Source organism: Trachypithecus francoisi, unplaced genomic scaffold (genome assembly GCF_009764315.1).
Source record: "Trachypithecus francoisi isolate TF-2019V2 unplaced genomic scaffold, Tfra_2.0 Lachesis_group1, whole genome shotgun sequence".
Lineage (NCBI taxonomy): Eukaryota > Metazoa > Chordata > Mammalia > Primates > Cercopithecidae > Trachypithecus > Trachypithecus francoisi.
The window spans coordinates 96125945-97223381 of NW_022681454.1; the positions used below are offsets into that span (position 1 = coordinate 96125945).

Sequence of the window (1097437 nt, forward strand, 5' to 3'; positions counted from 1 at the left end):
CTATAAGCTGCATCATCATTTTCCTGTTTTGATTAAGAAAGAAGAGAAGTAAAATGCTTTAAAATGTTAATATGTATCAACAACTAATATTTTAAAAACTGCTTCTTAGCTACCAAGCTAAATTTCCAGTCAGGTCAAAGCCAAGGAGTATCATCACCTTGTGAAAATAAGTTTAGTAATGCAAGTGTAGGCAGCACAATTGTGTAAAGAGCATCATTATGATTCTTTCCCTTTTTTCTTACTCACATGTAGGAAACCATCAAATTGCATTCTGGCATGCACGGCATAATGGGAGAATAGGGTGGCCAAAGAACATGGCATTCATTACTGAATTTGAACAGTATGATAAAACCTCATACCCCTTAATAAGTCTTAGAGCAGCACATGTTCTAATATTGAAAATGAAACATTATTTGTAAAGAATTAGCATGCCAGAAAGTCTTGTCAAGATGAGGCTTTAAGAATCTTTAAATAGCTGATATTTAAATAAATAACAACCTCATGATTGGAAGATGCTTAATTCAGTTAAGGATGTACTCTCTAAGCTAATGAATTGCTTTTTGAGAGAGAATCACAGTACATTTGGATGATAAAGTAAAATTAATTAACTCAGTGTCACAGTACACAGAAATTTTGAAACACAAAAAGCACATAACCTGAGCCTGAGCCAGAAACTGGATTTTCCAGACGTAGACCTAGATGATAGCTGTAATTCATGTCATTTTATGACATTTCATGGAACATTTGGTCATTATGACATTTATGATGCCATGAAATAGGCCATAAAGTGGTGTAAATTGTTGGGAACAAAAGACATTCATATATGTGATGGGCATTTTAGTTTTAATCAAGGTATTAGTAGGTTAAATCAAAATTCAACTTAGAGTTGGATGTTAAAGTTTTAATTTAGATTTCTCTCTTTTTTCCTTCTCCCTCCCACTCTGCATCTCTCTCTTTTTCTGACTACTTTGTTCTTTCTTTTCTATGAAATCAGATGTACAGGACTACAAATTTTAAAGAAGAATTTTTTTCATAGTTTCTGTTTCCATGTTTCTAGAGAGTGAAACAAATTTATGAACCCATGAATGAGAGAAGCAAATTCATAAATTGAAAATTACATGGTTTCCAGTTCATTTGGATATCTCACACCTTTCTGAAATGTGGAAAATGAAAAATTTCTGGTAGTAAGTGATGACTATGGTTTTCCTATATCTGGTAATATTATTTCCCAAAAACTTTTTTAGCACCTGCTGTCAGATTTTTTTAAATGTCAAAATTGCCCCCATCAAATTATGCACAGAAATTAATAATAAAGTGTTTTCCCAGGAAATAGATTTTAAAGGCATATATACTGATCTGAGCAAGAGAAAGACAAATAAGAGCACTTTACTAAAAAGGCTTGGCTATTCTTTTAGATCTCATTAGTACTTTGTTTTGTTTAGTATTTATAAAGTTACCAGAGTATCATTTGAATATTAAAGTTTGACACTATATACATTAGCAACAAACTGTTCTGAAAATATAATCATTCACGATGTTAAAATAAGTATAATGGTGAAAGGCCCAGTTACAATAACATATGAAGACAAATAAGAGTGTTACTGTTATTACCAAGGATACAACATCCTAACTCACACTATTATGGTTGTTCCACAAATAAAAATATGTTTATATGCATCACCAAATGCATATAAACAATACTACTATCTAATTATTATCTGTTGGCAAGCTCACCTTTTACTACCAAGGTTAAAGATAAAGGCAGTTGTTCAAAATACTTCAAGTATTAAAAATAAAAAATATATAGAAGTATTGTCTAAAAATTTTTCCAACATTATTTTTTATGTTTTAGGAAAACATATTTTTACATAAATAAACTCTGGAACATGAAAATACAATTAATGAAAAAACAATTATCATAATATGATTACTTTTATTTTCCAATATATTTGAAGTATGTTGTTGAATTTACCATTTCTGATTTAATCCACAAAGCAAATTTTTAATGTAGATATTGTTACGACTATTTTACAAATAAGAAACTTAAAGTAAATTAATGTTAATTTCCTTAGGGTGGCACAGCTGATAAGGGTTTGAATCTACACCTGATGAATGCCAGTTTTTCTGGGTTTTTGTTGCTGTTGTTCTATTGTTGTTTGTTATTGCTATTTTTGTTGTCATGAAAATTGGAACTGTTTCTCGTGGTATTTGTGGTCAAAGATCAGGATAATTTTTTGTTGTTTGTCTGTCTGTCTGTTTTTTCTTGAGATTGAATCTCACTCTGTTGCCCAGGCTGGAGTGCAATGGCAAGATCTTGGCTCACTGCAATGACCACCTCCCAGATTCAAGCAATTCTCCTGCCTCAGCCTCCTGAGTAGCTGTGACTAGAGTCACGCACCACCATGCCTGGCTAATTTTTTGTAATTTTAGTAGAGATGGGGTTTCACCATGTTGGCCATACTGGTCTCGAACTCCTGATCTAAGGTGATCCCCCTGCCTTGGCCTCCCAAAGTGCTGGGATTACAGGCATGAGAGATCCGGGTAATCAGTAGGGATTTTTATCTCCCACAAAGTTCGTATTTTGAAGCCCTAACGCCCAATATGATAGTATTTGGAGGTGAAGCATTTGGAAAATAATTAGGTTTAGAAGAGATACTGAATGTGCTGTACTCAAAATAGGATTAGTGCCTTTATAAGAAGAGGAAAAGATACAAGAACATTATCTCTCTCTTTCTCTCTCTCACTCCATGTGCACACACTGAGGAAAGATTGTGAGTACACAGAGAGATGGTGGCTGTCTACAAGCTAGAAAGAGCTCTCCCCAAGAACCAAAACTGACAGCACCTTGATCTTAGACTTCCCAGCCTCTAGAATCGTGAGAAATCAATGTTTGCTGTTTAAACCATCCTGCCCATGGTATTTTGATACAGTGTCCAGAGCTGATTAATATAGAGGGAAAAGTCAAAAGGTTTTATTGGGAGGGGTCTTTTTTTATTTAAAAAAGTGTTGTTATGAGGAAATAAAGATTAATCTAACTTTACAAGGAGAGTCTCTCCCTGATAAGCTTCATCATCCTGAATAAGACTATATCACCCATAAATACTCTCAGATTCAGGTACACCAAACATTGATTGACAAGCTTCATATGCTAGGCTCTATCCTAGATCCTTCAAGTAAAATAGATAATTTTAGTCCTCAAGAAATCTCTAATAACTATCCTATTATTCCCTTTTACAGGTGGTAAAGCAGGCTTGAGGATCTCTCTCAAGGTCACATGATGATTAAGTTTCAGGACAAGGCTCTAATCTTATGTCTTCATACTCCCAGTAAAGCACTCTATTTTCTATATTCTCTTGTGTAATTATTTCATTGATCCATCCTGGAAACATGAGTGCATATTCCCTACAATCTGCTTTGTTGCTGAAATTATTATTGATTGCAATATAATAATAGTATCAGTGAATTCATTTTATAGAAACATCAGATTTTTTAGTACCAGAAAAATTGAAACCGTAGAGTTTTGTGTCCTTATGTTTTTAATTGTTCAATATTAATTTTCAATTTACATACAGTAAAATTCACTCTTTATGACATAAAGGTCTATGAATTTTGGCAAATGCATAGAGTTGTGTATTCACCACCACAGTCATAATATAGAACAGTTCCATTCCCCTAAATTTTCCTTCTGTGGTCCACTCCCTTCCACTTTTCCAAATCCCTGGAAAACACTAACATATTCTCATAAATACTGTTTTGTATTTTCAAAAATGTTATAGAAATTGAATCATTTAATATGTATCTATGGGGGTTTAAGTTCTTTCACTTAGAAAAGTTAATTTGAGATATGTTTACATTGTTTCATAAATCTATATTTTCTTCTTTGTATTCCTGGGTAAAATCCTTTGTATTGATGTATTATACAATTTGTTTAATCGTTCAAAAATTGAAATATAGATGATTTTGTTCCAGATGTGTGATGGTTAAGAATAAAGCTGATATTTATTCGGAAACAAACTTATGTTTAATTATAAATTGGTGTTTCTCTAGGGAAAATACCTGGAAGGATTGTTGGTTCATATGGCAAGTATATGCCTAACTTTACAAGAAATTGCTAAATGATGTTCCAAAGTAATTGTACCATTTTACACTCTGTATTAGTCAGGGTTCTCTAGTGGGACAGAACTAATAGGATAGATGTATATATAAAGGGGAATTTATTAAGGAGCATTGACTCACATGATCACAAGGTGAGGTCACACAATAGGCCGTCTGCAGGCTGAGGAGGAAGGAAGCCAGTCCATGTCCTAAAGCTGAAGAACTTTGAGTCCCATGTTCAAAAGCATGAAGCATCCAGCATGGGAGAAAGATGTAGGCTGGGAGACTAAGCCAGTCTAGTCTTTTCACATTCTGCTTCCTGCTTTTATTCTGACCACACTGGCAGCTGATTAAATTGTGCCTACCCAGATTGAGGGTGGGTCTGGCTTTCCTAGTTCACTGACTCAAATGTTAATCTCCTTTGGCACACTCCCAGGATCAATGCTTTGCATCCTTCAATCCAATCAAGTTGACACTCAATATTAACCATCACATGCTCTTACCACCAAATGGTTCCAGTTGCTCCACATCCTCACCAGCACTTGGTATTGTTAGTTTTTGTTTCTGATTTTGTTTCAGCTATGCTAGTAAATATGTACCAGTATTTCATGTGATTTGAAGTTCCATTTCCCTAATGATTAATTTTGTTGAGCATCTTTTCATATGATCATGTGTTATTAAAACACCTTCTTTGCTGCAGCATCCAGATATTTTGCTCATTTTATAGTTTTTTTGTTTTATTTTTATAATTTTAGAATTTGAAACCCAATTTCTTTGTCAGTGAGATTTGTAAATATTTTCTGCAGCTCTGTGGTTGATGCTCTTATTCTCATGATAGTTTCTTTCACAGATCAAAAGATTTTAATTTTAATAATCTCTAATTTATCAATTTTTCTCTTTTGCATTATGCTTCTGATGTCTTATGCAAAATCTCACAAACCAAAGATTATAAAGATATTAACTTGTGATTTCTTCCAGAAGTTTTAGAAGTTTACATTTTACATTTAGGCTTGAAATCCATTTTGGTCTACCCTTTATAAAATATGTGAGGTATGTGTTGTGGTCCATGGTTTGGCATATGGATGTCCAATTGTTTTAACACCATTTATTGAAAAGATTATTTTTTTCACTAAACAGCATTTGTGCCTTCATCAAATACCAGTTTATTATTTGTTTGGGTCTATTTCTGGACTATTTGTTCTGTTCCATTGATTTATGTTTTTATGTTTTAACCGACAACACATTGTTTTTATTACTTTAACTTTGTAGTAAATCTAGAAATCAGATAATATGAATATTCCAAATTAGTTCTGAAAGGGAAAGAACAAGGAGGATTGCATTCAGTGTTTTATATGGGCCAGATATGGAGATAGTTCACTTCACATCATTATCAAAATATAATCATATAGCCATACATAAATGCAAGTGATGTTTGTAAATGCAGTTAATATCTATCTAAGGGAAGAAAAGGACTCAAGTTTGATAAACAGCTGGCCAGTTTCTGCAACAAACATCGATACGTATTTTATTTCATTTTTAGTGACAACACAGCCAGAATAAACTAATTTTACTTCAACTCTGTCTTTCCAATCTCATCTTTCATTATTATTTAATTAAACGTTACTCGATAGTGATACATCCCTACGTTCTATGATTATGTTTTCTCCTATTTCTTCTGCTTTACCTTTATTTCTCAAAATTTCTACCTGTCACTTCCAGATTGTTTCAGGTACCACCTGCCAAATGAGATATTTCTGGATTCCTTACAATAGGTATTATCTTCCCTTCTTCTCAACCTTCATAATACTTTAGCAATGTTTTATTATAATTTTCCTTTCTACATAATTATTTATATACTCTTACGAGTTTTAATAGGTTTATAGTTCTTGAAGAGAATGGCCATAGTTTATAAATATGTAAAATTCATTCCTGCATCCATAACAGAACTTAGTAAACATGTTTTACTGTTGATGGTTCAGCCAAATGGTCCTAACATTCTTAGTGAATTAAATTGAAGTCAGCATCAAGTCAAAGCTCAAATAATAGAATATCAGCATTCATACGGCATTTTGTCATGACCATATATAGGGACCAAAGTATTGCTGTCTAAATTATAACTCCTAAATCTGTCAAGATTAAAAAAAGGTGACTGACAGGCAGAAGGGTGGGCTACTGTTTCCCAGCACCTAGAAATTATGGTCATCCTCATGGCCATGAGTTTTTTTAAATCACATAAGTTATTGCCAAGAGAAGAAAATAAATTTATACCTCTATTACTTCTTTTCTTCTTGTCCATCTTAGTCTAGTTGAGATTCCCAAAGGGACTTTGAGGTATAAACTTGAGAAGGAGGAAAAGAAACAAATAATGAAATAAGGGTGGTGACCCTGAGCCTAACGTAATTTGAAATATTCTTTGAGCATGTATAAGTCAACTCAGTGAGTAATAAAATAAAAAGCATTATCTGGCTTAAACCTCATTAATTAAATTAAAAGGTCCAATTCCATTAATTAATTTAGTCTACAATATTCTAATAGAACTGCTGTGCATTCTCAGCATTTTTGTACCTAATTTCTGTTGTTGACAGTGTCATTCTACTTTAATTTTCTCCACGTTCCATTGTGCAGCATGATTTGTATTTTTAATCTAGGCGAATGTTGTATTTAAACAGTTATGTACAAATAGCCCACACAAGTATATCTTTTTTCTTAAATATTATGTTTGCTCTTTTATTTCTAGGAAAATTGATATATTTGTTAATATGCACACACTTATGTTGATGATTTTTTTTGTCTTCTTATGCAAAAAGTATCATATCTCTCAAAATGTTATCATCCAGTTTCTAAAACCAGAAATCTAAAATCATCCTTCATTCTATACCATCTGAGTTTTAATTTAGTCAAGTTCATTTGATTATACCTCCCAGAGATAAGTCTCTTTTCCTACCCAATCATCACTGCCCTACTCAGATATATTTATCTAATTGCCTGAATTACTACCATAGCTTAATAATCTGCCTCTTTTCCCCTAATCCATTAGTAACACTGCATTCATTGTTAGTAAATACTCTCAATTATTCTCCTTTTCAACGTTTCTTCAGAGACTGATCATTACCTGGTAGAATAAAATTCCAATTTCCTAGGAATAATGCCCTTCAAAAATGTTCTCAGCCCTAATTAACTTTAAGGGTTTTGTTTGTTATTTAACTTGGGTCTCAGAAAAGTAAAAAACAAAACTAACAAACAAACAAAATCTGCTGTATTTATATGGTATTTTCCTTTGAGAACAGTATTGTTTTTCCTCAACTATTCAAATGGATTCTTAGCCTTCCCAAAATTTAAGATCTATTGTCTACAATTTTATCCATGACTTGTCTCCATAGCTTCATGGCTCAGCATGCTTCTCTATATTCTTCCAGCTTCCAGAAATGCCTTTATCCTCTTATGTTTTAACTTTTCCCATCCATACAAAAATCCCATAACACAATATAATTTAACTACTATACAAGCTCCATCCCACAATTCAAATACCTCTTGCTTCTTTTCAGTTCTTACTCCAACTTTATTAAAATCTGTTAGATTATTTACTCCCACTTTGTTAAAATTTATTAGATTTAAAGACTTCTCTGAGAAACTAGTATATTTTGTATACAGCTTGTGGTAGCCTCTTCTATAATAGTTTCAAATGATGCCTGATGCCTAGTATTCATGCCCTTGTGTAATCTCCTCCATTTCAATGTCAATCGAACTTAATTATTTGCTTCTAACGGATAGAATACAACCAAAGTGATGGAATGTCATATCCAACATCAGCTTAAAAGAAAGATTCTAGCTTCCATCTTGCTAACCCATTCCTACTCTCTCATTTCCTTGCTTTGATGAAAAAAGTTATCATGTTGTGAAATGCTGTATGGGAAGAGGCGTATGAGACAAAGTACTAAGATAGGTGTCTGGTCAATAGCTCATGAGGATCTGATTCCCTCAGTCCAGCTACCAGAGAAAAACTGAATCCTGCCAACAACCACATGAGCAAGCCTGAAGATGATATTCCTTCCTGTAGAGCCTTAAGATGACTGCAGCACTGGCTAACACTTGACTCCAGACTGTGAAGGACCAGAGTGAGAAGACACAATAAAGGCATTCCCAGACTCTACCCACACAGAAACCTGAGATAATAAATGTTGCTTTAAGTCACTGTTTTGAGGTAATTTATTACTCAATAATCTATCATAAAGATAGATTCTATCTTTACAATAGAAGAAATAGAATCTATCATAAAGAAGAATATACAATAGAGAAAAGAATGTGAGTTTTGGAACTAAACCAAATTGAGTTAAATTCTACTTCTGCTATATTGTTAACAGAGTATAGATTAGTTACAATAATAGTTTCACTACTGACCAAATTTGATATCTATGTTATATGGTTGTTGTGAGAACTGCACCTTACAAATAACAGATGCTCAATATTATTGTTATTCTATTGCTTGTTTATAGGAGTGACCCTTCTGCTGATATATCAGACTCTTAAAGGCAGGAACAATGCCTTTATTCACTTTTGTATCACAGCACTTGACATATGGTATTCAATAGTAAATGTTGAACTTAAAATTAAGTAATGAAAAATGTGTATTACAATAATTCTTTCTCTTGAAAGCATTCAGACACATATGGTGATTTGAATTCTTAGTGATTTAGTGCTTAGCCATTGAAGAAGCAAAACCTGGACCTTATTCCTTTATACAAAAGCTGAAAGTTTATTTTGCATGAGGCTTTTTTCCCCCTTTATCTTCAAACAACCATGGTTTTCATGTAGGCTTTAATGTCAAAATACGTTCATTATTAATTACTTCATGTAACTCCAATCAGTAGTGAAAGCAAAACCTTCAAAGAATGCTCACCCAGGCACAATACTTTGCATCCTTCAATCTAATCAAGTTGACAATATTAACCATTACAACTCCTTTATGATGATGACTCCCAAATTTGTACTACAAAGCCGGATCTCTTCTTTGAAGTTTATACTTTTATATACAACTAACTATTAATACTTGATGTTTATATTTGAACACACAATACTTATCTCAGAGTTAACATATCCAAAAACAAACTCCTGATCTTTCCCCTTGATTTCCCCCAACACACATGAATGGAAGCATTCTTCCCCATTTGATTTTATAGCAAATGTCAGGATTCCAATTATTCAGTCCAAAAATCTTGAGTCATTCATGACTTGGTTTTGCTCTCACAATCTACAATCTTGTTGACTTTACTTTCAATGTATTTCCAGAATCTGATCATTTCCCACCAACTCAAGTTCACACACTATAATCTCTTGCCTGTGTCAATGTTCTAGTGACCCAACTAATCTCTTCTCTCCTTTACATTTTTCCCAACACAGTAACTAGGGTGGTCCGGTTAAAATATATCAGGTGATGTCACTCTGCTTTTCAAAACCCTCAACAACATACCATCTCACTCACAAAAAAGTAAACATCTTAGACCCAGATATTCATCTTCTTTTCGTCTCCTGTTGCTCTTTCTGCATGGGCACACCAGCACTCTTGAACAAGGATTACACTTGCTCTTTGCTTTGCCTGAAACATTTTTTTGTTCATATATTCATGTTGCTGACTCTCTTTTTTCAGTCTTTACCCTTGTGTCTTCTTTGACCATTTAAAAAAAAGTTGCCACCCCTTCCACTAGCATTCTTCATTCACTTTATTTGCTTTATTTTCCCCCATAGACATTATCTCTATCTGAAAACTATATATTTTACTTAATTATTTTGTTTATTTCCTGTCTTCCCCACTAGAATGTAAGCTCCAATCAGGGTAAGTATTTGTGTCTGTCTGGTGAACCACTGGACACTTATCACTGCAAGAATGCCTAAACATAGAAGGTGGTCAGTAAATGTCTGTTAAATAAACATATAAATAAATTAACATATCACAGTATTATGATGACTTTAAAAAATAAGCTGTTAAAGAAATAAATACATCTAGACAAAGACACAGCACAGATTTTCTTATCAATCATTCTTGTAAATTGTGGCATTATTTTGTTTTCCATTACTTAAAGCATCACATCATGAAGTGTAAGACCTATCTAATCATGTGAAATTGGCTCATTTCTCACAGAGAAGAATAAGGAAAGGGAAGCAGAAAATAGGCCTCTCTCACCCCATAAGTGTTTTCAAAATAACTAAATAATTTTAATAATGACTACTACTGGTTACTGCCTCTTATTGCCAAACCTATCGTTATTATATAATATTTGCACATACTTCATATAGTTAATTGTTAACAGGTAATACTTACATTCCGAAGGGAAAAAAAAATCACTTAACCACTCCCACCCATTTTGTATAGTCTGAAAAAGTAGCTCTGAAATAGACCTTGGAAAAATAGAGCAAATAATAATCACTTCATACAAAGTTATCAATATGTCTCCATCAAGTACTTTCTCAAATAAAAGTTAGAGACACACAGCTCCACCTGCTGCATTTATTGATGCCTGGAGTGTAAAGTAATTTGGATGTGGTCCAAATATCATTTATCTTTTGCTGTTTTCTATTACTAAATTTTCATATGAGCTTTACACGTTTAGTTTTGTACTAGATCCTGAACAATTTTTTTTTTCCTTTGGTACTCTGGCTATAGTCAGAAACTGTGGACATGTTTAAAGCACAGGTTATTCTAGAGGGAAAATAACAAATATCATTTTTGGGAAAGCATGCACTAACGTTATCTAATAGTCTGTGGTATTTCAGTGCTCTGTTTCAAATGCAACTTAGTTAAAAAAAGTCTTCTGGTTATTTCATATTATATGAGATTTAGAGATAATGTGAATAGAGGATAAGAGCACAGACTCCAAACGTAGCATGCCTGGATTCCAATTCTCACTCTGGCCCTTACTGGATGTGTGGTCTTTGAAAAGTTACTTAGCCTTTCAATGTCTCATTTTTCTTGTGTACAAAATGCGATACTAATAACCTCTCCTGTATAACATTGTTATCAGACAAATTAATACATGCAAAGCATTTGGAAAAGTATCTAGAATCTATATAATACTTGATCAATAGATGAATTATTACTATTATTATATATTATAATTCCATATTATATTATATCTATTACTAAACCTTTTTCATGATCATATAGCAATAACAAAGAAGTATTATTTACCTCCAATCTGGTAAAGAATGTAGAAAATTCTCTGGGAAATTTTTCAATGAGTTGACGTAATACAGTCTATAAAAAGAAATAAAGTCAAAAAAGATATTATCAAACTTATCTCATTAAGGAATTTCTCTGGTGTAATCCTGGAAGTATTATGCTTTGAGGCATGCAAATTAAATGCAAATTCCCTATTATGACAATTTTAAATGTCATGTTTCTGTTTATTCAAAAATGCAATTTTTTTTTCACCAATTGTCGATTGATGGCTTACAATGCCAGGTTCTAGAGAGACAATGAACAGAATATGACTCCTACATTCAAAGTGTTTATGATCTGAGAAAACATAGACAAATAAATAATCACAAAAAATTAGGAACTATTACAATCAAAGAAAATATAGGCTACTAGATGAATACAAATGGATAAGGGCACATATCCAGTATTTATAGTAAAGAGCTTTAACAGAAGGCTTCCTGGAGGCATGAAGTCTAGGCCAGTTCTTGAAGGCTAAATAAAGATTAGTCCGTAAAATGAAGATAAGATGTGGGAGCATGATCTCATTAGATAAGATAGTATTAGAAAATCTGAAGATCAAGAAATAACATAGAACATTAACAAAACTGAAAAGAGTTCAACTTGATTATTGTTTCAAGTGACATCCAAAGAGAACCAGACAAGGAATGAGTTTTGGAAGATTCAAAAAATCAGATAATCACAGGCTATTTTCTGACAGTAAGATGAAGGATTTGGGCTTTATGCTGAGTAATGGAGGGATAAACTAATCAGACTTTTATTCAGAAAATGAGGTAAAGAATCTGGCAGGGAGCAATGGGAAATCTGGGAGACGGGTGAGAAAGCTGCTATAGATCTAAGTGAGATAAGAAAGTAGCTGACTTTGAGGACTTTAGAGGTTAGTCCAGTGTGTGCCCTGTTATGCAAACCAGAATGGCCAGATTCTTTCTGACACCTTCTTCTCTTATCTTCCCACCCCATATTCATTCATATTCATATTCTTATCCCATAATCATGCCACATTCATGCTTAAAATGCTTCAAAAACTCTCCATTTCCTAGAATGAACATAAAACTCACTTAACAAGACCTATGAGGCTCTTCTCAGTCTGACTCATGTATATTCGGCCAAGCACAACATCTCACACCACTGGCAACTAGGCCCTGTCCTGAGGATGCCTCCCCTTGCCACAGGGCCTTTGCTATGATTTATCCTCTTCTCTCATTTTTGACTGATAAATCCTCACTCTTATTTCTTGCCTCATCCCATCTTTCCTTTTTTTTTTTTTTTGAGACAGAGTCTCACTCTCTTGCCCAGGCTACAGTGTAATATTGTGATCTCGGCTCACTGCAACCTTCCTTCCTGGGTTCAAGCGATTCTCATGCCTCAACTGCCCGAGTAGCTGGGACTAGAGGAGTGTGCCACCATACCTGGCTAATATTTTGTATTTTTAGTAGAGATGGGGTTTCACCATGTTGGCCAGGCTGGTCTCAAACTCCTGAACTCGGGTGATCCATCCACCTCGGCCTCCCAAAGTGCTGGGATTACAGGTGTGAGTCCATCTTTACTTTCTCAGGATACCTTTCCTTGGTATTCCAAAGTTAAATTATGTTATTTTAGTGCTTTGTCTCTCTCATTCACGTATTCATCACACTTAAAACATTTTATAGGCCGGGCGCGGTGGCTCAAGCCTGTAATCCCAGCACTTTGGGAGGCCGAGACGGGCGGATCACGAGGTCAGGAGATCGAGACCATCCTGGCTAACACGGTGAAACCCCGTCTCTACTAAAAATACAAAAAATTAGCCGGGCGAGGTGGCGGGCGCCTGTAGTCCCAGCTACTCGGGAGGCTGAGGCAGGAGAATGGCGTAAACCCGGGAGGCGGAGCTTGCAGTGAGCTGAGATCCGGCCACTGCACTCCAGCCCGGGCGACAGAGCGAGACTCCGCCTCAAAAAAAAAAAAAAAAAAAAAAAAAAAACATTTTATATATCGGCATGGTTATAGAATTAATGTTTTATCATTTGTTTCCAACACTAGAATGTGAACTCCATTAGGAATGGATTCATGCCTATTCTTGCTCCTCATAGTTGACCCAGTGTCTAACACGGTGTCCAATATAATGTGGTGTTCAGTAAGTATTTTTAAAATGATTGAATAACAAAGTTGGTCTTTGAAGGAGGAGAGGGGGGAAAATACAATGCTAAGCTTTCTGATTTGGATAGGAGAATAGATATTAGTATGCCTATCTCTGGCAGGAAATACATAGGCTTATTGATAGAGACATGGAGATAATCTCGCAACATGTTGTAGTTAATATACCTTTAAGACATCCAGGTAGAAGTACACGTAGGTAGTTCGATATATAGCCCTGATGCTTAGAAGGTGGATATATCTGGAGGTACCAAATTGAAATTCTTTAAAATATAAATTATAATTGAAACTATGGAAATGGATGATGTTGTCTTGGCAGTATGTCTACTGAGTAAGAACAGGTTTAAATAACTTTGAAAAGAATCTTGAGTTTCACCAACATACCAGCATTCAAGAGGGAGTAAAGGTGGGATAGTCCTGCAAAGGAGACTGAGAAAGTGGCCAGGGAGAATCCTGGAAGCCAAAAGAAAGGGCATTTCCAAAATAAGCCTACAGTCAAAGTGTCATCTATGTACAGAAAAAGTCAAAAATATATTATTGAAACTTGTAGTTGAGAAAAATGAGAAAGTGACTAGAAAAGATACCAAACTTAATTACTCAGGAATGTTGAAAGTTCAATTTATATTTTTATATCACATTTATGATGATAACAATAAAATTGATTATATAAATTATTTTGCATAAGGGGTGAGGATTCTGGATATAAATAAAAAACAAAAGTAGATGGTTGAATTCATTCAGGGTTTTTTGTTGTGTTGTTGTTTGTTTGTTGTTTAGATGGAGTTTTCACTTTTGTTGCCCAGCTGAAGTGCAGTGGCATGATCTGGCCTCACTGAAACCTCCACTTCCCAGGTTCAAGTGATTCTCCTTCCTCAGTCTCCCTAGTAGCTAGGATTACAGGCATGCACCACAACGCCAAACTAATTTTTTTTTGTATTTTTAAAGAGATGGGGTTTCACCATGGTCTCAGCCAGGTTGGTCTCAAACTCCTGACCTAATGATCTATCCCCCTCAGCCTCCCAAAATGCTAGGATTACAAGCATGAGCCACCATCCCTGGCCTAGAGTTTGGGGTTTTAATGAAAGTGTGTGACAAAAGAGCAGAAGTAAGGCAGTGTGATAGTGATGACTGCTTGCAAGGGAGGGACTACAGAATCCAAGATGGATAGGACTGTGAGCAAAGGCAATGTCTTAGTCAATTTAGTGTTGCTATAAAAGAATATCTGAGGCTAGGTAATTTACAAAGAAGCAAAAAGTTCATTTGGTTCATGATTCTGATGGTTGGAAAGTAGATTGGGCATCTGCATCTGGTAAGGGCCTCAGGCTGCTTTCACTCATGGAAGAAGGTGAAGGGAAGTTGTCCTGTGTAGAGATCACGTGATGAGAGAAGCAGCAAGAGGGAGAGAGGCAGTAGGTGGCTGGCGTTTTATAACTACCAGCTCTCCTGAAAACTACTAGAGTGAGCAGAGCACTCACACCTCCTTGCCCGGGAGTGCATTTAATGTGTTCATGAGGGACCCACCTCCATGACCCAAACACCCTCCCTGAAGACCCACCTCCAACATTGGGGATCAAATTTCAACATGAGATTTGGTGAGGAAAAACAAATCATATTCAAACTATAATAGGCAAGAAGACGAAGATGCATCAGGAGAATTAGAGGGATCAATGGACTAGAAGCTCCAAAGAGTTTGAGATATAGCAGAAACAGTGGAAAGCAAATTAGAAGATAAAAGAGGTTTTGGTCAGAGACTGCAGAGTTTGAGTTTAATATTTCAGAAATGAAGTGGTTGTAGGTTGTGACAAGTACCAAGATAAGTACCAGGGTATGATTGAAAGAGAATGTGACTAAGGACTAGTGTAATCTTGTTGAAAATGAGAAAGTCAAAGAACACAGAGTCAGGGTTTTGGATGAATCATCCTTACTGGGTTGAAAAATTTTTCCCCAAATTCATGTGCACTTGAAACTGTAAATATGACTTTATTTGAAAGTAAGATCTTTGCAGATATAATTAAGTTAAGATGAGACCACAGTGAATTAGGGTGGGGCCTCATTCAAGTATGACAGGTGTCCTTATAAAAAGAAAAAAATTGGAGCATGGATATATAGATAAATAGGGTAGAAGGTCACATCAAGATGGAAGCAGAGATTGGGGTGATACATTCAGACACAAGGGAATGCCAAAGACTGCTAGCAACCATCAGAAGCTAGAAGCTAGAAGCAGCCATCAGAAGCTAGAAGCAAGGAAGGATTTTGCAAAAAGCTTTCAAACACAGTATGGTCCTGCCAACAGCTTGATTTTGGACTTCTACCTTCAAGAATTGTGACAGAATATATTTCTGTCGTCTTAACCCACCCACTTTGTGGTAATTTACTATGGTACCTCAAGGAAAGTAATATACCATCCATATTGATATTAAACTTGCTTAGTATAATTGCAGGATTGAGATGAGGAAGATTATGTTTAAGTCAAAGCTAAGGACTGCAGATTGATGGGTATAAATAGAGACTAATGCATAGACTGGTTTACAAAAGAAACTAAGATTGGGTAAGTTGGGCAGGGTTTTGAAAGCAACTAACTCCATCAAAACTATGGAAGGAATTTATTATGGCTTGAATTTATCATTCTAAAAAAATTTCTAGTCCAGCAGAACAGGACAGTGATGGCATTAATTTCCCTTTCAATATCTCTATCCATTTAAAGAGAAGCAGGCTCTGATTAATTGGAAGACCTCTTCCACCCTTCTGAGAAAATCAGACTCAAAAAAATTGATTTGGGAAAGGCACATCTATGTTATTAGTTAGATTTAATGGGCAAATAAAATCTATTATGTCTGGTAAGAACAATTTTGCTTTAAAAAATAATTTTTAAAAACTTCTGGTTGTAAAAGTAGCACATGATAATGGTAAAGTGATTCAGTTAGTGCTTAAAAGAATAAAGAGAACAGTAATAATTCATAATTTTACTACCTAGGGGCAACCACCATTAATACTATAATATATATAGAATCAAATAAGTATTACACACTTATTTTAACAGTATTATAATTTTAATAGATGCCAAACATTTAATTATATGAAGAATCATAATAATTTAGTGCCCTAAAGATGTTGTTTTTCAAAGTATTGTTATTATAAGCATAATTCAGTTAACATCTTGTATAAATATTTTTGCACACATACCAATCATAGAACCTTGGGAAAAAAACCAATGAAATACACTTATCAACTCAGATGATAGGTGAATCGGAATGTACTAGTTGCTGTAACACTTCACAGCAAGATTTAGTGGCTTAATGCAGTAAAGTTTATTTCTTGGTCAGGCCACAGTCTATTATGAGGAAAGAAGATTTTTTTCAAGTGGTGTTTTACAGACTCAGGTTCCTCCTATATCAACACTCTGCCATTGTCTAGGGACTGGAGTCCTTCAGTGGGTTCGCTACAGAGAAAGTGCGGAGGATCACTTTACAGGTTTTTTAGGAGTTGGACCTAGAGGTATCACACATCACTTTGATCCACACTCTGTAATTAAGTCATATGATCATATTTATCAAAAACATGGTCTAGCTATGTGCCCAAGTGGAAAAGGAATACATCTTTTGGTCAACCCATCACAGTCTCTATTTCTCTGGTCCCCAAATATTAGTTGCATGTTTTTTTCTACTTACTCGTTTCTCAGAGATATATTCTGAAGTAGCGGGCATTGGTGGGCAGACATTTAGAAATTCCACTAGGGAGGCCTTATAACCACCCCCTGTAAGTGGAAGATATTACTAGACACTCTTTTTAGGCCTTCCCTGGTTTTACAGCCTATTCCTCTTCGTGCAGTATGAGAACTAAAACATTATTTTATCTTTTGGTTAGTGGCTTTCAAGTTCAGGCTCACGTTTCCTGTGGTAATATTATTATATTCTCTCACAAATGTGTTCTCTCTTATATTTGCTTCCAGTGAGTTCCATGTGGCACTAACTAGAGCCAAAGCTATTTTTCAGGCAAAACAATTCTCAAGACCTTTTCTTGCTTTCTCAAACCCACGGGGCAATCTCAAGGTAACAGCAATTACTTTGGCCAACTTAAACAATAAGTGGAATGTCCTATGTTTAATCTAATCTTTACCATAGAAATGACTCATTGTTTTCAATGTAGAGGCTTTGCAATATCTTTGGTGCTTAAAGCTTTTTTCAACCTTGTTTTTGACTGTTTAAATCTAGGGAGTGTAAGGTTTTATAAACTTTTATTGCTCTAAATCTCTGTACTCTCTAAATTCCTTTTCACATCCAGCTACTCACCAGTCAAGACTTTCTTGAGCTCATTATTTTCGTCTAACTTGCCAAAGGTAGCCAATAATGCATAACAACACACACACACTTTGGTTCTTTCCAACCACGTTCTCTAGAAGTATAAGATCAGTAAAATATGTAGTCTACTTTCCAAGTTATCACAGGCAAGAGCTTCACCAAATATTCCACTGCCATATTACTACTAGATTGCCATCTTCCTAGCCTCTGATAAGTTTCCTTGCTGCCAGGCATCTGTCTACTTAACTCAGTGCTTCATATATTAGGTTTTGCTATGCCAGCATTACACTTTAGTGTATAAATCAGTGTTTGTTAAAAACAACACCCACATTTTGGTGAATTAACACAAATGTTTATTTTCTCATCATGCAATTATGCAACACATGGGTTCTTTGTTAGCCAGCTGTCCTAAATGGGTCTTTTCCACACAGTGAATCAGGCATTCAAACAGCTTCCAACTCATAGTTCCTCCATCCTTTAGGGTTTTAAATCCTATGCTGAATTTTCATAATTCAATTGTTAGATATGAAATAGGATATAATAAATTATGTATGAAATTTTTTAGTGCACAGGATTTAAGGTGGTATCTAACACTTCCAACAGTTTCCATTGGACAAATCTTAGTCACATGACCACCTAGCAGAAGGTCTGCCATCTAATAAGAAATCTTATTCAGCTATATGCCCATGAAGAAACAGGAAAGTAGGCTTACTGAGCACTTGCCTCGATAAATTTATTTACATTTTGATACTTGTTACCACATTGTCCATCAGAAATACACCAGATGATCTTTCTATCAGCATTGTGTGAGAATCCTCACCTTCCTTACAATCTCACCAACTTTGGTATTGTATTATTAAGGTCTTTAATAACTCTCATTCTAGAATATAAAACATACAATTTCATAAATTTTTTTTTAGATGTAGTCTCACTCTGTTGCCCAGGCTGGAGTGCAGTGGTACAATCTCGGCTCACTGCAACCTCCGCCTCGAGGGTTCAAGCGATTCTCCTGCCTCAGCTCCCTGAGTAGCTGGGATTACAGGTGCCCACCACCAAGCCCGACTAATTTTTGTATTTTTGGTAGAGACGGGGTTTCACCATGTTTGTCCTGATCTCGTGATCTGCCCACCTCAGCCTCCCAAAGTGCAATTTTATAATTTTTTATGCTTGCATTTAATTAATATGAATTTAAAATCTTCATTATCTTTTGGTCATCTTTATTTGCTATTTTATCTCTTCCTGTTATTTGTACTTTTGGTATTGGGCCATTCAACTTCTTCTTAATCAGTGTAACTAACAAAGTAACTCAGTTAATTGCGTGTGTGTATGTGTGTATTATATATACATACACATAATAATATATAGTATATATTAGATATAAACATATATCTAATGTATACACACAATTATATAATTTATATTTAATATAATTATATATTATAAATAATTATATATAACACATATATAAGGATCATATATGGATATATATAATTCTTCAATTTCTTTTCTTTTTTCGGCATATAGGGTAAAAATTTTTCATATGTTCACCATTTCTTTGAATTCTCTTTCTGCATATTAATTGAACTCCTTACTATTTAAATAATTATTTGAAGGTATCTTTTTTCACTTTAAAATTTATAATCTCTTATTTGTTAAAAAATTAATCCTTTAATTTCCATGTAAGTAAAAGCAATTATCTATCTTTTTGTATAAATCTGTTTTGAGATTATGATATTCATTGGCATTACCTTGTCTTATGATTATGACTTTTTGTTATAGTTGTTTATGTTTACTCACATTAAAATTGGACATCATGCTTTTAACCTGCCTTTGATCTCCCAAAGTGTATGTTGATTCTATTTTAATCTTTGTCCCTGTTTTACCTTGAGTTCATTTTAAAACCTCTCCTAAAATTTAGATATTCTGCAGATGTATTCAATCTATTTTGTCTTTCAGCTGCATGAGAAAGATCAGACAAAGTATAATAACTTATGAGATCATTTAATTTTCTACATTTTGGAAAGTACCATTAAATTCAGTTAGGGTAACATCACATTGAGAGGTGAAGCCAGCTGGACTTCCTGGGTCGAGTGGGGACTTGAAGAACTTTTCTGTCTAGCTAGAGGATTGTAAATGCACCAATCAGCGCTCTGTGTCTAGCTAAAGGATTATAAATGCACCAATCAGCACTCGGTAAAAACTCACCAATCAGTGCCCTTTGTCTAGCTAAAGGATTGTAAATGCACCAATCAGCATTCCATAAAAACACAGCAATCAGCACTCTGTGTCTAGCTAAAGGATTGTAAATGCCCCAATCAACACTGTAAAATGGACCAATCAGCATTCTGTGAAATGGACCAATGAGCACTCTGTAAAATGGAGCAATTAGCTGTACGTTTGTGGTGTCAAATAAGGGAATAAAGACTGGCCACCTGAGCCAGCAGTGGCAACCCGCTCAGGTCCCCTTCCATGCTGTGGAAGCTTTCTTCTTTTGTTCTTCACAATAAATCTTGCTGCTGCTCACTCTTTGGGTCCACTCTACCTTTATGAGCTGTAACACTCACCACAAGGGTCTGCAGCTTCATTCCTGAAGTCAGCGAGACCACAAACCCACCAAGAGGAACAAACAACTCTGGACACGCCACTTTTAAGAGCTGTAATACTCACTGCGAAGGTCTGTGGCTTCACTCCTGAAGTCAGCAAGACCAAGAACCCACCAGAAGGAATAAACTGCAGACACACCATTAGGCAGTGATCATGTTTGTTCTATCATTTCATGAATAAAGGTATTTTGGTAACAAAAACAAGGCTATTTCAAAAGTGACCTGCATCCTTTCTTTGTATATTGTTGTTAATCCACAGTTGCAAAGAATGGCTCTTAGAAGACACTTACTTGAAAATGGACAATTCTAAAGTCTGTACTTCTCAAATTGAGCTAAAACAAAACACCATGGCAATTACAGATTTATATAATACTGAGCTCAGCTTGAAGCTTAAAGTAAAACTGTTATCCAAGTAGGTAATTGAAATTTGTTAGATATTTGTGTCAATAGAAACAAACTTTCAACATTGACATATTTGACTATTTTCAAATATTGATGTATTTGAATATTTATATATAACATTAATAGGAAAATACATATAAAAATCCTTTTCCTCTTAGTAAAAGTGATAAAGCAAAATTGTTTGAGTCACAACTAGGAAAATGAACAATGATTACTCTTAACTCATACAAAGTTAATAACCCAGATATTGGATATTATTACTTAAGGAAATTATCTGTATCAGTTATCTTAAAACAAAGACTTAAAACTTAGTGGCTTAAAATAACAGCAATCCTTTAATTTGATCACAAAATGCAATTAGGGCAAGTTTCAGAAAGGTTTCTTATCATTGCTCTCTGCAACACCCACAGGGTGGATTCTACAAGCTGGAGAATCCACTTCCAAGAGGGTCTATACACATGGTTGTCAAGTTAGTAGTAGCTGTCAGCAGGGAGTCAACCCGATCTGGGGATCAGGAGGTTTGGTCACTTCTCTATTTAGGCCTCTCCATTATCTAGTTCCTCATAGTGGCTGGGTTCCAAGAGCAAGCATGCAAAAAAATCAGTCAGAAGTTGTATTACTGTTTATGACACAGACTTAGAAGTCACAAGGCATCATTTCTAATATAGATATAATTACATCCAGATTTGAGGAGAGGGAATATAGACCTTATCTCTGGATGTAAGGAATATTAAAATAATATTTTAAGAGGAGAATGTGAAATGGGAGATATCGTGGGTATTTTTGGAAACGTTATTAAAGCAATGTCGCTAATACCTAGGTCTCAGATCTACAAGATAATAGAAACTGTACTTTGAAAATGCATCCATTGATGTTTGTTTTTCCAATATTTTCTCCTTTTCTTAAAACAAATTTCTTGAACAAAACAATCTTCTTTATGAAATGCAATAACAACTGTATATGTGAAAGAGGAAGTCAACTAAATTTCCTTAGAGTCACTCATTTGAGTAAGTAATTATGAGAAAACATAAAATCTAGGTGCAAACAGAATCAAAACATTTTTCTGCTACATTTGATAACTTTTTAAACTTTTTATTTTATACATTTTATATCTCTGTACTGTGATTTCTGTATGCTTTCTTGTAATATTTGAAATAATTCAATATCAGTTAAGCCATAATTATTTTTCTATTATTGAGCAGATATAACCAAAATAACAATTTAAAAAGATAAAATATAAATCAAATTTATGTCAAATAAAGATCATTTTCTCATTGTCAGGAGGAGAAAAGCAAATATTTATTGCCTTAAAACAAACACAAAAGAGGCCAGGAGATGAGATAATCATATCTTAAAAGACAGAAGTTAAGCTTTTCAATTATTGTTTGTATATTTATATAATTCAATGTAAGTATCTTTTATATGAAATATCAGATTATAAGTAAAAGTTCTAGATTATAATTAATCCCCCAAATAAGATCTCAGTCTTCACAATGAATATTCTTAGGATTCCTTTCCTTGGGAATTCTATTTTTCAGAATTCCTAAAATGTATTAAAAACAGAACTCAGCCGGGCGCGGTGGCTCAAGCCTGTAATCCCAGCACTTTGGGAGGCCGAGACGGGCGGATCACGAGGTCAGGAGATCGAGACCATCCTGGCTAACACGGTAAAACCCCGTCTCTACTAAAAAAAAAAAAACTACAAAAAACTAGCTGGGCGAGGTGGCGGCGCCTGTAGTCCCAGCTACTCGGGAGGCTGAGGCAGGAGAATGGCGTGAACCCGGGAGGCGGAGCTTGCAGTGAGCTGAGATCCGGCCACAGCACTCCAGCCTGGGTGACAGAGCGAGACTCCGTCTCAAAAAAAAAAAAAAAAAAAAAACAGAACTCAGTAAAAATGGTATAATTTAAACATTTTTAATAACCTGTAAAAATTAAATTAGAATATCAACTGGTACCATGTCCGAAGCATACTCAGTAAAACATACATGACCATTCTGACTAAATTAAAATGTATGCTAGGAAAAGTACTAAAGAAAATCCCCAACAATCTGGGAAAATTTATAGTCTATATGATAAATAATTGATATATTTAATTTTTTCAGTGATTTCCTTATGACATACATGGGCAGGAAAACTCAGGTTATCAATTTGACATATGGGATTTTTATCTTAACACGGGAACATAAAGAATATAGAGTTTTGCAACACTGTGGTGACAGTTCAGATGTTCAAAAAATCTCAGTTATTCAGAAAACAGCCAAAAGCTTAGATGTAGGCAGCCAAAACAGTCAAATGTAAACACATTGAAGAGCTTCTCAGACATCCAATCACAGCCAATTTACCATTATTTCATATAACACCTTATCAAGCTAGATTAGCACTCTCCAACAACACAACAACAAAGGCATGCTTTCAACAGCATGGGAGAATGTAGAAAGGAGAAAAGTTCCATTGACTGTATGTATGTGATTCAGGAATTTTGTTGCGTATTTTTTAAATGTTGTTCACTTGATTCACACAACAGGCACTTCTTATTATCGTCATTTTTCAGGTGAAGATAGTGAGCTTCGTTTAGTTTGAGTAGCTAGCTAGCCCACAATGGGAGATCCAGGGTATAGCTGAGGTTTTTCTAACTCCAAGGTTCCTTCAGTTTTCACTGTAAGTATACTATCCTGTTTCCTCTGGGAAGACAAGAAGTTACTGCTGTGGCAGGTGTACTGACCACAGGATGATTTCTGACAGTTTGACATCAAGACAGAACCAAACACTGCAGAATGAAACATTGAAAACAAAATGACAGTCTGGGACAATTTATGTTTAAGGAAAACTTTCCAAGTCAGCTCAAATGGCACACTCTATTACAACCCAGATGAGTAACTAATACTGAAAATAAGATTCTCCACAAAAGTATGTAATAGAATTCAGAAAGATTTTCATATCTATAATCCACCCATCCATCCATATTTTCTCTACTTAGAATATTTGATTACACTTTGATTACAGGGAAAATAATTAGGTTAGGGGTCAGGTGACCTGGGCCCCAGGTCATTCAGTCAAATCCATACTGAAAGCCTTTCCATTTATCACCCTTTTACTCAGCCCAACCCTCATCCCTCACTCCACCACATATTCTGTTTCTCATTCTCTGCCCTGGTTGTTATTTTAAAAGTGCTGAGGACATTCACTGTGAGTTTTTAGGAGTTAACTCAAAATGGCCATTTAATGTGTTAAAATCACTTATATGTTTTTCTTTTTTTTATTATACTTTAAGTTGTGGGATACATGTGCAGAACGTGAAGGTTTGTTACATAGTTATACACATGCCATGGTGGTTTGCTGCACCCATCAACCCATCGTCCACATTAGGTATTTCTCCTAATTCTACCCCTTCCCTAGTCCCCCACACCCCCCTTTTAAAATTCTATTTTTCTACAGGGGTGTCATTAATTAAACATCCATACCAAAACAAAAAAGCAACTTAGAGATTCCACTTTGGGAAACTGCTACAGATATAGTTAGAAAAATATTTCCCCTATTGTGTATGTTACTCTACAGACAATCTTGTTTGTATTTTCAGAAGTAAAAGCATTATTAACAAACTAATATATTTCTATTATCATTGTGTATATTATTTACATAAATTAGGCCACTCTTAGGACTTTTTCCAGTTATCAAACTTCATAAATCTTTCCAAAATGACCCATTTTAGTCAACGTATTCACATAGAGACATTTTAAAAGGCATGGAATTTTACTGGAATGTACAAATTATTATCATTACATGTCACAAGTAGGAACCCAAAACATGAATTTTCCATTCAAACTATTCCTTATTTAAAGATGAATTCAGATTAGGCATATGTAGCACATGATTAGGCATGCAACACTTGTTTTTTTCATTAATAGTTCCTAAATGTTAACGTCCTCAAGGAAAAGGATATTTATCTAATTTGTGTTAGGCAAAGTTCATTTGAATCTGGTCTTCTCCATCATGTAAATCCCAGGAGTGTGCAAAACACTTTGCACTTGAAGTTAATGGAAACCAGTGTGCCTGTCTTCCCTTATTCTGATTAATTTTGATTGGATTTTGGATGAGGTCGGATTTTTAACTTTTTGTTGAGACTAATGAGATAGTGGGAGGAAAATGACATTGTGGATGTGTGTTCTGTGACAGGTACTAGGCTTTGATTTTTTTGTTTCTGTCCCAGATATTAGCTCATTAATTCTTCACAATAATTCCGGCAGATAGAGTGTTTTAGGTCAAGTTAGAATATGAGGAAACTGAATCTTAGGAGCTTAGAAAACTTAAGATATTTTCCCAAGCTACATATAAAAAAGCAGTGCCAAGAATTTGAATTCATGACCATCTATAAATTAGATGTCAGACAATACAAATCAATTCTATGAAACATGTGATCTAAAATTTTCTAGCAAGATTCAATGTAAAACTATATTTCATTAAATTGCCATTTGTAATAAATAATGTGTTTTATTTTATAACTTTTGTACTTATGAAAATACCAGGTTTTGTTCTGATTTTAATTTACCCTGAATAATTGCAGTGTAATTTTTATAAAGTTTCGATTATTAAAGCTTCAAAAACCTTTAAATATATTTGTAACCCTTAATTAGTGAAATGCCATAGAAGTTTAACTATTTTACACTTATGAAATTCCTTGAAAGCAGTACAAATGTTTGTTTTTAAAGGTGTTCAACTAAGACGCAGGAAAAAAATGTTTGCTTTCTTGGACGAGTTTGTCAAATTCTCTTCTGCACCATAATGAAACTGTTATCCTTATTTCTTTCCTCTCAATTTGTTGCTCATTAATCATTCACTATTTGGTTGCTTCATATTGTCACATCATTCACTGTGCTGCTTTTCTCATTAGGCTCATCCAAATGATAAATTACTTCCTGAAAGGTTGAGATTTCCGCCTTCCTTTTTTACCAGTGCTTCCACTGATCTTTTTTTTTTTTTTTTAATTACACTTTAAGTTCTAGGGTACATGTGCACAATGTGTAGGTTTGTTACACATGTATACATGTGCCATGTTGGTGTGCTGCACTCATTAACTCGTCATTTATATTAGATGTATCTCCTAATGCTATCCCTCCCCCATCCCCCCTCCCCACAATAGGATCCGGTGTGTGATGCTCCCCTTCCTGACTCCAAGTGATCTCATTCTTCAATTCCCACCTATGAGTGAGAACATGGGGTATTTGGTTTTCTGTTCTTGTGATAGTTTGCTGAGAATGGTGGTTTCCAGCTGCATCCATGTCCCTACAAAGGACACAAACTCATTCTTTTTTAGGGCTGCATAGTGTTCCATGGTGTATATGTGCCACATTTTCTTAATCCAGTCTGTCACTGATGGACATTTGGGTCGATTCTAAGTCTTTGCTATTGTGAATAGTGCCACAATAAACATACGTGTGCATGTGTCTTTATAGCAGCATGACTTATAATCCTTTGGGTATATCCCTAGTAATGGGATGGCTGGGTGAAATGATAGTTCTAGTTCTAAATCCTTGAGGAATCACCACACTGTTTTCCACAATGGCTGAACTAGTTTACAGTCCCACCAACAGTGTAAAAGTGTTCCTATTTCTCTACATCCTCTCCAGCACCTATTGTTTCCTGATTTTTTTAATGATTGCCATTCTAACTGGTGTGAGATGGTATCTCATTGTGGTTTTGATTTGCATTTCTCTGATGGCAAGTGATAATGAGCATTTTTTCATGTGTCTGTTGGCTGCATAAATGTCTTCTTTTGAGAAATGTCTGTTCATATCCTTTGCCCACTTTTTGATGTGGTTGTTTGTTTATTTCTTGTAAATTTGTTTGAGTTCTTTATAGGTTCTGGATATTAGCCCTTTGTCAGATGAGTAGATTGCAAAAATTTTCTCTCATTCTGTAGGTTGCCTGTTTGCTCTGATGGTAGTTTCTTTTGCTGTGTTCTTTAGTTTAATTAGATACCATTTGTCAATTTTGGTTTTTGTTGCCATTGCTTTTGGTGTTTTAGATATGAAGTCCTTGCCCGTGCCCATATCCTGAATGGTATTACCTAGGTTTTCTTCTAGGGTTTTTATGGTTTTAGGTCTAACATTTAAGTCTCTAATCCATCTTGAATTAATTTTCGTATAAGGAGTAAGGAAAGGATCCAGTTTCAGCTTTCTACTTACCAATCTTTTATGCTATTCTGGTCATTCCCGAGGAAGTGGTCTTATCACCTCCATGCCCCATGTGTATGTCCTCAGTTCACATGGGCTTTGTTCTGAATTATTCATTTAAGCAAAAGCAAACAAAACCACTTGCTATTTAAAACAGGAGATTCATTACTTTTAATTAAAAAGAACCATGGCCTAATAAGAACAGCATATGCAGTGAGCAGAACTGTTTCTCATCTTAGGACTGCATTGGCAGAAGATCAAGGAACTGCTCAGCAGTCTCTTTTGCTTGGCCTGTACAGTCATTGACAGTCCAGCATCCAGACCTGAAGTGAAACATTAGAAGGAATTTGCTGCAGAAAATATTAGATGATAGAGAGATCTACATCATTCCTGATCTTCGAGGGCTCTTGACAGCATCATTTATAGGTATTTTTGTTCATATTAGGTCCACAGTTTCTTCAGAATTGAAAGTCTACCTCTCAATATTGTCTCTGACCACCTACTCATGGGCAATTCAATCATTTGAAAATATCACTAATCACTGCCGGGCACGGTGGCTCACACCTGTAATCCCAGCACTTGGCGGGCCGAGGCGGGAGGATCACGAGGTCCGGATATGGAGACCATCCTGGCTAACATGATGAAACCCTATCTCTACTAAAAATATAAAGAATTCGCTGGGTGTGGTGTCGGGCACTGTAGTCCCAGCTACTTGGGAGGCTGAGGCAGGAGAAAGGCATGAACTTGGGAGGCGGAGGTTGTGATGAGCCAAGATTGTGCCACTATGCTCCAGCCTGGGCAACAGAGCGAGACTCTGTCTCAAAATAAATAAATAAATAAATAAGAAAGAAAGAAAATATTACTTATCACTTAGTTACAATCAACGTGGGACTGGTGGAGTCAGTTAGTGGGTAGATTTCTTGTAATAGGGCAACAAGTATTCTGGAATTAGCACCCAAAGGCATCGAAGATAGAGGGAAGGTTGCCAAAGGACAAAGGCTTCAAGGGAGATATATTTATTTCTTTAAAATGTGCTGCTTCAGATGCCTTCCTCTCACTCCTTCTACCTACCAGCATTCTGTCCATTCTTCAAGGGAGAGCTCAAGTTACACTTCTGAAGGAAACCTTCAGTCCTTCTCTACTGGCGTGATGATTGTCCCCTTTCCTTGCATTGTCTTGTCACATATTTCTCATTTCTGTCAGAAGAATCCCTCACCAGCATTGTTTTAGTTATTTATGTGTCTGATTACTCACTGGATCATAGAGGAACTATATAAAAATTGATTTTTCGGTTTAATCTCCCTTCGTACCTACTGCCATGCCTGCATGGAAGAGAAACTCAATAAATGTTTGTTGAACAGACCTAAAATACCAAAACTGTTGTTTGAATGTGGCCAAACTGAAAGCTCACAGTGTAATTTGATTCTGTCCCATAACATCAAAGGTGCTTCCATCTAAACCCTGAACTCTGCCTTCTGATAAAGATTTCTGCAATTACTATAGAAGAGTGTGTGCGTGAGTGTGCCCATATGTGCATGCATGTGTGTGTGCACTTCTATTTAAAAATTATTCTAATGTAATTTTAATGATTAGATTGCCTATGAAATAACAAGTGAGGGTTTTTCTAGTAAATTTTATAGGATACACAACCAAAGGGAGTGTTCTACTTCAAAGAGTTCCCTTGGGGGAACACAATTTATTCCATTCCACTGTCTTTGCTCAGAGCAGTTTCGGAATGAAATTCCTCTTAAGAATTTGCCTTTTAAAAAGAAAAAGAATTTGCCCTTAGAATTTGCTGTAGAAAAAAGTCGTCAACCTCATTACTTTGTAGTCATAAGACATGCTCTCTTATCCTGAACTTTTAGTTTCTCTTCGTTTCCCTTCCTCTATCCTAATTTTTTGATGTTAAGTTCTACAATTTCCTCTTTATATTCTATTGGTACAAGAAAAAAAGCCACTAGGAAGGCCTTTGTAAAGCATGCAACACATAGTAATTAGAAATGTTACCACTTTGGGGCCATTTATGATTCATTAAGCACCTTGATAAGTACTTTATAGGAATTATTTGTTCCTTCCCAAAACCATCATTATATTCTACAAATGAGAAAAGTGAAGTGACTTGTCTTGCAGCTGGTTAAGTGGTGAAACAAAGACTCAAACCCTATCGGTTGACCTCAGTTCGCGGGCTCCGAGTAACTAACCTAACTAGTTTAGATGAGTTTCAGCATAACTGTAATTCTGTCCCTTGTCATTGTGCACTCAGCACTATTAAAGTACTCCCATTTGAGGTTCCTTATCCACTGTCTTTAGACTGTGCTATTCATGGGGGAGTTCTCTATTCTTTTCACTTTTTTCTCACTTCGTATATTATGATATTATGCAAAATTGTTGTTATGCTTGCTCTTTGACTATTGAGCAATGAATACTATTGGGGACTAGAATATGCCACCCAAAAATAGGCTGCTTAGGTATTTTGATTATTTTGAGGCAAAGACACCTGAAAAACAGCAAATGCTGGGAAAGGCTCTCCAAACTCCCCTTATTTGTCTAAAGACAGAACCTCCAAGAGAAACTCAGTTATCTCCTCCTTAGGGATTTCATCAACCAGGGAAGATTGACTTATCACAGGTGAGGAGCCCCGAATAAGCCCCCCAATTTTAACTGTCCAATAGGTTATTTCTCCCCACTGCACAGACAAAACCAATTCACTGAGACCATGGTATTGCAGTAAATAAAGAGTTCAATTAATGTTAGGCTAGCCATGCAGAAAACAGTTATTGTTCAAATCAGTCTCGCTAAAGGCTCAGAAGTTAAGGGTTTTCAAGGATAATTTGTTGGGCAGGGGACTAGGAACCAGCGCTGATGACTGGTTGGGGGTGCAATCATAGGGATGTGGAAAGTGGTCCATGTGCACTGAGTCCACTTCTGGGTGGGGGACCATAGGAATAGTTGAGTGATGAGTCTGGGTGGGGTCAATCAGTTGCTTGAAGGCAAAAGTCTAAAAAACATCTCAAAATACCGATCTTAAGTTCTACAATACTGATGTTATCTGTAGGAGCAATTGGGGAAGACACAAATTTTGTGACCTCTGGCCATATGACTCCTGAGCAGTAATGGATTACAGATATTATATCTACATTTTACCAGAATCCAGACTCCTCTCAGAATCCTAAACTTGTGGCCTTTCATTTGTCTTAGAAAGGTGGTTTCAGCTCCCAAACAAGGAGGGGATTAATTCTAGGGAGGGATTATTATCCTCCTTGCTTCAAAGTTAAACTACAAACCAAGAGAAGTGAAAACATTGTCACAGACTATCATATCTCCTCTCTTGTCTTCTGAGGGCCTATTTGTTTTTCCTCAAAATCATTTGTTCTTCCACAAGCAGCCTGCATCCCCTCCCCATTCTCCTACTGAGATGCTAGATAAACTCTCAGATCTCATCACATTTTTTGGGAATTCACTTTTTTTCTTATGATGCTCCCATGCATATAATATTAAAAAGTAATACATTTGTATACTTTTTCTCCTGTTAATATTCCTGTTGTCAGTTTTTTTTATAGAGCCAACTATTTTATAAACCCAGCTATTGAATCTAGGATGCTAGAGAGAATATCCTTCTTTCCCCTACAATACCAAAATCCCTATTACGTCCTACATTTTCTGATGCATATGATCACATGCTGAAGGTGACACAGCATCCATAACCAAAAAAACAAAAAGTATCTTCTCAGGAAAAAAGGTAACAGTGCTAGTAGTAAGATGATTTTTACTTTGTCTCCTAATAACACTTATTTAACATTCCTCAAAAAGTAATGCAGTGATTATATGAAGAATTAGGAAACAATAGAAAAATGGGATTGGATCATAAATTTTTTTTTCAGGAATTATTAGACTTCTTGTAACCTGTATAAGCCTTGGCACATCATTGAAAGGTCTAAAATATATTACCAGTACCCTGAGCAACTCATCAGCTTGTGAGGAAAATAAAATACGTTCAATTAGATTACTTGTGCTGTTTTTCAGGGTAACGTGATGCCACATTGGATTGTGATAACCAATGAGGAGGGAGCTCCTGTGTATAAAGGGGTTCTTACAAAGTAAGTAGCTTAATTATCCATCCTAAGCCTAAATCCTTTATGTAGTAACCCTCCCTGTGGTCATCCAAATTTTACTTGAAAAGACTCCCCCAAAACCTACTTGACCTTGACCTTTTCACAGTTTTGACTTTTAGATATATTTTTCTCTCTTAAATCAAAATTTATATCCCAATCTTAAGGCCACACATGCACACATACAGGCCAGTTCTTTTTTCATTTGAAATCTCATTAGATTATTTTAATGACAGCTATTGATTTGTATTCTCCGAGTTTGGATTTGGGCAGACTAGCCATGAGCAACCTCCTTAAGTATTTCTTGTAAACCATAGTTTTAAGTTTATTCACTCATTCATCAAACATTTGTTGAGCATCTATTATATACAAGATACTGTCAAAGGAACTTAAATAGGGAGATAAATAAGACAAGCTGTTCTCTTGAAAGTTGTATTCTATTTAGAATTAATAGAAAATAATCATATATACATACATACATACACACATACACAGGATAATTTTAGACAGTATAGAAATACTGTCTTTACAAAATAGAAAACACAATGTTGACATAGAGCTCACTGGTAAAGTAAGTTAGGTATGCGTATTTGAGGAGGGTACAATTTTGAATAAGGATACAATATCATTACGCCCTACATGTACTCACTCTAGATTTATTTTGAATTATCAAATATACAAATCTCCTGTAGGGTATAAGGATATTGTACAAACTGAGTGAAAGATAAACAAGGTAACACCAGGAAGTAGTTTATCATGATTTTTGGGAATTTGATGTATGTGCAGTAGGAACCACTGGAGATTCTCAGGCAGAAGAAATATATCATTTGACCCACCCTTTTTTAAAAAGGAATCAACCTACCATGAAGACAATAAACAGTGCAGCACACAAGTGAAAGTAAGGAAGACCACTTGGGGACAATTGCAGTGGGTTAGGAAAGAGATAATAGAAGCCTGGATGAAGGTGGTAACAGTGGAGATAACAGATACATAGTATCTGTAGTAGTGGGAAATAGATCATTCAAGATAGTTTTGCAAGCAGAGTCAACAGGTCTTGCTGATGAGTTGCAGTTCCAAGTGACAGAAGAAACAAAGAAAGGAATAATAATGATTTCTGGAATTTGGACTTGATCAAAAGGGGACAGAGCAGTGTGGCATTTACTGAGATGCAGAAGACTGGTGAAAGGGATCATTTAGAAATGAGGTGTAGGATAAGGAAGAATGAACAGTCATCTTTGAAACATACTATATTTGCAAAACTTATTACAAATCTAAGTGGAGATGCCTCGTAGGCAGGTAGATAATGGGAGCTGCCATGGGTTTTAAATGTAAAATTGGGAGTCAGAAGCATGCCAGCTACTTCTGAGTCATGAGGCTGCCTTAGATTTTCAAGATGTCAATGTATAGACAGAAAAAGACATGAGACTGTGGTCAAACACTTGGAAACTTTAAGATTTAGAAGACATCCACAAGAAGAGAAACAAGCCAAGAAGACTGAGACTGCGCAGCAGGTGAGACAGGAGGAACTATGAATGTAGTCTGAAAGCCAAGCAGGATGTCAACTTTGCTGAATATTTCCAAGAGATCAAATAAGATGAGAACAAAGTTTTGAACATAGGATTTGCCAAAATGAAAGTCACTGATGTTCTTAAAAAGAGTGTTTTCTATGAAGTAATGAGAGGAATGCCAGTTACAAGTCACTAGCAGAGAGAACAGAAGGTGATGTATTGGTGGCACTGCATATCTCTTTTGGAAACTATCACTTTTATCAACTTTTACTGTGAAGGAGAGCTGAAAAATGGAAAGTCATGTGAGTGGAATTTGGAATCAAGGAACCTTGTTTTATATTTTCAATTTAAAAAATTTCAAACATAAAATAATCAACAGAAAGGGAAAAATACAATAATGTAGGAAAAAGGGAAACATAATTGCTGGAATAAAGTTCTTGAAAAGACAAATACTAACATTTTGGAGGGTTCAGGCCAGGTGAGTTGGCTCACACATGTAATCCCAACATTTTGGAAGGCCAAGGCAGGGGGATCACTTGAGACTAGGAGTTCAAAGTTAGCCAGGGAAATATAGTAAACCCTGTCTCTACAAAAAATTAAAAATTAGCCAGGCATGGTTGCATGTGCCTGCAATCCTAACTACTTGGGAGGCTGAGGCAGGAGCATCTCTTGAGCTCACAAGTTTCAGGCTGAAGTGAGCTATGATTGTGCCACGGCACTCTAGGCTGGATGACAGAGCAAGATCTTGTCTGTAAAAATAATAATAACGATAATAATAATGATGATAATAATAACAATGAAGAGTTCAGGAACCAATGGAAGATTTGACCTCGGGAGCAGGGATGAATTTATCACTGTTTCACAAATTTTCTCATCATATTACCAATGTTTGAAGTTTTATTAATATCAAAAAAAGTCTGACGTTTTACTAATATCAAAAAGAATTTATTAATGTAAACATATATAATATAATGAAATATTATAGTAATAAATATTGTTATATTTATACATAATATATCATTACATATATCTACATATTATATAATGAAATGTTAAATATAAAAATAAATTTGTAAATTACAGTCTCATTTTAAGCTGTTCTCATATAAAATAGCTAATTAAAAGTTTTATGAAAGCACTTTGAGTTTTATAGGCTGTGAGTATAAAATTACTTATTTTAAACTAATTTTAATGGAAAATATGACTCAACGTAAGAATCTCAAAGAAACATAATTTACAGTTATTATTGTTGTTTCTGTTGTCTTTCCAAGATGAAGGCAATTCAAAGAAACGTTCTGTAGATAGTTTTCTCTTGGTAGAATACATGAAAAGGTAACAATTGATGAACGCAGTTTACTGATTGACATTTGATGGTCAGTCAATGAGCTTCCTTTTTGTTTAAGGCAAATTTATTTACTGTGTTTATTATCATCTAGCCACGGGGATAATTTTTTGTTGTTCAATTGCTTCTAATAATTGACAATGTTCAAAGGTAACTGCTAGAATTTACATTTATCAATACACACTGGGTCATCTCATTGCCTAGCATAGAGCATGTGGCTAAACACAAACGTACATGAATGAATGGAGCATAAAGTAAACATTCCCATGGATATGAACTCTGGCCATGCCCTAGGACCAAAGGCAAATCATGCTTTTGATCTTACTATATATTTATTACAACGATGTGTCTTAGGAAGAATGAAACACAATGCAGAACGTTTTTCTTTGACAGACAGTTGCCTTAGAAGATCTCTTTCCACAAGTTATTCTTCTCTTACATAAATCTTTGAGATCAACAAGTAGGCCCTTCCAATTAACAACTATAGCCCCATAAGATGACATGGAGAAATTATGATTTTGCACACAAATACAGTGAGGGGGTGGGGAACAACAAGAAAAGGCCACAATTAATTCTATGAACTTATAATAGACAATCCCAAAATTTCATAAAGAGAAAATCAGTTAAAAGCAGAGTGAGGAAAAGACAGAGCTTGCTGCCAATGATTCACAAGCAGTGAATGCTGGAAAACATAAAATGCAGACCAATGCATAGTAAATCAAAGTCAAAAGAGATCCATTTCCAGGATCCCTGAGAACTTGCCCTCACCAGCTAACTGAAGGGCCAGTACTAGTTCCTAGACAAGGGGTTTGGTAGTTGATTAACCAGATAAACGGGAAGTTTAAGTGGGTTGAAGGCTCTTTAAGTTAACTGTGCTGCCAAGCGAGGTGGCTCAAGCCTGTAATCCCAGCACTTTGGGAGGCCGAGACGGGCAGATCAAGAGGTCAGGAGATCGAGACCATTCTGGTGAACACGCTGAAACCCCGTCTCTACTAAGAAATACAAAAAACTAGCCTGGCGAGGTGGCGGGCGCCTGTAGTCCCAGCTACTCGGGAGGCTGAGGCAGGAGAATGGCGTAAACCTGGGAGACGGAGCATGCAGTGAGCTGAGATCCGGCCACTGCACTCCAGCCTGGGCGACAGAGTGAGACTCCATCACAAAAAAAAAAAAAAAAAAAGTTAACTGTGCATATTGTTGACTTTTATATGCACTACTTGGGAATCTGGAGATTGGTACCATTGTTGCCTAAAGAACATTTCTCTCTCTCATCTAAAAAATGTTTGAGGACCTGAAGTTTGGGGCTGATTTGAAGGTTGCATCTTCATCAGGTACCAAGTTACAAATGTGGAGGACTTAATAGGTAAATATAAGTGCACTTACAGAATGTTCCTTTATTCAACCCATTTATATGTTTCATTGTTTATATGAGACCTTTTGTATTAAGATTTAGATATTGTCAAGTTATTAGTACACAGACATCTCTTAGAATTAGCCAGCTACTACAGAAACTATATTTGAGTAATCTTTCTTTTGCTCTACCAATCTCAGTAGAGAATGTAGCTTTCATCATGCAGTTTCTACCCAATATGAGGCAACTACTTGAGCGCCAGTCATCGCGTTCACATGCAAGCAAATAGGATATAATATGACAACAAAAAGTGCACTGTCTCCTTTTAAGCACACTGACTGGAAGTCAATGCGACAAACCGACAAGTATTTCAATGGCCCAGATGTAGTTCTATGGTCACAACTTCTGAGTTTTAGCACTTGGAAAACTTATTTTTTATTCTAGAGTTTTATGTATTCAAGTGAAGCTCTAAAGAAAGGAGGGTGTGGGAATAGGAACAGCTCCAGTCTCCAACTCCCAGCGCGAGCGACACAGAAGACCGGTGATTTCTGCATTTTCAACTGAGGTACTAGGGTCATCTCACTAGGGAGTGCCGGACAATCGGTGCTGGTCAGCTGCTGCAGCCTGACCAGAGAGAGCTGAAGCAGGGCGAGGCATCGCCTCACCTGGAAGCGCAAGGGGGAAGGAAATCCGTTTTCCTAGACAGGGGAACTGAGACACACAACACCTGGAAAATCGGGTAACTCCCACCCCAATACCGCGCTTTAAGGAAACAGGCACACCAGGAAAATATACCCCACACCTGGCCGGGAGGGTCCCACGGCCACAGAGCCTCCCTCATTGCTAGCACAGCAGTCCGCAATCTAACTGCAAGGCAGCAGCGAGGCTGGGGGAGGGGCGCCCACCATTGCTGAGGCTTAAGTAGGTAAACAAAGCCGCTGGGAAGCTCGAACTGGGTGGAGCTCACAGCAGCTCAAGGAACCCTGCCTGTCTCTGTAGACTCCACCTCTGAGGACAGAGCACAGCGGAAGTCCAATAGGGGAAGCAGCAGGGGCCGGTGCAGACGCGAACGACTCTGTCTGAAAGCTTTGGGGAGAGCCGTGGATCTCCCAACGCGGAGGTTGAGATCTGAGAAAGGACAGACTGCCTGCTCAGGTGGGTCCCTGACCCGAGTAGCCTAGCTGGGAGCATCCCCCACTAGGGGCAGTCTGACACCCCACACATCACAGGGTGGAGTCACCCCTGAGAGGAAACTTCCAAAGGAAGAATCAGACAGGTATACTCGCTGTTCAGCAATATTCTATCTTCGGCAAACTCTGCTGCTGATACCCAGGCAAACAGGGTCTGGAGTGCACCTCAAGCAATCTCCAACAGACCAACAGACAGTCCTTCTGACTGTCAGATGGAAAACTATCAAACAGGAAGGACACCTATACCAAAACCCCATCAGTACGTCACCATCATCAAAGACCAGAGACAGATAAAACCACAAAGATGGGGAAGAAGCAGGGCAGAAAAGCTGGAAATTCAAAAAATAAGAGCGCATCTCCCCCTGCAAAGGAGCACAGCCCATCGCCAGCAACGGATCAAAGCTGGTCAGAGAATGACTTTGACGAGATGAGAGAAGAAGGCTTCAGTCCATCAAACCTCTCAGAGCTAAAGGAGGAAATATGTACCCAGCCCAAAGAAACTAAAAACCTTGAAAAAAGAGTGGAAGAATTGACAGCTAGACTAATTAATGCAGAGAAGATCATAAACGAAATGACAGAGATGAAAACCATGACACGAGAAATACGTGACAAATACACAAGCTTCAGTAACCGACTCAATGAACTGGAAGAAAGAGTATCAGCGATTGAGGATCAAATGAATGAAATGAAGCGAGAAGAGAAACCAAAAGAAAAAAGAAGAAAAAGAAATGAACAAAGCCTGCAAGAAGTATGGGATTATGTAAAAAGACCAAATCTACGTCTGATTGGGGTGCCTGAAAGTGAGGGGGAAAATGGAACCAAGTTGGAAAACACTCTTCAGGATACCATCCAGGAGAACTTCCCCAACCTAGTAGGGCAGGCCAACATTCAAATTCAGGAAATACAGAGAACGCCACAAAGATACTCCTCCAGAAGAGCAACTCCAAGACACATAATTGCCAGATTCACCAAAGTTGAAATGAAGGAAAAAATCTTAAGGGCAGCCAGAGAGAAAAGTCGGGTTACCCACAAAGGGAAGCCCATCAGAATAACAGCAGACCTCTCGGCAGAAACTCTACAAGCCAGAAGAGAGTGGGGGCCAATATTCAACGTTCTTAAAGAAAAGAATTTTCAACCGAGAATTTCATATCCAGCCAAACTAAGCTTCATCAGTGAAGGAGAAATAAAATCCTTTACAGATAAGCAAATGCTTAGAGATTTTGTCACCACCAGGCCTGCCTTACAAGAGACCCTGAAGGAAGCCCTAAACATGGAAAGGAACAACCGGTACCAGCCATTGCAAAAACATGCCAAAATGTAAAGACCATCGAGGCTAGGAAGAAACTGCATCAACTAACGAGCAAAATAACCAGTTAATATAATAATGACAGGATCAAGTTCACACATAACAATATTAACCTTAAATGTCAATGGACTAAATGCTCCAATTAAAAGACACAGACTGGCAAACTGGATCAAGAGTCAAGACCCATCAGTCTGCTGTATTCAGGAGACCCATCCCACATGCAGAGACATACATAGGCTCAAAATAAAGGGATGGAGGAAGATCTACCAAGCAAATGGAGAACAAAAAAAAGCAGGGGTTGCAATCCTAGTCTTTGATAAAACAGACTTTAAACCATCAAAGATCAAAAGAGACAAAAAAGGCCATTACATAATGGTAAAGGGATCAATTCAACAGGAAGAGCTAACTCTCCTAAATATATATGCACTCAATACAGGAGCACCCAGATTCATAAAGCAAGTCCTTAGAGACCTACAAAGAGACTTAGACTCCCATACAATAATAATGGGAGACTTCAACACTCCACTGTCAACATTAGACAGATCAACGAGACAGAAAGTTAACAAGGATATCCAGGAATTGAACTCATCTCTGCACCAAGCGCACCTAATAGACATCTATAGAACTCTCCACCCCAAATCAAAAGAATATACATTCTTCTCAGCACCACATCGCACTTATTCCAAAATTGACCACATAATTGGAAGTAAAGCACTCCTCAGCAAATGTACAAGAACAGAAATTATAACAAACTCTCTCTCAGACCACAGTGCAATCAAACTAGAACTCAGGACTAAGAAACTCAATCAAAACCGCTCAACTACATGGAAACTGAACAACCTGCTCCTGAATGACTACTGGGTACATAACGAAATGAAAGCAGAAATAAAGATGTTCTTTGAAACCAATGAGAACAAAGATACAACATACCAGAATCTCTGGGACACATTTAAAGCAGTGTGTAGAGGGAAATTTATAGCACTAAATGCCCACAAGAGAAAGCAGGAGAGATCTAAAATTGACATTCTAACATCACAATTAAAAGAAATAGAGAGGCAAGAGCAAACACATTCAAAAGCTAGCAGAAGGCAAGAAATAACTAAGATCAGAGCAGAACTGAAGGAGATAGAGTCACAAAAACCCTCCAAAAAATCAATGAATCCAGGAGTTGGTTTTTTGAAAAGATCAACAAAATTGACAGACCGCTAGCAAGACTAATAAAGAAGAAAAGAGAGAGGAATCAAATAGACGCAATAAAAAATGATAAAGGGGATATCACCACCGACCCCACAGAAATACAAACAACCATCAGAGAATACTATAAATGCCTCTATGCAAATCAACTAGAAAATCTAGAAGAAATGGATAATTTCCTGGACACTTACACTCTCCCAAGACTAAACCAGGAAGAAGTTGAATCCCTGAATAGACCAATAGCAGGCTCTGAAATTGAGGCAACAATTAATAGCCTACCCACCAAAAAAAGTCCAGGACCAGATGGATTCACAGCTGAATTCTACCAGAGGTACAAGGAGGAGCTGGTACCATTCCTTCTGAAGCTATTTCAATCAATAGAAAAAGAGGGACTCCTCCCTAACTCTTTTTATGAGGCCAACATCATCCTGATACCAAAGCCTGGCAGAGACACAACAAAAAAAGAGAATTTTAGACCAATATCCCTGATGAGCATCGATGCAAAAATCCTCAATAAAATACTGGCAAACCGGATTCAGCAGCACATCAAAAAGCTTATCCACCATGATCAAGTGGGCTTCATCCCGGGGATGCAAGGCTGGTTCAACATTCGCAAATCAATAAACGTAATCCAGCATATAAACAGAACCAAAGACAAGAACCACATAATTATCTCAATAGATGCAGAAAAGGCTTTTGACAAAATTCAACAGCCCTTTATGCTAAAAACGCTCAATAAATTTGGTATTGATGGAACGTACCTCAAAATAATAAGAGCTATTTATGACAAACCCACAGCTAATATCATACTGAATGGGCAAAAACTGGAAAAATTCCCTTTGAAAACTGGCACAAGACAGGGATGCCCTCTCTCACCACTCCTATTCACCATAGTGTTGGAAGTTCTGGCTAGGGCAATCAGGCAAGAGAAAGAAATCAAGGGTATCCAGTTAGGAAAAGAAGAAGTCAAATTGTCCCTGTTTGCAGATGACATGATTGTATATTTAGAAAACCCCATCATCTCAGCCCAAAATCTCCTTAAACTGATTAGCAACTTCAGCAAAGTCTCAGGATACAAAATTAATGTGCAAAAATCACAAGCATTTTTATACACCAGTAACAGACAAGCAGAGAGCCAAATCAGGAATGAACTTCCATTCACAATTGCTTCAAAGAGAATAAAATACCTAGGAATCCAGCTTACAAGGGATGTAAAGGGCCTCTTCAAGGAGAACTACAAACCACTGCTCAGTGAAATCAAAGAGGACACAAACAAATGGAAGAACATACCATGCTCATGGATAGGAAGAATCAATATCGTGAAAATGGCCATACTGCCCAAGGTTGTTTATAGATTCAATGCCATCCCCATCAAGCTACCAATGACTTTCTTCACAGAATTGGAAAAAACTGCTTTAAAGTTCATATGGAACCAAAAAAGACCCCGCATTGCCAAGACAATCCTAAGTCAAAAGGACAAAGCTGGAGGCGTCACACTACCTGACTTCAAACTATACTACAAGGCTACAGTAATCAAAACAGCATGGTACTGGTACCACAACAGAGATATAGACCAATGGAACAGAACAGAGTCCTCAGAAATAATACCACACATCTACAGCCCTCTGATCTTTAACAAACCTGAGAGAAAGAAGAAATGGGGAAAGGATTCCCTATTTAATAAATGGTGCTGGGAAAATTGGCTAGCCATAAGTAGAAAGCTGAAACTGGATCCTTTCCTTACCCCTCATACGAAGATTAATTCAAGATGGATTAGAGACTTAAATGTTAGACCTAATACCATAAAAACCCTAGAAGAAAATCTAGGTAGTACCATTCAGGACATAGGCATGGGCAAGGACTTCATGTCTAAAACACCAAAAGCAACGGCAGCAAAAGCCAAAATTGACAAATGGGATCTAATTAAACTAAAGAGCTTCTGCACAGCAAAAGAAACTACCATCAGAGTGAACAGGCAACCTACAGAATGGGAGAAAATTTTTGCAACCTACTCATCTGACAAAGGGCTAATATCCAGAATCTACAAAGAACTCAAACAAATTTACAAGAAAAAAACAACCCCATCAAAAAGTGTGGAAAGGATATGAACAGACATTTCTCAAAAGAAGACATTCATACAGCCCACAGACACATGAAAAAATGCTCATCATCACTTGCCATCAGAGAAATGCAAATCAAAACCACAATGAGATACCATCTCACACCAGTTAGAATGGCAATCATTAAGAAGTCAGGAAACAACAGGTGTTGGAGAGGATGTGGAGAAATAGGAACACTTTTACACTGTTGGTGGAATTGTAAACTAGTTCAACCATTATGGAAAACAGTATGGCAATTCCTCAAGGATCTAGAACTAGATGTACCATATGACCCAGCCATCCCACTACTGGGTATATACCCAAAGGATTATAAATGATTCTACTACAAAGACACATGCACACGTATGTTTATTGCGGCACTATTCACAATAGCAAAGACTTGGAATCAACCCAAATGTCCATCTGTGACAGACTGGATTAAGAAAATGTGGCACATATACGCCATGGAATACTATGCAGCCATAAAAAAGGATGAGTTTGCGTCCTTTGTAGGGATATGGATGCAGCTGGAAACCATCATTCTTAGCAAACTATCACAAGAAGAGAAAACCAAACACCGCATGTTCTCACTCATAGGTGGGAACTGAACAATGAGATCACTTGGACTCGGGAAGGGGAACATCACGCACTGGGGCCTATCATGGGGAGGGGGGAGGAGGGAGGGATTGCATTGGGGAGTTATACATGATATAAATGATGACTTGATGGGTGCTAACGAGTTGATGGATGCAGCACACCAACATGGCATAAGTATACATATGTAACAAACCTGCACGTTATGCACATGTACCCTAGAACTTAAAGTATAATAAATAAATTAATTAATTAAAAAAAAATAAAAAAGAAAGGAGGGTGTGGATATTCAGAGGCTACCAGCAATTTCTGCTACAAAACCACTTAAATGCTTGTATATATCTATATATATATATTTGTAGATAAATACAAAGTTATCCAGAAATCTATCGCTAATTAATACAGATAACACGGGGCTTGGCATCATGGCTCACACCTGTAATCCTAGCAGTTTGGGAGACCGAGGCAGGTAGATCACCTGAGGTCCGGAATTCAAGACCAGCCTGGCCAATATGGCAAAACCCCGTCTCTACTAAAAAATACAAAAATTAGCCAGACGTGGTGGTGGATGCCTGTAATCCCAGCTACTCAGGAGGTTGAGGCAGGAAGAATTACTTGAACCCAGAGGCAGAGGTTGCAGTGAGCCAAGATTGTGCCACTGCACTCCAGCCTGGGTCACAGAGTGAGACTCCATCTCAAAAAAAAAAAAAAAAAACCATGGATATGGGCTGACAACTAATAATTGATGCTACAATACCGTGTGATGTATACGTGTGTGTGTGTGTATATATAGATTTATGCATATATATGTCTTTGTGTGTATAATTGTTGATCCTTTTCTAATATTTCTGGTATTGTTGTAAATTTTATTTACTCCTAAAACCTGTTCATGTTTGAGATGAGAAAACTGAGGCTTTGAAAAATTAAGAACTCACTGAAAATCTTGAAATTTGACTTTCACTGGCTTTAAGATTTGTACTCTTTATTACGATGGATGGAAAGATGGATGGATTAACAGAATTCAAATAGATTGACAGATGATACAGGATAGATAGATAGATAGATAGATAGATAGATAGATAGATAGATGATAGATGTTTTAGTACTTACTACACTTAAACATGGTTATCATTTTCTAGGGATACTGTATCTAAGTACTACAAACCGGGTGACTCAAAATAACAGAAATTTATCTCTGAGAGTTCTAGAAGTTAAATGTCAGAAATTAAGGAATGGACAAGATGGATTTCTCATGGAGGACTCTGAGATTGTCTTGCATGCCTCTCTCCTGGCTTCTGGTGTTTTCTGGCAATCCTTGACATCCCTTGGCTTGTACATGCATCACTCTAATCTCTGCCTCTATTGTCACATGGTGTTCTTCCCTGTACGTCTGTCTACAGTCTAATTTGTGTCCACATTTCTCTCAGACACCAGTGGCTGAACTAGGGCCCACCCAAATCCAATTTAATCTCATCTTAACTTGACTGTATCTGTAAAGACCCTATTTCCAAATAACATCACATTCCTAAGTATGGGAGTTAGGACTTCAGTGTATCTTTTTGGTTGTCACAATGTAATCCATAACAGAAATGTATTTGATATGTTTAGGCTAATTTTCAACAAAAATTAATCCTGATTATTCAGTTCTATTTTTATCTTAATTCACTCTTTCTTAAAGTTACAAAGGAAGAGTATTCATGAAGATGTGCTTAACTATAAAAATCTGAACTCAAATGGATTCAGTTATACATCCAGACTTACTCTATTTCAGAGCTTAGGTAGTAGGTACTTAACCCTGTCTTATAATGTAAAATCACCTATAAAAAAAAGAGAAGATAATTTAATATTTGGCTAATTGGGGAAAAGATTCCTTCCTATCAAGATTTATTTGTAACCACATCATAATCTTTAATTTGGTTTCTTTCAATATATACTGAAATATAACTATGTCTTGGAATTTATTGGATCATAGATAGATTAATAATAGATATTGATGTTAAATCAAAAGCTAGATTATAGTTGTGGGAACAACCAATGCAGCCACTGTATCTATCAAGAAAAGATCAACTTGAACATTTTCTAGTATTTTCTAGTAATGGCATTACAGTCTCTGTCTTTAAAGCTCAATTCAAACACCAAATGTAAACAAAGCATAGTAGATATCAAAACCCAGATATGTAGAAGCTGATATAACTTAACTAAAGTTATATTTGAGAAAGCATATGATATATGGTTATCTGAATGGAGAGAAACATTACAAGGTATACTCTTGAAATTCAATGTGAAGAGTGAGTAGATAATGACACAATTAAAAAATGATTTAAGGAAGTTTCGTCTGTCAGTTGCATGTAGAATGGATCAGATGAAGAAGATTGGAGTTAGAGAGAACACATAGGAAGCTCTTTGATTCATCTCTGTATCAGGTGATAAAATTGTGGATTAGGATGCTCACAATAAAAATAAAGTGAAAAATCTTAAATAAGACATTATAAAAATTGAAAGAAAAATTCACAATTTTTGGTGACTAAATATGAAACAGAAGGATTGAGATGAATCATATAATTCAAAATTTGGAGACTGGATGGCTAGCTTGAATCAAGGCTAAGAGGCAAGAGTTTTCCATTAAATACAATTAACAAAAATGTCACTAACTGTAAAAAAAAATTACAATGTGTTCCCTTCTCTCTATTAGAACTTGGAAATAAATAGGAGAATATCAGGGCAAACTGTTTTTTGTCTATCTTTGAGTGTCTTAGCAAAGCCTACAGCCTCCTGATATGTTCCCTCTATTATTCTGTTCCATTTTTATCTGGTCTATTTCATCCTTCTTAATGGAATTTTGGGACAAATGCGTAGCACCCACTGCCTCTAAGAGACATTTTTGGTCACAGATCCCACTGAACTTTCAAATCACATTTTCTCAAGCTTAATATTTTAAACTATCTAAAAGATCAAAGAAGAAAATACATGCTAAAAATTACACAATGGGCAGAATATGGTATATTCAAGAAAATATACACAAATCTGCTTTATCCCCTGAAGCTAAATAAGCAATAGAGACTTTAGAAACTTTATTATTATTTTATGCTTTTATATTTTTTATTTACATAAATTGACTTTAAAGGGTTCCAATTATGATGCTTTAATGATTATGCAAAGGACATAATTTAAAAATTCCTAGATCTTATTTCAAGAGCTTTTACATTTATTCTCTTTTTACCACGAAACATTGAAGACCCAAGTGTTAGCAATGATAGAAAAGTTTGGTTAATAATTCCCATGTTTAGCACAGAATTGTAATTGAAATATTATAAATTAAAGTCAATACTTGTTTTAGGAGTATCTTAACAAGAAATAAAAATATAATTTGCATAAACTATATAGTTTTTGGATTTTTTCATACTTCAGTGTTTATGGTTTCAAGGAGCTTATGCAGTTCTCTGAAATTATTTTTAAAACTGAGGACGTCTTGTTATACACTAGTAAATGGTATAATAAGAAAACATTAAAATAAGCAATGGTAGTTTTTAAAAAGTTATTAAATCTCTTAAGAAAATAAATATAGTATTGGGATTAAAACAATTTCAGAGACTTTGGAGGTGGATTTAAGATTAGTAAGTATTAAGTATTCTTTGAGATATATTAAAGATATTAAATGATTGTATTTCCCTGAAACTTGTACTCGCCTGTGAAAGTTGCCAGAGTTCATTGTAAGAGACAAAATATTTAATTAAAATGCCTTGATACCACACACAATAGATTCTTTTATGAATTTATGACAGTTCAGCTTAGTTCAGATATATATATATATATATATATATATATATGTTTTTTTTTTTTTTTTTTGAGACGGAGTCTTGCTCTGTCACCCAGGCTGGAGTGCAGTGGCCAGATCTCAGCTCACTGCAAGCTCCGCCTCCTGGGTTCATGCCATTCTCCTGCCTCAGCCTCCCAAGTAACTGGGACTACAGGCGCCCACCACCTCGCCCGGCTAGTTTTTTTTTTTTTGTATTTTTTTTGTAGAGACGGGGTTTCACCGTGTTAGCCAGGATGGTCTCGATCTCCTGACCTCGTGATCCACCCGTCTCGGCCTCCCAAAGTGCTAGGATTACAGGCTTGAGCCACTGCGCCCGGCCCTAGTTCATATTTTAAAGTAAATATTATAGGGAGTTTATTTTCAATTATAGTGTAAAGCAGGAAAATGCTGTTTTATAGGGCTTCTTAAATTTAGTGTTGTCTTGTTTTTATTTGAAAAAACATGTAGTACAATAGCTATTTTACATACTGCTATCTTTTATTGTAGATACCCTAACAAAATGGACTGTGAGAAATTTAGTACTGATTGTTCTTTACTTTGACAACCTATCACATACAAGAACACTAAGCCAATGAACAGTTACTCAAAGCAAAAATCAAGGAATGTTAACACCTAACTGATAATCTGGTCTAGATCTATAAGTGCTTTAGCAAATAACTTATTCACTTTTATCAATATAATAAATATGGTACAACAAACAATTATAAGATGCTATTTCATGGAGAATGATAAAGTTGATAGAAAACCATTTTCTTTCTCGTCAAGCCTATCACTATATACAAATGAGGTTTGTCCACAAACAGTTATTTCCAGATGCCTATGTATTGTTAGTATTCAAATTCTATGTGAGAATTGCAGAGTATAAAAAATTGTGTATAGATATAGATGTTGATATAGATAGATACAGATATGTCTATTTCTCTATATCCATGCAGAAGCTGCCTTGAAAGTTTACAACGTTACTTGAAGAATGGCTTTGGGTACATTGTGAATTGCTAATGATAAAGAACAGATGGGATTGATTGCTAGCTCAGTGTGAATCGGGAAGAAAGCGCCTGCAGATATTCAGGCCTGGTGTGGAGCAGCCATTCCAGACCCAATAGCCCAGGATTGTCAGGGTGAAAGAACCAGGCTGGTGAGCACAATACAAAGTTTGTATAAAAGAAGTGAAATTAGCCTAGTAATTACTTGATTATGGAAAGGAAAATATCAGTTACAGAGGGAGATGCTTTAAATGAACTAAAAAAGAGGGACATACTGGTCTCAGTAGGCTTCAATTAAAAAGTTGCAAGATTTGCTTTACTGGCACTAGGGGATGCCCAGTAGTGATTTGTGTTCTGGGAGGCCTTTTTTTTTTTAACTCAAAGTCAGCTCCTCTTTTACTTTTAGGCCCACTAAGTCTCCTCAGAAAGAAATATGCTAGTCAACTGGCAAATCAGAATCAAATATCCATACAATCCACAGTGAGACAAATTATTTAAATACCCACAAATGTAGTAAGCATATTCCTTGGATCTCTTATTCTGGTATACTTAATATCTGAGAAAGATAAATAAATTATTATTGTGAAATAATGAAGGACAGAAACATCTTAATTGTCATCTGAGGATGCTTATGAGATGGACTATTGACTTATTTTGGTGTACAATTTTACAACCCTTCAGGTACTTAAAAATGCATGGTGTGTATAAGCCATTATTCAGTTAATGAGATGCTAAACTACAATTTGTGTTGAAATTGTCCAGTGCTGCTTTTCATTAAAAAGATAATGACTCAGAAGATATTTTAGGTGTTGCTACAAGCTGCTGTTTTCATTATATTTTTATTTAGCAAATTGGGTCACATTGTATTACAAGAAGATAATCTATCCTACAATATGCCCATGTTACTTGATTTTGCAACACAGAAATGATGGAAAGTGATAGCCCCTTTGCACCTGGCATGCAATCTCAGCATAATGCCATGTTTAAGCAAGTCAGCAGACCTTTATGCAATAACCTAAATTTTGCTTTAAGGCACCTTTGTGTATATTAAAGTGGGCTCTTGGAAGGCAAAACATCTGCAACAGTTCAACATACTAAAGTAGATAATGTAACAAACTCTGATGGCTTAGAGCTCTTACATTGCATTTCTCTTGGATTTGTTGGCATTGCAAATAAGCTGAGTGTGTGATCGCCACAAAACTCATTAGTTAGAGGTAGGAAGCACCTGGCCATTGTTGACGTGTTAATGGTGACTCCAAAAGTAACAGACTTTTTTTGGGAAGAATAATGTACATAACAAAACTGCAGGGCAATTTTCTAAGCCCTGAAAGGTCCCTTCGTTGGGTCCTTGGTACAGATCTCCCTACCTAGAATCTAGATGTCTCAATCTCACCCTTAGAACAAAATTGTGAGACCATGATGGAGAAAAGGCAACTTCTACATGTTTTACTATGACCATAATTCCCATCACTGATGAAATAATAGTAAAATTGGTCAACACTTACTTTTTGTTGGTAATGAAAACTGTCTCACAGAAATAACTCAAGAAATATGTCTCTAGACAGGGGTTAGCAAATTTGTCTGTGAAGGGCCTGATAGTAAATATTTTAAACTTTATAGGCTGAACTATTCAACTCTGCCCTTTGAAAGCTATGAAAGGGTTTCTTTGTTTTACAATAAAACTTTATTTATAAAAACAGACAATGCCCTATAGGCTATAGTTTGTTGACTCCTTCTCTAAAGCCATATAAAAATTAATGCCATGATGCACTAATCCTATTGCTTAGTATGTACCTAAAGCAAAATATTTACAAGATTAATTTTTTAAAAACTATTCACACCCTAGTATTCATAACAGTATTACCCATAATGGGGAAAATTGCAATTGTCTTTATTCAACAACAAATAAATAGTCAATCATAATAACTAGAGGTAATATTATGCATCTGCCTAAACATAATTGTAAAAAATGTTTTAAAATATTGAAATATCTTTGTGATATAAGATTAAGTGAAAAATTCAGGCTATGTAAGTTTGTATACATTACAGTAGAAATTAAATAGGAACATATATAACAAAATATTTTTAAAGTTTAGAATATAAATAAAAGCTACATTATTCAAAATGTATACATTTAAGACAGAGGGAAATCACTAGGACATATCCATATATTAAATCAGCAGTGTATCACTGTGTTGGCCACTGGGATCAAAGAAATAAGTGATAGTCCTATCCTGAAAGAACTTTACAAATAATGGAATATGAGGAACAAGATGAAATGACGGCACACCTTCCAGTGGATAATGAGGAGATTCCAAGGGAGCAGTAACAGCGTGAAAGTCAGGTGAAGAATCTGCCATAAAGGAACTTTATAGTTTAGTATGGCTTGAGTTGTTTGGTTGGAATAGGGAGAGATGAGGACAAATAGGCCAGATCACAGGAAGTTTTATATGACGTGCCAAGGAATTTAGACTTTATCCAGAAAGCAGCATAGATGATAGACATAGGCTGCATTAAGAGGTTTAAATTTCTAGCCAAATAATCACTTAAAAATAGTTTTGTAATAATAAAAGAACTACTAAATAAAGGAAGGACAATAGAGAAGAAATAATAATGAGAAATTTTGAAAAAAAAAAAGGGGGCATTAGGAATCAGAGTTTTGAATCCTGGGTCCTCCTCTCACTAACTAGGTGACTTTCAGCAAGTTTGTTAGCCTTTCTGAGTTTCCTGTCCCTTATTTGTAAAATAGGCATTGTCATACCTTCCCTGACTGAGCATCACAAAAATTATTTTTAAAAGTGTTTATAAAATCACTAGCACAATGTGTGTTTGAAGAATAAGTACATAATTAGAAGCTGGCATTACTTGTAATGATACTGACTAGAAGTTTTAGAGGCTTAAATGAACATAGAGAAAAAGGAAGTTTAGAAAGTATAGAAAGATTAAGGAAGCCCCCAGATAGGTGAAAGAAAAAGAGGAATCAAAAATAACGTTTTGAAGGATAATACCATTAGTCCAGTGAAATTAGAGGAAAAGAAGCCAGTTTGGGAGCTAGATACATCAAATTTTAACTTACATTGGAGAATTGCTGAAGTAATTGACGTGCAAAAATATTGGAGTCTGACCCAGAACTGAAGTAAAAATGTAAAAATGTGATTTCGTTGGAGTTTGCTGATACAGAATATGTAAGATACAATGCTGTGATAAGCAGGACTTGTAGGTGTGGGAAAACAGGAAGTAAAGAAGACAGAGGAGAAAATATTATCTAAGTATATAACTTAAGGAGAGCAGTCAAGATGTGACCCGCCATTGTTTATACATGTCATTTGGAGATACTTTTCTAATTATTCATTAGTGTGAAATCCATTTTGGCTTGAAAGATGTAGCTATCATCGATATAAAACTTCATATTTCCCAAGGAATTCAAAGATAGTGGAAAATCAAGAATATCAAGTTCCAGTAACAGATCCAATTTATTCATAATTTGTTTGGCAATATTATTGATTGGCAATGCTAGCTTCCCCCTAGAAATCAATTTTGTTCCCGTTAGTACATGTCTGAGCAGAGACGGTGTGGGAGCATATATGGAGCCCCTCCTTCTATTTAGCTCTTCATCCTGTCTAATCTAGAATGCGTCTCAATGTTCTTCATTATCGTGCACTATTTTTTCACTCAATATATAACTTCTCTAAGTCTGGGAGCAGTGGCTCACGCCTGTCATCCCAGCACTTTGGGAGGCCGAGGCAGGCAGATCACTCGAGGTCAGGAGTTCAAGACCAGCCAGGCCAACATAGAGAAACCCCATCTCTACTAAGAATACAAACATTAGCTGGGCGTGGTGGCGTGCAACTGTAGTTCCAGCTACTCGGAAGGCTGAGACAGGAGAATTGGTTGAACCCGGCAGGCGGACGTTGCACTGAGCTGAGATTGTGCCGCTACACTCCAGCCCAGGAGACAAAGTGAGATTCCGTCTCAAAAAATTTAAAAAATATAGAGATAGAGATAGAGATAGAGATAGAGATAGAGATATAGCTTCTCTAAAATTAACTTGCTAACTGTGTTCTTGTCTATGACATGGTAAAGCTAAAGAGGCTTTGAAATCTGTAAACAAATTAAGCTCATTGCTTTACCTTTGTCAGAAACTCATTGATTCTGTTGCCTAATGAAGGTTCATTAGTTTGTCAAGCCTGATACTCATCTTTCTTCTTCTCCTTTTTTTTTTTTTTGAGACTGAGTCTCGCTCTGTTGCCCAGGCTGGAGTGCAGTGGTGCAATCTTGACTCACTGCAAGCTCCGCCTCCCAGGTTCACGCCATTCTCCTGTGTCAGCCTCCCAAGTAACTGGGACTACAGGCGCCCGCCACCACGCCCAGCTAATTTTTTTTTTTTTTTTTTTTTAGTAGAGATGGGATTTCACCGTGTTGGCCAGTATGGTCTAGATCTCCTGACCTCATGATCGGCCCGCCTCCGCCTCGCAAAGTGCTGGGATTACAGGCCTGAGCCACCCTACCCAGCCCCATCTTTCTTCTATTAATCCATGCTAAATGTTTTCCATACCATCTTTTACTTGCTTAAATGTTCTCACTTTTTAACAATCATTTAATCTAATACGTTTCTTCTCAATAGGGCTATAGTTTTCCTTTTATGGGCTTCATACTTATTGAGCTTCTGACTATAAGAAGAATATATCAACGGAATTTTGCTCAATTTGATATTTATATTGTATTTTAGCAAATGAATTTGCTCAAGATTGAAAAATGTGATTTCTACAGGTATCTCTATCAAATTATCTAGTTACAAATAAATAAAGCTCATGTGAAATGGAAAAATGCAATTAGATACTTATACATCTTTTTGCAGTGGAAGAAAGAAAAGGCAAGAAGATTCTGGAAAAGCCAATTTCAACTTATATCTGGCAGTAATTCATGTAATATATTAAATCAGGCTCTTTGACAGAAACTTCACTTTAACAACAGCTTCACTTAGAATGTTTCTATAGTGATCAATTAAGGGAAAATGTGACTCCTAGATATGTATTATCTTGGTTATTTTAAATACTACAACCATACTTTCTAGACACCATAATTTTTATTAGACTCATTTTAGCTTAGTGAAATAAGATACAATATACCATTAATCCAAAAACATGACAATATAAAGTGATCAAATGATAAGAAACTGTATTAATCTTTCTATCTATTGCAAATTATATCTGTAAAATGATATTGTGGTCATTTAGAACTGGCAAGCAGACCTAAATAGCATGGAGCAAGTAATAAATTATGGCTGAAATGGAGAATTCTGAACAACGGGGTAAAGTGAAACAGTAAAATATATATTTAATGATTGACAAGAAATCAATGAAGAATAGACTTGGCCACTTGGCAGCATGTTGAAGAAGCATAAATTTAGTAGAAATAGTACAATGTTAACTTTACTGATTTTACAAATTATGTGTAATTTATTTAATTATATTAACTTAGCATCTGTTTCACAGAAAATGCTATGTTAATTATTGGTTGGGAAAAGAAACATTTTTTCTACCTTTAAGTAGAGACAGGATTGTTCACAAAGAAAATACAGGTGTTGACAAAGAGTAGAAGGAAGAGAGAGCACTGAATATGGTTTAAGAATATATCCTAAAAATGAATTGGGTAGTTTTAGAGTTTCAAAATAGAACAAAGACATTGTGGTTTGAAGGGGGTGATTTTAAATCTTAATCCATCAAGAAGACTGCAGATAGAGGATTTGCCCAAATCTGTGGTCTGAAATCTATTTGATTCTCTAGCTTTTTACTGATGAATGGATTCTAACTTATTGGCCAGACTCCAAAATTCTATCACAGGTAGCTTCAATGTTTTAACACAAAAATTAATAAAACAAACAGTATCTATAAAAATTAATGAAGACAAAATATCTCAATGACATTTTTCAGAAACAGAGTAGAAGAAAAAATATACACACATATAGCCTTTGGTAAAATTCCCTTATTTAAAAAAATTCAATCATGCATACAGAAGGAAAAAATGACAACCATCATGCATAACCCATTTTTGTGTTCTGTTATGTCTTATCATAAATTATAATGAGGAGAAACAAAGAGAGTAAATCAGTGTTTATACCTTTGATGTCAGGCATTATCAATTTTTCAATAAATCTTAGAAGAATTTGATTATAATAGTATATTATTCTTTCACAGATATTAATCTGAGGAAGAGTATTATCCATATATTTCTCATTTATTCACAGTAGAGGTATTTGTTTAGTGTATATTAGATGCTGGAAACGTTGCTGTTCGGTGGGGATACCTTAGTCTGCAGTGTTACTGTTTTAATGGAGGAATTACAGAAGATGACAAAAATAAATAACAAATCTCAGGAGCTTTCTAATGGTGACTGGAATGGAACAGACAATGAGTTAGCTACATGGAAGAAATATTTAAAGGAAACTTGTTGAATAGAGAAAAGTTTCAATAAGCAGTTGATTACATCACTTCGAGGTGTACAGGGTGGGTCTGGGGTGTCAGAGAAAGTGAAAATCATTTAAATAAAGGGAAGTAATAATTTCAGTCTGAATTCAGACAAATGGAGGGGTGTGTTCATTCTGGGTCATACTCTTAAAGGTACATATATCGGTAAACTCCGAAGTAGTCAATACAAGACAAATAGCCTGGTGAAGATCTCGAATCCTTTCTATCTAAAGGTGAGCTCCCACAGTTATGGAAATATTTAGGCTAAACAGAGGCCCCCAGGATTGGTAAAGGCTCTCCAGGAACTTAAACATGTCCCAAACTGAGGACATTATGGTTGTTCTGGTTCCAACAAGTAGATCTTAAGAGCTCCAGTCACAGGAAGCATCAGCTCATTTGTTAATCTAGCTCCCAAGTTCATTCACAAATTCTAAAAACATAACAGCATTATTCCAGTAAGTATTCTAGTAATGTCTTTCAGATCCATCAGAAAGCAGTCTTATGGAAGTTGCTTGGCTTGAGAAACTACTGAATTACCTGCATAGGTAAACATTTAAGGGATGTTACTACACTTAGTAAGGATGTATTGATCAAGGAAAACACAAGACTTCCGCTTTGATGCACAATAAGGGTTTGTAAAAACATTACTTAACATCTACAACCATCTACAACTTTAGCCTACCTGGTTGAAGTCGATCTATGCTATTGGCCAATTCCCTTTCAGTGCATCAATCCTGCACTTATTTAAAAGTGAAGGACAAAGAAAAACATAATGTATATGTACCAGTGAAAACAGACTGTTTTAGTGAAAACAACAAAAACCTATTCAGATACAAACAGGATTGGATAAAGTATTCTACCTAAATTAAAATAACCTAATCTGAATGACAAGTCTGGAGCTCAACAGGGTGAAAATGCATCTAAAAGTAAGATCACCCAGTTTTGAAGTCCTAAGCTAGAAACCACAAACTTATGGTCAACAATTCTTGACCAATGTTCATTCCTAGGAGGGCAGTGACTGAGAATAAAAAATCAGTCACCCATCTCATTCGCCAAAGTAATCCAGTAGGTCGATCTTACTGTATGTGCAACTTGCCTGTGAATTAAACTTTCCCCCATCCCTCCCCCAATCCCCAGCCAACAAATATGTCCAAAAGGGAAGAATTAGCCATGCAGAGGTGAAAAAAGTCCTCCAGTTCCTGTACACCCTCAGCCTCCATCTCATCCTCTTAGGACCAGTACACACACACACACACACTATGGCAGGCTTTCATGTCTTCCAGTTCTACTACTGCTTCCTGAGTGATAGGGAGGTCACATGGTGCAAGTAAGTGTCAGGAAAGGCTGCTTAGAACACCCTAATTTTCCAAACAAGGTAAAAGATAGGGGTGATGTTGGGGCTTCCTTCCAGCTGCAATAAAGGATTACTAGAACAGATGGGTCAACGTGAATATACAGTTACTTGATTTATTAACCAGCATGTTCTGATCAGAATCAGCAAGGAGAGCAACTCCTCTGCAGCATGTAAGAAATTTTCAAACAAGAATGTTTGAATTTACATATTAATGCAAAATCAAAAAGCAATGTTTTCTTTAGCCTTTTTAAATTCTATCTTGAACTTCTCCCAAGGTTATCTGTACCACATCTCAAGGTGGTATCTCTATTCTCTCTCTCTCTCTGTCTCGCAATACGATCTATAAGAACGATCCCTTAGTCTCAAAGGGCTATCTAATGTTATGCAAATTACGCTTGCAATATATGACCTTATACCTCCATGTCCTTATATGCAATAGTTTGCTGCCATAGACTGCCTTTTCTGTTGCCTACACACTTTATCTTTAATAACTCTAGTATTGTTTGCTTTTCTTCCAAGTTTGTGCAAAATATATTATCTTCTGTAATCAAAATCATGCACATTCACATGTGTGCATGCAAACACATGCACACACAGCTGACTGTGTTCCAGTATATTTTATACTCATCAATGATATTAAACTAACCTCTGTGTCTTCACTCTTATTGTATTGGTTTTTGTTCTGGTTTTAGTTTCAAAGTTTTCCTCAGATTACTAAGTGTATATTCTCTAACATGTTAATATATTTGTCTATTTTTTAATAGTTTAATTCACCTAAATAGGGGCTAAATCTGAGTATGCTTTTTTTCTAGTCCCTTAAAAAAAGGAAAAGAATAATTCTTAAAATTTCCTCAGATGGTCAGGAATAATATTAAACTATTCTTATTTTGGAAGGGAGTTGGAAATCATCAAGGATTTCTGATGCTCCTAATTATTGGTAGTTGCTGTGATGCTGTACTAATATGGCCTCATAAAATACTTATCGATACATGTAAAATCAAATTATTTTCATAATCCTTTAAAAAATTACATCGGAAAACTTTTCAAATAGTTGTACTGATGTCACACACAAACTCTAAATAATAATGGTGAAATAAAGTTTTAAATAAAACTTGTAATCAAATCCTTTTAACCAATATCCTTTTTTTTAATAAATATTTTGTTTCATAATAGTATTAGATTTACATAAAAATTTCTGCAATAGTACAGAAAACTCCCGTATACCTCACACCCTCAAACTCACTCTCTGTTATTAACATCTTATAGGAATTTGATATACTTGTTATAATCAATGAGCCACTATTGAAACATTATTATTAACTAATGTCTGTACCTTGGAATTTCTTTTGTTTTTATCTTGACTTTTTGTTGTTGTTCTAGAATTCTATCCAGGATTCATTACATTTAGTTCTTATGTTTCCTTAGGCTCCTCTTAGATATGATGAAATAGTTTTTTTTTATTATTAACATCCAATTCCTTCAAGAAATGCACCATCAAAGATGTTCTCAGTATAAATACTGCAAATTATTATTCCAAAGAGTAATTTCCACAGATTATCCAGAAACTAAGGTATTACTGTACCTTATAATAGAGTACCTTATAATACTCTATTAAGTACTGTATTATTAAGTACTGTACCTTAATAATAGAGATATATTGTAGACCCCATAACAGGAAACAAACCCTTTTTCTTTTTCCTTTTTACTTTCTCACTCTTTTCTTCCCTTCCCTCCCACCCTTTCTTCCTTCCTTCCCTCCCACCCTTCCTTCTTTCCCTCCTTCCTTCCTTTCTTCCTTCCTTCCTTCCTTCCTTCCTTCTTTCCTTCTTTCCTTCATTCCTCAAAATATTAATTGACTTCCAATTGTGTGCCAGGCACTGTTCCATGCTGTGGGAATTCATCCAACAGCAAAGCAGTAGAAAACCTGCTTGGTGGGGCATACATTTTAGAGGGGAGAGAAAAATGTAAAACAAATAAACATAATAATTGAATTACATTACACTTTAGAAAGTGATAAAAGCCATGAGGGAGACAAAATAGTGCAGCATAAGGAGGAGCTGGAAGGAAGATGTAATAGAGGTCAGCCTCACTAACATAAGAGGAAAGAACTCCTTCAGCTCCTTCCTCTTAAAGCTGAAAAACCTTTTTGTGCAGAGGTAAGAGTGAGTACAAAGGCTCTGAATCAGGAGCTGCCTGGGGTGTAAAGAACAGGTAGAAATTTCAGCATAGTAGTTGGAGCAAAAGAAGGAAGAGAGGGTAATAGACAATGTATGCAGCAAGATAACAGAGGGCCAAATCTGGTAGATTCTTGAAGGGCTTTGTAAGGATTACAACTTTAACTCTGAGAAATATTGAGAAGATTTGAAGAGTTTGAGCAGAACTATTCCATAATCCATGGTGAAACAAAATCACTCTTGCTGCTCTACTGGGAATAGAATACAGGAAGCAAGAGTGGGAGCTGGAAGAATGCAGGGAAGCTACAGTGGCAGTCCAGGCAAGGGATGGTGGTGCTGTGAAACTAGATGTGGAAGCAGTATGGATATGTAGGTGTGGTCTAGTTCTGGAAGTATTTGGAAGCAAAGCCAAATCAATTTCCTAATAAATTAGGTGTGAATTACAGAAAAATGGAAGAGTAAATAGGACTCTAAGGACTTTGGTCTAACCCACTGAAGAATAGTAGATGACAAAGACTGAAATGGAGCAAGTTGTGCGGGGCAGTTAGCAGTTCAGTTTTGGACTTGTTGAATGTGAGATGGCTATTAGCCCTCAGAAGATATTGAGTAGGCAGTTGAATGTATAAGTCTAGGGTTCAGGGTAAAATTCCAAAATGCAGATATATAAACTTAGTACTGTTAGACACAGATAACATTTAAAACCATAAGACTGCAGGTGATCCCCAAAAGAATAAAATGTTTAATACAACTAGGTCAAAGTACTAAGGCCTGGCCCCTCCAAGAACAAGAAGTTGGGAAGACAGAATGAGTTGCCAGTGAGGCAAGAGGCAAACACAAGAGAAATGGGAAACTGGAAGCCAAGTGAAGAGACAAAAGGTGTCTAAGAAGAGGGAATGATTACAGGAACCATCACCACATTTGCAATTTTGAATTGAAGCATTAAGGACTTGTGAGACAATTTTATATTCCCTATAACAGTTCATTAATATGGAGGAAAACACATAGATTTTGGATTCAGACCTATTAAAATACAAATCTCTATGTCACTCACGGTGTGATCTTGGACAAGCTGCCAACCCTGCTTATACCTCAGATTCCTGAGGAAAGCACTTCCTCCAGCCTTCCCCTGAAATTGTTTATCAGTTTTCTATATAATAACAAGCAACAGTGGATGAAAGTATTGTCTAATACCTATGTAGATATTTTAATGTTTAATTTTATTTCTCACTAAATCAACTCAGATATTTTCCTGCAATAAGAATAGAACAGTATCAATGAATTGGCATCATCTTAAGAAAGCCACACATTTTTAATCTTTTTTCTCTCTGCCTCATTTAAGTCCATGCTATTTAACTGTATCTTGGCTGCAAGTTATTTACAGGAGTCACATGAAAAAGTAAGTGTTCTATTAGTGCTAAGATAGTCATCTTTGCCCTAGTAACTATAACAGGTGGTTTTAAAATTCAGTACTTCTACCTATCTAAATGAAATGGGAGAAGAAAGGAAAAGCATATTTGAAAGGCTGCCAATGAGGGGCTATATTTACAAGATGACCTAATTTGCAACTGGAAAATGGCAAAAATGGCTTTGGAATGAACTGTTGAGTCCCAAGATAATGACTTGCGATTCTCTGGCCATAGAGATAACCAAGGGCATAGCCAACAAGAGGAGAGGTTTCTTGGGAGGATGATAGTTGCTTGAAGCCAATTATTAATACTGGTGAATTGTCAGTTAGGATGTTCAGTTTTATGTCCATGTAAAAGCCTTGCAACTCATATTTTTCTCAAATTCAACAAAAAGGAGACTGTCCTGACTGAAAGAGCAAATTCTAACCATTCAAGAGCTTAATAAGTAATGATTTTTCTCAGAAGGAAAGGACTGTCTATGACCTTAATGCAAACATAGATTTGGGGTCAGAGGAATAAATGTCTTACATAGAGTAGAAAGATGACATCCATCAAGTCAAAATCGAAGTTGACTAACAAGCAGGTTAGTGTGGCATTGGTAGCAAACTAGAGAGAGCATATCTTAGCCTGAATCAATGGTCATCATTTATTCAGCAGAGAAACACTAGAATGGTACTAAGATCATCAAAGCTCTGCAAGAGGAAATCATTAATAGAACTCAAGGATGTTAGTCAGCATTGTTGGGCTATATTTAAAAGACAGACCTAGAGATGTGGGAGCCCCAGTGATTCCATTGATGGGTACCCATCTTTATTCACCTTTCCTGTGCTTCTAGAGATGAGTGATGGGAAAACCCATTTTATGTCTGTGTGAACATTTGCATCAGCTTCTCACTTTCTCTGCTTTGTCTCTGACAGAATTGCAAAACTCATAAAGCCAATAATCTGTTGCTCTATCTCTAAACAAGACCAGCTAAATCATTTCAAATGAAATACAAATACATGCAAAAAAAGACCCCCAAATAAACCATATCATCCTGAGCAACTACAACCTCATATTATACTTGATGAATATTGAATGATGAACTGAACACATTCATATCCAACAAACTTCAATGTCAGAAAATGTTTTGTTGTTTCTACTTTAGGTGCTTTCTATTTTATTTCCTTTTATTATGAACTCAGTAAATGTAGAGAATACCTAGCCATCAATCTTTGTACTATATCTATTCCATACATGAAGACTATTATTAAATTTCCTTCATGATCCTCAAACCCACTTAGCCTTCTCTTCTGCAGGCTAAATAATTCATCTCCCTTTTTTATTTCAATCTTGTCTGAGTTTCTTGCATTAGCCGGGAGGAGAAATGCTGAAGTCACAGGAGATTTTTAACTCAATACTCTTTTAGGATGTTAAGAGTAATAAGAATGGTGACAGCAATGGTGTGTGGAGATGCCATTACCAATACATGATAACTAATGGAATTTTTTGAAGACATTACTAATATCTAAATAATCTCACAGTTTGAGTTTTATGTAAGCCAGGAAAGATGATTTTCAATGAGGGAGAATAAAAGGTTTTATGCTTAGTCATCTTTAAATATATATGCCCTTGTTCTACAGTTCATCAGAAATTTAAATTTTCCTGTTTAATATGCACTAACTAGGTTCACTTCATAAAATGACAACTGCCTTGGAGTCTTCTCCGTACAAGTGGATTCTTCTCTGAAGATTAGAGAAAAGAAAAATGGTTCATAAATTCATAATGGCCCCTGAGGGAAAAAAATCTCTAATTCCATTCAGAGAAGTTAAGTATAAGGAATGCAAGCTATTTATCAGCCTGACACTCACATTCAAAGGACTGAGACATACAAAGTTTTCAATTGTGAAAAAGTTTTGCCACAGAATTCTGCCCAACATTCGGTTCCTGTGTAGTATAACAGAAGGTCATCCTGAGCTGGTTTATGTCAAGAAGTAGTGGATTCCAGAGAAGTTGAACATCTTTTCCTCCAGGAGACAGAATAAATAGCTGATGTTACCAAACTGATTCCAAAGTTGATACAAGAAGATTAGACAGCTACAACTTAATCTCCCCTGTTTTTGTGAAAAGTGGCACCATCATATCAGAGCTTTACCAGAAAATCCCTCAAATACTAAGGTGTTAACCTATACATGTGTCCAGAGACTATTCATTTCTAAATATTTTATTTAAAACAAATGTAATAGCCATAGCGACATTCTATCCCTTCCAGATATATGAAGCTCTCTTGCCTTAACACTTAGAAAGATCACCAAGGAGACTTGTTGTCATCACTATGAAGTACACATAATAGAACTCTGTCATTTACCTCAACCTAAGTTCTTACTAGTACTCTATTCACCCAAGCGTTATGTGTGCATCTCAATTTTAAATGTATGTCTTAATTCACAGCCTCACTTTAGAGTCAGACTCCACTAAGGTTTGGAGGAAAGAAGGTGAGGGGTGGTGAATCTCAAATTTTCAATATCATTAGTAGTGAGAAACTGAATGGATAACTGGTTTTCTGCAAAGCATGTTTTCTCGAGGGAATGCACTCACTCTGGTTAATCAACTGGCAAACAAGACACCTACGGTTATCTCTTTACCACCCTATTGCCCCATCAATAAAGTACAGACTGTCGTTAAGAAGTCATTTCTCCCTTCTGGGCTGAATTTTTAGATGTGCATCATGTGGGAAAAAATAGGAGTTACAGAGTGGAGACTATAGGTCACTCTGTAATCTCAGAAACATGCTGTGCTATTCTGCCGACAGTCCATCAAGGTATGTTCCAAGGCATGCACCAGTGCATATAAAAATATATAGGCTGGGACCCCCAAACTCATTTCATTAGGACCTTTCAAGGTTAACATTATAATCATGCTTCAGGGCATAAACTTATCGCCAGCTGAGTGCAGGAAGACATTTCACTTCTGTGGAAAGACTGTTCCCAGTGGGTCAGTCGCATTGTAGGTATGTATTACCTTTTGCAAATATTGTTTTAGCCATGCCAAAGTGTGTTCCTTGTCTTTTTCTTCATCTTACAGATTTAAGCTCAAATAATCAAACAATACTAATTTTATAGTTGTAAATAATTCTAATCTGAGACTTTGTTTTCTCCTTTTTGTTTTGTGGTTTTCTAGATTTTCAATTAGTAATTTACCAACAAATTTATGTCAGCACTATATATATAGCAGATCTTCAAATAATGTCATTTTGTTCAATGTCCTTTTATTGTAATGTTGATGAGAAAAAAGAAATCAATTCCCAGCCAGGGCCATTAACCCTGTGGAGTCCGCATATTCTCCCCATGTCTGCATAGGTTTTCTCTGGGGTGGGTGAATGGGCATGTCTACATGGTCCCATCCAAGTGAATGTGTGTGTGTGCGTGCGCGTGCGTGTGTGTACGTGCACCCTGCGAGGGGATGGCGTCCTGTCAAGGATCAGTTTCCACCTGGTGTCCTGAGATGCTCGGATACGCACTGTCCATCTACCACCTTGAACTTAAATAATCATCTTACTTGTTTTTATTAATCGTTCTTAAATGTATATACAGGTCATATTTATTTCTATGTTTAATGTTAGTAGTGTTTTGGCCTTTAGTTTGGTGATATTTTTGTAACCATAAATATGCCATAATAACTTGACTCTTGTTTATACCAATTAGCCTGTGGCAAAGTTGGTTTCCTTATCAGATGTTTCACTTAAAGTCACAGTTTCCAAGAACCTATGGACAATGCTAAGTGAAGACTTGCTGTATTAGGATTTGCCATTATCATCTAATAAAAGATTATTTATTTGAATAAGGATACTAGAGGTACTGTCAGCAATAATATTGGGACTAAACCGTTTCTATTGTTCAGAACTGTGCCTGATGTTTAGCAGCAAATGCTGGATATTGTATCAATGTAGTTTGTTTGTTTATTTATTTATTTATCTATTTGAGACAGGGTCTTGCTCTGTCACCCAGGCTGGGGTGCAGGGGCAGAATCAGTCTGCTGCAGTCTAGAACTCCCGAGGTCAAGTGTTTCTCCTGCCTTAGTCTCCCAAGTAGCTGGGACTACAGGTGCATGTCACCATGCCTGACTTGTTTTTGCATTTCTTGTAGAGAATCTCCTTATGTTACTAGGATGGTCTCCAACTCCTGGGCTCAAGTGATCCTCCTGCCTCTGCCTCCCAAAGTGCTGGGAATACAGACATGGATCACTATGCCCAGCCAATGTAGTAGATTTCTGATTATTCTGGACGCTCACCTGTTCAACAGCATAAAAGACACAGAAATGATCCTTGTCGCAAGCTCCTGCTGGTGAAACCTTGCTCAAAGTGCCAGCAAAGAAGTCCTCCCCGGAGTCACATCCTGCAAATATTCAACTCCCATATATTACAGAAGTATTAAGGTAGAGAGGTGAAGAAACAGTTTCGAACTCCATAAACAGGAGACAGAAGGAATATGAACCTTATTAGCATGTCATACTATCACACTTTTAATAAGATTTTTCTGGAATTTCTTGCTTGTCACTTCCCTCTTTTGATAGGTTATCTCTTTCATCTCAATTTAGGACCTGGAAAATATTAGATAAATTCAGAGAAGGTGTGGACCGTTCTCCAGCAATTATGTCAGATTTTCCAGCAATACCATCACTGAGAAGGAGCAACTCTTACATTTTCTTTCTAATCATACAGGAGTATCATTTACATCCCCAACAGCTGCCCTTGTGTTTTGACCAACTTGAAAAATCACCTCAAGCAGCATGGTTAATGACTTATCAGCAGAGCGTATCTGCTGAGGCAGTAAAGCACTGACCCAAACTGCCTGGGTTCAAATCCCAGCTCTACCACTTAATTAGGCAATTATTTAACATGTCTTTCCTTCAATTCCCAGCTCTACCTGCTGCCATATTTGGGGATGATTGGGGTCAGGGTGAGAATTACCTAAGTTCATTCAGAAAAGTGCCTGGCAGAGAGTAGATATCCAATAAGTATTTATCGAACAAACAAATGTAAAATATATAGGTGTATTCTTGGCCCATAGTTACTACTCAATTATTTTGTTATTGTTAAAAGTATTACCTTACATCAAAAATATTGACCTCATTTATAGATAGAACCAAGCAAAAGCTGCCACTCTTGTTAACAAACCCTGTTTTGGGCAGTGACTTTGTTGTGCATGTCAGGAATCATAGAATTTCAGAATGAGAAGGCACCTTTAAGGGGAGAATGTCAAATTGCCTAAATTAATGTACTTAGAATCAATTGGCATAACGATCAATTTGCCTAATGACACATTCATCTAAAATGTTCACTTATCAAATATACAGCTTTTCATCTGTGCTCAAGTAGAGTTAGCTTAGAGGCATTTTTATCATTTTTCACAGGGACCATTTTGTTTACTTTTGAGGGTTTCCAAGGTATTTCACCCAATTAAGATTAAATGCTTAAAGTGTTACAAAAATACATTTAAGAAAAACACAAAACACCATATCTCAAAAATGCTTAGAGTGACATCTTATTATGTATAAAATGCTACTTGTATGACAGATTTTTATTAGGAATCTGATTAAGGTTAATGTGTGTTTCAGGGGATAGGACATCAGGAGAATTGATTTTAGGCGAACTGACCTTAAATCTTCCTAAGGGTTGGGATGTGAAAGCAGCAGCATCAGTTTGTACCGGTGTCATTCTGCTGACTTTTCTCTGTGACTAAGTTCAGCTCTGTCACTATGTGCTGCCAGAGCTATTCTGACTGCTTTCAACTTTCCAGATTTGAAACTTGCTTACCCTCCTTGGTTGACTTTAGGACATAGTAGCAAGAGGTCTGTTTTGCACAGACTTGATGAGGCCACAGAAACTCATTTGTCCTATAAACAATGGTACACACCATTTAATATAACAGCTTCTTTCCATTTTACCTAACTTTCCATAATGCATATTTTAAACCTCTCATCTCCTCTGATAAAAGGTATTTTTATCATCAGTTGTCTTCAGAAAATAGAAAAGATAATGAGCAGACAGAAGGGCAGGGAATTTGCCTATGGAAGAAAACTATGGGAGAATAGTCAAAAGATATAGGAACCCCTACAATTTCTAGGCAAAGGAATCCTAAGATATATACATGTAGACTCACAGTAGCTCTTCTAAAACAGTGGCCAACACACAAAACTTTTTTTTTTTTCTTTGAGATCAGTTTTATTATCATTGATTCTAGCTCTTATGTGGAAGAGCCAATTCTCTGCTATTACTACTTTGCAAGATTCTTCTCTAATTGTACAAGTACTGAAACGGTAAGGAATTTTTGTTTAAATAAGAATGTTTAAATTTTCCTGAAGGTACAGAACTTGCTAGTCCTCAGGATTTGTTTAAAGTTCTGTCTGTCTCTGTAATGATGTGACTGTGTCCGTCACATCATGTTGTAACTAGTAGTGTGGAAACTGACATCTGCCTACCAGTAATGGTGGTCATACCTCACTGCTACTCCAACTGCTCACAGTCCAGTTCAGCCTGCCACCCTGAGCTCCAGCCAGCTGTCAGGACTGTCACAGCTGCCATCTTATTTACTGCCATAAGCTTTCTTGGCATTGTGGGCCCAGACACTGCTGAGATGGCGCCTGTCATTGGCTGTAAAAGGCACAGGGACGAAAGACTCTGAGAAACCCTGGGAAGGTGCAACATGTTCAAACCACCTGACAGTGGAACCAGTCAGTGCTGAAGTCTCTGAGGTTGTTCTTTATTGACTGATAAGATTGGACAAGGCACAGTAGGCCCACCAGAATTCCTATTCAGAGTTGTTTTAATTGAATGTGTCACTGACAAGGGACAATCACTTGGGCTGTGGCATCTATTCCAAAGGAAACAATTGTTTTAAAGTAATTGGTCTGACAAGAAGGCTGGCAGACATTGAGGATAAGATGCAGGCATTTCTATGAGGAGAGACAGGCGTTTCTATGAGGAGAGACAGAAAACATGTTCCCTGTAATTGCTACGGCTAAGCTTTTACACTTTCCCCTTTTCTTCTCATGAAACAAGTCTTTTAAACGCCTCTGATTGACTAAACATTGAGCAGTTCTAGAGACACTCTTTTGCTTTTTCTGTCTTTTACATACGTAAGAGGTTCTTTTTCAACTTGTTTAAATTACCTAACCACAACAATTTGCAATATATTTAATAGGAAAAAAGCGAAAAGGGTGAGTTTGTCTCTGAACTTCTTTGTCATCTCACTGTTAGCAACTCCTGATACAAGGACTGCAATTATGCATTGTAAGACAGAAGGTCAATTACATCAGCTAGTTAGCACATATTGAGCGAAATTTCCCCACTATGTAAGTGGCACGTTGGAAGAGTGACTGAGTCTGCAAGAGCCAAAAGCATCTACGCAAGTGGTACTTAGCCATATAACACACATACACAACAATAGGATATACAACACATTAGAAAAAGAGAATACATGATACATTCTAACCCGTGATCATTTTATATACTCTAGACAATATGATCCCCCCATTATAATGATAAAATTATCGTTTTAATAATATTTACAGGCCGGACACGGTGGCTCAAGCCTGTAATCCCAGCACTCTGGGAGGCCGAGACGGGTGGATCACGAGGTCAGGAGATCGAGACCATCCTGGCTAACACGGTGAAACCCCGTCTCTACTAAAAAATACAAAAAACTAGCCGGGTGAGGTGGCGGGCACCTGTAGTCCCAGCTACTCAGGAGGCTGAGGCAGGAGAATGGGGTGAACCCGGGAGGCAGAGCTTGCAGTGAGCTGAGATCCGTCCACTGCACTCCAGCCTGGGCGACAGAGCGAGACTCTGTCTCAAAAAAAATAAAATAAAAAAAAATAATAATAATAATATTTACAAACTACCTTACATACATTACTCATTTGATCCTCACAATATATAAGGTAGGAATTATCCTTACACATTTTATATATAGGAGGAATGAAGTCCACCTGCATGACTACATGATACAGATGAACAGGTTTTGTTTTGACTTTAAGTTATCATTTTTTCCATACATCACAATGACTAATTTCATCTCTAACCCTCTTCTATTTTTGCCATATTGAATGTGCTCTTCCTATGAAATCATATCTAATTGCAAAGTTTTAACTAAAATATATAAAAAGGAGAAAAAGGAGAAGAGGAATGTATTATCCTTTCTCTAATCCTTTCCTTTGTGAACCAGAGTTTCTGCTATTAGTTACTAGGTACATACAGTGAAGCAACTGCAGTGGTTAAACATACATGTTCTACAGGGACGTCACACAGGTTTGAAACTCAGCTCTTGATATCCAGTAGCTGTATGAACTTAGAAAAGTTACTTCTCTGTGTTTTTGTTTCTTCAGCTATAAAAAGAGGATTCATTAATGTATTCATTCATACATACCTTCATTCAGCAAGCATTACATACCCATAAAACTCAGGACACTGCTGCCCTCAGCTCTGCGTATATAACAGGAAACAACCCAAAAATAATACTGAGTTACATTACCAGGGAAGACCATCAGTTAATGAATAAATAATAGATACACTGGGTAGCAATACTTGTAATGAAGGAGGAAGTTGACTGGAGGATAGTGATGGTAGAGTAGGGAGAATAGTGCTATTTTAGATCAAATGGTTAAAGAAAAGGTATATTTTCAGAGATGACATTTGAACATTTGAAACTGTGGGAGGAAATCGTGTGAAGATAATTCCAGGCAAAAGGAAAAACAAACACAAGATCCCTGAAGCAGGAACATGACTGTACATGCTCAAGGAGCAGCAAAGACATGTACTGAGAGAAGGATAAGAGAAATCGAGGAAACTGTAGGCAATAAATTAGCAAAGTAACCAGTTGTCAGTTCAGGTAGGGTATTGGTGGTCTTCATAAAAACGTCCAATTCAGGTCTAAGTGTGATGGAATCAATGAGCATCTTTGACTTATAGCAAACGTCACTCTAACTATTGTAAGAAGAATAAGTTGTAAGAAAACAAAGCAAGAATGGGGAAACCAGTCAGAAGGAAGTTACCAGTAATCCTAAAGAGAGAGATGGTAGAGGCTTGGGTAAGGGCTGCTGTCAAAAAGGTAGTAAGGAGTAATCATGTCCTTTGCTGATGAATTGGATGTAGAGTGGGAGAGAAAGATTAAAGGTGATGGCATTTGACCCAAGCTATTGGGTAAAAGGTGGACCCAATTACTAAGCTAGGAGATATTAGAGATGAACAAGTTTTAGGAGAATTAAAAGTACCTACCTAGTAGGTTTAGTGTGAAAATGAAAGCTTTCAGTACAGAGCCTGATCTATAGCAATTCTTCAATAAACCTTAACTATTGTTATAATTATCACCATAGTCATTATTATAATTAAGTCCTGTAAATTTTATTTCCTAAATAGGTATCAGATGCATTATTACCTCTCCATGATCATTGTTGTGCTTTGGTTCAAGTCCTCAGTATCCTTTAATTGAATTCTTGCAATGGCCACCTGATTTTCCTGCCTCTAGACTAGACTATATTTAATTGATTTTCTTTGCTATGGGCAGAATTATCTTTCTAATATGTAAACCTCATCATGTTTCTTCCTAGCTTAAACACTTCAGTGACTCTCCATAGCCTATAGAATAAAGCTGTGACTACTTAATGATCTGGTCCCTGACCATCAGCACTACCCTCCTGTTTTCTTCAAGTTTCAATAATATCAAAACGCCTGTGGTTCCTCTAACATTGTAAATATTGCATGTCTCCTTGCCTTTACATATGTTATTTACCTTTCCTGGAATACCCTTTTCATCTCAATGCCCTTGTAAAATTTAATTCTTCAGTTTAAATCCTAATTAAGAATCACCTTTTCCATTGAAGCATTTTATTAACTCTCTCAGAGAGAGTGGCATCCCCACATTATTCCACTTCTTGTACTTAATCCTTGCACTGTAAATAGTACATTTATTTCTTTACATAGAGAGAAGTTAACATGCATGCTTTTCTCTTCAACACAATTATAAAATCCTTGAAGGCAAGGCTATGTCTTCTTCGTCTTTGAATGACTGTCTGTGCACAGTTAGTGGCACATATATTTCCATCCTGAGTTTTGTGACCTAACCTGAATGGTTTGTCAGTCTTCTCTGACATTTAGAGTAGTGAAGAAGAACTAGAGATTTAGAGTAGTTCTTCTTCACTACTCTAGATGTCAGAGATGACTGAGACATTAGTGCACCTTCTGTATCATATCATATCACATCACATAGTTTTCATTATATCATTGCTGCTTAAGATGGTTTTAGTGTATATTAGTCCATTTTCACATGCTGCAAAGAATTACCTGAGACTGGGAAATTTACAAATAAAAGAGGTTTAATTGGCTGAGTGCTTTCATGCTTAACAGCAAGCATGACTGAGAGACCTCGGGAAACTTACAATCATGGTGTAAGGTGGAGGGGAGCACACGTGTCTTCACATGGCGACAGGAGAGAGAGAGAGTGTGTGAAGGAGGAAGTGCTACACACTTTCAGACAACCAGATCTGGTGAGAACTTACTATCACAAGAATGGCCAGGGAGAAGTCTGCTCCCATTATTCAATCACCACCCATCAGGTCCCTCACCCAACACAGGGGAATTTTGATTAGAGAAGAGATTTGGGTAGGCACACAGAGCCAAACCATATCACAGTGCTTTGACCAAACTTCTTTAGTTTATTATGAATTTTCCAATGATGCAATGACTATTGACACAAGTGAGTTATGCCAAATTTGAAAATATAGGCTGAGCACAGTGTCTCATGCCTGTAGTCCTTGTACTTTGGGAGGCCAAAGCAGGAAGATTGCTTGAGCTCAGGAGTTTGAGAGCAACCTGAGCAATGTGATGAAACTTTGTCTCTACAAAAAACAAAATAAAATAAAGATTAGCCAGGAATGGTGGTGTGCATCTGTAGTCCTAGCTACTTGGAAGTCTGAGGCAGGAGGATCACTTGACTCCATGAAGCTGAGGCTACAGCAAGCTGACATCATTCCACTGCATTCCAGCCCGGGCAACAGAGTAAGACCCTGTCTCAAAAGATCTTCAAAAATTAAATAAAAGTGACTGTGGAAATAAGACTTTCCTTTGCCTGGAATAACTACTGAATTCCATCAAATCTTTTGATAACCTGTGTATTTGTTATCAAAACACCAGGGGTTTGGTCTAGGTCCTGTGGCTTGCCACACAGAAAGCCAATCACTGAGACAATGAATATTTCCAGGAAAGAAGGCTTTATTCAGGTGCTTCAGCTGAGGAGACGGGAAATCAGTCTCAAAGCCATCTCCTCAACCAATTAAAATTAGAAGTTTATATAGCAGAGAAAAAATGTAACTATGTGTGGGAAAACACAGATTAGAGAGTGGTAAGGAAGAAGACTTGGTCAACAGGAAACAAGTGGTTGGTTAGGCAATCATGACAGGTAAAGTGTCTGGTGTCTCATTGTCCAGATATGGTGATCTGATAAGTCTCATTTCTTTGATTGTTGGCTTCTGAGAAAGGAATTCAGATAAGACAAATGGAACTTTCTCATGTTTTAAGACTGGAAAGGTCAATTTCTATGTTTATTCAAAATAAAGCATAAACATCAGTTCTACAGGACAATTGTGCCAGTTTCATAATTTATCCTTTTCTCATATTACTACCCCAAACTATTAATACCAAACTAGCCTCCTTGTGTATATTTTTATAGAATTTATGCCATGGAGCTTTCATATTTTGACTATTTTGAATATTCTTTCCTGTTTTCTGAGACTGTGGGACTAACACAGGCAATGTATAAATGATCCCTTTCATGAAATCTTTACCACTTACTCTGATTTGAATTAATATCTCCCTTATCTGAGGTTATAACATGACCTATAAAATTTGTTTTGGTTTCTAAATATACAAGATCTTATATTATATTAGTACTATTTCATTTGTGCATTTGCTATTTTGCTAAAAGTTTTTAATATCCTCATTTGAAAATACTGTCACATATCTCTTCTGCACCTCTCAAAGCCATGACACAGTTTGACCTTAGTACAGGTGTTCAATAATAACATACTGAAGTGAAAAGAAGAAGGTATAACATGATGATCAAACCCATAATTATAATCACTTCAAGCTTACATTGATGGACTCTTGCCTGATCCCAGGTAGAATATCATTTTGAGGACCTCAAGGCAAAGGGTAATAAACACCTGCTTTTCTTTCATTTATAATCATATCAGGAAAATGAACTAAATTAACTCAACATTTGATAATTCTTTTTAGAGTTAGAAAAAAGAGTTTACAGTTGCAAAATAAAAGCAAATTTCATTTTACCTTTAATATTTTAAGGATAACTCAGAGGTGATGTCTTAATATTTTAAGGATAACCCAGAGGTAATGCAGGAATGAGGAAGCAATATTCTCAAATCTTTCAATTTCCTTTTCCAAGAAACATAGACCCTTTGTGAAAATAGTTGGCTAATTTTTTTTAAGTCCCACAAGAACCAACATCTTGAGGGCCAAAAAAATTGGATTTGAAACCTAGAGAACCACCTCTGTTCTCCAGAAACTATCAGAGAAATAAATAACTAAGTTCCCCAGGGTTTAGGGCTTTCTGGGCCCCAGTAAAATGATGTTATCAAGGTAGATTCAGTGTTTTACTTAACTGTATTCCATTCTTGATTTTCAGTCCTGAAACAAGAAGTTTTGAGTGAGCTATTTTAAAGTATTTTCTCCAGTTAACACATAATAAAAAGTGAAATAAGAAAACATACCATTACAGTACACAGACTAAGGACTGTTTCCATTACTCATATGAAATCTAGTGTACAGATTCCTCATTAGACAATTTCATACTGGCCAGACAGACCCTCTATCTATTACTTCTTTGTCAAAGTAACTTTACAGATGAACGTCCAGAACAAAGGGCATTTGAAATGAATTAAAAACTGTGACAGCTTTTCTAAAATGTATAGCAAATTTTATACCCCTTCATGTTATTTTTTTTCCCAGGATAACCATTGGCAAGTGGTCAGCCTGTCAGAACAGAGTCCAATTAAAATTATGTATCATTGCAAGTTTTCTCTTCTCTGATGTCAATAATAGAGATCTTTCAGATAGTTCTCTCATATCCACTCCTGGGAATTTTAATTTCCTGACAAATCTATCATCTATAATTTATCATCAGGAATAGTCAGTCCCTGAGCATTGATAAAATAGCACAAATCCTGCTACTTCCCTTAGCACTGTGACAAAGAGACAATCTTTACAGATCTCACTGTGGCGCTGTATTCTTATAATCTTAATATTTGTGTATCTGAATGCTGTAGGATTAAAATTCATTCATAGGTTCAATAAACTTATAAAGGAATATATAAATATATGATATCTTAGAAAAATATTTCCAAGTCTTCAGGATCTCCAGGGCCTCTCAAATTCTCATTATGTTGTTATAAATCTTTTACACATATTTTGACTATATAAACAAAAGATTTTTATTCACTCATACAGAAAACTCATACTCACATTTTCCTTGAGAGTATACCAAGAATGAGTAGAGATATTTTGAAGAGGAAAAATTTCTAACAGAAGTCAAAGCTACATATTTTAACCATTAGTAATTTGCTGATTTTGAAATGAGTATGTATTCATTTACATATAATACAGTATGTTTCCTTGGAATGTACAGAAAAACGTGGGATTTGAGGGAAGCAAGAGTTTTGTACATTTGAGTTATTAACAGCTTTTTATTTGACTACTCAAAATGGAGGCTAGCAAACTAATCTAATTTATTTACATAGACTAAACTGCATTAATAATAAAAATACTGTCAAAGGATTGTGGGCAGCTATTTAGTTTGTTTTCAATAGTTATAAGCTTCTTTATAAGAGATTGCTAAGTGGGATCACTTAAATGTAAGAACTGCTAAGACCTCAGCAACACAGAGCAATGTGCATAGTGGGTGTTCTGAGCTGAATTTTTCCACCGTAAAAATGCCTATGTTGATGCTCTAATACCCAGTACCTTAGAATGTAACTGTATTTGGAGACAGGGATTTTATTTTATTTTTTTTTTTTGAGACGGAGTCTCGCTCTGTCGCCCAGGCTGGAGTGCAGTGGCCGGATCTCAGCTCACTGCAAGCTCCGCCTCCCGGGTTTACGCCATTCTCTCGCCTCAGCCTCCCGAGTAGCTGGGACTACAGGCGCCCGCCATCTCGCCCGGCTAATTTTTTGTATTTTTTTAGTAGAGACGGGGTTTCACCGTGTTAGCCAGGATGGTCTCGATCTCCTGACCTCGTGATCCGCCCGTCTCGGCCTCCCAAAGTGCTGGGATTACAGGCTTGAGCCACCGCGCCCGGCCGGAGACAGGGATTTTAAAGAGTTAAGTTAAAATGAAGCCATTAGGATAGCCCTAATCCTAACTGATGAGTGTCCTTTTAAGAAAAGGAGATGAGGACACAAGAAGAGACACCAGGAAAGCACATACACAGAAGAAAGACCATGTGAGGACATGGTAAAAAAATAAAAGGCAGCCATCTGCAAGCCAAGGGAGGCAATGGCATCCCAAATGGAACTGAGGAAGTAATATTTCTTGAAGAAGTGTCCCTCACCCCATACAAATAATCGGGAAAAAAGAGCACAGGAGAACAAGTTTGTATTTAAAGCCCCGTGCGAAGAGGCATAAGCATAGACAGCGTTACAGACCAAGCATTCCAGTCTGCATTCTGAGACATAGCAATAAAGGAAGGCTATGCAGTAAATCAATTGTGAAATAAGGCGGAGTAGTGTTCTGTGTCAGGCAATTTGTCCGTACAGTGAAGGACCTGACATAAGTCAGAGGTAAGCCAAAAAAGAGTTAGGCATAGGGTAGGTAGTAAAGCAGCAGGCCTCTTAGTTCTGGTTGAGATTTAGAGCAGGGCCACCATCCTTGATTACCAGGTAGAGTAGAATGGGAAGCAGGGGCACTCTCAATGTCATGTGAGGATGGAAATGCTAAAACCAGAGCAGAATGAACCTCATCTGCCAACTATTTTTCATTCTCATAGCCAGTACACCAGATCTTTTATCTAGATTGCCACAGATGAGACATGAGGATATAGGAGAATTGGTGCAGGGGTGAGGTGGGTTCAAGTGGGTGTATACATGTATGCAAGAATCCATTAATCATGGTTTAGTCAGTGAATTCTAGGTCTGGGGGTGCTTAACTTAATATAGTTAATCATTTATTCATTCAGACACTAATTAAAATGTGAAAATGTATGGAGAAATCATAATAGCTGAAGCTTTTTTCTGCTACAATTGATTCATTAATTGATGCTAGAAATGGGATGGCAGAGAGGGAGGCTATACCTCAAAGTAATACTCAAACATAGCTACAGGAGAAGAGGCAGAGAAGTAAAGGTGTGTGTGGTACTCGTTTAGATAATCAACAAATCAATAAAACGTGTTGCCCTTTTATGACTTACCTAGTTTTACAAATGATTCATTAAATCAAGAAAAGTATAAAACATAATCTCAAATTTTAGGGGATAATTCTCTTATTTAGAAGAAAAACACATTTACATAAAAACATAACGTATTTTCATGTAAAGTGGAAAGGAGGGTTACAAATAACCTTGTAGATAGATGATCCAAGCATGGAAATTTCTATGTGAATTGAGACTTTGTGCCTTGTAAGTGGGATATAGCTTGGATTGGCACAATAGAAAAAGAAAGCCTTGAAACCAGCCATCCTGAGCAAAGGTTGTGAATTAAGAGAATACTGTGGTTTATTTTTAATGAAAGAAACAAATTAATTCTATCTGAGAGAGATTAGTTGAGAAGGAGAGAGAACTTGAGAGTGTTGAATTCCCCAGGAAGGAGACTCTAAGACAGAGATGGAGATTAGTACACAGAAAGTGCATTGGCATTGAGGAATGCTCTCAGGATCAGCATCTGCGGCAGGAAAGAGAAAGAAGCAGGATGGAGCAAAGGGAGATGTGTTGGGTTCCACGCCTGTTTCAACAAAAGGCCTCAACTAACTGTAGAGGAAACTGAGGCTAGATGACCCTTCAGAGTTACAGAAAGGGAACTGCATCTTGTGGTCTTATACTTACCTGTCCATTGAATGTAGACTTCCCCAGAAGGGTGTGTTATCTTGGATAAACCAGTTCTCTCTAGCTGAGCACAGTTTCCTGGAGGCCTGACAGCTGGAGGTAATCAGCGCACCTGGAAGACTAAGTCTTTGAGCCCTAAGGAGATACAGATGGTGCAGCATCCACTACAATTCATTCTTCTACCTCTCAGGTCCAATTCATGGTATCAGATCTTGGAGCAGATTCTCCAGGATTCTGGTGTGCTCATTTTCCTTAGGAAATCTTAGAAGAGGAAGATTAGTGAGAAAAACTATAGTCCCACTGCTACAGATGATTGTGGGATCACAACTGATACTCATGGTCTTCCTCCTATCCTACATTTTAGATTTTTTCTATCCTCAGCTAGCACTTCAGCCAGTCTAGGTTGCTTACCAGGTGATGTGACCATGATACTGATTCCTATGGGAAGTGAACCTGCCTTCTTAGACCGTTTTATGCACTAGCCCACTTACTGTCAATGGCGAGCAAGGGACTAGCAATGGGTACCAAAGTGAATCACCTGGTGCCAAATATTTTCCTTCCTGTTTTTCTTGTATAATCAGGCTGGTTATCAGAGTAAGTTGCCCTTGCCAGGGTGGTCCCTCGGCACAGGGAGCCCGATATCAGGCAACAATCATAATTTATGTTCAGTGAGATGTTTGGTAAGTGCTGAGATGGAGGCACTCTGTCTTTGCAAATTAGAACCTTTAACCTCATGAAGCCCAGAGTTGATGGAATGGGAAACGTTAATTTCCCAAGAGAGTTACTGGACGTAATGGGAGTTAGAGTCACTTTCATCTCTACTCTTTGGTTCTTGGATTCATATCATCTACCTGTTGGAGATGCAGCACCTTCTGTCTACACTGAATCCTAAAGGATAGCATCCTATGCTCTCAAAGTGCTGTCTATAAGCTGGCACTTTAGCTGTGCCTTCGACAGATTAGTTCATTACTATATCAGGCTGAAAGCTTCTAGATGGTGTGGTATGTGGCGTGACCAGGCAATGGATTCCTGTTCTGAACACTGGGTAAGACATCATGAAATTTTATTGGGACAATTGCCCTCAACCTTCTGATCATCATCCTTGATTGCTTTAGGTTATTTATATTGAGCCATACCCTTATTGGCTACCATACCCTTATTGGCTACCACTTGTCTTTCTCCTAAAGGAGCCATGCTCCATTAACCATCTCCATAACTCTCCATGTGTCAAGCCACGCTTTCCCTTCCCCCACAACTACCTTGCCACTAATTACAATAATTACATCCACCTGGATTCTGTTGGTTCTGCCTCCCCACCTGCCTTGTATTATTTGGGAATTCTATCATTCCCACTGCTCTCAGGGAACACTGTTCTATAATGGCATATCCCACCATCATCTTGACCTGACAGAGACAGGCATGACTGAGCTTCTTTGTGATATCATTCTCTTATTGCCAATACATTCTTTATTGCTTCAGTAAATAACGAATACTGGGTGCTCCTAAGGAGCAGAATCTGTGGTGGTCTTTGAGACCTTACATAGTATAATTATTCTGATATACTCTCTTGGTTGAGGCTTTAAATCCCTCCTTTTCTGCCTGCTGTGATTATTTGGGTATCTTTATCTCATTTTGTGCTGCCCCTTGATTTTTTTTTTTTTTTCACTTTCTAAGGCACATTCTAGAAGTGTGTTCCTGAGATCTGTGTTAGGATGTCAAGTCCTATGTCTTATAGCAGTGAGCTCATTTTAATAACTTCTCCAACTTTACGTTCTTCTCTTCCATTGAGATAGCACCCTCGAAACATAATTCTGTCAGTATCCTCCCAGTTCCTACTGGTATATGTTGCATAACTTCCACACTTCTTTGGAAGTGTAGTTATTTTTCTCCATTAAAAGGTACAGCACTTTCCTAGCCAGATTATATTAGAGCTTAGCCTTAATTATCGCCTTAGTGTCCAGGAATGGAGGTAGGGAAGTTTCAGAGGTGGGGGTAAGGGTGTGTCTGTCATGTTTACTTGCAGGTAGAAGCTACTGCGTCTGCCTCAAACCAAGGGAAACACCAACCCTTAATAAGAAGGAGTGAGTCACTTTGCCAGGCTCAGAGGCATTAGGCACATTTGATAATTATTTGAGTGCCTCATCATGGACGTACCATTGCATGACTCTGGGCCCTGATATTTGTATGGTGTCCTTGACTAGGCATTTTGTGGAGCTCTGCTATAGTTATGATTAAGACTTAGACTTGGTCTGCAGATTTCTGTTCTCAAGGTTGAGGAAGTGAGATCCTCTTTATATTCTAGCAGGAGGGCCCTTAGCTTTCATACTTAGTTTTAATTCCCAGTTAATCCTCCTAGTCTTTTGTTATCTTTTCCCAAGGCATCAACTGTACCTAGCAATAGACATACAATTCCATTATTTTTACAATTAATATTTCTTTATTGTTCTTAAATACCTGAAACACTGGCCCCATTAATGCAACCCCTTCCACAGTCATATCATTCTAGATCACCACTAGTGATCATTTTAAGGATTGCATTTGTCACCTTCTTCCAGCAGTTATGTGTGCTCCACTGATCACCAGTGGCTGGAAGTCCTTCATGCTAGAAAGCCAGAGATTGATCAGCTCCAGAATCTCATCTCAGCCTCTGTTTTCTCACTACACTCTTACAACTACTCATAGAACCAAATGTTGCAAGTTAGATTCTTCTGGAAGAAGATTCTGAGATGCAGAGCAACATGCAGAATATGTACTGGGGAGTGGTCTTGGAATCAACACCAGGTGCAAGAAAAGGAAAGAGGGAGAATTGAACAAGGGAGATATTATGTTGTTATGCAGTCTACACAGATTTAGCTAATCTCTTGGGGAGCTCAGAAACTGCTATAATCCTTTATATTTGACCAGCCTGTGGCAAGGAGGCCAGACCTTTATACCCATTTATCAATCAGTCATTGAGTGTAGTCTGCCCATGAGAAAGGAACACGGCCTAGGTTGAGAGAGTTCTCTTTTCCTGAGGGCAATTTCTGGAGAGGTCTTATGGATAAGTGCTGTAAGTCAGCACTACTCCCAGTAGCTGGGAAAATATATCTTTCATTCCTAAAGAGGTATCTGGAAAATGCATCATAGCAGTCACTAGTGAGGAGATGTTTTTTAAAAAGGAAGGTTTTATATACTCATTTTGGATAAAAGTCTCTTCCTCTCCCTACCACTATTCACTTTGTATAATCACAAAATGTATTCAACATAACAATTTGAGCTATCATATAAAAAACAGAATTTATTGAAATCGTGAGAACACAATTGCATCAATACTGATTCCTTAGCAATGTATTACAGGTTATATAAGATTGAGATTTTCATATGACAAAACAATTTTAAGTGTATCAGAAACTTGTAAGTTTAAAATTTTAAAATGTATGTTAACTTACAGATTGACATGACGATAAGCAGAAATCACAAAGACGTAGAAATGTCTAAAATAAAAGATGATTGGAACACAAAGATACAGAACATTTTTAGAAGATTATACAGGAAGAGAACAAAGAAAATATATAGGAGAACAGTTTATAGCTAAGTTGTTCACCACACAGAAGTTTTGGAGAGAATCAAGCTTAAAGCTATTGAAAATATAGGTTTTTATTTTGTAGTAGATACCACTCTTATCACAAGAATAATATGGGATGCTTGTTACGAACCTTGTTCTACTCTAAACCTATTGAGTCAGACTCTCTGAAGTCAGGTTTCCCCACAAAAACCTTCTGAGAAAATTATTTGAGTGCAAGTAGTATATTTGCAACGTGATCCTAGGAAGGTCTGGGATGCTCAGGGAGTGACACATTTGCAAGGTGAGCCTAGGAATGGCCAGTGAGCAGAGAAATGAAACAGGGAAGGAGAGGCAATAAGGCAATAAGTTGTGTATTACTGAGCAGGTTACCCCTGTGGGTAGCTGAGCCTGAATACTGTTGGGTAATTCTGGAGCCATGTAAAATATATATCGTATTTATCCCACCCAAGGGATGAGGAGATTCCAATACTGATTAGTCACTGGTTGAGGGCTGTTCTCAAGAGCAGTAATGCCCCCAGCACTTCTGGTCTGACATGCATGGCCAAAATAGAGCCCCCAGGTAGAGAGTTGCACTTGTTTATAGTGGGAAGCAGTAAGACATAGGCTAGAAAGTGAGTGCAGGGTGGTATGGATTGTGGACTGACAGTGTCTTCTAGAAAACATTTCCAGAAAAGAACCTGGAATTAGTATTTTTAATGTATTCTTTAAGTAATTTCTATGATTAGATAAGTTCAGACAACACTGCTCTAATACATGATGATGGAAAACTACACAAATGTTAGAAAATGGCCAAGATAATATTATTACTTTCTTTTTTTTATTATTATACTTTAAGTTCTAGGGTACATGTGCATAACGTGCAGGTTTGTTACATATGTATACTTGTGCCATGTTGGTGTGCTGTACTCATCAACTCGTCAGCACCCATCAATTCGTCATTTATATCAGGTATAACTCCCAGTGCAATCCCTCCCCCCTCCCCCCTCCCCATGACAGGCCCTGATGTGTGATGTTTCCCCCCGAGTCCAAGTGATGTCATTGTTCAGTTCCCACCTATAAGTGAGAACATGCGGTGTTTGGTTTTCTGTTCCTGTGATAGTTTGCTAAGAATGATGGTTTCCAGCTGCATCCATGTCCCTACAAAGGACGCAAACTCATCCTTTTTTATGGCTGCATAATATTCCATGGTGTATATGTGCCACATTTTCTTAATCCAGTCTGTCACAGATGGACATTTGGGTTGATTCCAAGTCCTTGCTATTGTGAATAGTGCCGCAATAAACATGCGTGTGCATGTGTCTTTATAACAGCATAATTTATAATCCTTTGGGTATATACCCAGTAGTGGGATGGCTGGGTCATATGGTACATCTAGTTCTAGATCCTTGAGGAATCGCCATACTGTTTTCCATAATGGTTGAACTAGTTTACAATCCCACCAACAGTGTAAAAGTGTTCCTATTTCTCCACATCCTCTCTAGCACCTGTTGTTTCCTGACTTTTGAATGATTGCCATTCTAACTGGTGTGAGATGGTATCTCATTGTGGTTTTGATTTGCATTTCTCTGATGGCAAGTGATGATGAGCATTTTTTCATGTGTCTGTTGGCTGTATGAATGTCTTCTTTTGAGAAATGTCTGTTCATATCCTTTGCCCACTTTTTGATGGGGTTGTTTGTTTTTTTCTTGTAAATTTGTTTGAGTTCTTTGTAGATTCTGGATATTAGCCCTTTGTCAGATGGGTAGATTGCAAAAATTTTCTCCCATTCTGTAGGTTGCCTGTTCACTCTGATGGTAGTTTCTTTTGCTGTGCAGAAGCTCTTTAGTTTAATTAGATCCCATTTGTCAATTTTGGCTTTTGCTGCCGTTGCAACAAAATATTATTACTTTCATTGGGAAGGTAATATTATTGAAGGTTGGAAGGGCCAAGTGATATAAGAAGAATGACCACACAAAAACAATCAAAGGAATTCAGTAACTGTTCAGTTAGATAACACTTCAATGATGCATTTCAATAATCTTCCTACTTAGGGATGCTGTTATTGTTTTTTACTTATTTCATGAGTTTAAAGGGATGTATTAAAATGTGAAGTCTATTTCTATTAAGTGTTTAAGTTCCTGGCAATTTCTTTCAACATGCTTTGAGTAGAAAAATACTTTGAGCTAAAAATAATTAAATTGAATATTGTCTGAAGGAATGAAGCATATCTTCCAGATGTGGTCTGTATTCTCCTTTGATATTTATAATTAAGTTAGTAGCCACATTTGGGGAATCATAGAGCTACCTCTTTAAGCCTCAATAAGTGGGCTCATCAACAATGGGAACATATTGGCTGTCTCACATATTTCATAATTGTGTTCAATTGATGATGTAAATTATTACAGTGCTACTCTTAATGATGCATATTAAAGCAAAGTTGAAACAAAAATAAATTTAGGGAGGGATCAAATTATGGATTGCATATCAGGGTGAAAAACATTAAAAAGTCATTAGTATTCATTTCCTAGCTGTGTTTTCTTAGGATATTTCTTAGGATATCCAGTTTTCATTTTGTGACTGAGAATCATAGCTGGAAGAGCTGAGTAAGGAGCAAATCATGTAGGGCCTTATAAGTTAGAGTAAAATATTTGATTTTACTCTAAATGCATTTTATTCTAAGCTATTAAGTGATTTTTGCAAAAGTAGTTTACATCTTTAAAAAATTAGTCTACCATATTAGAGGTGTAAGGGAAAAAAAAATTTTCCTCTATCCATCTGAGTTTTCAGCTGGGGCCCCTATAACAAAAGACAAGTTAATGGGAGGAAAACAAACATGTTTATTGACATGTGTATTGCACACATAACATAAAGGAGTATCCAGAAATGAGTAACTCAAAGAGATGACTTAGAACTCCAGCTTACATAAGATCTTCAAAAAGAACAATAGCTATGTAGGAAAATGACAGGACAGAGAAAGCAGTTTTAGGTCTCCAAGGGTAGCAAACTGTGGGAAGGTAAATATACAAGAGAAAACTAATAAAGGTTTGTTTGCAGATTCTTCTGGTGCCATCTCTGGATTGATAAAAGCCTAGAGTCATTTCCAGTAAAGAAGAACGTATATCCTGCCTATAGGCAGAAAAGGGGAAGAGTAGACAGCACTTTTCCTGGGTTTTCTGTTTCTTAAGTGCTTTTAGCCCAAAATAATTCTTATGCCAAAAATGCATATCTTGGGATGGCATATTCTGGTCCCCTATTGTGATATGTTGAGGTGGCACATTTTGATCTCCAAGAAAGGCAAGCAAAGGCAAACACTTAAGAGAGTATTGCAGTAATCCAGATAATAACAAGAAGGAACTTCATTAGGGAGTATAATTGGATGAAGCAGAATGGATTTATTTGAGACAAATGTTTCAGATAGATTAATAAATTTAACTGGTGAATTGGATATTGGTTATTTAGTGAGTATTAACAATAAGTGAGTATTTGGTTATTTCATGAGTATTAACAATTTCTTCTATGACTATTACTCAAGAATAAAGGCAAAATAAAGATATTTTCCAATTAACAAACAATATGATTTACTGCAAACAAAATTGCTAAAGCATGTTCTAAGAGCCCCATCTTAGGAAAATAGAAATTTAATCTCAAAAGCTAGACTGTGACATGAAAAGGAATAAAAAGCAAACAAACAAAGAAAACTTTGGCCTGCATGTGGTAAATACTTGCTGCATAAAACAATGACAAAATATGACTAGTCTATAAAATTAGGAAAACAAAATGGAATTAAAACAGAAAAATGATGAAAGACATAAAGGGATAAGCAAGGTTAAAGCTTTCTGTTTCTTATATTGCTCAATAAGAAAGTTGAGACATGGATTCATTTCAGACTTTGTTATATATATAACTAAAAATGTGAGTATACACTAAAAAATAGAGTTTCCAAATTGAAAAACATAATAATAATAAATGGATAAAGAATAATAGCAAAGGAAAAGGAAGCTGGGAAGAATGGAGATATATGGATAAAAATAAAGTAGAAAATAAAATGGTATAATAAATACAAATATGTTGATAATCACAATAAGTATACATGAATTAAATTTACTAGTTGGAAATAAATAATTCACATTTTTAAACAATACAGCTATAGTATTTTTTTTACAAGAAAGATGCCTAAATCATAAAGACAAAGAAAGTTTGAAAATGAAACCCAGAATGGTTAAATATACTAGGCATATATTACCCAGAATGCAACTGATTTGGCTATATCAAAATGAAATAAATGATGCTCTAAGATAAAAAAAAAAAAAAAACCTCTCAGGAATAGTAAATATTGATTGTTTCAGCAGAAATATATAATTCTAAACATTCATGTACCTAATTACATAACTCTAAAATGTAGAAACAAAAGTTAGCAGAATTATGAGAAATCACCGTATCAGTTAATATTGTAATGTATGAAAAACAGTGAAGAGTGTGTAGTCTTGGTTCGTTGATATTAACAACAAACTACCTCAAATTTAGTGGCTTAAAACAGCATTTATTTTGTTCTTGAATATGTAATTTGAACAGGGCTCATCAAGGATAGCTTGTCTCTTCTCTATTCATTATCACGTAAAGTAGCTCAAAGGCTGAAAGCTCTAATCATCTGAAGGTTTTTGATAACTCACATGTCTGGAATCTATTGTTATTACAGCAATTGACCTGGAGATATTGGTCAGAATACCTACATATATCCTGAAATTCTTCATGACATGGTGGCTAGGTAACAATGGTGAGTATTCAAAGGAAGACGGAAAGAAAGAGAGAAGAGAAGTTACATCATCTACAAAGACCTGCCCAATTTTTAGTGGAGAATAAACACACTCTACCTCTTGATTGAGGAAGTGGCGAGGTTCTGGAAGAGCATATGAGACTGGAAATATGGGCATGTCCTCTTTTTGGAAAAATGTAACATGCTATAACTTTATACCAGATATGTATGACAAAAAAGACATAATCAATTTAACAAACAATTACTTAAACTTAACTACTTTACTGATCTTACTTTAACTTAGGTACCTTGGATAACCAGAAACCATACTATACAAAGTGATCTATATATTTAATGCAATCTCTACCAAATTTCAATGTCATTTTTCACAAAATAATAGAAAAAAAAAAAAAACCCTAAAACTCCTATGGCACAACAAAAAACCCAAGTAGCCAAGGCAATCTTGAGCAAAAAGAAAAAAGCTACAAGTATCACACTGCCTGATGTCAAACTATACTAGAAAGCTATAGAATTAAAACAGCATGATACTGTCACAAAAATAGACAAATCAACCAGTAGAACAGAATATAAAGAGTCCGTTAATGAACACATACATTAACGGTCAATTGATTTTCAGCAAAAGTGTCAAGAACACACAATAGAAAAAAGACAGTCTCTTCAATAAAGTGTGTTGAGAAAAACTAGATGTCCACATGCAGAAGAATAAAATTGGACCCTTTTTCTTACACCATGTAAAAAATCAACTCAAAATGATTAAAGACTTATATGCAAGACCTGAGCTATCTGCTAGAAGAAAACACAGAGGGGAAACTACACAAAATTACTTTGGGCAATGATTTTGTGGCTTTGATACCAAAACTCAGGTAACAAAGTAAAAGTAGACAAATGAGATTACATTAAACTAAAAAGCTTCCGCACAACCAAGGAAACAATTAGCAGAGTAAAGCGATAAGCCTCAGAGTGGGAGAAAATTTTGCACACCATACATCTGATAAGGGGTTAATATCCAAAATATGTTAGAAACTCTAACAAGTCAATGGAAATTAAACAACCTAATTAAAAAATGGGCAAAGGACCTGAATATACATCTCTCAAAAGAAGACATAAAAATGACAAGTCTATGAAAAAATGTTCAACATCACTAATTATCTGGGAAATGCAAATTAAAATCACAATGAGATATCACTTCACACCTGTCAGAATGGATATTATCAAAAAGACAAAAGATAGCAAGTGTTGGCAAGGATACAGATAAAAGGGAATCCTTGTACCCTGTTGGTGAGAATGTAAGTTGGTGCAGACACTATAGAAAACTGTATGACGTTTCCTCAAAAAATGAAAAATAGACCTACCATATGATCCAGCAATCCCACAACTGGGCATAAATCTAAAGGAACTAACATCAGTCGGTTGAAGAGATATTTGTACTCCCATGTCCTTTGCAGCATTATTCATAATAACCAAGATATGGAATTAATCTAAATGTCCATCCATGGATGAATGGATAAGGAAAATATGGTATATATACTCAATGGAGTACTACACAGCCTTAGAAAATAAGAAATCCTGTCATTTGTGCAACATGGGTTAACTTGGAGGACATCATGCTATGTGAAATAAGTCAAGCATGAAAAGACAAATAGCACATGATCTCACTTATACATGGAATCTGAAATAATCCAACCCAGAAGCAGGGAGTAGAAAAAATGGCTCATGGAAGCTGGGGGTGGAGGATATGGAGAGATGTCAGTCAAAGGGTACATCGTTTCAGTTTCATAGGAGGAATACATTTTTTGAGATCTATCGAACAGCATGGTGACTATAGTAAATAAAATTGTATATTTTGAAATTACTAAGAAAGTAAATTTCATATGTTCTTATCACAAGAGTGATAAGTATTTGAGGTAACAGATATATTAATTAGCTTGATTTAATCATTCCACATTGTTTTACCTATATATATATCATAATCTTATGTATTATAACATTACTTTGTATCTCATAAAGGGTTACAATTTGTCAATTTACCCTAAAATAAAAACAAAGAAAAAGCCAAGAGGGTGAATTGGATGCAGGATATGAAAGTAAGAGTTAAAGATGGCTCAGAAATTATTAAATTGTATAACTTAAAAAGGTACAAACATTTTAAAATAAAGTAGTGTAAAGTCTTCAGGGGTTTTGGCTCTTCCCCCTCACATTTTGGATTAGTGGTTCTCAAACCTGGGTGTGTGGCAAAATCACCTGGAGCTCTAACAGAGAGTTCAGAGTTGCAGGCTCCTGTGTGTCAGATAGAATTCAAGTCTATAGTTTTACCAATTACCTATGTGGTTTTCATGTATGTCTGAGTTTAAGAACCGTAAGTTTGGATAAACAACACCTCTTAGGGATATTGACTAATAGCTGAAGTTGTTTTTCAACAGAAGCCACACACACACACACACACACACAAAGGAATTTATTTATTTTCATTCCATGACTAGGGACTGTTTCTTTATGTTGGCATTTACTGGGTAGAAAATGAATCTTACTACGAAATGAATCCTCTTTTTCATTCCATCTTTTCTGTTTAGACTTAACCCCTAGACTGAATAAATTCTCCAGTTTCCCATACAGTATTTGAGAACAACATTGTCTTGGTGCCTGTTGAACATAACCAGGCAGGTGAGTGTAATTCTCCTACTGTCCTCACAGATGCAGAAAGGAATACTTGCTGCCGCAGCGGAGCACCAAGCAAATATTTTCTGCCTTGCTACACTCACCCTCTTGCTCTTTGGGGCCTTAAGTTTCCCACTGTGCCCTCATTCTTCCTCAGAGGAAATTGTACCACCCACAGGGATCATGCTGTGTTTTCAAATCCTGGTGGTAATGCAACAATGGTCGTTCCTGGAATTGGTCAAACACAGAGAGAAAAACAGTTCCTGTATCTGGGTCAGCCCAGCTGCTGCTGGCTTAGGAACAAGCCTGGAAAGCCCCAGACGTGGGAACCTGTGTTTTGTACCCAGTTCATTTTTGCACAGCAGGCTACCTCTGTGTGGCTGAGATAGTGCTTGATGAGATGCAGTGGAGTGATGGGGAATTCAGGGGAGAGAAGTGAACTTGGGGAAAAAATATTGGACAATAATGTAAATGAAGTAAAGGTAATGGCCAGCATTACCAGGCTCCATTGCTTTCAATAACACAAATGCCTTCAAGAAGATGAATTTCTAGGACAAGAGAAAGACAGCACAGATACAATCTAATTAACAGAACTGTTATGGGCAACTGATTCTGTTATTTTCAATAGGCTGAATCAGAGAATCTGTTCAAACATAGTCATACCTTATAATAACATTTGGAAGGGTGGCATGTACAGAGGCAAAACCGAATTGAACGTTTTCATACTCCTTCATATAAATTTCCAAAGATGTGAAGTTTCAGAATGACCTAAAGTAAACACTAATAAAAGGAATCCATGTCATGCTAAAGCATTAGTTAATGTAACTGAAACTTTAAGAAGAAATCAAAATCCTCTCACTCTGATAGTTATCTTTCATTAAAGCCAAACCTTTCCAAAAAATTCGTGCATTAGCCACATCTATGGAATTATCTGAGGAAAACAGATAATTTTAAGAAGCTATTATAATGTATTTCTACAAAAGACTATATCGTATACCATTTTAATATATCTGAGGATATTGGTAGGTATTTGTAACATTTTATTTAACATTTTGGCTAAAAGATATCAAAATATTTTTGCTTTAATTTTAAAGCAATTTTCCTAAGGTATTTTTTTCTTAGTTTTAAACCAGAAAGAGAAATATGTATTAGGAGGTTTTTTGGTAAAGAGATTTCTAAAGTTATAAACATGTATTTGTAAAATTATTTTCAGCCGGGCATGGTGGCTCACACCTATAATCCTAGCACTTTAGGAAGCTGAGATGGGTGGATCACCTGAGGACAGGAGTTTGAGACCAGCCTGGCCAACCTGGTGAAACCCCGTCTCTACTAAAAATACAAAAATTAGCTGGGCATAGTGGCACGCACCTGTAGTCCCAGCTATTTGGGAGGCTGAGGCAGAAGAACTGCTTGAACCCAGGAGGTGGAGGTGGCAGTGAGCCGAGATCACACCACTGCACTCTAACTTGACCAACAGAGTAAGACTCTGTCTCAAAGAAAGAAAGAAAGAAGAAAGAAAGAAAGAAAGAAAGAGGGAAAGAAAAGAAAGAAAGATTTAAAGAATTATTTTCATTTTATTATTTTAGAAATAAACAACAAACTAAAAATCCACTGATCGTCCAAATAACCACGAGAAAAATGGTTGAACAACATCTACATTTTAGTTTCCTTACTGTTAAGTGAGGAGAATAACAGCTCTGCACTAGTTTCATGAAATTTATTGAAATTCTTAGAGGAAATGTGCCTCATAAATTTAAGGTTACTAACATTAAAATAATAACAATTGAGTTTGATATCACAGAGATTTAGAAACACACTACACTTGGAAATCCTTGAAAATAAAACTGGCCTTTCCTGTTTCCAGGGATATTGGTGAATCAATACACTAGTGGGATGGATTTTGGTTGTATTTTAAATGAGAAAGAATTTTTAACTGTAAAGAGCTTAAAGAGAATATAAGTTTTAGTATTCTTATTAAAAACATACATGTGTCTCACAACTGTAGGTTGGAGAATCACAGTCAGTCTCTGGCTTTGGAGAGAAACAATGTAAGAGCATATTTTTACAAGATCATATAAAGCAGCCAGGGGCTGTGGCTCATGCCTGTAATCCCAGCACTTTGGGAGGCCGAAGCAGGCAGATCATGAGGTCAAGAAATTAAGACCATCCTGGCCATCTGTACTAAAAATACAAAAATTAGCTGGATGTGGTGGTGCACAACTGCAGTCCCAGCTACTCAGGAGGATGAGACAGGAGAATCACTTGAAATGGGAGGTGGAGGTTGCAGTGAGCCGAGATCACGCCACTGTACTCCAGCCTGGACAACGGAGCAAGACTCTGTCTCTAAATAAATAAATAAATAAATAAATAAATAAATAAAGTGAAATAAATAAAATCAGATCAGATAAAACTTACCCAGTTTTCTAAATTCCATGTCCAACTAGGCATAACTTTAAAATAAAAAAAATGTACTGAAGCTACTGACTCAATAAATAATTCTTTATTTACCAAATGTTTATTAAACTGCCATTCTCAATACTTCTCTCTAAAGTAGGGGTTTATGAACTTTTTGGAATCACAGATTCCTTTAAGAATCAAATAAAAACCAAGAATCTCACTACCCCTCATTTCTAGGCATGTCTACAAAATTGTACTTAGAATTTGAAGAAGTCCTCAAACCATTTGAAGTCTAGGTAAAGAATGCATCGGCCGGGCGCGGTGGCTCACGCCTGTAATCCCAGCACTTTGGGAGGCCGAGGCGGGCGGATCACAAGGTCAGGAGATCGAGACCATGGTGAAACCCCGTCTCTACTAAAAATACAAAAAAAATTAGCCGGGCGCGGTGGCGGGCGCCTGTAGTCCCAGCTACTCAGGAGGCTGAGGCAGGAGAATGGCGTGAACCCGGGAGGCGGAGCTTGCAGTGAGCCGAGATCGCGCCACTGCACTCCAGCCTGGGCGACAGAGCGAGACTCTGCCTCAAAAAAAAAAAAAAAAGAATGCATCATATCCAAAAGGGCTAAGATAATCCATCCAACAATCACTATTGAGCACTTGCTTGATATTGAGAAATGCTGTAGATCCTGCAGAGGTACAGTGAAAGAGGCACTGTCCCAGTGCTGGTGGCACTACACATATATTGGATAAAATGTGTATCTTACTTCATCACAGAAGTGACTTCATTTGACCTCACAAAAATGAACGGGAAGTAATTATGACGATTACAGTTGAATACTGAATACAGTAAGAGAATTGAAAAGATTCAGCTAAATGAAACAATGAGCTTTTTCTCTTCCCCCCCTTTTTTTTTGCTTCCTGCTTTTTACTATCATAAAATGTAAGTAAACAGGACATCTAAATTTTGCTTTTAAAAAGTACATTATGCATTATAGTTGAGTTAATAAGTGTTTTTCGGTGACTGTAATATGAAAAGCACTATGCTCAACATGGTAAAAGTACAAATCTAAATATTTCAAAGTCATCTTTTATTTCCATTTGTTTCCATGCTTTCATAGTCATATGTTCTCTCTCACTGAACACTTGCCCTTAAAAATGGTATTGTGACACTTGACTATCTCTTCAGCAAAAGTCATCTTATTGAAATAATAAAACTGATTGTATCCTGCTGAGCATGATATTCTGTAGGGAAACAGAGAAAAGGAATAAAGACTTGTTTAACACTGGTGAAGGTAAATAACAATATACAATATGTCAAGAGATAAAGAATAAATACTAATGTTCTACGCTGCGAGGTTTTGAACAAAGAATGCAATAGTACTGTTCAGATAAGGAAGTTCTAACAGGAAGTCATCCTTCTGTCTGCATTTTATTGTTTCTCATTTGGAAACCAATTCATTGGGTCACTGGAAGGTGGAGGAGTAGACTGAGGTAGACAATATAAACAGAGGCAAAATAATGGAGACAGATCCCCTCAGACGCCCTCTGAGAGCTGTTTACGAGTGGCTGTGCTTCTATTATAGAGATAGACACCCAATAAGATCCTTCCATTTCTGAAACTATTCTTCACCTGGAAAGGAAAGCAAGAAGCACAAATAATACTAACAATAAAAAACGCAAAGGACAGCAGAATAACAAATAACCACATAGAGTCACTTCGGACATATTCTGAAACAACAGAATGCACTTTAAAAAGCACTAAAAACAATAAAAATTCAGTCATCATGAAAAAGGAGAGCCTTAGCTGCAATAAAGGCAGTCAATAAAGAAGCGCTCTCATTTAAACATCAAATGCACATTGTTTTGCAACACCTGTTATTCAGCCATAATAGCTTTCTTAACCTGTCAAAGTGTTTAAGCTGAGGAAAAGAAATGGGCCTCCAGCTGTGCAGTTCTGTGAAGAAAGCCTGTGCAAAGCGATATTAGTTTAATGAAATGTGTACAGATTGTAATTGTGGTAATAAGAGGGCAATTCCCTGAGGTGCCATAGGAAGGCGGTGAGCGCAGCCAGGCAGAAAACAGAAGCTTGCAGGCTGAGGAGAGAAAATATGGCCTGTTCAGTAGAGAGGGCAGGAAGTGAGCTGGAAACATCAGGGAAAAAGAAATTCTGTGAATAGGTTTTCCTTTGACTCACTCAAAGAAACCAGGTCTACAAGGGGTTAAAACCTTCTCCTTGCAGCACAACTGACCCAGAGCTAATCTGAATCAGTGTTAACTCTGGTGCCTCAGGTTCTGAGGAACTCAAGGGAAACAGCTCTTCAGTCCTTGACAAGATGACAATGACCCTTCTGAAACTCATATTGAGGGTGAGAGACAATGAATAATCAAAAGTAAGTGAGGGTTAAAGGGAGTAATACAAAAGAAGAAATAAAAATGAACTGCAAACCAAATATGCACTGGCTTACTTTTGTGTTTATCTAGGCATGGTCCCAGAAAAGAACATTCTTTAAGGGTACTCCTGAGAGAAGGAGCCACTTCTATCAATTACTTGATAGAAAATCAATGTGCCATTATTTTAAACTTCCCTAATAATTTAAAAGTCCTAAGAGCAGAAGCCCACAGACAGAAACCTCCAGAGGAATCAGTGCCAATGCAGAAAAATCTAAATTATAGTGGACAAATTACTGAAGGTCCTGTATGGACAAGTCTGAGAGTTCAAAACTCTAGGAGACCCTAGGAGGTTTGGTAGGTTAGGTGTGTTAAATGCACTGGCGAGCCACCATGCTTTTGTGAATTTTATCTCTTGGAGCTCTAAAAGGCTCTCAGAGTAAATATTGGAGAAAACCTCATCTTTCCAGCAGAGGAGAAAGAAGAAAATCTCCTGAAACTAGTAAGTGACTATAGCAAGGTTGCAGGACAAAACGTTAATATACCAAAGACAATTGCTTTCTTTTACACCAAAAATTAACATGTGGAATTTGAAATTAAAAACACATTACCATTTACATTAGCACCTGACAAAATAAAATATTTTTGTATAAATCTAAGAAAATATGTATAAGACCTACATGAGGAAAACTGCAAATATCTGATGAAAGAGATAGCAGAAAAACTACATAAATGGAGAGATATTTCACATTCACGGAAATGTTGTAAAGATGTCAGTTCTTCCCAACTTGATCTATAGATTCAATGCAATCCTAGACAAAATCCTTGCAAGTTCATTTATGGATATTGAAATGCTCATTCTAAAATTTATACAGTGAGGCCAAAAACAAGACTATTCAAAATAACATGAGAGGAGAAGAACAAAGCTAAAGGACAGACACTACCTGACTTTCTCCCTGTAAAGCTATGATAATCAAGTAATCAGAGTGTTATCGGTGAAAGAATAAACAAACAAATAACTGAAACATAAGGGAGCCCAGAAATAGGCCTGCGAAAACATAGCCAATAGCGAACTTACCTTTGACAAAGAAGCAAAGGCAGTGCAATGAAGCAAAATAATCTTTTCAATAATGGTGTTGCAATAACTGGACCTCAACCTGCAAAACAATGAATCTGAACAAAAACCCTACACCCATCACAAAACTTAACTCAAAATGGAGCACAGACTTAAATGTAAAACACAAAACTAGAAAGCTCCTAGAAGATAATATAGGAGAACATTTAGACGACCTTGGATTTGGTGATGACTTTTTAAGTATTACACTAAAGGCATGATTCATGACAGAAAGTATTGATAGCTGGACTTCGTTAAAATTAAAAACTCTGCTCTGCAAAAAAAAAAAAAAAACATTGTCAAGAGAAAAAAAAAAAAGAAAAGCCACTGACTGGGAGAAAATATTTTTAAAAAAACATATCTCACAAAGGACTGTTATCCAAAAAATACAGAGGCCTCTTAAAACCCAACAATGAGAAAATAAACAACCCAACTAAAAAGTGTGTTAAAGACCTTGACAGACACTTCACCAAAGAAGAGAAACAGATAGCAAATAAGCATATGAAAAGATGTTCCACATCATATATTATCTGGGAAATACAAATTAAAACAATGAGATATGACTACTCACCTATTAGAATGGCCAAAATTCAGAAGACTGGCAACATCAAATGTTGTCAAGGATGTGAAGCAACATTATTAGAAATATCTCTGGGAATACAAAGTAGTACAGCCACCTAGGAAAACAGTTTGGTTGTTTCTTACTAAATAAACGTACTTTTACTACACGATACAGCAATCATGCTCCTTGGCATTCATGCAAAGGAGTTGAAAACTTATTTCCACACAAAAACAGCAAGCCCCTAAAAAAAAAAAATATTTTGTATAAATATAAGAAAACATGTATAAGACCTATATGAGGAAGACTACAAAAATCTGATGAAAGAAATTGCAGAGCTACATAAATGGAGAAATGTTTCTTGTTCATGGACAGGAAGACTCAATATTATCCATCCTGCACATGGATGTTTATAGTAGTTTCACTCATAGTTGTCAAAATATGGAAGCAACCAAGATGTTCTTCGGTAGGCGAATGGCTACTGTGATAGGTCCAGACAATGGACTCTTATTGAGCACTAAAAGTAAGTGAGCTATCAAGCACTGAAAAGACATGGAGGAAACTTAGTGCATATTACTAAGTGTCAGAAAATCTGCGTGTTGTCTGATTACAACTATTTCACATTCTTGAAGAGGAAAACATGTGGAGACAGTAAAAAGACTAGTGGTTTCCAGGGTTTAGGGGAGAGGAAGGGATAAATAGGCAGAGCACAGAGAAATTTTAGAGCATGAGTGTATCATGGTGGACATACCTTTGTCCAAATTCATAGAATGTACAACACCAAGAGTGAATCCTAATGTAAATTGTTAACTTTGGGTGATGATATGCCAATGCAGGCTCATCAATTGTAATAAATGTACCACTCTAGCTGAAGATGTTGATAGCCTCCCAGTATCTATACAGATGCACAATCAGTGGTTTTATGGACAATCTCTGCTCCTTCCTCTCAATTTTGTTGTGATCTCAATTGCTAAAAATAAATAAATAAATAAATAAAGTTCAGATGATTCCTGACTTAAGATGGTTAAACATGATTTTTCAACTTTATGATGTTGTAAAAGTGATATGCATTTGGTAGCCATCATTGTACTTTGAGTACCCATACAACCATTCTGTTTTTCATTCACTATCAGTACGATATTCAATACATAACATGAGATATTCAATAATTCATTATAAAATAGACTGTGTTAGGTGATTTTGCCTGTCAGCTCATGTAAACATTCTGAGAATGTTTAAGGTAGGTGAGTCTAAGCTATGAGGCTTGGTAGGTTAGGTAGATTAAATGCATTTTCAATTTATGATATATTCAACTGACGATGGATTTATCAGGATGTAACTCTTTGTAAGACGAGGATCATTTATCATTTATATAAAACTTTTTCAAATATGTATATATATAATATATCTATATTTTAAATCAATAATATATATGCAGGGATCATTTTACAATGTAAAGTAGCTTAATCCTTAAATAAAATTGATCTTATAGGGCTTGAGCAGTAGAAATGATCTGTCGTTATTTTTTCTTCTTCATACCTCAAACATAGTATAAGGTGGCTTATACTTTAAATTTGAATCTTACATGCATATCCTGGCTCTACAATTTTCTGTCAATTAGCCTGTCTGAAACCTCAGTTTCCTCACATGAAAAAACAGAATAATAACTTGTATTCTAACTTCTTTTTCTTTTTTAGTATGTATGTATGTATGTGTTTTGAGACAGAGTCTTGCTCTGTCACCTAGGCTACAGTATAGTGGGGCCATCGGCTCACTGCAACCTCCATGATTCTCCTGCCTCAGCCTCCAGAGTAGCTGGGATTACAGGCACCTGCCACCATGTCCAGCTAACTTTTTTTTTTTTGTATTTTCAGTAGAGACGAGGTTTCACCCTATTAGCCAGACTGGTCTCAAAATTCTGACCTTAGCCCACCTCAACCCCCAAAGTGCTGAGATTACAGGCATGAACCACCATGCCAGCCCTGTATTTTAACTTTTGCTAGGCTCGTTCACAAATGTTTTAAGTAGTTCTGATAAGTCTGCATCTACAGTTGCTTAGGGACAGACACCCTGAGGTGTTGAGCTATGAAAAGATATATCCTAGTAAAGCACAGGGCAAATGAGCCTAGACTCTTGGATGGTTTGAAATTTGATATTATAATAAATTTTAAAATCTTTTTAAGAGTTAAAAATTACCTAGGACTGAGTATATCCTATTTTCCTCCTCCACATAATTACTGGGCATTGAAATCATACAGGTAGTTAGTTAACTACTCAGAACACAAATGATATTAACTAATGTTTACATATTGCTTTATAGCGTGTACAGCATTTTCATGAACAGTCACTAATTTATGTGAGACACTTGAGAATACGTCTAAGAAACAGAAAGGCCTTCATAAATACTTTTTTGATAGTTTAATTATCTTCTACAACTCATCAGATGAGGAGAAATAATACTGTAGTTCATAGTTAGCAAATAGAAAAACTGGCTCAAAAGAGAAATCACTTGCCTCAGTTTACACTACTGGGAACTGACAAATTAAAAACTGAACCTAGATGATACAATACCAAATTGCATATCTTTATCATTACTCTATGTGACCTAATCCACATTTCATGAAAAATGACTAACGTGCAATGGACAGAAGATGATATTAGAAGTTTAAAGACTCACGTCCTTCTAGTGGCCCGATGTATCACAAATGACACTTACTTTCCCTGATAATTTGTTAAAATTGTCTTGCAAAATTACGTATTGCAGTTCACACCTACAAAAACTATGTTATCCTGTGACATTTTCATCACAGATTTATCTTGTAGATAATTAAGCTACCATTTGAAGAGAACATACTATTCCTGAGGTTCTATAAAGCTAAAAACACTTTCTTCACTTTTTAAATTTAATCCTCACCCCACCTTAGGTGGTAAGTAATATTATTCTTCATTTGAGGGATAATGGATGAGGAATTTGAGGCTTAGGGATACAAATTGATTTACCAGGTACATCCAGTTAATTAATAGTAAAGTTAGGAATATAAGCCAAATCTGTTTGCGCTGTCACCACCACACTGTAGTACCTTGGGGAAACAATGAATAAAAAAGTTAAATAAGCTTTTTATTAAATTTTTTAGTAATTCTTAGGTATTTAATATAAATACAATGAGCCTCTCCAGATGAGGGTATAGACTGCATCATTACTCATATTTCTATGATAGCAGAACTATTTTTTCAGAACATATTGTGGAAATAGTATTCTAAGACTACCAACTTCAGGAATTAGATGATTTCCAAGAAAACTTCAAATTCTATAGTTTTACTCTTAACTTTCCTAACTGGATCTCTGTTCCCTTTACATCTGGATCTGCTGTTTAACCAAGCCAGATCTCAGGTTTCTCTACTGAAATGATACCACATAAACAAAGAGCTGTTGTGAAGATCATAGGTGCCATTTGATACAAATAACACAACAGAATAATGCAAAAACAAAAGCATTTGTTTCTAAAAAGTAATAAGTACTAGGTAGATTTAAGTAATATTACAATAGATTGCATCATCAGTTGAAAAGCCAAGATAGATTTTTTCTAACTTGAAACATATTTTAAAAGTAATGTTCAAATAAGTGAAAGATTTTGCCAAGTGACACATGAGATGAAACTTCAACTGTGTTAAGAGGAGAATTTTAATCTATCTCCAAACTGACTGATCTCTTGACTCAATTTTGTCATTTGTGCTTACTCCCACATGTTCTAACTTTTTTTGACATAAAATTCTGTACCAAATAAATTTAAGGAATCCAGCAAGCTGAACGTTTCATCTCTGACTTGTGTTCCTTTTAATGAAAGGTTTGAGGGTTTCTGAGACTTTCCCCAGTTGAGTCCTCGTGTTGGACTCATGAAAAGCAAGTGACACCTTGCTTTTCATTGTCTATACTGTACTCTGATTTGTGATATCATGTGGAGGATCACGACTAATAGAATCTGACACACCTTGTCATGGAGCCAGATGCACCTGCTGGGAAGCCCACCGAGCAACAAGTTTCAGGAAAGGCAATTTGGAGGATAAAAAAGTGTGTGTGTGTGGTGTGTGTGTGTGTGTGTGGTGGTGGTGGGGGGGGGGGTGGGGGTGATTCAACTTCCTGAGTGACAGAGAACCTTTCCCAAATCTAAGCCAAGGAAATGATTTACAACAAAATCAATGTACACTTTTGAATATAACAGGATTCTTGGCTAATCCTACGTATATAACTTCTTGTGATTGCTTTTAAAATAAAAATTAAAACCTACTCAATATTTTACAAAATGAAACTATTCATCTAGTATTTTTTTTTTCAACTTTTATTTTTGACTCAGGGGGTAGATGTGCAGGTTCATTACATGAGTAAATTGTGGGTCACTGAGGTTTGGTGTATGAATGATTCCATCATCCAGGTAATGAGCATAATAATCCAAAGGTAGTTGCTCAACCTTTGATCCCCTGCCACGCTCCCCAACCCAGTAGTCCCCAATGTCTATTGCTACCATCTTTATGTCTGTGTGTACTCAGTGTTTAGCTCTCACTTATAAATGAGAGTATGTGGTATTTGGTTTTCTGTTTCTGCATTATTTTTCTTAGGAGATGTCCTCCAGCTGCATCCATGTTGCTCCAGAGAACATGATTTCATTCTTTTTATGGCTGTGTAGTATTTTATCATGTATACGTATATGTACCACATTGTCTTTATCCAGTCCACTCTTGACATGTATCTAGGTTGATTCCATGGCATTGCTGTTATGAACAGTGTTCTGATGAACATACAAGTGCATTTCTTTTTTCTTTCTTCTTTCTTTCCTTTTTTTTTTTTTTGAGACAGAGTCTCACTCTGTCGCCCAGGCTGGAGTGCAGTGGCGCAATCTCGGCTCACTGCAAGCTCCACCTCTGAGGTTCACGCCATTCTCCTGCCTCAGCCTCCTGAGTGGCTGGGACTACAGGCGCCTGCCACCATGCCCAGCTAATTTTTTATATTTTGTTTGGTAGAGACGGGGTTTCACCGTGTTGGCCAGGATGGTCTTGATCTCCTGACCTCCTGATCCGCCTGCCTAGGCCTCCCAAAGTGCTGGTATTACAGGTGTGAACCACCGCACCCAGCCACAAGTGCATGTCTGCTGTCCCATTACTGATTGTATACCCAAAGGAAAACAAATCATTCTACCAAAAAGACATATACTTGTTTTTTTCTGGAGAAAACAGAACACTTATACATTGTTGGTGGGAGTGTAAATTAGTTCAGGCACTGTGGAAATCAGTTCGGAGATTTCTCAAAGAACTTAAAACAGAATCACCTTTCAATCCTGCTGTCCTGTTACTGATTGTATACCCAAAGAAAAACAAAACTTGTAATCAGTAATGGGACAGCAGGATTGAAAGGTAATTCTGTTTTAAGTTCTTTGAGAAATCTCCAAACTGATTTCCACAGTGCCTGAATTAATTTACACTCCCACCAACAGTGTATAAGTGTTCTGTTTTCTCCACAACCTCTCCAACATTTGTTGTTGTCTTTTAAATGGTAGCCATTCTAACTTGTATGAGATGGTATCTCCTTGTGGATTTGATTTGCATTTACTAATGCTGTGCATTTTTTTTCATATATTTGTTGGCCACATATGTCTTCTTTTGAGAAATTAGACCAGCATTTTTTTTTTTTTTTTAGACGGAGTCTTGCTCTGTCACCCAGGCTGGAGTGCAGTGGCACAATCTCAGCTCACTGCAATCTCCACCTCTCTGGTACAAACCATTCCCCTGCCTCAGCCTCCCTAGTAGCTGGGACTACAGGCGCCGGCCACCACACCCAGCTAATGTTTTTGTATTTTTAGTAGAGACGGGGTTTCACAATGTTAGCTAGGGTGGTCTCGATCTCCTGACCTCGTGATCCACCTGCCTCGTCCTCCCAAAGTGCTGGGATTACAGGCGTGAGCCACCAAGCCCAGCCAAAAATAATTTTGTGATTACATAGTAGATGTATATATTTATAGGGTATGTGAGATGTTTTGTTACAGGCCTGGCATGTGAAATAAGCACATCATAGAGAATGGGGTATTCATCCTCTTAAGCATTTATCCTTTGAGCTACAATTCAATTACTTTATTTAAGTTATTTAAGCAATGCAATTAAGTTATTATTGACTATAGTCATCCTATCATGCTATCAAATCATAGTTCTTATTCATTCTTTCTATTTTTTGTACCCATTAGCCATCCTCATCCCCATCCCCACCCTCTACTACCCTTCCCAGTCTCTGGGTAACCATCTTTCTACTCTCTATGTCCATGAGTTCAATTGTTTTGACTTTTAGATCCCACAAATAAGTGAGAACACGCAATGTTTGTCTTTCTTTTCCTGGCTTATTTCACTTAACATAATGATCACCAGTTCCATCCATGTTGTTACAAATGACTGGATCTCATTCTTTTTATGGTTGAATAATACATAAAGCACCCTCTCTCCACAGAGGATGCTATCTCAATCTAACAAACCATCATAATATATATGTACCACATTTTCTTGATGCATTCATCTGCTGATGGATGTCTTCCAAATCTTAGCTATTGTAATTTGGTTCCTTTCAAATCTTAGCTATTGTAGCAAACATAAGAGTGCAGATATTTCTTCGATATCCTGATTTCCTTTCTCATGGATGTATACCTAGCAGTGGTATTGCTGGATCATATGGTAGTTCAATCTTTAGTTTTCTGAGGAATCTCCAAATTGTTCTCCATAATGGTTGTAGACTAGTATATTTTCAATAAAGTTCAAACTGCTTTTGGGTCATCTGATACTAGCAAGTTTTTAAAAACAGAAAAGAAATACTGTTTTTCATTGAATTCTAATAAAATATTGCAGGAAAATGGTTACTTTTCTCAGTGACCTATGGAGTACCTTCTGTTTTGTGTATGAGGGTGGTAGTATGTGTTTTCACACAACTGTCAGCCTTAGCTTCCTTCTTTTAGTGAAGCTGTTGATGTTGCCATGGGAAAATGTCTGCCTAGGTATTCAGCTGAGCTGACTTTATTTCTGCAATCTTAACATTTAAAAAAATATATTTGCATTCTAAGAAGAAGGACTGACATCTATGATCATCAGGCAAAATGAGTTTGAACTTTGGCTCTTTCATCAACTCATCCATTCTAGTGACACTGAATTCTGCACATGCTTTTTAATTTAATTTAATTTTTATTTTTATTTTATTGAAACGGATCTCACTCTGTTGCTCAGGCTGGAGTGCAGTGGCGTGATCTTGGCTCACTGCAACCTCCGCCCATTGCAACCTCAGCCTCCCAGGTTCAAGCGATTCTCTTGCTTCAGCCTCCCAAGTAGCTGGGACTACAGGCACACACCACCACGCTGGCTAATTTTTGTGTTTTTAATAGAGATGGGGTTTCGCCATCTTGGCCAGGCTGGTTTTGAAAATCTGATCTCAAGTGATCCACCTGCCTTGGCCTCCCAAAATGCTGGGATTACAGGAGTGAGCCATCGTGTCCGGCCTGCACATGCTTTTTTAAGCATCAGAGAAGTACTTGTTGCTCCCATATTAAGGAGCTGATCTTTTCCTCCACATGCTTTTCCCTAATGCTTATCACCTTTCATTCAACAACTGAACCCCAAGAAGGTATCTCTTGTCTTATCCTATTTTCCTCAATCAGCAAAGTAAATGAGATCAACTTTAGGTTAATATGAATGAATTATGCTTCCATGGATAGTTATGCCATTTCTCTAATTCTGAAAACAAAAATTCCTGGTACCTCATTAAAAAGAACATAAAACTTGATCCAGTAGGGTGAAGGTGGGAAATTGTATGGCCCAGAGAAGCAAAGCCCTCTGAAACACTTCTACCAAAGGACAACTCTGACCAGGATTATATTAAATAAGAACATAGTCCTTGCTGTATGTATTAATTCAGCAGAGCCTCTGCCTGTACAAATATTTCCCAGTTAAGAGTAAAAGGCTCAGTTTCTGATTGTTTGCAGAATAAACTCTATTCATAATATCACTTTGCTGTCAGTAATGTCACCAAGGTGAGAATTGTCTATTTTTATTGTACTTCAGCCTTCAGCTTCAGCAAAAAACTTCAGAGAAAATGTATGAGTTACCTGTCTTGAAAGGCCTTGTTCATTGAGTGTTCTGTATGTGCTCCCTGGGCATCTAGAAGTTTTGCAGTGTTTCATTCAAGCTGTTCAAGGTTGAGCATCTATTCACAGCACTTTGCAATTGAAGCAGTCATAGCTTTTCCAAACCAGCCTGCCTATTAGGTCTAGGCCTTTCTATCCCCTGTCTCAGGGAAAATAATCAGAACAGCTTCCTTTTCTCTTTTGTGTACTTTATTATATGTTTCAAGGTTGACAAAAAAGGCAGGATCAATGATTTTCCTTTAAAATATGACATAGCTATTTCTTGCCCACAGAATAGCTACCATAGATTTTTTTCTCAGAGCGTTGGTTGTGATACTAGATGAGGTTGGTTTTAATGAGCCAGTTTGGGGCTGCTTGACTCTCCTACTCTTCATAGGAGTAATTCACGTACAGTCTTTATGTATATCCCTGCTGACACTTTAAAACAATGTTCTTGTTTTCTTTTAAGCACAGTACACAAAATCAAGCTCAGTAGCTGCTTCATCCACACAGAGGCCAAGACCGTATTTGAAAAGCTAAAAATAGAAGAATCTTTTTTTAATATATTATAAAACACAAAGCATTCATTCTGACTGCGTCTAGGATACTCATTAAACATCAGGAGCAATATTAACTGCATCACCAGAGATTTTTGCACCTTGATTTTAATTTACTTTGGTGATATGACTATTAGCAATATTCTTTTTAGGTGTGGCAATTCCCAGGTTTGTGTTGAACAAATCCTAGTCATGCTTCTTGATATTGGGAAGATAATATCTCTGCTCTAGATGAACACACAACCGAGGGAAATAATATTTTCTAACAAAAACTGTAGCTGTCAGTTTTATTAACACATTGACTAGGACAGCAGAATTTCTAATAAACACAGTTGATGTAAGGTGGCTTTTTAGCAGCTTTATTCCAAACTGAGGCCAAGACAATTTACAGGTACCCTGAACTCATGAGGAAGCCAGTTGTTTTCTCTTCCTTGAAATAAAATTGAGAAGCTTGAAATACATAGTTTAAGAGCACATACTGAAGTCAGCTATACTCTGCCAGTTATTAACTGTTATTTAACCCCATGTGATCTTCAATTTTCCCGCCTCTACTGTAGGAATAAGAACGGGCAGGTGGAGATGATTCCCATGGGATAGCACGTAGCCTGGCACATGATAAACGTATAATAGAGGTAAACTTTGTTGATGCTGAACTATGTTTTCTTAACTTTTGCGAAGAGCATGAAGAGTTCCTCCAATTTCACCAAAACGGAACAATATTTCTAGACTCTTAGCCTAAATTCAATAACATAGTAACCAGTGGATGTTCAGAACATTCACCCCACCTTACACTCTGTGGGTGCAAAACGGAATCATCAGCATTTGAAGCTCCTGTTTAATCATTTTCTGTACCCCAGACTGAAATTCACTTCAGGCAGATTTGCTCAACAGCAACCAAATTGGGACCGTTCTGCCCACATAATTTTACTGCCTATTTTAGTTCTTATAAGCTATGATATATAAATTAATTAACGATATGTAAATAATTTACATATCATAGCTTGTGAGAACTAGACTATACATAAATATATACATGCACACACATACACATTGGTGATAGTAGGACTGAGATTCTGTGACTTCATGGTGAAAGTGTTTGTATTAAATTACCTGTCTTTAGGCCGGGCGCGGTGGCTCAAGCCTGTAATCCCAGCACTTTGGGAGGCCGAGACGGGTGGATCACGAGGTCAGGAGATCGAGACCATCCTGGCTAACACGGTGAAACCCTGTCTCTACTAAAAAATACAAAAAACTAGCCGGGCGAGGTGACGGGCGCCTGTAGTCCCAGCTACTCCGGAGGCTGAGGCAGGAGAATGGTGTAAACCTGGGAGGCAGAGCTTGCAGTGAGCTGAGATCCGGCCACTGCACTCCAGCCTGGGCGACAGAGCAAGACTGTCTCAAAAAAAAAAAAAAAATTACCTGTCTTTTAAACTAATATGTCTCCTAAATAGGCAATTCCTATCATCAAATTTTATTTTCTTTCTTTATGATTGTATTTCACCCATCGCTAATTCCCTATTTTTCCTGGTTCTCATGAACTTCTTCCTTTATAACTTTTTGATTATCAGTTGTATGAGGACTGTGCCCCACAAAATGTTTTAAGTAGTAACAAGTTTATATTTATTTACTCACTGAGCAAACATTAAGAAGGCATGTACTATGTGCAAAAAAATGAGCTAAGGATGGGCAAATATACAAGGATAAACAAGATAAAGTTATTGTCCTTAGGGACCTCACACTTAGTAGAGAAAATAGCAAAGTACTCACATTAAAGAATACTGTAAGACAGATTCTGGTAAGCTCCAAACATTGTCATCTCATTGGCTTATGGTACCAGATTTCAGTTTCCGGCATTGCCTTTTTTAATGTACACCTTGTCATGGAGTCATAATGATCTAAAAAATGCAAATTAGATCATTGCTTACCTTAAAACCCATCAATGGCTTCCATTGCTTTCAAGACAAACTTCAAACACCACAGAATGATGTTCAATGCTTTTCATGATCTGATCTCAGTTTAGCTCTCCAGTCTCCCATTTCTTTCCTTATTGATCTCAACCCTCATCCCACTTTCTGCTTACTTGTGTCCACTACAGAAACAATATCCTGTTTATTGCTCTGTCATTAGCACCTAGCTGTGCCTGGCTCACTGAAGCCAATTGATAACTATTTTTATTAAGGAGGGAAATCATGAATCTTTATTGAAAATATTGAATTCAAAGTTTTGGCATAATATTTAGACCAATATATTCAACAGTTAACTGCAAATGTTGAGTTGATGCTTCAGATAGAAAATGTGGCTCATTATATATATATACTTATGTATTATATATATAAGTTATTGCAAACACATGCTCCTTTAAAGCATAGCAACAAACCAGAAACCAATAAGAGAGTTTAAAATAGTGCTAGATGTTGAGTTACATATATTTACACAGTTTCTTTATTCTAGGACTTGGGAAAGACTCTAACATGCTATGGTGAATCCTCAAGAAGAGGTTATAATTTACATATAATTTGCATATATTTTTAAAATATATCTGACTTAATAACATTTTTCTCACTGAATACCACTGATTTATATATGTTTAGGGAGGAAACAAAAAGAGAGGATAAAGGAAACATAATAATAAAGGTACAAAGGAAAACTGGTAAGTGAAACATCGTGAAAATAAAAGAATCAAGAATAAAATCGTGTTCAATAAATTAAGTAATGTTGGAAGATCAAAGAGGATTTGACTAGTGTAAATATTTCTAACAAAACAAAATATAACCAGTTTAGAAAATGGGTTGGAATGGAACAGAATGGGAAAAGGGTAGTGAGTAAGAGATACAGGCACACAATAAAACAGTGTCATAGAGGATAATCCTTTGTGGAACTTTAAAACAGCTATCCAGAATTGTCCTAATGCTATGAAAAGGTGAAACCACCACTTTGACCTTCCAACTACATGAAGCACACCAAACTAAGTCAAGAATTCTACAATCTTAATTCAATTCATTCAGTATGTGTAGGCAAAACCCAAAATAGAACCTGGCTAATGTTCGTGTGTGTTGGAATTTTGTAATTGATGGGCCATAGTCTCTAAATTGAGCTTATTTATTTATTTTTGACAGTCTAATTCATTAGAGCAAACACACCTACTGTTTAACATTCCAGAATCATTTGCTGAGGGACACATAACAAATATGACCCCAGAGAGACTACTGACTGCCAATATATGTGTGCTTATTTTACATTCGCCATCCATTCACCCCACTTTCATTCCATTTTACAGATCATTTCTCTGTTTTACTTCACTTTTTCCCTTTGGAATCAGGTTTTCGATGAGTATCATTTTCTGCTTATTTTCTGCCCTGCTTTTTCTTCCCTTCTCCCTGACGAACAAATGCTATATAACAGACAGATTCATTCATCTCTGGAACCTTATCTGGGGGAGCATATGTTTCTTTTCTTTGAGGTCAGATTAACTATTCCTTATATGCAACAAAAAGACAAAATATGTGTTGGCAACAAATTCTCCTATGGTTAACCATCATTTCTGTCCACTATGTTAAGCCAATTTCACATGCTTAAACATGCCTTTTGTCATCAATAACAAAAGCAAAAGGCAGCTGAACTCTGGTTAATAAATCATTTTCTGAGGCAGAAAGACTGCTTCCGAAATATGATGCCAGACATTCAAGACTATTCTCTACAGAGTATTAGTCATGGGTTCACCCAATTTTCTCATGATTAAAACTGTTTTAACAAAAGGCATTTTAAGAGTAATTAAATTTAAAAACAAACTCACTAAGTAGTTGAGGCCGACTTTATATTTGCAGAGTGGTTTATTGGATAAATCATATTTCCACAGAGAAGAATGAATAATAGGAAGATGTTATAGAGGTATTTCAAGAAGATAAAACTACTAAGAAATGTTAGAATTTCTATGTTAGCTTGTATATTTTTAAGTCATTTAACTTATTTGAGCTTCCATTTTTATTAATTTAAATTAAATGCATTCATTTACTATTAACAGGGTATCTGAAAGTACATCATAAAGAATTTACCATAAAAGACAGAGGGCCGGGCGCGGTGGCTCAAGCCTGTAATCCCAGCACTTTGGGAGGCCGAGACGGGCGGATCACGAGGTCAGGAGATCGAGACAATCCTGGCTAACACGGTGAAACCCCGTCTCTACTAAAATATACAAAAAATTAGCCGGGCGAGATGGCGGGCGCCTGTAGTCCCAGCTACTCGGGAGGCTGAGGCGAGAGAATGGCGTAAACCCGGGAGGCGGAGCTTGCAGTGAGCTGAGATCCGGCCACTGCACTCCAGCCTGGGCAACAGAGCGAGACTCCGTCTCAAAAAAAAAAAAAAAGACAGAATACCTAAGCATAATAAAAGAATAAGCTTGAAATCTTGACATGCTGACAAAATACTGAAAGAAAATGAAGAAAAGAAAAGAGAAAGAGAGAGAAACTTCTGGAAGCAACAATATATTCAGCTGAAATGGACATATATTTAACCACACACACACACACACACACACACACACAGACGCAAAGATACGATGACTGTTATGGCAAAACCTTCTTAAAGGTCAAATTCTAGTGAGACTAGCTATAATTATCACTCAAATATTTGAAATGATAGCATAAACAGGACTAATTATTCATATTCTTGCATTTAATTTTATTATACCATAGAAAATGTGCTGCATTGTACACTCATTCATGTTAGGTAGTACATGCATTCAATTCAGGTAGAACATTTTCAGGTCAGGTGATATGTTTAGAAATTCATCTTCAGGTGGTCAGGGATGAATTTTTCTGGCCTATTATCTTCTCCTCCCACCCAGCTGCTATATGACTTTTAGAGCTTGAACATGCTTCCAAACTCTGAGCAAAGGGGAGTAAAAGCTTTTGAATACACAGGTGCCACTGCAGGCAGAATTCCCCGTTGCCATGCTTACTGATGAATGTAGGGGAGCAACTAACAGTCCTGGCCAGATAACATAGTCATCTCCAGTGACATCTAAAAATGATATTGTTTCCCAATCAGATGAGTAACATTACAAAATAACATTGTCCATATGGGCACATTAGAGGAAAACTAGGCTGAATGGCTTTTAAGGAGATACAGCAAGCTGTGCTTTGACAGGAATTGTCCATAACCAGTAGAGACAAGTAGCAAATCTCTGGCTATTATATAGCTTGCTGTAGTCTCTCTAACAACATGCTCTATTTATATAAATGCTTTGGCCTTAAAATAGTTGGGTTCTTCATTTAGCTGAATGTACTTATAATAACCATATAACCCTTATATGCCAGTTACTGTGCAAAATATTAAACATTCATTATGTCTGTTTTACATGAGAACATTGAGCTGATAGACCAAATTCCTCAGCATATCCCTTGTTATTATATTTTTATTAGCATTTTTAAATAGAAAAAATACTACTGTGAGACAACTTCTGTCTAAATTTGAGGCTAGTTCTATTCCATACATCTAATACTACCTCTGCCATCTTTATAAGGTAATATTTATCAAATATGTACTATTCTACAGGCATTATTTTAAATTCCTCATCCATTTAATGTTCAAAAAAAAAATCTTGAAATGTTACCACCTTCAACTTACAGATGAGGAAGCTGAGGGGCAAAGGGATTATTTACCAGAAATTTTTCATGTGGTACGAGGCACAGATGGAATTTGTAACCTGGCATTCTGTATATTTTTACTCACTTTAATATACTGCCTCTTCTAGCTAACTATAACAAGTATTTATTGTTTTTAAAATGTTGCACATCTTTAATAAAATAATGTTGGTAAAAGGAGCTTTGTATTTTGAAAAGTATTCTGCAAATGGCAGTCATTTATTCACCTATCCATTCATGCATTTATTTATTTTATTGCTTTATTCTACTAAAGAATGAAGTCATCTAAATGAGTAGAACACTAATTACCAAACCTCTGTACTGTTTCAGATGCTATACTGACTTTTCCCTTCTCATCTAGAAACAAAGGATGAATAATATTTATGTTAACCTATTCATTTTAAAATTATACCCTACTAATTCAAATATGGTTTTACATGTGCAAGTTTTGTTCTGGTCACTTTTTTTTTTTTTTTTTTGAGACGGAGTCTCGCTCTGTCGCCCAGGCTGGAGTGCAGTGGCCGGATCTCAGCTCACTGCAAGCTCCGCCTCCCAGGTTTACGCCATTCTCTCGCCTCAGCCTCCCGAGTAGCTGGGACTACTACAGGCGCCCGCCATCTCGCCCGGCTAATTTTTTGTACTTTTTTAGTAGAGACGGGGTTTCACCGTGTTAGCCAGGATGGTCTCGATCTCCTGACCTCGTGATCCGCCCGTCTCGGCCTCCCAAAGTGCTGGGATTACAGGCTTGAGCCACCGCGCCCGGCCTGTTCTGGTCACTTTTTAAGGTATGTTTCAGACAGAAATAATTAGATTGAAACTTACAAATATTTATCAATAAGATGGTCAGTTTACATAGTGCTTTAATTTGGCAGCACCTGCTTCAATTTCTCCTAACTTCCTGGAAAAGCTTGGAAAAGAAATACGTCATTCATATTTCTGTTCAAGTAACATTCCTTAAAGAAGCCTTCCTGACCTTCCTGTGAGAAATGATGGTCTTTCCTCTTTCTCCCCACGTTAAGGTACTTCCCAATTTTGCCTTATTTTCTTTAAAACTTGCATATCAATGGGAAATCATCATTTTTGTGTATTTACCTTCTATTCCAATAGAACAGGGTCTGGCACATGGCTGATGTCCAATAAATATTAGCAGAATGAAGGGTGAATAGAAACTCTTATGTGCCAGGATGAATATAAGGACATGTCCTTCACTTTGTCAAGAACAACTGAGGCAAATCAACAACCAGCATCTTACTTAAAGTAAAAGTGTATATGAGTATAAAATACTGTATAGAGCACCAAATTATAACTTTGGAAAGGAAAATATCAAAATAATTATTTATAGAACTCTTGAAGAGATTACACCTATGTGTTAGCGGTAGAATCTTTAAGAAATAATTATAGATTTGTTCTTTTGTTTGTCTCTTTGTAGTCACTTGTTTATATTCTATATTGTCTAGAATAAATTTCTGTTAGTTTTCCATATCCATGTGAGAGTACAGAATATCTACTGGCAAGAAAAACATTGGATTAGTGTTATAGACTGAAACTTTGTGGCCCCTTAAAACTGTTGAAGCATTAAACCTCAGTGTGGCCATATTTGGAGATGGGGTCTCTAAGCAAGTAATTAAGTCAAATGAAGTCATAGGTTTGGGCCCTGATCCAATGAATTAGTATTCTTATATTTAAAAAAAGACACTAGAAATCTCTCTCTCTCTCTCTCTCTCTCTCTCTCTCTCTCTCTCTCTCTCGCGCTCTCTCTCTCTCTTTCTCTCTCTCTGAGCATATACCAAAGAAAGACCACGTGAGCACCCAGTGAGACTGTAGCTGCCTACAAGCCAAGAGAAGAAGCTTCAGAGTGAAACAGGCCTTACTGGCACCTTGATCTTGGACCCCCCAGAGCTGTAAGAAACTGAAGTTCTGTTGCTAAAGCCTCCCAGCCTGGTATTTTGTTATAGCAGTCTAAGCTAATTTAGACAGTTGGTAAAATAGACAGAAGAAGCAAATCAAATCACGATAAAGTTCTCAAGCTATATACTGAAATAAGGACAAAAGCCATACAACGCTTTGACTTTCCATAATGTTAAAATCAGAAAACCCAAGTAAGTTTTTAATTAAATGTGCTTCATATTACGTGCATGTCTTTGTATACTACCAGATCACTTGTGGGTATGAAATAAAAATCTCTATTTTTAGATGTGCAAATGAACATCTTATACAGGGCACAAAAAACTCTTCTGAACCTAGTAACTGAAAAAAACCACTCAAAAGAGGTATTAAAATATTGCTGTTTAAAGATGTTCAATGCAACATCATTTATAATAGCAATGTCTAAATAAAGTGATAATTCAAGGTATGTTATTACAATAGAAGGATACAAGTAATAAACATCACACTTTAAAGAATAATGCTTTGGAAAATCACTGATAACATAAAATTAAGTGAAAACAAATAAGAAAGAAAATATTGCAGGATTATAATTTTCTTAAAAAATTGTCTATAGTATAGAGATGCATTTGGGGAAAGCAGCATAATAGTAATCTTTGAGATAAGAAGTTGTTAATATTTATATTTTATTTTTATACTCTTCAAAATTTCAAAATCTTCCACAATTAGCATCATCAGACAAAACAATTATAGATTATTTTTTGAAGTACAGCATTGCCTCTTACTATAATCTTGAGAAATTCAGAGACACAGTCAATATCAAGGAATATTAAAAAATAACACATAACAAGAACATATAGGGAAATATATAAGTTATTATGCTTAAGAAGCACAAAATTGATATAAAAAGATAGAAGGGGAAAAAGTTGATATATTCAGCTATCCAGTAAAATGTTCCATTATTTCTTTCCATGAGACAAAACGTAAGAATTAACAGTAATCCCTTTCCACCAATTTAGTACCAATTTTAATCCACAATTATGTATCAAATTAAATTTATTTTCTTCTTTAGTTTTGCTCCTATCTATACTTTCCTTTGTTCAATACAGTTCTACACTGAAGCCAGAATGATTATTTTTCAAAAAATAATCTTATCTCAGCCCCTACCTCTAATCTCAAACTTTTAGTTATTCTCCACTGATTGTGTAATAAAGGCAAGCTTTCTTCTCAGCCTAGCATGATCAAACCCTGTCTGCTTCTTGCATAGCACTCTTTGTGATCCGATTTTCATGATCTTATTTTAGTTGATCTAAGGTACCACGGACCCTTCACACACACAGAATTGAAGATACTCTTGCCTGCCCACTGTGTGAATCAGTCTTCAAATTTTCTTCACAGGTTACTTTGCCAAAACTTGCCATGATGGATTAATAAGTAGTGTTCCCTTATTAGAAGCACTTTTAACATCATGTGTCTTTTCTTCACAACAATTAGCTTGTAACAATGCATTTATCTGAATGATTATTTTACAAATATGGCTCTTCTTTGAATTCTAAGTTTAAGAAGCTCCATGAACTCAGGACATTATCTACTTTCACTTATTATTGTACCCTCAGACTCAACAAAATATCTAGCAGGTGATTAATTAACAAAATATCTAGTAGGTGATTAACAAATATTTATTGAATCCATATCTTCAGATTATTTTAAAAACCTGTCAATCAGAAAGAGAAACATTGAAGCACCCATTAGAAAAATGAACAAAAGATATAGACAGATAAAAACAAGAAAATTGATTGATAAATATATAAAAATATAGTCTTTCAAATCACATATACAATAAATATGATGTGCATATGCAAAAACTAAGAAACTTCTAGTCATACCTCAGTGTTAACAGTGGCATTTCCAGGTGTTGCTGTTACAAATCTTTTTATTTTCTTTCATTTACTTTTCCATATTTTCTCATGTGACTATGACAAACTTCTATTAATGTTATTATTATTTAAAAAAAACAATTACTTTTGACTTCTAGGTAAAAAAAAAAAGATTCAAACTAACTTAAACAATAAGGGTATTTATCATCTCATGTAACAAGACGCTCAGAAATAAGGAAGTTTCCTAGGCTGATAGATTCATTAACTCAGTGTTATCATCGAGAACCGAAGTTTTTAAAATTCCTCTGTGTCATCTTTCATCTGTCGGCTTTTCCTTACCTTGGGCCCTCAGGGTCCAGGGTTGACAGCATCAAGTGAATCATTGTCCTTCTTTTTCACATCTTTTGAAAGAGTTGGAGGAACCTCTCCCCCAATCATGGACTATAATTGGGCAAACTTAGCTCAAATGCCCTCTTCTGCACAAGTAATGTCACCAGGGCAATGCCATGCATTTATTGGCTTAGATAAATCAGGCTCTGGTGGCTCAGTCAGTTTCCTCTCAGTTACACTGGGGACACATGCTTACATGAACAAAACTGGAGTTCCGTAACAGAAAAAAAAGATGAGAAATAGATACTAGATAGACAACTAATAAGATCTGCATTACGCTTCATTGACACACATAAAAATGTTTAAAAATAAAACAGAGAAGCAGGCAAAACATGATCAAATAACTCTAAGCACAGAAAAAAAAATGTCTTATGCACATTTTGACTTTTCGTAATTTATATATTAAGGGAATACATGTAAATTTTCTCTGAGTCCCAGTGATAAATGTCAACTTTATGCCTTCCCAGATTAACACACTCATTCTGGGTAAAGAAAAAAAAATACATTTTAAAGTATACTGTTCTGCTCTGTATGCTACACATTTAATTCAGCCCAAATATCTATGCAGATCTACAAAAAAATAATAAAGTGGAATGCTGAAAGGAGCATCCAGTTGGTTCAACAGCGTGGTGCAAATAACTTAGTTAAATGCACCCAACCTACTTTCACAGCAGCACATGATAAAATTGAGGCTTCTGCAAAGATTGTAAACTTGTGTCCACTTGTTTCTAGTACACAAAGGACAGATTTTCTGACTTGATAAAATTAATACAATGGACAAGTGGCAGTATCTCTAGCATATTTATATTGCAGCTACCCATTAAAACCTCAGGAATTAGGCTTTTAGAGGGCAACAGAAATCTAAGAAGTGTACTTTGGAATTCTAGTGTACTTTAAAATTATGGATTTCCTTCATATTTAATGACATAGATTCCTAAAATATAGATCAGGTTGAAATATATACATACAAATAGTTCTTTTTTATAAAATTTGCATAGTTGCTTGTGTGGATAGTTTAATTATTTGCAATATATAATTAGTTCTGAATACCTTGTCATTGAAAATTTTGATAACTTATATGAATAATTGCCTTTCACATTTATATATTGTGATTAAATGAAGGAATACTGTTCTCAAGTATAATATAATAGTTCTGAATACCTTGTCATTGAAAATTTTGATAACTTATATGAATAATTGCCTTTCACATTTATATATTGTGATTAAATGAAGGAATACTGTTCTCAAGTATAACTGAGATTCTAGTTGGATCAATGTACCTTGGATTTTCTTATAACTGCTGTAGGAAGAAAGAAATACTACTTTTGACCCTCTTCTCAGGAGTTTCTCCATGTAAACTTTGATTCTCAACAGATTTCTCAAGGAAACTGTAAATTACAACAAACCCCTAGATTTGGATATGCTCTCAGGGCGTCTAACCCCCTCAAGGTCCTTGAAGTTGCAGATAGACACATTCAGACACTGTTTCTACTTCAAGCTTCAGCAGTAAGCAGGAGGAAAGATGTGTTCATTTGTGAGGACACATAGTTCAACGGGGATTTTACTTCTTGGGTATCATTTGAGCCCTGGTATTTACTTGCTCAAGCCAATCCGATCGGCAGAGTAGGGAGCCAGCGTCCACGTGCCTCTTCTTAGGTTGCCCTGAATGGATTCTCTCCAAATGAGAGTTATTGCACGAGGAATGAAAAGAAAAATAAAAACTTTGTTTGATCTTTGTTTTGGAGTGAACTGACTTTCTATTCATATTACAAAAGCATAAGTAAACACGTAAAACTACAAATATATACATCCATAATCTCCACATAATTTTAATAAATCCAGGCAAAGAATAAATAGATCCTGTCAAGTTGTAGGAATTTGTCTTTGTATATTACATATGATATATTAGTGAACATTTTTATAAATATTCTGATGAAGGAGTTAATATAGTATTTGACTTATTTTAGGAATAAGGTTATTGTCAGTAAAGTGACTATTTGTCATTCCCTAATATGATTTCAGCCCTTTTCAAATAGTTGCTGTTGTCCTTATAGAGTCATAAGTCAAAGAACCTTACTCAAGTACAATTAAGAACAGAAACATTAAGTCATGAAATGAATTGATCCAAAAAATATTAATAGATGGTGTAATAGTGCCTAATTTAAAATAAGCAGTGTTTCTTACAAAGCAGGATGTTGTGGAGAATCAAAGGGAGCTTACAATACCAGTCCCCTTTCAAAGAATTGAATATGTCACTGTTAGTGGACAAGGCACTCATAAATGAATTATAGTAAATAGTGATGTTTGTCCGTATTTTGTTACATGCAAAATAACTGATTCCAAGTGTAGATACAGAAATCTACAATGTGGGAAAAATTGGAAAAATTTTTTTCTGAAAGAGACAGAATTACAGAGGACTAACAGCTATGATAACAGATTATTAGGAACATACTACAACCTCTAATATACAACATAGAGCCACCTAGAATAAAAGATTACATTTCCCAGCCTACCCTCCTGCAAGATGTGGTCATATGACTAAGTTTGGTCTAATCAAATGTAAGATGAACTTGAAAATTTTAGAACTTCTATGAAGGTTGCTTCATAAAACATAATTTTTCTGGAAGAGAAACCCTTTTTCCTTTTGTTTTCTCCTTCTGTGGGCCTGAAATTTAAATATTATGACACTAAGATGGCCACCATTCTAGGAACAGAAACAGAATCAATGATGGCTTCTTTTGTATAAGATAGTAATGAGCTTCTATCTTGTTTACATTACCACCATTAAAAAATATAGCTAACCCTACAGCAGAGACAGGTGACAATAGGGAAAGTAAGAGCTCTTGCCTGGGACTAAAATAAGTTGTTTTCTTTGAAGTGGTTGCTTTGGGAAGAATATAAAAGAGATTACATCTGCTATTAGAGAGAGCAGATTCTTCTTCTAGAGAAGAAAAAGATGCTGGGCAAGAATTTGTTTCTTTTCTTGATATCTTTTCTTAAGATAATCTTGAAGGTTCAATAAATTTGATTGAGTTGCGTTCTTTTGCAATGATAAGACAGAGGCTACATTCATATATGTCAGTTTTGCTATGAAACAGAGGTCAGCTGGGCTTAAATGATTTTCGTTGTTATATATTTTGTCCCAAATATATTCCAAAAGTCAAGAAATAGTTTTGAATTGAATTTTACTTAATAAAGTATGAATATATAACAGCATAGAGGTGAAAAACAATATATTCAAAGTATTTGACCAATAAAAATGACAAGGCAAGTTTCTTTAAGAGCTTAATAAAGAAAAGGCATGTTAGAAAACAATTTGTATCATCTTTCAACCGTTTATACAATATAATTTCTCTTAGGCAGGGAATCTTAAGCAAACAACAAAATAGAAGAATTTGGGGATTTTTTTAAGTTTGCTTTTTGAAATAAATGTTCCTTAAATGTTTAAGAACCACAGTTACTAAATTACGTTTTCAATGTTCAAAAGAGTTCACATTATCTTCAAAGTAGTGACTAAATTAAAATAAAATTACTAAGTGTATAACTTCAGAAATTATGTTTTCTTGCTTTGTTTCGTCTTCATTATGTATCTATATTATATATGTAAATATTGTAAATACATATATGCAAAATGTTCTGTAATAGAAGGAAATAAAAACAACTATATATTTATAAATATATAAACAAACATGGAAGATTTTACACTCCTCGGATGGACAGAAACACAAATTTCAAAGGCACTGGTAAAACCAGAAAAGAATTAGATAAATTACAGACACGGTTTGCCTCCCTCACCTTTTATAATTTTCTATCTGCATATTGGAAAGATAAAATGCAGAAGCATTTTCAAGGATTATCTTAAAATCCTTTCTAAATGCCACTTGCCTTCTTGCCTAGATTAAAGCTACATTTCTAAATTAACACAGCCCCTTGCTTAGATTTAATTTGTGCACTTTCACTTTTTAAGGAGCTCTTCTAGACACTGGCTTAGGAGCCAGACATTTTAGACAAGCAGTTGAGTCCTATTGGGAAAACAGTTGGCAGGGGCTCCCTCCCCCTAGAGTTTTGAGTATGAAGGTCTGTCAGTGTCAAATCTAATTGTTCTCAGGGTTTCCCACGATTGATGGAGTTGAAGCCAACAAGTCCATAACATATCTCATCATTATAGCTCTCTCACTGTGGGGTTGATTGGTGCACCTGCCCATGTCTGACCTGCTCTACTTGCAGAGTAGAGCGGCCTCTAGCCCCAAACATAGGTTCACTTGTCATTTAGATGAAACACAGATTGGTTAGAAAATTCATGAAGAAACCAATACAACCAATTTAAATATGATACAGGCAAAAGAAAAACTGATCTCTCGATGTGAAGGATAATATGGGTGTGTACTTAAACATAAAATAGATGGGCATAAGTACATACTAGCCACAAACTACAGGAAGAAAGACTTAGATGTAATAGCACATCGTGGAGAGGTCAAGAACACACACTGAGAAAAACTGCAGCTCTGATGGCTGCAGAGTCCAAGAGTCAACAAGTTATAGCCTAAGAAGTTCATGGAGATCATTTTATGTAGTATGAAATAAGAATGATAATCACACATCTCATTCTGTGTTCCTGGTGCTATACTGCTTCTGACACAGTGATCCCTTTGAAAGGGAACTATATGGAGAAGAGTATGCTTATGTGAGCTAATGAGTACAGCTACAGAGGTCATTTTCTTTTAGCAGATAAATAATTGCCTATGAGGAATATGTCTTAAAATGTTCAGATAGGTCATAGTATAGCAAATGCAAGCACAAATATGTCTGCATGCATGTGCATGTGTGCATGTGTATATGTGTGGTGTGTGTAAAACTACAAAATTAGCAATTTATCTCAAGACCTGGAAGCATGTAGTTATTGGTGGCAAATATGTATAGACATAAATATTTTAATATAAATATGAGTTCTAATATTATAACACATTTTCAGACTAAAAATCCAGAATGAACAAGATTCTTATAATTGTTTTCTTTTTCTGGCTTGGAATCTTGATTTTAACATCAACAATTAATCAACATAACTTAACATGGTCAATTGGCTTTCCATCCCAAAGGCCATTATATAGGACAGCAGTATGTTTCCTCTTAGAGACCGTGCCAGTTTCACTGCAGAGCAGATGGCAAGTCAACTGGGTTTAGGTGGGTAGTCTAGATTATGTCATATTAAGTGACATCTTCCAGCAGGATGTCAATTTCACCAGACGCTGGTGCCACCTTGACACACCACTAAACTATCTGCTGCTTTCCATCAGACCTGTTGCCACATGAAAATAGAGAATCTCCAGCAGTCACTGGAATATTCTAACAGTGTACGCCTAGAGGTTTATTACAAAAACACTCCAGGCACCAGGTGAATTTCTGCCCTTTAACTGTTCAGGGGAGTGAGTATAATTTCATTCCACATTCTAGAAGAACTATTGGGTTAGCAGATTAGTATGTATCTTCTCTATACATCAGACATTTAACCCACAACTTTTTGTCTGGTTGAAAAAACAGATAGTGATACTGTATTTTCTTTATCCCATGAAATATAGTTGCCTAGAATAATCGAAAATCAGCATTTTCACAGTAAAAAAGATTTTTAAAAGTATAAAATTCCTCCTCACTATTAAAGAAAACATATCTGATGCCCTATTTAGTTTAAACTCAGGCTAGGTTTGACCGGAATTTCTATAGTCTTAGAATTAGCTTGGAGCAGAAATAATTTCCTCTTATACTTTCCTAGAGCTCTGACTTTTATTTGACTTTAGCTGAGCACTGACATTTTTACACCAGAACATGAACCCTCACTGGTATTCAATTCCCCTGAATTGAAAAAGTGTTTCAGCCAACAATTCCAGTAGGTATCATGTAACTGGCATAGCCATGGCAGAAACAACACTGCATTCTGCCAACATTCCATTTCACTTTCCTGGGCAGCTTTATGATTGTGCGTATGTTTATGGGCATGAATCTTCTTGTCTAAAGATTACAATACAAAAAAGAGGTCTCTGCCTCTGAAATGAGGACTAAAGCTTTAGAATGTGGTGTCTTTGATAGCAAAAATTGTTGCTAGGCAATTTACATCCTAGAGCATAAAGGTAGCATACATACCTACCTTTCTGCCAGATTGTAATCAGTTTTAAAATGGTCTCTATTTCACTGAAAGAAATATGCAGATTACCTTTCATCAGTATCTTTTAAAATTATTTGAATGCTTAGCTATTTCTTTTTTTTTTTTTTTTATACTTTAAGTTCTAGGGTACATGTGCATGACGTTTATATCATGTATAACTCCCCAATGCAATCCCTCCCTCCTCCCCCCTCCCCATGATAGGCCCCAGTGTGTGATGTTCCCCTTCCCGAGTCCAAGTGATCTCATTGTTCAGTTCCCACCTATGAGTGAGAACATGCGGTGTTTGGTTTTCTCTTCTTGTGATAGTTTGCTAAGAATGATGGTTTCCAGCTGCATCCATGTCCCTACAAGGACGCAAACTCATCCTTTTTGATGGCTGCATAGTATTCCATGGTGTATATGTGCCACATTTTCTTAATCCAGTCTGTCACAGATGGACATTTGGGTTGATTCCAAGTCTTTGCTATTGTGAATAGTGCCGCAATAAACATACGTGTGCATGTGTCTTTGTAGTAGAGTAATTTATAATCCTTTGGGTATATACCCAGTAGTGGGATGGCTGGATCATATGGTACATCTAGTTCTAGATCCTTGAGGAATCGCCATACTGTTTTCCATAATGGTTGAACTAGTTTACAATCCCACCAACAGTGTAAAAGTGTTCCTATTTCTCCACATCCTCTCCAACACCTGTTGTTTCCTGACTTCTTAATGATTGCCATTCTAAATGGTGTGAGATGGTATCTCATTGTGGTTTTGATTTGCATCTCTCTGATGGCGAGTGATGATGAGCATTTTTTCATGTGTCTGTTGGCTGTATGGATGTCTTCTTTTGAGAAATGTCTGTTCATATCCTTTGCCCACTTTTTGATGGGGTTGTTTGTTTTTTTCTTGTATATTTGTTTGAGTTCTTTGTAGATTCTGGATATTAGCCCTTTGTCAGATGAGTAGGTTGCAAAAATTTTCTCCCATTCTGTAGGTTGTCTGTTCACTCTGATGGTAGTTTCTTTAGCTATGCAAAAGCTCTTTAGTTTAATTAGATCCCATGTGTCAATTTTGGCTTTTGCTGCCGTTGTTTTGGTGTTTTAGACATGAAGTCCTTGCCCATGCCTATGTCCTGAATGGTACTACCTAGATTTTCTTCTAGGGTTTTTATGGTATTAGGTCTAACATTTAAATCTCTAATCCATCTTGAATTAATTTTCGTATAAGGGGTAAGGAAAGGATCCAGTTTCAGCTTTCTACTTATGGCTAGCCAATTTTCCCAGCACCATTTATTAAATAGGGAATCCTTTCCCCATTTCTTGTTTCTCTCAGGTTTGTCAAAGATCAGATGGCTGTAGATGTGTGGTATTATTTCTGAGGACTCTGTTCTGTTCCATTGGTCTATATCTCTGTTGTGGTACCAGTACCATGCTGTTTTGGTTACTGTAGCCTTGTAGTATAGTTTGAAGTCAGGTAGCGTGACGCCTCCAGCTTCGTCCTTTTGACTTAGGATTGTCTTGGCAATGCGGGCTCTTTTTTGGTTCCATATGAACTTTAAAGCCGTTTTTTCCAATTCTGTGAAGAAAGTCATTGGTAGCTTGATGGGGATGGCATTGAATCTATAAATAACCTTGGGCTGTATGGCCATTTTCACGATATTGATTCTTCCTATCCATGAGCATGGTATGTTCTTCCATTTGTTTGTGTCCTCTTTTATTTCACTGAGCAGTGGTTTGTAGTTCTCCTTGAAGAGGTCCTTTACATCCCTTGTAAGCTGGATTCCAAGGTATTTTATTCTCTTTGAAGCAATTGTGAATGGAAGTTCATTCCTGATTTGGCTCTCTGCTTGTCTGTTACTGGTGTATAAGAATGCTTGTGATTTTTGCACATTAATTTTGTATCCTGAGACTTTGCTGAAATTGCTTATCAGCTTAAGGAGATTTGGGGCTGAGACAATGGGGTTTTCTAAATGTACAATCATGTCATCTGCAAACAGGGACAATTTGACTTCTTCTTTTCCTAACTGGATACCCTTGATTTCTTTCTCTTGCCTGATTGCCCTAGCCAGAACTTCCAACACTATGTTGAATAGGAGTGGTGAGCGAGGGCATCCCTGTCTTGTGCCAGTTTTCAAAGGGAATTTTTCCAGTTTTTGCCCATTCAGTATGATATTAGCTGTGGGTTTGTCGTAAATAGTTCTTATTATTTTGAGGTACGTTCCATCAATACCAAATTTATTGAGCGTTTTTAGCATAAAGGGCTGTTGAATTTTGTCAAAAGCCTTTTCTGCATCTATTGAGATAATCATGTGGTTCTTGTCTTTGGTTCTGTTTATATGCTGGATTATGTTGATTGATTTGCGAATGTTGAAGCAGCCTTGCATCCCAGGGATGAAGCCCACTTGATCATGGTGGGTAAGCTTTTTGATGTGCTGCTGAATCCGGTTTGCCAGTATTTTATTGAGGATTTTTGCATCGATGTTCATCAGGGATATTGGTCTAAAATTCTCTTTTTTTGTTGTGTCTCTGCCAGGCTTTGGTATCAGGATGATGTTGGCCTCATAAAATGAGTTCGGGAGGATTCCCTCTTTTTCTATTGATTGGAATAGTTTCAGAAGGAATGGTACCAGCTCCTCCTTGTATCTCTGGTAGAATTCAGCTGTGAATCCATCTGGTCCTGGACTTTTTTTGGTGGGTAGGCTATTAATTGTTGCCTCAATTTCAGAGCCTGCTATTGGTCTATTCAGGGATTCAACTTCTTCCTGGTTTAGTCTTGGGAGAGTGTAAGTGTCCAGGAAATTATCCATTTCTTCTAGATTTTCTAGTTGATTTGCGTAGAGGCATTTATAGTATTCTCTGATGGTTGTTTGTATTTCTGTGGGGTCAGTGGTGATCTCCCCTTTATCATTTTTTATTGCATCTATTTGATTCCTCTCTCTTTTCTTCTTTATTAGTCTTGCTAGCGGTCTGTCAATTTTGTTGATCTTTTCAAAAAACCAACTCCTGGATTCATTGATTTTTTGGAGGGTTTTTTGCGTCTCTATCTCCTTCAGTTCTGCTCTGATCTTAGTTATTTCTTGCCTTCTGCTAGCTTTTGAATGTGTTTGCTATTGCCTCTCTAGTTCTTTTAATTGTGATGTTAGAGTGTCAATTTTAGATCTCTCCTGCTTTCTCTTGTGGGCATTTAGTGCTATAAATTTCCCTCTACACACTGCTTTAAATGTGTCCCAGAGATTCTGGTATGTTGTATCTTTGTTCTCATTGGTTTCAAAGAACATCTTTATTTCTGCTTTCATTTTGTTATGTACCCAGTAGTCATTCAGGAGCAGGTTGTTCAGTTTCCATGTAGTTGAGCGGTTTTGATTGGGTTTCTTAGTCCTGAGTTCTAGTTTGATTGCACTGTGGTCTGAGAGACAGTTTGTTATAATTTCTGTTCTTGTACATTTGCTGAGGAGTGCTTTACTTCCAATGATGTGGTCAGTTTTGGAATAAGTGTGATGTGGTGCTGAGAAGAATGTATATTCTGTTGATTTGGGGTGGAGAGTTCTATAGATGTCTATTAGGTCTGCTTGGTGCAGAGATGAGTTCAATTCCTGGATATCCTTGTTAACTTTCTGTCTCGTTGATCTGTCTAATGTTGACAGTGGAGTGTTGAAGTCTCCCATTATTATTGTATGGGAGTCTAAGTCTCTTTGTAAGTCTCTAAGGACTTGCTTTATGAATCTGGGTGCTCCTGTATTGGGTGCATATATATTTAGGAGAGTTAGCTCTTCCTGTTGAATTGATCCCTTTACCATTATGTAATGGCCTTCTTTGTCTCTTTTGATCTTTGATGGTTTAAAGTCTGTTTTATCAGAGACTAGGATTGCAACCCCTGCTTTTTTTTGTTCTCCATTTGCTTGGTAGATCTTCCTCCATCCCTTTATTTTGAGCCTATGTATGTCTCTGCATGTGAGATGGGTCTCCTGAATACAGCAGACTGATGGTTCTTGACTCTTTATCCAGTTTGCCAGTCTGTGTCTTTTAATTGGAGCATTTAGTCCATTTACATTTAAGGTTAATATTGTTATGTGGAACTTGATCCTGTCATTATGATATTAACTGGTTATTTTGCTCGTTAGTTGATGCAGTTTCTTCCTATCCTCGATGGTCTTTACATTTTGGCATGTTTTTGCAATGGCTGGTACCGGTTGTTCCTTTCCATGTTTAGGGCTTCCTTCAGGGTCTCTTGTAAGGCAGGCCTGGTGGTGACAAAATCTCTAAGCATTTGCTTATCTGTAAAGGATTTTATTTCTCCTTCACTGATGAAACTTAGTTTGGCTGGATATGAAATTCTGGGTTGAAAATTCTTTTCTTTAAGAACGTTGAATATTCGCCGCCACTCTCTTCTGGCTTGTAGAGTTTCTGCCGAGAGGTCTGCTGTTATTCTGATGGGCTTCCCTTTGTGGGTAACCCGACCTTTCTCTCTGGCTGCCCTTAAGATTTTTTCCTTCATTTCAACTTTGGTGAATCTGGCAATTATGTGTCTTGGAGTTGCTCTTCTGGAGGAGTATCTTTGTGGCGTTCTCTGTATTTCCTGAATTTGAATGTTGGCCTGCCCTACTAGGTTGGGGAAGTTCTCCTGGATGATATCCTGAAGAGTGTTTTCCAACTTGGTTCCATTTTCCCCCTCACTTTCAGGCACCCCAATCAGACGTAGATTTGGTCTTTTTACATAATCCCATACTTCTTGCAGGCTTTGTTCATTTCTTTTTCTTCTTTTTTCTTTTGGTTTTCTCTTCTCGCTTCATTTCATTCATTTGATCCTCAATCGCTGATACTCTTTCTTCCAGTTGATCGAGTCAGTTACTGAAGCTTGTGCATTTGTCACGTATTTCTCATGTCATGGTTTTCATCTCTGTCATTTCGTTTATGATCTTCTCTGCATTAATTAGTCTAGCTGTCAATTCTTCCACTCTTTTTTCAAGATTTTTAGTTTCTTTGCGCTGGGTACGTAATTCCTCCTTTAGCTCTGAGAGGTTTGATGGACTGAAGCCTTCTTCTCTCATCTCGTCAAAGTCATTCTCTGACCAGCTTTGATCCGTTTCTGGCGATGGGCTGCGCTCCTTTGCAGGGGGAGATGCGCTCTTATTTTTTGAATTTCCAGCTTTTCTGCCCTGCTTCTTCCCCATCTTTGTGGTTTTATCTGTCTCTGGTCTTTGATGATGGTGACGTACTGATGGGGTTTTGGTATAGGTGTCCTTCCTGTTTGATAGGTTTCCATCTGACAGTCAGAAGGACTGTCTGTTGGTCTGTTGGAGATTGCTTGAGGTCCACTCCAGACCCTATTTGCCTGGGTATCAGCAGCAGAGGTTGCCGAAGATAGAATATTGCTGAACAGTGAGTGTACCTGTCTGATTCTTTCTTTGGAAGTTTCCTCTCAGGGTTGACTCCACCCTGTGAGGTGTGGGGTGTCAGACTGCCCCTAGTGGGGGATGTCTCCCAGCTAGGCTACTCAGGGGTCAGGGACCCACCTGAGCAGGCAGTCTGTCCGTTCTCAGATCTCAACCTCCGCGTTAGGAGATCCACGGCTCTCCCCAAAGCTGTCAGACAGAGTCGTTCGCGTCTGCACCGGCCCCCGCTCTTTCCCCTAATGGACTGCAGCTGTGCGCTGTCCGCAGAGGTAGAGTCTACAGAGACAGGCAGGCTTCCTTGAGCTGCTGTGAGCTCCACCCAGTTCGAGCTTCCCAGCGGCTTTGTTTACCTACTTAAGCCTCAGCAATGGCGGGCGCCCCTCCCCCAGCCTCGCTGCTGCCTTGCGGATAGATCGCCGCAGATGGCTGTGTTAGCAGTGAGGGAGGCTCTGTGGCCGTGGGACCCTCCCGGCCAGGTGTGGGATATATTCTCCTGGTGTGCCTGTTTCCTTAAAGCGCAGTATTGTGGTGGGAGTTACCCGATTTTCCAGGTGTTGTGTGTCTCAGTTCCCCTGGCTAGGAAAAGGGATTCCCTTCCCCCTTGTGCTTCCAGGTGAGGCGATGCCTCGCCCTGCTTCAGCTCACGCTGGTCAGGCTACAGCAGCTGACCAGCACCGATTGTCCGGCACTCCCTAGAGAGATGACCCCAGTACCTCAGTTGAAAATGCAGAAATCACCGGTCTTCTGTGTCGCTCGCGCTGGGAGTTGGAGACTGGAGCTGTTCCTATCAGCTATTTCTTTATTTCTTGAATAAAATAGGAGTTTCCCTGGTGCATTTGCTTAATTTTTTATGGTATCCTTAAGGAATGATTGTGACCTTTCAACTTCAGTCTAGCATGCCTGAGTTCATAATGAATTATCAACATTTTTAGTATGAGAAGAACCAAGCATTTTCCACTGACATCTTTGGCTTTGGGTTTAGCTTTAAAATTCATGTCATAGACACCTGTCACGAGGAGCCGCCAACATATTTCATTCAAAGTTGACTTGTAGAGCCTTGGCTTGTGGCTAGGGCAGATGACAAGAAGTGATAAGAAAAATTTCAGTGGATCTGTATCTCACCTAGGATTGCCATGTGAACTCAGATAACATGTTCCATGTGTCTGTGGTATGGGAACATTTCACTCAGCTTGATCTGTCTTTATATACAGTGCACAGTAAAGCACCCACGCTGCAACAAAGATGGTCACTTTGGTTTACATGTTTTCTGACACACCTTCTTTTTACCCTCTACTCCCAACCCAAGGCTCAAAGTCAATTTGTTTCTCTGTTTCTTTATTTGGTTAAGGGAAATTTAAGGAACCTACTCAAGGCAGATATGCAGGCACTGTATCAGTACTTGGTCTATATGTTCTTATTTCATTCTTGCACCATTTAAAATAGGCATTATTAGCTTAGTTTTATAGAAAAGAGAAGCCAAGAGAGTTTAGGTAACTCTTCAAGACACAAGTTAGAGCTAAGGACCAAGATTTGAACCCAAGTCCAAATCGGAACTCATGCTTTTTTCTACTACCAATGATGGCACACACACACACACACAAATTCAGCTTTTGATGTCAACTCTCATTGATTGGCAGTCGCTTCCAGGAACTTTGTCTTGAAAAAGATTATGAAGTCAAGTTAAGACCTAAGAGGGGAAAGTAATAGGATCTGTTAGTGACACCTGAGCCTGTTGGAAAAGGAACTTTTATGATGGGTGTTGTGTCGCTTACATGAAACCATTTGACCTAACAATACAAAGCCTGTTTTCTAATCTACAGATTGGAAAACAGGATTTTATATTTCTTCATGTTGCCACTCACAGATTAAGGGACATTATAGTAGGTTCTGCTATAATGCTTGCTTTGAAAACACAAGTTTGTTCCAATAAGATTGCTACGTTAAGAAACAATGTGAGCATAACATAAATTTCATATTTGCTCATCCACAATTTCATCAGTGAAGAAAAGCTAGGTGATGTCAGAAAGCTGCACTTTCCTGAAGCAAACCACATAAGCATATATAAAATGCACACAGGGCCAGGTACTGTGTCTCACACCTATAATCCTAGCACTTTGGGAAGCCAAGGCAGGAGGTTCACTTGGGCCCAGGAGTACAAGACCAGTCCAGGCTACATAGTGAGGCCCCATATCTACAGAAACTACAAAATTTACCCAGGTGTGGCGGTGTGTACTTTTATTTTCAGGTACTCAAGAGGCTGTGAGAGGGTTACTTGAGCCTGGGCAGTCAAGGCCACAGTGAGCTAAGGTTGCTCCACTGCACTTCAGCCTGGGTGAAAGAGTGAGACCCTGTCTCAAAGAGTAAAAAACTAAAAAATAACATGCACAAGCGTGCACGCCTCAAACATTGACCAATTATCTAAATTCACTGAGTGTGTTAGGAGCCACACCTGTCCATATCTGGCATTACAAATTTCCAACTGATTTCAAACATCCTCCTTCACCATGTCACAATAATTCTCAAGCCACAATGCTTCTGAGGTCCATTTCCAAGTAAACTTCAGATCTATCAATGCGAAGTGCCATATTTAACCATTTATCTATTTGTTTACCATTTAAAATCTGTAAACTATGCAACCATTTTATTAGATTCTTATATATTTTTGTATGTATCACTGAAGAGAATTTTGAGTGTTTTGCCTCTAACCTCATTTTTCCTATAAGCACTGAGATCTTGATTATGTGAATTTTTACAGTGATTTTTAGGAATGCGTATGTCTCAGTATATAGTGGCACTTACTGCTACGTGCTAAGATAAGACTTTGATAAACATGCATTTAAAAAAAACACACCTGGAAAGAATGCAACTGATCCAGCAGCAAACCAAGGGTAGGGCAACAGGAACAATACCCCTGGCGTACAGGCAATACAGAGAAGCACATCAGCCTGCTTTTCATTATCACCACACACCAGCGACTCTAAAGAATGTTGAGGTAAATTACTCCTCCATGACAAAAAAAAACTTCTGTTAATCTAAATTGTAAACAATTGCTGCAGTTACTGTTGAGTTTTACTAATCTACAAATAAGATTAACATGAGCACATTTTTATTGCATATCCTTTAATAAATACTATTTCCTACATTAAAGTGATTTCAGGCAAATTCCATTTATACAGTTGCCACTGATATGTGTGAACTCAACTATACATATTCATATCAGGTGTAAATTCACAGCAGCTCAGGATTGTTCAAGCTCACTCTTGGTGCTGTTCATTTCTCTATTGCCTGTGAAAACCTTGTGTTTATTTAGACTAGAATTCTTATATTCAGTTTGTTAGATTAGAAATACATAAAACACAATGATTTTACAAAGAAATAGAACTTAATTTTTTTTCAATTCTGTTCATTTGTGATTTCAGTGTAGAGCAGTGAGACAAAGAACAAATTATAAAACATAATAATTGGCCAGGTGTCGTGGCTCATGCCTGTAATCCCAGCACTTTGGGAGACCGAGGCAGGCAGATCACAAGGTCAGGAGTTCAAGACCAGGCTGGCCAATATGGTGAAACCCTGTCTCTACTAAAAATACAAAAATTAGCTGTGCATGGTGGCAGGTGCCTGTAATCCCAGCCACTCAGGAGGGTGAGGGAGGAGGTTGAACCCGGGAGGCGGAGGTTGCAGTGATCTGAGATCTCACCACTGTACTCCAGCCTCAGCGACAGAACGAGACTCCATCTCAAAATAAAATAAAATAAAAATCCATAATATTTGTAATTGGTATGATAGGCAGAATAATGACCTCCCGCAAAATGTCCGTGCCCCAATCCCTGTAATATATGAAAATGTCACTTTACAGGAAAAAAAAAAATAGACTTTGAAGATGTACTTAAATTAAGGGTCTTGTGATGGAAAGGTTGTCTGGATTATCCAGGTGTGCCCAATGTAAGCACAAGGGTCTCTGTAAGTGAAGAAAAAAAAAAGCAGAAGTCAGGAGAGTGAGAGGAGCTGTAATAAGGAAAGCAGAGGTTGGAATGGTGTAATTGCTGGGTTTAAAGAAGGAAGGAGCACAGACTCTAGAAGCAGGAAAACATAAGGAAGGGGATTCTCCTCTGGAGGCTCCAGAAAGAAGACAGCCCTGCCCAACAGCTTGGTTTTAGCTTCATGAAACCCATTTTTCACTCCTGGTCTCCAGAAGTATAAGATAATAAATTTGTATTGTTTTAGGTTGCTAAGGGTGTGGTAACTTGTTACAGCATCAACAGGAAACTAATACAATTTATTAAGTGCAGTTTTTGTTCACACACAAAATATTTTAATAAATTTAAATAGTTTTACAATTGCAAGTAATTCTCTTTCTAAATTTGTTTATTAAGAAGAAGTCAACAGAATGATTATCACTAAATATAACGTTATCCCTTAAAATAATTATTGTCGCCAGTAAGAGAAGAGTGTTAAAAGGAAGATATCAGGTATGCTTGTATGCATGGTACCTCACAGCATGGTGCTAACGATCAAGAATTCTGTTGGCATTAAATAAAGGCATACCTGAGCTCTTCCCTATTCCACCACACTTTCATGCCATCTTCTCTGATTCATGAATTTCCTACCTTTGCTCCCTCCATTATCTTCTCCATTTAGAACTCTAACTGAGTTAAAGACAATTTTTAAAAATTTGTATCAATATATTTATACTGCAGGATGAAAAATGAACAAAGATAAATTGCTTCCCTGACTTGAACAGTCAATATCATATCTTTGAGGGCAGAGACCAGGCTTTTCCCAGGCTTCCTACTGGCATCTCAAACAGTGTCCGGCATTAAATAGAACCATCAATAAAGCTTGATTAATAAATGAACAACAAAAAGAGAAGTTCTACATTTTGAATGTCCCTGCTCCCCAGATATCTCCTATACAACTCTGAGGTGTCTTTTAACATTCTGCTTCAAAGATAGATGTTTACCAAAGTATTCCTAGGTAACCTCTGCCCAGATCTAACTCCTTCCTTTGCCAAATTCTCAAGGCCTATTTGTACTACCATAAAGCTCTTAACATGGCCTGTCACATAGTAAAATAGTTATAAATAATTTTATATCTTCTACTAAATTAAAAGCTCTTAATGGCTAAGGGCATGCAGTTTCTTCAAATCTGTGGTCACCATAGAAGCTATAGGATAATTTGAATATGTTACATAATCAATAAATCATTGTTCAATTCAAGTAGAAATTGCCGTCTCATCAAAACCAACTTCATTTCTATTCAGTCATGTTTGTAAAGGCATAAACATCTTTACAGATACTTTCAAACCCATACATGTAAGATCATACCTTCCCTCATTACTGGTACTTTTTTTTTTAATAACATAGTGTATCAAAGGAAAAAACCTTCCCCCAGGGAATTCATTCTTTGAGATTTCAAAATATGTTATATATATTTGTCCACAGCCCAGGATATAAATTAGTTATTTTTCCTTTTCTTATCAAAATTGATACTTTTAAGCTGTGTCTTTTTTATGTACATTTATTTTCAACACATTTTCAAAACATTTTAATCTCTGTAAATCCTCAATGGGCCCCTCCTTATGTTGCATTACTGAATGTCATATTCTTGGCTCTTCTAAGAGGCCTATCAAGATTTATGGAGACTAAATGTAAATACCTTAACAAAAGATTTAACATAAAACTGCCATTGTAATTTAAAAGAGTACATTTCCCATAGTCTTTCTGGAAAACGAAAATAATCAGGGTGTCAACCTTATTTCTCCGTGTAAAAAGGAGGCAGACCGCTGGAAATTCAGGCTATCAAACTGTCTACATTTTCTCTTGCTTTCCAGACATGCCAAGCTCAAAGCCAGTGCACTACTACCTGTTTGTGGCACTAACCTACTTATATCAAAGGGCCCCATAGAACTGGCAGTTTTCTGAAGCCTGGTGAAAAAACATTCACAGAACAATTGTTACGAAGAATAAGATCTGGCTCTGGCTCTCCAACATTTCTGTCATCAATAACCCATACAGTGGAATCTTAGATAAACCAAGTCCAACTGTCTTGCAACAAGTAAGTGCTGAGTTTTTATGAAACAATGGGGTTTTTTAGGCTAACACAGAAAGAACATTTGAGAGAAATGAATTTGGCTGGAGGATACTGAGGAGAAGATTAAGTCTTCGCTCAGATGAGGCTACTCTGTGAAGTATGAAAACTCAGGAAAATACATGTCATTAACAAATAGAAAACCCATACATATATCTTGTCACAAAATTCAAAATTTATTTTAAATGCAAATGGTGGTTAAGGGTATGTTTTCATAGAGAGTAAGATTTTAAATATCTCAGATGACATTTGCAAAAATTTTTTCCTGAAAAAATATATGAAACATATGACATTTTGACACTTGAATTATCTGTAAAAACACAGCTCCTCACTGCTTTCCAGTAATCCAAATGAGAAGAGATGTAGTAACTCCAAGAGATGATGGAGAGAGTGTGCTTTTAAAATGTAGGTGGTAGCATGTGAAAAGGTGTGCAAGAGCATTTATCATCAGGGACATGCAAATCAAAACTACAATGAGATATCACCTCACCCCAATTAAAATGGCTTATATCCTAAAGACAGGCAATAACAAGTGCTGGCAAGGATGTGAAGAAAAGGGAACCCTCAGATACCATTGGTGGGAAGGTAAATTAGTACAACCATTGTGGAGAACAGTTTTGAGGTTCCTCACAAAAACTAAAAACAGAGCTATCATATGATCCAGCAATCCCACTGCTGGGTATATACCCCAAAGAAAGGAAATCAGTATCTCAAAAAGATATCTGCAGTCCTGTGCTTGTTGCAGCACTGTTTACAATAGCTAAGATTTGGAAGCAACCTAAGTGCCCATCAACAGATGAGTGGATAAAGGAAATCTGCTACATATACACAATTGAGTACTATTCAGCCATGAAAAAGGATAAGATCCAGTCATTTGCAACAGCATGGATGGAAATGGAGATCATATATTAAGTGAGATAAGCCAGACACAGAAAGACAATATTGTATGTTTGCACTTATTTGTGGGATCTAATAATCAAAAAAGTTGAACCTGTGGACATAAAGAGTAAAAGAATGGTTACCAGAAGCTGGGAAGGGTAGTGGGGGTCCGATGCTGGGGAGGTGGAGATGGTTAATGGGCACAAAAAATAGTTTAAAGAAATAAATAAGGTTTACTATTTGATAGCACAGCAAGATCACTATAGTCAAGAATAATTGAACATTTAAAAATAACTTAAAAAGTATAATTAGATTGTTTGTAACTCAAAGGATAAATGCTTGAGGTGATGGAAACCTCATTCTCCATGATGTGCCTATTTCACATTGCAGGGATGTATCAAAACATCTCATGCGCCCCATAAATATATAAACTTGCTATATACCCACAAAAACTAAAAATTAAATAAAATTTAAAAAAAATTAAAAAACATGGTGGTATGCTGAGTTGTATTAAGTATTAAGGAAATGCTGTCAATATTAAGGAATTCTAATAAACCATTGGTAGTTTGATATTGACCACAGTCATATTGACCACAGAGATATTAACACCTTAGAAATCAGCAAGTTCATCATGTTAAAAACTCCCAATAAACCAATAAACTAGATATTGATGGGATGTATCTCAAAAAAATAAGAGCTATTTATGACAAACCCACAGCCAGTATCATACTGAATGGGCAAAAACTGGAAGCATTCTCTTTGAAAACTGGTACAAGACAGGGATGCCCTCTCTCACCACTCCTATTTAAGATAGTGTTGGAAGTTCTGGCCAGAGCAATCAGGCAGGAGAAGGAAACAAAGGGCATTCAATAAGGAAAAGAGGAAGTCAAACTGTCCCTATTTGCAGATGACATGATTATATATTTAGAAAATCTCATCGTCTCAGCCCAAAATCTCCTTAAGCTGATAAGCAATTTCAGCAAAGTCTCAGGATACAAAATCAATGTGCAAAAATTACAAGCATTCTTATAAACCAATAGCACACAGAGAGCCAAATCATGTATGAACTCCCATTCACAATTGCTTCAAAGAGAATAAAATACCTAGGAATCCAACTTACAAGGGATGTGAAGGACCTCTTCAAGGAGAACTACAAACCACTGCTCAACGAAATAAAAGAGGACACAAACAAATGGAAGAACACTCCATGCTCATGGATAGGAAGAATCAATTTTGTGAAAATGGCCATACTGCCCAAGGTAATTGATAGATTTAATGCCATCCCCATCAAGCTACCAATGACTTTCTTCACAAAATTGGAAAAAACTACTTTAAAGTTCATATGGAACCAAAAAAGAGCCCACATTGCCAAGACAATCCTAAGCCAAAAGAACAAAGCTGGAGGCATCATGCTACCTGACTTCAAACTATGCTACAGGGCTACAGGAACCAAAACAGCATGGTACTGGTACCAAAAAAGAGAGATAGACCAATGGAACAGAACAGAGTCCTCAGAAATAATACCACACATCTACAACCATCTGATCTTTGACAAACCTGACAAAAACAAGCAATGGGGAAAAGATTTCCTATTTAATAAATGGTACTGAGAAAACTGGCTAGCCATATGTAGAAAGCTGAAAATGGATCCCTTCCTTACACCCTATACAAAATTTAATTCAAGATGGATTAAAGACTTAAATGTTAGACCTAAAACCATAAAAACTCTAGAAGAAAACCTAGGTAATACAATTCAGGACGTAGGCATGGGCAAGGACTTTACAATTAAAACACCAAAAGTAATGGTAACAAAAGCCAAAATTGACAAATGAGATCTAATTAAACTAAAGAGCTTCTGCACAGCAAAAGAAACTACCATCAGAGTGAACATGCAACCTAGAGAATGGGAGAAAATTTTTACAATCTACCCATCTGACAAAGGGCTAATATCCAGAATCTACAAGGAACTTAAACAAATTTACAAGAAAAAATCAAACAACCCCACCAAAAAGTGGGCGAAGGATATTAACACACACTTCTCAAAAGAAGACATTTATGCAGCCAACAGACACATGAAAAAATGCTCATCATCACTGGTCATCAGAGAAACGCAAATTAAAACCACAATGAGATATCATCTCACAGCAGTTAGAATGGCGATCATTAAAAATTCAGGAAACAACAGGTGCTGGAGAGGATGTGGAGAAATAGAAACACTTTTACTCTGTTGGTGGGACTGTAAACTAGTTCAACCATTGTGGAAGACAGTGTGGCGATCCCTCAAGGATCTAGAATTAGAAACACCATTTGACCCAGCGATCCCATTACTGGGTATATACCCAAAGGATTATAAATCATGCAACTATAAAGACACATGCACACGTATGTTTATTGTGACACTATCCACAAAAGCAGGGACTTGGAATCAACCCAAATGTCCATCGGTGACAGACTGGATTAAGAAAATGGGGCACATATACACCATGGAATACTATGCAGCCATAAAAAAGGATGAGTTCATGTCCTTTGTAGGGATATGGATGAAGCTGGAAACCATCATTCTCAGCAAACTATTGCAAGGACAGAAAACCAAACACTGCATGTTCTCACTCACAGGTGGGAATTCAACAATGAGAACACTTGGAAACGGTGGGGAACATCACACACCAGAGCCTGTCATGGGGTGAGGGAGGGGGGAGGGATAGCATTAGGAGGAATACCTCATGTTAATGACAAGTTAATGGGTGCAGCACACCAACATGGCACATGTATACATATGTAACAAACCTGCACGTTGTGCACATGTATCCTGGAACTTAAAGTATAATTAAAAAAAGAAAATACATATATAAAAAAATAAATCTACCAAAGTATTAATTAAAAAAAAAAGAAATCAACAAGCTCTAAATTAGGATGTCTGTTTCCACCTCCCTCTGACTGGTTTGTAAGCACAACACTAAAACTAGGAAAAACCTTTTCAATAACTCGTTTTGCTTGATCATTAAATCTATGTGAAATGATAAAATATTTTCTCATTTTTCATCTTTCATTGAGATTATTACATAATTATATATAAAAGCAACTGGTAGTGTTATTCTAAATAAATTCAGAGATTCTACTTTGTACAGATTTAATTTGTACAAAAAACTGCCTTTAATTGGATTTTACCATAACATGATGAATTATCATTAAATAGAAAGTTTGGGGACTCATGTTTATTTTTCCTTATAAATTATTACTATAGGAATAGAAATCATGTGAACAAGGAACGTGAAAGTACTTGGGGACAGGTTTTTTAGGAGCCAACACTTAAATGGCATCATTCATGTCAAAAACTAGGGTTTGAATATCTAACCAGAGCAGTAGGCATGGTTTTGGAATTTGGAAAAAATATCCTTACATATGGCTTAATATTTTAAAATTAAATCATGCTTATTTATGCATAATTATTTAGCATACTTTAATTTATGGAACATTGTTTAGCTTCGTGTGAGCTGCTTCATATTCTTGGAAGAAAAATGTATATATTTTAATAATTTAGATTGGCTTCTACTTAGCTCTCATTGAAGGGATTTTACTGCACAGGATAATTGTTATTTTGTAATTGCTATCACGTTGTTAGGTGTGCCTGTGTTTTATCTTCTTAGCTAGTTTCTGAGGACCTCGTCGTCAACAAGTATATTTTCTAGTTTCTGTCTAAAAGACCTGCAAGGTTACAAGGTTACAACGAATGCTTAATTGATGTCAGATAAATGGATAGATATTTCAAAGAAAGTTACTAGTATTCTCAAGTGGAAAAAAAAATTTGTTTTATGAATCTTTACTTTAGTTGGAAACTTAGTTTTAAAAGGAATATTGTTAAGAAAAATGTTTTATTATATTACATGTAAACATAAAAACTTACTCTCCTTGATACGTATCTTTCTCATTTTACTTGGCAGTTCCCTTAAAGCAAGGCTGATATTTTGTCTTTTTGACAACTTTGTATGCTGATCACCTAGAATGGTGCTTTGCAATATTTGATTATCAACAAACATTCATTAAGTGACATATTAGCGCTCTCCTAATAGCTATAGTAGGAACAAGAGCTCAGATGTCTAAGTTCCTAAGTGTCAGTTTCTTGTGTTCTCAATTGCAGTTTCTAGTTGCTTAGTAGTAGATTGGGAAAATGCTAATAATATTTGTAAGACTATTTCATATTGAGCTAACTCTTTTTTAGCTTTAATTAGTTGTCGATTCTGTTGGGCTATGCAGATAATCATATCATCTGAAGATAAAATAGCCAGGCCCTTCAAACCTGTATTATCCTGTTTCTGTGATGGATATTCTTATCTTGTTCTTAATCTTAAAAAATGCATTTAGCACGATGTTTGCTTAAAATACTTTGATAAATACTCTGTACCAAGTGAAATTCCCCTTTTGTTCATGATTTTCTGATAATTTTTAGTATAAAATTGATTCTGAACTTTAGGTCATACTGAGGCAATTGCAATTTTAATAAGTTAGACCATTTATATGTTGAATTACATTAATATCTGTTTTATAATGAACCATCAAGGCATTTCAGAAATAAATTCTACTTGGTCATGATATATTAACTTGTAATATAAATATTACAGTCATTTTTCTAATAATTCATTTAGGAATTGTCTATGTTTTTAATTTGAGCAGTCCTATAATTTTGTTTTCTTTATAAACTGGTCAGACTTCATTAGCTCCCTATTCAATACCAAACCCTCATGTCTTCTTTGCTAATAAAATTCTAATGTATTCAGTGCAATGATCTTATAGTTCATGGATCTTGATCAATCTAAGCCAGCAGTTCTCAAACCTCTTTTTTCAGGTCCCTTTTATATTTTCAAAAAGTATAGAGAATCCCAACGAGTTTTTATTTATGTGGGCTAAGTCTACTGATACTTGCTGTACTAGAAATTAAAACAGTGGCCAGGCGCGATGGCTCACGCCTGTAATCCCAGCACTTTGGGAGGCCGAGACGGGCAGATCACGAGGTCAGCAGATCGAGACCATCCTGGCTAACACGGTGAAACCCTGTCTCTACTAAAAAATACAAAAAAACAAAACAAAACAACAACAACAAAAAAACTAGCCGGGCGAGGTGGCGGGCGCCTATAGTCCCAGCTACTCGGGAGGCCGAGGCAGGAGAATGGCGTAAACCCGGGAGGCAGAGGTTGCAGTGAGCTGAGATCACACCACTGCACTCCAGCCTGGGCGACAGAGCGAGACTCCGTCTCAAAAAAAAAAAAGAAATTAAAACAGATAAATGTTTAAAACACAAAAACGAGTGAGTATGAGTGAGTATATATCCCATAACCATCAGAGCATTGACATGATCATACAAGAAGTAATCTCAGGAAACGGAAAAACAAAACAAAACTGAGTGAAAATGGCAAATTATATCTTGGTATTATTATGAAAATTGTTTTGACCTTATAGATTTCCTGAAAAGAGGGGAGATCCCAGGTCAGTCTTGGAGAATCGCTGATGTAAGTGAATCAAAATAGTCATGCCCTTAGTTTTCCAAATCTCCTTATAGCAGTGTGTTACCCAGTGATCTGATTTTGGCCAGTGGGATTTGGGCAGAAGTAAATAGAGGAGATTTTTGGGAGAGCTCTTATTTTAGTGATAAAAAGGAAAAAGTAGGAATGTGACTGGCTCACCCTTTCTCCTCTGTCATTGTCTTAAAAGTGTATGTTTTAAGCTGTGGAGCTGCAACAGGCCACTTGCAACCATAAGACTGCAAAAATGAGGCTGGAAGTCAATCCGTAGGGTGACAAGAGTAGAAAGTTAAAAATGAGCCCGAGTCTCTTATTTCATCATTAAGTAGCTGAATGAATAAAAGAAAATCGTACGTCCGGGTATCTTATGAGGGAAAATAAATCCCTGTTTATTTAAACCATTGTAAATTATTTTTTCTGTTACTAGAAGCTGAACACACTCCTTATCATTATCTTTAATCAGCTTTGAAATCAAAGTTTTATTAGCATTATAAAATAAGTTCAGAGCGTTCCCATTTCTATTTTCTGGCACAACTTACAGAAGACAGAGATAATATTTTGCTGAAAAGTTTGGTTGATACTATATATTCATAAAAATTGTCTGAATCTGGAGTCTTTGTTGTTTAGTATATATTTTACAAGATTTGGCCCTTAAATTATTCTTGCCTTTTTAGCTTTTTGGCAGTTTCTATAATATCAAGTGTTCATTTTTTGTTATACCAATTTTGGCATATATTTTTAAATAAATGTTTTTATACTTTTCAGTTTTCAAATGTATTGCTGTTCTCAATATTTTTAGCATGTTTTAACCTTGTTGTGTCTGACTAGTCCTCTTTTAACATTCTCTACATATTTTCTTGATCTGTCTTCCTGTAGGATTGCCTCACTTGTGATTCTTTACAAAAACTGATTTTCAATTTTCTGTATCTGTTCCACATTTTTCTCTATTTTATTGTATGAGTTTATTTTGTTGCTATTTTCTTATTTTTTGGGTTACATACTTGGCTCCTTGGCGTTCAATCATTTTAAATACAAACTACAAATTTCTCTCTACAAGCTGATTTTAAAATATTTTATTTTCATTTTATGCACATATATCAATAAGGTTTTATAAAATACAGTTATTATTGGTGTTCAAATACTACAAATGGTTTCTTTTTTAGTTCATTGTATAGCATGGCTATTTTTCTGTGTCATTACTCTACAGCACTGTTCTAATAGTTATTACTGTTCCATCATAGGGCTATATTTTAATTGATTTAACCAAACTTCTGCTGCTGAATATTTTGGTTGTTTCTAGTGACTTTTTTGTTTATTCATTTTTTTAAATTTAGTTTTAATTGTTGTGTTTACATAATAGTTTTACATATGGAGTACATGCGATATTTTGATAAAAGCATACAATGTGTAAAGTGGGGTAACTGAAGTATCTACCACCTCAAGCATTTATCATTTCTTTTTTTAGGAAACTTTGATTCCTTTAGTTATTTTGAAATATGCTATAAATTATTGCTCACTGTAGTCACCCTATTGTGCTGCAGAACACTGGATCTTATTCCTGCTATCTAACTGTATTTTTGTCCACATTAACAATCCCCTCTTTATTCTACCTCCCTAAAACCCTTCCCAGACTCTGAAAACCATCATTCTACTCTCGGTCTCCAAGTTCAATTTTTTATATTTTAGTTCCCACATGTGAATGAGAACATGCGATATTTTTCATTCTGTACCTGGCTTATTTCACTTAACATAATGTCCTCCATTTCCATCCAGATTGTCACATATTGTTTTCTCTGTGCCGCATAAGCCCCAAAATTATTAGTGCTTTTTTAGTTTCCATATGTATAATTTTTTTTAGTTATCATCTTTTAGCTTCAAATTTTATTGCAACTAAATTATGAATTTTTAAAGTTATATCATTTTGCTAGTTATTTTTTGAAATTTTATTTGCAAACTTAATCACAGTAACATTTTTGACTAGACCATGTGTGCTTGAAATGAATATATATTTACCGGCTATAAAGACTTGTTAGTTTGATTTTATAATTGCTACCCCAGGTTTTCTATTGAATGATATTTGCTTGGAGTGTATTTTTCTATATATTTACTTAGAGAAACATACTGATTACATAATTTTATCAAATAGAGAGCAGTTGAATGTAAAAACTAGTATTCGACCAAGACTGAGGCAAAGGTCAAATATCACCACCAAATAACAAATGTGATAATGTGATTATTTCATCCCAAAATGATAATTTTATTGTAATTTTGCTTAGCGGTCAAATTTGAGAAGTTTGACACTTCAATGTAGAAATAATTTCTTAGCACTGTTAGCTTCTAGACTGCTCCTGCAGGCATGATACTGCACACTTAGGATATTAAATAGATACCCACTTTCCACTGAAGCTAGTAGAAAAGTGAGAGTGTCTGACGCCAGGTATTTTCAGCTGTTAATGGTCATATTACCAAGTTATTTTACCAAATTAAAAGCATAACACTCGTTGAAATCCAGATTTAGACAACGTGATAGCACAATATAATTTGTGCAATTACTCAGAGGCTTTGTGTACCCTTTGAATATGTTTCTGAATATTTACAAATACATATTTAAGATCATTGGATACAAAATCTATATAGAGAGATGATCAATAGATAGGTTATAAAACTGACTCTGAATCTTTCTGACAAGAGAGAACCTTTGCAAGTGGACTTATAAAAAAAAATCTGAACGATAAAGGCAGAGAAATTTCAGCAGATACCTACAACTAACCTATTTTTTTATGCAAGCCACACTTCATTGTTAATAAGTTCTGTTAAGTTGGTATTAAAGAGTGCATTTGCCTCAAGCTGTCTTTTAGATATGTAAAACCTGATGTTTCATCTTGTTTGAAAATACCATATGAATATAAATCAAGAAAGGATGGAAGAATAATATTGAAGTGAACAGTCAGCTATGTGTCCTTCCAAAGTCTGAGACAAAACCCAATATCAAATAACAGATTTTGAAAAAAGAATGTGGCAACTAAAGCCGAACTTAAGTTCATCCTTCATTTCCAACACTTCTTTATCCTATATTATCAATCTGTCTCTCTTGATAAATAGACCACTGGACTTATTTTTGATTTAACAACCAATATGAGAGTTGCTGTTTATTAATCATTGAGTTAATCTATATTGTATATTGTAATTATTGTTTTATTGGGATTTATTTCTGACATCTTATGTTTTCTATTTCCCTTTAGTTTCGGTTTCTATTTTTCTCTTTGCTTTTATCTCTTTAAAGATATATTTTTTAGCTGACAGATTAAATTATACATTTGATTTTAATTTGTATGATGTTGACAACTTTTTAATACTCATATTTGTGTTATTTGTCTCTCTTAGTTTGTTAAGCTATCTATTTTTTCAACAAAACAGATGTCTTTGCATACAATAATCTCCTTCTTTTTCTTCCCCTCCCCTCATGCCTAGATATGCCTTAAATTTTACCCCCTTCTTCTGGACTCCTATACATGAACATTGACCCTTTCAAGTCTCTCCTTTATACATTTTATAATTACCATCTTTAATCCACTCTAATGCTCCTGTTGCTTCTGTGAAATTCCTCAACCGAATCTCTCAAGTCACTAACTTCTTTTTTTGTTTTATCTATTTGTCTTAGTACTTTCTTAAAAAAATTAATGAGTAATAATGCACATAAAGTTTATCCTTTGAAAGTATACAACTTAATGGTTTTTTAGTATGTTCACAGTAGTGCAATCATTATCACAATAAATTTAAAATTTTTTCATTATCCCCCCCAACACACCCTGTACCCATTAGCAGTCACTCCCTGTTTCCTTCCAATTTTGTCAGATCTGGGCAACCCTGATGTATTTTCTGCTTCTATAGATGTATGTATACTGGCATTTTATGTAAGTAGAATCATGCAAAATGTGGTCTTCTGTACCTGGTTTCTTTCATTTGGAATAATGTTTTCAAGGTCCATCCATGTTGTAATATACATCAGGACTTCATTTTATGTTGCTCAATAATATCCCTTTGTATGGGTATTCGACATTTTAATCCATTCATAAGTTGATCAACATCTGTGTTGTTTCTAATAGTACTGCTATTAATATTCATAAACAAACTTTTGTTTGGGCTTGTGTTTTCATTTGTCTTGTAGACAAGAATATACCTAGGTATAGAACTGCTGAGTTATATGCAAACTCCATGTTTAACCACGTTTGAATAGTCTGTCAAACTGTTTTCCAAAGTGACTGTACTATTTTTCATTCTAACCAGCTAAATATGAAGGTTTCAATTCTTTCACATCCTTACCAATGATTATTATCTCTTCTTTTTCTTCTTTTATTTTTATTTTATTTCATTTTCTGTGGGCATATAGTAGATGTATAGATTTATGGAGTACATGAGATATTTTGGTATAGATATGCAATGTATAATAATCACATCATGGAAAATGGAGTATCCAGCTTCTCAAGCATTTGTCTTTTGTGTTACAAACAGTCCAATTATACTCTTTTACTTGTTTGAAAATGTGAAATTAAATTATTATTGACTATAGTCCTCTTGTTGTGCTATCAAATACTAGGTTTTATTCATTCTATTTTTTTTGTACCCAATGACATTCCTCACCTCCCCTCAAATCCTCCTCACTACTCTTCCCAGCCTCTGGTAACCGTCCTTATATTCCCTATACTTATAAGTTCAATTGTTCTGATTTTTAGCTCCCACAAATAAATCAGAACGTGTGATGCCCAGGAATATAAGCATCACATGTTCTCAATCTTGGCAGGTTTTATGAATCTAGGAATCCATTCATTTCCTCTAGATTTGACAATTTATTGGCCTATATTTGCTCATAATAGCCACTGATAATACTTTGAATTTCTGTGGTATCGGTGTAATGTCTCCTTTTTAATCTACGATTTTATTTTGTTGGATCTTTTTTTCTCTGTTAGTCTGTCTAAATGTCTGTCAGTTTAGTCTTTTCGAAAGACAACTTTTGTTTCATTGATCTTTTGTATTATTTTCTTCGTTTCAAATTCATTTATATCTCTCTGATCTTTATTATTTATTTTCTTCTACTAATTTTTACTTTAATTTGCTCTTGCTTTTCCAGTTCTTTAAGATGCATCATTGGGTTATTTATTTGAAGTTATTCTTCTTTTTTGATGTGGACACTTAGAGCCATGAATTTCCCTCTTAGTAATGTTTTTGCTGTATCCCATAGGTTTAGATATTTTGTGTTTCCATTATTTGTTTCTAGAAATTTATCAATTTCCTTCTGAATTTCTTTATTTATCCACTAGTCTTTCAGGTGCATGCTGTTTATTTTCCATGTGTTTGTATAGTTTGCAACATTCCTCCTGTTATTGATTTCTAGTTTTATTCATTGTGGTCAGAGAAGATGCTTGATATTATTTCATTTTTTTAAATGTTTTAAGACTTGTTTTTTGACCCAATATATAGACTATTCTTGAAAACAATTATGTGCTGAGAAAAAACAATGTGGTTCTGCAGCCATTGGGTAAAATGTTCTGTAAATATCTACTAGATTCATTTGTTCTATAGTGCAGAGTAAGTCTAATGTTTCTTTGTTTATTTTCCGAGAGATCTGTCCAGTGCTGAAACTGGGGTGTTAAAGTCTACAGCTAGTATTGTATTGGGATTTCCCTCTCTCTTTAGCTCTAGTGATATTTGTTTTATATATCTGGGTGCTGCACTGTTGAGCACATATATATTTATAATAATTATATACCCTTGCTGAATTGACCCCTTTACCATTACATAATGACCTTCTTTTTCTCTTCTCACAGTTTTTGCCTTGAAATTATTTTATCTGATATAAGTATAGCAAATCTGCTCTTTTTTTGGTTTCCATTTAGATGGATATCTTTTTCCAGCCCTTTATTTTCAATTTTCTTATGTATTTATAGATGAAATGTGGTTCTTCTAGGCAACAGATCATTGATTCCTATTTTTTCATCCATTCAGCTACTCTATGTGTTTTGATCTTTTCATTGAAGAGCTTAAGTGTATTTACACTCAATGTTATTATTGATAAGTAAGAACTTACTCCTACCATTTTGTTATCTCCTTTCTGGTTGTTTTGCAGTATTCTCTTCTTTCTTTCCATCTTTCTTGTTTTCCTTTTAGTGAAGGTGATTTTCCCTGGTAGTATTCTTTAATTTCCTGCTTTTTATTTTTTGTATATCCATTGTATGTTTTTTGATTTGAGGGTACCATGAAGTTTGCCAATACTGTTTTATAACTCATTATTTTAAGCTGTTAACACTTAATACTCTTTGCATAAACAAAACAAATAAACAAAAAGAAAGAAAAATAATAAAAACTCCTCACTTTAACTTCATCCCCCTGCTATTTCACTTTTTTTCTCCTTGTGTCTTATTGTACTTTCTATGCCTTGAAAAGTTGTTATATTTATTATTTTTAATTGGTTAATCACTTAGTCTTTCTTCTTAAGTCAATACAAGCTTATATACTACAATTACAGTGCTATCATATTCTGTGTTTTTCTGTGTGCTTACTATTAACAGTGAGTTTTGTACCTTCAGATGGTATCTTCTTGCTCATGAACACCATTTTCTTTCAGAATAAACAACTCCCTTCAGCATTTCTTGTAGAACAAATCTGGTATAGATTAAATCCCTCAGTTTTTGTTGGTCTGGGAAGCTCTTTATTTCACCTTCATGTTTGAGGGATATTTTCACTGGATATGCTATTGCAGGCTAAACAATTTTTCTTGTAGCACTTTAAATATGTCATGCCACTCTCTTCTGGCCTATAAGGTTTCCACTGAAAAGTCTGCGGCCAGATATATTAGAGTTCATTTGCATGTTATTTGTGTATTTTTCTTGCTGCTCTTAGGATCCTTTCCCTATTCTTGACTTTTAGGAGGTTGTTTATAAAATACTTTGAGGTAGTCTTCTTTGGCTTAAATCTGCTTTGTGTTCTATGACCCTCATGTACTTGAATGTTGATATCTTTCTCTAAGTTTGGAATTTCTCTGGTATTTTTGTTTTGAATAAACCTTCTATCTCTATCTCTTTCTCTACTTCCTCCTTAAGGCCAATAACTCTTAGATTTGCCCTTTAATGCTACTTTTTAGATCTTGTAGGTATGCTTCATTTTTTTTTAATTCTTTTTTATTTTGTCTCTTTGGACTGTATTTTCAAATAGACTGACTTCTAACTCACAAATTCTTTCTTCTACTTGATCATTTTTTCTATTAAGAGACTCTGATGCATTCTTCAGTATGTCATTTGGATTTTTCAACACTAGAATTTCTGCTTGATTCTTTGTAATTATTAAAATCTCTTTGTTAAATTTATCTGATAGAATTCTGAATTCCTTCTGTGTGTTATCTTGAATTTCTCTGAGTTTCCTCAACACAGCTATTTTGAATTCTCTGTCTTGTTTCTCCAGAAATGGTCCCTGATGCCTTATTTAGTTCATTTGGTAAGGTCACGCTTTCCTGGATTGTGTTGAGGCTAGTAGGTGTTCTTTATGCTCTTGGCATTGACGAGTTTGGTATTTATTACAGTCTTCAGAGTCTGGGTTTGTTTGTGCCTGTTCTTGGGAAAGCTCTCCAGGTGTTCAAAGGGACTTGGGCTCCAAGCCTTATAATGCTGTGGTTTTTGTAGACTCATAAAGGTACTTCCTTGGTGATCCTGGATAAGATCCAGGAGAATTCTCTAGATTATCAGACAGAGACTCTTGTTCTTTTCTCTTACTTTATCCCATGCATACAGAATTTCTCTCTCTGTTCTGATGCATCTGGGACTGGAGATGTGGTGATTCAAGTACCTTTGTGGTCACCACCACTGGGACTGCACTGGGTCAGACCTGAAGACCCATGCACAGGTTTCCCTAGAAACCCATGCACAGGTTTCTGGACATGCACAGGTTTCCCTAGACCCTGTGCATGTCCAGAAATGCTGTCCAGGAACCTAGGCCTGGACTCGGTTTCTCCAAGAGCCTGTTTGTTGCTCTATCCCACTGTTGCCAAGCTGGTACCTGATTTTTGGTTCTTTTGACAGTGCTTTTCTGTATGAAGATAGTTGTTAAAATTTGGTGTTCCAGTGGGAATGGAGGTGGTGGAAAACAAATAATATAGGCTTCTACTCTGCCATCTTGCTCTGCCCTCTTATTATCTTTTCTATTACAGCCATCCTAACGTGTGTGGAGTGATATCTCTTTATGGTTTTAATTTATGTTTCCTTATGTCTACAGATGTTGAGCATTTTTATGTGCTTATTGGCCATGTGTACATACATCATCTTTGAAAATATGTCTGTTCAGATCCTTTGCCTATTTTAATTGTTTTCATTATTGTCTTTGTCTTTCATTATTGAATTTTAAGTTCTTTATATATTCTATCACATATGTGATTTAATAATGAGACATATGTTTTGCAAAAATTGCCTCCATCCTCTGAGTTGTCTTTTTCAATGTTTTGATGGATGCTGTACCTTTAACATGATAAAAATAAATAAACATGTATTGGATAAGTGCACTAAATCATGAATTCTTCTAATTATTTCTGTCAGTCAGTTCAATTTTTATTTATAAACAAATTTTCTTGGAAACTTACATTCCCCTGAGTGCTTCAGCTTCATTGATTTGTTATTAGTTACTTAGGGGAACAGTCATACACAGCACAGAGATTTTGCCCCTATGACAATTTAGGGGAAATATGTGGGACACAACTCGAGGAAGAGAGTCTTTGTTATTACCAGCTACTCACCCACCTCTGGTGCACTCTCTTCCCATACTCCCCCTCACAAAGTTGCTCTGTCTCAAACAAAAATTCCCATAACTTGACTCCTATGATGTTTTTGTTAGATTATATTTTGTTTTATTTTAAAATCAACATCAATACTTACCCTTGAATTGATACTTTCTCAGTATATCTTTTTTGATCCCTGGCTCTGTTCTTTGCCCTGAGCTGCTTCTCTCAGTGAGAATTGCTTAGATAAAGAATGGGGAGAAGAAAATTCTCAGGGGCCAGCCCACTTATTTGCTCTAAATATAATCAGCTCAGTTGGACTTCCACATTGTAGTGATGTCACCCTGTCACCTCTGGCTGGTTCTGCTTTGGTACCACCAGTTTTATGTGCACAATAGTGCATATACAAGCAACTGCCCCTTCAGGGTTAAGTAGGGGAGAGAAAAAGGCACAACTATAAAGCTGTCACCCAGTATGTGATATCTAATTCTCTTCTGACCCCAACTCCCAATGTCTCCATTGCAGACAGAGTCCTAAATATTTTCTCTCTTCCTAGGAGTTTATTACCATTTGTCTTAGGTCACAGAATACATCAGTGTCATTCTCTTTTCTTTGTCTGGTTTTAGGTTTGAGGAGTAAACCAGCAGCCATGGCAATTCATCTTGTTAGGACTCAGAAGAATTTTTTTTTCTTGTTAACTATTTGTTACTGGGAATTTCATCATATTTAAAAGATTCTTACCCCATATCACTGAGTATCCTTGTCACTTTCCCTAAAGGTTTACTAACATTTAACTAGCATCTAGAAATAACCTTTAAAATACTATTTACAATGATGTCTCCAAGGATTCACAAAAAACATACAACATAAAATGCTTTTATTAATAATGTAAGAAAGAGTAAGTATGGGAAAGAAGAGTTTGGGGGAAAAGTATATAGAGAAAGAAATCTTTTATCATAACTACATTGTAAATAGAATATTTTTTAAATATGGATTTTGGCAAATGCCTATGGTTTTTCTCTCCTCTTGTTTTATTTCATTTTTTTCTTTAGAGATAATATATCACTTTATTGCCCAAGCTGGAGTGCATTGGCATCACAGCTCACTGTAACCTTGAACTCATGGGCTCATGAGATCCTCTTGCCTCAGACTCCTGATTAGATGGAACTACAGACACACACCACCATGTCCAGCTAATGTTTTAAATTTTTGTAGAGACAGGGTCTCACTATGTTGCCCAGGTTTGTGTTGAATTCCTGGCCTCAAGTGATGCTCCTGCCCTGGCATCCTAAAGCTCTAGGGTTACAGACATAAACCACCATGACTGGCCATGGATAAAACCTTAACTAAAGGTAATATTTCAGGTACAAAGAAAAAAAATTGGGGAAGGAAGGAAAATAACAGCTTAAGAGAATTTTAGACAGGATACCCTTCCAATGTCCCTCGAATGTTGAATGTTGCTTGAGTATTTATCTAGAACTGTAGCTATGTTATCGGAATTAGAGCAAGTTAGATAATTGTCACATACAAGATAAAGTTGATCTCCAGTTTTTCTCCTACAGCTGTTTTAAGAATCCTTCAGTCTATAAAAAAGTTTCAATTGAAGAGTAGTGATTTTCTTATCCAACTTACACGTAGTATATGTACGAATTTAATGATTTTTGGTTTTCATTCTAAAAAAAGTCTCCAGAAAAATCAATTCATTTCAGAATGTTTTCTTTTCTTTCAGTGGCAAATAATGTGCTTTTCAAGAAATGTTGATGCAATTAATATTGATATAATAAAAAAATTTGTATCATATTTAAGGCAACAGAAGAGTTGTCTTGAATGCCAGTTAAAACTTCAGTCTGTCTTCTACTAACAGTAGATGATAAATCAGTTTCAGTGTTGTGATTGCATATTGGTAAAACAAACCTAGAGAGGGAGTGACTTTGCTAAGATGGTAGAATAGAAGGTAACCTGCACATATTCCCCAACGTCGAGAATTCTGTACCCATCCATAGTCAACAGTCTCTCTACAGGATCTTCAGGATTCAAACAGAAGTTTGTAAAGCCCCAGAGGAGCCCAAAACCTTGGAGGATCATTTTGAAAGTGCAGACTCATATCCAAGTGGCTGATCTGCAAAGCTTGCTCCTGGGTTCAAATGTTGAAATGTCTCAGTCGCCCAAAGGGCTTGTTTATAGCCCTGACTGGCCTAGAGCATGCAACCAAAGCCATCTGCCAAGGCGTCCAGAAAGAATTGCACACACTAGTGCCTTGGCAAAAAGGCTTGTCTGCCTTCAGCATGAACCTGAAAGTTGTCCTGTGTCTCAGCTGCAGTCACTCTCAGCTGCTCCCTGAGCTCAGAGCTACTCACACAAGAACTCACAGGGAGACTCACCCATATCTTGTAGCCCAGGAGTCTGAGCCTCCCTGATGGGCTCACAAACCTCTATCCCACAGCAGATCCCTAGAGGACCCAGACTCAGCTCCAGGTCCTCCCATTGTAGTGAGGGAACTATCCCTCTTTGCAGAGGCTTTCTGGGAGACACAATTTCCTCTGAGGCAACAAGACTGTACTCTTCAGCCTCTGCCCCACAGCAAATCCCAAAGGTGGGGGCAGTTTCAGTTCTAGTCCATCTTGATGTAGTCAGGAAACTATCTCATCTATGCTGTGAGAACTTCTGGGAGATGCAATACTGTCTGAGCCCATAAGAAGGAAGCTCTAGCTTCTATCCCACAACAGATTCTGAAGGGGTTCACATGCAGCTCCAGCCTCTTCTGCTGTAGTTGTGGAACTCTCTCATCTGTGTAGGGTCCTCTTAGGAGACACATGCCTTTCAAGCCAATGAGACCAGGCTCCATCCCACAGTAGATCCTGGAGGGGCCCAGTCTCAGGTCCAGCCACTTCTACCACAGTGAGGGAACTATCCTATCTGTGAAAGTTTGTTGAGCAGCGTGCACCCTTATGAACTGAAACTAGGATCTCCAAACTCTTCCTACAGCAGATGCCAAGAGTGCTGAGTCTCAGTTCTGTTCCCTCCTACTATAGTTAAGGAACTATCCCACCTGTGCAGAAACCTTCTGGGAGATGCACACCCATCTGTGCCAATGTGGTACACATGGCAGCCTACATCACACAGCAGATCTCAAGGGGACCCAGTCTCAGCTTTGGCTCTTTCCATTGCAGATGGAGAACTATAATATCTGGGCAGGAACTTGCTTAATGATGCACACACCTCAGAGTCATGACCAGGCTCTCCAGCGTCTGTCCTAAGCAACCCCAAGGGGGTGTCACCTCAGCTTTAGGCCCTCCTGCTGAAATTAGGAACCTATCCTGCCTTCCTAAGACTTGCTAAGAGACACATGGTCCTCTGAGCCAACAAGACCAGGCACTCTAGCTTTTGTCACACAGCAGATTCTGATGGGGCTCAGACTCAACTCCAGACTTTCTGCTACAGCTGGGAAACTATTCCATCTGTGCAATGATCTTCTGGGAGATGAACACCCATCTTGTCCAACAAGACAGTCTTACCAGCCTCCTTCTCACAGTAGATCCCAAAGGGTCGCAGTATCAACTTTATCTCTTCTTGCTACGGTTGGGAACCCATTCCACTTGTGCAGTGACATGCTGGAAAATATGTCCGTCAAAGCCACTGGGACAGTCTTCTGGAATTAATTCTCTGGCCAGCATGTCCACACAGTCCCAGTAACCTACTTGGGTCTTCCCCAAATCTATCTGGGCTGGAAAGCCACATCAACCTCACAGTCTTGCAAGACTTGCAGCAAGCCTGGATTTAGAGCATCCTTTAGTGCTGACACAGGTGTAGTGGTCACAGATTCAGGGAAGATTATGGTCAATCTGCTTAGAATCCCTGGAAGACCTTCTAAGAATAATCATAAAGTCAGAATTCAGAGGCTAACATTATTACCTAATCCCTGATGCACATATATTGTCACATATCCACAGTCATAAAGAACATTAGGAAAATATAAACTTATCAAATGGACAAAATAAGGTAACAGAGACTGACCCTAAAGTGATGGAGATAAATAACCATTTTAAGGAAGCTCAACAAATTTAAATGAAACACAGAGGAAACAATTCAATATTTTATTAGAGAAATCTAGCAGTGAGACTTAAATAATTTTTAAAAAATCAAACAGAAATCCTGGAGGTGAAAAATACAATGCATGAAATGAAAAATGCAATGAAGCACATCAAAGACATAATTTATCTAACAGCAGAAAGTATCAGTGAGCTCAAAGACAGGCTATTTAAGAATATAGAGTTAGAGGAGATAAAGGAAAAAAGAATGAAAGTGAATGAAGTAATCTTGTAGATTCTATAGGACAACATCAAAAAGGCAAATATGAAGGTCATTGGTGTTAAAGAGGGAACTGAGAAAGTCAGAGAAATAGATTATTCAAAGAGATAATAACAGAAATCTTTCCAAAACTAGAATCAAATGTAAATATCCAGGTACAGGAATGTCAAGGGTCAACAAGCAGATTCAACCTAAATAAGAATACCCCAAGACACATTATATTCAAAGGTTCAAAAGTCAAAGACAAAAAGAAGATCCTGAAAGCAGCAAGGGAAAAGATGCAAATAACATATAAGGGAGATCCAAAATGCCTAGCAGCATACTTCTCAGTAGAAACCTTACAAGATAGAAGGGAGTAGGACGACGTATTCAGAATGCTAAAGAAAATAAAAAGCAAAAAACTGTCAACAAATAATATTGTACTCAGTAAAGGTGTTCTTCAGAAATAAAGGAAAGATAAATATTTCTCCAGACAAACAAAATCTGAGGGAATTGATAACTACCAGACCTGTCCTACAAGAAATGCTAAAAGAAGTTCTTTAAAACGAAAAAAAAATTTAAACAGAATGCTACCAATATTGTAATTATGGTATGTAAACCTCTTATAGCTTTACTAAGAAAGCTAAAGTTATTAAAAATACCAATAACAATTTGTTGAGAGGTAATATATTAGTGTAAATCACCACACCAAAAATTCAAAATGTGGGGGAAGAACGGAGTTAATGTGTACAGCATTAGTTTTTTTTCTTGTTGGCTTGGTTCTATTATTTTTGGAAATCAAAGTAAAGTTGGTACCATTTCTTAAAAACTTCTTATAACTATAGGATGTTTTTTGTACACCTCATAGTAACCTGTAATAGCATTAAAAGTAAAAATCAATAAATTAAAACATACTACCAGAGAAAATGACTTAACCACAAAGGAAGATGGTAAGAAAAGAAGAAAAACAGAGAGGAGTTACAAAACAACTAGAAAACAAGTAACAAAATGGTGGTAGTAAGACCTTCCCTATCAATAATAACACTGAATGTAAATGGACTAAATTCTCTAATTAAAAGACATACAGTAAATGAATGCATTTAAAAATAGGACCCAAATACATGCTGCGACAAGAAACTCGAGTCACCTATAAAAATAAATTGAAGGCCATTTGCACTAACATGTGAAACACAATAAGGATGCCCATTTTCACCACATTTATTCCACATAGTTCTGGAATTATTAATGACAGTAGAGCAGTTAGGCAACAGAAAGAAGTAAAAGGTATGTAAATTAGACAGAAAGATATCAAATTATCCTTGTTTGCAGATGGTACATTATTTTTATATAAATTAGTCTCTACCAAAAACTCTTAGAACTGACAAATGAATTTAGTAAAGATGCAGGATATAACATTAACATATAGCAACCAGTAGTGTTTATATATACTAACAGCAATCAATCTGAAAAAGAAATCAAGACAGCAATCCCGTTTACAATAGCTACCTAGAAGTCAATTTCACCAAAGAAGTGAAATATTTCTACAAGAAAAGCTATAAAACACTGATGAAATAAATTGAAGCGACACACAAAAAATGGAAAGATAACTTAGGCTCATGGATTAGAAGAATTAATATTGTTACAAAGTCTACACTACCCAAACCAGTCTACAGATTCAATGCAATCCCTATAAAAATGCCCATGACGCTCTTCACAGAAATAGAAAAAAACCATCCTAAAATTTGCGTGCAACTGCAAAAGATTCAACATAGCTAAAACAATCCTTGCAAAAATAATAAAGCTGCTGGCATCACCCTATCTTATTTTATACTATACCACATAGCTATAGTATCCAAGACAGCATGGTACTGGCATAAAAACAGACACATAGATTAATAGAACTGAATAAGAAAGCCCAGAAATAAATCCATACATCTACAGCCAACTCATTTTCAATGAAGGTGTCAAGAATGTATATTGGGGAAAGGACAGTCTTTTGAAAAAAAGTTGCTGGGAAAACTGGGTAACCACATGCAGAAGTATAAAACCGGACACTTATCTTTCACTTTGTACATAAATCAACTTAAAATTAATTAAATATGTCCATGTAAAACCTGACACTATGAAAAAACTAAAAGGAAATATTGGACAATGCTATAGAACATTAGTCTGGGCAAAGATTTTTTGGCTCAAAAGCACAGGCAACCAAAGCAAGAATAGACAAATTGAATCACATCAGACTAAAACACTTTTGCACAACAAAGAAAACAATCAATAAAGAGACAACCTACAGAATGGGAGAGAATATTTGCAAACTATCCATCTAAGAAGTAATTAATAACCAAAATATCTAACAAACTCAAACAACTCAATAGCAATAAAACAAGTAATCTGATTAAAAAATGAGCAAAAGACCATAATAGACATTTCTCAAAAGAATGCATATAAATGGCCCACATGTATATGAAAAAAATGCTCAACATTCCTAATCATTAGAGAAATGGGAATCAAAACCACATTGATATATCATCTCACCCTGGTTAGAATGGTTATCAAAAATACAAAAAAAAAAAAAATCACAAATGATGACAAAGATGCAAAGAAAGAGGAATGTTCGTACACTGATGGTGGGAATGTAAAGTAGTATAGCCATTATGGAAAAGTATGGAGATTCCTAAAAAAAAAATAGAACTACTATGTAATCCAAGAATGCCACTGCTGAGTGCATATCCGAAAGAAAGGAAATCAGTATGTTGAAGAGAAATCTGTACTCCCATGTTTATTGCAGTGTCATTCACAACAGCCAAGATATGGGATCAACCTGTTTCCATGAACAGATGCAGAAAGAAAATGCAATATATATACACAATGGAATATTATTCAGCCAGACAAAATAATTAAATCCTGTCATTTGCAGCAACATGTGTAGAACTGGAGACCATTATGTTAAGTGAAATAAGCCAGGCACAGAGACAAATATTGCATGTTCTCACTTATATATGAGAGCTAAAGCAGTGGGTGTCATGGATTTAGAAAGTAGAATGGTGGTTACCAGAAGTTGAGAAAGGAAGGGATGAAGGAGGATAAAAAGAAGTAGGTTAAGATATATAAAAACACAGTTATATATAAGAAATAAATTCAAGCATTTGATATTAGAGTGTGGAAATTATAGTAGACAATAATTTATTGTATGTTTCAAAATAGCTAGAAGAGAAGAACTGCAATTTTCCCACCACAAAGAAAAGATAAATGTTTGAGGTAATAAATAAACCAATTACCCTGTTTTGATCATTATACACTGTATACAGGCTTCAAAATATAACATGTACCCCAAAAAATATACAACTATTATATATCCATAAAAAATAAACTTAGAAACATCTGGGCATTTCCAAACATAAAGTTAAATCTCATCCATGGTACAGAGTATACTTGGCTATTTTTATACCTCTCTAACAACCTGGTATGATTTCCATTTATTGTAAACACTTTGATGTGGACGGTATTCATTTTGGGAATTCCTCATATGTTATTTCTGTGATTATAAAGAGGCCTAAGAACTAAGGTGAATTATCATCTGATGAGATTGAGAACAGAAACCATTAGATGTTCCACCCCGAACCCCAAACTGTATCTTTTATTCAAATGAACTCAAACTTCTTAAAATCAAGTTAACAGAACCAAGTTTACATTTTTCAAAATTCATAATAACATAGAAACCTCAATTAATCTAAACATTAAATTCAACTTAGTTTTCATTCTTTCTAGTTCCACATCTAAACACCAGTCTAATTTGGTATTGCTACCACTTTGTCAGTTATTTGTTCATGAACTCAACACATTTTCACCGAGCCAGAAATTCTTTCAAGTTCTGAAGATTTTTCTCTGTAGAACAGTTCCCTTGCTTACAATTCAATGAAAAAAGACAAATAATTAACAAGTAAACAAATAAGCCAGATAATTTTAGATCATGATTGTAACTATGTAGAAAAGGAAACTGGATGCTGTATTGGTGTGAGAAGGCAGTGGAGGAGGTGGCATTAGGCAACGTGGTCCCTGAAAGAGCTCTCCAAAAATGAGCAAGCTAAAATTTGAATGATAAGAAGTAGTCATCCATGTGAATATCTGAGGAAAAAAACATTACAGGCAGTAGAAAAGGCAAGAATAAAAGAAAGAAATCCAAGAAATCAAAGAAACAAAAGCTTGAAATGTGGTTGAATCCAGTGATTACCTCTTAGTCATTAAATACTGTAAGGGCATGACCAAAATGTGTTGGTTTGTCTGCAGCAATCTGTGTTTATGCCTATTGCCCAGGCCTAATGACTCATCTAGTCACTCTTAAACTGGTCTGAATTCATGAGAAAATGATGTGGTCACTCGGGTTATAAATATGAGATAATTGTAACTACTCATAAGATAATACTAGAAATTATTAATATAAATTTTACCATATTTATTAAACTTAGAAAACTGGTTTGACTCATTACAAGTATTTTCTTAGGGAAATTCTCTGACTTTAGAACAACCTATTTTATCATCTTTTTCTGTGATTCTTATACTCTGTCCTGTTAATTTTTTACCTATGAGTTCCAAAGTTGAAACAAAAAAAAATGAAAACAAAGATGAATCTTAAAACAGACCACTAAAAATATGTCTCCTATTAACGAGATTTCTTTAAGTATTTTTACTGTCCTCTTAATCTTTATTATGTACTGGGAAGCGGAACTATGGGAATGCAAGTGATTGATTAGATTTTTACCATGCTCCTTAATGTGTGCTCAGCCATGAGTTTATTTCCCAGTTTTCTGCAGCCAGAAGGTGTGTATGATTTGAAGCTAGTTTGAAGGCTGACTGCATAGACACCCCAGGACTGGACATGGAGATCAACAGTTAAAATGTGGGATGTGCAGTACAAATGTGCCAAAGAAGCATTCTTTCCATTTTCAAGCTCTTTTAAATCATTTATACTAAGTGGAAAGCACTGTGAAATACATATATTTTTACATGAAGAGAGAGAGAAAGGTTAGATAGAGATAGATAGATACATAGATGCATAGATGATAGATAGATTAGATGATAGATGGATGACAGACAGACAGATGATAGACAGACAGACATAGACATAGACACAGAGAGAGAGAGAGAGAGAGAGAGAGAGAGAGAGAGAGAGAGAGAGAGAATACATATAGTTTCTATCAGACCCCCAGTAAATAACACTAATTGTTTTTATGTTTAAAACCTCAACAATCCTGAGAAACTAAAAAGCATAAACGTTAGACAACAAAGGTCAATGAGGATGTGTATAAAAGTGTTTCTTGTGGTATTTTTAAGGTTTGATTTATATCACCAGCCAAAACATCACTCACATTTGAATTTTTTCTTTTTTAAAAAAAGAAAATTCAGAAAATTTAAAGACATTCAAATGTGCACTTGGCTCCAAGAGCCCTGGGGGATAAATATGATAAAGTCACAAAATTTTATCTCTTTCTAGCATTCCATTTGTGCATATGTATTTGTCAGTCGGCTAAATATTTAGAAGCCAACTGTGAATAGGGAGGTATAATTAATCTAACAATATAATATGTTTGTTAAAGGAGTAATTGATCTTGGAGTGCATCAATCACTACACACTCACCAAAATAAATATTACTTTAATTCTACATTCTGTACTTTAAGATTAACGTGAACATATGGGGAAAAATTACTTGGAAGGAGATTTGAAAATATAGTATCCAAAACATTAAACATATAATATTGTGTACTGGAAAAATAGTATGTATCTAAAATTCATCCTTCAAAGTATTCGGCATCTACAATATTCCGGGCATTTTGGCTAGCTATAATATTTAGTGAAAGGAAAAATACTATTCTCACAAAGCTTAAATATTAAGAAACTGGAGACGTCTTTCGTGGGAAATTAAAACTATTTTAAATTAAATGAAAGATTACATGTGCAAGAGGGATTATTTCTTATGTATTGTCTTAGAAGACAGAACAAGAAAGAAGAGACCTGGGCCAAAACTGGAAGGAAGGGCTGAGAGGAGAAGCTACCTTCAATATCAAATACAGTCGAAAATACTACCATTTCTTCATTTCTTCAACTATAAGGGAGAAAAATTAATATATTTTCCTGAGTAATCACAATGTTCATGGCTGAGACCCCTATAACAAAAAGACTAACAAGAGAAAAGCATACACATTTATTTAAGTTTTGTATGCCACAGTAGCCTTCAGAAATTAAGCCCCAAAGACCCAGAGAGCACTGTATTTTTGTGAACAGTCACACAGACATATGATTCGAAAACAAAAGGAATGATCCAATGATACTAAAGTTGGGGAAAGTTAGCAAGGTCTGTTTGTTCAGTTTCTTCTGGGCCTTTTTGTGTAACATTCCTTCCCTCAGCATATAGGCAGGACACCTGTCACATGAGGGTTTTCAGGGGAGAGGAGAGGAAGAAGGTTAGAGTCACTTTCCTCAGTTTATGGTTTGCTTTGGGGATGAAGAGGTGAGGGGAATTCTCCTCACTTCAGGGGAGAAGGTGGAAGAAGGTCAGAGAGACCTGCCTGCTTCTGCAGTTTTCTCAATTTCCTTCAGCTTAAAATACTCAGTACACCAAGGTGCCACATTTTGAAGTAGCATTTCCTGCGCTCCATCACAACATACATTTGTTGGGCTCATATAAAAGGATCTTTGTAATATACCAGGAAAAGCATCAATATTCTCACATTCGAGCAGTATTTAATTCTTATATTTCTAAAATTAAGTTTTTAGTTCCCACTGATAAACATATACTACTAGTTATGATTATTAGGCTGTAGGTAGTATAGAAATATTTTTATGAACAGTTTTATATAAGCTTCCTTCTATAAACTTACCTTCTTGAAAGCAAAAGCACTAAAGTAATGCACATCACCTACAATTATTGTGTCGTCCACATTGAAGTATCCATATTAGAAGTGTCAATGGTACACCAAAAATGAAACATGTATTCTGGATGTGATAACTTTTTTTTTTTTTTATTATACTTTAAGTTCTAGGGTACATGTGCATGACGTTTATATCATGTATAACTCCCCAATGCAATCCCTCCCTCCTCCCCCCTCCCCATGATAGGCCCCAGTGTGTGATGTTCCCCTTCCCGAGTCCAAGTGATCTCATTGTTCAGTTCCCACCTATGAGTGAGAACATGCGGTGTTTGGTTTTCTCTTCTTGTGATAGTTTGCTAAGAATGATGGTTTCCAGCTGCATCCATGTCCCTACAAAGGACGCAAACTCATCCTTTTTGATGGCTGCATAGTATTCCATGGTGTATATGTGCCACATTTTCTTAATCCAGTCTGTCACAGATGGACATTTGGGTTGATTCCAAGTCTTTGCTATTGTGAATAGTGCCGCAATAAACATACGTGTGCATGTGTCTTTGTAGTAGAGTAATTTATAATCCTTTGGGTATATACCCAGTAGTGGGATGGCTGGGTCATATGGTACATCTAGTTCTAGATCCTTGAGGAATCGCCATACTGTTTTCCATAATGGTTGAACTAGTTTACAATCCCACCAACAGTGTAAAAGTGTTCCTATTTCTCCACATCCTCTCCAACACCTGTTGTTTCCTGACTTCTTAATGATTGCCATTCTAAATGGTGTGAGATGGTATCTCATTGTGGTTTTGATTTGCATTTCTCTGATGGCGAGTGATGATGAGCATTTTTTCATGTGTCTGTTGGCGGTATGGATGTCTTCTTTTGAGAAATGTCTGTTCATATCCTTTCCCCACTTTTTGATGGGTTGTTTGTTTTTTCTTGTATATTTGTTTGACTTCTTTGTAGATTCTGGATATTAGCCCTTTGTCAGATGAGTAGGTTGCAAAAATGTTCTCCCATTCTGTAGGTTGCCTGTTCACTCTGATGGTAGTTTCTTTAGCTGTGCAAAAGCTCTTTAGTTTAATTAGATCCCATGTGTCAATTTTTGCTTTTGCTGCCGTTGCTTTTGGTGTTTTAGACATGAAGTCCTTGCCCATGCCTATGTCCTGAATGCTACTACCTAGATTTTCTTCTAGGGTTTTTATGGTATTAGGTCTAACATTTAAGTCTCTAATCCATCTTGAATTAATTTTCGTATAAGGGGTAAGGAAAGGATCCAGTTTCAGCTTTCTACTTATGGCTAGCCAATTTTCCTAGCACCATTTATTAAATAGGGAATCCTTTCCCCATTTCTTGTTTTTCTCAGGTTTGTCAAAGATCAGATGGCTGTAGATGTGTGGTATTATTTCTGACGACTCTGTTCTGTTCCATTGGTCTATATCTCTGTTGTGGTACCAGTACCATGCTGTTTTGGTTACTGTAGCCTTGTAGTATAGTTTGAAGTCAGGTAGCGTGACGCCTCCAGCTTTGTCCTTTTGACTTAGGATTGTCTTGGCAATGCGGGCTCTTTTTTGGTTCCATATGAACTTTAAAGCCGTTTTTCCAATTCTGTGAAGAAAGTCATTGGTAGCTTGATGGGGATGGCATTGAATCTATAATCACCTTGGGCAGTATGGCCATTTTCACGATATTGATTCTTCCTATCCATGAGCATGGTATGTTCTTCCATTTGTTTGTGTCCTCTTCGATTTCACTGAGCAGTGGTTGTAGTTCTCCTTGAAGAGGTCCTTTATATCCCTTGTAAGCTGGATTCCTAGGTATTTTATTCTCTTTGAAGCAATTGTGAATGGAAGTTCATTCCTGATTTGGCTCTCTGCTTGTCTGTTACTGGTGTATAAGAATGCTTGGGATTTTTGCACATTGATTTTGTATCCTGAGACTTTGCTGACGTTGCTTATCAGCTTAAGGAGATTTTGGGCTGAGACAATGGGGTTTTCTAAATATACAATCATGTCATCTGCAAACAGGGACAATTTGACTTCTTCTTTTCCTAACTGGATACCCTTGATTTCTTTCTCTTGCCTGATTGCCCTAGCCAGAACTTCCAACACTATGTTGAATAGGAGTGGTGAGAGAGGGCATCCCTGTCTTGTGCCAGTTTTCAAAGGGAATTTTTCCAGTTTTTGCCCATTCAGTATGATATTAGCTGTGGGTTTGTCATAAATAGCTCTTATTATTTTGAGGTACATTCCATCAATACCGAATTTATTGAGCGTTTTTAGCATAAAGGGCTGTTGAATTTTGTCAAAAGCCTTTTCTGCATCTATTGAGATAATCATGTGGTTCTTGTCCTTGGTTCTGTTTATATGCTGGATTACGTTTATTGATTTGTGAATGTTGAACCAGCCTTGCATCCCAGGGATGAAGCCCACTTGATCATGGTGGATAGCTTTTTGATGTGCTGCTGAATCCGGTTTGCCAGTATTTTATTGAGGATTTTTGCATCGATGTTCATCAGGGATATTGGTCTAAAATTCTCTTTTTTTGTTGTGTCTCTGCCAGGCTTTGGTATCAGGATGATGTTGGCCTCATTGTTATTCTGCCAAGATGGTTTGGTAGATTGAAATTTCTGATATGATCCAATGTTTACCTATTTATCCAAATTAACATCTAAATTAGATTCAATGTTTACCTGTTTATCCAAATTAACTTCTAAATTACATAATACATTGCTAGAAAAATAAAATCAATGCGCTATCCATGCTTAAATATAGTATTGGCAAATTCCTAATCATGCCCAGACCTAGTATATTGCTTGACACTAGAAATAATCAGTGAGAGTATTTTTCTACTGCCTGAAAGATTCACACACAAAAAAATTGTATATGTAGATGTGGGACCTCAAGAGATTTTTCTGAAGTCAGAATGCCACTGGGCCACTAAGGAATCTAGCTCCAGGCCAAAATCCTGTCATGACCTTTCAGGCATAACCACACACAATCACAAGGCCTTGTCTGGCACATCTCAGAAGGGGAAACTGCCCTCCCTATACCACAGCCAGTACACCATAGTTTTCTGGAGAGCGTTAGAGTCAAAAACATCCCCCTCCAGCCCCCCACTTCTGCCCTGCCACAGCTGACCATGTTCATACTCTCATACACTATCTGCATTCCTAGCCCAGCTTCTTCCACTTGGAGGTCTCCTTGTTGCAGGTCTTGCCTGAGATACTTTTATCCACTCTGACTTCATACTTTTCTATACCTAATCCTTCCCCTTCTCTCTCCCCTGCCCCAAAAAGGTCCATCAGAAGGAATGACGCTTTTGTTTCGGTCTCCTCAGCAGTGAGATAATTCCCCTCATCTGTGCTGCATCTATCTACCCTCACCCTGTGTCCATTCCACGGGGAAAATGAAACTGGAGGGAGCAGGGGCCTCTCTTCTTGCCCTTTGTTTGCACCGTAGCAGTAAGCAAAGAAAGACTTGATTGTTACTTTAACTCATTGTCCTAATTGACCACCTGGATATATAATTGCATGACAGTGACTAAAATGGTTTTTGTACTAAATTTACTCTGAAATTTGGACATGAAAGGAGGTTGCTAACATTCCTTCTCCAAGAATTAGAAAGGGATTTGCCACCATATGGCATCATGGCACATGTTACTTATCACTATGAATAGAAATTGGCAAATATTAAACATCATACAAGAATTTCAGCATAATCCAGATTTTCTCAGAAGCATTCATTACCCAATTAGCCTAATGAAATGCAAATATTTGTATAATTAATTAAGGAAATCCTTCCTATCTGTTTAAGTCTGGTTCAGGTCATACCATGTATTCTCCACACCCAATTCCTATGACATTCATAACTGTAGGTATAGATAATCTATCCTTTCAATGCTATTTTATTATATTTTCCTCACATTTCAACCATATGTTTGCCATTACTTACCACAGAATGTAGTTACTATGCACATCTCTCTCTTTCTCTCCATAGATTGCAAGCTCCTAGAATACAACTTTGAATTCATCATTCCACTTAACCATTGTAATTATCACTATGTTTTCATTGCAATAAGCATTGAAAAATATTTGTTAAGCCAAAATATTGATGTTAATTTGGAAGTTGTAAGAGGAATTAATCACTGTACAGCTTCAAAAGTAAACCCTGTCCAGGAGTCATTTTCTGGTGGAAATTAAAGCTAAGGCCTTTTAAATTTTTTTTATTATGAGATAATTGTAGATCCACATATAGTTATAAGAATTAAAAGAGAGATATCCCATGGACATTTCATGCAGTTTCCCCCAATGGTATCACTTGCAAAACTGTAGCACAGCATCTCAACCAGGATCTTAACACTGATACATAACAAGTTCCAGCCCCACAGGGATTCTTTTATCCTGCTGCTCTTTTCTAACCACACCCATTACTCTCCGACTACCTCTTTATCCCCTGGCAAATCCCCTGAGAGTAGTTTATTATAATTTCTACAAGTTTTTCATTTCTAAAAAGTTACATAAATGGAGTTTTATAGACCATAACCTTTTAAAATTAATTTCCACTTTTATTTTAGACACATAGGTTTCATGTGCAGGTTGCTGTATGGAAATATTGAGTGATGCTGAGGTTAGGGGTATGGATCCCATCACCGGGGTAGTGAGCTGTATTAGTCCATTCTCACACTGCTATAAGGAACTTCCTAAGACTGGGTAATTTATAAAGAAAAGCGGTTTAATTGACTCACAATTCCACATGGCTGGAGAGACCTCAGGATACTTACAATCATGACAGAATGGGAAGCAGGCATGTCTTACATGGCAGCAGGTGCGACAGCAAGTGTGTGTCCATACAGAAAAAGCTACCATTCATAAAACCATCAGATCGCATGAAAATTCACTCACTATCAAAAGAACAGCATGGAGGAAACGGTCCCCATAATCCAATCACTTTCCACCAGGTCTCTCCCTAAACACCTGAGGATTACAATTCAAGATGAGACTTGGGTGGGGACACAAAGCCTAACCATATCATGAGCATAGTACCCAGTAGGTAGTTTGTCAGGCAACATCCCTCTTTCTTCCCATCTCTCCCTCACACCTCCAGTAGTCCACAGTGTCTATTTTTCCCATGTTTATGTCCATGTGTACTCAATGGTTATCTCCCACTAATAAGTGAGAAAATGAGGTATTTGGTTTGAGATTGGCTTTTTTCACTCAGCATATTTCTCTCAAGATTCATCCAGGTTGTCCTGTTTCAATAATTGGTTCTTTTTTGCTGAATAGTATTCTGTGGCATGAATTGACCACAGTTTCTTTAACCTACTGAAGGCATCTGAGTTATTTCCAGTTTGGGAATATTATAAACTGTTACAAATATTTGTATACAGGTTTGTAATGTGCACACATCTTCATTTCTCTGGGATAAGTGTCCATGGTTATCATTGTTGTCTCATATGGTTGCTGTATGTTTAGTTTAAAAGAAACTGCCAAATGGTTTTACAGAGAGGCTTCACCTTTTCACATTCCCATCAGCAAGTCTGAGTGATTCAGTTTCTCCATATCTTTGTTGATATTTATTGATGTAACTTTTTAGAATCATTACTTTAGCCATTCTTATAGGCATTAGTGATATCTCACTGTGGTTTTAGTTTGAATTTTCCTGATGACTAATAATGTTTCATGTCCTTATTTGTCATTGGCACATCCTCTTAAGTAAAATGTCTCTTGTCTTTCATCAATTTTTTAATTGAGATGATGATTTATTTTTATTTATCTTTTTCTTTTGAGATTTGAGAATTTTTATTGTATTCTAGATACTAGAATCTAGTATCTTGATCTAGATACTAGATTCTAGTATCTCTAGTGTCTTTTGTCAAATACATGGTTTGAAAATATTCTATCTCAATAGGCAATTTTTCGTTTCATCCTCTGAACAGGTATTTCTCAGAGCAAGTGTTTTAAATTGTGAAGAAGTTCAATTTGTCATTTTTCTATTAGGGATTGTGCTTTGGCATCGAGTTTAAAAACTTAACCTAGTGCTAGATTTTCTTCTACTTTTTTTGTTTTATAGTTTTAGGTTTTATATCTAAGTCAATTGTCTATTTTTGAGTTAATTTTTTGCATAAAATGTGAGGCTTAGGTTAAGGTGTTTGTTTGCTTGCTTGCTTGTTTCTTTTGGCAGAGGCCTGTGGATGTTCAATTGCTTAGCACCATTTTTTTAAATGCAGTATTTTCTTCAATGAATTGTTTTTGCACCATTGCCAAATGTCAGTTGGGCATTTCAGAAAGAAAAAAATGAACCCTTTTTTTCTTCTATTCTCACACACCACTCAACACATTTCTGATACAATGTGTTGGTGGGGGTTGTGGTGGATTCTCCCCGCAACAAGCAGTTCTCCATCAGATACTAGATGAATGTACTATAATTCAATTCAGTTCTGACTATCCGGAGATAGCATCAGATCCCACAGGCTGAAGGCTCAGTCCCACAAGAATGTCTCCCACTTCAATGCCAGTCTTAAGCCCCTGGTTGTGATCTGTGCTCTGTCCAACTGGCTATAGATCAGGATTCTTACAACTGCCTCTTCGAGTTGCATTAATTTATTAAACTGGTTCACATAATTTACGAAAACATTTTACTTAGTTTGCAAATTTATTATAAAGGATATCATGAAGGATATAGAGGAGCAGTCAGATGGAAAAGGTGCATAGAGCAAGGTAAGAGGGAAAAGGTGTAGAGCTTCCATGCCCTCTCTGGGAACACTACCTCAGGTGGCCAACAATCTAGATGCTCTCCAAATCTTGTTCTTTTAGGGGTTTATGGAGGCTTTATTACATAGTCATGGTTGACTTGATTATATCATAAGTCAAGATGGTCAGCTCTCAGGACTTTACTCCTTCTCCTGTCCCCAAAGTTTGGGGTGTGGGGCTAAAAGTTCCAATTCTCCAATCGCATGGTTTGTTCCCTTGACTACAAGTCCCCATCCTGAGACTATACAGAATTCCACCAAGAGTTCCCTCATGAAAATAAAAGATATTCCTATCATCCAGGAAATTCCAAGAAATTAGAAGCTGTATGCCAGGAAGCAGGGACAGAGACCAAATATATAATTCTTGTTATATCACAATATCACAGATATATTTATGTGAGGACATTTATGAATTCTCTTTCTTTTCCATTAATCTATGTATCTAACCCTCTGACAATACCATGCAGTCTTTACTCCTGTAGTTATATACCAAGTTGAAATTAGGTAGATCAATTTCACTCACTTTATTTTCTTTCAAAATTGTTTTATTCTAGTTCCTTTGCCTTTACATAAACATTTTAGAAAAATCTTGCCAAAACAACTTTAATGGGATTTTGATAGGAATAGTGTTAAACCTACATATCAGTCTGGGGAGAACTGACATATTTACTACAGTGAGTCTTCCAGTCTATGAACATTAACATGTCTCTCCACATATTTATTTGGATTTACTTTTACTTCTTTTATCAACCTTGTGCAGTTTCAACATATAAATCCTATGCAAGTTATGTTAGAGTTATACCTAAACATTTAATTGAGTGATCATTAGTGGTATTATGTTATTGATTTTGGTGTCCATGTGCTCATTGCTAGTATATGAAAGCACAATTAATCTGTTTCTCCTGTATCTTGTGACCTTGCTGAACTCATTTATTAGTCCTGCGAGTTTTTTGTAGATTCCTAAGAGTTTTCTATGTAGACATGTCATCTGAAAATCAGGAAAGTTATATATATGTATTTTTCCAATCTGTATTGCTTTGCTTTGCTTTATTATGCTGACTAGAACTTCCAACACTGTGTTAAATAAGAGTGATAAGAGCAAACATCCTTACCTTGCTCCTGATCTTAAAAGAAAAGTATTCAGTGTTTCACCATTAAGTATAAGGTTAGCTCTAGTGAGTTTTTTTGTTTGTTTCACAGGTGGTCATTATCAAGTTAAAAAAGTTTTTCTATTTAGTTTTTGAGATTTTTTATTATGAATGAATGTTGAATTTTGTCTAATTATATATCTATATTAAAGCCTGTTCATTTGGTAGATAACATTTTTGCATATTGAACAATTATTGAATCACTAAAGCAAATACCACTTGATAATGATATATAATTCTTTCTATATATTGCTAGCTTTTATTTGTAAATACTTGTAAAGACTGGATCCATTTTCGTGAGGAATACTGGTCTATAGTTTACTTTCTTTTTCTTTTCTTTTTTTTTCTTTCCTTTTCTTTTCTAATGCTGCCATTATCTGGTTTTGGTATCAGGGTAATACCAGCTTCATAAAATGAATTGGGAAGTATTTTCACCTTTTCTATTTTCTGGAAGAAATTGTGTAGAAGTAGTGCTAATTCTTCTTTAAACTTTGATCAAATTCTTCAGTTAAACATCTAAGCATGGAGATTTCTTTAGGGGGCATTTTAAAATGTTGAATTATATTTCCTTATTGGTTATAGGTCTCTGAGAGGAGAGAGATCTCAAACAGTTTTTCTTCTGCTCCCCTACCACAACAACAATCAACACAGAAGACTTCTGGGACCAAATGTGTATGTGTGTGTTGTGGGTGGGTAGGGTTCTCCACATACCAAGCAAACAATTAATTCTGCAGCACACACCAGCTGGTTGTCCTCTAATTCCATTCCGACAACATCTACCTGAGGATAGCATCAGCTCTCACAGGTTGAGGGCTCAGTCCCCAAGACTGCCCCTCCCACACTTCCAATGCCAATTGCAAGCCCTAGGTTGTTTTACCTGTGCTCCTCATTTACCAGCTCTAAATTAAGGATCCCACGACCTTCTCCTTGGATCTGATTAGTTTGCCAGAGTGGCTCACAGAACTCAGGGAAACTTACATTTACCAGTTTGTTATGAAGGATACTACAAAGGATACAGATAGAGATGCATAGGGTGAGGTATGGGAAGAAGTGTGGTGCTTCCATGCCCTCCTCAGGCACAGCACCCTCCAGGAACTCTATGTGTTCAGCTATCTAGAAGCTCTCTGAATTCTGTCCTCTTGGGCCTGTTATGGATACCTCCATGGATAGGCATGAGTGACCACTATGTAGAAATGTGACTGGACAAAAAGGTTATACTAATAGACCAAGTGGGGTAGCCTAGCAAGGTCTGTCTGTTCAGATTCTTCTTGGCCTCTCTGTGCAGCATTCCTTCCTCCAGGGTATAGGATAGAACCTCTTCTCAAATGAGGATCTTACGACCCACAATCCGATGAGAGTCTTGCCTTGGGCTGCTGAAAGGAGGGCAGGAGAAGATCACAGAGAAAGATTCTGCTTCCAAAAGCTTGCTTCTAAGGCCTAACATGCCCCAACATTATAACAAAGAGTAATAAGGGCAATGGAAGTGTGAGCCGGGAATCGTGGACAAAAAACCTGTCAGCGTGTGTGTGTGTGTGTATAAACACATACATATATACACATATACATATATACATATATAATATATATACATATACATATACATACATATATAATGATAGGGCTATACTGCTTTAGTTGTGTCACACAAATTTTAATAAGTTGCTTAAATTTTTATTCAGTTCCATGTATTATCTTGCCTAGTCTTCTTTGACCCATTGATTATTGAGAGGCATATTTAGTTTCCACATGTTTGGAATTTTTTCGTTTGATTTTTTGTTATTCATTTCCGGTTTGATTCCATTGGGGTCAGAGAACATACTCTGTATGGTATCAATTCTCTTAAATTTGTTAAGGTCTTTTATGGGCCACATATTTCTCAGTTGCCAGCATCTTCTGCTCCAAGTCTGGATATAAGAGGCAAAAAGGAAACCAAGGGTACTCACCACTGTGTTGTTTCTCAGTCCTGAGGTCCCTGGCTTGTCTGTCTTTTTCTACTCCAGCATCTCAGAAGTGAAAGTGAGGCTTTGTTTTATCCACCACTGTTGCTGATTTTCACTATTTTTTATATATTACTGTCATATTATGAGTACTGGCATCGATTAAGGAATGAGAAACATTTGTGAAATCATCAAATCAGTCTTTTAAGGCCTGTGTTACACTCTGCAAAAGGTGAAGAAAATAACATTAGATTGATCTATTGCTTTTCTCCCAACTTTCCTGAATCTTCTATTGCCCCTCATCATCTCCTTGAAATTCCCACTAATTTCCCAATTCTCCTTCAAACAGTTTTATCAATGGCATTTAGTGAGCTACCTGGTGGTGGTTGCGGTAGGGAGGAAGTAAAATGTGTGTGTGTAGGTGTGTTAGCTTAATATATTCCTATAGAAATTTCATATGTATTAATAAAGAATGAACTGGACAAAAAATCACACCATAAGAAAGTGTGAGTTGACAGTAAATTACAGGAAAGGTTAAGGACTAGAAGTACAAGTGATTGAAAAAAATCATAAAGAGAAATACAGATAAATGTTACTAGTGTTAAAAATATCTGACTGCTACAAAAAGAGCACACAGAATTAAAAGCAAATGCACACCTATGTATATATGTATATATAGGATATATAATTAATTATGAGATCAGTAAGATTTGAAGAAACAATTCACAAAACAGGAAGTATGCATACCTAATCATTAAATGACCAAACTATTAAAATGCTAAAAGTAGAATTAATGATTATTCAGACGTAAACCACTGAATATTTATTGTGTCACATACACACTATATATCAGATCAAAATTTAAATTAGGCTCATTTGATAGAATTTCTTTTACAACAATAATACAAGAAATTCCTTTAGGACAAGAAATATCTGTGTAGGTTCTCATAGCTGAGGACCACGTACTAGCTGTAGGTCCAGGGAAAATACTGTCTTCAAAGCTCAGTTTCTTTATAAAATAAATAGATTAATATCTATTTCATATGGTTATTATGAAAACTAAATGGAAAATACATAAAAGGAGTTAGCACATTCCCTGGCATGTAGTAACCACTAAATAACTATTGGCTAAATTATTGTGTGTAGTTTATTATTTATTAATAAACAGAAATTTTATTGGGCAGTCAATGAAGAAACGTGAATTTGGGTTCTACTAATATTCCTGCAATAGATTTAATATCTGCACCTTAGAACATCCCATTTTAATGATGATAATTACACTTAAAAATATGCTTTATAACCAAAAATATATCCTTATTATTTTGTTCATAATTCTCCAGTAATTCAGATGAAATAGGCAGAAGTAGCAATTTGAAAGATGCAGAAGATTCTAAATTGGTACTATCATAATATGATATGAATCTAGTGTCCTTTTGTCTGGGCTTCCAAGTTTTATGTAGGGTAACTAGTGACTGAATGTGAATTAAAATAATTAAATTAGAATATAATGAAGTAAATCGCCATGAAGTACAGGAGAAGCTAATGACATCATAGTCTCAAAACATCCCCAAAAGTCAAAAATGCTTTATTCATTTTTTTCTGTCACCAGGGAGCACTGACAACCTTAATGACATCTAGGTTTATTTCCAGCCAGTGGATTTTGGACAGGGTTGAAAGTTTTTTGTTTGAGTGGTTCACAACCCCAGTTAGAAACAAAATTAGTCACTATCACGAGATGGATGATTATTTTCACAGAAGACTTCTTCTGAGTATATTTGAATTGCAAATATGAAAACCCCTAAAGAAAGTGAAGGCACAAAAAGAAATAGTGCAAGTTTCCTTAAAAGTAAGTCATTATCAAGCAATTAGTGTTGTAATAAGCTCTCATTTCTTAGTTTGGAATATTTTGTTCAATATTGGAAATATAATTATGATAAAGGTTGAAGACACAGTACAGTACTTACATGTTAACCATTTATAAACATTTTGTCTCTAATGACAGACAGGAGAGCATGTAATTACACTCAGCGTTTCCAGAAAGACTGACTATTTGCCAAACAGCACTCCATTTGATTGCCTTTAAAGTGCAATCCTAGGTTGTTAAAGTGAAAATAGGATTTTTGGTTGCAGGTAATTAACTTCCTCCTCATGCCCCCCACTATTCTTTTCTTAGTTCTTAATGAAGAGCTTTTGAAGTCTTCATTAACAATGGGTATTTGTCAATGCCAAAAATATATAAAAACAGAGCCCCAAACCCTTCAAATAACCTTTTTCTCTGTCATTCTGTGTAAAATCTTTGAAATAACTAATGATGTCCTGAAAGGTGCAAAGGGCAAAGCTCACAGACTGAAATGAGGCAAGTCAACAAGCAGGATGGGAGAAGACAGTCAAAGAAAGGAAAGTAATATCCAACTGAAGGAGGATAGAGAGGAATTATTTGAAATATAGATTCTTTCAGCAAAGGCTCCTTCTTCAAAGCTTTTTGGAAAAAAAAATATATACTGCAAAAAAAAGTACGAAGTATAAGGATAAGTAAAAAATTTTAAAAGCATATTTTGAAATCCATACATGATCATGGGAGTTCATTGTGGACTGTGAATGGGTCCATATATTTGGTGGCATCTGCCTTTAACTAGGAATAAGGCCAAAATCAGTCACAGAGTTGGTCGGCTCCATTTGTCTCGGAGATCACTAGATATATTTCTAGCACTTCTTTTTCTCCTAAGAGTCTAGCATTTATAGTATCTATTCAAAGAGAACTCACAAGTACAGCATTTCATGAGCTATTGATAAGCTGTCTGAATCATGTGCCATTGTGCCACAGATTTCCTCAAGCCCTTTTCTTTATTAAGGTTCATGAACAGACTGTGAATTCCTGATTTGCCTTTGTTGTGTCTCCTCTGTCCAGTTTCTACAGGGTCCTATTTGAGACTAGTCTGCTTAGAGCTCATGAGCTCTCTAATGTTGATACATTTTGGGGTCTCATGTTCTTATATCTTTACCTGAACATTCAAAATAAAGAGAGCTAGTATTAATGGAAAACATACTATGTGTAGTAACATCGTTTTCTCACTTTAACCTCCCAGTACTTGTGAGGATAGAGAGATACTTTTAATTAGTTCATCATTTCCTGGCTTCAATTCCTACTAGTCTAGACTTGGTATTCTATCACTTAAACTACTCTCCCTACCATCACTTTGACACCCAGTGCAAATATTCTTTGACAAAAAATATCTAGGTAAAATCCAAACTTCGGAATAATCTAATCATCTGCTTTATCTATTATCTCACTCTATAGCTTATCCCATGCTATGATTTGAATACTTGTCCCCTACAAAACTCGTGCTGAAATTTAATCCCCGTCGTGGCAGTGTTGAGACAAAGGACCTTTAAGAAGTGATTGGGTCATGGGGACTCTGCCCTCATAAATCGATTAATCTTTTTATAGATTAATAGATAAAGGATTAAAAGATTAATGGGTTGCCATGAGGGTAGAACTGGTGGCTTTCTAAGAAGAGGACAAGAAACGTGAACTAGCAAGCTCAGCCTCCTCACCATGCAAGGCCCTGTGCTGCCTTGGAACCCTATAAAGAGTCTCACCAGCAAGAAAGCCCTCACCGAATGTGGGCTTTGACCTTGGATTTCTCAACCTCCATAACTGTAAGAAATGAATTCCTTTTCTTTATAAATTACCCAGTTACAATTATTCTTTTAAACACAACAGAAAACAGACTAATAAATCCCACCTATGGTCAGTTCAAACGATACCTCTTCAAATTTGCCAAAGATGTGCTTCTCTTTTCAACATACATTCTAGAGTGGGCATGGTGGCTCACACTATAATCCCAGCACTTTGGAAGGCCGAGGAAGTCAGATCACCTGAGGTCGGGAGTTTGAGATCAGCCTGACCAACATGGAGAAATCCTGTCTCTACTGAAAATACAAAATTAGCCGGGTGTGGTTGTGCATGCCTGTAATCCCAGCTACTCAGGAGGCTGAGGCAGGAGAATCGCTTGAACCCGGGAGGTGGAGGTTGCAGTGAGCCAAATTCATGCCATTGCACTCCAGCCTGGGGAACATGAGTGAAACACCATCTCAAAATAATAATAATAATAATAATAATAATAATAATAAAGAAATAAAAATAAAACAAAAAATAAACATTCTACAGTCTCTGCCATTTTTAATGAATCTTCTTTGATCTCCTCTAGCCATCATCCAGTCTCTTCTTTCCTTAAAAGCCTATAGTTCAGAAAGAGTGCTATATACTCACTGTCTCCAGAGTCATTTAATTAACCCACTGAAATCTGATTTCTGTACTTCACATTCAAAGTTACTATAGCTAACATCATCTATTATTTCCCAGTTGCTAAATCCAAAGGAGAGTTTTTATTCCTTCCCTCAATTGGCCTCCTTATAGCTGTAAAAATATCTTTTCTCCTTTGGGTTCCAAGATTCACTCCCTCCTTGCTTTCCCATCTATCTTAGTTTCCTCTTCTAGGATGTTCTTTCTACACTCATAGCTTGAATTCTGATGTTTCCTAAAATCAGTCCTTGACTTTTTTCTCTCCTTATGCTAACCACTTCTTCAGATCTCTTCTTTCACCTAATGGCATCCATATCTATGATTGAAGTGTGGTCTCTTTTTTGAGCTACAGACATAGGTTTTAAACTTGAATTACAGGCCCAGGAAATCTCTTTGTAAATAACACATAGTTCCCTCTTACTCTCCCCCCTACACATGAATATGTTCATCCTTTATTATTCACACACACACACACACACACACACACACACACACACATTATTATCCACAGATGAGCTAGGCCAGATTATAAAGTCTAGTATTAGATGAAAGATTAGAGATGGTAATGGTTTGACCTCGCACAAGTGTACTTTTCTCTGGTCTATTCGTGAAGAGACAATAGGAAGTACAAAGGATAAAATTGGTGAACGTGACTGTCTATTTCTTCCCTTCTCTCATGAGAAGGAGTGCTGAAAATTTGATGTTCTTGACCATCCATAGAGAGGAACAAGTATGCCAAGTGAGAGAATAACAGGACTATGGGCCCAAACTCCCGGTTTCAAGTCATCCTCTTGCCTCAGCCTCCTCAATAACTGGGATTATAGGAAGAACGCACTATGCCTGGCTCAAACTATGGAATCACTAGCTCTTTATCTACTGCTACCTTAGCACTCTGAAACAAAAGACCATATAGGGCTACTGTGTTACCTGGGCCTCGAGGCCTTGACTTTCTTGCTGTGCCAGCACTTGAGCAATCCTTCTTGATCTATACTTCTGCTACCAGGCCCTATGAGTTTCCTACTTATGTCCTTTTAGGAGCTATTTGTGGGTAATCCTAATCATGGCCCACCACAATACAGCAGTTACCCAAGTCAGAATATTTGAAATAGTCCTTGCTTTTATACTCTCCTCCACCTTCTATACCCAACAAACGATTACCTTCTACCACTTCTTCCCATTAAATATATTTTACTTACCCACTCCTGTCTGTTTCCAATGTTATTTCCACTATCATCTCTCTGATGAAATATTGCAAAAGTCTCCAATGTGGCCTCTAACCTCAAACTTTGTGCTCTCTCCAGTTCATCCTGCATTCTACTGTCAGCAGGAACATCCTAAAGCATAAATATGATGCTGCCTCACTTCCTTTCAAAAACTATTTAATGACTCCTCACCACCTTCAGGATAAACTCCAAGTTTATCCAACATAAGCTGGGGCCTACTGAGTTCTGAAATCTCATTTGCCATTTCTTCTCCTTCTTCAGAGGATTTCTAATTCCTCAGGCATGCATTATGTCCTTAAGCCCCCATGCCTTGTAAAATGTGTAGAATGCTGTCTTCCTATCTTCTCCATGATATTCATGATATTTACTAGTCTGCCAAAACTCTACCCAGGTCTACCCACATACTCTCTGCAAAACTTATAACTGCCATTTTCAGAGCACATTCAGACTCCAGTCATTTCTTTATCACCTCTTCTCCTATCACCCGAGTTCAAGTCACCATGACTTTTCAAATAGATTATTACAATATTCATCAAATTAGTTTGTTGACTTAGTGTTTTTCCTCCCATAGTAGCCAGAAAGATTCTTGAAATCCTATGTCAGATCATATTACTTCTCTGTTTATAACCCATGGATGGACTCACTCAAAGTCAAATTCTTATAATGATCTACACAGCACACATTATCTGGTCCCCAATTACCTCTCTGGTTTCATGTCACATGTTTCACCTGCTCTCTCACATTACTTAAGCAATACTGGCACTGTTATTCCAGCAACACACTTCCATCTTAGGATGTATTCCCTGTGTCCATAACTCCACCTTCAGATTACATACACACATATGTATATATCTGATATATACATATATATATATATGTGATATATACATATATATATATATGTGTGTGATATATACATATATATATATATATATATATACACACACACATTTCTAGCATACTGTCATGGACATAAAAATTCTTCTATAGCCTATTAGCTTCTCTAGCTGGGCCTAAGAATTAAACTAACATATGACAGATTCTCAGGAGAAAAGCACACACATTTTATTTAGTAAGTTTTCTATGTGCGTAAGAGTCTTCAGAAGGAAAATGAAGACCTAAAGAAGAATTTAGAGCTGAAAGTTTATATACTAGATTGGACAAACAGCAGTAAATTGTGAAAATATAGCAAGACAAGGGGCTTGGGCTCGGCCAGTTAACTGTGGAAAAATGACTAGGAAGATAATAGTTAGTTTGAAAAGCTTAGTTTGTACAAGTTTCTATCAGCCTTGTCTCCTCATGTCTGGTGATAAGAATGTCTTCTTTCCTTCCCATGTGAAGAGCAACCTTTACATAGAAGTTTAACCTCCTGCTTTTAGAAAGAAAAAGCAGGTCAGGGTGCCCTTCTTGCATCTACTGTTTTTTAAGTGCCTTTAACTCAAAATAATCAATACGCCAAGATGTCATATTTTGGGGTGCTGCTTTCAACCCCTTACAATATATATAACTATACAACCACATGCACACAAACGTATAGACACACAGATATACTGATATGGGTAATTTTCTCATTCTATTCAAATGCCACTATATGAAAGATACCTCACCTGACAACCCCAACTAAAAGAGCAATGTCTCATCGATATTCTCCATCTTCTTATTCTACTTTGTTTTTTTCTCAGAGCATCATCAATATTCTCCATCTTCTTACCCTACTTTGTTTTTTCTCAGAGCATCACACAGTCTGTTCTTTTAGTGTTTCTGTTTGATTACAATAGAATGTAATCTCCATAAAAGTAGATCTTGACTGTTGTATTCATTGGTGTATCCCTGAAAGAGGATAATGAATAAATGAATGAACAGATAAATGAATAAATGGAGAGATTAATCAATTATCTTCCATTTTGTTTTCTTCTCCACTATAGAATCCAAATAAAAATGCACTAAAATATTTTCATTAATTTTGTAATTCTAAAGACAGTTTGTTTCCCATTTTGAGACATTTGGAAACAAAGGTCATTACATTTTATAATATATATCTTATAAATAACATAGCATTATATATGTATATATATTTTATATATGTATGTGTGTGTGTGTGTGCATGTGTGTGTGTATATATATAAAATCTCCCTTCATTTGTTCACCTCAAGGAGCTCTAACATTCCAGTCAAATGCCATGTTGGGAGATGCTTAGCACCAGGGAGCTACACAACAGAGGCAATTCTTAAATGTTACATTTACTTTTATTGTCGCTTAAATTAATTCCATTTGAGAGCTAACCCAGAGCAATTAAAAATACGATGGTTTAAATATTCCACATGTATTAGTTTTATAGCACCATCATAACAAAGCACCACAAATTGTGTGGCTTTAGACAACAGAAATATGTCCTGTCACAGTCTGGAGGCTAGAAGTCCAAAATTCAGGTATTGGAAGAGCCAGTCTCCTTCAAAGCCCCTAGAGTCCTATTTCTTGTCTCTTCCAGTTTCTGGTAGCCTCAGGTATCCTTTGGCTTGTAGCAGCACAATTCCAATCCCTGCCTCTGCCTTCATTTCTCTGTATCTGTCACTCCTTTCTTTATAAGAACACCAGTCATATAGGATTAAGGGCCCACCCTACTCCAGTATAAACTCATTTTAATTAATTATACCTGCAACAACCATATGTTGAAATAAGGTCATATTCTGAGGTACCAGGAGTCAGGATATCAACATATTATTTTGAAGGATACAATTCAACCTATACACTAGGAAAATAAAACCTCTATGTTCTGCCATGGAGGTTATACTTTGATTCCTTGCATATTCATTTATTCAGCAATTCTTTGTGATATGCACAATATCAGATTCTGAACAATAAAAATGAATTAAATCTAGTTCTTATCTGTAGAGAGACATGGAAACAAATATTTAATACTTAAAATGCTACATTTAAATGTGATATGAGTGGTATCATTAGAGTACCCCGGGAGCATAGATTACGTCTGATTAATTCAGCCTATAAGACCAGGAAAGGCATTACAAAGATAATTTTAAACTTAATATTAATGGAAGTATAAGACCTAAGCAGGTGCAAAGATCAGAGGGGATCTTCCAGATACAAGTCCATTAAATACACATATATTGGGTATCTGCTGTATGCCAAACATAAGAGTTAGGTGCTGGCATACAGATAAAATTTGTGTTAGTTTCTGGGAATACAGGCATTAAGTGCACTTGTCTTAATGGTATATTAATTTAGTGTGAAAAACAGTAAACAGATAATGATAGAACTATGATGAAGCTGTAACAGAGTGAAGGAAAGAAATAATTAGGCTTGAATGCCACATTAACTGACATGACAATATTATGAAGACTATTCTATAAGAAAGTGAAATTATACATTCTGCTAAAATTTTTTTAGAAGACACCTATAGCGCATGCTATTGTAGAATAAGGAATACTTCAGATAGTACAATATCAATCATTTTTTCATTTTAAGTTCAGATTTTCATGCATTCATATCAGCATGCCCTTTGCTAGGTGTTACTTAGATATTATATGTTTTTTTCTTTATTTCTTCTAAGAAAATAAAATACAATGGGATACATGTGCAGAATGTGCAGGTTTGTTACATAGGTATACATGCGCCATGGTGGTTTGCTGCACGTATTGACTTGTCCTCTAAGTTCCCTCCCCTCACCCTTATCCCACAACAGGTCCTGGTATGTGCTGTTCCCCTCTCTGTGTACATGTGTTCTCAGTGTTCAACTACCACTTATGAGTGACAACATGTGGTATTTGGTTTTCTGTTTCTGTGTTAGTTTGCTGACGATGATGGCTTCCAGTTTCATCCATGTCCCTGGTGATACACACAATATCAGATTGTGTATATGAACATGATTTCATTCATTTTGTAGCTGCATAATATTCCATGATATATATATATACAACATTCTCTTTATCCAGTCTATCACTGATGGGCATTTGGGTTGGTTCTACAAATTTGCTATTGTAAATAGTGCTTCAATAAACATACATGTGTATGTGTCCTCATAGTAGAATGATTTATATTCCTTTGGGTATATACCCAGTAAGGGGATTGCTGGACCAAATGGTATTTCTGGTTCCAGATACTTGAGGAATCACCACACTGTCTTCTTCTACAATGGCTGAACTAATTTACATTCCCACCAACAGTGTAAAAGTGTTCCTATTTCTCCACAGTCTCTCCAGCATCTATTGTTTCCTGACTTTTTAATAGTCACCATTCTGACTGGCGTGAGATGATATCTCATTGTGGTTTTGATTTGCATTTCTCTGATCATCAGGGATGTTGAGGTTTTTTCACATTTGTTGACTGCATAAATGTCTTCTTTGAGAAATGTCTGCTCATATCCTTTGCCCACTTTTTGATGGGGTTGTTGGTCTTTTTCTTGTAAATATGCTTAATTTCCTTGTAAATTCTGAATTTTAGAACCTTGTAAAATAGGTAGATTGCAAAAATTTTCTCCCATTCTGTAGATTGCCTGTTCACTCTGATGATAATTTCTTTTGCCATACAGAGGTCTTTAGTTTAATTAGATTCCATTTGTCATGAAGTCTTTGTCTTTTTGTCATGAAGTCTTTACCCATGCCTGTGTTCTGAATGGTATTACCTAGTTTATCTTCTAGAGTTTTTATGGTTTTGGGTTTTACTTATAAGTCATTAATTCGTCTAAGTTAATTTTCATATAAGGTGAAAGGAAGGGGTCCAGTTTTAGCTTTCTGCATATGGCTAGCCAGTTTTCCCAGCACCATTTACTGAACAGGAGATCCTTTCTCCATTGCTTGTTTTTGTGAGATTTGTCGAAGATCAGATGGTTGTAGATGTGCATTGTTATTTCTGAGGTATCCTTTCTGCTCCATTGTTCTATATGTCTGTTTTGGTACAAATACCATGCTGTTTTGATTACTGTAGCCTTGCAGTATAGTTTGAAGACAGGTTGCGTGATGCCTCCAGCTTTGTTCTTTTTGCTTAGGATTGTCTTGGCTATGTAGGCTCTTTTTTGGTTCCATATGAATTTTAGTTTTTCTAATTCTGTGAAGAATGTCAATGGTAGACTGATGGATATAGCATTGAATCTACACATTACTTTGAGCAGTATAGCCATTTTCACAAAACTCATTATTCCTAACAATGAGGATGGAATGTTTTCCCACTTGTTTGTGTTCTCTCTTATTTCCTTGAGCAGTGGTTTGTAGTTCTCCTTGAATGGGTCCTTCACCTCTCTTGTTAGCTGTATTTCTAGGTATTTTATTCTCTTTGTAGTAATTGTGAATGGCAGTTCATTCATGATTTGGCTCTCTGCTTGTGTATGGTTGGTGTAAAGGAATGCTTGTGTTTTTTTTGTTTTTGTTTTGTTTTGTTTTTGTTTTGTTTTGAGACGGAGTCTCGCTCTGTCACCCAGGCTGGAGTGCAGTGGCTGGATCTCAGCTCACTGCAATTGCTTGTGATTTTTCACATTGTTTTTTATCCTGATACTTTGCTGAAGTAGCTTATCAGTTCAAGAAGTTTTTGGGCTGAGTTGATCAGGTTTTCTTTTTTTTTTTTTTTTTTTTTGAGACGGAGTCTCGCTCTGTTGTCCAGGCTAGAGTGCAGTGGCCGGATCTCAGCTCACTGCAAGCTCCACCTCCGGGGTTTACACCATTCTCCTGCCTCAGCCTCCCAAGTAGCTGGGACTACAGGCGCCTGCCACCTCGCCTGGCTAGTTTTTTGTATTTTTTTTAGTAGAGACGGGGTTTCACCGTGTTAGCCAGGATGGTCTCGACCTCCTGACCTCATGATCCGCCCGTGTCGGCCTCCCAAAGTGCTGGGATTACAGGCTTGAGCACCATAATCAGGTTTTCTAAATATAAAACCATGTCATCTGCAAAAAGAGAAAATTTGAATTTCTTTCTTCCTCTTTAAATACCCTTTGTTTCTTTCTCTTACCTGGTTGCCCTAGCCAGAACTTCCAATACTATGTTAAATAGGAGTGATGAGAGAGAGCATCCTTGTCTTGTGCTGGTTTTCAAAGGGAATGCTTCCAGCTTTTGCCCATTCAATATATTGGCTGTGGACTTGTCATAAATAGTTATTATTTGTGATATGTTCCATCAATACCTAGTTTATTGAGAGTTTTTAACATGAAGCGCTGTTGAATTTTGTTGAAGGCCTCTTCCGCATCTATTGAGATAACCGTGTGGTTTTTGTCATTTGTTCTATTCATGTGATGGGTTGCATATATTGATTTGCATATGTTGAACCAGACTTGTATCCCAGGGATGAAGCTCATTGATCATGGCGGATACGTTTTTTGATGTGCTGCTGGATTCTGTGTACCAGTATTTTATTGAGGGTTTTCAGATTGATTTTCATCAGGGATGCTGGCCTGAAGTTTTCTTTTTTTGTTGTGTCTCTTCCCAATTTTGGCATCAGGATAATGCTGATTCTTTTTATCCTAATACTCTTTATCTTCAACTATAAACTAGCTGCTCAGGTTCTAAAGCAAACAGATGATAAGTAACAAGTAAATAAGACAGGTCGAGTTTCTATCTTTCTCTTCTGCATCAAACTAATGAAAAATACAAAGGGAAGGAAAGCAACAAATCAAAAATGTTTTGATAATATGAACATGAATTTAAAGTATTTCTGTGCATTTGTAATAATATAATCTTCTTTTGAATCACTGAGTTCTGTAGTTTGATAAAATTTGGAGAAAATCTTCCTTCTTACCAGAGACCTCTGTTTTTAACAAACACATTTTTTTCATGATTATCCTTTTGTTTCAAGGGTGCCTTAGAAATAGTTGTATATGAATGAATACACATAAAATAAAATAGTTTTATATGAACAAATACATATAAAAATTATAAGAACTAAATATGTGCATACATATGCCTGTACATGCCATGACTTTATCTCTCTCTCTCTCTCTCTATATATATATATATACACACACACACATACACACACACACACATAAAATTATATAATACATTGACCACTGGAAGCCAACTAAAAAACTGACAGAATAATTTGCTAAAATTGTTAAACATAAAATTCTATCAGGGAGAAAATCTTTTCCTCTGCCCAAATAGGTTCTTTAATTGAGAGTGTGAATTAAATGTACGAAAGACAGATTAGCAAGATAAAAGACAGATTTTAATTGTATATGTACCTAAGGCAGTTCACAAAGAAACATGACTCAAAAAGACTGGTTAGAATTTGGGGCTTATAAACTTAATAGGTGAAGGGGACAGGGAGAAGATCACATATGAGGGAAAAACAACTTCATAGAAGTGAGGAAGGGAAAGAAAGGGCACACTTAGGGAAAACAAATGACTTTGGAAAGATAAATGGGCCCTTAGGAGAACGGAGAAGAGATATACGAGTTCTGTGGTAATTTCTGTTTAGGTGTGGTGCCAACTTCTTTTTGTCTTTGATGATAAGAGTCAATCTTTCCTGGTTGCTCTTTGGGAGGGGATTTATGACAATTGAATCTTTTGAGTTCTTTGGGGAGTTTCTGCTTTTAAACAGATAAGGGATTTTGAGGACCTCTAATGCTTCAATTCAAAATAATTTTTATGCCATAGTAAAATATTCTGGATTCCTTTAATCCAGAGAACAGAAAGATGGGTATAAAGTTTAACAGAAAAATAGAGACAACAGGGCCCTCATTGGGTGCTGAGCACTCTGCACCTAAGGGAATAATCTAATCGATTTGTGATCTCACTTTGTAACTGGGTGGCTACCATCTCTGGTGGAGCATTTAAGGATAAATAGGTTTCACCTCCAAGTTGTAACTTTGGGGCCAATGGTCTACCTGTGCTGTCCCTCACCTCCCTTATTTCTCTTTAGTTTTCAGAGGAAGAAGAAAAACAGGTTAAGTTAGTAAAAATCCTCTTTGTGTGACTTATTTTCTAATGAGCTTTGTGGCTTAGAAAGAAAATCTGCAACTGATAAAAAAAAAAAAAAGTTAAGGAATTTTAATTAGGACTTTGAAATCTAAACACAACAATATATCCCTGTGTGTGATTACAGACTCAGGAAGCATCCAGGGTGTCAGCAGTGAGCCCAGGAATATTAGGTCAGGAAGAGTGACTGAATATCAGGTGCTCGCCTGAAGAGAGCTGCCTGTCCTTCTGGGCACTGCAGATGAAGGAACCTTCAGACATAGTGCCTGGCAGTCCTGCTGTGGGGAAGTGAAAAGAATGAGAAAGGAAAGGGTGTCTGCACAATCAGATCATTACCTTCCCTTCCTCACAGGCTAATTTTGATAACACTACCATCAAACATGCTTTGAAATTATCTGTACTAAACATACATGATGCAAATTGTAAGCTGAGGTTTTTTTCTATAAAAATATTAAAAACACATTTATTTTTCATGGACCATTGCTTTCTTGTTCTCTACATTTCTACTACAAATTCTGTGGTTGTAGCTCTATTCTTTTCTATTTTTTACTCACTTTGATATACAGATGAGAGGTTTTAAAAGCCTTCTCTTTTGCTGAATATAAAAACTGAAGTGTCTCTGAAATCCTTAGCAGAGCAAACTAGTCTATCACACACCATTACTTTCTACATTGTTTGTGATTACTGGGCTTGACTTTAACAAAAGGCTTCATTAAAAACCAAGGGCAAGATCCCACCTTTGTGAAAGAATCTATTAAACAAAACTAAACCCATGATATTTGGGGAGGAAAGAAAGAAAAAAAGAAATAGCTGACCTATTTTTAGCATGCTGAATAAGCATCAGTACCTTCTATCAGGAGATTCTGAACAGTGGCGTTAGCAGAGACTTAATCCAAATATGAAGGCAATTTGAGTTAAACTGTCTGTATGCCTCACAGTCTTTCATTAATTAGTTATTATTATTACAATATTAGTAAATGCACAGTAAAATACATGTGTTTGTATATACGCGTATGTACATGTATATAAGTATATGTGTGCGCGGTTAGGACAAACACAAGCACGTGTACGCACACACACACTAAAACTACATTAAGTTGAGTCTAAAAAATGTGTGTGCTTTTTCAGGTGCTAAATGTGGGGTGTCAGGTACTCAGTGTGAACAAAATAAATATGATCTATTAAGAGATTTACAGTCGTCCAGGATTTATAAGCCTATTTTAAGTATTATCTCTATTTTGAATAAAGAAATAACTTCACAGAACCTATAATTACTCAAAATTATGCCAGAATGTAGTATCCAACATATCCAACAAGTTTCTGTGCATTACCAATGAAACAGAACAGCAGTGACCAAAAGTTAACAGAATTAATCGAGGGTAGGGCATATCCCGGCTGTTACAAGTTATACAATTCTGATGACTGCTGTCTTCATCTGAGTCCTTTGCAGAAAACAAGCTTTGCAAATGAGGGTATATAACACATAAATACAATTATTTGACTTCTGATCTATATTAGAAATAAGCATGATTTTTTTTTGTTTTTTATAAGTAAAACTTTTGGGTATTTTTGCACATTTATTTCTTTTTCATCAATCTCTTCTAAATGTCCAATTTACATGTATCCATCAAATAAACATAGTATAAGTGACTTTATAAGAAATAATCTTTGACCCAGTCACTTATGCCATCTAGCCCATGTCAGTGATTTGAATGTATGATTTTAGGTGACGAGAGATAAGTGAAAACTCTGAAACCCCGAGACAAAGCATCCTATTCACTCCATGTATGACGGTCCTCTTGTCATAATTGCCTTGCCAACATTTGGGGAAGAGGTACAAAATAGGACTACAATCCAATATTAGTATAAATATTCTTAGCTGCTACAGTATCTGTTGTAGAGACTGGTTAGAATCAGCAATCAGCACGATTGGTTTTGGGGAAACATCAAAACACAGTCTTTGTTATTTTTCTTTGGTTCCATATTAAAAGTGAAATATTTTACTCAGCAATTTTTCTTCTAGTCCTGACATAATGGGACTCATGATGGGTGATGGACAGGTGGATGATTGAGTTGTTTTTGAGATAAGCACTAGTTAGTGGAAGAGTTATGGAGCACAGCAGCCAATAAAACCATCTACAACGACTAATGGATAGTGATGACAGAGCTATAAGCACAGCAGGGAACATTTTTAGCTCCCTTTCCTGTCATGGGGTGTAGTTTCCTCTGCATTAGCAAGGAGTGGGTCAACACCTGCAATATAATGCATTTTAAATTTCAAATGCGAGATCACCCTACACAAGAGAAAAATGCTGTATCAGATTCCACCTTCAGCTTTTTGGAGCCTTTGTTACTGTGTAACCATCTAAAAAAACACATGGGGCTAGACATCACAGGAAGAAAATAACCCGAATTATGGCAAATTCTTAACATCTGATAATCCCAACTTGTTTACATATTGGGAGAAAGTTTGGCAAAATGATCTAATCAAAACAACAGACAGAACATCAGTTCTTCCTCAGTCCCATCCACAGAAAAAACTGTTGAATGAAAACGTTTTATTTCTAACTGCTTATTTCAGTTTCATTTCTACTATTATCTTTCCAAGTTATTTCTGAAGAGAAGTGGAGAAAACTAATGGGGGTAGAAAGAAGTCCTGGCTTGAATGTAAGCTGGTAGTACTCTTGGTCAAAACTGGGAAACTTAAAGAGCAGAAAAACCTAGTTTTATGAGAAACTAAAAATTTCCTTAGAAAGAATTCAGACTTAGAGACACTAACCAACCCTTATGATTTGGAGGGCCACAGCAAAGAGAGCCACTTATTAAAATCGTCCCACTGGATATGTAGCTAAGTGGAATGTCTCATAAATAAAAACCAAATAGTCTGCTTTACTCAGATCTTGACAAGACACAGGGAGACCAGAGTGGGACATAAGAGTTCTCTGGATTGATTTTATCTGTTGCCTCTTCAAATAGATTTAAAATATTTTTCCATTCAGTGCCTATTTAACAGGAACAAGGAGAAGTAGATTTTCTTCTTTATGTTGTTTAATAAACAGGTTCACGTGTTATTTCTTTTCATTGCCTGAGTCAGACCTGGTCTTTTGAAAATAGTTTGCAAACCATCTCCTTTTTCGATAGTTCTTGTTCTTCAGTACCGTTGTGATTTTCCAAAACTTATTGACAGCCATGTTAAGCCACTTACAATTGACATAATAAAAAATGAAAATTATTTTTAGTATACAGCACCATACCATGCATTATTGTTTTCAGGTTTTCAGTTGACTGTGACCACTAGCTTTCAACTAAGGTGTGTGACCTCGCAAAATCAACAGAAATAAATCTGCGTTTACAAGGAGCTGTTGTTGCTGTTGCTGTATCTTGGTTCTGTTTGGTTTCATTTTAGCCTAGGGTCCAGTCCGTTTCACAGGGAGTAAACATCATCATTGATACCAGTAATGTTTTGTTTCTACTACATATGGCTGGCAGAGCTAGGCCCTAGCTGACACACTCTTTTCTCAAACGCTTCACCAGGACAAAAGTAGCACTGATTGGTACCTTCAATTTTAGACCAACATTTTAAGGGGAGACACTAAATAGTCCTCAAATTTGCCTCAGAGCACTACAAAATATTACAAAATATACTCTTCCATGTTTATATGAGTGTCTTCCTCCAGCCTGTCTGTTCTTCCTTTAGTTCCTCTTTTCCACAGAAAAGGGATTGATTGATTGGATGGGTGAGCTGAGGAGGATGTGTGACCCAGTTGTTCACGTTGCTCAATTGATTCGTGAGGCACATGCCCTGGGACCTCATTCTTTGCCCCTACTATCAGGGATCTGTGGGTATGAGGCTGATTTTCCCTTGCAGCCTATTTGTATAACCTGCATACTCTATTCCTAAAAGGACTTTCCCAAAATCAGAACTTAGGCAACTGCTACTAGAAATTCCATGTATGGTCACAAACCCAAGTTGTGTTTGCTAATCCACTTCCACTGACAATCAAAATGATATTTTAGTGTATATTTATTGAGCTCCTGTGTCAGTTTTTAATGAGCTCTAAGCTTGAGGGAAAAGGAAGATTGTGTACTATCTTGGTTCCGTTTCAACTCTCAACTCACAGGTCCACCACCTTTAAAGCCCCAGGGCATTATTCCCAGAGAAGATACTGGAAGGGGTAGGTTCTCAGGTACCCACAGAGGGAGGCCAAAGCAGAAGAAAAAGTCAGAAATTGTGGCTGGCATTTGGCAGTTGACTGAGAATACTTATGAGAATATGAGAGATAGTCTTTGGAAACTCACAGAAAAACTCAGAGGGGATATTTCAGGAAAAACTCAGAGGTGAACTTGCAAGCTGTGGATCAAAACACTTCAAGTTATTCTATATGAGGTTTCAGCCTAGTGAAACCTGCGAAGTTTAGGTTACCTGTGCATATATATTACAGTTATAAACAACATATATGTGCAAAGTATTTGGGAGGGGTTTATAACATTTAATTATAAGATCATATCTGTGAAGTAAGGATAACCATAATTTTTCTATTTTACATGTAGAAAACTGAAACATAGAAGGCTAGAATTACCTCCATGTTATATAGCTGGCAAAAACTGGGGAAGGATTAAAAAGATACACATTCCCTAATTTCTAGACTGTTTAAGTCTAGAATCATTTAGAGTTCCTTACGCCTACAAATACTCCTTTAGAGAAATATTTATACAGAATTTTGCAGGAATATGGCATTATTTAGACATAACTGGATTCAAAAACATAGAAATACTTTAGGGTTTAATAATTGTGACGGGTAGACTCCTAAGATGGCTTCCAATGTTCCCTGCCATCTGTTATTCATACTCTTTTGTAAGCCCCTTCCTTTGAGTTTAGGTAGGATCTGTGACCTCCTTCCAGCTAGGAAAATTCAGCAAAAGGGATGGATGTTATTTCCATTATTACATTACATGAAATTGAGGTTTCCATGTTACAGTAGACTTGGATTATTGGCTCTCCCTCTTGCTGGCTTTGATGAGACAAACTGCCATATAAAAGGGCACATGTTAAGAAACTAAAGGAAACCTCCAGCTAACAGCCAGCAAAGAACTGAATTCTGCCAACAACCATGTAAACCTAGAAGAGGATTCTGCCTCAGTTAAACTTTGGATGTAACCCCATCCCCATCAAGGTAGATACTTTAGGGTAGCCTATGCCCTGATTCCTGACCATGGAAATGGTCAGGTAATAAATGTGTGGGTTTTTAAGCCACTAAGTTTGTGATAATTTATTGTGCAGCACTAGATAACGAAAACAGTAATTGATCCATTTTTCCTTTCAATAAAACAACAGGAATTCTCTTATAGGTAAAAGCTACCAGCAGGCCTAACAGTTATATTCACTCTCGTCATCCTATTTCACATGCTGCCTTAACTTGTACTGGGCCATATAATAAGCACTTGTGACTTGTGCAGCAGACACTGTCTTTTTACAGTGTTCTCCCTTATCTCCCTTGCAGAATTCAATGCTCAGTTGTCTACAGGATGGCACTGCAAGGCCAAAATCATTTATTGTAGAGCATTTAAGAATATTTCTGTATTAACAAGTCCTTGTGACATAAACACTAATGGAAAGCATAATTCAGTCTCAAGGTACCTTATAGAACATTTATCCTGAATTGCCTTGCCAAGGCTCGGAAACAGGTGATCAACATTCTCCTCTGATGATGTATGCAGCCCGGGACTATTGTGTCAGAAGAGAAAGAAAGAAAAAAGAAATACATATATATATATACCTCCCTACATTGTTCCCTGACAGTTTTTCATTTAGAAGGTCTATTTTATAAATATGTGTTTTTATTCATCTTTTTCCTCATGCAAGTATTGAAAATGAGAAAGAAATTGGTTTAATCATTTTCTGAGAAATCAGCTAAATTCTAATGTTGTTTGATCATATCCAGTAGCAAAAATGTCAAGTGCATTTCCATTTAGAGTGCTTGCTTAAATAGCCGTGCAAATAGGGATCACCAGAAAATCAGCATATATCATGAGAGCGTTTTGAATTTTTTTCCAGCACACCCTTGCGTTAATCCACTCTCTTACTCTTGAAAATAATGCATTTTTCCAGCACATCATTCCTTAAATGATGGTAATACATCACCACTGGAGATTTACCAGTGAGGCACATTAATAAAGGCAGATAGCTTCAGTTGTGTCTTTTGGGGAGAAGGTTTGGTTCTCATAAGTACAATGTTTGATTGCTTATGCCAAAAATCAAACCCAGATATTTCAACAACTTCTATTTTCCTTGCTAGGACATTTTCCCAGATAATAATCTATGGGAACTCTCATTTCATTCTTCACTAAGAGCTGCTCATTTCAAAATATTTTATTTGATATAGAGGATTAGGATTTGTCTCCTTTCTTCTAAAAATGAAGGAATTAAAAAACGCTATCACAAGTAGACATCTTATTCTTTGATTAGTTCAGAACTATAAAGTGATGAAAACACACACACATAAACACACATACACACACACACACATTTTCAAACACCTATTTGAATAGTAATCAGTGAGGCTGAAAAATCCAAAATTTAGAACAATTTCCAATTTTTATTAAATTACTTTTAAATCTTAAGTATTTTTGAATTATTTGCTTCCTGAAAATGGGTAATAATGGGACCAATGGGAGAACTGAACACTTGAATTTTGATCTTTAATTAGATTAAGAATTAGCTAAGTGATATTTTATTGAATAAAGTTATATGGCATTTTCTTCTTATTCAAACCCAATTGTGTAAGTGTATCACATATGTAGGTGATGCACAGTGTAAGCTCTAAATTCTCTTAATTCTAATATTTTAGAATCTGGGCTATCCATATAGTGGGGTGAACTCTCCAGCATAAACACATTTTAACTTGGATGAAAAGAAGCCTTCATTTTCTTACCTTCATTTGAACAATTCCATACTTAAACTATGTATGATGATTAAAATGAGCATCTATGTTTGTAGTGTTGAATCAGATATTTAATCACCTCAAAAATATTACAACTAAAAAATATCAAATCTGTAAATCAAATAATCAGTGTTCAATCTCATAATATAGTTATAAAATTTAGAAAAATATAAAAATAAGATATGTAGAAACTCCCTAGAGTAGATTACATTTTTATGTTATTCTTGATTAATAGATTTGATGGAATTCAATTAAAGGCATCTGAGATAATATATGTTGATTAATTATAGTAACATATTTATATGAGGGATCCACAGGGAAGAGAGATCCATGTTGTTATTTGAAACATATCTTATTAAACATTCTTAGTAGAAACCACAGTGAGTATCTAATAGCATGGAATTACCAAGAAAAGGGCTTAAAACAGAAGAGAATTACTGTAAGACCCAGATATGAGATCAGGAAAAGTCACGTCTTTATATAAAGAAAAGTTAGGCCAAAGAAAGAAACTGTAAATTCAAATTAATTGAGGAAGTCAGCACAAAGAAAAATATTAAAGAAACAAACTGGAATTTTTAAAGGCAAACACTGAGTATGGAAAAGAAACATGATATGAAACAAAGAGACTGGGAATAGATAGATTTGCATGCTTGATATTTTCCTTACAATTTCCTGAGTTTGACTGTGAATTTCAGTATTCCAGAGCACCAGAGTTCAAATTAGTAATACTAATTTTTAAAGGTTGTCCACAGAAGTTCACTAACTAGAGTTAAGACGGAGAGACTTATAAGTAAGTGTCATTTCATAAAAACAATTAAAACAACCTGGACAAACTATAAAACTACAGCCTAAAAGAAATAGAGAATGGAGGCAGGGTCAAGATGGTCAACTAGAAGCAGTGACAATTAGAGGGTCCCATTGAAAAGATCCAAAACAGCATGCGAATCCTGCCCCAGCAAGTGAGGCATCCAGGTTCTTAGGACTGACTAGGCAGCTGACACGACCCACGGAGAGAAGGAAGAACAGTGTGGTGCGGTGGACCACCTGAGAGCCATACAGGGCAGGGAAGCCCCCACCCCCAGCCAAGGGAGGCAGTGAGTGAGTGTGCTACCCAGTCTGGGAAACCATGCTTTTTCCACAGAACTGTGCAACCCATGGATCGGAAGATCTCACTTGGGAGCCAACACCACTGAAGCCTTGGGTCCCAACCGTGGAGCCATGTAGATTCTCCACACCTAGTTGGCTAGAATCAGCCTAAGCCTGCTGAGTTCCTTAGGGGAGGTGTGGCCATCACTAATGCTATGGCTGCCTGTAGTCTAAGCTATCTGAGCTTCATGGAGGAGGGAAAGGAGCCATCACTGTGGCTGCAGGGCCTCCCTGCAGGAACTCCAACTCCAGCCAGGGGCTAAGGGACAGAACTCTGATCTCCCTAGGCCTGAACCTCTAGGGGTAGGGGTGGCCTTAGTCTCCACAAACCAGTAGACTTAGTCTTTCTTCTTGCTTGCTCTGAGGAATCCGGGCACCCAGATGAGTGGGTTTTCCCCCAGCACAGCACACCACCTCCACCAAGGGACAGCCAAACTGCCTTGTTAAATGGATCCTGCTTCCTGTACCACCCAACTGGGTGAGACCCTCCTCAACAGGGGTTGTCAGACATCTTACACAGGAGCATTCCTACTGGCATCAGATTGGTGCCCTATGAGGCCAGAGATCCAAGAGGAAGGAGTGGGCACCCAAGTTTGTGGCTCTCCAGCCTCCTTGAGTGACAGCTCCAGGCACAGGAGCAAACTAGATGAATAGGGCCTGAAGGGAACCCCCAGCAAACCGCAGCAACCCTACCAAAAAGGGACCTGACTATTGAAAGAAAAACAAACAGAAAGTAACAACAGCATCAACAAAAGTCCCCACAAAAACCTCATCCAGGAGTCAGTAGCCTCAGAGAAGAAAACTAGACAAATTCATGAAGACTAGTAAGAATCAATGAAAAAATGCGGAAAACCCATAAAGCCAGAGTGTCTCTTCTCCCAAAGATCACAACACCTCTCCAGCAAGGGCACAAAACTGGACAGAAGATGAGATGGATGAATGGATAGAAGTAGGTTTCAGAAGGTGAGTAATGACAAACTTCAGTGAGGTAAAGGAGCGTGTTTCTAACCCAATGCAAAGAAGCTATTAAGAACCTTGATAAAAGGTCAGAGGAACTGCTAAAGAGAATAATTAGTTAAGAGAGAAACATAAATGACCTGACAGAGCTGAAAAACAGCACGAGAACTTTGTGAAGCATACACAAGTATCAACAGCCAAATTGATCAAGCAGAAGAAAGTATCAGAGATGGAACACTATCTTGCTGAAATTAGGAAGGGAGACAAGATTAGAGAAAAAGGAATGAAAAGGAACAAACAAAACCTCTGAGAAATATGGGACTATGTAAAAAGACAGAACTTACAACTGGTTGGAGTACCTGAAAGAGACAGGGAGAATGGAACCAAGTTGGAAAACACACTTCAGGATATTATCCAGGAGAACTTCCCCAACCTAGCAAGACAGGCAAGATTCAAATTCAGGAAATACAGAGAGCCCCACTCAGATACTCCATGAGAAGATCAACCGCAAGACACATAATCATCAGATTATCCAAGGTTGAAATGAAGGAAAAAATGTTAAGGGCAGCCAGAGAGAAAGGCCAGGTCACCTACAAAGAAAGGCCGGGTACCTACAAAGACTAGCAGCAGGTCTCCCAGGAGAAACCCTATGAGCCAGAAGAGAGAGGGAGTCAACATTCAACATTCTCAAAGAAAGTAATTTTCAATGCAGAATTTCATACCCAGACAAACTAAGCTTCATAAGTGAAGGAAAAATAAAATCCTCTCCAGACAAGCAAATGCTGAGGGAATTCATCATCACCAGGCCTGCCTTGCAAGAGCTCCTGAAGGAACCACTAAATATGGAAAGGAAAAGCTATACCAGCTACTGCAAAACAAATGAAAATATAAATACCGATGATACTATGAAGAAGAGGTATCAACTACTGTGCGCAAAAAAAAAAAAAAAAAAAAAGATAGCATCATAACAACAGGATAAAATTTACATATAACAAAATCAACCTTAAATGTAAATGGGCTAAATGCCCCAATTAAAAGACATGGACTGGCAAATTGGATAGAGTCAAGACCCATCGGTGTGCTGTATTCAAGAGACCCATCTCATGTGCAAAGGTACACATAGGCTTAAAATAAAGAAATGGAGGAAAATTTACCAAGCAAATGGAAAACAGAAAGAAGCAGGGGAGGCAATCCTAGTCTCTGACAAAACAGACTTTAAACTAACAAAAACCAAAAGAGACAAAGAAGGGCCTTACATAATGGTAAAGGGATCAATTCAACAAGAAAAGCTAATTACCCTAAATATATATGCACCAAATACAGGAGCACCCAGATTTACAAAACAAGTTCTTAGAGACTTACAAAGAGACTTAGTCTCCCACACAATAATAGTGGGAGACTTTAACACCCCACTGTCAATATTAGACATATCCATGAGACAGAAAATTAACAAGGATATTCAGGACTTGAGCTCAGCTGTGGATCAAGTGGACATAATAAATATCTATAGAACTCTCCACCCCAAAACAATGGAATATACATTGTTCTCAGTGCCACATGGCACTCACTCTAAAATTGGTCACATAATTGGAAGTAAAACACTCCTTAGCAAATGAAAAAGAATTGAAATCAAAATAAACACTCTTTCAGACCACAGTGCCATCAAAGTAGAACTCAGGATTAAGAAACTCACTCAAAACTACACAACTACATGGAAATTGAACAACCTGCACCTGAATGACTCCTGGGTGAATAATGAAATTAAGGCAGAAATCAAGAAGTTCTTTGAAACCAATGAGAACAAAGAGACAACATACCAGAATCTCTGAGACACAGCTAAAGCAGTATTAAGAAGGAAATGTATAGCACTAAATGCTCACATCAGAAAGTTAGAAAGATCTCAAATTGACACCCTAATATCACAATGAAAAGAACAGGAGAAGCACAAGAAAACAAATCAAAAAGCTAGCAGAAGATAAGAAATAACTAAGATCAGGGCAGAACTGAAGGAGATATAGACCAAAAAACCCTTCAAAAATCAATAAATCCAGGAACTGATTTTTTGAAAAAAATTAACAAAATAGGTAGACCACTAGATAGACTAATAAAGACAAAAACAGAGAAGAATCAAATAGATACAATAAAAAAATTATAAAGTGGATATCTCCACTGACCCCGCAGAAATACAAACTACCATCAGAGAATACTATAAACACCTCTATGGAAATAAACCAGAAAATCTGGAAGAAATGGATAAGTTCCTGGACAGATACACCCACTGAAGACTAAAGAAGGAAGAGGTTGACTCCCTGAATAGACCAATAACAAGTTCTAAAATTGAGGCAGTAATAAATAACCTAACAAACAAAAAGCCCAGGACCAGACAGATTCACAGCTAAATTCTACCACAGGTACAAAGAGAAGCTGATAGCATTCCTTCTGAAACTATTCCAAACAATTGAAAATGGGGACTCCTCCCTAACTCATTTTATGAGGCCAGCATCATCCTGATACCAAAACCTGGCAGAGATACAAGAAAAAAAGAAAATTTCAGGCCAATATCCCTGATGAACATCAATGCAAAAAACCTCAACAAAATACCAGCAAACTGAATTCAGCAGCACATCAAAAAACATACCTACCATGATCAAGTCAGCTCCCTGGGACGCAAAGCTGGTTCAACATATGGAAATCAGTAAATGTAATCCATCACAGAACCAATGACAAAAACCACATGATTATCTCAATAGATGCAGAAAAGGCCTTTGATAAAATTCAACACCCTTCATGTTAAAAACTCTCAATAAACTAGGTATTTATGGAACATAGCTCAAAATAATAAGAGCTATTTATCACAAATGCACAGTCAATATCACACTAACAGGCAAAAACTTAAAACATTCCTTTGAAAACTGACACAAGACAAGGATGCCCTCTCTCACCACTTCTATTCAACATAGTATTGGAAGTCCCGGCCAAGGCAATCAGGTAAGAGAAAGAAATAAAAGGTATACCAATAGGAAGAGAGGAAATCAAGTTGTCTCTGTTTGCAGATGACATGATCCTATATTTAGAAAACCCCATCATCTCAGCCCAAAAACTCCTTAAGCTGATAAGCAACTTCAGCAAAGTCTCAGGATACAAAATCAATGTGAAAAAAATCACAAACATTCCTTTATAGCAACAATAGGCAAGCAGAGAGCCAAATCCTGTGAACTCCCATTCACATTGCTACAAAGAGAATAAAATATCTAAAAATACAGCAACAAGGGACATGAAGGACCTCTTCAAGAAGAACTACAAACCACTGCTCAAGGAAATAAAAGGTGACAAAAACAAATGGAAAAACATTCCGTCCTTGTGGATAAGAAGAATCAATATCGTGAAAATGGCCATACTGCCCAAAGCAATGTATAGATTCAATGCTATTCCCATCCAATCTACCACTGATATTTTTCAGAGAATTAGAAAAAAAAACTACTTTAAAATTCATATGGAACCAAAAAAGAGCCTACATAGCCAAGACAATCCTAAGCAAAAAGAACAAGTCTGGAGGTATCATGCTACCTGACTGTAAACTATGCAAAAAGGCTACAGTAACCAAAACAGTATGGCACTGGTACCAGAACAGACAGACTGGTACCAAAGTAGATGAATGGAACAGGATAGAGACCTCAGAAATAAGACCAAACATCTACAACCATCTGATCATCAACAAACCTGACAAAAACAAGCAATGTGGAAATAATTCCCTATTTAATAAATGGTACTGGGAAAGCTGGCTAGCCATATGCAGAAAACTGAAACTGGACCCCTTCCTTACACCATATACAAAAATTAACTCAGGATAGATTAAATACTTTAAAAGTAAAACCTGGGAGGCTGAGGCAGGAGAATGGTGTAAACCCGGGAGGCAGAGCTTGCAGTGAGCTGAGATCCAGCCACTGCAGTCCAGCCTGGGCAACAGAGCGAGACTCCGTCTCAAAAAAAAAAAAAAGTAAAACCCAAAACCATAAAAACTCTAGAAGAAAACCTAGGCAATACCATTCAGGACATAGGCATGGGCAAATATTTTATGATGAATTCACCAAAAGAAATTGCAACAAAAGCTAAAATTGACAAATGGAATCTAACTAAAGAGCTTCTGCACAGCAAAAGAAACTATCATTAGAGTGAACAGGCAACTTACAGAATGGGAGAAAATTTTTGCAATCTACCCATCTGACAAAGGTCTAATGGGTATTAGAATACCGATTCTAATGTAAGTAGAACTTACAAGGAACTTAAACAAATTCTCAAGAAAAAAACCAACCCCATCTAAAAGTGGGCAAAGAATATGAAGACACTTCTCAAAAGAAGACACTTAAGCAGCCAACAAACATATGAAAAAAAGCTCAACATCACTGAACATTAGAGAAATGCAAATCAAACCACAGTGAGCTACCATCTCATGCCAGTCAAAATGGCAATTATTAAAAAGTCAAGAAACAACAGATACTGGTAAGGCTGTGAAGAAACTGGAACCCTTTTACATTGTTTGTGGGAATGTAAATTAGTCCAACCATTGTGGAAAGCAGTGTGGCGATTCCTCAAGGATCTGGAATCAGAAATACCATTTGACCCAGCAATTCTATTACTGGCTACATAGCCAAAGGAATATAAACCATTCTAGTATAAAGATACCTGCACATGTATGTTTATTGCAGTGCTATTCACAATAGCAAACACATGGAACCAACCCAAATGCTCAGCAATAATAAACCAGATAAAGAAAATCTGGTACATATACACCATGGAATACTACGCAGCCATAAAAAGGAATGAGATCATGTTCTTTGTAAGGACATGGATGAAGCTGGAAGCCATTATCCTTAGCACACTAATACTGGAACAGAAAACCAAACATTGTATGTTCTCTCTCATAAGTGGGAGTGGAACAATGAGAACACTTAGACACAGGTAGGGGAACAACACACACTGGGGCCTGTTGGTTGCAGGGTTAGGGTGGGGAGGGAGAGCACCAAGGCAAATAGCTAACGCATGCAGGGCTCAAAACCTAGGTGATAGGTTGATAGGTGCAGCAAACCACCATGGCATACATATACCTATGTAGCAAACCTGCACAATCTGCACATGTATCCTGGAACTTAAAGTAAAAAAATTAAAACATTAAAAAAATTTTTAAATTTGAAACTGGAGTACACAAATAAACCAAAATGAACCAAGGATGCAGAAAGTTATGTGTGCTTGAACAGCCACTTTTACCCTTGACAGAGAAATGAGAGGAGGAATTTTCCAGAGATAAGATCAAGGCATATAGAACATCGACTAATCTTTAATGAATGTTCTCAGCAGTATGTAGACTGTTATAATTGATGAGAATCACTTGAAGCTTTAGCTACAGTCAGTCCATAGCCACTTGCCAAGTCTTTCCCTACTTATTCCCTATGATGGGGTATACCTAAGCCTGAGGCCAGGAAAAGATAGCTGAGAGACATTCTCTCTGAAGTGCCTGGGGCCTTTTCCAAGGACAAAGCAGCAATGCCCTGAAAGGTGGGTCTGGGGAGAGAGCAATGAGACAAATTCATAAAGATGATACTTAACTTTTGTCAACTGCACTGTAGAATACTAAAGGCTGGGGACCGGGCTGGAGAATACAGAGAAATCCCACTGAGAAATTCTGACCCTTCACCAAGTACATAGCACCAGGCCTCTGAAGTCTAAGGGCACGCGGTAAGACAGAAAGAGATCTTCCAAAGAATAGGACTGGAACTCCCTAATGACCCAAAAAGCTGGAAGCTGTATATAAATATAAATATAAATATAAAGGACATCAGCAGACTCTTACCAGTGATTGGATGCCAAGCCTTGGTAAAAGGAGGCATATTAAGTCAGTTCTTCAAAATGTTTTAAGTCAGTGATTAACTGAATTTAATTAAAACGGCACAAATGTCTAGATGGAAGTAGAATAAGGATTAGGCTGATTTAACCTACATCACTGACAAAAGAAGGATAATTTTTTTGGAGATAAATATTATTTACATTAATCTATTACATACAGTGTCATGGAAAAACAAATAAAGGCAAAAAGAAACAAACAAGCAGTGTTACCTTTGGTGAAGAGAGGAAATAATCAATGGAAACAGAACTAGAATTTGCTCTGATGCTGGAACTATCAGACAGGAGCTTCAAAATAACTAGGAAGAGTATGCCCAGAAGAAAAGGTAAACAACTTACATGTGCAAATGAGGAATCTTAACAAAGAGGTGGGCATTATAAAAATGGAAAATCTAGAAATGGAAAATACAATGTCAAGATTTTTTCTATGAAATTAACAGCAGACAGATGCAACAGAAGAACAAGTAAAATTGAAGATCATTGTCAATAGAAATTATCCAAAGTGTAAACCAAAGAGACGAGAAGAAGAAAAAGAGTGGAATACCTGAAATCTATTGAACAATATCAAATGGTATAATACATGTATAATTGCTGTCCCAGAAAGAGAGAAAATAGAAAATGGACCTGAAGAATTATTTTGACAAGATTATGACAGAGGTTTTTCTCCAAACTGATAAACCATATCAACTCATAGTCTGAGAAGAATCAAGAAACTCCAAGCAGCATAAATGCAAGGTAAAGTATAACTAGTTTCATAATAACCAAACTGCTGAAAATCAAATATAAAAGAAAACAATCTTAGAAGGAACTAAAAAAAATTCTATGATTACATAGAATTAATATTGTAGCTGACTTCTCACCAGAAACAATGAGTACCAAGTATGATTGGTTGACATCTTTAAAGTGCTGAAAGAAAGGAAACAAGAACTATCAAACTGAAGTTCTATATCAAGTTAAAATATTTTCAAAATTCAAGGCAAAAGAAAGATATTTTCAGACTATTAGATGCTGAGCAAATTCATCCTTAGCAGGCCTGCATTATATGTAATGCTATGAAATATTCTTCAGAATTTTATTCATTATATGTAATGCTAAGAAATATGAGTAAAAATATATTTTATATTTACACGTATTTTTACCCTATCTAGTCCCTTCATTGGTTTCTGCCAAATGTTACCAATTCCTGATTGTTTTTTCTTTTACAAATAGATATACAAATTTATCTTTAAATGTTTTAAAAAGAATGTTGACTTATTAAAACAATATACATCTAGCATATAGAAGTAAAATAGCATATAGCATATAAAAGTAAAAGAACACAGAATTATACTATTGTATTTTTACCTTGTTAATGAAGTAATATGATATTTGAAGGTATACTGCAGCAAATTAAAGATGCATATTGCAACATATGGAGTTATGGCTATAATACCAGTGAATGTGATAAAATGGCATACTAAAAAACACTTGGTTACCCAAAAGAAGACAGAGAAAAAGAAGAAGGATACAGAAAACAAAGGACAAATAAAGAATACAAATGAAGATGATAGACAAACTCAAACATATTGATAAATATATTGACTTAAAATGTATATTTTTAGTAGAAACAGGATTTTATCACGTTGGCCAGGATGGTCTCGCTCTCTTGATCTTGTGATCTGCCTACCTCAGCCTCCCAAAGTGCTGGGATTACAGGCGTGAGCAAAAATACAAAAATTAGCTAGGCATGGTGGCGTGCACCTGTAGTCCCAGCTACTCGGGAGGATGAGGCAGGAGAATTGCTTGAACCCAGGAGGCAGAGGTTGCAGTGAGCCAAGATCACGCCACTGCACTCCAGCCTGGAGACAGAGCAAGACTCTGTGGGGGACAGGGGGAAGCATAATCACTCCACATAAAAGGCAGAGATGGTTAAACTGGCTAAAAAAGAAAAAATCAATTATATGTTGTTTACAATAAACAGTTTAAATAAACAAAAATGGTAAAAATAAAAGCATGAAAAAATATACTATGCAGACACTAAGCACAGGGAAGATGTGGCTTTGTTAACATCAGAATATATGTCTAGATAATGATGATCATTAGAACTAAAGACATTTCAAAATAACAAACGTGAATTCATTAAAAAGACTTAATGTATGAAAACAAAGCTTTGGGACCGGGCGTGGTGGCTCACGCCTCTAATCTCAGCACTTTGGGAGGCCAAGGTGTGCAGATCATCAGGTCAGGAGATCGAGACCATCCTGGCTAACATGGTGAAATCCCGTTTCTACTAAAAATCCAAAAAAAAAAAAAAAAAAAAAATTAGCCTAGCAAGGGTGGTGGGCACCTGCAGTGCGGCTACTGAGGAGGCTGAGGCAAGAGAATGGTGTGAACCCGGGAGGCAGAGCTTGAAGTGAGCGGAGATCGCACCACTGCCCTCCGCCCACTGCACTCTGTGGTATGTCCAGGCATACGACAGAGCCAGACTCCATCTTAAAACACAAAACAAAAAACAAAAAAACACAAAGCTTTCAAGTACATGAAGCAAAACTTGAATACTAAAGAAAGACAAAATCTACATGTGGTGGATATTTTAAGAACCTTTTCTTTAAAATGAAAAGTAGATAAAATTATCAGTTTCATTATAGAAGACTTAAACAACACTATCAACTAAGTTAGCCTGATTGATATTTGTAGAACATTTTACCCAACAACTACAGATACACACCTTTTTTTTTACAAGCATACATAGAATATTCATCAAGAAGAACAATATGTTGAGGGAATGTCTCAGTAAATTCCAAAGGACCAAAATAATACAAAATAGGGTTTCTGACCACAATAATATTAATTAAAAGTTACAAACAATAAGATATCAAGAACATCACAAAATATGTGAAAATATAAACACCTTTTTAATAGCCCATGGTCAAAATGCAGAACTGGATCAATCTGGCAAATTTTCAGATGCTGTTAGGAAACAAGGTTGTCAGTCTATAGCTATATATTTGATGACCTTTCATTTAAGAGCACAAGGAAATGATTGGTCTTTCTAATGTGATGTAGAAGTGTTCTTTTATGTTTCATGATCACTGATAGTTCATTGACTACTTCTTGGAGCATAGTTCATTGAACACTTATTGGAGCCTTCATCAACTCTGCTACTCATTTCTGTGCTATATCTGGAGAATCCTTTTATAATTTCTCTGCAATTCCACATCTTATTTTTTTATTGCATATGTATATTTTATATATAAAAGAAATTGTGTCCTGAACATGTGAAGAATTTTTACAATTTTTAAAAATCCAGCAAATGCAAAAAATTTGAATAGACACTTTCTTAAATAATGTATAATGAAATGTAAACACATTGTTATGGGCTAAATTGTGTCTCCTCACCACCATCACCCCCAAGTTTATATGTTGAAGTTTTTTTTTTGTTTTTTTTTTTATTCTTTAAGTTCTAGGGTACATGTGCATAACGTGCAGGTTTGTTACATATGTATACTTGTGCCATGTTGGTGTTCTTATTCTTTATCCTTAGTCAAACAGTGTGCTGTACTAGTGCGGGAGTCAGAGGGGGCAAAGATATTTAGTTTCCCCAGGAATCAAGAATGCAAATGTTATCATTCTAATTACAGAAAAGTTACAGGGAATGTTAGACTCTGGGAATTGTTATTAATGTGGTCAAATCATTCTCACAGTCATAATTTAGGTAATGGAGTGTTGGCATAGTTAAAATAAATAAATAAATACGTTCTCTAGTATTAACCGAACATCTTATAATCAAGTAAGACAAACAAATGCAAAGATTGGGATGTTATGCAAATAATAGAGCATAAAATCCATGACGCATTGTTCAAGAAATAAGTGCAGCTGCATGAAACTCAGGTGCATAAAACTATTTTATTTGACCTCCTTAAGAATATTTGATGGAAACTGGTAAAGTACACAAAAATCAAAAGATTTAACATCTGATTGTAATACTTTATATCTACAGAATAATATTGGATCACAATATTTTCCTTTAATTTCTAGTAAGTATTGGGCTTATTTTCGCATATGTGATTTAAGTTTCTCCCTTATTTAGAAGATGTCTTTGTTCTTCAGATTGTTTCTATAATCAAAATGACTTTGTTGTTCTATTTTAAAAAATAATTCATGGAGATTACTCAAAATATCATATATAAAGATGTCTAAACTGAAGAAATATATAGAGGAGAAAATGAAGTTGCTTCTTAAGTCACCCTAGAGACTATCACTGTTTAACAGTCAGTAGTATACCCTCAGATTTGTTTATATACACAGACAAAATTGGACATATATGTACGTGTAGATGTTTGTGTATAAAACATTTATTATGTGTGCATATAAGCATAAATGCCTATATATAGAGAGATATACATATTGTGTGTCATCTGATTTATTCACATCATTAATACAGTGAAGTTATATTTTATAATATATTATAGATAATAAACTCCGGTGCTTATAATAGCTGTATGCTGGCCATCTTTTTCAACATCTGACATTAATTAACTCATTTTATCTTTACAATAGCTAGTTTGTTAGATACAATTGTCATCCTCATACACATGTGAGAAAAAATCAAGTGTAAAGAGGTAAATTGTCCAAGGAGTAGAGGCAGAAGGGGATGACCCCTTTTCTCCCTATCATAAGGGTCATAGATGATAGCCCTATCTAACAAAACACAGGTTAACAAGATAAAAGCAAATTTATTTGATCATACTATTATGAGATATGGCAGGCTTCAGAATGAAGACCTAAAGATACAGGGTGAATGATCCATTTTTATATTTAGGTTTGATAAAGCATGGACAGCCATGTAGAAATATAAGTGGACAAAAAGGGTATGATCTAATGCTAATAGACTGAATGTGGAAACTCAGCAAGGCCTGTTCAGATTCCTCTGTGTTCTACATTCCTCCATCCTGGTTATAGGATAGGATCCCTCTGGAATGAGAGTCTTAAATTCTTTATAGCCAGTTACACAGAAAGGTAGGAGAAGGTTAGGGTAATATATTCAGGCTTTATGGCTGGCTTTGGGGAAAAGAGGTTCCAGTTTCCATGATGCACCTTGGGGAAGAGGGATTCTCATTTCTATGGCTATCCTCGGAGGACACTGAGGGGTGAGAGACAGCCAAGGACAAGAGAAGGTCATAGAGAAACTTTGCTTCTGAGGCTGCCTCTGAGGCCTTTACTTTGGTGTATTGTTTTCTGACCCCTCAGGGAAGGTTAACTCACTAAGAAGCAGAACAACAAAGGACCTCCTCCTCTTTATTAGGCACTTTGTAGCCCTAGTATAGATGTGCATTGACTGATTATATGAATCCCATATGGATGAACATTTAAACTACTTCTATTACAATCAATGTTGCAATAAACATTCCTTGATTCTCTGGCATTTGGGAGCCTTATAGACCTGGGAAAGACTGCTCCTCTCAGGGCTAGCTAATTTTTAAACTTATTGGCAAGCATATCTTTTATAGGCAAACCAACCGATGGGGAGTCTACAGCCTCAACCATCTCCTTATCTAACTCTCACACACCAAGCCCGTATTTTCCCTGCACTATATCATTTTAGCACCAGGTATCAGGCAACTAGATTGCAGGAATATCACTCAAAGCCTGACAGAATCATTCAAACTAGCTAATCTTATTCAAACCTGCCTTATCTTTCCACAGAAATCCTAATAAAGGCTCTGGCCTATGACTTCTCCTAACTCATTGTCTGCCTCCTCGCCATCCTGATATCCACCGGATGGCCCTATGTAACATGCCTGGTGTCCCCCCTTTTTTCAGTAAATATGAGTAATAAATTCTTTTTTTAAAAAAAGGATATTGGTCTCTCTTTTTGTTGTCACTCAGTCACCTCCCTAAATTAAAATTCTGCCATACAAATGGAGACAATTTCTCTACACATACCCTTACCAATAATCTTTGCAGAGAAAACAAACACACATACACAAACTGTTTCTTCTATTTGTAGTGTTATTACGCATTTTTTTCATACAGTTTATTCGTTATTTGTATTTACTTTTCTTTTTTCTTGAGACGGAGTCTCGCTCTGTCGACCAGGCTGGAGTCCAGTGGCACGATCTCGGCTCACTGCAAGCTCCGCCTCCCGAGTTCACGCCATTCTCCTGCCTCAGCCTTCCGAGTCGCTGGGACTACAGGAGCCCGTCACCACGCCCGGCTAATTTTTTTGCATTTTTAGTAGAGACGGGGGTTTCACCGTGTTAGCCAGGATGGTCTCGATCTCCTGACCTCATGATCCCCCCGCTTCAGCCTCCCAAAGTGCTGGGATTACAGGCGTGAGCCACCGCGCCCGGCCTATTTTTACTTTTCACAGGAGTATTTATTCTGATTTTATCTCTGCTCCAATCATTCCATATTGTGGTTAAAGTTGGGTAACTATGCTTCTAGGCTACTCAGTACTCTCTAAAGGAGAGCACATGTTCCCTATAATTCATCTACAGTTAAAATAAAAGTGCTTGGGAGTTGGCCTTTGTGAGAGGAACACCTGCCTGGAGTGAGAGGAAAATAGACTCATAAGCCCCACAAGTGATGCGTCTGCCTGTTTTGTAATGCAAAGTTTGTTAATAAGAGCCAGCTGTCTCTTACAGAGCCAGGGCGTTCCTGCTCAGAACACATTCACTAAAGGCCCTCTCAACATGACAACCAACTGGGCAAGTATCCTCAAGCTGTTTTTAAATTAGAGAAAAGAAGGAGAAATGGGGTTAAAAACACATTTTATAAAGCTCCTACTGAAAAACTTCACGAAGCTTTCCAATAAATTTAAGGTGGCACTCAATAAAGGAAAAACTTAATTCAATGTAAAAATTGCTTTCAAGAGCTCATGCAAAGGCTAAGCAGTTTTTATGGCCCTTACTGTCACTCATTTTCCCTTCATTTGGGCCATTTCATCAATGCAACTTCTAATCTGGTAATGATGTAGATCTTTTTTACTAGCTTAAAATATATATCAATAATCCATGTTTTTAATCTCGTGGAAAATAATTTAAAGATGATGATTATTCCTTGATCTAAAAATGAATGCCTTGAAATGACTTTTTCAAAATGAAGTGTTAACTCTTAACCAGTGCTTTTTTTAAAGCACTTTAGAAAAAGGATACTGTGCATTTTATCTGGAAAAATTTAAGATGCCACTAAGAACTTTTTAACTATTCACAGAAGAAAAATTGTGAAAGACAAATTAATAGAGTTGTTTAATGTATGGGTTGTAATTTGGAATGTCCTGAAAACCAGGACCTAGTTGAAAGAGATCCTTAAAAGGATTTCATGCATTAAACCGTGTCAACTCAAGCAGCATTTTACTCATTTGGAAGTCACAAATTTTGAACAATCTAAAGCAGTAATTCCCAACCTATGGGAATCTGGCAGAATTATGTAGATTACTGAGTTTTTGCACAAAGTTGAATAATATCGAAATGCAAAGCAAAGTGTGGTATGACAGAGTCGTTTTCTTACATTTAAAGAATTCTTGCAAATCAGAAAGAAAAAAACGATAATCGAAGTAAAAAAATAGTGGGCAAAAACTAAAAATGGGGATGAGGTTTCGTAAAATACCTGCAGGCAGGACATAAAAGTTTTAAATGTTTATTTTCTGTGGGAGAGGTCAAATGGCATAGGGTTGAGAGCACCAGGTCAGGAGGGGAAAAGATCTACAGCAAGGTACTTAAGGTATTCTAAATCTCAGTGTCTTTTTTTATAAAAGAAAAACAATAACAGTTCTTACCTTACAATGTTCTGTGAAAAGTACAAAATGAATGCATTGGTGGCTGGCATACGGCAAGAATTCAAAAAATGCTAGCTAATATAGAAATGAACATTAAAATAACAATGAGATAGCTTTATTTGTTTATTAAAGATTTAAATAATATGATTTACTGTTTGCATGATTTTGAGAAATAAACATACCTCATGATATGTAGAAGTCCAGCTTGAATCATATTGCCAAACTGGAAGGAAACTTGGTGTGTTAGTTTCTCCAGAGAAAAAGAAACAATATGATACATATAGAGATAGATATATATAGGGAGATTTATTATGAGAATTGATTTATGCAGTTATGGAAGCCAGGAAGTCCCACAATATGCCATCGGCTAGCTAGAGAAACAGGAAAGCCAATGGAGGAATTCACTACCAGTCTGGAGACCTGAGAACCAAGGAAGTCAATAGTGTAACTCCCAGTTCAAGTCCAAAGGCTTGAGAACCAAGACCTCCGATGTCAGAAGGGAGGAGAAAACAGATTTTCCAGCTCTAGAAGAGAAAGTAAATTTCCCCTTTCTCCATCTTTTTGTTGTGTTTGAGCCCTCAACAGATTGAATGATGCCTACCTATGTTATTTCTGGTAATGCTCATTTTTGTCTACTTATTTAAAACCTAACTTCTTCTGAAAACACTCTCACAGACCCATCCAGAAATCATGTTTTACCAGTTATCTGGGCATTCCTTAACCTAGTAAAGTTGGCACATAAAATCAATTCTCACACTTGGAAATATGAATCAACAATGAAAGTAATTACACATGTAGTCTCCATAGTAAACACATTTTAAAAAATGAAAAGTATTTACACAAGGTTATTAGCTAATTTGTTTCTATTATTAGCTAAAATTTTTCTATTATTAGCAAAATATTAAAATTTTGTAATATTAGCAAAAAATAATCCTAAGCATATAAAATTCAATGCTCTAATTCATTGTACATGTATACAATGGACTACAACACACTCATTGCCAATAATATGGTAGATTGATTTAATTACATGAAAAGACTTCATACTAAGTTGTTAAATTTTTAAAAAGATTTAAAGTGATCTTTACACAATGACATCATTTTATAAGAAGTTTTAAAAACATAGCATTATTTAAAGTATAGAAAAATATATGTAAAGAATTTTATCAATTGCTGTTTCTATATAGTGAAATTTTAGTTGTTTTATTATTTTATTACTTCCTTTAATTGTTCAATAATAAACGTGTTTTATTTACTTTTTGAACACTATATAAGTACTCCAAATTGAAGGCAAGTATATATTTCTTAATTATGATAATAATACACTTTACTATTTAAAGGGGTACATGTTAATGCCTGTCAACCTGGATCATACACTCCCTTGATAATAACAGGTAAATTAACAGGTAAATTAAATCTTACCTAATTACTTATTTCTTTATCTTATATTTTATTATCCTTATTGTTGGTAAGGTGAGCTACTGTAAAGATGGAGAAAAATGTTTTGAAATCTGAGGTCTTGTCCTAGGTCTACGTTCTCCTTTGAGAAAAATTATTCTGAATATTCCTTTTTTTTTGAAAAAATGTTACAAAACACATCATCCAGCTCCAAAGAGTAACATTTATTTTGCTTATTTTGCTAAGGTTTCTCATCTCATTTTTTACTGAAGAAGCACAGCAATCAATGCTAGGTCACTGTTTCATTTATTGATCCAAGAAACATTTATGTAGTATCAACTGTGTGCTAAGCATACACCTGGAATTGAAGCCTAAATGTAAATATGGCTAAATATGTCAACTGCTAGCTATCTAAAACTAAGTGCTATTAATGATTGAAAGAATCTGATAATGAAAGAAATGCTAATTGCATTACTTTTCTCCTCAATCACTACAGGAGAATAACATGCAATAAACAACTGAAAAATAATAATACTAAAATTCTAATCAAAGGACTGTATAGCTCTGAACTCATGTAAGGATATTTTTTTCTTTTATTTTCTCCTTTATTTTCAACTGATGAAATTTCAGCTACTAGATTTTATTTGAATATTATTTTAAAAGGTTACAATGATAGCATTCCCGTTACTCATCTATAGTAGAGGGAAATAGGGAAGGTAAGATGGAACTATCCTAATACAGACATGTGCTTCGTAAAGATGTTTTGGTCAAACCATATATATGAGAGTGGGTCTATAAAATTATAATGGACCTAAAAAATTCTTATCACATGGAGGCATCATAGCTGTCATAATATTGTAGCTCAATTACTTATTTTTAAATAAACCTAGTGTGTCCTAAGTGTACAGTGTTTATAAAGTCTACAGTAGTGTACAGTAATGTCCTAGCCTTTCACTTTCACTAACCGCTCACTCACTGACTCACCCTGAACAACTTTCAGTTCTGCAAGATCCATTCATGGTAAGTACCCAAGAAAAGTGTACCATTTTTGACCTTTTATACTGTATTCTTTTTTTACTGTGCCTTTTTTTATGTTTAAATATGTTTAGGAACACAAATACTTGCTGTAGGCAATTGTGATTGTAATTGCCTACAATATTCAGTACAGTAACATGCTATCCAGGTTTGTAGCCTAGGAGCAATAGGCTATACCACATAGTTGAGGAATATTGCAGGGTATATCATCTAGGTTTGTGTTAGTACAATCACACAAACATGAAATCAGCCAGCAACACATTTCTCAGAACTTATTCCAGTCATTAAGCAATACATGACTGTACTTACTTGTTGTATCCTAGATAAAATATTTTACATATATCAGAGTTTATTTCAAAAGATGTTATCGGTAACTTTAATATAGATTGAGTATCCCCAATCCAAAGATGTGAAATCTGCAAAGCCCCCAAATCCAAAATTTTATGAGTTCTAACAAGATGCTCAAAGAAAATGCTCATTGGAGCATTTCAGATTTGGGGTTTTCAGAACAGAGATGCTCAACTGGTAATGCAAATATTCCAAAATCTGAAAAAATCCAAAATCTGAAACACTTGTGGTCCCAAGCATTTCAGATAAGGTACGCTCAACATGTAATATAAGAGAATACCATCTTACTTAATCATGACTGTCTGAGCTACACTGTGTGAATTCAGAAACACTGTGAATTTTCTTAGCGAATTTGTTGTTTTCTTTATAAAATGCAGATTATGAAGAGAAATGAACAACCCACAAGAGGCTCACTTCAAGTTCATTAAATCAATTTGCTTAATTTCAACAAATGTTTATTTAACACCCATTGAGTGTCAAATCTTGGGCAATGGAGTAATTGATTCATGAAGGCCTGGCTGGTTATCAATTAACAGTATTTGCAATGTTTTCATTGTTGTATGTGTGATTGGGTAGGGTTCTGAGATACTTGACATATTAAACACTATTAATTCTTAGAGGAATGATACAGAAAGGTAAATAAATATTATTTCTCTGTACTCATGACTATCACTTCTTCTGTAGTAACCTTTGTTAGAAAATTGTGCATTAAAAACAAATGAAAAATTCATAGCTGATAACAAATGCAAATAGAAATCAAGTTTGCAAATTATTTTGAGACTTTACAAAAATCCTGACAAATCCACATCTGTTCCCAGAAAGTTACTCAGACATGCTAAAAAATAAAGAAAAATGAATTTATACATAAAATCATAAGGCTAAATGAGATTTCAGAATAAATGTCTCCCTTTTTTTTTTTTTTCCCCCTCAGGAAAAAAGAGTACCAAATTCTTCATCAAAAAATGGCTTTCCCCCCCCCCCGCAAATAGAGACAAGGTCTCACTATGTTGCCCCGGCTGGTCTTGAACTCCTCTGCTCAAGTGATCCTCCTGTCCCTGCCTCCCAAAGTGCAGGGATGAGCCACCATGCCTGACCAAAAATGGCTATTTTATTCATGTAATTCTCCAAAAGAAATTTTAAAAATTGGGATAGGAGATTAATATGTTCACAAAAGTAATATTTATTGAATTCCACGGAAATCCACTTAATGTCACTTAATATGGACAAAACCTATTGAGCTTACCATTCAGCTGAAGATTTCCATTTTTTTAATACTGAATTTTCTTTTGACTTCTCAGATTTTTCTAAAATGTTCCACACCCCCAGGCCTCTTTTTAGTAGTCTCTTAAATCTACTGTAAAAATTATCACATAGTTAATTTAATATGTACAATATCTAAACATCTACAATTTAACCAGAGTATAATCTTAGTGGATAAACTTTTATGGTAGATAAAGCATAAAAAACAAAAATTCAAGATTTTTATTTTATATCCAGTTTTTCTTGCCACCAATGGTTTATCTGAACTCTAGTCATTGGTGAAGAAAACTTCTTACACAGGATGCTCGATGGTTCAGACTTGGGACAAGAAATTGTACTTCTGTTAAGTGAGGTACCCATGGGTGGTAAAAAACTAGAAAAGAAGACCGGGCACGGTGGCTCACGCCTGTAATCCCAGCACTTTGGGAGGCCGAGGTGGGCAGATCACAAGGTCAAGAGATGGAGATCACCCTGGCAAACATGGTGAAACCCCATCCCTACTAAAAATACAAAAATTAGCTGGGTGTGGTGGCACGCACCTGTAGTCCCAGCTACTCAGAAGGCTGAGGCAGGAGAATTGCTTGAACCATAGAGTTGGAGGTTGCAGTGAACCAAGATTGTGCCACTGTACTCCAGCCTGGCAACAGATGAAACACCATAAAAATAAATAATAATAAAACAAATTTTTTTTTTTTTTTTGAGACGGAGTCTCGCTCTATCGCCCAGGCTGGAGTGCAGTGGCCGGATCTCAGCTCACTGCAAGCTCCGCCTCTGGGGTTTACGCCATTCTCCTGCCTCAGCCTCCCGAGTAGCTGGGACTACAGGCGCCCACCACCTCGCCCGGCTAGTTTTTTGTATTTTTTAGTAGAGACGGGGTTTCACGGTGTTAGCCTGGATGGTCTCGATCTCCTGACCTCGTGATCCACCCGTCTCGGCCTCCCAAAGTGCTGGGATTACAGGCTTGAGCCACCGCGCCCGGCCCAAAAAAAATTTTAAAAAGCTAGAAACGGAACCTGAAAAGGGAGTTTTCAGAGTCAGCCCTGAATAGTTTTGCTTGGTCATTTGCTTTCTGTATGGCAATGTGGCTTAGAAAACAGGTCTACTCTCAGGAATGGGTATGTGGCAGATGCAAATCCATACCACCAAAAGTTGTGTGTGTGTGTTTGGCCATGAGGAATTTCTGATGATACATTGCCCTCCAGTACTCTAGTAATGAAACTCTGATAACTCAAAGTCCCTCTTCCTTCCCACCTGACACTCACTTTCAAAGTCCCAGAGAAAGGAATTTGACTGCCGAGCTTGGCTGCACTTCCAGAAGTGACCACATGAAATGACATTTACTCCAGAGAAAAGGGTGTGTGCATTTTAGGGGCACAATTCACAATTAAATACTGGGCCTCTGTATTAATCCATTTTCACACTGCTGATAAAGACATACTCGAGACTAGGAAGAAGAAAGGGTTTAATTGGACTTACAGTTCCACATGGCTGGGGATGCCTTAGAATCATGGCAGGAGGTGAAAGGCACTTCTTATGTGGTGGCAGCAAGAGAAAATGAGGAAGGTGCAAAAGCAGAAACCCCTGATAAAACCATCAGATCTCGTGAGACTTATTCACTACCATGAGAACAGTATGGGGGAAACCACCCCCATGATTCAAATTATCTCCCCGGGTGCCTCCCACAACACGATGAGATTTGGGTGGGGACACAGCCAAACCATATCATTCCACCCCTGGCCCCTCTGAATCTCGTGTCCTCACATTTCAAAACCAATCATGCCTTCACAACAGTCTCCCAAAGCCTTAACTAATTTCAGCATTAACTCAAAAGTCCACAGTCCAAAGTCTCATCTGAGACAAGGTAAGTCCCTTCCACCTATAAGCCTGTAAAATTGAAAGCAAGTTAGTTACTTCCTAGATACAGTGGGTACAGGCATTGGGTAAATACAGCCATTCCAAATGGGGGAAGTTGGCCAAAACAAAGGGGCTACTGGCCCCATGCAAGTCTAAGATCCAGCAGGGCAGTCAAATCTTAAAGCTCCAAATATGTTCTTTTTTGATGTCAGGTATGACATCTGGGTTATGCCAATGCAAGAGGTAGGTTCCAAGGGTCCTGGACAGCTCCACTCCTGTGGCTTTGCAGGGTACAGCCTCCCTCCTAGCTGCTTTCATAGGCTGGCATTGAGTGTCTGTGGCTTTTCCAGACACACAGTGCAAGCTGTCAGTGGATCTATCATTCTGGGGTCTGGAGGACAGAAGATGGTGGCCCTCTTCTCACTTGCTCCACTAGGTGGTTACCCAGTAGGGACTCTGTGGGGGCTCCAACCCCACATTTCCCTTCCAAACTGCCCTAGCAGAGGTTCTCCATGAGAGCCCTGCCCCTGCAGTAAACTTCTGCCTGGGCATTCAGACATTTCCACAGATCTTCTGAAATCTAGGTGGAGGTTCCAAAACCTCAATTCTTGACTTCTGTGTACTCACAGGCTCAACACCACATGGAAGCTGCCAATACTTGAGGCTTGCACCCTCTGAAGACACAACATGAACTCTATGTTGGCCTCTTTCAGCCACAGCTGGAGCAGCTGGGACATAAGGCACCAAGTCCCTAGACTGCACACAGCACAGGGACCCTGGGCCCTGACCATGAAACCATTTTCTCATGGGCCTCTGGGCCTGTGATGGGAGAGGCTGTCGTGGAGCCCTCTGACATGCCCTGGAGACATTTTCCCCATTGTCTTGGGGATTAACATCCTGCTCCTTGTTACTTATGCAAATTTCTGCAGCTATTGTTACGTTTGCAAATTTCTGCAGCTGTCTTGAATTTCACCTCAGAAAATGGGCTTTTATTTTCTATCACATTGTCAGGCTGCAGTTTTTCCAAGCTTTAATGCTCTGTTTCCCTTTTACAACTGAATGCTTTTAACAGCACCCAAGTCGTCTCTTGAATGCTTTGCTTCTTAGAAATTTATTCTGCCAGATACCCTAAATCATCTCTCTCAAGTTCAAAGTTCCACGAATCTCTAGAGTAGGGGCAAAATACCACCAGTCTCTTTGCTAAAGCATAACAAGAGTCACCTTTGCTCCATTTCCCAACAAGCTTCTCATTTCCATCCAAAACCACCTCAGCCTAGACCTTATTGTTCATATTACTATCAGCATTTTTGTCAAAGCCATTCAACAAGTCTCTAGAAAGTTCCAAACCTTCCCACATTTTCATGTCTTCTTTTGAGCCCTCCAAATTGTTTCAACCTCTGTCTGTTACCCAGTTCCAAAGTTGCTTCCACATTTTCAGGTATCTTTTCAGCAATGCCCTACTCTACTGGTACCAGTTTACTGTATTAGTCTGTTTTCACACTGCTGATAAACACATACCTGAAACTCGGGGGGTGGGAAAAGAGGTTTAATTGGACTTACAGTTCCATATAGCTGGGGAGGCCTCAGAACCATGGTGGGAGGCAAAAGGCACATCTTACATGGTGGCAGCAAGAGAAAATAAGGAAGAAGCAAAAGCAGAAACACCTGAGAAACCCATCAGATCTTGTGAGACTTATTCACTACCATGAGGACAGTACAGGGGAAAAAACCCCCATGATTCAAATTATCTCCTACCACATCCCTCCATAACATGTGGGAATTATGGGAGTATAATTCAAGATGAGATTTGGATGGGAACACAGAACCAACCCATATCAGCCTCTCTGCATACATTTTCAAATAATGATTAGGGAAATATGTGATAGGGACTAGATTTATTATCACATAAATGTTTCTGCCTTCTTGGCTACCTTCCCCTCCTCCTTTCCCCCAGGGAAAGATATAAGGTCTTGAATATACATGACAATATGTATTATGAGTTATGATAGTAATATGTATTATGGGAATTTTTACTTAGTTATTAAAATGTGTACTGTCTTTTTCTATATATTACAGAGTAAAAAGAAAAGGATATGTGTGTGTGTATACACACACATCCATATATATCTATATAAAACTCCCAATTAAATATCAATATAATATATATTACAATTAGGTTCCAAAGATATTTTAGCACTGTCAGCCTAAAAATAAGTAATAAAAAGCATGCCCGTATTACCATTCCCTCCCACGCCCAAAATAATCAAACTAACAGATGCAAAAAAAATCAAGAAAAAAAAGACAGCACACCAAAGTCAAACAGGCAGTATAATCCATGTATGAACTTCTTGTCACTATACAATTACTCTTGAGGTAGTCCAATACAGTTCAGTGGATTAAATACCATCTTTAAGTTCATGTCTTCCAGACTTCTATATCTAGTCTAGATCATTCCCTTGAATTCCAGACATATATCTAACCAGCTCTTTATTCTCTTCACTCAGATATCTAGTAAACATCTCAAATCTTTCATGTCCAAAACTGGGCTCTGGAGACAGTTTCTCCTAGATCTGTTCCTCTCACAGTTCATTAGTTCTATTTTTCCCAGGGGCTCAGCCAAAATCCTGGAGTCACCTTTTTTTTTTTTTCTTTTTGTTTCTTTCATATTCATATCTCATCTGTTACTAAATCCTGTTGGCTTTACTCTCAAAATATGTCCAGAATCTGACCTCTTGCCTCTCCCTCCATTGTTATCACCCACCTCTTACCTGAAACCTGGTCTTCCAGTTTCTGTCCTTACTCTCTCCTTATTCTCTTCCCCCAAAAGACACCTGAGTGATCTTGTTCAAACCTAAATCAAGTATCTCATTGCTGTTCAAAACTCTGCACTGATTTCTCACCCCACTCAGGTTAAAAGCCAAAGCCCTCACAAGGCCCCCAAGGCTCTTTGTGATTTGCCCTCTCCCATCCCTCTAGGGCTTCATCTCCTATTAACCTCATTCTACCTCACTATGCTCTAATGCATCACTCTCATTACCATTACTGAACATGCTCTAGCTTGAGGGCATTTATACTGTGCCTGGGGTTCTTTCTCCTCATGGCCACCTGGCACCCCCTATTCCTACCTTTGATCCCCCCTCAAATGTCCCTTTCTCATTGAGACCTCCCTGGCCACCCTAGCCAAAATTGCAAACCCCACTCCATACTGAAATTTCCTAATCCCCCTCTCTGCTTTAATTTCCTCCCTAGCACTTATTTAGTTATTTTAGTATCCAGCACCTCACTCCCACCCATATATGCTTCATAAGGGCAGGTATTTTTGTCTGTTTTGTTCTAATAGAGATGAACTGCACATAATGCCTAGCTAATACAGGTGGGCAGCACATAGTTGATACACAACAAATATTTCTTAAATTAATGAATGCATTACCCATGGAATGATGGTAGTAACCTGGGAAGATATCTGAGTCAAAAAGGAAATAAAGGAAAAAAAAATACTTATGTAAGAACATCTGGGGAGTATAGCTACAATTTGCCCATCAAATGGATTAATGGATGGTGAAAGTAAACCACTATCGGCCAATTCTTGTTTCACTTTCTCTACCTACCAGTCTCACTGTAAAAATATCCTCAGAGACCTCATTGTTTTGTATTGGTGAGTTTCTGGCAATCTTGTCACAACCAAACTGCTTTCATAGTCCCCTTCTCCCAGCTAATACATGAACTAGAAAGGGAATACTTTAACAGTATCTGGACATGCAGGCTACATTTGTCAATGTCCAGATGTATATAATAGAGATTTAAATTGCTGAAGAGAATAAATACAATCATTGGAGCCATTTACATTTGCATTACTTTAACTGAACTGGAAATATGTTTGGAAAAGCAGTTGTATATTTAGTGTTGATGTATCTACCTGCTTCAGTAATTGACTAAGGGCGGGGACAAATAATTAAAAAATGAGACAACACGTGTTACACTTCGTTTTTATTTCAACAAGATCACTGGATAGAAATTTTTGACCATGTTTTATAAAAATCATCTGTTCGATGCAGTAAGCTCAAGCAAACATAAATATAACCTTCCATTTCTCTCTGAGGACCAAGTGACAATGATTCAGAAGTGCCATATTCAGAATATAATTCATAGATAATTATGTTCCATATTTGTAAGGAATCTAGTACATAAATCCTTAAATGGAGCAGTTTAACCAACTTTAAAAGAATGAACAGCTGAATTGAATTGTAATGATATAATGTAGAATCATAAAAATTGAAAGAGTATAGTCACCTTGTAAATTTTCTCCATTTCATATTTATGTTCTCTCCTCTATTTATTGTGTCATATATCAAATGATTCTGCTTCCTCAGAAACCCATTTTTATAAAACTAGCACTGTGTTACAGCTATGGTAAATGTGGAGTAGGAAGTTAAGGATACATGACCTCATATATGTTCCAGATGGCCTTGTATGATTTCTTCAATCTTTCTGAAATGTAAAGAAACGCTATGGAGATCATTCAATGGTGACATTTAAATACTCACTAACCTAAGATTTTCTTGGGTGAAGAAGTCTGGACACATATGTACATTTGGAAAGCAATGGAGTCTTAGCTATTTCATAGGGCTGCTGGTAGGAGTCATGGCTAAACCGATGAGTTACCAAATAAAATAAATCATGTTGTACCTTGAACAAATCCCTCATTCTGAGTGTCAAATTAAAGTGGTTAATATATCCATGGGTCTTAGAAATATCCATGATTACTGTTGATAAAACTAGATTATTTAAATTGCCACTGAATTGCCCCCGACAATTACTTTGTCATGATCAGAGGAAAAGCTGGCTGTATTTCATAAGGTGATGTCTAAGCTATTATACAATGTGATAAATGAAGCATTTGCCAGTACCTTGCTAAGAAGACATTTATTTCATAAGCTTCTGATTTATAATTTCTAAGATATTCCTCTGTTTGTTGCTAATAACTACTTTGTCTACTTGGAGTACCATCACAGAATATTCCTATTTATCTCTCTATCACATATTTTTAGGTTTCCTGAATCTCATCCATGTATATTATTTTATTAAAAAAATAAAAATTGTCATTAGCATATTTACCAGAAATATTCAATGTTATCCTTCTTTGTTATCTATGATAAGAACACAGATAGGTAATATATTTACAATTTATAAAGTAGTTATATTTACAAAATAGTCATATGACAGAAAGTTCTTAAAGTCAAACCAAATATTTTCAGGACATCAATTTTACTCAAAAGTGAATGTAAAACAATTTTTTAAAATTGTATTTTAACTTCCAGGGTACATGTGCAGAACGTGCAGGGTTGTTACACAGATATACATGTGCCATGGTGGATTGCTGCACCCATCAACCCATCATCTACGTTAGGTATTTCTCCTAATGCTATCCCTTGCCTAGCTCCCCTCCCTCGACAGGCCCTGGTGTGTGATGTTCCCCTCCCTGTGTTCATGTGTTTTCATTGTTCAACTCCCACTTATGAGTGAGAACATGCAGTCTTTGGTTTTCTGTTCTTGTGTTAGTTTGCTGAGAATTATGGTTTCCAGCTTCATCCATGTCCCCACAAAGGAAATGAACTCGTCCTTTTTTATGGCTGCATAGTATTCCATGGTGTATATGTGCCACATTTTCTTTACCCAGTCTATCATTGATGGGCATTTGGTTGGTTCCAAGTCTTTGCTATTGTGAACAGTGCCACCATAAACATACATGTGCATGTATCTTTATAGTAGAATGATTTATAATCCTTTGGGTATATACCCAGTAATGGGATGGCTGGGTCAAATGGTATTTCTAGTTCTAGATTCTTGAGGAATCATCACACTGTCTTCCACAATGGTGAACTAATTTACACTCCCACCAACAGTGTAAAAGCATTCATATTTCTCCACATCCTTTCCAGAATCTGTTGTCTTCTGACTTTTTAATGATCACCATTCTAACTGGTGTGAGTGATATCTCATTGTGGTTTCAATATGCATTTCTCTAAAGACCAGTGATGATGAGCTTTTTTTCATATGTTTGCTGGCTGCATGAATGTCTTCTGAGAAGTGTCTGTTCATATCCTTCACATACTTTTTGATGAGGTTTTTTTTTTTATTTTCTTGTAAATTTAAGTTTTTATAGATTCTAGATATTAGCCCTGTGTCAGATGGATAGATTGCAAAAATTTTCTCTCATTCTGTAGGATGCCTGGTCACTCTGATTGTGGGTGTTCAATCAGACTGATGGGAAAAATATTAAATATAGTTATAGTAATAGCCACAAACCTTCTTGGAAGGCCAAGAACTTTGCATAGCTGTAGTAAGGGTTATGGCTGAAGGCAACCTGATCCTTAACTTAAGTGAATAGCTTAAAGTAAGTACAAAGGAAGGCAGAATAGTTTATCTAACAAGCTTGTTTACTCATGTGGTCCTAAGACTAACCTTTGATCTAGTGTGGGTGCTTAATTGCTTTCTACTTAGGAGGTCCACAATGTCAGTTACACTCTAGTGATGTTTGCTCACTACTTTTGTCAATTAATCTTTACTAAATAAATGCAAGTCTCACTGACTGATCAAGCCTATGGCTGCTACTAAGTGGCCCGGATGCTCAGCTGGACTGGCAAAGCAGAATATCTATGTGTCAGTATACATTATTCATCCATCATTGGACCAGGGTCTGCAGGGTGAACCCCTGCATCTGACGAAAGATTCTTTGGCTATGCAGAAGCTCTTTAGTTTAATTATATCTCATTTGTCTATTTTGGCATTTGTTGCCATTACTTTTGATGTTTTAGTCATGAAGTCTTTGCCCATGCCTACGTCCTGAATGGTATTGCCTAGATTGTCTTCCAGGTTTCTATGGTTTTCTATGTTTCTATGGTTTTATGTCTTACATTTAAGTCTTTAATCCATCTTGAGTTTATTTTTGTATAAGATGTGAGGAAGGGATCCAGTTTCAGCTTTCTACATATGGCTAGCCAATGTTCCCGACACCATTTATTAGATAGGGAATCCTTTCCCCATTGCTTGTTTTTGTCAGCTTTGTCAAAGATCAGATGGTTGTAGATGTGTGACGTTATTTCTGAGGGCTCTGCTCTGTTCCATTGTTCTCTCTCTCTCTCTTTCTCTCTCTCTATACACACAAACACACACACACACACACACATACATATGTTTTGGTACCTGTACCATGCTGTTTTGGTTACTATAGCCTTGTAGTATTGTTTGAAGTCAGGTAGCGTGATGCCTCCAGCTTTGTTCTTTTTGTTTAGAATTGTCTTGGCTATAAGGGCTTTTTTTTGGGTTCCATATGAACTTTAAAGTATTTTTTTCCAGTTCTGTGAAGAAAGTCAATGGTAGCTTGATGGAGATAGCACTGAATCTATAGATTACTTTGGGCAGTATGGCCATTTTCACAATATTGATTCTTCCTATCCATGAGCATGGAATGTTTTTCCATTTTTTTGTGTCCGCTCTTATTTCCTTGAGCAGTGGTTTGTGTTTCTCCTTGAAGAGGTCCTACACATCCCTTGTAAGTTTTATTGCTAGCTATTTCATTCAGAGATTAGTAGCAATTGTGAATGGGAGTTTACTAATGATTTGGCTCTCTGTTTGTTTTTGGTGTATAGGAATGCTTGTGATTTTTGCACATTGATTTTGTATCCTGAGACTTTGCTGAAGTTTCTTATCAGCTTCAGGAGATTTGGGGCTGAGACGATAGGGTTTTCTAAATATACAATCATGTCATCTATAAACAGAGACAATTGGACTTTCTTTCTATTTGAATACATTTTATTTCTTTCTCTTGCCTGATTGCTCTGGTCAGAACTTCCAATACTATGTTGAACAGGAGTGGTGAGAGAGGGTATCCTTGTCTTGTGCCAGTTTTCAAAGGGAATGTTTCCAGCTTTTGCCCATTCAGTATGATATTGGCTGTTGGTCTGTCATAAATAGCTATTATAATTTTGAGATATGTTCCATCAATGCCTATTTACTGAAAGTTTTTAGCATGAAGGGCTGTTGAATTTTATCAAAGGCCTTTTCTGCATTTATTGAGATAATCATGTGGCTTTTGTCTTGATTCTGTTTATGTGATGGATTATGTTTATTGATTTGCATATGTTAAACCAGCCTTGCATCCGAGGGATGAAACCAACTTGATCATGGTGCATAAGCTTTTTGATGTGCTGCTGGATTGGGTTTGCCAGTATTTTATTGAGAATTTTCACATCGATGCTCATCAGGGATATTGACCAGAAATTTTCTTTTTTTGTTGTGTCTCTGCCAGGTTTTGGTATCAGGATAAAACAAAATTTTATTAAAGATAGTGCAATGGATTAAGGAGTAGAATTTTTAAAGTTATATGCATTTTTCATAGAAAAATTAATAAACTAAGTAAATTTTGTGTTTGTGTGGCTGACTCAGATTTAGCAACAGATTCTCAATATTATATATTTACACCCATAGGACGTCAAGACATACTTAGGTAGAAATTGAGACACATTGAGTTCCTTATGTTGTTTTATTATTCTAAACATTCTAACAACTGTATATGGTAGTCAGGGCAGAAATTAACAATCTCATTTTTACAGGGGAGGAAGCTGAAGCTAAAAAGAATTAAATTATTACCATAAAATAATAAAATATTAAGTGCTAGACCTGAACCCACATATTTTAACAAGTCTAAATCTCCTTTCTGAATTTTATTTGTTTTAATAATAGTTGTGATGAACAAAGAATCAGAAAGGAAAAAGTAGTTCAGGCATAGACAAGAATGGATTTAAATAATCAAATCAGGAATCAATGTTCTTCCCCAATTCTAAAATATAGTTTTTCTGATTTATATACATTCATTTTGATAAATTTTATCACTAGGGAACTTTTGATACTGCTCAATTGCCAAAAGTATCTGCCATGAATCACTCACAGGTACTATCTATTATCTATCTATCTATCTATCTATCTTTCATCTACCTACCTACCTACCTATCTAGCCATTTATATGGCTACCACGAGTGAAGTGCAAGAATCAAAAGCTAAAGGAAATATTCCATGATCACAATAATGACTACGATAAAATTATTTTCTGCAAGACAGAAGTGGCCTGGTGTGATCTGTATTGGATGCTGCAATATGAAAGTAATGTGGCATATTAGCCAAAGGATCTCAGCAGCATATGCAGCTGTTAATTGACAAAAATAAATTCAGCTGGTACATGAACTCATACCATGAACCATGTTTTATATTTCAACAATTTATGTGAAACTGAGTGCAGCCCATATGGCATAACAAAACACTCTCCATTGCCACTTTTTTTGGTATCCTAAGTACTTGGATGGTTTTATGCTTCTTGAAGACAAACTCATTACTTAAAGGGGGTCGATAAATAAACCCCTCAAAATTGTTGAGATATGCGGTTATTTTGTATATCTACTAAACAGTCAATCCAGTTCAACTCAAATTGAGAGAATTATTTTAAATTTGAGTTTAAATTTGATATTTCTTAAAATAAAAATTTGTAAAATTCAAATGTTCAAAAACTAGTGTTAATGGAATAATGACAAAATGAAATGTATAGTCAGAAAAATCTCTTCATAGAGCATATCTTTCATCTGTTAGGCAGACTGGGTTATGCTACAGACACTGTTTAAAACAGATATTGTTTTTTCCCAGTATACACATTTTGACTCTTGCCTAAGAATCAGAAGGAAGTTTTTTATAAAAACGAAAAAAAAGTATAAATAGCATTTTTTTCTCAATTTTTGTCTCACTTTACTAAATATGTTAACATGTATTCTATCATTTACTTCTCACAGAAAAACTAGTAAATAGTCATTTTTGTCTGTATTTTCCATAAGAGTAAGCCCAGGTTTACAGGGGCTGAATAGCCCAAAATCACACATTAGAATTTGTGTTTGATCCCAGGTCTATGCAAATATGCCAGTATAACTGCTCTTAACCAATGCTTACTGTATTTGTCTCTCAATGAGTATAGGAAACTTTTAAAAAGCAAAAAAGGTCTTTTTTAAAATTTTCTAAGCATAGACAATCATGAAATTTGACTAGCAGACAGACTCTAAGGTGACTCCAACCTCACAGTAAAATACCCGCCTGCTGATATTCACACTCCTGCATAATCCCTCCCCTTGAGTGTAGGTGGCACCTGTGTGACTTGTGCGTTATAGTATATGAAAAAGTGATAAGATGTCACTCCTATGATTACATTACATTATATAAATCTTGCTAGTCGACTGCTTTAGAGCTTCTCCTTGCTGGTTCAATGAAGTAAGCAACTATGTTGAGAAAGTCCACATGGCAAAGAACTCTTGGTGGCCTACAAGACCTGAGGGCAGCCTCCAGATGAAAACTGACAGGCAGAAAAAAGTCAGGGTCTTCAGTCTCACAGTTGCAATGAAATGAATTCTGCAACAACCTGATTGAGCTTGAAATCAGATGCTTTCCCAGCTAAGCCTCCAGATGAAAATGCAGTTCAGTTGAAACCCTGACTGCAGCCCTGCGAAAACAAGCAGAGAACCCAGCCAAGTTGTGACTGGAGACTCCTGACTTATGGACAACAAGAGGTAAGACATTTGTGTTGTTTTATCCACTAAGTTTATAGAAACTTGTTATTGAGTAGAATAAAACTAATATGCTGGATGTGAAACCAGATTGGCAGCAATATTTCAGAAAGTAATAAAAGACATCTTTATTTCATTTCACTTGCATCTGAATCGTATCTGTGTGAATTCTCCTATCTTGAAATGTATACTCTAGACCTCTGAGATTACCTTAACTGTCTTGACCTTGAGACTTGGAGCAAATCCCAAAATAAATAGTGTTCACGGTGTCATCTTGTAAAATGTACAGATAGAAGTTTTCCTTTTTTCAAGTTAAAGTATTTTTATTCTGCAAGTGAGAAATCATCTCCTGAGTCATTATTATTCAACATCAAATATGCAATATTTGAATTAAGATTTTGCTAACTTGCCAGGAAAAAAAAAACAATATTCTTTTATTTTTTTTGTTGTCCCTTGATTTTCTTGAGTGCCCTTTATAAAAAGTCAAGATATACTCAGGGAAAAGGTACTGAATTTCAGAGACTTTGGGGGCATGTTGCTTAATTTCAGAAACTATGAAATGTCAGAGAGCCACCTGAAAGGAAGGTGAATATGTTTGGTAATGGGGTATTCCCTTGGTTGCTATTACATTTTGAATAATGTTGGGGAGAAATTTAGCCAGATGCATTGACAAGCACTGTGGTGTTTCCAGATATTGTCTGTATAGTTTTTATCACTGCCATAATAAATATCACAAACTTAGTACCTTATAACAACACAAAATTATTCCCCAGTTCTATAGGTTAAAAATCAGTACATTTGGCTGGTTTCTTTGCTCTGGGTCCCACAAGGCCAAAATCAATGTGTCATCAGGGCTTTATTTGTTCTGGAGGTTTTTGGGGGGAATCCATTTCCCTGCTCACTTAGAATCCAGTGTTTTGACAGAGTTCAGTTCCATGGAGTTGTGCTACCAAGGCTCCCTCCTGTTACTTTGCTAGGCGTTGGATTAAGGTCATTCTGTTTCTAGAGGCTGACTATATTCCTTGGCTCATTGCCGCCTTCCTCCATCTTCAAAGCAAGCAACAATAGCTCAAGCCCTTCTTACATTTCATGTTGCTTTGCCTCATCTATCCCCTCCCTTTCTCTTCTCCTGGATCTCTGACTGTCGGCAGAGAAATTTGTCATTTTTAAGGGTTCATGTGGTTAGATTGAGCAAACCTGGATAATCCAGGATAATCTCCCCATCTCAAGCACTATAACCTTAATTATATCTGCAAAATCTCTTTGCCATATAACCATAATACATTCACAGGTTCTGAGAATCAGGAAGTAGGCATTTTAAGGAGTCAGCATTCTGTCTACCATATTACTCTTTAGATAAAGTTATAATTTAGTAGAGTTGTATAGAGCCACAAACATTTTTAAGTTGGGGGCAATTAATTGGATCAGTCTGGAATAGGGCACACAATCTTGATTGCACATAATGTAAAATGTACAAAGCAGAAAAGCATGTAATTTCTTATAGCACTTTCTCTCTTTCCTGTACAAAGACCCATCTGAAAGTTTCTCTGCAGTAACAAAAATTTGTAAAGTTTGACTTTATTCTTTTAATAGCTAGTTGTCTAACAATGACACATTCTTTTATTTTTCTCTCTTTACCCTGAATGTTTAGTTCACTGACATTTAAAACATCATAATAATACAAAACTTAAATTTTTAACCATTTTAAAGTGTACCATTCAGAGGTATAAAATACATGCACAATGTTGTGTGACCATCACCACTATCTATTTCTATAATATTTTTTGTTATCGGAAATAGAAACTATACCCATTGAGCAAAAACTCCCATTTCCCCTCCCCGACCCCACCCTTGGTAACTTCTATTCTACTTTCTGTCCCTAAAAATTTTCCTGTTCTAGATACCTCATGTAAGTTGAAATATGTAATAGTTTTCCTTTTATGTCTGGATTATTTCAGTTAGCATAATGTTTCAAAGTCCATCCATGCTGTAGAATGTACCTGAACCTCGTTCCTTTTGATTGTTGAATAACATTCTATTATGTGTATATCACATTTTGTTTATTCATTCATCTGTAGATGGACACTGGGATTGCTCCCACTTTTGGCTATTGTAAATAATGCTGTATAAACATGACCACACAAATAACTCTTTGAGATCCTGCTTTCAAGTCTTTCAGGTATATACTCAAAAGTGGAATCGCTGGGTCATGTGGAAAATTATATTTTTAATATTTTGAGGAATTATTTTTCGTCGTGGTTACATTATTCAATGTTCTTACCAACAATACACAAGGCTTCCAATTTTTCCACATTCTTCCCAATACTTAAATACTTATTTTCTGCTGAGTTTTTTTGTTTCAGTTTTTTTTTTTTTTTTTTTGATAGTAGGTATACTACTGGGTGTGAAGTGGTAGCTCATCATAATTTTGATTTGCATTTACCTAATGATTAGAATGATTAGTTCTGTGGTCTGAATGTCTGTGTCCTCCCAGCCCCCAAATTCATATGTTGAAACTTAATCACCAATGTAGCATGATGGAGAGGTGGGCCTTTGGAAGGTGATTAGGTCATGAGGGATCTACTCTCATGAATGGGATTAGTGTTCTTATAACAGAGGCCTGAGGAAGCTTGTTCGCCCCTTCTGTCATATGATGACACATAGAAAAGATCATCTATGAAGCTGAGAGCTATAATTACATGCTGAATATAGTAGTGTGTTAATCTTGGACTTTGCAGCCTCTAGAACTGTGAGCCGTAAATTTCTGTTGTTTATAAACTACCCAGTCTAAGGTATTTTGTTATAGCATCCTGAATGGACTGAGACAATGAATGATTTTAAATCCCTTTTTAATTGTTTGTTGGTCATCTGCATGTCTTCTTTAAAGAAATGTCTATTCATATCCTTTCCCCATTTTTAATTGGGTTGATTTGTTTTTGTTTTGGAATGGTATGAGTCATTTATTCTCAATATTAAACCAATATTAGATATATGATTTGTGAAAATTTTCTATCATTCTATGGGTTGTCTTTTTACTCTCTTGATAATAATCTTTGAGCACATAAGTTTTTAAATAAGTTCAATTAATCTACTTTTGTTGCTGTTGCCTGTGCTTTTGGTATTATATCTGAAAACCCATTACCAAATCCAGCGTCATGAAGATTATCCCTCTAAGTTTTTGTCTGAGAAGTTTATGGTTTTAGCTATTAAATTCAAGTCTTTGATCAGTTTTGAGTTCTCATTGATTCTTACGCTTATAGTTTATGCTTTCATTTTTTAAGCTTTTGATTCAGACAAAAATATATTGTTCACATTATTATTATTATTTTAATGGTTTGGCAGCAGAAAGGAATTCCTCCTTATTTAAAAAAATGGAAGTCTAAGAAATAAACAGTATGGTATTGGGTTTTATCTATTTTAATAAAGGTAGTGGAGAATGAAGGTTATAGATATTTTATAAACTATGGCCATCCAACTTTTTATCATCTCATTTCAAAATGCACACACAGAAATCCAAAGAGCTATATGTTTTTCTGCTCTGTAAGAAAGTTGTTAAATTTTTGTATTTACCATTGTGTAATGAAGAATTAGTCTGGCATCCCCATTTCCTGGGAGGTAACCTTCTAACTCTTGGAATTTCTTTCCTTCCTTCCTTTCTCCCTCCCTCCCTCCCTCTCCCCCTTCCTTCCTTCCTTCCTTCCTTCCTTCCTTCCTCCTTCCTTCCTTCCTTCTTTCTTTTTTGAGACAGAGTTTCGCTCTCTCGCCCAGGCTGGAGTGCAGTGGCGCAATCTCCGCTCACTACTGCAAGCTCCGCCTCCCAGGTTCACACCATTCTCCTGCCTCAGCCTCCCAAGCAGCTGGGACTACAGGGGCCTGCCACCACGCCCAGCTAATTTTTTGTATTTTTAGTAGAGACGTGGTTTCACTGTGTTAGGCAGGATGGTGTCGGTCTCCTGACTTTGTGATCCACCTGCCTCAGCCTCCCAAAGTACTGGAATTACATGCATGAGCCACAGCACCTGATCAACTCTTGGAATTTCTTGAGTGATGGGGTATCTTTGTTATCCATGATGGACCCCTGATCACATTTGATGTGTATGTTAATGAGGTGACTCATGGCAGGACCCCAGATCGCTTATGCTAATGAGATTACTCAGGATGGAGACTAGTTATGTCAGAAAAAGCACCCATGTAATTAGAGGATTTTGGGCTTTGAGCCAAGTGATATCAACCCTTCCTCTGCAGAAGGCTTTGAGATTGAGTTTATCCACATGGCCAGTGTTTCAACAATCATGTGTACCCAATGAAATGTCAACAAAACCTCTGGACACTGAAGCTTGTGTGAACTACCTTGGTTGTCAGTATTCTTTGAGCATTGTTGTACTTTGATACTGAGAGAGTAAGACATCCCTCTGGACAATGGAGGCTTTGTAAATAGAACTCTTGCAAACTTGGTTCTATGCATCTCTTCTTTTTTTCTGGTTCTCGTTTGTATCCTGTTGCTATAATCAAATTGTACCTTGGTTGTCAGTATTCTTTGAGCATTGTTGTACTTTGATAGTGAGAGAGTAAGACATCCCTTTGGACAATGGAGGCTTTGTAAATGGAACTCTTGCAAACTCTGTTCTATGCATCTCTTCTTTTTTCTGGTTCTCATTTGTATCCTGTTGCTATAATAAAATTGCAATGATATGAGTAGCATTTTCAGTAAGTTCTGTAAGTCTTTTCCATAAATTGTTAGACTTAAGGGTGGTCATGGGAAACCCTGAGGTATCTAGTCAGAACTGTGGGTGGCTCTAGAAACCCCAAACTTGGAGCTGATAATTGAAGCGAGAGCAGTCTTGTAGAGAACTGTGCCTGGTATGGTTTGGCTCTGTCCCCACCCAAATCTCATTTTGAATTGTAATTCCCACAATGCCCATGTGTCATTGGAGGAATCTGGTGGCAGGTAATTGAATCATGGAGGCAGGTTTTTTTCATGCTGTTCTGGTGATAGTGAATAAGTCTCATGATATCTGATGGTTTTAAAAATGGGAGATTCCCTGCACAAGCTCTTTCTCTCTTTACCTGCTACCACCCCTGTAAGATATGACTTTCTCTCCTTGCCTTCCAGCATGATTGTGAGGCCTCCCCAGCCATTTGGAACTATAAGTCCCTTAAACCACTTTCTTTTGTAAAGTGCCCAGTCTCAGGTATGTCTTCATCAGCAGTGTGAGAACAGACTAATACAGAGCTTCTGCCCTCCAGTTTTGACAAATTCCAGTGTCTATTCAAATACCGTGTGACAAAGGAGATAAGCGGTTATCTATATGCTAGAAGTGCCCTAGTACTCCACTCTCCCACCACAAGCAACTTAGATTTTACCATTAGAATAATACAACGAAAAGCCACATATCTCCAGAGAAGTCTTTTAAAATTCAAATGCACCTGTGATTGATAATGTATCAAATTATTTTAATCACCCATACCTAAGGCTATTTATTCTGTTAGATTAGTAAAAGCAACTTACAGTCACATTGTGAAGGAGTAGGAGTTTCAAGAAAGGAGAGTAACCTGGGACAATTTTCCAAGTTAGGGTTTCATGAGGAGCCCTGGTGGGCATTATGTACTCTGGAGATGTAGGTGGAAGAATGAGATTGTAAAGAGAGGGGGAAAAATGCTGTCAGAGTAGAGTGGGAGTGTCCCCAAAGCAAATCACCAGTTTTATCATTTTTCCTCAGGCTAGCTATACATTTTGAAAGAAAAATTTCTAGTCTCAAAATTCCCATAAGATAAATGTGTATTTGTTTGTTTGTTTTCGTAAAAAAAGTCCTCTTATGTTTATTGTCCTTAAAACAGATAACATGAAAATAGCATGGCAGTCTCAAGTCATAAACCAACAGTAAAACACAATGACCTTTATTTGTTGCTGTAGGTATATTTGTTGCTGTAGGTACTTGCTGAATTATAGACAAATGAGCTGAATAACTGTGAAGGAGACTCATGTGATCCACTAAAGGGAGTTCTGAGTTGTGAAACTCATGAATTAAGTATTCATTGAGCAGTACCTATATTTCACCCACGTACTAAATTTTATAGGGTATTCAAAGGAAAAATCAGGATCACAGTATTTTCAGAAATCTTATAATTATGTTAGAATTGTATATAATTATATTTATAATGTATAATTAATTCTAATAAAGATGGTGAAAAAAGATGAACAAGTACAGAAACATCTTAAAATCACTAGTTATTTCTGGATAGGTGTTTCAGGAAAGCTTTTTACATAAGGTTATTTCTGAGAAAGAAACATGTAGCAATGTTATGGGAATATCACAACAGGATGCATATTTTGGAGAGACAGAATAAAGTATAGTATATTTGAAGAACAGAAGTAGTAGAGGCACAGATTAAAAGAGAAAGTAGGACAACTCTAGAAAATAGCAGGGCAGTGGATTAGTCTTTTCTTTTGCTGCTAATAAAGACATACCTGAGACTGGGTAACTTATAAATAAAAGATGTTAAATGGACTCACAGTTCCACATGGTAGGGGAGGCCTCACAATCATGGTGAAAGATGAAGGAAGAGCAAAGGGACATCTTACATCGTGGCAGGGAAACTCTCATTTATAAAACCATCAGACCTCATAAGATTTATTCACTACCATGAGAACAGTATGGGGGAAACTGCCCCCATGTTTCAATTACCTCCACCTGGCCCTGCTCTTGACACATGGAGATTATTACAATTCAAGGTGAGATTTGGGTGGGGACATAGCCAAACCATATCAGGCAGTATCTGGCCATAAGTCAAGAGTTAAACCCATTGACCTTCATAAAGCTATAGAAAAGTTCAATAAAGGAAGCCAAGTAAAGGGTTAACAGGAACAGTAATAACTGTTAAAAATAGAAAAAGACTGGCTTTAGTGTGGAAGACAATTAGATGGGAGTGCAATAGAGGCAAGGAAACAAGTTAGAAGTTTATTGCAATAATCTTGCTAAATGATGATGAGTCCATAATTGATTTTATGGAAGCAGGTCAATGGCAGTGAAGAAAAGGGTAGAAATTGAAAACAATACATGGATTTTATTTCTCAGTGATTGAGTGATGGTATCAACCATGAAACATATACACCCACACACACATCAAAAGGTGACTAAGTTGTTGTTGTTGGAGGTGGTGGCTCCAGATTGAAAGTTTTTCTTCCCTAAAAATGTATGTGTTGAAATCCTAGCCCCCAAGGTGATGGTATTAGGTGGTGGGACTTTTGGAAGGTGATTGGGTCATGAGAGTGGAGTCCTCATGAATGGCATTAGTGCCATTATAAAAAGTGCCTGAGAAAGCTCCCTTCCTTCTGCAAGGACACAGTAAGAAGTCTCCATCTATGAACCAGGAAATAGGCCCTCACCAGACACTAGATCTGACAGTGCATTGTTCTTGGACATCCCAGCCTCCAGAAGTGTGAGAAATAAAAGTCTATTGTTTAAAAGCGTCATAGCTTATATTTTGCTACAGCAGTCCAAATGGACACGATCATAGGTAGAAGTGGTCTTATAATTAGTTCACTTTTATCATGTGGTATTTTAGGTATCTGGAAAATTCAAGTGTACATCTTCATAAAACAAATAGAGAGATAAGCATAAAACTCAGAAACAAGAAAAACTACATTGTGACGTATTTATTAATAGTTGAGAGTTAACATTATGTTGATTCTAGTTGAAGCCTAGGAGTAGATTAAATCACCCTGAGAAAATAGATTAGATAAATGGAAGATGAAGAAGAAAATCAAATCTGTAATCCTGAAAAACGCTAACTCCAAATGAGAAGGAATAGACAGATAATTCTGCAAAGAAGATTGATATAAAGAACAAGCTAAAAAGTAGAAGGAAAATAAGGAGAAAGTGGGGTGGCAGGCAAAGGAAAAGCTTTCCCAAAGTGGCAGCTGACAATGTCAATTACCACATGAAAGTCACATAAAAAACACTGAAAATTCTAAGTTGCATTTAAGAATTAAAGGTTACGGGTAATCTTGTGTCATACAGTCACATCCTGGGGGTTAAAGCTTGACCCCTATGATTTGAAGAAGAAGTAAATGGAGACAGCACAGTCTAGCTTGACTGAAAAGACCAGAAGTTGCTGAAAAGCATGCAGTGAGAGGCTTGAACCTGTGTGTGTAGCAGGACACGCCACAGACAAAACCTTTCAGACACCGAGTTATAGAAGGAAGGGCTTTATTCAGCTGGGAGCATCGGCAAGCTACCATCTTAAAATCCGAGCTCCTTGAGTGCACAATTTCTGTCTGTTTTAAGGGCTCACAACACTAAAGATTTTACATGAAAGGGTCTTGATTGATTGAGCAATCTAAGGGATATGTGACAGGGGTTTCATGCGCTGGTGGTCAGAGTGAAACAGAACAGAACAGGGAGTTTCACAATGTTCTTCTGTACAATGTAGTTGATTTTTAACTACTAGGTTTAGGCCAGTCTGGCCCAGGCCTGGTTTCGAGCCTGGCGCCGGGCTGCCTGTCTTTGGTTTCACTTCCTTGTTTTTTTTTCTTAAAACATGTACTGAGTATAAAACAATATAAAACAATAAGAGAGAGGGTCTCTCTCTTCCCTCATGTGCACATTACAGAAAAAGACACCCTTGTGTATCTGAAGGACAGAGTAATGGATACAGAAAACCACTAATAGAAAGGAGTTGAGATGGATTCAAGAGTTCAGGGGGAGGTTGAAGCCTCACAGTTAATGTGAACATGTGATATGCTGAATATGTGAAAGAAAGATTATTCTGGGCTGCAGAAATCTGAGAGAAATTCGTGGAGGTCTCAAGGCTTGTGCAGGAGCTTAAATGCAGACCAAAGTTAATGGGAAAGAAGATGCGAGAGCATTCCAGGCAAACAATGCAAAGATGGTCACACAAATTACTCATCAATTTCAGAGAAGCTTCATGGTGTGAGGATCTAAAAGTAAAAACTGAAACTTGAGAAAGGTTTTTTTTTTTTTTTTTTCCGGAATGTATCCCATAAAGTAAACTACAAGAGTTTTGTAGCTAATGGAATGGCCTGAAAGATATCGCCATGTTTTCCTTAATTTACTATTGTATCCTTATTTTATTATTGTATAAATAAAGGAAGATTATATGCCACAAAATATAGTACTTAAATGTATCACATGGAACTAGGATACTTACATTCATTTCCTTTCCTTTTATTTTTAAATCATAGGGCAATTATGTTTATTTTTAATTATCATAAAAGTGTACTCGTATAATATAAATGTTATTTTTAATTTTTTTTCCTCTATGTTTAAAACTTCTTCAGAGATAGAGTTTTGCTTTGCCTAGTTCTATTCTAGAACTCCTGGGCTCAAGTGATATTCCTGCCTCAGCCTCCTGAGTAGCTGGGCCTACAGGCTTGTGCCATCACTCCTGGCTATATAACAGTTATTTTTAATAAAGATAATGTATAGAAAAAAATCACTAATACTATTTCCATCTAAAGATAGTAACTACTATAGATAATAACCATATTTTTTCTGGTAAAAATCCCTCTAGTCTGTACTTTTTACATAATTGAGATGCTACAGATAGAGACATATAGAGAGAGAATTCTACTTTAATTACATACATTTATAACCAGTTTTTCATGTGTTTTAAAAAGTCCCATTAAATCTTTTGAAGGACTGCAAAACATACTCTACTATATTTAGACATTTGCCTATTATTAACAATTCGGTTGTGTTCATTTCCATAATTCCAAGTAATGTTTATGTGCATAAATTATTGTCTACATTGAATATCGTTACCTTACAATAAATTTACAGGGATTATATTATAGAATCAATGAATGGAACTGACATATCTTGACCATCAACTTCTTTATCAAAATTATAAAATATTTGTTTTATATTTTTTAATGAATGACCAAGGAATCATCATTCCTGTATATGCTTCAAACTTCTTTCTGAAGGCTATTTTTTCCTATTGGCACTCTTTGATATTGTAATATTACATGAAATTTGTGGGAAATTATTTTGTGAAAGCACTTGGTTTGTTCAGTTGAACTGAGGAACAGAAGTAAAATAGTTACAGTGAATACCTGAAACAGTGGTACACATCCACTGTGACACATGGCAACTAAAATAAAATATGATTTATAATGGCATTTAGAACACAAGTACATTCTATTGAAGAGTGTATGTGGAAGAATGCTTGCTTGGAACATGAGTCTGCCTGTGCCTCCCAAACTCAAAGTCAAAATTAATAGGAAACTTCCATTTATTAAATAGCTTAACATAAATTTCATGACAAACCATAGCATTCACTCCTAGAAAGAGAAAGACAGACAGACAGAAAGAAAGAAAGAAAGAAAGAAAGAAAGAAAGAAGAAGAAGAGGAGAGGAGGAGGAGGAGGAGGAGGAGAAAAGAAAAGAAAAGAAAAGAAAAGAAAAGAAAGAAAGAAAGAAAGAAAAAAGAAAGAAGAAAGGAGGAAAGGAGGGAGGGAGAGAGAGAAAAATAAAGAAAGAAAGAGAAAGAAAGAAAGAAAAGAAAGAAAGAGAAAAGAAAGGAAAGGAGAGAAAGCAAGCATGATAATTTTATGCATCAAACTAAGTAGGATAAGGTGCCTAATTGTTTGGTCAAATATCAGTCTAGATGTTACTGTGAGGGTATTTTTTAGATGTGATTAACATTTAAGTCAATAGACTGAGTAAAGCACATATAATGTTCTTGGCCTTTATTCAATAGTTGAAGGACTTATCTGAGTCCCTTTGAATTGCTATAACAAAACACCTAAGACTAGGCCACTTATAAATAACAAAAATGTATTTCTTATAGTTCAGGAGTCTAGGAAGTTCAAAATCAAGATATTGTCAGGTTCTGTGTCTTATGAGGGCCCTCTTTTCCACAGATGGTGCCTTCTAGCTATGTCCTCACATGAGGAAAAGACGAGCTAGCTCTCTGGGGCTTCTTTTACAAGGGGACTAATAAGACAGAGCCCTTGTGACCTACTCCCTCCCCAAAGGCTTCACCTTCTAACACTATCAAACTGGGAGTTATATTTCAATGTATAAATTTGGAGGGGCACAAGCATTCAGACCACTGCAGGCCTTAAGAGAAAAAGACTGCGAGGTTCTCTAACAAAAAGGGCATTTTTGTCTCCAGACTGCCTTTGGACTTAAGACTGCAGCATCAATTCTTACTGAAATTTCCACCTGCCATACTGCCTTATAAATTTCAGACTTTTTAGCCTCCACAATTGTGAGAGCCAATTCTTAAAAATAAATCTCTCTCCAAGAGACAGTGATCAAGATCCTACTGGATCTTTTTCTCTGGAGAATCCTAATACAGGTAAATGGGTAAGTAGATGGATGGATGGATAAATGTATGGATGGATGTGAATGAAGAGATGGATACATAGATAAAGAAATGCTGCTTCCAAGTGGTTTGAAATTTTATGCTGAAAGCACACTGGAAGAGTAGTGAAAAGATTAGGGTTTAAATCCTGGTTCTTTTATTTACTAGCTGTGTGGTCCCCGAAAAATCTTTTAATGTCTCTGAGTTAGTTTCCTCATCTATAAAGTAGATCAACAGTATATTCTCTACCTATCTTGTCAGGATGTTATAAAGATTAGTAATAAAAATAATACACATAAGGACTGCTAATAGTTACTAGGTGCTAACTATAAGCCACGTAGTAATCACTTTGCATACATGATGTCATTTACTCGTCACCAAAAATCTTCATATAGATGAAATTATTATCCTGAATTTATGGCACAAAATCTTATGTCAAATATTGTTTCCTCAGAGAATCTTTCAGGTAGATAAAATTATTATCCTGATTTTATGGCACAAAATCTTATGTCAAATATTGTTTCCTCAGAGAGATCATTCTTGATCATCTTACCTAAAGTAGCACTCCCTCTGTGGAACTCTAATTCCCTCCCTGTTTAATATCTTGAGTACTAATTACAATCAAAGATTATCTTGCTTAAATGACTTGTTTACAATTTCACTATTAACATGGCAGACAGTAGGTGCTCGTATAATACTTGACAAACGAATGAATGAATACCTGCATGAATGAATGCATGAATAATTGAATAAATGAGACTTGTTTTAGAGAGGTGTGAGTATATGGTAATTCAACATATGTAACCATTCAAAATTTAGAATTAAAAGCTCTAGAGATGAACATAACTAAAGTTTACACCAGTACAAATGTGAAAGAACCTCAAAGACTCATCTCTACTCTTGCTGAAGGTACCTAAGGCTCAAAGCCACTTCTCTGGCTCCCACTTCCACTCCTTTATAGAGCCAGAGGGCTGGGAAGCCAGGATAAAGCAGGAAGATGCACTCATGAATGGTTCTTTCTCCCTGAGCAGTACTTACTTTAAAAATATATATTATTCAATGTGTAATGTTGAATCTTGTCCTCCTATATAATAATTATCCTTTTAATGCACCCCAGTCCTTCAATAAAAGAGTTCCTTTGACCTGTACATTTTGGCATTGGTTTTATTTGAAGGATCTAGATGACAAAGAAGAGGATGGATTTCTTCTGCCTCCATTTCTCCAGTAGCTCTCTGGACAACACGCTGCACCCTATAGAAAGAAGGAGTTCTAACAGGTAATCAGTGTTGTCAGAAGTGGAAGCCTAGTGATGTTGGGCACATGTGCAAATCAGAGGCTAAAAAGAACTAGCACCTGAATTTTCTGATCACAGTTTAGGGTAAGACAACCTCAACGGAATAAACAGGAGATTGGGGAGGAATGTGAGAGGAGGGTATTTAAAGAAAAATTTTATTCATGGGGTAACTATTACTGGACAGATCATGAATTGCTCAGGTTTACACTTTAATGGCAGAGAAAGATCTAGAACTCTACTAATTCTTTCCACCATATAATGTTTCACCGTTTTTCTTAACTAACAAGAATTACACAGCTTTTGCTCAATAAATACATTAGAATAATAAAAAGAAGAAAATGATATTTCAGAATATGATGAATGAATACTTGCATTTGGCAAGGCATTCTCTTCCCAGAGGCCTAATTTGGTTATAATTTCAAAAGGTTCTTCAAGTGATTCTCTGATGGTACCTTTACTATACTTTCACACGTCATATCTTATGCCCCCACCTAAAATGATGTTACACATGGTCCAGCAGCTGTTGTAACCAGGCATCAACTTTTACCATTATTTAGGATTTCATTGAAATTCTGATTTAGTCGATCTTATCTTTAAATGCAAAGTCAAAGTAAAAATACTACTTTCCATTTCCAGGATTAATGTTTTTAGATCCAAGCTACAAAGAACCCTCTCCATTTGGCATCTTATGGGTTGAATTTTGAGATTCCATCAAGCAAAATTAAGCATGACCTGGTAGACTGGTGAGTCTCCTGCTTGAGAAGCTGCACTTGAAAGTTCTGAGGATGATTGTTGAAATGATTCAGGCCCTCAAACTCAGTGAGACAAGCCAAACTCTGATTTGATATGACACAGTATGCCAAACTCATGCTTACCCTTCAGCCTTGGTGGACAGTTTGTGAGCTGTTGATCTCAAAGGACTTATTTATCTTTTTTTAATATAACTCAAGGTATTATTAGCTTTTCTTTCCTAAACACACTCTTACCCAGAATCACAGGTTCCTTCCTTTTTCTGGGATATGCTTTTGTGCTCCTTTTGCATTCTTTCTATTGTTATTTTTTATTTCCTGGACCCTCGTTCTTACTCATTCTTTTCTCAGTTTTTGGACAAAGAGTCCACAAAAGGAAAACTATATTTTAATGCATAGTGGCATTGGCACTCTGTCGTTTTACAAGCACGTAACAAATGCAGACTCCCCTACCAAGTATGCATGTTTTTCCATAGGCCTTAATTATATATTTATGTTAATTGAAGAAAGTGATATGCTGCAATAAACTTTGTCAGAGTGTTACTGTGAGAACAATACTTGTGATGGTTAATACTGAGTGTCAACTTGATTGGATTGAAAGATAAATCCTGGGTGTGTCTGTGAGGGTGTTGCCAAAGGAGATTAACATTTCAGTCAGTGGACTGGGAAAGGCAGACCCACCCTTAATCTGAATGGGCAAAATCTAATCAGCTGCCAGTGTAGTTAGAATATAAGCAGGCAGAAACATGTAAAAAGAGAGGCTGGCCTAACGTCCCAGCCTACATCTTTCTCCTGTACTGGATGCTTCCTGTCCTCAAACATCAGATTCCAAGTTCTTCAGTTTTGGAACTCAGACTGCCTCTCCTTGCTCCTCAGCCTGCAGACAGCCTATTGTGGGACCTTACGATTGGTGTGAGTTAATACTTAATAAACTTCCATACACACACACACACACACACACACACACACACGTATATTCCATCAGTTCTGTCCCTCTATAGAACTCTGACTAATACAGATATTGGTACCAGGAGTCGTTCTAGAGGAATAGAATATTAAGGATTGAGTTCTTTCATTGGTTTGGGGGTTTCTGGAGTTGGCTGCTTTATATGATTACACCCAAAAATGCTAAGGACCCTACTTCTAATAGTATAGGGAACACTGATAGTCCTTGGCATGAACTGTTTAGAGAATTATGCCAAATAAGTGCACTGACAATCCTGATTCATCGCTTGTGAGAGGCAAGTTTAGTGACTCCATACATAATACCTTTGACCATATGTGGAGAACCAAGGAACATAATGAAGTTGGTTGGTTGCACCTAAGTTCAGTGGACAAAGTGATGATAGAAAATGATGAACTCAGGGGCCCAGCTTCAGAAGCAGACACTGAGCCTCAAATCTGCTAAGATGGACCTTATCTCCTGTAGAGAAAGAGCTGAAATTATGGAAAAACAGACACAAGCTTCTATCATGTGAGTGGCTGTCCTGCAACAAAAGGTGCGTGCACAGCCTAGCCAGGTGTCTACTGTTAAACTGAGGGCATTGATTGGAAAAGAATGGGACCCTGTCACTTGGAATGGGGATGTGTGGAAGGACCCTGATGAAGCTGGGGGCACTGAGTTTGTAAACTCTGATGAACCTTTTTTGCCAGAAGAAACAGCTTCCCCATCCCCAATAATGGCAATATCCCCTCCACGACCCATGCTGCCATCAGTTTTCCACATTTGTCTGAGGAGATAAACCCTGCACTGCCTGAGGTAACAGTGGTGGCCTCCCTTGAGGCAGTTGCCAGGCAAGATAATGTTGATTCTCCTCAGGAGCCACCTCCAACACTCCTGTTTGCTTCTAGACCTATAACTAGACTAAGTCCCAGTGGGCCCATAGAGATGAGGTTGAGAGTGTGACCCATGAAGAGGTGTGCTACACTAAAAAAGAATTTCTTGAGTTTCCTAATTTATATAAACAGAACCTGGAGAACAGGGATGGGAATGGATATTAAGGGTATAGGATAATGGTGGAACGAATATAAAGTTGGATCAGGCTGAATTTATTGATTTGAGCTCACTAAGTAGGGACTCTGCATTTAATGTGGCAGCTCAGGGAATTTAAAAAGGTTCTAATAGTTTATTTGCTTGGTTAGCTGAAATATGGATTAAAAGATGGCCCACTGTGAGCTGGAAATGCCTGATCTCCCTTGGCTTAATGTAGAAGAAGGGATCCAAAGGCTTAGGGAGATTGGGATAGTGGAGTGGATTAGTCACTTTAGTCCTACTCATCCCAGCTGGGAGGGTCCAGAAGATATACCCTTGACCAATGCCTTGTGAAATAGATTTGTAAGGTAAGCACCTGCATCTCTGAAGAGTTCTGTGATTGCTGCTCTCTGTATGTCAGATCTAACAGTGGGAACCATAGTCACTCAACTACAAAATTTAAACTTAATGGGAATAATTAGATCCCAAGGTGGCAGGGGCCAAGTGGTGTCACTCAACTGTCAAAGGCAAGGTGGGTGTAGCTACCATAATGGACAGCAAAGGCAAAGTGGCAATCAGAATAGTCTGACTCATGTAGAGCTCTGGCATTGGCTAATTAATCACAGTGTTCCTAGAGGTGAAATTGATAGGAAGCCTACTGCATTCCTACTTAATTTATACAAGCAGAACACTTCTAGGTCGTTGGACAAAAGACTACTTTGAATTATAAAAACAGAATCACAGCCTCAGTCAATTTCCAGACTTGATCCAGTTTACAGAACAAGAAAGACTTGAATAAAGAGGAGGCCAGATCCCATTATATTACCAACAATTTAGGCAGTTAATCATTCTCCCATTCTTTCCCAAGGAGACTGATGTTGTTTTACCAGGGTAACTGTGGACTGGGGAAAGGGAAATGATCAGACATTTTGGGGACTACTGGACACTGGCTCTGAGCTCATGCTAATTCTAGGGGACCTAAAACGTCATTGTGGACCTCCAGTTAAAGTAGAGGCTTATGGAAGTTGTGTAATTCATGGAGTTTTAGCTCAGGTTTGACTTACAGTGGGTCCAGTGGGTCCCCGGATTCATTCTGCAGTCATTTCCCAGTACCAGAATGCATAATTGCCATAGACATACTTAGTAGCTGGCAGAACCCTCACACTGGCTCCCTGACAGGTAGGGTGAGGCTTATTATGGTGGAAAAGGCCAAATGAAAGCCATTAGAGCTGCCTCTACCTAGAAAAATAGTAAATCGAAAACAATGTCACATCCCTGGAGGGATTGCGGGGATTAGTGCCACCATCAAGGACTTGAAAGACTCAGGGGTGGTGATTCCCATCACATCCCCATTCAAGTCTCCCATTTGGCCGTGCAGAAGACAGATGGATCTTGGAGAGTGACAGTAGATTATAGTAAGCTTAACCAAGTGGTGACTCCAATTGCAGCTGCTTTACCATATGTGGTTTCATTGCTTGAGCAAATTAACACATCTCCTGGTACCTGGTATGCAGTCAATGACTTGGCATTTGCTCCATTCCTGTCCATAAGTTCCATAAGAAGCAATTGGACTTCAGCTACCAAGGCCAGCAACATACCTTTACAGTCCTACCTCAGGGATATATCAACACTCTGGCTTTGTGTCATGATCTTATTCAAAGAGATCTTGATCACTTTTCACTTCTACAAGATATCACACTGGTCCATTATATTGATGAAATTATGCTGATTGGATCCAGGGAGCAAGAAGTAACAAAACACTGGACTTATTGTGAGACATTTGTGTGCCAGTGGATGGGCAATAAATCCGGCTAAAATTCAGGGACCTCTACTGCAGTAAAATTTCTAGGGATCCAGTGCTGTGGGGCCCATTGAGATATTCCTTCTAATATGAAGGATAAGTTGCTGCATTTGGCCCCTCCTACAATCAAGAAAAAGGCACAACACTTACTGGGCCTATTTGGATTTTGGAGGCACCACATTTCTCATTTGGGTTTGTTACTTCGTCCCATCCCATTTATCAAGTGGCTTAAAAGGCTGACAGTTTTGAGTAGGATCCAGAATAGGAAAAGGTTCTGTAACAGGTCCAGGCTGCTGTGCAAGCTGCTCTGCCACTTGGGCTATATGACCCAGCAGATCCAATGGTGCTTGAGGTGTCAGTGGTAGATGGGGATGCTGCTTAGAGCCTTTGACAGGCCCCCATAGGTGAAACAAAATGGAGGCCTCTAGGGTTTTGGGACAAGGCCCTGCCATCTTCTGCAGATAAATACTGTCCTTTTCAGAGACAGCTCTTGATCTCTTACTGGGCTTTGGTGGAAACCAAACATTTGACCATGGGTCATCAAGTCACCATGTGACCTGAACTGCCTATCATGAACTGGGTGCTTTCTGATCCATCTAGCCATTAAGTGGGTCATGCACAGCAGCATTTCATCATCAAATGGAAGTGGTATATACGTGATCGGGCTCAAGCAGATCCTGAAGGCACAAGCAAGTTTTATGAAGTGGTTCAAACACCCATGGTCTCCACTCCTGCCACCCTGCCTTCTTTCCTCCAGCCTGCACTGAGGGCTTCGTGGGGAGTTCCCTATGATCAGTTGATAGAGGAAGAGAAGACTAGGGCCTGGTTCACAGATGGCTCCACATGATAAGCAGGCACCATCCCTAAGTGGATAGCTGCAGCACTACCGTCCTTTTCTAAGACATCCATGAAGGACAGTGGTGAAGGGAAATTTTCCCAGTGGGAAGAACTAGGAGCAAGGTACCTGGTTGCACACTTTGCATGAAAGGAGAAATGGCCAGATGTGCAATTATATACTTATTCATGGACTGTAGTCATTGGTTTGGCCGGATGGTCAGGGACTTGGAAGAGGCATGATTGGAAAATTGGTAGTAAAGAAATTTGGGGAAGAGGTATGTGGTTGGAACTCTCTGAATGGTCAAAATCTGTAAAGATATTCGTATCCCATGTGAGTGCTCACCAACAGACCTCAGGAGAGGAGAATTTTAATAATCAAGTGGATAGGATGACCTGTTCTGTGGACACTACTCAGACTCTTTCCCCAGCCACCCTTGTCATTGGCCAATGGGCCCATGAACAAAGTGGTCATGGTGGCAGAGATGGAGGTTATGCATGGGCTCAGTAACATGGACTTCCACTTACCAAGGCTGACCTGGCTCTGGCCACTGCTGAGTGCCCAATTTGCCAGCAACAGAGACCAACACTGAGCCCTCGATATGACACCATTCCTCAGGGTGATCAGCTAGCTACCTGCTGGCAGGTTGATTATATTGGATCTCTTCCATCATGGAAAGGGCAGAGGTTTGTCCTCACTGGAATAGACATTTACTCTGGATATGGGTTTGCCTCTCCTGCATGCAATGCTTCTGCCGAGACTACCCTCCATGGACTCACGGAATGCCTTATCCACTGTCATGGCATTCCACACAGCATTGCTTCTGACCGAGGAACTCACTATATGGCTCAAGAAGTGCAGCAGTGGGCTCATGCTCATGGAAGTCTTTGGTCTTACCATGTTCCTCATCATCTTGAAGGAGCCAGATTGATAGAATGGTGGAAAGGCCTTTTGAAGTCAAAATTACAATGCCAACTAGGTGAAATACTGTGCAGGGCTTGGGCAAAGTTCTCCAGAAGGCCATGTATGCTTTGAATCAGCATCCAATATATAGTACTGTTTCTCCCATAGTCAGGATTCACAGGTCCAGGAATCAAGGGGTGGAAGTGGAAGTGGCACCACTCACCATCACCCTTAGTGATCCACTAGCAAAATTTTTGCTTCCTGTTCCCATGACATTACATTCTTCTGGCCTAGAGGTCTTAGTTCCAGAGGAAGGAACATCGCCACCAGGAAACACAATTCCATTAAACTAGAAGTTAAGATTGCCACATGGACACTTTGGGGTCCTCCTACCTTTAAGTCAACAGGCTAAAAAGGGAGTTCCAGTGTTGTCTGGGGTGATTGACCCAGACTATCAAAATGAAATCAATCTACTAGTCCACAACAGAGGTAAGGAAGAGTACACACGGAATACAGGAGATCCCTTAGGGCGTCTCTTAGTATTACCATGCCCTGTGATTAAGGTCAATGAGAAACTACAACAGTCCAATACAGGCAGGACTACAAATTGCCCAGACCTTTCAGAAATGAAGTTTTGGGTCACCCCACTGGGAAAAAAGCCACGACCTGCTGAGGTGGTTGCTGAAGGCAAAGGGAATACAGAACAGGTAACAGAAGAAGGTAGTCATCAATACCAGCTATGACCACATGACCAACTGCAGAAATGAAGACTGTAATCATCATGAGTATTTTCTCCTTCCTTTGTTAAAAACATGTTTGGGCATGTATACAATTGTATTAAGAAAATATCTTCATTTTATTTCATTTCTCCTTTATCATGGGACATAACATTTATTGACTTCACATCAGCATTTGAGTATTGTTAACTTTATGTAATAGTATTTGGGTTAGGGATTGGTGTGTTTCCGGTTGTATGAAGGATAGTTGTATTATGTTAGGTGTAATTATGAACTTATTATTGTCTTTATTTGAAGATTATATATGATCTCAGGAGATGTGTATGGGTTCAAGTTGACAAAGGGTGGACTTGTGATTGTTAATACTGAGTGTCAATTTAATTGGATTGAAGGATACAAAGTATTGATCCTGGGTGTGTCTGTGAGGGTGTTGCCAAAGGAGATGAACATTTGAGTCAGTAGGCTGGGAAAGGCAGACCCACCCTTAATCTGGGTGGGGCATCTAATCAGCTGCCAGTGAGGTTAGAATATAAGCAGGCAGAAAAATGTGAAAAGAGAGGCTGGCCTAACCTCCCAGCCTACATCTTTCTCCCATGCTGGACTGTTCTTGCTCTCGAACATCGGACTCAAAGTTCTTCAGTTTTGGAACTTGGACTGGCTCTCTTTACTCCTCAGCCTGCAGATGGTCTACTGTGGGACCTCGTGATCATGTGAGTTAATAATACTAAATAAACTTCCATATATATATGATTATATTGGATTATGTATATTGGATTATATATATGTGATTATATATTTTTTTATATAATTATATATAATTATAAATATATAAAATTTATATATATTTCATTAGTTCTGTCCCTCTAGAGAACCCTAATACAGTACTCATCCAACTAAACCTCTCACTTAAATGAGAGAGACCAGGTAAAAACATCTAGTTGGGCTCCAGGTAGTATCCAGTCTGCTGGGGGGGTTTTCTTTGTTTATTTTACTTTTCATTTATCTTACTTTAACTAAAGAGGGAAGAAGGAGTACTTACTTGTGGAAGTTTAAAGAAAACTATAAAAGAGGCCACTAGTGACCAGTGAAATATTGTCCATAGGATGAAACTGAATGTACAAGAAACAGCAAGGCCTGAACAATGTTCCTTTTAAAGGTGTTAATAATAGACTGACAGAAGCCAGAAACATGTGTACCTACCTTACTCTGTCTATGCTAGGAGGAAATGCTTATAAATAAGAATCACTGTTGAGAGAATGTGCATATACAAATGGACTACATTCACATCAATGTTTCCAGGAAACCCTGTTAAACCTACATTTAAATATACCCTGATTATGATCAGTGCTTACCACCTTGGTTCAAACCCACAAATTCACACCTAGGTTACATCAATGACCTAATTTCCTTTCCTTTCATTCTTGACCCTCACACTGTTCTATCAAATCAGCACTTATATCCTTTTAAACTATAAATCAAACCAAAGCAAACTTCAACTCAAATTTGGCAATCTCTCACTCAGTGTGAAAGCCTTGTAATGACCTAAATACCCTTGCTGGATGTAGACATTTCTGTTTTGATCATTTATTTATGGTTATGTAACAAATCACCCCCAATAGTTAATGAATGAAAGCAACAGTGATAATTTTATTATTATACCTTATGTTTCTAGGGTTAATTTGGCTCAGCTTGGCAGTCCTCTCTTAAGTCCTCTCATGCATTCAGAGTCTGATGGTGGCTCGATGGGGCTGGAATCATCTGACATGCCTTCTCAATTACAAGTCTGACAATTGATGCTTGCTGTCAGTGGGCTGTTGGCCATACCCCTATAGGTAGCCTCTCCATATGGATTGCCCTTCTCACAGCTTGCTAGCTGTGCTCCGAGAGTAAGCATCCCAAGGAACAGGAAGTAGAATATGCCATTTTCTTAAAGTCTGGCCTGGAAACTGGCACAGCCTCATGTCAACCATACAATACTGGTCAAGCAGTCACTAGGCCTAGATTCAAGGGATGGGGTCTAAGCCTTCTTCCTCAATGGGAGGAGTGCCAAAGAACTTGAGAGTCATGTTTTAAAACCACTGTAGTTGATCACTTCTCAGATCTCATTTCCCACTTCTTGCTCACTCATTTCCAGCCATACTTACCTCATTGTTATTCTTTCAAAAGACCAGAAATGCTTCTTCTTTCAGAACACTACTATTCCCTCTAGGCCCATACATGAAAATACTCCCTCCCCGAATATGCACATTGTTTGCATTCAGTAGTGTTCCTGAAAGTTAAATCTAAAATTCTCCCCTGAAAGTATGCTATTTATTATACTGGGTTATTGGTTTTATAAAGAAACTTGATCTTATTCTTTCCTTGTTTTGCTTAATGGACCGAGTCATCACTGAATATAAAGTGAGTTCACGAGTGATGACACATTTATTTATAATGAATTAAGGGTATGAAAACATCTTTAACTCATGAAAAAAATTAAATTATGTTTGGTATGGTATAGTTAGTGAGGTATGAGATGAAAAGTTTATTTCTAACAAGATTTTCCATAATATATATTGATATAAAGAGATAGTCTTGGTTAATTTAGGGTTAACCAGAAAATAATTTGAAATACCTCTTTGATTTCTTTTAGTTCAAGTTTCCACTGAAATAAACATGTAAAGCTATTTTATGATAGATGGAAATTGCACCTTGTATTTATCTTATGTATAATTGAATATAATGTTCAAAGTTTTGTGCTGTGAAGTGATATAATAGTTTGTTCAAAGATACATTTTTTTTTTTTTTTTTTGCTATCGTAGGAACTGACAAAAAATTATAAATGGATGAACATTTTCAGGCTTTTAACAAGGTAATTGAGAAATGCCTGCTTTCATGAAAAAGTATAAAATACAGGAGGGTAATATATAATGTTACAAAAATGCCCTTTGATGAATGATGAAGGAGGAAGGGCTAAAACATAATTATCCTATGTCACTCCTCAAGTCCAATTAACCACTAAGTGCTATTTATTCATTCTCTTGAATCTGTCCTTTTCTCTCCACCTTAGCACCAGCACCTTGAATTATGCCGTCATCATTTCGCAGTCCACTATGGTAACAATTTCCTAAATGGTTTCCAAGACTCCTGTCTTGCCCCCTTAAGTTCACTTTTCACATTGTCACTGGAGTAATATTTCTTAAAATAAAAGTGAATCATACAGTGACACGTTTCTCTTCTTAAACTCCGTCAGTAGTTCTCCATCGACTTGAGGGAAATGTAAGTGTGGTGCAGTGTCTGCTCATTAGTTAGTTTCTCAACATGCATTCGTTGGGAATAGTGGATACAGAAAATTATGAATAAGTCAGATAGTAGAAAAAGTAGCTGCAGTATCAAGACCAGGAAGGACTGATCAGCTGAATGGTCACACAAACAGCCAGATCGAAAGGAAGGGCCAACAGTTTTACTGCACCACTGAGCCTTGCCTTTATTGTACTATTGAGCTAAGGGTGAAGACACTCTTCCTTTCTCTCAAGTTGGGATAGATGAATGTACTTCCGGTTATGCTGTCTCTGCCTTATTGATAGTAAAGAAGGCCAAAGACACACGGGGTCTCTGGGAAATTTCTCTAGTTGCACTGGATTTAGTGTTTGTGGTTTGGGACCTAATAGCAAGAAACAATGGCCAGTAGTCAAATCTGAGGATTAATATCATGGACTCCTGGAAGACTTTCCTTACTTCCTTTTCTTTCCCAGACGAGATGATGTGTTCTTCTTTGTGCCAGTGGGAGTATGTGATTATTTCTCTAACAGCATGTGTCAACCTCTATTCTAAATTCTTGCTTATTTTGTTCCTCCTCCACGTGTCTGTATGCTACTTAAGAATAACTGTAAGGACTTCATCTAGCACAGTTCCTGACACATAGTGGACTCTGAATTAATAAAATGAATTATTGAGATGTTGAATAACATCAAGGATTGAGACTATCACTACTGTATAGTGTTATCCTCAAAGCCCAGGGCTGCAGGGGCAAGTAGAGGACAAGACACTGCTGGATAAGAATGTCTCAGCTTACTTAGTAAGAATCTTGGTCTTAATATATATGTAAAACAACTGTAAGTTAAAACATAGTGATGAGAGTTGACACCCTTGCATTATTTCTGATCTCAAAGGAGAGTGATGAATGTTTCATCATGTATGATGTTGGCTGTAGGTTTTTCATAGATGCCCTAAATTAGACTGAGAAAGTTTCCTTCTATTTCTCATTTTCTGTAAGTTCTTATTAAAATGAGTGTTGAATATTACCAAATGCATGTTCTGGTTCTATTGAGGTTATTTTATATTTTCTTCTTAATATGGTGAATTAAATCAGTCAAAATTTTAGTGCTCAACAAAGAGCATTTCTGAGATAAACTCTGATCACTACGCATTATTCTTTTCCTTTGTCATGTGATTTGATTTGCTAATGTTTTGTTAAGAATTTTGTGAGTATGTTTATAGGTTTCAGATTTCATTAAGTTCTCTTGACATCATTTCAGGTTCACTGACTCTTTCCTTGTCTGTGCCCAGATTGCATTAACTGATCAAATAAATTCTTCAGGTTTTTTATCATATATTTTTATTTCTAATAATCCCATTTGTTTCATTTCTATAGTTTTCATCTCTCTCCTGTTGGACCTTAATGTTGCTAACCTCTTCTCTAAAGCATTTAACATATTTCTCATAGTTATTTTAAAGCTCTTGTCTGAAAATTGTAACATCTAAGCCATCTCTGCATCTGACTTTATAACTGTTTCCCTTCTGAAGATGTACTAATTTTTTTGATGTTTTATTTGTCTTAGAAGTTTGGATCACATGATAGTGATTGTGTGTTAAAAAATACAAAATAGTATAATGCTAAATAAATGTTATTTAGCACCCAGAAAAGTTTACATCTTGTGTTATTCTGTCCTCACACTGCTATAAAGAACTACCTGAGATTAGGTAAATTATGAAGAAAATAAGTTTAATTGATTCACAGTTCCACAGGCTGTACAGGAAACATGTCTGGGAGGCCTCAGAAAACTCATAATCATGGTGGAAGGAAAAGAGGAGGCAAGCACCTTCTTCACATGGTGGCAGGAGAGAGAAAGCAAAGGGGAAGAGCTATACACTTTCAAACAACCAGATCTCATGAGAATCCTATCATGAGAAGAGGAAGGGGGAAGTCCGAACCCATGATTCAAGCACCTCCCATTAGGCCCCTCCTTCTACACATGGGGATTACAATTCAACCTGAGATTTGGGTAGGGACACAGCCAAACCATATCACATCTCTGTTCTGTCAGACTGCCAGTATGGGGGCCTAAGTTAATGTAATCTATATTTCATTTTGTCTGAGCTTAGTTATATTTGTAATTAGATTTAGTTCACTACTGGCTTCAATTTCAGGGCAACATGATGGCCTTTCTCTCAGAAGAGGATAGAAATGAATGACACTGTTTTTGAAAACAGCAATTTGATTTGGGAATGGTCTTTGGAAGATGCAATACACTGTTAATATTCTTACTGTAGAACATATTTTTACTCTTTAAATGTACTTTTGGTGTTTTAAAAATAAGTAAAAACCTTTCAATCAACTCTGTTAAATAGAATTAGTATGACTAAAGGATAAAATGTTATGATTACAGTAAGGTGGTGTGGCCGCAGTGGGAAGATATTGATTTCTTAGAGTGTTTTCTGCTTTGGCCCAAAGCAAAATTCATAGCAGATTTCAAGCAATGGCAATCTCTTTGAACTAGGTTACTACCCAAGGCAATTACTTTGAAAAGGGCAACATGTCTGAATTAGTAATTTGTTTTCATCTAGTGCTTCTCGAAAGTTAATGTGCATACAAATCACCCGGGAATTTTATTAAACTATGGTTTCTAATTCAGTATGTCTGAGGTGAGGCCTGAAATTTAGCATTTCTACTAAGCTCCCAAGTGATGCCAACCCTTGGATTACACCTTGAGGTGCAATGATTTAGTCTCCTGGCCCTAATATCATAATTCCTGACTCCCTACTATGGTAGTTAGCTTCCAAGATGGCCCCTTTGATTCATAGCTGATGGCATTGTACACAGACCAATACTGTATCTGCATTTGTTCATGTGATCAATTAAATATGGCAAAAGTGATGGTATGTCAACTCCAAGATTAAGTTACCTAAGACATTTTGGCTTCTGTCTTGGTTGATCTCTCTTTTTCACTCTATCACTCACTCTGGTGGCACTAACTGCCACATTGGGAACATTCCTATGGAAAGTCTTACATGACAAGGAACTAAGGCCCAAAGCCAACAGACGGTGAGAAACTAGATTAGATCAGAAGTGGATCTTCCAGCCCTTTTCAAACAATCAGCTGAATGTATCCCCAGATGATAATTTGCTACAACCTCATGAAAGATTCAGAGCTAGAATTCTAGATTGTAAGCTACTAAAATACTAGATTCCTGGTCCTCAGAAACTCATAATAATAATAATAACCAAAATAAAGCTTTATTGTTTTAATTTGGTGTGATAGTTTCTTATGAAGAAATAGGTAACAACTAGTGCAAGTAGCTCAACTTTTCTATTTTAAACTCAATAATGTCAGTAGGTTTCAGAACACTTTAGATCACTACTTTTCACTTGGATGCTATAGAGGGTTGAATTGTGTTACTCCCCTCCCCCAGCCCCCCAAATGGTGGGCCCTGAATTCAATAACTGTTGTCCTTATAAGGAGACACAGAGACACAGACACACAGGAAAGAAGCCCATGTGACAACAAAGGCTAAGAATAAAGTGTTGTAGCTGAAAGCCAAAGAATGCAAAGGATGGCCAGCAATCACCAGAAGGTAGAAAGAGGAAAAGAAAGAAAGAGCCTTGAGAGGAAGCATGGCTCTGTCAATGTCTTGATTTTGGACTTCTAATCTCCAAAACTGTGAGAGAATACATTTCTGTTGTATTAACCCATTCAGTTTGTGGTAATTTGTCATGGTGGCTCTAGGAAATGAACATAGGTGCCCACCAGAATGACCTGTAAAACATATAAAAATATACATGCCAAATTTATCTTGGAGACACTATGAATAACAGTCTCAGATGTGGGGCTCAGGTATGTGCATTTTTAACTCTAAAGCTTATGATATATAGTCAAGCTTGAGAACCTCTGAACTAGATGATTATGTAGTCCTAAATCTAAAAGTCAGTGGCTTCAAGTCCTAGTGAAATTTTTTTAAGTGTGTTAATTTATAAGCCTACCTTGATTATTCATGCAAGTGCATGAAAGACATTTGTAATTATGTGCATGGATACCTACATAAACCTAATGAACTGCTTTGCACATTGACATTCTAGGTGTTGAGCTGTTGGCATTAAGTTGTTTGTTTTGGAGTTAATATCAGTTTTAAAGACAACTACATTTAGATGTTTAAAGATTTATAATTATCCCAAACAAGAACAACATATGGTTTTGCTCCTATAAGTGCTTCACAAAGAATAACTGCTTGTATTCTGCTACATTTTTGGATTGTGTAATAAAGTGGAAAATTATGAGGATCTGGCTCACCAGTTTTGACTAAAATAATTACTGAAGAAATTGAACAGATGCTGGGTATAAATAAATTTTATAAACTCAGATATTTTGGGGTTTTCTGTGAATTCTGGGCACACTTGTGGTGGTATATTTATGATGACTCAGTGAAACAATTAGTTTTTACTTTTCCAGGTCACTGCAGTAAGGTGAATCTCTCACCTCAAAAACACCATAGCAACAAAGAGTCTGCATGTCATCATTTTTATCTGGCTGTAGGAGGGAAAACAAACTCTTATACCTATACAGAGGCTCCAGTCAGAAATTACTTCTAGCCAGGCGCGGTGGCTCAAGCCTGTAATCCCAGCACTGTGGGAGGCCGAGACGGGCGGATCACGAGGTCAGGAGATCGAGACCATCCTGGCTAACACAGTGAAACCCCGTCTCTACTAAAAAATACAAAAAACTAGCCGGGCGCGGTGGCGGGCGCCTATAGTCCCAGCTACTCGGGAGGCTGAGGCAGGAGAATGGCGTAAACCCGGGAGGCGGAGCTTGCAGTGAACTGAGATCTGGCCACTGCACTCCAGCCTGGGCGACAGAGCGAGACTCCGTCTCAAAAAAAAAAAAAAGAAATTACTTCTAAAATAATACTGTGATTCTTTTCTGTTCTCTATTGGCAGTACCCAAAGCACAGGAAGCAAAATTTCCCTACTGAAAATAGAGATTCTAAAATTTGTTTCTATGAGTTTTGAGAGAAGAGTTGCTACCAAAAGGATATGACCTCATAAATCTCCATATACACAGTTTGGTGAGAAAGGCTGCCACTTCCACATCATCACATTTATCAAAGTGGACTAAGCCACTCATTCCCTAGCCATTACTGGGAAATTAAATTTACAACTGCTATCAATGCCACACTCAGAGTTCTTAAGGTAAAATAAGATGACGGCCACCAAAATGGAGAGAAGTATAAGATTATGTTTTTAAACATCAGACACCTACCAGAGGGCAATTCTGGATGTATGATGATAACTGCATATTTAGGCAAAAGGAGTGGGCATGCAGCAGAAGCTGTGATTCAATGTGGGCTTTAGTTAAGGCCATCAAAGAGCATCAAGGGAACAAGATACAGGAGGAGGAAGATAATTAGAACTTATTCTTAACATTCCTTAATTGTCAAACCTTTATCAGTAGCAGATGGTAGGTGAGCAGGAATTTTGGGAAATAACTACCTTTTTGACATTATCTCCAATTAAGAAGTCTTTCTCAGCTATCAAGACAAACTTTGAAATTATTGTATGTTCCCAGGTCAAAATTAAGTTGGAAAGTTTAATGAAATCTGTTTTCCTTCTGTCTATCATTTACTCTTACTGTTTCCATCTGTTCTAAGGTGAAAAGATGAACTTTTCAATGATTCTATTCCAGGCTGCATACTCAGAGGCCCTCAGTGACTCATAAGTGTTACTTCTCATTGGATAACTTTTAGGGGAGAACTATCCTAATTGCATGATTAAAAGAGACCTGTGGGAATGAAAATGGGTTCCACTATGTCAGAGTGGCCATTATGTCATAGCAAGGGAATTTGATACAAAACAACGGCACAAAACATTGCTACTTAGCGTTCAGTGTGAGTGCAGTACTCTTTGGAGAAGGAAACCATCGGATGCAAATGCAAGAGCAGTGTAGAACAGTTGAAGGTTTTGTATATCTCTTCACAACTCACATACTCAGCAGGATCTGAGTAAGACAATTGCTCTGCCAAAAGTGATTAAATATGTCTGATATGTGCATCTGATAAAAGTGTCCGGAAAAAGATGACTTCACAGAACTTGATCACTTTTGACAACTTCTGTTTATATAGAACATTTGTCACTTACTCTATGGCAGTGATTCTCAACATGTGGTCCCCAAACAAGCAGCATCAGCATCACCTGGGAAGTTATTAGAAATTCAGATTCTCCAGCCCCACCACAGATCCAACGAATCAGAAATGTTGGGGGTGGGTCTCAGAAATCCATGTGTTAACAAGCCCTCCAGTATTTCTTTTTGTTTTGTTTCGTTTTTGAGACCGAGTCTCTCTCTGTCACCTAGGCTGAAGTGCAGTGGCTCTATCTCAACTCACTGCAACCTCTGCCTCCTGGGTTCAAGTGATTCTCCTGCCTCAGCCTCCTGAGTAGCTGGGATTATAGGCTCCTGCCATCACACCTGGCTAATTTTGTATTTTCAGTAGAAACGAGGTTTCACCATGTTTGCCAGGATGGTGTCGAACTCTTGACCTCAAGTGCTCTGCCCACCTTGGCCTCCGAAAGAGCTCGGATTTCAGGTGTGACTCACCATATCTGGCCTAAGCTGTCCAGTATATCTGATGCAGACTAATGATTTTAGCTATGATATTAGGAATAGACTCCAGTTACTGGATAATGCCAAGTACTATACTAAGTGCTTTATAAGCATTATGTCAGGTAAACATCATGATAACCATGCAAAATATATTCTTTCATTACCCCCATTGCAGAGGTAAAGAATCAGAGGCTTATCAATGAAACGTAACTTAGCTACAGTCTCAAAGCTAACACATGGAAACTAGGTTTCTAACTACATTCTGATTAGTCTAATGCTCATACTCTTAGCTTCAGAAGAATACCCAAGCAGAAAAGGACAAGAAAAGAACTTCCCTAATTTTGTGCAAAGATATACTGTAGACCCTATAGAAAAGTCAGCTGAAGGCCCAACACAAAGAAGGCTACATACAATTTTTCTAGGAGTCAGCAATTGACTCAATGCTTAGAAAAATGACCACTCTTAAAGAAATAAAAATTTTTATACTATGAAAAAAAAATAGCTGTACCATTTAAAAATATAATGTAATAAGTGTTTTCCAAAATCTGTTAAGAAGCAACTAATCTAAAACACATTTTATCAGTTAACATCTTGGAAATTGTGGCCACTAGCTTGGGCATTCTGTCTTCATTCCATCTAATGACCATATGAAGGTTATATGTAGTCTAGCTTCCCTTAGGACCATCTTTAACACATTTTATTTCCATGCTAAACATTCAGTTAAAAATAAAAGAGTGAATGATGGCCATACCATGTAAAAACCACTTTGGCATTTGTTTTATGGATTTGTGTCAAGAAAATGTTGAAAAGATTATTCAATGTTCCTCTAAGGACCCACATTAAACAAGACTTTAGTATTACTTTTCCATAATGGTGATCCGTGATGAGTCATTAGATCTGCAAGATTTTAGTGAATCTTCCAGAAAACATTGTTTTGCTGTCCAGTAGGTCTGCAAATACTACACTGCACCTAGTTACACTTGTGTCTCCATTGAATATCCTCTCAGACCCTTTAGCATGCTACTGTGTTTGTGAATTTCCAAGGGAGTCATAACATGGATAAAGTTTCCCAAATTTTTGGAACTACGGAATCTCTTTTTGGAGGATCATTGTGAAAGACCAGGGTTCATGGGATATGTGCTAGAACATATTTTTATGACTAAATATCAGGATGTCCTGAGCTATCATTATGCTCCATTTTTGTCCTATACTCTAGAACTCAGAATCAAGTCAAATGTTCGGTTGTGCAAACAGCACAGTTTAGAGATAAATAATTACTTCCAAAACATGTCTACCTGGACTCAAATCCCAGTTCTGCCATTTGTTAATTGTGTGATTATAGCAAGACACTCAAACTCTCTGTGCCTCAGTTCTCTCATCTGGGAAATAAGATTTTTAAATAAGAGCAGATTTTTGGGGTTGTGTGGATGATTAAAACCTGCAAAGTGTTTAGAAGAGTATTTGGCCCACAGTAAATTCTACATACATATTTGTTAACTAGCAATTAAACTAACTATCATGGCTAATATTGTTGCTCTCTCCTGCATGGCAGCATCTATTTCTGTTTTTTCAATTTAATGTACGTGAGTCATTTATGGATGGCATACTTTTTTAGAACTATATAAATGATAGCATGAGGACTATATAAATGATAGCATGAGGACATGATTTCAAAATGAAGCAGGTGGGATAACAAGGAGTGTTCAAAATAAACCTCATCAGTCAGTATTCCTGAAAACAGTTCAGGAAAATAAGTGATCTGTCAGTTTAATGTGAACATAGTTCATGGAGTCCTTTCAGTGGATCTGGCTGGTCACTGGTAGGTGCCAGCTTTGTGACACCCCACCACACTTAGTATTATCTAACTTCATTTGCTCTGACCTTAATAAATTTATGACATCAAACTGATTTCCCAAGAACACTTTCCTATAGAGATAATGACCTATTGTGAATATATGTTTTCCTCTTAACAGTTTATGGGTGTATGTACTTTTCTGATTGGGGGTAGCATAAATTAATTTACCAGATTAATTGATAGGAGCATGCATGTTTTTATACAGGCAAAAGTGAAAGGATGCAGAAAAGGATGCAGAGGAAGCTGAAAGAGCAACTACAATGTCCACAACCGGGTGATGTGGTATTGATCATACTAGTGACTCAGCTCTGCTTTCATTCCTAGGACTGGCACAGACTCTTGACGGTGGGGGTTTGTGCTTTACAAGTAGATCTGGTGATGAAGGCATTATCTGAAGAAATGGAGAAAAACTGATGAGAATACAGTTGTGAGACAATAATTAAATCAAGATGGAGACCAGGTTCAGAACCTGCCAGTGTTAATGAAGATTTATTCACTAGTGACATTTGATCAGATCTACTGGGTGGATTCTTATAATTCATTAGTTAAAGACATAAAGTGGTCTCTCTGATTAAAGAGGGGAAAAAGAGTAGGGAGCACCCATAAATTACTATAGCTCAATTAGGTGCAGACAGTTTAGTGAGTGTTTATTAGTAGTACAAAGGAAGATTTTCCAATTAGATTAAAAGGTTTTGAAAACAACAGTTATAGGCACAGTGATTTAGGCCAATTGCTAGAATAATGCATTGTGAGAAACTTTATTGATTAAAAAGTAAACCAGTAAGTTATTTGTACTGTTCTCATTGTTTGTCAGTAGAATCCCTGCTGTGAGATACAATTTTCTTCACAAGATCCATGGGAGAACTGGGCTAATTTCTCCTTGCCCTGAAAATTGATAAGCATATAAAGGGCAGCTATACCACTGCTGAAAAGACCAGCATGATTTATTCAGGTTAATCATCAAGAAAGTGACACTGCATAAATCACTGGCGATGTACCCTGCCAGAGGCTGGGCCCTTCAAGCTGGCTTCACTGTCATAAGTTGGGCCAAAGAGAAAAAAAAAGAAGCCTAGGATTTAATCAGACAAAGCCTTTAGCTTGCTAAGCTGCCATGAACTATTGCAAAACATGGAAATGGCAAGAAATCAAAGGGGAGTTGCACAGATGCCTTCTCTGGTAGTGACCACTAGAAGTTGCAATAATAGTTTGGTGGAATGAAGCCTAAGATGCTGTCTGGTAGCTCATGTGTCTCTTTGTTTTAAAGTGTCCATATGGATTCTAGGAGCACTGAACATGCCGGAAATTGCCCTGCTTGGCCAGAGGTTTTGGAGTACACATTTCATTGGCCTCAATTTACTGCTTTCTGTGTTTAAATATGAAATAAGGAAAGAAAAGCAAAGAACTGATAGTTGAGTACCTGAATTCTTCAAATGCAGGAGCTGTTAATGTATGCTACATTATATTGCAATACGTATTATAAAATTTTGCATAAAGAATGGGATAAACACTTTTTTACCCTTAAAACTCTTGTTCTTTTCTTATTATTATACTGTAAATTCTGGGGTACATGTGCAGAACTTAAAGGTTTGTTACATAGGTATATACGTGCCACGGTGGTTTGCTACACCTATCAACCCATCATCTACATTAGGTATTTCTCCTAATGCTATCCCTCCCCTAGCCTCCCAACCCCTGAAAGACCCTGGTATGTGATGTTCTCCTCCCTGTGTCCATGTGTTCTCATTGTTCAACTCCCAGTTATGAGTGAGAACATGCAGTATCTGGTTTTCTGTTCTTGTGTTAGTTTGCTGAGAATGATGGCTTCCAGCTACATCCATGTCCCTGCAAAGGACAGGAACTCATCGTTTTTTACAGCTGCATAGTGTTCCATGGTGTATATCTAGTGTATCATTGATGGGCATTTGGGTTGGTTCCAAGTCTTTGCTATTGTGAACAGTGCCATGACAAACATACATGTGCATGTGCCCTTATTGTAAAATGATTTATAATCCTTCAGGTATACACCCAGTAATGGGATTGTTGGATCAAAAGGTATTTCTAGTTCTAGATCTCTGAGGAATCACCACACTGTCTTCCACAATAGTTGAATTAATTTACATTCTCCAACAGTGTAAAAGTATTCCAATTTCTTCACATCCTCTCCAGCATCTGTTATTTCCTGACTTTTTAATGATCGCCATTCTAACTGGTGTGAGATGGTATCTCATTGTGACTTTCATTTGCATTTCTCCAGTGACCAGTGATGATGAACTTTTATTCATGTTTGTTGGGTGCATAAATGTCTTCTTTTGAGAACTGTCTGTTCATACCCTTTGCTCACTTTTTGAGGGGGTTGTTTTTTTCTTATAAATTTGTTTAAGATTTTTGTAGATTCTGGATATTAGCCCTTTGTCAGATGGATAGATTGCAAACTTTTTCTCCCATTCTGTAGTTTGCCTGTTCACTCTATCAATTTTGGCTTTTGTTGCCATTGCTTTTTGTGTTTTAGTCATGAAGTCTTTGCCCATGCCTATGTCCCAAATTGTACTGCCTAAGTCTTCTTTCAGGGTTTTTATGGTTTTAGGATTTACATTTAAGTCTTTAATCCATCTTGGGTTAATTTTTCCATAAGGTGTAAGGAAGGGATCCAGTTTCAGCTTTCTGCGTATGGCTAGCCAGTGTTCCCAACATCATTTATTAAATAGGGAATCCTTTCCCCGTTATTTGTTTTTGTCAGGTTTGTCAAAGTTCAGACGGTTGCAGATGTGTGGCATTATTTCTGGTCTATATATCTGTTTTGGTACGAGTACAGCTGTTTTTATTACCATAGTTTTGTAATATAGTTTTAAGCCAGGTAGCATGATGTCTCCAGCTTTATTCCTTTTGCTTAGGATTGTCTTGGCTGTGCGGGCTCTTTTTTGGTTCCACACACGAAATTTAAAGTAGTTTTTTTTTTTTTTTTTTTTCCAATTCTGTGAAGAACATCAAGGGTAGCTTGATGGGGATAGCATGGAATCTATATATCACTTTGGGCAGTATGGTCATTTTCATATTAATTCTTCCTATCTATGAGCATAGAATGTCTTCCATTTGTTTGTGGCCTCTCTTATTTCCTTGAGCAGTGGTTTGTAGTTCTCCTGGAAGAGGTCCTACACATCCCTTTTCAGTTGTATTGCTAGCTCTTTTATTCTCTTTGTAGCAATTGTGAATGGGAGTTCACTCATGATTTGGCTCTCTGTTTTCTGTTATTGGTGTATAGGAATGCTGGTGATTTTCACACATTTTGTATCCTGAGGCTTTGTTGAAGTTGCTCATCAGCTTAAGGAGATTTGGGCTCTGATGATGGGGTTTTCTAAGTATACAAACACATCATCTGCAAACGGAGACAATTTGACTTCCTCTTTTCCTAATTGAATATCCTTTCTTTCTTCCTCTTGCCTGATTGCCCTAGCCAGAACTTCCAACACTGTGTTGAATAGGAGTGGTGAGAGAGGGTATCCTTGTCTTGAGCTGGTTTTCAAAGGGAAAGCTTCCAGTTTTTGCCCATTCAGTATGATATTGGCTGTGGGTTTGTCATAAATAGTTCTTGTTACTTTGAGATACATTCCATCATTACCTAGTTTATTGAGAGTTTTTAACATGAAGTGCTGTTGAATTTTACCGAAGGCCTTTTCTGCATCTATTGAGATAATCATGTGGTTTTTGTCATTGGTTCTGTTTATGTGATGGATACGTTTATTGATTTGAGTATGTTGAACCAGCCTTATATCCCAGGGATGAAGTTGACTTGATCCTGGTGGATAAGCTTTTTGATGTGCTGCTGGATTTGGTTTGTCAGTATTTTATTCAGGATTTTCTCACGGATGTTTAGCAGGGATAGTGACCTGAAATTTTCTTTTTTGGTTGTGTCTCTGCCAGGTTTTGGTATCAGGATGATCCTTAACTCATAAAATGAGTTAAGGATGATTCCCTGTTTGTCTATTTTTTGGAGTAGTTTCAGAAGAAATGGTACCAATTCCTATTTGCACCTCTAGTAGAATTCGGCTGTGAATCCATCTGGTCCTGGGCTTTTTTTTTGTTGGTGGGCTACTAATTGCTGCCTCAATTTCAGAACTTGTTATTGGTTTATTCAGAGATTTGTTTTCTTCCTGGTTTAGTCTTGGGAGGGTGTATGTGTCCAGGAATTCATCCATTTCTTCCAGATTTTCTAGTTTATTTGTGTAGAGGTGTTTATAGTATTCTCTAGTGGTAGTTTGTATTTCTGTGGGATTGGTGGTGATATCACCTTTATCATTTTTTATTGCATCTATTTGATTCTTCTCTCTTTTCTTCTTTATTAGTCTGGCTAGTGGTCTATCTATTTTGTTGATCTTTCAAAAAACCAGTTCTGTGATTCATTGATTTTTTTGAAGGGTTTTTTGTGCCTCTATCGCCTTCAGTTTTGCTCTGATCTTAGTTATTTGTTGTCTTCAGACAGCCTTTGAATTTGTTTGCTCTTGCTTCTCTAGTTGTTTTAATTGTGACGGTAGGGTGCCAATTTTAGATCTTTCCTGTTTATCTTGTGGGCATTTAGTGCTATAAATTTCCCTCTACACTCTGCTTTAAATGTGTCCCAGAGATTCTGGTATGCTGTGTCTTTGTTTTCATTGGTTTCAAAGGATATATTTATTTCTGCCTTCTTTTCATTATTTACTCAGTAGTCATTCAGGAGCAAGTTGTTCAATTTCCATGTAGTTGTGTGGTTTTGAGGGAGTTTCTAAATCCTGAATTCTAATTTGATTGCACTGTGGTCTGAGAGACTGTTTGTTATGATTTCCATTTTTTGCACTTGCTAAGGAGTGTTTTACTTCCAATTATGTGGTAATTTTAGAATAAGTGCGATGTGGTGCTGAGAAGAACATATATTCTGTTCATTTGTGGTGGAGAGTTCTGTAGATGTCTATTAGTACCACTTGGTCCAAAGCTGAGTTCAAGTCCTGGATGTCCTTGTTAATTTTCTATCCTGTTGATCTAATATTGACAGTGGGGTGTTAAATTTTCCCACTATTATTGTGTGGGAGTCTAAATTTCTTTGTAGGTCACTAAGAACTTGCATTATGAATCTGGTTGCTCCTGTATTGGATGTGTATATATTTAGGATAGTTAGCTCTTCTTGTTGCATTGATCCCTTTACTATTATGTAATGTCCTTGTCTCTTTTGATCTTTGTTGGTTTAAATTCTGTTTTATCAGAGACTAGGATTACAACCACTGCTTTTTTTTCTTTTCTTTTTTGCTTTACATTTGCTTGGTAACTATTCCTCCATCCCTTTATTTTGAGCATATGTGTGTCTTAGCACATCAGATGGGTCTCCTGAATACAGTGTACTGATGGGTTTTGACTCTTTATCCAATTTGCCAGTCTGTGTCTTTTAATTGGGGTATTTAGCTCATTTACATTTAAGGTTAATATTGTTATGTGTGAATTTGATCCTGCCATTATGATGTTAGCTGGTTATTTTGCTCGTTAGTTGATGTAGTTTCTTCCTAGCATCTATGGTCTTTACAATTTGGTGTTTTTGCAGTGGCTGGTACCAGTTGTTCCTTTCCATGTTTAGTGCTTCCTTCAGGAGCTCTTGTAAGGCAGGTCTGGTGGTGACAAAATCTCTCAGCATTTGCTTGTCTGTAAAGGATTTTATTTCTCCCTCATGTATGAAGCCTAGTTTGGCTGGATACGAAATTCTGGGTTGAAAATTCTTTTCTTTAAGAATGTTGAATATTGGTCCCCACTCTCTTCTGGCTTGTAGGGTTTCTGCTGAAAGATCTGCTGTTAGTCTCATGGGCTTCCCTTTGTGGGCAACCCAACCTTTCTCTGTGGCTGCCCTTAACATTCTTTTCCTTCATTTCAACTTTGGTGAATCTGAGGATTATGGGTCTTGGGGTTGCTCATCTCAAGGAATATCTGTGGTGTTCTCTGTATTTCCTGAATTTGAATGTTGGCCTGCCTTGCTAGGTTGGGGAAGTTCTCCTAGATAATATTCCAAAGAGAGTTTTCCAACTTGGTTCCATTCTTCCCGTCACTTTCAGGTACACCAATCAAACATTGATTTGGTCTTTTCACATAGTCCCATATTTCTTGGAGGCTTTGTTCATTTCTTTTCATTCTTTTTTCTATAATCTTGTGAGAAACTTTATTTCATTGAGTTGATCTTCAATCTCTGATATCATTTCTTCCGCTTGATCAATTCAGCTATTGATACTTGTGTATGCTTCACGAAGTTCTTGTGCTGTGTTTTTCAGCTCCAGCAGGTCATTTACGTTCTTCTCTAAACTGATTATTCTAGTTAGTAAGTCCTCTAACCTTTTTTCAAGGTTCTTAACTTTCTTGCATTGAGTTACAACATGCTTCTTTAGCTCACAGTAGTTTGCTATTACCCACCTTCTGAAGCCTACTTCTGTCAATTTGTCAAACTCATTCTCCATTTGGTTTTGTTCCCTTGCTGGTGAGGAGTTGTGATTCTTTGAAGGAGAAGAGACATTCTGGTTTTTGCAACTTTTAGCCTTTTTGTGCTGGTTTCTCCTCATCTTCATAGATTTATCTACCTTTGGTCTTTGAAGTCACTGACTTTCAGAGGGGTCTCTGAATGGACGTCCTTTTTGTTGATGTTGGTACTATTCCTTTCTGTTAGTTTTCCTTCTAACAGTCAGGCCCCTCTGCTGCAGGTCTGCTGGATTTTGCTGGAGGTCCACTATAGACCCTGTTTGCCTGGGGATCACTGGCGGAGTCTGCAGAACAGCAAAGATTGCTGCCTGTTCCTTCCTCTGGAAGCTTTGTCCCAGAGGGTCACCTGCCAGATGCCACCCAGAGCCCTCCTGTATGAGGTGTCTATCGACCCCTCCTGGGAGGTGTCTCTCATTCAGGATACAAGGGCGTCAGGGACCCACTTGAGGAGCCAGTCTGTCCATTATCAGAGACTGAATGCTGTGCTGGGAGATCTACTGCTGTCTTCAGAGCTGCCAGACAGGGATGTTTAAGTCTGCTGAGGCTGTGCCCACAACCGTCCCTTCCCCCAGGTGCTCTGTCCCAGGGAGGTGCAGGTTTTATCTCTTAAGTCCCTGACTGGGGCTGCTGCCTGTTTTTCAGAGATGCCCTGCCCAGACAGGAGATAATCTACCTGGAGAGTCAGTCTGGCCACAGTGGCCTTGCTGAGCTGTGGTGGGCTCTGCCCAGTTCAAACTTCCTGGCAGCTTTTTTTACACTGTGAGGGTAAAACCGCCTGCCCAAGCCTCAGCAATGGCAGACGCCCCTCCCCCAACCAAGCTCAAGCATCCCAGGTCAAGCTCAGACTGCTGTACTGGCAGCGACAATTTCAAGCCAGTGGATCTTAGCTTGCTGCGCTCTGTGGGGGTAGGGTGCACTGAACCAAACCACTTGACTCCCAGGCTTTAGCCCCCTTTCCAGGGGAGTAAACGGTTCTGTCTCTCTGGCATTCCTGGTGCCACTGAGGTATGAAAAAATAAATAAATAAATAAATAATAATAATAACAATAATAATAAACTCCCGCAGCTAGCTGGTGTCTGTCCAAATGGCTGCCCAGTTTTGTGCTGGAAACCCAGGGCCCTGGTGGCGTAGGCACCAGAGGGAATCTCCTGGTCTGTGGGTTGAGAAGACTGTGGGAAAAGTGCAGTATCTGGTCCGGAGTTCATGGTACAGTCCCTAATGGTTTCCCTTGGCTAATAGAGGGAATTCCCCAATCCCTTGCACTTCCCAGGTAAGGCAACGCCCCACCCTGCTTGGGCTCACTCTCCTTGGGCTGTACCCACTGTCCACTCAGTCCCAGTGAGATGAACTGGGTACCTCAGTTGGAAACGCAGAAATCACCCACCTTCTGCATCGATCTTGCTTGGAGCTGCAGACCAGAGCTGTTTGTATTTGGTCATCTTGCCAGAAATGACCAAAAACTCTTGTTCTTTAAAAAGTATTTTAGAGAGGCTGGGCGCGGTGGCTCATGCCTGTAATCCCAGCACTTTGGGAGGCGAAGGTGGGCAGATTACGTGAGGTCAGGAGTTCAAGACCAGCCAAGCCAACAATGGTGAAACACCATTTCTACTAAAAATACAACAATTAGCTGGGCATGGTGGCACACGTCTGTAATCCCAGCTACTCACGTGTCTGAGGTAGGAGAATTGCTTGAGCCCGGGAAGTGGAGGTTGCAGTGAGCTGAGATTGCACCATTGCACTCCAGCCTGGCTAACAGAGTGAGACTCTGTCTCAAAAAAAAAAAAAAAAAAAATGGTTTAGAGAAAAGCAATATTCCTTTTTCATTCCCTTATTAAAGAGTCTCCTAAATGTGTTCCGATAGACTTACCCTTTATTGGTTCTATTCTTTCGCTTTCACTTTTTGTAACTTTGACTTTCCTAACCGATATTTTGAAGCAGGAAACAGCAGTTTGAAACATCCAAAGGGCAGAATAAGACAACAAACTAGCACTCCATCTGTTGTGACATTTAGTATTTGCTTTTCCTAAGAAACTGCTTATTGAATCAATTTCATATTAGCATTAAGAAATTAAGATCTTAGTTCACATCACACACACACACACACACACACAATTTCCCCTGAAACTGGAATCAGGCTGCCTGATTTGAGTACCTGAACTGCTCTTCCTAGCTGCATGTGTGAAACACTGGACTAGTTTCTTAATCTCTGATCCTCAGTTGGCTTGTCTATAAAATGAAGATAACAGTCTCTTATATACATGATTGTTAAAAGGAATAACTGGGAGAATATATGCAAAGTGGTCCACATGATACCTGGTATATAGGAAGTGGTCAATATGTGTTAATTTTCTTATTTGTATTATATTTTATGTTTTTCTATAACTATATTAAATAATAACATTGATGCAATACAAACATATTCTTATCTTTCACATAACAGCTTACATTTTCATCATTAAACTAATTCTGACTGTATTTTTTCAATGTAGAAGAGGAAAACATGTATAGAAATGGGAAATTCACTTCTCATTGCTTCTAAAGTGAATGCTCTTAAAAGAAAAGATGTAATGCTCCTCTAACCTGGCCCACATCCTTGGGGGTTCAGAAGTTAGAACCATCTCAAAAAATAGTCTTGAAGACACACCTGAGGAATCAGCATTCTTCAGAGGATGAGTCAGGGTAACCAGATGCACTAAGTGTACTTAGCACTAACTAAATAATCCTTGAGGCACACAGAAATCAGTGATCAGGAAAAGCCATTACTTAAGCTAACTAGCCTGTACTGTTTGTATATGAATGAAAGAAAGGAAAAAAGAAAAAGCTCTAAATAGAAGACAGCAGAAGATCGACAGCCAAAGACTCTGACTAGGCATCAGAGAAAAGGACCGTTATTTATGTACTAAGTATATGAACAAGGTGCTAAGTGAATGATTGTTTCTCCCTTGTAAACTATAAGAAAAGACTGAGAACTCTCTTGCTGGCTTCCTGGAAGATTTTATGACATGGTAAAGTTGGATGTCCTACTGAGCATTTGGATTTAACACATATTTTGGTCTTGCTAGTAGTCATGTTTCAGGGAAATAAATCCCTTGCAGAAAGTAGGTCTAAAGTACTTCTACTAATAACTTCTTCTACCTTAAAATGGAGATATTTTGAGCTTATACAATTTAAAAAGTGCATTAATTTCATTTCTTAGTACACGTAAGCACTATTTAAGTATTCAAACAAACCATCTAGGACCCATTTAGGTTACAAAAGAACCATCTACGACATATTTATTGAGATTTACTGTTTCAGAGAGAATGCCAAATTGATACAAACTCTTCAGATGTCTGTCCTAACAATTTTTAGTTCTGAGAACACAAAATAGCTATGGACAATCAATTGTGGCATTTGAAACTGATTTGGTTCCCTTTCCAGCATCCATCTTGAAATAAAACAAGTAGCCTCATACTGAAAATCATTAGCAATCTGAACAATCAACTTTGTAAATACCAGTTAACATTCTGTCATGGAGTCCGGTCCAGGATGCCCTTGAAATATCATGAGTATCTCTTCATTTGTTCATATGTACAACCTTCATTTTCATTCTGTGTCATTATTTCTTCTACTCTAAACTGCAGAAATTGTCTTCTAAATGGTTTCATTGCTTTTTTTTCTTTTTATTCAAAACTGTGATCCTAAAATCTTTTATAAGCTACCACGTCCTGAGCATCTACTGTATGCTGCGTATTCTGTGTCATCCCGAAAGCTTGATACAGAGAATTGAATCTAGTCCTCACAGTGATTCTGGGAATTAGAAGATGATAATGTAGACTGGTTCCTTCAAAGTTTACTCTAATTTTTTCCCAATGTGCCTTCCTGGGCTGAGGTAGGCAAGCTAAATGCCACATGACCCAGACTATTCCAGTCCAGGTTGCAGATGTCACTTTGTGCATTGTTCCCATGTGTTCATGCAAAACTTGAATTAGAACTGAAGTAAAGAAACATACAGAACTCGAAGTCCCCATTTACCTGTTGTAAGGTATGGCAGAGATTTTGTGATGCTGGACCTGAGAGATGTAGTGGTGACTTGTTAATATGGCAGTAGCTTCCTAATCATGGCAGGAGCAAATGTTTCTTTCTATGGTGGTCTAGTTCTGCAATGTGGCTTTGGGCAGCATTTGAAAACATTTATTATAAAGACTGTTTTCTTCTTCCAGTGCTTCCAAAAGTCACTTAACATTCTGCGTAACTCTCTTCATGCTTAAAGTATCCAGAGTGGATTATGATAACTGCAACTAAGCAACAACCTGTATATGCAAATATATTCCCACTGTACATCTGACACAGAATAGTTACATTTCTGTTAAATTTAATAGCTAGTTAATAGTAATTTAGGGTTCAAATTGAGGCAGAACTATCTGAACCATGCTTTTAACCATGATGTTCTAATGTGTGTGTACTTTCACTATTCCATTCTCCCACTATACATTCCTTACTGCTAAAAACATCATTTGAATTTTTCTTGTTATCAAAAGCCATTTTTAGTTTATCCCAAGCTCCTTTCTTGTGTTTTTTCTTATTTTTTTGGTCAGATAGTTAATTAGGTTCTTCTTAAGACGTTTAGAACACCAATTTGTGAGGCTAAGTTCCATTTGTCAGGGCAAACACAGATTGCAGGTAGCCCTGGAGTTGAGGAATAGCTTTGATTTTTTGTAAAATCTGTGCATCTCCAGCTTTTGGATTAATTTTGCGCTGCTCTGTAATCTCATATTTCTCTTTTTCCGTGTTGAAGACCTCACCTTCCTGGTGTCTGGGCTTCCACAGTTTCTTCTTCTTGAAGTAAGCATCAGTAAGGTGTTTAGGGGTTTTTACATTGCTGATATCAATTTTGGTTGAGGTGGCAATGACAAATTTCTAGTGTGTTCTTAGTAGAGCAACTTGATTGAGTACCAGAGGTCCAGTCACAAGTAACAAGCTACTAGACAGCTGCTTCAGGAAAACCACTCTCTTGCCCCTGTGGTGTCCAGTGAGGATGATCAGAATGGTCCTGGGGGTGTTGCTGGCTCACAGTTTTCTCACATGCTGCCTGAAGGGTTTTTGCTGTGGATCAATAGCTTTCAAGGCACATCTTCAGTAGGACAATATCTAGGCATTTTGTGAAGTTTAACTACCCAGGTACCACTGTTCTTGTCACCACTAAATGGTTTTGTAACAGTTGCAAGAACTTTCTCCTTCTTTTTCTTTTCACCCTTGGATTTAGCGGCTGAGTACTTCTTGTACATGGCCTTTCTGGAATACATGGCAGATCGGGAATACCTGCCAATTCCTCTGACAAGGACAGGATTGCGGCCGCAATGGGGCTTCCCCTTCTTGGGCTTTTTAGCCTTGAGGTTACCCTTTTTCACCTTGGCACCAGCATCAGCCTTCTTGGCTTCGGGTTTCTTCTCTTTAGTATTTGGCTTCTCAACTTTTTCACCAGCCATCTTGCAGATGGGAAAGAGTTCTTGTGTGTGTGTCTGTGTTTGTTTGTTTTGGCTTTTTTTTTTTTCTCCTGCAAAGCACTCTACATTCCAGTGATGCTGAACTTATTCCTGGCCTTGCCCATCTATGTTGTTTTCACCATAATTCCTTCATCTGGAATCCTTTGCATTCACTTAACCCCCCCAAAATTCTGTCTATAGCTTGAGGAATTTATCCTCAGATTATATGTTCCTCTGAGAAAATTGTAGTGTGCAATTATCTTTTCTTCTTAATTTCATATCTCATAGTATCATTTCTTTGATAATTATACATATTATGCCTTATCATATTTCATTTACCATTATCTTATGCATTGAATTTTTAAGATCTGTGTCCATTTTATCTTTGTGGCTAGAAAGAAGGTTATTGGTACATGGACTTCTTATAGTTCACTAAATGCTGATTACCAACGTAGATCATAGCAAATCCAGGTGATCGGCTTCTTTTATTCATATAGAACATTTAAGATTATGGTTTTCAGTTGTAACTCTCACAAGTGTTCCATGGAAAGCTCCTTAAAACACAGATTCCTGAGCACCACTCTAAAAGTCTTACTTAGTAGGACAGGATCTGAGAATCTGTACTTTTAATGAGCTCCTGGGTAAAGTAAATGCTCCTAATCCTAGGACTACACTTTGGTCCAGTGGTAAGAGTGGTAATTTTTATAAAACTTTATATTATTTGTCACAAAAACTGTTTCATTTGCTCACAATAATAGCTGTTAAATTTCTAGTATTATCCCCAATAAAAAAAATTAAGACTTTATGTATGAAGTATAAATCATTCTCTCTGGTCACACTGCTAATAAGTACACGAACCAGATTTCTAACTCATGTTCATTAATTCTATGAGAGGAAAATAAAATCTTGGGACCCCATACTCACTAAGCCAAAGGAAAAAGTCAATCTGGGAGCTGCATCATGCAAAACTGTCTCACATTTTCTTCCTAAATAGATAGCTACAAAGATAAAAGGCTACATACCTGTCTCACAATTTGCTCACAATTCCTTGTGGGCCCCAAGGTCTTTTCCCTAAAACAGTTCTGTTGAATTTCACACTGACAATGTAAGTTAACAGCTTATTTTCATAAGTACTGGACAAAGGACAGGACTTACAAGTCAACCCTCCTCTGTGCACAACTCACCTGAGACAAATGCATATATGACGGTTTCTTCTGCTCTGTGCTGACTTCTGGAAAAATTCACTGAGTACAAGAGAAATGCATAACTATTTTCCCACTTCCGCCTCATACATGTAAAATGTGGATTCAGTAAATGATCAAAGACTAAAAGAAATTAAACTGTTTGTGCCTTTTATCTACCTCATCTACCCTTCCTTTTTCTTTTCCTTCTTCTTTCCCCTACTGCTTGTCCTTTCGCTTTTAATATATATATCCCAAAACCTTCTTTGGAAAAAGCATGAATCAGAGATGTTTCTTGTGGTTTTGTGTTCCTTTTTCCTGGGCATATCCTCAATCTTGACAAAATAAACCTCTAAAATGATGGAGACTCACCTCAGTCATTTTCTTTGATTTACAATTCCAAATTCTATTCTTTTCCTTGATTCCATACTGCCACTTCACTCTCTTAGAGCTTGAATATAATATATAGCAAATACTTTTTTGTCAAAATTAGTTTATTTCTTTCCATCATGAAGATCAGAAATAAAATTTTCTTATCATAGATTTATTTAATAATTTTTGGTTATACTAATTTTATATCAAATGAGTGAAGAATAAAAAACAGTTCTATACAACTTTGATCAAGTAAAAAATCTTACAGAAGAAAAAGGAGGGTGGAATGAAACAGGAAGTATATATTCACATCTCCCTGATAATCCGGAAAAAAACTAGAAAGTTGAATACATGAGTCAAGACCCTTTTGGTTGCATATGACAGAAATCTAATCAGTTTAAGCAAAAAATAGAAGTTAAGGAGACTGAGCTTCATTTAAGGTTGTATCTAGGTGCTTAAACAATCCTGTTAATCTTCTCATTTTCTCTTCCACTGTCAGTAATTCTTTTATCTGATATGAAGTATTCTCATATAAGCTATATTCTCATGATGGCCAGAGGGTCACCAGTAGCTCCAGGGATGAATCTTAGTAGTTAATAAACCCCCTGAGAGAGACAGTCTTTCCTCATAGTTCCTGTAAAAGTTGTCAGGCTCACATCTGTTTGCTCTGATTAGCTCAATTTGAGTCATATATCTGCCTAAGAACCAATTATTGTGACTCTTTAGAGTGCAGAATACCCAAATGAGACACGAAGACTGAACATGATATTGATACTAAGAGTCTAACTTTGTAAAATATTTGAAGAGATTTATTCTGAACCAAATATGAGTGACCAGGACCCATGACACAGCCCTCAGGAGATCCTGAGTACATTTGTCCAGTCTAGAAGGCAGGACAATTTGAAGTGGGAGAATGGGGGTGAGGGAGGGTTCCAGGTCATACTTAGACGAAGATTCAAAATTTTCCTCATTGGCAATTGGTTGAAAGAGTTATTGTCAATAGAAAGGAATGGAAAGGAATGTCTGGGTTATGATAAAAGGCTGTGGAGACCAAAGTTATATCGTGTAGATGAAGCCTCCAGATAGCACACTTCAGAGAAAATAGTTTGTAATTTTTTTTTAAATCAGATTTAAGGTCTGTGTTGATGTTAATGCTGGAGGGTAAATGAGGCATGTCTAACCCCCCATTTCCCATCATGGCCTGAACCAGCTTTCAGGTTAAATTTTAGAGTGCTCTGGCCCAGGAGAAAGTCCATTCAGATGGTTGGGGGATCCTAAGAATTTTATTTTTGGTTTACATTTGTTAACAGGTAATTTTTTAAATGGGGCACTATTACCAAAAGTCAGGAAGTTTTCCAAAGTAGGCAAAAGCAAAAGATGTCTAACAGACCACTAATTATTTGGATATAAATTACAGGAAAGTCAATATGAATCTCTACATAAGGAAACATTATGTTGGTTTAGGAGTTTGAAGAAAGTAATCATGCATGTGGATGAAAGTATGCTGATTAGATGTTTTTTGAAGAGGCTTCCATGAGGTCAAAGAATTGTAGTCATTTCAACACTACAATTATTGTTTTTCTAAGAGATTAAAAACAACAAAAAAAGCCTAAGTAGAAATAAAAGGGCACACCTATGAAGAGAAAATTACTAATATTGATGTTTTACAGGTATCAGAATTGTGACTGGTTTTTGTGGTAGGCTGTGTTATGTTCCAAATTATTTTCTGCCTCCTCCCCTGTTGGAAGATTACACATTTCTACATTTCATCATGTGACTTTCAGTGTCTTTCTATGGAAGGCATATACTTCCCTATCTCTTACACCATAATTGTTCAAATGATTTGCACTAACCAAAGGAATGTGAGTAGAAGAAATAGTATGTCAGTTGTGTGCAGAAGCTGCAAGGTACACTGTTGGTTTTGGATTGGTCTCTTTTCCTCTGTCACAAAGATAGGATGTTCTCAATAAGGCCTTTAGGCTCCATTTTCAGCCTGGATCCTGGAAAAAGGAAAAAATGTGTGGCAGGAGCAGAAATACAGCTAATTGTATTTGTTAATACAATTATTGTATTAATTGTATTATTAGCTGAAATACAACTAATACAAAAGGAAGAGAAAAAAAGATAAAGCAAAAAAAACAAGTCTTTGTTCTTTAAAGCTATTTGAAATTTTGAGAAGGGAGCATTTGGTATAGCAACCTAAAAAAGAAAAAAAAAAAAAAAAACTGACACAATCTTATGTAAATTTTGTTAAATGACCTGGAAAAAGGGTTGCATAGTTTTCCATCCAATTTGCAGATAATACTAGGCCATTTTGAATAATGAAATAAAAACAAGAAAATTACCTGAGCCAAGTCTCAAGCATTATGCTAAGAGTGTTTCCTACTTTATTTTTAGTATCTTATTTAATCCTCTCTAAAACTCCATTAAAACATTATTAATTTCTTTACAGATACAGAAACTCACTGGTCCAGAATTATATATCTACTGCCAGATAGATTAAAACCTTGGCTTCAAGTGCCTGGCTTTCAAGAATGTACAAATTTTGGAGTGAATAGATAATACATAACACATATACTAAGTGCTAACCCCCAAAATGGTAATGGAACTATGGACCCTAAAAATGCAGAAATTACTCTAAGGCATAGAGAAGAGCATCTTTCCTAAGACACCTGAGTGAAATCATTGAGAACACTATAGACATGAGGAGGGAAATCTGAAAGGAGATACAATTAAAATCTAAAAAGTCATGTGGACAGTCAAAAAATAAACACGGTCTCAAATATAAATTTAACTGTAATCAGTTATGGTCTTCTGTTACATCAATACATTTAATTTAGAGTTAATAAAATCATGCTATGATTAGAATTATGTCTCCCCTCCCCAGATTCATACTTGAAGTCTTCATTTCTACTACCTCAGAATGTGATCTTATTTGGAAATAGGGTTGTTGCAGATGTAATTAGTTAATGTAAGATGAGGTCATACTGGAGTAAGGTGGATCCCTAATCCATTATGTTGGGTGTTTTTATATATAGGAGAAATCTGGACACAGGCATGCACACAGGGAGAACACCATGTGAAGATGAAGACAGAGATCAGGGTGATGGAGAAGAAACTCGGGACCTTCAAAGATTGCAGACAAACCACTAGCAGCTAGGAAAGAGACCTGGACGGACCCTCCTTCACAGGCCTCCGAAGGAACTAACTCTGTCAGCAGCTTGATCGGGGTTTTCTAGTCTCTAGATCATGAGACAACACTCTCTGTTGTTTAAGACACTTAGTTTGTGGTATTTTGGCACAGCAGCCTTAGCTAACAAATATAAATGGATTATTAACTTAGAAAATATATTGTAAATGTAAAGAACACATATCACTTTGTAGTGATAATTTAATAGCATAAAAATAAGTTTGTATAAATTCATAAATCATAAAGCTATAATGAGCTGCAAAGGAAAACGGTAATATTATTGTTCATGCTTTCAGTCTTCGAAGATTTCAGGGAAGAAAACCTGAAATAATGAAAATATTTCATTTTGTTTTATTTTAAAGGAATAAACATTGGTGATTGCTTCAATAATTACATATTAAGCTATAATAATTTTCTAGATTTAATTTTTAGAATTTGCCAAGACTGTCTAATATCTCCTAGTAAATTTTTAGTTATAAAATGTTAGCATAGTGGGAAGGTCAGAAGTATTTTACCCTCATGTAGGAATAATATACGTCTTTATACCCTCCAGCCTTCAGCTAAAAATGGTGCCCTGACGGCAGGAGAGAGTTAATTCACATCCCAGATGCTTAACTTACTCCCTGAGAGTAGATTACTCATTGGCAGGACATGGTAATTCTTCATTGTAACCATTACCATAGCATTTTGTATTGTCAAGTGTTATGTGGTTTTGCAATCCTTAAAATCCCTTGGTGAAGTAAAGGGGATGACAAACAAAATTATGTCTGATTTACAGACTGGGGACCTGGGACTCAGTCAAGAGACAAAGCCGTCATTGGTAAGGGCCATCCCAGAAGGCAGGAGCTCTGGCTCAGGTCTCTGTTTATCATATGGAGTGCAGGATAAAAACCTGAGGGATATCAGCTATGCATGCGACTTCTCATATTTCTTGGAACTTTAGCTCCCCACCCAAGCTGATTCTTGGCAGCAGCCATCTGTCAAAAAAAAATTAAAGTGACAAAGAAAGTTAAGTACAAATTGTGTACAGTGTGCTAGAATTTTAGCTATTTAGGGTTACAGATGTCTACAAAAGTAAAACAAAATACATTGTAACTTAACATTGATTCTCCTAAACTATATCACAAAGACTAAGGGCAAATATTCTTTAAAATCTGCCACTACTTTCACAAGTTAATCCAGTTAAAAGCATCAGTGGAGGGGCAATAGGGGGCCAGGAGTTGCTTAGAAAAAATTCAAAGATCAAATTTTCTGTTACTTAGTATAATCTCATCTAAATCCATATGAATTTGAAAAAAATTAATATCTCTACCTTGTCACTTAATGATGAGATCAAACTGCCACTTGGCATTTATTCCACCAAGCATATTTTACCTACTATCACAGCTATAAATTCAGCGTTTGTCAAGTTGTTGCCTATAAAACAATGCTGGGCTTTTTGCTGTGAGTGTTTTGAGGGAATACGCTCATATTTCAGCCTGCAACCCAGGATTTCAATTTTTGAAAACTGATAAAAATTTCAAAATGAAATATCTAAAAAAGAGTTCTTTAGAAGAAATCAACATTTGGCTCTCAACTGGAATCAGACATTAGACTACAAAGTCAGGGATGGCTGGCTAGTTCTCAAATTCCTGAAGTTGAATGTTGGCATTTCATGTCTGCTTTCAGTTGACTTTAAGATACAAGCAGCCAAAACAGATATGATTTTATGTAATTTAATGTTTGCTTCCTTTGATTTTATAAAGTTTAAAATGTTCTAACCCATTTTCCGGCTGCCAAGTCGAGATCCAGTGTGACCCTGGTGTCCCATTGATTCTAAAATCAATGATTGTGCTACCAGTGCTTAGAGAGCATGATTGCACTTTCAAGGCAAGCTGCTGGGTAGATGTGGCCTTTTTGAGTTGGATCAGTTTTTACTACAGTGAGGCAGAAGAGTTTAGAATCAGTGTAATAACCTCTTTAAATTGATGTCATTCAGGTCTAGGATTCTACTGGCAAAAAGACTTATATATGAAATTTATTGTTTGGGGAGTAACAACTTTGGAAACAGCTGCCCCTATCTATGACAGAGAATATGCCAATGTTATTTTAGTAAGTTTACAATTTAATAAAATAAATACAATAATTAGACTTAATTGTATGATCCAAATCACTGCTTTTAAATCAATTATAGAATTTTTTTTTATTTGGTGGCAGCTCTTAGTATCTACTGAGCTAAATAACTCTGAAAGAACAAGCAAATTGATTATCATCATATGGCATTATATGTAATAAAAGGGGAAGAGTCCTCAAACGTTCTTTTACTTGGATTTTTAAGATAAAATCACATACATTGCAAATGTGTGGCAAGAAGCTTCTACTTTAAGGAGAAACTAAACTTAAAAAGAATGTAAATTATCAATTTTGTACAGCATTTTTTTTTTGAATTTTTTTTTCTTTCTTTTTTCTTGGCCAGCCACCTTAACCTTACAGCTTAAGGCCCAAAATTTCAGTTGAGACTCAAAGGTTGACCAATAACATTAAATTCACCATTTTAACTTTTTTGAAGTGTACAACTCAGTGGCGTTTTTTATATTCACCATGTTGAACAACCATTTTCACTATCTAGTTCCAGAACACTTTCATCACCCCAAAAGAAATCCTGTACCCATTATGTAGTCACTTCTCTTTCCTCCTTACCCCCAAACCCCGGAAATCATTCATCTGTTTTCTATCTCAATTTATTTGCCTAATCTAGCTGTTTCATATAAATTGAATCATACAATATGTGACCTTTTGTGTCTATCTTAAACTTTTCCTTAGCATAATGTTTTCAAGGTTCATCCATGTTATAGCATGAACCAGTGCTTCATTCTATTTTATGGCTGGATAATACTCTATTGTATGGATATACCACATTTTGTTTATCCATTCATCAGTTCATTGACATCTGTGTTGTTTCCATCTTTTTCCTGAATATGAATATGAATACTGCTGCTAAAATTCATGTACAAAGTCAAGTTGTTACAAAATTCTCCCTGGGAGTGGCATGGGCCTCTCATATCCCTCTTGAAGTCTCTTGTGGGACAAGATGAATATAATATGAGAGAAGCCATAGCTGATCTTGGAAAGATGGGAAAAGAAAGAGATAAGGTCCGACTGGTCATTAAAGAGAAAGGGAAAAGGAGATAAATAGAGTCTGCTGGACAAAAAAGGGAGGTCAAAAATATGCAGTTAGAATTACTAGTAAACAAATATGGTATCATCTGATCTCTTCCTGTATAGACAAAGAAATGATATATCAACCAAATGCAGTATCAGTCACCTTTGAAAAGACCCACCTCCTGATGAACAGTTTAAACTCCTTACTAGTGTCCCATCAAAAAAAAAGAGGTAGAAGGAGCAAAAGGAACTATACCTAAAAAAACTTCAATCTCTGTGTTCCCAGAGGTGTACTCCTCCTCAGCTTACAGATTAGGGTTGGGGCCAAGGTTCCCTTCATGTGTGAGCAGTAGGAGGCAACTGGAGGCCCCATGTGGCATCCAAAATCTACTGGAGTTCAAAAACAAGCAGAGAAGCTTAGCTTTAGTGGACACAGGTGCAAAATGAACATTAATTTGTGCTGTGGTAGATTTAGCTAGTGTCTTCTTTACCATCTCTTTATACACTGATTCACAGGACCAATTTGCTTCTCCTTGGAGTGGCCACCAATGGACATTCCAAGTGTTGCCCCAGGGTTATCTACATAACACCACTATTTGTTATGGAATAATTGCTCGAGATTTAACTTGCAGCACAATGCCACATTCTGTTAAACAGTTGCATTACCTTGCTGATAATATGCTAACCTCCAAACACTTGTCATTGCTACAGCAACACCTTGATGCCTTGTGCACTCATCTCTAATCCAGAGGAGGAGCCATTGAACCACAAAAGATGTATGGCCCAGGATCAGCTGTGAATTTCCTAAGGGTCACTTAGACAGGTAAGACGTGCCTTATCTCAAGCATAGTAATTGAAAAAAATACAACAATTTTTCACACCTAAAACAGTTAAACAGTAACAAAGTTTCCTAGGTCTTTTGGGATACAGGTGGGCTTTCATTCTACATTTAGCTCTATACCAACTAGTGGAACAGGGATCTAGTGGGTGCTGGAAAAAAAAGCATGAGGAAGCATTTGAGAAGGTTAATTTACTAATGACTCAGGGAAAAGTCTTATGTTCCTCTCTTCCCGGAATATCAATGTCTACAAATGGGATCATTATCCCTGAGTGAACCAGTTGGTCCCTCTGACAAGTCCATCATGGGAAAGCAGTTCCCATAGGATTTTGATCACAACTATGGAAGGATGCTAAAATCCACTATTCCCCAACTAAGCAACAGATCCTAGGAATATACAAGCCTTGCAGCAAGTTAAACCCCTAACTGCTACTTTACTGGTAACAGTAAAAACAGGCCTGACTATCAAGGGGTGGATAGAAGGGTTGTTTGCCAGGCCTGCCTCACCTATTGAACAGGTCTCCACTTTACAAAAGTGTCATGCATACCTGCAACAATGTAGCTCCCTCTCCACCAGTCCCCTGGGAGATAAACCACATGCTATTTTAGGGCCAGTACACTATCAGACCAGTACTGGTCCTACTGTGGAACCCCCATAGTACTTCACCCAATTTTTAGTAGGATTGTTTGTCTTTCTGTTGTTGAGTTGTAAGGGTTCTTTATGTATTTTGGATATTAGACCCTATATGATATATGAGTTGCAAATATTTTTTCATATTATGTAGGTTCCCTTTTCACTTTCTTGATATTGTCCTTTAATGTACAAATGCTTCAATTTTTGAATAAGCCCACTTTACCTATTTTTTTCTTTGGTTGCTTGTATTTGTGGTGTCATATCTAAGACTATCAAATCCAAGGTCATGAATGTTTATTTCTGTTTTCTCCTAAGAGTTTATAGGTTTAGCTCTTACACTTAGGTCTTTGTTCCATTTTTTGCTTAACTTTTGTATATTGTATGAAAAAATGCTTCAATTTCATTTTTTGCTTGAGAGTATCCAATTGTCTCAGCACCAAATAGCCTCTTGTTAAAGAGACTACTTTTTCCCATTGAATGATCTTGGCACCCTGGTCAAAAATCAATTGACCATGTATTGGTTTGTTCAAAGATTCTCAATTCTATTCCATTGATCTATATGTCTATCCTTATGTCAATACCATACTCTTTTGATTACTGTAGCTTTGTAGTAAGTTTTGAAATTAACAAATGAAGTTCTGTAAGTGTATTCTTCCTTCTCAAGATTGTTTCAGCTATTTGAAGTCCCTTGCAATTCCATATGAATTTTAGAATAAGCTCTTCTATTTCTGCAAAAAAAAGTCATTGAAAGTCTGATAGGGATTATGTAAATCTGAGCGTTATTTTAGAAAGTATTACTATTGGCCAGGCACAGTGGCTCATGCCTGTAATCCCAGCACTATGGGAGGTCGAGACAGGCAGATCACAAGGTCAGGAGATCAAGACCACGGTGAAACTCTGTCTCTATTAAAAATATACAAAAAATTAGGTGGGCGCGGTGGTGAGCGTCTGTAGTCCTAGCTACTCAGGAGGCTGAGGCAGGAGAATAGCGTGAATCTGGGAGGTGGAGCTTGCAGTGAGGTGAGATTGCGCCACTGCACTCGACCCTGGGCGACAGAGCGAGACTCGGTCTTAAAAAAAAAAAAAAAAGAAAAGAAAATATTACTATTTTAAGTATATTAAGTCTGCAAATCAATGAACACAGTATATTTTTCTATTTATTTAGTCCTCTTTAATATCTTTAAGCAGTGTTTTTTAGTTGCCAACGCAAAAGTCTTATAACTTTGTGGTTAAATATATTCCTTCTATTTCATTCTTTTGGGCTAGTATAAATGGAATTGTTTTCTTAATTTCCTTTTTGGATAGTTCATTGCTAGTATATAGAATTACAACTGATTCTTTTGTATGTTGAACTAATGTTTTGCAACTTTGTTGAATTAATTTCATGAATCATTTTTTATATTATAGTAACTAATCAAGCACAGTAGAGAATGGCTTAATAATTTGGGTTCAGTAGGCTAGAAGAAAAAAAAAACTACTGTATTTAAAAAGAAGAGAAATATTTTCTTATATTTTTATTTAAATTAATATTATATCTGTCCTCATATATCTGTTTCACACAATAAAAGTGTATTTAAGATAAACTCTCTGGCTTTCAGAATGACTATTTTTTATGTCAACAAAACATTGTTTGTCTGGCGGATAAATAATAAACCCGCCAGACAAAACCTACAAATCATTGGATAATTTTTTTAAAAAACCTAGAAGTTAAGCAAAACATATTTGAATTAACAGGAATAGTTTTAAAAATATTCAAAGGCCTATTTTAACACTCTAAAACTTGCAGATATTTCTTGTGCAAAAAAAAGTATTTCAGTGCGTGTGAGGCTGTATGCCTTCTCTGCTGATCTATTAGTAGAAACTTTATAGTATTTACACACAAGCTAAAACCAGAGCACCAGAAAATCTACCACTACAAAGAAAACAAATACATGAAATTTAGGTCCTAAAGTGTTAAAAAAATTTGATCAATAAGCAAAGATTATTTATAAAACTTTTAAAATCTTAGAGATAAGAGAGAAATGGCCAAATGCCATGGAAAGAATCTAGCTCAGAGCTAATTTTATGATTTAGAAAGGGTAGAAATGAGAATTTAATTCTTTAGCAATAAAGAAAAAGAATGAAGGCAGAAATAGATTGCTTCAGGGATAAGACTGATCACAAAGAAAAACTGAAGGAGCTAGATGGTTAATGGCCAAATACAGGAGACAAAAACCTGGATAGAATCAGATTTCAAATTAAGAGCTTCATAAACATAGTAAGTGATGTATAGGGAGCTTAAACCACATAATTGTGAACCTATAACGTATCTAATTATGATACTGGTAGTACCTGATGTTCCTACACAGTAGTGTGAAGTAACTACGTAAAACACTTTCATAGATAAATGAAAGTAAAAAAGATGAAGGTTTATGGCAAAAATGGCATGTTGTTTAAAATAACTTTTTGTTAAGGCTAAGTTCCCTTTAATAGTAGTAGTAAAGTGATCCGTTAGTTTTTTTTTTTTTTTATGTTGTTGTTTGTTTGTTTGTTTTTGGTGTTGCTATAAGCTGTTTTATCATGCTGATCTGCTAGTGTTTGAAACTACCATAAAAGGATGCTATAAACACCTCTACGCATATAAACTAGAAAATCTAGAAGAAATGCATAAATACCTGGACACTTACACCCTCCCAAGACTAAACCAGGAAGAAGTCAAATCCCTGCATAGACCAATAGCAAGTTCTGAAATTGAGGCAATAATTAATAGCCTACCAACCAAAAAAAGCCCAGGAGCAGATGAATTCACAGCCGAATTCTACCAGAGGTACAAAGAGGAGCTGCTACCATTCCTTTTGAAACTATTCCAAACAATAGAAACAGAGGGACTCCTCCCTAACTCATTTTATGAGACTAGCATCATCCTGATACCACAAGCTGGCAGAGACACAACAACAACAACAAAAACACAAAATTTCAGGCCTATATCCCTGACGAATAGCGAAATCCTCAATAAAATACTGGCAAACTGAATCCAGCAGCACATCAAAAAGCTTATCCACTAGGATTAAGTCAACTTCATCCCTGGGATGCAAGCCTAGTTCAACATATGCAAATCAATAAGAGTAATCCATCACATAAACAGAACCAATGACAAAAACCACATGATTATCTCAATAGATGCAGCAAAGGCCTTTGATAAAATTCAGCAACCCTTCATGCTAAAAACTCCCAATAAGCTAGTTATTGATGGAACCTATCTCAAAGTAATAAGAGCTATTTATGACAGATCCACAGCCAATATATACTGAAGGGGCAAAAGCTGGAAACATTTCCTTTGAAAACCGGCACAAGAAAAGAATGCCCTCCCTCGCCGCTCCCATTCAACAAATTGGAAGTTCTAGCCAGGGTAATCAGGAAAGACAGAGAAATAAAGGGTATTCAAATTGGAGGAGAGGAAGTCAGATTGTCTCTGTTTGCATATGACATGATTGTATATTTAGAAAATCCCATTGTCTCAGCCCAAAATCTCCTTAAGCTGATAACCAATTTCAGCAAAGTCTCAGGATACAAAATTAATGTGCAAAAATCACAAGCATTCCTATACATCAATAATAGATAAACAGAGAGCCAAATCATGAGTGAACTCCCATTCACAATTGCTACAAAGAGAATAAAATACCTAGGAATACAACTTACAAGGGATGTGTAGGATCTCTTCAAGGAGAACTATAAACCACTGCTCAAGGAAATAAGACAGGACATAAACAAATGGAAAAACATTCCATGCTCATGGATAGGAAGAATCAATATTATGAAAATGGCCATACTGCCCAAAGTAATTTACAGATTCAATGCTATCCTCATCAAGTTACCCTTGACATTCTTCACAGAATTGGAAAAAACTACTTTAAATTTCATATGCAACTGAAAAAAAGCCTACATAGCCAAGACAATCCCAAGCAAAAAGAACAAAGCTGAAGGCATCATGCTACCTGACTTCAAACTATACTACAAAGCTACAGTAACCACAACAGTACGGTAATGGTACCAAAACATATATACAGACCAATGGAACAGAACAGAGGCCTGAGAAATAATGCTACACATCTACAACCATCTGATCTTTGACAAACCTGACAAAAACAAGCAATGGAGAAAGGATTCCCTATTTAATAAATGGTGTTGGGAAAACTGGCTAGCCATTTGTAGAAAATTGAAACTGGTCCCCTTTTTTTACACCTTATACAAAAATTAACTCAAGATGATTAAAGACTTAAATGTATGACCTAAAACCATAAAAACACTAGAAGAAAACCTAGGCTAAATACCATTCAGGACATAGTCATTGACAAGGACTTCATGACTAAAACATCAAAAGCAATGGCAACAAAAGCCAGAATTGACAAATGGTATCTAATTAAACTAAAGAGCTTCTGTACAGCAAAAGAAACTGTCATCAAAGTGAAAAGACAACCTACAGAATGGGAAAAAATGTTTGCAATCTATCCATCTGACAAAGGGCTAATATCCAGAATCTACAAGGAACTTAAACAATTTTACAAGGAAAAAACAAACCACCCCATCAAAAAGTGTAGGATGAAGGATATGAACAGGCACTTCTCAAAAGAAGACATTTATGTGGCCAACAAACATATGAAAAAAAGCTCATCATCACTGGTCATTAGAGAAATGCAAATGAAAACTACCATGAGATACCATCTCACTCCAGTGAGAATGGTGATAATTAAAAAGTCAGAAAACAACAGATGCTGGAGAGGATGTGGAGAAATAGGAAAGCTTTTACCCTGTTGGTGGGAATGTAAATTAGTTCAACCATTGTGGAAGACAGTGTGATGATTCCTCAAGGATCTAGAACCAGAAATACCTTTGACCCAGGAATCCCATTACTGGGTATATATCCAAAGGATTCTAAATCATTCTACAATAAAGACATATGCACATGTATGTTTACTGCAGCACTATTCACAATAGCAAAGACTTGGAACCAATCCAAATGCCCATCAATGATATAATGGATAAAGAATATGACACCATAAAAAAGGATAACTTCATGTCCTTTGCAGGGACATGGCTGAAGCTGGAAACCGTCATTCTCAGCAAAGTATTACAGGAAAAGAAAACCAAACACTGCATGTTCTCACTCATAAGTGGGAGTTGAACAATGATAACACATGGACACAGGGAGGGGAACATCACACACCAGGGCCTGTCGAGGGAGGGGAGCTAGGCAAGGGATAGCATTAGGAGAAATACCTAATGTAGATGATGGGTTGATGGGTGCAGCAAACCACCATGGCACGTGTATACATATGTAACAAACCTGCACGTTCTGCACATATATCCAAGAACTTAAAAGTATATAAAAAAGGAAAGTTCAGGTCAAAATCCACCAATGTAGAAAATCATTTAGCACTCAAAATTTCAGAAGGCATTTATACCTAAAGGTCAACTCTGCCTCCAGCAAAGTCAACATGGGAATAGATTGGGTATCTTAAAACTAAAAATGTAAATTAGTGGATGATTATTTCTTTCAGGAAATGGTTTTCCATTTACAAAATTTTTAAATATGACATCCTTTTTCTTGTAATTGAAATGATCCCAATGTTAAAACATTTTCATAGATTATTAGACCATCTTTTATAGTAAGGTGAGATAAACTCAGGAGGATATTCATTCTTCCATCCAGTGGACACTGTAATGCAATCCTGAGGTTCCTTTCAATGAAGGACTTACAGCCTCAGCTTGTGGAGAGTGATGTTGACTGACAGCTTTGAAAAGTCAGTGCTTTCAAAAGATTGACTCAGCTGCAGAGAGCCACCTTGCACTATGTCACACTCATTCCTGGGATGGCCCACATCCAATGACTGATCTAGGCAAAGGTATAAAGGCCACCTATCTTAGCTCAATTTAGAACAACTCTGAAGGTCCAGTCTGTCTCCAGAGTGCCCCCTAGGATTGACTGAGACTGCTCTTCAGTTTGGATTACTGCTCAACTTCTGCTCAATCTTTCTTCCTCCCTCTCCGTTCTGAGTGTTGATCTCAAAGATTCTTAAAAACATTCTTCATGTTAAGCTGTGTACCAGAGGCTATTTTCCAAAGAGCCCAACATAACATTATAGAAAATGCATCAGAAATAGTAGAATATCGAAGAAAAATGAAAAAAAAAAATGAAGAACTTAGATATTAGGGAGTATAGAATTAAGGTTCAAGCTAATTAAATACAGTAGTTTAAAAAATGTTTACGTATAATCTAAACGATATGACTTTCAATTTTTTAAATTATGTTACTGGAAGTAAAAAAAGGTATTCCCTTTACCTTCTCCCATCTATAAGAAAATATAATTTATATGCACTTTATTATTGATGAATAAAATAAGAAATACTAATAAAACTGAAAAAAGTGGAAAAATGAAACAGGGAAAGGGCAAAATTCTATGATCATTTTACTGTACCAGTTCATCTATGGTTCTTTTCCATTGTCACTTCTAATCCTGTTCTATACACAGACTCTTTTTTTCATCTACTTTTACCAAATCAGACATTGCCTACAGATTATTGTTGACTCTGAATCACAAACATGTGTTCTTGCCACAGAAAGCACATTGTAAAGTTTAAACATGCAATCCATTCTTATACAGCCTAAGTAGCTATATCTAAGTTTTATGGCTGAAACTGGAAACCATCATTCTCAGCAAAGTATTACAGGAACAGAAAACCAAACACTGCATGTTGTCACTCATAAGTGGGAGTTGAACAATGATAACACATGGACACAGGGAGGTGAACATCACACACTGGGGCCTGTTGGGAGGTGGCGGCCTAGGGGAGGGATAGCATTAGGATTCATAGCGTAGTAGTTTTCCAGGGCTGCCATAACAAAGTACCACAACTGGGTGGTGTCTTAAATGACAGAAATTTACTGTTTAGTAGTTCTGGTGATTAGGAGTTGACCAAGATATGGCAGGGTCGGTTCCTTTTGAGGGCTGTTAAGGAGAATCTGTTCCATCCTCTCTCCTAGCTTCTGGCATTTTCTGGCAACCTTCAGTGTTTCTTTTCTTCAGGAACACTAAGACACCCTAATCTCTGCCTTCGTCCTCACTTGGTGTTGTCCATGTGTGTATGTTTCTGTATCCAAATTTCCCCTTTTATAAGGATGCAGTCATATTGGATTAGGACCCACTCTAATGACCATATATTAACTTAATCATCTGCAAACACATATGAAAAGATTTTTTCATCTGTACAAGTTGCAAGAAGTTCTACTAACATGTACATTGAGAGTAGCCTAATACTTCCAATAACATTGCTATAATATTTGTATATATATTTTTTCTGATGGGCTTCATCCAAATTGCTATAATATTTAGCCTGAGCAATAAGAAAACATCTTACTTTGTTGTGCAGCATTTCTTATGTTACCAACAACCTGGCATGAGCAAAATTTAACTCAACAAATCAACATATATTGACTGATTGACTGTAACATGCAAAATATTCTGCTATGTATTTTGGGTAATTTGAAGATATATAAACGGAAGACTTTCCTTTTGAAGACTTTATAATATTGTGTTTATATAAACACCAAGGATAAATAAAACAGACATACAGACCAATGGAACAGAATAGAAAGCCCAGAAATAATGCCACACCTACAACTATCTGATCTTCAACAAAGTTGAAAAAAACAAGTGATGGGGAAAGAACTCCCTATTCAATAAATTGTGCTGGGACAACTGGCTAGCCATATGTAGAAGACTGAAACTGGATTCCTTTCTTACGCCATATATAAAAATCAACTCAAGATGGATTAAAGACTTAAGTGTAAAACTCAAAACTACAAATTCTGGAAGATAACCTTGGCAATATTCTGGACATAGGAATGGGCAAACATTTAATGATGAAGACACCAAAAAGCAATCACAACAAAAGCAAAAACTGACAAATGGGATCTAATGAAACTTAGGAGCTTCTGCAAAAACAGCAAAATAAACTATCAAAAAAGTAAACAGACAACCCATAGAATGAAAGAAAATATTTGCAAACTATCATCTGACAAAAGTCTAATATGCAGCATCAATAAGGAACTTAAAATAATTTACAAGAAAAAAACAGGACTTCATTAAAAAATAGCCAAAGGACACAAACAGACACTTTTCAAAAGAAGACATACATACGACCAACAAGCATATGAAGAAAAACTCAACATCACTGATCATTAGAGAAATGTAAACCAAACCACAATGAAATATCATTTCATACCAGTCAGAACGGTTATTATTAAAAGGCAAAAAATAACAAATGCTGGCAAGGCTGCAGAGAAAAAGGAATGCTTATATACTGTTGGTGGGACTGTCAATTAATTTGACTGTTGTAGAAAGTGGTGTGGTGATTCCTCAAAGAGCAAAAACAGAACTACCATCTGACCCAGCAATCCCATTACTGAGTGTATAACCAAAGGAATATAAATCATTCCACCATAAAGACATATGCAAGTGAATCTTCATTGCAGCATTATTCACAACAGTAAAGACATGGAATCAACCTAAATGCCCATCAATGACAGATTGGATAAAGAAAATGTAGTACATATGTACCATGGGATACTACGCAGCCATTAAGGAAGATTTAAATGATGTCCTTCGCAGGAACATAGATGGAGCTGGAGGCCATTATCCTTAGCAAACCAATGCAGAAAAGGAAAACCAAATACCACATGTTCTCACTTACAAGTAAGAAGGAGCTAAATAATAGGAACTCATGAACACAAAAAGGGGAACAACAGATACTAGGCCTACTTGAGGGTGGAGGAGGGGAGGAGAGAGAGGATCAGAAAACATAACTAGTGGATACTCGGCTGAGTACCTGAGTGATGAAATAATCTGTACAATAGTCTTCCATAACACAAGGTTACCTACGTAACAAACCCGCACATGTACCCTCGAACCTAAAGAAAAATATTTTTTATAAAACAAAACACACCAAAGATACAAAAGGCATTTATGTTCACTGTCTGCAGTTTCAGAAAAACGTTACATAGTTCTTCAGTTTGGCCCACATCTCATCATTGCAAAATTTGTTTGTACTCTGACGGCTTAAAGTTGTAAAAATTCCTTGAATCTTGAAATTCTATGAATTTATACCATTAATTACATTGAGAATGACTGTAATAAAACAAGTACTTACCAACTGTTAAATTTAAAAACTGTTTTATTGTGGTTTAAATAAAATAAAATAATAATCTATTTGCACAAAGTTTTAAATTGGTAAACCACTGTGTTGCTCTAAGATCAACAGTTACATTTATTTGACACTCAAGAAAAATTATCCCGAGGTATCAACTTCATGTTTTTAGTTGACAGTGAAGTTTTAGTCATAGAATCTGGGTAACTTTCTGCTAAATAAAAACTTTTTTATTGTGGTTTAAATAAAATAACATAATGATCTATTTGCGCAAAGTTTTAAATTGTTAAACTTCTTTGTTGCTCTAAGATCAGCAGTTACATTTATTTGACACTCAAGAAAAATTATTCCCAGTTATCAACTTCATGGCTTTAGTTGAGAGTGAAGTTTTAGGCATAGAATCTGGATGAGTAATTTTCTGCTAAAAATTTGCTCTGTGACCCCTTACCAAAAAACATGCAATATATCATTATTCTTACATAAAACACAGCATGATTAATGCTATGCTCAATTTGTTGTCTCATAATTGCTTAAAAAACAATAATAATTTAGGCACGTAAGAACCACTCTCTAAGAAGACGGGCTTGTGTCATGTTCCACATAATCCTATAAATTACACAGATCCTATTGACTTCTAAAGCAATCTACAAGATTAACTTTAAAATAAGATAACTTTTATTTTTGGAATAGTGTCTTTTTATAAATCATTTTGCTATCAGATTAAAGACATATTTAAACTCTGAGAAGATAAATTTCAGCACTGAACTTTTTGTTCAGGCTTACTAAGTGTCTCTGCTTATATTTATTTATTCATTTATTTATTATACTTTAAGTTCTAGGGTACATGTGCACAACGTGCAGGTTTGTTACATATGTATATATGTGCCATGTTGGTGTGCTGCACCCATGAACTCATCATTTACATTAGGTATATCTCCTAATGCTATCCCTCCCACCTCCCCCACCCCATGACAGACCCCAATGTATGATGTTCCCCACCCTGTGTCCAAGTGTTCTCATTGTTCAATTCCCACCTATGAGTGAGAACATGCAGTGTTTGGTTTTCTGTCCTTGCAACAGTTTGCTCAGAATGATGGTTTCCAGCTTCATCCATGTCCCTACAAAGGACAGGAATTCATCCTTTTTTATGGCTGCATAGTATTCCATGGCATATATGTGTGACATTTTCTTAATCCAGTCTATCATTGATGGACATTTGGGTTGGTTCCAAGTCAGATGAGTAGATTGCAAAAATTTTCTCCCATTCTGTAGGTTGCTAGTTCACTCTGATAGTAGTTTCTTTTGCTGTGCAGAAGCTCTTTAGTTTAATTAGATCCCATTTGTCAATTTTGGCTTTTGTTGCCGTTGCTTTTCGTGTTTTAGACATGAAGTCCTTGCCCATGCCTATGTCCTGAATGGTATTGCCTAGGTTTTCTTCTAGGGTTTTTATGGTTTTAGGTCTAACATTTAAGTCTTTAATCCATCTCAAATTAATTTTTGTATAAGGAAGGGATCCAGTTTCAGCTTTCTACATATGGCTAGCCAGTTTTCTCAGCACCATTTATTAAATAGGGAATCCTTTCCCCATTGCTTGTTTTTGTCAGGTTTGTTGAAGATCAGATCGTTGTAGATGTGTGGTATTATTTCTGAGGGCTCTGCTCTGTTCCATTGGTCTATCTCTCTGTTTTGGTACCAGTACCATGCCATTTTGATTACTGTAGCTTTGTAGTATTGTTTGAAGTCAGGTAGCATGTCTCCAGCTTTGTTTTTTTGGCTTAGGATTGTATTGGCAATGGGGGCTCCTTTTTGATTCCATATGATCTTTAAAGTAGATTTTTCCAATTCTTTGAAGAAAGTCATTGCTAGCTTGATGGGGATGGTATTGAATCTGTAAATTACCTTGGGCAGTATGGCCATTTTCATGATATTGATTCTTCCTATCCATGAGCATGGTATGTTCTTCCATTTGTTTGTGTCCTCTTTTATTTCATTGAGCAGCGGTTTGTAGTTCTCCTTGAAGAGGTTCTACACATCCCTTGTAAGTTGTATTCCTAGATATTTTATCCCCTTTGAAGCACTTGTGAATGGGAGTTCACTCATGATTTGGCTCTCTGTTTGTCTGTTATTGGTGTATAGTAATGCTTGCGGTTTTTGCACATTGATTTTGTATCCTGAGACTTTGCTGAAGCTGCTTGTCAGTTTAGGGAGATTTGGGGCTGAGACGATGGGGTTTTCTAAATATACAATCATGTCATCTGCAAACAGGGACAATTTGACTTCCTTTTTTTCTAACTGAATATCCTTTATTTCTTTCTCCTGCCTGATTGCCCTGGCCAGAACTTCCAACACTATGTTGAATAGGAGTGGTGAGAGAGGGAATCCCTGTCTCATGCCAGTTTTCAAAGGGAATGCTTCCAGGTTTTGCCCATTAAGTATGATATGGGCTGTGGGTTTGTCATTAAATAGATCTTATTATTTTGAAATACGTCCCATCAATACCTACTTTATTGATAGTTTTTAGCCTGAAGGGTTGTTGAATTTTGTCAAAGGCCTTTTCTGCATCTATTGAGATCATCATGTGGTTTTTGTCTTTGGTTCTGTTTATATAATGGATTACATTTATTGATTTTCAGCATTGAACTTTTATCTCCCCTATGACATCATCCACTAAGATGATGATAAATACAACTTCAGATCTTTTATTATTTGACTGTAGAGAAAATTATATATTTAAGTACCAAGGTAAAGTGAATACAGTTGATCATTTAGATCTACCTCACATGATGATAAACTTATAATCTTCAGAGTATATGTCATTCTGGATATCTAAGTTATCTAGATAGCTGAGCTGTAAATATTATTGAGTAAAACATTTAATTGTTTTCAATAAATACATTTCTTAACTCTATTATGCATTTTACTGTTAGTAGAAGATATTTAATACAATTTACCTAACACAATAGTCATTGGTATACAATAGTTGATTTTAAATAGAAAAATATGATTTTAGACACAGATAGGTAACAGAGAGATTTCATTTTAAGGGGAGCCCTGACCAAGATATTCGTTCTGAGTTTTGTTTTCTTGATATCAGTTTGATTTTAATCTGTTGCCTCATTATATAAGCTGCCTTGTGAAAAAGCATGGGTTCTAATTGGTATAACATGAGTTCATGGATGTTATTTTCTATGTGGCATTTCTTTTCATACTGTCCAGAATAACTTATTCTTCACTCTGTTCAACATAATCATACAAAATTTTGAACCCCTACAACTGAACATCATTGACTCAAAGCTACTTCTGCCAACTTGCATCCTCTGTTCTCTATTAATTCTCTTGCTTTCAACAGGGCATGAAGAAAACATAATCCCTATCTTCTCAATAATTAGGTAAAAAAATAAAATTGGAGACTGCTTACTATAAATTCTACATATATACACACATATATATATGCATGTTTGGGTATGTGTGTATATATATGAGTAATTCTGTGGACAAGACTGTAAGCTTTTTCACTGGGCAAAAGCATCATGATATTGAATTGGGCAATGATTCACTGGATATGAAACCAAAGGCATAGAAAACAAAAGAAAAAAACAGACAAATTAGATTTCATGAAAATTTTTAAATGTATGCCTCTAAAGATAATATCAGAGTAAAAAGGCAACTCACAAGATGGGAGAAAATATTTGCAAATCATATATCTGATGAGGAATTAATATCTAGAACATTACAAATAACTCCTAAAACTCAACAACAACAAAAAGCAACCTAATTTATATATCCAATAAGTAATTAATATCCAGAATATATAGAGAAGTAAAAAAATTCAACAACAAAAAACAAACAACCCAACTCAAAAATAGACAGAGGAGTTGAATAGACTTCTCCAAAGAATATATATGAATGACCAATAAGCACATGAAATGATACTTAACATCACCAATAATTAGAAAATGCAAATTAAGACTACAATGAAATAGCAGCTCACACCCAATAGTATGGCTACTATCAAAATAACCAGAAAATAACAAGTGTTGGCAAGGATGTGGAGAAATTGCAACCGTTGTGCACTGTTGGTGGAAATGTAAAATAGTCTAGCCACTGTGGATAACAGTATGGCAGTTACTCAAAAAATTAAAAATAAAATTACTATGTGATCTAGCAAATCCACCTCTGGATATATATCCAAAAGAAAATACAGCATCAAAGAGATATTTGTACAATCACATACATAGCTGCATTATTCACAATAGCTAAAATGGGGAAGCAGGCCAAGTGTCCATTATTAATTTATGGATAAGCAAAATGTGATATATACATACAATGGAAAATTTCACCTTATAAGAGAAGGAAATTCTGACATATTTCATGTCAGAATTGGTGAACTTTGAGGACATTATTCTGTGTGATATAAGCCAGTCACAAAAGGACAAATAAATGTATGATTCCACTTATATAAAGTACCTAGAGTAGTCAAATTCATAGAGACAAAAAGTAGAATGGTGGTTGCCAGGGGTTAAAGTTTGGATATAGAGTTTCAGGGTTACAAAATAAGTTATAAAGATGGATGGTGGTTATGGTTGTACAGCATTATAAATGTCTTTAATCCCACTGAATTGTACACTTAGAATGGTTAAGATGGCAAATTTTATGTTGTATGTAACTTATATTAAAATTGGGAGTAAAAAAATGCCTCCAACATTTTCTTAATGCGTGACATTTATGAGATTCTAGGTATAACTAACTTCAGGGATTATACTTGACCTACATAAATAAATATGGTCAATCTCTATATATAATTTTTATATAAATGGTCGATATTAAATGTCATTATAATTTCTTAGCATAGTTACATTTTCCATTTCTGGAGGCTTATTAATAAATCACATGCCAAATTTAGGGATACTCATTGGGAAGGTCTGATTTTAAATAATGGAAAATTTTACAGATAAAATATACTTTCAGCAATCTTAGAGACATCTCAAAGAGGTAAGTAATCATTTTTCAGAACTGTTAATAGCTGTTGATTGGGAGAAATATACTATAGCAATATGCCATTAAAGCAAAACAAAACAAAACAAAAAGTATCTTTAAAATCAGATACAGAATTACAAGTCACAAGGGAAGACCGATCAAATTTTAGTTTCTGTTTGCAATTTAGTTGCTTCTCACAGGGGGAACTCTAAATAGCATGCCCTAGTGTGAATAAGAGAAGGGATTTATTTATGTCACTGAAGTTAATTATAAACCAGGGAAATATAGGAAGAGTCTGACACTGTAACAGTAATGACATAAATCTCGATAGTGTCCACATAATGAGTCATCCTGCTCATGAAATCGCTTTTGTAATAACATTTAGTATTCTTAAAGTTAACACATTAAGCAAAGGCTAAATTGGTCAGTAACACTAACAGACCATAGATGACTTAAAATATTCCTATTCAATTCAGTAGCAAGAAAACAAATCCAATTAAAAAACAGGCAAATGACCTGAATAGATATTTCTCAAAATAAAGCATACAAATGGCCAAAAAGCATATGAAAAAAATGCTCACTATCATTAATCATTAGGAAAATTCAATTTTAAACCATAATGAGATATCATCTCACACCTGTTAGAATGGCTATTATCAAAAACATGAAAGACAACAAACGTTGGTGAGGATAGAAAAACGAGGACCCATGCACACTGTTGGTGGGAGTGTTAATTAGTACAATTATTATGGAAAACAGTATGGAGATTACTCGAAAAATTAAAAATAGAACTATTATATGACCCAGCAATCACATTAGTGGGTATATATCCAAAGAAAATAAAATCAGTATGTGGAAGAGATATCTGCACCCCCATGTTTATTCCAGCATTATTCACAACAGCCAAGATAATGGAATTAGCCTAAGTATCCATTAACAGATGAATGGATAAAGAAAACGGGTTATGTATACACAATGGCATACCACTGAGCTTTAAAAAAGAAGGAAATCCTATCATTTGCAATAACATAGATGAACCTGAAAGATACTACATTAAGTGAAATAAACCAGGCACAGAAAGACAAATATCACATGATCTCACTTTATGTAGAATATTAAAAAGTCATACTCATAGAAACAAAGTAGAATGGTGGTTTCCATGGGCTGCAGGAGACAGGTTGGGAGATATTGGTCAAAGGATCTAAAATTTCATATAGATAGAAGGGATAAGTTCAAGAAATCAATTTGTACATGATAACTATAGTTAATAACAGTTTATTATATTCTTAAAAATCAAAGGTGAATACACTCAAGTGTTTTCACCACAAAAATGCAAATATGTAAGGTAATGCATATGTATAATTTTATTTTTTCAATTAAAAACATGAATGAATTTAATTTAAAAAGAAGGTGGTGTTCAGTGGATCATGAGGATATGGAGAAGGGGAAGATGTTGGTTAAAGTTTTGGTTAGAAAGGATGAATAAGTTCTGGAGCTCTATTGCACAGCATCGTGACTACAGTTAATGATAATGTATATTTGACAATTTCTAAGAGACTAGATCTGAAATGTTTTCACCACACACACATACACACATTAACTGTGAGGTGATGGATATATATATATATATATTTTTTTTTTTTTGGGAGGGGGGGTCAGAGTCTTGCTCTGTCACCCAGGCTGGAGTGCAATGGCATGATCTCGGCTCACTGCAACCTCTGCCTCCCAGGTTCACACCATTTTCCTGCCTCAGCCTCCCAAGTAGCTGGGACTACAGGTGCCCACCACCACACCCGGCTAATTGTTTTGTATTTCTAGTGGAGACTGGGTTTCACCGTGTTAGCCAGGATGGTCTTGATCTCCTGACCTTGTGATCCGCCCACCTCTGTCTCCCAAAGTGCTGGGATTATAGGCGTGAGCCACCGTGCCTGGCTGGTGATGGATATATTTACCGCCTTAATTAAGCCAGTGGCTTAATATTTACTGGCTTTATTTCATAATGTATACATACATCAAAACATCACATTGTACTCCAAAAATATACACTATTTTATTTGTCAATTATTCCTCCATAAAGCTGGAAATATAGAAGATAAAAAATAAATAATATTCCTAGGGAATAAAACTGCTTCATCAAAATGAGCTGTGTAATTATCAAATAAGAGATGTGTTTTCTCAAAAAAATTGAATGTCAAGTGATAGTGATAATTCAATTCAAAAAGATGAAAACAAACTAGCTGAAGCAAATAGACTTACTGGAGGACATTACTGGAAAAGATCAATTGGTGGTAGAGGAAGGTTCCTGTCAGATATTTCTCTGTGTGTGTGTGTTTGTTTAAGAGAGAGAAAGAGAGAGACAAGCAGAGAGGGCCAGGTAGGCAGGAAGGAAGGAAGGGAGAAGGGAGGGAGGCTGAGAGAGAGAGAGAGAGAGAGAGAGAGAGAGAGAGAGAGAGAGGATGTATTGAATAGCCAAAGCAACAGCTATAACAAACTTTTACTTATGGAGCAAAAATATAATGGAAAATATAATGGAAATCAAATATAAACTGTAAATATATTTGAAATATCTAAATGTATGTAAATAACTTAAAATTACTATAAATGTTGGGGTTTCTTGTTTGTTTTGTTTTGTTTTTTGAGAGTCTCACTCTGTAGCCCAGGCTGGAGTGCAATGACATGATCTCGGCTCACTGCAACCTGCATCTCCCAGGTTCAAGTGATTCTCCTGCCTCAGCCTCCCAAGTAGCTGAGAATACAGGCATGTGCCACTGCATCTGGCTAATTTTTGTATTTTTAGTAGATACGGGGTTTTACCATGCTGAGGTCTGGAACTTCTGACCTCAGGTGATCTGCCCATCTCAGCCTCCCTAAGTGCTGGGATTACAGGTGTGAGCCACCCCATCTGGCCTATATATTTTAAAATACAGTAAAAAATAAAGGTCCACTCTAAACAACAAATAAATGTTGGAACATAATTTAGAAGGTGATACAGTTTGGCTGTGTCCCCACCCATATCTCTTCTTGAATTGTAACTCTCACAATTCTTACCTGTAGTGGGAGGGACCCAGTCGGAGGTGATTAAATTATGGGGGCAGGTCTTTCCTGTGCTTTTCTTGTGTTAGTGAATGAGTCTCATGAGATCTGATGGTTTTAAAAATGGGAGTTTCTCCGAACAGGCTCTTTTTGCCTGCTGCTATCCATGTAAAATGTGACTTGCTCCTCCTTGCCCTCAGCCATGATTGTGAGACCTCCCCAGTCACGTGGAACTGTGAGTCCAATTAAATCTCTTTATTTTGTAAATTGCCCAGTCTTGGATATATCTTTATCAGCAGCATAAAAATGGACTAAAACAAAGGCCTACCCATGAAATTTTCTAATTAATGGCTTCATTTTGTGAGGGCTGACAGCATTCACATATGTGAGAGTAACCCAACCTACTCAGCTGTTTAAAATGAAGGGCACTTGGTATAATTGGAAACTAGCAAAATTCCACAAAATGATCAATTTGGTCAACAAATTAAATTTCATTTTCTGAATATTTTACTTTACAATTACGTTGCAAGCTTGTTTTTAGTTAACTGGCTCTGGAAGCTGAGAGGAAACACATTCAGACAGCTAATTTCAATCATGAAAATGACAGAAGATGTACGGCCTGTACACTTTGGGTACTAAATCATTTTTCTAAGGAACAGATGCAAGGGCATTGAAACATATATAATGCACTTTGAAACAGATATTTTCCAATCCAACACCTTGCTCTGAGGGAGAGGGCTCTAAGGGATGACTAACTTGTTTCTGTTCTCCCTGAATATAGCCCCTTGGTTTATCATGTCTGATTCCTTAAGGTACAGGCACCATCTGAGCTTTTATGTCCTACCTGTGGAGAGACCCATTTTGTTATGCATGTATGGGAGTGTCTAGAGCACATTAGTTAAGGTCATGCTACAACAAATAAATTTCTCAAATCTTAGTGGCTTAAATTTATTTCTTATTCTTGTAAAGTCCAGGATGTTATCCAAATGGTCATTCATGACCCAGCCTCCTTCCATTAGTGCTTCATTAGTGTATTTATTCAGTTGGAAGACAGAGTAAAAAGTGAATGAACTGTTGGAAGCTGCTTATAGGCTAAAGTTGGAACTGGTATATGTCATTTCTGCTCATATTTTACTGGCCATAACTCAATCATATTTTGCAAATAACTGTTAGGTGAAAAGGCAAACTGGTTTGGTTAACAAAAGCAAGTCTGCTCAATGGGGAGATACCAAAACTTTCCATAGTCATACAACTTTACTATATAATCAAACTGCTATAACTTTCCCTTTGAAAACAAAGAACACACAAATTTCATTCATGTAACTACTTGCACATTAAGTAATCCAACTGATCATTTTATTATAGTTATGAAAAAGTGACTACCTGGACATAATTGAAAAAACTGGGTGATACCACTTGGATATTTGTTCCCTCCAAATCTCACGTTAAAATGTGACCGCCAATGTTGGAGGTGGGGCTAAGAGAGAGGTGTTGGGTTATGAGGGTGGATGCCTTGTGGATAGCTTGATGCCCTCCCCTTAGTAAAGAGTTCACAGGAGATCTGGTTATTTAAAGAGTATGGCACCTCTTCCCTCTCTCTCTTGCTCCCTCTCTTGTTGGCTCCCCTTTTGCCTTCTGCCATGATTGTAAGCTTCCTGAGGACTCACCAGAAGATGGTGGTAGCACAACATTTCCTAAACAGCCTGCAGAACCATGAGTCAAATAAACCTCTTTTCTTTATAAATTATCCAGTCCAGATAGTCTTATAACTATGAAAAACAGACTAACATCCTGGGAATAAAATATATTAATGGATCAGTATAATACTATTTTAGTTGTGTTGAATTTTGAACTGAAGAAGGCAGCTCTTCAGTATTTTTACAAACATTTTTGTCAAAGTTATGGAAATTAGCCATCCCTTTCAACCTTTCTAATTTGAAGCAATCACTGTGTTCTGCAGAATACATTCTCAGAGAATGGTTAAATCATTATCTCCCTTGGATCTCTGGTTCCAAGCCTTTGAAAAAGGGGAAATTTTCCAGTTTTACAAAAGTTAATTGCCAGTGACTGGTCTACACGGACATGATTAGGAATGCAAAATGGGGCATACCTGGGATCTCCTAACCATCCCAACTTAATCATTATTTTTATTACTTGTTTCCCTGTGAATTCTGTGTTATTAAAGCTGAACTGCTACATCATCGATTGTATTTTATAAATTGTTAAATTTCCCTGTTATCAATAATGTCACTTTTAGTTCAATTAGCTGAGTTTTCTTTGCCTCAATATGTTCCAACTTCAGAATTGTTCACTCTTTTTTCACAGAGGAAATGTCTTTTGAAAGCTTTACTGACTCCAGGTAGATTTCTTCCAACAATTTCTTGCTTCTTGTGGTAAGTTTGTTCCAGAGAAAGATTAATAGTCTAAGACCCTCTATCTTATTCATATTTTTAATAATATATAATGTTTTCATAGTCTTTCATGTTGTTTGATTTTATTTATATTTTTACTCATCTTTCCAAAGAGATAAATATGTGTGTATATATATATATACATAAATATAATGCCTTTTCTATTTTACTATTGTATTTTTTCTGCTTATCTCTTCTGTAGTTCTCTTAAAATTATTAATTTAATATTACAGAAAGGCTATCATTTTAAAAACAAGATTATTTACTCTCCCAAACATTTCAAAATAATTATGCTTCCCATTCAACGTTCACATATTGAATTCTCAACTTTGTTTTTAGGTGACAAGAAGTTTATATTATTTTGTTATAACAGTAGTATGAAAATTTATGTATTTTTACTAGTTCTGGTTTAGAAAATGTTAATATGTAAGAAGATTATAGACATAAGAATTATTCTACTGAATAATTAAAACATTGTCTTAAAAGTTGACTGGCAATTCTCTCCCACGTTCTGAATTTTCATTTTTCTATTCTTTATTCATGAACAAGTTTTGCATATTATGTAAGATATTATAGAGGAAAAGAATTAAAAATAAGAAGGTAAAAATCATCCCATAAGGTTTGTGGTTTTTTTTTGTTTGTTTGTTTGTTTGTTTTAAAGAATACATGCAAGGGTGTTGCAACACATGTAATGCACGTCAAATACTCTTGGTTGTCTGAGTTTTCTGCAACAAGAACTATATTTTGTATGGTTTATATGACATATAAAAAGGTAATTTCCAAAAGAAATACTATAGGGATGATAGAAACCTTGGGGATCATGTACCTAGAGCTTAACTATATCACATAAATACCTATAGAAAAATACAGGTTTCAGGACCCATTTCAGAGTACAGGCAATACTAGGTGGAGAGTTGTTAGATGTTGGAAAACTGTGTTATTCTACCACCTCACTTGGTAATTGTGAAACATCCTCTATGTTTGACATCTACTGATCTAATATACCAACTGCTTCATTTTGGAGCCATAGAACAAAGAACTAGGTGATTAACTAATTAGTTTAGGGTTATGTAACTAGGAGATGAGCTCAAAGTCTCCTCTCCATCAACCACCAGTTCTGTGCTGTTTTCACAATTCAATTCAATTCATCCAATTCAATGGAAGAGCAAGTATTTATTGGCCATTTGGGGGGGGGTTTATCGTTCCAATCTTGAATTTTAGGCATATTAATGGAGATATTTTAGATACAGTTTTCTTAAATCAGAATACACTGAAAATTTCAGGAGCACTTGAATCTTTTAGAATTATGTTAATTTTAGATTGCTTGCATAAATCCACTTTCATCAATGAAGTTTCCATAGCATTTGTTAAAATTTCAAAGAGGATATGCTCCTCTAGAAACATTAAATACTATTGATAAATCCTTATCTCCAACTAATTTGTTTTACTAGACCATGTTAGAAGTAGAGCATTAATGCCAAATATTTTGGGATGTGATATTTAAATTTACCCATCTTCCCCAAATATGTAGGCTATTGAAGATAATTCAGTATATTGTCACAGTTTAATCATTTTTTTCTTTGCTTTCCTATTTGCACATAAAAGTTATACGAAGTAAAACATACTGAATATTCCTTTTATGATTTTTATATTCTACTTTTAGCATTTCAGAGAAATGAAGAGTAAGAAAATAAGTCAAGGGAATAACACATATGCATAATAACGTCATTCACTTTGTTTCAGCATGCCTGGTATTTGGAAAGTAATTGCATTCTCTGGTTAGAGAATGAGACTCTAAAGTGAAAAAGAAAGGCTTTTCATCAGATGTCTTTTTCAGCATTATATTTTATATGGATGCATCAGTAGTATATGCTTAGAAAGAATGCAATGAATATATATACTGCTTTTGTAATAGGAAAATTTTTCTGAGAAAAACAAATATCATATAAGAACAGATGTTTCTATCCCTAGATGTTAGAAGAGCAATTATGTTCCTGTGAGCAGCTGATGGAGGACATCATCAACATGGAAGTACTTCTTTGTGAGAGAAGTGTCAGCTTACCTTTATATTAATAGATATTACCTTTGGATATATCTGTGGGAAAAGAAAAGCTGTTTCAGTAAGTGATATCTCTATTGTACTTCTCCACCTAAGTCAAAATATTCTTTCAGATGGCTTCTCTAGTTAAGGTACTTCCAATAAAAAAGATATAAAACTTCACAGAATACTCTTTTCTTCTAACCAAATTAATGTCAGAATTATGATATAATTCTGGCTTCTGTATTTATTGTCCTTTTGACTCTGCTGAAGATTTGAGTAGTTAAAGGCATATATAGAAGTATATATTCTTCAATTGTTTAGACATTACATCATGATAATAGTGAATCTAATAAGATAAAATGTTACTGACAGAGCAAAAAAGAAATAGAAATCAATTAAGCTGTTAAAATTTTCACAATATAATTTAATAAATTATTTTCTCCACTGACAAATATTTTGAGAATAAAAATCTTTTACAACAATTTAGTTATAAAATAAACTTGTAACACATTAGAGGCTCTACTAGATATTATCTTAGCAGAAATACCTGTTTTTCACTAAGCTTCAGGTATGTGAGCCTACCTATATGAAAATATTTTATGTTGATGTCCATCATGACTAGGAACAGTTGAAGAAAATGCGGCTTGACCCAAGGGCAAACCTGTGAATTGCAGAGAATTTTTTCTGGCTGTATCACTTTTACTACATTTTTTTTTATTCATATGGTTACTCTTTCCCCATTTTCAATCATCCAACACTCTTCTATTATCTAGCTTGTTCTTCCTTCATGCAAACATAATTAGAGCTGATAACAGCTATTTGAACATGTTAACTCACTCATTTTCTTTAGAGTTGGTGTAGTAGCTCAACCAAGCATTAAACTTCTCTCTCATTGTAGAATAAAATTGTTTTTAATTAAAGTTAATTAAAGTAGGGAGATTCCAAATGACATCATATTTACTGAAATGCAGAATAATTCTGAATGCAACTCTGGTAGCTTTTTGAGGGTCTTCAGTGGTAATAGTAGGAGAGTGTAGAAACAGAAAAGATAGACTTGGGACTTTGTGTCCATCTGTAATGGTAAAGTTAGACAGGGGGCTAGTCTGGCTTTGTCTGCTGAAGGCTTATTTAACAGAGGGCTTGGAATGTGAGTGAGCATGCCTGGAATACTAAAGCATTTCTAAGGGCTTATTTTGTGTGACACCATGAAAAAACAGTTAAATAATGAAACACACAACCTTAACATATTCTTAGTTTCTAATGTGACAATGGTAATTCTCAAAAGATAAATCTGTAAGTAAGTTTAATAAATAAATATATTTTCTTAAAAATGGTGTGTGCTTTTTATAGAATTATGAGCAAATAGTTATATGGCAGGATACCTCATGTCTAGGATATATTCTTTTTTAATTGTAACTATTCATTGAAGATATAGGATTTCATAAATTGAGAGACGAAAGGAAAGGAGCTTGACAAACTGGTAAAAAATTTCAGACATGGCAAAGAATAACTTGTTGCAGGCCATACAATAAATAAAATCTATAGAATTTATTTCTGTTTAAACCTATTTAATTGAATGGAAAACTATACAGACAACCAGGTTTCGAAGGGCCAGAAATTTGGTGAGAATAGTGAGGCAGGTGTAATACTGAGGTGAGCCTTACATTTCCCTTGAGGAATCTTTTATTTTCTAAATAGCACAAGGCCAAAAGACCAAGAAGACAGCCACAAGGCAGATAAAAACCTAAGCTAAGATTTTGGCCTTATCGGGATCTCTAAAGATAAAACTTGCAGTTTAAAAAAGCAGGATGTCAAGAAACCAAATTACAAAGAAAAAGGGAGAAGAATAAGGGAATTCTAGCATCGTGTCATATTCCTCCTTAAGACATTTGCTAAATTTTATCTGGTATAGGGATAACAGGATATCAAATGGAGACAAGAGTAGCAGATAAAGGTATGGGCAGCAAAACGGGGTATTTGGCAGTTTCCCAGGATGGAAGAAGAAAAAATTGGAGAAGGGACTCTAGTTAATATCCCTGACTTCCTATTATTAATAGAATAAAATAAGGTTATACTCTAAAAATATAGGTAACAAGAATTATATCAACTCTTAACAAAAATGTGAAACTCAGCTCCGGACAAGCACAACCCCACACTGGAAAAGCAGGTCTGCCCCATATTTAAGGTACCTGAGAAAAATCTAAAGGAAATCCTCCCTGAAGGAAGAAAATATGAGACAAAATATCAAATTATATCTATAATTTTTCATTAGCAATATTCTACATGTGATCAAACTTAGTAGGCATGTCAGAAGTCAGTATCAAAAAACAGAAAACTAAAACATAATATAAGCAGATCCAAAAGTGAATTAGAGTTGGAGATATCTATTATAGATTTTAAAATAACAAAGAATAAAATGCTTAACAAAATTGTTAGCAAGATCAAGCATCTCACTATGTAACTGGAATTTATACATAGTAACCCAATGGAAATTACAGAACTGAAAATGTTAACATTTAAATTAAGAATGCAATAGATGTGTTTAAACAGTTGAAGGGACGATTTTTGAACTAAGGAGAGATTATTATAAAATATACAGACTGCAGTTCAAAACGAAAGAGAATCTATAATATACAAAAGAGCATACAAGACACATGAGACACAATTTAATATCTGTAATTGTATTTGTATAATAAAAGAAGAGAGAAATGTTAAGGAAGCAATATTTGAAAAGATAATAGGTGAGAAACTTTCAGAGCCAATAGAAAGAATCAACCCACACAATCCAGAACATTAACAAACACCAAGGAGAATTGGGGCAGGAGGTAGGAAAATCTAAAAGCATTAGAGTAAAACTGACCTTTTTTAAATGCATAAAAAAGTTGTAAAAGCAGTCAGATAAATAAAATACATTATCTTCAAAGGAAAGACACTTCATTAGAAACTATGGAGGTCAGAAAACAATAGAATGACATTTTGTAAATACTTAAAGAAAATATGCCAAACTGTACTTGTTTATTCAGCAAAAATATCCTTCAAAAAGGGAAATTAAATAAAGATGTTTTCAGCCAAACAACTGAGAAAACTCATCAACAGCAAACCTGTGCAAACATACATATTCAAAGGAGTTCATTAGACAGAAGAGTAATGATCTAAAGAGAAGTACAGAAATGAAAGAAGGAAAGAAGAACAATGAAATAGCTAAATATGTGGGTAAATCAAAATAAAAATAACCTAAGTAGGCCAAGTGCAGTGGCTCACACCTGTAATCCCAGCACTTTGTGAGGCCGAGGTGGGCAGATCACAAGGTCAGGAGATTGAGACCATCCCAGCTAACATGGTGAAACCCCGTCTCTATTATTAAGCATACCAACTTTTAATTCAAAACTGCTTCATAATGCAATTTGACCAAAAAAGTCTACATGCTAAAATAAGATATAATCCTACAACAACTGACTAAAGTAACATTACAAAAATTTATTCATATTAAAAAGATAGGTTAATTAAAAAGCAACTCACCTGATTAAGGTAACTATTTTATCTTGTTATTAAAGGCAAATGAAAAACAGACTTTATAAAAATGTAAAGATCATGTACTGGCTATTCCTGACCAGATTAGCACTTATCTCTAGAAGAATGCAGATTGTCTTCTATTATAATCTGTTAATTACACCTTGGGGCCATAAACACAACCAATTTCTAGAAGAGGGATACAAATATATTGCTTTGAGGAAAGAAAAATGTATCCTGACCAAGGGATTGTTTATGGCAGTTAATTAATGGATTGTAAAAATGTAGTAACCATATAACTCGGGGAGGACAGGTATACTCACTGATAGGGTTTGACTCTGTGTTCCCACCCAAATCTCATCTCAAATTGAAATCCCCATGTATCAACAGAGGGACCTGGTGGGAGCTGATTGGATGATGGGTGCGGTTTCCCCCATGCTGTTCTCATGAGACTGACTGAGACTAAATTACCCAGTCTCAGGTACTTCTTTATAGCAGTGTGAAACTGGACAGTAAATTGGTACAAGAAGTGGGGTACTGCTATAAAGATAACCTGAAAATGTGGAAGCAACTTTGGGACTGAGTAACAGGCAGAGGTTGGAATAGTCTGGAGGGCTCAGAAGAAGACAGGAAGATAAGAAAAAGTTTGGAACTTCCTAGAAACTTGTTAAATGGTTTTGACCAAAATGCTGATAGTGATGTGGACAATGAAGTTTAGGCTGAGGTAGTCTCAGATGGAGATGAGGAACTTATTGGTAACTGGAGTAAAGATCATTCTTGCTGTGCTTTAGCAAAGTAACTGGCAGAATTTTGTTCCTGCCCTGGAAATCTATGGAACATTGAACTTAAGAGAGATGACCTAAAATTGTAACTTATATTTAAAAGGGAAGTGGAGCATAAAAGTTTGAAAAATTTACAGCCTTACCATGTGGTAGAAAAGAAAAATCTATTTTCTGGGGAGAAATTAAAGCCAGCTGCAGAGATATGCATAAGTAATAAGGAGCCAAATGTTAATGGCCAAGAAAATTGGGAAAATGTCTCCAGGGCATGTCAAGAGACCTTGGTGGCCACCCCTGCCACCACAGGCCTGGAGGCCTAGGAGGGAAAAAATGGTTCTGTGGGCTGGTTTCCAGGGATTCCACTGCTCTGTCCAGCCTCAGGGTATGGTGTCTGTGTGCCAGCTGCTTCAGCTTCAGCCGTGGCTAAAAGGGGCAAGTTATGGTTCAAACTGTTGCTTCAGAGGGTGTAAGCTCCAAGATTTGGTGTTTACGTGTAGTGTTGGGCCTGAGGGTGCACACAAGTCAAGAATTGCAGTTTGGGAACCTCTGCCTAGATTTCAGAAGATGGAAATGCCTGGATGTCCAGGCAGAAGTCTTTCACAGTGTCAGAGCCCTTTTAGAGAATCTCTGCTAAAGCAGTGTGGAAGGGAAATGTGGGATTGGAGCCCTCTCACAGAGTCCCCACTAGTGAATTTTCTAGTGGAGCTGTGAGAAGAAAGCCACCCTTCTCCAGACCCCAGAATAGTAGGTCTACTAACAGCTTGCACTCTGCAGCTAGAAAAGCTGCAGGCACTCAACACCAGTCAGTGAAGGAGCTGCCCAAGGCTGTGGGAGTCCCCTGCCCATTGCATCAGCATGCCCTGGATGTAAGACATGGAGTTCAAAGGAGATTATTTTGTAGCTTTAGGATTTAATCACTGCCCTGTTGGCTTTCAGACTTGCATGGGGCCTATAGCCCCTTGGTTTTGGCCAATTTCTCCCATTTGAAATGGGAGCATTTATCCAGTGCCTGTCCCCACATTGTATCTTAGTAACTAACTTGCTTTTGATTTCACAAGCTCACAGGTGGAAGGGACTTGCCTTGTCTCAGATAGACATCGGACTATGGGCTTTTGAGCTAATGCTGAAGTAAGAGTTTGGAGGACTGTTGGGAAAGTAAGATTTGTTTTGAAATGTAAAAAGACATAAGATTTGGGAGGGTCCCAGTGGTAGAATAATATGGTTTGGCTCTGTGTCCCTACCCAAACTCATCTCAAACTATAATCCCCACATGTCAAAGGAGGGATCTGATGGGAGGTAATTGGATCACAGGGGTGATTTCCCCCATGCTGTTCTCATGATATTGACTGACTTCTCATGAGATCTGATGGTTTTATAAGTGTTTGGCAGTCCCTTTTCCTTCTCTCTTTTCTGCCACCTTGTGAAGAAGGTACTGGCTTCTCATTTGCCTTCCACCATGATTGTAAGTTTCCTGAGACCTCCCTAGTCATGTGAAAATGAGTCAATTAAACCTCTTTCCTTTATAAATTACCCAGTCTTGTGCATTTCTTCATATCAGTGTGAGAATGAACTGATACACTCACCATTTAGAAGATTCTATTTTGCCTCCTTGGTGTTTTTGTTTGGCTTTTTGTTCTAGAGTAGGAGTGTTTTCTCTATCAATGAAGAAAGAATTTGGCAGAGTTACATTAAATGTTCTCTTCAGAACCGTATGCCTTAAAAATGGACTGAGCTGTGGACATTAAAAAAAAGAATAGCATATTTTAATTGTATCATTCATAAACTTTGAAATATTATTTTAAATTAATCAATAATGAACTCACTAACATAAAATAACTTACCAAAACCATTTATTGATATCTTACATGTTTGGATTCCTAGGGCTAACATATATAAATGTAATTTAAAATATCCAAAAGTAAAAAATAAAATAAAACATATAAAAGTTACAAGTCATGAACTTAATGCATGTTTAATATTCTTCTAAAAGACATATATATTTGGTAGAGGCAAAAACCTTTGATGAAATCTAAAATTTCTTTTAAAAAAGCAATATGTACATTTTTGCATGTATTAATATCAAATATTTATATTTTGATATTTGATATATCAAATATTTATGTTTTGATATTTGATATATCAAATATCAAATAATAAATATTTTTATTCCCAAAATAAATCTTGCTTCCAATGAAAGCAGATACTGGCTTTCCAGATGTGCCTTCTCTCAGCATTTATTCTTTCAACAAATATTTGTTAAATGCATATTATCTGCCTATTTTCCTACTATTAACATGCAGTAACAAGATGAAATCAATTTACATCCACCATTCAACATACCAATGAAAACATCAAGAAAGACAAAAATTCAAAGGAACTTTTAAAACTAAAACAAACTCTTATTTCCATTGCTCTGAGGACTGTCCACCAAATTTCTTGTAAAAAGGAGCTGATTGAAGAACGAAATTAATGGAATAGTCATTCAATCAATATTTATTTGAGTGCTTCCTATGTGGTATGTACTAGTCCTGACATAGTTATTATCAATGACCCTCTTTTTTTTTTTTATCTTCTCCTCCACAAGAACGTCATATAATAGGATATATTAAAAAGTTAGAAATTGAGATGCATGGTTAGTAAGTACAAGTTGAGAATACTGCATTCTTAAATTTATAGTTTTTCATTGCCTGTCTTCATGTAATAGAATGAGAGTTACAGGTTTAAAGTCAGCTTCATGTGGAAAGATAATTCATATATCTTAGTAGAAATTTTGACTTGGACATTTTCAATGTCTGTGGGCTTCAAAATGTTACCTCCCCTTTCTGAACTTAGGTTCCCGCACTTTTCAAATGGAGTCAAAGTGATCTATTTTATATAGGTTTAGGGGTTATAATAATTGAGTTAAAGTATGGAAAGTAGTCCTTTATCTTGAAAAGGCAATATAGCTTAGTGGTTAAAAGCATGAGCCTTTCATTGGTTGAAACCCCACTCCTGCTATCTGCTTTCTGTGTGTTCTTAAGCAACTTACTATCTCTGTGCTTTGGTTTTGTAGTTGTTGTTGTTTTTCTTGAGACAGGGTCTCACTCTGTTGCCCAGGCTGGAGTGCAGTGGCTCAATCTCAGCTCACTGCAGCCTCAGCCTCCCAGGCTCAAGCCTGGGATCCTCCCACCTCTGCCACTCAAGTAGCTGGGACTACAAGTATGCACCACCATATCCTGCTAGGTGCTTTGGTCTTTGCACTTGGAAAATGAAGATGCTAAAATAATATGATATTTTTATGAGGATTAAATGAGTTAATGTATAAAGCATATCAAGCATGGCCTATCAAAACCATATGTGTCTATTACTATTATAATCCTCCTCCTCATCCTCATCATCTTGTGTAATGTCTCCCAATGAGTAAATATTTACATCAAATTAGTTAAAAATAAACTTTTATTCCTATAATTAGGGAAGTGGTAATTAGGGCAGTTAGAATTTGCCCTCAGTCCAGCAGTCTGTAAAGACAGTAAAAGTTCATTGAGGTAGATTATTTGAGCATATCATTAGGATAAAATTAAAAGGAACAGTATTTCCATGATCAGGGTGAGAGCGCAGAGCCAGGGCAATCCACATGTCCTACTGTTGGGAAGTTTTGGTTTTGCATAGACGCCTTCTTTTAATAGAATAAACAAACAGAAACACAATTCCAATGCAAACAACATATCCTAAAGGAAAGTAGCATTAATTTGAAGCTATATTATAAAAAGTCACCAATACTTATTTATAATATGAACAAAAAAAGTTCCAGAAAAAATATAAAATTGGAACTGAAAAAAGTTTGTGAGGTAGTCCCTCAATCATTAAAAAAATCTAAAAAGAGCCTATCGAATAACTATGGAACTAAAGAGAAATATACATATAAGTCAAATCGCTTAGAAAAATAATACAAAAGAAAAAATCAACATTCATAAAATTACCCCCAAGCTTTAGTCATAATCCAAAATATTTCATGATTTATAGAAGGAAAACTGGGAAACTTCCACTTATTCCCTCCTCCCTTTATTTATTCCATGAGTGAATATCAAGTGCCTATTATATATCAGGCACTGTACAAAAATCTAATAAAATTATCAGCCAAAAATACATAATCCCAGGTCTCATAAAATCTATTACCAATAATGAGATAATCATAAAATGCCTATAAAATCAAACATTGATAAGAACTCCCAAGAAGAGGTACATAGAGACAAAATAAGAAGAATGGACCAAGTAAAGGAGATCAGAGGGTTCATTAAGGACATGACAATTGAATTGAAATCTGAAGTAAATACAAGACTTAATCAGGCAATGGTGGGGAACAGGGTTGGGGAGGCACTCCAGACTCAGAGATCAACACAGGCAAAGATCCTGTAGCATGTTGTAGTAACTGAAAGAATGCTAATAAGCCTAGAGTGGCATGGAGCATGGTAGACCTCATGAGGGATGGTGCCATAGACCTGTGCAGGGCATGTTAAGGATTCTGGTGATGACAAAAGTAATGAGAGGCCATTAAAGTTTATTACAAAGTTGGTAAGAGATTATTACTTTTGGAAAATCACTTATTATCATATTTTACATTAATGTTTTTATTATATAAATATTAAATATCCTACATGCACTTATTTAACTACTAAAATAATTGTGTACTACTAATTTCAAAGGGAATTATTAATATTTATTTATATACATATTTTTAAGTAAGAGTTACTCATCAAGATGTTTTTCAGGTTAGAATTACCTTCTGGAGGCAGGAAAGACACTATAGACCAATGTTCACAGGGGGAAGTATGGGTAAAAAATGAAAATGTGCAGGTTATCTACAAATAGACTACTGAGAGATTATAGAATGAGAAAAAGATCCAGGTTCAAGATTTTATGAACTCTCAAATTCATACCCAGATATGGGGTAGGAGCCTATAAAAGAGATCAGAACATCAAACAGTGGTATGTTAGGAAAGCCAAGAGAAGTGAGTGTATCTGTCTGGTTTTAAGATTTCTGTACTACTGAAAACTGAAGTGACAGAAATATGCCCATTATATTAAGAGAAATGGATATTAATTAATTTAGTTGAGGTAAATTAAAATGTATATAATCCATACTGGAGAATATTGAGAAGTGAAGGGAAAAGGAGAGGAGAGGAGAAGAGAGGAGAGGAGAGGAGAGGAGAGGAGAGGAGAGGAGAGGAGAGGAGAGGAGAAGGGAGGGGAGGGGAGGGGAGGGGAGGTGAAGGGAGGGGAAGGGAGAAGGTAGAACAGCAACAAACTTCATTTTAAGAAGTTTAGTTTCAAAAATAGGAAATAGAGATCTTTCTTATAATTTTATTTTTCTTTTGTTAACAGAAAATATTAGAAACTAAAAGACAACAGGGATTACCTTGTACTTGAGAAAGAAATAACTGATAGTGAAATGTGCCAGAAAATACAGAAGGAAATAAGATCTAGAGTATATATGGAGGTATCAGAATTAGTGAAAAGGAATGATTTATTCCAAGAGTTGCAAAGGATTATAAGACAAATCCAGATATATATAAATTATGAATAAAATGTAGTGGAATTGAGAGACTCTCCATCTGATATTGTTTTTCTCTATTACTGCCATCAAGAATTCTTCCTACTCAAATTCCCATGGAAACTACTAATAAAATATACAATTAGAGAAAATCATGTGTTAAGGTTGAAGAACAGAGATATGATGGCAGCAGCTGCTGCAGACAGCCTGAGGCTGCCATCAGGCAGGCTGCAGCAGGGAGGTGCGGCCAGGGCTGCACACTCCGTGGAGCCTGTAGGAGCTGGGGACAAGTGGGAGCCCTACCCCCACTAAGTTGATTACTATGCTTACTTCTAAGTTGAGGTAGAAGCTCCCTGGGTGCCACTGTAGCTACCCAAACTGCAGCTGCAGAGCCAGGTCTCCCACTCCATAGAGCAGGCAAGAATCCCGCCACCTCTAGGCACAGATGCAGCTGTAGCTGCCCAAACCCTGGCTGCAGACTCATGCATCCCTACACACTTGGGGACCCAGGAAGACCCTCATGCCCTCACAGGCTTAGAAGGCCTGCTCCTGCTGCCTTGAACTGAAGTGACAGACATATGCCCATTATATTAAGAGAAATGGATATTAATTAATTTAGTAATTCTCCCTGCTTCTCCCTGCTCTCCGCATCTTCTCCAATTTTGGAGCAAAGTCAGGTGAAGCCTGGGCACCATGAAGGACAGCTGGAGGCAGACAGATTCCTGGGTGGAATGGGGCAGGTCTCCACAGAGGCCTCACCTTTTTTATGCCAGGAATAGCCTGAAGGCTGGGTCAGGCTGCCAGTCCCACAAACCAGAGTGGGAACTTGTGGTGCCTTTTCTGGGCCTGCCCATGGCTGCCCATAGACAAATTGGCATGTACTGCCTTCCCTCTGAGGCCCATAAAAGCCCTAGACTCAGCCAGACATAAGCAGATAACTGGACAACCAACTGCAGAGAAGAGCAACCCTTATTATTGATAGAAGGAGACGTCAAGATGACCAACAATGGAGAGGAGCTACCCACTCTAGGGCCTCCTATCTGCTGAGAGCTTCAGAGACCTGCAGAGTCATCAGGACTACCAGCTGCAGAGAGAAGCAACCCACTCCAGGGTCTCCTCTCTGCTGAGAGTTGGGAAGGCAATGGGATGACCTGCCTGCAGAGAGGAGCTTCCCAATCCAGGGTCTTCTCTCTGCTATAGGAGCTGAACACTCATCAAAACACTCTGGCTGTGGAAAGGAGCTACCCCCTGTGGGTCTCCTGCAAGCTGTTCTATTGCTCAATAAAACTTCTCTTCATCTTGTTCATCCTCCACTTGTCTGTGTACCTCATTCTTCCTGGTCACAGAGCAAGAACTCAGTACCCACTAAATGGTGGAGTTAAAAGAGCTAGAACACAAGCAGGGCTGAAACATGTACTTGCTCACCACTTTGTGGACAAAGAGAAGGAGAGAAGAGCTGCGACCCTTCAGGGATCCCAGACTTGGGAGATCCCTGAGTCAGAGCTGTGACTCCCTCTTTGGGGTCCTGCAGTGCCTGGCATCTCCAAGCTTCCAGGTGCCACTGCATGTCCTGGAGCCAGCAGGGGAAGCTGCTTGTGGTACTCCTGATCCAGCTGCAGCCTCACAGAGAGCTGACACCCATGTTGGCACTGGAGCTGCCCACCCCGCTACAACAGCCAGCATGTCTGACTGCACAGTATCTGGAGCCCACACTTGCTCACACACCCTTCGCTGCTCCACGCCTGACTCTTCCTTGGCAGGCATGGGATCCAGGCCAGTAGAGTGAGCTGAGCACAGCCTGCCAGGCTGAGTGGGCAGAACCAGCCCAGTGAGCCTGAGAAAAACTCAGGCAAAGGCACCACCAGCCAGAGGTCTCAGGTCAGAAAAGCAAGACTTCAAAGATCCTGTGACAATAGGATACTGATCTGCTGAAATTTTCAAAGAATTACTTTTTGACATAACAGGGACAGCAATGGACTGAAGGGAGGGTAAGAGAGTGAATTCAGGCCTTCTGTTTCCCATCCCCAAATAACTTCCAAGAAAAAATATTGACTTCAGGAAGTTCAAAGTTTGCCATTCTCTAAAAATGAGGAATTAGTGTGGTATCATTGAGAATAATATACTGGAGTCCAAGTAGTATTGAGAGGTCCCAGGTTTCAGTCCTGGCACCATGCTCAGCACAAACTTAGAAGTAAGCATAGTCAACTTTGTTTCAGACATAGAAATCAGACCAAAAGGAGATACTAGGATGTCCGAATTTGGGCACTACAGAAGTAGAAGAGAGGTGGAGGGATCAGGCTTTATGTAGAGCAGAGGAAAGAAATGAAACTCTTCCTAAGTTATTCCCGGCAGGCATTCTCCCTATACTCTTTCCCAAAGGCTCCTAGATCTGAAGGAGACTAAATTGAAGATCGTTCTTAGAAAGATTTAGAAAACTGAGATAGTACCACACATTATAAAACAATATAAATATATAGTATTTAAAACAACATGGCTTAAGCTTAAAAACAAGTGGTAAATTTAATGAAAAAGAAGCTTGCCAGGCTTAAAATAGACATTTAGTGTATAAGCTGGCATTTTAATCAACAGAAAAGGGATTCAAAATTTGCCAGTACTGGAATAATCAGTTTTGCATTTGTAAAAATAAATATATAGTATATCTTCATGTTATGTGCCCATGCAAAGTTACATGTTTAAATGTTTAAAAATCTGGAATATTAGAATAACTAAAAGAAAATACAAATGAATATCATGCCTAGAATTTTGTCTTAGGAATATATCCTGACTATATACAAAGAAGTATCTGAGATGATATTTATATTGTTGTTTTATATAATAAGAAAGTCAGGCCAGGCGCGGTGGCTCAAGCTTGTAATCCCAGCACTTTGGGAGGCCGAGACGGGCAGATCACAGCGTCAGGAGATCGAGACCATCCTGGCTAACACGGTGAAACCCCGTCTCTACTAAAAAAAATAAAAAATACAAAAATCTAGCCGGGCGAGGTGGCAGGTGCCTGTAGTCCCAGCTACTTGGGAGGCTGAGGCAGGAGAATGGCGTGAACCCGGGAGGCGGAGCTTGCAAGTGAGCTGAGATCCGGCCACTGCACTCCAGCCTGGGCGACAGAGCGAGACTCTGTCTCAAAAAAAAAAAAAAAAAAAAAAAAGAAAGTCAGTAAAGCCTTTCAAAATGTCTAGAAAGAATTCCTCACGATGTTTTAGAAATTATGCCTAATATAGAAAAAATAGAATGCTGTGACAAACATATAAAGCTGGTATATTTGGTTCTAAAATATGCCTACTGTTTACTATAGAAAATATCCCTACTACAGCACTTCAAGTCTTACTATAAAGCTGCAGTTATCAAGACAGTATTTTATTGGTGGAAAAAAGAAACAGATCGATAGAAAAAAAAAATCTGGACACAGATCTTACAACCTTCACAAAAATTAGCTCAAAAGAGATCACAGACCTCCGTGTAAAATGCAAAAACAGAAAACTCCTAGGACATGACACAAAAGAAAATCTAGATGACCTTGTGTTTGGCAATGACATTGATACAGGAGTGGGGCAGGGAAGGGCTGGGAAGAGAAGGGCAGGTTAGGGCTCCGTCCACAGACCTAGGTAAGGACAGGCATTTGTTTTTGTGCACAAATGTTGCATTTACCAAGACCACCCTGGCCCACCATGCCTCCATCCTGTGCCTATAAAAACCCCGAGGCCCTAGTGGGAGGAGACCCAAGCAGCTGGATGTCAAGAGGAACACACCAGTGGAAGAACACACCAGCAGACATCAGCAGATATTGGCAGGCCATCCACCAATGGAACAACATGGAGTTTGCCGGGGAAGTCAGAGGAGAGCCCGGCTGCTGAGCAGCCTGACTCCGGGGGAAAACCACCTTCACACTACATCCCCTTCTGGCTCTCCCATCTGCTGAGAACTACTTCCACACAATAAAACCTTACATTCATTCTCCAAGCTCACATATGATATAATTCTTCCAGTACACCAAGGCAAGAAGCCCAGGATACAGAAAGCCCTCTGTCCTTGCAATGAGGCAGAGGGTCTAATTGAGCTTATAGACACAAGCCACGTATGGATGGCTAAACTGAAAGGGCACACTGTAACACATGCCCACTGAGGGTTCAGGAGCTTTAAGCATTCCCCCCTAGACACTGTCATGCAGTTGGAGCCCCACAAACTGCCCATCTACATTCTCCTCCCAGAGGTTTGAGCAGTGGGGCACCGAAGAAGTGAGCCACGCCCCCTGTTGCACACCCTGCAAGGGGAACAAGGGAATGTTTCCCATGTCAACATTTTACATACAACAATACCAAAGGCATGGTCCATGAAAAAGCAAACTGTACTTCACTAAAATTAAAACTTTTGTTCTGCAAAAGACACTGTCAAGAAAATGAGAAGACTAGCTACAGACTCCAAGAAAATATTTGTAAAAGACATATTTAATTATATTAGTCTGTTCTCACATTGCTATAAAGAACTACCCAAGACTGGGTAATTTATAAAGAAAAGAGGTTTAACTGGCACAGAGTTCCACAGGCTGTACAGGAAGCATGGCTGGGAGGCCTCAGGAAACTTACAATCATGGTGGAAAGCAAAAGGGAAGCAAGCACATTTTCACATGGCCAGCCGGTAGGGAAGAGAGAGAGAGAGCAAAGAGGGAAAGTGCCACACACTTTTGAAAAACCAGATGAGAATTCACTCACTATCATGAGAACAGCAAGGGGGAAACCTTTCCCTGTGATTCAATTACCTCCCACCAAGCACCAAGCACCAAGCCCCTCCTCCAATGCAGAAGATCATAATTCATCAGGAGATTTGGGTAGGAACACAGAGCCAAACCATATTACTGATAAAGGAATGTTATACAAAATATATGAAGAAGTCTTAAAACTAAACAATAAGAAAATAAAAGACGGGGCCGGGCGTGGTGGCTCACACCTGTAATCCTAGCACTTTGGGAGGCCAAGGCAGGTGCATCACAAGGTCAGGAGATCGGGACCATCCTGGCTAACATGGTGAAACCTTGTCTCTACTAAAAAATACAAAAAATTAGCCAGGTGTGGTGGCGGGCACCTGTGGTCCCAGCTACTGGGGAGGCTGAGGCAGGAGAATGGCATGAACCCAGGAGTTGGAGCTTGCAGTGAGCCAAGATCACGCCACTGCACTCCAGCCTGGGTGATAGAGCAAGACTCCATCCAAAAAAAAAGATGAGTAAAATACCTGAATAGATACCTTGCCAAAAAAGATTATCTAATGGCAAATAAGCATATGAAAAGATGTTCCACATCACATGTCATTAGGGAATGACAAATGAAAACAACAGTGGGATACCACTACCTACCTATTAGAATGATCAAAGAGCAAAACACTGACAATACCAAATAGTGGTGAGGAGGAAAAGCAAAAGTACTCTTGTTCCTTGCTGGTGGGAGTACAAAATGGCACAGCCACTATGGAAAGTATTTTGTCAGTATTTTAACAAAACTAAACATATTCTTTCCATATGACCCAGTGATCACATTCTTTGTTATTTAACCAGATGAAATGAACACTTATGTCGACTCAAAATCCTGCACATGAATGCTTACAGGTATCTTGTTCATAATTGCCAAAACGTAAAAATAATTAGGAGGCCATTATGCTGAGGCAACTCCAGTGCCTACGTAATCAAACCAAACCCAACTCAGTGTAAACAGTGAAACAAGACTGAAGCTTAACTAGGCATAAGGCACCAACTAACATTTAACTAGGAACATTCCCCTTTAGCCAAGCAAATATTTTCATTGTCTTGCTTCCATGAACACCTTATATAAGTTTTCATCTCACACTCCCTAGGTGGAGTTCTGAACCACTTCTGGTCTGGTGCTGTTCAAGTCCCGAATCACTGTTTGCTCAAAACAAACAAACAACAAAAAAACCTCTAACATTTTAATGTGCCTAAGTTTGTCTTTTAACAGTTTGCAACAAAAAATAAAGGGTTAAAATCACCACTGCTGCAAATAATACGTGGAAGTAGAATGATAAGCATATGAAGAGACAGCTTGGGTTTGGAAAAGACTAAAAATCTGGAACTTAAGCATGAAATTTTAAACTGCAGAGCATTTGAGGAATGGAGTGATGTTAAAAGAAACATAAGAGAAAAAAATAATGGCTTAAATAACCATGATGAAGAGGTGCCAATGATGAAAGAACTAAACTTTAACACTCATTACACTGTTAGGTGAAAAAAATAAAGTGAAATGGATGACAGCACATAATCAGAAGTTCATAACTGTGCAAAAACATTTTCCAATTAACAACTTACTTTCTTTTAAATCATGTGCAAGTGGGAGAAGTAAAAAGACTAGCATTCTTACTAGAGAGATGAAAACAGTTATTTTGTATTCAAAGCATTTTTCACCTGAAAATAGGAATGAATACGAGATGGGTCCTAAGTGTATTTGATCTGCATTGAAACCATGTTCAAATTGTAGCTTTCAGAATACAAAAGTATCTGAAAGTACTTGTCTGCAGCAAAGAGTAGCCTAATGTCCACTTAGAATTTTTATATTCTGTGTCCTATGGATGCAAAATTGGTTTAAAATTAATATGAACTAAAGAACAATTCATTCGTCATTTCATTGAAATTATGATGAATGAGTTTGAAATATGAATTATAATTGAGGTAAAATCAATACCATGTTTAAAAAGCTGTATGTTTTCTTTCTCAAACTCATAATGAAATGAAAGGCAAAACGAATATATTCTAATTTTCCATGGTTTATAATTCTCACTGAAATTATAAATATATAGTATATATTAATTATGTGCAGAAAAACACATTGCTTAAAACGTTTCAGTCACAAGAGGTTATTAAAGTGTTTTAATTCATATATTTGATAGAATAACAACTAAATATATTTTTCCCCTGGAGTGATTAATGCCTTTTCAAAGCACAATGGGAAATTTTAAAAAAAATTACATTTGTTCCCTGTCAAAGAAGGATGAGAGGATAATGACCAGTTAACTTTTGTAGTTCTGATTAGACACACACGTTAGGACAGAGAACCAACGAATACTGAAACTAATTCTACCAAATAGATTCAAAAAGGTTGATGTCCCTGAAAGACAAAGAAAGACTGAGCAATTGTTCTAGATTAAAGGATATTAAAGGAACATGATAGCTAAATTCAGTGGATGATTCTGGGTGTAGAATATCATCAGGACAATTTAAAATAAAGACTATATTCTAGATAATAATATTGTAGCAAAAAAACATTTCCTGAATTTGAACATTTTTTGTGGTTATATAGGAAGATTATCTTCATTGTTAGGAGACACATGGTAAAGTATTTGAAGGTAAAAGATATCTGCTAGATTCAAACTGTTACATGATATATAATCTCCTAAGAATATATTCTGCAACAATAATAATTTATAAATATGTGTGTATCAGTGTGTGAGACTGAGAGAGAGAGAGAGAGAGAGAGAGAGAGATACACCCACACAAAGAGGCAGAGAGGAAGAGTGCAAATGATACAATATATTAACAATTAGTGTTTCAACATTTGAATTTTTCAAAATAAATGTTGAAACAAAATTTAAACTCTAAACACGAAGTCACTTTTCTAGACATTCAAGTGTTCATCTTCTCTTTAGCTAATATTCTGGTTACAATTCATCTTCCCTAGAAACCGAAGTCCTCTACTCAATCCAGTATAATGCAGTTCAAAGGATGCTTCTTTTGAACAATGTCAGTTTCTACTTTATATGGCTTCAGATTTATTTTTCACTTCGAGTTTTATAAAATCTATATTACTGTGTTGATTGAGTCCTTCTAATCACTGAGTTTATTTGCATAAACTCTATCCACACATACTAGAGAGAAGCATGTTCTGTTTCCTGTCTGTCAGTCTTGTTATGTTTCTTTGATATTTCACTCTTTCAGATAATTAGAGAATGATAGTGGAAGCAACATTATGCTTCACTTACGAAAGCTCTACAGAGTCTTTATATAACACCAGGGCATTCACCTCACAATCAGGTAATTAGTAATTGAATTATGGTTTAACTATAGAGGATTAGCTACAATGCCTATAGAAGGAAGTTTCACTTTCTCTTCTTCCATCAAGCCCCACCACTACATCGACCCACTTTCCTGTATCTGCACCCCTATATTATGTCCCTTTATACTCAGTAGGGTTTTCCTTGGAAGCCCCATTTAATATTTCAACATTGTTCCCCAGATCTAACATGTGATAGTTTCCTTCTCTGCTTTAATTTTTTCTATTTATTACAATATGCATATTATATATTTTATTGTGTATTTTGCTTTGCTTCTTATCTAGCTTCCCAGAAGCTGTTTTTGTCTATTGGTTATATAGTACTTAGATCTATTCTTGACACAGACAGGTGAATTATTTTCCTTTTTTTTTTTTTTTTTTTGTAATTCTGGAGACTTTAGGTCTTCTCAGCTAAGATTATTTTGTGCATCTCTTCTCCATTTTCTTGTTTTTACTTGGTACTGCTATTAGGCATGTTTAACCTTTTTAAACTATTCTTCATGTATTTCTTCAAGTAAACATTTATTAAAAGCATAACATATATATAGAAAATTGCACAATTATAATTTAATGAATTTTCAAAAAATGAACACTGCTATGTAACCAGCACCCAATCAAAAACAAAATATCACCAGTCCTCCAAAACGCTCTTACGTTCCCACACCCAGTCACAACTCTCCATATGCACTCTTGAGCCTGCAACAGCCGCAAGAAACTTGACTTCTAATACTATTATTAGATCACCATTGCCTAATATTGAACTTTAGATAAATGGAATCACATAGAGAATTTCCTTTTGAGTCTGGTTTCGTTCATTCAACATTATGCTTGTAATATGGATCCGTGTGGTTGCATATAACATTCATGCTCAGTTCTCCTCTTCATTCCATTTTATAAATACACCACAATGTATTTTATCCACTCTACTTTTGATGACCATTTCTGGGTTGTTTCCAATTCTAGCTATTAAAAATAGTGCTTCTATCCATCACTGCACGTGCCTTTTGGTGCACATATCTACACATTCCATTTTGTTATATACCCAAAAGAGTAACGGTTGGGTCATAAATTATTCATATATTTAGTTTTACAGAATCTACCAAGTAAAGCATATGAGAGTTTCCTTTTCTCCACATCTTTTCCAACATTTGGTTCGTGTTCTCTTTCTCTCTCTCTCTCTCTCCATTTTAACCATGCTAATAGAAATAAAGTAGTATAACACTGCTATGGGCAGAATGTTTGTGCTTCACCCAAAATTCATATGTTGAAATCCTACCTCTTGCAATCTGATGTTACTAGGAGGTGGTGACTTTGGGAGGTAATTAGATCATGAAGGTCGAGCCCTCAGGAGTGGGATAAGTGTCCTTAAATGAAGAGGCCAGAGGGCTAGCTAGCTTTCTTTTCATCATTTGAGAACACAAGAAGTCAGCAGTCTGCAACCCAGAAGAGAGCTCTTACCAGAACCCAACCATGCTGGCATGGTGATCTCAGATTTCCAGCCTCCAAAACTGTGAGAGAAAAAGAATTCTGTTGTTTATAATCCACCCAGTCTTTGATATTCTGTTACAGCAGCCCAAATTGACTAACAAAGACACTGTAGTTTTAATTTATCACTTATAATGAAGTTGAGAACGTTTTCATATGTTGACTCACCATTTGCATATCCTCTTTTCTTTTTAATGTGTCTGTTCAAGTCTTTGTCCGTTTTTATTGACTCTCTGCCTCTTTTAAATCTATTTTTAGAAGTTCATTTCTAGATTCATTTCTAGATATCTGTAATTAGATATCTTCACTCTTCTCTGTGTCATGCTCTTCCATTCATTTTAATGGTATCTTTTAATCAATAGATGTTCTTTAATGTCATCCAATATATCATCTTTGTATTATTAGTTAGCATTTTTTATGTCCTCTTGAAGTATCTGACTAACAACCTCATGAAGATAGTTTCCTACGTCTTCTTTTCTAGAATCTTAATTTTTCATTCTTAGATCAACAATACATCTGGAATCAATTTTGTATGTAGTATAAGATAGCAGTCAAGATTCTTTTTATCCCATATGGAAACCCAGTTGAATAAGCACTGGTTATTGATAAGACCAACTTTCCATTGTCCTACGTATCTATGGTTCTATTTGTTACTTGTGCTCTTCTCTCTCATTTGTCTCTTTATTTTTATGTTAATGTCATATTACCTAACTTAAAGTAGTTTTATATAAATCTTAATATTTGGTATGTAAATCCTCTAGGCTATTTTCTTATTCATAATTGCTTTCATGATCAAATTCTATATAAATTTTCACATAAATTTTTACACCAGCATGTCAATTTTCACACACACATACAATCCACTGAGATTTTTAATTGGGATTACATTGAATTTATTTAAAGGTTAATTTTTGAAAAACTAGTATCCATAAAATATTGAATGTATAATCATAATACCTTCTTCTATTTATTGATGTAATTCCTAGTTTTTGTCAATGATTTTTTGTAGTTGTCAGTTTAGAGGTCTTGTGCATCTTTTGTTAGATTTTTGGTATTTTTATTATATCATTGGCATGACATTTTTAATTTTTATTTTCCAATAATTTGTTGCTGATAGCTATAAATTTTAATTTATTTTTGTTCACTGACTGTGCTAAACTCATTTATTTTCATATAACATACCTGCAGATTATTTGGGACTCTTAAATTTCAAAATGTGTTATCAGCAGATGTTTGTAATTTTATTTCATCCTTATTGTACGGACGAAGACCTCCAGTATAGAATTGAATAGCAGTGGTTATAACTAGCATTCCTGTTGACTTCCCAGTCACAGGCAGAAAAAGCTTTCAATAATTCACCATTATGATTTTTAAAAATTTCTTTATCTGATTATATATTTCCTTATATTTCTTTGTTAATAGTTGTTTACAATAAGCATAAATTTTATCCTTTTATTTCTGAATCTATTAAGATCACATAATTTTTCACCATTATTCTATATGCAAATGTGATAAATTATAATTTTTTCATGTTTTATTTTTGTTACCCTTGCTCTTCTGAAATATTATCCAGCTTTCAAGCAGTCTTTTACATTTTTCATCTCTTTATCTTTTTGAATTGTACTGTAACTGATATCTCACATTTACCTTTACTTCTTTGCTCAGTTGTGCCCAGTCACTACACCTTTTTTATTTAACTGAATTTATGTACATGTTTATATATAAATTCCAGATGTTTTATTAGCTTTTAATAAACATTTTATTTAGGTATAGCTTTAGGTTTATAGAAAAGTAGTAGCAAGGATATTAGAGAGTTTCTGTATATATCATACCACTTTCTTGTATTGTCTTTTTGTTGTTTGCTTTTTGTTTTTTGTTTTTGAGAAGTAGTTTCACTCTTGCCACTTAGGGTGGAGTGCAATGGTGTGATCTCGACTCACTGCAACGTCTTTCTTTCAGGTCCAAGTGATTCTCCTGCGTCAGCCTCCCAAATAGCTGGGATTACAGGTGTGTGCCACCATGCCTGGCTAATTTTTGTATTTTCAGTAAAGATGGCATTTTACCATGTTGGCCAAGCTGGTCTTGAACTCCTGACCTCAGGTGATTTGCCTGCCTTGGCCTCCCAAAGTGGGAGGATTATAGGCATGAGCCACTACACTTGGCCTCTCCTATTGTTAATATCTTACATTAGTATGATATATTTGTTATCACTAATGAATCAATATTGATATATTACTGTTTAGTAACACCATATGTTTTTTCAGATTTCCTTAGTATTCATCTAATGTTCTTTTTCTATTCTGAGATCCCATCTTGATACCATATTACATTTAGTAGATCAGGTCTTTGTGTGACTTTATACCGCACTCCTTTCTATTGCTGTGTAGTATTCCATTACACAGATGTACCAAAATTTGATTTTCCATTCACCTACTGAAAAACATGTTGGTTTCTTCAAGTCTATGGCAATTTTGCATAAAGTTTTGTAAATATTTGCATGAAGATTTTTATATGGACATGAGTTTTCTAGTCAGTTAGGTAAACACCTAAGAACACAGTCATTGGATTATACAGTAAAGATACATTTAGCTCTGTAAGAAATTTTATACAAAGTTTGTGAAATATGTGGGGGAAAAACATAAAAATGCAATACAACAGTAAAAAATGACATAAATAAAAGTATGTAGTATAACAACTACTTACATAGCATTTACATTGCATTAAGTATTATAAGTAATCTAGAGATGACTTAATACTTTGGAAGATGCCAAACTATCTTCCAAACTAGTAGTGGTGCCACTGTTCATTCTGGAATTAATTCTGTTACAGTCAGTGTTGTTCTTCATCCTCATCAGCAATTCACCCAGTTCTGTCACCCAGCTGGAGTGCAGTGGTGTGATCTTGGCTCACTAAAACCTCTTCCTTCTGGGTTTAAGTGATTCTCCTACCTCAGCCTCCCAAGTAGCTGGAATTACAGGTGCACAACACCATGCCCGGCTAATTTTTGTATTTTCAGTGGACACAGGTTTCCCAGGCTGGTCTCCAACTCCTGACCTCAGGTGATCTGCCTGCCTTGGCCTCCCAAATGTTCCTTATATTTTTACATACTTATTTACCCTATCACTGGTACTTGCCTGGTACATGTCACTAGTGGGTGAACTGAATTATTATTTATCAGAATATTTGCAAGAAATCTAAATGTATTCTTGCATAGGTATATATCAACAGTCATAAAAGAGCATATTTATGTCCACTCAATTATAGTACTCAACACATGCACCCTTAAAAAAGTCATTATTTTTTTTCTGTGCCTCTGTTTTCTTCAGTTGGAATAGTTTCAGAATTGTATTAGGTTAAGTTCTTTCCCCCAGAGAGTAGAATTTTATTTTGGAAAAGGTTACAATCTTACTTCATAATGCTTACTCCTCTCTCCCTTGAAGGAACCTTTCCAGGATTCACGCTACAAGAACTTGTTGGTGAGCTACTAGAGAGGAAGCACGTGAATATGTGGGTTAGAAAGCCTGGAGCTTTCTAATTCCCAGGCTAGTTCTGGATCAGCCTCCAGCAATTTGTCAAAATTACCATTGTACTTATTCCTCCCAGTTGATGGATCCAATGGCTTCAACTCCTGATCTAATTTGCTGTATCAATCTCTATTTGTCTCTGTTCGGATTTCAAAATCATGGCTGTTACTGCAACTTGTTTTTAGATGAGTCCAAGTGAAGTCATTTTTTTTCATTTTGTCCAGATTTTTCTTATTGTAAAGACAAGAGTAATGACTTTGAAGCTCTTTATATATTACAGCTGAATCCAGAAGTCTATTTGGATATTTGAAAAATATATCTGTTCTTTGTGTATATGTGCTTTCCCGATTATTCATTCTGTGTTCTATTATATCATTTGTTTAATCATATTAATCATGTATTTCATAATCTCTTATCAGATTCTTTTATCATGTACAGTCTTCTCTTGTATCCATAGGAGATTGATTGCAGGAACCCCAGTGGATACCAAAATCCTCAGATGCTCAAGTTCCTGATATAAAATGGCATCATACGAGCATATAACCTATGCACATCCTCTCATATACTTTAAATCATCTCTAGATTACTTATAATACCTAATACAATGTGAATGTTATATAAATAGTTATTATACTGTATATTTTATTTGTATCATTTTTTCTGTTGAATTGTACTTTTTGGTGTTTTTCTCCAATATTTTTGATCCATGGTTGGTTAAATCTGTGGATAAGGAACCCACAGAAACAGAGGGTCAACTGTAATGTTCTCGAGTATATTAAATCTCCTGTTGTTTACATGTGTTTATTCTTCTTCACAGTGGTTTGTAACTTTTTGGTTGTTGTTGTTGTTGTTAACTCATTTTCAGAGTTTAGGAAAGAAAAATTTGTTCAAAACCAAAAATAGCCCTACAGAGAAGTTTTGTGCTTGTTTCTACAAGATTCCAGCGTTTTAAATAAATCCTTTATATCTATGTATTATAATACCAAAAGGTAGTAAAGAGTATATCCATACCTATGATTTACTCAAGCCTATCATTTGAATTTTTTCTGTTCCAAATATCCAGCCACACCCAACTCGTAGCACCAAGGCCACAGAGTCTATTTGTCTGAGATAGAAATGTTTGTGTTTATACAGCCTTAATGAGTGTGTAATTAATAGAAATTAGGATATATCTGCATCAGTTTTGTTTCTGAATATCTAGATATGCCCTAATCACTTAACTTTTAGTGATAATGGTTAAGATGAGTATGTTTTCTTGAACTATACTGTCTACATTTAGAGTCAAGCACTGCCTCTTAATAGTTTTGTGAATGGGGCTAGGTACTCAGCCTCCTTTTCCATTAATGGGAATGAGCAGTTCTTAGAAGAGGGCTTGGGACATAGCAACTGATCAACATTTGTTAGTTATCTGTGGTATTTACTAATATCCTGTTTCTACTTCTTTCTGTGGATTTTAAGTGTTTATTTTTCATATAAAAGTTTTAACTTTTTAGATGACTAAGTCTATTACATTTTTCTTTTGTGAGTTTCTTCCATCGTTTATGGTTATATTATTCACACCTTCCCAGAGTTTATCAAAATCATCCAAAATGTAAGTAAGCATAGCAGAAATGTAAGAACAAAAAAATGAGCCATTTGAATAAGTTGGTAAATTAATGAATACTAGAAAAAGAAACTAGTGATCTTTCTCCATGTCATTTCAGAAAACTGGATCATAGATTATTTGAAGCCATATATCATGCATTCAAGTGTGAAATAGGATTACCTACAAGTTGGGAAATAGTTATAGAGTTTGTTAAAGATATTTGCAATAGACTTTCTAGTACCCAAGTTACTATAGTCAAAACCGAGAAATGTGTGAAGAAAAAAATAGTTAACATTTTAGTGACATTTTTAAAAAGTTCACAACATTCAAAAGAAATACTATAGCTGAGAAATGGAAAATGACTAAGTTATCTCCAGCACCTGAAAAAGGTCACAAGAATTGCATAGCCACTGAATTTAACCCTATCTTCTGGTGAAGCCTTAACCAGACATTACTTTGACATTATTACAATCAAAATCTGATTATATTTAAAACCTTACAAAACGAAAATTTTTCATTTTCATGGCAACTATAAAAGAGGTTTATCATTCATAAATTAAAATGTTAAAAGTATATGATTTTAATTTGATGATTTTAATATTTTAAATTGGGTAAAAAGCATATAAATTCCTAATCATATATTACCATAATCAAATACTCTTCTTCCTTTATTCATATAGAAAAGAAAATCCCAAGCATCATCATTCAATACTAATGGCAAGAGTAAAACAGAATAACCAGATGATGATTCACCAAATGAAGTTTTCAACTTTAAAATAAATTACATATATAATGAGTTCAAGAATTCATTTTACATTCATACAGTATTCATGTTATATGAACCACAAGGCATATTAATAATAAAGTTATTTTTAAAACCTATGAAAAAGAAACCAGTCTGTTAACTGACTATACTCAAAATGGAAATGGAGAAAAAACATTATGAGAAAGTAGGCAAATAGGCTAAAAAGTTTAGATTGTTTTGTTGATTGGATCAGGAGATAAATGCAAACGCAGAGTAGGCTAATGAAAAATAATTAGATAGAGAGCAAGGAACACTGCCAGGAACTCTATAAGTCATCTCATAGTTTGAGTAAGAATATGGCTGATAGAGTTTTTAAAGCTGCTTTTCCTTTTTAAAAAAAAAAAAAAAAAAAAGATGGCATAGGACTCTACCTACTGCATTAAGAATGGATTTGCTCCTACGTATGGTACTTACGTGGCATACTACATAGACTGTAGAGAATAAACATTATATTATCTCTAAGAGAGTAAGTTGATAGGAAAAAGAGAGGCATTAAATGTTTAAAGATTTTGATACATATCCTCATAAAGATTAATCCAGTGATTAAATTATACTTTAACATTCCATCATTAATTTCTTGTTTAAACAACAAAAACTAAAAGACAAGCTTCTATATCTAAATTAAACTTTATAAGACTCTAAGAGATTGTTAGTACACAAAATATTTGTCAAACTTTTTTCAAGTGTAATGGTTTCTTCAAATATTTGTGACAGTGACTTGTGTATTACGTTTTATTAGTCTTTGAAAGCAATGACGGAAAGTTATTTCTTTGGATTTTAAAAATCCATATCTGTGCCCAACCAAGTTTGTTTCTTTTTTAATTAATCAAAAATAAACACATTCTTTTCTTTTCTGATTGACCATCAAGAAGAAAGGAAAACTCTAGTGCCTTCTATGCTATCTGAAAATGAGCTTAATTGCACAGATTGCTGTAACTGACGTCACCTAAATGAGAGCTCCCTACAAGCATCAGTCATCTCCTTTTGTGCTTTATTCCATTTTCTTTCTCACATTCCTAAATGTATTGCATGCACTACCGTATAAAGCTCTGTATCTGGCACCTTTGATTTTCAGAAGGTACTTAAAAGTGGTAATAACCAGTCCGAGCAGCTTTTCTGGAGGTGGTCATGGTAAACAGAATCCCTAGACTATTACAATTTCCTATGCCCTATAAACACTATAGAACAGCAAGTCAACTCCCTTCCAGTTCAGATGAATCCTATTTCCTTCCCCTAGTCAGAGAAAATTCTTCCATGTGTCAAATAGCCTCATAGTGATTTGGCCTATGCAGTGGAATGGGAAAATGAAGAAAAAGATATCTGAGAAAAGCAGTTTTATTTAGTCAGGCTACTTTAAGGTTTCTCACAGATAACTAAGAAACACGAGCTCTCCCACCGTGACCATCTGGCTTCTCTTTCCACACAGATATAAAAACTACAACAGAACCAAAATAAAAACCACATACAACCAAAGTTTACTTCCTTCAAAATATTATAGTATGCTGATCTATACAATTGAATTAGCTGTCACTTTTCTATGAAATATAGATGACAAAAACAAAGGTTGGTAATACTCTCACATATCTGGAAGCATTTTGTTTTAAACTCAGGCAAAGATGTGCCATCATGATATTCAGGTAGTGCTATTAAAATCCACCTGTTTATTGGCTAAAGGGAATGCTCAGTTTTCTAAAATAACAACCCAGTGACATCTATAATTTTTTTAAAATGCATGTTAATATATTAAAGAACTGAGTTCATGCTAAATAATTTGGATTTGAAATAACTGTAGTCATTCTCTACTTTTTTTTGGAATAAAATGAACCAAAATCAGAAATGAAGGAATATTGATCAAGCTAATCTGTAACAGCTGGAAGAAAATGTTGAGGATCGGCTTGACAGAAACATTGGGTTGCCCCATTATTAATGGTAGTAATGTAGAAGAAGGAACCAAATACAACTGGTAGGATGTTGCCAACAGAGAAAGTACAGTGAGAGCGCAGAATCAGAGAGGAAGATATTAGATTCGGTTCTGGACATTCTGAGTATAATATGTCTGAGGGATGCTAGGATAAGGAAGAGAGCAGCAGTTGTACATTTGAATCTAAGATTCATGAGATATAAAATTAGTTGTTTCTGACCCAAGACGTCAAATAAGACAAAAACCAGAGACCCAAGCAAAACCAAGTAGAAAGACGAAGCTCACAGAGCCAAAAAGGGAATCTGAAGAAATGCCACAGTAAGACACAGACACAGAAACTAAAACACAGAGGCAGAAATTTCCATGTCAAGAAGTCAAAAAGGCAAGTGGGAGCATGTGTGCCAAAAAAAGGTTTTGTTTTATGTGCAGGTTAGGACATAGTGAGAGAATGATTGGAGAGAGTATAAAGGACCAGTAAGCAAATGAACAGACAATTAAAGAGATTTTAATTTGAGCATGTCTTATTTCTAGGAGCTATGTGTATATAAAGAAATAGAAATTTACACGACTAAAAAATATCCTTCTGTAACAATGAATCCTACTGAAACCACTGCATATGATGAGCTATGATTATAGATGGTTTATGTTTATTTCCATCTTATAAAATAAAATGAAAGTCAGATTCAGGACAATTATTTTCTGATTTTTAATTCCAGCCTTCTCCCTCAGGAGAGAGAGAATTAACAATAAAATAAAGTAAGGAGGCATTGAGATTAGAGAAATATGATAGATGAATCCTCTTAATGAGAGTTGGGTGATTTTAAAACACAGTTGACAGACTGAGACTGGAGGCACATTTGCCTTTCTGGTTTGTACTACATTTTCAAAGATTTTCACTAAACATTTTCTGTGTTGTTATAGTGTGGGGCGAAAAATTATTTTGCAAGGAAGAATTTGGTACTGTATATATTTTTCCTAAAATATATTATACTATCTTTCAAAATATATTATACAACATTCAATGTTTAATATATAGTGGTCCCCGTTCATCTTCAGGGAATATGTTTCAAGACCTCTAGTGGACGTCTGAAATCATGGATGACATCAAACACTGTATATACTATGTTGTTGTTGTTACACACATTCTTATGATAAAGTTTAACTCATAAATTAGGCACAATAAGAAATTAACAACAATAATAAAACAATTATAACAAAATATTATAATAAAAATTATATGAATGTGGTCTTTCTCTTTCCATCAATATATCTTTTTGTACTGTACTCACAATTCTTGTGATAATGTGAGATGATAAAATGCAATGAGATGAGATGAAATGAGGTGAATGACTGACATAGGCATTGTGATGAAATGAAGTGAGGTGAATGACATAGGCATTGTGATGAGGTGAAGTGAGGTGAATGACATAGGCATTGCACTGTAGCACTAGGCTACTATTGACTTTCTGATGATATGTCAGATTGAGGGTCATCTGCTTTGGGTGATCCTGGATTATCAAGCCATGACAATATCGATGGTTGGGTATTAGGAGCAGTGTCGATGTTAATGTCAGTGACTAATGAGTGGGTAGTGTATACAGCTAGATACACTGGACAAAGGGATGATTGAGATCCTGGGCAGAATGGAGCAGGGCAACCTGAGATTTCATTACACTACTCAGAATGACAATTTAAAACTTACTAATTATTTATTTTTGGAATTTAGCACTTAGTATATTTGGATCACAGTTTACTGTGGGTAAGTAACTAAAACTGCAGAAACTGAAACCATAGACAAGTGGTGTGGAGCTACTGTACTTGATTTATGGTGAAACATGCATCTTTATAAATTTGTTATATATTATTATATCATATACAATATATTGATTATCACAGAGTTTAAACTGTGTCAGTTATCTGAGTAAATGTCTCCTGACCACAATCTCTAGTTGAAACAATAAAAATAGTCATATTCATATTATTAGAATAATAATGCTACTGCTAATATTTCAGTGTTTTGCAAACAATCTTAGAATACTTTAATTGAAGTGATTCTTGTATATGGTATACATTTTATCTGCAGCAAAATACCAAAATACTTCTCTGGAGATCCATAGATATTCTGAAAATGTGCCTCAGGGACCATCTTAGGGGAGGAACTAAATAGAAGTGGCAAAAAAGATCAGCACTCAACTTTCTCCCAGAAAAGCTGCAATTGTGTGTTCATCCTATTGTCTTCTCATTCCAAAATTCATTTTAAGTCAATGTTTCAATGTTTGGAAAAATAAAACTTAATATTCCAAGAATAGGTTTATATGAGTTAAGGATTAATATTATAAACACAATATGAATGGAATTTGAAAAAAAAATTTTCTGAGTGTTTATAGATTTATCTGAGTAATGCTATCCCTTCAGTTTCACATGACTCAAAAATAAATTTTTACACAGCAGGTACATCTCAATGGTAAATAAGTCTTTTTCTTTCTTTCAAATTCACAAATTAGTTTTAAATATACATCATACAAAATCACATGAAGGCTGATTTATTTGAGAACATATATGTGTATATTGAGTGTAAATAGTACTTTGTAAGAAGCTTATAAATCACTCCTCCATCCCAACAACAACTGGAAAAATAAAAAAATCAACACCTCTTCTTAGTTTCATCAGAGAATTGAAGTCACAGGACAAACTACTGCCCAGAAAACTGAAGAGATAAATTGAAGAGATAAATAGAAACAGAGAACTGCAACTTAGCGGGGCAGAAATTCATTCTGAAATTTCTGTGGGAACCAGTACTACAGTAGGACAACCTGTAATTGATGAATTGCTGGAGGCTCAGTGTGGACAAGTCTAAGAGATAAAAACTCCAGGGAGACGCAGTCTGTGGGCATCCCCCAACTTTGGTGAGTTTCACCTCCAGGAGCTTCCTCTGGTTCTCATAGTGAATACTGGAGAAACATCTAGTGCTTTCAGCAGGGAAAGGGGAAAAGGAACCATTTTGAAACATGTTAGAGTATTCTGTTCTTAGCAGGGCCTGCTCTCAGGAAGAAAATATGTCCACACAAAACCTGCACACAGATGTTTATAGCAGCTTTGTTCATAATTGCCAAAACTTGAAAGCAACCAAGATGTCTTTCAGTAGATAAACTAATTATTAATTATTTTATTACCTAATTATTAACTGTGGTACATGTAGATAATGGAATAATATTCAGCAAGAAAATGAAATGGGCTATCAAGCCATGAAAAGACATGAAGGAGCCCTAAATGCATGTTACTAAGAAGTCAAATGTTAAGGCTGCATGTGATTCAACCTATATGGCATTCTGGAAAAGATAAAACTATGGAGACAATAAAAGGATCATTGGTCCCAGAGGTTAGGGAGGAAGGAGGTGGAGAACAGAGGGTTTTTTTGATCACTGAAACTATTTTATACAACAATGGTGGATACATGTCATTATACATTTGTCAAAACCCATGGAATGTACACCAAGAGTGAACCCTAATGTAAACTTTGGACTTTAGATGATAATGTTGTTGTCTCAGTGTAGGTTTATTGATTATAATAAATGTACTACTATGGTTTAGGACGTTGATTGAACGGTTGTCTGTTTGTGGGAACTGGAGTTTATGGGAACTCTCCATACATTTTGTTTAGTTTTTCTGTGAACATAAAATTGCTCTAGAAAACAAAATATGTTTACAACAACAACAAAAAAAAAGACCAGAAGATAGTAAAAATGTTGGCTTTCTTGCATTTTCCATTCCATTTTTAAAACAACGATCATGGCTGAAATGAAAACACGAAAAAGTGGTAACTGTGGAGGTTGGGGGGCGGATAGTAAGCATTCCTATGGGATGGTCGTTTTATCCCTAATATTGCTTAGAATTGCCAGCTCATGGTGGTAATACTCCAACTGACTTTTAGTGGCTTTGAACATGATTTTAAATTTTTCTACAATATACTCACTTATTGCTTGCATGAACAGCAAATTTCCCGTACTATCCCTTGGTATATATCAGGGACAAGGAAGATGGTTACAGAGAAGGAGGAGGTTTAGCCAGAATCCTTTATGACTTTTAGAGAGAAAAGCCTATATTAATGTCAGTACTTTCTTTTTAATTTCTTTTACTGAATTTTTATAAAATTATAAAAAAGAATGCTCACTGGAACCAGTAGAAAAAAACTCCACAGAGCTGTATTTTTAAAAGTTAATAAACCACTGACTCTCCTCAAATACAAAATTCCTACCTAGCAGGTAGGAAATAACTTTTTGTGTGGGTTCACCCATACTGTTCTCTTACTAAAACAAATATACACATAAAGATTTAACTTATATAATATATGGCATTATGTAGTATATATAATTCTTTATATATGCTTGTTTACTTAGTGATATATATGGTTCTCTACAAGTTAATTCATATAGGATTAATTCATTCTCTTAATTTATTCATTCAATTAGCATATTTTTGTCAAAAATATACTACTGTAATTTATTCAAATCTTGCCTATGGATAAGAGGGTGTTGTTTATAAAATATTGAATAAACATCTTTGAAAATAGATCCTCATATATAATTTAATTATTAGGGATAGTTTCTAAAACATAGATTTTGCTGGAGGCAACTAAATAGTTTTTCCAAAAATGCTTTAGCACTTAATGTTTTCATTCTTTAATTTGCCTAACTTTTGATGAAAGCAGTATATAATTGTTTTGATTAATATTTCTCTACTAAATAATTTAAATTCCTAATGTTTATAGGTCATTTACCCTTTCTCCACAATGAACTGCATATTTGTATATTAGGTATTTCTTAGAAATCTTCACTCTTTAACTACAGTGTATATGTATACAATGTTTATAAAAAGTTTTCACTTATTCTAACATATATGTATATATGTTATAACACGTATATACATATATGTAAAATAGGTATGCATTATGTATGTACCATATAGTATATATGTTATATTCCATATAATATTGTATACTGCATATTGCATATGTATGGTTGGTATGTGTGTACAGGTCCTACATAGGTTTTCTTTTCATTATTCCATAAAATTCATCTCCTGTCATACTATCCCCCTTGTTCACGCTGCTTCACTGTTATTGCTCTGCTCTCCCCTAACATACCATGAATAATTTGACCTCAGAGCTTTGCACTTGTTGATCTTGTTGAACAGAGGCTTTTTCTTCAGACTGCTGCCTGGAATGACCCCTGACTGCTTAGATGCCTCTCCTGAAAGGTCCTCTTCACAGAGACTTTCCCTGGCCGCTTACCTAAAAGGCCAGCCAACCACCACCATCAGGCTCATTCCTGTGTGATTTTGGTTTCTTTTCCTTTACAACACTTACTACTACCTTAAAAAAAATGTTAACTTGTTTATATGCTTATTTTTTCTCTGTACCATTAGAATGTAAGCTCTGGGAGGAAGAAATCTTGTCCATCTCTCTCATGCCTGTATACCTAGTGCCAAAGACATGTGGGCACTTAGGAAATTTGTTAAATCAATGAATTTATGAATTAATATATTGTATTTAATTTATAATGTGGTAAATATTTGAATAATATTCAGTTTTCCTGTACAGCATTGTGGCATGTTTTCCATATATGTGCAGGTTTTATTTGGTATCCTGAAACAAACTTCTATAGTTTTCTTCATATGTATCCAGTAACTTAGTAAATTTACTTCTTAATATATCTAGTTTTATTTGGGACATTATAATGCCTAGTTATTTTTTCATAATCAAAATGTCCTAATTTGTTATTTTAACGTTAAAAAATTTTTCAATATATAGCTTGTTCCACTGACTGCAATATTCTCCTACTAATGCTAATGGTTTTAATACCGTTTCTTTTTTTCTTCTTGCCATATACATGTTATTTATATCTCACATTTTAACATTTTTTCTGCTTATTTGATTATTTTTCCACATTACATTGTTTAAAATCTCTAAAACAAAATTGAATGACAGCGATTCAAGAGGATATCACCGTCTCCATCCAGATTTTAATGGAAATAAGATTAGTGTTTTAACATTTACTATTGTGCTTGCTATGAACATTTTCCATATAGTCTTTAAATTGTTTTAATGTGCTCTCAAACCATATTTTAGTTGAGCTAATTATTAGGACAGGTCCCTGAATTTTGGAAGCAGTTTTGCAGCATCCTTTAAAATAATTACATTGTTGTTATCATTTAAGTTACTATTGCAATTAGTTACATTGGAATATTTTCTTTCATCCCAACAATAAATGCTACTTCGTTGCAAATATCATTAATTTTTTGATTCAGTAAATATTTACTAATCATGAGTAGACACCTGACACTTTTCCAAATGACATCTTCAAATGGATATATCAAACAGACAGTTGGATAATTAATTTCAGAGTTTGGGGACAAAACTACAGCCAGATTGGAGATATTATTAGGGAATCACCAACATGGAGTAGACTAACCTATAACAACTTCAAGGTCCTGTCACTGGGTTGTGAACAGTTACTCTATTAGAGTCCTCTGAGTGTGTGTATAGATGTTTGTGCACATGCATGTACATATTGGTATGTAACCCCTCAGTAAATATTAACTATTATTGGAATTTTTTGGTGTTACTATTTTATTTTACAGTAGCTTTTATAGTAACTGTCATTATTTCTATTAATTTATACCAGTTACATTTGTTCTCTGACACAGGGGTCATTTATAATGACAATTTATCATTTTGTATAACAGTTTCCAATTTTCAGTTCTAAACTCCTAATCACCTGAGTGGATGCCATTAATTCTAGGGTTTTATTTATCCTTATCCTCCTAGAAAAACATGTAAAGAAAAATTTTATATCATTTTAATCTATCCTCAATCATCAGGTGTTCTTTATGATAGCTTGTCTTTGCTTTTAAATGATTAAAACCTCCTCCTTTCCTTGTTTTTGTCGTTATTTACTATTTCTTCTCTATATCCTTTGACAAATCTTATCCCTAGTTTACATTAATTCAACACATATTTGTAAATCACCTACTGTATGATAAAAACCAGCATGTTAACAAAATAAAAATGCATCATACACAAGTAAGGCTTGTGAAGAACAGGAAGTCTAACTAAAGAGATTAAGCTATCACATAAGTAATAATACAAGGTGGAAACTAATACATTTATGATATAAAGGATGAAAACGTTAAACAGAGACTCAAAGGAGATTGCTGATATTTCTGCATGGAGTGACAGGCAAGCTAACATTTAAACTGGGTTTTGAAGCATGGATTGATTTTGGAAATGATAAGTAAGTGATACACAAAGCAGAGTAAACAGAATATGCAAAGTAAATAAAGCAGAAATACTGAGTCAACTAGTATGGAGAATCACAAGTACTTTTATTAAGCTAAAATTATAAATATAAAATGAACTAATAGAAAGTCATGTTTAAAAAGCACACTGGAATCAGAAAAATGGAGGGTTTAGGAATAAATTGAGACTTCTTACTTTTTACAGTGACCTGATTGTTTTACTTCTGATAGACTAAAAGGGCAGCAACTTGAAACATGAACTGGAAAAATTAATAAGAGAGGATCACTGTAATTTTCTTATGATAACCTTGATGACCGCCAATTAGTAGGGCAGTATTTGTTTTTATGTTTATACCATTTTGTCCTGAATCTTAAATTATTTCAACATAGTCTCTAAATTAGGTAGATTGTTTTTTAAATGCTACTCTTAAATTATTTTTGTACTCCTTTGGTTATAGTTTAGTTTTAATGAAATTAAGTAACTGATAAATTTGTTAGGTTTTCTCTTTTGTTAAAATTTTAATTTCATTATGCTACCACGATTGCCTAATAATTCAAATGACTAAAAAAATGAGGAAGGGCTTGCCAACCGTATCTCTAGACTTACTATACATTACTAATTTGTTAACTTGATTTACAAGTATCCCAATGATAAACACAAAATGAACCCTAGAAACCAAGCCAAATATATATGAATGTGTGTGTGTGTGCGCGTGTGTGTGCGCATGTGTGTGGACATTATATATGAAAGACCAGGCATAAGTAATTGGATGATGGATGCAAAGACAATTGTTCATCCACATTAATAATACTTGCCCTACAACAACAGCATACAAACAGACTCAAACAAATATTAGATTGATTAAATAATTAAATATAAAAACAAAAAATTTGAAACTATTAGAAGGATATATATATAGTAGAATATGTTTGTGTTTATGTGTGTGTATACACACACACACACACATTTAGGCATAAATAATGATTACTCAAACAGAAATTAAAATACTTAAAATAAATAAGGAGATTGCTAATTTGCCAAATCACTGATCATATATATATATAAACACACACACAGTTGATTTTTGTCAACTCTAAAGTTAAGGGAGAAAGATTATTCTGAATATCTTTCAGATTACACTGAGCATGACAACCTTATTTTCAGCAAAACACACCAGACTATAAATGGTATAAAGTACAAACTCTTCTGTATAAAAGAAAAGATACAAAGCTTTCAAAATCTATCCAAAATCCCGATTAAAATAGTCTTCATAGAATACTACATAAAGATAAATAATTTAGTGTACTATAAATATCCTTTTGAATCTGACATTCTATATTAAATATTAGATTGCATAATAGAAATAGCTGTAGAATTGATTAGCATCTAGATTTCTCAAATGGAATCTGTAAGACGCTTCACAGATTCTACACTAATCAGATTTTAGAGTCTTTAGGAAGATTTTAGAATTGGGTATCTGTGACTTATGTAAATAGATTAAGGTTTCCATTATAGATCAAGACAGAATAACAAAGACAAAATTTACCCTCTTTTATTCAACTACTAGTAAACTAGGTAAAATATATGAAACAACAGTCTTCAGCTATTGAACAGAAGGCACAGGACTATGATACTCAAGAAAAGGGAAACAGTGATTCCTACAATTGAATCAGCTTATTCTTTTGAAGTAGTATGGATAATTTGTTTCCATATTTGCTGAAACTATAATTCTGTAGATCCAGGAAGCTGCACAAATAAGCATAGAGCTGAAAAACTATTTTGCACACTTGTAATAAAATATACTTAGCAAATTAAATGAAACTGGTTATTTGAAACGATCAGTATAATTGACAAACTTCAAACTGATCAAAAATATAGGAAAGACAAAAAATAATATAAAGCAAGAGAACCTCAATATGGATCTATAGATATTAGACAAATAAGGGAAAATTACGCAAAGCTAATACATTTGACAATATATAAAAGATAGACAAATTCCATGAAAGATACAAACCACTAATGTTCACGCCATATGACTGAATTAACATGAATAGCCCAGTTTACTAAAGAAATTGAATATCATTTGAAAGTCTTTCCCATTAAAAAAAAAAAAAATGAAACGGGAGACACAGATTGCTTCAGCAATGAATTTTATCAGACATTTAAGAGAAAACAAAGCCAATTCTACTGAAACTCTTTACAAAAGTAAAGGAGACAGACTTCCTTATCTCATTTTAAGAGGCCTGCAATACCTCAATACCAAAGCCAGATAGAACATCATAATTGAAGAAAACTAGAGACCAATATCTTCTATTAACGTAGATCCAAAACTCTTTTTCAAAACTGTTTAAATCAAACTGAATAACATACAAAAAGAATAATACATTATGATTAAATGGGGTTTGTCCAAGAATGCAAGAATAGTTTAACATTTGAAAAATCACTCAGTGTAATTTACCATAGTCATAGATTAAAAAAGAAAAAAAAAAAAGATTATCTTAAAAGATATCAAAACAAATCTGACAAATTTCAATACATTTATGATAAAAATTAGCAGCCAACTAGAAATAGACTCATTTTCAAGCTGATAAATGACATATATGAAAAGATTACAACTAATATACTTATTGATGAAAGACCGAGTGTTCTTGCCCTAAAATGAGAAGCAAGACAAGGTTGCCTGTGTTTACATTTCCTATTCAATATAGCACTGGAGTTCCTAGCCAATTTAATAAGACAAGAAAAATATAAGCATACTGATTGTAAAAGAAGTTGTAAAACTGGGCCGGGCGCGGTGGCTCAAGCCTGTAATCCCAGCACTTTGGAGGCCGAGACGGGTGGATCACGAGGTCAGGAGACCGAGACCATCCTGGCTAATACGGTGAAACCCCGTCTCTACTAAAATACAAACTAGCCGGGCGAGGTGGCGGCGCCTGTACCCAGCTACTCGGGAGGCTGAGGCAGAGAATGGCGGAACCCGGAGGCGGAGCTTGCAGTGAGCTGAGATCTGGCCACTGCACTCCAGTCCGGGCGACAGAGCGAGACTCCGCCTCAAAAAAAAAAAAAAAAAAAAAAGAAGTTGTAAAACTGTCTTTTTTCACAGACAAAATAAAAGTCTATGTGGAAAAATAAAACAAGCTTACAAAAAGACACGACAATTAATAAGTGAATTTTTCAATGTCACAGGTGTAAAGTCAATGCTCAAAAATTTATTGTGTTTCTAAATACTCGCCAAGAAATGTTGAAATTTGAGGTTGAAATTGTGCCACTGATAATAGCATCAAAATGTATAAAAAACTTAATGATACATTTAACAAAACATGTTAGACCTGTATGCTTCAAAGTACAAAACATTGGTGAGAAAATCTTTAACATTCCTAATAAATCTTTATTAATAGATTAGAAGATGCAATGTGAATTCTCTCCAAATTGATCTACAGATGAAACACAATAGAAATATCAGCAAGCTTCTTTTTCAGAAATTGCCAAGTTGATTCTAAAATTTGTATGGAAATACATTACTCAATATAGCCAAAATGATTGTGAATAAAATTCTAAAGATTTAGGACTTAATTACAAGATTATACACTATAATTACACATATCAAAATAGTTTGGATATTGATTAAGATAGATATGTAGATAAGGGAAACAGAATTCAGAGTTCAAAAATTGACTATTGTAGACGGTCTGTTAATTTTTTACATAGATGCTAAAGTTATTCAACAGAAAATGGGAAATATTTTCAACAAATATTGCTGTAATAACTTTATATATTGGTATGCCAAAAATGTCTTATTTCTCTATGTCATGCCATGTAAAACAATTAAACTTGAAATAGTTCTTAGATATAAATGTTAAGTACTAAAACTATAAAACTTATTGAAAATAAAATCCTAGCAGGAAATCTTTGTGTCCTTAGGCAAAGCCAAAATTATGAACCACACAATAAAAAACTGATAATTTTGACCACAATGAATTTTTTTAAATTATCTCCAAAAGAAATCTTAGAGAAAATAATACAACAAATCTTATCCTGGGAAAAAAGTGTTTTAAAAACATATAGCTTATTCAGGATTGTAACCAGAGTACATTAAAAATACCTGTAGCTCAATAATAAGAAGGTAAAAACCAATTAAATTAAGGAAAATATTTGAATAGGCATTTCACATAAGGCTATAAACAACAAATAGGCATATGGAAAGGTATTTAACATTATTAGTCACAGGGAAATGCAAAATTAAAACCACATTACACACCTACTACAACAGCTAAAATTAAAAAGAAAATATCCAGTGTTAATGACTAAATGTAGCAACTGATACTCTCATACATTTCTAGTGGGAATTTACAATGTTTCAAACACTATGGAAAATTCTTTCCCAGTCTTTTATGAAGTTAAATATACACTCACTAAGCCCACTCTTACTTATTTACTCCAAAAAAATGGAGATATATGCTCAAATAAGGACTTGTGCTTAAATGTTCATAACTGCTTCAATCACAATGGTCTAAAACTGAAAGCAATCTAATGCCTCATCAACTGTTGAATTAACTAACATAATATCGTATAGCTATATAATAGAATCCTACTGGGCAATAAAAAAACAACAACCTATTAATGAAACAACATAGATACATTTGAAAACCATTACAGCAAATGAAAAAAAAAAAAAAAAGTAAAGCAAGATCATGGTGGATGGGAGGCAGGACTAGATTGCAGCTTCAATTCAGACGGACAGAGCTGTGTGCAGAGGCTCATATCATGAATTTTAGCTCCAGAATGACTGCGAGAACAAACCAAGAATCCTGAGAGGACCCACAGCAGGACCCAGGAGACACCCCAAATACTGTGCTAGTATCCACAGCTGAGAGACCCACAGATAGTTCACCAGCCTGGAGCCAGGTAGACTTGCTGGGTGGCTAGGCCCAGAAGAGAGATAACAATCACTGCAATTTGGCTCACAGGAAGCTACATCCATAGGAAATTGGGGAGAGTACTACATCCCACTAACACACCCCATGGGACAAAAGTATCTGAACAATAGCCTTTAGTCCTAGACCTTCCCTCTAACAGAGCCTACCCAAATAAGAAGGAATCAGAAAACCAACTCTGGTAATATGACAAAACAAGGCTCTTCAACACTCCCCAAAAATTACACTAGCTCACCAACAATGGATGCAAACAATGAAGAAGTTTCTGATTTACCTGAAAAAGAATTCAGGAGGTTAGTTATTAAGCCAATCAGGAAGGCACCAGAGAATGGTGAAGCCCAAATGGAAGGAAATGCAAAAAACGATACAGAAAGTGAAGGGAGAAATATTCAAAGAAACAGATAGCATAAAGAGAAAACAATAAAAGCTTCAGGAAACATTGGACACACTTATAGAAATGCAAAATGTTCTGGGATGTCTAAGCAATAGAACTGAATGAGTAGGAGAAAGAAATTTAGAGCTCAAAGACAAAGTCTTCTAATTAACCCAATCCAACACAGACAAAGAAAAAAGAATAAGAAAATATGAACAAAGCCTCCAAGAAGTCTGGGATATGTTAAACAACCAAATCTAAGAATAATTGGTTTTCCAGAAGAAGGATAGAAATGTAAAAGTTTGGCAAACATATTTGGGGGAATAATCAAAGAAAACTTCCCTGGCCTTGCTAGAGACCTAGATAACAAAATACAAGAAGTACAAAGAACATATGGCGAATTCATTGCAAAAATATCATTACCTAGGTACACTGTCATCAGGTTATCTAAAGTTAAAGGAAAGTATCTTAAGAGCTGTGAGACAGAAACACCAGGTAACCTATGAAAGAAAACCTAAATTAACAGCAGATTTATCAACAGATACCCTACAAGCTAGAAGGGATTGGGGTCCTATCTTCAGCCTCCTCAAACAAAACAATTATTAGCCAAGAATTTTGTATCCAGAAAAACTGAGCATCATATATGAAGAAAAGATACAGTCTTTTTCAGACAAATAAATGCTGAGAAATTAACCACCACCAAGCCATCACTACAAAAATTGCTAAAAGGTACTCTAAATCTTGAAACAAATTCTGGAAACACATCAAAACAGGACCTCTTTAAAGCATAAGTCAGGCAGGACCTATAAAACAAATACAATTTGAAAAGCAAAAACGGAAACCAAAAAACCAAGGTTCACAGGCAACAAATACCATGATGAATACTAACATTGAATACACATGACATACATGCCCCACTTAAAAGATACAGAACTGCAGAATGGATAAGAACTCACCAACCAATTGTCTGCTGCCTTCAGGAGACTCACCTAACACATAAGAACTCACATAAACTTAAAGGGGTAGAAAAGGACGTTTCATGAAAATGGACACTAAAAGTAAGCAGGGGTAGCTATTCTTATGGAAGACAAAACAAACTTTAAAGCAACCGCAGTTAAAAAAGACAAAGAGGGACATTATATAATGGTAAAAAGGCCTTGTTTAACAGGAACATATCATAATGCTAAACATGTATGTACATAACACTGGAGCTCCCAAATTTATAAAACAATTACAGCACTAGACAGGTCATCAAGACATACAGTCAACAAAGAAACAATGGATTCTTTGTTGAATCCATGAAACAAATACCACAAAACAAATGGGCTTAACAGATATATACAGAACTTTCCATCCAACAACCATAGAATATACATTCTATTCAAGAGCACATGGAACTTTCTCCAAGATAGATCATATGATAGGCCACAAAGTGAGCCTCATTAAATTTAAGAAATTTGAAATTATATCAAGCACTCTCTCAGATCATAGTGGAATAAAACTGGAAATCAGCTCCAAAAGGAACCTTTAAAACCATGCAAATACATGGAAATTAAATAACCTGCTCCTGAATGAGCATTGGGTCAAAAACTAAATCAAGTTAGAAATTAAAACATTCTTCAAACTGAATGACAATAATGACACAACCTATCAAAACCTCTGGGATACAGCAAAGGTGGTGCTAAGAGGAAAGTTCATAGCCCTAAATGCCTTCATTAAAAAGACTGAAAGAGCACAAACAGACATTCTAAGGTTATACATCAAAGAACTAGAGAAACAAGAACAAGTCAAACCCAAACTCAGCAGAAGAAAGGAAATATGAAAATCAGAGCAGAAATAAATGACATTGAAACAAAAAAAATACAAAATATAAATGAAACAAAAAGCTGGTTCTTTGAAAAGATAAATAAAATTGAAAGACCATTACCAAGATTAATGAAAAATAGACAAAATTCAAGTAACCTCATTAAGAAATGAAACAGGAGATATTACAACTGACACCACTGAAACACAAAAGATCATTCAAGGCTACTATGTAAACTTTTATGCACATCAAATAGAAAACCTAGAAAAGATAAATGAATTACTGGAAAAATACAATTCTCCCAGCTTAAATCAGGAAGAATTAGATACCCTGAACACACCAATAACACCAATAACAAGTAGTGGGATTGAAATGGTAATTTTAAAATTACCAACAAAAAGAGTTCAGGACCAGACGAATTCACAGTAGAATTCTACTAAACATCCAAAGAAGATTGGTGCCAATCCTTTTGACACTATTCCACAAGACAGAGAAAGAGGGAACTCTCCCTAATTCATCCTATGAGGTCAGCATCACCTTAATACCAAAATCAGGAAAGGATATAACAAAAAAAGAAAATTACAGACCAATAACCCTGATGAACATAGATGCTAAAATTCTTTTTTTTTAAAATTAGTATTATACTTTAAATTCTAGGGTACATGTGCACCACGTGCAGGTTTGCTACATATATATACTTGTGCCATGTTGGTGTGGTGCACCCATCAACATGTCAGCACCCATCAACTCGTCATTTACTTCAGGTATAACATCCAATGCCATCCCTCCCCTTCTCCCCTCCCCATAATAGGCCCTGGTGTGTGATGCTCCCCTTCCCAAGTCCAAGTGATCTCATTGTTCAATTCCCACCTATGAATGAGAACATGCGGTATTTAGTTTTCTGTTCTTGTGATAGTTTGCTGAGAATGATGGTTTCCAGCTGCATCCATGTCCCTACAAAGGACACAAACTCATCCTTTTTTATGGCTGCATAGTATTCCATGGTGTATATGTGCCCCATTTTCTTAATCCAGTCTGTCACTGATGGACATTTGGGCTGATTCCAAGTCTTTGCTATTGTGAATAGTGCTGCAATAAACATACGTGTGCATGTGTATCCATAGCAGTATGACTTATAATCCTTTGGGTATATACACAGTAATGGGATGGCTGGGTCATATGGTATTTCTAGTTCTAGATCCTTGAGGAATCACCATACTGTTTTCCATAATGGTTGAACTAGTTTACAGTCCCACCAACAGTGTAAAAGTGTTCCTATTTCTCCACATCCTCTCCAGCACCTGTTGTTTCCTGACTTTTTAATGATCACCATTCTAACTGGTGTGGGATGGTATCTCACTCTGGATTTGATTTGCATTTCTCTGATGGCCAGTGATGATGAGCATTTTTTCATGTGTCTGTTGGCTGCATAAATGTCTTCCTTTGAGAAGTGTCTGTTCATATCCTTTGCCCACTTTTTGATGGGGTTGTTTGTTTTTTTCTTGTAAATTTGTTTGAGTTCTTTATAGGTTCTGGATATTAGCCCTTTGTCAGATGAGTGGATTGCAAAAATTTTCTCCCATTCTGTAGGTTGCCTGTTCACTCTGATGGTAGTTTCTTTAGCTGTGCAGAAGCTCTTTAGTTTAATTAGATCCCACTTGTCAATTTTGGCTTTTGTTGCCGTTACTTTTGGTGTCTTAGACATGAAGTCCTTGCCCATGCTTACGTCCTGAATGGTATTACCTAGGTTTTCTTCTAGGGTTTTTATGGTATTAGGTCTAACATTTAAGTCTCTAATCCATCTTGAATTAATTTTCCTATAAGGAGTAAGGAAAGAATCCAGTTTCAGCTTTCTACTCATGGCTAGCCAATATTCCCAGCACCATTTATTAAATAGGGAATCCTTTTTTTTTTTTTATTTTTTATTTTTTATTTTATTTTATTTTATTTTTTATTATTATACTTTAAGTTCTAGGGTACATGTGCATGACGTTTATATCATGTATAACTCCCCAATGCAATCCCTCCCTCCTCCCCCCTCCCCATGATAGGCCCCAGTGCGTGATGTTCCCCTTCCCGAGTCCAAGTGATCTCATTGTTCAGTTCCCACCTATGAGTGAGAACATGCGGTGTTTGGTTTTCTCTTCTTGTGATAGTTTGCTAAGAATGATGGTTTCCAGCTGCATCCATGTCCCTACAAAGGATGCAAACTCATCCTTTTTGATGGCTGCATAGTATTCCATGGTGTATATGTGCCACATTTTCTTAATCCAGTCTGTCACAGATGGACATTTGGGTTGATTCCAAGTCTTTGCTATTGTGAATAGTGCCGCAATAAACATACGAGTGCATGTGTCTTTGTAGTAGAGTAATTTATAATCCTTTGGGTATATACCCAGTAGTGGGATGGCTGGGTCATATGGTACATCTAGTTCTAGATCCTTGAGGAATCGCCATACTGTTTTCCATAATGGTTGAACTAGTTTACAATTCCACCAACAGTGTAAAAGTGTTCCTATTTCTCCACATCCTCTCCAACACCTGTTGTTTCCTGACTTCTTAATGATTGCCATTCTAACTGCTGTGAGATGGTATCTCATTGTGAATCCTTTCCCCATTTCTTGTTTCTCTCAGGTTTGTCAAAGATCAGATGGCTGTAGATGTGTGGTATTATTTCTGAGGACTCTGTTCTGTTCCATTGGTCTATATCTCTGTTTTGGTACTAGTACCATGCTGCTTTGGTTACTGTAGCCTTGTAGTATAGTTTGAAGTCAGTAGCGTGATGCCTCCAGCTTTGTTCTTTTGACTTAGGATTGTCTTGGCAATGTGGGCTCTTTTTTGGTTCCATGAACTTTAAAGCAGTTTTTTCCAGTACTGCGAAGAAAGTCATTGGTAGCTTGATGGGGATGGCATTGAATCTATAAATAACCTTGGGCAGTATGGCCATTTTCCCGATATTGATTCTTCCTATCCATGAGCATGGTATGTTCTTCCATTTGTTTGTGTCCTCTTTTATTTTGCTGAGCAGTGGTTTGTAGTTCTCCTTGAAGAGGTCCTTTATATCCCTTGTAAGTTGGATTCCTAGGTATTTTATTCCCTTTGAAGCAGTTGTAAATGGGAGTTCATTCATGATTTGGCTCTCTGTTTGTCTGTTACTGGTGTGTAAGAATGCTTGTGATTTTTGCACATTGATTTTGTATCCTGAGACTTTGCTGAAGTTGCTTATCAACATAAGGAGATTTTGGGTTGAGACGATGGGATTTTCTAAATATACAATCATGTCATCTGGAAACAGGGACAATTTGACTTCTTCTTTTCCTAACTGAATACCCTTGATTTCTTTCTCTTGCCTGATTGCCCTAGCCAGAACTTCCAACACTATGTTGAATAGGAGTGATGAGAGAGGGCATTCCTGTCTTGTGCCAGTTTTCAAAGGGAATACTTCCAGTTTTTGCCCATTCAGTATGATATTGGCTGTGGGTTTGTCATAAATAGCTCTTATTACTTTGAGATACATTCCATCAATACCCAATTTATTGAGAGTTTTTAGTATAAAGGGCTGTTGAATTTTGTCAAAGGTCTTTTCTGCATTTTTTCAGATAATCATGTGGTTTTTGTCTTTGGTTCTGTTTATATGCTGGATTACATTTATTGATTTGTGTATGTTGAACCAGCCTTGCATCCCAGGGATGAAGCCCACTTGATCATGGTGGATAAGCTTTTTGATATCCTGCTGGATTCGATTTGCCAGTATTTTATTGAGGATTTTTGCATCCATATTCATCAGGGATATTGTTCTAAATTTCCCTTTTTTTGTTGTGTCTCTGCCAGGCTTTGGTATCAAGATGATGTTGGCCTCATAAAATGAGTTAGGGAGGATTCCCTCTTTTTCTATTAATTGGAGTAGTTTCAGAAGGAATGGTACCAGTTCCTTCTTGTACCTCTGGTAGAATCCAGCTGTGAATCCGTCTGGTCCTGGACTTTTTTTGGTTGGTAGACTATTAACTACTGCCTCAATTTCAGAGCCTGCTATTGGTCTATTCAGGGATTCAACTTCTTCCTGGTTTAGTCTTGCGAGAGTGTAAGTGTCCAGGAAATTATCCATGTCTTCTAGATTTTCTAGTTTATTTGCATAGAGGTGTTTATAGTATTCTCTGATGGTAGTTTGTATTTCTGTGAGGTCAGTGCTGATATTCTCTTATCATTTTTTATTGCGTCTATTTGATTCTTCTCTCTTTTTTTTATTAGTCTTGCTAGTGGTCTATCAATTTTGTTGATCTTTTCAAAAAACCAACTCTTGGATTCATTGATTTTTTGGAGGGTTTTTTGTGTCTCTATCTCCTTCAGTTCTGCTCTGATCTTAGTTATTTCTTGCCTTCTGCAAGCTTTTGAATGTGTTTGCTCTTGCTTCTCTAGTTCTTTTAATTGTGATGTTAGAGTGTCCATTTTAGATCTTTCCAGCTTTCTCTTGTGGGCATCTAGTGCTATAAATTTCCCTCTACACACTGCTTTAAATGTGTCCCAGAGATTCTGGTATGTTGTATCTTTTTCTCATTGGTTTCAAAGAACATCTTTATTTCTGCCTTCATTTCATTATGTACCCAGTAGTCATTCAGGAGCAGGTTGTTCAGTTTCCATGTAGTTGAGCGGTTTTCATTGAGTTTCTTAGTCCTGAGTTCTAGTTAGATTGCACTGCGGTCTGAGAGACAGTTTGTTATAATTTCTGTTCTTTGACATTTGCTGAGGAGTGCTTTACTTCCAATTATGTGGTCAATTTTGGAATAAGTGTGATGTGCTTAGAAGAATGTACATTCTGTTGATTTAGGGTGGATAGTTCTGTAGATGTCTATTAGGTCTGCTTGCTGCAGAGTTGAGTTCAATTCCTGGATATCCTTGTTAACTTTCTGTCTCGTTGATCTGTCTAATGTTGACAGTGGGGTGTTGAAGTCTCCCATTATTATTGTATGGGAGTCTAAGTCTCTTTGTAAGTCTCTAAGGACTTGCTTTATGAATCTGGGTGCTCCTGTATTGGGTGCATATATATTTAGGACAGTTAGCTCTTCCTGTTGAATTGATCCCTTTACCATTATGTAATGGCCTTCTTTGTCTCTTTTCATCTTTGATGGTTTAAAGTCTGTTTTATCAGAGAGTAGAATTGCAACCCCTGCTTTTTTTTTGTTCTCCATTTGCTTGGTAGATCTTCCTCTATCCTTTTATTTTGAGCCTATGTGTCTCTCTGCATGTGAGATGGGTCTCCTGAATACAGCAAACTGATGGGTCTTGACTCTTTATTCAGTTGGCCAGTCTGTGTCTTTTAACTGGATCATTTAGTCCATTTACACTTAAGGTTAATATTGTTATGTGTGAACTTGATCCTGTCATTATGATATTAACTGGTTATTTTGCTCGTTAGTTGATGCTGTTTCTTCCTAGCATCAATGGTCTTTACATTTCGGCATGTTTTTGCAATGGCTGGTACCGGTTGTTCCTTTCCATGTTTAGTGCTTCCTTCAGGGTCTCTTGTAGGGTAGGCCTGGTGGTGACAAAATCTCTAAGCATTTGCTTGTCTGTAAAGGATTTTATTTCTCCTTCACTTATGAAACTTAGTTTGTCTGGATATGAAATTCTGGTTTCAAAATTCTTTTCTTTAAGAATGTTGAATATTGCCCCCACTCTCTTCTGGCTTGTAGAGTTTCTGCCAAAAGATCTGCTGTTAGTCTGATGGGCTTCCCTTTGTGGGTAACCTGACCTTTCTCTCTGGCTGCCCTTAACAGTTTTTCCTTCATTTCAACTTTGGTGAATCTGACAATTATGTGTCTTGGAGTTGCTCTTCTCAAGAAGTATCTTTGTGGCATTCTCTGTATTTCCTGAATTTGAAGTTTGGCCTGCCTTACTAGGTTGGGGAAGTTCTCCTGGGTGATATCCTGAAGAGTGTTTTCCAACTTGGTTCCCTTTTCCCCGTCACTTTCAGGCACCACAATCAGACGTAGATTTGGTCTTTTCACATAATCCCATACTTCTTCAAGGCTTTGTTCATTTCTTTTTCCTCTTTTTTCTTTAGACTTCTCTTCTTGCTTCATTTCATTCATTTGATCCTCAATCACTGATACTCTTTCCTCCAGTTGATCGAGTCGGTTACTGAAGCTTGTGCATTTGTCACGTATTTCTCGTGTCAGGGTTTTTACCTCTGTCAGTTCGTTTATGGCCTTCTCTGCATTGATTATTCTAGTTATCCATTCTTCCATTCTTTTTTCAAGATTTTTAGTTTCTTTGTGCTGGGTACGTAATTCCTCCTTTAGCTCTGAGAAGTTTGATGGACTGAAGCCTTCTTCTCTCAACTCATCAAAGTCATTCTCCATCCAACTTTGATCCATTGCTGGCAATGAACTGCGTTCCTTCTGAGGGGGAGATGCACTCTTATTTTTTGAATTTCCAGCTTTTCTGCCCTGCTTTTTCCCCATCTTTGTGGTTTTATCTGCCTCCGGTCTTCGATGATGGTGATGTACTGATGGGGTTTTGGTGTGGGTGTCCTTTCTGTTAGTTTTCCTTCTAACAGTCAGAACCCTCAGCTGTAGGTCTGTTGGAGATTGCTTGAGGTCCACTCTAGACCTTGTTTGCCTGGGTATCAGCAGCAGAGGTTGCAGAAGATAAAATATTGCTGAACAGTGAGTGTTTCTGTCTGATTCTTGCTCTGGAAGCTTCGTCTCAGGGGTGTACCCCGCCGTGTGATGTGTGGGATGTTGGTCTTCACCTAGTGGGGGATGTCTCCCAGTTAGGCTACTCAGGGGCCAGGGACCGACTTGAGCCGGCAGTCTGTCCGTTCTCAGATCTCAACCTCCATGTTGGGAGATCCACTGCTCTCTTCAAAGCTGTCAGACAGGGTCATTTGCATCTGAAGAGGTTTCAGCTGCTTTTTGTTTAGCTATCCCCTGTCCCCAGAGGTGGTGTCTACAGAGACAGGCAGGCCTCCTTGAGTTGCTGTGGGCTCCACCCAGTTCAAGCTTCCTGGAGGCTATGTTTTCCTCAGCAATGGCAGGCGCCCCTCCCCCAGCCTCGCTGCTGCCTTGCAGCTAGATCACAGACTGCTGTGCTAGCAATGAGGGAGGCTCCGTGTGCGTGGGACCCTCCAGGCCAGGTATGGAATATAATCTCCTGGTGTGCCGTTTTCTAAGACCCTTGGTAAAGCATAGTATTAGGGTGGGAGCTACCGATTTTCCAGGTGTTACGTGTCTCAGTTCCCCTGGCTAGGAAAAGGGATTCCCTTCCCCCTTGCGCTTCCCAGGTGAGGTGATGTTTCGCCCTGCTTCAGCTCTTGCTGGTCGGGCTGCACCAGCTGAAAAGCACTAATTGTCTGGCACTCCCCAGTGAGATTAACCTGGTCCCTCAGTTGAAAATGCAGAAATCACCTGCAGTCTTCTGTGTCACTTACGCTAGGAGCTAGAGCCTGGAGCTGTTCCTATTTGGCTATCTTGCTCTGGGTCCTAAAATTCTTAACAAAATACTAGCTAACAAAATCCAACAACATATCAAAAAGATAATCCACCATGATCACGTGGGTTTCACACCAGGGATGCAAGGATGGTTTAATATACTCAAGTCAATAAATGTGATATACCACATAAACATAATTAAAAACAAAAATCACATGATCATTTCACTAGATGCAGAAAAAGCATTTGACAAAATCCAGCATCCCTTGATTAAAACTCTCAGCAAAATCAGCATACAAGGGACATACCTCAATGTAATGAAAACCATCTCTTACAAAGCCACTGCCAATATAATATTGAATGGGAAAAAGTTGAAAGCCTTCCCTCTGAGAACTGGAACAAGAGAAGGATGCCCACTCTCACCACTCCTCTTCAACATAGCACTGGAAGGCTTAGTCACAGCAATCAAACAAGAGAAAGAAATAAAGGGCATCCAAATCAGCATAGAGGAAGTCAAACTGTCACTGTTTGCTGACTATATGATCATTTACCTCAAAAACTGTAAAGACTCCTCCAGAAAGCTCCTAGAACTCATAAAAGAATTCAGCAACAGGATTAATGTACAAAAATCAGTAGCTCTTCTACACACTAACAGTGGCCAAGTGGAGAATCAAATGAAGAACTCAACCCCTGTCACAACAGCTGCAAAAAAATAAATAAATAAAAATAGAATAAACTTAGAAATATACATAACCAAGGAGGCAAAAGACCTCTCAAGGAAAACTGCAGAACACTGCTGAAGGAAATCATAGACATTATGAACAAATGGAAACATATCCCATGCTCATGGATGGATAGAATCAATGTTGTAAAAATAACCATAGTGACAAAAGCAATCTACAAATTCAATGCAATCCCCATCAAAATACCACCATTATTCTTCATATAATTATAAAAAAAAAATTTTTTTTGGAGCCTGCATAGCCAAAGCAAGACTAAGCAAAAGGAACAAACCTGGAGGCATCACACTACCTGATTTCAAACTATACTTTAAGGTCATAGTCACCAAAACAGCATGTTACTGGTATTAAAATGGGCACACAGACCAATGGAACAGAGTAGAGAACTCAGAAGTAAACCCAAATACTTACAGCCATCTTATCTTCAACAAAGCAAACAAAAACATAAAGCAGTGAAAAGACACCCTTTTCAACAAATAGTGCTAGGATAATTGCCTAGCCATATGTAGGAGAATGAAAATGAATCCTCAGCTCTAACCTTACACAAAAATCAACTCAAGATTGATTAAGGACTTAAATTTAAGACATGAAACTAAAAATTCTAGAAGATTATAGACATTGGCTTAGGCAAGGATTTTATGACCAAGAACCCAAAAGCAAATGCAATAAAAAAGAGTAAATAACTGGGACTTAATTAAACTAAAGAGCTTTTGCATGGCAAAAGGAACAGTCACCAGAGTAAACAGACAACCCACAGAGTGGGAGAAAATTTTCACAATCTATACATCTGACAAAGGACTAATATGCAGAGTCTACAATTAACTCAAACAAATCAGCAAGAAAAAAATAATCCCATCAAAAAGTGGGCTAAAAACATGAATAGATAATTCCCAAAAGAAGATGTACAATGACCATCACACATGAAAAAATGTTCAACATTGCTAATGATCAGGGAAATGCATATCAAAACCACACTGTGATACCACCTACTCCTGCAAGAATGACCATAATAAAAAAATCAAAAAACAGTAGATGTTGGCATGGACGCAGTGAACAGGGAACACTTCTCACTGCTGTTTTAAATGTAAATTAGTACAGCCACAATGGAAAACAGTGTGGAGACTCCTTAAAGAACTATAAGTAGAACTAGCATTTGATCCAGCAATCCCACTACTGAGTATCTCCCCTGAAGAAAAGAAGTCATTATATGAAAAAGATACTTGCGCACACGTTTATAGCAGCACAATTCACAATTGCAAAATCATGGAACCAACCCAAATGCCCATCAATCAATGAGTGGATAAAGAAACTGTGGTACATATATATACAATGGAATACTACTCAGTCATAAAAAAGAATGAATTAACAGCATTTTCTGTGACCTGGATGAGACTGGAGACTATTATTCTAAGTGAAGCAATTCAGGAATGGAAACCCAAACACTGTTTGTTCTTACTGATATGTGGGAGCTAAGCTATGAGGATGCGAAGGCATAAGAACGATACAATGGACTTTGGGGACTTGGGAGGAAGGGTGGGAGTGGGGGGAGGGATAAAAGACTACAAATAAGGTGCAGTGTATACTGATATAACCAAATACCACCTGTCTATATGCCAATAACCTATGGGAAAAAAAACCCAGACCAAGACGACTACATATGGTATCATTTCATTTAAATGAACTTCTAGAAAAGGAAAAATTTAACTACAAAACCAGAATAGTGGTTGTTACAGGTAAGGGGTCACAGAAAGGAAACTTATAGTAAAGAGGTGACGAAAATGATCTACTACACAATGTAACTATCAAAATTCATCAAATTGAACCTTTAAATTTAGTTTTAAAAATTTTATGTAAAACATACTTCAGTAAAGCTGACTAAAAAACAAACTAAATTAATTCTTTGATATTTATGTCTATTGAAGAAATGAAAACTGCTATTAGAAAAAATATATTTTATTATTTCCAATACACCATTTTTTTTACATTTTAACATCTCTGAAATTAGAATGCATCTTATACTTCATGGTTTCTTAAACTCAGAATATTTTTCTTTCTTAATGCTATGTAAAATGAGGCTTTTTACACTTGATGGTATATTAGATTCAATAAAATATAGCAATACTAATAGTTGGATTAAGTTTACTATGTCATATTTATACTATCCATGTTTAAGAATTGAATACTTTGGGCTATATTCAAAACTGCACTATTTCATTAATGCTACAGAAAAACACAAAACTTATAAATGACTTAGAAAAAAAGCTATAAATGAGTAAAATGCACCAATTTATATGAAAATTTATTGTTTATTAGAAAAAGTTCATACAAAGTAATTTGCAACTTATTTTAATTATATAGTATTTCAAAATTGGAGAAAATACAGGTATAATATAAAAGAAACCTATGTATTTAGCACCCATAATTATCAATATTCCATCACAATTGCATCCCCTCCCCTCTTTCTTTCTTCCACAGAAATAACTACAATTCTGAAGCTGTCACATGTTCTTCACACTTGTGTTCTTATAGTTTGTATTCAAGAAATAACTAAGTATGGGCCTTAATAAAATGGAATATAATCTAATCATCAAAATAAATGAACTAAATCTACATTTATCTACAGAGATTATTCTTGAAAACTTATCTTGAGAAAAATCAAGTAATGAATGTATAATAATAATAATAACAAAGTATTTCAGGCTATTTTCTATGTCCTAGACATTGTTCTAAGCACTTTAAATATATTAATTTAATCTCAAGAAAAGCCCTAAGAGTTATCCCAGTTTACAGATGAGCAAACGAGGAACAGAAAGATTAAGTATTTTGCTGAAGATCAAACAGTTAGTAATTTATTTACATGCAATCTGTCCCTAAAATAAGCTCTTACCCACTCTATCATATGTAAATATAGCATTGTTCTTAACTGCTCTAGCAAATAGACAAAATAGAAATTTATGTCTCACTCAAACAGTAGTGAAGAATCAATGTTTCTGGCCAGGAAGGTAAAGGAGGTGAGAGGAGTGGGTAAGTAGGCAGTCTTTCAGAAACCCAGACTCATAGCAAATCAGCCATTTTCAAAAAGTGGTTTCCAAGATCTCTGGCAATCCCAGTTGAACAGAAAGAGAAAATACATAGAGTACAAAACAAATAATGTTTAAGAATCAGGCCTGGAAGTGACAGACATTATTTCCACTCACATTGCAATAACTAGAACTCAGTTGTTCATCTATGGCAACTATATGATGGTCAAGAAAACATGGTCTAGCTGATGGTAAGTCAGAAACTGTGATGAGTCTGAGATGTTACCCTACTTTCACATTTATATATTGATAAATAGATAGATAGATGGTGATATTGTTTGCCTGTGTCCCCACCCAAATCTCATCTTGAATTGTAACTCCCACAATCCCCACAGTTCATGGGAAGAACCCAGTGGGAGGTAATTGAATCATAGGGGTGAGTCTTTCCCATGCTGTTCTCATGACAGTGAATAAGTCTCACTAGATCTGATGGCTTGTAAAACAAGAATTTCCCTGCACGAGCTCTCTCTCTTTGCCTGCTGCCATCCATGTAAAACATGACTTCCACCTCCTTGCCTTCCAGCATGATTGTGAGGCCTCCACACCCATTTGGAACTGTAAGTCCATTAGACCTCTTTCTTTTATAAATTGCCCAGTCTCAGGTATGTGTTTATTGGCATTGTGAAAACAGACTAATACAGATGGACAGATAGAGAGACAGATAAATAGATAATAGTAGATATATCAGACATCTGGAACAGAAATCAGAGCTTTATTTTCTTACAATAACAGCAGCCAGAGTAACATTGTAGCACTGGTCCCCCAAGGCTAGTACCACCTAGGTGACCAGATGAGAGGCCACGTATAGTCAAATAGATAGTTCCACACATATGCAAAGATGGTACCATGGGAGAGAGACTCTGAAAATATGGATCTAGGGGCTTATATAGTAGAGGGACAGTTGTCCCTCCTTCCCTCTTAAATTAAGGGAGGAAAACCTTTTATTCCTAATGTAAGCATATTCACATTGGGAAGAAAAGGGAAAGAATTTTGAGTTCTTATACTTTGAGTGTAAATATGCTTCTGGAGGGAAAATAACACTAGAATCTCTGGGTTTACTACTCAGGGTTTTCTCTTCATTTGAAATGTAAACATACAGGGAAATAATTCTCTTATTTCCTTCAAAGGTCTCTTTCTGAAGAGGGTGAAGGTCCCTACCCCAGAATGTAAGTGTTTGGCTCTGGGTAAATTAGGAGAACTCTTAATCTCTAGATGGGATCAACTGACTACAATTAAGGAAACAAAAGACTGCAGATCTAGTATCCATACTATATGAAGACAACATTTTTTTCTGGGGGAAATAAAGCAAACATTATCTCATAGTGTATCAATTTCTGTAGTTTAGATGGTCAGGACCTCATAGGAACACCAAGAAATCCAGGGAAGATTCATTTTCCTACAGCTGTATTAGCTCAAGAAGGATAGATTTCAATGCCAGTTAGTATAGTATTATCTAGATATATAATCTGTAAATTTTTTACAAATACAATCCAATATTACACATTGGTTAGGGATACATAAATATGATAGTGATGTTATTGATATTCTCACTCCTCCTCTCATTTATTCTAATTTTTGACAGGCTGATTTCCACATTTTCTACCCTCATCATTCTACATAAACTGTTCTTGCTAAGACCACCAATAGTTCTCTACTTGGCAAAGCCAATGAGTTCTTTCAGTCTTCATTCTACTTAACCTCTCTTCAGCCATTGGCAATATTAATTATTCCCTCTCTCTCTTCTTAATTTCCATGCCATTACTTATATTCTACTATTCTGTGTGCCACTTTATTAGATTCTCTTCCTCCATCCCTCCCAAAAATGATAGCCATTTTCAGCCTCTAACTGTACATTTCCACTAAGTAATTGGTTACATTATAGAGACACTAGGATAACTTTTTAAAAACTCAGCGAAGGAGTATTGCTTCCATGTGTCTCCTGGTTTCACTGTTATAATTGAAGTAATAACACAAAACAGCTCACAAAGTACTGTCTGCATGTATAGGTTAGTACCAAACAGGCAACATATGCAGCATGAAATCTGAAAACTAACATGCCAATTTCCACTGCCCTTTTTCTGTGCTCCTAACCTTCAATATCTCTAAACATCTCTCCTTCAAAGAGCTTAGATTTAGGACTTCCCATATCCTTTCCCTTTTCTGATGTTGAAGTTCCCATTTCCGAAACACCAGTCATTGGCAAAAAGCACATAATTAAACCTATTAAAAGGCAAGTAAATACGTAGCTAAACCCATTTACAGCATAAGGAATTTAGTTCATATGACCTCAGTTTACTTGGCAAATGCATTCTTCTATTCTCTTTCTGATTCACTAACTTGCAATTTTTTGGATTATTTTTTCCAAATTTTTATACTTAGGATTATTGTATTTCTTAACATATTCTAACTTTGGTGAGGGGTTAACCTCATCTTGGCTGAGACCTAAGCCCACCATTTCAAACTCTGGCAGAAAATTTTCTTTTAAAGTTACTCCAAACCCATACTCACTGAGATGGAGTAACTTTAAAAGAAAGTTACTCCACAGAAAGCCCACATATTGGCAATCTTGGGCTTTTTTACCCAAGGAGAAAACAGCTTATCAGCTTCTTAATTTTCCTCTTTAAAAAAAAAAAGATGTTAAACAAATTTCCAGCTTCTTCTTACCTCAGTCCCCCAACAGAATTAGATGACCTACCTCAAAGAACTTATTCCTTTTTAAAGTTATCAAACATTTATTTGGTAAAATTTGGGCACCAAATGCTTTGTACTTGGTGCCAGAGTTACAGAAATGCAGAAGACATAGGAGAGAGTATCAAAAAGAGTCACTGGACAGAAGCTATACATAGAAAGAAATGACCTCTCAGAGGAGATAAAGTATCAGCTGAATCTTTGAATAATAAACAGGCATTATATTAGTTTATATGAAGAAGGGATAGGAGAATGCTTAGCATCAAAGCAAGAGTACATGCTAAGGCACAGAGACTTAAGAAGGCATGATGCCCTTAACTAAAGATTTTAACTTATAGCTAAAGAGTGGTGCAAGTGTAAGGAAGCAAGTCAGACAGGCAAAAGAAAGCATACAATACTCTCCGTATAATGTGAAAACAAGTGTGAAATTTATTCTGAAAGCACAGAAAACCTAATGGACAATTTGAGAAGAAAAGAAACATGATCAGGTTTGCAAAGAACTCTTGAGTGGCAGTGATGAAGATGAACTCAATGGGGCAATAATAATGAAAGCAAGCAATTAAAAGGCAAGAGGACAGTGAAGAGAATAAATGATGCCCTAGGATAAATGGGTAAAAGTTGTACCAACTTTATCATTGCATGTAAAGAATACTTTCATGACTAGTTGCCAATAAAGTACAATTTACAATGCTATAGCGATTTCCTCTTTAAAGCACTCAGTGCACACCTAGATGGTCATCTGGTAAAAATGGTGCTGAATATAGGGTAGATACAAATCTAAAAAATATTTACATTAAAAATTTTCCCTGGTGCCAAAGGGAAAGAGAACTCCTTTCTCAACCATCGAAGAACTACTTGTCTTCTATTAGAACACCTGAAATTGTAAAAGTTTTTCTCTGTCTCTTTGAGATATATGCAAATCTTTTTAAAATTCAATGAGCCCCTTGCCAGTTTTGATCCCAGGAATGTCTTACATGGGGAACTCTGAAAACATTTTTTGAAATATAAACATCAAGGAGGGAGGCACTCTTTCTCCCTGACTCCTCAGAAGTTTAAGCCTAGATATTTGACTCCAAGATGTAACTTCCTATTTGTTGAAAACATGTAAGTTTAATTTTTCCTTTGAATGGAAACATTTAAACATATAATTCAACATGTATGTGATGGATTGCATCAGCTTGGCTATAGAAGAGTTAGATTCTTTTGTTCTTTGCCATCTCTTTAAGGATCGCCTAGAATGTGAATTGTAGTCAGTTTAATGTTCATTCAATGATAAAAACTGGCTTTTTTTTCTATATTTGTGAGGAGAAATTTGGGGGTTGGTAGATTTTATATTTTACTATATTTCCACAAGAAGAAGAGATTCTTGCAATGTATAGGATACTAAATTGAATAACTTATGAAACTATATCATTATAACACCCAATGAGGTTAGAAGTTCAAATATCTATACTAATGTATTGTATTATATATTTTGGAAGATTGTATTTCTAAGATGGATACACCAAAATCTCCCATTCCTAATCTTCTCCTGAAATGTGACCTTAGCACTCTCCAGTCAAGAGGTAGAGTCTGCTTTTCCCTTTGAATCTAGAATGCCCTCAGGGACTGTTTTGACAAAGAACATGGCAAAAGTAATGTCCTGAGATTTCTGATCCCAGGCCTTAAGAAGGCCTGAAGACATCAATTTTTCAGTTCTCAGTAGTACTGAGTCATCCTATAATATGTCTAGCTACTTTGCAGGATAGGCCACCTAGAGACCAAGAGACATTTAGTCTGTATAGAAAGAGTAAAACACCAGTTATTACAGCCTCCAAACTGAACAGTGAAACACAGACACAAGAATAACACTGGTAAGACCCTGAGGAAAAAGCAAAACAAAACAGAACCCAGCCCAGTCCTGATTGAGGAAGTGTATACAAATAAACTGATTATTGTTACTGTTTGAAGTTACCAACTTTTGATGTGGTTTGTAGTGCAGCAATGGATAACTAAAACATAATTCATATCTGGAATTAGGATGCTGCTGTAATAGAAACCTAAAACATGTAGCATTGACTTTGGGAATTATTAGTGGGAATACGTCTAAAGTTACCCAAGGAGAATATAAGTGGAGTTTTAAGGGAAGTGAGAAAACTGCTATTGTATGCAACAGAGAAAATTATAGAAAAAAAGGGATATACAAGTTATTATTTGCTGCTAGTACAGCAAAATTATCAAAAGTGTGGCCAGGAATAACATGGAATATGAAAAGTGTACCCAATGTACTTAGTTCTGGCTAAGATTTTTCATACAAAATGCTGTAACTGCCAACTGTCTTATTTTAGATTTCCATGACCAAATATATAAGAAATGAGATGTACTAAAGGAGACACTGTTCCATTTTCAAGCAGAATTTGGTGAAAATATTAAAAAGCCAGTATTTGCTGAGATCAAAGGTGAAATTGTTTTTCCACCTTGGTCACCCCCTAACAAACAACTACCTTATTGAAAAAGGACTCTTTGCAAAGATGGAATACATAATGTTTCAGGAGTAAATATCAAATCAAAGGCCTACTGCGAAATCCTTTGGTAAGCTGTTAAACAGATTTAACAAGGTGCCCTATAGAACAGTTTAGCTGGACAAATGGGCTTCTATCAGTCCTAAGGAATTTCTCAATGACTCACCTTTGATTCAACACAAACAACTTTTAAGAAAATTGTCCCACAGAACCCTGAAGTATAGCAGAAACAGGGTTATCTCAAAGAGATTTGGGGGTATGAATTATGTCAAATGGAGTAAATTTATAATTTGGTATCTAAAAACCCACAAGGTTTTGAAATAACTTATATGTCCATGAGCTGGAGAGACACAGACATTTTAAAATTTAAAAGTTGCCTTTTTGCCTCCAAATTCCTTCAGGCAGGTAGCATGCTGAGAAGCTTTTCAGTTGCACATAAATGCCTTCCTCACAGAAAATGAACATTTACTTAGTGGGCAGAGTGAAGAACAACAAAGAATCAATCCAGAGGAGCAGAATTGCCCCAATCAAAGAACTCACAAATTCATTTGCCTGGCTAAATTTTAGAATTGCTGTGGATCTGTGATGTTTATGTGCCTACAGCTCTGCTCTCTTTTACTTACATGTGTCTAGAAGTCATCTGGTCTTTGCCTCCACATTATATATTTGATAAATGGAGGGCAAATAAATTAACTTCCTGGTTTGCCTTTGGACTAAGAGAAGCTATGTCCAAGTAGCTGATCCTGAGATACCAGCCCTGGGGAGCATCACTCAGAAACTGATATGACTTAAATGATGAGATTATAGACTTCAAGCAAATGCTGTAATGGGATTCTAGTTTTGAGGAAGGAGTAAGGATTTTTTTTGTGGGAGATACTTGAATATTTATGACCAGGAAGCAAACAGTGGTCAAAGATAGCTACAACAATATCTTTTATTCCACAAGCTTTTACACAATGTGATATTAGCATTTTGCCATCATAATAATTAAATGTATGGAATGATGGAACATTAAGAAAATATATATGCCACATACTTACACTGTCTTCCTAAATCCTAAATTAAATCATACCCATTGCTGATAAAATAAAAAAGAAAAAATGATAATGTAAAATAATTAACAAATGTTTGTGATGTAGCTAACAAATGACAGTGTTTCCATTCTTCAGAACTCATATTTTAGTGTTTCAGAGAAGAATTGAATATCTATATTGAATATAGATATATAATAAACAATTTAAAAGGCAAATAAATTGTGACAGACCATATAGTTCTTCTGGTTGAGTCCTTTTCATTTTGTACATAGAATATTTCTTATTCTGCTTTTATTTTTCCTTTCCTTTATCCTATTATTCCTAGTAGTTTCTTCCTATTTTCTTTTTTAAGTCACCAAATTTTATTTATGCAATTCTATTTCTCCCTAAGCTAAAGTGTAGCATCAAACCTGATATACAAAAATACAACATATCAGTTTGTAATGCTCAAATATCAAATTAAATATAAGAAATGAAATATTAGCCTTAAAACCACCACAAACTTTTTGTACAGTATTCGTTTTTATGTGACAAGCTACTCTTTCTGAATTTTCTTTCTAGTATTGCATTTAGTATTCAGATTCTATAAGGCAATACAAGGGAGTAATATATTATGCCGTTCAGTTTGAAAAAAATAGATCCCAAAAACTAAATAAATGCAGGTAAACTCTATATTAATGATCTGTATTTACAGTGTTCAAAGGAAACTCAGTTTCTTGGCAGTAAAACAACTTATTTTGCCAAATATTATAATTTTAAATGTTTGGGAAAGGGATGGTCAAGACAAAAATAAAAATAAAAAAAAAAAACAGAACTACAAAGTAAGCCAAATTCTAAAATTTTAACTTTCCATTGAATTCTACATAAGAAGTTTGGTAAAAAAACAAAACAAAACAAAACAAAAAAAACATAAAAAATAAAATGAAATAAGTAAATAAATGGCTGAATAAATTTATTGAGCTTATTAACATCTGTATAGATCAGTAAATAGCTATTATCCACATGAATCTAAATATTTGCTGGTTTTTTCTTAAATTTTACTATTGTGAGAAGAGAGAATTGTTTTTTGTGCTTCCAAGTTTCATGAGTACATTAAACAAATACTCCAAAATGATTTACACACACAAACATGCATACATATGTTGAAAATCAATGACAACAAATGTGTCTTATAAATGAGATGACTAACACTTCAATAAAGGCAAAATATTTAGTAATATCATTTTCAGCAATGTTACTGTATTGCCTTAAACCTAAAAAAATCTTTAAAAAATCTATTTATATGCCTCCCAAAATTATTTTCAATAAGAATATATTGTAAAGAGAATAGTAAATTAATTTGCAATTTTTCATTTGCTTTTTACCAATTATTAAGTACTTGCCTAGGTCAATATGGAGTTTTAACAGTTGAACAGAATGTCCTTTGTATCCCTAGGCAGACAAAATAGAGCTGCTTCAGGGAAAAGAATTTATTAAATACACTCCCCAAGACACATGCTGAACTCAAAATTACACAGCATGCATCTAGTCTCAAAAGATTGTGATTTGCTTTTCAGTCAAATGTTTCCTGCTGCTAGAAAAAATGTAAGCTTTGTTTCATGAAAAGCTTTAACCTGAGAATTACTGCACTGCCATGGTTACCCAGCAAAATAGATTGCATAATCTAGAAGGTAGCAAGAAAACATTAGGTTTCGAAAATAAAATGATCTTTCTGTTGGAAAATCATACGCGTGCCCCCTATGTTTGTGTAGGCATCTATACAGTTTAGCCCATTCTCTCTGAAGCATCCTAACTCTGAAGAAAGTTCCCACAGAGCAATATCTGTATCCCGACAGTGTGTGAATCATTTCTCTTATCTAATAATCTCCTACAAATGTACCTTTGGTTATGCTTTGACTTCGCTCAAAGGTGAGACTCAGCATGGGGCATTCATTTTGTCTGCCAAGTATTTCTTCAGGAGTTGTTTGTTTTTCTGCTGTTATACTTAAGATAGAAGTTCATGACTCCATTAGAAAAGAGAAAATAATATCCATATTAAAATGCTATGAAAAATAACCAGTTTTTCATGATTCCATCTTTTCCCTTTTTTTTAAAAAAGCAGAAGTTCCTGTGAGTATTTTATACAGGACAAAAGAAGCATTATTCAAGATGAGTTGTATAAAAAAAAAAAGCATTCTTTAAAATACAAATGAGGAAATAGTTTTGAAATTTACTTATTCCCTTCACTTCTCAAGCATTAAAGAAAATCAAAACAGAAAATAACACAAGCAGGCAGCATATACACTTAGAACTACTTGCCATCTCAATCTAAGAAAAGCTAGAAAATAATTAGCAAAACTCTTGATCAAACACATCCTTTACTACATACCCAATTATAATCATTTCACTATAATATGTAAGGGAATTAGTAACTTAATAAATGTCAATTATTTAATTGACATTTTGATTATTTATTACTGATTATGTTACATAAACATGTGACCTCAATACAAATGCTTCAGTTAAGTTCTAGTATGACAGAAAAAGGCAATATTTTTCTCCCTATCATGTTTTCTAAGTTATTTTTCAAATTTTGAGAAATCATCTACCAACAGAAATCTCCCAATTAGTAGAGAAAGTTATACATTCTGTTATTTAAAATCTTTAGTTAAAATAAGCATACATTTCTGCCAATATCTTTTTGTTAGCTAAAATTAATTTGAATTATCCTACACTCAGTATAAGATAATTACTTGGAAACTATAATTTAAAAATTTTTATGCTGAGTTAGAATTTTGAGAACGGGCGGTAATACTGTAAGTGTCCATTCCATTATTCACCTTCCGTTTGCAACGCTTTTAGAGAGTCTGTTAGATAAATGCATATAATTTCAAAATATTAACAAGGAAAACATAAATTAGCAAGTTATCACTAACATTTTTCATCCTTTTCATATTTATACACACATTCTTCTGATGCCTACGTTTTTCATTATTCCTAGGTTTTATATTATTTATTCCATTCTTATGTTATTGCCTCAATGTAATTTATTGAGGCTGAGGTTCAACGAATTTTAAAGATGACAGCCTGAGAACCAGTTCCCCTGACTGTGAGCAGGAAGTGGAACAGGAACAAACAGCTATAGACAGCCCTTACTAAGTGAGCTCTAGTGAAACGTGAACATTCAATAAGAACTTTTCTTTTTCCTGAAAACAAGGGTATATGATTAGACCATTTGCTTAGTAAATTGAAGAATTTCAGGAAAGAAAAACGTAGTCTAGTCCCCATGAGTCCACTGTGGGTCAGGTAGGTTCTCATATAATGACTCAGTTTTTATTTCTGATGCAAACCATGCTGATCACCTTTAAATAGCAGAGAACTTATTAATGAGCCATCTTGTTGCTAGAGTGGCTGAAATTAAAATTTAAAGGTATGTGTCATTTTCATGTAAGATGTTAAAAGAATTTTAATAAAAAGTCCATGTTCCTCAAATTTCATACTAAGATTTAGAAAAATCTCCTCATAAAGATCTGCTTTAGCATAGGAGAAAACTTACTTTTTTCTTGATCATATGTAATACTGTTGAATTTTACTGTTAATTATAAAAGCTTTTACATATCACAAAACAAGGATGTTCATATTGAAACCAAAGAAAAGTACATAATTATATAGTTTAGGCAAATGTTACTTAGAAATTTCCACAGTAAAATCTATAGCTGGAAAGGTAAAAAGCAACCTGAGGGAAAAAAAAATGATCTTGAAATCTGCAACAAATGGCTGCACATTTTAACTAAAATAATAATTAAAAAAACAAGAAACAAAAATATACCAATAGCACAGATTGCTGATTTATTTTTAACTATTGCTTCATTAAAAAATAATATCTGGATTTCTTGCAAAGATAGGATAAAAGCAGAACTGAAAAATCTCCCTCTCACAATATTTAACAAAATTTTTAAAAAACATTAAAAATAACAACAACTAAAGTCACAAGCACAACCCAAATTATGAAAGGAGTACAACAGAATAGCAGCCAGAAAAAGTAGAAAGCCAAAGCAAGAAAACAGATGATCTCAGCATCATCATGTCTTGCCCCATCTCTCAAGAAGCCAGTACATAAGGAATGATGAGTCACAAAAACCCTGTACATTCTCATCAATACTCTGTAGTTTTGAGTGAACCTAACTGAGGGAGTTGACTCATGAGCCCTAGGAAAATCAGGATAAGTCTAACTACAAACAACAATACAGGGAATTACATAATACAGGGAAATATCAGTGAGAAAGTATCATCAGGAGTTTCTATCTTCAGGCACACTGTACTGAGTTAAAGAAAAGAGCAAAAAACCAAGGAATTGTCTGACTTTTAAATGAGATGAATGTGCCCTGACATGGAAATTTACGAAACAACATGAAAAAGCCCACGTCTCATAGCATGAATTACACTCAGCTTCAGCTAAGGCCTCACCCGTCTGCAATTCATTTTTTCATTGATTTATTTGTTTATTTGACCATTCTTTATTGGAAAACTATTATGTATCTGGCACTGTTCTAAGCACTGAGGAAATATGAGTGAACAAATCAGAAAAAATCTCTGGTTTTATGGAACTTACACTATCATAGAGACAGGTATTAAAAACAAACTAAGTAAATTTTCTTTAATTTTCTTCACGGCATTTATCATGTTCTAATATAAATTTTATATTCAATATTCTTATAGGATATCATATTCTTACTGGAATATTTTAAATGATATGAAGAAAAATAAAGGAGAAAAAAGAGATTGGAAAGAACTGAGGGGAAAGGGGTTCTAATTTTTAATAGGATGGTCAGGGAAGGCCTCTGGGAGAAGGTGGCAAATGAACAACGGCTGGAAGGAAGTGAGAGAATGAACCATGTAGCTACGTGGAGGTGGAGATTCTAAGCGGCAGAAACAGCTGGTGCAAGGGCAAGCATGAGAAACAGTCAGCTAGACAGGGTCACTTAGATGAGATGAGCTAGGTAGAGGTCAGTATCAAATAGAAGATGGAATAAAAGAGTAATTGGGCTGGCCTAGAGGTAGGTCTATTGCATAGGCCTCATATCATTCTTCAGTATTTTAAGTTTTACATGGAGTGAGAAGTGAAGCAATGGAGAGTTTCAAACACAGGATACTCTTGATCTAACATATTTTAATTGGGCCATTCTGACTATGGTCTCAAAAATAGACAATAGGAGGAGCAAGAATAGAAGCAAGGGGACCAATTAGGAAGATATATCAACAATTCAGAGAAACAGTGGTAGCAAAAGAGGTTTTAAAAAGAGGCTGAAATGTGGATATATTTGGAAAGTAGAGCTAGTAGGATTTTCTGACTGATTAGATGAGGGTGTAAAAGAAATGAGTCAAGTATGTCTGCAAAATTATACCCTGAAAATAAAAATGTAGCCATTAGAGATGGGAAAGAATATTAAAGAAGCAGGAACTGTGAAAAAGATCAGGAGTTTGGCTCTAGATATGTAAATTTCGAAATGCCCATTAGACATCCAAATGGAGATTTGATGTGTGGAGTTTAGTGAAGAGAGTCTGACTGGAGATAAAACATAAGGTCTTCTCAACATATGGATAGCATTTAAAGCTCTCACCAAGGTTGTGAGAAATAGAAAAGAAGAAGTTAAAAGGCAGGGCCTAAGAGCATTACAGCTTTAATAAGTTAAGAAGATCAGAAGGAACCAGAAAAGGAAACTGAAAATGGCTGGTCAGTGAGACAGGATGGTGTCCTGGATGTCAACAGCAGATGACACTAAGAATGAGTGTCAAGTGCTATGTTAAATATTGCTAATTAATAATCAGATAAGATGAGGACTGAGAATTGACTACTGAATTTAGCTACATGGTGATTATTGTTGGCCATGACAAGAGTGGTTTCTATGTAATGTAAAGACTGAGGCCTACTGAGTTGCAGGGAGAATAAGAGGGAAAGAGTTGGGGAAAGTAAGTATAGCAAATATTTTAAGGAAGTTTGCAGTAAATGGAGACGGGGGTATGCAGCAATGACTGGAGAGAAAGAGGAGTCAATCAAGCACTTTTAAAACTATGGCATGTAAGAACCTGTTTTTCTACTGCTGGGATTATCTAGAAGAGATAGAAAATGTTGATGATGGAGGGAGAGTGGGAAATGCTGAAGAGATGTCTTTGGGACCTGATCCAGTTCACAACTAGAGAAGCCTTGGATACGTACAGGAAAGGTTCATGAATACTACCAAATATGCAAGCTAGAGTAAATATGTAGATCAAAATATTTAGCCTTTAAATATAGTAGTGTAGAGAAAATAGTCTTAAAAGGTAGAAAATGTTGTCTAGGATAATTCAGTCACATAAAGTCAGTGCAAATACAAGATCTGAGCCAAGTTGCTCATTTTAAAAATTCAAAGAAATAGCGTACATGAACTAGGTAAACATATCGCAATAGGAAGAAAAAAAGGAAAAGAAGGATAAGGTTAGAGGTGGAAGAGAAGAAAAAGAAATAAAACATTAAATATGGCAGGGCACAGTGGCACATGCCTGTAATCCTAGCACTTTGGGAGGTCCAGGTGGGCAGATTGCCTGAGCTTAACATGGTGAAACCACATCTTTATGAAAAAAAAACACAAAAGAAATTAGCTGGGTATGGTGGCACATGCCTGTAGTCCCAGCTACATTGAGATTGAGGCAGGATGATTGCTTGAGTCCAGGAGGTCAAGGCTTCAGTGAGTTCGAGATCATACCACTTCATTCCAGCCTAGGTGACAAAGTGAGACCCTGTCTCAAAAAAAAAAAAAAGGAAAGAGTAAACAAGAACATTATATACAAAATAGGGACAAAGAGCTACCTGCATGAAACATAATCCAAAGACTAAAAGCATACTCTAGAGATCATTTTGAAATACAGAATAATTTGGTAAGAGTAAGTAGGAGTCAATAAAATACATCACAGAGATGAGATGAAAGAGAACAAAAATGAGTTGAAATACAAGATTTCACAACTGAGAAAATTGATTGAGAACCAAAATAGTCAAATTGATTGGATAGGTTAGAAATAGCAAGAAACAAGATAAACAAAAAAAAAAAGTCAAATAACTGACACAAAGAAAAGATTTGAAGCAAATATAGGAAATTCAGAGACAAAGGAAACAGATTCTCATTGAGAGATGATATATAGACACACAAAGATAACTGAATATATGAAAAACTACTTATTAGAAACACGAGTGAAATAAAAAATTTAAGGAATATAATATAGTAATATTTCTAAGACATGAGTAATATTTCTAATATTTCTTATATTAAGGAATATAATATAGTAATATTTCTGAATTGGAAGAGGTTATATATCAGGAAAAAACTTTAACAGAATATTCAGAAATGACACAAATCATAATTAAATTATTGTGTGGCTCTGATAAAAAAAAAATACCTTAGGCAAACAGGCAGAAAAAGCAAGTCAACTTCAAGAAGCAAGTCAAATTCAAGATAGCCTTACATTTCACCACAGTAACATTCAATTCCAGAATACAGTGAAACACTGTCTTCAGTTTTCTGATGGGGAAAACAATGTGTGAGTGAAAATTGTTATCCAGAAAGTTGACTTTTGAGTATAAAGGCAAATGGCAATCGTTCACAGGAGACAACTTAAAAGAGTATGCATGGGTTCTTGGATGGCTGAAAAGCAAACTAGTATTGAAATTCAGACATACAAAAGATGATTCAAAAATTGCAAGAATTCAAAAATTTTTTAAAATGAAATAGCCATGCTTAATAAAGAAATGGTGGTAAATATTGAATTCATTTAGGGAACTAGAGCAATCCACCAAGAAAAAAACAAAATAGACTTGCAAGGCAGTCTTTAATATAAACCCTGACAAAAATTAATAGGAACAGACTAGAAAGTGGGAGGAATAGTAAAATATACAACTTATAGATCAGGAAATAATTGCATGCAGATTAAATTGAAACACATCATTTAAAACATTTATTTAATCACTGTTTTCTTGCCCCTTACACCATGAATAGCAATCTCTCTTTCTCTCATTCACTCTCTTACTTCCTCCCACGGAAGCTCAAAGCCTAGATCCATTAATACATTGAGGATATAAATTTGTGATATTTAATTTTATTATCTTGTTTTTATTTATAGCTAAAGTAATTATTTATAAAGAGATATTTCCTATATACTATTTGGCTACCCAAGGGATAATTCAATTATAATAGGATTATAATTATTTGATTCTTTCCTTTTATTTTCCTAGTTTTCAGAATGATTAGTGGGATTCCTGAAATGGTGTATTAGAATGGCTCATACCAGCTCACAGACCAAATTATTAAATTTTCAGAATCTCTATCAGCTAGTTATTCAAACATTGATAGTTTAAAATCAGCCATTGTGGAAGTATTTACACCATGGAAATAGTCAAATGCTATGAACAGAATTTATGGATAATACATTTAATAATAAGTTAAATTTGTTTCCAAGACCACATATTTTAAAATAATGCTCACTTTTTAAAAAAAGTACTCATTTGAAAACAAAATATCAAAGAAAATATATTTAATATTTCAAAATATACCATCTAATTCTTATTGCAGCCAATATTCTAGTGTATTTCCTTATATGTGTGTAGTATGTTTTTTTTTGTTGTTTTTTTTTTTGACACAGAATCTCATACTGTCGCCCAGGCTGGAGTGCGGTGGCACCATCTTGGTTCGCCGCAACCTCTTCCTCCCTTCCTGGGTTCAAGCGATTTTCCTGCTTGAGACTCTCAAGTAGCTGGGATTATAGGTATGCACCACCATGCCCGGCTAATTTTTTTGTATTTTTAGTTGAGACGGGGTTTTACCATGTTGGCCAGGCTGGTCTCAAACTCCTGACCTCAAGTGATCTGCCCACCTCAGCCTTCCAAAGTGCTGGGATTACAGGCATGATCCACCATGCCCGGCTAGTATGTATGTTTTTAAAAGTTAAAATGGAACTTGTAATTCTGATTTTTATACTATAAATTATAATGCAAATATCTCTTTATATTTAAATATACATTAAGTAGCATTTTAATAAGCTAATCCACTACATGGAAATAACAATGTGTGCAAATTGTCCTCAGTTTATGGAATATTTAAATATTTTCAAAATATGTTTTCACATCCATATAAATATATTTTAAAATATATTTAAATATTTTCAACAATTATTACCTGTTACCCCTTCTTTTCTGGTTATTTCCTTAAAATGTATCTTAGAATTTGGATTACATGGGAAAGGAATAGTAATTTCTTTTAAGGTGTTTTCATATATAACTAAAACTCATCTATAGTTTATAGTCTACTCAACTGATTCTAATTTTGACATCAAAATTACATTTCTGCATTTAAATAAACTTTACAGAACTTGTGGTAGGGAGAGAACGTGGGGGAAAAGAATAGCATTAGAAAATGAGAAAAATTTAAATAGTACCTATGGAAAATAATATGAGAAAAATAACATCTCTAGTAGTTTTTAAATTCTAAGCTATGTTCCATATAATCAACTATTATACTCAGTTGAAAAATATATTTTCTTGTAAAACTTTCTACTCTTTAAAATCCTGAAGTCTAAATGTTCGATTTTCTCCATCTATAACATGTGAAACATAGGAAAACAACAACCCAAATCACACACAATGCAGCAGATTAAGTAATGAAAGTGCTTATAAGGAATTTCCTATGGAATTGTTAAAATGCATACAAAGCAAAAAGAAATTGGCTTGACATTTTACTTAGAAATCCTTTTGTTTTACCAGAATTTCAAAAGAAAAACCTACGATGTCCCAGAGACTATTCAATGGCAATTGTGATGTAAATGTTTGTTTTTTACAATTCTGCAAAAAAGTTATTGTTGTCAACATGGTACAGACAAGGCAAGCTCAATATTTGTAGGAATTAGGCTTGTCCAAATGTTAAGAACTAAAAAGTAGAAATCTGAAGACCAGGCAAAAAAGGACAGTCACAAATGGTTGTCTGTTACAGTAGTATTTTTTTTTTTTTCATTTAGATAATCTGAGTAGGATCTTTAGCCTAGAAATAACTAATAAAATAAGACTGAACTCCTATACCAATCCAACTTGAGGTCAAAGTATTTACTGAAGATGACCTCTAAGATATGTGAAGGAACTAATGCTTTCATTTTTTTGTCTTTTCCTAGTTTGGAAAAACCTTGTATTTAAAATGACTCAAATCACCCCAAATGGCATTCCTACCACTTTTATCATGATTACCCCTCAGGTGCTGTTTGTTTACTATTGTCCTAATAATGAACAACTTCAGCAAATATGTACTTTTTAAGAAACTTAGTTTATCTAACCCGGAATATGAAAATAGAGGTTAATAGTCCTTGGTTGAAGATTTCTGGGGATATTGATTATTAAAAAATTAATAGAGAGAAAAGAGAAAGAAAAAGTAAAGAGGGACTCAAATACAAAGAGGAGTATAGGATGAGAAAGGCAGATTTAATTGGATGCATGCTGGAGAATGCAAAGGTCCTAAGTTCTCAATGGCATTGTTTTGACTGCTATGCATTGAAATTGTGCACTGATACTGTCCTTATAATGAGTTATCTATTTTGAATATGCAATTTTGACACATAGTGTATAACAGTTGCATGTATTTTGAATGAACTACTTTATATTTTTTATTCCTTTTCTCAAAATGTAAAATTAACCTAACTACAGGTCAGTTCTACTATATTGTGCAACTCCAGGAGGCATGCTGTATCTTAAGTGGTGGTCCTGACATTGTGCCATGTATATTAATTTATTAGTGGATGTATTAGTGGCTTTTCAACTAATTAATTATTATTTATTATGGATATTTAGTTGTACAATGGCTATGTATTTTCATTTTGAAGAGATTTTTAAATAAAATTGACTAGCTACTATTTTTACATAGTTTCAGCAGTCCCATAGTCTGAGGACCAGCAAGAATTCTGGACCAGAAAAGAGGAGACCAAAAAAAAAAAAAAAAAAAAAAAAAAGGCTTCTGGCTCTGTGTTAGATCTGTGGAAATGTAGGAGTGAGTGTGAACCAAAACATCGGCTTAGGTTTACAAAAACTGCAAACTCACTTCAAGACAGCTACGACTTTGGATTGAGGTAATCTGTCCTACTTTAGTTGCCTACAATAGAATAGTGTAAATTTTCTCTGGAGAAAGAAAATTGTTATATAGAGACTCTATAATCTTTTGTGTGCAATCTCTGGATTCACAAAAAGTTAATAGGCTGATCAAGAAATAGGACCAACAGTAAAAAGATATATTAGAGACAAGGCTTACAGCTGAGACACAGAAGTTTAGATTGGAGGCTCCAACCTAAACTTCTATACATACAAAGAAAATAGCCTTCAAAAACAAAGGCAGAATAAAGGCAATTCCAGACAAATAAAAACTGAAAACCTTGATGTCAATAAACTAAGTGCAAAACTAAAAGGCATTCTTCAGGCAGAAATAAAAAAACAACCATCCAAGTTGAAAACACAAATGGAAAGTGTTATATACAGTTAAATCTAAATAAATAATGACTATAATAAATAATGATGTAAGTGAAGAATTAAAATGCAAGACAAAAGTAATACCAATCATAAAAGGGACCATAGTATTCTAAACTCTTAGAATTGCCTAGAAAATGGCAAATGGATTAAGTTACATTAGACTCCAATAAGTTAAGATGCATGTTATGATCTGTAAATCACTAACAAAGTAGTATAAAATGTATAACTAATAAGCTAATAGAGAGAATGAATTTAAAAAAACTTGATCATTTCAAAGGCAGCAAGAAAAAAGGAAAGCAAAGATAAAACAGATGGAGCAATAGATTAAAAATAATACAAAGGACAATGTAAATACAAATATACCAGTAAATATATTGTCATAATATAACATATAATCCAAACTTGAAAATCACAAGACTTGAATTTTTTTACAATCCAACCAATATATTAAGCAAATCCCACAGGCTTAATATATCCTGCTAATAAGAGACAAATTTTAAAGATACGGACATAGGACTGGGTGTGGTAGCATGTGCCTGTCATCCCAGCTCTTGGGAGGCTGAGGAAGGAGGATGACTTGAGCCCAAGAGTTTGATGTAGTCTGGGAAACACAGTGAGATCCCTTCTCTAAAAAAACAAAAACAGAACAAAACAAACAGGACATCAAAAATGGAAAGAAAAAAGTTACAACAAGGTAAACCATGAGAACACAAACCAAAATATCAAAGTAACTTTAACACCAGAATCATTACTAGAGACAACTAGGAATATTTCATGATTATAAAAGAATCACTGCCCCCAGAAAGATATAACAATTCTAAATTGGTATATATCTAACATACCTTCAAAACGTACACAGAACAAATTGACAAAGGAAAATAATGAATCCAAAACTGATTGTAGCTCTTAATACTTCTTTCTCAGTAACTACTCCACTTCAGTTGTGTTACAATCTAATTTCAACTGCAATACAATTCCAGCACTAAAAGGTGGTGCAAATCCCACAGGCTTAATTAAGGGCAAAATCCTCCATAGGACTGCCCTCATTTCAGATGCCAGCTGCAAGTCCCAGTGGGTCCCCATGCCACTTGCACTCTTACCAACTGGCTACAAATTCAGGGGTTTCCATGATTCACTCAGGGTTGTTAAGGGGCTAGAAAGACTCATAGTACTCAGAAAACTGCTATACATGTGACGGTTTTATTAATATTATGAAAGATACACATAGGGTAAGGTCTAGGAAAGTCCTGAATGCAGAACTTCCATGTCTTCCCCACAAAGAATCAGGGCATGTTACCCTTCCCACACATCAATCTGTTTGCCAGTCAAGAAGCTCCACTGGGCTTCAACATCCAAAGATTTTTATTGGGGTTGTATTACATAGGCATGATTGATTAAATCACCAGTCATATGATTAAGCTCAATCTGTAGCCACCCCCTACTCCCCAGCCCCAGAAGTCCTGTGGCTGAAAGTCCCTACCTTCTAACCATGTGGTTAGTCTGTGTCATGACCTGTCCCCATCTTGAAGCTATATAGGGGCCCACTATGAGTCACCTTATTTCTATAACTCAGGAAATTTCAGAGGTTTGTGAAGGAACCTGGAAGAAAGACTAGGCAAATTCTTTATTATGCCACAGTAATAATTGAAATATTGAGAATATTGAATCAGTCTATTTAAAAAAAGATACACACTATTTTCAAGTGTACATGGAACATTCACCAGAGTTTACCATATATTGAGTTCATGACAGATAATGGACACATGACACATCTATGGCACATTTCATACTACAAAAATTACTCAAAATATGGTAATTCACTATCTTAGAATGAATATAGAAATCAATCCATAAAAAATAATTAGAATCTTTTCCTCAAATGCTTGGAAATTAAGCAATACATTTCAATATATGTACAGGTAAAAAAAAATCAGAATGCAAATTAGATAGCATTTTGGATTGAATGAGAATAAAAATGTAACATACTGTATAAACAAATAATTATTAATTCAGTATTGTGTTATTCAAAATAGTTTATTGTTCACCATTGCATTAACTTAATAAAAAAAGCATGTTTAGAATTATAATGACATACTGATGTTATCAAAATAAGCAGAATTTGTTGTTTGTTGAACAAAAAATAATTTTTATTAATTACATCATGAAAATACAAAACATAAATCCACTATTATGAACTAAAATTTACCTATTAAAAATAATCAGCACAGAAAATATATTTGAATAGTGCTTTATACTAGATGGCCAAAGTATTCTGATTATCTGTAGAGAAGCAAATACTCTACCTACCCATCTCGTGCATCATAAAAATTCTTCCCATTGCTACACTGTTTTCATTGTCTTTTTAAAGACTGCATAATGTTCTTCTGAGTCAATTAGCTATAATTAATTAACCACTTTCTATTTTTCTATTGTTGTATATTTGAGTTCTTTAATGTGTTACCAATGAAATTAGAGCTAAATTCCTGCTCTACAGCATTGTCTTCACTGTTAGGCGCAATCTGGCCCCTACATGTTTCTGTGGGCTTATATTTCTCCCGGATTTTAATTTTGAACCTGGTCTGTTTCTGTCTTTGCACTCCTGACACTCTGTAGCTCCTTCCCAAAGGTGGAAAAGAATTTGACTTTTTTTTCTCCCAGAATTCTTAAAAGGTCAGTGTGGAAACTTCAGATGGAAATTTATATAACACAGCAAGTTTGCATTTAAGGTTTCATAAAACGTTATTCATTGGTATGAGCTTTAGACACCCAATCTATAAAAATGACAACTGATGTTCTAAATTTCAATAAGGTTCACAAAAATCTTACAAGAAATTGTAATAATGTCTTGCCTTAACATAAACCATAAAGAACAGTGAAGTTTCATTAGCACATTGTTCAGAGAATCATAGAGAAGTTACAAATGAGAAAGAAAAGTGTGATAAAGAATAGCTGAATGAGGATTTGTGGTACACAATATACACAAATTTAAAAACAAAGCCTTTTTTTTTTTTTTTAGGTGTTAACACTAGAAAGTTACTCACAGAATTTGAGTTTAAATTGTCCAGAGCCATGAGGCCCGGAATTAGCCGACCTCTGTTGTTGATCTCTGCAAAGCGGAAACAAGATGGCACATTTCCGGGTTCTTCATTAACAATCTTTCCGGCGCAGGCCTAAACTTTTCCCGCATGCGCCTAAACTGTTCCCGTCCGCGCGCCAACCTTTCCCGCGCGCGCGCAAACTTTTTCGCGCCCAGGAAGATATGCAGCCTACAGCGCAGGCGCGATCCCGCGCCCAGGACAATTACCAACCAACGGCGCATGCGCGATTGTAATTTGAGAAAACCCGCCCCCCTCCCCCCGCCGTTACCACCCAGGCCCAACCTCTTCCCCTGCCAGCCTATATAAGGCATTGCACCGCCACCATTAAACGAGACTTGATCAGGCTATTTGTCCTGTCTCCATTTCTAGTGTTTTCTTGTCTCCTCCATTCCCACTACCCCTTCCAGGGTCCGTTCGACTGTCCTGCAGGTCGGGACATTAAATAAAGACAAATATGCACTTTTGACATTATGGAATATAAAGGAAAACAAAATAAAAAATACTGACAATGGTTTTCCCCATTTTTACCACACTTTAAAGAGATGGAAGGAGGTAGCCACTTTGAAGGGGAAAAATAGTGGTCTGTGCTTCAGAATCACAGATAACATCTCATAATAAGGTAATCCAGGTAACAAATGTTATTCAATTGATTATTAGAATCAATTTTCAAAGATTTAAGAACACTGAAACCTTAGCAATGACTTTGCATGTACCATTAAGTACCTAGTAAGAACAGAACACTCTACTAAGCACTCCTACCAACCCTCCCACCCCCAATCCGTGGAAAAATTATCTTCCACAAAACTGGCCCCTGGTTCCAAAAGGGTGGGGACCACTGCTTTAGACTATAGAATTTCTAGAGCTGGTATCCCCAGGATTATGTCTGTGATGTGTAGAAGGTGAAGCGTACATGTGAATGAATCAATGATTTGAAATTATCTACACACTAGCACACAGATTATTACAGAATTTAGAATCTGTGTTCCACACTTTTACTCCTTTTATATGACATGAAGAAGGGTTAACATTACCAGGTAATTTGATACATTGATATCAACTTACCAGGTAAGTTGATACATTCTTGTCAGGCTCAAAATTGCATCTTTGGCCCTAAATTATACATTGATATGGAGAAAGTGTTCAGAGCAAATCATTACAACAAACCATTTAAAATTTTTCTAGCAACAACTAATAAGGGCTTGCATTAGGACAACAGAAGGAAAAGGAAGTAAAAGTGTGGAACATAAGATTCTAAATTATCTAATAACCTGTGTGTGTAGATAACTGCAAATCATTAATTCATTCACATGTATACTTTATCTTCTATACATCTAGACACAATGTTGGGGTTACTGAACTTAGAAACTCCACAGTCTTGAGCAGCAGCCCCCAGTCTTTTTGGCACCAGGGACCAGTTTTGTGCAAGACAATTTTTCCATGGACTGGGGGTGGGAGAGATGGTTTCAGGATGAAACTGTTCCACCTCAGATCATCAGGCATTAGTTAGATTCTCACAAGGAGCACACAACCTAGATCCCTCACATGTGCAGTTCACAATAGGGTTTGTGTATGTTGAAATCTTAAGTATAAACACTAAAAAGGAATACAGGGAAGAAATGATAATATATAGCAATATATAATTAAAGCTGATGGGCACAGTGGCTCACATCGGTAATCCCAGTTACTCAGGAGGCTGGGGCAGGAGGATAGCTTGAGCCCAGGAATTTGAGGCTGTACATCGCTGTGATAATGCCACTGCACTCCAGCTTGGGCAACAGAGCAAAATTCTATCTCTAATAATAACAATAGCTAACAAAGGAGAAAAACTGGAATAAAAATATTCAATTAATCCAAAAGAAAGAGAAAAAGGAGGAGTAAAAATGCCAAAGTACATGGAAAAAATAGAAAATGTATAGTAAGATTTAAACACAACTATTTTAGTAATTATGTAAATTCAGAAAGTATGAAAAACTATAATCAAAACAGAGACTATCAGAATAGGTTTAAAAAGTAAGACCAAAGGACATGCTATTTAGAGGAAACATGCTTAAATTATGAGGACCCAGAGAAGTGAAAGTAAAAGAATAGAAAAAGCTGTACTACAAAATACTAATTAAAATAAAGAGGTATGGTTATACTAATATCTGATTAAGAAAACTTTATGGTGAAAAAATACTAAAGATAAAAAGCAAGATAATTCATAATGATACAATAATAATTTCAATAAGAAAATAAAACAATCCTGAGTTTCTTTGTAACTTATAACAAGCTCCAAAATATATAAAGAAAATTTTAACAAAAGAGTAAGAAGAAATCCAGATATTTGCAATCATAGTAAGAGATTTTAGTATACCTCTCTCAGTAACTGGTAGAATAAACAGAAATAAACAACAACAAAAAACAGTAACACTGTTGAATATTTAAACATGATTAACCAACTTGATTTAATTGGCATATATAAAACATCATTATGCACAATATCTGCAGAATAAAAATTATTTTCAAGCATGTCAAACATTTATCAAAATGTATTACTTGAGGATCGCTTACCAAACATAGATAATAACAAACAAAATAAAAATATATAGAAAACAGAGCAATTATGTAATTAACATAATTAATTTCCTACATTCAAAAAATGTTTGTGAGTTGGTATGATTTTGCAAGGAGAAAAAAGGAAGCAAAAACCATTCCTAGTGTAGAGAGACACGTGTGAAAAGCATGCCATATTTGGGGAGCTGTAAGTTGCTTAAAGAGCAGCTGTTACATGTGGAAGGTGGCGAGAGATGAGGCTGGAGGGATAGATAGTGACTTTACTAGGAAAGGACCTGTATGCCTTGCTGGTTTTTTCAACATTTTTTTTTTCTTATAATCTTGAAATTGTATAGGGAAAATGTAAGAAGTTAACAAGTCATATAAGAAAATTGGACTTGCACTTTGAAAGTTTCAAAATGGCAACAGTTTGAATATTGGATTAGAAGTGTGTAAAACCACAGGCAGTGAGCCCATATAGTAGGCCATTATAAAAATCTAGGCGAAAAATAAGGAGATTATGAACTAGAAGGTATAAGAATGGCCATATAAAAGATGACACATAGTAAAATTAAAGAACTACTAGGACTACACGATTGGCCTCAATAACTAAGACAGGAAAGGTAGGCGATGAGCAAATGTGAGGGTAATTGTGAGAAGCATTCACTTCAGTTTGGAGCATGCTGTCTTTACGGTGCCTATGAAATCCCTAGCTGGAAATGTTTAGCATGGAATGCATATGTAGCTTGGAAGCAATTGGGAAAGATGTGGTCTGGATCAACAGATTTGGGATATCATAGTAGCTAAAGCCAGGACTGTGTTTGAAGTATGTGAGTGTTAATGAAAAGAAACTGAGAAGAAGAGAGAACAGAGGAGAGAAGAGGAGAGGGAGGGAAAAGAGGAAAATGAATGGAAGAGAAGGGAAAGTGAAAAAAAAGGAAAGATAGGGGTGGGAGGAAGAAGAAGGAAGGAGGACGAAAGAGTATCTTCATGGTTTAAAAATATTAGTAATAGCTATCATTTATTGAGGGCTCAGCATGCACCAGACATTAAAATAATCCTGTGATATAGGAAAATCCAAAATCTCTTTTTCATACTATACTCTCACAGTGCAGAATAATTCTGTGACTACATATGTGTGGAGCTTCCCCGTAACACACACACCTCACACAATTCTGCAGATGATTCTGCACCACACACCAGCTGGATGTCTTCTAGTTCAATTCAGTTCTGACACTATCTACCTGGAGAGCGTGTCAGATTCCACAGGTTGAGGGCTTAGTCCCACAAGACTGCCCCTACTTCAGATGCCAGTTGCAAGAACAGATTGTGACCTGTGCTTCTTATTGACTAGCTATCAATCAGGTTTTCCATGACTCCTTTCTTGGATTTGATTAATTTCCAAGAACAGCTCATAGAACTATGGGAAACAATTTATTTACATTTATCCACTTATTATAAAGAATATTACAAAGGATAAATCGTCAGAGGGAAGAGCTGCACAGGGCAAGGTAAAGAAGGGGAGAAGGAGCAGAGAGCTTTCATGCCTTCTCTAGGCATGCCACCCTCCAGGAACTGCCACTTGTTCAGTTATCCAGAATCTCCTCCAAATCCTGTCTTTCTGGGTTTTTATGGAGACTTCATTACATAGCCATGATTGATTGATTTCACTGGTCATTGGCGATCAACTCAACCTTCATCCTCCCTCTGCTTCCCAAAAGCTGGGAAATGGGACTGAAAGTCCCAACCCTCTAATCATGCCTTGGTCTTTCAAGTGAATAGCCCCCATTCTGAAGCTATCTAGGGTCCCCAGCCACCAGACATCTCACTCACACACAGAAGACTCTCCTATCACTCCAGAGATCCCAGGGGTTCTACTGTGTGCCAGGGAACCAGATGAAGGTCAAATACATATATATGTACATATACATATATACCTTATTATAGCTCACCTCTCAAAGCCTTTTAATATTTCAAAAATTTAATTCTAACAACCCTATGAAGTGGGTATAATTATCATCTTCACTTCAAAGAAAAGGAAACTGAGTTTAGAGAAATTAAATTAATGTGACCAAAGTAATCTAGACCATAAGCAGCAAAACAAGGGCGCTAAATCCAGATATTTCTGACAGGTTTCATGGTAACAAACTCTATGCAGCAGTGCCTACCTAGCCAATTTCACAAATCTAGGCCAAAATAGGGTCCCCAAAAAAGAATTGAGGAAATTATTAACAGTACCCAGTGCTGTCAAAACAAAATAAAACAAACAAAATATGTAAAGTCAGAAACAATGCTTCAAAAACATGGTCTTCAGATTTTGCATTTAGGAATCATTGCTGGCTTTGACAAAAGCAGTTGCCACTGAGTGGTAGAAGACAGATCACAACAACTTTAAGCAACCTTGGAAGGTAAACAGATAATGACAGTAAATTTAGCCTATTCTCTAAGGCCTGGCCATGAGGAAAGAGAGGTTGAGAGTTCCTAACATGTTAGGAAAGGAGGTTTTGTTTTTGTTCTAAATGACCCAGAGTCATGAATATATTGCATTACTGAAGAGAGAGAGTAAGCAGCTGGAGAGATTACAGAAATATGAGAAAGGAGATGAATGAGAAAGAAGTCTGAAGAAACAGAATTTAGAGGAGATTGATAAAGTGTGAGAACCTGGAGGGGGATCATGTCTAGAGGACTGAGTTGAGTATTGTCCTCAAACCTAAGGAGTGATTTTCTTCTCGCTAAGGAAGTAGATGCCCAAAGAATGTTTATAAAAGGAGGAATTGAAGTTCTTCCTGAGACTTCTAATATCTCATGAAGAAGAAAAGTAAATTGCATTTTATTAGACATATTAATATTTTTCATAAAGCATATGATTTAGTATGACTTAAATGAAGAGTAAACACAACTGAATCATTTATATATATCCTTATATTTTATTAGCTTCAAGGGTATAGGCTTTTACATACTTGAAAATACTAGTTGTAGATGTTTAAATAAAGGTTAAAATCACAGTTCTTTGTGCCAGCTGGCTCAATTTTTTTTTTCAGTCTTCAATTACTTTGTGCTTTTATCTTTTTTTTTTTTTTTTTTTTTTTTTTTTTTTACCACCAGAACTCATATACATAGTCAAGTCTGAATTTCTTTAGTTGCAGCTGGCTTCTCCTGAACTTAACATTACCTGGCAAAGTCCTGGGGGCACCAATTGGTATATCTTATCTAAAAGTTCATAAAATATGATGAATAGAAACATTTAAATACAACATTGAGGATGAATTGTTTGAAATATGCATGGGTCTTTAAGCCCAAGATGTTAGTGAAATCAAGCTAAATGCAAAATAATCAGAACTTTTGACAAAATCAAAAATTTATCTGGAATATGATCTCCCTAAGGTGAACACAAGACGTGACTAATAAGTGCTATAAAGATATACAGTTATAATTAAGTGAACTACAAATCTATTTTGTTGTGGTGTAAAACACTTTCAGAGATGAAAACCTTACTTATAAGAATTTGCACGCTTGTAAATCACGACCTCAGTAAATCTATAAGGTTGCATTATAATAAGTAGTTATGGATATTACAAGTAAGTCATTTTTCCTTCTGGCTTTTCAGATTTAGGGTCTTGCATTCAGAAATGTATACCCGTTTGGGACACAATATTCTGGAATTTTTAACAAGATATAAAATTTCATTTTCACAGAAAGACAGCCTCATTGTAAAGACCACATATCAAGTAAATGAGAAAAGATATGTACATGTGTTTCTGGGTGCTAGAGGGGGAAAGCAGAAAAGGGAATTGAAATAAGAAACAACTAGAAAATAATCACCCCATAAAAAGTCAACCAGTGTCTCCAGAGTAATAAATTATAAGTTGAGGGAGCAATTTAAAACCGGAAGTTAGGATATAATGCAGTTTGTAAAGTTAAAATACTGTAAAGTTAGAATAAGAAATTTAAAGTAATCTTAAGGTGTGAAAAAATTTAGAACTATGTCTTTTTTTAACTTTTAAAAAATGTACTTGTGCTACTAAGTATAAAGTTCCTTATGAATTCAATCATCTAGAACATATTAGAAAATATGTTTCCTTTATGTTATATATACACACACATCTATAGAGAGAGGGGTATGTATATATGTACACACACACAAACACAAACACACACATAGCACACACAGAGGCAATTTGTTGTTGACACCTAAATGTTATGTTGAATATTTCCTACATTTTGCTTTTACATTGTAATACAACATTTGCAGCCTGATTAAAGAAATTGTTTCAAAAAGTCATCATATTTTTAACACTTAATTAAAACAGAAGATGCAGGTAGTAGTGAAGGAAAGAAATAAGATTAAATGAAGCAACCCATCACCTTTTTGTCGGGCATTGTCCCTAAGTGCACACAGGGAAATTTCAAAGTTCCTCGGGGTCTCCCTTATGTTTTCCCTCGCTTGTCATTCACAGTGGAATAAAATCCTTGAGCTATGGAGCTACCTGATTCTGAGGTCAGGTCATTTTTCACTGAAAGAACTATTTCCAGGTTCATTCAAAATATCCATTTTTGTAGTAATTTTCATTTTATATATTTGCAGTAACTTTGGCTATGAACCAAATCAGAGTCACAAATTTTAAGGTTAAAAGTAACCTAGGAAATAGTCTAGTCTAACCCATTCATTTTAAGTGCAAATTTGAATGTCAATCGTAATGCACAGTGTACCATACTACATCGTCGCTTGTTCTTTCAACAGCTGTCCACTTGGAGCAAGCTTTAGGAAATATGAGACACAAAACATATGTTCTTACTTGCATTATCCTTTGTGCCATTCTTGGGACACTTATAAAAAATTATTTTTATTAAAATTATAGGCTATGCACGGTGGCTCCCGCGTGTAATCCCGGCACTTTGGGAGGCCGAGGTAGGCAGATGCCCTGAGATCAGGAGTTTGAGATCAGTCTGGTCAACATGGGGAAAACCCCGTCTCTACTAAAAATACAAAAAAAAATTTAGCTGGGCCTGGTGGCACACACCTGTAATCTCAGCTATTCCAGAGGCTGAGGTGGGAGAATCGCTTGAACACGGGAGGTGGAGGCTGCAGTGAGCTGAGATTGCGCCACTGATGTCACTGCACTCCAGCCTGGGAGACAGAGCAGGACTCCGTCTCAAAAAAAGAAAAAAAAAAAAAATTATATGGTCTGGCCCTTGAGAGAACATACATTCATACATTCATTTAATTATGATTTTTTTTTTTTTTTTAAGACTGAGTCTCACTCTGTTGCCAAGGCTGGAATGCAGTGGGGCGATCTCTGCTCACTGCAACCTCCACCTCCTGGGCTCAAGTGATTCTCCTGCCTCAGCCTCCTGAGTAGCTGGGATTATAGGCGTGTGCCACCACGCCTGGATAATTTTTGTATTTTTAGTAGAGACAAGGGTTCACCATGTTGGCCAGGATGGTCTTGAACTCTTGACCTCAAGTGATCCACCCACCTTGGCCTCCCAAAGTGCTGGGATGACAGGCGTGAGCCACTGCACCCAGCCCATTTAAAAATATTTATTGGGCTGTTTTTATTGCAGTGTCTTGTGCTTATCCCAGCTACTAGAGAGTCTGAGGCAGGAAAATCGCTTGAGCAAGGAGTTCAAAATCAGCCTGGGCAACAAAGCAAGACCCCATATCAAAAAAAATTATTGGGCTTCTAATTTGTTCTGGACATTGATGTTAATCCAGGAAGCTACAATGACAAACATGAAGGAAATGGCTCCTGATCTAACAGAGCTGCCTGAGAGTGAGACAACTTGGCTCAATTAATAACAATAAAGTGCCATAAGAATCTCTGACTGCTATGTGGAGATTAATACCAGTACGTTTTTATCTATAATCCCACATAAAAAAATCAGGTCATTTAGCTTTTGAACTTTGAATGTTTTTAGTTTCAATTTTTTTCACTTTTTAAAACCAATAAATTTTACTTATTTATTACATTATTTATCATAAATTTCTATTTATAAAGTTTCTTTTACTTTTCAAATATTTTTTTCTTCAAATATTCTAGGTGCCGAAAAGCTATTGATTTGACAAACCACATTACTAAATCCATTCCTATTAACCTCAAAACAATAACTTAAAAGATTCAACCCATGATTAAATTGCAGTTTAAATGTTAACAACTGAAATTAATTTTAATATGCTGCTACCTTGTTCATTTTCCTATTTGAAATTTTCTATTGCTACTTTAACAAAGAGAATATCAACTATGTTGTCTTTATGGATTGCTCACTTATTCAAATAGCTATTACTCATCTACTAAAAATAAGGTGAATAATAAAACAAGGCTTTCTGAAACTATATATCAAGGAGAAAGTTTTATAGCTTTAGTATTGCTTACAAATCAATTCCTTAGAGTTGGTCTGCCATTAGTAGCTTTTAAGACTGCCTAGAGCTGTGTCATTCACTGCTATTTTGACACGTTAATGCACTCATGGTATGTGCAGGCTGACATAACTTCTCTCTAGTTCTATTACAATAATTATCAAGACCCTTCTATGAGACACGCAAAGTTAAGCAAGGTGACAAAGAGTATGTAAATACTCAAGTATTCCTGGAGCATTCATTTAAAAAATGACAGTGAATGATTAAGAAACTATAAAAACACCAAGATAAAAACTATCTGGTGAGAACCTCATCAGAGGAAACAAACCATGAATAAAAGAGACAGTCACTTAGAAATGAGGGCAGGTACATTCAAGTATTCATTTTCTTTTTATAAAACAATGTTAAAAGTTATGACATGATAACACAAATCACACATTAAAACTCTATGACTTACTGGCAGCTTTAAATGCAATGAGTATACATTTAAGAAGTATGTAATATGGAAAAAATGAAATTGCCTTCAAAAATAATTTCACCTTTGGTGGGAAAATAGACATTATTCTTTTTGTGAAGAATAAAAGTACTATATTAATGTAAATTGGTAAATATGATCCATTCAGGGGGACAAAAATTGACTATTGACAATAAAGTACTTAGTTTGCTTTGTCTATTCTCCCTTCTACATTTCATACCAGGCTAAATGAACAAACATGCTTCAAATGAACTGCCTGTTATGTTACTTCTGTCAAAAGTAATAAATGCCTTCCTACTATCCATTTTGTCACATTAAAACAACATTTTCACCATCCTGGCTCCCTACCAGCTCAGGTTCAACACCATCCTTTTTTACTTCCAATCTGATGCTAATGCCAGGGAACATTAACAAGTCTTGATGTTCCCTCATCAAAACTTTACTAAAAGTTTTGATGAGGGAACATCACCTTTTCACTTATTATATGAATGACCCAACTATTTGTAGAACTTTAGATTCTAAGGGACAGTGGAATCAAAAAATGAGATATATTCTCAACTTTTAAAAATGTAAAGCCAATAAATTAATAAAAACAGTGGTTTAGATTTAAGACAGAATAATTAAAAATAATAATAATTACAGAGCTGCCAATATAGATGGGAGAAGTAATTTAAAAGTTGAGTATAGAAGAGATAGAAAAGTGAAACAGAAATCAGTAAAGATCCTGTACCCTGCTTTTCACTATCCACCACAGGGAAACCTTCAAAGATAGTGGGAAGGATGTTTATCATCTCTGATAAGTGTGAGGATCCAGAGTAGAGGAAATCAGTGCTCTCTTCCCATCTGCTTGCCCTGGAAGGTATCAAAGTCTAGAAAGTTCCCCAGAATTTCATGTCACAGGAAAACAGAATTGAGATAGCTATGTGAAGAGATCAGTATAGGCAAACCCATGAGACAACCAGAACTCCAGCAAGGTATGGAAGGACTGCCAAATTTCCCCTATTGTGAGAAAATTTTTTTAAAATGAAACATAGATCCAACAGATATTGAAGCACCCCTATTACCATAATGAAGGACACTGTAGAGGAAAATGGGATCAAACACAGATGCAGACACCTCTGCAAACTCTAGCATAGAGGGATGATCCTGGTCAAGAATGTACTAACTCGGTAAATGATAGCTCAGAATAGAGGATGACATTTAAGCATATATCATGTTGCATCACTAGCCAGGACATGACACTGGTGGGAACTAGATTATTCCAGAAAAGAAAATGAGGGAAGATTAAAAGGGGACAAGAGGAGAGAAGGAAGAGGGAACAAGAGGCGGAGAGATGAAGAAAAAGGAGAAAGGACAAGGGATAGGTAATTCCTGAAATAAACTAGTTGAAGGTTCAGGCTCTTGAGTCAAAATGTCCACTTCAATTCCCAGTTTTATCTTATTTGTTGTGTAAACTTGAGTAAGTTACCTAGTCTTTCTGTACCTCAGTGTCCTTATCTGTAAAATAGGTATAAAAATAGCACCTACTCCATCGGGATGCTAGAAAATTAAATGAATCAATATATATGAAGAGGGGGAAAAACCATAAGAAGAGTAAAGCTTTCGTGTAAGTGGAGAGGACATTCTGGCCAAGGACAATGGAATGGTTATGGTATTTCCAGTCACACATAAAAGACAGTTGGTGGAAGTGAAATAATTGTATAGAGGAGAAAATGAGCTAAGTATGGAGTATTTAGAGTCTGAGTTTAAAGGGTCAGGACAAGGACTTGGCATTACATCGTCAGTGGTCTACATACAGAAAGTCTAGTACAAGTAGGTATGTGTTCAGTGCATGAACAAACAGATGTCAATGATGGCTATTAATTGTACACTATAAACTAGACTTGAGCAATCCCCAAGTCAACAGTATAGTAGCTTGTACCAGTCTCTACTTGTGAACTCTGTATGATTAAGTGAACAAGTCAGAAAAACTCAAATAATAACCACCTTTGGATCCTCTTACAAGAATAAAAAAAAGGTTCAGATTTTACCATAACATTTAGTCACAAGTAATTAAGTCAGGCTCTTGTAAATTTCCTCTGTGTATATACTGGTTATAGAATCTTTTTAAGTTCCTGGTGTAGAATATTAAAGAATGCCACCCAACCTGCCAAGACAGTTTTAGTTTTGTGCTCTAGAGAAGATGATATTTCAGAAAAAGTGATTACAATATTTCCACTTCACAGATCTGTTATAAAATTTAATTAATCTTCATAGGCACTCACAAGAAACATAAATATTGTTTCTCTTTAAAAAATTATCTTACATGGAGAATACAAAGCTAATGATAATTCAGCTGTACTTAAATGTAAAGGGTAAACTGTATTTTCAAATAACAGAGTTTGGAGTTTTTTTGGTTATAGAGTATGTGAAAATATAAAAGAAAAATATTAAAACTACTCTTGGTTTGATTAGATAAGTGTGGGGTCAATTTTTTCTTTAAAACAAAGCAGTCTGAAAATTAAGTTCAGATTTTTGATATTTATGTTATTAAATTTTTAAAAATATTCCACACGTGATTTTATAATATGTATATTCTGATAAAAAATACTCCACTGTTTGTTACTATTGTACATTATTAAACAGTATATTGCAAAGAATAAAAGGAAATATATCATTTCTTCATATATTCCATAATCAGTGTGTCATGTGAAATAGTCTTTTTTACCTTGAGGTGATTAATGTTTGCCTAAACAAATAATGAATGACTTAACACAGGGCCAACAAATCAACAGCAGAAGATCAAAGAATTTTAAGAATGAAGGAAACTTAAGAACTTTGCCAGGCCAATCTACTAATTTAATCGATTGGAAACTACTCATATTCTGTTGAGTCAGTTGTCCAGTTTGATATGGTTAGAGACAGACCTAGGATAAGAAGCAAGTATTAGAAGGTTCCCAGTGCTCAGAGCAGTGCACCTCTGTAGATCATTCAGGATCATTACTCAGAACCGACAAATACGTAAATTGATACTCAGAAATGTACTTTAGACAGGATGACGTGAATATGACAGTGAAACTGGTACCAACAACAATGATAATGAAGACCCATTACTTATTTTACATTATTTTGCTCTCTTTGGAAGAACTTTTGAAAAATGATTAAGAATCTCATCTTCAACAGAAATATACCTATGGTGTAATTTGTTCATATACAGCTTAAAATATGTAAAATAGAACAGAATCCTGAAGTCAAAAACAGGATGAATTGAAATTCACTTTAAAGAAAAATATCTTCCATGTCCCAACTTAATTATCATTAAAAATAGGTAGGTTAAAAACGAGATACCCAAGCTGGTCTCTGTGAGGCATGTCTGTAGTATCAGCTACTGGGAAGGCTGAGGCAGGAGAATCACCCAGGCCGGGCGCGGTGGCTCAAGCCTGTAATCCCAGCACTTTGGGAGGCCGAGGCGGGCGGATCACGAGGTCAGGAGATCGAGACCCTCCTGGCTAACACGGTGAAACCCCGTCTCTACTAAAAAATACAAAAAACTAGCCGGGCGCAGTGGCGGGCCCCTGTAGTCCCAGCTACTCGGAGGCTGAGGCGGGAGAATGGCGGAAACCCGGGAGGCGGAGCTTGCAGTGAGCCGAGATCGCGCCACTGCACTCCAGCCTGGGCGACACAGCGAGACTCCGTCTCAAAAAAAAAAAAAAAAAAAAAGGAGAATCACCCAGGCCCAGGAGTTCATATCCAGTGTGGGCAACATAGCAAGATACTATCTCTTAAAAACAAATCCAACTATGTCTTATTAAAAATATTAGTGGTAATGAGATAGCTACCAGTACTACAAAAACACCAAAGTAAATATGCTTTAAAAATAAAGCGTGGGCCGGGTGCGGTGGCTCATGCCTATAATCCCAGCACTTTGGGAGCCCAAGGCAGGTGGATCACGAGGTCAGGAGATCGACACCAACCTGGCCAACACAGTGAAACTCCATCTCTACTAAAAAAAATACAAAAAATTAGCAGTGTGTGGTGGCGGGTGCCTGTAGTCATAGCTACTCGGGAGGCTGAGGCAGGAGAATGGTGTGAACCCGGGAGGCAGAGTTTGCAGGGAGCTGAGATTGCGCCACTGCACTCCAGCCTGGGTGACAGAGCAAGACTCTGTCTCAAAAATAAATAAATAAATAAAAATAAAAATAAAATAAAACCTGAATTTTGCTGTTTCCTATAATCCAAAAATACAATTTTTTCTTAAACCTGACTCTACCTACATTCATGGGAGTGGGGAAAAGATACGGTAAAACTTGGTAATTACAAATATTAAATTAACTGAATAATATTTATACAAATGATTAGTTCAATACATTAAAGTCTTGTTTAATAATTTGATGCTACTACTAAAATAGGAAAAGAATGTCAGTATTAAAACACATCTTATCATTGCTGGCATTATCATTATAGTTCCCATGTGTTTTTCTTCCATTGAGGAGTAAGAAGAAAATGTTGCTATTTTGTTATAATCATTACTACTTTTCTTGTAGTGTAGAGTTTAGAAGGTTTATTTTGTAGGTTTTTAAACTCATAATTTCAACAAGTTAGACACTTTTCCCAGTGTTTTACAATGGAATCTGGTAGAAATGAAATAATTAGAAATTAGTAAACTTAATAATTTTTTTTCACTAGGCAAGTAATTATTTTTTTCACTATGCAAGTAATATTCACTTAGCTATTTGAACTCAACATGTAAATATATACTTACTTTTAGGGTCATTAGTGGGACTTGAGTCATTTATAATAACACAGATTTTACTAGGTTAATCTGACAAACCAACCTGCAGAGTATGTGCATCTTTGTCTAATCTTAAGTAACAGTCTTTCTGATTTAAGCAGACACACAGAGATGTTAGGAAGTTGTCTTACATATGGACAAGGGAAAGGTTTCAATTATACTGGTAAATGTTTTGGTTGGGCAGATGAAGAATAAATGAAATACTGGCATGTCCTGTAGGGGTTTTAAACTTAAGCACAATGGTTCACCATCTATATTGAATAACTTAAACAAATTCATGTTTCAAGGCAGAGGCTTGGAGAGAATAATCATTCATAAGTCTTCTCAGCTATGATATTACAATTTTAATTTTTTGAAATGTCATGTACTTCTGTACCACCTAAGATGTTTGTCACATGTGAATGGGAGAGTTTCTTCCACTATACTAAAGTAGTTCCTGAAAGGAGCCAGCTAGTCAAACAATTTAAAATGTCACGATTTTTAAAGTTACACCTTTAATGTATTGCAAAGCATTTTCATCCACTGTATAAATAGCACATGGTATTTGACATTTTTCTACTATTTTATGGCTTAGACACATAATCTGAACAAAAATTTAGTTCACTATGCTGTAAGAGTGGACAGAGCATTTAGGAGCTTTGATATCAGATAGATTTGGATTGTAATAGAGTCTCTTCTATCTACCAGCTGGATAAATATTTTAAATACATAGTTTCATTTTTATCATCTATAAAAATAGAGATCATATCTGCACATCCTAGGGTAGTTATAATGATTAAGCAAAATAATTACTATATAAAGGCCTAGCAAGCACATAATAGATCCTCAAAATATATGAGTTCCCTTACTTTACTATTTTTTCAAAACTCTTTCAAGGCAAGGCTATGTAAAATGTAATTTGTGATTATCAGCAAATTAGTAGCAGTGAAGAGGAATTAAACAGTTAAAAATTGTTTATTAGACTTGACAGTCTTCAAGGAATAAGTGTTTATTAGAAAAAAATGTTTATAAGGTAACAATATGGTTTTCTGTGCAACTATTTGATTTTCCACCAGATTCCACTGTAAAACAGGAAGGTTAGAAAAACACTGCTTAGCATCAGAAGGAAAAAACATTGGGGAGTGAATGCGTCCTCTGTAAGCTGAAATAACTATCTTATTTCATCCAACAACAAATTATGGTAATTCATCTTTTATTTAGCACCTATTATGTGGCAGACACTGCAGCACTTAATGCTGGCAAAACAATGCCAAACAAATATCTATCATTACAGATCCTGAGGGCATAGGACTTTCAGTAAAGTGAGAGACACAAACACGATTAAAATAATCACAGTGATAAGTACAGAATTAAAACATCAGATAAGATACCAGAATCTCTGAAGGAGGGATCAGACCTGGGTTCAGGGGACATGGAAGATTTCTGAATGAAGAGACTTTTGCTGATCAGACATCCAACAAAGTTATAACTCCTGGTGACAGGAGTAGGCAATGGAAACCCCAGATACACATCCCAAAATACTGGAAAGTTGAAGTACAGCAAAATATGTAAGAGGTCTATCTATCTTACAATATAAAAGCCAGCAAAATAGGGAGCAAAGGAAATTAAGATAGACTTGACTATCTACTGTTTAATGTGTCCAACTTACAATTTTTATTGATATGATCTCCCTATAGTAAAATTATTTCAATAAATTCCTAAACTTATCACTACAGTTATGCCAGACTTGTTTCTTTTTAGTTGGTGGTCTGAACTTTGTAATGCAGAGCAAATAAACAAAAAAGTACAAATATTTATAGTGCTAATTTTCTTGAAAGAAAATTTAAAATATCTTTGAGGAGCAGCATTCATTTGCTGTTATATTATTATGATTCTTTTTCTCAACAGACAGCTGCTTGTTTCATCTCCTTAATTTCTTTTTGCCTTCTGTTTACATTAACGATACCTTGCTTCTTGTAGTTTCGTTGAAATCCAAAGTATCATCAAGGCTCCTATCCCACCCATCTTATTTTTATGGCATTTGAACAAGCCAGTTCATTTTTTTTTTTTTTTAATGGAAGGAGTAACATATTTTCATCCTACAGCAATCCTCTTTGTTGGAGAATAGTTTTTCTGAATTTCTTCCTAGTGAAGGTCATCTTGTCTCCAATGCTGAGTTTCTCTTTGGAAAAGTTTGTACAACCAGTAACTGGTCTTCTAAGCAGAAGCAAGCTAACATTCTGAGAATGATTCTTCACACTGAGAAGTTTTCTTCTTAAATAGTGGCCTGTATTTATGTATTTTCTCTTCAAGAATTCAACTTCAGTGCCTCAAACTGATTGAAATATCAAGTTGACTTTCAAAGTATAAAATTGTTTTAATATAGAACCTGCACATTATTTAAAAATTCAACATACTACATTCAAAACATACTATATTTCATAGAGACCTTCTTATATTCCACATTATTGAAATGATCCATTTTTCTCTAATTTACCAGAGTGATTACTTGAAGATATTATTTATAAAAGAATGAACATTTGGACCACTCTAGCATTTTGCTCTAATTGTACTGTGATATGCTTTCAAAAGCACAACCATAAATATTACATTCATTTTTATCTAAACATTTTTAATTTAATATAATTTACTTTCACTTGAAAATATCCAGTTTTTACTGCTATTTTAAAAATTACAATTGCAAGGAACCATCATAAAATAAAATATATGGGGCAGGTATAACCTGAATAGCACCCAGAGTTTACACAGGACTAAGAGAAGTTTACAGTTAGACAAGTCAGAGCATACAGACTTCACTGAACAACTAGGACACTTGGTAGAATGCAGACGGGTTGTGGCTCAGCAGCAAGAACAATAACTATAAACCAAAGGCTATTGTAATCCTAAAAGGGCTTCAAAACTCCTCAAAAAACAAACAAACAAACAAACAAAAACCCAAAAGAAGCTGACTTACAAGTAAATTAGCTGCTTGTCAGAATAAACATCTACACTGCTCGAAGAAAAATAACAATATCAAGGAATTAAACAACATAATAGTCATACTGCTCAGGAGCCAAACAAAAACTATCGTACGTGTGAATAAGCAGGAAATTGTGATCCATAACTCAGGAAAATCAGTTCATAGAAATGAACCCAGAGTGTCTAAGCTGATAAATTTGGCCCACAAGGACATTTAAGGAGCAACTATAAGTATATTCAAAAAAAAGAAAGAAAAAAGTAACTAGATCTCATTGTGGTTTTGATTTGCATTTCTCTAATGATCAGTGATGATAAGCTTTTTTTCATGTTTGTTGGCCGCATAAATGTCTTCTTCTTTTTTTGAACATGGCAATTTATTTTATGCATTATTTAAATCTGCTGATTAAAAATGTTCAAAAGGCAATTTAAGAAACACTTAAAAATACATTTTTTCTAACTTAATGGTGATCACTTAAAATAAGCAAGTCACCAGACATTCTTAAACCATTCATAACACCATTACCTTAAATAATTTTTAAATTCCAAAACACAAATATTCACTATGTAGTACAACACACTGCTTAGCAGTAAGATTAGTTTCCCTCTAATAATACACTTCATGTAGATTATTAATTTGCAAGACCCTTCAAAGTTGTTAAAACTTAACTAATATAAACTGAAAACTAGAGAGGCAAGGGAGTTGAAATGGAGCACAATTCAACTCTAAAACTTTATAGTTGGTTTCTCTAAAGAGAATTTGTAAAATTCCTTATTCCAGTCTGTGTTAAAGTTTGTATTTCAACTATTATATATAAAAACATTTTAAAAAAATCAACAGAGGTAACGTTAACATTTAGCATGAAATCTACCACAGGTTGTCTCCCAGATTGCTTCAGTATGTTTCCGTCAGGCCTACTATAAAGTAGAAAAATAAAGCAAATGAGTTTTGTTTCTTTTTGTTTGTTTTTGAGAAGTGTCTATTTATATCCTATGTCCGCTTTTTGATTGGGTTGTTTTTTTCTTGTAAATTTGTTTAAGTTTCTCGAGATTCTGGATATTAGACTTTGTCAGATGAGTAGATTGCAAAAGTTTTCTCCCATTCTATAGGTTGCCTATTCACTCTGATACTAGTTTCTTTTGCTTTGCTCTTTAGTTTAATTAGATCCCATTTGTCAATTTTGGCTTTGTTGCCATTGCTTTTGGTGTTTTAGTCATGAAGTCTTTGCCCATGCCTATGTCCTGAATGGTATTGCCTAGGTTTTCTTCCAGGATTTTTAAGGTGTTAGGTCTTACATTTAAGTCTATAATCCATCTTGAGTTAATTTTTATATAAGGTGTAAGGAAGGGGTGGAGTTTCAGTTTTCTGCATATGCCTAGCCAGGTTTCCCAGTACCATTTATTAACTAGGGAATCCATTCCCCATTGCTTGTCAGAATGCTGATTATTAAAAAGTTAGGAAATAATAGATGCTGGCAAGGCTTTTTTTAATATATATACTTTAAGTTCTGGGATACGTGTGCAGAACGTGCAGCTTTGTTATATAGGTATACACATGCCATGGTGGTTTGCTCCACCCATCAACCTGTCATCAACATTAGGTATTTCTCCTAGTTCTACCCTCCCCTAGCCCTCCACCAACTGACAGACCCTGGTGTGTGATGTTTCCTTCCCTGTGTCCATGTGTTCTCATTGTTCAACTCCTATTTATGAGTGAGAACATGTGGTGTTTGGGTTCTGTTCCTGGGTTAGTTTGCTGAGGATGACAGCTTCCAGCTTCACCCATGTCCCTGAAAAGGACATAAACTCATCCTTTTCTTATACCTGCATAGTATTCCATGGTGTATATGTGCCATATTTTCTTTATCCAGTCTACCGTTGATGGGCATTTGGGTTCGTTCCAAGTCTTCACTATTGCAAACAGTGCTGAAGTAAACATACATGAGCATGTGTCTTCATAGTAGAATGATTTATAATCCTTTGGGTATATACCCAGTAATGGGATTGTTGGGTCAAATGGTATTTCTGGCTCTAGATCCTTGAGGAATCTGCCACACTGTCTTCCACAATGGTTGAACTAATTTACACCCCCACCAACAGGGTAAAATGTTCCTATTCATCCACATCCTCTCCAGCATCTGTTGTTTCCTGACTTTTTAAGGGTTACCATTCTGACTGGTATGAGATGGTATTTCATTGTGGTTTTGATTTGCATTTCTCTAATGACCAGTGATGATGAGCTTTTCTTCATATGTTTGTTGGCTGCATAAATGTGTTCTTTTGAGAAGTGTCTGTTCATATCGTTTGCCCACTTTTTGATGGGGCTGTTTGTTTTCTTCTTGTAAATTTGTTTACATTTCTTGTAGATTCTGGATATTAGCCCTATGTCAGATGGATAGATTTCAGAATTTTTCTCCCATTCTTCAGGTTGCCTATGCACTCTGATACTAGTTTCTTTTGTTGTGCAGAAGCTCTTTAGTTTAATTAGTCCCATTTGTCAATAATGGCTTTGGTTGCCATTGCTTTTGGCATTTTAGTCATGAAGTCTTTGCACATATCTATATCTTGAATTGCATTCCCTATGCTTTCTTCTTGGGATTTTATGCTTTTTGGTCTTATGTTTCAATCTTTAATCCATTTTGAGTTAATTTTTGTATAAGGTGTAAGAAACAGATCCAGTTTCAGTTTTCTGCCTATGGTTAGCCAGTTTTCCCAACACCATTTATTAAATAGGGAATCCTTTCCCCATTGCTTGTTTTTGTCAGGTTTGTCAAAGATCAGATGGTTGTAGATGTGTGGCACTATTTCTGAAGCCTCTGTTCTGTTCCATTGGTCTATATATCTGATTTGGTACCAGTATCATGCTGTTTTGGTTATTGTAGCTTTGGAGTATAACTTGAAGTCCGGCAGCATGAGGCCTCCAACTTTGTTCTTTTTGCTTAGGATTGCCTTGGCTATAAGGGCTTTTTTGGTTCCATATGAAATTTAAAGTAATTTTTTCCAATTCTGTTAAGAAAGTCAATGGTAACTTGATGAGGATAGCATTGAATCTATAAATTACTTTGGGCAGTATGGCCATTTTCATGATATTGATTCTTCCTATCCATGAGCATGGAATGTTTTGCCATTTGTTTGTGTCCTCTCTTATTTCCTTGAGCAGTGGTTTGTAGTTCTCCTTAAAGAGGTCCTTCATATACCTTGTAAATTGTATTCCTAAGTATTTTATTCTCTTAGTAGCAATGGTGAATAATAGTTCACTCATGATTTTTGGCTCTCTATTATTGGTGTATAGGAATGCTTGTGATTTTTGCACATTGATTTTTGAAGTTGCTTATCAGCTTAAGGAGATTTTGGGCCGAGATGATGGAGTTTTCTAAATATGCAGTCATGTTATCTGTAAAGAGAGACAATCTGACTTCCTCTCTTCCTATTTGAATACCCTTTATGTCTTTCTCTTGCCTGACTACCCTGGCCAGAACTTCCAAAACCATGTTGAAGAAAAGTGGTGAGAGAGGACATCCTTGTTTTATGCCAGTTTTCAAATGGAATGTTTCCAGCTTTTTCCCATTCAGTATGATAGTGGCTACGGGTTTGTCATAAATAGCTCTTATTATTTTGAGACACATTCCATCAATACCTAGCTTATTGAGAATTTTTAGTATGAAGGCTGTTGAATTTTATCAAATGCCTTTTCTGCATCTATGGAGATAATCATGTGATTTTTGTCATTGGGTCTGTTTATGTGTTGGATTACATTTATTGCTTTGCGTATGTTGAACCAGCCTTGCATCCCAGGGATGAAGCTGATTTAATCATGGTGGATAAGATTTTTGATGTTCTGCTGGATTCGTTTTGCCAGTATTTTATTGAGGATTTTTGCATTGACGTTCATCAGGAATATCGGCCTGAAATTTTCTTTTTTTGTTATGTCTCTGCCAGGTTTTGGTATCAGGATGATGCTGGCATCATAAAGTCAGTTAGGGAGGAGTCCTTCTTTTTCTATTGTATGGAATAGTTTCCACAGGAATTGGGGCATCTCCTCTTTGCATGTCCGGTAGAATTCGGCTGTGAATCCATCTGCTCCTGGGCTTTTTTTGGTTGGTAGGCTATTAATTACTGCCTCAATTTCCGAAATTGTTATTGTTCTATTCAGGGATTCAACTTCTTCCTGGGTTAGTCTTGAGAACATGTATGTATCTAAGAATTTATCCATTTCTTCTAGATTTTCTAGTTTGTTTGAGTAGAGGTGTCTTTGTTCTGGCAATAGCTGCTCCCTCATAGGTTCATCCCATGATCTTTCCAGGCTGGCTCCTTAAAGTGTCAGTGTCTCAACTATCAATTCCTCAAAGAGACTTTTCATTTAACTCAATCTGAAGGAGCTTCTACTATGTCATTCTGTAATATTTTATTTATACTAATTTTTATTAGTTTACTTCTATTATTTATTTTTCTTTTTTCTTCTCCCTTCACTAGTACTTAAGATTTGTGAAAGCAAGTTTATTAGTTAATTCCTGTGAAATAAATCCCCAAATTATACAAATAGTATAATGTTTTGTACAAAATAAAAATTTAATCCTTGATTTTACAATATTCCAATGTGATATTTCTGGCCAGTAGGAGGGTCTTTCATGTGATGATTTAGGGACCTAGACTCTGTGCAACTTGTGGCTCTGCCACTCCCTAGGAACTTGGAATCCTGTTGAATTCTCCTAGTGATAATACAGAGTAGTTTCAGAAAGAAATGATTACCTTGTGACATTGTTGTTGTTGGTCACATTCTGTTACTTTTTTAATCTGTGATAGTCTGAGAAAGCAAAGGTTATGCTCTACTGTGTAAATAACTGCGAAGGAATGAATATGTTTTATATCACTGAGTCTATAAACTGACATGAAAGAAGCCAATCCTTAGGTAAATATCTTAAACATTCTAAACATTTTAAATCTTTTAGGGAAATTTTGTTTGAAAACCAAAATGTGTGTGTGTGTGTGTGTGTGTATTTCAAATTGATGGAATAAGAAAGTGAATATCATTCACTGATCAGTATTTTTTAAAAATCAAAGGCAAGGCAAAGTAAGATGGTAAAGTAGAAGCTCACACCATTTATACCCCTCACAGGAACACCAAATTTTCACAACTATCTACACTGAAAAGAAAAGCACTGTTACAAGAACCAAAAATCAGGTGAGCAATCACAATACCTGGTTTTAACTTCGTGTTGTTGAAACAGGTATTGAGAAGGGTCAGAGGGACAGTGTTGAATTGTCAACGGTACCCCTCCCCCATTTCCCAGCAGCGGTGAGCTGTGCAGAGTTTGTGCACTTTGCGGAGGGAGAGCAGAGTGACTGGGGATTTCACAGTGAACTCACAGCAAAGCTGTGCTGGACTTAGCCAGTGCTCATACATGGAAGATGCATCTGGGTTAGAAGTAGCCAGAGGTGAACCACCCGTTCCATTGGCTGGATTAATAACTAGAATATTTAAGGAGCTCAAATAAATCTAGGAAAATTTTATAATCTGATTAAAAATGGACATAAGATCTGAACAGACATTTCTCAAAAGAAGACATGCAAATGGCAAGCAGGTATACGAAAAGATGTTCAACAGCACTGAAATTATCAGAAAAATGCAAGTTAAAACTACAATGATATATCATCTCATCCCAGTTAAAATGGCTTTTATCCAAAAGATAGGCAAAAATAAATGTTGGTGAGGATGTGGAGAAAAGGGAACCCTCAGACATTGTTAGTGGGAATGTAAATTAGCACAACCACTATGGAGAACAGTTTGGAGGTTCCTTAAAAAACTAAAAATAGAGCTACTATACAATCCAATAAACTCATTGCTGTGTATCTCCCCCAAAGAAAGGAAATTAGTATACTGAGGAGACATATCTGCTCTCCTGTACTTGTTGCAGCACTGTTCACAATAGCCAAGATTTAGATGCAACCTAAGTGTCCATCAGCAGATGAAATGATAAGTATCACATAGTTACTTAGACACAATGGAGCACAATTCAGTCATAAAAATGAATGGGATACTGTCATTTGCAACAACACTGATGGAAATGGAGGTCATTATGTTACATGAGATAAGCCAGGCAAAGAAAAACAAACATCACATGTTCTCACTTATTTGTGGGAGCTAAAAATTAAATCAAGTGAACACATGGAGAAAGAGAGTAGAGATATAGTCACCAGAGGCTGGGAAGGGTAATGGAGGGATTGGAGGATATGTGGGAATGGTTAATGGGTACAAAAATAGAAAGGAGTAATATGTGCTATTTGATAGCACAACAGCGTGACTGTAGTCAGAATAATTTAATTGTACATTAAAGGTATACATTGTATTACTAAAAGGGTACAATTGGATTATTTGTAACAGAAGGATAGATGCTTGAAGTGATGGATATCCCATTTTCCATGATGTGGTTATTATGCATTAAATACCTGTATCAAAATATCTAATGTACTCCATAAATACAAACACCTACTACGTACACACAAAAAAAATACAATTTAAAAGTTAGAAAAGAAGAAAGCCCAACGATAATTTATACAATTTGAATTCACTAGGAAATATTTAGGTGTTTTCTAATGATTTTGTATGTAATGTTTGACATGAGAAAATTCTAGCCCTGTGGTTAAATAGACATTTGTGTTATTTTAATCCAGTAGTAACAATGCATCATATAGAAAGATATTTAGTGATTTTAGTGATGTGAAATGTCATTGTTCAATATATATTTTATATACTTCAGATTTCTTAAATTTTACTATATTTACAGTTAAAATGTTCATACAACCTATAAAAGAATTTGAAATACATTATTTCATTTGATTTATTTTGCTACCAACAAAATCAGCATTGTATTCCTTTTAGTTTTAAATAAATTCTTTTCTTAGATTTTTTGACTGTATATTTTCAAAAAAAAATCAGAAAAGTTTTCTTCTACTTGATGATATAAAGTGACATACACAAGAAAATGCAATGAATTACAATGTCATCAGACACATAACCCAAATAAGAATTTGCTTTCCTCAAATTAAGAAAACCAAGTGGATAGAGAGTTTCTTGAAAGACATACTGAGTTATAATATAAATTAATTGTATTCATGGCAGTTCAGGAGGAAAATGGAACGTGCCTTAACGGAGTGACAGAAATGATTTGTTTTATGAAAATGTGCTTATACTGGTTAGATAAGATTGATATAGATATGCATGGATGTGCTTATGCTACTAAAACAATGGATAAAAAAGCAAATTCAATTTTTAAAGAGAAGATACACATTTAAGCACTCATGATAACATTAAAAATGTATGCTTGACACAGTTCAACAACTGTTTAGTAATGCCCATTTTACTTAGCATATTTTCTTTTTCTTTTTTTCTTTTTTTGAGATGTAGTCTCGCTCTGTCACCCAGGCTGGAGTGCACTGGCGCAATCTCGGCTCACTGCAAGCTCTGCCTCCCAAGTTCACGCCATTCTCCTGCCTCAGTCTCCCAAGTAGCTGGAGCTACAGGCACTCGCCACCATGCCTGGCTAATTTTTTTGTATTTTTAGTAGAGATGGGGTTTTACTAGGTTAGCCAGGATGGTCTCAATCTCCTGACCTTGTGATCCCCCCGCCTCAGCCTCCAAAAGTGCTGGGATTACAGGCGTGAGCCACTGCGCCTGGCCTACTTAGCATATTTTCTTATAGAGTTTAGAAATATATTACATAAAGAGTCAGAAAAGTACATGCTAGGGACTCAAAAAACTATTCATTGAAAAAATAAAAATAATATAGTGAAAGAATAAACTTACATTTTTGACTTAGTATTTGTATTATCCTGAAATATCAAATTCCTTATGGAATGACTTTTTTTAATTTATCAAATTACGTTTTTTCTGTGTGTTGTTGTTATTGTTTCTTAATACATTTTATTAAAGCGTAGTTTATATATAATAACATATATTTAAAATATACAGTTTGATAGGTTTTGACAAATATAAATATCCCTATAACTATCATTTGAATCACATATAACATTACCTTCACGCCAAAATATTCTCTCACACGCCTTTGCAGTCTATTCCTCTTGCTGCCTCCAGGTATAGGAAACTTCTGATATCATGATTATTATCATTATAGATTAGTGTCATGAAATCACAAAATATGTACTATTGTGTCAATTTTTTAAGATTTTTTCCATATTATAGCATGTATCAATAAGTTCTTTTTATTGCTGAGTAACCCTCCACTGTGTGAACTGACTATAATTTTATTAAGATATCTATTTTTTGTTGACATATATTTGGGCTACTTTGAATTTGATGATATCTTAACAAAATGGTGTGAAAATCTGTATACAAGTCTTTTTGTAAATAAGAATGAATGAGTAAATATTTTGAATATATACTTTCCTGCCTTTTGATAAATGACTTGAAATGCAATTGGTAGGTTTTACAAGTAATTTTTATTATATAGAAACTGCAAAAATCATTTTCCAAAGAGGCTGAACTATTTTACATTCCTATAAGCAACATATGAGAGTTCCAACTCTTCCACATTGTAACCAACACTTGATTTGCTACTTTTTAAAATTTTAGGCATATAAGTGGGTGTATAATTGTATATTATTGTTTTTATTTGCTTGTTTCTGCTAATTAAACATTGAGCATCATTTCATATTTCATATTGTTTATGGTCATACTTTTTGTATTGTTTATTGGTCATACATGGTCATGAGGTATCTGTTCAAATATTATATGTAACTTTTATTATATTCTGTGTTATTGAATTACATGAATTCTCTATATATTTCCATTATATGTGGTTTTTCAAGTCTGGAGAAATCTTGCCCTATGCAGACTTACAAATCTTCTCCTATGTCTTCTAGAAGTTATACACTGTTAACTTTTACATTTAAGTTTATAATCCACTTCAAGTTAAATTTAGTATATAGTGTGAATTAAGGATCTGGGTTCATATCCTTCCATATGGATATATATTCAGTATCTCCAGCAACACGTTTTGAAAAGAACATCTTTTTTCCCATGGAATTTCCTTTGTACTATTTGCACAAATCAACTATAGGACTATTACTGTATCCTGCTCTCTTTTTAAAATTTTAATTTTATTGAGGCATAATTTACACACATTAAACTTTACCCTTTATACATAATTCTATGAATTTTGACAAATCTATGCAGTCATGTAACCACTACCAGAGTGAAGATATTGAGTGGTATTTTGGCCAAAAAGTCTATGTGTTCTTTGACAAACAAGCCCTCTGTACACATGCAGCCGTGACAACCACTACTCTGCTTCCTGTGCTCATATTTTGCCTTTGCCAGATGTTTTATAAATAGAATCATAATGTATGTAGCCCTTTTAAGTTGGCTTATTTCATTTACCACAGTACATTGGAAATTCATCCATGATGTTGCATGTTTCAAACATTGATCCATTTTTGTTACTAAATACTTTTCTATTTGATGAATGTAATGCAATTTGTATATCCATTTACTGGTTGAAGAAAATTAGAGTTCTTTACAAGTTTGAGAAATTATGAACAACATTTATGTAAGGTTCATAAACATTTATGTAAAGGTTTTCTTGTGAACATGGCTTTTCATTTCATTTGGGTAAATACCTAGGAGTGGATTGCTAGTTTGTACGGTAAGTAGATATTTAATTTTATAAAATACTGCCAACTGTTTTTGTTAAGTGGCTGTGTTATAGTAAATTCCCACTAAAAATTTATGAATATTCCAGTTGCTCTGCAGCTCTCACCAGTACCACCACCAGGTTTGTTGTTTGTGTATTAAAGCAAGTCCATGTGATATGTAGTGCTCTCTTCCTTCCTTTGTGTAAATCCAAATTTCTATCCACAATCATTATAAAGAACTTCAGTTTAAAGAACTTCATTTAGCATATCTTTTAGAGAGTCTGCTGACAGTGAATTCTCTGAACTTTTGTTTGTCTGCAATGTCTTATATTTCATTTCCATTTTTGAAGAGTATTATCCCCCTATACAGAATATTGGAGTGACTTTTCCTTTTAGCATGGTAAAAACACAGTTGCATTTTCTCTGTTTTGTATTGTTTCTGTTCAGAAGTTGATAGTTACCTCTTTCTTGTTCTGATGTACAAGGTGTGACACTTTTTCTCTGACTGATTTCAGATATTCTCTTTTACATTGATTACAATTATTATCATGCACTTTGGTGGTGTTTTATGCCTATGTTGCTTCAGATTTGTTGATCTTCTTGGGTCTATGTGCTTACATTTCATGAAAATTAGAAATTTTCAGTTCATTTATTCTAGTATTTTTATATTCCCCCACTGCTTTTCCATCTGAGGCTATAGTTCCATATGTTAGACTGCTGGATATTGCTCTGCAGGTCACTGGAACTCTGTGATTTTTCACCATCTGTGTTTTTCTCTCTAGGTTTAAGTTGAATAATTTATTTTGAATTTTGAATTTTTCAGTTTTAGAGACAGGGTCTGGCTATGTTTCTCAGTCCAGAGTGCAGTGGTTTTCATCAGTGTAATCATAGCACCCTGCAGCTTTGAACTCCTAACTTCAAATGATCTCCTGCCCAGCATCTGAGATTATAGGTGTATGCCGCCATGCCTGCAAAATTAAATAATTTTTATTGCTTCATCTTCAAGGTCACTGATCTTTCCTTCTGCAGTGTAATCGTACTTAACATGATTTCTTGAGTTCATTGATCTATGGGTGATATGGTTTGGCTCTGGGTTGCTACCCAGATTTCATCAGAATTTATAATCCCATGTCATGGGAGGGACCTGGTGGGAAATGACTGGACCATTGGGGCAGTTTTCCCTATGCTGTTCTAATTAGAGCGAGGGAGTTCTCACAAGATCTGATGGATTAAAAGTGACAAATTCCCCTGAGCTCTGTCTCTCTCCTGATGCCTTGTGAAGAAGGTACTTGCTTCTCCTTTGTCTTCTGCCATGATTGTAAGTTTCCTAAGACCTCCCCAGCCATGCAGAACTGAGTCAATTAAACCTCTTTCCTTTATGAATTACAGAACAAAGACATTCAAACATCACTGGCTAGTGCACAGTGAGCAAGGAAGAGAAAGGTTCCAAACTTGGTAGGTGTCAGATGACGTAAAGGCTTGAGAGACATATTTAAAAGGTTGCATTTTATTCTGATCTGTAGCTTCCTCTTAGGAAGAACATGGGCTGGAAGAGGACTGCGGTGAATCAAAGGACCTAGGCTCGGTCCTTCACAGCCAGTCTCTCTGCTGATAATCTAAAGGGTGCTCCATCATGGCACTCATACATCTGAAATATCTCACAACTGAGAATGAATTATCTGCCCACCCATAACACTACTGTAAAGAATGAAGGGTGTCTTTATTCAACTTCTCTTCTGAGGGCATTAGTTCCAGTGTTTCATACATAACTATTGATTTCTAGCCTCTGTTTTCCTAGAAGTCACATTAAGAGCTTGTGTAAATATATTTACTAGAAGTTCACTATGGAAAACTGTTTTCAGGTTTAGAATTCTCTATTAATAAAGACCAATAAATCCTGCATCAATGGTCTGGGGCTTTATTATACCCACTTGAGACATAGTTGCCTGGGAAAGAAATTTCATTTATAAAGAAAAAGCTCCCTATGGCAGAAACATGAGGAAAAATAGATTTTTCTGACTTATTATTAAAGAGAATAACTGATTATTTATAGTTTAGATATACACTTATGAAAAGAGAAAAGCACGTAAGTCTATGGAGTCAATTTTCCTACCTAAGTAGCTTCTGCTTTTGCTCTGAGAATATAGTTTCAATGTAATAATAACATGCTAATTTTTTCCTTATGGGGAAAAAAATAAAATGCTCAACTTAAAGAAACTTTAAAAATTATATAATCCTAAATATTAATAAATGAAGAAACATGCCAAACAATTATACAAGCTTCTATTTTGCCAGATGTTTTGATATTTTTTATTTAGGTCACTATACTGGATAACAAAATTCTGATGAGAAAATATATCCTGCCTAGATTTATGTGATAATCAAAATGATGTATGATTTACTAAAACCACCATTCTTTTCATGCTTTCAGATACATTAAGATTTATATAATTTTATTCTACAGCACAATAAATTGATTATATGACCCTTAATTTTGATACAGTCTTTTTGAGAACATAAGTAAAGGCTTTTAATGTCATCAAATTTTGTTAAGAATCACCTGGGGAACTTATTAAACTCATAGATGGTTAGCTTCAGTAGATCCTGGTAGAGCTCAAATATTTGCATGATTAGCAGACGCTTGACACATGTAATCTACTTACCACACATTAATATACTTCAATGAGAAACACCTCCAAAAGGTACAAATACTGAAAAACCTTAATCATAATAGAATGTGGTTCACCAGAAAGAAAACTGTACAAAGAGGTCATGGGAAGTTTAATTTAAAATTAAACATATTTGTAAAATAGGTTCCTAACAAATTTAACTAAGCAAATACACTTCATTAGGAAGTAAATTAAGAAAGAAAACTGTATGCATACAAAATTATAAAGATACAATTCCAGTTAATTACAAGTCAGTATCTCAGAATGCATGATCTCAAAGTTAATGCACTCCAGGGAGATATCCGTAAAAGTACACAGACCAGATTCAGATAGTGGTGCCACTGACTATGTGGGCTTTGCAGATTATATTTATGTTGTATATGCTGTAGTGTTTATTGTGGGAGTTACGTGTTAAAAGAAAGTTAGGATAAATGGATTAAGTGATTTAAAAATGAACCATAGGAATAGTACAGTTTTCTTCAAACACTCAAAGAACATTCATGAGGGTAACACAGAAACCATATAAAATGTTCCAGAGGACTAGGAAAATTTTAAAAAGTTGTAAGGAATGGAATTGTGTAATATAAATAGCCTTCAGCAATTATAGCAATCCAATAAAGCAAAATCATATAAAAATATTTATGAAAAATGAAGACAAGGTGATTTTTAAGTAGCCAGAATATTATGAAAGCAGGAAATTAACATGGCTTAAAAACTTTCCCAACATATTAAAGGCTGTAAAATACATATGAAACACCAGGCTAAAGGTGACATAGTGCCTAATCTCTACTTAAGCCTTTTACAAATTATAACAGAAAGTTAAACATGCTGTTCTAGATACTATGTTCTTTCAGGCAGGAATTATTTGTGTCCAGTATATAGCTTATTACCCAGCAGAAAGCAGACACATTATAGATATTTCAAGGTCTAGATCTAGGTAAACTGGCAAATGTTAAGGGAGAGAAAGGAGTTGAGGAAGAATTAAAATCTGGTACTACAAATGACATAAGTGATTGTTTTCTTACACTGTAGTTTACCAACGTGTGGTCTAGAGAGTGCTTCTCCAGTTTAATGGGCAAGTAATCAAAAAGATTATTGTCAAAAATTCAGATTCTGATTCAAAGTCTTGAAAGTCTGCATATCTAACAAACACCTAAGTGATGCTGATTCTTCTGATCCTTGGACTACGCTCTGATAAGTAAAGCTTGGACAACTAGGATCCAGCTAGGCTTTTTTCTTAAAAAGGCAAAGTGAGTCAACCAAATCATGATAGATTCTGATTTAGTGCATCCAAGGAGGGGCATAAAAACATACATTTTAAACATAAAGTTATTTTCTATGAAATCTAAAACTAGAGAAGCATTGGCTCCCGAAAAGGGGCTGGGAGGAGGCTTTGGAAATGGGTTTGCAAACTATAAACAACAACCTTCTTCACACATAGTCCCAGGAGATATACACTTTAAGAAATACCCTTAAAGTTAATTTTCAAAGGATTTCATATGAATAAAAATGTTAAGCAATGAGATTGCAAAATGATTTGCTCAGGTCCCTCAACCCCCCCGGTGATGACCCTAAGCCATTAAAAATAAGTTAAGTGGTAGAAATGGAGTGGAAATAAGTTTCAAATCCTCAGAAAGCAAAGAGGTTAATTACCAGGGTTAGTCTAGGACCCAGAACTGTGTATCTCCTATTCAATACTTTTGTTAATGATCTGGAAAGAAGATGAAGTTTCAAAATTTACAAAAAAATAATTATTTTAATTTTCTTGAGATTAGGGAAATTGGTTGAATTCCAAAAAAACCTAACAATATGAGGTAATTAAGAAACACAAAGGTTGATAAAATCCATTTAAAATATGTAAAGGCAAAGCACATTTGAAAAATAAATTTAAATTACTCATACACATTGATGAGCTCTGCACTAAATGTAATTTTCTCAGGAATAAGATTTATGTATCTCTTTGTGCAATTCAACGAAGACATTTGTTCACTACCTAGAGGCAATAAAAATGGAATGAGGTATTAAGCCATATTAAAAGAGGCCAGAAGTAGGACACACATAGTTTAATACTTCAATTTTGAATCAATAATGTCTTCTTATCTTAAATATAATACTAAGGTGGTCAACTTAGTCATCTCATCTTTAGGAGGCTATATAGAAAAACATAGAGAACCAGAAAAGCAATGAGAACCATTACACTCATAAGGAAAATGAGGCATACTTTAGTATAAAAAGATTGAAGGGAACATTTAGTTGAAAAAGGGAAAATTAAAAAGAAAATGTAATGATATATAAAATAATGAATACTAATGACAAAACCAATTGAGCACTCTAATTTACCTATATTTCTAAAGGCCATTTTCTGGTAACAGAAAAAAAATATAATCCACTTACATTAGAAAGTAGACAAATATTACAGATAAAGAGTATATTGGTTCTTAACAATGCTTTTCTATGAAAAATCTATTGTAAAGGGTATTATACTATCAAGGTAAATAAAATGACAGAATAAGATTAGCAGACATTGTTTTAAAATAATGACTATAGCGATAGCTGAAGATGCTATGCAGTATATTCAGTAATCTGACAAGTTAGAAGTAGGAAGAAAAATTTTTCTTTGTTACTATACTTTACAGAATAGAGTAGAAAAAGAAAATAGAGAAAGAAAAACGTTGCTGTATTCAACCTGACAAGCAGAATGGATCTAATTATTTGCATCTCATATTGCTAAAAACACTTTTAAAAATACATGAACCAAATCTTATAAAGAAAATGATTTAAAATTAAATAGACACAACTGAAAAGCTGAAATCAAGATATGATAATCACTAATTAAGTAATACATACTGTATGTCAATAACTGTGCTAGATACTGAACCTAAACTGATGAACAGAAAAGACATTGTTCTTGACTTCATCAAGCCAACTTCACTGGCAGTCATACTACAACGTGAGACGTGAAATAACAGAGGAAGTATATGAGTATATGATGCAATAAATATAAAAGAGACATATAATCCAAATTTAGGGCATTGTGTAAAGCTTTCTGGAATACGTGATTCCTAATATGGGTTTTTAAAAAAAATATTTTTCAAGTGAAGAGCAAGAGTTAGAAGAGCTAGAAGCAGTTGCATGGTAAATTCTCACAAATGAAAGAAGTTCAGTATGTCTGAACTAAAACTGAAAAGGGTAAAGGGGCTAGGGAGATAAACCAAGGCCCAGTCATCATGCCATAATAAGGAGTTGGACATTATCATGAGAAAGATGAGAAACTTTTAAATGGCTTTAAATCAGTAGATGCATATTTTTAAACTTTAATTTTAGCAACTACTCTGCCTGCAATGTGAAACACAGACTGAAGGTGGATGATGCGGAGAAAGACTGAAGGCTGGGAGTTTATAAAGATCAGGTAGATGAATATGGGTAAGGTATTGACATTGAGGATAGATAGAAGCAGACAAACTAGAGAAATGTTTACTAGGTAGATTAACGGTTGAATAGGAGAGTTGGTAGTGAGGATAAAGCATTCCAAGTGATGTGTCAAGGCAGTTAAATGTGTAGTGCTCTAAAATGAGGACGCGAGCTCTATTGAACACAAAGATTTAGCTGTATAAAAAGAAACATGAGCTGGGCACAGTGGCTCACGCCTGCAATCCCAGCTCTTTGGGAGGCTGAGGTGGGTGGATCACCTGAGGTCGAGAGTTCGTGACCAGTCTGACCAACGTGGAGAAACCCCATCTCTACTAAAAATGTAAAATAAGCCGGGCGTGGTGAGGCATTGCCTGTAATCCCAGCTACTCAGGAGGCTGAGGCAGGAGAATCACTTGAACCCTGGAGGCGGAGGTTGTGGTGAGCCAAGATCACACCATTGCATTCCAGCCTGGGAAACAAGAGTGAAACTCCGTCTCAAAACAAAACAAAAATGAGTAGTCTGCACAGACTCCTCGTGAAAATGAAGAGTAGGGCGCCTAGAAAAGAGCTCTCTGGGAGATATCAACTTTTTTAGTATGAAGTGGAAAAGAAGACTAACAAAAAACAGGCAAATAGAAGAAAAATCAGCAGAGTGTGCTATTGATGTCATGAAAGCTGAAACAAAAAACAAAACAAAACAAAAAATGGAGCATCAGCATTGCCAATTACAGAGTCAGGTAGTGAAGGAAGTCAATGTCTCTCCACCAGAATGCCAGCTCTATCGGTCAGTTACTTAGTCTGCTTTGTTCACAACTACACTCCCAGGGCTTGGGACCAAGCCAAAGAGAGTAAGCATATACTTATTATGAAGTAATAAACTTATCATCATTAATTATTCATTTATTTGGAGTCCATACTCTATTTTACGCCATTGATTTAATTCTTGAATTCTTACTATAATAGTACAATTTTTGCAAAGGAAACTGACTTATGTAGTTTTTTTTTAAATTAATTAATTTTATTTAAGTTCTAGGGTACATGTGCACAACGTGCAGGTGTGTTACATATGTATACATGTGCCATGTTGGTGTGCTGCACCCAGGTATATCTCCTAATGCTATCCCTCTCCCCTCCCTGCACCCCACGACAGGCCCCAGTGTGTGATGTTCTGCACCCTGTGTCCAAGTGTTCTCATTGTTCAATTCCCACCTATGAGTGAAAACATCTGGTGTTTGGTTTTTGCCCTTGCGATAGTTTGCTCAGAATGATGGTTTCCAGCTTCATCCATGTCCCTACAAAGGACATGAACTCATCCTTTTTTATGGCTGCATAGTATTCCATGGTGTATATGTGCCACATTTTCTTAATCTAGTCCATCATTGATGGACATTTGGGTTGGTTCCAAGTCTTTGCTATTGTGAATAGTGCCACAATAAACATACGTGTGCACGTGTCTTTATAGCAGCATGATTTACAATCCTTTGGGTATATACCCAGTAATGATATGACTGGGTCAAATGGTATTTCTAGTTCTAGATCCTTGAGGAATCTCCACACTGTCTTCCACAATGGTTGAACTAGTTTACAGTCCACCAACAGAGTAAATGTGTTTCTATTTCTCCACATCTTCTCCAGCACCTGTTGTTTCCTCACGTTTTAATGATTGCCATTCTATCTGGTGTGAGATGGTATCTCATCGTGGTTTTGATTTGCATTTCTCTGATGACCAGTGATGATGAGCATTTTTTCTGCATAAATGTTGCATAAAGCCTGCATAAATGTCTTCTTTTCAGAAGTGTCTGTTCATATCTTTTGCCCACTTTCTGATGGGGTTATTTGATTTTTTTCTTGTACATTTGTTTAGTTCTTTCTAGATTCTGGATATTAGCCCTTTGGCAGATGGGTAGATTGCAAAAATTTTCTTCCATTCTGTAGGTTGCCTGTTCACTCTGATGGTAGTTTCTTTTGCTGTGCAGAAGCTCTTTAGTTTAATCAGATCCCATATGTCTATTCTGGCTTTTGTTGCCATTACTTTTGGTGTTTTAGTCATGAAGTCCTTGCCCATGCCCAGGTCCTGAATAGTATTGCCTAGGTTTCCTTCTAGGGTTTTTATGGTTTTAGGTCTAACGTTTAAGTCTTTAATCCATCTCAAATTAATTTTTGTATAACGTGTAAGGAAGGGATCCAGTTTCAGCTTTCTACATATGGCTAGCCAGTTTTCCCAGCACCATTTATTAAATAGGGAATCCTTTCCCCATTTCTTGTTTTTGTCAGGTTTGTCAAAGATCAGATGGTTGTAGATGTGTGGTATTATTTCTGAGGGTGCTGTTCTGTTCCATTGGTCTATATTTCTGTTTTGGTACCAGTACCATGCTGTTTTGGTTACTGTAGCCTTGTAGTATAGTTTGAAGTCAGGTAGCGTGATGCCTCCAGCTTTGTTCTTTTGGCTTAGGATTGTCTTGGCAATGCAGGCTCTTTTTTGGTTCCAAATGAACTTTAAAGTGTTTTTTTTTCCAATTCTATGAAGAAAGTCATTGGTAGCTTGATGGGGATGGCATTGAATCTATAATGATCAGGCAGCAACATTTGCCATTCTGCAATATTTGCTGTTCTGCAGCCTCTGCTGGTGAGACCCAGGCAAACCGGGTCTGGAGTGGACCTCTAGCAAAGTCCAACAGATCTGCAGCTAAGGGTCCTGACTATTAGAAGGAAAACTAACAAAGAGAAAGGACACCCACACCAAATTCCCATCTGTACGTCACCATCACCAAAGACCAAAGGTACCTAAAACCACAAAGATGGGGAGAAACCAGAGCAGAAAAGCCAAAGATGCTAAAAATCAGAGCACCTCTTCTCCTCCAAAGGAACACAGCTCCTTGCCAACAATGGAACAAAGCTGGACACAGAATGACTTTGACGAGTTGAGAGAAGGCGGCTTCAGACAATCGGTAATAACAAACTTCTCCAAGCTAAAGGAGGATGTTTGAACCCATCACAAAGAAACTAAAAACCTTGAATAAAGATTAGACAAATGGCTAACTAGAATAAACAGTGTAGAGAAGAGCTTAAATGACCTGATGGAGCTGAAAACCTTGGTACGAGAACTATGTGACGTATGCACAAGCTTCAGTAGCTGATTTGATCAAGTAGAAGAAAGGGTATCAGTGACTGAAGATCAAATGAATGAAATGAAGCAAGAAGAGAAGTTTAGAGAAAAAAGAGTAAAAAGAAACAAATAAAGCCTCCAAGAAATATGGGACAATGTGAAAAGACCAAATCTACATCTGATTGGTGTACCTGAAAGTGATGGGGAGAATGGAACCAAGTTGGAAAACATCCTGCAGGATATTAACCAGGAGAAGTTTCCCAACCTAACAAGGCAGGCCAACATTCAAATTCAGAAAATACAGAGAATGCCACAAAGATACTCCTCGAGAAGAGCAACTCCAAGACACATAATTGTCAGATTCACCAAAGTTGAAATGAAGGAAAAAATCTTAAGGGCAGCCAGAGAGAAAGGTCGGGTTACCCACAAAGGGAAGCCCATCAGACTAACAGCAGATCTCTCCGCAGAAACTCTATAAGCCAGAAGAGAGTGGGGGCCAATATTCAACATCCTTAAAGAAAAGAATTTTAAACCCAGAATTTCATATCCAGCCAAACTAAGCTTTGTAAGTGAAGGAGAAATAAAATCCTTTATAGACAAACAAATGCTAAGATATTTTGTCACCACCAGGCCTGCCTTACAAGAGCTCCTGAAGGAAGTACTAAACATGGAAAGGAACAACCGGTACCAGCCACTGCAAAAACATTCCAAACTGTAAAGATCATCGATGCTAGGAAGAAACTGCATCAACTAACAAGCAAAATAACCAGCTAACATCATAATGGCAGTATCAAATTCACATATAACAATATTAACCTTAAATGTATATGGGCTAAATGCTCCAATTAAAAGACACAGACCAGCAAATTGGATAAAGAGTCAAGACCCATCAGGGTGCTGTATACAGGAGACCCATCTCACGTGCAGAGACACACATATGCTCAAAATAAAGGGATGGAGGAAGATTTACCAAGCAAATAGAAAACAAAAAAAAGCAGGGATTGCAATCCTAGTCTATGTAGTTGTTAAGAATTTGAAAATACTTTTTGTTTCTAAACAGAAAAAAAGACACTTTGCAAATTCTGATGATACTACTAAAAGATACACAAAATATGTTAGAGAAAATTTCATATTTTTATTTATAATTTCTGACATTGAGCTATACTTAACTATTGACATTTTTATTTTAAAATATCCATGTATTAAAATTGCCCTTCTATACCAGAGTATAAAAAGTATTTCAGTTTAATACCTGAAAACTCATTTTTATTGTGATATTTTATTATAGTTTAACTATGTCCACCACAATAATGTTGAATGACATACTAGTATGGTACACAACTTCTGTTATCAGATTCTGAGAAACCTCTGTCTCTATTAAAAACAAAATTCAATAAATAGAGTCAGGTTGATGAATAAGCATGTGAAATGAGCCTGTGGCAAGAGGTACATGATGTGTTCAAAGGAACTGAAAGAGAGTTTAGAGTACAGAAAACAGGAGGATAGATGAAGGGAGGGTGAGCTAGGAACCACTAGAAGATACAATGTTTTTCTACAGTCACTTGCCTCTGTGGACAAATTGACTTTGAGGACTTCTGAGATATCTAACATATCATTGTACTCAGGATACAAAATGGAATAAAATGAGTTCAGGCATGGTATGAATGACTTTTGTGGTGAACAGATCAGAGTACCAGTTTCATCGGTGCTATTTACCAACTTGTGGCCTTCAAATGTTATTTAGTCCAGCTGAATCTCAATGTCTCTACCCGCAGTTAGGATAAGGTATACATTACATAATTGTTGTGAAAATTAAATAAAATATTTCTTATATATATTAATTCTTTAGCCTATTGCCTAGACCTAGTTAAAACTAAATGAGTGTGAGAAAGACAATGTAAATTTTCTCTGACTTGCTCAAAATTAGTTTCACTATATCTAAGTCTTTCACTTTCATAGTCACTCTAAAATACTATGTTTTCCCTTGCCATAATTAGCTTTTGGGGCCTGTAAATAGATTTGGAATGCAAATGCCTAGATTCAAGTCTTAAGATGTCTCTTATTAGTATATGTAGGGGTAATGAGTTGAACTATGACTTCCCAAAAGATATGTTCCCCCAGAACCTGTGAAATTGGCCTTATTTGGAAAAAGGGTCTTGGCAGATACAATTAAGGTGAGCATTTCAAGAAGAAATGATACTTGATTAGGATGGACCCTGAAGGTAACAATAAGTTCCGTATTAAGAGAAGAAGGCCAAGTACAGAGAAGAAGGTCATGGAAAGATGGAAGCAGAGACTGAAGTTTTGCTTCTGTAATTCAAGGAATTCTGGCAGCCACCAGAAATTGGAAAAAGACAGAGTTCCTCTAGAGCACTGAGAGAGAGTGTGACCCTGCTGACACCTTGATCTTGTACTTTTGGCCTCTAGAACTGTTAAAGAAAATATTTCTGTTGTTTTAAGCTATCAAGTTTCAGTTATAATTTATTAAAAAATTCCTGGGGAACTAATACAGTATATTTATGACTTTGAACAAGCCATCTAAGCTATATGAGTTTCAATTTTATCCTGAATAAAATAATAAAATTATATCCTGTCACATTTAATATTGATTAAATAAAAAGATGTATAAAGTATTTTTAATTATAAAGTAGCACTTCACAGTTCAAAAGTTAAAAGATGTATATAAAAATACTTTTATCTTGTTTTATCTCCCTTTTAGGTGATACTTTTTTTATTTTTATTTTTATTTTTTTTTGAGACAGAGTCTCGCTGTGTCGCCCAGGCTGGAGTGCAGTGGCCAGATCTCAGCTCACTGCAAGCTCCGCCTCCCGGATTTATGCCATTCTCCTGCCTCAGCCTCCCAAGTAGCTGGGACTACAGGCACCCGCCACCTCGCCCGGCTGGTTTTTTGTATTTTTTTAGTAGAGACGGGGTTTCACCGTGTTAGCCAGGATGGTCTCGATCTAAAAGATGTGTATAAAAGTATTTTTAACTATGAAGTGCTCCTTAGTACTAAAGGTTTATTATGCTGTCTGATCTGCTGTATGAGGTCTTAAAAGTATTTTGCATAGAATGACATGTAGAAATGAAGATAAACAGTGTCTTAATGTTTGTAATCTAGTAGGGCAAAGATATAATGTGCCTAAGAAATAAGTGAAGAAAAGAATAAAGAAACACAAAAAAATTTTAGAGTAATACAGTATAATCTTATAAATAATTTCAGTGGTATGTGTGGAGTGAAAAAGGATACGGGGAACAGTGGTTTGGACTTACAATATGGAATAGCCTAGTTTAGGAAAATCTTATGCTAGTTCTGCATATATTTACTACCTTATATGGAATACTATAACACTGTTAGTTTTAATTACCTATGTTGTTAAGATTATTTACTGTAATGATTACAGAGAAAAATATTGTATCTCATGATTTCTAAAAGAGAAGTCAGTATAATGAAAAATTAATAAGCCTCCAAGAAAAAAAGAAAATTAATAAGCATCCAAATATTTCTGTAATTGTCAAATAAAAGTAGTAACTAAAGATATTTTGAAACTGAGTAATGTGTATTTAGCTCTATCTATATGAAATAGGGCTTTCAGTTTACTCAGATCATTCACACAACTAAATACAACTTTATGCCATTTCTGATAGTTTTTTACTTAAAATTTTCTTCTGAGAATGTGGCTTCATAATTATTTCTCATCAACATCATCTTCTGTTGATCAGATTGAATTAGAAAAAAAGGAATTTTCATCTCTGTTGAATATCAAGGGAGATGTAAATTCTAGTCTCTGCTTTCTATGATAACTATATGATTGTAGTTAATGTTTTGCAAATTATAATATCAAGATGAGGAACTCTCACTCATGTACACAGAAAAAATAACACTCTTATTATTGCTACAAAAAATATTTTTCTAGATGTCTTTGACAATTGTTAAGTATACAGATATAGATTCAGGGAAGCACTCAAGCTGGTACCTAGGACTGGGGGGCATCTCACATCCTAGTTATGTGCTTATGGGTCCTTAGATAATGAGATTATACACATAATACGAAATTCAATGAGGATAAATGTAAAGATACATGCTTAAAAAAACACACACACAAATAAAACCTAACACATATCAAAATTAGTTCAATTCACTTCAGAAAGGGTTGAGGATTGGGTTGTCTACAAGTCCTATTAGGGCCAAGAAAATACTGGAATTGACCAAAAAGATAATGTAATCTTACCTACATAAATAGAAAAAAAAGTATTGTATAGCCAATATTCAAATTAAGACGGATTTGTATTTCATTCTATTCGATATATCTCTGACCATACCGGGGAGAATATGGGCAAATTATTTCACGTCTTTGTCTCAGTTTTTAATTTGTAAAATATGTACAATAAAGGAACTTACAACATAAAGTTGTGAGAAGTGAGTAAATATATGAAAAACATAATAGTTCTTACATAGGATAAGCACCAAAAAAGTGTTTATAAAATAAAAAATTATATTGGCAATTAGAATCATGAAGGGTCTAGAAATTTATGGGACAGTAAGTAATTTTTCTGGCTAATTGGTGCTCACTTCCGTCCCTTCCCTGCCACGTTTTCATCGGGTTTAATTCTATTTTCTAAGTAATACTTTTTGGGACTAGATATGATATCATATTTGATAATTTTCAATTATCAAAATGTGATTCTTCTGCTGCTGAATTCTTTTCAGAAAAGGTAAACCTAAAAAATGAATTTAATATATATGCTAGAGGACACACAAAACATATATGTTGAAATTTGGAATATTTTTAGAATTCTAATTTTTAAAATCCAAGAAAACTATACACTGAAGCGTAATACTTTTGAAGGCAAACTCTAATGTAAAGAAAAAAGTGAAAGATATTGAGTTTCCAGATACAAATACTAATTGTGGAGCAAATATAAGAACACTTTTTTCAAGTTCTCAAAGCATACGAGCAGTTGTTTTCCATGATACTAGTAGTTCAGTGAAATCATTTTATTTGACATTACTAATACTGGGCCCTGAGTCCTGAGAAAGAACAAGCCATGTTATTTGTTTTAAAGCAAATCAAACCAGACCGGTAGTCTTAACACTTAATCACTTTCTATTAGAGTAATAACTTGCAATCACAAGACTCTTTTCCATGGATCCTTTTTTTCTGAATAATTTACATCCATTATAGAAGTAGATGGTAATGTTCCTCTTTATAGTTCTCAAGTACATCTCTAATTTTCTCTATTATGGAAGCAGTTAATGGCTTACATTCTATTTCTTTACGACATGAATGTTAATAGCAAGGATCTGGGAGACAAGTGGCTAAACTGCAATGAGTGGTTTTGTTGAACATATTCCTATTATGGCAGAAAATGAAATTGTTTTTTTTTTTTTTCTACTTGCTTTCACACTGGTATATCATGGCCATTTTATTTTTGTTACATAATAATACATTGCTGCAAAATTCAGGAAAACAGTCACCAGACTGTTGTAGATGCTGTAAGTGCAAGTCATCCCTTTTTCATCACTATTAAATATTACATTTCTTCCTGTGAAACTGAGATAAAAGTTAGGCAAGCAGTTTTATGAATGTAGGCTCTAAATTCTGACAATTGTCAGTGCCTCCTAGGACTACTTTCACTTAAACACATCATTTATGAGTCTCCTTTTCTATTTCAGATCCTCAGTATTTGCTTATGTTTTAGAAAAAAAGTATTCTAGACATATTGAAAAGAACAGAGGACTCGGTGTCAGCTAACTGGGGTCAAATTTACTCTGCTTCTCAAGATCTGCAATATCTTGGAAAATCCTTCTACCTTTCTTGACACATTCTCAACTTGGTAAGACTATTTTGTCTTAGCCCAAGTCTGTCTAACAATAGCAGGCACCTCTGATTAACCATGGGTATAGCCCTCTCTTTGGTTTGGACTATTCTATCTTTGGGTTAGTCTATTCAACAGTATTTGCACACCAAACCTCATGAGAGTGACAATGACAAGCCATTTTTCTCAGTATTGGCTCAATCTCATTATCTCAATTTTAAGGCTTCATTTATTGAGTCCTGCCATACAGACAGACACCTTAACATATTCAAGTTCAAACTTCAACTCCTTATTTGCTAACAATTCTAAGGTCTGTATTTAATTTCTTACCATTATCTTTAACTCTTCTAAAGTGTCATTATAAATAACCTCTGACCTATGTTTCCATTTCCAAACCTGTTTCCAATTGCTTTAGTTTCATTTTTCTATCCTTTGAGCAGCCCCAGAGAAGTTGGAGTGTTGGACAACAGAGCAACTTTTTCCTCCTCAAAGGAAAGGTGAGAGCTGGGGTTTCTCATCCACTCATTCTATGCTGAGCAGTGAGTATGACTTATGGAATCTACCAGAACAAATTATCATCACTGCTCTCCCCTTGACAGCTAGACTATGCCAATCATGAGAGAGGCCCAAGCCTGAGAAGAAAGAATCCAGTCTTCAGGGGAGTCCCAAACCAAATTCTTCCCTTCTCTGAGAGAGGCTGGAAAGTAGAATATCTTTTTCTGATTGTACAATGTTGTGCCAGGGTAGGCTTTCTGGCAGAAGTGTGTCCTGAAGCTTCTTTCTGGCTTTGGTGAGTCTGGTTTGCCATCGCCGCAGTTGCAGGAGCCTTTCCATTAGGTTCTGGATTTCTCACAGAGGGAATTTATCTGTGAATTGTTACTGAGGCAGTGTGGGGGCAGGGGAGCAGGGTTTCTTAGTTCACCATCTTATTGATGTTACTGTCTCATTTCTCTACTATTAAATCTCAGCTTCTTATTTTCTAATTCTCTTTCGATGAAGTGATACAAGTATATAATTTTTTTGAGCTATAAACAACATTCATATCTAAGCCTATGTGTTCTAGAACTTCAGGAATGGAAAAGGAAGAGTATAAAACTCCAATGATAATACTATTAATACTGTAAATAGTTATGCTACCCAACATCTGTTTTTAATGACTTTGTCACTTTTGCTTTGAATGGTGTGGTTGCAAACTATCTTGAACTTCATTTCATTTCAACAGGAGACACTGGCTAGTGATGGGGCTCAGAATATGCCACCCCAAAGTATGACTGTAAGAGGCCAGAATATGTCACTTGAAATAGGCCTTTGTGGCATAAGCATTATTTGAGCTGGTTATTTTGAGAAACTGCAGACACAGAAGAAGCTCTGAAAAGTTATCCTGTTACAAGTAAAATTTATGTCTATAAAGTAAATATCCCTTTGTAATGGTGTCTCTCTAAACAATAAATCACTAGAGCCTCTTAATCAAAGGACAACGCATCAACTTAAATTTTTTAAAACATACTTCCCCCTTGTTCTATGGTGCTTTTCTGGCATGCTTGTCTTAAGCAGATCTTTCCCCATACCTTTCTTTCTTTGTTTCAGAGAACTATGGTAGTTAAGCCTGAAGTATAAGTAAACTCTTTGAAATGTACTCTACAGATTTACTCATTTCTTTGGGTTATTTCCTATGTATACAGGAAGTATACATGTCATTAAACCATTTGTTTTTGCCTTGTTAGTCTGTCTTATGTTACAGGGATTCCCAGTGAAGAACTGGGAGGAGAAAATTATTTTTCCTCTCCTATACTAGGTAATGTGATCCTACTGAAGATACCAGTAGGATCTCCTTAAACCTCAATCTGCCTAAGGGTATGAAATTTCTATAAGATTAATCACTATGTTAAGTTTTCCTCCCCATAAAATAAGATTACTGTAGAAAGAATGATGGTGAGACATCACATTATCTGTCATTAATAACTTAATGTTAATTTTTTAACCTAAAAGGTAGCTCAGAACAATTATTTATGGTTGTGCTACCATAAGAGTAAGGGGACATAATAATTCCATAGATTAATTTGCAAAATCAACATGTATTGCATGTTCACTATATGCTAAGCACTCAACATATTCCAAGTCCCACCTAAACAGAAACCCAAAATAGGTAGTACAGAACAGATTGGGAGTAGCATGAAGAAAATAATCTACTAGAAACAGGTAAACACAATAGAAACCTCATCCTTATAAACAGAAGACACAAAGATAAGCTCTTGCTCTGCATAAGTCATTCTTATCTGACTGTATCATTCCATCAGCTACCTATATTTATCATTCCACAAAGGTCTTTATCATTCCATAAATGTTTTACCATAACACATATCATTTACCTGAGCATTAGAAGGCATAAAAGAATCTTATCTTGCTTTAGATATGAGTACAATTTTTAAAACCACTGAAATGAACGGAGTCATTATTAGGTGTCTGAAAATAGCTACTTTGAGTGATAAAAATATTTTTATGGAAGATACAGGTAACATCTCCTACACACATTTGCAGGAATAAAGAGCCTTTGTTGCATAAATATTAGACAAAGCACTCTTCATCTACTAATACATAAGCAAGAAAGTGGTCATTAGCGTAAATGGTGAAGTCACTTAAGTTTACATCAGTAATGCATGGAATTAACCATATTTAATGTTATTGGAGAGGAATGAGCCATCTTCCTAATCATAATCATCTTGATCCAGTTCCATCCTTCAGAAATTTTAATTTATCTAACTTATAAGAAAATGTATTAAAACAAAGGCACTTCACAATATTAGTGCAATGTGCATCAAATGCACTAGAGAAAATTAACTAATACAATTTCCTAAGCCATTTAGTATCATGAACCAGGCACTAAAAGGAGAAAATTGCATTTTATGATTTGTAGGCTGTTGAAAACATCACACACCTGAATTCACACAATCTGCATATTTTTATTCTGTTCTCTCAACAAAAAAACCCAAGTATTTAATAAGCCAGAACACTAACTTGAAGATTTTACTGCATTAAACTAAAATAGAATGATACAACATCTAGCTCTATTTGAGAAACAAACAATAACTATAAAACACTATAATCATTTCTCTCCTACATTTGGAATAAAATTAAAAGTCTCTCCTTGTCTTTATAGCTATTTTTTATGAGACTGAAAGAATAAAAGGATTAAAGTTACTAAATAAGAGGACCAAAGAGAAAAGACCTGTATACCAATAGAGTACATTAATTTTTCTTAAAAAATAATCCTGGCCGGGTGTGGTGGCTCATGCCTGTAATCCCAGCACTTTGGGAGCCAAGGCAGGCAGAGCAAGAGTTCAAGAGCTCAAGACCATCCTGATCAACATGGTGAAACCCCATCTCTACTACAAATACAAAAATTAGCAGGGCATGGTGGCACGTGCCTGTAGTCCCAGCTACTCAGGAAGCTGAGGCAGGAGAATAACTTGAACCCGGGAGGCAGAGGTTGCAGTGAACTGAGATTATGCCACTTAATTCCAGCCTGGCGATATAGCGAGACTCTGTCCAAAAAAAAAAATAAATCCTGTCATACCTCCTTAGGAAGTTTGTGCCAGCATAAAACTAAATTGAATAAACTGGATACAGTTACTCATTTAGAAAATTAAAGTTATAAAGGGGGCCTCTTGATTTGTAATTCCCTAGTTAGCTATCAGAGAGAGAGAGAGAAAGGGGGTCAAAATAGTCCTTGATATTGCCATGATGATAAAGAACAAAAGTTTTTCAGATTTTTTTCAAATAAGACGCACAGTATCTACCATTTCTATCTTATCATCATCATGTAGCATACAAAATCGTGAAAATGAAACACTGTGAAGAAAATTATTCCTGAATTTTTGTTGATACAATGGTACTACAAACATGGCAGGGTCACATTTCAACTCAGCCACCCAAAACTGACTCATCTGGCCAAAATGAATAGAATGTAAAACATACCCTTAACCTTAGCATCACAAAGAGAAATAAGGTGACAGACAAGACATAAGAGCAGGCACAGATTTCTCAGGCAAGAGAAGGAGCTACAGGGCCAAGCAAATAGACAAAAGTTATTCTTGAGGTTAACAACTAATGCAGGCAGAAAGGATTTTGCAGGGCATACTGGAGCAAAGGCAGCAAAGACTCTGCAGAAATCAATTTATAAAGACTATACTTAAAATGACCTTTGAGCAAATGCATTAGCAGATACTAGGAGTTTCTTGCAAATAGAATAAGAATCCTGAAATAAGAGATATCAACACCAAGGAAGAAAGGCATAGTAGCAAGAGCAAAGTGACATACACAAATGAGAAATCCAGATTAAAGCAGAACACAGACTACTTCCTAAGCCAAAGGAGCCTTTCCTGCATTTTCTTAACAAGAAATAGTTGTCACTTTACATAAGAACCCTCTGGTATATCTTTCAGAGTGGCTGCATATATCTGTGCCTAATACATCCATATACTCTTATACATACCCTTATGATAAAATACATACAGTAGCATATACAGTGACACTGTATGGATTCAGGTTTTCTCAACAAATATTTATAGCATGTTAATTAATAAAGTTGAGAATGAATGTGCCAGTCTGGGAAATGTTACTTACTGATTTGTGGGCTATGTAAATCCTACTTGATAATTAGTAAAAATCTCAGAATGGGGAGGAAACAGTAAAACATAGAAAATATGTTCCTCTTTAACACTGGATTGAGGGAGATGAGTGTCCACTGTTAGAGTCTTAGAAGGCAGTCTTCTAAGACAGTTTCCTCCCATCTGTATTTACAACAACCTTGAGTGTGGGCTGGACCTGGTGACTCGCTCTCAAGGGAAAAGGTGAATAGGATCTCACTTCCAAGAATACATTAAAAGAAAGCCTGACTTCACTTATCAAATTCTTTCTGGCTCTTCTCGCTCACTTCCATGAGGGAAGCCAGCTGCCTTATTGTATGCTACTCTATAGAGAGATCCACATGTCAAGGAACTAGGACAACCTCCAGCCAACAGCCATGGAGAAACTAAAGCTTCAGTCTGACAGCCCGTGTGGAGGTGAATCCTGCCCACTGGAAGTGGCATTCTTCCCCCACCACTTCCATGTGACTGAGCCTAGGAGACACCTAGATTGCAGCCTTGCAAAACACTGATCCAGATGACACAGCTAAACTGCACCTAAATTCCTGGAGCAAAGAAACTATGAGATAATAAATGTTACTTTAACATTTAATAAATGTTAATATTAATATAACATTAATATAAGATAATAAATGTTGGGGTAAACTGTTAAACAATGACAGATAAATAATATAATATGACTTTTTAAAGAATTTTGTCTTAACATGGTTTATTTCTCCGTGGTTGTGTCGTATAGTCACTAAAGCCTGAGCAAATGCCTGAACAATTGAAAATTATGCTTTTATTACTCCTAGATTTGGAATAAATTTTGTTAAAACGACTAAGAAATAAACTGACTTCCATGAAGTTGTTTTTTAAGTTTTTGCTATATATTTATGCCACATTATATCAGCAGCCATTTCACCAATGAGATTTCCTTTCTTTTTCTCCTGGGATATCTATTTAATAACAATGAGAAAAAAGAGGAAAACATCTACTTACAAAAATAAAAATAAATTCATCATTTAAACATTACCAAAGAAGAACAATTCTTACAAAATTATAAGTTAAATATATAAAATGATATAATCTACTTACATTGATAGAGCTCGTCGTATTACTTCATTAAAAAATTAATTAGGCCGGGCGCGGTGGCTCAAGCCTGTAATCCCAGCACTTTGGGAGGCCGAGTCGGGTGGATCACGAGGTCAGGAGATCGAGACCATCCTGGCTAACACGGTGAAACCCCGTCTCTACTAAAAAATACAAAAACTAGCCGGCGAGGTGGTGGGCGCCTGTAGTCCCAGCTGCTCGGGAGGCTGAGGCAGGAGAATGGCGTGAACCCGGGAGGCGGAGCTTGCAGTGAGCCGAGATCCGGCCACAGCACTCCAGCCTGGGCGACAGAGCGAGACTCCGTCTCAAAAAAAAAAAAAAAAAAAAAAAAAAAAAAAAAAAAAAAAAAAAAAAAAAAAAAAAAAAAATTAATTAAATGTGTTGTGAATATAATCAATATTAATTTTACATCTAAGTCTAGTACTTTTATTTTTTATTTCAAGTAGGATTGCTGTGCACTTACTTCCTTGTAATAGTCTGTCGCCTAGGCCCACACATGTAGGAAACAGCATCAAGTGTGTGAAGGTCAGGCATTCCTACCCTAATAGGATATGGCTTACTTGGTGTTGCTATTTATAGATGAAACTGTTTCAAGTCAACCCTTTCTACAATCCCTTTTGTTCTTTATTTGTCCTCTGAAATTTGCAAAAGCTGTTCAGCTTCAATTAATTTCCTGGTTTTTTTTTTTTGACTAAAGTATGACCTCACTGACCTTTGTCCTAACTTTCTGATTTCCAGAACATTGGTTATTTTGCACTGATTACTACAGTATATTTAACCTTCAATTTTCTTTTCTACTCTGGAGTTTTGACCCATTCAGTTTCAGCTCCTGCCTATCTTACCTGTAAGTATTTTATGCTATTTCCAATTCCTAATGTCCTTTTGACAAAAAGATCAAAATATTTTAACCAACACTTCAGTACTCAATAACAAATATTTAATAAATATACAGTAAGAGCCTACTATATGCAAAGCATTTTCAATTCTTTAATTTCCTTGCCTTTTCCTTCTCCAACCTTCCTCAACTGATCCAAGTCATTTGTCCTCCGCAAGTCTCAATCTTTTCTACTTAGTAGACAAATCTGAATGGTAGGGTGATCATATTTAAACAGTGTCTGCTCTCATTGATCAGGCCTTAATATCTGACATCCTCCCAGACTACAGATTATCATGCTGACCCTTAGGATAATTTATACTCCAAAGCAGTGTAGTACAGTGGAAATTGGTCTTGGAGGCAGAAGAGTCTAAGTCAAAATTCTTATTCCAACATTTTGGAGTTATGACATCATCAGAAAACTACTTTGTTTCATAACTATGATATAGTACCCTTCTCTGCTGAACTATAACTAGGAATATCGGCTAAATAGAAAATCTAATGTGCTCTCTCATCAAACATATTGTAAAACTTTGTGTACAGCCACAAGACTCTCTCCTTTCCTTCTTGGAGTACTAGAAGTTTCTAGACAAGGGTAAATAAATCTCATGTGAAGAACATGACTGTTGAATGAGACTTCATGCCCTTTGAGAGAGGGAAAGAACTAGGTACTCTTTGTAAATGCAAGGGAATATTTTAAAAGAGAGGGCTTATCAGACACTAGAGCAATGAAAATATGTTCCTCTTTAACACTGGATTGAGGAAGATGAGTGTCCACTGTTAGAGTCATAGATCTAAATTCTCCTTTTGTCCATTTACAAGAGAAGAGAGAAGTAGCCTTAGGCAAAAATCAAAGTAAAACAAAACAAAACAATGAGAAAGCATGAATCCAGAGATTCAACATCTGGTAGCATGGAACATTCGTTTCGAAAGAGCCAGTACAACATAGTAAAGAAGATCAGAGACTTCTACTCAAAATGTATTCACAGAAGGTGACAACACGAATGAGTAAAATTGAGGGGAGGGAACTACTCAGGAAAGCAAATCTATAGTGAAATGCGTTTGACTCTTTCTTGTCATTAGAAAGAAATGGCCCCTAAAATTTCATAAAATTAAGCCAATCCTTACATAATTTATCAGGCTGGATTTCACACTATTTTTATTGCCCCATATCCCAAGTCAATAGCTTACTTAAAGGTAGTCATAGCTGTAATACACACACACCCTTTAATTATATATCTGTTAAATTAAAACTCTACTGAGAAACTATTTCTCAACTACCAGACTGGGAAATTTTAAAACCTGAACAGTACATATTGTTGGTGAGGCTGTGTGGAAATAGGCACTCCCATATATTTCTGGTGAGAATGCAAACTGGTACAATCCCAAAATAGAGGAATATATATATATGTGTGTGTGTGGAATATATAAGGGAATATATATATATGGAATATATAAGGGAATATATATATATTCCCTTTCTCCTCTCTCCCCATAATCTGACTTTCAGGAGTTTATCCTGAACATATTAAGCCTACAATAAGAAAAGAGATTTGCACAAGGTTATTAATTTCAGTAATATTTACAATTGCAAAATACTGGGATGTCCAAATATAGGAAATTGGTTAAATAAGCTATGCTGAATTTACACATTGAAGTTCTATGTAGCTATAAGAAGAGTAAGGAAGATTTCTATGAATTGATATGGAGGGTTATTCATTAACATGTGTAAAAAATCAAAGGACAAAAGATATATTGTGTGTTATATACAGATAAAATAAAGAATAAAAGATATACTGCATGTTGTATATGTGTATAGCATATGTATATTATGTGACCTTTGTGTAAGGAAATAGGAGCAAAAGAATATATAGATGTATATGTGCATTTAACAAAAGAAACTGAAGAATGATAAACCAGAAATTAAGAACTTATTTACCTACAAAGAGTAGGAGTCCTATTGAACCAGGTGGAAAAGGTTGGAGTGAATAAGGTTTCTCTAAGTAAATACTGTTGCATAGTTTTGACTCCTAGAAGCATATCAGTGTTTTTCATATTAGGAACACAGTGGATGCAAACAGTGACAAATGAACCAACTTTCATTTCAAATGAATAACACAGCCACACTGAGAGGGAAAAACAAAAACATAAACAAAACTAATCCCCAGTGTTTGAACATACTTAAAAAAATTAGTTCAAAGAAAAAGGAAACATAAAGAAATTATGAACTCTTCTTAGTAGGTTGTTTTTTATTTTTCTTTTTCACAAACATATTGGGTATTACAATTCTGAAACTTGTTTTGTGCATGGTACTGTTGATAAAGTACCATATATACAACAATAAATGTGTTGATTTCAGGAGATGGTTAAGCAAATGAGTAAATGTGTTGATGTTACATCTCACATTGGAAAAATCAAGTTATGAGTATGTAATCATGGAAAAATCAACTTATGAGTATGTAATAGTGGAATGGAGAAAGACAAGAGCCCTGCAGTGGGTATTCATGTGATTGGAGACAAGTACTGACATATATATGTGTGTGTGTTTGTGTGTTTCTCCCACTCTCTCACACACACACACTCTGCTGAGAGGGCTGGAAACAACCATACATACTGCAGTAGCAATGAGCACATTTAGCACCCAGATCTTAATTTCTAAATACCATTACCCACTAAAAAACAAAGGAACAAAGAGCAACAATAAATAAAAATAATTTTAGAAAAGGCTCCCCAAACGAATTACTGAGTCCAGAACTTGAGCAAGGAAGATACAAAATGATACCAAACATTCTCTTGTACCAGAAATTACATGCCCAAAAAGTTTTAAAAACAAACAAACAACAACAAATAATGACGGGTAGAGGCAGGTCAAAAGATCCTAGGAGTTATTTGAAGGTGTTAGCATGGCCAAATTTGAATGAACATCAATTTCTTTTCTTTTCTTTCTTTTTTTTTTTTTTGCAGTTGTTACTGGAAAGGGGTAGCAATGCAGACCCCAAGAAAGGGTTCTTGGACATTGTGCAAGAAACAATTTGAGGCAAGTCCATGAAGTGAAAGCAAGTTTATTAAGAAAGTAAAGGAATAAAAGAATGGCTACTCCATAGGCTGAGCAGAGGCATGGGCTGCTCAATTGAGTATACTTGTGGTTATTTCTTGATTATATGCTAAACAAGCAGTGGATTACTCATGAGTTTTCCGGGAAAGGAGTGGACAATTCCTGGAACTGAGGGTTTCTCCCCTTTTTAGACTATATAGGTAACTTCTGGACATTGCCATGGCATGTATAAACTGTCATGGTGCTCCTGGGAGTGTCTTTTAGCATACTAATGCATTATTATTAGTGTATTATGAGCAGTGAGGACAATAGGATGTCACTTTTGTCACCATCTTGGTTTTGGTCAGCTTCTTTGCTGCAATCAATTTGATCAGCAATGTCGTTACGACCTGTACCTTGTGCTGACCTCCTATCTTATCCTGTGACCAAGAATGCCTAACCTCCTGAGAATGCAGCTCAGGTCTCAGCCTTAACCTAGCCCCTATTCAAGATGGAATCACTCTAATTCAAAGGCCTGTGACATAGTGATGGATTAGAATCAACTGACTATGACAGAAATCCATTAGTTCATACTGATAATAAACTGATAGTAGATTAACAAATAAAGGGTAAAGCAGGGCTCTTCTTTATAGTAAATAGGTAATAATACAATTGAAATTAGTGGCAGAGTTGGAAAAGATTTTATTTGACAGCCATTATATTAAGGATTGGAGTGGACAAAAATCATCAATTGATGTTAAATATAGGTAAGGAAAGGTTAATGAGGAACAGAATATTTATACAGTCTCAAAGTATCTCCCTATGAATTATTAATTATAAAAGGAAATGATATCTATACAGTGGAGAAAATGAGCAAAATTTTAACCAAATGATCAAAATTAATCTCATCAATAAAAGACAAATAGTCATTATGTGCCTCTATATGTAATATATCCTGAAAAGTATATATATTACTTATATATTATTCCAACAAAAAGCACATAATCTGATGCTAATCATGAGGAAATACCAGAAAAATCCAAATTGGGAAACATTTCTCAATTTTTTAAGGATTGTCACTGTCATGAAAGACAAAGCCTCTTTCAGATTAAAGAAAACTAAAGATACATGAAAACTAAATGCAGTATAAGATCCTGGATTGAATATTGTATTTCCCAAAAATGCTTCAAAGAACATTATTGTGATAACAGACAAAATTAAAGTGTGAATTATTAATTACCTAAATCTATTCTATCAGTATTACATTTTCTAAATTTGATAGCTAAACTTGGTTTTATAATACATATAGCGCTATTCTTTGGAAATGCACACTAAAATTTTAAGGCATTGGAGTGGTATGATGTATACAACTATGGGAAGTCAGGATTTACTTTCCCAAAATATAAATGATTGTTGAGCTGAAGACAACTAAGAAGAAGACACAGGAAATCTCTTTGCCCTTCCTCAATTTGCCTAAAAGCAGGCCAAAGATAAAAGATATCACTCTCTACTCTAGCTATCCCGCCTCACTCTAGGTATTCTAGATTTGGAAAAACACAGTATTTTTTCCTGCCCTGAATCCCACTGCTACCAGGGGGAACAAAGGTTAACCAGTGAAGACAATTTTGGAGTCTTATGGAAATGGAGATGGTACAGAGGAATCTGCATTAACAAGGTTTACTAACTAACCTTTATCTGCCATTTATTAGCCTTCCCACAAGTTGCTGCCTCTACAGAGTCAGTTCTTTTCCTTTGATTTCTCACTTCTCTAAAAATTTACTATTTTTTTTGTTGAAGATGCTATGTAAACTGGAATCAAAACCATCTGAGAACTACTCATTCCTTGGGTGTCTTCTGCATATCTGTTAAATATACAAATTTTTAAACTTCTGTTTGTCTTTTTTGTGTTAATCTGTCTTTTGTAACTGGGGTTCATTTCAATCCTATGGGGTTTATTTTTCTCCTACACAACTTAATTTCAACTGGTTCCAAAAACTTTCTACTTTTGTTGCCATTTTTCTGTCAAATATTTCAACATAAATGGTTAAAACATTCAATATAACACTAAAGTTGAACTTCTTGGATGGTAGAATATAGTATTTAAATGTAATTAAAATAACTTTAATTATTTTTAAATTTTTATTGTCCCAAATATAAGTATTAATTATTAAAAGTTTGACAGTATAGCACAGGTTAGTATAATTAGTTTTTGTTACTGTGCACATGTGAAATTCAATAGATGATAGCTTTCGATTGAAGCTGGTGGAAGGACTAGTATCCATAAACCAAAAATAAAGTTCTAAGGCTCCCCAACCATCTGAATGCAGGTCCTGATAGCCAGGGCTCTTAAAATTTAACTGTTGTGGGGTGAGGAGAAGGGGGAGGGATAGAATTAGGAGATATACCTAATGTAAATGACAAGTTAATGGGTGCGGCACACCAACATGGCACATGTATACATATGTAACAAATCTGCACGTTGTGCACATGTACCCTAGGACATAAAGCATTAAAAAAAAAAAAATTTTAACCCAAGAGACTGTTTCAGGCCATGAAGGGAAGTGGAGGTTGAACACACCTCATTACACCTCTACTGCGCTAACATCAATATAGACTTTAAGTCTGATAAGAAACATTTTACAACCTATTCTCTCTGAAGCCTGCCAGCTAAAAGTTACATCTACTTGGTAAAACTTTGGTTTCTACCACCCCTCATAGCAACCCAGACATTCCTTTCTACTGATCCTAGGTCTCTGGATCCACTCAACCAATTTTCAACCAGAAAATATTTAAATTTACCTGTAGCCTGGAAGTTCTTGTCTTGAGCTGTCCCACCTTTCTGGACCAAACCAATGCATTTCTTAAAAGTATTTGATAGATGTATCATGCCTCCCTAAAATGTGTCAAACCAAGCTGCGCCCCAACCACCTTGGGCACATGTTCTCAGGACCTCCTGAGGGTTGTGTCATGGGCCATGGTCATTCATATTTGGCTCACAATAAATCTCTTCAAATATTTTACAGTTTGACTCTCTTCGTTGACATATCTTTTGGCTTTTTCTGCAAGTAAATGTATGATGTTGTCACCAAGCTTATTACTTGATTAGTAAATATCCAAGGTATATATCTACATTCTTTTTCAGTCCTGGACTTCACCATTTGCTCCACAATGGTGTGGAAAATTAAGTGAAATAATCCCTCAAAATGAAGTTTTGTACACTGCTTGAATAAAATGCTTTCTGAACATTTTTAAGGTTCTCATCAGACTATTGGTCTCAACTATATATTTTATTTCTAATGCTTTTGCATGCACTTGCTTGTTTACATAATCACTTGTCTGCATTTCAGTTTTAATTTGATTCATTTTTTCCAGTATGACCATGGAGTAAAATGGCAGGAGGATCTGTGGACTGTGTATCATGTAAGAAGTATCTGTACTCTCAAGGTACAGCCATTTGGTTACTTCAGCAGTTTCCAGCAAACTATTTTCTCTGTTAGTAACCACTGCTTATTACTCATTCGGGTCATCACAGATTTGTTAAGATTTTCTCTTTCTTTCAAGTAACCTTTTTACATGCAGCAGCTATTATTATTTCTTAGCTGAAGATCTTGTATAAGTTGAACATCTCATATAAGAACAGTTTCTGAAATCTCTAAAGTCATGACAAAATTTCAAAATACAAAGCACATTCTAAATGACATCCTGTATGTTTATTTAGATTTGAAAATGTATCTTTGCTTATTAACATAAGAGAAATATCATGCCTTATTTATGCAAATGATTGATAGTATGCTTTTGTATACCCACATGATACCATGACTACTACTCACAGGTAAATTCAAGGATGTCAGAAATAACTTGGAGTCAGCATTTGCCCATTCTGTCCTCCAAACTGTAAGACCTGAAGTTGAAGGTGAATAGTACCTTTAGCACTGAACACTAAAACAGAATTCCAATTCCCATTCATTTCCGGTTTATATGGATATAAAGGTGAAACACACTTTAAATAGGAGACATAAGAAAACATGGTTGGTATTAGAGATGATAATTTTTTTATAAATTTTACCTACTATAAATCAAATTCTTATGTAAATGAATGCAAAATGAATTCAATAGGCTTTTAACAAGTTTTATCCCATTTAGAGTTAGGTATTTGATCTTTAACACTAGAAAAATCCTCTGGGTAATTTGTAGTTGTTAAGACAGAAGCCTAGTTTGTTATCATCCCTCTGCAGCGGCTTAATAAAAATGCCTCAGACATTTTCTGAGCCTAAATACAATGTGCATTTTCATTCTTCTATGTGGGCAATTTTAAATTTTCTTCTTTAGTTCAAGTTTCTGAATTTATTATTTTTCTATAATTCTTCCTAATTTCTATAGCAAATTGTTTTTATAATTGGAAAAGAACTATACACATTATATAAAACTTACTTTCATAAAATGAAAATTGTTATATGTGTTGTGAAATAAAAACTATAGCTAATATAAGGCTTTAAATAAGCTCTACAACTCAATAGCATATTTATTCACCCAAACCGCACAAGTAACAGACCAGTTCTGTCAATTCTGTCAGCTGCCTAAAGTCAAATAAAACAAGAGATAGCTTTAAATCACCATGTGTGAAATCTGAAGAGAAAAGGAGGAAAAATTCAGTGTTAGCTATAAAGGCTGCATGGCAGAAACAAGTCTTTATTATATATTTATTATTAACATAGTAATCATTTTAAATTATAATATAAAGAAAAAATGGAAATATAAACAAATTTTAAAGTTTTGAACTTTAAAATTGAAATTGTCTGCAATGCATTCTTCTATGAGGAGAAAAAGACAATTAAAGCAATGGTATTTGAAACATAAATGAATAAATTTTAAAATGTTCTGAATATCTATGTATCCACATATATTAATTATCATTTTCTTCATCTACAGGAAACATGGCTTAGTGGAAATTATATAGCATTATGAACTAATGCGGTAGGCCATGTCTCACTAACAGCTCAACAGGCAGGCCTCTATGACAAATGTTTTGGCACTGACTGAGTGGTTAAGTTAAATATTAAAAGCTGATAGAGCCAGTGCCCTTATACAAAGGCTGGAATGTAACAAAAGCCCACCAAGAGTTTTGTCTAGGCTTTTCCTGGGCCTTGACACATGACAGGATAATGAAGGAATTGTTAACAGGACCCCTCTAGGATTAAACAAGCTTTATTATGGATCTGAAGAATCTTCCATTTGCCATGGAAGGTAACACATTTACTAATTCCAGGGATTAGGACATGGATAGTTTTGAGGGGCCTTTATTCTACTTATCACAGGGTATTTCATGTGACTGTAGTTGAGGAATATAATTGTTAATCTCTAAGAAATAATAATTATGTGTTTAAATAAACTCATGAAACCCTCTGTTAAAAAATGTCACTTCTAGAGAGCCGAAGTATACAACTATTGTAGAAAGGAAAATATTTCTTTCTTCACCCATTGCAAGGTTCATGGTTGACATATCTGAAATAAAAGACAGATCGACAAGAGGAAAACACACAAATTTATGCAATATAACTTTTATGTGACATAGGAACCTTCAGAAATAAAGATAGAAAAGACCCAGAGAAAATAATGTATCTTTATAGACAGTTGTAAAAAAAAAAGTATGATTGGCAGACAAAAGAGTATGACTTAATGATAATAAACTGAGGGGAACTCAGCAAGCCCTTATTGTTCAGATTCTTTTAGGAATCTCTGTGTCAAACTCCATCTCTCTGGGTATAGGACGGAAACTTGTCATATGAAGGTCTTTAGGAGAAGAGAGGGATTACAACAGAGAGTAACCTTCCCAGGTTTTATGGTTTGCTTCAGGGTGAAAGGGGCTGGGAGAATTCTAGTTTTCATGATCCTTTTCAGGAAAAAAGTGGTGGGAGGAGGTCAGAAAGACCTTTCTGCTTCTGTGGATTTTTTTTTTCCATTTTTAAATTTTATTTATTTATTTATTTATTTTTTAATTTTTTTAATTATTATTATTATACTTTAAGTTCTAGGGTACATGTGCATAACGTGCAGGTTTGTTACATATGTATACTTGTGCCATGTTGGTGTGCTGCACCCATCAACTTGTCAGCACCCATCAACTCATCAGCACCCATCAACTCGTCATTTACATCAGGTATAACTCCCAATGCAATCCCTCCCCCCTCCCCCTCCCCGCTCCCTGTGATAGGCCCCGGTGGGTGATGTTCCCCTTCCCGAGTCCAAGTGATCTCATTGTTCAGTTCCCACCTATGAGTGAGAACATGCAGTGTTTGGTTTTCTGTTCTTGTGATAGTTTGCTAAGAATGATGGTTTCCAGATTTTTAACTTTCTTTTGGGTTAAATGATTAAGTATGCTAAGATGCTGTATTTTGGGATAGTGTTTCTTGCGTCCCACTTCATCACTATTTTAAGAACTCTAAGAAGTTTCCAATGTATATGTAAAAAATTTTATTTAATAGTTAATCTTCAAAGAAAAAAGAGAGAAGTTTCAAATAAGGACAATCAGAAATGACCAAGGTGAAATTACAAAAAAAATCACATGGAAATACAAAAGATCCTCAGAGACTATTATGAATGTTTCTATGAATTACAAACTAGACAATTTAGAAAAAAATTAATTAATTTTTGGAAACACACAAGCTCCCCAGATTGAATCAGGCAGAAATCAAAATCCTGAACAGACCGCTAATGAGTTCCAAAATTGCATCAGTGATTAAAAAAAACCTATCAATGAATAAAAGCCCTGGACCAGATAGACTCAGAGCCCAATTTTCCCAGACATACAAAGAAGAGCTGGAACCAATCCTTCTGAAACTATTCCGAAAATATCAAGGAGGAGTGATTTCTCCCCAACTCATTCTACAAAGTCAGCTGATCCCAAAACCTGGCAAAGACACAATGATAAAAGAAAACAACAGGCCAATATCTAAATCCTCAACAAAATACTAGCAAACCAAATGTAGCAGCACATCAAAAAGTTAATGTACCAAAATCAAGAAGGTTTCATTCCTGGGATTTAAGGTTGGTTCAACATATATGAGTCAATAAATATGATTCACCACATAAGCAAAATTAAAAGCAAAACCACATGATCATCTCAACAGATGCAGAAAAAGCTTTTGATAAAATCTAACATCCTTTCATGAGAAAAACCCACAACAAATGGGGCATCAAAGAAACATACCTCAAAATAATAAGAGCCATATATGACAAACCCACAGCCAACAACAGAGTAAACATGCAAAAGCTGAAAGCATCGCCCTTAAGAACTAAAACAAGACAAGAATGCCCACTCTCAACACTTTCATTTGGCATAGTACTGGAAATCCTAGCCAGAGCAATCAGGCAAGACAAATAAATAAAAGGCATTTAAATCAGAAAAGAAGATGTCAAATTATCTCTCTTCACTGACAGTATGATTCTATACCTCAAAACCCCTAATGGCTCTGCCAAAGAGCTCCTAGAACTGATGAATAACTTCAGTAAAGTACTAGCACACAAAATCAATATATAAAAATCTAGCATTTTGATATAGCAATAAAGTTTAAGCTGAGAGTGCAATCCCATTTACCATAGCCACATACACACATACACACAAATCTAGAAATATATCTAATCAAGGAGGTGAAAGATCTCTATAAGGAGAGTTACAAAATACTGCTGAAAGTAATCATAGATGACATAAACAAATGGAAAAACATTCCATCCTCATGAATAGGAAGAGTCAATATTGGTAAAATGGCCATGCTGCCAAAGGCAATTTACACATTCAGCGATATTCCTATCAAACTACCAAAGTCATTTATCATGGAATTAGAAAAAAACTATACTAATATATATGGAATGAAAAAAAAAAAGCCCAAATAGCCAGAGTAATCCTAACAACACAGAACAAAGTTGGAGGCATCACATTACCTGACTACAAACTATACTACAAGGCTACCAAAACAGCATGCAACTGGCACAAAAACAGGCATATAGACTAATGGAAGAGAATAGAGAACCCAGAAATAAAGCCACACACTTACAAAAAGTTGACAAAAATAAGCAATGGGGAAAGGACTTCCTTTTCAATACATGGTGCTGGGATAACTTTCTAGCCATATGCAGAAGAATGAAATTGACTCCTATATATCATCATCTAAATAAATTAACTCAAGATAGATTAAAGACTTAAATTAAAGACCTAAAACTATAAAAATCTTAGAAGAAAACCTAGAAAAAACTCTCCTGGACATTGTCTTGACAAAGAATTTATCACTAAGTCCTCCAAAGCAACTGCAACAAAAATGATGATTGGCAAGTGGTAACTCATTAAATTAAAGAGATTCTGCACAGTAAAAGAGACTATCAACATAGAAAATATACAACCTACAGAACAAGAGAAAACATTCACAAATGAGGCATCTTGCAGAGGTCTAGAGTCCAAAATCTATAAAAAACTTAAACAACTGAACAAGTAAAAAGCAAATAGCCTCATTAAAAACTGGGCAAAGGGCATGAACAGATACTTCTCAAAAGAAGATCTACCAATAAACATATGAAAAATGCTCATTATCACTAATCATCAGAGAAATGCAGATCAAAACCACAATGACATACCATCTTACACCAGTCAGAATGGCTATTACTAAAAAGTAAAAAAATAACAGATGTTGGTAATGCTGAGGAGAAAAGGGAACACTCATACACTGTTGATGATAATGTAAATTTGTTCAGCCACTGTGGAAAGTGGTTTGGTGATTTCTCAAAGAACTAATATTAGAACTGCCATTCAACCCAGCAATCCCATTACTGGGTATATAGCCAAAGGAAAAGAAATAATTTTACGAAAAAAAAAACACACGCTCTTTTATGTTCATTGCAACACTATTCACAATAGCAATGTCATGGAATTAACCTAGGTATCCATAAGTGGAGGACTGGACACATAAAATGTGTTACATATACACAATGGAACACTAACGGCTGTAAAAAATAAAATCACACTTTTTGCAGCAACATGGATGCAGCTGGAGGCCATTATCCTAAATGAATTAACCTAGAAACAGAAAACCAAATACCGCATGTTCTCAGTTGTGGTAGCGAAATATTGGGTACACACGGACTTAAACAGGGGAACAACAGACACTGGGACTATTAGGAGAGTGAGGGAGGAGGTAAGGACTGAAAAACTACTTATTGGGTATTATGCTCAGTATGTGGGTGACAGGATCGATCATACCCCAAACCTCAGCATCACACCATATATCATATAACAAACCTGCACATGTATTCCTGAATCTAAAACAAACATATAAAAATAAATAGTTCATCTTTTTCTTTCTTTTCACACCTATTAACCAGGACAGATTTCTCTTAACACTAAGTATAAAGTACTTAACTAGACTATTTTAATTGTTAATTGTTAATTTCAATAATAACTGTCAGTAACGTATACAATACAGTTAATAATGATCATGGATGTTCAAAAATTATAATCCAAAATATACTAAAGGTCCTCAAAAAATAAAGTTATTATCTTTGCAAACATATATCCGTTTTCAGAAATTCATAGAATTACAAACTGACAAGAAGACACTACGAATATAACACGCCTCCTGTTAGATTTAATTAACGTCTCAATTTAGTTTTACCAAAGGAAAATAATTTATCCTTTCTTTTTTTTCTTTTTTCTTTCCTTTTTTTTTTTTTTAGATGGAGTCTCTTATGCTGTCACCCAGATTGGAGTGCAGTGCTGTGATCGAGGCTCACTGCAACATCCACCTCCCAGGCTCAGGCGATTGTCCCACCTCAACTTCCCGAGTAGCTGGGACCACAGATGCGTGCCACCACTCCCAGCTAAATTTTTGTAATTTTGATAAATATGGGGTTTCTAGTGAATGGACTGTTTTACTGTTTTCTATGACCAAATTATGTGGCCTGAAGAGGAAGTCATAGGAAGTTTTGATATGTAGCCAACTGAGAAGAAGTAGTGGGTATCCTGAGGACCCAACACTCCAGTTGCATCTGAAGTAGGGAGCAGTCTTACAGAACTGAGCCCTTAATCCATGGAATCTAAAGCTAACTCCAGGTAGATAATGTCAGAATTGAACTGCATTGTAGGACACTCAGTTGATGTCTGCACAGAATTGGAGACTTACTTGGTGTGAAAAACAAACCCACAGATTGTTTTGTGTTTTTTATTTGTTTGTGTGTTTGTTTGTTTCTTTGCCGGAATTATTGGCATGAGCATAGTAGAGAGAAAAACACAGAGTTTTGGTTTGTTGTTTTTTTTCCCCCTTTATCCACATAATAGCCAATTTCCCTCCAATTTTCAACAAAGATTTAAACCAATAAGAAAGGGTTCCAGTAAATATTAACTAAGCCCGAAGTTCTAATTATGAGAGTAGCTCTTCTTCTTATAGAAATCCAAAATTAATCTTACCTATATTAAACACCTCGTTACTTAGGTATTGGGTTCAAAGCTATGGCATAGTCAGGCCTCCACTGGCTAGGAACTGAAAATTTAAAAATGTCTGGGAGCAGAATTAATTAAGATTTAAGAATTTTGAAGTTTCCTACTCATTTAGCTTCAAATGAACAATATCAGTGCTATCTAAAAAATAAAAAACCCATCTGTTTTCAGCTAATAATTCAATATTAAGTGAGAAAAGAAGAAAATATCTACAATAATCAATCTTTAAATTGCAATTGACTTCTAGACAAAACACCTACTTCTGCAAAGAACTTGCATGAATTTTTAAAAAGTCAATAGTAATAATCATTAGTTATGGCTATTAAATGATATATAAGTGTGTTCAATGTTGCTTTCCCATTATTAGAAAAGTACATATTGAGATACACAGGAGCTTTATAGTATATATGTGAATACACATAAATACACACGCTGAAAATACAAAACATTGTCCATGTGAGTTAAAATGTTAACTATTTTGACTAATTATCCTATTCAGGAAAGGGTCATAAAAATTTTTTCTAAACATCTTACAAAAAATTTAATCTCAAAATTTGAAATACATCCAAATAGGAGTTTTGGAATTAATAAAATACATATCTTGTTTGAAAATTTTTCTGCTGCTAAATTTGTTACTTAATTTTACAAGGTCCACTTATATTTAAACTCCATTTTAAAATAATCACAAAGTTAAGAATGGATTAAAATTAAATATTGGTGGTGAAACTTCAAAATTCTGGCCCTTCATCTTCTAAATTGGAAGTTGAGACTTAACTTCTGCCGCCTTTACAAAAGAAACAAACTTTTAATTAACTTTTAATTCATGCATTTACTTGCATAGATCGCTCTTTGGCTGTGTTTTAAAGTGTACCACACTAAGGTGATCTATATTCATTAAGTTCATGCTCTGGTCTCCAATAATGGAGCTTCATTTTCTCTCATTTAATCAAATTTATAAAATTTTGCAGACTGAGGTAAACTGTGCAATTAAAAAACCAATTACATTTTACAATTGACCACATCTTTTATTGAAACCACTAATCCCCATAAGTTGTAGACTTATACATATAGCCATCAAAATTAAGTGTTATATATCAACACTTTATTTATCTATCATGAATTATAAATGCCCAATCTGACTGATAGAAAATAGAAATAATGAAAAAAGCTTGAATTGACAGCTTACTTATGATCTTCATCACTCTGGTAAGTATATTAACTTTTTCAATGGGTACTTAATGCACTGGTGTGTAATAAACTATACTAATTAACTGCAGTCAAAATAATACCATTCCATATAGCCAATTATTACACTATAGGAATTAGGTAACTCTTCAGCAGCAGTCAAAATGAAGACACTCATTGTCTGTATTTATTGTGTAATAAAGTCATAAGACAGCATTAACTCACTCATTTTAGAAGATACCTTACCAGAATCACCAGGTGACATACACACGTAATTTATATAATACAAGTTATAATGATTATATAATATAATAATATTATCACTGCTATAGAACAAGACATAAAGATTATCTGATAGACTATTACTTAGAATAAATTTTGTACATGTATCTCTAAAGGAAATTTAAAGATTCTCCTACTTATTTACTTGACTGTTTAAGAAGAATCAATCATGAATGGTTTCCTACATAGGTTATTAGAATCCATGGTAAACATTTCGCCCTCTCTGTCTCTCTATCTCTGTCTCTGTCTCTCTCTCTCACACACACACACACAGTTATTTAAATTCGTCAAAGAAATACTATTTTAATTACTAATCAAGAAAACTTTCAGCCTCCAAGTAACTACAAACTACTTTAAACACAAAGGAAAGTTTACGACTATAATCCTACTCTATCCTAGCTAAATACTTAAGTGCAAGATAACCACCATTTTATGTGGGTTGGGTCAGTTAACAAAATACTTTATTCTCAGTAATTCTTCAGGTATGTTGATGAAGAGTCTGATTCATTATCTTAAATACAATTAAGCTTTCACGGAGATACAGTTATTTCAAATAAACATCAACGTTCATTTTAAAGTCTACTTTGTAAAAAAATATGTGTTCCTTTGGATTTTCCTATGAGTAAACTCAGGTTTTTTTTTTAATAAGAAAACATAAAATCATAAATTTTGATTGAAAGTTAAGGTTTTTCATTTATTTATTTATATTTATTTGGATGTAATTGTAATGATGGTTAATTTTTCACTTTTACACTCTAGACCTGTGGTGTCCAATAGAGTAGCCACTAGTCATCTGTGGCTATTTCCATTTAAATGAATTAATATTAAAATAAATTACAAATTCATTTCCTTGGTCACACTAAACACACTTTAGTCGCTCAATGACAGGTAATAAGAAATATTTCCATTCTATCAGACAGTTTTTTTGAGCAATGTCACTCCAGAAGCACCACAAAGAGTGAAAAGATTACAAGCTTGGGCGGTTAGCACTTTTAAGTAACATAACCAAGATTCAAACCCAGGAATACCTCTGGTGTCCTGCTTTTCCCATTAGCCAACTAGTTTTAGGAAAATGTATAACACTTACTAAAAATTATATTTGGCCCAACTCTGTAGCTACGGAGAACAATGCAGAAATCATTTAAAAGTAGATTAGGCAGTGTAAGTTTAGATTAATGTATATTTAACTAATAATGATGATAGTTACACGTAAGTCTGGACTCAGCCTACTTTCAAAAACAATTATAAGTTCAACTGCTGTATTTACTCAATGCGCCCAAATGCCAGTAGTAATCCTAAAAGCTATCAAAATATAAATTTTAGGTTAACTGACTCACTAGCAAGCTCTATATTATTTACACTGCAGCATGGAGATAAATGAGGTCAGTGCTATGTGAAATGCTATCATAAGCCTGGAGGAAGAAAGGTCTGCAAACTGCCAAATACTATCAAGAATGTGACAATTTCCTGATCTTTTTGAACACTGTAGTATGCTTATCGGTAAAACATCCTGGGAAATGTATTTTTTTTGCAGAAACATACAATTCTTGACATTACTGATGAAAATCCCTTTACATTATTACCGTGATTCTACTTGTTAAGCCTTATCATTTGTCAACTTGTAAGCAAATGTAGATTTGATGATTTCAGCTGTCATGGCTTCTTGCCAAGACTGCAAAACTGCAAATAGACTTACAGGAAATTTCTAACCACTAGAAGAAGAGATAAATGTCCAGAGCACCAGTTTGCACAATAGCCAGCTACCAGCTCCACCCCATTATCAACTACAAAAACTTCTAAAGTAGCAATGGAAGAGGTGTTTTTAGGATCCCTCAGAACAAGTTAAAAGAATATCAACTGTACACTATCAGTTAACTAGCAGGGCCTTTACAATGCTACACTAAAGTAGAGAACTAGTCTCATAATGATGCAGCCATTAACAGAAATTGAGTTAACAGAACCTTTAAAAATTAGCAACATCGAGCCTTCACTTTACAAATTTGGAAAATGTATTTGCTTAACCAAGAGTTCCTGCTATTTTCACATGAACTGACAGAAAAACATCCTAGTGTAATCACTGGTTCTCATAGTCAACTTAGAGTGTAGGAAAAATTATTCCCAGCACAATGGGCCATTTAGGACTATTTGGTTGGAGAAAAAGACAGGAAACACTGATGTATTCCAGGGACTCAACTAATGCATAAAAACCCACATAAACTTAAGGTAAAGAGATGTAAAAAGATATTCCATGCAAATGGAAATCAAGAGTGAGCAAGTGTAGCTATTTTTGTATCAGATTAAACAAACATTAAAGCAACAATGTTAAAAAAGACAAAGAGACACATCATACAATGATAAAAGAATCAGTCCAACAGGAAAATATCATAATCCTAAATATATATGCACCTAACATGGGAGCTCCCAAATTTATAAAACAAGTATTACTAGACATAAGAAATGAGATACACAGCAAGACAATAATAGTGGGGGACTTCAGTACTCCACTGACAGCACTAGATAGGTTATCAAAGAAACAATGGACTTAAACTATACCCTAGAACAAATGGACTCAACAGATATTTACAGAACATTCTACCCAACAACTGCAGAATGTTCATTATTTTCATCATCACATGGAACATTCTCCAAGATATACCACATGACAGACCACAAAACAAGTCTCAATAAATTTAAGAAAACCAAAATTATATTGAGTACCCTCTTAGAACACAGTGAAATAAAACTTGTAATTAACTCCAAAAAGAGTTATTTACCCTCAAAATTATACAAATACATGGAAATTAAACAATCTGCTCCTGAAGGATCTTTGGGTCAACAATGAAATCAAGATGGAAATTTAAAAATTCTTAGAACTAAATGATAATAGTGACAAAACTTATCAAAACCTCTGAGATACAGCAAAAGTGGTGCAAAGAGGAAATTTCATAGCTTTAAATACCTACATCAAAAAGTCTGAAAGAGCACAAACAGACAATCTAAGGTCACACCTCAAGGAAATAGAGAAACAAGAACATACCAAATCCAAACCGAGCAAAAGAAAAGAAATAGCAAAGATCAGAGCAGACCTAAATGAAATTGAAACAAAAAAATACAAAAGATAAATGAAACAAAAAGCTGATTCTTTGAAAAAATAAACAAAAATGATAGACCATTAGCAGGATTACTCAAGAAAAGAACAGAGAAGATCCAAATAAGCTCAGTTAGAAATGAAACAGGAGATATTACACCAATACAGCAGAAATACAAAAGATTATTCAAGGCTACTATGAAGACCTTTACAAACAAGTAAATCTAGAGGAGATGGAAAAAATCCTCCAAATATACAACCCTCCTAGATTAAATCAGGAAAAAAATAGAAACTCTGAACAGACAAATAACAGGTAGCAAGATTAAAACAGTAATGACAAAAATTGCCAACAAAAAAGTCCAGAACCATATGGATTCACAGCTGAATTATTCCAGGCACTCAGAGAATAATTGGTACCAATCTTCCTGAAACTATTCCAAAATATAAAGAAAGGGGGAATCCTCTAAAAATGATTCCATGAAGCCAATATCCCCCTAATACTAAAACCAGGAAAGGACATAAAATATTGTCAAAAAAATACAAGTTAACATCCAACAGAATATCAAAAAGATAATCCACCATGATCCAGTGAATTTCTACCAGGGATGCAGGACGGTTTAACATATGCAAGTCAATAAATGTGATACATCACATGAGCAGAATTAAAAACAAAAATCACGGGTGCAGGATATCCAGTGAACACCATCAGTGGGATCAATCAAGAACTTTATCAACATTAAGCAACCAAGAAAATGTTCTCCTTCACTGCCAGATCTGAAACTTCCCTCATCCAATGAGAAACACCAAGGTGGCTGAGGCAGCATTAGCAAGAAAAATCTAGCCACAACAAGAAGCCCAACACAGAAGCCTCTTTGATCCTGTGGGTCTAACACTCCCCTCCCTCACCCATCTAAAAAAAACTAATGTGGCCCAAGTGTATTGGTAGAGAGAATCTTGTCACAGCAAGAACCCAGACTGGAAAGTGTTCTAGATCTTTCAGGCAGCTAACTGTGCCACAGCAAGGGAGCCTCCTGTTTTCATATGTTTAAGGTTCCCCTATCACTCTGGGAGAATGATCATGGCCCAGTCCAGGAATCTGCTCCTATCTTCTCATGTAGAAACAGAAGGCACAAGTAGAATATCCAGTGATACCAGATAAACCAAAAAGCTCAATATAACATTGCAAAGCCTCTAAAAATTAAACTGTTATTAGAGACTTAACCCTCAAAAACGAATCAGGTACTGTGAGCTGAACCTAAACGGAGTGACTGTCTGCTAAAATAAAAAAATAAAAAAATAAAACCCAGACAAAAGAGAAAAAAAGAATAGATGAAATGTCTAAGATATACTTAACAATCACCTATCATACCAAAAACCAAGATGTTCAAAACTATGAAAAGACTGATGCCAAACTGAGAAGAATTAGATGTCACAATTAACTATAAGGATTTTAACAGACCCATCATAAAATGATTCAACAAGCAATTGCAAATCCTCTTACAAAAAATAAAAACTATAAAATTTCAGCAAATAAATTATTTAAAGGAATCAAACGGAAATCATAGAACCCAAAAATTCCGTAACAGAAAACTCCCTGGATGGACACAATAATAGAGTGAGATGACAGACACTACGATCAGTGAAACTGAGGACAGAGCAGTGCAATTCATCTAACACTAAACACTAAGAAAAATATACTGAAAAAAGAACAAAGCCTAAGAGACCCAAGAGACTATATAATAATAACCAATATTTATATCATCTAAGTCCTGGATGGAAAAGAGAAAGACAATAAGGTTAAAAATATATTCAAATAATTAATGGCTTAAAACTTACAAAATTTGATGGAAGACACATAATTACATATTCAAAGAGCTTAGTAAACTCCAAACAGGATAAACTCAAATAAATTACTGCAAGGCAAATCTTAATCAAACTTTTGAAAATGAAAGACAAAATAAAAATCTTTAAAGCACCTATAGAGAAAGGCATCTTATTTATGGGGAAACACAAATTTGAAGGCCAGATTTGTCTTATAAAACAATGGATGCCAGAAAGAAATGCAATAATGTTTTTCAAGTGCTGAAAGGAAAACACTGTCAACATGAATTCTATATTGGAAAAACTATCCTTCAGGAATGAAAGGGAACTAAAGATATTCTCAGGTGAAGGCAAACTAAAAGAATTCGTTGCCAATCAACTTACCGTTAAACATCAGGTAAAAGAAGTTCTGTAAAGAGAAAGGCAATAGTAAGAGAATCTTGGAGCATCAGCAAGGAAGAAGAAACCACAGAGCAGAAATATGGATACACTCCACAGACTTTCCTTTTCCTCATGAGTTTTATAAATCACATTGATGATTAAAACAAAAATTATAGGCCGGGCGCGGTGGCTCAAGCCTGTAATCCCAGCACTTTGGGAGGCCGAGACGGGCGGATCACGAGGTCAGAAGATCGAGACCATCCTGGCTAATACGGTGAAACCCCGTCTCTACCAAAAAATATATATATATATATAAAAAAAGAAAACTAGCCGGGCGAGGTGGCGGGCGCCTGTAGTCCCAGCTACTCGGGAGGCTGAGGCAGGAGAATGGCGTAAACCCGGGGGGCGGAGCTTGCAGTGAGCTGAGATCCGGCCACTGCACTCCAGCCTGGGCGACAGAGCGAGACTCCGTCTCAAAAAAAAAACAAAAACAAAAACAAAAACAAACAAACAAAAATTATAACAAATATTCCAATTTTATGCCACTCTTATGTATGGCAATTATCAAAGTGGTTATATAGGTAATGTTTATTTTGTCTTTGTTAGTAAAACACAAGAAGTATCTAGAGAATTAACTTCATAATTAACTCAGGTTAATATGTCCATTGTATTTTTCAGAATGATTAACACATATTAGTGTTTAGTAAGTATTTAGTAAATGGATGAATGAAATGGGTAAATTTTTATTTACCATCATTTTCCCTCTTCCTCTAAATAACTAGGTAAATACTTCAAATATTAAAGTAATTATTATGCAAAACATTTTTAAACCCGTAATTTCCTAAGAAATTATATTGTTTATAATTAGGTACCATTGTAGCCCACATTACTTTGGACCAATATATTTCTTCGTGTTATACTATTCTAAAGATAACATTCAATAATATTCCATGGATATGTGGCTTTATAGCTTCTTGGTAACTGAAGAAATACAATGAGGATATTTCAGAAATGAGAAAATTTTAAAAAATAATAAGGACCTTCAAGTTTAATAATATAGGTAATATTAACCTATATTAACCTATATATTAACCTATATAGGTGGGTCATAGGACTTAGCATACAAGTCCTGTGGCCTTATTTTTAACTTAACGGTTTTCTTAATAGTGGCCCAATTCCATTCCATTGTCTGAGATCTGTAGAAGGCTGGAAGTATTTTACAGAATAGTCCTTGTAGTCCTAAAATGTCTTAAATTTCTGTTTCATATTTCTCACAGCCAATTCAAGTCCCCACCTCTATTATAACTCTGGCCCCAACATGTTACAGACTATTAAAATGGATTAGTGTTTATTTTCTAAAGGAATTCGAAACTAGGAGTTAAACATTAGGGATTCTGACACTCCTTAAGCCTGAATGAATATACTGATAGCTGTGGGCATCAGTATATTTACAGGGATCCCTAAATAAAAATTAACTTCAGAATCCCATTCATCTTCAGGTAGTTTTCATCGTGGCTGTGATAGCAGGAAGAGATGACCCTGAGATTTGCTTTCTCAAATTAGGCTGAAATTTGCTTTCTCAACTTAGGTAATCAAATGTATGGTATTACAAATAGTAATATGACACAGAAAGAATGTGTGTAAGAAGTGAATCAGAACCAGTCATGGTGACTCACACCTAAAATCCCAAAACTTTGAGAGGCCAAGGTGGGCAGACCACTTGAGGTCAGGAGTTCAAGATCAGCCTGACTAACATGACGAACCCCATCTCTAGAGAAATAAATCAGAACCAGCTTCCCCAAAAGACTGATAAATTTGATTTTAAAAAATTAAATACTCTGTACAGGAAAAAAATATACCATAAATGTAACTGAAAAAAATACATTATCCAAGGAAAGCTTATTTATATTACATAAGACAGATATATTTTGCTTAATTTATGAAGAGCTTATACATCCAATTTGAAGGAGATAAACTATCTTAGTGTGTATTGAATATGAGATATGAACAGGTATTTACAGACCAAAATGTACAAATCAATAATAAATATCTGAAAAGACAGTCCACCTTTACTATGAAAAGGAAATTAAAAAGGAATCATTTTCGCCAATCCAATTGGCAAATTTAAAAAGTCTGATGATATCCACTGCAGGCAAGAGTGCAACAAAAAGAAGCTCATACCATCAGGGAGAATGTAAGTTGGAACACCATTTCTGAAAAATAATTTGGCAATAATTTTTAAAAATTGACAGGGATATCCCTTTTAACTCAGAAAACCCACAACTTGGATTTGTTTTACAGATAGGATTATCAAAGTTTTCCAAGATATACTTTAAAAGATATCTTTTGCAAAACAAAAATAACAGAAATACTGGGAACAATTGAAGTGTCCCAAAATACTATCAAAAACAAAAACAGCAGCTAGCACTTAGCATTTTCTGCTACCTACTCTTCTTAGCATTTAATTTGTATAGTTTTACAGAACCCACATAAAATTTTGGAATTTTATCTGTACTTTGCAGATGAAAAATGCAAACATGGGAAGTTCTTGCCCAGGGTTTACAACTCTGAATTGGTAGAAATGGGATGTAAACCCCTGCAGTCTGATTCCAGAGTGCCTACTCTTAAGTAAATTCGATGCAGTTAAAAACAGGTAGAAGATATATATCTATGTGTCAATATTGGAAAACCTCCAAGAGAAAAAATAAGGGATAAAATGTAGTGAAAGGTATGTCCTCTTGTATGTTTTTGTATGTGCATATAATTATACATGAAGTTTATTTTCTGAAAAAAATCACCAAAAAAACCCCCAATTACCCAAATTTTGCATTATATATGTGTGTTGTTTTTATTTAGCAACATCAATAGCCATTATATGGGGAAACCATTATATAGTAGGGAATAGCCTACTTTTATTAACATCTTTGTAGTTTTGTGAATTAAAAAATATATAAATGTTATATTTTAAAGTAATAAAAGTAATGTTAATAATCCATGATCAGTAATTTTTAACCAAACAATTGTTAAATTCATTGATTCATATATTAATTTAATAATTCATTCCCTTAACAAATACTTATTAAATACTTAACCATACAACAATTTTCTAGGTTAGGAGTTGGCAAGCTTTTTCTGTAAAAGGCTAAATAGCAAATATTTTAGGCTCTGCAAATCCTATGTCTTGGTCACAACTATCTAACTCTGCCTTTGTAGTGCAAATGCACCATAGGCAATATACAGTAATGTGCCACGTCATGAATGCTCCTGTCAATTACGGATCTCAAATGTGACTGTGATCCTTCAAGCTCCATTTATAATAAGTGCACATACAAGTGTATCCTTTTTAAATCTTTTATACTGTAGTTCTACTTTTCCCTATGTTTAATTCTATTTAGACACACAAACACTTACCATTGTGTTACAATTGCCTGTAGTATTCAGTATAGTAACATGTAATACAGGATTGTAGCTTAGGAGCAATAGGCTATACCATCTAAGTTTATTAAACCCTCTATGGTGCTTGTATACTGGTGAAATTGACTAAAGAGGGATGCATTTCTTAGAATGTTTGCTCATCATTAAGTGATGAAACTTTATTTACAAAATTTAGCATCAGATCATATTTAGCCCACGGGTCATAGTCGGCTAACTCCTGTTATAGGTGCTTAAATTTAGTCTGTCTAGGTGTCTTTAGCCTAAAAATACAATAAATACATATACTTATATAGAAAACATTCTCATATAATTTATATATGCACAGAGCATGCTGTTCCATAGTGGGCAGGTCTATGCAACCTACCCCCAAGAGTCCAAGGAAGCTGAAAGGCTGAAGAAAGAAGCTGACAAATTCAGTTTCTTGGAAACATTTAATACTTACGAACAGAAGCAATCATCTGTGTCTCGGTCAGCAGCAAGACAAGATGGGGGATGCCTGTATCATTTTTCCTTGGATCCAGGGCTTATATATACTATACGGAAAGGGTAAATGAGAAGGTATGTGTAGGACAACTGAAGCATGGTAACATCGAGGTTATTTGCCCTAATGGCAGGATTTACAGTAAGTGCCTACTCTTACACAAGGAATGATAGACAACTGGAAATCTTAGAGGTCTTTCTTGAACTAGGGTTATTCAGAAGTCAATATGGTGAATTAGTATCCAAGATGGAGCTGCTTGGCCTACACACAAACAGACACATACACACACACACACACACACACACACACGCACATACACAGAGAAACATTAAAGGACCAACAAAGAAGTATACCTGACTCAAGTATTAACATAAATGCAGGTGTAAAAATTAGAATGATATAGAAAACAATAATAGTAATGCCTATATATTGTACAAATAAGTTATTACAACACAAGAAATTAGAGAAGAAAACATTAGCTTTATTCTCAGATTTTGCATAAAGAGGGGATGGAAGGCCAGGCGCGGTGGCTCAAGCCTGTAATCCCAGCACTTTGGGAGGCCGAGACGGGCGGATCACGAGGTCAGGAGATCGAGACCATCCTGGCTAACACGGTGAAACCCCGTCTCTACTAAAAATACAAAAACTAGCCGGACGAGGTGGCGGGCGCCTGTAGTCCCAGCTACTGGGGAGGCTGAGGCAGGAGAATGGCGTAAACCCGGGAGGCGGAGCTTGCAGTGAGCTGACATCCGGCCACTGCACTCCAGTCCGGGCGACAAAGCGAGACTCCGCCTCAAAAAAAAAAAAGAGGGGATGGAAATGTAAAGCAAATTAATTGCTTTCTGGATTTACATTAAAATGCATCAGAAAAATAGGCCATTGTTATTTTCAGATAAGTACAAGACATCTCATATCAAAACCAAAAAGTGAATTATTCACTAAACAATTATATTGAAGTTGCTTCTGGAATATTTATTTTAGTTGCATATCTCAATATCAAAAACATACAGAATAACCTTGCAAGTTATTGAGAGACCAACAGTAAAAACAGTTCAAAGACAGAAGACAAATAATATTAATTATTTGATGAAATGATAAGCATGTAACTAATGAATAACTGTCTGATGATAAAGAAATTTAAAACTAAAGAGAGAAAAGATCCACTTATCAGATTACTTAAAATGAATTTAAATAAAAATTTAACATTTTTATTTTATAAATCAATTTCCATTAGTAAACCCTGGATGTGAAATTAGGCCAGAAAAAAATAGTTGAATATATAACATAATGGTTTACTCTGGTAGCAATGGATGAATATTTGTAGCTCAATTTTCTTTAACATTAATCAGTTTACATAATAATGAAGGCCAAGTTATATAATATTATTTCCATGTGAGTCATTCCATAAGCAGACTTGCTTGATTTTTGAAGGGAAAGGAAAGGAAGTTTTAGCAGTTTGGAGAATTTTTGTACTTATAAATAAATGGTACCCTTTTTGGATAACCCGATTCTTCCACAGATCACCACACTTGAAGATGAAAAATGATGTGAAATAAGAGATAGAGGGATACAATTCTGACCAGTGTACTTTTTTATTTCTTTCAAGCAATGTTGTATCCCAGTCTGCCATGGTTCACTGCAACCAAATTGGTTTTCTCTTCCTGTATCAATATCCAAATCATGATTTTCTCAGAAGGCAGACACTAACCTTCTCATTAATCCTGTGAATGTCATCAGTCAGGATGTTGGTAGCTAACCCAAAATGCCTTCTCAGAGGATGTCCATTAAGATTTCCAGAGTAGAATTTGTTGCGATTCATAAGAAATGCTAAAAAGGACGGACGTGGTGGCTCAAGCCTGTAATCCCAGCACTTTGGGAGGCCGAGATGGGCGGATCACGAGGTCAGGAGATCGAGACCATCCTGGCTAATACGGTGAAACCCCATCTCTACCAAAATATATATATATATAAAAAAAAAACTAGCCGGGCGAGGTGGCGGGCGCCTGTAGTCCCAGCTACTCGGGAGGCTGAGGCAGGAGAATGGCGTAAACCTGGGAGGCGGAGCTTGCAGTGAGCTGAGATCTGGCCACTGCACTCCAGCCTGGGCGACAGAGCAAGACTCCGTCTCAAAAAAAAAAAAAAAAAAAAAGAAATGCTAAAAAATATGCTCTTAACTAGAATATATATATATATGCTCTTTTTACAAATTTCCTGTGCATAGTATATCTTTGAAAAATTTAGAAAAATATCCCAGTACCTGAAAATCATTTTTGTGATTAAATGAGATGCCTAAAACTAAAAATATATGAATTGTATAAAAAGGAAATATATTAACATGTAGTATTCTAATAAGTAAGCTGCATTTAACAAAAGTTGAGAAGAAACAATAATTGGAAAGGGGAATAGAAAAATCACCATCCTAATAAATATAATTAACACTTAAAAAATAACATAAAAATTGGTAAAATTTTAAAATTACCATACTGGGACTGGAGAACCCAAACTAATATTCATTTTTTATTTATTACATAAAAGAATATAGTAATCTACTCTTAAAATCTAATAAATGAAAACCAAAAAAATTAGAATGCTCACTTAAAAGGTTTGCTTCATTACAATTGTTTATATATTATGATAATGAAATGATCATACACATTTTTTTTTATACCGAGGCCCATGCCAATGTTTTTTGAGATCTCAATACATCAAGCTCAAGTAATTAATTCACACATATAAAGACTACTTTTATTATGAAAATTTTAATCAAATCTCTTTTTTTATATTAAAAGTATATTCTAATTAAATAAAGTTAAGAATTTAACTCAGATAGGCAGATTCAAGACAGCCGACTAGCTGTAGCCAGGAAGAACATCTCCCACTAAGAGACCTGAATGTCAGGAAGACTGGTACACTCCAAGCAGATATTTGGAAGAAAGGCATTAATAGTCAACAGAGGGAAGACACAGGTGCTGGGCTGAAGGGCAAGGAAGCTAGGAAGTCACCATGGGGCTACTGTGCACCAGAACTCATTTTTGGCCACCAGTGACTCCTGGGAAATGGGTGAGTTAAATAGGTAGGATGATCCCCTCTCACCACAGACCACTGGAATCCTGGCAGCTGGAGACCCCACAACCTCCATGGGCACTTGAGGTGCCAGAGAGAGCTGCTTAGAGAGGTGATAGGGACAGGACTCCAGCCTCTGCAGAGCCCAGAGTGTTTGTGGTGGGAACATCTGCAGGGGAGCATTACCAGGGATGCCCAAGGCTCATCATGCTCCTTTAAGAGACTTCAGCCACAAGGGACTACCTGGACATAGCAGGACAGTATTGCCTTTGAAACAAGGCCAGTTTGATCTGAGAACTCCCTTGTTTGCTGGCCTTCCCCAGGGACCCAGCCTGGCTACACCTACTTGCAGTGCAGCCTCAGATGACCAACTAGGGTGCTTCCCAGGAGTCCTCATCTTAGCTCCTTCACTGGGAGATTATGTCTGACCATCAGGGAATTCCAGTAGAGCAGTCCCTGCCAACAGGCACCAGCCCACCCCCACTCTTCTCCCACAGTAGCCTCCTCATGCTACTTTGCCAGCAAGCACTTGTCCACAGCCAGCCCCTTCACTGCTTTGCCAGTGTACATGGGCAGATGTCACCTCCCCTCTGGCAATGGTGTGCGCACGTGTGCACATCCTGCACGACGCTGATGCTATTGTCAGCGCATCCTGTGTCCCACAGCCCTGACCCCAATTCTTGCCTAGCTATGCCACCATTGCATGTGAGAACTTGTACATGGATGCCAACAACCCCACTCTACCATGACGACAGCACCATCACTGCATAGGTGAGCGTGGAGTTCAGCAGTCCAATGCCTGTCAGCACCCTGCTGCCACAGTGGGCATGAGCACATGCAGAAATACTGCAGCCCCAGACCCACCGCTACAACACCCCAGCCAATGCCCCTGTACCCCATCACACTACCATTGATGCTGGAATGCATGAAGGAGCATGGGTCCCACTGACACTGCTCTAAAGAAGCACTTTAGCGAGCACTACACATCAGAGTGCTGTGGCCAGTGGTACAAGAACATCTCAGCCCCTCCGATGCAGAAGGTTCACAACCTTGAGGAGCCAGAGAACAAAATCAGGGGCTAAGTAACAGCCCCCCAGATGTGGAGCATGTAGCCCAGAAATGCTGAGCCGAGCCATGGTGCCTTAAATTGTTTCGGAAATGAAACCAGTCAACTGAACCCACATTCAAAACTCTCAAGGACAGCAAAGAAGATAAAAGCATAAAACCCCATTCAAAGGATAGCAGTTTCAAAGACTGAAGGAATGTCAGCCCATCCAGATGAGAAAGAAGCAGCACAATAACTCTGGAAATTCAAAAAGCCAGTGTCTTCTAACCTCCAAAACTGTACTTGTTCCTCAGCAATGGTTTTTAACGAGGCTGAAATGGCTGAGATGACAGAAATATAATTCAGAATAAGGATAGGAATGAACATCATCAAGATTCAGAAGAAAGTGAAAACCCAATTCAAGGATTCTAAGAAATACAATAAAATGATGCCGGAGATGAAACACAAAATAACCATTTTAAGAAAGAACCAAACTGATCTGATAGAGCTGAAAAACTCATGTCAAGAATTTCAGAATATAATTGTAAGTATTAACAACAGAAACAGCCAAACTGAGGAAAGAATTTCAGAGCTCACAGACTGGTTCTCCAAAATAGCCAAACAAAAATAAAGAAAAAAGATTAAAGAAGAAAGAATGAAACCTCTGGCAAATATAGGACTAGGTAAAGAGACCAAATCTACATCTCACTGGCATCCCTGGAAGAGAGGGAGAGAAATCAAGCAAGTTGTAAAACATATTTCAGAATATTGTTCATGAAAATTTCTCCAACCTCACCAGCAAAGCCAACATTCACATTCAGGAAAGCCAGATAAGACTTCTGAGATACTACACAAAATGACCATCCCCAAGGCACAGATTCTCCAAGAATGAAATTTAAGAAAAATCATTAAAGGCAGCTAAAGAGAAGGGGCAGGTCACCATCAAAGGGAACCCCACCAGGTTAACAGAGGACCTTTCAGCAGAAATTCTACAAGCCAGAAAAGATTAGGGGCATACATTCAGCATTCTTAAAGAAAAGAAATTCCAACCAAGAATGTAATAACCAGTCAAAATAAACTTCATAAGCAAATGACAAATAAGATCCTTTTCAAGTAAGCAAATGCTAAGGGAATTTGTTAACACCAGACCTATCTTACAAGTAGTCCTGAAGGAGGTGTTCAATATAAAATTGAAAGACAATTACTTGCCACCACAAAAACACACTTAAGTACATAGACTATTGACAGTATAAAGCAACTACACAATGAAGTCTGCATAATAACTAGCTAACAACATGATCACTGAATCAAATTCACATATATCAATATCAAGCTTGAATGTAAGTGGGCTAAATGCCCCAATTAAAAGGCACAGACTGGCAAGTTCAACAAAGAAGCAAAAACCAACAGTACGCTTTCTTCAAGAGATCCACCTCACATGCAATAATACACAAATGCTCAAAGTAAATAAATGAGGAAAAATCTACCAAGCAAACAGAAAACAGAAAAAATCAGGGGTTGCTATTCTAATTTCAGATGAAACAGACTTCAAACCAACAAATCAAAAAAGAAGGGCATTACATAATGGTAAAGGCTTCAATTTAACAAGAAGACCTAACTATCCTAAATATATTTGCATCCAATACAGGAGCACCAGATTCAAAGGTAAGTTCTTCGAGATGTAAGAAGAGACTTAGATTACACAATAATAATAGTACTACACTGACAGCATTAGACAGATCACCGAGACAGAAAAAAGTAAATTAAAAATATACAAAGATATTTGGAACCTAAACTTGACATTTGACCAAAGCCACCTAATAGACATCTGCTGAACTCTCTACCTAAAGCAACAGAATATACTTTCTTTTCATTTGCACATAGCACATATTCTAAAATGGACCACATAATTGGCCATAAAACAATCCTCAGTAGATTCAAAAAAGCCAAAATCATACCACCCACACTCTCAGATCATCATACAATAAAAACTGAAATAGACAGTAAGAAAATTGCTCAATACTATACAGTTGCAGGCAAATGAAACAACCGGCTCCAGAATGACTTTTGAATAAACAATGAAATTAAGGCAGTAATCAAAATATTATTTGAAGCTAAAAAGGAAAAGAGATAAAACATACCAGAACCTCTGGGACATAGCTAAAGCAGAGTTAAGAGAGAAGTTTAATAGCACTAAATGCCCTCACCAAAAAGTCAGAAAAATCTCAAATTAGCAACCTAACGTTACATTTAAAGGAGCTAGAGAAACAAGAGCAAATAAATCCCAAAGCTAGCAGAAAACCAGAAATAACCAAAATCAGAGCTGAACTGAAAAAAAAATGAGACACGAAAAACCACACAAAGATCAACAAATCCAAGAGTTTGTTTTTATGAAAGAAGAAATAAAATGGACAGATGCCTAGCTAGACTAAGAGAAAAACAGAGAGGTTCCAAATAAACACAAGAAAAAATGCAAAGGAGACATTACCACCATTGGAACAGAAATACAAGAATTCTGAGATTACTACGAACACCTCTATGAACAAAAACTAGAAAACCTAGAATAACAGATAAATTCCTGTACACATGCAACCTCCCAAGAGTGAACTAGGAAGAAACTGAATTCCTGAACAGACCAATAATGAGTTATAAAATTCAATCAGTTATAAAACACCTACCAATGAAAAAAAGTCCACGACCAGATGGAGTAACAGTCAAATCCTACCAGATGTATTAAAAAGAGCTGATACCATTCCTACTGAAACTATTCCAAAAAATTGAGGAGAATGGATTCCTCACTAACTCATTCTATGAAGCCAGCATCATCCTGATACCAAAACCTGACAGAGATTCAACTAAGAAAGAAAACTTTTACCCAGTATCCTTGATAAACATAGATACAAAAACCCTCAACCAAACTCTAGCAAAGAAAATCCAGCAGTGATCAAAAAGCAAATCCATCATTATTAAGCAGGCTTTTTCCCTGAGATGCAAGGTTGTTTCAATAAATGCAAATCAATAAATGTGATTTATCACATAAACAGAAATAAAATTAAAAACCACATGATCATCTCACTAGATGCGGAAAAGGTTTTTGTTAAAATTCAACATCCCTTCAAGTTAAAAAGTGTCAACAAATGAGGCATTGAAACAACATACTTCAGAAGTATAAGAGCCATCTATGACAATCCCACAACCCACATCATACTGAATAGGCAAAAGGTGGTAGCATTTCCCTTGAGAATCAGAAGAAGACAATGATGCCCACTCTCACCACTCCTGTCCAAAATAGTATTGGAACCCTAGCCAAAGAAATCAGGTAAGAGAAAGAAATAAAAGACATTCAAATAGGAAGACAGGAAATCAAACTATCTCTGGTTGCAGATGATAGGATTCTATACCTAGAAAATCAATCATATCTATCTGAAAGCCCCTTGATCTGATTTAAAAAAAAAAAAAACTTCAGCAGAATTTCAAGATACAAAAATAATGTACAAAATCAGTAGCATTCTCATACACCAAGAACATCCAAGCTGAGAGCCAAATCAATAATGCAATCCCATTCACAATAGCCACAAAAAGAAACAAATACATAGGAATACAGCTAACAGGGCAGGTGAAATATCTCTACAGTTAAAATTACAAAATATTGCTAAAAGAAAGCAGAGATGAAACAAACAAATGGAAAAACAATCCATACTTATTGATAGGAAGAATCAGTATTGTTAAAACGACAGTACTGCCCAAAGCAGTTTATAGATTCAACACTGTTCCAAACTACCAACGACATTCTTCACAGAATTAGAAAAAAAAAAAAAAGAAATTTAAATTCATATGGAACCGAAAAAGAGCCTGAATAGCCAAAGCAATTCTAAGCAAAAACAAGAAAACACACAACAACTACAACAGCAAAAACCAAAGCTGCAGGCTTCACACTACCCAACTTCAAACTACACTACAAGACTACAGTAGCCCAAACAGCATGATACTGGTAAAACAAAAACAAAAACAAAATAACCCTACATCTTGAACAATGGAACAGAATAGAGAGCCCAATATCAAGCTGCACACCTACAACCCTCTGAACTTTGAAGAAGCTGACAAAAACAAGCAATGAGGAAATAATTCCCTATTCAATAAATGGTGCTGGGATAACTAACTAGCCATATACAGAAGATTGAAATTGGGGCCCTTCCTTACACCATATAGAAAAATCAACTTAAGATGGATTAAAGCCTTAAATATAAATTCTAAATCTATAAAAACCCTGAGAAATAACCTAACAAATGCCATTCTGGACATGGAACCTGGCAAAGATTTCATGAAAAAGACACCAAAAGCAATTGCAACAACAACAACAAAATACTGACAAATTGGACCTGCTTAAACTAAAGAGCTTCTGCTAGCAAAAGATTCTAGAGTAAACAGACAACCTATAGAATGGGAGAAAATATTTGCAAGCTATGCATTCCACAGAGGTTTAATATCCAGGGTCTATAAGTAACTTAAACAATTCTACAAGCAAAAACCAAGTAACCCCATTGAAAGTGGGCAGAGGACCCTTATCAAAAGAAGACATATTTGCGGCCAGCAAGCTTATGAAAAAAACACTCAATAGCACTGATCATTAGAGAAATGTAAGTCTAAACCACCATCTCACACCAGTCAGAATGACTATTATTAGAAAGTCAAAAAAATAAGAGATGCTGGCAAGGTTGCAGAGAAAAGGCAATGCTTATACACCTCTAGTGGGAATGTAAATTAGTTGAGCCCTTGTGGAAAGCAGTGTTTTGTGATTCCTCAAAGAACTTAAAACAGAACTACCGTTTGACTCAGCAATCCCATTATTGGGTATGTTCCCAAATGAATATAAATCATTCTACCATAAAGACATATGCATATGTATGTTCATCACAGCATTATTCACAATAGCAACAATGGAATCAACCTAAATGCCTATCAATGATAGATTGGATAAAGAAAATGCCAGCACTTTGGGAGGCCGAGACGGGCGGATCACGAGGTCAGGAGATCGAGACCATCCTGGCTAACACGGTGAAACCCCGTCTCTACTAAAAATACAAAAAAACTAGCCGGGCGAGGTGGCGGGCGCCTGTAGTCCCAGCTACTCGGGAGGCTGAGGCAGGAGAATGGCGTAAACCTGGGAGGCGGAGCTTGCAGTGAGCTGAGATCCGGCCATTGCACTCCAGCCCTGGCGACAGAGCAAGACTCCGTCTCAAAAAAAAAAAAAAAAAAAAAAAGAAAATGTGGTACATATAGGCCAGGCGCGGTGGCTCACACCTGTAATCCCAGCACTTTGAGAGGCTGTGGTGGGCGGATCATGAGGTCAGGAGATAGAGACAATCCTGGCTAACACGGTGAAAACCCATCTTTACTAAAGAATACAAAAAATTAGCCAGGCGTAGTGGTAGGTGCCTGTAGTCCCAGCTACTCAGGAGGCTGAGGCAGGAGAAGGGCGTGAACACGGAACGTGGAGCTTGCAGTGAGTGGAGATTGTGCCACTGCACTACAGCCTGGCTGACAGAGCGAGACTCTATCTCAAAAAGAAAAAAAAAGAAAGAAAGAAAATGTGGTACATATACACCATGAAATATTGCATAGTCATAAGAAGAATGAGGTCACATTCTTTGCTGCAACATGGATGGAGCTGGAGGCCATTATCCTAAGTGAACTAACACAGACACAGAAAACCAAATAGTGCATGTCCTCACTTATAAATGCAAGCTAAACATTGAGTATATATGGACACAAAGGCAAAAGCAACAAATACTAGGACCTACTTGAGGGTGGAGGGTGGGTGGAATGTGAGGATCAAAAAACTATCCATCAGATAATATGCTTTATACCTGGGAGATGAAAGAATCTGTACACCAAACTCCCATGACATGCAATTTATCTATGCAAAAACCTGTACATGTGCCCCTACCCCTAAAACAAAAATTAAAAAATAAGAATAGCACACAAAAAAGAATTTAGAATTTAATTCAATGCAACAAGTATTTATCAAATCAATTTTTCCCTTGTACCAGAACATGCTAGGTGCTGGAATATAAACATGCCTAAAATAAAACCTTTTCTTCAAAGGGCTTAAAATAAAATACTATGCATAAAATAAGCATACATATAGTTACAAAGCAAAAACCAAAAAAAAAAAAGGAAATGTTTTGAAAATGTTCAAATAAATATTGATCTCCAATGACTTTAATACCTATTTTACATTGGCGAGGGCTCATAATGGATTTCATAAAAGAAACAGCATTTAAATTGGGCTTTGAAGCTTGGATGGGATTTTTACAGAAGATCTATGCAGATAATACTTCTCTGTGGATGACATTATGTCAGCAAACTAATGAGGCAATGTCTAGAAGATATAGTCACACACACACATACACACACACAAAATAACTATAGCACAGGCTATGCATATGCATAGTGGGGGAAAGTTTAAAAATAGTGGAACATTTTTATACAGACCGTTAAAGTCTAAAACGAGAAATTTAGATGTAAAGAGTAATAGAAAGTCAGTACTTTGGGGCACAGCTAATCTGAATTTCTAGGACTGACAAATCCTAAGATTTGTCTACACATAGGATTCATAAATTGGAATGTAGAGAAATTTTAGCCAAAGGGGTTATTTTGGAGGTTATTGAAATAACCTAGCAAAGTGAGGATAACAGTCACATATCAGAAGAATAAATAGAAGGGAAAAGATGATGTGAAAAGATTTGATGAAAATGATTGGGATAGGAGTGGGATGGATTAGATGAAGACAAAATTGACCTTAAGATTTTTTCATGGTTTCATTATTCCAGTTGTTGCAGGAACTTCAAAATAATGTGCCTTCATACTTATTTGTGCTTTGGTTTTTGCTTGATTTTCCATTAAGTGTACCAGGACATTGGTAGGCTCTTTCACTCCAGAGATGAATGCCTTTAAATCTAGGGAGAATTTTTCATATTATCTCTTTGTTAAATTCCTTATTTTATTTGCTTGTTCTAAAGCTTATATTAGATATTTGGTATCCCAGATTTCTTCTAACACGTTAAGCATAAAAATGAATCTTATATAGGTATAGGTTCTAAATATTCTTTTGAAAGTTTTTACATTGTGCTTTTCAAGTTATTTAATCTAACCAGAATTGATTTATGCATATGGCATGTTGCAAAAATCTAATTTCTTTTTTTCCCGTATGGATGATTGAATTTATTCTAGTATAACTCTCCAAGTCCATATTTTTCCCACTGATCTGTAAGTGGAAAAAACATGTAAGTCTTTGATCCCTCTTGAGCTGATTTTTCTATATGGTGTAAGGAAGGGCTCCATATCCCTGTTTCGTATCAAGGATCCATATATACATAAATCTGTTTTGAGGAATTCTATTCCATAGGTCTGATATCTCACTGATTTAATTACTATTGCACTATAAAATCTTGTTATGTAGTACAGGAACTTCTCCAGAATGTTCTTCCTTAGGAGTGTGTTATATATTCTTTATAATTTCAAATAAATTTTAAACAAACTTGTCAAGTTCCTTGAGAAATCCTTAGTTACTAAATTTATAGATCAAGGTGGGAGAACTGAAAGGGAATCTTCCTACTCATGAACATGGCATATTTCTCCATTTATTTTGGTAGTTTAAATGTATGTTTATACTTCTTTTGTTAGATTTATTTCTACGTACCCCATATTTTGTCGCTATTTACATAGTAGGTTTTAAATAATTTTACATATTCTAATTACTACCAGGATATAGACATGCAATTGCTTTTAATATAATGATTTTATGACTGAACATTGCCAAAATCTCTTATAAATTGTATCATTTGCCCATAGATTATTTTACTTTTTTCTATGTCGTCAACATCATCTTCAAATAATATCAGTTGTTGAACTTACTTTTTCATTTTATTAATTTACTAGGTACCTATCACTAATGTTTCCCACATTTTACCAAATCTAACGGCTATCAATTTTATTTTTCAAAACCTAAAATGCATCTGATGACCCTGTAAGTCAAAGGAGAGTTTTTGTTCTTTACAATTCCATCCATCCTCCTGCTCCAATCTGTACAGACCTGTTCCATACCAATCTCCATACACACTTATTTTCTCCTTTTCTTACTGCTTAAGATAGTGCCTCTATTACTTTGTTAGGTAGAAGTAAAAATATCAGGCATCTTTTTCTCTTTCTTGAATTTAAATAAAATGCTTGTAACATTATAACATTGAATACAATGTTTACTCTATGTTTTTGGATAGATACTCTTAATTGCATTAACAAAAATTCCTTCCAACACTGATTTCCTAGGAATTTTTATTAAAAATGTATGTTAAGTTTTATGGGACACTTTTTGTCATTGTTTTTTGGCATCTACTGAGATTATTGCATGATTTTCTCTGATTTCTTCTAAGATATTAATGCCCTAATGTATTTTCTAATCCTCCATTATCTTAATCTGTACATGGATTCTTTCTTTTATGCCTTTATTGTATAGTAAAATCTTGGAATTGAGAGAAGTTAAAGTGTACATAATCAATTGGCCATTTTCAACCAGAAGTCCAGAGATAATTTTTATAAAATGATAAAGACTCAGAGAAGGGAATAAGAAAACACTAAGATCCTAATACCCAAATTTATAATTTACAGGTACAGATCATTTATAGGAGACTAATAAATATCTCGGAAAACGTTTAATATCATGGCTATTTTTAACATGAATATAAATATGAATAATAAAAATAGAAAAAAATACATATATATATATATATATATATATATATATTTTGAGACAGAGTCTTACTCTGTCGCCCAGGCTGGAGTGCAGTGGCGTGGTCTCGGCTCACTGCAAGCTCCGCCTCCCGGGTTCATGACATTCTCCTGCCTCAGCCTCCCAAGTAGCTGGATCTACAGGCGCCTGCCACCACGCTCCGCTTATTTTTGCATTTTTAGTAGAGACGGGGTTTCACCGTGTTAGCCAGGATGATCTCCATCTCCTGACCTCGTGATCCACATGCCTCAGCCTCCCAAAGTGCTGAGATTACAGGCATGGGCCACCGCGCCTGGCTGAAAATACTCTTTTTTAAGCATTAGAAGACATACTGATACTGTATTGTCTTACATACTATGAGTGAGAATATAAATTAAAATAATCTTCTTGAAAGTCAACTTGTCAATGTATGTCTAGGCCAGCCATTACAATTCTAAAAATCAAAGGAATCAATCTTAATGACAGAAAAAGCTTTGTGCCTAAAAATATTCAATGCAGTGTTATTACTAATACCAAATATTGGTACCAAATTTAATGTTCAACATTAATACAACGTAAAACATTGTCAACAAATCAAAGACTTCAAAAAAAATTGAACAATGTGGCTTATTTAATAATATTGGGAAATAATTACCTATTCTACTGAAAGAAAATAGATGTTTCCTCATATCACGAAGTCTTAAAAATACAAAAAAAAGATTTGTGTTATAATTTTTAATAATAAGTCAGCTAAATTTTTTTTAAAAAGAATATGCTTTTCACTTCATAAAATAGTTTGGGGAAAAAGAAGAGAAGAATATACACGGAAATATAAGTAAATATTCCTTGCCTCTGAGTGACGAGATAACGGAGGATTTGTCCTTTTTTCCTATATTATTCTTTTATCGAAAAATACCTATATGAAATACATGTTACTTTTCTAATCACAAAATAAGTTTTAAGAAAATATGTCTTTTACAGCAGTAAGCAAACTCATTTGTTGTTCGGGGTGGAAGAGCATACATATTTTAAGTGTTTGTGTGAAGCAACATAAGTTGATATATTACTGTGTCAGATCACCATATCAAAGACTTTTGTCCTAGTTAGGTACTTTGTTAGAAATGTCTGAAGAGAGCCCAGCATGATGGCTTACATCTGTAATCCCAGCAATTTGGGAGGCTGAAGCAAGAGGATCACTTGAGGTCAGGAGTTCGAGACCAGCTGGGCCAGCATGGTGAAACACTATCTTCACTAAGAATACAAAAATTAGCTGGGCATGGTGGTGGACATCTGTAATCCCAGCTACTCAGGAGGCTGAGGCATGAGAATCACTTGAACACAGGAGGCAGAGGTTGCAGTGAGCCGAGATTGAGCCACTGCACTCCTGCCTGAGCGACTCAGTGAGACTCTGTCTCAAAAAAAAAAGAAAGTCTGAAGAGGTAGCCAATGAAAAGGGCATATGAGATGCTCCTATCTCTAGAATTTTTACATAAGAATAGTGTGATTCATTCCACTCTAACTATTAATTATGACTAATGTGTTATTATATCATCAGGTGAGACGAGATCAAGGTGTTACAGTATACTATTATATCCATAACCAGTCAAACTTATGTTTGAAATGAGTGAACTCAACTATGCAATGACATTTGGCTCCCAGAAATGCTTAATAGAAATTTCAACTATCTTAGTAATGACTTCGAAATAGCATAAATTCTCTGAACACTACAAGGACTTAAGAGTAAAATAATGCAAAATGAACTTTTTTGTGCATTTCGATTTAGACTTCGATCTCTAGAGTCAAAGCATAAAGAAAAAAAAGAACAAAATTTACAGATCTTTTTATTAAGAGTATTATTTTCCCTCAAAAGATCTGAAAATAAGGAGAAAGGCAATTGTAGCACAGGTATGGAACTTGAGAGAAAAGCTTATGTTTTTGGATAATGAAATAATTAAATCAATTCTTAGGAAATTCTTAGGAAAGGAGCTTTGGAAATTCTTAGGAAGGGAGTTTTACTAGGTAACATTCATCAATGCAGAACCAAAGTTTGATTATAACTTGGATACATATAAATCTAGCTATGTAGTTTGCACTCATCTTTAAACAGGTCTAAAGACAAGGGATACTTTCTGACTATTAAAGACCAGACAAGTAAGAATTCTAACCTAAGAAAATTTGAGTGACTTGAATATCAAAACTTGAATACCAAAAGAAATCGTCTAACCTCTCTCTATAAAATATATGTCAGTAGTCACATTATTAAAGTGTGTCCATAATATTCACAAATCTCTTTATGGGAATTCTAGTTATAGGCATTATGTAAAAAGCTCTTGTGCAACAATGAAATTGAATACCAAGACTGAGTACTTCTGCTTTGTACACATGAAGGACAAAGGAACAAAACTGGATGTAAATGGACAAGCAAAGATTAAATGGGGGCAGAAAAAAGCAATAGGGTTTCAAAATGGTCATTTCTTAGTTTTGTTGTTTGTTCTTTCCTTGAATTTCCAAAACAATACATATCTCATGTTCACTGAAGTATATCAAAGGTTGAATGACATGTGTCCATTTCTCTTGTTAGTGAATATATTAGAAAATCTGAAAAACCAAGGAAAAATGTAAGAAAGATGAGTGGAATTACCCTGCCCTCTCCTCCCTCTCTCATTTTCACATTTAGAATAATGGAGGGCATATTCCTTCTCAAAGAAACTTATTTGAGTGAGAAGAGGAGTAGATTTGAATATACTTTGACATAGAAATATAAATAACTCCGTGGCACAGAGTAGATTCCAGAAACAGATTAAACTAAACATAATAATAAATTAACATAAAAATTGGGGAAAATGGCTACTTAAAAATGATCTTGATATAACTGCCTACATATCTCAAAAATATTTTTTACCACAAACCACACCTAAGAATTAACTTCCTATAAAGATAAAACAAATCTATTAATTTTTTAACTAGAAATATATTTTTTTTTACTTTTAGAATGAGAGGTTTTCTTAAAGAAATACAACCCAGGAACTATGAAGTAATAGATATCCACAATTAAAGATATAAAAACATATGTTTTTAAAATATCGAATGTTGAAAGACACCAAAATAAAGAATTAGTCAATGTTGAGTCAAAATAATATATCTTTACTATATGATGGGCTCCTTATCATTTATGTAATTTGAAAACAAAGAAATAAAAATGATAAAAGATATTAATGTAACTTTATAGAAGAGAAAATGTAAACAGGTAGCATATAAAAAAGATATAAAACTTTAGAAAAATTGTAAATTAAAGCAAGGAGTTTCCACTTTTTACTTGACTGAACCATATTTTTAAATTGATAATATCTAATACAGGTATCATTCTAGGGAAACAGGCACTTTCTTTTTTTTATTATTATTATTAGACTTTCAGTTCTAGGGTACATGTGCATAACGTGCAGGTTTGTTACATATGTATACTTGTGCCATGTTGGTGTGCTGCACCCATCAACTCGTCAGCACCTATCAACTCGTCATTTAAATCAGGTATAACTCCCAATGCAATCTCTTCCCCCTCCCCATGATAGGCCCCGGTGTGTGATGTTCCCCTTGCTGAGTCCAAGTGATCTCATTGTTCAGTTCCCACCTATGAGTGAGAACATGCGGTGTTTGGTTTTCTGTTCTTGCGGTAGTTTGCTGAGAATGATGGTTTCTAGCTGTGGAACAGGCACTTTCACACATTCCCAGAAGTTGTATATAAACATAGAACTTGTTTGGAAGGTAATATAGCTATTTCTATTAAAATTCATACATGCACTTTGAATCAACAGTCCCACTTTTAAGAGACTAGCCCATTAAAATAAAACTTCAGCCTGTAAGTTGTACACACAAGAAACATTGCTAATGTTAACAGAAATACAGAGTCATTTTTAATCACCAAAAATGCAAATGAAAATAAAATCACTGTGAGATATCACCTCATACCCATTTGGATGGCTGTTATCAAAAACACAAGAGATAAAAAAATGTTGGTGTTGGATGTAGTTAAAAGGAAATCCTACTACATGGTTGGTGGGAATATAGATTGGTGCAACCATTTTATAAAACAATATGAAGATTCCTAAGGAAATTAAAAATAGAACCACCATATTGCCCAGCAATTCCTCTTCTGGGTATGTACCCTAAAGAGTTGAAATCACCTCTTCATAAATATATCTCATTATAAGATATCTTAAAATCTTATAATAACTCATACTTATTGCAGCATTATTCACAATAGCCAAGATATAAAAACAATTTAAGTATCCATCAAAGAATGAATGAATACAAAATATGATTTTTAAGGCTGAATAATAAAATATTAATGTAGAATATTATTCAGCCTTAAAAAAGGTGATCCTGCCATGTGCTATAATATGCACAGACCTGAAATTTTTTATGCTAATTGAATTAAGCCAAGTATAGAAATAAAAATATTGCATGATCTCATTTATATGTGGAATCTAAAGTTAAGAAGCATGAAATATACAAAAATAGGAAACACAACATTGGTTGCCATAAGTAGAGTGGGAGAGAAAATAGGAAATATTTTTATATCTTAGGTCAAAAACTACAAAAAAGAGGACGTGTAAAATCAACACGTCTCAAAATCTAATGTACAACATGAGGATTATAGTTAGTAAAATTATATTTTACTAATAATTTTTGTTAAATAAGTAGATTTTAGCGGCTCTTATAAAAAGGTAACTATGAGAGATAATAGATATGTCAATCTGCTTCACTATAGAAACTATTTTACTATCTACATGTATTTTATAACATTATGTTGTAAATTTCAAATATACATAGTAAAGTTTATTTTAAAAATAAGAAATGATTAAATGAATTTAGAATACCTATTCTATTAATACATATATGTGATTAGCATGCAGTTATTAAAAATAAGTATATAATGTTATAAAAATATTCATAATAAGAGAAAATGTGCAAGTTTTTTATATTTTAGAAAATGTAAATCATAGGGACAGAAAAAGCAAAATAGAAATATGTAACATCATCTAGACATAACCCATGTAGTTTTGTTACATTTCTGGCTGGTTTATCAATTTCAACAGTTTATATTAAATTACTTTTAAAGCGTGCTTCATCAAAGAACACAATCAATGGAAAAGATGGCCTATGAAATGGAAACAAATATTTGCAAATAACATATCTGATAAGGAGTTAGTGTCCAGACTATATAAAAACTTTTAAAACTCAACAACAAAAAACAAATCAATTTTTAAAATAGGCAAAAAAACTTAAATACATATTTCTCCAAGGAAGATGTACAAATATCCAGCAAATACACAAAAAGATGCTCAAGATTACATATCAGGGAAATACACATCAAAACCAAAATAAGATACCACCTCACATTCAACAGGATGGCTGCTATCAAAAAAATAGAAAACAACAAATTTTGGCAAGAATGTGTAGAAATTGGAACAGTTGTACACGGCTGTTGGGAATGTAGAATAGTATAGCTACTATGGCAAATGATATGGTTGTTACTTTAAAAATTAAAAATAGAATTACCATAAGAGCAAGCAATTATACATCTGGGTATATATCCAAAAGAATTGAAAGCAGGACCTCAAAAAGATAGCTGTACCTCCAGAGTAGCAGTATTCCCGATAGCTACAATGTGGAAGCAACCCAAGTGCTCATCAACATGTGAATGGGTAAACACAATGTGATAGATATAATTATATATATAATGCAATATTATTCAGGAAGGAAATTCTGATACATGCTAAATCATGGACGAAACTTGAGGGTCTCATGGTAAGTAAAACCAGTCAGTCACAAAAAGGCAAATACTGTATGATTTTACCTATGTGAAGTACTTAGAATAGTAAAATTAACAGAGACAGAAAGTAGAATGGGATTGCCACAGGCTGGCTGAAGGGAGAAATGGTGAGTTGCTTAATGGATATAAAGTTTCAGTTTTGCAAGATGAAAAGAGCTCTGTAGATTGGTTGCACAAAAAATGTGAATGTACTTAACATTACTAAACCACTATAAATGGTTAAAAGGGTAAATTTTAAGTTATATATATTACACCACAATTGAAAATAAAAGTGAAAATTAAAAGATACTCTCCATTTCTGAAAACTTTACATGGGAAAATCTTTTCCATAGTAGAAAAGACTTAGTCATGAAACTGGGAATCTGGGTATGCTTTTATATTAATTTTTGGACTCAGTTTTACTCTAGGGCAGCGCTATATTTGAAATAGTAATCTAGTAATCCATATTATAGAAGGCTAGCCTCATATCTTTCAAGTCATCTGAGTTTTTGGGAGAAATTCGGAAAAGGGAAGATGACATTTCAAAAATCTTTTACAGTATATCCGCGTTGAATTGAACTGGAAACTCTTTAACAATTGGCATTTTAAAAAGAAATATGCCGGGCGCGGTGGCTCAAGCCTGTAATCCCAGCACTTTGGGAGGCTGAGACGGGCGGATCACGAGGTCAGGAGATCGAGACCATCCTGGCTAACACGGTGAAACCCCGTCTCTACTAAAAAAAAAAAAAATACAAAAAAATTAGCCGGGCGAGGTGGCGGGCGCCTGTAGTCCCAGCTACTCGGGAGGCTGAGGCAGGAGAATGGCGTGAACCCGGGAGGTGGAGCTTGCAGTGAGCTGAGATCTGGCCACAGCACTCCAGCCTGGGCGGCAGAGCGAGACTCCGTCTCAAAAAAAAAAAAAAAAAAAGAAATATATGTCTAAACAGACATTTGAAGAGAGCTCCTTGAAACAAAAAGGAGAAAGGAGATGTAGTGGCACCAACAATGTAGGTTTCTAGTTTCCAACACCTAGTTCCAAGGCACAGTCTGAGCATTCTCTCTCAAAACAGATGTGATGTTGAATGTTAGGATGCCCCTCTTGAGCAATTATTTGACTGAGGGTCAAAATATCATCTGGATGAGCTTAATCCTCTTAGAGTTCTCCTCTACCCTTCTGCTTTCCATAAGAAAAGAACCCAATCTTTACTGGTTCTCTCCAGTGTAAAAGCTCATATTTCGTTGACTCATTTTTTTCTAAGACCTATTCAAAGAAATAAGACTTTAGAATGTAAAGAGAGATAAATTTTGTTAATACTTGAGAAATGAAACATTTTTAATGGCCAGGCCTGGCTGCCAAAAAGGCTGCTTCTGATTTATCTTACATTCTAAACCAAACATACTAAATATCTGAGCATAATCATATTTAATATACCTTTCCCTTTTCCATTTCAAAGGCAAGATAATCTGTCTAACATTCTTTAAGAAATACTACAGAGAGCAAATATCCTCTCCTTTTCCCTCATCCTCTTAAGAAAAATAAATAAAATAGAACTTTAGAATATATCCCTATACTCTCTAAAAAATAAACCAAAGCTGCTCCTATTGGCCTAAGATCCTGTATTAACCTTTAAACTGCCTTCAGTAACCGAAAATAACCCATTAAAGAACCATGTTCAATTCTATGATATATACATTTACTTAGTTTGACAATTATACCCATTTGCTTCTTTTCTTTCTTGATAAACAGAAACAACATTCAGCTTTACACTGTATTTTATTACTTTTTTAGCTTTTACAAGCATAGGGATGGGAACTTCTACATCAAATAACTTTCCTAAAGAATTTACGAAAGCATAGGAAACTTTCCAACCTAGTGAAAAATTTACATAAAGTACTTCAATATACAATACACTTAGTAGTGCTGAAAGCGTTTAGAGTTTAAAATATGCTTTCATGCATTTGACACACACACAATCTCTATGAAACATTTAAGAAGGAAATACCAGAAGCCTAAAAAGTTTGTGCTAGTTGTCTAAAATTGCAAAAATATTAATATATAGATTTGTGACTAAGATTCAGTTCATGGTTTTAAGACCCACACTTTAATATTGAATAAAATACGTTGCCACTTATTATTAATATCATTCTAACAATTAAATTAATAATTGGGAAATGACTGTGATTTGGAAGTTTTGCATAGGGGTATTGTTTTTTAACAGTAAATTGTTGATGCTAATATGAAAATTAATCACAATATGTGTAAATATACTAGAATCATCATGATTCCTATACTGTAATCAGGTTGTATTTATAAACTTAGAGAATTTCAATACCTATCAGACAATTTAGACATTTTTCAAAGCCAAATCAGGGATTTCAATAATATTTGCATTAATACAAAAAAAAAAGAAAAAATCTGTGTTTAGAAACAAAGAACAAACACACTATAAGTTCCTCAGTCTCATCTCAAAACGTTCCACAAAATAATTATATAAAACTAGTTCAAAGCCATGGCAATTTAATTGCTGTGAGTTTTATAGGTGTCATAAAGCCTCCTGCTATGGAATTTTTAGATCTAATTTTTATTCCTAGATAAGAACTGAAAGACAAACAACTTCAAAGCAGCAGCTCAGCCCTATTCACCTTCTTCAGAATGATTTGAAATGATTTAGGACCTTTCAAAATACAGGATGCTGATGATGTCTATTTTTAAATGTTTGCTTTTCCCATCACATGGGGCATTTTGTGATTTTATTGCATGACCTTCGACTGCATCATTGTATGTGTTCTTAAGCATAGCAATGCTTTTTAAAATGAACAATATTTTCTAAATCAAGATTCTGTTAAGTATTCCTATTTTTAAGTAAGTTTTGTCTTATTTTAGACTTTAACTGGTTTCTTTACAGAATATGAATATAACCATGAGCCTTTAAGAGGCCTGCTCTCCTGTGAATACACATTTTCTGCAAATCCTATAAGTGGTACTCTCTATCAGTGAGCTGTATTGTACCAAAAATATAGAAAGTATAAAAATATTTTATTAGAAAAAAACAAATATATATAGAGAGAGATAGATCAAGTTCAGAGATACATATAAATTCTGTGTATATTTTCTCTGAGATGTGCTTCAACAAGAAAACTAATTAAAAGTAATACAAGTTTGAGTCATTCACTGGCTGTTTTTATTTCTAGCACAGCAATTTTTGTGAAAGATATTCTTTAAATGACAATGTGCTTTTTTTTATATATTGTAACTATTTCTATTGAGTCCAAATAAATTATTAGATAATGATGGTAACTCTTTAGCTTTAAGATTCTTTATGCCATTTTGTCTTTTACCTCTAAACATATGTGTTTTTAAGTACTTCCACTTTACCATCTTTCTTGTTATGTAAAAAATGCCTATAATTCTATAAATACAATTTACAAAGATAGTGCTAAGAGAAATGAAAAACTGTTGGACATATTTTAAATTAAATTTCAAATGTACTGGCACTTATAGACTAAAATTCATATCAGATGTACTGACATGGAACTACAGTTATCTCTATTCTACATGATAAAATAATAAGAATAAAACTAAGATATAATTATAACTTAAAAGTTTTGGAAATACTTCTGGTTTTCCTTCCAACAGAAAGAAACCTTCACTAAATAACTTCATTGAGATTTTCCTTTTAAAAAGGTATTAATTTTGCCCACAATTTGATCTACGTTATTTTAAAATTTTGTATTACTGCACTAATAGCAGTAGCAGTTGCAACAAAAATGGTAAAATTAGCTGCTGCTGCTGTTGCTACAGAATCCAATGCCTCAAAATATTTTATCTCAGTTGTGTTTCCTCTCTCTCTTCCTCTCTTTTTCTCTGCAACTTTTTCTCTCTCTCTCTCATTAGGATCCCAGATTTATATAGAGCGGATTTTCCTGGGACCATCTTGTAGATGTGAGGAATTTGCAAGAACACTGTTGAAGAACTTGTTCCATAACTCTTGGATCCACCACCCAAATCAAAGATAGTAAAAGACATCACAGAGGATGGAAGAAAATACTGGTTAAAAGAACTATCACTGTTTTGTAAATCCCTCACTCCATTCATTTAGAGAAATGTTAGGGGTGCATCCTTCTAATAAGTCTAGAAAGGAGCCTTAGGAAAATGACTTAGAGGTTTTGGAAATACATTGCCCGAACTAACTAGATCCCTAGGTAGGGTATTGGGATTGGCATGTACTGCCAGACCTTGAAGACTAGAAATGCACAAGGTTTTCTCATAAATCAAATATGTGTCAGAAGAGATGGAAAACCATAATAGAATTGTGTTGACTGTTGTCTAATCGAGCCATCTAGAGTGGCAAGTGGACATCGGCAGTAAGAGGCTATATGTTACCCAGTTGCTGCAGAGGAGAATACATAGGTATCTGCCTGGGTCATGAACATAAGAGTTTTAGGAAAGAACCCCTAGACCCCACACGAGTACACATGAGGTTCTGTTTTATACATCTGTCAGCCCAGAGGGCTTAAAGCCAACTGATTATTCAATACACGTGGGAACTGTTCTCTTTTCCCTGTCCATACTTCCCATCCCTATAAAGTCCAAACCACAGCTAGAAGGTGGGGGGAAAGGAGGCAAGAAAAGCTCAAGTCAAAGGAAAAGAGATGGCAACTACACAATATCCTCTTCACACTGCTGGAGAAAGGAAGGAAAAACAAGTGTAGCCGAGTCAGTTTCACAGTTTTGGGACTGTAAATGGGACTGGAACATTTTAATTTCCCTATGGAGGCTTGTTTCAGGATAAACTGACTACACGGTAATATGGTCTGTTTTCTAAAGGTGAGCAGAAAATTCATAAGCTAGTATTTACCATTGTATTACTAGTAATATAGCATAAAATTGAAGGTGCCTTACTGATTTAAAAAAAATTGGCCATCACATTGTAATGCTGAGGAATGAACGGTGGCACAGGTATAAGTGGGTGGAGCCCATGTGAGGAGAAGGGAGGAATCACTATATCCTTGCTGTACATTTGCTGCTGGGCACGTTTCTTTCTTGCCTACCTTTGGTTTTCTTCAGCTGTGTTCAAAGTATTTTCTGGAATCAATAGTGTCCTGTAGTTTAAAGTGTCTAAAATGTTGCAATGTAAACAGAGTAAAGCAACTTTCCCTGGGCTTTGCAAAAGTTGTCATTGAGAACACTTACCAGCGTGGGCTGGGCCTTTCAGGAGTCTGTTTTTCAGAAAATTAAGCAGGAGAGATATATGTGATGTTTCACTCTCAGTTTTGTATTTGAAATCTTCATTCAAAATGCTAAGATGCAATATCATTCATTTTGAACCAGGAAAAATACAAAATTGTATCACCCTTTTACCTAGGCAATTCTTGTAGAAATGTATTTTTTAAATATGTGTTTTAAAGGGTTTTTTACGCTGTATTACTGCCTTGGCCATGTCGCTCTCATGACGTTCAGTGTACTAGATTCTCAGCTCCCCGAAATGTGGAGAGAACAAACTCTAGAATTACAGCAAGAATATTCCATGAGCACAATACTGCATCATTAACATTTTTAATGGTATGGATTTTATACCATCTGTTTATGTTTGCAAATATGAAATGATTACATGTTTTATAATGAATACATTTTATCCTTAATTCTATATGTTTACAAATATATTTTAATTAAATTTCAAAACAAAGTTTTAATATCTAAAAAACTTACAGACCTTTTTGAGTTTTTAATCTAGAGGTATGGGAATATTGTTGCTGATTAAAGTTTAAAGGGACAGTAAAAGACAAAATCCACACATTGTGCTTTCTTAGCATCTTCTTAGTTTACCTACTCTGGTAGAGGAAGTAGATAGTATTCCCACTTTCTTAAATAGAAAGTTCCTAGTGTGGTGTCTCACAGAACCTTCCCAAGTCATTTGGTCATCCCTACATTAATCATTCTGGACAAGGGATTGTAGTACTCTGACCAAGCATAGATCATTTTGCATTTATTCAGGAGAAGAGACTCTGCTGTCATAAGAAAGGAGGAAGAGATAAAAGACAGAAACAGCAAATGTCCACTAAGATAAGTATCATTGTAACATCCTGAGCATATCAGTGAGTAACTAGAGGCTCAAAAATACCACAGTTCACAGATGAAATGAAGAACTTTATTGTACACAGCTTTATGGTCTCTCTTGTCCATGGACTCTGTCTAGGGAGATGTTTGTAATGCCCTATAAAAAGTGCCTCTGAAAAAATTACTAATAATTTCCACATATTTCTAAATTAAAATTAAATTTTTCTCTTCAAGGGATCTCTCAAAATTCAGAGGATCACAAATATAATTCAGATTAAATCATGTAAGAATTTATATTTGAATTGATGTTAAGTACATGTTGAATTCATTTCAAATTCAATTGTCTGTCCCTAAGTGAGTTTATATTAAATATCATATATACATTTTTATCTTGATTTATCATCAGTAAAAACTGAACAAAAATGTGCATGTATATATATATTTTTGATATTATATGTGTATACATATATAATATCATATAACAGGATCACTTACAGTTCGCTAAGCAAATCTTCCATTGAAAAAAAAATAATTTTCCTGAGGAGGTTCAGGCTTAAATGTTGGCTAGCTAGGAAGTCCTAATTTTGCTTCCTTAATTTTCCCAAAGAAAGATCTTAAAAATTAAGAAAGAAAACAAAACCAACAAAGCAGTGAAAATTAGGATGAGTGACCAGGCATCTGTTTCATTTCAAAGGAAATATCTGATAATTAAAGGTTACACGTAGCCACTGAGTGGAATCCTTTAGAAAGAAAGAAATTATGTCAATCAAATCTTAATGCATATTCTTACCTCAGAGACATGAAACTATCACTAAGTAAAGTAAACAATTCATTGTTTTAATGAGGAAGAACAGTGTTCTGTGCCACTCAAAGTCATTCTCTGTTGCCCACCATTACTACAACTGAGACTACAAATCCAGTAATTAACAGGGCTCAAAACAGAATTGTACTGGACATAACAAATTACCAGAAAGGAGCCAGTAGGAGAGGGAAATGAAGGCAAGAGTAGGCTATAGTTTTCATGATTACTTCAAATTATCCAAAATTAATTCCAATCTACACAGTCACATAGTTGATCAGGAAGTGAAAGCAGGAGATCCGGCACCAGTCCAGCACATCTCACTAAAGTAATGACTAAGTAGCAGAGCCTTTTAGTTTTAGATCAGGCAGGAAGATTGTAATGACAACTGGATATTCATGAGGCAGAGCAAGTAAGATCAATATACTTGATGATTGGCAAATACGACTATTTCCATTAAATGCTAGGAACAAAAACAAAAATATGCCAGTTACAATATAAATGAAGGAAAGTAGTGCAACTGGGTTGTGAGAATAAAAATATTCTTATTGAGTAATTGGAACTACAGTAAAATAAAAGTAAATTTTAGAAAACGCATAGATGAAATATTTTTCCATTCATAATATAATACTATTTATAAGTATACACTAAGATATTTTAAAATTTGAATTCAAATGTTTTCTGGGAAAAAATCAATTGTCAGATAAAATTTAAACATTTATGAAGATTTTTTTTAATGTCACAGAATTTCTGCCTTCACAAGGCTTTTATTGCATAAGAATTTCAACCATGTGTGTTTTTAATCTTTCAAATAACAGATAAAGTACAAACTTAACAAATTCATTCATTCTGTGTTACCTACTAGGTGCTGATAGGCTGCTAGGCACCAATAATAAAGTGGTGGTCAAGAAAACCATGATCCCTATCCTCATGGAAATTGCAAATCTAGTATGTAGAGAGATCACAGATTCAGGGCACAGAAAAAAAAAAAAAAAAAAAGGAAACCAGATGATGGTAACACACACACACACACAAACAGATAAAACTCACCTATGAACAGAGATGATAATTCAGGAAATAAAAATGCCAGTAAACAATATCTAGGCTTTTATAATAAAAGACTATACCAAAAGCAAGTTTGGTTTATTCCAATATTAAAGTCATGGTATAATATTAAAAAATATGATACATATTAGGCCAAACCATGTGTTTAGCTAAGTAGTAAAATAGATTTAGGAAAGCTAAATATGCAAAAGCATTGACTAGAATTAGCTAGAATTTGCAGAAAATAAGGTGTCAAAAAGTAATAATGTAAGAACTAAGCATTTAAAAATATACAATAAATAGATTTAACATAGGATACAATAAAGGTGACATGAATCAGTGGGGAAAATATGAGTCAATAATTAGTTATGAGACTATTAATTATTTATTACCAAAAAGAAAATTAAGTAATTACCTCACAATATAAAATAAAATAAATTTCATATGGATTACAGTTAAATGCAAAATAGTATATTAAAAAGAGGAGAAAATGTAAATGAATATGTATTGAATTTCAGGTTATGAAAGGTCTTTGTAATAACAAAAGTAGAAGGAGCACTCACAGAGAGAAAGAGTGAATCTCTGAAATTATGTAAATTATATATTACAAATCAATATAAAATTCAAGTAAGTTATGACAAAATATTTGCAAAACATAAGACTAAAAATGGTTTAACCTGCTTAATATATCTGAAGATCTTTAAAAATCAAGATACATTTTCTTGTTGTAAAATGTGTAAAATGACCAAAAAATCCACATACAACATGCACACAAAGGAAAACAAAATTACAACATTGTGGATTTTGTGAAACAGAAGGATTCACTTGCTGTTGGCCAGAAAGAATCAGTATAACCATTCTAGAAAATAATTCAGCAAAAAAAATGAAACAAATTGGCAATATATGTAAATCACACTGTAAATACTCAGACGATTGGCCCTATAATCCTCCTGCAAATGGGTGTACTAAAGTAAACAGTTTTAAATCTTTGGTGTCCTCTCTCTTCAGTCTGTAGACAGGGACAGAACGATGAACATACAGGGGAAGTTCATCAATGGTCTTGGTGTAAACTGGCATTTTATTACCTCTGACCATACGGCAGCCAGAAGGCAGTCATGTAGTCTCACTTACAAAGGAGGCTGGGGAATATGGCCCAGGCGTGTGCCCAGAAAAAGGATCAAACAGATTTTAGTTGACACAAAGGAAAATCTGCCATGCCATGGATCTCAATTATAAGTAGTCAAGAGTAGATATTGTAAATGCAAATACACTTGACTACACTACAGTATAAATAAAAAAATAATAATAAGGAGGGAGCAGTACTCCAAAGTAATAATAATAAATGATGCTGTGACCCTTAGGACAATGAGTTATATCAGCTATTTATATAATGATGATTAAAAACATATTTTATAATAATAATCCATACTGAGAAATGTTCACCAAGTCAATTTTTAATAAACATTTATTTTTTAATAACTTTAAATTCACATAACAATTGCAAAATTGGTAGAGTTCCTATGTATGATCTATTATTTCTCCTAATGTTAATGTCTTACATACCATTTGCCAAAACTAAAAAGTTAACATTGGTACATAACTATGGATTAAACTCCAGAACTTTCTTTTTCAACTGTTTTCCCACTAATGTCTTTTCTGTTTTTAAGGTCTAATCCAGAATATAACAGTGCAGTTAGTCATTTTTCTTTAGTTTCATCTGGTCTGTCATAGTTCCTTAGTCTTTCCTTACCATGACCTTGGCAGTATTGAAGAGTACTGGTCAGGTATTTTGCAGAAGTCCTTCAGTGTGTGATTGTGTAATGTTCTCATAATTAAACTGGGGTTATGTGTTTTGAGGAAGAAAAATAAAAAGGTGAAATGCCCTTATCATCACACTGTATAAGAAAGTACATGATAACTTTATTCTTTGTAAGTGAGTCACTAAGTCTAGTCATCACCTGTGTGTGTGTGTATGTGTGTGTGTGTGTGTTAGGGGATGGGGGGCATGGTTTACATTCTACCTCCTGGAGGTATAAGTATGGTTTACATTCTACCTCCTGGAGGTATAAGTATCTATATAGAATATTTAAATTTTTCTCTATGGACAATGTATCTCTTCTGCTTCATTTGTTAAATCATTAATTTATGTCAGCCTGGACTGATGTATATTTATTTCATATTATGGATTATACTACAGTATAACACAAAAATATAATCTATATTATTATTTATTGCTCAAGTTTCTCCAGTTTTGACCATTTGGATGCCCCTATCCTTTTGAGGTTTCTTTTACCACTTTCTTATTTTCTGGCACTATGTAAGATGCTCTAGATTCATGTTGTATTGTCTGAGTCCTAGAATCAATAATTTTCCCAATGAGCTCTGGCTTATTTTATTAAAAAATGGTATTTAGAAACCAAGATCTGGGTCAAGCCTAGCTTCATCTACAGCTACAAGTAATAATGGCTTCTTGCTCATTATGGTGAAATAAAATGCAACACCAATGATAGTTAGTTCAAATGAATGTGTATTACGTGTATATATTTGTATACCAGGGGATTTCAAAAAGTTTATGGAAAAAGAGAATCAAAAGATAAAAATAAAAAATATAAAATTCATTTGTTAATATGAGTTCCATAAAGTTCAACCCACACTTTTAAGAGATAATACCAGCCATTTAGTCCATCCCTAAAGAACTGAGGGTCCTGTGGATTTAACCATGTCAATGCAGTGTTCTCTACATTATGAGCTGAAGAAAAATATATGCCCTCTAAAGAGATGTTTTTAGAAGATTAGGAAACAAAAAGAAGTCAAAGGAGCCAAATCAGAACTATAAGGTGAATGGCTAAGGATTTTCCATAGAAATTCTTGCAGAAGGAATGAGCAGGAGTATTGTCATGACAGAGAAGACTCTCTGGTGAAGCTTTCCCAGTCATTTTTCTGCTAGAGCTTTGGCTAACTTTCTCAAAAGACTCTCATACTATGCAGATATTATCATTCTTTAGCCCTGCAGAAAGTCAACAAGCAAAATGCCTTGAGCATCCCAAAAAATTGTTGCCATGATCTTCACTCTTGACCAGTCATCCACTTTTGCTTTGACTGGACCACCTCCACCTCTCCATAGTCATCACTTCGTGCTTTATCTTCAAGATCATACTGGTAAAGTCATGTTTCATCTCCTGTTACAATTCGTCAAAGAAATGCTTCAGAATCCTACTGGTTGAAAATTTTCACTGAAAGCTCTGCTTTTGTCTGTAGCTGATTAGGGTTCAATGGTTTTGATACCCATAGCACAGAAAGTTTTTGTTCAACTTTAATTTTTCAGTCAAACTTGTATAAGCTAAACCAACTGAAATGTCTATGGTGTTGGTTATTGTTTCTGCTGTTGTCAGTCCTTTTCCGTTAGGGCACAAACAAGGTTAACTTTTTTCCTTGCAAATTGATGTGAATAATCTGCCACTACAGGCTTCATCTTCAACATAATCTTGTTCCTTCTTAAAATGAGTTTTCCATTTCTAAACTGCAGATTTCTTTGGGGCATTGTCCCCATTAACCTTTCATGAAGCATTAATGATTTCACCATTCTTCCACTCAAGCATTGCCATAAAATGTTATGTTTGTTCTTGCTTCAATTTTAGCAGAATGCATGTTGCTTTGAAAGGGTCTCTTTTTAAATTGATGTCTTATCTTTTTAATGCCTCAAACTAGATCTTGTTCAGACATATTAGAACAAGTTAGCATTAATTTATTTGAGTGTATTTTTTTAAAAAATCCATGCATAGTTTTTTCAAAATACACATTTTTCATGAACTTTTTGAAAACCCCTCATATGTAGAGAATTAATCTTTGATTTGACAATACATTGGCATTTTTGATATAATACAATTTTTCATTTACTAGTCTTTCCCATTCACTATTTTAATATAGTATTTTTAAAATTTTTTTAGAGACAAAATCTTGTTATATTGCTCAGGTTGGCCTTGAACTCCTAGCTTCATGAGATCCTCCCATGTTGGCCTCCTAAGTAGCTGGGATGACTACTGCATCTGGCTTAATCGTAGTATTTTTAAAATCCCAAAACTTACCATGGTACGTGATAAAGTAGATACAATATATAATGTATATTTTTACTGATATGTCAATTGTTTGTGGCCAGATATTGAAGAAATGTTGGAATAGTTCATGAATTTCATTATACAATGAAATGCTTTGTACCATTGAGCAGACCAAAAATAAAAGATAGTGGCTCACATCTCTAATCCCAACACTTTGGGAGGCCGAGACAGGTGGATCACTTAAGGTCAGGAGTTGAAGACCAGCCTGTCCAATATGGCAAAATCCCATCTCTACTGAAAATACAAAAACTTAGCCAGGCGTGGTGGCACACATCTGTAATACCAGTTACTCAGAAGGCTGAGGCAGAAGAATGGCTTGAAGCTGGGAGGCAAAGGTTGCAGTGAGACAAGATCATGCCACTGTACTTCAGCCTGGATGACAGAGCAAGACTCTATCTCAAAAAAAAAAAAAGTATACACACACACACACACACACACACATTTATATATATTTAAATCCTCAATAGTAAGACAAAATAAAGCCATGCTAAGTGTAGTTTTAATGGAAGATGATATAAAGATGAGATCATTTGGAAAACCATAGAGAAATATGAAGGTTTCTAAAGAAGTCATGATGATTAAAATATCCAATGTTTTGTTTTTGGAAATATTCCATATGATTTCCTATATGCTTTTAGTGAAATCAAGAAGAAAGAATATTTTCTTTTTATTTATTATTATTATACTTTAAGTTCCAGGGTACATGTGCATAACGTGCAGGTTTGTTACATATGTATACTTGTGCCATGTCGGTGTGCTGCACCCATTAACTCGTCAGCACCCATCAACTCGTCATTTACATCAGGTATAACTCCCAATGCAATCTCTCCCCACTCCCCATGATAGGCCCCGGTGTGTGATGTTCCTCTTCCCGAGTCCAAGTGATCTAATTGTTCAGTTCCCACCTATGAGAGAGAACATACGGTGTTTGGTTTTCTGTTCTTGTGATAGTTTGCGAAGAATGATGGTTTCCAGCTGCATCCATGTCCCTACAAAGGACACAAACTCATCCTTTTTTATGGCTGCATAGAATTCCACGGTGTATATATGCCACATTTTCTTAATCCAATCTGTCACTGATGGACATTGGGGTTGATTCCAAATCTTTGCTATTGTGAATAGTGCCGCAATAAACATACGTGTGCATGTGTATCCATAGCAGCATGATTTATAATCCTTTGTGTATATACCCAGTAATGGGATGGCTGGGTCATATGGTACATCTAGTTCTAGATCCTTGAGGAATCGCCATACTGTTTTCCATAATGGTTGAACTAGTTTACAATCCCATCAACAGTGTAAAAGTGTTCCTATTTCTCCACATCCTCTCCAGCACCTGTTGTTTCCTGACTTTTTAATGATTGCCATTCTAACTGGTGTGAGATGGTATCTCATTGTGGTTTTGATTTGCATTTCTCTGATGGCGAGTGATGATGAGCATTTTTTCATGTATCTGTTGGCTGCATGAATGTCTTCTTTTGAGAAATGTCTGTTCATATCCTTTCCCCACTTTTTGATGGGGTTGTTTGTTTTCTTCTTGTATATTTGTTTGACTTCTTTGTAGGTTCTGGATATTAGCCCTTTGTCAGATGGGTAGATTGCAAAAATTTTCTCCCATTCTGTAGGTTGCCTGTTCACTCTGATGGTAGTTTCTTTTGCTGTGCAGAAGCTCTTTAGTTTAATGAGATCCCATTTGTCAATTTTGGCTTTTGCTGCCGTTGCTTTTGGTGTTTTAGACATGAAGTCCTTGCCCATGCCTATGTCCTGAATGGTACTACCTAGGTTTTCTTCTAGGGTTTTTATGGTATTAGGTCTAACATTTAAGTCTCTAATCCATCTTGGATTAATTTTCGTATAAGGAGTAAGGAAAGGATCCAGTTTCAGCTTTCTACTTATGGCTAGCCAATTTTCCCAGCACCATTTATTAAATAGGGAATCCTTTCCCCATTTCTTGTTTCTCTCAGGTTTGTCAAAGATCAGATGGCTGTAGATGTGTGGTATTATTTCTGAGGACTCTGTTCTGTTCCATTGGTCTATATCTCTGTTGTGGTACCAGTACCATGCTGTTTTGGTTACTGTAGCCTTGTAGTATAGTTTGAAGTCAGGTAGCGCGATGCCTCCAGCTTTGTTCTTTTGACTTAGGATTGTCTTGGAAATGCGGGCTCTTTTTTGGTTCCATATGAACTTTAAAGCCGTCTTTTCCAATTCTGTGAAGAAACATTGGTAGCTTGATGGGGATGGCATTGAATCTATAAATAACCTTGGGCAGTATGGCCATTTTCACGATATTGATTCTTCCTATCCATGAGCATGGTATGTTCTTCCATTTGTTTGTGTCCTCTTTGATTTCACTGAGCAGTGGTTTGTAGTTCTCCTTGAAGAGGTCCTTTACATCGCTTGTAAGTTAAAATATTAAGCAACGTAACCTTAATTAGCAAGGAAAGAATGGGATCAATACTTCCTGTCTAACTTTTCATTTCTTTCCTATCAAGGTTTCAACTTTTATACTTCAATTTTCATAGGCAAAGTAGCACTAGAACAGTAACTATTCATAACATATTTTGAGAAATAACATGATTTTTTATCTATCTAGAAACAGAAGGCTTTAGAGTTTCATTTTAATTGTAACATTCTCTTGGATACTAGGAAATCATTTTTATGTTATTATTGCTTTTATCTTTTTATATTTGGCATTATTGGTTTGTTTCTACTCCATTTATGCTGGAACATAGAATTGCATGAGAACTGATTATTTAATTTGTTGTTTGTCAAAAATATCACTAGTGATGACATCAGTATGGCTTGGGAATAGCATTTGTTAACTTTGGCTCAACTACATGTTATATCTAAATTTCCTCTCCCCAAAAATGACTTGAAATTTGTACAACAGTGGAGGTTACATTTTAGTGAAATATTTCTTAGCAAAATTTAACCAGTGCAAATATATGTGCCCTCTGAAAACCCTTACCAGATTATAAAATAAGCAAGAGGTAAAAATGATTTTGTTTTCAAGAAGAAAGGGTGCATATTATTTTAAATTTATTAAGTTTAAAAGCATAAATACAATTAATCTATCCTATCAAATTTTCTCAAATTCTAAAAATGCTTGCTACTGTATACTGTTTCAGTATGTTAGTTTATAAAGCTTACTAATCAAATTAGTCTATATTTGTTTCTCTTGTAGCAGAAAATGAAGGCTAGAAAGAATTAGGTAAAATGTAGACACTTAACCATATAATTTAAATTGTGTGTGTGTGTGTGTGTGCGTGTGTAAATTTAAACTTGTTCATGAAGGCAAGGATTTCTGTCTGTTTTGTTTAAAGCTGTATCCCCAATACCTGGTATTAATTAGGTGCACAAATGAATAAATAACATGCAGAAAAATGTGTTATTAACCTCATTACAATCATAAGAAAAATCAAGTACCTATTTATTAACTATTTTATTGTTGGGATTCAATTTTCTGAATTATCATAAGAAAAATACTAGCTCTCAGATTGGAAATGTTTTAGTCTGTGGCCAAGTTTAAGGTTCAGAATTAGAATCAATTACATTTCCCTAATACATAAAAGGAACTGAAATTGCCAGGAAGTACACAGGAACTTTCCCACTTTTCTGGAAGATCCATTTGCATTGCAAACACTTTTTCTCTTTTAAGATTTTATGTTTTGGTGGCATTAGTAGGTTTGACAGGGATTCAAGGGTTAAGCAGAGAGAACTCCCCAAACCAAAATATTTTTTGCACTCACTCTCTTTTTTTCTCACTAAGTGAAGAACCAGACAGAATAAGAATATGCTAATAAGATTCACAGACTGTTCCTTTCCCTTTTCTGGGCAATGGAACTTTCTTTAAGTGAAAAAGAAAGTGATACACTAGCAAGTTGGTCCAGGAAAGAAATGTGAGTTAGATACCAGCAGTGGATATAGTCCAGATAGTGCTAAGAAAGAGTGCCAGAATAATAGAGGGAGACGCACATACTAGAAATTGGGAAACCCTACACTACATTATGATATACATCATAGTCTTTCAGAATAGTGGTTACATAGGTCTCTATTATTATTCAGCTTTGTTGAATCAGCATTGATAGCAGTTAGTGTTTACTGTAAAAGTCTGGACTTATCAACCAAAGTGAGTAATCCTAAGGAACTGTAGCAGAATATATTTTCCAAAGAGCATCCAATATGCTTTTCTACAATGTTACCTTGTCAATCCTCCATTGAGTTGGAGTTTAACTCCCCTGCCATTGAATCTAGGGTGGCTTTCTTGGCCTGTCTTACCGATAGAATGTTGCAGACAAGATATTTTGGGACTTCCAGAGCTGAGCTATAAAAAATCTACAGCTTCTGCCTGAGTATCTTAGAATGCTTCTTTTTGGGAAGCTTCCTCTGGGGACCCTCTGTTGTGAGTAGCCAGCATCAACTTCCAGTTAGGAAGGTGATCCTTCTTGACTCTGTCAAGTCTTTAGATTACATCAGCTACAGCTCACATCTTATTGCAACACAGTATGAAATTCCAACTTCCCAACTGAACCCAGTCAATTCCCAGAATCACGGGAAATTTTTAAAAAATGTTTTAAGCCCCAAAACATTTGAGTGGATAAATACATAGCAGTAGGTAATAGATATGGAAACATAGTGTTTTTAACACATCATGAATATAAAATAGATCAGGAAATGACAAACCTTGAATAAATGAGTTCTTTTATGGTTCTAGCTCGTTCAGAAAATAGCTCATCCATAACATTTTAATATCATCTGAAGAGTGACCTGTGTATAAATACATGATGCACTGTGTTTCTCAATATAATGCTGTTTTCTTGTTAATCAAGAGTTCTCATTCACTACAAGGAGTTTACTTGCTAGGATCAATTTGAGGACTCAAGCTGTGGTATCTGTTTTGCTGTGTGTTTTATATTCTCATTTATTGTTAGGTAAGTAGAATAGCAGCAATAGCACCCAATACTAGTAAGCTTTTTATTGTTATGAGTTGTTACTTGGCATTCATCAACAGAGTGGTGTTAGATATAAGTGGGCTGTAAATTTCCATCTTCATACATATGAAAGATACATAACACAGTTCAATGATTTATTACTAAGTAACTTACAAATATCAGTTCAAAAGTGACATATAATTTGGCACAGGACTTAACTACGGAGTCATTTGTTCTTGTTTTCTGATTTCCTAAGCTGATTACAGATGCTCCTTCTCATCTCCCCTAAAACTACATATACCCCTTCTATTTAGGACAAAAGAGTAAGTGCTGAAGACAATCTGAAAAGCTATTTTTGTATAAATATCAAAGTATCTCTATTCAAATAGTGGTCAATTGTTGGAATAAAAGAAAAAAATTGAAAGGTTATGTGTGTGTGTGTGTGCGTGTGTGTATGTGTATTTATATGTGTATTTAATGCCTATTATCTGATTATCTCAAAATTCAAATGAAAACCTCATTTTGTCCAAGAGAAAATATTAAAAAAGCAGTACCTGGACACTACTTTCATGTTCTATCTGGAAGCTTTATCATTATGGTAACCTGTCCAACATCATAAGCTTATGCAACCCTAAATATGGGTTTTTAATGTTTGAAGCATTAACTAGAGAACTAATACATGTTTTGATTTGAGGGCTGATAGGAAAGTAAATATTTTGACATGATTCCAGTGTTTTCTTTCTCACCTCTGGGCACCTCTAGGGCCTTCCCATATGCTGTTTCTCTGATAAAAATAATGGTACCCTGTTCTCTTTTTCCTAGTACACAAAATGCACCCCATGCCCTCCACTCACACATATAATTTCCAGACTAAATATTTCTCCTTCAGAAGCTGTCTGTTAGTCATTCCAAGAAGCTTCCAATACCCCTTCAAGTTCTTCTCTCTTGCCCTTCCTAAGTACTATTAAAGTGCCTTGTGCTTTTCACATCAGAGTCTTCCCACATCATTATAATTTCTTATTCACATACTATTTCACCCACTAGGCTTTAAGCTTCATAAAGGTAGGTTCCCAAATAATATTATCAATGCTTAGGATAATAACTGTCATATAATAAAGTCTTAATAAACATTTTTGAAAGAGTTATAAAACTTGTAGGAGAACTCCCTTCTTTGTGATATTTTGGTTGGTTTTCCAAAGAAATTATTTTTGAGCACTAATCTATAATTATGTAGTGCTTTAAAAACTTAATGAGTGAGGAAAGACAAGACCTCAATATTTTGATTTCACATTATATTTCCACAAAGATTCTCCCTATTTAGTTGGTTCAGTTTGAGACTTGAAGAATTTTTTTTTTTTTTTTTTTTTTTTTCAAATCAAGCGTTGCTGGTCTAATATCAGATAAAGGGGACTTTAAACAAACAAAGATCACAAGTGAAAGAAGGGCAACCCATATTGGTAAAGAGTTCAATTCAACAAGAGGACTTAAGTATCCTAAATATATATGCACCCAACATAGGAGTACCCAGATTCATAAAGCAAGGTCTTAGGCACCTATGAAGAGACTTAGATTTTCAAACAGTAGCAGTGGGAGACTTCAACACCCCCCTGACAATATCAGACAGATCATCAAGGCAGGAAATTACCAAGGATATTCAGGACTGAACTCAGCAATAGACATAATTAACACACAGAACTCTTCACCCAACAACAGAATATACATTGTCTCTCGTCACCACATGGTACATAATCAAAACTTGGCCACACAATCGGATGTAAAACAATCCTCAACTAATTAAAAAAAAAAAAAAAAAACTGAAATCATACAGGGCATACTCACAGACCACAGTGTAATAAAAATGAAAATCAATACTAAGAAAATTGCTCAAAACTATATAATTACATGGGGTTTACACAACCTGCTCCTGAATGACCCAGGGTGGGGAGAGTAATAAAATCAACAGAGAAATCAAGAAACTCTTTGAAACAAATGAGAACAAAGATACAACACACCAGAATCTCTGGGACACACTAAGGCGATGTTAATAGGACAATTTATTATAGCACTGAATTCCCACATCAAAAAGATACAAAGATCTAAAATTAACAATCTAACGTCGCAGCTAGAGGAACTAGAGACACAAGAGCAAATGAACCCCCAAACTAACAGAAGACAAGAAATAACTAAAATCAGACTGAACTGAAAGAAATTGAGATGTAATAAACTATAAAAAGATTAATGAATCCAGAGTTGGTACTTTGAAACATTACTAAGATTGACAGACCACTAGCTAGACTAATAAAGAGAAGATCCAAATAAAAGCAATCAGAAATGACAAAGGAGATATTAGCACTGACCCCACAGACATACAACAACCCTCAGACATTACTATGAATACTTCTATGTACACAAGTTAGAAAACTAGAGGAAATGGATAAATTCCTGGACACACACAACCTCCCAAGACTAAACAAAAAAGAAATTGAATCCTTGAACAGACCAGACCAATAATGAGTTCCAAATTTGAATCAGTAATAAAAAGCCTACCAGTGAAAAAAAAGCTCAGGGCCAAACAGATTCAAAGTCAAATTCTACCAGATGTATAAAGAAGAGCTGATACCATTCCTGCTAAAACAATTCCAAAAAATTGAGAGGGAGGGACTCCTCTCTAACTCATTCTATGAGGACAGCTTTATCCTTATACCCAGGCCTGGTAGCCACACAACAAAAAAAGAAAGCTTCAGGCCAATATATTTGATGAACATACATGCAAAAACCTTCAGCAAAATACTAGCAAACCAAATCCACAAGTGCACCAAAAAACTAATCCATCATATCAAGTAGGTTTTATCCTTGGGATGCAAATTTGGTTCAACACATGCAAATCAAGAAATGTAATTCATTACATAAATAGAACTTTAAAAGATCACATGATTATTTATCTCAATAGAGGCAGAAAACACTTTCAATAAAATTAAATATCCCTTCATATCAAACATCTCAACAAATTAGGCATTGAAGGAACATACTTCAAAATAATAAGAGTCATCTATGACAAACTCACAGCCAACATCATACTAAGTGGGCAAAAGCTAGAAGCATTCCCCTTGAGTACTGGAACAAGACAAGGATGTTCTTTATCACCATTCCTATTCAACATAGTACTCTAAGTCCTAGCAAGAACAATCAGGCAAGAGAAAGAAATAAAAATAAATAAATAAATAAAAATAAAAAAAATTAAAAAAAAGAGAAAGAAATAAAAGGCATCCAAATAGGAAGAGAGGAAGTCAAACCACCCTTGTTTACAGGTGACATGACTCTATAACTAGAAAACCCCATAGTCTCTGCCCAAAAGTTTCTTGATTGGATAAACAAATTCAGCAGTTTCAGGATACAAAATCAGTGTACAAAAAAACAGCATTCCTATACACAACATATAAGCTGACAGCCAAATCAAGAATGCAATCCCATTCACAATAGTCAAAAGAATAAAATATCGAGGAATACAGCTTACAAGGGAGGTGAAAGATCACTACAACAAGAATTACAAAACGCTACACAAAGAAATCAGAGATGGCACAAATAAGTGGAAAAACATTCCGTGCTCAGATAGGAAGCATCAATAATGTTCAAATGGCCACACTACCCAAAGGAATTTACAGACTCAATGCTATTCCTACCAAACTACCATAACATCCTTTACAGAATTAAAACAACAACAACAACAACAACAACACTATTTTAAAATTTGCATGGGACCAAAAAAGAGCCCCCAAAGCCAAAGTAACCCTAAGCCAAAAGAATAAACCTGGTGGCATCACATTACCTGACTTCAAACTATAATACAAGCCTGTAGTAATCAAAACAGCACAATACTGGCACAAAACTAGACACATAGACCAATGGAACAGATTAGAGAGCCGAGAAAAAAAGCCACACACCTACAACCATATAATCTTCAACAAAGTTGACAAAAATGAGCAATAGAGAAAGGACTCCATATTCAACAAATGGTGCTGGAATAATAGGCTAGCCATACACAGAAGATTAAAACGACTCTTTCATACACCATATACAAAACTCAACTCAAGATAAATTAAAGACTTAAAGGTAAAGTCTAAAACTATAACAACTCTGGAAAATAACTTAGGAAATATGCTTTTGTACATAGGACCTGGCAAAGATTTCATGATGAAGACACCAAAAGCAATTGTGACAAAAATAAAAACAGATAAATGGGACCTAATTAAACTAAAAAGCCTCTGCACAGCAAAATAATCTATGGACAACTTGAATAAAACAACCTACAGAATGGAAAAAAATATCTGCAAACTATGCATCTCACAAAGTTCTAATATTCAAACTCTGTAAGAAACATAAATTTACAACAGAAAAAAATTAGAAAGTCGGAAGGTCATGAACATACACTTTTCAAAGGAAGACATACATGTGGTCAACAAGCATATAAAAAAATGCTTAATATCACTAATCATTAAAGAAATGTAAATCATAAACACATCTCACATGAGTCAGAGTGGCTATTATTAAAAAGTCAAAAAAAAAAACAGTGCTGGAGAGGTAGTAGAGAAAAAGGTACTCATTTTTTTTAAATTTCATTTTATTTTAAGTTGCAGGATACACGTGCAGGATGTGCAGGTTTGTTACATAGGTAAAGATGCGCCATGGTGGTTTGCTGTGTTTATCAACCCGTCGCCTAGGTATTAAGCCCAGCATGCATTAGCTATTTTTCCTGATGCTCTTCCTTCCGCCACACCCCCACTGACAGTCCCCAGTGTGTGTTTTTCCCTTCCCTGTATTCATTTGTCCTCATTGTTTGGTTCCCCCTTATAAGTAAGAACTTGAAGTGTTTGGTTTTCTGTTCCTGCATTAGTTTGCTGAGGATAATGGCTTCCAACTCCATCCATGTCCCTGCAAAGGACATAATCTCATTGTTTTTTATGACTGCATAATATTCCATGGTATATACGTACCACATTTTCTTTATCCAGTCTATCATTGATGGGCATTTGGGTTGATTCCATGTCTTTGATATTGTGAATAGTGGTGCAATGAACATACACATGGAAGAACCTTTGTAATAGAATGATTTATATTCCTTTGGGTACATACCCAGTAATAGGATTGCTTGACCAAATGGTATTTCTGGTTCCAGGTCTTTGAAGAGTCACCACACTGTCTTTTACAATGGTTGAACTAATTTACATTCACACCAACAGTGTAAAAGCATTCCTATTTCTCCATAGCCTCACCAGTATCTGTTGTTTCCTGACTTTTTAATAATTGCCATTCTGACTGATGTGAGATGGTATCTCATTGTGGTTTTTATTTGCATTTCTCTAATGATCACGGATGTTGAGATTTTTTACATATGTGTGTTGGCCGCATAATGTCTTCTTTTGAGAAGTATCTGTTCATGTCTTTTGCCCACTTTTTAATGGGGTTGTTTGTTTTATTCTTGTAAATTTGTTTAAGTTCTTTGTAAATTCTGGATATTAGACCTCTGTCAGGCGGATAGATTGCAAAATATTTCTCCCATTCGGTAGGTTGTCTGTTCACTCTCATGATAGTTTCTTTTGCTGTGCAGAAGCTCTTCAGTTTAATTAGATCCCATTTGTCAATTTTTGTTTTTATTGTAATTGCTTTTGACATATTCGTCATGAAATCTTTGCCCGTGCCTATGTCCTGAATGGTATTGCTGAAATTTTCTTCTAGGGCTTTTATAGTTTTGGATGTTCCTTTTAAGTCTTTAATCCATCTTGAGTTAATTTTTGTATAAAGTGTAAGAAAAGGGTCCAGTTTCAATTCTGTATATGGCTAGCCAGTTCTCCCAGCACCATTTATTAAATAGGGAATCCTTTCCTCATTGTGTGTTTTTGTCAGATTTGTCAAAGATCAGATAATTAAGGTTGAATGAGGTCATGATCCTAATCCAACAGGACATGTACCTTTATAAGAAAAGGAAAGAAAAGAAAAGGCCATATTTGAATGTAGTAGAAGGTGGCCATATGCAAACCAGAAATAGAGCCTTCACCAGAATCTGAATTGGAAAGAACCTGGATCTTTGGCTTCCAGCCTTCAGTACTGTGAGAAAACAAATTTCTATTGTTTAAACCATGTAATCTAAGATATTTTGTAATGGTAGCCCAAACAGACTAATGTAATAGACATCTTAGAAAATTCAGCTTTATGTCTTTCAATATGGAAAAAACATTTATAACATTGGCAGATATACTTGAATAAATTTGGCTGCAATAAACAGGGCTTTGTAATAATTAAAATACATGCATTTGGGAGGTATATAGATGCAAACTGGCCTCTTCGAATCTCTCTCTGTCACCCAGGCTGGAGCGCAGTGGCACGATCTCGGCTCACTGCAACCTCCGCCTCCCAGGTTAAAGCAATTCTTCTGCCTCAGTCTCCCAAGTAGCTGGGACTACAGGCATGTGACGCCACACCCAGCTAATTTTTTTTTTTTTTTTTTTTTTAAGTAGAGACAGGGTTTCACTATATTGGTCAGGCTTGTCTCGAACTCCTGACCTTGGGATTCACCTGCCTTGGCCTCTTGAAGTGTTGGGATTACAGGCGTGAGCCACCATGCTTGGCCACCTCTTCCTTTCTTATTGGGTACAAGGCTGTAACTGTATTTCTCAGTCTATCTGATAAATAAATATGGTCCATGTGTCTATGCTCTCTCCAGGGAAATATTAATGACACAGATGGGTGCAAGAAAGAATCTCAAACTAAGGATTTCCTCTCTTCTTTTCTCTAGCTGGAGTGGAGATGACTGGAGTGATAACCACTGTGATTGCATGAGCCAAGCCTTCCACCAGCCTGAAACATTAGCTTTTAAGCCATTTGTGGGCACCCATTAGATACTGTTATTCAAATTCTGGCCCACAGATGTGACTGATCCTGGGTCAAATGATGATTTTATAATACTTGGAAAATGACTTATCACCTAAAGTTGAGCTTCTGAAAGTTGGATGGCAAATTATCCATAATTGCTATGAAAAGTTAAAGTTTACTTACAGGGTCTGAAGTTATCATATGGGCAAAGTAGTCATTTTCAAGTAAACAATTTACATGAAATCCCATAAATGTTATTCACGCTATCATATATTTATATGTGTCTTAATATAAAATAATATTTTTATTTATTGTCAAAAAAAATTATCATAAATTCTCTTTTTCCAGAAATCCTTAAGTAAATTCACCCAGATATACCATAATGACCCTGGCCATATGCAGTTGTAATATTGATTTACTTGCAGTCCCCAATATACATAATGCTCTTTCAGACTTTACACTTTCTTTTCTTATCTGAAATACATTCTTCTTCTCTATCGGTAAACACCTACTTACTCCTCAAGGCTCAAATTATCATGTCCTTTATGGAGTCTTCCTTAACTAACTCCTGTTTTCACCTAAATATAATTAGTGTCTTCAACCTCTTGGTACACTGCACCCCTTTCTGCACACCTCTGCTATGTCATAAGTTGGTAATTAGTCTTCTTTTTAAGTATACTTCTCCCCAGGGCAAAGTCTGTCTCACTCATTTTGGAATTTGAAATATTCCAAAATATTCTAATATTTATTGGGAGTCTCAATATTTTCAAATATATGTAGATATTTTAATCAAATGTATTGGATTTTTCCTCCTTCTTCTCTTCCTCCTTTTCTTCTTTTCCTTATCCTCCTCTTCCATTTTCATTTTATTTAGATAATTTTAATCTCTTTCCAAAGATTACTTCCAAAGATTACTTATAATCCTTTTGTTAGATTTATTTCTATGTACCTCATTTTTTTGCTCTTTACATAGTAGATTTTAAGTAATTTCACATTTCCTAATCACTACTGGGATATAGAAATGCAGTTGCTTTTTATATAAAGATGTTATGACTACAGGTTGGCAAAATTTCTTATACATTTTATTGTCTATAGATTGCTTTTTTCTATGTTGTCAACATCATCTTCAAATAATATCAGTTGTTGATTTATTCTTTCATTTTATTAATTTTCTATGTTCTATCACTAATGTTTCTCACATGCTCTACTAAATCAAATGTCTACCAATATTGTTTTTCAAATTCTAAAATGCATCTGATAACCTTGTTAGTCCAATTTTTGTTCTCTAAAATTCCATCTGTCCTTCTGTTCCAATCTTTACAAAGTTATAAAGTTTTAAAACATAGCTATCTGGTAAATTGAAGAGTTCATATTTGGAGAATTTAAGAACATTTAAAGGCATTCCCTACTCAGTCAACAACACATAAAAGATCACTAATCTTCTAAGAGTTAATATTTGTATCACCTTGAGATTCATTGCCTAGTCCTGCTCAATACGGAATTCTAAAAATAGAAAAAATATTTATTTTAGTAAAGCATCGGGTGTTCCAAAACTGTTTTTTAAAAAAAAATCACAAAGTAATTTTTCTATGCTAACATATTAATTTAAACTAGGATACTTAACATACTTAAGCTATACTTGAAAGAAAAGTATTGATCTGAGGAGAGTTTTGCATTTCTGAAGCTCTCATGTAAGACAGTATAAAATGTAATATAGAGTATCTTGAATAGTTTTCTTATACATACATATTGAGGGACAGCCTGTGATTAGCCAAACATTTCCAAAAATGGGTTTCCTTTCTCTTTTCATTTTCTATAGTAAAATGTTTAAAGGACAGAATTATCTACAGATACGTAGAGAATTTTGGTATTAGTCTGAGTTCTACAGAGAAACAAAACAAATAGAAAATGATGTTATAAGGAATTGGCTCACGTAAACACTGGCGGCTAAGAAGCACCATGATCTAATTTCGGCAAGATGGAGACCCAGGAAACTGGTTGATGTAATTCTGAGAAACAGGGGGCTGATGGTATAAGTTTTAGTTGAGAGTATGAGAAGACTGATGTCTGAGCTCAAGCATTCAGGCAGACAGTGAATTCCCTCTTCCTCTGTCTTTTTGTCCTATTCAGACCTTCAAAGGATTGAATGAGGTCCGCGCACACTGGGGAGGGCAATCTGCTTTACTCAGACCACGGGTTCGGATGCTAATCTCAGCCAGAAACACTATTATAGACCCACCAGAAATAATGTTCACCCCATGTCCCAGTCAAGTTGACACATAAAATTAGCCATCATAATTTTGCATTCTACTCAGTGCATAGTATAGTCAGGCAAACAGTATTCTTGGAGAACTGTGTGTTAGCAGGATTATCAATAAGAATCCTGGGAGACTGAGTAAGACATTGTAACATCTCCTTTTAAAGGTGAATGATAAATTGATTGCATGAGTCTATTTTTCACTAACCATGTTAGCTTGCTCAGAAATAAACCTGTGCCAGAGTGAATAACTTAAACTACATAGTTCTGATTGACAAGTCTAGATTTTTGCAAACATTCTCAATAAATATTACCAAAACTAAACTGAAAGTTTGAAAGTCTGAATATATGTCTCTGCATGTGAGATGGGTCTCCTGAATACAGCAGACTGATGGGTCTTGACTCTTTATCCAGTTTGCCAGTCTGTGTCTTTTAATTGGAGCATTTAGTCCATTGACATTTAAGGTTAATATTGTTATGTGTGAACTTGATCCTGTCATTATGATATTGACTGGTTATTTTGCTCGTTAGTTGATGCAGTTTCTTCCTAGCCTCGATGGTCTTTACATTTTGGCATGTTTTTGCAATGGCTGGTACCGGTTGTTCCTTTCCATGTTTAGGGCTTCCTTCAGGGTCTCTTGTAAGGCAGGCCTGGTGGTGACAAAATCTCTAAGCATTTGCTTATCTGTAAAGGATTTTATTTCTCCTTCACTGATGAAGCTTAGTTTGGCTGGATATGAAATTCTGGGTTGAAAATTCTTTTCTTTAAGAACGTTGAATATTGGCCCCCACTCTCTTCTGGCTTGTAGAGTTTCTGCCGAGAGGTCTGCTGTTATTCTGATGGGCTTCCCTTTGTGGGTAACCCGACCTTTCTCTCTGGCTGCCCTTAAGATTTTTTCCTTCATTTCAACTTTGGTGAATCTGGCAATTATGTGTCTTGGAGTTGCTCTTCTGGAGGAGTATCTTTGTGGCGTTCTCTGTATTTCCTGAATTTGAATGTTGGCCTGCCCTACTAGGTTGGGGAAGTTCTCCTGGATGATATCCTGAAGAGTGTTTTCCAACTTGGTTCCATTTTCCCCCTCACTTTCAGGCACCCCAATCAGACGTAGATTTGGTCTTTTTATATAATCCCATACTTCTTGCAGGCTTTGTTCATTTCTTTTTCTTCTTTTTTCTTTTGGTTTCTCTTCTCGCTTCATTTCATTCATTTGATCCTCAATCGCTGATACTCTTTCTTCCAGTTGATCGAGTCGGTTACTGAAGCTTGTGCATTTGTCACGTATTTCTCGTGTCATGGTTTTCATCTCTGTCGTTTCGTTTATGATCTTCTCTGCATTAATTAATCTAGCTGTCAATTCTTCCACTTTTTTTCAAGATTTTTAGTTTCTTTGCGCTGGGTACGTAATTCCTCCTTTAGCTCTGAGAGGTTTGATGGACTGAAGCCTTCTTCTCTCATCTCGTCAAAGTCATTCTCTGACCAGCTTTGATCCGTTGCTGGCGATGGGCTGCGCTCCTTTGCAGGGGGAGATGCGCTCTTATTTTTTGAATTTCCAGCTTTTCTGCCCTGCTTCTTCCCCATCTTTGTGGTTTTATCTGTCTCTGGACTTTGATGATGGTGACGTACGGATGGGGTTTTGGTATAGGTGTCCTTCCTGTTTGATAGTTTTCCGTCTGACAGTCAGAAGGACTGTCTGTTGGTCTGTTGGAGATTGCTTGAGGTCCACTCCAGACCCTGTTTGCCTGGGTATCAGCAGCAGAGGTTGCCGAAGATAGAATATTGCTATGCAAATCAAAACCACAATGAGATACCATCTCACACCAGTTAGAATGGCAATCATTAAGAAGTCAGGAAACAACAGGTGTTGAGAGGATGTGGAGAAATAGGAACACTTTTACACTGTTGGTGGGATTGTAAACTAGTTCAACCATTATGGAAAACAGTATGGCGATTCCTCAAGGATCTAGAACTAGATGTACCATATGACCCAGCCATCCCACTACTGGGTATATACCCAAGGATTATAAATTACTCTACTACAAAGACACATGCACACGTATGTTTATTGCGGCACTATTCACAATAGCAAAGACTTGGAATCAACCCAAATGTCCATCTGTGACAGACTGATTAAGAAAATGTGGCACATATACACCATGGAATACTATGCAGCCATCAAAAAGGATGAGTTTGCGTCCTTTGTAGGGACATGGATGCAGCTGGAAACCATCATTCTTAGCAAACTATCACAAGAAGAGAAAACCAAACACCGCATGTTCTCACTCATAGGTGGGAACTGAACAATGAGATCACTTGGACTCGGGAAGGGGAACATCACACACTGGGGCCTATCATGGGGAGGGGGGAGGAGGGAGGGATTGCATTGGGGAGTTATACATGATATAAACGTCATGCACATGTACCCTAGAACTTAAAGTATAATAAAAAAAAAAAAAAAAAAAAAAAAAAAAAAAAAAAATTTACTTAAAAAAAAAAAAAGAAAGTCTGAATAAATGGAAACTAAATACACTCCCAATTTGTGATTTGCATTTTAAAATCATAATACTGTAATATTTATTAAATGTTTATTTTATCACTATGCTTAGCAATTAATGTGTTACTATATTTCATCAATTGCAAGAAGCTTATGTTTATATTTTAATGCTTCTAAATATGTATTTACCTTACAATTACAGATAGCAGAATTCAGTTGTTACAGCCTGTGTACAAACAAACATGGCTGTTATTTCTAATGGCATGACTGTATAAATAAAACCCTTCGGTCAACAAACAGTCTAATACCAGAGTTAAACTGGTAGCATATTTTTTTTCTTGCTGATACATAAAATAATATTGAATTTTCTCACTCATTTTCAATTTGACTCTAGATTAACTCTGTGCTGATAAGTAGAATCTGTACACAACCTGAGGGGTAGCAGTCCCAATTGCTCATCATTTTTTAAAGGAAATGTCTTATTTAAGCTTTCCAAAGCAAAGGCTTTGAGTATATTTTGTCTCCGTCTTGGTATTTCTTGATATTTAACTCTTTAAATATCACACTGCTGACTTTGATTTCCCATATTTATTTGTATATGCATAAACTTTAATTCGGTAGGTTAACTACCTTAAATAAGTTTTGTGTAGCATAGGTTGCAAAGACATAAAAAAATAAATTGAAGACAGAATTTTCCAATAACAATAATAAGAGTAATAGTAATAGACCCCGAAAAGCCATCAATATCATATGTTGTTGAAAGTGCCAAATAATTATTTTAACATGCAAGTTTTATATAAGAAAGCCAACTACTTTATGAAGGTAGTATTATTTTAAAAAGCTGAGAAAAAAAGCATTTACAATCAATGACTTTTATTAATAATGTAGAAAAAAAGTATTTAACACTTTTGCTACTTAAAAAACTGGACTAAACAGACACACACGTGCATGCGTGCACTATAGGACTTTTGATAGACAAGTGTGGATTCCTTTAGAAACAAAACAAGATGAAGATAATAGGAAGGAATGGCTTTGTTCCAATATTTACTCAGTTGTGAATCTTGAACATGCACCTTAAGAATGACAAGGCTCATATTAAAAAACAAAAAAGTTATAAGAATGATTTGAACCAATACAGTGAATTCATGAACACATTAACTTTCACCAAGTAACTATTCAATGAATGTCTGAAATAGTAGAAGTTATAACACTAATCTTGAAAAGAAGGAAAATATTTGACAACAATCTAATTTCATGTGTAAAATCTGGGAGCAGCGGCAGCATTTTGAAATATGTCAGGATATTAGAAGGAAAGAAAGTAGGATTAGAAATTAGGATTGCAAAATAGACAAGGTGGGAATAATCACTAACATGACCAAGATAACAGAAATTTTGTAAGTGAAATAGAATTTGCAAAGGCACAGAAACCTTGGAAAGCTCTATGTGAAACTGATAGGCCCATTATTCCATAGACAATATCAAACTGTTAATCAGACAAGGAATCAATCTTTCCTGACAATGAATTGTTATGAAATAAATTAACAATTATCCATATATTAAGCACCAGCTGTTAGGTTTATAATCCATATAAATATGTGAACAGTTTACAGACAAAACTAATTCAGTTTATCAATGCAAAATAATAATGGGACTCATTGCCTAATTTTAAAAACATAAAATGATGATGCAGTAGGATATGCAAATTTTGCTATGGAACTACAAAATAATGCTTAGATTCACCAAAAAGATGAAAGTCCAAGGGCTCTATTTGTTTTGCTTTACTAATTTCCTAGAGTTATTATTAATTTTGAAACAAAAACAATTGTGGTTATTTTTAATATACTTTGTGTTTTAAAAGTATACTTGAAGCAATTTTAGCTACTGTCTTCCAACTTCTATTATATTAAAAAGCACTATTAGATACAATTTAGTAAAGATGAAATCAGATCTTTTTTTAAACAACACAAAATACTATAAAGTATTTTGAAAATTGACTCCACTTCTTAGTTTAATATTATATTCTTCTGATTTTTATTGTTAATTGTAGAAAATGACTTTAGCATCTGTTATTTATGTATACATTTAAAACACATTGCATCTCACACATCTTATCAGAAGATTAATCTGAAATTCAGATTTTAAAAAACACATTTTTTCTTTAGGAAAAATAAATATTAGCTTTATCCATAAAACAAATGGATTGAAAGCAGAAATATCAAAACAATTAAATTAAATGTATTGTAAAAATATTACAGATATGACAGTGTGCTCTACTAAAGGAGGTAGTCAAACTGAAGGTGGCTTGTCATGTTTGCTTTTTTAACCTAAAAAATCGTGTAAGATACAACAAAGAATGACATTACATAATAATTGATTCAAAAATGCAATTTCTCCAGAATTAATTGACTACATGATTCATATGAAAAATAAAACATGAAAACATTTTTTAAATGGACTATGTAAAAGTAATGAATGCAGAAAGTGATAAAATGTTTGTGGTTCTGTGGTCAGATAAGAAGCAAAGACTTTTTGAACTATATTCTTAACGTATTTTAAAAACTACTCTGAAAATGATAACAAGACACACACACATTTAAGTACATATTGTTTCTGAAACCAGACATTGCTTGTCTTTTAAAAAAATTGATTTTCTATTACATTGGGGAAAAGATTCGATCAAGTCTAAGCAATTACAAATACAGAAGGAAAGTATTACAGAACCACTCTTTTAATGCTATTATTTCCTTGACAAAGAAAGCAAAATATTCTCCAATATTAAATTCAGAAGAAAGAAATTAGTTTAGAAATATTCAAGTTCATAACTTGCTTAAATTTCCATCAACACAGTGCAAAAACATTCATCAGACACTTAGACTCATTTACCGAATGACTTGGACAATGCTTACAAGACTTCATAACAATTCTAAAGTTAAAATTAGCTTTTCAACATTAAAAAATATTAGGTTCACACAATCAAAAAGTTTGAGAATTAAGAATATATTCTGTAATTTTTATAGCTCTCAAGTGATACAAATTTTCAAGATCTCTGTAGTTTTAGATAATCATCAGTTTAGTTGAAAGTAAGAGAACTCTGTGAATTTGTATTTGATGAGTGATTTGAAATTCTAAAAGCCCTTGCCCTTAATGGAAAATATTGAAGAAACCTAAAGCAAAAAGTTTCTGTACAAAGTTATTACACACTAAATGCTCCCACCATATTAAAGGAACAAAGGCCGAGAATGTCACCTAGTCTAGGAAGAATGTTTTTGTTAGATTGTGCTAGGTTGGTTGAGTTGTCAGAATAAGATAAATGGAGCTGAGCAGTACCATTAACCTGTGACATTTTTGACAATGCAAGGGTATGTGCTGTGCAAAAAGTAGACTACTTTTTTCTTTTCTCTCTCTCAATTTATAATAGATATAAGAAAACATAGATTAAATGTTTTAATGAAAGACAGAAATGATCAGAAAAAGCTTATCTTGAATAATAGATGCTTTTCCACTACAGGCAAAAACACATTCCCAAATCAGAATACATTAATAAAGTATATCACATAGATTTAGTCTATATTCAAAAGAGATGAACATTAAAATACTCTTTAGGCATTTATGAAAAATAAAATCTATCTTTCCTTATTGATACCTTCAAAAAAGGTTAATTAAAGTTAAAAGTAAGTTATCCTTTTTATGACAATAAACTCCATTTCATCCTTAAAATCACTATCAGACTTAAAATATACAAGCAATAATAGCATTTTTTCGTTTTTAGGTTTACTGAAATTTCACACAAATTTTAACATGCTTATTTTTTTTTTTTTCTGAGCTTCCCACTGGCATGGGTAAAGTAAAATAGTTAGATCACAGCTATGTTTTAAAAGGAAAAACTATCAAGCTGTAATACAGACTAAATATCAATGTTCATAATATTAAAAAATCTAATAAAGTCATAAATTAGTATCAATATATACTCATAATGTGAGAAGAAATTCTAATACCTAATAATGACTTTATGCCTTACATGTTTCAGTAAAATATCCTTTTTTATAATCCTGAGTTCCTGCTCTGAAATGTAATGTACATATACGCAAAATTTAGTTTTCAAAAAGTATATAACACATTTATTGACTCACAGATATCAATATGTTTCATACATTCGCAATTAATATGAACCAACAAAAAATACTGTACCAGTCATCATGCCAAAGAATGATGCAGTGAGATACAGAATGTGTTTTCAATGTGACAGAGACTAGGAAGAGAAGTGGAAATAGGACTAATTTCTACATCAATAATATGGTGCTAAAATGTTGAAGTGATCAGAATAAGGTAAGGAAGTTTATATCCTATAATTAGAAGGTTATTAAACATGACCTCAGAAATTATCAATTATTCATTCAACAACAATTCAATTGGATGTTTATTATATTCCATATGCTGTTCTAATTATATTTAGAAGGGGGATGGAAAGATGGTAGATAGTTGACAGATAGGTAGGTAGGTGGATCAATAGATAGACAGAAATAGACATTTCTCGCAAATGTTTAAGAAAATATTATCAACCATGTTACAATATACATGTATGTGTATATGTACATGTGTATATATGTATACACACATCAGTTGTTTTAGTTTCTCTGTCATTTGCATTCTTATAATAATATAATAATTGAATTGATCTAAAACTTATCGAAGGACATACCACTGAATGACAGTCTTTGATGCTTCTAAGTGTTAAATACAAAACTTTAATGTTTTATTAATTTTTTTATTTTTATTGACTTAAAATATACAAATTAAAAAGTTGGAATATTGTTTGCTACAAACAAGCTCCCAAAAGAAAATTATATGTCCCTATATTAATGTGGCAATTCAAGTGAAAAATGAAAAAAATACTCAATAAAGCAATGAAATTTAATTCAAATTTCATTTGTTTATAAATGAAATCTATAAATATGTTTAAAATAAAACTGATTCACATAAGAACTTCAAAAGTCTTAAGACAAAATTGTAGAATTCTTTGGTATTTAATGAATTAAAATGGTTGAAATAAAGCATAGCTACATATTACAGCTGAAAATAATACAAAAATTTATAAATATATAATATTTAACATTGCAAATTATTCCAAAGTTTTCCAGAATTTTTAAGGGTTTCTTTTGTGATAGCAAATTTGGGAAAACATGTGTTTAGTTATTATACATATAATCTATATTCTTTAAATCCCTATCAATTATTGGTTGCCAAAAGGAACCATTTGGGAATATGGTGATGATGATAAAAAAAGTAAAACCAACAATAACAATAAATAATAGTAACAATAACAATAATTATGGAAGTTAATAACTACCTAGCCTTTATTCTATGCCAGAAGCTCTAATATTAACATATAGTAACTCATTTAACCTTTTTAGCAACCATATGAGATAGGTTCATTTTTTTTAACATGCTAATTATATAGTATAAGAAATAAATATAATGTAAAAATAAAAAATGGTTATTTAGGACTTACTATGGACTTGGTAGGAAATCTAAAGATGAGCTTGCCATTGATATGTGACATTGATATGTAGAAAGGCATATTTATATACAATGTGCCCAGAAAATGTATTGGCCAAATAACTTTGCTGAGTAAATGAACACTATTCGAAGAGAAGAACTAGAGTTGAAACTGTGGTTTCAAAGGAACAATGATCAGCATTTAAATTACTTAAAGTGAAATCACAAATATGTCTGTAATCACAAAACTGAATGCCAAAGTCAAAATACATTGTTGAAAGAAGTAATGCTATATAATATATATATATTTTTTAAGTTTGAAAATAATCTAATTTTAAAGGATTAATTAATTTACAAGCCAAAAATTGGCAGAGAAAAGTGAACATTCTCTATAATAAGGAATTGCTTAATAAGTATTTAAAATGAGTCAATAATTTTTAATGTTTAATAAGGGAGATAAATCATATGATTTCATTATTGATACTGATAATTTGACAAATATGGATTCAAATGTTTTTATGTTCAAATAGTTAATATTAAGACTAGTAGATTGAAAAATAGGATATATGGCATTCAAAACTCTAACTTAGAAGACAAAAGAGCCAAACAAACACAAAAATATTTCAAAAGGCAAAAGAGCATGAAGAAGTAAATATAAACAAAAAATTATAACATATTAAATAGAACACATATAAAATTGTTAAACATTCATGCTGAAAATTACATATTTAGATATGTTTCAAAAGACATTTGTAACTCAAAAAAACAGAGAGAATAAATAGTAAAATTTAGATACAGATATAGTCAAAGAGGGGTGGGAAAAAAAGAGGCACAGTCAAGAAAATAGCTTAAAAACAAGGTTAGGCATATAGACTACATATCCTGCAAGACAAAGAATTATGAGGTACAAAAGAGTTCAGTTTTATAAAAGAAGTAATCTTATAATGAATATATAATGTCTATGTGAAACCTACTTTTAATAAACAAAGTAAAATATTAGCATCTTTCTCTCTAAAACTGGGGGAAAGGCAAAGATCTCACCCTTTCTATTTGATATTGTACTGGACATGATAGCCAGCACAATAAAGAAAGATAAAAGAAATAAAAAGCACACAATATTCAAAGCAAGAGGCTAAATTTCTCTTTTAGCACACATTATTATCAATGCACAAAAACCTAAGGAATATACAAGACAACTGCTAGAAATAATAAGTTAATTTAGTTAGATTGTAAAATTTAAAATCAACATACACAAATAGGCCATATTTATATTATCAGAAAATAATTAAAAATAAAATAATTCTACTTAGAATATGCATTAATCATATGAATCAATCCTTCAGCATTAATGATACATCATAGCACTTACGTGTACATATATGCATATATAAATATACACACAGAGACATATATGAACATTGATATCTATCAGTTCTATTTTAGTATTCTATTGTGTCTGAAGCAGAACATGTTGTAACTAATATCAAAGAAAGATATAGAATATAATTTTAGCTGACTTTTGAATTCATTATAACTTTTGCTATTTATTTCACCTTATCAAAGACCATGACAGCAGAGCAGATACAGAGAGATTTTTTTAAAAACCTAAAACTCACTTCTTTCAACCTTTTTATGTCCAAATGGAAAAAATGGAAAAAAAAATTGAACACACATACAAATATACAGTGCTATAATAAAAAAGGAAATTCATTGATGTCTTTTAAACAATATTTTATATTGCTTTATTTCTTATTTTTCTCCTAAGTAAGAAATGTTTGCTAAAAGATGAAATAATGCCTACTAAACATTTCTTCCTTTATCTGTTTATTTGATAGTTCATTGCCATCAATATCTGGAGCAAATATGACATAAGAAAGTTGTAGGCATAGTTGTTTTTGATCAAAGCATGATTACAAGCATAAAATAATAACACCTATTCTTTATTCTCCATGGTTTATTTGGCATTTAACTTATTATGCTCTAACCAATAAATCATAAAGTTGTTTTCTCTCCAAATTTTTTTTTTTATTTTTTTATTTTTTTCAATTTTAAACCTCTCCAAATTATTTTATTGGCAATAATGACAAATGAAAGTGACTTGCTTGTGAGTTTTACTATGCAACATAAACAAACCCAAAGAAAATAAATTAGACCTATTTGTAGAGTGTTTTCTAGGAAGATGGAAACTGCAGATAAATATAAAAATAAAAATAAAATGCTCTCATGTAATACATTATTTTGTCTACATTAATGTCAATAAATCTCATAATTCACACATTTTGTATATAGTATATACCTTTAAACATGCCTATAAAAATATATTAATATTTTTAGTATCACATATTCTGTGACAAACAGTGACATATTTAAGGTTTAGGAAGTACTACTGATAGCATTTATGATAAATAATATTTGGTAAAAATATAAAATGTACTTTGTCATAAATTTTGATCTATAAATATTATTTATAACAAATTTGATAGAAATATTTACATATTATATCAACTTCTCAGAACCAAAGAAGTGAAAATATTTAATGCCCATTCTAATTTTAAATCATTTTCTAGAAAAATCAAAGCAGCATATAACTCGTTTTCATAAAGATCATGGTAAATAGTGCCAGGAGAGGGGGGAGGGATAGCATTAGGAGATATACATAATGTAAATGATGAGTTAATGGGTGCAGCACACCAACACGGCACATGTATATATATGTAACAAACCTGCATGTTGTGCACATGTACCCTAGAACTTAAATAATAATAATAATAATAATAAAATCATGGTACAATTTGAAGTTGTTTTACTGAATGTAACAAAATTATTTGACTGATTTTGAGTTATAAACAATTAATGTAGGCACAACGTTAATTCTCCATTTTTGAATTGCTGAACTTACTGAAAATATCACACAACCAATAAAATATAAGAAAATTCATGTTATCTATGAACTTTTCTTACACATTTATATGTTAGGCTGTAATGAAATATATAAACTGAAAGTTTAGAAAAAAAATAATCAAAACAAGAAAAGAAAATTAAGCCTTAGAGAACAATTGCCAAATAAATTCAAAACAGCTGAAGAGCTATGGAACTTTTTCAGTAGTAAGGCAATATTAGCCACCACTTTGAAAAATACCTAGACCAGAGCAGTAATAAATAGTTGATGAATCAATCAATCAATCAAATCATGCGACTATATATTTTTCCTTGGAATGATTATATATTTTTTCATGGAACTGATAAAAATAACTCCTTATTCATTATATAACAGACATTTACTGAATGTATGTTATATGCCAGAAATACTAGAATGTAACCTCATGGAGCTTTTAGTCTAGTAGAAATTTTAACAGAACAATTTTTAAAAAGAGGTTGTTCAATTTCAATGCATAACCTTTTAAAGATATTGCCAAAATTATCTCCATTTTCTAACCGGCTGTTTAAATTATTACAGAGAAATTCTTTGGTGCTGCTCTCACATTTGATAAAACAAACTCTATACATGCATTTAGGCAATAATAACTTTCTCTTTGTACAGCCACATTTTAGTCACATAGCAGTTTCCTGAAGCATATTATCTTAATTTCCACCTAAGTAGTTTAAGTACAGCATTTTTTGAAACAGATTTTAATACTCTTATGGCATCATAGTACAATAGTTTTATTTCATTTATTCTGCATATATAAGTAATCTCCAAAATACAATTACTTAAGTCTTTAGTTCTGTAAGTTACTTTAAAAGGCTTATTTGCAACAACATTAAATATACAGTTGCAAGGCTATATATCCAGACATACTTATTAAGTTAATATTAAATTAACTTTAAAGTAATTTGTTTGTTTAAGGAACTCTTTCAATTTGCTTCTATAAGCATACATATCTAGCAGTGATTGAAGTTGTCTTATTGTGTCTTTTCCAAAAGGGACTTTATATTACAAGTTCCTGAAATTATAAGAGAATTCAATATAACTTTATTATAAAGAGAATTTTGGTAAAATTCACCTTATTTTGGGGTGTAGTTATTTTTCCAACAATACCTATAGCCTACAAACTGGGCCTTATAAACTGGGAATGACCAGGAAATAAGATACAGTAAATTTACCTCAAAGAAGGAGATGAATGTCTTTTAAACATGATTTTCAATCTTTCTAATCTCAAATATTTTATTTTTATTTTTATTTTATTTTTTTTTTTTTTATGAGACGGAGTCTTGCTCTGCCGCCCAGGCTGGAGTGCAGTGGCCGGCTCTCAGCTCACTGCAAGCTCCGCCTCCCGGGTTCACGCCATTCTCCCGTCTCAGCCTCCCGAGTAGCTGGGACTACAGGCGCCCGCCTCGTCGCCCGGCTAGTTTTTTGTATTTTTTAGTAGAGACGGGGTTTCATCGTATTAGCCAGGATGGTCTCGATCTCCTGACCTCGTGATCCGCCCGTCTCGGCCTCCCAAAGTGCTGGGATTACAGGCTTGAGCCACCGCGCCCGGCCTCTAATCTCAAATATTTTAAATTCTGAAAGTCTAGACTTGAATTGATATGGCAAAGTTCACCTACCACCTGTCCAGTGACTTAAGAGAATGAAATTTAAAGATGGTGTGATGCTTATTTGATGTAACCTTTGATCTTTTGACAAACCTATGAAATACAAAATAGCTTTAGGAAAACCTTTCCTTTTAAAATGGGCATGCTTATATATTATTTAAGAGAAGTACCTGAGTGATATATTTCTTTTTGATAATAAAATGAAAAAAAAATGTTTGTTAAGCATCTCAAACACATACAGCATCAGGATACATTAGTTTCTTTCCCTTTGAAAGAAAACAAGACACAAATTGTCACAAGTACTCATGGAGAAAATAAGCCTTCTGTCTCTCCCATGTCACTGCTTTTGACAAATGAATTACCTTTTGTTAGTCCCCAGCCAAACAAATAAGCACCTTAAAAGGAATAGATGAACACTCAACAAATGGATCTTTTTTGTGACAAACTGTCTGGACGTTGTGCTGGAGGAATGTTTTATTATTTGATCAATAACTTGATGTGTCCTACCTTTTAATACTAAATGGAGAGAATCAGAAGACAAGCAAACATTGCATGGCTCTAACCACTCATGGAAACTTCTAGGGAACATTTGACATTCAGGAGTTTGGGAACCCGAAACATAACATGATCCATTTTTCAATTAGGCAGATGTCACTTGGGAAAGGTGCAATGATGTTCAATATTCTTTCATTTTAAGAACAACCAAAGTGATTTACCAGAGCATAATTAACAGACTAGTAACATATCCGTTAGTATTCTAGTTTTCTAAAGCCTCCTTACTTTAAACTTTTGGTCACGATAGGTAAAGTAACCTTGCTCCCCTCTTCTCAAACACAGATTTAAGAGATATTAAGGCTTTTGTCAGTGACAACACCAGATTTTGGATGCTGTTATGTTTTCCTTCACAATGTCATGCTTAAAACTGGATAAAGTGCACAAGCAAATTGCATGGCTCAGTAGTACGGGAACGCTAAAGGGAGCTGCGATGTGCTTTTTCTCATATTCTAAAGGTACGATTATGAAATTTCTCTGATAACTTTAAAAACTAGCCTTAATCAAATATTATTTAGAGTATAACTTGGAGGTTATAAATAAACTGTTGCCTTTTTAAGTAATCCAGAGGGACATAAAAGACAGATGGAGAACTGAGCATGGCCGATTGTTTTTTATAGCTACGGTTTAAAAAAAAAAAAAAATCCCACTCACAAGGCAAAAAGCCTCTGCTACATGGCAGCTGCTGACTAGGGTGAGCAGAAAGTATCTTGCTGTAAAAAAAGAATTCAGCAGTACAGCAATGTGATTAGCCAAGCTCTATGGTGTTCTTAAGATAAAGGACTTGAAGCTGGAATTTTAAAGATAGAGTTCATAAAATAATATCAAGAAGGCTTTTTATTTTGCCATTGATATTCTAAGAGGCGGCAGCTATCAGAGTTGCAAATACTCTAGAATCTTTGACTTCACTAGCTGCCTTTTAACCTTTGCCATGTGGCATATGAATGTGGCTTGTTTAGTGAGTTTTATGACATAATTAATAGACATTGTCAGAGATTCTCATTTATGATCATGGGGGGTTGGCAATCCTTTGTTGCTTTCATTCCAGACTCTGAGAAATTAGCCAGATGGTATGTCCTACCACCAAACTGTAATGTGGAAGACATCCTTTTCAGGATACTTTCAAATCCTTTTTGGCCAACTTCATGGCTTCTGCAGTAGTTAAATTAGTTACAGTTTTACTTAATTAGTTCTAACTACATAGGTTGTTTCTAGATTCCCTCCAAAACTTCACTGAGATAAAAATTAGTACTGTAAATAGTTTTCACACCTATATTTAACTTAGTGAAAAGACAACACAGTATACTACAAAAATTTCATTATACATAAATTCCAGGCCAAACCCTGAAACAAACACACTCTTTGAGCCCAGAGATCACTCTCACTCAGTTGCTTCATCTTTATAAATAAATATTGGGCTCAATGATCTGATTCTTTCTAACTAGAGAAGCCCATGGGCTATAAGTCTTCCCATGTGTAATCCATCACGAGTTCTATACTGCTTTAAGTAGACCCTAATTTGGTTTTCAAAAATTAAAATATGTGGTTTTGAAGATTTGTGAGAGTCCTTGAAGTTCTATGACAAATAGCAATTTTTAGTTTTGCTTAGGAACAAATTTTATGTGCACACAGTGCAAAGCTATATGCAGGAAAGTAGGATTTATTATAAGAAACCATAGCCCTCTATCCACCATTTGTATATCAATGTAGTTTCATGTTATCTTCTTGTTATCAGTCTTATTACAGTTGCAAAGGGGCCACTTAATTTTTTTCTTTTTTAGTATATCTTCTTTCATTTCATGAAGGAAATCAATAATGTAATATATCCTATTACTTTGAAAAATTAGTCTTTTATATAAAATGTGAATTATACATTGATGTTAACTGAACATAGATCTATGATGGAAACCAGGAACATCAGGACCTTTGGGAAATTCCCATATGCATCAATACATATAATTCATATCAGCATTTGCTAACTCTCCACCTTAAGCACTCACAGATTCCAAAAGCTTTGATACTTTATGTGAACCAATATATACATATACTGTTATTAATAAAGTATATTGATTTATATTCTGTAAGTTAACAGAAAATGCTATTCAACTGCCTAGTGATATAAATTATAATGCAAGTTATAATAATTTTAAAATCATTTGTTAATATTTAGAAACATTTGGTGTAATCTTTTGTTTGATGTGACTATCACTAAGTGATGCCTCTGTCTAGTCTATGATTTGACATAGAGAACTGCACCAAACTTTTCTAACATTAAATTTCTACCATTAAATTGACAGCTATTATGTGCCATCTGGATAGTCATTAGGTGTCTCAATAAGTAGAGAATTTCTCTTCAGATCAATAACATTGTTCATAGTGCTGACTCTTAGTTCAGCTTCAACTAAATAAATAGCAATGGCATTTAAATATTTTCTAGTCCAAGTCTGAGGTCCTTATATATTCAATTTTTCTATCACCCACTAAAACATAACAATAATAAATCTGAATCGCACATTTAATTGGATTAAATGAATCATTCTGGTCAGATGAGAAGTGGCATAAATGCTTGTTGGGAGCATGGGCATGTTGCCAGGCTGCTTGAGTTAAAGTTCTGGCTCTGCCATTTAAGTTATAAATAAGCACTCAAATGCTTCAGTTTCCTTTCCTGTTGAATGAGCAAGACTCAAATGTCTTAGAATTGTGTCTGATCCTGGATTTATTGTTAATATCAATGCTATTAATGCCTGTGACTTGCTTTCATGTAGTGAATTAAATGGAGATGATATTTAACTCAGAATGCTGAAAGCAAGAATTTGCACTTCTAATACTTCCTGGCCTGAAACTACTACTGCAGGCTCCCTCCATCCTCTGCTTCCTCCTCCTTTGCTAGAATCCCCACCCTGCCAGGAAATTCAGCAGTCCCTGGTCTTTGCCTAAGGCTGTCCCATTATCCCCTATCTTTCAGTTTGCTCCATTCTCTACCTGCTTTCTTGGAGTCAAGGCGCCAAAGGGGCTACAGTCTACTCAAGCACAATTTGAGGATGGTCAGGGAAGGGCCAAGCAGTGGTGGGTGGCCACAACCTCTCACGGGGCCAAAATGACATTAAGCATTTTTCCCCCAAGATGCTAGCACTCTCTGTAGGAAATACCACCTTTTCTTTTGGTATTTAGGTCTGTTCTGGGCAGAGGGAAACAGTTGTGAATAAGCCAGTCAAAGAGCTACAGTGGGCCATCCGGTAGTCCAGCAGGCTGGCAGGGGCCAGTGTGGCTCTAAATGGTGCTCATTCTGAGGTCCCTGGAACACAGGACATAGGTTGGACATGGAATAGGCAAGACCCTTGGGCATTACTAGGAGGGAGATCCCATGTTGTTACCTAAGAGCTAATCTGAGAGTTTGGTCAGCAATGGCACTGACTGACCACTTACAATAGCTTAGGTAAAAAGCAGGGTCCTAAAGCCTCCCCACTTAAGATAAGCATTAACCCTTTAGTTGCTGTGGTGGTCTGAAGTAGTCCTAGGGGAAGACCAGGTGGCAAAGGCCCTGGAGTAAAGTGAGCTTGAGACAATGGCACTTTTCAATGGATATAAACATATTTCAACAACAGGTAAAGCCATCCCAATGTGTGGTGGCTAAATATCAGTCCTATCTAGATGAAGCATGTGCTCTCCACTACTCTCCCATCCCTCAGTCACAGGCTAGTAATCTGCTGCAATATGCAAACCTCAAAGAATTGTAATGCTGGGATCTACCCGGCTTTAAAATAGCTTGGTAAATAGAAGGTGCTCAACAGATATTTGCTGAATATGTGAATGAATAAATGTACCTATAGAAAGAAATCTTTTCCTGTCTTAACTTCCTGAAAGGTTTGGACCACTTACTATCAGTGTTTGTGTTTACTTGAATCGATCTTATGCTTGAGATATGCTGAAGACTCTCTCAGCAACAATGAAATTTATTACGACTAAAATAAACATAGGCTTTGAAGTCAGATGCATCGTAAATCAAATTCCAGTTTTATTCTTACCATTTTTAGTGGTCATGGCCACATAATTTATGTTTTCTGACGTTATGAGACAATGGGACTCATTTTCTAATAATTAAGGGTAATAATGTCATCCTTATAAGACTGTTGAGAGATCAAGGAAATGTATACAAACTTATTAAACTCATAACTAGAAATAAAAAATAAATAGTCCTTGTTATTGTTGTTGTATTATTATTATTGGTGATGTTATTAATACAATGCATTATACTGTCAGCATCTCCTTGTCTTTATACTCAGGTCAGCTCCCATTACTTTAATTAGCTACATTCTGGTTTTCCTTTCCGTCCTACACATCCAGGTTATAAACTTGCTGCATACATAGAACCAAAACCTAATGGTCTGATGATAATTCAGAACATGGTACTTCACTTCTTTTTTCACTAAAAACTAGATGTAATTAAAGAACTCCTCACTAATTGTCAGAAAATGCTTTGAGGAAAGAACAGAAGCAGGAAAAACATGCTTTCTAACGTATATCCTGCAGATCTAGCAGGCATCCCGACCATTTTTGTTACTACAGAACAATAACATTTATTATCTTAATTATGTGTAGTATTTTTCTATAAGTCAGATAATTATTTCACCTTGTAGACCTGTGGACCCAGAGTCCACATTAAATGCTTCAAGAAAAAGTTAGTTTGTTTCTATAATCATGTTAATATTTAATGGGAAAAACAGGTATTCTTTAACACTGCTTTCTGAAACATTTCTTTCTCTTTAGTTGTTGTTTTGGCTTTAATTTGAAATGCTCTTAACTGTCACAGGCTGTTTTTAGGGAAAAAAATAGTTTTAAAGGTTTTTTAACTTATTTTATTGATGGCCTTAGAGGTCTGCAAAAGAGACATGTTATTAAAGTTGGAAGATTAATCTCTAGCCAGTAGAAGCCGAAAACAGCAGAGGGACTCGCTGGGCTTTGCCTGCAGATGAGGATGGGCCACCAATGGGGAGTGAAGAAGCTTAAAATGTGTTTCAGTACATAATTTGGGGCAGACATTCAGATCACTGTCTTGAGATAGGAAGTTAACCAAGGTAACCATTTGAAATTGAAAATGGTTGTAACAGACCAGTTCAATTGTGTGCTACTCCTGAAGCAGCAATCCCCAACTTTCTTAGCACCAGGGACCAGTTTCACGGAAGACAAGTTTTCCACAGACCAGGCGGGACGGGATGGTTTCAGGATGATTCGAGCACATTACATTTATTATCCACTTTATTTCTACTATTATTATATTGTAATATATAATTAAATAATTATACAACTCACCATAATGTAGAATCAGTGGGAGCCCTGAGCTTGCTTTCCAACAACTAGACAGTCCCATGTTGGAGTGATGGGAGACAGTGACAGATCATTAGGTATTAGATTATCATAAGGAGCACGCAACCCAGATCCTTCACATGCACAGTTCACAACAGGGTTCACACTCCTATAAGAATCTAATGTAGCCACTGATCTGACAGGAGGCAGAACTCAGGCAGTAATGCAAGCAGTGGGGAGTGGATGTAAATACAGATGAAGTTTTGCTTGCTTGCCTGCCAACACCTCCTGCTATGCAGCCTGGCTCCTAACAGGGAGACCGGGGCCAGTCTGTGGCCCAGGAGTTGGGGATCTCTATCCTAGAAGACCAAACAGATGTCGACGAAAAGAGTCAAACTCTGTAAAATATTTGAAGAGATTTATTCTGAGCCAAATATGAGTGACCATGGACCTGTGCCCAATGTGGTCAGGGTGCAGCTTGGTTTTATACATTTTAGGGAAGCATGAGACATCAATCAAATACACTTAAGAAATACATTGGTTTGGTTTAGAAAGGGGAGACAACTTTAAGCAGGAGCTTCCAGGGTATAGGTAAATTTAAACATTCTCTAGTTGACAATTGGTTGAGTTTGTCTAAAGACCTGAGATCAATAAAAAGGAAATGCTCAGGCTGAGATAAAAGACTGTGGAGACCAAGGTTTTCTGAAGTCTCATAGTGGCTGCCCTTAGAGACAATAGATGACACATGTTGCCTATTCAGACGTTAAAAGGTATTAGACTCTCAGTTAATCTCTTCAGGATTGGGAGGGCCTGGAAGAATAAGATCTAGCTATGTTAATAGAGATCCTTTACAGATGCATATTTTCCCCCATAAAAGAAGATTCTGCAGGGCCATTTCAAAATATGGAAAAGAAACATTTTTTTAGGCAAAATATTTTGATTTTCTTCTTTGTCACATAATGTTATGCCAGAGTCAAATTGGAAAGTAACTCACGACATATAGGGTTAAATAAAACCCATCTGATGAGAATATATGGTTTGTAGGGCATGGTTCCCCAGGCCCCTTAGATAGGAATTTGGGCAAGATTAAAAAAAAAAAAAAAATCAGAGCTTAGTCCTCAGTGAGTAAAGTAAACCATTCTTGCTGAATATATGCAAAAGACTGTACAAAAGGCACAAGACACTCCCATCACTTTTTCCTAAAAATGTAAGTAGAGATACAGAGCCCTTAAAATCATTTCAATTTGTATACCCTGCATATCAATAAGTTTCTTGACTACTTGTGTTAGATCAGTTTTCCTGTTAGACCAGTATAATTTCCCAATATAGACATTATTGTTTGTATGTCTTTATTTGAAAAAAAAATTCTAAATCTAAAAATATGAAGAAAACTTATAGTTGAAAAAGATTATGACAAATGCTCAGCCTCAGAATATCCACAGGTTAAACTGTTATTATAAAAATCAATCTTGAGTGCAAAATAGCTCCAAACTTAAAATCATGAGATTACAAAGTAAATTATTTTGCTATAACTTATATTGCTAATTAAGCTATCTGGAACATTAAAAATTAATATCATCAGGGTAGTAGAATTTGAATTGATCATAAATACCTAAATGATGCAGATGTTTGAAAATAAAAATTTAAACATCTGAATAAAACACTTTGATTAAATAAACTTACATTTCAGACTTTGTTACAAGTTCTTCATTTTCCAACTAACAAAAGCACAATTTCCCCTCTTTTATCACTTTACAGATAACATGATGAAAGCAAAGAAAATAGGAGATGGTTGACAGGATAGTAAACGATGAGAAATAGTTAAGAACAAATGGATGAAGGTTGTATGAACTAAAAAAGAGAAGTTTGAATATGAAAAGTAAATGAAGAAGAAATGAAAAACAAGTTCACATTATTTAAAAGAATTTTCCACACTTCTGAAAATATTGGATGTTGCATAATATAAAATATTTTTGAAGTGTCTTTAATGATTCCTAGTAAATTCATAGAAAATTATTCTTGCCATATGAAAACATTCACATATTGTGAATATAGTTATGCTAAAAATATCTTGAGTGAAATTTTTGGTAATGCTTATTAATGTAATTGCACTGCCTGACATATAGTAAAAACAGTTGTATAATCTTAAACAGATGCTCTGATAGTAATACTACTATCACAAATTTGCGTAAGCCCAAATAAGAGTTTTTATCTAAAGGCTTTGAAACATCACTTATGATAAAAGTTTTATGGGGTTTATAACAAATATTTCTATTTATACATTGTAATGAAGAAAGTAAAGCACAAAAAAGACAGTTAAAAGTGCTAGCATGTCCTCTAACATGTCCTATAAATATACTTTATTTTAGACCTATTTTACAACTTTAAGGGAAAAATGAAAATCTGATGAAACTATGGACAATATCAAGCATCTTGTTTTCCTTGTATTAATAGATTTCACCTTTAAAATCGGTCCTTTTTGTCTCTGACCACTGAGTGCTCTCCTCAGGATTTAAAAAAAAAAAGAGAGAAATTTACTAGTATACATTCTTACAAAAAGAAAGTACTACGATTTGACACCCATAAATTAATTAGATTATGATGTATTATATTTTGTAAAATAAAACCTGATTTTAAATCTTTTAAATTTACATCTTTTATTTAAAAATTATAATTTTCCTACCTCATTCTTAGCACTGTACACTGGGGAGATAATCAGAAATAAAATGAAATTATGCCCTAAAGGATACTGGTAGGTCATGGGAGAGGTAGTACACATATACATAAAAAAGTAGCAGAAATTCTTCTATCAACACCTTAATGGATGGTATAGACAAAAACTGAAGTTTCATAAGAACATGAAAAGTTTTAAAGACAAGAAAATTTTCAAAGATGAGATCAGTCATAGCTAAGTAGAGTGTGCAATAACTCAGTTTACTAATATTACTAAGGTTGCCCTTAAACTTAGACAGACTGAAGTGATCATCATTTGGTATGAGTTACTAGGTGCTAAGAGAGGAGTTTTTGTCCAAATGTAATGCAGTGATTCCTCATATACTTTTAGTAGGAGATAGAAATTTTTCAACAGTAGGAGTTAAATTTAAATATGTAAACAAAAGTAGAGATCTTGGTAATAAGGTAACCTGAATTAACAAAGTGATTAGACAGATAGATGGATAGATAGATGATTGATAGATGATAGATAGATAGACAGATAGAGAGATACTATCAGATTCATTTCTATAGGAAGGTATTAGGTATTAGGGACTCAGGTGTTGCAAGTATTAAAGGCATTGTAGACTTAGGTATTAGGGAACCATGTAGCAGCACAGAATGAGAAAAGAAAGATAAACTAGTTTTCCTTAGTTGTCTAATTTTTGTTATTTAACAACATATCCAAAGACTAGTTTTGACTTTATATAATGTAACATCTCAATGAACAGTAGTGGAACAAATAGCTACCAATATTGAAGAAAAAAAAAACTTGAATCTCTACTTCTCTCTTCTTCTACCAAAACTCCACATGGAAAGTAAAATAAAATAAAACAAAACAATAAAGTACTAAAAGGTATCAAAAGAATTTATTTTTTATGTTTTAAAGGGGGGGTTTCAAAAAATGACTCTAAAGCCAGAAAACATAAAGAAAACAATTAGATACATTGGATCTAACAAAAATGCAAAAATTCCCTCCAAGAAAACACTACTTTTAAAAAAGGACAAACTAGAAAAATATATTTAAGTTATGAAACTGACAAAATTATGTTATTGATAATGGAAAAAGTTTGTAGCAGTTAAGGACAAGTAGAATGACTCTTGTCTGAGAATGGTGTTTAGTGTCCAGAGGATGACCCTAAGAAAAGAATTCACATGTGAGTAATTTATGTGGGAGGTGCTGTAAGCAATGGCAGGGGAGGGAAAGTGAGATAGCGAAGGGAAGAAAGACCTCTAATAAAGGGAGCTTTATCATATCGGCTACCACTGCAGGTGGTAAAAGTTTGATCCCACAGGGAAATTTGGGGAAATGGTGTAGAACCCTGGCCTCAGAGATAAATGCAAGGGTGAAGGAAGACGGGTTTTTATCACTAACTCCTGCCAGCCATTGCTGCAATGCAGACCCTATGGAATGTTCATTCCAGGGTGCTTGTGTTTTACTATATGAGAAGGCAGAGTAGCTTTGGAGAATATCTTTAAGGAAAGAGACGCTGGAAGTTGGCTGGCACTCATTAAAATGGTGCACCTCCAGACAAAGAGAAGGTATCTACAGCATCTGCTACATGGAGCAGATGACATGAACTGGTAATATACATTAAAAATGCACAAATGTTCAATATTCATGAAAAAATAAAGAACATCATCAATCACCGAGCAATACACATTTTAAAATACTTGGACTTTGCATATTAAAATTATATTTTTAAAGTTTTTTTTTTAATTTGAGAAAAATACACTCTCACACATTATTAGTGGATATCTAATTGGTAAAAGACTTCTGAGAAATAATAAGCCAAGGTGTTTCACAAGGTTTGATATGCATAAATCCAACAATTCCACTTCCACTCTTTACAATTTACAATTGCAACTCTACCCTTTGACATTACTGCTACCCTTCCATGCATCCTTTTCTCCACAGTACACATCACTATGTACTAACCACATATTTGTTTACTCATTTATTTTGTTTATTGTTAGTTATCTTCACTAGAACATATGCCGCATAAGAGCAATGGTTTCTATCTACTTTATTCACCGCCACCTAGAACTGAGAAGAGTGGCCAGAACATAATAGATAGTCACTAAAATCTCTCGAATGCATTTCCATGATTATATCATTAGACAACAACAGAAAAACTGATCAAATAAAGTTCATCCTGATGTTGTTTATAATAGTAAAAAAATCATAAATAGCATAACAATCAAATGATGGGTTATATATAATATACATAAATACAGATTAAAATGATATAATCTATATATTGGACATGAAAAACTGTACATGAAAAACTATACATCATTGTCACCAGAGCAGTTTAATGAACAGCATATTCAGTAGGACTCAATTTTGGCTAAAATATATAGTTTTAGTATAAATCTAAACCTGGAATAATATACAGAGAAACATTAACCCTGGTTATCTCTGGCTGATAGAATTACAAATGATTTTCACTTTCTACTATTCATTTTATATAGTATGTGTTTTATAATGAATTATGAAGCTATTTTCACTGATAAAACATGGTTAGTCTAATATAGAAAATCTATGGTGGTTAAAGGGTTGAATCTTAAACTTTTAGAACATAGTGAATTGGCCAAAGAGCAAACATCTGAAAATGATCAAACATTTTTATATATTATCTGATAGTACTACCTCGTGAACTCTTAGGAGACCTAGACTTTCTATATTAGAGGTGCAGAAATGGTGGGAAGGGAACTAAAGCAGTTTTACTAAATAAAGCTCTCTAGTGGGATCTACTTATGTATATTTTATAGATAACACTAAAATTAAGTTGTTGTATTTTATCTTTTCAGGATATGATAGAACTATTAAACAAAAGTAGAACTTTTCACTTTGGTTAGTGTCTTGATTCATATTAATGTCAATTTTTTTCATTACTATTTTGGATGAAGAGATGAAATAAAATCCCAAGAAAACATTTCCACTGTTTATCGAGATCAAAAATATATAAAACCAACTATAACTATCTTTTAATAATGCCTACAGCACCAAACAAGACATTTGAAGTATTCACTTGAAAGAGCTGGCAGGATTATTTATTTCCTGTTTCAGTTTTAATAGCATATCCATGACTGATCTTGCTGCACTATTACAAGCTAGTTTTTCTTAAATTCGGGAATTATACAATTCTTCAAATTAATGTAGCTTCCTAATGCCTTGTCATATTTTAACAAAATAAGTAAATACATACAAATATAGACACTTTTAAGACCAAGTTGTGATACAAAGCTAGAACATAATTTAGGACACACCTTTTGTTCTAAATTATTAAGTAATACCGTTATTTCATATTTTTAAGATGCCACATTTGATAGTAATCACAAGAGCTACATAAATGTATGTCTTAAAACATATTATGAGATCAGGGATCTGTAAGTAGTGGTCACAGCAACCACGTAATATTAACACAAATCTTTAGGACTACCTATAGAAACACAAACAAGAAGGGTCTCTGCCTGAAGCCCTATGCTTAGAGGCCTTGAATTTCTCAAGTCTACAAAGACAAACGTGTTAAAGAATACATGGGTATCTCAGTAACTTGGGATGCAGTGCTCAGTATTGCCACATCCTAACTCACGACATTACACAAATCAACTCATGACTGACACCATTTGCCCAAGGGAAAACATTCACATTTCTTTCCTTGTGTCTTCAAAATAAAAGGTGATTCCATTCAAATGCCAAGAAGGTTTGTGGCATGTACTGCTGACAACATGGAACAGAGATGTGCTTCAGGGTGTGGGAAGGATTTGAGTAGTGTAATTACTTAAGTAAGAGAAAAGACATATTAATTACCTCTCAAATCTTTTCTCTCCGTTAGGACAAATGCAGTAGAGTCTTATATAACAAGGCATTGTTGCTCAGTATCACTGAGCATTCCCCTTCTGGCTTCTCTTTGTGTACCACAAATTAGCATGGTCTTCACAAAAGTTGCATATCACACGGTGGCTCAGGAACATTTTAGAGTATTAACAGCTCATATTACTCTTAAATATAAATATGTAAGACATAACATGCACACGGCATGAAATTATTTCTTTGGATTGGCAACTAGATGGACATTGAATACTAGTATTGTGCATAGTTTTATTTTTATGGAAATATTTAATGAGATTTAATTAAACTTTAAAATTACTAAATGAAAATTCAGCTCCATAGATTACATTAAATTTATAAATATTAATTAGCTACAAGTTGTATTTGCCCTGTAATTTTAATAAATAATTTAAATGAGTTTATAAGGAAACTGTTTTGAAAATACACATGAAAAATAATTTTAATGAGTTGTTACACATAATTTAAAATTTTGAAAACAGCCATATTTGGTACATTTTTAATGCAATTGCAGTTTATTTTTTAATCATAGTTTAAATTGCTACTGTCAAAAGAACAAAATTATGTGAAAGATATTGATTATAACAACATAATTAGTGATTTGCCAAAATGATAAGTAGAAAAATAAATTTAATGGAATAAATTTAATGGAATAATGGAATAAAATAAATGGAATAAATTTAATAGAATAAAAAAAATAAAATAACTTCCTTTTTGTTATATAATAAATAGTAAGTGGCCAAGAAAAAGTTTAGCTGCTAATTCTAGTAACTTTGAATTATATATAGCTTTATTTTATTACTCAGGCAAATACTACTGCCCAATCATCACTCAGATAGGCAGAGTAATTAAATTCCATCATCTTTGCTATATGCCAACTCAAAAATATAAAACTTTACACATATTTCTTATTTATTTTGGTGAGTATAAAGGAATATCTATTAAGGCAGGATGACATAAAATATTTTATTTAGAAGTTTACTAGCTTGATGTATAACTTTAAAATATTTAGAAAGAAGGAATGTTGGCCTCTACTTGTAATCCCCACAGAGGGGTGGGCCTGAAGATCCTAATCTCAGGTGCTGAACTCCCTTAGGATACTTTGCCTCATTCTGCCTTGCTCAAGAATCGACCGATATCTACTCCTCAACTAATAGGTCACTGCAGTGGTTTACCTACAGATTTTAGTTTTACAACATTGTTCAACGTGAACTCAAAGTATTACTCCAGCCAATCCAGTTCAGGTCATTTTTTTTTATGGTATTCCATGAGTCTGATTTAAATCTAAAACTTGTCAACTAGATCACTTGTAAACAGAATGTTATGCAAAGACATGATTTCTAAATGAACTTGCTAAAATAATGAAAATCTCATCCATGAACACATCTATGAACATCTATTAGTTTTCATTTTGTAGAGGTACCATGTAAACTGCTGAAGACTGTGTGAGAAACGAGGTCAAAACTGCTTCTTCTTCAGAAAATGTGACTTGCACAAAATGATGAGATTTTACGGGAAGAACATATGTGATTTGTTTAATTTTTTCCATTCCAATATGGAGAATTCTATGATGACGGATTTTTTTTAAATGTCCAGATTTTACCACTTCCTTTTTCCCATTTCACAGGTATGTTTTCTAACAATTAGAGTGTCAATATTTCAAGCGATAAAGAAACTGAAGATATCTACTATAATGTGCTTTGTTTCTTACGTCAGGATTAAATATGATATATGCCTGCAATCTTTAAATTTGAGATTGTGTTCTTAAAGAAAAATGTACAATAAATTTTAGTCATTGTCCTCTAGTAGATGAATCATTAGTAACTTTACAACACTATCTCCAAATATATTAAGTTCAATTGAAAACATTTTAAAGCTAAAGCAGGATAATTTATGCTTTTGACAATATGCAGAAAATATGTCATACTTTGGTAAAGAGACAGGCGTGGCCTAGTAGGCTGCAGGAAAGTGTGACATAGGTGGAAGGACCAATACCTAGAAATAGATCCCTCAGCTCTCGGGGCAGGGTAATTTGTAGACTATCCCGGCTGTTTTGTTGAAAGAGTCTAGACTCTTCAAAAAGCTGGAAGTAGCAAAGGATATCTCAGCAGTAGTCACATTTCCTGCATAAGGAGAGATGCCAGCAGAGACTGGGTACCAGGCCAGGCTAAGAGGATATGGACATGAGCGGGACACTTTGTGCTGCAATGAGTACTTGATCTGTGTAGAAAACTGCTTTTTCTAAGAAATTAAATTTTCTCTAAAAAATTACATACACATATATATGGGGCATACGTACTAAATTTAAAATCTAACATAGCAGGGCCTATTGTAGCCAGTGAGAGTATTAAAGAAATATATGCAAACACTGAAAAATAAATGCATATGCTGTAGAAATATCATTTAAGAATATAAATCCTAGAGTTCTCTGTTCCTATTATCCTCTTGTACCCCACGTGCCTCTCCCCTACTTATTTGGTTAGGCATCCCATGTTCCTTTGGGGAGAAAACAATTAATTAATACTAAAAAAATTTCTCTGTTTTGATTCCCACAGTAAATATTAATAGGTATAATCCATATAAAGAAAAGCTCTTTGAGGTCCTCAGTAGCTTTTAAGAGAATAAAGTGCTCATGAAAACAATATTTTTTTTTGTTGGAATCACTTCTCCAGGAACCAAGATGACTCCATATCTTTATTTGGGTGAAACTAAAGAGGATTTGTAGAGACTGTACCTCAGAAATATAAACCCATTAGCCATTTATATATGTAAAAAAACAAAATAACTTCAGTGTATGTGTAACATTTTAATCGTTATTTGGCTTGGATTGAGCATATTCAGGCTCTAGACTAACTTCTACAAAGCACTGAAGATAGAATTACAGCTTAATTCAGGAGTTGCATCATTTCATTTACAAAAATAGACTTTAGATCCCTACAGAACTGGAGAGGGATCTACTTCATTAAAAAAAAGCAAAGTAGTCTTTTATAAGATGACTCTCAGATGGTAGTGTGTTCTTACACTTTCACACTTTATGTCAGCTCATGAACCTTGCTGGAAAGCTTGGGAACAAATGACCTTTTTATTTTTGAAGTAGTTATTTCAGATAAAGCTTTATCTGTGCAATAAGGAGAGAAAAAGCAAAGTGCTTTGGCACACTATATAATCCTTGTAGGTTTCAGTACCAGTTCAGTGATATAATAATGACTATTTTGGGCTTCTGAACAGTTTGCCTGTGAGATTGGACATAACTCCCTTTTTGTTACATAATAAATAGCAAGTGGCCAAAAAAAAGTTGAGTTGCTAAAGCTTAGCTGACCTGGTGGACACATATTTTAAAATAACTGGAAAAATAAGCTACAGCCCACTAGTGTATGTTCTGTGAACTTGGGACAGAATACATGTATCACTTCAGCAACAATTCATCACAATATGGTTCCTTCCAGTCTTTGGTCAGTAGTTTGGACATGATCCTCCTAAAAGAGAGACATTTGTAGTTGAATCTTTGTATTATATTGACAGATCTATTAAATTAGGTTTTGCCTTGTAGCTATTGAGCAACTGAACTACTAAGATACCCCACTTGCCTTGACAAGAATTATTGTATGCTTCATCACATACAATGACTAGAACCAGAACACTGCAACGATCTTATCAGAATTAAAGAGGAAATGTGACACATTGTATTAGAAACTTCTTAAACACTTTCTAGAATGAATGGGAAAGGATGAGTTCTTTCTTGATAACTCTTTACTGAAATATGTCTACTAAAAATGACAGTATTTCCAGATCTAGGATTTTTGCTATAATCATTCAATTCACACACAAGGCAAGTAAAATCTGGTTATAAGATTCATTAAGCACTTAGTCTGGGTCAGGGATGGTACAAAGTGGTTTATATGTATTATCTCATGTGATTCCCAAAAAACTTTAGAAATGGGTTATTGTCATTACCCCAGTTTTATAGACGAGGAAATGCAGGCTCCAAAAGGTTAAATAAATTGCCTTGAGTCACAAAATCAGTAAATTAAAGAGCTTAGATTGATGACATTTTCAATTACAATAATTTCATAAATTAATCAGTATATATATTATTTTATTAGGTATATTCTAGCTAGTAAGGTTTGTTCAGATTCGGGGTTCCCAATCCTAGTATGAATAAGCACACTTGGCTAAGTCACTAATAATAAACAAAAACATGCTTTAGGATAGAAAGATTATTCTCTAAAACTGATGTACAAAAAAAATGTTTCCATCAAGACACAAATGACTTAAATGCCAAACTAATATTAAGTGATAAAAGAAATCCCAGATAAAATGCACTTAGAGCCAGGACAAATACAGTAGTGATTCCCTGGGTAATACAGAATCATCCTTGATAGTTTAGGAAAACAAATTATAACAAGAGAAAAAGTTAAATATAGTAAAAAAGCAAAAGAAACACAAAAATAGGCTTTGAACTAGAGATAACCGGCTTTGCTGTTTTTGAGATGAATACACTTGGGCAAGTTAATTAACCTTTCTGAGCCCATTACATTATCAATAAAATGAGGATCCCACTATTTGAATTGCATGATTGTTTTAGGATTAATAGTTGTGTCCTAAGGCCTTTGTGACACGGCCAATCCTCCACAATCCATACCCATCATATCCTTTCCTAAAATAAATTGTATCAAAACAATGCTATACTGTCTCAGTCTGAGAGTTTGAAGAACGACCTAGGATTTCAAAAAATTTACGAACACTGAATTAGAAGACACAGAATATTGGCCATCAATGGTATCTCTACAAATGGAGATAAAAAGGGTATAGCTGAAATTCTCTGTACTTCTTATAATCTTAATTCCTAAGAGCGGAATGCTCTCCATAATAAGTACTTTAGGTGAAAAGAAGTCATATTAATAGGGGAGAAAAGGCCATGGATACAGAAAAGAAAAAAAAAAGAACTTCTCCACTCTAGACTTATGTTCCATACTTTACTTTTCCCAACCCAATGCTAATTTTCCTAGGCCTGATCTATCAAGAACGAGTATTAGTTGTCTCCACAGAACTTTGTCAAGCATTGCCAAGAATGGTGGATTATAAGACCTTGAATTAAAACTGAATAAGGAGGGCTCGCTCAGCTTAAACATTATTGGGATACAGAAGTTCTACTGATTTTCGTATATTGATTTTGTATCCTGAAACTTTACTGAAGTCATTTATCAGTTCTACGAACCTTGACACGTAGCACTTAAATAAACTAAAAAGTTTTTTCATGGCAAAATAATCAATAGAGTAAACAAACAACCTACAGAATGCAATATTTTCAAACTATGCATCTGTCAAAGGTCTAATATCCAGACTCTATAAGAAACTTAAATCAATAAGCAAAGAGCAAATAACACCACTAAAAAGTGGGCAAAGGACATGAATAAACACTTGTCAAAAGAAGATACACAAGTGCCAACAAACATGAAAACAATGCTCCACATCACTAACCATCAGATAAATGCAAATCAAAACCATAATGAGATACCATCTCATACAAGTCAAATGGCTGTTACTAAAGAGTCAAACATAACAAATGCTGGCGAGGTTGCAAAAAGGAATGCTTATATACCGTGGGTTAGTTCAGCCACTCTGGAAAGCAGTTTGGAGATTTCTCAAAGAAATTAAAAGAGAATTAACCATTCAACCCAGCAATCTGATGATTGGTATATACCCAAAGGAAAATAAATCATTCTACCAAAAAGACACATGTACCTGTATGTTCACTGCAATGCTATTCACAATAGCAAAGACATGGAATCAACCTAGGTCCCCATTAACAATGGACTGGATTTTTAAAATGTGGTAATATACATCATGGAATACTACAAATTAATGCAGGAACAGGAAACTAAATATTGCATGTTGTCATTTATCAGTGGGAGCTAAACATTGACTACATACAGACATAAAGATGGGAACAACAGACACTGTGAACTACTAGAGTGGGGAGGAAGTGGGGACTGCGGATTGAAAAACAACCTATTGGGGCCAGGCGTGGTTGTTCACTGCCTGTAGTCCCAGCACTTTGGGAGGCCGAGGCGGGTGAATCACGAGGTCAGGAGATAGAAACCATCCTGGCTAACACGGTGAAACCCCACCTCTACTAAAAATAAAAAATAAAAAAATCAGCCAGGTGTGGTGGCACATGCCTATAGTCCCAGCTACTCGGGAGGGTGAGACAGGAGAATCGCTTGAACCAGACAGGCGGAGGTTGCAGTGAGCCGAGATGGTGCCACTGCACTCCAGCTTGGGCGACAGAGCGAGACTCGGTCTCAAAAAAAAAAAAAAAAAAAAGAAGAAGAAGAAGAAGAACTACCTATTGGGTATTATGTTTACTACCTGGGTGACAGGATCTGTACCCCAAACCTGAACATCACACAGTATATCCATGTAACAAACCTGCACATGTACCCCCGAATATAAAAGTTGAAATTATTTTAAAAATAAATAAAACAATAGAACTAATATGCAAATTTTCAAGAAAAATTTATCTTTTATGATTTAGCACCTACTAACATTTCATGTTGTCATTTTAAATAATGTAATCATATAAGTATTCTGTCACTGTAAATCATACCAAATGGGATCATAATTGTATCTATCTCATAGTATTATTGAGATGATAAATCAAAAAAGTTGGTGAAGTCGTAGCTTAATGCCCAAGCATACTTAATACTCACTATATGTAGGTCACTATTATCATAATTGTTATTGTTAATATGAGCTTGTGTTGGAAATATAAACCCATGTTTTAAAATCTGAGTTGGCACAACAGAGAAAGAGAAAGGAATTTTTCAAAAGTAAAATAAAATTTAAAAAACAAATAATTACAGATATCAAAAACTAATTCAAAATATTGCAATCATTAGTTTAATTCAACAAATGCCCTAAAATTTGTTTACAAGAGAAAATAGCCAACAATTGTTACAATTTTAAATATTGCATTTTTATAACAAAAAAGTAAATTTTTCTTGCTTATACGGGCTTCTGAAATTTATTTCTTCTCTAACCATTATCAAACCAATCTTTTATAGTTGAATTAAAAACTTCTAAATATAATATATATTGAAAAGCTTAAGACATATCTAACTCTAGTATTGAAAATAATAATCATGAAAAACAGATACAAATCATTGCCAATGTCAAAGGCATTTCTGGGTCATTGGATCTTTTCTGGAAGCTTTTCACTATATCCGAGAGCTATTTCATATGTAGTTAGTCTTTTATCTGTAGGCCTGCTGTGCTATTTCAAATGGCCAGCAAAGGCGATGAAACTAAAACAGTAAGAAATTCCTTGCCAAATGACGAATTTGTAATCTTAAAATTTGACACAAATTCTATAGTTAATAATCAAAAGCATTGTTAATATTTTAATTACTGATGATATAATGCACCCTGCATGCAAAATTTTCTGAATTGTTATTAAAATAGTATACCACGAAATAAAGTTATTTATATGCATGGGTATGCATGATGTGACAGTAGGTATATATACATATGGCATACATATTCATATGGTAAAATAGAAAATAATAGTAATTTTTATGATTCTTAGATATGTATAACTTACTAAGCACTACTATATAGCAGTCCTTTTCTTCCAAGTGTTTTCTATCCTTTATCTCATTTAATCTTCACAAAAGCCCAAAATGTAGATGCAATTATTACTTGCCTTTCACAAATAAGAAACCTATATATAGAGAGCTTAAGTATTGCTTAAAGTCACTGACGTCAGCAGTGGCAGCAATACAATTTAAGCTTGATTCTGTCTGATTCCAAAGCTCATGCTTTTAGCCACTAAGCATATTGCCTTTCACAAGGAGAATAAAATTAATGACAGTCTAATATGAGACAGGCACTTCACACACTTTCTCATTTTCAAAGATGAGGAAATTCACAGAGGTTAAGTTACTTGTAAGTGCTAAAGCTCCAGAGTACTTTTATTAAAGTATAGCCAATGGACTATGCATCTCAGAGTCACCAGACACCATTTAAAGGGTCAGATTTTCAGCTTTAGTTCCAGATTATAGGTTTGATACATCTCAGGCAAGGCAATTTTAAGAAGTTTCCTTGTGAGGTGCTCCACAGTTCTCAATTGTGTGTGTTTCTGATAAGAAGCTTTCTATTTTTCACCTAAGTATCTCCTATGATAAAGTAGGATAGTTATATCATGGGATCCTTGGGGTGATGCCTCACCAGCCAGAAACCTCTGTGGCCAGTGGTGCCTTTGCCCAAGTTTTGCTCAGGCCTGCTGGGCCCACTCAGCCTGGCAGGCTGCACTTGGTTTGTGCTACTGGCCTGGATCCCATGCCTGCCAAGGGCAAGCAGAGTGGTGAGGGGTGTGTGAGTGAGCAAGCATGGGGTTCAACCACTGCACACAGGCAGGGAAGCTGGCTGCTGCAGGGTGGATAGCACCAGGTGCCTGCATGGGTGCTGACTCCCTGCAAGGCTGTGGCTGGACCAGGTGTACTGTAAGCAGCTTCCGCAGCTGGCATCAGGGAATGCAGTGGTGCCCAGAAGCTTGGAGATGCCAGGAACTGCAGAGCCCCAAAGAGGGTGTCACAGCGCTGGCTTGGGGAGCTCCCAGGTCTGGGCTCCCCAAAGGTCTGCAGCTCTTCTCTCCTTGTTGCCTGCAACATGGCAAGCAAGAGAAGTATTTCAGCTCTGTTTGTGTTACAGCTCTTTCAGCCTCACCATTCAGCGGTTCCCGAGTTCTTGTCCCACACCCAGGAAGAATGAGGTACAGAGACAAATGGAGGGTAGGCAAGGTGAAGAGAAGCTTTATTGAGCAGCTCAGAGGAGACCAACAGTGAGTAGCTCCTTTCTGCAGCAAGGATGTCCCAACAAGGGTTCAGCTCTCAGCAAACAGGAGACCCTGGGGTGGGTAGCTCCCCTCTGCAGCTGGTTGTCCTGTCATCTTTTTGAGTCTGGCTGAGTCCAAGGTTTTTATGGGCATCAAAGGAGAGGAATTACATGCTATTGGTCCATGGGCAGCCATGAGTGGGCCTATAAAAAGTATCCAGTCCACAGGGCTCGCATCCTGGCCCCTAGGCTTCAGGCTAGACCACCAGGGACCCACCTTTTTCCAGCCAGGGCCTATCTGCCTCCTGGCACTGTTCATGGTGCCCAGGCTGTTCATGCTGAGGGGTACCTGCAGGCCAGCACTGAGCTGCCCTCAGCACTCCGTCAGCTTCCCTCCCATGCTCATTGGTGCCCAAAGTCTGGAGGGGGCTGAGGTGCCAGGGGGTTGGCAATGTTATCACTGCCGCAAGCATGCACACACCCAGCTAGATTGAGACAGTGCCCAGGCTCGGCCTCAACTTTGCTCCAAGATTGAAGCAGGTACATACCGGGAGCAGGGAGAGGTCAAGCAGCAGAAGCAGGCCCTTCCAAGCCTGTGGGGGTAGGGGAGGTCTTCCTGGGCCCCCAGGAGTGCAGAGACACCTGTGTCTGCAGCAACTTCATGGGTGGCTGCAGTTGTACCTAGAGGGCAGGGCCCCTGCCTGCTCCCAGTCCCTGAGAGCACAGAAATGCCCAGATCCACAGCCACAGCTTAGGTGGCTGCAGCTGCACCCAGGGAGCATAAGATTCCAACCCTGCAAACTCAGAAGGGGTCAGAGCTTCCACCTGTTCCTGGCTGCCACTGGCTCTATGAAGCATGCATCCCCTGCCGTTCCTCCTGCACTACAGCCAGCATGATGGCAGTGGCCTCTCCAGATGGCACGCCCACCACTGCCATCAGTTATAGAGTGGCAGGAAAAGATGAAATTCAGTTCCCAGAACATGCAATGTTACCATGTAACTCTCTCATTGATTCACATTCAGGACAAAAAACAGACACCTAATAAATAATACTTCCTTAAGAAATGCCTTTTAGATTTTCTGATGTTAAAGAATCAATAAGTAATATATACAGAAATTAGATAAGAAGATGCCCAAATATTTCTTGGCTTTTGTTTATGCGTTTCAGAGACCTTGAGTTTCAAACATATTTATATTCTTCCATAGATAATCCATCCTCAAACTGTTGTTTACAAAATCAGGGAAAAGAACAAAGCCACTTTAGAACAACTGACATTTATTGTGTACTTACTAGAGGGCAGGTATTGTGGTAAGCCTTGTGAACTTGGTAAATTATTATATCTGTTACATAAGCAAGAAGTCTAAAGTTTAAAGAGGTTAACTAATCTGATTATAAAGATATTATTGGAGCTGGGATTCTAACTCAAGACTATTTGATTCCAGAGATCTCAACTATGCCAGCTCATTTCATCCACCACCAGAAACACCACCTCCTGAATCACTATTAGTCCAACCACCTTTATAGTTACCACTACCATCACCATTATCACCATCACTGACATCATTGTGACTACCTCCACTATCACCACCACCATCCCACATCTTGCCCCCAACCTATGTTTCTAAAGCAGTCAGTTTCCAGTGCACACTTTAGTGGTGGTAGTTGTGGTAAATAAAGGAAGTTAAAAATTAAAAATAAATATCCCCAAACTACTGAATCAGAATCATCCACAGTGGAAACTAGAAATATAAACTTTTTTCCTCAGGCAATTCTTATACAAAGTAAAGCAAAAGGACCATGACAATATGCAATAGTGCTTCAGTTTAATTCACTGTATCTCAATAACTAACATACTTCAACAAACATTTTTAAGGCTACAAAAACATAAATAAAGAAGAATAAACTTACAGATGCAATTGCTCACTTTTTTGTATTTTGTGGCAGTTGGAACAGTAGGACCTAGTGTAGTTTTCAAGCAAGTGTATAGCAAGACTTGAGATTAAAACAATTTGATTTGTAAGGAAGGAATGATTCTCAAAGTACTAATTTATCTCCATAATTTAGAACAAAGAAAGTTGTGGATTTCCTGTCCAAATTTTGTATTTTTACCTGCAGGTAAGGCATGTTAATGAGAGTTGGGTAAGATGGTATCTCACACTTTAATATGGCACCAAAAAAACTTATATTAAGAGATTTTTTTAAAACCCATCCTTCCTTACATTTATTTGCGTCATATAACTACACGCCAAACCAAGCATAACCTGGGTATTTTGACATTATCATACTTCACACAAGGACATTTTAAGTAAGAAAATTTGGAAAATGATGGCAGGTGTCTACATTTTGCCATTTTCTCATTACTCTCCACAGGTTCCCAGGTTAGTCATTTGAAACTAATTCATTAATTACTTAATGAATTGTGCACATATGCTCAAAGATACAATGGCAAGATTGCTCATTGCAGCATTTTCTACACAAAAGAAAAAAGTTAAAATAATCTATTTGTCCCTCAGAACAGAAAACAGTGATTTATTTATATAATAGGATATTATTATCAATAATGTAAACTATTAAAATCTACATGTTTTGACATGACTATGTCTCACTGCAAAAGTTTATTTATAGTATGAGTCAATTCACATAACTAATTAAATATATTAAAAAACAATATATAACGAGTATTTGAGGACTGCACTGAAGAATGAGAAGAGGGTCAGGTGAAGGTATTCAAGGCAACAGTCAAAGCCAAAATAAAGGAAGATAGACACAGAGACAGATACCATATTCTAGAATTAGCCAGCAGTCCTTCATAGGAAATTGTTAGGAAATGAGACTGGAAAGATAGACAAGTGGCCAGACTGTGAAACATCCTGATGGCTATGCTAAGGAATCTGGGATTAACCATATTGGAACTAATACAAATGTCATTTAATGAAGAGTGAAATGACCAAATCTATGACTTAGGAAGATTAACTGTGACTGCCAGATGGAGAAATCTGTAACAGAATGAAAAGTCTGTGCAGTAACCCAGGTAAAAGATTAAAAATGGCTCTGAGAATAGAAAGAATATCATGAAATCAAGAATAGCTGTAAAGACTGAATTCACAGGGCTTAGTGGTCAAAAGAAATGAGAACATGGTCAAAGAATAAAAGAAGAAATGAAGGAAGGAAGGAGGAAGGAAAGGAAGGAAGGAAGGAAGGAAGGAAGAAGGAAGGAAGGGAGGGAAAAAGAAAAGAAAAGAAATTAAAGTTGATATCAAGATTTCTAATTTGAACTAATATGTGGGAAGATAGAGTAGATTTAATGGTGGAAGCAGAGTTGACATTATCGGCAGGTCATTCTGAAGCTGATCTTAGTAGACTAGAAACATCTAATCCTCATAAGAAGAATGAAATTATATAAAAATGTGTTTGTTTGTTTGTTTGGATTACATGGTATAAAACTGATAATAAAGGTATAACACTTGAGAAGAAAATAGGACAGGGCAGAATTCCGAGGAACAGTCATAGGCTGGCATTAAGCAGCAGGTAAAGAAGAAAGACATATTATAGAGGACATAAACAATGATCCAGAGAGGTTAAAAAAAAAAAAAAAGAATCAGGAAGATGTCACATTTCAGAAACAAAGGGAAGAAAATGTATACTTGGCAAATAGAGAAGAGACTAGCCAAATGTATTTTAAGGATGTTTTCAAACATTGTGATGGCTGAGTTTATTTTCATTAAGGTAATACTTCACAAACTCTGACCTAATTAGTCTGCAAAAATATATATTCTCAAGTATATTTTTGGGACTCCTAAAGGTTACCTGGATGTCACAAGGATGTTATACATTATAGTCTCATAACCAACATATTAAAAGTTAGGCATATGTATGAAGGAAGTGACTAATAGTGCTCCTACTGAAGACATAATCTTGTAGAATCAAACATGGGAGTACAGTTTAGAGAATAATAAGGAAACCAGTAATGTACTGACAAAATGTAGCTTAGAATTGCATCACCACTGATGTTCTGTTCTATTTTTATTTTAAATTTTTCTTTGAAAGTTTATTGCATCAAGTTTCAGCATGAAGTCATTATAATGCTAATGAGATTATACATATTAAAAGCGTTACAGTAAAGCAACTCTACATGTGCAGCAGCCAAATCTAATATATAACAAATTGGATTTATTCCCAATGTGAAGGGCTTCTCATTATAGATAATTGCTCTGAAAAGCACATTTTTTTATTATTGCTATATTCCTAACAAAGGTAAAAAGGTATCCTTTTTTAAAAAATTATAAGTATAATTTAAAAAAAATCTATCCAAGAAAAAGAAATTTCATTAAATTGTTGATAACATTTTTTGATGAGCAATAAAGTTTCAATCTTAAGCATTCAAATTATAAATTATTAACATGCATTTCCTGTAATGGTGTATATGCTGCACCTCTGTGGTTTCTCAGAGTGATTTTCCCCATACATTCTCAGTGGGACAATATTGATTAACTAATAAGTGATTATAAAATAAGTCTAAATATATAATTAAAACCAAATATATTTCCCAGCAGTTCCCAAAAGATTCCATAATTTTCAAATAATTATTAAAATGGAATCAATAGTGGTTGGTCACTATTTGGACATTCAGTTATTTTTCTCAAGTAGTTAATTTAAATGATCCATTCAAATGATCTATATCACGCAGTACTTCTTGAAACAGAACTTTGAAACTCTTAATCTCAATAGTGCAACTGGAGAAAGCATATAAGTAAAATGATGAGCTTTAGACTACAAAGCATTCTTTTGCAGCAGATTGAGAGCTCAAATTATGCTATTTTCTTTTACTCAGATAAATTTATTCTTGACCTTGCCTATTATTACATAAGAAACCACTGCTAAGAATTGCAGTTAACACAGCTATGAAACTTTAATATCATCTTCCCTTTTTACAAGTGGTGTGATTTTCTGTCATTACCAAGATAGCTTAGATTGGGATATGAAGGCAGATGTACTGACACATTAGATAACCATACACTGTTTAAAGGACACAGGAGTAGCTTCAAAGAAGGGGAATGAAGCTTCACAACAGGTCCCATGTCATGTCATCAATAACAAACCTGTCATACTAATGACTAAGGAAATGCAGGGAGCTGTGACAATGGGAACATTCATCTTGCTCTTCTCTGGAAAAGGTGCACCTGTATCCCACTGCACTCTGTCTTCTGCTACCTCCCACCTCCCTGACTTTTGTTCTCCATGACAGTGAATGTGATCATGAGAATGTGGTCTATCTATCATCCTCTCATCCTGAAAGGCACCTTGACTACAGTTAATGACTGTAATAAGGCCAAACAATAGATACAATACCCCAACCTCTCATTTTTGGTTTTTCTAAAAATTGACTCAATTGAGATTTTTAAAAAAGATCAAAGGATTCCACTAGAAAAGCAAATAATATTTTTGTAACATCTCACATATTTTGCTCTCCTAGTTCATGTCACATATATCTACCAATATTTAGACAGGAAATGTGACTGAAAAGCAATGAGACTGACATTCTTGGGTGGATTATACAAGCAACAGCAATATATGGCTACATACTTATAAACTTACATATGTAGGCCTCATATTTACCAATAACATTTTTTAAATTTTGCATTGTGTGATAACAGTGCTTCCCAGAGATAAAGCAATAATGCCTTTTGGTAGCAAACTATGCATCTTGTTTTTGTGTTGCACTAGTTATTCTCCACAAAACAACTAAATGTATAGTATAAGACTGTAAATGTACCCATATAGAAAGAAATTAAAAGAGTAAAGTCAAATACATAATTTGAAAACATGCAGAGATCAATCATTCAATGAATGCTTATTGAATACCCATTTAGTGTCAGATGGCCTCTGGAGGAGTTGGACTAAAGGAGGCTGAAACCTTACTTTGTTACTTTGTCACCTATATGGACTTGAAAAAATTACTAAAATTCTCTGTGCTTCAAGTTCAACATATGTAAGTGGGCATGGTAACAGCACCCATCTCTTAAGATTGTTATGAGGAGAACTTAGACCAGTGGCCTCACACAAAGAAAACCCTGAACAATTTTTTTATTATTGCTGTATTCCTAAAAACTAAAGTGTGAAAATATATTCTTTAAAACATTAAAAAATAAAAACTCTATCCAGTAGCGATTGCTTTTACTGCTGCTGGTACTACTACTATTATTGTCATTACTATTATTTCTGTTGCTGCTGCTTCTCCTGCTATACTACATGCCAGACACTATAAGATATTTTCAATTATTTTGATTGTCACAAAAAAACTAAACAATAAGTTTTCATTTCCATTTTATATCTTAAAACATTGTCTCAAAAAAGTTAAATTTTTCACACAAACTAGTAATTCTTTTTTTTTTTTTTTTTTCTGTAGATGGAGTTTCACTCTTGTTGCCCCAGCTGGAGTGCAATGGCACAATCTTGGCTCACTGCAACCTCTGCCTCCCGGGTTCAAGTGATTCTCCTGCCTCAGCCTCCCAAGTAGCTAGGATTACAGGCATGTACCACCAAACCCAGCTAATTTTTGTAATTGTTTAAGTAGAGACAGGGTTTCTCCATGTTGGTCAGGCTGGTCTCGGACTCCCGACCTCAGGTGATCTGCCCGCCTCAGTCTCCCAAAGTACTGGGATTACAGGCGTGAGCCACTGCACCTGGCCACAAACTAGTAATTCTAAAGTATTTTCTTTACATCAGTATTAGGAACTCCAAGGGATGTAAAAAATTAATGCAAGCTATCTGCTAACAAAAACCTTCCAATATAGTAAGCAGAGTTATGTGGGTATATATCCACAAATAGCTATGACATAAGGTAGTAATACAATGAAACTTTCAAGAAGTATTAAGACATATAGGGTCAAAGGAAAGGAATTTTAGGTGTGCATCTCAGGAGAACATGACTGAGTTTATCCTGAGGAAATCAGTATGCATTTAACTGCCAAGGGGAAGGAGAGCGTTATCTTCTCTTGTCACAGGAAGGCTTATGATAATATTGACTGTAAGACGACAATAGAATGTAAAATTCACATTAAAATTGAAAAGAAAAGGCAGTTGGAGGCTTCTTGTTACTTCCTTCTATGTGCTGTTTTTAAAATCAGGAAGTCACTGGCTTTTTTAACTTCCCCAGTTCCCTTTATGTTAGCAGCAGATTCCTGCCCTGAACCTGAGTGATGACCTACATTGTGTACAACACATCCTAATGTCTGAGAAAAAGGTACACTTGTGCTGCTTTCCAGAAGTGAATGCATTAGAAGCATTAGATTTTGATAAATAAGCCTGTAGGGAGAAAACCCTGATGCAAACTGCTAACAAGCAAACTCAAATCACATATATACTAAGAAAATTATGGGAAACTATGTCAGTGATTTTACAGTTGATGTTACAACTGTGGTGGGTAAAATTTGCATCCAATGAACAACAGCACTTACAATTTTAAACAAAAAGTAGGTATCCCACAACAAACATTTCAGCATGTGGTTGTCTATAGAGAATATTTATGGGTTCATGGAAACAAGTCAACAGCCATTAGAACTTTAAAAAATAAATGTTTCAATTATTACTGAAAAGATCTTTTGCCTTCACAGCAAATGGATTTATAGAAAAATTCAAATTCATGATAATTAGATAAAAAATAAACACATATTTAACAAATATTTTAGTAACTAATGTATAAGTATTTGTTGACCTTTTCTTTGTCTAAACTGATGTAATTATTCACTCAGGGCTTGTCTTCCCAAAGCACCCAGAATCTCCCCTTCTTTCAAAAGTCTTCATTAAATTGTCAGCTGAGGCTTGTAGCCTCTGGCTTCAGTTGTATTTTTTATCAGGATTAAATTAAAGAATATGGGGCTTTATATTGTTTTTTTCTGCATTGGCAATGTCCCATAATTAAATATGAAAAGAATAAAAGTTCAGAAACATATGTGATTTTTCTATCACATCTTATATCTTTACTCTGGTGTATAAAATATTTCTGGCATTTTGCTATATATATGTATGTATTCTAAGTGTATCTTTTTGTAAGTGGTTTATATCATTGCAATGAAATTTCTCATTTTATGTTTTAAATTTAATTTTTCTTTAAAAGATGATTTATATTACCATAAATTAAAAATGTCAAGCAGTTTATCACAGATTTACCTAAAATGGCCATTGGGATCTAACATTGACCTAAAGGGTTTAACACAAATCATGCATATTATAATGTATCCTTCAAGTCTAGACTGAAATATTCTCTGAAATTTGTTACCAGCCTTAAGCACTCACTAGTGATCTCTCCCTTCTCTGATCTTCTCTACTACTTACCATTCAAGCCTTCTTTTTTCCTCTTAACTACTCTATGCAAGTGTATGCACAGTCCCTCTAATTAGATTAAAAGCTCTTTTGAGGGCAAGAGTAAGAGTAATAGTTCTTTCACATAACAGAGGTTCAAACATTTTTTGAGTCATTGATGATAGTGAAAAAAGAGAAGAAAAAGAGAAGAAACAAAAGCAAAAAATTGGGAAATGTATTATTTCAGGGATATTGTAAATTTTAAATGTGATTCATAATATTCAGAATATGAGGAAGTAGAACTCTAGATGGTATTTGGAAACCTGATACAAAAGAACAGTAAATTGGTCAAAATAATCCAAAGTGCTAAAGCAATGATCATGTGGGTATGTTTATTCCATGTAAAATTTTCTGGAGCCCAAACTGAATTTTTCCTCACTGTTAAACAGAATAGCATGTTAAAAAAAAAAAAAAAAAAAAAAAAAGATGGCTGAATCCTCTGCAATCAAACCCTGAAACATTTTCAGAGTTCTAGAATGCACGAACACTCAAATTTCCCTAGATTCAAACACCAGTTGCCTAAAACCACAAAGCATTGCATTGCTATTGATGACATTATTGCCAGTTTTAAAGAGATTAACCAAAGCAAGTATTCATATTCAAAATATGTATTTTCCCAATAATTTTGATCTAAGTCCTGAAATTAAAATGTTACATAAAATGCTTATCATATTAATAATTATAATACATGTAGGGGAAACAGGGCACAATAAGAAAGCATTTGAGGGATGAAATCTTTAGTTTGACCCTCCATAGTGCCCCTTACTAACCATTATTACCTAAGGTAAAGCCATGCAATCTCTTTTGACCTCAACTGTACCAAGTATATGTTGATAATACTGAAGTATGCATTCTTTCATTTTTATTATTTTTATTTTTATTTTGAGATGAAGTTTTGCTCTTGTTGCCCAGGTTGGAGTGCAATGGTGCGATCTCGGCTCACCACAATCTCTGCCTCCCAGGTTCAAGCAATTCTCCTGCCTCAGCCTCCTAAGCAGCTGGGACAACAGGTGCAGGCCACCACACCTGGCTAATTTTTGTATCTTTAGTCATATGTATAGTATATACTATATATATATACAGGCTATTATTGTGTATATATATACACAGACCATTATTGTGTGTGTGTGTGTGTATATATACACTATATGTACATATACTATATATACTATGTATATACACTATATATACTATATATACTGTGTATATACTATATATACTATATATAATGTATATACACTATATGTACATATACTATATATACTGTGTATATACTATATATACTATATATACTATGTATATACACTATATACTATATATACTATGTATATACACTATATATACTATATATACTGTGTGTATATATACACTATATGTACATATACTATATATACACTATATGTACATATACTATATATACTATATATACTGTGTATATACACTATATAGTATATATAGTATATATACTGTGTATATACTATATATATATATAGTGTATATACACAGTATATATAGTATATATAGTGTGTATGCATACACATAGTATATATAGTATACTGTGTATATACACTATATAGTATATATAGTATATATATATACATAGTATATATATAGTATATATATACATACACATAGTATATATAGTATATATTGTGTATATACACTATATAGTATATATAGTATATGTACATATAGTATATATACACAGTATATATAGTATATATAGTGTATATACACAGTATATATAGTATATATAGTGTATATACATAGTATATATAGTATATATAGTGTGTATACATAGTATATATAGTGTATATAGTGTGTATACATAGTATATATAGTATATATACAGTGTGTATATATATAGTATATACATTTTTCTTTGGTTAGCTCTGCTGGCACACATAGTTGATACATGTAGTTTTCTGCTGTACAATTCGAGACTATTCAGTAGCTTTATGCATGTCAAACAACAGTTATGAAGTTAGTGATAGTAGCTTACCTACCAGCTATTTCAGAATCCAGTCACTAGTTTTAAAAATGTGAAAATGTGTGGCAGCAGCCTCAGCTCCTCTGCTGGACTATATCATGGTGTTTTGCAAGTTATTTCTGAAAACCCATCCTGGAGTCCCCCACATCAATTTTTCCAACAAGATAATAAGCACCTTATTCCCTCTATTAAATTAATTTTTGCCCAAACAAATTGATTTTCTTTTTCCACATCTGAAACCTGTGTGATACACAACTATTTTTATGCTAATACTACTAAAATGCAGAAAACAGAGTTGGAAGGAAGGAAGGAAGGAAGGAAGGAAGGAAGAAGGAAGGAAGGAAAGAAGGAAGGAAGGAAGGAAGGATGGAAGGAAGGAAGGAAGGGTGGGGGGGAGTATAGGCAAGATGCATTAGATTAAAAGGCAGTAAAACCCTTGTCCTGGTTTCAGTACTGCCACTAACTCATTAATATGACCTTGCCAAGTCACTTACAGTTTCCAGACCTCAGTGCCTCAACTATAAAATGACAACATTGGAGGATGTATTCTCAAACGTTTCCATGAATTCTAAAATTCTATGCCTTGATAAATTAATTAAATTTAAATAATTAGCTGCAGTGCCACAAGGTTCCTAAATCCCAACACAAATGACTTGTTTCACTTATAACCAAAAGAGACAAAAACCTGCATTTTTAAACTCTCTGATGACTTCTACTTTTATCAGAGAGTAAGAACAGGCAGATGGTTACTCATATGAACAACTTTCTGAATTAGATAGCTATGTCAATTTAAAACCTTAACAAATTTATATTCATCGTTGTTATTTTTTGTTTTTTCCAAATTAAAAGTATGAGGTAAAAAAATTACTTTAAAGTCAATTACTGAAGCATTTTACGCAATATAAATATTGTCCTAAAGCAATACTCCTAATGGACAATCAGGCACTATCTGCTGATAAAACATAAAATGTTCTTTGAAACTGAAGATTGTTACCTATTCAGTAAAAACACTTTAAAAGAACTCTAAAATGGTTTGATGTGTTGAACAGTTGAGTAGTATGACATGGCACTTACTGTTTTTTAATAGCTCTACCATTTTCTTAGCAGATGATGCAGAACCAATTACAGCTATTATAACAATTTAATCACGAAAAACAAATGACTGGGTTGTAACAGCCTGACCAATTTCCAATAGTTTATAAACCCAGATTTAACAGATGTCTGCAACACTTTTGAATGTGTACCTGTATTCTCCAAAACCTATATGGCAGAGACTGCTAATTTTAATACTCCAGCTTTTAACTGGGCCCTTTACAGCTGACAGTGGCTATGGATCTCTAAGTACTGGCCATTAGCAAGTAAAGAAAATCACTATCCAATTACAAAAATAATTTTTATGGCAAATTTGAGATTATTTCCTTCAAAAGGACAAGAGCTACCCTTTCCTTTCTCTCCCACCTGACATATAGAACTTAGATGTTATGTCTAGAATAGCCATCTTGAACCAGAAGGGTGAAGATACATGAGCAGGCTTCCTAAATGGTGAGCTGGCTGAAGCCCATGATGCTGGTGACTTCATGGAGCCTCCATATGAGCCTTAAGCTCCCTACTTCTTGTTACAAGAGAAGAAGAAATTTCTATAGTTACTTTTATTTTGATTTTATATGCAACTGAGCCTACTCTTAGCATAGGTATTTTTACGATTAGGAGATTGTTGTAGTTCTCATTCAAATTGCATGTATAAATTTTTTTTAAATTATGAAAAACCTATATATACATCATTAAATACTGTTCTTTGGGAAAAAAAAGCTATATAATTGTTTCTTTAAATGTTTTGTAGATGTTAGTAATTATATGTGTGAATATACCAGCAGGAAAAAAATAAAACTGCTACAAGGAAATATATGCTTCAACAAAAATATCCAAGTTCATTTTAATCATATGTATTTTAACACATGATTTAGAATTTACACTTAGAGGATTTTTTCAGTTTTCTAATTGGGATCACTATGAAATCAGGCCAGTAATGAGCATACACAGCTAATTAATAGATGTACATTAAATTACAGATTTCTCTACTAACATAGAAGAGAAACTAAAGGATCCACTTAATAAGAATAAAATTAGCACACAAACAAAACATTTAAAAACTATATATAAGTACAATCAAATTCAAATTATTCATTAATAGTTTAGGGTAGACATATTTAAATGTCTCCTTTCTTCAAATGGTACCTACTGATTATAAAAAAAAAAAGTATTAATGTAATCAGCACTTACCATGCACCATGCAACCTAGATACTTTTTTCATAACCCATAGTGTCACAGGAATAGATACTATTATCATGCCCATTTTAAAGGTGAGGAATCTGGAGCTCAGTTCTCAAATTCTGTGCATATGAGTAGGGTCAGAAGAAATGGAAGAGCCAGGTGGACTTCCTTTGTCTGTCTTACCAGAAAAGGTAAATTCTTAACCATTACGCTATGCTACCCTTGAAGACCTGAGTAATAACAATATATAAAATATGTTGCATTTATTTATGCCTTCTTCACCTCCAAGATCATATCCTACTCAGCTAATAATAGGAAGAAACAACTAAAATAGGAATTTGGCTTTAATGAATTAACCATATAAAGTTCTAATTATTTTGAAAATTTATAAAAATATATGATTTTTGATTTATGTTATTTGTGATTTTATTCAAGCATATATTTGCATTACTCATTTTAACCTGTTGGAATCTGCATTTCAATTCAAACTGCATATGTGGTAACACAGTAATTATTAAAACTGAATTTCCTGGTGAAATACAGATGTAAAAAGAAATCCATTAGTGATGAAGAAAATTTTTTTAAAAGTGAAAGGTCTAAGGAAATAATTATTCTTAACTATAAAATACAAATTTTGAATAATGTTGAGTGTTGAAATGAGTAGTAACTCTGACCTCAGAGGTGAAGAGGTTCATTTCATGTTTGATATAGAACAATAAAAAAATTTATTAAAATATTTCAGGATGTGTTCTAGTTAGTACAAAAAAACCCAGCATTTACGGGAAAAATTCTGTGCTATGGTAGGTATCAGTGAAGCCTGATTTTATAGCCATTTTCAATGCCCAAAATATAGAAAATTTTTTTAAATTAAGTTGTGACTGACATCACTAGATTATCTATATATTGGTTAATTGGCACTGTACATTCAGAATTTAATTTTTTAATTCTCCATTTTTATGGTAAATGATAGCACAACAGGAGAAACTGTTTCTTTTCCATTGGAACTAATTGTATCAGCAATTCAGTATTTTACAAAAGGCATGACTTTTGTTTTTAATCAAATTGGCAGTTATCATATTCATTTTAGAAACCCAATCTATGTGTTAAAATAGCATTATGTGAAGATTATTTAAAATAGATTTTCTAGGTGTGGCAGAGATGCTCTAATATTATTCATTATTGCTTATTTAATGTATTTTTATGTCCTGTTGATGTCTGCCTTTTTCTTCTGTGATGTAACAATACAATCACATAATGATCTGCACACAACACTATTACCAGTTTAGCATTTGCAGTGTTAGTTCTGCTAATATAATCAACTATCCAATCTGAGTCAAGCAGTCATTGAGTAAGAAACATTTATATCAATTACTATTGTTCTAAATGATTACTAATAATAAGCAATATTATTGAAAGTGTTTAGGACCATATCCGCAGTATCTCTGTAACACAGACATGTGTCTGCTTGATATTTGTCTACTCTATGTATTTTTTCCTACAGGTTAATGTTAAAAGCAGAAAGTTTATATTACCAGATCTAATGAATTATATAGGTCACAGTAAACTCTCTACTAGGCATATAAAAGATCTATTAACCTCAAAAAGTATGTCATTTAAAAAAGAACATAGTCAAGAGAGTCAAGATAACATACTGTAAAAGCTTAGAATATTCTATAAGGTGGTCCTTTCTCATTGCTGAGATTACATCTAAGTTTCCATTACTTTAAGTTTCTCTCAAAATTAAGGTTTCTACTGCCAACTTCCATAAAACCCAAAAATAATTACAAAAATTACATCACAAAGACAACCATGTAATGTTACGTTTCTAGCTTCCTGTAACCATCTGGAATATTACTAAACTAATTCTCCAATACAGATACACTTTGCATAAGCACACAGAACTATGCCATGAATAATATCCTATTTATAGTTTTTGACCCAAATATTTCTCTTTTACTTTCTCATTTTTAATAGGGACATAATTTATAATAGTAACAGTTAACATTTACTGTAATATATGTCCAGCACTATCCTTAGTACTTATGCATATGGACTTGGTAAATTTTAACAGTAATTATAAAGGAAACATTATTATTATATCCATCACCATTATTAGATGGGGAAATAGAGCCATATAAACCTTGAGTAACTTATCTAAAGTCATACAGGTTTATGTAGTGAAATTCAGATTTGAAAATGGGCATCATAGTTTAAGTCCTTGGTGCTAACTATTACTCTATCATGCCTCTTAATATTGCAATAAGAAAATAAAAACTCAATTAGAAAAAAAGTAATTGACAGTGGTTCATAGTAGTAGGACCATGGGAAACTGGAGACTATATGATTCACTGAAAGAAGCAGATGCTATGCAGTTCCAGCCAACTGTTGTCATGTAGAAATGTACTGGGTCAGCATTTCATTTTACCCTATCTATAAGCTAGTAAGTTAGCTGGGAACTATTTCATGATACTGGCAAAAAGAAAAAGAGATTCCTGGGTCAGATACAAATTAACTTTGTTACTCAAAGCACAGCAAGCAATATGGTCAAAAGCATATTTGCATCAGTTCTCTTTTCTTGTCACATTACAATGAGCCCTTGCCCAGATTTAAAGTAAGTGGTTTCTAAATGATGCATACATAGAATTACACACACAAAAGGAAGCTATTCAGTCATTAAAGCTTTGCATTTTATATTCCTCTAATTGCATCAATTAAGTGACATTTCCATAGAGTCATGCTTCATAAATCAATAATTTCAGATTTATTTACAATTAGCAACACTGACAGAGAGGTACATTCTGCTATAAAAGCATTACTTAGATAAGGACTCTGTCTCTAGTAAATACCACTAGGGTGATTGCAATGATGTCTATCATTAACATATTTATAAAGAGCTTTGATCAGGAAAAAAATCATATGATCATTTCAATATATGCAGAAAAACATTTGACAAAACCCATATCCATTTATAACAAAAGCTTTCTGCAAACTAGGAATAAATGGGAAGTTCCTCAACTTGAAAAATAACATCTACAAAAAATATATAGATAACCTCATATTTGATGTTGAGACACGAGATGCTTTTCTCATAAGATCAGGAACAAGAAATGTATGTCTCTTCTCACCACTACTACTCTATATAATAGTATAAGTCCTAGTTAATACAATAAAAAAGAAAACTAAATAAAGGTATACAAATGGGGAAGGAAGAAGTACAATTTTCTTTTTGGAAAATTACATGTTCTCTATATAGAAAATTTCAAAGAAACAAAATCCTTCTGGAACTAATAAGCATCCATAGTAGTGTTGCAGGATATAAAACATACACAAAAGTCAGTTGCTTTCCTATATAACAGTAATAAACAATTGAATTTATAAGTCAAAACACAATGCCATTTATATTAGCTTGTAAAAATAGAAATATTTACATTTCAACTTGACAAAATAGGTACAAGAGATACATGAGGGAAACTATGAAACATTTATGAAATAAATCAAAGCTATAAATAAAGAAATATTTCAAGTTCATGAGTAAAAACACTTTTTTAAGATGCCAATTCTTCCCAATTTGATCTATAGATACAATGCATTCCCAGTCAAAATCTCAGAAAGTTATCTGGTGGATATCAATAAACATTCTAAAGTTTATATAGAGAGGAAAAAGATCCAGAACAGTCAACATAATACTAAAGAAGTCGTCAGAGGACTAACACTACCCTACTTGAAGACTAACTATAGAGTATAAAACTACAGTGATCAAGGCGGTGTGGTATCAGCTAAATTGATTAATGGAACAGAATAGGGAGTCCAGAAATAGACCAACACAAATACAGTCAACTGATCTTTGGCAAGGGAGCAAATATTTCAGTGGAGACAGGATAATCTTTTCAACAAAGAAAATGGTTCCAGAAAAAGTGGACATTCACACGAAAAAATACTAAGTATGAACCTAGACAGAGACCTTACATCTTTTTCAAAAAGTAACTCAAAATGGATCATGGACCTAAATATAAAATACAAAACCATACACCGTTTAGATAATAATACAGGAGAAAGTCTAGGAGCAAATTTTTGCATTTGCAGTGAATATTAGATACAACACTAAAAACAACACAAATGAGCAAAAAATTTGATAAGTTGCTCTTCATTAAAACTAAAAACTTTTGCTCTGAGAAAAACACTATTAGGAGAATGAAAAGACAAGCCAAAAACTGGAAGAATACATTTTCAAAACATATATATTTTAAATAAAGGACTTTTATCCAAAATATAAGATTTTTTAAAAAATATAAAATGGGAAAAAGATATGAACAGACACCTCACTAAAGAAGATATACAGATGGCAAATAAGCATATGAGAAGATGCCCAAAATCATATGCCATCAGGGAATTGCAATTTTAAAACAATAAAAAAATACCAGTACATACCTATCAGAATGGCTAAAATCCAAAACACTGATAATAAAGAACCTTGATGAGGATGTGAATCAACAGGGATTCTTTCATTGCTGATGGAAATGCAAAAGGTACAACCACTTTAGAAGACAATCTGGCAGTGTCTTATGGAGCTAATATAGTCTTATCATATGATGCAACAATCACACTTGTATTTACCCAAATAAGTTGAAAATTTATATAGACAAAAACCTGCACATGAATGTTTATAAGAACTTTATTCATAATTTTCAAAATTAGAAACAACCAAGATGTCCTTTAATAGGTGAATGGATAAACTATGGAACATCCATCCAGTGGAGTGTTATTCAGTAATAAAATAAATGCATTATCAAGCTATGGGAAGACATGGGGGGACATACATATTAAGGACAAAAAGCCAGTCTGAAAAAGCTATATACTGTATGACTGTATGATATTCTTGAAAAAGCAAAACTACAGAGATAGTAAAAAGATCATGATTGCCAAGGGGTCAGAGGAAGGGATGGAGGCATGAATAGGTAGAGCATAAAGTTTTTTTAAGGCAGTAAAATTACTAGGTATGATACCGTATGGGAGATACAGGACATTATGTATTTGTAGAAATCCATAGAACTCTACAACACAGAGTAAACACTAATGTAAATTATGGAGTTTATTTAATAATAATGTTTCAATATTGTTTCATCAGTTGTAATAAAACTATCACATTACTGCAAGAATTTAGTAACAGCAGAACCTGGGGGATGTAATATGAAGACTGTGCTTTCAGCAAAATTTTTATGTAAACCGAAAACTGCTCTAAAAAGAATGTCCATTTTTGTAAAAAGGCAAAGAGAACAGTCTGACCAATACAGTGTGTAACACAAAGAATAGAGAATAGTATTAGGTCAGACTATATTAAATTGTCAATATTTAACATTGTTGACCCTCAAAATTCATAATGTCATATGATTTGTATAATTGAATTGTAGATGAGGTCAGAGAATGTGGATTGTTTAGCGGCAAGAATGGAAGAAAAAGCATATTACTTATTTCAGGTAACAGCACTCAGTCTTCACATGCACTACTTATAAAATAGAAATCCACTAAATGTTCTCATGTCATGAACACAGTGTCCTGTCTGCAAATTATTAACGCTGGATTAAGGTTTTCTTCTCCTTTCATGAGTATGTCTTTCAAGATGCTCCTTTCCTTTTTCTTTTTCTTTTTCTTTCTCTCTCTCTCTTCTCTCTCTCCTCTCTCTCTCTCTCTCTCTCTCTCTCTCTCTCTCTCTCTTTCATATTGGACTCAATTGTCTGTTGATCCTGGGCTCCTTTGATTTTTTATCCCACACCCTTAGGAAACTAAAAGTTGATTAGAAACTCTCTGGGCATGGCTAGGGCTTCTCAGCCTAATCTTGGATGATGTGGCTCAGCCATTTCATTAGCAAAAACCTCAGTGTTAACACCTTTCAGTTTGTTTTTGCTTCTTGTTTTAATTAGGGCTGTTCACCTCCTCAGAGAAGAATTTGCCATTCTTCTCCTGGAGGTTAGAATCCTGGAATGCCAGCCTTCCAGAGGCAAATTGGGAGAAGGCTGGTATTCTCAAGTTGTAATGAGTATTCGTTTACTTATTCCCCAGTTTTTAAAACATGACTCTTCCCCTTTAAATTTTGACAATGTTAAACTTATTTGTTCACAAATAATACTTTTATTTCCTGGGTGACTTTAAAATCATGATTTCAAATCATTTACTTTTTCTCTAAAATTATTCTTATGACTAATTTTCCAAATATAAATTTTCATTTTCTCTCAAATGACATACCTAACATTTTATTTTATTTATGATGATGATGATGATGATGATGATGAGACGGAGTCTCGTTCTGTTGTCCAGGCTGGAGTGCAGTAGCACTATCTGGGCTCACTGCAAGCTCCGCCTCCCGGGTTCCCACCATTCTCCTGCCTCAGCCTCCAGAGTAGCTGGGACTACAGGGGCCAGCCACCACGCCTGGCAATTTTTTTTTTTTTCTTTTTTTTTTTTTGTAGACACGGGGTTTCACTGTGTTAGCCAGGATGGTCTCGATCTCCTGACCTCATGATCCGCCCGCCTCGGCCTCCCAAAGTGCTGGGATTACAAGCGTGAGCCACCACGCCCAGCCCTAACATTTTAATAAGCTCTCGGATTTAAATTCAGAACCAATAGAATAAGTAAAAGTGTATGCACCTAGTGCTGGAGTGGTGCAATCTCTGCTCACTGCAACCTCTGCCTCCTGGGTTCAAGTGATTCTCCTGTCTCAGCTTCCAGAGTAGCTGGGATTACAGGCATATGCCACCACGCCTAGATAATTTTTGTATTTTTAGTAGAGACGGGGTTTCACCACTTTGGCCAGGCTGGTCTCCAACGCCTGACTCCAGGTGATCCACCAGCCTTGGCTTCCCAAAGTGCTGGGATTACAGGTATGAGCCACTATGCCCAGCTCCATGCATTGAATCTTAAGATTCTCAGTCTTTTTATTCCACCTAACTGTGTGAAATGAGAGAGATTTGAGGATGAATTTACTTCTTAAAAAATTAGCAGGACAAAATTAGAACAAAAAAGGGAACTTTAGAATATATTATAATTTATATATACCATAAAAGGAAAAGAACCTGTATATGTTCTAAATTAATTTTTTGGAAGCACTTCCTTTACAGTGCTAGTTTAGTTTTCCACATGCCATAGATGTTCAATAAAATAATAAAATTAGAGAGTATATTAAAGGATAAAATTAAGTATCCTTAAACTCCCAAATTTTATGACTTAAACGTAATCTTCATAAATGTATATAACCAAGAAGTTGCTCAATCTTGATATCTAGTACTTCTGAGTTTAACTTATAACATTTATTCAAACACTAGGATATAGTTTGAACAAATATTTATTTAAAACCCAAATAATGAAAATCTTTAGTAAATTTCTAAAAGTTAGTTTAGTTAGAAAATTAAGATATCTGAAAATCTGCTTTTTTAATGTACTACTTCTACTAACTTATTGAGTAGCTTATATATAGGTGGAATTATAAACATTCATCAAATATCTTAAATATAACAAAGTTCAATTAGGGCAAGTTCACGTTAAAGAAAATAAATATATAAATACAAAAACATTACATTCTTAAGAAAACAATTCAGAGTTTTTTGAAAATGACAATGATGCCAAGGTTTTATTTATTCATTTATTTATTTTTATTTTTGAGATAGACCGAGACTCTGTCGCCCAGGCTGGAGTGTAGTGGCGCCATCTCGGCTCACTGCAAGCTCCGCCTCCCGGGTTCACGCCATTCTCCTGCCTCAGCCTCCGGAGTAGCTGGGACTACAGGCACGCGCCACCATGCCCAGCTAATTTTTTTGTACTTTTAGTAAAGATGGGGTTTCACCATGTTAGACAGGATGGTCTCGATCTCCTGACCTTGTGATCCACATGCCAAGGTTTTTAATAAGATCTTAGGTCTTACTTTTGTCCAATAGGTATCAGATTATGTCAAAAGTTCAGGTCACATATTTCTCTGATCTTTCAGCAGCCAAATGAAATTAGTGGATGTATAGAAATGAATATAGTAAGAATCTTACAGAATAATGAAGAAAATAAAGATTTACTGTTACAGGATAAATTGACAGCAAATTTATTCATTCACCAAATAATCATTAAGTAATATCTAATAAAAATTATCTAATAATGATTAGATAATAAATTAACCAATCTAAGGTCTTTCCTTCACTCTGGAAAGAGATCAGAAAGATATATACATAGCATTTTTAGAAATTAATTTAAAAATAAACTAAAACACTAATCTTTGCAACTAACCTATTTTCTGCTATAGAAATAAAATAATTTAAAACCCTATTTGTTACTTCAGTACTGAGCACTATACTTTCTCACAAAAGAGGCTAAATAACCTTTACGTATGTGCTATCTGAGATGGTTTTACTTGTCTAGTCAACTTTTGGTCACAAAAAAGAAAATAATACAAGACTGAGAGCAAAGCACTTAAGGTTTTAAAAGAAATGATGTAAAACTTTTTGTATTTATATAAAGCTATTTATCCTTATCTTCCTTCTCATCAAGAAACTAATAAGCATAGTAAATATTTTGCTGCTTATTTTTTATAATAAACACAATAAATATTTTGAATAAATATAAAGCAGTATGTGTCACATGTAGATAAAAGTCATATTTAAAACTGTCATATATATAGGAAGTATCTTTAGGAGATTTACTTCTCTCTCTCTTACTCTCTCTTAACAGTTTATTTATAATTAAAGGGGAAAATGGCACAATAATTTATCAGGGTTGTGATACTTCCGATTTTGTATGTAAAAGCAATTACTAATAACTTTCAAATAGGGAAGTCGATTGACATTTTATATGACTATTAAATAGTGCATTTGCTAGAAAAGTTTTTTCTCCTCTTTGGAAGAAAACAAATGTTAATGAAAATGTAATAATAACACAAGGCACAATAAAGAGATTGAATGATATCATAATTCTAATTGTAGAAATGTTTAGAACCCAACTGTTCATAATAAACAAACTTTAAGATCCATATTTAGTTTTTAATCATTTAATACTGTTTAAGACACAAGTCTCTCAAAAGGAAGTCTTACTTGAAAATTCTTCAGTTTTCATAAAAACAAGTTAGAAAGATAATTAAGATTGACAATTTTTTTACCTTAAAATTTTACAAGTATAGAAATCTCTAAAACAATATATATCTTCTCTCTCCATAATTTTATGTTGCATAAAATCATATTCACAAGGAATTTTCCATTTTTCTTTTGTATTTTAATTGGAAATAATTTCTCTAAACTCCTCACTAATATTTCAGAGTTTAGGGGACTGAAAACTGATTTTACACTTTAAGCATATTTAAATCAATAAAGCAGTTACTGAAGCAATATCACTTTATCTAGAGCAGCACTTTTTAAATACAGCTTCCAATAATTAAAGATACAAAAGTAGCACTTTACTTTTATAAGGTGAAAACTATCATCACCTTTTTTCTCAGTAAATTCGAGTAATTGATTTTTTTTTACATTTTACTGACAACAGCTATTCAAAATGACTTATATATTTCAGACTCATGATAATTAAGTTCAGGCTATCATATCAGAGTCAATTATCAAGAAATTAATGTTTTCCAGGACACAAAATGGGCTATCTTACAAAACTGGAGGCCACTGATAACAGGAGGTAGCCAGAAGGAAGCCACTTTTAGTCCTCAGGGCAAAACCAGAAATCTATATGGGCAAGTCAGTACTAATATAGTACAACCAAGAGTAGGCAATAGGTCCTATGTATATAAACCAAGGACCATTCCTGATGTATAATGATTATACAAACTGATAGGGACAATCTGCTCCAAGGTCGAATACTCTTAACCAGTATTGAGAAAAGCAATCACCTAACATCTCTCTCCATAACATATCTGGCAACCAGCTCACTCAGGAGAAAGAGAGAGTTTAGGTGCTCAAGCTTGTTTAAGCAACCCTGGTTGAATATAGATGGTATTTGTTTAGATCTGTGGCTGTTAATTTACATGATGCCATTAATATTTCTTCTTTCAACTTCCCCTAAAGCTAAGAAAGAAAGCTGCATTAAGAAAAGAATGAAAGATAAAGGCAAATAGCAAAACTTAGGACTCTGAAAAACTGTGAGTAGAAGAACACATTATTTTGTTGCCACACCCACTGTTCTTCAAGAGTAGAATTGTTAACCATGCACTTAAACAGGTTGAATCAATCCTCTCAGAAATGACTAGGTCAATATCAGTGACAGAATCCATGAAGATGAAACTTTTTTGCACCCGAGTATCAATATCCTATAAGAACGTAATTAGTGTGACTTTTGAAATGGTAGTTAGGAGGCAGGACTAACTTGCATCTCCCACTTGGATGGACAGAGCAGCATGTGGAAACTTACATTATGAACTTTTTCTCTAAGAACTACCAAAGGAAGGTATCAGGAAAGCTGAGAGAATCCACAGACCCTTTGAAGGAGATGGATTACCACTGTAGGCTCCATGGGACAGCTGAGGAACTGTCCCATGGGAGAGTAAGTCAGTTTGCTTTCTTAGCTGGGAGTCTTACAGCCTGGGTGCCTGGGGCAAGTTCTAAGCCCTGTTCACCAGCTGCCTGGAAATAAACTGTGCTGTTGTGGGGGCATAGTGAAAGTAATACCAGCCTTTCGGGGTACAGGTTGTGTGGGAGCTGGGTGAGGCCTGTGGCTCTCGGCTTTCCCCAACTTCCTTGGTGACCTGTGTGATGTAGCAGAAGCAGCCATAATCCCCCTGGGAACATAACTCTATTGGACTGGGAACCACAACTCCACTTCTCACAGCAGAACCAGCAAGACCCCGCCAAAGGAGAGTCTAAGCTCAGACACACCTAACCCTGCCCCCACCTGATGATCTTTCTCTGCCTGCCCTGGTAGCCCAAGAAAAAGGACTTAATCCCTTGAAAGTTCTATGTCCCCACCCACCACCTAACCCTAGGGCAAGCTTGAATCCTCCCTATACAACCAAAGCTAATATGCTCTTGAAAGCACCAACTCCTGGCTGGAGGCAAAATGATACAAAACCAGTGCACATAACGAAGTTTAAGGACCCTCCCAGAGTCCACTTCACTTCCTGGCTACCTCCACCAGGAGTAGGCATTGCTATCCATGGCTGACAGACATGAAGATGAGTCATATCACAAGATTCTTTGCAGACATCCCCAGGACCAGGCCAGAGCCTGGTAGGTTGACTGTGTGGCTAGACCCAGAAGAGAAATAACATGCTCTCAGAAAGCCCCATCCCGGGGAAAGGAAAGAACACTGCATAAAGGGAGCACCCCATGGGACAAAAAGAAAATCTGAACAGCAGCCCTCAAGTCCCAGGTTTTCCCCCTGATATAGTCTACCAAAATGAGTAGGAACCAGAAAAACAATTCCAGTAATATGGCAAAACAAGGTTCTTCAACACCCCCAAAAGATCACACTAGCTAACCAGCAGTGGATCAAAACCAAGATGAAATTTCTGAATTGCCAGAAAAAGAATTAAGAAGGTTGACCATTAAGCTAATCAAGAAGGCATCAGAGAAAGGTGAAGCTCAGCTTAAAGAAATCAAAAACATGATTCAGGATATGAAAAAAAAAAAAAAAAAACCCTCAAGTTAAATAGATAGCACAAATAAAAACCAATCACAACTTCTGGAAATGAAGGATACACATAGAGAATTGCAAAATGCACTGGAAAGTCTCAGCAATGGACTTGAACTAGGAAAAGAAAAAAATTCAGAAATTCAAAGACAAGGCTTTCAAATTAACCCAATCTGAAAAAGACAAAGAAAAAAGAATTTTAAAAAATGTACAAAGCCTCCAAGAACTTTGGGATTATGTTAAACAACCAAGCCTAACAATAATTGCTATTCCTGAGGAAGAAGAGAAATCTAAAAGTTTAAAAAAGATAATTGAGGGAATAATCAAGGAATTCTCCCCAGCCTTGATAGAGATCTAAACACTCAACTACAAGAAGTTAAAAGAACGTCTAGGAAATTTATTGCAAAAAGATCAGTGCCTAGGCACGTAGTTCATCAGGTTACCTAAAGTCAAGGCAAAATAAAAAATTGTAAGAGCTGTGAGGCAAAAGCATCAGGTAACTTAAAAAGGAAAACCTATCATATTAACAGGAAATTTCTAAGCAGAAACCCTACAAGTGAGGAGGGATTGGTGTCCTATCTTTAGCCTCCTTAAAAAAAACCAATTGTCAGCCAAGAATTTTGTATCCAGTGAAACTAAGCTTCATAAATGAAGGAAAAGTACAATCTTTTTCAGACACACAGATGCTGAGAGAATTTGCCACTACTAAGCCAGCACTACAAGAACTGATACAAGGAGCTCTAAACTTTGAAACAATTCCTTAAAATACACCAAAATAGAATTTCCTTAAAGCATAAATGTCACAGGAGCAATAAAACAATAACACAATGGGAAAAAAAAAAGGTATTCAGGCAACAAATAGCATGATAGTATCTATACTAAATAGAATAGTACCTCACATGTCAATACTAACATTGAATGTAAATGGCCTAAATGCTCCACTTAAAAGATACAGAATGGCAGAATGAATAGGAATTCACCAACTAAGTATCTGCTTTCTTCAGGAGATTCACCTGACACATAAGGACTCACATAAACTTAAGGTAAAGGAGTAGAAAAAGGTATTCCATGCAAATGAACACCAAAACAAGCAGGAGTAGCTATTCTCATATCAGACAAAACAAACCTTAAAGAAACACAGTTAAAAAAGACATACAGGGAAATTGTATAATGATAAAAGGATTACTCTAAGAGGAAAATATCACAATCCTAAATATATATGCACTAACACTGGAGCTCCCAAATTTATAAAACAAATACTAGTGGACCAAGAAATGAGATAGATGGCAACACAATAATATTGGGGGACTTCAGTACTCCACTGACAGCACTAGACAGGTCATCAGGACAGATGGACTTAAACTGTACCACACATCAAATGAACTTAACAGATATTTATACAACATTCAACCCAACAATTGCAGAATATACATTCTATTCATCAGCACATGGAACATTCTCCAAGACAGACCATATGATAGAACACAAAACAAGTATCAAAAAAAATCCAAGAAAATCAAATTATAGCAAGTACTCTCTCAGATGACAGTGGGATAAAATTGGAAATATATTCTAAAAGGAACCCTCAAAACCATGTCAATACATGGAAATTAAATAATCTGCTCCTGAATGATCATTGAGTCAACAATGAAATCAAGATGGAAATTAAAAGACTCTGAACTGAATGATAATAGTGACAAAACCAATCAAAACATCTGGGATACAGCAAAAGTGGTGCTAAAAAGAAAGTTCATAGCATCAAACACCTATATCAAAAAGTCTAAAAGAGCACAAATAGAAAATCTAAGGTCACACCTCAAGGAACTAGAGAAGTAAGAACAAACAAAACCCAAAGCTAGCAGAAGAAACAAAAGAACAAAATTAGGGCGGAACTAAATGAAACTGAAACAAACAAACAAAAAAGATAGATCAAACAAAAAGCCAGCTCTTTGAAAAGATAAATATAATTGATAGACCATTAGTCAGATTAATCAAGAAGAGAGAGGATCCAAATAAGCTCAATTAGAAATGAAATGGGAGATATTACAGTCAATACTACAGAAATACAAAAAAATCATTCAAGGCTGCTATGAACAACTTTACACGCATAAAGAGGAGATGGATAAATTCCTGGAAATATAAGACCCTCCTAGATTAAAACAGAAAAAAATAGAAATGTTGAACAGACCAGTAACAAGCGGCGAGATTAAAATGGTACTTAAAAAGTTACCAACAAAAAAAGTCCAGAGGCAGACAGATTCACAGCTGAATTCTATGAGACATTCAAAGCAGAATTAGCACCAATCTTATTGACATTATTCCAAAAGACAGAGAAAGAGGGAATCCTCCCTAAATCATTCCATGAAACCAATGTCAACCTAATAGCAAAACCATGAAAGGACATAACAAAAAAAGAAAACCACAGAACAATGTCCCTGATGAACATAAATGCAAAAATCCTCAAAAAAAAAAAAAAAAAATAGCTAGCCAAACCCCAAAGCATATAAAAAAAAAAAAAAAAATCCACCATGATCAAGTGGGTTTCATATCAGGGTTGTAGGAATGGTTTAGTATCTGCAAGTCAATATGTGTGATACACCACATAAACAGAATTAAAAACAAAAATCAGATGATCATCTCAATAGATACAGAAAATCATTTGACAAAATCCAGCATCGCTTTGTGATTAAAACCCTCAGCAAAATCGGCATAGAAGGAACATACCTTAAGGTAATAAAAGCGATTTATGACAAACCCACAACCAACATTATTCTGAATGAGGAAAGGTTGAAAGCATTCTTCCTGAGAACTGGAACAAGACAAGGATGCCCACTTTCCCCACTTCTATTCAACACAGTGCTGGAAGTCCTAGTCAGAGCAATCAGACAAAGAAGGAAATTTATTTCTTCATTCAAATTGGTAAAGAGGAAGTCAAATTGTTGCCATTTGCTGATGAGATGACAGTATACCTAGAAAACCCAAAAAGCTCCTAGAACTGAAAAATGAATTCAGCAAAGTTTCAGGGTACTATATTAACGTAAACAAATCAGTAGTCTGCTATACACCAACACTTATCAAGCTGAGAATCAAATCAAGAACACAATCCCTTTTAAAATACATGAAAAAAAAAAAAAACTACTTAGGAATATGCCTAACCAAGGAAGTGAAAGACTTATGCAAGGAAAACTATGAAACACTGCTGAAAGTAATCAAAGACATCACAAATGGAAATACATTCCATGCCCATAGATACATAGAACTAACATTGTGAAAATGATCACACTGCCAAAACAATCTACAAATTCAATACAGTTCCCATCAAACTGTATTGTGTGTGGAGACTCCATCATTCTTTATAGAACTAGAAAAAACAATCCTAAATTTCATATGAAACCAAAAAAAGAGCCAACATAGCCGAAGCAAGATTAAGCAAAATGAACAAATCTGGAGGCATTACAATACCCGACTTCAAACTATACTATAAGGCCACAGTCACCAAAACAGCATGTTACTGGCATAAAAATAGGCACATAGACAAATGAAACATAAATGAGAACCCAGAAATAAAGCCAAATGCTTACAGTCAATTGATCTCTGACAAAGCAAACAAAAACATGAAGTGTGGAGAGGTCACCCTATTCAACAAATGGTCCTGTAATAAATTGGCAAGCCACACACAAAAGAAAACTGAATCTTCATCTCTTACCTTATAGAAAAATCAACTTGAGATGGATCAAAGTCTTGAATCTAAGTCATGAAACCATACAAATTCCAGAAGATAGCATCGGAAAAACCCTTTCAGACACTGGCTTAGGCCAAGACTTCATGACTAAGAACAGAAAAGCAAACACAATAAAAAAAGATAAATAGGTGGGACTTAACTAAACTAAAAAGTTTCTACACAGCAAAAGAAATAATCAGCGGAGTAAACACACAACCCACAGAGTGGGAGAAAATCTTCCCAATCTATACATCTGACAATGGACTAGTATTCAGAATCTACAAGGAACTTAAAACAAGTCAGCAAGACAAAAGAAAACAATCCCATCAAAAAGTGGGCAAAGGACGAGAGTAGACAGTTCTCAAGAGAAGTTATACAAACACAAATAGCCAATAAACATTAAAAAGTGTTCAATAGATGTTGTAATTGTGACTTCAAAAGGCCTTTTCACTATTCTATCAGTCCAGCTGCTTCAGGATTATGGAGAACTTGGTAAGACTAGTGAACTCCATGAGCATGAGCCCACTGCCACACTTCTTTAGCCATAAAGTGAGTGTCTTGGTCAGAGGCAATGCTGTGTGGAATACCATGACAGTGGATAAGGCATTCTGTGAGTCCACTGATGATAGTCTTGGCAGAAGCATTGTGTGCAGGATAGACAAACACATATCCTGAGTAAGTGTCTATTCCAGCGAGGACAAACCTCTGCCCTTTCAGAAGAGGTCCAATACAACCTGCCACCAGGTAGTTGTCTGATCACCCTGAGGAAAGGGGCTATATTGAGGGGTCAGTGTCAGACTCTGCTGCTGGCAAATTGGGCACTCAGCTGTGGCCAGAGCCAGGTCAGCCTTGGTGAGTGGAAGTCCATGTTCTTGAGCCCATGCATAACCTCCATCACTGCCACCATGGCCACTTTTTTCATGGGCCCATTGGGCAATAACTGAGGTGGCTGGGAAAAGAGACTGAGTGGTGTCCACAGAAAGGGTCATACTATCTAATTGATTACTAAACTGCTCCTCTGTTGAGGTGACCCACTGGTGAGCACTCACATGGGATATAAATATCTTCACCATTTTTGACCACTCAGAGAGGTCCATCCACCCACCTCTTCCCCAGATTTCTTTATCACCAATTTCCTTATGCTTCTTCCAAGTCCCTGGCCATCCAGCCAAACCATTGGTTATAGTCCATGAATCAGTATATAATCGCACATCTGGCCATTTCTCCTTCCAGGCAAAGTGCATAACCAGGTGCACTGCTCAAAGTTCTGCCACTGAGAAGAGTTCTCTTCACTGCTGTCCTTCAAGGATGTCCTAGAAAGAGGCTGTAGTGCTGCAGCTGTCCACTTTCGGGTGGTGCCTGCTTAAGATGCATCGGTGCAGGCCTGGGGAGAGGAGGCAGTGTGGCATCAGTGGAGACCATGGGCATTTGAGCACTTCCTCATGTAACTTACTTGTGCTTTCAGGACCTGCTCAAGCCTGATCACTTATATGCTACTTTCATTTGATGATGGAATGCTGTTGTGCATGACCCACTTTATGGACAGATGGGTCAGAAAGTACCCAGTTAATGATAGGCAGTTCAGGTTCTGTGGTGACTTGATGACCCATAGTCAAACGCTCAGTTTCCATCAAAGCCCAGTAACAGGCCAAGAGCTGTCTCTCAAAAGGAGAGTAGGTATCTGCAGATGGCAGGGGCTTGCTCCAAAATCCTAGAGACTTCCGCTGTGATTCACCTATGGGGGACTGCCAAAGGCTCCAGTCACCATCCCTATCTGCCACTGACACCACAACCAATTGGATCTGCTGAGTCATAGGGCTGCAGAGGCAGAGCAGCTTGTACAGTAGCCTGGACCTGTTACAGAGCCTTCTCCTGTACTGGACTCCACTCCAAGATGGCAGCTTTTTGTGTCACTCGACAAATGGGCCAGAGCAACACACCCAAATGAGGAATGTGTTGTCTCTAAAATGCCAACAGGCCCAGTAGGCATTGTGCCACTTTCCTGGTTGTAGAAGGGGTGAAATGCAGCAACTTATCCTTCACTTCAGAAGGAATATCTCAACAGACCCCACACCACTGGATCCCTAGAAATTTTACTGAGGGAGAAGGTCCCTGAATTTTAGTCAGATTTATTTCCCATTCTCTGGCATGCAAATGTCTCACCAATAAGTCCAGTGTGTTTCCTACTTCTTGCTCACTGGATCCAATCAGCATAATGTCATCAGTGTAATAGACCAGTGTGATATCTTACGGAAGTGAAAAGTGATCAGGGTCTCTCCAAATAACATTATGACACAAAGTGAGAAGTTGATATACCCCTGAGGTAGGACTGTAAAGGTATAATGCTGGCCTTGCCAGCTGAAGGCAAATTGCTTCCAGTGGGCCTTATGGACAGGAATGGAGAAAAAGGCATCTCCTGAGTCAATGGCTGCATAGCAAGTACCAGGAAATGTGTTAATTTGCTCAAATCGATGAAACTACATTGGGTACAGCAGCTGAAATTGGACCACTTGGTTAAGCTTACAATAATCCACTGTCATTCTCCAAGATCCACATGTCTTCTGCACAGGCCAAATGGGACAGGTGAATGGGGATGTGGTGGAAATCACCACCCATGCATCTTTCATATCCTTGATAGTGGCACTAATCTCTGCAATTGCTCCAGGGATGTAATATTGTTTTTGATTTACTATTTTTCTAGGTAGAGGCCGCTCTTAATGCCTTCCATTTGACCTTTCCCACCATAGTAGCCCTCACTCTACCATTCAAGGAACCAATGTGTGGGTCCTGCCAGCTGCTAAGTATGTCTATTCCAGTTATGCATTCTGGCACTGGGAAAATCTCCACAAGATGAGTCCAAGGACCCACTGGACCCACTGTAAGTCGGACCTGACTAAAACCCCTTTAATTATCTTACCTCCAAAAGCCTCTACTTTAACTGGAGGACCACGATGACATTTTGGGTCCCCTGGAATCAATGTCAGCTCAGAGCCAGTGTCCAGCAGTCTCCAAAATGTCTGATAATTTCCCTTTCCCCAATGCACAGTTAACCAGAGGTCTCCATGGGGAAGGACAGAAAAAAGATTAATAGCATAAATTGTCGGTAGTGTAGTGGGGTCCTCCCTCCAGAGGACCCAGCCTCCCCATCATTCAAGGGGTTCTGGGTCTGTAAACCTACTCGAGTCTGGAAATTGACTGAGGGGCCATGATTCTGTTTTTATAATTCAAATTAGTCTTTTGTCCATTCGACCTAGAAGGTTTCTGCTTATATAAATTAAGTAGGAATGCAGTAGGCTTCCTGTCAATTTCACTTCTAGGAAAACCATGATTAATTAGCCAATCCCATAGCTCTACATAAGTCAGACTATTGATGACTGCTGCTTTGTCTCTGCTGTCTATTGTAGTAGCTATGTCCACTTTGCCTTTGACGGTTGAGTGCCACCACTTGGCCCTTGCCACCTTGGGATCCAATTACTCTCATTATATTTAAATTTTGCAGTTGAGTGACGGTGGTTCCCATTGTTAGCTATGACATACAGAGAAGAGCAATTACAGAGCTCTTCAAAGATGCAGGTACTACCCTCACAAATCTGTTTCACAATGCATTGTTCAAGGGATATCTTCTGGACCCTCCCAGCTGGGATGAATAGGTCTAAAGTGACTAATCCAGTCCACCTTTCCAACCTCTCTAAGCCTTTGGATCCCTTCCTCTACATCAAACCAAGGGATATCAGACATTTCCTGCTCGCTTACAGTGGGCCATCTTTTAATCCATATTTCAGCTAACCAAGCAAATAAGCTATTGAACCTTTTTTAACTCCCTGAGCTGCAACATTAAATGCAGAGTCCCCACTTAGTGGGCCCAAATAAATACATTCAACCTAATCCAACTCCATGTTCCTTCCAACATTATCCCACATCCTTAATATCCATTCCCATGCCTGTTCTCCAGATTTCTGTTTATATAAGTTAAAAACCCAAGCAGTTTTTTCAAGTGTAACACACCACTTCATGGGTCACACTCTCAACCGCACCTCTAGTGACCCGCCGGGACTTTAATCTAGTTATAGGTCTAGAAGCAAATAGGGGCATTAGGGGCGGCTCCTGAAGAGAATCAACATTATCTTGCCTGGCAACAGCCTCACCAGAGGCCATCACTGTTGCCTCAGGCAGTGCAGGGTTTATCTCCTGAGACAAAGGTGGAATGGCTGATGGCAGCATGGGTCAAAGAGGAGATATTGCCACTACTGGGGATGGTGAAGCTGTTTGTTCTGGCAAAAAAAGCTTCATCAGAAATTTACAAGCTCAGTGTCCCCAGCTTCATCAGGGTCCTCCCACACATCCCGGTTCCAAGTTGTAGGGTTCCATTCTTTTCCAATCAATGCCCTCACTTTAACAGCAGACACCCGGTGAGGCTGTGCATGCACCTTTCATTGCACGTCAGCCACTTGCATGATAAGAGCTGTGTCTGTTTTTCCACAATTTCAGGTCTTTCTCTGTAGGAGGTAAGACTCTCACTCAGGGCAATCTTAGCAGATTTGAGACTGAGTATCTGCTTCTGAAGCCGGGAGTTAGAATCCCTAGATTCATCATTTTCTTTCATCACTCTGTCCACTGAAGTTTGGAGCAACCAACCAGCTTCATTATGTTCCTTGATTCTCCACATATGGTCAAAAGTATTATGCATAGAGTCACAGACTCCTTGCTTCTCACAAGCAGTGACTCAGGAGTGTCAAATGCATTTATTTTGCATAACTCTCTAAACAGTTCATGCCAAGGACTTTCAGTGTTCTCCATATTATTAGAAGTAGAGTCTTACCATTCTGGGAGCTAATCATACTAAGCAACCAACTCCAGAAACCCCAAAACCAGCAAAAGAACTCGATCCTTAATACTCTACTCTTCTAGAAACACTTGTGTTACCAAAATCTGTATTAGTCAGGGTTCTCTAGAGGGACAAAACTAATAGAATATATATATACTATATATAATACATACTATATATACTATATATACACACTTATACTATTATATATTTCGGATATATATATAGTATATATATTGTAAATATAGTGTATATATACTATATATACTATAGTATATATACCATATATTTAGTACATATATTTATATATATTTAGTATAAAGTATATATAGTATATATACTTAGTATACAGTATATATACTTCTATAGTATATATACTGTATATATAGTATATATACTTCAATAGTATATATACACTATATTGGCTATACAGAGTATATATAGTGTATATATACTATTATGTATATTTAGTTTATATAGTATATATAGTTAGCATATATATACTATATACACTATATATAGTGTAATATATATAGTTAGCATATATACACTAATATAGCATATATATACTATATATGCATATATAGTGTATATATACTAAATAGAGTGGAGGCTCACTGCAACCTCCACCTCCCAAGTTCAAGTGATTCTTGTGCCTCTGCCTCTTGAGCAGCTGGGACAACAGGTGTATGCCACCACACCTGGCTAATTTTTCTATCTTTAGTCGAGACAGGGTTTCGTCATGTTGACCAAGCTGGTCTCGAACTCCAGACCTCAGGTGATCTGCCCACCTCGGCCTCCCAAAGTTCTGGGATTACAGGCATGAGCCACTGCGCCAAGCCCAGAAATTCTTAAAGTTCTGGGATTACAGGCATGAGCCACTGCACCCAGCCCGAAATTCTTTATATAGTGTGTGTATATATATAATAGTATATATATAGTATATTAGTATAGTATATTTGTGTGTGTGTGTGTGTGTGTATATATATATATATATACACACATATAAATAGGGGAATTTATTAAGTATTAACTCACATGATCACAAGGTCCCACAATAGGCTGTCTGCAAACTGAGGAGCAAGGAGAGACAGTCTGAGTCTCAAAACTGAAGAACTTGAGGTCTGAAGTTTGAGGGCAGAAAGCAACCAGCATGAGAGAAAGATATAGGCTGTGAGGCTAGGCTGGTCTTAATCCTTTCACATTTTTCTGCCTGCTTTATATTCTAGCTGTGCTGGCAGCTGATTGGATTATGCCCACCCAGATTAAGGGTGGGTCTGCCTTTCCCAGCCCACTGACTCAAATGTTAATCTCCTTTGACAACACCCTCACAGACACACCCAGGATCAATACTTTGAATAGTCTGTATCCTTCAATCCAGTTAAGTTGACACTCAGTATTAACCATCACACCATGAAAGAGTTTATGAACTCCATGTAAAGGATCCACAACATATAATCATCCAAATGATCTTTCTGGATGGAAAGTTATCCTTAAGATACAAAGATCTTTCTCTATTCTGATACAAGAACTACTTACATAATATGTCTGGATTCCTCTCAACACAACCCAGAGAAGATCATACCTCTGACAGATATCCCAAGGCCTAATACCATAGGCTGAAAATAGATTTTCCCAGACAGAACATAATATGTCTCCTAAAATTTAATGACTTAGGAAGTTCAAAGGAATATCAAGAGTTCTGTCAGAAGAAATGAAGGACAAGAATTAAAGCAAGGTTGTAGTCCATGGAGAGTCAAAGACCTTTTTAGAATGACAAATGACAGGTAGCTTTTAAACATTCACTTTTGGGGTATTAAGTAATGTGCCATGACCTTTACAATTGAAGTGCAAAACCAATTTCTAAAACCGAAAGTTTAAATCACATTTTCAAATAATATAAAATACTGTCTCACAAACATTGAAACTATGGTATAAAACTAACCGAGTTTGTAAAAGGAGAAGTTTAGGTCACATTCTAAAATATATTTCATAGCTACAATTGAAAATTTTCTACAAAGATAATATGAACAGTAGTAATAAACTTAGAAGCTGTCATTCAATATTAAAAAGTATACATAATTTAAATCATGCTTTATCATTCCTTATAAGCAATTCATCAAGAAAAAATATGGAAAAAATATCTTAAAATATTTAAAAAAAACTGGGTATTGCTTGATTTTTGTTAATATATAACATTATAATTCTACTCAGAAATCTTTGGTGTCTATAGTTCAGAGGAGAAAAATTAAAACTGCGTGTTTTTGATATGCTCTGTGATCTAATACTATCTATATATCTAATATCATTCTATTCATTTTATATTTTAGTAATACTAACAGTAAGCTTGACAAGGATATTGTATTCTCCAGTGCCTCTTTGACTTTGCATATACTATTTCCTTTGCCTAGAATAAGCCCCATTGGCTTGTGTAAGTAAAAAATTCCCATTACTCTTTTATATTTCATATAAAATACTTTCTGAAGTCTTACTCCCTTTGTCTAACTTAGAAATTCTTTTTTTTTTCTCTCTCTGAGCTGGAGTCTCACTCTGTCACCCAGGCTGGAGTGCAGTGGCGCTATCTCGGCTCACTGCAACCTCCACCTCCCAAGTTCAAGCGATTCTCGTGCCTCTGCCTCCTAAGCAGCTGGGACAACAGGTGCACGCCACCACACCTGGCTAATTTTTCTATCTTTAGTCGAGACAAGGTTTCGTCATGTTGACCAGGCTGGTCTTGAACTCCATACCTCAGGTGATCTGCCCACCTCGGCCTCCCAAAGTTCTGGAATTACAGGCGTGAGCCACTGCACCCAACCCAGAAATTCTTTATCATATTGGTATCTTTCACCTATTAACAAACAATAATTATTTTATTATAATTAAAAGGCTTATAGTTTCTCCTTACAAGATTGCTATATATTTGAGAATAGAGATTTTTCATTTTTGGACTCAGAGCCTATACCAGACTAGGATCATATTTATAAACTAGAAATAAACGAATATAGCCATGAAACAAAGGTAACAGTAACAATAACTATAACATGTGGCCCCACTGTATATCAAGTACTGTAATAAATGCTTTCTTCAGTATATGTTTGTACTACATTTATAGTAGTTTTTATCCTTGTATCTGAGCTATCAAGTGATCAAAGTGCAATGTATACTATTTTCTCTTGATCCAATGAATCTACCTTTTCCTTGTAACTGTAGCTTTGAATTTTTCTTTTTATTCATAAATACGGGAACTCTTTTTCTAACATAATTTTATGCAAGTATATAATATATGAAACATAGGAAATGTAGCGCTTCTGATAAAAGCAGATAATGGAGACTAGACACATATACTTGGCACCCTCTTATCTCCTGCGAGTAGCTTGTAGGAACCACTATAGAGACTAATGCCCTAAAAAATTTGTTTCCATCTCTACTTACTGTCAATCTGTATGTTGAAATCCTAAACCCTAGTGTGATAGTATTAGAAAGTTGGCATTTGTAGGTGATTAGGTCCTGAGGTAGAGCCCTCATGAATGGAATTAGGCCTTTATAAAAGAGAGCTCCTTTGCCCTTCCGCCATGTGAGGACACAGCAAGAAGACAGCTGTCTGTGAATCAGGAAGAAGGTCCTCACAAAACACTAAATTTTATCTAGGAGTTTCCAGTGTTCAGAGCTATGACAAATAAAATATTGTTGTTTATAAACCACCGAGTCTCTGGTAGTTTGTTAAAGCAGCCAAAATCAACTCAGACACAGAGAGAATGGTAGTCTGAAAACCCAACTCGGGGCAGGGTGAACATTTCCAAGAAGAATTATCCATTATATTAAATGCTGCTACTAGGTTAAGTAAAATGAGATTCAACACAGGATCTACTACAGGATTGCACAAAAGACTTATGAAAGTCATTGATGAGACATTTCTGTGGAGTAGTTGGGGAGACAGCCTTATAAGTGTCCAACTGAAAGAGAATAATAAAAAAGCAAATGGAAACAATAAACGTATGCTAGTACTTTGAGTAGCTTTTTAAAGAAAAAAAATATAGAAACAAAGTTTTAACTGAAGGAAAAAATGAGGCTGAGAGATATTTTTAGATTGGACGAAATGCAAAATGGTTGTATGTTTACATGAATGATTTGGCAGAGAGGAAAAAATGAAGTAAAGGGAGAAATTGCTGGTACAACATCATTGAGCAGATGAAGCAAATGAGATCTAGCAGGTAATTAAAGGTATTAGGCTTAAGTAGGAACAACGATCAGGTATAAAACCATCTTTATAGGGCTATTTATAATAATAGAAAAATTGAAAACTTTTTAAAGATCTTTCTGCCATTTTACATTATTTCTCTGAGAACAAGAAATACAGAAAATACTTTTTTCTATTTTTAGTGAAAATATAATTAAATTACATACATGTTAATGCATTTTCTCATTTCTGTAGTATACAATTATTCTATTCTGTAATTAAAAAACAAAAAAAGATATCTACTAACTCCTTCTTTAAAATTACCCAGAATGAGGTAATCTGCTAAGAAAAGGATTTTTTAAATAAATTCCTTCATAATTTTTCATTTGAGTAAAATTTTCTTTTCATAAAAATATATCTTTGTTAATTTCTGTACTACTTGAATAGATGTGTAAATGAAATTAATTGCACTAAAGTTTGTTCTTTTGTGCCTTTTCTAAATTTTCATATTAATTGGATATTTATCAGTCTAAAACGTGATGTGAAGTCTGAATTCAAACTTCTAAGTGCACAATTTTCGTCAAAAGAATTTCAAGGTACTAGAAAGTAAATGACTCAATTGAATTAATTAGTACTATCATACATATGCATCAATTTCTAGTTTATAAAATAACAGCCAAATAAATGTTTTGTTAAAATATAGTTGACTTTAATAAAAAGGTGTTAATCTATAGTAATAAACAATAAAAATCTCAATTTTTAAATTAGAACTGAAAATAAGTAATAAACTAAACCTACAGTGTGATTCCAAGTCTCGACATGTTCTGGATTTATACATGGTAATATTTTATCTCACGTATATTGTCTTACCCAATTCTGCTATTAAAAATTCACTCTGAAACTAATCTCTAACTGAGATTTTTCAAGCAATTATGTAACCTGCAAAAATTAAAAATTATACTCATAAAATGAATTGTGTTATTGAACTTCAATTAATTTCAGCAGAATTTTTGCTTTTTTAAGAGATATATTTAAATATTTTCTAATATTTAAAGGATTTTATAACGTTAAATTCATTGAAGTTTCTTCTATTTAGCTTTTTAAAATATTCTCACATAGTCACTGTCTAATTTAAATTTCTGAAAATCAACATATTTGAAGCAAATAAAAAATCAATATATTTGACTTGATCATTGTATTTGAAGCCTTATATTAATTGGATATTTATCAGTCTAAAACGTGACAAAATTTTTTTGGTCAGGAGACTGATTCAACAAAAGAATGTGAATGAATCAATAAAATTTACTGTTATTTTAAAAGAATATATACATATTCTTTTCACTGATAAGTCAATGAGGAAAATTTTATGTCTCAATAAAAATTAGTGATTTATGAAAAGAAAATCCAGCTTTTCCATTTTGCTAATTTATTCAATAAACATTTATTAATATATTATTAGGTGCCAGATTCTATAGGTGAAACCTGAATAATATACAGTTAAATAAATCATTGCCTTCATGAAACTTATAATGTAATACTGAGAGTTCTCAGTTGAAATTACAAGTGAACTTTTATAGGTTAATAAACCTTCTAAAATTGTATGCACATTTTTTGTTATGAGCATACACACATTTTCTCCCTAGCTTTTATTAGATCTTCAAAAAGATCAATGATGGTAATCCAATAAAAAGAGACAAACAGCTTAGCTAGTAATTGAAATAAAATGGGCAAAATAAGATATATTCCAAAAGCAACTCTGACCTTCCTCCACCCATCAAAAATGGGGAGAGAACTAATTTTACCTGGGGAACTCAAGAGAGAATTTACAAAAAAACGAAAATAGCAAGCAGACATCACAAATGTGGGTGTACAATTTAAGAAGCCTCCAGATTTTTGCAAATATAATTGTATGGGCCACCAGTACTGGATAGTTGGGGATCTTTGTGGACCTAAGACATTAAAAATGTATAACTATCTCAATGGCAGATCATACATTTAAGTAATTTTCAAGTATAACTGAATTGCAATTCTAAATCAATATTATGCATTTCTAGAATTATCTTTCTCTGTTAAAAAAAAGTAAAATGTTTATGGCAAACATGTTCTCAGGAGGCACCAAGTTAAACTTACTAAAGTCATGAGAGAGTGCCATATTAAAATGAAAGAACAAGTTAATAATAAAGAGACCTAGTAATTTATTAACCTATCAACTTAAAAGTAATTTCTTTAAAGAAGGAAAATTATGAAGAAAGTATTTATTGAAAAAGGTTTTTAATTATCCAAGGAAATAATTTGGGGTTGAGAAGCCAAAAAAAATTACAGACTCAGTTCTCAACAGAAATGTTACCTTGAGGTTCAGTAAATATAGGACATAATAGTTTGAAATTTCAAGAATACCTTAATAAACAACACTATAAAACCCATAAATGTTTTCTCCGACATGGGAAATAATTTTGCATAATAAATGCCTATCATAAAGTATAACTATATTAAACTCATAAAATATTAAGAAAGCAAAAGCAAGAATATCTTAAATACTAGAAAGACTAGTGGGAACATCCTTTACAAAGAATGCATCACAAAATGGAAAAGGATACCATTAGATTGGCTGACATTTATTATTTGTGGATAACATTAAAATGAAGTTCTTTTAAGGAGAGAAATTGCTCAAATATAGATGTAATATAATTTAATATTATTAAACTATGAACAACTAAAATACCCAACTTATCAAGACCAATATCTTATTAATCAATACTTAATGTCCTTCCCTCACTGTGCTCATCAATCTAAAGTAAACAAATGTCATAAACTTTGTCCAGTCCTAATCAGTTTCCCATTTACAAGACTTGCCTTCAGTCACCTAGCATAGAACCTAAAATCATATAAATACCCTCCCTTGACTTCCACCTTCGAAAATAGTACTAATACTCTCAAGAGATTCTCCCTTTCTGAAGTAAGTCTAATAAAATTAGCTTTGCTTAACTAGCAGTCATTAGTCATTGTCTTTTGGAGGAATCAACAGCCAACAGGATAACAATTCTTCAATTACTCATTTTCATTTCTTTTACTTTCTCCTTTGATGGAATGCTGAAAAGTATTTAGATTGTGACATTTTATTTTTATTTACTTTTACTTTTTTTTCTTTTTCTTTCTTTTCTTTTTTTTTTTTTTTTTTTTTTTTTGAGAAGGAGTCTCACTCTGTCGTCCAGGCTAGAGTGTAGCGGTGAGATTTTGGCTAACTGCAACCTCTGCCTCCCAGATCCAAGCAATTCTCCTGCTCCAGCTTCCCGAGTAGCTGGGACTGCAGGCGCATGCCACCATTGCCTGGCTAATTTTTATATTTTTAGTAGAGACAGGGTCTCATCATGTTGGCCAGGCTGGTTGCAAACTCCTGATCTCAAGTATCTGCCCCTCAGCTTCCCAAAGTGCTGGGATTACAGGCATGAGACACTGTGCCTGGCCTTAGATTGTGACATTTTAAGTAAGGAGAAAAACAAATATTCAACATAAATAAACTTGTCATTAGTCCCAAAAAGGAACACTCATTTTGGTTTGCACTCAGAATTAATTCTTAAATTAATTGTTACATATCACTATAAAATAGTTTACTTTCAACAATTAGTAGGGTAGGAATGGGGAACCTATTTCATTCTAACTCTCAAAAGGGCAATAAAGGACTATTGTGAATACAGTTTCTAAAATCCTTCAGGTTATGATCAGAAGGTCCATAGCTTAAAAGACACCTTTATTTATTATGAACTTAAGTACAGAATCCATGTTCATTAAAAGAAAATAAAAGATCAACACACAATTTTATTCGATCCACAGGGCTTTTTTGTGAGCCATCTGATAAACAATTATTTCAATAAATACTAAGAGATTTCAATGTATGGATACAAACAAGTATGTAAACAAGTGAACTTTAATATTTATAGGAATATAAATAAATTATATATATGAATACTGCAAAGCATATTTAGAGATAGAAAAGTTGTTTAAATAATTCTTAAATTCTTAAATAATTATTTTTAAATGTCAGACTACATCTTCAAAAATCTCCTTAGTCAAAATATTTTCATTAATCAGCAATGTGAATAAAATATATGGAAATGGCTTTAAGATATCCATTCGTAGTACTTTCTAGAAATTAATTCTATTCTTGTGTCATTGATAAGAAGGAAATACTGACAAACCTCATATGTTGCTGGGCCTGGAGTAATCTCTCTGGACTCTTCAAAGCGCTTTGATGCTTTCACAAATAAGGGTATGGGGCAAGATTTCCTTAAAACAGGATTGTATGCTGCAGGACCTGAGAGATAACAAATGTAAAAATTACGATAAAGTATGTTTTAAAATTATTGATTTTGGTCATATGAATATTAGGTTTGTGTTTTGAATGTATAAAATTAGCAAGAAACAATCTTGAACCCATTTTTTTTGAATGCTTAAAATCATTTGGTTTATGTCTTTGAAATATGATAAGCATAAGATAGTGGCATCTGTTTACCTAATAATTAAATATGTTACAGCAATAATTTCCAGAAAAGAGAAAACAGCAGTACTCTCTCAATACACTTTTACATCATGAATGAAGATGCTTAACTCTTATATCCTAAATAGTCATTCACATGTTCAGTGAGGAGTTAGGGCTTGAACTGTATTTGGAAATACAGCAGAAAGGTGCTTTAATAGCATTCTGGGCACTAAACTTTACAGAAATCAAGACACGAAGAAGGAATGTACATGGAGCAATCAAATGTAGTAAACAGAAGGTTTGCATGGAACAGGGCCTAATCGTAAATAAGGATTTCGGTACTTAAGCCAATGGGTTCCAACTTGTATTCTTTAATGCCCCCAAGTTCTTACAGAAGTGACCAGAGGATAATTTGTAGGTAAAGCCCAAGTAGAAAATATTTGAATTATTTTCATTCACAACATCTCTAAAAACTTTTGAGAACCACTTTCATAGACAATGGGTAGCTCTTAAAAGTTTTAGATTAAATAGTCATGAAAAGTAGTAGTTTAGAAAGTAAATTCTGGCAGATTCTTGATTCTTATGACGAGTGTACAACCAAGATCCCTCGCATGTGCAGTTCAGGATAGGGTTCGAGTTCGTATGAGAATCTAATGTCAGGCTGATCTGACAGGAGATAGAGCTCAGGCAGTAATACTCACTTGCCCTCTGCTCACCTCCTGCTGGGCAGCCTGATTCCTAACAGGCCATTGACAGGTATAGGTCCTTGGCCCAGGGATACAGGACCCGTGGTCTAGTGAATGGAACCTAGCTAGTACAACTTTACAGAGAGAAGACAGGGAGAGGTATTTTTTTTCCTCATTCATATTTTAAACAATACTATCGAGTGTCTATCACATGCCAAACCTTGTGTTTCAAGAGAATGTTAGAGGTATACTATATCAAATGTTTCAAAAGGAGAGAAGACTTAGGAAGGACACTGTAGAATATGCGGAATATAATTTTAGAAGAATGGTAGTGAAAGAAACTAAATTAGGGGGCATCAGACAGGCAAGGTATGGGGAGAGAAAATAAAACCTTTGGTCATAGAATATTGACAATAAATATAAACAGTGAAATAGAAGACTGGATATGATGATATTAATAAAATACAAAATTAATTTCTCTATATTTCCCTAATAAGCATGCAATTCAATCTACCTACTTTGGCAAATACATTTGATGCTTTAAAATCTAAAATATTTTAAAATTAATAGGTTCGTATGAAACATTTTAAATGTTTTTAGCTTCATTAATATAGGACATTTCAAAATTTAAGATAAAGGAGGACATCTAGGCTCTAGCCCAATCATTCTAATATCAGCTCAATGAAGATATGAGTATCTAAAACTCCTTGTGGGAAGCTAATGTGTTTTGATATGTCAAGTGAAAAGTTGGTATTTAAAATAAAGGAGGACATCCAGGCTCTAGCCTAGTCATTTTAAATTAGTTCAATTAAGATATAGCTATCTGAAGTTCTTTGTGGGAAGCTAATGTGTTTTGATATGCCAAGTGATAAGGAAAGTGTTTTTGCCAATGTCATCTTACTATAAAACAATAGCGTACACAACTTTGGAATAATATAATTTATATTTACAGTGTAGAGGAATAATGCACATATACATACATAACATCTTTACTGACAGATATTCATACACAAACTATGCAAGGTATATATTTTATATCATCAACCACAGTACTCAGAATAAAAAAAAAACACAAACTATCATCCGAAGCTGGGTACATCATTATTCCACAGTCAGTTAATTGAAAACTGTAGTTTTAACCATAAAGATTTATAAAGGTTAATGCAATAGGTAAGGTTATTATCCAAACACTATTGTAACTGTATCTTTCATTTTCAATTGTGAAGAAATATAGTCTATTCTCTGCCCTTACCATCAGGCTACAGCAACTGATAATTATTTACATTCATAGCTATAACTCATTAAAAGAAAATAAATTATTCAAATGCAATTGTAGATTTCTTTTTATTGGAATTCCTTTGAGGAACATTACCCGAAACAAAACTTCTCAATATGCATCTTGCTGCATTTTCGCACTTAGCCTGCTTTAAGCTACAGAATATTTTTTAAATTAAAAAAAGGCTTATCATACTCAGTCTTAAAATATATTTTCAATTACATACGCTATTGCTTATATGATACAGGTCAAAGACTTTCATTGCTTCATCAGCTCTGATTCACAGCTAGATTATGCAGAAACTATCTTCTTTTTAGATACCAAAATGTCACATTTTAATCACAGGTCATAAGGAAGAAAACTTCTCATTCCAAATCAAACACCTATGAAAAGTCTGCCTGAATCATGGCTAGTATATAATGGGAAATTCAAGAGTAGGTGATTCTTATAATTGCATATTTTCCAGCCCTGTGCCAATTCAGTCTCTATGAAATGTCAACCAATGCTACAGGGCAAAAATGGAACGTAACAGGAACAGTGAGTAATTTAAAATAAAAACCTATGTTTCTGTCCCTTCAATATGAACATCTTGGTACATTAGAGTGGCCTCAGAAAAAAACATCTTCTATAAATAAAGCTACAAAATCTCAGATTTCATAAGTTGTTTGCTTTATAATGAGCTAAAATTATAAATAATGTAATAATTCTTGCTATGAATACTTTTTTTTCATGTGAAGGTGACACAAATCTACTAAAAATTAAATATCCCATATATGAGCATACTAAAACTCTGGAAGAAAACCTAGGCAATACCATTCAGAACATAGGCATGGGCAAAGACTTCATGACTAAAACAGCAAAAGCAATGGCAACAAAATCCAAAACTGATAAATGGGATCTAATTAAACTAAAGAGCTTCTGCACAGCAAAAGTAACTATCATCAGAGTGAACAAGCAACCTACAGAATGGGAGAAAACTTTTGCAATCTACCCATCTGACAAAGGGCTAATACCCAGAATCTACAAAGAATTCAAACAAATTTACAAGAAAGAAACAACCCCATCAAAAGGTGGGCAAAGGATATGAACAGAGACTTCTCAAAAGAAGACATTTATGCGGCCAACAAATGTATGGAAAAAAGCTCATCATCACGGATCATTACCGAAAATCAAATTAAAACCACAATGAGATACCATCTCCATCTCATGCCAGTTAGAATGGTGATCATTAAAAAAATCAGGAAACAACAGATGCTGGAGAGGTTGTGGAGAAATAAGAACACTTTTACATTGTTGGTGGGAGTGTAAATTATTTCAACCATTGTGGAAGACAGTGTGGCGATTCCTCAAGGATCTAGAATCAGAAATACCATTTGACCCAGTAATCCCATTACTGGGTATATAATCAAAGGACTATTAATCATTCTGCTATGAAGACACATGCACACATATGTATATTGCAGCACTGTTCACAATAGCAAAGACTTGGAACTAACCCAAATGTCCATCAATGATAGACTGGATAAAGAAAATGTGGCACATATACACTATGGAATACTATGCAGGTATAAAAAAAGGATGAATTCAAGTCCTTTGCAGGGGCATGGATGAAGCTGGAAACCATTATTCTCGGCAAACTAACACAGGAACAGAAAACCAAACACCACACATTTTCACTCAGAAGTGGGAGATGAACAATGAGAACACATGGACACAGGGAGGGGAACATCACACACTGGGGCCTGTGGGGGTGGTGGAAGGCTAGGGGAGGGATAACATTAGGAGAAATACCTAACATAGGTGACGGGTTGATGGGTACAGCAAACCACCATGGCACGTGTATATCTATGAAACAAACCTGCACGTTCTGCACATGTATCCCAGACCTTAAAGTACAATTTTAAAACAGGGGTTAAAAATCATTTAGGAAATTGTCCATTGAAATTTCATGATTTTAAAATGTCATTTAGAATGTTTATCATTCTTAGCAAACTATCACAAGAACAGAAAACCAAACACTGCATGTTCTCACTCATAGGTGGGAACTGAACAATGAGATCACTTGGACTCGGGAAGGGGAACATCACACACTGGGGCCTATCATGGGGAGGGGGGAGGAGGGAGGGATTGCATTGGGGAGTTATACATGATATAAACGTTATGCACATGTACCCTAGAACTTAAAGTATAATAAAAAAAATTAATTGAAAAAAAAAAAAAGAGACACAGGAAAAAAAAAAAAAGAAAGTTTATACATTTATGGAACACATTTTCTCATACTGATCATACTGATTTTATTCTTCAGCTTTACAAATGAAGTAATAGCAAAGAGAAAAGAGTAGTACACAAAGAAGTATCATCATCAATGCCAGAGACACATTTAAGTTTAATGCTCTTCCGCTACCTCTAAGACTAGATTTGATTAAATGGCACTTCAGATTATGACCACAGAACTGCACAGTCTATTAAATTGAACTATAGGTAACAAGAGAAAAAAGAGTCTCAATACTACATGAATTTTAAACAAAATATCCATGTTTATTTTCACCATCCCCTTAAATTATCTGTTCAAAAACAAAACTACATATTTTACATATTTTATTGTAATTATGTAATTAAAATATTACATATTTTAAGAATAAGATTTTACATATTCAAGTATATCTTAAAGTTATTATAGAGTATCTGGAAGTTATCGTGTACAAAGTCCCTAAGAAATTGACTATTTTCATGCACTCCAAACTAAGTAGACTGAGAAATTCATCTACCTAAACCATGCACCTGTTAAAACATGTGTTCCTAGAACCGATTAAGCTATAGGGCTGTCACTGTTATGACATATAAATACAAAATCATATGGATTTGGCTGGACTGAAATATCTCTTCAGACAGCAATGTCTGTTTATCTGTGTACCTCTAATACATACTTATCAAAATGTGCATCCATAAGCTCTGTCAAGTGAAGTCTTTCAACTGCTGCTATAAAAAAGGTACTTCCACTCTGTGATAACATAAGTACATTGCAGGTAAATTTGAATAACTTTCACCAGTCATAAATGTGAATGCAGTACAGTTTCTGTGTGAATTATAGCAACCAGCTGGAAGGAAGGATAATCACCCTTCACCTAAAACCATTTTGAGTAGGCAGTACCTAAATATGTAACACATGAATTATTTTGAAGAATGAACAGAATTACCAAATAATAAAATATGAAGTTGTCTTCAAGGTAAACAGAATACTTCACAATTGTCCTGAAATATTAGTAGCAAATTCTCACAATTAAAGTTTGGTTTTATACTTCACAGTTCTTATGTAAAGATTTACAGCCATATTGCCAAGAAAATTATCAAGGCAAAAAAATAGAATAAGTCTCAATATATATTTGAAGTTCCCTTAGATCACCATTATCAGGGCTAAATTAGCACCACTCTATCAAGGCTAAATTAGCAAGGCATTCCCACTGTCAAGACTGATACTTATCTCTGGGAATATTACATGTACAAATCAGGATAATGCTAAAACATGTCACATCACAGATGAAGTTGCATAAAGTCCTTTCAATAAAATATCAACTTCATTTTAAAAATAATTAAAACACTTAATTTAATTAAACTAAATTCTTCACAAACATTAAAGAAAATCACTAATTTATACCATTTAAATTGTGACTATTTGCCATTTTCTTAACTTGTTAAAAATTGTAAGGCTTCTAAATATGTTTGGATTTGAATCTGCTGCTAACATCTTTACCTGTATAGGTCTGCTAGGAAAAAGCTAGACTCACAGAGTTTAGAGTTTCCAGAAAGAGGAGCCTACATTATTTATTTAGTGAGGAGTCAATTAAGCAAAGATTAATATTTCATTTACAATTTAAATGAGCAAATTCTCTATCCTAAAGCAAATATATTTTATAGATGAAATGAATGATACAATACCTTTCATGCTTTGATGTCATCAAAACTTTTTTACATTCATTGGAGATTAAACAAGAACTGTTAGATTAATCATTGACTATTTCAGTAACTTTTGTCCTCCTTTTTAGTAAACCAAAATCTATAAATAGATTGAAATCTAAATAATAATGTTTTTCTTCACCCTTACAGTTTTCTTTGGTCACTATGATCCTGTAATCATGTAATGCAAATATTCTCTAACCTTGTTCCTATATCCTACTAGAATAAGAGACAGCAGACTACTGTGAGAATTCAGCAGGATTCTTCCCTTTCAAAGCTTCTCATCAACTAAGGTTGAATATTCCTAATCCAAAAATCTGAAATCCAAAGTACTCCAAAATCTGAAATTTTTCAAGCATCAACATGATGCTCAAAGAAAATACTCATTGATGCATTTCAGATTTTGGATTTTCAGATTAGGGATGCTGAACTGTTGAGTATAAATAATGTAAATATTCTAAGATCCAAAAACTTTGAAATCTGAGACACTTCTGGTCCCAATCATTTTGGATAAGACATACTCATACTACTGGTTAATTTTAACCAAGACTAATAACAGTGGAATTTTTTACATTAATAATGTCTGCTTCCAAATAATTAATGGATTCCTCATCTGGCTTTAGTATCTACAGCTCACAGGGTTTATTTGCTCCCCTTCTACAGCTTTAGACATGTTACTCCACTGGCCTCTTGCTGACCTTGTTGTAGGGCATGACATATCAGACTAAAAAACAAAAACAATCGCATGCAGCATCATATATTTTATGTTGTTCACGGACCACAGACTTCAGAATCATCCCAATTAGTGTAAAAATGAAGATTCCTTGGATTCGTCCCAAAATAATAAATCATATTCTCTGAAAGTGGGAAAAAGAAAACAATTTCAACAAAGCCCATTGCTTTTGACCTCTAAACTACAATTTAGTGTGTTGCTGTTCTTGAAAAATATTTATACTTTATTTATTTATTTATTTATTTATTTAATTTATTTTTATTTAATTTATTTTTTTTTGAGACAGAGTCTCGCTGTGTCGCCCAGGCTGGAGTGCAGTGGTGCGATCTCGGCTCACTGCAAGCTCTGCCTCCCGGGTTCACGCCATTCTCCTGCCTCAGCCTCCGAGTAGCTGGGACTACAGGCGCCCGCCACGGCGCCCGGCTAGTTTTTTGTATTTTTAGTAGAGACGGGGTTTCACCATGTTAGCCAGGAGGGTCTCGATCTCCTGACCTCGTGATCCGCCCGCCTCGGCCTCCCAAGGTGCTGGGATTACAGGCTTGAGCCACCGCGCCTGGCCAAAATATTTATGCTTTAAATCAGTTTTCTCTCAAATAATCTTGGTAACCAGTGATCCAGACAAAGAATAAACCTTCTGAAATTCTGGATGAGACTATAATTTTCTCTGAAATATATCTGAATCTTATGTGCCTGTCTACAGTAGTAGAGCCTCAATAAATGCTTATTGAGCTGAACTGAACGGAATCAAGAAAGGAAGAATCAATTTATGAACTACCTGGAATCTACTTCTGTGACTTTAAGCATTTAAACCATTTTCTTGTCATTTTACTTTCTTTTTAGTAATTGTCCATGAAAAGAAATAGATGGATTGAAGTCATATTTCTATTTATAATATGCAAAGAGCATTTAGATGATGTATCACATAAGTATTTGTAATTTGTCATTATTTGTAAATATGTTAGAGCAATTGTCACCTGGGAGGAAAGAGATTAACATGAGACTGGCAGTATTAAGATAGGAAAAAGACTTTCTTTTCAGTGTACATCCTTCACTACAGTATGAATTCTGTTATGTGGATGTCATACTATTTTAATCTTGGACTAAATTTGCAAACTTATTTCATGATCATTGAAGAGGTAATGCTTGCAAGTATAAGTATATTTTCATCTCTATGTTATTTTAGCCTATTATTTCTAGAATAAATGTTAAACCTAAATTGAAATTCAAGCTGTCTATAGTCATGTGACCTTGATTAATTCTCTAAATCATGCTCAGCTTTAGTCTTCTCCTTTGTAATAGAAATTAAAAAAAAAAAAACAGTTCAGAGAAGTTAAACAACTTTCGTAAGTTATAAAATGAGTAAGGACCAAAGTACCTGCTTTTCATCCTTGAATATCTCAGAGGGTAGAAGGGGGAAAATTGTTATTTAAACTTCACAGGGAACAGAGTTAAATAGCAGAGCTGTGGCTTCACTCTATGGTTTTAACAGCTCTTTTTACTACTTCATGCTGCCTTCTTAATCTCCATTAGATGTGTCAGAACCTCCAAAACTATCAAATTTGCAAAACAAATATCATATTACTCAAATGACAATATTATGCTTTTACCTCAGCATGACAATTCCCTTAAAGGTGAATTGGGTCTAGGAGATGGATTAAATAAGCATAGTTGATAAATTGAGGGAATCTTTTTCTTGAATTAATTACTAATTCACTAGCATACCAAAAGTAAAGGTAATTTTTGTTTTACCCATGTATTTTAAAAGTACTAAGTATAAACACATTTAAGGAAAGCACAAATATCACAATTCTAAAAATCAAGTTGTCTTCAAATCTCCATATTACCACACTGCCAGCTGTCAAGGCTGCCACACACTGCTACTTTCAAAGCCTGTTATAAACAACAATAAAACAAATTCTAGAGTTAAATGCTATTTTTCTAGAATCCAATAGCACTACATCCCATCTTTGGGTGAAGGCTGCCTCTCTGTGGTAGAATGCAATGTGATGTGTTCCCTGAGAGACAATCTTCTCCCTCATATTTTTAACTAGAAATCATCTGTATAATATTAAAAAACATACAGATTTAAATACAGTGCCTTAACCATTTCTTTCAGGATTATACGTTTGCCTTCATGTTTAGAAAGATCTTTAAACCACAAGGAATAGCCTCATTCATTTAGGCAAGCATGTATAGCAAGAGATGAAAACAGTGTTTTTTGCTAGTAACAGAAATCAAGTAAAAACGAAGTGCTCAAATAGAACTGTCATGCTTGCTGTCTCTTTTGAAAGCTGAAATCATTATTCACTTTACACTGAGTGACCTCTGCTGGTCAGAAAGACACATATTAATGGACATCATATCTACAAGAAAGCAGCTGTTACCTTAATTTCCCCAAGTAATTACTCAGATATAATGTGTGTCATAAGAGGAAGTTGACTATTCACTTACACTGCAACAACACAGGAACATATCCTATTTCAAATACTGAAAGTCAAGAAGCAAATATCAAATGGCTACCTCTTACAAACATTGAGTTGTTATTTCTTCACTAATGTCCACTGCTAGTTGAAATAAAAGTAGACTCAAAAGGTCTTCTTATTATAAGAATTATTTTGAAAGGAAGTACGCTCTATAAAAAAAAAATTTAAGATTTTGGTATTTTTAACTACATGATGACCAAAAGCTTAGCATTTGTACACTACTAACTGAAATAACAAACTGAAATAAACAAACTGAATAACAAAATAACAAAATAACAAACTGAAATACTAACTGAAATAAACAAAACATATTTCTATGATAAACATATGACTTGTTATAGCTCAGAAGTAAAGAATTTATTTAGCTAAGCAATATAGTTACAAAAATGACATTTACCTTCTCTAAAACAGAACATGATACACATCAGAAACTGTAAAACCTAATTAGGAGAAGGTATCCAGAGGGTCAGAGTAAACATTTAAACAATCAGTATCAAAATGTTCTTTTTAAACCATATACCACTGCAAAAACTGTGCAGATTGTTTTTCTTCATAATTGTAATAGAGGTCACAACCTTTGACATGAAATACATCAATAAAAACATCAAAGAATGTTGCATGCAAAAATTTTTTATCAAGAAAATTATTATATATCCTGATTGCGAATTATTACAATGTCCCCCTCCCCTCCTTTTTTTTTTCTTTTTAACAATGTCCAGGAGGGAGGGAAAAAAAAAAAAAAAAGCATATTTGGTCTTTGCTTCAGCAAATACTGAAATCTATTTATATGCAAATAAGCTATCCATGATTAGTATGAGAAAAGACTTGTGTATAAAGGAGACATAAATTATCACTAGAAGCCATTAATGAAATCTATTTCAAAACATAACATTTTACAAGAGCCCTCACTCATGTAATATTTGTTTAAGCCTCGAGGGGAAGTGGTGAGTTCTACACTTAGATGAAATCTGATACTACGTTATTTCCCATGCTAATTTGTTTTAGAAAATGAATGTATGCTTTCCTTAAAAATGACTTGATAATTCTAACTCCAGTGAGTCTTTTTAGAGAACTTCATCATTAAAAGCAGAGCCTTATGTGTTTGTCACATAATTGCCACACTTTTTGAGGGGTTTTATTTTGTGTTTGTTAGAATAATTGTCATTCTTTAGGGTTTAAAATATTAACATTCATTTTATATTCTACATATATTCATTTTTGTATTCTGCATATAAAAATGAACAAATAGATGAGTCTTAAGAAGGAACATGAGTCTTTCTGGAATGTTGAATTTCTATTGAAAAAATAAAATAAGCAATAATTAATAGACCTATAAAATACTTTTGTATACTTTTTTCATTTTCTTTTGGGGTATCTTGTTCTTTTCATCACAAATTTCTTGTTTAGTCCATATTTGAGTCTCTGCCAATTTTTTTTTCTTTTTCTTTTTTTTTTTTTTTGAGACGGAGTCTTGCTCTGTCACCCAGGCTAGAGTACAGTGGCGTGATCTCGGCTCACTGAAAAGTTCCGCCGCCCGGGTTCACGCCATTCTCCTGCCTCAGCCTCCAGAGTAACTGGGAGGTGCCCGCCACTACACCCGGCTTATATGTATATATAGTATTTTTAGTGGAGATGAGGTTTCATCATGTTAGCCAGGATAGTCTCGATCTCCTGACCTCGTGATCCAACAGCCTAGGCCTCCCAAAGTGCTGGGATTACAGGCGTGAGCCTCCGTGCCCAGCCAAGTCTCTGCCAATTTTAAATACTGAAGATATTTCTTCTTTCTGTCATCTACTGAGCTTTTCCTAGGATGCCCAATGTTGAAGAGAAATCATTCGTTTTAAAATAGCTAAGCTCAGATTTTTTTTTTTTTTTTAATATAGTTGTTACTTTTGGAGTTTTTAGTAAGAAGTATTTCCCCACTTTCAAGATTGTAACAGTATTCTCTTAGACACTGAGGACTCCAAAAGGCGGGAGGGAGGGAGGTGTTAAGGGTTGAAAATACCTATTGGATACTGTGTTCACTATCGGGATGATGGATTCAATGGAAGTCCAAACCCGGCCATTATGCAATATATTCATGCAGCAAACATGCATGTGTACCCAGTGAATCTGATTTCTTTTTAATTAAAAAATCAGTATTCACTGATATTTTCTTCAAATAACTTTGTAGTTTTACCTTTCCATTTAGGTCTTTAATCCATATAGATTCCATTTTTGCACATGGTATTTTGTAAGGATCTAATCTTATTTTCTCCGGTAAGTGTATTGGTCCGTTTTCACACTGCTATAAAGAACTGCCTGAGACTGGGTAATTTATAAGCAGAAAAGGTTTAATTGACTCACGTTTCCACGTGGCTAGGGAGGCCTCAGGAAATGTACAATCATGGTGGAAGGTGAAAGGGAAGCAGGCACTTCTTCACAAGGCAGTAGGAGAGAGAGCATGAAGGGGGAAGTGCCACTTTTAAACCATCAGATCTTGTGATAACACTATCATGAGAACGGCATGAGGGAAACTGCTCCCATGATCCAATCACCTCCAACCAGGTCCCTCCCTCAATACGTGGTGATTACAATTTAAGATGAGATTTGGGTGGGGACACAGAGTCAAACCATATTAATAAGTTTGTCAGTTTTCCCAGTATGTCAACTAAATAATTTTTGCTTACCTATTGAGTTGCAGTGACACCTTTACAATAAATTGTCTTCACATATACATTAATTTGTCTCTGAATTTTCTGTTTCCTTATCCATTTGTCTTGCTTTTGTGCCAAAACCACAAAGTTTTTATTAATATAGATTTGCAGTGTGTCTTAATAAATGCTGTTGGGATTTCTCCCCCTCTCTATTCCTTTTTTTAAGCTCTTCATATACCTTTATTTTTACACACATTTATATGTGATCATTAATTTCTTCAAAAAGTCCAACTGGAATCTTAAGTGGGGTTACATTTATACATTAAGAAAAGTAAAACTGATATCTTGATTATATAAAGTCATCACATTCAAGTGCCTAGAATACTAGAATAGCTTTTCATTTATTCAAACCATTATCTGTCTATTATTAGTTTAAAAATTCTCTATTATTAGTTAAAAATGTGTATTAGTTTAAAAATGAAATTTTTTTCTTATTTAATCTTAGGAACGTTATTTTTATTGTGAGTTGCATGTTATTTCATTACTCTTTTGAAAATGATCACTGTTGGTATTGTAAGTCATTCTCTATCCAGCAAGTGTGGCAAATTTTCTTATCAGTCCTAGTGGTCTCTGGATTTTTTTTAAATTTGCTATATGATGCTATAATTTGCAATTTAAAGTAGATTTATATCTTTTCTTCCAACACTTCCTTCTTTTTGTGTTATTAGGTATTCTATCCTTAGATATTGATGTGAACCACCTACTTCGTTAAGAAGGTATGGTAATAGTAGGTATCCCTGTCTTCCTTTCTTCAAGAATAATGTCTTAGGGTTTTAGCCTTTATCAAGTTAAGAAAGTTACTTATAGTCATAGCTTTCTGATATTTTTAAATCACAATAGGTTTATAATTAAAAAATTGCTTATGCAGGTCTTTATTCAAGTACTTCTTAAAAGAGTACAGTAAAGAAATATGAGAATACCCTAGAAAACACTGCTCCCAGAACTCTTCTTGACTCAAATCCTATTGATTTATCTTTTGTTTTAGGTGACTAGGCAGTTTAGAAAGCAATTTTGTTTGCCTATCTCTCCCTACTATGCTTAATACTTGCTATTAAGAGAAAGGAGCATGTGCAAATGAGGATGAGGTATGATCGTGGGAAGGCAGTCGGGTGTTCTATTTATTCATCCTGACGTCCACTAATAAATTCATCCTAAAGTCCAATAATACATACGTCCCTTCCTCTGCTAACCTACACAGAGTTGCAAGTCAGAACTGTTGTTGAAAGGGAGACCAAGAAGTGAACAGTACCACTTTCTTTTTAGTGCACACAAAGAGCACTCAAACTAGATACATATTTAGTCTTTGTTTCCTTCAGAATGAACACACCAAAATTTACTTTGTAAATGATAAGAAAGAGCCACATAAAAGACAAAGACCAAAATAAATAGGAAAACTGACCCTGAAGAAAAAAAAGATAGTTTAGGAAAATACAGAAAATATATAACTTTCCAAATTGAATAGTATGATAAAATATATTCACAATAATATTGCATCTATAAAACAAAGAGCATTCTGAGAACAATGTACTCCAGGAGCATATAACTGTTGGTATCAAAAATTTAATAAGATAAGAAAAATAGGCCGGGCACGGTGGCTCAAGCCTGTAATCCCAGCACTTTGGGAGGCCGAGACGGGCGGATCACGAGGTCAGAAGATCGAGACCATCCTGGCTAATACGGTGAAACCCTGTCTCTACTTAAAAATACAAAAAAAAACTAGCCGGGCGACGAGGCGGGCGCCTGTGGTCCCAGCTACTCGGGAGGCTGAGGCAGGAGAATGGCGTAAACCCGGGAGGCGGAGCTTGCAGTGAGCTGAGATCCGGCCACTGCACTCCAGCCTGGGTGGCAGAGCGAGACTCCGTCTCAAAAAAAAAAAAAAAAAAAAAAGAAAGAAAATAGCAAAGACTTGGAATCAACCCAAATGTCCATCTGTGACAGACTGGATTAAGAAAATGTGGCACATATACACCATGGAATACTATGCAGCCATCAAAAAGGATGAGTTTGCGTCCTTTGTAGGGACATAGATGCAGCTGGAAACCATCATTCTTAGCAAACTATCACAAGAAGAGAAAACCAAACACCGCATGTTCTCACTCATAGGTGGGAACTGAACAATGAGATCACTTGGACTCGGGAAGGGGAACATCACACACTGGGGCCTATCATGGGGAGGGGGAGGAGGGAGGGATTGCACTGGGGAGTTATACATGATATAAACGTTATGCACATGTACCCTAGAACTTAAAGTATAATAAAAAATAAAAAATAAAAAAATAAAATAAAATAAAATAAATTCAAAATTTAAAAAAAAAAAAAAAGAAAAATAGCTTACAAAAACCCTTACAGAATTTAGAGCAAAAAAGGCAGAGAGAGATAAAAAAAAAGAAAGATAAAAAGATATTTAAAAAATAAATTCTACTGGAGCCAAAATCCATGTTTCCAGAAAGACAAAATTAAAATGCTGAAAATAAATAACAAAATACAGATATTGCTTAGAAAGGATAGAATTCTTCAAATGTAAAAGGACACCAAAAAACATAAATGACCTAAGTCCAGGCATTGAAAGATATTTAGCCATAGATACACTACTGTGAAATTGTAGAACACCAAGAATTTTTTTAAATTCTAAATGTTTCCAAAAAAAGGAAGGTAAGTCCCCGACAAAGGAAAAAAAAAAAACAAAATGCCTTCTGATTGTATTGGCACCAGCAAAACTAGATTCTAGAAGACAATGAAGCAAAATAAAAAAAAAGTAAGAGCAAAATGAAGATATCTTAAAATATAAAGTCCTGCCATCACCTCTATAAAATGAAAGCACCAGGTTTACTACAAATCAGGCCCAGAGAAAAATCAAATTAAACAAAACCAGATAAAGAAAATGTGGTACAAATATACCATGGCATACTACACAGCCATAAAAATAATGAAATCACGTCCTTTGAAGCAACATGGATGCAGCCAGAGGCCATTGTCCTAACCTAAGTAAAGCAGAAACAGAAAACCAACTTCCTCATGTTCTCACTTCTATGTGGGATCTAAACATTGGGTACACGTGGACATAAAGATGGGTCAATAAACACTGGAGAATACAAGATGGGGCAATGAGGGAGGAGGGGCAAGAGTTAAAAAACTGCCTAGTGCTTACTATGCACTCTACCTGAGTGATGGGTTCAGTCACACTCCAAACCTTAGCATCACACAACATATCCATGTAACATCTGCACATGTACCCCTGAATCTAAAATAAAAATTGAAAAAAAACCTCTAATGATTTCACCAAGGGTGCATGATTTTGCTTATGCATGGAATATTAAAAAAAAAAAAAATACAGAGTAAAACAGTTGGTTACTTGAAGTATGGGTACAGATGGAGAGATGTAGGTAAAAAGGTACAAAGTTTCAGTGATAGAGTATGAATAATTCTAGAGATCTCAAGTACAGCATGAGGATGATAGTTATTATTCTCCACACCTCGCATTGTGCCTTTGTTCAGAGTAGCTGCTTTTTAATATTATCAGAGTGAGCAAAGGGATGATATATTACATTAAATACACTTCAGCTCCAGGATTTAGGGAAATGTTTACATTTTGACCATTCTTTCACTTACATAGATTTCCTCTTATTTCCACAACCAAAGAAATCTGAATTTTAAGTCATTATTCTTCTGGAACACTATGATAAACCAAAGATGTAATCATTTTGGTACAAATTGAATCACCTGTCAATAGTTGATCTTTCATTTTACATTCTGGAGGACTCATCTGAGAAAACAAGTTAAAGAAGTTGCCGGCCGGGCGCGGTGGCTCAAGCCTGTAATCCCAGCACTTTGGGAGGCCGAGACGGGCGGATCACGAGGTCAGGAGATCGAGACCATCCTGGCTAACACGGTGAAACCCCGTCTCTACTAAAAAAATACAAAAAACTAGCCGGGCGAGGTGGCGGGCGCCTGCAGTCCCAGCTACTCGGGAGGCTGAGGCAGGAGAATGGCGTAAACCCGGGAGGCGGAGTTTGCAGTGAGCTGAGATCTGGCCACTGCACTCCAGCCTGGGTGACAGAGCGAGACTCCGTCTCAAAAAAAAAAAAAAAAAAAAGAAGTTGCCATATATTATATCATTTGTTCAATAAAGCATAATTTAGCATCTTTGTGCTAGAGGAGATACAAAGAGGAAAAATATTCAAGTTCTGCCTCAAAGAAATGTCAATGGAATGGAAAGTAGAAATGAGACGAATGCACATATATGCCTCTAATGAAGATAGAAGGTTACTACCATTAATTCTGTGGGGCTCTAAATAGTGAGACAGTTCATCTGCTTGGAAGAATGGATGGGAAAAGTCTTCCCAAAAGAGGACATTTTAGATAGGAGTAGAAAAGTTAGTAGGATTTTGCTAAATAGGTGCAAGTATGCATAGGTGAAAGAGCATAAGTGAAGTTCTCACATAGCAAAGCATAAGGCATGTAGAGGATACAGTAGAGGATTAGAATACAGAGGGAATGAAGAATAAAAAATAATAGGACTGAAAGGAAAATTAGATGCCAAAATACATAGGTTGAAGACTTTGCATCTATATAATAGTCAATAGTGAGCCTTGAAATGTTGGTGAGCTAGGGAATGGCATAATCAGAGCTGTGTTTTAGAAGACTCTTAAATCACTCATCTTTCCACATATATATGAGAATAATGCAAAAATGGTTTATCAGATGACAATATTCTTTTCTTCTTCTGTAACATTATTTCCTATAAACAACAATTTCATTTATATTACTCATAGTATATAATATGTACTATTTTGAGTAATGTAGAATAAGCTGTGATGAAAGCCCTTAGGTAATTATTGTGTGGTCTTATTTTGATGTCAAATGACTTTTCAATTGTTGGAAGGAAGTAGGGAGGAGCTGAGGAATGGAAGTGTCCCATTATTCATCTGTATTCAATTCCAATAAATATTTAAATAAAGATGTTTAATTCTATTAAACATTCAGCAATATAATTTTTTAATTTTAATAATAGTTTTAATTGGGTGTGCTTATAATTATTAGATTCTTATTACTATACATTAGTCCCCTCATTATCTTCAGGGGATAGTTCCTAAGATCCCCAGTAGATGCCTGAAACTGTGGATGCTACAGCACCCTGTACATACCATGATTTTTCCTTTAAATACATAGCTACAATAATGTTTAATTTATAAATTGGCACATCAGGAAATTAACAACAATAACTAATAATAAAATACAACAATGACAACACCATGCTGTATAAAAGCTATGTGAATGTTGTCTGTCTCTCTCTATAAATATACTGTAATATTTTCAGATCACTGTTGGCCACAGGTAACTGAAACCCACAGAAAGTGAAATAGTGGTTAAGGAAGGACTACTGTATTCAGAAAATTAAATTAAATTAACTTACAAGGCTCAAATGGAAGGCTCCAGTAAATTCCTTTCTCTTTATCATCTGCTCTTCACAATACTGCAATGCTTTTAAAGGTGTTACTCCAATTACTAATGAGATGTTCACTTTTCTTGGTTATGCTGAGAGGTACTTCCGAAAATAGTTTCTTATAAAATTGCCTATTTAGTCAATCTAAAAATAGGCCACCAATGTTGTAAGAAGAGATTGAAAAATTTGCCTATAATATGGTATATATAAATTATGAACTTGTATTGATACTTCAAAACATGAATCTAAGCCAGAACTACTTTCAGTCAAATTTAAGTCATTATTACCTTTCTTTCAGAAACCATGGCACAAAACTAAACAAACAAACAAACCAAAAAAAAAGAAAATGCAGAAAAGTTTCCTCAATTGGTCCAATAAATCAAATTCAAATCAGTAAAAAGCAATTATGACATATTTAATTTTATTCCATTTTAAATCAATCTATAAAATTCTGTGTTAATCTCTGTACAGAAGATTGCCTTAAAAACTAAAGATTATTTTTCCTCTTCATTTTCCCCTTAGTCTATTGATTTTAGAAAATCATTTTATATATGCATTCATAAGGACTTAAATTATGCTATAATTATGAAATATCACAGCTTTATATATTCCATTAAGATAAACATTTTTATCATGAAAGAGCTTTAGTAAAATTAATACTGTCATATATAAAATGTCTAAAAAACTGTTCTCTTAATTTATAAGAAAACATTCTGTGTTCTATTAGAGTTTAGTAAAACATTGGGTGAATAAAACAGTGCTATGCTGATTTACATAGGACTATATTTTTCAATGAATCTAGATTAAAATTCAGTTGAGAAAACTTGGGGAAAGCTCATACCATATGTGCATATGACTTTATCTTCATGAAACATTTCTCTGAGTCAATTAAAAAGCAGCTAGAAGACTAACAAAATAAAAGTTATCAAATGTCATTGCATTTCAATACTTGTAGAAAAATAAAGAGTTAATCTTAACATCTGGATTTCTAATTTTCTACATGAGATGTAGTAATGGAAGATGAGAGTTGTTTGAGCTAATTTATCTTTCGGGCTTAAGTATCTCATCTTTTTCTCTTAAAGTTTTTAGATGTTTCAATAGCTGATTTCTGTGTAACGTTATAACCTTTACATCAGGCTTATTTTTCTCTCCACAGATGGTCATTTGATAATGATAGATGAAGCATGTCTGAATAAAAAGTTATGAAACACACAGATTCATAAGAATTACAGACAGTATAATTACTGCTAAGGCTTCTACATATTCTATTACCTTGTATACATATAAAACATATACCTTTAACTCACTAAATTAAAAGACACCATTAAAAAATTAAAAACACAGCTATATATAACTTTGCTGGAATGATATTCATATTTAAGTCCATGAATTTTAAAGCTAAAAATACTAAAAATATGGAAAAAGTATTTATTTCCCTCTTTTATCCACTGAGACCGCCTCTGCCACATACTCACAATGTGATTATCTGACTAAACAGTTGAACGTCTCCAATAATTTCTCTATTTGGCAAAAACAGAAGGGACAAAACTTTCTCATTAAAGAATAATACTGAGCAGTAGCTTTAATTCAGCCATGGAGTACACACAATAGACAAAGTCCTGGGTCACAATTGTGTTAGGATTTAGTAGAGAGTGCATATAATCATGAGACAAGAGCATATCCAAAATCTAGTCAGCTAAATCACAAAGGTATTAACAACTAGCAGTGAGATAAAAGAAAGGTGTTTAAGAGGCTTAAATTAATTATACTGACAGCACTGTTGCCATCTTATTTAACTTTTCTTTACCTAAATATGGCAAAGGGAACAGCAGATTCAGCTCTCTGCACCTCTAAAGTATCCCAGAAATAATGACAGTAATGAGAAACTCATAAGCTAAAATACTCCTCTGCATTTTCTGGTTACAGTGTCTATTTCTATATACCTGTGTTCCAGGTACTAAAACAATGCCTTTCTAACAGTAGGCATTCAGTAAATATATGCTAAATGCATAAATGAATCAATTTTGAAGTCAGGAAAAGTGTGGGAAGGATAGCATGTGCAATCTGTTTTTATACAAAAAAAAAAAAAAAAAAAATGAAATCTTTTACAGTAATATCCCCCAAGTCTTCTTAGGTTTCATAGCCAAAATAGAGTTACAGAACCAACCTTAGCTGTAAGAAAGGATGGAAAAGATAGTATTTGGCTTATCTAATCTCAATAGTAGAGAGAGCAAGGGATAAGAGACATTGGAAATAAGTATCATGTCAATCAACCAACACAAACTTCCATGCACTGCAATCTATTATTTCAGCTAACTTTCAAAACTTTATTAGTTATTTTTATTACACCCATTTATTGAATGAGTAATTCAAAAATTAAGATTATTAAGCAACTTCTCTCAGGTCCCACAATTACGAATAGTGGCAATATTGGAGCTTAATCCATGTTGTCAAACTCATACCTACCCTCAACGACTACACTCAGTTTTTAAGAGAATCAAAGAGGTCAACACAAGTCATACAATTTAATTTCTGTCCCAATTTTTTTGGTTGTGTGCCTTCCTTTATATCCTTTTACTTGAACTTTTTACAAATTTAAGGACCTTTCTTTGCCAATTCTCTGGCCATACAAATATGTTAACATTCCTTTTCCTTTCCTTTTTTATTGGGATTAATTTCATATTTGTACATTCTTGGCAGTATCTTTTTACTCATGAGATTTTACCTCTTTTAGGATTTCATAAAACTCATATTTTATTAATGTACATGCTTTACTTCAAGACAAAGAGTGCATTTTTACATGGAAATTTACTGAAATAGAAATATAAATTTAGAAGTTAGGGCAGATACTCTTGATTGCTTGTTCAACAGTCATTGCTAGTTCCTCATCTTTGCTTAGAAATTCTTGGTTTTATTCAGATGTTTGAATATCCAAGTGGATAACCTTTGATGTGTTCTGTTTAATATTTCCCAGTGGATCATTTAGATATAGTCATTTTTAAAACCATGGCTAATAAGACATAAGGAGAAATCTTCTAGGATGATTTGAACAAGTCTTATCCTTCATAAAAGAGTTACATGAATTAAGTCCTTCCCATTTCTACATTTGTTCATTCTCATGTGAGAACATGGGGTTTAGAGCTGCTTCTGTTCCTTGCTACCATGAAGTAAAAGGCCTCAGGACATAATTCAATCCTCTGGGGTTGACAGATCAGAGAGAGGGAAAGCACCTGCCTCCTTGATTCTTACTGCAGAATCATGAGAAACTGGAAGCACAAACTTAGAGTATTACTGTTATGAGGAAGATAAACTCTTCATAAATACAAAGGTTAAGATGTGTCTCATAGTTTTCATGTGAATGTTACGATTTTGTCATTATTTAAACAATTTAGTGAAAAGAAAATCTTATTAAAATGTACTTCAGATGCCAGATATTAGAACCATAAGTTAGAAAGAACAGAAAGGTTAGTGCACTGAAAGAAAACTGAATTGCTCAGTGACTTATAATACTAACCCAAAGCTTTCTCACAAGACTAACTTCACTTCAGATTTGTGAAAATTTCTGATTATAACAGTCATAGAACAAAAAGAGAAAGGTAACATATCATTTTCCTGACTAAATATATCAGGAACCAACAAGCTTTTGCTACAAAGAGTCAGGTAGTAAGTATTTTAGGTTTTGCAGACTACAGGGTCTCTGTTGCAACTATTCAACTCTGATATTGTATCACAAAAGCAACCATAGACAATTATAAATGAATGAGCATGACTGTATTCCAATAGAAGTTTTATTTATGGACACTAAGATTTGAATTTGATATAATTTGACACAAAATAGTATTCTTATTTTGATTTGTTCTTTTTCAAACATCTAAAACTTCAAAACCATGTTAAGTTCCTGAGTTGAACAAAAATAGGTGGATTTGTTTTACAGTCTTTAGAGACTGCCAACTCCTGGAGTAAGAGAAATAATTCTTGTAGTCCAATTTGTTTTCACCTACTTCTCCACTACCATGAAAATAAATCTAATTTCATATACACTCTGGGCTTTGGAGAAATCTGTTTTGGGTGTCTGATCTCTAGGGAAAGCTCTTACATAAAGCAGATGTTCCCAATCAGTTGCTAGAGGATTCATTACAAGGGACTTCACATTAGTGTGTGCATAAAACAATGTCTATGGACAAAATAAGTAAAATGATTCATGGTTACATGGAAAAAAACTCAAGAATCCTCCATTCTTCTTATCACTACTAATTGTATCTTGCTTTACTTAAACCTAAAAATTGGGGAACTTTTAGCCAAAATAAAGCAAAAGAAGCAAGCACCTTCACCTTTTATATCTTTATTTGTCATATTAATTATAGAATATAAGTTGCCACTACTTTTTATTTGATATCACCATATGAATGTTTTCACTTACCCTTTATTCACTGTTTTATTGTGTATATTTGGCTAACTAGTCATCTTAAGAAAAGTATGTATTGCAAAGAAGTAACAGCAAGATAGTAAGAACTTATAAACTTAAGAAACACCTCAATCTGAATTAATGAAAATTATAAATGAAAAAGAATAATTTAAGTGAATATACTTTATTATTTTATCAATGTATAAGTAGGCCAAAGTAAAAAAATATTTGAGTGATTTATTTTAGAGTAACCATAGATCTCAGTTGGCCCGGAACAATGCCAAATTAGAACACTTGTCCTGTGTACAGTTATTAATAAGTGCCCCATTTCATTCTGAAAAGCACATCCACATGGAGAACAAATTGTATGGTTGTTGTAATTTTAGGAAACATAAGAGACTATTTTGTAGTGTCTATCTGATCATTCTATTTTCTAAAGCTCTTAGAAGAGCCTAATTCTGATGTTTGTTATTTTTACAGAAATGCTATTTACTTGTTAAATTTTGAATTATGGAGTGTGAACTCATGTCCAGTAGGATTTATTTCTGAGAATCTTGTGAGGCCTTGGTTGAGGGCAGTTCCCTTCCAGACAGGTTTTGCTTCTGCCAAGCATCCTAGGGATGGTACTATCACAAAACTACTTTATATGTTATTTTCTCAGGTTAAAGTCTTCCAAAACCACGAATATAATACAAATGCTATTTGAATAAGTACAGATTTATTATTATGAGTTATCAGAAAAGAATTGTATTTTAAATCCAGGTCAAAATAGAATGCTTTCTTGCAGTTTTTCTTTGCTGGTGCGTGGGATTTTTTCCACCAACATATTATTTCACTGATGGAGCCCTTAGAAAATCTTCACTTTATATACAGGCATCAGTTCTACTCACCAGCATCTAGCTGACATGGTTATCAAAACCCAAACAGTCTACATTCCACAAGACAGTCAAAGCATCAACAACTACTTAGCCCTCAAGAGAGGACACCTCTAGAAAGTTCTTGCTTTCTTGAAAACTCATCTCTTCATTTCAAAGGATGCTTGCCATACATTATCTAGCATTTTTATAGTGTAAGGAGTTTCAAATGATCTAATCTTCTGTATTTCTAGGAATCAAATGGAACAAAAATGGGAAAGAAAAGCATAAAACTAGCAAAGGACAAGTTGGAGAGGTAAGAAGAAAGCCTAAATAGTGAATGTAATTCATGTTAAGGGAGGAGAGATTTTCAAGAAGGACGTGATCAACCACCTGTTGCAGCAGTAACAAGATAAAAAAGTGAGAAAAAGAACATTAGCTTCACATAAATGACTTCTAGGAACTTAGGAAAGTAATTTCAGAATAATATTTTAGGTAGTGATCCCTGAAAAATATACAATGTATTCATTTGAAGAAATTAGCAGAAAAGAAGAAGAAAAGAAAAGAAGAAGAGAGACATAGGATAATCTCTCGAAGCAGGCAACACTTCATTAATGGAATAATTGTAAAAATTAAATAAAATAATTCATGCAAAGCCTAAGCAAGGTGCTTTGTGGACACTTTGTGGCCTTTCCTTCCTCCATGAGAAAATAATAAAAATACTTTAAGATGCTACAAGGTGAGAACTTTAGAAAATTGAATTCTCACATAAAGTATCATGCAGGAAAGTGTTCACACAGCAGGCCTGAGTTGCTCAAACCCTGCACATTCCCAAGAAAGATCTGTCTAATGTGACTGACCCCAAATAAAAACTCTGAATATCAAGGTTGAAGTAAGCTTCCTTGTTTAACAACACTTCTTCCTTGTTACACATGAATACTGGGAAATTAGTACATCTAGGAAACTCCACTAGGAGCAAGCAGCTGGAACCTTGTGCCGAGTTCCTCCTGGACTTTGCCCCATTTACCTTTTCCCTTTTGCTGATTTTAGTCCATATCCTGTTGTTGTAATAAATGAATAATTTTGTAACTGAGTGTAACAGTTTTTCCGAGTCATAGGAGTCCTTCTAGTGAATCACCAGTATTGAAATTGCTCTTGGGAACGAACCCCCAGTACAACTACAAAATGGTTTTATATGTTTCCTAAAGTTATGGTGACATGCAACTGATTTTCCAAACTGTATGTACTCTTCAGAGTGAAATGAGGTACTATTAATAGTTACATGCAATACAAGGGAGAGATTAAGCTTCAAATTAAACATATTTCACTAGGAAATTTTTATCATAAGTGAAAATAAAGACAAAATAATTTAGTAGATAATTAGGTATCTTAAGGAGATAGCCAAAACTTTGGAAAAGACAGTGTGAAGAGTATTCACTGTGTCAAATAGACAAACATAACTGAATTGCCAAATAGTGGTCAGAGCCCAATTGTATTTATGAGAATCAACTTGGAATGAGTCAGACATGCTCAGGAAATGGAAATTTCTCCAGAGGTCCTCTTCAGTAAAGGAACTGAAGGAAAGGAAAGCAGATTGTGAGAAGACTTTTAATTCTTACCTAATTACTAATTAGGACTTCTAATTACTGTCCATTGCCCTCAGATGTTTCTTCAGGTCTCTTTCTATGCATACGTATAATCATCTTCCCACATTGGGTCCCTACCACACCTTGACAATAATACGATAAAGTTCTGGAATCCCAAGTTCTAATCTACAATAAAAAGAATATTTTTTCTAATTAAAAAATAGTGCATACTCATTATATTTAGAAAAAATAAAAACATTAAATACAATGAAGAAACCACTTCTTATACAAAATCCTTATGATTTTGCTGTATTTACTTACATCGCTTTTAAAGTGAAAATATTCATAATTACACATACAAGCAGTTTTAATTTTTAATGGGACTCCTCTACAGAAATTTTAGTGTACAGTTTCCTTCAATTAATATTTACTATAAGCATAATACCAGTAAATTATAAATATGCTTTAAAAGTATAACCTTTAAATGACTTTATAATATTCTGTCATAATGAAGCATTCAATTCCTTAATTTTACAGATGAGAAATCTGAAGCTTAAAGAGGTTAAGTGACTTCTCCAAAGTCACAGAGCTAGTTTTGTTAGATTTAGGAAGAGAAATCATTTCTCTGAAGTTCTTGTTTAACATTTTATTACTTCATTTTAATCTACCCTGTATAGTGCCACTCATATAACTGTCCTAAAATATTGAACGTATCATATTACCCCTCTGCTTTAGAGCACAGACACCCAACTGCATGGGAGAAAATGTCTAAACTCTTCACCCTAGTATTCAAGGTCTTTTTAAAAATCAGCTTTACACCACTTTCCATGTCCTAATCTGATACTTTATATTAGTTATTTGCTTATACTTAGCCCATACCATTACCCTGGGATATGGTATGCTAATTACATATCCTGGGATATGGTATGCTAATACATTACCTGGGATATGGTATGCTAATTACAGAACCCAAAACTTATGTATCTTGTTTTCCTCACCAAGATTTAATTTCCTCCTCTCTCATATGTCCAAATACTAAAACCCTTCAGGGCTCCATTCAGGTCCTACATCCTTCATAAAGCCTTTTCAACCACCATAACTTACTCTAAACCCTTAGTTCTCTAAATTCATAAAGCCTTTTTCCATATGAATAGTAGAGTGTCTTCCCATCAGATGTAAACTATCTCAATTATTCATTGCCATGTCAATCTCCTCTGAAAATATGATGCAAAGAAAATATTCAACTCTATTGACTAGACTCACTTCAAATTCATAAATAAAAACCTCAGATGGGTTCTTATTTTTCATTGTGGTAAAATATACATAGCATAATATTAATAATTTTAACCATTTGTAAATGCACAATTCAAGGGCATTAAATTCATTCAAAATGTGGTGTTATCACCACCACCACCACTTTCCAAAACTTTTTCATTATGCCCAATAAAAATTATATACCCATTAAATAATAACCTCCCTTTTCTCCCCTCCACAGCTCCTGGTAACCTCCATTCTGCTTTCTGACTCTATGAATTTGCCTATTCTAGGTACTTCATGCAAGTGGAACTGTACAATATTTGTCCTTCTGTGTCTGGCTTATTTCATGAAGCATCATATTTTCAAGTTCTATCCATATTGTAGCATATATCAAAACTTCACTCCCTTTTACAGCTGCATTGCATTTCACTGAATGTATATAACTTATTTTGCTTATCCACTCATCTATTGATGGACATTTGAATTGTTTCTATCTTTTGGCTATGAAAATTGGTATACAAATATCTACTTGAGTTCCTGCTTTCAATTTTATTGGATATAAGCCTAGGAAGGGAATTTCTGAGACATATAGTAGTTCTATGTTTCACCATTTTATATTCCCACTAGCAATGCACGAGGGTTTCAATTTCTTTACCTCCTGGCCAGCACTTATTTTCCATTTTTTGTATTATAGCCATCCTAGTAGGTGTGAAGTGGTTATCTCATTGTGTGTTTCCCTAATGACTAATGATGGTCAGGATCTTTTAATGTATTTGTTAACCATTTGTATATCTACTTCAAAGAAATATCTATTTATGTCTCCTGCCCATTTTCTTAAATTGGGTTGGGTTTTTGTTGTTGTTGTTGTTGTTGTTGTTTTGAGTTTAAAGAGTTCTTTATATCTTTTGGATATTAATTATTTATCAGATATATGATTTGCAAATATTTCCCCCCATTCAGCAGATTGTCTTTTAATGAAGGTCATTTATCAATTTTTTCCTTGTTGTTTGTGCTTTTGGTGCCATATTCGTGGAATCACTGCCAAAGCAATCAAGATTTCCCATAGTGTTTTCTTCTAATAATTTTATATTTTTAGCTAAGTTTAGGTCTTGAATAAACTATAGGAGGCCATTGATTTGGACTGAGCTCTTGCACTAGGTTCAACAAACCAAACCAAATTGGAGTTACTCAGGCAGAAGTTCCACACCACTAACCTAAAACTGAGTTATTCTTACGACCTTCCAAGAAATTGAGAGAAAGGGATAACAGCCAAAATCCTCAAAACAGTCCCTGTTTTAGCTGGAATGCTAAGAAAGTCCACTCTGCTATAATATTTCCAAGGAAAACTCTGTAATGACTAATCTGCTTTTGTTTTTTGTTGCTGCTCTCCTCAGTCTTTGTCTGTCTATAAAGCCAAGCTCCTATGCTCAGTTGATCAGAACACTCATTCTATTTTATAGAATGAGATGTTGCTGGATTCTAGAATTGCAAATAAAAGTCTATTAAGGTATTTGAACTAAATTTGTTATAATTATGTGTTTTAGCAGTCTTTAATTTGAGTTAAATTTTTGCATCAGAGTCTGAATCCCCATATTCAGATAGCTAACTCCCACTTCTATGAACTCCAAATGTTGTTAGTCAATTATACAATATCTGTCTATGTACACGCCCACTCTCCTAAATGACTAATTCACAATTCCTCTCTTCTCACCCCATAAATCACCACTCTCAGCCAATTACAGTACTCCCTATTTTGTCAAAAAAATTAAGGCAATCTGAGGAGGTTTCTATAGACCTCCACTGCCATCTGTCCAACTACCAACATCTGCACATACCCCATATTCACAGTTAAGAATAAGGGATTATACAAGACCTTAAATATCAGGAGGTGAAAATCATTGAGGCCATCCTAGAAACCTACGAACCACAACCATGACACAGAAATAAACTCTGGCTCATTTTGCTGACTACAGTTTTCAAAACACCACTCTAATGAATGGATGACCAGGGTTAATAAGGTCAAATAAAGCAAAAAACAAAAACAGAAAATAAACTTAAATAAAATTTTCTGCTCTTCAAACTTTAAAAAATCCTCTGTGGTAAGTTTGGAGGAGGAAAGAGCATACTTTCTCCCATTAGTCAACTTCATTTCTCTAATAAATAACTAATAAACAGGCATTTTTAATTATATTTTCTCAGATACAAAATATTTCAAAATCTAGCAGAGAATGGTTAGCCATGTCTATTAGAAATTCAAGCATGCCCACTAACAATATACCTGTAACTGCAAGCAGAGTCTAACATATAAAACTCTGAAAAACATTCAACCTGAGTTACTCATTCATAGAAAGCAACCCTAGTTCAAAGAGGGAAAACTGTGCTCTTTTGCAAGCTCTAGTATTATTTTCTTTTGTAAGAATTCATCCATGTTCTGCAGCTGAGTTATCTTTAATTACACTGACATATGCCTATTTTCCACAGACATCCTTCATTTTCTTATCTCTAGGACTATAAATTGCCAATTTTTTAAGAAAAAAGCAAAGATGTACTTCATACTGCCTTCATTTCTCTTCAACTTTATTTGATATGTTTACAAACTATCTGGCTCTCAAGAATAGACTGTCAATTGTGTACATACCTAAATTTGACCAATACTTTCTTAAAGAAATCAGCTAAACCTTTATATTAAGTTGCATTCACTGGGTTCCCTGAATAGGTTGCAGATTGATCAAAAGCTCCAAGTTTATTATCGTAGAAAATGACCCTCTATGAAAGATGTGCAAAATTCATGTTACTATTTTATGGGTTCCTGTATCTATTCCATGCTTTTCAGTTTTGAATTTTAAAAAGTCCTTGGATAGAAGTCTTAGGAAAGAGAGCCTGATGAAAAATGCTCTAAAGAGTTAGAATAAATATTCATGGCACTAGCATAGGTCACATGAGTGACAAAAGCTGGCACTATGACATAGAAAAGCCCTTCAAATTTAGGTTTTACGGTTCCTATTGGACCAATCAAAATTGCCTATCTTTCTGATTGTTTCTAACTGAAATTCTTTTTTCTGTCTCTCTCTTCTCCCTTCTCTCTCTCTCTCTCTCTCTCTCTCTCTGTTGTTGTTTTCCTCTCTTTCTCTTGTTCCTCCCCGCAACTAGAATTATTGCAAATTTTTCTACTTGTTGAAGCACATGAATGAGTCACTCAATGACATGTTCTACCTTGGTGCATTATGATGTTTTGTTGTTGAGAAATCATTAGATAAACAAAATTACTGAAAGAGAAAAAAGGAGATTGTGTTTCTTAATAAATTATCCCAATTTCCTGTAGTTTTATTTTGTTTTTGTTTTATTTTGTTTTGTTTTGTTTTTTGAGATGGAGTCTTGCTCTTATCACTCAGGTTGCAGTGCAATGGCACAATATCGGCTCACTGCAACCTCCACCTCCTGGGTTCAAGTGATTCTCTTGCCTAAGACTCCAAGGTAGCTGGGATTACAGGTGCCCGCCACCATGCCCCGGCTAATTTTTTTTTTTTTTTTTTGTATTTTTTGTAGTAGAGATGGGGTTGCACCATGTTGGCCAGGCTGGTCTCAAACACCTGACCTCAGGTGATCCACCTGTCTCCGCCTCCCGAAGTACTGCGATTACAGGCATGAGCCACCACTCCCAGCCTCCCTGTAGTTTCAACAAATGATTTTGCCTGCTGCTTCAAGGGGAAATTAGTGTCTTTTAGCAAGAACTCCCTCAATTACTTGTCCCCTCCTATCATTCCAAGAAGCATAGGAGCATTTCTACTATTTCTATTTTCTTCCTTTTTATTTCAATGGGGGAAAAAAACTGATTGCAGGTCATCAGAAATAAAAGTAAGGCATATTTAAGAATGTTTCACATATGTCTGATTCAATTTCTATGTGTTCATCACTTTGACTCCCTCTTTTGTTATCTTATTCTCTTTTGGTAGATGCACCCCTCTTTGCTATCAGCAAGTTGCAGAAAAATAATCAAGGCAGCAAGCTACCACTGTAGATTGTACCCTATACCAATCATGTGTAAGAGCCACTGTAAGAAGGTACCCTATCATTTAAAGCCCCCTGGACTTCCCTCCAAGCAGTAAAAACACCAGGTGAAAGATATGAGAAAACATTAATTCATAGATATTTTCTATATTTACACTGATGACAGCCATATTACATGTATTGTCCATGAAGTCGAAAACTTGGTACAGTCCCTCTTATTTACAATACAAGTCCTTCTCCTCATTATCTCATCCTTTTCATCTTTTCTTGGTAAACAAAACCCTTTGTAAATGCCTCCCAGACCTTCCCCCCATATAAAGTTAATTAGATCACGAGCAGCTCTTCTAATTAAGCTTACTACAACCACAAATGCATTTTCTCATTTTATTATCACTAACACTAAGATGAGGTACTGTGATTAACAATTAGGTGAACGCTCTGTTCCATGAGATTGAGTCTCAAGTGCAATATGGTCTTAACTCAGGTTTGTGGTCACAAGAAAGTATCAACACTTTGCAAAGTCCTTGAAATCTTCTTTAGGTCACTCAATGCATTCCAGAATTCAATGAATTAACACTTTCTATTTTTACTCCTAATCTGAACATATATCCCTAACACAAAACAATAGATCTTCTTCTGATTAATATTAACAACATCTGATATACAAATACACTAAAACCTCCACTAGCTCAAAAATATCAAGTTTCCAAACAAATGTATTCATGCATTATTAACAGTCAGTAAGTTCATCCTGTTTCTGTATGGTGTATATTTTCTTTGTCATTTTCTTGTACATATGTAATAGAGTTGTAGATAGAAGACAATAGCTTGAAAAAGTTGTGAGGTTCAAATGTGTGACTATATCATTAGTCTTATACTAGCCCCAATTTACTATACAAAATTAGAGAAAGACACTTAAACTTGCTGACACTTAGTCACCTACAATGAATAAAATTTCTGCTTTACAAAGTTGTTGGTAAATGTTGCTAAATCAGATAAATTGCAGAATACTAAACAATTTTAATTAAAATTATTATGGTTACTATTTTCATACATAATTTGAAGGTGTTTAGTCTAGGCTCTAGGGGTTCTGAATTACTGGCCTAGAGTCTTTTAATTGGAATAAAAATGGTACGTTAAGAGGTAGGACAGGTATTTCAGGAAAAAATAATTTTTGTTTATTAAAGTACTTTAAGGGACCATTTCTGTAAGAATAGAAAAGCCCTAGAGGGTGTTCTGTAAGGAATATGTAAAAGAAAAGGGAAAGGGGAAGTGGGAGGCGCAAAAGGACTCTTATAAAATAACAGATATTTATGAAAATCAGTCTACTATAAAGACACATGCACACGCATGTTTACTGCAGCACTATTCACAATAGCAAAGACTTGGAACCAACCCAAATGCCCATCAGTGATAGGCCGGATAAAGAAAATGTGGCACATATACACCATGGAATACTATGCAGTCATAAAAAATAATCAGTTCATGTTCTTTGCAGGGACATGGATGAAGCTGGAAACCATTATCCTCAGCAAACTACTCAGAAACAGAAAACCAAGCACCGCATGTTCTCACTCATAACTGGGAGCTGAAAAATGAAAACCAATAGACACAGGGAGAGGAATATCACATACCAGGGCCTGTCAGTGGGGTTGAGGGGAGAGGGGAGGGAGAGCATTAGGACAAATACTTAATCTATATCGGGCTTAAAACCTAGATGATGGGTTGATAGGTGCAGCAAACCACCATGGCACATGTAAACCTATGTAACAAACCAGCACATTCTGCACATGTATTCCAGGACTTAAAGTAAAATTTTTTAAAAAATGACAGATATTTGGTTTTATTTTGCTCTGGCATTTCAGATATGACAAGAGTAAAGAACTCAATAATTAAAGAGACAAGGAAATTTTAGATAGAAAAACAGAAAAAAAAAATTTAGCAAGATGGCAGGAAGCTGGGGATAATAAAGATGCCAGGGAAGCCCTGTAAAAGACAGAAAAAATGAATATATAATATTTACATTAAATTCTTGCTGATGAGAAAGACAAAATGCACTGAACAAATAATGAGATGTTTTATTGAAGCTATTACAGAGATGATGTCATTAGTGAGAAAAGTCTCAAAGAAAAGGAAGGATGCCAGAAGTTTTATAGAGGCAGGCAAACAAAGTCTTCCACAAGTCTTATGGGAGTCACGAGAAAGAATGGAGACTGGTGTTAGAGTATGCAAGGGCAGTGTGGTGGTACTTTGCCATTAGCCTTTATTCTGAACACAAAAATTGGGGGGAACATCTTAACTTTCACTGCTTTCCCACAACACAGGGCTCAGTGAAAACAATTAAAATTGTCACTTGTCTCTGAAATAATCCCCCTTCTTTTTAACATCTACCTTTAGTAAATTATGCTGTGTAAGGTACTTTGAGAGAACCAAAGGAAAAGAGAGTTAAATTCTATGTTTTAGACCGATGTAATAGAGGAAAAAAAAAAATCCAGGTGGTGAGATATTAAGAATTGAACAGAAAGAGGAAATTAAAACAAGAGGTGGTCAGAAAGAATGTAAGCCATCAAGAACCTTTAGCAATATTGCAAGGTCAGGAAGTAAGGGGTTGGACGTTTCAATGTATGCAGAAAAGAAGGTTGGAGGATTTAGCAGTTCCCAGGTGGTAATATTTGGGGAATTCACATAAAACTAGAAAAACACGTACTCATAAGGAAATATAAAAATATTTAAGGGGCCAGCAAAATACTTGTTTGCTGGAGTTTCAGATGCAGTATAAAAGTGCACCCTAAGGAAGGAGGTTGCATTCCTTTATCTACCTATAATAAGCCAGAGAGTTTTAGAGATGCCAGTTTTGGAGACTCTAGGAATTATAGGCAACTGAACTATTGCAAGAGCTTTCTAACTGTCAATCTGCTTCCACTGTTCCTCTTTCCAATCTATTCTCAACATTAACATAAATTTCCTCAAGTATGAAATCTGATTGTGTCACTTCCTTATTTACAGCCTCTGATGGCACACCAAGATCATTCATTATTTAAGCCAATATAGTTATAGTATAATCTGCCACTCTCATCACCACTTACCATATTATATTATGGGCTATCGCTCAAACAGGGCAATTCTTTCATGTCAATCTATTGATTTTCACATCTAAATAGAATGTATTACTCCTAAAGCTTTTTTCACAATTTATTTTATCAGCAAGTTTATCACAATAGCTCCAGCTGCTGAAGTTCAGATTTCCCCACTGGACTAAAATATCAAGGATAAAAACTGTGATTTAGATTTTACATATCCACCCTACCTTCTATACCCTTCCCAGAATCTAGCTCTAGGTATATGTTCAGTAAATGTTTTTAAATAAATGAACCACAGTACTATAAGTACCTTTATTCTGGTAAGTAAATAAGCCAAGGCAAGATCATATCGGGATATATATAATTCTCATGAAAAGGTCAATTTCAGTTTATATAATATACATGTTGAAACATGATAATCTCTCAAGGATTATAGAGAGAGGCCGTGAGCTTAAAACAGTAGGTTGAAATACATAGTCTTTAAAATTCCATCCAACACTACAAGTCAATAATTCTATGGTTAATAAGTTAGAAATGGAAACAGATGAGAAACAGAAAGGAAATATAATACTAAGCATCTAAAGAAGGTCACCTTGGAAGGGAAGATACTCTAACTCAAATCCTTACTGTCTATGTACATACCTCTTAGCAAGCGTCAGCATGCTAGTTTCCCATTGCTGCTGTAACAAACTACCACAAATATAGTGGCATAAAACAAGACAAATTTGTTATCTTACAGCTTTGGAGGTCAGAAGTGGAAATGGGTCTTAATGGGCTAAAATCTGGGTGGCTGCAAAGCTACATTTCTTTCAGGAGGCTCTAGGACAGCATCCATGCCATGCCTTTTCCAGCTTCTAGAAATCACGCACATTCCTGGGCTACTTCAAAGCCAGTAGTGGTAGGTTGAGTGTTTCTCACAATGCATCACTCTGGCTCTGACTCTGCTTCTTTCCTCTTTCACTTACAAAAACCCATGAGACTACATCAAACCCATTCCAATAGTTGAAGATAATCTTCCCATCTCATAGTCAACCAATTAGCAACCCACAACTTTATTTCTCCCTTGCCTTATATTACAGGTTGAATTGTGCCCCCCCAAAAGATATCTTAAAATTCCAACTCACAGTATTTCAGAATGTGACCTTATTTGGAAATAGATTTATTGCAGATGTTATTAGTTAAGATGAGCTTACAGTGGGGTAAGACAGGCCCTTAATCCAATATGACTGGTGTTCTTACAATAAAAGAAGACACAGAGAAATGAATACACAAACATACAGAGGGAAGATGGCCAAGTGATGATGGAGGCAGAGATGAGATGATGCACCTAGAAACACCAAGGATAACCAACAAACAACAGGAGCTAGAAGAAGTGAGGAAGGATTCTCTCCTATAGGTTTCAGAGTGACCAAAGCTTTGCCAATACCTTGACTGAGGACTTCTGGCCTCCTGAGTTGTGAGACAATATATTTCTGTTGATTTAAGCCACCCAGTTTATGCTACTTAGTTATGGCAGCCCTGACAAACCAATACACCATGTAACATGACATATTCACAGGTTCTGAGGATTAGGACATGGATATCTTTGGGAAGCTATTATTCGGTCTGCTATAGTCCGTGGGGGAAGTGATAAAAATAGAGGACTTTTGCCCTCTAATTAAGAAAGAACAAGATAAATCTCTTTCTGAAGAAATGGAGATGATGATCTTTTTTCCTTTTAATTTGCATACTGTCCTGAGGCTTTTATCTTCCTGGAACTTCTATTAAGTATTCCAGATCACTTAGCAACAATTTTCAACCACTGCTTTTTTTCGCTGATTTACTATTATGTTAAGTGCTTACCTCATATGTGTGGATATTTTAAGTTCAGTTTAGGCAAACATGGGATTTAAATGGAAAATGCATAGCTGAAGTATAGACTAGTCACTATGCCAAAGCCTAAGTGGACTGGGAAAAAACATCTATGCCAGCTCAGTGTCCTTGAGTTTGCAGAAAGGAAAAGAAGAAAGGTTCTGCTTTCCATTTTTGGAGGCTTTAAAGTCATCTCTAAATTTGTATTCAGTGAAGCTAATGTCTAACAATACTTTCAAAAGTGGCAGGAGTTCTTTCCTTTTCCTTATTTTGAAAGAAATATATTTTTCCAAAGATCTTTTAACCTCACAGAAGCAAAATGACTCATTTTCCATTTTTTTTTCTGTCAGATTTATCTTTTCCTTTCTTAATAGAGCAGGATTAACACATTTGTCTTTTGAGATAAGGCACACTCTGTGCTGTTCCCTAGTGACCAATCTTTACGGGAACATTAGACTCAGACCTGTTCTGCCCACACAACTAGTAGCTGATAACAGAAGGGACAGGAGAATGTGCATGGGGACAGTTAAAAGAATGAGAGCTTTTGGCGTAACAGGAAGCTTTCTCCCTATGAAAAGAATCCCATTTGCCTTAGAGATGTGCACACCATTAACAAATATGCACACTTGCTTCAATTATGGGACACATGTAGCTAAAAATGCATCAGGGGAAAACATATAAAGAGAAAAATCTTATTTTACAACAGCAATGGAAAAGAAAATCAAAGCTATTGCCTCTCTGCTATTTGGGAAGTATTCCACAGTAACTTCAAATATTCTCAATTAGAAGCAAAAAAAAAAAAAAAAAGCTTCAAAACAATAAAATAAGTCATTCAAGAATGCTTTGATTTATTGTGATATATTTTCATTTCCTGAGATATTACTATCAGATTATGAAAAGATATTATTCCTAAAACTATATGCTAAAAAAGAGGAATAATGAGTTCTAGTGTTTGCATAAATGTCACTATATCTCCTTTCTCTGATATTTAAAGCTTCCTGTTTAAATCTTCCCTAATGTTCTTTCGATTTGACGTTCAGAATATAAAATAATCTATGTTATATTTTGGACGCAAATCTTAACATACCGCCATCTACCCCAAGTATGAAATAAAGCCCAGCATACAGTTATCTATATAGTGTCAGTTACCTGTGTAGCATAAAGGTGGTACGCAGTCAATTTTTAAGCATGCTGCCCTAACCTTGCACCTTGGATTCTAAAAAACAAGGGACTAATCATTTTATATAGAAAAATAAGCTAGAAGTCTACAAAACAAGAAACAATTTAAATCCAGCAGGAAGGATTTTAAAGTTTGTGAGCATATTTAAATATCAATTCATCCAACATGTTTCTAGTATTTAGTTTACTGGATTTCAGCACATATTTCTGTGATAGATGACATGTAACCAAGGCAAATAGAGAACCTACAAGTAGGGACCAAATATTCCAGTTTGGCCAGGATAGTCTTACATTATGCCTATTGTCTGGGCATCATTAATAGAACACAGCTTCACAATTTATTTTGGGGTCTTGTTCCCCTAATACAGATATTTCTGGCATTCTAGAGAGAGGCATTCCCTCCTGAGACTCCAGCCCCATGGAGGGAAACTATGACCAGCCCTACCAGCAAAGGGAATTCATTCCACATGATATTACGCAAATGTTGCTGATTACTTATCAATAGCAATCAGTATGGATATTTCTATTGATTTTTCTTGACATTGCTGAGTTCAACATTTCTTAACTCTAAGATGATAATATCAGCCACATTTTTTATTACATAATGATGATTATCAAACATCCTTCATATGATCTTCAAGGCCTACAAAATTTGGCCCAAGTTCATTTCTCTATCCTCATCTTGCACCATCTTCCTATCCCCTCCCTATTTCAGCCACATGTGCCTTTTTTTAGTTATGTGAATTCCATACTCAGAATCATAGAACATGGTAGAGCTTCTGCTTGGATCACTCTTCAAATCCATCCTCCACAACACCACACACACACACACACACAGGCACAGACAGACACATACATGCACACGCACACACAGAGTGAACTTACTTTTAGAGTCCTCAACTCAAATGGAACTTGCCTGGGGTGGACCACCTTAATTTTAACCTCAAGACTAGAACAGATTCCATCTTATACACTCTCACAGCACACCTTGTTTTTTATTTATAGCACTTACTTCAGTTTACAATTAGAAAATATTTGTATAATACCTGATGTTTTCCCCTTTAAGCTGTAAGATACATTAGATTGGGCCTACATGAATTTTGTGCACTATTGTATTTGATACACGCAGCATACTGTCTATTACAAAGGAAATGCAGCACAAAAATCATTTTTCTAAAGGTTAAAGGACACAAGGCTGGAAAGATGAGAATATGTCAGATGAGAGAATTCGTACCCAAAATAATCATCACAGATTAGAGAGGTAACCTATCACAAATGAAATACAGCAGAGATAAATTCTAGATACCTCAGTTTAAACCAAAGAAACAATTATACAAGAAGAGGGTGAAGTAATTAAAAGTATACATATGTTTAAAAGTTGATGAGAGGATTATTTTTACCAAAATAGTAAGAAATATTTCTGTTCTTTTCTTTCTACCCTTTCCCTTATTTCTCCCCACAAGAGAAAGAGTATGTTATTTAATTCATATGATGGACAGAATCTAAATTCCATGGACTCTCAGTCAGTGACCAAGGACACGGCATTGGAAAAGCATTGCTTTCTTTTTCTTTGCATCCTAGACATAGCTGAATCCAGAATAAGGGTTGCTAGAACCTCCTCCATACAGAATGACTATGGAGGGCCCTGTCATAGTTTTGAAGTTAGTTTTAATATCAATATTCTAAGTGCTGATACTCTAATATAATTCTCAGTGGGTACTGTTTGCGTTCAATTACTTAGCATGGAGGAGGTAGCTAACATATCATTACCTGGTGCATAACACAGAAATATTTTTTGGAATGGTCATGAGGATTAGCCATGATCAGTAACAGATATATTCAGTACAATTGCTGAAGAGATGTTAAAATCCTGGATTGAATAATGCAGAATGTAGAACAAAAACAATAATAAGCACATTCTACTCAGAACTGCTCAGAACACTCTTGGCGTACTGTTCAATCCAGGAAACTCCACTTTAAGTAATACACTGAGAAAGATAGAGCATGTTTTGATGTTGTTCAAAATTGCATTATTATTCCTAATTATATGCTGTCCTCCCTAAAAGAGGCTTGTAGATGTCTTAACTTGCTATGTGACAATACATCCCAGTGGGAGGTTTATATTTTCCCACCCCATCTATGATAGATTTGGACAAGTGATTTACTTTAGCTTAAAAAATAAATAAAAGTGATTTATGTCCTTCCTGAAGAAATTTTGCACCATTCCTTCTATTAGATTGGCATAACTCAGGGGGTACTCCTTCAAACTAAGTCCTAAAATGAAGCTATATGGAGAAGAACTTCAACAAACCAATAGCTGATGTGTTATGTGAATGATAATAAATATTGTTGTAACCACTAAGATTATGGGGTTTTTACTACTACAGCAATGATTAGAGAAAAACTGACTAATGCATACAAACAAACTACTTCAGAGTCAGACAACCTGAACAATTAAAGACTTTGAATCTACTTCATATTAGGAATAGTTGAAGGAACTGGGATGTTCTATTTGTCAAATAACAGAGGTGGAGACACTGTAGTACTCTTCAAATATTTAATGAATGGGCAAATATAAGAGTAGTAGAACTGTTCTGAGTGTTCTTATCAGGTCAAATTAGACCCAATTACTGGAAGTTTTAGGGAAACCTATGTCAGCTCAATATTAGAGGGAACTTTCTAACTTGCAGAGGTGGTCAAAGATGAAATTGGCAGTTTTAGGATGCTTAAAGGGTTTACTGATGTTGAGAGGTACTGACAGCTCAACATATTTAGTCAAGGATGTTTTGGTTGGGTCAATAAACTAATATGATCTCTATTTAAAACAAAACAAAAAATTTATAACAAAGTACCAAAGACTTTCCCCATGTCCTAAACACCAACTGTCCTTTATGTCTTGGTTTTCTTCTTTCATTCTGTTCTTGTTCAACCATTGTGTATAGTAATTGGCAAAGAGAAGAAAGGATTTCTTTTTAAGTCATAGGCTTCAAAAATTAAGTCTCAGACTGGATGTAGCAATCAAATTATTCCCAAAGACTTAAACATTTAAAATAAAACAAGGAATAACAAATATAAAATTGTTTTTATCTCAAACACTATTCAAAAATAAAAATACTAATGAGTACACAAAGATTTATGAAATGATCGTCTATTGCATGTGAGCAGAACATAATTTCTACTTATCTATCTAGAGTCTATATGTATTTGTAGGCCTTATCATAACAACTAAAGGAACATTTTAGAAATTTTAATTTTTCCATCCAATATAGAGTTCGTAAAATTAAAAAGTTTTAATAGCAAGATAAGCCAACTTTGAATTAAAAATCAATGAATCACATCTTCAGAAGAATTTTCATGCTTGTTTTTATGAGAAAAATAACTCTTTAGTAAGTTTTATTTTGCTTTTGTTTTTGTCAAACAAATAAATTCAATGTCATCTTAAAAATTAACATACGAACTGTGGCTGCCAGCATCTGTTTCTTCTATCTCTTCTAATATATTTTATTATATTTAATTTTTAGTTATTATAACATATGCTTAATTTTATCACCCACCATAATGTATTTTTTCAAGCAGGTAGTATACAATCACTAAATAAGTAAACATTTATTAAATCCCAATAATTAATTTAAAATAACTAAAATAATCAGTATTTTTAAAAAGTGAACAAGATGTTCTATATGTCTGAAATTCCAAAATATTCAACATAAGCAACTGTAATACATTTTTGGTGAGTCGTAAGAAAACTTTTTGGCATCAAATTTAGAAGTCACAGTTATTTTATGACTTAAAAGGCAAATGAAACTCAGTTGTTGATAATTTGAGAAAGAAGCTTTATAGTGTTTATCCCATTACCAATTATGTTTATTTTTCTCTTCTACCAAAATGTTGGTTAAATACCAAATACAATGTGTTTGTTTAATCAGCTCTTTCATTTCATATTTATAACAACCCGATGAAGAAGTGCAGTAACTGAAACAGGGAAGATTTTGATTTCATTTTGCCTCATCCTTGCTAATTTTTTAAAGGTTTTTACCATTTATCCTCAACAAAATAGATTTCACTTGATAGGAAACAATAATATAGAAAGCCTGAATATCTCTGACAATTAAACATGGTGGCATGTTTTAATAGTAAACTGGATTCTATTAGAGTTTAAATTTACAATATAAATACAATTTGCTGTACTTAATTACAAAGGGAAGGAAGGAAATAAATATTACATAATTTATGTTTATGTGCAGTTTGTTATTCATATTTGGCATTTATAAAATTGCAATTTTGGAAGCAGTTTTTAATAAAAATAATGATTTGCTTTGTCTTCTAAATTAGGGGATTGCATTACATAATGAGTATTTGAATAATGTGTTATTTTAATCAGTTTATCCATATTTTATATATATATATATATATATATATATATATATATAACAAGCCCACAAAAAAATAGTGTTTGATTTGGCTTTTTCCTAACAATCTGGCATTTTTGAGAAAACCAAAATTGATCGAAACTCAATAGAGGTTAAGAGTCAAGAGATGAGAAGAGAAAATCAGAAATAATAAAGATAAAACATAGAGTTTGCCAGGCACGGTGGTTCATGCCTGTAATCCCAGCACTTTGGGAGGCTGAGGCAGGCGGATCACGAGGTCAGGAGATCGAGACCATCCTGGCTAACACCGTGAAATCCCGTCTCTACTAAAAACACAAAAAAAATTAGCCGGGCATGGTGGCAGGCACCTGTAGTCCCAGCTACTCGGGAGGCTAAGGCAGGAGAACAGTGTGAACCCAGGAGGCAGAGCTTGCAGTGAGCCAAGATCACATCACTGGACTCCAGCCTGGGAGACAGATCGTGACTCCAACTCAAAAAAAAAAAAGAAAAAAAAGAAAACATAGAGTTAACCTATTGATTCTAGGTTCGTGCAAATGACTTGCCAGGCCAATGAGAATTTAAAGACACAACGCAAAGACTTAAAATGGGTGGATAATGTTAACTTGAATAAAATCCAATTTATAAATTTAGAAAAAAGAGAAATGGAGACTTTATTTCTTACAGTGTTATAGCCTGCAAGATGGCCATTCTGACAGGCTGGGAAGCATAGCCGCTGGCCAGAAGCCAGAAACAAATATTTTATTGGGGGACAGTGGTGGGGAAAGGGAACAGGAATTTATGCTGAGTGGAGTGGCCACATATACTTATTTAATAAGCTAGAGGAGAAGTCATGAATATTTATGAAAGGAGAAATGTGCACATGTGCAATTGTGCTTCATGTTTCTCCATGTTCAAAACTGGCAGTAATAGGAATGTGTAGTTTTTGGCCCTCCAATGTCAAAAGGTAAAGGACATGAAACCTTTACCACACATTCTCATAGACTGGCCAGAAGCACTCCATAGTTTGGTGGTCTCTCTTTTTTGTTTGTTTGTTTTTGTTTTTCTTCCAAGACAGAGTCTTACTCTGTCACCCAGGCTGGAATGTAGTGGCATAATCTCGGCTCACTGCAACCTCCACCTCCCGGGCTCAAGCAATTCCCCTGCCTCAGCCTCCCGAGTAGCTGGGACTACAGGTATGCGCCACCATGCCCAGCTAATTTTTGTATTTTTAAGTAGAGATGGGGTTTCACCATGTTGGCCAGGCTGGTCTCTATGGCGGTCTCTTATCAGGCAAAAAAGGAGGGGCAGTATCAGGCAGTTGTTTGATATCAGTGGTGGCATTTTTTGAAAGGGCTAGTTTCTGTTTAGCCTTTAGAAAAGAAAGCCTAATGGCAGTTAGCAAAGCTGCAGAGAGGGAAAAAGGTGTGTCTAACCTCCTATCCTGACATGGGTGAGAACTCAGTTTCCAAGGTTATTCTGGAGTCTCTATGGCCAAGAGATGGTCTGTTCAGTCAGTTGGTGGACTTAGAGTTTTATATTTAGTTTACAGTATGCACAATGTAGCTTGTACTCTTCCACTTTTGCCAATGACAGAACACACTCAGGTTAACCTAGTACAAAATGAGAGCCACGTGGAGTACATATAAGTTGTTCCAGTTGCCGCAGCAATGGGCAGCTTCAATCAGCCAACAGCCAGCTGATTCTCAGACATGTGAACAAGCCCAGTCAAGATCAGTTGAACTTCCTCACCAACCCCCCAGCTTTTCCCAGACAAAAGAGCAATAAACGTATGCCCCCAAATTCTAGGGTAGTTTGTTATGTAGTAAAAGTAAAAAAAAAATAGCAGATAATTTGTGATTATCAGACATAATTTTTGGATATTCTGAAGTACAACTGGTACCCTAACTACAATAAAATAGACCTAATACTTAAGCACTAAAGGAGCCTACCCTCACAAAAAAAGTTATTAAAAAAATCATCTTAGTTTCAATTATTATATATATAGAAAATACAAGAGTTTCTAATGCATGTATGAACATGTAAAATTTATGAAAACATATATGTATGTATATATTTATATTGTGTACATATATATGTGAATACATAGACATGTCAAATTTATGAATATTTATATATTTATATCTACAGACAGCATCTACCACATCCCATGCACCATTTTAGGATATGGAAATGAACTAACCAGACAACATCTTGCCATTACAGAGTTGAAATTCTGGGGGTGGCATACTAATGATAAATAAATTAACATAAAATATGAAATAAGAGTCCAGGCATGGTGACTTAGGCCTGTAATCTCAGCACTTTGGGAGGCCAAGGAAGGCAGATCACTTAATGTCAGGAGTTTGAGCCCAGCCTGGTCAACATGGCAAAACCCCGTCTCTACCAAAAATACAAAAATTATGCGGGCATAGTTGTCGGTGCCTGTAATCCCAGCTACTCAGGAGGTTGAGGCAGAAAAGTCGCCTGAACCTGGGAGGCAGAGGTTGCAGCAAGCTGAGATCCTGCCACTGGACTCCAGCCTAGGCGACAGAGTGATACTCTGTCTCAAAAACAAAATAAAACGAAATAAAAGACATGAAAAAAGTATCACAGATAAAATAAAGTAGGGTAAAATGGACTGTGAGTTCTAAGTGTGGAGTTATCAGGAAAGGTTTCATTGTAAGCTGAGATCTGAACAGCGACCTGAAGGAAATCAAGAAGTGAGTCAGGTGGATGTTTGGAGGAAGAATATTACAGGGTGAAGCTCACTTGGCAAGCACAAGGAACTGCTATGTGCCTAGAGTGTAAGGAGCAGCGGAGAGAAAAGAAGGAAATGAGTTCAGAAAGGCAGCTGCAGGCTAGGATAAGGATTTTGTTTTTTTAATCTCAACAAGATTGCATACTATTAGAGGTTTTGAGAAAAAATTAACATGAGAATGAACTGTAGAAGCAAGGGAAGAAGCAAATATACTGGTTAGCTTGCAGAAATCCATCTAAGATCTTTAGACCAAATGTTAACATTAGAAGTGCTGAAAAGTTCTCGGAATTTGGATGTATTTTGAAGATAGATTCCACAGCACTTGCTGATAAACTGGGATTTGTGATTGAGAGTACCAGAGGAATTAAAACTGAAGGTTCTAAGAAACATGAAGAATGGAATTGCCACTATTGAGACAGGGAAGACAGGGATCAGGATGTAAGAGGCAGGGATGGGACGAGTCAGGCACTTGGTTTTTAACAAGCTCTTTTTTCTTTTTCTCTGTGTTTTCATTTGTGTTTTTGAGAAGCCTATTAACCACCCAAACAAATACGTTTCATAGGCACTTAGATATACAAGTCTGGAGCTCGGGAAAGAAATACATGCTGTATATGTAAATTTGGAAGTGGAAAGCTAATAGTAGTAGTGCCCTAACGTTCAGCTTAAGCTTTGGTTTTGAGGAAAATTCTATTACTCAGTTTTGGAAAAGTGAATATACTGAATGTTGCCATTATTTCTTGTACTTGTGAACAAGGAAGTTGCCATCAAATCCTATTGGCATAACAACAAGGTAATAAAACAAGGCACACTGTGTCAATGTCAGGTCAATCCAGAGGGATAGGAAGCACATGGGGGTTTAAACAGAAAAAGTTTAATATGAAGAATTATGAAACTATGATAAAAGAGTAACTCTAGGATATAAGAAAACTCTGTACCATGCCCTAGGACTAAGACAGAGTACCTAACAAAGGACAGACTTGGAAGGGGGACTCTCCTTCCTAAGGTTAGGATTCAGACCTTTTTGGAGAAAGTGAAGTTCAGTCTACTGGATGACAGAGAAACTTATCAGTTTGCCCAGACCGGAGCTGGTCTGTAGTTGGTGGGAAACAGGAAGCATCCTTTTGGAGTGTAGGAAGGGCACAGAGGAGACACAGGTGGGACATAGGTGAGCAGAGCTAGGCATGTGAGCATGTAGAAGGAATGGGGTTTCCGATGAACGAGGGAGCTTGGAGCCCACATTGCCCATGAGGTGAGCCACTACCCAGAGCAAGGTATGCAGACATGGAGAGGGAATGGGGAGCTGAGGCACAGACTAATGACAGCTAGTGGGGACAGACAAAGGGGCATGCAGAGGGAAAGAAGCCCTCGCATGGCAGAAGGCCCTGGAGAACAGTGTCCATGTCAGGAGTACCATGGGAAATAGACCTGGGGTATGGATGTGCAAAGGGAGAAATAGGAGTGTCAGTGTGGAAAAGTAGGTCTATATTAAAAGGGCAGCAGGAAACTGATCACTAGGATCGTAAAGGGCAGTGAGATTGCTGAGGGCCTGTACATTCTGAATGGATGGCTGCAGATGCACACTACCCATACCACTGACCCACCACGCAGTCGCCAGAAACTGGAGAGCCCCTTCCTCCTGAAATGTCCCTTCAGCACCCTCTGCTGAGAAAATACAACATCATGCTCATTGTCAAGGAGAAATTCTTAAAGGAATTTGGTCCATTTGAAGAGCATGTATTAAAAGGTAAATTTTGGAACTGAGAGGCAATAAATTGAGAGCTGGAATATATGCCATTAAGATTTATAATTAATATCTGAATGGCTACTCCCAGGTAAGCATTCTAGAAACAACTTTTAGTAAAATTCACTAACATTCACTATGTGTAACATATGTTGAAATCGTATCATTCAATCAAAATGTAATTGTATGTTTATTGTTGCAAGAGTAAGAAATGGTTGTGCAATTTGTAATGTTTTATACAAAACAAGTATTAATAACTGTCAGTTTTTTAAGGTAAATAGTGAACATACTGACAGTCAATACCCCTTTTACCTGAGAGTTTGTTAGGTAGATAACTTTAGGAAGAATAAATCCTTTTTTAACAATAAAGGCTTATCAACATGTAAACAATAAATCAAGAAACAGTATTTGTGTATTAGCTTACACTGTAATTTTTGTAAAATGTTTGCTGCCTTAGCTTCAAAACATTAATGAAATAACCTCTCAATATATATTTATTTTGTAATCATTTAATTTTATTTAGACCATGAGTACTACAAGAAAAAGTTCTATCTGAAAATTCTTCTCAAAATTATAACAATAAAATAAAAAAAGAAGTATCCAACTTTGTTACCTCAAAATTAAACCAAAAAGAAAGCATCCAAAAGTAAATGAATCTATTTTGAATTGTCTTCTACTAAACATAACACAGGATATAAACATAAAGAAAATGTTAGACAGGTGGAAATTCAGAGATAACTTGCCATTTTGGAAGCCTGTACCATTGCTGTATTTTTAGATCCAACGGTGGAAATGTTAAAGATAATTTATTCTCAACTGATCATGTGAAATAGCAGGCATAGGCAACAATATTACATTAAAATTTAAATTCAATATTAAATTTTAATTTTAAATTGTTGCCTACACAAAAATATTCAAAAAGAGCCATGTATTGCACATTAATGAAATTGCATCATCACTCCTTTTATATTATGTCAACAAACATTTCTTTCATATGCTTTTTCTATTTTATGCTTTCTTAGTTTCAAGCTCACTGTTAATTTCCTTTCAGAAATAATTCTTTCCTATTTTCTTTTCTATAAAACACAGTAGTGAAATCCATGATAGTGAGAAATGGACTGTACCTTTAATCATGAATTTATTTGATTCAAAACCAAATTACATTATTGGTGCTATTTCTAATGTAGACATTGAAATTAATGTATAATTAATTTATTATTATTATTATTATTACAGACAGGGTCTTCTTCTGTTGCCCACACTGGAGTGCAGTGGTGGAATCATAGCCCACTGCAGACTCAAACTCCTAAGCTCAAGCAATTCTTCCGCCTCTTAAGTAGCTAAGTGCATGCCACCACGCCTGGCTAAATGCTTTTTCTTTCTAAGAGATGGAATCTCACTATATTGTCTAGACAGATGACAAACTCCTGAGCTCAAGTAATCTCTCCACCTCAGCCTCCCAAAGTGCTGAGATTACAGGCATGAGCCACTACATCCAGCCTACTTTTAAATAAATAGAAAATATGTCGACAAAAAAGTCACATTTTATCCTAAAATTACTATACTGTATTTATACTTTGAAAAGTTCAATTAAAGAGCCAAAACATCAATTATATAAACATTTATATAATATTAAGCATTGCAAGGTGATGTAGGAAATGCAAGGAAGAACAATGCCCCACCCCTAAATTTCTCACAACCCACTGAGGAAAGATAGGCACAAATAAACTATTAAAAATATCAGAAAGCTTGGCATGATGATACATGCCTGTAGTCCCAGCTACTTGTGAGGCTTAGGAGGGAGGATTTACAGAGCCTAGGGGTTCAAATCCAGACTGGGCAACATGGTGAGACTCTGCCTCTAAAATATAGGATGTGTGTGTGTGTGTGTGTGTGTGTGTGTGTGTGTGTCAAAAAGACTGCAATAAATGCCATGGTAGACCTTCAATAATTATATTCCTCCCATTTTAAGCAAATTGGTCTTTTATTTACAAAAATTTCTTTAAAGATAAGCTTTTGCTTATGAAGCACTTTACGGCAGTCCTCAAGATTCGTATTCTATTACATATGATATAGTAATTGTAACTTATTCTTGGAGTAACTTCAGTTCTCTTCATATTACTTTGTGGATTACCTACCCTTTTGAGTTTTAAGTAAATTTGGCATAAAACCATATTTTACAACCTCTGGGGTACAGGACCTTCCTACCATCTCTGGAAATTTTAGGACTTAATTCCTCATAATTCTGTTTTTATGGCCCAGTGAACCATCTTATTTTCTTCACCCTCACCTCCTCAAGTCAAAACCAACAAATAAACAGTTTGACAACAACTCAGTTCTACTATTTTGTGACTTGCCTAACAAATTCACTTACTTACACCAAGCATATCATGGTTATATTCTTGCTATAAAGGTTAGGTTTACAGTAAGGACTAGCATGCAAATCAGGATGTCTGCTGTTGTCCACAACCTCATTGCTACCTTTTGCTTTCTCTTGGTGTTACTTTTTCACTCTAATAGTTAGGATTAGGTTTGGATGAATATATCTAAAAATCCAGAAAAAAAGTGAATTTTATCTCATTCTCACACACTCACAAAATCAGCAGTATAGGATCATAGTGTTGGTTCCACACTAGTGAAGAACCCATCTCCTTTCTATCCTCCTTTCCCACCATACACAGAACTTATCTTCTAACCTCAAAACTACATAAGACTGTAAAAATGGCTACTGAGGTTCCAGGCAGAAAAAAATAAAAATAAAAATAAAAAGAGGTGGAAGGTGCAAAGTGCATCCTCTGCCAGCTGTCTATCTCCACTTTGAGGAGTCTTCCCATATGACTGGCACAGTGATGTCCGAACACAGGCAATGGTTACAATTGGCTATGATTGACCACTAGGTTGGTAGTCTTCTGGCTGGATACACAGCGTTCTGAATATAATTAAATTCTGATTAAGGGAAATTGAAATGTAGTCAGACTATCCTATTACCATTCTGTTCAGATAAAAAGGGCTCATAAACAGAAAGGAATGTAAAGCATATGATAGAGAAAGAGTAGATTACTGGGAATAATAAAAAGAGATGAAGGAAACTAAATATGGCCCTTGGAGAGTAGCATTGCAATGTAAAGAGAAATTAACTGAGGGATGAAGGTGAAGAGAATACAATAAAAACAGAGGCAATTATTTATTCACCTACTATTTACCAAACACACACTTGGTTGCTGAGTGTACGATGGCAAACAAGAGAGATACAATCTCTGCCTCTATGAAATTCATATTCTAGTACTTTGAGAGCAATAAAAGCACAATGTCTCTAAATTGTTAGTTGGAGGACCAGCCACAGAATAAATTGGCCTCAATATTTTATAATATCCACAACAAAGCAAAACAAATCCTCAAACTCTCACTAAAACTTTAGCAGAGGAAGAGTCTTTAAAATTGCCAGTGGGAGCAATATGGGAAAGAAATCAGTATTTATTATCATTATTATTATTTTTAAGATGGAGTCTCACTCTGTCTCCAAGGCTAGAGTTCAGTGGCACAATCTTGGCTCATTGCAACCTCCACCTCCTGGGTTCCAGTGATCCCTCTGCCTCAACCTCCTGGGTACCTGAGATTACAGGTGTGCACCACCACAACTGGCTAATTTTTGTATTTTTATTAGAGGTGGGGTTTCACCATATTGGCAAGACTGGTCTTGAACTCCTGACCTCACATGATCTCCCCACCTCAGCCTCCCAAAGTGCTGGGAATTACAGGCATGAGCTACTGCATCCAGCCGATTATTATTGTTTTAAAATATGCAAAATATCATTGATGTTTTTAATTTTTGAAAACTGTATTTTAGTAAAAATTTTAAAAAGGAATTATGTTCATTTTCCTATTTGTATATACACATAATATGTACTTTTACACATGTATATTTAAATGTGCTAGGAACATTATCATAAGTTAACCCTATAAGGTAGGCACTAATAGTATCATGAAATTTTACAGATGAGAATATTGAATAACAATGTATTGGGTAATAACTTGTTCATGGTCACATAACCAATAAGTAACAAAGCTGACATTCAATTCTGGAAGTCTGGTTCCAAAGTCTGTACTTGTAACCAACTAATTATGCTTCCCCTCCATTGCCTATTCATTGTCTCCTTTAACTTATTTTCTACTCCCATTACTTTAATTTTATTACTATTAAATATTCTTTAACCCCAGGAACTATAAAGAGGCTATTCTCTAAACAAAATATTACAGCGAGATGAATGGATTAGGGAGAAGAGTGAAGAGAAAAAAGTTCCATTTGGTGAGATCTGTCTAGTGTTCAGAAGAAGTGGCATTTAATATGTTATTGGAATGATAGGTGAAATTTTAATAGGAAATGTGGACAGAAGGACATTGCCTATAGGAAAGAAAAATAGCCTGAAAAAGCACTAAAGCCATTAATATATACTATGTACTTTAATAAAATTAAATAGATAAATCATAGAAAGATAATATCTGAAAAATCTCCAAAACTAGAAAATGTTCTTTATTACTATTGCCATTTTGCAATATAGTGGGATTTGAAGAAGCAACACTGTGAAACTAAAACAGCACTGCAGTGCATGCCAAAAGTCTACAATTTTGTGCTGGTTTCCTTCCATTTACTAATTTTAGGAGTAATAGGAGAATAATAATGTCAATCTATGCTGCCTACCTCACAAGTTTCTTTTAAGAATTAAAAGAGATTTTTAGGTACTTTGAAAACTATTAAGTACTATACAAATATAAAATTAGGTTGTGATGATTAATCATTATTATACATGAGCTCAGTAAATAATAGTTAGAGGATGGTTAAAATGCACTATCGTACTGAAAAATCCATCCAAGAAAAACTTCACAAAAATGCAGTAACAGATGTTCCTATTTAGTTAAAGGAGAGAATACTGTTGGGCCTTCAGCTTATAGCTTATAGTTAAATTGTAACAACAGCTTGTTTAGGTTTATCAGTTTTTTCTCTGTCAATTTTTAGCCAACATTATATCATAAAATAGTCTCTTTCTTTAAATTAGACAGAAAGGTCCTATTCTGATCCGACTTTAAAAACTGATCCAAGGGGAAATTTAATCATGCCTCCCAGGCAGCATAAAATTGAGCCAACAATTCCAATTCCTATCAGGAATCTCCCATACAGACCCTATGCTATAAGTAAAGCAATGCAGTTTTCTGGTCCAGCACAAGATTTTCCCAGTCATGTTGTTATACCTGGTTCTATTAGCTCTAGGGAATGGGCAAAAGGATTGCAAAATCAATGGAAAACTTTCGTTTTCATATAAAAGCTATTCCTTGGTTGGTTTTACAGTCAAATATATGAAGTATTATAAACCCCTATCATTTTGTTGAATAAAAAGATATATTCAGTTAACTTCTCTATTCTAGATTTCATTATTTTAGATTAGATACTTTGGGCCCTAATACTTGCTTTAACTAGGATAAAAATCATTGCTCTCCAGTTGTTTCATTCATAGTGGATTCACCATTCTACTTTATTTCTCATATTATATCTCTGATAGAGTATCAACCTGAGATATCAAATTACTGTCTATCAATGTTCTACTTTAGAATCTATCAATCAGCCAAAGATGAAGATGATATGCTGTATCTGTGGCCTATTCCTTATTTGTACAATTAAAATTTAATTGCATTAAATTAGGTCTAAAATAATAGAATAGCTCCATAATTTTGAATATTCTCTAAGTGTAAAAAATTTTGTTTTTTACTAAAAGACTGTTTGTTACTTTTTTTAAACCAAACTTTCTTGATTCACTTTTAAATTGCCTCTGCCAATTATTTATAACATTTCACTATTAGAGATCTGAATATGGTGTTTATCTTGCTCTAGTAATGCTGTGATATTGAATATGGGAAAAAATCACTAAGGGAATTCAGACACCAAGATACAGTGCCAAAAAACTTTCCTTTATCGTTTCTGAATATTTTTGTTCCAAATGAGAAAAGTATAAATGGTAGTAGCAAAAAAGAAAAAAATGTAGAAAAGTATAGTTCTACATTGAATCAACAGGAATACAGCAGAAACTTGACTCTGGAATATTTTGCCCTATTATTCAATGATACATGTTGCTTAATATTACTATAGTATGACAAACAAAAACCACTAAAAATTAACATAGAAAATAATATTTATATATTCAGTCTTATAATCAATTGGAAATGATTAAAGAGAACAATATAATGAGTTAATCTATTCATGAATTCTTGTTAGCTGTTTTAGTCTGTTCTCATGCTGCTAATAAAGACATGCCTGAGACCGAGAAGTCTTATGTGAATCACATCTATAATTTCTGACAAAATTTAATCTTTCTGTATCTCTTCAAAGAACCACCAACTAAAAAAGTGTTTTTAAAGAATTCTGCCTGAGATGCTTTTGAGCTTTCTAATTAAAGACAAAATGTTTTACATGTGAGAAGATAGAGGTGCTACAATGTTCTTATACTTTTCTGTATCTCGCTTAGATAACAAAAATATGTATCTTTTAAAATACAAGCAGCATAATTTTACTAGTCTTTCAAGTATGTTATAATTATACTGTCATATATTTTTCCAGTAAGAAATTTTTAACAATAGAAATTAAATGAAAAACAAATTTGGCACATATTTAAAAACTGTTCACCTAGAAGTATATAGTACCCTAAACAGTAGGCATTGTGAAATGCAATAATAATTCCAAGTCACTTTATTATTATATTCTAAAGATGTACTAAATCAAAACACCAGAAAGTAATTACAGTCTATTTTTATTAGAGAGTTTCCCTTTACAATGTTCTACCACTTACTTTTTTTTTTTTTTTTTTACAGCCTTATTTTATTTTATTTTATTTTTTTTTTCTTTTTTTTTTTTATTATACTTTAAGTTCTAGGGTACATGTGCATGACGTTTATATCATGTATAACTCCCCAATGCAATCCCTCCCTCCTCCCCCTCCCCATGATAGGCCCCAGTGTGTGATGTTCCCCTTCCCGAGTCCAAGTGATCTCATTGTTCAGTTCCCACCTATGAGTGAGAACATGCGGTGTTTGGTTTTCTCTTCTTGTGATAGTTTGCTAAGAATGATGGTTTCCAGCTGCATCCATGTCCCTACAAAGGATGCAAACTCATCCTTTTTGATGGCTGCATAGTATTCCATGGTGTATATGTGCCACATTTTCTTAATCCAGTCTGTCACAGATGGACATTTGGGTTGATTCCAAGTCTTTGCTATTGTGAATAGTGCCGCAATAAACATACGTGTGCATGTGTCTTTGTAGTAGAGTAATTTATAATCCTTTGGGTATATACCCAGTAGTGGGATGGCTGGGTCATATGGTACATCTAGTTCTAGATCCTTGAGGAATCGCCATACTGTTTTCCATAATGGTTGAACTAGTTTACAATCCCCCAACAGTGTAAAAGTGTTCCTATTTCTCCACATCCTCTCCAACACCTGTTGTTTCCTGACTTCTTAATGATTGCCATTCTAACTGGTGTGAGATGGTATCTCATTGTGGTTTTGATTTGCATTTCTCTGATGGCGAGTGATGATGAGCATTTTTTCATGTGTCTGTTGGCTGTATGGATATCTTCTTTTGAGAAATGTCTGTTCATATCCTTTCCCCACTTTTTGATGGGGTTGTTTGTTTTTCTCTTGTATATTTGTTTGAGTTCTTTGTAGATTCTGGATATTAGCCCTTTGTCAGATGAGTAGGTTGCAAAAATTTTTTCCCATTCTGTAGGTTGCCTGTTCACTCTGATGGTAGTTTCTTTAGCTGTGCAAAAGCTCTTTAGTTTAATTAGATCCCATGTGTCAATTTTGGCTTTTGCTGCTGTTGCTTTTGGTGTTTTAGACATGAAGTCCTTGCCCATGCCTATGTCCTGAATGGTACTACCTAGATTTTCTTCTAGGGTTTTTATGGTATTAGGTCTAACATTTAAGTCTCTAATCCATCTTGAATTAATTTTCGTATAAGGGGTAAGGAAAGGATCCAGTTTCAGCTTTCTACTTATGGCTAGCCAATTTTCCCAGCACCATTTATTAAATAGGGAATCCTTTCCCCATTTCTTGTTTCTCCCAGGTTTGTCAAAGATCAGATGGCTGTAGATGTGTGGTATTATTTCTGAGGACTCTGTTCTGTTCCATTGGTCTATATCTCTGTTGTGGTACCAGTACCATGCTGTTTTGGTTACTGTAGCCTTGTAGTATAGTTTGAAGTCAGGTAGCGTGACGCCTCCAGCTTTGTCCTTTTGACTTAGGATTGTCTTGGCAATGCGGGCTCTTTTTTGGTTCCATATGAACTTTAAAGCAGTTTTTTCCAATTCTGTGAAGAAAGTCATTGGTAGCTTGATGGGGATGGCATTGAATCTATAAATCACCTTGGGCAGTATGGCCATTTTCACGATATTGATTCTTCCTATCCATGAGCATGGTATGTTCTTCCATTTGTTTGTGTCCTCTTTGATTTCACTGAGCAGTGGTTTGTAGTTCTCCTTGAAGAGGTCCTTACATCCCTTGTAAGCTGGATTCCTAGGTATTTTATTCTCTTTGAAGCAATTGTGAATGGAAGTTCATTCCTGATTTGGCTCTCTGCTTCTCTGTTACTGGTGTATAAGAATGCTTGTGATTTTTGCACATTAATTTTGTATCCTGAGACTTTGCTGAAGTTGCTTATCAGCTTAAGGAGATTTTGGGCTGAGATGATGGGGTTTTCTAAATATACAATCATGTCATCTGCAAACAGGGACAATTTGACCTCTTCTTTTCCTAACTGGATACCCTTGATTTCTTTCTCTTGCCTGATTGCCCTAGCCAGAACTTCCAACACTATGTTGAATAGGAGTGGTGAGAGAGGGCATCCCTGTCTTGTGCCAGTTTTCAAAGGAATTTTTCCAGTTTTTGCCCATTCAGTATGATATTAGCTGTGGGTTTGTCATAAATAGCTCTTATTATTTTGAGGTACGTTCCATCAATACCAAATTTATTGAGCGTTTTTAGCATAAAGGGCTGTTGAATTTTGTCAAAAGCCTTTTCTGCATATATTGAGATAATTATGTGGTTCTTGTCTTTGGTTCTGTTTATATGCTGGATTACGTTTATTGATTTGCGAATGTTGAACCAGCCTTGCATCCCAGGGATGAAGCCCACTTGATCATGGTGGATAAGCTTTTTGATGTGCTGCTGAATCCGGTTTGCCAGTATTTTATTGAGGATTTTTGCATCGATGTTCATCAGGGATATTGGTCTAAAATTCTCTTTTTTGTTGTGTCTCTGCCAGGCTTTGGTATCAGGATGATGTTGGCCTCATAAAAAGAGTTAGGGAGGATTCCCTCTTTTTCTATTGATTGAAATAGTTTCAGAAGGAATGGTACCAGCTCCTCCTTGTACCTCTGGTAGAATTCAGCTGTGAATCCATCTGGTCCTGGACTTTTTTTGGTGGGTAGGCTATTAATTGTTGCCTCAATTTCAGAGCCTGCTATTGGTCTATTCAGGGATTCAACTTCTTCCTGGTTTAGTCTGGGAGAGTGTAAGTGTCCAGGAAATTATCCATTTCTTCTAGATTTTCTAGTTGATTTGCGTAGAGGCATTTATAGTATTCTCTGATGGTTGTTTGTATTTCTGTGGGGTCGGTGGTGATATCCCCTTTATCATTTTTTATTGTGTCTATTTGATTCTTCTCTCTTTTCTTCTTTATTAGTCTAGCTAGCGGTCTGTCAATTTTGTTTATCTTTTCAAAAAACCAACTCCTGGATTCATTGATTTTTTGGAGGGTTTTTTGTGTCTCTATCTCCTTCAGTTCTGCTCTGATCTTAGTTATTTCTTGCCTTCTGCTAGCTTTTGAATGTGTTTGCTCTTGCCTCTCTAGTTCTTTTCATTGTGATGTTAGAGTGTCAATTTTAGATCTCTCCTGCTTTCTCTTGTGGGCATTTAGTGCTATAAATTTCCCTCTACACACTGCTTTAAATGTGTCCCAGAGATTCTGGTATGTTGTATCTTTGTTCTCATTGGTTTCAAAGAACATCTTTATTTCTGCTTTCATTTCGTTATGTACCCAGTAGTCATTCAGGAGCAGGTTGTTCAGTTTCCATGTAGTTGAGCGGTTTTGATTGAGTTTCTTAGTCCTGAGTTCTAGTTTGATTGCACTGTGGTCTGAGAGACAGTTTGTTATAATTTCAGTTCTTGTACATTTGCTGAGGAGTGCTTTACTTCCAATTATGTGGTCAATTTTGGAATAAGTGCGATGTGGTGCTGAGAAGAATGTATATTCTGTTGATTTGGGGTGGAGAGTTCTATAGATGTCTATTAGGTCCGCTTGGTGCAGAGATGAGTTCAATTCCTGGATATCCTTGTTAACTTTCTGTCTCGTTGATCTGTCTAATGTTGACAGTGGAGTGTTGAAGTCTCCCATTATTATTGTATGGGAGTCTAAGTCTCTTTGTAGGTCTCTAAGGACTTGCTTTATGAATCTGGGTGCTCCTGTATTGGGTGCATAGATATTTAGGAGAGTTAGCTCTTCTTGTTGAATTGATCCCTTTACCATTATGTAATGGCCTTCTTTGTCTCTTTTGATCTTTGATGGTTTAAAGTCTGTTTTATCAGAGACTAGGATTGCAACCCCTGCTTTTTTTTGTTCTCCATTTGCTTGGTAGATCTTCCTCCATCCCTTTATTTTGAGCCTATGTATGTCTCTGCATGTGAGATGGGTCTCCTGAATACAGCAGACTGATGGGTCTTGACTCTTGATCCAGTTTGCCAGTCTGTGTCTTTTAATTGGAGCATTTAGTCCATTGACATTTAAGGTTAATATGTTATGTGTGAACTTGATCCTGTCATTATGATATTAACTGGTTATTTTGCTCGTTAGTTGATGCGGTTTCTTCCTAGCTTCGATGGTCTTTACATTTTGGCATGTTTTTGCAGTGGCTGGTACCGGTTGTTCCTTTCCATGTTTAGGGCTTCCTTCAGGGTCTCTTGTAAGGCAGGCCTGGTGGTGACAAAATCTCTAAGCATTTGCTTATCTGTAAAGAATTTTATTTCTCCTTCACTGATGAAGCTTAGTTTGGCTGGATATGAAATTCTGGGTTGAAAATTCTTTTCTTTCAGAACGTTGAATATTGGTCCCCACTCTCTTCTGGCTTGTAGAGTTTCTGCCGAGAGGTCTGCTGTTATTCTGATGGGCTTCCCTTTGTGGGTAACCCGACCTTTCTCTCTGGCTGCCCTTAAGATTTTTTCTTTCATTTCAACTTTGGTGAATCTGGCAATTATGTGTCTTGGAGTTGCTCTTCTGGAGGAGTATCTTCGTGGCGTTCTCTGTATTTCCTGAATTTGAATGTTGGCCTGCCCTACTAGGTTGTGGAAGTTCTCCTGGATGATATCCTGAAGAGTGTTTTCCAACTTGGTTCCATTTTCCCCCTCACTTTCAGGCACCCCAATCAGACGTAGATTTGGTCTTTTTACATAATCCCATACTTCTTGCAGGCTTTGTTCATTTCTTTTTCTTCTTTTTTCTTTTGGTTTCTCTTCTCGCTTCATTTCATTCATTTGATCCTCAATCGCTGATACTCTTTCTTCCAGTTGATCGAGTCGGTTACCGAAGCTTGTGCATTTGTCACGTATTTCTCGTGTCATGGTTTTCATCTCTGTCATTTCGTTTATGATCTTCTCTGCATTAATTAGTCTAGCTGTCAATTCTTCCACTTTTTTTCAAGATTTTTAGTTTCTTTGCGCTGGGTACGTAATTCCTCCTTTAGCTCTGAGAGGTTTGATGGACTGAAGCCTTCTTCTCTCATCTCGTCAAAGTCATTCTCTGACCAGCTTTGATCCGTTGCTGGTGATGGGCTGCGCTCCTTTGCAGGGGGAGATACGCTCTTATTTTTTGAATTTCCAGCTTTTCTGCCCTGCTTCTTCCCCATCTTTGTGGTTTTATCTGTCTCTGGTCTTTGATGATGGTGACGTACTGATGGGGTTTTGGTATAGGTGTCCTTCCTGTTTGATAGTTTTCCGTCTGACAGTCAGAAGGAGTGTCTGTTGGTCTGTTAGAGATTGCTTGAGGTCCACTCCAGACCCTGTTTGCCTGGGTATCAGCAGCAGAGGTTGCCGAAGATAGAATATTGCTGAACAGCGAGTGTACCTGTCTGATTCTTTCTTTGGAAGTTTCCTCTCAGGGGTGATGCCACCCTGTGAGGTGTGGGGTATCAGACTGCCCCTAGTGGGGGATGTCTCCCAGCTAGGCTACTCAGGGGTCAGGGACCCACCTGAGCAGGCAGTCTGTCCGTTCTCAGATCTCAACCTCCGCGTTAGGAGATCCACGGCTCTCCCCAAAGCTGTCAGACAGAGTCGTTCGGGTCTGCACCGGCCCCGTTCTTTCCCCTAATGGACTGCAGCTGTGCGCTGTCCGCAGAGGTAGCGTCTACAGAGACAGGCAGGCTTCCTTGAGCTGCTGTGAGCTCCACCCAGTTCGAGCTTCCCAGCGGCTTTGTTTACCTACTTAAGCCTCAGCAATGGTGGGCGCCCCTCCCCCAGCCTCGCTGCTGCCTTGCGGATAGATCGCCGCAGAGGGCTGTGTTAGCAGTGAGGGAGGCTCCGTGGGCGTGGGACCCTCCCGGCCAGGTGTGGGATATATTCTCCTGGTGTGCCTGTTTCCTTAAAGCACAGTATTGGGGTGGGAGTTACCCGATTTTCCAGGTGTTGTGTGTCTCAGTTCCCCTGGCTAGGAAAAGGGATTTCCTTCCCCCTTGCGCTTCCAGGTGAGGCGATGCCTCGCCCTGCTTCAGCTCACGCTGGTCAGGCTGCAGCAGCTGACCCGCACCGATTGTCCGGCACTCCCTAGAGAGATGACCCCAGTACCTCAGTTGAAAATGCAGAAATCACCGGTCTTCTGTGTCGCTCGCGCTGGGAGTTGGAGACTGGAGCTGTTCCTATTCGGCCATCTTGCTCCGCCCCCCCCACCACTTACTTTTACCACCATTAAAAGAATAATTTCATGTCATTGATATAAGTTTCCCCAAGCATCTTCTATTTCAAATTATACAATAATTTGTAGTAAAATATAATTGTATATAGGTTTGTGTTCATACAAGTGAAGAAGTTGATGACTAGGAGAATGGATCTCTTTAAAAGCTTTGTTCAGATGTTATAGTGGTTATGACAGAAAGATATATGTGAAGAAGAAAATGGAAGAAGATAAAAGTAAAACATGTATCAGTATATTAAAAAAAAACACACAAGAACAAAACAAAAACAACAACAAAAATATCTTCTTTCCCACCTGGTGCCAGACCTTCTCCAATAACTGCTTTAGGTTACAGAAATACTTTGGTTAGCTACTTAGAGTTGGAAAGAGAAAACTCAATAGACATAATCTTTATGAAGACCATAAAAAGAAGACATAGCAAAAAAAAAAAAAAACTATATGAATTTCAGAGGGATGTGTGGAGTATGAGAATCAGCAGGAAGAGCAAGCAGTGAAGGTCCAGGAAAGGGGCTACTCCACTTAGTGGTGGTGAGAGTTGCTACCATAGCTGTGGCTAAAGAATCACATAACGTTTAAGAACACAAGTGTCTAATATTCAATGTTTAAAAGTCAACTCTGAGCTATGATTTACACACAATAAAACATTTACCACTTTAATAAGTTTTGACAAGCTTATTTATAACAATCAAGATATGGAATATTTCTACCACCCCAAAAAAGTTTCCTTATGTCACTTTCTAGCCAGTCACCCTTTCCCTGCCATAGACACGAGTTTGTCAATTAAAAAAAAAAAATTCTTACCAGGATTTCGATTCAAATTGCTTTGAATTTAGAAGAGAATTTTCCTTTTAATAATATTATGCTTTCCAATGTATAAACATGGTATATCTCTCAATTAATTTACTTCCTTATGTTTTTAGTGATATTCTTTAGTTCTTATTGTTCAGATTTTATATATTTTTTTGTTAAGTTTTCCTCTAAATAGTTGACATTTTTGAAGTTATCATGAGCCACATTTTAAATTTCAGTTTTCAGTCTTTACATTGCTAGCAAGTTCAAATGCAGTAGCCCTCCCTTAGTGCAGTTTCACTTTCTGTGGTTGCAGTTACTTGCAGTCAAATGTAGTCTGAAAATATTAAATGAAAATTTTCAGAAATAAACAATGCATCCATTCTAAATTCTACACTGTTCTGAGTAGGGTGAAAGAGTTTAAAGAACTCTACGTGAAATCTCATACTATCCTACTCCATTCCACAGGGTAGGTGAATCAACTTTGTCCAATGCATTCATGCTAGACTGGCTAATATGCCACTCACCTGTTGGTCACTTAGTAATCATCTCAGTTATCAAATCGACTACAGCAGCATTATTCTACTTTATTATTAGCTTTTGTTGTTAATCTCTTACAGTGCAAATTTATAAATGAAACTATATATAGGTATGTATCTATAGGAAAAACACAGTATAGTATAGGTACATTCCAGTACTGTCCATGGTTTCAGGCATCCACTGGGGGTTTTGGAACATATCTTCCTGGATTAGAGGAGACTACTGTATGCCAATGTTTTATTTGACCTTTCATCCTGTGAACTTATGGAGTTTACTAATTAGTTCTAGCAGCTTATTTTTAGATCTCTTGAGATTTACTACATACAAAACCATATCACGTGCAAATAAAGACAGTTTAATCATCCTGTGAACATTTCATGTATTTTTTTTCCTTCGGTGCCTGGGTTAGACCCTCACATAAAATGATGGATAAAAATGGTGACAGTGGGCATTCCTGCGGCATTCCCAATTTATTATATTGAGGAAGTCTACTTCTATTCCTAATTTGCTGAGAATTTTTAACATTAATTGGAGTTGAATTCTGTTAAATGCTTTTTTCACCCCTATGCTTATGGGTTTTTATTTTCTTTTACTCCATTAGTATGTTAAATTGCATTGATTTATTTTCAAATGTTAAACAACCGTACATTTCAGAGATCCATGACTTGATGTGAACGTGTTTAACCTTTTTCTATTAAGCTAAATTCAACTTGATATTTTGTTAAAGATTTTGTGTCTGTTCGTGAGAGATACTAATTTGGGGTTTTCTTATATTGTAATCTATCTCTATGGCTTTATTATTCAGGAAATGCTGGCCTCATAAAAAGGTTAAGTAATATTTTATTCTTTTCCATTTATAAAAATTAGTAGAATCACTATTTTTTGCTTCTTAAATGTTTATGCTTGATATGTTCTTGTCAGATAACTTTTAATGAAGAATTCAATTTATTTGATAAATATAGAACTGAACTACTCAGATTTTCTAATGTTTTTGATATAGTTCAGTAACTTATGTATCTTCAGGAATTTAACTATTTTATCTAAGCTGTCAAATTCTTTGGCAACTGGATATTGACATATACCTATTCATAATATTCATTCTTATCTTTTCAATTATATTTTTAATTTTTCTGGGTACATAGTAGGTGTATAGATTTATGGGGTACATAACACAGTTTGATGCAAATGCACAATGTGTAATAATCACATCAGAGTAAGTGGAGTATCCATCACCTCAAGCATTTATCGTTTCTTTTTGTTATAAACAATCCAAATAGACTCTTATTTTTTTTAATTATTATTATACTTTAAGTTCTACGGTACATGTGCATAACGTGCAGGTTTGTTACATATGTATACTTGTGACATGTTGGTGTACTGCACCCATCAACTCGTCAGCACCCATCAACTCGTCATTTACATCAGGTATGACTCCCAGTGGAATTCCTCCCCCCTCCCCTCTCCCCATAATAGGCCCCGGTGTGTGATGTTCCCGTTCCCAAGTCCAAGTGATCTCATTGTTCAGTTCCCACCTATGAGTGAGAACATGTGGTGTTTGGTTTTCTGTTCTTGTGATAGTTTGCTAAGAATGATGGTTTCCAGCTGCATCCATGTCCCTACAAAGGACACAAACTCATCCTTTTTTATGGCTGCATGGTATTCCATGGTGTATATGTGCCACATTTTGTTAATCCAGTCTGTCACAGATGGACATTTGGGTTGATTCCAAGTTTTTGCTATTGGGAATAGTGCCGCAATGAACATACGTGTGTATGTGCCTTTACAGCAGCATGATTTATAAACCTTGGGGTATATACCCAGTAAGGAGATGGCTGGGTCATATGGTACTTCCAGTTCTAGATCCTTAAGGAATCGCCATACTGTTTTCCATAATGGTTGAACTAGTTTACAATCCCACCAACAGTGTAAAAGTGTTCCTATTTCTCCACATCCTCTCCAGCATCTGTTGTTTCCTGATTTTTTAATGATTGTCATTCTAACTGGTGTGAGATGGTATCTCATTGTGGTTTTGATTTGCATTTCTCTGATGGCCAGTGATGACAAACATTTTTTTCATGTGTCTGTTGGCAGTATGCATGTCGTCTTTTGAGAATTGTCTGTTCATATCCTTTGCCCACTTTTTGATGGGGTGGTTTTTTTCTTGTAAACTTGTTTGAGTTCTTTCTAGGTTCTGGATATTAGACTTTTGTCAGATCAGTAGATTGCACAAATTTTCTCCCATTCTGTAGGTTGCCTGTTCACTCTGATGGTAGTTTCTTTTGCTGTGCAGAAGCTCTTTAGTTTAATTAGATCCCATTTGTCAATTCTGGCTTTTGCTGCCATTGCTTTTGGTGTTTTAGACATGAAGTCCTTGCCCATGTCTATGTCCTGAATGGTATTACCTAGGTTTTCTTCTAGGGTTTTTATGGTATTAGGTCTAACATTTAAGTCTCTAATCCGTCTTGAATTAATTTTCGTATAAGGAGTAAGGAAAGGATCCAGTTTCAGCTTTCTACTTATGGCTAGCCAATTTTCCCAGCACCATTTATTAAATAGGAAATCCTTTCCCCATTTCTTGTTTTTCTCAGGTTTGTCAAAGATCAGATGGCTGTAGATGTGTGGTATTATTTCTGAGGACTCTGTTCTGTTCCATTGGTCTATATCTCTGTTGTGGTACCAGTACCATGCTGTTTTGGTTATTGTAGCCTTGTAGTATAGTTTGAAGTCAGGTAGCGTGGTGCCTCCAGCTTTGTTCTTTTGACTTAGGATTGTCTTGGAAATGTGGGCTTTTTGGTTCCATATGAACTTTAAAGAAGTTTTTTCCAATTCTGTGAAGAAAGTCATTGGTAGCTTGATGGGGATGGCATTGAATCTATAAATAACCTTGGGCAGTATGGCCATTTTCACGATATTGATTCTTCCTATCCATGAGCATGGTATGTTCTTCCATTTGTTTGTGTCCTCTTTTGTTTCACTGAGCAGTCGTTTCTAGTTCTCATTGAAGAGGTCCTTTACATCCCTTGTAAGTTGGATTCCTAGGTATTTATTCTCTTTGAAGCAATTGTGAATGGAAGTTCATTCATGATTTGGTTCTCTGTTTTTCTGCTGCTGGTATATAAGAATGCTTGTGATTTCTGCACATTAATTTTGTATCCTGAGACTTTGCTGAAATTGCTTATCAGCTTAAGGAGATTTGGGGCTGAGATGATGGGGTTTTCTAAATACACAATCATGTTATCTGCAAACAGGAACAATTTGACTTCTTCTTTTCCTAACTGAATACCCTTGATTTCTTTCTCTTGCCTAATTGCCCTAGCCAGAACTTCCAACATTATGTTGAATAGGAGTGGTGAGAGAGGACATCCCCATCTTGTGCCAGTTTTCAAAGGGGATGCTTCAAGTTTTTGCCCATTCAGTATGAAATTGGCTGTGGGTTTGTCATAAATAGCTCTTATTGTTTTGAGATACGTTCCATCAATACCGAATTTATTGACAGTTTTTAGCATGAAGGGCTGTTGAATTTTGTCAAAGGCCTTTTCTGCATCTATTGAGATAATCATGTGGTTTTTGTCTTTGGTTCTGTTTATATGCTGGATTACCTTTATTGATTTGCATATGTTTAACCAGCCTTGCATCCCAGGGATGAAGCCCACTTGATCATGGTGGATAAGCTTTTTGATGTGCTGCTGCATTCGGTTTGCTAGTGTTTTATTGAGGATTTTTGCATCGATGTTCATCAGGGATATTGGTCTAAAATTCTCTTCTTTTGTTGTGTCTCTGACAGGCTTTGGTATCAGGATGATGTTGGCCTCATAAAATGAGTTAGGGAGGATTCTCTCTTTTTCTATTGATTGGAATAGTTTCAGAAGGAATGGTACCAGCTCCTCCTTGTACCTCTGGTAGAATTCAGCTGGGAATCCATCTGGTCCTGGACTTTTTTTGGTGGGTAGGCTATTAATTATTGTCTCAATTTCAGAGCCTGCTATTGGTCTATTCAGAGATTCAACTTCTTCCTGGTTTAATCTTAGGAGAGTGTAAGTGCTCAGGAAATTATCCATTTCTTCTAGATTTTCTAGTTGATTTGCATAGAGGTGTTTATAATATTCTCTGATGGTAGTTTGTATTTCTGTGGGGTCGGTGGTGATATCCCCTTTATCATTTTTATTGCGTCTATTTGATTCTTCTCTCTTTTCTTCTTTATTAGACTTGTTAGCGGTCTGTCAATTTTGTTGATCTTTTCAAAACACCAACTCCTGGATTCATTGATTGCTTGGAGGGTTTTTTGTGTCTCTATCTCCTTCAGTTCTGCTCTGATCTTAGTTATTTCTTGCCTTCTGCTAGCTTTTGAATGTGTTTGCTCTTGCTTCTCTAGTTCTTTTAATTGTGATGTTAGAGTGTCCATTTTAGATCTTTCCTGCTTTCTCTTGTGGGCATTTAGTGCTATAAATTTCCCTCTACACACTGCTTTAAATGTGTCCCAGAGATTCTGGTATGTCGCATCTTTGTTCTCATTGGTTTCAAAGAACATCTTTATTTCTGTCTTCATTTCGTTATGTACCCAGTAGTCATTCAGGAGCAGGTTGTTCAGTTTCCATGTAGTTGAGCGGTTTTGATTGAGTTTCTTAGTCCTGAGTTCTAGTTTGATTGCACTGTGGTCTGAGAGACAGTTTGTTACAATTTCTGTTCTCGTACATTTGCTGAGGAGTGCTTTACTTCCAATTATGTGGTCAATTTTGGAATAAGTGTGATGTGGTGCTGAGAAGAATGTATATTCTGTTTATTTAGGGTGGAGAGTTCTGTAGATGTCTATTAGGTCCGCTTGGTGCAGAGATGAGTTCAATTCCTGGATATTCTTGTTAACTTTCTGTCTCATTGATCTGTCTAATGTTGACAGTGGGGTGTTGAAGTCTCCCATTATTATTGTATGGGAGTCTAAGTCTCTTTGTAAGTCTCTAAGGACTTGCTTTATGAATCTGGGTGCTCCTGTATTGGGTGCATATATATTTAGGATAGTTAGCTCTTCCTGTTGAATTGATGCCTTTACCATTATGTAATGGCCTTCTTTGTCTCTTCTGATCTTTGATGATTTAAAGTCTGTTTTATCAGAGACTAGGATTGCAACCCCTGCTTTTTGTTGTTCTCCATTTGCTTGGTAGATCTTCCTCCATTCCTTTATTTTGAGCCTATGTGCGTCTCTGCATGTGAGATGGGTCTCCTGAATATAGCAAACTGATGGGTCTGGACTCTTTATCCAGTTTGCAAGTCTGTGTCTTTTAATTGGAGCATTTAGTCCATTTACATTTAAGGTTAACATTGTTACGTGTGCACTTGATCCTGTCATTATATTAACTGGTTATTTTGCTCGTTAGTTGATGCAGTTTCTTCCTAGCATTGGTGGTCTTTATATTTTGGCATGTTTTTGCAATGGCTGGTACCGGTTGTTCCTTTCCATGTTTAGTGCTTCCTTCAGGGTCTCTTGTAAAGCAGGCCTGGTGTTGACAAAATCTCTAAGCATTTGCTTGTCTGTAAAGGATTTTATTTCTCCTTCACTTATGTAACTTAGTTTGGCTGGATATGAAATTCTGGGTTTAAAATTCTTTTCTTTAAGCATGTTGAATATTGGCCCCCACTCTCTTCTGGCTTGTTGAGTTTCTGCTGAGAGATGTGCTGTTAGTCTGATGGGCTTCCCTTTGTGGGAAACCCGACCTTTCTCTCTGGCTGCCCTTAACAGTTTTTCCTTCATTTCAACTTTGGTGAATCTGACAATTATGTGTCTTGGAGTTGCTCTTCTCGAGGAGTATCTTTGGGGCATTCTCTGTATTTCCTGAATTTGAATGTTGGCCTGCCTTACTAGGTTGGGGAAGTTCTCCTGAATGATATCCTGAAGAGTGTTTTCCAACTTGGTTCCATTTTCCTCCTCACTTTCAGGCACCCCAATCAGACATAGATTTGATCTTTTCACATAATCCGATACTTCTTGAAGGCTTTGTTCTTTGCTTTTTCCTCTTTTTTCTTTAGACTTCTCTCCTTGCTTCATTTCATTTATTTGATCCTCAATAGCTGATACTTTCTTCCAGTTGATCAAGTCAGTTAATGAAGCTTGTGCATTTGTCACGTATTTCTCATCTCATGGTTTTTATCTCTGTCAGTTCGTTTATGGCCTTCTCTGCATTGATTATTCTAGTTACCCATTCTTCCATTCCGTTTTCAAGATTTTTAGTTTCTTTGCGCTGGGTATGTGATTCCTCCTTTAGCTCTGAGAAGTTTGATGGACTGAAGTCTTCTTCTCTCAACTCGTCAAAGTCATTCGCCATCCAGCTTTGATCTGTTGCTGGCGATGAGCTGCGTTCCTTTGGAGGGGGAGATGCACTCTTATTTTTTGAATTTCCAGGTTTTCTGCCCTGCTTTTTCCCCATCTTTGGGGTTTTATCTCCCTTTGGTCTTTGATGATGGTGACATACTGATGGGGTTTTGTTGTGCGTGTCCTTCCTGTTTGTTATTTTTCCTTCTTACCATCAGGATCCTCAGCTGTAGGTCTGTTGGAGATTGCTTGAGGTCCACTCCAGACCCTGTTTGCCTGGGTATCAGCAGCAGAGGCTGCAGAAGACAGAATATTGCTGAACAGCGAGTGCACCTATCTGATTCTTGCTTTGGAAGCTTCGTCTCAGGGGTGTACCTGGTCGTGTGAGGTGTGGGGTGTTGGTCTGCCCCTAGTGGGGGATGTCTCCCAGTTAGGCTACTTAGGGGTCAGGGACCCAATTGAGTAGGCAGTCTGTCCGTTCTCAGATCTCAACCTCCATGTTGGGAGATCCACTGCTCTCTTCAAAGCTGTCAGACAGGGTTGTTTGCATCTGTAGAGGTTTCTGCTGCCTTTTTTTTGTTTCACTGTGCCCTGTTCCCAGAGGTGGAGTCTACTGAGACAGGCAGGCCTTCTTGCGCTGCTGTGGGCTCCACCCAGTTGGAGCTTCCTAGCGGCTTTGTTTACCTACTTAAGCCTCAGCAACGGCGGGCGCCCCTCCCCCAGCCTCACTGCTGCTTTGCCATTAGATCGCAGACTGCTGTGCTAGCAATGAGGGAGGCTCCAAGGGCGTGGGACCCTCCCAGCCAGGTATGGGATATAATCTCCTGGTGTGCCGATTGCTAAGACCCTTGGTAAAGTGCAGTATTGGGGTGGGAATTACCCGATTTTCCAGGTGTTGTGTGTCTCCGTTCCCCTGGCTAGGAAAAGGGATTCCCTTCCCCCTTGCGCTTCCCAGGTGAGGCAATAACTGTCCCTGCTTTAGCTCTTGCTGGTCGGGCTGCAGCAGCTGACCAGCACTGATTGTCCGGCACTCCCTAGTGAGATGAACCTGGTACCTCAGTTGAAAACGCAGAAATCACCCGTCTTCTGTGTCACTCACACTGGGAGCTGAAGACTGGAGCTGTTCCTATTCGGCCATCTTGCTCTGCCCCTCGATTCTTAGTTATTTTAAAATGTACAATACATTACTGTTGACTGTGATCACCTCTTTGTGCTATCAAAAACTAGATCTCATTCTATTTGACTATATTTCTATACCCATTAACCATCCCCACTTCCCCTATGACCCACTACCCTTCCCAGCCTCCAGTAGCCATCATTCTACTCTCTACTTCCATGAATTCCATTGTTTTAATGTTTAGCGCTCCCACAAATAAGTGAGAACATGCAGTCTGTCTTTCTTTGCCTGGCTGGTTTCACTTAACATAATGATCTCTAGTTCCATTCATGTTGCTGCAAAAGACATGATCTCATTCTTTTTTATGGCTGAGTAGTACTCCACTGGGTACATGTACCACATTTTCTTTATCCATTCATCCGTTGATGGACACATAGGTTCCTTCCAAACCTTGGCTATTGTGAATAGTGCTGCCATAAACATGGGAGTACAGATATTTCTTTGATATAATGATTTCCTTTATTTTGGGTATATATCCAGCAGTGGCACTGCTGGATCATATAGCAGTTCTATTTTTAGTTTTTTAAGGAACCTCCAAACTGATCTCCATAGTAACTATACTAATTTATATTCCCATCAACAGTATACAAGGGTTCACTTTTCTCTATATCCTTGCCAGCATTCTTGGTTTTTTAATATGTGCAGAATATATGATGCCCACTTTTTAATTCCTGATAGTATATGATTTTTGTTATTTCATTTTTAAAATATTTATTGTTATACAGAAATATGATGTGTTTTGTTGTATATATCCTTTGTGTCTTTTTAGTGTGTGTCTTCTTTTTATCTTGATGAATCTAAGGGTTTACCAATTTTACTAACTCTTAAAAATAACCAGTTTTTCATTTTATTTTTCAGTATTACTTTTTGTTCCATTAGGTTTCAAACTTTTTTTTTCTTTTCTAATATAAATGTTAAAAACTGCTGATATGCAGAATGGTGCATGGGAAAATCACTGATTTTGAAGTTAAGATAGGCCTGAGTTCCAAGCTTGATATTGCTAGTTGATAGCTATGTTACTATTTTTTGCTTTCTGCATCATAAAATGGAGAAAATATTACCTTTCTCATAGGATAGTTGGAGAAATTAAGAGAAATAAAAGAGGTACACCTAGCTTCTTAGTTATTTTGATTATGGTATTCAAATAAAATGTGCCACATCAAAAACTAAAATACTCATATATCAATTTTCTTAATTTTTATACTAATTAAAATATAATGAAAGAGAAATCACAACTCATATAGCATTTGCAATATACAAGTATTTCATCACCTAGAACATAACATTTTCTAAAGCCAAACATAAAAAAGTTAAGGGTAATTTCAGTCTATTTCAAGACTTCTCTCCTTTTGCCTCTTGGTTTCCATTAACTAGGGAAAATCATTTTACAATTGTTACAGTCTTTTCTTCAATCTACATTTTACATCATCACATCTATCAGTGATAAACTGTAAGTATTATATACTTACTATATTCAAATTTTATTAATTCTCAAATTCTGAAAATACAGATGATTATATAAGAACTATTTATATAAAAACTAAAATTAAGTCTCATAGTATTAAGACTGAATGAATGAAAACTTTTACAAACATTTTATAAGGCTTGTTAGATGTCATAATTCTCTAATGTGTTTGTCTTCTAAACTACTAATAAAGACCACAGTGGAAAACATCAGCCAATTTACGGGACAAAATGAGCTAGGCCTGTACCCATTACATGAAGATACTGAACTCTGCAAAGACAGCATGCAATCTTTTCTGATCTCCTTGCAATTTTTCTTTCTTTTTAGTCTTCTCTCCTTTTGCCTCTAAAAATGTAAACATTTCAGGTCATTAAAGAAATAACTGATATTCTACTTAAATGGTGGCACCTTAATCCATGAAAGGAGGTGTTAGATGAAAAGTTTAAACAAAAAAACAATTTTAAATCATTATCAGCCTTTACAGTAACTTGTGACTTTGCACTTACTTCTCTATTTGCTTAGTGTCTGTAACTCCCACTAGTTGTAAACCCATGTAGGCAGGGATCTTTTCTGCTTTTGCTCACAATTACATCTGGAACAACAGGGCACATCTGGAACAAAGTGCTCATTGTATTATTTCCCTACCATTTCTATTTATTTTTCATGGTGAGATTTTTGCCTTTTCCAGAGATCCGTTATCTTTGAAAAATAAAATATTGCCAATTGGATGAGTTTTCTATTGATGCTCTAAGAAATTCCCACAAATTTGCTGGCTTAAAATAATACAAATTTATTATCTCAAAGTTGTTTAAGTCAGAATCTGCTGATCTCAGCTTGTTTCTCTGCCTGTGTCTCACAAGGCCAAAATGAAAGTGTCTGAACGTCTGTGTTCCTTTCTGGATTCTAGAAGAGAATGTGTTTCAAGTGACATTCAAATTTTTGCCAAGATTAAGTTCCATGAAGACATAGGAGCCCTAATTTCCCTGGTAGCTGTTGACCAGCAGTCATTCTCAGCTTCTAGAGGCTGCCCTCACTGCTTTGATCTTGACTCCCCTCCTCCCTCCTCGAGGCCATCAAGGAAAAGTCAAGCTTCTCTCGTGTTTTCAATCTTTCCTCTACTTCCCTCTTCTGTTGCATCTCTCTCACTACTCTTCTACCTTCCTCTTCTAATTTTCAGTGTCTATGTGATTAGATTGGGCCCACCTGAATAGTCCAGGTTAATCACCCTATTTTAAGCACAGCTGGTGAGCAACTTTTAATTACATCTGTAAAACCCTTTGCCACATAACATTAACATATTCACAGGTTCCAGGGATTAAGGTATGAACATGGAGGCTGAGGGGGACCATTCTTTCTACAAAACCAAAAGCTTACAGCATTCAGTTTTTCCGCATTCCTAATATTCTATCAGTTACTCAAATTCTACCAAACTTTTGCATACTCTCTAAGTAATCCTGGGAGTACAGTTTATGTCCTTACTCTGAAAAAGCAAAGCAGACTTCTGAAGGTGTGTTTTCATTATTTCTTGCTGACATAGGTTCATTCAAATTTGTATTTAATAAAACCCTATGGGTGAGGTATGACAGCTTTTTGGAAAAGGTGCAATGAGATGGAAAACTGTCTTTCTGAACCTTTTCCCACACTAAAAAAAGTATTGTATAGTTCAAACATATAGGAATTGTTACAATCTCTGAAGGCATGTACCCTGCAATGAAATTAATTTAATCTCTACAAAATAACTTGACTGGAAAACACAGTTCAGGAGGCCATGCTGAACAATGAATTTCATTTATGGTGAAATAAAATTGCTATGAGTATGACTATAATCTCTACCCCATATACGACACTGATGTTATGATTTTTTGTAACATCATTTTTCTGCCTAGCACTAAATGAAATTTTAAAGTTGTCAAAGTCAAAAATACTTTAGATTACAAATAATCCCTGTGAAATACAGTTTATATATTAAAGTCATATTGAAGTCTCAAGCTGATAGTTTTCCTTACAATTTTTTTACAAATATAGTAGTCTCATTTTTTTCTCATTGTATTCAATTTTGATTAACAAAGATTAGGCAAACTTCAATACCTCTACTATTATCAGGATTATGATTACATATATAGAACTGTTTTGAAGTTAATGACACAGTAATCATATAAAAAACTATTTTAAGATGATCTCAATATACAGGAGCCTATTTTTTCTGCAAATATACATATGCTGCATCTAGATCCAAGCATAACAAGTAAAGAAAAAAGCACACTGATGAAACCACCATATCTATTCAAGCTAATGAAAACTGAGGACAAAGAAAATTTCCTGAATGATTACCGCAACAGGAAAAAAATTACCTTGGTAGAAGAATGCTCAATACCAGCCTAAGCTGCAAGACGACAAATAAATAATATGAAAGACAAAGAGATCTTGAAAATAAGTAGAGAAAAGACAAATCACCTATAAAGAGATGACAATTAAAGTGTAACAATGGAAGTGACAATGGAAGTCTGAAATCAGTGGAATGACTCTTTAAAGTGCTAAGAAAACTTAAATAGAGTGATAAACCCAGTAAAACCATATTGCAAGTATAAGGATGAAATTAACATATTTTTGTTTAAAAAGCTATAGTATACACTATAATAGTTCTAGCTATCTCAAATTTAAATTGTCCAAAAATAAGTTCTTGATAATCCCTCAAAAATCAGCACCTCTTACGTTTTTCTCTACCTCAGATAATGGCAAATCTCCCCTGCTAGGGAGGGACTAAAACCTTAACTAATCCTTGACTTCTCCCTTTTCTCACAGTCTAATCAGAACCATTGGCATATAGTCTGTGCTTTGCCTTTCAAAAAATACCTAGACTATAACACTTCTCACCACCCTCACTGCCAGCACTCTACTTGAAGACACCATCCTCCCTCACCATCATCATCAGCCTATATTAATTGCTTCAATTCTTGATCATCTCAGTCTATAATCTATAGCAACCAGAGTGACTTGGCCAAAACATAAATCAGATCTCATCAATGATCTACTCAAAACCCTCTAAAAGCCTTCCATCTCACTGTGAAGCAAGGCCTACCAAGTCATACATTATCTAGATATACATTGCATGTCTAGGTACATCTACTAATCTCCAAATCTCCTTTCTGTTGTAACTTTACTAGCTTCCTTGCTATATTATCTTGAACTTGCCAGATCTTCTTGCAATACCTGTTCTCTTTGTCTGCAGTGCTTTTTCATTAGATACCGACATATTCCCTCAATTCTTTTGGCCTTCATCCAAAAGTCACTTTCCTGGCTGGGCACAGTGGCTCATGCCTGTAATCCCAGTACTTTGGGAGGCCTAGGCAGGCAGATTGCATGAGGTCAGGAGTTGGAGACTAGCCTGGCTAACATGGTGAGACCTGATCTCTAATAAAAATACAAAAATTAGCCAGGTATGGTGGCGGGGGGCACCTGTACTCCCAGCTACTCGGGAGGCTGAGGCAGGAGAATCACTTGAACCTGGGAGACGGAGATGGCAGTAAGCCAAGATCATGCTACTGCACTCCAGCCTGGGCGACGCTGTCTCAAAAAAAGAAAAAAAAAAGTTACTTTCGCAGTAACACTTTCCTTGCCTACCTTATTTAAAATCTTCATTTTATTTGTTTTATTTCGCATTTTTCTGCTTTTATTTTTCTCTTAACAACTATGTAACATACATATAAAATATTTTACATTTTATTGTGTTTATTGCCTATCTCAGAATTTTAGCTCAATGAAAGCAGGGATTTATATATACAAAATTAAAGTTTATGTATATATATAAATATATGTATACACACACACACATAGAAAGGGAAATAGCATACATATAAATTATTAAAGTTACATATTTATATATCTATGTGTATATATATGCACTTATATATATAAAACTTTATGCCCAGTACACAATATGTACTGCTTTGAATGAGTGAATAAGAGTGCTTATTGCTAAAATCTTTTACTATGTATATATATGCACTTATATATATAAAACTTTATGCCCAGTACACAATATGTACTGCTTTGAATGAGTGAATAAGAGTGCTTATTGCTAAAATCTTTTACTAAAGGGGTTTCTAAAAGATATACTTCAAGAATGAAAATGACCCTAGAAAGGTCTGAATGCAAAAAGGAACAATAAATGAAGAAAATAATAAATATCAATGAATCTAAACAGCAATATATTATATAAAATAATTTATAAGGTCAAGTAAAAATAAAGCTAAAGAACTGTTCAGTCAAAGAACATGGATATTGATGAAATACAAACTATTATGTGTGCATGTAACAACACCAATAGTATTTACTAAAAAAGCAAAAGTAGAGTATATATGTCCCAAATCAGTAAAGCAAACAGGTGAAATAGGGGTGGAGATGTAGAATGGTGGCAAAGACTAAAAGAAAGAAAGAAGACAAACAGAAAAGTAGAAAACAGAGATTTTGTAACTTGTTTATCAAGACAAAAATCTACCTAGTTCCTGAATATGTTAGTAACAAAATAGACCCACTCAAAACATACGGTCAGAAACTACTTGAAAGTAAAAAGATGAAAAATGATATACCAGACAAATTCTAGCTTAAAAAAATAATATGGCAAAAAAGCACAAGTAGAGATAAAAGAGAGTCATTATAATATAATAAAACATTCAGTTTACCAGGAAGCTACAATATATAGGCAGCTAATAATATTGATTCAAAAACTATTAATCAAAAATGAAACAGAACCATAAGGGGTAACTGTGAAATAGGTCATGTGACATAGTTTGGATATTTGTTCCCTCTCACATCTCATGTTGAATTGTAAGGGGCCTGGTGGGAAGTGTCTGGATATAGGGGCAGATCCCTCGTGAATGGCTTGAACCATTCCCTTGGTGATGAGCAACTTCTCACTCTGAGTTCACAGATGTGGTTATTTAAAAGTGCGTGGCTCATTCTCTCTCTCTCTCTCTCTCTCTCTCTCTCTCTCTCTCTCTCTCTCACTCACACACACACACACTCCTGATTTTGACATGTGACGTGACTGCTCCCTCTTTGCTTTCCACCATGACTGTAAGCTTCCCTGAGGCTTCCCGAGAAGCAGATGCTAATCCTGTGCTTCTTGTACAGCTGCACAACTCTGAGCCAATTAAACCTCTTTTCTTATAAATTACTCAGTCTCGGGTATTTCTTTACAGTAATGCAAGAATGGCCTAATATATCATTAGAGTGGGAGTTTTTAACAGATTACTTGAAGTAATTAATATGTTAAGTAGGATACAGGAGATAAGAAAATTTCAGTTAATAAGCTTGATGTAGGTGACATCTATAAAATATTGTATCCAGCTACTGGAAAATACAATTTTTTTTCCAATGCAAATGGAACATATATAAAATACTAAGTATTAGGCTATAAATCAACAGATTTTTTTAAATGGCAGTGGATAGATCATCTTTCTTGAATACAAAGCATTTAAATAATAATCAGTTACCAAAAGACAGTACTTTTTAATAACACTGCAAATAGTTGGAAATTTTAAGCATGATTTTAGGTAATTTAAAGACCAAAAGAAATAAGATAATGTAAATTAGGATATAGTTGGAGCTGAATGACACTAAAAACATTATAAGCAAAACAGAGATATAGCCAAACTAGCTAAATAAATAATGTCATTGTTTTAAGCCACAGAGGATTTAAAATTGTTTACAAACAGAGTTGATTAAAAACTTCCCACTTTATTTTTTTTGAAACCAGAAAGGAATGAACAAAACCTGATAACAAAGACTGACAAAAAAAATCAAGAAGAGAATATTCCAGACTAAAGTGTGACATTCCCTGAGATAATGTTGTAGATCTAATTGTAAAAGCAAAATATTAAAGCTTCTATTAAAAAAAATCTGTAACAACTTTAGAAAGAGTCCTTAAACAAGATGCTAAAAGCTATAACTATAGGGAATTGATGAAACAATTGGATCATATTAAAATTAAGGAATTATGCTCACCAACAGCAATCATTAAGAAATAAAGGACAAATCACAAAAAGACAATATTTCACGTGTATAATTGTCAAATATAATCACAATATATAAATAACTATTATAAATCATGAATAAAAATAACCTAACCAATAGGCAAAAGACATGAAGAGGTACTTTACAAAAGGGTAACCAAGTGTCCCAGACACAAATTTTAAAAAATTAAACTTTATTAGTGATCAGGAAAATCCATATTAAAGCCTCAGTGACATACTTCTAAGGCAGAATGGTCAAAATGAAAGAGACTGACAATATCATATGTTGGTGAGATTATGGAGCAATTGGAAGCCTCATACACCAATGGTTGAAATATAAATTACCACATTCCCTTGGAAAAAGTGTTGGGAAAGATCCGTTACAATGGGACATCCACAAACCCTAGGACACAAAAATTATATTCCAAGGAATAAAATCAAGTGAAATGTATATTCGTGTGTACCAAGAAATACATGCAAGAATGTTCACTGTAACCGTATTCATAAAAGCCCCAAAGTGGAAACAACCCAAATTTCAATCAGTAGTCAATTGGACAAAGAAATTGTGAGACATTATCAAAAGTAAACTAATTATTGATTTCTGCAGCAATATGGATTATAGACCACAAATTATAAGGCTAAATGAGAGAAGCCAGACACAAAATAATACACACCATGTTATTTAATTTACATATACACTGAAAAACAGCCAAAACAAACCAACAGCGACAGAAGTCAGAATGGTGGTTACTTTGGGGCACTGGTAGTGACTAGGAGAGAATAACAGGAGGGGCTAGGGTCGAGTCGGAGGTGCTTCTGACATTCTATTTCTTGATCTTGATAATGGTTATAAGGGTGGTTCATTTAAAGAAATACATTGAGATATACACTAATAATTCATATACTTTTCTATATATATTTTAATGCAATATTTTTTATTTTAAAAAATGCATGGCTTGGAGGTTGTTGATTGTAATAGGTAAAGCCACAAAGCTTTACAGCAATATAAAATTTGAAATCTTCTCTGTTATTGCTTTGTAGTATATTTATCATTAAAAGTTACATATAAAATAATATTCTCCAAATGCTATACTTCAAGGGATGGATATATTGAATCTATGTTAATATAATTTGTCTTTATGTGTTAAAAAAAAAAAAGACTTTTAAAATATATTTTCAATATCTTTGCATTTCTTAGAATTTCACATTTTATTACATTTCCTCTAAATGCAAATCCCTCTCTTAGTGAAGAATAAGCTGCCTACATAATCTCAAGTTCAGACAATGAAACCTTCTAACAACATAGAATGATGTTTTAAGTTATAGAGAACTGTAATGTATTCAGGTAACCAATGCTGACTCTACAAAGTACGCTACTAAAATCAATTTTTATCACTTGAAATCTATTGCAATTAGAGTGCAATGCTAAGTCACTGACACACTAATGGGTTTTAAAATATTTCAAAAAGAATAAGAAAATTGCAAAGTGTTTTAATTGAAATGCAGCTCCAATAAGTATAACAAATTGGATAATATGAACCTTCTCTAAAGCTACCATATAAAACTACCATACCATACAGTGCTGAGTTTTAATAAATGTACAGCATTGTCTAGCTACACTTTATATAACAATTATCCTATATTTAACTATTTTAAAACCTTTATTGTAGCTTCTAATATAAAAGGAGTTATTTCTGTGTTCCAAGTGTTTGATTTTTAATTTCACTTTAGAACAATAGTGCAGTATTTCCAAAGACTGGCTCTACAAAATTAGACATGGCTTGCTTGAAAAGAATATTATATCTAACTGGAACATATTTTTGTTTAATTCAACTACAACAGTGCACAATATGGAAATGATTAAACCTAAATTAGAAACCAGGTTTTGTAATTCCTTAAATTAATGGTTGCAAAACTGATAATTTCTGGCCACAAAGGTTGTAATAATTACAGAGAAAAAAAAATAGAGCCACTATAATAATAATATGACAATCTTTTTGTATCTCCCCCTATTTCTTTAACCATGACTTTTTGTCATTTAGTTAATGACATTTCATTCCTTGATTCTCTTATCTCTTAATTTCTATGATTGTATTTCCTAGGTTTGAAAAGAGCACTTCCTTGCTCCCAAACACACATATTTCTACATTTTTTTATCATTCACCCAACTCAAGAAAATCTATCTCCTTCCCTTCCTACTTTCCCTTTCTTCCTTTCTACATCCTTTCATCAGCCCTAATACTAATATCACATCATTCTCAAACACAACAACCTTTCTGTTTGAAGTTGTATTTAAAGAACTTGCACGATGATTTCTTTTGCCAACAATATAGAAGCTATGGTGAGTATGCGAACCAGACACAAATCTAGGGCAGTATTTTGGCCAGTGACATGGCTGGGTGCTGTTCAGAAATAAAATGACAACAGAAAGTATTTCATAGTAAAACCCTTTAAAAAATGTTTCTTTTTTTCTTTCTCCTTCCGCATAACATACACCAGGGAAGGCAGTATGAGGATTGTCTCACATTGCTTTTTTTTTTTTTACTTTCTTCACAGCATAGCAGCCTGCAACCCACTCTCAGTTTTGCACTAGTCCTTTTTCACTTGCTTCACCTTTCCTATCCTATCCCTTTATTCTCTGCAATGCCATCAATTAGAACTGAACAGATGTTTTGAACTTTAATAAAGGATTGGCATAACAGGAATTACAATGTAAAAATGAAACATGTTAACTTTGTATCAAATAAGACTAAGCTTTAGTTCAGTGGTTCTCAAACTTTAGCATGCATTAGAATCACCAGGACTTGTTACAACAGACTTTGGTTGGACTCCACCTTTAAAGTGTCTGAATCTTTAGGTCAGGTAAGCATCTAAGAATTTGAATCTGTAATAAAGTTCCAGGTGATGTTGATGCTGTTACTCCAGGAACCACACTTCAAGAAACACTGTTTTAGTCTAATTGTGTGCCCTATCCTCAGGCCCACATCTCTCCATAAAAGCACATTCTTCTTCAAAACCACTATCCTTTAGGAGACATTTTGAATGATGTGGTTTCACCTCAGATTCATCTCTGCATATCTAAATTACTTTCAAAACATATTCTAGAGAACATTTGGCAACTGTATATGGTATTTTCCCATTCGTCTCAAAGCACACACTAAGGATGTCAGAAGTATTCCATTCTGGTCTCCTTTAGTGTTTTCTCCACACTGACAAGGAGTTATAAACATTCCTCATTTTCCTTCTAGTTTTCTATCAAGTAAATACACACACACACACACACACACACACACATACACACACATATATATATGAAGTTAAATATATATATATTATATATATATATTTTTGGTGGAGTTTCACTCTTGTTGCCTGGGTTGGAGTACAATGGCAGGATCTGGGCTCACTGCAACCTCTGCCTCCCAGGTTCAAGTGATTCTCCTGCCTAAGCCTCCCAAATAGCTGGGATTACAGGCACCCACCACCACACCTGGCTAGTTTTCATATTTTTAGTAGAAATGGGATTTCACCATGTTTGCCAAGCTGGTCTCGAACTCCTGACCTCAGCTTATCCACGCAACTCAGCCTCCCAAAGTGCTAGGATTACAAGCATGAGCCAGCCCTATCAAGTAAATATTAAACCACATACACATATTGACACACACATGCACACGACCACGTATACACTTTCACCACTGATACAAACTCTAGGTGACAGTAATATATTTGAAGTAGAAAAATATCAACTCAAATATTATGAACTTCCTTTATAATTTGCAAAGCCACCTCTATTACAATGAACTTAGTTATATATAACAGTGTCAGTTCCTTTCAACTAACAATCTGACTCACCTGCCCTCACCACCCCGTTAAACACAATGCTCTTGTTTTTGTTTTCAGATTGTGCCAGGAATAAGAAACAAGCCTATTATTGAAAAATATACCTTCAGTTTGGCTTCCAGGGCTACTCAATACTTACACCCAATATTTGAAATCCATTATTATTTAAAGCTCTATTAATTTAACCATAACCACCATCCTCCAAAATATATGTGGAGGGGGAGGAGGGGTTCTTTCAGTCACTTGATAAGAAATTTGTTTCAAATTCTCTTTAAAATATGTTCACCAAAGATATTCCACTGATACAAGTTACTCCATGTATTTCAAAATGATAAATAGAAGTTAAATATTTTTAGAAACAACGTGATTGTATCTGTAAGGGAAAATACTAGGTTCTTGACCAAAAAATTTAAAAATCGCAATGAAATATTAACTGTTTACTCACAGGATTCAGGTCAGTGAGGGTGGAGGTGGAGGTGGGGGAGGATCTATTCCAAGCAGGTATTTAGGACTCAGGCTGTCAATGGCTCTGCCATCTTCTGCAGGAGACTTCCCAAGTTCTCCTGGGGATGGATGTCCAGTTGACAGAGAGAGAGAATGGAGCAGGAATACTGACTTTTCTTTTTTTTTTTTTTGAGATGGAGTCTCACTCTGTCACCCAGGTTAGAGTGTAATAGTACAATCTCAGGCCACTGCAACGTCTGCTTTACAGGTTCAAGCGATTCTCCTGCCTCAGCCTCCCGAGTAGCTGGGACTACAGGTGCGTGCCACCACACCCAGCTAATTTTTGTATTTTTAGTAGAGACAGGGTTTCACCATGTTGTCCAGGCTGGTCTCGAACTCCTGACCTCGTGATCCACCTGCCTTGGCCTCCCAAAGTGCTGGGATTACAGGCGTGAGCCACCACGCCTGGCAGGAACACTGACTTCTTGGGAATATTGACTTCTTAATCAATTCATCTCCAATGTCACATTATTTCAATTCTGTGGGCAAGAGCGAATCACAGTACCCCACCTAAACAAGACATTTAAAAAGGTAGTCACTGGTTGGGAGGCTGCTTTCCAGAGACAACTATGTGCCACAGAAGGAGAGGCTCCTATCTGTATCAGTTATCTCTGACACAATAACAATAATGATACTGTTAAACATGAAAATGCAAACGTTTTTATTTTTGCCTTTATTTTCCAGTCTTTGTCATATGAATAAAACATAGCTTCCAGTTAATTCTCATTATAACATAATGTTATACCTTCTTTTAATCTAACATCATCTACATGCTTTTAATAATTTTATTAAGTTAGGTGTTTCTGCTAGAGTAACATACACAATCGTGAGATGCAAAACAATGTCTTGGTCAATGATGAACCACGTATGAAACAGTGGCCCCATAAAATGATAATGGAGCTGAAAAATTCCTGTTGCCTGGTGACATATTGATGATCTTGACCCTGTGTAGGCCCTGGCTAACATGTGTGTTTGTGTCTTAGTTTTTAACAACAACAACAACAAAAGTTGAAACTTGATTTTTTATGTTTAAAAATAGAAAAAGAGGTTACAGAATAAGAATATAAAGAAAATATTTTTGTACACTGTACAATGTGTTTTAAACTGTGTTATTACAAAATAATCAAAAACATTTTTAAAAAATTGAAAATTTATGAAGTAGAAAAGTTACAGTAGGCTAAGGTTAATTTATTATTGAAGAAAATAATTTTAATACAGTGTGCCTAAGGGTACAGAATTCACTCAGCATTCACTCACTCACTCATCCAAAGCTACTTCCACTCCTAAAAGCTCCATTCATGGTAAGTGTCCCATACAGGTACACAATTTTTTATCTTTTTTTTTTGGCAGAGTCTCACTCTGTCGCCCGGGCTGGAGTGCAGTGGCCGGATCTCAGCTCACTGCAAGCTCCGCCTCCCGGATTTACGCCATTCTCCTGCCTCAGCCTCCCGAGTAGCTGGGACTACAGGCGCCCGCCACCTCGCCCGGCTAGTTTTTGTATTTTTTAGTAGAGACAAGGTTTCACCGTGTTAGCCAGGATGGTCTCGATCTCCTGACCTCGTGATCCGCCCGTCTCAGCCTCCCAAAGTGCTGGGATTACAGGCTTGAGCCACCGCACCCGGCCCATTTTTTATCTTTTATACTGTAATTTTACAGTATCTTTTCTGTGTTTAGATACACTACGGGGGTAATACTTGCCATTGTGTTACAGTTGCCTATAGTATTCAGTGCAGTGATATGCTGTGCAGGTTTGTAATTTAGGAGCTACAGGCTATACCACATGGCTTAGCTGTGTAGTAAGCTATATACCATCTAGGTTTGTGTGATTACACTCTATGATGTTCATACAAGGACAATATTGCCTAATGACACATTTCTCAGAGCATATTCCCATCACCAAGCAACACATGATAATATGTGTTCCTGAAAATCTTTGTATTTTAAAAAATTATTCTAGTAAATATAATAGTGTTTGTAGGAAATATTGGGTTGAAACAGAACTCCTCAAAACCAAAAGAACTTCAAAACCAGTACACTAACAAATACTCTTCTAATTTATTTATTTACCTTTTTTGAGACAGAGTCTCACTCTATCACCCAGGCTGGAGTGCAGTGGCGCGACCTCCCCTTACTGCAACCTCTGCCAGGTTGAAGCAATTCTCGTGCCTCAGCCTCTGAGTGGCTGGGATTACAGGTGCACGCCACCATGCCCTGCTAAATTTTCTATTTCTTTTAGTAGAGACAGGATTTCACCATGTTGGCCAGGCTGGTCTCAAACTTCTGACTCCAAGTGATCTGCCCACCTCAGCCTCCCAAACTGCCGGGATTACAGGCGTGAGCCACTGCGCCCAGCCTGTTCTAATCTATTTAAAAGATGCCTCATATGTTTGTTGGCTAATTGTATGTCTTCTTTAGAGAAGTGTCTGTTCATGTCCTTTCCCCACTTACGAATGGGGTTATTCCTTTCTTGTTGGTTGATTTGTTAAGTTTCTTACAGATTTTGGATATTAGGTCTTTGTTGAATGAATAGTTTGTGAAACTTTTCTCCCATTCTGTAGGCTGTTTACTCTGTTAATTTTTTTTTTCACTTTACAGCAGCTTACTAATCATCAGAGAAATGCAAATAGAAACCATAATGAGATACAATCACACACCAGTTAGAATTCCTATTATTAAAAAGGAAAAAAAAAAAAAAATAGATGCTGGAGAAGCTGCAAAGCTGCAGAGAAAAGGGAATACTCATACATTGTTGGTAGGAATGTAAATTATTTCAGCCACTGTGGAAAGCAGTTTGGAGATTTCTCAAAGAACTAAAATTAGCACTACCATTTGACACAGCAATACCATTACTGGGTATGTACCCAAAGGAAAATAAATTGTTCTACCAAAAAGGTACATGCACTAGTATGTTCATCGCAGTGCTATTCACAATCACAAAAACATGAAATTAACCTAGATGCCCATAAACAGTGGATTGGATAAAGAAAATGTGGTACATAAACATGATGGAATACTACGCAGCCATAAATAAGAATGAAATTGTGTCCTTTGTAGCAACCTGAATGCAGCTGGATGCCATTATCCTAAGTGAATTAATTCAGAAGCAGAAAACCAAATACCACATGTTCTTGCCTATAAATGGAAGCTAAACATTGGGTATACATGGACATCGAGATGGGAACAATATACACTAGGGACTACTAGAAGGAGAGCAGGAAGGGCACAAGGACTGAAAAACAATCTATTGGGTACCATGCTCACTACCTGGGTGACAGGATCATTCATACCCCAAACCTCAGCATCACACAATATACCTATGAAACAAATCTGCACATGTACCCCCTGAATCTAAAATGAAAGTTGAAAATAAATAAAAGAGCTCTCTTAAAAAGTCAGTCTCCACTGACATCACAATCATGCCATCCTCTGCTGGGAAATTATGCCTCCTTTCACAGGAACTAAGTTCTGAGTGCATTCACCCCTAATATAAACTACGTTCATCAATGATAAAAATATCATTTGAAGTAGATTTTATCAATCAATGAGTAGTTGTGGAGGAGGGGCATTGTTTTGCTTTGTTTTGTTTTGTTTAATACAAAAAGAAATATCTTTGCACTTCTTTATGCTTTTCTTAAGACTGTCATATATTGCTAAGCCTTTATCTTTAATCATAAGAAACCTCGTTTTTCATACAGATTGCTGCCTCCAAACATAACTGCATATGAACCAAGACAACTTCTGAGCCTTACTGTCTTCTTTCTCCTATTCTCAAATAACAGGTGAGCTAATTCACATTAAAGAAGCAAGCATGGCAGTAGAATAAACCGTTCAATTTTTATCATCAAATAATATTCCAGTTGCTTGATTTTCTGTGTTATGTTACATATTCCATTATTATTAATTTGTTTCTGATGTTTTTCTATAATATAAATGATATTGTACTTAGCTTTATATTCTTCCATTGATGTAATATTGAAATATTAAGTCAATATTAATTATATATTAACATAATTCAGATTTTCACCAATATTACTTTCATTCTCAAAATGCCTTAATTCCCTTAATACATTTATTTACTCATTTAAAAATATGTAAATTTGTTTATACATTTTTAATATTTCCTTCTGCCTATTTTCTATTTTTGCCTTTAAGCTCCTGGAGAAGAAAGAATATGCTTATTTTACTTCCATTACATACTACAACTCTATCTAAAAACAATCCTTAAATCCTTGTGGATATACTAGGCATTATGAATACACAACAGACTCCCAGTTGAACAGACTGCCCCAAAATGTTGATCATTTTGTGATATACTGCCTATCATGGAAATAAAAATAAAATAATTAAAATGAAGAACTTAATGAATTGTTCAAACAGCAGATTATACACAGAAGAGAGAACTGCTGAACTGGAAGAGTGGTTCAATAAAATACCTAAATGAACAATGGGGGAACAAAAGGATAGAAAATGAAAACATTGTAAGAGGATAAAAAAGGAAATGTTTATTTGGAATTGAAAAGTGGGCAGGAGTATGAGGCAAAAGAAGAGATATACTGACTAAAAACTTTCTAAGACGGGAAAAATAAAGAATACATCAAGACACAGACTCAAGAAGCAGTATGTGAATCAATCAGGATAAGGATACAAAAAATAAATGTAGCTAGATATATCATAGTAAAATTTTCAAAAACCAAAGACAATGAGAAAATTTTAGAAGCATCATGAAAATAAATATATACTATCATCAAATAAGTAATATTTAAACAGACAGTATTTAGATGTTTTTGAATTCTCCACAGAAACAATGGAAGCCAAATATAATTTAATATTTTAAAGTGCTGAATCATGGCTGCCAACATATAATTCTAAATCCAAAAATGCATTTTTAAGTATTTTAGACACAATAAAAAGAACAAAAATAATTCTTCACCAGCAGACCCATACTAAAAGACTAAAGAGTGTACCTCAGATGAGAGGGTAAATGAATACAGGTAGCATCTTAGACGAAATAAAAACAGAGCAAATGAAGTAACAAATGTATAAATAGGCAAATCAATATAATTGACTGCCTGTACAAACCAATACTAATGTTCTTGGTTTTAAAGTATTAACAAATCAAAATACATGAAAATAATAGCAGAAAGTGAGGAAAAGGAAAATGAAATTAAAATGTTATAGTGTTCTGACATCATTGAAGAATAAGGTAAAAGTAATCAATTAATACCTGACTTTGATAAATGAAAGAGGTAATCTCTAACTATCCACTAAGACAAAAATAAAACAGTATAATTTCCAAGCTAATATAAAAATTTTTAAAATATTTTTATTTTTCAAAATCTTATAAATATTCAAATCATAAAGGTAATAAAAATGCAGAAAAAGAAGATAAGCAGGCAAGATGAAATGGAAAACACTTCATTAGTGGAAGATTTAAACCCAACTATAATACTTAAATTATTAAATATAAATTTACTAAAAAGTTCTAATTAAAAGATAAAAAATTTTAAATTCGATATAAAAAGACAAAAACCAAAAAAAAAAAAAAACAAAACACCCACAGAAACAACAAAAGCATAGGGATACAGAAAGGTAAAAAAAAAACACTAAAACAAAGAAAGTTTACATAGCTTCACTGATACCAGAATACATACGTAAACACACATGCATACACAGACTCTCAAGCAAAAACACTAAAACTAAAAAGTGATACTTCAAATTTATTTTGCCAGGAAGTTAAAATAATAACAGTCTCAAAATATATAAAGAAAAATGGACTGAATTACTAGGAAATAGGCAAGTGGGCAAAAAAAATAGCAGTTTTCAAAATACTTCTCTCAGTAACAGAAATGATAAGACGATGAAAGTTTTTGTAGATTAGATAACATGATTGGAAAATAAGAAATATCTATAACTTATAATTTAAACTTAAAACTTGTTGAATGACATATGGAAGAAGGAAATAAACACAAAAATTAAATAATGAAAATGTTCTAAATAGCACTAAGAGAAATATCTCAAGTCCTATAAACATAGAAACTAGACATTGAAAAGACATTGTAAAACGGAAGGACTATAGGAATGGATAATGGTAACAGAGAGAGCAGCATGTTTTAACTAAAACTGAGTAAACTAGTTGTGACAGGTAGAATTCTAAAGAAACACCCCCAAGATTCCCATCACTGATTTTTTCATCACCACTTATCTACCTACTACTTTGAAATGATTTTTGTACACATAATTAAACTATCAGTCCATTGACTTTAAAATATGTAGATTAGCTGGATGAGCCGAACCCAATTAGGTGAACCCTTTAAAAGCACAGAATTTTCCTTTGACAGAGAAGTCAGAATTTGAAGCATGAGAAGGATTTGATGTGCCTTGGCCAGCTTGAGGATGGGGGCAATCATGTCTCAAGGAATGTAAACAGCATTTATGAGCTCAGAGAGGCCCACTGGCTGACAATCAGAAAGAAAACATGGACTTCTGTCCTAAAGAACTTAATTCAGTCAACAATCTAGTTCAACTTGGAAGCAGACTTTTCCCTAGAACCTCCAGATAAGAACCCAGTTTGATCAACGTCTTGATTTCAACCTTTTGAGAGACAAAGAAGGGAACCTTACAGAGCTGCCCAGACCTCTGATCTATAGAACTGTGAGCTGATAAATGGGTGTTGGTTTAAACCACTGTATAGAACTGTGAGCTGATAAATGGGTGTTGGTTTAAGCCACTGTATTTGTGGCAATTTGTTACACAGCAATAAAAAAAAAGCACTAGTATTAAAAAAATAATAATAATACAATAGTAATATACAATGCTATGATATTCTGACCCACAGAGGTCATGAATAATAATATATCTTAAGACAACTATACATATAGCATAATTAAAGATCAAACAAAACTAATTTTCAAAACTCAAAAACAGAAATAACACATGAATTAAATATCATGGTGAATTAACAAAAAATGTTCTTGTTCCTGCCCATATGTAAGGACTAAATCCTAATACCTAAAGAATGAAAGCAGGCTGGGTAGGGTGGTTCACGCCTGTAATCCCAGCACTCTGGGAGGCCAAGGCAGGCAGATCACGAGGTCAAGAGATCAAGACCATCCTGGCCAACATGGTGAAACCCCATCTCTACTAAAAATACAAAAATTATCTGAGAGTGGTGGTGTGTGCCTGTAGTTCCAGCTACTCAGGAGGCTGAGGCAGGAGAATCGCTTGAATCCGGGGGTGGGGGGCAGAGGTTGCAGTGAGCCAAGACTGCACCAATGCACTCCAGCCTAGCAACAGAGTAAGACTGTCTCAAAAAAAAAAAAAAAAAAAGAAGAAGAAGAAGAAAAGCAATGTACTTATCACTCATCTAATATTTCCTAAAGCCTTCCCATGACTCAAGCTCTGGGACACAAAGATGAACAGACATACAGATCCTGCCTTCAAGGAGCTCACCGTGCCTGGCACAGCACAGGTTACTCAATAAGCCTATGTTAAAGTAATGAATTCTAAATGAAGTGTAATAGGAAAGCAAACATGCATCTCATAATGACAATACACTGTCATAAAGACCATAATTTGAATATTATGCTATCTCCACATTTATATAAAATGTTACAGAAAGCTATTCTTTACAAAAATTATCACAGGATAAGCAAGCAATTTTATTGCTTTAAGAAACTAGGTACTTAAAACCATTATAAAACATTACAAATCACCAACAAATTTTACAAACATTAGTAAATGGTGGCATAAAACACATATTTTTCCTAAGAATTTTTCATCAAGAATTATGATGGTAAGGATCAGGTTATATATTCTCTTGTTCTCTTCTTAAAAGTACAGGCCTTTTTAGAGACTGACTAATATAAACATAAGTTAGTAAACTGGAAAATTAATCAAAGATTGAAGAAATACAATACCAACAAATGTCACAGTGCTAAATAGTTAAATGCAATGTGAAAAGATAAAAATAAATACTAATTTATTTTTCGAACCATAACACAGTGACAATTAACGCAAATTTGAATCAAGTTATCTTTTCTGTACATTTTTACTTTCTTACACATTACCAGATCTTACAATGGCCTAGGAGTCAAAAAACTATGGATGATCTGTTAGATTCTGAGTCATAATTTTCAAGTCTTTTATCTCTACTTGAATATTTTATACTAGTGTTCAGACAGATTTAGGACTCTAAGCATTTCCTTCAAACTTACAGAAATGTTTTTGAAAAGTAAGTCACATTTATAACCTGCTCCACATGTATTTCTAAAACTGGATATCATGAAGTAATTTGTATTCAGTATATCTAAGAGGTTTTTCATACTTATTTTGTATGATGAATTGAAATAACTTGAACATGTTAAATGCTTTCTAGCTCACTAAAACATTAATTGATTTGGTTTTGAAAGTTAAAAAAGAGCTTTAAAAGAAAAACTATAGAACAAAATATATGTCTAGTCTATATTAGTTCCTCCTCCCTATCTGAACATTTGAAAGTTGTAATGCCCCAGTAGCTTAGTTCTAGGCCCGCTTTTCCGCCTAATCAATATTCTCCCTACAGAAGATCACCTACAATCTCATGGATATAATAGCATCTGTATTTAATGATTCCCTACTTCTTTTTTCAGGACAGACATTCTCCCTGAGCTTTGTATTTATATATCCAAATAACTACTTACAATTCAAATAGAATTTCACATGTAACAGGTCCAAAACAGAATATCTTTCCCTTTTTACCTCTCATCTTAAAACATCCTCCCCACCAGTTGTCGCTATCTTAAATGGCAATACCAGTTGCTGAAGTCAAAAATCTTGGAGTCATCTTTCCCTCATTTCCATACACATACAATCTGCTATCAAGTTCTGTTACCTCTACTTTCAAAAATATCCCAATCTTAACTCTTTCACCACTACTGCTTTTTTCAAACTACCATCCTATTTTTTCTGCACTAGTCTCTCATCTGTCTCCCTGCTTCCACTTAAGCCTCCTATCTCTTATTATAAGAATCTTTCCTTGAATAACACTAGGTATAACGTGCAGGGTCAAAGTAAAAACATTTTAAAAACATTTTTTAAAAAGTGGGGCCAGGCACGGTGGCTCACACCTCTAATCCCAGCACTCTAGGAGGCGGAGGCGGGCAGATCATGAGGTCAGGAGATCGACCTCGAATTGGAGACCCAATTCAAGCAGGACTACTAACATCTGGCACCTTTCAGAAACAAAGGTGTGGGTCATCTCACCAGGTAAAGAACCAGGACCAGCTGAAGTCAGCTTTGCTAAAGGCAAAGAGAAAACATAATGGTAGTGAAAGAAAATAATTACAAATACCAGCTATGACTATGTGACCAGTGACAGAAACATTTACTGATGTGTGTGTGTGTGTTTGTGTACATGTGTGTGCATGTTTGTATATACAGGTTGAGTATCCCCTATTCAAAAGGCTTGGGACTGAAAATGTTTTGGATTTCAGAATTTTTCGTATTTGGGAATATTTGCATTATACTTAGTGGTTTAGGATGCCTAATTAGAAAGCTCAAAATCTGAAATTCTCTAATGAGCATTTCCTTTGAGCGTCATTCAGTGCTCAAAAAGTTTCAGCTTTCCAAATATTTTTTATTTTGGATTTTGTATTTTTAGATTACGGATACTCAACCTATATATATAAAATATTTTGTTTTCTTTCCTCGCTTACTCTTGTCATGTAACATAAGACGTAATGACTTTATATTATGGTATTTAAGTATTGCTAACTTTATGTAAGAACATTTAAGTAACAGGATGTTTGGAAGAAGGGTAAATATCACTCAGGGACTTTACCTTCTCTTCTGGGAAAAGGATAGTGCAATTTTGGTTGTACACAGGATAGCTGTACTATGTTAGGCAGAAGTATGACCTTGTTATTATCTTTGTTTGGAGATTAAGTACAGTTTCAGTAGATTCATATAAGTGCCAAGGTGACAAGAGGTAGACTTGTGATAGCTAATTTCATGTGTCAACTTGACTGAATCACAGGATTCCCAATACCTGTTTTTTTAATTATTATTATAAATTCTGGGATACATGTGCAGAATGTCCAGGTTTGTTACACTGGTGTACATGTGCCATGGTGGTTTGCTGCACCCATTAACCCATCATCTACATTAGGTATTTCTCCTAATACTATCTCTCCCCTACCCCCCACCCCCCGACAGGCCCCAGTGTGTGATGTTCCCCTCCCTGCGTCCATGTGTTCTCATTTTTCAGCTCCCACTTATGAGTGAGAACATGCAGTGTTTGGTTTTTGGTTCATGCGTTAGTTTGCTGAGAATGATGGTTTCCAGCTTTATCCATGTCCCTGCAAAGGACATGAACTCATCCTTTTTTATGGCTGCATAGTACTCCATGGTATATATGTGTCACATTTTCTTTATCCAATCTATCATTGATGGGCATTTGGGTTGGTTCCAAGTCTTTGCTATTGTGAATAGTGCTGCAATAAACATACATGTGTGTGCGTGTGTCTTTATAGTAGAATGATTTATGATCCTTTGGGTATATACCCAGAATGGGATTGCTCAGTCAAATGGTATTTCTGGATCTATATCCTTGAGGAATCGCCACACTGTCTTCCACAATGGTTGAATGAATTTACACTCCCACCAACAGTGTAAAAGCGTTCCTATTTCAGAGACCTGTTTAAAGATCATTTCTGGATGTGTCTGTGAGAGTGTTTCCGAAGAGATGAGTATTTGAATTGGTAGACTGAGTAAAGCAGATTGCCCTCCTCACCGTGGATGGGCATCACACAATCCTTTCGGGGCCTAAATAGAACAAAAAGGCAGAGAAAGGAATAATCAACCTTCCTTCCTCCCTCCCTTCCTTCCTTTCTTCCTTCCTTCCTTCCTTCCTTCCTTCCTTCCTCCCTCCCTCCCTCCCTCCTTCCCTCCTTCCCTCCTTCCTTCCCTCCCTCCTTGCTTCCCTCCTTACTTCCCTCCCTTCCTCCTTGCTTCCTTCCTTCTTTCCTCCCTCCTTCCCACCCTCCCTTCCTGTATTCCTTCCTGCCTCCCTTTTCTCTTTCTTTCTCTTTTTTCTTTCTTTCTCTTTCTCTCTCTCTCTCTCTCCTTCTCTACCTCTCTCTCCTCTCTGTCCCTCCCTTCCTTTCTTCCTTCTTCCTTCTTCCTTCCTTCCTTTTCCTTTTTCATTCTTTTTTATTTCTCTCATATATACACACACATAAATATAAATATACATTTATACATGTGTGTGTAGAAAATCTATATATTATAAATATATAATTATACATAAAGTACATATAATATATATAATCATATATAAAGTACATATTATATATATATATATATATTTCCTATTGGATCTGTTTTTCTGGAGAATTCTGACAAATACAGGGTATACTTAACAAATAATAGAAGTTAAAAGAACAGGCCCACATGCCAAACTGCCTGTAATTGAATCCCAGCTACATTCCACCTTGGACATGTGTGACTTTATCAAGTTATGTAACTTCCCTGTGATTTAGTTATCTTTTACATAAAGCATGGTAATTATACAGTTGTTATGAAGATTAAATTTGTGTGTGTGTATATATATATAATATATACATATAATAAATATAAATTTATTTTAAAGTCCCTGCTGGCAATATGAAGTATCTGATAAATTATTGTTTTTACTAATAATGATTACTCTTCAAAATCTATTGCCATAAACTACATTAGTAATAAAAATGGTATTGAATTATTTTAAATAAGTCACGATAAAATTGTAAGAATTAGCAGAAAGATTTCTTACTTTAGAATACTTGCTTAGACATAGTGCCATTTCCCATTGAATTGCTCTCTATAAATCCAAATTTCCCTTATAAATAGAATAAATTATTTCATTATACTCTATTATAATTTTTACTGTTGCATTTTACACTGGCTGCTTCCCCATTATCTAGAGAATTATTAGACTTTAGGCATGGTGAAACGGGCTTAAAATTTCTGAAGTTCAGCTTCCCACTCTCTGTAGAAAATCTATCCCAGAGCATTCCTGAAAATTAAATTAGATAACTTATACTTGGATAATTTTAGTGATAAGAAGCCTTTTAACTCTAGAGGCAACTCTTCCATTAAAAGGCAAGCCTATTTGAAATTTTCTCTATTTTCTTAAAATTTTATTTTCCTAATTTTCACACAGTTTTCTCAGAACTTAAATGTGACTAGCTTCATTTACATTTGAAGGTCAGTACAAAAGCTGTCTTTTAAATGCATCAGATCTACTCAGAATTATATATATACACACACACACATAATTACATAGGCATATATATAATTATATATACACATATATAGTATACATATAATGCCGGTATATATGATATATATGTAAAACAGTTATTTTGTCTTTGAAGTTATCATAGATAATACTATGTTACCATAATAGCCAAAATATAGTTTTAAAAATATACGGTTATTATTTTTAATGGTACCTACTACATTTCAAAATTTTATATTACATACAAATAAAATAATTGGAAATTAATATGATTTGTTATAATTATATTTGGATTTCATGAAGTTGTCACTGTATACCTTCCTGCCTTGCCAGTATACTATAAATTATACGTGTTGAATGCTTTAGAAACTTATCTTCTATATTGAAGAAGTTTGTATTAACATTTTGACCTCCATTTGCAATTAAATGTACGTAGAATGTTTTAAGCAATTGTGATACAGGGGAAACTACTAATTAAACTTAGTTATAATTATGAATATTTTTCTCTCTTGCTAGATATAAGAGATTTGAGGAGAAGGATTGAGTCTTACTCATTTATTCACGTATTCAAAACACATTGCATGGCATATAGTATGTGCTCAAAAAGCAAAACAATGAATACATGAAGAAACAAACTATCTGGGTTTTATTCCTGTTTATGCTATTTTCCATCTGTGGGAGAACAAGTTTTTCTATTTTTAATTGCCTTAGCTTCAGTTTTCTCCCTTATCAATAAGGACAGTAATAGTTTACTGAAAAGCTAGTTTCAAGAATCCAGTAATGTATGTGAAATGCTTTGAAAAGTTAAAATTCATATTTGAATGTAAAATATTTCTATTTAATCAGTAACATATTTAAATTAAGCTCTTTTTCTCTTTGTGGCTATTATCTACACAACTTTAACGTACTGCCCCATTTTCCTGGATAATTTTAGGACATGGATCATTTTATTATACCACTCCATCAAACATCATTCTTGGACAGTTCAGTATTATTGTTAATAGCCCTCCTAAACCTGGGCTTGACTTTAACCTTTCTACTTCAACTGTAGGCATGGCTATGTCTTCACTTATTCATTACATACTATATCAACTTCTTATTCTTTGACCACATTACCATTACCTATATTTCAGCCTTGTTTTGCCCACCAGTCAGTCATTTCATATTTATACTTTGAACAAACGTCACGTGCCTTCCCTTGTCTCCTTTCTCTTCTAAGAACTGGTTCTAGTTATCTACTGCTGCATAAACAACCACCTCAAGAAAACTAATGTCTTGAAACAAGTGTAATCATTTATTTTGTTCAAAAATCTGCACTTAAGCATGACTCAGTGGGAAAGGCTCATCTCAGACACATGGGACATCAGTTGGGGCAGCTTGACTGGAAGCTTGAGGATCCACTTCTCACATGGCTGGCAAGCCCATACTGACTGCTGTCTGGGAGCTAAGCCAGGATTGTGGAGCGGGGACCTCAGTTCCTCTCTGCATGGGCCTCTCTATGGCTGCTGGGCTTCTGTACAGCATATTGGCTAGGTTCAAGAGTGTACATTCTGAGCGAATTATCCAGAAGTACAAGAAATTCTATGGTCTAGTCTTAGAAGTCACATAGCGACTCTTTTTCCATGCACTATTAGTTGAAGCAGTACTACAGGTCCACCGAGCAGGCTGGAAACAGACACCACCACTTGATGAAAGCAGTGTCAATATAGCATTGTGTGAAGAACACACAGGGTCTTTAGAAAACACAATATGCCACCACTTCCTGGCAATATTTCACATTTCTCCCACATACAAAACACAAGCAACCCCATTCTGAAGACTCCTGAGTTTCAACCCATTAAAGTATTAATTCAAAGTTTAGGACTCTGATATCTAATCCTGATTCAGATGAGGATGAGACTCCCTTTTTGTGATTCTTCTGGTATAGCTCTTCGCATGTGATTCTCTCCATCTAAAGATCTTGAACTAAAGAGGCGAATTATCTGCCCATACATATGCAAAAAAGTAATGGTAGATAGGAATAGTACAAATGCTTTAAACACTACTGTTCAAAAGGAGAAAAAGAGGAGAGACAGCATTCACAGGTTTGTAGCAATTCAAATTCAGATGAGCAAATATTGCCAGTTCATAGACAAGGGTTCAGTCCCGCTTTCTTGGAGTTGTTCAGTAGGTTTCACGACTCTACCCTGTGGGTTCTTGGTTCTGTCCTGGGAGTTATCCTTCCTTTTCCATAAAAAGTAGCCCATGTTTACAGCTAAAGAGTTTTTTGGCCATTTCCTTCCTGTAGAAATCTGAGACTCCAAAGGCCTCTTTGCATTTTATATACTGTTTGTACCTCTTAGACCAAGCTGATAAAATTATTTTTAAAACTATGTGAGCTTTTATTGATTTATAAATCACTCTATTATGCAAAGCCATACCACAAGATGTTTGAGATAAGCTCTTTTCTATATATTATCTATATAGAGAGATATAAAGTATACTTATAGTAGTCTCCTAATATAAAACCTATTTATAGTAGTCTCTTCTTATCCACAGGGATACATTCCAAGCACTCCAGTGTATGCCAGAAATCAAGGATAGTATCAAACCCTATAAATACTATGTTTTTTCCTATATATGCACATCCATAATAAAGTTTAATTTCTAAATTAGGCATAGTAAGATTGACAATAGTAACTAATCATAAAATAGAACAATTACAACAACATATTGTTATAAAAGTTGTGTGAATATGGTCTCTCTCTCTCCCAAAATATCTTATTTTACTGTACTTGCCTATTTTCAGACTGCACTTGATGAAGGTAACTGAGACCATGGAAAGTGAAAACATTAAAAAAAAAAAAGGAGACTGCTGTATTTTCAATTATTCTTGGCACTTAACTTCCCATCTCAATAAATAAACAAAGTCCACTTTATGCTCTGAGGCTTACCACTCTATTTTAGACTTTAATTCTATTACCCCAATTTATGTTCTAAAATACCACTTAATCAGTTTTCTTCTCCCCACTCCACCTTGCATATTCAACCTCTCCTTCTCAAATGAAGCTTTTCCCATTCTTCAGTTCTTTAATAGTACTCAGAAAGTGAATTACTTTATTCTAAATCAGAAAACTAATAATCTGCATACTATACATGGAATAATTTTATCTATAATATATGCTTCTTACCAAATATAATCATTCTCAAATTATGTATAGAGAATTTACTCTCTCTATATATAATTTATGTATCTCTTATATAAATATACATAAATATATATTATATATATAAAGTGTCCAAAGAAACAAAAATAATTTAGGTTGAAAATTAATAAAGTTAGTTTATTTTTAATAATAAAGTTTCTATCATTTTGAATAAAGATATAGAATCCACAAATCCCTAAAACTGATCTCACCAGCTTTTGCCCACACTCAGAATTATCTTGCATTCTATCACCTCAGAAGCATTTCCGGCAGCTATAGAAAAATGACCAAAAAAGTTACACATTTTTGCAATAGATTAACAGCACTCAGCAAGAGTGATGAACTGCTTTTTGAAAAACTTTCTAGTACTTCTGAAGCTAGAATATTATAAGTCACTGAGAAAACAGAATAAATAATTAATTTTTACACAACAGTGATTTTTACATTAAAGGTATTATTTATGTTTATTGAAAAAGTGAACAAAACTATCTTCATGAGATATGTTCAATTAACTTCTAAGATAAATTATACCTGTTTCCTAAAATAATTTCCTGTGGGAATGTGATACAGAAATCACAATGTTATTTTCATGAGTAATGATCTACTCATTACTGAGTAAAGTAAGTCTCAGTAGCTGATAAGTTAAGCCTACAAATGTTGTCTTACATGATATGCATTGTTAAGTCTATCATTCATTTAAATATTTGGTTTCTAATAAAAATTATGCTGTCAACATCAACCGTTTTTCTTCATTTATTTAAAATCGGAAAATAATTTAATATTTTTACATTTAAATACTTTGTTGTAAAATTTAAACCATTTAAACTATTTAAATTATTTAATTGTATTGTTAAAACATTTAAATTTTTAAATATATCTCTGACTTAATATAAAGCAGTATATGTTCACATAGGGAACACAATGAAAAAATTGAAAAACCAAAACATGACTCTTTAGTAAGCCTAAGGCTGTTACTCAAATACAGGCATACCTCGTTTTATTGTGCCTTGCTTTACTGTGCTTTACAGATACCGTTGGGTTTTGGTTTTTGTTTTTTGTTTTTTTTTAAATTGAAGGTTTGTGGCAACCCTGCATTAGCAAGTCTATCAGCTCTCAGTGCCACTTTTCTAACAGCGTGTGCTCCCTTCATGTCTCGACGTCACATTTTGGTAATTTTCTCAATATTTCAAACTTTTCCATTATTATTATATCTGTTATGATAAACTGGGATCAGCAATCTTTGATGTTACTATTGTAATTCTTTGAGGGCAACACAAACCATGCACATATAAAATGGCAAACTTAATCTATAAATTTCATGTGTGTTCCTATGGCTCCACTGACCAGACATTCTCCCATCTCTCTCCCTCTCCTCAGGCCTCTCTATTCCATAAAACATAACAGTGCTGAAATTAGTCTAATTAATAACCCAACGATGACCTGTAAGTGTTCAAGTGAAAGGGTCATGGGTCTCTCACTTTAAATTAGAAGCTATAAGTGATTAAGTTCAGTGAGGAAAGCATGTTGAAAGCAAAAACAAGTCAGTAACTAGACCTCTTGCACCAAACGGTTACCCAAGTGTAAATGCAGAAGAAAAGTTCTTGAAGAAAATTAAAAATGCTGCTGCAGTAAATGCACAAATCAAAAGAAAGTTGTTAAGCCATTCTTCCATGGCTGTGAAAATATACCTGAGACTGGGTAATTTATAAAGAAAAGAAGCTTAATTGGTTAACAGTTCTGCAAGCTGCACAAGCATGGCACTGACATCTGCTTCACTTTGAGGAGGTCTTGGGGAGTTTTACTCATGGCAGAAGGTAAGCGAGAGCAGGCATGTCACATGGTGGGAGCAGTACAAGGTAGCACAGAGAGGTTATCACACACTTTTAAACAACCAGATCTCATGAGAACTGATTCTCTATTGTAAGGACAGCCCCAAGCCAGAGTGGATCCTCCTTCATGACCCAAACACTTCCCACCAGGCCCTACCTCCAGAATAAGATTTGGAGGGTACATCCAAACTACATAATTTCACCTTCTGTCCCCCAAATCTCATGTTCTTCTCACACTGCAAAATACACTCATGCCTTCCAACAGGTTCCCAAACTCTTAACTCATTTTAGCATCACTCAAAAGTCCCAAGCCCCAAGTCCAAAGTCTCATCTGGAGATGCATTCCTTCCACCTATGGGCCTGTAAAATCAAAAACAGGTAGTTACTTTAAAGATACAATGGAGGTTCAGGAATTGAGAAAACATTCCTGTTCCAAAAGGGAGAAATTGGCCAGAAGAAAAGGGTTCCAGCCTCTACACAAGTCTGACACCCAGCAGGACAGTCATAAAATCTTAAGGCTCCAAAATAATCCCTTATTACCCTATGTCCTAAATCCAGGGCAAACTGCAGTAAGGAGTGGGCTCTCTAGACCTTGGGCAACTCTGCTGCTGTGTCTCTGCAGGATACAGCCCCTGCAACTACTCTCACAGGTTGGAGTTCAGTGCCTGCAGCTTTTCCAGATGCAGGGTACAAGCTGCAAGTGGATCTATCATTCTGGCATCTGGCGGACAATGGCCCCCTTCCCACATTTCCAGTAGGCAGTGCCCCAGCGGGGAATCTGTGTGGGGCCTCCAACCCCACATTTCCCCTCCACATGACACTAGTAGAGTTTCTCTGTGAATGCTCCACCCTTACAGCAGGCTTCTGCCTGGGCACCCAGGTTTTCTCATATATCCTCTGAAATCTAGGCACAGGCTGCCAAGCCTCCCTCACTCTTGCACTCTGTGTGCCTACAGACTTAACACCATGTGGAAGCTTCCAGACTTACAGCTTGCACCCTCTGGAACTACAGCCTGAGCTATACCTGGGGCCCTATGAGCTGAGGGTTGGCCTGAGTGGCCCAAATGCCAGAGTAGTGTCCCAAGGCTGCACAAGGCAGCCAAGCCCCAGGCCTGGTGCCCCAAATCATTCTAAGAGGAGTTGCCAAAAAGATCTCTGAAATGCCTTGGAGGCCTTTTTCCCATTGTCTTGGCTATTAGCGCTTGACTCTTCTTAGCCATGCTACTATCTCTAGCAAGTGGTTGCTCCATAGCCCCTCTGAATTCATCTCCTAATAATGCCTTTTCTTTCTCTGCTGCATGGCCAGGCTGCAAATTTTCCAAACTTTTATGCTCTGCTTCCCCTTTAAATATAAATTCAAATTAATGTTTAAGTCATTTTTTTGCTCCTGCATCTGAGCATAGGCTGTTAGAAGCAAACAGGCCATTTCTTAAATGCTTTGCTGCTTAGAATTTTTTTCTGCCAGATACCCTAAAATACAGACAAGTTACTTGCTAAGGCATAACAAGGGTTACATTTGCTCCAGTTCTTTGTAAGTTTCTCATTTTCGTCTGAGACCTCGTCTGCCCAGAATTTACTGTCCATATCACTATCAGCACTTGGTTACGACCCTTTAAGCGTCTCTAAGAAGTTCCAAACTTTTCCTCATCTTTCTTTCTTCTTCTGAGCCCTCCAAACTCTCCCAGCCTCTGTCTGTTACTCAGTTCCAAAGTTGTTTCCTCATTTAAAGGTATCTTTCTAGCAATGCCCAACTTCTTAGTATCAATTTTCTGTGTTAGGCTATTCTTGCTATAAAGAAATACCTAAGACTGGGTAATACATAAAAAGCCTTAATTAGCTTAGTGTTCTGAAGGCTGTATAAGCATAGTGTTGGTATCTTCTTGGCTTCTGGGGAGGTCTCAAGGAGCTTTTACTTATGGCAGAAGACAAAGCAGGAGCAAGCACATTATGTGGCCAGCACAGAAGCAAGTAGGGGGTAAGGTTGGTTCACAAAGATTAAGGAAAGAAGCTGTATTCATAACATAAAGGTGAAGCAAGTGCTGATCAGAAACTGGAACAAGTTATTCAGAAGATCTAGTTAACATCATTTATGCAAGCGGCTACACTATACAACAGATTTTCAATGTAGACAAAATAGTCTTATAATAGAAAAAGATGCTATCTAGGACATTCAGAGTGAGAAAGAAGTCAATGCCTGGCTTCAAAGCTTCAAAGGATAGGCTGACTCTGGAGCTTATGCAGCAGCTGGTGACTTCAGGTTGAAGCCAATGCTCATTTACCATTCTGAAAATCCCAGGATCCTTAAAAAGTATGCTAAATCTATTGTGCTTATGCTGTAGAAATGGAAAAACAAACCCTGGGTGAATGCACATCTGATTACAGCATGGTTTACTAAATATTGTAAGCCTACTGTTGAGACCTAGTACTTAGAAAAAGATTCCTTTTCAAAGTATTGCTACTCATTGACAGCTGTTCTGCCTTCAGAGTAGCCATTCTTTATTCCTTTAGTTTCTTAATAAACTTGCTTTCATTTTACTCTGTGGATTTGCCTTGAATTCTTCTGTGTGTGAGATCCAAGAACCCTCTCTTGGGGTCTGGATTTGGACCCCTTTCTGGTAATATCTTTCTGGAGAATCACAGAAGGGATGATGCTAAAGAGACACCCAACCCAAAGAAAAATAATCTGTGTGAAACACCAGTTGGCTAACTTCGGGTAAGTGGATGCATTTACCCAGGTAAAAGATGGGACTGAATCCGAGGCCCAATCTAGGAAAGTTAGAGTCTCTCCTAAGACAGAGTTAGTTTAACTCTCTCCTAGAGAGAGTTAAAGGCCCCTCTTACTAAAAGGCAAGGACACTTGACTAAACCTGGGTTTGAGACCCAACTTAGGGAGGTGAGAGTCCTTCCTAAGATTTAGGGGGTGAAGGCCCCATTCGGTAAAGTCCCTCTTGGCTAACAACAGGTTTGCCACTATGGGATATGAATTGCTATTCTCTTTGGATTCATCTGTCTTTCACTCTTTGCTGATGGCTATGGGTGACAGGATTAGGCATGTACAGGATCATGGGACATGGGGAGTTTTTCTCCCTAAAAGGGGAGATTTGAGAGCTGACGAGACTGCTGGGAAAAATCCCTGTGTGACTGACAAGCAGCTGCCTAAACTTTTCAGTGTAGCTGCAGTGAATGGGTCTTTCTCTGGCCTCCCTGAGCTCCTAGACTTCCCCATCTCACTGCAGGCAATGCTTTTCTCCCTTTCCCTTCCTTTCTCTCTCTCTCTCATAAACAGTGATTTTTACCATTCTTTCAAAGTTGAATGAATGAACTTTGAAAATCATTCAAAATTGAATGAATGGTAAAAATCACTGTTTATCACCTCCGTAAAGTTCTGATTAATAGGAAAAAGGATTTTTGAGGCTAATTTTAAACTGCAGAAAATCTGTGGTACTTTGTGCTATGAATTTGTCTTTCTGTATCTTTCTGCCAGAAAGAGGGGTACCTTAGGATAGAACAGGGGCTTAGGGCCCCATAAGGCCTCTGTTCAAGACAGTCCAGCAAACTGGTCAGGTATGTCCTTAGAAGTCTGACCTTACAACCACGTGGCAGTACTTTCTCTTGGTCTCCGCCATTGGGAGGACATAAATTTGGGGGTTCACGTCATAGTTAGCCTTAAAAATTATCTTGAGTAGCTAAAAGACTTCACAAGCTCAAAATTGGCTGCTCTAGACTGCCTCTGGGAAGAGCATTGGAAGCCGCCCAATGCTGTAGCTCAGCAGCTAAAGTTTTGCCATTTTATGGTGGCAGCCTGGGTTCAATTTCTAGCTTAGGGAATGAGTCCTTTCTGAGTTGGTACCTGCATGACATTTACCATTTGTTAATTTTCTTCCCCTCCAAAAACCATGTTGAATTGTCCTTTCTCTGAGCATATGGAAGGTTACCTTTAGTAAGGTTCAAAAGCCAGAAAGATTGGCTGTTTGGCCTGGCTAAAATCAGGTAATAAGATATTCTTTTTTTTTTTTTTTTTTTTTTTTTTTTAAGAGTGCTATGGTTAAAAGTCAGCTTAATTGAAAGTGGATATTCAAGCTCTAATAGCCTGAGACTCCTTGGTTAAAAAAAAAAAAAAAAAAACAGAGGAGACACCACAGATCCCAGTTTAGGAAAATCTTCTCTTTTCCTCATGAAATCCAAGAAATTAGAAGTGGATAGAGTTATCTCAAAATCTAAGGCTCCATTCTGATTTTCATTGCATTATCTGACAACTTTAACTTTTGGGGTTGTCAGAAATTAGTTCACAAATTACTTCACATTATGAGAGAGCTTTGGTGTGTAATAACTAGGTAGGAAATACACTTTTGGGATATACTAATGGCAGTTATGGGGAAATACTCAGCTCTGCACATGTGGATCAGAGAAGCATGCTCTTGGCCACCTAGAAGTTACGGAAATGTCCCCGCCCCACCCCCACTGAGAGATAAGACTCCTGTGGGAGATGGGCTGATTCCCTGTTTTGGAAGATCCAAGATCTGGTTTAAAAATGGGACCCTTAAATTCTAGAAATCTGTTTTACCTCCCAGCTGTGCCTGCTTATTAGGCCCTAGAAACTGTATGCTCTCCTGACCCTGTTCCTCCAAGAGCTCCACTCTAAAGCCAGTAATCCAATTAAGAAACTGGTAAATAAAAATCTTACAACTACTGAATCTTTTGTCTGTCTGTGTATTTATATATGTTGTGTGTGTGAAATATAAAAGAGCTTTGATTCATTGGTTTAAAATTAATAAGAGCTTAAATCCAGTATTTTATCAGAAAAATAAAAAGTATAATGCTTTTTACTTCATGTAACTTATCTTTGGTAAATAAAGTTTTAAAGATTATTGGTAAAATAAAAGTCTTCAAAAATTTAGACATTTTGTCTAAATTAGGCAGGTGATATATTAGTTTGCTAAATGCTTTAGGGTCATAAACTGATTTTGTGACTTTTCTAAATTATTCAATTTACTTAGTTTGGAGCATTAGATTCTATAATAGATAAGGCTTGGGGTCATGTGGAGAGCCATGCCCCCTAGCTATGTGGGGAAGAGTCAACTTTTATCTACATTTCTGTCTGATGTTCTAGGCTCCACACTTGGTACATAATTACAATCACTTACTAACCAAGTTTTTCACCAAAAGAGAAAGTTGCTAAGAGTTAACAGTATAACATGTATTTGAGACTACTAAGGAAACAGTTCTACATGCAAGGCCCATCAGGAAAGTAGAACGTACTCTTGGTAAAAGATTATAAGAAGACATGAGAATGTGAATTTCTTGCCTAAGTTTAGAGAGTTAAAGGATTGTTTTATGTGAGATAAAAAAACTATATAAAGGTTTGAACAAGTTGTGGAAGGTTTATAAAAAATTAACTGTAAAAGAGATTCTGTGTGTAAACATATTGGCTAAAGCTAAAGGAGTATTATTCAGTTTTTCCATAAATTGAACGTAGAATTAAAACCACAACAATTACAGCACGGATCTGCTCTTTAAAAAAATTGTAAAGGTTATAAAAAGGTTTATAAGAACCTTACCTTATGGTTGAACTGATTAAGATTGAATATATTTGTCAACAAGGTTTTATTAAGAATTGAATTTGGCATCAATAATGCACTAACACAAAAGTGAAATTTGTATTATTTGGTATAAAAATGATACAAGAACTATTGTCAAATATTAAATGGTGTTTGACTTTCTTTGGGCTATATTTGTATAAATATGTTATTGGTATGTATTCCAAAATAATGAGAAACTCCTATATTTCTGATAAGACATAGTGTATATTATCAGTAATAATTGTAATTGTTACATAAAATCATTGTATGCCACAGAAGTAACCAAATTTCTTTGTCAATCATGTTTTTGACTATGGTTGCCCTAAGACATTTTGTCATTCACAGACAATTGTTATCTTGTTTTCGTCCTCTTCAAAAGGAGGTTTTATAATCAGCTACAGGAATTTAACAGGTGCTCCTGAATGCAGGTTTCTGATAACATTGGAGATTGGAACAGTAAAATAGAGGAAAAAATTTAGAGGACTCTCATGGAAAGCTGAAATGTTCATGAATATCAAACAGGGGTTAACTGCATGGACTAAATTAAAATAGAAATCTAAAGTAATCTTTTTGACTTTTTGCTTAAAATGTTGCTGATCGTTTTATTGTTTTTCAGAGTTAAGGAAACTTTTGAGCTATAGTTTTTAACAATCAAGTAAAGTATACTCCTGTGAACACAATTTGGGGCATATTTGTTTCTCTCTACCTGATTTCTCCAAAACTGAAAACAAGCTATGAGTATTTTTAACTTATGGCAACATAGTTACTTGCATAAGTGCAACAAGAATATTTTCTCTTTTGTAACAGGACACAGTTGGAGAAACTGGTTATTTTACCAAGGCTTTGACTGGAATGGCACACTTTCCTTTAACGAAGCAAACTTGACTTATAAAGCCAATAAAAGACCCTTAAGAAAAATGGCATCATATCTTATCCATACAATCCCTATTCAGGATTGCTAACCTGTGGTAAGTAAAGATCGTCACATTCTTACAGGCCCAGGAGCCCCAAGTTATCCTGGGACCTCAAGAGGAGAGGAATTTACCCAACTTATAGGTATTTGAGGTTAGAAACCCATGACCAGACTTGGCTTTAAAAAAAAAGTTTTATCTGAGATTCCTTTTATGGAACAAAGTTCCATCAAAGCCAATTTTAAAAGCTTCTGTAAAATAATTATTTTTGGATTTGATGGCAAGATGGCCAAACAGGAACAGCTCCGAATCTGTAGCTCCCAGTGAGACTGATGCAGAAGGTGGGTGATTTCTACATTTCCAACAGCGGTACCCAGTTCATCTCATTGGGACTGGTTGGACAGTGGGTGCAGCCCATGGAGTGCGAGCCAAAGCAGGCTGGGGTGTGGCCTCACCTGGGAAGTGCAAGGGGTTAAGGAATTCTCTCCCGAACTCAAGGGAAGCCATGAGGGACTGTGCTATGAGGAACGGTGCACTCTGGCCCAGATACTGCACTTTTCCTAAGACCTTTGCAACCCATAGACCAGGAGATTCCCTCCAGTGCCTATGCCACCAAGACCCAGGGTTTCAAGCACAAAACTGGGCAGGTGATTGGGCAGACACCAAGCTAGCTGCAGGAGATTTTCCTTTTTCCATACCCCAGTGGCACCTGGAATGCCAGTAAGACAAAACCATTCACTCCCCTGGAAAGGGGGCTGAGGCCAGGGAGCCAAGTGGTCTGGCTCAGTGGGTCTCACCCCTATGGAGTCCAGCAAGCCAAGATCCACTAGCTTGAAATTCTTGCTGCCAGCACAGCAGTCTGAGGTTGACCTGGGATGCTCAAGCTTGGTGGGGGGAGGGGCATCCGCCACTGCTGAGGCTTGAGTAGGCAGTTTTATCCTCACAGTGTAAATAAAACCATCAGCAAGTTCGAACTGGGCGTAGCCCACCACAGCTCAGCAAGGCCACTGTGGACAGACTGCCTTTCTAGATTCCTCCTCTCTGGACAGAAAAAAAAGGCAGCCAGTCAGGGCATTCTAGATAAAACCCTTATCTCCCTGGGAGAAGGGGTGGCTTCTCCCTGGGGGAAGGGGTGGCTGTGGGCACAGCTTCACCAGACTTAAACATCCCTGCCTGATGGCTCTGAGAGCGGCAGATCTCCAAGCACAGCGTTCGAGTGTCTGCTAAGGGTCAGACTGCCTTCTCAACTGGGTCCCTGACCCCCGTGTATCCTGACTGGGAGATGCCTCCGAGTAGGGGCCGACAGACACCTCAAACAGGAGAGCTCGGGCTGGCACCCAGTGGGTGCCCCTCTGGGACAAAGCTTCCAGAGGAAGGAACAGGCAGCAATCTTTGCTGTTCTGCCACCTCCGCTGGTGATACCAGGCAAACAGGGTCTGGAGTGGACCTCCAGAAAACTCCAGCAGACCAGCAGCAGAGTGACCTGTTAGAAAGAAAACTAACAAACAGAAAGGGACAGCATCAACATCAGCAAAAAGAATGTCTACTCAGAGACACCATCCGAAGGTCACAACATCAAAGAGCAAAGGTAGATAAATTTACGAAGATGGGGAGAAACCAGCATAAAAAGGCTGAAAATTCCAAAAACCAGAACACCTCTTCTACTCCAAAGGATCACAACTCCTTACCAGAAAGGTAACAAAACTGGATGGAGAATGAGTTTGATGAATTGATGGAAGTAGACTTCAGAAGGTGAGTAATAGCAAACTCCTCTGAGCTAAAGGAACATGTTCTAACCCAATGTAAGGAAGCTAAAAACCTTGAAAGGTGAGACGAATTGCTAACTAGAATAATCAGTTTAGAGAAGAACATAAATGACCTGATGGAGCTCAAAAACACAGCACAAGAATTTTGTGAAGCATATACAAGTATCAATAGCCAAATCGATCAAGTGGAAGAAAGGATATCAGAGATTGAAGATCAACTTAATGAAATTAAGTGAGAAGAGAAGATTAGAGAGAAAAGGATGAAAATGAATGAACAAAGCCTCCAAGAAATACGGAACTATGTGAAAAGAACAAATCTACTTTTGTTGGGTGTACCTGAAAGTGATGGGGAGAATAGAACCAAGTTGGAAAACACTCTTCAGGATATTATCCAGGACATCTTCCCCAACCTAGCAAGACAGGCAAACATTCAAATTCAGGAAATACAGAGAACACCACAAAGATACTCTTTGAGAAGAGCAACTCCAAGACACATAATCATCAGATTCACCAAGGTTGAAATGAAGTAAAAACTGTTAAGGGCAGCCAGAGGGAAAAATCGGGTTATCCACAAAGGGAAGCCCATCAGACTAATAGCAGATCTCTCTCCAGAAACCCTACAAGCCAGAAGAGAGTGAGGGTCAATATTTAATATTCTTAAAGAAAAGTATTTTCAACCCAAAATTTCATATCCAGTCAAACTAAGTTTCATAAGTGAAAGAGAAATAAAATCCATTAAAGACAATCAAATGCTGAGAGATTTTGTTAACACCAAGCCCGCCTTATAAGAGTTCCTGAAGGAAACACAAAACATGGAAAGGAACAAACGGTACCAGCCACTGCCAAAACATAACAAATTGTAAAGTCCATCAACACTATGAAGAAACTGCATCAACTAATGGGCAAAATAACCACCTAGCATCATAATGACAGGATCAAATTCACACATAACGATATTAACCTTAAATTTAAACAGGCTAAATGCTCCAATTAAAAGACACAGACTGGCAAAATGGATAGTCAAGACCCATTGGTGTGCTGTATTCAGGAGACCCATCTCAGATGCAAAGACACACATAGACTCAAAATAAAGTGATGGAGGAAGATTTATCAAGCAAATTAAAAGCAAAAAAAAGCAGAGGTTGCAATCCTAGTCTCTGATAAAACAGACTTTAAACAACAAAGCTCAAAAGAGACAAAGAGGGCATTGCATAATGGTAAAGGGATCAATGCAACAAGAAGAGTCAATGATCCTAAATATATATGCACCCAATACAGGAACACCCGGATTCCTAAAGCAAATTCTTAGAGACTTACAAAGAGACTTAGACTCCCACACAGTAACAGTGGGAGACTTTAACACCCCACTGTCATATTACACAGATCAATCACACAGAAAATTAGCAAGGATATTCAGAACCCGAATTCAGCTCTGGACCAAGAAGACCTAAAAGACATCTACAGAACTGTCCACCCCAAATCAACAGAATATACATTCTTTTCAGCACCTCATCAGACTTACTCTAAAATTGACCACATAATTGGAAGTAAAACACTCCTCAGCAAATGCAAAAGAATGGAAATAATAACAAACAGTCTCTCAGACCACAATGCAATCAAATTAGAACTCAGGATTAAGAAACTAACATAAAACCTCACAACTACATGGAAACTGAACAATCTGTTCCTGAATGAATACTGGGTAAATAACGAAATTAAAGCAGAAATAAAGACATTCTTTGAAACCAATGAGAACAAGGACACAATGTAGCAGAATCTCTAGGACACATTTAAAGCAGTATGTAGAGAAAAGTTTATAGTACTAAATGGCCACAAGAGAAAGTAGGAAAGATCTAAAATTGTCACCTTAACATCAAAATGAAAAGAATTAGAGAAGCAACAGCAAACAAATTCAAGAGCTAGCAGAAGACAAGAAATAACTAAGATCAGAGCAGAAATGAAGGAGATAGAGACACAAAAAAACCTTTCAAAAAAATCAATGAATCCAGGAGCTGCTTTTTCGAAAAGATTAACAAAATAGATAGACCACTAACCAGACTAATACAGAAGAAAAGAGAGAAGGATCAAATAGACACAATAAAAAATGATAAAGGGGATACCATCACTGATCCCACAGAAATACAAACTACCATCAGAGAATACTATAAACACCTCTACAGGAATAAACTAGAAAATTTAGAAGAAATGGACGAATTCCTGGCCACATACACCTTCGCAAGTCTAAACCAGGAAGGAGTTGATTCCCTGAATAGACCAATAACAAGTTCTGAAATTGAGGCAGCAATTAATAGCCTACCAACAAAAAAAAACATCCAGGACCAGACAGATTCACAGCCAAATTCTACCAGAGGTACAAAGAGGAGCTGGTTCCATTCCTTCTGAAACTACTCCAAACAATAGAAAAGATGGAATCCTCCCTAACTCATTTAGTGAGGCCAGAATCATCCTGATACCAAAACATGGCAGAGACACAACAAAAAAAGAAAATTTCAGGCCAATATCCCTGATAAACATTGATGCAAAAATCCTCAATAAAATACTGGTAAACAGAATCCAGCAGCACATCAAAAACCTTATCCACCATGATCAAGTTGGCTTCATCCCTGGGATGCAAGGCTGGTTCAACATATGCAAATCAATAAAAGTAATCCATCACATAAACAGAGCCAATCACAAAAAAAAAAAAAATTAGTTCAAAAGATGCAGAAAAGGCCTACGACAAAAGTCAACACCCTACATGCTAAATACTCCCAATAAACTAGGTATTGATGGAACGCATCTCAAAATTATGAGGGCTCTTTATGACCAACCCACAGCCAATATCATGCTGAATGGGCAACAACTGGAAGCATTCCCTTTGAAAACCAGCACAAGGCAAGGATGTCCTCTCTCACTGCTCCTATTCAACATAGTACTGGAAGTTCTGGCCAGGGCAATCAGGCAAGAGAAAGATATAAAGAGCATTCAAATAGGAAAAGAGAAAGTCAAATTGTCTCTGTTTGCAGATGGCGTGATTATTTAGAAAACCCCATTGTCTCAGCCCAAAATCTCCTTAAACTGATAAGCAACTTCAGCAAAGTTTCAGGATACAAAATCAACGTGTAAAAATCACAAGCATTCCTCTACACCAATAACAGACAAGCAGAGTCAAATCATGAGTGAACTCCTATTCATAATTGCCTATAAAATACCTAGGAATACAACTTACAAGAGATGTGAAGGACCTTTTCAAGGAGAACTACAAACCACTACTCAAAGAAATAAGAGGACACAAACAAATGAAGAACATTCCATGCTCACAGATAGGAAGAATCAATATCATGAAAATGACCATACTGCCCAAAGTAATTTATAGATTCAATGCCATCCTCATCAAGCTACCAATGACTTTCTTCACAGTATTGGAAGAAACTACTTTAAATTTCATATGGAACCAAACAGGAGCCCACATTGCCAAGACAATCCTAAGCAAAAAGAACAAAGCTAGAGGCATCAGGCTACCTGACTTCAAACCATACTACAAAGCTACAGTAACAAAAACAGCATGGTACTGGTACCAAAACAGATATATAGACCAATGGAACAGAACAGAGGCCTCAGAAATAACACCACACATGTACAACCATCAGATCTTTGACAAACCTGACAAAAGCAATGGGGTAAGATTCCCTATTTAATAAATGGTATTGGGAAAACTGGCTAGCCATATGCAGAAAACTGAAACTGGACACCTTCCTTATACCTTACACAAAAAATATACTCAAGATGAATTAAACACTTAAACATAAGACCTAAAACCATAAAAACCCCAGAAGAAAACCTAGGCTGTATCACTCAGGACATAGGCATGGGGAGATACTTTATGATTAAAACACCAAAAGCAATGGCAACAAAAGCCAGAATTGACAAATGGGATCTAATTAAACTAAAGAGCTTCTGCACAGCAAAAGAAACTATCATCAGAGTGAACAGGCAACCTACAGAATGGGAGAAAAATTTTGCAATCTATCCATCTGAAAAAGGGCTAATATTCAGAATCTACAAAGAACTTAAACAAATTTACAAGAAAAAAACAAATAACCCCATCAAAAAGTGGGTAAAGGATATGAGCAGACACTTCTCAAAAGAAGACATTTTTGCAGCCAACAAATGTGAAAAAAAAAAAAAAAACTCATCATCACTGGTCATTAGAGAAATGCAAATCAAAACCACAATGAGATACCATCTCATGCCAGTTAGAATGGTGATGATTAAAAAGTCAGGAAACAACAGATGATGGAGAACCTGTGGAGAAATAGGAACGTTTTTACACTGTTGGGAGTGTAAATTAGTTCAACTGTTGTGGAAGACAGTGTGGTGATTCCTCAAGGATCTAGAACCAGAAATACCATTTGACCCAGCAATCCCATTACTGGATATATACCCAAAGGATTATAAATCATTCTACTATAAAGACACATGCACACATATGTGTATTGTGGCACTCTTCACAATAGCAAAGACTTGGAACCAACCCAAACATCCATTAATGATAGACTGGATAAAGAAAATGTGGCACATACACACCATGGAATACTATGCAGCCATAAAAAAAGAATGAGTTAATGTCCTTTGCAGGGACATGGATGAAGCTGGAAACCATCATTCTCAGCAAACTAACACATGAACTGAAAACCAAATGCCGCATGTTCTCACTCATAAGTGGGAGGTGAACAATGAGAACACATGGACACAGGCAGGAGAACATCACACACCAGGGCCTGTCAGGGGGTGGGGTACTAGGGGAGGGATAGCACTAGGAGAAATACCTAATGTAGATGAAGGGGTGATGAATGCTACAAACCAACATGGCACGTGTATACCTATGTAACAAACCCACATTCTGCACATGTACCCCAGAACTTAAAGTATAATAAAAAAGTTATTATTCTTGCTGTACTTTATACAGATAATCAGGCCAAATATAATAAAGCAAATTGGTCATACTATGATTTGTCTTTATTAAAAATGGCAGACTGGAGAGATAAAAAATATGTCTCAAAAATGGTACACATGTTATTAGATTCTAGTCTCATCAGTTGTTTTTGAGTTTTTTCTACAATTTAGACTAACCCTGCTTAGTCCTGCGTACAACCAGCCATCTCTGGCCGCTGCTCAGAAGAAATAAGAGGGATGGATCTCACTTTTTCTTGGTACTGAAGAGTTATGTATTGCCCTGACCATACATACCTACACTTTCTGACTGAGCTCCTCTGTACCCTGAATGCAAGAGACCCAATAGTTAGGCAGCAATATTATTGCCCCTGTTCAGCCTGATGTTACAGAATATGGATCTTCATCCCTCTCAAACCCTTAGGATTAAGGGTTCTCTTACAAAAGGGAGGGGGAAAATGTCAGAGGAGTTTGAATCAGAGTGACTCCATCTTAAGTAGTCGTTGGGTAAAATAAGGCTGAGACATTCTGGGTTGCATTCCCAGTAAGTTGCTCATTCTAATTCACAGGATTAGATAGGAAGTTGGCACAAGATACAGATCACAAAGACCTTGCTGATAAAACAGCATACAGTAAAGAAGCCAGCTAAATCCCACCAAAAACCAAGATGGTGACGAGAGTGACCTCCGGTCATCCTCACTGATACACTCCCACCTGTGCCACGACAGCTTACAAATGCCATGGCAATGCCATAAACTTATCCTATATGGTCTAAAAATGGAAGGAATACTCAGTTCCAAGAAATGTCAGAAAACTCATTAATAATCCACCCCTTGTTTAGTATATAATCAAGAAGTAACTGTAAAAATGGGCAACCAACAGCCCCTGGGGCTGCTCTGTCTATGGAGTAGCCATTCTTTATTCCTTTATTTTCTTAATAAACTCTCTTTCACTTACAAAATAAAAGTGTTACTACTTGTTGATAATTCACCTTGTCACCCAAGAGCTCTGATGGAGATGCACAAGGAAATTAGTGTTATTTTCATGCCTGCTAATACAACATCCATTCTGAACCCATGGATCAAAGACTAATTTCAACTTTCAAGTCTTACTTTAAAAATATATTTTGTAAGGCTATGGCCACCATACAGAATGACTCCTCTGGGATCTGGGCAAAGTAAATTGAAAACCTTCTGGAAAGGCTATACCATTACAGATATCATTAAGAACATTCATGATTCATGGGAAGAGGTCAAAAGATCAACATAAACAGAAGTTTGAAAAAGGTTGATTCCATTCCTCATGAATTGAGGGTTTCAAGATTTCAGTAGATGAAGTAACTGCACATATGGTAGAAATAGTAAGATAACTAGAATTAGAAGTGGAGCCCAAAGATGACTGAACTGCTAAAATTTCATGATTAAACTTGAAAGGATGAGGAGTTGATTCTTGTGGATGAGCAAAGAAAGTGGTTTATTGAGATGGGATTTACTCCTGGTGAAGATGCTGTGAACACTGTTGAAATAACAACAAGGGATTTCGAATATTGGATAAACTTAATTGATAAAACGGTGATAGGGTTAGGGAGGATTAACTGTACTTTTAAAGAAGTTCTATTGTGAGTCAAGTGCTATCAAGTCACATCATACACCACAGAGAAATCTCATGAAAGGGTCAATCAGTGTGGCCAATTTCATCGTTGTCTTATTTTAAGAAATTTCCAGAGCCACCCCAATCTTTAGTAAACAAAATTCTGACTATTCAGCAGCCACCAACATCGAAGCAAGACCCTCCAGGAGAAAAAGAAGACTCGCTGAAAGCTCAAATAATTGTTAGCATTTTTTTTAAGCAATTCAGTGTTTTTAATTAAGTCATTTACTTTGTTTTATTCAGACATAATGCTATCGCACACTTAATAGGCTATAGTATAGTATAAACATAATTTATATGTACTGGGAAATCAAAAAACTCATGTGACTCACTTTATTGCAATCTTAGTTTTATTGCAGTGCTATGTAACCAAACTAAGCCATATTGCCAAGGTATGCCTTTATTAATTTCTCAGTGAAGCCTTCCCCATTAACGTTATTTGGAACTGATTCACCATCCACTCTAAACTCTCAATCCTTTTACCTCTTGTTTATCCCCCCATGGAATTTAAAAATGCTTGATTTTCCTTCTTCCTCTTTCTATTTATCAATCTACCTCTTCATTTATTAAATGTCTCTTATATCTGAAATTAAGCTCTATGAAACAAGAATATTTACTGTATCACAGCATATATTATTCATTAATTTATAATTAATATTAATATTTAATTAATAACTGATAATAAATAACAATAAATTAATATTTAGTTAATAAAATATATTATTAATTACAATTTTAAAAAGCTCTATGAAACAAGAATATTTACTGTATCACAAGTTCCTGGAAGATTGCTTAATATATAAGATAGTCTCAATACATATTTGTTAATTGATTGAATAGATTAATCCTATCTTGTTACCAAGATCTTCCCATGTTTAAAAAATCATATAACATTTGTAATATTTTCATAGGACTCTAGTCAGTTATGTATCAAAATTAACTAAACTCCACTTTTCTTTACATTTAGGACATTTTGAATTTTTATTACTCTTTTCATTAAGTCCTTGATATTTAAGTTTTGGTATTAATAATTGCCTTAGGATGATCTTAGAAGCAGAATTCTCAGGTCAAATGGCATTAATATTTGAAACAGTTTGCCAACCTGCCCTTAAGAAACACTGATATAAATTTATACTTTCAACACAATGTATGAGGGTCCTCAATTTTCCACACTCTCAACAACGTTTATATCCATTTTCTTTTTAAATTTGTCAAGCATACCCCTGCCCCTAACCTATGACGAAAAACATGTCAATGTGAGAGATAAAGTGATGCTTAAATACTTTTCCACTTAACAATTTCACTTTACCTGAGTTGGATCAATCACTAAATCATTTACATATCCATTAATTAAAACTTGGTGTAATAAGAAAAGACTGCTTTATAATGTAATATGCCTAATTTAATTATTTCTTCATTAAACAATTCTACTGTGTTTTATTAGTCACACAACACTAAAGGATATACAATACACTGATTGTGGATGTACTATTTCCTTCTTTAAGTTAGACTAATGAAAATGACTTTTGTCCCTCTTAAGTATATTCCAAAAAACTTTACTTATAAATAAAACCATTTTCATATTTCTAAATAAAGATCTAAAATAATTTGAAATAAATACATGGTTATAACATGAGTTATTGAATGTCTTACAAGTTCCATAAATCCCATGAGATTATAATTATTCACGTATGCATCAATCTCAGTTCTTAACACTTTTATCTACAAATGTAAGATATCCAGTAATCAATTTTAATTTTCCAATAATTATATAGATAGAAAGATAACAATATCCATTTTTAAGTTCTATGAGGCACAGCATTCTTTCTAGTAATATAATGACCCAAGTAATAAATATGCATATCATGCTCTCCAAATTAAGTCAGACAATCTTATAGTTTCATTTATGTGTACACATATGTATACGTATAACAATACTAAATAATTTTATCTGACGTATAAGAAATTTTGCATCCAACCAAAAAAGGTCTTTCCATTGCTATTAAAGCAAAACAAAATTACCAATGTTTAATAGAGAAATAATAGGGTAAAGAAACTTCTTTTCTTATTTTGTTACTAAGAACATTATGATATGAAAGGCCATCATTCATAAGATAAACATTGACCCACAGCATATAACAAATAGAATTATTATCACTGGATCTTTTGATTATATAATGATTTTTTAAAAATCAAATGATGTCATGTATTAGCTGTCTCTAGCAAAAGTTAGAGTCAAAATTACAAACAAAAATGGGCTATTTTCATTTTAAAGCAAAAACAATATTAGTATGTATATATTAATATTAAAAAGAATAGAAAATTCTTTGTCATATTGATCAAAAAAAAAAGTAAAACTCTATTTAAAAATTAGGAACATATTTAGAGACTTGATAATATCACACTTGAATCTTGTCCTTGATTAGATCAATGTAACAGAGTATAGATCAAGGAAAGTTAATCTTCAATTACCAGAATACAGCATGACATTAATTGAACTGGCCCTGGGCACCTACTAAATCTATGTTAGAGCAATAGTTTAGATGGTATACCTTAAGGTAGCAGATTAAATTTAAAAGAATAATTTCATAATTACTACAATATCTACATGTCAGAGGATATAAAATTTCATATATCATGGTATCAGATAATAGCTTCAGAGGTCCACATGGCTTTTTCTAATGTGTTGATTATAGAGGCATGTGGGGTTTCTGTTACTATCCCTTTGAAGTATGGGCCACTTTAAGATGCAGGACAGCAAACTTCATGAATTACTGGTATTAACCAACGTGATAAGCTCTTTTCATTTCACAAGCTGTCTACTCTGCAGTCGTACAGTGACTTTGACAGTCACTATGTCTTTGACTTCTAAATAATAACTGTCTTCCAAATGAAGATATTCCCTTGCCTCTCAAATTCTGTTAGAAGCTAGTGTTGGCTTAACGTTAAGAAGAAACATGTTTCATATTATGATAAGATCTTATACTTCAAAGGAGCTTCAAAGGTTCTGAAAATGACTTTGAAATATAGTTCTCATTAATCTTTTGTATTCTCATGAGGTACGTAGGTGGCAAATATCTCAATTGTGAAAAATAGAAACTAATGAAAGAATTAGCTAATTTGCTTGCTCTATGCTAAATAATGAGGCAATGAAAAGTCTTTCAATCCTGGCACTTAACTGAAACTCTTACGTTGCATTCCATGTGTAAGAATTTTTATGCAAAGGAGAGTAAAGGAAGACAGACAAAAAATATCAGGAAATATGATACTCAACATAATCTACTTCATGAGACCCTGAGATTAATATTATTTCTTATTTAATTGATTATGCTTGATGCTGGTGATGGTGCTGAAATTTCAAAGAACTTATTTCCCTGGGTAACCACATTTGAGTGTAGTCAGGGACATACTACAGGAGTTTGAATCCTACTTCACAGCAAAGCTAAAACCTCACAAAATCAACAATGGTGTAACAACTCAAGAGAAGAAAAAGAAAATAAAAGGCGAAATTTCAACTTAAAATGGATCTATAGGCTGGCAATATGCCTGATTTTTAAAAGGCAGTGAGAAACAAAGCAAGCCTCTGGATCTCAGGCTGTCCAAGTATTATTTGCTGGATAAGTTATATTCTCCTGTTTTAGTTTTTCATTAAAAACTTTGGAAAAAAGAGTGTCTTCATTCTGTTTCATTTTTTTTCTCCATATTCTCATAAAAATTCATTACAACAGTTTGGTTACTTAGTGGTAATACACTTGTAAATTACTGTTGAAAATGATTGTTCCTGTTCTCTATCTAGTTTTCCTGTGTAAAATAGCATAATAACTGACTTATCTTCATTTTCAGCAAAAGTTACTGCATTCATTTTTAGAACAAGAATGCTGTTACTGATAGCTAAGACTATCCAAATTTTAAAAATTAAAATTATTTTTGGAATTGTAAATGCTCAAATAAATGTTTATCTTTTTATATAGTTGCTTTCTTTATATTTGGAAAAAGAATAAAAATAATTCTGTACAACTGGCTTGATGTATAACTTCTATATGACTGATTTTCCAAATGAGGGTAAAGTGCCTTTCTCCTCTAACAACTATAGCATGTTATGAGTTCTGGTTTTTTTCCCTAATAGAATGCTGGATGACTTTATTAGCTTTAGTAAAAGTGGTAAAATTGTCTTTGGTAAAATTAAGAGACATAACCCACCCTCCCCCAAAGTCTTCTTACATTTGAAAAAATAACTTAAATCTTCCACTGAATAAGTATTTTCTCTTTTTGGTTTTTGTCCTATACACTTAAGAGAGGCACAGTAAATGCAAATGTGTGTTTACAATTACAGTAAGTCCTCACATAACATCATGGATGGGTTCTCGGAAACTGCGACTTTAAGCAAAACGATGTACAACACAGCAGGTCCTCAAATAATGTTGATTAAGTCAATGTTATTTTGTTAAAGCACGGATGAGAAAAATGGTTTGTTATAAATTATTTTGCTTAACTTTTCAGTCTCCACGAACCTATCAATAATTCTAGCTATTTTAATATGGAAACCTCAGAATTTTTTTTCCTGGTAGCTTTATAAGGACTGTCTAGACTTACCTGGCCCATCAGTCATTTTTTCTAGGCACCGAGGAGTTGCACTAAGAAAAGAGGCATGTTTTCTTTTAGCCACTAAACTACGAGGTGGCATATATTTATGCTTAACTTGGGACATCTCATATGATTTGTGAACATCATAGCTGCCTGGCGCTGGAGTAACCTGAAAAAAATTTTCATAGATGAGCATAAATATATCTTATATTGAAAATATCCAAGAAGATATCAGATGGATGGTTACAGTAAGCAATGAGTAGAAAAATCCTAAAACTTTTATTAATTAAACATTAAAACTACAAACTTAAAAAAGAATTCTTAAATCTATGCCCGCCTAACAAAAATGTAAATTTACTTGCCAAAATTAAAGTAAAGTAAACACAAGTATGAGCTTTAGGATCATTTTCTTTAAAAAATAGCTTTCATGATATAAATCAAATATATTCAATTTAATCATGAAAATCAAATTGCTTACAAGATGGAGAACAATGATTACCTGTTTTCCTAAGCAGCAGAACTATTCCTGCTTTACTGTTCTAAGTGAACATACTTTATTCTACAAAATGAGACTGCTTATTTCATTTTTAATAATTACAATTAAGTTAGAAGGCTTCCTCTTTCATTATTTATGGTTCTTTATATGAACTGCAGTCATAGTAACATTTTTAATCAACATGAACCCACATGGATATTAATAAATATAAAAATAATACTAAACTAAAAGAAATATAAGTGCCATATATTTGTTGGACAAGTAATACCTTAAACAATTAGCTAATTATCTCAGTGAAAATTTTTTAAAACTAATTTTCCTCAAATTATAGCATATTCCTTTGAAATCTGTTCACCTAGATTACGTATAAAGACCAAAACTTTTTAAGTGTTAATGATTTCCCAGTAGGCAGGAAAGTGTTACGGCGAGCATGTGGACTCTGGCACTAGATTTCCTAGGTTCCAAATATCTGCTGCTTACTAGCTATGTGACCTCAAGTAAGCCACTTACCCTCTGTGATCCTGAGTTTTTGCATATGTAAAGTGAGAAAAACGATCGTACTTATTTCATAATATTATTCTGAGGATTAAATGAGTTAAAATGAGTAATGTACTTAGCTTGGTACCTGTTTCTATAAAAGGGTTAAGTGAATCTTACTATTCTAGAAAAGTTAATTTCAATGCAAAAAAAAAAAAAAGGCTGAACAGTCAGGGTTTGAGCTAACAGGGAAGTATTTTAAAGTTTCAAATAAGTCAAACAAAATTGGATACTGAGAAAGCATACTTTTGAAGTCCCTCTAGGAGCCATATTTTAGAAAACATATTTTTTCTTTTTCCTTACATCCATATTATCACCATCAAGCATATGCTAACATTATCTTCCACTTCCAAAGAATCACAAAATATGGTAAGATCATGACTAGGGTAGGGGATTCTTACATGAAACTCCCACTTCTGGTTTGAGTCCCATGTTAAACATGAAATGTCATGATAGGTAAGTCATCTAAGAGATGCTGGAAACCATTTTCTTTTTGCCTTCATCAAGAGTATATACAGTAAGGGTAGGCGGAAAATAAGCAATAGAGGCAATATTTCCATAGATGATTTGTGTATCTTTTGGGACTGCCTCTATAGTATGTGAAAAGAAACTGGAAGAGATTATAAAAACACAAAGAGATCCTGTGCATACAATATGCCCAGTGTAAACAGGAAAGCTTTGCAAAGATCTTGATTGTGCCTACTATCACTTTAGGTTTCTTATCAGAAGCCATTATTGTTCCCACTTCCCATAACACCCTACCTGGTGTCAACATCTATTTCTTCTTCCAGTGCCTAGACTGGATATAATTGATAAGTTTGGCTACTGCCATACAGAAACTATTTTTTCAATAACTTGAAGCAAAGACAAGAAACTGCATCAGTGATCAGTATTCTTCAACAATAGTTTGTTCACACCTGGAAAAATTTGTCAAATTAGTTCCTTAAATTCAGTAGATTCACTGCCTCTCCTACTAATCCAATGTATATTACCCTTGTTCATAACAACCTCTACCTATGCATATTTATTCTTCTCTGAAATCTATTCCCTGCTTGTGTACTTTACTGATGTTCCTTCCTCTTTCTACTCATCTTAAATTCTCATTTTATTTGACCAAGAGATTAACATTTCAAGTAAATATCCTAAGCTGATGATTAATAGGACAAATCTGAAATTCTGTCTAGTAACAATAATTTAAACAATACCTATATACTGTATAGTACCTTAAATCAGTTGAATATCATATTGGGGAAATAGTATTTGTAGATGAGATCATCAAATTTGTTGGTGATTCTTTATACATCACAGAAAATAAAGAAGGGATATGAAGAATGGATATAATAGACATTTCTCATGGTTTTTTTTTTTCTTTTTGGCTTAGTGCATACTTTTTTCTCATGCCAATATTTAAATCCTGTTCCTGCATTTGGGAAACTCCACATTACACAGCAGAGAATCTGGGTCCCAACACAAAAGCTAAAAACGTCTGGCTCTCATCTTCCTGGCCTCATTTTTTAGCTAGAACATGAATCCTTGTCCTAGGCTTAGTGTCCTGACGTCCTCATCTGGAAAACAAAAGCCCTACCCTAAAATAACATAAAGAAGCATAAAATGTGTATAATTAATGTGCATATAATTCTTAAAATGTTTTCTGATACATAAGGAGTACCAGTGTTGGCTTTCATTGCTATCATCACTGCCATTGGCATTATTATCTTTATTAGGTATAGGACTACGTGAACTCCTCAGTAATATCTCCCTTGCCTGAAGAGAGATGCTAATGGGATATTAAAAGGGAAGTCTCTAGTATTTTAAGCTACAAACAAATCAAAAGTAGTTAAGTTGTTGAGAATCACATAAAGACAACGTTCCAGGAAGTGTAAAAAAAAATCACTGGTTTCAACTACTTCAAAGGAAGGTGGGTCAGCCTGTTTGTATTTTGGCAAAACCATCTCATACACCTTCTGAATTTATTCATTTCTGTCAAGTCAAAGTCCCTATAAAATTCTACATGCTCAATACCCATGCAACAACTCACTTAAAACTCAAGCCTAACTGACCTGTAACCCCATAGACCAAAAGATTAACATTTCTTGGTCTGATTTCATACAAATTCAGAATTTGTATGAAAAGGATTCAGCATTTCCAACTGAATGAAATTGGAAAAATTCTGAATATGTATGAAATCAGGAGGTTTGAAACCTCCTGAAACCTCCTGATTTCATACAAATTCAGTTTTTCCAGAATCAAGAGGTTTCAGGAGATATGAAACCACCTAATTTCATACACATTCAGAATTTTTCCAATTTCACCGAATGTTCCCTGCTATTTTGACATATGAAATTACATATACTCTCTGATCTCAGACATGTGAAACTGCATGTAGGCTTTGATCTTCAAAAACCTTGGTTACAAAACATCAACAAGTAAACCCCTCAGCCACAGAAAGGAATGGAGCATTCAATCCCTAAATTGTCTCCCATGTTGTAGCACATTGCAAATAAAGATTGACCTTAAGTTTTAGCCTCAGAATAAAGTTTTCCTTTACCACGCTGTGGTAAAAGATCTGGAAATATTTTTACTTCATATTCACCTTGAATAATAGTTTTACTAAATATAGAATTTTTGCTTGCAATTTTTTACTCTCAGCCTTTTGCATGTCACTTCACTAATTTCTGACCTCCACTGATTCTGATGAGAAGTCTACAATTAGTGATATTGTTTCCACTACATAAGTTTCCTTTTTCTTGTTGCTTTCAAGATGTTACCTTTGTTCTCTTTCACTAGTTTGACTATAATGTGTGTAAGTGTGAGTTCTCCTTAAATATATTCTACTTGGAGTTCACTTAACTTCCTGGATTCATAGATTAATGTTTTTTTATTACATTTGGAGAGATTTCAGCAATTATGTCTTCAAATATTTTTCTGCTCCTTTCTTTTTCACCTCTCCTTCTGGGACTTTTATTATCTATATGCTGAAATACTTGACATTGACCCACAGGTCTCAAACTACTTATACTGTTCAATCTTGTTCTCTGTTTCTCATATTCAGTGATTTCTATTGATCTATCTTTCAGTTCATTAATTATGTCTTCTGCCCTCTCAAATCTCCTGAGCTCAGTTAGTAAATTTTCTGTTTATGTTTTTGTACTTTACAACTTTAGAATTATTTTCGTTCTTTTGTTTGTTTCTTTGCTTGCTTCTATTATCTATTGAAATTCTCTATTGGCTCACTGCTAGCATGTTTTTCTTTAATTATTTAATCATAAGTTCCATTAATTTTTTGAAAAAAATTTTAATAGCTGATATTTACATATCTAATAAGTTTTGGTTGAAAAGTAGACATTTTAAGATAAGATAGCAACTCTGGATTTTTTTTTTTCTTTAATGAGATGTGTTGTCCATTTCACCTAAGTTTTCAAATTTCAAATTTGTTAATAATGCAAACTGTTTGCTTTTTGCTTCAGAATCTGTAGAGATGTCCTTTTCATTTCTGAAATTTGTCATTTAAGCCATTTCTCATTTTTTCTTATTAAGTAACATTATAAGGTGGTTTATTCTATTCAATCTCTTTGGAATAGATTTATCTAAATATATAGGTTTATCTTTACATTGGAATTTGTTTCTTTCTTCTTAAAGTTATTTATGTCAGTATTTGCTTTGCATATATGTGGAACCGTGCATACAACCTTAAATTATCATATTATTCTGGTTAATTAAACATTTTAAAAATATTGACCGACCATGACCGTTTACTTCTAAATTGCTTTTTGTTTTAACATATTTTATCTAGAATCAAAATAGCTACTCCCAGATTTCCACCAATGAGTAAGTTTTGATAAACCATTACTGATAAACAGTTAAGTTTTGATAAACCTTGGCATTAAATTTCAGAAATAGTAAAATTTTTAAATTATTGTTTGAAAGATATCAGAGATAGGTAATAATAGGAGAATTTTTGTGCTCAATTCCAAAAAGTAGAAGAGACTTTCCTATGTAAATTGAGATTACAAGCTGTGTTCCTTTCCTGTGGGCATTTACTAAGTCTGGGCAAGGGCTAAAGACTGATATTGTCACAGATTATTCAAAGAGAAAAAGGAATTTGTGGAGCGTTTGAAAGTCACATGGTATAGCATGACTATGAGAGAATACAGGCTGAGAGAAGGGAGCCTGAACTTCTGAACCTGAACCTCAGCCTAAACTCAGAGGAGCCTGAACTCATCATCACTGATTCTTTACTATGAAATATTTACTGAATACTGAAGCAGGCAAAAGCATAGAGGTCTGGACTGGAAAGACAGAGTAAAATCTCTAGTAATCTAGTGATGCCTAGGAGACAACATCACACTAGAGCTATGACTGACAACAAATACAAGTTTATTCCTCAAGATAGTTGTCATATTTTGAATCTAAATGGTATACAAAGCTAAAGTTGAAAACACTGAAGGGTTGAATATGCAGGAAAGAAGGGAAAGGGAACTTCAGACTCTCAATCAAAAAACCAGGAAGGCAATCGGGCGCCGTGGCTCACACCTGTAATCCCAGCCCTTTGGGAGGCCGACGCGGGTGGATCACAAGGTCAGGAGTTCGAGACCAGCCTGATCAACATGGTGAAACCCCATCTCTACTAAAAATACAAAAATTAGCCAGGTATGGTGGCACGTGCCTGTAGTCCCAGCTACTCAGGAGGCTGAGGCAGGAGAATCACTTGAACCCAGGAGGCGGAGGTTGCAGTGAGCCGAGATTGTGCCACTGCACTCCAGCTTGGCAGCAGTGTGAAATTCTGTCTCAAAAAAAAAAAAAAAAAAGGCACCATGGAGGGCACAGGACCACGAAGGCAGAGTGAAATATCAGTCTTTGCTTAGGAGACAAACTTACTAGAAAGAAAAGCCTGCAACAATATGCAGTAGGTCTAATAGCAAGAGGTATATGAAATAAATTCATACAATACACTAGAGTTAAAATTCTCAGTAATTAAACCAGAACTACTTCCTCTTTCAAGTTACGAAATAAATGTTCTTCCATTTCTGTGCATGTATATCTTATAACTTGTTCTAGCTGCTATTTCATAGTTAAGTATATTCTAGTCTAAAATTTTATTTCACATTCCTAAATACATAATTTTAAGTCACATATAACTTCTTTTACAATGAAGCTTGTCATTATCATTGAAGTGACTTAAGAAGACTTCAAACTTTCAATCAAAACTTTCAAGCAAAATCTTTAGTCAAATATATATGGTAAAAAACTTTATAGGCTATAAATATAGTTATGTTTGCCTAAATATTCAGAAAACTTTGTTTAAGCAATTTGCCAATCTGCTTATCCAAATTGCTTTAATTTGGTTCTATAAAGAAGAAAGGCATTTCAGATGATAATCAAATTATCTTTGTTTTACATGTTGCAAATTATAACTACTAATGTCATCCTTGCCATTTTAAGCATCTCTAATATTCATCATTGTAAATATATGCCTCGTAAAATACATGACTTAGAAAGGAACGTGTTATTTTGATAGGAAAAAATATTTTAATATAGATATAAAATTATAGTATTAATTGTAAGCAATAGGTAAAAATTGAAAATACTGACTGTTTGGGTGAGGGAGAAAGGACAAAATGAAGGAAGGTGAACAAGATGGAGCAGTACCTGTTGTTTCTGGGTTCTTCATCACCAACTTACCCGCGTGCGGGAAAATGTAGCCCGCCCCGAGAAGATGCAGATCAACCGAGCATGCGCCAGGTGACGTCAATCCGAAGAGATTGAAACTTACCGGCCACGCCTATGGAGACACCCCTATCACGCCCTTATCCTGCCCACTGCCCTCCCTCTTCCAGTACCAATGCATAAAAGTCCGCCTCCGGCAGGAGCTGGCGTGACTTCTTGGGCCCCCGCATTCGTGGACTGGGGAACCTCACCGGAGAGCGCCCGTGTGACTTCTCTGGCCCCCCTACACCTGAGGACCAGAGAACCTCGCCCGAGAGTGTGTGCATATTTGCAATAAAGGACTGCCACTTTCTTATGTACTTTAGCCTCATGTTTAATTACTTAGCTCTCCTAAATTAAGTTACATTAAATTAAATTAAGACACTAACTTTATTTCCATCCTCTCCTGGCACACTGGAAAAGACCATTTAGGCCAATGTTGTTTTATGAAAGGAATTAGAATTGCCTGGAAAACATGATACTTCAAAGCTCAGTAAAAAATAACAAAAAGTACTGATAGTCAAAATCACATAGGCAATAACACAACGGACTTAACCTAGTTCCTGCAACATAACATTATGCTAGTCACATTTGAATCACAAAGTTTCAGTTGTGTTCTGGACATTTGCACTTCATTATCCTCAGATAGCCTTAAAATAAAACTTATTATCTTCCCTTACCTCCAGCTACCAAACGATGTTTCTTTCCTCACTGACTTACAAAAAAATTCTATGTTTCGCCAAGCCTAAAAATACAAAGCTGGCTTTTACTTTTGTTCACCTTTCTCTCGCATATCTAAAAATGACCAAGGTTATATCTATTGTAACCTCTCTCACCTTAGACTTTTCTGTCCTTCACTACCACAAAGATCCTGGCATGGGCTCCAAAATACTTATTACTTGGCAGTTGGACTACCTGCCTATTTTAGCTTTAGTTCTTTTAGTCCACAACTATTTGCATGCTAGTAGCCAATAAATTATTGTACTAAAAATGACATAAACCTGCTAAAAACCCCCACTGGCTCCCCAGTGCCTATGGGAAAAAAATTCAGGAAACTCTCCTTGGCATCCAAAGCCTCTTTTCAATTTGAAGGCAAATTTACAACTGTAAAAGCCAGTTCAAGTAGAATCTCTTTCATTAAGCATTCTCAAGAACCCTAGCTAGAAGTGATATCTTACTCTTCTGAATTCTTTTATTATTCATTATTTGCATAAATACATAAACATAAATAACACACTGAACAAATATACTATATATATTTGAACATTTACTACTTTGTTTATATAAGGGTAAGAAGTAGATAAAACTGTCTGATGAGAAGGAAGACAAAATTTCCTCAGATAAGATTCAATTTACCCTTCAAATTTATGGAGTAATTTTTCTATTATTCTCTCAAATTAGTGAAACTTGACAGTAGGAATCTATGGATATACAAGCTCCATAATATCATCCAGTATTTAGGTACTTTCATGTCTTTTGCTGCATCGTATTTAGGTTGTGACCCTCATCCTTATATTCTCTCAAGATATTGACTGTAGGTCCTGTCATAATGTTTTTATTTCAAAAATAAAGCAGAGAAAGGGTAAAAAGCAAAAATTGTTTAACAACTATAAAAGTCTTTTCTGAAGTCTTTTCTGAAAGCCTAAGCTAGTAACTTCTGCTTTCTTTGCATTGGTTAAAAGTGTGCCAAATAACCACCCTCAAGCTGCAAGGGAACCCTGAAAAAGTAGTTGCTTTACCTGGACACATTGTTATTCTAAATAAAATTGAGTTCTGTTAGCAAGAAAGAAAGAGCAAATGAATACTGAGTAAGAAACTAATAATCTCAGTCATAATAGCTCTCTGTTTTTGAGGTCATTAGAACTGTAAAAAGTTAACTCACTTCAGAAACTATGTGTAATATTGAACTAACTTTGTCAAAAGCTTTCTGACCATGGTTTATTCATTCCCTTTAGTCTCTAATTCTTGTTAATCCTTTGAGTCTCAAATCTTCCCTGAATTCATTAGCTCTTTCAGCTCTGATATACTCTCACAATACACAACTTTTAACTTTGCAACAGTTATTACATTTGCAATTAAACAAGTCTCTAATTACTCGTTTAATATCACCCATCACCATAGGAATGAGAGAGCTCCTTGAGTGTTCAGAAAGCCTCTATTTTGCATATCATTTTATCTCCCAGAATGGCAAATGTCTTTGCAAACAGTAAGTGATTGACACATATTTTTTAATCAATGAATGAATATGTGAGTTATGAGTGTGTGAATGAGTCTAACAGTATCTAACAGAATGAGTCTACCTTGAGGCTTTCTTTTTGTTTAGCCTTATTGTTGAGTTCTTCCATAACAGTAGGGCTGACACTATGCCTTTAAAGTATTTTCAACCCATACAATGCTTAAATTTACCTCAAATGTAATCAGTTCTATATTCTTTATTTGGCAAAGCCTAAAAATACAAAGCTAGCTTTTTCTTTTGTTCACCTTTCTGTGTTGTATAAATATTTTTCAAATACTGCTTTCGCTAAGGATGTTCCTGTTTCTAATAAAGGTAGATATAATTTATAATCTCAGAAATGATATAGAAGTAGGAATATGTCCATTAAAACTTTGATCAAGGACTAACTTTCACAAAATCATTACAGAGTGTCTCCACGTAGTTAAATTTGATTAATATTTAATGTGAGATGCATTTTCTTCTCTTTGCTATCAAAAAGTAGACTTTGACTTTTAATGCTTAAGTTTTCATGACCACCTTTGACATTAGTTTTATAGAAAAAAAATGTGCATCTCAGCATATTAAAGTAAAATACAAGAACAGAAACGGCCTATATAACCTTTCTCTTCCTGCAAATGCTAATGCTACTGAGGCAGAGAATAAGCAGATTATCGCCAATTATAATAGATCTAATTGACATAATATCCATTCTTCAGAATTCCACTTTTAGTCTAAAAGTTAATTCTTTTGTAATGTTGAATGTAAAGACAGAGAAATTCTTTAAAAAGGACATAATTGCTCCTAGTACCAGTTGAACAGATTTGGATATGGCATTAAAAATCACCTTGATAAACTTGAAGTAAATTTTGAACATAAGTTGTGAGAGATGTGTGAATTTAAACAGCAGAGTTAGGAAAATTATTCATTAACCCTAGAGAAATGTCTACAAGTAAGATTCCAATCAATTTATGTTCATACTTTTTAAAATCAAATGAATCTTAACATCATCTACTTTGGTTCAGTATGGCAAGAAACATCCCTTGTACATAAATAGAAATCATTTTAAGGTAGTGCTACTAAAATACCACAGAACTTGAAGTCAGAATTGCTGGGTTATATTTATAGCCTTATTATTAACTTTTAAAAGGCCTTCAAGAACCTCACCTGCTCATTTACACCCCCCACCATGAAGTATGTGGAAGGTCACTGTGCACAAGGCATTTCTCTGTATTCTTTATCCTGTGAGATTGTCAGTGAGACGAATTGTAGAACTACTCATATTTGGAACCTGCCTCCACCATAGTAAGGGTAATGGTGGGCAGGATGGTCCAGCCTTTCTTTCCTAAGCTACAAATATTTCAACATCCCATTACCCACTTCAAAAACAATTATGTAGTTATATTTAGACACAGAATAGTAATGGTGATAACAGGGAGAAATACACTATGCATAAGGTAAAGAGAAAGGAGAAAAATCAAGATGAGTAAGACAAGGTATAGAACAACAAGAAAAGAACATTGTCTAGACAGAGACGTATAGATCCCTGATAATATTCACCATACTCCCAAGGTAACTACGTTTTCCATGTTATGACACATAGATTGTAGATCTTAATAGAAAAAGGCAAATTGCACATTTGAATTGCAGGAAATCTAATTATGCTACCCTAATGTTCCTATAAATAAATATATTTTCTAATGAATGAAATATATTTTCAATACTCCCATCTGCTGCCAGATTTATAGTGCTTATGTGACATCAAAAAATTGTAAAAGTTCATGTATACTTTTGAAACAAACCTGCATGTTCTGCACATGTATCCCAGAACTTAAAGTAAAATAAACAATTTTAAAAGAATATAAAAAAAAAATTGTGCAAGTTAGCTTACATTTCATGTCAAATTTAATAACACATTTTTTAGTGACACTAAATGTTTCTTGATTAAATAAACAAAAAAAGAAGAAGAAAGCATTCAATAAAAAGATTCCAAGGGCGCTATTACTATTTTCCACCATCACATTTAAAAGCTATAGTTATTTAAAACAACCAAAATACTTTTAACTTTATATGAATCAAAAACAGATCATTTAAAAAAAAAATGTGTGAATATTCTCACTTCTTCCTTCCCTTCTCTTGGAGAATTTGGTAGGCTGTTTCCCCTGTTGTATAAACAAAATGCTATGGAAGTGATACTGTTTTTATTTTTTTATTTAGAAACTGGGTCTCATTCTCTCACCCAGGCTGGAGTGTAGTGACATGATCATAGTTCACTGCATCTTCAAGCTCCTGGGCTTGAGAGCTCCTCCCCCCTCAGCCTCCTGAGTAGCTGGAACTACAAGCACATGCCACCATGCCTAACTAATTTGGGGCTTTTTGTGGGGAATTTTGTGTGTTTTTTGTTGTTGTTTATTTGTTTTTCAATATGACATCTCATCATCTTTCCCAGGTTGGTCAGCCTCCTGAGTAGCTGGAACTACAAGCACATGCTACCATGCCTAACTAATTTGGGGCTTTTTGTGGGGAATTTTGTGTGTTTTTTGTTGTTGTTTATTTGTTTTTTTAAATATAACATCTCGTCATCTTTCCCAGGCTGGTCTTGAACTCCTGGGCTCAAGTGATCCTCCTGCCTTGGTTTGCCAAAGTGCTGGGATTATAGGTGTGAGCCACTATTCTTAAATGCTACTCTATTTTAGTATCTGCCTATCAGCCTAACAACAAACATTTATGGTCTTTCTTATGCACTGGAGTTAATGTCTACCAGTAGTAAAGTTTATGGCCTCTGAAGCTGTGTTTCTGGGATCAAGCCCTGAGTCAACATTTTTGCTGGCCATATAACCATATAACCATGGTCAAATTATATGTCTCAATTTTCTCATCTGTAAAATGGGTCTAATAATAATAATAGCTTCTATCTTCTTGGGTTATAAAGATTAAATGAGTTAATATATGTAGCACACAAGGCACATAAATAAGCACTACTTAAACTTTAGTTATTATTAAATAATAATATAATGCATCATATATAATTTATATAATATGTATAATTATTATACCTCATTTATTTCATTCTTTATTTACACTAGTAAATATACATTCAATTAAAAGTATTTTTAAAAACATGGGGATCAGGGAATAAAACAGACATGAGAAATATAGCAAAGTACAAAATGGCAGGTATCAAGGTATCAATTCTAGTATATCAATAATGACATTACATGTGAATGTATTACACAATCCAAACAAAAGGCAGGTACCGGTTTTATTAGATTTTTTTTTCTTTTCATTAACTTTCAAGTTAAGTGGTATATGTGCAGGATGTGCAGGTTTGTTATATAGGTAAACAAGTGCAATTTTTGTTTGCTGAACAGATCATTCCATCACCTAGGTATTAAGCCCAGTATTCATTAGATACTCTTCCTGATGCTCTCCCTCCCCCAACCTCCTGCCTCCAATAAGGCCCCAGTATATGTTGTTCTCCACCATGTGTCCATGAGTTCTCATCATTCAGCTCCCACCTATAAGTGGGAAAATGCGGTATTTAGTTTTCTGTTCCAGGGTTAGATTGCTGAATATAATGTCTTCCAATTCCATTAATGACCCTGCAAAGGACGTAATCTCCTTCCTTTTTATGGCTGCATTGTACTCCATGGTGTGTATGTACCACATTTTCTTTATCCAGTCTATCACTGAGGGGCATTTGAGCTGATTCCACATCTTTGCTATTATAAATACTGCTGCAACAAATATACGCATGAATGTATTTCTCTGCTTAATAATAGAATGATATATATTCATTTAGGTATATTCCCAGTAATAAGATTGCTGAGTCAAATGTCTCCCTCTAAGTCTTTGAGGAATCGCCACAGTATTCCACAGTAGTTAACTAATTTATATGCCACCAACAGATGGTATCTCATTGTGGTTTTGATTTCCAGTTCCCTGATGATCAGTGAGGTTGAGCTTTTTTTCCTGTGCCTGTCTTCTGCATTTATGTCTTCTTTTGAGAAATGTCTGTTCATGTCCTTCGCCTACTTTTTAATAAGGTGTTTTTTTCCTTGTAAACGTAAGTTCCTCTAGACTCTGATTATTAGACCCTTGTCAGATAGATTAATTGCAAAAATTTTCTCCAATTCTGCAGGTTGCCTGTTCACTCTGATGATAGTTTCTTTTGCTGTGCAGAAGCTCTTTAGTTCAATTAGATCCCATTTGTCAATTTTGGCTTTTGTTACAATTGCTTTCAGCGTTTTCATCATGAAATCTTTGTCCATGCCTATGTCCTAAATGGTATTGCCTAGATATTCTTCTAGGGTTTTTATAGTTTTGGGTTTTACATTTAAGTCTTTAATTCATCTTGCATTAATTTTTGAATATGGTATAAGAAAAAGGTCCAGTTTCAATTTGCTGCATATGGCTAGCCAGTTCTTGCAGCACCATTTATTAAATAGGAAATTCTTTCTCCATTGCTTGTTTTTGTCAAGTTTGTCAAATATCAGATGGCTGTAGGTATGTGGTCTTAATTCTGAGTTCTCTATTCTGTTCTATTCGTCTATGTGTCTGTTTTTGCACCAGTACCATGTTTTGTTTATTGTAGCCCTGGACTATAGTTTGAAGTCAGGTAGCCTGATGCCTCCAGCTATGTTCTTTTTGCTTAGGATTTTCTTGGCTATTTGACCACTTTTTTAGTTGCATATGAATTCTGAAATAGTTTTTTCTAACTCTGTGGAGAATGTCAATGGTGGTTTAACGGAAATAGCATTGAATCTATAAATCACTTTGGGCAGAATGGCTATTTTCATGATACTGATTCTTATCCACGAGCATGGAATGCTTTTCCATTTGTTTGTGTACTCTCTGATTTATTTGAGCAGTGATTTGTAGTTCTCCTTAAAGAGATCCTTCACTTCCCATGTTAGCTGTATTCCTAGGTATTTTATTCCTTTTTAACAATTGTGAATAGGAGCTTACACATGATTTGGCTCTCAGCTTACTTGTTGTTGGTGTATAGGAATGCTGGCAATTTTTGCACATGGATTTTGTATCCTGAGAGTTTGCTGAAGTTGTTTATGAGCTTAAGAAGCTTTTGGACTGAGACAATGATATTTTCTAGATATAGGATCATGTCATCTGGAAACAAAGATAATTTTACTTCCTCTCTTCCTATCTGAATATGCTTTATTTCTTTTTCTTGCTTGATTTCCCTGGCCAGAATTTCCAATACTATGTTGAAGAGAAGTGGTGAGAGAGGGCATCCTTGTCTTGATTTTCAAGGGGAATGCTTCCAGGTTTTGTTCATTTGGTACAATATTGGCTGTGGGTTTGTAACATATGGCTCTCATTATTTTGAAGTATGTTATTTCAATCCTACTTCATGGAGTGTTTTTAACATGAAGAGATGTTGAGTTTTATCAAAGGCCTTTTCTGCATCTATTAAGATAATCATGTGGTTTTTGTCTTTATTCTGTTTATGGAATGAATCACATTTATTGATTTGTATATGTTGAAAAAATCTTGCATCCCAGAAATGAAGCCAACTTGATTGTGGTGAATGAGCTTTTTGATGTGCTGCTGGATTCAGTTTGCCAGTATTTTATTAAGGATTTTTGCATCGATGTTCACCAAAGATATTGACTTGAAGTTTTCTTTTTCTCTTGTATCCCTGCTATCTTTTGGTATCAGAATGGTTCTGGCCTCAAAGAATGAGTTAGAGAGGAGTCCCTTCTTTTCAACTTCTTGTCATGGTTTCCATAGAAATGATACCAGCTCTTCTTTGTAGCTCTGGAAGAATTTAGCTGTGAATTCATCTGGTGTTGGCTTTTTTTTTTTTTGGTTGGTAGGCTATTCATCACTGCCTCAATTTCGGAACTCACCATTGGTCTATTCAGGGATTCCATTTCTTCCTGTTTCAGTTTTGGGAGAGTGTATGTTTCAAGAATCTAACCATTTCTTCTAGATCTTGTAGTTCATGGTCATAAATGTGCTTATAGTATTCTCTAATGATTGTTTATATTTCTGTGGGGTCAGTGGTGATATCCCCTTATCATTTCTGATTGTGTGTATGTGATTCTTCTCTATTTTCTTCTTTATTAGTCTAACTAGCAGCCTATCTATTTTATTAATTTTTTCAAAAAATAGCTCCTGGATTCATTCATTTTTTTCAAGGTTTACTCATATCTCTATCTCCTTCAGTTATGCTCTGATAAAAGAAAATCACCAAATAAACAAAACAAGGCACAAGAGAGCAACGCTAGAAAAACAGAGATATGTGACCTTTCAGACAGAAAATTCAAAATAGCTGAGGTGAGGAAACTCAAACAAATTCGAGATAACACAGGAAAGGAAATCAGATTTCTATCAGATAAATTTAACAAATAAATTAAAATAATTTAAAAAATCAGGTAGACTTTCTAGAGTTGAAACATGCAATTGAAATGCTGAGGAATGCATCACACTCTCCTAATACCAGAATTTATCAAGTAGAAGGAAGAATTAATGAGCTTGAAGAAAAGCTATGTGAAAATATGCAGTTGGATGATACAAAAAAATTAATAAAAACAATAAAGCATACCTCCAAGATCTACAAAATAGTCTCAAACCGGCAAATCTGAGTTATTGGCCATATGGAGGAGGTAGAGTGAGAGACAACGGTAGACAGTTTAATAAAAGTGATAATATCAGAGAACTTTCCAAACCTAGAGGAGATAACAACATTCAATTACAAGAAGGATACAGAAAGCCAAGCACATTTACCACAAACAACATTACCTCAAGTCATTTAATTATCAAATTCCCAAAGGTCAAGGATTAAGAAAGAATCCTAAAAGCAGCAAGAGAAAAGAAATAAATAACATAGAATGGAGCTCCAACATGTCTGACAGCAGAATTTTTCGTGCAAACCTTACAGGCCAGGAAAGAGTAGCATGACATACTATTCATTTTTTATTTTATTTCAACAGTTTTGGAGAAACAGGTGGTTTTCGGTTACACAAAGAAGTTATTTAGTAGTGATTTCTGAGATTTTGGTGTACCCATCATCTGAGCAGTGTACATTGTACCCAATGTGTAGTCTTTTATCCCTCTCTCCCATCCTACCATCTCTCTGAGTCCCCAGAGTCCATTATATGATTCTTATCCCTTTATGTCCTCACAGCTTAGCTTCCACTTATAAGTGAGAACACAGACATTTGGTTGTCCATTCCTCAGTTACTTCACCTAAAATAATGGTCGCCAACTCCATCTAGGTTGCTGTGAACGCCATTATTTCATTCCTTTTCATGGCTGAGTAGTATTCCATGGTGTACATAAACCACATTTTGATTATCCACTCATTGGTTGATGGACATTTAAGCTGATTCCATATTTTTGGAATTGTGAATTGTGCTGCTATAACATGTGTGTGCAAGTGTCATTTTCATATAATGACTTCTTTCCTCTGGGTAGATACCCAGTAGTGGGATTATTGGATCAAATGGTAGTTCTACTTTTAGTTTTTTAAGAAATATCCATACTATTTTCCATAGTATTTGTACTAGTTTACATTCCCAACCGCAGTGTAAAAGTGTTTCCTTTTCACTACATCCATGCTAACATCTACTTTTTATAATTTTAAAATTATGACTATTCTTGTAGGAGTAAGGTGGGATCTCATTGTAATTTTAATCTACATTTCCCTGACAATTAGCAATATTGACCTCTTTTTTTATACATTGTTTGTTTCATACATTTTTTTCATACGTTTGTTAGCTATTTGTAGATCTTTTCTGAGAATTGTCTATTCATGTCCTTTGGTCACTTTTTGATGGGATTAAATGTAGTTCTTTTCTTACTGATTTGTTTGAGTTACCTGTAGATTCTCGACATTGGTCCTTTGTTGAATGCACAGTTTTTGAGTATTTTCTCTTTTCTCCCACTCTGTGGGGCGTACATTTACTCTGCTGATTATTTCTTTTGCTGTGTATAAGTTTTTAGTTTAATCGGGTACATCTATTTATTTTGTTTTGTTGCATTTACTTTTTCTTTCTTTTCTTTCTTTTTTTTTTTTTTGAGACGGAGTCTCACTTTGTTGCCCAGGCATGGAGCACAATGGTGCAATCTCCCCTCACTGTAATCTCCACCTCCTAGGTTCAAGTGATTCTCCTGCCTCAGGCTCCCAAGTAGCTGGGACTACAGGCATGTGCCACCATGCCTGTCTAATTTTTTTTATTTTTAGTAGAGATGGGGTTTCACCATGTTGGCCAGGCTGGTCTCAAAATCCTGACGTCGTGATCCGCCCAACTCGGCCTCCCAAAGTGCTGGGATTATATGCGTGATTATATGCCCAGCCTGCATTTGCTTTTGAGTCCTTGGTCATCAACTCTTGGCCTAAGCCAATGGTGAGAAGTGTTTTTCTGATGTTACCTTCTAGAGCTTTTATGGTTTCAGGTCTTAGATTTAAGTATTTGATCCATCTTGACTTTATTTTTGTATAAGATAAGAGATGGGCCGGGCGCGGTGGCTCAAGCCTGTAATCCCAGCACTTTGGGAGGCCGAGACGGGTGGATCACGAGGTCAGGAAATCGAGACCATCCTGGCTAACACGGTGAAACCCCGTCTCTACTAAAAACTACAAAAAACTAGCCGGGCGAGGTGGCGGGCGCCTGTAGTCCCAGCTACTCGGGAGGCTGAGGCAGGAGAATGGCGTGAATCCGGGAGGCGGAGCTTGCAGTGAGCTGAGATCTGGCCACTGCACTCCAGCCTGGGCGACAGAGCGAGACTCCGTCTCAAAAAAATAAAAATAAAAATAAAGATAAGAGATGAAGATCCAGTTTCATTCTTCTACATGTGGCCTGCCAATTATTCTGACACCATTTGTTGAGCAGGGTTCCTTTCTCCATTCTATGTTCTTGTTTTCATTGTCAAAGATGAGTTGCCTGTAAGAATTTGACTTTATTTGTGAGTTCTATATTCTATTCCATTGGTCTATGTGCCAATTTGTATACCAGTAGCACGCTGCCTTGTTAACTATAGCCTTGTAGTATACTTTAAAGTTGGGTAATGTGATTCCTCCAAATGAGTTCCTTTTTCTTAGCCTTGTTTTGGCTATGCAGGCTCTTTTTTTGTTCCATATGAATTTTAGGATTGTATTTTCTGGTTCTGTGAAGAATCATGATGGTCCTTTTATGGAAACTGCATTAAATCTGTAGATTGCTTTGGGCAGTATGGTCATTTTCAGAATACTGATTCTACTCATCCATGAGCATGGAATATGTTTCCACTTCTTTGTGTCATCTATGATTTTGTTCAGCAGTGTTTTATAGTTTTCCTTGTAGAGGTCTTCCACCTCCTTGGTCGGGTATATTCCTAAGTTTATTTTATTTTATTTTATTTTATTTTATTTTATTTTATTTTAACTGTTGTAAAACAGATTGAGTTCTTGATTTGCTTCTCAGCTTGGTCATTGTTGGTGTAGAGCCATGCTACTGATTTGTGTACATTGATTTTGTATACTGAAATTTTACTGAATTCATTTATCAGATCTAGACGCTTTTTGGATGAGTCTTTGGGGTTTTCTAGATATATGACCATATCATCAGCATAAAGATAGTTTGATCTCCTCTTTATCAATTTAGATACATTTTATTTCTTTCTCTTGTCTGATTTCTCTGGCTAAAGTTTCAAGTACTATGTTGAATAGAAGTGGTAAAACTGTACATCCTTGTCTTGTTCCAGTTCTCAGGGTTTAAAATGGTTTCAGCTTTCTGCATTCAATATGATGTTTCCTTGGGAAAACTCTCCAAGAATTGGAATGGGCAGAGATTTCTTGAGTAATACCCTACAAGCACAGACAACTAAAGCAAAAATGGACAAACAGGATCACATCAAGTTAAAAAAGCTTCTGCACAGCAAAGAATACAATCAACAAAGTGAAGAGACAACCCACAGAATGGCAGAAAATATTTATAAACTATCCATCTGTTAGGAGATTAATAACCAGATATAGGACCTCAAACAACTCTATAGGAAAAATATAATAATCTGATTTGAAAATGGGCAAAAGGTTTGAATAGGACGTTTCTCAAAAGAAGACATACAAATGACAAATAGGCATATGAAAAAAAAGCTCAACATCGCTGATCATCAAAGAAATGCAAATAAAAACTATAATGAGATATCATCTCAACCAAGTTAAAATGACTTTTATCCTAAAGATAGCCAATAACAAATGCTGGCAATGATGTAGAGAAAAGGGAGCCTTTGGACACTGCTGGCGGGAATGTAAATTAGTACAACCACTATGGAGAACAGTTTGGAGGTTCCTAAAAAAACTAAAACTAGAGCTACCACATGATCGAGCAATCCCACTGCTATGTTTACACCCAAGTACCCCAAATAAAGTAAATCAGTGTATCAAAGAGATATCTGCACTCCTATGTTTATGGCAGCACTATTCACAATGACCAAAATTTGGAAGCAACCTAAGTATCCATCAGGAGACAAACGGATAAAGAAAATGTGATACACCTATACAATGGAATACTATGTAGCCATAAAAAAGTGACATTCTGTCATTTGAAACAATGTGGATGGAACTGGAGGTCATTATGTTAAATGATAGAAGCCAGGCACAGAAAGACAAATATTGCATGTTCTCCCTTATATGTGGGAGCTAAAAATTAAAACAATTGAACTCATGGAGATACCAAGTAAAATAATGGTTTTACCAGAGGCCAGGAAGGGTAGTTCTGAGTAGAGGGAATAGGGAATTGTTAGTGGGTAAAAATATGGTTAGAGAGAATGAATAAGATTTATAACAGTATTTGATAGTACAATAAGGTAACTACAGTCAACAATAATTTATTGTACATTTTAATATAACTAAAAGAGTATAATTGAATTGTCCATAACAAAAAAGGATAAATGCTTGACGTGAAAAATACCTCACTTACCAGAATTTGATTATTATGCACTGTATGCCTGTATCAAAGTATCTCATATACCCCATAAATACATACATATACTATGTACCCACAAAAACTAAAAACGTTTTCTCTACTAAAAATACAAAAAAAAAAAAAAAATTAGCCGAGTGCGGTAGCGGGTGCCTGCAGTACCAACTACTCAGGAGGCTGAGGCAGGAGAATGGCGTGAACCTGAGAGGCGGAGCTTGCAGTGAGCCGAGATCGCGCCACTGTACCCCAGCCTGGGTGACAGAGCAAGACTCCATCTCAAAAAAAAAAAAAAAGAAAATCATTTATTCTTACATATTTCTCTTCCCCTCTAGGTTTGATATCCTTCTTAATGAAGTATATTATTTAGTAGTTCTTTCAGAAAGGGTCTGTTAGGGTAAATTCTTTAAAAAAAAAAAAAAATCTGTTTCCTTGGCACTCTGAATTGTCTTCTGGCTGATTTTTGGTACTGAAAATCATGATATTGAGCTAATTACCCTTTTTTGGTATGTGTGATATACAATATAGATGAGATCATAAACTTTTTTTCAACTTCCTTCTACTCTGTCCTGCTGTATTTTGGGACTATAAAGCTGAAAACTGTATTTCCTGGAAACTTTCACAGCTAGTGATCTAAGTAAGATTTTTTGCTAGTCAAATGCATTTGTGTAAGCTTGAATTTGGAACTGAGTTATGTGAAAGAGGAGGCAGGGCATCAGAATTTCGTTGCTAGGGAGAATAGATTAAAGGCAGCGTGGCTCAAACTGACAGTTGCAGCAAGGTAAAAATAACTTGGGCATTTGGCTTCCTGATCAAGCAGCAATAGCTAGGTCTGGGGGCCGGCAGCGATACTGCCAACCTCTCATTCAGACGAGGAAATAATTAATTGTGCAGGAGCAGCAAGCAGGTCCCATGCTAGCCCAGGTCTGAGGAGTAGCTTTGGGTGCATTCCTGAAAGTGCAGCCTAGAATCTGTTTATTGGTCCACTTGGTACCGACACAAGCCTGTAATATACTGCAACAAACTTTCTGTTTAAGCCTTCTAGAATGTATTATTTTCTTCTCAACTATTGATAATCTTTTATCTTTGGCTGCTTTTTTTTTTTTTTTTTTTTTTGATAATCTCCTTTCCCTTTGGCATTTTGCTGTCTCATTATGCTGCATCTAGATGTGTATTTTTTACTTATCTTGGTTGGAACTAGATTCAGCACCACTGAATCTGAGAAGTCACATTTTCATTTACATTGGAAAAATGTCAGCTATGACCTCTTCAGATATAATCTCTCCCAAATTTTCGATTAACTCCTTTTGAGATTCTTATCAGATGCATTCTGTAAATTCTCATTCTTTTCTCCTAATGTCTCCAATATATTTTCCAACAGATTATCTCTAGTATATTTTGGGAACTTACTTCAAATCTGTCTTTCAGTATATTAACTTTCTTGTTGTCTTTTGTTTTACCCATTTTAGATGTTATAAAGCTACACATAACAGAAGACTTATTACAGTATTGACCAAATAGGAATTTATTTTTATCACATAACATGACAACTGAAAGTTGGCAGTCCAGGACTGATGCAGCAGTCCCATAGTAATACCAGTTCCCAAGCTCTTCTGTTTTCTGCTCTGCCAACCTTAACATGTGGTTGATACTCATGATTGCCTTATGATAGCAAAATGAATACTTCATTTTATTCCTTCAGTTGCCTTTCAGGAAATAGGAATAAAGTAACAAAGAGGAAGGAATCATCAATAGCAATTTGACCAAAATATTATCACATGGATACACTGCTGTAAGGATGCCAAGCAATGCAGTCTTTGTGTGTTTAATAATTATATTGCCAACCCAAACAAAATCAGGGTTTTATTTTTTAAAAGAAAGAGAAAATGGGTATTGTAAAAGCAACTTGAAGTATCTGTCACACATATTCACTGATCTTTTTAAAAAACGTTATTACTATAATTTCCATATATTTTAATTCTTAAGGTCTACTTGATTTATCTTCAATTTCCCTGTTCATTTTTCATAGTGTCTTGCTTGCCTTATATTTCAGTTTTTTCATTTATGCCTTTAGCCATTTAAAAATATTTTTATTGTTTTTATCTGATTATTTTATCCACCTCTGCCATTTACTGTACCATCTGAATCAGATTTATGGTGGATTATTTCCTCATTGATACTGTAATTTTGATGGTGAGTTCATCTTTGGCAGAAGTTCATCTGTGGATATCTTAGGCATCCAGGCCTGAGGTCATGTCTTTTCAGGATACTTTCATATTTTTCTCACAGGAACTTCCTTTCAGGGACAATTTTTATATTAATTTCTTAGCATATGGATTCCCAGACATTAGAGGTAGCATAAGTTAAGATCATAAGCCTGTGTGAGGCATAGGCCCACGGTTAAAATTCTCAGGGAAGTTATTTTTTAATTCTTGGAGCTCAGATTCCAACAAAATGCTCTCCTGTCAAATTTTTGTTTTGGCTAGTAAATGTTGCTGGTCTGCTTTTTCACATAGAGTGTACTCCTTTATAGTTTCTGGGTTCGTGTTGTCTCATTTACAACTCCCCATCTCAGACAGCTCCAAGTCTACATCTTTTTTTCCTGCACAGCTGTTAGAATGTATATCTGAGATCTGTTACTCTCCTACTCCCTCCAAAAACAAAGATAAACACAGTATCAAACCATGTGTTTACCAAACCAATTTTCAATTGCCTTTTTTTGTTGCCTGATAAATATCTCCACTTTCTTTTAAAAGGTCATCCTTACAATTTTTGTTATAATTTATCAAGCATTTCAAAGCTTTTGTAGTAAGAGAAATTTCAAGTTATCTTATCTCACATTATGCAGAACCAGAAGTCTTTTGATATAGTTTTCAATATTAATTAGTTTTGTATCTCGAGCATGTGACTTTTCTGAAAAATATGCCTATGGTCAACAAATCCTAGGACCAGAAACAAAGAAAGTTTGAAGAGCTCATAAGTTATTTTGCTAAATTGTTTGTTGATGAGTTTAACTATCAAAAGTGTTACTAAGTCCCCAATACTCAGTTTATATACAAAACACTGTAATATTATTTTCAAAAATTTAATAAGTAGTAAATTAGAATAGAATAAATAATCTATATTCAATTAGTTTAGAATTTTAAAACTAAAATTAGCTCTAAAATGCCCTCTAAAATGTCATCTTTGTTTATTAATGAAAAAATTAAAAGTTAAAGGCTCTGTTACTTGCTCTAGTCAGAACTAGACTGAGAGTTGTACAGAGCCCAGGTAAACTAATTATTTAGCAACACAAGAAGGTAAATATTTTGGTGCCTTTTTAAACAGATAAGCTTTTGACACTTTCAGCATTTGGGTATACTGATGCATTTAGATTTTTAAAAAATATTTATTTAGATTATGAGTTGAATGCAGTATAGGAGATAACTGGAAAAGACAACCCTTGATTAGCAGGGTTCAGCCTTTCTTTTTCATCTAGAATGATGCATCTGTAACCTTAAACTTATATAAGTCTGCTCAGCAGCCAGACAGGTCTGTAGTGAACCAGACCCTGCCACTTTAGAAAGCAGTTCTATCATTATCTACTATTACTCAAACATAACCTTTAGAAGTATTGTCCGGCCCTCCAATAGGAAGCTAATCAAGTAGTATTCAGGAATTTCCTGTGAGTATTTCAGATAATATAATTTTTAACTTCTTTTCACATCTAGTAATGGTTTGAGCCTCAAATATTTGTCTAGAAGTTGTAGGTCATCTTCCCACCAATAATATGACTTGCTTACATCACTGGTTGACAGAATCAGGATAAGAACCCACGTCTTCCATTCGTGATTTGGTGCTCTGTAAATTACATCTTCCCTCATTTAAATTCTGCTCAGGTATTTCTTTCAACCAGCACACAATTATTTCTCCTTATATGCTAATTTATATTTAATATCATCATAATAATCTGATGTGTCTTATTCAAATATGATAACTTCTGCCCTGTCCTCTCTTAAAATCATGTCATATCCTAAGGGATTAATATTATTTCTCCCAGAAAACACAATATGTATGTTCTTGATAATACATTCATAGCTAGAGGGATATCTAAGCCAAACGGTATGGACAGGAAAAAGAAAACTCCTTCCTACACATTTTCATGAAAATGTAATATAACAAAATATTATGACAGAATAGAAACTACATATATTACTTATAGAAATAAGTGTGAATAAACTTAACTCACTTGTTAAAATAATTTTCATATAGGTAACAAAATAATAACATACATACAATTATATGAACAAAACTACATATATGAAACAAAGGGATTTCAAAAGTCTGGGAAAAATAAAAGGGTAAGCAAAGACGAAGGTATACCAGGCAAATGTAATCAACATTATAATAAAAAGTCTGTGATCATATATTATAAAAATTAGAATTCAATCCAAAAAGTATTGATTGTAATAAAGAACATTTTCTGAGCTAAAAGGCAATCTATTATGAAGACATAAAAGTATGACTTCATGTATCAAATAATGTATCACTGACAATTACAAAACAAAAATTGCAGGAGACTTGAGAATAATAGGTAGAAGCACACTAATAGGAGTCATTAAACTCAAATATTCAGTTCAAGACAGTTTGAATGGTCCCAAAATAAAGAGAGATGTAGAAATAAACAATACACCAATAATATAAATCTTAAGGATATATGTTGAACTTTACAGCCTGATAATATAAAACACAACTTCTCAAACACACATAAAAAATTCACCCGCCAAAAATCATACATTTTATGTCACAAAGAATGCACCTACAGTAAGGTACATAAAATAGAAATATTAATGACACTTCCTGATCATAATGAAATAAAACAATAAATTTTAAAATAGAAAAAATAGCCATAAAGACCTTTCCATCCAAAATTTAAAGAATTTAATATTAAATAGTGCCAGTGAAAATGAAAATACAAACTCAAATTATAGAATTTCCAAAAACAATAATAACACTACCTTATAATGCATGGAATATAAAAAGTGGTGATTAAAGTCTTAAAAACTCAAAGGAAATAATAAAAATAAATTATCGTATAAAAGATGTAGGAAAATAACAACCAAATAAAGCAAAAGAAAGCAAAGAAAGGAAATAAAAAGGGCAAGAATTTTGAAAGTAGAGAATTTTTTTAAATAATAAATCTAATTTTAAAAGATGAAAATCCTGGTTCTTTGAAAGAATTAACAAAATAAACACACCAGTAGCTAATCTAATTTTTTTTTTAAAAAGGGGGAATCATAATTTTTTTTAAATAAGGATTGACAGTTGACAACAGAGAAATAATTATTGAATCAGAAGAAATGAAAAAAGTCATACTAGCCTACTTTTCAGACCTCGATTTAAATAAATTTGAAAACTTAGATAAAATGTATAATTCCTTTAGAAAGTACAGTTTGCTAAAATCTATTTTGTAGAAATACAAAGCTAAAAAATGTCAAATTTTGTATAAAAAGAAAAAACAGTTATCAAGAAAGCATCAGACCCAGATTTCACTGGGGAATTCTAACTATAAAGTTGTTATTACTGTTAAACCTAGTCTCAAAGCTACATAAATTATTCTAAGGCATAGAAAATGAAGAACAAATTTCCAAATTCTTTTCATAAAGGAAATATAATGTTGATTCTTAAATCTTATAAATGTGATATGAAAAAAGAAAATTATAGACCAAATACACTTATGAAAATGATGCAAAAATCCTAAACAAAATAATTGTGAACAGAATTCAATAAAACATTAAGAAAATAATAAACCATGAACAAATGGGGCTTATTCTAGGAATGTAATGCTTATTTAAGATTATAAAATTGATTATAACACACCATATTAATATCTCTAAAAAGAACAGTCATATGATCATCTCATAAATGTTAGAAAGACCTTTAACAAAGCTTAATAAATACCTACTCAAAATTTTCACAAAAGCATCCAATAAAATAAGAATAAAAAATACTTTCTTGATAAAAATATATATGCTTAGTTATAAAGTTATCAATTTCACTCAATCAGTCAATACTGGGGGCATTTCACTAAAATCAGGAAGTGAAAAGGTAATTGTTACCTCCAATAATATTTAATTGTACTGAAAGTACTGTACTAAAAGTATTAGCCTATGCAGGAAAACAAGAGACATCACTAGAGGCTTAAACATTTTTAAAGAAGTAACACTGTATCTATTTGCAAATTATATAATAGCATATCTGGAAAATCCTAAAGACTCAATGATAATAAAATAATTTAGTAAGGTAGAAAGATACAAAATTAACACACAGAAACAAATATCCTTCACATACACAAACAATTATTAATTAGAAGACACACTGAGTAGAAAAATCCTACTATAATAACAACGAGAAGATGAAAAAACACATAAGAATAAGTATTCAAAAAAATCTGGAAAACAGACACAAAAATTAAAATATTTCTGAAGTGTGCAAAATTATATTTCAAAATATGGAAACATCTTTAATCTATATAAAATGAATGGGCATCATAAACATGATAGATCTTAGGTTATTTAATAAATTTAATAAAACAATCATTTTTATGAATCTATACATGTTGACTCACAGATTCCTGTTTTTTTCTATGTTATAATTCATTACAATTATTACTTAATTTTGATGCTCAAATTACCACAGATATAGTCAGTGGGGGCACCTTCAAGCTAATTCTTGGGTCCTTTTGTCATATTCCAATTATTTTCTAATGTGCGCTAATTTTTAACACAGCAAGATATTCCTGTCTCTGCAATGAAAGCAGTAATTTCTCTAAGGATCTCTGGAAACTTTTAAGTTATGAATAGATTTCAGAACTCAAAGTCTAAGAACTAGGTATGTTCATTGCTACTGGGACCCTTTCAGCACACGGAGCTAGTTAAAAATAATACACATATACATATGTACACACCTATTTATTACCTATATCTATATCCCCACGTACCCACACATACACCCAAATTATATCTCCAATTCCTATTTAATTATAGTTTTCTTTCTTTCTCTTTCCCTCCCTTCCTCCTTCCTTCCTCCTTTCTTTCCTTTCTTTCTCCTTTCCATATTTATAACTCCTTTCTCTAATAAGAAATAGTTTCCATTATTTTCAAAATATTTACTCTTTCATTTATTCCTAGATCACAGAGAAAGTAGCTTAAAATTGCTAACCTAAACCACTGTGAAAACCAGACCTCCTAAAAACAGTTCAACATTTGTTTATAGTTCTTCTTTTAGTCTGAAAACAGTGTTCAAAATTTTTATATTACTACTAATATTTTAACTGCAGAAAAATTACACTACAATAACAAAAAGCACTATTGAACATGAAAGCTTTCTCTCATATGTGTCTTCTCTTTTAAGTAATGTTGTACAATCCTAAAAAATGTCGTATCATATAGAAGAAACAATATGTCAATGTGTCATGCCTTTTCGTTCATTTCAAACTACTCAAAAGTATCCCAGTACTAAGATCCTCATATCCTTACATCCAATTGATTTTCCCAGAGACACAAACAGAAACAAAAACAAAATCATTCCACTCCAGCACCCTTACCATGTTTGAATTGAAGATATTTTCATCTTTTGCAAAATTAAAATTCCAGTTAGTAACTTAACACATTAATTATATTACATACATGGAGCTTTTCAGTCAATAAATAGCCTTGGGCTCTAATAAGTTCACAGCGCCTTTTTTTTTTTTTTTTTTTTAAGTTTCTATTACTGAAGCTGGCCAAGAAAATTGTATTTTTGAAAAAAAGTCAAAGTATTTTCTTTATATTATTTTTCTCTAATTATGTAATTAAAATAAAACCATGGATAAGTATCATGGAGATAATGAAAGAAAAGCTTAAAACATTAAAATAGCCTCTTTTGCAATGAAGAATTCTCCATCAGAAACAAAATAGTAAAGGCAGATATCAAAAGTAAATTCTATCAATCAAAATAAAGGGATAATTTTAAAGCTCTGATCATCTGAAATGAAAATTAGTTATTTAAAACTCCACTGGAAACACTTTAGGGAATCCATTATTTCCTGGGGTTGACTATTCATGTTATCATTTTAATAACTTATTTTTGCTGGTCATTGCTGTGGTTTTCTCCGCGTTTTTATAACATACATTAATTTCTCTTACCTCCCAAGTAATTTTTTTGCAACTTTGCTCATGTGTAATTGACATACAGTAAACTTCACATATTTACAGTATACAACTAAGTTTTGACATATGTCATGTGCATGAAACAATCGCAACAATCAAAATAATAAAAATTTTTCACCCCTTTTAATAAAAAATTCCTTATGTTCCTTTGTAATCCATCCCACCTTCCATAGACATCCACATGGAAACAGTGATCTGCTTTCTAGGGCTGTATGTAAGTTTGCATTTTCTATAGTTTTATAAAAATAGAATCAAATACTTCATAGTATTTTGCTTCTGATTTCCTTTACTTGGCATAATGATGCTGAAATTCACTCATGTTCTTGTGTATATCTATATCGAATGGACTGAACGTGCCCCCCCCCAAATTCATACATTAAAGCCCTAATCCCAAATGTCACAGTATTTGGAAATGGGGCCTTTAGAAGGTGATTATGCCATGAGGGTGGAGCCCTTATGTTGTGACTAGTGATCATTTAAAAAAAAAGAGACATGAGAAAAGTTATGACTCTCTCTACCATGTGAGGGTACAGCAAGAAAACTCCTTGACCTTGAACTTCCCAGCCTCCAGCAATGTGAGAAATAAATGCCTGTTATTTAAGCCATCCCATTGAAGGTAATTTGTTATAGCAGCCTAACATAAGACATTGTATTTCATTCATTTTAATTGCTGATTAGTATTCCATCATATGGATATGCTAGTCTGTTGATCATTCACTAGTTAATGAACATTTAGATTGTTTCCAGTTTTGGGTTAATAATAATGGCTTTGGTTAATAAGACTGCCATAAACGTTCACCTAGATGTTTTGTGGATATTTGCTTTCATTTCCCTTGAATAAACATTTAGGAGTAGAATATATGGGTCTTTGATAGATGAAATTTTAACTATTGGACTTTTGAATAAAACTGCCTGCTTTTCCAAAGTGGCTGTACATAACTGACTCTTTATATACTTACGTATATTGCAACTACATACATAATTTTATATATTTTTTTAAAGGCCGAAGACCTCTGAAATGCTGGGCTAAGAAAAAAAAAATCAGAGCCTAATGATTTGTAAGGAAAAAAAATACACTGGGAATTCATTATGACATTAAATTATAGGTAGAATATACATACAAATGAAAAGCAAAATTACTTCAGATAATAACTTAAAAAACAAGTTATTTTCCACAGAATTTTTTAAGGCATTAATTCCACTTTTGGATGAAATTCTTCCAGTGAAATAATTATAATTATACTTGTATCCCCAATGCTAACACAATGATTACAGCATAGCAAGGTCATAACAGGGTTTTTTAGAATTATAAATTTAGATGAGCTAGTATAAGACACAATTGGACAAAAATTATAATTAGTATGCAAAATATTAATAACTTATAAAACAAAATGTTGTATGCCACAATTGGACTCTAATAGCTCTAATATATCATTTTTCTTATTGTTATTTTCCAGCATTGTCTTCAGATCAAGACTGATTTGCCTTTTTTTCATTCCACAGTCATAAATATACAACAAAATGTTATTAAAGTGTTTGTGATGGGACATATTAGAAAGAGAGTTACAACTGAAAAAAATATAAAACCAACAACGGGCACTTTGAGAAACAACCTTATATGGAAAATAAAAAGAAAAATTTCAGGAAAATGAAAGTAAAAAGTTGACTTCATTAAAAATTCAGCCAGTACACAGTTCGTCTACTGTATGCACTGTGGCAAGCCATCAAAATAATTATGATTCCACGAATGCAATCTAATCTCAAGCGAATGCTAAAAAGTCTGTCTTCCAATTAGGACATTAGTAGAACTTGCCTAATTAAATCAATTGAATATCAGTAGAAGAAAATCCCCTTAAGTATGCACTATGAGACTCAAATGAAGAAACAGATGTAATTATGTATTTACAATGCACATTAGAAAATTGTTGGCAAATGTTTAATATACAATTTTTTATACAGCAAATCAAAGGTCTAGAAAAGGTCTTAAACCCTAGAGGAAATGCTCAAATGTGCAAATTCAGATTTTAAAAGTCTACTTTGTTAATGCTTCTTTTATAATTAAGCAATGATGTCTTAAAAGCATATTTCTAGAATTGGATGTGGGACCATAAAAAGGAGTAAATTAATTTTCTAAATATAAATGCCATATTAGAAGGTAATTATAAAGTCCTCAGAGATATTTATCATTAAATTACATGCTGCTTCCTTTGTTTTCTAGTGTTTAGGGAGCTGCTTTATTTTCTTTGAACATCTTTTCCATACTAATCATCACATACCTAAAAAGCTAAGGATATTCTACTCTATGTAAGTTTTAAAACATTTTTTTAAAAGTTTTTAAAAATTATTTAGAAGATGAAATACTAGAATGCATAAATCTCATTTTTTCTTAGTATTACTATATAAACAGTATTTCATTAAAGGTTTGCATTTTATATAGATGAGAATTTTGAATATATTTATTTTTTGAAAAGAGACTCCTATGTTTTCTTAGCCTGGAAACAAGCAAGAGAGAATAGAAAAAAATTGGACCAGGTCATAGCAGAATTTTAAAATATAAGTAAGATCTTCCATAAAAGATATTATGCATTTTCAATTTATTTTTATTTATTTTAGTTGACAAATAATAATTGTGTATATTTATGGGGTATAATGTGATGTTTTGATCTATGTATACATTGTAGAAACATTGATAAAACTAATTAACAAATCCAGCACCTTAACAATTTATCATGTTTTTGTAGTAATACTATTTAAAATCTATTATTTTAGCAATTTTGAAATACACATTTACAACTATAGTCACCATGCAGTTCCTCCAGTCTAACTGAAACTTTGTACCCTTTAATCAACATCTTCGCTTTTCTCATCTCTCTCCCTTTTCTCCTAGCTTCTGGTAACCACCTATCTACTCATTTCTATGAAATTCATTACAAGGAACTCAAACAACTCAAAAGCAAGAAAACAAATCACCTGGTAAAAAATGGGCAAAGGACATGAAGAGACATTTCTCAAAAGAAGACACATAAATAATGTATTAGTTCGCTTTCACACTGCTGATAAAGACATACCTGAGACTGGGTAATTTATAAAGAAAAAGAAGTTTAATGGACTCACAGTTCCACATGACTGGGGATGCCTCACCATCATGGTGAAAGGCAAAGGCATGCCTTACATGGTGGCAGACAAGAGAAAATGAGAATGAAGTGAAAGGGTCTTCCCATTATAAAACCATCAGATCTCATGAGACTTATTCACTACCACGAGAACAGTGTGGGGAAACTACCCTCATGATTCAACTGTCTTCCACTGGATCCCTCCTACAACATGTGGGAATTATGGGAGCTACAATTCAAGATGGTATTTGGGTGGGGACACAGCCAAACTATATCATTCCACCCCTGGTCCCTCCCAATCTCATGTCTTCACATTTCAAAACCAATCGTGCCTTCCCAACGATCCCCAAAAGTCTTAACTCATTTTAGCATTAACTCAAAAGTCCACAGTCCAAAGTCTCAACTGAGACAAGGCAATCCCTTCTACTTATGAGCCTGTAAAATCAACAGCAAGTTAGTTACTTCCTAGATAAAATACAGGTACAGGCATTGGGTAAATACAGCCATTCCAAATGGGAAAAATTGGCCAAAACAAAGGGGCTGCAGGCCCCATGGAAGTCTGAAATCCAGCAGGGCAGTTAAATATTAAAGCTCCAAAATGATCTCCTTTGACTCCATGTTTCACATCCAGGTCACACTGATGCAAGAGGTGGGTCCCCAGCGTCTTGGGCAGCTCCAATCCCGTGGCTTTGCAGGGTATAGCCTCCCTCCCAGGTGCTTTCACTGCTGGCATTGTCTTCAGCTTTTCCAGGTTCACAGTGCAAGCTGTAGGAGGATCTACCATTCTGAGGTCTGGAGTACAGTGGATCTCTTTTCACAGCTCCACTAGACAGTATTCCAATAGGGACTCTGTGCAGGGGCTCACACCCCACATTTCCCCTATGCACTGCCCTAGCAGAGGTTCTCCATGAGGGCCCCACTCCTGCAGCAAACTCTTGCCTGCACATTAGGAATTTCTATACATCCTCTTAAATCTAGGCAGAGGTTCCTAGACCTGAATTCTTGACTTCTGTGCACCCATAGGCTCAACATCACATGGAAGCTGCCAAGGCTTGGGGCTTGCACCCTGTGAAGCCACAGCCCAAGCTGTACTTTGCTCCCTTTTAGCCATGGCTAGAGAAACTGGGACACAGGGCACCAAGTCCCTAGGTGCACAGAGCAGGGGGTCCCTGGGTCAGGCCCATGAAACCATTATTTTCTCCTGGCCTCTGGGTCTGTGATGGGAGGGGCTGCTCTGAAGACCTCCTACATGCCCTGAAGACATTTTCCCCATTACCCTGCACTGTCTTGGGGATTAACATTTGGGTCCTCATTACTTATGCAAATTTCTACAGCCAACTCTAATTTCTCCTCAGAAAATGGGTTTTTCTTTTCTATTACATCCTCAGGCTGCAAATTTTCCAAGCTTTTATGCTCTGTTTCCCTTTTGACACTGAATCCTTTTAAAAGCACCAAAGTCACTTCTTGAATGCTTTGCTGCTTAGAAATTTCTTCTGCCAAATACCCTAAATCATCTCCCTCAAGTTCAAGGTTCCATAAATCTCTAGGCATGGGCAAAATGCTGCCAGTCTCCTTGCTAAAACATAGCAAGAGTCACCTTTATTCCAGTTCCCAACAAGTTCCTCATCTCCATCTGAGACCACTTCAGTCTGCATTTTATTGTCCATAACATTATCAGAATTTTGGTCAAAGCCATTCTACAAGTCTCTAGGAAGTTCCAAACTTTTCCAAATTTTCCTGTCTACTTCTGAGGCTTTCAAACTGTTCCAACCTCTGCCTGTTACCCAGTTCCAAAGTTGCTTCCACATTTTCAGGTATCTTTATAGCAGTACCCCACTCAACTGGTACCAATTTACTGTATTAGACCATTTTTGCTGCTGATAAAGACATACCTGAGACTGAGTAATTTATAAAGAAAAAGAGATTTAATGGACTCACAGTTCCACATGGCCAGGGAAGGCCTCACAATCATGCTGCAAGGCAAAAGGCATGTCTTACAGTGCAGCAGACAAGAGAGAATGAGAATGAAGCAAAAGTGGTTTCCCCTTATAAAACCATCAGATCTCATGAGACTTATTCTTATACCATGAGAACAGTATGGGGGAAACTGCCCCCATGATTCAATTGTCTCTTACCGGGTGCCCCCTGCAACACATGGGAATTATAGGAGCTACGATTCAAGATAATATTTGGGTAGTAGCCGGGCGAGGTGGCGGGCGCCTGTAGTCCCAGCTACTTGGGAGGCTGAGGCAGGAGAATGGCGGGAACCTGGGAGGCGGAGCTTGCAGTGAGCCGAGAGAGATCCGGCCACTGCACTCCAGCCTGGGCGACAGAGCGAGACTCCGTCTCAAAAAAAAAAAAAAAAAATCTGGGTAGGGACACAGCCAAACATATCAGAGTGCCAATAGATATATATAAAAATTCTCAACATCTCTAATCACCAGGAAAATGCGTATTAAAACACAATAGGGTATCATCTCACACCTGTTAGAATGGTCATCAAATGAAAGACAAATGATATCAAGGTGAGGAAAAGGGAACCCCTGTATACTGTTGGTAGGAATATAAATCAGTACAGCCATTATGAAAAAATGACGTTGAGGTTGTTCAAAAAACTAAAAATAGAGTTACCATATTATCCAGCAATTCCATTTCTGAGTATATATCTAAAGGAATTGAAATGGTTATGTTGAAGAAATATCTGCATGCCCATGTTTTTTGCAGCATTATTCACAATAGCTAAATTATGGACCCAAACTATGTGTCCATCAATGAACAAATGGATAAGGAAAATGGGGTACATATGGAGAAAACCATACCGTACAGCCTTCTAAAAGAAGGAAATTCTATCATTCATTATAACATGGATGGAACCGGAAGACATTATGCTGAGATAAGCCAGAAACAGAAAGACAAATAATGTATGATCTCACTTACATGTGAAATCTAAAAAAGATCCTTTACATTTTGTCTCAATGGCATCAGGTTCATTTGGAGCTTCTCATTTTGCATGCATAGATTTTTTAAATAATGAAAAAAAGCAGACCAAGCAAAATAGCAACTGGCAAAGACAGAGGAAGCATGCCCAAATAGGAAGTAGTACAGAATGAAAGAAGATTGTCTTCACACATCATGAAAAATGGCAAGATCTATTTCATTTAGAAGCAGCAGAGTATAGAAAATAAACCCTTGAGAAGGGTATCAGAATTCCTGATTTCTAGTATTTCTAGTTCAGGGCCCATTACAATATAACTAGAACACTAAGGAAGTCCCCAAATTAGATAATCCTACATTAAAAATGATCTTGGTGGTTAAGAAAATATGTCTTTTAAGAATTGATCATATATGAGGTAGATAAAGACTTGACATCACTAGAAGTCATTTCCAGGAAATATTACCCACTTCAGCTAAAGAACATTTTTTTTCCTGAGAATTTTTGCATTTTTGCATGCTGGTAAGAGGAGCCTTCAAGGAGAAAGGGAATATACTCAAATTGAAGAACAGGATTGACTATATCACATACCTAGGAGTAACTGAGGTATACATCCACCAAGACTTCCAGTAACAGTTCAGAAGGATGCTGGCATTATTGTTAATGTAATTTTAATATTTGAGAACTTAAAATATTCTTTGTTACTGTTGCTATTCTAAAACCGTTCTCCTATAAAGATTATTCTTAATGAGGAAAGGATTTATTTACTAATTTTGAAGAAAAAAAAAGAAGAGCAAAACTGCGAATATAACAGGTGATCTCAGTCACAAAGAAGGTCCAGGAAATAAAGGAAGTGGGTATACATGTAAAGAAAAAAAGGGGGGGGTCTAGTCCCCTGGATCTGGTAAAAAACTAGTAAAGAGTACAAATTGAATGAAATAAAGCCTGAGAAGAGGCCATTAAGTCTTACAAATTAAAAGACAAAACAAAAAGCTTCTTCTCTAACAGAGAAGCCAACCCTCTCATTTTTTACAAGAAATCCTTCTCCAATATTTTCCATAAGTCACTTCACCCTTTCGCCCCTTAATTTTCTCATCTATAAAAGGTAAAAATGTTACTTTAGAAGTTCCCTACGGTCTATTCCATCTCTAAACTGCTGTTATTTTTGTAATTACTCTTCCCTTAAATACTCATTAATATGACCTTGCAAAAGCATTTTCTATACTTTTGGCTAATATTCTTTAAGGAAGTAACCAAACGCATAAATGGGCAAGTAAGGAAATATCTCAGGGTTTAAAACATTCCTATAGTCATAAATAAAATGACTTAGATGATTATTTGGGAAATGACATAAATACTATTCTGCCTCATTTACCATGGGAAAATAACATTCAGAAACAAACTGTATGGTTTAAAAGACTGGCTTTATCAGAGAAGATTTAGACTAAAATATTTCCTACTTAAGTGCACTTTAAAATGCTACATCATAAAAACTCCTCAGACTTTCATACTTTTCCCATTTCTCTGGTTTCAGCCATCATTGTCCAACATAAAGATTACTGAAATAATATCCTAATAGTACTCCATCATAATCTCCAAATCTATTCACCCTTGGTTAATCAGACTTAATGTTTTTAATGTCAAAACTGATTTTCAGCATCCTAACAACAAAATCTACTTGACTTTAATTTTTCTCAAACCTATAGAAGAACTGATTTCACAGAGCAATAAATTAGTCTGAAATTTAATGAAAGGCAGGTTCCCCCCTCCCGCCACACACAAAAAAAATACCATGTCACAAGCACTTGTTCATCTGGAGTGCAGTACAGGAGGATGATGAGAAACACCACATAAGCTGGTATGAGAAATTTTCAGTGGGTTCCTTAAGACTCAGTGTGGGCTAGTTAGTTTAAGAATATGGAATGCCGGGGACCTGAAGATACAAGGAGAATTAGCACTACACTATGGACTGTATGCTCACAAGGAATATTAAGGGACAGGGTAGAAAACTAGAGAAAGCATTTCTCATGGTGTAGATCTTGGGGAGGGAAGTAGCTGCCACTGTGAAACAAGCAAAAACTCCACCCAGGTCATTCTGCCACATGACACAAAAGACTCAACTTACAGGAAGAAGGGCAGTAAACCATGTTGCCTCCAGGGCACAGGCACAGATCCCTTATGGATGGGGGAAGGTAACTTTTGGAGAAAAGAAAACTTTCCTCTGAGGGAGGACTGGGAAACGATAGCATTTTTGCAGAAGTTCAAAACAACAGTAACAGATCCAGCCAGATACCCAGGGTCATGGATTTGACTAAAACTATGGCTAAGCTAGGACAATGTAGACGACCTACCCCATGCCCCTCACACCACTAGCAAGACCTAAGTAAGAAGTAATATGAGGCATAGACCAAAACTGAGGGTGGAAAAGAAATACGGAAGAAAAACCTTCTGGCAACGAACAGCCACCCAAAACATAAGGTAATGATGAAGAAACACGAAATTAGCAATGCACTGAGGTAAATTCCAGCAACAACAAGCCAAGCCTCCAAACCAACTCAAATCCTAAACAAGACTGACACAACCCTCCACGTTAAGCCCTATCAGAAGAAACAATAAGGCAAAGGTATGCAAATCGAAGCATAATTGTTGTGTACTTTATTCTTTACTCTGCTACACACCATGTCTAGTTTTCAACCAAAATGTATAAAACATAAATAAATTTTGTAAAGAAGCCACATATACATACCACATACATACACACACACACACACACAAGTACGCACAAAATTATCAAGAGAGAAAGCAGGCCAGTCATGGTGGCTCACACCTGTAATCCCCACACTTTGGGAGGTTAAGGTAGGAGGATTGCTTAAGCCCAGGAGTTTGAGACCAGCACAGGCAACAAAGGGAGACTTTGTCTCTACAAAAAAAAAATAAAAAATACATATATATATATACACACACACACACACATGCAAATATATACACACACACTATATATACACACACACACACATATATATTTTTAATTAACTGGCCATGTTGGTGTGCTCCTGTAGTCCTAGCTACTCGAGAAGCTGAAGCAGGAGGATTGCTTGAGCCTGAGAAGTGTAGGCTGCAATGAGCAGTGATTGTACCAGTACACTCCAGCCTAAGTGACAGAGCAAGACCCTGTCTAAAATTTTTAAGAAAAAAAAAAAAAATAGAGAGAGAGAGAGAAAGCATTCAGATACAGTTATGACAAGATGTTGAAACTTTCAGACAGGGAATTTCAAATAACTACGAACAATGATAAAGGCTTTAGTGGAAAAGGTGAATAACACGAATGGACAGATGAAGAATTTTAGCAGCAACATGAAATTATAAACAAAACAAGTGTTAGAAATGAAAAAACCCTGAATGTACCCTATTAATTCATCATTAGACTCGACAGAGCCAAGAAAAGAATCACTGCATTAAAGATGGATCAATAAAAATTATTCCAAGTGAATTACAAGAAGAAGAAAAAAAGTTTTAGACAGAATCCAAGAGCTGGACAATAGTCAATGTTCTAATACTCACGTCATTGAAATCCTCTTAGAAAGGGGAAGAGAGAGAAAGAAGGCTCTCCTCATATTTCAGAAGAAATAGTTAAGAGAGAATAACCAAGAATTTTCAAAAAGTAATGATCAAAGAACCTCAGAGAACACCATGCAGGATAAATAGGAAAAGGAAGGACAAAAGGAAGGCAGATAGGAACGGAGGATGTGGTGGCTGAGAGGCAAAGATGGGGAAAAAGTTTTTGTGGGGGTGGGGAGAAGTGCTCTGCACACTCATGGGCAACTGCAAGGAGTCCACAATAAGTTCTAGAGACTGAATCAGTCCGGGCCCAATAAACTCATTCAAAACAAACAAAATTTTATAGGAAGAGAGGAGAGGGGGGAAAAGGGAAGAATTACTTTGCACATTCATGGGTAATTGCAAGGAGTACACAATAAGTTATAAGAGACTGAATCAGTCTGGTTCCAATAAACTCTTCAAAACAAACCAAACTATTATGAGCTGAAATGTGTCTTCCCAAAATTTTTATGATGAACTTAACCCTAACCCCCAGTACCTCAAAATGTGACTATATTTGCAGATCAGGCATTTAAAATGGTAATTAAGTTAAAAAGGTGTTGTAAAGGAAGGCCCTAATCCAATAGGACAAGTTCAAAATGAGGTTATTTTTATAAAAAGAGAAAAAGGACACAGATAACAATTTACAGAAGAACCATGTGAAGACACAGAAAAAGATGACCACTGGAAGCCAAAAAGAGAGGTCTTAGAAGAAACCAATCATGACTACACTTTGCTCTTGCACTTCTCGCCTCCAGAATTGTGAGAAAATAAATGTATTTTGTTTATACCATCTACTCTGTGGTATTTGTTCAAGCAGCACTAACAAACTAATACACAAACAAAGCTTCATTTTGGGACACAGCCCACACTGAGTAAAGACAAAAAGAAGCAAAGAGAAAGTAAAGGCCAAAAAAGAGGAGTCTAGAAAAAGAAGGGTTATAGAGCTAAGAAATTACAGAAAAGATAAGGGAATAGTTTTAAATACTTCTAAAAAACAATCAGAGGAGGAACCTTAGTGTTATAAATTAAAAAGCTCTTCTGACCCACCTCTTCCTTCTCAAAGTTCAAATTTGGTATCATATGACCAAAAAAAAAAAAAAAAAAAAAAAAACCAGACTCTTACAGAAACCTACACAAAGATATTATGAAACAAAAGAAAATAAGATGCAGAAAAGCATCCCTACAGACAAAGATAGCCTCTAAGAAAGACATAATTATAAAAACAATTTAAAACTGTACCCTAGCACATGTCTGGGTTTGATTTAAAAAAAAAAAAAAAAAAAGAGCTACTAAAGGTACTACAGAAATGTAAGTCTTAACATAGAAATTAGAGCTTACATCAATATGGGAAAGTCTAGCCAGTATACATCTAGAAGACTTCAGTCAGTGAACTGGAGAAATAGTAACTAACAACTTCAGCCTGAAACCCTGGAGTTAGTGAAGATACCAGAACTTAGAACAGTGAGAACACAGACAGAATTTAAAAGTGAGAGACAGCTGGGTCCAGCTGCCGCAACTATAAAATAATATGTGAAAAGATCTCTAATGCCACTGCAACTGGGCATCATGACATCCCCAGAATAACAAATTCTATTTTACTTCCACTTTCTAAATATCATGTGATAGTATAGTCAAACTCTTACCTAAAGACAAAGTGAAAATATTATTGTGAAAAATGTATTTTCCAGCCTAGTAGAAAATATTGGTGATATTCAGTTGATGACATTAAATCCAGGATACCTAGTATTTCAAAGCAAGCTAAAGATGAAAACCGCATAATATATAAAAGAACGATATTATCATTGGCCACTGAATAACATGGGTATGAACTGCACAGGTGCACATATACACAGATTTTTTTCAACCAAACACAAATTGATAATACATTCATGAATGTGAATTCCACAAATACAAAGGGCCAGCATTTGTAAACATAGTTTCTGGAAGATCAATTGTGGGAACTGCATATCCATGGACACTGGTATTCGCAGGAGGCCCCGGAACCAATCCCCCATGCATATTGTAGGACAACTGTAAATCAAAATTAGCAAAACTCACAAATAACTTGAGAAAACTGAAGAAAAATATGAAGATAAGACTATTTAAGAGAATAAACTTAAAGAAACACTAAGATAAATAAACATGTCATAAAATGTTCTAAGATTAAAACGAAGTCAATTTTTCACAATTAAAAAGAAATGAACAAAGTGTTCAAGGTGAAATGACAAAATATGCAATAGGCAAAGATCAATGTGCATATATAAAATAAATAATCAAAGCAGTGGAATAGAATACGTATTAATACAATTCAAGAAAATCTTCTTGAGGAAAAAACTTTATAACTACATATGTAAAGAGCATAGTACTCATCTGAGAAAATCTTACTAGAGTGGCAAAATCAAAGTATATTCTAGAAGAATTACTGAACTTTATAGAAAAAAATTTAGGCATTGAAGCAAAAAAGATTAAATCAACTAAAAGAAAAAAATAAGACATTCATTTGACTTTTCAACAGTAATGCTTTATGCCCATAGAAAGGACTAACATATTTAAAATAGTCAAGAAAAGAAAACAGGAACCAAAGATTTTAAACGCAATCAATATTATTTTAAAGTAAAAAGGCAATAAAATGTGTTGTCAACATGCAAAAACTAAAGGAATAAAATCCCTGTGAGCACTTTCAAAGAAATCTCCTGAAGAACAAGCTTCAAAAAGCCAAAATGAATGGAGATATATCCACATATGAACAAATGGAAAGTGTGGAAAGCATGGAAGAGTATGAAGGGCTCAGAAGGAGACAGGAAGATGAGGGAAATTTTAGAAATTACTAGAGACTGGTTCAATGGTTATGACCTAAATGCTAGTAGTGAAATGAACAGTGAAGGTCAGGTTGACAAGATCTCAGATGGAGATGAGGAACTTATTGGGAACTGGAGTAACAGTCCCTTTTGTTATGCCTTAGAAAGGAACCTGGTTTCATTGTGCCTCTTCCCTAGGGATCTATGGAAGTTTGAACACAGCAGTGACGATTGAGGGTATCTAACAGAAGAAATTTCTAAGCAACAAAGTATGCAAGATGTGGCCTGTCTGCTTCTAAAAACCTATACTCACATACATGAGCAAATAAATGACCTAAAGTTGGAACTTATATTTAAAGGAAAAGCAGAGCTTAAAAGTATGAAAAATTTGTAGACTGACCATGTGGTAAGAAAAGAAAAGTCTATTTTCTGGGGAAAAAATTAAGCAGGCTGCAGAATTTGCATAAGCAAAAAGGATCCAAGTACTAATAGTGAAGATAATGAAAATAAGACCTCTAAGGAATTTCAGAGACATTTGGGGCAGACCATCTCATCACAGGACCAGAAGCCTCAGAGAACAGAATGGTTTTGTGAGCCAGGCCCAAGGGCCCACTGCTCTGTGCAGCCTTGGGAAACTGCTCCCTGCATCCCAGCCACTCCAGTTTCAGTTATGGCTCAAAACGGTTCAGGTACAGCTCAGGCAACTGCTTCAGTGGATTTAAGTCATAAGCCTTGGCAGCTACCACATGGTGTTAAGCCTGTGGGTACACAGAGTGCAAGAGTTGAGTCTTGGGCGCCTCCACCTAGATTTCAGAGAATATATGGAAAAGCCCTGGTGTCCAGTCAGAAGCCTGCTGCAGGAACAGAGCCTCAAAGGGAACCCCTACTAGGGCAGTGCAGAGGGAAAAAGTGAGGTTGGAGACCCCAAACACAGGCTCCACTGGGGAACTGCTTAGGGGAGCTGTGATAAGAGGGCCACCATCCTCCAGACCCCATAATGGTAAATCCACCGACAGCTTGCACCCTCAGTCTGGAAAAGCTACAGGCACTCAATGCTAGCCCTTGAGAGCAGCCATGGGGGCTGAGCCCTTCAGGCCAAAGGGGTGGAGCTGCCCAAGACCTTGGGAGCAGACCCCTTGCACCAGTGTGCTCTGGAGGTGAGACATGGAGTCAAGTCAGATTATATTGGAGCTTTAAGATTCAATGACTGTCCTGCTGGGTTTCAGATTTGTACAGGACCTGTAGCACCTTTCTTTTGGCTGATTTCTCCCTTTTAAAACAAAATGAGATTTAGAACAAAACTGTATCTTGGAAGTAACTAGTTTTTGATTTTACAGGCTCATAGGTAGAAGACACTCGCCTTGTCTCATATAAGACTTTGGACTGTGCACTTTTGAGTCAATGCTGAAATGAGTTAAGACTTTGGGAAACTGTTAAGAAGAGATTATTGTATTCTGCAATGTGAAAAGAACATGAGATAGGGAGGAGCCAGAGGTGGAATAAAATGCTTTGGATTTTTTTCCCTGCCCAAATATCATGTCAAATTGCAATCCCCAATGTTGAAGGTGGGGCCTGGTAGGAGGTGACTGGATCATTGGGGCACATTTCCCATTTTGGTATTATTCTGATGATAAAGTTCTCACAAGTTACAGTTATTTAAAAGTGTATGGCACCTCCCTTCACCCCTTCCTCCTTCTTCAGCCATGTAAGATGAGCCTGCTTCCCCTTCACCTTCAGCCACTGTAAGTTTCCTGAGGCCTCCCCGAAGTTAGCATCATGCTTCCTGTACAGCCTGCAGAACTGTGATCCCATTAATACTGTTTTCTTTATAAATTACCCAGTGTAAGGTATTTATTTATAGCAATGTCAGAACAAACTAATACACACCTATTATCAAAAAGACAAAAGATACTAAGTGTTTGCAAGCATATACAGAAAAGGGAAACCTAGCGCACTGTTGGTGGGTATCTAAATTAGTAGAGCAATTAGGGAAAACAGTATAGAGGTTCTGCAAAAAATTAAACCTACCATATGACTCATACTACTACTGTGTATATACCCAAAGGAAAGTAAATCAGTATGTTGATGAAATAACTATATTCCCATGTTTATTGCCACACTATTCACAATAGTCAACATATGGAATCAACCTAAGTATCTATCAGCAGATGAACAGATAAAGAAAGTGTGGTATATATACATAATGGAATACCATCCAGAAATAAACAGTAAATCCTTCTATTCGCAGAAACATGGATGAATCTGAAAGACATGTTACACAAAATAAGCCAGGCACAGAAATACAAATACTGCATGATCTCACTAACATGTGGAATTGAAAAACTTGATCTAATAGAAATAGAGAGTAGAAATGTGATTACCAATGGCTGGTAGTAATGGAAAAAGTTTGGAGGAAAGAGAGTTTTGGGGAGGTGCTGGTCAAATGCTGCAAAATTTCATTTAGACAGTAGGAAAAGTTCAAAGGATCTATCATATAACGTTGTGACTATAGTTAATATGTAAGTCTTGAAAAATCCTAAGAGAGTGACATATAACATTTTCTCAGTACAAAAATGATAATGATGTGAGGTATTAACCGTTAGTTAGCTACATGATAGGAGATTTGGTGTTTTGTTATTAAAAGTAGTTTAAGCAAGGCTTGCCCTCCCTCAAAAAGAGTTGGAAGATAAAATTTTCAGAAATATAATTAATTTGAAATACATTAGAAGATAAAAGGAAAATTAAAGAAATAAGGAGCTATTAAAAGCAATCACTTTTTCCAGATTGGTGGCATAATTCTCAAAAGAGCAATCTGTTTCTAGCTAACTTTTTTCACTCTCAAAATTTGATATGTAGTAGTTGTACATATTTTGGGGGCATACATGCTATTTATTTTGATACCTGTATATAATGTATAATGATAAAATTAGGGTAATTGGGATATCTATCACTTCAGACATTTACCCTTTCTTTGTGGAACATTACAAGTCTTCTTTTAGCTGTTTTGAAATATATAATTATTAACTATAATTCCTTACTGTATTATTGAATATTAGACTTTATTCCTTCTATCTAGCTACATTTTTGTACCCCTTCACCAACTTCTCTTCAGTTTTCTTAACTTTGTATTAAATGTGGGTTGTCTTTTAAGCTGATTTTATCATTCCTATTTGGATTTTTAAATAATAATTAAATAATTTTTTAAAATTTATGTAACATTTCTCAGACCAAGAACTAGTCACAGAGATCCTGTGAGTTACCATGATAATCCTGAATGTTTTCCACAAAATGAAGAAATGTGGCAAAAATCAGGTCTACCATGATTACCATGAAAAGACCACTAGGAGAGAGATTGATGGGTGAAGGTATCTTAAAAGGGCCTGTAAAAACGTTATCATGTCTAAAAACTAGAAAACAAAATAGAGCATTACCACTCACAAGACTTGCCAACATCAAATTTTTAAAAATTAATTTTTAAAAATTATTTTGTAAAAGAGTGAAAAGCCATGCTAGCAAAAGAACAAGTCCTTATGATTATTTTGGAGGCCAGAACTTCTAAATGTTACATAAATTTTAAAAAATTATTTAATTATTATTTAAAAATCCAAATAGGAATGATAAAATCAGCTTAAAAGACAACCCACATTTAATACAAAGTTAAGAAAACTGAAGAGAAGTTGGTGAAGGGGTACAAAAATGTAGCTAGATAGAAGGAATAAAGTCTAATATTCAATAATACAGTAAGGAATTATAGTTAATAATTATATATTTCAAAACAGCTAAAAGAAGACTTGTAATGTTCCACAAAGAAAGGGTAAATGTCTGAAGTGATAGATATCCCAATTACCCTAATTTTATCATTATACATTATATACAGGTATCAAAATAAATAGCATGTATGCCCCCAAAATATGTACAACTACTACATATCAAATTTTGAGAGTGAAAAAACTTATGACAAGACACGAAACATACACCAGCACATGTACAAACTATATAAACAGATTAATATATAAAAACAAAACAATTAAAAGTCACATTTTTCATAGAAATAAGTCCAGTACACAATACTGACTCTTGAAAAAAAATTAGGAATTAGTATTATAGGCATATAATTTAGAAATATATTGGTAGGAAAACAGAAACCAAAAACTGCTAGAAATTATTGTCTCTAAAAATTGAAAGCTGAGAGAGAACAGAACAGGGGTTGGCTGATTTTATAAAAAGACTTCTACAACTATTAGACATACTAAATTATGTAAATGCATTACTTTGCTAGAGTAACTTTTAATAAGCAAAACCTACTTAAATGTCAAAAAATAGTTTATTACTTAATCTCACTTTGTGATCATTAAAAGTTTATCTGTATAAGAACATAAGTTCTTTTTTTTTTCTCATTATAGACACAATTTAATCAGGGAAATCGTAATTGAACTAGAAATTAATTTAAAAGTTATATTGCAATGGAAGATAACTCCATGCATGTTAAACAAAACAGAGAGCCAGTAATATTTGTTTCATGTGATTTCTCCTGAGTAATGAGAATGAGGTAAATCTGAATAATTTACCACATCCGTAACATAGGATATAAAACCTCTGCGCAGCTATGGAGATTCGTACTTAGAAAGCATACCATCAACAGCAAACCAAGCCTTTAACTCCTAACCCCGTGAATTACTACAGCAACTATTACAGAGCTCTGGGCGAAGGCTCTGGAGGCTTTGGTGGTCTGGGCTATGGTTATGGCTGTAAATGTGGTAGCACTATAGACCAGGGTATAGCTGTGGCTATGGAGACTATAGATAGGGTTGCAGCCACTCATCCTGTTATGGAAGACATGGGTTCTTTAGCTTCTATTAAAATTATTCCTTATCAATCTACTATCTGATTTCATGAGTGAACTTCATAAGCCTGATTTCAATCATTGGACCTAACTTTCAAAATTATGCCGAGCCTATTTGTTCAAAATAATTAGCACCTAAGACTTTCAGTACATTTGTAATTATACAAGTTTGTCTCCATCATATCTCCTGGATTTTCCTTAATGAACTCTCTTGAGACACAGCAAATATAGCTTTTGTTTAATTCATTTGGCTTAATTATATATGTTGCTAAGTATAAATACTACTCAACTTTCAATGTGAAAACTAAAACACTATCTGTGTATTAAATATTTCATACATTGATAGATATATGAAAAGGATAATAACTTTAGACTGAATTGAATGATGATTCCTTGAATATATGTAATTTTTTTTGAGAGTGTCACCCGGTTGCCCAGGTTAGAGTGCAGTGGTGCGATCTCAGCTCACTGCAGCCTCTGCCTTCAAGGTTAAAGCAATTCCATGCCTCAGCCTTCCTAGTAGTTGGGGTCACAGGCATGTGCCAACACAGTTGGCTAATTTTTGTATTTTTGCTGCAGAGACAGGTTTTACCATGTTAGCCAGGCTGGTCTTTTTTTTTTTTTATTATACTTTAAGTTCTAGGGTACATGTGCATAACGTGCAGGTTTGTTACATATATATACTTGTGCCATGTTGGTGTGCTGCACCCATCAACTCATCAGCACCCATCAATTCATCAATCATATTAGGTATAACTCCCAATGCAATCCCTCCCCCCTCCCCCCTCCCCATGATAGGCCCCGATGTGTGATGTTCCCCTTCTCGAGTCCAAGTGATCTCATTGTTCAGTTCCCACCTATGAGTGAGAACATGCGGTGTTTGGTTTTCTCTTCTTGTGATAGTTTGCTAAGAATGATGGTTTCCAGCTGCATCCATGTCCCTACAAAGGACGCAAACTCATCCTTTTTTATGGCTGCATAATATTCCATGGTGTATATGTGCCACATTTTCTTAATCCAGTCTGTCACAGATGGACATTTGGGTTGATTCCAAGGCTTTGCTATTGTGAATAGTGCCACAATAAACATACGTGTGCATGTGTCTTTATAGCAGCATGATTTATAATCATTTGGGTATATACCCAGTAGTAGGATGGCTGGGTCATATGGTACATCTAGTTCTAGATCCTTGAGGAATCGCCATACTGTTTTCCATAATGGTTGAACTAGTTTACAATTCCACCAACAGTGTAAAAGTGTTCCTATTTCTCCACATCCTCTCCAGCACCTGTTGTTTCCTGACTTTTGAATGATTGCCATTCTAACTGGTGTGAGATGGTATCTCATTGTGGTTTTGATTTGCATCTCTCTGATGGCCAGTGATCATGAGCATTTTTTCATGTGTCTGTTGGCTGTATGAATGTCTTCTTTTGAGAAATGTCTGTTCATGTCCTTTGCCCACTTTTTGATGGGGTTGTTTTTTTCTTGTAAATTTGTTTGAGTTCTTTGTAGATTCTGGATATTAGCCCTTTGTAAGATGACTAGATTGCAAAAATTTTCTCCCATTCTGGAGGTTGCCTGTTCACTCTGATGGTAGTTTCTTTTGCTGTGCAGAAGCTCTTTAGTTTAATTAGATCCCATTTGTCAATTTTGGCTTTTGCTGCCGTTGCTTTTGGTGTGTTAGACATGAAGTCCTTGCCCATGCCTATGTCATGAATGGTACTACCTAGATTTTCTTCTAGGGTTTTTATGGTATTAGGTCTAACATTTAAGTCTCTAATCCATCTTGAATTAATTTTCGTATAAGGGGTAAGGAAAGGATCCAGTTTCAGCTTTCTACTTATGGCTAGCCAATTTTCCCAGCACCATTTATTAAATAGGGAATCATTTCCCCATTTCTTGTTTCTCTCAGGTTTGTCAAAGATCAGATGGCTGTAGATGTGTGGTATTATTTCTGAGGACTCTGTTCTGTTCCATTGGTCTATATCTCTGTTTTGGTACTAGTACCATGCTGTTTTGGTTACTGTAGCCTTGTAGTATAGTTTGAAGTCAGGTAGCGTGATCCCTCCAGCTTTGTTCTTATGACTTAGGATTGTCTTGGCAATGCGGGCTCTTTTTTGGTTCCATATGAACTTTAAAGCAGTTTTTTCCAATTCTGTGAAGAATCTCATTGGCAGCTTGATGGGGATGGCATTGAATCTATAAATAACCTTGGGCAGTACGGCCATTTTCACGATATTGATTCTTCCTATCCATGAGCATGGTATGTTCTTCCATTTGTGTGTGTCCTCTTTTATTTCACTGAGCAGTCGTTTGTAGTTCTCATTGAAGAGGTCCTTTACATCCCTTGTAAGTTGGATTCCTAGGTATTTTATTCTCTTTGAAGCAATTATTAATGGAAGTTCATTCCTGATTTGGCTCTCTGTTTGTCTGTTACTGGTGTATAAGAATGCTTGTGATTTTTGCACATTAATTTTGTATCCTGAGACTTTGCTGAAGTTGCTTATCAGCTTAAGGAGATTTTGGGCTGAGACAATGGGGTTTTCTAAATATACAACCATGTCATCTGCAAACAGGGACAATTTGACTTCTTCTTTTCCTAACTGAATACCCTTGATTTCTTTCTCTTGCCTGATTGCCCTAGCCAGAACTTCCAACACTATGTTGAATAGGAGTGGTGAGAGAGGGCATCCTTGTCTTGTGCCAGTTTTCAAAGGGAATTTTTCCAGTTTTTGCCCATTCAGTATGATATTAGCTGTGGGTTTGTCATAAATAGCTCTTATTATTTTGAGGTACATTCCATCAATACCGAATTTATTGAGCGTTTTTAGCATGAAGGGCTGTTGAATTTTGTCAAAAGCCTTTTCTGCATCTATTGAGATAATCATGTGTGGCGCAGGCCATGCAGGAGAGGGACGGCCCGGACCCTGATCGCATAAGGCTGCTCCTGAGCAAGGCTCAGAGCCCTCTGGATGTTGGCAAGGCCACTTCCAAGGCCTGTGCAGCAGGTGGCACTGGGGGACTCTCCTGTATCGCTGAAATAATCTATGCTATTTTGTTTTGCATTTGGTTGATCATATATATGCAGACAACTATTGGAGAGGATTCACGGTGAGGTCTGGGGAGCGTTACTCATTCGGTAATAGTACTGCCCACCCCCACTCCAAATCCTGGAAAATGGGGCAATACCCATGAGCTGAAAAGATAGAAGAGAGATCTTACCACATTACCCTCGGAAAACTTGGCCCTGGGCCTCTCCCTACAATATGGGTTAATGGCCAGTGGGGGTATGTGATGGGAACACATAAGGAAAAAGAAAAAAGGAAATATGGTATCCCCTTAAAGGCAAAAATTCTATGCAAAATTTGTCATGGTTAAGTTCCCAACTTATTTCATATTCTGGGGATTATATATATATAGTGAAAGAATAATGTAAATAAATGGAAGGTTAATTACATGGAAAGACTTAAGTTTGTGGGATGCAAAAAGAAGATGAGGATGTTAAACTTGATGCCCTAAACAAAAAAAAGAAAAATTGTTGTACATAGTTATATGATCAATGTTAAAGTATAACCTTACACTTATAAGAAACTGCTGTGCCAGTTCAAAGCCTATAACCAATTGTGCTGCTATAATTGTCCCTATGACTTTTTCCTCAAGACCACACAATGGTCCCGTCTAGCACCTGTAACCGCAAGAGCCACCAAGTCTAATATAAGACTTTGTTATGTTAAGCATTAAGCTTGCCTATCTAGTTCCATAGAAAGAAAATCAGGATTCCTCAAAAGGGTAACCAAGGAAAGAAGAACAAACTGACCATCCATGAAGAGAACTGTTCTTGATGAACTTCTGAGAATATCCTGATAATCTATATATAATTATGTGATCACCTGATGCTCTGCTGATTGACAATTGTTCTATATATACTTATGTAATCACCTGATGCTCTGCTGATTGACAATTGTTCTATTTATAATTATGTAATCGCCTGATGCTCTACTGATTGACAATTGTTCTATAAAATACTATATAAGCCTAGAGTAAAAATCATTTAGGGCTGTCAGCCCCTTACGGGGCTGCAGTCTTGTCTGTGTCTTCTTGCATGTTGTGTCTGGTGTCTTTATTGTCTCTCGCCGCCTTGCCTCTCCCCTTTGGGGTACCATGACCACGCCAGGGCTGGACCCCGGCACATGTGGTTCTTGTCTTTGGTTCTGTTTATATGCTGGATTATGTTTATTGATTTGCGAATGTTGAACCAGCCTTGCATCCCCGGGATGAAGCCCACTTGATCATGGTGGATAAGCTTTTTGATGTGCTGCTGAATCCGGTTTGCCAGTATTTTATTGAGGATTTTTGCATCGATGTTCATCAGGGATATTGGTCTAAAATTCTCTCTTTTTGTTGTGTCTCTACCAGGCTTTGGTATCAGGATGATGTTGGCTTCATAAAATGAGTTAGGGAGGATTCCCTCTTTTTCAATTGATTGGAATAGTTTCAGAAGGAATGGTACCAGCTCCTCCTTGTACCTCTGGTAGAATTCAGCTGTGAATCTATCTGGTCCTGGACTTTTTTTGGTGGGTAGGCTATTAATTATTGCCTCAATTTCAGAGCCTGCTATTGGTCTATTCAGGGATTCAACTTCTTCCTGGTTTAGTCTGGGAAGAGTGTAAGTGTCCAGGAAATTATCCATTTCTTCTAGATTTTCTAGTTTATTTGTGTAGAGGTGTTTATAGTATTCTCTGATGGTAGTTTGTATTTCTGTGGAGTCCGGGGTGATATCCCCTTTATCATTTTTTATTGCGTCTATTTGATTCTTCTCTCTTTTCTTCTTTATTAGTCTTGCTAGCGGTCTGTCAATTTTGTTGATCTTTTCAAAAAACCAACTCCTGGATTCATTGATTTTTTGGAGGGTTTTTTGTGTCTCTATCTCCTTCAGTTCTGCTCTGATCTTAGTTATTTCTTGCCTTCTGCTAGCTTTTGAATGTGTTTGCTCTTGCTTCTCCAGTTCTTTTAATTGTGATGTTAGAGTGTCCATTTTAGATCTTTCCAGCTTTCTCTTGTGGGCATTTAGTGCCATAAATTTTCCTCTACACACTGCTTTAAATGTGTCCCAGAGATTCTGGTATGTTGCATCTTTGTTCTCATTGGTTTCAAAGAACATCTTTATTTCTGCCTTCCTTTCGTTATGTACCCAGTAGTCATTCAGGAGCAGGTTGTTCAGTTTCCATGTAGTTGAGCGGTTTTGATTGAGTTTCTTAGTCCTGAGTTCTAGTTTGATTGCACTGTGGTCTGAGAGACAGTTTGTTATAATTTCTGTTCTTGTACATTTGCTGAGGAGTGCTTTACTTCCAATTATGTGGTCAATTTTGGAATAAGTGTGATGTGGTGCTGAGAAGAATGTATATTCTGTTGATTTGGGGTGGAGAGTTCTATAGATGTCTATTAGGTGTGCTTGGTGCAGAGATGAGTTCAATTCCTGGATATCCTTGTTAACTTTCTGTCTCATTGATCTGTCTAATGTTGACAGTGGAGTGTTGAAGTCTCCCATTATTATTGTATGGGAGTCTAAGTCTCTTTGTAAGTCTCTAAGGACTTCCTTTATGAATTTGGGTGCTCCTGTATTGGGTGCATATATATTTAGGATAGTTAGCTCTTTCTGTTGAATTGATCCCTTTACCATTATGTAATGGCCTTCTTTGTCTCTTTTGATCTTTGATGGTTTAAAGTCTGTTTTATCAGAGACTAGGATTGCAACCCCTGCCTATTTTTGTTCTCCATTTGCTTGGTAGATCTTCTTCCATCCCTTTATTTTGAGCCTATGTATGTCTCTGCATGTGAGATGGGTCTCCTGAATACAGCAGACTGATGGGTCTTGACTCTTGATCCAGTTTGCCAGTCTGTGTCTTTTAACTGGAGCATTTAGTCCATTAACATTTAAGGTTACTATTGTTATGTGTGAACTTGATCCTGCCATTATGATATTAACTGGTTATTTTGCTCATTAGTTGATGCAGTTTCTTCCTAGCCTCGATGGTCTTTACATTTTGGCATGTTTTTGCAATGGCTGGTACCGGTTGTTCCTTTCCATGTTTAGGGCTTCCTTCAGGGTCTCTTGTAAGGCGGGCCTGGTGGTGACAAAATCTCTAAGCATTTGCTTATCTGTAAAGGATTTTATTTCTCCTTCACTGATGAAACTTAGTTTGGCTGGATATGAAATTCTGGGTTGAAAATTCTTTTCTTCAAGAATGTTTAATATTGGCCCCCACTCTCTTCTGGCTTGTAGAGTTTCTGCCGAGAGGTCTGCTGTTAGTCTGATGGGCTTCCCTTTGTGGGTAACCCGACCTTTCTCTCTGGCTGCCCTTAAGATTTTTTCCTTCATTTCAACTTTGGTGAATCTGACAATTATGTGTCTTGGAGTTGCTCTTCTCGAGGAGTATCTTTGTGGTGTTCTCTGTATTTCCTGAATTTGAATGTTGGCCTGCCCTACTAGGTTGGGGAAGTTCTCCTGGATGATATCCTGAAGAGTGGTTTCCAACTTGGTTCCATTTTCCCCCTCACTTTCAGGCACCCCAATCAGACGTAGATTTGGTCTTTTTACATAATCCCATACTTCTTGCAGGCTTTGTTCATTTCTTTTTCTTCTTTTTTCTTTTGGTTTCTCTTCTCACTTCATTTTATTCATTTGATCCTCAATCGCTGATACTCTTTCTTCCAGTTGATCGAGTTGGTTACTGAAGCTTGTGGATTTGTCACATATTTCTCGTGTCATGGTTTTCATCTCTGTCATTTCATTTATGACCTTCTCCGCATTAATTATTCTAGCTATCAATTCTTCCACTCTTTTTTCAAGATTGTTAGTTTCTTTGCGCTGGGTACGTAATTCCTCCTTTAGCTCTGAGAAGTTTGAAGGACTGAAGCCTTCTTCTCTCATCTTGTCAAAGTCATTCTCTGACCAGCTTTGATCCGTTGCTGGTGATGAGCTGCGCTCCTTTGCAGGGGGAGATGGGCTCTTATTTCTTGAATTTCCAGCTTTTCTGCCCTGCTTCTTCCCCATCTTCGTGGTTTTATCTGCCTCTGGTCTTTTATGATGGTGACGTACTGATGGGGTTTTGGTATAAGTGTTCTTCCCGTTTGATAGTTTTCCTTCTAATAGTCAGGACCCTCAGCTGTAGGTCAGTTGGAGATTGCTTGAGGTCCACTCCAGACCCTGTTTGCCTGGGTATCAGCAGCAGAGGTTGCAGAAGATAGAATATTGCTGAACAGCGAGTGTACCTGTCTGATTCTTCCTTTGGAAGCTTCCTTGCAGGGGTGTACTCCACCCTGTGAGGTGTGGGGTGTCAGACTGCCCCTAGTTGGGGATGTCTCCCAGTTAGGCTACTCAGGGGTCAGGGACCCACTTGAGCAGGCAGTCTGTCCCTTCTCAGATCTCAACCTCCGTGTTGGGAGATCCACTGCTCTCTTCAAAGCTGTCAGACAGAGTCGTTTGCGTCTCCACAGGCCTCTGCTGCTTCCCCTTTTGTTTTTAGCTGTGCCCTGTCCCCAGAGGTGGAGTCTACAGAGACAGGCAGGTTTCCTTGAGCTGCTGTGAGCTCCACCCAGTTCCAGCTTCCCAGCGGCTTTGTTTACCTACTTAAGCCTCAGCAATGGTGGGCGCCCCTCCCCCAGCCTCGCTGCTTCCGTTTCGGTTAGATCGCAGACTGCTGTGCTAGCAATGAGGGAGGCTCCATGGCCGTGGGACCCTCCCGGCCAGGTGTGGGTATAATCTCCTGGTGTGCCCGTTTGCTTAAAGCACAGTATTGGGGTGGGAATTACCTGATTTTCCAGGTGTTGTGTGTCTCAGTTCCCCTGGCTAGGAAAAGGGATTCCCTTCCCCCTTGCGCTTCCCAGGTGAGGCAATGCCTCGCCCTGCTTCAGCTCTCACTGGTCGGGCTGCAGCAGCTGACCAGCACCGATTGTCCGGCACTCCACTGTGAGATGACCCCAGTACCTCAGTTGAAAATGCACAAATCACCGGTCTTCTGTGTCGCTCGCGCTGGGAGTTGGAGACTGGAGCTGTTCCTATTCGGCCATCTTGCTCCGCCCTCCAAGAACATAAGTTCGTAAAAATAAGTAAATAAATAGACTTTCATAAAAAAAAAATGTGAAAAACTCAATCAGCTGGAAGCTAAAAACACATGCCAAATTCTCACTGCTATAAAGGTTATGAGAGAACTTTGCATTACAGACATTTTGAGAACAGGAATATCTCTAATTTTTCATATATTCTCCCGAGTGCATGCTTAAGAAGTAAAGCTTTATTTATCAAAGCAGGTAACTAAAATAAAAACGACATATCTAAATAGCAAGAACAATTGATAAGTAAATAGTATGTTGTTATTTTATGAAAATTACAAATTTATTGCTTTTTGGGGTCTTTTTATATTTGCTTAGGTATTTCTTTCAGCCTTATCTGCAAGCCAAAAATATATCTTGCTCTTATTCATTTTCTTACTGTAAGTAGAAAAAAATGTTAAAGAAAATATAGAAAAATAATGTAAAAATTTGCATGTACTCCATTTCTAGTCTTGTTTTTTGAAGAAGAAGATGAATTTTCTGGATTGGAATTACCTAAATCTCTAAAGGAAGAAAAAATTTAACTATAATACAACAATACTTCATTTGAATGGAAAGAACAATAAATGTAATTACAAAACCAGAAAAATGTTTAAACTCCATGAAGTCAGAAACCATTACGTCTGTCTTTTTCAGTAAATCAGCCAATCCCCCATTGCTGGCTATCTGGTATGTAGTAGAGGTTTCCTCATCCTGAACTACCTTCATATTCCCATGGTATCCCACTCCACTGCCCCTCACTGCCAGAAGTCATCTACATAACTCCCACTCAGGTATCTACTTTTCTCTAAAATTTTCTCTATCATCGTACTTATCACACCCTATTATAATCTTTGTGCAGTAAAATATAGAGGTATAATCATAGGTTTTAGAATCAGATAAATTCAAGTTCAAGCTCCAACGTGGTCATTTACTCAGTGTAAAAATTGGGCAAGGTACCCTTAGAACAGTAAGTCCATTTTTGAGAAGATGAAAAAATGAGGCCAAATAAGCAAGGTCAGGAGTCCAAACTGATTTGTCCCCTTGTGTGAAGCCCTGTGAGCTCCTTTCGCATCACTTGCACTCTCATGCATCAGCACTAATTCTTTTGCAAGATAAGCAGTCCTACAGAATAACAGTCTATTGCCAGATGGTTACAAGTTCCTAACACCCTATATGGCCCAAGAAAGAGAACAAAATGTCTTATTTATGTTATCGCTTCCCTAATCTCCAATCAGCACCAAAGACTGAATAAGCCATCAGCTACAAATTCCTGTTTTGGGAGAGATAGGGACTTCTCCTAGAAGTCTAAGCTTAAGGTTAAGGTTTACCTTAAGGTTAAGGTAAGGTATTAAGGTAAGGTATTAAGGTCACTTAAATGAGTGACCTTTTCCTCATTTAACAGCTAAAAATAAAAATAAAAATAAAAAACCCTAGGTGAAAATTGCATATGCTAATGATACCGGTGATGTGTGTTAGGGTATGTAGATGCTGAGCACACACACCAACCACAGGGCTGCCTGTGCGTATTTGGTCTCACCAGTATTTTATGAATATGTATGTACAGCTCCCATAAAGGGAATCCCCCTAAGGCAGTAGGGGCTGTCACCTGCTTTGAGCAGCCCACTCTGCCTCTCAGAGTGTACTTTCACTCTTCAATAAACTTCTTTGCCTACTTCTACTTTGGACTCGCTCTCAAATTCTTTTGTATGCCAAAATCAAGAACCAGAACCAATCCACCAACAACAGAAAGAGATGAGTATTCAACAGAGAATTAAATTAAAAAGATAACTGATGGAAAGATCAAATTATTCATGTCTGAAAGTCCTCAGCCTTGCCCTTCTCCTTTGACCATAACATTCAGATACCACCTGCTTAGCTTCTTCCAGTTAAGGAGGAAAACTAACTACATTCCTCATTAGGTTCCATGTAGCAGGGGTACTGCATAGCCTGTATCCTAAGTGTTATATGGAGGGTGTTGGTGGAAGAGAGAATTATTCTGGGAGTAGGAGGATGAGTGAGATTATATAAAGAATTATAATGGACTATTCATTTGGAACCACAAAAAAAGACCCAAAAAAAGGATCAAAATGATATTTTTGAACTGAAGCACTTTGACTAAAATATGACTCACATTGAAACATTTGGTAATCAAAATATAGATTTCATTAAATATAGAAATACAAAATGCAGTGGCTTAAATAAAATAGAAGTTTATTCCTCTTTCATTTAAAATAATTTCAGAGGTAGGCAATTCGGGGCTGACATAACACTCCTAGAAGTTATAAGGGATCTAAGCTCTTCCAATTCAGTGCTTTGCAAGGGTCTAGGTGAGGTCTTTGTACTCATTGTCTAAATAATGGAAAAGAAAACGCACCTCAATTTTCAAGAAATTTCTCAGAGTAAAAAAACTCACTGCTGTCAGCAAGATGTAAGGAAGGAGACTATTTTACTAAAGAGAAAACCAGGTTCAGAGTTACTAAGTAAATTAAAATTACCTTTCATTGGCCAAAACTTGGTCTGCAACTGTATGTAGTTACAAATGGTGCATTATTATATCAGAAGATTCAGAGGTTCTGCCAATAAGAAGTAGGGAAAGAATGGATGTTGAGGGAAACAGGTGGCAATCTCTAGCACACCTGGGTTACATTTGTCTGAGTCCCCTAAAATCTATTATTTACAAACTTGGAAAGCAAAGATAATGGACCCTAGTATCAGGAACAGAAAGGATAAAATTCAATGGAGTATGAAACAGAATGTAACAGAGGAAAATTAAAATATGTTTTCTTCCTATGCCAATAACAACAAAGTAGCTATTCAATTATACAGACTATAAAGGTCTATGTGTTTAGAAACAAAGTATAAGGTACTTTGCAGAAATCTAGATTTGTAAGTTTGGCCTGTGTAACTATGAAAAATGAACCATAGTCTAGATTTGTGGTAGGAATGAATCCAGTCCTAAATGTGAATTCATTTTTGAAATTCACTTTTCACATGCCTTTTTTGTAATATATATGACTCACAAATAACTTTGTTTAATATTTATTTATACATCACCTTATATCAAATGAAACTTAAGGTGTTAAATTCTTATATTAAAATATTACAATTTTCCTCACACATTCATCTATGAAAAAATGCAATGTAGTACAATTTCCCATTGTAACTACTCTGAATATAGGTTATTCAAACAAAAGCAACTGTTTCTGCCTCCTAGTTTCAAAAATAGAAGAAAATGTCCTTTCTAAGGTAAGAAATTCCTTCTGTCTACTTTGGCTGTAACTTTGACTTTCAGCAACTCCCATTTCTTATGGGTTCAACTTTTCCCTCCTCAGTTCATTTATCTCAGAATTCCCAATTAACTGCGCTACTCAGCCTTAACCATGCTTTTCAGCTATCAGCTTATTTTAATATTAAGCATATTCAAATGCTCAATATGATCTTCAGTTGTCACTGTCCCTACTAGTTTACATGTCTAAACTGAAATCTTGCTTGATCTAAATTTATGTCAATTCAGGAAACTTGCACAAATTTCCAAATACTGGTAGCCTGATTCAGAGACTGGGGTCTCAAAAATAACTCTCAGCCTGAGGCTAGTGAGCAAAAGCAGCTCAGAGAAAGAGTAAGAAATGGATTTCTAAATTTGTTTTAAAAATTATTGAAGTGACAGTGCCAAGAAAAAAATATTCAAAAAGTAGCAAGAATATTTGATCTATCACTTGCAGTCTCAATTTTATGATTTTCAACCATTCTCTAAGGTTTTAAAATAAATATGACCAAATGTTAAATAAAATCACACAGCTCAAAGAGAACATAAGAATACAGTGTCTCTTTCAAGAATCACAATAATTATGAGCTCAAGGTATAACCCAGAAAGAAAACTCAGTCTAGATTTAGGGTCAAGCAGTTGCAATAAAGTATGATAGTGATGACACAGTAGTAATAATAATAAAAGAATCTACCATTGCGACAGTAAAATGTAAAAACAGGGCTTGTTGCTAAGATATTACCTTTAAACTGCCTAATCTACACCTAAAACATGACAAAGGAAACAAAAAGGCAATCTATAAAGAGTAAAAGATTATAAATCAACACTGATGTTACATAAACTTTCAAGAGATAAAGTCAAATTTATGACAAAGTATCGCCTGTGCAACTGAAAAGAGCATGGAGCATGTATGTCGACTCTGTATAAACTCCATTCATTAGCCAATATGAAAGAGTCCTTTTATAAAGTCATAATTATTCCTTCTGCAATATGGCTTGACATGTACTTATCTCATAGCAATAGTTTGCACGATTCCCTTTTTTTCCCAATTTTGAAATTGGACTTAATAATTGAACTTAATAGCTACTAGAATTTTTAATAAATCCTAGACCTAGATTTTACATGCTGGTATACGAATTCTGTAGTGATGCTTTCTTTCCTAAGTTCTTCTAATAAAATCCCCTTTCCTTGTCTATCAGTGAGATTTCTTTTGGTTGCATAAAACAGACAATGAAACAAATGGACTTAAATAATACAGTAAGTTATGAGCTCATATTATGGAAAACCCTAGAGCAATGGTTCTCAGTCCTGTCTGCTGGGATCACCTGGAGAGGTTTATAAAATAATATCCTTGCCAGTATCCCAATATATCCTCCCCATAAATTATTTAAGTGGTCTTGGGTACTTTAAAATATAATTTCACATGTTCCTAGATAACATCAAATGTAAACACAAGGCTAAACATCCCTGCTTTAGAAGAAAGGAAAGAGGCTTCAGATGTGACTTTAAAAGTTTTTAAATTCCTTTTTTCTCTGAGTCTCTAAGCCCAATTTCCTTCCAAGTGTCATCTCCTGTAGGCAGGCTTTCCTCATGATAGTATAATGGATGCAGCCTTATATCCATATGTTACACAATTCAGAAAAAAATCAAGCTCTTTCTCCAAACATAGAACACAGTCTCAGGTTATTCTCTGGACCAACATAGCTCCTATTCCACCTGAACCAATCACTGTGGCAAGAGAGACAGAATTATGGTAATCATCATAACTAACCCAAATGAAGAAACATAGAATTAATATAAAATTTTATGTCTAGAAGGAATGAAACCTACTACATACAAACAGAAGCAAACATGTCAACTACCCCTTAAGGATGCCTATATAATTCAGAACACAAATGGAAAACAAGAGAAAAATCCCAAGTAAACAATGTCAAAAGTAAACAACAGTAGTTGCTGCAGATGTTTAATTTGCAAAAAGCATTACATAAGTAGGTAAGGATGATAGAAAACTTAAAAAATTAAACCTGTGGGAGATATGGCTCAAAAATCTATGTTACTAATCTATTCTTAAGTTGTAATGGATGGCTGTTGAATTTAAATACACCCATCACTATATATTTATCCCTACATAAATGTAATGATTAATTTAATTGAGCATTGAAATATGGGAAATCTTTATGAATGCAAATCTCACATCAAATAATTTCTGTATTTTGTAAAAGTTAAATAACGTTAATGAAAATGGTTTATAGCATAAAATGTTTATAGTATAGACTTAACTGAAGAAAAACTACAAAAAAAGATATTTTCACATTACTACAATGAAAGAAAAATTCAAGGATCCGCACCAAGATGGCTGAATAGGAACACCTCCAGCCTCCAGCTCCCAGCATGACCGACACAGAAGAGGAGTGATTTCTGCATTTCAAACTGAGGTACCAAGTTGAACTCTCTAGAGTGTGTCGGACAGTGGGTGCAGAACAGTGGGTACAGCCCAACAAGTGAGAGCCGAAGCAGGGTGAGGCATCGTCTCACCTGGGAAGTACAAGCGGGAAGGGAATTCCCTTTCCTAGCCAAGGGAAACTATTACACACAACACCTGGAAAATCGGGTCACTCCCACCCTAATACTGTGCTTTACCAAGGGTCTTAGCAAACAGCACACCAGGAGATTATACACCACGCCTGGCTCAAGGGGTCCCACGCCCACAGAACCTCCCCCATTGCTAGCACAGCAGTCTGAGATCTAACTGCAAGGTGGCAGGGAGGCTGGGGGATGGGTGCCTGCCATTGCTGAGGCTTAAGAAGGTAAACAAAGCAGCCGAGAAGCTCAAACTGGGTGGAGCCCACCAAAGCACAAGGAGGCCTGCCTGCCTCTGTAGACTCCACCTCTGGGGACAAGGCATAGTCAAACAAAAGGGAGCAGAAACCTGTGCAGATGTAAATGTCCCTGTCTGACAGCTTTGAAGAGAGTAGTGGTTTTCCCAGCATGGAGTTTGAAATCTGAGAACAGACAGATTGTCTGCTCAAGTGGGTCCCTGACCCCCGAGTAGCCTAACTGGGAGACATCCCCCACTGGGGCAGACTGACACCTCACACTTCGCATGGGCAGGTACACCTCTGAGACGAAGTTTCCAGAGGAACAATCAGACAGCAACATTTGCAGTTCAGCAATATTCTATCTTCTGCAGCCTCTGCTGCTGATACCCAGGCAAACAGGGTATGGAGTGGACCTCGAGCAAACTCCAACAGACCTGCAGCTGAGGATCCTGACTGTTAGAAGGAAAAATAACAAACAGAAAGACTATCCACACTAAAACCCCATCTGTACATCACCATCATAAAAGACCAAAGGTAGATAAAACCACAAAGATGGGAAAAAAGCAGTACAGAAAAGCTGGAAATTCTAAAAATCAGAGCGCCTCTCCCCATCCAAAGGAACGCAGCTCATCACCAGCAATGGAACAAAGCTGGACAGAGAATGACTTTGATGAGTTGAGAGAAGAAGACTTCAGACAATCAAACTTCTCTGAGCTAAAGGAGGAATTATGAACCAAGCGCAAAGAAACAAAAAACCTTGAAAAAAGATTTGATGAATGGCTAACTAGAATAATCAATGCAAAGAAGTCCATAAACTAACTGATAGAGATGAAAACCATAACATGAGAACTACGTGACAAATGCACAAGCTTCAGTAACCAACTGAATCAACTGGAAGAAAGGGTATCAGTGATTGAAGATCAAATGAATGAAATGAAGCAAGAAGAGAAGTTTAGAGAAAAAAGAGTAAAAAGAAATGAACAAAGACTCCAAGAAATATGGGACTATGTGAAAAGACCAAATCTATGTCTGACTGGTGTACCTGAAAGTGACAGGGAGAATGGAACCAAGTTAGAAAACACTCTGCAGGATATTATCCAGGAGAGTTTCCCCAACCTAGCAATGCAGGCCAACATTCAAATTCAGGAAATATAGAGAATGCCACAAAGATACTCCTCAAGAAGAACAAGCCCAAGATACATAATTGTCAGATTCACCAAAGTTGAAATGAAAGAAAAAATACTAAGGGCAGCCCGAGAGAAAGGTCGGGTTACCCATAAAGGGAAGACATCAGACTAACAGCGGATCTCTCCGCAGAAACTCTATAATCCAGAAGAGAGTGGGGGCCAATATTCAACATTCTTAAAGGAAAGAATTTTCAACCCAGAATTCCATATCCAGCCAAACTAAGTTTCATAAGTGAAGGAGAAATAAAATCCTTTACAGACAAGCAAATGCTGAGAGAATTTGTCACCACGAGGCCTGTCCTACAAGAGCTCCTGAAGGAAACACTAAACATGGAAAGGAAAAACTGGTACCAGCCACTGCAAAAACATGCCAAAATGTAAAGACCATCGATGCTAGGAAGAAAGTGCAGCAACTAATGAGCAAAATAACCAGCTAACATCATAATGACAGGATTAACTTCACACATAACAATATTAACCTTAAATGTAAATGGGCTAAATGCTCCAATTAAAAGACAAAGACTGGCAAACTGGATAAGGAGTCAAGACCCATGAATTTACGGTATCCAGGAGATGCATCTCACGTGCAGAGACACACATAGGCTCAAAATAAAGGGATGGAGGAAGATCTACCAAGCAAATGGAAAACAAAAAAGGCAGGGGTTGCAGTCTTAGTTTCTGATAAAACAGACTTTAAACCAACAAAGATCAAAAGAGACAAAGAAGGCCATTACATAATGGTAAAGGGATCAATTCAACAGGAAGAGCTAACTATCCTAAATATATAGGCAACCAATACAAGAGTACCTAGATTCATAAAGCAAGTCCTTAAAGACTTAAAAAGAGACTTAGACTCCCACACAATAATAATGGGAGACTTTAACACCCCACTGTCAACATTAGACAGATCAACAAGACAGAAAGTTAACAAGGATATCCAGGAATTGAACTCAATTCTGTATCAAGCGGACCTAATAGACATCTACAGAACTCTCCACACCACATCAACAGAATATACATTCTTCTTAGTACTACATCACACTTATTCCAAAATTGACCACATACTTGGAAGTAAAGCAGTCCTCAGCAAATGTAAAGGAACAGAAATTATAACAAACTGTCTCTCAGACCACAGTGCAATCAAACTAGAACTCAGGATTAAGAAACTCAATCAAAATCACTCAACTACATGGAAACTGAACGACCTGCTCCTGAATGACTACTGGGTACATAACGAAATGAAGGCAGAAACAAAGATGTTCTTTGAAACCAATGAGAACAAAGATACAACATACCAGAATCTCTGGGACACATTTAAAGCAGTGTATAGAGGGAAATTTATAACACTAAATGCCCACAGGAGAAAGCAGGAAAGATCTAACATTGACACCCTAACATCACAATTGAAAGAACTAGCGAAGCAAGAGCAAACACATTCAAAAGCTAGCAGAAGGCAAGAAATAACTAAGATCAGAGCAGAACTGAAGGAGCTAGAGACACAAAAAAACCCTTCAAAAAATCAATGAATCCCGGAGTTGGTTTTTTGAAAAGATCCATAAAATTGATCAACCGCTAGCAAGACTAATAAAGAAGAAAAGAGAGAAGAATCTAACAGATGCAATAAAAAATGGTAAAGGGGATATCACCATGGACCCCACAGAAATACAAACTACCATCAGAGAATACTATAAACAATATGCAAATAAACTAGAAAACTAGAAGAAATGGATAAATTCCTGGACACACATACACTCTCCCAAGACTAAATCAGGAAGAAGTTGAATTCCTGAATAGACCAATAGCAGACTCTGAAATTGAGGCAATAATTAATAGCCTACCAACCAAAAAAAGTCCAGGAACAGATGGATTCACAGTCGAATTCTACCAGAGGTACAAGGAGGAGCTGGTACCATTCCTTCTGAAACTATTCCAATCAATAGAAAAAGAGGGAATCCTCCCTAACTCATTTTATGAGGCCAACATCATCCTGATACCAAAGCCTGGTAGAGACACACACACAAAAAGGAGAAATTTAGACCAATATCCCTGATGAACATTGATGCAAAAATCCTCAATAAAATACTGGCAAACCAAATCCAGCAGCACATCAAAAAGCTTATCCACCATGATCAAGTGGACTTCATCCCTGGGATGCAAGGCTGGTTCAACATATGCAAATCAATAAACATAATCCAGCATATAAACAGAACCAAAGAGAAGAACCACATGATTATCTCAATACATGCAGGAAAGGCTTTTGACAAAATTCAACAGCCCTTCATGATAAAAACGCTCAATAAATTTGGTATGGATGGAACATATCTCAAAATACTAAGAGCTATTTATGACAAACCCACTGCCAATATCATACTGAATGTGCAAAAACTGGAAGCATTCCCCTTGAAAACTAGCACAAGACAGGGATGCCCTCTCTCACCACTCCTATTCAACATAGTGTTGGAAGTTCTGGCCAGGGCAATCAAGCAGGAGAAAGAAATAAAGGGTATACAATTAGGAAAAGAGGAAGTCAAATTGTCCCTGTTTGCAGATGACATGATCGTATATTTAGAAACCCCTATCGTTTCAGCCCAAAATCTCCTTAAGCTGATAAGCAACTTTGGTAAAGTCTCAAGATACAAAATCAATGTGCAAAAGTCACTAGCATTCTTATACACCAATAACAGACAAGCAGAGAGCCAAATCATGACTGAACTCCCATTCACAATTGCTTCAAAGAGAATAAAATACCTAGGAATCCAACTTACAAGGGATGTAAAGGACCTCTTCAAGGAGAACTACAAACCACTGTTCAATGAAATAAAAGAGGACACAAACAAATGGAAGAACATTCCATGCTCCTGGATAGGAAAAATCAATATCGTGAAAATGGCCATACTGCCCAAGGTAATTTACAGATTCAATGCCATCCCCATTAAGCTACCAATGACTTTCTTCACAGAATTGGAAAAAACTACTTTAAATTTCATATGGAACCAAAAAAGAGCCTGCATTGCCAAGACAGTCCTAAGCCAAAAGAACAAAGCTGGAGGTATCATGCTACCTGACTTCAAACTATACTACAAGGCTACAGTAACCAAAACAGCATGGTACTGGCACCAAAACAGAGATACAAATCAATGGAACAGAACAGAGCCCTAAAAAATAATACCACACATATACAAGAATCTGATGTTTGACAAACGTGACAAAAACAAGAAATGGAGAAAGGATTCCCTATTTATTTAATAAATGGTGCTGGGAAAATTGGCTAGCCATAAGTAGAAAGCTGAAACTGGATCCCTTCCTTACACCTTATACAAAAATTAATTCAAGATGGATTAGAGACTTAAATGTTAGACCTAATACCATAAAAACCCTAGAAGAAAACCTAGGCAATACCATTCAGGACATAGGCATGGGCAAGACTTCATGTCTAAAACACCAAAAGCAATGGCAACAAAAGCCAAAATTGACAAATGGGATCTAATTAAACTAAAGAGCTTCTGCACAACAAAAGAAACTACCATCAGAGTGAACAGGCAACCTACAAAATGGGAGAAAATTTTTGCAATCTACTCATCTGACAAAGGGCTAATATCCAGAACCTACAAAAAACTCAAACAAATTTACAAGAGAAAAACAACCCCATCAAAAAGTGGGCACAGGATATGAACAGACACTTCTCAAAAGAAGACATTTATGCAGCCAACAGATACATGAAAAAATGTTCATCTTCACTGGCCATCAGAGAAATGCAAATCAAAATCACAGTGAGATACCATCTCACACCAGTTAGAATGGCAGTCATTAAAAAGTCAGGAAACAACAGGTGCTGGAGAGGATGTGGAGAAATAGGAACACTTTTATACTGTTGGTGGGATTGTAAACCAGTTCAACCATTGTGCAAGACAGTGTGGTGATTCCTCAAGGATCTAGAACTAGAAATACCATTTGACCCAGCCATCCCATTACTGGGTATATATCCAAAAGATTATAAATCATGCTGTTATAAAGACACATGCATATGTATGTTTATTGTGGCACTGTTCACAACAGCAAAGACTTGGAATCAACCCAAATGTCCATCAATGACGGACTGGATTAAGAAAATGTGGCACATATATACCACAGAATACTATGCAGCCATAAAAAAGGATGTGTTCATGTCCTTTATAGGGACATGGATGCAGCTGGAAACCATCATTCTTAGCAAACTATCACAAGAACACAAAACCAAACACCGCATGTTCTCACTCATAGGTGGGAACTGAACAATGAGATCACTTGGACACAGGAAGGGGAACATCACACACCAGGGCCTATTTTGGGATGGGGGGAGTGGGGAGGGATAGCATTAGGAGATATACCTAATGTAAATGACGAGTTAATGGGTGCAGCACACCAACATGGCACATGTATACATATGTAACAAACCTGCACGTTATGCACATGTACTCTAGAATTTAAAGTGCAATAGAAAAGAAAAAAATGAAAAAAAGGAGAGAAAAATTCACTAAAACATTAATAGTTGCTACTGTCAGATGGTAGGACTATGTAAACTTATTGTTTTCCTTCTGCTTTTCTTTATTTAACTTTTATTTTAAGTTCTGGGTACATGTGCAGGATTGTTATATAGGTGAAGCTGTGTCATGGGGGTTTGTTGCACAAATATTTCATCACCCAGGTATTAAGCCTAGCATCCATTAGTTACTATTCCTGATCCTCTCCCTCCTCCCACCCTCCAACTTTCAATAAGCCCCAGTGTGTATTGTTCACCTCTATGTGTCTATGTGTTCTCATCATTTAGCTACCACTTATGAGTGAAAATATGCAGTATTTGGTTTTCTGTTCCTGCAATAGTTGGCTAAGAATAATGGCCTCCAGCTCCATCCATGTTCCTACAAAGGACATGATCTCATTCTTTTTTATAATTGCATAGTATTCCATGGTATGTATGTACCCCATTTTTTATCCAGTCTATCACTGATGAACATTCAGGATGATTCCATGTCTTTGCTATTGTGAATAGTGCTGCAATGAACATATGCATACATGTGTCTTTATAATAGAATGATTTATATTCCTCTGGATATACACTGAGTAATGGGATTGCTGAGTTGAATGGTATCTCTGTTTTTAGGTCTTTGAAAAATAACCACCTTGTCTTCCACAATAGTTGAACTAATTTACACTCCCACTAACAGTGTATTGGCATTCTTTTTTCTCTGCAACCTTGTCAGCATCTGTTATTTTTTGACTTTTTAATAACAGCCATTCTGACTGGTGTGATATGTTATCTCACTGTGGTTTCAATTTACGTTTCTCTAATGATCACTGATGTTGAGCTCTGTTTCATGTGATTGTCAGCTGTATGTATGTCTTCTTTTGAAAAAGCGTCTGTTCGCTTCCTTTGTCTACTTTTAAATGGGGTTTTATTTTTCTCTTTTAAATTTGTTTAAGTTCCTTATAGATGCTGGATATTAGACCTTTGTCAGATGCATAGTTTACAAAAATTTCCTTCCATTCTGTAGGTTGTCTGTTCACTCTCTTGATAGTTTCCTTTGCCATGCAGAAGCTCTTAAGTATAATTAGATCCCTCTTATCAATTTTTGCTTTTGTTGTAATTGCTTTCAGTATCTTTGTCATGAAATCTTTGCCCACTCCTATGTCCAGAATAGTATTCTCTAGGTTGTCTTCAAGGGTTTTTACAGTCTTGGGTTTTACATTTATGTCTTTTATACATTCTGAGTTATATTTTGTATATGGTGTAAGGAAGAAGTCCAGCTTCAATCTTCTACATATGGCTAGCCAGTTATCTCAGCAGCATTTATTGAATACTAAGTCCTGTCTCCATTGCTTGATTTTGTCAAAAATCAGACAGTTGTAGCTATTCAGATTTCTTTCTGGACTCTCTATTTGTTCTATTGGAACATGTGTCTGCTTTTGTATCCTTCACATTTTTCTATCTTCAAAAATTTCTTCAATGATCATGTGTTACTCTTATAAATTTAAAAGAATCTTAATTACTAATAAGTTGTCCAATTACAGAATTCTTGGAAATGAGGAAAACAAGAAACTCTTAAAATTCCTTCACTTCATTTTAATACTTGAACTTCTAGATTTTTCTTTTCCAGTAATGGAATAATTAAGTAAAATCTCTGTGAATGTTCTTTGTATAAATGTCAAAGGTATGTTATTTCTATGCTTAAAACAAATGAAAATATCAATATCTAGAATGCTTCTATACAAGAAAATGCTTCACAGTACCCTCAGAAACCATCATTTAGCCCTTGTTTAACATAATCTCCATGAGGAGGCATTTAGTTTTACATGACACTGCCTACCATATAATTTAAAATCTTTAATTATTAGATTACAAACAACTTAAGTGGAATGACAGAATCATATACTTAGAATCGAAATGCTAACAAATTAAAATTTTAAAGTTCTGAAAAGATATGGGGACAATAACAACGATAAACAAATTTGTATCTTTTATAATTGAATTACATTTTACACATATAAAAATTCCATTATTATTTGTATTATGAAAATGAAAGGAAGTGGAAGAATGATTTTGAAAAGAATAACTTTAAGAGTTGAACTCCTATTCAACATAGTATTGAAAGTCCTAGTCAGAGCAATCAGGCAAGAGAAAAAAATAAAGGGTATCCAAAAGGAACAGAGAGGAAGTCAAACTATCTCTGTTTGCAAATTATATGATTCTGGATCTAGAAAACCCCATAGTGTCAGCCCAAAAGCTCCTTCACCTAATGAACAACTACACCAAACTTTCAGGATATGAAATCAATATACAAAAATCACTATCTTTCCTATACACCAACAACAGGCAAACTGAGAGCCAAATCAAAAAGATAATCTTATTCACAATTGCCACAAAAAGAATAAAATACCGAGGAATACAGCTAACCAGGGAGGTGAAATATCTCTACAATGAGAATTACAAAACACTGCTCACAGAAATCAGAGAAGACACAAACAAATGAAAATGCATCCTATGCTCATGGATAGGAAGAATCAATATCATTAACATGGCCATACTGCCCAAAGCAATCTACAGATTTAATGCTTTTCCTATCAAACTACCAATGACTTTCTTCATTGAACTAGAAAAAAAATACTTTAAAATTCACATGAAACCAAAAAAGAATTCAAATTGCCAAGGCAATTCTAAGCAAAAACAACAAAGCTGGAGGTATTACACTACCCAAATTCAAACTATACTACAGGGCTACAATAACCAAAACAGTGTGATACTAGTACAAAAACAGGCACATAAACCAACAGAACAGAATAGAGCACCCAGAAATAAGGCTGCACATCTACAACCATCTGATCTTTAACAAACCTGACAAAAACATGCAATAGGGAATGTATCCCTTCCCCACTGAATTGAATCCCTATTCAATAAATGGTGCTGGGATAACTGGTTAGCTATATGCAGAAGATTGAAGCTGGACTCGTTCCTTATACCGTATACAAAAATCAACTCAAGATGGAATAAAGACTTCTATGTAAAATCCAAATTATAAAAGCCCTTTAAGACAACCTAGGCAATATCATTCTGCACATAAGAATGGGCAAAGATTTCATGACAAAGATCCAGAAAGCAATTGCAACAAAAGCAAAGGAAACTATCAACAGAGTGAACAGACAACCTACAGAATGGAAGGAAATTTTTACAAACTATGCATCTGACAAAGGTCTAACATCCAGTATCTATAAGGAACTTAAACAAATTTACAAGAAAAAAACAAACAACCCCATTAAAAAGCCAGCAAAGGACATGAACAGATACTTTTCGAAAGAAGACATACATGCAGCCAACATGCATTTGAGAAAAAAATTGCTGAATATCACTAATAATTATAGAAATGCAAATCAAAACCACAATGAGATAGTGTTTCACACCAGTCAGAATGGCTATTGTTAAAAAGTCACAACATAACAGATGCTGACAAGGTTGCAGAAAAAGAAATGCTAATATACTGTCAGTGGGAGTATAAAGTAGTTCAACCATTATGGAAAGCAGTATGGCAATTCCTCAAAGAGCTAAAAGCAGAATTACCATTCAACCCAGCAATTCCATTACTGGGTATATTCCCAAAGGAACAGAAATCATTCTACCACAAAGACAGATACACATGAATGAATCACTGTAGCCCTATTCACAATACCAAAGACATGGAATCAACCTCAGTGACCATTAATGATAGATTGGATAAAGAAAATGTGGTGTATATACACCATGAAATACCATGCTGCCATAAGAAAGAACGAGATCATGTCTTTTGCAGAAACACGGATAGATCTGGAAATCATTATTCTTGGCAAACTAATGAAGAAACAGAAAATCAAATACCACATGTTCTCACTTTTAAGTGGGAGCTAAATGATGAGAACTTATGAACACAAAGAAGATAACAGCAGACACTGCAGTCTACTTGTGGGTGGATGGTGGAAGGAAGGAGAGCAGTAGAAAATATAACTGTTGGGTACTGGGCTTAATGCCTGGGTAATGAAATAATCTTTACAACAAACCTCTGGGACACAAGTTTACCTATGTAACAAACCTTCATATGTATCCTCAAACTGAAAATAAAAGGTTTTTTAAAAATAAGAAGTGAAAATAACCTTCTTTAAACTTTCTTATTTTGTTTTGATTTTGCAGATCAGGCAATATTCAAAGAAACAAACAAATCCGCATTGCAAGTTCCAGATTTTAATGCAATTGTCCTTGTAACATATTGAATAAACAAACAAAACCCACGTAAGTATATGGAAAGCTTGAATAACAGAATGAACAAATTTAGGATGAATGACATATTTACATCATTGTATCCCATAACTACAGAATGTACCTCCAAACAAAAATAAAGGCCATGTATGAAAAACCCAAGACTAACATTATTCTCAATGGGGAAAAACTCAAAGCTTTTCCTTTAAGATCAGGAACAAGACAAAGATGCCCACTTTGCCACTTCAATCTAGTACTAGAAGTTCTAGCCAGAGCAATTGGGCAAGAAAAAAATAACAAAAGGCATCCAATTCAGAAAAGAAGAAGCAAAATTGTTTCTGTTTGAGGATGACATGTTCTTATATATAGAAAGCTCTAAAGACTGCTGCCCCCCCCAAAAAAAAGTTAGAACTAGTAATTCAGTAACGTTGCAGAATACAAAATTAACATACAAAAATCATGTGCATGCACTAACAACAAACTATTTGTTAAAGACATTAAGAAAACAATCTCATTTCGTATAGTATCAAAATTTTATTTAGGAATAAATTTAACCAAGAAGGTGAAAGATCTGTATACTGAAAACTATAAAATACTGATAAAAGAAACAGTAGATACAAATAAATGAAAAGATATCCTATAGTCATGAATCTAAAGAATTAATACTGTCAAAACATTACTGAAAGTAATATACAGATTCAATGCAATCCCTATCAAAATTTCAATGACATTTTTCACAGAAATAAAAAAAAAATCCTAAAATTCATATGGAGCCACAAAAGACTCCAAATAGCTAAAGCATGCCTGAGTAAGAAGGACAAAGTTGCAGGCATACAGTTTCTTCTTTCAAATATATTATAAAGCTATAATAATCAAAGAGTATGGTACTGATATAGCAGATACATAGACAAATGAAACAAAATAGAAAGCCTAGAAATAAACCCACGCATATGCTATCAACAAATGTTTGGCAAAATCACTAAAAATGAATGATATAAAAATGATACTCTCTTCAATAAATGGTCTTGGGAAACCTGAGTATCCATAAGCAAAAGAATAAAATTAGATCTTTAACACCATACAAAAAGATCAACTCAAAATCAAGTAAAGACTTAAACATAAGACCTGAAACCATAGGATTTCTAGAAGAAAACAAAGGGGGAAAGCTCTATGACACTGGTCTTGGAAATAATTTCATGGATCTGAGACCACAAGCACAGGCAACAAAAGCAAAATTAAACAAGTGGGACTACATAAAACTTAAAAGCTTCTGTGCTGCAAAAGACACAATCAACAAAACAAAAAGGCAACCTACAGAATAAAAGAAAATATTTGCAAACTACATACCCGATAAGGGTTAATCTTCAAAACATACAAAGAACTCATAAACTCAATAAAAAGAAACACATAACTAACAGTTGGCAAAGTACTTGAATAAGATATTTATCTAAAGAAAACATTTGTATGGCCAATAGGTATATGAACTAACGCTCAACATCACTAATCATCAGGTAAATGAAAATCAAAACCACAAGGAGATATCACTTTTAAGGAGCTATCTCCACAAAGAGATAATCATCTTTAAGAAGGATTATTATCAAAAAACTCAAAGATAACCTGTGTAGCCGAGGATGTGTAGAAAAGAAAGCTCTTACATGTTTTGGTGGGTATGTAAATTGGTACAGCCATTATGGAAAACAGTATAGAGGCTCCTCAAAATATTAAAAATAGAACTACTGCATGATCCTGCAATTTCACTTTTGGCTATACATCCAAAGGAAATAAAATCAGTATGTTGAAGAGATTATCAGTACTTCCATTTTCATTGCAGCATTATTCACAACACCCAAGATATGAAATCAACCTAAGTGGCCACCAATGGATAAATGGGTAAAGAAAATGCGACATATATATATATGACTATTTTTCAGCCTTTAAAAAGAAAAAGTTTGCATGATCTCACTTACATATAGTCTAAAAAAGTCAAACTCATAGAAACAGAGTAGAGGGTGGTTACCAGGAGTCAGGATATCAGAAAAATGAGATGTTGGTCAAAGGGTACAAACTCGAAGTTATAAAATGAATATATTCTGGACACCTAATGCACAGCAAAGTGACTGTAATAACAACAGTGTATTGTTTACTTGAAATTTGCCAAGAGAATAGATCTCAATTATTCTAATTACATACACACAAAAAGGAAACTATATGAGATAATGGATATGGTAATTTGATTAATTGTGGCATTATTCTACAACATATGTGTATATATGTGTGTATCTCAAAACATCACATTGGACACTTTGAATATATACAATTTTTTTGTCAATTATACTTCAATGTAGCTGGAAAAAATTAACATTAAAAAATGGCCAAAAATCAAGTATCTAAGCATATAATTAAGAATCTAAAAAAAACCAGCAAATTAAATAAAGTAGATAAAGGAAAAAACAATAGACAGTGAGTACAATAAATACAGAATCAAAAATAAAGCCACAAGATGGTTATTTTTAAAAGACCAATAAAACTGATGTAGTAAGACTGATTAACCAAAAAAACAGTGAAAAGGCATAAGCTATCATTATCAGGAATTTTAAGAAGCAATTGTTAATTATATATCCCAGAAATATTAAAAATAATAAAAGCATATTATGAACAACTTTATGCAAATACATTTGAAAACTTAAAATGAAAAGAAATTGACAGAAGAAAAAATTGAAAAATAATTTCTAAATCTACCAAATCTACCAAATTTAATCGTTATTAAAAACTATCTTACATAAAGAATCTAGCCTCAGATGGTTACACCAGTAAATTCAACAACAATCTCACACAAATTCTTTCAGAAAATGGAAAAACAGGCAACACTTACAAACTTTATGTCGTGACCATAACCATGACATCAAACCCCAACAATGAAATTACTAAAAAGGAAATTACAGACCAATGTATCCCATAAACATAGAAACAAAAGTCCTAAATAAAATATTAGTAAATAGTGCTGTGACATACTAAAAGGATAATACATTAAAAAAGCTAAGTTTTATTCAATACATGCAAAAATAAATTCGCATTTAAAAAGTAATCAGTTTTATTTACTAGATAAGAGAATTAGAAAATCATAAGTAACCCAACAGATGTGAAAAACGCTTAATAAGATTTAGAATATATTACTAAAATAACCCTTGATAAACTAGAAATAGAAGCAGACTTCTTTAAATGATAAATAATATTTTTAAATTACTAAGCATATTATACAATATAGTGAATTGTTAAAACTTTCCCCCAGAAACAAGCTAAGGATACTCACTTGCACCAGTTTTATCCAACATCCTACTGATGCCAATGCCACTACACTAAAACACAATAATAATCATCATCATAGGATTTATAAAGTCACTTTCCATAGATTACATGACTTTGTACGTAAATATTCTGAAGTAAGTCCCTGCAGAAAAACTTGTGACTATATTCTTTCTGCTCCACAGAAATACCACAAAAGGAACTTCACCCTGCCCCTTCCCCACCAAGTTTTGTAGAAATTGTGGTGTAGAGTCCTGCTGACTCTCTATGTACTGTACTAACAAGGTGACATTCCTCCCACTCACCACCGGGTGCTGCAGAAACTCTTGGGCACAGCCATGTCATCTAACTCATCCTGTACTAAGTAAATAATAGCAAAAGGCAGCCCCTCACCTCTTCCCAGCTAGATAATAGTTGAGAAGGGGTAGATTATGGAATGGTGGGGGAGAAGAAAGGAAATGTTCAAATCTGTGTATGAAATCCTGCATATACTCCCAAAAGACTCATAGGTGAAACTAAAATCAATAAAGTAAAAGCTCTGAAAATTAAATTATCATGTGGAATACTGTCTAGGTTTCGAAAATGCCTCTGGATACCACACAAACAGAACAGAAAAGTACTGTGGCACTTTTAAGCACCAAATTGACATCTGAACCACAGCCCACAAAAGTGGTCCAGGATATATGCTTTAAACCCAAATAATCTGACTTTCTACTAAAACAGAAGATGTAAATAGAAACTGTAACTTCATAACACAATACTGAAAATGTACAGAACTCATTTCAAAATTACTCATCATAACAAGAAAAAGAAAAAATTTCAACTAAAATGAGAAAAGACAGTCAATAGATGACAACACCAAGATGGAGCAAATGCTAGAATTATCTGATAAGACATTTAAAGCAGGTATCATACAAAAGTTTCAACAAGCAATTACAAATTCTCGGAAAAAATAAAAATTAGGGGGCAGGCCAAGATGACGAATTAGAAGCAGCTGCGAACTGCGGCTCTCACAGAGAAGAACAAAATAGAAAGTGAATTCTACACCTTCGACTGAGGTATCCAGATTCTCGCTTGGTACTGACCATGCAATACGTGTGAGCCATGGAGAGCCAGGAAAAGCAGAGTGGGGCAATAGCTCACCTGGAAGCACAAGCTGCATGGAGCAAGCGGAGATCCCAGCTCCAGCCAAGAAAGATGGTGTCTCAAAAGAAGACATCCATACAGCCAACAGACACATGAAAAAATGCTCATCATCACTCGCCATCAGAGAAATGCAAATCAAAACTACAATGAGATACCATCTCACACCAGTTAGAATGGCAATCATTAAGAAGTCAGGAAACAACAGGTGTTGGAGAGGATGTGGAGAAATAGGAACACTTTTACACTGTTGGTGGGATTGTAAACTAGTTCAACCATTATGGAAAACAGTATGGCGATTCCTCAAGGATCTAGAACTAGACGTACCATATGACCCAGCCATCCCACTACTGGGTATATACCCAAAGGATTATAAATTACTCTACTACAAAGACACATGCACACGTATGTTTATTGCGGCACTATTCACAATAGCAAAGACTTGGAATCAACCCAAATGTCCATCTGTGACAGACTGGATTAAGAAAATGTGGCACATATACACCATGGAATACTATGCAGCCATCAAAAAGGATGAGTTTGCATCCTTTGTAGGGACATGGATGCAGCTGGAAACCATCATTCTTAGCAAACTATCACAAGAAGAGAAAACCAAACACCGCATGTTCTCACTCATAGGTGGGAACTGAACAATGAGATCACTTGGACTCGGGAAGGGGAACATCACACACTGGGGCCTATCATGGGGAGGGGGGAGGAGGGAGGGATTGCATTGGGGAGTTATACATGATATAAACGTCATGCACATGTACCCTAGAACTTAAAGTATAATAAAAAAAAAAAAAAAAAAAAAAAAAAAAAAGAAAGATGGTGAGTGATTGTGCGACCCTGCCTGGGAAACCAGGCTTTTCCCACAGATCTTTGCAACCCACGAATAAGATCCCCTCAAGCCCAGGCCACCAAGGCCTTGGGTGAAAAGCACAGAGCTGTGCAGACTGTCAGCACCTAATCTGGCACACACGGAGACACAGGAGTTTTTGCATACTCCAGTCCTGGGAATTCCAGTGAGGCAGGAGATCCGTCCATTCCCGTAGAAAGGAGGCTGAAGCCAGGGAACCAAGCAGGGTCGTTCAGCAGGCCCCACTCCCAGAGCTCCTCACAAGTTAAGACCCATTGGCTTGGAACTCCAGATGACAAGTGGCAAGAGGTTGGAGACTGCCTGAGACTACCAAGTTCCCAGGGGGCAAGGGCAGCTGCCATCTCTGTAGCTGGAGTCAGCCATCCTGGCCTGCAGCTCCTGGAAGTCTGGGTGGTCCAGATTGGGAAGAATTCCCCATAGCACAGCACAGCTGCTCTGGCAAATCATGACCAGACTGCTTTTTTAAGTGGGACCCTAATCCATCCCTCCTGACCAGGCAAGGCCTTCCTGGGGGAATTTCAGCAACTCTAGCAAGGGTTTTACCCAACAGAACTCTGATCACCCTGGGAGGGAGCCTCTGGTGGAGAGAAGCAGCGAAGGTCTTCGCAGTTCAGCAGATACAGCTTTTCCTGCCTGCTGGCTCTGGAGAGTCTGGATGGTCTGCAGGAAACGGGTTCTCCAGTACAGCATAGTCACCCTGCCAAGAGGCAGCCAGACTGTGTCTTTAAGCAGGTCCCTAATCCCGTTCTTCCCAACTGGGTGACCTCCAACAAGAGTCTCCAGACACCTCCCACAGGAATGTTTGAGCTGGCATCAGGTTGGTACCCTTCTGGGACAAAGCTCCCTGAGGAAGGAGCAGGCTGCCATCTTTACTGTGTTGTAACCTCCACTGGTGATACCTTCAGGTGTGGGAGAGACCCGGGCGATTAGGGTTTGCAGTGGACCCCCCAAAACCCACAGCAGCCCTACAGAAGAGGGGCCTGTTGGAAGAAAAACAAACAGAAAGAAAGAAAAAAAAAAAACGCCCCACCAAAAAAACATTCAAAGATCAGCAGCCTCAAAAATCAAAAGTAGATAAGCCCACAAAGATGAGAAAAAAATCAACACAAAAACACTGAAAACTCAAAAAGCTATAGTGCTTATTCTTCAAATGATCACACTGCCTCTCCAGCAAGAGTACAAAACTGGGCCGAGGCTGAGACTGCTGAATTGAAAGAAGTAGGCTTTAGAAGGTGGGTAATAATTAACTTGGCTGAGCTAAAGGAGCATGTTTCAACCCAACGCAAAGAAGCTAAGAATCAAGGTAAAACAATACAGGAGCCGATAGCCACAATAGCCAGTTTAGAGAGAAACATAACCAACCTGATGGACCTGAAATGCAACACAAAAACTTCATAATGCACTCACAAGTATCAATACCAGAATATATTAAGTGGAGGAGCTTGAAGACTACCTTTCTGAAATGAGACAGGCAAACAAGAATAGAGAGAAAATAATGAAAAGGAATGAAGAAAAAAGAATGAAAAGGAATGAACAAAAACCTCCAAGAAATTTGGGACAATGTAAAACGACCAAACCTATGAATGATTGGGGTGCCTGAAAGAGATAGAAAGAACGGAATCAAGTTGGAAAGCATACTGCAGGATATCATCTAGGAGATGCCATGCATTGGCATTTTGTAAAGCGTTCTAGATGATTCTAAGAAGCTTTTTAAAAGTTGAGAAACACTGGCCTAAAGAAGTGACAAATAATTTTGACCTACCATCAAATAGAAAATCTAGTTGTACTAATGACCCAATAATACAATTCTAAAGAAGAAAGGGATATCTTTATGATAAAGCTTAGAAGGAGCTTATTTTAAAAAGTTCTTTTAGCAGAACAAATTGACACTGATGTCTATCTTCCAAGAATGCTAAAAACATAATAGGTATTTTTATAATTGTGCTAAAATTCAGCTTTATCCTGAAAATAGTTAGTATAATATAAGCTTCAAGGAAAATTCAGAGAGTTGTGACAGAGACAGAAACAGGCAATGAAGGGGAATAAATAAGCTGTCTTGGGAAGCTAACTAATTATTCTATTTTTCTTCATCTCTATCAATCACTTCATTAACTTTAAGAACAAGCTCAAAGTTTACTTCCCTCAAAACCTGTATCTGCCTAATCCATCACTTGAGCTATATTTTTCAATACTTACATGCTGTTTGTCTGGAACTAGAGTAAATAAAGAAGTTACAAGAACTGATTGGTTTTGGATGCATTAAAATTAGAAATACCAATAGAAATCCAAATTGAGACAACAGAGAGACAAGTTTACATATGTCTGAAGTCAAAGAAGAGGATAGGCTACAGACATAAAAAACTTATTGGGTTCCTGATCTATAGAACAGCTCTTACTCCTTGCACATAAAATAATGATAGTAGGGAGGCGGAGCAAGACGGCCGAATAGGAACAGCTCCAGTCTCCAGCTCCCAGCGCAAGTGACACAGAAGACAGGTGATTTCTGCATTTTCAACTGAGGTACTGGGGTCATCTCACTAGGGAGTGCTGGAAAATCGCTGCTGGTCAGCTGTTGCAGCCCGACCAGTGAGAGCTGAAGCAGGAGGAGGCATCGACTCACCTGGGAAGCGCAAGGGGGAAGGGAATCCCTTTTCCTAGCCAGGGGAACTGAGACACACAACACCTGGAAAATCGGGTAACACACACCCCAATACTGCGCTTTAAGCAAATTGGCACACCAGGAGATTATATCCAACACCTGGCCGGGAGGGTCCCACGCCCACGGAGCCTCCCTCATTGCTAGCAAAGCAGTCTGCGATCTAACTGCAAGGCAGCAGAAAGGCTGGGGGAGGGGCGCCCATCATTGTTGAGGCTTAAGTAGGTAAACTAAGCCCTGGGAAGAGGGAACTGGGTGGAGCTCACAGCAGCTCAAGGAGGTCTGCCAGTCTCTGTAGACTCTACCTCTGGGGACAGGGTACAGCTAAACAACAACAATAACAAAGCAGCAGAAACCTCTGGAGATGCAAACGACTATGTCTGACAGCTTTGAAGAGAGCAGTGGATCACCCAACATGGAGGCTGAGATCTCAGAACGGACAGACTGCCTGCTGAAGTAGGTCCTTGATCCCTGAGTAGCCTAACTGGAAGACATCCTTCACTAGGGGCCGACTGACACCCCACACCTCACACGGTGGAGTACACCCCTGAGAGGAAGCTTCCAAAGCAAGAATCAGACAGGTACACTCACTGTCCAGCAGTATTCTATCCTCTGCAGCATGTGCTGCTGACACCCAGGCAAACAGGGTCTGGAGTGGACCTCAAGCAATCTCCAACAGACCTAAAGCTGAGGGGCCTGACTGTTAGAAGGAAAACTATCAAACAGGAAGGACACACACACTAAAACACCATCAGTACGTCACCATCATCAACGACCAGAGGCAGAAAAAACCACAAAGATGGGGAAAAAGCAGGGCAGAAAAGCTGGAAATTCAAAGAATAAGAGCGCATCTCCCCCTGCAAAGGAGCGCAGCTCATCGCCAGCAACGGATCAAAGCTGGTCAGAGAATGACTATGACAAGATGAAAGAAGAAGGCTTCAGTCCATCAAATTTCTCAGAGATAAGGAGGAATTACGTACCCAGCGCAAAGAAATTAAAAATCTTGAAAAAAGGGTGGAAGAATTGACTCTAGACTAATTAATGCAGAGAAGGTCAGAAACAAAATGACAGAGATGAAAACCATGACACGAGAAATACGTGACAAATGCACAAGCTTCAGTAACCGACTCGATCAACTGGAAGAAAGAGTATCAGCGATTGAGGATCAAATGAATGAAATGAAGCAAGAAGAGAAACCAAAAGAAAAAAGAAGAAAAAGAAATGAACAAAGCCTGCAAGAAGTATGGGATTATGTAAAAAGACCAAATCTACGTCTGATTGGGGTGCCTGAAAGTGAGGGGGAAAATGGAATCAAGTTGGAAAACACTCTTCAGGATATCATCCGGGAGAACTTTCCCAACGTAGTAGGGCAGGCCAACATTGAAATTCAGGAAATACAGAGAACACCACAAAGATACTCCTCAAGAAGAGTAACTCCAAGACACATAATTGCCAGATTCACCAAAGTTGAAATGAAAGAAAAAATCTTAAGGGCAGCCAGAGAGAAAGGTCAGGTTACCCACAAAGGGAAGCCCATCAGACTAACAGCAGATCTCTCAGCAGAAACTCTACAAGCCAGAAGAGAGTGGGGGCCAATATTCAACATTCTTAAAGAAAAGAATTTTCAACCCAGAATTTCATATCCAGACAAACTAAGTTTCATAAATGAAGGAGAAATAAAATCCTTTACAGATAAGCAAATGCTTAGAGATTTTCTCACCACCAGGCCTGCCTTACAAGAGACCCTGAAGGAAGCCCTAAACATGGAAAGGAACAACCGGTACCAGCCATTGCAAAAACATGCCAAAATGTAAAGACCATCGAGGCTAGGAAGAAACTGCATCAACTAACGAGCAAAATAACCAGTTAATATCATAATGGCAGGATCAAGTTCCACATAACAATATTAAACATTAATGTAAATGGACTAAATGCTCCAATTAAAAGACACAGACTGGCAAATTGGTTAAAGAGTCAGGACCCATCAGTCTGCTGTATTCAGGAGACCCATCTCACATGGAGAGACATACATAGGCTCAAAATAAAGGGATGGAGGAAGATCTACCAAGCAAATGGAGAACAAAAAAAAGCAGGGGTTCCAATCCTAGTCTCTGATAAAACAGACTTTAAACCATCAAAGATCAAAAGAGACAAAGAAGGCCATTACATAATGATAAAGGGATCAATTCAACAGGAAGAGGCATCCTAAATATATATGCACCCAATACAGGAGCACCCAGATTCATAAAGCAAGTCCTTAGAGACTTACAAAGAGACTTAGACTCCCATACAATAATAATGGGAGATTTCAACACTCCACTGTCAACATCAGACAGATCAACGAGACAGAAAGTTAACAAGGATATCCAGGAATTGAACTCATCTCTGCAGCAAGCAGACCTAACAGACATCTATAGAACTCTCCACCCCAAATCAACACAATATACATTCTTCTCAGCACCACATCACACTTATTCCAAAACTGACCACGTAATTGGAAATAAAGCACTCCTGAACAAATGTACAAGAACAGAAATCATAACAAACTGTCTCTCAGACCACAGTGCAATCTAACTAGAACTCAGGACTAAGAAACTCAATCAAAACCGCTCAACTACATGGAAACTGAACAACCTGCTCCTGAATGACTACTGGGTACATAACGAAATGAAAGCAGAAATAAAGATGTTCTTTGAAACCAATGAGAACAAAGATACAACATACCAGAATCTCTGGGACACATTTAAAGCAGTGTGTAGAGGGAAATTTATAGCACTAAATGCCCACAAGAGAAAGCAGGAAAGATCTAAAATTGACACCCTAACATCACAATTAAAACAACTAGAGTGGTAAGAGCAAACACATTCAAAAGCTAGCAGAAGGCAAGAAATAACTAAGATCAGAGCAGAACTGAAGGAGATAGAGACACAAAAAACCCTCCAAAAAATCAATGAATCCAGGAGTTGGTGTTTTGAAAAGATCAACAAAATTGACAGACCGCTAGCTAGACTAATAAAGAAGAAAAGAGAGAGGAATCAAATAGACACAATATAAAATGATAAAGGGGATATCACCACCGACCCCACAGAAATACAAACAACCATCAGAGAATACTGTAAACACCTCTACGCAAGTCAACTAGAAAATCGAGAAGAAATGGACAATTTCCTGGACACTTACAGTCTTCCAAGACTAAACCAGGAAGAAGGTGAATCCCCGAATAGACCAATAGCAGACTCTGAAATTGAGGCAATAATTAATAGCCTACCAACCAAAAAAAGTCCAGGACCAGATGGATTCACAGCTGAATTCTACCAGAGGTACAAGGAGGAGCTGGTACCATTCCTTCTGAAACTATTCCAATCAATAGAAAAAGAGGGAATCCTCCCTAACTCATTTTATGAGGCCAACATCATTCTGATACCAAAGCCTGGCAGAGACACAACAAAAAAAGAGAATTTTAGACCAATATCCCTGATGAACATCGATGCAAAAATCCTCAGTAAAATACTGACAAACCGGATTCAGCAGCACATTCAAAAGCTTATCCACCATGATCAAGTGGGCTTCATCCCTGGGATGCAAGGCTGGTTCAACATTCACAAATCAATAAACGTAATCCAGCATATAAACAGAACCAAAGACAAGAACCACATGATTATCTCAATAGATGCAGAAAAGGCTTTTGACAAAATTCGACAGCCCTTCATGCTAAAAACGCTCAATAAATTCGGTATTGATGGAACGTACCTCAAAATAATAAGAGCTATTTATGACAAACCCACAGCCAATATCATACTGAATGGGCAAAAACTGGAAAAATTCCCTTTGAAAACTGGCACAAGACAGGGATGCCCTCTCTCACCACTCCTATTCAACATAGTGTTGAAGTTCTGGCTAGGGCAATCAGGCAAGAGAAAGAAATCAAGGGTATTCAGTTAGGAAAAGAAGAAGTCAAATTGTTCCTGTTTGCAGATGACATGATTGTATATTTAGAAAACCCCATTGTCTCAGCCCAAATCTCCTTAAGCTGATAAGCAACTTCAGCAAAGTCTCAGGATACAAAATTAATGTGCAAAAATCACAAGCATTCTTATACACCAGTAACAGACAAACAGAGAGCAAAATCAGGAATGAACTTCCATTCATAATTGCTTCAAAGAGAATAAAATACCTAGGAATCCAACTTACAAGGGATGTAAAGGACCTCCTCAACGAGAACTACAAACGACTGCTCAGTGAAATAAAAGAGGACACAAACAAATGGAAGAACATACCATGCTCATGGATAGGAAGAATCAATATCATGAAAATGGCCACACTGCCCAAGGTTATTTATAGAGTCAATGCCATCCCCATCAAGCTACCAATGACTTTCTTCACAGGATTGGAAAAAAACTGCTTTAAACTTCATATGGAACCAAAAAAGAGCCCGCATTGCCAAGACAATCCTAAGTCAAAAGGACAAAGCTGGAGGCGTCATGCTACCTGACTTCAAACTATACTACAAGGCTACAGTAACTAAAACAGCATGGTACTGGTACCACAACAGAGATATAGACCAATGGAACAGAACAGAGTCCTCAGAAATAATACCACACATCTACAGCCATCTGATCTTTGACAAACCTGAGAGAAACAAGAAATGGGGAAAGGATTCCCGATTAATAAATGGTGCTGGGAAAATTGGCTAGCCATAAGTAGAAAGCTGAAACTGGATCCTTTCCTTACTCCTTATACGAAGATTAATTCAAGATGGATTAGAGACTTAAATGTTAGACCTAATACCATAAAAACCCTAGAAGAAAACCTAGGGAATACCATTCAGGACATAGGCATGGGGAAGGACTTCATGTCTAAAACACCAAAAGCAATGGCAGCAAAAGCCAAAATTGACAAATGGGATCTAATTAAACTAAAGAGCTTTTGCACAGCTAAAGAAACTACCATCAGAGTGAACAGGCAACCTACAGAATGGGAGAAAATTTTTGCAATCTACTCATCTGACAAAGGGCTAATATCCAGAATCTACAAAGAACTCAAACAAATATACAAGAAAAAAACGAACAACCCATCAAAAAGTGGGCAAAGGATATGAGCAGACATTTCTCAAAAGAAGACATTCATACAGGCAACAGACACATGAAAAAATGCTCATCATCACTGGCCATCAGAGAAATGCAAATCAAAACCACAATGAGAGACCATCTCACACCAGTTAGAATGGCAATCATTAAGAAGTCAGGAAGCAACAGGTGTTGGAGAGGATGTGGAGAAATAGGAACACTTTTACACTGTTGGTGGGATTGTAAACTAGTTCAACCATTATGGAAAACAGTATGGCGATTCCTCAAGGATCTAGAACTAGATGTACCATATGACCCAGCCATCCTACTACTGGGTATATACCCAAAGGATTACAAATCATGCTGCTATAAAAGCACATGCACACGTATGTTTATTGCAGCACTATTCACAATAGCAAAGACTTGGAATCAACCCAAATGTCCATCTGTGACAGACTGGATTAAGAAAATGTGGCACATATACACCATGGAATACTATGCAGCCATAAAAAAGGATGAATTTGTGTCCTTTGTAGGGACATGGATGCAGCTGGAAACCATCATTCTTAGCAAACTATCACAAGAACAGAAAACCAAACACTGCATGTTCTCACTCATAGGTGGGAACTGAACAATGAGATCACTTGGACTTGGGAAGGGGAACATCACACACTGGGGCCTATCATGGGGAGGGGGGAGGGGAGAGGGATTGCATTGGGAGTTATACCTGATATAAATGATGAATTGATGGGTGCTGACGAGTTGATGGGTGCAGCACACCAACATGGCACAAGTATATATATGTAACAAACCTGCACGTTATGCACATGTACCCTAGAACTTAAAGTATAATAAATATATATATAATGATAGTATAGCTTTAAATTATCAATTAAGATTACAGTATACAGTGATAGATAATTCCAAGTTTGGCAATATTCCCAAGGGTCATTAGTAGTGGAACACACACCTCCACATTATGGAATAAAGAGTAAAAATCCTCAGTCCTTATGGGGGATTCATCATGTTGCTAAATATAACAAATATCACAATCCACAGGTTTCAAATTTTAAAATTTTCTAGTGCATACATACACCCCAAAATGTTCTACATAATCTGATGCTAAATTTGAAATTTAAGTGTGAATATATTAAATTTAATAAGCAAATTTAAATGAGCAAGTTGAAGAAAAATTTTAACATTTACAATAATATAATTTTTAGATACTTCCTGATTTTGAGTGTTTATTTCAATCAGAAATAACATAAAATTATAATTGCAAATCCTGAGAATATTCAAGTTCAAATCAAAGCTGTACATTCAGAATAAAGTACTAAAAGTAAAATTTCTAAGATATGTAACAGCTATGAAATATAGACCTACACATGCAATACAATCAATCCTTCGAAATGATTTATCTGAACCAGATACACATAATGCTTGACACCAACAAGCAAGAAAATCTCCCTCTGTAGAGTTGTTTTCAGAGTAATCTTTGTCTGAAAGTAAATTATTATCTCAAGTTAAATTGATTGCTCATCATATATTCCTAAAAATTTCTTTTAAGGTAAACAGAGAATCCTTCAGAGGATTCTCTGAAGCCCAATTAGAAACACTGTAATAGTGACCCACCATCATTGTAAAAAACAATCAGCACACTGAACTAAACTCAAGAAAACAGGAATAAATAGCTCACCAGGAAAATAAAACACCAGGCCAGGAAAAAAATTTTTTTAACTTTTTTTATTGTTGTAAGACATACATAAAATTTATCATTTTTATCATTTTTAAGTGTACAGTTAAGCAGTACTAAGTACCTTACCATTGTTGCACAACCATAACCACCACACATCTCCAAAACTTTCCATCTTCCCAAACAGAAACATTGTACCATTAAACAGTAACTCTCCATTCTCTCCTCCCCACTTGGAACCACCATTCTCCAAGTTGCACATTGAGTATCCTTTATCCAAAATTCTTGAGGCCAGAAGTATTTTGGACTTCATATTCTTTTTTGGAGTTTGGAATACTCGCTTTATGTCAATTGAGAATCCCAAATCCAAAAATCCAAAATCTGAAATGATCCAATGAGCATTTTCCTTGAGCATCACATTGGCATTCAAAAAGTTTCAGATTTTGGAGCGTTTCCCATTTCAGATTTGGGATGTCAACATATACTTTTTATTTCCATGAATTTCACTACTCTAGGTACTTCATGTAAGTGGAATCATATAGTATTGGTCCTTTTCTGTCTGGCTTATTTCACATATAATGTCTTCATGGTTCATCATATTGTAGCACGTCAGAATTTCATTCCTTTTTAAGGCTGAATAATATTCCATTATGTGTATACCACAATTTGTTTATCCATTCATCCAGCGATAGACATTTGAGTGTTTCCAGAACAACATATTCTTAATTTAATACCACACCTTAAGACTTACAGGTAATTTAAATTCAATTCAACTTACTGAGTAGTTAGTAAGGGTAACTCACTATGGGAAGTACTGTGGGAAGAACAAGGGTAAATCAGACATGGTGCCTGCTCCCAAGGAATTTATGATACACTGGGAAAAGAGAAGAGAAGGGAGTAGAAGTAACCAGCATTTGCTAATTGCTTGCCATGTGCCGAGTGCTTTACCCAATCACTGCATGTATAGCTCGCAATGACTCTGTGAGGTAGATATTGTAATATCCATTTTATATAGGGAGAAAAATGAAGGCACTGAGACCTTAAGTAACCACCTCCAAAGCTGGGATTTAAACTCCCATCTTGGATTCAGAAGCGTGTGTTTATTCCACTACACATGTTGTTCCCTATGATTCAAGGCAGAATGTGACAAATCCTGGGGAAGCTACAGGAAGGTAGAAGAGGAAAAGAAGAGATTGCTCCTCACCTGAGGGTAAAGGCACATGACAAAGGTAGGTCTTAGAGGTCAGGAAGGCTTATGTTTGATAGAGATAGAGGGTGGAAAAAAAAATTGCACAAGCAGAACAAAATGAGGGAGGCAGGAAAGTTTGCTACATACTTAGGGCCCAGTAGAATTGTGGACCATAAGGCTGGAAAGTTATGCCGGGAAAAATCATGGTCATAATGAAATGCTAGCTCAAGGAGTATACTCCCTGGGTCCATTCTAAGAAATAATTCCTTTAAGTAATTAGGTCTTTAAAGGATTTTTGTTGGGGGTTGTTTCTGTTTTTGTTTTTGTTTGGTTTGGTTTAGTTTTGTTACATGTACCATTACAAGTTTCATATAAGGCCTAATATTGATTTGTGAATTTTTAACATCTGTTAACTCTCCATTATGAAATGATAAATGTGGCACATACACTATCTCCCAATCTCTTTATTATTTTATTATTAAGGTTTCTAAAGCTTATATTCTGTCTTATAAGTAAGTCCTCTTTTATTTGTGTAGCTGATTTAAAATAAACCCATTTTATTTTTTTAACTGTTATTTTAAGTTTGGGGGTCTATGTGAAGGTTTGTTATGCAGGTAAACTTGCACCACAGGGATTTGCTGTACAGATTTTTTCACCATCCAGGTATTAAGCCCAGTACCCATTGGCTATCTTTTCTACTCCTATCCCTTCTCCCACCCTCCAGCCTCAAGTGGACCCAGTGTCTACTGTTTCCTCCTTAGTGTTTATAAGTAATTATCATTTAGCTTCCACTTGTAAGTGAGAACATGCAGTAGTTGGTTTTCTATTCCTCCATTAGTTTACTAAGGATAATAGCATCCAGCTCCATCCATGTTCCCACAAAGACATGATCTCATTCTTTTTATGGTTGCATAGTATTCCATGGTGTAGATGTACTACATTTTCTTTATCCAATCTGTCATTGATGAGCATTTGGGTTGATTCCATGTCTTTGCTATTGTCAGTAGTGCTGCAGTAAACATTTGCATGCATGTGTCTTTATGGCAGAATAATTTATATTCCTTTGGGAATATACCTAGTAATAAGATTGCTGGGTTGAATGGAATTTCTGTTTTTAGATCTTTGAGGAATTGCCACACTGTCTTCCACAATGGTTGAACTAGTTTACACTCCCACCAACACTGTATAAGCATTCTTTTTTCTCTGCAACCTCACTAGAATCTGTTATGTTTTTACTTCTTAATAATAACCTTTCTCACTGGTGTGAGATGGTATCTCAGTATAGTTTTGATTTGACTTTCTCTAATTATCAGTGATGTTGAGTTTTTTCTCAGATGATTGTTGGCCACATGTATGTCTTCCTTTGATAAGTGTCTGTCCATGTCCTTTGCCCACTTTTTAATGGGGTTTTGTTTTACTCTTGTAAATTTTGTTTAAGTTCCTTATAGATGCTGAACATTAGACCTTTGTCAGATGGGTAGATTGCAAAAATTCCCTCCCATTCTGTAGGCCGTCTGCTCACTCTGTTGTTAGTTTCCTTTACTGTGGAGCTCTTAAGTTTAATCAAATCCCATTTTCCAATTTTTACTTTTTTTTTTTTTTTTCTGAGACGGAGTCTTGCCCTGTCACCAGGCTGGAGTGCAGTGGCATAATCTCAGCTCACTGCAACCTCTGCCTCCCAGGTTCAAGCGATTCTCCTGCCTCAGCCTCCCAAGTACCTGGGACTACAGGCACGCACCACCACGCCCAGCTAATTTTTGTATTTTTAGTAGAGACAGGGTTTCACCATGTTGGCCAGGATGGTCTTAATCTCTTGACCTCGTAATCTACCCACCTCAGCCTCCTAAAGTGCTGGGATTACAGGCATGAGCCACCACACCCAGCCCAATTTTTACTTTTGTTGCAATTAATTTTGGTGTCTTTGTCATGAAGTCTTTACCCGTTCTTATGCCAAGATAGTATTGGCTAGATTGTTCTCAAGGATTTTTAGAATTTTGGGTTACACATGTAAGTCTTTAATCATCTTGAGTTGTTTTTTGTATGTGGTATAAAAAGGGGGTCCAGCTTCATTTTTCTGCATATGGTTAACCAGTTATCCCAGTGCTATTTACTGAATTGGGAATCTTTTCCGCATTGCTTGTTTTTGTCAGATTTGTTGAAGATCAGATGGTTGTAGATGTATGGCCTCATGTCTGGTCTCTCTTTTTTGTTCCATTGGTCTATGTGCCTGTTTTTGTACCAGTACCGTGCTGTTTTGGTTACTGCAAACTGGTAGTATAGTTTGAAATCAGGTAACATGATGCCTCCACCTTTGTTCTTTTTGCTTAGGATTGCCTTGGCTATTCAGGCTCTTTTTTGGTTCCAAATGAATTTTTAAAGATTTTTTTCTAGTTCAAGGAAGAATGTCATTGATAGTTTCATAGAAATAGCATTGAATTCACAAATTGCTTTGAGCAGTATGGCCATTTTAACAATATTGATTCTTCCTATCCATGAGCATGTTATGTTTTTCCATTTGTTTGTGTCTTCTCTCTTCTCTCATTTCTTTGAGCAGTGTTTTGTAATTCTCATTTTAGAGACCTTTAACCTCCCTGGTTAGTTGTATTTCTAGGAATTTTATTCTTTTTATGGCCTTTGCGAATGAGTTCATTCATGATTTGGCTCTCAGCTTGACTACTGTTGGTGTGTGGGAATATTAATGACATTTGTAGATTGATTTTGTATCCTTAAATTTATATCAAGTTTTTTATCAGCTGAAGGAGCTTTTGGGCCAATACTAAGGGATTTTCTAAATATAGGATCTAAATATAGGGTGTCGATTTGAGATCTTTCTAGCTTTCTGATGTGGGCACTTAGTGCTGGAAGTTTCCCTCATAACACTGCTTTAGCTGCTTTTCAGAGATTCTGGTACATTATCTCTTTGTTCTCATTGGTTTCAAAGAACTTCTTGATTTCTGTCTTAGTTTTATTATTTACCCAGGAATCATTCAGGAGCAGGATGTTCAATTTCCATGTAGTTGTGTGGTTTTGAGTGAGTTTCTTACTCCTGAGTTCTAATTTGATTGTTCTGTGGTCTGAGAGACTGTTTTGTATGATTTCCATTCTTTTGCATTTGCTGAGGAGTGTTTTACTTCCAATTATGTGATCGATTTTAGAATAAGTTCTGTGCGGTACTGAGAAGAATGTATATTCTGTTGTTTTGGGGTGCAGAGTTCTGTAGATATCTATCAGTTACACTTGATCCAGAGATGAGTACATGTCCTGATTATCTTCTTAATTGTCTGTCTTGATAATCTGTCTGATGTTTACAGTGATGTGTTAAAGTCTCCCATTATTATCGTATGGGACTCTAAGTCTCTTCGTAGGTCTCTAAGAACTTGCTTTATGAATCTGGGTGCTCCTGTATTGGGTGCATATATATTTAGGATAGTTAATTCTTGTTATTAAATTCATTCCTTTACTGTTATGTAATGCCCCTTTTGTCTTTTTTTTTTTTTTTATCTTTGTTGGTTTTAAAGTCTGTTTTGTCAGAGACTAAGATTGCAACCCCCGATTTTTTCTGTTTTCCATTTGCTTGGTAAATTTTCCTCCATCCCTTTATTTTTAGCCCAAGTGTGTCTTTTTGCATCAGATGTGTCTCTTGAATACAGCACACTGATGGTTCTTGACATTATCCAATTCACCAGTCTGTGCTTTTTAATTGGGGCATTTAGCCCATTTACATTTAAGGTTAATATTGTTATGTTATTAAATTCAATCCGGTCATCATGATGCTAGTTTGTTATTTTGCCCACCAATTAATGCAGTTTCTTCACAGTTTCATTGGTCTTTGTACTTCAACATGTTTTTTTCAGTGGCTGGTACCAGTTTTACCTTTCCTTCTTTAGTGCTTCCTTCAGGAGTTCTTGCAAAGCAGGCCTGGTGGGATGAATTCCCTCAGCATTTGCTTGTCTGAAAATGATTTTATTTCTCATTCACTTATGAAGCTTAGTTTGGCCGGATATGAAATTCTGGGTTGAAAATTCTTTTCTTTAAGAATGTTGAATATTGGCCCCCACTCTCTTCTGGCTTGCAGTGTTTCTACTGAGAGCTTCACTGTTAGTCTAATAGGCTTCCCTTTGTAGGTGACTTGGCCTTTATCTCTGGCTGCCCTTAACGTTTTGTTTTTCATTTCAAACTTAGAGAATCTGATGATTATGTGTCTTGGGGTTGATCTTCTCATGGAGTATCTTATTGGGATTCTCTGGATTCCTGAATTTGAATGTTGGCCTATCTTGCTAAGTTGGGGAATTTCTCCTGGATGATACCCTGAAGTGTGTTTTTCAACTTGGTTCATTCTCCCTGTGTCTTTCAGGTACTCTAATCAGTCATAGGTTCAGTCTTTTATCATAGTCCCAAGGTTCCTAGAGGTTGTGTTTGTTCCTTTTAATTCTTTTTTCTCTAAACTTGTCTGCCTGCCTTATTTCAGCAAGACAGTCTTCAAGCTCTGATATTCTTTCTTCCACTGGATCGATTCAGCTATGGACATTGTGTTTGCATTATAAAGTTCTTGTGGTGTGTTTTTCAGCTCCATCAGGCTATTTATGTTCCTCTCTAAACTGATTATTCTAGCTAGCAGCTCCTGTTACCTTTTATCACGGTTCTTAGCTTCTTTGCATTTGGTTAGAACATGCTCCTTTATCACAGCAAGATTTGTTATTATCCACCTTCTAAAGGCTACTTCTGTAATTCATCTGTCTCATCCTCTGTCCAGTTCTGTGCCCTTGCTGAAGAGGTATTGTGATCATTTTGAGGAGAAGAGGCACCCTGTCCTTTTGAATGTTCAGCGGTTTTTTGTTGATTCTTTCTCATCTTCGTGAGTTTGTCTAGTGTCAATCTTTCAGGCTGCTGAAACCTTTGGATGAGGTTTTCATAGGAACTTTTTTGTTGATGCTTTTCTTGTTGCTTCCTGTTTGTTTGTTTTCCTTTGAATAGTCAGATCCCTCTTCTGTAGGGCTGCTGTGGTTTGCTGAGGGTTCACTTAAGGCTCTATTCATCTGGATCCCTCCTGCACATGGAGATGTCACCCGAGGAGGCTGGAGAACAGCAAAGATGGGTGCCTGCTCTTTCCTCTGGGATCTCTGACCTCGAGGGGCACCAACCTAAGGTCGGTAGGAACACTCCTGTATAGGGGGGTGTCTGCTGACCCCTGTTGGGGGCTCTCATCCAACTGCGGTGGGTGCAGGAACCAAGACCCATTTAACAAAGACACTTGGCTATCGCTTGGTTGAGGGGATGTGCTGCACTCCGGGCAAACCCACTCATCTGGGCTACCAGATTCCTCAGAGCTAGCAGGAAGGAAGACATAGTCTGCAGGTCCACAGAGACCATGGCCACCCCTTCCCCTAGGGGCTCAGACCCAGGAAAATCAGAGTTCTGTCCCTAAGCCCCTGGCTGGAGTTGCTGGAGCTCCTGCAGGGAGGCCCTACCCAGTGAGCAGGGATGGGTCAGGATCTGGCCTACGAAGGCAGTCTGGCCATGATCTGCCACAGCTGGTGTGCTGTGCTGTGGGGAATATCCCCTGGAACCAAGTAGTCCAGTCTCCCTGGCATCAGCAGGAAAAAAATAGCTGCCTGGAGCTATAGTGATGGCCACTCTCCATTGCCCCCAAGAGTCCAGTGTCTTAAATAGCTAGCAGCCACAGTGATGGCTGCCATCCCTCCCCTGGGAAGTTGAGTTGTCTTAGGTAGCCGGCAGCTGCAGTGATAACAGCTACCCCTCCCTCAGGGAGTTCAGTTGTCTTAGGCAGCCAGCAGCTGCAGTGATGGCTACTGCCTTTCCCCCAGGGAGATCAGATGGCTTAGACAGCAGGCAGCCACAGTGATGATGGCCACCTTCCCCACCAGGAACTCTGTAGTCTTAGCCAAATTCCAGTCAATTGACTGCTGAGAATCTGCACAGCTCTGTGGTTGGGACCTAAGGCCCTGGTGGCCTGGGCTCACAAGTGGGATCTTCTGATCCATGGTTTGCACAGATCTGTGAAAAAAGCAGAGCTTCCCAGGCTGGATGGACGCTCACTCACTGCCTCCCTTGGCTGGTGTTGGAGGTGCCCCTTGCCCCGTGTGGCTCTCAGGTGGGCTGACAAACCACCCTGCTTTTCGTTGCTCTCCACTAGTCATGTGAACCACCTGGTCAGTCCTGATGAGAGAAGCTGGATACCTTGGTTGCCAGTACAAGATGTGCATGCTGTTTTGGTTCTTTTCAGTGGGAGCCTCCGACCACCACTGCTTCTAGTAGGCCATCTTGGGTCTGCCCCTCCTTTTCAACTTTTTGATGTGGAAATTCAGTACTATGAATTTTCCTCTTAACACTGCCTTAGCTGTATGTAACACATAGCAGAATACTGCTATGTGTTATCTTCTCATTATTTTCAAAGAACTTCTTGATTTCTGCCTTAATTTCATTATTGACCCAAAAGTCATTCAGAAGCATGTTGTTTAATTTCCATATAATTGCATGATTTTGAGTGTTTTTTTATAGTCTTGGCATCTATTTTTAACACACTGTGGTCCAAGGATGTGTTTAGTATGATTTCAGTTCTCTTACATTTGTTGAAGATTGTTTTATGTCCAATGATGTGGTCAATTTCAGAGTGTGTGCATGTGGCAATGAGAAGAATATATATTCTGTTGTTTAGGGGTGCAGAGTTCTGAAGAGGCCTATCAGATCCATTTGGTCCAATGTTGCATATAACTCTTGAATATCTTTGTTAATTTTCTGACTCAATAATCTGCCTAATACTGTCAGTGGGGTACTGAAGTCTTACTGTAAGGGGGTCTATGTCTCTTTGCAGGTCTCTAAGAATGTGCTTTACAAATATGGGTTCTCTTACCAAGTTGGAAAACACTCTTCAATATATTATCCAGGAGAACTTCCCCAACCAAGCAAGGCAGGTCAACAATAAAATTAAGGAAATACAGATAATGCAACAAATATACTCCTCAAGAAAAGTAACTCCAAGAAACATAATTGTCAGATTCACCAAAGTTGAAATGAAGGAAAAAATGTTAAGGGCAGCCAGAGACAAACGTCAGTTTACCAACAAAGGTAAGCCCATCAGACTAACAGTGGATCTCTCAGTAGAAACCTTACAAGTCAGAAGAGAGTGGGGGTCAATGTTCAACATTACTAAAAAGATTTTTCAACCCAGAATTTCATATCCAGCCAAACTAAGCTTCACAAGTAAAGGAGAAATAAAATCCTTTACAGACAAGTAAATGCTGAGAGATTTTGTCACCACGAGACCTGCCTTACAAGACCTCCCAGAGGAAGCACTAAACGTGGAAAGGAACACCCAGTACCAGTCACTGCAACATGCCAAATTGTAAAGACCATCAACGCTATGAAGAAACTCCATCAACTAATGAGCAAAATAGTTAGCTAACATCATAATGACAGGATCAAATTCACACATAACAATATTAACCTTAAATGTAAATGGGTTAAATGCTCCAGTTAAAAGACACAGATTGGCAAATTGGATAAAGAGTCAAGACCCATCAGTCTGCTGTATTCAGGAGACCCATCTCATGTGCAGAGACACACATAGGCTCAAAAAAAAGGGATGGAGGAAGATCTATCAAGCAAATGAAAAAAAAAAGGAGGAGTTGTGATCCTAGTTTCTGACAAAACAGACTTTAAACCAACAAAGATCAGAAGAAACAAAGAAGGCCATTACATAATGGTAAAGGGATCAATTCAACAGGAAGAGCTAACTATCCTAAATATATAGGCACCCAATACAGGAGCACCCAGATTCATAAAGCAAGTCCTTAGAGTTACCAAGTTGGAAAACACTCTTCAGTATATTATCCAGGAGAACTTCCCAACCAAGCAAGGCAGGTCAACAATAAAATTAAGGAAATACAGATAATGCAACAAATATACTCCTCAAGAAAAGTAACTCCAAGAAACATAATTGTCAGATTCACCAAAGTTGAAATGAAGGAAAAAATGTTAAGGGCAGCCAGAGACAAACGTCGGTTTACCAACAAAGGTAAGCCCATCTTACCTTAGAGACTTACGAAGAGACTTAGACTCCCACACAATAATAATGGGAGACTTTAACACCACACTGTCAACATTAGACAGATCCACGAGACAGAAAGTTAACAAGAATATCCAGAAATTGAACTCAGCACTGCACCAAGCAGACCTAATAGACATCTATACAACTCTCGACCCCAAATCAACACAATATACATTCTTCTCAGCACCACATCACACTTATTCCAAAATTGACCACATAGTTGGAAGTAAAGCACTCCTCAGCAAATGTAAAGGAACAGAAATTATAACAGAGGGCGGAGCAAGATGGCCGAATAGGAACAGCTCCAGTCTCCAACTCCCAGCGCGAGCGACACAGAAGACCGGTGATTTCTGCGTTTTCAACTGAGGTACTGGGGTCATCTCTCTAGGGAGTGCCGGACAATCGGTGCGGGTCAGCTGCTGCAGCCTGACCAGCGTGAGCTGAAGCAGGGCGAGGCATCGCCTCACCTGGAAGCACAAGGGGGAAGGGAATCCCTTTTCCTAGCCAGGGGAACTGAGACACACACACACCTGGAAAATCGGGTAACTCCCACCCCAATACTGCGCTTTAAGGAAACAGGCACACCAGGAGAATATATCCCACACCTGCCGGGAGGGTCCCACACCCACGGAGCCTCCCTCACTACTAACACAGCCGTCTGCGGCGATCTATCCGCAAGGCAGCAGCGAGGCTGGGGGGGGGCGCCCGCCATTGCTGAGGCTTAAGTAGGTAAACAAAGCCGCTGGGAAGCTCGAACTGGGTGGAGCTCACAGCAGCTCAAGGAAGCCTGCCTGTCTCTGTAGAACTCTACCTCTGCGGACAGCGCACAGCTGCAGTCCAACAGGAGAAAGAGCGGGGGCCGGTGCAGACGCGAACGACTCTGTCTGACAGCTTAGGGGAGAGCCGCGGATCTCCTAACGCGGAGGTTGAGATCTGAGAACGGACAGACTGCCTGCTCAGCTGGGTCCCTGACCACTGAGTAGCCCAGATGGGAGTCATCCCCCACTAGGGGCAGTCTGACACCCCACACCTCACAGGGTGGAGTCACCCCTGAGAGGAAACTTCCATAGGAAGAATCAGACAGGTACACTCACTGTTCAGCAATATTCTATCTTCGGCAACCTCTGCTGCTGATACCCAGGCAAACAGGGTCTGGAGTGGACCTCAAGCAATCTCCAACAGACCAACAGACAGTCCTTCTGACTGTCAGACGGAAAACTATCAAACAGGAAGGACACCTATACCAAAACCCCATCAGTACGTCACCATCATCAAAGACCAGAGACAGATAAAACCACAAAGATGGGAAGAAGCAGGCAGAAAAGCTGGAAATTCAAAAAATAAGAGCGACATCTCCCCCTGCAAAGGAGCGCAGCCCATCGCCAGCAACGGATCAAAGCTGCTCAGAGAATGACTTTGACGAGATGAGAGAAGAAGGCTTCAGTCCATCAAACCTCTCAGAGCTAAAGGAGAATTACGTACCCAGCGCAAGAAACTAAAAATCTTGAAAAAAAAGGGGAAGAATTGACAGCTAGACTAATTAATGCAGAGAAGATCATAAATGAAATGACAGAGATGAAAACCATGACACGAGAAATACGTGACAAATGCACAAGCTTCAGTAACCGACTCGATCAACTGGAAGAAAGAGTATCAGCGATTGAGATCAAATGAATGAAATGAAGCGAGAAGAGAAACCAAAAGAAAAAAGAAGAAAAAGAAATGAACAAAGCCTGCAAGAAGTATGGATTATGTAAAAAGACCAAATCTACGTCTGATTGGGGTGCCTGAAAGTGAGGGGGAAAATGGAACCAACTTAGAAAACACTCTTCAGGATATCATCCAGGAACTTCCCCAACCTAGTAGGGCAGACCAACATTCAAATTCAGGAAATACAGAGAACGCCACAAAGATACTCCTCCAGAAGAGCAACTCCAAGACACATAATTGCCAGATTCACCAAAGTTGAAATGAAGGAAAAAATCTTAAGGGCAGCCAGAGAGAAAGGTCGGGTTACCCACAAAGGGAAGCCCATCAGACTAACAGCAGATCTCTCGGGAAGAACTCTCCAAGCCAGAAGAGAGTGGGGACCAATATTCAACGTTCTTAAAGAAAAGAATTTTCAACCCAGAATTTCATATCCAGCCAAACTAAGCTTCATCAGTGAAGGAGAAATAAAATCCTTTACAGATAAGCAAATGCTTAGAGATTTTGTCACCACCAGCCTGCCTTACAAGAGACCCTGAAGGAAGCCCTGAACATGGAAAGGAGCAACCGGTACCAACCATTGCAAAAACATGCCAAAATGTAAAGACCATCGAGGCTAGGAAGAAACTGCATCAACTAACGAGCAAAATAACCAGTTAATATCATAATGACAGGATCAATTCACACATAACATATTAACCTTAAATGTCAATGGACTAAATGCTCCAATTAAAAGACACAGACTGGCAAACTGGATAAAGAGTCAAGACCCATCAGTCTGCTGTATCAGGAGACCCATCTCACATGCAGAGACATACATAGGCTCAAAATAAAGGGATGGAGGAAGATCTACCAAGCAAATGGAGAACAAAAAAAAGCAGGGGTTGCAATCCTAGTCTCCGATAAAACAGATTTTAAACCATCAAAGATCAAAAGAGACAAAAAAGGCCATTACATAATGGTAAAGGGATCAATTCAACAGGAAGAGCTAACTCTCCTAAATATCTATGCACCCAATACAGGAGCACCCAGATTCATAAAGCGAGTCCTTAGAGACCTACAAAGAGACTTAGACTCCCATACAATAATAATGGGAGACTTCAACACTCCACTGTCAACATTAGACAGATCAACGAGACAGAAAGTTAACAAGGATATCCAGGAATTGAACTCATCTCTGCACCAAGCGGACCTAATAGACATCTATAGAACTCTCCACCCCAAATCAACAGAATATACATTCTTCTCAGCACCACATCGCACTTATTCCAAAATTGACCACATAATTGGAAGTAAAGCGCTCCTCAGCAAATGTACAAGAACAGAAATTATAACAAACTGTCTCTCAGACCACAGTGCAATCAAACTAGAACTCAGGACTAAGAAACTCAATCAAAACCGCTCAACTACATGGAAACTGAACAACCTGCCTGAATGACTACTGGGTACATAACGAAATGAAAGCAGAAATAAAGATGTTCTTTGAAACCAATGAGAACAAAGATACAACATACCAGAATCTCTGGGACACATTTAAAGCAGTGTGTAGAGGGAAATTTATAGCACTAAATGCCCACAAGAGAAAGCAGGAGAGATCTAAAATTGACACTCTTAACATCACAATGAAAAGAACTAGAGAGCAAGAGCAAACACATTCAAAAGCTAGCAGAAGGCAAGAAATAACTAAGATCAGAGCAGAACTGAAGGAGATAGAGACACATAAAACCCTCCAAAAAATCAATGAATCCAGGAGTTGGTTTTTTGAAAAGATCAACAAAATGACAGACCGCTAGCTAGACTAATAAAGAACTAAGAGAGAGGAATCAAATAGACACAATAAAAAATGATAAAGGGGATATCACCACCGACCCCACAGAAATACAAACAACCATCAGAGAATACTATAAATGCCTCTACGCAAATCAACTAGAAATCTAGAAGAAATGGATAATTTCCTGGACACTTACACTCTCCCAAGACTAAACCAGGAAGAAGTGAATCCCTGAAAGACCAATAGCAGGCTCTGAAATTGAGGCAACATTAATAGCCTACCCACCAAAAAAAGTCCAGGACCAGATGGATTCACAGCTGAATTCTACCACAGGTACAAGGAGGAGCTGGTACCATTCCTTCTGAAACTATTTCAATCAATAGAAAAGGAGGGAATCCTCCCTAACTCTTTTTATGAGGCCAACATCATCCTGATACCAAGCCTGGCAGAGACACAACAAAAAAAGAGAATTTTAGACCAATATCCCTGATGAACATCGATGCAAAAATCCTCAATAAAATACTGGCAAATCATATTCAGCAGCACATCAAAAAGCTTATCCACCATGATCAAGTGGGCTTCATCCCTGGGATGCAAGGCTGGTTCAACATTCGCAAATCAATAAACGTAATCCAGCATATAAACAGAACCAAGGACAAGAAACACATGATTATCTCAATAGATGCAGAAAAGACTTTTGACAAAATTCAACGGCCCTTTATGCTAAAAACGCTCAATAAATTCGGTATTGGCCGGGCACGGTGGCTCAAGCCTGTAATCCCAGCACTTTGGGAGGCCGAGACGGGCGGATCAGGAGGTCAGGAGATTGAGACCATCCTGGCTAATATGGTGAAACCCTGTCTCTACTTAAAAATACAAAAAACTAGCCGGGCGACGAGGCAGGCGTCTGTAGTCCCAGCTACTTGGGAGGCTGAGGCAGGAGAATGGCGTAAACCCGGGAGGCGGAGCTTGCAGTGAGCTGAGATCCGGCACTGCACTCCAGGCTGGGTGGCAGAGCAAGACTCCGTCTCAAAAAACAAAAAAAAAAAAAAAAAAAAAAAGTTCGGTATTGATGGAACGTACCTCAAAATAATAAGAGCTATTTATGACAAACCACAGCTAATATCATACTGAATGGGCAAAAACTGGAAAAATTCCCTTTGAAAACTGGCACAAGACAGGGATGCCCTCTCTCACCACTCCTATTCAACATAGTGTTGGAAGTTCTGGCTAGGGCAATCAGGCAAGAGAAAAAAATCAAGGGTATCCAGTTAGGAAAAGAAGAAGTCAAATTGTCCCTGTTTGCAGATGACATGATTGTATATTGAGAAAACCCCATTGTCTCAGCCAAAATCTCCTTAAGCTGATAAGCAACTTCAGCAAAGTCTCAGGATACAAAATTAATGTGCAAAAATCACAAGCATTCTTATACACCAGTAACAGACAAGCAGAGAGCCAAATCAGGAATAACTTCCATTCACAATTGCTTCAAAGAGAATAAAATACCTAGGAATCCAGCTTACAAGGGATGTAAAGGACCTCTTCAAGGAGAACTACAAACCACTGCTCAGTGAAATCAAAGAGGACACAAACAAATGGAAGAACATACCATGCTCATGGATAGGAAGAATCAATATCGTGAAAATGGCCATACTGCCCAGGTTATTTATAGATTCAATGCCATCCCCGTCAAACTAACAATGACTTTCTTCACAGGATTGGAAAAAACGGCTTTAAAGTTCATATGGAACCAAAAAGAGCCCGCATTGCCAGGACAATCCTAAGTCAAAAGGACAAAGCTGGAGGCGTCACGCTACCTGACTTCAAACTATACTACAAGGCTACAGTAACCAAAACAGCATGGTACTAGTACCACAACAGAGATATAGACCAATGGAACAGAACAGAGTCCTCAGAAATAATACCACACATCTACAGCCATCTGATCTTTGACAAACCTGAGAGAAACAAGAAATGGGGAAAGGATTCCTATTTAATAAATGGTGCTGGGAAAATTGGCTAGCCATAAGTAGAAAGCTGAAACTGGATCCTTTCCTTACCCCTTATACAAAAATTAATTCAAGATGGATCAGAGACTTAAATGTTAGACCTAATACCATAAAAACCCTAGAAGAAAATCTAGGTAGTACCATTCAGGACATAGGCATGGGCAAGGACTTCATGTCTAAAACACCAAAAGCAACGGCAGCAAAAGCAAAAATTGACACATGGGATCTAATTAAACTAAAGAGCTTTTGCACAGCTAAGAAACTACCATCAGAGTGAACAGGCAACCTACAGAATGGGAGAACATTTCTGCAACCTACTCATCTGACAAAGGCTAATATCCAGAATCTACAAAGAAGTCAAACAAATATACAAGAAAAAAACAAACAACCCCATCAAAAAGTGGGGAAAGGATATGAACAGACATTTCTCAAAAGAAGACATCCATACCGCCAACAGACACATGAAAAAATGCTCATCATCACTCGCCATCAGAGAAATGCAAATCAAAACCACAATGAGATACCATCTCACACCAGTTAGAATGGCAATCATAAGAAGTCAGGAAACAACAGGTGTTGGAGAGGATGTGGAGAAATAGGAACACTTTTACACTGTGGTGGGATTGTAAACTAGTTCAACCATTATGGAAAACAGTATGGCGATTCCTCAAGGATCTAGAACTAGATGTACCATATGACCCAGCCATCCCACTACTGGGTATATACCCAAAGGATTATAAATTACTCTACTACAAAGACACATGCACACGTATGTTTATTGCGGCACTATTCACAATAGCAAAGACTTGGAATCAACCCAAATGTCCATCTGTGACAGACTGGATTAAGAAAATGTGGCACATATACACCATGGAATACTATGCAGCCATCAAAAAGGATGAGTTTGCGTCCTTTGTAGGGACATGGATGCAGCTGGAAACCATCATTCTTAGCAAACTATCACAAGAAGAGAAAACCAAACACCGCATGTTCTCACTCATAGGTGGGAACTGAACAATGAGATCACTTGGACTCGGGAAGGGGAAGATCACACACTGGGGCCTATCATGGGGAGGGGGGAGGAGGGAGGGATTGCATTGGGGAGTTATACATGATATAAACGTCATGCACATGTACCCTAGAACTTAAAGTATAATAAAAAATAAATAAATAAATAAATAAATAAATTATAACAAATTGTCTCTCAGACCACAGTGCAATCAAACTAGAACTCAGGATTAAGAAACTCACTCAAAACCACTCAACTACATGGAAACTGAACAACCTGTTCCTCAATGACTACTGCATACATAAGGAAATGAAGGCAGAAATAAAGATGCTCTTGAAACCAATGAGAACAAAGACACAACATTCTAGAATCTCTGGGACACATTTAAAACAGTGTGTACAGCGAAATTATAGCACTAAATGCCCACAAGAGAAGCAGGAAAGATCTAAAATTGACACCCTAACATCACAATTAAAAGAACCAGAGAAGCAAGAGCAAACACATTCAAAAGCTAGCAGAAGGCAAGAAATAACTAAGGTCAGAGCAGAACTGAAAGAGATAGACACACAAAAAACCCTTCAAAAAACTAATGAATCCAGGAGCTGGTGTTTTGTATAGATCAATAAAATTGATAGACCACTAGCAAGACAAACAACGAAGAAAAGAGAGAAGACTCAAATAGACACAATAAAAAATGATGAAGGGGATATCACCACCAATCCCACAGAGATATAAACTACCATCAGAGAATATTATAAACACCTCTATGCAAATAAATTAGAAAATCTAGAAGAAATGGATAAATTCCTGGATGCATACACCCTCCCAAGACTAAATCAGGAAGAAGTTGAATCCCTGAATAGATCAATAGCAGGCTCTGAAATTGAGGCAATAATCAATAGCCTACCAACCAAAAGAAGTCCAGGACCAGATGGATTCACAGTCAAATTCTACCAGAGGTACAAGGAGGAGCTGGTACCATTCCTTCTAAAATGATTCCAATCAACAGAAAAAGAGGGAATCCTCCCTAACTCATTTTATGAGGCTAGTATCATCCTGATACCAAAACATGGCAGAGACACAACAAAAAAGTGAATTTTAGACCAATATCCCTGATGAATATCGATGCAAAAACCTCAGTAAAATACTGGCAAATCGAATCCAGCAGCACATCAAAAACCTTATCCATCAAGATCAAGTTCGGTTCATCCCTGGGATGCAAGGCTAGTTCAACATACGCAGATCAATAAACGTAATCCAGCATATAAACAGAACCAAAGACAAGAACCACATGATTATCTCAATAGATGCAGACAAGGCCTTTGACAAAATTCAACACCCCTTCATGCTAAAAACTCTCCATAAATTAGGTATTGATGGGACATATCTCAAAATAATAAGAGCTATTTATGACAAACCCACAGTCAGCATCATACTGAATGGGCAAAAATGGGAATCATTCCCTTTGAAAACTGTCATAGGTTCAACATTCGCAAATCAATAAACGTAATCCAGCATATAAACAGAACCAAAGACAAGAACCACATGATTATCTCAATAGATGCAGAAAAGGCTTTTGACAAAATTCAACAGCCCTTTATGCTAAAAACGCTCAATAAATTCGGTATTGATGGAACGTACCTCAAAATAATAAGAGCTATTTATGACAAACCACAGCTAATATCATACTGAATGGCAAAAACTGGAAAAATTCCCTTGAAAACTGTCATAGGTCAACATTCGCAAATCAATAAACGTAATCCAGCATATAAACAGAACCAAAGACAAGAACCACATGATTATCTCAATAGATGCAGAAAAGGCTTTTGACAAAATTCAACAGCCCTTTATGCTAAAAACGCTCAATAAATTCGGTATTGATGGAACGTACCTCAAAATAATAAGAGCTATTTATGACAAACCCACAGCTAATATCATACTGAATGGGCAAAAACTGGAAAAATTCCCTTTGAAAACTGGCACAAGACAGGGATGCCCTCTCTCACCACTCCTATTCAACATCGTGTTGGAAGTTCTGGCTAGGGCAATCAGGCAAGAGAAAGAAATCAAGGGTATCCAGTTAGGAAAAGAAGAAGTCAAATTGTCCCTGTTTGCAGATGACATGATTGTATATTGAGAAAACCCCATTGTCTCAGCCCAAAATCTCCTTAAGCTGATAAGCAACTTCAGCAAAGTCTCAGGATACAAAATTAATGTGCAAAAATCACAAGCATTCTTATACACCAGTAACAGACAAGCAGAGAGCCAAATCAGGAATCAACTTCCATTCACAATTGCTTCAAAGAGAATAAAATACCTAGGAATCCAGCTTACAAGGGATGTAAAGGACCTCTTCAAGGAGAACTACAAACCACTGCTCAGTGAAATCAAAGAGGACACAAACAAATGGAAGAACATACCATGCTCATGGATAGGAAGAATCAATATCGTGAAAATGGCCATACTGCCCAAGGTGATTTATAGATTCAATGCCATCCCCATCAAGCTACCAATGACTTTCTTCACAGAATTGGAAAAAACGGCTTTAAAGTTCATATGGAACCAAAAAAGAGCCCGCATTGCCAAGACAATCCTAAGTCAAAAGGACAAAGCTGGAGGCGTCACGCTACCTGACTTCAAACTATACTACAAGGCTACAGTAACCAAAACAGCATGGTACTGGTACCACAACACAGATATAGACCAATGGAACAGAACAGAGTCCTCAGAAATAATACCACACATCTACAGCCATCTGATCTTTGACAAACCTGGGAGAAACAAGAAATGGGGAAAGGATTCCCTATTTAATAAATGGTGCTGGGAAAATTGGCTAGCCATAAGTAGAAAGCTGAAACTGGATCCTTTCCTTACCCCTTATACGAAAATTAATTCAAGATGGATCAGAGACTTAATGTTAGACCTAATACCATAAAAACCCTAGAAGAAAATCTAGGTAGTACCATTCAGGACATAGGCATGGGCAAGGACTTCATGTCTAAAACACCAAAAGCAACGGCAGCAAAAGCAAAAATTGACACATGGGATCTAATTAAACTAAAGAGCTTTTGCACAGCAAAAGAAACTACCATCAGAGTGAACAGGCAACCTACAGAATGGGAGAACATTTTTGCAACCTACTCATCTGACAAAGGGCTAATATCCAGAATCTACAAAGAATTCAAACAATATACAAGAAAAAAACAAACAACCCCATCAAAAAGTGGGCAAAGGATATGAACAGACATTTCTCAAAAGAAGACATCCATACAGCCAACAGACACATGAAAAAATGCTCATCATGACTCGCCATCAGAGAAATGCAAATCAAAACCACAATGAGATACCATCTCACACCAGTTAGAATGGCAATCATTAAGAAGTCAGGAAACAACAGGTGTTGGAGAGGATGTGGAGAAATAGGAACACTTTTACACTGTTGGTGGGATTGTAAACTAGTTCAACCATTATGGAAAACAGTATGGCGATTCCTCAAGGATCTAGAACTAGATGTACCATATGACCCAGCCATCCCACTACTGGGTATATACCCAAAGGATTATAAATTACTCTACTACAAAGACACATGCACACGTATGTTTATTGCGGCACTATTCACAATAGCAAAGACTTGGAATCAACCCAAATGTCCATCTGTGACAGACTGGATTAAGAAAATGTGGCACATATACACCATGGAATACTATGCAGCCATCAAAAAGGATGAGTTTGCGTCCTTTGTAGGGACATGGATGCAGCTGGAATCCATCATTCTTAGCAAACTATCACAAGAAGAGAAAACCAAACACCGCATGTTCTCACTCATAGGTGGGAACTGAATAATGAGATCACTTGGACTCGGGAAGGGGAACATCACACACTGGGGCCTATCATGGGGAGGGGGGAGGAGGGAGGGATTGCATTGGGGAGTTATACATGATATAAACGTCATGCACATGTACCCTAGAACTTAAAGTATAATAAAAAAAAAAAAAAAAAAAAAAGAAAACTGTCATAAGACAGGGATGCCCTCTCTCACTACTATTCAATGTAGTCTTGGAAGTTCTGACCAGGGCAACCAGGCGGGAGAAAGAAACAAAGGGTACTGAATTAGGACAAGAGGTAGTCAAATTGTCCTTGTTTGCAGATGACATGACTGTATATTTAGAAAACCCCATCGTCTCAGCCCAAAATCTCTTTAAGCTGATAAGCAACTTTAGCAAAGTCTCAAGATACAAAATCAATGTGCAAAAATCACAAGTATTCCTATACACCAATAACAGACAAACAGAGAGCCAAATCATGCATGAACTCTCATTTACAATTGCTTCAATGAAAATAAAATATCTATGAATCCAACTTACAAGAGATGTGAAGGACCTCTTCAAGGAGAACTACAAACCACTGTTCAACTAAATAAAAGAGGACACAAAAAAATGGAAGAACATTCCATGCTCACAGATATGAAGAATCAATATTGTGAAAACGGCCATAGTGCCCAAGGTAATTTATAGATTCAATGGCATTCCCATCAAGCTACCAATGACTTTCTTCACAGAATTGGAAAAAACTGCTTTAAAGTTCATATGGAACCAAAAAAAGAGTCTGCATTGCCAAAACAATCCTAAGCCAAAAGAACAAAGCTGGAGACATCATGCTACCTGACTTCAAACTATACTACAAGGCTACAGTAACTAAAACAGCATGGTACTGGTACCAAAACAGAGAGATAGACCAATGGAACAGAACAGAGTCCTCAGAAATAATACCACACATCTACAACCATCTGATCTTTGACAAACCTGACAAAAACAAGCAATGGGGAAAGGATTCCCTATTTAACAAATGGTGCTGGGAAAACTGGCTAGCCATATGTAGAAAGCTATACTGGATCTCTTCCTTACACCTTATACAAACATTAATTCAAGATGGATTAAAGACTTAAATGTCAGACCTAAAACCATAAGAACCCTAGAAGAAAACCTAGGCAATACCATTCAGGACATAGGCATGGGCAAGGACTTCATGACTAAAACACCAAAAGCAAAGGCAACAAAAGCCAAAATTGACAAATGGGATCTAATTAAACTAAAGAGCTTCTGCACAGCAAAAGAAACTACCATCAGAGTGAACAGGCAACCTACAGAATGGGTAAAGTTTTTTTGCAATCTACCCATCTGACAAAGGGCTAATATCCAGAATCTACAAAGAACTTAAACAAATATACAAGAAAAAATCAAACAACTCCATCAAAAAGTGGGTAAAGGATATGAATAGACACTTCTCAAAAGAAGTCATTTATGCAGCCAACAGACACATGAAAAAATGCTCATCATCACTGGCCGTCAGAGCAATGCAAATCAAAACCACAATGAGATACCATCTCACACCAGTTAGAATGGCAATCATTCAAAAGTCAGGAAACAACAGGTGCTGGAGAGGATGTGGAGAAATAGGAACACTTTTACCCTGACATGACACACAGCATGACACAAGTATACATATGTAACAAATCTGCACGTTTTACACTGACATGACACAACGACATGACACAAGTATACATATGTAACAAACCTGCACGTTGTGCACATGTACCCTAGAACTTAAAGTATAATTTAAAAAAAGAAAAAATAAATAAGTAAATCTGGGTTCTCTTTGTTGGGTGCATATATATTTAGAATAGTTAAGTCTTCTTGTTGAATTGAAACCTTTACCATTATGTAATGCTCTTCTTTATCATTTCTGATCTTTGTTGGTTTGAAATCTGTTTTGTCTAAAATTAAGATTGCAACCCCTGCTTCTTTTCTGTTTAACGTTTGTGTGGTGGATTTTCCTCCATCCCTTTATTTTGAGCCTATGAGAGTCATTACATGTGAGATAGGTCACTTGAAAACAGTATACAATTGAGTTTTGCTTTTTTATCCAGCTTGCCTTTCTGTGCCTTTTAACCGGGACATTTAGCCCATTTACATTCAAAGTTAGTATTGATATGTACAGATTTGATCCTGGCATTGTGCTGTTACCTGGTTATTATGTTGGCTTGTTCGTGTGGTTATTTTATAGTCATACTGGTCCTGTGTGTTTAAATGTGTTACGTACTAGCTGGTAGTGGTGTTTCCTTTCTATATATAGTGCTTCTTTCAAGATATCTTGTAAGGCAGGTCTGGCAATAATGAACTTCCTCAACATCTGCCTATCTGAAAAGGACCTTATTTCTCCTTCACTTAGGAATCTTAACTTAGTTGGATATAAAATTCTTGGTTGAAGATTTTTTCTTTAAGAAAGTTGAATATAGGCCCCCAGTCTCTTGGTTTATAGGGTTTCAGCTGAGAGGTCAGCTGTTAGCCTCTTGGATATCCCTATGTAGGTAACCTGCTCTTTCTCTCTAGCTGCCTTTAACATTCTTTCTTTCATTTCAACCTTGGAAAATCCGAAAATTCTCTATCTTGGGGATGATCTTCTTGTGTGGAATCTCGCAGAAGTTATCTGCATTTCCGGAATTTGACCGTTGGCCTCTCTAGCAAAATTGGGAAAACAGTCATGGATGATATCCTTAAATATATTTTCCAAGTTGCTTGCCTTTTTCCCTTCCCTTTCAGGGATGCCAGTGATTCATAAATGTGGCCCCTTCACATAATCCCATACATCTTGGACATTTTGTTTATTCCTTTTTATACTTTTTCTCTGATTTTGTCTGACTGTCTTATTTCAGAGAACCAGTCTTCATATTCTAAGATTCTTTCCACAGCTTGGTTTATTCTGCTATTAATACTTGCAATTGCATTGTGAAATTCTTGTATTATTCAGCTCTGTTAGACCTGTTAGGTTCTTTTTTATACCAGTTATTTCATCCTTCAGCTCCTATATCACTTTATTGTGATTTTTAAATCAACCAGTTTTAAAGCAGGATTTATATTATCATTATTATTCCCTACAGAACCAAGTAATGTGGCCATACACAAGTAATAAATTTTATGTCATCAAACTCCTGCCTCTGGAAGAATATGTCATACATGAGCTAAAATGACTTCTTCATTAATGAGTTTTCACTTTTCTTTACTTTGTCTAGGAAATTCATATTGATATAAGAATTCATATTCTTCTTTGTCTTTATGTCACCCTTCTTTTGTTTCCTTTTCTTATGTTGCTGAAGCAACTCCACATATGAAGACACAGAGTTACTAAACTTTCTGAACTATTGCATGTCGGAAAATTATTTTCTTGATTCATTTAATTGAAACTTTAGGCAGAGGGAGAACTCTATATCCAAAATCATTTCCCCTGAGAAATTTAAGAAAATACTACTTCATCACCTCCTAGCCTTAAAATGGGGCTAATGACTTTACTCTGTGGAAGCTTCAAGGGTATTTTATTTAGTTAGGATCTTCTGAAAATGCAAAAAAAAAAAAAAGAAAAAGAAAAAGTGAGAAGGACATAGGTATATTTATCCTCCTTGGCATTCTGTTGAGCTCCTCAAATCAATAACTTATGCTTTTATTCAGCTTGAAACAACATTGTGTTTTCTATATCAAATAATTATTGTCTCTACATTCTGCTTCTAGAATGCTCGGTAAACAGGTGTTTGTGTTCATCCTCCAATTGTCATATTTTCTTTCTATTTATAATCAACTAATGCTTATATCATAGCTTTTTTTAAAAGAATAAAAAATATTTCCCTGGGATGTTGTACAAGAAATAAGTCTTTCGTATGAAATCAGAAGTCTGGAAGGGAGCTATATTTTTTATGTAAAGATACAACATGGAAAATTAAGCTATCAAATCATCCTTTAAGACTGTGGCATATCCATAAGTAAAATACCTGGGAGGCAAATTTTATTTTTATTTAAAGTAAATAATAAAATTAATTCAATTACTTCATAATTTTGAGATATTATTTCAATTTTATTTTGAGATCAATGATTGGGACTTTTCATTACACGCACATTATATACCCACCTGTTTGAAGTGTATTGTCATTTGCAAAAGAGATTTAAAAACCAAGCTTTCTATGTGACTAAACTATTCTGCTTCTTGGGTAACCAGAGTCCCACTGAATAATTTTAATTGCAAATGTTTCATGCCAGAAAAGAAAACACTAAAAAGAAGTTTTCAGATCTAAAGAGAGACAAAGTTAAAAGAAAAATATGTAAATTAAGTCAAAAATATTGGTGAAGCAACTTGTCTTCCTTTAGAGCAGATGTGCACCATCTTTTTTCACTACAAACATAAAGTTTAACATATATACATATATATGCTGCCTTCCTATGGATGCTTTCTGAAATTTCCATTGCTTTTTCCTACTACCTGTGATATTATGATAGAAATAATTTTGAATCCATTCAATGATTCCTAAGCCTAAAAGCATTATATTAGTAATAAATTAGTCATGGCATACCTCCCAATGGATCCTGAGGTGTGTACAACAATGATTCACTTGAAAAATACAGTTGAACTCTAAAATTCCTCAAGATGAAGAAATAATCCATGAAAACAGCACAATTAGTTAAAAATTACTCAGAATCTACTACATGTAAAGAATATTGCTAGATGATTTTAAACTGTCTTTTGAATTTATAATTACAAAAAAACTCATAGAATAGAACCTGATGCTAATTTTGACTATATCTCAGATTCCAATAATGCCTCAGAAAAAAATAGTAAGTCCATTCCTGAATAGCTTTCACCAAATTAATCTAATTCCTATGATTTCCAAGACATTCACATTATATTAACTAGCATTGCATTTGTCATTCCCTTAAATTAGTTCATCCTGATCTTGTACCAGTTATTTCACAATCAAAAGTATTACAAATCAACTGTTGGCATTATCTCACGTAGCAGAATTTTATTTCAGCAAGCTATACACTGTTTTTACTGATTAGCTACATTTTAAACCTTGTTTAATAATCCTGTTTTGAAATGTGCTCTTAACAATATCTTCTCAAGATAGTCCAATTTCTACAAAAATGTATTTTAATAACACCTTGTTCACAAAAGGCTACACTGTAACATTTGCCTTTGTCTCTTTGGGGTGCTATAACAAAATACCATAAACTGGGTAGCTTATAAATGAAATTGATTTCTCACAGATCTGCAGGCTGAAAAGTGCAACATCAAGGCACAAGCAGACTCAGTATCTGGAGAGGCCCTGCTTCCTCAAAGACAGTACCTTCTCTGAGTCCTCATGGTAAACGGGGAAAACGAGCCCCCCGGACCTATTTTATAAGAGTACTAATCCCATTTATGAGGTCTCCACCCTCATGACATGATCACCTCCCAGAAAGTGCCACCTCCTAATACCATCACCTTGGGAGTTAGGATTTCAATATATGAATTTTAAGGGGATACAAACATTTAGACTCCAGCAACATTACCATTGGGTCCAGCTTTTTAACTCCAAATTTTACTTTGATATATTTGTAAATTCAATCTGAATTAATCAAATACCCATTTTTTAATTTAAACTGCTTTACTGTTTTCAATTTACTCACTATTAGGTATTTATTTAAAAAAGAAAATTCTTTCTTCTCAGCACCACATCGCACTTATTCCAAAATTGACCACATAATTGGAAGTAAAGCACTCCTCAGCAAATCTAAATGAACAGAAATTATAACAAATTGTCTCTCAGACCACAGTGCAATCAAACTAGAACTCAGGACTAAGAAACTCAATCAAAACCGCTCAACTACATGGAAACTGAACAACCTGCTCCTGAATGACTACTGGGTACATAACGAAAAGAAAGCAGAAATAAAGATGTTCTTTGAAACCAATGAGAACAAAGATACAACATACCAGAATCTCTGGGACACATTTAAAGCAGTGTGTAGAGGGAAATTTATAGCACTAAATGCCCACAATAAAAGCTGGAAAGATCTAAAATTGACACTCTAACATCACAATTAAAAGAACTAGAGAGGCAAGAGCAAACACATTCAAAAGCTAGCAGAAGGCAAGAAATGACTAAGATCAGAGCACAACTGAAGGAGATAGAGACATAAAAAACCCTCCAAAAAATCAATGAATCCAGGAGTTGGTTTTTTGAAAAGATCAACAAAATTGACAGACCACTAGCAAGACTAATAAAGAAGAAAAGAGAGAGGAATCAAATAGACGCAATAAACAATGATAAAGGGGATATCACCACCGACCCCACAGAAATACAAACTACCATCAGAGAATACTATAAACGCCTCTACGCAAATCAACTAGAAAATCTAGAAGAAATGGATAATTTCCTGGACACTTACACTCTCCCAAGACTAAACCAGGAAGAAGTTGAATCCCTGAATAGACCAATAGCAGGCTCTGAAATTGAGGCAACAATCAATAGCCTACCCACGAAAAAAAGTCCAGGACCAGATGGATTCACAGTCGAATTCTACCAGAGGTACAAGGAGGAGCTGGTACCATTCCTTCTGAAACTATTCCAATCAATAGAAAAAGAGGGAATCCTCCCTAACTCATTTTATGAGGCCAACATCATCCTGATACCAAAGCCTGGCAGAGACACAACAAAAAAAAGAGAATTTTAGACCAAGATCCCTGATGAACATCGATGCAAAAATCCTCAATAAAATACTGGCAAATCAGATTCAGCAGCACATCAAAAAGCTTATCCACTATGATCAAGTGGGCTTCATCCCTGGGATGCAAGGCTGGTTCAACATTTGCAAATCAATAAACGTAATCCAGCATATAAACAGAACCAAAGACAAGAACCACATGATTATCTCAATAGATGCAGAACAGGCTTTTGACAAAATTCAACAGCCCTTCATGCTAAAAACGCTCAATAAATTCGGTATTGATGGAACGTACCTCAAAATAATAAGAGCTATTTATGACAAACCCACAGCTAATATCACACTGAATGGGCAAAAACTGGAAAAATTCCCTTTGAAAACTGGCACAAGACAGGGATGCCCTCTCTCACCACTCCTATTCAACATAGTGTTGGAAGTTCTGGCTAGGGCAATCAGGCAAGAGAAAAAAATCAAGGGTATTCAGTTAGGAAAAGAAGAAGTCAAATTGTCCCTGTTTGCAGATGACATGATTGTATATTTAGAAAACCCCATTGTCTCAGCCCAGAATCTCCTTAAGCTGATAAGCAACTTCAGCAAAGTCTCAGGATACAAAATTAATGTGCAAAAATCACAAGCATTCTTATACACCAGTAACAGACAAACAGAGAGCCAAATCAGGAATCAACTTCCATTCACAATTGCTTCAAAGAGAATCAAATACCTAGGAATCAAATTACAAGGGATGTCAAGGACCTCTTCAAGGAGAACTACAAACCACTGCTCAGTGAAATCAAAGAGGACACAAACAAATGGAAGAACATACCATGCTCATGGATAGGAAGAATCAATATCGTGAAAATGGCCATACTGCCCAAGGTTATTTATAGATTCAATGCCATCCCCATCAAGCTACCAATGACTTTCTTCACAGAATTGGAAAAAACGGCTTTAAAGTTCATATGGAACCAAAAAAGAGCCCGCATTGCCAAGACAATCCTAAGTCAAAAGAAAAAGCTGGAGGCGTCACGTTACCTGACTTCAAACTATACTACAAGGCTACAGTAACCAAAACAGCATGGCACTGGTACCACAACACAGATATAGACCAATGGAACAGAACAGAGTCCTCAGAAATAATACCACACATCTACAGCCATCTGATCTTTGACAAACCTGGGAGAAACAAGAAATGGGGAAAGGATTCCCTATTTAATAAATGGTGCTGGGAAAATTGGCTAGCCATAAGTAGAAAGCTGAAACTGGATCCTTTCCTTACTCCTTATACGAAGATTAATTCAAGATGGATTAGAGACTTAAATGTTAGACCTAATACCATAAAAACCCTAGAAGAAAATCTAGGTAGTACCATTCAGGACATAGGCATGGGCAAGGACTTCATGTCTAACACACCAAAAGCAACGGCAGCAAAAGCCAAAATTGACAAATGGGATCTAATTAAACTAAAGAGCTTCTGCACAGCAAAAGAAACTACCATCAGAGTGAACAGGCAACCTACAAATGGGAGAAAAGTTTTGCAATCTACTCATCTGACAAAGGGCTAATATCCAGAATCTACAAAGAACTCAAACAAATTACAAGAAAAAAACAAACAACCCCATCAAAAAGTGGGCAAAGGATATGAACAGACATTTCTCAAAAGAAGACATTCATACAGCCAACAGACACATGAAAAAATGCTCATCATCACTCGCCATCAGAGAAATGCAAATCAAAACCACAATGAGATACCATCTCACACCAGTTAGAACGGCAATCATTAAAAAATCAGGAAACAACAGGTGTTGGAGAGGATGTGGAGAAATAGGAACACTTTTACACTGTTGGTGGGATTGTAAACTAGTTCAACCATTATGGAAAACAGTATGGCGATTCCTCAAGGATCTAGAACTAGATGTACCATATGACCCAGCCATCCCACTACTGGGTATATACCCAAAGGATTATAAATTACTCTACTACAAAGACACATGCACACGTATGTTTATTGCGGCACTATTCACAATAGCAAAGACTTGAAATCAACCCAAGTGTCCATCTGTGACAGACTGGATTAAGAAAATGTGGCACATATACACCATGGAATACTATGCAGCCATAAAAGAGGATGAGTTTGTGTCCTTTGTAGGGACATGGATGCAGCTGGAAACCATCATTCTTAGCAAACTATCACAAGAAGAGAAAACCAAACACCGCATGTTCTCACTCATAGGTGGGAACTGAACAATGAGATCACTTGGACTCGGGAAGGGGAACATCACACACTTGGGCTTATCATGGGGAGGGGGGAGGGGGGAGGGATTGCATTGGGGAGTTATACATGATATAAATGATGAATTGATGGGTGCTGACGAGGTGATGGGTACAGCACACCAACATGGCACAAGTATACATATGTAACAAACCTGCACGTTATGCACATGTACCCTAGAACTTGAAGAATAATAAAAATAAATAAATAAATAAAAAGAAGGGAAAAAAAAAGAAAATTCAGAAAAATTTATAGCCACACCATTTAACATGCAGGTCAACAGGAATAAAAATAAATCACTGAGGAGTCTTAGATTTCAAGAAGAAATCACATTGAAAAGAGAAAACATTTGCACTATGAGTAAAATGAGTTGAACCTAGTAAATATTTTACTCCATACACAACACAACAAGTTCAGCCTTTCTATATGTCCTAAGAATGAATGTTCTCTGACCCTACAAGGGATATTCCATGTAATAATCTCTCATATAGCAATTCTAGACTTTGGCATAGCTTGAAGAATTTTGTTGAACTTTAAAAATATAAAAGTATCAGTCTAGCCAAGGAGGCTACAGCAGGCTACCAGTTACCTCACTCAGGTCCTAATATAAAGTTTATGTTATGCAGCCTCCTCCATGATTTCTAGATAATGAAAATATTTGATTGTAGGAGTCTTCTTACCATATCTGATACTTTCATAGTTCTTTTGGCTCTTGACAAGAAAGCAGCATATTTGTTAGTCAGGTTAGGTAATTCATCAGAAATTCCACCACCCTGTGAATGCCAACATGCCTGTTGAAAGAAGGGGTTAAAAAGAGTACATCATTTATTTTTATCAATTCAAGAGGCACTATAAATAATAAGTTTGCAATGAAGGTCGTCAATATTATCTGGCATTAAAGACACATATTCATAAAAAATAAAATTTTCAAATGTGATACAGAAATAAAAAGCTTTAAGTCAATGAGATATTAAAATGGAAAAAGAATTGATTATGTGAACCTCTAGGTAAGCATAATGGATCTGCACACATCACTTAAACATATTAGCTATGTTGTATTTCATAACCAGCAAGTTCTATCTCAATAATAAGATATTTAGCCAATTATATAGTATTGTTTTACAATTTATTATTAATAAAAATATATTCACAATTAACCATTTAATTATGTGGCAATTCTGGGTTAATATATTTTCTAAGCGAATTGATCCACTCACTTTTATATATCATAGTTCTTTATACGCATTGAAGATTTAAATTAATAGGTTAGAGGAATCTAGTAACATAATATTTTAATGAGCAATTAATCCTTGTGATACTCTTTCTAATTTGTCATACAATTTATTTGTATTCATTTAATTAAATAGAATAAACAGCAGCAACAACCTTTGTATATGTAAAAGGGATAAGAATCTATTTTCCCATATTTTACACATTTTATTGTTTTTATTTCAGAATTTGATATTCACAGTTAATATTTCAGAATTTGACACATAGTAGAGAATAAACATCTTTCTTTCTTTGTCCAATTTTTTGGTAACATTACTTTACTAAAACATCCATTACCCCCCTAATGCATCTATGACACGATCTGCCTCTCTACACAAAATGCTGAAGATGGCATTTCTCCACATTTTTCCACATGATATTATTCCAACCTATCCACTCCAGATAATATAGGTAGCTTTTATCACTTTCAAAAATAGAACAATCACAGTCACATCTTTTAAAATGTGAAAGCCTTTAAATATAGAACATCTAAGGCAGGGTTATTATTTTTACATAGTTTTTAAATTGTTTGAAGCTGAAAAATAACTTACTTTTGTAATAATTTTTATTTCAATAGCTTTTGGGGTACAAGTGGCTTTTCCTTACATGGATGAATAGTATAGTAGTGAATTCTAAGATTTTAGTGCACCCATCACCCAAGTAGTGCACATTGTACCCAATAAGTAGTTTTTTATCCCTATTCTCCTCCCACCCTCCCCTTTCTGAGTCTTCAAAGTCCACCATATCACTGTGTGCCTTTGTGTACCCATGGCTTAGGTCTCACTTATCAGTGAAAACATACAGTATTTGGTTTTTCATTCCTGACTTACTTCACTTAGAATAATGGCCTCCAGCTCCATCCAAGTTGCTGTAAAAGATATTATGTTACTCTATTAGGTTACTCTTTTTTATGGCTGAGTAGTATTCCATGGTGTATATATACCACATTTTCTTTATCCACTCATTGGTCAGTGGGTACCAAGATTGATTCCATATCTTTGCAAATGTGAATTTGGCTACAATAAACATACACATGCAGGTGTCTTTTTAATGTATTGACTTATTTTCCATTGGTTAAATACCCAGTAGTGGGACTGCTGGATCAAATCATAGATCTATTTTTAGTCATCTAAGAAATCTCCACACTGTTTTCCACAGAGATTGTAATAATTTACACTCCTACCATGAACGTATAAGCATTCCCTTTTCATTAACCCAACATCTATTGTTTCTTTGTTTTTTTGTTTGTTTGTTTGTTTTTACTTTTTAACATTGGCCATTATTGGATGGGTGAAGTGGCTCACACCTGTAATCCCACCACTTTGGGATGCCAAGTTAGGCAGATCACTTGAGCCCATGAGTTCACGATCAGCCTGAGCAACATCGTGAAACCCTATCTCTACAAAAAATACAAAAACTAGCTGAGTGTGGTGGCACATGCCTGTGGTCCCTGCTGTTGGAGAGGCTGAGGTAGGAGGATCACTTGAGCCTGGGAGATCAAGGCTTTAGTGAGCCATAATCACACTACTGCACTCCAGCCTGGGTGAGGGAGTGAGACCCTGTCTCAAAAAAATAATAATAGTAATAATGGTCATTCTTGCAGGAGTAAGGTGGTGTCTCATTGTGGTTTTAATTTGCATTTCCCTGATGACTCGTGATGTTGAATATTTTTTCATATGTTTGTTGACCATTTGTATATCTTCTTTTTATAACGTCTATTCACGTCAGTTGCCCACTTTTTCATGACATTATTTGTTTTTTTTCTTGCTGGTTTGTTTGAGTTCCTTGTAGATTCTGTATACTACTCCTTTGTCCAATGCATAGTTTGCAATATTTTCTCCCATTCTGTGGGTTGTCTGTTTATTCTGGTGATTATTTCTTTTGCTATACAGAAGCTCTGTAGTTTAATTAGGTCTCATTTATTTATTTTTGTTTTAGTTCCATTTGCTTTGGGGACTTAGTCATTAATTCTTTGCCTAAGCCAAAGTCCAGAAGACTTTTTCTGAGGTTATCTTCTAGAACTTTTATGGTTTCAGGTATTAGATTTGTCTTTAATCCATCTTGAGTTGCTTTTTATATAAAATGAGATGTAGGGGTCCAGTTTCATTCTTCTGAATTTAGCTATCCAGTTTTCCCAGCACCGTTTATTGAATAGGGTGTCAATTTCCCAATTTATGTTGTTCTGTGCTTTGTCAAAGATCAGTTAGTTGTAAATATTTGGCTTTATTTCTGCATTCTCTATTCTGATCCATTGATCTATATGTCTACTTTCATACAAGTACTACGTATTTTGATAACTACAGCCTTGTAGTATAATTTTAAGTACAGTAATGTGCTGCCTCCAGATTTATTCTTTTAGCTTTGCATTGCTTTGGCTAAGCAGGCTCTTTTTTGATTCCGTATAAATTGTAGGATTGTTTCTTTTAATTCTGTGAAAAATGATGTTTGTATTTTGATAGGAATTGCATTGAATCTGTAGATTGCTTTGGGCAGTATGGTCATTTTCACAATATTGATTCTCCCAATCCATGAGCATGGTATGTGTTTCTGTTTGTTTGTGTCATCTATGATTTCTTTCAGCAGTGTTTTGTAGTTCTCCTTACAGAGATCTTTCACCTCCTTGGTTAAGTATATTCCAGGGTATTTTATCTTTTTTGCAGCTATTGTAAAGGTGATTGAGTTTATTTCATTCTCAGTTTGGTCATTGTTGGCATATATCAGTGTTACCGATTTGTATACATTGATTTTGTAACCTGAGACGTTACTGAATTTGATTATCAAATCTAATCTTATCTCTAGGCTTATACAGCCAACACTTTTGAGAAGTCTCTAGGGTTTTATATGATATATAATCATATCATTGGTGAACAGCAATAGTTTGACTTCCTTTTTTGCAATCTGAAGGCACTGTATTTCCTTCTCTTGCCTGATTGCTTTGGCTAGGACTTCTGGTATTACGCTGAATGGAAAGTGGTGAAAGTGGGGATCCTTGTCTTGTTCCAGTTCTCAGTCGGAATGATTTCAACTTTTCCTCATTCAATACAATGTTGGCTGTGGGTTTGTCATAGATGGTGCTTATTAATTTGAACTAAGTCCCTTTTATACCTAGTTTGTTGAGGGTTTTTAATCATAAAAAAGATGCTAGATTTTATCAAATGCTTTTTTGCAGCTATTGAGATAATCATATGGTTTTTGTTTTTAATTCTGTTTATGTGATGAATCGTATTTACTGACATGCTTATGTTAAACCATCCCTGCACACCTTGAATGAAGTCCACTTGATCATGATGTGTTATCTTTCTGATGTGCTGATAGATTCAGTTATCTAGTATTTTGTTGAGAATTTTTGCATCTATATTCATCAGAGATGTTGGTCTGTAGTTTTCTATTCTTGTTATGTTCTTTCCTGGTTCTGATATCAGGGTAAAACTGGCTTAATAGAATGAGTTAGGGAGGATTCCCTCTTTCTCAATCTTTTGTAATAGTTTCATCAGTAGAATTGGTACTAATTCTTTGAATGCCTGGTAGAATTCAGCTGTGAACCCATCTGAACCTGGGCTTTTTTTCTTTATTGTCAATTTTTAATTACCGATTTAATATTGCTGCTTGTTATTGGTCTGGTCTGGGTTGTTATTTATTCCTGACTTAATCTAAAAAAAGTTGTATGTTTCCAGGAATTTATCCATTTCCTCTAGATTTCCTAGTTTGTGTGCATAGTTTGTGTTTCTAGTTTGTGTTCATGGCAGTCTCAAATGATCTTTCATTTTCCTGTGGTGTAGGCTGTAATGTCTCCAGTTTTATTTCTAATTGATCTTATTTGAATCTCCTCTCCTCTTTTCATGGTTATTCTAGCTAAAGTTCTATCAATTTTATTTGCCTTTGCAAAGAACCAACTTTTCGTTTCATTGATCTTTTGTATTGATTGTATTGATTTTTTGTTTCAAATTCATGTAATTCTACTCTAATCTTTGTTACTTCTTTTCTTCTAGTTTTGGACTTACTTTATTCTTGTTTCTCTAGTTCTTTGAGGTGTTACATTAGGTTGTCAGTTTGTGGTCTTCCAGGCTCTGATGTAGGCATTTAGTTCTACAAACGTTCCTCTTAGCACTGCATTTGCTGTACCCCAGAAGTTTTGATGACTCGAGTCACTATTATTCATTTCAAAGAACTGTTAAATTTCCAACTTGATTTCATTTTTAACACAAAAATCATTCAGGAACAGACTGTTTAATTTCTACATACATGTATAGTTTTGAGGGTTTCTTTTGGAGTTGATTTCTAGTTTTATTCTGATGTGATCTGAGAAGATACTTGCTATAATTTTTATTTTTTCAAATTTATTGAGACATTTTTGTGGCCTGTCATATGGTCTATCATGGAAAATGTTCCATGTGCTGATGAGAAGAATGCATATTCTTAAATTCTTAGGTAGAATGTTCTGTAAATATCTGTTAAGTCCATTTATTCTACAGTGTTTAAGACCATTGTTTCTTTGCTGATTGTTTCAATCATCTATCTAGTGCTGTCAATGGGGTGTTGAAGTCCCCCACTATTCTTGTGTTGCTTTCTATCTCCTAAGTCCGGTAGTAATTGTTTTACAAATCTGAGAGCACTAGTGATAAGTGCATATAAATTTAAAATGATAATATCTTCTTGTTGAATTGATCCTTTTATCATCATATAATGATATTCTTTGTCATTTTTTACTTCTGTTGCTTTAAAGTTTATTGTTTTATCTAATATAAGAATAGCTACTCCTGGTCACTTTTGGTTTCCATTTGCATGGATTAATTTTTGCCATTCTTTGACCTTGAATTTATATAAATCCTTCAATGTTAAGTGAGTCTCTTGAAGGCCGAAGATATCTAGTTTGTGACTTTTTATCTACTCTGCCAATCTGTATATTTTAAGTGGACCATTACACCATTTACATTCAACATTAATATCATGATACTGTTCCAGTCATCACATGAATTGTTACCTACTTTTTTTCTTCATTGTGTTATTGTTTTATAGGCCGTGTGAGTTTTATGTTTGCAAGACGTTCTATTCTGGTGTGTAATGGTCTTTTGTTTCAAGATTTAGAACTCCTTTCAGCATTTCTTGTAGGGCTGGTCTGGTAGTAACAAGTTCTCTCAGCACTTATTTGTCTGAAAATGACTTAGTTTTGCTGGATACAAAGTTTTGGCCAATGGTTATCCTGTTTAAGGAGGCTAAAGATAGGAAGGACCCCAGTTCCTTCTGGTCTGTATGGGTTCTGCTGAGAAGTCTGCTGTTAGTCTGAAAGGTTTTCCCTTACAGGTTACCTGATGCTTTTGCCTCACAGCTCTTAGAATTATTTCATTCACATTGACTTTAGATAGCTAGATGACTATATGCCTTCGTGTTTTGTTTTTTGTTTTTTGTGTTTTTTGTTTTTGTTTTTGTTTTTGCAATGAATCTCCCAGGAGTTCTTTGGGTTTCTTGTATTTGGATATCTAAATCACTAACAAGGCCAGGGAAGTTTTCCTCAATTTCCTCAAAAAATTATTCTACTTATTTTAGTCTATTGTTAAAACCTCCACTGCATTTTGTAGTTCCCTAAATGTGTCTTTCATTTCCAGAAGTTCTGATTTGTTTCTTTTTAAAATAGCTATCTCTTTAGAAATTTTTTCATTCAAATCCTGAATTTTTTTTAAATTCTTTATGTTAATTTTCACCTTTCTCTAGTATGTCAAATAAATTTTCCAAACATTGTACTTTTTTTTATCCCTCAAAACTCCAATTATTATTAGGTTTGGCTGTTTTACATAATCCCTTATTTCCTAGAGATTTTGTTCCTTTCTGTTCTTTATTCTTTATTTTTCTCTGACTGGGTTAATTTAAAAGCCTTGTCTTCAAGCACTGAAACTCTTTTTTCTACTTGTTCTAGCCTATGGTTGAAACCTCTACCATTTTGTAATTCCCTAAATGTATCTTTCATTTCCAGAAGTTCTGATATTTTTTCCCTTTAAAATAGGTTCTTCATTAACATGTTGATTTTTTCAAAATTTCTTTATGTTGGTTTTCACCTTTTTCTGGTATCTCCTTGAGTACCTTAATAATTAATCTTTTGAATTCATTTTCTGGTATTTCAAAGATTTCATCTTGGTTTGGATATATTGCTAGAGAGCTAGTGAAACTTCCATTGCAAAATTATAACTGAGAAAATTATTACAGTGAAAGAGATCTGACCTAACCAACTTCATCTTTCTTCTAACCTCCACGCTGTCCATGTTCATTCCTGGGCATAAGCTGAACTAACTTTGGGAAAACTTAGTTTATAGTTTAACTTTGAAACAAAGACAATAACAGCCCTTTTCCAAAACAAATCCCCTTCCTGTTTGGAGAATAGATTACCTTTGGTGGACTAACAAATTAGCCACAAGATTAGAAACCATGGTTTAGGAGTCATGCAGCTGGACTCCACTCATGCTACATCTACACAATTCTGACCCTCCCCAAATTGCTCCTGAGGATAACATCACTATTGTAAAACCTAAGGTCAGTGTTTGAGATATTTTGCAGACCCTGCACTTGATGAAAGAGCTGGCACCATCCAAATCAACAAACTGGTTCATCTGGTCTTGTGGCCCCCACCCAGGGACTGACTCAGCACAAGAAGACAGCTTTGACTCCCTACGATTTCATCTCCGACCCAACCAATCAGCACTCCTGACTCACTGTCCTCTACCCACCAAATTGTCCTTAAAACCCTCAATTTCCAAGTTTAGGGGAGACTCATTTGAGTAATAAAAAACTCTGGTCTCTCATATAGCCAGCTCTGCATTAATAACATTTTCTCTATTACAGTTCCCCTGTCTTGATAAACTGGCTCTCTGCAGGCAGCAGGCAAGGAGAACCCACTGGGTGATTTCACTAGTGTGAACTTTTGGGTGTATTGCAGAACCTTGTTTTGTCATATTATCATAATTATTTTTCCGGTTCCTTCTCATTTGGTTATACTATTTCTTCTAATTATTGTTGAATTTATGTTGTAAGACTGTGGTTTTTTTCTTTATTTCTTTTTTCCCCTTAAGACTGTGACTTTAAAGCTTATAGTTTAATGTAGCCTAAATCAGTTATTGGTACATTCAGGAGTGAAGACCCTGTATGAGAGCTTTAGTTATAGAGAGTCTTTGCATGATAGCCTTCTCAGATGCTTGTTGTAGCAGCAATGTGCTCAGTGTGTCAGCAAGTTCACTGTCTCCTACGGAGTTGGAATAACAGAGGTCTCTTGAACCCTACTTTGTTCCCCCAAGATGTGTGCTTTTGATTTATTTATTTATTCCCCAGCATTTTATTTACTGGGTTGAACAACTCAGGCTTCATGCCAGTAGGATAGGTGTCTCAGGTTAGAAACTGGTTGTGAAAGCAGATGGGTAAATGCAATATGTAATGGCAGGCAGAGGTCACAGCCTTGACAGAGCTGGCTGGAGGTTGGGAGAAGCTCTCAGAGAAGTACACTGAGGTGTTATCGGGGTGAAGAGTGGGAGCTACTTCAGCACCTGTGTCAGGGCAGCAGGAAAGCAATCCACATTCCAGACACACTAATGATCCAGTGTTCCAGTATTCCTGCTATTCAATCAGACAGGCACCTATTTCCATCTTCAGGAATGTTGATGTTCCAAGTATAGAGGAGTTGTGACTCTACCTCTCATCCACACCTGAACCTGGAAGGTGCTCCTCCTGTGGGGATGCAGTCACCCTGAAATCTTTGAAAAAGTTGTCTTTAGGAGCACCCATGCTGAGCACCTATAAGAGAAGACCCGGTTGTGTCTGCAGTGGTGGATGGGAGGAAAAAGAATTCCCCTTCTCCAAGACTCTTCATGAGCACTAGAGCTGCCTGACTGTTGGGGTACAGCTGCAGACTTTCCCTTCTGAACCCAGTACTGCAACTGTGCCTCTGCAGGAAGAAAGAAACTTCTCAAGAGTAGAAAGATCTGGGACTCAAGGCCTGCCATCTGGATTCTTTTGTCCCATGGAGTGTCCCCTTAATGTGGCGAACTTTCCTTTCCCCTAGGACTAGGAGTCCCTGAGATCCAGGCTACTATGAATGCTGCTGTTCCTCTGGGTCTAGTAACCCAGTGGAGTTGCCACACTCCATGTTGGTGCTAGGGAAAGTCTGCAAGAGATCCACTGATGTGACAATTCCTCAAGTCTCCCAGCATCAGGTACTAGCACCATCTCTGATGGGGATGGCAGGGAAGGGTCATAGACTCTATGAGATTCCTTGGTATAAACAGCCTTAGTGTATTGGCTTTCTCAAATGCTGGTGGTAGTAGTAACGAACGGGTCACATGGAGAGACTCAGGACCTCTGGTTAGCCAGGATGGTAGCCAGGATGATACAGACAATAGTGATAGCAGAGGTCATGCACGAGTTCTCTCCTTCCTGAACACAGTGTTGTTCTACTTGGAGTTACTGCAATGCATTGTGTCAGTCGGCCTCCAGCCAGGAGGTGGTGCTTGCAAAAGAGTGCCAGTTGTGGTACTAGTGGTGAGATTTGTACTTGCCTTATGTTACTCAGGGGAGATATTGTGGTTTCTCAGGTGACAGGTGGAGCTATAGAGCTCCCAAACATTTCTGTCCTTTGTGTTAAGTTATCAGGGCAAGCAGAGGGGCAAAGCCATGTGGGGGCTCCACAAGGCAGCTCCACATTCTGACTCTACCCATGCAGGGCAGCAGTGGCCCCAGTGAGGATCAGAGGAATTCATTGGCCACTAGAGTAATGTTCTATGGAGAAGCATATCTGCCTCTGATGTACAAATGAGTTTGTACAGGGAGTGGGAAGTAGCAGGTGGCAGTAAAGCCCATCCAGTGCCCATGCACTTGTCAAAGCAAATCTCACCGGCTAGCAGCAGCTATCTATCTTCTAGGCACTTAATGCTCAGAACTCAAAATGCCCCAGGTCATAAGCCTTCCCCACAGAGACTGCAACCACAGCTTTCAGGCCATGCTTCTCCCAATCTGCCTGGAAAGCTAGGGTGTGCAGCTCCTGCACTTGTGGCCGCAGCACACTTCCCACCTTCTCCATGCCTGAGTTAGCTAGCAGATTTTTGCAAGATTCCCCCATGACACAGAGTCAGGAATGGCTTCCCTTGATTCAGACTGGAGATCGAAAATGACTGCAAGGCTCTTCCTACACTGCTCCTACTTTCATATTCCCCATTACTCCTTAAATCAGTTCTAGCACTGGGTAGAGTTAAGGCCTTCCCCTATGGGCAGATTGCCAGGTTGCCCACTGGGGGTGTATATCCTGGAGGCATTCTCTCTGCTTTTCACACTCTGAAGACTTACTTTTTCACATGGCTCACAGTATGGGCTGCAGCTGCCACATCTTTCAAAGGATCTATGATTTATTTCAGTTTTCCTGTTAAGTTCCTGCATTGCTTCCCAGAAAAAAAAGTTCACAGTGAGAATCGCTATACACTATTTTGTCTTTTCAAATAGAATAAGCATTGTAACACTTGCCTCCAATCTGCTATCTTGAAAAAAAAGAAACTACAATAATTTTATTACTGTCATATATTTGGTACTAGGAATTATTACATTAAAAAGTTCCAAAACGTTGTGCAGCTTTTAGTGCTTAGGGGGTAAAAGCTACCGACTTTGAATGAAATTACGAAGAAATTAATTACTCACTGGATGGTTTTGGCTCTAGAGGAAATGAGTAGTTTACAAAATACCACATTTCTACATGAATAATTAAAAATAAATCCAGGCGGTTTTTTCCAATTCTGTGAAGAAAGTCATTGGTAGCTTGATGGGGATGGCATTGAATCTATCAATTACCTTGGGCAGTATGGCCATTTTCACAATATTGATTCGTCCTATCCATGAGTATGGAATGTTCTTCCATTTGCTTGTGTCCTCTTTTATTTCACTGAGCAGTGGCCTGCAGTTCTCCTTGAAGAGGTCCTTCATATCCCTCGTAAGTTGGATTCCTAGGTATTTCATTCTCTTTGTAGCAATGGTGAATTGGAGTTCACTCATGATTTGGCTCTCTGTTTGTCTGTTATTGGTGTATAAGAATGCCTGTGATTTTGCACATTGATTTTGTATCCTGAGACTTTGCTGAAGTTGCTTATCAACTTAAGGAGATTTTGGGTCAAGATGATGGGGTTTTCTAAATATTACAATCATGTCATCTGCAAACAGGGACAATTTGACTTCCTCTTTTCCTAATTGAATACCCTTGATTTCTTTCTCCTGCCTGGTTGCCCTGGTCAGAACTTCCAACACTATGTTGAATAGGAGTGGTGAGAGAGGGCATTCTGGTCTTGTGACAGTTTTCCAAGGGAATGCTTCCAGTTTTTGCCCATTCAGTATGATATTGGCTATGGGTTTGTCATAAATAGCTCTTACTATTTTGAGATACGTTCCATCAACACCAAATTTATTGAGAGTTTTTAGCATGAAGGCCTGTTGAATTTTGTCAAAGGCCTTTTCTACATCTATTGAGATAATCATGTGGTTTTTGTCTGTGGTTCTGTTTATATGATGGACTACTTTTATTGATTTGCATATGCTGAACCAGCCTTGCATTCCAGGGATGAAGCCCATTTGATCATGGTGGATAAGGTTTTTGATGTGCTGTTGGATTTGGTTGGCCAGTATTTTACTGAGGATTTTTACATCAATGTTCATCAGGGATATTGGTCTAAAATTCTCTTTCATTGTTTTGTCTCTGCCAGGCTTTGGTATCAGGATGATGTTGGCCTCATAAAATGAGTTAGGGAGGATTCCCTCTTTTTCTATTGACTGGAATAGTTTTAGAAGGAATGGTACCAGCTCCTCCTTGTACCTCTGGTAGAATTTGGCTGTGTCTCCGTCTGGTCCTGGACTTTTTTTGGTTGGTAGACTATTAATTATTGCCTCAATTTCAGAGCCTGTTATTGGTCTATTCAGGGATTCAACTTCTTCCTGGTTTAGTCTTGGAAGAGTGTATGTGTGTCCAGGAATTTATCCATTTCTTCTACGTTTTCTAGTTTATTTGCATAGAGGTGTTTACAGTATTCTCTGATGGTAATTTGTATTTCTGTGGGATTGGTGGTGATATCCCCTTTATCATTTTTTTATTGTGTCTATTTGATTTTTCTCTCTTTTCTTCTTTATTAGTCTTGCTAGCAGTCTATCAATTTTGTTGATCTTTTCAAAAAACCAACTCCTGGATTTAGTTTTTTGAAGGGTTTTTTGTGTCTCTATCTCCTTCAGTTCTGCTCTGATCTTAGTTATTTCTTGCCTTCTGCTAGCTTTTGAATGTGTTTGCTCTTGCTTCTCTAGTTCTTTTAATTGTGATGTTAGGATGTCAATTTTAGATCTTTCCTGCTTTCTCTTGTGGGCATTTAGTGCTATAAATTTCCCTCTACACACTGCTTTAAATGTGCCCCAGAGATTCTGGAATGTTGTGTCTTTGTTCTCATTGGTTTCAAAGCACATCTTTATTTCTGCCTTCATTTCCTTATGTACCCAGTAGTCATTCAGGAGCAGGTTGTTCAGTTTCCATGTAGTTGAGTGGTTTTGAGTGAGTCTCTTAATCCTGAGTTCTAGTTTGATTGCACTGTGGTCTGAGAGACAGTTTGTTATAATTTGTTCTTTTACATTTGCTGAGGAGTGCTTTACTTCCAACTATGTGGTCAATTTTGGAATAAGTGTGATGTGGTGCTGAGAAGAATGTATATTCTGTTTATTTGGGGTGGAGAGTTCTATAGATGTCTATTAGGTCCACTTGGTGCAGAGTTGAGTTCAATTACTGGATATCCTCGTTAACTTTCTGTCTCGTTGATCTGTCTAATGTTGACAATGGGGTGTTAAAGTCTCCCATTATTATTGTATGGGAGTCTAAGTCTCTGTAAGTCTCTAAGGACTTGCTTTATCAATCTGGGTGCTTCTGTATTGGGTGTATATATATTTAGGATAGTTAGCTCTTCTTGTTGAATTGATTCCTTTACCATTATGTAATGGCCTTCTTTGTCTCTTTTGATCTTTGTTGGTTTACAGTCTGTTTTATCAGAGACTAGGATCGCAACCCCTGCTTTTTTTTTTTTTTTTGCTTTCCATTTGCTTGGTAGAGTCTCCTCCATCCCTTTATTTTGAGCCTATGTGTGTCTCTGCACGTGAGATGGGTCTCCTGAATATAGCACACTGATGGGTCTTGACTCTTTATCCAATTTGCCAGTCTGTGTTTTTTAATTGGGGCATTTAGCCTGTTTAAATTTAAGGTTAATTATTTAAAACTGAAAAAAGACACAAACCCACAGATTCAAAGGTTCCGCAAACCTCAGGCAAATGTATTAAAAAGAAAACTACACTTCAGACACATCAAAGGTTAAAAACCAAAGACAATTTCTCTGGAAGGAGAAACAATAAGCTGGACAGCTTACTTCTCAATGGAAAAGATGGAAAGTCTAAAACAACAAAATATTATTAAAATACTGAAAATAACTACCAACCTAAAAATCTATACTCAAAAATAAATCATTCAAAAATAACGAAATACATTTCAGACAAACAAAAACTGTAACAATTCAGCAGCAGACCTGGACCAGAGGAAATGCTAAAGGAAGTTTTTCAGACAGAAGAAAAATGATTCCATATTTCATAAAAATGCAAATGCAAAAAGGAAAGAAGCACAATAGAAAAATAAATAAATAAATGTAATATACAAAAAAAAATATTCAAAAAACTTAAAATATGTGGCTTTAAAATGTATGACAATAATTAAACAAAATACAAGATAACAAAATGGAGTTAAAATGCTCTAAATCAGTCTTATTGAGAAAGTAGTAAAGGTCATCCTTTTTATTGGATTGCAGTAGGTGAATGCTTATTTTAATTTTCATGGCAAAAACTAAAAGAATAGTAAAAAAACTAAAAAATATAATAGAGATTGATGAAATGGAATAAAATAAAATATTTGGTTAATATTTTGATTATAATATTTGATTAATCCACAAAATAAAGAAATAAGAAAAAGTGGATAATGGGAATCATGGCAGACGGGAGGCAGAACTAGATGGCATCCCACTTGGAAGGACAGAGTAGTATGTGGAATCTCAGATCATGAACTTTTGCTACAGACCTACTGCAGAAATAAATCAGGAAAGCTGAGAGAACCCACAGACCTACTGAAAAAAGCAGATTGCTCCTGCAGGAGCCAGGAGACACCCCAAACATTGTGCTGGTATCCATGGCTGAGAGGTCCACAGATGGTTCACATCACAGAACTCTGTGCAGACAACCCCCAGTATCAGCCCAGAGCCTAACAGACCTGCTGGGTGGCTGGATCCAGAAGAGACATAACAATCACTACAGCTTGGCTCACAGGAAGCCACATCCCTAAGAAAAGGAGAAGAATAATATATCAAGGGAACACCCTGTGGGACAAATGAGTCTTGTTTCCCTTGAAAACAGCCTTGAATCCTACACCTTTCCTCTGACAGAGCCTACCCAAATGAGAAGAAACCAAAATCCCAACTCTGTAATAAGACAAAACAAGGTTCATTAACATCCTCAAAAAATCACATTAGCTCACTAGCAATGGATCTAAACCAAGAAGAAATCCCTGATTTGCCTGAAAAAGAATTCAGAGTAAAGTTATTAAGCTAATCAAAACGGCATGAGAGAAAGTCAAAGCCCAATTTAAGGAAATTATATATATATATATATATGTTAAATGAGGGGAGAAATATTTAATGAAATAAATAGTATACATAAAAAAAAATCAAAACTTCAGGAAACAATGAACACACTAATAGAAATGCAAAATGCTCTGGAAAGTCTAGCAATAGAATGTAACAAGCAGAAGAAGGAACTTCAGAGCTTGAAGACAAGGTTTTATAATTGACCCAATCAAAGAAAGACAAGGAAAAAAATAAGAAAATATGAACAAAGCCTCCAAGAAGTCTGGGATTATGTTAAACGACCAAACCTAAGAATAATTGGCATTCCTGAGAAAGATGAGAAATATAGAAGTTTGGAAAACATACTTGGGGAAATAATTGAGGAAAATGTTCCCAGCCTTGCTAGAGACCTAGACATCCAAATACAAGAAGCTCAGAAAACACCTGGGAAATTCATCACAAAAGATCATTGCCTAGGGACATTGTTATCAGGTTATCTACAGCTAATCAGAAAAAACAATCTTAAGAGCTGTGAGGCAGAAGCACCAGGTAACCTGTAAAGGAAAACCTATCAGATTAACAGCAGATGTCTCAGCAGAAACCCTACAAGCTAGAAGAGATTAGGGCCCTATCTTCAGCCTCCTTAAAGAAAACAATTATCAGCCAAGACTTTTATATCCAGTGAAACTGAGCTTCAGAAATGAAGGAAATATACAACCTTTTTCAGACAAACAAATGCTGAGAGAATTTGCCACTACCAGGCCAGTACTACAAGAACTGCTAAAAGGAATCCTACATTTTAAAACAAATCCCAGAAGCACATCAAAACAGAACCTCTTCAAAACCATAAATCTCACAGGACCTACAAAACAAAAATACAATTAAAAACAAAAAACAATGGCCCAGTGCAGTAGCTCACACCGATAATCCCAGCACTTCGTGAGGCAGAGGGGGAGAGATCACTTGAGGTCAGGAGTTTGAGCCCAGCCTGGCCAACATGGCAAAACCTTGTCTGTACTAAAAATACAAAAATTAGCCGGGCGTGATGGTGAGTGCCTGTAATTCCAGCTACTTGAAAGGGTTAGGCATAAGAATTGCTTGAACCTGGGAGGCAGACATTGCAGTGAGCCAACTGCACTCCAGCCTGAATGAGAGAGTAAGGCTGTGTCTCAAAAAAAAAAAAAAAAACAAAAACAAAAAAAAAAAAACGAAAAAGAAAAAAACCAAGGTATACAGGCAACAAATAGCATGATAAATGGAATAGTACCTCACATCTCAATACTAACGTTGAATGTACATTGCCAAAATGTTCCACTTAAAAAATATAGAATTGCAGAAGGAATAAGACTTTACCAACCAACTATCTGCTGCCTTCAAGAGACTCACCTGACACATAAGAACTCATATAAACTTAAGGTAAAGGGGTGGAAAAAGACACCCCATACAAATGAACACCCAAAGCCAGGAGAAGCAGCTCTTCTTACATCAGACAAAACAAACTTCAAAGCAACAGCAGTTTAAAAAGACAAAGAAGGCCTTGTCCAATATCACAATCCTAAACATACATGCAACTAATACTGGTGCTCCCAAATTTATAAAACAATTACTACTATACATAAGAAATGAGATACACAGCAACACAATAATAGTGGGGGGCTTCAGTACTTCACAGACAGCACTAGACAGGTCATCAAGACAGAAAGTCAACAAAGAAACAATGGATTTAAGCTATGCCCTAGAACAAATGTACTTAACAGATATTTACAGAACATTTTACCCAACAATTGCCGACTATACATTCTATTCATCAGCACATGGAACATTCTCCAAGAGAGACCATATGATAGGCCATGAAACAACTATCAATAAATTTAAGAAAACCAAAATTATTACAAGCACTCTTTCAGACCACAGTGGAATAAAGCAGGAAGGAATCTTCAAAATCATGCAAATAGATGGAAATTAAATAATCTGCTCCTGAATGATCATTGGGTCAACAATGAAATCAAGACAGAAATTAAAGGATTATTCAAACTGAGCAACAATAGTGACACAACCTATCAAAACCTTTGGGATACAGCAAAGGTGGTGCTAAGAGGAAACTTCACGCCTGCACCAAAAAGTCTCAAAGAGCACAAATAGAGAATCTAAGGTCACACCTCAAAGAACTAGAGAAACAAGAACAAACCAAACCTAACCCCAGTAAAAGAAAGGAAATAACCAAGATCAGAATACACTAAATGAAATTGAAACAATACGAAAGACAAATGAAACAAAAAGCAAAAAGAAATATACAATTGATAGACCATTAGGAAGATTAACCAAGAAAAGAAGAGAGAAAATCCAAATAAGCTCAATTAGAGACAAAACAGGAGATATTACAACTGACACCACAGAAATACAAAAGATCATTCAAGGCTACTATGAACATCCTTACACATAAAAACTAGAAAACCTAGAGGAGATGGATAAATTCCTGGAAAGACACAACCAACCTAGCTTAAATCAGAAGAAGCAGATACCCTGAACAAACCAATAACAAGCAGTGACATTGAAATGGTAATAACAACTTACCAACAAAAAAAAAGTCCAGGACTGGAAGGATTCACAACTGAATTCTACCAGACATTCAAAGAAGAATTGGTACCAATCCTTTTGACACTATTCCAAATGACAGAGAAAGAGGGAAACCTCTCTAAATCAGTCTATAAAGCCAGTGTCACCCTAATACCAAAACATGGAAAGGACATAACAAAAAAAGAAAACTACAGAAGGATATCCCTGATGAACACAGATGTAAAAATCCTTAACAAAATACTAGTTCACTGAATCCAACAACACATCAGAAAGATAATCTACCATGATCAAGTGGGTTTCACACCAGGGATGCAGGGATGGTTTAACATACGCAAGTCAATAAATGTGATACATCACATAAACAGAATTAAAAAGAAAAATCACATGATCATCTAAATATATGCAGAAAAAGCATTTGACAAAATCTAGCATCACTTTATGATTAACATTCTCAGCAAAATCGGCATACAAGGGACATACCTCAATGTAATAAAAGCTTATATGACAAACCACAACTGAATGGGTAAAAGTTGAAAGCATTTCCCCTCTGAGAACTGGAACAAGACAAAGATGCCTACTACCACCACTTCTATTGAACATAGTACTGGGAGTACTAGCCAGAGCAATCAGACAAGAGAAAGAAATAAAGGGTATGCAAATTGGTAAAGAGAAAGTAAAACTGTCACTGTTTGCTGATGATATGATTGTATACCTAGAAAACCCTAAACACTCCTCCAAAAAGCTCCTAGAACTGATAAAAGAATTCAGAAAGCTTCCAGATACAAAATTAATGTACACAAATCAGTAGCTCTTCTATATAACAACAGTCACAAGCTGAGAATCAAATCAAGAACTCAAACTTTTTACAATAGCTACAAGAAAAATAAAATACTTAGGATTATACCTAACCAAGGAGGTGAAAGACCTCTACAAGGAAAACTACAAAACCTGCTGAAAGAAATCATAGACAACAAAGACAAATAGAAACATATCCCATACTCATGGATGGCTTGACTCAATATCGTGAAAATGACCATACTGCCAAGCACAATCTACAAATTCAATGCAATTCCCATCAAAATACCATCATCACTCTCACAGAACTAGAACAAAGGAATCCTAAAATTGATATAGAATCAAAGAAAAGCCCACATAGCCAAGGCAAGACTAAGCAAAAAGAACAAATCTGGAGGCATCACATTACCTGAATTCAAACTACACTATAAGGCCATAGTTACCAAAACAGCATGGTACTGGTATAAACATAGGCACATAGAACAGAATAGAGAACTCGTAAATAAACCTAAATACTTACAGTCAGTTGATCTTCGACAAGGCAAACAAAAACATACAATGGAAAAAAAAAAAAAAAACCCATTCAACAAACAGTGCTGGGACAATTGGCAAGCCACATGTAGGAGAATGAAACTGAATCCTCATCTCTCACCTTCTACAGAAATCAACTCAAGGTGGGTCAAGAACTTAAATCTAAGATCTGAAACTATAAAAATTCTAGAAGATAACATCGGAAAAACCCTTCTAGACATTGGCTTAGTCAACGATTTCATGACCAAGAACCCAAAAACAAATGCAAATGCAATAAAAGCAAAGATAAATAGCTAGGATTTAATTAAACTAAAGAGCTTTTGTATGGCAAAAAGAACAGTCAGCAGAGTTAACAGACAATCCACAGAGTGGGAGAAAATCTTCATAATCTATATATCTGACAAAGGACTAATATCCAGAATCTATAAGAAACGCAAACAAATTAGCAAGAAAACAAACAGTCCCATCCAAAAGTGGGTTAAGGACATGAATAGACAATTCTCAAATGAAGATATACAAATAGCCAACAAATATACAAAAAAAAAAGAAAGATCAGCACTACAAAATGATCAGGTAAATGCAAATCAAAACCACAATGTGATACCACCTTACTCCTGCAAGAATGGCCATAATCAAAAAATAAAAAATAAAATAGACGTTGGTGTGGATGTAGTGAACAGGGAACACTTTTATACTGATGATCGTAATGTAAACTAGTACAACCACTATGGAAAACAGTATCGAGATTTCGTTTAAAACTTAAAGTAGAACTACCATTTGATTCAGCGATCCCACTACTGGTTATCTACCCACGGGAAAAGAAGTCATTATACAAAAAAGATACTTGCACATGCATGTTTATAGCAGCACAATTCACAATTGTAAAAATGTGGAACCAACCCAAATGCCCATCAATCCATGAGTGGATAAAGAAACTGTGGTATATGTCTACAGTGGAATACTATTCAGCAATAAAAAGGAATGAATGAATGGCATTCACAGAAACCTCGATGAGACTAGAGACTATTATTCTTAGCGAAGTAACTCAGGAATGGAAAACAAAACATCTTATGTTCTCACTCATATGTGGGACCTAAGCTACGAGGAAACAAAGGCATAAGAATGACACAAAGAACATTGAAGACTCAGGGGGAATGGGTGGAAGGGGATGAGGGATAAAAGACTATAAATTGGGTACAATGTATACTGCTGGGACGATGGGTGCACCAAATCTCACAAATCACTGCTAAAGAATTTACTCATGTGACCAAACACTACCTGATCCCCAATAACCTATGGAAATAAAAAAAAATAAAATAAAATAAGTGGCAAAACAAATGGACCAATACAATACATAAAATAGTGTAATAGGTATATACACAAACATGTTGATAATCAAAATTAAACATAAATCAGTTGATAGTACAATTAAATACAAGGTTTACTAGACTTAATTAATAAAAACCAGACATGTTTAGGGTCTATATTTCACTCTTGATTTTAGACTTTGTCAAAGATTCTATAAACTGAGTCTTAGTTATACCTATAGGTAGTTTTAAATTGTCAACAAGAATAGCAAGTTTACTGAGTCCTTACTGTGTGCCAGAAGATATTCAAAGTGTTTTTTGATTCACTTAGTATTTGCAACAACACTTTTAGGTATGTACTATTATGGTCTTCATTTTGCTAAGCACAAAGAGTTTAAATAACTTGCACAAGATCAGTGGCAGAGCAAAAACGTATATTCAAACACTCTGAGTCTAGAGATCACGCCAATAATCACCATGCTAGGCTTCTCAATATCTACAGTGAGGAATAAATACTATAATTCAGGCTGGGTGTGGTGGCTCACGCCTGTAATCCCAGCATTTTGGGAAGCTGAGGCAGGTGGATCACAAGGTCAGGAGTTTGAGATCAGCCTGACCAACATGGTGAAACCCCATCTCTACTAAAAATACAAAAATTAGCCAGGCATGGTGGTGTGTGGTGCAAGCAAAGGTGTGTAGAAACACAAAACACACAGAGAATTGTCTCTTAATGATTAAAAAAAGAATAAAAATAGATGTTTACACAGAAAATAAACTTATTTGAGCACAGGTACATAGAAAACCCTCAGAAAAATAAGTTGTAATAAACATTAAAAACCTGAAAAAATTAATATCTAAATTATAAGAATTAATCCCACAAATATAAATTGTATGTATAATAAAACAAATAACAATTCACATATCAGCAATTAAGGGCAACAGATTTCAAAGTAGTTATATAACAGTTCTTACCTTTAAATGGTTACACATATTTTTTCTGGTTTGTTTTGTTTTTCGCTGTTCTCTTAAAATCACACTATACATATTAAAACTGTACCACACAAAATTCAGTTATAACTTTCACTGAATTGAAATATGAATGTCTACAGTTTTCACCTATTGGCCTGGACAGAATTCCATATGTAGTGCCATTCCAAGATGGCTGAATAGGAACATCTCTGGTCTGCAGCTCCCAGCGTGACTGACGCAGAAGGTGGGTGATTTCTGCATTTCCAATTGAGGTACCTGGTTCATCTCACTGGGACTTGTTGGACAGTGGGTGCAGCCCATGGAGGGCAAGCTGAAGCAGGGCGGGGCATCGCCTCAACCAGCAAGTGCAATAGGTTGAGGGATTTCCCTTTCCTAGCCAAGATGAAGCCATGACAGATTATACCTGGAAAATCAGTTCACTCCAGCCCAAATACTGCACTTTTCCCATAGTCTTAGCAACAGGCAGGCCAGAAGATTCTCTCCCATGCCCGGCTCAGTGGGTCCCACGCCCACAGAGCTTTGCTCACTGCTAGCGCAGATATCTGAGATCAACCTGCCAGGCTGCAGCCAGGCAGGGGGAGGGATGTCCACCATTACTGAGGCTTGAGTAGGTAAACAAAGCAGCCAGGAAGCTCAAACTGGGCAGAGCCCACTGGAGCTCAGCCAGGCCTATTGCCTCTATAGACTCCACCTCGGTGGGCAGAGAATAGTGGAACAAAAGGCAGCAGACAGCTTCTACAGACTTAAACATCCCTGTCTGACAACTCTGAAGAGGGCAGTGGTTCTCCTGCACAGCATTTGAGCTCTGAGAATGGACAGACTGCCTCCACAAGTGGGACTCTGACTCCCATGTAACCTAACTGGGAGACACTTCCCAGTAGGGGCTGACAGACACATCATACAGGCAGGTGCCCCTGTGGGACGAAGCTTCCATAAAACAGATCAGGCAGCAATATTTGCTGTTCTGCAATATTTGCTTTTCTGCAGCCTCCGCTGGTGATACCCAGGAAAACAGTGTCTGAAGTGGACCTCCAGCAAATGCCAACAGACTTGCAGCTGAGGGACCTGACTATTAAAAGGAAAACTAACAAAAAGGAATAGCATCAACATCAACAAAAAGGGCATCCACACCAAAATCCCATCTGTAGGTCACCATCCAAGAGCAAAGGTAGATAAAACCACAAAGATGGGGAGAAACCAGAGCAGAAAAACTGAAAATTCTAAAAAGCAGAGTGCCTCTTCTCCAAAAGATTGCAGCTCCCTGCCAGCAACAAAACAAAGCTGAGTGGAGAATGACTTTCATGAGTTAACAAAAGTAGGCTTCAGAAGCTTGGTAATAAGAAACTTCTCCGAGTTAAAGGAGCATGTTAGAACCCATCGCAAGGAAGCTAGCTAAAAACCTTGAAAAAAGGTTAGACAAATGGCTAACTAGAATAACCAGGGTAGAGAAGACCTTAAATGACCTGACAGAGCTGAAAACCATGGCACGAGAATCTCATGATGCATGCACAAGCTTCAACAGCTGACTCAATCAAATGGAAGAAAGGGAATCAGTGACTGAAGATCAAATTAATGAAATAAAGTGAGAAGACAATTGTAGAGAAAAAAGAGTAAAAAGAAACAAACAAAACCTCTAAGAAATATGGGACTATGTGAAAAGAACAAATCTACATTTGATTGGTGTACCAGAAAGTGATGAGGAGAATGGAACCAAGTTGGAAAACACTCTGCAGGATATTATCCAGGAGAACTTCCTGAACCTAGCAAGGGAAGCGAACATTCAAATTCAGGAAATACAGAGAACACCACAAAGATACTCCTCGAGAAGAGCAACCCCAAGACACATAATTTTCAAATTCAGCAAGGTTGAAATGATGGAAAAAATGTTAAGGGCAGCCAGAGACAAACGTCAGTTTACCCACAAAGGGAAGTCCATCAGACTAACAGCAGATCTCTCCACTGGCAGAAACCCTATAGGCCAGAAGAGAGTGGGGGGTCAATATTCAACATTCTTAAAAAGAATTTTCAACCCAGAATTTCATATCCAGCCAAACTAAGCTTCCTAAGTGAAGGAGAAATAAAATCCTTCACAGACAAGCAAATGCTGAGAGATTTTGTCACCTCCAAGCCTGCCTTACAAGAGCTCCTAGACAAAGCACTAAACATGGAAACAAACAACTGGTACCAGCCACTGCAATAACATGCCAAATTGTAAACACCATCAATGCTATGAAGAAACTGCATCAACTAATGGGCCAAATAACCAGCTAACATCATAATGACAGGATCAAATTCACACATAACAACATTGATCTTAAATGTAAATGGGCTAAATGCCCCAATTAAAAGACACAGACCGGCAAATTGGATAAAGAGTAAGATCTACCAGTGTGCTGTATTCAGGAGACCTATATACATGCAGAGACACACATAGGCTCAAAATAAAGGGATGGAGGAAGATTTACCAAGCAAATGGAAAGCAAAAAAAAAAAAAGCAGGGGTTGCGATCCTAGTCTCTGATAAAACAGACTGTAAACCAACGAAGATCAAAAGAGACAAAGAAGGCCATTACATAATGGCAAAGGGATCAATTCAATGAGAAGAGCTAACTATCCTCCCTAACTCATTTTATGAGACCAACATCATCCTAATACCAAAGCCTGGCAGAGACACAACAAAAAAAGAGAATTTTAGACCAATATCCCTGATGAATATTGATGCAAATATCCTCAATAAAATACTGGTAAACTGAATCCAGCAGCAAATCAAAAAGCTTATCTACCAAGATCAAGTTGACTTCATCCCTGAGATGGAAGGCTGGTTCAACATATGCAAATCAATAAACATAATCAATCATATAAACAGAACCAAAGACAAAAACCACATGATTATCTCAATAGATGCAGAAAAGGCCTTCAACAAAATTCAGCAGCCCTTCATGCTAAAAACTCTCAATAAACTAGGTATTGATGGAATGTACCTCAAAATAATAAAAGCTATTTATGACAAACCCACAGTCAGTATTATACTGAATGTGCAAAAATGGGAAGTATTCCCTTTGAAAACTGGCACAAGACAGGGATGCCCTCTCTCACCACTCCTGTTCAACATAGTGTTGGAAATTCTGGCGAGGGCAATCAGGCAGGAGAAAGAAATAAAGGGTATCCAGTTAGGAAAAGAGGAAGTCAAATTTTCTCTGTTTGCAGATAACATGACTGTGTATTTGGAAAACCCCATTATCTCAGCCCAAAATCTCCTTAAGCTGATAAGAAACTTCAGCAAAGTCTCAGGATACAAAATCAACATGCAAAAATCACAAGCATCTTATAAACCAATAACAGACAAACAGCCAGCCAAATCATGAGTGAACTCCATTCACAATTGCTACAAAGAGAATAAAATACCTAGGAATCCAACTTACAAGGGATGTCAAGGGCCTCTTCAAGGAGAACTACAAACCATTGCTTAACAAAATAAAAGAGGACACAAACAAATGGAAGAACATTCCATGCTCATGGATAGGAAGGATCGATATTGTGAAAATGGCCATACTGCCCGAGGTAATATATAGATTCAATGCTATCCCCATCAAGCTACCAATGACTTTCTTCACAGAATTGGAAAAAACTACTTTAAAGTTCATATGGAACCAAAAAAGAGCCTGCATTGCCAAGACAATCCTAAGCAAAAAGAACAAAGCTGAAGACATCATGCTACCTGACTTCAAACTATACTACAAGGCTACAGTAACCAAAACAGCATGGTACTAGTACCAAAACAGAGATATAGACCAATGGAATAGAACAGAGGCCTCAGAAATAACACCATACATCTACAACCATCTGCTCTTTGACAAACCTGACAAAAACAAGCAATGGGGAAAGGATTCCCTATTTAATAAATGATGCTGGTACAACTGGCTAGCCATATGTAGAACAATGAAACTTCATCCCTTCCTTACAGCTTATATGAAAATTAATTCAAGATGGATTAATGACTTAAAAGTTAGAACTAAAACCATAAAATCCCTAGAAGAAAACCTATAGGCAATACCATTCAGGACACAGGCATGGGCAAGGACTTCATGACTAAAACACCAACAGCAATGGCAACAAAAGCCCAAACAGAAAAATGGGATCTAATTAAACTAAAGAGCTTCTGCACAGGAAAACAAACTATCATTAGAGTGAACAGGCAACCTACAGAATGGGAGAAAATTTTTGCAATCTACCCATCTGACAAAGGGCTAATATCCAGAATCTACAAAGAACTTAAACAAATTTACAAGAAAAAAACACCACCATCAAAAAGTGGGCAAAGGATATCCTCAAAAGAAGACATTTATGCAGCCAACAGGCACAAAAAAATTGTCATGATCACTGGTCATTAGAGAAATGCAAATCACAACCACAATGAGAAACCATCTCATGCCAGTTAGAATGGTGATCATTAAAAAGTCAGAAAACAACAGATGCTGGAGAGGCTGTGGAGAAATAGGAAAGCTTTCACACTGTTGGTGGGAGTGTAAATTAGTTAATCATCATGGAAGACAGTGTGGTGATTCCTCAATGAACTAGAACTAGAAATATCCTTTGACCTAGCCATTCCATTACTGGGTACATATCCAAGGGATTATAAGTCATAGTACTATAAAGACACATGCACACATATGTTTATTGCAGCACTATTCACAATAGCAAAGACTTGGAACCAATTCAAATGTTCATCAATAATAGACTGGATTAAGAAAATGTGGCACATATACACCATGGAATACTATGCAGTCATAAAAAAGGATGAGTTCATGTCCTTTGCAGGGACATGAAGCTGGAAACCATCATTCTCAGCAAACTAACACAAGAACAGAAAACCAAACACCACATGTTCTCACTCATAGGTAGGAAGTGAACAATGAGAACACTTGGAGACAGGATGGGGAACATCACACACTAGGGACTGTCGTGGGGTGGTGGGCTGGGGCAGTGATAGCATTAGGAGAAATACCTAATGTAAATGACGAGTTGATGGGTGCAGCAAACTAACATGGCACATGTATACCTATATAACAAACCTGCACGTTGTGCACATGTGCCCTAGAACTTAAAGTATAATGAAAGATAAATAAAATAAAATAAAATCATAATAAAAAAAGAATTCCATGTGTCACACAGAACTTTCTCCAAATTAGAAAGCTTTCCATTTTAAAATCAATTGTCTAGTTTATTCTCCCTAAGTCTTTACTTCCCTGTATTAAGCATCTTCATTTTTTTCAAATGTTCTTTGGGTTACATGGTTTAAACTTACGTGCCTTCACCATTCTGATCACCTTCCCAGGAACACATCCCCAGAGTGTATGTTTTCAAACACTATATTTTTCATCTCTAGAAATTCAATTTGTGTTTTTTATTTCTGCCATTTCTCTATTATTTAATATGATCAATAATTCTCTTACGTTCCTTAACATAAGGAATATGGTTATAATAACTATTTTACATCCTTTTCTATTAATTATAACATGTAATTTCAAGAGAACCCTAAGAGCTTGATACTCAACATAAAGAATATTATTTTGGTATGAAGGTGTTACCTGATAATCAGCAGGCCCAGGGGTAGCAGAAGCTTCTTTCTGAACCAAGAAGAAAGTCCGAGGAACAGAAGAACCAAATGCACTTTTCTTCTGTTTCTTTGAGCAGATATTTCTAACACTGGCAATTATAGTATTGTTCAAGATATTATAAAACCCAGGACCTAAAATTATTAAAAGTATCATATATAAGAATAAGCATACTTGTATATGCACCTTTTGAATTGAGTAATTTTTAATTAAGGGTTTTTTATTTAGAACAAACCCTCACGTATTTCTGGCATAAATGCAAAATGGCATGGTCACATTTTAAAATTTGGTCAAATTTTTATACAGTTAACATATACTTGCAGATATGGTTTGGCTGTGTCCCCACCCAAATCCCAGCTTGAATTGTTTGTAGAAATACCCTTTGACACATGGGAACTGTGTTCCTCCCATGACACAGTTCCCATGTGTCATGGGAGGAACCTAGTGGGAGGTAATTGAATCAAGGGGGTAGATCTTTCCCATGCTGTTCTTGTGATAGTGAATAAGTATCATGAGATCTGATGGTTTTAAAAATAGGAGTTTCCCTGTACGACCTCTCTTCTCTTGTCTGCTGTCATGTGAGACATGCCCTTCACCTTCTGCCATGATTGTGAGGCCTTCCTAACCATGTGGAACCATAAGTCCATTAAACCTCTTTCTTTTGTAAATTGCCCAGTTTGGGGTATGTCTTTATTAGCAGAATGAAAACAGACTAATACAATAAATTGGTACCAGTAGAGTTGGACACTGCTGTAGATACCCGAAAATGTTGAAGCAACTTTGGAACTGGATAACAGGCAGCGGTTGGAACAGTTTAGAGGGCTCAGAAGAAGACAGAAAAATGTGGGAAAGTTTGGAACTTCTTAGAGACCTGTTGAATGGCTTTGACCAATATGCTGATAGCAACATGCACAATAAAGTCCAGGCTGAGGTGGCCTCAGATGGAGATGAGGCACTTGTTGGGAACTGGAGCAAAGGTGACTTTTGTTATGTTTTGGCAAACAGACTGGTGGCATTTTGCCCCTGTCTTAGAGATTTGTGGAACTTTGAACTTGAGAGACATAATTTAGGCTATCTGGCAGAAGAAATTGCTAGGTGACTTGGGTGCTGTTAAAGGCATTCAGTTTTATAAGGAAAGCAGAGCACAAAAGTTCACAAAATTTGCAGTCTGATAGAAAAATGTGATAGAAAAAGAAAAACCCATTTTCTTAGGAGAAATTCAAGTTAGCTGCAGAAATTTGCATACGTAATGAGAAGCTGAATGTTAATCCCCAAGACAATGGGGAAAATGTCTCCAGGGCACGTCAGAGCTCTTCATGGCAGCCCCTCCCATCACAGGCCCAGAGGTCTAGGAGAAAAAAGTGATTTTGTGGACTGGGCCCAGGGTCCTGGTGCTATATGCATCCTAAGGACTTTGGTGCCCTGCATCCCAGCCACTCCAGCCATTGCTAAAATGAGCCAACATAGAACTCAGGTTGTGGCTTCAGAGGGTGCAAGCCCCAAGCCTTGGCAGCTATGTATGGAAATTCCTGTACGTTCAAGCAGAAGTTTGCTGCAGGGGTGGGGGCCCTTATGGAGAACCTCTGCTAGGGCAGTGCAGAAGGTAAATGTGGGGTCAGAGTCACCACACAGAGTCCCTCTTGAGGCACCACCTAGTGGAGCTATGAGAAAAGGGCCACTGTATTCCAGACCCCAGAATTGTAGATTTACCGACAGCTTGCACCATGTGCCTGGAAAAGCTACAGACAAAACACCAGCCCATGAAAACAGCCAGGAGGGAGGCTGTATCCTGCAAAGCCTCAGGGCTGGAGATGCCCACGACTGTAGGAACCTACCTCTTGCATCAGCATGCCCTGGATGTGAGACATGAAGTCAAAGGAGATTAATTTGGAGCTTTAGGATTTGACTGCCCTGCTGGATTTCAGACTTGCATGGGGCCTTTAGCTCCTTTGTTTCAGTCAATTTCTCCCACTTGGAATGGGTGTGTTTACCCAAGGCCTGTACTCCCATTATATCTAGGAAGTAACTAACTTGCTTTTGATTTTACTGGCTCATAGGTGGAAGGGACTTGCCTTGTCTCAGATGATACTTTGGACTGTGGACTTCTGAATTAATGCTGAATGAGTTAAGACTTTTGGGGACTGTTGGGAAGGCATGATTTGTTTAGAAATATGAGGACATGAGATTTGGGAGGGGCCTAGGGTAGAATGATATGGTTTGGCTCTGTCCCCACCCAAATTTCATCTTGAATTGTAGCTCCCACAATTCTTACGTGTCTTGAGAGGAACCAGGTGGGAGGTAATCGAATCATAGGGGTGAGTCTTTCCCGTGTTGTTCTCATGATAGTGAATAAGCCTCACAAGATCTGATGGTTTTAAAAACAGGAGTTTCCCTGCACAAGCTCCCTTCTCTTGTCTGCTGCCACGTGAGACATGCCTTTCACCTTCCGCCACGATTGCGAGACATCCCCAGCTACATGGAACTGTAAGTCCATTAAAACTCTTTCTTTTGTAAATTGCCCAGTCTTGGGTATGTCTTTATCAGCAGCATGATCACGGGCTAATATACTTGCCATATGATCAGAAATTCTATTTCTAGATATTTTCCCAAAAGAAATGAAAGGAACCCAAGTGTCCATCAGCTGATGAATAAGTAAACAAAATGTGCTACACCCAAACCGTGGAATACTACTCAGCGATAAAAAAGAAAGATAAACACAACAATATAAACGAATCTCTAAAATATCATAAGTAAAAAAGGCAGACTCAAAAGCTTGAATAATATATAATTCCATTTTTATGTAAATTTAGAAAAGATAAAATCATAGCAGTAGAAACAGTTCCTAGGGCCAGAGTGGGAATAGAGATCAACTGCAAAGGAACATGAAGAAACTTTTTAGGAATGATTAAAGTGCTCCAAAACATTACTGTAATTGTGATTGCCTGACTACATACATCTACCAAAACTCATCAAATTATATCATTTAAATGAATAATTTTTATTATGTATTAGGTATACCTCAATAGAGCAGAAATAAATAAATAAATCTCAACACTAAGTTTTCAAAGAATAATACAGCAGCATTAAAATAAATTTGACAAAAAATTAATATATCCTATCACTTGACCTCCCTGTCACAAAAGTTATTTTAATTTTTGCCTTTTATTTTTCTGTGCATATTCTTAACCTGGAATATTTTCCACAGTGGTAGTCTGAGTGAATTTAGGTTCACATATTTTTCATTCAAAATAATACAACTTTCTATGCTGTTGAAAAGTTTTTATCAAGACAGTCAAATACTTAAAACAAATATTTGAGTATGTTGTTTAAGAAATCAATTCTAGTGAGCAGCAATATCTATCAGATGCAATATGATATGCTTAAAGAACACTTAACTTGGTTGTACTCATGTTATCTGCATTCTACCAAATTAGTCCTGCCACTAAATAGATATGAAACTTCACTTAAATCTCATTTGTTTTTCTGGGCTTCAAGTTCCTCATCTAAAAATAATAGGAAATGATTAGATCAGTATCTGTCCAAGAACAATCTACAAGATAAGGAGTTTACAACTAAATGTAAATTGACTATTTCACTAAGCATTTTGTAACTAGTCCTTCCGAATGAAGAGAGTGCTGTGTTGATTTATGTTCTGGTAGGACCTCTTCTCATCACAGGCAGGAAACAGTTGACAAAAGAGTGTCATTGGTTTGTACTGGGTTAGATGTCACTTTGGTTCATTCCAGATCTAAAAGTGATTAAATCTTTCTGCATAGAAATATCTTTCATACTTCTGACACATATAAGATTTCTCTCTGTAAACAAACTCTTTCCAATTTTTCAAATATTCCAGTTCTATTCTATTCCCTAAAAATATCTATGAAAATTCTGTTGTGCCAACTCTCAAAAAACCTAAGCGCTAATACATATGATTCCTGCCGCCTTTCAACATTCTTCCAGTGGTAATGTTTAGGAAAATGATAAACAGAAAGTATAATGGAAACTATTTGAGCCACCACTTAAGATATACAAATAACAAGTAACTATGTCAAATCTATCTCCCTTCTGGCTCAAGAGCATAACATAGCACTTTGCAGGAGAGTTTTTAAGTACTTAATATAGCATCCTCAGGGCTAGGGACCTCAGATATACACATCTCAGGTACTACCTCATTAAGCTTCTGACTTGGAAAGCCATTCTGATCATATGGTTCACTCACATTAGAACTTTCTTATATTTATCGTAGAGTCATTAAGTGTAGAAATGCCCAGGAACCCCAGATCAGATCTGCTATGGGAGAGTTAAAAGGTTTAGGAGTGCCTTATAACAGCAAACATTCTGGAGCTCCACATTAGGTGGTCAAATCTGCTCTATGACTGCTTTACAAGTCCAATTCATTACTGTACTCTAATAATTAAATGAAAAGAAATCATATTTCCATGACGACCATTCTTACTAATCCTTAAAACATGTAAAATTCTAGATTACACTTTAGAGGTCATTCTTAATTTAACTTGCCCTTTATAAATAAACATTGAAGAATGTATAATATTTTATTTGTAATATACTAGACCATCAAACTGACAGTAAGACCCAATCTTAGAGTAACTGGGCGATGCAATAAGTTAATATTTAGAAATAATTTGGATTTCAGATTCATGATATATAAATACGTAACTCAAAATCAAAGCTGTTGGAACTTTAAACTATTTTGAGCCTTAAAGGATTGTGTTTATGCAACCTGAATCACATGACAGACAGCTGTAACTTTTGTTCCTCTGATTATAGATTCACTTTTTCTGTACCCACATTTTTTTCTAAAATACTGTAAAACACTAAAAAGTGCCAGAGAAGACCCCTTGCCTCCCCACTATTGATCTTCATTATAGCTTAACTTTCCTTTTACTTCTCTTACACAAAGATCTCATGACTATCACATTGTCTAAGATGGAATATTAAATGTACTCTTTTAAATTGGAAAAAGAAAACAGCTATAGCTAAACTGCTATAACTAATCAAATTGCTATAACTCATAAACCAGCTTTTTAAAAAAATGTTATAATCCTATTAAATTTCTTTATTTTCTGACTATAAGAATATAAGAGCAAGACCTTTTCACCTTAGGAGCACTGACCCCATTCCTTTGGAGTCTGTGTTACTTGAATAGCTATTCTAACCTTTGCATTTGAATAAACTCTCTTAAACAGAATCCTTAAAAGGGATTCTGACCCTTTTGATTATTTCAACTTTACAATGATAAACACTACTGAGCTAACCTCAAACGGCACTCTTAAAGTAGTTGTACTTCAACATAGAGGCTCAGGGTTCCAAGACCAACTGTTTCAAGAGGCCCAGGTCAATCTGTAAAGCAAATGGTTTTATCTGAGAAGTGCTAGAATATCACTTCCACTCCATGCATTGGTCAAGAAAGCACCAGGGCTAGTCAAGACTGAAGGGGAGAAGAGAGACTCAATCTCTCCATGGAATGAGTAGCAAACAATTATACCAAGTGTATTACTATAACCGAACTCTAAAATTTGTGGCAGTGACTTTGGAATCAGGCAATCGGTCAGAAAGTAGAGCAACCTGATGAGTTAGAATAAAGGCCTTGAGGAGACTGTTGGTGATGACCTGAAAGACAGTGAGGAAAATGTTATTAGAGGATGGAGAAATGATAACTGGTATTATGCAATGGCAGAAATTTTAGCAACACTAATGCTTGAGGTAATGAAGAAAATACCTAGTGAACTGCTGGATTCTAACTAAGGAAATGTCCAGGCTGAATGTCAAAGTGCCAATAGTTCCTTTTATCCATGTGTGAGAAGGTATAGATAGAAGGGAAAGAGTTTACAGTGTTCAGTTTTCTAGAACTACCATTTGATCCAGCAATTCCATTACTAGGTATATACCCAAAGGAATATAAACTGTTCTGTTACAAAGACACATGCATGTGTATGTTCACTGAGACACTATTCACAACAGCAAAGACATGGAATCAACCTAAATGCATGTCAATGGTAGACTGGATAAAGAAAATGTGGTACATATACACCATGAAATACTATGCAGCAATAAAAAAGAATGAGATCATGTCCTTTGCAGAAACAAGGATGGAGCTACAGGCCATTATCCTTAGCAGACTAACATAGAAACATAAAACCAAATACCACATGTTTGCACTTATAAGTGGGAGCAAAATAATGAGAACACATGGACACAGAGAGAGGAACCACAGACAATGGGGCCTACCAATGGTGGAGGGTGGGAGGAGGGAGAGAATCAGGAAAAATAACTAATGGGTACCAGGATTAATATCTGGTGATGAAATAGTCTGTACAAGAAACCCCCATGACACAAATTTACCTATATGACAATCCCACACATGTGCCCCTGAACCTAATATAAAAGTTAAAAATAAATAAATTAAAAGTAATAAAGTGTTAACTTTTCAAAGAGAATGTATAAGAAATAGAAAGGAACTAGAATTTCCTAGACTTGAAAATAAACTGTTTTTCATCCCCAGTCTATCCAGACAACAAAAATCTCTCAAAGTAAGAAGTGGCTTAAAGGCAAAGACAAAAAGCAGGATTTGGCTGTAAGATCTTTTGTTTAATTTTTAGAAATAGTTGTGGCAATCCCTCATAAAACCTCTCAAAAACGGGCCTTAAGAATCTTAAGGTCTTGTATCCTAGACGCTTTTCACTTAGACAATGGTGCCCTAACAACCTAAGGGTGTTAAAAACACAATAGTCTCAAAGGTGATAAAAAAGAGACAAAATAGACAAAGGTGATACAAAACATGTAACAGTCTCACAGGTGATTTTAAAAAGTTTTCTAAGAAAATGTAAGTGTGGCTTTTACCTAGTGGATTTGATTATAAATTAATACAATCGGAAATTCAAAGATTTTATAAGAATAAAAGGGACAATGAGAGTAAAAATGAAAAGAAGCTGATAGAAGCAGGCTGAGAAAGCTACAGCTGCAAACACAGCCTATTTCATAGAGAAAAATGATGACTCAGAGAAGAACCAAGAGCCTAAAAGGCAGAACAAAGAACCATAGAAAATCATTCCCCCTAGAGAGCCTTACTGGATCCTCATCAAGGAAATGCTAATATGTGCCCAGCTGAATTTCAGAATTGCTATGGTACTGTGACTGTTGTGGGCCTCCAGTTTTCCCTTTTCCTGAATAGGAGTGTCTGATCGGATCATCCTATATCTCTCCCACCACCCTACAGTGGATGAAACAACCCTCTCTTTGGTTCACAGTTCTGCTTATAGAGAAGGAGCTGTACCTTAAGAACCACACACAAGAATCCTCATCTGCACCTATACCTAACTTAGATGACAAGATCCAGGGCTGGGAGTTGTGGCTTATGCTTGTAATGCCAATACTTTGAGAGTTGAGGTGGAAAGATCGTTTGAGGTTAGGAGTTAAAGAACAGCGTGGGCAACAAAAGGAGGCCTCATTTCCACATTTTTTTTTCTTTTTTTTTTTTTTTGAGACAGAGTCTTGCTCTGTCACCAGGCTGTAGCGCAGTGGCACGATCTCGGCTCACTGCAAGCTCCGCCTCCCAGGTTCAAGCGATTCCCCTGCCTCAGCCTCCCCGATAGCTGGGACTACAGATGTGCGCCACCATGCCCAGCTAACTTTTTGTATTTTAGTATAGATGGGGTTTCACCATGTTGGCCAGAATGGTCGCAATCTCCTGACTTCGTGATCCACCTGCCTAGGCCTCCCCAAATTATGGGATTAAAGGTGTGAGCCACCGTGCCTGGCCAAATTTTTTTTTTAAATAGCCAAGCATTGTAGCAGGCACCTGTAGTTCCATCTACTCAGAGGGCTAAAGCAGGAGAATCCTTTGAGCCAGGAGCTGGGGGCTGCAGTGAATTATGATCTCACCACTGCACTCCAGCCTGGATGACAGAGAGAGAGAGAGAGATCATGTCTCAAAACATTTTTTAAAAAATGATCCTGGACTGTGAAATTATGACATAATTATATGAAACTTTTGGGTCCTTGAAAAGGAGTAGGTGCATGTAGGAACAATGTAAATATTTTTGTGGCCAAGGAATTGATCATATAGTAGATTAAAACTGGCCATCAATTCTTTGCTACTATTCTCACTGAAAGATAAAGTTTCATGTCCTTCCAATCAATATGTGCTACTCTGAGTGACTTAATTAACTAACAGAATGCAGAAGACATGATATCCTGGGAGCTCTGTGGCTGGGTCATAAAAAATCTCGCAGCATCTGGTCAGGTCTCATGGAACCCTAGGCCGCCATGTTAAATGTCAGGCTGCCCTGAGGCAGCCATGCTGGATCTAAGTACATACTTTGAATAATAGACCCATCTGAGCCTTGCCTTCTAGCCATCCCACAAAATAATGAGATATAAGAGAAAAATCTGTTGTTTTAAGCCACTAAGATTGTTGTACAGCAATAGATACCCAGAACTGTATGTCAGCAATTTTATAATTTATTTTGATTCTATATTGTCAGCTCTGAACACTAGAATATCCACTGAGAATACCAGAATATGTGATTGCAAACCTCTGAAATAAAAAGTTTAACAAAACTGAACATCATAAATTATATTACTAATAGTGACCACATATTGATATATGTTGTTCATCTGCCAAGAAAAAGTCAGAAAATTTACCAAATAAAGAAAAACAATAGAAAATTATAATTAAGATGTGCAGAATGTTAAATTGAAATCTTACTAAAACTGTGTATTATTTTGATTTATCTGTGTTTAATGTATAGTGAACGCTTTAAAAAATGTTGACTTAAAATGACACCAACCATAGGACAAAAAAGAAAACATACTCTCTGGTGTATCCATCTTGTTAAGAACATTAAGTTACTTTATAAAGCCAAAGAGTAGACATACAGAGATAAATTGCTAACCTGGCATTTCCTCTGTCCTGATGTCCTGTGTGAATCGAACAGCACTTTGACCAAATGGAATATTTTTCAGTCCTGATGTTTTCTTCAAGGACTTGAGAGCAGTTCGAGGTTCATTATATGCGCCAGGAGCCGGGGTGATTGATTTCACAGGTAAAAATCTCTAGTGAAGAACAGGAAAATGAGCCAATAAGAAACTATAGTACATTTTGATACTTCATGAGTTAAAAGCTGCCTTTTGAGTAATATAACATCTGGACTTAATTTATTTCTTAATGGAGTGAAGAAAATGTAGATGAATTAAGATCTTGTACCCATCAAAACATAAAATATATAGCTTTTAGTAAAATCACCTATACACTAATATAGTAATGTATTACGTGCCTTACTAAGGCAGACAGACTTTTAGAAGGAAATAATCTCAACATGAGATTCTAGATGATAGTGTAGGGATAATTATCATATTCAAAATATTCTGCCAGTTAATATAAATAAAAAACTATATGATCTAACACTTTATTTTATGTGATCAAATTATATTTATTGAAAAAGTTCCTCAACATGTATATTCAATTAACTCAACAATATCATTAGATATCTCAAAAAAAATCTTAGATTCAGTGGTTTATCAATTCAGTTGAACTTATAAACTTAACATATATATATAATGTTATACATATAAAACTATGAACTCACGAGATACAGCATTGTATAATCTTTTTTTTTTTTTTTTTTTTTTTTGAGATGGAGTCTCATTCTGTCACTCAGTCTGGAGTGCAGTGGCGCAATCTCGGGTCACTGCAAGCTCCACCTCCCAGGTTCACGCCATTCTCCTGCCTCAGCCTCCCACGTAGCTGGGACTACAGGTGCCCGTCACCATGCCTGGCTCTTTTTTGTGTGTTTTTAGTAGAGAGGGGATTTCACTGTGTTAGCCAGGATGGTCTCAATCTCCTGACCTCATGATCTGTCCATCTCAGCCTCCCAAAGTGCTGGAATTACAGGTGTGAGCTAGCATTGTATAATCTTTTTAACTTTTTATTTGAAAATAATTTCAAATTTACAGAGAAGATGAATGAATAAAAGTAATACAGAAAATATGTGATAACCTTTACCCAGATTCATCCATTATCATGTTACCTCATTTGCCTTTTTTCCTTTGCCAACTCTATCTCTGTTTTGTCTGTTTGTTCTTCTCTTCCTGTCTCTGTCTCTCTTACTCTATACACATACACACACACACACACACAGACACACACACATATTTTGAAAGTTACATATGTCATGGTTCTTCACCCATAAATACTTCAGTATATATTTACAAAAAAAAGTGGATATTTTCTTAAATATCCACAGTACGGTTATCAACTTCAGTAAATGTATCAATGATCTAATGCTTTCGTGTAATCTAGGATTCATATTCCAAATTTGTCAGCTGATCTAATAAGGCCTCTATTGCATTCTTCCCCTTCAGTACATAATCTAGATTAGAGTCACATATTGCTTTAGTCATCATGTCTCTTTTATCTCCTTTAATGTAGGAACATTTCTACAGCCTTCCTTTGTGTTTAGTGATTTTAATATTTTGGGAGAATCACCCTTTTGTATAACAGAACCTTACTTACTTGAGGTTTACCTGATATTGCTTCATAATTATATCCAGGTTATACATTTCTTTTTTTTTTTTTATTATACTTTAAGTTCTAGGGTACATGTGCATAACGTTTATATCATGTATAATTCCCCAATGCAATCCCTCCCTCCTCCCCCCTCCCCATGATAGGCCCCAGTGTGTGATGTTCCCCTTCCCAAGTCCAAGTGATCTCACTGTTCAGTTCCCACCTATGAGTGAGAACATGCGGTGCTTGGTTTTCTCTTCTTGTGATAGTTTGCTAAGAATGATGGTTTCCAGCTGCATCCATGTCCCTATAAAGGACGCAAACTCATCCTTCTTATGGCTGCATAGTATTCCATGGTGTATATGTGCCACATTTTCTTAATCCAGTCTGTCACAGATGGACATTTGGGTTGATTCCAAGTCTTTGCTATTGTGAATAGTGCCGCAATAAACATACGTGTGCATGTGTCTTTGTAGTAGAGTAATTTATAATCCTTTGGGTATATACCCAGTAGTGGGATGGCTGGGTCATATGGTACATCTAGTTCTAGATCCTTGAGGAATCGCCATACTGTTTTCCATAATGGTTGAACTAGTTTACAATCCCACCAACAGTGTAAAAGTGTTCCTATTTCTCCACATCCTCTCCAACACCTGTTGTTTCCTGACTTCTTAATGATTCCATTCTAATGGTGTGAGATGGTATCTCATTGTGGTTTTGATTTGCATTTCTCTGATGGCGAGTGATGACGAGCATTTTTTCATGTGTCTGTTGGCTGTATGGATGTCTTCTTTTGAGAAATGTCTGTTCATATCCTTTCCCCACTTTTTGATGGGGTAGTTTGTTTTTTTCTTGTATATTTGTTTGAGTTCTTTGTAGATTCTGGATATTAGCCCTTTGTCAGATGAGTAGGTTGCAAAAATTTTCTCCCATTCTGTAGGTTGCCTGTTCACTCTAATGGTAGTTTCTTTAGCTGTGCAAAAGCTCTTTAGTTTAATTAGATCCCATGTGTCAATTTTGGCTTTTGCTGCCGTTGCTTTTGGTGTTTTAGACATGAAGTCCTTGCCCATGCCTATGTCCTGAATAGTACTACCTAGGTTTTCTTCTAGGGTTTTTATGGTATTAGGTCTAACATTTAAGTCTCTAATCCATCTTGAATTAATCTTCGTATAAGGGGTAAGGAAAGGATCCAGTTTCAGCTTTCTACTTATGGCTAGCCAATTTTCCCAGCACCATTTATTAAATAGGGAATCCTTTCCCCATTTCTTGTTTCTCTCAGGTTTGTCAAAGATCAGATGGCTGTAGATGTGTGGTATTATTTCTGAGGACTCTGTTCTGTTCCATTGGTCTATATCTCTGTTGTGGTACCAGTACCATGCTGTTTTGGTTACTGTAGCCTTGTAGTATAGTTTGAAGTCAGGTAGCATGACGCCTCCAGCTTTGTCCTTTTGACTTAGGATTGTCTTGGCAATGCGGGCTCTTTTTTGGTTCCATATGAACTTTAAAGCAGTTTTTTCCAATTCTGTGAAGAAAGTCATTGGTAGCTTGATGGAGATGGCATTGAATCTATAAATAACCTTGGGCAGTATGGCCATTTTCACGATATTGATTCTTCCTATCCATGAGCATGGTATGTTCTTCCATTTGTTTGTGTCCTCTTTGATTTCACTGAGCAGTGGTTTGTAGTTCTCCTTGAAGAGGTGCTTTACATCCCTTGTAAGCTGGATTCCTAGGTATTTTATTCTCTTTGAAGCAATTGTGAATGGAAGTTGATTCCTGATTTGGCTCTCTGCTTGTCTGTTACTGGTGTATAAGAATGCTTGTGATTTTTGCACATTAATTTTGTATCCTGAGACTTTGCTGAAGTTGCTTATCAGCTTAAGGAGATTTTGGGCTGAGACAATGGGGTTTTCTAAATATACAATCATGTCATCTGCAAACAGGGACAATTTGACTTCTTCTTTTCCTAACTGGATACCCTTGATTTCTTTCTCTTGCCTGATTGCCCTAGCCAGAACTTCCAACACTACGTTGAATAGGAGTGGTGAGAGAGGGCATCCCTGTCTTTTGCCAGTTTTCAAAGGGAATTTTTCCAGTTTTTGCCCATTCAGTATGATATTAGCTGTGGGTTTGTCATAAATAGCTCTTATTATTTTGAGGTACGTTCCATCAATACTGAATTTATTGAGTGTTTTTAGCATAAAGGGCTGTTGAATTTTGTCAAAAGCTTTTTCTGCATCTATTGAGATAATCATGAGGTTCTTGTCTTTGGTTCTGTTTATATGCTGGATTACGTTTATTGATTTGCGAATGTTGAACCAGCCTTGCATCCCAGGGATGAAGCCCACTTGATCATGGTGCATAAGCTTTTTGATGTGCTGCTGAATCCGGTTTGCCAGTATTTTATTGAGAATTTTTGAATCGATGTTCATCAGGGATATTGGTCTAAAATTCCCTTTTTTTGTTGTGTCTCTGCCAGACTTTGGTATCAGGATGATGTTGGCCTCATAAAATGAGTTAAGGAGGATTCCCTCTTTTTCTATTGATTGGAATAGTTTCAGAAGGAATGGTATTTATAGTATTCTCTGATGGTTGTTTGTATTACTGTGGGGTCGGTGGTGATATCCCCTTTATCTTTTTTTATTGCATCTATTTGATTCCTCTCTCTTTTCTTCTTTATTAGTCTTGCTAGCGGTCTGTCAATTTTGTTGATCTTTTCAAAAAACCAACTCTTGGATTCATTGATTTTTTGGAGGGTTTTTTGTGTCTCTATCTCCTTCAGTTCTGCTCTGATCTTAGTTATTTCTTGCCTTCTGCTAGCTTTTGAATGTGTTTGCTCTTGCCTCTCTAGTTCTTTTAATTGTGATGTTAGAGTGTCAATTTTAAATCTTTCCTGCTTTCTCTTGTGGGCATTTAGTGCTATAAATTTCCCTCTACACACTGCTTTAAATGTGTCCCAGAGATTCTGGTTTGTTGTATCTTTGTTCTCATTGGTTTCAAAGAACATCTTTATTTCTGCTTTCATTTCGTTATGTACCCAGTAGTCATTCAGGAGCAGGTTGTTCAGTTTCCATGTAGTTGAGCGGTTTTGATTGAGTTTCTTAGTCCTGAGTTCTAGTTTGATTGCACTGTGGTCTGAGAGACAGTTTGTTATAATTTCTGTTCTTTTAGATTTGCTGAGGAGTGCTTTACTTCCAATTATGTGGTCAATTTTGGAATAAGTGCGATGTGGTGCTGAGAAGAATATATATTCTTTTGATTTGGGGTGGAGAGTTCTATAGATGTCTGTTAGGTCCACTTGGTGCAGAGATGAGTTCAATTCCTGGATATCCTTGTTAACTTTCTGTCTCATTGATCTGTCTAATGTTGACAGTGGAGTGTTGAAGTCTCCCATTATTATTGTATGGGAGTCTAAGCCTCTTTGTAAGTCTCTAAGGACTTGCTTTATGTATCTGGGTGCTCCTGTATTGGGTACATATATATTTAGGAGAGTTAGCTCTTCCTGTTGAATTGATCCCTTTACCATTATGTAATGGCCTTCTTTGTCTCTTTTGATCTTTGATGGTTTAAAGTCTGTTTTATCAGAGACTAGGATTGCAACCCCTGCTTTTTTTTGTTCTCCATTTGCTTGGTAGATCTTCCTCCATCCCTTTATTTTGAGCCTATGTATGTCTCTGCCTGTGAGATGGGTCTCCTGAATACAGCCGACTGATGGGTCTTGACTCTTTATCCAGTTTGCCAGTCCGTGTCTTTTAATTGGAGCATTTAGTCCATTTACATTTAAGGTTACTATTGTTATGTGTGAACTTGATCCTGTCATTATGATATTAACTGGTTATTTTGCTCGTTAGTTGATGCAGTTTCTTCCTAGCCTCGATGGTCTTTACATTTTGGCATGTTTTTGCAATGGCTGGTACCGGTTGTTCCTTTCCATGTTTAGGGCTTCCTTCAGGGTCTCTTGTAAGGCAGGCCTGGTGGTGAGAAAATCTCTAAGCATTTGCTTATCTGTAAAGGATTTTATTTCTCCTTCATTTATGAAACTTAGTTTGGCTGGATATGAAATTCTGGGTTTAAAATTCTTTTCTTTAAGAACGTTGAATATTGGCCCCCACTCTCTTCTGGCTTGTAGAGTTTCTGCCGAGAGGTCTGCTGTTATTCTGATGGGCTTCCCTTTGTGGGTAACCCGACCTTTCTCTCTGGCTGCCCTTAAGATTTTTTCCTTCATTTCAACTTTGGTGAATCTGGCAATTATGTGTCTTGGAGTTGCTCTTCTGGAGGAGTATCTTTGTGGCGTTCTCTGTATTTCCTGAATTTGAATGTTGGCCTGCCCTACTAGGTTGGGGAAGTTCTCCTGGATGATATCCTGAAGAGTGTTTTCCAACTTGCTTCCATTTTCCCCCTCACTTTCAGGCACCCCAATCAGACGTAGATTTGGTCTTTTTACATAATCCCATACTTCTTGCAGGCTTTGTTCATTTCTTTTTCTTCTTTTTTCTTCTGGTTTCTCTTCTCGCTTCATTTCATTCATTTGATCCTCAATCGCTGATACTCTTTCTTCCAGTTGATCGAGTCGGTTACTGAAGCTTGTGCATTTGTCACGTATTTCTCGTGTCATGGTTTTCATCTCTGTCATTTCGTTTATGACCTTCTCTGCATTAATTAGTCTAGAGTCAATTCTTCCACTCTTTTTTCAAGATTTTTAGTTTCTTTGCGCTGGGTACGTAATTCCTCCTTTAGCTCTGAGAAGTTTGATGGACTGAAGCCTTCTTCTCTCATCTCGTCAAAGTCATTTTCTGAGCAGCTTTGATCCGTTGCTGGCGATGGGCTGCGCTCCTTTGCAGGGGGAGATGCGCTCTTATTTTTTGAATTTCCAGCTTTTCTGCCCTGCTTCTTCCCATCTTTGTGGTTTTATCTGTCTCTGGTCTTTGATGATGGTGACGTACTGATGGGGTTTTGGTATAGGTGTCCTTCCTGTTTGATAGTTTTCCGTCTGACAGTCAGAAGGACTGTCTGTTGGTCTGTTGGAGATTGCTTGAGGTCCACTCCAGACCCTGTTTGCCTGGGTATCAGCAGCAGAGGTTGCCGAAGATAGAATATTGCTCAACAGCGAGTGTACCTGTCTGATTCTTCCTTTGGAAGTTTCCTCTCAGGGGTGACTCCACCCTGTGAGGTGTGGGGTGTCAGACTTCCCCTAGTGGGGGATGTCTCCCAGCTGGGCTACTCAGGGGTCAGGGACCCACTTGAGCAGGCAGTCTGTCCCTTCTCAGATCTCAACCTCCGCGTTGGGAGATCCGCGGCTCTCCCCTAAGCTGTCAGACAGAGTCGTTCGTGTCTGCACCGGCCCCTGCTGCTTCCCCTATTGGACTTCAGCTGTGCGCTGTCCCCAGAGATGGAGTCTACAGAGACAGGCAGGCTTCCTTGAGCTGCTGTGAGCTCCACCCAGTTCGAGCTTCCCAGCGGCTTTGTTTACCTACTTAAGCCTCAGCAATGGCGGGCGCCCCTCCCCCAGCCTCGCTGCTGCCTTGCGGATCGATCGCCGCAGACTGCTGTGTTAGCCGTGAGGGAGGCTCCGTGGGCGTGGGACCCTCCCGGCCAGGTGTGGGATATATTCTCCTGGTGTGCCTGTTTCCTTAAAGCACAGTATTGGGGTGGGAGTTACCCGATTTTCCAGGTGTTGTGTGTCTCAGTTCCCCTGGCTAGGAAAACGGATTTCCTTCCCCCTTGCGCTTCCAGGTGAGGCGATGCCTCGCCCTGCTTCAGCTCTCGCTGGTCAGGCTGCAGCAGCTGACCAGCACCGATTGTCCGGCACTCCCTAGTGAGATGACCCCAGTACCTCAGTTGAAAATGCAGAAATCTGCGGTCTTCTGTGTCGCTCGCACTGGGAGTTGGAGACTGGAGCTGTTCCTATTCGGCCATCTTGCTCCGCGCCCCCCAGGTTATACATTTCTGGCCAGACTACTTGGTAGGTGATGCATGGCTTTCCCAGGATATCGTATCTGGAGATATAATGTCTGCTGGCCTTCACTGGTAATTTTAATTGTGATCAAATTCAACACTGTCTCTATATTTATAGTAAGTACTTAACATTCTACTGAAAGCAAGTGCTCTCCCTTCTCCTTCAATTATTTACTTCATTATCTAGCTATCTACTTACCTATCTATAGTCAACCCTTGAACAACGTGGGTTTGAACAACGTCATTCCACTTATATACAAATTGTCTTCAGTTTCTGCCACCCCTAAGATAGCAAGACAAACTATTCCTCTTCTCCTTCCTCCTAGTCTATTCAATGTAATGACAAGAGCTTTATAGTAATTTACTTCCATTTTATAAATAGTAAATATATTTTCTCTTCCTTGTGATTTTTAATGACATTTTCTTTTTTCTAGCTTACTTTATTGTAAGTATACAGTACATAACACATATAACATACAAAATATATGTGACTTGACTATGTTATTGATAAGGCTTCTGGTCAACAATGGCCTATTTGTAGCTAAGTTTGGGAGGAGTCAAAAGTCATATGCAGATTTTCAAATGCATGGAGGGTTGGCATCCCTAATCTGTGCATTGTTCAGAGGACAACTGTACTTAGTTGTCTATTTATTATCCATATTGAGTCATGAATGCCAACATTAACGATTTATAATTTATTATTGAACCAATGGGGGGCCCTTCTTGCTGTTTCCTATGTCCCTGTGATATGCTCTCATCATTATTTCGTTTAGAACTTACTTTCTGACATAAAGTGTTACACTTTCCTCTTCCACCTGCCCTGGAATCAGTTATTTCTCTGAGGAATCCTTTTTCTTTCAGTAGGAACAGAATTAGAGACCAAGATCTGGGCACAAGATGTGTCCCTTGCTACTGGGGTATCTTTGCTTCTTGGTTCATTTAGCAGACAGAGCTAGAACATACACACATTCAGAGAATGAGAGAGAGAAACACACACATACATATGTACACTCATATATAGACACATGAACATACATATATTTACATGTGCACATATATATGCATATATTCATACATATAAATATATATTAAAAATCATGAGTTCGCATAAAAACCTTCAAATCCATCCCACAAGGTCCTCTTTCACTTCCTCCAATCCATATTTGTATGCACATTCCTTAACAATGAAAACCATACCTCAGAATATCAACTTTTTTGCTCAAACTTGTGATATATCTAAGATAGTTTTATAATTGCTTTACCCATACCATCTCAATAAATCAACCCACTAAAGATAATTAAGAATTTGTTTCCATTTTTTTTTTCTTTTTTCTGAGACAGAGTCTCATTCCTTCACACAGGTGCGATCTCTAGACTCACTGGAACCCCTGCCTCCTGGGTTCAGAAGATTCTCATGCTCCTGAGTAACTGGAATTACAAGTGTATGCCACAATGCCTGGCTATTTTTGTATTTTTAGTAGAGACTAGATTTTGCCACGTTGGCCAGGCTTGTCTCAAACTGCTGACCTCAAGTAACCCACCCGCCTCATTTGTTTCCATTTGCTTTCAGTTTAGTTATTAACTTTTCCCATTCTTACAGGTTTATTTTTATTTTTGAATATATAAAACATTGAAATCTTTCCAAAAGATAAAATATGTATTTTTTTAAGTGTAGTCAAAGAAGTGTTATGCCCCCTGTTGGGGATGCTGCGCCACTTGGGACAGAAAAGTCTCAATTTGCAACATTTGCTAATTTCCATGGTGTAAATACACCTACAGCAGTGGCTAATTTCACACTACCAACGTAATGTCAACCAGCTTGCAAAACTCCTGGAAACTTAACAGTTGGCTCTTGCAAGCCAGTACAAATAAACAGCAGCACACCAGTGCTTGCACTTTACCTCCTCACCATCCCTTGTAGATAACTAACATCATTGTTTTCTGGTTTATCTTCATCGTGTTTATATAGCCAAGTAGTTATGTGTATGTTTTCCTATTTTCCTATATTTCTTAGACAAAAATATAGTACTACATGTATGTTCTTTTGAGTTGTGTAAAGTAGGTAAATACTAACACTACTAAAATAATAATTTATTACTGGAAGTATAAAAAAAGACTCTAATTTATTTTCCTAATTATTCTTATTATTTTAGATGCTAAGTGAAATTTTAAAATGATAATTTTCAACTGTGGCTGCCTATTAGAATTACTTGAGGAATTAAAACATATATATTGCTGTTTAGGCCCTATTCTGAACCAAATGAATCAATCTCTGGAAGGAAGAACAAAGGGCATGTTGGCACTTGGATATCAGAATGTATTTAAATTCCTCAGATGTTTTTAATGTGCATCCCAGGTTAAGAGCCATTGCCATAAAGGAAATACTATGTATTTAAAATTAATAATTGAAGACATAAGGCAATTTGGTGCATTTAGATAAAATGCCTGACAACTCCTAAATCAATAACTAAAACAAGCATCTCAGAAATGTATCTGTCTTTATTCCTACCAACCAGAAAGTCTGTACTCTAAGTCTACTTTGTTAATTGTGTTATTTCTTTTTCTATCATAATCATATACATACATAGAGATATATATTCACATTCAAATAAACATTAACACTACCCCTAGCAGATTATCCTGTTTAGTTTTAATTCTTCCATATCTTTTACTGCAGAATCATTATTCTTTTCCCCATTATCCCCTTAAACCAAATTGATATAATATTCTTTTCTATTTCTAAAAATATATTTTAAAATATGATCGTGTCAAGTGATGTAAGGTTAGGGCTATATATCAGATTAACAGAAATAGTATAAAACCTGAGGTTTTATTTGTAAAAATAGTATTTTTAAAAAATCAAGGGCACACATACATCCACAGGCACATGCGCAAGCACACACGAGCGCGCGCACACACACACACACACACACACACAGAAAATATCCTGTCTTCCCCACATCCATCTCTTGTAGTACCTTAAGTATCATTAAGTTGCTTGATGTAGAAATCTAGTATTCATTCTTGATTCCTCCCAGTCCCTCATAACAACATCTAGCCCATTAAAAAGTCATGTTAATTTTATCTCCAAATATACCTGCAATCTATCTACTTGTCTCCAAGGAGGTGTCTCTTAAGTACAATAAAATCAAAGTAGTCATCTATAGTCACCTGAAGGATAATAATCTTCCCAAGTTAAATAAGATAATCACAGCTGTACATACCATAGGTGGATAAATTCCACAATTACTTTGGTCTGGAGGCTGCCACATAATAAAGGTTTGCTAGTATTATAATTGTCTTGCCTTGCCAATATGTTAGAAACCTTCAAGTCCTCTTAGTATATTCCTGGGAGTATGTGAAATGGTTACCGCAAAATATATTCTATGACTGTGGTATCACTAGTAAAGGTCCCAGTGGCAGTTGTAGAAATGACCTATTGCCAGGCTCCACAGAATGCCTTCAGAACCTTTTCAGAAAGAGATGCAAGCCTATATAGCATACATGTTAACACTCCACACATTCATTAACAAAGCATATTTTTAAAAAGACTAAAGAAGACATTTCTTATAAACTGAATTGAACATTCATATATGCAAATTTGCTTAATAGAAAATGTTTAATAGATGGTTCTATTCAAATATTCATCTGTGTATTTCTAATTTTATTTCACTTCATTTTATCCACATGTTTTGGTAATATATTTTTCTCAGACCATGTCTATTTCCAATTTGCTTAAATATCACTTTTCTTCTTATAACCTTTAAACATCACTGAATGTGTTGCTGGCCCCACACTATGCCTATTAGACTCAATATATGAAAATGACTATAGACCATTACCTGGGATTGAGAAAGAAAAGCAGGGGATGCATCATTTGCATTTGGTGTCATACTTTCTGTCTTCTGAAATTGACTTTTAATGTCATATTTTCCAGGCCCTGGTACTCCCTAAATCACAAAAAGAAATACATGTTCTCATTAAGAAAGGATCTATAGCACCTAAGGGAAGAGTTGGCTAAATATCTGAACCACAGTCACAGAGTTTTTAAGTGAATTCCTATATAATATTACCAAAGCACCACATTAAAAGGCAAGCTGGAACAAACTTAAGAGCAGCAAAAAAAAAAAAAAAAATTTCCTAAGCAAAGCAGCCCTTGAACCCGAAAACACACTACCTGAAACTTTGCTGCCCTCTACTGATAAAGCTCAGAAAAAAATTATACAGTTCTTCATATGATTAAATACTAAAATGAAAGAAAAATTACTTCTCTAGTTCTTCCATTTAAAAATATACAGCTAACTCGTCTCTAAAAAATTTTGTACTGTCTTTTTAAATGTATGTAAATCAATGTGTTTTTTCCAACAAATAGGCTTTAGGAAATAGTTTCACTACATATGGTAACTGTAAGACATTAAGCTTTTAACTAGATACTTTATAACAGAGAAGAATTAATTCAGTAAGTTCTGGGGTTGAGTTTTTTATTTTCTTAGTCATATAAATAAATATTAAGAAGTACTGTAATTTATTCATCATCAAATATTTTAATTACATTGATAAAGGACCTTTTCTACTAAAAAAATAAAGTTAGATTCAAATCTTCTGCTTCATACATACCTAAATTATTTTTCTTTGTCTGAAAGAATTACTTCTTGATTCACTAATTGAATAATTGGCTTATAAATTAGATGTATAATGAAGTTCTATCATTATATCCTGTCATTTCTATCTTTATAATATTTCCAAATCCAACCACTTCTCCACCTCCACAACTACCACTCTGATCAAAGCCACCACCATCTCTTACCTGAATTACGGTAAAAGCCCCCTAACTGTTCCCTGCTCCAATCCTTGTCCGTCTTCAATCTACTGACATAGCAGCTAGTGAAGGAGCTGTTGCATAATCCGAGTCAGATTGTATCACTCTGCTTCTCAAACCCACCCAGTATTTGTCAATCTCAGAATACAAGCCAAATCCTTAATATGGTCTGAATTACACACACACACATTACCTCTCTAGCCTCATCTCCTACCTCTCTCTCCCCTCATTCACTTTGCTACATCTCTTCCTTAAACAGATCAGGCATATATCCGCTTCAGGATCTTGGCATTTGGCAGTCTGTCTGCTTCAAATGTTTTCTGCGGATTACTCGTTCATTATAATCAGGTCACTACACAATGTCACCTTCTCAATGAGTCATTTCCAGGCCACCCAATCTAAAATTTCATTACCACCTCCAAACAATTTATGTTCCCTTCTCTGCTGTTTTTAAGCGTATCATTTATTACTATCCAAAATAAGATTTTCTGCTATACTCTAAGCTCCAGAAAGGCCGGGTCATTTTCTTTTTCTGTTTTGCTCACTGCTATATCTCTAGAGTATAGAAGAGTACCTGAAACACAGTAGGGTTCAGTTAATATGTGCAAGAAGAATCGATGAGTACATGAATTGAATCCTACATTTCCACTGACTACATTATAAATTTGATGATGGGTTCCTATTGAAAATAATGTGGCTCTAAATACTTGCATTAGCCATTTCTAATTCTTATTTTTTGGTGTTTTTGTTTTTCGTTTTTTGAGATGGGGTCTCACTCTGTTACCCAGGCTGGAGTGCAGTGGCCCAGTCTCATCTCACTGCAACCTCTGCCTCCCGTGCTCAAGAAGTCCTCCTCCCCAGCCTCCAGAGTAGCTGGAACCACAGGCATGTGCCACCAGGCCCGGCTCATTTTTGTATTTTTGGTAGAGATGGGTTTTTGCCATGTTGGTCTAGGGTTCCCCAGGCTGGTATTGAACTGAGCTCAAGCAGTCTGCCCGCCTTGGCCTCCCAAAGTTCTGGGATTACAGGCATGAACCACTGTGCCTGGCCAGCCACTTCTAAGTATGATAAAATACGTAAATCCTATGTATTTTTTTTAACCTGATAATTTGAAAAAAAAAAAAAGGAGAAACTAAAAATTTACGAAAAACTAATACAGAAGTATCTTTTATTTTAAATAGGTTAGATTCTAAAAAGTTATCAAAAAGTTGATGACACCTTGGCTCAAATGAGCAGATGCATGCCATTATTTGCTGGCTGGTAGAAAAGATGCACTTCAGGGGGGCGGAGCAAGATGGCCAAATAGGAACAGCTCCAGTCTGCAACTCCCAGCGCGAGCGACACGGAAAACTGGTGATTTCTGCATTTTCAACTGAGGTACTGGGGTCATCTCACAAGGAAGTGCCTGACAATCGGTGCTGGTCAGCTGCTGCAGCCCGACCAGCGACAGCTGAAGCAGGGCAAGGCACTGCCTCACCTGGGAAGCACAAGGGGGAAGGGAATCCCTTTTCCTAGACAGGGGAACTGAGACACACAACACCTGGAAAATCGGGTAACTCCCACCCCAATACTGTGCTTTAAGCAAACGGGCACACCAGGAGAATATATCCCACACCTGGCCGGGAGGGTCCCACGCCCACGGAGCCTCCCTCATTGCTAAAACAGCAGTCTGCCATCTAACTGCAAGGCAGCAACGAGGCTGGGGGAGGGGCGCCCACCATTGCTGAGGCTTAAGTAGGTAAACAAAGTGGCTGGGAAGCTCGAACTGGGTGGAGTTCACAGCAGCTCAAGGAAAACTGCCTGTCTCTGTAGACTCCACCTCTGGGGAAAGGGCACAGCTAAACAACAACAACAAAAAAGCAGAACCTCTGCAGACGCAAACGACTCTGTCTGACAGCTTTGAAGAGAGCAGTGGATCTCCCAACACGGAGGTTGAGATCTGAGAAAGGACAGACTGCCTGCTCAAGTGGGTCCCTAACCCCTGAGTAGCCTAACTGGGACACATCCCCCACTAGGGGCAGTCTGACACCCCACACCTCACAGGGTGGAGTACACCCCTGCGAGGAAGCTTCCAAAGGAAGAATCAGACAGGTACACTCGCTGTTCAGCAATATTCTATCTTCGGCAACCTCTGCTGCTGATACGCAGGCAAACAGGGTCTGGAGTGGACCTCAAGCAATCTCCAACAGACCTACAGCTCAGGGTCCTGACTGTCAGAAGGAAAACGATCAAACTGGAAGGACACCTATACCAAAACCCCATCAGTATGACACCATCATCAAAGACCAGAGACAGATAAAACCACAAAGATGGGGAAAAAGCAGGGCAGAAAAGCTGGAAATTCAAAAAACAAGAGCGCATCTCCCGCTGCAAAGGAGCGCAGCCCATCGCCAGCAACGGATCAAAGCTGCTCAGAGAATGACTTTGACGAGATGAGAGAAGAAGGCTTCAGTCCATCAAACCTCTCAGAGCTAAAGGAGGAATTACATACCCAGCGCAAAGAAACTAAAAATCTTGAAAAAAGAGTGGAAGAATTGACTCTAGACTAATTAATGCAGAGAAGGTCATAAACGAAATGACAGAGATGAAAACCGTAACACGAGAAATACGTGACAAATGCACAAGGTTCAGTAACCGACTCGATCAACTGGAAGAAAGAGTATCAGCGATTGAGGATCAAATGAATGAAATGAAGCGAGAAGAGAAACCAAAAGAAAAAGGAAGAAAAAGAAATGAACAAAGCCTGCAAGAAGTATGGGATTATGTAAAAAGACCAAATCTAAGTCTGATTGGGGTGCCTGAAAGTGAGGGAGAAAATGGAAGCAAGTTGGAAAACACTCTTCAGGATATCATCCAGAAGAACTTCATCAACCTAGTAGGGCAGGCCAACATTCAAATTCAGGAAATACAGAGAATGCCACAAAGATACTCCTTGAGAAGAGCAACTCCAAGACACATAATTGCCAGATTCACCAAAGTTGAAATGAAGGAAAAAATCTTAAGGGCAGCCCGAGAGGAAGGTCAGGTTACCCACAAAGGGAAGCCCATCAGACTAACAGCAGATCTCTCGGCAGAAACTCTACAAGCCAGAAGAGAGTGGGGGCCAATATTCAACGTTCTTAAAGAAAAGAATTTTAAACCCAGATTTTCATATCCAGTCAAACTAAGTTTCATAAGTGACGGATAAATAAAATCCTTTACACATAAGCAAATGCTTAGAGATTTTGTCACCACCAGGCCTGCCTTACAAGACACCCTGAAGGAAGCCCTAAACATGGAAAGGAACAACCGGTACCAGCCATTGCAAAAACATGCCAAAATGCAAAGACCATCGAGGCTAGGAAGAAACTGCATCAACTAACGAGCAAAATAACCAGTTAATATCATAATGACAGGATCAAGTTCACACATAACAATATGAACCTTAAACGTAAATGGACTAAATGCTCCAATTAAAAGACACAGACTGGCAAACTGGATCAAGAGTCAAGACTCATCAGTCTGCTGTATTCAGAAGACCCATCTCGCATGCAGAGACATACATAGGCTCAAAATAAAGGGATGGAGGAGGATCTACCAAGCAAATGGAGAACAAAAAAAAGCAGGGGTTGCAATCCTAGTCTCTGATAAAACAGACTTTAAACCATCAAAGATCAAAAGAGACAAAGAAGGCCATTACATAATGGTAAAGGGATCAATTCAACAGGAAGAGCTAACTCTCCTAAATATATATGCACCCAATACAGGAGCACCCAGATTCATAAAGCAAGTCCTTAGAGACTTACAAAGAGACTTAGACTCCCATACAATAATAATGGGAGACTTCAACACTCCACTGTCAACATTAGACAGATCAACGAGACAGAAAGTTAACAAGGATATCCAGGAATTGAACTCATCTCTGCACCAAGCGGACCTAATAGACATCTATAGAACTCTCCACCCCAAATCAACACAATATACATTCTTCTCAGCACCACATCGCACTTATTCCAAAATTGACCACATACTTGGAAGTAAAGCACTCCTCAGCAAATCTAAAAGAACAGAAATTATAACACACTGTCTCTCAGACCACAGTGCAATCAAACTAGAACTCAGGACTAAGAAACTCAATCAAAACTGCTCAACTACATGGAAACTGAACAACCTGCTCCTGAATGACAACTGGGTACATAACGAAATGAAGGCAGAAATAAAGATGTGCTTTGAAACCAATGAGAACAAAGATACAACATACCAGAATCCCTGGGACACATTTAAAGCAGTGTGTAGAGGGAAATTTATAGCACTAAATGCCCACAAGAGAAAGCAGGAAAGATTTAAAATTGACACTCTAACATCACAATTAAAAGAACTAGAGAGGCAAGAGCAAACACATTCAAAAGCTAGCAGAAGGCAAGAAATAACTAAGATCAGAGCAGAACTGAAGGAGATAGAGACACAAAAAACCCTCCAAAAATCAATGAATCCAAGAGTTGGTTTTTTGAAAAGATCAACAAAATTGACAGACCGCTAGCAAGACTAATAAAGAAGAAAAGAGAGAGGAATCAAATAGACGCAATAAAAATGATAAAGGGGATATCACCACCGACCCCACAGAAATACAAACTACCATCAGAGAATACTATAAACACCTCTACGCAAATCAACTAGAAAATCTAGAAGAAATGGATAATTTCCTGGACACTTACACTCTCCCAAGACTAAACCAGGAGGAAGTTGAATCCCTGAATAGACCAATAGCAGGTTCTGAAATTGAGGCAATAATTAATAGCTTACCAACCAAAAAAAGTCCAGGACCAGATGGATTCACAGCTGAATTCTACCAGAGGTACAAGGAGGAGCTGGTACCATTCCTTCTGAAACTATTCCAATCAATAGAAAAAGAGGGAATACTCCCTAACTCATTTTATGAGGCCAACATCATCCTGATACCAAAGCCTGGCAGAGACACAACAAAAAAAGAGAATTTTAGACCAATATCCCTGATGAACATCGATGCAAAAATCCTCAATAAAATACTGGCAAACCGGATTCAGCAGCACATCAAAAAGCTTATCCACTATGATCAAGTGGGCTTCATCCCTGGGATGCAAGGCTGGTTCAACATTCGCAAATCAATAAACGTAATCCAGCATATAAACAGAACCAAAGACAAGAACCACATTATTATCTCAATAGATGCAGAAAAGGCTTTTGACAGATATCAACAGCCCTTCATGCTAAAAACGCTCAATAAATTCGGTATTGATGGAACGTACCTCAAAATAATAAGAGCTATTTATGACAAACCCACAGCTAATATCATACTGAATGGGCAAAAACTGGAAAAATTCCCTTTGAAAACTGGCACAAGACAGGGATGCCCTCTCTCACCACTCCTGTGCAACATAGTGTTGGAAGTTCTGGCTAGGGCAATCAGGCAAGAGAAAGAAATCAAGGGTATTCAGTTAGGAAAAGAAGAAGTCAAATTGTCCCTGTTTGCAGATGACATGATTGTATATTTAGAAAACCCCATTGTCTCAGCCCAGAATCTCCTTAAGCTGATAAGCAACTTCGGCAAAGTCTCAGGATACACAATTAATGTGCAAAAATCACAAACATTCTTATACAACAGTAACAGACAAACAGAGAGCCAAATCATGAATGAACTTCCATTCACAATTGCTTCAAAGAGAATAAAATACCTAGGAATCCAACTTACAAGGGATGTAAAGGACCTCTTCAAGGAGAACTACAAACCACTGCTCAGTGAAATCAAAGAGGACACAAACAAATGGAAGAACATACCATGCTCATGGATAGGAAGAATCAATATCGTGAAAATGGCCATACTGCCCAAGGTTATTTATAGATTCAATGCCATCCCCATCAAGCTACCAATGACTTTCTTCACAGAATTGGAAAAAACGGCTTTAAAGTTCATATGGAACCAAAAAAGAGCCCGCATTGCCAAGACAATCCTAAGTCAAAAGGACAAAGCGGGAGGCGTCACACTACCTGACTTCAAACTATACTACAAGGCTACAGTAACCAAAACAGCATGGTACTAGTACCACAACAGAGATATAGACCAATGGAACAGAACAGAGTCCTCAGAAATAATACCACACATCTACAGCCATCTGATCTTTGACAAACCTGAGAGAAACAAGAAATGGGGAAAGGATTCCCTATTTAATAAATGGTGCTGGGAAAATTGGCTAGCCATAAGTAGAAAGCTGAAACTGGATCCTTTCCTTATTCCTTATACGAAGATTAATTCAAGATGGATTAGAGACTTAAATGTTAGACCTAATACCATAAAAACCCTAGAAGAAAACCTAGGTAGTACTATTCAGGACATAGGCATGGGCAAGGACTTCATGTCTAAAACACCAAAAGCAACGGCAGCAAAAGCCAAAATTGACACATGGGATCTAATTAAACTAAAGAGCTTCTGCACAGCAAAAGAAACTACCATTAGAGTGAACAGGCAACCTACAGAATGGGAGAAAATTTTTGCAACCTACTCATCTGACAAAGGGCTAATATCCAGAATCTACAAAGAACTCAAACAAATTTACAAGAAAAAAACAAACAACCCCATCAAAAAGTGGGCAAAGGATATGAACAGACATTTCTCAAAAGAAGACATTCATACAGCCAACAGACACATGAAAAAATGCTCATCATCACTCGCCATCAGAGAAATGCAAATCAAAACCACAATGAGATACCATCTCACACCAGTTAGAATGGCAATCATTCAAAAGTCAGGAAACAACAGGTGTTGGAGAGGATGTGGAGAAATAGGAACACTTTTACACTGTTGGTGGGATTGTAAACTAGTTCAACCATATGGAAAACAGTATGGCGATTCCTCAAGGGTCTAGAACTAGATGTACCATATGACCCAGCCATCCATTACTGGGTATATACCCAAAGGATTATAAATCATGCTGCTATAAAGACACATGCACACGTATGTTTATTGCAGCACTATTCACAATAGCAAAGACTTGGAATCAACCCAAGTGTCCATCTGTGACAGACTGGATTAAGAAAATGTGGCACATATACACCATGGAATACTATGCAGCCATAAAAAAGGATGAGTTTGCATCCTTTATAGGGACATGGATGCAGCTGGAAACCATCATTCTTAGCAAACTATCACAAGAAGAGAAAACCAAACACCGCATGTTCTCACTCATAGGTGGGAACTGAACAATGAGATCACTTGGACTCAGGAAGGGGAACATCAGACACTGGGGCCTATCATGGGGAGGGGGGAGGGGGGAGGGATTGCATTGGGAGTTATACCTGATATAAATGATGAATTGATGGGTGCTGACGAGTCGATGGGTGCAGCACACCAACATGGCACAAGTATACATATGTAACAAACCTGCACGTTATGCACATGTACCCTAGAACTTAAAGTATAATAAAAAATAAATAAAAATAAATGAATGAATAAATAAATAAATAAAAAAGAAAAGAAAAGATGCACTTCAGCAATGATACGTAATTTTTTTTATCTACCAACTTGTAGTAAATTAAATTCAGAAGAAAAGAAACTTCTACAAAATTCTGTAGCTACATAAAGCTGCAAAATATGTAATAAATATAGAAATATGTGGTGCATAAATTCAAATACATAGCATTAGCCTATTTTCTGTAGCTATACAGATATGCAATATCCTTCTTCTCCCTATACAGTAGTCCTTCCTTATCCAGAAGGGATAGGTTCCAAGTCTCCCAGTGAATGCCTGAAACTGAGGATTGTATGAAACCCTATACACACTAAGTTTTTTTCCTATACATACATAAATCTCTGATAAAGTTTAACTTATATTTTAGGCACAGAAAGATTAATAACAATAATTAATAATAAAATAGAACAATTATAATAAATACTGTTCACAATTTCACAGATAGAAGATTCATACTTACTGCAGATCTTAGCAACCTCAACATATACTTTGTTTCTTTCCTTATTGTCAATAACTTTCACCTTTCCAAAGAAAGCACTTTACAACTTCTCTTTGTCATATCCCACTTGATAGCATCACTATTCTTGCACTTTGGAGCCATTATTAGTTAAAATAAGAGTTCTTTCAACACAAGCACTGGAATACCCCAACAGTCAATCTGATAACCAAAATAGCTACTAAGTGACTAACGGGTTTCACCTACCAGGTGGGACAAAGCAAGAAATTGAGGTATTTTATCACACTACACAGAATGGTGTGCAATTTTAAACCAAATTTTTTACTTCTGGAATTTTCCATTTAATATTTTCAGACTATGGTTGACTACAAGTTAACTAAAACCACAGGAGGTAAAGGTACAGATAAAGGGAGAGTGCTATATAGGCCAACATGATCAAAGTGATCAGCTACTAACAAACCAGAATTACTTTTCTACTATTTTCAACAGCTGTATAAGTGGTCACTACTAGGGATCATAGGGAAAAGATTCCATGTGAATTATAAATGAATATACTTCAACTTAAGAAGACTTTTTTGCATAAAAGGACAAATGAAATCTTGAATCCTTCAAGAAATACTTCCTTTTTCTTTTCTTCTGCTTTTTTGTAAAGATCCTAATGTTATGGAACTTTCCTTCACTAAAATAACATAGAACAATCAAATGAGGTCGTTGCTTCTAAAAAGCTAGGTTTCGGATTTAATAAGCCACTTAGAAATAAGCTCCAAAATAAGTCTGTGAGAATTGACCACTAAAGGGCAGGTTTCCACTTATGACATTATAAAGAAGGTTAAAACATTTTGAGGAGACCAACCCTAGGCAAAGGTTGAAAATCCTGTTTCCCAAATTGTGACCAACAGACAACCTGCATTAATATCAACCTATTAAATACATAGCCCCCCAGTTCCCATCTTAGACCCAGTAAATCAGAATCTTGTTGAGTATGGGAATCTACTTTTTAATAAGCCCCACAAATGATTCTCAAGCACAGTAAAGAACCACAGACTGGAACAAAATGAATCACTACCATAGCATCTTTTACTAATCACATTTATTCTAAGGAAGAAGACCCAGATCTTACAAGTATTCTGCCATGGAAACAAAGCTTAAAAATTATTGAAACAGGTTATTTATGGCATCTTTTCATCTGTAACCTAACAAAAAATGGTTTTCTTTCTTTAAAAGCTGAAGTATGATCTTCCATTTGATCACATTATGTGCAGGGATTGGAAAACTGGGAAAAACATACAGCTTAAACTTTATTCCTACATCATCATCAGTAATGATTATTACTATCATTTTTTTCTTAGGTTTTGGGGAAGCAGATGTTATTTGGTTACATGAATAAATTTTTTGGTAGTGATTTCTGAGATTTTGGAGCACCCATCACCCAAGCAGTGTGTGCATTGTACCCAATGTGTATTCTTTTATCCCTCACCTCCATCCCACCCTTTCCCTCAAGTCCCCAAAGTCCATTGTTTTCGTATGCCTTTGAGTCCTCATAGCTTAACTCCCACTTACGAGTGAGATTGGGTTTCCATTCCTGGGTTACTTCACTTAGAATAATGGTCTCCAATTCCATCCAGGTTGCTGTGAATGCCATTATTTTCATTCCTTTTTATGGCTGAGTAGTATTCCATGGGGAGGCTGTGTGTGTGTGTGCGTGTGTCTGTGTGTGTGTGTATATATATATAAAATATCACATTTTCATTATCCACTCATTGATTGATGGGCATTTGGGCTCCTTCCATATTTTTGCAATTGCAAATTGTACTGCTATAAACATGTGTGTGCAAGTATCTTTTTTGTACAGTGACTTATTTTCCTCTGGGTAGATACCCAGTAGTGGGATTGCTGGATCAAATGGTAGATCTACTTTTAGTTTTTTAAGGAATCTCCACACTGTTTTCCATAGTGGTTGTATTAGTTTATATTCCCACCAAACAGTGGGAAACTGTTCCCTTTCCACCATATCCATGTCTACATCTAATTTTTTTAAAATTTTTTTATTATGGCCATTCTTGCAAGAGCAAGGTGGTAACACATTGTGATTTTGATTTGCATTTCCCTGACAATTATTGATGTTCAGCATGTTTTCATATGTTTGTTGGCCATTTGTGTATCTTCTTTTGAGAATTGTCTATTCATGTCCTTTGCCCACTTTTTGATGAAATTGTTTGCTTTTCTTCTTGCTGATTAGAATTCCTTATAAATTCTTAATATGAGTCCTTTCTCAGATGTATAGATTGTGAAGATTTTCTCCCACTCTATGGGTTGTCTGTTTACCCTGCTGATTGTTAGTTTTGCCATGCAGAAGCTTTTTAGTTTAATTAAGTCCCATCCATTTATCTTTGTTTCTGTTGCGTGTGTTATTGGGTTCTTGGTCATGAAGTCTTTGCCTAGGCTAATGTCTAGAAGGGTTTTTCCAATGTTATCTTCTAGAATTTTTATGGTTTCAAGTATTAGATTTAAGTATTTGATGCATCTTGAGCTGATTTTTGTATACAGTGAGAAATGAGGATGCAGTTTCATTCATTCACATGTTGCTTGCCAATTATCCCAGCACCATTTGTTGAACAGGGTGTCCTTTCCCCACTTTACGTTTTTGTTTGTTTTGTCAAAGATCAGTCAACTGTCAAGTTTTCTGGGTTTATTTCTAAGTTCTCTATTCTGTTCCATTGGTCTGTGTGCCTGTTTCTGTATCAGTACCATGCTGTTTTGGTGGATAGCCTTGTTGTATAGTTTGAAGTCGAGTAATGTAATGCCTTCAGATTTCCCCAGATTTGTTCTTTTTGCTTAGTCTTGCTTGGCTATGTGGGCTCTTTTTTGGTTCCATATGAATTTTAGGGTTGTTTTTCCTAGTTCTGTGAAGAATGATGGTGGTATTTTAATAAGAATTTCATTGAATCTGTAGATTGCTTTGGCAATATGGTCATTTTTATAATATTGATTCTACCCATTCATGAGCATGGGATGTGTTCCCATTTATTTGTGCCATCTATGATTTCTTTCAGCAGTGCAGTTTTCCTTGGAGAGGTCTTTCATCTCCTTGCTTAAGTATATAACCTAAGTATTTTTTTTAAGCTATTGTAAAAGGGTTGTGTCTTGATTTGATTCTCAGCTTAATCACTGTTGGTGTAAGCAGAGTTACTAATTTGTGGACATTAATTTTGTATCCTGAAACTTTGCTGAATTCATTCACCAATTCTGGGAGCTTTTTGGATGAATCTTCCGGGTTTTTTAGGTATATGAAAATGTCATCAGCAAATAGCAATAATTTGACTTTCTCTTTACCAATTTGGATACCCTTTATTTCTTTCTCTTGTCTGATTGCTTTGGCTAGGACTTCCAGTACTTTGTTAAGTAGAAGTGATGAAAGTGGGAATCCTGGTATTGTTCCAGTTCTCAGGGAGAATGCTTTCAACTTTTTCCTGTTTAGTATAATGTTGCCTGTGGGTTTATCATAGATGACTGTTATTACCTTAAGGTGTGTCCCTTCTATGACAGTTTTGCTGAGGGTTTAATCCTAAAGGAATGCTGGATTTTGCCAAATGCTTATTCTGTGTCTGTTCTGATGATTAAGGGATTTTTAATTCTATTTACGTAGTATATCACACTTATTGACTTGCAGATGTCAAACCATCCCTGCATCCCTGGTATGAAACCCACTTGATCATAGTGGATTATCTTTTGTATCTGCTGTTGGATTCTGTTAGCTGGTATTTTGTTGAGGATTTTTGCAGCTGTGTTCATCAGGGATATTGGTCTTTAGTTTTCTTTTCTTTTTTTTTTTTTTTTTTTGTTATGTCCTTTCCTGGTTTTAGCATTAGGGTGATACTGGCTTCATAGAATGATTGACAGATGATTCCCTCTCTCTCTATCTTGTGGGATAGTATCAATAGGATTGGTACCAATTCTTCTTTCATTGTCTGATAGAACTCATCTGTGAATCCATCTGGTCTTGGACTTTTTATTGTTGGTAGCTTTTTTTTTTTGGAACTCTGGGACCAGTTGTAGGTTTTATTGTTATAAAGTCTATTTGCTACTTTATTTATTCAGTTATAAAATGAGAACAATAAAGTCTACTTCAAGTAGGACTTTTTTCTTTTTTTTATTTTTTATTATACTTTAAGTTCTAGGGTACATGTGCATAACGTGCAGGTTTGTTACATATGTATACTTGTGCCATGTTGGTGTGCTGCACCCATCAACTCGTCAGCACCCATCAATTCATCATTTATATCATGTATAACTCCCAATGCAATCCCTCCCTGTTGGTAGCTTTTTAATTACCATTTCAATCTTGCTGCTTATTATTGGTCTGTTCAGAGTTTCTCTTTCTTCCTGGTTTAATCTAAAAGGGTTGTCTATTTCCAGGAATTTATCCATCTCCTCTAGATCTTCTAGTTTATATGCATAAAGGTGTTCAAAATAGCTTGGAATGATCTTTTGTATTTCTGTGGTATCAGTTGTAATCATTCCTGTTTCATTTCTAATTGAGCTTATTTGGATCTTCTCTCTTCATTTCTTCATTAATCTCACTAATGATCTATTAATTTTATTTATCTTTTCAAATAACCAGTTTTTTGTTTCATTTATCTTTTGTATTGTTTTGTTGTTGCCGTTGTTTCAATTCATTTAGTTCTGCCCTGATTTTTGTTACTTCTTTTCTTCTACTTCTATATTACAGAGGTATTGAGAGGTTGTATCATTCTTACCATTCAGTTCAAAGAATTTTTTAATTTCCAACTTTATTTCATTGTTAACCCAATGATCACTCAGGAGCAGGTTATTTAATTTCCATGTATTTCCACGGTTTTGAGGGATCCCTTTGGAATTGATTTCCAGTTTTATTCCACTGTGGTCTGACAGAATACTTGCAATACTTTCACTTTTTTTTTTTAATTTGTTGAGACTTGTTTTGTGACCTATCATATGGCCTACCTTGGAGAATGTTTCATACGCTGAGGAATAGAATGTATACTCTGCAGTTGTTGGGTAGAATGCTCTGTAAATATCTGTTAAGTCCATTCGTTGTAGAGTATAGTTTAAGTCTATTGCCTCCCCTATCCTCTAGGGATTTGACGTCCTGAGACCTGAGCTGCAGTGATTATTGTTTCTCTTCCAGGTCTAGCCACCCAGCAGAGTTACGGAGCTCCGGGCTGGTACAGGGGAGTGTCTGCAAAGATATGTGACTCATCTTCAGGTCTCTCAGCCATGAACACCAGCACCTACTCTGGTGGAGGTAGCAGGGGAGTGAAGTGGACTCTGTGAGGGTCCTTGATTGTATTTTTGTTAAGTGTACTGGTTTTGTGTTGGTTGGCCCCAAGCTAGGAGCTGGCGCTTTCAAGAGCACATCAGCTGCAGTTGCATAGGGAGGATCAGGCAGTGGGTGCAGCCATAGAGCTCCTAAGAGATTATGTCCTTTGTCTTTGGCTACCAGGGCAGGTAGAGAAAGATCATCAGGTTGGGGCAGAGTTAGGCATGTCTGAGCTCAGCCTCTCCTTGGGTGGGACTTGCTGTGGCTGCTGTGAGATACAGGGATGTGGTTCCCCGGCCAATGGAGTTATGTTCCCAGAAGGATTATGGTTGTCTTTGCTGCGTCACACAGGTCACCAGGAAAGTGGCAGAAAGTGGGCACCCACAGCACTCCCATGCTGCCTGCACCCTGAAAAGCCAGTCTCACTCCCACCATTACCCCCACACCCCCCAAACGCTGCAATAGAACTGAGTTTATTTCCAGGAAGCCAGTGAACAGGGCTGAGAACTTGCCCGAGGCTACAAGTCTTCCAGCTGAGAAAGCAAGCTGACTCATAGTTCCTTGGCTGTCTCACAAAGCCTGCAGTGGCAATCACCTCCTTCAATGTGTCTGTGAATTCTCATGGCTTTCCTGGTATGTTTCTGTGGTAGTTCCTGGAGGAAAAGTACACAATGTGGGTCTCCCCACACTGCTCTGTCTCTCCAAGTTGAATCTGCAAGTTAATCCTGCCTCCTATCCACCATTTTCCTTCTGAGTTGTTGTTTTTAAGTCAGATTACATTTTAAGAAGATAAATTGATAGGAAACTAAGATGGCTGACCAGACACAGCCAGGAGGAACATCTGTCACTGAGAAACTAAGACATCGGGAAGCCTAGCACACCCTGAGTAGATGTTCAAAGGGAAGGCACTAAAAATGGACAGACAGAGAATATAGATATTGAGCTAAAGTGGGAGGAATCTGGGAACCCTGCATGGGATTACCACACACCAGGACTCATTTCTGGTCTCCAGTGACTCCTAGAAAACAGAAATGAGGCCAGTCAACTGAATCCACCTGATATGGTTTGGCTGTGTCCCAACGCAAATCTCATGTTGAATTGTAAACCCCATGTGTTGAAGGAAGGCATGGTGGGAGGCAACTGGATCATGCAGGCAGATTTCTTTCTCTACAATGAGAACTACAAAACCCTGCTGAAACAAATCAGAGATGACACAAACAAATGAAAAAACATTCCATGCTCTGAGATAGTAAGAATCAATATTGTGAAAATAGCCATACTGCCCAAAGCAACTTATAGATTCAGTACTATTCCTATTAAATTACCAATGACATTCTTCACAGAATTAGAAAAAAGGCTATTTTAAAATTTATATTAAACCAAAAAAAAGAGCCTGAAATGTAGAGTAATTCTAAGCAAAAGAACAAAGCTGGAGACATCACACTACCTGACTTCAAGCTATACTACAAGGCTACAGTAACCAAAACAGCATGGTGGTGGTACAGAAGCAGACACATAGACCAATAGAGCAAAATAGAGAGCCCAGAAAGAATGCTACACACCTACTACCATCCGAACCATCTGATCTTCAACAAAGTCAACAAAAACAAGCAATGGTGAAAGAACTCCCTATTTAATAGATGGTTCTAGGATAACTAACTAGCCACATGTAGAGGATTGAAACTGGATCCCTTCCTTAAACTGAATCCCTTTCTTACACCAAATCAATTCAAGATGGATTAAAGACTTAACCGTGAAATCTGAAACTATAAAAATCCTGAAAGATAACTCAGGAAATACCCTTTTGGACATAGGACTTGGCAAAGATTTCATGACAAAGATACCAAAAGCAATTGTAACAAAAACAAAGATTAACAAATGGGACCTAATTAAACTAAAGAGCTCTGTGCAGCAAAAGAAACTATTAACAGAGTAAACAGACAACCTATAGAATGAAAGAAAAATTTGGAAACTATGTATCTGATCAAGGTCTAATATCCAGAATCTATAAGGAACCTACCTAAATAAATTAACAAGCAAAAGAAAAAACAACCCCATTAAAAAGTAGGCAAAATGTATGAACAGACATTTTTCAAAAGAAGACATACAACACAGCCAACAAGCATATGAAAAAAATGCTCCACATCAGTAATCATTAGAGAACTGCAAATCAAAACGACAGTCAGGTACTATTTCACACCAGTCAGGATGGCTATTACTAAAAAGTCAAAAAATTACAGATGCAGGCAAGGTGGCAGAGAAAACGGAATGCTTATACACTGCTAGTGGGAATGTAAATTAGTTCAGCCATTGCTGGAAAGCAGTTTGGCAATTTCTCAAAGAACTTAAAACAGAATTATCATTCGACCCAGCAATCCCATTATTGGGTATCTATTCAAAGGAATATGAATCATTCTGCCATGAAGACATATGCATGCATCTGTTCACTGCAGCACTATACACAATAGCACAGGCATGAAATCAATCTAAATGCCCATCAATAGTAGACTGGATGTATTAGTCCATTCTCACATTGCTATAACGAAATACTTGAGACTGGGTAATTTATAAGAAAAGAGATTTAATTGACTCACAGTTCTGCAGGCTATTCAGGAAGCATAGCACTGGCATCTACTTTTAAGGAGGACTCTGGAAGCCTGCAATTATGGCAGAAGGCAAAGGGGGAGGAGGCACTTTACATGGCAAAAGTAGGAGCAAGAGAGCAATGGGGAAGGTGTTACACGCTTTTAAATGGCCAGATCTCATAAGAACTCACTCACTATCATGAGGACAGGACCAAGGGGATAGTGCTAAACTATTCACGAGAAATCCTTCCTTATGATCCAATCACCTCCCACCAAGTCCCACTTTTCAACATTGGAAATTTGGGTGAGAATGCATATTGAAACTATATCACTGGACAAAGAAAATGTGGTACATATACACCCTGGAATACTATGCAGCCATACAATACAAGAATGAGATCATGTCCTCTGTAGCAACATAGATGGAGCTGGAGGTCATTATCCTAAGTGAACTAACACAGGAACAGAAAACCAAATACTACATGTTCTCACTTATAAGTGAGAGGTAAACATTGAATATACATGTACTCAAAAAAGGGAACAAAAGACACTGGGATCTACTTGCATCAAATACCTGTGAAACGCAATTTACCTATATAACAAACCTGCCCATGTACCCCGAACCTAAAACGAAAATTTTAAAAAAAGATAAATCTGACTGCCTGTGAAGATATTAAAGAATGGAGTATGAATAGAAGTAGAGATACCAGTAAAAAGGCTATTTCAAAAATGCAGTCAAGAGACAACATCTTCTTTGACTAGAAAATAGTTGGGTGATGATAACAAAATAATTAGAACAATAATGAGTCATGATAGATTGTCTACAAAGGTGGTCACCAAAAATGCCTCTCATGCCTGTAATTCCATGCTTCCATTAGAAGATGGAATCCATTTCCCTCACCTTGAATCCGACTGGCATTATAACTTGGCTTGATAAAAAGAACACAGTGAAAATTATGTAGTACCACTTCTGAGCCTAGGCCTTCACATGCATATGTTCCACATTTGCACTCTCAGAGCCCGGAGCCTCCTTACAAGTAGTCTAACTACCTAGACAAAAAATGAGGCCCAGCCAGCTCCCAGTTATTACAGCCAACCCCTCTGACATGTCATATGTATAAATATCTTGGATATTCCAGCCCCAGCACCAAATGCATGCAGCCAAATGAGTCACCCCAGCTGATAACGACATGAACCAGAAATACTACATGCATCAGAAAAATTACCTAAGCCCAATGAACCCACAGAAGCATTCTGAGAAGGTTAATTCCAGCAAGTTTGGAATCAGCATGAGCCACTTTGCTAAAGTACCTAAAAGGCACTGATCCCTGATCAAAATATGAAATTACTAATTAACATTATGGTTTTGTAATTATGGGTCCTATAAGTTTTGGAGTGGTTTGCATCAGCTTGTGAGCACTGCTAATCAATAATAGTGAAAGTGATCATTTTTACCTGGTCTCAGTGAGACCCATGGAGGACTCTACTGTTGGTGCTAGTTACGAATAATATGCCAACATGTCCAGCAGAGTGTAAAAAACCCTGGCAAGACTCCATTTTGTGCTCCCTGATTCTGTGGTGTTCCATGTATATGTCAGGGGTTCCTGATCCAAGACAGAAATCATGTCCTGTCATGGCCTTAGAGAGGGGAGAAAAAGTTCACTCTGGCCTCTCTGAAACCCTACAGTCTTTGACTATAAAGAATATTCTTAACTTTAATGCTATTTCTATTTGTATTTTTTCTGTAATAAACTACAGAGTTAAGCATTGTCATTTTGCTTTAGTAATCGAACCCTGTCTGACACTATTGGGGCAATCACGGAAAATAACAATTTGTTTTAAGGCACTACATTTTGGGGTGACTGGCTATGCAGAAACAAGTAACTGAAACAATATATACCAAGAACATACTATTTGCCAGGCACTATTTCAATTCACAGATTTTTAAAAACTGTGCCACAAAGAAATTATTTCAAAAACAACATAGCTTGCAAGTGGTCGGGAGAGATATTATTGGTTTCTAGCACAATCCTAGTTACCAACTTCCCTTTTCCTAGCCATCTTTCACATAGAGGTGACTATGACACAGTCCTGGCTAATGAATGTTAGCAATTATCAGATAGAGAAAATAGAAACCAGGGCAAGGCCAGGCACAGGGCTCATGCCTGTAATCCCAGCAGCTTGGGAGGCCGAGGTGGGCAGATCTTTTGAGGTCAGGAATTTGAGACCATCTCTACTGAAAATACAAAAATTAGCTGTGGTGGCATGTGCCTGTAATTCCAGTTACTTGGGAAGCTGAGGCATGAGAATTGCTTGAACCCAGGAGGCACAGGTGGCAGTGAGCTGAGATCGTGCCACCACTCTCCAGCCTAAGTGACGGAGTGAGACTCTGTCTCAAAAAACAAAAAGGGAGAAAAACTAGTTTAATTTTGAAATGTTAGTTTTGTAGTTCTTGTAAACCAAGGGGCAGGTGACATATAGACAATAACTCATGGAGGTCTGGAGCTCAGTGGAGAGGTCAGGGCTATAAATACACATTGGAAGTGATCTGTATATTTGGAAGTGATTGTTGTATATACATGGCATCCGAGGCCATGAAATAAAATGTGGTGTCCAGAGAATTTGTGTGGAGAAAAAAGTGAAAATGGCTAATAATATTATGTAATATTTATGTGGTTCTCAGTATTATATTCATTTTAATACTATATTGTTAATATCACTAATCTCTTTTTAATGGCCCATATGAACCTGTGGATCATTCTAATCTTTAGACTCTATTCTAATATAATTTTGAGATCATTTACTACATTTTTCAGCTAACATCTAGATTGAATATTTTCATCAGACTGATAACTATTCAATTTTCCAGAGCTAATGAAAACATATCAATTTTAATTCCTAAAAACAAGATAATATTCACCATCCTCTTTCGGTTATGTCATCCTATAATAAGGAAAAACAAACTTATAAGCAACTTAAAATGAAAGTTTGCAACTTAAAATATTTTCAGGCTACTTCTATCAACCTAATTTTTGCTACATGATTATACTTGACACTATCTTCTTAACAAAAGAAAATAGTTCTTTTATTTTAAATGGACTATATTTTAAAAGTATGTCCTAGATACAGTTAACTCTTTAAGTGATCTAATCCTCATGATGGACTGAATACAGAAATATATAAATTTGACTTGAAACTGTAGAAAAGAATATATATCTATTACGATTCTTTGCATAACTGCAACATAAATTTTGGTTAATTTAGAAAGTATGATGCATTCTTTGTTTCTGTTCTCAGTAAACAAACATGCTCTATGTGGCTTCTTTTAAACTAATTAAATTTAAACAACAAAATCAAATAAACATGGTAAGGAAAACTCTAAGTAAAAAGAAATAATTTGAAAATTAACTTTGTATTAACCAATAATACCATTGCAAGTGTCACTGGGTCTCAGATGCAGCACTTAACGTTATATGTCATTCAAATGAGAAAAAATTAATTAGTGACAGGACATGTTTTGCAGGATAAATCATATACTAGTTAGCTGACCATATGTTCAGTAACAGAAATGGAAACCAAAAGTAGCTTTTCCATATAAATTTAGACAAGTAAATCAAGAGAGGTAGAATTTAAACAGAAGCTACTAGGTTTGACTATATATTAGTATTGCATTGGAGTTGATGGTTAACTTACACAGTTTTAACCAAACGTGAAATTGAGTAAAACTAATGAAAAGCCACCTAGAGTCCATATTACATCTGCTGAGTAACAATTCGTGTCAACACTGGTATTAGTAATTCAGCTGAGTCAAAAATTTAATATCGTTTAAGTCTGAAGCTACACTCCCAAGTTCTGAAGTAAAGTAAATATGAGTAAATGTGGCCATCCTGAAAATCTCACCACAATAATCAAGAATTAGATAAGGCTTTTGTACTCAAAATTTTTCACCAAGAAGAAATCTATACAAATAGTTTGTATAGTTTTCCTGTAATTACTATATCCTATGGGGTGCATTATCTAATAGCAGTCAAGATTTATAACGTCTATTTTGGTAAATTGGTGCTATGTAAATGTTCAGAGTTCATTAATTTATTACTATGCAACGCAACGTGAACTTCCACAGAGTTACTTAATGTCAGTATAGTCTTCCTGTTCTTTATAAGTCCAAATTCCTCTTTTTAAAAGGAAAAGAAACATTATCACTTAATGAATAATACACAGACAATTAAACACATCCAAGTAAAATAATGTTAAGGGTTATAAATCTCAAATGAAGCTAAAGTACCCATATAAGATTAATTATTATTACACTTGCAAAGATAGAGAATTCAAATGCCTGCTAGGGCAAGGCAGGCAAATAAGTGCTAAATGGAAAATGGTGTAGAGGAAATCACTCATCCTTATCCTCAGGAGCAGCATTTAATCAGCCCCAACTGGCTATTATTAGATTCTTTTGTTCACTTTTAAGTCAAACTGAAAGTCTGGATTTGTATATGAAATTTCACAAGTTACAAACGTTGGCAACTAACTCAATTTTTAACAACTATGAAATAACTATAAAAATACACCTGTGGATAAAATTCAGCCTGTAAGCCACTAGATTCCCCACTTAGCTCTTTAATATCTTAGAGTATAAATATATTTAAAAATATTCTTCTACCTGGATGATGTAAGGGCTGACAAAAAATATATATTACTCCACATATAAATTCCTGCATATAACTCTAGATCTAGTGAAATCAAAGTCTAAAAGAGGTTTTGTCAATGAGTTGGTGCTTTCTAAGCCTAGTTATAGTATTTTCATGATGAAATTATAATGTTCATGTTCATAAGTAGTAGCCGGGTTTCATGATCTTTACACACATTGATAGCTCTGAAACTAGGATTGCATTGGTCTGAAGGTATCTCTGAAGTGCTGTAGAGGAAAAGGGCCCAATTACTCATATTTATTTAAGTAAATTATTATGTGGTAATAAGACTACTGAGTGACATCAAATAATACCTGATAGTATAAAAAGGCTGATTTTGTCTTTCCAATTCTCATTGTTATAAAACATAATATCTAACTTCCTGTTATATTCACAAGTTAGTGAACATAATAAATTAGAATTTCCCATATCTTCCACTCTAAGAAGTATATAGAGGATGGGCAATGACAATCAGAAAAAGAAGTAGGAAAGTAGCTCAGCTGGCCAGATGTATAGACCCCTCAAGCAGATGAATAAGGTGGTAGAGGAGGTCATCAAGTAGTAAAAGTACCAGAATAAGAACTTTCTCTGACTCTGTGTGGTGGAATGTCAATATGAATTTCATATGGATATATGGTCAAGAAGATGATGGAGAAATTCTCATTCCCTAAATTGAGATTACTTGTAATTACCTACGAACATTAAGACAAACAGCAAGGCAATTAACACTCAAAATGTCTTTATTAACAGTGTTTTCTAAAGTTTTTTAAACTACACACTCATTAATGGGTAATTAGTGTACATGAAGATCATCAATTTAGGTAAGTTTTTAAAAATGTTTCTTAATTTTGGTAATAAAAATCAGCCATGCATTTTTAAATTAGCATAAAAATAAGTTTTATTTCAGTGAGAAGGATAATATTGTTTGCAGTCTTTCACTGAGGCAGCTATATGCAACTCAATGGTGGACAGCTTAATTTATAATTTAGGTTATATTTGAAGTTCATTTCTCTTGCTAGCTTCTACTTAATTAGAAAATTTTGAATTCACAATCATTGATCATTATAAATAGTGCCAACAGTTTAATGACTGTCTGATAAGTCTGGATATTCATATTAAACATAAATGGCCCAGAAATTATGGAGTGCTGGCTCGAAGACTACTGTCAGCACTCTAACAGATGAAAAGTTGTAACATTTTACAGGCAGAAGCTGGAAGGTTGGGTGTTTCAACTCAGAAGACAACAATGAGTACATTTCTAATCCACTCTTAAGTGGTTTTCAGTCCTGGAAATTAGTTCTTCATGCTCTGTTAGAACATTTGGAATTGGTTTGCAAATTAGCTAAATAATACATCATCAGGTTTTTTTTTTTTCTCCAAAGACAAAAAAAAAGACATTGAGCTGGGAAAAAGTCCAAATTTCAGACTCAAGCTATTTGTATTACAGTTTGATTGTTTTAAAATATCCTGAGAAAATATTCTTAACATTAAAAAGCACAATATTTTGGCTTGGAGGTAATGAGTTCAAGCCACTCACGATAATAATATATACCACTTAAAAAGACTACATGAAATCATAATCTTCTTCACTGGCATTAGATTTATATTTCATTTTAAAATCTCATATGATAGTGTGTTTTCTGGACAAGATTCTTACTTCAATGTGGTCAAATGGTTGTATCAATTATTCATTTCTTCATTATCCTTTATACTTTACCGATATACTTTAAAATCCCAACATACTGAATGCAATTTGAATGTCTTCATACTTTTCACTTTTTGTTTCAAATTCAATTTTTAAAATCAGAAGGCATACAGGTTTGGAGTTTTATTATTTTTTCTATCTTTATTGAAGTATAATAGACAAATCTAAAATTCTATACATTTAAGATATACAATGTGATGTTCTGATGTATGAACACATTGTGAAATGATTATAATAATCAAGCTAATTAACATATACATCACCTCACATAACTACGTGTGTATGTGTGTGTGTGTGGTGAGAACAACTAAGAGCTACTCTTTTAGCAACTTTCAAGTGTTAACTGTATTAATAGAGTTACTATGCTTTAACATTAGATCTTTAGAACTTATTAATCCTGCATAACTGTAATGTTGTACCCTTTGACCCATATTCCCCACCTACCAGCCCGTAGAAACTACTATTCTACTCTCTGCTTCTTGAACTTTTTAATATTTCACGTAAGTGAGATCATGCATCTTTCTGTGTCTGTCTTATTTCACTTTGCATAATGTCCCCCATGTTCATCCATGTTATCATGAATGATAGGATTTTCTTCTTTTTTAAGTCTGAATAATATTCTTCTGCGTGTGTATGTGTGTTACACTTTCTTTATCCAGTCATCCATTGATGAACATTAGGTTGATTCCATATCTTGACTATTGTGAATCATATTGCAATGAACATGGGAGTACAGATATTTCTTCAACATATTGATTTCATCTCCTTTGGCTATATACTCAGAAGTGGGATTTTCAGATCATATGGTAGTTCGATTTTTATATTTTAAAAAACATCCATACTGTTTCTCATAATGGCTGTACCAATTTACATTCCTACCAACAGCATACAAGCATTCTCTTTTGTTGACATCCTTCCCAACACTTGCTGTCATTTGGCTTTCTGACAATAGCTATTCTAAGAGGTGGGAGCTGCTATATCATTTTGCTTTTGATTTCCATGTCACTGATGATTAGTGATGTTAAGCATTTTTTCATATAACTGTTGGCCATTTGTATTTCTTCTTTTGAGAAAAAATCTATTCAGGTTATTTGCCCATTTTTAAAATCAGGTTATTTGTTTTGTTGCCATCAATTTGAGTTTTTTCTATATTTTGGCTATTAAGCCCTTATCAGATGTACGGTTTAAAAATATTTTTTCCTATTCTGTAGGTTGTCCTTTTGCTCTGTTGACTATTTTCTTTGCTGTAAAAAAAAAAAAAAAAAAAAAAAAAAAAAGTTTTTTTTGTTTACTGCAATCCCATTTGTTTATTTTTGGTTTTGTTTGCTTGTGTTTAGGGGATAATAGCCAAAAAAAAAAAAAAATTATTGCCCATACCAAGGTCAAGAAGCTTTATCTTATGTTTTCTTCCAGTAGTTTTTTGTTTGGGGTCTTAGATTTAAGTCTTTAATCTATTTTGAGTTTTTTTTTATATGGTGTGAGATAAAGATCCAATTTCAGTCATTTGCATGTGGATATCCACATTTCCTAACACTATTTATTGAATAGACTATTATTTATCCCATTATGTGCTCTTGGCAACTGGGTTGAAAATCAATTGATGATAAATGTGTAAATTTATTTCTGGGCTCTCTATTTTTGTTCCATTGGTATTTATGACTGTTTCTACACCAACAGTATGTTTAAAGTCATACTGTTTTAATTACTGTAGCTTTGTAGTACATTTTGAAATCAGGTAGCATGATGTCTCCAGATTTGTTCATTGTGTTCAAGTATTTAGTATTCAGGATCTTTTTTGACTCCATAAGAATTTTAGGACTTTTTTTCTAATTCTCTGAAAAATACTATTGTAATATTGATAGCAATAAGATTGAGTATGTAGATCAATTTTGGCACTATGGGCATTTTAACAATATTAATTCCTTCAGTCAATGAACATAGGATATCTTTCCATTTATTTGTTTCTTCTTCAGTTTCTTTCATCAGTGTTTTATGGTTTCCAGTGCATAAATCTTTCACTTCCTTGGTTAAGTTTACTCCTAAATTTTTTCTTGTATATTTCTTATCCTATTGTAATTTAAATGATTTGGGGGAAGAGTTCATTATTAGTGTATAAAAACACAACTGAGATTTGTATGCTGATTTTGTATCTTGCAGCTCTCCTGAATTTACTTATTATTTTCAACAATTTTTTGGTGGAGTCCTTTAGGCTTTTCTATTTATAAGATCATTTGGTCTGCAAATACAAATATTACATCTTCCTTCTCATTTGGGTGACATTTATTTATTTACTGCCTAAAAACTAAACAATTTCAATAAATTAAATACAGAAAGATGTAAAAAGTTCACTGTATCAGTCAGGGTTCTCTAGAGGGATGGGATTAATAGGATAGATGTATATATTTCAAAGTGAGTTTATAAAGGAGTATTGATTCACACAATCACAAGGTAAAGTCCCACAATGGGCCATCTGCAAGCTGAGGAACAAGGAAGCCAGTCTGAGTCCCAAAATCTCAAAAGTAGGGAAGCCGACAGTGCAGCCTTCAGTCTGTGGCCAAAAGTCCAAGAGCCCCTGGCAAACCACTGGTATAAGTCCAAGAGTCCAAAACCTAAAGAACTTTTAGTCTGATGTTCAAGGGCAGGAAGCATCCAGCACAAGAGAAAGAAGAAGGCTGGAAGACTCAGCAAGTCAAATCCTTCCAACTTCTTCTGCCTTCTTTATTCTAGCCACACTGGCAGCTGATTAGATGATGCCCACCCAGACTGGGGGTGGGTCTGCCTCTCCCAGTCCACTGACTCAAATGTTAATCTCCTTTGGCAACACCCTCACAGACACACCCAGGAACAATACTTTGCATCCTTCAATCCAATCAAGTTGACACTCAGTATTAATTATCACATCCTCTAAAAAACAAACAACTCTGAATAGGACTTCCAATACTACATTAAATGGAAGTCATGATAAAGAATATCCTTGTCTAGTTCTGGATCTTGAAAAAAATGTTTTCAGCTTTTCACTATTGACTATAATGTTAGCTGTGAGTTTGTCATATATAGCCTTTCTTATTTTGAAGTACATTCCTTCTACACTTAATTTGCTGAGACTATTTCATCATAAAAGAATGCTGAATTTTGTCAAATGCTTTTTATGCATCTATTGAGATACTGTGGCTTTTTCCTTTATTCTTGTAATGTGATATATGCCATTTATTAATTTGAATATGTAGAACCATCCTTGCATTCAAAATAAATCCCACTTGATCATTGTGTATAATCCATTTGGTGTGTTATTTAATTTAACTTGATAGTATATTGTTGAGAAATTTTATATCTCTCTTCATCAGAAATGTTAACCTGTAATATTCTTTTTTGTAGTGTCCTTGTCTGGCTTTGCTATCAGGATAATTCTGGGCTCACAAAATGAGTTGAAAATGGTTCCCTCCTTTTCCATTCATTTTTTGAAAGAGTTTAAGAAGGGTTGGTGTTAACTCTTTAAATGTTTACTAGCATTCACCAATTAAACCATCAAGTCCTGTGCTTTTCTTTGTTGAGAGGTTTTTAATTAATTATTCAATTTCCTTACTCAATACTGTTTTTCTCCCAATATGGCAGATTAGAAGGTTCTCCAGCATGCTTCGCTCACCTGGTAGTGTAGTGATTCACACTGTGAAACTTTATTCATAAAGAATCATGAGAATTCAACCAAAAAGTAAAGGATACTTCACATCCCAGGGAAGAGAAGTTTGTCAGACAGCCTGCATGACAGCATATGGCTGAGAACTGTAAGTAAAGTTCCAAAGAGGAGAGAGGAAGAGAGTGTCCCTCTGTGATTTACCCTTCCACTGGGGAACAGTGCAACCCAGGCCACGGGAAAGCACCTTGTATCTCCCAATCCCTAAAGCTAACATGGGGAGAGCCTGTGAGAAGTAAAGGCTGTGAGAGACTGTGAGAAGTAAAGGCACTAGGAGGTTCCCTATGCATTCTCCCAGATCTGGAAACTGACAGGAAGAAATCATTCTCAATCCAGCCTCATATCAAGCTTGGCAGAACTCAGCAACCTAGCAGCAGCAATTACCATTAGCATTAGAGTCTCAGGCTGGAGAGTAGAGTGCTGAGTCTGGAGCAGGGGAGAGGACTGCACACTCAGAACTAAGAGATGAGTATGGAATATATTCCAGCTGTGACACTATAATTGAACTCTACCACTTCACAGGACCAGAACAGGAATAGATTTGTTGACAAGCTCTGGTTTCACCTAGGTAGCAAGATTTGAGGTCAAAGGTAGCTTTGTGATCTAAAGCCAGACTGTGAATGACTCTACTGAGCTTCCCAACTCACTCCCTTGGTCAGGACAGGGGAATGAGCCCAGCCAGTTCTGAAGTTTGAGAAAGAGATGGGTCCCACACTTGTTCACAAGGACTATGCATTTGGGCCATCCTTCCATTCCCGTGCAAAGAAATTGGTGCAGCAGTAGTTTCTCCAGTCCTCACTTAGGCTTATCTCCAGGCATCTGGCAACTGCCCCCCAGATCCCTGTCAGAGCCAATTCCCTCAGCTGCCATTGGGGAATTCAAGTATGGATTTGCCTGGTCCGGCTCTGTCCAGCTTCACCCCCTGCTCCAAGGCTGAATATAAAACCCAAACACTGAGTGTTCGACAGCAAGCCTATGCGTGGGACACCAGAGCACTTTTTTTGATAAACAAAGATCAAACATAAAATCTATTGCACCACTGCAGCCAGATCTTACATGCAGTGCAACCTACTGTCCTGGAGGTCAATCTACACAACCCAGTGACCTCTGCCACTCCAGTTTCTCAGGAAGCTGTGAGCCTGCTCACCTGCCTGGTATACCACCACTACAACAAACTCTTGAGAAAGCCATCACACTAAGTCTACCAATAATCAAAAAATTTATAGATTCTTCACCACCAAACATACCCAGAAGCAAAGCAAACACCCCTACTCAGCATACATTATAATCACATCCTAAAGGAAACAAAGTCCTGTCACAATGGAAGTGAATTCAAAAATAGGAAGTCACTGTTTCTCTCGGGGGGGGCGCCCAAGATGGCCGAACAGGAACAGTTCCAGGCTCCAGCTCACAGCGTGAACGACACAGAAGATGGGTAATTTCTGCATTTTCAACTGAGGTAGCAGGTTCATCTCATTGGGCCTGTTAGACAGTGGGTGCTAGTCAGCTGGTGCAGCCCAACCAGTGAGAGCTGAAGGAGGGCTAGGCATCGCCTCGCCTGGGAAGCACATGGGGGAAGGGAATTCCTTTTCCTAGCCAAAGGAAACTGAGACACACGACACCTGCAAAAGCGGGTAACTTTCACCCTAATACTGCGCTTTACCAAGGGTCTTAGCAAAGGGCATACCAGGAGATTATATCCCACACCTGGCCTGGAGGGTCCCACATCCAAGGAGCCTCCCTCATTACTAGCACAGCAGTCTGAGATCTAACTGCAAGTCAGCAGCAAGGCTGGGGGAGGGGCGCCCACCATTGCTGAGGCTTAAGTACATAAACAAAGCCACTGGGAAGCTCGAATTGAGTGGAGCCCACCACAGCTCAAGGAGGCCTGCCTGCCTCTGTAGACTCCACTTCTGGGGACAGGGCATAGCTAAACAAAAAGCAGCAGAAACCTCTGCAGATGTAAAAGTCCCTGTCTGACAGCTTTGAAGAGAGCAGTGGTTCTCCAAGCACGGAGGCTGAGATCTGAGAATGGACAGACTGCCTGCTCAAGTGAGTTCCTGACCCCTGAGTAGCCTAACTGGGAGACATCCGCCACTAGGTGCAGACCGACACATCATACCTCACACGGTGGGGTACACCCTGAGATGAAGCTTCCAGAGCAAGAATCAGACAGCAACACTCACTGTTCAGCAATATTCTATCGTCTGCAGCCTCTGCTGCTGATACGCAGGCAAACAGGTCACCAGTGGACCTCAAGAAAACTCCAACAGACCTGCAGCTGAGGGTCCTGACTGTTAGAAGGAAAACTAGCAAACAGAAAGGACATCCACACCAAAACCCCATCAGTACATCACCATCATCAAAAACCAAAGGCAGATAAAACCACAAACATGGGGAAAAAGCAGAGCAGAAAAGCTGGAAATTAAAAAATCAGAGTGCATCTCCCCCTCCAAAGGAATGTAGCTCATTGCCAGCAATGGAACAAAGCTGGACGGAGAATGACTTTGATGAGTTGAGAGGAGAACGCTTCAGTTGATCAGACTTCGCAGAGCTAAAGGAGGAATTACATACCCAGTGCAAAGAAACTAAAAACCTGAAAAAAGAATGGATGAATGGATAACTAGAATAATCAATGCAGAGAAGGCCATAAAAGAACTGATAGACATGAAAACCATGACATGAGAACTACGTGACAAATGCACAAGCTTCAGTAACCGACTCGATCAACTGGAAGAAAGAGTATCAGTGATTGCAGATCAAATGAATGAAATGAAGCAAGAAGAGAAGTGTAGAGAAAAAAGAGTAAAAAGAAATGAACAAAGCCTCCAAGAAATATGGGATTATGTGAAAAGACCAAATCTACGTCTGATTGGTGTGCCTGAAAGTGACGGGGAAAATAGAACCAAGTTGGAAAACACTCTTCAGGATATCATGCAGGAGAACTTCCCCAACCTAGTAAGGCAGACCAACATTCAAATTCAGGAAATACAGAGAATGCCACAAAGATACTCTTCAAGAAGAGCAACTCCAAGACACATAATTGCCAGATTCATCAAAGTTGAAATGAAGGAAAAAATCTTAAGGGCAGCCCGAGAGGAAGGTCGGGTTACCCACAAAGGGAAGCCCATCAGACTAACAGTAGATCTCTCGGCAGAAACTCTACAGAACAGAGTAGGGGCAAATATTCAACATTCTTAAAGAAAAGAATTTTCAAGCCAAAATTTCATATCCATCCAAACTAAGTTTCATAAGTGAAGGAGAAATAAAATCCTTTACAGACAAGCAAATGCTTAGAGATTTTGTCACCACCAGGCCTGCCCTACAAGAGATCCTGAAGGAAGCACTAAACATGGAAAGGAACAACCGGTACCAGCCATTGCAAAAACATGCCAAAATGTAAAGACCACCGATGCTAGGAAGAAACTGCATCAATTAACGAGCAAAATAACCAGCTAATATCATAATGACAGGATCAAGTTCACACATAACAATATAAACCTTAAATGTAAAAGGACTAAATGGTTCAATTAAAAGACACAGACTGGCAAATTGGATAAAGAGTCAAGACCCATAAGTCTGCTGTATTGAGGAGATGCATCTCACATGCAGAGGCACACATAGGCTCAAAATAAAGGGATGGAGAAAGATCTACCAAACAAATGGATAACAAAAAAAAGCAGGGGTTGCAATCCTAGTCTCTGATAAAACAGACGTTAAACCATCAAAGATCAAAAGAGACAAAGAAGACCATAACATAATGGTAAAGGCATCAATTCATCAGGCAGAGCTAACTATCCTAAATACACATGCACCCAATACAGGAGCACCCTGACACATAAAGCAAGTCCTTAGAGACTTACAAAGAGACTTAGACTCCCATACAATAATAATGGGAGACTTCAACACTCCACTGTCAACATTAGACAGATCAACGAGACAGAAAGTTAACAAGGATATCCAGGAATTGAACTCATCTCTGCACCAAGCGGACCTAATAGACATCTATAGAACTCTCCACCCCAAATCAACAGAATATACATTCTTCTCAGCACCACATCGCACTTATTCCAAAATTGACCACATAATTGGAAGTAAAGCACTCCTCAGCAAATGTACAAGAACAGAAATTATAACAAACTGTCTCTCAGACCACAGTGCAATCAAACTAGAACTCAGGACTAAGAAACTCAATCAAAACCACTCAACTACATGGAAACTGAACAACCTGCTCCTGAATGACTACTGGGTACATAACGAAATGAAAGCAGAAATAAAGATGTGCTTTGAAACCAATGAGAACAAAGATACAACATACCAGAATCTCTGGGACACATTTAAAGCAGTGTGTAGAGGGAAATTTATAGCACTAAATGCCCACAAGAGAAAGCTGGAAAGATCTAAAATTGACAACCTAACATCACAGTTAAAAGAACTAGAGAAACATGATAAAACACATTTAAAGGCTAGCAGAAGGCAAGAAAAAACTAAGATCAGAGCAGAACTGAAGGAGATAGACACACACAAAAAACCTGCAAAAAATCAATGAATCTGGGAACTGGTTTTTTGAAAAGATCAACAAAATTGATAGACCGCTAGCAAGACTAATAAAGAAGAAAAGAGAGAGGAATCAAATAGACACAATAAAAAATGATGAAGGGGATATCACCACCGACCCCACAGAAATACAAGCTACCATCAGAGAATACTATAGACACCTCTATACAAATAAACTAGAAAACCTAGAAGAAATGGATAATTTCCTGGATGCTTACACTTTCCCAAGACTAAACCAGGAAGAAGTTGAATCCCTGAATAGACCAAGAGCAGGCTCTGAAATTGAGGCAATAATTAATAGCCTACCAACCAAAAAAAGTCCAGGAACAGATGGATTCACAGCCAAATTCTACCAGAGGTACAAGGAGGAGTTGGTACCATTCCTTCTGAAACTATTGCAATCAATAGGAAAAGAGGGAATCCTCCCTAACTCTTTTTATGAGGCCAACATCATCCTGATACCAAAGCCTGGCAGAGACACAGCAAAAAAAAGAGAATTTTTGACCAATATACCTGATGAACATCGATGCAAAAATCCTCAATAAAACACTGGCAAACGGAATCCAGCAGCACATCAAAAAGCTTATCCACCATAATCAAGTGGGCTTCATCCCTGGGATGCAAGGCTGGTTCAACATATGAAAATCAATAAACGTAATCCAGCATATAAACAGAACCAAAGACAAGAACCACATGATTGTCTCAATAGATGCAGAAAAGGCCTTTGACAAAATTCAACAGCCCTTCATGCTAAAAACTCTCAATAAATTCGGTATTGATGGAACATAGCTAAAAATAATAAGAGCTATTTATGACAGACCCACAGCCAATATCATACTGAACGGGCAAAAACTGGAAGCATTCCCTTTGAAAATTGGCACAAGAGAGGGATGCCCTCTCTCACCACTCCTATTCAACATAGTGTTGGAAGTTCTGGCTAGGGTAATCAGGCAAGAGAGAGAAATCAAGGGTATTCAGTTAGGAAAAGAAGAAGTCAAATTGTCCCTGTTTGCAGATGACATGATTGTATATTTAGAAAACCCCATTGTCTCAGCCCAAACTCTCCTGAAGCTGATAAGAAACTTCAGCAAAGTCTCAGGATACAAAATCAATGTGCAAAAATCACAAGCATTCTTATACACCAGTGACAGACAAACAGAGCCAAATCATGAGTGAACTCCCATTCACAATAGCTTCAAAGAGAATAAAATACCTAGGAATCCAACTTACAGGGGATGTAAAGGACCTCTTCAAGGAAAACTACAAACCACTGCTCAGTGAAATAAAAGAGGACACAAACAAATGGAAGAACATTCCATGCTCATGGATAGGAAGAATCAATATTGTGAAAATGGCCATACTGCCCAAGGTAATTTATAGATTCAATGCCATCCCCATTATGCTACCAATGACTTTCTTCACAGAATTGGAAAAAACTGTTTTAAAGTTCATATGGAACCAAAAAAGAGCCTGCATTGCCAAGACAATCCTAAGCCAAAAGAACAAAACTGGAGGCATCATGCTACCTGACTTCAAACTATACTACAAGGCTACAGTAACCAAAACAGCATGGTACTCTTACCAACACAGAGATATAGACCAATGGAACAGAACAGAGTCCTCAGAAATAATACCACATATCTAAAGACATCTGATCTTGACAAACCTGACAAAAACAAGAAATGGGGAAAGGATTCCCTATTTAATAAATGATGCTGGGAAAATTGGCTAGCCATAAGTAGAAAGCTGAAACTGGATTATTTCCTTACTCCTTATACGAAAATTAATTCAAGATGGATTAGAGCCTTAAATGTTAGACCTAAAACCATAAAAACCCTAGAAGAAAATCTAGGGAATACTATTCAGGACATAGGCATGGGCAAGGACTTCATGTCTAAAACACCAAAAGCAACGGCAACAAAAGACAAAATTGACAAATGGGATCTAATTAAACTATAGAGCTTCTGCACAGCAAAAGTACCTACTATCAGAGTGAACAAGCAACCTACAGAATGGGAGAAAATTTTTGCGACCTACTCATCTGACAAAGGGCTGATATCCAGAACCTACAAAGAACTCAAACAAATTTACAAGAAAAAAACAAACAACCCCATCAAAAAGTGGGGAAAGGATATGAACAGACACTTCTCAAAAGAAGACATTCATACAGCCAATAGACATATGAAAAAATGCTCATCATCACTCGCCATCAGAGAAATGCAAATCAAAACCACAATGAGATACCATCTCACACCAGTTAGAATGGCAATCATTAAAAAATCAGGAAACAACAGGTGCTGGAGAGGATATGGAGACATAGGAACACTTTTACACTGTTGGTGGGATTGTAAACTAGTTCAACCATTGTGAAAAACAGTGTAGTGATTCCTCAAGGATCTAGAACTAAAAATGCCATTTGACCCAGCCATCCCATTACTGGGTATATACCCAAAGGATTATAAGTCATGCTGTTATAAAGACACATGCACACGTATGTTTATTGTGGCACTATTCACAATAGCAAAGACTTAGAATCAACCCAAATGTCCATCAGTGACAGACTGGATTAAGAAAATGTGGCACATATACACCATGGAATACTATGCAGCCATAAAAAAGGATGAGTTCGTGGCCTTTGTAGAGACATGGATGCAGCTGGAAACCATCATTCTCAGCAAACTATTGCAAGAACAGAAAACCAAACACCGCATGTTCTCACTCATAGGTTGGAACTGAACAATGAGATCACTTGGACTCGGGAAGGGGAACATTGCACATCAGGGCCTATCATGGGGAGGGGGAAGGGGGGAAGGATTGCATTGGGAGTTATACCTGGTATAAATGATGAATTGATGGGTGCTGATGAGTTCATGGGTGCAGCACACCAACATGGCACAAGTATACATATGTAACAAACCTGCACGTTATGCACATGTACCCTAGAACTTAAAGTATAATAAAAAATAATAATAATAATAAAATATTTATTCATTTATTTATTTATTTAATAAATCTGCTGATTGCCTTATGGAGCTCCCATGTACACAAGTTGCTTTTCTCTAGTTGCTTTCAAAATTTTCTATCTTTAACATTTGACCATTTGTATATGTTGTGCTTCTTTACATTCATTTTATTTGGTATCCTTTGGGTTTCCTGGAGCTGGATTACTATTTTCTTCCCGAGGTTTGGAAATTTTTCAGCCATTATTTATTTGAATAAGCTTTCTATCCCTTTCTCTGTCTCTTTTCTCTTTCTTTAATTCAAATAATGTATACATTGCTCTGCTGAGAGGTATTCATAAGTCCCTTAAGTGATTTTCATAGTTTTTTCATTCTTTTTTTTTTTTTTTTTTGGCTCCTTTGATTTAAAAATTTCCAATGACCTGTCTTCAAATTCACTGATTGTTTCTTCTGCTCTCTCTAGTCTGCTTTTGAACATCTCCACTGAATTTTTTCAAATCAGTTGCTGGATTCTTCAGCTCTAGACTTCTGACTTTTTTCTATCTCTGTTGAAATTTTCACATTGTTCATACAAAGCTCTCCTGACCTCAGTAAGCATCATTATGGCCATTATTTTGTATTCTTTGTTAGATAAATTACTTATCTAAATGTCACGAGGGCCAGTTTCTGGAGCTTTGTTATTTCATTTGGAACATATTTCCCTATTCTTCATCTTCCTTGACTCTCTTTATTGCTGTTGGCATATTAGATGAGACTGTAACTCTCCCAGTCTCGTCCAACTGGCCATGTGTAGGAAATGAACCTAATCAATCAGCCTGGCCAGAGATTCTGGGTGCCTCTGAAACCACCGAGCTTGTCCAAAATCTCATCTTTGCTCTTACTGCCCTCCAGGAGATTAGGGTGTGCCAAGCCCACTCAGTGCCCCTAGAAAGTCAGTATGGAATTAAGTCCTTCAAGATGCCGCTGAAAAAGTTGAGGAGTTAGACATGTGTTCCAGTTCCTCTTCTCCTCGGGAGAAACTGATAGCTAATTTTATCTCACTCGCTCTGCTCTAAGATGGAGACAGGATCAGTGGTAAATATCTCCACTCTCATTCAGACCACACACTCTTTCAACCTATTGCTTTGCTTTTTGTCACCCCTGGCTTCCATCTGCTCTCAGAGACAGGTGGAGTAGCTGGAGTCTTGGTTCTATCTCTTGAGTGAACCATGAGGAGGAGCTACAGGAATTTCCCACACACCCATTTAGTCTCCCAGAGACATGCGAATAGCCTGCTTCATCAGCTGCCAGATGCAAGCTAATTAAAGGCCTAACCTCAGCCACAGATGGCAGCTGGGAATGTTAGGACATTAGGTATGTAGTCAAACCCCTTCAGGGAGAAATTGGGAGCAAGGAGTTGTAGCCTTCTTGCTCTGCACTGGGCCAGAAGGAGTAGCCACTAGAAATGTTCACGCATCCATTTAAACCCACCTCTTCATTCTATGTGGTCTCGGAAACTCCCAAATGCCAAGAACCATTCAGCCCCAGAGCTAGGTGATTCAAGTAGCCAGTCCCTCAAGTAAGAACTTTAAAAGCTGCATACTTACGTGTGGATAAACTGACAAGGAGAAGCTGGAGACCTGATTTTATCACTGAAGCAGGACAGGGATAAAAAGCATGAGGAAGTATAATAATAAAAAAAAATAAAAAATAAAATAAAAATAAAAAAATAAAAATAAAATAAAATAAAGCATGAGGAGTACCTACACACTCATTTAAACTTCCCTAGATGTCTACTAACTACCTGTCTCACCAGCTCCCAGATGCAGGCAAGTTAGAAGCCTGATCCACAAGCAGCAGCTCGGAAAGTGTGCAGGCAAATCCCTTCCAGGGAGAAACTGGGATCTAGGAGTTTCTGCCTATTCACTCTGCATTAAATCCATGGGATATCTGCTGGAAGTGCTCATGCACCTGTTTAAATCCACATCTTTATTCTCTGTGGTCCTAGAAGACTCACAAGTGTAAAGGCCTATCAGTTCCCACAGCTAGATGATTTAGAAGCCAATCCTTCATGTAGGAGCTATAAAAGTTGGCCACTCAATATGTGAACAAACTCCTTTGAAAGAGAAGCTGAAGACCTGGTTTTATTGCTAGAGCCAGCTGCAAGGAAAAGGTAGGTCTTGTATTTTTAGAAATAACCAAAAGAAACTTCTGTATTTAAATATAATACTTTTTATATTATTCCTCATATTTTTCTGCATTGCAAACTTTTCAAGAATTTATTCTGAGATTTTAAAATGTTAATAAAGTATAGATTAAACATGAGCTCAAAAACAAATGGATATGTGATACATAAATGTAGATGACAACATTTTTCCTGATAAAAAAGAAAACTCTCACAGAGATTACACAGCCAGGAAACAGTATTTCTCAACTAAACATAGTATTAAGGTCACCAGAAGAACTCTAAAACTATACAAGTGACTACCAACCTTACTGATTCAGATGCTAAGGACAAAAGTATGGTTTTTTTAAGTGTAATACTAATGCACATAAATATCCTGGGGAATGTACAGACCAAGGGGGCGGAAGGCATAACTCTCCAGGTTGGAAAGGATGAAGCAATATATTATCATCCGCCCCAGATTCTCTTGGCTTTCTCTTTTAATCTACAAGATAAAATAAGATAAAATAGGCACAAGAATTTACAGAGGAACTCCAGATTTTCAAAAATAATAAGACATTATCCTGGATTATAGTTCATATAATTGGAGAAAGTAGCAAAGCAACTAATCCTAATCGAAGAACAAAGTTTATCTTAAATTAGAAAGAGCAGTTAACGTTATATGTAGGCTTTTTGATATAGAAAACAAAAGAAAGTAGACATAAAAATTTTTGAGAGATCTTGGTGGGTTCCCTGCAGTGGTGCCCATCCTGCGCTCTCTTGTTCCCTGGGCTGTCTCCTCTGCTTGCTTTCTGGCTTTACCATGCCCTGCTCTGAAGAGACACCTGACATTTCCCTCAAGAAGCCAGCCAGCCTGTGGAGGAGAGTGGCATGCAGCTCCCCCTTTGCCTGGCTCCCTGAGCACACTGCAGACTCAACTCAGGGATCCACAGGGGCCACAGGCCATGATCTGTACAGTGCCTATTATTATACAATACTACCTATGGACAAAGTTCTTGTGAAAACAGACATTCAGGTATGTCTTGCATCTGGATGTTATAGAAGAGTTGCTCTATGATCTGGCTTGGCTTGGCTGCAAAACACTTTATAGATATAGGAGCTGGTGTCATATAAAGACTATAGAGGAAATTTTGGTGATATACTGTTTAATTTTGGCAAAGAAAAGTCTGAAGTCAAAACAATGATTGAATTGCACAGCTCATTTATGAATGAATTTTTTATACATAAACAGGTACTCAAGCCTTGGGTGACACTGAAGGGAGTTTAGGAGATTTTGGTTTCACTGGAAAAAATCAAAAATTTATGCCAAGAATAGTAAATGAAAAAATGGTATTTTTTCTGAAAAGTAAAGAGTTTTTCCTTAAAATGAAAAAAAAAATTCCTTTTTCCTTTAAAGCAGAATTTGTCAAAACTATAATTAGTTAAATAACACTAAATAAGAATTAAATTTGTAGGGCAGAAGGGTCTCTAATGAACACTTGACTTGAAGTTTTAGAATAAAATATAGCTGGGTCAGAATATCAAGCCCATTGTTTACTACCTGTAAAACTTTGGTTGAATTACTTAACCTGTATGAGCTTGAGCTTCCTCAGCTTTAGCATAAAAGTAAACACTAAGGATAACACTAAACATTTTATTCTACCAGAAAGCAAGGAAGGAATCAAAGATTGCTTTGTTTATGTAAAAAGAACCTAGGAGCTAAATCAAATGGCTCCCAACTATCAAAAATAGAACAAATTGAGCAGCAGTAAGAATACTGATTGAAACACATATATTTAACTCTATGAATCCATAATGATAGTTTTTAAAAAATAAATGATCACCATTGGAGGATGCTAAGCAACAATTTATCTTTTGAAAAGCAATAAATTTTAAAAATCAAGCACTGATCTTGCCTTTTCTATATGAACTGTACCACAGTTCCAACAGTAAACAGTTTTATTTCAACTAATAAATAAGACTAAAATTTATAGGCTATGACCATTCTGCAACTCCTAATAAATAATTAGGTCTAGATTTCGGTCATCAATGGCCACCAATATTACAAAGAGGGAGAAAACAAACATTTACGTGCCTCCTGATTTTTTTAGTACACAATACCATCTATGAAACAGTCTTTCTGAAAGGATTGAGCATCAATCTGATTATACCTCTAGTCTACGAATTTATAGAAAATATAAAAGACAAAGAAACATACTAAAAGACACCACTGGGAAATACTCAGAAAAGCCAGACTAGGAAATTCAAGAGAATAATAAACTTATTTTGATAAATATAATGAAGAGATAGAGAGGAAGCATATATATTTTTACAAACTAAGAACTATATCAACCAATTACAATGTGTGGATCTTATTTAGATTCTGATTAAGACAAAATTTATTAAAAATATGAGGCAATTGGGAAAATTTGAACACAAAGAAGCTAGTTGAGGATATTAAATTATTTTCATTTTGTAAGTATGATATTGGCAGTGTGATTATGTTTGAGGTATACATATTAAAATGTTTACAGGTTAAAATATATATCTGGTATTTACATCAAAATAATTGAAGTAGGAAAGTAGAAATAAAACATTATTGACCATGAATTGAAAATTATTAAAGCTGAGTGATGGGCACATGAGGATTCATTATAATAGTCTCTCCACTTTTGCATTTGTTTTGCATTATTCACATTAAGTTTTTTATTTTTCTTGAAAAAGGGGTTCTGCCCCTCTCTCTTCCTGGAATCCCTGCTTATACCGGCCAGGCTGCTTTTCAGTGAGAAGGCATCTGTCAGAGAGCTCACTACAGCCACTGACCGTACTCAGAGTAGTTGAGGAACACTGAATCCAAAGGAGAGCCTGAGTTCCTGCAAAAGCTCATCTCTAAGGTTTCTACCTTGAGCTAGATCTGATAAAAGACAATCATCAAAAAAGTGAGGCTAATAAAAGAGAAAAATCATACCAATGTTTTTAACAAAAAGGATAAAAAGTGATGTCAGCAAGATGGCAGAATAGGAATTCTCTGGTTTCACTCTCCCTCAACAGAAATCCAAACAATTGCTGAATTCTGTTCACATCTTTGCCTAACTAATGAGAGATCCCACCTTAGGTAGCTGGCTAGAAATGTCAAAGGAAGTTAGTTCCCTAACCTGCCAAAGTTAAAATTAATTCTATCAAAGTTAAAGATGATCCTAACAAAACTGAAGTACCTTCTTGATCGTCTATATTGATGCTACCTTATCAATATCTGCAAAAATTTTTTCTAGCACAGAAGAAAAACAACCACTAAATGAAGGTTGTTATGGTTTGAATATGTCCTTCCAATTTTTTCTGCTGAAAATTTAATCCCCACATTCATATGTTGATGGCATTGGGAAACGGGGCTTTAGGGAGGTAATTAGGATTAAAGTCATCAAGGTGGGAACCCCATGATAGGACTAGTGGCTTTACAGGAAGGAAGATAGACCTGAGCTGACATGCTCCCTGCTCTCATCATGTGATACTTTCCACCATATTATGATATAACACAAACATCTCACCAGATGCTCGTGCTATGCTCTTCGACTTCCCAGTCTCCAGAATCATGAGCCAAATAAACTTATTTTCTTTATAAGTTACCCAGTTTGTAATAATCAGTTATAGCAATGGGAAACAAAGATTTTGGAGGTTCTTCAGATTGTCAAGGAAAAGAAGAGAGGACACATTGCTTGAGAGCATCATAGATGAACAGAAACTCTGGCCAATATATATAAATAGGAAACAGGCTGGGCGCAGTGGTTCACACCTCACTTTGGAAAGCTGAGACAGGTGGATCCCCTGAGGTCAGAATTTCGAGACCAGCCTGACCAACATGGTGAAACCCTGTCTCTACTAAAAATACAAAATTAGCCAGGTGTGGTGGTGCATGCCTGTAATCCCAGCTACTCGGGAGGCTGAGGCAGGAGAATGGCTTAAACCCAGGAGGCAGAGGTTGCAGTGCACCGAGATTGCACCATTGCACTCCAGCCTGGGCAACAAGAGCAAAACTCCATCTAAAAAAAAAAAAGGAAAGAAATTCACATTCAGCTATAAAATCTATTATCTGCCAAAAATTTCTCAAGTGGGGAAAAAGGATACGATAGAGACTGAAACCCTCTATCCCCAGAAGCCCTTCTTTTTTGGCAATCCATATAATTTATTGCTTAAGGCATTTATTGGAGAGAACTTTCTTATTGCTCTTATTTGTTTATCTCTTGAGATGAGGAATATACTTGAACTTATCAAGTCAAGCTAGTATTCACTGACTTTAGTCTTTTGTATTACAATAAAAATAGCTCATTAGTTTTTTTCATTTTAAAAATATTATCTGTTCATTGAATTCTCACACCTCCCTCCTGCTCCACCCCAAGGGGTAACCAGCCACTGTTAATATTTTGGTAAACATCCTTTCAGATCTCTGTCTAATGATATACATATGTATGATTGAGTTTTAAATTAAATATGCTTCTATGTTTTGTAGATGACTTTTTAAAGTTCAATAATATGTTCTTCAAATTTAGCACTCCATTTTAATAAATATACATCAATATAAATGTGAAAAGAAAAAAGGCTAAAAATATACACCTTAGGCAGTAATTAGGATAATTAATAAAAGCAAATGTTTGGTGACTAGAAAGCATTAAATAAAATCACATACTTAAGATGCTTTAACACAGTAGCTATCACTTACTTAGTAGGCATTGAACCAATGACCCATTCTGGAGAAGAACCTGTATATTATGTCTACATACTCATAAACAAGCATCACCTATTAAAAGATAGGTAGTAACAACCACCCAATGCTAAATTTGACTGGCTTTCAAAGAGACAGTAAATTCAGTCATTGAATCCTGTCCTTTCCCTTCCTAACCTCACTGAGGAAGGGAAAATACAGTCTTATAAAGAAAGCACCTCAAGGTATGCCTTACCTCTGAAGTTTTGGGGAATATAAAAGGACTGATGAAACATTAGACAACAGTTGTTCTCAATGGCTGGCTAGTTGGTTAGTTTTCCTGACAGTTTGCTAGGCCAGACAGAAGGCCTGAGGCCCATTTATACCATACCTTTCCAATTTCTTACAACAAAATGATCAAAAAGAATTTGAAAAAATAATTAAAGTGGTATAGAAATCTAGGTATATTATAATTAATAGGACTTAGTCTCTGTTAATCCCCAAAATAACTTCAAAATAGTCAACCAAAAATATAATTGATTTTTATGAGAACTTAATGTAAACATGCAATGAGAGATCCACTCTCAACCCTTCATGTAAACACATCTGTGGCTAATCATACTTTGAGAATCCCTTGCTTAGAGCATAGGCATAGTCATCCCATATCCTTTAATATTCTGGATTCTACAAACACTTCCAGCAGAGACAAACTCTATTAGAGGCATTAACTATAGCTATAAAAAACCTTTAAGAATCAATCTCTAAATACTTATAAGAGCAAATAATTTTAAAAAATCTAAATTGGAGTAAAAGTAAACACAGTTTCTCTGACTTTAGGCTTTTATTTAGTGCCTGTGTTAAAATGTACTTCCTCCTCCCATTTTCTTCTGTACATCAGTTTAGATGACCAATGATTTTATCTTTGTCCTTCACAAGAATTGCATTGACTGTCTTGAGACATAATCATGGAAACATTAACTGGTTTCTTTTGGCAACATTTTATGGTAAATACATTGTTCATTCACTGAAAGCTAAAGATATATAAATCCAGTATATATATCTCATGTCACAAAATAAACACAGATAGTTATATATTATTTTTTTCAGATGTTTTAATCTGCAAATTGATTTGTTGGATGATATGCTTCTAATAAATAAACTACTAAAGACTTTCAAATTAGTCCTGAATTTTGTAGCAGTTCCATTTTGAGCTTTGATCATAATTCAAACCAAATTTATTATCTACTTATCTGGTTTATCCTGAAGCCTCTAACTTCTAGCTAAATATTTCTCTCGTCTCTTTAAGACATATTCCTTACAAATAAAATACATTTTTATGATACAGGGGAAAATATCATAGTTCCAGAACATAAATTTTTAAAGATAAAAACAGCTTAGGTTATGCCCAATTTTTATTTTTCACCATCCCTTTATGATCCCTATGTTTTTATAACTTTCATGCAAAACAGCTGATATTTAGCAATAATCAAATCACAATGCATAACCTCATGCAACAGGGTACAAAAAGCACAGGTGTTACTCCACATAATGTTTAATTTTGTATTTTACATTTCTTACAATTTACTCCAAAGAATCAAAATACAAATGAAGACAGTTCTTCTTCAAAAGGAACGCCCCTAAATGATTACAAATGTGAGGAAAAATAACCTTTGCATTTATCTAATTTGGGTTATAACTGTGAGCAAAAATAACTAATATAACAGGCTTGTTTTGTTACAAACACATTAAATGTGACCACTCTAGATACTTGGAGCTCAAAATTCTTTGGTAAATCATCTTTATTTTATCGGCTAATGTTTTAACTCAAAAATTGTTATTAAAAATTTTAATCTTAATAAATTCTACATTTACTGTAAAATGAAATTCTTAAATCCATCTTGCATCCATCCGGAAAGTTTGTTATTGAAAATATTAACAAATCACTAGCTCTGAAAATAATTAAAATAATGAGGCTTGTGTGTATTCCATTCAGTGATTTGATTGCAATTTTCCTTTGGTGGAGTTTCTTTCACAATATTTCAGTAAGTTATAAGTTCAGCCATAAAATTAGGAATTAACACTTACAGGGATTGAAACATGCTAAATGTTTAATAAATTTTTTATTATAATTATGACCAAAATGTCTTATAGTCAAAAATTTCTGAAGTCTACAGCTAGGACAAAGCTAATATCCTACATTAAGTGTATAGCACTTACCCCTTTACTCTCCAGAAAAATGTATAGTTGTTAGCCCTTCACTCTCCAGAAATAGAGTCTACAGCTAGGACACTCCTACTGGAATGTTCCTAAAAGCTATGCTGAGGTAGGGAAAGCTGAGACTAGGCTGAATCACAAAAAGTCCGGGAGAGGACTAGATCATGGAGACCTGAAACAGCTAATGGGAGAATCCTAGATTATAGCAGAGAAGCCAAAAGAGAACTGCCAATATAATTTTGGGGCATAGTGTAACAAGAAAATGTGGAATTCCTTGTTCAAAACTCACTAAGAATTTCAAGACATCAGTGGAAGGGATTTAAATTAAGTGTTTGCATGGGGAGGACAAGGTGGCCAACTAGATACAGACAAGTGGAACAGCTCCCATGAAGGGACTGAGATGACTGGAGTGCTTTTAACACATCTTCAGAGGGAAGGTGCTGAAAGTGTATGGAGGAAAGACACAGAAGCTGGGATGAAGGAGGAGAAAGCTAGGAACCCGACATGGGCTACTGAGCACCGTACTCATTTTTGAACCACAACAGCACTGAGGGAATGAGTGAGTTGAACTGGCAAGGAGCAACCCACTCTCACCATGGGCCTTTGAAACCATCGCAGGAGGGGACCCCTCAACCACTATGGACACTTGAGGTGGCAAGAGAGCTGCTTAGAGAAATGGTGGGGCAGCAAGCCAACTGAAGTAGAGCCCAGAGGGTTAGGTGCCAGAGCATGTGTAGTAGAACACAGCCAGGGACAGCCATCCCTCTAGGCTTGACTTGCTCCCATAAGAGACTTTAGCCCTAGGAAAACTGTCAGACCTGATCTGTTCAGGACAGTCTTGGAAATCAGACGGGCCTGGTCTGACCTGAGCAACCCTTGGTCTGCTGGCCTCTCTCAGAGCCCCAGCCTGGTCATGCCTGTTTACAGGGCAGTTTTGAATGCTCTGGGGGCCCACACCATAGCTTCTGCCCTGGTGGACCATGCGTGACCAGTGGATAGCTCCAGAGAGGCAGCCCTTACAGCCATGCACCAGCCAACATACTCCCTCCCCATATGACAGCTTTCCCCCAGAGCCCATGGCAACTCCCCACATCACTTCGCTGGCATGTGTCTGCAAAGTCAGGTTTTGTTTTACTTGCAACACCAGGGAGTGCAGTCTGCTTCATTCTCCCCCAAATAAACAGCTATTGCAGAGGAAGCCTTGGCAGGCAGAGCCAACAAGCCCCACCACCACCAGCACCACACCCTAGTGCTAACACTGCACAGAGAACTCCCACACCCTGAGTGATTGCTCCTGCTTGTGGGGGATACAGAAGGCACCCAGAGCTCTCCAGCCAGCACCCATCCTCAAGCCAACACCACCTCCAGTGCAACAGCACACAGTCTCCAGCAGAGGCCTCCTGCTTCCCCACCAGCTGCCAGGCCTCAACCACTGTGGTGAATGCCCACAAGGAAGCAGGAACCCCTGCATCAGCTAGCACTCTGCTGCACCTTGGTGCCCCCAGTGCAGTGAACTCCAAGCCTCAAGAAGCCAGAGAACAAAGTCAGGGACCAATACAAGTTCCCCAGAGTGAGAGCACACTGTCCAGAGGTTGGGGAGCTGCGTGCTGGCCCCCTAAAATCTCCCATAAATGAAGCCATATCTACCTTATACCATCAAACTCTCCTTATATCATCAAACAGGAACAAAAAAAAATCCGACGGTCAACAACTGATATAGTTTGGCTCCGTGTACCCACCCAAATCTCATGTTGAATTATGATCTTCAGTGTTGGAGGAGGGGCCTGGTGGTTGGATCATGAGGGCAGACTTCCCTCTTGCTGTTCTCATGATAGTGTGTAGGTTCTCATAAGATTTGGTTGTTTAAAAGTGTGTAGCACTTACCTCTTCACTCTATCTCTCTCCCACTCTACCATGTGAAGAAGGTGCTTGTTTCCCCTTCACACTTCTACCATGATTGCAAGTTTCCTGAGGCCTCCCCAACCATGCTTCCTGTACAGCCTCTGGAGCTTTGAGTCAGTTAACCTATTTCTTCATAAATTAACCAGTCTCAGGTAGTTCTTTATAGCAGTGTGCAGAATGGACTAACACAGTAGGCAACCTCAAAGATTGAAGGTAGGTAAGCCCACAAAGATGAGAAAGAATCAGCTCAACAATGCTGAAAATTCTAAAAGCCAGAGTGCCTTCTTTTCTCCAAATAACCACATCACCTCTCCAGCAAAGATTCGGAACCAAGCTGAGGCTAAGATGGCTGAAATGACAGAAATACAATTCAGAATATGGATAGGAACGAAGTTTATTGAGCAGCAGGAATACGTTGAAACCAAATGCAAGGAAGCTAAAAATCATAATAAAACAATGCAGGAGCTGACAGACAAAATAGCCAGTACAGAGAAGAACATAGGCAATCTGATAGAGCTGAAAAACACACTACAAAAATGTCATAATGCAATCACAAGTATTAATAGGAAAATAGACCAAGTGAAGGAAAGAATCTCAGAGCTTGAAGACTTGCTTTCTAAAAATAAGTCAGGCAGACAAGAATAGAGAAAAAAGTGAAAAGGAATGAACAAAACCTCTGGGAAATATGGGATATTGTAAAGACATGAATTATATGACACATTGGTGTCCCCAAAAGAGAAAAGAAGAATGGAACCAACTTGGAAAACATAGGACATCATCCATGAAAACTTCCCCAATCTAGCTAGAGAGGCCAATATTCAAATTTAGGAAATGTAGAGAACCCCAGTAAGATACTTCATAAGAAGATCATCCTCAAGACACATAAACATCAGATTTTTCAAGGTGGAAATAAAAGAAAGAATGTTAAAGGCAGCTAGAGAGAAAAGTCGGGTCACCTACAAAGAGAAGTCCATCAGACTAACAGCAGACCTCTCAGCTGAAACTCTAAAATCCACAAGAGATCAGGGGTCAGTATTCAACATTGTTAAAGAAAAGTAATTCCAACCCAGATTTTCATATCTAGCCAAATGAAGTTTCAAAGTGCAGAAGAAATAATATTCTTTTCAGACAAGCAAGTGCTGAGGGAACCAGACCTGCCTTACAACAGTACCCCAAGGAACTCCTCTGGTATTAAATATGGAAAGGAAAGACCATTACCAGCCACTACAAAAACATGCTGAAGTACACAGACCAGTGACACTCTGAAGTAACCACATATACAAGTCTTCAAAATAATCAGTTAACATCATGATGGCAGAATGAAATCTACACACATAAACTAACCTTGAATATAAACAGGCTAAATTGCCCAATTTAAAGGCACAGAGTGGCAAGCTAAATAAAAAAGCAAGATACCTTGGTATGCTGTCTTCAAGAGACTCATTTCACATGCAGTGACACACATAGGCTCAAAATACAGGGATGTGGGAAAATCTTCCAAATAAATGGAAAACAGAAAAAAGCAGGGGTTGCAATCCTAATTTCAGACGAAACAGACTTCAAACCAATAAATACCAAAAAAGACAAAGAAGGACATTACATAATGGTAAAGGGTTCAATTTAGCAAAACCTAACTATCCTATATATACAGGTACCCAATGTAAGAGCACCCAGATTCATAAAGGAAGTTCTTAGACACCTACAAAGAGACAGAGACATTCTCAAACAAAAATAGTGGGAGACTTCCTACACTCCATTGACAGTATTAGACAGATCATTGAGACAGAAAATTAACAAAGATATTCAGGACCTGAACTCAACATTGGACCAAATGGATCTAGTAGATGTCTACAGAAGTCTCCACCCAAAAACAACAGAATATACATTCTTCTAATCACTCCATGGCACATACTCTAAAATTGGCCATATCATTGGACATAAAACTTATAGTCCTCAGCAAGTTCAGAAAAACCAAAATCATATCAATAGCACTAAATGCCCATATCAGAAAGTTTATTAAGATCTCATATTAACAACCTAAAGAATCACATCTGAAAGAATTAGAAAAGCAAGATCAACCACAAAGCTAGCAGAAGACAAAAAAAAATTCAGAGCTGAACTGCAGGAAATCAAGACACGAAAAACCCAATTCAAAAGATCAATAAATCCAGGGCTTGTTTTTCTGAAAAGATTAATAAGATAGGCCGCTAGCTAGACTAATAAACAAAAAATAGAGAGGATCCAAATAAAAATAATTAAAAATGATGAGGACAATGTTACCACTGATACCACAGAATTAAAAATAAACAGCAGAAACTACTATGAACATCTTTATGCACACAAACTAGAAAACCTAGAAGAGATGGATAAATTTCTGGACATACACATCCTCCCAAGACTGGAGAGAGGGTGAAATTCTCTAAGAAGAAATTGGAGTTTTCTTCTCTAAGAAGAAAATTCCTCCAAGAAGAAATTGATTTCCTGAACAGATTGAAAATGAGCTCCAAAATTGAATCAGTAATAAATAGCCTACCAATAAAAAAAAAACCTAGTACCTGACGGATTCACAGCCAAATTCTACCAAATTTACAAAGAAGAATTGGTACCATTCCTATAGAAACTATTCCAAAATATTGAGGAGAGATTCCTCCCCCAACTCATTCTATGAGGCCAATATTATCCTCATACCAAAACCTGGAAGAGACACAACAATGAAAGAAAATTTCAGGCCAATATCCTTGATGAATATCAATGAAAAAAAAAAAAACGGGGCGGAGCAAGATGGCCGAATAGGAACAGCTCCAGTCTCCAACTCCCAGCGCGAGCGACACAGAAGACCGGTGATTTCTGCATTTTCAACTGAGGTACTGGGGTCATCTCTCTAGGGAGTGCCGGACAATCGGTGCTGGTCAGCTGCTGCAGCCTGACCAGCGTGAGCTGAAGCAGGGCGAGGCATCGCCTCACCTGGAAGCGCAAGGGGGAAGGAAATCCGTTTTCCTAGCCAGGGGAACTGAGACACATAACACCTGGAAAATCGGGTAACTCCCACCCCAATACTGCGCTTTAAGGAAACAGGCACACCAGGAGAATATATCCCACACCTGGCCGGGAGGGTCCCACGCCCACGGAGCCTCCCTCACTGCTAACACAGCAGTCTGCCGCGATCTATGCGCAAGGTAGCAGCGAGGCTGGGGGAGGGGCGCCCGCCATTGCTGAGGCTTAAGTAGGTAAACAAAGCCGCTGGGAAACTCGAACAGGGTGGAGCTCACAGCAGCTCAAGGAAACCTGCCTGTCTCTGTAGACTCCACCTCTGGGGACAGCCCACAGCTGAGGTCCAATAGGGAAAGCAGCGGGGGCCGGTGCAGAGGCGAACGACTCTGTCTGACAGCTTTGGGGAGACCCGTGGATCTCCCATCGCAGAGGTTGAGATCCGAGAACGGACAGACTGCCTGCTCAGGTGGGTCCCTAACCCCTGAGTAGCCTAGCTGGGAGACATCCCCCACTAGGGGAAGTCTGACACCCCACACCTCACAGGGTGGAGTCATCCCTGAGAGGAAACTTCCAAAGGAAGAATCAGACAGGTACACTCGCTGTTGAGCAATATTTTATCTTCGGCAACCTCTGCTGCTGATACCCAAGGCAAACAGGGTCTGGAGTGGACCTCAAGCAATCTCCAACAGACCAACAGACAGTCCTTCTGACTGTCAGACGGAAAACTATCAAACAGGAAGGACACCTACACCAAAACCCCATCAGTACGTCACATCATCAAAGACCAGAGACAGATAAAACCACAAAGATGGGGAAGAAGCAGGGCAGAAAAGCTGGAAATTCAAAAAATAAGAGCGCATCTCCCCCTGCAAAGGAGCGCAGCCCGTCGCCAGCAACGGATCAAAGCTGCTCAGAGAATGACTTTGACGAGATGAGAGAAGAAGGCTTCAGCCATCAAACTTCTCAGAGCTAAAGGAGGAATTACGTACCCAGCGCAAAGAAACTAAAAATCTTGAAAAAAGAGTGGAAGAATTGACAGCTAGACTAATTAATGCAGAGAAGATCATAAACGAAATGACAGAGATGAAAACCATGACACGAGAAATACGTGACAAATGCACAAGCTTCAGTAACCGACTCGATCAACTGGAAGAAAGAGTATCAGCGATTGAGGATCAAATGAATGAAATGAAGCGAGAAGAGAAACCAAAAGAAAAAAAGAAAAAGAAATGAACAAAGCCTGCAAGAAGTATGGGATTATGTAAAAAGACCAAATCTACGTCTGATTGGGGTGCCTGAAAGTGAGGGGAAATGGAAGCAAGTTGGAAAACACTCTTCAGGATATCATCCAGGAGAACTTCCCCAACCTAGTAGGGCAGCCAACATTCAAATTCAGGAAATACAGAGAACGCCACAAAGATACTCCTCCAGAAGAGCAACTCCAAGACACATAATGCCAGATTCACCAAAGTTGAAATGAAGGAAAAAATCTTAAGGGCAGCCAGAGAGAAAGGTCAGGTTACCCACAAAGGGAAGCCCATCAGACTAACAGCAGATCTCTTGCAGAAACTCTACAAGCCAGAAGAGAGTGGGGGCCAATATTCAACGTTCTTAAAGAAAAGAATTTTCAACCCAGAATTTCATATTCAGCCAAACTAAGTTTCATCATTGAAGGAGAAATAAAATCCTTTACAGATAAGCAAATGCTTAGAGATTTTGTCACCACCAGGCCTGCCTTACAAGAGACCCTGAAGGAAGCCCTAAACATGGAAAGGAACAACCGGTACTAGCCATTGCAAAAACATGCCAAATGTAAAGACCATCGAGGCTAGGAAGAAACTGCATCAACTAATGAGCAAAATAACCAGTTAATATCATAATGACAGGATCAAGTTCACACATAACAATATTAACCTTAAATGTAAATGGACTAAATGCTCCAATTAAAAGACACAGACTGGCAAACTGGATAAAGAGTCAAGACCCATCAGTCTGCTGTATTCAGGAGACCCATCTCACATGCAGAGATATACATAGGCTCAAAATAAAGGGATGGAGGAAGATCTACCAAGCAAATGGAGAACAAAAAAAAGCAGGGGTTGCAATCCTAGTCTCTGATAAAACAGACTTTAAACCATCAAAGATCAAAAGAGACAAAGAAGGCCATTACATAATGGTAAAGGGATCAATTCAACAGGAAGAGCTAACTCTCCTAAATATATATGCACCCAATACAGGAGCACCCAGATTCATAAAGCAAGTCCTTAGAGACCTACAAAGAGACTTAGACTCCCATACAATAATAATGGGAGATTTCAACACTCCACTGTCAACATTAGACAGATCAATGAGACAGAAAGTTAACAAGGATATCCAGGAATTGAACTCATCTCTGCACCAAGCGGACCTAATAGACATCTATAGAACTCTCCACCCCAAATCAACAGAATATACATTCTTCTCAGCACCACATCGCACTTATTCCAAAATTGACCACATAATTGGAAGTAAAGCACTCCTCAGCAAATGTACAAGAACAGAAATTATAACAAACTGTCTCTCAGACCACAGTGCAATCAAACTAGAACTCAGGACTAAGAAACTCAATCAAAACCGCTCAACTACATGGAAACTGAACAACCTGCTCCTGAATGACTACTGGGTACATAACGAAATGAAAGCAGAAATAAAGATGTTCTTTGAAACCAATGAGAACAAGATACAACATACCAGAATCTCTGGGACACATTTAAAGCAGTGTGTAGAGGGAAATTTATAGCACTATGTGCCCACAAGAGAAAGCAGGAAAGATCTAAAATTGACACTCTAACATCACAATTAAAAGAACTAGAGAGGCAAGAGCAAACACATTCAAAAGCTAGCAGAAGGCAAGAAATAACTAAGATCAGAGCAGAACTGAAGGAGATAGAGTCACAAAAACCCTCCAAAAAATCAATGAATCCAGGAGTTGTTTTTTGAAAAGATCAACAAAATTGACAGACCACTAGCAAGACTAATAAAGAAGAAAAGAGAGAGGAATCAAATAGACGCAATAAAAAATGATAAAGGGGATATCACCACCGACCCCACAGTAATACAAACAACCATCAGAGAATACTATAAATGCCTCTACGCAAATCAACTAGAAAATCTAGAGAAATGGATAATTTCCTGGACACTTACACTCTCCCAAGACTGAACCAGGAAGAAGTTGAATCCCTGAATAGACCAATAACAGGCTCTGAAATTGAGGCAACAATTAATAGCCTACCCACGAAAAAAAGTCCAGGACCAGATGGATTCACAGCTGAATTCTACCAGAGGTACAAGGAGGAGCTGGTACCATTCCTTCTGAAACTATTCCAATCAATAGAAAAAGAGGGAATCCTCCCTAACTCATTTTATGAGGCCAACATCATCCTGATACCAAAGCCTGGCAGAGACACAACAAAAAAGAGAATTTTAGACCAATATCCCTGATGAACATCGATGCAAAAATTCTCAATAAAATACTGGCAAACCGGATTCAGCAGCACATCAAAAAGCTTATCCACCATGATCAAGTGGGCTTCATCCCTGGGATGCAAGGCTGCTTCAACATTCGCAAATCAATAAATGTAATCCAGCATATAAGCAGAACCAAAGACAAGAACCACATGATTATCTCAATAGATGCAGAAAAGGCTTTTGACAAAATTCAACAGCCCTTTATGCTAAAAACGCTCAATAAATTCGGTATTGATGGAACGTACCTCAAAATAATAAGAGCTATTTATGACAAACCCACAGCTAATATCATACTGAATGGCAAAAACTGGAAAAATTCCCTTTGAAAACTGGCACAAGACAGGGATGCCCTCTCTCACCACTCCTATTCAACATAGTGTTGGAAGTTCTGGCTAGGGCAATCAGGCAAGAGAAAGAAATCAAGGGTATCCAGTTAGGAAAAGAAGAAGTCAAATTGTCCCTGTTTGCAGATGACATGATTGTATATTTAGAAAACCCCATTGTCTCAGCCCAAAATCTCCTTAAGCTGATAAGCAACTTCAGCAAAGTCTCAGGATACAAAATTAATGTGCAAAAATCCCAAGCATTCTTATACACCAGTAACAGACAAGCAGAGAGCCAAATCAGGAATCAACTTCCATTCACAATTGCTTCAAAGAGAATCAAATACCTAGGAATCCAGCTTACAAGGGATGTAAAGGACCTCTTCAAGGAGAACTACAAACCACTGCTCAGTGAAATCAAAGAGGACACAAACAAATGGAAGAACATACCATGCTCATGGATAGGAAGAATCAATATCGTGAAAATGGCCATACTGCCCAAGGTTATTTATAGATTCAATGCCATCCCCATCAAGCTACCAATGACTTTCTTCACAGAATTGGAAAAAACGGCTTTAAAGTTCATATGGAACCAAAAAAGCCCGCATTGCCAAGACAATCCTAAGTCAAAAGGACAAAGCTGGAGGTGTCACGCTACCTGACTTCAAACTATACTACAAGGCTACAGTAACCAAAACAGCATGGTACTGGTACCACAACAGAGATATAGACCAATGGAACAGAACAGAGTCCTCAGAAATAATACCACACATCTACAGCCATCTGATCTTTGACAAACCTGAGAGAAACAAGAAATGGGAAAGGATTCCCTATTTAATAAATGGTGCTGGGAAAATTGGCTAGCCATAAGTAGAAAGCTGAAACTGGATCCTTTCCTTACCCCTTATACGAAAATTAATTCAAGATGGATTAGAGACTTAAATGTTAGACCTAATACCATAAAAACCCTAGAAGAAAATCTAGGTAGTACCATTCAGGACATAGGCATGGGCAAGGACTTCATGTCTAAAACACCAAAAGCAACGGCAGCAAAAGCCAAAATTGACAAATGGGATCTCATTAACTAAAGAGCTTTTGCACAGCAAAGAAACTACCATCAGAGTGAACAGGCAACCTACAGAATGGGAGAAAATTTTGCAACCTACTCATCTGACAAAGGGCTAATATCCAGAATCTACAAAGAACTCAAACAAATATACAAAAAAACAAACAACCCCATCAAAAAGTGGGGAAAGGATATGAACAGACATTTCTCAAAAGAAGACATCCATACAGCCAACAGACACATGAAAAAATGCTCATCATCACTCGCCATCAGAGAAATGCAAATCAAAACCACAATGAGATACCATCTCACACCAGTTAGAATGGCAATCATTAAGAAGTCAGGAAACAATAGATGTTGGAGAGGATGTGGAGAAATAGGAACACTTTTACACTGTTGGTGGGATTGTAAACTAGTTCAACCATTATGGAAAACAGTATGGCGATTCCTCAAGGATCTAGAACTAGATGTACCATATGACCCAGCCATCCCACTACTGGGTATATACCCAAAGGATTATAAATTACTCTACTACAAAGACACATGCACACGTATGTTTATTGCGGCACTATTCACAATAGCAAAGACTTGGAATCAACCCAAATGTCCATCTGTGACAGACTGGATTAAGAAAATGTGGCACATATACACCATGGAATACTATGCAGCCATCAAAAAGGATGAGTTTGCGTCCTTTGTAGGGACATGGATGCAGCTGGAAACCATCATTCTTAGCAAACTATCACAAGAAGAGAAACCAAACACCGCATGTTCTCACTCATAGGTGGGAACTGAACAATGAGATCACTTGGACTCGGGAAGGGGAACATCACACACTGGGGCCTATCAGGGGGAGGGGGGAGGAGGGAGGGATTGCATTGGGGAGTTATACATGATATAAACGTTATGCACATGTACCCTAGAACTTAAAGTATAATAAAAAATTAAAAATAAAAAAAGAAAAAAAAAGAAAAAAAAAAAAAAGAAAAAAGCACCAAAAGAGTGTGAATTCAGATGTCTTTCTTTTAATAAAACAAAATTCTTAAACATAAAAAAAAAAAAAAAATCCTCAACAAAATACCGGCAAACGGGATCCAGAAGCACATCAAAAGGCTAATCTACCATGATGAAGCAGGTTTCATCTCCAGGATGCAAGGTTGATTCAACATACACAAATCAATAAATGTGATTCATCACATAAACAGGATGAAAGACAAAAATCATGTGATTATCTCAATAGATACAGAAAAGACTTTTGAAAAAATTTAACACCGCTTTGTATTAAAAACTCTCAATAAACTAGATATTGAAGAAACATCCCTAAAATAGTAAGAGCCATCTATGACAAACCCACAGCCAATATTATACTGAATGAGCAAATGCTGGAAGCATTCCCCTTGAAAACCAGCACAAGACAAAAATGACCTCTCTCACCACTCCTACTCAACCTATTACTGGAAGTCCTAGCCAGAGCAATCAGGCAAAAGAAAGAAATAGAGGGCATCCTCTCTTCAAATAGGAAGACAGGAAGCCAAACTATCTTTGTTTGCAGATAACATAATTCTATATCTATAAAACACCACAGTCTCAGCCCAAAACTGCCTTCAGCTGATAAACAACGTCAGCAAAGTTTAAGGATACAAAATCAATGGCAAAAATCACTAGCATTCCCATACACAGCAGCTAAACCAACAGCCAAATCAGAAAGTCAATCCCATTCAGAACTGCCACAAAAAGAATAAAATACCTAGGAATACAGCTAACCAGGAAGGTGAAAGATTTCTACAATTAGAGTTACAAACGCTGCTCAAGGAAATCAGAGAAAACACAAACAAACAAATGGAAAAACATTCTATGCTCACGAATATGGAGAATCAATATTGTTAAAATGGCCATACTGTGCAAAGCAATTTACAGATTCAATGCTATTCCTATCAAACTACCAAAGACATTATTCACAGAACTAGAGAAAACTATTTTTAAATGGTATAGAGTCAAACAAGAACCTGAATAGCCAAGGCAATCTTAAGCAAAAAGAACAAAGATGGAGGCATTACACTACCCAAATTCAAACTATACTACGGGGCTACAGTAACCAAAACAGCATGGTACTGGTACAAAAACAGGCACAGAATATACCAATGGAACAGAATAGAGAGGCCAGAAATAAGACTGCACACCTACAACCACCTGATCTTCTGCGAAGCTGACAAAAACAAGCAATGGGGGAAAGACTCCCCTTTTCAATCAATGGTGCTGGGATAACTGGCAAGCCTTATGCAGAAGACTACAATTGGACCCCTTCCTTTTGTCATATACAAAAACCAACTCAAAATGGATTAAAGACTTGAATGTAAAATCCAAAACTATAAAAACCCTGGAAGACAACCTAGACAATACCATCCAGTACATAGGAATGGGCAAAGATTTCATGACAAAGAGGCCAAAAGCAATTGCAATAAAAGCAAAAATTGACAGGTGGGATATAATTAAACTTAAGAACTTCTGCACAACAAAAGAAACTATCAAAAGAGTAAACAGACAACCTACAGAATGAGAGAAAATATTTACATACTATACATCTGACAAAGGTCTAATATCCAACATCTATAAGGATGGTGTATTAGTCTGTTCTCACACTGCTATAAAGAACTACCTGAGACTGGGTAATTTATGAAGAAAAGAGGTTTAATTGACTCACAGTTTCACAGGCTGCACAGGAAGCATGGCCAGAAGACCTCAGAAAACTTGCAATCATGGTGAAAGACAAAAAGGAAGCATGCACCTTCTTCATATTGCAGAGCAGAAGGAAGAGAGTGAGGGGAAAGTGCCACACACTTTTAAACCATCAGATCTCGGAGAACTAACATGAAAATGGTGAGGGGGAAATCTGCCCCCATGATCCAATTACCTCCCACCATGTCTCTCCCCTAACATTGGGAATTACAGTTTAACATGATATTTGAGTGGGTACTCAGAGCCAAACCATAACAGAACTTAAACAAATTTACAAGGAAAAAAAAACATTAAAGAGTGAACAAAGTACATGAACAGACACGTCTCAGAAGAAGACATACATGCAACCATTTTTTATTTTGTCTATTTGATTCTTCTCTCTTTTCTTCTTTATTAGTCCTGCTAGTGGTCTATCAATTTGGTTGATCTTTTCAAAAAACCAGCTCCTGGATTCATTGATTTTTTGAAGGGATTTTTGTGTGTGTGTCTCTATCTCCTTCAGTTCTGCTCTGATCTTAGTTATTTCTTGCCTTCTGCTAGCTTTTGAATGTGTTTGCTCTTGCTTCTCTAGTTCTTTTAATTGTGATGTTAGGGTGCCAATTTTAGATCTTTCCTGCTTTCTCTTGTGGGCATTTAGTGCTATAAATTTCCCTCCACACACTGCTTTAAATGTGTCCCAGGAATTATGGTATGTTGTGTCTTTGTTCTCATTGGTTTCAAAGAACATCTTTACTTCTGCCTTCATTTCATTATGTACCCAGTAGTCATTCAGGAGCAGGTTGTTCAGTTTCCATGTAGTTGAGTGATTTTGAGTGAGTTTCTTAATCCTGAGTTCTAGTCTGATTGCACTGTGGTCTGAGAGACAGTTTGTTATAATTTGTTCTTTTACATTTGCTGAGGAGTGCTTTACTTCCAACTATGTGGTCAATTTTGGAATAGGTGCAATGTGGTGCTGAGAAGAATGTATATTCTGTTGATTTGGGGTGGAGAGTTCTGTAGATGTCTATTAGGTCTGCTTGGTGCAGAGCTGAATTCAATTCCTCAACATCCTTTTTAACTTTCTGTCTTGTTGATCGTCTAATGTTGACAGTGGAGTGTTAGAGTCTCCCATTATTATTGTGTGGGAGTCTACGTCTCTCTTACACTGTTGGTGGGACTGTAAACTAGTTCAACCATTGTGCAAGACAGTGTGGTGATTCCTCAAGGATCTAGAACTAGAAATACCATTTGACCTAGCCATCCCATTACTGGGTATATACCCAAAGGATTATAAATCATGCTGTTATAAAGACACATGCATATGTATGTTTATTGTGGCACTATTCACAATAGCAAAGACTTGGAACCAACCCAAATGTCCATCAGTGACAGACTGGATTAAGAAAATGTGGCACATATACACCATGGAATACTATGCAGCCATAAAAAAGGATGAGTTCATGTCCTTTGTAGGGACATGGATGAAGCTGGAAACCATCATTCTCAGCAAACTATCACAAAGACAAAAAAACAAACACTGCATGTTCTCACCCATAGGTGGGAACTGAACAATGAGAACACTTGGACACAGGAAGGGGAATATCACACACAGGGCCTGTCATGGGGTGGGGGGAGGGGGGAGGGATAGCATTAGGAGATATACCTAATGTAAACGACGAGTTAATGGGTGCAGTACACCAATAAGGCACATGTATACATATGTGACGAAACTGCATGTTGTGCACATGTACCCTAGAACTTAAAGTATAATAGTAATAATAAAGAAAACATACATGCAACCAACAAGCAAATGAAAAAAGCTCAACACCACGATCATTAGAGAAATGCAAACCAAAACCACAATGAGATACCAATCTCACACCTGTTAGAATGGCTACTATTAAAAAGTCAAAAAATAACAGACGTTGGCAAGGTTATGGAAAAAAGGGAACACTTATACACTGTTGGTAGGAGTATAAATTAGTTCAACTATTGTGGAAAGCAGCATATGGTTATTGCTCAAAGAGCTAAAAGCAGAACAGTCATTTGACCCAGCAATCCCATCGCTAATATATACCCAGAGGAATATAAATGATTCAACCATAAAGACACATGTGTGTGAATGTTCACTGCAGCACCATTCACAATAGCAAAGACATGGAATTAACTTAAATGCCCATCAATGATAGACTGGATAAACAAAATGTGGTACATATACACCATGGAATACTATGCATCCATAAAAAAGAACAAGATGTGTCTTTTGTGGGAACATGGATGGAGTTGGAGACTATTATCCTCAGCAAACTAATGCAGGAATAGAAAACCAAATACCATGTGTTCTCACTTATAAGTGGGAGCTAAATGATAAGAATTTATGAACACAAAGAAGGAAACAACAGACACTGGGGTCCAGTTGTAGGTGGAGGGGGAGAGGAGGGAAAGGAGCAGAAAAGACAACTATTGGGTACTTGGCTTAATTCCTAGGTGATGAAATAATCTACATAACAAATCCCCATGACACGTTTACCTATGTAACAAACTTTCACATGTACCCTAGACCTTAAAATAAAAGTTGTATAAAAAAAAAAACAAAAAAAAAACTTGTATTTGGAATAAAGATATAATAGTCGAGAATCCTTCACAGGGGAAAACATAACTTCAAAATAGATAACACAATAACTATTGGAAATACAAAAGAAAATTCACATATACAAGATTATTTGGAAGATACTCACAACTTTTTCAACCTTTCACAGATACAATTTAGAAATTTTATAATACAAAAAATAAGATTATTAGGTTGGTGCAAAAGCAATTGCAGTTTTTGCCATTACTTTGAATTAAAAGAAGACGATGGTAACTATATAATTAAAAGTAATGGCAAAAACCGCAATTACTTTTTTACTAATTTAATAATATGCCACTTCAAGTATCCATTGGATATTAGTTAAATTAAGTATATTTCAAGCCACAAAGAAGAATTCATTAAACTCCTTAAAGTAGTAATTATATAGTTATCATCTTCTTTTTTTAACTTTATAAAAATTTTTTATAAAGACTAGGTCTCACCATGTTGCCCAGGGTGGTCTCAAACTCCTGAGCTCAAGTGATCCTCCCAACTCAGCCTCCCAAAGTGCTAGGAATACAGGCATAAGCCAGCACACTAGTCCTCATCTTCTGATTATAACACAGTAAAACCAGAAATAACAAAGTTTCTTTTTAATAACAAAAAATACAACTTCTTTGAAAATGAAAGTCTTTTATATTCCTTTTGTTTAAACAAAAAAATTCAATCTAGGCCGGGCACAGTGGCTCACGCCTGTAATCCCAGCACTCTGGGAGGCCAAGGTGGGCAGATCACGAAGTCAAGAGATAGAGACCATCCTGGACAACACGGTGAAACCCCGTCTCTACCAAAAATACAAAAATTAGCTGGGCATGGTGGCAAGTGCCTGTAGTCCCAGCTCCTCAGGAGGCTGAGGCAGGAGAATTGCTGGAACCCAGGAGGCGGAGGTTGCAGTGAGCTGAGATCACGCCACTGCACTCCAGCCTGGTAACAGAGCAAGACACCGTCTCAGGAAAAAAAAAAAAAAAAAAGTCAATCTAAAGTAGAACATTTAAATAACACTGAAAATAAAATCACAACCTATCAAATTTTATACAATGTAGCCAAAACTATTCCAAGACATTAAATCATAGAATTGTACTTTTATGGAAATAATTAAGAAGCATTCAAGTTATGATGTTTAAAGCAGGAAAAAGAAAATGATAAGAATAAATCTCTAAAATTAAGCAATTAGTAAGTAAATTCACCACTTTGTTCTTTGAGGGGAAAAAAATATAGACAAGTCTATATTGAAATAAAATAATAACAAAAATAACAATTAAAAAATGACAAGAAGCCCAGGAACTGTGGTTCACACATGTAATCCCAGCACCTTGGGAGGCCGAGGCGGGAGGATCACTTGAGTCCAGGAGTCTGAAACCAGCCTGGGCAACACAGTGAGACTACATTTCTACAAAAAATATATATTTTTTTAATTAGCTGGGTATGGTGGTGTGCACATGGGCAACAGAGTGAGACCCTGTCTCAAAAAAAGAAAAAGACAAGTAGAAGAAAACAGATACCACAAATAAACACAACTAAGAATGAGAAAGGTGATAAAAGATATGGAAGTTTTTAAACATCTAGTCTATATAAAGCTATGCTAATAAAACTGAATATATTAAATTGGATATACTAGGAACAACTTTCTAAAATTGCTTCAAAATTAAGTAGGAAAATCTGCTTAAACAAAAAACAGATGTAAAAGTTAAATTACAAAAGTCAAAAAATAATTCAAAAATGACTTCGGTAAGAAAATTTTGCCATGAAGCTCTCTGAAATGTTCATGAAGTTATCTAATTTATTTTATGAAATAAACAACTTTGATACCATAGTCTGACGTTGTTATTGCTACTATAGACTAATATCACAGGTGCAAAAATCCAAATAAAACACAGGCATCAGCTGCATAACATTATTAATTCTTTCCTAAAAATTAGATGTTCTGTGCTAAGAACAATTATAATCCATTATACATCAACCTGAAACCTACACTTTTTGTGTAGTAACTAAGACCCTATATATAACAAACTATATTTAAGATGTAAAATGTTAAAATAGATTCCTTTTCCTGCATATCATCTTGTTTAAAACTTCCTATTGGGTTTAGAGGATACACATTATATGGCTTTCAAGTATTCATAAACATGAGACATTCTCTACTGGGAAAACAATATCCTGGGAGACCTTCTTCAAGAAAGTTGCATACTTGCAAAACAAATTCAGCGGTATGTTGCCTACCATCATTCAGGAATTCAAGAGTGGCTTAATGTTAGAAAATTCCTCAATGTATCTGTCGTATCAGCAGGTTTAGTGAGATTCATGATTCAACACATGATGACCTTATTAGATAACAAAAAAGCACAAAACATACATTCCAAATTGAAAAATTTTATAAAATCAGTACTAAAAGTTTGTTTCTTTCTTTATTTTAGATACAGGGTCTCACTCTGGCACCCAGACTGGAGTGCAGTGGTGCAAACATAGCTCACCGCAGCCTGAAACTTCTGGGCTCAAGCCTTCCTTCCATGTCAGCCTCCCAGGTAGCTGGAACTACAAGTGCATGCCACTATGATCAGCTAATTTGAAAAGGTATTTTTTAAAGGAAGGATATTCATCTTAAACTAGAAGCAAACCTTATGCTTAATGCGAAAAACTAAAGGCATTCCCATAAAAAAGAGAATAAATACCAGATAACACCCTTATTATTTACTATTATCTATGCTATAAGTTCTATTCAAGGCAACAAAATAGGAAACCAAACATAATACTGATAAGGGTGAAAGGCAAATTATCATTTTAATGACAGGATTATCTAGAAAAGCTACAATAATAATTTAAATATTTCTTAAAATTAAGAAAAATAGTTTGTGAGGGGTCCAGTAACTGGATAATTACATAAAATAAAATCTTTTTTCTATACCACTTATAGCCACTTAGAAGTTATAACGACAACAGAAAATAGATTTCTTCCACAATAGTCCTGCCCCATATTCACTGCATGAACAATTCAGATAGCCCAGAAACTAATCTTAATGTATATTACAGCTTAATAATCTAATATATCTGATATTCATGATGAATGAATATCACAAACAAATAGGATATCAACTTATTCAAAATGGACTTTTGTTTGAATTAGCCAGGAGCCAGACTCACTCTTTTCAACTATACTTGAACAGTAGAGACTGTGAGGCTATCACAGCAACAACCACCTTGCTATCATAAGGAAAAATCCAATGTATGAATAAAACAAGTACAGAAGAGGTTCCCAGAAGTGACAGAGAAAAACCCAGATCCTGATGATTTCTTCAGGGCCTGAAACACGGCCTGAGCTAAATTTATCCAAAAATTTACCAATAAATTTCCTTTCTATTTAAGATGGACTAAGCTCATTTTACTGTCACCTGATACAACTACCAAGTATATCTTGATACACCCACCAAGAGAAGTATATTCTAGGAAAAACTTTCTAAAATTGCTTCAAAATTAAGTGGGAAAATATATATTTTAATAAAGTAAATAAATACATACTTTAATAATTCCATTCATTGGAACATATAAATCAGAATCTCCCTCACCACCAATCTTTCATTTCAACAACACAGAGCCACTTTGCCTAAATAACTGCCCCAATCTCTAGCTTATTCCTGCTATTTAGTCACAATAAGACAACACAGTTTAAACAAGGATGTACTCAGAAGACTATTATTATGACATTGATTTATACAGTTACAGTGCTTAAACTACACGTTTTTAATACCAGCAACTTTCTCAGTACGAGAAAATTTGCTAATGTATGTATCCAAGTTTCCATCTGGATATCTATCTGCAGTTTAGTAAAGTATTATATTTTAGCGTGTTTTGTCATAAAGGAGTAGAAGTTGATACAACTTCATTTAATGTTTTCTACTGGATTACATTATTACTTCAACATAATGCAACAATATGATGCCTTAGCTCTTTAGAAGTGAAAAAATATAGATTTGATATACCTATCAAGTAGGTATATCAAATAGGTATATATACCTATCAAGGCTGAGAGAAGTATGTTTCATATATCAAAAATATATTGTTTATAATATATTTAAATATATAACCTATCTAAGTACGTAAAGTACTTTAGTGGCTAAAAATTTTACAAAATTATGTATTTGGCAAATGCTATCCAACCTGACTCTCACAAAAGGAAAATTCAGTATGGGATATAGTATGTATTAACGTAGAAGTTATTTGTCAAAATATAAAGAGAAAAGTCACACTTTAATATTTATTTTATTTGGAAAAGAGCTTGGCCGGACATTGTGGCTCACAAAGTGCTATAATCCCAGCACTTTGGGAGGCCAAGGCGGGTGGATCACCTGAGGTCAGGAGTTTGTTACCAGACTGGCCAACATGTTGAAACCCCATCTCTAGTACAAATACAAAAATTGGCCGGGTATGGTGGTGCATGCCTATAATCTGAGCTACTCGGGAGGCTGAGGCAGGAGAATCACTTGAACCTGAGGCAGACATTGCAGTGAGCTAAGATCATGCCACTGCACTCCAGCCTGGGCAACACAGCATCTTTAAAAAAAAAAAAAAAAAAAAGAGCTTATGTCACATTCCCTTACCATATCTAACAAGAAAATATATCTTCATCTGAAGGAACACTGAAAAAAGACAGCAAAAATGACAGTAAATATATACCTCTTTCTACTAGAGCAACTACTGTTACCATTCGTGAGTCAAAAAGATGTAATATCCATAAATCACTTTTTTAAGTGTATTGCATGTATTCAAATTGCCTAATTCATTTTCTGTACCTGTAACTGTTCGAGTGACTGCTTTATTTATTTACAAGCTTATTATTTCTGACAATCAATATCAGTTATGGTTCTTTTTATTAAATGTATAATATGTATTCAGAAACATAGAGAAATCCAATTCTCTTTTTAAGAGGTTGGCATATATGGATGTCAAAAGTCTCAACATTCAAACACGGCCTCATCAATTAAAACAACACATTGAGAAAATGTTTTCAACATTTAAACATGGCCTAATAAACTAAAACAACACATTCAGAAAATGTTTCCTTCTCACCCCTCTCCTTTTTAGGAATCTAAACAATTAGTGTAGTTCTCTAAGAGTCAATCATTCTCTTTATATGAAAACACACAATGGAAAATTAAAGTATATGTGGTTATTTGAGAGAGGTAAGCTTTTTACAGAAAGCAAAGGTGAAACTGTACCTTAGAAGAGTGATTGATAAAGCTCTGAAACTCCTCAATGTAAACACTAAAAAAAATTATTTGAGCTTGAAGTAAACTTACAGCAGAAATATGGATATAGCTCCTATATATTCAATTTTAAAGAAAATGCCAATCCAATGAGCCAACCAGGGTTATTTAGCTATTTAAAATAAGTATTTAAATGATTTAACCTTTTAAATAGTATTGTTGATTATTATACAGCCAGAAGCCAGAGAGCCTGTGCTTCTGATACTAAAATAAGTTAGTGTCTTAACAGTCTTTCAAACAACAATATCAAGATTTATTTGCCTCATAAAGTTTTTGGAGCAGGAAAGGAATATAGTATCAATATGAAAAATATGTTTAATGTCTTACTTTATATCTTGAAAGAACCCTCACCCAGATAATGTATTGTTTCTACTAAATTATTAGGCATAAAGTTAAAAGAGATGAAGGATAGGGCTAACATATTTTTTAAAGGTTTCAACAATAAGCACTGAAACAAAAGCAGTTTCCTGATAAGCATGTATCTTTAAACTTAGTTTTGGTGGTTGAAGTCTTGCTCATATCATGCTTTATTGGTTATTATAAAAAAGAACCCTCTCGTTCTTAAGTCTATATAGTAAGATATTTTTTCTATCATTATCCCAAATCCCATCTGTCGCTTCTCATTGAGTCAGAAGAAAACAAAAGCAGGTTTTTTTTTTTTTTTTTTACTTCTCTGATAAGTTTTCCTGATTGTGTATCCTAGTAGATGACCCAGGCGTCCAAACTTCATCTTTATTTCACAAAACTGTTGATTTTTCAAAGTAATTCATAATCTTTTGTATACCTCCTTATGTATATGAACATCAAGTAACATCCAGGCTGTGCACCCTTGGCTATCCTATCCCCTTTGCCACCACAGGGCCTTTGATGTTCCCTCTACCTGGAATATACTTTCCTTACCTCTTCCTCTATTTCATGTTCTCCTTGAGATCTCAGTCCAAATATCACTTCTAAAGAAGAGCCTTCTTTTCCTTTTCTTTGACTATGTCAAATTCCTTCATTTAAACTCTAAAAACCCTAGAGTATCCCTTCTTAGCATTTGTTTCTGTTATGCTTTTTTGCTAGACTGACGATAAACCTCTAAGGATAGAGACTACATGTACATTTGTTCACCATTGTATCTCCAGAGGTTAGCAGAGTACCTAGGATTTGTTAGAAGCTTATTAAATATCTGTTGAATAAATTATTGAATGAAGCACAAGTATTTAAAAATGACCACTAATGTGAATGGCTCCTGAGTTTCATGATAATATTAAAATGAACCAAAATCAGGAGAAGAAAATTATCCATTTCTTCCCTTAGACGTGTTTAGGCGCTCTCTGGGTCCAGATTCAAACAATGAGTTCCACAAGTTGTGTGTAGGAGTGTAAGTACAATCATGAATCACTTAATGCTGGGAATACTTACTGAGAATATGTCATTAGGTAATTTCATCACTGTGCAAACACCATAGAGTGCACTTATACAAACCAAGATGGTATGACCTACTACACACCTAGGCTGTACAGTATAGCCTATTTCTCCTAGGCTATAATCCCGAACAGCTGGTTACTGTACTTAATACTGTGGGCAATTGTAACACAATAGTTTTGTGTATCTGAACATATCTAAACATAGAAAAAGTAGAGTAAAAATACAGTATTATAATCTTATGGGACCACCATCATATGTGCAGTCCATTGCTGATCAAAATATCACTATGCAGCACAAGACTGTAGGGTGACAATCACTTTATGCCACTGTATTTCAGGATATAAGTAACCAAACATTTTTACATTTTTAAAAATGTATTAAAATGTATAAATAAAGATATGAGTATGTTTGCTCAATTTAGTGTAATGGATCATCTATATAAATATATTGGTCATAAGTTTTAAAACACTTGCACTGTACTATCTAACTTATTATTCATCATAGGAGAATTTGGTGTTCCACATACATATATTCTACACATAATTGAAAAGAATCCTTTGAATAATTGTTTTTTATTTAAGTTTTTTTAGACATTGAGTAGTAATTATCTTAGAAATGACTGATATGCAAACTCTTACGCCACAATAAATAACTCTAGGAAATTATATTTTAGTTTTTGTATATATTATTTATAAAGTTTTGCCTTTTCCCCATCTGTCATCGTGATTTGTTGCAATTAGTGTGCCCTTAATCGGCAATTTTAATTGTCTGTGTGCTGGGATATCATAGCACAAAATTTGTTGACAGATGCCTAAAGAGCAGTAAGCCCTAATGGCCCCTCTTAAGCTAAAAAAGTATGAAAAATAGAGGCTAAAACATTTGCTGCTTATAGAACAGAGTTTAAGTTCTAACTGTTGAGAGACAATTCTCCATGAATCTCTCTCACATTTCCATACACATCTAGACATTAACAGTCAGTATGCTCCCGTATTTTCTTTTCAAGATTTGTATAAGCAGATGGCCCTGGAAAGATGAAGACAGTAACTTATGGCACATATTTATTTATGTTCTCAGATAGTAAATATAGAGACACCACCTCCCCCAAGAGCATTTAAGGGTAATGAAAGCAGAAATACCTACGTCCACTTCCAAAGGTAGAAGTGCTACATTCCAGATTAATAAAGATAGTATGTCATTCCCTGGAAGTAAGAATGGGCAGGTTTGCCAGCAGCTCTCATATAAAACGAGAGTCAAAGGTATAAAAAAGAGTTAGTACCATTTCTACTGAAACTATTCCAAAAATTTTAAAGGAGGGACTCTTACTTAACTCATTTTATGAGGCCAGCATCATCCTGACACCAAAACCTGGCAGAGATACAACATAATATTCTTGATGAACATCAATGCAAAAATTCCTCAAAAAAATACTAGCAAACCAAATCCAGCAGCACATCAAAAAGCTTGATCTACCACAATCAAGTTGGCTTCATCCCCAGGTTGCAAGGTTAGTGCAACATACACAAATCAATAAATGTGATTTATCACACAAACAGAATTAAAGGCAAAAATCACATGATTATCTCAATAGATGCAGAAAGGGTCTTCAATAAAATTCAACATCCTTCATGTTAAAACCTCTCAATAAACTACATATTGAAGTAACATAACTCAAAATAATAAGAGAAATATATGACAAACTCACAGCAAATATCATACTGAATGGGCAAAAGCTGGAGGCATTCCCCGTGAAAACCAGCATAAGACAATGATGCCCTCTCTCCCCACTCCTATTCAACATAGTATTAGAAGTTCTGGACAGGGTAATCTGGCTAAAGAAAGAAATAAAGGGTATTCAAATAGGGAGAGAGGATGTCAAATTATCTTTGCAGATGACATAATCCTATATCTAGAAAAACACATCATCTCAGCCCAAAACCTTCTTAAGCTGATAAGCAACTTTAGCAAAGTCTCAGGATACAAAACCAATGTGCAAAATTCACTAGCATTCCTAGACACCAACAACAGGCAAGCAGAGAGCCAAATCATGATTGAATTCTCAATCATAATTGCTACAAAAAGAATAAAATACCTAGGAATACAGCTAAGAAGAGAAGTAAAGGACCTCTTCAAGGAGAACTATAAACCACTGCTCAAGGAAATCAGAGATGACACAAACAAATGGAAAAAATTCCATGTTCATGGATAGGAAGAATCAATATCATGAAAACATCTATACTGCCCAAAGTAATTTACAGATTCAATTCTATTCCAATTAAACTACCATTTACATGTTTAGGGGCTCTCTGGATCCAGACTCAAACAATGAATTCTAGAAGAATTAGAAGAAACTATTTCAAAATTCACATGGAACCAAAAAAAAAAAAAGCCCAAATAGCCAAAGAAATCCTAAGTAAAAAGAACAAAGCTGGAGACATCATGCTACCTGACTTCAAACTATACTGCAAGACTACAATAACCAAAACAGCATGGTACTTGTACAAAAACAGACTCATAGACAAATGGAACATAACAGAGAAGTCAGAAATAAGACTGCACACCTACAACTATCTGATCTTCAACAAAACTAACAAAAACAAGCAATGGGAGAAATGATTCCCTGTTTAATAAATGGTGTTGGGAGAATTGGCTAGCCATATGCAGAAAATTGAAACTGGGCCCCTTCCTTACACCTTATACAAAAATTAACTCAAGATGGATTAAAGATTAACATGAAAATCCAAAACTATAAAAATCCTAGAAGAAAATCTAGACAATACCATTCAGGACATAGACACAGGCAAAGATTTCATGATGAAAACGTCAAAAGCAATTGAGACAAAAGCAAAAATTGACAAATGGGATCTAATTAAACTACAGAGCTTCTGCACAGCAAAGGAAACTATCATCAGAGTGAACAGACAACCTATAGAATGGGAGAAAACATTTGCAATCTATCCATCTGACAAAGGTCTGAATATTAAGGGTCCACAAGACACTTAAATTTACAAGAAAAAAAAAAAAAACATTAAAAAATGGGCAAAGGACCTAAACAGACACTTCTCAAAGGAAGACATTCACGTAGTCAACAAACATATGAAAAAAAGCTCAACATCACTAATCATTAGAGAAATGCAAATCAAAACCACAATGAGATACTATCTCATGCCAGTCAGAATCGCAATCATTGAAAAGTCAAAAAACAACAGATGCTGGCAAGGTTGTGGAGAGAAAAGAATACTTATACACTGCTGGTGGGAGTGTAAACTAGTTCGACCATTGTGGAAGACAGACTGGCAATTCCTCAAAGATCTAGAGGCAGAAATACCATTTGACCCAGCAATCCCATTACTGGGTTATACCCAAAGGAATGTAAATCATTCTGTTACAAAGATACATGCACGTGTATGTTCACTGAAGCACTATTCACAATAGCAAAGACATGGAATCAATCCAAATGCCCATCAATGATAGACTGGATAAAGAAAACGTGGTACATATGTACCACAGAATACTATGCAACCATAAAAAGCAAAGAGATTACGTCCTTTGCAGGACATGAATGGAGCTGGAAGCCATTATTCTCTGCAAATTAACACAGGAACAGAATACCAAATACCTTATGTTCTCACTTTCAAGTGGGAGCTGAACGATGAGAACAAATGGACACATGGCAGAGAACAACACACACTGGGGCCTGTGGGGTGGAGAGAGGCAGAGCATCAGGAATAACAGCTAATGGATGTTGGGCTTAATACTAAGGCGATGGGTTAGTCTGTGCAGCAAACCACTTGTTTACCTATGTAACAAACGTGCACATCCAGCACATGTACCCCAGAACTTAAAATAAAAGTTGAAGGGAAAATAAATGAAATGAAATGAAATAAAATAAAACAAAACTAGAGTCTACTAATTTCAGTAATTCTCTCCTGTAATGCATCCCCAACTGTGTGTGCAGACAACATTTGACCCTATTCACATTGTCCCATTAGGCTAAGAGATTAGGAAACCAGAGCCAAGATGTTACTATTGCTGTATTAAACTGTCTAAATCCATTTGGGCTTATTATCTCCTTATCAGCCAAATCTATGGAAGAGTAGCAAGCCAACCTAGCAGTTCTAACCACACTACTACTTTGAATCTGCTTCATTGCTTGAACTTAGTTCTACACTTATTAGTCGTGTGAGGTTGAGCAAGCTATTTAATCTCTTCATCTCAAGTAATCTCATTTGTAAAATGTATACAATAATACCTCAAAAGACCGCTGTGAAGAATGAATGCTATATGAGGTGCAGGTAGTTAAAATGCCTGAAAAATGTGGTGGTTATTACAGGTATTATTATTTATGTATTCATTCATTCATGCTGCTTAAGGAGTTTTTTTATATTTATTTCCAGATGTCTTGCTATGTTTCACATAGTTAATACTGCTAGATAAAAGAGGTATTAGAATTTTTCCACTTGTCCTGTCTTGTACATTAATATAAAACACATATGTAAAAATTATTTCTCCTACTCCTTTGTAATCCAGTTATAGAGTCTAATATACAGATTCTAACTCAGTTGAGTTAGAATATAGTATATATACATGACAGGCACTATGCTAGAATTTTCATATTGTGTATTATCAATGCATGTCTAATACTCAAAATCACAGCAGTGTTCATAACATTGATAATTCAATAAATAATTTTGATGACAGAAAAAAATAATAAAATTGTCCAGGCATGGTGGCTCATGCCTGTAATCCCAGCACTTTGGGAAGCCAAAGCAGGTGGATCAGCTGAGGTCAGGAGTTCAAGACCAGCCTGGCCAACAGGATGAAACCTCGTCTCTACTAAAAATACAAAAAATTAGTTGGGCATGGTGGTGGGCACCTGTAGTCCCAGCTACTCAGGAGGCTGAAACAGGAGAATTGCTGGAACCTGGGAGGTGGAGGTTGCAGTGAGCCAAGATCGCGCCATTGCACTCAGGCCTGGGCAACAAGAGCAAAACTCCATCTCAAAAAATACACATAATAATAATAATAATAATAATAATAATAAAATTAAGGATAAAATACAACACAAATTTGGCACTGCATATTTTAAAGTATTATTGCCTTGTTACAGGCACATTGCAAGTACATTTTAAGTAAAATTTGGAAGGAGACAAAATATATCACTGCTTAAAATAGAAAAAATCAACATAAAATAGGAGTAAAGCAGAATAGTATCAGAATCACTGGCAAATCTCTTTCAAACTATCGAAATCCTCTCTCCTCAGATCTCTGCTCCCCTAGATAATTTTGGTTTTTATTTAGAGGTGCTGAGGATCTGTGTGTATATATTTGATACGTTCTTTTCTTTCAGTTGCCACTGAAAACAACTGACACAAAAATAACTTTCCTACTGAAATTACTTTGCCTAATTCTTTAGATTACTTTATTAAAATGTAATTCATGATAAACAATCCTTACTTCACCTTCATTTCTGAATGACGTTATCTCTGGGTATAAAATGATAAGCTGGTTTCATCACTTTAATAATATTTCATTGTCTTCTGGTTTCCCATCATTTCTGTTGAATAGTCATCTAAAGGTTATATTTGCTCCTTTGAAGACAGCTGTCTCTTCTCCGATCATTTTTAAGAATTCCTTTCTGTATTTGGTTTTTAGCAATTTTAATATGTTGTGCCTTCATGTGGTTTATTTTGTATTTATCCTGCTTAAAGTTTGTAGAACGTCCTGAACCTAAAGACTGATGTCTTTCATCCCTTTTTGGGTATGACCATCCCGTATCTTTTCATATCATGCTTCTGTCCCATTCTCTCCCTTCTCTCCTTCCGAGACTCTAACTACACATATGGTCCAATGTCTCTTGCAGTCATTTCTATACCTTCTATTCTTTTACTCAGTTTTTCAGTCTAAATATTTTCTACTGAACTTGTCTCCAAGCTTACTAATTCTCTCTTTTGCACCAGGATTAGTGAAATGACAAAGAGGTCTCCAGTTCTAATCTTCTGTTAAAACCACCAATGGCGTTCTTCATTTTATGTATTATAATTACTAAAATCTGTTTGATGTTTTTATAAACTCAGTTATCTGTTAAATTCTTCATCACATTCCTAATTCTTCAGCAGATTAATCACAATTATCTTCAAGTTTGAGAAGTTAAATATCTTGATCAACTAGGGGTTCTGGTGTCTTCCTGGATTATAATTAAGTGCTGTATATTATACATAGAAAAAATATAAACTCTGAATTATGTTATCTTCCTCCAGAGAGGATTTAATGTCTGTCCTGAGGTTAAATAGGGGCAGAACATGTTAGGTCCATCAGGGATTGAGAAATTTTGACACTGAGTTTAAATCTTTGTGATTGCTGATGTATTTCCCATTTGTTCTTATTCCTGAAAATCTGAAGTGTTTACCAGGGTCCTTCTTTCTTACCAGGGCAGTGCCTCCTCCTGTTTTCTGTCTTCCCAGGAGCACCATGAGACCACCAAATCTAACCCTACATTTTTAGCTTCCACTTTCTTTCTACTTGGATTTGTAACTTCCTGCCTGCATAGCTTAGAAATAAACAAATGTCCCAAGGGGAAAAGCAGCACAGCATGTGAGGATTGCTTTTCTGTGCTTCCCTTTACTTAATACTCTTGGTTCCTGAATCATTGACTAAATTTCAATTTTTGTTTTCCTAACCCTGTGAAACTGCTGAAAGATTTTACTAGCCTTTTCTGCTTAGTATCTTAGCCATTTGTCCTATGCCACTTACAAATTAAGAGATGCCTTGATAGAAAAAGTTCCAGAGAATGTCAGGTTAACATCAATGCATGTCCCCTCCTCTCTGGAATCTTTATTCCTTAAGTCTTATCTCCTTTATTTGCTTCTGCTGCATTCAGCTATTTTGCAGCCATATAATTTATCCAGCGTCTACAGTTGTTCTCAATGGGATATTTGGTCTGATACAAGCTACTCCAGCATTATCAAAAACAAAAACCTTCACCATTCTTTTTAAGATACTTAAGCATGTAACTGAATAGTATTAAATGAGAAGGAAAAAAATAGTTACATAATAATAAAATACAGCTTCAATAAGGGGAATATACTCTGGAGATTATGAAAAGTAAGTACTCTATCCTGCATAATATCACATAAAGTTATATTTTTGGAGAGCTTAACTACGAAGTCTGAAACCCTGGAGGGCACTTTTAAAATCTTCAAAAAGAAAAGACCATACAATTTTTAAAAGCTTTAAAGAAGCAAATGAACAGTGAAGCATCCAAATAATCCAACATGAAAAACTGAAAGAACTAAAAATCCAGATTAATTTGTAAGAGAAACGTCTTTCAAATTGTTATGAAAATTGATATAACCTTAATCTCATAAATAGCTTGCTATTTTCTGACTCATATTTGTAATCACAATTGAAAATATCAACATGTTTGTTTCCATATAAACATTTGATGGAAATTAAGTAAGAAGATAATCCTTAAAGTGATAATTTTTAAAATTTGTAGAGATTTCAGAAGCATTAAAATAAAGTTGAGATTGCTCATGTGTGATTTTTGACATCAAAAGCAGTTATAGATATTTCAAAGTTTATGTCCTTCCCTAAGACTACCATTTCAAACTAGTCAATCCTCACGTTCCCTGCTGACAGTATAATGTTGGAAGACGTTTGATGTAAGAGTCACAAATGCCAGCAATATCTCTAAAGGTCACTATAATTTTAACAGGTATAGTTAGAAAAGCTATTCTTGTTCCAAATTACAACTTCACTATATGTTTAAAGAAAGGATACAATCTCACATTTTTAACTAAAAAACAGTTCCATTAAAACCTACATATACATTAAAACTACAACCTTATAACAAATATAGTAACAGAATTGTTGCTACTATTACTAATATGCATTAACTACTTTCTGGTCTAGACATTTAATTAACAAACAAAATTATGCTATTTCTAACTTTAAACACCCTACAATCATGGTTCTCAGGTATCTCCAGTGACCCTTCAAGATTCCTGATGTCCTTTCAGATAATCCTCAAGATCAAAATTATTATCATATTAATACTAAGATTTTGTTTGCCTAGTTGACTTTTGTTCTCTCATAAACACTTGTGTATTCTTGTATATTAAATGTTTCTCATTTTCCATTTCTAATACAATAAGAAACACTAGATGTAACCTACATAAAGTTCTTTTGAGTTCTCAATAGTTTTGTTGCTGTTGCTGTTGCTGTTGTTGTTGTTGTTGCTGTTGTTGTTGTTTTTGAGACAGAGTTCCCCTCTGTTGCCCAGGCTGGAGGGCAGTGGTGCCATCTCAGCTCACCGCAACCTCTGCCTCCCAGGTTCAAACAATTCTCCTGCCTCAGCCTCCCGAGTAACTGGGACTACAGGCGTCTGCCACCACGCCCAGCTAATTTTTTGTATTTTTAGTAGAGACGGATTTTCACCGTGTTAGCCAGGATGGTCTGGATTTCCTGACCTGGTAATCCACCTGCCTCGGCCTCCCAAAGTGCTGGGATTACAGGCGTGAGCCACTACGCCTGGCCCTCAATATTTTTAAGAGTGTAAAAAAATCCCGAGCCGGGCACAGTGGCTCACGCCTGTAATCCCAGCACTCTGGGAGGCCGAGGCGGGCGAATCACGAGGTTAGCAGATCGAAACCATCCTGGCTAACACAGTGAAACCCCGTCTCTACTAAAAAAATACAAAAAATTAGCCGGGCGTAGTGGCAGAGGCCTGTAGTCCCAGCTAGTCGGGAGGCTGAGGCAGGAAAATGGCGTGAACTCGGAGGCGGAGCTTGCAGTGAGCCGAGATCGTGCCACTGCACTCCACCCTGGGCGACAGAGCGTGACTCCGTCTCAAAAAAAAAAAAAAGAAAGAAAAAAGATCCTGAAGCCAAAAAGTTTGAGAATTAGTGCCCCACAACCTAAAAGATAAATTTAGACAGAAAAATGATAAACAGAGAAATATTACTACATATGTAGAAGTATTTTTAAAAATATCACACAAGATAAAAATAGTAAAAATGTATTACATGTTGTGTTGATAAATCCTAAGTGTCCAATTATACCAGTCAAATATAATAAAAGTTAAAAAGCAAAGTTCACCACTGCTAAAATTCCTACTCTCACAGCACTAAAGATTTTCATATTATTGATGTGATGTCCTATTACATTTAGCTATTTCAGAGAGAATCACTATGGTAGAAAAAATATACTGTGCAAGTGCCCTCCAACATATTCTTAATTCTTTCATTCTCTTTGTTCCTGGATAAATTGAATGTCAATACAAGGACAGTTTCCCCAAAATAAAACAAATTTTATCTCAGACACAGAATTTGAATGTCATTTCAAATATGATCCTTAAAAAATGTTTGTTTCTCTCCAACTGTAAAGCAAGTTGATTACTACAAAATGAAAAAGAGAAAAAAAAAAAAGAAAGAGAGTGCTCATGAAGAAAACATACATTTTTGAACAAAAAGTAGGGAACTGTGTTTCTACTAAACACTCATTAAACTCCTTAGGCAAATATCTTCACCTATGGATACTGTTAAAGGAAATCTGATCCTTTGTTATTATTATAATTTGGGAATTCCCATACTATATTTCTCTTGGAAACTTACATGAAAAAACATAAATTCCACCACTAGTTAGCAGATGACATTTAAGGAAAAAATAAATTCCTTGAATAGCTAACTATTCCAGCTCCCCAGGACCCCAGTCTTCAGATTTCTAAGTAAAAAATACTATATTTAAAACAATATTCTACAGTATTATGTAAAGAGGAACTATCTCATAGAATAGTTGTCATGATTTCAGTGTTTTAAGTATATACAAGTGGCTGGCACTTGTGGTGACCCTGAACGTTAATGAACAAAGCCTTGCAATCGATTTAAAAAAAAAAAAAAAAGGAAAAGCAGGTGTGCAAAGAGTGCAAAGATAAATGTGCACAGTTGATATCTTCCCCTCATTTACACCCAGGATGTTACAACAAATGTAATTAATCTGCTCTTACAATAGTGCTTGCTACCGCAGAAAGAAATAGACAATCTATTTCTTTGACAATCTATATCTTTTTAGCATTGAAAGATATAATTCAATGCTAAAATTGCGTATTTTAAGACTAAGAGAACGATTTCCTTCATATTAACCAATTAGACTGATTACATATACATAGGTCTTTAAGCTTTTAAATTTCTTATATTTAGAATTTAATATATGTTAAAAGGTATTGTAAGTCTATTAGATAATGGAAGGAAATCTTGAAATATACTGTATTTATGATGTAGAAGCACCAGTAATAACTGTATTATTACACATTATGCTTCTACTAGAGCCTTTCAATATACTACTAAATTCAGATTATCTGAATGAAAATTTATGATTGGCCTATGCCTAATTTACAATTCAATTATATCCCAGCTTTTTTGGATGCTCACAATAATTATATGTATACATTTAAATAATTTCTCTCTCTGCCAAAATAATACTTTTGCATAAACTGTTTACAAATATTAATATATACATGGGCAGCCTGCTGATTAAAATAAACAACATATCACCATTACTAAAAATATTGTTCTCACACCATAGTAGGCAAATGTGGATATGTATCCTGTATAGGATGACTTTGCATGTCCTCCAGGTAGACCCAAAGGGCATTGTTGGCAGTAATGATCCATCTGTTCACTACTGGCAATAAGAAAACTTCTAATGAAGACAGATGTGGGTCACCTAGTATAAGCTGGCTGCAGGGTGTTAATGAATCCTCCTAATGGTCACTACCTGCCACTTTTGACTGACTGATAACCTAAAAGGTTGAATTTGAAAAGCAAAGATGAGTATTTCAGGTACTCATTAGTCTTACCAAGACATTCTTTTCACTTTCTCTTACATACTCACTCTTTACTACTTGTCTTTATTAATTCTTAAACATTATTACTATTGTTTATTAGATTCTGTCTTTAAATAACCTTGCTAGCATTTTTGAGAAATTAATTCTTCCAAAATTTCTCCACTGACTGACCCACAAGATATCAACTTCATAATGTGATATAGCAATATTCCATAAGAAAAACAAAAAAGGTAGTATTTTCCTATGTCATAAAACTCTTTAGGTACATTTACATGTAATTTTATAATCAATATCATCTCTAAAATGTTGCTTTTAAAATATTTTTAGATGCCAATATAAAATTATTTTACTCAAGATTCCAAAAGGAATATTCACTTATAGATACCAATCTATGAAAAATTTATATATCTATTAAAAATTTATAGAGATGGTCATTTTACTTTCTGAAAGATGCTGTGGGTAACACTCAAGAATCATAACTTATGCAGTTGTTTTTGTGAATAAAATATGTATTACATTATACCTAAGCTCTAAAAGAAAATCTAATGTTAAAATAGGTCCTTAGAAAAATTAGTATGTATAAAAAGTATATAAAATCTAAAAGTAAAAACATAACAGAAAAAGCACATTTCACATATAAAGAAAACTATGTAAAAACTGTTTAATGTAAACTAATTTTCAATTAAGTTTAAAGTTGTTATAGTTTATAAAATATATTGTTATAAATTTTACTTTATTTACCTTTTTTTTTTAGAGATAGGGTCTCGCTACATTGGCCAGGCTGTACTCAAACTCCTGAGGCTCAAACAATACACCTGCCTCAGTCACCTAAGTAGCTAGGACTACAGGCATGCCTCACCACATATGGCTAGTTTCACTTTCTATGTAAAGACTTAAAATAACCTATTGTTGCTTCAGTCACAAACGGACTACCTATTCTTATAGCAAATCAGTTTACTGAAGTAGGTACCCATGACTAAACTTCATTACCTGCCAATAATTAACAGTCACAATTCATGTGAACACATTCACTAAATATACATACGTATACACATATATACTACATGTATGTGTAGCAGGCTATCAACAAGGGAGGCCCATCCCAAATGATAAATGGAGTTGGAAACATTGAAAAAATAAGTTGATATGTTTGTACTTTTCAAAAAAAGAAACAAGGTGAAGTGCCAAGTTCAGTGGTGTGATATAAGCCCATCTTCAAAACATGCAGCCAGCAGTGCATTAAAATGGGACTCAACATGTTTACACGATTCATGATCTCCATTCTGACTCCTTGCCTAAGCCACTTCTTATTATGTTTACCAACCAATTATTGATTTTCCTAGATACTAAACTATTTCCTCACTTTCCTACTAATAATCTAACCTTATTCCTCAGACTCAATAATCAGCTTCTACCTTTGAACTTTCCCCTCCATTCTTATCTAAATGTTAGATGCTGCACTGGGCAGTTTTATGTCTTTGTCCTGCCTCTCAAAGCTGCTGCCCTCTACCATGCCCTTTCAGCTCTGACAGCAGGAAAAAATTAATGGTTGCAAAACTTCCAGATAAGAGAATCAATGGAAAGGAAAGGTATTCTGTGAGGGTCAAGTCGTCTGGAGGCTAACCAAGGGTGTTGACACAGAATTAAGTGTTCTAGATTAAAAGCAAATACTTCCATTTTTTTAAGGAACTACCATACTGATTATCTGTGAGGTCAGTTTGGAATATCAGTGTGTGCTGAGCCCTCCTCCTGATAGTAATCCCAGGCTGACAACTACTTCTAAGTCAGAAGATGTGGTGCATTTTTTCCTAATACAAGCTAGTCATTGTCCATTGAGTTTCCATTTCTAGATGCACAAGGCAAGGGAAAATGAGAGATAAAAGCTAATGGGGTTCTCCTGTGAAAAAATTATCTATCAATCTTTCTTCAAAACAAATTTGAAAAAAAACTGATGGAAGACCATTATTTGGAGAATCCCAGAATAAGCAATGGAAATAACCATGAGAATTTCCTGGATAGCTTTGATTCAGCTTTACAAGAACTATTATTCTGACATGGCATCAGATTTTATTAAAAGTTAAAGACGTGGCTAAACACTTAATTTTGCTTAGAGGCATGACTTGCGTTCATGGGTCAAGGTTCCCCATATCTTTGCCAGCAGGACCAGATTCTCTGTCTTAAAAGTCAGTATTTTCAATCTTTGAAAACATTTCAATCTTGAGGATGGCTAGTATCCTGCAAACTCCTCTAATGCATAACACTGAGATAAAGGAGACTGAGTAGGGATTAAAGCTTGAGTTTCATAAACTTAGCAAAGGAAGCAAAAAGAAGGTATTAATTAGTTCAGCCCAAGACTGATAAGCAGGGCCATGACAAATAGTTTAGTTCAATAGAGGCTATGATAAAAGTTTAAGTGCAGTAAATATAAAAGCCCTTACCAAGAAATACAAGAATTAAATATTAAGAACTGAGAAGCATTATCTCATAGGAGGAAGCAAGTTTATGAGAAAGTTATGAAGACAGTCAGACATCTTTACCAATATATTTCCAACCCACCAATGAGGTCACTTGAACCCAAAGCAAACCCCCTGCAACTACGTTCTACTCTAGCGCCTCAGGGAATTTCTCTAGGCCTTTATTTTGAAACCACTTCCTATATTAAGAGACACTCACCTCATGACAGCACTCAAGCCAGGATACATCTCGGTTTAGTCCTACCCCACTTTATAACCCCTACACAGATGGAGCACCTCAAGACCTTGTTTATTCTAAAGGAAGTATGAGAAAACTACTGTCACAGACAGGAGACCCAGAGCTGCAGCATTTCTTATCTGGACTATTAAAGAAACGTGTACCTGGTCGCTTTTCTTCCCATCTTTCCCATATGCAGGTCCACCTTTTTTTTTTTGAGATGGAGTCTTGCTCTGTCACCCAGGCTGGAGTGCAGTGGCGCCATCTTGGCTCACTGCAAGCTCCACCTCCTGGGTTCACAACATTCTCCTGCCTCAGCCTCCCAAGTAGCTGCAACTACAGGCCACCACACCCGGCTAATTTTTTTTTTTTTTTCTATTTTAATAGAGACAGGGTTTCATTGTGTTAGCTGGGATGGTCTCGATCTCCTGACCTCGCAATTTGCCTGCCTTGGCTTCCCAAAGTGCTGGGATTACAGGCTTGAGCCACCGCGCCCGGCCGGTCCACTCTTAATACATCAAACATTTCCTAAATAACAAATCTAATCATGCCACTCTCTTGATAAACTCTTCATTGACTCCCTTTTGCCAGTACAGCAAAGCACAAAGCCCTTACATTGGCACACAAAGCCCTTCTACCACAATCCAAATGGTATTCTAAATAAATGTACTCCATCTGTATTGCCACTATTGCCATAATCTTCTACTTTAGATCTCTCCATTCTAGTGTCCTTATAGTATAAAATATCATGTTTCTCTTCTACATAAAACCCTTTATTGTCCTAAGAATAAGATCAAAACTTCTTATCAAGACCTATAAAGCCCTATTTTGGCCTCTGTCTACCTCTCAATATCCTCCTGTACCATTCTTCTCCTTCACTACTTCTTCTCCTTCACCCCACTTCCACTGGCCTTCTCTCAAGACCTTAATCAGTCCCATCTCAGAAAACATGTAATAATGGTTCTTAAACACTAAAATTCTGAAAAACAAATAGTAAATCTGTGAATTTAAATTCTGATGAAAAGATAACTTTGGAATTTGCTACTATATAAGAAATTAAGTATATCAGAATTAATTTTTTCCAAATAATTGGAATATCACATTGATATAAATTTCCCTTTAGTGTAAATGAGCCAACCAAATCTTTAGTGGAGCTAACCCTTTCATACATAAAAATTCTTGAAAATATGAAAACACTATTATAATGGGGAAAATGCCCAAGATTGACAAGCAGAAAAAGACTGCATAAAAATAGTGCCAAAAAGAAAGTGTTTATAGGTTATCCAACCCAAATTTCTATCATATTTATCAATTCATTCTTCAAATATACAATTCTATTAATATTGGACTATTCTAAGAAGAGGGGATACCACAGTGAACAAAATATGAAAAACAAAAATCTATGCCTTCTTGCCACTTATATTCTATATATATCATACAATTTAAATACAGCACAAATGTAATTTGCAAACAATATGAGTTTTGACAGATCCATAATTTCTATTACCTTCACTGTAATGAAGATATAGAATGTGAATATCACCTCAAAAGTTTCCTTGTGCCAATTCTCAGACAATTCTTCCACAGGTAATCTTTTTTCTTTTTTGTTTTCAAAACTGTCTTACTCTGTTGCCCAGACTGACATACAGTGGCAGGAGCATAGCTCACTGCAGCCTCGAACTCTTGGGTGGCTCGAGCAATCCTCCTATCTCAGCCTTCCAAGCAGCTGAGACTACAAGCATGAGCCACCCCACCCAGCTCTTTTGTTGTTGTTGTTGTTTGCTTTTTTGTTTGCAGAGGCCAGGTCTTGAACTCCTGGGCTCAAGCAATCCTCCTGCTTCAGTCTCCCAAAGTGCCGAATTACAGGCATGAACTATCATGTCTGCCCTGTTTTCTGTTATTATGGATTCGTCTTTTTTAGAGTTGTATATGAATGAAATCATACAGCATTTTTAATGTCTGATTTATTTTGCTCGAGCATATTTCTGAGATTTGCCATGTGGTTTTATGAATGAGTCATTTTACAGGTTGTTCTTTGTAGTGCTAAGCAGTATAACATTGTATGAATATCCCACAATTTATCCATTCCCCTAATGATTAACATTTGGGTTGTTTTCAGTTTGGGGAAATAGTCATCATAACAAATAAAGCTGCTATGAAAATATTTGTATAAGTATTTGGTGAACATATATTTTCATTTCTGTTACATAAATATTTAGGAGTGAAATTGTGATACCACACAGTATGTATATTTTAACTTTAACTGTCAATTTTTCCAGAGCAAGTTTATTATTTTACATTCCCATAAGAAATGTATGAAGAGTTCTAGTTGCTACATATTGCTATGAGTATTTGATATTTCCAGTCTCTTTTTCTTCAGCTATTTAAATGGGGGTGCCTTGGTATGTCATTGTCATTTTTGTTTGCATGTTCCTAATGACAAACGGTTTAGAGCAACTTTTATTGTGCTTAGTTGCATTCTTATGTCTTCTTTTATAAAGTGCCAGTTCAAATATTTGCCCATTTTTAATGAGTTCTTAGTCATCATATTGAGTTATAAGAATCCTTTATTATTCTAGACACAATTATTTTGTCAGATAGATATGTTGCAATATTGTCTCCCAGTCTTGGCTAGACTTTTCATTATCTTAACAATGATTCACTGAGCATTTTGAGTATTCAATTTTGATGAAGTCCATTTTATCAATTTTTTCCTTTTATGGTTCATGCTTTTTGTATCCTATCTAAATAACATTTTCTTACCCCAAAATTGTACAGATTATCTCCAATATTTTTCCTTTCAAAAGTTTCATAGATCTATGACCCATTTTTAATTAATTTTTTTGTGTGGGATGAAGTATGTTTTAAGGTTTGGTTTGGTTTGGTTTGGTTGGGATATCCAGTTGTTCTGGCACTATTTGTTGCAAAGACTTTCCATCCTCTTCGAATTATTTTGGTACCTTTGTCAAAAATCAATTAACCTGTATGTGTGCATCTATTTCTATACTCTCTAACCTTTACCTGTTTATCCTAATACTAATAATATACTGTCTTGATTATCTGATTGATTATAAATCTTGAAATCAAGTAGTATAAATCTGCCACCTTTCCATATTAACATTATAATCAGTTTATTTCTGCAAAAACCTCTGCTAGGAATTTGATTGGGTTGATACTATTACATTGAATCCGTAGATTAATTTGGAAAGAACTGACATCTTAATAGTATTGCATCTGTCAATCTATAAACATATGGCATATATCTCAACTTTTTTAGATCTTTTCAGGATCCTCTCAGCAATGTTTTATACTTTTCCTGTACAGGTATTGCTCATATTTTGATAAATGTATTCCTAAGTATTTTATGTTTTGAGGTGCTACTTTAAATGGTGTTTTAATTTTATTTTTCCATTACTAGAATATTGAAATAAATTTCTTTTTCTATGTTAACCTCACATTGTGTGAACTTCTTATACGCACTTATTAGTTCTGGTAGCTTCTTTCTAAGCAATCATATGTTATTTCATTAAATTAAAAAAGGAATCCAAGGAAATGAGTCTATAATATGGGTTCTACAAGAGTATTAAAATTATCACATCCATACATATTGATCAAGCCTAATCAGTAGTTATCACAGTCCTCAGGTTCCTTTTATAAATATTTTGTTCCAGTATAAAGATGAAACAGTTTTGTGTTAAGGTAGGCAATGTCTCAGATGTACACATAAAAAAATTTAAAACGGAAAGAATTTAAATGTATCACCTGGACTCAGTTAAGTTAAATGAATGCATATCAGGGGAGTACAATCCAAAAGAAAGGCATTATATGTACCATTAATTTAAACTTGGTATATTTGCAGAATTGCAGAAAATATAAATTATTGAATAAAGTAGTAAGCATTATCACTATAATATATACTAGAGTATGCACATTTGCATTGGTTGAAATTAATTCTCACAAGCTATAAGATAATCTTCATTTCACAGAAGAGCCTTATAAAAGTTAAGTAATTTGCCCAAGGGCCCACAGCTAGGTAAAATTAGAGCAAAACTCAAACCAAAATCCGACTTCCATAAAGTCCGTGCCATAGTTTTTCAGTGCTGATGACTTTAAATAAAAAAAAGGAAGAAAAATCTTTTTTAAAAATACACAATAGCAGGAAAGCACTTTCTGCTTTATATAAATATATATATACAAATGCACATATAATAACATTTAGAAAATTTTAAACACCTAAAACTCCACCAAAAAAAACATTTCTTTTTTTTTTTTATTATACTTTAAGTTCTAGGGTACATGTGCATGACGTTTATATCATGTATAACTCCCCAAAGCAATCCCTCCCTCCTCCCCCCTCCCCATGATAGGCCCCAGTGTGTGATGTTCCCCTTCCGGAGTCCAAGTGATCTCATTGTTCAGTTCCCATCTATGAGTGAGAACATGCGGTGTTTGGTTTTCTCTTCTTGTGATAGTTTGCTAAGAATAATGGTTTCCAGCTGCATCCATGTCCCTACAAAGGACGCAAACTCATCCTTTTTTATGGCTGCATAGTATTCCATGGTGTATATGTGCCACATTTTCTTAATCCAGTCTGTCACAGATGGACATTTGGGTTGATTCCAAGTCTTTGCTATTGTGAATAGTGCTGCAATAAACATGCGTGTGCATGTGTCTTTGTAGTAGAGTAATTTATAATCCTTTGGGTATATACCCAGTAGTGGGATGGCTGGGTCATATGGTACATCTAGTTCTAGATCCTTGAGGAATCGCCATACTGTTTTCCATAATGGTTGAACTAGTTTACAATCCCACCAACAGTGTAAAAGTGTTCCTATTTCTCCACATCCTCTCCAACACCTGTTGTTTCCTGACTTCTTAATGATTGCCATTCTAACTGGTGTGAGATGGTATCTCATTGTGGTTTTGATTTGCATTTCTCTGATGGCGAGTGATGATGAGCATTTTTTCATGTGTCTGTTGGCTGTATGGATGTCTTCTTTTGAGAAATGTCTGTTCATATCCTTTCCCCACTTTTTGATGGGGTTGTTTTTTTCTTGTATATTTGTTTGAGTTCTTTGTAGATTCTGGATATTAGCCCTTTGTCAGATGAGTAGGTTGCAAAAATTTTCTCCCATTCTGTAGGTTGTCTGTTCACTCTGATGGTAGTTTCTTTAGCTGTGCAAAAGCTCTTTAGTTTAATTAGATCCCATGTGTCAATTTTTGCTTTTGCTGCCGTTACTTTTGGTGTTTTAGACATGAAGTCCTTGCCCATGCCTATGTCCTGAATGGTACTACCTAGATTTTCTTCTAGGGTTTTTATGGTATTAGGTCTAACATTTAAGTCTCTAATCCATCTTGAATTAATTTTCGTATAAGGGGTAAGGAAAGGATCCAGTTTCAGCTTTCTACTTATGGCTAGCCAATTTTCCCAGCACCATTTATTAAATAGGGAATCCTTTCCCCATTTCTTGTTTCTCTCAGGTTTGTCAAAGATCAGATGGCTGTAGATGTGTGGTATTATTTCTGAGGACTCTGTTCTGTTCCATTGGTCTATATCTCTGTTGTGGTACCAGTACCATGCTGTTTTGGTTACTGTAGCCTTGTAGTATAGTTTGAAGTCAGGTAGCGTGACACCTCCAGCTTTGTCCTTTTGACTTAGGATTGTCTTGGCAATGCGGGCTCTTTTTTGGTTCCATATGAACTTTAAAGCCGTTTTTTCCAATTCTGTGAAGAAAGTCATTGGTAGCTTGATGGGGATGGCATTGAATCTATAAATAACCTTGGGCAGTATGGCCATTTTCACGATATTGATTCTTCCTATCCATGAGCATGGTATGTTCTTCCATTTGTTTGTGTCCTCTTTGATTTCACTGAGCATTTTTAAAAGAAAATAATTAAATATAGGTCTCAATCACTATCTAAATTCTCGCTACCTGAATCCAAATATTTAAATAATGATTTGCCAAACATCTTATCCAAAATTTAATATACAAATAGAAACCTGCTATAATGAATCTACAGATGCATGCCAGAAAATAAATAAATAAATAAATAAATGTGCCCTGCACAAATCTAAGCAGGAAATATAAAGTAGTTTGCAGTCTTATCTCAACTGTTGTCTTGATGATATTGCCACTGTTTTTGTTTAAAGTATAGTGTATTATTGCAATCACCTTATCATATTTCTTCCTCCTCCCATTCCTTCCCTACTCCCCAGGCTTAGCACCTCATTGTTCTCCATAATGACTAAGGAGACAACCAACCCAAACAATCCAGATACTTTCACTATCTATAACATACTATTTTGTTGTTTACTTACATTACAGATTTTTTTTGCAAATTACAAAATAATATCTGATATAGAACAGTATCATTGTCAACAGCACACAAACATACTAATGAGAGCAATAAACATTTTTGAAAAATTAAATAACGTGTCTTAAATAGCTTTCAGAAATCCCTGGGTGATTGTTATACAGACATATAAGAGCGTTTTATTTAAGAAATCAACCTAGAATCTTGCGTGGGCTGGATATATTATTATCATCTCATTTAAGATAATAGAATACAGGTTCCTGCTACCCAAAATTATGCTATCCAACACGCTTTCAAGAATGCATTAAAGGCCGGGCGCGGTGGCTCAAGCCTGTAATCCCAGCACTTTGGGAGGCCGAGACGGGCGGATCACAAGATCAGGAGATCGAGACCATCCTGGCTAACACGGTGAAACCCCGTCTCTACTAAAAATACAAAAACTAGCCGGGCGAGATGGCGGGCGCCTGTAGTCCCAGCTACTCGGGAGGCTGAGGCAGGAGAATGGCGTAAACCCGGGAGGCGGAGCTTGCAGTGAGCTGAGATCTGGCCACTGCACTCCAGTCCCGGCGACAGAGCGAGACTCCGCCTCAAAAAAAAAAAAAAAAAAAAAAGAATGCATTAAATTTGAACAACAAGAGAGTTCTGTAAAATGAACAATTATCAGAATAAATAACCTAAAAACTTCACGTTTTCCTGCTTAAGAATGACTAATATAATTTACATAGAATCTGTACATCTCCAGCTTCTATTAAAAGCCCTCCATTATTTATTTAATCAGGGTTCTCAGTACTCACCAAGACAGTCTCACTAGCCAACCACATTAGTCTGTCAGCTACACATGTTATGTTTTCTACTTCTACTCAAAATGCCCTCATCCACTATCTCCATCAATCCAATATTTTCTTTAAAATTCAGATCAATATAATTTTATTCTTTAATTCAATAATTCTTTTAATCCATCTTGTGTTTGCGATTTAAAATTAATAAGCCCTAATCCCTGACCCCAAGAATGGAATGATGTGGTGGCAGAAACAGACATGGAAATAAACCATGATAATATAACATCATAAATGCCATGACTGGAATATATGTAGAATACCAGCAGTTGAATCTCAAAGAATGAGCAGGAATCAGCCACCTGACAAGAAAGGGGGCATTCGAGGTCAAAGACTGGCTTATGCAGAGGGAGAGGGATGGGATAAGAGAAATAATGCTAAGTTCAGGAAACTGAAGATAGTTCAATATGACTAAAATGTAGGATGCATACAGAAAAACTGTGAAACAAGAAGTTGGGGAGATAATTAAGGGTCAGATTACAATAGCTTAGTATTTCATGATAAGAAATATTCTCTGACTAAAGCCTGTCTCACTCAGTATAGCCCTATATTTCACATATATGCTCTTTTTAACCCTTAGAGATTTATGTCATTCATTCATTCACTAAATGTTTAAAGGAGACATTATGTATTTTTTCTAATTGTTTCCTGTATGTGATGTATGTCTCCAATTAGGTGACAAATAAAAACAAAGTTTCTTTTTAACTTCTAAAACCGTAACGCAACTAGTGTAATGCTGAACAAAATACTCACTTTAATAAATACTTCTTGAATTGAAATAATAATAATTTAATTATTATCAAGTTATTTAAAATCATAAACCTAGATTTTATTTTGGCAGAATTCCTAAATTAGCAAAAGGTAAATAATACATGTAGAAAATTATACTGGTAAGGACTATAAAATCTCTCCTTTAGGGGGAAAAAAAAACAACTCTAGCCATTCAAGAGCTTATTCTCTGCCTTCCATCTCAGGCAAGCTCCCTGAAAGAGTGAGCTGTTTGTATTCATAGGATTCTCTTCTCTACCATCCATCCATTCTTCAACCTAGTCCAGTGCTTTGCTAAAGTAACCAATGATCTTGAAATTCTGCAAAGTTCATTGGATGCTTCTGGATCCCACGTTTTTTGTTTTGTTGTTGTTGTTGTTTTGTTTTGTTTTGTTTTTTGAGACGGAGTCTCGCTCCGTCACCCAGGCTGGAGTGCAGTGGTGCGATCTTGGCTCACTGCAAGCTCTGCTTCCCAGGCTCATGCCATTCTCCTGCCTCAGCCTCCCAAGTAGTTGGGACCACAGGTGACTGCCACCACACTTTTATTAACTAACCCAAGGTATTAATACATAAAACAGGTAGTAACAACTCTCTTGAAATTCAACCTCCTTTGGTTCCTATAGCCTAGTATAATTTGAAGTCTGGTAATGCAATGCTTCCAGATTTGTTCTTTTTGCTTAGAATTGCTTTGGCTATGCAGGCTCTTTTTTTGTTCCATATGAATTTCAGAATTGTTTACCCTAGTTCTGTGAAGAATGATGATGGTATTTTGATGGGAATTGCACTGAACCTCTAGATTACTTTGGGCAGCATGGTTATTTTCACAATATTGATTCTTCCCAACCATGAGCATGGGATGTGTTTCCATTTGTTTGTGTCATCTATTAATCCTGTCACTTTTAATCCCTCTTCTTTATTTCTTTCTTAGGTCCCCCTTCCTCCACTTACCATTACATATCCCAGATTAAGTCCCTAATCCCTGTAGATTGTGTAATTTAATACAAAGGTTGGTTCCTAAATCTCTAGTTGAGATCCTTCTCAATTTTCTGACTGCCTTCAAGACACTTATGCCTATATAATAGATGCTAAAAATAATCTGATTCTCCAGTGCTACACACACACATACATACACACGCACACAAAATGTCACGTGCTTCTTATATTCTCTCTCTATCCAAATCTCCATATCATCATTCACCTGGTATTCTAAGCAAAAAATCTAACAGTCATCATCAACACTCCTTTCTCATTCATCCTCCCATATCAAATTAATCACTAGATAAAATCAATGTTAACACCTAAGTATTTGTCACTTTCCCCTCATTTTCAGTCTCATTTAAGTATTTTAATACAGGCATTCACTATGTGAACCACTATGCATTACCTCATGATTTCCCTCTCTCTCTACTCTCAATCCCATCCATTTGCCTCACAATTACCTGTTCTAACTTTCCAAGATTACAAATCTGTTCACGAATCAACTGCTTAAAATGTTTACTGGCCCATAATCTCCTATAGATACAAATACAAGTTCCTTTCTCACACCTTCATGGATTTACAAATCCTCATTGCCTGGAATGTTGTACTCCATCTGACAAACAGCTACTTGTCCTTCAAAATATAACTCAAACACACTTCAGAATCCTTTCCTGATTTCTATCAATCCCCAAGCAAAATCAATGCCTTTCTCCTTTTAAGTCTCATTTACTTTATTTGTATCTTACTGTATGATTGTTTAAGTATTTGTATCTTCCATTAAGGAATGTGAACTTCTTGATTCAAGAAGCTTTGCCCTATTCATCATCTTTCTATCCACAGCATATAAAAAGTGTTCGATTAATTGTTCATTAAATGAGTAATAATATATATCATTTACTGAATATTAAATGCCAGACACTGTGTTAAGCATTGTGTGTATATACATATATATTCAGACGTCGTTGGGTTCTCACAGTAACCTTTTTGTAGAGTATTATTATTCATATTTTAGAGACTTAAAAGGAAGAATATTGAGGCTTAGAATAGCAAAATATCACACACCTAGTATGTGATGGAGCAAGAAGTTGAATGCAGTGTGATTCCAAAATCTGAATTATTTACTACTAAACCATAAATAAACACAAAAGGCTTTATTTATTTTATACAGATCTTAAAATTTTACCATGAATGAGTATGAATTAGGTACATAAAACTCACTCAATGTAGTACAAACTATTTTACAATAAGACTTGAAGACATAAGGTGCTATCTCAAAAGACACTGAATCATTGTTTAAGCAATAACTAAATACTTTCAATCTCTTCTTCACTCATTCTCTCACATACAATTTTGTCCATTTATCTTTTAATAATTCAATCCTTTCCTTCCATCTTTATTAATACTTTTTTCACCTCTTTAAAACCCATAATTTAAAAATTGAAAAACTTTCCTTAGAAAATGGGAAAAGTGAGCAATCAGTATTTGAGATACAGTAACTATAACATGAACAACTAATTTAGGTTTGGGGGGGAAAGCATGTTTAATTAGGTGCAAGTCTTCTTAAGTCTCTGTTCACCCTCAAAACCAAGGCCACTACCACATATTACTAATGGTAATAAATTGCCAAGTGCCTGTTATAAAACCAAGTAACCAGATAATTTAATAAATATTAAAGCCTAGCAATGATAAGGGAGAAAGTAAAAATATTTGCATCAAAAATAATCGAATAATCCACCCATTAAAGAAAAAAAACACAAAAAGTTTTAATTTATTTCTGCCTTTCATGTCCTTATTATTAACATGTTTAGTATAGTTTTACTTATTTGAAACTAAAACTTTCTATTAAGATCTATAATATTAGTAAATTATTTTATGTAAACTTATACTAACCAAGAGAATAACCTAGTTTATAAATAGCATCTTCTAATATAACTTTTAAAAGTCTAATAATTTTGATTAATTTATATAGATGAATAGAAATAACTTAGTTTGCAAACAGAATTTAAATAATATTTTTAAATAGTTCCAAGGTATTTTCATTTGGCAGAACTACCAAAAGAACTAAAATTTCCAATTTAGGATTTGCTCAAATGAACTTCAAGGCAAATTTTCATATCTTGCCACACAATTTTTAGGCATTTGTTTTAATGAATTTGAGAAATCAGTGAATAAATAAGGTGTTATGTCTATAAAGATCCATAGTATTGGCGCCACCTAGTGAAACTGTACTCAGTTATTTGAACTAATATGAAGCTAATACAGCAAGTTCATATATTTTGTATTACCAAATTAAAGAACTTCAACAGAAACAATTACTAAATGTTTTTGCACAGTAAAGATGTATCTTAAAGTCTTTATTAATATTAAGAAAGATACTAAAAAAATTTTCATTACCAAAGGCAAGACATTCCTGAGTGAACTATTCAGGTCACATAAAAGTTAACATCTGCGTTTTTTAATAGAAATTCTCAGTAAATTATAATGTCATGAATATTCAAAAGATATATTAAAACAATACTACATGTACAAATCAAGAAAATTCAAGGACAGTTATGATTTTAAAAACTCACATTCATTAAAATATTATATTCATATTATTACATATTTTGTTGCAATATCAGAAAATGCTTAAATCCAAAGATACTATAGGAGGGGGAGAAAGATGATGGAATAGAAGCCTACACCATTCATCCCTCCTGCTGGAACACAAAATTTTAACAACTATCTACATGAAGAAAAGTACCATCACAAACACCAAAACCCAGGTGGCAAACACAGTACCTGGTTATGACTTCATAATGCTAAAAGAGGCATTGACGAAGGCAGGGGATATAGTCTTGAATCACTGATGTCACTCCTTCCCCATCCCCCAACCGTGGCCATGCAGCAGAGAGACAGAAGCAGTGCATTTTGGAAAGGCAAAGCACAGCAACTGGGGGACTTTACATTGAACTTGGTGTAGTTCTGACAGGGCAGAGTGAAGAATAAAGCCATGCTGAGCTCAGCCAGCAACCATGCAGTGAAGGAGCATTTGGACTAGCCCTAGCCAGAGGAGAATCACCCATCCCAGTGGCTGGAACTAGAGTTTCTCAGGAAGTACATTTATAAAGAAAATTTATAAATTTAAAAAGGTAAACTTGAAAGACAGTCTAGGACAGAAGGACTGCAATTTCTAGGCAATTCACGTAGTAGACTGGGTTTAGAGCCAGGAAAGTAGGATAGCACAGGACCTAGGGAGACATCAGCTGGTGCAGCTAAAGGAGAGCTTGTGCCATGCCTCCTACAATCCCAGGCAGTACAGCTTATAGCAATGAAAGTGACTCCTTCCTTCTGCTTAAGGAGAGTGAAGAGTAAAGAGGATTTTGTCTGGATAGAGTTTTGAGCAGAGTTGTGAAGCCTCCATTCCAGGTCCCAGCTCCTGAATGATATATCTAGACACATCCTGGGCCAAAAGGTACCTGCTGTCTTGAAATGAAGGCATGATTCATCGCCTGCTGACTAAAGAGCCCTTGGGCCCTGAATAATCAGCAGTGATAACTAGGGAGTTTGCCATGTGCCTTGGGTTCTGAAATATGCTGGGCTTCAGCGATAACCTAGAACATTCCCAGCTGTGGTGGCTACAGTGAAAGACTCATTCTGTTTTTACAAAGCAGAGGGAAAAGCAAAGGGGACTTTGTCTCGCACCCTAGGTACCAACTCGACCACAGTGGAGTAGAGCAACAAGCAGGATTTTGGGGCCCCCGAGTCCAGGCCTAGGCTCTTGGACAGCATTTCTGGACATGCCTTGGGCCAGAAGGAAGCCCACTGACCTGAAGGGTAAGTTCCAGGCCAGGCAGCATTCATCACAAACTGACAGAAGAGCCCTTGGGCTTTAAGTGAACATTGGCAGTAGCCTAGCAGAACTCCTTCCTCCCAACCCCCTATGGACCAGTGGTGGTAGTGGGCACAGGGAGAGGCTCCTCTGCCTGTGGAAAAGGGAGTGAAGATCAAGAAGGACTTCATGTTATAGATTAAGTGCTAGCTTAGCCACAGTAGAATAGAACATCAGGTAAGTTCCCAAACACTAAATTACAGTGTTATACTTAACTAAGTATATAGTTGTTTATGCTTGTTAAAATAAGCTTATACTTGACTAAGTATAAAGATCAAATGATGAACCAATCAAAAATAATAACTACAAGACATAGGTAGTACAATAGGACATAAGGAAAAATAACAAAAAGTTAAAAAACAGAGGATGAAGTTAAAGTGTAGTGTTTTTATTAGTTTCTTTCTGCATGCTCTTTGCTTATGTACTTAGTATTACATCAGTTTAAACTAATGGGTTATAAGATAGTATTTGGAAGCCTCACGGTAGCCTCAAATAAAAAAGCATACAACATATAAGCAAAATATTAAAGCATTCCACCAGAGAAATCACCTCCACTAAAAGGAAGACAGGAAGGCATGCAAAAAAGGAAGAGAAGACCACAAAAAAAAAAAAAAAAAAAAAAACCAGAAAAGAAACAACAAAATGGCAAATTTCAGTCCTTACTTATCAATAATAATATTGAATGGAAATGGACTAAACTCTTCAATTGAAAGACACAGAGCGGCTGAACAGATGTTTATAAAGACCCAATGCTATCCTGCCTACAAGAAACACACTTCACCTATGAAGATGCACAGAGACTGAAAGTGAAAAAATGGAGAAAGACACACAATGCCAATGGAAACCAAAAAAGAGCAAGGTAGCTACACTTATATCAGTCAACATGGATTCCAAAACAAAAACTGTAAGAAGAGACAAAGAAGGTTATTATATAATGACAAAGCGGTCAATTTAGCAAAAAGATAAAATGATTATAAATAGATATGTACCCAACATGGGAGAACATAGATATATAAAGCAAATATTATAAGAGCTAAAGAAAAGACATACCCCAATACAATAACAGCTGGAGACTTCAACACTCCACTTTCAGCACTAGACAGATCTCCCAAAGAGAAAAGTCATAAAGAAACATCAAACTTAATCTGCACTATAGAACAAGTGGACCTAGAGATATTTACAAAACATTTCGCTCAATGCAGAATACACATTCTTCTCCTCAGCACATAGATCATTCTCAAGAACAGACTATATGTTAGTCCACAAAAAGTCTTTAAAAATTCAAAAAAAGAAATCATATCAAGTATCTTCTCTGACAACAATGGAATAAAACTAGAAATAAATAACAAGAGGAATTTTGGAAACTATGCAAACACATGGAAATTAAGCAATATGCTCCTCAATGATCAGTGGGTCAATGAAGAAACTAAGAAGAAAGTTTAAAAATATCTTGAAATGGGCTGGGCAGGGTGGCTTATACCTGTAATCCCAGCACTTTGGGAGGCCAAGTTGGGAGGACTGCTTGAGCCCAGAAGTTTAAGACCAGCCTGGGCAACATGGGGAGACTTCGTCTCTACAAAAATATAAAAACAATTAGCCAGGCATGGCAGCACACACCTGTAGTCCCAGCTACTCAGGAAGCTGAGGTGGGAGGATCACCTGAGCCCAGGAAGTCAAGGCTACAGTGAGCCATGATTATGACACTATATTCCAGCCTGGGTAACAGGAGTGAAACCCTATCTCAAAAAAAAAAAAAAAATCTTGAAACAAATGATAACGGAAATACAACATACCAAAACCTATGAGATACAGCAAAAGCATTAAGAAAAGGAAAGTTTATAGCAATAAGCACCTACAGCAAAAAGTAGAAAAATTTCAGATAAAGAACCTAATGATGCATCTTCAAGAATTAAAATGGCAAGAGCAAACCAAACCCAAAATTAGTAAAACAAAAGAAATAATAAAGATCAGAGCAGAAATAAATGAATTTGAAATGAAGAAAATACAAAATATTAATGAAACGAAAAATCGTTTTTTGAAAAGATAAACAAATTGACAAACCTTTAGCCAGACTATGAAAAAGAGAAGATCCAAATAAATAAAATCAGAGGTAAAAAAGAAAATTCAAAGATCATTCAAAGGAATGAATTTGCAGAAATTCCAAGGATCATTAGTGGCTACTATGAGCAACTATATGCCAATAAATTGCAAAATCTGGAAGAAATGAATAAATTTCTAGACACATACAACCTACCAAGGTTGACCCATGAAGAAATCCAAAACCTGAACAGAAAAATAACAAGTAACAAGATCAAAGCCATAATAAAAAGTATCTCAGTAAAGAAAAGTGTGGGACCTGATGGCTTTGCTGAATTCTACCAAACATTAAAAGAAGAACTAATATCAATCCTACTCAAACTATTCCTAAAAATAGAAAAGAAGAGATTACTTCCAAATTCATTCTATGAAGCCAGTATTACCCTGATACCAAAATCAGACAAGGACATATCAAAAACACAAAACTATCCCTGATGGTCAATATCCCTGATGAACATAGATGCAAAAATCCTCAACAAATACTATATTTAAAAGATCATTCATCATAATCAAGTGGGATTTATCCTAGGGATGCAAGAACAGTTCAACATATGCAAATCAACCCATGTGATACCTCATAGCAACAGAATGAAAGACAAAATCTATATGGTCATTTCAATTGATGCTGAAAAAACATTTGATAAAGTTCAACATACTTTCCTGATAAAAACATAACTCAACATAGTAAAAGCCATATATGACAGACCCTCAGTCAATATCATACTGAATAGGAAAAACTGGAAGTCTTTCCTCTAAGACATGGAACATGACAAGGAAGTCCACTTTCACCACTGTTACTCAACATAGTACCAGAAGTCTTAGCTACAGAAATCAGACAAGAGAAAGAAATAAAAGGCATCCAAACTGGAAAGGAAGAAGTCAAACTATCCTTGTTTGTAGACGATATGATCTTATATTTTGGAAAACCTAAAGACTCCACAAAAAAAATTATTTGAACTGATAAATTCAGTAAAGTTGCAGGATACAAAATCAACATATAAAAATTAGTAGCGTTTCTATATGCCAACAGTGAACAATCTGAAAAAAAAATCAAAAAAAGTAATCCCATTTACAATAGGCACAAATAAAATTGAATACCTAAGAATTAACTTAACCAAAGAAGAACCAAAGAAGTGAAAGACCTCTGCAATGAAAGCTACAAAACACTGATGAAAGAAATTGAAGTAGACACCAAAAGATGGCAAGATATTCCCTGTTCATGGATTGGAAGAATACTGTTAAAATGCCCATGATACCCAAAGCAATCTACAGATCCAATGCAATCCCTATGAAGATACCAATGACATTCTTCACAGAAACAAACAAACAAACAAAAAAAAAACACCCTAAAATTTATATGGAATCACAAAAGACCCAAATAACTAAAGCTATCCTAAGCAAAAATAACAAAACTGGAAGAATCACATTACCTAACTTCAATATTACAGAGTTACAGTAACCAAAACACCATCGTGCTGGCATAAAAACAGACATATAGTCTAAGGAAACAGAATAGAGAACCCAGAAAAAAACCCACACACCTACAGTGAACTCATTTTCGACTAAGGTGCTAAGAACATACATTGGGGAAAAAGCAGTCTCTTCAATAAGTAGTGCTGGGAAAACTGGATATCCATATCCAGAAGGATGAAACTAGACCTCTCTCTCTTGCCTTACACAAAAATCAAATCAAAATGGATTAAGACTTAAATCCATGACTCCAAAGTATGAAATTACTAAAAGAAAACACTGGAGAAACTCTCCAGGACATTGGACTGGGCAAAGATTTCCTGAATAATACCCCACAAGCACAGGTAACCAAAGCAAAAATGTACAAATAGTATCACATCAAGTTAAAAAGATTTGTGCACAGCAAAGGAAACAATAATCAAAGTGAAGAGACAGCCCACAGAATAGGAGAAAATGTTTGCAAACTATCCATCTGACAAGGGATCCATAATGAGAACATATAAGGAGCCCAAACAACCCTATAGGGAAAAAAGCTAATAATCCAATTTAAAAATGGGCGTAAGATTTCAATAGATAGTTCCCAAAAGAAGAAATACAAATGGCAACAACATACAAAAAGGTGATCAACATCATTGATCATCAGAAAAATCCAAATCAAAACTACAGTGAGATATGATCTCATCCTAGTCAAAATGCCTTTTATCTAAAAGTCAGGCAATAACAAATGCTGGTGGCGATGTAGAGAAAAGGAAACCCATGTACACGGATGGTGGGAATGTAAATTAGTATAACCACTATGAAGAAGAGTTTAGAGGTTCCTTAAAAAAAAAAAAAAAAACTGAAAATAGAACTACAATATAAACCAGCAATCCCACTGCTACGTATATAGGCAAAACAAATGAAATCAATATACCAAAGAGATACATGCACTCCCATGTTTATGGCAGCACTCTTGATAGTAGCCAACATTTGGGAGCAGTTTAAATATTCATCAATAGATGAATGGATAAAGAAAATATTCACAATAGAGAACTATTTAGCCATGCAAAAGAATGAGATTCTGTCATTTGCAACAACATGGATGGAAGTGGAGGTCATTATGTTAACTGAAATAAGCCAGGCACAGAAAGACAAACATCACACATTCTCACTTACTTGTGAGATCTAAAAATTAAAGCAACTGAACTCTTATAGATAGATCATAGAAGGATGATTACCAGATGCTGGGATGGCCAGGGGATGAGGCTCATGGGGAGGTGGGGATGGTTACTGGGTACAAAAAATAAATAGAAAGAATGAATAAGACCTACTATTTGATAGCACAATAGGGTGATTAGAGTTAATAATAACTTAATTGTACATTTCAAAATAACTTAAAGAATATAATTTGAGGGCCAGGCGCGGTGGCTCACGACTAATCCCAGCACTGTGGGAGGCCAAGACGGGCGGATCACGAGGTCAGGAGATTGATACTATCCTGGTTAACACGGTGAAACCCCATCTCTACTAAAAATACAAAAAAATTAGACAGGTGTGGTGGCAGGTGCCTGTAGTCCCAGCTACTCGGGAGGCTGAGGCAGGAGAATGGCGTGAACTGGCAGGCAGAGCTTACAGCGAACCGAGATTGTGCCACTGCACTCCATCAAGCCTAGGTGATGGAGTGAGACTCCGTCTCAAAAATAAAAATAAAAAATAAAAAGAATATAATTTGATTGTGTAACTCAAAGGATAAGTGCTTAAGGGATGGATAACCCATTCTCTGAGATGTGCTTATTTCACATTGCATGCCTGTATCAAAACATCTCAGGTACCCCATAAAAATATATATATACCTACTATGTACTTGCAAAATTTAAAAATAAATTCTAAAATTTTTTTTAATATTTTTACATACCTAATATGTAATAGCACAACAAGGGGACTATAGTCAATAACAACTGGCCTGTACATTTTTAAATAACAGAATATAATTGGATTGTTTATAACACAAAGGATAAACACTTAAGGAGATGGATACCCAATTTTCCATGATGTGATTACTACACACTGCATGCCTATACCAAAATAGCTCATGAATCTATAAATATATCTACCAATGTACCCACAAAAATTTCAAATTAAAAACATATACAAAAAAATGAAGATACCATAGCACTTTCTAAATTATTTTACTACTTTAAAATTTATACTGCTTAGGCACCGGGATAAGTACAAAGAAAGGAAAAAACAAGAATTATTTCTCTACATTCAAAATTTTACACAAAACTGCCTATTTTTCAGATCTGTAATTAATTCATTCAGAAAGCATTACTAAACATAGGTACCTCACTTCACTATATGTTTTAAAAAGAGAATGTAAGATACTTATCTTCTAAGAACTATGGTTTAATTGAGGATGTAAGATAAATATATCAAAAAAATTCCATGTACAAGAAATATTATTATTCAAATTAATCATAAGTTCAGACAAAAACACCATTAAGCATTATAAGGGCCAATACAACCTGGAAATCTGAAATCTTGAGAAACAAGAGAAAGAGGAATGGGTTCAATATAAGCAAAGAGCATTCCAAGACAATTTCAAGGACTTACTACCTATAACTCATGTTTATGTACCATCTATTGTAAGGGTGCATCTGCTGAACTTAAAGAGCCAAGAAATGGAGTGAAGCTATTAAGCCTATCACACACCAAATTTACCAACCTTCCCAAGTTATTTTTTTTTTCCTTTTTTTTTTTTTTTTTTTTTTTTTTTTGAGACATAGCCTCGCTCTGTTGCCCAGGCTGGAGTGCAATGGAGAAAATCTTGGCTCACTGCAACCTCCACCTCCCAGGTTCAAGTGATTCTCGAACCTCAGCCTCCCGAGTATCTGGGATTACAGGCACATGCCGACATGCTGAGCTAATTTTTGTATTTTTAGTAGAGATGAGGTTTCACCATATTGGCCACGCTGGTCTCGAACTCATGACCTCAAGCAATCTGCCCACCTTGGCCTCCCAAAGTGCTGGGATTACAGTCGTGAGCCACTGCACCCTGCCTCCTTCAGCTGCTCTTAATATGCAGGAGAGGTACTCCAAAGTGTTGTTTCCCTTGGACCTTTAAACCTGGTTCTTTCTTCTTGCCCCTTTTCCCACCCCTGAGACCCCACATTAAGACATTTCTCCAGCTGGCCTACCAGATTTTTTCTTTGTTCATAGCAGCTATTGAAAATTCTGCAGCACTTTACCACTGAAATCCCTCCCCATATCCTCATTTCTATTCAGCTGCATTTGGCAGCTAAGACTATGAAAGATATACAGAATAACAGACAATTTCCAGAAATCATAAAAAGTTAAGGATCAAACATTAAAGCAAAAGAAGAAAGCACCATGAGAGAGACATTTTTCCCATGCATTTTCTCTCCTTGCCTAGAGAAAGATCCTGTGAGTAAGGGAGTTGGAAGAAAAGCGAAAGATTCAAACATAATAATTTGAGAATGGGCACTAAGTTTTATACTTGCCCATCTCAAGGATAAGTGCTAAGTTGAGAGGTGTGAAGGAGTGATCTATCCAAAATAGGCTTGTGATTCTGAGAAAAAAACAAAAGAGCTTGAGCCTCATTTTCTAGGTAGCAGCCAGAAAAGTGGCAAGTCATGAGAATCACTCCAACTTAAACATAGCCCAGTACAATGCAAGAGCAGCAGAGTAGCAATTCCTGCGAGAGCTTTCTAAACAGAACTAAAAAAAATTTTTTACAGTTCCCTTATCACCTGATCACAAATTTAATTTCCAATTCAGCTACCTGTAGACAGAAAACATTCAAGATTTTGTGGCCACTAGGAACAATTTCTTCTCTATGACATTGAACTCTAACATTTACCCTTAGTGACCATAATCTCCTATCCTTTCACCTCTTGTGCTCCCTTCTCTCCTACCTACCTTCTGTTGACTCTCATTTTTATCTCTCAATTCTCAGTTCTTCCCTGTTCTTACAAGCCATGAATCCCCTTATGATTTCTTTATCCCCCCACTTAGCCTGGATTCCAAGATTAGCCATACTGGCCTGGGAAACCCTGATTCTCTCAAACCCTTGCCACTTAATCATATTTATAGCTCCAACCTCTGGCAATGCTTAGCCATACAATACGGGTTTCTACACTTGCACTCTTATTGTCAATAATGAGCTTGTGCTAACCACTATAAAATGGGACCTTTTTCTTCCACCTGCAACTATTTTATTTATCTTAACTATTTGTCACATTCCTTGTGATTCATTATGATATACATTCCATTCTTCTCAATTACTGAACACCTACCTCCCTAACCTCTGAAGAGGACTTCATTGAATATATCACCAAAACAACATAGTTCATCGAAATAAAATTACTCAATCTCCTATATGCCTCTATATTTGTCTTTCAGGGATCTGCAAACTATGGCCTGTAACCCACATTCAGCTACTGTCTGCTTTTGTAAATGAAAGTTTTACTGGAATACTATTCATCCATATATTGTCCATGGCTCCTTTTGTGCTACAACAGCAGTTGAGTAGTTGTGAAAGAGATTATATGGCCCATGAATTCTAAATATTTAATACCTGCCCCTTTACAGAAAAAGCTTTCTAATCCCTGATTTCATCATCCATTCTTTCTTCCTTTTCATAAAAAAGAGGCATTTCTGTTCCTATTTAATATAAACTAGCTGTTTATACCTTGCGTCCCTGAACCTTACTCTATTAATTATCTCATCTATGCATTTCTGTAGCTCCTCTATTCCCACTGGATCCTTCAACTATTCTAACAATATGCTCCCCGCAAAATTAAAATGTCTCTCATTCTGTTATCTTTTCAATCGACCATCTGATTTTTCTTCTTCCCTTTACCATCAAAGTTCTGGTGGTAGAAGGTGGTAGAGGCATTGAATATTATATATAATATTGTAATATAATATATATTAATATTATATAACATATAACAATATAACAATGTATATTAATATGGAATATATCATGTAATATATTAATGTGTAATATAATATATAACAAATAATTATATATATTATATATTCAATGTTTCTATTGCCTGGCCCCATTCCCCTTATTCCATGGAACCTAACTTATCTGCTACCAAAACTGTTCTCTCAATACTCACAATAATTAAAATACTTACTCTCTCAATACCTTTTATTAACTAATTACAAAGCCTTGCTCTTGTCCTGCATTCCCCTCCATTATCTCTTCTTTTAAACAGTTATTGCAATTTCATTATCTTTTTAAATAACATGTTCATTATAAAACAACAGAAAATTCAACTAAGCAGAAAAGATAAATAAGTCACCCATAACTCACCACTTTGAGTTAAACAATATAAATATTTTACTATGACTAAATGTATATATAAATAGTAATAAAAATCATATGCATTTGCTTTTTATTTACGAATGTATCATGACCATCTTTCTATAAAAGTATTTCAGGGCTGGGAGTGGTGACTCACACGTGTAATCCTAGCCTTTGGGAGGCTGAGGCAGGTGGATCACCTGAGGTCGGGAGTTTGAGACCAGCCTGACCAACATGGAGAAACCCTGACTCTACTAAAAATGCAAAATTAGCCAGGCATGGTGGCACACGCATGTAATCCCAGCTACTCAGGAGGCTAAGGCAGCAGAATCGCTTGAACCTGGGAGGCGGAGGTTGCAGTGAGCCGAGATCGTACCATTACACTCCAGCCTGGGCAACAAAAGCAAAACATCATCTTAAAAAAATTAAATAAATAAAAATAAAATCTCTATCCTTGGTATCTACATTCCCTAACTCACTTTCTACTTTACTAATTATCTCTCCTCTAGCTCTTCTATCATGCCTCACTCCCGAAAATCTGTGTTCCTCCAGGATCTGTTCTTAATTTTCTTCTCATCTCTGTATTCTCTTCTGTAGCAACTTCATCACTTCAATTATCACCTTCATGAGTATGACTGCTAAATCAGCATCTCTACCTATAATTTGTATTACAAATTCTATTTTCAAATTTCTACTGTGTGTTGGTAATTTTTCTCCAAATTCAATTGTCTAAAGCTGAACTCATATCTGCTCATCATAATGAGTAGCTTCTGTGATGACCACCTCTGCTAGTGACACAGTCATCCAAATTCATGCACTTTTAAGTTGTCCCTGCCTTTTCCTACTTGCTTGCCTATACACACACATGCACACATGCACAATCAATGTCAGCATTTAGTTGTGTATATAACAAAACAATGAAAATTTAATGGTTCCATGTCAAAATAATCATGGGAAACTACCATTTAGAATTATATAAGCCAAAAAATTTGGAATTTAGGGAATGAATAAGGGTCCATCTTCCCTCATTGCCTGAAAATTTAAATTAAAATTTTTTACACCTTAGGAACAAATATTTGCAATGACAATAAAGCACTGAGAAAATGCTACATACAATAAAGCCCCTATATTTCAACAGTTCATTCAATTTAATTCCTTATTCTTTATACTATGTATGAGGTAAAGAAATAAAAAGTGATTCTTCCGATTTTCTCTAGTTTTAAGATACTGTGATAGAAAAAGTCATTGAACAAATCTTCAATTTTAAGCATTTATTTGATATTATACTAAATATGCAAAAATAACAATACTTTCACATTTCTGCTTTAATTATAAATTCTCTTTGATACTTCAAAATTCTTATTTTATCAGACTTGTTTTCACAGAGTTGATTTTCAAAAGAAAGAGTCACATTACATTTAATAATAGATAAACAAGACTCTGCGTAGGCTCACATTTTTTAATTGTGTATTTCAAAGCATATATGTAATTAGAGGTAAATTACCCTTATGTAAGGTCAAATTTAAACTGTATATGAGATCTCACTAGAAAGGAACACAGTAAGAAGCAATCAAATCTTCAGCTCTTTAGAACATTCACATCTTTCCCGACCTACTTCCCTAACACCCCAAGATATCTAGTATTACCATTGTTAAGGCAAATTAAATGTGGCCCAGGAAGGACTCTGTACTTCTGTACTTGAGTCCTTGTGGACAAACTGCAACCTAACTTAATAGGTAGACAAGAATGAAAACCTAACTTAGTAGTTTGCACCTGTAACAATGGCTGAGTCTTGGCCAATCCCAGCAGCCTTACTTCAACCACTCATACACTGCTGGGTGTTCAAACTGTGTTCAAATAACACAAATGTCAAGCTATAACCAATCCAGTTGTTTCTGTATCTCACTTTCAATTTCTGTATGTCATTTCCCTTTTTTTGTCTATGAATTTATTATCCCTGGAGTCTCCCTGAATTTACTGTGATTCTGGGAACTGCCCAATTCACACATCATTCATTGCTCAATCACACTCCTTTAAACTGGGCTAAAGTGTTTCTTTTAACAGATGGTGTCAGAAGCGAGGTCCAAAGTATAGTTTCTAACGACCCCCAGGAGCACTGAGTGAACAAGCAAGGTAGCTGCAAGGACCCTGCAAGTACCCACTTGTGCCCTTGATTCCTCAGAGCGGCTGAGGATTGTGGTAAGTTCTCTCTCCAAGTTCAGCGCTCCAAGGATTTGTGTTTTGAGCTCTCTGAGTTTCTTTGAGCAAGTTTATCTTCCAAATTGAGTTTGGAAGTTGTAACAGAAATGGAACTGGGTCCAGGATGGGTTTGATACTATAATTAACAGGCTTGGATCCAGTTAAAGGGCTCTTACATCTGACTGGGTCAGAAAAAAAAAAAAACTGGTAGTAAATGTTAATATTGTAGGGATTGTAAAATTTGGCTTTTGAAAATTCACGGGGATTTTTGTGTTCTACCCTTTGTTTCATTTTTCTTGCATTTAAATAATTTTAAAAATCAACTTAGGAGTCATGAGTTATTTGCAAGAAGGTTTTCAAGCAGAGACAGCAATCACTTGACAGAGATAATAAGTAGTTCCTTCTACAATATTCATTGAATGACAATTAGCTATCAGGTACATTAGATCAAAGAGTACAGTAACCTTGTGATAACAGGATTCAATGATCTTAAAATTGGGAAAATATATGCAATAGCCACTTTTCAACTTACCTTTTTTTTCTCCTGCAATACTATTATTTCATATAGTCGTGGGACAAATGAGCAATAATTTTGTTGTTGATCTCTCTGGATGTTAACATTTTCATAATATGATGTCTTTTTCCTTTAGAAAATTCAAATAGAAATTAAGAATTCTCCATTTTAAACCTATAAATATTTATGTAAGCAAAGAAGTTCTTTCTACAGCAACATGTGCTGGAATTAAAGTATGGAATAATAAGATTATCTAGGTGTATTAGATCAACATATTCAAACTTTTGTAAAATGTATTTGTTTTGTTGGTTATGATTTTTTCCAATTCAGAACATTATTATAAACCTATCTGAATAATTACCACAAAAAGAAAATAAGATCTGGTATTTACATCGTGAATTGAAAAAAGAGCTAACGCTAAAAAAAGTTTCCTGTGTATTTTATGTACCATTAAAAGTCTAAAATTCAAAAATCCTTGGTATTTCAACATTACCAAAATAAGAGGAAAATAGCCCTATGCTATTTATATCATACAATAATCAGAAAAGGGCATAAAGATCATTGTAAACAAAAAGGAAGTTTCTTTTCATTGAAATTCAGACAACCTCAAGAAAGAAACTAAACAAGCAGTGAGTAAGAGCCCCAGCTTTGAAGTCAGACAGCCTGATAAGATCCCAGCATTGCTACCTACTGCTACCTACTGGTTATATAACTTTATGCAGACTAACTTCTCTAAGCTTCAGATTCATCACTTAATGAATTTGGTGATTGGAATCTGGTAATTGGAAATAGTAATAACCAATTCTCAAGGTTGCATTGATTAAAGTAGATAATATATATAAGGCAGTTAATGCCACACATGGCTCATAATAAGCACACAATGACTGTTAGCTATTATTATTACAAAAATCACATTTAAACAGGCTATACAGACCACACTACTATTTTTTCTATTTCTTAAAGAGAATTTCAAAAAAAAAATCTGATACCCAATATTTCCAACAAACTATACTAAACATATGTAGATTAAAAAATATATAATACAAAGTTATGTAATTGGTATTACTTTCTTTGTTTAGCAGTGCTATGATTTAATATGCATTTACCATCCCCGCTCACTGCTAAAGTCTCACTTCCTCACTGATTGTTATTTGCTAAAATCTCAACAAATAAACTTGCTTTCAAACCTCAAAAAGGTTTATGGATAAGAAATGTATATATGGAATAGCAGAAATATCACATATCATTTAGGTCTGTATCTTTACCAAAAAGAGACCTATACCCTTATCTTTCATTTAGAGTAACCAAATATCTCCACTTTTATACTGAATCAAGCCTCCCAGAATAATTCTGACTCACTAAATAAAACAAAAAGTGCAAGACAGAAAAAAAAAATAGAAAACATCAACTGCCACAAGGAACTAAGATAACTACAAGTAAAAGATACAGTGAAAGCAGCTAACTCAAAGAGCAAACAAATTACAAAAACGGTGAAATAACTGAAGCAGTCAGGAATGCAATCTATATTAACACATATCTTCAGGTAAAAGTTAAAACACAAATGAAAGAAGAGGAATAACAGGAGAAATAACAAAGATCAAATAAAGCAACAGCACAACAAATGGGGGGAGAATGAGAATGGGACAAGGTTAGGGAAGAAAACAGACTGGTAGGAAAAACCACCAAGCAGAATCAGTTAACACTACTTAGAGTCCCAGTTATGCCTGGGGTACTCAGTCAAAGTATAGTGAAATGGATGGAAAACAATCATCACAGAATGATACAAATTTTAAAAGATGAATTTTGACTTATGTTATTTAAACCTCAATAAAACTGAGAAGAAGGGAAAGAGAGAGGGTGAGAGAGAGAGCATGAGCACAAACCAGCCAATCTGGCAGAAGAAAAGATTAGGACTAAAATACAGAAGAGCAAAAGCATATATCAAGAAGACCATGATATGTGTTAGAGTATTCTAGAGACCTGGTCTTGTTTGGAATAATAATAATAATAAGTAAAGACTTAATTAAGCTAAATATGCATGTTAAGGTTCTAGCGTAACTACTGAAAGAATAAAAATACAAAGTTATGTTCCATATTAAGGGAGTGAAAAGTGAACAGGATAATGGATTAGAGTATAAATGCCCAAAAACAAGGGCCATGTTTTATTCTTGTTATTCTCAGTTATTAAGTTCAGAACAGGTACATAGCAATAATTCAAACAACATTTACTCAGTGAATGAACAGTAGCAGGGGAGTCCAAGCAAGATCCTAAAATATATCCACTGCTAGTATACAGATATGTCTGATCTGTCTAGCAAATTAATTGAGTATGTAATCACTCTGGGGCTTTTTGGGAGAAAAAAAAAAGCTATGAAAGAGAAAGACTCAGGCAGATAAGCTGGACTCTTAAAAAATTAATTATAAGAAAGGGTAGTAGATTCTGAGGACAACATGGTATTTGATACTCAATTTTGCCTTCCATGAACTCATGTCTAAAACCTCACTGTAGGAGTAGGAGAAAATAGAGTTATTTTGCCAGAAATGTATTTCTTCATAAATATTCTCTGACTTACACTGACTGAGAATGCCGTCTAAATCCATCATGTAGTCAGAGGAATGAAGATGAGAGCCAGGGATAAAATGGAGAATTCTGGGTCACCTTCTTTTACATTTTCTCTGATCTTTTATCTACTTTATAATTAAGGACAGTATATTTTAGTACATGGATACATGGGCTGTGTAATCAAACAGGCTTCAATTTAACTTTAGCTCTGCCATTTAATAGTTGCATGATCTTGAATATGTTATTTATCCCCTCTAACCCTTGGATTTTTCACTGATAAAATAGATATAACAATATTAACTATCAAAGCTTGCTGTGAAGATTAAATGAGTTAATACATATATAGTAGATAGCACAAGATTTGGCTTATAAAAAAACAATAACTTGGGGGAATGGGGGAATAGGGGAGGGACAGCATTAGGAGAAATACCTAACGTAGATGATGGGTCGATGGGTGCAGCAAAACACTATGGCACGTGTATACCTGTGTAACAAACCTGCATGTTCTGCACATGTATCCCAGAACTTAAAGTATAATTAAAAAAATAAATAAATAACTTTCATATATGTTATGCCAAAATATAATACTTCTTGGAGTTTTTCATACTAATTTTCCTTCCTTTACAGCATAGCCTAGTCTGAATTATTAGAATACTTTTCTAGTCAAGAGTTACATTAAAGGTTTATACTATATTTTTTTACTTACTGAACTATATCATACTCTCCTGGACCAGGACCTGACTTTTTAGGTAACACCTGTCTTCCTGAAGAGTTGCCAAAATGTATACCTTTGTATTTCAAAGTTGCATTGGAAACATCCTAAAAAATAAAAAGTTTTAAAAAGTGAGGATGAAACATAGTTTAAGTAAGTCATGAAACAATGCTTGGCTTTACCTAAGTCTAAATCTAAAGCAAGGATAGCCTCAGTAAGGGGGTTCCACTGGTAAACGCTAAAGGGCTCTTGGATAAATCCCAGGCTAAGTTGTCACTGTTGGTTCCCTTCCCACTCCTGAGTCAGCTAGGGTTCCCAGAGAAGTACCTCTAACATTAGCATATTCTCAACCAATAAGAACAGTTTTACTCTTGGCAGTACACCCAGTAACCTAAAACCTTAAGAAAAATGAAAATTAGCTCCTCATCATTTAAAAAAGACAGAGGGGATAACATTATTTGGGAAATAGAAATACCTATTAAAAATTAAACAGATTGAAAAAATGCAAACATCACCAACAGTCATTAGATAACTTCAGATTAATGTAACCTTTACACAGTTAGAAATACTTTACAATAAATTAAACACTACCCTAGTTCATTTTATTGCTAATGCTTAAACACAGGATCAATCTTTTAATGACAGAGAAATTATTTGTGACATGAGAAATAATCATCTTTTCTTTATACCCGCTACAATAAATGTCAAAATTAAGCATGAACCATAAAAAGTTTAAGCACACTGTTTCACCAGAAACTAAAACAATAAAGCGTAACACAACAGTAGCTTTCTTTTTTTTTTTTATAGGAATCCTCTTCTCTTGACCTAAAACATTCTAAGTTGAGAAATCATTTAAGAATATTTTAAAACATATTTTTTTTTTTTTTTTTTTTTGAGGCGGAGTCTTGCTCTGTCGCCCGGACTGGAGTGCAGTGGCCGGATCTCAGCTCACTGCAAGCTCCGCCTCCCGGGTTTACGCCATTCTCCTGCCTCAGCCTCCTGAGTAGCTGGAACTACAGGCGCCCGCCACCTCGCCCGGCTAGTTTTTTTTGTATTTTTAGTAGAGACGGGGTTTCACCGTGTTAGCCAGGATGGTCTCGATCTCCTGACCTTGTGATCCGCCCGTCTCGGCCTCCCAAAGTTAAAACATATTTTTAAACTAATGGTATTTACTACAATTCTCGTAACATATAGTTTAACAATGTGTCAGGTTGTTATAGCAGGCAGACAGTCTGACATGAGCAGGGTAGGAGAGGGCCCCCCCAACCAAGAATGTCAGACGACCATCATGTGATGGTCAGGCAGTTATTAACAGTCTCTCTACAATAATAAATGATTGCAGCTTGCACCAGGGAAAGGTAGTCTCCCAATAGAAAAATCCTGAAGCTGGTGATCAGCAGCTTCCAGATAACACCTCAGGAGTTGGGCAAATGGGCTCACCTATGCGCACTAAAAGGCAAAATGGCTGTGTTTAACTGGTATATGACCCTCTAGGGGCATTCAACTGGAAAGGTAAGAATGCCTCAAGTGAGCATGTGTACAACTCAACTCCAGTAAACACACTGCACACGTGGCCCCTGTCAAGTGCTAGCAGGCCACCGAGCATGTGAACAGCCCACCCCAAGGAAAGAATCAGGGGGCAAGTAATGCAAGACCCTGGAAGCATGCCAACATACAAAACCCCAAGTTAAAAGGTCAATCCACGCACTTGATCTCTCAAATCACCTGCTTGGCCCTCTCCCAAGTGTTCTTTACTTCCTCTCATTCCTGGACTAAAGCTTTTTAAAAAACTTTTACTCCCACTCTAAAACTTGCCTTGGTCTCTCACTCTGCCTTATGCCCCTCGATCGAATTCTTTCTTACGAGGAGGCAAGAATTGAGGTGGCTGCAGACCCATATGGATTTGTCACCGCTAAGTTGTTCTAGATGGCTATTACTATTCTACAGCAATGGAATCAACCTCTCTCAGTTACCATTATAAGCAAGAATAATGCAGTAAGTAGCAACATTAGTGATAAAAAGCATAATTTCAGTTCAAAATGGTGAATCAAATCCATACCTGCCCCACCTGACTCCAAAATTTCAAAAGAAGTATATCAAATAGACACAAGTAAGTGCTAGAAACAGCATCATTCACATGCCAGAAACTTTAAGGACTTTCTGGAAGATATAGCACAGCAAAGACTAGAATCAGAAAAGGACCTCATTACATATGAAAAGAGTCTCAGCTGAACCCTCTTAACATCCCCAAAGACAGAAACTGCAGATAAACTCTTGGGTAGTGAGTAGGGGGCAATTGTCAAAACTACCAGCACCTTTGGAGATGTGCACCAGTGCCATTATATTAAGTGATGACGAGAATGCTAACCTCCACTTTATTCTTAACAGATGTAGTTGAAACTAAATTGAAAGCACTTTCCCCTGTCCCTAGTGACTTTCCAGCTAGAGAGGCACCACTCCAGAAAGCTTTGAGGTGCCACAACAAAATTCAAAAAGAAGCTGGCACACACTAAAATTCCTTGAACTACCACTAACACCTAGCTCTCAGACATTATAAAATATAAGCACAATAGAATTAACTTTCCCTTCTACATCTGCCTGGTCTGAAAAAATTAAATGCAGACTGTGATGGTCAATTTTAGATGTCAATTTGACTGAGTTAAGGAATACTCACATAGCTGATAAAGTGTTATTTCTGGGTATGTACGTGAGGCTGTTTCCAGAATAGATAGGCATTTGAATCAGTGAACCATCCTAACCCAATGTAGTGGGCACCATTCAATCAGTTGAGGGCCCCGATAGAACAAAAAGGCAGAATAAAGGTAAATTTGTTCTCTTTTCTGGATCTGAGACGCCCATCTTCTCCTACCCTCGGACATCAGAACTTCAGGTTTTCTAAACTTCAGATTCTTGGACTTGCTCCAGCAGCCACTCAGGTTCTCAGGCTTTTATCCTTGGACTAAGAGTTACACCATCAGCTCCCGTGGTTCTCAGGCCTTCAGACTTGAAATCAGCTACTCCACCAGCTCCCTTACTTCTCCAGCTTGCAGACAGCATATCATGGGACTTCTCAGCCTCCGTAATCACGTGAGCCAATTCCCAGAATAAACCCCATCTTGGCCCGGCGCGGTGGCTCAAGCCTGTAATCCCAGCACTTTGGGAGGCCGAGGCGGGTGGATCACGAGGTCAGGAGATTGAGACCATCCTGGCTAACACGGTGAAACCCCGTCTCTACTGAAAAATACAAAAAAATAGCCGGGCGAGGTGGCGGGCGCCTGTAGTCCCAGCTACTCGGGAGGCTGAGGCAGGAGAATGGCATGAACCCGGGAGGTGGAGTTTGCAGTGAGTTGAGATCTGGCCACTGCACTCCAGCCTGGGTGACAGAGCGAGCCTCCATCTCAAATAAATAAATAATAAAAAAAAATAAACCCCATCTCACATATATAGTTATGCATCACATAATGATGTTTCAAGGATGGACTGCATATATGACAATGGACCGCATATACAATGGTGAGCCCATAAGATTATAACACCATGTATTTACTGTTCTTTTTCAATGTTTAGATATATTTAGATACACAAATACCATTGTGTATCTGTATCTTTGTAATCTATACCAGACAGTACAATAACATGCCATACAAGCTTGAATCACAGAAACAATAGGCTATACCATATACCTTAGGTGTGTCATAGACTATACCATCTAGGTTTGTATAAATATACTCTATGATGTTCACATAATGACAAAATCACCTAACAATGCATTTCTCAGGACGTATCCCCATCATTAATTGACACATGACTGTGTAAGCAGTGGTTCTGTTTCTCTGCAGAATCCTAATACAAAGACTAACACAACCTGACAGAACTTTAATGTTTGCATGAAGTAAAATGAGACCTTTGTTGATTCTTTTTTCATAGATGCAAACTTGTAGAGAAAATTATGGTTTTCCTAAAGAGTTACCCTGCTTTGATTTTAGTAAATCACCTTGATTGTTCCTTTCTTTGGTGGTAGAGAATATTGGAGCTGACAAGAGAGAAACAAGAAGTAGTCTGCTACGTCCAAGTAGAATTCAGACATGTTTGGAATACCTGGTGAACAGAGCAAAACAACCAAAAGGCAAATGTAAAAATTAATCCTATGAGAAGAAGAAGCTAATCATGATGGCCCACACCTAGTAAGAAAATCTTAGTGTCAAAAGAGTGGCAATGCTAAATACTGGGGATTTTCTGTCAACTGGGTTTGCCTTTTAACACAGACAATCTTCAATGACTTTAGGCCTCATATCCTTTTGAGTGTGAAGAAACTGAAAAAAAATAACTAAAACAACTGTTTCATTAAAATATTGTCTTTTTTTTTTTTTTTTTTTTTGAGAGTTGAACTATCCTTTACCGAAACCTAATATAAACTGTTCAGGTCAAGAAATGTGATTTGATTCATCAAAAATATATATTTGCTAGTCCTATTACTTTGAGCTGCTCTTTATCAAAATTCTTAAGGATTGCCATGCCTCAGTCTTAGCATAGGCCCATTTCCTTTGCTTTGTTTCATGGATTTAAGGTTGTCATCTAGAAGTTCACCGATGGCTTCTTTTGTCTGCTGATTGAAAAAGTCTCTGAACTAGCAGATCCTTGTGGCTTCTCACCACACACAAAAAAAATTCCTGGTAAAAGAACTATTATAAAAACAAGTGTATATTTATTTCATTTGTTTAAAATATTGTCTTAAAGAAAAAACCTGCACTACTTTTGAACTCTTCTAATAGAGTATTACACGAAGAAAGACATCATCCTCCTCCCCCTACTCCATCCCAGCTAATCCGGCAGCTTTAGCTGTGAAAGAGAACATTGGTGGAAACGCCCAGCAGAGAGCACCATATGGCAAGAGACTGAAGTGCCTGATGGAACAGCAGCTGTACTCAATGGAAACAGACTTATTCCAGAGCATAGCTGAGACAGCCCCCGGGGACATCTAGAAATACGTGGGTAGAGGAACTTTGCAAAAGGCTATATGTCCTCTACATTGATAGTTACAGACCAAAAAAAAAAAAAAAAAGGTATTTAAGTTATTAACATTATTGCGACTCTCTTTAGTACCTCCAATCCAATGAAGCCTGGGAAAATGTGTTATATAAATAAAAAGGATGAATCCTTATTTCCTCTAGGAATATTTTCAGCACTATACGTGGTCTCAGTGTGCTTGAATTATTGATCTGCAAATCCCTTCTATTTAACACAAAGAGCAGAAAGCTATTTGCCCTTCCTCACTATGGACATTCAGCTTTAACACTGAATGATGAGTGATAGTCTTATAAAACACTATCTCAAAGTAATATATTATTATTCTCAATAGCATTATTATTACAAGTAAGGATTCTAGTTTGACACACAATTCCAAAGCCCAGCCCCTTGTCACGTCCTTCAAGGAAAAAAGCTATGAATAAAAACTGAAAAAGCTATCCCACAAATCTCTGTAACACATAGGTATCATGCGCGTCCGTGTGAAGAGACCACCAAACAGGCTTTGTGTGAGCAACATGGCTGTTTATTTCACCTGGGTGCAGGCGGGCTGAGTCTGAAAAGAGAGTCAGCGTCCGAAAAGATAGTCAGCGAAGGGAGATAAGGGTGGGGCTGTTTTATAGGATTTGGGTAGGTAAAGGAAAATTACAGTCAAAGGGGGTTTGTTCTCTGGTGGGCAGGAGTGGGGGTCACAAGGTTCTCAGTGGGGAAGCTTTTTGAGCCAGGATGAGCCAGGAAAAGGAATTTCACAAGATAATGTCATCGCTTAAGGCAAGGACCGGCCATTTTCACTTCTTTTATGGTGGAATGTCATCAGTTAAGGCAAGGCAGGGCATTTGCACCTCTTTTGTGATTCTTCAGTTACCTCAGGCCATCTGGGCGTATATGTGCAAGTCACAGGGGATGCGACGGCTTGGCTTGGGCTCAGAGGCCTGACAATAGGGTATATATACACTTCTTTTGGAATTCCAAAGTGTAACACAAAAGGAAATAAGGGAGTCAGACCATCCAAAGGCATTGGGTCTAGTGGGTATAGGGGGGAAGAGACAGATGCTATGAAACCTAGCAGAATGACATACAAAAGTGGCAGAGCCTGACATGTCCAGCAGAGCAGCACATGCCAGTAAAAGAGCACTAGGAGAAACCCTAGCATCCACTAGAATAGCTGAAAACAGACTCTTCTTACAGGGTCAGTGGCAATTCCAAAGACTGCTGTGCCCAACAGAACTTCAGAAAAAGAGAGAACCTAGCCAACCAACACTTTCTCTTGCTAAAGTAAGTGCTCCAGACCACCTTTCAAATGCAATTACCTAATACAACCATGGATTTTAAAGTACATAGGCAGTTGTGATGGCAGAAAGAATGAAATTTCCCATTTATGTTATAGTTTATTTTTAACTCAGAAATAAAGCAGATCATAATTGTGCATATTTTTTTCCACTATATTATGACCATAACAGGCAGTGAAGTACAAAATGTGAAACTACATTCTAATATAATATAGTCATGCTGGATATTTTAGACATTGTATATATTTCATACAAGAACATATCTAATATACTGATTTACTATAGCCTATACATTTGTCAAAAAATCAATATTTTAAAATAGAGCATCTTGATGTCATCTTTTACTTCACATTTTTATAGCCTAAAATCATGTTAAGGTTTTATATTAACTCTTTTAATGCAACAATTCAAGACCTTGAGCAGCATTCTATCCAAGAAGCTTTCTTTAAGTGAATTTACATTATTGAGATTTTATGATTCAATTGTTTCACAATTCTAATGGTAATCCAGTCAGAGAAAAGATTACGTATGTGTACGTGCGCGTGTGTGCACACAAACACAATTTAAGACACTAGCAATATCCTTTTCGTGTGTCTACAATAAAATCTATTTCATGTAAACCACATTTACAACTACTTAACTCATTAACCTCTGCGGTACTCAGGTAAATGTTCAATCAGAAATTTAAAAGCCTTTTAAAAATACAGATAGAAAACAAAGGATAAATTGATGCACTTTTATCTCTAAATTACAGTTTCTTTTATGTCAAGAAGTGTTGGCAATACCAAATTCAAGGTCACTGTCAATTTTGAAAATCATTAGCAAATAAAATATGACTTAATTGAAGCAAACTCAGCATGGAACTGCATTCTTTTAAGTAAATGCTACACTATAATTTGAAGAAGAATTACTAACTGCCACTCTCACTGACAATCAAATAAATGAAGATGGAGCTATGCAACTTTCCCCCATGTCTTTCCATAATTAAATATGGAAATAGAATTTGTGAAGAATTAAAAGGCCCAAAGTGCATCAATTCAAACACTAATGGACTGTTTTCCAGTGTGGTAGCACACAGGTAGTTCCCAGCATGTTATCATTAGCAAATATGTCAGTATCTTTCCAATCACAAACTTTGCTTGTGAAATCCACCTCTGAAAAATAGATTTCTAATAGTTACCTGGGCTCTTCTAAAAGAAGAAAGAAGCTAAATTTCGCCATTCAAAATGTTATATAAAGTAACTTTTTGTAGGATTTCACTTTACAAATTAAATTTAGCTAAAGTTTATCATTTGTCACTTAGAGTCTTATACAACTCTTAATTCTGTATTTAAGCTTTATTAGACAGCTTCAGCAGATGTGATTCACCAGTTAAGAAAGAATCACAATAATTACCCATTTATTGGATTATTTTCTTAATTTTCTATCAATATGCACCTCTGGAAACTAAACCCACATATAGTATTAAATATTATTTCAAAAGCAAGCAAAGAGTTACATAGAATTATCAGAAATTTGGATAAGATTTGAATTAACATTATTACAGTATCAATTTGGCAGTAGTTTGTGAAGAACCTGTGTTTTTCTACAGGAGAAACAGAAGAAAATAAAGCCTTCAGCTACTGAGCTTTGCCACCCTATCTCTAGTTCTCTCAAATCCAAGAAATCCAAGACGAGAATTTCAAAAAATATCAAAATTCAGTCTGTACTAAACTTTGCTGAATCTTCTTGAATATTATGAACTATGTCTTTAATTGATATAGAAAACTATGTTTTTACATAACGATTTTAAATAGCATCTAGATTTCTATTCCAATAAATACAAGTTACATTGATTCAATAATTATTAAATTAGGCCATCAAATAAATTAGGTCATCAAATAAACGTCGTCTTATTATTTCTATAAATAATAATTTAGCCAGGAAGTAATCAAGTTTTATATGTCAAAGTATGTTTATTCATATGGGAAAAGGATTTTATACATGCAGGGAAGCTCAAAGGCATTATTGTGGCCTTCTAAGGGATGATACATTATTCTGAAACCAAAAAAAATTAGCTTAAAGCAAGAATTACACTTTGAGATTTAAGTTAAGAGTGGTTAGGGAATTATTAAGCTAAAGTCAAGAATCTACGACTAATTGTGAAGAATAAATACTAATTCCAAAATATTAGACCATAGCTTTTTTTCCCAGGATATTTTAGGTAAGGAAACTGAGCACAAAGATTAAGTAACTTGGCCAAGGACAAATAACTATTAAGTGGTAGAGTCAAGACACATAACTAGAAAGTCTGGCTCCATTACACTTCTTTGCATAACTTGTCCTTCACCTTGGGGAGAATATCCTAATATCAAACCATAAGACCATTTCACTGGAATTTTTACAGAACTGAACCTATTGTTCAGATAAGCATATATTACTCAAATATTTAAGATACTTAAATATCTTAATGAAGACTAATTTGTCACATTGTTATCAATAGGATGATGGGACAGTCAAGGTATGTCATAGAAAGGGAGAATGAAATATTCTTGAGACAAAAACTTCCATGGCCAGAAAGAAATGGGAATTCTCATGATTAGAACAGGAAACACGTAACTTACATTATCCTTAATTTCCATGATACCAGAATTAATCTGGTCCTTCATAAGTTTTACAGCATGAAACAATCCATTAGTCTTAAAATATCTGCCTACTACTGTATTTAAACACAAAATTATTATTTCTAGTTTGTTCCATAATCAATAGGAATTTTTCCAAAAAGTTACAAATCAAAAATTAAATAATACTGGCTTATATATTTACCTTTACCATTGTTCTTTAATTATTTGTGTGAATTTGAGTTGTCTGATAACCTTTCACTTCAGCCTGAAGACTCCATTTGGTATTTCTTTTAGGAGGTATGCCAGCAACAAATTCTGTCAGCTTCCATTTATCTGAAAATGTCTTAATTTCTCCTTTATTTTCAAGGAATAGCTTTGCTGATTCTAGAATTCTTGATTGGCAGTCTGTTTTTTCAACACTCTGAATATGTCATCCCCTTCCCTCTGACCTCGTGATTTCTATTAACCTTTTGGGGGATTCCCTCTACATGACATGTCACTTTTTTCTTGCTGCCCTCAAGATTTTCTCTTTGGCTTTCAACAGCTTGACAGTGATGTGTCTAGGTATGTATCTCTTTGCATTAATCTTACTGAGAGTTTGTTAAGCTTCTTTCTGTAATGTTTTTTCATCAAATTTGGGAGGTTTTCAGCCATGATTTCTTCAAGTATTCTCTTTTCTCCTTTCTCTTTCTCCTCTCCTTCTGGGAGTCCCACTATGTGTATATTGGTATACTTGATGGTGTCCCCCTAGATCTCTGAGGCTCTGATTTCTTTTCTTCATCCTATTTTCTTTCTGTTCATCAGACTGCATAATATCAATTGACATGTCTTCAAGTTCACTGATTCTTTCTTCAGCCAAATCAAATCTTCTTTTGGGCTCCTCTAGCAAGTTTTTCATTTCCATTATTGTAATTTTCAATTCCAGAATTTCTACTCTGTTTGTTTTTATAATTTTTATCTCTTTATTGATGCTCTGTATTGGATGAGACACTATTCTTATACTTTTGTTTAGTTCTTTAGACATCGTTTGCTTTATTTCTTTGAACATATTTAAAATAGATAATTTAAACATTTTATCTAAGAAGTCTAATGCCTTAGCTTCCTTAAGAACAATTTCTTTTTCTGTGTATGGGCCATTTTTTTATTATTTGCATGTCTCATAATTCTTTGCTGAAACCAGATATTTTATATGACATAATGTGACAACTATGAAGATCAGAATTCCTACCCTGAGGGTTTGTTTAGTGATTTTCCTAGACTAATTCTCTAAACTCTGTATTCTTTATCATGTAGCACACTGAAATCTTAGCCTAATTAGCTGAGTGGTCAGGTAATGTTTGGACAAAAATTTTCTTAAGTGCCTTGAACCAATACATCTCCAACCATTGCCAAGGCCCTCCATACCTGTGTTGGGGCATAATTTTAATGCTCAAGCAGTCAATTTACAAATTTGTATTAGCCATCACTTCCTGCTTGTGTAGAGCTTCAAGGTCACCTGAAGGTAAGAGCTTGTACATTCTCAAGTCTGTTTTTTGCAGTGATAGTTTACCAATTCTAAAACTACTTTCAATGTACTATGGGATTGAGCAAATAAGTACATAACTGAGGATAATGGGAGCTTGGTTTCTCGCTGTTGGAAGGAGCGAGTCAAATATGGAAAGAGAAAGCCTAGAATAAACCTGTGACGTTAGACTGAAATTGGAGGTATATGTATAAACTAAAAGTTTTTAATAGACAAATAAGAAGTATAGATGTATTACTCTGTCCATTGAGGTGACCTAGAAGCCCTAATGCCCAGTAGCAATGCATGTACCTAGTATACAGATTTAACTTTGAAATACATTCTGCTGCTATGGAAGTAGGGCTCCTTAAAGAAGTGGCTGATTGCAAGGCTCAAATAAGCAAATGAATAAAATGAACCTGGAATATCTTTTTATGCCAGAAAGTAAGGAAATTTTCAAAGAATGATATGAACATGTCGAAAGGACACAAGGATAGCCTAAAAGGCTCCCAAGGGTCAAATCTGGAATCACCAATGCCTCAAAATAAACAATAAAGAAATAAATAATAACCCTTTGAGTAAAACAGGAATTCATAAATCTATACTGATATAAATATATAAATGGGGAAAAAATAAATCTCTTCTTTATAGTAAAATGCCAACAAATAAAGGTTAAAAATTAGAGTTAGAAAATCACCATTTGATAAGCATCATGGTAAAACTGGTTCAGGAATCATCAATAGGTGTTAAAACTATTAAGTGAGAGTTTGAGGAGAAATAGGTTAAAAGTTTGATGAATGAAATATCTATTTAGTCTTAAAGTAATCCTCAAAAAACATTTACTTTACATGAGTTAAAACTAGAAGTCACCTCAAGTTAACATAATCATTTATGAGATAAATATCTTGTTACTCTTTACATGATGTATTAAGAACCTATCACTGGCCAGGCACGGTGGCTCACTCCTGTAATCCCAACACTTTGGGAGGCCAAGGTAGGTGGATTACGAGGTCAGGAGATAGAGACCATCCTAACTAACACAGTGAAACCCCAATTCTACTAAAAATACAAAAAATTAGCCAGGTGCAGTGGCAGGCACCTGTAGTCCCAGCTACTTGGGAGGCTGAGGCAGGAGAATGGCGTGAACCCAGGAGGCGGAGCTTGCAGTGAGCTGAGATAGTGCCACTGCACTCCAGCCTGGGCAAAAGAGTGAGACTCTGTCTCAAAAAAAAAAAAAAAAAAACCTATCACTTCTATAGTATTCCTGCCAAAATATTAAACAGACCTTCAGATATTCATAATATACACAAACCCATAACTGAAACATGTTCTACAAAATAAATAACCTGTACTCTTCAGAAAGAAAGTAAAGATTAAAGAAGACAAATACTGAAGAACTGTTCCAAATTAAGGGATTCTAAAGAGACATGCAACTAAATGCAACATCAGATTGAACTCTGGACCAAAAATCTTTTTTCTATAAAAGATATAATTGAGATAATTAGCAATATTTTTCATAATAATGAATGAAACGCCATGATTTTGATAACTGCACTGTGGTTACAAAAAAGAATGTCTTTTTTTTTTTTTTTTAAGTTCCAGGGTACATCGACAGGATGTGCAGGTTTGTTACATAGGTAAACATGTGCCATGGTGGTTTGCTGCATATTAAGCCTCACATGCATTAGCTACTTTTTTCTGATGCTCTCCATCCCCCAAACCTACCCCCAACAGGCCCCAGTGTGTGTTGTTCCCCACCTTGTGCCCATGTGCTCTCATCATTCAGCTCCCACTTATAAGAACATGTGGTGTTTGGACTTCTGTTCCTGTGTTATTTGCTGAGGATAATGGCTTCCAGCTCCATCCATGTCCCTGCAAAGGACATGACATCATTCCTCTTTATAGCAATCCTTTTTATGGCTGTATAGTATTCCATGGTGTATACGTGCCACTTTTTTTTATCCAGTCTATCATTGATGGCAGTTGGGTTGATTCCATGGCTTTACTATTGTGAATAGTGCTGGAATGAACATACTCATGCATGTTTTGTTTTTGTTTTTGTTTTTGTTTTATGAGATGGAGTCTCGCTGTGTCACCCAGGTTGGAGTGTAGTGGTATAATCTTGGCTCACTGCAACCTCTACCTCCTGGGTTCAAGCGATTCTCCTGCCTCAGCCTCCCGAGTAGCTGGGACTACAGGTGCATGGTACCATGCCTGGCTAATTTTTGTAGTTTTAGTAGAGACAGGGTTTCACCATATTGGTCAGGTTTCACCATATTGGTCTTGAACTCCTGACCTCATGATCTGCCCACCTTGGCCTTCCAACATGCTGGGATTACAGGCGTTGAGTCACCGCACCTGGCCACATGTATCTTTATAATAGAGTGATTTATATTCGTTCGGGTATATACCCAGTAATAAGATTGCTGGGTCAAGTGGTATTTCTGCTTCTAGATCTCTGAGGAATCACCACACTGTTTTCCACAATGGTTGACCTAATTTACATTTCCACCAACAGTGTAAAGGCATTCCTATTTCTCTGCAACCTTGCCAGCATCTATTGTTTCTTGACTTTTTAATAATTGCCATTCTGACTGGTGCGAGATGGTATCTCATTGTGGTTTTGGTTTGCATTCCTCTAATGATCAGTGATGAGCTTTTTTGCATATGTTTGTTGGCTACATAAATATCTTCTTTTGAGAAGTGTCTGTTCATGTGCTTTGCCCACTTTTTACTGGGGTTGTTTTTTATTGTAAATTTGGTTAAGTTCCTTATAGACTTTGGATATTAGACCTTTGTCAAATGGATAGATTGCAAAAATTTTCTCCCATTCTGTAGGTTGTCTATTTGCACTGATGGTAGTTTCTTTTGCTGTACCACAGCTCTTTAATTAGATCCCAGTTGTGTTTTCCTTCTGTGTCAATTACTTTTAGCATTTTTGTCATGAAATTTTTGCCCATGCCTATGTCCTCAACAGTATTGCTCAGATTTTCTTCTAGGATTTTTATAGTTTTGGATTTTACATTTAAGTCTTTCATCCATATCTTGAGTTAATATTTGTATAAGGTATAAAGAAGGAGTCCCATTTCAATTCTCTACATATGGCTAGCCAGTTCTCCCAGCACCATTTATTAAATAGGGAATCCTTTCCCCATTGCTTGTTTTCATCAGGTTTGTTGAAGATCAGATGTGCAATCTTATTTCTGAGTTCTATATTCTGTTCCATTGGTCTACATTTCTGTTTTTGTACCAGTACCAAGCTGTTTTGGTTAATGTAGCCTTGTAATATAGGTTAAAGTCAGCTAGTGTGATGCCTCTAGTTTTGTTCTTTTTGCTTAGGATTGTCTTGGCTATACAAACTCTTTTTTGGATCCATATGAATTTTAAAATAGCTTTTTCTAATTCTGTGAAGAATGACAATGGTAGTTTAAAGAAAATAGCATTGAATCTATAAATTACTTTAGGCAATATGGCCTTTTTCATGATATGGATTCTTCCTATCCATGAGCATGCAATGTTTTTTCATTTGTTTGTGTCCGTTCTGGCTTCTTTGAGCAGTGGTTTGTAGTTCTACTTGAAGAGGTCCTTCACTTCCCTTGTCAGCTGTCTTCCTAGGTATTTTATTATTTTGGTAGCAATTGTGAATGGGAGTTCATTTATGATTTAGCTCTCTGCTTGTCTCTTGTTGGTGTATAGCAACGCCTCTGATTTTTTTTTTTTTTTTTTTTTTTTTTTTTGATACAGAGTCTCTCTCTGTCACCAGGCTGGAGTGCAGTAGCACAATCTCGACTCACTGCAACTTCCACCTCCCAGGTTCACGCTATTCTCCTGCCTCAGCCTCCCACGTAGCTGGGACTACAGGCATGTGTCACCATGCCCAGCTAATTTTTGTATTTTTAGTAGAGACGAGGTTTCACTATGTTGGCCAGGGTGGTCTCAATCTCTTGACCTTGTGATCCGCCCACATCAGCCTCCCAAAGTGTTGGGATTACAGGCATGAGCCACTGCACCTGACCAAATGCCTTTGATTTTTGCACATGGATTTTGTATCCTGAGATTTTGCTAAAGCTGCTTATCAGCTTAAAAAGCTTTTGGGCTGAGACAATGAGGCTTTCTAGATGTAGAATCATGTCACCTGCAAATAAAGATAATTTGACTTCCTCTCTTCTTATTTGAATATGCTTTATGTCTTTCTCTTGCCTGATTTCCCTGGCCAAAACTTCCAATACTATGTTGAATAGGTGTGGTGAGAGAGGGCATCATTGTCTTGTACCAGTTTTCAAAAGGAATGCTTCCAGATTTTGCTCATTTAGTATATTGGCTGTGGGTTTGTCATATATGGCTCTTATTATTTTGAGGTATGCATGTATCTCCAATATGTAGTTTATTGAGAGTTTTTAACATGAAAGGACATTGAATTTTATCAAAGGCCTTTTCTGCATCTATCAAGATAATCATGTGATTTTTGTCTTTAGTTCTGTTTACGTGATGAATTACATTTATTAATTTGCATGTTAAACCAACCTTGCAACTTGATCATGGTGGATAAGTTTTTTGATGTGCTGCTGGATTTGACTTGCCAGTATTTTTTGAGGATTTTTTGCATTGATGTTCATCAGGGATATTGGCCTACAGTTTTCTTTTTTTGTTGTATCTCTGCCAGGTTTTGGTATCAGGATGATGCTGGCCTCAGAAAATGAGTTAAAGAGGAATCCCTCCTTTTCGTTTTTTTGGAATAGCTTCAGAAGTAGTAGTACCAGCTCATCTTTGTACCTCTAGTAGAATTTAGCTGTAAATCTGTCTGGTCCTGGGCTTTTTTTGGTTGGTAGGCTATTTATTATTGCCTCGATTTCAGAACTCATTATTGGTCTATTCAGTAATTCAACTTCTTCCTGGTTCAGTCTTAGGAGGGTGTATACATCCAGGAATTTATCCATTTCTTCTAGATTTTTGTAGTTTATGTGCACAGAGGTGTTTATGGTATCCTCTGATGGTTGGTTGTATTTCTGTGGGGTCAGTGATGATATCTACTTTATCATTTCTGATTGTGTCTATTTGATTCTTCTCTCTTTTCTTCTTTATTAGTTATCAGTCTATCTATTTTATTAATTTCAAAAAAACAGCTTCTGGGTTCATTGATTTTTTGTAGGGTTTCTCATGTCTCTATCTCTTTCAGTACCATTCTGATAATATTTCTTGTCTTCTGCTAGTTTTGGGGTTTGTTTGCTCTTGATTCTCTAGTTCTTTTAGTTGTAATGTTAGAATATAGACTTGAGATCTTTCTAGTTTTTAATGTGGGCATTTATTTCTATAAATTCCCTCTTAACACTGCTTTAGAGGCATCTCAGAGATTCTGGTACATTGTTTCTTTGTTCTCTTTAGTTTCAAAGAACTTCTTGATTTCTGCCTTAATTTCATTATTTACCCAGGAGTCATTCCGAAACAGGTTGCTCAATTTGCATATAGTTGTGTGGCTTGAGTGACTTTTTAAATCTTTAGTTCTATTTTGATTACGCTGTTGTCTGAGAGACTGTTCATTATGATTTCAGTTCTTTTCATTTGCTGAGGAGTGTTTTGCTTCCAATTACATAATCAATTTTAGATTAAGTGCCACATAGTGCCAAGAAAAACGTATATTCTGTTGTTTTGGGGTAGAGAGTTCTGTAGATATCTATAGGTCCACTTGATTTAGACCTCACTTCAGGTCCTGAATATCTTTGTTAATGTTCTATCTTGATAATCTAATATTGCTAGTGAGGTGTCAAAAGTCTCCCACTATTATTGTGTGGGAATCTAAGTCTCTTTGTAGGTCTCTAAGAACCTGCTTTATGAATCTGGGTTCTCCTATATTGGGTGAATATATGTTTAGAATAGTTAGCTCTTCTTGTTGACTTGAACCCTTTACCATTATATAATGCCCTTGTCTTTTTTTATCTTTGTTGGTTAAAAGTCTGTTCTGTCAGAAACTAGGATTACAACCCCTGCTTTTTTCTGTTTTCCATTTGCTTGGTAAATGTTCCTCCATCACTTTATTTTGAGCCTGTGAGTGTCTTTGCATGAGATGCATCTCTTGAATAAAGCACACTGATGGATCTTGACTCTTTATGTGGTCTGCCATTCTGTGTCTTTTATTGGGGCATTTAGTCCATTCACATTTAAGGTTAATATTGTTATGTATGAATTTGATCCTGTCATCATGATACTAGCCAGTTATTTTGCAGACTCCTTTATGTAGTTACTTCATAGTGTCATTGGCCTGTGAACTTCAGTGTGTTTGTATAGTGGCTGGTTTCCATATTTAGTGCTTCCTTCTGGAGCTCTGGTAAGGCAGGCCTGGTGGTGATGAATTCTCTCAGCATTTGATTGTCTGTAAAGCATTTTATTTCTTCTTCACTTATGAAGCTTAGTTTGGCCAAATACGAAATTCTGGGTTGGAAATTCTTTTCTTTCAGAATGTTGACTATTGGCCCCCAATCTCTTCTAGTTTGTAGGGTTTCTGCTGAGAGATCCACTTTTTGTCTGATGGGCTTCCCTTTGTAGGTGACTTGGCCTTTCTCTCTCATTGCCCTTAACATGTTTTCTTTCATTTCAACCTTGGATAATCTGATGATTATGTGTCTTTGGGTTGATCTCATGGATTACCTTACTGGGGTTCTCTAGATTTCCTGAATTTGAATGTCGGCCTGCCTTTCTAGGTTGGGGAAGTTCTCTAGGATGAATCCTGAGGTATGTTTTCCAACTTGGTTCCTTTCTCCCCATCTCTTTCGGGTATCCCAGTCAGTCAGTTTCAGTCTTTTTACATAATCTCACATTTTTCAGAGGTTTTGTTCATTCCTTTCCATTTATTTTTTCTCTAATCATGTCTGCCTGTCTTATTGCAACAAGATACTCATCAACTCTAAGATTCTTTCCTCCGCTTGGTTTATTTGGCTATTGATACTTGTGATTGCACTGTGAAGTTTTCATGTTGTGTTTTTCAGCTCCATCAGCTCATTTATGTTTCTCTTTAAACTTGTTATTCTGGCTAGCAGCTCCTATAATGTTTTATCGTGGTTCTTAGCTTCTTTGCATTGGGTTAGAACATGCTCTTTGAGCTCAGTGAAGTTCATTATTGCCCATCTTCTGAAGCCTATTTCTCTCAATTCATCCATCTCAGCCTCAGCCCAGTTCTGTGACCTTGCTGAAGAGGTGTTGCAATCATTTGGAGGAGAAGAGGCACTGTGACTTTTTGAGTTTTCAGCATTTTTGCATTGATTCTTTCTCATCTTTGTAGGCTTATCTTCTTTTGATCTTTGAGGCTGCAGGACCTTTGGATGTGGTTTTTTGTGCGGTCTTTTTTGTTGATGTTGTTGTTGTTGCTGTTTGTTTTTCTCTTAACATCAGGGGCCTCCTCTGTAGGGCTGCTGCAGTTTTCTGGGGGTCCACACCCTATTCGCCTAGGTCCCTCCCCCACCTGCAGGCATCACCAGTGGAGACTGCAAAACAGCAAAGATGGCAGCCTGCTCCTTCCTCTAGAATCTCTGTCCCAGAGGGGCACCAACCTGATGCCAGCTGGAACACTCCTATATGAGGTGTCTAGCAACCCCTGTTGGGAGGTCTCACCCAGACAGGAGGAACAAGATCAGGGACCTGCTTAAAGAAGCAGTCTGGCTGCTCCTTGGCAGAGCAGGTGTGCTGAACTGGGACAAATCCCCCATGTCTAGACTGTCCAGACGCTCCAGGACCAGCTGGCAGGAAAGACTAAATAGAGTGTACTGCAGAGACTGTGGCTGCCCCTCCCACCAGGGGCTCTGTCCCAGGAAGATCAGAGTTGTGTCCATATACCCCTGGCTGGAGTTGCTGAAATTTCCATGGGGAGGCCCTGCCTGGTGATGAGGGACAGATCAGGGTCCCACTTAAAGCAGTCTGGCCACAGTCTGCCACACCCACTGTGCCATGGTGTGGGGAATTCCTCCCAGTACAAACCACTCTGTCTCTTTGGCACTGGCAGAAGAAAACAGCCAACTGGAGCTGCAGAGATGGCAGCCACCCCTCCCCTAGGGAACTCAGTCATCTTAGGCAGTCTCCAGCCTGCTGCTGCTGCCCAGCAGGGATTCCAAGCCAGTGGGTCTTAGCTAGTGAGGTTCCATGGGAGTGGGGCCCACTGAATGATGCTGCTTGGCTCCCTGGCTTCAGTCCCCTTCCTACAGGAGTGGATGATCTCCTTCCTCACCGGAATTCCCATGGCCAGGGCATGAAAAACAACTCCTGCATCTCAGTGCCTGCCCAAGTGACCACATGCCTGAGTGGCTGCCAACCTGAGTGACCCTGACAGCCTGCACAGCTCTGTGCTTGGGGATCCAAGGCCCTGGTGCCGTGAGCTCATGAGGGGATCTCCTGGTCCATGAGTTTCAAAGATCCATGGGAAAAGTGTAGTTTCCTGGACAGGGTAACAGGATCACTCACTGCCTCCTTTCACTAGGGAAGGGAACTCCCCTTGCCCCATGCTGCTCCCAGGTGGGCCATCATCAACCCACTCTGCTTTTCCTCACTCTCTATGGGTTGCACCAACCGCCTAGTCATTCCCAATGAGAAACCTGGATATCTTAGTTGAAGGTGAATTCACTTGCCATTTTTGTTCTTCTCAGTGAGAGCCACAGACCACAGCTGCTTCTAATCGGCCATCTTTGGCTAGTGTTCTGAGAATGTCTTGTTATTACAACACTTACATTGAACTACTTAGGGGTAAAGAGGCATCATGTCCAAAATGTACTCTCAGATGATTTAATAAAAATAACAATATAAATATATGGGGAGAAAAAATGATACAACAAATGTGATAAAATGTTAACACCTGCAGGATCTGAGTGAAGGATAAGATTATTATAAGTTTTTCCGTAAGTCTAAAACTATTTCAAAATATTAAATTATTTTTTAAAAAGAAACTTATCTAACTGGGAACAATGAATGAATTAGATCTAATATATTCATATGGTTAAATCTGGAAAATATAACAGTAAGCAAAAAACCAAACAACATATACACCAGATAATATTTATTTAAATTTTTAAAATCATAAAACAATATATATTATTATTCATATATGAATATGTAATGAAGGTTTAATTATTGTGGCAAAGGGTGAGGAATGAAGACAGGAAAATGGGGCAAACATCATAATAACATATTTCTTTTAAAATAAAGCTAATTGCAATGTGACGAAATTTTAACATGTGTTTTATCTGTGTGATGGGTGCATAGGTATCCATTATTATTTTCATACTATCTATGTGTTTGATACATGTTACAATTAAAATATTTTAAGAAAAAAGATGTTAATGGTTCAAAGGATCTAAAACCCCCAAAACTTCCCAGTGTACCTACTGCCACAAACCAAACGGTTTTTGAAGGTGCTTACATCTAAGCCCAAAGATGGAGTCATATAACAACAAATAACTATAGAATACCGGGAATAAAGATCAAGATAATACTGAGAATGCCTTTTCTTTGCCCAAGATGTCTCTTCAGCCTTTCTTTAAATCTATACTTACTTTTAGAAATTTCCTCACTAGAATTACTTCTTCTACATCTCATTAAAGTATAAAAATACCATAGGTTCAAAGTACTATGTATTTCTGTCTTATAATTGAGTAAAACCAGACATACCATCTATATTCATTGTCTGTATTCATGGATAACACATACATTTCAACTGTCTCAACAAAATCTTGACAAGTCTGGTCAGGTTTGAAATTTAAACTCTGGATGAAATGAATTAGCTACATTATAACTGATATTTCAGTCAAAGAGAAGCTCCTTATTTTTTAAATATAGGAGTTTTCTGGAATAAATGATGTTTACATTCTCAGATTCAAATTCTTTTAAAAATAAAATGTTATTTTTTATTTTCAAATTCAGAAAAAGAATATCTATGTATTATTTATGATTATTCATTGTGGCAGAGACTCCTAATAATTTACTCCCATTTCTTCTTCTTCTTCTGAGATACACAAACTGTATTGCCCATCGTCCCTGGCAGTTAAGTATGGCCATGTGACTGGCTATAGCTGCAAGCCTGGCCTACAAAAACTTCCAATGCATAATTCCTCATTCTCTTCTGCCAGCGGGATACAGATGACAACAAGTCCCTAGAGGATGACAGAAACACAACTGGAATAATCCTGTGTCCCTGAATCTCAACATGAAGGAAAGTCACTTAATAAGCATGTCCATATGAATGAGGAAAAAAAATTCTACTGTATTAAACCACTAAAATTTGGGGGTCTATTTATTACCACAATTAGTGTTACATTAACTAAAACGTGTAATCATTTTTTTCTTGGAGAAATAAGCCAGAAAAAAAAAGAAACCCATATGTAAATCATAAACAATTTTCCAATTGTCAATATGAAATACATTATACTTACAAATTGAGGTTTGTAATACGCTGGACCAAGTGTACTGTCACTAGCAGGTGGAAAACATTTTATAATACTGCCATCATCATTAATATGATAACCATATGACTTTCCACAAGAAGGAATTGAAGGAACATCAACACTTCTGGTAAGTGTAGGTGCTCTTGAAATTTTCTACAAGGAAAACATTTTATATTATTTATTCCAAGGCAAGAGGAAGGGGAATGAAGAACCAAATATTAAAAGTTACTAAAAGGCAACTATTAAATATTGATTTAATGAGTTTCATGATATAAAACAAAAATGATTGTTTTGTTATTGTTTTTTTGAGATAGGGTCTCACTCTGTCACCCAGGCTGGAGTGCAGTGGTACAACTTGGCTCACTGCAACCTCTGTCTCCCGGGTTCAAGCGATTCTCCCCACGACCTCACCCTCCCAAGTAGCTGGGACTACAGGCGTGCACCACTATGCTTGGCTAATTTTTGTGTTTTTAGTAGAGATGGGGTTTTGCCATGTTGGCCAGGCTGGTCTCGAACTCCTGACCTCAAATGATCTGCCAGCCTCGGCCTCCCAAAGTGCTGGGATTAGAGGCATAAGCCACTGTGCCTGGCCAAAAATGTTTGTTTTATAAAAGTAATTTAAAGGAGTGATTTCAAGCCTGTTGCTTCATACTATAAACCAAGAGAATGTATTTCTATTAAATTTAGAGTAGAATAGAATATAATAGATAACTATTAAAGTCATCATAAGAAGCAAGGATTTTTCTCATTTGGGTCAGTTACTTATCTTGCTTAGTAAAACCATCATTACTAATTCTAAAAACAGGCAATCCTATTCACATCAACAATCATGCTATTATACTATCTGCTATGCAAAAACAAACTTTGTATTTTTCAGTAATACTTTCTGGCTTCATTCATTCCCAGCTCCTGACTTTTGCTTCCACATTTCCTGAGTCTTGTATAAATATCCTAAGTATGTAAGCTATATAGCAGGAAAATGTCTATGATGTAATGCTAAATGGAAATAACAAAATATAAAAGTGAATTATGAATATAGCTAAGTTATGTGAAATTATATATAAATGTATAAAGGCACATACCTATATAATTTAATACCAAAAGATGCTATGCAAAAATTAACAGAAAATTCATGTTAGAGTCAGGAGTTTTAGGGTGATTATCCTTTTATCAAAATTTGGTTTAATGTAAAATATTTTATAATTTAAATTAAAAAATGAAGCTATAACATACATTACAAATATTAATATAAGATATATCAACTAAAAGTACAGGCATATAAAGGACTTAGTTATTGGGAAACTGAAATTATTAAGAATATATTGATTCCTGAAGTTTCTGTATGAATAAATTAATGCTATAGTTGCATATTCACGTGCCCATGTACAATTATGTTATAAACATACTCTCAGTAGCAAATTTTCTTTTTCTTTTTCTCTGAGACAGTTTTTGCTCTTGTTGCCTAGGCTGGAGTACAGTGGCATGATCTCTGCTCAATGCAACCTCCACCTCCCGAGTTCAAGCAATTCTCCTCCCTCAGCCTCCCGAGTAGCTGGGATCACAGGCACATGCCACCACACCTGGCTAATTTTTTTGTATTTTTAGTAGAGATGGGGTTTCACCATGTTGGCCAAGCTGGTCTCAAACTCCTGACCTCAGGTGATCCACCCACCTCGGCTTCCCAAAGTGCTGGGATCACAGGCATGAGCCACTGAGTCCAGCTGTTTTCTTTTTTAATACAATTTTGCGGGGGGAGGGGGGGAAGTCTCACTGTGTTGCCCAGGCTGGAGTATAGTGGCATGATCTTGGCTCACTGCAACCTCTGCCTCCCGGGTTCAAGTGATTCTCGTGCCTTAGCCTCCCAAGTATCTGGGATTACAGGAGTGTGCCACTATGCCTGGCTAATTTTTGTACTTTTTTAGTAGAGACAGGGTTTCACCATGTTGGCCTGGCCAGTCTCAAACTCCTGGCCTCAAGTGATCTGCCCCCACCTCCCCGGCCTCCCAAAGTGCTGGGATTACAGGTGTAAGCCACCACACCCAGCCAGAATTTTATTTTTTATCAAATTAAAGACAACCATTAAGTAGTTTCAGTAATACCTATGAGATTAATTACCAAATTAAAATAAGAAACCATTGAATGGCTTTCCCTCCTTTCAGTACATTTAAAAAGTATTTGTGTGATGTCAAGACTTTCCAAAATATAGCCCCTACCTCCATTCTTGATTCCTACAACTCCCCCTTCACTTCTGTACTCCAAACATTCCAAAGAATTTTGTTCTTTCCGGTAATATATCATACTACCAAACATTTCAGTTTCTTTATTCATGTGGATTTTTCTGCACATAAAGTGGGAAAAAATATTTTTTCCCATTCCTTTTAACTACTCGGTGAATCCTTCTTCAAGATCAGGTCCAATTTGTCTCCCCTATTCCCTACAAAGACTCTCTACTTTGAGCTACTACTGAACACTGTATTATGGCTCTAAGATAGCATTTCATTAACAGTATTGTACTGAATTTCATTCATTATTTTCCTATTAAAATTATACATCTCAGGAAGCAATAATTTTTTCTATGTATTACCAACATCTAGCATTATATATATGGCCACATAGTCACTCAAAAAATATTTGATAAACCCCCAAAGTAAATGAACATTTACTTTGTCCCCACACACAAAATATCTGATATTTAAATATGCTTACAAAATTTAACCTCAATGTCATTGCACTGATATTATTCAACTAAGTATTTAGCCTTAAAATATAACTTCCTAAACAAAAAACTGATCAAAATGTAATATGAGCTACATGAAAAAGTTATGACAAGAGAAGAAGGGAACCACTCTAAACAAACAGTGACCAAATCTGCTCGATAATAGTATTTATTTCAAAGAGGTAGCTTTTGATGTAAAAATTATTAATTATATAGCGCCCAATGTACCTTTCTAAACATACCACATACTATTCTTCTGTACAAATTCTTCATTTCAGTTAAAATAACCTTCTCATTATCTTCCATAAAAATCTCACTTCTGTATCTTCACTCATGTAACACTCCAGTTTGGAATCCATATTCCAACTCTGTTCTTCAATGTCATGTCAAAACCTCTATAAATCTTCCATAAATTATGCCTTCACATAATACAGTAATCCACCTTTAAATTCCTATGACATTTCATTACATGATCATTCATTTAGCAACTGTCACATCTTGTCTTGAATTACCAGCTACCTATCTGTCTATCTCCCATCTAAATTTTAAGCTTTTTTACCTCAGGAATCATATTTTTAATTTATTTTGTTTATATTTTTTCCTTCCTTGCCACCAGGAAGGAAATATATTGTTAACAGTACTTAACACAGAGTTTCCTCTATACATAGGTAAACCACTCAGGTAGTTTGTAAAATCTCCCTTACTTTTTATTCACCACAGATATTGAAAGTGACTATAGATTTATTAGGAGCAAATATGAAGTTAGACATGAATACAGTTAAAAACTAAAGTTTATTTACTTATAAAATAACTAAAATATAAATACTAACAAATCTAATTTTTACAGGAAGCCTTTTTAAATGTACTTAACATCACATAAAATATTAAACCTTGACTATTTTAACTTAAAAAAATGTCATTACAAGTATAATTTAAAATAGAAACGTACTGACTGAAGATGCTCTCTGGTCTCTAATACATTTCTGTTCATGATATCTTGTGTTCTAGGATAAGACTGACTATAGCTTGCTGGTCCTGGATTATCTGAAATAAACGTCTTAAAACGTTTCTCCCGGTTTTGTAGACTACGGCCTCCTTTTATGTTACACTAAAATGAAGAAGAAGAAAAAAACCTTCTGATATATAAAAGAAGCACTTTACAATTAATTTCTACTTGATAAACATTAATTATTATCAGAAAATAGTTTTAAAATGCAAGCTAAGAAAGTTCACCCTTTGACTGAAGACATAGTTCTAGTAAAAGGGGATAGCAAGAGAAGATAGCAATTATAGTTGTCAGTTTTAACTTGAAACTCAAAACTGAAATTTGCTGTACTTGGAGAACTTTGAGAGAGTGCAAGAAAACGCTATTTTAAAGAAGAAATCAGAGACGGGAATTCCCAAAGCTGTAGAGCAAGAATAAAAGCTCTTAGAAAAAATTTTACCCCTGAAATGAACTGAAAAAAAAAAAATGTTGGCATTCATATTGAAGGGGAAAAGCAAACCCTTCAAGGTTGTTTAGTGATAATTATTTTCACGAATAACGTTTTGGTCATTTCCAGAAAAAATTATAAAGACCAATTAGCAACAGCTTGGTTTTATGTTCAGATTAATTTTAAACATTGTTTATTACAGAGTAAACATTTGGGTAGAATCTTCCAGGGCTCTCCATGCTACATATCTGGATTTTCCAGAATCTGAAAATTATCAATTGACGAATATCCAATTAATTTGGGTAAAATTACATCATAAAGATTCCTGTAGACAATTACAGTGCAATCATTTCAAAAAGATGAGTTATGATAACAGTGGCTGGTATTTGATTGATCAGCTAAGATTTTAAGTCATTGATCTACAAATAGCCCTTTTCACATGTCCAGTTGCTCACAGCCACTGTTCACAGAGCCTGTCTCTAGTGGGCACCTTATTCAACTTCACTCAGCTTTTAAGAAACATACAAAGGAGGTCTTCTTTTAAAAACTGAGTCAAATTTTATTTTTAAATAGGCAATTCACTACTTGATTACTATTTTTAAAAGATCAGAATTTCTATGTTTAAAGAGTAGATGTATAAAAATAACTTTAATGATTTATTTTACAAAAACACTAACAAGTTGAACAAAAAGTAAAATCCTGTGAAAAGAGAAGAACTTTTCAAATTTTGATAATTTAAAAGCCATTGCCATAGGCTCTATGATCACACAAATCAAACTGCAATCTGCATCTATATCGATCACTTCAACAAGGACTTTATCTGGGCCTCCAACAGGTGAGTTAAAGGTCTGCTGGGATCAGCTAGCAGCCAACACATATAAAGGCAAAATTTATGTGAAAATGGCAAAAGGTGCCATACTCATGACTATGAAGATATCAGAGTTATATCTACTATTTCTAAATATGAATGAACCATTGAAGATAATCTGGTCACAGACTCTTGAGATTGTGCAGAAACAGGAGACAGATGACACAATGGCAATGGCTATAGCTTTAAAGCATGGCACAAAAACAAATTCTTTCACTCTACTGCCATTCCTCTTCTACACATTTTGACTATCTGCACAACTTCCATGGGCCGTAATTCATTCACGAGTCCTATTCTCTCATTCTCAAGGACCATACAGCATGTAACAATGTTTTGTGTCTTATAGAATATGTAGAATAATGAAAAACATCCAACCCAATCATGCAACCAACATCGAATACATTTATTTTCTATTATTCAAATTATAAAATATAATTTGAAAGTAAAAGACAATATGAGCAGAAAATAAAATACAACAAATGACATTTGGTCTATTCAGGGAAGAAAACACGATTTTATTAAGTCAATTATAGTAACTATAAAGTTACCTGTGCTTCTGAAACATTATAGTGTCCTGGACCTGGAACAGCTTTCTCAATGCTAGAGGCAATGGTAAAAGTACTTTCTCTGGCAGTCAAAGAAAGAAATGGTGCATAACTACCTATAAAAATAAAATCATATGACCAGCAGATAAGATAGGAGTCCAAGGATTTCAGAAAAAAAAACACTCAAAACATATATAATCATGAGTATCCTCAATTGTTAAGCCTTTATTTTCAGAACTAACAGCTAGTCAGAGAAGTTATTACATTTTTAAAAATCTGATATAAGATAAGAATTTTTTATTAATATATTAAATATAAGAACCTAAAGACCTGAGACTTATCGAACAACAAAAAAATACTAAAGAAAATAAAACCCTCTTGTCTTCTAATCATTTTTGGTGGGGACAAAAATGGCAGTTATATTTAGTTGTTAAAACATTTTTATCCTCAGAAGACCATTGTTTTATATTTTGAAAAAGCATATATTATTTGTAGAAAACATCTTATACAAACTTGTAAAGACAGCCTAGATGGAAATAATTTAAAGTGGGTTTACAGCAGATCATTCATCATGTCTCCTTGCCCAGGTACATAGTTGGTATCAGTAAATATTTCTTGATTGGCTGACCCTAAACAAAGGTTCACAAATACAAGACACAAATGTCTTTGGAATAAATAATAATAAGATTATACAAACTTGAATACTCTACTGAAAAACTGATTCTAAAAAATTCAAGATCTGTATTGGAAAAATTATTAGCATTTAAGCAATGCGGATATCAAAGAAGAGAAGGGAGAGAATAGAGCAGCAGCTATATTCAAATAGGTAATAAAAGAATGCAAGTGAAGATTCAAAACTTTTACACTAAATCTTGTATACTAAAGGAAAATGTGTGCTACTGTAAGAATGTATGGTGATAATATAGTAAAAATCTTGCTAATCTGGACTAATAACAAAAGATACTCTATTTAAAATAAAATAATATGTTTCTTTTGAGGCCCACATGTATTAAAATGCAACCAATGTCAAGAATTATTTATCTGTGTTAGGTATTGCAACATAAAAGAGGTGAGCAAAATATAGATCTTACCTCTAAAAAAGTAGTATCTTGAAGCATTAAGGAAAGTATTGTAATAATTTTAAACAAGGAAAAACATATCTAATGCCATAATGGAAGACATATGCAAATTCAAAAAGAAGAGAAGTTCTTATCCACATTGAGATGATCAGGAAAAACTTCATGGATGATGTTAAAATTCTAGGTGTTAATTTAGTGACTGATGGTTTTAGCTGGTTATCCCAAATCAGAGAAGAAGGGAAGAGAAGAGGGAAAGGTAAAAGGAAGGGAAAGGGAGGAAAGAAGGCAGACTGACCTTCAAATAAGTTACAAAGACCAGAAGACCAAAAATCCTTAAAAGTAAGCCAAGGTTCATTTTGAAAAGGCAACAGTTGTCTGGTAGAGCTGAGAAATGCAGGACACCAGTGAAACATTCTACTTACTCAGGGTAAATAGCCAGAGAACAAGAACCAGATTTCATTCCAAATACACATATAAATACACACACATACCCACTCAAACTACATATAAAATGAATCATACAAATTACCAGAGAGTGTACTTTCAAGATGCAGGAAAATATGACCCATAAAGAGGAGAAAAGTCAATGAAAAGAAACAGATTGAGAAATGAAAAGGTGGAATCAGCAGACAAGAACATTATCTATTATAAATATTCTTTATATATTCAACAAGGTAGAGAAAAGATGAACATGATGACAACATAAAGGGAAGGTATAAAAAAGACCCAAATCAAACTTACAGAATGAAAAATACACTGGATGGAATAACAAATGTTTGTGGATTAATAAAATATATCTTTTCTCAATTCTTAATCCCTTTAAAAAATATAGATGATCAATGACTTGTGATGGAGTTACTTCCCAATAAAATAATTGTAATTTGAAAATATCATAAATTGAAACTGCATGTAACATACCTAACCTATAATAGCATAGATTAGTTTACCTTAACATGCTCAGAACACCGGGCGCGGTGGCTCAAGCCTGTAATCCCAGCACTTTGGGAGGCCGAGGCGGGTGGATCACGAGGTCAGGAGATTGAGACCATCCTGGCTAACACGGTGAAACCCCGTCTCTACTAAAAGATACAAAAAACTAGCTGGGCGAGGTGGCGGGCGCCTGTAGTCCCAGCTACTCCGGAGGCTGAGGCAGGAGAATGGCGTAAACCCGGGAGGCAGAGCTTGCAGTGAGCTGAGATCCGGCCACTGCACTCCAGCCTGGGAGACAGAGCCAGACTCCGTCTCAAAAAAAAAAAAAAAAAAAAAAACATGCTCAGAACACATTAGCCTAAAGTTGGGCAAAATTACCTAATATAAAGACTATTTTATAATAAAATGTTGAATATCTTATGTAATTTATTGAATACTGTACTGAAAGTGAAAAATAGAATGGTTTTGTGGGTACTGGAAGTTTGGTTTCTACTGAATGCATATTACTTTCACACCATTGTGCAAAATTTAAAAAAATGTTAAGTTGAATCGTCATAAGTAAAGGACTGTCTGTGATTGCTTAAAGCAAAAATAGTCTCAATTTATTAAGGCATTATAGCAGATGTAGAAGTAAAATGTATAACCACAATAGTACAAAGGGTGAGCTGGGGGAAATAGAAGCATACTCTGTAAGGTTTATTTACTATATATGAAGTGGTGCAATATTATTTGAAGGTACACTGCAATAAATTAGAAATACATATTGTAAACCCTAGGCAACCACTTAAAAATAAAACAAGAGAAGTATAGCAAATAGGCCAATAGTGGACATAAAAAAAGAATTATTTTTTAAAAACCTTTATTCCTGCAACAAAAGTAAGGAAAAAGGAAAAAGAACAGATGAGATAAACTGAAAGCAAATAGCAAAAGAGTACATTAAAGCCCAAAGATATTGATAGTGAAATTAACTATAAAAGTTCTAAACACCTCAATTAGAAGGCAGAGATTGTCAGATTGTATAAATAAGACCAAACTTTATGCTGTCTATAAGAAACTCTCTTAAGATATAAAAACAGAAATTAAAAGGATGGACAAAGTTATAACATGCATCCATGAATTCAAAAAGCTGCAGTGCCTATATTAAAATCAGACAAAGCTGGCTTTAGAACAAGAAATAACAGGGATAAAAGATACATTTCATAATGATAAAGGGGTCATTTCATCAACAGGATTTAACAATCCATAATGAAAAGCAAGGAAGTTATTACCATAATAATCAGGATAGTGTTTAACTGTACGGGAGAAGGAAAATGTTGAAATAAAAAATACCAAAAAACTTTTTGGAATGTTCTATTTCCATTTTCTTTTGCTTTTTGTTTTTAGTTTCCTGTACCCACTGATGGCAAATCGATTTTTTAACTGAATATGTTCTTTTTAAGGTCTACATTTATATTTTATGTGGTTTTCTATGTAAGTATTCTATCTCATAATAAAAGGGTTTTAAGTTTAGGTTCATATGAACATTAAGGTAATCTGAGATAAATATGAAAACTAAGAAAGTGAAACCCACGCTACTTCTGAGGTAGTTGGCACCAGAACACAGCAGGGCCCCTAAATGAATCTACCTTAAACAAATGTAAAATTAGTTGGAGAGTACTGAAATTCATATAAAAGTTAAAAAAAAAATACACTAGCCATGTACTCAATGTATTATTAATACTATTAATGGTAGAATATATATATATATATATATATACACACACACACATACATATATGAAATAACTGGGTAACAAAGAGAATCAAGAAAGCTGGCACTCATAAAATCTTCATTGAAGTTTTCCAAAATTAATTATATAGAATCTTTTGTCAATAAAAGTATACAAGAAATATTGAGCACAAGTAAAACTACAAAAAAATTTAAATGTTTATAGTGATACACTCCATGAGAAGGAACTTACTTGTTTATTTATTCATAACTGTGTGCCTAATGTTTACAGTGAGGGTGACCAATAAACAAATGATCTTCTAAACTAGTCATCCATTCTGTAATAGTGAATGTTTTATTATGTATGGGAGATATGCATGTATGACAGGCAGTGAGGGTACAATAATGAATAAGATAAAACCCTGCCCTCAAATAGTCAGTAAGCCTGACAAATAGACAATTATGCTACAAAAAGCACCGCCAATAATTAAGGTATAAAATATATAAGAGGGTTCTAGGGAATTAGAGATGGTAGAGTTTGATATGGGACATATGGCTATATTGACACGTGAAGTGCCAACTACAAATTATAAATCAAACTGACAGAAAGAAGAAATTAAGTATATAGAAGAAGAGATTTGAGAAGAAAGAAATGAGTTCAGTTTGGGATATATTGAGTTTGAGGCACCAACAGAGAAAGATAAATCAAACTGGTATGGAGCAATAGTCAGTCAGTCTATGTTGAAAGAGAAAGTGGGCAGTATGTGATTAAAGGACAAATTCTATAGCTGCAACTACAGCCACAAAAGAAAGAAAAGGACATTTTTCACATATAAGCAGTAATTAGATCTTTGAAACATGTACTCATCTTCAGGACAACAACATATACCGCAATCACATACATATTATTATCTAAACTTTAAAAGAGACAGATTGCATTCCCTGATGCAGCTATATTCTGATAGGCTAAAAAGATAAAATTATCATTGTTGATATAAGTACACAGGCACAGGTATGAGGCCATAGCCAACTTATCCTTCTGTGGCCAATAAAGCTAACCACTCCCCAACCAAAAAAGAAATCTGGGAAAGAATATTTTTAGGAGATGATGTCACCCAGCTTAGCTAACTAATAGAGAACCAATAGATATAACTAATATACAGCTGCTATTTATTATATAAATAAGCCAAAAAGCAATGAAATACTCCCTGGCACAATAATGCCAGGAATAGTCACATTAGTAAAAGGAGTATGTTTTTATCACATGATACTAGGCTGGCTGTCTCTGGGGAATATTTACTTTAATAAGAGATGTTTGTTTCGCAGGTAATCGTGAGAAAATCAGGCATAGCTCTCACTAATCTGGAATTTGAGTATCCAATTTCTCCCACCTCATGAAAGCAGAAAGAAAAACAGCTTAGTCCTGTCCCCTCAGGTTGCAATTCCTGGGTAGAAGAGAGTCTCTCTGATCAAATGGCCTACAGCCAATGAAATAGTTTCAATTAAGGTAAAAAGAATTTCATGAGGAAAATGCAGAGACAATACCCTGAAGGACTGGCCTGGCCAAGCAGGCTACAGTGAGGGGACAGTGGGAGAGCGGCAGTTAGGGGAGAAAGGTTGGGAATAAAGAGTGTCGGTATCTAAGGCTCTCAGGTATTTTCCTCTTGCGAAATTCAAAGTAACAAGTTATATAAAGTCCCTACATCTGTTCTTCCCACACTATGCTCCACAAAATGAACCTGACCCTTAGCTGAAATAGTTGTACACTTCTGCATAGTCCCATGTGTTACTGGTCCTAAAGGTACATGAAGTAGTATGTACCTAGGAAAGAGATGGTAGCTACTTTTAAATTATCTTCCAGAGAATCCAGCAGAGAAATCACCAAAGAGACACCTGTTCCTTCTATTGATTTTCAGCATATTCTCTCTTAGTATTGCTAAAACAAAACATACAGGATGCAGCTGCTCAAATTTCCCCAGCATGGAATTTCATACTTTATCTCACAGATCAACAAGACACAATCCTATAAAACAGTAAAAGGGTTTTACCACACGCTCCTTACTTCTCTCTAAGCAAAGTTACAAGAGTTTTAAATTACGCTATATGTGGCTCATTATATTTTAATATTATTTCAAGATTACTGTTTGTTTTTTAACTTATGTGTTATGGTATTCAGCTAAAAACTAGGAATAATGGAGTAAAGATCATGGTTATTGCCCTCAAGCAGCTCACATTTTAGTGGGTCTGCCAGATAAGTTAATATTAATTACAATATAGAATCAAAGTGCTATAAAAGCCATTAAGGAGTCAAAGAAGAAAAACCTGAGAAAGAGTAGAGTCTGTGAACAACTTCACCTTAGCTGAATCTCAAAGAAAAAATAGGAATTAGCCAAGTGAAGAAAGAAAACAGTGTACTGGGCAAAAGTATCAGCAGATACAGAGGCACAGAGGTGAGTGAGCCTGAACTTAAGAAAACCGTAAAGTTGAAATTGCTGAAATGTAGGTCAGGTGGAGGTGGAGGTGTGGGAGATGATGTCAGGGTCCGGAACATGAAGAACACTATAAACCATGTTAAGGAGTTCAGATTTTAACCTTGATGTTACAAAGGACTTTTTTCCACAAATAACGTAATATATCTTAGAAAGATCACTCTTGCCACAAGATAGAAGATGGATTGAAGACTGAAATAAGGAAAAACAAGTAATATTTTATAGGTTTAATTCAAAATAGAAATAATGAGAGCTTGAACTAAGTCAAGGACAGCTAAATGGAAAAGAGGAACTAATCAAAGAGGCACTGAGAAGATAGAATCATTAGGTGTTAATGATCAACAGGAGTAGTCAGGGAGAAAAGAGTCTAGAATAATTCCAAAACTTAAAGTTTATCATAAACTAATAGGGAATTTTCAAAAAGGGACCAGTATTGCTGGAAAAAATTATGAGCTCAGACACTTAAAACTTTGATGCCAGAGACCATCTAGGTAGAGATGTTCAAAAAAGTAACTGGTTATGACTCAAGGACATCAACAGCAACAACAACAAAAAAAGATTAAAAAGAAAAGAAAAACAAATAAAAGTGACTGGCAGTGTTGAAGGCCAAAAGATTAGGAGAAAGCCCATCTTAGAGACATAAATCACCTATATCTCTTAAGATTCCCTTCTGGGAGTCATCAGAATCAGAATATGGATAGTAGTCTATGGACACAAATGAGAAAGTACATATGACAAAAGCAACAAGCAAAGGATGGAAAGTACAGTATATAAACATTTAAAGATGTTTCAAATGAGAACTAAGCTCTGATTTTTTTTTTTTTTATCTTGCCCAAATTCCTATCTAAGGGGTCTAGGGAGTCATGCCTACAAACTATAAATTCTCATCAGATGGGTTTTATTTAATCCTATATATGACCACTGACTTTCCAATCTGACTCTTGAATAACATTATGAGACAAGGAAGAAAGTCAAAATGTTTTACTCAAAAATATATTTCCTTGCCATACCTTGAAATTGGCCTGCAAAGTCTCTCGTGGGAAAAATCAACATTCTATAGAGAATTCCCTTTCCCCTTCATTTTCCTTCCTTTCCAGACACAGGAGATAATCAACTAAGAGCCAGCAACCCTTTTGGGTCTGATAAGAAGCATTTTACAACCTGCGCTTTCTCTCTCAAGTCTGCTATCTGAACGATTCCTCTGCACAACAAAACTCGGTCTCCACAATCCTTTATCTAACCTGAACATTCCTTTTGATGCCAGTCTTCAGATAAACTCAACCAATTGTCAACCAGAAAATATTTAAATTTACCTATAGCCTGGAAGCCCCCAACTTTTGAGTTGTCCCGCCTTTCTGAACGAAACCAATGTATTTATTAAGTGTATCTGATTCATGCCTCATGCCTCCCTGAAACATAAAACCAAGCTGTACCCCAACCACCTTGGGCATATGTTCTCAGGACCTCCTGAGGGCTGTGTCACGGGCCATGGTCACTCATATTTGGCTCCGAATAAATCTCTTAAAACATTTTACAGAGTTTGACTCTTTTCATCAACAAGAAACATAAAAACATTTAAAGAAGGCCATGAACGACTGCTTGGAGAGGGGGAGAAAATGTTGCCCTGATTCAGCATTTCACAAATGTTTATTAGGTCCCAAACACGTCCCAGACACTCTTCCAAGACAGTAGTTGGGGAAAAAAAAAAAAAAAAACAGGAGAAAATGATGTTACATTTTGGAAAGAAGTGTTTCCAAGAAGCAAGTGGTCAGTTGTGTCAAAATGAAGGATTGCAAAGTGTCATAGGTGGTCATTGTTAGCCACCTATGACTATTGTTGGGTGAATTAATGCTTATAATGCCCAACTCCATTAAAATAAAGACATAGAATAAGCTGCAAGAATAGTAATATCAGATGCTGTGAAGCAGTACAATTCAACACGTGAAACACTGACAGAAGTCAAATTTGTACTCCACCCCAAGAAACCTAAACCAATCCTTATCTGATCAGTCATGTAACAGAATAATGGATCCTGGCATTTGCTGGAAAATACATAGTGTAGGTATGGGGAAAATGCAAGTTAAGAAAAACTATCATTTGGACAGTATTAAGCTCCAGAAAATCATCAGAATAGAAAAAGTAGAAAGCAAAATTGATGTATTTATTTTTGCCTAAGTCACTAACTGCAAACAAACGAGGAGAGCAAATATTATTTAAATTATCCATCCCCACTTCACTGGTCAAAAATATAGCTTTTCTTTACAGATTTGGAGAAAAGGGGCTCCCCTGAAGTGTGTCAGAAGATGAGGATGGTCAGAAAAATCTGTCTGAAAAAAAAAAAAACGGAACTATCTTTAAATAATACTGCAAAATAGAAATATAAGCTGCATCTTAGTAAATAAATGTCTCCGGTTAATGGGAGGAAAGGTGTGAGGCAGGCAGGATTACAAAGCAATGAGAGAGCGGGAGGTAAGGGCACAGGATTTGGGGACTCATATAGTCAACAGAGCCAGGAAATCATCCTAGACCTAAAGTGCACAACCAAAAGTAGGATGTAAACAACTATTGTAGAATCAAAAGTCCTAGACATATGCCCACCAGCCTTTTGAAATGGGACAAGTGATACCACCAGTCTCATCTGTAAAATAAAAGTATAGTGTTTTCCTTGACTACTTCATGTTTTGTTATATTTACAAAATGGTGCTATTCTGCTCTATGTTTAACTCACAAACACACAGAAGCGGAGCGGGCTGAAGATGGGATGCCTGTCACAGGAGATCGGCCTCTCCCTGCATCTTACCTGTTGCCTGCTGCTTCAGGAAAGGTACCTGGTAGGATCCAGGACCCACATGGGCCTCAGTGCTGCCACCTTCAGCCAATTTGAGCAGGCGGGGAGCCCGATCATACATAGTGCCCGGGGTGGTGGGGGCGCTGGGAAAGGGCAGGTGCCGAAAACGATAAAAACAAGGCGGCTACAGGTGTGGAGAAAAAGGAAGCCGACACCAGTCTGAGGAGGCCGGGACAGAACTTCCGTAAATAGATAAATTAGCATTGGGGTTGTCTCCCCGCCCGCTCATTGGTATCAAGTTTCCTGAAATCGATTTCTAGCCCTGTGGTAAAGTAGAGGGGTGAGCGACTAGAGATTAGACGTCCCACACAATCATCAGTTTGCCAGGCACGCTCCACCAAAATTGGGGATTAGGGATTAGACGCTCGCCCTGGTGCTTCCGGCCCTGACTCCGCCCACTTTTCTCCGCCCGGAAGCCTGGGGAGGAGGCGGGCCCAGTCTCTGGGGAGCGAGGTGGCGGCGCCTCCCTGGGCCGAGCCCTCGGAGCATGCGCGGCGAACCGTGAGCGAACTTCCACAGCTCTCTCCACCCGGAGCCCGGCGCACCTTAAAGAAGGCGGTACTAAACGTAGTAGCTCTTGGGATCCCGGTAACTTGGGGTCCCGAATTTTTTAAGTGTGCAGAAGAACCTTAAAAAATGCGCTAGGAAAGGTGAGGACTCACTTGACCTTAATCTGCTTCCCGACTCAGCGAACCTAGGAAAGAAAAAAGCAGTAGCATGAAGCAGAGAGCTTGGGGTTCCCCAGGTTCTCCCCGACTGCTACTGCAGCTCCACTTGTACTCACAGAGAAAAAGCACCTCTGATCTTAACCCGTAGATAGTCCAAACTAAGACAAACCCAGGGGTTAGGGCGGTAACAAGAAATGGGGAGCCCAGAAAAAAAAATCACGAAGAAGATAAGGGTAAAAAAGAAAGAAATGGGGACCCCAGGAAAGGAGGCGAAAAGCTCACCAACTGAAGCCGGGCAGGTGACTGAAAGCTGCCGCTTTTGTCGGATGCCAGGCAACCACAATATTGATTCATCTCTTTATAAAGCAAAGGCACTGAAAAAGCTCAGTCCACCCCCACTAAACCATGGGTCTCAACCTTGGGCAACAGAAACCTAGCTTGTCCTTGGGAGCTTAAGGAATCTATGTCAGAATCCACCTCTGCTTCTCGCAGGCTGTTTTTTCGGGGAAGAATTCTGTCCAGATTCCAAATATCCTCAAAGGCTTAGACGAATCCTACCTTGATCATACCTCACCTCCAAATGATCTACAGTACTTTAATTTGTTCCTACTACAAATTTTTATAGTTTTCATATTCCGTAGTATATACACGATTTGCCACTCAATTCTATGCAACATTTACTGTGGCTTCATTGTGCCATATATGTCGGAACCCACTCCTTGCGAGGCTATATGCTTCTCAAGGATGTATCTGTAATACCTTTTTTCCTGTTCAATAGCTAGCTAAATTATTTATGCACTTAAAAAACACGAATTGGTGTATACTATAGGTTCCATCCCTGCTAAGTTATGAGGATACAAAAGCATAAGAAAGTCCCTGCCCTCAGGTGTTCTCTCTCTAATGGGGAAAGAGACGTCTAATCCAAAACAAGAGGTGGCAAAGATTTTTTTTAATGGCAGGAAAACGAATATTGTAATATTTTGGAAACATCTCACCAACTTCGATTCTCCCTGCATTCTATCAGAAACCCTCATAATTCTCTCAACGTTATTTTAACCTTATTTTCCAAACTGCCACCTGTACCCATTCAGAAGAGCTAGATATTTACTATGACATATTAGAAAGAGTCACAGAGATGAAAGAGAAAAATTCATGTGCTCTGTATGACAATCCAGTGGTGCTGGTAAATTTGCCCACTATGTACTTAAGGACATCATTTGCCCTTGATGATCCAAACAAGGCTATCAACTCAAACTGCAAACTCAGGTCTAGGCCACGGTTGCCATAGGGACTGATGCAGAATTTCATGCCCCGTCTGGCCATTCTGTCTGCAGCAGTCTGCATTATTGTTTGCTGGGATATACATATTTTTAGAGATTGGAAATGGAAATGGTAAAGCCGACTTTATATGCTTTCTGTGTGATTTGATTTTCAGCCATTGAACGTAACCTAACTTAGGCAAAGGGAGTTCTTCGTTGCAGCCCCCCACCCCCACCCCCGCCCCCGCCAGCTCATTTGCAGGCCTCTAAGGGAGAGTTTCTAACTGAGTACCAGCTAGGAATACATTTACCTTGCCTGCCTCCTGAGTGAATGCTTTTTCCTCAAGGCTTCACAGAAATGGAAGTTGATCAGTGGCAGGACTCCAGCGTTTCTGGGTCTTCTGGCCAGATCCTACCTAAATATTACACCACTGAAGTACAACCTATATGCTCTTCATAATTTGGTAATAATTGGTCTCTCAAAATTCTGCATTCTTAACAAAAAAATCTTTCTTTTAAAAGTTTCTATGAGACCAGGTGCAGTGGTTCACACCTGTAATCCTGAATCCTAGCACTTTGGGAAGCCCAAGAGGGGAGGATTGCTTGAGGCCAGAAGTTCAAGACCAGCCCGAGCAACATAGGGAGATTCCACCTGCACAAAAAGAAAAAAAAATTTTAAAATTAGCCAAGTAGGAGTTTGAGATTACAGTGAGCTATGATGATTCCACCGTACTCCAGCCTGGAAGACAAAGCAACACCCTGTCTTAAAAGAAAATTGTTTTAGTATGAAAATTTCTATTTCCTTGATGACTGTGGCTATGCTCTCTATATTTCCCAGCTATTATTTCCTCCTTATGGTTCAGTAATGAGAATGATACACAGTATTTCAAGATTGGAAAATACTTTTTAATGAGAAAAATAAATCTCATTATCTTATTGTAAATATGTATTCAATAGTCTGGAATTAGTATACTACTAAAAATATTAATATGTTAACACAGAATTATAATTAGATATAAATATGAAATAATGTGGTTCAGCATTTCTAAATTCCTACAAAAGTTTTGACGCTAATTAACCACACTATATAACCATTTTACCATATTAGTAATTCCATACATGGAACCTATGTTTCAGCTAAGATTTATTTGAATTCAAAATTTGGGTTCTTTCCATTTCTCCCTGCTGGCTTATGCCAGAATAAACTTCAAAATGAAGCTTGAACAAGAACAAGGCCCAAGAAATTAAACTAATTCAATATTGAAAATGTTGGCTGCAATGAAGAACAGAAAAAGCATATTAGGTAAAAACTAAACTCCAAATAAAGTATGGAGTTTAGTTAATAACAATGTATTAATATTGCTTCATTGTTTCTTCCTGCTTGCTAATTCCATCTGCACTTACACATACACACACAAATTTTTTTGAAGACAGGGTATTGCTTTGTCTTTCAGGCTGGAATACCATGGCACCATTATAGTTCACTGTAATCTCAAACTCCTGCCTGCTATAGGAGCAAATAGCAGAAACTCTCTGTGGGTTATAGATTGGGTATCTCTCTGTACTTTGTAATTTTTCTAAAAATCTAAAACTTTTCTAAAATAAAATGTTACTTAAAAAACAGGCATGAATACCAGATGAAAATTACAACTAAGTCTTACATAACTTAAAAAAGAGATAATTCCAATATTATTTAAAATATTCCATATTATAAAGAAAAAATTCCTTCCATTTTATTCATGAATGTATATAACTTTAATACTAAAACATGTTTAAGAATCTACCAAAAAGGAATACTACAATCAATCTCTATCATAAATATGTATCTAACAAATAAAATGAAACAATAGCAAACAGAATCTGGCAATGCTTTTATAGGATAATATATTAAGACCAAATAAGTAACTTCTCTATTTGCCTGGATAATTCACTTTTAGAAAACCACTACATAATCTTCTATATTAATAAATTATCAAAGAAAATAATATATGTTCATATCAATAGATGAAGAAAAGACAGTTGAGTGGTCCTCCTACCTTGGCCTCCCAAAGTGAAAAAAAAAAAAAAGAAAGAAAAAGCATTTGGAAAAAGCCAATGGGGGGCAGAGCAAGATGGCCGATTAGGAACAGCTCCAGTCTCCAACTCCCAGCGCGAGCGACACAGAAGACCGGTGATTTCTGCATTTTCAACTGAGGTACTGGGGTCATCTCACTAGGGAGTGCCGGACAATCGGTGCTGGTCAGCTGCTGCAGCTCGACCAGCGAGAGCTGAAGCAGGGCGAGGCATTGCCTCACCTGGGAAGCGCAAGGGGGAAGGGAATCCCTTTTCCTAGCCACGGGAACTGAGACACACAACACCTAGAAAATGGGGTAATTCCCACCCCAATACTGCACTTTAAGCAAACGGGCACACCAGGAGATTATACCCACACCTGGCCGGGAGGGTCCCACGCCCAGAGAGCCTCCCTCATTGCTAGCACAGCAGTCTGCGATCTAACCGCAAGGCAGCAGCGAGGCTGGGGGACGGGTGCCCGCCATTGCTGAAGCTTAAGTAGGTAAACAAACCCACTGGGAAGCTGGAACTGGGTGGAGCTCACAGCAGCTCAAGGAAACCTGCCTGTCTCTGTAGACTCCACCTCTGGGGACAGGGCACAGATAAACAACAAAAGGGGAAGCAGCAGAGGCCTGTGGAGACGCAAACGACTCTGTCTGAGAGTTTGAAGAGAGCAGTGGATCTCCCAACATGGAGGTTGAGATCTGAGAAGGGACAGACTGCCTGCTCAAGTGGGTCCCTGACTCCTGAGTAGCCTAACTGGGACACATCCCCCACTAGGGGCAGTCTGACACCCCACACCTCACAGGGTGGAGTACACCCCTGAGAGGAAGCTTCCAAAGGAAGAATCAGACAGGTACACTCGCTGTTCAGCAATATTCTATCTTCTGCAACCTCTGCTGACAATACCCAGGCAAACAGGGTCTGGAGTGGACCTCAAGCAATCTCCAACAGACCTACAGCTGAGGGTCCTGACTGTTAGAAGGAAAACTATCAAACAGGAAAAACACCTATACCAAAACCCCATCAGTATGACACCATCATCAAAGACCAGAGGCAGATAAAAACCACAAAGATGGGGAAGAAGCAGGGCAGAAAAGCTGGAAATTCAAAAAATAAGAGCCCATCTCCCCCTGCAAAGGAGCGCAGCCCATCGCCAGCAACAGATCAAAGCTGGTCAGAGAATGACTTTGACGAAATGAGAGAAGAAGGCTTCAGTCCATCAAACTTCTCAGAGCTAAAGGAGGAATTACGTACCCAGCGCAAAGAAACTAAAAATCTTGAAAAAAGAGTAGAAGAATTGGTAGCTAGAATAATTAATGCAGAGAAGGTCATAAATGAAATGACAGAGATGAAAACCATGACACGAGAAATACGTGACAAATCCACAAGCTTCAGTAACCGACTCGATCAACTGGAAGAAAGAGTATCAGCGATTGAGGATCAAATGAATGAAATGAAGCGAGAAGAGAAACCAAAAGAAAAAAGAAGAAAAAGAAATGAATAAAGCCTGCAAGAAGTATGGGATTATGTAAAAAGACCAAATCTACATCTGATTGGGGTGCCTCAAAGTGAGGGGGAAAATGGAACCAACTTAGAAAACACTCTTCAGGATATCATCCAGGAGAACTTCCCCAACCTAGTAGGGTAGGCCAACATTCAAATTCAGGAAATACAGAGAACACCACAAAGATACTCCTCGAGAAGAGCAACTCCAAGACACATAATTGCCAGATTCACCAAAGTTGAAATGAATGAAAAAATCTTAAGGGCAGCCAGCGAGAAAGGTCGGGTTACCCACAAAGGGAAGCCCATCAGACTAACAGCAGATCTCTCGGCAGAAACTCTCCAAGCCAGAAGAGAGTGGGGGCCAATATTCAACGTTTTTAAAGAAAAGAATTTTCAACCCAGAATTTCATATCCAGCCAAACTAAGTTTCATAAGTGAAGGAGAAATAAAATCCTTTACAGATAAGCAAATGCTTAGAGATTTTGTCACCACCAGGCCTGCCTTACAAGAGACCCTGAAGCAAGCCCTAAACGTGGAAAGGAACAACCGGTACCAGCCATTGCAAAAACATGCCAAAATGTAAAGACCATCGAGGCTAGGAAGAAACTGCATCAACTAAGCAAAATAACCAGTTAATATCATAATGGCAGGATCAAGTTCACACATAACAATATTAACCTTAAACGTAAATGGACTAAATGCTCCAATTGAAAGACACAGACTTGCAAACTGGATAAAGAGTCAAGACCCATCAGTCTGCTGTATTCAGGAGACCCATCTCACATGCAGAGACATACATAGGCTCAAAATAAAGGGATGGAGGAAGATCTACCAAGCAAATGGAGAGCAAAAAAAAGCAGGGGTTGCAATCCTAGTCTCTGATAAAATAGACTTTAAACCATCAAAGATCAAAAGAGACAAAGAAGGCCATTACATAATGGTAAAGGGATCAATTCAATAGGAAGAGCTAACTATCCTAAATATATATGCACCCAATACAGGAGCACCCAGATTCATAAAGCAAGTCCTTAGAGACTTACAAAGAGACTTAGACTCCCATACAATAATAATGGGAGACTTCAACACTCCACTGTCAACATTAGACAGATCAACGAGACAGAAAGTTAATAAGGATATCCAGGAATTGAACTCATCTCTGCACCAAGTGGACCTAATAGACATCTATAGAACTCTCCACCCCAAATCAACAGAATATACATTCTTCTCAGCACCACATCGCACTTATTCCAAAATTGACCACATAATTGGAAGTAAAGCACTCCTTAGCAAATGTAAAAGACCAGAAATTATAACAAACTGTCTCTCAGACCACAGTGCAATCAAACTAGAACTCAGGACTAAGAAACTCAATCAAAACTGCTCAACTACATGGAAACTGAACAACCTGCTCCTGAATGACTACTGGGTACATAACGAAATGAAGGCAGAAATAAAGATGTTCTTTGAAACCAATGAGAACAAAGATACAACATACCAGAATCTCTGGGACACATTTAAAGCAGTGTGTAGAGGGAAATTTATAGCACTAAATGCCCACAAGAGAAAGCAGGAAAGATCTAAAATTGACACTCTAACATCACAATTAAAAGAACTGGAGAAGCAAGAGCAAACACATTCAAAAGCTAGCAGAAGGCAAGAAATAACTAAGATCAGAGCAGAACTGAAGGAGATAGAGACACAAAAAACCCTCCAAAAAATCAATGAATCCAGGAGTTGGTTTTTTGAAAAAATCAACAAAATTGACAGACTGCTAGCAAGACTAATAAAGAAGAAAAGAGAGAAGAATCAAATAGACACAATAAAAAATGATAAAGGGGATATCACCACCAACCCCACAGAAATATAAAATACCATCAGAGAATGCTATAAACACCTCTATGCAAATCAACTAGAAAATCTAGAAGAAATGGATAATTTCCTGGACACACTCTTCCAAGACTAAACCAGGAAGAAGTTGAATCCCTGAATAGACCAATAGCAGGCTCTGAAATTGAGGCAATAATTAATAACCTACCAACCAAAAAAAGCCCAGGACCAGATGGATTCACAGCTGAATTCTACCAGAGGTACAAGGAGGAGCTGGTACCATTCCTTCTGAAACTATTCCAATCAATAGAAAAAGAGGGAATACTCCCTAACTCATTTTATGAGGCCAACATCATCCTGATACCAAAGCCTGGCAGAGACACAACAAAAAAAGAGAATTTTAGACCAATATCCCTGATGAACATCGATGCAAAACTCCTCAATAAAATACTGACAAACCGGATTCAGCAGCACATCAAAAAGCTTATCCACCATGATCAAGTGGGCTTCATCCCTGGGATGCAAGGCTGGTTCAACATTCGCAAATCAATAAACGTAATGCAGCATATAAACAGAACCAAAGACAAGAACCACATGATTATCTCAATAGATGCAGAAAAGGCTTTTGACAAAATTCAACAGCCCTTCATGCTAAAAACACTCAATAAATTCGGTATTGATGGAACGTACCTCAAAATAATAAGAGCTATTTATGACAAACCCACAGCCAATATCATACTGAATGGGCAAAAACTGGGAAAATTCCCTTTGAAAACTGGCACAAGACAGGGATGCCCTCTCTCACCACTCCTGTTCAACTTAGTGTTGGAAGTTCTGGCTAGGGCAATCAGGCAAGAGAAAGAAATCAAGGGTATCCAGTTAGGAAAAGAAGAAGTCAAATTGTCCCTGTTTGCAGATGACATGATTGTATATTTAGAAAACCCCATTGTCTCAGCCCAAAATCTCCTTAAGCTGATAAGCAACTTCAGCAAAGTCTCAGGATACACAATTAATGTGCAAAAATCACAAGCATTCTTATACACCAGTAACAGACAAACAGAGAGCCAAATCAGGAATGAACTTCCATTCACAATTGCTTCAAAGAGAATAAAATACCTAGGAATCCAACTTACAAGGCATGTAAAAGACCTCTTCAAGGAGAACTACAAACCACTGCTCAGTGAAATCAAAGAGGACACAAACAAATGGAAGAACATACCATGCTCATGGATAGGAAGAATCAATATCGTGAAAATGGCCATACTGCCCAAGGTTATTTATAGATTCAATGCCATCCCCATCAAGCCACCAATGAGTTTCTTCACAGTATTGGAAAAAACGGCTTTAAAATTCATATGGAACCAAAAAGGAGCCTGCATTGCCAAGACAATCATAAGTCATAAGAACAAAGCTGGAGGCATCACGCTACCTGACTTCAAACTATACTACAAGGCTACAGTAACCAAAACAGCATGGTACTGGTACCAAAACAGAGATATAGACCAATGGAACAGAACAGAGTCCTCAGAAATAATACCACACATCTACAGCGATCTGATCTTTGACAAACCTGAGAGAAACAAGAAATAAGGAAAGGATTCCCTATTTAATAAATGGTGCTGGGAAAATTGGCTAGCCATCAGTAGAAAGCTGAAACTGGATCCTTTCCTTACTCCTTATACGAAAATTAATTCAAGATGGATTAGAGACTTAAATGTTAGACCTACTACCATAAAAACCCTAGAAGAAAACCTAGGTAGTACCATTCAGGACATAGGCATGGGCAAGGACTTCATGTCTAAAACACCAAAAGCAACGGCAGCAAAAGCAAAAATTGACACATGGGATCTAATTAAACTAAAGAGCTTCTGCACAGCAAAAGAAACTACCATCAGGGTGAACAGGCAACCTACAGAATGGAAGAAAATTTTTGCAATCTACTCATCTGACAAAGGCTAATATCCAGAATCTACAAAGAACTCAAACAAATTTACAAGAAAAAAAAAACAACCCCATCAAAAAGTGGGGAAAGGATATGAACAGACATTTCTCAAAAGAAGACATTCATACAGCTAATAGACACATGAAAAAATGCTCATCATCACTGGCCATCAGAGAAATGCAAATCAAAACCACAATGAGATACCATCTCACACCAGTTAGAATGGCAATCATTAAAAAGTCAGGAAACAACAGGTGCTGGAGAGGATGTGGGGAAATGGGAACACTTTTACACTGTTGGTGGGATTGTAAACTAGTTCAACCATTATGGAAAACAGTATGGCAATTCCTCAAGGATCTAGAAGTAGATGAACCATATCACCCAGCCATCCCACTACTGGGTATATACTCAAAGGATTATAAATCATGCTGCTATAAAGACACATGCACACGTATGTTTATTGCAGCACTATTCACAATAGCAAAGACTTGGAATCAACCCAAATGTCCATCTGTGACAGACTGGATTAAGAAAATGTGGCACATATACACCATGGAATATCATGCAGCCATAAAAAAGGATGAGTTTGCATCCTTTGTAGGGACATGGATGCAGCTGGAAACCATCATTCTTAGCAAACTATCACAAGAACAGAAAACCAAACACCACATGTTCTCACTCATAGGTGGGAACTGAACAATGAGATCACTTGGACTCAGGAAGGGGAACATCACACATCGGGGCCTATCATGGGGAGGGGGGAGGGATTGCATTGGGAGTTATACCTGATATAAATGATGAATTGATGGGTGCTGACGAGTTGGTGGGTGCACCACACCAACATGGCACAAGTATACATATGTAACAAACCTGCACGTTATGCAATGTACCCTAGAACTTAAAGTATAATAAAAAAAAAAAGAAAAAGCATTTGATGAAATTAAAGAGCTATTTGTAATGATAATTCTACATTTAATGGAAATTGAGGAATACTATTTTAATATAATAAAAAATACCTTAAAAATTAAAATCAATAAGTGTTATCCCAACCAGGAAATACTAAAACTATTTCAATTAAAATAAAAAATAAATAGAAATGCCTCTATTATTATTACAATTATCTAATAATGGTGTGTCATGCTTGCTTCGACAGTACATATACTAAAATAATGGTCTGTCTATTGAATACAACAAAATTAAGTAAAATAACTGATATTAGTTGGAAAGAAAGATATAAAAATATCTCTTTTTGCCTATGATGTAATTGGATGCCAAAATAGTACAGGAAAATGTAATAAATTACCCTAGGATTACAAGAGTATTAAGTGCAGTGACCATATTAAAATTAAATATATAAAAATCAGTAGTTTTTATCTATCCTAACAATTACCTAAAAAGGAAGTTGGAAAAAAATCTCATTTTCAATAAAGACAAAAATAATGACAGAATTACGCAAAGGAAACACGTAGAATATAAACAAAGAAGATAGGAACAAATGGAAAGACATCAAAGTTAAATAAGAAAACAATATTAAAATATCAATTCTCCCAAAATTAATATATAATTTCGATTAGAATTCACCTTTTTTTTTGATATAATAATGTGGGGGAATAGAGTATGAGAAAAAGAATGGTGAAGAATAACTCTGATTTCCATGAATCAGAAGATACAGTGGTTGTAAAGCCATTATAATCAAATCGATGTGACATTGGCATAGTAAAAGACCAGGAGAACTAAAGAAAGAATCCAGAAATGTTTTCTAGTGTGTGTATGTGAATTTGCTCATGTGTGTCTGTGTGGTGTGTGTGTATGTTCCAATAAAACTTTATGGGCACTGAAATTTGAATTTCATGTGAATTTCACATGTCATAAAATATTATTCTTTAAAAAATTTTTTCAACCATCTAAGAATGTAAAAAACATTTTTGTAATGGTATGAGAATAAGGAAAACAATAACAAATGCAGTACTTTCTTTTTAAAAGTATGGATGGAATGGTAAGGCATCTTACTTTTCCTTCTAAGAACGTCAAATGAATAATAAATAAAAAGTCTTTTTAAAGTATGGTGTGTGCTTTTAGAAACTGAAAATTGATGAATTTGGCACTTCTCATTCTTTTTATTCAGTATGTTAAAAATGGAAACTGTATTGAGGTTCAAATCTCAGTAGCTCAACTTATAAATTGTTGACAACAAAATTTAAGAATATATTTACATGGCATTTGTAAAAAGCTACCATCTTGCATAGTGGTCCCGAAAGAGTTTATTATAGTTTTAGGAGATTCTCAGTTGTTGGGATTCTGTCTCAGCATGGTACAGTGTTTTATTAAATATAGGTACTATATTTTTCTATTATATATACAAATCACATTAAATTGATTTGTAGTTCTCATTGATTTAGAGGCTAAAGCTAGCCTGACTTCAGCTAAGTACTTTAAAAATCATTACCTTGAATAATATTCAGCCTTAAAAAGGAAGGAAATCCTGTCACATGCTACACTTATTTTAATCTTCAAACTTTGAGATTCTAGGAACTGAAAAATAAATCTTAAAAAAAAAACAAGGGTTTTTATTTTTAGTAAAGGGCACTAGATGGCACAATTCCACCAACTTATGCTAATAAAATCACTCATCCTTTTATTCACATATAAAATAATTTAGCTTTATAGTTACACCTAAATAATTTAATAAAAAACCTATACAACAAATATAAAAGTTCTTGAAAATATAATATTTCTAATATACAACATTGTATATCCTTGTTCATGAACAGAATAACCAGAATCCCAACCCTGCATGAATAATTTAAGTTACCCAAAGTAAATAAGTGTCTCTCTATGATAAAATGCACCAAAAACTTACAGATATTGAACATTGATTTGTATCAAATATACATTTTATATAATAATATATTAAATAATATTTATTAAATAATATAATAAATATAATATGAAGCTATCAAACAATAAAGTAGATTTAATAAAGTATATTAAATATAATATAATAAAACTCTATCAAACAATACAGTGAACTGGTGGTTCCATTGACTACAAATGCTTAAAATAAGGTACTAGAAAGACTACCTAAACGCTCACAAGTCTCATTTATTTTTACCAACTGCTTGCCTTAGACCTTAGTTTCCTCAAGCCTAAAAATGAAAACGCTTGTCTAGAAACAGTAGGAAATGATTAAAGTCTACTTGATTTACCATTCAGTCGACGTGTTATTCCTTTAAAGTACCGTATTTACCACAAAAGACCCAGATCTGTCCAGTGTTTTTACTATCACTTCATTTCCTGGGATTATTTATAGTTCAGAAAGCTTATCAGTTCTTGAGCTATGTTTTGACATATGAGATGTAGCACATTAGCCAAACAAACAGAATGTACACTGCACTTGTACCATCTTCCACATGTGGCTTAGGATCTTGGAGCAGTCCTGCCTTGCCATTAGATGGCAAACACTCCTGCTAGGTGGTGCAATCAACAGCAGTAGAAAGAGGTTCTAAGAGAGAAATGCCCCTACTTAGGTATTCTTTTCCAATGAAAAAGAATATCTTAGGAGGAAAGTCATCATCTTGAGCAAAGGTAACAGCTTCTAGAAGGTCACATATAAAGAGGGAGTAGAGAAGATGACATCTACCTTGCTAGATACACTGTCACAAGTTATTCTACATATTAATGGAGGGACATGGTATACAGCTAGATTTCTTTTTACATTGCAACAAACTAGACAGAGCAGGGTGGTGGATGTTGAGGGGACTGGGAGTGAAAAGAAGTTACAATTCCTACAGAGGAACTCTTAAAGAAGTAAGGGAGACTGTTGTAGTTTGTGTCTATAAATGGTTTCTCAATGGTAATACTAAGTGGGCAGCGGTTTCTTACAGGAAGTTGTTCCCAGGTATCTAAGGCAGCTTATCTATCACAGGTGGACTAATATTCTCTCTATATCTGCCATAATCCTATTAACTGTTTTACAGAAAGACTTGTAAGAAACCCAAATTATAGCCATAATGCTGCTGTTATCAGCTCAACAAGTTAATCAGTTCTCTCTCTCTCTTTTTTTTTTTTTTTTTTTTTTGAGACAGAGTCTTGCTCTGTCACCCAGGCTGGAGTGCAGTGCCATGATCTCCGCTCACTGCAACCTCTGCCTCCCAGGTTCAAGCGATTGTCCTGCCTCAGCCTCCTGAGTAGCTGGGACTACAGGTGTCCGCCACCATGCCCGGCTAATATTTAGTATTTTTAGTAGAGACAGGGTTTCACCATGTTAGCCAGGATGGTCTCAATCTCCTGACCTCGTGATCCGCCCACCTCAGCCTCCCAAAGTGCTAGGATTACAGGCGTGAACCACTGCGCCCAGCCAGCTCTCTCTTTTTAAGATAATTTACCATGACAGGATGGGGAGAATTTTTTGTTCTTGAATACTAGAACTGTACTTACATGGCCTCTTTTTTGTCTCTCCTAAAATAATTTTTAACCAGTATTCTAGCCAACATGTATTAAGCACCATGAAAAATAATGAGGAAAAGAGTACTATCCAGATGATAGTATTCTTTGTGAAAATAAAATATCAGTATATGGTATAGAGAATATATGAACCCATTCAGCACTCTTAAGAGAAGCATTATAATGTGGTTACATAATGGGCATTGTGGTTTATTCCCCCAACATTTCCATTCCATCCCAGAAGGCTATCTGAGCAAATTATGGTAATTCATTCCCCTTGTCATTGATTAATTCAGAAAAGGACATATGACCCAACTGTGGCTGTGGTCAGCATCACTCTAAAATGACTCCCCAGAGATTTCCCATTCAAATTCCTAAAAACTACAAATATAATGAGATGTCACTCTCATGTTAAGTTTTGTTATAAGGCACAGCTTACCTAAAAATAGGGAGATTATCCACATTGGCCACATCTAATTACACAAGCACTCAAAGCAGAGAGGTTTCTTCAGCTGATGGCAGAAGGGAAAGTCAGAGAGAGTTGAAGCATGAGAAGGATTTAAGGGAACCACCAGATGAGGGATACAGAGAGCCACAAGGGGCTGAGAGGAATTCCCAGCTGAGAGCCCACGAGGAAACAAGGACCAAATCCTACAACCACGGAGAACAGGATTTTGTCAATGAACTTAGTGAGCTTGGAAGTAGATTCTTCCTCAAATCCTCCCAGCCCAGCCTAGCCTCCACTTTGGATTGGGCATTGTAAGGCCCTAAGTAGAGAACTCAATTGAGCCCACCAGGACTCTGACCTACAGAACTGTGAGATAATAAATAAGTGTGGTTTTGTGCTACTAAATGTGTGGTAATTTGTTATGACAGCAGTAGAAAACTAACACAGTAGCCAAAGAGTTGTAAAATAGAGCCTTCTAGGAGTTCTAGGGAAATTTTACTTATTTCTAAGTAAGTATTTCTAAGTATTTATTTTACTTATTTCTAAGAAAGAGCCATGGGACAAAATGGTGTCTCTTCTTTCTCTAGATATTACATTGTCTAGACATAATGACTAGAGCTGACTTGTTGATGTAGAGGATTATGTTGACAGAATTCCTGAAAGCTAGATCACCCTACAATGACATAATAAACCTTATGTGGCAATAATGTATAGGACGTAGGCAGAATAGAAATTGGGCAACTTTAGATCCTCATGCCATTGAAGAGATTAACCCTGGAGCTACTAATACGTGAGATAATAAATTTCTTTATTGTCTACATGAGTTTGAGTCAGGGTTTCTATTACTTACAGACAAAATATTTTAACTGATGGGCTTGTTGACATAAAACTAGTCAAATTGTATCCAGAAACACAGTTTCAGGTGAAAGAACACTGGGCATAGAAATGAGACACAAGGCAATACCATGGTCTGTGGCCTGGTCGCTTATTACCTATATAACCGTGGGCAGGTTACCTAGTCTCACTGATCCTGTATTTCCTCTGGTAGAAAGCAAAAGTACTAATACCCAATTCACTGGGTTATTGTGAGAATCACATATGATACAAATATGAAGTTATGTAGGATAGCATCTGAAATACCATAATTATTCAATAAGCGGTCTTTGTCCCAAATAATATATAAAGCAAAAAAGGAAAATTTGTTCAGGAAGAAAAAAGTTAATCAAGAAAATGGAAAGTTTTTTTTAAAAGATTTTTTTCTTAAAGGTATGGTAAGGGATAAATTTAGAGAATGTTAAATATGAGAGCCAAGTAATCTAATTTTATTGTTTTATTGTCTGGTATGATTCATATTAAAGTATACAAAACTTTCAGAAAGAGAGAATTTTAAAATATGTTCGCTATGTTATAAACCAGATTCTAATGTTAAAAGAAAGATAAAAGATTTTCTTAAAGTCATAAATACAGTTTGCAACCAAAGCAATTAACGTAACCAATTTACATTGACTATTTTGTTCCATCATGTCATCTGATTGATTTAAATTTTAAAGGATTCACTAGTTGTTCTGAGATTAAAAGAGATATCTCATATTAAAAATAACCAGTTATGAAGCACCTGTATGCTTTAAGAACTGAGTCACCAGATATCTGTATTAGTTTCCTAGGGTTGCTGTAACAAAGTAACCACAATCTGGGCAGCTTAAGCAACAGAATTTATTGTTTCACAGTTCTGGAGGATAGAAGTCCAAAATTAAGAGGTCGGCAGGATTGCTTCCTTCTGAGGGCTATGAGGGAATGGTAAGTTCCAGGCTTCTCTCCTCGACTTGCAGATGATCCTCTTTTCCCTATGGCTCTTCACATCATCTTCCCTCTATGCACAACCATGTCTAAATTTCCTCTTCTTATCAGTACCCTAATCATACTGGATTAGGGACCACTCCGAATGCCTTATTTTAACTTCAGTACCTCTGTAAAACCCCTCTCTAAGTAAGGTCACATTGTGAGGTACTGGGAGTTAGGACTTCAACATATAAATTTGGGAGGACACAATTCAACTCATAACGCTATTTGAAACACATTCTCTGCCCTCAAGGAGCTTTCAGCCTAATGTGTGATATATACATTTATTCTTTATCTTCTATTTATTTATAATACCAAGTTGGTACTTTCTAGAAATAATTGTCTTAAATACATGTCTCAATCACTTGGGCTGGCCTCTGGATCCATCACTGGAGGGAGGCTACTGAACCATGTTCAGGTAGCCACAAGGGCAATCCTAGACAAGTCCCCAAATTTGCAACTACCCAGTGGGTTCACCTTGCCTGCTGCCTAGACAGCCGATTTATCAAGATAGGGGAATTGCAATAAAGAAAGAGTAATTCACACAGAGCTGATTGTGTGGGAAACTGAAGTTTTATTATTACTCAATCGGTCTCCAAACATGGTTTTTATTTCTATTTTTTTGACACAGGGTCTCATTCTGTGGCCCAGGCTGGAGTGCAGGAGGGCAATCACAGCTCACTGCAGTATCAAACTCCTGGACTCAAGTGATCCTCCCACCTCAGCATCCTGAGTAGTAGTGACTACAGCCATGTGCCACCATATCTGGCTAACGTTTTTTATTTTTTTGTAGAGAGAGGCTCTTGCTATATTGCCTAGGTTGGTCTTATACTCCTGGGCTCAAATGATCCTCCTGTCTTGGCCTCCCAAAGTGCTGGGATTACAGGCATGAGCCACTGCACCCAACTTCTGCTAATATGGTTTGAATATATATCCTGTGTGCTGACTTCCAAGTCTGTATAGCAACCCTGACCTTTCCCATATTTATACTCATTTAACTAACTGGATACAAATTCCTGAGTATTGTCAATGTTTTGGCATTTCATACTATGAAAATAAAAATTCACTTTTGTTGACAAAACTTTACATTTTGTAACCATATAAACTGGCATTATGTAGAATTTTTTTACGTCATTACAGAGATATCTTCCTTATAATATTTTTTGAATTTGTTCAATTTAATTAGCTATGCATATTTAAAAGGGAAGAAAATTAGATACTTACATGTGTGAGAAATTAAATAAATATATAACTAAGCTGGATATATTAGATTTAAATCAATTTATCAAGATAAAGGAAAAAATAATTTAATTCAAGCTAATATTGAGACATGTATTTAAAAGAATTATTTTTAGAAAGTACCAACTTGGTATTATACCAAACACACCTGAAACTAAAATTCATGCAATATGAGTACTCCATATTATCATCATTACAAAAGCAACTTAGTGTTTTTTCTTTAAATTAAACTCCAGTGATGGATCCAGAGGCCAGCCCAAGTGATTGAGACATGTATTTAAGATAATTATTTCTAGAAAGTACCAACTTGGTATTATACCAGACACACCTGAAACTACAATTAGTACAATGTGAATACTTCATATTATCATTATTACAAAGCAACTTAGTCTTTTCTCTTTAAATTCAAAGTTGAATAAATAGAAGATAGAGAATAAATGTATATATCACACATTAGGCTGAAAGCTCCTTGAGGGCAGAGAATGTGTTTCAGATAGTGTTATGTGTTGAATTGTGTCCTCCCAACTCTACATGTTGAAGTCCTAACTCCCAGTACCTCACAATGTGACCTCACTTAAAGAGGGGTTTTACAGAGGTTCTAGAGTTAAAATAAGGCATTCAGGGTGGTACCTAATCCAATATGACTGGGGTATTTATAAAAAGAGGAAATTTAGACATGGGGGTACACAGAGAGAAGATGATGTGAAGAGCCATAGGGAAAAGAGGATCATCTTTAAGTCTAGGAGAGAGGCCTGGAACTTATTCCCTCACAGCCCTCAGAAGGAGCCAACCCTGCTGACACCTTGATTTTAAACGTCTATCTTTCACAACTGTGAAACAATAAATTCCGTTGCTTAAGCTGCCTAGATTGTGTTTACTTGTTACAGCAACCCTAGCAAACTAATACGGATGGCATTTAAGGGGGATACTCAGCTGTTTGATGTTTCAATTAGAGAAGCATGCTCTTGGCCACCTAAAATATATGGAAACATCCCCAATCCCCACTGAAAGAGACTCCAGTGGAGGATGAGCTGATCACAAAATGGGCTATTTGGCTTTGGGTTGCCTTGAAATGAAATGCATGGTAGAAGTGCTGCACTATTTTCTCCCATACTATTTCCCTCCTTTTGGGGGATCCAGGATCCAACATAAAATGGCACCCTTAATTTTGGGGATCTGTCTTTGCCTTCCAGCTGTACCTGCTTATTGGACCCTAGGAACTACATGCTTTCCTCACCCTGTTCCTCCAAGGGCTCCACCCTGAAGCCAGTAATTCAATTAAGAAACTACTAAATGGGCTAGGTGCGGTGACTTACACCTGTAATCCCAGCACTTTGGGAGGCCAAGGCAGATGGATCACCTGAGGTCAGGAGCTCAAGACCAGCCTGACCAACATGGAGAAACCCTGTCTCTACTAAAAATACAAAATTAGACAGGCATGGTGGCACATGCCTGTAATCCCAGCTACTCAGGAGACTGATACAGGAGAATCACTTGAACCCGGGAGGCAGAAGTTGTGGTGAGCCAAGACTGCACCTTTGCACTCCAGCCTGAACAGCAAGAGTGAAACTCAGTCTCAAAAAAAAAAAAAAGAAAGAAAGAAACTGGTAAATGAAAAATCTTACAAGTGCTGAATCTCTCTCTTTCTGTCTATGTATTTACATGTGTTATGTGTGACGTAGTAATCTTTTGGAAAAAGTTTTAAAGATTATTGACAAAATGAAAATGTCTTCCAAATGTAGACATTTGGTCTAAATTAAGGTCAGATATCAGATTTGCTAGGTGCTTTAAGGTCATAAACTGCTTCTTTGACTTTTGAAATGGTTTCATTTACCTACTTTAGAGCATTAGATTCTAGATGAGACCTGAGGACATGTGGAGTTAGCCATGCCCCCTGGCTATGCTGGAAAGGGACAAACCTTATCTTCATTTCTGTCTGACATCCTAGGCTCCACACCTAGAACATAATTAAAATAGCTTACTTATCAGGTTTTCCCAAAAAATAAAAGTTGCCAAAAGTTAACATTGTAATATATAATTGAGACCACTAGAGAGATAGTTTTACATACAAGGTGCATAAGGAAAGTAGAATGTCTTTTTGGTAAAAGATTACAAGAAGGCATGGGAATATGGCTTTTGTTAAAATGTAATTTTGTCTGGTACAGAGGGTTTTAAAGATTGTCTTAAACTAAAAGAGTAATGGGACAAAACTGAAGGTTTAAGCAAGGTGAAAAGGGATTGTGAAGGGTTGGTCTTGGAAAGAAAGTTTGGTGGATATGAGCAATTAAGCTAAGATTTAAAGGGGATTATTTAAATTTTTTCGTAGATTGAACATTAAAGTAAAAGCACATTAATGCAGGGCCAGAATCTGGGCCCATGTGTCTGAATAACAGGGTTTTCTTAGAAAATTGATCTACTGTTTAACAGAAATTTGTAAAGGGTTCTAAAAACTTTATGAAAATCTTACCTTACAGTCAAACTAATTTTTTTTTTTTTTTTTTAAATGGAGTCTCACTCTGTCACCAGGCTGGAGTGCAGTGTCATGATCTTGGCTCACTTCAACCTTTGCCTCCTGAGTTCAAGCAATTTTCCTGCCTCAGCCTCCCAAGTAGCTGGAATTACAGCCATGCACCACCATGCCCAGCTAATTTTGTATCTTTAGTAGAGATGGAGTTTCTCCATGTTGGTCAGGTTGGACTGGAACTCCCAACCTCAGATGATCCACCCACCTTGGCCTCCCAAAGTGCTGGGATTACAGGTGTGAGCCACTGCGCCCAGAGGTCAAACTAATTAAAACTGCATAGAGTTACAAGATTTTATTTAGAAACTAGTTTTAGCATTAAAGATGCACTAAAGCAAACACAAAATTTGTTTTTTCTTTTGAAAAAGATTTTTATGTAATATTAAAAGATAATGAAAGGTTTTTGTTTGCCCCTTTGGGTAAATGGCAGAGGAAAAAAGAGGAGGAGAGAGAAGAGACACATTTAGTTGACCTCATTCTGTCTTCATTGGGTCTTGTTTGGAAAGCTAAGTCTCTTCTATCAGAGTAAAGGTTTTTGCCTTTTAAAAATTTTTTTTGGAGTTACCACTTTGGATAAATGAATAACCTGTTATTCTATTTTGTGATAGTCAGTGTTGTAAACCTTCGATAGTTGACAGATTTTCTAAAATCAAATTATAAAGTGTGTCATTTTCTGACCTAATTAATCCTTTAGACATTAGGTCCCCAGAAGTTCAAAAATGATATGTTTGGCTTATTTGGTATAAAAATCGTACAGGAAGCATTGTCAAATATGAAATGGTGTTTGGCTTTCTTTGGACTGTATTTGTATAAATATGTTATTAGAATGTGTTCCAAAATTATGGGAAACTTCTATAATTTTTATATAATTTAGTATATGTTATTAACAGCTATAGTTATGTAAATTTGTTGTATGTCACAGAAGTAACCAAAATTCCTAGTCAATTGTAGCTTTAATAGTGACTGTCCTAAAACTTTTGTCATCCACAGACATTTGCTTTAGTCCTTTTCAAAAGGTAGTTTATTATCAGATATAGGACCCTAAGTGCAGGTCTCTGATAACTTTAAAAATTATGCTATTGGAATAGAGGAAATAAATGGAAATTCTAGGACTGTCATGGAGAGCTGATGTTTTAAACATTGCTAATCCTTTTGTTTTCAGAGTCAAGAGAACTTATTTCTTTTGACCTATTTGCAACTTTTAACAAGTGAGTAAAGTGTACTCCTGGGAACAAAATTTGGAGCATATCGCTTTCTCTCTATCTGATTTTTCCAGGATTTAGAAACTATCTGTGAGTATTGTCAACTTATGGCAGTATAATTATTTGCATAAGTGCAATAAGAATCTGTCTTCTTTACTTACAGGACACAATTGGAGAAACTGGTTATTTTAGTAAGCCTTTCACTAAAATGTTATTCATTCTTTAAAGAATCAAAGTGGACTTATAGAGCCAACAAAAGCCCCTCAGGAAAACTGGCCTCATGCCTTGTCTACGTAGTCCCTGTACAGGGTTCCTGACCTGCGATAAGTGAAGAACATCACTTTCTGATAGGCCCAGAAGGCCCAGGTTATCTTGGGACCTTAAAGTGAGGAGTTCACAGGCATTTGCAGGCATAGATAAGTCTGTAGCTGGGCTTCAAGGTTTTAAAAAGTACTTTTTTTTTTTTCTTTTTGGTCAGGCATGGTGGCTTTTGCTTGTAATCCTGGCACTTTGGGATTAGTAGCTGGGCTGAGGTGGGTGGATCACCTGAGGTCAGGAGATCGAGACCAGCCTGACCAATATGGTGAAACCCCATCTCTACTAAAAAAAAAATACAAAAATTAACCTGGCTTGGTGGTGCACACCTGTAATCCCAGCTACTCAGGAGGCTGAGACAGGAGAATTGCTTGAAACTGGGAGGTGGAGGTTGCAGTGAGCTGAGATCATGCCACTGCACTGCAGCCTGGTTGACAGAAAAAGACTCCATCTCAAAAAAAAAAAAAAGTACAACCTAAGATTCTTTATAGAACAAAGTTTCAGCAAAACCAATATTAATAAGAGCCTATGTGAGGCCGGGCGCGGTGGCTCAAGCCTGTAATCCCAGCACTTTGGGAGGCCGAGACGGGCGGATCACAAGGTCAGGAGATCCAGACCATCCTGGCTAACATGGTGAAACCCCATCTCTACTAAAAAATACAAAAAACTAGCCGGGCGAGGTGGCGGTGCCTGTAGTCCCAGCTACTCGGGAGGCTGAGGCAGGAGAATGGCGGGAACCCGGGAGGCGGAGCTTGCAGTGAGCTGAGATCCGGCCACTGCACTCCAGCCTGGGCGACAGAGCGAGACTCCATTTCAAAAAAAAAATAAGAGCCTATGTGAAAAATAATTATTCTTGCTGCACTTTATGCAAATAATCAGGCCAAGTATAAGACTGAAGTTTGGTTTGCAAATGAATCAATCCTATCATGACTTGTTTTTAATAAAAACGAGGACTGGCCGGCGCGGTGGCTCAAGCCTGTAATCCCAGCACTTTGGGAGGCCGAGACGGGCGGATCACAAGGTCAGGAGATCCAGACCATCCTGGCTAACATGGTGAAACCCCATCTCTACTAAAAAATACAAAAAACTAGCCGGGCGAGGTGGCGGCGCCTGTAGTCCCAGCTACTCGGGAGGCTGAGGCAGGAGAATGGCGGGAACCCGGGAGGCGGAGCTTGCAGTGAGCTGAGATCCGGCCACTGCACTCCAGCCTGGGCGACAGAGCGAGACTCCGTTTCAAAAAAAAAATAAGAGCCTATGTGAAAAATAATTATTCTTGCTGCACTTTATGCAAATAATCAGGCCAAGTATAAGACTGAAGTTTGGTTTGCAAATGAATCAATCCTATCATGACTTGTTTTTAATAAAAACGAGGACTGGCCGGGCGCGGTGGCTCAAGCCTGTAATCCCAGCACTTTGGGAGGCCGAGACGGGCGGATCACGAGGTCAGGAGATCAAGACCATCCTGGCTAACACGGTGAAACCCCGTCTCTACAAAAAAATACAAAAAACTAGCCGGGCGAGGTGGCGGGCGCCTGTTAGTCCCAGCCACTCGGGAGGCTGAGGCAGGAGAATGGCGTAAACCCGGGAGGCGGAGCTTGCAGTGAGCTGGGATCGCGCCACTGCACTCCAGCCTGGGCGACAGAGCGAGACTCTGTCTCAAAAAAAAAACAAAACAAACAAACAAAAAAAACAACGAGGACTGGAGAGAGAAAAATTGTGCTTCAAAAAAAAAATTTATAATATACATTGTTAGCTATTCTTTTTTTTTCTTTTCTTTTCTTTTCTTTTCCTGCAGTTTGGAATAAATCCTAAATTCTTTGTGGGCTAAAAATCCCCAAACTAATGCTTTCAAATCTTTACTTTAAACCTGGAAACTCCACTCCTTACTCTCATACCCATTATTTATCCTATGGTATGCTCCTGCCTTAAATGTGGTCCTAAAACTGTTAATTAATAGTTTAATAACTATTAAAAATATTAACGTTTTTGCCATGCAAGCCTTGGAACCGCAGCCAGGCCTGTGTGAGTACGCTCAGACAGTTGCAAAGAGGTTCCACTCCTCTTACCTTGGGGTCAACGCCTACCATCACTATGCCCCGATCAGCAGGAAGAAGTTAGGGCAGTCTTTGCCCTTTTTTCATCTTCTTTAGCAAACACTTTGAGGTTAAAGTTTTATAAAACCCACAGGGTGGGTTTGAAATGGCCATTGCAAAATTATAACTTAGACAGTGAAAGAGACCTAATCTAACCAACTCCATCTTGCTTCTAATCTCCAAGCTGTCCTTGTTCATTCCTGGGCATAGGTGGAACTAACTTTGGGAGGAACTTAGTTTATAGTTTAAAATGAAGATGGTAACAGCCCTTTCCCAAAACAAACCCCTTTCTTGCCTAGGGACTAGACTGCCTTTGTAGGACTATGAAATTTAGCCACAAGATTGGAAGTTATTATTTAGGAGTCATGCAGCTGGAGGATACAAGACTCTGACCCTCCCTAAAGTGCTCCTAAGATCAGTGCTTGAGGTATTTTGCAGACCCTGCCATTGATGGATCAGCTGGCACCACCCAGATTAATACACTGGCTCATGTGATCTTCTGGCCCCCAACCAGGAACTGACTCCGTGCAAGAAGACAGCTTCACCTTCCTGTGATTTCATTTCTAACCTGACCAATCAGCACTCCTGGTTCACTGGCTTCCTGTCACACACCAAGTTGTCCTTAAAAACTCCGATCCTCGAATGCTCGGGAAGATGGATTTGAGTAATAATAACACTGGAATCCATAGTAATACGGTCTCCCTCCACCCAAAAAAAAATAAAATAAAAACCATGTTAGTGGTCCTCTGACATGAGGAGACAAAGAGAGAAAACCAGTGCCTGAAGACAGAAACAAATCATGATTAATGATTTGGAAGCAAAAGAGGAGGAGCCTATCAAGGAAAATAATAAAATTGTCCAGGGCTTATAGGCATATGTGGTTAGAATTAGAATAAATAATGGCAGGGAAGCCAACAGCAGAAAGGATAGAGCTCTGAGAAGTGCTTGTTCAACAATCAGAAATAAAGAGAGATTTGGTAAGATAAAGATTGACAAGACTCCAATGAATTTGGCAATTTTAATACACTTTCAATAAAGATCATTTCAGTCTTGAGGTGGGGAAAAGACAAAAGGCAAATGGCAGTGGGTTGAGCAGTAGGAGGGACACTTCATTTTCTAAGACGGGAGGAAAGAAAGTAAAGATTGAGTGCAGATGTTTATCACAATGGAAATATGCAAATGCAGGCACATGGAAATAATACAACAGCAGGACACCTAAGCTCAAGTGAAATAATTACAAGGAAAAACAATGCTTAAGAGATTTCTCAAACATCATCTTATACAATTGGACTAGCCATTGATGTCTAGGAAATGTCTGATATATCAACCTCAAATGCAGCTGTAAGTAAAACATTAATTTACTTTCTACTGTCATTAGTACAGAGTGCTGCAGTGATGGTCTCACAAGAATTTGGATATTGGGTAAATAAGATTGTCCTTGAAGAGGTAAACTATGTGCTTACATATAATCAATTTATAGGCAAAGTCACTCAAAACACAGAGTTCCTGCCAAGACAAGTAAGCAAGAGTTGACTATTCGTTATTGACTATATTAACACAGTTGATGAATGAATATATCCAGAAAAAGGAGAGGGAGATACTGATTGGCCATGGAAGTAGACTAAAAGAGGAATCACCAAGGTAAGCCCGACTAAGCACTAGGCATGTCCATTTGTCTTGCTGGCAAGGCTATTCCTGTTGAGAGAACTATGTAAGTCAGGTTTCTCTAGAAACAAAAGCAATAGGGGTGTGTATGTGTGTGTGTGTGTCTGTGTCTGTGTTGAGAGAGAGAAAGATTTATTGTGAGGCATTGGCCTACACAGTTGTGGGGGTTATTACCTCCAAAATCTGCAGGGTAGGGAAGCAGGCTAGAGATTCAGGGAAGAGTGGCAAGGAATAATTGGAGTCCAAAGGCAGTCTGCTACCAGAATTCTCTCTTCTTTGAGGTACCTCTGTCTTTTTCTTTTAAAGCCTGCAACTGATTGGAGGAGACTACCACCGATGTCCCCTTAAGGCCCAAGGGTTATCTTTGGTTAACCTGTGATGAATGCTACCTGGCCTGGGACTCACCCTTTAGGTCAGTGGGCTTCCCTCTGGCCCAGGGAAGGTCCAGAAATGCTGTCCAGAAGCCTAGGTCTAGATGCAAGGACCCCAAAAGCCTGCTTCTTACTCCTTTGTGGTTGAGCTGGTATCTAGGGTGCAAGACAAAGTCCACTTTACTTTTCCTTCTGCTTTTCTCAAACAGAATGAGTCTTCCACTGTAGCCACCACAGCTGGAAATGTGCTGGGTCACCACGGAAGCCAGCATGTCTCAGAGCCCAAGGCACATGGCATACTCCCTAGTTATCACTGCTGGTTATTCAGGGTGCAAGGGCTCTTTAGTCAGCAGGAGATGAATCCTGCCAGGACTGGGTCTTTCTTTTCAAGGCCTAAGATTCCCTTCTGGCTCAGGGTCTCATCTGGCAATGTCATCTAGGAGCTAGGGCTTATAATGGGGGCCTCGCAACTCTGCTCAGTGCCCTATTTTGCTATGACTGAGCTGGTGTCCAAAATACAAGACAAAGTCCTCTTTACTCTTCTTTCTCCTCTCCTCAAGCAGAAGAAAGGATTCACTTTCTTTGCTGAGAACTGTGCTACCTGGGATTGGGGGAGGAGAGATGCAAGCACTCCATTCGCCACCCTGACTGGTGTCCCAGTAGGTTGTATGCCCTCCTAGTCTGCTAGCTCCAAGTCTAGCTCAGCATTATGACCTGCCTAGGAACTGCAGTCCCAGTGACTCAGACTGCCCTTCACCTTTATTTAGAGTCCCAGAGCACTTCTGCCAACAGTGGCAGGGCTTGCTGAAACTAGATTCCAACTGCTGGGATGGGCAATTCCCCTCTGGCTAGGGCTGGTCTCAATGTCCCCTCCATAGGTAGGCTTTAGCTGAGTTCAGCCCAGTTTTGCTTTCCACTGTGGCAGGACAACACTGAATTCAATGTGCTTTCCCTCCCCCAAGAGCACAGATTCTCTCTCCTTGCCACGAAGCTACTGCCAGGAGACTGGGGAGGGGTGACATCAGTGATTGAAGACTGCTTTTCCTACCCCCTTCAGTGCCTCTTTCAGTGATATGAAGTTAAAACTAGGTATTGATTGCTCACCTGATTTTAGTTTTTTATGAAAGTGTTTTTTGTGTCGATAGTTGTCAAATTTGGTGTTCCTATTGGGAAAATGATCAGTGGAGGATTATATTCAGCCATTTTGCTCCACCCCTCCCTCTAGATTTATTTGAGCTTTCTTCATGGTTTCATTAAAGTTTTGTATCTTTGGCTGGAATACTATATGAACGTCATGTTGTTCTTAGCAGTATTTCTCATCAGGATGCACTTGATGACTATTTGTCACTCTAATATTATAAAATATATGCTTTATTGGTCTCCAACCCATACAACTACTAAAATCCTTAGAATTCCCAAAGTATTTTTGTATGCTAATGATTGACTGATGGTTGGCAGCTTCTAGGTAGCTTCAGGATGGGCACTGGTCACTACAAAAACCAAGGCAGGATTAGGAGGTTGAGACTTTCAGCCCAGCCTGCCCCCAATCTCTGAGGAGGGTAGAGGAAAGTTAAGTTGATCATTAATGGCCAATGATTTAACCAACTGTGCCTATATTACGAAGCTCCCATAAAAATCCAAAAGGACTGGGTTCCGAGAGCTTTCAGGTAGCCAAAACCATAAAGACTCCTGGAGGATGGCTCACCTGGGGAGGGCATCCACACCCCCTTCCCATGCCTCAGCCTATGCATCTCTTCATCTGTGTCCTTTGTAATATCTTTTATGGTGAACGGGTAAATGTAAATATTTCCCTGAGTTATGTGAGCTGCTCTAGCAAATTAATCAAACCTGAGGAGGCAGTTGCGAGACCCCAATTTATAGCCAATTGTCAGAAGCACAGGTAAAACAACCTAGGACTTGAGATTGGCATTTGAAGTGGGGAGTGGTAGGCTGTCTTGGAGACTGAGTCCTCAATCGTGGGATCTCCAGGGAGATACTGTCAGAAATGAATTGAATTGAATTAGAGGATATTCAGCTGGTGTCTGCTACAGAAATACTTGGTGTGGCAGGGAGAGGGGGAACCCACACATCTGGTCACAGAAATATTCCGTGTTGTTGTAGTGTGAGAGCAGAGAAAAACACGTTTGAGTTTTCCCCACTCAGTCCCATTATTGGTGATGTTAACTTTGATCACTCATTTAAGGTGCTGTCTGCCAGGTTTCTCTACTATAGAGTTACTAGTTTTCCTTTTATAATTAATTGAGAATTTGTGATTGGATAAGTTGAGACCATGTAAGTTTCCTGTTGTGTATGGGATAGTTTAGCATCCAACTGATTACCTGAATCAGTTGTCACCTAATAATAGACTTTTTACTTTCCATTGCAGAGAAATAATTGAAAGAGGCAACAGTCAGAGACTTCTTGAACTCATGGTATATCATCTGTCTCTGATAGACAGCTGAGCTGAGAACTCTAGGAACCATTCCCTGCAGACCAAAAATGAGAATTATGCTAGAGATTTTAAAGGAAGCAAATATTTCAAATTTGGAAGAACCTGCTTCTACTATGGGCTATTTGACCATTTGTGAGAAGAGGTTCACACACTAGTTTAAATCAATTCTTCAAATAGCTGAACTCAACCTGAAAAAAAAAAAAAAAACAACTCACATAAACCTCTGGCTAAGGAACATTCCTAAGACAAATCAAAGAGAACAGAAGACATACCAAGACCAAATGTTAGCTTAGGATGCTCTGAGCCTTAACACCTATCAAAATAGAAAAACAAGGTGACCACAGGTCTAAGGTCAGTATGATCCTGACCTAGAATGAGAAGAGGCCCATCTGTGTTTTGTGCTCATAAAGGAGGAGACCACCCCTGTCTTATGTCCAATTTCTGCCTCCAAAGAAGGAAGTAAAAACTAAAAGGCAGAAATGACATCCACAGGCAAACAGCCCGACCCTGCACCCTGGGCCTGGTTAAAGATCAACCCCCGACCTAACCGGTTATGTTATCTATAGATTCCAGACATTGTATGGAAAAGCATTGTGAAAATTTCTGTCCTATTCTGTTCCGTTCTGATTACCAGTGCATGCAGCCCCCAGTCACATACCCCCTGCTTGCTCAATCGATCATGACCCTCTCACGCAGACTCCCTTAGAGTTGTAAGCCCTTAAAAGGGACAGGAATTGCTCACTCAGGGAGCTCGGTTTTTGGAGACGTGAGTCTTGCTGAAGCTCCCATCCAAATAAAGCCCTTCCTTCTTTAACTCAGTGTCTGAGGGGTTTTGTCTGTGGATTGTCCTGCTATCTTTCTTGGTTCCCTGACCGGGAAGTGAGATGATTAACAGACAGTTGAGGCAGCCCCTTAGGTAGCTTAGGCCTGCCTGTGGAGCATCCCTGCAGGGGACTCTGGCCAGCTTGAGCAACATGGATCCTGAGAGTGCTCCTGGGTAGGCAATTGCCCCAGTGGAACGCCTCGCCAGAGCAATGCGTGGCAGGCCCCTGTGGAGGATCAACGCAATGGTTGAACACCAGGAAGGAAGTGGCATTTGGAGTCCAGACATCTGAAACTTGGTAAGGTTAGTCTTTGGAACTTGCCCACTCCATTTGAGTGGAAGCGTGGCCTGATCACCCATGACATGCCTGTAGCGGCACTTTGGTTTTTGTTTTTGACTTGACTTAGATTGCTTGATACTTTGGTTTTGGTTTTGACCTGGCTTGGATTTCTTGATACTCTGATTTTGGTTTTGATTCTGGTTAGGTGTAAACTGTAAAAGTGTGTGTGTGCCCTTTGTACCTGTTCTTTGTTTTGTGGTGTGCGTGTGCTGTGAGCATGATGTTTTGTCTTGAGGAAGCATGTGTCAGGCACAAAGTAAGCCCACCCCACTGGGAACTATGTTGAAAAATTTCAAGAAAGAATTTAAGGGAGATTACGGTGTTACTGTGACACCAGGAAAACTTAAAACTTTGTGTGAAATAGACTGGCCAGCATTAGAGGTGGGTTGGCCATCAGAAGGAAGCCTGGACAGGTACCTCATTTCAAAGGTATGGCACAAGGTAACTTGTAAGCCAGGGCACCCAGACCAATTCCCGTACATAGACACTTGGTTACAGCTGGTTTTAGTTGCCTCTGCCCCCGGCCCCACAGTTGTTGAAAGAACAGCAACATAAGTGACTGGTAGAGGCAAGGAAAGACCAGCAGAGAGAGAGAGAGGAAAGAGACAGAGAGGAAAAGAGGCAAAGAGAGAGAGGAAGAGACAGAGAGACAAAGAAGAAGTCAAGGAGAAAAAGAGAGAGAGGAAGAGACAGACAAAGAGGAAGTCAAGGAGAAAAAGAGAGAGAGACAGAGAGACAGAGACAGAGGCAAAAGGAAAGTCAAAAGAGAAAGAGACAGAAAGTCAAAGAAAGAAAAGAAAGAGAGAAATATACAAGTAGTTAAAAAAAAAAAGTGTACCCTATTCCTTTAAAAGCCAAGGTAAATTTAAAACCTATATTTGATAATTGAAGGTCTTCTCCATGACCCTACAACACTCCAATACATCCTTGTTGTAAGTGTAAACAAGGGCATAGCCCAAAAGCACTGAGGCCACTGACAACTTGTAGTCTTCCTATCAAAAATGTTTAACCCAGTAACCCACCGATGGCCCAAATGCATTCTATTTGTAGTGGCAACTGCTTTGCTAACAGAAGAAAGTATGAAAATAACTTTTAGAGGAAACCTCATTGTGTGTACACCTCACCAGTTCAGAAGTATCCTAAGGAAAAAAAAATAGATGATTTAACATTGACCACTGAGAATTCCCTTAACCCAGCAGGTTTTCTAACAGGGGATCTAAATCTTAATTACCATACAAAGATCCGACCAGACCTAGGAGGAACTCCCTTCAGGACAGGATGATAGATGGTTCCTCCCAGGTAATTGAAGGAAAAAAAAAAGCCATCTATACCAATTCTAAGTTAATTTGGACTAAACAAGGTCTTATTAATAGCAAAGAGCAAAGGATAATTGAAATCCCAAACTTACAAGGTTTTCAACAAAAATAAAGTTTGCTAAAAGTTAACACTGTAACATGTATTATAGTAACTTTCAATCTGTTGGCCTTAGACAGTCTAGTTAACAGACATAAAGGAAGTTCGCTTTGGAAAAGAATGGTTATCTTCAAAAAAAAAAGTGGGGGGAAACACGGGGGCAGAATTTATGTAAAAAGAATGTTATAGGGTAAATTCTTGTCCTGAAATAAATTAACTGGTTGTTTAAGAAAGAAATGTTTGTAATAAGTCTGAAAGTTGAGGCAGGTAGAATTGTCTGCGAAAGTCATTAAAGAGGGAAAAAAAGTTATTAGAAAAAACAATTTATGCAAGAAATGTTGTATAATTTAAAAGTAACTAGGCCTCCTGAATGTAAAACTATTGAAAAAACAGTTTATGTGCAAGGTGTATAAGGAAAGTAAAATACACCTTTGGTAAAAGGATTATAAGGAGGCATAAGAATGTAAATTTTTGCCTACATTAAAAGGTTTTAAAAAATTTGTTTTGAAGGTTTAAGCAAGTTTTAAAACATTAATTGTAAAAAAAAATTCTGTGTGTAAACATGCTGGCTAAAGTTAAAGGGGTATCATCCAGTTTTTCTGTGAACTGAACGTTAAAATAAAAACACAACGGGTTTTTCTTAAAGCACTAACCTGCCCTTTAACAAGATTATAAAAGGTTAAAAAGAGTCTATAAAAATCTTACCTTATGGCCTGACATTAAAATTTGAATAAATATGTCTACAAAGTTTTATTAAAACTAAGTTTAACATTAATAACACACTAATATAAAGATGAAATTTAGCTTATCTGGTATAAAAATCATACAGGAAGTGTTGTCAAATATAAAATGGTGTTTGACTTATTTGGTCTGAAAACTAATAAAAATAGGTGCTAAAGGAAATTTCTCAGTAGAAAGGCACCAAGGACTATAAAGTCCACTACTGATGTCCCCACATTTAAAACAGAAGGTCAATTTCTTAAAAATTGTGTACTTGGTTTATCTTCCACTTTCCTTTCCCTCAAAACTAAAAGTCTTTTAGCAAATGTACCACCCCTAGAATTTCCGGTAAACCAGCACCAGGCTGAAGATCACATTCTCATCAAAGGGTGAAAAAAGGAAACTTGAGCCAACCTAGGAAGGACCCTACCTTGTGCTGCTAACCACTGAGACTGCTGTTCATACAGCAAAAAAAAATGGACTTATCACACCCAAGTCAAGAAAGCGCCACCCTCTCCAGCGTCATGGGCCATAGTCCCGGGGAAAACCCTACCAAACTAAAGCTAAGAAGAATTTAACTCTTTCATCTATTCTATTACTCTTTCTCCTTTGCTTGTTCTGTTGCTGACCATCTAGTTATTAACATAACCAAGTCAATTTCACCTCAAACTATTGCATTTAATGCTTGCCTTGTTATACCCTTTAGGGACTTGCCAAGTCAAAGACAGCTCTCTATTCAGAAAAGTACCTCTGTCCCTCCTGACTCTCCTCAGACTGGACGTTAGTAAATTAGGACCATTTAATCCAGGGAAATTTTGATAAAGTCTCCAGTGTCAACTAGGAGTCTTGCCCCCCAGTGTAGAGCTTTTATGCTGTAGTTGGTCTAACATTCTGTGGACCACTAAAGAGCAAGGATGGACTGCTTCAACAGGTTTTTGTAATTTCTTAAAATCATACATTCATTTCACTAGAGGATCATAGAAGTTAAAGACTTAAAACAAACTTTGGCAATAAAGACAGGATACCAAGATGCAAACGCCTGGTTGAAATGCATCAAATATTCCATCCGCAAGTTAAACAAAAGCAATTGTTATGCTTGTGCACATGGCAGGCTGGAGGCCCAGATTGTCCCCTTTCCACTGAGGTGGTCCTCCCAGTTGACCAGGCGTGGACTGCATGGTAGCTCTTTTCCAGGATTCTACAGCCTGGAGTAATAAGTCGTGCCAAGCTCTCTCTGCTATATCCCAAAGTCTGGCACCCTGTGGATCAGCCCCTGAGGGCCATCAAGCTTCCATCTCCCCACACTCAGTTCACTTCATGTCTTTCATGACAGGGAGGAAACTTAGAGTTCCTTGGAGACCTGAAGGGATTCAGTAAGCTTAAGAATTTTCAAGAGCATATCAATCAGTCAGTCCCTTGTTCATTCCCAAGCAGGTGTGTGGCGGTATTGTGGTGGACCTTTACTGGGCACTCTGCCGAACAACTGGAGTGGCACTTGTACTTTAGTCCAGTTGGCTGTCCCTTTCACCCTGGCATTTCATCAACCACAGAGAGGAAAAATAAGACATTGTGAAGTGAGAGAAGTCCCTTACGGGTCTTTCGACTCTCACATCTATTTAGATGCAATTGGAGTCCCACGGGGAATACCATATCAATTTAAAGCTTGAAAACAAATAGCTGCAGGATTTGAGTCAATATTTTGGTGAGTGACAGTTAATAAAAATGTAAATTGGATAAACTACATCTATTGCAACCAACAACAACAGGCTTTGCATGAGTTAAAAGAAAAACTCATGTCGGCCGCAGCCCCAGGGCTACCTGACCTGACAAAACCCTTTATATTCTATGTGCCAGAAAGAGAAAAAATGGCAGTTGGAGTTTTAACCCAGACTGTGGGGCCCTGGCCAAGGCCAGTGGCCTATCTCTCAAAACAACTAGATGGAGTTCCCAAAGGCTGGCCCCCATGTCTAAGGGCCCTGGCAGCAATGACTCTGTTAGCATAAGAAGCAGATAAATTAACCCTTGGGCAAAACCTGAATATAAATGCCCCCTATGCTGTGGTAACTTTGATGAATACCAAGGACATCGTTGGTTAACAAATGTTAGATTAACCAAGTACCAAAGCTAGCTATGTGAAAATCCCTGCATAACCACTGAAGTTTGCAACACCCTAAACCCCACCACTTTGCTCCTGGTATCAGAAAGCCCAGTTGAACATAACTGTGTAGAAGTATTGAATTCAGTTTATTCTAGTGGACCCAACCTCCGAGACCATCCTTGAACATCAGTAGACTGTGAGCTGTATGTGGGTGGGAGCAACTTTGCCAACCCCTGCAAAGTAATTCTGAAGAAGATGACAAGCCCTACTCCAGTCACACCCGGAAGCTGACTTGGTCTACACATGGCTGAAGTGTGACAAAACTCATCACGGGACTCATTTTCCTTAAAATTTGGACTTGTACAGTAAGGACTTCAACTGACCTTCCTCAGACTGAGGGCTGTTCCCAGTGTATACATCAAGTCATTGAGGTAGGACAAAAGGTTGCTATGGTCCTATTATTTTATGGTTATTATAAGTGTACCGGGACTCTTAAAAAAACCTGTTTGTGTAACGCTATTCTATACAAGGTATGTAGCCCAGGAAATGACCAACCTGATGTGTGTTATGACTCATCTGAGCCTCCCATGACCACAGTTTTTGAAATAAGATTAAGGACTGAGGAATGATGCGGGCTCATAAATGATATGAGTAAAGTGTTAACCAAAACAAAAGAAAAAGGGGTGCCCAAACAAGTCACCTTGAAATATGATGCCTCTGCTGTCATTAACAGTAGTAAGTTAGGAATAGGATGTGGTTCTCTTAATTAAGAAAGAGGTTATATGGCAGAAAATAAGTACATTTGTCATGAATTAGGACTGTGTGGAAATGAATGTGGATACTGGTCTTGTGTCATTTAGACTACTTGGATAAAAAATGAAAAAAAATCCTGTCTACCTTCAGAAAGGGAAAAGTGGCCCTTCTTGTACCAGTGGTCAGTGTAACCCCTTAGAACTAGTAAAAAGCAACCCCCTTGATCCTCGCTGGAAAAAAGGGGAGCATGTAACCCTAGGAATCAATAGGGCTGGACTAGATCCTTGAGTAAATATTGTGATTTGAGGAGAAGTTTATAAACACTCTCCTGAGCCAGTATTTCAAACCTTCTATGATGAACTGAATGTGCCAGTACAAGAAATTCCAGGACTAACAAGAAATTTGTTTTTGCAATTAGCCAAGCAGGTAGCCCAGTCTCTCAGTGTCACTTCATGTTATGTATGTGGAGGAACTGTAATGGGAGATCAATGACCATGGGGAGCCCGAGAATTAGCACCTACAGACCCAGTTCCTGATGAATTCCCAGCTCAAAAAAACCACCCTTATAACTTCTGGGTCCTAAAAGCCTCAATCATTAGACAATACTGTATAACAAGAGTGAGGAAGGACTTCACCCTTCCTGTGGGAAGACTCAGCTGCCTTGGGCAAAAACTGTGTAATAGTACTACAAAAACAGCCACCTAGTGGAGTTCAAACCACACTAAGAAAAATCCATTTAGTAAATTCCGAAAGTTGCAAATTGTGTGGACCCCCCAGAGTCCCACCAGGACTGGACAACCCTCACTGGATTATACTAGATATTTAGGCATAGACCTTATGCCAAATTAGCCAACCAGTGGGCAGGTAGTTGTGTTATTGGCACTATTAAATCATCTTTCTTCCTACTGCCCATAAAGACAGGTGAACTCCTGGTCTTCCCTGTCTATGCTTCCCATGAAAGGAGAAGCGTAGCTATAGGAAATTGGAAAGATAATAAATGGCCCTCTGAGAGAATCATACTGTATTATGGGCCTACTACTTGGGCACAAGATGGCTCGTGGGGATACCAGACCCCCATTTACATGCTTGACTGAATCATATGGTTACAAACTGTCTTAGAAATAATCACTAATAAGACCAGCAGAGCCTTGACTATTCTGGTCCAGCAAGAAACTCAGATGAGAAATGCTATCAAAATTGATTGGCTCTTGACTACTTGCTAGCAGCTGAAGGAAGGGTCTGTAGAAAATTTAACCTTACTAATTGCTGTCTGCACATAGATGATCAAGGGCAAGTAGTTGAAAGCATAGTTAGAAATATGACAAAACTGGCACATGTGCCTGTGCAAGTGTGGCATGGATTTGATCCTGGGACGATGTTTAGAAAATGGTTCCCAGGGCTAGAAAGATTTGAAACTCTTATATTTGGAGTTACAATAGTAACAGAAACCTGCCTGCTGCTTCCTTATTTGCTACCTGTGCTTCTTCAAATGATAAAGAGCTTCATCACTATCTTAGTTCACCAAAATGGTTTGGCATAGGTGTACTATGTGAATCACTATTCATCTGTCTTGCAAGAAGACATGGGTAGTGAGAATGAAGGTGAGAACTCCCACTAATGAGTGAGATTTTCAAAGTGGGGAATAAAGAAGGAGACCACCTCATATTGTCTTCTGCCCAATTTCTGCCTCCAAAGAAAGAAAAAGTAAAAACTAAAAGGCAGAAATGAAATCCACAGGCAGACAGCCCTACACCATGCCCTAGGCCTGGTTAAAGAATGACCCCTGACCTAACTGGTTATGTTACCTATAGATTCCAGACATTGTATGGAAAAGCATCGTGAAAATCCTTGTCCTGTTCTGTTTCATTCTGATTACCAGTGTGTGCAGCCCCCAGTCACATATCCCATGCTTGCTCAATCAATCACGTGGACCCCCTTAGAGTTGTAAGCCTTTAAAAGGGACAGGAATTGCTCACTCGGGGAGTTCAGTTTTTGGAGACGTGAGTCTTGCAGAAGCTCCCGACCAGATAAAGCCCTCCTTTAACTCGGTGTCTGAGGGGTTTTGTCTGTGGCTTTTCCTGCTACTCTCAGAGAGAAAAAGGGGATGTCTGCAAGGGACTAGTGATTCTGTTGGTTCTAGCAGCAGTGGGACCCAGAATTCATGTCAGGCTGTGAGAATCTAGTTTTGTAAATAGTGTTGGATGTTCTTTGTCCTTTCCCTCCATGAGATGGGCAGCAAAGTGCCTACATACAGGGCTCTTTCAAGTCATACCCACTGTGTTAGGCACAGCATGGTGCTGGAAAACAAAAAAGAGATAACACAAATAAGAAAACTGAAAGAAATTTTAGGGATAATTAGTATTTGTCATTTTCAAGAATTTTTGTAATTTCTTAAATTCCCCTTTGCTTATTATAAGGTTTAAATTGTGTTGGTTTTGGTCTGCAGTTAATTAAGCATCCCTATGACTTGGAGGCAGTACTGAACAGCAAGGTAAAGGTATTTCATGTACAGATTTTAGCCTTTAATAAAAGGGCAGCCTCGCATGTGCTCAGGAAAACTGAAGAAAGAATGGATTTTTTTTAAACAGGATTTTGTTCTGTGGCCCAGGCTAGAGTGCAGCAGTCTGATCATGGCTCACTGCATTCTCAACTTCCTGGGCTCAAGTGATCCTCCCACCTCACCACCCAAGGAGCTGGGACTACAGGCATGTGTGCCACCAGGCCCAGCTAATTTTTTATTTTTTGTACAGATGGGGTCTCACTATGTTGCCCAAGCTGGTCTTGAATTCCTCAAGCAATCCACCTTAGCCTCTCGAAGTGCTGGGATTACAGGTATGAGACACTGCGACTGGCCCAAGCATGGATTTCTTTGCATTGATCATTTGGAGCACACCCATAAAATCAATTCATAATTCAGTATAAATGATTATCATGTTTAAATACAACTTGTGGAATAACAGAGAATTACATTCACTGTGTATTAAATCTGTAATTTGGCCCTATCTAATCCTTAAAAGAATCATGTAATTTTTTATTTATGGAAGAGAATACTAAAGTTCAAAAAAATGCTATGAACATGTGATGTGTAAGTTACAGGGCTACTGTAAAAGCCCAGATCTGATTTCAGAATCCTTTTCACAGTGCTGTAGTGCTTACATGTTACTTCAATACTAAGAAGTATTTGAGAGTAACAAAAGAAAAGAAAATGAGAAAAAAATTATTTGTAAGGTAATTAAAAGATGCTAATTATACATCATTCGAATTTGAGTTTGGGTTATAAAAATCTTTGGTCCATGGAAAAAATTGTAAGTCCGTTGTTGCTATGATCTTTGCTTACTATACAATAAATAAACACCAGGAAGAAAAATATTACCATGGAGTTTGCTTATGAATTGCTCTTCTAGTCTTATTTTTAAAATTATTTTCCTGAGCTTTTGAACTGATTGAATTCTGGAGGAATTTATTCTATTCCTTAGAATTAAATCTTCAGATTCTTACAATGCAAGTCCTTTGGTCTATGCTGAGTCAGTAAATTCTGTCTCCCAGGCAACTTTGTATAAATCAAAGCTGAAGGTCAGACCAAAGTTAATGCATTACATTAAAGTAAAATAGGATTGCTTTGCATTTCAATTTGTTCTATTTGGTTTTCAATGTTTAAATGCCCCTATTGCCATTATTGGTTATTCTCAAGAGTTTAAATCTCTCATCATTTAAAATCTAAAGAATTTTATGAAAGAAAAATTAAATTTTAAAAAGTTAAATAGTAGTTAAGCAAAATAATCAAGTAATAAATCTGCATCTTCATGAGTAATGAGAGATTAAAATCTAAATAATGAAAAAATGTTGCTCACCTATCAAGTGAGCATATTTAGAAAATAGTATCCAGGACTGGTCAGGTGCAGAGATATATTTCCTGTTTTGGCTCCACATTCCTATAGCCCTACACACCCCTAGTTCAGGCCCTCATTATCCCCTGCCTGGACAATCTCAGTAACACACTTCTAACTTGTCTGCCTGATTACAGTATTGTATTTTTTAAATCCCATCTTCACATTGCAGCCTGAGATACACAGTATACCTGAAATAAATTCTAGCCATTTTACTGCTGCTGTTTCTCAGCTTCTCAGTTTCCAGGGTGGAATAGTTAATAATATATCTGTAAAGAAATAGCTAAATGCATGGTTGCAGTTCAGTTTTGCCATGGTTAGTACAGAGAATACAAATCTCACTAAGTCCAAGATTTGTTGCTCTGGCAGCCACAGGAAGCCAAATTAGAATTACAATGTTGCTTAATAAGCATGGAATTAGAATAGGAACATTCGTTATAGAATTCAAGTGGTTAATGGAATCAGGTTAAAGAAGCTTGGTGCTCTCACCTCATCAGGACACTTTCATCAGCCTGATCATTCTCTGCCCTGACAATGCTTTGAGTGGGTATTAGCAACTTTTCATTTTGGGTTTCCATTTTCTCTACTCCAAATAGAATTTACCTTTTTGTTTATATAGTCTCTCCAAATAAGGCATAATACCACTGCTTAGGGTTTTACTTATTAAATGTTAATCATATTCTAGACCTGCCTCTTGAGACTGCAGCCAGGTTATTTTGATTGGAGTTTGGAGTATTCTCAAATTCTTTAGTTCTGCAATTCTACAAAGTCTCCAAGTAGATTCCTACAAGGTTACAAATTATGCAAATAGTGCTTTGCATAGAGTAGGTACTCAACCATTGCTTAGGTCTGGGGATAACCTAACTGGGGATGACTATTGCTTAGGTTTGCGGATGACTTAGACAGACACTGTTTCTGGTTTTTTGTTTTTAAGCCACTAAGAATAGCTTTCTCAGAAGGCAATCTTATTTTTCTTATTGATAATTTCTTGTTGTGCCTCTCACTGTTGACACTATTACCAAAAATAGACCATTTGGGAGGCTAGCTAAAAATTTTAAGTAATCATCTTGTATTATAATCACTTCTCAATTTTTTTTTTTTTTGGCTTTTTAAAAAATATAGCAGTGAGAATGACCCTAAGTAGATAGTTTCAGTTAACTTGTAGAATAATAACCCTTAATTCAAGTCAAAAGGTTTGAGTTAGGGGTGTAGAGTTTGAAAGTTTTCGTGAAATTGTATGCTACATTCATACACTCATCACATTCTTCCACTGCCTGATAGTGTTCTGAGCTCTGGGTTCTAAGCAGCAATTGTTAAGAAATCCTTGTACTGGGCCAAGTGCAGTGGCTCACGCCTGTAATCCTAGGCCGTGGGAGTCCAAGGCAGGTGGTTCACGAGGTCAGGAGATCGAGACCATCCTAGTCAACATGGTGAAACCCTGTCTCTACTAAAATTACAAAAATTAGCTGGGTGTGGTGGCGTGCGCCTGTAGTCCCAGCTACCAAGGAGGCTGAGGCAGGAGAATCCTTGAACCCAGGAGGCAGAGGTTGCAGTGAGCCAAGATCGCGCCACTGCACTCCAGCCTGGGCAACAGAGCAAAACTCCATCTAAAAAAAAAAAAAAAAAAAGAAAGAAAGAAAAAAGAAATCCTTGAACCCTTTTGTGTTCGAGGAAATGGCTAACTACAAAATACAACCCTGGCCTCACATGTTGGAAGGTGTCTCCATCCTTCCTTATAGCTCCCATATGGCTCCCTTGTTTATCTGCATCTATAAAACCCCAAACCTCTCCCTGTTCTTTGAGATGTTTTAATGTTTTTCATTAATAAATGTTTTCCCTATTGCAATCGCCCAAATAAAATCATCCCCTTAATTGTCCAGCGTTCTTTGTCACAAACCAAATCATAATGCTCAATGCCACTTTAACATAAAATTGATTGGGTTAAGTGAGTTAATACATGAGTGTATAGCACTTTGAATGGTGTCAGACACCTATTATATGTTCAACAATGTATTATCTATAATACCTAAATTATCTATAGGTATATCGGTATATATTATACATATATAATTAATATATGTATAATTATAATGATTATTATTTTTAATTGTTATTAACTTCTAATCAGGAAAGACAGTTCAGAGAAATCTACTCATCCATATATTTTATTTCCAGTGCTGCAGTCTGAACTAAATTGACTAGAGAAGGAGGAGCAAGAAAAGGTCAAGTGAGTGACTGGGAGAACAAGGGAAGGAAAAGTAAAAATATATGGTTGGTTTTCTCCTATATTCCCAGTGCTACTTCTAGACAATAGAGTCAGCACCCTCCCTTCCAATCTCATCATTTGAAATGTATATCTTCGGCCGGGCGCCGTGGCTCAAGCCTGTAATCCCAGCACTTTGGGAGGCCGAGGTGGGTGGATCACAAGGTCAGAAGATTGAGACCATCCTGGCTAACACGGTAAAACCCCGTGTCTACTAAAAATACAAAAAAATTAGCGGGCATGGTGGCCGGTGCCTGTAGTCCCAGCTACTCAGGAGGCTGAGGCAGGAGAATTGCGTGAACCCCAGATCTCACCACTGCACTCCAGCCTGGGTGACAGACGGAGAATCTGTCTCAAAAATAATAACAATAATAATAAAAGTATATCTTCAGTCAAAATCTCTTCTCCCACTTCAAAGCATTATAATTCTCCTCTAGCAAAAACTTCTTCCTTCTCCTTTGATACCTTCATCCTTCAACAGCGTATTCTTTCTGTACACCAATATCTTCTGCATTCTGAGGGAATTTCACAGCTCCAGTTCCTTTAGTTCATATTTCTTTCCTTCCTTGACTCTGTAGACCTTCATCCCCATTCCTTAGTCAAGCACCTGCAGAGCCTTTACTTTGTTTTTCTCTTCACAATAACTGACCCCTGGATTCTTCAAATCAGAAATTCTTCTCCTTTAAGATAATTTCCTGCTTTTACCTCACAAAGATTAACTAGGTAGTTACCTTCATCATGACTTTAAGTTACCGAACCATTCCCTCTTTCTCAGGTTAACATTTACCTCCTTGCCTCCCAACACCCTATTCAAACTCCATTGTGTTTGTGATGCATTCAGCTTCAGATAAGAGAAACCATAAGTAAAAGAGGCTTAAATCAGGCTGGTCTGATGGTAGTGGGTTATCAGAATTTATTAACACTGGTGTCACTAAAGTTGGTATATAACCCCCCATTGCTAAATTGGACTGGATTTTAAGAAGAAAAAATAAATAAGTAAAAATTTTAAAAATAAAGTAGCTCAAATCAAAATTCTCTGAGAATAAGAAATGGTTAAAAGTAAGCTGAGATATTGATCATTTAGTCTTGAGTAGTCACTTGAGACACAGATTGTCTCCAATGCTAAGCAGCTTTGTCCAGCTACCCACATGTAGCACATGAGTATGTGTGGTGAGACATGGAAAAGGGTCAGAAGCACTGGCCTACAGTAATAGGAGTTTACTGGCTCATTTTGTTCCTGGACCAAACCGAGGGTCAGGCTGCTTATTCTCATGGCCCAATAACAAGATGCAGATGAACCGGGAGAGAAGAGAGTTTATTTCTATAACCAGTTACAGGGAGAAGGCCTGGAAATTGTCACCAGACCAATCAAAATTAAGAAGTTTTCCAGAACTTATACATATTCCTCTAAAGACATAAGTGATTAACTTCTTTTAATCTATAGCTAAGATCTGAATCCTGAAGACCTTCCTCGGTAAATTTACTTCATCTAAATGGGTCTAGATGCTGGGATGATTACCCTTATTGTGCCTACTGCTAAGTCATGGAGGTTTGGGGAATTCCTTTAGTCCCCAGTAAACTTGTTTGTAGAAGTCTGGGGAGTTTCTTCAGACCCCCAATAAAACTTGTTTAATCCTAAATGGGTCCCATTAAGAAATTCCTTCATTACCTTGTCATGCTTTAAGGCCCAGGAAAGGCCTAGGCAAAACTCTTGGTGGGCTTTTGCTACATTCCAGCCTTTGTATAAGGGCACTGGCTCTATCAGCTTTTAATATTTAACTTAACCACTCGGTGAGTACTGAAACAGTTGTTACGAAGACCTGTGTTAGTGAGACCTGGCCTGCTACAATATGACACAAGTCCCAGAGCAGACAGTTCTGGGCTGATACTTACAATGCCACTGGGCACCTATGTATGCTCTACCTTTTTGGTCTGCCATCCTTACCATACTGTCACTTTTCTTTTACTCTTTGCCTCATGGTACCAAATGACATCAGTGCCTCTAGGCCTCAAAACCACAAACCAGGCAAAAAGAAGAGAGGGAAAGTAAAGGCACCAAATCACATTTGCTTATAATCCATTAGCTAGAAACATATCACATGGCCACTGTAGTTTCAAGAAAGGCTGAGCAATTGAGATTTTAGGTTTTACAGACACCATAATAAAGTAAAGAAAAAGGCAGGTGTGAAATGTGGAGTGGGCATTATGGGAGCTGTGATGGTTAATACTGTCAACTTGATTGGATTGTAAGATGCAAAGTATTGATCCTGGGTGTGTCTGGTGCCAAAGGAGATTAACATTTGAGTCAGTGGACTGGGAAAGGCAGACCCACCCTTAATCTGGGTGGGCACCATCTAATCAGCTGCCAGCATGGCCAGAATGAAAGCAGGCAGAAGAATATGGAAAGGCTAGAATGGCTTAGCCTGCCAGCCTACACGTTCCTCCCATGCCGGATGCTTCCTGCCCTTGAACATCAGATTCCAAGTTCTTCAGCTTTGGGACTCGGACCGGCTTCCTTGCTCCTCAGCTTGCAGATGGCCTCTCGTGGGACCTTGTGATCATGTGAGTTAATACTACTTATTATATATAAGTAAGTATTAACCCCTTTATATATACATCTATCCTATTAGTTCTATCCCTCTAGAGAACCCTAACACAGGAGCCAACATATAGAATCTGACACACCATGACTCCAAAATGGCAATATTTAATACAGCCATCTCTAGCAGAAGTTCTATACCCTAGATTCTCCTAACCATGCAATGTACCTATGGCATCACACCCAACTCTGAATGTACCTCAGTGTGTGCTCCCAGCCTCTTACTAAAGAATGAGATGATAATGAAGAAAGACTGAGGTCAATTCCATTATTAATTCTCACACTCTAATTGAATTCCAGTCTATTTTAAGCTTCCCTTCCAGTGACATCCTAAAATAAACCTAATTATAGTTATTATGCATCTTTCTTTTAAATGCCCATTGCTTTTCATCATAGGAAATAAAAACCTAATATTAAAGCTGTGTTGTGTCATATGTCATGCCAGAATCTCTTCTATGCACTTAATGCCAATAGCAAAAGCAGAAAGAGCAGTAGGGCCATTTCAGGAACCCAAGCAAGTGGCAAAAACATAAAGACTGAGGAGAGGGCTATTGTGAGAACTCAAGTTGAAAGGGGCTGATCAATATTGCAGCTATTATTTGGCAATGATATGAAGAGGTGAGGCAAGGAATTAGGAGGCCTTGAAGTCCAACCAAGTAGAACTAATGAACTGCATTATATCCTAACCTGGTCTCATTTAAAGGCTTCTGGATCTATCCCCAAAACTGTGCCACAATTAATCTTAAAGTCACAGTACTCTGAACCCACCACATGACAGATTAATTCAACTCTTACCTCCACTGGATTTGCTCTTAAATTTCTCTTTCTTACCTTGGCATTTCATGATATTTCAGTATTACATTTCTAACTAATCACAGAATAACCCCACTCAAATGTTTATCATCTTCCCAGGAATATTATAGTGATATCTGGAGCAAAATGGAAAAGAAAGTCACCTACACTACCATCCCTATGAGCTCAGTTCCCATTTGTAGAGCATAAGCTATGAAGAACTTCTTGCACAAACTCCTAAGGGGAAGAAAGGTGCATGATGGTACCTTGAGCTCGAGCTTGAACTGAATCTTGGCACTTTGCTTTAGAAGAGTAGGAGCTGAAAAAACTGCCATTTCAAAACTGCCAACAGTTTTTTGTTTCACAAAAACATGGAAATAGATCGGAGACAACTGGCTACTTTGTTCTGATTAAACTCTTGAATGATTTGTTATGTAAATGTACGGCAAAGGCAGAATTAGAAAAAGACAGGATTTTGTTTAATTATGTAAAAGCTTTTTACTTGATAGACAAGAGTTGCATTTCCACAGATTTAGTTCCCTTGAGGGAATGTCTCTCCTGAGATTAAGACTCCTCTAAACCTGAAAATGGTTGCCTTTCTTGGGAGATGTGAATTGAGGACATTGCTGGTAGCAGATAAGGACCTGGGGACCAGAGGTTGAAGGAACTGCTTATGTAAGACACATTCTGTGCCCTGGGCATGAACAGTGCTGCTTTGAGCTCCAGATGGTGAAGTGTGATACTGAGTTGAAGAGACAGCCTCCTCTGTCCGGAATCTTTAATACACTAACAGTAAGGAGTGTCAGGTTTTAGAACCTCAGACCTGGAAACGGTATTCAACGCATTCTCTCTCTCTCCCGTTGTCTCTTTTTCTCTCTCTCTCTCCCATTGTCTCTCTTTCTCTCTCACTCTCTCCCATTGTTTTTCTCTCTCTCCCCCCCCCACCATTGTCTGTCTCTCTCCCTCTTTCTCCCATTATCTCTCTCTTTCTCTCTCCTTTGATCTATGCCCTCTCTGGTGTTTTATCATCTCCTACTGCAAATAGGCATTCTCCGCAAGACCAAGAAATAAAACCATTGGCATCTATTTTCATAAAATTTTAACTCTGGTGCTCAAAAGTTAATTCCATTTACAACAATCCTGGTAAAATACTGACTTGGGTCACATGACCTACCTCACCATAGGGAGAGGTATTCTCATTGACCTGGTCTGAGCCATACACCCAAGGAAATAACCTTTGCCACTAGAAGAAGGGATGGGAGATGACCAGTAACCTGACTAATGTACTTGACAACTAAAAACAATAGCTAGCCCTTGCAGTATGTGAAAAGCTGAGAAAATATTTTATCCCAAGTCTGGGCATATATCCATAGCTTCAGAACCCCATCTGTGCTCCCCTGTACTCTCAGACAAGCCCTTAAGGAAGGAAAGACAACAGTCCACCAGTACTAAAAAGGACACACACATATTTGTGAATGAAGACATGAATAAAAGTACCGAATGCATTGTTCCCTAACCCTGGACCTTCCCCTTCAGCCACTTTGCTCACTCTGCTCTTTTTCTTCATGTGATGAGGTCACCTAGGGCAGAGGAGACAGGTAAGAGCAGTGTGGTTTGAGAGACATAATTCATCTTCAACAATATGAACTTGAACAATTTAATCCTTATAAGTCTGTAAAGCAGAAATCCAAGATTTTGGATTTTTAAATGCATTAGTTGGCATGAGTGTGATCAAATTTAAACTGCCTATAGAGTCAGATAAACTTAATATTTATCATTTACACTCAAAAATATCAGGAAAACTAATTTTTTAAAAGAAAGAAAAATAGTTTGATTTTATAACATTAATATAATTATAGTCTTTAAAAATGTTTTACCACAGATTCCTAATTATCATTCAGGACAATAAAAATTATGCATTATGATTAAGTATGTGTCAAATTTATGTTTGCAACTTATATGTGCTTGTGATGCTTAGTTCTGAAATCTTGTCAAGATTTAAATCTGCCCACAGTTGTAAAATGAAACAAAACAAAACCAAAACCCAAAACTGGAGAAAACATAGGTTAGTATCTCATGAGTACCTCATTGTTGTCTAATGTTACATGTCTTTGTTTTACCTTCCAAACTAGATTGCAAACTTCTTAAGATGTTTTACATTTGTGATGAAATAATTCTAGGTTGAGAATGGATACCAAGAATATTTAGAATTCCTGATACAGATAAGAAAAAACATCCTTCAAACCAGTGCTTCTTAAGCCTATCAGACCTAACACCCTGTGTTTAGAACAAATGCTTTGAAGTAACCCTTTTATTATCCTGAAATGTAACTCATTGTTGGCATGACGAAGAAGCACATAATTTCACCACAAAAAGACAATCTAGTACCCTGTCTATAATACAAAAAAAGGAATTTACTCTAAAATTAAAAAATACATTTTATTGTTGTAAATTTATAAGCACAGCTAAACAAGAAGACCTATAAAGTAGGTCGATTCTTGCACCTATTACCATGAATAGCTTGCAATTAAAAGACATAAGAAAATATTCAGCTGAATGTTGTGGATAATTTTCTTTATATTTGTTTGACATTTGAAATCACCATGAAAGGGGTAATAAATGCTAACTGATCAGAGTAAGTTATACCAGCAATTCAAATATCAGGGGTAGAGTTGGATGTCAGTGACAGGATTTTCCAAAATGGTGAAGAGCAGTTGGCAAGATTTACAAGAAAAAAGCTACAATTTTCCCTAGATTTGCCCCATAGTTGCATTTCTAAAAAATTTCAAGCATATAAAAATCTTCTGAATATGCTTTTGTTCGTAGGTAGAATGGTATTGGATTCTAGGCTCAGAAAATTATAAACAGGCTTTCCAAGTCATAAATATGCAGTGAGACATCTAAAAGTGGTGCAAGACACAGAGCAGTCTTAGGTTTAATGAGACTGTTTCTCACAGTACAGGATATTTAAGATGCATAGCTCCCAATCACTAAATGCCAGTAATGCCACCCAATCATTGTGACCAAAAAAAACATCTCTCACAAATTCCAAATACTTTCTAGGAGAGTGCCCTTTGAGAATTACTTCATTAAAGTTTGCAATAAGTTTCTACCTACTAAAAGATGGAAAGTAAAACCCCTCAGCCTGAGAAATTAGGAGTTCTGTTTGCAATGTAAATGGGGTATATCTTTTGCCAAATCTATGCCTGCAGCAGATTGTTTCCAATGAGATAAACTTGTACACAATATATTACTGCTAGTTCTGTGTGTGTTAGAGAGAGAGAGAGAGAGAGAGAGAGAGCTTATGTTGCTCAAATGAAAAGAAGTCAGGAAGACAAAGCAAGAACTGGAAATTTGTGCAGACTGGTTCCCACTTCAACAAGACTGTAAAGCAGTTAGATTGGGTTTGGCCCACACTGATGTAATGTAGTAATGTGGTCTCACACAAGTCATTTTTCAAGACCAAATAACCCACATTTGGAAATTGTACTGTCTGCTCCACCACAGGGCACTCATTTTGGGGAAGCCAAAGAATAAGACCACATATCAGAGGGTAGGGTTTACTGCACCGTGTTCCCATTGTTAATTTTCTTGGCAACAGGCCATCATGACAAAGGAAAAGACTTAAAAGGTAGTTCTTAGAAGAGGTGAAAGGAAAAGGTTTTTCTTTTATGGCAGACAGAAGTTAGGGGACTTGGCTTTGGAAAGGGGCAGCAGGTTTCTGTTGAGAAGAAGTAAACTGTTTCTGCAGAATTAGAGCAGGCAGATGCTAGACAGAAAACAAACATCTGCCACAATATATTAAGCCAGGATATCAGAAAAAGGAGCTCAGTAGGATATACTTAGGAAAGGGCTTCAGTCTGCTTATTTTGAGAACTGCCAGTTATCCAGTGTTAAGTTATCTGTGTTGTTATCAAAGTCAAACATTAAAAACTTACAGCCTAGTCTTACGCAGTGTTTTGACTAACTGAGAAAAGGTCAGCATGTTGGAGAAGTGAAGAGACTCAACAGATCAGATGAGAAGGCTAATACTCTCAGCATGGGCAGAGGGTTTAAAAGCTAGGACCAATAATTCAAACTTTCGTATATTACTTTCCACTTCACAACTGCTGGAGCAACAGAGTTTTGGGAGAACTGCTGCATGATGAAGCACCTTCATTAGCTTCTTTCACTTGGAATTCCTAAAGAGCACGCCTGTTACTTTCTCAGCTACCCAGAAGCACAGAAAATCACTTAAGTTCATCCTAATACCAATAGAAATAGAGATAGAAAATAGTTTTTCCTTTGCTGTGGTTTGAATGTTTGTTCTGTTCAAAATTCATGTTGAAATTTAATTGCCATTGTAACAGTACTAAGAGGTGGGACTTTTGAGATGTGATTAGGTCACGAGGGCTCTGTCTACATGAGCGGGCTTAATGCCATTATAATAAGGAAAATTTGAACCTCTTTTGTTTCTTTGTCCTTTTGCCTCCCTCCATTTGATGATGCAGCAAAGGCCTTGCCATACGCCAGATCCTTGATCTTAGACTTCCCAGCCTCCAGAACTGTGAGAAAATAAATGTATGTTCATTATAAATTACCCAGTTTCAGGTATTCTTTTATAGCAGCACAAAACTAACTATGACATCCTTCCTCAACACAAAGTTAAGAATTAGAAGATTCTTAACTTCCCTTTGTCTTGCATCTCTATATTTAGGTCTTGAATAAATAGAAGTAGATGAAAGGAGGAATAAAAATCACTGTTTTTTTTTTTTTTTTTTTGAGAAAAGATCTTGTTCTGTCGCCCAGGCTAGAGTGCAGTGACATGATCTCGGCTCACTGCAACCTCCACCTTCTGGGTTCAAGCGATTCTCCTGCCTCAGCCTCCCTAGTAGCTGGCATTACAGGCATACGCTACCATGCCCTGCTAATTTTTTTGTATTTTTAGTATAGAGACTGGGTTTTGTCATGTTGGTTGAGGCTGGTCTTGAGCTCCTGATTTCAGGTGATCCGCCTGCCTCGGCCTCCCAAAGTGCAGAGATTGCAGGCATGAGCTATCCTGTCTGGTCTAAAAAGCACTTTTTAAAGAACTTAATAGCTTCTAACTTTCTTCCTGAGCCCTAAATATTCTTGAAGAAAAATATTAAGCTAAATAATAGGATTAAAAACATTAATTGGAATTTTAAATGAAGCTTAAAACAGGAAAAGTATATTTCTTTGTTAAAGAAAAAATTTAGTTAACAGGTACAAAGAAGAGATTTCAAGTAGAAATGTAAAATGAAAAATAAAACCACAAAAATATTTTTCACCTATTAGATAGATCCTTTAAAAGATTAATAATGCCAACATTGCTGGTAGGAGTAGATTAGCACTGTATATCAGATTTTAAATGAGTGGCAATTTTACTATTGAGAATGTAGCCTAAGGAAATAATTGGACATTGTATTGGAGGATTCCCCAAGACCACCTTCAGGTTCAGTAATACACTGAGAGGACTCACAGGGCTCAGCATATGCTCATACTCATAATTTATTACAGTGAAAAAAGACTAAGCACAATCAGCAAAAGGAAAACGTGCACTGGGCAATGTCCAGGGAAAACCAGGCACAAGCTTCCAAAGGTCCTCCCCCAGAGGAGTCACACAGGATATGCTTAATTTCCCCGGGAACAAGTTATCACGACGTATGTGAAATACCAACCACAGAAGCTCTTGAGGCACTCAATGCCCATGGTTTTTTGGATCACATAAGCAACTTTTCCTTGGCATGTACCAAAATTCCAGACACGTAAGGAAAACAGGTGTTCAGTAAAAACCATATTGTTTATACAAACAGATTAGGCATAGTGAGCTACTATTATCAGTTAATGGTAGAAACCCTTGCAAAATGTAGGTTACCAGACATCAACCAGAAGCCAAATTTATGAGCAGGCCTTTCTAAGGACAGGAATTCAGTCCTGTTATATTAACTACTTTCAGGAAGGCAAATATAAAAATAAATGTTCAAAAATATTAATCAGAGCACTGTTAATACTAGTTTTTTTCCATTAAAGCGTGCTTATTAAATAACACATTAAGTCTCCATAAAATAAAAAAAAGTATAGCTTTCTCAAATGAATGGTACAAATATGTATTTGTGGCCGGGCATGGTGGCTCACGCCTGTAATCCCAGCACTTTGAGAGGCCAAGGTGGGTGGATCACCTGAGGTCAGGAGTTCAAGACTAACCTGCCAACATGGAGAAACCTCATCTCTACTTTAAAAATACAAAATTAGCCGGGTGTGGTGGCAGGTGCCTGTAATCCCAGCTACTTGGGAGGCTGAGGCAGGAGAATTGCTTGAACCCAGGAGGCGGAGGTTGTGGTGAGCTGAGATCACACCATTACACACATGCCTGGCAACAAAAGTAAAGCTCCATTTCAAAAAAAATTTTTGTATATATATATATAAAACATATATTCATTAACATATAATATTCAACTTTCTACTTCTCATCTTCATTTATATATTGAATAGACATATTTTTATTATATCTAAAACCCATAATTTTCCTCCTTGAACCACCAGCTTCACCATACTCTGCTCCATCTGTTTTAGTCAGTCGATTATTTTAGTTGCTCAGGCTAAAAACAGTAGACAGCTTCCTAATTCTTCTATATTTTTCATATATGACATGCAATTTATCAGCAAATCTTAGTGGATATACCTTCAAAATGTATCCAGGATCTGACCACTTCCCCTTATCTCCTTTCCTACCACTATGGTCCAAGACACCATCATGTACTAGGATGTTATTGCAATGGTGTCCAAGGCTCCCTCTGGTTCTATCTTTATTCCTTGTAGCATAAACTTATAGTCCTCCAACCAATTTGTTTCTCTTTTTTTTTTCTTTTTTCTTTTAATTTTTAAATTTTTTTGAGGTGGAGTCTCTCTCTGTGGCCCAGGCTGGAGTGCAGTGGTGCAATCCCGCCTCACTGCAACCTCTGCCTCCCGAGTTCAAGCGATTCTCCTGCCTCAGCCTCCCGAGTAGCTGGGACTACAGGCATGTGCCACCATGCCCAGCTAACTTTTTGTATTTTTAGTAGAGACAGGGTTTCACTATGTTAGCCAGGATGGTCTCAATCTCCTGACCTCGTGATCTGCCTTCCTCAGCCTCCCAAAGTGCTGGGATTACAGGAGTGAGCTACCACGCCCGGACCTTTTTTTTTTTTTCTTAAAAAAAATTTAGGCTATACACATGGTCATCACCTCCTCCCCCATTAGGGACTGTATTTTCAGTCTCACTTGAAGCAAGATGTGGCTATATGATTAAGAAGTATGGGATGTGAGCAGAAGTGAAATGTGCAACTTTTGGTTCATCTCTAACATAAAAAACAAGCCATTTGCCCTAGAAACTCTCTCTTCCTCTTTTCTGCAAGATGTCATGATCCTGTGAACACAAGCAAGATAAATACATGATTGAAAGGATAGGAAACAACAAAATAGATGTGATCTGGTTCCTGATTGACCACATAGAACAGAACCATACTACCAACATCTCAAGAAGTAAACCTTATTCAAGCTTCTGTAATTTGGCAGTTCTCTTTGTTCAGCATAACTACTGCCATGACCCCAGTACACTCCTCTGTATTTATTCTCAAAACAGCAGTTATATGATTCTTTAAAATGTTAATTGAATCATGTTATTTCTCTATGCAAAATTCTTGAATGATCATTCAGCTTATTCAGAATAAAAGCCAAGGTCTTAACTAGGTCCTAGGCAATCTTGTCCTCCCAGGTCTGTTTGGCCAGTTTCTGTTCCTACTCACCCATTCTGCTGTAGCCATAGGAGTCTGTTTGGTACTCTTTGAAGGTGCCAGGCACTCTCCCATCCCATCACAGTTCCTTTGCAGTTGTCATTCTCTCTGTGAGAATGACAGAAACTCTCTGTGTCTAGAAATCCACAAAGCTAACTCCCTTACCAACTCTGAGTTTTTACTCAAACATTATTTTCTCAGTGGACCTTCCCTGACCAACACTTGCACACTCCCTAAGTATCTTTCCTGTCTTCCTGCTCTCTGTAGCCCCTATTGCTTTCTAATATATACTATAAATTCCTTATGATATAATTTATTTATTTAATATGACTTTCTGTTCAAAAGTAAGCTGTATGAAGGCAAAACATTTGATTATGTTTACTGATAAATTCCCAGCACGTGAAATAGTTCCTGACACATGGAAGATGAATAATAAATGCTTTTTGAATAAACATCATTAGGAATGCTTTTGTCTATAAATAAAAAAAAAATTAGCAGAAGCTTAAAGCATATAAATACACTTATTGTTTTTTGTTTTTGTTTTTGTTTGAGACGGAGTTTCACTCTTGTTGCCCAGACTGGAGTGCAATGGCTCGATCTCTGATCATCGCAACCTCCGACACCTGGGTTCAAGTGATTCTCCTGCCTCAGCCTCCCAAGTAGCTGGGATTACAGGCATGGACCACCATGCTGGGCTAATTTTGTATTTTTAGTAGAGACAGGATTTCTCCATGTTGGTCAGGCTAGCCTCTAACTCTCGACCTTAGATGATCTGCCTACCTCGGCCTCCCAAAGTGCTGGGATTACAGGTGTGAGACACTGTGCCTGCCCCACTTATTGTTTATGTTACAAGAAAACCTGGTTAGTGTCACAGATTGTCTACATTAGGTCATCACTACAATGCCAATAATATTTCCCTTTATTTTCGCAAGAGGGCTGCTGTAGCTCCAAACAGTACGTCTTCATACAATACAACCTCAAGCAGAAGAAACTGAAGGAGGGAAAAAAAAATGATCCTCTTACATGTCTTTTTTCAGGATGGTAAATCTTTCCCAGGTATCTTCAGTAGACTTCCTCTTAGGTCTCATTGACCAGAGTGGCATTACACTGTCATTTCTAGACAAATTATTGGCAAAAGAGAATGGATAGCTATAATTATTATATATACCAATCAAGATTTATCCCAGGGGCTGAATGAAATGCCATCTAAACAGAACTAGAATTCTGTTAGCATAAATGTAGGAGAAATGGTTGTTGGGTTGGCAGCCAACAGACTGCCTGAATGACATATAAATGAATATTGTTTACTGCAAAATTATAATTATATAATAAGGTTACCTTTTATAATAAGCATTTTAAGAAGGTTATAAGGTTATCTTTTAATGTTTAATGTAATTAAATAGGAAAAAGCACTCCAGAATGATAGCATATCAGTTAACATTGCTTTTAGTTGCATGTAACAGAAATTGGATTAAAATTTAAATGCTTAATCAGAAAGGTTTTTTTCCTTATAACAAGAATTTCCAAAGTAGGCAGTTCAGGACTGATCAACGGGTTTCATGATGCCACAAGGGACTCAGACTTCATTATGCCAGACAAAAAAAGGACAATTTTTGTCCTTTGGGCCAAAAAAATGACTTCACTCCTAGCGTGTTTGCACACCATGCAGACTAGAGGTGGTTGCTAGGCAAGTCAGCTGCCTTCCCAATAGGGCCTACTCAGTGATTTCTGCTTGGATCTCCTTGGCCAGAACTGGTTCTCAGGGCTTGTCTGGGGAGGTGAGTATTTTAGCTAGATCCAAACAGAAATTTGGATCTGTTATTAAGAAATAAGAAGAGAATGGATATTTGATAGGCAAGTAGTGTCTACAATTTATGTTTACCAAATATATTGACTGTGACTACCATTGAGTGGTAAAATTATAAGTGATTCTTGTATTGCCTCAATTGTTTTCAAAATGTGTATTCTTAAAAAATATATATATTGGAAACAAGCATAACAGAGCTATTTTCATTTGGCAGGGGAAAGTAGAAAGTTTAGAGACTTGTTCCTATAGACTGTACCAAAATACTCCTGACCTTAAAATATCTGCTCCAAATGATCATGTCAGAATATCCTTACCAAATATATAACTTTGGACATACACTCTCAGAGCCTCAATTAACCTGTCCATAAAATAAGGACATTATAACTACTCCCAAAGTTATTGTAAAGTTTAAATGAGATAAAGTATATAAAATATTTAGCACAAATCCTCACTATATGGTAGCTTTCATTAATAGTACTTAAGATCGAGTGCAGTGGCTCACACCTGTACTACTCGCACTTTAAGAAGCCGAGGCGGGAGGATCACTGGAGCTCAGGAGTCTGAGACCAGCCAAGACAACATACTGGGATTTCATCCCCACTGAAAAAAAAAAAAAAAAAAAAAAATTAGCCAGGTGCTCAGTAGGCTGAGGTGGGAGAATCACTTGAGCCCAGGAGGTCAAGACAGCAGTGACCTGTAATCGCACCACTGCACTCCAGCCTGGACGACAGAGCAAGACCCTATCTCAAAAAATAAAAGTAAATAAATAAATAAATAAATAAAATAGTACTTAGATACATGGTAGTTGTAAAATAGTCTTTAAATTAACTATATGTTTTATTGACTTTACTTAGCTATATCTGTTATATTACTTCATCTTCGAGTATTTACTATGTAACAGAAACTATGCTAAATATCTTGTTAATATTGTCATTTAAACCTCAAAATAATCTATGAAATAGATAAATTATTATCTGTATTACATCGATGGAAAAAACTATGGATTAGGGAAGTTAAGCAAATTGTTCAAGATTATATAGGGCAAAATGTGGCAAAGCTTGAATTCAGATCTAGGCAGTTTGACACAAATTTTTCATCCTTTAACCGATCTCCTACAACACAAATCTGAAAGTCCTCTATTTTAAAATTATGAAAAATCATTAGCCTGCTTATAAATCAGTTCATCTGAGAAATTACTTTGGCTATTTTAATTTGCAAGTCTAGCAAAAAGAACTGTAGAATCAGCCGAAAAATATCCAAAAATTCAAACCTTGTCATTGCAGCTTTTATTAATGATGGCACCGTGGTTAATAGTTCTGCTTTAAACAATTTTTATAAATTCTCAAATAGTATGAATTCATACATTTTATAAAAATACGTACAAATGCAAAATTTTCAAGTTAATTAATTTACTAATTATAATTTGGCTAAATCAGTCTAGAAAACTAACAATGTTATGAAAAAGAGTCAAGTAATCCATAACAAAAGAGCAATATAAATAGATGCCCTTTCTCAGCTATTGTACTGGCATAACCAGTTGTATTAACTGCTCGCATGACTTCATTCATCAGTATAAAATTAATAAAATGAGAGAATAACAGGATAATGAGGTTTTAGTTTTAAAAATACTAATTAAAATCATTAGACAAATTATTAGTTATCTTAACTGAATCTAAAAGAAATATATTTCTCAGCAAAATACAATGTTTAAAAATTCAGACAATTTTATAGCAAGGATCTCTCTAAGGCTACTACAATTTACCAACACAAATAAATTGAGTTCTGTAAAAGTTAATGAGTGTCTGATACTTCCTGCTGGCTAGAAGAAAAGGCAGAATATGGGAGCAAATACATTACAAAAAATGATTTTTAAAAAATGCTTATGAGGTACAGCAGTACACGGAAGAGAGAAAGATTATATGCAGGAGTCAATAAGAAAAACTTTAAATAGGATATAGCAGAATACATCTCTGAAAGATAAATAGAACTTTTTCAGATACTTTCCACGAAGAAAAGCAGTCCAGGCAGAGGGACCAATATAAGCAAAAGCATAGAGAATATATAAAAGAATGAGGCGATTTTGAGGAACTGCATGTTCTTCAACACTCCTAAGCGTACATTTTGAGGAAAAAAATGACATGAGCTGCTAGAGATGAAGCAGGTGATTCACAGAGGATCTTTTTGGCCATATTGTAGTTTAAGCCTTATCCAAGGTCAACGGGAGAGACACTGAAAAATATATATCGGTGAAGTCATATGGTCATATGGCATTTTAAATAATCATTTCTATCATACTGATGGAAGACCCTTGCATCATTATGAACTTTTTCTTTTTTTGCTTCTAGTAGTAGTACATTTTGCCTTAAAATGTTTTTGATATAGTATAGCTTTACCAGTTTTGTTTTGGTTAGAATTTGCATGTTCTAGACTTTTTAACCATTTTACCTTCATCTTCACAGAAAATAGTTAGAGACCTTTTCCTCAATCTAACAATGTATTTTTTTTTTCCAGATGGAGTCTCACTGTCACACAGGCTGGAGTGCAGTGGGACGATCTTGGCTCACTGCAACCTCTGCCTCCCAGGTTCAAGTGATTCTCCTGCCCCAGCCTCCCAAGTAGCTGGGATTACAGGTGCATGTCACCATGCCTGGCGAATTTTTTTATTTTTAGTAGAGGCGGGGTTTCACATGTTGGCCAGGCTGGTCTCGAACTCCTGACCTCAGGTGATCCGCCCATCTTGGCCTCCTAAAGTGCTGAGATTACAGGCATGAGCCACTGCACCTGGCCTCAATCTAAAAATTTTAGTCTTTAATTGGAATATTTATCCATTAATATTTAATGTAATTTTACCAGTATTATTATAATTTATTTTCTATTTGTCCCACCTGTTCTATATTCATTTTTTCTTTCCATTCTTTTACTCTTTGGAATTAGTGAAGTAATTGTTGCTGTTTATTTCCCCCTTCCCACTATTTGCTTATTGGTTACATACTTTTTATTATTTCATGGGTTATGCTATAGCAGGGTTTATCAACCATGTTACAAGTGACATTTTGGACTAAATAATTATTTATTGGGTTTGGGGAGGGCCATTCTGCGTATATTGTAAGATTTTTAGCAACACTCGTGGATTCTACACATTAGATACCACTAGCACCACTCTCCCTCCCCTAATTATAATAATAAAAAATGTCCTTAGACATGAATGAAAGTTCCCTGGGGGACAAAATATCCTCTCTTGAGAACCACTGCTCTAGATCTGGGATGTTCAATATGTTAGCTAGTAGTCACACATGAGACCTTGACATATGGTGAGTACAAATTGAGATATGTTATAAAAGGTAAAATGCTCTAGATTTTGAAAACTTAACATGATTGAAAAAAACAGAACTCTCAGAACACCTCACTTTAACTCTGTTAACTATTTCTTTCCTCTTTTTGTGCTATTGTTGTCAAGGGGTTTTTGGTTTGGTTTTGTTTTCAGAGACAAAGTCTCACCCTGTTACCCGCGCTGAAGTGCAGTGGCATGATCATAGCTCACTGCAACCTCAGACTCTGGGCTCAAGGGATCCACTTAAGCCTCCTGAGTAGCTAAAATTACAGACACACTGCCATGTCTGGCAATTTTTTCTTTCTTTCTTTTTTTTTTCATAAAGATGAGTGTCTCACTTTGTTGCCCAGGCTGGTCTCCAGCTCCTGGCCTCACTTTGAGAGGCCAAGGTGAGAAGATCCCTTAAGGCCAGGAGTTCGAGACCAGCCTGGGTAACAGACTGGGACCCTGTCTCTTCCAAAAAAAAAGAAAAAATTATCTGGGAGTGGTGGTAAGTGTCTGTAAACTCAACTTCTCTGGAAACTGAGATAGGAGGACTGCCTGAGCCCAGGAGGTAAAGGTTGCAGTGAGCCATGATCACACTACTGCACTCCAGCCTGTGTGACAGATTAAGGCCTTGTCTCAAAAAAAAAAAGCTCCAGTCTAGAACATGCAAATTCAAGAGATTCTCTCACCTAGCTTTCCCAATTGGATTAGGATTACAGGCATGAGCCATCATACCTGGCCTCAAGTATTCTAATTCTATAATTATATATGTCATTTGACATTAATAATATTGTTCTATATCGCTAATAATCACCTACATTTGACCTTTTTATGTTGCTCTCTTTACTGCTTCCTGAATTTTTATGCTTCCATTGGAATCATTTTCTTTCTGATTGAAGAATTCCCTTTATTATTTGTTACTGCATACCTACTATTGATAATTTTCTCAATTTTTGTTTTTCTTAAAGTCTTTCATTACAGCTAAGTGAATTTTTACATATGAACCACAACCCGGATCATGGAATATTTTCAGCACTATCAAAGGCTCCCTCATACCTCTTCTAATGAATACTTCCCCAAAAGGAATACTATCCTGACTTCTATAACCATTAATTAGCTTTGCCTTCTTTTGGCATTCATATAACAGACTTATACAGTATGTACACTTTTGTGCCTGGTTTCTTTTGTACAACACTATGTCTATGAAATTCATCCATTTTGTAGCACGTAGCAGTAGTTTTCTGAATAATACTACATTGTATCAATACACCACAGTTGGTGTTTCCATTATCATATTGCTGTATCATTGTTCCCAGATGTATATGATTATAAATTAAGCTGCTATGAACTTTCTTGTACATGTATTTGGTGAACACAAGCACTCAATATAGGAATAAAATTGCCGGGTCACATGGTAAACTCCTTAATAGATACTGCCGAACAATACTTTTTTTCTTGAACATATTAATTGATAGTTATTTTAAAGTTCATAGGACCAGGTGCATTTGCTCACATATGTAATCCTAAGACTTTGAGAGGCCACGATGAGAGGATCCTTGAGGACAGGAGTTCGAGACCAGCCTGGGTAACAGACTGGGACCCTGTCTCTTCCAAAAAAAAAGAAAAAATTATCTGGGAGTGGTGGTAAGTGTCTGTAAACTCAACTTCTCTGGAAACTGAGATAGGAGGACTGCCTGAGCCCAGGAGGTAAAGGTTGCAGTGAGCCATGATCACACTACTGCACTCCAGCCTGTGTGACAGATTAAGGCCTTGTCTCAAAAAAAAAAAGCTCCAGTCTAGAACATGCAAATTCAAGAGATTCTCTCACCTAGCTTTCCCAATTGGATTAGGATTACAGGCATGAGCCATCATACCTGGCCTCAAGTATTCTAATTCTATAATTATATATGTCATTTGACATTAATAATATTGTTCTATATCGCTAATAATCACCTACATTTGACCTTTTTATGTTGCTCTCTTTACTGCTTCCTGAATTTTTATGCTTCCATTTGGAATCATTTTCTTTCTGATTGAAGAATTCCCTTTATTATTTGTTACTGCATACCTACTATTGATAATTTTCTCAATTTTTGTTTTTCTTAAAGTCTTTCATTACAGCTAAGTGAATTTTTACATATGAACCACAACCCGGATCATGGAATATTTTCAGCACTATCAAAGGCTCCCTCATACCTCTTCTAATGAATACTTCCCCAAAAGGAATACTATCCTGACTTCTATAACCATTAATTAGCTTTGCCTTCTTTTGGCATTCATATAAACAGACTTATACAGTATGTACACTTTTGTGCCTGGTTTCTTTTGTACAACACTATGTCTATGAAATTCATCCATTTTGTAGCACGTAGCAGTAGTTTTCTGAATAATACTACATTGTATCAATACACCACAGTTGGTGTTTCCATTATCATATTGCTGTATCATTGTTCCCAGATGTATATGATTATAAATTAAGCTGCTATGAACTTTCTTGTACATGTATTTGGTGAACACAAGCACTCAATATAGGAATAAAATTGCCGGGTCACATGGTAAACTCCTTAATAGATACTGCCGAACAATACTTTTTTTCTTGAACATATTAATTGATAGTTATTTTAAAGTTCATAGGACCAGGTGCATTTGCTCACATATGTAATCCTAAGACTTTGAGAGGCCACGATGAGAGGATCCTTGAGGACAGGAGTTCGAGACCAGCCTGGGTAACAGACTGGGACCCTGTCTCTACAAAAAAAAAAAAAAAGAAAAAATTATCTGGGAGTGGTGGTAAGTGTCTGTAAACTCAACTTCTCTGGAAACTGAGATAGGAGGACTGCCTGAGCCCAGGAGGTAAAGGTTGCAGTGAGCCATGATCACACTACTGCACTCCAGCCTGTGTGACAGATTAAGGCCTTGTCTCAAAAAAAAAAGAAGCCCATGTGCAAACACAGTATGTGGATCTCTGTGGAATTGTTTACCTGTTTCTTTTTATATATGTATTTATTTAAGACCACAGGCACATGCCACCATGCCCAGCTAATTTATTTTCTTTAGAGGCAGAGTCTTCCTATGTTGCCCAGGCTAGTCTTGAATTCCTGGCCTCAAGCAGTCCTCCTGATCCTCCTGCCTCTGCCTCCCAAAGTGCTGGGATTTCAGGTGTGAGCCATCATACGTGGCCTGTTTCTGTTTTTTTCTTGTGATGTGGTCATTTAGTCTGTGCTCTGGTATGCCTACAATTTTCTACTAAGTATTGGGCATTGTGTATGAAAAGTTGTAGTAATAACTTGAAGCTTTCAATGATGTTTTCTTTCTCTGGAGATTACTTTTTATCTTTTCTGGTAGGCAGGCAAATAGAGTTCAATCACCTGAATATACTCTGGGATTATATTGATTCAAAGCTGAGTTTCTTTTTTTAAAATTAAACTTAATTTAGTTTAATTTTTCTGTAGAGATATGGGCTCGATATGGTGCCCAGGCTGGTCTCAAGCTCCTGGCCTCAGGCAATCCTCCCACCTCGACATACCGAAGTGCTGGGATTACAGGAATGAGCCACCATGCCCAGCCTAACAGCTGAGTTTTGGTCTTTGCAATGGCTCTATATTTTCAGTTTGCACTACTCCTAGAATTATCCTCCCATCAAAAAATCTGGAGTGTTTGTACAAGTCACTTGCCTCTGATGGACCCTGAACTCCAAATTTTATCTCCCTAGTATCATAAGATTGAAAAAAAAAAAAATCCTGCTTAATCAACTTCTTGGTCAGTGCTTTCTGTTTGATTTCTTTTCTTTCTTTATTTCTTTCTTTCTCTTTCTTTCTTTCTTTCTTTCTTTCTCTCTCTCTTTCTTTCTTTCTTTCTTTTTCCTTCCTTCCTTCCTTCCTTCCTTCCTTCCTTCCTTCTTCTTTCTTTCTTTCTTTCTTTTTTTTTTTTTTTGACAGAATTTTGCTCTTGTGGCCCAGGCTGGAGTCAATGGTGTGATCTCAGCTCACTGTAACCTCCACCTCCAGGGTTTAAGCGATTCTCCTGCCTCAGCCTCCCGAGTAGCTGGGATTACAGGCATGCACCACCACGCCTGGCTAATTTTGTATTTTTAGTACAGACAGGGTTTCTCCATGTTAGTCAAGCTGGTCGTGAACTCCCGACATCAGGTGATCCACCTGCCTCAGCCTCCCAAAGTGCCAGGATTACATGCTTGAGCCACTATGCCTGACTCTCTGTTTAATTTCTAATCCCCTCATTTTATATCACCCACAATCAGCAATTTCCTTGAGGATCATCTCAATTTCTGTGTCTTCTTTCCAAGATCTTGGTTGATAGGTTCCTAGTTCCTAGTTGCCTAGTTCTCTGATATTTTCAAACCAATTTTTTTTTTATTTCATTCAGTTTCTTTTAAAGCTTTGTTGACATTGGGGGCAGTTCTGATAAAAGCTAGTCTATTTGCTTAAAAGAGAATTACCAAGAGGATATCAAGATACCTAGCATTAGAACAAATGCTTGTTCCTTGGTGCCAAAAAGAAGAATTAGCACTCAGACAAACAATTTTCTCAGCAAGGCAATTTGACTTTCTGCAGAAAGGGTGCTTTTTGGAAGCCTGACTATCACGAAAGCACCCTGAACAAAGAAAAACAGAGATTTTTATTCCTGACACATTGGGTCCTTACTGCTGTGTCCTGTCTCCATTGGCTGGAGCTGGACCATACAATCTAGACTGATCCTGATTGGCTAAAAACTTAAAACTTTCCTAAATAGGCAAATGTGCAATGGAGAACAAGGAAAGGAAGGGGATTGTTTATGGGAAATTAGGAGAATAATAACATTTCCAAATAAGGAAGGGGCATAGGCTGTAAGCTGGGAAATGCCTGGGCATGTTCAGACATGTTTGAGCAGGTTATAGGCCAGAATAAATAACTTGGTTAAAGTACAAGGACATAGAATGTACTTATTCCTTTACTATATTTAACAGCTACACAGGGCTTAACAAACAGTTATTAGCAAAAAGCAAGGAAGCTTGAAGGAAGTTAGTTTTTAAAAGAAACTATTATTTCTAACACTTATTATTTATTCTTTAACAAAAAGGGAAACTTTAAAGAGGAACTTTTTACTTTTCACACTAGTGACAGAGCCTTCTGGGTACAGTTGTTCCCAATTGTGTGGTTTATACAAATAGAGATGACAAAAAATATGTTATTGACCACTTTAGGACAAATTGCTAAAGAGACAACAAAAACCATTGCAGCACAACAAAAGTCTCTAAATTCCTTAGCTTTAATGTTTTAGCAAAATGGATATGTTTTGTATAGCTAATTGCTACAAATCTAACTAAAACCAAGATGATAGTAGCTCAATGCATGGACTTTATAGATAAGTCAACTTTGTAAACCTGCTTTTGGGTTTAGTTTTTGACTCCTGTGTTGCTTAAAAGGTTTTAAGTGTTCATGAGTGTCTGTGCACCTCCATTCCCTTCTAGCCTAGAATGTTTAATTTGCTGTAAATCTTTTAGCTCTAAGTCCCTTGACCTTCCAGGCCACTGAGGGACAGACTGGAACTGGAATAGGTAGACACACCACCCTGGCAACAATATGGGAAAAAATAAAAGTTTAGCTGTAGATGCTGCCTCTAGCAAATCTCAGACAAAGGGGGAAAATGAGAAATAAAAATAAAATTCTAACCCCCCAACAGACTGAACAGACCATCTCTTGGCCAAGAAGACACCAGAGTAACCTTGAAAACTGGGTTCTCAGCCATGATAGTATTGGAAGTCAGACACACCTCTTTATGCCTTACCTCCCTTGCTAACCACCACTAGCCTTTTTTTTCCTAAGGGGTAAACAAAAACCAGCCCTTTCAAAAGGCTGCACCACTGATCTCAACCAACCTCCTGAGACTGCCCTTCTTTTTTGCCTAAGAGACCACAGACTAAGAAGTGGTTCTTGCCAGTCTTTGAAGGATGTGAGAATGTGTAGTAAGGGATTTTAGTCCTCTGCCTCACTTTTTGACATCACAGGGCGGGAAACTCCACCCTTGAGTTATGCTAACATCCCCATCTTTTAAACATGTTAAGAGGCCGGGCGCGGTGGCTCAAGCCTGTAATCCCAGCACTTTGGGAGGCCGAGACGGGCAGATCACGAGGTCAGGAGATCAGACCATCCTGGCGAACACGGTGAAACCCCGTCTCTACTAAAAAATACAAAAAACTAGCGGGGCAAGGTGGCAGGCGCCTGTAGTCCCAGCCACTCGGGAGGCTGAGGCAGGAGAATGGCGTGAACCCGGGAGGCGGAGCTTGCAGAGCTGAGATCCGGCCACTGCACTCCAGCCTGGGCGACAGAGCGAGACTCCGACTCAAAAAAAAAAAAAAAAAAAAAAACACGTTACCCATGAAGATGAATGAAGCTCAACTGCGCATGTGCATGTGTTTCTCCTTTTATAAATATTCATGACTCCTATAACTTATTGAATGTGTACAGTCAGCCACCTAGTTCAGCATGAATTCCCTTTTCCCCTCCCTCCAAGTATTGGTTTTTGTCCGGAGGCTCTGCACGTTTCCCAGCCTATTAGAATGGCCACCCTGCCAGCTACAATCTTTTATAAGAAATAAAGTTCTCCTTTCAAAATTAAAAACAACAACAAACACAAGATAAGTCTGCCTGGTCAGAAGTAAAATATCCTCTACACCTATCTCTATGCAGGATGTCTGTGAAGAGGAAAACAGAAAACAAAAGCTACTATAGAGATAATGAAAATATGAACTACTAAATTTTCTTCTATTTCAGATTTTTAACAAATAGGAAAATAAGAGACATATTTGGAAGGTAGAATTATTAGAATTTAGTGATTGGATATGTAAGAAAGATGTGAAAGAGATGAGAGAAATCAAAGATGCTTAGATGATGGATAGTGGCCGCACTAGCTGAAAAGGACATGCAGAAAATAAAAAGAGATTAAGAGGGTAACAAGGCCAGGTGTGGTGGCTCACACCTGTAATCCCAGAACTTTGAGAGGCCAAGGTGAGAGGACCACTGGTGCCCAGGAGTTCGAGACCAGCCTGGACAACATGGTGAAATCCCCGTGTCTACAGAAAATACAAAAAAATAGTTAGGGATGGTGGCACATGCCTGTAATCCCAGCTATTTGGGAGGCTAAGGTGGGAGTATCACCTGAGCCTGGGAGATTGAGGGTACAGTGAGCCGAGACTGGGTGACTGCACTCCAGCCTGGGCAACAGAGTGAGACCCTGTATCAAAAAAAAAAAAAAAAGAGGGATTCACAATCAAAAAGGATGTGGTCCGGGGGAAGGGATAATGAATTCTGGAAGGTGTCTGTGGATCTGCTAAGCGGAGACAATCATTAAGCAACTGGATTGAGGGGAGATATTTGGGCTATTGAGACAGATTTGTAAGTTATCGGAATATAAGTGGTGGCTAAAATTATGAAGTCAAATGCAATCACGTAGGTAGCATTCTGTAAGTAGAATATGAGAACAAGCCTTGGACACAACCCTGGGAAACTCAAATATTTAAGAGGAAGGAGGTATATAAATATCAGTTTAGAATCAAACTCAGTTAATTACATAGAAAAATGGTAAGTAGTCCAATTTTTAAAAATGATTCCATGAAAAATAATTACTTGTGGATATTAGGTCCTTTATGATATTTAACAAATTAGTACATTTGTAGGTCCATAGGACAGTTATTAGTCATGCATTTCCACAAAGATGTATATATCTAGAACATACAGCTGAAACACCAGAAAGATATAAATGAAACAAAGGTAGGATATGTAATTTCAGGCTGGAGTTGGTCTGGTATTATTGGTTTAGGGAGTAGGCTCTGAAGTACAAACTGTAGAATCCTACTGCCCACATTTGCAACCTACCTTTTCCACTTCCTAGTTGTGTGATACTGGGGAAGATTCTTAATCTCTTAAAGCTCCAATTTTATTATTTTTACAATAAAAATAAAAATAGTACCTATTCCATTGGGTTGCTATGACAATGAAATGAAATAATGTGTGTAAAGTTCTTGGCATAGTGTCTGGCATATAATAAGCTATCAATAAGTATGAAAAGTTATATAACTTCAGACCAGTTAAGTTACATGAAAGTAAAATTAATATGAACATTTAAATTGCTATTGAATTCAAGTTTAAAACACCTTTTACCTATGTTTAAATGGCAGAGTAAATCTAGTTGTAACACTTTTCATTCTTTTGATTATCAAAACTAATTCAACCTGGAATATTTTCTTTTTCTACATGTTGCCCCCCAAAATGAAAATAAATACAAACTTCCCACACAGAAATAAACCATTTTTTATCAAAGTAAATATGTACCTGTGTTCCTTTACTTGAATTGCTTTTGCACATATAACTAAAGTAATAAATGCCTTCCAAACTAAATAAAAGTTCTATTATCTAAAGTGACTTATTAATGCAAAACTGTATCCTGTATTTACCATGTGTTGGGCTGCAATCAATCATGCTACCTAAAGATCTAGGTACTGCTCCATTTTAAATTCCACATCAGTCAAATATTTCTGAGAATTGAATTCTCCTAAACCAAGAACAAAATTTGTATTTGGCCAAGATACCAACTTTGTTCTTGAAGTCAGTGATCCTTAATGATTCACAAGGTAAGTGCTTGCTATTTTATCCAAAGACAATAAGCAAGTTCAATTCAGTACTGAAACGTTGACTTTGCTTTCTCTTGCCTTTAGAAATCTTTTTAGCATTTTTCATTTCTAATACTGTCTCCATCTGAATGTTCATAGTTTGAATGTACTAATGCATTCAGAAAACATTCTTTTTCAATTAATCCATTTTACTTGTGTGCAAAGGAGAGAAGAAAATTGTATGTTTTATGCTCTCATTTTCCTCATATATATATATAAATATATTCACCCTGTCTTATGGTGATGATCCTTATGTTTTACAAATTGGAAACTTTGAAAGTGAAATAGCTACCTTGTGCTGTCAAGACTCTTTTTGTTCTAGGTAGTGGAAATGTAATACAAATTATTTGTCCCTTAAAAGAAATGTATAGGCTAACTAACTGCAATGTGCAGAGATGGTGCTAGCTCAGACACAACTAAATCAAGGGTTTCAAACTACAGCATCATCACCATCATTATTATCATATTCATTGTTCTCTCTGTGCCTCTTTCTCTTATCATTCTGGGAAGAAGATGTATTAGTTTTCTTGTTGCTCCTATAATAAATGACCACAACCTTAGTGACTTAAAACAACAAAAATTTATTCTCTTAAAGTTCCAGAAGTCAGAAGTCCAAAATGAGCTTTACAGGGCTAAAACTTGAGATGTGGGCAGGGCTAGTTTCTTCTAGAGGTTCCAGGGGATAATCTATTTCTTGACTTCTCCATGGTCTAGAGGCTGCCAGCATTCCTTGGTTTGTGGCAGCATCATTCCCGTCTCTGCTTCCATGGTCATGTTGCCATCAACTAACTCTGATCTCCTACTTCTCTTTTGTAAGGACTCCTATGATTATATCAAACACATCCCAAATGAAATATCCAGATAATTCAAGACAATCTGTTCATGTCAATATTCTCAATTTAATCATATCTTTAAAAATTTGTTTTATGGTGCAAGGTCACATATTCACAGGTTCTAGGGATTCAGATATCAACATATTTGGGGAGGTGATTATTCAGCCAACTACAGAGGGTCTCTTAGAATGCTAACTTTAGCAAAAGTACCAGGAAGAATTCCTATTGATCCAGCTTGGGTAATATGCCCTTCCCTAAGACAATCACTATGGCCAAGGGGATGAGGTCGACAGTCGGACAGCCTAATTTGCATGACCACTCCTGAAGGATGTAATAAGAATGCTGTGACAACGGTCCCACTGGGTCTATATGTATTTGGAGAGGGACGGCTTTCCAAAGGAAGAGTTGCTATTACCAGAAGAATAAAGAAGGGATTATGAGCAGACTCCCCTCTCCCCTCACCAAAAACCCACACAAAAAGCAGAGGCGCACTATATATTCTCATTTGAACAACACTGTCAATACTCTTTGGTAATAATAACAGAACTGTGAACTGTTCTTACTTTAAAATTCCATGTATGAGGATGTATACCTGTCTATATGTTTTTGGTTTGGACCAAAAAAGCAATGAATAAGAGTGCGAGATTTAAAGTCAGACAGACCTGGATTTATAGCCTGACTCTATCCTTTCTGGCTATGTAACATTTTAGACATGTTATTGAAATTTCCTGATTTTCAGATTCCTCACAGGTAAAATAAAGTTGCTTACTATATTGGACATGGATATTTGTCATGTTTTCTAACTACCCAGCATATTTTGAAAACAATTTTACCACACCGGAAAATCCTCAGTCTTTAGAGTCCCGCTTCCACAAGGTAGAATACAGAAAACTGAATTCTCAGCCTCTCTTAATGCTGGATCTAGGGATATGACAGTGGCTTTGGCTTCTATGAGTCTCACACATGTAAGAATTTGACAGGTAAGTAATGGAGTTTATGTGGACTGTTTTAAAATCTTGCATACAAGAAGAAGAAGGCTCCAGTCAGAATCCATTTTTCTGGTACGGTGGACAACAATGCTGCCGTCTTACGGTGGTAGCAACAACACTGTATGCAGTTTAGTTTCTCGGTGATTTCAAGGTCAAGTTCCAGGCACAGATGTGGCCCAGGCAGGGAGTTAAGAGTTGGCAACACCTTCCCTAGTGCTCTGTGGGACAGCAAGAGAAGCAGCAGTTTCCTCTCCGTGCCAACTTTGCCGTGTGATTTTCAGAATTGTTCCTAGGAGCTTAACTTCAAGTCTAGCTCTCCAGGCCTCCAAATGCTTCTGTGAGCTAACCAAGTCTTTTTAAAAACTCCCTTTTCTGCTTAATCAGCTAAAAAGAGTTACCTTTAGTTAAGTAATATTAAGAGTGATGACTATATATTTGCCTCAGAGAGTGGTGTTGCAATTAAATAAAATAATATATTGTTATGCAAAAAGGGACCAATGGCCAGTCAGTACACATACCAGATCTCCTAGAGCAAAATTTATTGGGGGAAATTCATGGAGACAGGAGCAGTAACAAGCATGCAGTCCCCTGTTGCATTGTAAAGTGGAACACAGAGTGCTAGCATGGTCTCATGTCACGTTCTGGGATAGGGCCCCTAATCCCTAGTGTGCAGACTTTTAAGATGACTGATTGGAAGCATTGGCTCCTACTCTCAGGTGATCAGGGATCAGGATACCATAACAAGACGACATTGCAAAACCTTGGCTCCAGCCCTAGTCTGTAAAGTGAGCTTTTACATTTGCAGCAAACATGAGCCCTTCCCCTGGCATAATCAGGAACCTAAGTGCAGGTCTTAGAAGGCCAATTCCTTTTTTTTTTTTTTTTTTTGGTTTTGTTTTTTTTTAGAGGCCATCCTGCAGGGAATCATATTTGGGCAAGTTAATTCTTACCTCCTGGACTGGGTTGAATAGTGTTCCCCCAAAATTCATGTCTACTTGGAGTTTCAGAATGGTCCTTATTTGAAAATAAGGTCAGGCAGGGTGTGGTGCCTCATGCCTGTAACCCCAGCACTTTGGGAGGCCGAGGCAGGTGGATCACAAGGTCAGGAGTTTGAGACCAGCCTGGCCAATATGGTGAAACCCTGTCTCTACTAAAACTACAAAAAAATTAGCTGGGCGTGGTGGCACACACCTGTAGTCCCAGCTGCTTGGGAGGCTGAGGCAGGAGAATTGCTTGAACCCAGGAGGCAGAAGGTGAAGTGAGCCGAGATCATGCCACTGCACTCCAGCCTGGGTGACAGAGTGAGGCTCTGTCTCAAAAAAAAAAAAAAAAAAAAAGAGAAAAGAAAATAGAGTCTGTGCAGATGTAATTAACTTATGAATAGGTCACCTGCAGGAGACAATTTCAACATGCAGACAGCTTACCACCTCAAACGTTGTGTGTCTCTTCTCTGCCTTAGGGTTTTTTCTGGGACAGACTGTGGGAATCTGCTCTACCCAAGTCACTCAAAGCAACAACAATCAATACGAGCTTGAAGTAGATGGATAAATGCCCCAGGCTTTCCAGCCTCCCACAAGCTAGTTTTAAAGCATTGGAGAGACTCTCTCTCTCTCTTTTTATATATATGTATAGACAATGGTCAGACCACATATGAAGATAGAACTCTGACCTACAATCTGTAGCAACCACCCTAGGAAATCATACCATATCTACCGAAAGCCAGGTTATTATTTATAAGTCAGATTTGTAGGAAGTCAGACTACTATCTCCAGTAATCAGTCCAGTAAATCAAACAATAATCCCTGTAACAATTGGCCCAAAATGGCCAGGACTTGATTGATAAAACTGACAGCTTCCCTAATTTTTGTCCCTGCTTCCAAATTAGGACGAGTCAGAGAAAGTCAAATATGTACCCCTAATCAATCACACAGAAAGGCCCAAATCTGGTTAGCCCACCTATAGCTTTCTTAAGCCAACAGCTTCAAATCAGGGCATACCTGAAACCTTCTCTTTTTTCCACCATAAAGCTTTCCACTCCTATGCCTGCCTCTACCAAACCCAAGTGATGAGTCTCTACCAAAACACAAATGATGATGCCTGACTCTTTTGCTATATCAAGATTCGAATATATGCTTTGTCTGTTCTCATTTGGTCTTCATTTATTTCCATATATGGGGTACAGTTTCTCTGGGGATCCCAACAAAATTAAGCCCCAGTTGCCCACTGCTGTACTTTGCTCATTGATGCACATTTTATTGGCTTTCCCTGCTTCTCTATCTCAGTTTGGTTTCCTCAATTTGTCTACCATGAGGAATTATCTCCCAAATATATCATCTGCACCTAAGCTCTTGTTCCAAGGTCTGTTTTTGAGGAAACCTAATGAAGATAGACCATATTAATGGAAGCACAATTTTAAGACAATTATATATATTAACCTGAATATTTCCTATACAAAGAGGCAATTAAAACTAAAATTCCCAAGTGAATACATCAACCATTGTTTTCTTCTAGTCAAAATGTTAAAATACTGAATATCACTTTTTAAATGTTGGGATTATTCCAATGCCTTTCTATGCCATTAATGTATTTGGCACACGTTTTTCATTTTTCTAAAAAATGTTGGCAAAATTCCCTAAAGTGAATAGTCATTTAAAAATGTTTTAAAGCATTTTTGTTTATCCCACGTTAGATATGAGTTCTAAATTTCTTTTCAAAGAATCAATATGTTAGTAAATCAATTCTTTGCCTTCTACTTTTAAACTTCCGCATAAAACAATCTTTTTCGATTACCTGCTCCACCCTGACTCATTTCAATCACCTGCTCCACCCTGACTCATTCCGATTACCTGCTGCTACCTGCTCCACCCTAACTCATTCTCCACCCTGCATAACCATTTTTCCTGCCAAACCACTCACCCTGTCACTCTCTTTAGCCAATCGTAATTAGTTTAGCCTGTGCGGCCTAACCCTAGCCAATAGGGGAACAACACAGCAGCAGGGGCCACATGCATCAGGGATAAGAACCCCTTCCCCTCCTTTGTCCAAGTGTGTGCTCACCATTGTTCCATCTGTAAGGGCGCACCCTTCTATATAAGTAACTTGCCTTGCTGAGAATTAAAAAGAAAATTTTATATTCAAATACTATTCCTTTTGCAGCACCAAAACTTTATTTATAACACACAGGTAAAGGTTTAATGTGTGATTGTACTAAAAATAGAACTGAAATTTGAGAATGCATTTAAAGGAGAAAGAGTAATATTCAATAATATTCTACTGGTTGGAATATAGTTTATAAGAATAGCTAATAACATTTAGAGAGTAGTTGAAAACCTGGGACTTAGAATATATGAATGATATTCATTTGAATAAATTAAGAGAATTGAATCATCTTTCTTGCAAAGTGATCCAGTTACATTTAGTTAGGGAATATTCATGTTTAGGTTCAGTGTTTCTGGAAACCTAAAAAAACTAGAGCACATTTGCCCTGCAGGTTCTAACTTGGAAATTCAATTACGATTTATTGATAAAAAGACTGCACCAGTGAAAATATGTTATCCTAATTTAGGAATCAGTAAGCATTTCTGTGATTTTTATGCCCTACAAATTATATACTTTAATTTATGCCTATCTGATGTCCAAGTATGTTGGTAAATGAGATGCCTAAAACAACATGTAGGGTTAGAATATAATTATGTTAATGCATAAAAAAGGTGGCATTTGTAGTCTAACCGTAACAGAGCTTATGTGAACTGTTTTACTATGCAGCCATAAAAAAGGATGAGTTTGTGTCCTTTGTAGGGACATGGATGCAGCTGGAAACCATCATTCTTAGCAAACTATCACAAGAACAGAAAACCAAACACCACATGTTCTCACTCATAGGTGGAACTGAACAATGAGATCACTTGGACTCGGGAAGGGGAACATCACACACTGGGGCCTATCATGGGGAGGGGAGAGCGGGGAGGGATTGCATTGGGAGTTATACCTGATGTAAATGACGAGTTGATGGGTGCTGACGAGTTGATGGGTGCAGCACACCAACATGGCACAAGTATACATATGTAACAAACCTGCACGTTATGCACATGTACCCTAGAACTTAAAGTATAATAATAATTTTTAAAAAAAGAAAAAAAAAACAACTTGCGCACTAGGCCCATTGCAGTTTCATAGTGTCCCTTCTGTCTGTTATCTTTTACACCTGGCTGATCCACCCACACACCATAAAGACAAAGTGAAAGCACCAAGAGAAGTTTTAGGCAATTACTTCCACACATTTCCATTTCTCTCTCCCAAAACTCTCATCTCCGTCTGGCCTGCTCTAATTTTTGATGGCCTGCATGTATAATAGAGTTCCAAGTGAGGCTGAATTTAGAACACTGAGTGACAAGCTGGCAGCATGTACTGCTTTACGTACCTGTAGCCTGTCCTCTTGGAGATTTTCTCTGTTTTGCTTTTAGTTGTGTAAGATGTTCAGGCACCTGTTCTCTTGGGGGGAAGTCCCATAACCTGATGTTTGTCAAGACTTCTTGGTATGCAGAGCTTGCGTCTAGGGTAGGGTATGGAAAATTTGCATACTAATGAAAGAGCCTTTTGGGGAAAAAATGAGTCAAGATCTGAATGACTAACTTCCCTTTTGAGGTTTAACATCGTTAGAAAATTTCTGACAGATTGAGGTGGCTTTGCTCAAGATTTTTAATTGGAAAATGGCATCAAAGGTTTTGAAATAGAAGTCTCCCTCAGTGCTTTGGGCTTAAGGCCCATCCAACTCATGAGCCTAGCCATCCAGAATAAGCAGTTTCAGTTAAAGCACATGTGAGAAGTGGGCAGTTCCTAAGCTACTTCAATTCCTAAGAACCTAGCACATGGTCAGTTTTGGAGATCCAAGGCTAAATGTGTGTCTGTATAAACTTGAAACCTAGCTATGGTATAACTGTACAGTGCTAAAGAGATCTGAACAAAGAAAGGATATCATTGCAACAGTAATAAATAGGCATTCCTTAGACTGCAGAACAAGTGCTTGGTAGAAAAACCAAGTGCAATAATAGAAAACCTCTGATGTTAAAGGCCTTCATGGAATTTTCAGTTCTTTCTCTTCACTTCTTTTTATGAATAGTTTTTTTATGGGGAGGCCATAGGAGGCAGACATTGATATTTCTGCAAATACAAGAATGAGATTGCTAATAGATATAGACCAAACTGATAAATTAAGTTGTGGTTTCCAGCTCTGCTCGGTTTTAGAGTTTTGGCAGACTCCCTGTATTCCTGTGTCTCTGAGCATAAGCTGCATATATTGCAAAACTTAGATAAGAGTTCTGTGGATTCCATGGGAGCAGAAAAATTGAGCAGAAAAATAGAGTTAATTAATTTATTTTTCAAAAAATCCACATAACTCAAAGTATTAGAAAACATAATAAATTAAAACATAGAAATCAGTATGTAGATTTACAATGTAGCCCGTTTTGGCCAGGTGCAGTGGCTCATGCCTGTAATCCCAGGAATTTGGGAGGCCAAGGCGGGTGGATCAACTAAGGTCAGGAGTTCAAGACCAGCCTGACCAACATGGAGAAACCCCATCTCTACTAAAAATACAAAATTAGCCGGGCATGGTGGAGCATTCCTGTAATCCCAGCTACTCGGGAGGCTGAGGCAGGAGAATTGCTTAAACTTGGGAGGTGGAGGTTGTGGTGAGCCAAGATCACGCCATTGCTCTCCAGCCTGGACAATGAGAGTGAAACTGTGTCTCAAAACAAACAAACCAACCAAAAACACAACAATGTAGCCTGTTTTACAAATCTCAAAGATTTAGGTGGCCAGTAGGAAGTTGGCTAATTGGGAAAAATGCTGAGATACAAGATTGACTGAATAATAAGAGAAGGCATTCTTAGTTTTGGAATGGGGAACTGGGAAGTAGGATAAGATCTAGACCAAAAAAAAAAAAAAAAAAAAAGACCACATATAGCCCAGAAACTCTAACTGATGTCTTAACTCTGTGCTTTTAAATCAGTTTCATACTTCTATTCCTTATGTGCCTGGTACCCAGTTAAAAAAAAAAAAAACCCTCTGGACAAAAATGTGTTGGAAAATAAAATGAAAGAAAGCATCCCATTTACAAAATCAGATTTCATAACTAAAATACTTAGGAGTAAAAATTGAGAATCTACTTGGAGAAAAAATTAGGGAATTTTTAAAACTTTAAATAAATGGAGATATGTTTTGATCTGGTATAGAAAGACCAATCTTATAAACATGAAAATTCTCCCAAAATTTAATAAGTTGATTCAATGTAATCCCTAGCAAAATTCCAAAGAGTTGTCTTCTTCTATTTTTTGATTTGCAAAAACAATACTAGAGCTCACCTATAAAAATAAATATATGAATAGAACCAGAAAATTTCTTAAAAAGAAAATTAATGTGGGGCAAATATTTCTATCTGGTATTAATATGTGTAAAGCTTTAATATTAATGAATGTTATTAATAGCCAAAGAACAGGCAGATCTGTGAAACTAAAGAATTCAGAAGTAAGCTCAAAAACAAATAGGAATTCAGTGCATTAATAAATGTATCTCCTTAAATTACTGAGAGAAAAATCAGTTGTTCAATAAACCGATATTGAAAAACTGGGCTAGCAATTTAGAAAGCTCTCAGAATAAATCCCAGATATGTAAATACTTGATTGTAAAAATGAAATCATAAGAGAACTAAAAGAAAAAACAGAGGATTTTTTTTTAACAATCTTAGACTAGGAGGCTTTTTATAGGAAGACTGAAAATCCGAAGTCGTTAAGGAATAGATTACATTTGACTGCATGAAAACTAAGATCTCCTGTAAGACTAAGTACCTGTAAGAAAAAGAGTCTTACCACAAAGACAAAATACAACAAACCACCTGAAGAAAGCATTATTTGCAACATATGACAATAAAATCTTAATTCCTTTAATACACAAATAAGACTTGCTAATCAATAAGAAAAAAGGTAATCAAATAGACAAAATAAATGGCACTGTCTATAGACCTGTAGATCAATTTAAAATACTTTACTTCACTAAGAAATGATGCAGGCACAGAAAAAGTCTCCTTCATGAGTCTTAATTCTAGTAGGAAGCCTGACAGTTAGCTGGTGAACACTTGTATAGCCATACTAGTTGCTTATGACTTGTGCTTATTCTTATTGGTCAATGCCCATGCCCCTTTTAGTTGTTAAATATTTTAGGTATCATCACTGCTGGCAGAGTGTAGGCAGACAATAAACCAACAAGAATGTACAGCAGAGTTTCTCAACCTCTGCAGTACTGACATTTAAGAATGGATAATTCTTTGCATGAGAGCCTGTCCTGTGCATTGTAGGATGTTTAACAGCATTCCTGGCCTCTACCCACTAGATGCCCATGGTAGCAATCACCCTCCCCACTTGTGAAAACCAAACATGTTTTTAGATATTGCCAAATACCTCTCTCCCCTGTTGACAACCACTGATATATGGATAACATTTCAGGTAGAGTGTTATGAAGAAGAATAAAGGTGGGTGAGAAGAGAGAGAATGAAGGAGGCATAGGCAACTTTCAGTGGGATGGTAAGAGCTCTCTGAAAAGTTGGCACCTGAGCAGTGAGCTGAAGTGAGTGAGCCATGCTGCTGCAGAGGAAGAATTCCAGGCGGAGGGAACATCAAGAGCAAAGAACCTGAGACATGAACATGTCTGACATGCTTGAAGAATAGTGAGAAAACCAATATAGTTGGAGCAGAGGGAGAAAGAGTGGGATTGAAAGATAAGGTCAGAGAGGATGCCAAGAGCCAGTCTTTTAGGGTCTTGTAGAACACAGTAAGAACTATGAATATTACTTTGGATGAAATGGAAAACCATAGGAGGGTTTTGAGAGAAGATGGATGCAGTCTATCTTACTCCTCTATTTTAAAAAAGGAATAAAAATAGCTGAGAATCTTATTAAAAAATAATCAACCAGTTGCTATTAATTCGAAAGACTTTTAAAAATTGATATACCACCTTTCTCACTTAGGACATTAGCAAAGAATTGGAAGTTGAAATACCCCGTCATGGGGAAATTTTTGGGAAACAGACACATTCCTCTGCATTAATGGATGTAAATTGGTACAATTTCTTTGAAGGACAAGTTGTTAATATCTATCTATCTAGCTAGCTAGCTATCTATCTAGCTATCTAGCTAGCTAGCTAGCTATCATCTACCTATCTAATCTATCCAGTTTTTTGTCATTATTGACAAGGTCTCACTCTGTCACTGAGGCTGGAGGGCAGTAGTGTGATCATGGCTCACTGCAGCCTCAACCTCTCCGGGTTCAGGTAGTTCTCCTACCTCAGCCTCCCAAGTAGCTGGAACTACAGTCATGTCATGGAACTACAGTCGTTTGGGAGGCCGAGGTGGGAGGATCATTTGAGCCCAGGAGGCGGAGGTTGCAGTGAGCCAAGATCCAGCCACTGCATTCCAGCCCAGGTGACAGAGCAGGACCCTGTCTTAAAAAAAAAAAAAAAATTGACACAGTAACTACATTTAAAAGGAACTTATACAGATATACTCACACAAATGTGCAAAAACAAAATGTAAAATTATTTAATGCAACATTGTTTGAAAGCAAAAATTGCAATTAGCTCAGTGTTCACTAATATTGAACTGGTTGTAGAAATTGCAGCAAATCTATATAATAGAAATGTTTCAGTAATCAAGAAGTTTAAGATAAACCTATATAGGCTGATATGGAATTCTCCAAAAAAAAAAACATTGTTAAAGAAAATAAAGCTTGGTACAAAAGCAGCTTATAGCATGGTTCCATTGTTATTTAAAAGAATTTAAAAGGCACATGTGTGTTTGCTTTAAGGATAATGTCTTTATATCTGGTTTCAATTAACTGGTTTGTTCCCTATAATTTTCGTTGAACATAATAAAAAATGATCAGTAATGAATGCTCCATTCTGCTTGGATTTTGATTCTCAGGAGTATGCTTATTTTGTAGATTTTCATTGGGGAACTTTTCATGGATTTTGTGTGTGTGTGTGTGTTTGTTTTGTTTGTTGAGGTATTATCTGACTTACATCTACACTTTAATATAACTTCATCATAAATATAATAATTTTTAAAGTAAAAATTCCATATTTCCATGTGGATAGAAAATTTCTGGGAGTATATATAAGAGACTAGTAACAATGATTTGGAGAGTGGAAGTAGAAGTGAGACGGGGGTGGGAGACTTCACATTTCATTTCACAGTTCTATGTACTTGTTTAATTTTTTATCATGCATCTATTTTCTATAAAATTAATAATTTAAGCACGAGAATCTTCTTCAATACCAGTGCCATCTTATAAGTGATCCCTACACTAGTGGCCCTGAACTTTTGTCTCCGCGGCCTGTCTCCCATTCCTGGCCTAGGATTATCTCTTGAAAAGGATAACAAATTTGATTTTCCTGGTTTTTATTTTCAATTCTCTGAGACTCCACTTGCTTTCACTCTGGCTCCTGTTCCTCCTAGTACTTCAGGTAACCATCGCATGATCTAACCTGTAGTCCATCTGTCTGCTTAACTAGCACCCAAACCTGGCCTTCCATAAAAGGGAGTAAGATAAAACTTTCATAAACCTGCCTAATATAAGCAACACTATCATGCAGGAAATGCTACTGTAATATTTTGTGGAAATAGACTTCATTAAGATGCTCAATAACTGCATTACATCCAATTTAGAATTGGTGGTAGTTGTCATGTTTTTGTTTTTCTGTTTGTTTTTGTTTTTGAGACAGGGTCTCGTTCTCTCACTCAGTCTGGAGTACAGTGGTACAAACACAGCTAACTAGCCTTGACGTCCTGGGCTCAAGTGATCCTCCTGCCTCAGCCTCCTTTGTAGCTGGGATTACAGGTGCATGACACCATGTCTGGCTAATTTTTTAAATTTTTTCTAGAGACAGGGTCTCACTTTGTTGCCCAGGCTGGTCTTGAACTCCTGAGCTCAAGAGATCCTCCCGCTTCAGCCCTAAAGTGCTAGGATTACAGGTGTTAGCCACTGTGCCGGGCCATGTTTTTGTTATGGAATGGTAATATTATTAGGGATTTTATATGCTTTAGGGCTGTGTAAGCAGATGCATGCTTAGTTCCGCTTTCTACCATATAACATGCATTATTGCAAAAGAGTAGCTGAAGTTGGTAATTTTTTTCTTACTGGTTTTCAGTGGGCCCATTTTTGGTGCATCCCTGGTCAGAGAATATATGGGAATATTGTTTCACATAGACTTGGGATCATATGTAGTTTGCAAGGCAGAGTTTCTTATCTGTCTTTTACCCATCCCTCATCTCTATGGTTTGTTTTCTCTCACCATTTGTATACACTACTTTCCTGACCATTACTTCCACCTCCCAAGTCTAGGGTGAGTACTTTTTATCTCTGCTACTGTGATAGTTTACCCTGAGTTGTTAACATGTAGCCAATAATAAATGATGACATTCCCAACATTTTCACAAGGAATAAAACAATGTATATAGGTGTACATGTCAATTTTTGATATCCAATCTCATTTCATGCTCCTTCTAACCTTTATTTTTTGCCATTATTTCTAACATCTATTTCTGGGCAAAGTTTTCTAGATGAAAACTTCCCGATTTGTTGACATTTTCTGGTTGAATAACTGTCAGATTCTCATTTGGCCTTTATACTTCATTCAGCTCCAAGTGGATAAACACTAAAGAGGAAAAAAAAAGCAGATATTCAGAAGCAGCCTAAATAACATATGGGTTTTTTTTTTACTACTGACTCTGCCAATGTCAGTAGTAGTATTGCAGCTTCAATTAATAAATGTGGATTGTTGCAGCCAAAACACAATTATTATTTTCCCAGTAACTGTATTAAAACAGTATTAAAATGATTATTCAGGTACCCAACTCTTTAAGGACAGATGGGATTCTATAAAACTGTCTGAAAAGCTAATTTGGCAAAATGCTATTTGTTATTTTAATCATGGAATTGGGGAGATAGTACCATGGAAAACAAATTCTCCATTTGGCTGAGTCCAGAGCTTTCAAGAAGGAAAAGATTGCTATGGTGATCATCATCGTGCTTTGCTGGCTATCGTCAGATAATAACATTCCAGATGAGCAAGGCACCTAGTGATGAGCAATTTTTGCCTTCAGTTTTTGAATATTTGGGCAGATCTTGGCAATGCCTTCTCTACTTCATGATCTACTCTTTCATTATTTCCTTCTATTGCAGAATCCTGTTTTGCCTGAGTATGTCCAGGTTCTTCATAGAATTCTCCTACCTTTTATACTTTTTAAATGTTAAAAATTAAAAATGTTAAAAAATAATAAATAAAATAAAATATGTTGAAGGACCTGAACAGATAGGTGACTAATACATGTTGTATTCCTCCAGCAAATATCTTAACTTCAGATAATGTGTTAGCTTCCTATTTTGTCAATTTTGTAAGTGTGAAGTTTCATTTATTAAGTAAAGAATGACATCTATGAGTAACATTTCATATATAATAAACTTCACTATTAATATAGAAAGTATGGATTATTAGCAACAGAATTTTAATTAATACTCAATTAGCCTGGAGTCTCTCTGAACCAACTCTGGCTCAGGATGCTGCCTGATTTAAAAAAACAAAATAAAAATAACCTTCCAGTTCGCCTTAGTAGGACTGCTACAAATATTTTTTAATGTAAAGATCTGTTTTCACCTGAGATATAAAAGGAAAAGACTGAATTTTACTTGTTAGTGTAATAATTATTGGAAAATGACAATAATGCTTTCAAAATTATGGTTACATAAGAAATCAGAATGTTTTTAATGTTTTTAAAATAAGTGGTTTTTTTTTAGACAGACTGTCACTCTGTTGCCCAAGCTGAAGTGCAGTGGCATAATCATGGCTCATTGCAACCTCAACTTTTGGGCCTCAGGTGATCGTCCCACCTCAGCCTTCCTAGTAGCTGGGACTACAGGTGTGTGCCATCACACCCGGCTAATTTTTGTGTTTGTTTGTTTGAGACAGAGTCTCGCACCGTCACCCAGGCTGGAGTGCAAGGGCGTGATCTTGGCTCACTACAACCTCTGCCTCCCAGTTTCAAGCTATTCTCCTTGCCTCAGCTTCCTAAGAAGCTGGGATTACAGGCACCCACCACCACACCCAGCTAATTTTTTTGTATTTTTAGTACAGACGGGTTTCACTATGTTGGCCAGGCTGGTCTCAAACTACTGACCTTGTGATCTGCCCATCTTGGCCTCCCAAAGTGCTGGGATTACAGGTGTGAGCCACCACACCCAGCCAATTTTTGTATTTTTTTTGGATGGGGTTTTACCATGTGGGCTAGCCTGGTCTTGAACTCCTGGATTGAAGCAATCCTCCCACCTCAGCCTCCCAAAGTGCTAGGAATACAGGTATGAGCCATCACACCCAGCCTAAAAATAAGTTCTTAAAGTTAAGCTACATATGCAATTTGGATGAGAAGTTTCTTGAAATCTACTTTTAATTAATTGTTTTGTTATCACTATATTTTGTGATCAAATGTAATAATTGATGGGGCCGGGCACAGTTACACACACCTGTAATCCCAGCTACAGTGAGGCTGAGTGAGCTATGATTGTGCCACTGAACTCCAGCCTGGACAACAGAGCCAGACCTTATCTCTAAAAATAACAATAATGATAATAATTGATTACTACTAATAAATATGTAACTGTCAGTTTTTTGCTTCTTTAATAACTGTATCATAGTATCAGCTCTCACAAAGAACAATTACTTTCATTACATTTTTTTCTTTTCCAATGTCTTTATAAAACAGGTTATCTAAATCTATAAATGAATAAATAATTTTGAGCCAGATCTTCTTTCTTACCTCAGGCATCTTCTTTTTAGAACTTCCTTTGAAGGGATGACAGGCCAAAAGATGGAAATGGGGAGCAATAGAGGGAAATCAAAATTTCACTGCTGCTATTTAACATTATTGTGAAGTCAATTCACCAACTTCAAAAGAACAGTGATAGGAACTGGCAAAAAAAGAGAGATCAGACAGAATAAGTAAACAGAGGTTTGAATGGAAGACTGAGAAACTTGGATTCAATTCTACAAGTAAAAGTAAGTCAGTGAGAGTTCCTGACCAGAGAATTGACACAATAAAAAATTATTTTTGCAAAGATTAATCTGCAACTCTGTCAGGAATAAACAGGAGTCAAGAGATGGAAAACAAAATTAATATAGGAATGTGATTATAGTTATTCTAGCCAGAGGTCCTGAACACCTGGAGTAAAGTGGTTATTATGCAGAAGACAGACAGTATTTAAGGAATGTTATAAAGAAGGAATGGGCAAAGTTTTGGGACTGATTGATATGGGTAACAAATGATGGGGACAGATAAAAAGGATTCCCTGATTCTCCTTATTAGGATAGCAAAGTCAACAAATATTTTCTGTGTAAGGACATCTTCTTAAGAAACTCATAGTCACCTACAAGATCATAGTCGTAATTTAAAAATCCAATGATGGAGAAAAATATTTAACAAATAATTGCTATTAACTCAATAATGCTTTTAGATGAATATATATTTATAAATAACATCCACTATATGTCTGTTCACACTGTGCACTGTTTGACTCTTCTGCATATTGACATTTACATAAATGTCAATTATAGCACAACCTAGTATACAGGTTGTGCAGTATACAACCTACCCTACTGTACACAGTAGTCATAGACTGTAGCATCTATATATCTCTGAAAACAGTTAAGCAAAACTTGAGGAACTCCCACTTATTCAGTCCTCAGATATTATCCAGTTCAAGATGACTTCAGGGATGTTTTCTAAAGACTCTATAATTCACCAGGGACAGTCATCTATATATCGGATAACAATAAGAGGAGGAAAAACAAGAGGACTATATTGCTATGAACAGTGATGGGAAAGTTCATAGAAAGAAGAGTTCTTCTTCCCTACAAAATCCCTTAGCCTCTCTGCTTTCTAAGATAAAGCAGGGACTAAGAATTATCTACTCCATTACATTAGTTTCCTAGGGTTGCTGTAACATTATCACAAACTTGGTGGCTTAAAAAACATAAATTTATTTTCTTACCGTTTTGGAGGCTAGAATTCCGAAATTAAGGTGTCAACAGGGCCATGTTTTTTTTGGAGGCTCTAGGGAAGAACTCTTGCTTGCCTCTCCCAGCTTCTGATGACTTTCAGCAATCCATGGCATTCCTTGGCTTGTAGCTGCATCACTCCAATCTCTGCCTTCCTCTTTACATAGGTTTCCTCTCTGTGTCTTTATGCATCTTCACATTTTCTTATAAAATCACTTATCATTGGATTTAGGATCCATCCTAATCCAGTATGATCTGATCTTGGGATCCTTAACTAATTACATCTGCAAGGACCCTTTCAAATAAGGTTACATTTTGAGGTTCTGGGTGAACACAAATTTGGGGGGATCTTTATCTAATCCACTACATATATCTATGTGAAAAACCTAAATATTTTGCAGGCCATGCTTTCAAGTCTCTTAAAGAAAATGCTACCTCTTACAGTTGCTGAATTTTACAAAGGTAAAAATGCAATATGTTCAGATTCTAAAGTTCAAATAAAAAAATAACAGCCTCAAGACCACAATGGAGGTGGGTTACAGCAAAAATGCTTTGATTGAACAAAGCAGCACAGGGCATCAAAGAAAAGTCAATGTCTCCAGGCTCCTGCTTTAACCTCTTGAGAACATAGCCTTCCCTTGAGTAATGACTTTCCCATTCATTGTTTTGACGTACTTTTTCCTACTTGTGTTAAAGTCCTGCTTTTATTTCATTATGAAAGAAGAAAATGAAGGAAAGAAGATAGGATATAATTCTATGGGCATGTTATCTGTTTTCATAAAACAAAACCTTCTATTTTGTTGTTAATTGATGTTTAAATTGTATAAGGAGTTATTATCTTGATTTTTCCTTTCTTAATCTAGTTTCATAAATTCATTCATTGAAGCGTAATTGGAATATTTTATTGAAAACATTATGATTGTTTATTAATATAGAATAGAATATTTGAGACTTTTAAAATATTAGTTTATAATTCTTTTTGAAGTTTGTATAGAATGGTGGATTTTTAAAAATTCATCACGATGTTTTTTCCTAACATGAATTATTTATCCTTTGCATAAAAAGAGGTAATTTTTTATTTATAAAACTATCTTTCTTCTTATTCTTTGTTGCTTTCACATTTTCACATAGCAAATTAAAGGAAAAATTACATTATTGCAGGAATTCAGTAATCTTTTCCTAAATAAGGTTAAATTTGTTCTGCTATCTATATTAAATAATAACAGAGGAGATATGTTTCACCAGAATACTAGGGGCTGATGGCAAAAAGATGGGCGAAACTGTACCCCTGCTATTAAAGGACTGAACAAACTAGTGGTAAAGAAATAATTATAGGCTGGGTACAGTGGCTCACGTCTATAATCTCAGCACTTTGGGAGGCCAAGAAGGGAGAATTACTTGAGGCCAGGTGTTTGAGACCAGCTTAGGCAACATAGCAACACCTATCTCTACAAAAAATTTTTAGGAAAATTAGCCAAGGCCGGGTGCAGTGGCTCATGCCTATAATCCCAGCACTTTGGGAGGCCAAGGCGGGTGTATCACCTGAGGTCAGGAGTTTGAGACCAGCCTGACCAACATGGAGAAACCCCATCTCTACTAAAAATACGAAATTAGCCAGGCATGGTGACACATGCCTGTAATCCCAGCTACTTAGGAGGCTGAGGCAGGCAAATTGCTTGAAATGGGAGGCAGAGGTTGCGGCGAGCTGAGATCTTGCCATTGCACTCCAGCCTGGGCAACAAGAGCGAAACTCGCTCTCAAAACAACAACAACAACAAATTAGCCAGGCGTGGTGGCTCATGCGTGTAATCCCAGCACTTTGCCAAGGCAGGCAGATCACCTGAGGTCAGGAGTTCAAGAACAGCCTGGCCAACATGGAAAAACCCCTGCTCTCCTACAAATTCAAAAACTAGCTGAGCATGGTGGCCCATGCCTGTAATCTCAGCTACTCTGGAGGTTGAGGAGGGAGAATCTCTTGAGCCTGGAAGGCATAGGTTGTAGTGAGCTGAGATGGTGACACTGCACTCCAGCCTGGGTGACAGAGTGAGACTCCGTCTCACATAAAAAAAAAAAAAAAAAAGAAGGGACTAGAGACTGTAGGTTTGCGTTGTTGTCATGGGCAATGGGGTACAGTGACCTTTACTGACACGGAAGGCTTGGTAGAAAATGAGATGCAGAGGAGTCAAGAGTTTTGCCTTGTCTGTGTTAAGTTTGAGATGCTAATTAATCAGGAGGAGATATCAAGTTAGGAGAAAGATACACAAGTCTAGAGAAGAAGAATTTAGAATTGGAGATTGGAGATCAGTCTACGGGTCATCTGCAGCATAAAAATGGCATTTAAAGCCAAGCGTTACCTAGGATGGGTTCAACTACACAGGGAGTGAGGAACTTCTTTCCTCACTACCAAAGGCTGTGTGAAGTGCACAACCTTCTCCTCCCACCTTAGAGACTCTTGGAGAGGAATAGGAGAGAGAGAAGAAACCTGAGAAACTAAGCATGCTACCTTAAGTGACTATACATTAATCCAAAGAGATATTTAAAATTGTTATACTAGATTATGTCCACAGATTTAGAACAAAATTTTTACCCACCACACAGTAAGTGAGGGCTTATGGGAAATATAGGATCAGCCCTAGAGAAAATAAAGAAATTCCATTTTCTTTGTTGACCTGAATATAATGTGAATAAATCTAAGCTCTTTCATCACATGTAATTTTAAATGCAACAATTCTTACGATTAACAAATATCTGGAGGGCGGAGCAAGATGGCCGAATAGGAACAGCTCCAGTCTCCAACTCCCAGCGCGAGCGACACAGAAGACCGGTGATTTCTGCATTTTCAACTTAGATACTGGGGTCATCTCACTAAGGAGTGCCGGACAATCGGTGCTGGTCAGCTGCCGCAGCCCGACCAGCGAGAGCTGAAGCAGGGCGAGGCATCGCCTCACCTGGGAAGTGCAAGGGGGAAGGGAATCCCTTTTCCTAGCCAGGGGAACTGAGACACACAACACCTGGAAAATCGGGTGACTCCCACCCCAATACTGCGCTTTAAGCAAACGGGCACACCAGGAGATTATACCCACACCTGGCCGGGTGGGTCCCACGCCCACGGAGCCTCCTTCATTGCTAACACAGCAGTCTGCGATCTAACCGCAAGGCAGCAGTGAGGCTGCGGGAGGGGCGCCCGCCATTGCTGAGGCTTAAGTAGGTAAACAAAGCTGCTGGGAAGCTCGAACTGGGTGGAGCTCACAGCAGCTCAAGGAAACCTGCCTGTCTCTGTAGACTCCACCTCTGGGGACAGGGCATAGTTAAAACAACAACAACAAAAGCAGCAGGAACCCCTGCAGATGCAAACGACTCTGTCTGACAGCTTTGAAGAGAGCAGTGGATCTCTCAACACGGAGGTTGAGATCTGAGAAGGGACAGACTGTCTGCTCAAGTGGGTCCCTGACCCCTGAGTAACCTAACTGGGAGACATCCCCCACTAGGGGCAGTCTGACACCCCACACCTCACAGCGTGGAGTACACCCCTGAGAGGAAGCTTCCAAAGGAAGAATCAGACAGGTACACTCGCTGTTCAGCAATATTCTATCTTCTGCAACCTCTGCTGCTGATACCCAGGCAAACAGGGTCTGGAGTGGACCTCAAGCAATCTCCAACAGACCTACAGCTGGGGGTCCTGACTGTTAGAAGGAAAACTATCAAACAGGAAGAACACCTATACCAAAACCCCATCAGTACATCACCATCATCAAAGACCAGAGGCAGATAAAACCACTAAGATGGGGAAAAAACAGGGCAGAAAAGATGGAAATTCAAAAAATAAGAGCGCATCTCCGCCTGCAAAGGAGCGCAGCCCATCGCCAGCAACGGATCAAAGCTGGTCAGAGAATGACTTTGACGAGATGAGGGAAGAAGGCTTCAGTCCATCAAACTTCTCAGAGCTAAAGGAGGAATTATGTACTCAGCCCAAAGAAACTAAAAATCTTGAAAAAAGAGTGGAAGAATTGACAGCTAGATAATTAATGCAGAGAAGGTCATAAACGAAATGACAGAGATGAAAACCATGACACGAGAAATACGTGACAAATGCACAAGCTTCAGTAACCGACTCGATCAACTGGAAGAAAGAGTATCAGTGATTGAGGATCAAATGAATGAAATGAAGCGAGAAGAGAAACCAAAGGAAAAAAGAAGAAAAAGAAATGAACAAAGCCTGCAAGAAGTATGGGATTATGTAAAAAGACCAAATCTACGTCTGATTGGGGTGCCTGAAAGTGAGGGGAAAAATGGAAGCAAGTTGGAAAACACTCTTCAGGATATCATCCAGGAGAACTTGCCCAACCTAGTAGGGCAGGCCAACATTCAATTCAGGAAATACAGAGAACACCACAAAGATACTCCTCGAGAAGAGCAACTCCAAGACACATAACTGCCAGATTCACCAAAGTTGAAATGAAGGAAAGAATCTAAGGGCAGCCAGAGAGAAAGGTCGGGTTACCCACAAAGGGAAGCCCATCAGACTAACAGCAGATCTCTCGGCAGAAACTCTACAAGCCAGAAGAGAGTGGGGGCCAATATTCAACGTTCTTAAAGAAAAGAATTTTCAACCCAGAATTTCATATCCAGCCAAACTAAGTTTCATAAGTGAAGGAGAAATAAAATCCTTTACAGATAAGCAAATGCTTAGAGATTTTGTCACCACCAGGCCTGCCTTACAAGAGACCCTGAAGCAAGCCTAAATGTGGAAAGGAACAACCGGTACCAGCCATTGCAAAAAACATGCCAAAATGTAAAGACCATCGAGGCTAGGAAGAAACTGCATCAACTAACGAGCAAAATAACCAGTTAATATCATAATGGCAGGATCAAGTTCACACATAACAATGTTAACCTTAAATGTTAATGGACTAAATGCTCCAATTAAAAGACACAGACTCGCAAACTGGATAAAGAGTCAAGACCCATCAGTCTGCTGTATTCAGGAGACCCATCTCACATGCAGAGACATACATAGGCTCAAAATAAAGGGATGGAGGAAGATCTACCAAGCAAATGGAGAACAAATAAAAGCAGGGGTTGCAATACTAGTCTCTGATAAAACAGACTTTAAACCATCAAAGATCAAAAGAGACAAGAAGGCCATTACATAATGGTAAAGGGATCAATTCAACAGGAAGAGCTAACTCTCCTAAATATCTATGCACCCAATACAGGAGCACCCAGATTCATATAGCAAGTCCTTAGAGACTTACAAAGAGACTTAGACTCCCATACAATAATAATGGGAGACTTCAACACTCCACTGTCAACATTAGACAGATCAACGAGACAGAAAGTTAATAAGGATATCCAGGAATTGAACTCATCTCTGCATCAAGTGGACCTAATAGACATCTATAGAATTCTCCACCCCAAATCAACAGAATATACATTCTTCTCAGCACCACATCTCACTTATTCCAAAATTGACCACATAATTGGAAGTAAAGCACTCCTTAGCAAATGTAAAAGACCAGAAATTATAACAAACTGTCTCTCAGACCACAGTGCAATCAAACTAGAACTCAGGACTAAGAAACTCAATCAAAACCACTCAACTACATGGAAACTGAACAACCTGCTCCTGAATGACTACTGGGTACATAACGAAATGAAGGCAGAAATAAGATGTTCTTTGAAACCAATGAGAACAAGATACAACATACCAGAATCTCTGGGATACATTTAAAGCAGTGTGTAGAGGGAAATTTATAGCACTAAATGCCCACAAGAGAAAGCAGGAAAGATCTAAAACTGACACTCCAACATCACAATTAGAAGAACTAGAGAGGCAAGAGCAAACACATTCAAAAGCTAGCAGACGGCAAGAAATAACTAAGATCAGAGCAGAACTGAAGGAGATAGAGACACAAAAAACCCTCCAAAAAATCAATGAATCCAGGAGTTGGTTTTTTGAAAAGATCAACAAAATTGACAGACTGCTAGCAAGACTAATAAAGAAGAAAAGAGAGAGGAATGAAATAGACGCAATAAAAAATGATAAAGGGGATATCACCACCGACCCCACAGAAATACAAACTACCATCAGAGAATACTATAAACACCTCTACGCAAATCAATTAGAAAATCTAGAAGAAATGGATAATTTCCTGGACACTTATACTCTTCCAAGACTAAACCAGGAAGAAGTTGAATCCCTGAATAGACCAATAGCAGGCTCTGAAATTGAGGCAATAATTAATAACCTACTAACCAAAAAAAGTCCAGGACCAGATGGATTCACAGCTGAATTCTACCAGAGGTACAAGGAGGAGCTGGTACCATTCCTTCTGAAATTATTCCAATCAATAGAAAAAGAGGGAATCCTCCCGAACTCATTTTATGAGGCCAACATCATCCTGATACCAAAGCCTGGCAGAGACACAACAAAAAAAGAGAATTTTAGACCAATATCCCTGATGAACATCGATGCAAAAATCCTCAATAAAATACTGACAAATCGGATTCAGCAGCACATCAAAAAGCTTATCCACCATGATCAAGTGGGCTTCATCCCTAGGATGCAAGGCTGGTTCAACATTTGCAAATCAATAAACGTAATCCAGCATATAAACAGAACCAAAGACAAGAACCACATGATTATCTCAATAGATGCAGAAAAGGCTTTTGACAAAATTCAACAGCCTTCATGCTAAAAATGCTCAATAAATTCGGTATTGATGGAACATACCTCAAAATAATAAGAGCTATTTATGACACACCCACAGCTAATATCATACTGAATGGGCAAAAACTGGAAAAATTCCCTTTGAAAACTGGCACAAGACAGGGATGCCCTCTCTCACCACTCCTATTCAACTTTGTGTTGAATGCCCTCTCTCACCACTCCTATTCAATGTAGTGTTGGAAGTTTTGGCCAGGGCAATCAGGCAAGAGAAAGAAATCAAGGGTATTCAGTTAGGAAAAGAAGAAGTCAAATTGTCCCTGTTTGCAGATGACATGATTGTATATTTAGAAAACCCCATTGTCTCAGCCCAAAATCTCCTTAAGCTGATAAGCAACTTCAGCAAAGTCTCAGGATACACAATTAATGTGCAAAAATCACAAGCATTCTTATACACCAGTAACAGACAGAGAGCCAAATCAGGAATGAACTTCCATTCACAATTGCTTCAAAGAGAATAAAATACCTAGGAATCCAACTTACAAGGGATGTCAAGGACCTCTTCAAGGAGAACTACAAACCACTGCTCAGTGAAATCAAAGAGGACACAAACAAATGGAAGAACATATCATGCTCATGGATAGGAAGAATCAATATCGTGAAAATGGCCATACTGCCCAAGGTTATTTATAGATTCAATGCCATCCCCATCAAGCTACCAATGAATTTCTTCACAGAATTGGACGGCTTTAAAGTTCATATGGAACCAAAAAAGAGCCCGCATTGCCAAGACAATCCTAGGTCAAAAGGACAAAGCTGGAGGCATCACGCTACCTGACTTCAAACTATACTACAAGGCTACAGTAACCAAAACAGCATGGTACTGGTACCAAAACAGAGATATAGACCAATGGAACAGAACAGAGTCCTCAGAAATAATACCACACATCTACAGCCATCTGATCTTTGACAAACCTGAGAGAAACAAGAAATGGGGAAAGGATTCCCTATTTAATAAATGGTGCTGGGAAAATTGGCTAGCCATAAGTAGAAAGCTGAAACTGGATCCTTTCCTTACTCCTTATACGAAAATTAATTCAAGATGGATTAGAGACTTAAATGTTAGACCTAATACCATAAAAACCCTAGAAGAAAACCTAGGGAATACCATTCAGGACATAGGCATGGGCAAGAACTTCATGTCTAAAACACCAAAAGCAATGGCAGCAAAAGCCAAAATTGACAAATGGGATCTAATTAAACTAAAGAGCTTCTGCACAGCAAAAGAAACTACCATCAGAGTGAACAGGCAACCTACAGAATGGGAGAAAATTTTTGCAATCTACTCATCTGACAAAGGGCTAATATCCAGAATCTACAAAGAACTCAAACAAATTTACAAGAAAAAAACAAACAACCCCATCAAAAAGTGGGCAAAGGATATGAACAGACATTTCTCAAAAGAAGACATTCATACAGCCAACAGACACATGAAAAAATGCTCATCATCACTCGCCATCAGAGAAATGCAAATCAAAACCACAATGAGATACCATCTCACACCAGTTAGAATGGCAATCATTAAGAAGTCAGGAAACAACAGGTGTTGGAGAGGATGTGGAGAAATAGGAACACTTTTACACTGTTGGTGGGATTGTAAACTAGTTCAACCATTATGGAAAACAGTATGGCAATTCCTCAAGGATCTAGAACTAGATGTACCATATGACCCAGCCATCCCACTACTGGGTATATACCCAAAGGATTATAAATCATGCTGCTATAAAGACACATGCACAAGTATGTTTATTGCGGCACTATTCACAATAGCAAAGACTTGGAATCAACCCAAATGTCCATCTGTGACAGACTGGATTAAGAAAATGTGGCACATATACACCATAGAATATATGCAGCCATAAAAAAGGATGAGTTTGCGTCCTTTGTAGGGACATGGATGCAGCTGGAAACCATCATTCTTAGCAAACTATCACAAGAACTGAAAACCAAACACCACATGTTCTCACTCATAGGTGGGAACTGAACAATGAGATCACTTGGACTCGGGAAGGGGAACATCACACACTGGGGCCTATCATGGGGGGGTGGGGTGGCGGAGGGATTGCATTGGGAGTTATACCTGATATAAATGATGAATTGATGGGTGTTGACAAGATGATGGGTGCAGCACACCAACATGGCACAAGTATACATATGTAACAAACCTGCACGTTATGCACATGTACCTAGAACTTAAAGTATAATAATAAAAAAAAATTTAAAAAAAAAGTGTTCAAGGGAAAAACAAACAAACAAAAAAACAAATATCTGCTCCTATTACTCCCCTGAAATGAAATTCATGTATAATAAAACTAACCTATGCATAATTTCAAAAATAATCAATATAATATTTAATATTATATCTTTATAAGAGAAATGAGAAAAAAGTAATTTGTAAAAATAGTATGTGTTTCAGTATGTCAATGCTCAGGCACAGCTATACTAGAAAACCTGAAGCAGTCAGATGCTTGCGTCTATTTATAGTTACATGCCACAAATGTGACAGCCACAATGCAGGTACACTTTTGGCAACTCAAATATCCCAAGCAGCATCTACCGATAGTGGCAAGATTCTCCAAAATAGCTAACAAATTTTGTAAAACTCTGAACAAAAAAAAGTATATGCTTCCCTCAATTTACACAATACTTCCATTTCTAGAAAATTCTTGTTTATATGCTGAAATAGATTTTCACCTGCATTAATTGCTAGGGAGACATTTGAAAGTTGTGCAGGATGTGGAACAATACTTTGTTGAGAAAGACTATTCACGCACTGCAGGATCTAACCTCCCCGGCCCCTGCCCAATAAAAGCCAGTAGTACTTCTAATCTCTGGGACAACCAAGAATGTCCCTACACATTAGCAAATATCCCTAGGGAACAGTATCATTCCCACTGAGGACCACTCTTTAAGTGATGTAAAACTATGTTTTAGTTAATACAGAATCAATGAAAATATGATAAGCAGAAATGTGTCCACACACAAATGTTTTGGAAGATATTACCAATGGCATCATATAGATTGAAATGTGTGGAAATTAATGGCTAACAGTTCCATCCAGTGACTGTTGCAGTGCTTCAGATAACAGATTATAAAAGCTAGATTAAGATCATGGTATTATAAAGGGAGAGAAGAATACACATCTAGAAACAGTCTAAAGCAAAATGAAAAATATTTGAAGGTCAATTAGACACAGCTTGGGGAAGACCTGGAATGTAGTATGGCTCTGAGCTTTCTAACTTAGAAGACCAAAAAATTATAATGCTATTAATTGTGTTAATAAATACAGAAAAAAAAGATTTGAAGGACATGGGGGTAGAAGATGAGTTAAATTCAACTTCATGCACATACAGCTTGAAGGAACTGCAAGGTGACCTTGCTTTCACCTAATTTATTATGATTAATTCATTCAACAAGTATGCATTATCGACTGTCTGCCTGGTATTGAGTCTGTGGCAGTAAGACAATCATGTTCCCTGTCCTCGAGGAACATAGCATTTAATGAGAAAGACTTACCAATAATTATACACATAATTCTCTAGTTATAATTACTGTGAGTGAAGTTGTGGTAAGTGCAATAGTTTGACATCCAGAGAAAGGCTGATCTACATTTGGGGAGTAAAGAGATGATCCTTGAGTGGAAGGCACCAGCAAATTTTATGCTACCCAGTTTCTCAACCATATTTCTTTATGTCCCTCTGCATTGATAGGATATGACATTGATTGAAAAAATTATCGAAATGACCTGTTGTCCAATTTCCTCACCCATTGTCTTGTGATCTTTGAGCCAGGCTTGCAAACTTTATGATCCATCATGGCTTTCATGTGAGAACAGAGTTGTTACATCTTCTATAGATAAAAAATGTCCACAATTGAACCCATTGGGAAAAAAATAAAACAAATCTTTTTCCCCATGTAAATTCAGACTCTTTATTACCAAACACTCCTAACTCTTAGCGGGGCCATAAGAATAACTAGTCTTTTAAAAGACTCATGTACTGTTGGGCATGGTGGCTCATGCCTATAATGCCAGCACTTTGGGAGGCCAAGGCAGAGGGCTCACTCGAGCCCAGGAGTTTGAGACCAGCCTGGGCAACATAGTGAGACCCTGTCTCTACAAAAAATGGAAAAAATTAGCTGGGTGTGGCAGTGCATGCCTGTGGTCCCAGCTACTCGGGAGGCTGAGGTGGAAGGATCACTCAAGCCCAGAAGGTGGAGGCTGCAGTGTGCTGTGATTGCACCACTGCACTCCAGCCTGGGTGACAGAGCAAGACCTTGTTGCAAAAAACAAAAACAGAAAACCCTCTCATGTTGGTTCTTTGGTTCTTTCAAAAATTGAATGAGACCAACAATCTTTATAAGGCCAGGAAAGCAAACACCCAATCTAACAAAATTGCAGATCAGTTCCAGCAAAATTAGCAGGTCCTCAGCCCGAATCCTGAGTGCCCACACCAGTACACAGGAAGGCTGAGATTACCCAGTGCTCCTCATACCCCAACGGAGACTGTATCCCAAGGGAATCCTTCCCTCTTCAGTCATACCTTGTGAAGAAAAGCTGGTGGAGCAATTTTTTGAATAAGACAAAGTCTTAAAAAATATCAGAACAAAAGGGAGGGCGTTACATAAAGTGAACTTTGGTGAGTTATAAAAATCTATGGATAAATTAAGTTTCTTCTTCCTATAACATGGCCAAATGATATTCACAACATGCATCTTCAAATCACTCAATATTGAACTGGCCAGGAGTCATAGCATCAACTCAGGACAAATGGGAAATATTTTCCATCTTTTGCAATTTTTACTGGAAAACTATATTTCAAATATGATTTTAATAAATAAATCACTACTCTTTTCTAATTCACAGTTTGAAAAACCAAAATTTGTGTGAACTTCTGCATTTTACCCCTAGACGCAAGTCCTAGTTAACATACACACTCAAACTCTCTACTTTTATAACAGGAAAATCTAAAATATTGTAATCCAGCTGGGCATGGTGGCTCACGCCTGTAATCCCAACACTTTGGGAGGCCGAGGCGGGTGGATCACCTGAGGTCAGGAGTTCGAGACCAGCCTGACCAACATAGTGAAACCCTGTCTCTACTAAAAATGCAAAAATTAGCTGGGTGTGATGGCATGTGCCTGTAATCCCAGCTACTTAGGAGGTTGAGATAGGAGAATTGCTTGAACCCGGCAGGCGGAGTTGCAGTGAGCAAAGATCTCACCAGTGCACTCCAGGTGACAGAACAAGACTTCTTCTAAAAAAAAAAGAGGCCAGACGCGGTGACTCACACCTGTAATCCCAGCACTTTGGGAGGCTGAGGCGGGCAGATTACCTGAGGTCAGGAGTTCGAGACCAGCCTGGCTAACATGGTGAAGCCCCGTCTCTACTAAAAATACAAAAAAAAAAAAAAAAAATTAGCCAGGCATGGTGACACGTGCTTGGGAGGCTGAGGCAGGAGAATCGCTTGAACCTGTGAGGCGGGGGTTGCAGCGAGCCAAGATCACGCCACTGCACTCCAGGCTGGGTGACATAGCAAGACTCTGTCTCAAAAAAAAAAAAAATAATCCAGGCTACAGTGAAAACAAAAATTTAACATCTATCTTCACTTAAAAAATATCTCAGGACCAAAAGACCATGAATTCATAAAGCTCCCAACTATCCTGCAAACACCTGGTAGTTCTGTTAAGAAAATCTAGGTGATTAGAAGTTTTTGGAAACTTAATTAAAGGAGGGGTGCTCCTAAAGATGAAGACAGTTTTGCATCTGTAACATGCTGTTTTCCTATCATCCTTGATAGTTTGACAACTACAGACACATGCATCTCTTTGTAGCGTAGACAGGGTCTATGGAACATCTACAGAAGAGTAATTAATTTGTGTAAATGTCTAATTTGGAAGTTGTTGGAAATTATCTACTAAAATATTCTGAGTATTTTAAGAAGTTGTATAATATATACGTGATTAAATAGTGTAAGTCACCAATTACTCTCTTTTAATGACAGTTCTAATGCAGATAGAATTCGTTGCATTTCTGATGATAGGTGTGCTTTAAAAAAATTGTTTCTGCTAACTAAAAATGATAATTGTGGAAAATATTCAGCTACCTTGATAATTGGGGCCAGAAAAGAAATGAAGATAAATAGATTCAAATCCTAGGGCATAAATTCAAATCGAATGTATTTCGATAATGAGGTCTCACTTAGCTATAATCTCTTTGGGAGCCTCTATTCAAATTCTCAGATATGAGAACTTGGAAAACACAAGCTGATGCAATATTCTGAAAAATCCTCCAGGGAAAAGAACATCTACCTAACAAGCGTATCAAACGAATTTTGTTCAAGAATTTAAACCAAAATGTTAAAGCTGAAAGAGCAATACTGGATTATGAAAGTAAAATTACTTTGCATTATCATTTTAAATCATTCTCTCTGTTTGGGAACTGTAGTAATTCCTTTCAAGAATATATTCCTTATCTGAAATGAAACCTACAGTTATTTTGTCTGTTTTGAGTCAAAAACAGTGTCATTTTCATGATAGCATTTAGCTTAATAAGAGTAATAAAACAAAAGACTCCCATAAATGCATAGTAGTATATAAATGGCTCCTACTTTGGCCACACCCACCTAAAAATAAGGAAAGATTAATGTTTATAATAAATCCCACTGGATTTGAGAATATTTTTGAGTTTGAATATGAAAGTTCCTATGAGAAACATTTGCATTTTGCCACTGCAATAAAATAAAGCAAATTGTAAATAAGATAGAATTTAGTAAAAACACTTCACTAAATTGTAATTCTTAAACGCCTACCAAACCATTGTGATAATACTCTCACTGACTAGTTAAGATGGAAAAAGCTTTTCAATTTTAAGTAATTTTCTAAAAGTGTAAGGAATCCTCACACTAATCTTAGTTTACAGTTTAAAATGTTAATTAGGCTACCTTCTAAATTACTATTAGAAAGTAATCATTGTGATATTTGTGTGTGTATATGTGTGTGTGTGTGTGTGTGTGTATAGGCCAGAAAAGAAATGATGATAAATTCAAATTTATCAAATTCAAACATATATAGAGAGAGAGAGAGAGAGAGAGAGAGAGAGAGAGACGGAGTCTCACTCTGTCGCCCAGGCTGGAGTGCAGTGGTGTGATCTTGGCTCACTGGAAGCTCTGCTCCCAGGTTCACGCCATTCTCCTGCCTCAGCCTCCTGAGTAGCTGGGACTACAGGCACCCGCCACAACGCCCGGCTAATTTTTTTTTTTTTTGTATTTTTAGTAGAGATGGGGTTTCACCATGGTCTCAATCTCCCGATCTCATGATCCATCCACCTTGGCCTCCTGAAGTGCTGGGATTACAGGCGTGAGCCACTGCGTTCAGCCTTTGTTTCTATATTTTAATGTATTCAATAAAAATTTAGTTCTATGAATTTAGCAAGATGTAAATACTTGTGATTATTTATGTAGTCAAAATTCTTATACATTATTCAGTAGGTATATACTATCTTCTTACGTTGGTACAAATAGGAATCTCATAGAATACTTATAAAATTTAGAATCTTTGATAGACCAGGAAGGACAATTATAAGTTACCTACTATGAAATCTACACTAAAAATTTGTTTCTGAACTATAAAATCAAACACGCTGAAAGCAAAAATTTTAAAAAGTTTGTCTGATATTCATTTATACTTCTGTGACTGGCTTCATTAACTTCTATTCTTCTATTGGGTTGGGTGCCTTTTTACTATTGATTTTAAGAGCTCTTTGTTTATTATGGATGCTGGTCCTTTGTTTAGCAGATGTTTGGCAATTTTTTTTTTCTAGCTTGTGGTTTATTGATTATTTTTTACTATGAGATTATTTTTCATACAAATCTTTATATAGTAGCTTCAGAATTATTCGTTTAGTATCTTCTAATTTTCATGATATTCTTTTAAAAGTCTACCTTATTCAGCCACATTTTCTTCTTATACATTTATAATTTTGTTTAATAAAACTTAAGCTTTTTATCCAGCTATTTGGATTATGTTGTTAAGAATAAGGTAGATAGCCCTTTTTCTAATTTCCCAACTGCCTAGCCACTTATTTCAATATAATTTATAATCACTTTTTTCCTCTCACTTGAAGTGATAATATCTTCTGCAGTAGACAGAAGATATATATCACAGATGCCCACATCCTAATCTCCAAAAACCTGTAAATATGTTAGGTCACATGGCAAAGGAAAATTAAGGTTGCTAATCAGATGAAACTGTGATGTGGCGTGTACCCTGGATTATCCAGGTAAGCTCAATGTAATCACAAGAGTGCTTGTAAGTGGAAGAGGGAGGCAAAAGGGTCAGAGTCAGAGAAAGAGTTAAGGATGCTATGCTGCTGGCTTTGAATATTGGGGCAAGGGCCATGAGACAAGCAAAGAAGGTAGTCTCTAGAAGCTGGAAAAGGCAAGGAAACAGATTCTCCCCAGAGACTCCTGACGTCACCTTGATTTCAACCCAGAGAGACCCACTTTGGACTTCTAATTTCTGGAACTGTAAGATAATAAATTTGTATTGTTTTAAGCCAGTTAAGTCTGTGGTAGTTTGTTACAGCAATATTGGCAGATGCACCTGTCAACAATAGCTTAACTTAAGCCTACCCTGAGAATGACCTTATAATCTAAGAAGAGGGTGTGTTCCAAGTTTCAAGTTAGGGAATCCAGGAGTGGCCAACCTGAAGATTTATTCCTTATTCTGCGAAGAGCATCTGAACCGCCAGTCCATTCCATGGAGCACAGGCCATACTGAGGATCAAGGCCCTTGTTTTGGGTTAAAGGAAGGTTGCCTGGTGGAGGTTGCTAGGGGGAGGGTGCTAAGTGAAAGTGCAATATAAACTGCATGCTTTTTACCCTTGGTTGCAATCCTCCCATCCCACCCACCACTACTGCACCACCCTGTATGTAAGTCCTCTCAATAAGCCCTATGTCTCGTTTGCTGGTTCCAGGTCTCCTCTTTCACCTCTCGAACACGGTGCAATCCATATTGAAGTCAATAGACATCTGGCAGAAGAGCAGCAATAGAAGACTAAGATGCCTTCTTTTTACAAACAAGGAAATGATAAAGTGACATTAATTTTCTAATTAATAGTAAACTTGGTTAATATAAAGGGCTGCTTACTTTTACCTATGTACTTACAGTTAAAACATATTTATAATTAATAAAGGAAAAAGGAGAAAGCTAAAACTTATAAAAAAGGACAAATATTTGAATGAAACTACAAATAAAACTATTAAAAGATAGAAGGCAACTACTACAAATAAAACTATTAAAAGATAGAAGGCAACTACTATGCCATTCAACAGCACCATGGAAAGTTATGGCAGATAACTCTAAGGACTAGACAATCATATTGTTTTTTAACTTTAGAGTATAATTTACTTTATTTTTTGGGACAGAGCCTCACTCACATCCAGGCTGGAGTGCAGTGGTGCGGTCATGGCTTATTGCAGCCTTGACCTCCAGGACTTGAGTAATTCTACCACCTCAGCCTCTTAAGTAGCTGGAACTACAGGCACACATCATCACACCCAGCTAACTTTTTAATTTTTAGTAGAGACAAGGTCTTGCTGTGTTGCCCAGGCTGACATCAAACTTCTGAAATCAAGAGATCCTCCCACTCCGGCCTCCCAAAGTGCTGGGATTACAGGCGTGAGCCACCACACCCTGCATAACTTCTTATAAGAATATGATTATTAAACAGCATGCCATACATACAGTGATAGATCATGAAATAGCATAAAGATCACAGAAACAGATTCATGCCTAAACTTAATTATGACAGAAATGGCATTACAAACTACTGAGAGAGTTATGGGCCCATCAGTGAGTTTGTTGGTACAATTGCTATCCATATGGAAAATTAAAATTATCACGCAACATACAGAAAAATCTGTTCTAAGTTAAAGAAGGAATACTATGAAAAGCAAAACTTAGAATAAAATAGAGAGAGAGGACAGGGAAAGACATTATCAAAAGTCAAATTACAGACCATGAAGGAAATGTTTGATACATTATTAAAATAAAAAAATTTTATTTTACAAATGTATATAAACTGTATAAGAATATATATGTAGTGTAAATACTCATATGTATCTTAATAAACAACTCAGCAGAAAAAAGTTGTAGGTAATTCAAATAAAAGAATCATAGAAGGAAAAAGACATAAGAATTAAAACAACACAATAAGAATATAACCAATAAAAGAAGAAAGCTCAAAACCAATAACAGACAGTATATAAGCCAAGGGGAAGAATATGAGTGGGTGAGCACAGTGTACAACACCGTATTCTCCCACAGTTTGTAAGTGCAGTAGCATCAGTGTAATTTGCATTCAGCTGCTATTACTTGATGACACAAAACATTAAAAGATTGGAGAAAATGTGATTCAATTTTACTGACATCATTTCTTTATATACCAATTTATAAATCTAATTCATGTCACAGAAACTTGAATGGTAGCAGAACAGGCTAAATCTAAAGTTGAAGATGCATAAACTCATCAATTACACTTTCATTTATATGCTCTAGAGAAAATCTCAGATATGTGCACAGGGAGACATGTTCAAGGATGTCCATTGCAGCATTCTTCATAATAGTAAAAAAAAAGACAGGTACAAGGATGTCCATTTTTCATAATAGTAAAAATGTGAAAAAAGTATCAATATAATTCATCAGAGGAATGTAAAAGTCAAGCGTATATAATTAAATATGCAACGTGTAGTGAATGTGTAATAATTAAATTGAATAGTAAAAATGTGGCATTTTTTGTAATAGTAAAAGATGTGGAAAAGAATCAATAAAATTCGTCAGAGGAATGTAAAAGTCAAGCATATATTCAAATAACAGAATACCACATCAATTAAATTGAATGAACTATAGCCACATTAACATAGGTAATTTTTAAAAATCTAATGTTGAATGAATATTTTTATATTTATATATATTTATATTTATATGTTGCAGAATGATACTACAGAGACCATTTATATAAAGTTTTAAAATATGCAAAATACATAAAATTGTTTATGGATGCATATGTATATAATAAAGATGGATATAATTATATAACTATGGATATATAAATTTTACATAAACTAAGTTTCTTTAATTAAATCAAAGGTTATTTGTCTTTTCAGGGCAGGTAGAGGCACTTTGCTCCGTGAGGTTACCCAAGGATGTTGACTGGCAGGGTGGCTCTGTCTTAACATGTGGCTTCCAAGGCTGTTTCAGTTACCACTTTCCAGCCAGTGAGAAAAAGGAAGCATCTTTAAAGAGGTTATCTAAAGTTGCATCATCACTTTCACTTACATGCAATTGTCCCTAATTTAGTCTTGTCTTGCTGCAAGGGAGGCTGGGAAATGCAGTTTATTCGTGTGGCCACATGCCCAAGGAGTAAATAATGTAACGAGGAGTAAATAAGGCGCTGAACCCACCAAATGTGTCAGTTACAATAGTGAAAATATAAAAGCAGACATGGGAATGAGAGTTGTTGTCTCTAAGAAAGAAGAGAAGGAAAAGAGATGAGGGAGGCTACACAGAAAGCTTTAAACGTGATGTTTAAAAAAATAATGAATATCAAGTTCAACAGAGCTTAAAGGGAAAAATAAGTTTTTAGAAAATGAATACAAATCTGACAAAATGTTAGAATTTCTTAAATCTGAGTGATGGAGATAAAGGTATTCATTATCCTATTTTTCACAGTTTTGAAATATTTTATAAATAAACAAATAGCCTTTAAGTACCTTTAGTAAGTGAATAATAATATGCAAAAGAACAAATAAGTAGATAGTAGTTGTAGTTGTCATATGATACAGTTTTCATCTACATTAAGTGTTTATCAAACATATTGTAATAATTAAATCAACAAAACCAGCATTACAGGCTTTCTAAATAATGAACAGTGCATACTAAAAACATTTTACATATTTTCACTTTTTTGAGACAGGATTTCACTCTGTTGCCCAGGCTGTGAGTGCAGTGGTGCAATCTTGGTTCACTGCAGCCTCAACCTCCCAGGCTCAGTTCACCCCAGCCTCCCAAGTAGCTTGGATTACAGGCACACATCACCACACTCAGCTAATTTTTTGTATATTTTGCAGAGACGGTTTGGTTTAACCATGTTGCCCAGGCTAGTCTGGAAGCCCTGGGTTCAGTTTATCTGCCTGCCTCTGAAATCCCAGAATGCTGGGATTACAGACATGGGCCACCACACTCAGTCCCCCCATTTTAAGTATTTTTAAAATGCTGAAGTTAACCTGAGGTCCTTAAAGCGCAACTACAGCCTAGCCTTCTTAGCGAATCTGAGAAGGCTGAACTGCCCTAAGCACACCCACTCAATCTGTATCTTGGCTGCATCTCTTTTTGGTGAGTGACAGCTGTTTTAAGGGGCTATATGCAAGGCGGGTTGGAGGTAGAAAACTAAGAGGATCTAAGAAAAGAAACGTATCCAGTCCATATCACTTAATTACAGGGGACAAATCAATTATTCAAATCAAACACATACATAGTTTTCTCTAACGAGGTCTAATTCATAAAATTTAATTAAAAAGGAAGATTTGTACAGTCCTGTCATCAGAACTGAGTTTTCTCATAAGAAATCAAGAAGCTGGCAAATACATATGTTTAATTTACTATATTGTAATCAGTGAAAACGTACGCTTTTAAACCAGCTACAAATTTTAATCATGAAAGTACTTATTTAGATTTGGAAGGATTACAAAATGCAGGGGAGGTAAGACTGTTTAATAAACTAACAGAAACTGTGTTAAGCCCTATTACACAAACAATTGCCTCATCTTTTGAATTGTACATGATAAAGCATATTAATTTCTGTGTAAACAAACACATTGCTTGATATGGTGTGATTGTATGTTTTTAAATAAATGATAAATAAGTAAACTATATATTTATCACTACATGCTTCCACAGATCTTATGGATTTTACATTTCTTCATTTTATATGGGGATATATATCTCTATCTCAATGAAAAATTCCACACAAATAAATCATTAAGATTCTGAGCTAGATGCTTTTTTTTTTTAAGGACAGAACTTCCTAATTTGCCTGTAATTCTTTCTTTTTGTACCAACCAATTAATGTGATGGCTTAAATGTAATGGGTAAGTTAACACAAATATTATATTAAATACTTTATTAACTATGTAGCCCTGGATTGCTTAGAACAATGTTGCTCAGAGTGAGTTTTGTGTACTGTTGCTAATCTACAAACTGTTAGTGGTTGTGGTGTAGTAAGCTCAGAAACTCAGAATATAGCTTTGGCGACTGTTATAGCAATTTTACAAGAATTTTATGTCTATTAAATCTAAAAACATTATTTTTTATTGAATTTTTCAAGTAATTCATTTCTAATGTGTTGGTATTGGTCCACAACTAACTGGAAATTCAAAAACTTGGTTGTCCCCACAGATAGTTTGAGAAATACCAGCCAAAAAAAAAAAAAAACTAGTAACTTTGACCTAAGAGCTTTAAAGCTCCCAGACAGATTGATTTCACATAGTACTGAGAAAAGTCATTGTAAACAACGTTAATAAGACCTTATTCACCAACCATCTAAGTCTGGTAGGATAGGGATCATTATCTCCATGTTATAGATAAGGAAACTGAAACAGAGGTAAGTGATCTGGCCAAGGTCACCTAGTTACTAGATAAGAGAGCCGTAAATGGAACATGCATCTTACAACGCTAAGCCAATATTCTTTCTGGTACATCATGCACAAGGGTACAATAATGCTGGTTTGATAGAAAAATTGAAACCATGATTGTATCACTCAACTTTGAAATGAAGTTATTCATGCTTTTAAATCCAATTGTTCTTGGGGATACAGAGAAACAAAAGAACCTATTCAGATCTGAACTTGGTATTTTAGACTGCAGCCTTTAATGTCGAGGAATCTTAGATTTTTACTTCCATTGTGCACACAAGCTCAGGGGTAGTAAAGTGTTAATATTTTGTTGATGTATCAAGTTTGAAATGTGAAGGAGTGAAAAAGAAGGTCTTTTTTCACTGCTATGCGATATACATATTTCCAAATAATAAAGTTATTAGAGGTACACATGATAATTGAATACATTTCTATAATTTCCAATGATCTAATCAGTGTGATTAGAATATCTATCACCTTAAATATTAAATATTATGCCAGAAACATTCAAATTATTGTCTTCTAGTTATCCTGACACATGCAATAATTATAAATAGATTATTGTATAGTCACCCTACTGATCTATCAAACACAAAGTCTTATTTCTTCTAGCAAAATTAACTTTAGAAGGCATGTTCTAGTCAGTGCTGTCTAATCATGCTACATATGGCTATTAAAATTTAACTTAGTTAAAATTTTAAGTTAAAAATTTGGTTTTTTAATTGCTTGGGCCACAATCCAACTGCTTAATACCCATGCATGGCTGATGGTTACCATATTGAACATCATAGCTATGGAACATTTCCATCACTATAGAAAATTCTACTGGACAGTACTGTTACAGTTTTCCAGACAAACACTTACCTTTGATGAATTTAAAGTAGAAAGATACAGAAATTAAAATCAAGAGTCTTCTACAATAAGAAAAATCTAGTTATATATATGCAACAATTATTTCCAAAGCCAAATTGTTTTGTACACTATAGGTGGTCAATTAAGATAGTGAGGGGAATTTTACCCTAAATTTATTAGGTACAGATTAACATAAAAAACATAAAACTTGCATTGAAAGAAGTCTAATTTTGAGATAGAAATTTATCATGAAAGTAAATAGTCAGTATGCCTCACCTTTATAATTTAAAAAAAGAAAAGAAAAATATGTAAATAAGAGGTAATTAAGGGGAAATAAAAGAAACATTTGATGGCTCTCTGAGAATTTATAGCAATGCCAGCATAGCAAATCAGAGAATTAGGCTCAATAACACAATTAGGACACATTGGAATTATGGTGGAGTAATCTGATTATTTGGTAATAGAAATTAAAAATGCAGAGTAGAAAATCTAAAGCAATAAGACAAAATGAGTTTTTTATAGCAAGCAAATCAACCATGATTTAGAGTCCAGGAAATGGAATGTGTTTTTAGATCCATCTCTGAGGAAAGACATATGGCCAGCATCCTGAAGACTGCTTCCTAGCCAGCTGCCATGCTCAAATTCTAAGGTGCATTTCAGGCAAAGGCACTCTTCATTGTGTATGATCTCGTCTCTCACTCTGATGGAGTATGCTGGACTCACGTGAAAGCCTCAAAAACTCCTTTTACTGCTTTATCTTAAGGCTCACATCAAAGGTAGGCCAACACTGTGTTCCACATTGCCTTTCAAGGTCAGGGAGGTCTGAAAATGCACAGTCTCCATTTTATTATTCCAATGACATGACAGGAAGAAAGCAAAGCACTAAGGAAGGACCAAGAGGGAAGACAATGCAGAAGAGTGCTGCAGGAACATGTGTCGCAGTCCAAGGGCATTTAGAGTAACTTTACTCCTGGCATGTTTTATCCTTGAACCATATGTAAGCTCCTCCTCTTTTAGGGTAGATGGAGAGAGAAAAAGAAAACTATTTTTTTAATGTCTCACAAAAACAAAATATATTTACTTCCAAAATATCTCTTCTGAAATCAACTGAGATAACCATAGTTTACCCATTTTTTTTGAAGGCTCTGTGAACAACCTATCTGATTCTTGCTAACAGAAAGGAATTAGTTGGAAATCTAAAAGTAGGTGTCAGTGCTGGAAGAACTGATTACAGCGCTCACAAAGTGATGACAAGAAGCAAAGAGGTGTTGAAGGAGAACTGGCTCTGAAGGCAGGTGGACCTGTGTTTGAATTGAGCCTGGACCTCTTACTAGCTCCATAGGAGGAGTTGATAACATTCAATCAGCTACGTTACCCGCAATTATCTAGGGATAAAGGTGTCTTGCAGAAGAAGATAAACAATGTGGCTAAATAAAAGTAATTTTTAGAAAATCTAAAGTTGCCACAGTTGGAATCCAATGGAAAGGCAATAAAAAAGCCAAAGAAAATAACATTTTTACATACTCATTAGCAAATTATCCCAAGAATGAGAAGGATAATTTTAAAAATCAAGTTAGCTACAGACTAATATCTAATGGCAATTGAGTCTAACTGCCGCAATGTGGAAGTGAGATCTGATCGCTGCAGATTAGCATTAGCAGGGGCCTCTATGCAAAGGCTTTCAAAGATCAAAGTGGAAAACATAAATGTGTGAAGCAGCAGAGAGTGGTACAGCCTGTAAAGAACTGAAGAGGCTAAACCAGTCAAAAGGTATTCAGATTTTAAAATGTTAAAAAACCACGTATGCTGCACAAAACAAATCTGAAGGCAGAATTTGACTTGAGGGACGCCAGTTTGGGACTTCATACACAAAGACAAATTCCCATCTATGGATAAGTTATACACAACATAAAACAAAAAAAAAATCCTGTCAATCCAATATAATTCACTTTGCACCATGAGGGGATGAGGATGTGGGAAAACAAATACTACCTAACTTTCTAAAAACAAATTGGTATTTATTGGATATTGAATTGAATTGAATATTGTGGTCACTATTCATTCCACATTCTATCCTTTCATTAACTGCAGAAAAGGGTGAAGGAAGAAGGCATTAAAATCACTCAGTAGAGGAAGGTATGGAGAGAGGAGTATAGAGTCATTATAAAATATCCCAAACTGGGCACAATGGTAAAGGTGAGCCTTAGGAGTAGGAAAACATCCGGAAAAGCTGGGGGAGAACACCTTGCCTAGAAGAACAAGGAACAGATATTTTCCTTTCTTCTCCCTTTATCTCTTTGGTTTAAAAGACTGGATTAAAACTTTTATAGGAGCATTAAAGGAAGCTGAGGGAGTCATGGATTTTTGGTCTGTCGGCTTTTGTGGCTTTAAATATTTTAGCCTGTGAGCTTTCAGGATTTTGCCTTTTGGGGCTGAGGAACTTGGTGGGTCTTTCGGACCTTTGGAATTCTGGGGCTATGTTGTCTCTCTTGGACTGAGGAATGCTATTGTTTTACAGATACAGGGATGGAAAAAGTACAGAGCGAATTGTTTGAGATTGACTCTCAGCCTCAGGCTGAAGTAAGAGAAGTGAAGGATACCTGTATATGTCCTTCTGAATTCCTGTAGCAGACACTTGTCATTTCTTTTGACTGCCCAGCATTGGAGTCCTTTTCTGGATTTGGGGAATTCTCTACCTTACAAATCTTGATGGGAGACAAAGACTCCCTGCCCCACCTAGAAGCTAGATACTCTGTCCTACTTTCCTTTGCAGGTAGAAAGAAATGTATCCAGGCTCCACTTTGACTCAGGAGTTAGTGGCACAAGGAAACAGGCACTGTGTGGAATCCAATCCAGAAGCTGCAGTGGTAGCAGTTCTATAGTATCCATAGTTAAATGTTTCTTATATGTTGGCAGCTATTTGAGATGCAGCATCTGGGCAGTGGTGCCTTTATGGGACTAATTTGGCTTCAGACTTCAGAGTTGGTTTCTATCTGTGTAACCTCCAAGCTTGGTTCGGCTTCCATTCTAGAGATTCTGGGAGGTAGCCAATATCCTTTATGAAAATCCTTTTCTACTTATTCTTAGCAGAGCTGGTTTCTATTGCTTACAACTAACAATTCTTATTGATATAACTCTAAGGTCCAATTCACCAGGAAATTAAACAAACAAGCTCTATTGAGAAACAGACTGCTGTCATGCTGTGTTGGGAATCTGAGCATAGTAGCATAGGTGAGGGTATGAATAATTTAAGAGTTATGTCCACTTATACTGATACTCTACTAAAACTAACTCTCTCTGAGGTCACCTATGACTTTCTTATTGCTAAATCTAATGGCCTCTGTTAACTTCCCACATTTACATTTTCTGCCATATTTGACACTGTTGACCATTCCTTCCTCCTGGAATCTTTATTATCTATTGACAGGGAACATCTTGAGGGCAAAAATTTAGCAGGACTGTCTTTGTACTCCCAGCACATTGCATTTTGCCTGACATATCGCACTCAAGATTTCAATGAATACATGCATGAATACATATTGTATTTTTAACTATGATGAAAAGAGAAAGGCTAATTGAATAAAGCACACAGGAAATATTGGTGAAGAGTGAAAAAGTGACAGTCACCTATTTTGAGTATTTTAAGCCCATTTTAATGCAGTGATCAGCAATAGATATTATATAAGCAATGTATTGATTAATAATACAAACAAGACAAGTAACTGTCATTGAACTAATATTTATCAATGGGATTGGTCTATTTGTTAAGATACATTGATTTATCAATTAAATTGAAGACTAAAAACATAATGAAGAGTCACAAAAACTGCATGTTGTTGTCAGAATCCCAAGAAACATCAAAGGCCTGTGAATATTTAGTTAATCAAACAGGTTTTTACCTCAACAAAGTCAAAAGTTCTCTTGTCCATGTAACAAGATCGTCACACTTTCTGGATCTTCAGAGATCACCAGATTGATGTCTACCATACTTAGATGAAAATCTGAAGATAAAAGTGATTTTTAGCTGGGCAAGACTGAACCTCCTCTGTAGAAGACCAATAGTTAAATAGGAAAAACCAAGATCAACATGTCCCAACCTAACCAGATATCAATCTCTCTGCTATTACTGATCAAGAACTGGGATCACAAAACTGTCATCAGTGGGACAAATCTAGCCCATCATCCGTTTTGGCAAACAAAAGTTGATTAGAACACAGCCATACCCACTTGTTTGTATGTTGTCTACAGCTGCATTTGTTCTGCAATGGCACAGTTGAGGAGTTGGGGCACAGAGTGTACCCCAAAAAGAGCCTAAAATATGTACTACCTGCTCCGTTATAGAAAAAGTTTGCTGACTTTTAATAAAAAAGATATGGAGAAAGAAGAGAAGTCTAATTTAGATTTCTGGACCTACACAAAAGTGCCCTGAAAATGATAATTCTTTTGCTCCATCCATCTCACTCTCAGAGCTGAAACGTTTCCTCTATCCTCCCTCTTCCTCACTTCACTACCATCAAGGCTTACAACTGTGAACAGTTTATTTATTTTTTTCTATACTTTGGAACACTTACATCAAAAGTAAACAGTTTATGGTAATTAAAATTTGTGATAAAAAATCTAACCACTTCTAAATTATCCCAGTTCTTTTCCTTGAGTTCTCACATTGTTCTCTCTTTTTTCAAAAGTAATAGTTTCCTTTTCATTGACAATCCTTCTCCTGACCACTCCTCGTCAACCTGTCTCTTTGCTCTTATTTTCCCACAGATTTTTCTTTTCTTTCTTTTTTTTTTTTTTAGACAGAGTCTCCCTCTGTCGGCCAGGCTGGAGTCAGTTGGTGCCATCTCAGCTCACTGCAACCTCCTCTGCATCTTGGGTTCAAGCGATTCTCCTGCCTGAGCCTCCCGAGTAGCTGGGACTACAGGCACATGCCAACATGCCCGGCTAATTTTTTGTATTTTTAATAGAGGCGGGATTTCACCATGTTAGCCAGACTGGTCTCAAACTCCTGACCTTCTGATCCACCCGCCTCGGCCTCCCAAAGTGCTGGGATTACAGGCGCAGCCATTGTGCCCGGCCTTTCCCACAGATTTCTTAAATGCAATATGCGTTTTAAGCACTATATTCTTCCAGCTCCATACTTGCACATGCATCATTTATCTTTTTCCACAGCTTTCACCATCATTCTGTACAGCTAATTCCCATTCACTTTAACCTTTACTTTAAACCCCACACCTGCATTTCCAAATGCTGTAAATCTTCATGTGGGCGTGTTGGGTTCCTATTCACATTTGTCTGGCTTGACATCCAAATCATTATCTCTGCCCACAAAAACAAATCATAAAATATACACAAAAATAGCACAGCTGCCGGGCGCGGTGGCACATGCCTGTAATCCCAGCACTTTGAGAGGCCAAGGTGGGCAAATCACAAGGTCAGGAGATCGAGACCATCCTGGCTAACACGGTGAAACCCCATCTCTACTAAAACTACAAACTTAGCCAGGTGTTGTGGCACCACCTATAGTCCCAGCTACTCGGGAGGCTGAGGCAGGAGAATCACTTGAACCTGGGAGATGGAGGTTGCAGTGAGCTGAGATCCCACCATTGCACTCCAACCTGAGCAACAGAGCAAGACTCTGTCAAAAAAAAAAAAAAAAAAGCACTGCTGTTCATTGTCTAATGTTCTCTAAGTTGGTTAATTACATCACTCTCCTACCAGCTGCCAAAACTAGAAACAAGAGAACCTCTCACAATCTACATCTAACCAAACGTAAAATTCTAAAGATTCTTGAGTTTAAAATGTATCTGGAAATTTTCTCCTCCATGTAATTTCCAATACTCTATTTTATAGTCTCATCATTGAATACCTTCAAAATAGCTGCAACTGTATTCCTGTTTTGCTTGGGCTGTTTCTCTAATTCATCTTTCATATTGTTCCCAGAATTATCTCCCTATAATACAAATCAGATCATGAAACATCTCTGTTCCAACATCTTCAAGATTCCCCTTGACCTACAAAGTCCAAATGCTTGGAGTGGCATTCAAGGCCGATCATGGTCTAAGCTACCTTTTCAGATCTATTACCAAGTTAACTCCATCATAAAGTTTGAACTCTGATAGCACTGGATTATTTTTCATTTTCTGAACATAGCTGTAATATGTTCATATATTACTATTATATTTTGTTCCGAAGAGTTGAGCCATACTCCCCACCCGCACCCCTAGGCTAACCATCCTACAATGCACTTGAGGAAAAATAGGTGGCCATAGTTTGGCTGGCAATTAGATTTTGCTTGCTGAGACATGTATGCAAGGTGGCTAGATTTTCAGAAGGGGTAAAGGGAAAAGGGGACCTCAGTAAGGTGGTTAGAAAGGCTGCTGAGGAGGTTCTGAGCCAGAACCAAAAGAAATAAGGCACTTATATGAGAAAAACTTCACAGAAAAAGCAGTTTAATGCTGTTTGCTGTATCATTCCCTCCTCTGTTTTCCCACTAAACTTGTAGTGAGTCTATATTTCTAAGCAGTATTCTCATAGTTGGGTTTATTTAAGAGCTAAAACCCAGTGGCCTGGCCTGGAGGTGTGCGTGAAGTGATTCCTTTTAACTATGTTTGCCTCAATTTTTATGTTGAAAATTTCCTTAAAGGCATGAATCATATTTTATAGTAACTGATCTTTGTTTATGCCACTGATTTGAATTCTATCCAGCTCTATCCTGTTTTTCTCTTGTGCCTAGTTCCCCGTTACCCACAGTTTCACTTTCTGTGGCTTCACTTACCGGTGGTCAATGGTGGTCCAAAAATATGAAATGGACAATTCCAGAAATAAAAAATTCATTAGTTTTAAATTGCCATCATTTTGAGTAGCAGGATGAACTCTCTCATTTTCCTGCTCCATCCCACCTGGGATGTGAATCATGCCTTTGTCCAGTGTACCCACACTGTAGATGTTACCCACCTGCCCCTTAGTCAGCTTGTCTCAGTTATCAGATCAACTGTTTCGGTATCGGTATGGAAATGCTTGTGTTTAAGTAAGCCTTATTTTATTTAATAATGACCCCAAAGTACAAGAGTAATGCTGCTGGCATTTCAGATATGCCAAAGAGAAGCCAAACATATGCCAAGGAGAAGTTGTTAAGCTCCTACTGTGCCTAGTTTATAAATTAAACTTTATCATAGGTATATATTTGCAGGAAAAAAACATAGTACAGTATATACAGAGTTCAGTACTATTTGAGGTTAAGGTATCCACTGGGGGGGCTTGGAATGTACCGTTTGTGGATAATGGGGGGACTACTGCAATTGTTATTTTAGTACTGTTTCTGTGGTCTTTTTCTCCCAACCCCTTATAATATAAGAAGCTGGAAAAATGAGGTGCTCCATTCCACAATAGTATCTCCTATATAATCCTATCAACGTCATCAGCATGGCACATGCTCAGAAAAAGTGCTCCTTGAGCCTATTCATCTTTTCTCTGAAACAGAAGTCTAAAGCTATGAAGACATTTTAGAAAACAGTTATATCATTAGACATCTCTCCCACTAACAAACAAATGTTGTTGAATATGGTCCATTCTCCCATTAAATAACATTAGATTTGAGATACTTTTTAATGAGGCTTATAATATTATTTAATTCTTTAATAATTCTTTAACCTTTAAAGCTTTCTATTCCACTGCAGTCAATTAGAGCATACAATTGATGTTTAAAAGAAAATCATGCCAGGCACTATTCTAACAGTGCCAGTTAACAAGAAAGACAAAATCCTTGTTTTCATTGTTATCCCACTCTAGTACAGAGAAAAAACAAACAAGCAAATAAAATAACAAAATACCAGCAAAGAATAAGGGTATAATACAATGAAACAGGATGATGTGATAGAATGATGATTTTAGATTTGTTTGTTTGTATACATTATAAAAATGAGGCAACTGAGTTCTTCCAAGATACCTGATCTGTGACAGGAATGACAAGGAGGCAGTTATAGAAATATCTGAGGAAAGAGCATTCCTTACTGAGAGAATATGTAAGGTAGGAATGTGCCTGGCATGTTCGAGAAACAAAGTGTAAGGGGAAAAGATGTAAAATGATGACAAAAATACAAGCATAGGAGAGATCACTTGAGGTCTTACTAGCAGGGTAACAAATTTTGGTTTTCTTTTAAGTGAGTGTATTAGTCTGTTCTTGTGCTGCTATAAAGGAATACCTGAGACTGGCAATTTATAAAGAAAAGAGGTTTAATTGGCTCACAATTCTGCAAGCTGTACACGCACAGCTCCTGTATCTGCTCAGTTTCTAGGGAAGCCTCAGCAAGCTTTTACTCATGGCTGAAGGTGAAGTGGGAGTAGGCTCATCACACAGCCAGAGCAGGAACGAGAGAGAGAGAGGGTGGGAGGTGTCACACACTTTTAAACAACCAGATCTAGTGTGAACTCACTCATCACCAAGAGGATAGTGCTAAGCCATTCATGAGTGAGATTCTCCAATGATCCAAATATCTCCCACCTCCAGTGGATTACATTTCAACATGAGATTTGTCAAGGACACAAATCCAAACCACATCAGTGAAGTAGGAGGTTTTTGGAAGGTTTTAAACTTGGGAGTGATGGACCTGATTTATATTTTATAATGATGGTTCTGACTGTTCTATGGAGATTAGATTGTAAGTGGGCAAGATAAAGGAAGGAAGACTAGCTGGGAGGCTCTCCAAAAAGTGTAGACATGAGAAGATGGTGGCTTGGACCAAGGTGGTATAACAGTAGAAGTGGATAGATGTGAAATATGTTTTGAAAGAAGGAGGAATTCAACGGATCGAATGTGAGGGCAACAGAGAAAGAAAAAGGACAATTAACAGTGTCTTCTAAGTCCAGGTACGGTGGCTCACACCTGTAATCCCAGCACTTTGGGAGGTCAAGGCAGGCAGATAACTTGAGGTCAGAAATTCAAGACCAGCCTGGCCAACATGGTGAACCCCATCTCTACTAAAAGTACAAAAATTAGCTGGGCGTGGTGGCGCATGCCTGTAATCCCAGCTACTTAGGAGGCTAAGATAGGAGAATCACTTGAACATAGGAGGCAGAGGTTGCAGTGAGACAAGATGGCGCCACTGCACTCCAGCATGGGAAGCAAGAGCAAAACTCTGTCTAAAAAAACAAAACAAACAAACAAAAAACACACAAACAAACAAAAAACCCAACAATGGCTTCTAGGTTTTTGGTTTAAATAAAATGAGATAGTAAGGAAAGGGAAAGGAGCAGATTAAGAGTGAGAGGATAATCAAAATTTGTCTTTTACCCACATAAAAATTGAATTGTTTATGACACGCAAGAGGAAGTATCACTATAGGTAACTGGATAGTTATCACTATAGGTAATCTGGAGCTCAGTGTCAAGATCAGAGATGACATATAGTCTTGGGAGTAAATGGAGACATTCAGGGAAAGTGTGTAGAGGAGAGAAGAGAAGAGAGAAAAGGGGAAGGGAGGCCACCAGTATTTAGAGGACAGCAGAGGAGAAGGAGCCTCTGAGTTACAAGAAAAAACAGAGCATGAACTCTTCTCCACTAAGCTGCAGACTCCTACATCCAATGCCCATTTTATAATCACTCCCAAAGAGCCAACAAGATCTTCTTTTCCTATGTTACTGTATGGAGAAATTCTAGGATTTGCCTGTAAGATGCTGGTCCAATCTGCTTATTTGTTTTAACAAGACAAACGTTTCCAAGAACTTTCTTCTTTTGAGTGATATTTCTAGTAGCTGCAAGCCACCCACCAGTCATTTCTGAACTTGGCATACTGTTATCTGACTTCAGCAATTGGATGTCATGCTTTTCCCCCAATGGCACAAGTCCTGTTGTGCATTTTTGTTTTGGGGGGATGTCTCTGTTTTATTTTGAGCATTTTATGCCTGATTAAATTCCATCTCAGCAATTGAATAACTTCTTAAGAGAAGCATTTTTAGGTAGAAAACCTGGGAGCTTAGCTTATTGTTCACCACTAGTGTAAAATTTGGTGAATCCTTGAAACACATTAGTCTCACTTCTAAAATGTATGCTTTGAATGTCATTCTGTACTATAAAAAACAAAACAAATACAAAAAATAAAATGTATGCCAAAAGTTCTGGAACAAACATTAAGTGAATGAGTGAAAAAATAAATAAATGCATGTAATATATGCCCAAAGACTAGGAGTTAGAGCAGATCTCCTTATCATCCAGAGGCCTTGTCAAATAGTAAGAGTTTTAATTCTCCCTGATTTGGTGGTTAAAAATTGTGTGTGAGATAGATAAACCAGTAGTATCAATTTCTTCATTCTTCTCTGTCCTGTCCAATTCCTTTCCTTCAATGTAAAAGTCATTGGCTGGGCATGGTGGCTCACCCCTGTAATCCCAGCACTTTGGGAGGCCAAGGCAGGTGAATCTCGAAGCCAAGAGATCGAGACCATCTTGGCCAACATGGTGAAACCCCATCTCTACTAAAAATACAAAAATTAGCTGGGCGTAGTGGTACGTGCCTGTAGTACCAGCTACTCAGGAGGCTGAGGCAGGAGAATCATTTGAACCTGGAGGTGGAGGTTGCAGTGAGCCGAGATCATGCCACTGCACTCCAGCCTGGTGACAGAGTGACAGAGTGAGACTCCATTTCAAAAAAAAAAAAAAAGTCATTGTTTAAACAATTGTCTGTATGTAGTTGGTACTTAATAATTGTACTGCAGTGAGACTTTTTGGCATGAATTCTCTATCATGCCAGGTGTCTTGAGAACCTGGAACCATTAGTCACCCAAGTCACTGTTATACTGAGCTGTTTTACAGACCATGTTGCTAGAGCAAAATATCCACTCTCCTCATCCTCAAAGAATGTAGTTTCTAACATGGGGTGTCCAAAACAAAACAATGGGAAGCAAGAAGAAAATATATACTTTATAAATATAAACTTTATACTTTATTTTGTATAAATTTCATATAAAGTATGGACTTTGTACTTTATTTTGTATCTAGAAAATATGGAAGGATTTATGTTTTTCTAATACATAATGTAATGACTAACACTGTTGTTCTCACATGTTCCAGAAGTCAAATATAGTACAGTGGGTAGCCCCAGTAGGGCTTGGCAACAAGACCCTCATAAATTCATTCCTCTTCTATGTATTACACTGTACCACAGTTTATGTTTATACTGTACCACAGTTTATGTGCTACATAGAACATTGTCAATGTGGTTATTTTTTATAAAGTAAAATCTTTGAAATAATAATAGAGTCATTGTGATACTTTGTAAGAAGACAAGGGCTGATCATGAACATATTTTTTTACCACATAGTAACCAGTTCACCAGTTATCTTGCAGAAATGACTGTCCAACAAAAAGCTGAGTAGCAACACTTATGTTTTAAACATTTTAATAAGTGTTCCTAGTATGCTGACCTTTTCTATGAATACAAGTGACTGTCAGATTTTTTAAAAACAATATTATTAATCAGTTCTTTCAAGGTAAAGGTGACATTTTTAATAATGAAGGAGAAAATGGCTGCTGTTCAAAAGACATTTGTGCTATGGAGAGAGAATTTTTAAAATAGAAACTTGAAAATATTCCAACATTATCTAATTTTATTGCTGAAAGCAATTTAAGTGTAGAAACTCTTAATATCTGCACATTAAAAAACTTGGAAATAATAGAGTTTTAAAAACTGTAAAAGATCTTCCAAATGAGTAGTTTCAATATGTTTTGAACCCATTTCTCAAAGATACAAAAATGCAATAACTTCTGATTAGTTTGTGAGAAAAAGTGATGATATTGGGGATGATATATATTTGCTGGCTGAATTTCAATAAAACTCTTTGCATAATTGGGGATGGGATTGAAAAAAATGAATATCATGATTTAGCAAGCACAACTAATGGTGCACTTCTTCCATCTGGCTGTACTTATTTTTGTGAGGTAGTTCTTTCAGCTAAAATAGCTATTAAAACCAACATGGGAATACACTGAACTTAGAACCAGACTTCTGAGCCACAATATCACAAGGTATAAAATCAAGATTTTTTTAAAATTGATGACGCATTTTTAGTCAAATTGTTCTCACAAGAAAAAGCAAAAAAGTTATTAAACCATTGATAAACAATATGAAATAATCTGAAAAATATTATTTAATCTTTATCTCACCATTCTTAATTTTTGTTTTTGGTTGTTTTACAAAGTATATATTATAGCAGAATATTTGTTTGCTTGTTTCTTTGAGATAGAGTCTTGCTCTGTCGCCCAGGCTGGAGTGCAGTGGCGCTATCACAGCTCATTACAACCTCTGCCTCCCGGGTTCAAGTGATTCTCAAGCCTCAGCCTCCCGAGTAGCTGGGATTACAGGCATGTACCACCATGCCCTGGCTAACTTTTGTGTTTTTAGTACAGGCGGGGTTTCACCATGTTGGGCCAGGCTGGCCTTGAACTCCTGGCCTCAAGTGATCCACCCACCTTGGCCTCCCAAAGTGCTGAGATTACAGGCATGAGCCACCAAGCCTGGCCAAAATATTATTAAATATATATAATTAATAATTATGTAATTATAATATTTGAGGAGTGTTCAAAAATTTTAGTAAGGGGTGCATGATCATAAAGAAATTTGGAAATCACTGCTTCAGTAGAACTAGTCCCGTCATGCCTCAAATTTCTGTTTACTTCTGTTATGTTGGGAGGTACAAGTCCCTCTGTCATCTACTACAATTTGCTCTTTAATTCCCATACTGTTTTGTAATCTTTGAACCCCCACTTCTACCTCAGCCTTTCCAATCTACCCTCAAAAAATTCTGGATCTAGGATCAATAAACTTCCTGTTGTAGCTAATGTCCATAGATGTTTCCCATTGGATCACATCTCCTGGTATTGACATCATTGTGAGTCCCTTCTCTTGAATCTGGATTGGCCTCATTCTTCAATATAATCAAGAGAAAAAGGCAGAAGTGATGCTGTGCCAATTATGGGTCTAACTCTCAAGGAGGCCTAGCAGCTTCCACCTTTGCACTTTTGCAAGCCCTGAGCTGCCATGTAAAAAGTCCAGCTGTACTGCTGGAAGGTTCGTGTGAAGAAAGAGAGACCTTGAGATGAGAGAGAGAGAGAGAGAGAACTAGCCATCCTGCCTGAGCCCAGCTATCCCATCACCTCCACTAAAGCAGGTACCAGTTATGTGAATGAGCCATTTTGGCTGTTTCAGCCCTGTCAAAGCCTCCAGTGATTTCAGCTCCATCTAACATCATGTGAATCAGAAGAATCACCCAGCTGGGCCCAGTCAACCAAAAGTATCTTGAGGGATAATAAAATTGTTATTTTAAAACATTGAGTTTTCACATGGTCTATTGGACAGCAATACACAACAAAACCCTCTCTTACATACTCAATCCTCTGGGAACTTTCCCTTCAAATTTTTGACTTTTAAGTAACTTTCCATTTGAGGATAAAATTTTACCCAGTAGTCCTCTCAAGTGACACTTGCTTTTTCCCTCACACCCCACCCATGTAAAAGCCCAATACATCACACCCATGTGATGACTCAGCTAGTAACCTTTCTCTCAGTTTCTAGACTTCTTCGTTCTTTCCCTACTCCTCCTTAACCACCTGTTCCCATGGTCACACCTTAAAACTTATAAACTGAAACACCTCTGAAATACAAATTTTAAACATTTTATCCTTTCAGTTCACATGTGCTATTACTTGGCCACATCAGGACCTCAAATAAACAAGGAAATATTGTTGAGGAAAATAACACAACCAGGCTGATATATTAAACTCTTCATCAATTATTCCAAACCTTAAACGGCCATTCAACACAGCCCAGCAAATACTATTTTATTTCTGCCTTAGGTTTGCAGTCACAATTTTGGACACAACAGCTTCATGCTGTCTTCTCTCCTCAAATCTTCTATCTCCCATGCCCCTTCTCTTACCTTCCATTAATGACCCCTTCTCTTGCTTCATAAATATAATCGAAGTTATTCAGTGGGGACTTTCCATCTTCTTGCCATCAAATCTACCAACCCTCCTGTGTATGATGGTCTTCATTTCTGTTACAAAGGTTCATGTTGGGTGTCCTTCTTTCAGGACCTTCACCCACTCTTGCCTCTCCAAAAGTTTTGTACCTCTAGTTATTCTGTCTATCCTGTGTCACCAACAGATCATTTCCTTCGGTGTAACACAACAACAAAAATATTTTAAAATATCGTATTTCCCCTCCTATGCCATTTCTCTGCTCACCTCCACAGCAGAACTTCTTTTAAAAAGTGTGTGTATACACAGAATCATTTACTAATTCTTTAAACTCTAAATCTAGCTTCCCTTCACAGTATTCACAGAAATCATTCTTGCTAACTCACCAACAATTTTCACGTTGACAAATCCAGAGTACGATTCTGTTGCTATCTTATTTCTCTCCCAGTTTTCCTTATTTCAGTACATGACATCATCATTCATCCAATCACTTAAACCAGGAATTTAATATTTAACCTGAACTCCTCCTTTACATTCTCTTCTAAATCCAATTCATCAGCAAGCCCCAGCTTTTCTACTTGTAGACAACCAAACCTCTTGTATTTCTCCTTCTCCAACACAACTGCCCTGGTACAGCCTCAGCATGTCTCACCCTGATCTCTGCAACAGCCTCCTGGAAGCTCACCTTATTTCCACTTATCTCCATAGTTGCCAGAATGATCTTTCCAAATTGTTGGTCAGTCTATGTAGTTTCATGGGTAAAACACATTCAATGCTTTCTTTGAGTATTTAGAATGAAATTCTGATTCCAAATCATGGCCTATAAGACCCATCTGATAGGAGTGTAAGGATAATACTTATCCTCACTCCACACATTTCACAGAGAGGCAAGAACTTTCTATCAACAGGAAGAAGATCATGGAAACAGTCCTGGCCCCTCTCATTAACTGCCTCATCTCCTCTCATCCCTTAGTATTCCTTTCTCTCCCTGAGAGGAAGAGATAATCCTCTCATTGGTGAGAGGGGAAGAGAAATTGAGCATGTGTGTCTTACTGGGTTCTTTCCTTTAGAGTGGCTTAATTCTCTGCCAGTTACTTAGTACCCTACCCTAGAAGGCAAGCCTGCAGTTCCGCTCTGCCTGGGACAATAGAGAGGTAAATTGATTCAGGGTGATGACAGTGGGAGGAGTATTTGGAAGCCCATTTGGCTGCAATTCTCCAATCAGCAAACTCAGTAATGAGGCTGTCATTTTGATCTTCATCTGGTGACCCTTGAGTCTCATCTCCCACCTTCGTTCCAAATTCTGGAGTAACACAGAGGACTTTTATTTACTGGCACCCACTAAAGTGCCAACTTTCACATTATTTGACTTTTCGCTGCCTCTGCAACTTCATTTGTTGCCATTCTCCCGTTTACTAGGCTTCATTACTCTGACATTCTTTAAATTCCTAAAACATAGCCACAATTTTCTTGTTGCACTTTGCACTTGCAGCTCCCTCTGCCTACAATGTTTCTCCTCTGGCTTTTTCATGATTGGCTCTTTCTCATCTTTGGGTCTTAAATTAATTATCATGCTCCAAGAGTGGCCTTCAAACACAAAATGTTACATAAAGGTGCTTCTCCACTGCCATTTTTGTCAATCACAGCTCCTTATCTGCTTTCCTCACAGTATTTATCATATCCTATCTTCATGTGTAGTTTGTTTGTTTATTTGCTTATTGATTGTCCTCCTCACTCAAATGTACTCAATGAGGGAATAGGTCTTTCTTGTTCACTATTGTATCTTTAGGACTTAAATCACAGTAGGCTAGTAACAAGTAGTTGTTGAATAAATGAAAGATTACATGGAACTAGCAATTTAGAATTAATACCTGGTTTTCTGACTTGATAATAACAAAGGGCTTATTTCAATTCATTTCCATGTGAATTTTTCATGTTTCAGTAATTGTTTTGTTCCCACGTAAGGAGAAATTGTTTCTCTTTTTGCCATAAAAACCAAGTTCTAAAAGTGCAAATGCCTTAGAGAGATGCTACTTCAAGAATGCGGGGGTCAAGTTAATGATGCTTATTGAAAATTACAATGTGGAACTTTGACTAAGTTTTAGGAGGGAAAAAAGGACATAAAAAGGAAATTTATGGTACATCTGAAAAGACAAAAATGTATGTCAATAAAATGATTAAAGCACACATATAAAATAAAAAGTAAGAAAAGTCTATTTTCCAGCATGATTAGAGAAAGTTAATACATTTATTAAGTAAATTTACATATACATATCACATATGTATCATTTATACATATAGGTTCTTACTAATTTTTAAAAATTGGAACAAAATAAATTTGATATTAACTACTGAGGTAAGCAAAATAATGCCCTGTCCCACTCCCCTAAGATGCTCATATGCATGTCCTAATCCCTAGACCCTGTGAATATGGCACCTTATGTGGCAAAAGGGGTTTTGCAGATGTGATTAAATTAAGAAGCATGGGATGATCCTGGATTATTTGGGCAGACTGGATATAACCACAAGGGTTTTCATAAGCGAAAGAAAGCGGCAGGAGGGTGAAAGATGTGATTACAGCAGCAGAGGTTGAGTGATGCGATTGCTGGCTGGCAGGGGCCACAAACTAAGGAAAGCAGGCAACCTCCAGAAGCTTGAAAGGGCAAGTAAACAGATTATCCCCTAAAGCCTCCAGAAAGAAGCACTGCCCTGTCCACACCTTGATTTTAGCTCAGTGGGATCCATTTTGGACTTCTGATCTCCAGAACTGTAAGATAATAAATTTGTGTGGTTTGAAGCCACTAAATCTGGGATAATTGTTATAACAGCCATAAGAAACTAACACAACTACATTAAGCAAACTTCATTCAGCCTTTAGTATTTTAGAATCTTGCAGCCCCTCAGGATCATCATATGAGAATCAATTATTAGTGAACTGTAGGTAAGTAGACATGCTGGTTAATGAGGTTTTCCCATTCAGAAGGCTGAATAAGCCAGCTTTTATTACAGAACTTTTGCAAATACTAAGAATTGCTTAATCAGGACTGGCTGAGATTCAATTAGAAAATGTCTCCTAAAGGAAGTGAGTCTTCAGGTGAACTTTCAAGGAGATAAAAGAGGATCCTTGAAAAGGAGATGGCAGAGACTTCAAGAGGATCTAGAAAAACCCTAAGAGATGGGAGGATGGGTAATTATTGGCAACTGGAGCTACATAGAAGTATATGAAGGAAGCAAGATAATCTCATCAGAAACACCGTTTTGAATTACAGCTGACCCTTGAACAATTTAGGAGTTAGGAGCACTGTCCCCCAAATCCGCATCAAAAGTCTCTATATAACTTTAATTTGACTGCCTTAAAACTTAGCTACTAATAGCTTACTTGTTGACATTACTGATAAGATAAGCAGTCAATTATCTCATAGTTTTGAGTGTTTTATATTATATACTGCATTCTTACCATAAAGTGAGAGGAAATGTTAAGAAAATAATAAGGAAGAGAAAATATATTTACTATTTATTAAGTGGAAGTGGATGATCATAAAAGTCTTCATCCTCATTGTCTTTGCACTGAGTAGACTGAGGAGGGGGAGGAACACGAGGGGTTGGTTTTACTCTCTTAGGTGTGGCAGAAGCAGAAGAAAATCCAGGTATATGTGGACCCATAACATTCAACCTTGTGTTGTTCAAGGGTCAATTGTACTTTATTTTTGCTTAAAAGACCACTTTTAAAACACATATACCTATTTCACAAGACTTTGGAAGGGATGGTTATAAGCCTATTGGCATAGATTACTTGACTAGCTTCCTATTGCTCTGGAAAGGAAAGCACTTCTAGATAGAAACTGAACCAGACAGGTAACCATGCCAGTGTGGAGAAGTAGGTAAGATAGACTTCTCTTTCTCATGGAATGTCACAGTGGAGGTAAGCTTAGGGGTGAGGAACAAATTTACCCAAGGCAGTGTGATGAAATGGAAAGACTATGGACTTTGAAATCAAACAGACCATGTTCAAATTCCAATTCTACATTGCATTGGTCATGTGACATTAGACAAACTAATTAAAATATTTTGATTCTCTATGTCCTTATCTGTAACAAAACTAACTTATGTGGTTAGCCTTATATGAGAGTTTCTGATACAAATAATTCCAAGAGCATCAAGGACAAATTTCAGTTACTTCCCAGTTTTCCCTTAGGCTAGACCGAGGTAGAAAGAATGGAATGCTTTAAGACGTGGAGGATGTCTTCAGTGAGTCTGTGAACATGTGTACATGTAGGTAGGTAGGGTGGAGGGTGGACAGTGGAGATGATTTTAGGTGGTAGAACTAAATCCCTCTACTAGAACCAAACTCCATGAGAAATATATTTCTTACATTTGAAAGACAATTCATGGCTTCTCCCCTTGACATGCAGATATTATAATTCACAATTTTTACCAACAGGAATTACGAGAGCCAGAGACAAAGTTAACTGCTCAGAGAGACAAAATTAACTATCAGAAATGTTAGCGGTGGAATGAGACTCGACATTCTCATTTCCTGGACTCTCTTTCCCGCTATGGTAATGTTGTCAGCCATCAGGTTTCTTGGTGTTCTCAAGCCACCTCTTATTTTACTTTGGCACAACTTTATTATGAAATGTGGAAGATATAATAATGTGAGAAAACTCAGTAAGGCTTCTTTAAAATGAGAGCTCATTCTTCTCTGAGTGGATATCACTCCTAAGAACGAGTTAAGAACTGAGGTGGGCAGAACGGCAAAGCCAGTTGAAATTATTATAAAATAGGCTAAATATTATTTCAAGAATAACTGAACCTATGTCTTAATCAAAAGTATCTTTGTTAAACATCCATTCATAAAATGATATGATAGTAATACAGAGATTCTTCTTATATCTGTAAATTTAAGAGTAGGAACAAATATTGATAAATCATATTTTAAAGGCATGAACATCTTTATTGAAATAAAGATATTTTATAACATTGTATTATTTTTTAATGTGTGGAGGTCACACAATATATAGGGCATTTTCCCTCAACACATTTATCTGCATATTATTTTTGCTGTGAGGATCTGAGCCAGAGAGGCTTAGAAATTACTTCTGCTTTTTTTACTTATTAGTTATAGATCCTAAGTTAAATTATTTAATCTCTGAGCATTTTTCATTATTTGTAAAGCTGACATAATAATACTTCATACATAGCACTGTTATATTATTTAATAGTAATATATGAGAATTTCTGACACATAAATAATTCCACACAACCTCTAATCAATCATCAAGCCAATACTACTTCCTTAATATTTCTCAAGACTGTCCATTACTCTCTAACCCCACTGCTTTTAATTTACTTCAGTTCACATCTGGAATATTACAAGAGTCTCTTAATAGTCTCTCAGTCTCTGGTCTACACTCCGTTATTAGCCATTTTCTTTTTTTTAATTATACTTTAAGTTCTAGGGTACATGTGCACAACGCGCAGGTTTGTTACATATATATACATGTGCCATGTTGGTGTGCTGCACCCATTAACTCGTCATTTACATTAGGTGTATCTTAGCCATTTTCTACTTTGCAACTACTAAAATATAAATTTAACAATGTTGCTTTTAAACTTAAGACCCTCTAATGGCTCCTGATTCCCTTAGGATACTGTCCAATATCTTAGGTCAGATGTCAAGGCCCTACAAGATTTGATCCCTCTAACTTCTTCATTCTTGTCCCATGACCTTCTCTCTTTCCCTACATCTTTGCATGCTTCATGCTAGCCAGAAAGCACTGCTTGCAGGTTTCTTAAAGATTCAAACTCTTGCCTCCAGGTCTGTGTACATTTAGCCCTCTGCCTAGTTGACTCTATTCATTCCTCAGGTCTCTGCTCAGATAGCATCTTCTCCAGGAGGCTTTCTATGATAGAGTTAAATGTTATACCCATATTCTTCCACACTACCCCAGTGTGGTAGTTGTAGCACTGTATTTTAACTATTTACTTGTCTGTCTCTATCACTACACTCTTTCAGGACCAAAAATTCACCCTGTGTACCTAATTCCCAGACAGAATGACGCATCTCTCAATATTACTTAAATCACAATAATTACAGCCGGGTGCGGTGGCTCACACCTGTAATCCCGACATTTTGGGAGGCTGAGGCGGGCAGATCACGAGGTTAGGAGTCCGAGACCAGCCTGGCCAATATGGTGAAACCCCATCTCTACTAAAAATACAAAAATTAGCTGGGTGTGGTGGAGGGTGCCTGTAGTCCCAGCTACTCAGGAGGCTGAGGCAGAAGAATTGGTTGAACCCAGGAGGTGGAGGTTGCAGTGAGCCAAGATCACACCATTGTACTCCAGACAGGGCAACGGAGTGAAACTCTGTCTCAAAAAAAAAAAAAAAAAAGAAAAAAAAGAAAAAAAAATTACAACAATTACTAAAATTGTAATATTATTAAATAACAATAAATATTACTTTCTTTGATGCACTACTTCTCCTCTTTCAATTCTGTTTTTGCCACGCTATTCCATTTCTCAAGAAACTTTCAATGGTTTCTTATTTCCTAACTTATCAAGTTTAAATTCTTATGGCTGGCTTTTTCAGCCCCTCACAATCTGTTCTTCATAGTAAATTTTTAATCTTATTTCTCAAGATACCACAATAAGTACCCCTGCATCTTTTTTTTTTTTTTTTAGACAGAGTCTCACTCCCTCACTCAGGCTGGAGTGCAGTGGTGCAGTCTTGGCTCACTGCAACTTCCACCTCCTGGGTTAAGGTGATTCTCCTGCTTCAGCCTCCCAAGTAGCTGGGGACCACAGGCACGTGCCACCAGGCCCAGCTAATTTTTGTATTTTTAGTAGAGATGAGGTTTCATTATGTTGGCCAGGCTGGTCTTGAACTCCTGACTTCAAGTGATCCGCCTGCCTTGGCCTCCCAAAGTGCTGGGATTACAGGTGTGAGCAACCACATTCGGCCAATATGTACTCTTTTTAATGGTCTTATGAATATGGCATATAGGTGTCTTACCTCATGCTGTTTCCCTGTCTTGAAGTGAATAATTTTCTTCCCATCCTTTCTAGAAAATTATATCCTTTCTACAGGTATGTTCTCCTTATACTAGTAGGAACAGACTTTTAAGAGAGATTGGTCTTACTCTCTTGTTTTGCATGATATGTACTTATAGCGATTTTTTTTTTTTTTTTTTTTTTTTGAGAGGGAGTCTTGTTCTGTCACCCAGGCTGGAGTGCAGTGGCAGGTTCTCGGCTCACTGCAAGCTCTGCCTCCCGGGTTCACGCCATTCTCCTGCCTCAGCCTCCTGAGTAGCTGGGACTACAAGCACCCGCCATCACGGCTGGCTTATTTTTCGTATTCTTAGCAGAGATGGGATTTCACTGTGTTATCCAGGATGGTCTCGATCTCCTGACCTCATGATCTGCCCACCTCGGCCTCCCAAAGTGCTGAGATTACAGGCGTGAGCCACCGCGCCCAGCCCTTACAGCTATTTCTTATAGTATCTAGCACAGTGCTGAGCTCAGAATAAATGGAGGTTTTTCTTCTGATTTTATGACTGATTTTAAAGTGGTATGTCCCATCTAAAAACTGTATGTAATCTAGTCTGTAGTTGCTTGAAATATGTAGACATTAGTTTGAGATGACAGCCTATGAAAACAATTTAGATTTTACAACATTTAGAAAATGGCTAAAATATTAAACAAATGGAGAGTAGGGGAGAAAGAGGTTACATTGAGGTTAAGACATTTCAGTTGTTCAACCCGGACTAACTGAATCTCACCAACAAAGTCTTTGAAAAATAAACAGTTTAGGCAGAAGGTTGTTCACTGCCAAATCATTTTCTATCACTGCAAAGTTCAATTAACTAATCCAGTGAAATTCCCTTAAATGATATTCAGAACATCTTGGTGAAGAGGAGGCAATCAGTTCCCTATTATACTTTTAAAGAACATTCTCTCCTCTCTTTCTACTTCCTGTTGTGTTGCCCCTCCCAATCGATTTCCTCTAAAGAATTTAAATCACCCTCTAACCTCTTTAAGCTTACATGCATCAATGAGGTAAGTTATAAGTCTTGCCAAAATGTACTGCTTCCGATCTTTTCTAAAAGA

General features: G+C 36.3%; 1 protein-coding gene, 1 long non-coding RNA gene and 1 pseudogene across 2 annotated transcripts; 1 reads left to right on the top strand and 2 right to left on the bottom strand.

The window, feature by feature from the left end:
* Positions 1-258619: 258619 nt before the first annotated feature.
* LOC117085692 lies at positions 258620-260069 on the bottom strand (annotated as a pseudogene).
* A 28280-nt stretch (positions 260070-288349) lies between these two features.
* Positions 288350-344847, top strand: LOC117085694. The gene is made up of 5 exons (XR_004438054.1): positions 288350-288421; positions 290411-290559; positions 311807-311854; positions 344468-344506; positions 344686-344847. It is a non-coding gene; the product is annotated as an uncharacterized LOC117085694 (long non-coding RNA).
* STPG2 (sperm tail PG-rich repeat containing 2) lies at positions 290430-973548 on the bottom strand. Its single transcript, XM_033214857.1, has 14 exons — positions 973034-973548; positions 964032-964144; positions 962132-962290; positions 958455-958619; positions 937625-937737; positions 934374-934485; positions 831200-831307; positions 819790-819949; positions 810848-811008; positions 784829-784939; positions 671392-671551; positions 556394-556509; positions 296353-296501; positions 290430-290534 (listed from the first exon to the last, which is right to left on the bottom strand). Coding segments are annotated over exons 1-14 (1737 nt in total). The 5' UTR covers positions 973143-973548; the 3' UTR covers positions 290430-290533.
* Between the last annotated feature and the right edge of the window lie 123889 nt (positions 973549-1097437).

Coding starts and splice junctions, on each gene's coding strand:
- STPG2 (XM_033214857.1), bottom strand. CDS start 973,142: ATGTATGATCGGGCTCCCCGCCTGCTCAAATTGGCTGAAGGTGGCAGC. Junction 784,940..810,847: donor CTGGGCCTGCTGATTATCAG/GTAACACCTTCA, acceptor TTCTTTCAACAG/GCATGTTGGCATTCACAGGG. Junction 296,502..556,393: donor CAGGCCCAGCAACATATGAG/GTTTGTCAGTAT, acceptor TAATGTCCACAG/CTCAGTCCATTTTTAAGGCA.